General features: G+C 45.0%; 56 protein-coding genes and 8 non-coding genes across 76 annotated transcripts in view; 35 read left to right on the forward strand and 29 right to left on the reverse strand.

The window, feature by feature from the left end:
- The window catches only part of LOC126558073 (phosphorylase b kinase gamma catalytic chain, skeletal muscle/heart isoform), a 10,497-nt gene extending 6,893 nt beyond the window's left edge, over positions 1–3,604 (forward strand). For 2 of the 6 annotated variants that reach the window (XM_050214013.1, XM_050214015.1), the window contains 3 exons: positions 293–307; positions 3,209–3,367; positions 3,464–3,604. In XM_050214013.1, coding sequence (XP_050069970.1) covers positions 293–307; positions 3,209–3,367; positions 3,464–3,598 — 309 coding nt within the window. In that variant the 3' untranslated portion in view covers positions 3,599–3,604. Of the gene's footprint in view, positions 1–292; positions 308–1,308; positions 1,357–3,208; positions 3,368–3,463 lie in introns of those variants that run through there. The other 4 variants (XM_050214014.1, XM_050214016.1, XM_050214012.1 and 1 more) reach the window with 3 other exon arrangements.
- A 46,748-nt stretch (positions 3,605–50,352) lies between these two features.
- LOC126557940 (P3 protein-like) lies at positions 50,353–219,133 on the reverse strand. Of its 2 annotated transcripts, none has more exons than XM_050213869.1 (3): positions 217,797–219,133; positions 217,625–217,702; positions 50,353–50,367 (listed from the first exon to the last, which is right to left on the reverse strand). In XM_050213869.1, exons 1-2 carry the CDS (start codon positions 219,119–219,121, stop codon positions 217,633–217,635), a joined length of 1,395 nt encoding a protein of 464 aa, XP_050069826.1. In that variant the 5' UTR covers positions 219,122–219,133; the 3' UTR covers positions 50,353–50,367; positions 217,625–217,632. The 2 variants fall into 2 exon arrangements, with proteins under 2 accessions (XP_050069826.1, XP_050069827.1); XM_050213870.1 differs by having other exon boundaries at positions 50,354–50,367; positions 217,625–217,731.
- Positions 102,611–111,754, forward strand: LOC126556562 (tetratricopeptide repeat protein 28). The gene is made up of 5 exons (XM_050211864.1): positions 102,611–102,772; positions 103,173–107,200; positions 107,259–107,398; positions 107,483–107,665; positions 107,739–111,754. Exons 1-5 carry the CDS (start codon positions 102,611–102,613, stop codon positions 111,752–111,754), a joined length of 8,529 nt encoding a protein of 2,842 aa, XP_050067821.1.
- On the reverse strand, positions 118,724–134,082 carry LOC126556592 (mucin-19). Its single transcript, XM_050211921.1, has 7 exons — positions 134,072–134,082; positions 127,141–127,732; positions 125,678–125,776; positions 124,876–125,577; positions 124,025–124,609; positions 119,334–123,951; positions 118,724–118,782 (listed from the first exon to the last, which is right to left on the reverse strand). The coding sequence occupies exons 2-7, from the start codon at positions 127,654–127,656 to the stop codon at positions 118,724–118,726; spliced, it is 6,579 nt and encodes a 2,192-aa protein (XP_050067878.1). The 5' UTR covers positions 127,657–127,732; positions 134,072–134,082.
- Positions 130,294–130,988, forward strand: LOC126559127 (uncharacterized). Its single transcript, XM_050215241.1, has 2 exons — positions 130,294–130,748; positions 130,829–130,988. The coding sequence occupies exons 1-2, from the start codon at positions 130,294–130,296 to the stop codon at positions 130,986–130,988; spliced, it is 615 nt and encodes a 204-aa protein (XP_050071198.1).
- On the reverse strand, positions 132,194–137,519 carry LOC126560046 (uncharacterized). The gene is made up of 5 exons (XM_050216207.1): positions 137,498–137,519; positions 132,955–133,117; positions 132,726–132,868; positions 132,510–132,651; positions 132,194–132,434 (listed from the first exon to the last, which is right to left on the reverse strand). Exons 1-5 carry the CDS (start codon positions 137,517–137,519, stop codon positions 132,194–132,196), a joined length of 711 nt encoding a protein of 236 aa, XP_050072164.1.
- Positions 141,028–144,571, forward strand: LOC126560047 (uncharacterized). Its single transcript, XM_050216209.1, has 5 exons — positions 141,028–141,112; positions 143,360–143,519; positions 143,689–143,831; positions 144,092–144,233; positions 144,322–144,571. Exons 1-5 carry the CDS (start codon positions 141,028–141,030, stop codon positions 144,569–144,571), a joined length of 780 nt encoding a protein of 259 aa, XP_050072166.1.
- Positions 153,332–174,026, reverse strand: LOC126559608 (baculoviral IAP repeat-containing protein 6). The gene is made up of 20 exons (XM_050215778.1): positions 173,844–174,026; positions 170,957–173,750; positions 170,642–170,868; positions 170,342–170,563; positions 169,582–169,782; positions 168,579–169,107; positions 166,526–168,438; positions 165,636–166,440; positions 164,490–164,863; positions 163,365–164,418; positions 162,590–163,298; positions 162,277–162,520; positions 157,914–161,864; positions 157,672–157,838; positions 156,495–157,250; positions 156,152–156,394; positions 155,616–155,796; positions 155,359–155,542; positions 155,038–155,282; positions 153,332–154,943 (listed from the first exon to the last, which is right to left on the reverse strand). Exons 1-20 carry the CDS (start codon positions 174,019–174,021, stop codon positions 153,340–153,342), a joined length of 16,581 nt encoding a protein of 5,526 aa, XP_050071735.1. The 5' UTR covers positions 174,022–174,026; the 3' UTR covers positions 153,332–153,339.
- On the forward strand, positions 177,275–178,886 carry LOC126558082 (saccharopine dehydrogenase-like oxidoreductase). The gene is made up of 4 exons (XM_050214026.1): positions 177,275–178,107; positions 178,282–178,372; positions 178,436–178,704; positions 178,769–178,886. Exons 1-4 carry the CDS (start codon positions 177,275–177,277, stop codon positions 178,869–178,871), a joined length of 1,296 nt encoding a protein of 431 aa, XP_050069983.1. The 3' UTR covers positions 178,872–178,886.
- LOC126557844 (phenylalanine--tRNA ligase alpha subunit) lies at positions 179,426–180,999 on the reverse strand. The gene is made up of 2 exons (XM_050213748.1): positions 180,719–180,999; positions 179,426–180,637 (listed from the first exon to the last, which is right to left on the reverse strand). Exons 1-2 carry the CDS (start codon positions 180,995–180,997, stop codon positions 179,426–179,428), a joined length of 1,491 nt encoding a protein of 496 aa, XP_050069705.1. The 5' UTR covers positions 180,998–180,999.
- LOC126560050 (uncharacterized) lies at positions 192,712–198,985 on the reverse strand. Its single transcript, XM_050216210.1, has 5 exons — positions 198,937–198,985; positions 198,775–198,834; positions 196,429–197,886; positions 195,957–196,328; positions 192,712–194,424 (listed from the first exon to the last, which is right to left on the reverse strand). The coding sequence occupies exons 1-5, from the start codon at positions 198,983–198,985 to the stop codon at positions 192,713–192,715; spliced, it is 3,651 nt and encodes a 1,216-aa protein (XP_050072167.1). The 3' UTR covers position 192,712.
- Positions 199,839–204,091, forward strand: LOC126557177 (uncharacterized). The gene is made up of 5 exons (XM_050212860.1): positions 199,839–199,896; positions 201,158–201,439; positions 201,925–202,659; positions 202,754–203,491; positions 203,561–204,091. Exons 1-5 carry the CDS (start codon positions 199,866–199,868, stop codon positions 204,082–204,084), a joined length of 2,310 nt encoding a protein of 769 aa, XP_050068817.1. The 5' UTR covers positions 199,839–199,865; the 3' UTR covers positions 204,085–204,091.
- On the forward strand, positions 207,587–214,931 carry LOC126559633 (general transcription factor 3C polypeptide 1). The gene is made up of 7 exons (XM_050215803.1): positions 207,587–207,679; positions 207,758–208,091; positions 208,170–209,045; positions 209,599–214,068; positions 214,157–214,349; positions 214,630–214,720; positions 214,791–214,931. The coding sequence occupies exons 1-7, from the start codon at positions 207,601–207,603 to the stop codon at positions 214,928–214,930; spliced, it is 6,183 nt and encodes a 2,060-aa protein (XP_050071760.1). The 5' UTR covers positions 207,587–207,600; the 3' UTR covers position 214,931.
- On the reverse strand, positions 215,677–216,522 carry LOC126558760 (TIP41-like protein). The gene has a single exon (XM_050214820.1). The coding sequence runs from the start codon at positions 216,502–216,504 to the stop codon at positions 215,677–215,679; it is 828 nt and encodes a 275-aa protein (XP_050070777.1). The 5' UTR covers positions 216,505–216,522.
- Positions 217,179–217,515, forward strand: LOC126559543 (small nuclear ribonucleoprotein F). The gene has a single exon (XM_050215712.1). The coding sequence runs from the start codon at positions 217,198–217,200 to the stop codon at positions 217,462–217,464; it is 267 nt and encodes an 88-aa protein (XP_050071669.1). The 5' UTR covers positions 217,179–217,197; the 3' UTR covers positions 217,465–217,515.
- A 184-nt stretch (positions 219,134–219,317) lies between the features above and the next one.
- On the forward strand, positions 219,318–219,389 carry Trnae-cuc (transfer RNA glutamic acid (anticodon CUC)). The gene has a single exon. It is a non-coding gene; the product is annotated as a tRNA-Glu (tRNA).
- Positions 219,390–220,719: 1,330 nt separating this feature from the next.
- Positions 220,720–221,826, forward strand: LOC126559851 (delta(3,5)-Delta(2,4)-dienoyl-CoA isomerase, mitochondrial). Its single transcript, XM_050216024.1, has 2 exons — positions 220,720–220,830; positions 220,904–221,826. Exons 1-2 carry the CDS (start codon positions 220,764–220,766, stop codon positions 221,791–221,793), a joined length of 957 nt encoding a protein of 318 aa, XP_050071981.1. The 5' UTR covers positions 220,720–220,763; the 3' UTR covers positions 221,794–221,826.
- A 602-nt stretch (positions 221,827–222,428) lies between these two features.
- On the reverse strand, positions 222,429–225,230 carry LOC126557741 (CDP-diacylglycerol--glycerol-3-phosphate 3-phosphatidyltransferase, mitochondrial). Of its 2 annotated transcripts, none has more exons than XM_050213618.1 (3): positions 225,167–225,230; positions 222,932–224,048; positions 222,429–222,852 (listed from the first exon to the last, which is right to left on the reverse strand). In XM_050213618.1, the coding sequence occupies exons 1-3, from the start codon at positions 225,190–225,192 to the stop codon at positions 222,433–222,435; spliced, it is 1,563 nt and encodes a 520-aa protein (XP_050069575.1). In that variant the 5' UTR covers positions 225,193–225,230; the 3' UTR covers positions 222,429–222,432. The 2 variants fall into 2 exon arrangements, with proteins under 2 accessions (XP_050069575.1, XP_050069576.1); XM_050213619.1 differs by lacking the exon at positions 225,167–225,230 and adding an exon at positions 224,398–224,403.
- Positions 225,231–227,581: 2,351 nt separating this feature from the next.
- On the forward strand, positions 227,582–259,788 carry LOC126558214 (uncharacterized). The gene is made up of 2 exons (XM_050214184.1): positions 227,582–227,702; positions 258,703–259,788. The coding sequence occupies exons 1-2, from the start codon at positions 227,582–227,584 to the stop codon at positions 259,782–259,784; spliced, it is 1,203 nt and encodes a 400-aa protein (XP_050070141.1). The 3' UTR covers positions 259,785–259,788.
- A 1,233-nt stretch (positions 259,789–261,021) lies between these two features.
- Positions 261,022–262,170, reverse strand: LOC126558674 (mediator of RNA polymerase II transcription subunit 27). Its single transcript, XM_050214724.1, has 4 exons — positions 261,989–262,170; positions 261,570–261,921; positions 261,265–261,486; positions 261,022–261,188 (listed from the first exon to the last, which is right to left on the reverse strand). The coding sequence occupies exons 1-4, from the start codon at positions 262,165–262,167 to the stop codon at positions 261,054–261,056; spliced, it is 888 nt and encodes a 295-aa protein (XP_050070681.1). The 5' UTR covers positions 262,168–262,170; the 3' UTR covers positions 261,022–261,053.
- Positions 262,171–262,624: 454 nt separating this feature from the next.
- Positions 262,625–266,437, forward strand: LOC126560051 (vacuolar protein sorting-associated protein 11 homolog). The gene is made up of 4 exons (XM_050216211.1): positions 262,625–264,848; positions 264,911–265,208; positions 265,570–265,798; positions 265,874–266,437. Exons 1-4 carry the CDS (start codon positions 262,625–262,627, stop codon positions 266,435–266,437), a joined length of 3,315 nt encoding a protein of 1,104 aa, XP_050072168.1.
- Positions 266,438–267,269: 832 nt separating this feature from the next.
- Positions 267,270–268,452, reverse strand: LOC126558901 (dolichyldiphosphatase 1-like). Its single transcript, XM_050214986.1, has 3 exons — positions 268,311–268,452; positions 267,964–268,243; positions 267,270–267,678 (listed from the first exon to the last, which is right to left on the reverse strand). Exons 1-3 carry the CDS (start codon positions 268,396–268,398, stop codon positions 267,315–267,317), a joined length of 732 nt encoding a protein of 243 aa, XP_050070943.1. The 5' UTR covers positions 268,399–268,452; the 3' UTR covers positions 267,270–267,314.
- Positions 268,453–269,345: 893 nt separating this feature from the next.
- Positions 269,346–453,039, forward strand: LOC126559230 (translationally-controlled tumor protein homolog). 4 transcript variants are annotated; one of them, XM_050215359.1, is made up of 4 exons: positions 269,346–269,503; positions 270,005–270,260; positions 270,365–270,612; positions 453,027–453,039. In XM_050215359.1, exons 1-3 carry the CDS (start codon positions 269,476–269,478, stop codon positions 270,594–270,596), a joined length of 516 nt encoding a protein of 171 aa, XP_050071316.1. In that variant the 5' UTR covers positions 269,346–269,475; the 3' UTR covers positions 270,597–270,612; positions 453,027–453,039. The 4 variants fall into 4 exon arrangements, with proteins under 4 accessions (XP_050071316.1, XP_050071315.1, XP_050071314.1 ...); XM_050215358.1 differs by lacking the exon at positions 453,027–453,039 and adding an exon at positions 399,135–399,145; XM_050215357.1 differs by lacking the exon at positions 453,027–453,039 and adding an exon at positions 385,018–385,038.
- LOC126559860 (SRR1-like protein) lies at positions 271,619–272,593 on the forward strand. The gene is made up of 2 exons (XM_050216033.1): positions 271,619–271,813; positions 271,909–272,593. The coding sequence occupies exons 1-2, from the start codon at positions 271,662–271,664 to the stop codon at positions 272,591–272,593; spliced, it is 837 nt and encodes a 278-aa protein (XP_050071990.1). The 5' UTR covers positions 271,619–271,661.
- Positions 272,602–272,935, forward strand: LOC126559484 (protein FMC1 homolog). Its single transcript, XM_050215649.1, has one exon. The coding sequence runs from the start codon at positions 272,603–272,605 to the stop codon at positions 272,933–272,935; it is 333 nt and encodes a 110-aa protein (XP_050071606.1). The 5' UTR covers position 272,602.
- On the reverse strand, positions 273,197–275,571 carry LOC126557208 (flap endonuclease GEN). The gene is made up of 3 exons (XM_050212896.1): positions 275,414–275,571; positions 274,397–275,348; positions 273,197–274,333 (listed from the first exon to the last, which is right to left on the reverse strand). Exons 1-3 carry the CDS (start codon positions 275,569–275,571, stop codon positions 273,197–273,199), a joined length of 2,247 nt encoding a protein of 748 aa, XP_050068853.1.
- On the forward strand, positions 277,159–283,209 carry LOC126557639 (E3 ubiquitin-protein ligase KCMF1). The gene is made up of 5 exons (XM_050213489.1): positions 277,159–277,279; positions 278,200–278,624; positions 279,579–279,848; positions 282,113–282,468; positions 282,543–283,209. Exons 1-5 carry the CDS (start codon positions 277,264–277,266, stop codon positions 283,123–283,125), a joined length of 1,650 nt encoding a protein of 549 aa, XP_050069446.1. The 5' UTR covers positions 277,159–277,263; the 3' UTR covers positions 283,126–283,209.
- LOC126560052 (uncharacterized) lies at positions 286,481–293,619 on the forward strand. Its single transcript, XM_050216212.1, has 5 exons — positions 286,481–286,802; positions 291,034–291,404; positions 291,484–291,943; positions 292,927–293,152; positions 293,238–293,619. Exons 1-5 carry the CDS (start codon positions 286,481–286,483, stop codon positions 293,617–293,619), a joined length of 1,761 nt encoding a protein of 586 aa, XP_050072169.1.
- On the reverse strand, positions 299,591–309,853 carry LOC126557084 (uncharacterized). The gene is made up of 4 exons (XM_050212735.1): positions 309,337–309,853; positions 309,143–309,254; positions 304,368–304,507; positions 299,591–302,121 (listed from the first exon to the last, which is right to left on the reverse strand). The coding sequence occupies exons 1-4, from the start codon at positions 309,842–309,844 to the stop codon at positions 299,732–299,734; spliced, it is 3,150 nt and encodes a 1,049-aa protein (XP_050068692.1). The 5' UTR covers positions 309,845–309,853; the 3' UTR covers positions 299,591–299,731.
- Positions 328,874–328,945, reverse strand: Trnat-cgu (transfer RNA threonine (anticodon CGU)). Its single transcript has one exon. It is a non-coding gene; the product is annotated as a tRNA-Thr (tRNA).
- Positions 371,004–382,547, reverse strand: LOC126559750 (protein O-mannosyl-transferase 2). Its single transcript, XM_050215923.1, has 8 exons — positions 382,429–382,547; positions 381,765–382,041; positions 380,811–381,695; positions 380,184–380,424; positions 379,938–380,086; positions 377,524–377,722; positions 376,639–376,779; positions 371,004–371,197 (listed from the first exon to the last, which is right to left on the reverse strand). Exons 1-8 carry the CDS (start codon positions 382,545–382,547, stop codon positions 371,004–371,006), a joined length of 2,205 nt encoding a protein of 734 aa, XP_050071880.1.
- On the forward strand, positions 383,874–534,604 carry LOC126560053 (coiled-coil domain-containing protein lobo). The gene is made up of 6 exons (XM_050216214.1): positions 383,874–384,410; positions 530,776–530,970; positions 532,215–533,239; positions 533,307–533,373; positions 533,633–533,845; positions 533,912–534,604. The coding sequence occupies exons 1-6, from the start codon at positions 383,874–383,876 to the stop codon at positions 534,602–534,604; spliced, it is 2,730 nt and encodes a 909-aa protein (XP_050072171.1).
- LOC126556920 (protein distal antenna) lies at positions 386,130–401,056 on the reverse strand. Its single transcript, XM_050212479.1, has 2 exons — positions 400,709–401,056; positions 386,130–389,158 (listed from the first exon to the last, which is right to left on the reverse strand). The coding sequence occupies exon 2, from the start codon at positions 389,145–389,147 to the stop codon at positions 386,130–386,132; it is 3,018 nt and encodes a 1,005-aa protein (XP_050068436.1). The 5' UTR covers positions 389,148–389,158; positions 400,709–401,056.
- Positions 534,605–537,040: 2,436 nt separating the features above from the next.
- LOC126558078 (FERM domain-containing protein 8) lies at positions 537,041–541,513 on the reverse strand. Its single transcript, XM_050214021.1, has 7 exons — positions 541,196–541,513; positions 540,765–541,111; positions 539,614–539,775; positions 539,342–539,530; positions 539,140–539,269; positions 538,786–539,062; positions 537,041–537,207 (listed from the first exon to the last, which is right to left on the reverse strand). The coding sequence occupies exons 1-7, from the start codon at positions 541,259–541,261 to the stop codon at positions 537,080–537,082; spliced, it is 1,299 nt and encodes a 432-aa protein (XP_050069978.1). The 5' UTR covers positions 541,262–541,513; the 3' UTR covers positions 537,041–537,079.
- A 6,558-nt stretch (positions 541,514–548,071) lies between these two features.
- LOC126557564 (glucose-dependent insulinotropic receptor-like) lies at positions 548,072–555,993 on the forward strand. Its single transcript, XM_050213374.1, has 4 exons — positions 548,072–548,330; positions 549,361–549,495; positions 554,593–554,742; positions 554,825–555,993. Exons 1-4 carry the CDS (start codon positions 548,072–548,074, stop codon positions 555,991–555,993), a joined length of 1,713 nt encoding a protein of 570 aa, XP_050069331.1.
- Positions 555,994–564,059: 8,066 nt separating this feature from the next.
- Positions 564,060–573,479, reverse strand: LOC126560054 (uncharacterized transmembrane protein DDB_G0289901-like). The gene is made up of 3 exons (XM_050216215.1): positions 573,353–573,479; positions 567,539–568,371; positions 564,060–564,064 (listed from the first exon to the last, which is right to left on the reverse strand). Exons 1-3 carry the CDS (start codon positions 573,418–573,420, stop codon positions 564,060–564,062), a joined length of 906 nt encoding a protein of 301 aa, XP_050072172.1. The 5' UTR covers positions 573,421–573,479.
- Positions 573,480–576,748: 3,269 nt separating this feature from the next.
- Positions 576,749–579,973, reverse strand: LOC126556907 (ribosome quality control complex subunit NEMF homolog). The gene is made up of 2 exons (XM_050212463.1): positions 579,897–579,973; positions 576,749–579,806 (listed from the first exon to the last, which is right to left on the reverse strand). The coding sequence occupies exons 1-2, from the start codon at positions 579,953–579,955 to the stop codon at positions 576,749–576,751; spliced, it is 3,117 nt and encodes a 1,038-aa protein (XP_050068420.1). The 5' UTR covers positions 579,956–579,973.
- Positions 579,974–580,844: 871 nt separating this feature from the next.
- Positions 580,845–588,840, forward strand: LOC126560055 (lysine-specific demethylase 3A). Its single transcript, XM_050216216.1, has 9 exons — positions 580,845–580,862; positions 580,931–581,254; positions 581,326–581,637; positions 581,707–582,403; positions 582,487–582,955; positions 583,052–583,266; positions 583,333–583,463; positions 583,538–585,976; positions 588,805–588,840. The coding sequence occupies exons 1-9, from the start codon at positions 580,845–580,847 to the stop codon at positions 588,838–588,840; spliced, it is 4,641 nt and encodes a 1,546-aa protein (XP_050072173.1).
- Positions 586,212–587,905, reverse strand: LOC126559815 (dolichol kinase). The gene is made up of 5 exons (XM_050215988.1): positions 587,883–587,905; positions 587,314–587,806; positions 586,864–587,253; positions 586,517–586,793; positions 586,212–586,435 (listed from the first exon to the last, which is right to left on the reverse strand). The coding sequence occupies exons 1-5, from the start codon at positions 587,903–587,905 to the stop codon at positions 586,212–586,214; spliced, it is 1,407 nt and encodes a 468-aa protein (XP_050071945.1).
- LOC126560056 (ribosomal RNA processing protein 1 homolog) lies at positions 588,837–591,162 on the forward strand. The gene is made up of 3 exons (XM_050216217.1): positions 588,837–589,007; positions 589,094–589,285; positions 589,363–591,162. The coding sequence occupies exons 1-3, from the start codon at positions 588,837–588,839 to the stop codon at positions 591,160–591,162; spliced, it is 2,163 nt and encodes a 720-aa protein (XP_050072174.1).
- A 901-nt stretch (positions 591,163–592,063) lies between these two features.
- On the reverse strand, positions 592,064–820,537 carry LOC126559425 (gamma-aminobutyric acid receptor-associated protein). Of its 2 annotated transcripts, XM_050215580.1 has the most exons (3): positions 820,533–820,537; positions 594,009–594,182; positions 592,064–592,362 (listed from the first exon to the last, which is right to left on the reverse strand). In XM_050215580.1, exons 2-3 carry the CDS (start codon positions 594,096–594,098, stop codon positions 592,072–592,074), a joined length of 381 nt encoding a protein of 126 aa, XP_050071537.1. In that variant the 5' UTR covers positions 594,099–594,182; positions 820,533–820,537; the 3' UTR covers positions 592,064–592,071. The 2 variants fall into 2 exon arrangements, with proteins under 2 accessions (XP_050071537.1, XP_050071535.1); XM_050215578.1 differs by lacking the exon at positions 820,533–820,537 and having other exon boundaries at positions 594,009–594,209.
- On the forward strand, positions 594,811–596,596 carry LOC126557580 (5'-AMP-activated protein kinase catalytic subunit alpha-2). The gene is made up of 2 exons (XM_050213394.1): positions 594,811–595,296; positions 595,370–596,596. Exons 1-2 carry the CDS (start codon positions 594,823–594,825, stop codon positions 596,594–596,596), a joined length of 1,701 nt encoding a protein of 566 aa, XP_050069351.1. The 5' UTR covers positions 594,811–594,822.
- On the reverse strand, positions 597,529–601,425 carry LOC126556782 (probable ATP-dependent RNA helicase kurz). Its single transcript, XM_050212268.1, has 4 exons — positions 601,340–601,425; positions 597,952–601,274; positions 597,676–597,878; positions 597,529–597,611 (listed from the first exon to the last, which is right to left on the reverse strand). The coding sequence occupies exons 1-4, from the start codon at positions 601,412–601,414 to the stop codon at positions 597,529–597,531; spliced, it is 3,684 nt and encodes a 1,227-aa protein (XP_050068225.1). The 5' UTR covers positions 601,415–601,425.
- Positions 601,994–619,927, reverse strand: LOC126556649 (uncharacterized). The gene is made up of 14 exons (XM_050212036.1): positions 619,763–619,927; positions 618,995–619,521; positions 613,976–614,693; positions 613,667–613,843; positions 613,475–613,576; positions 607,067–607,921; positions 606,668–606,977; positions 604,895–606,337; positions 604,501–604,655; positions 604,194–604,403; positions 603,990–604,119; positions 602,696–602,824; positions 602,172–602,446; positions 601,994–602,088 (listed from the first exon to the last, which is right to left on the reverse strand). The coding sequence occupies exons 1-14, from the start codon at positions 619,925–619,927 to the stop codon at positions 601,999–602,001; spliced, it is 5,286 nt and encodes a 1,761-aa protein (XP_050067993.1). The 3' UTR covers positions 601,994–601,998.
- On the reverse strand, positions 608,703–610,702 carry LOC126557399 (uncharacterized). Its single transcript, XM_050213166.1, has 2 exons — positions 609,001–610,702; positions 608,703–608,929 (listed from the first exon to the last, which is right to left on the reverse strand). Exons 1-2 carry the CDS (start codon positions 610,685–610,687, stop codon positions 608,703–608,705), a joined length of 1,914 nt encoding a protein of 637 aa, XP_050069123.1. The 5' UTR covers positions 610,688–610,702.
- On the forward strand, positions 621,001–623,362 carry LOC126559792 (X-ray repair cross-complementing protein 6). The gene is made up of 8 exons (XM_050215965.1): positions 621,001–621,210; positions 621,279–621,895; positions 621,967–622,107; positions 622,176–622,451; positions 622,525–622,622; positions 622,691–622,968; positions 623,034–623,165; positions 623,243–623,362. The coding sequence occupies exons 1-8, from the start codon at positions 621,001–621,003 to the stop codon at positions 623,360–623,362; spliced, it is 1,872 nt and encodes a 623-aa protein (XP_050071922.1).
- On the reverse strand, positions 623,659–625,766 carry LOC126558479 (arrestin domain-containing protein 4). Its single transcript, XM_050214501.1, has 5 exons — positions 625,609–625,766; positions 624,444–624,781; positions 624,195–624,377; positions 623,932–624,117; positions 623,659–623,856 (listed from the first exon to the last, which is right to left on the reverse strand). Exons 1-5 carry the CDS (start codon positions 625,727–625,729, stop codon positions 623,659–623,661), a joined length of 1,026 nt encoding a protein of 341 aa, XP_050070458.1. The 5' UTR covers positions 625,730–625,766.
- Positions 627,183–628,545, forward strand: LOC126558193 (uncharacterized). Its single transcript, XM_050214160.1, has 3 exons — positions 627,183–627,367; positions 627,422–628,395; positions 628,466–628,545. The coding sequence occupies exons 1-3, from the start codon at positions 627,183–627,185 to the stop codon at positions 628,543–628,545; spliced, it is 1,239 nt and encodes a 412-aa protein (XP_050070117.1).
- LOC126556587 (protein ELYS) lies at positions 629,076–636,732 on the forward strand. The gene is given in 10 exon segments (XM_050211916.1): positions 629,076–629,172; positions 629,250–629,370; positions 629,472–629,770; positions 629,839–630,636; positions 630,708–631,238; positions 631,305–631,776; positions 631,848–631,959; positions 632,076–634,005; positions 634,193–636,583; positions 636,668–636,732. Coding segments are annotated over 10 exon segments (6,813 nt in total). The 5' UTR covers positions 629,076–629,078.
- On the reverse strand, positions 638,722–641,267 carry LOC126557447 (ATP-binding cassette sub-family F member 2). The gene is made up of 3 exons (XM_050213229.1): positions 641,122–641,267; positions 640,529–640,678; positions 638,722–640,433 (listed from the first exon to the last, which is right to left on the reverse strand). Exons 2-3 carry the CDS (start codon positions 640,653–640,655, stop codon positions 638,722–638,724), a joined length of 1,839 nt encoding a protein of 612 aa, XP_050069186.1. The 5' UTR covers positions 640,656–640,678; positions 641,122–641,267.
- On the forward strand, positions 686,192–689,848 carry LOC126556968 (ras-associated and pleckstrin homology domains-containing protein 1). Its single transcript, XM_050212550.1, has 3 exons — positions 686,192–687,175; positions 687,266–687,638; positions 687,723–689,848. Exons 1-3 carry the CDS (start codon positions 686,322–686,324, stop codon positions 689,787–689,789), a joined length of 3,294 nt encoding a protein of 1,097 aa, XP_050068507.1. The 5' UTR covers positions 686,192–686,321; the 3' UTR covers positions 689,790–689,848.
- Trnal-cag (transfer RNA leucine (anticodon CAG)) lies at positions 693,417–693,499 on the forward strand. The gene has a single exon. It is a non-coding gene; the product is annotated as a tRNA-Leu (tRNA).
- On the forward strand, positions 693,886–693,968 carry Trnal-cag (transfer RNA leucine (anticodon CAG)). Its single transcript has one exon. It is a non-coding gene; the product is annotated as a tRNA-Leu (tRNA).
- Trnal-cag (transfer RNA leucine (anticodon CAG)) lies at positions 694,877–694,959 on the forward strand. Its single transcript has one exon. It is a non-coding gene; the product is annotated as a tRNA-Leu (tRNA).
- Positions 695,182–695,264, forward strand: Trnal-cag (transfer RNA leucine (anticodon CAG)). Its single transcript has one exon. It is a non-coding gene; the product is annotated as a tRNA-Leu (tRNA).
- Trnal-cag (transfer RNA leucine (anticodon CAG)) lies at positions 696,134–696,216 on the forward strand. The gene has a single exon. It is a non-coding gene; the product is annotated as a tRNA-Leu (tRNA).
- Trnal-cag (transfer RNA leucine (anticodon CAG)) lies at positions 696,652–696,734 on the reverse strand. Its single transcript has one exon. It is a non-coding gene; the product is annotated as a tRNA-Leu (tRNA).
- On the forward strand, positions 742,192–746,202 carry LOC126556761 (protein pygopus-like). Of its 2 annotated transcripts, XM_050212237.1 has the most exons (2): positions 742,192–744,354; positions 744,388–746,202. In XM_050212237.1, the coding sequence occupies exons 1-2, from the start codon at positions 742,266–742,268 to the stop codon at positions 746,145–746,147; spliced, it is 3,849 nt and encodes a 1,282-aa protein (XP_050068194.1). In that variant the 5' UTR covers positions 742,192–742,265; the 3' UTR covers positions 746,148–746,202. The 2 variants fall into 2 exon arrangements, with proteins under 2 accessions (XP_050068194.1, XP_050068193.1); XM_050212236.1 differs by having other exon boundaries at positions 742,192–746,202.
- LOC126560057 (venom allergen 5-like) lies at positions 758,462–759,844 on the forward strand. Its single transcript, XM_050216218.1, is given in 7 exon segments — positions 758,462–758,605; positions 758,670–758,816; positions 758,891–758,972; positions 759,087–759,234; positions 759,308–759,522; positions 759,598–759,689; positions 759,758–759,844. Coding segments are annotated over 7 exon segments (915 nt in total).
- On the reverse strand, positions 764,692–771,772 carry LOC126558397 (uncharacterized). The gene is made up of 2 exons (XM_050214409.1): positions 771,451–771,772; positions 764,692–765,588 (listed from the first exon to the last, which is right to left on the reverse strand). The coding sequence occupies exons 1-2, from the start codon at positions 771,717–771,719 to the stop codon at positions 764,772–764,774; spliced, it is 1,086 nt and encodes a 361-aa protein (XP_050070366.1). The 5' UTR covers positions 771,720–771,772; the 3' UTR covers positions 764,692–764,771.
- LOC126558074 (mitochondrial outer membrane protein SLC25A46) lies at positions 796,348–798,175 on the forward strand. Its single transcript, XM_050214018.1, has 6 exons — positions 796,348–796,468; positions 796,550–796,713; positions 796,792–797,074; positions 797,155–797,211; positions 797,287–797,502; positions 797,567–798,175. Exons 1-6 carry the CDS (start codon positions 796,428–796,430, stop codon positions 798,102–798,104), a joined length of 1,299 nt encoding a protein of 432 aa, XP_050069975.1. The 5' UTR covers positions 796,348–796,427; the 3' UTR covers positions 798,105–798,175.
- Positions 798,373–800,843, forward strand: LOC126560058 (zinc finger protein 16-like). The gene is made up of 4 exons (XM_050216219.1): positions 798,373–798,510; positions 798,579–798,772; positions 799,551–800,359; positions 800,428–800,843. The coding sequence occupies exons 1-4, from the start codon at positions 798,373–798,375 to the stop codon at positions 800,841–800,843; spliced, it is 1,557 nt and encodes a 518-aa protein (XP_050072176.1).
- Positions 800,887–801,282, reverse strand: LOC126559561 (probable small nuclear ribonucleoprotein G). Its single transcript, XM_050215731.1, has 3 exons — positions 801,241–801,282; positions 801,027–801,174; positions 800,887–800,951 (listed from the first exon to the last, which is right to left on the reverse strand). The coding sequence occupies exons 1-3, from the start codon at positions 801,270–801,272 to the stop codon at positions 800,901–800,903; spliced, it is 231 nt and encodes a 76-aa protein (XP_050071688.1). The 5' UTR covers positions 801,273–801,282; the 3' UTR covers positions 800,887–800,900.
- Positions 820,538–858,087: 37,550 nt separating the features above from the next.
- Positions 858,088–864,377, reverse strand: LOC126557769 (uncharacterized). The gene is made up of 7 exons (XM_050213649.1): positions 864,229–864,377; positions 861,297–861,794; positions 860,400–860,605; positions 859,746–859,959; positions 859,182–859,479; positions 858,344–858,468; positions 858,088–858,227 (listed from the first exon to the last, which is right to left on the reverse strand). The coding sequence occupies exons 1-7, from the start codon at positions 864,308–864,310 to the stop codon at positions 858,103–858,105; spliced, it is 1,548 nt and encodes a 515-aa protein (XP_050069606.1). The 5' UTR covers positions 864,311–864,377; the 3' UTR covers positions 858,088–858,102.
- Positions 864,378–881,755: the final 17,378 nt, after the last annotated feature.

Consider the following 881,755-nt stretch of genomic DNA (forward strand, 5'->3'; position numbering starts at 1 on the left):
TTTTGTGTGATTTTTTGAGTTCATTGAAAAAGTAACAACAGTGCTCTCGATTAACTACCTTAGGCTCCTTCATAAAACGATGGTGATTTTTGTGTCTGTTTTTTTAAAGTATTTCTATTCATCTCATTATTTAAATTTTCTTTCTTCGTTGTGCTACTTTTTTTCGGTTCGGCTTACGCAAAATTACAAGACAACAGGCGAAAAGGCCTCCACAACTCCCCAAATATGTGTATTACACTACCGGCGGTCGATACTGACAATCGTTTCTCTTTTTCTCATACTTGTCTTCCAGAACCCCACGGAAAATGTACGACTAGCAATCAAAATTGAAGCGTAAAATTTTTGAATACTAATTTTAGTACCATTGATCACTTTAGTGATAGCCGCTTACGCAGAGTAGCTAGGTTCTGGTAGTTTTGTTTTTTCGTTATCGGGGAAAACGTTGAAATGGTGATGCAACAGAATGCAATGCAGAAATTCGAAACAAAATTGAAATATTACATTTTTGCTTCCTTTTTTAGTCCACAAAATCAACGTTTTCCCACCCAGGACAATAGGTGCGCTTTTCGATAGTTTGCCATTTGTGTACTCCCTTTGCTGTTCGCTGTATTGCAGCTTGAGTGTATGGCCCTGATAGTATGCAAATTACTTGTTTTATTTGGATTGAGCTAAGACTTCGGTATTATTTACTTATTTTAGTATGACGGCTCTACGCCGAATTGTCGCCGAAGCTAAGACTTAGCCATTCTGTAAAAAAGCTAAATTGCATACATTCAGGTGTTATGCACTTAGCACACGAATCAGCGAAAATGTGTCTGGGAGTGTAAACAAAACCTTATGCCAGAAGTATTGCTGACCCTCACTTGTTATCGTGCTTTCCACCGTTGGCTTTGATAATATTGTTGCTAGTTTTCCGCTTTACAATCGCTTGTCGCTTAGCAATTGATTTTATAAAATCCTCCAAATCACCTGCTCCACTCTTCACACTCTGTACCGTCCGTGTGTGAGTGTTTGTGTTCGTCGAAAGGACGTGTCATTTGTAGGTTGGCAACTAAACACTATGTATCTGTCTCCATTACATCACCTACTAACCAATCTTATCACGCTCGTGTTGTATTGCTGAAAACGCATGTTTTTAGCAAATAGCATCTTGTATGATCGTCCACACCACAATCTCACGCTGTATGGGTGAAGGAAGAAAAAAAAAGGATCGCAAAATAAGAGCACATCATAAGTGATTTTGTATGAAACTGCGCTAGAATTGCGTGCCTTCTATTCATCGATACAATTATTTCTTTTCTATCCCAGGTAGCATGTAGGGCACTGAAACTAACTTGCATTACCAAGCAAAGTAAGGTAGACCTTTTCTTATTTGCTTCTATAATGCGCTACGAACGTAAGCGCATCATAGTTTGTTCGCTACTTGAACACACGGGTCACATGTAAACTACAGTAACATAGAACAGCAGAACAGTTTCAGACGAACCACACACTACACGGCATATTACGGGTGTGTCTGCGAGCAGTAAGGCTAGTGAATGAATTGTCCCTTGGTGGTAATTTAAACGCACGCAACAGAATACAAACGAAAAACACAACAGGAATTAGGATACTTATACAGATGATACTTACCACAACACAAAAACAATATTTTTGTTCAATGGTTAAGATGTTAAAGTGATCGTTCTATTTCCATTTATTTTTATTATTCAAAGACATTCATGTTAGAGGCTTTCTTACGTTCCTTTAGGATTCGCTTAAGCTCGTGTCTTTTTGTTTGTGTAACAGTGTGTGTTGGGAAAAGGATATGGCCTATTTTATTTTGTTGTATTTGAAGAAAAAAAATCCCCTTTAATGTTTGTAAATACACTTATGGTACGCTTATGCGCAATATTAAAGCTTTATTTCCATCCTGAAAAGAGAGAGAATCCAGATTTCGGACTAAATGATAGATATGGCAATTTTTTAAATAAATTTTTCAATTGTACATAATTGGTGCTATAATACGGCTGAATGTTTGACCTATTATATTTTTTTTAAACGATAATTTCGGAGAAATTTTTCTCTGGACTGGAAATGTGACAGCAAAATTTTAATTTGTCGGTCAAGCATTCAGCTGTATAAAGCAGTATAAAAGGTCTAGAGCATCTTTTAAATAAATACTCGATAACTTTTAGCTTAGCTTATGCCAAGCCTTCCATCGACACGGGTTTTCCAAAGTGTGTTTGCATAGATAGATGGTGGATATTATGTGTGCTTTGTTTGTTGTTCAAGCATTCACTCCAAATGCTAGTAAATGCAAAAAAAGAGGGAATGAATGTTGTGTTTTATATATCTAAATATTTAAGCTTTTTCTCTCCCTCCCCGGTGCATATATACACGAATGTGGGTGTACAATAGAGCTTACAGAAAACATAATTTAAAGCAGTTTTCAATTGTGCTGTGTGTTTTGAAGGATTGGTGTTCGTTTTTTCCCTCTCCGTGTTTTCTCTTTGTAACCGTTTGTAACACACCCGGCAAAATAGATGCTTTTATACTACCAACGTACGCAACACACATCCACCGAGTTTATCCAAAAATTCGTACCAAATTTGCCTATCTATCTATCTCTCTCTTTTTTCTTTTTTTACTACCTTTTTCTTTCTTCATTCGCAGGCCACAGTTTACCAAACCAAACAATCAGAATCCTTTAACACAAACAATACTCATCATTTGTGCTCTTGTTTCACGAATATCCTCTATTGTTATATCCATGTAAATTGCTACATTCTACTTTATTACGACCGAAGGACGGGCAGTGAATCGTGTCGAGCGATTATTAACGGATTGATTTCTTTCTCTCTCTCTCTCTTTTCTCTCTCTCTCTTTCTCTCTCTCTCTTTTTGAAAATGAATTTTCCCTATAATCACCATCTACCAATTTCCAACTTGAAATTAATCAAAATTTAAACATTTTTCCTAACTGTCGCATCGCGTGTCACATTTTCATTTTCATTCCATATTTCATTCGTATCAAATTCATTAAAAACCCTCGATTGCAAAATAATTTTCCTCCCTATTGATAACATGCGCTTTTCTTTCCGATCCACTTTGATTTAATTCTTGCATCCAATCCTTGACTTAATAAAAAAAAACAACAACAACAATGTCCCCCATCTTTTCTGCATCTATTTTTGTTCTCTTTTGCGCGGCACTGAACACGCTTACAGTTACGTAAGCAAAGTCAGTTCAACGCTAGGAAAAAGTTTCAATTTGCTATACTGTGTGTACGCGCTATGATCCGGATCAAGAGGCTACGGTACACGCCGGAACCGTTGCGTGTCGAGGATGCGCTCAGAGACCCGTATCGCGTCAAAGTGTTGCGCAAGGTGAGTAGTGGATCGATGAGAGACACAGCGCTTTTTATAAATCCTTATAATTTTCTCAACGGTATCCTTTTTTCTTTAAATCCTACCTACCACCAGGTCATCGATGGATGTGCATTTCGAGTGTACGGCCACTGGGTCAAGAAGGGCGAGGGCCAAAACCGGGCCGCGCTGTTCGAAAATACGCCTCGATGCGAGGTTTATAATCTTTATATCAACAGCCTTAATCGATAGACTCTAGGGCAGAAGACACGCCACCAGCAGTGAACTGTTTTTTTGCCGCCAAAGACCGAAGAATCGGTGTAGGGCTAAGATACTGTGGCGCAACGCAAGGACACACGTGAATGTTGGGTAATGGCACCGGAAACATGGCAGCATAAGAAATTCGTTACTCAATCGCGAACACGTGGTTGTGCCCTCCAAAAACCCGCTAAAAAGCTGCTGCAATAAGTTTGATAAGCAATGATATAGGGTAGCGTTATCATGTAGGAAGTTAACATTGCGAAGTTGTCGCGATGGTTGAATAAGTTTCATCAAACACACCTACTACTTAGACGATCATTCACGTTTCATTCATGTTATGATTCCTGTTACATCTCACCTCCGCTTTCCCCTGTACGTACGCGTATGTACGTGGAGTGTGGAATGTAGTGGACTCGCCCGTTACTTTAGCATAGTAATTTAAGCGGATATGAATCCGTACTCCTACTGTGGTGTTGGCTGCAACAATTGCAGCAGGACTGGAATGTGAAAGCAGCGAGGAGCGACCATGGACAGACGAATAAAGACGAAGAAGAAGCATTGAACACGAAATAAAGGTTCACGTGATTAGGTGCTGTAAATGAGCGATGGAGGAAAAGTCGATTTCTGGAGACGATATTATGTTTTCGTGCTTTTGTTTTCTTTTTATACAACCATAGCTATATGTACACTACTACTGTTAATAATAATTAAGCCTAATAATATACCTATGAACGATATATGAAAAACGTTTTATTTCCGTTCTTCTTGGCCTGCTCAGGGTTGAGCACGTTTCCAGGTCTCCCATCCGATTCCCGGAAATTCTTTCTAGGGCTGCAATCCTCCATCCACGTCCCGATGAGTCCGATAATAATTTGTGGAGTCCGTAGTAACTACGATTTCCCTGAACAATGTGCCTTTGAATTTGGCTGGCAACATTGTTGTCCAATGTTATAATCGTACCAAGGATGCAGCAGCATCAACTGATACCCTGCTTCCGAGCCGGGCTCTACCACGGTTAGAGGCTCCGTCAAGCAGGTATTTGGTCTTAGACGCATTGATCCTCTATCAAATCTTATGCCCGCGCTTCGCATGACATCCTCCAGAGTGATGTTGAACATCAAACAGCATAGACCGTCCCCTTGTCTCAGACCCCGGTGAGATTCGAACGATTCCGACAGCACACTCAAAACTCTAACTTTGCATTGCAATCCCGTCCATAGTGGCCCTTAAAAGCCGTACCAGCTTCCCAGAAAATCAGTACTGCTGCATGTTGTTCCATGGTAGGCCGCCTTGAAGTCAATGAAGTCTCCCGGCTTTCTGGGAGTCGATTTGCTTCCAACAAATCCAGCTTGTTAGCTTTCGACGAAATTTGATTGCTCGGAAAAAAATGTAATGTGCTTGCTTCCGCTACTACTTGGTAGGTTATGATGATTTTATTTATTTATTTTAAGTATGACGGCTTGCGGCGTATTGAAGATGATGATCATTCATTAAAATTTTTATAAAAATATTTGTAAATTTCGTTTTTGCTCCAAAAACATAACGATGTGTGTAACGGTAACGTACGCCGTAACGCTTCCCTCTAAGACACAAACCGAAAGAAACGTAACGCACCCCTCTCATGCTCGTGTGCTGCGTAGAGTAGGTAAACGTTCCTTGGGTGGTTCTGCACCGTCGATCCGTACGGTCGGTTTATCTCAAGATCCCGTCCTGCTCCGATCAAAGTTCTCTCTTCTGTCAGCCGGAACGAGTGTGCATACCGTGTTTGTTGTTATTATTTTCCCCGTTCCGACACTGTTACCGTGCGTGGTAGGCTGTTTTTCCCACCCATCGTGCCCCGTGAATCACGTAGGGAAAGGATTCATGCAGAAGGAATGAAACTCGTGCCGAATATTTACCAGTAACCGAGCAACATCGAACGTCAGTTCGTCCGGATACCATGTTTGTGAGAGCAGAACGTTCCGATGCTGCCTGTTGTGCCGTGCTAATCGTAGTGTTTGCCTGCACGAAACGGTACCATGCTAAGTAGAATATGTACACAACCGTGTGTCCTTTCTTGCCAAAAAGTGGAAAAAGTTTTGTTCAACAAAATCTTACGGAAGTGTTAAAAATTGATTGGATGAAAAATGTGTGGAATGTGCCGATCGACTGTCTCGCTCGTACACACACCCTGTAAGCCGTGATGGAGCAGCGATCGTCGTGTGGCTGTGTGCGTGAAAAGGAAACGTGTCCGAAAAGGTGTCGATTCTTCGTAGTGGGGCAGTGTTTTGTCAATAGTTTTCTGTTATTCCGACCACTAATGCAACCATTTGGAGCAACACTACAAGGATCTATTGGTTCTGCTTCCTTACAATCAATTAATCGCTTGATCATGGTACGATCGGATGCTGTGTTGCTGCTGCTGCTGATCGATCGTTTTGTGTGTAGTGGTGCGATCGCATAGAAACCCCCTTCGGCGTACAGGTGTCCGTTAGTGTGTGGTAGTGTACGTGCAGTGCTTGTAGAACGTGTTTGTGGCGTTTTTTTTCCTTCTACTCTGCCAGGCTCTCCTGCTTCTTCGTGCAGATAAACGTCTTAAGCATGCGAAAGTGAGAGGGAGAGAGCCGGAAAATATTTTCCAAAGGGGTTTTTTTATGTTTCATTTGTAGCACAGCTCGAAAAGGTAGATTTGCGGATGTTTTAAATATCCGAAAAATACTATCAATTTCTCCTATAACAAGTAAGCTTGTACCACTCTCTTGCCCGGGCAAACATAAACACAAAGCAACAGAAAACAAACGGCCGAGGACGCAACAGATTCGCCAAGACATAAGCAGAACTGTCCCATTCACGTTTCATCACTGACTTTGATCGACGCACATCTGCTGTCGCTTTGGTTACACCAGTCCAGGTATGTTTTGTACGCAATAGTGACTAGATGATTCTCGTGCCCGATACAGGTGGATTGATCCATTCCCTGTGGAGCTTCTGCCGATTTCGCGCCGTGTGAAACGTGTTGACGTGTTTTGTGATAGGACTAAAAGTTGTGTAAATTTGTAGATAAATTGTGCGTGTTTTAGTGCTCGTTGTGTTGCTATGAAAAGTTCGTAAAATGTAATATAACAAGTATGGCATTGATCAGCAGACTTTAAAAGTCTTTTATAAGCAAAAAAGTAGGCTACATAAGTCAGTCAACGTTCCGTGATTTTGAGGGCAATCGGTATGCGAAGTACGAACAGCGAGCGAAGAGGTAATCTGCCGGAAGGCATGGGAACCGTCGCCGTGCTCTTCGATGTGAAAGATTCAAGTGTACTCCTATCTGTCGATGTTCAAGATAACGAACCGCCGCTGTAGTGCGTCGAGAGGTGACAAGTGTGCGTTTCTGGTGCCCGCTGCAAGGGCTATGGGCTCTAAGGGCGGGCAGGGGTGACTACCGTTCGAAAGTGCCAGCCCCCGAGTTGAGTTGGTGTTAGTGTCAATGCACTCTCCCCACCCCACTGTCAAGTACTGCCGTGGGTCCCTTGCAGCAGCAGCTTCCAGCTTCCAGCCGTCGTCCGGTGTTGTCGTCCATCGCAACCCACTTTGGCGATCGACAGACGATAGATCGATTCCGGTTCATCATCATCGTGCTCATTGTCAACGTCGTCTTCGTCCGCTTCGCCAAAGCCGCACGGTAGCGAACGTGCCACCAGGATGGAGCAACCCCCTTGTGCCTCCAACGGTGAGAAGAGACAGACAGTGAGAGAGAGGGACAGAGATTTTTATCAGCACCGAAGAATGCAAGCGGCAGCCAGCAGTTGCCTAGATTAGCATGCAGATGAGCATCTGGAACTGACGGCACAGAAAAAAAAAACGTAACCGGTAAGCAAACAGTTTAACAGAAAATGAAACCGTCCCAACACACGCCTCCTCCCCGCGGTTCTAGCTTATTTGAGCGCGGTCGACGTTTGGAAACGAAAGACTTCAATGCCGGTGCTTCTTATACAAACCGGTGGCATCTCGAGTGAACAAGCGACGAACCCTTTTTTCCTTGAACTTTTTTTTTGCGGGGGCTTCTTGTGTGTGTATGCATTTTTTGCTGTACTTATTTCCCTCATTCATCGCACAAAAGTATGTACAGCATTGTAATGATTAGTATTTAAATGACGTTCAAGTAAATTCCGAACCCGCCAGCACGGAAGCAGGACATACGACGGTTTGCCACCTCGTTGTCGCCGTCGTCACCCTACGCTGCCTGCTTTCCTCATTTCGTTCCGGTGTGTGTGTGTGTGTGTGTGCGTCTTACGATCAACTTACGATCATTTATCAAAATGCTACTACGCGGCCGGTTAAAGACGCGTTTCTTTCTTTCCCCTTTCTTTGCTTTAATGTGAAATGATTTACAATCATAGAACAGCGATTGCGTCTTTTCGTTTTCCTTTTTTTGCAAATCTTACCCATCTGCTAGACTTCCTCTTACTGCAAAAAAGAGGACTCGCAGGACGAGCACGCGGGATGATTTATGCGGAAGCTTCTGCACCCGTCTTACCAGCCAGATAGCTTCTGCGGCGTCTCGTAGCGCATTAAATCAAATGACAAAAAGGGCACAAAAATAACCCCACATAGGGGGGGGGGGGGGAATCGGGAGAGGAAGAGAGATAGCTGGTGCCACGTTGGTTAGGTGTGAAAACTGTACCGAACAGGTGCGTGTACGTGTTTTTGTTTTTCCACCTCTGGGCGACACATAAGCACAAGCAAGGGAGCTTATACACCCGGCACCGATAGCAAATGTGTGAGCCGGGTCTGAACGGTGGCAATTTATATTGCTTCTATTATTAGACTTATTTCCAGCTCATTTAGCTCTGCCATCGGTCGGCCTAGACGGTCGTTAAATATTTCGCATTATGTTTTAAAACGGAATCATTTCGAATACTATTTTCCAGCCGACGAAGGTATTTATCCCGTGTGTATGAGAATTCTTGGCAGAAAGAGAGTAATTGCGGACGATTAGTCAGTATTCATTGCATAAGGCGCTCCTTTGACGAGCGCACTATAGTGCACTAATGAATTTTCCCTTACTGATTAGCTTCGAGTCGGGTCGATGTTATTAATATGGTTTTATAGCACAAAAAAAAACCTCCTCCAATCGAGTTTTCCGCTTAAGAGTAATTTACACATAATATTAATAGGTAAATCGTTTGTTTTTCGTCCTTGCAAGAGCCTTCCTAATTAGAGGACTCTTTAAGCGAGGAACTCCGGTATGCGTGCCGTTCTAATGTTGTGTTAATACTTCCCTCAATCAGCATACCCGCGAGACCTTTAATCTAACCAACCAGCTTTTTTGAACGTTGTTCGGTGACCGAAATCGACACGAAGCTTTGTGTCTATAATCCTCCTTCAAAAAGCTCCCACCTAAGCTGGCTTGAGCTCCCTCGTATTTCTCACAACGTGCTGTGACTTCCCAGGATTGGCGTATCACAAAAGACGGCAACGCCGGTTCCGTTTGTGGCAGTTTCTGTCGCACGATCGCACGGTTATGGACGGGATTTTTTAACCGGATACCTCTGAAAGGTAGCCAAAAGCTGTATGTAAATTGAATACCTCGCGTTAGCCGCTTGTAATGCGATGACAAGTAATAAACTCGCATCGAACGCGCGCTGGTCGTAAAAATCCTTCATCTCTCTACCGTTTCACTGGTTTGGCGCTCAAGTTCCGTTCCCACCGGTATGTGTTTGAGGTATGAGGAGGGGGGGGGGGAGTACGGGAGGGTGAAGGCTGTGAATGCCAGGAAAATGTTTACCGTTGATAACGATCAAACGCTGTTTCGGTAGCATGCCGTTGTTAGCCCGTTTGCGTAAGCGACAAATTCAATCAATCTATTCCTCCAAATTCTTGCTAAACTTAACTAAACGATTCACAGTAGTCTTCGCGAACACTGTTTAACACGTTTCGTTTCGTCAAGATGGGATGAAACTGCGTCACTTGTCTGAATCGAAAGTGGTCCTGTTTGTTGGAACGGTCTATCGTTTGGGGGCCACCTTCAAAAAGTTGATCAGGTGTTCATGATCATTATCGTGCGCCTTCGGGGGACGCTTGGCCTATAATACGAACGCGTCCCTTTGCCCATTTTTATGACCGCGTTGTTACGGGTGTTCGATGAAATGAATTCCTGTGTCCAGCGCTTTGGCGAGAGTGATCCACAATTATGAAATCGAACCGAACGCGCCGCGGGACGGCTCAGCCCCATCAGGCTATTAAACTGTGCCTAACGCTTGTATCACAGCGTCGTCTCGAAAGAAAGGCCATTAAAAATTCTGGCCTTCGAACGACATAACGCGCGGTTGCTGTTTTTTTTTCGGTCGCTCACGGGATTATTTGAAGACCTCAAACTACCGTACTGATCGCAATGCTGGTGGTCCTGATCAGTGAAGCTGCTGACTCGATGGGGCTCGATGATGGGTTTGGAAAGGAAAGCAGCATATGATGCTGAAGCTGGAGCCAGCACACGGACGCATCAAGCGCCTCCAGTCGTGTGGGTTTTACGTCTTTGGTCTATTGGAGTAGATCGGACAAGCGGACGTCGGTCGTGGTGGACTGCGCGGGCACAAAAGGAGAACACATAAAGTTGAATCCATCGCGCCGACAGCTTGTCTAAACATAATCGAAGTCCGTGAAAAGTAAAATTTACGATTATGATCGAGCGCTCCGTTTAGCTGTGAATGGCCATGGGAACAGGTCGTGTTTTTGGAGTTTTGTTTTTCGCTGTTGTGAACTACTGAAAAATCATAATCGTAGCTAATGAGGCTAGAAAAGAAATGCTGCCATTTGGCGTTGGTATGGCACACGAGGTGGAGGTGAAATACGATGTCAGGTACATTCCACGAACCTGTCGTCGATTGCGATCACATTGATGATCGGAATTCCAACCAAACTACCAAATAGAAAACATAACTAAACAGATAATTATTATAAAATACGCACTGTTTGCTCAAACAGACGGTATTTAAACATGCTCGTCTCTGCACAGCTGTTTACTGGCCACTCTCCCTGTCGTCCCTTTAATTTCGCACTTGCGCAAGCAGTAGGGAAAATAAAACTTTTATTAAAATCCCCATAAAACTCTTCCTTCCAGCACTACACACACACCGCAAAGATAAATCTTTCCCCTTACGAATGCTCAAGCTTGATTTGCGTGCGGATGGCTACCAAGACGGATTAAGTTTCACAGCTCTGCATTTGGAAGCTTACGGTGCTCCATCCCGCAAGGCTCCATTCGCTCACCATTTCGCGTCTGTCGCCTTCGTTCACGCACCCCAAAAGCCGAAGCAAATGACGATTGGACCGACGCCGCCGCCACCACCACCACCACCACCAGTGGCAGCAGCCAGCAGCACGGTATTAGGCATTACGAAGCTTTTATGCGAAAATAATGACCCAATCGGGAATGCTTCACGGATAGACGAGACGCGTACGATCGTACGAATGCCACAGTGGTCAATCCGACCGATGGCTACGACGGGTGGTGGTGGTGTTGGGGTGTAGGGCGTAAATGTGATGTTCGTTTCATTCTTGGCCATTGCCATTGCATAAAAAGGTAAAAAGCTCACACCGGTCCGGTTAGGTTAGAGGTTACATCTACAGCGGCACTGGTGCGACTTTCTGTTTTTGGCTGTATGATCGTGATGATGAATATTGATAAAGTGTTTGTACTGTAGCTGTGCTGGCTGAAACTGGCTAAATAATGGGAAAGGTTCGTAGATTTTGCGTCTCATTTCGTCCCAAGGGATGAAGCTCACGAAAGCACCCGAAAGCGCAAAATAAAAGCATCCGCAAAAGGGTATATCCGAAAGGGCTTCGGGATCAATTAGATTGCGTCGAGGAGCGGTTAGATAAATAGTGGCAGACAGGCTACCTCATCAATCTTTTAACCACTTGCGCGATTAGCAAAATATAAATGATGTGCTACCGGTGTTTGTTACGCGCCGTAGAAATCGTTTGCCGCCCCGTTTAGAGACACTTCCTCGCGCCAGTGTAGCTTTCCAGAAACTTGCACCCACCATGATTCATCTAAAAAGTGTTTGAAACCACACGCGCGATTTATGGCTCAAGTGTCCATGTCAAGCTCGGTCGGTTCAACTACTTCGACACATGTTTTCGATATGGAAAAACAAACCAGAGTTCAGGTGATGCGGCAGAGAAAAATCTGCCACTAACCGTCACCATTCAAACGCGTCGTGCCGTTACCAACGAGCGATCACGAGGATCCGTGCGAGCGAGCGAACGAGCAACCCAAGGGTCGAGCATACTTGACATGATTTACATATCGCCAAGTGGGGACGACGGGCACGGTGTTTTTGTCCCCGCCGTACGGTAGTGAGTGTTTTCTTTTTAATTTTCTGCACACCACATCCACACTTTTCTAGCCTCGGGGTGCGTTGTTTGTTTGCTCGCTGGAAACGCTCCATCCCTGGAAGCGATGGATTTTTTTTTGTTGGACTTCTTGGTGTTGGTGATACGCGCTGGCTACTGGCTTGAGTATGGTGTGCCGTGTGTGTAAAGTGCGTGAGCGCCACGTGATCGTGTACGAAGGAAACCGACGGTAAACGACGATCACTTCATCGCATCGTGCCAAGAAAAAGGCTCGAGGAGACGCTTTCGCTTCGCTGTCGCTAGCATCGGGATCACTTCAGTCTGCTTACAACTGTTCGAAACGATGCTAGAAGATTGTCAAGAGCACAAGACGAGCAACGCTGAAGCTAAGGGAGGGTGGAGTTTTGAAAGAAAAGAAACGAAAAGGGAAGATTAGCACGGTCAATGATGAGTAAAGAAAGGGATTTAACATGATGGTAGCAGCCGCTCCTACACAAACAGACACACAAACACAGCTACCACCAGCACTTACGAGTGGGAAAAAGTCTATGGTAAATAGTTTTACAACCAGCAATTAACTTCTTATATGGTGCGTCGATTGGATTTGGGCGAGGGTTTAGCTTAGCCCGCTTGATAGAGGGCTTCCAGTACAAATGAGTAGAACGAGCACTATTTATGGGTCGCTCCACGCTTCGTGCGAAGAGAAATGTATGAAAGATGGCCGCCGCTAAGAATAGGTCTCCCTTGTGGTCACACACAACGCAAACGGGGTGGTTGCCGATCGATGGTGATGATAGCGGCAAATTGAGCGGTCAACTCCCTGGCTGGCTAGATGGGACGAACGACGGACGAAACAAACCGTTGCCTTGTGGTCCTTGTGGTCCGCGATCCTGCGCCATATTGTGAGCGCAACGAACGGCGACGACCATGATTCGATAACGAAAAATCGATTTCGCCGCCGTTGTTTGTTGCTGGTGGTGGTACGCAGACCGAAAGCACTTCGCGGACGCCATTCGTTTGTGCTGCAACGCGGTTTTAACCTATAATTTCAGCTCAATTTCAAGCGAAGCATTGGGGAGATCTTCCTTCCTTTTTTCCTGCACCGTCGTGAGCCCACTTCCTGAGCCATTTTCGTTTGCCCAGGATCTCGGGGAAAAATAGGCCTCTCTCTCTCTCTCTCGAATACGCCGCCACAAACAAGTGGAAGACCGGATTGAAGAAAACATATTTTGCAAAAATCTCGCTTCGAAAAAAAAACCAGAGCCATATAATCACCCAGAATCACCCGGGATTTCGTTCAGAACCTGGGTTCTCGGGTTCGTCGTCTGCTTGTGATAGAGTTCCACCTTCAAACGGGCTTCGCACAAGCTTTTCGTACATCTTTCACCGTAGCTGTAGTTACAACTTTCGGTACATTGGCAGATGCAGATCGAAAACCGTCAGTCTGACCCATCAGTTACGACTGAAGTGTGTGTGTGTGTTTCAACGTTTGCGTTTCTCGTTTCAAATAGTACTTTCTTGAAAGGTTAATTTTGGCTTGGTTTCACTCTCACAAGCACCGCTCTAGCGAAAACGGATCGAAGCATCGGTCGTGCCTCGGTAATAATCACACCGTGTTCATCTTGTTTGCCAAATCATTAGGATCTTTTCTGGGTGTTGTTGGACATTTAGTCCTTTTTTTTTTTTGCACCACGCACAATAATTAGCCACTATTTGAGTCTGTGGAACGAAACAAGGTTTGTGTTGTTGGTTTGAAAAATCACCTTTAATGGTAGATAAAGGAAAAAGGTTGCCAAAGGTACAGGCTCGCTGCCACAAAAATGCCCATAATTCACGGAAGGATATCGTATCTGATTATGGTGGATTTTGCGAAAAATAATCCTCACCTTGTGCTCTGTTATAATTCCAAACCTTCTCTTTTGTTTGTTTTCCTTCCTTAGGTATAGTAATTACCTTAAAAAATTATTATATAATTACTGTAGTAAAAAAAGTCTACCCGTCTCATTTGCTGCAGCAACTCGGCAACATTTTTAAGCTCCACCCGAGGACGCATCGTTTTCGATTGTCTTCCGGGAGTCAATTATATGTAGTAAACCCTCCGCCATTGTCCCACATAACCGCTGCTACACCGAAATATCCTCATCATCATCATCTTCATCAACATCGTCGTGTCCGTAATTTTGTGCCAACTCGGCAGCTTTGTCCGCAGCAACGGACCGACGACAGTGTGCGCGTAATAGCTTTATTAGAAGCTTCATTCGTACGATGCAATCATTGCAGCGCGTGAACCCTCCAACGCTCCGCCATTAGCGCGTTCATCAGCCAACGATCGACACCCGAAAGGGCTGCGCAGGGATGCTCGTTTGTAGTTGCCGGTGCCATCTTATCGCCAACGACGAACTAACACCATTCGCCCACGGTTAATGTCATCATAATCATCATCAGTCTTATCGTCTTATCGTCACTTTTGCGACGTGATGGGTCCCCGGGTGGTTGCAGCATGGGACTGCAGGTGGTATTGTTCTGCAATAATCGACCTCGTAACAAAGGTTAGCACCAACCATCCAATTTTCTCTGTGGATTTGTAATGATATGAAGCCACTTATTTTGATTATTTGCAAAATTATTTGCAATGAAGATTCTTTTGTGAAACAAATTGCAGAAATTTAGGGACTTCTTAAACAAATACGCCTAAAGGTATGCAAACCGCGTTTTACTTTGCCCAAATCGTTCTTTTTTGTGACTGGTTGATGGATGTAACCAGCTGAAAGCTTTTAAACCAAACTATCTTCTTTCTAAATTGCATTCTCAGTTAAAATGAAACAAGGGAGATCGAGAAGCATGGTGTTAATTTGTTTCTTCTGACAATCTTTGACATGTCCTGTGTCACATTCATGCCTTATCGTATGCTCACATCAATTATCCTTAACAATATCCTGCCCAATAAATATAGAAAGAAAAATAATAAGCAGTTTTGGCTTTTCTCGATGCCGTGAATAAATGAGCCCCAATTTGCGGGTGCCTCTTTTTAATTAGTCAGAAATCGCACCGTTCGGATCCGTTAACCCCCAAAAGCATCATGTAGTTTCCCAGCCCAACCGTGATCGATTGGTTCGGGGTGTGGTCAAAAGGAACTGTCTGCAGCATCTGTGGTTACGAATGTGGGTACATCAAATCAAACCAGAATGACATTGTCCTGCCGGATTAAGGGCAATCAATTTTTCAAACCCTCACCCTGCCATCCCCACAAACAGAGAGAAAGAGTGCAGCAGAGCAAAAACAGGGCAAACAAAAACCGGAAGAAACACAGGTGAAACTCTAGTGCAAGTCGGCGGTGTATTGTCGCAAAAATTTATGTCATCATTAAATTCAGCTCGGAGGCATCTTTTGAGGGGTTTTGCTGTGATTTTCATCTTCATCTTCGAGCGGGTAAAGTAGCAACGCTATCGAACTGCAATCTGGTCGAAGGCAACCGAAAACTGAGCGCACAGATTGCGATACAATTTCTTCCACGATCGTCGTGCGATCCTTAATTCTCTTTCCTTTCTTCCCAACTGCAACTGTGTCCTGTTCGGACGGGGACGGGGTTTTCGGCACAATTTCCACGTATCACTAATGACGCGACCAAAAGACCCCGGCAAACGACAGGCACGGATTTATGTTCTTAGAATCCAGCGTACCGATCGATCTTTAGCGCATGGTGCTGCTGCAAGGCGCACTGGGGAATGCTGCTTGTAAACCAGCTTCACCGAAAAGACGTTAAATCCTTTCGGGATTTCGCAGCTTTTTTCGTGTGTTGCACCGGGTGTGGCAAGCGAGAGAAAGATGGAGAGAGAAGAAAAGAAGCAAAAAAAACCAGTGCACTATCTGCATCCTGCCATCGAATGTGGTTAATTTTTAATTAATTTGCGATAAGCGAGAGCCGATAATTTCCTTGTACTAATTTATCATGAAGGCATAACAACTTGATCGACTGTCTGCGTGTAATTTGGAACGCAAAGGATGTGAGTAATGTGTTGGGAAAATACGGGCGAAAAACGGCAATAAAAAAGGGCCATAGAGTCGATCAAATAATATGTCAACCATCCAATCGTCGATCGATAGTCTCTTTCGCGCGTTAAAGAGCTGCAATAAGATGATTACACGTGTGTGTGTTTTTTTTTTCTTCCTCACCAAACTTTCCTTCAAATCACAAACAAAATAGTGTATGATTTTTTTTTAAATGATCCTTTAATAAGCTGCACGAAGTATCAGGAGTGAACATCAGGCTCCTCCGTTCGGTGTGTCGAGTGAAAATTGATCTTTGTTTTACTCCACGCTCGGCGTCGCGCCATTGCTGCAGCCTGTCCGTGATCGGGGATGCATTTATTCCCTCTGCAATCGACGTATGATGTGTATGTGCACGTTGCGATGATTGCAATTTTAACAACTCGCAAGAGGGCTGGCAACATCGCGAGAGAAAAAAAACGCAAAAACATAAGAAATGAGTAATAGCAAAAAGGGAGTGGCCCCAAAAACTTTTGCCCAAGTTTTGCCGGTACTTTTTTTGTTTATACTCAAGAACTTGCCATGGAAGGGAAACACGCAACCACGGGCGTCAGACGTGTGGCTAATGTTACGGGGAAGGAAAATGAAGCAAACCTTCCCCCCCCTCCTCCCCCTCCTCATCATTGGTACTCATGTAGATAAAGTTCAATCATGAAGGATGCGAAAAGGGCCAAGCGGACAACAAAAAAAAAAGACTGAAGAAAAATATTCTCCTATCATATGGGGTGGGGAATCAAACAAGCGAGAAAAACCCGGAGAGAAAAAAAACCCGAGCTCCACCAAAAGCTCCACCATACTTCGGTAAGTGTGTGTACAGCGTACTCACACGCTTTCCTTGGAGAGAAGACTTGATCGCATGCATGCGACACGAACCCCGTGTTGCGGATTGCTGCGCGTGATCCATGTCGATTTTATTTCTCTTTCTCTCCTTACATTCTTCTCCTCTCCCTCTCAATCTCCCTTCACCCCCTTCCCCTAAAGAGCATTGACCAAAAGGGTGCTCCTTCATGTTGTTTTGCATCGGTTTTTGTATACATTGTTCTCCGATTAACTGAAAGTAATGAGAATTGATGAATATCTTTCTTTAAAGTTTAATGTTCTTCTCACCACCGTGGTTACCACTTCGTACCCTCCTGCACACCGGTGCGGACACCCACCACCTAACCGTTTGCAGAAGCAAAAAAAAAACGAAGCACAAAATCCACAGATCCGGGGAGACGCTGTGCGGTGTGCAAGTGAAGAATGTGAGAATGTGTCGCAGTGCATCAAAAGCGATTTAAAGGGATTGATAACAAGTGGCACGAATTGGGAAGACCCAGGTTGTTTGTGTAAGAAGAGAGGGGAGGGGGGGGGGGGGGTAAGGGTGTGGGAGAGTCGCGGCAGGTGGTGAAGTGGAAATAAAATGTCATGTCGCTCGTCACCCGCACGATGTGAAAGAACATATAAGATCGTCGTTCGAGGTTGATCGTCGTCGGAGACCTTGGGTGCCCTCGTATACACCACTGGGAAAGGGACGTAACGTTTGTAGATCGGGGGTGACAACGGAATATGTTTTTTTTTTTGGGGGGGGACGATTGTGGGCAAAGATTTTTTGGTTTGGTGTTTAGCAAGGATTTGCTGTGGCCGCAAGTGACAAACATGCTTGTTTACATTTATATTTTTTTATTTATATTTTTGACAGTGGATAAGACATATGGCCGAAGTGGAATGACATAAAATGCATCAAAGGAGACATATTTTCTTTGGTACAAATTACTTTATAATAATATAATATTACATTTGAAGCCTTGACATTCTGTTATTTACGTTAGCCCACCACCTGCTTCACGTTTGTCTCTGTCTTACCATTAACCGACGAGTTAGATGTCGAACAAAAACTTGTTAAATTACACCAGCGCTCGTGTGCGATCGAGACTTGATCGAAGGAACAAAAAAACACGGAAAACGGAAAGAGAAATAATTATACTTCAAATCCCATCAATGCCGTTCGTCGCCCGTTTTACGGGGCCGTGTATACTTTCGATCGGATTGAAGGTGGAATCGGACCTTAGGATCGAAATTGCAATCGAGAAGCTTACGACGGAGCAGAGTCCGTAAGCGTCACCAAAAGCAAAGAACCTTCCTTCAGCCCGTTCTCGGGAACGCTTTCGTATGGCTTTAAGGAAACAAAAAGCAGACGCTCGACGCACAGCTGGGTCGAAAGAATGCTTGTGCGCCGCTCCGGTTGGGATGCGATGTCCGTGAAACGGAAAGGTGTGTGAAATTAAAAACCAATCATATTTTTTCTCATTATCGTCATTACTATTATCATTCCTTCCGCGCGCGAGAGAGACAGCGCGCACACGGGCTTATTGTTCTCCCGCTGGTTTTGACTCCCGAGGAGCAGAAGATGGAACCGGCCACAGACGGTGCGGTTTGCTTGAGTCATCCCACACGGTGCCGATGAACGTGAGAGGGTGTTGTTTGCGGGTGACCAAATCATGCGAATCAGGAACGATCATCACTGTCGATCGCATGACGGCAGCTCAGACGGTGCGCGGCCTGTCTTCCGAGTTTCTACCAAAACAACCTGACCTCTAGGGGGCCGCTAGGGGGTATGGGTGCTATGGGGAAACCTAAATTCCGCTCGGTCATCGCCATCGGTGTCGCATACCGAACGAGCGACGCGCTGACAACCGCTGGAACCTGATCTATTGCGCGGTTCGCTGTCTACGATCGCCCAGGACGCGCTGTGCGCATTGAAAAACACCAGCAATTCGGCTGTCGACCGTTCCCAGATTGATGGGGAACCCATCGGTTGACGAGCTGCTGATGGCGGTGACTTCAACCGCCAAGCGACGAACCGCTGTCGTGCCGGCATATCGGTAGATGTTCAACGAATTGATCCGATCGGAGGACGCCTTCCCAGCGCGGACCCACCGCCGGAAGAGAAGCACGAACGAAACAAGAAAATGCTTCTTGATACCGATCGATGGCGTCTGGGGACGGGACCGACGGGGCGGCAGAAAAGGTAGAACAAACAGTGCGGGCATTAAAAACTCATTTGCTGTTATTATTAATATCGTGTTGCTGTCGATGACTGGCACGGGGACGGTGAAAGATCAACCCCCTTTTGACTTCCGCAGGTACAAGCGCTTCTAAAGCTGCTTTTCTTTTACTAGGCCGTAACGTTCTTATTTGTGGGGTTGCCCTTATCTAACACGATAAGGATATCTCTCCGATGTGACCTTATCAAGGAGCAAATTTTTAAGCTGTTCGTTGTTAGTGCAACGATCCGCAAGGAAAAAAATTGGTTTATCACCGTGAGAACTTCAAAAGCAAAACAATAGGCCGGCTATCTGCTCCATAAAATGAAGCAAAATTACAACCAGCAAAAAAGAAAAAAGAATGCCGATTTACACGGACGGTCAAAACCGTAATCGGAAATGGCAGCAGCAGCAGCAGCAGCAACAATGTTTTATTAGTCCGTTGTTCCGTTTTTAAATCAGCTAGGAACGGGGAAACATCCATTTCCAGCTATCGTAGTTGCTGTTATGTTAGGAGTCTACAGTCCTTGTTAGTCACAGTAATTAAGCTCCAGGTTTTGTATGTTTTTTTTTGCGATTAGATTTGGCTCGTTTGTTGGTCGGTCCCGAATGTGCGGTATTTTGCGTTCTGTTGTCAGCAGCTTGTTCGATTAAATTGGTGTATTGCTGCTGTGTGCGGTGCTTTGCTACCACTCTAAGCAGTATAAATAGGAGAGTTAGAACTAGTGCCAAATGGGCGAGAACCACGGTTCGACAGCCGGAAGAGTCGCTAAATTACCGATTTAAAAACATTTGTGAAAATGTTTCTTCCATGATGTGTTTTTTTTTACTTCTTTTGGGCCTTTTCCTTAACAAGGAACGAATTGCAAAGTAGACCGCTTGTTTGCCGGGCAAACATTCTTTCTGTGTGAATTTCACAGTAATGACTGAAGGTGCTGATGGGAAGCTGTTCCTGCCAGCTTGCTTGTAGGTGAAGTTAATTTAGGAGGTGTTGCTTAAAGGCGCATACCTTCTGTCAATAATAATAATAATAATATTTTTTTATGATCAATCAAAAATCTTAAGTGAAATTACTTGCCCGCTCTTACAGAAAAGCAATGTACTGTCTTTTTAAGCAAAAAATAAAAACATGTCCCCTCTTTAGAGGGAGCGCCAAAGCGCTCAAAAGCCACCCATAGTTGTGTACCGGACAGTGTTGGTAATTTATGCACCGTTAATTAGAGGTATATATAAATTAATTATCAGCCGGGAAACGAGTGTCATAAAGAGAGAAAAATATTCCCCAACCATTCCGGTAATGAATGAAATCCCAACAAAGAAAAACTTAACCAAAAAACAAACTCCCAAACTAGCAACAAACGTTGTGAACATGTCCGATCCAAATCCCCAAGAAGCAAAGAAAAAACCCAGCTAAGCTGAAGTTGAACATTTTTATTGTCGTCGGTCACGATCAAGGTGAAGGAGCACTCGGCAGTCTGCAACTTGCAACGCTCGAAAACGATGCAGTTTAGGGCCGAAATTCATTCTCTGCTCCCAAGGGGCCAAAATGATGATTTTTCTTCTTTCCCACCGAAGCAAACCCTATCATAAACAGTGCTGATATAGTGTGAGAATTATTGTAAACTCATTAACGAACCACGGAACCACATCACGCATGCCGCCAACACCATTCGCGTCACCCTCATATCATTGACGGGGGGTTTTTTTTATAATTTCGGAGATCGCCGCTCGGCAAATTGTTTTCAGCTGGCCACCTGAAAACAAATATTATAACACAATTAAGCAGTAGGGCCGAGCTGTGGCGTGGCCGGTATGTTTTATTATGTTGCGCGAGAAAATGTCCATTACGTCGTCGTCGGTTACAAAGTAAAGGGGCTTTATTTTGTTTTTCATATCGTAAAAGAAGTCAACTACTTGCAACGGAAATGGGTGTTTTGCAGCAGAATCGCCCAGAGAGACGGAGAGCGAGAGATACAGTAATGCAGTTCTTTGCTGTGGTGCACTTAAATGGCTAATGTCTTCATTAAGATAGCGAGTTTCCTGTACGAGTTCGTCATGTCGCCAACGGGGCCATTCGTCGTTCCATGCCTTTTTTGTCCGTCCGTTCAGTCTTCTCCAGTCGCCTCTAGTTTGTAACGTGTCACGCGTGCCCACCCGACACGTACCGACACATCCTATCGGGAGAATGAATTTTCACGACACTCCTGTGCAACAGATGGAAGTATCAAATTTGTTTTCTACTGAAACCCTTCATCATCCCATCTCACTGACCCATAATTCAAGCTAACGGCGCACAAGACGTCACCTTGTTTCAAACAAACAAAAAAGACAGAACCCCAAATAGCTCGTGCTGTCATGCAAAATGGTTTCTGTGGTTTTCTCGGAAAAAGGGAAACATTTTGTTGCAATAAAAATTCAATCTTTTCTCTCCTGTACCCTCCGCCTTTGCGTTTTGATTTGTTTATAAAGGTAAAATATGAATGAATATTGCATTATTAACATAACATTTGTTTTCGATTTGTGGTCGGCGCCTTGTATCGCCTCTGACTCGTTGCATATCAATTTTTCAAAAATATGAATCACTTCTTGTAAGTTTTTTTTGTTTCTTCACTATTTCTTGTTGTTTAAAGAGAGTGATTCATAAGAGATTACGATGTACAGAGCAAAACAGCGACTATTAACTTCTAACCAAACAAAACATTGGAATTCTTCACCGTTTCCCAGCGTCAACCAATCAAATTAAATAAATAGCATATGCAAAATGACTTCTTGCTTGGCATTTGTTTTGTGTGCTGCGTCAGTTGAAAGGATCGCTTCAAAAACAATGCAACATACCAAAGCTTTCCTCCCTAACGACAAAGCGAAGCAGCTCTCTTGAGGGATGTGAGACAGATTTTTGGACAATTCCGTTGTTGGTTTTTTTGTTTTGTGTGTTTTCTGTGCTTTTTCTTATCCCCAAAGAGAACCAGTGGGTCCCAATTTAATTGGATAGCCAATTTTCTTGACAACAGTTTCTCACAGTCACAGCCACACGACGTGGTTGCATTTTGGGGTGGCTCGTTCTCGCCCGCTGACACTCACACACGGCTTCCAGAACGACTCTCGACGCGCGTATTTCATCCAATCAATCCCAATCCCAAGAGCGATCCTGCCGGCAGCAGCAGTGAATTCACACGGCCGAAAAAGGTCGAACCGATCCGATAAAGTCAGTTGCATATGCAGCGTTGATGCAACCGATCACACAAAAGCACGGCAAACAAAAAGCTTCAAAAAGCCGGCACCAGCGTGGCCCGTTCTAAACGAACTGGAAGCTTGAAGAGTGACGACAAGGCGAAAAGGGAATGCAGAGCAGAAGGAAGACAAAAAAACGGATAACCATCCACCCGGCAGCTGAAAGGAGAAAGGATTCAACAATGGGTCCGAATCCGGTGGATCACCCCACCCTAATCTTCCCTGTCCGATGAGGGGAGGGGGGGGGGGGGGGCGTTTTTGTTGGGGAGCAGAAATCGCTGATCTCTCCCGGTTTTGTTGAAGGCTTGTCAGCCGGACGACGCATGTCTCGGAGGTTGACGATCGTTTGCTTCGGCAAGCAGGCAAATTTTCCCGCCTTCGGGGATGGTGGACGCAAATATTTGTGTGCCTTAACCTTTTGCCTTACCTCGACCAAAGAGCGTACTACGAGTGTCCTGCGGGTATGTCCTTGCGGAAAAGAATCCAGGGGACGGGGGTAGGGAGCAAACAAAAAAAAAGAGCCCACAATCAACCCATTTGGAGTAGTTTCATTTAAATTTTCATCTTTTCTGCTTTCTGCTATCAGTTTTATCAAAATGCTCCCAGATGCCTTGTTTGGCTGCATCAAATGCACTGTCGCGCGTCAGCTTTTTTTTTGCATCCGTTTTAGTACGTTTGGTCGTTAGCCCGGCCACTCGAAGGAAACCATTTTATTCAAATTGTGCCATAAAAATGGCTGGCCACGAAAAATGCTCCTACCGCGAAGGATGGAAATTCGTCCGCCCGAGCAGACTATGATTCGGAAATGCTCTGTCACCAACAAAAAAATCGTCTGTTTCTGTGGGCTGTTTCCAACACCCCCCCCCCCCTCCCCCACCTCCCCTTTGGGAACGATGAAAGATTGTTTTTTTTTGGCTTTCCGCTGGATGTGGCGCAACGAATTACTTTCGGAACGGAGGCACTTTTTACAAAAATTTACATACCTTCGTACGCCCGTAAATCGTAAAAGATCGGCCACAGGGCAGCTGTATGATTTGAATAAAAGGTTTCCATTTTTAGCTTCCTCTATGTTTGCTCCCGATGTGTCCCTTTTGTTCTCCTTCATGTTGAGCCGTTTTGGGGGTTTTTTTTGGGCTTTTCTTGAACCAAACGGCTGGGTGCTGGAAGCTTAATTATATAGCTTTCGGGGCCATACAATGAAGACATTACGCGAGGCTAAGCGGGCCCGCGGCAGCTATGCGGTGTAGCGATGCAAAACAAGTGTTGGCGAGAGTAATGCGTTACGTTTAATGAGCGAGACCTACCAAAAACTACGGTGATCGGGAGTAGTGGGAGTTGAGCCATTTTCACATCATCTAAATAGAACGCGTCCCTATCATGATTTGGGTTCAAAATTCAACATCTTCCAACAACGATCGGATTGGCGGATTTCTTTCCCTCTCCTTATTTCTGGGTGTCATCTTGAGCGCCCGAAACAAAAAGCTCTCCGATTTACACATACGATACGTGCTTTGTGAATTTTTCGATCTTTTGTCTGCAACAAGCTTGAATGGAATGAAAAGCAAGACAAGAAAAAGAACACACAACCACACACTCTCAAGAGGCCACCATTTCGGTTGCAAATTGAAATTAGGAACTTGAGGGAGGAACTTGGTGGAGTTGCCCAGTAGTTGGTGGAGGAAGCAAAGGGAAGAAAAACAAACCCCGGCAGCAATCCTCCCGGAGACTTTATCCCGAAATTATCTGAGAGCATATCAATAAAACAGAGGGTTAACAAAGAACTCATCCAGCATAACGTCCATCACTGAGGACGCTCTCAAGCTAATCCATCGACGTTTGCCGAGCACTCGAAACCAACAGAAGAAGAAAAAAAACACGTTCATTATCCAACAATCGACCAGAGGCGCATTCCACACCGATTACTGACGCGGACTGCCGGCAATCGGTTCGCTTTGTGTTGGGCCTTTGAAATTGTGACGGGACTCGAACCGGACGGCTCGGAAGTAGGGAGCGGCCGCAACAGCAACAACAACATGGGCAATTAAAAACACCGAACAGTAGCAAACGCGGCAGAGAAACGCACACTGCGTTTCTGGCTGGCCTAGCTCTCTAGGATTTCCCTTCGCATTCAACCGGGGGTCAAAAATAAATACGACCCTTGTGTTGGGAGACATCATCTTTCGCTTTTTTTCTGTTTCGGTAGATGAAGATAAAGACGGACCGCTTATAGATGCTTGTACGGCGCTGTATTCTAGACCAGCTTTATTGGACATTTTAACAACCCTTCCGGGAGATGTAAGGGAGAGAGAGAGCGAGCGAGAGGGAATAAAAGCAAACAAAAAGGAAAGCACAGCTCCGCTGGAATTGAGACGGAGTGGGGATGGGGAGGTCGGACACGGGAACACAAAGCCACGTCGGGAGGACACCCGGAGAGGATCAGAGCACATGCCGCGCTGTTAATTATAAATCTTTAACTTCGTCCATTTCTGGTGTGAGCTCTGCTTGTGGAGTGTTTTGTGTCTAAAAGTTGCGCTTTTGCTTTGTGGGTCACATCACATCACAGCCATCTTTGGAGGAACAGGGAACGATCACTTTGACCCTCGCTAGACCGGATGTTGATGGCGATGGTGAGGTATGCACCGGACGCACTAGGTACTCGTGTCCTTTCTTTCTATCAAAGCTCACCATCAGCTCGCAGCATTCCCCCCCGTTGGGGAGGGCACAACTATTGTGTGAGCGCACCGCTTTGACTGCATTAGAAGGTCCCAAGAAGGCTAGGCAGCTAATCGTACCGGAGTGATCTTTACGGTAGCGCGCACGCGAAAGCGGTGGAAGCTGAAACTTTCACTGCCGTTGAAGCGGTTGAATTAGTTGCCGTTTCCTAAACGGGAATGCGTTTCACACAGATTTTTGAGGTTAGCGCTTCCTAAAACACCGGACCAGTGGGGAGGGGAGGGGGGGGACTAATTCCCGTGATCGTTAGCAGCGTCATCAATCGATATCACTTAAGCAAGAGTGGCAGCTAATAATATGCTTAGTCGGACTGGATAGGGGGAGCGATGGTGCCACTCTCGGGGTGGTGTATTGTCATCGGAGCCATTGCTCGGGGTGAAATAATTTTGGCCAGTCACTGGTCACTGGTGGTCAATCCGTACCGTTTTTGCTACAACATTCACACCGGCAACAACGGTAATTATGAGTGAAAGTAATTTGCGGCATAACACGGTTGACTTTCAGTTTGACTAATTGAATGGACGGTGCTACCGTTGGGTGGACCAAGTAAGAGAGATTACCTCTTGAAGCAGTTAAGTTTAAATCGTATAGAATATTTATGGCTAGGGCGGCCCGATGGTGCAGGCAGGCGAAAACGGCGTCACTCTTCATACGGCAGGCAGGTTCAAATCCCATCCGGACCGTCCCTCCGTAGTGAGGACTGACTAACCAACTACGTGGTATTGGCAAGCCTAGTAAGCCATTTGAAAGCCGGTGTGACCTTAGAGATCGTTATGCCAAGAAAAAGAAGATTTATGGCTGTAATGAGAGTGATGCCCAATTTCCAGATCCACGAGAGTTTACTGGTCATGGCCTTCACATCTGGAATTTCTCCCTGGAGAAAGACAGGATTTTAATTGAATATCTAAAAATAGTTTAAAACCAAGTTGAGGAATCTGGAAATTACCAGCCTCGCTCTCATTGCGTTTTAGTGCAATAGATTTGGGATATATTTAATGAGATTATAGTGATGATTATGATTTTCGTACAGAAAAACCCTCAAACTAACTTTCTGTAAATACAAATCGAAGAATATTGGCATTATGGTTTCGAATTAGAGACGTCAAACTTTCTTCAAGAGTTTAATTTGGTTGAGTCGTGTCAGCGTTCTTCTCCGAGCTGTCTGGTGATGTTGCGACAGCGATGTCGGTCTTCGTATCGCAGGACCAGGGCTCAAATCCCATCCGGTTCGTTCCCCCTTGACTATCCAACTACTTGGTACCAAGTCAGGTAAGCTATTAGATTCTAAAGCCTTAGATGGCTTTAGAAGGCAGTTAAGCCAAGAAGAATAAGAATATAGAATTCACGATTTAGAGAGCTTCTGTCAAACGTTAGACTATAATAATAAGGATTTACTATTTTCTTATTAGGATTGTCCTTTGTTATTCATTCTAGCGATTGCTTTGGCTTGAGTTATCATATTTGCTTTCACTGCAGTAAACTACGCACTGACTGCTGTAATGTTTGACGGGTTCCGGCTTAAAAATTTGAATTTTCTAACCAACAAGTCACCAGCAAACCCCCAATGCCATACCAAGAACTTACCTCACCTTGAGCGTCCTTACGTTGTCACCTGCCACAATGTTCAATGCCAACGTCCATTGATTTGTAGCTTAGCGATAGATCCGCTTTAGCCTTCCGCGCTGCAGCGTTCCTTTTGTCCGTTGCAACATGTCGCATCCCCTCCCGTCCCTTCCTCTGGATCACCCCCCGCACTAGCGTATCTCTGCCGGGGCCAAATCGAAACCTGTCATCATGCAACCCGCCACATAAATCTTACCCCAGCATCCCACGTAAACTTTGTATCAACATTCCAGCTGCGTTCCATCGACACCGGCCGGCCAATGCTTCGTGTGACATTTTGCTAAAATTCCTGTGGGAACGCAGAATCGCTTCATCGGAAATCAAATCCTGCGTCGTTGTTGTCGTCGCGCCTACCACACCACACCGCCCCGACCGGTGGACAAACCGTTCAATGGCGTAATGTTCCGAGTATCTTCATTATCTCCGTGCGCTGCGGTCTCCTTACGGTTCGTGCGGGCCGGGCGCGTCTCGTAACTTACGGGGTTGAGGATCGCTTATGCGTGGAGCGTAACTTTTCCTACAAGAAGTCGCCCGATCGCCACGCACTGTGCCTAGCCCCGGGTCCCGAGAACAAAATGAAACGTACGTTTGTGAAAATATCGCTACATGTTTCGCTAATCTTTTTGCGTAGCTTTGCAACGGTCATTCGACCGCGTCCCATCAGCAGGTACAGTACACACACACACACTGTATGATTTCCCAGGTCCACCCAATCACAAATTTCGATCACAAACCAAGGCGCGCGCGCGCACTCGTTCGCGTAGTCCCGTATGGACCCCACCGGAGCGGCGGCGGTCATAATCTGTTTCCAGTTGCAAGACACCCTGCCAAATCCTGCCGAGACATATTCGGCGGCGGTGAAACGCACAGGCTGTGGAACGGATGGGCTTCAAATTTATTAATTTATGGCAGAAATAAATAAAAATCGAGAAGCTAAGAAGAGCCGATCCATTCCCGGTTGCTTGGTGGATTGTGCTGGCTCGGCGTTGGTTGCAGCACAAAGCCGTGCAAAAGAAAAAAAAAACGGACATAAAGCAGCACATGCAACTGCACGAAACAACAGCAAAAAAAAACGTCCACAAATGATGCTGCAAGAGATGGTAGAAGCTGCAACGGCGAATGAAGATAGTTTAACCAACAAATTCATATCGCTTTCCGAATGCAGCTGAATGCATTGCAGGCGAAGACGTCGTCCCAACCGTCTTTAAAGTTGTCATCGTATCGCATGGACGAGTTGCACCGTTGTTGCGTTGGTTGCTAGAAGAAGATCTTTTTCGTCTTGTTGCATCCCCTGCACTCCGGTTCACCGGTTCTTCCAGTGTCCCTGGTGCTGCTGACGGGCAAGAACAATCGGAAGGATCTCGTAAGGCTTCCCGGTGGATTACTAGTACGAGGTGGGTGGGTATGGCGAGTATGACACCATTTACAGCCGTGGAACGGTGAAGATCATCTCCCCGACTAAAGCGATACTCTCTCTGTACCACGGGGTACGTTCTAGATGACATACGTACATTGCTGTCATAAACATAGGGCGCATAAACGACGAGATAAATTATCCATATTAAGCATCGGCAGAAACTGTTCCCATACGCGGGTAATGTTTGTACCGCCAAGAGACAAGACACACGGCGTACATAGTTGATCGTCACCGGGCGTAATTGTCCCGCAGAAGGAGAAGGAGGAACCAAGAACCATTTTTTATTTATTGAAATCTAAAAATTCAACCACTAAATGCCGTGAATGAAATTGGATTATTTATTATAAAATTCACCATACGGTTCGATTACGATCGTTTGTGCAGGTTTCCAACTTTCCTAATGCTAACTGAACTGTGTGACTGGCAGACAAGCGACGGACCTTCTGCGCCTAGCAATAGCAAATGGACAAACAATGGAGGAAAAATGTCCAATCACATGTCGCGTTTGTCGCGAGCATTCCGCGGTACAAGATCGATGATCGAGGCAACTAGGCGTTTTAACATACCACTTCCATATTCAACGTGAACGGCGCAGCATGTGCTGAAGCAAAAGGCCGTTGCTGTGCTAGACATCTTTTCCTCGGCCTACACTAAAAGCGCTACTTACACTTGCCGAGAAGTCCTTCAACCGTGAACGTGCGCGCGCGCTCGGGTTTGATGTTGACGCGAGTTTGAAAAATGATGACGGATTGCTTTGGCCGGTCGGATGTGTCATTCGTCGTCGGATGCTTTTCACCGCGCGTCGTTGTTGTTTGTTTTTGGGCCGAATGCTTGAGCTCCAATTAGTGGGACGATCGGGGTCGGCATGTCGGTGTAGGAATGTAGGAAATCTAGCACAGGTGAATACAAGCATTCCGGTGATGTTTATCGATTGAAGTAAGAGAGAGAGATAAAGAGAGAGAGAGAGAGAGAGAGAGAGAGAGAGAGAAGGTGACCATTTTCAACATTCACCAAACATGCTTATTGAACTTTGCAATTGGCGCGCACGTTTGGTTGCAATCAATGTGAAACAATGTAGCGATTGATCGATTTCCCGATCGTTTTTCCACTCAAACATTCGGTGCACTTTGGAACATAAAATCGGAGGGGATGGTAATTTATAAATCACTTTTTTTGAGCACCCATGCCACTTATCCTGAAAAAAAAGAACAGGTCGCCCGCTTGAACTCAACAGCACGAAAAAAAGCTCGTTTAGGTATTGTGTACCATTACTCACCTTAACACCCATTTCGCCCATCGGGGTTCGGGTTGACCGTTCTGATGGCGTTTTAAATTAGTTCTGTCATAAAGAAGGTACTCTCTGCCACTGCCACTGCACACACACACTGCATCGGAATGGCCGGTGAGAGAAAGCTTTCCCAACGCAAGGAAGCAAAAACATCATCCCGCGTCTTGGTTCGTCTTCTTTCTTGAAAAATCAACCATCCGCAAGGATTAGTACTACACCGCAGTACGGATTTCTTCCACAACAATAACAACCAACCAACCAGCCGTTGCTTTTGTCGGTGCAAAATAAAGTAAAATTCGGCAACATTTAATTTAAATCTCCCATTTGTTACTCACCGAGGGGCTGCCCCGCCAGGAGCCGTCCCATTTAATTTTCTCCGGTGTGAAAATCTGTCCAAAAACTCCCCATTAAACACTCTTTTTTTCTTCAAGAGGCCGAAGGGCTTGCAGCGTTTGCTGGACTTTTTTTTTGTTAAATCTCGAACCTCCTTTCTTCAATTTTTGCGAACCACATCTGATCTTTATTTTATTTTTATTTTTTGGTGTGTGCTGGCGGTTGTACATATCCTTGTGCAAAGGGATTGTACCGTTAGTTCACACGTTACAGCAGAAGAAACCATGAAAAACTGTTTTCCCCCAGTTCGGCTTTTTTTTATTAACAACACTTTTATTCTACTCCTCTTTTTCTTCCTACAGACACATATTTCGCTCGATGGATGGAAATCCCTGGAGGACAATATCGTCATAATAATCCATCAACGCTTACGCTCGCGTAAAACTGGAACATCCTACCATCAAAGAACGACGATCTGCCAGCGGCTTAGGGCGATTCCACCCAAACGGGACACGTGCAGCCCAGACACAGCACGATTGTGTGTGCAGCCGCTTGGACGTAAAATTCTTCCCACAACGAAAACCCGGGAACCCAGACTAACCCTTGCCAAGGGGCCGGAAGAAATTTATACATTTTCTTCCCGATGACCTTTTCCGAAACCGTGCGCGAACACGAAACAGCGCGGAAAGCGGTTAAAGCTGAAAATCAATTAAGTTTTATGACCACATGAAAGTTATTCAATTTGAAGCATTCGGCTGGAAGAAGTGGCGATGCCACGGGCGCTGTGAGCTTGCCACGGGAGGGTGGATTCTTAAGGTTCGCTTGATGCTTGCGCTTCCAACAAGCTCATCGATGTATGTGAGCTTCGATCACCATCGAATTGTTGTTGCTGTTTCCGTGGTTTGCGTTACCGTCTTTCTTGATGAGTATCGTCGATGATGGGAAAGATCAGCGCAACAAAGTGATGTTGACAATCGTTGTTGATGACAACGAAGACGATGATGATCGGCTGGCGTGATGATGGTTACCGTGCGGTGATGAATAATTCGTTGATGTCGGCAAAACAAAACTTCCACACTCAGCAACGTTAGGGTTCGTCGTCTTTTACGCCGGTTGAAATCATTCGTTTGCCATTCAACGGAACGTAGTCATATGGCTTCGAGATGGGGATTCACAAACTGAATCGGTTGGAGTGCGTTTGGCGAGTGTGTTGGTGTCCGACGGATGTAAACGCGCAACTATGCATTTTGTGTGTCTTTTAATCCTTAATTTTAATTTACTACTCTTCTCACGTGTTTTATTTTCAGTTCAGTTACAAAGCGTTGCATTGCAAGTGATTCTTAAGCGTGTTTCTATTAAGCAAAGTGGATAAAGATTACAGTGCGGTGAAGCAAACGCGGTGAAAAGTGTAGCACAAAAAAGTGACCGAAAAAGGTTTTATTCATAGGAAATGGCACGAAAAAGCATCACGGCAGGGAAGCAAAACGCGTGTTAACAGCAACCGATCGTGTGTGCGTGTTTGCTCAGCGTCAGCAGCAATCGCGGCGAATGCAGCAGACACCTTTAGCGGCACTCGCAGGAACGGTGATATATCGGCGGCAACTATGTCGCAACGCGATTTTTCAGAGGTAAGTTCTCATCCGCTTGCTTGCGCATGTATTATTTGGCAAATCATAAAAATCACCGCTATCAAGGAAGAAGGGTAGGGGCAATGGAGACAATACGCAAAAAGAAAACAAAGATGTGCCGGGCGAACGCCTATCAACAGGTGGTATGGCACGCACGTATTTTTAAGTGTGCGAGAGGCGGATTCCGTGCAGAAAACCACTCGCTTCATTACAACCGATTAAGCGAGCCATTAATTCATGCCAAAAGCGTTTTCTTTGTGAGTGTGTGTGCGTGAGTATGGTGTGTTGAAATGCAAGCCTCCAAAAGTTTTTTTTTTTTTCATTCCTCAAAGGACTCCCTAACACTGAAGGATTTTTACACACAGCTACAGGGATTGAAATAATTAATTGAAATATAAACACGATTTATGTATTTTCCCACGTCGATTCTCGTCGCATCCTGCTGCGTATTTCTGCTTTTTTCCCTCTATCTTGTGGTCCAATACCAGTCCCCCACACACCCCTGGAGCAGTATCAAGGTACAGTACGCTTTGTCCCGTGGCGCGTTTCCCTGTTGCTGTTGGGAAGAAAATGAAGCGGCAGCGAAGAATCGAATAATTAAGATAAAGTTTCACCCAAAAAAAAAAAAAAAAACTACACCGCCCCGTAGGGTGCAGTTTGTTAAACGGTAATTAAACTGGCAAATTTTGTGCTGGAATGTTAAAAGATAACTTTCTTCATTAGCAATACATTCTGTCGGACATCGCGCGGTACGGTTCGATTCTGGCTGGAAGGGAAGTTGTACGATGTCATTTGTTACCTGTCCGGGGCTGTGCAGTGTGAGCCTCAATGAGGATGGCTTAATAAGAAGCGGTCCCTGCTGCCATTAGTGTGATATATGAAATTTTTGCACCGTTCGATTTCGCCACACGGAAAATTAAAAGCTGCAAAAGGAAGGTTTGTAACCGGTACAAAAACACGAAAGCATTACACAATCTTTGTGGGCGATGCGTCACTTGTTACGTGCCCATGGGCAGCAAGAAATCGCAGCACTGCACTTTGGAAACATTTGTCCGAATGACCATCATCTATGCACGGTTCGGGGCTTTTGAAATGGTTTTCGTTTCGTAACAGAAAATACTTTCCCGTTTCCGCTCGCATCTTAAGACACGGCCTGAAAGCGGAGGCCGAAGTGAAGGCATAATATGCATCCCGCTACGGGTGCAATACTTTATTGCTACTCGGTGTCTCGGGGCGTTAATTGCAGAGCAGTAGAAGCAGCAGCAGCAGAGAGCGTGTTCAAAGATCGTGCATCTGCTTCACATGACGGGTAGCCTTCCAACAGCTTAGACAGAAGGTTAAAGTTTCGCAATAGGATTACAAAGGTTTTTTTTTTCTTTGCTTTGATGCTTTAAACACACGAGTACAGGTGTTTTTTTTTTTGGTTGCAACACGAAGATAATGTTCGTTTTAGCCCAAGGCAGTTGAATAGTCTCCAGTTTTTGTTTTGTTTTGGCAGAACTAATTCCATCATAACGTCAAAACATACGCAACATCTTCCGGCTTACTTACTGGTGGGGCTATTAATTAGCAGACGTCTCCTCGAGCGATTCCGGTTCAGTGTTCGAAGAGAGCGCGCGTAAGACTGCGCGGGAAATGTGCCAATTTGCACACGAGCCACACATTCCACATCAAATCGCCCATCAGCGGACCAAACCGGCGCTTCACGTGGGGGAAAGAATCTAGTCGGACAGTCGGTGGGAATGTGTTGTGTCCCCGGAGAACACCTAGCAGATAAATATAAATATGAAAATTTCCTCGCAATAATGTCCTCTCTACTCTTCTCCTGCCTCTCTATTCCTCTCTCTCTCTCTCTGTGTATGATCTGATGCGCCTTTAAAATACGCATCCCATTTTCCCATGCAAGCGGGTTTTCACTGCTGCCACAGGACTTGTTTTCGCGTCCAACATTTATTCACGCACACATCGACACTGACCGCCCGTCCATTCTACCGATTCGGCCCATTTCGACCCATTAGGTGATGATGTTCATTCATTTCCTTCCCAAACCCAATCAAAACATGCAGCCAGAGCGTGCGATTGAGTAAGGTTTGCCAGAGCAAACTTGTTGTCCAGTTTGCAGTGATCTGATCGTGAGCGGTGGTTCCTCCGTTCTCCAGGGGCAATGTCGTTTTCGGGGAGCCTGCCTTAACTGGCTTCATTAAAATTTTATTCACTGATTTTATTTCTGTTGTTCAATCGTCGTCGCCGTCGTCCGTTCGGCTGCTTCTCGACCGCGCAGTACGAATAGTTCCCAAGCGCGTGGACTTGGAAGTGTATCAAGCGAGATGATCATGATGATGGCGATGATGTGTGTTGTGTAGCGTTCATGGAGGCCGATGGTGCCGCTCCTCTCCACAGTCGCGCATTGGTGCTGATCAACTGTCAACGCGTCAGGACCTCAACCTTGAGGCCGAGATGGAGGAAGAAATAGTGAGCACGAGAGAGCATCGGAGGGCGGTTAAACAACTGTAACATTACAACTTAATACACTCCTAGACAGCCGGCACTGATGAACGACACAAGTGGCCAACGGGCAGGTTGCCAGTGTTCAAGATCAACCCACGGGAATCGACGGTCGTAAAGGTCGCGTCGCGAAATGCGGCAATGCTTTAAGGAAATGCCGATGGTGTAGTTGTTTCGCCACCCAAAAGGCACGACACGATACGAATGCGGAAGGAATGTCCCATGTACGTGCTCTAGTTTTTATGTCGATCTTACAGTACAATAGAACTCGCCACAACGGCAACAAAAAACCAGCAACATCGAACAACGTGCAGGTGGGCTTTACATCCCAGTTGTGTTCGTCGTTGCCGTTGTAGAATTCATCCTTTTGAAGTCGATAAAAATAACTCGCCCGGGGAGGGAAGTACAGATAGACACACACATTTGCATCTTTTGCATTATTCCTTCATTTTTGCTGTCGTTTTTTTTTGCTTTTGCGACCATCTTGCGCAGATGGTTGAATACTGCGCATTCTGAAATCGTCACTAATTGAGGCCCGATTTGCCGTTTTATTTATATTTTTGCTTCTTCGCTCTTTGGGGATGAGGGGTTTTTTTTTATTACGCAGAGACCTTAACCTCTGCATAACGCATCCACAACAAACCGTCATCTTGTCTTGTTAGTCACTGGCTAAGAGTAGGCTGAATGGGACGATGCATCTCGCTCGTAAACAGCAATCGAACTGCAAGCGAACGACGGCGACTAATTTTGGGAAAGGCATGAAGCCACAACGTGTGCCCCTGTCGGGAGTTTGATGATTTCATTAAGTAAGAAGATTAATAGGCGCTTCTTGGTATGTGTGTTGTGTCCATCCCGTGTTCTTTACGGTTCCACCCGTAATCGAAACTCAAATTTTCGGTCAATGTTCGGCGTTGTATGCATTCTGAGCTGTGTTTTTTTATAGTTCCTGAAGGACGGCTTGGCCGTATTGCTTTCTGAGCTGTGTTTGCTGCACGGAAATTAAAATACGTTAAGGTTTCTTCCCATTTCACGTTTTACGTCAAGATCGTACAAATTGAAAAGTAAACTTGCTTAGCATTAATTAAAGGATACTCGTTAACTCGCCTGCTTACCTTCGCGCGTGCATACATTGACCCCTTCGGGCACAATCATTGCCGGTGGTCCGCCGTTTGATGGCTATCAAGCTCAATAAAGTTCGGTATCTTATGCGCTACCGGCACCGTGGTATGTCGAACGCAATAGAGTGGGAAACTACGCTGAGTCGAACCTCAGCCCGGTACCACGGTGCCGTTAGACAGCACACTATCAGATTAGCTAATTTGGAACTGGAGCTCTAGCTAAAAACCACACAAAACAATGCGCAATGTTTATCGCACGATCGGCACGAGGGCTTTCCCGTAACTTAGCTCCCAAAACTAAACTAAACTGTTCGCCAAATATCATTCTCAGCTCAGTTCAACAACGCACAGCATCATTTAGATCGATGAAAAATTACACCCCCGCCACCAAACCTCTCCCAAAGATTCCTGACTACTGATCACCCACTGTTAAACCACAACCGTCCGACCCCGACCGGTTTGGAAGGTTCGACTCGATCGATTGAAATAGAAAGAAAAGGAGACACATGCCGCCAATTGGGTACCGGTGATGAAGGTCTATCAAAGGAGAGCAAAAGCAAAAAAAAAAAACATAGAGGAATCTTTTATTCTGACTTTTCTAGCTCCCACGTCAACCTTCGTGTCGCCTCCTACTTCCACCAACCTTGCATGACAGGATGAGACCCTTAGTGAAGCTTCCGTAGCCTGTTTCGGGGGTGCAGTATCTTCCCAGGTCTCGTTGGTTTTTGTTGGGGCGTTGAAAGCCATAGATTAAATGAAATGTGTAATATTTCAACCCCGCGTTTGGCCGTAGATAGCGCGCGAAAGCCTCGGACGAGCGTTCAATTTGTTTTGCCGTTTTGTCGACCGGCTAACCGACCGATTGGGTCGAGCAAAACAGCGACCAAAAAAATAATAAATACAGGAGAGGTTCATTCTGATAAATATATCCCATTTTCCATAAATATTGTTTAATCGCTTCATCATCGGCCCCGGCTAGACAACGCCTAACAACTGCCATCCCCCCCCCCCCCCCCCCCAAAATCAAGCGAAGGTATCGAGCTGTCATAGGGGATCGCACCAAGGCAGAAGTTTTCTCTCCATCTTCAGCTCCAATAAATCTGCGGAGTGTTTTTTGTTCGATGTTTTCAAAATTTCGATCATTTGTTACAGATGTTTAAGGCCGCTTGATAGCTGTGTTATCGATTTGGGGTTTTGTATTAGACGTGCGGCGACGAAGTCAAAGCTTGTTAACTTTATTTATGGATACTGAACCGAATGTGCATCGAAAAAGTAATCGCGAAATAGATTTATTTATCGCTTGCACAATGAACTGACTGATTTGAATGCGTGTCCTGGAGTGTTTAGTTTTGCTCTTCGATTCATTCCCAAGCTCAAGATCTGGGTGTACTTATATTAGGGACACACTTTGCCAAACATTGTCCCCTCTGGAATGCGGAAGCCGAACCCCGACCGATATCGCAATCGCGACATCGCGAGGAAGCGAATCGTTATTTAAATATCTCATGTTCACAACTCATTTGGCGGGTAAACGATCACGATTCGCGATCGCCATCTTTTTTTGAGCGCTCGGTGGCGAACCAGGCGGACGTGTGTCCCTCGGGCGTTATTGTGCCTGGTTCTTGAAACACCCAGCGAAACAGTGTTCCGCAGAAAGTGTTGATGCAAAATTTCGATAGCGTTCGCCAGAGCTTATGGTCCCAACAACACTTTACTAATTTTCATCCTCGCGACCAAGACTTTGGGTTAGACGAATGATTGGGTGAAATAGGCTCCCAACTTGATACAATGTGTTTGGAACGTTGGGAGATACACGTCGGATATTATCGTTTCAAAACATTGAACGAACAAAACAAAAAAACAGTCGTCCAACACTATCCTCACACCAAGATCCCGAGGTCCGGTTATTGATCTGATAGATTTCCTGTTTTAATACATTTTCATGATTCACACCTTCTCCTGCCCATTGCTACCACCATCCCACCTTCCATCCGGACACCGGCAGCGATTTGGGTTTGTCTGCTCTCCCACCGTATGAAGTTATCTCGATCCAAATTGAACATGACCCCTCGGGCATGTTTTTTTTTTCTTTTTTCTTCATCTCCGGAGGCTTTACAAGCAAGATGTGTTGTCGTTCCGTGTGCGTTTGTGTGTCGCGATCGCACCGATTTCGATGGTTGAAATTTCTCAGATTTCCTGCTCCACAATCCTGTGTTCGAGGTGCCGATGAGTGGTCGCCGCCGGGACGGAAATGGATCCGGTCCCGTTTGGGGGGTACCTCCCGGGCGTTAGACGGACGACGCGTGCAGAACCACTTTTCAACGATTGCGTTGATTGATCGGTATCGACAGATGTATGTTGGTCGGGCGGTGTTGGTGACGCTTGTCGACTCTTGCACACACGTAGGAGCTCTTGCTCACCCCGAAACGCCAGGTGTGACCTTTTTCGGGTCCCCGGTTTTGTTGGAGCGCTATCGGCCGGTCTTGCGGTGCTAAGTGGGAAAAATGTTGTTTTTTTTTTTGTTAGCGCCAAGCGATAAGACGATAATTTCATTACTGTTTCGGTGCGTGATCTGCTCTTTGTGCGTGGACACAAAATTGTTGTACGTTAAAAATTCTGAACTAGAAATAGAACCGGTTGCTACAGTGTGGGAATTGCAGATCTCATTAAACAAGAAGTGCCAAATGGAGCATAAAATCAATCGCAATCATCGCTCGGGAATGGGCTGTCCATCGTGCAGGCGTGTTACTACTCCCAGGAGTATACGAATCCACCTCGATCCTCGATCCATTCGGCTAATCACGAGCACCACACCGGCGATGGTCCAGCAAGAAAAAAAAACCTGCCCCACCCGGCACGTACCGCTAATTCTAGGAACGATCTTTAACGATCGATGGCACCGCTAATAAGAGAGACACAGTTCCGGACACGCCAAGACGGGTGGACTCCACATCAACCTACTAGCGATGCTCCTACCGGGGATGGTAACAATATTCTTCCGATCAGCAGCAATCCCGGGGCTAACTAGCGCTCCGGTGTTTGCTCGACGCTGCCTCTAGTGGCTGTCCTGCAAACCTGTTCGGCTGTCGGTGGTACAACGACACGCAACAAAAGCGCCCATACCATACCGCGAGGCCAAAGCAAAAGAAGAAGCAAAAAACAGCCCAACAAGAATATGGTGCGCCCCGGACATGGGTTGCTCAGTCAGTCAGGGCTTTTTGATTTAATTAAGTCGGACAAGTGAGAGCATAATATTTTTCCATTGCTACTCTCGGCGCGATCGAACACAAACCACCATCCCCTTTCGGTTGCTTGCCTCCATGCCTCTGGAGGGGTTGCTTGTTTTTTTTTTTGCAACAAGAGCCGGTTTTTACCCCGATTCCACCCCTTCTGGACGATGTGTTTAACGTGGGCTAGAAAGCAGAGGGAAGCAGGTGTTTGCCGGGTAGAAAAGGAAATATTTTAATGACATAATGCCGTAATATTGAGATATGCATTCCAAACAAATCTACAACACTCGGGGCTGCACTTGCGCATTCCATTGTGCACTGCTTCAAGATCGCTTGATCGTGGACCAAGGCTAACGGAGCTGGCGAGGTCCACACGCATATCGAGGCAGTGGTACGTTAATCTGACGCGCGATGATGATGGTTCTTTGATGGTGCTGATCAGTGCATCGAGTGAGAATCGATCGCTTCATGGCTACACATTGGACGCCTTGTTTGCAAATCTTTGCCAGCAGCGATTCCACCGCGATTATACAGAGAAAGCACCTTAATTCTCACCACGCTTGTCCCGTTTGGCACAGCCGTACAGCCGTACGGTGGTCGGAATGCGTTCGATTCGGCACTCGACACTCATCGGGATCGGGATTAAATTGGATGGTAAGGTTTTGTGGGTCCTACCCGGTTCGACCTACCCGCAGGCCGAACGATAATGTGGCATCACCACCTGCCCCTTGCCCCTCTCGTACCTGATGCTTAGGGCGGGTTCGCCCGCCACACTTGCCTGGAAAGTAATTTATGCTCGCCAAACGCTCACCAACAACTGGCGAGCTGCGAGGCATTGGATGGTACTTAAATTTTATAACTATTATTACCCACCTCGCTGGATCGGAGTGGTGGAGAAACCAACGGGGGTCGACTGACGGTGGAAGCGGGAGACCTCAGGGAAGGCAAAAGGGAGCTCTCCTTCATTTGCCTAGACTGTTGGGTTCAAATGAGAGGAAAATCTCCAGAAGAAAAACACGCCCCAACAACACCGAATGTTGCCCATGTTTCTCCTCCTTTTTCTCTTTTCTCACTCTCTTATGTCTCTCATTTAAAACAGCGGGCGTTGGCCAACGAGTAAAAAAAAAAAAACAAAACAAAACCCGTTGACGAACGTACCGGGACCGATTAACACAGACCCTTCGGCGAAGGGAATTCCTTCTGCGTTCTGCGCTCGTCGGCCATGTCTCGCCGTGAGGGAGGGGGGGGATGAATTGGGAAAAGAATTTTCATTGTTTTCTCCTTCCTGTTCCGGAAGAGGCAGGACGGCAGGTGCCAGAGAAGAAGGGGTCCAGTTGAATACTTCTAGCAAAGAGCAGAACCAAACCATTGCAAAAATATTTCCCATCCCGCCGTTCCCCGGTGGTGTCGGTGGCCCCCATCGCACACATCGAAGACATATAATTTCACTAGAGATAAAGTCATCCCCAAGCCATCCCGAAGTCTTATCCGTTCGGTGAATTATTTCCTTGGCTAACAATGTTTTTTGTCTTTCTTTTTCAAGGCGCAGAAAGGTATTTTGAGTTCTTTGCAACGGCAAGAAAAAAAAGGGTTAAAAACAGAGAGACTTTATTTTATGACTTTTTCTTTCGATTTCGGCCCGGTCATGTTGCTTCATTTTGCAACACAATGTGCAGAAATGTTTTTTTTTTTTTTTGGATGAAGGTTGATAATTTGCAAATAGTTTACGGTTGTGCGCACCGTATTTTCATTGCGGAAACGAATATGTTCCCTCGACAGTCGTGGTACTTATTTCGCAGGATAATAACACGTTCAGTAGCATCATATTTTGTAAAATATGCTTAAACTTTCACCGTGTTAATTCTTTCGCGAGGCGAAAATTGAAATAAAATCCGGCTCCGGTCTACTCAACAGCAACAATGTGTCCGTTTGGCGTTAACGAATAGCAAAAAAGTGAGAAAAACGCTAAGTAAAGTGTCCCTACGCTGTTTAGTAGCCAGCAAACGTCGTTCGGCGTTAGCTATAACCATGGGCGAAAGTGGGCACGATGGCATCGTTAGTGGTTTACGATGGCACCATGGCACTCGCATGTCTCATGCCATAAAGTGGCATCAACCTGTCTCGCAGCATTCGGCCTAGCTGTCGTTTATGAGCGCAAATGTTGTGTGTGTGTCCCGGAGGATCGCCTCGCCAGCCAACCGGTGACACCCTTTCGGAGCTGTGTGTGTGTGTGGTGTCCCAGTAAATCGTCCACATCTGCATTTGCACCATTTATTGCACCCTGCCGAGGCCATAGACACGCGGGTGCATTTGTGCGGATAGAGCCACATCAACGACGGCGACTACTGGTCGGCTACTATTTCGAAAAAGTCCGCATCCCTGCCCACCAAAGGTTGTCGCTGGGCCAGCAGAATGATTTAAAGAAGAAGTGAAAGCGCCTCATCCGGAATGGGCGCGCAATTAGAAGTGGTTTGAAAATATGATATGAGCGCGCGCGCGCGCTCGCTAGAGAAAATGTGTCGCCCAGCGATGTGATTTCGAATCGTTTCGTGATCGATCATGGCACACACACACACACACACAGTTCGCCTAAACCACCCTCTAGTGACCGGTTCGTTCAGGACGGAGGTGAATGGGGAAGGTTCCAATTACACAGTCCAATGCAGGTGGCCGTTTGTTGGACGGATGGTTTACAACTTTTCTGCAAGTTTTCCTATTTGGCGCAGCGAGCGTTATGCTGGTGGAGACAGCAAATTAAGGCAAAATTTATGCTTCATTAGAAGCTGCTTTAGTTTCAACGCACGCGTACAGCTTTGCCTACTTATTATTAGGATCCGCTTTAGACAAGTTTGGATGAAAGTTTGATCGAGGACGACTCAAGTTATGAAGCTCGGAATTTTCGGTAGGGTCTGTCAACATTTTTGAGGAACGCAAAGAAATTATGTGTCAAGTCGAGTAGCTATATTTTTCGAAAAAAATTGTTAAATTTTTTAGCAATTTATTGTCTTGATATTATCATAAAACTTGAAGTGTTCTAAGAGCTTAGTGGATCATTTATAGTGTACGGAGATTTCAGGCTTAGATATCAAACTATATCAGCTACAAGTGAGAGTAAGATGTCTCCCTTTCCTGAACATTTATACGCATTCCACACAATCCCTAGTAAGATGTAAAAGAAAGAAAACCCCCCCATCGTCCTCGTCGTACGCATCACCCTGCATCCCTTACAATCAGATCACTAATTACGCGATACACATCAGAAGGGTTCATCTTCACCACCACTTCATGCTAGTTGCCGTCACAACTGTCCCCAAAACTCTAACCCTCAACGCAAACCGATCGCAGACGGCATTGTGCTTTTCCTTCGATCCCTTATTCTCGCATTTCCGAGTCTCCCACCGGGCGAGAGACCTAATTTGATACGGCACGAACATAAATCTTGCCAATTACCGAACGGGCGACGAAGGTCCCAGGCCGCGCATCAACCCTGCGAACGTACCCAAAATCAATGGCTGATTTATTGCCATGCGGCAATACAATGTTGTTGTTTAGCGTCCGGGGATGATGCGCCATTGCAAAAGGGATGGACACACGGTCAAACTCCCTGGAGGAAACAAACCCCTAGCAATGGGGGCAGAAGGAGCCTACCGTTGAAGGAGCAGGACTGAAAACGAAACGATGAACGAACCTAACCTTGCCGCCATGTTTCGCTTCCTTTCGTTCCCCGTCCCCTGAGCACGGTCAAAGAATCGGTTCATTTCCGGTGGATTGTATTTTGGAGGATCGATGAAGCGTTGCACGGAGCGCGACAGTTTTGCAATGCAGCTGCTGCGGTTCGATGCAGCAGCAGGTTGTCGGCGATTGGAGATTCGGGAGGCAAAAACAAGCGAAAGCAACGATTTATAGAAATTTCAAACGTAGTATTGAAACGTTACTCCACAGCAGTGGCAGCACGATGATGATCGGGGCAATAAAAAAGCTCCCCCATTTGGCAGCTGAATGGGAGCTGAAACGGGAGCAACATACGCGATTTAGATTGTTATCGACCACCGTACGTGCATCGGCGTACTTAAGAAAAGCGAATGTGAAGTAAGACATCCCTCAGGGTAGTTCGGTTTAAGCTTAAAGTGCATTAGATAATAGTCACCCCACGGTTAACGACTTACGCCCGAAGGTAGGCAACGTTCGTTCCGGGCATTTGCGGGGCAATAAATCATCGTTCCCGGAAAGCTTCCCCCACGCTGGCCGGCAAATATCACGACCAAATTACATCCAATTACATCCTTCCTGTGCCGTGCGTGTTCTGATTGATGTTGAGGCCCCAATTATCGGGGTTCACAGCGCGCGATATGGCGTGTCTACTGGTTGCTTCTTTACTTTCCTCCCACCCCCCTTCTTAAGCACCAGATGGCGATCCTTACTGGCTGCTGTGCATGTTTGCGTTTCCGATTCCTGGGAAAGCGCATACCACGCATCCCGAATAATTGCAGGTTAATGGCCTTTTTGCCGGTTTGTTAAAAATGGACCGGCAAATTGGGGGGATCGCTTATACGCTGATTGAGCTCTGGGGGGGTGAAGCAAAAATATTCAAAATATTCCCGTTGTTGCTAGGGAATATTTATTTTGCGGATAAAACAGTCACACAGACACGCGGAATGGGCTGCGCTGGTATTGTGTTTTTGGGCAGCGAGGAGCGAGCGATGTTCTTTTTATTTTTATTTTTGGAAGAGTCACTCGTGATCGCTGTGGTATGCGCGAGTCCTGTCCCACAGGTTTAATGTGTTTTGCTTCTCCCGCAACGATGCTAAGGATTGTTTTTGCTTTGGAATTAGGTTCACTTGCTTAAACAAAAAGCACAAACACAACCTCCCCGCCATGATCCACGCTGCGACAGACGTGAGCTTTTTTTTTCTTGCTGCGAGTGCATAAAAATTGCTGCCCTTACCACCGGAATGGAATGCTGCTGCACATCTGCATAAGTGCATCGTCGTGGCGGATCTTTGGTGCCGCGGTTCACGGATGCAGATTCCGAACTGCAACAACCACGGCCGTACATGCACATGCAATCGGTTGTAGCGTATATGTGTGTGATGTGGGTACTGTGTTTAACTTTTGTTCCTCTTTTGGGACTGTTCCTTTTTTGTTTTGCGTGTTTTCTTTTTTCAGAGCCAGTGTAGGAAGAAAAACATGCCACGAACAAACGATTTGTTCAGACAAAATTCACTCGCAAAATGGAACACTGTGTCGGGATTGTTTCAGAAATTGGGTCCCCAACCAAGTACCGATCGGTGGGCCGTATGGGCCGAAATGGGCCACAGCAGTAGTCACGCCTAAGTCACAAACAATCGAAACTACAGGACTTACTGACTACTACTCTCGGCGATCGGTCGGCAGCGTAGCGTTACTCCTTCTATGACCTGCTTCGGCAGAAGGCAGAAGTACAAAATCTGCCACATGAGAGGCAAGCCAGAGGTACGAAAAAACAAAAACTTACACGCAAACGGACGAGAAGAAAGCCGAAGGAATTAAAGTACGAAATAATTCCATATAATTAAGACTTCTTTATAAATTCAATTCTTTTGCCCAGCTTCCTGGCAGTTTGTGTACGCGTATAGTTCGATGGTGAAAAGCGCCCAGGCATAAGTATTCGGCTGGAACCATCTCCTGCCAGAGCTCCGGTTATATCTGCGTCATCAAGGGCAATGGTTGGATCTGGCTGCCTGCCAAATGAGGATAAGGGCGGCGGAAAGGGGGGAAGGGAGATAAGGAAAAAATTAAAAACACTCTTTTTTCCACGGTGAGTTCCGTTGACGCTTCGTGCACGGAAGGATGATTCGAAAGGAAAGCGATCGACGGTACGGAGGTCACGATCATTGAGATTTGGTGTGCTTTTCTTCTGGGCACGTCGTGTGTGGGAGATGTTGTGGGGTGGCGGGGGTAGGGGAGTGGTACAATCTGGCCAGCAGCGGTCCTTATGTCCCTTGGGCGTCCATTTCTTCTCGCCTTTAACAAATATACGCATGCAGGGAGAGAGAGGGAGAGAACGAATGAGCAAAGAAACTCACACACATCTCTCACAAACCGTAGCTCGTAGATCGCGCGAAAGACGATCGTTGAAGGTTTGGGAAGGGCCCTGGACGACGCGTATGGAGCGAGAAGCAAACCTGGCATATAAATTCCGATTGTATTGAAACGTTTAAAATTCCCCACCACCGCTCGGTTCCGCTGCGGTTTGCCGCTTGTAAATTACGCATTTTCGATAATGTTGATAAATTTGTAATGTGAGCAGACGGCCTTTCTTACGCTGCGGTAACGGACGGGTTGATTCACGTTGCATTGCATCGATTGCAGCACCGCGAAGTAACGAAACTATATTATTAGTTTATGCGTATGCAAAATATGTCTGCCAAATGCAGCATCGATCGCTTCTTACCGATGGCCGTTTGACCTCTTTTTTTATGTAACTGTTTGCTGTCGATCCCTTAACAGATCTGGGAAAGATTTTTGCACACACACACACACATACTACTCTTCACCACCTACTGCTCCATTGCTTCCAATCGGTCGCTAAGCGCAGCGCAACAAAATCAGCCCTCGCGCAACCATTCGATGGGATAAATGTCAATAAGTCGGTAATTTATTTCGGCATCTATGTGCAATAAATTTCGCAACGGTGTCGTCTTTCGCAGCCGTCCATCCGGCAACCGAGTGTGGCACCAAGGACGCCACCCCCGGGAGGGGTGGAATTTAGGAGGGCAGAACGGTACGCCTCTTCGTTTTGTGTAGCCATTACTGGCGAGACATTACCGAAAACCGACAGATGGTTAGTACGTGTGTGGTGGCGTTGTGGGTATTTCTCCCGCTGGACGACCGGAACGGTGAGCGTATCGCGCCCTGAAAAGTGACAGTTTGTGTGGCCGTGTACTGGAGAGGGGGGGAAAACGCATAAGTAAATGAAGTTCTACCATTAAATTAGACTCAACTTTAAGCATCGTCACGGTGATTTGTAGCGATTTCTTTATTAATGCTACTTTGCCGTTTGCAGCGCGTAACGATGATTGAGATATTTATGCTTATCGTTTAACACGTCCTTTGATTTCCCGGTTGCAGCTCGACCACGACACTCAGCCGGTTTTATTTCACCGCACAAGGGAAACATGCAACTTTAACTAGCTGGCCAGCGAATGGTGCGATAGTCTTGTGTCGGGTATTGTTTTGTGCGACACGATTGTAGAGTGTTTTGCTGGTCGCTGCAAATAAGTCAACTCGTGGTCTGGTATGCTATCGCGCGTATGCCGCTAAATGCTTATTTATAGCGAAACCCTGCAAATTAATAAACCATTGCGCGGAATTTGTGCAAGTAATGAAGAGGAATTCCACCGAGTAAACCTCCAGTAGCGATTAGATATGGCATGGATAAGGAAAAAAACAAGCAAACCCTGACGGTGGAAATAATGCACTGCACGGAAGATGGTACGCGGCTATTATCACTTCTCGAGACAACACTCGCAAAAAGTTCCTTCCGCCAGTCTTTGGCAAACATAATTAAGTTGTGCTAGGGCAGCATTAAGCCTATGAAGTAGCTCGGTAAGCGACTTTCAACACTATTTTGCTGTATTTTTCTGTGTCATTCAACTCACGCCTATATCTCGGCCAAATGGTTAAAATTGGCACGTTTGTTTTCGTGGCGTTCCCCACGGCAGCTCCTCCTTCTTTCTTGCCACCTTTTCCGCGGCCGTCCGTCCTGTGCCCATCCTGCCCAGCGGATCCGAAAGTGTTACGGATCGAATCGATGAGCTACACAGCCCAATCGATAGCCCTGTAGGCAATTTGCAGACCAGTAGTCAAAATGATAAACGGTCATTTTCCTTTGCTCTGCTACCATTCCGGTGTGCCCGGTTTCTTACCCCCTGAGGGTTCGTTCGTGGCATGATGAGAGAGACCGAGAAACAGTGGGACAAGAGAGCATTTTCCTCGAGACACACCTCCCGGTTAATGGGTGCAGGACACACGAATCTTCCTGTGCTCCCGTGCTGGACAGACGGTTGCAGTTCATCATCAAAAAACCAAACAAGACAGCCAGATATTCAAACTAGCGCAAAACTCAGTGATTTTTTTTTTTGTTGAACTGCCGAGGACGATACGACGAAGAAGGTGCCGAAAATCGAAAAATACAGAAGAACAGTGGAGCATGCTTCTGTTGGCCCCACTGCAGAGCGTTCATTTTTGTATGCAAAATGCGAACCCCAAAAAGGGAGCCGAAGAAAAGCGATATAATTTGTCGATCCGATCTTAGCCCAAGTGTTGCCTGCGGCGGCCAGAGCTAATGGTTGCCTTCAGACAAGCGATTGGTTTTGAGTACGTGCAAGTTTGGAGGATTGATCCAGCCACCCTCGGTTGGGGGATGAACCGCGTGCAACTATCTGTCGCATTGTTGAGGGAATGCTTCCGGATTTAATGGTGTGCCTTCCGGGTTTAGTTTGGTTCCGATTCCGATATCATGTGTCGGGTATAGCGTTGATATATGGTAATTTTTATTTGGAAAACTACCGTTTGACTAATGAGGATCAGCGTCAGCTAGGTAAGAGATTGCTCGATAATAAGAAAAAAAACTGAGCAGGACCTCCTGCAGTAGTAGCTTTGGAGAGTAAGCGTGTTTCGCTACCGCTGTGCTCGGCGTGATGCTGTGAATGCATTAGCAGTGAATGGTGAAAGTGCATTTTTGACGTTTGTGTGTGTTTGAAATTTTGTAGTTTAAGAAGAAAAAGCCCGCCAAAATCGTTGGGCAATGTCAATTTTCGGTAGAAAATAGGAGTCGAATTTCTTTTCAACTATTTCTGCAACTTATTTTTCATTACACGCCGAATGCTAGCGGTCACCGGACAAAGTAAGACTGGGTATCGAGTCCCGCCACGATTGGCTTCACTTACGCAGAGCTAACGATCTAGCTGTAAGAGTCAGGCCAAAGAAGTTTGTCAGCCAACTCCTCTGAAAGTCTTTCAAGAACCAACAAAAGAAAATGTAATTAGAACTTAACAATTCTCTCGATTGATTATTAATTATGCTAATACAACACATAATAATATTGTTTGAAAGTTAAGAGGTAAATGTCCTGCAAAAATGAATGAAAAAAGCTCCCAAGTTGTATGTATCATTGCTCATAACGGCTAGTCAACAACGTTGCTAGAAGTCTTGCACAAATCTTATAATCGCAAATATATTGGGGTCTTCACACAGAAAGACCGGGGTTCAAATCTCATCTAGATTGTTCCCCTATAGTGAGGTGAGTAGACACCATCCAACTCCAAGATATCATCGATTCTAGTAAACCATTCGATTGCCTGTGTGAGCTTTTGTAAAGTTGTTAAGGAAGAGGAAATATTGAATATCTTCAAGTAAAATAAATTATAACAGTCCAGCAGATAATAAGACCTGCAAACTGATTGTATTTCGAATCAAATATATCGCATCTAGTCGAGCCTTACCCGCGTTCGAGGTGATGCGGTGACGGAAGAGCTATCTCTTCCCGTGCCGATCTCCACACGGCAAAACCGAATATCCGTCCGGACGCATATGAGCCGCTTATTATCCAGCTACGAGTAAAATAAAGTAATGGAAAGCTAGTAATGTCTGGCCAGGATCTCTAGAGATTGTAGAAACAAAGAACCTACACCGTACAAGGATTGATTAGATGACAACTATGTGCAAGGGCAAATTTAGTACATCTTCATGTCTCAAAAATGAGCCTTCATAAGCAATATTAAACCATCCCTCATGGCTAATTTCAAATCAACGATCAAAATAGTGACAAGCGCGTGGATCAGCAGGAACCAATAAATTCTCCCCCCTGGTCCGTAAATCAATGAAACCAACCAACAAAAGTCCTATGAGAAAGAAAATTAATTCATCGAGGAAAACAAATCGATAGCACCGCATGCCTAACCATTCATCATATCTTTATCGCGGTGAAAACATACTTTCAATAAATTATTGCCTGTTCAAAGATTTGTCTTAACACTGTTGTTACGAATGCTGCATTGACCGTGTTGGTCACCCCTTTCACCACACACGCGACCCGAGATCGATCATCAAATCGCACAGGAAATCGCTAGCCATCCTCTCCACCAACCGAAACGACGTTTGTAGTGCAATCGGCTCAATTTCATAACTTTCGTTTGCGTTCGATGAGGCATGTCCTGCACCTCGCAACGCCATCGGTGGAGCGCATTGGAGCTGTTTTGCATAACGACTCGCAACACCGCTGCACACACTTTAATCCTGTTTATCCGCCTCCGGATTTGTACGGTACGCATCGAAACAGGTTAAGCAGCCACGCGGGAAACACACTGACAGTGTGCTGCATTGCTGCTGCTGTATCCGGAGGTGGACACATTTTCGCGTCCACATGTCACGTCCTGGCATCATCGGTTGGTACACCGTGCTAACCGGCCAACCTCATCCGTGCCGGTTGATCATCGTGATTTATAGGGTAGAATCCGCTTGTTAACGACATTCACACGTCCCCGTGGTCCGGTATATATCCTCGTGTTGTGCGAAACGCGAGCAAAACAGCGGTTTTGTCGGTGGCTTTGCTTTGCTTGATTTAATGCAACGGCGCACATCCACGCGCGAGCGCGCGAAGAGATGGATGGGTTCGGTATGGCAGAAGAAGAAAAATAAGCGTGAGTGCGAGCGCGCGCGCGAAAAACTTTTGTCTTTCCCCGGCATCCTGAGATGGATGCCGGCATAGTACCACCGGTTGTGACCTCTGCTCCTGTACCGCGCACATTTCGTGAGTGTGTACTCGGGGCTTTCTTTCGAAAAAAAAACCCTCAGCACATGCGGGAGGATGCAATGGGAACAAGAATGACAACAAAAAATTAAAATTCCTTCGCACACGAATGCTCACCACCGTTGTCGTCACGTACCACAGTTCGTCCGCCTGTTGGCGGCTTATGGCGACTCCCATTTGCGGCCTTCTGGCCGGCCTGAGATGCGAAAAGCCGGTGGAATACGAAATTGGCCCCCAAAAATCACCTTTGCCGGCCGCGCGAAATCGGACATCCAAATCGTTCGCAATCACATTCAGATCAGACGTTCGGCTGCTGATGTTCCTGGTCTGCCGGCGGACAGGGAGGAGTTTTGGAAATTATTTTTCTGTTCCTTCGGTTTGCTTTGAACTTTTTGCGAAACGGAAGCTACGTGTGTGCGAAGCGCGGGTAGAATTATTTACATGCAGGCAAAGGAATCGTTTGGTGATCGACCGACAAACAGCGTGATTCGTGGCCTATGCAAATTAGACTGATTAATGTATAGCTTATTGAGCTCGTAAAATACATTTATTGTAAGAGAATATTTTAAGCAATATTTCAGGAAAGACTACAAAGTTTGAAAGTCGAGACGTTATGCTTCGAATAAAATTGTCAACTGTCAGTAGTACGTGTTCTATCTTGACATTACAAGATAAAAATGCACGTGGGATCGTCCTTACTTTGTAACAAGCCTTCATGCCAGCCCTGATGCCATATTTCCAGAAAAAAATACTTGTTTATACTTGCACAAACCTTTTGTGGGCATTGCAGTGAATGTCAAATAGTTTCATGGAATCGTTTGATGCTTTAAAAGGTAAAAAGACTTCAGTAAGCATCCTCCAAATATCTTTCTATCTTGTAACTAGCTGTTGTACGGTGACTGAACAAGTGAATTGTTTATTAATTCAAACCCACAGTACACTTTGAATGACAACACAAAGGGCTGTCAAAATGGAGTCGCTGGCTTTGCTAGTTCGATTAGTAGGAAAACATTTGGTTCCCATACTGGCCCCTAAACTTATTATTGCATGCCTGACACGTTTACATTCTCCAATGACGTTTTTACCATGTTTTTAATGCGTTCCTGTTTTCTCTTTCCTTTCGTTTCAGGTAAGAAACTTCTAAGCATGCTAATGAATCAACACCAAATCGTGAGGAAGTTCCCATCCACGGTAGGGACAGGCCCAGCTGTTGTGGCAAAACAAACCACCGATACACGACGTCGTCCGTGCTTATCACACTGTGTGTCACTCGCCGGACTTACTGCTACTTGTTGTATTTTATTGTAAACTGATTAGTTTATTGATTGTCGTATTAAGCCAAATTACCTTTAATCCTATCACGGCGCCGGCATATGATGATCGGTCGAGCACTGAGATGCGTACCTGCGTCTACATGCGCCTGCTTCATCGCCGATCACTTATGATTTCGTATGTTGTTTCCTTGCGATCGCTGCTGCTTCCAAGCCTCCTCAGGCCAGCGGTGGTCGTCGGTATGAGGCTTAGGATTTTGTTTATCACCAGACCGAGACCTGCCGAGAGCACCACAGCCCGCACCATTGTTCAAACCCTCCTTTGGCCGGTACTGTTTAATCCGTTCCCGTGGCTCTCGTCCCGTGGTTTGTGTAGTCAACTAGCAAGCGCAACTCCGAACGATGCGAAACTGCGACACGATGACGGCACTGCACATTTTGAATAGCTATAAAATTTCAATAAAAACCACCTATTAATACACTCCGCGTTAGGAGGGAGGGCGCCCCATTTGGGAGGTGGACGAGCATCAAGGGTAAAGGGAAGCTGCGCACGGGACACCATTATATGCAAATCAGCTGTTTTGTTTTCCTTCCCTCGCTCGAACCAATTTTCTTCATACTTCTCCCCACCTGCGTGGCTGGCAAGTCGACAAGAATTCAATAAAAAAAAGATCTGCATACAACCTGGCTTTTTGGAGGCTTCTTCAAAGTCCTTTTCTCTCTCTCTCTCTCTCTTTCTCTGAGTCAAATCGGAGGAGATGTGCTTATGCCGTTTGGACGAGAAAATCGGAAACGGCTCGATAACAAAGCGAAGAATAAATGCGGGAGAATGCTTAAAATTTCCTTTCAACCAGCGATCAACACACAAAACTCCGACCACCGACCACCGTAAGGGAATTGCGAGGGGGTGATATGATCGTGAACGAACGTTCCGAAAAAAAAAACCCAGTAGCGCTGGCAGTTATATGCAATAAAACGTACGACGTCGAGGGCGACCACGATGACGCTGACGACAACTGCAACTGCAAACCGCAAAATGCAAAGTGCACGGGTCCTCACTCGCACGCAGGCTCTGCAACGCGACGTTACGAATTTATGAGGCCCACAAGTGGCCGCTCCTTCCTTCCCCATGTCTTTCCTTTTTTCTTCTTTTCTTCTTTCTTTAATGCGATCAACCAAAAGTACCGAACGGAGTAAGGATCATTCGAAGACGAAACATTTGAAAATGTGTTTCTTTTTCTGAGCTGGTCTGCAGTTACATTCGTACACTGTAATTAACGTGGTGTGATTGTGGAGAGAAAGAGAAAGAGAGAGAGAGAGAGAGAGAGAGAGAGAGAAAAAGAGTGGAGAAGATGAGGAAGTCATCGAATCACTCCCTCAATATTCATTCGCCGGTTGAGTCTGTTCATCTTGAGCTTGAGTCGCCTGTTTTCGCATACCATTTGTGGTGCCGCAAGCTGTTTTGAGGTCATTCTTTGGTGCGATGGCTTTGTCTTTATATATCTTGCGTTTATTTCCGTACATCGTTTTCAAAATTATTGCTTGCGCGTACGCGAAAACATACTGGTCAGGTTCTAACGTACCGAAAGGGATGCAGAATTTAGAATTCCTGCGCATTTAGAGCTCTCGAGGTCCACCGAGAGTTCTTATGAAGATATGTATTTTGAAGGTAATTAGCATCTTCAATACGTAATTCTTGTTGTCGTTAATACTGCAAATTTGATGCTTTGACACATCGACTAGTATCTTGATTTGCGAGCCTGTGACCTGTACCAGTTGGGATTTGATCCCCGTCTTGTTGTGTTAGTTCAGTCGTGATTAATTTTTCAAGAAAAACTTGGAAAAAACTCCAACGTTACCTCTGCTTGCAATTATTTATTTTCCTCGTTTCGTTGAACCGCTTTTCAGAAGAGCACCCGGCAAACGACACACGATCATTTAGCACGCGTTTCGCCATTCGCATTTCGCGTTTTCTCGCACCCATTTCGCCGCACTGTTGATAAATTGCTGACCGGGTTTTAATGAAATAATTAATTCATTTCATGTTTCATTAGGCTTAACGTGTACGCAGCGTGCTCGGGCGCGCTCACCCAAACACACATTTTGCAGACGGTGCACGATGCTCGGGAAACAGGAAAAAAACCCCGACCGATTGTCAAGCGCGTTAAAAAGGAAGCAGGCCCTTTTCGGGCTTGTTTGTTGAAACTTTTGCTTTGCTGAATGTTTGGCACACTTTACTTTTCGAGCCGGGCGAGAAACCATCTTATCGGCTTGCGCTTCAATCTTTAACACCTTTTTTGTGGTTTCGTTGTTTCGTTCGTTGTCCCCGTGTTGTGGGTGGATGGTGGAGTCATGTTTGGGCAATTTCGGAACGTTTGTCCAACCTCCCTCACCTAGTGTGTGCCTCTCTCTCTCTCTGTGTGTGTGATAGATTTTCCACATGATTAACAATTCCAAAATCGTCGCAGAGATGTTCGCAAACGGAACATGGCACAATAATCATCCGATGGCGGTTTTACGGAGTGGCCAACATAAATCAACACACGTGTTTTGTATGAGACACGAGACTACGCTAATGGGAACATTTGTTACAGAACAAACGTGTAGCTTGCGAATGCGAGATGCGCACCCGAAAAGTAAGTAGAAAACAGACATGAACAACCATCAACCTATAAAGGATTCCGAACGCGCGAACGAAACCTCACCTTGGAAGGGAAGGGCATTCGCTCTTTGCAGCGAAACAATTTTGAGCCGAAACAATCGATCTTGCCGGTGAGCATTCATTAGCGATTCGGGAGCGATACGGTGATGTTCGCTGTGACGCCAGCCCAAGCGCCCCAAGGACATTCTCAAATTAGGATTTTACCATGTACGGCTTATCAGACCTCAGCATCCAGCTTCTTCCCGCCCAGCCACAAATTAATCACCCTTTTTCTGCTTGACATGCGGTGCGGGTGCTGTCTACCCAAGGTCAGTCAGTACGTACCTTTGGTACGGGATTCGGAGCGCCAAATCGGCGGCCAAGTGATGATTGACGATACGATCGAAACGGTGGAAATGGAATCTGCAAACAAGCAAAGCAACAACACGCTCCAGTTTGGGCAAGTTGTCATCACGACATCTCGCCAACGGCATTCTACGGCACAGGCCAGGCAGCCTACAGCCAACCGAAGGCAGTCGAACAGGGGCGCTGACTTCATTTGCATTATGCAAATGAGTATCTGGCATGGTCCGTATGTGTGTGTGTTTGTGTGTGTCTGTTTGCAAAAGCACAAATCCACGATCGTGTCTCCGGAAAGCAGCCGATGAAAGGATGTATAGCGCCCTCCGTTCGGTTTGATTGCCCCATTACGTCAGTGCATTTTTTGTGATTAATTTTTGATTAAGCTGATGGTCGATTTCGGTTGATTGCGCTAAATGGATGACATAGATTATCGGAACGATATCGAGCCGAGCTTGTGTCCGTTTGGTGGTAGAAACATTTAAGGATATATGGTTATAAATAGAATGTTTTGAGTTGACGGGAAGCGGGTGTTTGCTGTTAAATTTAATTTGTATTCCCTGAAATGGCACGATGATACAGTTAGCGGTTTTAAGAATAATTAATGAAGGACGAGAAATGTTTCATTTTTGTACACGTAGCACCTCCGCAATCGCGGCAATCCGATGATGGAGGCGACAGTATTGTAAGTCTTCTCACAGAAGGACCGGAATTAAAATCTCATCCGATCCGTTTCGCAGTAGTGAGGAGTGACTATCCAGCTGGCTAGTATTAGTAAATTCAATAAGCCATTAGATACCGGCGCAACCGAACAGGTCGCTAAGCCTAAAAGTACATGTCGTTGGTTTTCTTCCAATCCTACCGTATCGTATCAGGAATTCAAAAGGAAAGCAACCTATTTTAATATCATCGATTACAATGTTCATAACTCTGGTAGCATCATACGATGCCCAGATAACAAAATAAACCTACAAAGAAGGAAAACAAATGAATCATTGGCTGCACAAATGTCACAAAACTTAAGAAGCACATGCGTTTCTTACCGTAAAAACATTTTCCGTAGAAAGTTTTTCCTGTAAGTTACAGATACCGCACCTGGCTAAAGGTTACGGGTAAATGGTAAACCTTTCACGCAATAACACTCTAATCTATTAAATAACTACACTTTAAACCTGTACGGGCGTACAGCACCACACCACATAAAGCACCACACCGGTTTGGTGTGGTGCTTTATCTTTCCGAATGTACCGAGAGGCTTGTTGCGCTGTCAAAATTGACGCCTGTACCGATTGATCATGCTGCCCGCCCGGAAAGCTGCGCACGCTCGGGTGCGCATAGCAGCTTAACCGATACCGGGAGGGGGGGAGGGGGGATGGGGATCCTTCGGCATAAAGATCAGGTGTGTTAGCTTTTCCACCTATTCCCGGTGAGGTGTGAAAGAACTCACCAGGCAACATGATTCACGTGGCAGACAGTGTTGCAAGATTGCGCTCTAACAACCGGTCTAAATTGTACCCGGAGAGAAGTGCAAGCGATGGGTTTTGGTGTGCAGAAATGCACAAATCCTCGTCACGCGGGGTTCGAGTATTCCCTTCGCCCAGGATGTCGTTCGTAAGAGCGGTGGCGTGCGCGTGTATTTTGGTGTCACTTTCTAGCTTGGCTTGGTTGGGTGTCGATATTTTGACAACCCGCTGAAATATCGCCACAACATTGCGGTGTGGACGAGTCTGTTCAAATGGCAAAATTTGTTGCGAATGTTCCAGAGTTCTCACCGGAGGCCCCCGAAGGCATGATACTTGTAACCGGTCAGAAGATTCGAAGCACGATTCCCACCCCATTCCGAGGCATGGTGCTTCGTGTTTGTCCGCAGAAAAAAAAAACGAATGAAAACGGCACGATAATTTGTACGGCCAAGCGTATGCGATGAGTCAGTGAGCTTCGCTATCTAAATTGTATTAGCATTTCGCCTTTTTATCGACGGACCGTATCGCGACGACAGCAGCTGGCAAGGATTCTTGTGACATGTGGTTGCGCTTCTAGTACGACGCTTCTCTTATTTACAACCGATGATCACTGGGAAGCGAAACCGCCAGTAGCAACTTTGTATCGTCAGTCCACTGTGCTCTAGCCACCGTGTTTCGTTCGATTGAATGGAGGATAGTGTTTGCGCGAGTATGTAAATTGCACCCATAACAGGCGGATCGGAGTTGTTCTGCTAGTCGGCAGGGCGGTAATTCTCCCTCGCCAAAACCTTCTGCCTAGTTAAGCTATTTGACCGATGCTCGGTACGCTCGTGGTAAAGCTTCTGCTTCTGGTATGCTATGCTATACAGCATGCCAGCGTCATGTCTTTTGTTCTAAGCGGATTCGAGAGACTAAAGGGACCGGGCCGGAAAACAAAGCTAATAGTCGGTGACTTTAATTGCAAACTGCCTCCATTTCCATTTACAGCAAAACGGTTTATTTGGCTATATTTGTCCACCTCGGCTGTTTCATGGACCGTTTCGGACCAGCATGAAGGTATAAGGGGGTTCTTCGTAGTTTCCCATGCTCCTTGCGGGAAGGGTGGCAAGATCACATCCAGCAGACCTACACGATGCAACCATCATAATTGAATCATTGCCGGTAGGCATTTTAATTGCATTTGACCATTGGCCGGGCCGGGCTTGGTTGGGTTCCTCGAAGCGATTCGCCCCTGTGCGCTTGAACGCGAGACCCACACAGAACACAGTAGACAACGTAATCCTAAGCAGATAATACGATGCCATAATAATCCGTGAGTTATACAGCGATACCCCCAAACGAATCGTCAACGTTCTGTTGGGGGGATACAAACGAAGCATACGAAGGGTAGCGCTGGCAGGACGTCAAGGAAGAACGATAATGCGGTGATGAGTGGAAATTCCTGCACCAACCAACGGGGCACAACACAAGTGCGTACAATCATCACGCGCCCGGCAGTGGAAGGTTGACGCCGAACACGTTCGTAATTAAAATACCGCTCATATTTTGTTTAATTGATTTCAATGATACAGCGCGTCAGCACCGAGTCCCTCGTGCATCCTCACGCTTGTTCCGTGCATGTCCAACAAACACCTCGACTGGCCAATCCACTGGCCTTCTCGGCGCACGTCGACAAACGGGAACCAACGCAGATTCCATTAGGCCTTCGGGTGCCGCTTTTAAATAATGTGTAATACGGTTTAAGGCAGGCTATTAAGCTGGTTTCACTGCACAAGTTGGCTTAATTGTTAATTTTGCAATATTTTGTGTTGTTGCCTTTCCTATGTCTGCTAATTTTTGTCTGAAAGCGCATTGAGTGGCTGTACATTACAATGTTTACGACTGTTCGTGTGAAGGGTCAGCTGGATTATGAGCCGTCTAGGACCACCTGACGAGTGTAGTGCACGAAGGATAATGTAGGTACAGTTGTCAACATGTTAGTTATTGGAAAAAAATGACAGCAATACGGTCAAGCCGTCCCTCATGAAATTAAAAAAAAATTGAAGCGCTTTGTAATAATTATCACTCTGGGAAATTGTTCATAAACGAGTCTTGGTTTAACAGTGATTTAGTTTTGTACGTATTTAATTATTATTCACAAGTATCTCACGGGACCTGTTTCAAAACAGTTCAACTGGTCCTATAAGTCATCCCCTTTGATCCCTGAGATCACATAAGTACTATAAGCTACCTTTTCAATTCGACGGCGAAACGCTTTAGGACAAACAGCACAAACAAGGCATCGTTGCAAATCATTTGCTTATCAAATTTCACGTCAAACAAACTCGGATAGAAATTACTCCCTGTGCCCCGTGCGTTGCCCTACACCAAATATCGGCCTCTCGCTCAAAGTCAAAGGTGCCAACGCCAGTGCATCGAGTGAATCTAAACGGCTTTCCCACCATATCACTTGTACTCTCTAATCCTTTGTTTATGGTAATGAAATCCTCTCCATCCAACAACGATCGTCTATGCTGGCGTTTTGCTAGATTTTCTCAACATATTTGCTTCTCCTCGAGGCCATCGGTGTCACCACTCGTCGTTCTTTACTCCACGAAGCCTTCTTCATTCCTCCTCACGGGTCTTAAACTCCCAACACGAGTGAAAGTAAACGATTTGATCTTTGCTGATCTTGCGACACCCTCAATGTGGGATCCGATGTCTTTTCTGCGGCTAGCACGTTACACCAAACGCGGGCAGAGCATATCTAGCGATCTGAAACTGTGTGCACCATTGCTCGCGATCACCTTCCAGGCAGGACTTCCAAGATCCTCCTCAAACGTATGCACCGTGTACCGGAGCGGGCTTTGAGGACGGGAATGAGAAAATCCGACGGCTTGCTGCAACAATGCCATGTACCGGTTGTCACCTTGTTCGGATAATTTACGAATTTGTCATCTTCGCCTCGTAGTGTATCGTATCTTCACCGTGTAGGTGGACTGTGGCTCGATGTCCTTCCAGTCGAAGGGAACGGCTCGAGCGGGTGCACGGGGAGTTATGTTTTACAGAATATGTTGTACAGCGTTATCCAATGTTTGCGATGATGCGCCCGCTGATGGTGAAGATCACGACTGGTGAAGGTGGTCGCATCGTGGTTCGGTGTTCCACGCTACACACTGTTGTGGATGTATTGCTGCTACGGCTGCTGCTGCTTGTGCTCCAGCGCAGAAGTGCACGCCGATTAACGATTCCATATCGCGATGTACAAGTGCCAGCCGATAACCTTTTGCTGATATCTTTTAAACTAACAAATAATTGCAAACCGAACCGATCCAGCCAACCTCTCGGTCGGTTGTTTCTCTGAAACAAAAAGGCGCGATCGTTTTGCCCTGCTTTCGAGCGTAAGATATCGCATCGGGGAAACGAACCGACAACCCATGGTGGTAAGGTCTATATTAAATTATTGTTGTTTTCTCATATCGCAAAAAAAAAAACGTTATTGAGAAAGTTGGTCTCACCAACCAACCCAACGCTCCACCCTGCATTATCGCGATTGAAGTATGAGGAACGTCCCGCAGAACAATAGTCCGCGTTCGATTATCGATCGTTCATTTGGAGCTTTCCTAGCACACCTTAGTTGATGTGTTATTTTGTTGCATTTAGCCAACGTAAGCGACGCAAGCCGTAGGTTGGAATAAAACAAAATGTACGTAAAAGCCATCGCGCCAGTGAAAGGAAAGTAAGATGTGGGACTCTCTGTCACAACCGGGATCGATGAGGTCGAACGGTACCGAACAGACAGACAGATCAGTTCAGCTAAATGGGATAAAAATGTCAAATGTGTTCTCCCAACCCAACATTGTTCCCGAATTGATGAAAATCCGCTGTCCAGTGTCCCAGACGCTCGGACAGATCTCCTTTCGGGGACACATTGTATGGGACCGGAAAGCATTTCACCACTGGACAAACAACAACATTCTAGTAGAGGAGGTGGTGAAGAGGGAAGTGGGACATAGGGAGGAATTATTGCAAGAAAATCGATACCGTACGACATGGCCCCGAAGGTCGCCCTACAATCGATAAGGTTCGCCACATCGCGACGGTGACGGTTGGAAGGTCAGAGCGAGCGCGCGCGCGCACACACTCACTTCGGCCGAGGTGGCTTGAACCTGGAGCTCAACTTTGTAACCCCGTGTGCAGCTGCAGCGTTGGATGATCGTTCGGATAAACGGTTGACGGGGTTTCCCTTTCTCGAACCCCCGTTTCCGGACAGGCCGGATCGACGCGCTGCTTTTTAATCGATTGCGGCAGCAAAAGCAGGGAAACGAAGGAAGAGGAAACGGTGAACAGGAATAGGAAGAGGAGTAGAAGGGCAGGAAAAATCCATTAAAACATTTTGTAGATATGCCGGGGAGAACATCTTAACTTAATAAGAAATCCAAACCAGAACCGTCACGACCCACACGGATGGATCGATGCATTGGATCGGTTGGATGCACTGGGAGGCACTTGTCAGCAAGGAAGTGGGAGGAGGGGGGGGGGGGGGGTTGTGTGCGGTGGAAGGTGTAAGCTAAAACCGGGACGGCAACGATGAACAACGTCGCCGTACATGATGTGTCTTGAAAAAAACCAATATTGATACATATCCTGTGGTTCGCCTCGGCGTCATCCTGGTCCCTAACCTGGGGTGAGGACTTGGGCCGCGTTCGCAGTTGTACCTTGTGCAGCGCACACTTTGTCCACTCGCTCTTTCCTTTCCTTTCTTTCCCACATTATCCATTTCCATTTTCCAGTTGATCCAATTCGATGCGAGCCCTTGGATTCTTGGCTGACGCTTGCAACGACCCATCCAACCGTTCCTCTGTTTCGCATCCCCTGCCTGTCCCTGTGGTTCGACGTTGTCATATTTTGTTGATCATCATCTTCCGCGGTCCACCCACCCTTGTACTTGCGCTTCGAACGAACGTTGGAGGGCAAGAAGGGATGCTTTTTTGTAGCAGAATATGTGCGTTTGTGTGTAGAGTGCAAAACTTTTTTCTGTACGTGTGTGTGTGTGTGCGCACTCCCGTTGATGGAGTTCCACTTTTCGATTTCGTTCCGGGCTCGTGAGGAGCTACGGGGGAAGGTTTGAAAAACACAGCCTGACCACGGCCGTCCAGACAGGAAGCCAGAAATGGTGCTACCCCTACCGTGTCTGTATGCCGGTAGAAGGTGGTTTGGAATTTTTTGAATCGGTTTTTCGTATTACTTTTCGCTCGAGCAACGGGCACCAACGGTGCTGCTGTTGCTGCTTCAATTTTCGATAACAATCATCCCAGCTCGCGAGTAATGAAATGGTAGCGAAATTACTATTTTTGTCCCGCGGTCGGCTTCGGGAACGTTGTTAAGTAAGACAAAAAAAAAACACACATACAGACACACAGCACCGCAGGAATGGGCAGTTCGAAAAGCAATTGTCGACCCGTTCCGTACATAACCGGTACCTTAGTAAAGCTCAATAAATGGGCTCAGTTTGATGAGTCTTCCCAATGCACTATTGCCGGTTCCGATGGCTTGATTCGCTTTCTATATTAATAAAGGTTGGCTGAGGAAAGGATAAAGGCTCCTAAATGAGTCCTCTCGTCTGTCCTTGTGTGTGTGTGTGTGTAAATGAGTCAGGTTCAAAACGATGCTTCGAACGGAAATTGTACGGGCAAGCAGGCCTTATTATTTGGTACCTTATTGGATCTTAAGATCATCTCGTTTTACGGTTCAATCAAGGCAACAACAAAAAATTCAATCTTCTCTCGGAAGTGGTATATTGGAGAAAGTTAATCTGCTAATAATTGGCTGAGCTACACTTTGTGTAGCAGATAAATTGCGATCAAGCATGACGATATGCTGGCAGACAAGCAAAACAAACGACTGATTGAGGGTAAAAGCGACGAACCTTTTATACGATGGATGATGATCATCGGTTATAAGTAGTTTAAAACTTACGCTTTTTTGCAGTATAAATTTCTCTTTTTTGTTGAAAAACTAGAACAATCTTTTTATTACTTGAAATTGTAAAAAAAAACCTTAATTTACACTACGAAAAAGTACATAGAGTGCACTGTACACCAAACGATACCCATCGCGTACATCTCCCAGGATGGATGCATTTACTGCTGACATGTTTCTTTACCACCACTTCCACCGCCTCATTCTTTCGCCTTCCCTCCCCCCCCCCCCCTTCTTCATAACGCCATTTTCTCCCTCATCGAACCACCCCCTCCCCCTTGCTTCTTAACGCTCTAACTCATCGATTATCGGGCCTGGAATGTCGGGTTTGCTGTGAAACCCCTGTTCCCCTTTACCGAACGGGCGAATGCGTTGGCCGATCGGTACAAGCCAATGGGAAAAATATTGATGTTTGAAACCCAAGATGGAAGAGGTGGTGGAGAGGAGTTCGGTTGCCTGCTGAACCGTAAACGAAATGAACGAAACGAAAAAAAAAAAACAACAGCACGAAAAACTGCACTCAGCACACACCGAGAAACGACGAACTCTCGGCGGAACAAACTCACCTTGGGATCGAGATGTTCTTGTTTTCCCGGTCGGCGGGATCGGCACTCGGGAAGGTCGACTGTTTCAATCGTCGCGCCGTCATCATACCGGTCATCTTCGTCATCGTTGCGTTGGAACCCGCCCCTTCGAGCTTACACCCGTGTGCCGAGATCATTAGAGCGCTGCCGTGGTGGATCCCAGATTTCTTCCCGCATCCGACGCCATATTGCTGATGATGGAATTCGCATCAGCAACACCGGGAAGTTGCTGTGCTCGATTATTATTATTTTTCACCACCACCCTGTTGGGACATTGGCCCCCATTGCACCGGGCAGACAGGGCAGGATCGGCTAGTATCGCACTACCATTTTTGATGTTCGATCGCAGGTGTGCGTTGCCGGTTGGGCGTTGATTACAGGAACTTCACGGGCACAATCTCTTTTTAATTCATCTACGTAAACCGGTGACTGGCGAGATTTGCAACACGCACTGCTGGCGCTTGCGTGGCGGCGGGTTGGTTTCCGCATGAATAATTTTCCCCGAGTGGTTGCATCGTCGAGGAATGCTGTTCGAATTTGTCCCAATCGGAAACGCAAGAACGTGGAAAAATACGCATGCTGCTCAATTCCGTAGCCCAGATGTGGAAAGGGGCAACATTTTTTCGTTTATGTTTGCTCGTTGGAAGTCTTCACAAACGGACAATAAGACACAAAGCATAGTAAGTAACATCATTAAGCTAGCAAACAAGCTAGCAATACTTGTCTGTCCACAGCCAGTCAGACAGACGGCCAGACCACCAACGAATGCATTCGTAAGTAGTTTTTCCCGCACAGCAAAACCGCACAATCTCATTACGACGTAGCATTGATTTGATTTGCGTAGCGTTTGATTCTTTTTTCTCAAAAATAGCGTAGAAGTGGACCGGAAAAAGCAAACACACACACGCATCCGCACGGAAATGATCATCTGTCAGTGAATGAAGGCACTCGGGATGTAACATGATATTCTGCCATTTTGCTGACCGAAAGACAGGGGGACGACTAGTCTTAATTCGCAATAAATCTCCAATTCGCCGAACCATTCTGTTTACGAGCCAGCGGTACATCGCGGCCAACCACTGTGAGTGTTTGGTGGGGGAGAGGGGGGGGGGGGGGAGGGGAACTGTAGCACAAAACCGATGTCTACATAAAGTACAACAAAAATAAAATCTCTCTCCCGCATCCCCAAAAGCGTCTCCTTTCTCGTCTCTTAGTAAAAGAAAAAAAATAAAAGTTCGGCATCTTTATCGTACAAGCGCAGGCCAGTTGTAACTAAAAAGCATTGTTCATCGCATTTGCCCCATTTGCACTGGGAACGATTTAATGTGCAATAAAAGTGTGGATTGCAAAAAAAATCACTCTCTCCTTCTCTCGTCCAAAAGTATAAAAAGAGAGAGAGATAGAGAGACAGTAGAAGATTGTACAGAAGAGGCGATGTACATTTTTCATTGTCGGGGGCTGCATTCTTGCCGAATGGTGAACTTTTTCCATCGACGGCGCCCACATGATCTTTCCTTCTAAAGAAAGCAAGCAATAAGAAACGCAACACAGCAACAAGAAAAGAACAACTCACGAATTCGAAAATTACATTTATATTCGATTTTAGCCGGTCCTTTGCAACAAAGTTGCAGCGTGAAATTCCTCACCGCGTGAATATGTGCCCTTGCGCGATGCATTTCGGGTGTGCTTGTTGCTGTTGTTGTTCACGGGATTCATCGATTTATCGTGGATGCCCTGAGTTTGCCGCCAACAACAACTTAAAAAAAAAACAGCAACTCTCCACCCGCCAGAAATTCATCCCGTTGTACAAATTGTGTGCATCCATCCACACACACACACACACAAACACCGAATGGAGACAAATCTTTGTTCTCAGCGTTTTGGGAGGTGCGCCCTCTCGGAGGGGTTGGCAAAAGCTAAAGACCCGCCAAAGTCCTTTTATGCGCAGTTTCTGCTTTGGAAGATGATGATGGCGAATTCAACAAAAAACCGTGGCACCACCCATGAGCATGGGCAAACAGGGTGGGGAGAACGAATCTTTTTCGCTGTCGGAACCCAATCTCCCCCCCCCCCCCCCGCTCCCTGGAGCAGTGCATTATTGATAGGAAGTAATTGAATTAATGAAATTCGACGATCCGGCACAATGATGATGGAACGGAACACCCTTTCGTAGGACTTTTTTTTTTGCTTGATTTAATATTAATTAGATAATTCGACAACCACACTCGATGGAGTAAAGTTTGTAATAGTGGCTTCATGTTGTTGGTTGACAAAACGTGCACCCGGGACAGCTGTGGTCGATCGTCGTCCCCAGCACAATAAGTCTGCATTTCACGCTGACCCACGCTTTCGCCGCGATCGTCTTTGTGCCGCGAATTGAGACATAAATTGCACTGCCCGCCACAAACCATAGTGTGCCATCGGGGTAGCGGTTAATCGGCGACGATTTCTGTTACGATCCACCGGCATCAAGTTCGAAGAGTGTTCAGGCCGAGTGCTCCACACCACACGATCTGATGACATCCACCGAAATGGCATCGCTCCAAAGGTCTTTCAAAGTAACCGCACACCACCAGCGGTCGTTTGCGTATGTTTTGCCACCAACCCACCGGAACAATAACCGTGGAGAGGACGCTGCTACGATCACATCGTCGAAATCGTCTCCCCAGGGAAAAGCGACCAGTAACTTCTAACGCTACGGCGAACCGGCACCCGGCTGTCGACCGTGGGTCATAATCGTAAAAGTTAAGTACTGCGATGATTTCTGGCCCATCTCGCTATCGATACGCGGGCAACACCGAACCGGACAACGGTCGCTGAGGTAAGCAAAATAAATGATTTTGTCACGTTTCGACTGGTGACACTTTTCTTCTTCCGCCGTTCGTGAGGGTTCCAAAAATGGAGGTCTCTAACGAGGAAATTTTCGTAACACTCGGTACTCTCCATCTACGAACCGTTAATCTGATGCAAGGAAAAGACTATGCAGGAAGAAGCTAGACAGTACAAACTATTCCCTGTTGGCATTTGGTACCGCGCTTTTCGGTTCAAGATTCGTTCGCTGGTTGGTGTTGCGATTTGCTGTCATACCTGATGAAACGGTCACATTGCTCAACAGATGGTCAATGGACCGCAAATCGCGGTTTGCTTTTTTGTGTGTGACTAAGCAGGCGCTTACCAGTCATTTGCTTACACGTTTGTGTGTTTGTGTGTGTGTCCCCGGCATATATGATCGCGTGCGCTTCTAGCGCCAGTAATGCATTACGCAAGCTGCTCACAGCACCAATCTGCTCTTTTATTTTATTTTTGTGCGCATTGCTACACACCACATCGATTTAACGCCTCGATGAGCCACGGAGAGTCGATGGAGCCTCAGAGCACGACATTTGCGAGGCGCGTTTCACTGCGCATTCACTTCGGTACATGATCATGATTCCTGACTCCCCTTTTCCACCCCGTTTCCCAACCCCTTTCCTTGGAAGACGACGTGCCGACGGTATGGTATCGATCACCTTCTCTCAGAGTTTCTTTCTTTGTAGGTAAATGCTACTTTTTTCTTGTTCCACGCATTGCCAATGCCCGGCAATCAACCGGCACGGCACGAACGGGCGGGCGTGTAGAATCCGCTTCCTACAACATCCATAATTTGACACCGCCAGCAGGCAGACCAGCAGTACCTAAGGCTGGGCGTAAATGGCAGCGACGATCCTTTTTGCAGCCGTCGGGGGTTCGTCGCTTACCGATCGTTGCGCTTGATCGTTCGATAATAAAGTGGCAATTACCCGCATCGCCCTACACAATTTCGCGATAAACGAGCGCATGGGGAGTATGCTTCTCTACCACTCGCTTCCCTTTTTTTTCGCGTGTTTATAACCCTGGTTAGCTGCTTCTAAACACACGACCTTTACCCACACGAAATGCTGCCTTTTTTGTTGATTCGCACCGTTAGATGCATGCGCTTGATGCGGCATATGGCAGAGTTTGCAATTTTAATCGCAATCGCAAAGATAATGTTAATAACATGGATGGAAAACACTATGCTCTGCTAGGGACGGAACCTTTGCCAACATAATATTATTTGATATTCTGATAGACATTCTAAGAATCGTAAAAATGTAAACACCCTCAGAGTGCTTAAGTGGTTCTTTTTTTGGAGCTAGTGCACGATCAGCTGCTAAATTGCTCACAAAATGTGTATTGAAGGTGCTTCATTTTCTGCATGTGGTCTGGGGAGTGCTTTTTAATAAGAGAACCAATCGAAACATAATTAAAACCCACCCGGGGATGTGGGCATACCGTTGACACACTTTGCACGGGTGGGATCTTTGGAGAATCGAGCTCGGAATCAAGATTAACTTGCATCCCATCCTTAAAAGCGATCAAGTGAACCTGGGAATGGGGGAAAAAATGATCGTGGGTACACACATCCGCCCGCCTATGTTTAGCAATTCCACTTGGGTCCTTCCGTGCAGGTGAAGGGTGCACAAGGTATGCAACCCCTTGACACTGCCTAGCACGATGTCCAATTGGGGTAGGTTGGGAAGCCTTTTAGCTATAGCCTAAACCCATCGATCGGAGCTCCAAGATTACGAATTAACCCTCCTCCCCCACGGGAGAGCATACGTCAAACCACCCCGTAGAGAGAGAGAGAGGGAGCCAGAGTGTCAAATGGTGGTTTGACTCCGTACTACTCCGATCGTACCGATTAGGCGCTCTGTGTATAGTTTTGGGGTAGCGATCGCGGTGGTGCTAATGGAAATCCACACCAAAGATATTGCACTCACTCGGTGTTCCGCTAAATAGTTTCACATGGCCTCCAGATCGCCGGTGACGGTTCCATTTGCGTAACGTATCGCAGAACGGCCCAAGTTGCCCACATGCTGCATGGCGCAGTACGCTCCAACGGTGCAACCAAATGTCAACGGTGAAGCATAAAGCGGGCCCCCTTAGGGTTATGATGAATCCTGCGATATCGAACCAAAAACTAGAGAGGGAGAGCGAGAGCTAATGGGACACGATGTTGTAATTGATCACCCCAAAACGGTTTCGATTTTCGGATAGGAATTTTATGGAATGTCGAACGATTTTCGATTATTACTCGAAGGCTTTTTTTCGTTTTGCTCAACTTTCATATTTATAACAAATATTTCGTGCAAACATCTTTGGAAAACATACGTGCTGCTGCTACTCCATCTACGGTGGAATTGATTCGAAATTCCAACCACAACCATCATGGTGCCCCGAATTCCATCAGCCTATTTACGATCGTTCTCCCGTGGATTCACAACAGCTTGTAAACGATCGTTTCGATTGAGGGCACTTTGCCATCATCAACAGCATCATCCAGGGAAGAGATTTCCCATATCCACTCGCAACCGCGCACCGGATAACACCGGGACCAACGAAATCCCTTACCAACCTACACTGCTGCTTACCCCGCTGCCCTTTTGCTCCTCTCCCACCGTCCTTACAACCTTCTTACTGACGACGACGCGGTCGTCAACGCTGTCATCGAATCGTCATTCCAGCAGGGTTAGCTATTTGGCTGCTGCTGCTGCTGCATGGATGCTGCGGGAGGGCAGCATCATGTACGGGGCGAGAACCACCTTACGCGCGACAGCATTATAGTGCCATTATTATTTTTTATTATTTTGCCGGATGAATTTGAATAAATTAATTCCAGTGCCATTTGTATGTAAATTGAATATTTTGATTTAATTTATCGTTTTCGTTATTATTTTTCACGTTTTCTCGTGACCGTTTGCGAAGTGGGTTTGCTCGCTCGCTCGCTCGCTCTCGCTTCGACAAGTTCCTTTCCTTCGTGTGCATACACCCGCGGGCCCGGTGTATGCTCGGGAATTGTTTGTTCGCTTCGTGTGTAAGATGGTTTTTGACTTTTGTGAAAAGACCTCCATATCGCTCCGTTTGAAGAGCGATGGTAAGAGAAAGCAATTGGTGATCTCGTTCGGTGGACTCTGGAGACTGGGATGGAGTGAAGCATTCCAACCCAGAACAGGGGAGGGAAAACGTGTGAGAAATCTGGCGTAGGAAGGTCGTTCGGATGAAGGAAAGATTTCTACGCCACCACACGCCGACGGACCGAGGCGGTGGGCAAAGACGGCGATAGACATTCTGACTCGCGTCGTGAAGAAACGGGACATTATTAGGATATGACTCGGTTGCATGGAATGGTTTGTTTAAACAAGGTTCTTTTTAAAAAATTACTAACCTTTCAAGAAACATTATAGTATTCTTTGCGTGCTTTTGCAAGTCAAAGTATCTTGTGTCGTGTACTTTACCGCAAAGAATGTACCAACTATTTCGCTTGTTTTTTTTTTTGTTTTCTTGTCCCTGCTGATGAGCTAAAAAGACAAGCCTTTAAGCGGAAAGGCGTAAAGCCACCACATCCACCCAAATCTCGGTAAAGAACTTCGCCAGGAATCTCACAATGCTCTCACGCCGGAACGAGCTGTGTTCACATATCCGTACGAATTGTTTATAAATCACGAATTTCTTTTCCATCTTTACCATCTTCAGCCCGCGCTACGAACGGTGGAACGGTGAGCATTAACGTCACCAGTACCATGAGCGAGGCTCCGTTTTTTTCTGTTTTGTGTTGCTGCTACAGAACAGTAACTACGCGCTCGCGACCTCCCGAGTGGCAACAAGTCCCAAGCGCGCTGCGAACGGATGCGAATAATTTGTGAACAAAGCAAAAGTGCAAATGGGCCTTTCATCGTCATCGAAAACGGTAACAGCACCGGCGGTCCGGGACACGTCGCGAATGTGTCGGCTGACCACCGATGCAGGGCGGCCACTCCTTATTCGCCCAGGATTCGTGCTTTTTTGTTGTTGCATTTCATTTTCTTCTCCTGCCGATTCTGCCAGTCGTGGATTATGGAAATTCTTTCGCCCTACTGCAGCGGTTCAGTTAAATATGCAGCAATTGCTTTGTAAATAGCATTCAATTGCATTCAAAAAGTGGTCCTCCGCCAAGAGCGAAAAAGCCAGAAGCAAAACCTTCTTCAGAAATGGTTGTAAAAGACTCTGCTGGCTATGTAAAGATTAGCCGTTGATTGCAAAACTCGACTGGTAAAGAATGCAAACTTTGTCGTTGTTTCTCGTTAGAAGATTTGTAACTACTTTGAAGTAATTGTTGGCTTAAATTCCTCCCCAAATATCGCTTACAAAATGGTGATGATCGTTTTCAAAATGATCGTTCTTCGATATCGCAATTCAAAATGGACAAATGTGTTAATGTTTAATAAATCACCCATGTTCAAGGGGCAATTCCTCTCTCCGTATCGTTTTCTCGCTGTGTATTGTAAATCGATTTTCCACTATTTTTACTATCGGTGGCATTAAATCGATGTTTGCTGCAAATTGCTAGGCAGCGCATTACAAGGAAAAGGACCGGAGGCTATTAAGCGTGGAGTCCAAGAAAAGAATTCCTTCGCCTCCCGCCCGACTCTCCCGCGCGGAATGCACTGGGAAATGGATGTGCAACGGTAGTAAAACAAACAGTTAATTAAGACCCATTAGATAGCTCCATGCTGGAACCTCCTGACCTGGTCGGTTGTAGTAGCGCGCGGTTCGGTTCCTCTTATGATGCAATGCGTGTGCCGTACACCGATCGAACCGAATGGTGCATTATGTGGCTTGGAATGGAAGCTGCTGCTGGAGCCTGGGCATGTTTGATGGTACGGGAAATTAAACAACAACAAAAACACTCATACCAAGAATGAAAATAGAATTATGTTTTAAGATTCATTCGATGGTGGGAAGGAAGGTAGAGAGAAAAAGGAGAAGGAAGGGCTTGAGTGACCACGAAATATAAAAAAAAAGGGAACGGAAGAAAAACCTCCGTTACTGGGTCTGGGTCTTTTGCTTTGGTCAGGCTAGCGGGAACTCGGAGGTGGCTAAACTACTTCGTACATACACACACACACCCAGCGCATGGTGGGTGGTATTTCTAGTTTCTATCCACTCCTATCGCCTCCCTCCATTCCTCCAACAATTCGGTAATGCAGAGAGATGAACGGGGGAGGGGTTATTCCCAGGGCCTATCGGTGAGCCTTCTCCCGGTCTTTACCACAGCCGACGAATAAGCCGGTCCCGGTGGGGCAGTCTACAATCGCAGTCCCGTGATCAATTGGCATTTGGCAGGCGAAGGCCATTACACTTCGACGCCTTTTTGCCACCCGGGTAACACAGTCCCTCGGAACCAGTGGCTTTGGAAATCATAACCATTTGTACGGGGTTAGTTTTGTGTGAGGAGTTTTTCTCCCTCGCTTCCTTTCAAATCTCACTGTTGAGGGTTCGTTTTTTGCTTAAAGTTTACTCAAATTGTTGCCAATGAGGAGGGTAAGCAGGGGGAGAGTGATTAAGATGCAGTGGAGAAGGATTTGCAACGCAACCTGCTGGGTGCATGTGCACGCAAACGATCATTCTAAATGAACTTTCCAGTTTTTCTTCCCTATGCGATGTACCAGCCAGCTGCCTTCTACGCTGCAGGTGCATTCGTACCGTCTGACGTGGCATTTGCGTGCCTTCACGGAAAAGGGTTTTTGGTTTTTTGTTTGTAAAATGCTTCTAACGAGCAATCCCTGTAACAATCAAGCGTGGTGGAAAAAAGCTGCACAATTTCATAACGATTGGAAAGGATCTGCACAGTCGTGAGGAAAAATTGACAGGTATCGGACGGTTTTGTTTTTGTTTACATCACACAAACGACAAACAAAAACAATCTTGGCTTTTGTTACAGAAAGTAAAGCTACAAATGTCACCCTAATTAAGCGTCATGATCATAAACATATTTCACCAACGGAAGGTTTGGCCTACGTTCGTTGAACTCATATTCTGTCGCCGGCCCAAGGACACCTCCTTAGGCAAAACAAATCCTTTCGCCCATGTTCTGCACTATCTACGTCGCGTTCGTCGTTTGGGTTTTCGCTCAACTGGCGATCATTAATCTAATCTTCTTTCCTTAGCAAAACAACTAACAAACGCTGCGTGACAGATATTCGAAACAGATAATCAAAACCGGGTAGCCGAGGTGCTCGAGTCGGGAGAGTCGATGATGGCTCATTTTTCATCGATTATTTCACGTGAGCGTATTATCTAATTTGGTGCACAAAAATACAAATATAAATGGAACATCTCGCCGAGGAACAAATTTTGTACTAAAAATATTAACATTGGACAAAGAGTTGTTCGTAACATTTCGCCATCTTCAATGGAGCTGAGCAGCTTCCTCTCTCGCTCTAATCTTACCATACGCCACCAAAGCGGGATCCATATTTCCTGTGAAAGGTGGCCAACGTACCTAACGGACACATAAATTACCGAAAAATATCTTTACGCGTCGATTTGGCAGCAGATTTTTGCCATTTTCTTCCTTTCGGTACGGCCACTTTTCTCACATCGTACACACATACACAAAAAACTGCACAAGCAACACCTACCACCGAGGTGGGTCGGGGTCGCACAGATAGTGTCCGCGCCGGTTCGGAGGATTATCATGCCAAATAAATCACGCACATATGCTGGCGTATAATTACCGCTGACGTCGAAGTGCGAGATGAGGAATATTTACTTTCGTCGAAAATTTATGACAATCTCCAGCGTTCCGGGGTTACAGAAGTGTTGTGGTTGTGTGTTTTTTTTTCTCGTGTTATTCGCATCAACTTCCTCCGGGAGTTCGTTTGCTTGCCGTTTGTATATGGCTGTGCGCATCTTTGTATTTTTCGAAGGTAAAGAAATTGTTTAAAAAAACCTGTAAATTAGTGTATAATCTTGCCAGCGACCCATGCCAGCCAAGGAGGGTGCACGGAAGGTCGGAGCCAAATAATATATTCCCGTTTTCAGAAATCAATTTTACAATTTATCTTGCAGTTATCTCTCCATGCGGCTCATTATTGAGGTGCGACTGTTAGGAGCTGGGGGCTGGTTGCACCAGGCTGGTTCGTGATTTGTCTGACACTGTGACGAGAGAGCAGCTTTATTTTACAACCTTGCGATGACGATGGCACGTACATAAAAGGGTTTGTCGCTTAAGCGATTGTCGAAGTCTTTCGATAGATGTGATTTTTTTTATTAAAAGCATGCCAAATTTTGTATATTTTCCGCTTTTTCGAAGGACTTAATTATCTCAGCTTTGTGAATGTAGGTTTCACACCTCCATACAATCCTTTGTTGCCTGCTTCCCTTTTTGCTGCCCCTCTCAACCATCCCTTCATTCAATGGTAAAACAAGATCACGCGACACGAATGCTTGATGTCCCATTCCGTATGCATCGTTTCGAACACGATTCGTTGCAACCATCGGACCTTAACGCTCCCTGTTCGCCATCTGCTCCATTCACATCCACAGTGCGGCGAGAATGCGTTTGAATGCCCGAATCGCATGCATCATTGAACGGTGCCGCCGGTTCTGTTTGCCGCTTGACACACTTGGTGTGTGTGTGTGTATATCTATCTGTTATGAAATATTACTCACGATCATTCGATCGCCACCTCCACTAACACCGCTGGCTGGTTGCTGCACAGTTGATTTATGTTTGGATTTATGTCAATTGGCTTTTACGCCCTCTGTGCTTGGGCTCTCGGAAGTTTTGATCTCCGAGCATTAGCACACCCGACATTGAACGCTCAGAAGGTGTGTGTGTGTGCACGTTCGCACCCTCAACTTGGGTTAGCATTGATCGACGGTTCACACCCAGCTACAAGACCACGAGATGCTACGCACGGCATCAACCGGGAACGACGACAGGTACAGCACGAAATGTCCGGTCACCACCGGCGGGCTAAGCCGGATGGCATGTTCCCCCCGCCAAACGCGCATCACTCTGCACCCGAATCGTGGCCAAGAATTAATGGAAAACGCGATGGCCAGCGGTTTTAATTGAAAACGAAATCTAATTCCCGCCGTTTTGATTTTCGCCGGGAACGGTTGAAACTCGTGAGGTTGACGCACCGACAGGGAAAAGGTGAGAAAAGGCTGGCCAAATCATGCCAAATGTACACGGGGTGTGAAACGGATCACACATTAGTTTCGTCGTGTTCGTGCGCGCACGTTCGCTCGGAAAGCTTATTTCCCATCCACTGCCAAGGGCGGCCCCAAGCGGGGGGTTGAGATTTTTCACATCAGTCCGATCAGTGGCTCTGCCTGAATGAATCGGGAATTGTCCTGTCAGCTGGTCAACACGATCTTGCCATCGCTCAAAGGGAAATTTACCCTCTCACTCTCTCTCTATCTGCGCTTGGGCTCAAAGCATCGAATGAGTTGTGGATGCTGGATGCGAACATTGACCAGGACGAGCCGCCCGCGAAAGATGATGTAATTGGAGCTGTTGAAACAACGAAAGACACTATTAAAAAGAAGAAAAAGTAATAATTTAATCTTAAAGCACAATTGTTATCCTTTTTTTTTCTTCACATTTTAAAGAGATGATTGATAGTAAAACGAAAGAAAAACGTCGTATTTAGAAACCTTTTTAATGCGTGTGTATCGTCTCTGTTGCAATAAAACAAATGCACTTTACCCTCGCTGAGTTGAGTGCTGCTCAGATAGAACTCTTACCTGTCTGCCTCCCTTGCCTTCAGTATACCTCGAACTAAATTATCATCTCATCAGCACCAACAGCAACCATCGCAGAACGGAACGAACGGAGCAGCGATCGTAAATCTTTCTTCTGCCAGACTGTGCACCTGGTCGATCCATCCATCCAACCGCGGATCTGGGTGCATAAATCGGCGATGACACTTACAGCAAAATTGCTCGCAATAAAACGTGCGAATCTATTTTCACATCACCACCGTTGGCGCTCAAATGGCCGATCGGCAGATGCAATCATTAGCTGCGTGTGGATGGATCAACCGACGAAAATCGACACCACACGTAAAACCGAACGCAACGATGCGTGTTATTAGACGAATCGATTCGACATCTCGACCCGTCTTGCTGCCATCGCACACACATAATCGAAACGGCGGCCAGGTGCGGATTCATCTCTCCCGTGCTTGAGCAAACCGAACCAAGAATCTACCCTTTTAAGTCCGTGCCGGGTGGGGTGCGTACATGAATAATTTATTCCCGCTTACTTATGCAATCGTGAAATCGTTCGATTTGTGCTAGCTCGCCGGACGGTCCGTGGATGGACGTTTGGCTGAGCAAAATTCCGCACAAACAACACAGATCTACCGACCGTCAATCTCGGTTGCTGCTCTTGTTGCTGCTCTCGTTGTGGGCCCAACGACTCCATGATTAACGCACCGGCACTTCGGTGCACTTCGGTGCGGCATTCCATCCATATCTGCTCTTGTCAAAGTCAATAATAGTTATAATATGTTATCTCTATTCTTGCCCTCTCTTTTCGCCGTACTGCCCATCAGTAAAGCTGCTAGAGAAATGGCAAGAAACGGCGGACCATTTTCTCATCAGACCCCGCGCGGATGGCCGGATGGCGTGAGCCGATTTCGTCAAGATTGCTTATCTATGTTTTCTCATAATCCGGTGCTAATTTTCATAACTTCCCTCCCATTCGCATCGCTGCCACTCGGCGCCGTCGAAGCGTACGGAGCGCAACAAACGAGCGAAATGATTTCCGATTAAACAAATGCATTAGAGAGGTAGGTAGAGTGCTGATGGGGAATGGCATAGTTTTGCCTTGCTGAAGGATATTTGATGGCACCGCACGGAGGCAATCTCAGGCGTTGTGTACGCGGGGTCAGGTTGATCCACTTACTTACACCGACCGATGGTCGTCTAGTCGTCGCTGACGGACTGCAATGGGAAAGATAGATTACCACGGACGTTGCCCGTTTGTGAGCTTGCCGTGCGAACGATGCGGAAAATAGATGCACCCATGCCGTCGTGGCGGACGGGTTCAGTCGGCTTCTCACCGGCCTGTCAGCCGCGCTATGCGGACGATCCTGCATGCACTGATGCGCTCTGACGGCTTAGCTGCTTACCTCAACGCATCCCTTGCACAGTCAATCCAGGAACCCTTTACTAGAATGGACGATGGACATCCAGTGACAGATCCGTCAGTATTTGCAAATACGATGGCATCATTATTGAGATTGAGTTTACTCTGCTCGTCACTACAGTCGTTGGACACGGAGTTACACAGGCAGGGGTGGAAGATATATCCATTACAAATCCAGCAGATTGTTTTTACACACACACACACACACACACACACACACACACACATAGACGCACGAAGACGTGTGGGCTTGTGTGTTTGGGAAAATATTTTGTCATATGCACGTCGGTCATTTGTGTGGCGTTCTTGACGCTGTTCGCTGCACTTGATGGATCGGAGATGATGTGATGAGAATGACCGTGAGCTTTTAAGGAAGAGGGCCATAAAGTTTCTTACTTTAAGTAACGCATTAATGTGTGACCTCTGATTAAGGATGAGTCATAAGTCGATTTCTAGAAGAAGTTAAAATTCTTACGATTTTATTTAAATTATTTTAACTGCTTTTTTTTTTCAAACGGATAAGAGCGACCCAAATCGTCCCAGCGGTATCGGTAAGTGGTACTACAGGCAAGGAACAAGCTAATTTACTAACTTACACCCCCAATGGGCACACCTGCACCTGTACACGTCGGTGTCAGGCAGCAAGTGTTATTTTATGGGCACCATTTGTCCGTGCATTAGAAGCAGGAATTCGCGGCATCATTATCGCTGATTCATGGTGCCCCATAAACTGGGTAAATAAATTTTTCCCCATTTTTCGCGTGTCTGTGCGTGCTCGGACTGGAACTTCCTGTCCGTCCCGGATGAAGTGCATCCAAGCTGCTGCTGCTTTTATGTCTTCGTTCGTGCGACCTTTTGGCGACCGGACTGTTGTGGACGTTATTTGATCGCTATTTTTACCGCCAACCAGAAGAACCGGGAGAGACACAGAGACAGAGGGGAGATTTTATTAATTCGCCTTCACCGCTCAGCAAACCATACCTCCACCGGGGCTGTTGCCCGTGATGCACTTAATTAATAAGTCGTTAAAATTCACGGTCGCGTAATGCATAGCCATCGACTGAATAAACGTCGAACAGATTTTTTGTCTCTCAGGTCTACTGTGTGTGTGCGTGTGCTGAGGTTTTGTTTAATTCCATCCTCACCCGTGATCATTTGCAGAAATGTTAATACTAATAGGACTAGCAAACGAACATAAAATTCAAATGCTTTTTTTCATGCATAATAACTACGAAATGGTTAAACGGCTCGCGCTCTTAGCAGTCATAAACGATGATCGTAACCGATTGTACCCAATCCCTGGCGAGGGGAAAAACAGGCACCCTGCTTGAGAGGGGTGGACAGACGTTTGAACGATTAGCTAAACAAAGAACCAATGCTCATAAGCGGCACATTCGAAACGGCGGGAGACATCAAATTAGTGATTGAAAAATTATTTCTCGAAACGAAACAGGCATCATAAAACCCCTGGCACACTGGACGGACGGGAAGGACATCCATGCTTCAGCACCACAACAAAAAACCGTCTCGCACCGATAAGTGCGCGTTGTTGGAATTGCCGCACTGTGCCACATCCAAACGCGTTCGCTTCCTGTGCGATCGTTTGAGTCGCGCGGAATGCACGATCGATGATGTCTGTACTGTACTGCTGGCGCTGGAATGATTCTGTCATGTTTTAGTCCCTCCCCGGGGAGTGGGAGTAGGTGCAAAGCGATACCGCGACAATCGGCTCGTTGTATCGGGCGCGATCAATAAATCGGAATAAACCTTAATGCCTTAATACTTCTCACTTACTTATAGGTAGCGGATCTTTTATCCACCGGAAAAAATCTCCCCCTCTTATTAGGGGGGGGGGGGGGGGAAGGGGTATATTATTTCGTCCCATTTTGTTTGGTGATAAGCAAAAGCGGAAAGAATGTGCGGAAAAAGGGAAAGAAAATGTTCGGAACGTCGGTATCGGTCTATCGATCGGTTGGTGGGACATTGGTTTTCTGTAAGCATTTATGTTTCCTCTGGCCGCCTTCCTTTTTCCCGAAACCACCAACCCTGGGTGGATGGTTGACCGTACATCCATTCCGGTAGTTTTCAGCTCGATAAAAATCGAATACGAATCCGATGACGACAATTACGATGACAACGGCATCCGAGACGAGTGGTTTCAGAAGAAGCAAAGTCTAGCCCCAAGCTCGCCAAGCCGGTAAGATCATCTTCACCGTTCCCACCGTTCATGTCCTTGGCCGGCGTTGCTTATCCCCATGCCAAAAGCATAAGCTGTGGTTGCCGATGTTCGGCTTGGTAAATGATCGCGGCGATATCTATTAGATCTAATTGATGACTAACTCCGTCGCATTTACAAGCACTGAAATACGACTTTGCGAGATGCGTTTAGCGATTCTTTTGCAAAGAAGCTATATTAACCGTCGCACACCGGTCGTGGATCGTTCGCATTGCTTGGAAGGAAGAATGGAAGAATGTTGAGCACACACACACAATGAAGCGAGTACACATTTATTCAAACTTATTAATTACCAACGATTGAAAATTAAATATTATTAGCAATAATTACCTTTATCTTGTCGCACAGGCAGGATTCGCTTTCGTGGTCGTCGTCACACTGATACGATGTGTGGTTACGTTCGTTGAAGGTCGAGTGAACTTTTTTTTTTTAAACCATTAGCTCTAGCATTACGGATCGCGCAATGGTAATGACGGTCACGTTTGGTTGTGGCCCGTGTACACGAATCGTCGCGTGCTTATCGGTGGGAAAAGCAGGCACCGGGAATCGGTCCCGGTCACACGATTAATTCGTTAATCCGTGCATATCGCGAATGCAAAGAGGATTAAATGTAGGTTGTGCAGTGTGCTGCCCGTGGTACAAAGGGAAACATAAATTAATACTTTTAAGTGTAGCCTGGAAGGAAGTGAGACATTTTGAAAAGGTTTTATTGTTATAAGAATACATGATAGGCTTTTAGTTACGGATAAATAACGGAGATGTTGCTGGAAATTAATTACAATCATTTTAATTAATAAGCATTTAGTTCTTAATACCTTTCTCTTGAAAATGGCTGCCAACGGGAGAAAAAAAAACTCTCAACACCTTCCATCTTATGAGGTGAAAAATTCCGATGCCTAAACATATGTCATTACAAACGAAAACCCGTGTCGGTAGATGCTGCAACTCCCCTCAGGTCGGTATTTTCTAATTACACAGAAAACGTGTGCCACCTGTCACCCCCTTTCGGACGGCATCCACCACCAACCACCAACCCCAAAACGCTCAACAATGCCACGTGCTTTGTAAGATACTGCCAGAACGAAACGAACGACAAACTGGCAACAAACAAAAAGCGATCCCAGCGAAGTCACATTCCTTTTGCCAACATGCGAACGAAGGTTGCAAAGAGTGGTGTTTCCTGCACCCGAAACCCGATTGCACCGGCCCGATAAGAACCGGGGCCTGTGGTGTGTGGTGGGCACGTTTCTTTTTGCACCCCCCCCGCCGCCCTGCCCGAGGATAACGGACATTGTTCGTTTTGTTCGCCCGGACCGGGATCGCTGCTTCCGTAACTAACCAATTTACAACAGCAAACCCCAGGTTCCGGGTTGTGCAAGAAGAAAAGGTGGCAAGATTAGAGCCCATTAGCGTGTGTGTGATTGTGTGTGTATGTTCGCGCGGTGGATAAGCTTGGTCTAGGGATCTAGGCGCCCGCAAGAACTAGCTCCGTCTTCTGCCTTGTGTAATCGCCAACCTAAAGGACGGAAGCCATCACATTCTGATGCCACCGAGCGGTTAAAAAAAGGTTCGCTCGCTTAATCATAATGAAGATATCGAAGCGTTGTGTGGGATGTGTTTTTTCTTCCGTTTCCACTGTTCCTCTTCTCGGAAGATTGTTCCCTGCTATCGGTTCGGTAAGGAGGACACATTAGTTGGCCTAGCACGCTTCCTCAAAAGAAACAGCTGGGCCACTGGTAAGAACGAAACACGAGGTAAGAAAATTGTTCTCGCCACCACCACAGTGTGTTGGCTGCATCTAAACAAAGCGAAACGACCGGCGCGGGATAATCCCGCGCCCCGGGTGTGGCGTGACATGTGTCGTCCTCACCTACCGAAACGCGCCGCTCCAGCCGATCGATGCACGATGGAGATGTCCGCGATGGATTCGGCATATGCCGCGAGGCGAGGAATCTGATGGGAATGTGACAACGATGAAACGGTTGCTTCACCGTACCCGGCACCCGGCCACCGCGTTATACAGTTATTATCTGTCCGGACTAATTGAAATTCCTGGGGCATCATCCTGGGGCACGGAACCAGCCACCCGCGGTACCCAAAACGTTCCTCTCCCTCGAAGGGGATAATTATTGGCCAAAGACATCCCATACTCACCAGAACAACGCAGGAAGGAAGCGTGCTGTTTTCGGGTTAAAAAAGACTCCAACACGACCATAGGCGAGGAACAGCAGCGAGCGCGCGCGACGAAGAATTTTATTTTACGCCCCGATTTTAAAATGCATAGCACAACAGCAGCACCAGTTCGATCCTTTCTGCCCCTGTTTTGTACCATTGCCCTCTTCCACCTTCGGTTCATGATGCATTTTTATATATACATTGAAGGTGTCGCGGTTAGAGATTTCTTGGTTTTTTTTTCTCTCGCTCGCTCGCTCTGTAAAAACAAATGAAAACCGGAATAGAAAAAGGTGTTAAATTATGCTTATTTGAGATCCTTTCGTGGGATTTTTCCACCCTCGCCATCATTCGTCCTTCTTCTTCATCACACCTGCATACCGTTTGGCGCGCGAAGGTCAATCTTGATCGCTGCGTATGGAATGCGGAGCAGATTCTTCTCGACGGGCCATCATCATCATCATCATCATGTGTCGTGTGGTACATTGTATATGCAGGGGAATGTTGCACGGTAAGAAGAAACGAAAAAGGTGGATAAGATGATGCGTACGAATCGTGATTGTCGATGATTGCTCGCTAGAACTAATTCATGCTCTCCCGCGGGCGGGCATCCTTTACTCCGTACGGTCGGGCACGATTCGAGCGTTATTTAATTGCCACCCAGCGATAGTTCAATCAATGCTGAACTGGCCACCGGCTTTTATTGCATTTGCAAAACCTCCCCTGCCTGCCCTGTTGGGAAGGTTATTGTGCCAAAGACAGGGAGCGTTCGAGGCCGATCGCTGCAAACGATGGATCATAATTGTGGCGCGGCAATTGAAAAAGGCGGTAATTTGTGCTACGATTTTGTGCAATAAAAAGTGCAATCCGAGCAACATTGAATGCACTGGCTGGATTAAAGGGAAAGAGATCTCTTGAGCTGTCGGGAAGTGCATTGACCCGTATTTGCAGTCAACCGTTAACGAAATCATCACCCTTCTCCTATTTCGAGAATGGTGCATTGTGTTGTGTGTGCACAACTCTTTTGGCGGCCTGTGCTATTTTTTTTTTCTCTGTTGCTTCACTAAAGCAGTACTTCTTCGGTTCCAGTTGTTCCAGAGAATAGGGAAGAATGGCTTTATCTTGATGTAGAACGACATTCTATTCGATCGAGAATCGAGCAGGTGATCAAAGCGCAATCGAGTGCAGTTTGCCACGGGTTTTGCAATTGCCGATTGCAAATGCTGGATGCTCCATTCGATAATCGGCGCGCTCCCTTAATTCGTGCCAACGCTGAAATGGAAGAAGGACGCTCTTAAGCCCATCCGGGGAACATAAAACCACCGATTCGCCATTATCCCACTATCGGTGCATCGGTAAACCCGACTTTTGTCTCCGCACTCCGCATTGCTGATAATTGACAGATCGTTATCGGGGAATTGGCTCTTTTCTTCCGGGCAAATCGACGACCGACTCGCGGTTTCAGTGCGATCGCAAATCAATTGCAGTTGAATTGAAATTTCTATTCAAACGAGCGAGCGCGATATTATTAAGCTACAAATTAGCCTTCCCATTTTATTCGCGGAAGCGCCAAACCAAGCCAATTCAACCTGTAGTTGATACATAAAATTGCTACAGCATATTCCCCGTTGCTGCTTGATGTCACGTCAGCGCGACAAGGCATTAACCCGGTGGTACCCAGCCCATCGTAGTGCACGCTGCCCTGTGTGCAGTACATTGTTCTAATGCCAGTGCCTAAGCGCCCAACAACCTGCTGCTCAAGCTGATTTATCGCCCGCTGCTTCCGGTGCTTAGAATTGTCAACCTGATCCTGAACCAGAGCACCAAGCAGCGGACGACAAACGCTGACAGTTTGACTTGATTTATTCGGTCAAACAATTGTCAGCGAGCAGCAGCAGCAACCAGGCAGCGAACAAGCAAGAAAGTTCCAATCAGCGACAAAACAATTGACTTCCACGCGCGCACAGGCAACGAACTCTGCCCTCCCAGAGAGCAGCAGTAAAAACTAAAAATAAAAAATAAACGGTTGATCCACTTTGAGGACGATAAAACATAATGCTGCAAACGCATCATTACCACCAACGGTGAACCCTCCTTACTAGCTGCATTCGCAAATAATGCACCAGATGCCCCTTAAGCAGAAGGAACAAAAAAGAGGTGTTGATGCGCCTTAAAAGCTTCCAGCTACCTGTGCATCGCGTGGGGCAAAGGCATCGTAAAACTTTATTGTCCCATAACTAACTAACCGCTGAATCCGATCCCGAAGCCTATGAAGATGTTGCATTGTGTGTCCGGCCCGTGGTCATAATGACTCGGCAGCACTCGTCAGCATTCCCCACACGCGGGAAGGTGTTACTATATCAGCTACGGTCGTTGCGTTCTCGAGATAGGGGTTGCGGAATAAATCTTCCGCAATCAGTGTGAAAAGCAAGGAAGAAGAGAACGCAAACACTCGTCGACCCCGCGCACAAGCACGGCGAAGGCATAAAGCATAATTTTAGCCCCACCGCCAATAACATCAATTAGATATATTTTCAATTAAAAATGCATTTATCATAGGGCTAATCCAGCGTGAAATTTTTTTCTTCCTTCTCAAGCCATCATCCGATCAGGTTTGCTGCTGCTGCCAGTGCTGGTTGATTTGGTTCGGTTTCGTGTTGTGCCTGTTGTTCAGTTGAGTGCCATAACGGGGTTGCTTATCGGTCTGACTCGTTGATGGTAAAGGTTCAACTGTTTCACTGCGAACAGTGCTAGGTGCGATAGATGAGCTAGGGAAGCCATCGGTTACGGCTTTTCACCTCTCAGCAGTACATCAATCCACCCAAAATCGAAGGGAAAATCTTGCTGTTTCGTTTTGCGTTGGAAATGATTTCTGCCATCAAATATTGTTCAATATTTTCCCCAAATGCAAACATAAAAAGAGAGCGTTGAAAAAAAAAATCATCCCAACACACTTACAGAAAAGCTCAATTGACATCAGCAAATCAAGTTCCTTTTCCGTGCTCAGAAAAGGCAAGCCACAGCTTTAGCTGTGGCGAACAGTTTTTGATACACTGATGGACAACGGGGCGTAAGCCAGTACTGACTGCATTGCTGCAATCGGTGCACCCAACGTTGGGATCGCTTTCTACCGTCAGCAGCAGCAAAACTCATCACCAAGACCAAGAGACGATCGTTGGTGAGCATCCGTACGTATCTGGTGCTTTGGAATGCTTGCGGAATGTTGATGGACATACAATTATAAAATAAATCGATAAAAATAGTGCCTTTATTTACGTCTACTCACGACGCTTTCCGTAGGAAGGAGAAGAAGGCCGTGTTGTTGAGCACCGTATCTGAAAGCGGCCGTTGTTCATCCTTACGTTGCAGCAGCGGCAGCAGTACGGGAGGACCCGGTTGTGCGAGGCTTCGACCAAGCTGGATTTATGCTCGGTGCAGTCAAAGCAATAAATTTGATAAGCTTGAGAAATTAATAACTAATGCACTGTTTGTTGTGCTGATCCTTTCTTCATCTGTGCACCGTACACACTGGCCTGGCTGGCTCGGCAGACGTCTCTGGGTGTACTGAAATGCTCTCTCATCGCCACATGCTTCCATTTGCGAATGATGAAAGATGATGATCCGATCATGACACATTGCACGTTACTTCTCGCTTGTCCTCTCTCCCTTTACTCTATCACTCTTTTTCACGCTCTCTCTCACTCTGATAGAATCCATTCCGAATGCTTAAAGTTACTAGGATTGACGATTTTACAGAAGCCCTTCATTTCTCGCGTAGCCTAAGCCACGGCCCGATTACCAATGTCCCACAATAGTGGGTCTTTGCCGCCGGGACCGCACGGCCCCGATCGGGTGTGCATTTTGACAAGATTTACACAATCAACCTCCGATGGCATTCGGCGAATGAAGTCATACAGTTAGGTATATGTCTTCTTTTGAAGTTGGAAATAAATCGATCCCACTGTAACGAGTGTGAATGCTCAATCTAGATCATTGCGTGAATGTCGTTAAGCCGTACAATCAAGTAGGTTTATTGAGAAGCAAATATCGTTCTAATATATCTTCCTGGTGATCAACGCGATCGTCCCGTGTCGGACCGAATCGACGAATTATCTAACTACTTAGACTTGGAGTTTGAAGACTTGTTGAGAGATTTCTGTAGGCAGGCTTAGGAGTCTGTCATAAAACATTCCAAGCTGACATACATCTACGTTTATCAACTTCCCTGTCAGATATGACACTCTCTAGCCTTTCTCTGCATTAGAGTGTAATTTCTCCCTACGCTGGATTATGATCTCCACGATAGAAGGTGTCCACATGCATTCTAGATCTTGTTAGCTACAGAGAGCACCGAGAATTCCTCAGATAGTATTGTTTTTTTATTAATAGGGCTGCCTCATTAGAGTGCATCTCTCGTGTTGTTTTACGGTGTTTTATCTTCATCTTTCCCATCATCCACCACCCATCCTACTCCACAAACCTTAATTTCGCCTCGCAACTTCATCTCCCGTATCCGTAAGCGAAAATCGATTCGTTTTGGTGAAGGTGCGGAAAATTCATTAGTGTCAGCATTCAGCTCATCTCAAACCCCGTTGAATTGTGTAAGGTTGAAGGACAACACCCGCCACCCGCGAACCGGCAGCAAACGGGAAGCGATAACCCATTGTTTAGTTGAATGAACGCGAGAGCGCATTTACACGAGAACCCTTCGAGGCGGCCTCCGTCCCCTGCGGTTCGGCGTATCGATCGATTAAATCTGGGAAACTTGTCACCAGCGGCGTTGCAGCTGGTACGGGGTGAAGATAGGGTAGAGGCGGAACTTTCGGGGCGAACCCCGGGGCAGATGTTTCCGCATTGGTCGATTACTCCTTTGAAATGTCGATCAAACGGGGCAGTGTGACACGAAGGAAGGATTGGTGTCAACAGTAAAGGAGCGTGAGGTCGGAGTGGCTGCGGAGATCGGCGGGGAAGACAACAGCATCGACACGATGAAACGCTTCGGCAGGTCCTTCCCATCCATTCTCTCTCTCTCGCTCTTTATTCCCTTTGCTGAACGGTGATTCGAATCGAATCAACAGGTACCCGGTGTCTGCGGATCAGTGATAAGTTCCTGACAGCTGGCATGCACTTACGCGATGAAAAACTCCCGGTCGGCGGTCCCACCCCTCCAACACCGGCACGGCATTTTCATTTACAGCCCATCGGCGATCGTTCGTCATCGTCCGGGTGATCGAACTTTGCTTAACACAGAACAAAGCCATTCTTAGCGTTAGACACGGCCGGTCCGGTAGCACTAGCAGCACACTAGCTCGTGCAATGTTTTGTGTCCCCTTTTTCGGCTCGGTTGCGCTTCCGATATGCCCGATAGTGTTATGACAGCGATGATTGACACTTTGAAGACCGATCATCAGCAGCAGACGTAGCGCATCTATCGCAAGGTGACGCGTAGCTCGATTTTCCGTTTGCAAGCACGCTTGATGTATGCAGGTAGATTAGCAAACGGAACGGTGGTGACGTACTCCGTTTTGCCCGATCGTACCATCCCTGGACACTTGCATTCATGTGTCACCTTGACCATATTTCCGTGCGCGATTCCATAATCGGTGCTCGGTTGCGATTTTCTGCGATGCGTTTATCTTGACGAACCATCAAATGGGTTGATGAAAGATCGGTTGAAAGTGGCTGCTGAAGAGCATTCTTTAAGCGTTTTTAAGGACACAAAGCCGCCGAAAGCAGACTTTTTTTACGCTTTAGATGTTTGGTTAGTTTATGGGGTGACTTTGTGGCATTAGATTTTAATCGCTTTTAATGCGCTTTATTCTTGATGGATGGCTGTAACTATTGTTTTATATAAATGCCATATTTTTAGCAATTGTATTTTCTCTGCTTATGTTTAGAGTTGTTTCAGAATTATTTTTGCAAAATTCATAAATAACTTCATCTTTTTTCTAATGTGTTAAGATAATTTTTTAACAATTTGTCGCCTTGTGGTAGAGGAGAAGAAATCCTGCAATAAACTCGAAGGGAATCAAACATGCTTGTTGAGCCGTCCAATATCTTTCATTCCATTGACTGTTCCGTACTGAAACTTTAGAGACATCGAGCCTATATTATTCTTTAAGAGGCATCCGATCCGTATCCATACCAGAGCGATATTACTACATTCTCTGGCAACAGGACTCACTCTGTCTGAAATTACGGTATGGAAAATTATTGTATGAAAACTGACTCACCAGGGGGTAATTTAAACTGAAGACAAAAATATGTCTTTGCAGTCCTAGGACCTGTCGAGGGTTTAGTCTCCAAAAAAAAAGGAAATTTATCTAAAGTACTGGAAAACCATCATTGATGTTCAATCGACCCTAAAGTAATTCTATATTAAAATTTAATTATTTAATTATTTAATAGCATCATGTAAGAAACCTCTCGAATAGATTTACATATCACTTCTTACCTTATCTACTGCCGACATTCGCATGCTTTCCCCACAACGTGTTACTTTATCGACTATATACCCTTTATACTGCCACAATGGATTCATTCGAGTTAGTGGGTCAACTGAACAGCTCAATAATTTCTTCCCTTTATCGCTCTTTATCTCTTCCACTACCAGGTAAGGCCCACGATTATCGATGTCGTATATTCCGGGTGGAACGGGCGGACACGCTCATACACATCGTTCCGGTACGCGTAAGTGCAACATAACTTCCTGACCTGCCAAACTGCAACGGTACCTTAACGGATTTTGCCTGTACCGAGTGAGTCATCCTATAAAACCCAACCCGCTTCCAGTTGCGCACGTGACGCTATAGGGTTGGGTGAAACGGCGGCAGATAACAGCGGATGCCTCTTCCCAGCCGGAGGATGCCGGATGCGTCGAATGGGGTCCGATATCCTCGCCCACCTCATAGGCACGGAACAACGAGGGTTCCGATACGATTGATGCCACCAAATCCTCGCGAAAACTTACCACTCGAAGGGTACAAAACAACAGCAAAACAAACGTGCGAAGTGCTTTTCGTTGTGCGCAGCCATCGAACGGCAAGCTATTTTCCATTTCCGTGCTCACTCTGTCGAGGGATGGGAGGGGGGGAGCTGGAGCTGTGGTACGGGTGTTGTTCGGTGGTACTGGTACTTCTGTGTGTGTGTGTGTGTTTTTTTTATCATCAATGCTTTCAACCATTTCGCCATGTTTTGTTTCCGCTATTTATGCGGATTGTTAAAACCAAAGTGCGATAAACGTTTGCCGATGCGAGCAGCCCCAAGTATCCTGCTTATTGGATTGCCATGTACCTAGAATGCCGCGATTCTCTAGAGGTGTGTGAGTGTACTACTCGGAAAAGGAATTTTGCGCGTGCATAACAGAAAAACAACCTCGTATTACGTAATTTATACATCGCACCTAGTTCGTCCTTTACAGCCAACGGCGTAATTTTAGGACGCTGCTTTACCGATTGCCAGATGTTGTTTGCTACAACCAAAGGAACGATTTACACGCCGGGATAAGCGACGAACCTCACACTCGCGATGGGTGTGTGCTTTTCAATTCTTCTAAAGCTTCCAGAGCAAAGAAATTTATTTGATGTTGAAAATGCTCTGTCCGTGCCGTATGTATCCAACTGCAACCTAACAACCCCGTCCCAAATGGCGCTTTGTTTTGGGGAAGGTAGTGCAAAAAAAACAACAATAACAACAACAACAAAAAACCCCTCGCCGTGAGAAGGAGTCAATCGACGAGGGAGGTTTGTTCGCGTTCCGCCTGGAATGTAATTTTCGTATCTTGTTAACCTCTGTGCTGTGTTTCGGGAGGGAGGGAGGGAGGGGGGGGGGGAGATTTCCGTGGAGAGGGTTGCAATGGTAATGAAAACGTGGGGGAGAGGAAAGGTGAACATGCGGCTTCAAGAATGCAGAACCGTGAAGATGCAGCCGATCAGTAACGATGCGACCTAAGGTACGGGTTGGTACACGGCCTAGGTGGTAATTATTTGCAATTTAAGAAACTCCACACAGCACAGCACACACACACAAAGGAAAACTTCGAGCACAAACGCACAAACTTCCCATAAAGGATCGGGCGGATTCGCGCCAACTGGTTTACAGCCCGTGCAGGGGGGAGGAACCTCGGCACACGAAGAAACGAAGCAAATCGTGACGGACTGGTGAATGACTGGTTCGGGAGAGACTGATCGTGCGAAATGTTCTTGAGTGTGGGGTGATTTTTCTCTTTCAAAACGCTTTTTTTTTGTTTTTTTGTTCTTGCTTTAGACGGACATGTTGGAGTAAATAGCTTAACAGAATAATAGCGTGGTTGCATTCTTGGTTAGAAAATCCACACACACACTCACTGCATTAAGCAAACAGATGTGTCAATTGCACGTCTTACACAAATAGTTTTGTTGTTTGTTTTTAAGTAAACTTTTTCCACTGAAGATCAAACTCCGCTCCGTGACAAACCGCACATTTCCTGCGTTCCAATAGCGAAATGTCAACACACGATACACGCGGATATCATCATCAACCTTGAGTGATGATAGCGGATCGATTACTCCGCGACAAAGATTGATCGCGAACCGTGACACTGTATGCCACCATGAAGGTAGCTCGGAAAGGAAGATTGGGCAAAAAACAAAGTCACATCACACCCCATTAAGCAACTGGCAATTTAAACGATCTCCCCGAAGCTCGTTTAGGTTTAGGGGAAATTAACAAAATGATCGCATTATTTAGTCTCGTCTTCTTTTTGTCTCGATGTGGATGATGTCACCCCAAGAGCTAAAGGATGAAATTAATCTATGTGCGAGACATAGATCACGGCCGGCCGGGTGAAAAGAGCGTTTAAAATTTTCAACAACGATTAATTATCAAACGCAATCTCTCTTTTAGGCTAGCGGCACTGTTTGGGAATGGGTTTGTTGTGTTGCAAGGATTTTCAACACATTTTCCAATCAAGAGAGAGTAACAAAATTCCTTCGCAAACTCGAATCTCAGCCTCGGTACCGCCAGCAGTCAGCGGACGACGGTGTTGTTCCCTTTTTTCGATAATTAATCTACACCATCCGCTACACTGATCTGTTCCTTTCCTTTGTACTGATCAAAACCACCTCCGCATCACAGTTTATTTTGTCAGCGAAACCTGCTCACGATAAATTTTAATCTGTATCTAATCTAATCCGATCGCCGTACCCTTCTCCTGCGCCCCAGGCTCTTTCACTTCACCGCTTGTTTACGGGAATCGTTTCGTTTGGGTGTTGAAGCCCCAAAAAAGGACGTTCCGCGGTACGCAACGGACAGCGGCACACATGCATATTGTTTTTTCGTTTCTGGTGGTCTTCCAGTTTGGGAGAGGATGCGTGCAACAAATATTTTGCTTGGTGTGCAAGCTCCAAGACACAAAACAAGGTTGCTGCAGTTTGGAGCACAAACACGCTACCTACAGCACTGCCGGAACAGATAAGAACGGCCACTCTCGCGCATTCTCGTTTACACACGCCACACACCAATCGCGGTGGCGTTGAAGGCTTCCCGCGGGCGGGTTACGGGCTCTGGTGTTGATTTTACAGCATCACAACAGATGTAGCTGTTTGTAGCGGATGGCTTCCGACTGCATTGCCAGCAGCAGGACAAGAGGTAGCATAATAATTCAACATTTCCACGTACCGAATCGTTCGGTGCTGTCAGCTGCACGATCTTTCGGGAATTATACTTTTTATCCATGTTTCTGTGCAAGATCTCTGCTTTCTGCAATTAAAATAAATGTGATATCAAATCTGATTCCACCGATCCACTGAAGAGAAAGGTTTGGTGGGTTTAAATTTAAATAAAAATTAAGCATTCCAGTACTGAACTGATTCGGAACCACCAGAAATAAGGTGCGAAGGACGAGAATTTAATTTTTCTGTTGGCAAACAAATGAAGTTCAGCTGAAGATTTAATCTCGATACGGCTCTCCATGACGATGATGATGATGATCATGATCGTCCTACCGGGGAGTGTTGATTTTACGCATCTCGCGCATGAATCATGTTAAGAAAAGCGCGTCTCGATCGTCGACGACCATTTTGCATGCACAATTGCATGCGCCAATGCACCCCTGGGGGAAAATGGCTACCGCGCTACACAACACACAGCGCTAATAATGAGATGTGAGTGTGTGCTTAACTTCGCCGAGCTGCCGAGATGCGTTGGAAGGACGACCAAAACGAGCGACCGATGAGTGTACGATAAGAATACAGCTAAAGATAATACAGAATAACGTACACCCGAAAAAATGAAAACCAACAGTGTGTATTATGCAAAGCATCAACAAAAGGCTCCTGGCTCGGGTGCTTGTTTGCGGCGGCTTCCGTGGTGTAATCGCGATTGTAATCATTCAACCCTGTGCAAGTGGAAAACGGCACACTATAAAACCCCAAAATTGCATGACGTCGAGCGATAACGGTCGGGCGGCGGCATTAGTGTGTCTGCTCTACTCTTCTGCGAAGGACGCCTAGCGGCTAAGCAATAACATTTGTGGCTCATTGGTACGTTTAATGGTTTAATAATGGATCGTCCATAAAACACGTGCCCAGCCTGGTTGGTTTGTGTATTGATTCGAACCGTTCTTTAGGAAAGGCTGCAAGTATTGCAATACTGAAGCGCTAATTGTGCGCTTCCGTTCGATCGGGCAGAAATAATTGCGAACAATTTCGGCTAATTATACGGACCGATTGGAAGAGGAATATTAATTTAATTATTATCCACGATCACAGTACGGTTTTAATCTATCCGTGTGCTTGTAATTATTTAAATGGTGCTTGCTCGATGCTGCCGGTGATGGTTGCGATCATCCAAATCCTAATCTTTGCCTCAGCTACATCCAGGTACAAATTTCTCCCCCATGAAACCTAGTCTCGGCAGTAGTCCCAGCGCAAAGCGTTCTGTAAGTGGCGTGGTAATTGAAAATTGATTACTGTCAGTCAGGACGACCGTGCAAAAGAATTCGCCATTTTTGCCCTCCTAACCTTATCCAACTCTCGGAAAGCGGCATAGACAGAGAGAGAGAGAGAAGGTGATACTCCAACATAAACACACCTGAATTCTTTCTAAACATTACTACACAGACGATCGAAATATTAAAAAAAAAAACCTTCAAATCGATGGCTGGAGGAAGCGAACCGAAAGCTGTTGTACTGTACTGGAGTCGTCTGGCGTCGTATCGATCAGCACGAACGCGTCATTGCCGTGCTTCCAAAAATTATATCCTCCGCATTAATGGTTCCCGGTTCGGTGATTTTTTTCCTCCATCTCGCGCATTTTCGTTGCTCCACAAACAAGCTTAACAAATCGGAGTTTAGACTAGTGACTCCTTTCTGTATGCATGGAAGTTTTTTGTTACTATTTTCTACCCTGTCTTTCCTACTTCATACTGGTAGGAAGCGGTGGAAGATAAATTATCAAAATTGCTCAGTAAATAACGATTACGCGGGGGATCCAAGGGATTTGTACCGAGGGTTCCGAATAACAACACTTTGGTGGAGCTAGGAAGCTTTGAGCGTACGGTTCTACAGCAAGCTAACGGGGTCGAGACGCGTTCGGTTTGGGCTAGCGGCACCGGATAAATTAACGTTACGAGGTGCGCCTGAACGTTTCACACTTCCTACGACCGCAACGCTTAGCGAAGCCTTTACTGAGGCTGTGGGAACTTTTTTTTGGGAAGTGATGGGAGCGTTGGGCCAACGGCAAGACACTGTACAAGGGTGAGTGTGAAAGGGTATAAAAATTTGAGACAATTTTCTAAATTTAAGTCATCGTTGGAAATTATATGATACAGCCAAGAGTATACATTAGTGGGCTTATTTTTTTGAGCGATGTTCTACAGCACAATTTTCGACCTATATTGTTTCTCAGATTTGATACTGTGCAGAACTTTGAGAAAAATATTGGATACTGCTAGGCTTGGACGACATGTGGCGATCTTCACTCGTCGATATCTAAGTTGCAAATTGTTTTTCACCCAAATTTCTCATCAACATAACACTGTCGAGATTTAACCTCAAATTCGAATACTCGGAGATTATTCTATCGTCCAATCTATTGTAATTCGTTCGAATATTGTTTTCCTTAGCTCTACTACAACCTCGACAGGTCTCTGGTATACAATAACTGGCTTCCTTTACTATATTATACCTGCATTAGCTCAACTCAGGATTTTAACCCGACCAATAGAATGGTCTTTAGTCTGTGTCACTAAGAACACAACTAATGGCGTTGTCATCTTACCCGAATACTAACAGTGTAGCTAGATGGTTCGTCCTCACTCACAGGAGAACGGTCCGGATGGGATTTAAACTTCGGTCCTGACATGCCAGAAGACTGGTGCCACTGTTGTCTTAGACTACATGGTAGGAATAAATCTAATAAGCCAGTATAAGGCTGGAATGACCTTGAGGTCGTTAAGCCAAGAAGAAGATGGAATTAATTTAATATGTTACTGTCCAAGAACTCGTACAAACCTTTTAAAAATATGTCAAAAATCCATCCCTATCACTATCGCTCATATAGTGACGTTTCACAACACCAAAATCTGCTACAATGTATCGAGATCAATTCTCTCACCGATTGAAACCTACGTCATGAGAATCATTATAATCATCATTCCGTTGCGCCGAAAACCATCACCGAACCGCTCAATGGGAACCCTCCGTTTCGCTCTATAAGTGAAAATCTATAATTTCGTTAAAAAGTAATTTTTCTTCTCTTGCCTTTGTCGATCACTACGGTGGACAACCCACGGTGCACCGTTTATCCGACACGAGGGGGAAAATAAACAGGTGGACTGGTGCACTCGTCCAGACCGAGAATAAGAGAAAGGGAGAGAGAGAGAGAGAGAGATATAGAAGAATTGGCCCACGACAAAGGTGCACACGGGGTCAGCATAGAGTGCTGGAAACCTCGCTTTTGCCTGGCAAAACGTTCGATTTTGCGCGGCATTTGCCCGATGGCCAAAATGTGTATGATTATCATAATTGCTGCGCGTCCGCGTCCGCGTGTGGTTTGCCGAAATTCGATACGCTTGATTGGTTTAATAGATTTTTAGACGGGTGAAATTCCCACTCTGTGTATGTGTTTGTGCTGTTAACGCACTGGACGAGGGCGAGATTTTTGCAAAAGTGGAAGAATTGGCAATTTTGCGCCACCTTTCGGATACCATTCCCCGCAGTTAGCTGTCTAACGGGGTAAAAGTGATTGAACGATTTGAAAGTAAAATGGTAACATTTCTCCCATGGACAGTTTAGCTTGGGCTGTAATTGGAGCAGCAGTCGATTGTCTCTCTTCATTTTTCGTTACCTAAAAACTAAAACGCTAAACGATCGGAAGGTTTACAAATTTCAGATTTTTCAACAGAGGGCACTTTTTGTAGTTCTCCTCAAAAATTGACGTCTAAACGCGTTTACCTAGATCGATTCAATACTTAAAAAATAAATGAAATCCTCAACTCATTTAGCCGTCAGTACCATACATCGTACAACGATCGAAAGCTCCCAGGAATCGGCACCCCCGATACAAAAATGGAAGCTTGCTCCTTATCTCATCACCCCCCTTCCCACTCCTCCCATCGTCATCCCACCTGCACACTTTCCCGATACAGGATCGTGCAAGCGGGAAACATAAAGCTACGCGGCTAATTAGCTCTGTCCAACATTCAAACGGGCACCTTCAACCGACGATTACGGTTCCCAGAATCCCTGCACCGACTAGAGAGTGGTATTTTTGTGCTGCCTATCTCACGAAAGGTTACTGAACCCCGAGATCAGCCGTGTGCATTCCATCCGCGGCGTGCACAATTGCATTCGCTTCGCGGTGAAGCACAAATGTGTGGCATTGCTTCTTCCCGCGCACATCGATCGGATTTCAGCAATGACTGATCGGCGGCTCTGGATGGACAAGGGAACGCCAAATCGTGATCATTCGGAAGTGACCATTTAAATCTTCAACTTACCCCCACCAACCTCTTGTGGGTGGGATAAGGTGGCGAAAGATGATCATCTCGCTCGGGGAGTTTTTTTTTTTTTGCTCTCAGAGTGTACTGATCATCGTGCCAACGAGTAACCCCAGTTTAATCTGGAGGATGGGTCGGTAGTCTGTAAATTAGAGCACGACCACCGGCCGGATCGGTTGGATCTCCCTCCCGCGAAGCGTTCGACCGTGGAGCGAAATCCACAAGCTCCAAACTCCGTCTATAATTCATCGCTCTTTAAAGACAGTCTTTACCGGTTTTCATCGCACATCGCACACAGGCTCGTCTCAAGGGTGAAGGGCGCGCGATCGTCGCCGTCTAGTTAGGGGTTCGACCGCCGAACCTACGGCAGCGCACGAACTTTACACGCCCCCACCGAACGTGGACGGTCGTGGGCACGCGCTATTTTCTATTGCTGGCGCACTTTTCCGTTTCTGCGTCAGCAAAAATCCTTCCTTTTGAAATCGAACTCCCGCTTGTTGCCGTTTCTTTCGCTTGCTTACGTTTGCCAACAATAAATCATTGCTGAGCTATTTGCGCTGGTAGCTGACAGGGCTGGGAGGTGAAGAAGGCGTGGAAGATGGGGCTCCCATCACGACAAGCGCTGAAAGCGCCGGATAGTTGTGCGGTGGGCTAATGCGAACCCACCGGTAAGGAACCTCCCATGCGACCCGTGATCGTTAGGCAGCCATCATCGGTGGGCGACTTTGGTTTACGGATTTTAAGACCACAAAAACCTCCTGAGAATTCCTGGACTTGGAAGGAAGGCTAAGTTTCAGGACGTTCCTGGTTGACCAGGAAGGGAGGGAAGGTCAGGAAGGCCCTATCCTAGAACCGGTGCCCCCGAAAGGGTCCCGATCGTGAGTTCCGAACGAGACCAACCAAATATAACTTCTCTCGATTGGGATGGAAGGTTACCGGAGCGAGCCCGCTCGACCGTTGAAATGCTCATTCGCGCACTGGACATGGAAAGCTTTCCAGCGTGTGTGTGTATGCAGAGTTAATTTGAATAAAACTCATCCGAACTCGGGTTGACCTCCTAGCTAGTAGGGTCGCGCGAGTGGTTTGGGGGCGGACAGCATCTGCCTCTGCCGCAATCTAACATCCAATTAAGCCCATTAAGTAAAGACACTTTTGCCGTTTTCTCGCTCCGGGTTTTCCAACTGCCACGCTGCCCACGAAGAATAGGAGATCGTGAAAAACTGCTGTACAATCCCGTTTAACCTCGAATGTCATGCAGCAGCAGCTGCAACAACAGCATTAACAAGTAAGGTTCAAAAGTGTTCACGCGTGAAGTGAAATCGCCCAGTTCGTGGTGTTGCCTGGATTTGCTAGATTTGAACAAGAATTTGGAGAGCGAAAAATCTGATCTCCTTCAACGAGTTGCATTCTATTTGGCATCAAAATCCATCTCACACGATCGGTTTTCTGCAGCTTTGTAGCAGTTTTCCACCAACTTCATTGTAGCTGCTTGCTGGCAACATTTTTGCTGACCCATCATCATGATGCCATGATGAGCAAACCTGTCGGAAAACGAGCCATAACGTTACACCTAGACCGATATTGATGATCGAGTTTAAAAATTCCATTCCAAGCCTCACCGTCCGGAGGTTCCACCCATTTCGGTTTGAATTCATCCCACGCACTGGTCAACATTTTGCATGCGGCAAACGTTTCGAAGGTTAGGTTTTAAGCACCTCTAAACATCGCCACCAGATTGTACTTTGGAACTCGTTTGATCAGCTACGGACATACCACCACGTGGAGCGGTGAGGATGTGTAGTACGCAACGCATGATAAATGAATTACATCCCTAAGCTCTGACCTCGCGGGACCGCCAATCCTTTGGCCAGCGCGTTCCACTGTGCTCGTCCGGCTGTCAGATCGGATATTAAAAATGTGCTCGCCTCATCATCGTCGCGATTGGCTGCGATCGCACGGGAAAGATTACCGGGTAATGGATGTTGCGAGCTACTTTGTAAGCACATTTGCTTGCTTTTGCAGACTACGCGCTCTGCACCAAACTCGCACTTCCTGAAGATGCTTCGGCTTCCCCAAGAGCTTGCCTTATCAGCGAGAAAGTAGCGAGCCAGTAGCAGACTGGTAATTCCCGCCAGCAAACGTCGCAATTGTCACCGTGACATACATGAAATTCGTTCCCACAGCACGTACAACTCTAATGGTGCTGCGGTGCGGTCGGTTCCAACCGATACACCGCCCTTAAGCTTAATTACCACCCAGCCGCTTAAGCTTGTGGCAAAGGGGGAGGTGGGGGGGGGGGAATGCTTCCAATTTTTTAATTGCCCCCTCTGCTCAGCACCGTCTCTGTTCGGGTGATCTTGGCGCAGCTGGGGAGCAACAACAACAGTAAAAAGACGGGCGAGAGCAAACGCAACACATTAGGGTGGACAAGTTCGGTGTAGCCTTGAGCAGACTAGTCGTCATCATCGTCGCGATCGTCATCATCATTTTCATCTGGCGGTAAAGATGAGAAGGAAACCCTTTGGGAACTATTAGTGCACTAATGATTTCGGGACGATGTCTGTGGGACACGCTCCCAGGAGGGAGCGATGAACACCGACCGCTCAGGTTGCAAAGTGTGTCACTTGATCAGCGCATCCTCTCAATTTAACACAACTTGCTTTAAACTTGCACAAGCCCGAATAGTAATCCAATCGATGAGCCACCCAGGTTAGTCTCTTTTCCCACACAAACCCATCTATGCTTAGAACATCAGTACGCCGCGAAGCTGCTGCTGGTCGAGTGCACGAGTGAAAAATGGTTCAATTAATGGTACATTAATAGATTAATTTGAAACCGGTCTTCCTTTTCGAACAGCCTCTCTCTCTCTCTCTCTCTCTCTCTCTCTCTCTCTGTCTCTCTGTGGTCTGGTCTGGTTCGCTGTGTTTTCCGTTTGTTTTTCATCCCTCGCGTCGTTGCTAATGGTACAAAAGCACCTCTTCTTCAGTACGTACCGAACGATCGATTCCTTTTGCTTTCGGTATTTTTGGAGTGTGTCTGCACCGTCTCTCTGTCTCTCTATCTGCGCGGTGTTAATGTTTGCGTTTCATTAAGACTCATTTATGTATACTCTGGCCGGCTTTTGCATTTTTTTTTTCGGTGATCCGCGGCCAGTAAAGCGTCCTGTTCCTTCTTCGGAAACAGCCACTTAACAAGGAGCAAAAGAGGGGCATGAGAAAGGGGCGAGAGAGGACAAATCATTGAGGGAAGGAAAATGAAGCGTTTCTCTTTCCAAAGCGATCGTCAATCGCCTGGGATTCGTTTCAATCAGAGCACCAGCGGCATCGGGTCAGACCAATTTCAAATGAAAGACTTCAACAAGCGCGTAAGCGGTTGATGGTTAACCTTGAACGTGGTAATGAAGGAATTGTTTTCCCTCGAATATTTTGTCTGAAGAAAATTTAAGTTTGCTAAACGGGGGCGGCATGGGCACCAAAGTTTCCACGATGCCCCGCTATTATTCCCGTGACAAACGTTTTTCCTCAGTTTTCCATTTTCGTGGCCCGCTAGGTGAAAAGCTTACTTCCGGGAGAAAGTGTACTTTCGCGTGTTTGAATAGGGGGGAAAATTTTTTTTTTTGCCATTAATTACCCCAAGTGGTAATGCACCGCAAGATGCAGCTGCCTTTTTTTTTGCACAACATACAAGTGAAACTACAGCGCAACTATTGCGATAATCTAGCGCTTGTTTGATTAATCTCTGCCCTTTGACAAGTGGTTTTTTGTGTTTCCCTCGTGCGTCGTCCTCGGTAAAGAAAGCCGAATGGGCAAGCGTGTCGGCGGGTTCCTGCTTTTTAACCCACTCTTGACCCTACGGCAAGGCATTTGCGGCTTTTTTGTTTTTCTTCCTCATTCACCGCATGGGATGTGTCCGATAAGCGCACCATTTGACTCCGGGAAAGGAAATCACCCATCCCCCTTAAAGTTCCATAGAGTGCAGTTCCATTGTCGCACAGTTTCTGCATTAGCACCGTTTGTCGGACGAAACTATGCTAATTACTGTATGCTTGCATTCGCTTTTGGCCACCGGATTGCGCTGGTAGCTAACTAGGATGCTGATGCGTCCGTTTGTGCTGCTGCTGTTGCTGCTGCTGCTCTTTTGCCCTGCAGCTTACTCGACTGGTGCATTTCTTCTATCGTGGAAAACAGCCACGCTTGTCCACGACTTGGAAATGATGATGTGTTTATTTTGCCGTTTTGCCATGGTCGTACGTGGTGTCTGCCTTTAGGGTATGTTTGATGGTATAATTAAGCTCAACTTCTTGGAGCAAAATAGTGAAGTTAGAGATAGAGAGAGCGAGGAAAAATGCATTACAGGAAAATTCATTCCATTCTACCAATGCTCCAACAACTCGCTTGTAACAGGCATTTTCCAAACCCATCCTAGTTTCCGTGAAGGGCTTAATAGATTGTATGTTTAAATTCTTCAACCAACCCAACATGATGACGCTTGCTGACGGTCGGCTGGTGGACTTGTCCGTTTCCCATACGGCTAGATAGGTTGGCTACATTCAGGCTAACGATGACGTGAGCTGGCAATTAAATTTGAAGTGATTTATTGGCCATTTGATTCGCCGTGCTCACATTCATTAAGCAAAGGAACCATTTCTTCCCCCATCGTGTAAGCGAAAGGAGCAAACTTTTCTCGAGCAGCAGCCGTTTGTTTGTACACGAAGAAAATTAGAAATAATTGCTGTCGTGGCAAAAAAGCGTACTACCCGTTTCGGAGGGATTGAGCCACTGAGAATCCTGCGCCACTGTGCGATGGTTTTGCAGAAATTAAACAAACCAAACGCTCATCGAGAGTGTTTCAACTTTTCGTTTACCGTGCCGATTCCCGTACCCGTTTCGAGCGAACCTATCGACCGATCGATGACTCGGCGCGACTTGGCTTCACCCACAGCGCCACAGAACAATCATGCTGCGTAATCATTTCCATTTCGTTTTCGTGTGGCCTTCCAGCATCCCTCAGTCCAGCCGAAAGCTACGTGTCGTCATGCTACTGCTGCTTGAACGGCATTTTAAAAGCGTTCCCTCAGTGCGCAAACCCCGAAAAAATAGGGATGCTGCGCTTTGATGTTCTGCTGGGGTTGCTTTCCACCCGACCGCACTCAAAACTCCCGGCGGTCCCTTTTTCCGGGAGCACCTATTTTTCCCCCCGTTCCTCCATGCTGAAGCTTCTAATTTACGCTGAGTGTTTAATCGTTTGCTCAAGCTCAGACTCACTTCACTCCGTGGGCAAACCAACACACCAACGGATATGAGATGGATAAGACCGCCACTTTTTCGGGGTAACCGGTATGGAGGATTTCTTTTTTAGCTTATTCACGTGCTTTGTTTTGCTCTTGTTGCGTTCTGCTAGGTTGAAGGTGTTTGGGATGAATGGGATGAAAGGCGAAGGCGTCCCACTGGCCGTCGCGGGCTGCGTTTGAACGTTTCAAGTATCGACACATTACAAGAGCTCACTACCCATTAGGTACGATTTCCTGTAATCGATATCGAGCATCTATAATAGAGCAAAGTGAGCGTAAAAGTAAGGTGAAGGGTAGATAGAAGCGTAGAACGAAATTAATCCTATTTTGGCAGAATTATTTCCGTAATGTTAAGATGTGATTTGATCCTTAAAATGTTTAAAAAGATTTCAAGGGGTTCGTCGCTTTCTCGCTTTCGTTGAAGTCTTTCTACTTTAATTTCAAGTTTCGACTCACAAATCGCTGTTTTCCAGTAGAATATGATATATAATAATCAAAACTTATGGTTTTCAAGCTTCATAGCACTTCTTATTCGCAATCAGTAGCACTCTTCTTACTCCAACATTCAACAAGAGCATTAGATTAGCTACCCCACAAACCCTAACGAGTGCCATAAAAATCCTGCCTCCCGCTCGTCGTGCTACTGCGGTGCGACGAAAAAAAAGGCAATCGTGTTGATGAATTTCATTCAACTTTCCCGTGACCTACCGCGCGACGATGATGGACAAACGAACGAACATCGCACTCCGCGGTGGAAGCCCGTAACTCCCGGCAAGAAAAAGTAAGATTGTTCTGTATGTGCCCAACCGGGGCCTGAAAGACGAACCGGAGATCGAGGGCGAGACCAGCGAAGATTCCATCTGTTGCGGTTAGTTGCAATTCATCGTCATCCGTCGGATGCATCCTCAGCAATCATCGAAGGTTCTTTAGCATTATTGCTTCCCCGGAACGGTTGGGAAAGTAAGAGACAGGGAACGGGTACGGCAGGGACGTGGAACGCTCGATCGTATTACCGACGTTGCACAAAACCACGACGGCCGATCTAAGGATGAGCTTCCAACCCGAACCGGCAAGCTTTGGCTCGCGGTTTTGGCCATTTCTTTTCGCATCCTCTGTTTTGTATCTGTATGTGTGTGTGTGTGTGTGTGGTAAAGCGTCGTTTGCACGCTTCAACACGCCGAGGAAGGGGTGGAATTTCTTTTCATTCCCAGCCGGAGGACGGGTGCGTTGATCCTTCCGCTCCATGGTGATGGTGGCTTTATTATTTTGTGCCGTCGAATGCGCTAGATGCACCGTGGCCGGTATTGTGCCGTGCGGAGGGTAAAGTGTAATTACATCGTGGTGGTGCTTTAAAAAAAGAACCCTGATGAAGCAGGCACAAACAACCAAGCTTAAGTTGGCTGCCTCTGATGCACGCCACCGACGATCGCATCAACCAAAATAAAAAAAAAACACATCTGTTGTGTATTATGACTCCTTGCTGTGCGGAAAAGTACACCGTGTTATGATTTCTGCAGGATTTTTCTGTAACAAAAGCGATAATCGTACGGCAATAGGTAGAAAAAATCTGTCCCATCGGTTCCTTTCACTTGCTACGTAGAGTGGAGAATTCGCGTTCTTAATTTGGTTGCAAATTAATTTCCGTTTTTTTCTTTCTGTCGGTCGCAAACACCGGAAAACACGGCAAAGGATGTCAGGAAGATCGATCGATTTCGGGATCGGGATTGCGACAGTGTTACAACACGGAGGGCGTTAAGACAAAGCGGCTTTTGAATAAACGATCGTTGCGCTTCTTAAATTGATTTCCAACCCTGTACGATCGTACGGTCGAACCGGTGGCGGGTGCAGAGAGATCATCTTGGTCATTTCTCGGCACGCGTTATCAAAATTCCATTATCTAGTTCGGTTTCAGCTTTCCACGCGAGTGTGTGTGTGTGTGTGTGAGTATGCAAGAGCGGCAGATTAATTAGCAATGATTAGGATCATCGTTACCTCAACCGTTCGGAAATCGTTTCCTTCTTTCAAGTCCTTTCCGAAGTTTCGGAGTGCTAATCTGTAGCTGCGATTCCAATTCCTTCCACCCTCTTCTAGTTGATACGACGATAAAGAGGGGGTGGAAAGGGTGCTTGAAAAATTATTTCCAACCACAGTCCAGTCGTCCGACATTATTTTCTACCGCGTACCCACTCTCTACTGCTGTGTGCTGCCCGGTCAGCAAGCCACGAAACCGACCCAACGCGAGAGGGTGGAAATGATGAAACGTTCCGTCACCTTTCGAGTGTGTGTGTGTGTGTGCAAAAACATTTTACCTTGCCCTAATCTATCGGTCCCGCTAGTAGTACTAGCTAAAAAAAACATCCTTCCTATCAAACCCATAAAAGCGTGAAAAGAAAACAAATCTACTGGCCCATGTGTCCTTTTTCCGTTGATAAACGCGTCTCAAAGGTGGGCCTTCATGTTGGGGTGGAGACAAATCCTCTTATCTACGGCGTTCATTTTTCGCTCTTCACTCTCGGAGTGGTGGAAAAATCGCCGGATGGAAAAACATAAAAAATGACCCGACTTAAAACTGAAAGCCACGTAAATGAGTCCACGTACAAACACACACACAAAGTGGTGATGGAAATCGAGTACAGAGCGCGCTCGATTTGCAAGGAAAGAAGGAAAAGCGTACGTACGATGCAGTTCGTTCGTACCGTACACTGCGAAACGGTGCGGCAAAAGATGATAGCAATCATAATAATTGATTACACGTATACCTCCTTCAATTTATTTATACAAAATCTTCCAAAACCAATCCACTTTGCGCATCTGTATGCGCGTTTGTGTGTGTGTGTGTGTGTGTGTGTGTGTGTGTTTTTTTTGCTGCATTAGGTACAATCAGGAGGGGGGTTTTATGTTTCCTCCCTTTTGTGCTTCCAATCCACCCCACCCGAGCCGCTCTTTCTATTTTCTCTGCCCACCAAATGACCAAAGTCCCAAATTTCTGGTGCTTCGTGTTTGCTTGTGCGCCTTTTTTGGGGGCCTTCAAGATGCGTTAGCAAATGCAGTACATTTGGCGAACATGTGTATATGTGTGTGTGTGTTTTTCATCTTCTCCACTGACTTCCCCTCGTCCGGCGCAGTTCGCATGACTATTACTACCATTCCATTACACCACACTGACTGATACGGCTGCTCTTGGTGTGCTCTCGATCTGCGCAACGAACGATACAGCTTTCGTTCGCTCTGTACAGCATTATTCCGAGCATTCGATTCGTGTTTTGGAATATTTTTGGAATATTCGTGTGAAGAAAATATTTTTCGGTGCCTTTATCATCCCAGCTGCAAGCACTGACAGAAGCTTGTGTGTTGCTCGTGTGTGTGTGTGTGTGTTTTTTTTTCCTGGCATGTTTTACATATTCTTATGCCTAGGAGCAAGGTCGTAATTCATGATTTTTTTTTTTCGGGTATGGTTATGGATGGGTGCACATCTTTGCACTCAACAAAGAAAATATCAAATCTGGGTTATCGTGTGTACCGTATACCGATCCAGTTTAGCATTTTTGTTTTCTTCTTCCAAACAAACCGTTAAACAAGAAGCTAAATGTGGCTTTAACAGCTAGTAAAAATAGATATTTGTTTCTTTTATACAACAAAAAGATCTACCATTTAAGTGATCTTTTTCTACTGCTTGCTTGCAGAAGTAATTTAGCATCCTGAATAAAACACTTGCCAAGTCAAACGACTGCCTGGTTTTTTTTTTTCGTTTCGATTCGATCAGTATTGAATGAAACCGAAATTTATAAACTGTGAAGCAATCAACATTCTTCTACCGGATCGATGAAATTCTACTGTTTTTGGAGTTTCGCAAGCTTGGCAACACTTCCGTCGAAAATCATGCGACGTCCGAAAACGGCACGTCAACGGTGTGGGCAAGCGAAAAGGGATGAGAAGGTGCGTGTGCAAAGGGAATGGAAAACGGCAAAGCAAATTCAACATGATACCCCGTCGTATAAGACACTGGTGCACCTTCACCCTTGAGGATGAGCGTCGGACAGGTAGTACCCCGTACGGTAAGAAGACACCACCAATGTCAGCGGAGGGTGTCTTCTCTTCGGCGGGAACTTTTGTAACATGGGGTGAGTTTAGAAGGGGAGGAATGTGATAGACGCTAGGGAGCAAGACAGAGACAGACGACACATCGAGAGACCGATCGTCCGCGGGATCGTCTCGTGCAGTAATAGCAGAAAAGAGCGATTTCATTCCCATGTTCCGATCGGCTTTGGCTGACTACTTTTTTAACATTTCAGAAAGGAGCCACAAATGCTAGCTGAAAAAGAGAACACGAGAGAGAGATAGAGAGAAAGGAAAGACGTAAAGGAGATGATGGGCAATCTCTTGTGCGACGGTAAAGACAATGCGAAGCAAAATACCTCAACGCACAGAGACGCGGCCAAAGACGGACGGATGATGTGTGATCGCGAGATCTCTCCCTCAAGATCAAGACGTTTGCATTTCTTCTCCCTCAATCTCTCTCTCTCTCTCTTTCTCTTCCTTTCTCTTGGAAACTCTCTTTCAAGAAACTGCAGGCACGAAGCAATTGCGTACGGTTTCACGCTCTCAGTTTAAGGTGAACCGTCGCGTGAACACGATCGTCAGTATACCGGACGGTCCGGGTCGCGAGTTCGCGATCGAGACACGGACTCCACGAGTACAGTGCAGTGTGTGTGTATGTGTGTGCGTGCGTATGTGTCGATCTTCACATCAATTCCACTACGACGATGCACACCGAACGGCGACATCGTCATCGGGCCGGCCGTGGTACGATGTCCGGCCATCAGACGACCGGCAGTACCGTGGTCACGGCCACCGCCATCACGGCGCAGCAGCCCGCCATCCATCCCACCGTCTGGGAGATTCTGTCCGCCGAGCTGATCCTTTCGGTACCGTAATCGCGCAGTTTCTCTTCGGGTCGCCATCCGCGGCTAGCTAATTATACAGTTGCGCCGTGTGCGTTTGCTTTGCTGTTCTGCTGTTGCGCTCGTCCTTATGCGTTGACGTTGGCGCACAGTGCTTTCGAATGTGTTATTGTGTGCGTGCATGTGTGTGTGTGTGTGTGTGTGTGTGTGTGTGTGTGTGTATGTGTGTGTGTGTGTGAATGAGATTCAATGCGTGTGCGTGTTTGATAAAGCAAAAAAAATGTTAATGTGTAAACTAATGGGAGGTTTTTCTCTTACATTCCCTTTTCTCTTCACTTGCTCTCTCTTTCTCTCTCTCTCTCTCTCTCTCCTCCTCTCACCCAACTTCGTCATTTCCTACTTTGCCCTAACCTTAACACTGTAGAACGAACCGGAAGGTACGCCGGAACTGCCCGCGGCCAACAGGGCCCTCTTCCTGGAGAAGGTGCGCCAGTCCAATACCGCATGCCAGAATGGTGACTTCAGTACCGCCGTCCAGCTGTACACGGACGCGCTCGGGCTGGACCCGGGCAATCACATCCTTTACAGCAACCGTTCGGCGGCCCGGCTAAAACAGGGCCAGTTTGCGCTCGCACTCCAGGATGCGACACGTGCACGCGAGCTCTGTCCCCAGTGGCCGAAAGCTTACTTTCGGCAAGGTGTCGCGTTACAGTGTCTCGGCCGGTATGGGGAAGCGTTGGCAGCGTTCAGTGCCGGGTTAGCGCAAGATCCCAACAGCAAGCAGCTGTTGGCCGGACTGGTGGAGGCTTCGATCAAGAGTCCGCTACGGCACGCACTCGAACCCACATTCCAACAACTGAAAGCGATGAAGCTCGATCAGTCGCCATTCGTAGTGATATCCGTAGTTGGCCAGGAGTTGCTCGGTGCGGGTCAGTATCATGCCGCCGTTACGGTGCTCGAGTCAGCACTCAGGATAGGATCGTGCTCGTTGAAGTTACGTGGTTCCGTCTTTTCGGCGCTCAGTTCCGCACACTGGGCATTGAATCAGCTAGACAAAGCGATCGCTTACATGCAGCAGGATCTGGCCGTAGCCAAGAGCCTTGGTGATACGGCCGGCGAATGTCGTGCGCACGGGAATCTTGGGTCGGCTTACTTCAGCCAGGGTTCGTACAAGGAAGCGCTCACGTCCCACCGCTACCAGCTAGTGTTGGCGATGAAGTGCAAAGACACGCAGGCGGCTGCAGCCGCACTTACCTCGCTCGGTCACGTGTACACCGCCATCGGGGACTATCCGAACGCGCTCGCCTCACACAAACAGTGCGTACAGTTGGTGAAGCAGATGGGCGATCGGTTACAAGAGGCGCGCGAAATCGGTAACGTCGGTGCAGTGTACTTAGCAATGGGTGAGTTTGATTCCGCGGTCGACTGTCACACCCAACATCTTAGGCTTGCCCGGAAGCTGGGCAATCAGGTGGAGGAAGCACGGGCGTACAGTAATCTCGGTTCGAGCTATCACTACAAGCGCAACTTTACGCAAGCCATCACCTACCACGAGAGTGTCCTGCGGATAGCGCAACAGCTCGGCGATCGTGCGATAGAGGCACGGGCGTACGCAGGCCTTGGACATGCGGCACGCTGTGGCCATGACTTTGTGCAGGCAAAGCGGTGGCACGAGAAGCAATTAGAGATGGCACTGGCCGCTCGGGATAAGGTGGGCGAAGGGCGTGCCTGTTCGAATTTGGGTATCGTGTATCAACTGTTGGGCGAGCATGATGCGGCACTGAAACTACACCAAGCGCATCTTACCATTGCGCGCCAGCTGCAGGATAAAGCCGGTATGGGACGTGCGTACGGCAACATTGGCAATGCGTACTCAGCTGCCGGTTACTACGAGTCTGCGATCAAGTACCACAAGCAGGAACTTATCATCAGCAAGGAAGTGCACGATCGTAGTGCGGAAGCGTCAACGCACGGAAATTTGGCAGTGGCGTATCAAGCACTTGGCGCACACGATATGGCACTAATGCACTACCGAGCCCATCTAAATATTGCCCGTGAGCTGAAGGACACTGCCGGCGAGGCATGCGCACTACTAAATCTGGGAAATTGTTTAAGCTCGCGACAAGAGTTCGCCCAAGCTGTGCCGTATTACGAGCAGTACCTCATGCTGTCTCAGGAACTCGGCGATGTGGCAGCTGAGGGTAAGGCGTGCCATTTCCTGGGTTATGCGCACTACTGCATCGGCAACTATCGGGAAGCAGTACGATACTACGATCAAGACCTGGCGCTCGCCAAAGATCTGCAAAACAAGATGAACATGGGCCGAGCGTACTGTAACCTCGGGTTGGCACATCTAGCACTCGGCAACACCGGTGGTGCGTTGGAGTGTCAGAAGTATTTCCTCGCGATCGCCCACATGACCAACCATCTGCCGGGCAAGTTTCGAGCGCTCGGGAACATTGGTGACGTGTTGATACGGATGGGCGATGTGGATGAGGCGATCAAGATGTACCAACGGCAGCTAGCCCTTGCACGGCAAACGCGCGAACGTGGCATGGAGGCTGCGGCCTGTGGTGCACTAGGACTCGCGCACCGGTTGCTCAAGAAGCTCGACAAAGCACTCGGTTACCACACGCAGGAGCTTACACTTCGTCAAGAGATGAGTGATCTGCCGGGAGAGTGTCGAGCGCATGGACATCTCGGTGCAGTGCATATGGCACTGGGTAACTACACACACGCCGTTAAATGCTACCAGGAACAGCTGGAACGTGCGCAAGAACTTCAAGATTCGGCAGTAGAAGCGCAAGCATTCGGTAATCTAGGTATAGCGAGATTAAACATGGGCCATTACGAAGATGCAATCGGGTATCTCGAGCAACAGCTAGGCACGTTGGAGCAAGTGAACACCCCAACTGCCCAGCACGATCGTGCAAGAGCTCTAGGGCATTTGGGTGACTGTTATGATGCACTGGGCGATTACCACACCGAAGCTATTAAGTGCCACGAACGACATCTGCAGCTAGCCATCGCACTACAGAGTCCCCGTGACCAGGAGCGAGCTTACCGAGGACTCGGAAACTGCTACAAATCTGTCGGCAATCTTCAGGAGGCGCTCGTGTGTCTCGAAAAACGACTCGTTGTGTCACACGAGTTGGGCAATCCGGAAGCGAAAGCGGCTGCTTACGGTGATCTGGGAAGCATACACAGTGCGCTAGGGAACTATGAGCAAGCGATCAACTGTCTTGAGCATCAGCGTGACATTGCCCGGGAGCTTGGCGATCGTGTACTAACGTCCGACGCGATCAGTGGTCTTGGGGCAGTTTTCCAACAGATGGGTGACTACGACGAATCGTTACGGTTGCACAAACAGGATCTCGAGCTGGGCGAGAGCATCAACCATAGCACACTGCAGGCTCGTGCTTGTGGAAATCTCGGCTCCGTGTATGATGCACTCCGGAACTACACCGAATCAGCACGGTACTACGAGAAGCAGCTAACGCTTACGTCCGATCGGCAGACGAAAGCACACGCCTGTCTCGCGCTAGGACGTGTGTACCACGCCATGGAGCAAGTGCCACAGGCAGTCGGCTTTTTACGGCAAGGTCTAGCGATCGCTCAATCACTCAACAAGCTAGAGGAAGAAGCGAAGCTACGCTACCGGCTCGGTTTATCGCTGGTGGCATCGGGTGATGATGATGCCGCACGCCAACAGATGGAAAATGCCGCCCAGATTCTCGAATCGATCCGCAGTGATCAGGTCACACCGGAGGCTCGCACTCTGCTGTACGATCTGCAAACATCCTGCTACCAAACGCTGCAGCGTGTGCTGGTCGGATTGGGCCGCACGGAGGAAGCACTGGTTGCAGCCGAACGTTGCCGATCGCGTATGGGTGCCGACTCGAACCAGAGTGCCGAGAATTCACTCAACAACCGCAAAACGCTGCTCACATGCAGCGAGTACATCTTCGACACGGTCAATCGCAGTAAAACGAGCATCATCTACTACAGTCTCGCCGGAACCGATCTGTACGCTTGGTTCCTGCAGCCACAGAAGCGTATCGTGCGCTTTCACGCGACTAAACTCGATGAACAGACGCTACCGATGATGAAGAAGAAGGCACTGATGGGACCGACAGGTACGGGACCTTCGGACAAAAAGGGCAGCCAGCTTGAGGAAGCATCCACGGGAGAAAATAGTCTGCTGGAGCAGTACATCAACTACGTGAGAGATTGTTTGGGCGTAAATTCGGGCAGCGTGTTACAGGAAGGTGATGGTAGCGGTTGGAAATCATCCAACGAGAACCTGATCGATGACTTCACGAACGAGCGGGCCGGATTTTTGCGTATGGTCAATCGGAACCATTTGCTCAACTCGAGCAATTATTCGCTGAGTTCGCTGTTCAGTCTCGGCAGTGTCGGTGGCTCCGTTGCCAGTCTGCAGGGTTCAACAAGGTATGCATGCTGTGTTCTTGATTGAAGATCCGAATTAAAGGTTTCATGTATTTCATAGGTCTATTGGAAGCCTGCAGGGATCGACACGGTCGAGACGATCGAACATGCTGCCACCGTGGCAAGGACCGTCTTGTTTGCACGTCCTGTACAACTTACTGTTGGCACCGTTCGAGGATCTGCTACCAGACATTAGTTCAAGTAAGTAGTTTCCGTGTCCTTCTTTTGGATCTTTGGAGCACTTCAACTAATGAGAGGTCGTTTACATTACATTATATTTCCCAGCTGCTCGAATCGGTCGTCGTGAGTTGATTCTGGTACTGGAGAAGGAACTCTACCTGGTCCCGTTCGCTATCCTGCGCAGTGGTGATGAAGATGGCGAATATCTTTCGGAACGCTGCTCCCTGCTCACCGTCCCATCCTTGCACACGCTGCGTCAGAAAAGTCGCATCAAAACGCGTGAACCAGGTAAGCTTCTTGAACTTCCTTGAAGAATCTTGAAGAACTTCCTCTCTAAAACATCCCTCATTTCTTTCTAAAGCGGAAGGCCTTAACAGCGCTCTTGTGATCGGAGGACCCAAGATACCGTCCTCCCTATCGGAGACCTGGGGCTGGTCGGATTCTCCAGCCTCACTGCAGGAAGCTGCCATGGTGTCCGATATGCTGAACACGAAACCACTCGTCAGCTCGAGTGCCACCAAAGAGTCGGTCGTTTCCGAATTACCGGCAGCCGAATGTGTCCACTTTGCGGCCAACGTGAGCTGGAAGCTGGGTGCCGTAGTCCTTAGTCCTGGTGACGTGCTCGATTCACAGTCCCAGAAGCGTTTCTATCCGAACGCGGGCGGTGAACTGTTGGGTGGTGATAACGACGAAGAAACGACCGATCTGTCTACCTCCAACATGGAGATACCACCGCTCTCTGACTTTATCCTCAGCGCTGCGGATCTGCTCTCGATGAAGCTGACCGCGAAGCTGGTTGTGCTGAGCTCGTACCACTCCGTCGAACCCATAACCGGATGTGGAGTGGCCAATCTGGCCGGTAGTTGGCTATTCGCTGGGACTGGTGCCGTACTCGTGTCGCTCTGGCCCGTCCCCGAAACGGCGGCCAAAATTCTACTGCGTGCCTTCTACTCCGCCCTGCTTCAGGGTACACGTGCCGCACGCGCCCTAGCAGAGGCAATGCAAACCGTCCAGCACACCAAACACTTTGCCCATCCGGCGAACTGGGCTGGATTTATACTGATCGGTGGCAATGTACGACTCTCAAACAAGGTCGCACTGATCGGACAAGCGCTTTGTGAACTGATGCGCACTCCAGATAAGTGTCGCGATGCGTTGCGCGTGTGTCTTCATCTGGTGGAGAAGAGTCTGCAGCGGATTCATCGTGGCCAGAAGAACGCCATGTACACCACGCAGAAAAGCATCGACAATAAGGCGGGCCCGGTTAGCGGATGGAAGGATCTACTGATGGCGGTCGGATTCCGGTTTGAACCGGCCGCTAACGGTATCCCGTCCAGTGTGTTCTTCCCGCAGAGTGATCCGGAAGATCGACTGTCACAGTGTTCGGCTAGTTTGCAGGCATTGCTCGGACTGTCCCCAACTACACTGCACGCACTGTCGAAGTTGGTGCATGGAGCAGAAATTGCGGACGAGATTATTGGTGTGATGCGGAACGTGGTGGCACAGTTCCCATCGAAAGCGACCGACAATGAAAGTGCGATCGATGTGCCGCTGAGTGTACGGCTGTGGCGGGTATCTGGTTGTCATGAGTTGCTTGCATCGCTTGGATTCGATCTGATGGAGGTGGGACAGGATCAGGTGACACTGCGCACAGGAAAACAGGCAAATCGGCGCAATTGTCAGTTTGTGCTTCAAGCACTGTTGGCACTGTTCGATACGCAGGAAGCTCCAAAAAGTCTCGGAATCGAATCAAGCAGTAGTTCAGAATCGTTGAACGAAGAGGAAGAATCCGACGAACAGGGCACAACACATCAGCAACAATCCTTGCAACAGCAGTCGCAACAACAATCCCAGCAACAATCCACACAACAGCAGCAACAGCAGCAACAATCTGTTCAACAGTCACAACAAGTCCAGCAACAGTTGAAAGGGTCCTCTTCCGGTGCAAGTCCAACACCGACCAGTGGTGACTCACAGCAACGAAGCATTTCTCCTGCCGTGACGGTAAAATCCCAGACCAGCTACAACTTCTCCCGACCACCATTACCCCTGCGACGTGTCCCCTTCCTGAGCACCCGCAGTGCCTTCATCTCGTACGTCCGACGACGTGGTGAACCGGACGGAGGACAGACCGACAGTGCGCAATCGGTTACGAACGGAAATGCTGTCCCGAACGGTAATGTGCTCGATACAAGCCTTGCCAACACTACCGACAGTGAGCTTTCCGATGGGTATACCACCCAGCAGATACTCCTCAAAAGTGATCACCTGGCGAAGGGACTCGGGTACTCGAGTTTACGGGGAACGATAAAGGTGTCTCGACCTGGAGGTGGTGGCGAAAGTGATGCCGCCTTCACCCCAAGTCCTCCGGTAACGATCCAGAACGTAGATCAGAACGTCTCGCTCGCGTTGGCACATCAGACACGCATCAAGAATCTCTACACGAATAATGGCAACGTGCACGGTGGTATGGCTGGTGCGATGAATGGTGGTGTTCACGGTCCTGCAGCATCGGCAATCGGACCGGGTGGTTACAACCTGCAGGATACACTTCGCGATGGAGTTCATCATCATCCGAATCCGAGCCATCATCGCCGTCCGGATAGTTCCAGCTCGGCAAGCTCAGCGACGGATTGGGAGGGATCGGGACATGCGACTGTTTTACGACGTGCAGCACACCAAGGACACCACCTACCGCCTCTCCCACCACCCCGACAAACGCTTCCAATGGTGGAGAGTCTACGTCCGCTGGCACCACTTGCACCAGTGTACAATAACATTAACGGAGCAGTGGGTCCTACCGTTGGACCTGCAGGCAAGAATTCCGTCCCGAACGGTGGCCAGAAATCGCTCTCGGTGCTTGAATCGACCAGTTCCGATTCAGAGTTTGAACGATCGTTCGATCTACCGGCCGGTTCCTCTAATGCCGCGTCTATCAGTAGTAAGTTGACTTCGCTGGCTCACAGCCTTCAGAGCATGCGTACTCGCAACAAGCTGAAGATGGGCCCTCCTGCTCACGGACAACATCTTCAGCAACAGCAACAGCAGCAACAACAACAGCAACAGCACCAACAACTCCACGGCCAGCAGCATCATCATGGTGCGTCAAGTGGGTCCTCTACCACAACGATGACTCGCTCGAAACTTCCCGTGGATCAGTTCGGATTCCTCGATCGTCTTAGCTGCCGAACGGAGATTTCATCTTCGGCCACCCTCTCCAATCACGTTGCACCACCTCGGAAACCTCTCTCGACCCTACCAGATGATGAGCGCACGCTTAACCTAAACGCTAACAAGCTCTACTTCTCACCGACTGACGCCGAAATGCTTCCGCTGGCGGAAGCGTCCCCATCGGATCTTGGTCTCGGTGCTAAATCGCACGCCCCCTCCATTGGACAACCGATGGTTGGATCAACCGGTGGATCTCTGGGTGTACCGGGAACTTCCAGCAAGGATGGTACCAAATCGAACCAGAAAACGATCCAAGACTCGATCCTGCGCCACATGTCCCGCGAGATGACGCCCACTATCTCGGAGGTGTACCACGAGCGCAATATTGGACTCGGGTTGGCTCCGTCGCTGTCCAAGCTGCTGCTAAGCAAGAACTACGACGAATCACCTGATCTCGGCAAGAGTAACAATTCAGTCACGGTGGCAGCGGCATCAGCCGCAGCAGCTGCCTCCATGCTCAACAAACCAAGTGCCGCCCTGACGGTGGGCAATCTGGCCGAAGCGATGAACGAGATCGAGATGAATGCGACCACATCGAGCAAGCTGGATGAGGGTGCCTGTGGCATTTGTCACTCACCGTCCGATCTGCTGTGTGGATGTAGTGCCACCTCTACCGTGGCAGCCGTCGCTGCCATGACAGCAGCACTCGGTGCGAACACGATGGCGAAAAAGTCAAGCTCAAACAAACCCTGGCTCAGCAACGTATCGCCCAACATCGTGAAGGCGAGCGACCTAACCACGGCCGACATACTCGAACAGCAGAAGCAACTCAAATCGTCCGTTAGCAGTGGACTCACCAGCAATCTGTCCTCTTCCACGGAAAACTCACTCTCGACCGTAGTCAAGCGGAGTGGATCACCATTTTCCGATCTATCGCGACGGGACGAAGGTGATGGTCGTAGTGTGGCTGATTCGCAGTGTTCGGGTAGCTTTCGGACGGATATTACCGGTTCCACTGTAACTACTTCCAAGAGTCAGCAGCAGGGATCGTCGCAGCAGCAGCAACAGCAACAGCAGCAACAACAACCATCACAACAATCTAGTAGTGGGGATCCAAACGGTTCATCTGTACCATCATCCATTGTCACCATGACATCCACCACGACCGTAACGCAGCAACGAGGAAAATACATCATCGATACGTGAGACACGTGTGGTATTGCTCTTCTCAGCAGGCCATTTTGTGGACGAGAAAGAGAAAGACTGTTCTGTAGAATGTAATTTGCTTTGTGTACATACAGATTATTGGAAAAAAGTTCGTACAAAACTTTTGTACGATACGTGTAAAGTTTTAAGTCAGTTTTAAGCCATTAGCATTAGCAAGGTTTAAGTTGAAGGTTATTGTAGACATTTCGTCCCTGAACCCCACCAATACCATTTTGTACAGGAGGTATAAATTTTGTTGTAAAAACCCGTGTACCCACATACACAGATGATATTATTAACTACAGTTTAACATGATATTTATGTTCGGCTGATGTACCACGGATGTACTGTAACGTTAAAGTTAAGCTATTAAACATTACGGAGGGAAGAACCCGTCCTTCCTGATTTTATAAAAAAAGTTACTTTTTTTACCTTTACTTCTTCAGTTTTTAGCAAGCCATGCTCTGTATGTGCAAATATCACCTTGGATACCTTCACCAGTTTTTCCTCATAACTAGAGAAAAAGGTGCGGCCCGGTGGTAGAGAGACTACAACGGCGAGGAGAGACTGCAAATCTCATGTGCATCGTTCCCTCTTTGTTTTTTGAATAACAGCAAAAAGATGTGAGAAAAAAAATAAATCCAACGGTATGCCGGACGCCAGGAATTAGCGAGTTAACGCCAGTTTTCCACGGGAATGCTCTTGTTTATCGCAATAACCGGTCGGGGGGTGGAGGGATCGAGTTGGTGTGTTGAGCAGAAAGATACGCGGCCTCAAGACGCATCCAACGGTATGCCGTACGCCAAGATCGTACCAGGAATGAGCGAGTTATCAACGATTTTCCACGGGAATGCTGCTGGCAGATTTTCCCAGGATTTTCTGAAAAATCCCCTTTAGTCCCCTGCGATAATTAAAATCACGTTGTGGAGGTCTTTTTGAAAGATATTTAAAGAAAGAAACAAAAATGGGGATGCAAAATATAAAATTGAAAAACACACAAAAAATGGCACGGAAAAATATGTGTCGTCTCGGAAAGAAAAATATTTTTTTCCACTTTTAAAACTTCCATTTGTTACCTCCTCGGATTCATGCTCTCCTGTTATTCCTGGTCGAATTTGGCCGCATCGAAATTGGCTCAATTACGACCGAAATTTGCCACCAGGCGCGACTGGTAGTAACAGGAGAGCATGCTTTCGAGAAGGTATCGGCTGAAAATTTCCAAAATCAGTTTTAAAATGCAAATTCAAACTTAAAACTGATTTCCAAATGTAAAAGTTTCAACTCAACTTTAAAATTGAATTTGGAAATTAAAGTTGAATTCCCAAATTTTGCTACGATACCAGCTACCTCCTCGTATGCATGCTCTCCTGTTACTCGAAAACGAATTTTGGTGCAAAATTTGCCCGTTTTCTTGGCCGGTTTTTGGTGCTGGAACCCGCTGGTAGTAACAGGAGAGCATGCATGCGAGGAGGTAGCTGAATCTTTCCTACAATTTCTAATTCTTCATTCCTGGTTCGATCTTGGCGTCCGCCATACCGTTGGATGCGTCTTGAGGCCGCGCATCTTTTTGCTGAACAACCCAACCCGATCCAACCACCCTCCGTCCAGTTATTCTACGAAAATTTCCTTTTTTCCACCGCCTCATTTTCTCTGCAGTTTTTGACTTGTGAAGGTCAATATTCAACGACCATTAAAATAGTAAATATTGAGAAAAATAGCTAAAAATCCGATTGCATGGCTTCACATGGGTAACAAAATTCAGATACTTACCGAACTGAGATTCAATGTGATATATTAACGGCGACAATAGCACACTACCAAACAAACAAAAAATGTAAGCACTTTGCTTTGACTCTTTTTTATTCTATTTTCTTGCGTTTTTTTTTCTTTTCTTCAATAATAATTTACAAACATAAATAAAAAAAAGTGTTTCTTTTCCATTTATTTTCCACCTTTCCTCCTTGGCTGCACCACTGCTGCACTGCATTCTGCGCTGCCCAATCTTTGTGTGCACACAATCCAAAAATAATAGAAAAAAGCTCTATCTGGCCTTACGCTTGTACAACCGGCGATTGCGGTTCGGCTTTGGGAGGGGCCCAAATGTTCCCAGAATATCTCCTCTTTCGCTGCAAGTCCTATAGAAAGGTTCCACGGATATCGAGAAAAACAACCAAAAAAATGTAACATAGCAGTTGCGCAATATCAGGAAGAATTTCTGAAGCAGTATGACATAAAAATAGGGAACAAAAATAGTAAACACACAAAAATACGGATTTGGATTGGTGCAAAGACATATAACAGCAGCGGACAGCCCCCATTCCTGAACCTTCCAGCATTTTGCTCTTTCATTCCGCTTTTAACGTCAGCTTAACTACTAAATAAGATTTTGAATCTGGCTGTGTTGAATGTTCGAATCTGTACTGGTGTGTTTATGTGTTTGTGTATATCTGTGTATGCTTTGTTTGTCTGTCTGTATGGGTATGCTTGTACGTGTGTATGCGTTGTTCTTCTATTGCGATACTGGGTTTCTGTTGAAGCTGACTTTTAATATCCTTCTCTATCTCTTTCTCTTTCTATTCTCTTCTTCCTTCTCTCGCTCTCTTTTACTCCCTCTCTACGGTTTTTTTCTCTGCCGGGTTTTTCACAGCTTTCCGGGATTCGATTCACTTGTTCACTCCTTTCTTCCATTTCCTCTTCCTTGCTACTAAATAGCGCACTTTTTGCCATTTATTTGCAACAACAACAAAATAATAAAGAAACTTTCCCTTCTCCCCTACTCTCTCTCTCTCTCTCCACAACACTCCACCCACACACACACACACAAATACACACACTTATCCTGCTTCTCCTTTCTTTACTTCTTCCTCTTACACACCAGGCTGTGGATTCCACAATCCTAAACACAATGCTTCTACATCTTCTTCTTATTCGGTCCTCCACCATTGCATTTTTACGCTATAATGCGCATTTACATGTCTGTGTATATATGCGTATGTGTCTGTGTTGGTGTATACAGTTGGAACGGAAGGAGCTTATTTGTTTTGTTTTGTGTTTGTGTGTGTGTGTGAGTATGTGTTTTTTTCTCTCCTTTTTCGCGTTACACAATATATTTGTGTATAGTATGTGTTTTGTTTGTGTATTGTTTCAGTTTCGCGTTCCTAATATAATTTATTACTCGCTTATCTGCTTCTGCATTGTTTTCTTCTCATTTGCTTTTAGTTCCGAAACTATCTAAATTGTGGATGTGTGTGTGTCTGTGTGTTTTTTGCTGCTTCTGTTACTTCTACGCCTCCTTTTTCGTTTTCTTTCCCCATTTCCAAACTCCATTTTTCCTGCACACTCTTTCCACGTGACTCACATGAAGGCGCTTTCCTAATATGAGTGTGTTAGCGTATGTTTGTGTGTGGTATTGGTATGTTTTTTTTGTTTCTTTTTTCTTTTTCTTCTTTTGTTCTTTTAGTTTTCTCTTTCTTTCTCTCTCGCTCCCCATATTTTCACAGGATCCAGTTCCGGGAGGAGGTTTAACGACATTACTTCGACCTCGCTACTGTAACACTATCCACCCGCTTCTTTCGCGTTACTTTCTTCTTCACCGTCTTACTGCTCTGTCCAGTTTCTTATGTTTTCCCGTTTAGTATTGTTAAAGGTAGCCTATCGAACACATTCACGGACCTACGTGGGGGCAGCGCTACTTTTTTTCGTGTCCTTATTCTTTTCCTTTCCCGGGTCCCCTTTTTCGCTTACATTCACTTGCTTTTTTCGATTTGCCTAAGTTTCCTAATGACTACAGAAGATAGATTTTAAGCTTGTTTTCCCTACATTTCTTCCGTCCTTTACTTTTGCATTCCCTCTTTCTCTCGCAATCTCTCAACTCCTAGCAAAAGCCTTTTTTATCTTTTTGCGATTTATTGTGTGTATGAGTTGTTTTTTTTTTCCTTTTTCTGTGGTTTGTTTATCGTTATTTCTTTTTTCTTCTCCAATTCTTCTGTATATTTGTGTAATCTATATTTATGTTTCGTACTTCGAACATAAATTTTACACATCTCACACCAGCTCTCTCCATACAAACTATTACTACTCCGCTGCTACTGTTTTGACTGCCTTTTCCCTCTTTCCATTCCTAACCACATTTGCCTTCTCTTTCTCTCTTACACACTGTTTCCTTGACTACTAGAGCGGACCGTAACGAAATTTTCGCATTCGCATTTAAATATTGTGTATATATAATATAACTCTTAATTACAGTGTACAGTATTAGCTCTGATCGGTTGCAGTCCTTTTAGATCAAATACTTAACGTGGCATGGCTTCTTGCTCGAGAGTGGGAAAAACAAAGAAAACTAAAACACGATACTGTCCGGTCCCGGCAAGGCATGCTGGGTTTTCTCTCACTTTCTTTTCACAATAGAAAGTCTTTCTCGCTCTCTCTTTCCCTCTCACTCTCCCTCTACTGAACAATTTGAGACGATTAGCTTCCTCTACTAGCTGTCCTTTAGCCTTATTCCTGAAGTAAACGCGCCACGGACCCATCACCATGTGTCACTAGGGCTCTTACTATGATGATTTTCGATTGTTTCCTCTCATACCCTGTCCACCAGATAGACACACAATCTCGATTGTTAACTCGACCCCTACCTACTTGGATCTATCTTCCGCTCTTACTAGGATCCATATTTTTATCGTCGTCCACGAAGGTTAATGCTGATAATTTAACAAGATTTTCTTTTCTCCTTTCGAGTGACTCGTGTGTTCCCGTCTTAACCCGCAAACGGTGCATTGCTTGCCACCTGGACCACACCGCCGAACTATTTATTACATACTCGCCCTGCCATTTGTTGGACACACTTTAACGCACGCTGTGGGGAAGATGATGATGATGATTCTGGGCATTATTACGAAACTATCCTACTACACTAACACATCATCGGGTAATAGGGGGTTTCAATCTTCCAATTTCTTAATCATTACCTCCATCCCAGCTAGATGATTCTTGCGTACACTCGCAGAACCTAAGTGCTGCTTGGTTGCTGTGGCAACCACACTATCTTTTTTTGTTCTTTTCTTTAGCTTAATCTCCTCCTTCTAATATAGCTTTCTGTTAAATATAGTAATATTACTCTACCTTTTTTTCTTACTTTTTCTTCTTTTTTATCAGTTTTCATTTTCAGTATTTGCTCTCGTTTCTCTACATTGTTTAGTTGCTAAAATCACATTGGTAGTTTATGTTACCTTGCTTCCGTTTTCTGCCCTTTTTTCGGTACTAATAATTTATTCGCACTATGTTACAGGACATACGCACACACACACACACACAACAGCCACACGCACGCACACACATGCACACCCACCCGCGAATACTTCCTATGTACAGTGACTGTTTTTTCACAATCAACTTTCAGAAAATTCAGTACACATTTTCACCAGCTTGCTATCGACGATTTACTTACACTCCCTACCCTTACATTCAATACACGCATACACGCTCTTACACACACTCACACTACTCGTTCGCATTCGTTCTCATTTGTTTCGCACATACTAGCTCTGATTGCACAACATCGCCATAATATGCTGTTGATTTGCTTTTTTTTTCACGATATTAAGCTGTTTTTGTGTATTTTTTTTTTTCTTTTAGCTTTCTACAACACATGTATTTCGCAATAGTTATGGTTTACTATTCCTGCACGTCTCTACGCTTACGCTTGTTTTATACAATTCAAGCGATTTATAAACGTGGAATAAACATGTCTCAAATTTTTCTCTTGCGTTAATATGAACCTCCCCTGGTTTGTAAGTGGTTTCAATCAATTTCGATCCATCCTATCGCCGTCGCTTCAACTTAACGATCTAAGGAAGTAACGGGAGAACATTTACCTCCAAAACACAATAACCGCAATTTGGACATTTTAGACTTTTATAGCATTAAGCAATAGGAAACAAATAAGAACAGCAAGTAATAATCATGATAAGTAACAAAATCTAAAACACAATGCATCCTTACAATACACGGTTATTCTCTGTGAGTGTCTGTATGTTTGAGTTTAGTACCAATGCAAAATGGGATGATATATAGCGTTCTTATTTGGTTGGCTTGTTGGATTTGTCCTTGTGTATCGACACAAGCATAGAAATCCATTAGTTTTCACATTTCACACTGACAGCGACGTAAGCAAATGGCACGTAGCGGAGGTCCACCAAGTTTACACCAAATGTCCTAAAAAAAGCACATCCGTCTAACCTCCTCTTCACCTTGTTTGCTAACTATGTAAGGGCAAATGTGACGACGTTCATCCGATTCGAACGATCTTACGATAAAAGAACTGCTCTCGGGCGCGCTAACGGTAACTTAGAATGTGTTGTGTAAAGAATTTTTAAAAAAATTAAACAAACAAACTATTTTCTTTTCGTTTTCCTCGCACGGCACTGATCCGCGACGGCAGCCATGGCGATTAGTAAACAGCTGATCGTAGTGCGTTTTATCAAAGATGCATACTGGTTTTGCTTTTTAGCGTTTTTTCTTCTTTACTGTATTCCTAAGATGTATATGTGTATATATATATACTTTGCACTTAACCTATACAACACACACCCGCAGTTTGTTGTGCATCCTTCTGAACCCTGTTCAAATCTTCAGCATTCGCGACTGCTGGCTTATCCTTTACTCTTTTTTATTTGTTTTTTTTTCGTTTTATATAGTATTTTACGAATGCTAAGCATTTTTTTTTTGTTTTCGTTTCGATTTCGTAAACCAAATTTTAGATTTCCACTTTGTTTTGACCTAGACGTTTCACAGAGTAAGCGCGCTTTGTTTGTTGCTCTTTTCTTTACAAACTAACTGACTTAGCGGATGGGGGATACACACCGATACGACTCTAATTTTACACCACATTTTCTTGCACTACACACACTCTAACCACGCTATTGCTGTTGAATTTGTATTCCTCTTTTTGTTTACCGACGTTGAGTACCATTATTGACCTTCGTAGTACTTTGTAGTTCCATTGCTGCCGCAAATGGCGTCTTCCCATGCTGTAGCAAAAAGAGAGACAATGAGTAAAACGTTACAATAAGTCTTGGAAACTAAAAGATAAATGGAAAACCATATGGAAACTTGTATGTGAAAATTTTCGCTTCTTTAATTCTAAGACAAAATAAACAACAAAGCAACCGATAATATGATTTGGATCACTGAAAGTACGAGAAAGGAGACGAAATGAAAGCTTCCCGTGTTACGTTCGAGGCATACCAACTAGTGGTGGGGACTCCGGAGTGGATTCATGAATCCAATCCGACTCCGACGTATAAAAACCAGATACAACTCCGGTCTGAATTTGAAGTTAACTCCCGAGAAATCAGGAGTTTACTTCAGATCACTGCGGAGTTTACTCCGGACCCGAAAGAGGGAATGGATTAATTAAAACTATTGCTCCAATAATTCCATTACAAAGGAACGGTGAGGATTTTAGATTTTAGAGAACGAATATCGGCGATTCTTCACATATAAGACAGAGCCCCCTAGATTCTACACAATTTACCGTACACACCAGATGGAAAAAAAGACAAAACCATACACAACTTACCCGTTCCTACGAAAAAGACAATCTTATCATGGTTGTAATCCGTCGTGTGCACCTGCTCCGGTGCAATGAATCGCAGATTGAGCTCCTTCATCTTCTCACGCACGACGACCATCGGTTGGGATGGCAGCGGCTTCGTCGACCCGTCAACCGAACCCGTCGTGGAAGACGTGCAAGATTGTTGCGATGATGATGATGGTGGTGATGGTGTGTGTGGCGATTGCGTCTGGGCCGCCGTGTCCACCGTCATTATTTGAACCTTGGGCATTTGTTGATGTTGCTGTTGGAGCAGCAGCTGCTGTTGTTGTAGCAGTTGTTGCTGTTGGTGGTAGCTTTGAGCAATGCTATTGTTGTTTGTAACTGCATTGGTTTGGGTCACACTGTGGGTAGTTGTAGCAGCAGCAGCACTATTGTTGTTGGTAATATCGTTCTGCAGTACAGCCAGCTCTTTGCCAGTTGCTGGTGCAACCGCAACCGGTTGGGTAACGATTAGTGCAGTTGTGGAAGGTGCTGCCGGGGCAACGATCGGCACTGTTACGGCCACCGCTGGAGGAAGAGTAGATGCCGCCGGTATGATCACCGCCTTGTTGTACGTTGGAACGATTGCTAGCGTCGGGAGTAGCGGTGGCGGTGGAACTGTTATGAGATGTCTTGCCGGCACTGCGACGACGGGTGGAACCGTCGGGTTGGCATTCGCATCCTTCACCGCCGGTACGGCAACGGTTGCCGCACTGACCGTCGGCACGGCACCAGTCACTGGGGTCATAACGGGCGGTGGCAGGGCGTACTGATTGTGATGATGTTGATGATGATGCGCCGGTGGTTGTTGCTGCTGTTGCTGTTGGTGATGTGGTCGTGCAGTTTGTGGTCGAGTGGTGGTGGCCGCTGGTGGTGGAAGAATGGGCGGCGGTTGTGTGTAGATCGTACCGAAAAGCAACGACGGTGCCACAGGTGGAGGCTGGTGGTAAATGTTTGTACCTGGCACAGTGGCGCCATCAACTGGCAACGGCTCGGTTGGATCGTTCGTTTGATCAACGGCAGTCGCCATCTGCACCACCGGAATTGAAGGCGGCTGTTGAGGTTGCTGCTGCTGCTGGTAACTGTTGCACATGGTGGCCGAGGAAAGTGAAGCCGATGAGGACGAAACGGATGAAGATCCGGACGAGGGTGACGCCTTGCTGATACTACTGTTGTGCGTATCGTTTAGCGCCGCTGTTGGCGATAAGACGACCGTCGATTGTTGATGTTGTTGCTGCATCAGCGCATAATCAAGGTCCGTCGTCTGTACCGCAGTACTGTTGCTGGTCGACGAAGGCGCAACAGTAGCAGCAGCAGCAGCAGGAGCAGCAGCACTATTCCGCCGTCCCTGCTGCTGTTTACCGCCCTTTTCCCTGCTTTTCGGTGGTGCTGGCTCGGGGCAGCTCCCATCCCCTTCGAGCAGCTTACGATCTTCCTCGCTAAAGTCACCAAACAGCAGTTCTTGATCGATGTCGAACCCGAAGGTAAATTCGTTCGATTTTGGTTCGTTGTCGTTCACGATAATTACAGCCGGACGATTTTTGCTTTTGTTTGCCTGATTCGCCTCCTGATTCGGATTGTTGGCCGCCTTTTTATCCGCCCCAGACAAAGCAGCAGAGTGTTTGTCCTTCTTGTTCCGCTTACCACCGGCCGTCGGCGGGACGGAAGAAGTGTTGCCACCGGGTCCATGTTGTTGTTGCTGTGGTTGTGGTGATGTTTGTATGAAGTGAATGGATGTTACACCAGGGCCACCGTTCATGGGGCTTCGCGTATCGAACGGCAGCATGGTACTGGTTTGTGAATCTGTGTCGATTGTCACAGCACCACCGGTATTATGCCACGATTCGCTACTATTCGTTGCGTTTGGACCATCGGCATCCAATTGCTGTTGCTGTGACGCCGTCGTAGCCGAAGAGGAAACCGTCAATACACTGACACTGAGATCTTTTTTAGCCTTTCCTTTCTTTGTTGCGGTAGGAGGGTTCACTGGAGCGGTAGAATTGGTGGACAACGTCGACTGTGCGCCAGACACAGCCGAAGCAGCTACTTGACCGAAGCTTAATGTGCTCAAAGAAGAGGTATTTGTGTTACTACTAGCAACAACCACAGCAACCGTAGATGCTGATGTTGATTTAGTCGTGTTTTTACAACCGTTTGCAATACTTGCTGCAGCATTCACCGCCGATGACGATGCAACAGTGGCAGCACCTGGTGGATCGGCGCTGTTATTCGCACGGGTATGATAGTAGCTTTTAACCGTTTTCTCCAGCGCTGGGTAGTGTTCGTTGGAGTAGTAGATATCATTATTATCGACACTTTTTGACTTGTGAAGGGACGCTTTGGTGCTGTCGAGACCGCTCTTTAACGTCGTCTGGCCACCATTGTTAGCAGCAACCAGTCCACCACTGGACATCGCTTCGTTGCTGGTGTTGCCATTTGTTCCTGATGTGGCACCGGTCAGTGCGTAATGCTGCTTGTTTGCCTCATCGTTCGAGTTGTTCACAGCCGTGAGCAAACTTTGCGAGTACGTTGCCCGCGTTCCTAATGTATGACTATTGTTACTTATACTACTATTGCTAACGGAGCCGGTGCTGCTGCCGCTATTATGTACAGTTCCGCCACTATTATTGCACGAAGCAAGTGTTTGCAGCTGAGGTTGTAGCTGCTGCTGGTGTGACTGCGATAGTGGTAGAGTGTGATGATTCGGATGGAATTGTTGCGATTCGACTAGTTGCGGGAAGGCTTCCGAAGAGTTGAGATCTTGTATCATATTAACGCTCGCCGATGTGTTCGCCATGGTACCTTCCGCATGATGATGATTACCCAATCCATCCGTAGTGCCAGCAGCCAGCGCACTTCCATTCGGACCAATACCTGTGCCAGCCTTCTCCACGTTGGCAATTCGGGCTATCTCTGCGTAAGACTGCGACGTGGCCGCCAAGCCCGAACCCGAACGCTGTTGACTAGTCTGCTGCTGCTGATTGCTTTTGCCTTTTGACTGCTGGTTATGCTGCTGTTTTTGCTGTTGTGACTTGCGGGAGGCGTTAGTTTCGATCGGTAAAGAATGTACCGAGTCGGCATCACTCGAATCAGACTTCTCCGAAGGCGGTACAGAGGAGGTCGATTTTCGTCTCGATACATCAGCATTCATGTAAACCTCACGATCGCCAGCAAAGTGACTGCTGGGCTGATACCTACCACCACCACCACTACCTCCTCCGCTACCAGCACCCCCGCCGCTATTCCCGCTATTGTTGTTGGATGCTGCATTTCGGCCGTAACTCCCGCCAGCAATCGTTTGGGCCGTACCACCACTTTGATACCGTCGGTTTACCGTCAGTGAGGAGCTTACTGCTGTTGGCGTATTACTCGTCGTCTCTTCCGAACCTAGCGATTGGGCCTTCTTTTTAGTTTTCTTCTTTTTCGTGACCACATGAAAATCGGACGACTCTGTGCCACCGCCACCGCCGCCACCCAGAGCCGAAAGCGATTCGACCGACATTCGCAGCGAATCTCTTTTCTTCGTGTTGTGATTTATCGTCGACGATGCATCGGAGGATGTGGTGGTCGTCGCGGTGGAGCCGGCAGTACCCTTGCCGGTGCCACTAGTGCTAGTCATGACGGTGCCACTGGTTGCGTTATGATCTTTGGCCTTTTTACCCTTTCCTCCACTGGCGGCAACTGCCGATATACTCTCCTCACCACCGACTGCAATCGATCCGGCGGACGCATCGTTGCCGAAGAACGTTAACTCTTCCGTGCCCCAGGATCTTCGTTCCGAGCGCTTGCCCCCACTGGCATCCTTGCTGCCGGCATTGGCTGCTGTCGCTTGGGCAGCTTGGGTCGATTTTTTCGACTTACTGTTGCGCAACGTGACGGCCGGATCCGTTTCCTGTGCGCGAGCCTTTTCGACGTGATTTTGTCGCGTATTTTCTTCCTCAACCTTTTTCCTACTACAACTGCTAAGCTCTTCGAGTGAATTGCTTTTTTTCATTTTTGCCGCCCGCTCTCGTTTCTTCTCGTTTTTCCGTTTCGACTTTTCCTCTCCGTTGCTGTTGTCGACGGTTGGTAAGCCACCACCGGCAGTTAAACTGTTCGAGTTCGAGATGCCGGAACTGGCCTGTTTGGAGTTGGAACTTTTTGCTCCAACACCACCTCCTCCTGCACCTCCAGTTGTAGCACTGTTAGCACCGACACCACCACCCCCTTTCGAAGACGAATTCTGTGACGATTGCTGCTGTTGTTGCTGTTGTTGCTGCTGCTGAAGTTGTAGCTGTTGCTGCTGAGACAGTTGATGCTGCGGTTGATGTGATTTGTCATTATCCGTATTTTCGATGTAGCTGACGAGCGCCTCGATATCGGACTTGCCACGGTAGCCGGCAATGTTTTCCGGCACCACAACGACGGTGTTGCGGTCGGATTTTGGTTTACGAGGTTTTTTGCTACCCGAACCGCTGCCCGAAACACCAATTCCCATCTGATTGCCACTGCTGGATGCACCTAAACCACCACCACCGCTGCCACCGCCGCCGCCGCCACCACCGCCACTTCCGCTGCCGCTACCAAACTGCGAAACGGAGTTGGCATTCTCATCGAACTTTTGCTAAAAAGAAGAAATATGACAAACATATTTTATAGTGTATATCGTGAAGTTGTTTCGATTCCTTTTAACTTACCTGTATTGTCGGATAAGTAAGACTGCTGCGTGTGGTCGATATGAACTGATTGCTTGACGAAAGCACCGATTTCATGGTGGTTTGGTCCACCTTGCTGCTGTCGATCATGCACTTCACCGCCGGATATGTGGAACCAAGCTGAACCGTCTCCAGCATCGGCAGCGGAACGGTCTTATCGACATGATGCACCGACGACGGCCGATTCAGGTTGGTAGACTGCCCTATTTCCAGACACGCCTGCGTTGTGTACTGTGGCTGCGGGTAACAGAAAGTTTTCTTGGCAGAAGAAAGCCCTCCTGCAGACGAACCAACAAGGTTGGCCCCGCCGCCACCGGTGCTACTACTGCTGCTGGATGTGCTACTGTTGCTGCTGGTGCCACCGTTGCCGTACGCGTCAACGGTCGATCCACTATACGTGATGGTTGTTCCGCTTGAAACGGTGGCCCCGCTGCTGCTGCCACCACTCGAAACACTGCAGCCGATACCACCGGTAGCCGCCGCATTGCTGGACGCACCCATTCCCATCATTTCGATCTCGTCCGCGCTGGATTCGTAGTGATTGTTCTGCGACACAAACATACACAACTGAATACATTAACCAGATGGGTGTGGGTGTGGATTTTTACCATTCCGCCAAATGCCTAACGCAAAACGCATTGGCTATCGAGGTGAACAAATCGGTAGCACAGTATATTCGAGGAGTGAATGTGGAACATTCATACAGGGAATGTAAATGATAGTTGTATCATTTATTAAATATCATTTGCATTTCCCTGTAAGTTTAGCGCTCGAATCCTGAACACCTTCCTTTGGCCACACTCATCAATGCCTCGGGGGCGTTTGTAACTTACCTGTTGCAGTGCGTTATTTGCATGACCAGAAAATATCTCCCGGAAGCCACGATGACCGGACGGGCCCTCGTCCGAATCCAGCTCACCCATATTGATGACAGTGTGTGCTGCTGCTGCTACTGCTGCACCAGATCCCGTAACAATGACACCGCCACCTCGCTGTATACCAAAGTTCGTGCTGCCAACTCCTATCTCCCCACCGGTAACAGCATTCGATTGAGATTCTTCGCCACCACCCAGTCCACCGATTCCGCTCCAATCGCTTGCCCCGATTGCATTCAGCGGTGCCGATTGCAATAGCGCACCGTAGTCGTTGCTTTTGGCGGAAAACTTTGCGGACGTTGATTTGAGCGGGAGGCGCACTTCGTTCAGGAACGGTTGTTCGCTGATATAGGACGGTGTGGTCGTTTCGTTCACGTTACTGGGCAGACTGCCGCCCTCGCGCTGCCTCGAGGAAACCGACGATATTTGGCGCTTGCTGCGGAAACCGCCATGACCTCCCGTGCCACCGTGCCGCTTGTGGGCAAGGCTCGATCCGGAACAGTATTCTGTGTAGCCGTACTCTTGCTTAGTCGCCTCCGTTATGTCTTGCAGTGAACCACCCTGTGTCGGACGAGCAGACGCTCGTTTGCTGTGCACCGGCCGACTGGTGAAGGAAAAGTTTTGCTCCTGGTCTTCGCGTTCCGTTTTGCTCAACAATTCCTGTACGTCGTATAGATGGAAAGAAAGTAAAGGAAAATGAAACTAATAAGAATCACATCCTCCAAACATGTAAAGGCAGACGGGAAAGGAAGATACTTACATTAAATGTTGCGCTCTTATGCTCACGATCTTTAGGGCATTTGTAAGTGATCGCTTCATCCAGCAAAGCTTTCAGTGCATCTTCATTCATGGTTGCGAGCTGAAACGAGATTATACAAAATAACGTTTATAGTTGGAAAAAAAACAAGACGAAACAAAATGTTTTTTTTTTTGTAATAAACCAACCACAACCACGTGGGTGTACATTACATATCGTTAAAATAAAATTAAACTGTTTAGTTATGTTGTGGGTTGAATCGGCATGAATTTCCTTTTCCATTACTTCATTTTCTTCAGAGCTAACCCAATACGAAATCTCTTCATAGACGGTTTTTCACACGTATGTTGCATACACATTTCCTCCAACCATCAACACTAGAACACTGCTACAAAATGATTTTAAAATTTGGCATGAATGTTTGAAATTTTCTGGAAAATAGGCACATAAAAAGGCAAATATCACCACACAATTTCATATGACAAAATAAACACATCTTTCGATTTCATGACACGGAGTCTATTGATTCTAAACTTTAGTTAACTAACCAACCATCTTTGGACTTTTTTTTTCTTCATATTATCGTCCCCAAATTGCATATTGCAGGCACGTGTCTGTCAATATCCTCTTACTTTCACCATATCCTGGTTTGAAGATGTTCAAAATAAAACCCAATCATAAACACATACACACACAACCAATGCCCACTGCACCATCACACCACCGCACTGACATACGAAAACATCGAATTCATCGCATACAAAAAAGAAACCGTTTGCTGCTGTGTACTTTCCGCATAAAAATTATTGTTCATTGTTAAAAATAGTGGAATTGTGCAACATTCCTATCACGAAATAAAATCACTTTAAGCATGAACAATCCATGCCGTCTCTTCGCAGCCTGAAGTCAGTTAATATTTTTGACATTTCAGTAATGCACTTTTGACGTGAGGTGCATGTATACGTTTCTTTTATCGTCTTCTTTTTATGTCCAAAATGCAACCTGCATCCTACACACACTCACACACATTTATCTACGCGGCTCGAACAAAATACGATAAATTGCATCGAACCAATTCGAACGAGAATGATCCGAAGGCGGCACGCACACAACCGCACACTCTCCCACCACACAGAGATACACTGATTCGGCACACAGAAAACAATCTGCAAAACTGAATCCCATCTGACAGCACGATATGTATGAAACGTCAAATAACAAATATGGCCGAAATTTGTGCCATTTCATGCTAAGAAACAACAAATTTACAATTCTTTTTGCTGTTTACACTCCCAAACCACAGCATCTACATCCTAGAGGGTATGGTAAGTGCGGCAGAGTAAAATATGATTCAGAACGATTCCCAGTTCGGCTGATGTCACCTCCTAGGTTTCGTTCGCTACCTTATTATACCTCCTCTTGAATTTCATCGAACTGTATTCTCCCGGAACGGGGATGATACGTACCGGTTCCTGTGCAAACGATGACTGTTGGTGGCTGTCTTTGTTGTTACCGGTGGTAGTGCTGGATGCTGACGAATTCTTGCTGCTTTCTGCACTTTTACCATGGCCACTACTGCTGGCTGCAGTTGCTGCGGCGGCAGATGTTGGCATTGGGGCGAATGATGTTGAAGACGATGATACCTTCACCGCCGTTGCCGGAGTGGTGGTGGTGGTCGTTGTTGCAGCCGACATAGCCATCGTACTGATGACGGGCGGAACGGTACCGATCGAAGCGGTGCTTGTTCCTGCGGCTTTCGTCGTACTGCTAATGCTACTGCTGTTGATTGAAGTGTTCGTGGTGGTGCCGGTCGCGGGGGAGCTATTATTAACATCTGTCTCACTACCAGTACTTCCGGTAGCGGCGGCTGTGGTGCTGGTACGGTCGGCCACTTCGCCGGAAGTCGATGATCCCTGATGCTGAGCCTCACGCTCAGCTTTGTCGGGCGCCTTGGGCTGCCCGAGTTCTGGCGAGGGAGCCATCGTACGATTCCGGCAACAATTCCACTACCGACCGGTGGCGGAAGTGTCCGCCTCCGCCTCCTGTATGGGATCCCCGCTCACCACCGAATACGGAGTATATTTCTTTTGCTCGTAGAACAAATACTACAGCGACTTTTTCCAACGGTCCTCGAACCCTTCCGCGGTAGATGAAGGAAAATGTATCTGTTCACCAACTACTAAGCTAGTACGCACCTGACCACCACACACACCAAAACTTTATTCTAACCTACCAGGCACGACGCGTCCTAGATAGAAAATTCAGATTCGAGACAAAGCAAAAGATTTCCATTAAGCACAGTTTCCACACTGGAAATGAGACCGGGTGTTTCGCCACGGCTTGATCATGCCAACACTAAAACATCACAGTAGGCACCACAAACACGCACGGTTGGGAGAACAAGTCATAGCGAAATAATCTTTGGGGGAGGAAATCTGTGCAACCAATCACTCACTTCTGCACTGGATTTTAACTAACTCCGCTTCGACACAGTGCCAGCCATCCAGCCGAATTTCTGGAGGTAGGCCACACACACAGCAAACTTATCTACCGACCGACCGTTCACACACGGATCACCTTTGCATAAATAGGGCGCTATATATAATGTTTATTCCGACATGTACTTTAGAACGAATTGCGCTTTTCGTAAGCGAAGTTGCTCGTTTTCCCTAACTTGGTAAAAAATGCTTGATTTCGATTTTCTTCAGCACATTTCCACGCACGGCAAGACGGCGTAATGTGTGTGTTCGTGTATGTTCGCTCTCCTGACAGTGCTGCTGCAGCTGCTGTCCACTTCCACCGTACTGCACCACCCGGCACGGAAAAGAAGCCGACGACGTGCCAGAAAATCACTCCTCACCATTTGCCACCATGACCCTTTCACACCCACAGCGCCCACTTCCGTTCTTGCTGCTGATTTCTGCTTCTACTACTGGTGCTGCTGCTTCTGCTTACAATATTCATCGCGTACGTACTTGACAGCCGCGCGAGACCGCCGCTTAGATCAGTTGCGGCTGTGTACGTACGTGGTTTGGGTAGGTACGTACGCGCTGGTGTTGGTAAGCTTCGAAGACGGTCGGATCGGAAAACCTTTTCTTCTAGCTCCACTTCTTTCTGCGTTCCTTTCGTCTGGCACACCCGTTGCTCGTTCTGGTGCGGCTGCTGCTGCTGCTGATACCAGCGCCTCGACGTCTTTACACAGAAACGCACATACACACACACACACACGTTCACGCACACTTGCTCACTCATACACACGCACACTATCACGCCACACAATTTATTCCTTCTTCATTTTCATGCCACTATTTTTCCATGCAATCGTTTTCTATTTCTTCCTTCATAGCGCAACTTGCCCCCCACACACGAAATATCGAATCTACCACAAAAATGCCCCGGCGGGGGCACGGTACTTTTCGTGCGACACCACGATTTGCACACCACGATGAACACCACTATATGGGTAGACGACGGCGACGACGACTTGCCCCACAGCCGTACACATTACCCGTATTTGGAATTTTTTCTCGCTCCGGAAACCACCGCCAGATACAGCGAAAGCAATCAGCACGGTACAAACAGTCTTTCGCAGCTCACGTAAAGCAAACACTAAATATTGCCCCTGCTGGCACGGAGATGTTCGCGACTAGCCCTAAGGAAATGGGGCTCCTAGCTCGTGAGGCCAACTTGACGGCAGCTCGCCATGGCCATAGAATTCTACACCACTACACTCTCCCACTGTGTCTGACACATTCGTCTTCTGCGGGAAGCTTCGATGCACGATTGCTTCTTCTACTGCATTCGCTGCCGTAGCCTGGACTTTTCCGCTGGCAAACTTTCAAGTCGGGCAGCTTTCCGCTTGCCGATACTGGTCCGTTGGTTGCTTTAACTGAACGGGAAACCCGTTCTTTTTTACCGAATTACACACGGAGGACGATGCAAATTTGCAATCGTAAAACATGACACCACTGAATTCTGCTGTACGTCAAATCTGACAGCCAGCACCAATTCAACCAATTCCACGAAATGCAGCTTTCTTGCACGCCATAGAATTAGCCTTATCGAGCACGTACGAATCACTTGCTGAATGGAAAGTGATATTTTATTCTTGTTTTAAATATAATAATAAAGAAACAAACAGCAAACACCAATTATAAGCCATTTTCAATTAACTGCCTCTACCAGCACCATTACCGCTGGACTACTCACTGTTCGATCGCTTTGAAAATAAAACATTGCACAAGAGAATATTCTCTACTGCTTTAAATTTCAAGCAAGTAAAACAAAATATAGGTTCAATTCAAACCGGTCACGATTGTTGCTTGATCTTCTTTTTAAATATCGTTTATTATGCACATTTGTCAATATAAGTGTGTTACTAATACGATAACTCGCCAACTTTCGAAAGCACACACTATTTTCTCACAAAAATTTAATAAACTCGTAGCTTTTATGAATGCTCGTTGTGTCGTTGAAATGCTGTCTGTCTTCTACGGCTGGCAGTACGACCTGCAAAATGACTGCTAGCATTTGCAGGACCACAGCCAATTCGTTCAAAGTTACATCAAATGTGAATTCCGCCTGGAAAGCATTGCAGCCGAGAGTAACACGCATAAAAAATGGAACCGTCGAAGAAACCGTACGAAGGACTGAAATGCGAAGATTGTTCCTATTGGTTTAGTAAGATGTACCTCTTTAAACAACACTTCCGTCGATGCCACACCGATCTTGGGGAGCTGATCGATCTGCCCCCATTACCGTTCCTGGTAGAAACAGTTTCCTACAACCAGCTAGAAGATGAGCTATGGTTCGCATTGCTGCACACTACTCCGATGCAGCCAATACTGATGCGTATATTCGAAGCCGAATCCCATGCCACAATGCGCATTGCCAATATAAACGATATACGTGAGCAAACGCGCCGGGTATCAAAGAAAACGACGGAGCGAGACGTACCGACCCTACCCATACTGTACGATATATACACCGAGTTACGTGCGGGCGGTAAGCAAAGCTTTTATGCTGTCCCCAAGCTGAAGCCGCCGGTGGAGTTTCCTCATCACGACGTATCTTCGTTAATATACCCGTAAGTCAAAGCACACAAGGCACATGCGCGAAGGTGGTAAGATTTCGTACCTAAATTCCGGTGGTAAGAATTTGTTCCGTTTTCTTTCGTTGCAGTGATTTGTTCGAAGGTTTGGAACCCGAGCTACCGGAAATACGAAGTTGTTTGTTAGATGAGATCACTCTATTTAATGAAGGTCTGTCTAACCCCTTGGTCAACGCCTTGGAGGCATTAGTCAATGAGCTTTAACTATCTTCAATGTTTGCATTTGCAACCGAAAATCGTTCAAATGCGAATTCTCTGCTCTAACAATAACAATGTTCCTTACTATGTAAAAATAGAGGGTTTGGTCTTCATGTCATTTATGAGCAAAGCTCATTAAAATCTAACATAAAAAAGCAACCAATATTCTATCACTTTATTGCCCAAAATCATACATCGTTTAAAGCTCTAAAGGCCCATTCAAGTCTTCCATATTGTATTGTATAGAAAATTAATTGTCCGACGACCAACAGATCAGCAGCGGGCGTGCGTGATGGTGACAATGCCTCTCGGCATTTAAACCGCAAAACATAATCGACACGCCTTCCCTAAATGGTCGTATTTTTAGCGCGCCTCAAAGAAGCCTCATATTTTACAATGCGCCCATGCAATTTCCTTTCTTCTGTGTTGCTTTACGAGGGTAGGGAGAACGGGACAAGCAAAGCAAACATTGGCCTCATTTAAAGGGCAGTATCCTACGCATGTTACGCATTTGACGTGGGAAGAACTGCACGATGGTTGGAGTGTTTGGAGTAGCGAATATTAAATTCTTTACAATAGGGAAAACCTTGCAGAAATCTTGTTTTTCTTGATTTAAAAGAATCTCCGGCACAAACAACGGGGGAGAGAGCAAAGCAAAGGTATGAACACTTAATTTGCCTGTGTCCTGAAATCCAACTTGGAAGTCCTATACTAAATCAAACAGAGCGGTAGCTAGGAGATCTCCGAAACCGAAACTAGGAAACGTTCTTGAAGCCAATTGACGACAGTATTCACGTTGGGGATACGTACATCGTATGCGCAGGAAACAGCATGGATTCTGGGCAAGATGTACGACAAATTGCTCTTGGGGTATCAATTTCCTGTTCCAGCTTTAGAGTGCTTTCTTTCACGCAGAAGCTGGAACAGACAGAGTTTCCCATTTCAAAGCAATATACGTTACGCAGATGTGGCCAGGCGAAGATAAGTGTACTCTATACACGGGTAATGTCGCATCCAAACTAAAAAAAACTTACCATCTACTATCAAACCGTAATATCAATACTAACTGATTAAAATTTAACACATAAAATAGTACTTTATTTATATGATATTCATTTCAGTCCCATTGTATGCCATAAATTTCTACACATTTATAAAGATAATACCCTGTAAAAATAAGTCTTCCAGCACCCGAACTACCGTACCACAAACTACCGTCGTCCCATCGTCAGCACAACCAGCGAACCAAAAACCGTAACGTACCCCAGGTGGCTAGTGGCCGTCAGCTGTCTTACCGCACCGGAGCAAAGCTCATTTTCAATCTTATCACAGTTGAGAAAGTGCTTATCGGTCGACAGAAGGTTGGCAATCCGGCGCAAAAACATGGCCGAATCCGGTTTGCAGATGAACCGGGCACTGCTGTACACACAGTTTTCGTACGCATAGCGGGCACTGGAAAATGAGCCAAAGCAGCAAGGGCTGCTTGAAACTGGAGGCAAGGAACAGCAAAGTACACACAGAACTTACCAGCAAAAGTGGATGTACTGGACGTTTATCGACTGTTTGTTGGTGCGAGCCATTTCGTCCTTTAGCACACCAATAAACTGGTTCGAGCAGAGATCCCACTCGGGATGGACCAGCTGAAAGCAGCTTTTGTGCCGTAAAAACTCTGCACAATGATGGAAGAGAGCACATTTTTAAGGCGTTCTACCTCTCATAAAGGGGGCGCCAATGCCGACTTACCTCGCTGGAAGGCCTGATCGTAGCACAGAAATTCGTACAACTTTTGAGCACCGTACACTTCGTTTTCAATTATTTTGCGCTGTCGTGCGTTGACACACTCCTTCAAATACTGACGGACGCATTCCATGCCGCGGTTGAAGATGCTGCCGTTGAAATAAGGAAAAGAAAGAAGCGATAACGAAGTGGCACCGCGGCAAGCCGGCCGGAATGATTGATGCGTGATACCTACAGACACCGGTTGCTGATTTCTTCCAACGAGTCGGGAATTTTGACCGCATGCAGTGCCTCCACGGCAACGGTTGGGGTGAAATTACGGAAGCAATTTCCCAGCAGTTGTCCAGCTCGGCCACACACCGTTTCGGAAACGGCACAGCTAGCGTCCGGCAGGTAAGCTAAGTCAAGAGGAAGGAAAAAGTCAATTGATGGAACGCACTAGCAACATATTTTGCATTATAGAAATTGTTGTCAACCACCATCAGCGGGTTTGAAAAATTATCTTTTTGTTATGCTAAAATTGTTATCCTGTCAGTGGTAACGATATAATTCTAGGTACAGGCCTTTTATGGCCTTGAGATTATTTTTGCACAAATTTCTTGCTTACTTACTTATCGTCTAGGTCATTTGCTTTAGCTTACGCTATTAATTATTATCTAGATCGTCTGCAAATCCTATATCCCGCTATTTCTGACGAACACATCAACATTGAGCCCTTGAAACAAATTTTTAGCTGCGTCGTCCAGTGCCATTCTCATGGCATGACTCACCTCAAGAGCCTCTCTTCTTCTTTTTGGTTTTAACTTGACTTTTATAACTTCTAAGTTCTAACTACGGGGGAACGATGCGGCTTTTAACCCTGATCCTGTCGTATAAGACCGTCGTAAGACCAGTACCACGTCTCCTAATAGAAAGAGCCTAATAACCCTGCGACTGGAAATCCTTGGCGGATAACAAATTTTCGACTTATTTTCATAACTCCACGTAACACAGCATAATCACTTTTACTAAATATTGTTGAACAGAGTGTTTTGCAATTTACTTTTTAAACAACAAACTTTTTATTTATAATTAATTATGACGGTACAATGCCGTATTGTCAACATGATAATTTATTTAATCTTAAATCGATTCATTTTTACGTTGTCTTTAGCAATGCAATGGCGAACAATGTTTTCGTCGCTTCATCAAACAAATTACTAAAACACTTCTTTGAACACAAAATTACACCGCCTCGGGGAGCACTCGGTAGAAAAAGAGATATTTTTAGCAAATGGAATCCGCCCCTTTACGAGGAAAACACCGGTCAAATCCTTCACTCGCTAATCAGTATCACAAAAGAAGAAGAAAACAAACACCGAATCCGAAGAATTGTCCCATCGCGCAAAGTCTTGCTGATCCCGTAACATTAACCGGTTGCCGGACCATCGGCAGCTGCGCTCGGTAGGCACATGTTGTTTTTTCACACTAATTGACTCCATTTTCCGGGACAGATAATTTACCACGGTTAATCAGGGAAAAAAACTTTTCCTTCGTTGCTGGAAAGGGTTCGTAGCAACGAAGACGCTTTGCAGAATTGCCGCCCAGCCCAAGCGAAAGGTGTTAAAGTCTCGTTAAGCATTCAATTAGCCAGCTTGTTTGTGTCGTGTAGTAGATAAACGAAGCTCTCAACACCTGCACAACATACTTACATCCCCACAAGGCACACCAAATCCACCAAACCGTTCGCCAGCGGTGCTGCGTACGATATCCGGACATGATGCTTTAGCCAATTGATCCGTGAAGGTGAAGATCATCAACAGGCGTGCGTAATGTAATCATGTCCCGATAATGCATTAAAAAGCCCACTTTCCCGTTGGCAAGCAAATCGGGTACGATCTCATATCTCAGCCTGAAACCAGTACTCACTTTAAGCACATTTATCACTCGCGTCAAACTCCCGTACCCGTAAGCACGTACAGTAAGCAGCGTACACCAGTGCAGATTAGTAACCGGAAACTCGCTCAATGTCTAGCACCACCAGGAACTATTTATTACCTTTCACAAGCGCGCATCAATTTACTCTGAAACACGACGGGCCCTAATGGGTCGGTATTATAGTCGGCATTGCTCGACATGAGGACCGACGCGCGGCACGCGCTTTCCGTGGGTGCGCCGAACCATCTGTGTGTCGTGAGTGTCCCGAACGTGTTTCCTCCATTCGGGCACGATCACATTTGGCGCGCACACTCATCCCCATCGTCGGCGAAAAAGAGTGACTCTGAGTGAGAAGGATGTTTAAAACTGCCCTACCAGATGATGAGCGTACTTTTGATGTTTGATTGATTTTCCATTTGTGGGCTAGTTTTGCCGGTTTTGTCTGCAAGTAGTACGATTCAATACGGATCGAAATTAGGATGGACAATATAGTTTGTTAAGCGAAAACGACCTAGCGATAAGGTCAAAACAGTGAAAAATGTGCTAACGATTGTAATTGAATTTGATCGAGAGGAAAAAAATCGAGAGGCATTTCGTTTTTCGGTCCGATTCAGCTTGATGAAAAAACTTTATCAATTTTGGGCCATGCTGTGGTTTGCGCGGGGTTGAAAAAAAAAAGATTTTTCTCAACACTTTACTGATACAAAGGTATAACTTCTAATGTTTGTTTAGATCCGTCCGTCTGAAGCGTTTTAGTATAAGAGTTTCCGATGAGTCAGTCCTCCTTTTTTCGTTGTTGTTACGCTTTTTGAAGATGCAAAGAAGAGATCTGTTAAAAAGTTTTAATGCAGACGATAAACATACAGCTAAAAAGGGGAAGGAAAATCTTCCTGCTGTGTGTAGTGTTTTGTAAGGTTTCTGTTTTCCTTTGAACTCTTCTTTTCGCGGTTCGCTTTTACTTTTCTATGCGTTCTGTATTTCTGTTTTCTGCAAGTTGTTTATTTTAAAACTTTTTTTTTTCGCAAGCGTATTGCAATTTAAAATTTGCTCAAAAGCTTCATTTTATCGATGAATTGTAGCCATGTTTTTGTTGCTCAAAGAAATCATATGGCTAGAATCATATGGATTGCCTAGACAGAGTTTAAGCAATTCTTTTTTATTATTTAGGAGTTTCTTTAAAATTTAAGTAAGCTTAGCAATTTATCATGTTGCTTTGAAAAATTTTTTTGCACCCTAAACTTTTTTCTGTTTCTTGACTCCTTACGTATGTATTAAAAAAAAAGAGAAAGAATGACAGATTTTTATGCGGTTAGGCTGTCACCTAGAGTTCAATCCATCGGTCAATGGTCAATTTGATAATTGGGTTTATTTAAATCGACGGACCATAAATGGCCCTCTAGAAGCTATCTTATCACGCTGTTTCAGAGATTCGATACCTAATAGCGTGCAGGGTCCATCTTAATCTACCTGAGGTCTACTCAGGTCACTCGCAGAAAGTAAACCGGAAGAATTTGCGCTGGATGAGCTCTATCCGAGCAAGGGGACTTTCTGCTGAGGCCTACAACGCCATGAATGCGTACTCCAACACAGTGTGTAGGGTCTTAACCGATACCGGATCGTAGAGATGCTTCACAAGGTCCACTGTGGCGAGAGCATTGAAAGAACTTTACCATATAGTTTGACCAAAAAGTCTGTCTTTTATGTTAATCTTCGAGTCGATCATGACAACCTTAACGTGATCCGAGATCCGCCTGATCAAGCATTTCTCGGTCAATGAGAAGAGGAGAATTCGTGAGAAGAGAAAGATCGTGTGAATGAATTGATAAAAATGCAATTTTTTATTACAGTTATAGCAAAACTATGGAAGATGTGTAAAAATTATTCCTTCTCTGTACTAACTACACAACACTATCAAGTTGCTTCCATCTAATGGCCCAATCGTTTGTCTTGCTGTCGGTCCTTATAAACCATACAATATTTTCTCCATAAACCACAACACGGACACACATCATGATCGATGCACCATCAATGCATCATATTATCGTATCGCAACATTGATTGATCTAGAACTACCCACCAAATGAACGATAGTGATATAGCCCCGTACCGACGATGATAAATGAACCGCACGAAGTAAAAATAACCTTGAAAAATCTTCCACCACAACCAAAGCACGATTACTCTTCTCATCGAGCCGAAGAGCCACTTTTCTTCCGCACCCCAGCATGCATCGTGAAAAGCATCGTAGCCATATCGCCATATTACTGAGAAGCTTTTCTCGCTTACTTTCCACAATGCACATTTATTAAATTGCTTCCGTAACGCTTTCTGACAGACCGGGGCTTAACGCGCGTTCTGCTTAGTGCGATCATTTTCGCATTTCACGCGAAATTCTAAGAGCCACTGGCCGCAACGATTTCGTGGAAGGTATCGTCGCGATGGTAAAACTTTTACCATCAACTACCACCATCGCCGGTGGAAGTGTCCCCGGTGCAGATGCTGATTGACGCAACGATTCCAAATATCATCATCGCTTTGCTGGACAGACTCCGGCTACAGAGACCGATAAAACTTTGTCCGGTATTTGTGTTTCCTTTGCCGGCACACAAGGAAACTGAAAATTGAATAAATAGGAACAGAAATATGTGAGATTAATATTTGAACATGAAAAAAAAACATGTTTCAAGACTGCGTTTGGAATTTCTAAACAAGTCACGTTTAAATGAAGTTTGCTGCAAAGACATCTTTGGATACCTTTACATTATTATGATCATAACTTTACTCTGTTCAACTGACGGATTATCAGAATAACTGAAGGTTCGTAGCTACGTAGGAGTTCTGCAAATGTCTGCAAAACCAACCTTGTCCGGTGGTAGAGGCCATCTTCACAGGAGTTTCAAAACCCATCCGAACCGATCGCCTGCAGTGATAGGCGGCATAATGAGAGTCAAAATATAAGAGGAATGGTTTGCGAAACAATTATTATCATTATCTTATCTCGTGAGTCGAACACGAAATATGATAATCAACAAAACATTATGATTCGTGGTGAAAGACGAAGAGCACACATCATCTATTTAATATCCCATGGGACACGTGCATGTGGTGACACTGAAACTGTATCTCCATTTCTTGCTAAACTGAACCGAAGCCACGTGATGGTGGTAAAGCGGATATCCATCTGTCATATGTTAAATAAATTCTACATGCCATTCGTCGGTAGCAGCATCTCCAAAACATGCATAAACAATTACCAACCATACTGCCAGATTAATTAATGCATTTATTTAACGATCCCCGTGGGAAATGGTACCAATTTATGTAAATCAATAAAGTATCTCACGGTACCATTCGCATGACTTCCCGCTAAGGTTGGAGTAATTGAACCCCTTTAAAGATTTGTACGAGACTGTCTCGGGTTTGTTTGTGTTGCCCTTTTCAGTTTTGTTTACTTTTTTCATGAAATATTCTTCTTTCTGCTGGTTTAAACCATAAAGTACACAGGAATGTGAAAAAATTGTGTCAATTTTTTGAATCATTTTTGAAAAATGGCAAGACTTTTAAAGGGTTACACTTAATAGTAGCATCAATTTAATACATTTTTCTTATCCCAACGTTCAACCTCCTCGATGGCTGTTTCCTAAAGAAAGCACCAATAAATTCTACTAGACTTTCTTACCGCGTACCACAAAGAAAAGGAAGTTTCACCAAACTAATGATAATGACATCAGCATCAGCTCGTCGATTTTTCACACCACCTGGCTATGGCGCTATCCACCAAACCGAACAAAGACCAATGCGCACAAAGAAAGAGTCCGACTGTTTGATTGAAAAACATCGGAAACAAATAAAAAAAACTTATACCTTATACCGATAACGAGACATGACGGATGTATGATGGAAAAGTGCCGTCCATTACAATTCACATCATGGACTCCTCTTAGTCCCTGTCCGGAGATAACGGCTTCGCTTTAGCTTGTGCCGGGTTAGCCAGCGGGTGAGATGAAATTCCCGGACACACAGCATCCCGTAGAAAGCTTTTTCTCACTCGATCTCGCTTTTCCTCGTTTTATTCGTGCATTTCACCATTTTTCCTATGACAAAGAAAATAAAATGTAATTAGTTTTAATGTACAATCAGCGCATTTCTTCTTGGTAACGCTTCATTCAAACATGTGACGATTATTAAATCTACTTCGATTTACACACAGCACCGTTTGTGCAGATGCTGTTTGTGATAAATAATGTATACGATGTTGCGACTTAATCCAGTCCAAAATTTTCCAACCAACACACATCCGGAGTGCAGCATATGGGACGAAATTTGCCGAAATTTGGTATCGTTCGAGAGAAGTTTTGCATATAATCCTACGCCTTCTCATACACAAAAACACATGGATCAGTTCGGTCGAAACAGATGGGCTGTATAAGTAGATTTATGAATAGTTTTCCACATGTCAACTGCAGAACATTGTGGTATTCTAATCACCATCACCATCGGGGGAGATAGGATTGGAGTTTAGCTCGTTTGTTAAAATCGCCTTTAATAAATGGCCCCTAACTTTAAGCTGTATCTGATCGAAATTCGTCTTTACAAAGAAACAAACTCCGATAAACAAATAACCGAAAAGCTGTGAACTGTGTTCTCATTTAATTAAAACATTTTTCACACCACATTTACATTATTCCACGCTGTGAAACTGATTCCCCCTAATGGCGTTGTTTGTGCGTGTGTGTGTGTGTTTATATTAATTAACTTACCTTTCACCGAGATTCGACGAAAAGAAAATAAACAACACCCAACCTACTAGACCAAAACAAAATGGTAGAAAAAAAACCCCAACAAGCTAAAAAGGTACGACCGGAAATGTTCCCACCGTATACACCCCCAACCGAATCCCGAAATGCTGCTCTAGGATACTAAGAGACTGCGAGAAAGCAAATGAATTCCTCCAGCAACGGTTTTGGGGTCTGCGCTTTGTGTATGTTGCAACACACACAGCGCACACAACGGCTCATTTGATGCTCACGCGCGACAAGTGAATTCAGAAAATTCTCAGGTCACCGGGCCATCCCGCCAACACAGTGTGTTCCAAGCACGTGATTGAAATACGAATTCCGACTTAAATCCGAAACGGCCACCGGACGAGACCATCCGTGCTGAATGGATAATTTGCTTATTCTTGAGCGGAGTAAGCTGGTGGACCGGATTTACCCAACAAAATGTAAAATCTGTGAAATGTCGTTTGTAGCATGGTTACGGGGATGGGCTTTTTCAACAAAATCAAAAGCTCCATTGTTGGGGAAATGGTTCTTATTTTTTGATTGCGTGCGGACGTTTTTAATAATCCACATACGTTCATCAAACAGTATGTACAACTCCGAAACCAGGTGATCTGGAACTGGGTTTGAGAAACACTTTTTTTAATACCGTCAATCAACTAGGTTTGTGTGCGTCCAAATAAGCTTGCTTTTGAACACTTTTCACACCCCCACAGACTACTACTACCTGTTTGTTTGCACGAAATTGTATGATGGCTTATATCACTCACTTCTTCTGTTTTCAAGTGGGTTTTTATTTGTTTGTTTTGCTGCTCTTTTAAGCTAAACTTTTTCCCAAACACTTTATTCACACGAAACGGACGGACGATACTGAGGAGAGGATAGCCCGATCCGACGCCGGTATATCCTTCAAAGGACGAGTAGACTCTTGGACTGTGAGTCTTGCGTGCCGTCGTGAGTAACTCACAGTTTGTAGGATGAGCGTTGTACGGCGCCAAGAAGTGAGTGAGTGCGACCGTCGCCACATAGCATGGTGTGCATGGTAACGTGCTTTCCGTCCCTGAGCGCTCTGGGTTTCCATGGAAAAGATGCCAGTATGCACTACTCTCTCCATCGTAACGGTTCGTTTGAAGCATCCGGTGTTTGCTCGGGGCTAAGCAATCGGCGAAAACGTGGTCACAGCAGTATTATCGTTTGAACGGCTTCAGTGTAGTGTTTCAGTAAAGCAACAAAAAATAAAAACAGTGGAATGTCTGATGTGTTTTACAAGTGATAAAAGTTATACATAGTAGATAAGAGAAAGCTTCATAAGTGTTTCAAACTCATTATATCTGCACAGTCAACAAATATCCGAAAACATGCAACACAACACCATGCTAAGGATATTAGTAGTTTGCTACATATTTTCCATCACATACTGTGGTAAGTAGAGCGGATAGACAGTACTTATCCAAAAACGTGACATTTTTCCAACGCAAGCTACAGCACAACAAATGCCCCTCGGAAACGGACAGGATCATCAAACAGTGTGCAAAGATCTTTCCCGCGCGGTGTCCGATGTGGGACAGGAAAAACCCTAAATAATGAAATTCATTGAACCCCCAACCCAAATGCCCACCGGCTATCGTGATAGCGCAGGGGTGTTGAAAGCTTTGGACGATGAACTTTCGCGTTGGCAGTATAAGGAACAACACAGTAAACAAACAAAGCCATGATAAGAGCCAAGAGAAGGAAAACAAACACAGTGCAATGAAATCATCCACCGATTGTAGCCTGTGAAGCAGATGCTACAATCTTACAGATTCCTGCTTGAAAATGTAACATAATTCCATTCGAAACGGCTCAGAAAGCAAATATTTTGATTAAATTTTGCTTCAGAGCGAGATTGTACGATTTGAAGCATTTTGCAATTAAATCCACGCTCGTGCACGCCCTAGAACTAACGCAGAACAACAAAGCCGAAAGAGAGCTTTTTTTTGGGGGGTGAATATTTCGCTCTGTTCCTTGAAAGAGGTACTTACAGTGTGTAAAGTTGTGCTTCTTAATTCCCCAACGGCCCAACTTTTCCCAAACAGTGAGTACAATTGAGTTAGCTGCAAGGCACAAATCAGCTGGGAGTATAATAAAATTAGCAATTCTAATACAGAACACTTTTATCACACAGCTTGTAACTTCATTACCGGGGTGTTAATAAGCCTAACTCTACTTGATGGAGCAGTTAGCAGAATCGGCTAGATAGACTGGAGTGGAATTTCTTTCCTAAACCAGTTGGAGATTTTCTGGAGCATTTTAAAAGACGAACAAAAGAGGCTGGTGGAGTTAAAGACAGAGGAGGAGTTTGATTTATTTATTTATAACTCAACATGGCCAATGTTACAATGCGAATCAAGAGCACTTGCACATAAATAATTGCAGCCAATCGTCCACTTGAAACGAGAAAATTCTGCAATTATTAACATCGAAAGAGCAATAGCTTATCCTCGCAACGACTAATGCTCTCTTTTGTAAACATAATTCGGAAAAGCAATGGATTACATCGCAAAGAAAGGTTCATTTCAAGTATAACCATTAGCGAAGCTCTATTTTGCAAATTCTCTTTACGTTTCACGCTTTGTATGCGTTCAAAACAGAATAAAAATACTCGCTCAATAGCCAAATTGGATGGAAGAACCTTTTTAAAGAAATCCGTGCAGACGAATTAAAGAGTCAATAGACAACTGCTCCCACTCATGCTCACATTGGGTGATTTTTCCCTTACAAGATCTGTTTGATCATTGAGCATTTCCTTTCGCTACATTAAAAAAAAAAAATCATTCTAAGGAGTCACCTTCACTCGCAATGTTCCACTCAGCTGCGGATAAGTAAATTCCTTTCTAGAGGATTTTTTTTGTTGATGATTTAAAAAGACACTTCTAGCATGATTTATGGCAGTCGTCCTTTTTGGTGGATATGTGTCTTACATGCTTTACATAGTACAAATAAAAAGGTATTGCATGTACTAGGCCAGTAATAAACCGCACAACATCATCACCACATTCGCTACCCGAATGCCGGACGGTCTGTCGAACGCGTTTCCATCTCCCGGAAACGATTCCACCGAGTAGAGGAGCCACCCTTAAAGGACTTTGCGAAATAATACCCATGAGGGTTTGGTTCAGTGTGCCATTAGCCATCACACACTTGTTACTTTACTTTTCTAATTCCTATGATAATCACGTTTTGAACCACACGCGCACACACACACACACCCACTCACATGGTGTGGTTTAGACATGTGGCTTATCCCTTGCCCTTGTCCCTGTCCAAACCCTCAGAAGACCATGCAAACGATATAAACACACACACTGGAAGAGATAGCGGGGAGCCTTTCGGGATGGTTGGCGGAAAGGTAATGGATGAGTAGGAATCGACCGCAGCACCACACACAGTGACGACGAATTGGGATCAACGGTGGCATTAACGTTGTCGTAAAAATATCACTAAAAACGGTATGGTTGCCATTGCTTGGTGGAAGTTGATGTTGTTATTGTCGTAGTCCTGAGGCGGAGACTGGTGAAAAGAATAGCGAAAAGCGTCGTGGTTCGATCCGTAATCACAAGCAAGAGTAAGCGCACCACCGTCAACAAATTGCATTCTTCCAATCGTGGTTTGTATCTTCCGGCCGTCCTTATCCCCAAACACGTGCCACTACTTTTGCCAGATTAGAGAGAGAGAGACAGAGAGAGAAAAAAACCCGGGGCATAGTAGCAATATGTTGCGGAATTCTTTCGATGAATAAATCTTGTTTCATTTTCTGCAGCAGTGTGAAAAACGTTTCTATATTTTTTTTCTTTTTTGCTCTTTAGCCACATGTTTAACACGCTTGCGAAGTTGCGTGCAATTTTGCCCAACGTCTTAACATAGTGAATTCCTTTCCCTTTTGCTTTTTGTTTCGTTCCACAGAACTTGGCATCGTACCGGAACCCTTCCCCGAACCGATCTGTGGACAGATTTCGCAGATGCTCGACGAATGCTTCCACAACGCGACGCCCAGCATTGCCGTGGATCTGCTGTACAGTGTGCAGATACCAGAAACCATCGAGCAAATCAACAGCCGGTGTTTGTACGTGGGTGGGGGGGGGGGGGGGGAGTGGATTTTTTCATGGTTTCCAAACCTCTGCCGCACAACAGACCATTTGTGGTTTTGTTGCGTGCCACATATTTGCTCACGCACACGGCTAGTTCGTTGAGAGGCTGTTTTCTTTTACTTTCGTCTCTTTGCGTCATTCCAGACTGTTCAACCGGGGCATGGAATGCGTCCAGCGGTACCTAGACGTGTGCGTCGACGCCAAGGAGCGGCTCATCATTGACAACGAGGTGTACGGTGCGAAACGTTTGTACGAGTTCCTTTGCCGTGATAGCAGCTTCCAGCAAGGTGCGTGCCAAGGTCTTGCTTACCAGAAGGCTACCGAAAAATGCTCCAAATATGTTCAGCCTCAAATCTCCTTCTTCCACTAAATGTATGCAATCTGAATAACAAATTACTTTACTCTGGCTTTAGTCATTGGTTGAATTTCTCGTTGCTATTTCATGCCTGTCAGCTGGGAATTCGCCCAGCTTAGCACACACAAACACACAAAACCCATCAAACACCACTCGTCTTTTTGTTCTGGTCCTCCTTTTTTTTTTTTACAGAATTTCTCTGGCACAAAGGATGCTTTCAGCTGGTGCATCGAGATTTAGACTCCTGCTCGAAACGGTTCGTGTCCATCCTGAGGGAGGAAATGACCAAAACCACTAAGCAATCCTTCAACCAGCAATACATGCACTTTTGCTGGTAAGACTACCATCTCCGGGCATATTCTCGCATCATTCAGTCAATTTAACGCTTCCTTTCTCTACCATGCCTCCTATGCTTGACGTAGTGCACGTTACGCGTACGAAAACTGTGTGTACAACAGTGCCCGCTACAAGTGCAAACCGAACTCGGCCATATTTCTACGCCGCATTGCCAAGCTTATGTCCACCGAGAAGCACTTCCTCAACTGTGATAAGATCGAAAACGAAGTTTGCTCTTCCGGCCGGACTATGGTACGCATCGAATGGAGGTGGTGGTGGTGGTCGGTAGCCATCTTAATGCTTCCGTGGTCGACCATATTCAACACCACCATCTAGAGCGAGAGAGACGACGACGACGATGACGACGTTTAACCGGTGGTTCCATTTACAAGACCGATCCAACCGATTCGATCGGTAGACACATATGAAGCAGGAAAAGTGTAATCCGATTTTCGGTAACCCATGGTTCACAAACGTAACCCAACGTACACTACTGTCCGGATGGGTGATCAATCGTCCATTCAGTGTCGACTTCCGTTTCCGCTTTCCGTTCGCTTACTTGGCCCGCGCGGTAAGGATTCCAGGCTTTTGTTGAGCAGCGCGCTGGACCGCTACATCGTGTTTTACCTTTCGCTGTGCGAATGGTGTGATGATAATAAAAAAAACTTAACACAATCTAAAATGGTGAAACCTTCATTCTGTATTGTATTTTGCTGGAAAGAAACGCGACATTTGGTCACGATACGTTTTCCACCGTTTGATTGATTATTTTGTTTGTTGCTGAATTAAATTACTACGAACCGAAGTGTACTAGAACAGGCACTAGTGTGCGATGGCGTATATTTTTGCATATTTTCCATTATTTCCAAGAACACAACAACCAACCATCCGAAGCCAAATTTTGGCTGACAGCCAAGCAAAAGTTGCAGCCAGAAACAGCGAAACATGACTAGCAGCAACAGCAGCAGAAGCAGCAGCAGATTTATTATTTCTCTCAACTTGCTAACGGGATAGCACCAAAACATGAAAACAACATAACGAAAAGGTTCATGTTTCACAATATCTTATAAAAAGGCTTTTCCCAACCGGATGGAATGATAGAATGGGATTCCCCGCAGCAAGAACTTATAATTGTCTTGTAGGCACTCTTTAACGTAGAATCTTATCATGAATAATCAATGTACCTTTTCTCCATTATTACACCAGCATCTAGCAAAAGGTTTACTCTTTAAACAGAATAAGGCATCATCGGAAACGATCATACTTTGATAAATGATGAGTTGTTTCTTTTCTATTTACAATCAACTATAACGGTGAAGCGATCAAGGTGATTGAATTATTCTATTCTATTGAATTGTTTTTGTATCCATTCGATTGCATTACAGCATGTATTGTGATATTAATCGATTCTAAGGAAACATTTTTGCATTACATTTCCCCAACAGTTTACTGTATTTTGTAAGGGTACAACGTAGAAAATTGTTTGAAAAAAAGTTCATCAGAATAAGCCGAATGGAGACGCCCAGTACCTGAATCACGTTCCGCCAATGGAGGCGCCAGGTGCTTTGTATCAATAGTAGGAAAAGTTGTTAAAACTTTTAGACGCATGAAAAGAAGAGTAAAAACTATATCATTACAGTACTTAAATGTTTGTTGTTACTTTTAAAAACTATCTAACATTCCGATAGGCCCAATCGCATCTAGAGTTCTTCCACAGAATAATTCCGACATTGCGCTGAGAAAGAAAAGGTGAAAGAAACCTTAAAGCTAAGCGTATACGCGAGGTACGCCTTCTTCCTTACTGGGGCACATACACACTTTCCAACAGCATATTGTGTGTAAATTTCACCGTAAGATTAAGTTAGGGGAAAAAGTGAAGCGAACTCCGAAAAAAGCACCTGGAAGGTGTATCGTATCGGTAAACTTGTTTCCCTGTTTGTCTTTTTTTTCTTCACCTTTGATCCCCCTTGTTTCCACGAACCACTCATCATTTTCACGGTATTTCCTCCGTACGTCACATCGCTGGTTTGGATGCGCGTATCTCATCGCTCATATCGTTCATAGGTAAATAACAACAATTGGAAACATTATTCAATAAATGGTTGAGGATGTGATGCAGGGCTCCAGAGTTTTAGCAGCTTTGGACCATCTTCCAGTGAAATACTACCGTTTGCTTACGCGCAGCACTCTCGAGTGTGTTGAAGGTGCGTGGCAGGCACTTTCTGGGAATGCTGTTAGTCTTGTGACCTCATCAACAGTTCACATCAGCTGCAGAAGTTTCGTATTTAAATATCAAATAAGTTAATGCATGTCGTGCGGAATGCAAACAAAAAAAGTTCCGCCTCGCTCCAATACCTGTGTTGAATATTCCGTCAAAATTTTGGCCTCTGCATTATTCAACAGCTTCACCTTGATTTAGGGGGTACGAAGCGTGATTTATTGGCCCAACATTCAGCGAATGTTTGAATGCCTGATCCACCACAGACATCACATCTGAGTTCCTGCTTTTTAACGGAATATTATCCTCTCCACTTTATTCCCAGCGGAAAAATCAATCATTACCTTCAGACGATGTCCGCATCAGAGCGTCCCGCGAGATTTGCGTTGAGAAGGAAATGATAAAAAAGCTACTCTCACCGGTGAGTGTGGCAAATTCAAATTTGCCTTATCCAATCGGGTCAAAAACTGAACGATGCGATTACGGTGGTCTCGCGTCCATGGTCTCCATTGCTATTTATGGACAATATGCCGCATCCGCCAACGGGCAATCGTTTCGGTGACTCTTGGCATCCGGAGAGAAGAAAAAAATAGCCAACGACGCTGAAGACGGTATGACATGATACAAATATAATTGAGTGTAAGGGCAGCTATAAAACCAATGGCATAGGAGGAGGATGCTACTACTGCCCACGATTATTCTCCTACTTCCATTGGAGAATGATAATTTCTTCCATGCTCAAACCATACTGGAAATCACTTCACTTCAGCAGCATCTTTATGCACTAAAAACAAACAGCAAAAGAAGAACAAAATAAATGCGGGAAATTAAATTACCCACCAACACCGGCACCTAGTCGAGATGGTGACCGAGAGATGGTGGGACCAACACTTTTTGCACGAAGAAAATGCACTTACACATTCATTTACGCTCGAACGATGAAGCACAGCAGTTATGGAGGACAGTCGACGTTCTCGAGCTGTGTTCTTCTTCGTACGCCCGGGTATCACACAGTTCTCCCAAGTGTTGTCTCGCTTTCGAAAAGTAAAAGAGCGCAGGAAAATGACTATAAATTTTCGTCGAAGGTTAACCCTCTTGCACGATAAACCGTGACCAACCAACACTGTGTGTGTGTGTCTCGGATGCAGGGAACCACTTACGATCCTGTTCGCGGAAAAAGCCAAGTGATTCAAAGGGAACGAAGGTTCTTCTTGGAAGATAGTTTTTGAGTTCATAGTTTGTGCTAAAACATAAGATTGTTACGATTTATTGACGTTTCAACTGTGGCTTCTGAACTTTCCGCACCAAGGGAGACCACATGTTCGAATGTGTATGTGCGTTTTGTAGCTTTGGGTGTATTGAAAAATTGTACCGAGTTAACGGGAAGAAATTGATTATGAATATTGTTTTAAGAGGATTTTAAAGAGCATTAAGAGCGCATTCGTTCAGGCTGACTGAATTTTGGCCAACTATCACCAGATAAGTGAAGCGATATTTAAGAGTGTCATTAGGCGGGAGGGCCATGTGGCAAATCGTGAAGTTCTAGTTTTGTTTTGCATGGTGAATGCAATCTACAAAGCGAGCAAATTATTTGACTATTATCAAGATTAGAGAGTAAAATAATAACGCTTAGCTAATCTTTATCCTAACCGTGAAGAATCACCACACCAACGAAGACCATATTGCGTTTCCAAATTACCAGCCATTAAATTGACCCCCCTGATTATTGCGAATTAATGGCGCAACAGATAAACGCACAATTTTAAGCGCTGTCTAGCCTTTATTATTAAAACTTACCTGTCTGTATGTTCGGTACATAGATGCAAGACTGTTCCGTCCATTTTACACCACGCTGCTCTTATCAGCTCGACAGGCGGCCAGCACACTGTAAAAGATTTTTGCATAAATTCAGGCGTTAAACAAACCATCTTCGCCCACCCACCACCACTAGCAACAAACGCATGAAAAAGCATTCATTTGTACTGACTAACACCCCGAGAAAGCATACCATGCGTGCCAAATTTTCACCGTGTGTTTTGTGATGTTGCTTCTTCCGCTGCTTTTGCTGCACTGCCCTCAATGCCTTTATTACCTTAATACCGTGAGCAATCGTTGTTTGACTTTGGATTTCTTACCGCCGTTGCTGTAATTTCGAGGAGGGAGATTTTAGTGATGAAGAACACCTGTCGGATTTTGAATTCGGAAGGTGGCTTAACAGCATGCCAGCTAGTACGTTCTTCCCGGTCTACGGGTGGAATTTCCACAATGGTTGAAGAGATAACCACGTCACTTGTCAACCGCAGAAACATATTCTCATCATCCATGGCCTTCTGCTCTGGTAAGGGTTTCTGTTTTGCTGTTGGCGCTTAAACAGCCTACTGTGTTTCTAATCAAACTTTTTCAATATAGATTAACATAAACAATTCAATTAACCTTATGCTGTTAAGTGAAACCACATCAAACTGAAGCTGACGGAAAGCGAGATACACCTCAGGAAACAATTTTACGTTAGATTCCATATCCAGTTCAATGTTAAAGCTCTTCAACGACCACAAGATGAAAAGCTCGAATGCCGCAAACAAAACTATCCCTTAAAATCCCACTGCCAAAGATCCGCTTCAGTTGAAAAGCATTTCAAAGCTCTTTGCACGTTATTGCACATCAACACTTCCCCCAGTTTCGGGAACTCTAGTCAAACAATATAAATTCCGCTTCATGCCCTTAAAACACAACTCCTTTTCCCCGGCCATCCGTAGCAACGGGCCGCTCTCAATGCTGCTTAACTGGTGAATCGCTTTGTAAATCCGCAACAGAAAGGAAGAATCTACCAATACGAGGTGTTTGTGTGTACGCGGAAACGCATCAGTAGCTTTCCATCGAAAGCACCCTTTTACGGATACATTTTCCTTTCTAGAAATCCCGTACCGAAATCGCTGGAAGAATAGTGTGAGTGTGTGTGGATTAGATTATAGTGGAAAGTGTTGCTTTTTTTTCTTTCTTCGCCCTTTTGTACCGACCACCGTTAGACTTACAAGGAATCTTTTACGAAAAAAGCAACAGACAGCTTGACATTCGATAGCGCACACATACAGAGAATGCGGTATTAAAGGCTGGCACATTCGAAGCACGTGTCCGTGTGGTGGTTGGAGGTTAAATGTCAACAGCGGGCTGGCGCAGATGAGCGGAAATCAAACAGACGCGTATCATAATCCCGTCTTGTTTGTGCTTACACATGCTTATCGAGAGCTTCGTATTTTCGTGCTTCTTGTTTGTAAAGTTGAATCGCTAATATCATGCTTATACGGTTTGGTAATTATTCTACGAATGGCTATACCTCCTTGCAGAAGAAGCTTCTCACCAATGGGACAGTACACTGTGCCTGGCGTTAATGCAACCCCACTCTATTTAACGATTTCTTTTTCAGACGAATTTTCTAATTTTACGCAAGCAAACAAAATCTCTGCCAGTTTAGGCTTTCTGCTAAGAATCATGACGGACATACATAGTACTCGAGCAAGCAGTCAGTGGAATAACGCCAGCATCGCCATCAAACATCAATCATCGTGGGCAGTTTATGTTGATTGATTGCTTTATGCAAGGGGACCATAACGAGTCATCGCAGCTGATACTCAACACTCCGGGGGCAAACACTAATGAAAGCCATCCTCTGCCAAGCATTTGCCAATCACGCTACATGCCGCAGCGTATCCTCTTGTGGGTATGGTCAGGGCGATCGCTGTACTACGCTACGTCCATCGGAGAAAATGTAGGACAACTTCATTTAGCACAACGGAGCATCAACGCATACAAAACACGGTGGCCACATTCTCATTCATGATATTCGTAATGCAAATTTTCCCTTAAAGTGCTACATCAGGCTCATCCAGAACTGGGTGGAAGTTGAGCGAGGTTTATCTAGAAATATAAGAGAAAAAAGAGATTAAAGTAACTTTTTACAGATTTTTAACCTCATACATCGCAAGCGTCGTGTTAGCGTAAAAGTTTGACCCGCAAGAATGACCCTTAGGAGGCTCGCGAAGCGTAAATTACACTCCCGAGAGTAGTTGCCCCTACGTAACACAAAATGGTGGAACAAAAAACCAGCATCATATTTAAAAAATCCCATTCGCACCTTTTAGCAGCTTGAGCGCTTGCTTTCAGTGGAATGCAAATGATAATGAATGCGTCTGAATTAGTTTTTACTACCATCGTGAGCAGTCCCGACGTGTCTATACACCGGCACAATACTTCGCTAAAAGCTAAAAACCTTTCTTCTGTACGGTGTTTCGAGTTTGCAAATGATATAAATATTAATTAAACAGCATTGATCAGGTTACTGCTGCTGCGTTAATATCCATAAGCACCGCTGATAGCCGTGGGATGACTTTCCGATTATTTTCCCGCCATGAACGGAGAGAGCTATTTTGAAATACTAGCATCGATACCCCAGACAGCATAGCATGCGATGATAATCAGTAACGATTTCCCGGTAAAGTGCCCGGTTGGCTGTCCGTATATTATTTAAACTGCACTGGCCAGTAGGACATCAATCTAATGCATAATGTGCTTATCCGATTACATTCCACGAATGGTTGTCGTGACCTATGCTTATCATGTTCGCAGAAATTGAATTGTCTCGCCAAGTAAGTTTCGGGGAAAATTACAAAACCAAAATTTACAATAAAAACAAAGCTAATGCGCATTTATTTTTAGTCGCAATGCTATGAACGTTATGATAATATTGTAAATAGTCTTTTATGCGGATACTGAGTGAGCTGTTAGTGGAATGTAACAAGTTGATTATCTGAAACATGGGCATGGAAAATTGGTATAAATATGAAAATTAGATACAAAAACAGCGTATGTTGCAATATGAACCTTTGACGACCGAATTTTGGTTGCATTTGAATAAATCAATAGAAAATGTATTGTGATGCTGCATTTGCAGAGATCTCGTGATAAAAAAGATGATGCTCGATCCTGATAGTGTACCATTTGTCGTATTAACAAAACAATTTAAAAGGGAATTTTAAAAAATACTTGCCACAGTTTTTCAGTCTTTCATTCCAGGAGAAAAACAACAATAACAACAGTTTAATCTTCTTCCTCTTTGGGACATTATCGTCGAGAGTTCTTGGAGCTGGGTACTCCATGAGATCACTTTACCCTCTTCTGTACCGATGGGATGAGATTCGAAACCTTTTCGTATAAAAACGGAAAGAACGGTACCACTACCCCCTGAATAATGCGCCCCGATAAAATTTAGTGTCACTAAAAAATATATGTTGAGATATAAAACATTCAACAGAAAATTTTCATAAAAAGAAATGCGTCAATATTCGGATCCGGACTCTGAATAATGAGAAAAATCAAACACATTATTTTAGTTACATTTATTACTGCGTCTGTGTGTGTGTGGTTTGTTTCCGCTTCGTTATGGTTAATGCTATCCTGATTCCATGCACCGAACTCCATACTTCTTTTATTTGCGTCTTTCTCCAACGGGACACACTTTCTCCACTGAATTATAATTGTTTTCTATGCTGTAGGGGTAGAAACAACATCAATTTTTCTGCTCAAAAATATCGCATCAATGATAGCTGAAATGTAGGCTCCTGTGTGCTTGTTTTCCCCAGTGAATTAATCCCTGATCAACGTTCATTTGCCCGTTTTTTTTTTCTTCGCATAAATTTGCCCAAGCCAATGAAGTTTCTTTATGGAAGGAAATAAAAGCTCGAATAAGGATAGCTTTTCCAAACAAAAATGAAACAAAAAAAAAGCATCTAATAGATTAAGAAACACGAAAGGAATCAAATCAATAATAAGAAGTCTAATTGTGTACATGGAAATGGAGGGTGGGTCATAGTTACACCGGTTTTGGCGACATGCTGCTCACTCCACACACTGTACTCCCCCACAGGCCCTAATAAATTCTTAATTAAAGCTAAATGTAATATTAAACTAAATGTTGTTTGTCGTATTCCTGTACTTAAGCAGAGCCTTATTGCGAGCGTTTGTCCACCGAACCTAACAAAACGCTGCTGCAACAGGTAATTACCCCAACAACGACACACAACGACGCAATTATCAGCAGCACACAACCAAGGGAAAAATAAAATCGTTTGATTGTTGTTTGAAAATCGAAAATAAAACATTTTGTCTTTCTCAACATAATGTAAAAAAAAAAAACTATAATGACCCCGGTTTTTGTAATGCTAAAACAAACAAAATAATAGACTGATGTTACTTAAAGATGGGTACGCTACCGGTTTGTTGTTCACTTCCTTTCTATGGCTTGTAAGTAAAAAGGGATGTTTTTGTATATCCCCCCTTCCTTCCTACACACACACGCACAAGCAGAAAATGCACGATTTCTTGGCTTTTACTGCTCTTTACCTCCTAATTTATGCAGCGCGCGTCCTACTACCTTTACCTCCCTCAACTGTGCTCAACGCCACCAAAAGCTCGCAATCCGTTTATCCGAGCTGCAACCATTCCATATTTTTTCATCCTCCGTCGTGGGACCAGGTTTCGTTTGAGATCGAAAGCCCCTTCCTCCGCTTTCGTGGCATTCATATTAGCAAAACTAATTATATCACATCACACGCTGTACGCTCGCTACCCCGCTCCCACACGTTCCCAAAGTCTAGCCCGAAGCTCTAGGCGCTTAAACATACACAACAAACAGTTTTTTAATTTACTACTGGGCTCCCCTTCCTGGACGTACCCCGGGGAGATGTGGATGTGTTCTGTGTTTTGACAGTCAACAGACATCCTGCACGGGGTAGTATGTGTGTTTGTATGCCATTTTGATGATAAGTCTACGAGAAACAATGTAACAGTTATTATATAGAAAAAAATCATTTGCTGCCACCCCGTGCATACCTTAAACCATTGACAGTGCCATCTCTTCCAGCGAAAGATCAGCCTCATCGTCCAGGGATTCGTGCACACTTTTGGCACCTCCACCGATTGGCTTCTCGATACTGTTGATACTGCTAATGTCGTCGTCGGCAGTCGTCGGTAGTTGATTCGATCCGGCCGTCTCCTCGGACAGACCACCCGTAATGGCAGTCGATTCGCTACTGTCGACAGAACCTGCCGAAACGCCCGTCACGATGCTGCTGCCACTGGATGAAGATTCACTGCAATCACCACCACCACCGCCTCCAGAACCAGTTACGGTATGAACAACATTGCCAGTTTCGCTACCTTGATCTTCGGAATGATCGCTAAATACGACGGCTACCTCTTCCGTCATCATCCCACCGTCCCGCGTGTCCTCCTTCACGCCAGCGACATCCTCGACGCTGCTCGAAACACCATCGGTTTCTTCAAGCATAACGCTCTCGGAACCATCACCACCCTCCATTGCGCTGCTGTCAGTCACGTTCGTCACGATGGCTTGCTGCTGGCTGTGTGTTGACGAGTTCGACGATGACGATGAAGTGGACGACGAGGATGACGAGCTGGACGACGAGCTAGAGGACGACGAGGACGTTGAGGATGATGAGGACGAACAGGACGAGGAAGAGTGCATCAACGATCCGGCCGGACAGGTGGGAAGAGCAGTAGCAGTGACAGTCGTAGATCCACCTGTTGCGGTGGTAGGAGTAATGTTGCTTCCGGCATTGAACGGATAGTCCGCCTCTTCCAGCCCTTCCGGTGGTGTCAGCTTGGCAAGCTCTTCGCGCAACTGTTTGTACTGACGGCGCAGTACCATCGCATTGAACGATATCGTTCGCCCCGTACGCTCGTGCTGCAGCGGATGACTCAGTTCGGCAATCCATTCCTCTATCTGGTTGCAAATTTCATTGCGCTTCAGCCAGAAATGCGCATGAATGACGTCCTGGAAGCAGGGACACGGATGACGCAGCTGCTCCAGCATCGCGTACCGTACGCACGCCTGATAGATGTTACTGTTGTACTCCCGGGAACTGTGCGAACCGGTTGGTGTCCCTCGGCTCCGCTCAAATCCGGGCTCGTTGAAGTATGGTTCGGGCACCAGAATAAGGCTCTGAATGGACACCAGTACCTGAAGGAAGCTGGATGTATGTGCGTTCCACTTTTCTTCCGGTCGGCCGTGCCATGTGTTCAACACCGACAAGCAAACCTTGCCATCGTTGTACAGGTTCGGGTTGAAACGAACGGTATTGCGGCCGGTCGTTTCCAGATTAATCATCATTGGCGAGTTGGGATAGTCCGGTGGGAAGTAAACGTCAAACTCGAAGCAACCGTTTGCGTACGGCGTTTCGGCCGGTCCAGTTATTAGCACCTTCATGATATCCAACCGATCGGTGTCACAACGCACAAACACCGAGCTGCTGTACGACAGGGGCAAGCTAGTGGAGAGAGTTACCGTTTCCTGTGCCAACCGTTTCACTCGCCCCGGATGACCACGATCCCCTGCCATGCGAACGTTCGTTTCAAAGTGATGTGATATCGTAAACCGATAGCCATTTTCTGACTCTGCAATCATCTCATAGGTGTCTGGAGGAGAAACAAAAACAAACACGAAACAGAATTAAAACACACATTTCAATCAGATCCACCGTTCGGCACAAGTGATTGAGTGTTTCCTTACCGAATTGCAGTGCTTTCATAATTTCCAAATACTTGTCTTCAACCGACTTTGCGATCGGCCGTGGAATCGTTTGCTTTTCACTCTCGTCAGCCGCACTCGTCGTGTCCATGTTGGTAGCGTTCTGCACCAGCAACGAGGTAAGTTGAATGTCATGCATCATCAGCGCCAAACCTTCATCATCTCCATCGTCCAAGGAGACGATAATTTTTTGGGTCTGTCCTTTCAAGTTGGATTTTTTATTCACCCTATCAACGACAAAGAAATACATTATTCCATTTATTCCCCGTATGCATCGGCACAGCGATCCACAACTCTACTTACTTCAATCGACTAGCATAAGTATCCACGCAGGCTTTCATGTTTGACAGCAGCCCAGCAATACACAGTTTACTTTCGCTGGAATTCTTATTCACCAGCAGCATCGCCAGCTGGTTTGACACGGCAATGGCTCGCAGCAGCTGCAGAATGGCGCGATACAGTGGAATATGACGCGTAATGTCCAACACTGTAAAAAATGGTTTAAAATACCCGTTTAGTAAAACATGTAACTCGTTTTCCATCTCAAACCACCCCCTTACCTGAATCGTTGCGCAAATAGGAACTTAGGGCGGGAATGAGACAGCTTTGCTGGATGAGATCGAGAAAGATTGGTGGTAGATCGCCGACCGATTCAAACGAATCCTTAAAGTTGTGCAAATCTTCCGTGCCCGAGCTGATCACATAGCTATTGCAGCCAGGATTAATGTAACTCGATAGTACCTACGAAACAGTAAAACGATATCACGATAATGTAATACAGGATTTTCGCGGATATAATGAACAAGTTCATCGAGATATTGATCTGTTCAGGTATATTATTGATTCAATCTGAGAGTTCAAAATCTATATAAATACAGGTCGATGCAGAGCTCTTTGATAGGTAGCAATTTTGGAGCTGATTTTGACATTAAGAGTGAAAAGTGTTTGCAAACAAATAAGCTGCATCAGCAGTCAACTTTCCCTCACAATGCACTCCTAAAGGTCTTGGTCAAAGGTGTCTCTCTCATAGATTGAATCAATATCTCCTCAAAAACCCTGTAATGTCACGCTGTTTTGGAGAATGTTCCAAAATTACCTGCAACAGCACGGTAACATGTTCTTCCTCGCTTTTCTGTCGCATAAGAGCTTGTTCCACGTTCCACGATTGTTGCGTTGAACCAGTACCAAATCCGGTACCCTTAGCCCAATACATATGCCCTTTATCGTCGGCATTCAGCTGATCCTCTGTACTATTGGCGGTTGCGTGGCCAGTCATGGTGGACGAAGATTTATTGGTGCCACCTACGTTCGTTATTCCTTGGAATAGCGAGATGAATGCCTTAAAGAGATACAAAAACTTTCAATTGCACTGGACATAACTGTCATTCACATTCCATACTTACATTATTTGTCGAACTAGCGATGCCACTAGTGTTAACGCTAGCAGTACCACTGCCGGTACTACTAGTGCTAACCGGCACGGATGCTGTCGTTGCGCCTGATCGTATCGAGCCACTGTTGTTGTGATGGGTGAAGATGCTGAGACAGTTTAGCACGAAATGTATCGCACCGACTTCAATCACCATACGGCGGAGCAGCACACCATCGTCCGTTGTGAGTGGGGACGATTCTAGCAGCTGCCGGAACACTTCAAACGGCAACGTGGGCAATGTGTTGGACAGAGGCAGACTGTAGATTTCGTTACCCTCGCCGTCGCTGGTAACGCCCAGTATCAGGCGCAGCAAACACTGTGCCCGGACGGTATCGTTAAGCAGGACTTCCGAATAGGCCGGAAGCTTTAGGAACAGTGCAAAGGCAGCGAGCGAATGTTGTGGAATCGCGGTAATCGATTGCGCTTTCGGGGAAGAATCCGGCACATCATCTACATCTTCATAGATCTCGTCCATCTGTTCGAGCTTTACCCATTCACTCCCGGCACCGGCGCTTCCCACTCCTGTCCCTCCCGGCGGACTACGATCCTTGTCCAAGTAGTGGACGCTACTCTTCGGCATCTCGGGATACACGGTCGGTAGATAGTGCGCTAGTAGTGAGAGACCGCCACGGCTGGAGAATATCTGCAGCGGTGACGGTAAGGGTAGAAACTCGGTTGCGCGCATGAACGCGGATGATCCCGCTCCCGACGATGACGATTCGCCAACCGATGCATCGGCTGGTGGTTTATTTTTGGCATCAATCTGCAAGAAACCAAGGAAGGAGACTGTTCTTGAAAACAAGCATGCAATTCCCTTTATGTATTTATCCCCATCTCATGTAATAATCAATTCGAGATTTAAAACAGCAAAGAACTTGGAAGCTGACTTTGTCTAAATCTCGAAATTGCTCAGCTCTATTTTTCGTCCTTTAGATATAGTGGAACTTGGATATCTACCAACGCTCTCTGACGTATTTCGATATTCTTGGCTGCATTTATGGCAAGTCAACCCCCCCCCCCCCCACACTCTTCCCAGAGCCTGGTGTGTACGACCTGTCCAACCACCACTCTTTTGGCTTTCCTTCCTTCCTTCCCTTTCCCAACGAACAAGCGGAATAGGCCGCCATAGAATAGAAAAATAAAATAAACAAAAAAAAAATTTCTTCGTATTCAATTTGACTGACCAAGTTTAGATTGATGCACGGTATGGAGAGCGATATGCCGGCGGACTTCAGCATGGTCAGCAGCTGCGAGATGGTTGTATCACTCGTTATAATTACTTCCGGTACGGCCGAGTGCGTCAGGAACATACCATCCGGAACGGACAGCTTGGGGTCATCCATTTTGATTTCTACAAAAATGAAAACCCCAAAACATTAGAGAAGACATGTTTCCCAAGTTGGCAAGAAACAAACGTTTCACTTACTGAACATGGACATCAAATCTTTTCGACGCATTGTTGTTGCTTGGTTTTTGGCCTCCTTTAGCCGCTTATCTTTCGCCGTGACTCCTGCCGCAACGCTTAGGAACTCAAGCCCCATTCCCAGCTCCCACAGTTCGCTGTCTCGGCAGCTTTGTGCGTTGCTGCCCTGCGATCCACCGGCAGAGGACGAACTCATGGCCGGCTGACCGCTGGTCACATTTGGTGCAGATAGCACCGACAAGTCACCGATAGGGGCATTGGATGATGTTGTAGAAGCAGCGGCAGCAGCTGCCACAACCGATGGCTGTGAAGCAGACGAAGCTGACGAGGAAGCTGACACGGCAGACGGTAAAATTGGTTGGTAAACGGCAGCAGCACACTGGTCCAAAATATCCTGGCATTTGGCATTGGTGCTCAGCTGGAACAGCATCAGATGTGCGTTCGGTCGCTTTGAAGGATGGTTGGCGATCGAATTGTACAATCCGCCACCTGCTCCTAGTCCAATCGTACCACCACAACCGGATGCTTCCTTGCTTTGTAACAGCGGCAGATCACTACGCACCGCCACCATTATCTTTTCGCTTTCGAGCAGAATCTGCAACAGCAAACGGCGAGTGAAACCGGAAATACAGTTCCGCGATAAACTTCCTGCCGCCAGATTGCCAGAGGTCAACGGTGCAGCACCTCCATCAGTACCGCCGCTATGCATCGCTTCTTCGGCGGGGTCTGATTTGCGTATCACTGAGATCAGGTTGATTGTCAGGACTTCCTGATTTTTCGGATGGCAGCTCGTCACACGCGACAGGAACTTGATGAAGCACTCTTCCAGCTCGAGGCACGACTGTGTCGTTATATCGCGTGTCACGTTCGCAAGCTGGTTGTTGCACAGCAGCAGCAACAGTGGTTCCCAGAAAATTGCGCCCTCGTGACTCCCCAACCAATCGCGCATGTGACCCTCGGAGCACATATCCGTGAAGAAGGTCAGAATTTCCGTAACCTTGTGAATGTTTACCATTGGGAGATTTGTGGCGTTTTCGGACGATTCTCCACCGCTCCATTTGTCGGCATCCGTCAAGCAACCATCCGCTGATGCACTAGCTGATGAACATTCAGCTTTCGAGAGGTGTGGGACACCACGGCGTAGTCGTTCGGCACAGCCGTTCGTAGCGCGACGGCAAAACTCCAGTATGACAGAATTCAATAGTTTCGGCAATCCCGAATCGATCAACTGCTGTACAGCGAGTGGAGACTGGCTGGCCATCGCTATCGTTGCCAGTTGACTGCTCGATAGGTCCAGACATGCAATATCCTCTATCACCAGATGGCTATACCATTCGGTCGTGTCCGACTCTTCCTGCTTGCTGTCGTCCGTTCGCCGCTCACCGTCCTTACGATCGTCCGAAATTGATGCGGTCAGATCAGTGGAAAGGTTCGGCACCAACACACCCATCCGTCGCAGCAGCATGGTGAAAAACTCCGGCCGAATACAGCAAACCGAACAGAGCAGAGTGTCGATCGCTTTCTTCAAAGGACCACTGCCGCTAGCGCATTCCTGCTGCCGAAGCTCCTGCAGCCAACTGAACAGCACATCAAACAGCTCCCGGGTGACCATTTCGAGCAGATCAGGTATGAGATCGGTGGCGAACACCTGCCAGAGAATAGCGGCCAAACAACGTACGAAGCCGCTGTATGGATTTGTAGAGTGGAGTGCCAATCGGTGCTGATTTAGTGTACTTCCGCCCGCTGTTCCCATCGTAATGTTCTGCTGGTATCGTTCGTACAACGTCAGCACCCACTCCAGCATGGCCTGCAAACGATCACGCGTGTGCTCGTTCTGCATCGTGCACAGCTGATAGAGCAAATCAGAGATGGAGTCGTTCGTAAGCTGAAACGTCTGGGGAATGCTTTGCCGCAGGAGCGTGTTTATCAACCGCAAGCCCATCTCACGGCTATGTAGTCCAAGTTTTAGCAGTACGGTTTCCAAATTTTGTAGAGTATTGTTCGGACTGTTTGGTGCAATGTTGAGTAACGCACAGCAAGCCTCCATAAACCCAGTCACCTCGTTTGCTGCCGCTATCACACGATTCGCCAGCTGCTGATCGGCGTAGTAGATAGTAACGCTGAAACACTGCGTTAATACACGCAACCAGCCAAGACTGGTTCTTGCCGTTCCGGCCATACGATCGTCATCCAATCCAGCACCCCCACCCAGTCCAACCCCTTCATCCGCGTCGACCAAACCAAACGCCTTCCGGTAGCTGCACAAATCGTTCGACGGCTTCAGATTAACCGTCGATCCTGATCCTCCACCACCAATCGCTACAATGGAAGAACTGGGCCAACATTGCATCGACCCGGCACCGTACCCGGACGGACCCGCTGTTGGGGGCATCATTTCACCGAAGGTGGTCGTACCGAGAATGGATATTTGTGTCAAACCAATGTTCAGCGCATCACGTGGACGATACAAGCGAATGATCACGCTCGTCGCAATTTCGGGCTGAGCAAATCGTAACCGAATACACGTCATACCGACAGTTGAAATCGGTTGTGTGATTGGTAGCGGGCCGAGGATGTTGTCCCTCGTCACCTCGATCGCAACCGCCGACGGACATGAGGCAAGTGTCGCTAGATGTGGTTGCAGCTGTACCTCCTTCAACAATACGGCCGTCGGCAGTGTGACCGTTAGGTCAACGTTCGATTCGTTCGGGTAGAACAAATAACTCCAGGCCGGATTTCGAGCCCGACGGTGCGATGCGAGCGGTGCCTGTATTAACACATCAGCGGCCTGCACCGACAGATTGTCCGACGTAATGGTGGAATAGGGAGCGAAATTAATTAGGCCCTCTTCGTTCCGAGGTGTCGCTATGATTGGGGTACTTTTCTTCGATGAACTTCCGCTACAGTTTCCAGCCGCCGCCATACCTGCGCTTCCACCGGCACTGCCCGCAATGCTCACACCATGCAAACCAACGGATGATTTTGATAGTCGTTGCATGATCATTGATACCAGGCTCGGTTGTGTGTTTATCAGTGCCCGGTTGCTGCGCACCAAACTTTCGCACAGTACCTGGATGCCACCCAGCTCGGTAAAGATGGCAACCGATGCGGGTGTACCGAGTACCTTCAGGATGAACCACAGGAATGGCTCGGAAAGGTGCAACTTCGGCATCGGATGTCGCACATTAGACGCATTGTTAATGTACTCAAACAGTGGCTTCACTACCAGCTCGTTCTGTGACGCCGTGCGGCTAAGATATAGGAGCAGCTGAAACACGGCATCAGCCACGGTACAGAGTTCGTACGGGTGCATGTTTCGAATCGTCTTGGTACTGCTATTTTCGGCCCCCGATGTACTGCCGTAATTGACCGTTGACGCTACCAGCATTGTTAGAGACGAATGGTTACAGTGCGAAAGTGCGCTCAGCAAACGATTCATCGTGGGTGAGTGTTGCAGCACAGTGTCCGCAAAGCACGGTACCTTCGGACGAGACTCACTTGTGCCTGCTGTTGTAGCATTAGGTCCGCTGTTACCTCCATTGCCGGAAGCGTTTCCTGCGCTTGTACCACCGCCAACAGCTCCGGTATGCTGCTGTTCTGCTTTGATTTCATCCGTTTGACTTTCACTCGAGGTGTTCAAATTATCCACACCAACACTAGTTACTGGACCGGTATGAGCGTCATCTAATGTTCCTCCCTCATTGCCAATGTTCGTGGTGGTGGTGTGTGGATTTTTCGTATTAACAAGAATCGACGCTAGCTTTAGCAAATCTACCAACAGCGAACTATCGGTCGCGGATTTACAGGCACGGTTAGATTCAGCATTGAAAACCGTGGCGAACAGACTGCTGAACCGCATACCTCCACCCAGCATGCTACTCGAATTGCCCGATTCCGTCGTCTTTTGACAGTACAATTTATCCACATTTACCACATTATTGTACACTAGATGTGCTGTGAAGAAAATAAATTTCAGTATCAGTGTCCGGGAAACATCAATGATGATGCCATAAACCTAAGTTTCAATGATCAAAAATACACCCCTTACTTCTATAACCACATACCCGGATAGTTCATACATTTTGTATGGGAGTTAGAAAGCGGGATAAGATATGGGATAAGAAAGCTAGTATCTTTCGATCCGCTTATCATATTTACTTGAAAATTTCAGGAAAGAAATGATTATTTCTTGTCTGACCAGTCAATTGACATTGAGATTTATAAAAAAAATATCTACAATATAGCAAAAGACAGGTTTTTTGACTCCATTACATTAAATGCTATAGAAAAATAAAAATACAAAACATACCCGTGTACGTGGTCATTGAAATAAATGTTAAGGAATGAATCAGCCAGTGGTACTTACAAACACACTCAATGACACTCATCGCAATGCCTAGGTCGCTTTTGTCGTATGGAAAATTTAACAGTTCCTTTATCATTTGACTCTGGGCGTCGATCGGACCCTGTTGGTTGGCTATCGCTCCACCAAACTGTACCAGATGCAATGTTACTCGTAACAGCGTCTGCTTCAGCTTATCCTTCACATTGCACCGTAGCTCTAACCACACGAACAACTCTACCACGAGCTTGCACACCGTTGGGCCAGCCTGCAATACACAATAAAAATGACAATTAATTGCGGTTACCGTCAGGATCTCTTGTTCCATTATACTCACATAACGACTGCTGCTACCGTCCATTGAAATCATCGACTGATCTGCACCAGAGAAAAACCGTAGCAACATCTTCTCAAAGTTTTCATCATTTACGATCAAATTTCCCATGCGCCGGAAGTGATTGTCGCTACTGGTGGACATCGACTCGATGCAATCGGCTTCGAAGTGCGGTTTACAAGCCAAATTCAAGCAGTGAAACCCTAGGCACCAAGCTCGCAGCTTAATGTTTGGATGAGTGGCCAATGCTTTCAACAATCCTCGCACCGCCCGATCGCCGAACGGAATGCGTGGAAACGAGTATGGATTTAGTCCGGTTGCGTTGCTGCCCGGTAGATTCTCGAGCGTTTCTCCATTCAGCGTTAACCATAGTTGGAGAATTTTCTCCAAATTTAGCCACGAATCAAGTTGATGCAAATCGGATAGAATTTTGTCAAACACTTCCGTTAGCATACTGTTTGTCTCAAGCCCTAGCAGATATTCCGGTCCAGACCAGACGTCAATGATGTTTTCGGGCCATAGTGATGATGAAGACGTTTCGGATGGTTGGCCCGATGTCGTGCTAGCTCCGATCAGCTCAGACATCATCGAAACGTGCGGTAAGCTGCTGATCAGGTTAAATGCTGACCGCGTTGTCAAACGCCGAAGAACGATTTCTACATTCGTATCTAGTCCCATCTCCAGCCGTGCATCCATAGCAGCTGACACAGTCCTGGAAAGAAAAAATATTACTCATGTACTGAAATAGAACTAGAGAAAAATCCCGAATGAAACTTACTTGTTCGTGACGCTGTATTTACTAGCAAAAGAAGCAAGCGATCCGATATCGCGCTTGCAGAACCGTTTCTCACGAGCCGCATATATGTCGTTGATGATGAATATTTCCTCTATCTCGGAATCATCACACTCGACCACCGACGATAGCTGATTCTTGGCCACATCGGCGTAACTAAGATCACAAGAAACGTGATGTGCCGTGCTTTGCAATGGATGTTGTTGTTGCTGTTGATGCTTATTAGGTACTTCCACCGGTGGTCGCATCGAGTGCAATGTTGCTCCGTTTGGATTAGATGTCACCGGCCCCGCCGAAGCACCAGCAGTTCCTTCTTCGCCCGGTGAATCGGAGGAATCGCTCTCAGCATCCTTGAAGCTTTTGTCTGCCTCCAGCACATCCTGCAGCAGACAAGTTATTGCATGCACTGCCCATGGTTGTTGTTGATTTTCCCAGACCGCAATCCGAACCAGCTGCAGCAATTGGTTTGTCGTAATGATCTTCGAAAGCTGCAGTGCTGGCCGACAAGCCAACACCAAGCGAGCGATTATTTTACACGTGATGAGGAACAGGTCCATGTTGCAAGTAAAGTCCATGCTCAACAACAACCCTATTAGGCCACGAATCACGACAATAATTTTGTCGATCTTCATCGACTTCAGTCCGGTGTCGAACGGAGTTTCGCCTTCGTTACCGCCCACATCCACAACGCCCTTGGTTGTATGGCTGCTAGTCGCCGCCTCGTTGGACGCATCTCGTATTGTACGTTCACCGGCAACAACATTGACAAACTTTCCTCCACTTTTCACAACATTAACAGGCAGGCTGCTGCTGATGGACGATGTCGTGTGGTTTCCGCTGGACGAAGACGATACCATACCATTACCATCTTGTGATAGTTCGCTCTTGCTGATCGGTGCAATGGCGGTTTCGCCAATCTCCTTCATTTTACTATTAATTTCGTTTATGTAATCACCCAGACTTTGCTTCATGTTGACGGTCAATTTTTTAAGGTGATTTTCTTGCTGCTTGAGTGCCATTTCTAGCTTTGATGTAGTACCTAAAATCGTTAAAAAAAATGAACATGACATATTGAGTAGAAACAGAAAACGAACATTCATTTGATCTTACCCGTAAGTTGACTGTATTGTTTGGTTTGAATTAGCCGCTTCTTGAACGATCGGGTTAGGGTACGCAGACCGCTATTGTTCATGTTCATCCGTGCCTTTACCATGTCCGTCTCCCCTGACATAAAGTCCCAGCGCATGTTGTTCTGATCCTTTCTGCCCTCGGTACCGTCGTCCAGGCACACCGACAAAAACAGCAATATCCAACCAAGTAAATTTAGATCCGTACTGCACCAAATGCTCAACCCGGTCGCACTGTTCGCAGCCAATGGTGCAAGCAGTGTTGCCAAACTGCGCAGAATAGCATCAATAACCGTTGTGCGACTGCGACCGATGGCGATACTACGTCGTCCTAGGTAAGTAAGCAATAGGAACACGCTGCAAATTTTTCGAAAAAGAAGAAATTCAGTCAGACGAAAAACACTATCATTGAAACTTTATCTGCATTCAATTAAGTAGAATTTCCTGCATCAAAGATCTTTCGATATGGTTGGACGAAAACCTTTCATTTCATGTTCACATTAACTAAGCGGTTAATAAAGACTGGACCTCATTTCTCGCATGGCATCTCAAATATGAGACCCATTATGTCCAAAGGCTGTATGGTTTGCTCTACTATGAACTGCTAGCGTAATCTGAACTCCAGCCGGTATTGCTGCTATGCAGAGAATAGAGAGAGTCCAAAGAAAATTTACAAGGCTTGCAGTTTATAGATTCCTACACGGCCCATACCGCCCTTTAAGCCTTACTATCCTTACCGTGGCTGAGATTAAATCTCGGCAATCACATGCGCAGTCTTACTTCATTGCCTGTATCGTTTACTCTGAACTCGACAATTTCTCCTATATATATCTCCTATATTAATCCCTTCTCACCATTCGGGTTTTCACCAGAATGATCCTTGATTAACAGCTTGCGCCTCGTTTAATAGGGATCACGAAATGTTTGTATTTCATCTTCCAATTTCCTACTTCCGTACCTGTCTCATGTACTCCATAATTTGCTAGTAATTACCATCATAATAGTTTTCATATCCCTTTTTCAACCTTCCCTTAATTATTAAGTATCATGATTGTATCATGGGCGCACAACGGAATTATTAAATAAATCAAATAAATAAAACTGCTAAATAAATAGAACTTTCACTTACCGATCCTGCGGGAAAATGCGTTCATTCTGTGACGAATACAGCGTCAAGAACTTGTCGGCTAGAAAATCACCCCACCACGACTCAAAACAGCACAGACGAACAAGCATCGAGCAGGTCGCAAGCTGTGTATGCGCATCGCCGGCAATCACCATCGTGTCGAACAGCAAATTGCACATTTCTTGATTCATATGCTGCTGCTGCTGCTGCTGCTGCTGTTGGTCAGGGCTCGGCTGATCGATTCCCATTCCCGGTGCGGGCATACTGCCGCTGCCATACATCGTTATTAGCTGCAGAATTACCTCGATCAAACATTCGCTCATAACGCGCAGTTTATCCGTGTAGATCGAACTGAGATCGCTGCTACCGTACTTCAGCGGTGAGGGTTGTGTTGGCAACATAAGTTGTACCAGCAGCGGATGATTCGCTTCAATTGATGGTCTGATTCGATCGATCACACGACGAATGACGTTCAACTGGTGCTGGAATCCGATGCATTCTTCATACGCTGCCGTCACTTTAGCACACTCGACTGAAGCACTACTACCACTGCCAACCGATCCGTACGTTCCATACGTGCCGTACAAATCGGCACCCAGCCCGCCACCAAACGATGTGTCTTTCATGCGATTTAGGAATGCTTGCATGTGCGCAATGTTGGATGCATCACTGTTCATGTACGGAACAAGCAAATCCATCAGCTTACTGCTTGCCAAGCAGTACCGACAATGGACGTCTTCGTACAACCCTTTCAACACCTTCAGCTGTGTCTGCACATTCGGCTTCCTCTTGTGGAGGAATTTCATCACTAAAGCGAGAAAAGCAACACACACATATACATAATCAAAAATCAAATTCATTTTCCCTCGTCATTTTGGATTGCTAGAACTTACCCGGATCAGCGTACGCTTCACGGTCAAGAATAACAATATGACCGTAGAACGAGCCCATCGGTATGCGGCACCGTGTAGCTGTCATTCCGTAACGTCCCGTTATGGTGATTTTTAGATACCGGCAGATGGGCGGCGGCTGCAGATCGCTCAGCACGAGCGTGCGCGAGTGAATGTCCTGTGAAACGACCAACCGAACGCTGTCCGCTTCCTCCTCAAAACACCACACGTCGATCGAGAGCGAGGCAAGATCCGAATGGGCCGGTATGACCACATCCGTCAGCATGATTGGTGCACCGAAATCGAGCGTAACGTACCGTATGGCTGACGAATGCATCCGCTCAACCACGATCGTCTGTTTCGGCGGGCTGGCGAGTAGCTTGTGCCAGGGCAATCCGCCACCGGTGGACTGATCGATTTCCGCTTCAGTGCTGCTTTTCTCATCAAAATATTCCTGAATCTTGTTATTAAGGAGTGAATCGTGCGGTCCCTGCTGCTGGTCCAGCTTGGCTGCATCGTCGTTCGCAACAAAGGACACTTTGTTTGACGCACGTAGCAAATCGTCTATGTCCATTTCAATCCACGGTGGCGGCTCAAGATTAGCCATCGTCGCACAGCTGGTCGCATCGTCCACAATGCTGTATGGGTAAAATTTCACCATCTCTTCCCCGCCTGCGATGTTGATTGTGTGCGGTTTAATGTGGCTGCTGCTATCGGCGTGCGCTTGTTGCAGGTAGGTCGGAAAGCCAACTGTTTCGGCAGACGAATTTCCAGCCGATTTTAGCTTGTGCTGTTGCAGTGCCTTAAAGAAAATCTTATCAACCAGCACGTTTTTCACATTGTTCATCAACGCGTCGCCAACGTTTTCCTTGTCTGGGCCACTGGGCTGACTCGTTGACTTTTTGTTCGAAGGACCAACGTTGTTGCTGGTGCTGCTGCTACCGATCACACCTTTGCCCTGATTGGCACTAGCATTGGTTTGCTGCGAAAGATCCGAACCGAGGTATGAAACGGTCATCGTGTCACTTTGCCCATCTCCTTGTGTGTCATTTGGAATGTCGACCTTTACATCCACGGTGAACGCACCGACGCCGGCCGCATTTTCCACCATCATGTTTGCAGCGGAAACGGGCTCTATCGAGATTCCATTGCCCATTCCACTGGCTCCCGGAGCAGCACCGAACCCATTCACAGTGCTGCTACTGGTCGCGGTGGTGCTGCTAGTGGTGTTTCCATTCCCATCGATATTTTCCAACCTGGTTGCGTCGGACGTGGCGCAGCAAGAATAATGCAACGGTTCTACCTCCAGCAAACCCAGGAAGTGTGACCCAATGCTGCGACTTCGTAGCTGATCGAACAAACACTTCAGATCTGCACCGTCCGCAAAGCACATTAGCCGCAAATCGATCGGTGAAGGACCGGTCAGTACGGACGAACCTATCGGTGGTCCGTTAGCACCGCTACCGCCACCTTTGCCCGTATTATTGCAACCTCCATTGCCACCAGCAACACCACCAGCACCATTCATGTTGAGCCCATTCGTTGCCGTTCCGCACCCGAACGGATATCCTACCGCACCGCCGCCAAACGCTACGCGGCCATCCATTGACGGTGCTTCAAACTCTTCCGAATCGAACGGTGAACCGTGCAGACCGAAACGGGTACGCAGCAACGCAGCGTACGGATTGTTACGTTTGCGCAATTCCTCTGCTACCGATTTCAGCAGACTCATGCAATGGTCCGCTACGGACAAATGATGTTCCGCCATGGTGGTGCCCGATATGAGCAGCGCGAACCAACGCAATGCGCCCGCATGGTTGGAATTGAAAATGTCCGGCAAGCATTTGATGATGGCTTCGTTGAGCGATTGCTCGAACGCGCTACACACATTCTTGTCGACCATGTTTTGGGCTCCCCTGCAGGCAAGGAAAATAAAAGGAACACAGTAAAACAAATGACCTACACATACGAGGACCAAGGAGTGTTGGTAATAGAAGCCGGTACGGGGGTACGTTCCGGAGAACCCATCATTAGTTTATAATAATAAAATACTCACTCAAGCGCCAGGGAAATAAATTTCACACACTTGTGCGCGATGCTTCGATTGGCTAGCACAATGCAGTGACGAATAGTTTGCTCGAGATGCTTCTCGATGATCTGCGCGCATTCCGTTTGCTGCACGTTCAGGTCGGTGGATGCGACGTTGCGTACCTCGGTCGGAGCAGGGCGCTTAGCGAACGGGTTCTTCGGATATCGGTAGCGCATCATACGAATCGTAACAATCCATATGAGAATGTCTAAGGCAAGGTTCTGTTGCGTTATGATCATATTTTCACCAAGCGTCGTCATCGGCGTCTTCGCACCAGTTGCTGATGATGTGGTGCCCTTTTCTTCACCATCGCCACCACCACCACCATCAGCTTCCTTCTTTGTTTCATTGCATTGCTGATGAAGCAGGTTTAGCAAATTCTCCAACAGCATATTGGAGTCCAACATGGCCAACCGTTGGGCACGTTCGTGTTCAACCTTGTACAGCTGCCGTGTGGCTCGTACCGTGATGGATATTTCATTTAACCAATCACACCCTGCAGGAAAAGAAGGAAAAACAATAAGATTAATCGAACAATACACTTCCTTTGCTTTCATTCACAACTTTCACAATTACGTAAGCTAGTATGTAGTGGACCCTGACTCCCCCCTGCGGAAAACGACACACTCAATAATTAATAACTCATAAAATTAAAACCCTTTACACGGCACACAAACACAACGACAGAAGGAAGGAAGTGCAAGAAAAAGGAAATGAATCATTTCCGCTTTCCTAAGAATTAGTTTCTCCGGTGGGTTAAAGCAACTTTTACATTTCACAAATCGATTTAGACATATTCATGAACAGCTCTAGTCGGTTTTTCGTAGTGCAGAGCGAAATCGCTACTACTTTAAAACAATAAAACAAAACAATAATTTCAAACACACAAAAACCCAAAACTATTGACAAAGAAACCCTCAACTAGAGAAAACATAATAAACCGAACATGCGAATCGGTTGCAACATTTACCTATGTAGAAATCATTGGTTCGTGCATTGATCGTCACAGCGGACGACCCGGCCGGCGAGGGCACGGAGAAAATCGTCAACGAACCATCCTTACCGACTTGCACAGTGCCACCACCACCCGTAGGTGTATTCGATTGTACCGACGAGATATTCGACAACGATGTCAGCAGAATGCTCGTAATGCCCTTCTTCCGGACCGGTACTGAACGCGTGGCGACGTGCAACAAACAGATCGAGACGGAGCAAAAGCATTCGAAGATTTGGGTTAGTGTTTATAGGTTGTTAAAGGTTTGAGTGTATGTATGGGGCACAGAGAGACGTTCTCCCAAAATGATAATGGTGAAATGGTTTTAAATATAGCAAATACAAAGAGAAGACAATTATTAGAAGCAATAATAAAAGAGATTTTTTAATTTTTTTTTTAGACATTAGATTATTAGACAAAAGCCACAAAAAAATGTACACTTCCAAGTGTTAACCTCTAGTAACGAAAGTAATACTCAAAATGGTTTTTAATTTTTGAGGTACCATCCAGCCAAAAGTTCAAAAATCTTGTAGGTAGGATTTGACTCATCGATAAGCTTTAACCGAAATTAAATTTCAAGAGTATTTCATCCGTAGCGCCAAAATAGATGAACCAAACGACAGTAAGATAAAGCAAATTGAATAAACTTCGATGCATGAGACGCATACCAACAGATAAATCCAGAATCTGTGTTCCTATTTCCCATCGAATGTTGCCACCACCGATTATTACTTACCTCTTGTTTTACCTTGCCCATCCTTCGACAGATCTGTCATTGTTTTAATGTGCAGCAGATAATTTCGACCCTTGGATTTTAGCAGCTTTGGACTCGTGAGCGTTACACAGCCGCCCTGTTCGCTCAAGTCCATGCAGGAGGCCAGTTCGATCGGGCCGACGACAATTTCCGCATTTCTAGCTTGCAGATACTCTTCACTCAGTACCGGATTCTCAACAAAATCTAAGAATAAAAAAAAATCGTTGTGTCCAACCGTTAGTAAGGATAGCAAATCACATCGTGGATTAAACAGCTACTTACGTTTGCCTTCGCCGGCACCGATGTTAAAGTTAATCGACTCGTCGACACGATTTATCGATTGCGGTTTACGGCGCGTGCACAGACCCATCGATTTCTGCTTTAGCAAAGTTACCTGTATCGCGGGTGAATTAGCGCACGGTTGATAGAGCGAAAATTTAAAGTCAATATGACCGAGCGAGGTACATTTGGGCAGGTTCAGCTCAATCAGGTGCTCGTCCCAGGTGGACCTGTGAAGAAAGAAGATAAACTGCTATTAGCTTCCGGCCAACCCCGAACAGCATCCCCACTCCGTCTGATGGGCTCGCCGGTACGTACGCATCATTGTGTAAGCGCCATGTTTTCGTCAGATGCGTATCATCCCCGGGCCGTAGATGTTGCGGATTTCGCCGCTGTTTTTGAGCTTGCTCCAGCTCATTCCAGCAAGCAGGTACTTCTGCCGAATAAGGCGTTAGTAGCTCACTGAACAGCGTGAGCGTATGGAGCAGCTTGAGATTGTTCATGTTGCTGCCAACGTCCGGACGGAACGCTAACCAACACTCCTGCCCTACGCCCTCAGGGTTGTGTTGTGCTTGCTGCTGTTGCTGTTGCTGCGAAGTAGTTCCCTGATTGTTTGATATTCCTGCCGGTGGCACGATTGACTGGGCGTTCCTGTTGTCGATAACATCCAACGGTGTTACGCCATCAACTCCGGTCGTTCCTCCGTACGCCTTGTCGTCGGAATCGATAGCTGACGTTAGTGACGGCTGCCCAACGATCTCTTCGTCCCGTTCGTCGCTTGAATCAGCATCCAGATCGTAGAAGGAGTAAAAATGAAGGCATCCCTTTGCGGTGCAACCGCACAGTCGCTCCAAACTTTTGCAGTACGTTGCCGAAACGAACCGATCATCCTTTACGGATGCTTCCGAGATTATGGCGAGCGTTTTCAACGAAACAATGCGCAACTTCCCATCGGCACACGTCATCACGAAGATACCTTGGTCGGTTTCGGGACCACCAAAGTGTCGCCCGGTACCATCACACTTGGGTAGCATCGTTATCTCAAGAGGGACCTGCTCCTGGTTCAGACAAAGCATCAATGGTTCGTCCACACGCACCAAACCATCCTCGTTCAGCATGTACAGCAGCAGTACGGCATACCAAAGAGGACCGGTCGATTCTTCACCATCGACTTTTTGCTCCTCCTCATCATCATCCTTTGGCGCAACATCGGCAAAGGAGGCACTAGACTTTGTGGTTGCAGGGATCGTTTTCTCTGTACTGCCGCTATCGTATTTGACCACCACCAACAGATACCGATTATCACTCGATGGAACTGTGTCGGAGATGTAGTAATGGGCACACGAGTCAATCATGATTGGTGGCAGCTCGATGTACTGCAATGGAATGCAGAAAATTGCATCCATTGCACTGGTACTTTCTCCCACACCACCTTCTCCTCCTCCACCTCCTCCACCACCGCCTCCTCCGTCCCCTGTACCTCCACCAACGCTTCCATCACTAATGCCGGTGGCCAACACCTCTGTCACTATGTTCATCGAGGTGGATGGTAATGTCGCCATGGGTGCTACCGCCGAATCCACCGTTGACAGACTTTTGATTTTGCCACCATCATGTTCACTTACATCCGTAGTGTAGTGTTTCTTCTTCGTTTTGGTCGACTTTTGTGTGACGAGCTTTTGCTTCGCGTGCTGTAATTCACTCATCAGCATGTTGGTTCGTTCCGCCAGCAGTTTGACCGCTTCTTCCTCCGTACTTTCCATGATGGTAAACAGATTCGACTTGATGCCTTGATTACCACCAACGCCAGTTGCATTCATCATCATCTGTGTGGTCTGTGCGGGATTTGCGCTCAGTGTGGGTGATGTTCCCGGTGGAGATGCATCCTCCACCGCTGGGTCTTCGATGTTGTACACGATCAGCAAAAGTGTCGTTTCCGGCTCATGCTCGTACCCATCGTACATGTCCTCGCGGTCGATCGTTTCCGTGCTCTTGACGCGCACACCGGCCACTATCTTCGTGCCGAGCATTTTCGGCTTCAGGGAAAGTGAGGCACGGCGCTGTTGCAAGGTGCCACCACTGCCCGTCGGCGATCGGACAAAGTACGAAGCCAACGCGTTCAATTCGAGTGAATTGACCGTCGCCGTCGGACTAATGGATGTCGTGGTTAGTATGTCTGGATGTAGCTTCACCAGAAACTCGTGCACCTTGGTCAACTGTCGCTCGATGTTCCACACCGTTACGTCCCCTGAAGGGTTGCCGGTGCAAAACACGACGCCCCGATCGCCGGACGAAATCAAACTAAAACCGGGTGTAGCGATGGCTGGACTCGTTGCGTACGTTACGGACAGTGGCACATTCTGCGTGAACTCGCCCTTCACGAACGGACAGTTCGGTGAGTGCCGTTCATGCTCGCTCCACGGTTCGTCCGTTTTCTCCCAGCACACGAGACACACGGTGCAGGTGAAACACATCGCTCGATCCTTATTGCCGTTCTCGCCCGGCTGATGGTAGAAACCGGCCTGAGCCATCTGATCCGGCAGCACCCACTTGTAGTCCATGTGGGGCCACGCCTCGAACGTTTGGCGACGTGCTGCCTCCGAGTACATCTGAAATCGTTGCACCGATTTGGCCGACTCGTTCACCCGCGCACCCCGAAGCAAATCGGTCAGCCGCTCGTTTATGGCCGATGCAATCGCCATCGCCGGGATGTGCTGGTCGAGCCGGCGAAGCTGCATCACCACACCGCTTGCCACCATGCGCAGCGATGAGTGTGGCAGCTCCAGGCACACCGTTTCCCACTTTTGTGCCTTTATGCCGCGCTTCGAGTGTGACTGTGCTTCGCCAATCTTTTGCATCAGCTCGTTCGTAACGTCACTCATATTCTCCAGACCGTGCTCTTCCAAGTTTTGGAGACACTGGAGAAACAGATGCGCCTCGGTGAGCAACAGCTCCAAGCGCACTCGATCGTCGGTTGAGGTGACAGGCGCTTGCAGGATTGTGTCCAACAGCAGAACGCCATTATAGTCACCGCGCATGCAAATGTTGCGTCCGTTCCAAATAAGTATCTTATCCTGTTGGGGCAAGTAGCGGCATCGCACGGAATTGATGTCTGTCAGAGAGGATGAGGAAGAAGATAGAAATGAATGAATGCTGCTCAAGAAATACGCTTCATACTAGACCCCCTCCTCCAAATCTTGCTTACCCGTTATTCTGTAACTTTGTAATATGACACCGGAATTGACATCCAGAAGCTTCACCTCACTGTTACTACCAATCACGATAATTACGTTCAAATACGGGTGGTACGTGATCAAACGCGATTCAGCATCCACTTTCAGATAGCCGTCCTCTTTCAGCAATTGATCATCGCTACTTGCCATACTGTTGTGTGAGTGCTGCTGCGGAACTGTTCAATCGCTACTCTGTATTTTCGTGCTATTTTACGCGACCAGGAAGCTCCGGAAGTTTTTCCCTCCTTCGCTCGATGACTAACAATTAATAGGCAAACTATTCCGGCGTTGAGTTCGGTTCACTGCTGTCCGGAGAACCTGGTTGGGCGAATTCGAGAAAAAACAGACCACCTGATTAGAATTTTTCCTTCCTAGCTTCTTCTTCCCGAAATATTGCTTTTCGAGGGACGGGCTTTGTGGACAGCAGCAGAACCACTTCTGCCCACAGAGGATATGAGAGTTACGTGTCCTTATTCTTGCAATTTACTGTACTGTATATTGCTCAACTGTGAAAATGTTTCCGTGTCACACACAAGTCGTGCAAGCCTCGGGGGGACAGGTAAAGATAACCCCGAATAGCACAGCCGTACATTTGTTTCAAGCAATCTGTCAAACGATGACATTTGCGCTGTCTCTCTCATTTTCTCTCTCTCCGTCGCTCCGTCTCCTGCGTTTTTGTCCCATACGCTACTCTTCCCCTTCTCCCCCTTGCCTATCTTCAACAGAGTGGGGTTACAGATACGTTCTGGCATGCAATATTGCTCTTTTTTCCACTTCCTTCTAACTAGCCTCGATTACAGAGCATGTTGCCTAGTGCAGAAGTCTTTTTTTTGGACTTTTTAATATGTTTTTATGTCTTTTCTTTTCAACATTCGCGCACAACTGCAACATTTATCCCATCATAGCCTAACGAGCTAGCCAGTTTAAGGAAATGTATTGTAAATCCAAAGGAACAAAGATTCCGCCGAACGACCGTACGGGATGGACGCCCAACACACTATACTTTCACACTGGAGAAGCTCAAACTTACACATTTTGCACACACCAATGGCCGCGCTGAATCACTGACAAAATGCTCTCTACTATTACTAGAGATTTATCACAAACCTCCTTACAACACAGAGAAACAAAACAACAAACACGCGCCTAAACTTTTCCCCGTAACCAGAGCACAGCCAATTTTCGGCCAATTCTAGCTCACACCGATTCAAGAAAGAAAAAGAACAACAGCAAAGAAACTGCTACTCTTGCTCCGTTGTCGTCGTCGTTGTAGTCGTCGTAGTTGAACACCGTGGTACGAGAGAGATATTTCATTCGGTTACCCGTCGACGCAAACTTTTCCGACGACAAGCCCGTGGGTTGTAGCTTTTCTTTACGACGGCTCTCATCAAACAACGTATTCGATGAAATCCGCCTAATGCTGCACTATGACGAAAATTTGCTTATTGCAGACGAGAAAAATAAGTGATCCAGACCAGAAGAAATCTTACATGTATGTGTGTGAGTGTGCAGAGCCGTTTTATCATTCATACTTCTTGTACCAGCGCTGGGGAGACCAGCTAGGAACGTCACTGTTTGACAACTGGTGGTTTGACATAAGGGATTTAACCAATTCACGATCGTTGCGCAATTTTTCGGCAATTTATTTCACTCCAGTCCATATTACAAATGAAGATATTAGATAAAAACAAACGAAAAATAAAATAAAATAAATAAAAAGTGCATAATACGAAATGTAATTCAAAATAGTGGAGCTGACAATGTGCTCCATCTATCTGCAACACGGCATAGCATAACCTGCTCGTTTCCACCTGGCAAAACATATGCTTGATGCTGAAGTTTCTTATAAAGCGGCGATTATACGAAATCAGCAACTCATAAAACCGGTCGCCGTTTGTGTGATCATCGTTGGTAAGTAGCTTGCAGTAGCGCGCAACTTATCCTTAGCTTAATTACTGATTAAGAACCAGTGTAGAGCGATTATCTATCGAGTACAAAGTTCAACCGTGTGCGAGAACATGTTCCGGCAAATCATGCTGAGCGGACCAAAGACCGGCTCACGTAAGCCAATGGCGCTGTGTCGAAGGTTAAATTTCGGGAGCCTTACGAAGGGATTTTTCGTGTGGCATCCTTGGATTAAAATAGTAGCATAGTACTACTTCCTGTGAGTGAACATTTGTAATATGGATTTATGGCTTTCCTGCTACTAAAGTCGATTGTAGGGCGTGTTCGAAATTACAGTTTTACTTCTCGGTTAATATACCGTAAGAATGCCTTTTTTTAAATGGCTTCAATAGGTAAAGTGAAAGCGCATCGCTTCCGTTTATTACATTGAAAAAAGGTACCGGTATTGCAATAGTATGTACCCTTCGTGTGCGAAAAGAGTAAAATATTTAAACCACAAATCCAATAACATTTCTTCGGTGTAACGTAATTGTAAATTGTTTATTCAAAGCACTAGTTGGCTGTGCTGGTTTGTCTGTTGATGACGACGCTGTACAATTTTGATGATGCTTTGTGTTATGAGATCATACGCTCAAAACCGCACGCAAAAAAACGGAAAGCGATTTAGACAAGCACACTTGTGGTGGAGAACCCCACCCGGTTTGGAAGAAAAAACATGCTCATTTCCTTCATCCCAAAGCCTACTCGACCGTGAGTCAGCGCAACCAGCAGCAGCGGTAGGAGGAAAAAAAATTAAAATAAACTGTAATGTGCGCGAATGCATCATGTATGTATCTGCGCTGCTCCGCTGTCTTCCACATTATGTATTAAAAACAAGGTGGTGTCGGGCTTTGGCGTGGAGGCGGCGACATACCCATCAATGGAAACGATTGTTCGAACAGGCGCCGTTGCAGTTGTGCGGTTCGTGTTTCTCGACAAGGTCTGTTGAATGCAATTCAACCCCCATTAACATACAGTGAACTCTATCTAATCTGCAATCTCTCTATTTTGGAAAATCCCTTTTTTCGAATATTTTGCACAGTCCCTTAATTTTCAATGCATTTTTGTTACTCTAATTTTGAATTTAAAGCTAATAAAACAATCGCTTAATAGTTAATTGTGGTTGAAGAACTGTAGAAAAAATGTTTATGCAATTCATTTACATCTAATATTTGCTGCGTTCTATTTTAAGGATTAAGTAGCTTTGAGATCGTCTTTTCGCAAAATTGTTGCTAAGCAATTGCAATTGTTGAAACCCTCTTATCAAAAATTCTCGAAGAATTGCAGATTGCAGATTAGAGAGAGTTCACTGTATTTGCTGAAAGTATGTAATGGCGCAAGGGCCGTCTAGATCGAGGATAGTTCTCACCAAACAATCATCTAAAGTAGGCGCATATTCTGATCGTGCTGTGTTGTTTTCTCATTTCCACCAGTTAACTAGAGCACTGTAACCGCAGCAATGGAACAACATAAAGAGGAACGTTTGGATGTTATCATTTTTGGCGCGAGTGGATTCACCGGCAAGTACACCATTTTCGAAGGCATCAAGCTGCTCGAGGGCCTACGGTGGGGTGTTGCTGGCCGTAGTCGGGATAAGCTTCGGCAAACGGTTGCTGAGGTTGAAAAAAAGGCGAACAAAGACCTATCGGAGGTGCCAATCATTACGGCCGACCTGAAAGATGAGGAATCGTTAAAGCGTATGGCCGAACAGTGCAAGGTGTTGATCAACTGTTGCGGTCCGTACCGGTTCTACGGTAAGCCGGTGGTGAGTGCTTGCATCGAGGCCGGCACACACCATGTGGACGTGAGCGGTGAACCGCAGTACATGGAACGGATGCAGCTCGAGTACCATCAGCAGGCACAGGAACGTGGCGTTTACGTCGTGTCGGCCTGTGGTTTTGATTCGATTCCGGCCGATCTTGGTACCGTGTTTCTGGAGCGCGAGTTTGACGGTGTGGTCAACTCGGTCGAAACCTATCTGCAGGTGTCGTCGAAGATACCGCACGATGGTGGTGCGGTCCTACACTACGGTACCTGGGAGTCGGCCATTTACGGCTTGGCCCACGCCAACGAGTTAAGGCCTCTGCGCACGCAGCTGTACAAGACGCGGTTGCCAAACTTTCAGCCACGCTTGAAGGATCGCATGGTGGTGCATAAGGCGAGCTTCCTAAACGGTTGGTGGGCGGTACCGTTCCCCGGTTCCGATCGTTCGGTAGTGATGCGCTCGCAACGTCACTTTTACGACACGGAAAAGAAACGTCCAATTCAAATGAAAGCCTACGTTGCGTTTGAGTATGTATATTTGACGATCTTCTGTTTTCCATATTGACAAAATTGCCTTCATAACCACTATTAAGGGTTTTGCCAATAGAAATTTTATTCAATAGTGCCTTAGTAGACAGATTTTGTAAATAGGGTTCGTACAATTATTGATCACCACCTTTTCATCCCCCATTTCCTTTGCAGATCGATCGTTCAAGTGCTGGGAGTCGCACTCGTAGCGATTGTATTTGCGATCATGTGTCGCTTCAAATTTGGCAGACAATTATTACTGAAGGTATGCTTTATCATTTCACACAAAAAACTCTTGTTGTTTTAATAATTAAATATGTCTTTCTAGTACCCGAAATTGTTCACCTTGGGATACGCATCGCACGAAGGCCCGTCGGAAAAATCAATGGAAAATGCCCAGTTTGCAATCTACTTCCGGGGCGAAGGTTGGGATAAGGACGAGAAGCTACTGGAACCGACCGACCAATTCAAGAGTCCGCCAACGAAGAAGATTGTCACTAAGGTATCCGGTACCAATCCGGGCTATGGAGCAACGTGCGTGGCACTGATACTATCCGCTCTTACTATTTTGCGCGAGAGTGACAAAATGCCCGGAACGTAAGTAATCATTTACACGCCAGGTTTGATTGTACCATTGGATTGTAATGGATTTTTTTTATAGGGGTGGCGTGTACCCGCCCGGTGCGGCATACGCTAAAACGAGCTTAATCGAACAGCTGTCCAAGAACGGTTTCAAGTTCGAGGTTATCAAACCATCCAAGTAAATAGCATGTGCTGATTATCATATCAAACAACTGCATTACACTTGCATCATTCGGTACGATGGTAATGGTTTAGGGCAACGTGGTTAGTTAGTGTAGCGGCAAAGTCGTCATAACATTTTACTCTTTTCGTTTCGTTAACATGATATTAAATTAAATTAAAACCAAACGTTGACTTTTATTCTCCCAACGATTTAGTAACAGGAAGAACAATTCGCTCGTTATAGGAGGTCGAATTAACCTTCGTTTAAATGACCAAAAATACACCCCTTACTTCTATAACCGTCTACCCAGGGGTTAGCATTTTCTTGGATAAGAAAGCTAATAATTTTTGATCTGCCTATCATATTTGGTTGATGATCTAAGGAAAGAAAAGGCTATGTAGAAGGGTAAGTCGGTTGAGTATTTAAAATAATGCTATCATATGGCAAAAAATAGATTTTTAGCTCCATTCTATTAAATATTATCGAAAAATAAAAATGCAAAACATATCCTGGTAGATGATCATTGAATTAAAGATTAAGGTATATTTGTCCATACGCTGTTTGCGAGGGTTTTTAACAATTCATGCGACAAATCGGACCATCCTGAACCATCTTCAAATCCACCTTCGGCCCAATAAGGTCGCGAATGTTGTTCAGCCCGTACTTGATCATTGTCGGGCGTTCGAGCGACAGGCCCCACGCAATCACATTCACCTCCTTCGGTACACCGAGCGGGATAAGCAACTCCGGCCGGAACACTCCCGAATTGCCAACCTCGATCCATCGCTGCAAACCCGGATGGAAGCAAAAGATTTCCATCGACGGCTCGGTGTACGGATTGAATGTCGGTTTGTACTCCAGCTCCGTGATGCCGAGCTTGTTGAAGAACGCATTGAACGTACCGATCAGATCGCCCAACGTGATGCCATAGTCAGCCACAACGCCCTCCACCTGATGGAACTCGGCCAGATGGGTAGCGTCCAGCGTTTCGTTTCGGAACACCTTGTCGATGCTGAAGTATTTGACCGGCTTAAACCCACCGGGCTGATGGGCCACCTTGTACAGCATCCGGGCGCTCACACCGGTCGTATGCGTACGCAGCACATTCTTGCGACTTTCGTCCAGCTTCCAGTCGTACCGGTACCCAATCGAACCATCGACACCACGTTCGTGCGAATCGCGCACACTTTCCACCAGCGCCAACGGGAATTTATCGCTCATTTTCGGATGCGACACAAAGAACGTATCCTGCTGATCGCGTGCCGGATGTTGCTGCGGTACGTACAGTGCGTCAAAATTCCAAAAGCTTGACTCGACAAAGTTGTTCGTTGGCATCTCCGAGAAACCCATCTCGAGGAATATCTGCCGGAACTCGGTGCGCACTTTCATCAGCGGATGTAGCTGGCCTCGTCCGGGCGGTGCTCCGAGGGCATCAAAGTTGTACGCCTTGAATTTCAAATCCTTCCACAGACCGCTCGCTAACATTTCAACCGTCAGATCCGTTTCTAGCTTCTTGAGAGTGGTCGCAAATTCTGGCCCCTTCGATAGTACGAAACTTTTCGTCACACTTTCCTCGAGAATTTTGCGCTTCTTGTACTCATTCTTCACACCGTCCGGGACGCTCGACTCTTTGCCATCTGCGATGGCTTTAACGTACGCCAGCACTTCATCCTCGATGGTGTCCACCTTGCGGCGAACGAGCGGTGCACCACCGGTTTTGTCGATCAATATCCAGCCGTTCGACATGGCCTTGCTGAAGCCAGCTTTTGGGTTCTTGCCTCCACACTGTTATTCGACGCCGTCGTGTAAGGGAAAGGTAGGTTAGTTTGTTGCATCACGCTGCAGCTCTCACCGCCCGTTACTTACCTTCATTAACTCGGCCTGCGGTATACCATTCTGCGGGACAGCTTTAAACACGTTCGCCTCGTGGCTACCATGTTCCAGAATGTCCCGTCCTTCTGCCGTAAGCTTCCAAGATTTGCGTGTGCTTGGCACACACTGGATCAGCTCACCGGTTGCCTCGATACTTTTAACGCCACCAACTATTTTCTGGTGATCCTCTCCGAACACTGTGGCCAGATCAAGCGTATCCACTTCGCCATGATCTGCGATATATTTTAGAATACGTTCCGAAATGTCCTGCATTTTCGCGAGTTACAGCAACCAGCAATGCCGTTTCTGTGTCGTGCCGGCAAACAAGGTCTACAAATAACATGCCGCGTGTCATACTGTCAAGATGGCTACAGACAAGGTGTGCCCGTGTTCGAAACAACATGTTCGAAGTTTTCAAAATACTACCATGGAAACCGTTACGTAGTAATTGTGGTATATTTTTACAAGTTTAAACAAAAATATGTTTGAAAATGTATTTTTCTAACGGGGCACAGAACTGCGAGCAACACTATTTCTTTCCACATGCTTAGAACTGAAATAATTTACCACATTTGCTTTTTTTTTCTTTGAAATGTATTTATGTGAAGCATTAGCATAAGAAAATCATACAATAGATAAAGAGTTTGATGATACATCGTGTGTGAGTGTATGTGTGTTTCATTTTGTCTGAAGCGCAATGATAAGTGTAAAGGTGTCCTTTTTGCCACCTGTCTTTTTATTCTAAGCAATGTTTTATCAGGGGAAGAAGAGTACGATAGTTTCTCTACTGATGGCAGAATTTTCTATGCTGAACGAGAGCGAAAATGTGCGCTGGCGTTATAAGAAAGTAACATGAAGGAAGGATAGTAAAGAGAGTACAAATTCCAATTGCTCGTTGTTTCTTAACCTTTTGGGGCAACAACACACGTGTGAGTTACAATCTTGTGCTTTGCGTGGTGTTTCATGTTTTGTTCTGTATCACTTTCCCTCTCACTTGTTTTCTAATAGAAGCAATGTTCGAACGCATAGAACTGTCGTTTAAAGACCTAGAGAGCAACAATAGTATAGGAGTGAAGAAGAAGTATATTAAACTAACATTAGAAGTGTATCAAAGGTTCGTTACTCATGTGGCGTAGCACGGTTTTGCTACCTCTTCTTTCTGCTGGCCTTTTTGTCATTTCGGTTTGAAAACACCCTTTCCGCTTCGTTGCTTAAAGGGCTTCAATCTCCCAATATAATTGCGAAAGGTTTTACTCCCTTTCACTTGGGGTGTTTTCCTAGCACTCTATGTATATGCTGTATCAGCTTAGCTTATAATCCTACTACCATTCAACTAACTAAAAGACCCGAAGGTAAATAAAACTATTTAACAAGCATATCTTTACACTGTCTCGTTGTGTAGCAGCAGCGGTAGTGGTGCTGTAAATACAACACTTAGCTCTGCAGACAGGAGGATTCGTTCAAACAAATCGATTAGAGGAACGCAAGTTAATACAATACTCTACATGCGGTTAAAAAAATAATTCAACAAGATAAGAGACCACATTAGGTTACGGGTGTAGCTAATATTTAAAAAAAAACACAAGCCACACGGTGCTGATGCACAACAACAGAAAAATGAAACGTGTAACCTATATTGAAAGAAAAAAAAGTCTCTTCTTAGTAATGATGACACGCGCAGCATTCGCGTATTCGCTGTAATGGCGTAAAACGATGCAGAAAAGGGACGACGACGACGACGACGACGACAATGACAACGACGACAACAACCGATCGTAAGAGGATCAGTGGCTAAAAAGTTCTAATAACAATACGTTCAAAAGGCACTTTTTATAGTTTACGTGTTCTCAATGTTGTTCTTCAATTGGCTCTTGAATGGTAATTGCGCGCTGTTTAGTCAAATAGTTTGGTAAAAACAAACGATTCTTGATCGGGAACGTAGAAGTATGCGGATTTACTGCAACAAATGAGGCAATATGGGTAAGAAATTGGGGACCGAGAGACGAGCATGAAAACACAGTTCACACTACATCTTCATCCCTGTGTATCAGAGCTTTGAAATACACAAGGGTTTGGCTAAATATGGCCAAGAAATATTTTAACAGAGTCCTTGAAGGTTGTGATTTAAGGCGTTCAAGGGGAAGAAGAGGGTGTGTGTTTTGTTGCTGGTTGATTGTGCTTACAAAAAATCGGGCAGGATGCAAGGAAAAAGTTACAGAAAAATGCTGATATAATGAGAATTGTTTAACCTTCAACAGCATGCCGTGTGTCGTCGCTTATGTTAAAAAAGAGATCGTGTGTTTTGGAGATAGAAGCATCGCTCATTACATGTGGGTAGGGAATATGGAAGTAAAGTAGGGTAGAGGAGATTAATCCCCTTTCTTGATGGAGGGATTTACCGGGATTTTCGAGTAACAAACGCGCGTTATGCTCGAATATTATTCTCTCTTAACATGTTTTTTTTTCTTGGCACCCACATACGTACGACGTGTCGTACCTATTTGTGCGATCGTTACAATATTTTGAAAAAAGTGTATACTTTGCACCAATAGTTTATGGGTACGCTCACTAGTTGGTTCTAATACTAAGCGCATTAACGGGGGACCATTCTGGTTTCTGTGTAAAACGGCCGTTCAATGGTTTGGGCATTCGCGCGTGAGGCAAATCACCATCTCCGTGCCTCCACCCTTACCCAATGTTAATTGACTATATTATCTTTCTCTACCTCGATTTAATACGGCGCTTGTGTTTGCTTCTATCACCGGGTTTAACCGTTTGCCTGCCTACATCGCTAATAGCAGTACCTGTGTCTCGTGTCTTGTACACCTGTATTTTATCCTAACCTCCCACAACACATTGCTGGGTAGTTGGATTTAGGTTTAGGCGGCCGTCCTTGCACTTATCATCTGGGCGTTTTCCGATAGGACGGATATTCTATCCGTCCTACCTTTCCTCCAGATGTTAAGTAGGTATCTCCTGTCCTGTCATTTTTGTTGCAACTTTATGAGCTTTTTTTGTACCCAGCAGCACAAAATACGTATTTTTGTATGTAATGTAACGTTGCCACCACCACGTGGTGTTGAGAATTATTATCATTTTGGCACTGTATAGTATATATTAGCCCAGTTGTCCGTACTGGTAATCGTATGGTAAGTCGCTGCGCTACTCTCTACTGGTGTGTGTGTGTGTTGTCAATTAAATTCTAATAGCCTTTTGATTTTGAACTTGTTTCTCCGGTTTCCGGCTCACACCGTACAGATTCTAATGTTACTGCTGCTGCTTCCTTTCTGAAATATCGTCGTATAAAGTTATTGCTTGGTAACCTCACCCGAATTTCCCATTGGCCTGTGCACTGCTGTTCCTAACACACTAATCACTAGTTTAGGACCAGCAAGAAGACTAGAGCTTTCCTTTTGTTGCTATATGCTTCGGGTAAAGCACGTTCGTGCTAAGTCTCATATTGCGCTATAATCTTCTGTAGTCAACACTAATCAAAATCTACAGTTTTCACTTTTTAGACTATGTCCTACTCAAAAGAGGAACAACAAAAAAGAACAAAAAAAGATCTAACCTCTGCTTGCTTATACATTATTGGAAGGCGTGTTTATCTTCGTGTTTCTGTCTTCTTTCCTTTGCTGGTAATACTACACTACACTAGTTATTTCTCTTGATTTGGGTTTTACTGTCTTCACACGCTTCAAGTAGAGTAGTAGTGTATGTGCGTGTGTGTCTATCATAAGAGATATCCCTATCATTGAATTTGGGTATATATATAAATGGATTAATTTGTTATACAATCTTCTAAATATCACTACTTTGTTTCGATAACTCATTCATTAAGGTTTCTTTTTTGTTGTTGTTAATTTGTTTGTGTTCAACGCTATAGCAGTGTGTGTGTTTACGTTGTCTCGATGTTAGTTATTTCCTTAACATTGTTAAAATGGCCGATATAAGATCATTTTCGATGTTTGGCTATGGTTAACAATGGAAGGGTTAGTAAAAAAGCTTGCGATTGTTTTAACGGAAGGGAACAACCTGCTACGGAGATGTTGATGAAATTTGGCACAACTCGGCGCAGTTTCAAATCATATGCAGAAAAAAAAGTATGGATCAATTATCGTGTCACAGAACATAAGGATGATTGACAAAGGACAAAGGACAAACCAAAAAAAAATGGTCGGCCATTTTCTTCCCCGGTTCGTTATCACTAGGTGTCAAAAGTTAGTAACACAGTACATAGTTGGCCGATATTAGTACGTATCGGTAAGGCCCTGCTGTGTACGCTCTCTCCCTTACAAAATCGTCAGCTCGTTTAACAACGCGTACTTAATTCTCTCTAAATAAGCGTCGTGTTACACTTTCTACTTGAGTATTTATTCCTTTTTTATCCTCCTCTTAGTGAATTTCTCCCGTCTCGCCGCATTGTTAACTCAACACATTTGAACTTGTATCAAAAAACATCCACCCATTTTACCGTTAGTGGTGGTCAGTAGTAAAACACATGCGATGAATACGAATTTCCGTGTCCGGTTGTGATTTGCGTGCGTGCGTGTGAGTGTATATACTTTCGTTCGAGTCGCTTGGGGAGTATTTTGAATAATATTAGCAGCAATCCGTGTTATTAAGCAGATTTACGTTGCAATAATAATGGAGATAGGGGATATAGTGTTAATATAAGTTGCTAGTAGTAATAGAGCGGGAAGGATATTTGTATCAAATACAGATAACGATCGATAAGATAAGATAAGCAAAGTGAAAACTGGTATGGAGAGAGAAAGAGAGTTTTGTGCTCTTATTTGAATTGGTTTGCGGAACGCTTCCTGTGGCTGTTGTTTCCTTTTGTCTGAATTTGGTATACAAAGAACTTTTTTGTTACTTCTCATTCAACACACTACAAAAATGTGTGATAAGTATGCTGTCGTACGAGAACGTATTGGGTAGGAAATTCATATAGTATCTTATTTACAAATTGCTATCACCGGACGACTTTATCCAACAGTCATTCGAATTCTCCCCGTTGCCAATTTTCAAATAGTGTGGCCTAACCGAGTAGTAGTAGTATTAGTAGTATTTCATAGTCTTTCAAAGTTTTTTTACTCCGCCCATCGGATTTTGCGCGGGAACACCGCAGCAGGGGAGCAGAGAGCGTTCGCACCACAGTTACTGTTTTCTTTTTTGCTTAAATAGTTAGCATTCAATTGTTCTGTTTTGTCCTTTTGTAAATATATAGTTTATATGTTTTAAGGCCAGTTATTGTTGTTCAATATAAATTCTTAATATACTTGATTTCACGTCTCATCCGTTGTGTGTTGCTCATAGTATTCTTGAAGTTTTTGTTTTTACTTCCTTTGTCTCCTGTCTTCGCTCTTCGGGCTAGTGTGATAACAAATTTGTTTTGTTAATATTGCTCTATATGTATATATATATATATATATATAATCCATTAGTTGCCTTTACGTACATACTACCAAGAACACGCTAGGTTTAGTTTTCTGTCTCATCTTCACTGGGATTGGTAACCACCACACCAGTGTTAGTATTCGGTATGTTGGTTTATGTGTTAGTCACACACACACACACAAACACTGCACCCGGTCCGTTCCCACTATTATTTAAATCTTCTACTCCTATACTCATATCCACCTCGCAATTATTGTCCTAAGGAAATCTTATCAAAAACAAATTAAAGAAAACGTCCAAAACAATCAACGTACAAATCGGTTTGTTATTGCTTACACGTCTAGGAATCAATCTTCATGGGTTGCATCATGTTCGGTTTCTGTTTTGAGTGTTTTTTTTTAAGTTATTATTCTCCACCCGTTTACTTATCATTACGATTTAGAATAATGGTAATATAGTAGGTAGAATATCTTCATTGCTTATTTCGTTTTTTTTTTTGTTGAATTTCCTTTTCGGGAACACACCTCGTTCGAAAGGGGGTTATTTTGTATATATATATTGTTATCATATGCCGTTTCAACTTTTCTCCACACCCCCCCTCACCAGAGGTTGTCTTTAAAGCCATAATTTTAAGAATCTTTTCGGTCGGGCAAAAAACCGTTCCCCCGGAACCAGTTTATCAAGTCGTTTAATGCCACATTTTTTCGCTCTCTCATTGTCTATCATTTTATAACCGCGCGAATAATACCTCCCCCACAGCTAGGGAGGGTTAGTAGTAATGCCTTTTGTTTTCTAGTCTATAAATTGCTTGAACATTCGTTTACTACAAAAACGTCTTTTTTTCAGCATATAGCGTGTGGAAGATACCGATCCGTACAATCTACTGCTTCTGCTTCTGACGCATGATTTTTGCATAATTGCTTAGGCAACTGGCTTCAATGGAGTACACCTTCAATGCTACAAAAATTGACCATTTTATCTGCCTCACACCGTCTGTCTTACTGTGGCAGTCTTCTCTCTGTCCAGTTCGGCACTGCATTCATGTACAGGAAAATAAGGCAATATATCTGTGCGACACCGACCACCAAACATTTGATGAAAGCACGTGTGTAGTAGAGTCTCGGGTTTGTTCTCTCGTTTTAGCTGGCCGGGCTAGAACAGCTGCGTGGTGGCCACTAGCGTCGCCCGGTCCATTATTCAAAGATCGTCCTGAGGTTCAATCTTGTCCTCGCGCGGTAACAGCACCAAATACTGCCGATCGATTTCGTCCTGGCGTTCCATCATCTCGGCACGCCACGATGCTTCCGCATGCTCAATGCCGGCTGCGGCCGCCGCCGCTGCTGCTGCAACGGATGCATCCGAGCGCATCATGATGTCCACCGCGTGGCAGTCGCTGTTGTTCGAGATGCTGGCCAGATGTGGCGGTGGTGGACCCGCACCACCAACTGCCGCAATCGTTGCCGTCTCGTAGTGGGACCGCTCGTTGTACAGCATGCCGCTGGTAATGGTGTGCGTGGTCGGTTGGTACAGCCGATCGTGCATCATCGAGGGTGAATTTAGCGACTGCTCGTACTGTCGATTATCGAGCAGATATGAGCTAGTAATCGTACTAACCACCGGATAGTAATGGCGTTCGTCTCCTCGGTACGATAGCGGAACTACCGGTGGTGGTGGACCAGCATTCGACAGACTGCCTCCACCGCCGGCCGTCGAGTCACCACCGACACCGATGGGCCCGGACGATGGAACGAGACCGCTCGGTTCGTACATACGCGTGTCGCGAGGCATCATGCTCGCTGCAAACTCGTATCGCTCGTCGCCCCGTGGCACCGGGATGTATTCCGACTGGAACGAGTTGTCACTAGTAATCACGGTTGTGACGGCGGTGGCTGGTGCGACCGCCTGTATCGTGGCCGGTACTGGTAAAGCCGGTGTTGGTGTAATCGACTGATAGTATCGCTCATCGTCAAACGTGTCTATGGATGTCGGCATCAACGATGAGATGGGAGAAGACACATCGATGGCAGCAGGACCCAAGTGTTGGGAACGATTCGAACAACGAACAATCAACATCAACCCCCATTGCGACCCACCAGATTTACCAGATGGAGACAGAGCGAGAGAGAGCGAGAGGTGGAGATTCGGTCATCGAACCAATGGGTTGTTTTGGTTTTGTTAAAATACAATTAAAAAAAAGACAAGTCAGTAAATTTGGATTTGAACAAATGACGTGCCATTTCGTTCCTCGGAAGAATATGCATCGTTGCAAGGTAAATAAACAAAGCTTGGACTACCCGTTGAATCCATGTCCTTGGGAGTAGAGTGCGACATCCACACTATTATCCTTTGGGAACATTGATGCATGCGAACATGCTTTGCAATTTACGGTTTGCACGGTTTTGCATAAAGCTTCCCGAGAGGACTTTAGGCCACGTCAGTTTGATAATTTTATTCAACATTCCCGGTCCATTTGTCGGTACACCACAACAAATGGACTCAGGGGTGTTTGTATGTCTAGTCATTTTCCAATTATTCACACTGTGCACCAAACATATCCGATAGTGTTATACACCCAACTCCATCTAGCGAGCTTTTAACTGAAAGGAATGGCTTTTACACACACACGCCATCGCCGTCGTGTAATGGTATGAGATTTAGAAAAATCACACATATATTTTTATACTACTGTGTGTTCGACGAACATTAATCGAAACACCAGGAAGGAATCTTTCGTTTTCATCATTTGAGCATAGCGAAACATATATTTAAATTGTAGCAATATAGTGTAATATATAATGTTACGGTTAGAGAGATATAAACTTACAAAACACCCAGAGTTTACCCATATTTACCACTGCCGCCGTTGACGTTGACGATGATTCAGCAGCTCTGCGCTAGGGTGGCGGTTTCGATGTTGGCACATTTAATAATAAATAGCAATTACACGCAACTCCCACAACAACACACACTCACGCTTCTCAGACACTAAAGAAAAGATCAAAGTACATTAGTAGTGGATACTGTTCTAGCAAAAGTATATAAGAGAAAAAGGAATAATAGTACAGAAAAGAAAACAGTGAGATAATAACGAAATCAAGGATTTGTGCTCTGTCTAGTATCTTAGCGTACACGATACGCACATAAAGGGCTCCATGTATACTGAAAAAGCTCGCTGTGTATCGGATATATCAGTGTAAGTTGCCGATATACTATCAACGAAGCAACATCTTTATAGTCAGCGAAGAGTTTTACACCGTAACTGGAAAAATCATGAATTGGAGCAACGATTATAATAACTGTCTCAAGTGAGAAGTCTACACTGTCTTCATCACATTTCCGGAACAAAACTATAAACTTGCACTGAAGTTGAAATGGCACTAATTAAATTTGGCTAAGGTAATCTTTTCAACTGCTAGATTTAAACAAGAACTTAATAGTAGAAAGAGTTCACATGACACAAAATTTGGTGGGGCGGTCGGTAATAAAAACAAAGGGAGATCATTCTTACGAGTTTGACAAATCCTTCGTCCTGGATGGAAAAGCAGGAATCTTTCGGCCTGAATCTCGCTGAATCGCTCTGGACAAGATCCTCGAGACGATCGTTCACATTTTGCGCATGTGGGGTGTGTGGACTCTCCTCGTTTGTGTTTGTTGAGCTTGGGGATATTTTGTCTAAAATTGTGAAACACGCGGCACACCACAATGGCAAATCCGCAGAAGTATTTTTAAAACTTGTACTTACATACATTGTTGTTAGAGGGAGCTACGATAAATGTGTTCTCCTTTGCAAGTAGTGACTCTTGGTTAAGTCCTATGACCAGAGGTATCTGTGCGTATTGCGTACGGCATACTTTTGCACCCACCTTTACACACGGTTTGGAGCTGGTATCGGGAAAAGAAGTACCGTAAGTCTTGCTTGGAGCCTAAAAGCGGCAAACCTTGTGTATGGGTACAGAAGCAGTTGTGTTCATATCTCCGTAGGAATGGTTGTCTGGTTTTTGGTTACTTGGCGTTACGATCGGCATACGCAGCGCGGCGTAGGCTCACAATAGCCAAGCCGAAGAGAGTAGGTAGTGGGGTGCGCGTTGTTTGGTGGGGCATTCCTTCTCTTGCATCCTTGTATCTCTTTTGGTTGGTTGAGTTTTGTGGACATCGCGATTTCCTGCGCGGCAGCAGTAAAGAGAAGCCGACTTTTGTTTTACATTCGCGAAGGATGAGAGAGCGCTTCAGTCTTAATCGACAGCTGGGGTCGTCACAATGACAACGCTGGTGTCGTTCGACTGCTCCTTGCTCTTATGAAATGAGTGCGGTACTACCAAGAGATACCTGTGTGTGTATGACTTCGTTCACCTACAGAACGTTTTTGTTTTTGTGCTTGTTTGTCACTGTAAAAAGGGAAAAATTAGAACTATGCAACAGTTCCCCCGACTAGTTTCACAAAAAAACGTACATACATTTGTCTATGGGAATGATACAATCAGACAACTGGTGAACCAATTTACTTGTACTTATTATTGGTTTCTTTTCCAAATTTATTTCCTTTTGATATTCAGTTAATTAGTTTAAAGGGGATTCTGTTTCTGAGGTTTCGAATTAGGATTCCGTGTTTTCCTTAAATAGGAATTCTTACAAAGTGCGTCAGATTTCTATACCATATATCATGTTTTCTTCTATAACTACAAATACTTTCATGCTTTTCAATCATTCATGCGCGACACACACTTATAAATTGGCAAACGTTGGTACTCTCTTCTTTCAGGGAAAAAAGAACGCGTGTATGTATGTATGCCCAAGACAGCCGATAGTCATCGTACGTAACACACATGGATGGACTGCCTGACTGTGAGACCGACTCTGGTAGTTGTACATGTTTGTTTAGTTTTTCAACTTCAACTCGAGTTTGCTTCGATACGCAACCGCTTATTGGTCACAAATAGTTTGCTCAACGCACCACCGTGTGTGTCTAATTGGGCGATGGTGGAGTTTTGGCTGACTCCGAACCCTATTAGCCTAGAAAGTGCTCTGCGACCAGTTCTTGCAGGATGCAACGTCAAAGTATTTTTCTCCTGTGGAGCGCTTTAATTGCTGGTTATAGATTTGGACGACTTGCGTGTCTGCAATATTTGATGTGGGGATGTGCTTTCCGCCAACAATTCGTTCCAACATTTAAACCCATTCCTCAGCAAACGCAGCAATCATCGCTCGCTGTGCTGTGTGTGTATTGGCGCCTAACTATCGAGATATTGATATTAGTTTCATCATCTGTAACGAACCGTTGACGTTCACTTCGTTGGCCTTGCAGCGATCTTTGAATGTGGCTACAGCTTGAACACATTTCCGGAGAGTCGTCATGTAACATACGGAAGATATAGGTCCAGCCTAATTTTTTTTTTACATAGAACGGCCTTGGTTGTTGCTATTAAATTTAGCTTTTGTTTTATTATCAAGTTTAAAAGGTTCAATGATCTTCACAATCAATAAATGATTCTCTGCATTTGTTCCATTAACGATCATTAGGGTGTGAAAACAAAGAAGAATGAAAAATAAACTTTTCATGCAAAATGCAGTTATTTTACGCAATGCAAAATAACGGTCACGTACAGTTGAAGAAAAACTTGAAGATCAAATGGTGAATTTGATACACACGTACACAAACACACACCTTATATTGCGCGCACCGTCATACTAAGTTAGCCGCAACGCTCAGTTTAAACGAGTTAATTCTCGTGCGTATCATCTGTGGTTATCAGGTTCATTTTTATCTTTTTTACGTTTCTTTAGTTAAATACATTTCCAACGAATGTAGTTGTGTAAAAATACGTTATCCTAAGTTATATGCGCATCATCAATGCGAGCGGGGTTGGGTTCTCGCCTTATCTGCTATTAACTAATCCTAAGTATCTTTGCACTCTTTTTGCAATAAACATATAAATCGAGTATAGTTAAAAAATTTTGCGTGTCTGACAGCACAAAAAGACATTCGGGCGCTGAGCTCTTCCTGATAAACAGAAAAATAAATTGGAAGAGCACTGGATGCATGTGTGTGTGCAATAGCTGCGAACCGTCGAATTAAAAATAAATAGTGTTCACAAAATTGGTAAAACGCGTGACAGTTACTACCTACATCTGCAGTAAAGCATACTAACTGTAAGGGCATTTGCAGGGCAAAAGAACGAAAAACGGGCTATGTATAGTTAGTAGTAAGTTTGAATCTTTGTTTACGATTTACATAATCATATCGAGTACTAATCGATACCTCAACACATAACCCTATTATTCGATTGGGCAACATTTCCACAGAAAAGTTTTCCAACTGCTATCGTAAGGTTGGGAGGGGGGTGGGGGTGGTGTGCGACGGTTAGAGATTTCCGATGGAGGATGGATGGTAAATTACTCACAGAAAAAAGCAAACATTCGTTCCCGCTCATTGAAATTTCAACTATCGTACTTTGTCAAGGATACTGAAGAGAATTGCAGGAGTATTGGTGTGGAGTGTACTCGAAAAGAACAACTCACACACACATTCACACTCCTTTGGTACGGGGTTTTTTCTTAATGTAAAAAAAAGTAAAACCTACCGGGGCCTGTTTAGAATCGACGACTAAACAAGCTGCCCGCCAGACGACCAATACTGTCCTGATTGTTGTTGGACCGTCCTCCACCCAGCCCACTGTTGTTGCTGTTATTGCCACCCATCCAGTTTCCCTTGTTGTTGTCGTTGTTGCGGAAGTTGTTGCCACCCGAGTTGTTCGAGTTACCGCCAAAATTATTGTACGACATGTTACCGCTTCCACCGAGGTTTCCACCACCAGAGCCGCCACCACCACCTCCACCGAGGTTGAACAGGCCCTGGGGTTTCTGGTTGCCTCCGCTGCCGCGGTTGTTGCCGCCAAAGTTGTTGCTGTTATCATTGAAATTATTGCCCCGGTTGTTGGTGTTACCACCATATCCACCGATATTGTCATCGCTGAAACGACTGTTGGACGAGTTGTTGCCGCCGCGGTTATTCAACCCGAAGGCGTTGTTGCCACTACCGACATTACCGCTGCTATTGCCACTGAACGGACCATCATTGTCGCTGCTAAAGCGACTGTTGTTGCCACCGAACGAGTTGCCGCCAAAATTGGAGCTGCCACCGCCGAAGTTATCGTTGCGGCCGCCACCAAAGTTATCGCTATTGCGGTTGTTGCCAAAGTTGTTGCGACCGCCGCCCCCGCCTCCACTACCACCGCCAAAGTTATTGTCGCTGGAGTAATTGTCATTACGTCCACCGCCAAAGTTGTCGTTCGAGTAGCTATCATTGTTGCGACCACCGCCAAAGTTGTCGTTCGCAAAGTTGTTGCTACTACCACCGAACGTATTGCTGTTGTTACCACCCCCGGCACCGCTACCGCCAAATGAACTATTATCGTTAAAGTTACTGTTGCGAGTGTTGCGGTTGTTGTTGCCACCTCCCATACCACCAACACCTCCTGCCCCACCACCCATATTGTTTGAGCGATTCATACCACCGCCTCCTCCCATACCACCTCCACCGCTGCCACCCATACCACTAACACCTCCACCCATGCCCTGATTGTTGCCCCGCATACCACCACTGCCGCCCTTGTTCAAATTGCCAACCCCACCACCGGCAACAGCACCGCCTCCTCCCACCGGGAGGGCAGAATTCTGCTGCGGCAGATTGTTGCTTCCGGCGGTACGCTTGTTGTTCATATTCATATTGTTGCTATTGTTGCGATTACCCATGTTATTCATGTTGTTGCGGTTGTTCATCATATTACCACCGCTGTTGTTGTTGTTGCCACCACTACCACCACCACCACCACCACCGAGCGCACCGACGTTTCCGCCACGCGGGCCACCACTATTGTTCTGGTTCTGGTTGCCGAAATTATTGTTACCAGCATTGTTGTTGCTGTTGCCGAGGCCTCGATTGCCACCGACGTTGCTGTTCTGATTGTTGCGGTTACCACCGCGGAAGTTCATGTTCTGATTGCGATTGTTCATATTACGGCCGCCACCGCCGCCGCCACCGGCGCCGAAACCGCCATCACCACCACCAAAGGCATTGTTGCCTTGGTTAGAAATTGGTGGATCGGCATTATTAAAAGAACCTCCGCCGCCGCCGCCGCGGTTGGGGCCTTGATTGCCACCAACATTGCCGCCGCCGGCGGCAAGGCTTTCGCCAACGTTCTTGCCAGACATGAACGCCAGGCGCAGCAGGTCCTGGATGGCTTGGTTGTTATTAAGATTATTGCCACCATTATTGGGATTGAAGGGCGGTACATTGCCGAAACCTGGAAGAGAAATAATTGATCGAAAAAAAAGAGAGAAACGGGAATGAGAAACACTCTTCCTAGTAGGACGAAACCGCATTCCTACGACGGCAGTCGGTGCGAACAACGGTTAAAGATCACGTGCCGCTTAATAAATGCGTTAAGTTTTTTTTTTTAAGTGGAATGTGTAGCACTACTATCTTCCAATCGACTATGCTATAATCTTTCATAAAAAATCCTTTATCACCATGCATTTCTGAATTCGTGAATGTGACAGAGTTCAGATTCACATTCAGATGCACATAATCGTACACACATGGTTAAATTTGTTTTAAAGAAAAACCTTTGTCGAATGGATCAATTGTAGCATTTGTGTGTATTAACCGTGTCTAATCGATACTGGTAGGGAAGTTGTACTAATTAGTTATCAAAGATCTAAGCGATTAGTCATGTACGATTGCTGTCTTTTTCCGTAATTACATGATAGAGAAACAATAAAATAAAAGAAAATTAAAACAACACAGCAGTAAGATACAGACTGACTAAGGAAAGAACAATTAGGTTACTGGTGGGGTCCATGATGTGTAAAGCCATTTTTATGTGAGTGAAAGGCTACTAGTTCTTCATGAAAACTAGACAAGTGTAATTAGCATCCGATTCGATGTATATCATGCAGATGCCATACAATTCTAAGGCAGTTGGCAATATGTCACCATGCAAATACATTATAAAGAATAAATGTGTTAACGTTTGCAAACAGTAGTATAAAGCAAGATAAAATGTGTAGTAAAATGCAAATCGGAATCACGAGCTATAAACTCATCCAATCTGATGATTTACGCATATTTTTATCATTTATTGTCGAGCCATGTATTCGAATCTATTGTATTGCATATTCTTCTTGGCTTAACGACCCTGAGGTCACCCCGGCCATCTCACTACACTCGGATGGGATTTTAACCTCGGTTCAGTCGTTTGAAGACCAACGCCGATGTCGCTTACACCACCTGGCAGCCCCCGAGAGACGTTAACGCTGCTTTGCTTTGCTTTCGTTGTAATATAATAGGGCTTTATACAGTAAAAAAGATTAGAGTGCACGTTTACAGTCTAATGGACAAAGAAATGAGGGTTCAAAAGATCTACTTAATAATGTTATTTAAACCTAGGTTCGATCGTTCCATTGAAGGAACGAAAAGGGCTTAATATGTTCCGAAAGGAAATTCTCATCACTACCTCTAAGGGTAACCTCGTTAAACATTTAAACGTTTAGGTCAAATGTCAGCCCACACAACAGTTTGCAAAATAAAATAATCACGGACCCCAGCCAATAACAGACAAACGTTCTATGATACAATGAAATACCTTTAAAATAATAGAAACTGCTACAAGTTTGGTGGGAATAGACAGGATAAAAATTAAAGAAAAAAACATAAACCGTGCATAAAAACACAATCTTGTTTCCATCGAAGATGTAGAAAATAAATAATACATATCTCTCTACATGGAAATACATGGGAAAGTATAAATCGATGAAGTTAGAAATAGAAGCTTACCAGGAGGACCATTCATGCGAGGCCGTTTGCCACCAACGAATCCACCGGGACTGCCGACAACGGTATTGTTGCCGCTCATAAGTGGACCGGCCCCGGTGGTTTTGTTTAGCATCCTCGGGTTACGTCGCAACAAGCGTACCACCGTACCCAGAATGCGAGGATCAGACTCGTTGTACAGCCGGCGGCTGACGTCTTTCGTGATCTTTGAAAAGGTACAATTGATCGGCAGCTCGTCCTGCTTCATTTTCAAAACCTTCTCAACATCGGCACTGTCGGCAAACTCAACAAATGCCAGTGAGCGATTCTTTTTCGTCAAACGTACAACTTTACCTAGTGCGCGCATCTTGCGGAAAATGGCATCCTCCGAAAGGGCTGTTTATAAAAGGGAAGAGAAAACAACATTGTTTCAACTGCATCGGTTAGCACCCCACCCGCTCCCCCCGATCGAACAAGCATCATGTTATCTACTTACATTCATTAATCTTCGACAGCTTTACGGTCTTCTGCTGGTTGAAGTTGGTATCTCCACGACCGGGAAGCACGTGCAGGTGCTGGTTGTTCAGCATTTTCTTATCGAGATGTTTGATAGCATTCATCATATCGTTGCGACGCGTGTAGTACACCATGGCCGTCTTGACCGGCTGAGGCGAGCTAAGTCGGTACGGCAAATAGTGCTGGGGCGAGAAAATAAACTTCACCTCACCACCGTGCGAGGAAAAAAACTCGCGGATAACGTGTCCGGGACAACCGAACGGAATGTTGGACACATACACGGGGTAAAACGCCTGCAGCTTCTGCAGAATGTCCTTGTGCGACTTATCGCGATCCGAGCCACTGGAAGCACGCGGTTCGCGCGCTTTGCCATCGCCGGTCGTCCGTTGGGTGGTTGCTTTGCGCTTTACGCCAGCAGCACGCAACACCAGCGGACCATCGTAGCGCTTGACGGTGACAGTTTTTGTGGCCTCCTTGTTGGCTTCGGTCGGTGCCGGGAAGGTAGTACAGGCCAGCGCCTTCTCTGCCGCCTCCGACGTCTTGTAGCACACGATGGCACTTTCCCCGCAGTTGCGACGATTGACGAAATCGATCTCACCGTACTGCTTGAACTGTTCGTACACATCCTCTTCCGTGACGGTGCGTTCCAAGGGCGATACGTACACGGATGTCCTGTAGTTGGGCAGCAAAGCGGACGACAGATGCAGGGCATGGATGCGCTTGCCCTCGAACACCTTTCCATTGAGCAATTCGGCAGCCTTGGCGGCCTGATCTTCCGTCTCGAAGAAGATGCGCGCATAGTAGTTGGACGAACCCTGGCTAACGTTATTTGAGATCGCCTCAGTAATGGTGCCCGCCTCAGAGCAAGCTTTCTTCAGCTCGTCCGTATTTTCTACCCACTTCTGGGGTATGTTCAGCAACTGCACCCGGTTGCGATTGCGGAAGAACAGCTTGGCCGCACGCCACAAGTCCACGTGCTGGTTCTGGTCGCGACCGTTCACATCGTACGCCTTCAGTCCGGCCGCATTCAGCTTTTCCAACACGGCCACCTTATCCACATCCTTGCCCAAATGCACGTACCCGAGCGGATGGAAAATGAACACCTGCGTCACCTCACAGTGCTCCTTGACGCTATCGTATAGCTTTTCCTCGGTCATGTCATCCTCAACTACGACCACAATCACGTCCTTCTTCGTGTACCGGATGGTAATGTACTCGATGTGCATGCGAAGCCGTCGCCCGTTAAACATAGAGCCATCTTTTTCCTCGCAAGCCTTTTGAGCGGCCGCTTTCTCCTTGAACACCAGCAGTGCCAGAGTGTTGCGAAGATAGTGATGAATTTCTACGCGCTCCACCTCGTGCCCAGAGAAGTGGTCGCGAAGCTGCTGCTCCGTTACATCCTTCGGCAAATTGCCTACATTAATGGTACGTTGGTGCTCTGAAGAAAGACAAGGACAAACCAATCAAACCCCCGTTGCAGGACATCAGAACAGCGTCGTTCCAAACACAATCTAGTTTGAGTATTCTCAACGAATACTCAAAAAAGATATTTCATCGTTTATTTGAAGAAATTCTAGACTAGATTTTTTAGATCTTATTTTATGGATATTCTGCACGATGATTTTACTCATTGGCTGCGGGCCACGGGAAATTTCTAAATCAAAATATCAGGTTCTCATGTGTGTTTGTGAAATTTTCTCGCTTTTAAATCGTTTAATCGTAGCACTTACACTTATTAGAGAATTTTTCAACAGTTTGAAACGTCCCGTGGCCCGAATTGTTATGTTCATTCTTACTACAGACAATTAGAATTTTGTATGCACATCTAATGTGAATTGCGACGGATTTAATAATCTTGAAAATTAAATCTAAATAATAATCTCGAGTACTGCGTCAGCGACTGCAGCGCAAGGAGAGCCGGCAATGGTTGGCAAAAAGAACTCATCGCGCGTCCTCCCACTGCATAATTTGATATTCTTCTTGTAAGGGTCCATGACCTACTAACTATGCCCACAATGCAGAATTTAAAGAAACAGCTAGATATCATGTCCATAACGTAAAACAAATAGGTGAAAACAACTCATTCTTCGGTAAATCTACGAAACGATGAAATTTTCTTCATTTAAAAAAATTACCCTCATCCAAGCAAGCAAGTGGCGTCATACGTCCGCCATCTTGAATTCAAGCACAGCGCCGTCTTTTCGTACCAGGGCGATGCGTAGCGCTAGCGCTACACCAAGGCCAGCGCGGGCCGCCATTGTTAATTTTTTTTTTGTCGAGCATTTAGAATTTATAGAATTTTACGGAATATTCAATCAACACTTACCATTATCCTTTTGCACGTCTCCTTCTGTTCCGTCATTTTCAGCATTCGTCGTTTCTAGAAATGCGAAAAATATGGAAATTTATGGCGTGGATTAGATTAATCTTCACTTCCATTTTTTTTTTCTTTCAATCATCGGAAAAAAAATTCACCAGTCACACTTACCTGAGGCTTCGGCAGTAGCTTCTGGTGCATTTTTCTCGGCGTCAGTCATGATGAAATTGATGGTTAACAAATTTAAAAGCTTAGCAGATTCAGTAGTCACAAGTAGTCACAAACTTCCGGATAAAATGTAGCACTTTTTCACACACTTCAAGCGCGGAGCAAAACCGGAGCGAGCGGATGCACAAAGACGAATGATGAAAATGGCGACTTGAGAAAACTTTTCCCTTGCCAACCGCATCATCGGCAGGTCCGCCCATTTCGTGCCATTCTGACAATTCACGGTCGTCTTTTGACATAAGGGCATTTGAGAACATTGCACTGTTTCGTCATTGTTATTTTGTTGTTGTTCGCATTCATTCAATATCTATTATGATTTATGCAAATGCTAAAGGCTTTATCATCGTACATTCACAATTCCTGTATCGGTTTTTACTCTTAAAAAAAGCAAATTGTTGAACGCCTTATGATCCAGCCTGATAGACGCCTGTCCGCTTTTCGTGAAACAAAGCATGCACCCCTATGTACGGGTACCATTTTTTTCATAAAGCTTCTCGTTCTGTCGCACGCATACACGGTCTTCGCTTTCTTCTACTCTGACGTCAGCGTACGGGAAAGCAACTGTATCTGTGTAGGGTTCGACCGTGCTACCTGCCGAATCGAATAAAATGGGCGACTCCGGGGAAAGCTAGGCGCAGATCAGATTTTTTTTTCAGTCGCAGCACGAGAGAGCCAAGCCGGGATCGCTGACTCCGCACACGTAGCGTACGCAGCAACATTTTTCCGACGTTCGCTTATTTGATAGCAAGAAGATTTTGTGTTTAAAGTGAAGCCTAGCGCTTTGTGAGAGTGAAAAAAAACAGTGCGACCACCGAAGCGGATTGAAGTGTTCTTTATTTGTTCAAGAACCGCGCACCTAAAAGTGAAAAATCATGGCTGATAACCCATCCAGGATGAAGGCTGGTGAGTAAGTGTGCATTGGTGTGTGAAATGTTGGTGAAGGCCCCTTGGGGCTAGAACCCGAACTTGCCAGCTAAAATAGAACACGGGCGTTGGAAAAGTGTCTGGAAATATGGGGTGTTTTCTCCTATACGCTTCCGATATCGGGGTGCCCCCGTACCCATGGAAAAAGGACGCTGCGAGTAGAGTTAAAATGGCGACGCCATCTACAGTAAAAAAAATCTCACCGGTGCTGAGACGGGGTGGTTGCACTACCCCCTTAGCATTGAGTTTCATATATATAATTTTATACATTTGAGATCATCCCCATGTTCTTCCCCGTAAATCCCCTCATAATAGCATACATATATTCGGTGTTGCAATTTTCGACGGCGGCCAAGGTTTCGGTCAGCTTCGATCGGACGAACAATGGCGGCGGCAATGAAGAAAAGTGAGAATGTTTCTTCTCACACTCATCTCACCAGCGGCGGCACACACGCATTGAAACGCGCGCATAACCTCCCTCTTTGGTCCGTGCGTGCCGGCACCATGTACAAGTGAATGTGTGTGCGTGAAGCAGTGCAACCGCGGCATCAAGCAGCAGTGCAGCACCTCTCAAGAAGCCGGAGCGCCATTAAAAAGATGCTTATGCTGCCGTGTTCGCAATGGCGGCCGGCAAGCCTCTCAAATTGTTCTAGTCGACTAGAACGCGGCCTACTTCGTTTAGCACCCTCTGTTCACCAATCCTTTCCCATCCTCCTTCTCTATTATCAATTTCCATACTAAAATTGTTTATTTCAGAAATCAAAATCGACAAAGCAAAGCATTTAGCGAAAAATGCCACACCAAAAGCGCGAAACTACAACACCATCCGTCGTCACCTTCGTCGTCGAACATAGAGAATCGAGTAAAAAAAAAGAAAACAAAACAAAACCATTGTTGCCGTTTGAACACCTAAGCGTGCCGCGTCGTGCCTCTCGTCGAATGGGTCACTGCGAAAAAAGGTTGGCGAGCCAACAAAACCGCCACATCCCGTTTCAGTTTGTTTGGAATGCTTTGTAGATGTAGAATGTGTGGCGTATTTGCCAAAGAAACATTTCGGTTCCTCTGCTAAAAGGGGACAAGAAAACTCCGACAATCCTCGGAACCGGAACCGGAATAAACATAGATACAACAATACGTTTTTTTTAAAGAGTGCCGCGTCGTGGGTGGCCCATGTTTTGTTGCCGTTGATGCATCTTTTCTGTATGGTCTCTCTCTCTGCGTTTGTGCGTTCTGTTTTCAGACAACAAAAAGAAATTGAATGTTGGCAATCTGCCAGCCGACACCACCGAGGAGGAACTGCGGCAGCTTTTTGCGGACCATCCGGTTGAAAGTGTGGAAATTTTCCATTACAAACAGTACACCCTGGCCCTGTTGCTCTTCAAAGATAAGGAGACGGCAACGAAGGCACTCAAGGAGAAGGAAAACTCCTTCTTCCGCGGGCGTCGACTGCGTATGCACCTTGAGTTCATCGTCATTTGTCACATGAAGAAGGATGTCTTCGTGCATGTTGTTGACAATGAGAGTAAGTTTTGCCTTTCCTATCAAACCCATTTGTTTTTACTTTAAATAATCCGTTGCTTTGTTTTTGATGTAAAAATCTATCTTAAAGTAGTGTTCGCGCCTGTCGCGGCACGCGTAGCTATTTGTTGGCTGTTATTGTTGCATTTGTGTTGTGTGTGATGATGATGATGAAGATGATGATGTCTCCTGCTGACCCGACACACGGAAAGTGTTTTTGGTGGCGGGCAGGTAGAGCACACAGGGCACATGAAACAAACGGACATACATTTGTTTGCAGAAAAAGTTTTTGACGGTTGTCGCCTTACTTTGGTTTCTATTTTGTTTCTTTTTCTTCTCTCTCTCCCCCTCTATTCTCCGCATCCACACACACACACACATATTGATGATGATTTTCGTGCTTTCTTGGATTGGTTCCGCTGTTGGCGTGACGATGACGATGATATGAATTGTGCCTATTATATGTGCATCCTTTTTGTTGTGGGTTAGATGTAACGGAGGAGGACGTGTATGAGAAGTTTAAAGATCTGGCCAAGGTCCAGTCGGTGGTTTTGTTCCATCCGCTTGCCTACGTGACTTGCACCAGTCCGGAGGACAAGGAGGAAGCAATGAAGAAGATCGCTGATGCGGGCATTACCGTGTACGATTGTAACGGGCACGACCAGAACCAGCACATTGATGTGTTGCGCGCGGCCAAGCTGTTCTTCCGCAATCTGAACCGCGTCCAGATGTACAACATTCCCGAGAGCTGGATCGGCTCCCAGGACGAGCTGAAAAAGGCGGTCGAAAGCTCCGGCAAGGTGACGGAAGTGCGCGTCACCACCGGCAACTTTGGGCCGGCGGCGCAAGTTTTCTACGAGACGGCCGACGAGGCGAAGGCCGCTGCTGACAAATTAAACCAGCAGATATTCGAGGGCAAGCGCGTCCACGCACATCACGTGATTGCCACGATGATACCGAATTTCAAGACCAGCGTCTACTTGGAAAACTTGGACAAATCCATCACGGAGGAGATGCTGTACACGCACTTTGAGCAGTATGGTGAGATCGAATTTGTCAATCGTCGCAAGTTCGGCGACGAACACGGTTTGGTGTGTTTCAAGGATGCGAGCTCCGTGGAACGTGCGCTCGAATGTACCAGCTTGCCGGGCGTGAAGAAGGAAGAGGAGGGCAGCGTCGCTGAGGGCAAGCCTATCACCGTCAAGCGTTACGATGGTCCATTGGGTAAGAAAAACTTCACTTTGGCTTTTGGGACTTTGCGTGCGAGTGTGTGTGTGTGTATTTAATGGTATTTTTGGTTTCCTATCCTATGCGTCAGTGCTGGACATTAAGCTTCCGGTAACGAAGAAGGGCACCTCGAGCGAGGAGGGCGAAGAACAGAAGCAGCGCCCACCGCCCCAGCCCCTCGCCAAGCTGTGGCCGATCTACGTTGCAAACCTTCCGTACAAGGCGGACAAGCGCGAAATCAAACAGTATTTTTCCAGCTACGGTGGACACATTAAGTTTATCTTCTCGCCAAACATTCCGTCGTACAAGCAGAGCCAAACGTCCATGGTGATGGCGGCACTGATTTACTTCGCACGCCGCGAACAGGCCAACGAAGCGATCAAGGCGTTCAACGGCAAACATTTCCAGAGCAAGTGTCTGCACGTGTTTCCGGGCCGCAAGGACACGTACTTTGATACGGAGAAATCGATCAAGGTGGTGCGGCTCAATCTGGCCGTTACGGAGGAGAAACTGTTTGAGAAGTTCCGCAAGTTTGGCTTCATCGAGTGCGTGGTAAAGAAGGATCGTACCACCGCGTACATCGAGTTTCGCGATAAGGAAATTGCCGAGAAGGTGCTTAAGCTGGACGAGAAGCAGCGCCCAGTGCGGTGCAATGTTGAGCCGGTGACAGGCAAAATTAACAAGAAGATTTTCAAAGAAAACGATGAAAAGATCTCGCTTGCGATGCAAGAAATCATCGACAAGAACCCGGCAGTATTGGAGAACGTTTCGTCGGATCGTTCTAGCGGTCCGCCACCACTGAAGCGAAGCCGATTCAGCGGTCCAGCTAGTAAGTGTGACAGAGAGTGCTTGCTTTTTATTTTTGGCAAACATATAATTTTTGTAATCTATTTTGCAGACTTTGGCATGCAGGGACCGCGCAACCAGTTTAATCCGAACAATGGTGGCGATTTCAGCAATCCGCAGGTCATTCAGGACCTGCTCCGGTTGGCGTTCATCTCGGGCAAAAATCTCGGCGAAGGTCTCGCCATCAGCGGAAACAGCAATCCGTTCAACAGTGGCGATCCGCCACTACCTAATCTGAACCTGACCAACGGGTTCGGCGGTGGCAACCAGCGCAACAGCTTCAACAATTCCAACAATGGCAACTTTGGCGGCAGCTCCAATAATGCCGGCGGTAACATGGGCGGTGGCGGCGGCAACCGTAACAACATGGGCGGTGGTGGCGTCAATCGCAACTTTGGCCAAAATGTGGGTGGCGGCGGTGGCGCTATGGGCAGTGGCGGCTATCGTCTGAATATGGGCGGTGGTGGTGGTGGCAACTTTGGTGGCAAAAGGTTCAATAACGGTGGCTCCCAGCAAACGAATCGGATGGGACAGAACAATCGCCAGGGCGGTGGCAACCAGAACAGACGTTTCTAAAGTCTCTCTCACCTATTTCACTCTCATCAAAGGTAGTGGTAGAACCGACAATGATCATTTTCACACACACCAAAACCTGATCCCCCCCCCCCCCCTCACCCCAACTCATACCACCCATTTTGGCTAGGGCCTATAATCGTACTACTTACTGCTAGTACCGAGTTTGGACTACTGATGCACAATGTTGACCCAACATACACACACCACACCGTCTTTGACCATCAGTCTTTTTGCATCTTCTATTGAAATGTGTTTATGTGTGTGTATGACAACATTTTACACTTTTAAGCGCCAGTACAGCGTTATTATGCCACACAAATTTTAGACGAAAACGATGATATATCGTGTTCATGATTTAGTTGCGATATAGCTTCGAACCATGTATGTCCTCTTTGTGTAACTTTAACTAACCTTGTAACGAAAGCCGATCTCGCAAAGTTGTTGATCGTGGCTTACATATATATTGTGAGATAAAGAAACAATACCACACATCTTCGGTGGTATATTGAAGTAAGCAAATTGCAATGTTTAGCAAAAATCGGTTTTAAAAATTATGTTTATTTCATATTTCAATTTTTACGCATAACGAGCAAGTAGAAGAGATGAGTCTATTCATCACAGGAGAGTTTTATTATAGTTTTCAAGCTTAAGCGCAGCAGAGCCACGTTTATGTGAAGTTTTCGCCTTCCTCTCGCTCGGCGTTTCCTGCATTCCTGCTTAGGACTTTTTGTGGTAATTTCTCAAGAGAGATCAAGAGATTTTCTTTTTGTGGGCAAATTTCTCTCAAGAGAGAGAGAGAGAGTTACGTATTCGCTCTTCATATGTTTTTTTTAACGCAATATTTAACCAAATGCTGGAAACTGGCGCAAATAAATTATGTTTATGCGTGTACGTCTTTTGAAGTTGTGCAGTGTTATTTTTTCGTTTTCTGAAGGTTGGTAACTTTTTCCGGTTCGACTCAATCGCATCCGTTTGAGTTCGACAGGCGGATAGCTCCCTTTCACCAGGTGTAGTTGGTGTAGTAGCAAGTTTTTCGTTAGTAAAAAAAAGTTTGTGTTTAAGCCTGGTTATGGTTTAAGTTAGCATTTCCTCATCATTTAGCATCAAATTGGAAATCAGATACTATCGAGAACTTACTTTAGCGGCTCGCTAAATGATATTGGACAGAAATTTCCAACCGAACGATCGTGTTAAACCGACCTCTACTGTATTGAAATATCGTCTAAAAGCCACACGTGGGGAGCTATATATGTAATGCGTATATAATGTGATTTACATTTTGACGCGAGTTGACTAAACGGGAACACGGATCCTCTCAACTCGCATTTGCTGCGACAAAACCGGTGGAAGCAATCTTGAGGAACTTGTTTTCGGTTTTTTTTTCTAAAGCAAATACATTTATGCAAACTCAATAATGTATGGTTAAACAGCTTACAGTGGAAGGAATATGATAAACATAGCATGAACATAGGATAAGCCCACAATTTGTGAAGATTAAATTACTAAATGGTATACTTAAACATATAGAGAGGTCAGGAGTCGTCGGTGTCGTAGTAATTGTCTTGTGTGCGTGTGTGTATGTCTGCGTTGTTTTGCTTGAAAACAGACACCAGGATACAAACTTCGTTTGGTTGGGTGGTAGGCAGCACACTTAATGCAATACGTACGTTGCAAGCGAACAAAAGGACGGATTTACTGTTTTGCTCTTAATGGAATACATTGGCAAACGGTTCGTGGTTGATCTATTATTCACTTATATTGCATGCAAAAAAAATCGCACGACCCGAGAAGCAAAATTGAATCGACGATCTAGAGTAGTCGAGCGAGCCGAACGTGCCCTCCCAGTGTTAGGGCAGCATAATCCAGCACACCACACTAATGCTGAATTGGTAGTGTCCAATAGTGAACAGAAAGGGTAGCACTCCATTAGTATCAATGTTTTGCTGCCTGTCTGCTCATTCCAGTGAAATTGAAGGACAATTTGAAATAGATAAAAGCGTCGTGTAGTAGAGGAGGATAATACCAATTTTATTTTTTGATTTCTCCCCCCATAGCTTCAGGAAGCTGTAGACAGGTGATACGCATGACACCGAGACACAAGCTCTAAAAATCCTTCTTGGAACACTAGGACTGGGGTGTGTAAATGGTACAGCTGCTTTTCCGTTTTATCCTCTTCCCCTGGCAGCAGTTTAGTTCGAAACCAAACTACTACTATTCACACACATACACTCCCCTTTCAACCTTTTACAACCGTATTGTATAATTATAATCTACTATTTAGTGTGAGCATATTTCATAAATTGCAACTCAGAACTCGATCGTAGTTAACAAAACCGGATCATTGCGATCAAACTGTGTAGAGGTAACGAACGTCTCTCAGCAGAGCGATAAAGTGGAAAACGTATTTCTCGAAATACAGTAAAAAAATGTGGAAAATTTTCAAAAATAAAGTAAAAAATGGTAAAACACAACGGCCGGATGTTGTAATATGTATTTTGCTTTTGGTTTGGCTATGGAATATATGCATAGCTCTAGGAAGAAAGAAATAAGTTGAATGAGTTTTATTATTCAGCTAAACGTGTTAGTTGATTGATTGTTGTGCTGGGTTGTTTTACTCCTCCGTGTAACGGAACATGTATTAATCTTATTTACAAACAACTTTTTTTTCCTCTGATTCGCTCCGTTGATTTCAATAGATTTCGCAATAATGACATCAGTGGACATCATTTTACGCATTTGGAATGAATGGTGGACAAACAATTAACTATTTACCAGTCTTTTCATATCTGTTCTTAATAGCTTTGCGAGGCAACTCATATCCTGAGGCTAGGATGCTGTTAGAGTAAGTAGAGTGTTTTAAACGGTATTTCACCGATATGTTATTTATACCATTACTATAACCTAATTCTTTTTAATACTTTCATCTGATCATTTCTGTATAAAAACTAAATATCGTTCTTCGTTACAGGCTTTATTAACTATAACGTTTCAATAAAGGCTACTAATTTCCAAGAGAAATAATTCTCCAGCGTTTTCTCTTTGTGTTGCGCTTTGATTACCTCGAAAAAACAATCCATCGAAAATCGTTTTCTAACAGTATTTTATTAAAGAATAATTTATAGTTGCAGTATGCACTTTTTTATTGATTGCTATGAACAATGCTATTCGAAACGGAACATTCAAATTAAATTCAAATGACACCAAAGCACACCACACATGCAAAGATGTAGCTTTATTTGAAAAGCTTGCACGTTTTCTATTTTTTATAGGCCTTTTTCTGTAGGCCTAAAAACTTGAATAATTGCAATAATTAGAAATATCACGCTTTCCCGGCAATTTCATTTTAAAACGTCTCTCTTTTCTGCAGATTTTGAAGATGTCGCGACATCGGTGCGCTGTCATCGTCTAGCTGTCACTTTGACACAGTGTCATGTATACAAACAAGCTTTCCTATGTTTTCCCCGCTTGGTGTGTGCGAATTTCTATCGAACCTTCTACATAAAATGTACGAGTAAAATGCTACCAAACGCATCATTACCGTCGATAGTGAATGAAGAGATAAGTTTAGAAGGTCTTGAAGGCAGTACACTAGATTGTAAGTACGCTAAGGTGTTGTGTACTTGCTGGGAACCAGTTTTGCACTCTCCATGTTTGTTTCTTCTAACACTCTCAGCATTATGGAACCACGTCGCGATACGGCTAAAGTTGCCGATGCCACTGCCCCCGAAGCTGATGGGCTCGATCTGGACGTTGATTATGCGCAATTCCGAGTTTGAGTTCTATCTGCTGCTGAACGAACGGAAACCTTTCGCTCACTTTAATCGGCTCGGTAACCTGGATCCGGAAAATGGTATCGCTGTCCACCCGAGCGAGTTTCCCGGTCACCGGTACGCATACCGGCTGGTCGAAGCGAATGGTGTGCGAGGATCGTGCGAAGAATACGACACACGCACGTCCATTCCACGGGATGAACTACGCACTATCAACTGCTTCGAAGCGGAACTGAGGTAGGTGGTAGTAACATTATTCTGCACAAAAGGGCATGATGAGCCTCCTGGACCGTTTTTTTTTATCAATCATTGCAGATATGGACGTAAGTTTGTGATAGTAGCGTCACAGCGCATGCGCGAATCCTTCATAATCGTCCAAAACTGTACGGCCGAACTTACCGGCATGCAGTACTGCATACTGGAATGGATCGGTCGCTCCCGCTTTAGTGGAGAAACATCACACGGCAAATACTCGCTGGTACAAATATCGGGCGATTCGAGCTCACTGTTCTACCACCGAAAGGTGCTCAGTGCGGCAAAGTTGATTACGCGCCAAAATCTCTCGATCCGTATCGATGATACTAGCATACAGGGCATGGTATTTCATCTGCCCCGCTACTACACGGAGATGAAGACGAAACAGTTGCTCGTCGTGGAACGTGTCGTCAACGAGCTAAAGCGCCGGGAACATTTTATGGCAGATTACGAAGAAATCAAGATGATGGTACTGAACAAACCGGACGCCGGAAAGTTATTCCGTTCGCCGGAATTTCAGCGCTACATCAAGATGGACGAGATGGTACCGTTCCGTACGTTGTATCCGGACGCACCGCAAAGCTCGTGGATGACAAAACGGGGCGGCGAAAAGATGATACGCGTAATGCGACTAATCGATCCGAAAGCGGACGTGTATGATGTATGGAACCGTGAAATGGCAGAAGAAGGTGGAGCTGATGCAAAGGATGGATTTTTAGCCAGTGCGGACAGTGACGCCATTTACGTGGACGTGCCACTGCTTCAGCTTGCCTATAATGTGATTGCGAATCATGGTGGCAAAGGCATATCGCAGTCGGAGATGGCCCAGGAGCTGGGCTTGGATAAGCTAAATTCGCGTGCCGTTGTGAAGAATCTGTCGAAGCTTAAATGCATCGAAAGCATGACCGTGGACGAGGGTAGACAGCGAACGTCCAAGTAAGTGTGCACATTTAATTTTTATTCTATTAAAAAATAGAAGTCTCGGTTATTAAATAACCGAAGTAATAATGTGTGTAAATTTAAAATTAATCATCTATTTCAGCGAAGCGTAATATTGTTTTTTTATTCATCCTTATTTGCTTACAAATATAGTAGATCACAAAAAGCACTCGCTCTCGAAGGCAATTAAGTTGAGTAAACTAATTGAATTGGATCAAAAAATCCTTTTATCATGGTCAGATCTAAGACTTATCTATCCACCTGTTATGTCACGGAAATCTCGGGGTGTTGTACGTTACCGAGATCAGTTACAGCAATATTGAAAGGATTTGCTCGGCAATCATTATTACCGAAATTTAGCTAAAAATCAAACTTTACTGACAAATAGGTTCTTAAGAATGCGGATTGTCAGCAACTGTGAGATATCAGTTAAACATGTAAAAGCCCAGTAGTTTCGGTACTTCATTTAACCGAGCTCGTCAATCAGTTTTAAGTATGTAAGCTTGTCCTAGCGTGCGGAACTGATCTTGTTCTCTGGTTCCATTTACAGATTTTTCATTCCAGGCCATTCGCAACGTTCGGCCGTATTCGAGCAGGAAGTATCGCAGTTCGTATCAAACCAGATGAACGTAATCGAAAGCCAGCGGGCACACATTGCTGCCATCGAGAGCGTAATGGAACCACCACCCGGCCGACGCACAAATGCTGCCGTTGAATCTGTGTCCGCTGGAAGTCTTGGGAGTGAGAACGCTTACCCGCTCAGCAACGATTCCCTGTTGCGGGCGGCCGAACGAAACGCGTACGACAGTGCACTGCACGACAACATCATCACCGAGGTTGTACTGTCCGACAGTCTGCAGAGCAAAGAGCAAAAACGAATCTCGACTGCTGTGCTGACGAAATCAATCAGCGAAAAGGTGCTGCAACGCTGCAACTTTATTATCGAGCTCGTAAAGCAGGCGGAAGCAATCGAACCGCAGGCAATACTGAAAAGTTTAAAGCAGCGGGAAATGCGTATAGGCAATCAGTATACGGCCTGCAGCAAGTCGTTGATGCGGCTGATCAATCGGCTATCCGCCGATCGAATGGTTCAGTTCGCGCACGTCCGGATGCAGCGAGACGAGCGCGAATATCGGTTCGTGTATGTGTGCGATCCGAAGATAACGGTCGATCATCCGGCGCTGCTAACGAAGCTAGCGATGGCCAAGTCACGGATTGTGCTGCAGCAAACGCATCTGAAGGGGCAGGGCTCGGGCCAGGGCCAGGAAGCGGAGGTAGCGACTCGCGAAACGTCGAAACTGTGCGGTTACCATGGCTGCTTGCCCAAGTGTCCGCGGATGAAGCTTTACCACGAGTATTTGTTCTATACGGCTCACGTGCAGCCAAGGGATGCTCGCGAATTAGATGTGAGTGAGCTGAAATCGATCAATTTGGAGGGTGTGGATGAGAACGAACTGTCCCCGATATACAGCGATACGAACGATTGGAAGATGTTCGTACCACCGTTGAACCTGTACGATGGTTACGGGTCCGGATGGGTGTTGCTGATTGATGTCGTCATCCGGATGCCGATGTACGTGTTTTGTTCGATCTGTGCTTACTCATTCTATACGCCCGCACTCGACTACTACCTCAACCATCCGATCCGGAAGTACACACTGCTGAAACATCTGCCCGATCCGATCCGGATGCAGTTGCTGCAGAATCGGCGGTACATATACGCCATTTTGGATGTTACCAAGTTGCTTTGCTATGCGGGACTGTTGCAGATGGGACCGCAACTGCGCAAAACGCGTGACCAAACGTACGTCTATCTAAATCAGTACGCTTGCCTACTGGACACGACCGGATCGAAGGACGGTTACCACGAAATCGAGGCTCGTAAATACCCGATGATACAATTTCGGCTCGAAACGATGGAAGATGTGAAGGAGTATTGGGACAAGCTATACGATATAGCGATGTCGACGCGGATCAATTCGCGCAACACGGCGATTGGGCGGGTTGTGTGTGTGCAACACGTACACTCCAAACCGGCCATGATAGATGCGCTCCGTGTGCAGACGGAAGAGACGGCGGCACTGAACGATCGGCCCGGTCGCTTGCCGCCGGGAGACGAGAAAGGGGCCGCCGGTTTTGATAAGGCCATGTTTATGCACCTTAAAACGAACTGGCAGAAGATGCTAAATACCTCCCAGTATCGGCACAGAATCGATAAACATCGGCTTAAGGCTGTGCGACGATCGCTCAAGATGAAAAAGAAGCAAAACGAAAGTGCTACCCCGGTGGTCGACGATAGTGGCAGGGGTGGAGAACATCAATCACTACCACTGTCAGATATTGTTCCTGCGATACCTAGGAAGTATATACGTAAGAAACTGATCCGCAAGCGTGTTGTTAAGCCGCGAAAATTAACACTTCGCCGTTGGCGCGAAGGTTGCGATGAGGTGGACAAGCGTGCGCTCAAAAAAATGTCCAATTTGCGGGTTAAGTGGTCCCGGGCCGAAGATCAAATATTGATAATGTGCCGCGTGGCGCAGCTGTACCTGTACTCCACTCATACCGTTACCTGTCCGGTGAATTCGTCCACCTTCCGCGATGTGTTGCATTGGTCGAATGCGCGTTCCGCGTGCAAAACGTCCAGCTCTTGTCAGAGGCGTGTACTGTACATGATTAAGAAGGTGCCAGGTGTGGCCGACACTATACGCACGTGTCTTGAGGAAACGAAACAAAACCCGCTAATAGCGGAACGTTACGGACCTGGGTTCACGAAGAAGCTACGGGAGCGGTATGAAGATGTGGAAGACTATATGGTTGCGGCACGCATCCATTTTGTGCAGTTGGTCCACATGGTCCGGCAGTTTTGTTCGAATTTGATACGCGGGAGTATTGAGGCAGGGACTGCTGTACTTCCAAGAGCTGCAGTTCGAGGACACACCACCGAGGATGGATCAGGCCAAATGTATACCTTTTGCATTCCCGATACGATCGAGGAGTTGTACCGACAGTACAATATTACCGATACAACCAACAGCGGCAAGCAGCTAAACTATGCCACCGATCCGGCCACGCTGCAAGATTTGCAAATGTACAAACTAACGATTCTGATGCATAGCGCAGTAACTTTCGGACGCACGACGGAGCCATTGCAGAACGTGTATCGGGAGTACTCGGAAAGCATCCTGACGGGGGCGATGCGCCTGATGCGTAACTACCATCTTGTGTCGATGAACAAAAAGCTTAAGGGCGTTGGGACTAAACTGCTTGTCACGCATACTCCGGCGACGGAAGATCGCGAGCTTTACCACGTGTCGATCCACTACCAGCAGCAACTTATGACGTCCCTTCCGTTCGATCTGTTCGTGCCGATTTTCTGCCAGTATATGCAGTTGCTCGACCGCAAACATTACGAGGAACTGTGCGCGTACGATGACGATGCGCAGGGTTTGGTGTTGCTGCTTAGCGAACTACTCACCATGGGACGGGTCGATGTACATATCGATCAGGAGGCCGATTACATCAAGGTACGAGCCGACACGAAGGAGAAGGTACCATCCTACTCGGATGTGTTGTTGGCCGAACAGCAGGACACTGTCCCCGGGTCGGGAACGGACAAGCCCACAAAGCCAGGGACACCGTTTAAAACACCAACGGACAAGAGCCTCGTGCCGGGAACGAAGAAGTTGCGCTTTTCTCCACCGAAGGATGTTACGGCCCAGTATGTGGCACATCCGGTTGAGAAGTTGCTCAAGTTGCCGATCGAATACTTTCACTTTTTCTGTCTGTTCGAGCAACTGCAAGTGCCGGACAGGCGGTTGATCGTGCAGACGTTCAAAATCGACGAAAGCCAACCAGCCACCTGTTCCCTGCCGAGCTGTATCTGCTCGATGGCTAAAGCGGGTGGCACTGGTGGCGGGGTACGAAACGAGGGAAGCGATCTGGTTAGTCGTTGTCTTTCAACGGTACGCCGCCGGAATGATCTGTTCGCACGCATCAAGCAACACGTGGCGGATCGTTCAAATCGCAAAAATCGGGTCGATTCGGCAATGATGTTTGAGGTAAGGGAAGACAATTTGCTGCCATTCTTCAACAAATATATGGCCGACTTTCGAAAGCGGTGGACCGAAAAGCAGAAGCGTGACGTGAATCGACAGAACCAAACACTGCAGGTGCTCGTCAGAAGTATCGCCAATATGGTGGAATTGATTGACGAATGTTTGCGCTTTGACGAGGAAATGCCCGAATACAATTGGCTCGATCGGTACGAGATGTCGAACGCGGTTGAGGACGAGGATGTCGGTGAGTCGGAGCAGAGCGAGACACGGACAGGCGACAGTTTAAAGGCGCTGAGTGAGAAAGTGTTTAAGTTGCACAACTTTTACGAAGTCCTAATACGGAAGGTGCACATTCGCATGAAAACGGCCCCGCTCGTGGAACAGTTCGGACCGAATGCGCTTACCGATCGGGAATGTTACGATCAGTGGAACGTACCACGATGCTTCCTACCGGACGGTGCAAAGCGTCGCCGGGAAACGCTCGTGAAGCTTATGGGCGATGCGCTGTGGCCATCAATGGAACAGCTCGAACGACCGCTGCAAGAAGCGATGGCGGTGATCGAGCGGAATGCAAACGCAAATGCTCTACTAGCGTACATCGAGTCCAGGCAAAGGTTGGGCGTGAGTGTGCTCGAGCTGGCACAACAATTCCCGAACCATGGGCAGCTGAAGCAACATCTGCATGCGCTGTGCGGCTTTAAGCTTCTGTTGCGGACCGGATTCCGTACCATTACCTACGTGCACTGGCAGTTTGTGGAAGAGTGGCTAACGAAGGCACCGGTACCGGAAACGAAACAACGCACGGAGCCGGAACCTCAGGTCGCAGATACGAGCAAGGGCGGCAGCATCAAGCGAAAGGGAGGCTCTATCTTAGATGTGGAGGAGCGGATGGTAAAGCGGGCGAAAACAGGCACAACCGAAGAAACCCGGATGGACGATTCCGGATGCCAACATCCGGCGAAAAAGTAAGCCAAGAAGCAGGGTTGGAAAAGCGAGAATTTTGGAAGGATTTTTTTTAATAATTCGCTGTGAATTGGTCCTTCCTCTTTACAGACATCAGCGAAAATATATGCTGCTAGCGATGGCACCCTGGATGCGAATCGATGGCTTAATTAACAAGCGGTTGCTTTTCCGTTGGCTCATCTCGATACTGCTGTACTGTGTGGCCCATCCGGGCGTGCCGCTGAATGTTTTGTTCGTGCGATACAACATGATGTCACCGTTTCATTTGAGACAGCTGCTAGAGGTACACGCACTAGTGACGAGAATAACAACTCTTTTCCAGGAATTAATTCACTGTTACCCACTCCCTATTGATCTTTGCGATTTGAACCTCATTCTCAATTCTCTCAAATGAACTTTCTCTTTCTGATGAGTTGATTTAAATCATTTATTAGAAGGATTTAAATCGCTCACTCACTCTTACTCAATAAGCACAACACTATTATACACAAACTCCTGTTGGCCAGCACGCGATTAAAAGAGGAGATATTTAAACTTTTACTTCCATTTTTCCTCCACCACAGATGTTGCAAAATTATGGCTGCATTACCCTTCATTCGATGCAGTACACGGTAAAGAAAACGATCTTCTCTGTCTTTTCCCCGGTCACCGTTGGTAAGTGGAAGTAATTTGTTTCCAAACGTCTTTTTCCCTATTACTTTAACATAATCTTATTTCGATACAGTACCGCCAACGGAATTTCTGCCCGACGAGCAAACCTTCGTAGAAGTGGTGCCGGATGCGCTGAGTACGCTGTCCCTTTGCATCGGGGAGAACCGCAAGTACGTTCATGACATTTTCGATCCCGTGCGCAAAAACACGTAAGCTTTTATGGTGTGTATTGAATTTTCCAGTAGAAATATTAAATAAAACTAAATACTTTGAACTATGTTAGAGGTTGAAGGTGAAAACTAATTGAACCATCAGCGCTATTTGCTGATGACATACACTGCGTCAAAAATTGTCCGTACAGATTGTAAGCCAATGAAAAGAATCCTTTGAAGAAAGTGTAAAACTTTTTAACGAAAATCAATCCCTTTTAAATGCTATCGCTATCCTTTTTAAAAAATTAAAGGCTTGTTATGGCATAGAGTTTATACAATATTTGGACTGTTTTTACTAAAAGGGTAATCAAATTTTGGGCGAAAAATTGTCCATACAGAGTGCATCTTTTCAAATGTTCTCAAGTAAAGATCACGTTGCGATTTCCTGCTTTAAGAGCCTACAAAATTAAATAAATTGTTTTTTGATAAAATCAATGCTGGTTGATGGTAAGAATACATTATACTACTTTGTGGGATAAATATAACATTTGTGTTGATTAATTGAATACGTGTTATCAATCATTTCGTATCCCTGTCTTTGTTGTATGGACAGATTTTTGACACAGTGTAGGTTTTTAGGCATCAAATATCTCTGCTACTTGGCTGATCTATCCACCTCAGTGGTGGACAAGCTTTGGCCTGAACGTAGGGTTAGCAACGGGATTGATCGTGCAGAACGGCGGAACACACACGCGAGATCCGTTCACGTATTTATTTTCCACATTGATGTACTAAAATCACAATCCGTTATTCCGGTTTTACAATCGTGAGCTTTTCATTCACTTTCCGTACGACTGGCAGCTTATCGACGATTTGATCTGGATCGGTAAAGAGCACCGGCGGTATATGTTTCAGCTGTTCCACCTTCGCTTCACGGTGCGTAAACTCCTTCAGCACGTAATCGTTGCCCTTTTCGTAGTGGAACCGTGTATCGTTGCTCCGCAGCAGCACATTATCCACCCGCAGAAAGAAACGCAATAAAATGTAAAACCCAGACGGCATTACGCGCACCTTCACCGACAGCAACGATATGCCGTGATCGTGCAGTTCGTCCTCGAACAGGGTAAGATTGTGATAAAACAGGATCTCCTCCTTGCGCATCAGCTTAAACATGTCGATCCGCTGTTCGGTCGGTTCGACCCGGAAACGATCGTTTACCGTACCGGAGTATTCGGTCGAAAACGTCCAATCGAAGGGTTTCACCTTGTCGGACGTGTGTGCCGCTTCCGGGCGACTTTCGCGCCACTCGTCCGAACAGGCCACCTTCAGATCGAGCTTTTCGTTGCGCACCAGCTTCAGTGCGTCGAGTGGATTGAATTCGAGTTGTGCACCGGAGGAATGGCTAATGCGGAGCACATTCTTGTGAAACACCATGTCGGGTAGATGTGGCAGTGTGAGGGTAAAGTTGTACACGCACAGTTCACAGCAGCCGGGCTCACCGGCCACACAGGTATCATCATTGATACAGACGCTTTTGAGAATGTGCGATTTGGTGTACCCGATGGTCCAATCATCGAACTGGTACGATTCGCGATCCACCGGTAAGCGGACTGGTCCGAGACCATCTTCTCCCATGACCTGTGGTGGCTGTGGAGAATGATAATCGGAAGGTGAATGCAAAGAACGGGCAAAAGCTTACAATCCGGCGGAACATTTCTTACGGCTTGTTGTGCAGCAGTGGCCATAGTTTGTATATATAAGTAAAACTGTATTAAACGACACGGACGTAGCGTTGCAATTTCACTGTAGAAATGATGTAAACAAGAAATGTTCCAGCGTCTCCCGTTTTGTCTACCTCCGTTGTTGACATTTTGCGAGCACGGCAGCTGTCTTAAAGAATGCTTTTGAAAATCATTCGCACCTTATCTGAAAAGGATTTCATAAAATTATAAAAATCGAGTTAATATATTTTAGCAAAAAAAAAAAAGAATGTTTCTCCTTGAAAACTTATTTTTTATTAAATTAACGTCGTCCTCCACGCGGTTATCGATGTACCAGCAATTGACAGTTTTGACAACTTGTGAACCACACTCGTAAGCTGTCATAATCCTACCGCCGGCAGCGTTCGCGAGAAGAAAAACAATCAGCCTCAAAAGACGCCAAGTTTAATAGGAGTTTTCTCGTTTTCAGTAAACTAAGGTTTGGTCGAAAACTCTCGTTTGTTGAATAGATAAGATTTATTGTTTATGTCCCAACCTATCTTGCAGGAATTACAGTTTCTTCGTTTGTGCGGATCCATCCAGCTAGTGTAACAAACAATTCATCACAATGGCGACTGCTATGCCCATAAACCCGAAACCCTTCCTCAATGGACTCACCGGTAAGCCCGTAATTATAAAGCTAAAGTGGGGCCACGAGTACAAAGGATTCCTGGTGTCGGTCGATGGTTACATGAACATGCAGCTAGCAAACACGGAAGAGTTTGTGGACGGACAGAACACGGGACACCTTGGCGAAGTGCTTATCCGGTGTAACAACGTTCTGTACATACGGGGCATAGACGATGAGGACGAGGAAGGCGAAATGCGAGACTAACGGTAGTGTTTAGAATAAACGGTTTTCCATTTGTATTTCGATGTACAAAAATCACTTTCTACATTATGAGCTAATAATATGTGTATGTGTATTTGATTGTGAGTTGATTAATCCGCTTGAACTACCACCACCGGAAAAAATCGTATCGATGGATATGTACGCTTGTTGCTAGGAAGCTGCCACTACCGGATCCGTCTCTGTTTTCGGTATCAGACTGTTTTCAGCGCGTCGCTTCGTTCTAAAATTAAACGATAGTGGTTGTTGCGGCTTGAGCACATCAAATTAGCAAAACAAAACACATAGAAAGCACGATACAAAGGAACAGAACTTACCTTGCGTGAATTCGTAGACCGATCAGAAGCAAGAGCAGTGGTAGCGGTGTCATAATTGCATTCGATACGGGCATCACCGTCGTTAGATCTGCGGCCGGTTGCTCTAGGGCAAAGCGCAGCAGAAAGATGGCAATGCCGGTGTTCTGAATACCCGTTTCGACGGAGATGGCCAGTGAATCGGCCAGAGGCAGACGCATCAGATGGCTTGCCAGAAATCCAAAACAATAGCCGATCAGCGGCAGTCCCAGCCCGGCAGTAATGATTTGCCACGAAAACAGCTCAAACAGGTACAGATTGGTCACGATGGCGAAGATAACGATGAACAGAATCAGTATCACGGACATGGGCTTCAAGATACGTACCAACAATCGGCTGAACCGGGGACAGTAACGCTGGATGAGCAGGCCAGCGCTTATGGGTACGATCAGTCCAACGGCTGTATAGCCAATCCGGCTGTACGGTACGACAAGGTTAGCACGCTGAAAAATCGTCCGACCGAGGGTGAAAATCCAGAGCGGCATCATACCGAACGCAGCCAGCGTGCTAATGGTCGTCATGGCGATGGAAAGTGTGAGATTTCCACCCAACGCCACCGTCCAGATGTTGGATGCTCCACCGGCCGGTGAAACCCCGGTAAAGAACAGTCCCAGCTGTAGTTCGTAGTTGTCCGGGAAAAGCAAATGTCCGAGTCCGTAGCTTAACAGTGGCATGAACACAAATTGGCAGATAAATCCTATCACCGGTCCTATTGGTCGTCTTGCGATCTGTTTCAGTGCTCCTACGTCTATCGCCGCACCAAAGTTGATATACAAAATGGAGATCAGCAGTATAACCGAGCCGGTAAACACGTGATCAATAACACGCTCGGGACGTATCACGGTAACGGGTAGGGTGGACGATTGGATCCGTTCAGTAGATCCATTTTTACGTACCAACTCAACGAACAGTTTCGTCTGTCCGAGAAAGTTGGCAACAATGCTAAACGATCCATTGTACGCAATGGACGCAACCAGTGGTTCAATAACGATCGTACCGTTCTCAACCCAGGCCACGTGCTCTCGTTCGCTTCTCAACTGAACCGTACGGATATCGTCTAAATCCGTCGGCTCAATGCGATTGATTCGTACGGTTACGTTTCGCACAGTACTCATGTCCATGTTGAGCTTAGGTGGATCGAAGGTTGCTTCCCAGTCTACGCTGGACACCCGGCCATCCTTATCCTGCTGCTCATCGTGATTGGCTATCAGGGTGGCTTTGCAGGTGGCTATCACTTGAAGTATCAGTAGGGCAACGAAAAGCAGCAGCTTATAGAAAGGGCAGGCCATTGTACTCAATGGAATTAAGGAGTAGTGATGCGTTTGGCTTTGCCAGAGTTCGCGTTACTAAGCACAACGCGGTTCGATGAGATTTGGACGGATTTTCTGTGGAACAAAGCAGATATGGTTGATTTAGAAGGTTGAATTGATACAAGTGGTTCGCATGCGTGTTACTGTTTGCTTTGTTGCTTCCTCCTCTCATCAATCCCATATTGTCTAGTGGTTAGGATATCCGGCTCTCACCCGGAAGGCCCGGGTTCGATTCCCGGTATGGGAAACACTTTTTATTCTCTATCTCTCTTCTATGGATTCTTTTTTTCGTGGCTGATTAAGATGAGTCACTGTATCGGCTTACTTTGATTGTTTAATCAGTAATGGTAATTACGACAAATGCTGCCTCCCGTACCAACGATGGTAGTAAACTTGATGTTTGACCTTATCTATCCATTTATGACTGCCGGTTCGTCAACGGGAGAACCAACCAGCACTGATTACGTTTGTTTATGACTACGTTCTTCTCTCTTTTTTTTTCGAAATTTCGTATCTTAGGGTACTGTACACATCGTGAAATCTTATCGCGGTTAGAGAGTATGTTATAAGACTCCGACACTATTTTAGTTATCTATCATCTTGGTGTATCTCACTCGTGTAAATGTGTGATTTAATCCAATCCACTTTCATGTCAAGAGAGAATCACCACGGCAAGGAAACCTGTTGCACAATAGTTGTAACTACATTCCAACTAATTGCTGCCCAAGGAATTGATGAATAACTTTTCCAGCATTTGCATTTCGTATCCACACACTCCAAAACACACAAACCACCAGAAACACCAATCACTGATGTTTTTGGAATAATTTCATTATTTCAATCAACATTGAAAGCGTCCCTCTAACTTAATCGGTAGAATATTTTACGGCAAAACAAATTACCATGAGAATGCACCAAACATCGCGCACACGTCCACTATATTTTAAGTTTTGCGTGGAGCAAATCTACTGGAAAACAAACACACTCTGCTTCTACACTTTCGCAAGGTTGGGAGCTATACAGTGAGTTCCGGAAAAAAGAATACACTCACGCGCTTTCTTGCTGCAGGGATTGTTATGTGAAAAATGCAGTTTAGGATTCGATTTTCAGCTGTACCATACTACATACTCCATCTACCGCAATTAGTAGAATGAAATCGCCAAACCTATGTTCCCGGCTGCAACTGGAACGCAAATGCGTGCAAACGGTACGATAGTGAACAAAAAAAACTTCATTGTACGATTGCGACGATACCCTATAAATGTCGCACTGCAGTTGCTGTCACATTGCATTTTTTTTGTTTCGCTGATAACGATAAACAAAAACAAACACGTTACAAATAAAAGCAGTTTTTACTAAGTTTTGTTGGTAAAACAGAAGTACGAGTTGTAGTACAAAAAATAGATAAATTTCAGTTTTTTGGATTCACATTTTGACAACTAAAAAACATAAACATTTGATGTTTACATGCAGTTTGACGTTTCTTGGTAAAACAGCAATAGTGCCGTTATCTGTTTAGCTTTCCATTCCCCATCTTCCTGACGAGTTTCAGCTGATTGGGACCAACATTACTCGTCGGATCAAAGTCCAAAGTTAAAATACTTGCAAATCACTTAGCAAAATGAACAAGGTCGCATTTGGTGCTATTTTCTCTGCGCTGAAAACGATGGCCCGTCCAGGAGGAGCAGGTAAATGCTGTTGACGACATACATTCCATCACAAAATTGAGTTCAGAATTGATACGATCGTTCCACCTTGTAGCCCCGCTCGCTCGCAATCTTTGTGCAGCGGTCAAAAGCTCATCGGAAGATGCATCCGCAAAGTACGATTTCAAGACACTGAAACTTACGACCCCGAGCCCGTTCGTGGTGCACGTTGAGTTTAATCGGCCAGATCGCATGAACGCCTTCAACCGGCAACTGTGGACGGAGATAAAGGATTGCTTCGAACAGCTGCACAATGATCCAGATTGCCGGGTGGTAGTATTGTCGGGAGGTGCCTCCAAACACTTTACCGCCGGCATTGATCTGTTCGATATGATGAAGCTGGGCCAGGAGTTGGGTGCCATCGAGGAGGTAGGGAGACGTGGTCGATTGCTCGAAGGTACCATTAAACTCTACCAGGATTGTATTAGTTCGCTGGAGCTATGCTACAAACCGGTCATCGTTGCGGTCCATGCGGGTTGTATCGGTGCGGGCCTTAATTTGATCACGGCGGCCGATGTAAGGTACTGCACGCGGGATGCATTTTTCTCGCTAAAAGAGGTTGACATCGGGCTGGCGGCCGATGTTGGAGCGTTGCAGCGCTTTCCAAGGGTTGTCGGCAATCAGAGCTGGGTGCGGGAGCTTGCCTTTACCGCACGCAAGTTCGCTAGCGATGAAGCGTTCACCCATGGGCTCGTTTCTCGACTGTTTGACAATCGGGAAGAGTTGCTGAAGGGTGCGATGAAGCTGGCGGAAGAGATCGCCAGCAAGAGCCCGATAGCCGTGCAGGGAACGAAGAAAAATCTGATCTATTCAGCGGATCATACGGTGCAGGAGGGTTTGGATCATATCCGGAGTATTAACATGCTTAATCTGCAGAGTGAAGATTTCCTGAACGCAATTATGGCTTCCCAGAGCAAGGAAACGCCAGTATTTGCTAAACTGTAAAGCGAAGCGTTGTGGCGAATGGTCAGCAATAAAGTTAGGATGCCAGAACTGGCTGAGGTTGTTTGTTTTTGTACGCTAGGTTTTACTGTTTTAAAAACGTCTTTTACATCCCAACAAAGGAACTTTGTGTGTCCTCCATCTCTCCTGTTCTGTTGCTCGGTAGCTTTGGTAACTGGCCGTACCGTTGTACGAACCTAACTGGAACGGTAACAAACTTGTGTAACAACAAGATATTCGTTTTTTATGCTCGATATAAGCTAGCACAGACGTGAAGGGCGCAGATCACGGGAGATATCAAAACGGGAGATATCAGATTCTCATGAATGTTTTTGCTGAAATTGCTTTTTGAGAACCTGGCGCATGCACAATCTACCTACGAGGCAACGGAGAAAAAGTTGAAATTGCAATTTCTCAAAAAGTGATTTCAAAAATATTCATGAGAACCGGAAATTTTTGATTCTGAAATCTTTCATGGCCTGCGACCTTGACTTTAAGGAAGCTATATTATGGCGCGCAGGCCAAAACTGCACGATTGACTTGATTAATCCGATTAATCCTCTGTGTCCATCATCCACGCGAATGTATAGAATTTGTTCGTAACGGATGGCATCTTCGATGCCGACAGTGCGCGAAGCGAGATTAGAAAAAGTTCCGAAACAGACCGACGACGGCCCGAACCCAGCGTGGCACCGGTCGGTTGATGAGTTCCGTATCGGCTGTGGCCGCGTGCTGGAGGAGATTTTGATATTCTGTCTCGAGCTTACGCTGCAGGTTGACATTGTTCGTGACCATGCAGATCTGTGCCTCGAGATCGCGATTGACGGACCGTTCGCCTAGGTTGGACGAACCGATTAGCGTGACGTTTGGGAGGGGCGAGTCGGGTAGATAGTACCATAGGCCCTTCGCGTGGTACGTCCACCCGGGTCGTTCGTACTCGTAAAGCTCCACCCGATGGCTTTGGCCGGAGGATTTAAGCATTTCGAGAAATTTGCGTGCCAACAGGGAGTATGCGGCTGGGATACCGCCTGCTGGTCCCTTAGCACCGAGGAAGCCATTTGCCTGTGAGCATAGGGGAGAAAATCAAGTCATTAATAAGTTATCTGACCGCCGGTTTCCCCTATTGAAATGTGCTACTCACGTTTGGGTGTGCCATGAGGATATTACACTGCGCCTGACAATCGTTCGTCAGCGTGTTCATGTACGTCTCCGTCAGATTGAAGTACCCCGTCGCTAAACGTAAACGCGAACCAGCCAAACAGCCCGAAAGCAGCTGCTTCGTAGCCAAACTGTCGTGATGAATACCGAGCTGTCCCATTTCGATCAGTGGAAATATCCACGTGTCTGCCTGCTGTGTGTCGTCACGCTCACAGATCGCTCGCTGCTCGTCCATCACACTCCGGAAGTACGTACGGATGCGTTCCCGTGCTTCAGTTGCAAATTCAAGCTGGGCACACTTGTACGGCAGCATGGTCCAGGTGTCGTGCAGCCGGGTAGCACCATCTCGACCCACCGTAAGGCTAAACTCTTGCACTTTAGACAGGAAATTGGCATAGAAATCGGCCAGCCTTCGATCTTCGATCATAACGTACCGATCTTGCCGGTTGGTAAAGTAATCGTTGGACAGATTCGCACCGGATATGATAACCGTATCATCTACAAGGTACAGTTTCATGTGCTGTATGCCAAGCAGCTCGTTCCATCGGGGTGGTGCGAGCCGTTTTGTAAGACCACGCAGCACCGGTGTGTGGTACAGGGACAGGCGGAAGTTATCCGTCTCCTCAACCAAAGGCATCAGCGTGGTTTGACTGTTACGTACACCGCGTGTACCGCGCGTAAAGTCCAACAGTACGTCCACCTTTAGCTGCACATTGTTGCGCAAGTTCTCGTGGATTGCGGCCACGAGTTGCGTTTCAAGGTTGCCCGTGCCAAGGTACAGGCTGGCCAGCATAATTCTTCGACGCGCAACAGTACATTTGTCGAGCAGTGTGTTGTAGAATGCGCTCGGCTCACGGATGACCTCGATACAGTCGCCCGATACGGGAAAGCAGGGCGAGATCGCGTGCAGCCAGCTCAAGGATTGTAGCGAGCTGGTACGGAATGCCGGTGGCACCAGTTCCGTCCCACCTCCGGTAGGGTGACGATTGCTGGGGTGTGGAGCCGAAGGCAAAAACTCGCCCGCCGGCGGATAATCCGCAATGAGCGTACTGAACAGTCGGCGGATCATCTTCAGCAAGGGTTGTAGTATAATCTGCCAGCTGTGAAGGGGAAATGAGAGTAGGAATTGAAGTACAGAAGATACAGAATTTAACACATGTGCTATCGTATGGGGGATGCGCCGGGTGGGTAAAGTTCGAGTTATGATGACGGTGATGGGTAGTTTAGCCATTTTCGATAAACGGGTCACACGGATTGATGCAACAAAAAGAAACAAAAAAAAAACGGTTACCTTTTCATCCAAAAGCATTTACGGAACAATCACATTTACACACGCAGTACAAGCAAGGCTCTAAGCACTAGTACAATACTATCGGAACGTAACGGTACGCACGGCATACAACAAACAGTTACTTACTACAAAGGGAACATAAAATTGAAAATTCTTACCTCCGTTCCGTTAACTACCTCACCACCTTACAAACGACGTTCGATGGACAATATTCGAGTGTTGCCGTGCCAGCGGAAAACCGACTAATTTTTGTGTGGGGAACACGATTTGGAAAGCATTGGCGAAAGGATAACGATACGGACCGGTGCCGGTTTTGCCGGCAATTGTGTTCTTCTCCTACTTTAGGAGACTGTTTCTGCTGCATGAGAAAAGTAAGGTGAAAATGGGAAAAATGAGAGCAAGCGTAGGAAAACGGGGGAACCGAAAAAAAAGAGAAGTAAGAAACAAAAAGGTATCCATTGAAATGGACAAGCGGGCAGTTCATAGGACAGGTGTGTAAGCGTAGCGCGTTGGTGTTTGCTACTACTTTCTACATCCCTGTTATATGTGCTTCCCGTGGTTTTGTTGTGCCCATCAGAGGCGGAGAAATGGTGTGAAGGGGTTTGGTCTATTTTTAAAAACAAAACAAGCTCAATGCGCATCTTGTATCTTGCGTTCGTCGAGACCATTACTCGATACCGTAATACATTCGCAATGCAGAAGACACAAGAACAACGGCAAAAGATAAAACAGGGAAATTCATAATTCATCTCACCAGCAGAACCAGAATGGAAAACAAAATTAAAATGCAACAGGACGAAGGCTCGGGTGTAGCAAATTGAACACTTTTTCAATCAGAAGCCTGCCATAGCTTGAGCCAAAAAAAAGGATAACAAAGGATAGACGGGTGTGAAAGAAAAAAATATTGAGCACGAATATGATGCTTACCTGAGAAGAAAATCGATTACGCTCATGATTAAAATGAATTACACTGTACCATTACTGTTGACACTGGTTGGGGTTTCCTTTACGAATGCTGCGTTAATGCTTTCCGTAGATGAAAATCCTTCCGTTTTTCCGCTCTATATATGTTTGTATGGTGCAAAAAGTGTATTTCTTGCAAGAGTGCAGCAGCAGCAAAACCACTCAGCTCGATAGCGCCGAAAGAAGTCAATATTTACGTTGTGAAATATGAAATGTCAAAAACGAGGTAGGGGAAATGATGGCTGTCAAAACCAATTCACCACGCAGGTGGTGAATATAGGAAAAATTTTGGAAATGAACACGATTTTGAATAAATTTTTTTTTGATGAAAAAGCAGCCAAAACACTTACATTCCCTTTCTAAAGAAGCACATATTTTAATTAGGCAATTTGTACAATGAATAATCATTGTGTTACCCGGGAAAATGTATCCCAATTCCCAGTATTCATCCCATTCATTCGCTCCACGTTCATTTGGTTTTGCATTCGTTGGATTCATTTCCGATTTGCACGTCGGTGCGAGTGGACGCGCGCTGTGTTTGCTCCGCGAGTTCCGTACAGTTCTTTTTGCGGGTTCTTTTTTTTCTTTTGTTTCCGTTTTTGTTTTTTCCCAATCGGCGAAAGTGAAGCTGAAGAACAGTGCAAATTCTTAGTTTCTATTATAAGCACCAACGAAAAATCAGAATTTGTTAGTAAAACGGAAATCATCACGATCGCGATCTTGAAACTTCCCTCTCCCTCAACACTACCACAGCAAGTGCGTGCGTGCGTGCGAAGAAACGGGCTCCAAAATAAAATCAAAATACGATACTCCTTTTCCGGTGCCGTAGCGTGGTGGTGCGGGTTCCAAAAGGGACAGGACGGCACTATAACGTATGGCCATCCAACTCGTCCGGTGTTCTTGTTTATGAGTTTGTGTCCGTTTTTTTTCGGTCGCTTCCCACTCCTTTCGATCGCATATCAGCACGTATTCACGACCATCGTCTCCTTTTTTTGGCAAATCGTAAGAATCTTACTTCGGCATTTATCTTTGCTGTGTGAGTCAGGAAAGGAAACAACAACAAAAAAAAAAACGTAAGCAGGGATCCACCTTCAGTGGCTGATTGTGTGTGGAGTTGGGCGACGCGCCATATCGTCGCGCGAAAGTCGCGAAACGTGCTCGCACCGAGCGATAACCGGTGGTGCATACAATAAAAAGGGTTTTTGATGAATGAGGGTGTGCTGTAGTGTGTTCGATATGGAGAAAGGCCAAACCCCGTGACGACGTGCAAATGCGTAGCGTTTTAAGGTGATCCAGAGTTGAAGTGTGCGTTCTTTGGTCCCAAAATTAGCCTCCAAATTAGTGGCCATTGTTTCCAGGAGAGAGGAGTTGGCGAGATTGTAATGCCGTCTACCGTCTACCATTAAAGTGCAATTCGCCCGACGAGTGTAATGCCTTGTGTAACATGTAAGCTAGAGTGTGCCAAAATTATGCTCTTCCTGGTGGCATTTTCTCCCTCGGGGGCCATCGCTTGGCAGTGAGCTGACTCTCACTGCACTGTTGTGATTGTCGACAACTTGATCGAGAAGATCCCGGAAGAAGCGCGTCTGGGATGCGCTGATAGTGGTGCCCCTGGTGGTGTGCTGGAAGTTCACGCCAAAGACCACGATTCCGAAAACCGACGCGAAAAGCCCAACCGAAAGTGATGTGATCGCGGATGGGAAAGATTGTATTCCTGGTCTGGTGAGAAAGAAAGATCCATGCGTAAAGTGCGATAATTTGCTCTTCGCCCTGGTGGTTGGTGTCTATCGAAAATTAGTGGCCAGAAAATACCGGAAAAACGCGCATCCCTGCTTCCCGGCTGGATCTCGTCTGGTTTGGGTGTGTGGGGAAGAAATATGAAAACAAAAACTTCGATTGGGGTGTAATTGAAAGTTTCTGTGTGTGTTGTGTTGCAAGGAAAGCGGGAAACGTGTGATGAGAGCGATGTTTGCTCCGAGTGCTATCTTCCAGTACAAACAACACATCCCCAACCAAGACGCGACCAATTTCATCCTATCATCATCTTCATCTTCGTCTATGTGCTGACTTGGAAGAGCATAGAATCTCAACGTCTGTGTGTTCTGCCTGCACGAAACATTCCTTGCACTCAGGTTCCAGAATAGCCGCAGGTCCACTATCAGCACTGGCTTTGCTCCCGTCGAGCGGATGCTCTAGCCTTGCGTAGTTCTGTTGGTGCATTGTTGTGAAAGTGTAACACATACGCTGCCCATCCGGGCTCTGGCCAGGAAGAGGGAACCAAACGGAAGAGGTCAGAAACAGAGGAAAAAAAAGGCCCAACTGCATGAAAGGAAATCATCAACACGATCGCGCCCTATCTTTCCCGTACCCCGAGAAACCATGATCTGGCCAGAGCTGCTACTGTTTATGCTGATCGGTTGCAGCAGCACGATTATGCTGCTGCCGCCCGGTGCTGCTGCCGCTGCTGCTGCGGAACATCATAACATGTCACACACGAAAGGTAAGCAGCAGATTTTGGGTGTTAATTTGTACCATGTTTTCCTATTGCATTACAACCCTTTATGAGAAGCGGGTGTGTAACTGTTGGGAAAAGATGTCTTAATTTAATTTCTTTCAAGTTTTATTTGTTTTCGAGGAAAGTTTGTTTAAATTTTCATCGCGAAAAACACTTTACGTAATTTATTCTTATAAGATTAGATTTAAAATAGTTCGTTCCCTACTGAAGGTCAAAATAGTTCTTAAGGGAACCATTTTTTTCCAAGTCCAAGGCCACCCTAGGGGTGCGCATTAATGGCCGGGCGGGAGTCTGTGTAGTGTCAGAACTCTAAAAAGACCTCCGTCGATGATTTTGTTTTAAAATGTTGCTTTCATCTCTTCCTTCTTTGGTTCTTGTATCTTCATGGGTTGCTTCACCTTGCTTCGGTTCTGTTACCGAACTTAGAGGATCGTGTAATTCGTTACTTGCTTCCCTCTCTCTTTGTCCTTCTTTTTCCTCGCATTTACACGCATTTTTTCGGAAGGGTTTACAAATTGTAGACTTATTGCATAAAATTTCACACTTTACGGGGATAATTGATTTGCAATGCAAAATTTTTATTAAAATAATTTTGAAGGAAGTATTAACAAAATCGTGGAGTCTTCCTAATTAAAGAATGATTGGTAAAGGGTTGGTGAAGTATTTCGGCGTCTCGTTCATCATGATCGCTAGTGTCATAAAATGTCTTAATTAGATTGGCCGTTCCACTCAAACCTCCCTAGTAACGCTGTCTTTCATCTTAAAGTGATATGAAGCGAACTAATACCGACCGAGCTGCCAGAGGTGCCTCATAGGTGTGTAACATGCTTGCTCACACATACGCTGTGCTAATGTTTGCCCGTACGGGGACAAACAGACAGACGGCAGCAGCCTCACGCATTTAAGATGAGTTTGGTGGCGTGAAATTTCCTTCTTGAGCTCTCCTGTAAGACCTCTTGTACAGCTAGGAACTACTCCCAGCTCTTCCACCCTGTGCCAGGTCTGTGAACCGCAGCTGTGTGCACCGTTGCATCTTGGCACTGCACTGGCCCCACGACGACAAACAAACTAACTGTATACCTTCTCGTTCCACGCATCGCGAGAAGTTCAATTTTAAAACAGCTCATCTTTTTCTTTTCTTCCCGGCGTGCTGCTGGCGTGCGTTGCGACCAGGTCTGGCCTGGCTGCTGCTGCCACCCCCAAAAGACCGAAGTTTATTCCTCCCGCAAATATAAACATTGCATTAAGAAGTGCTTTTTTTTTGGGCGATGGTTCGCGTTCCGTGTCTTTCTCCATGGCCAACTGCGCCGTTACTTTTCCCTGTTCGCGTTTCTCCCACCTCAAATTTTGTTTTGTGGCGACGTTTGTTTAATCATATCATCCAGCATTCAGCTCCTTCGCTGCCGTCTGATCGCGATCGCGGGAGTGTATTGACATTTGGGCCGGCATCGACCGGCAATCGGGCCTCGAAAAAGGGAAAACAATGAATGTACACGTACACGTAAAAAGGCTTCTAGAGGGAGGAAATGCGCCTAAACATCAGCCTCAAGTTTGGGTGCTTATTTTGGTTTTGGGGGAGAAGATTCGATGAAGTGCACTTTAGCACACATTCCCCAAGCAAGTATGTATATGCCGCCGGCCCACTGTTTTATCGCGATTTCTTCCAAGGACTGCCGTGAAGATTTTCCTCTTCGCTTCGCCTTTTCCTTAAGCGTCGATAGCGAGCGGCACCCTTACCCTGTGTTGGAAGCTCACTTTGGAAGTCTCGCAACACATGGCCGATTGTGTCGGTGTGGGTCAACTAGATGACTCTTCTTCCGAAAGATAAACCGTCCTATAAGTAGTAGTAGGCAAGAGTAAATAAATTCAGCCGACAGACAGACGGGGCAGATGACGGCTCGAGGCGTGTGGAGGAAGGGGTTGGTTCGTTTCCAAAAAAAAAAAAAACCTAACGAGCCACAGTCAGTTGAGTGAGCCATGCTGGGAAAAAGGTTGTCCATTGCGGTGCATCAGTAAAAGGGCTTTGGGACGCGCGCGAGTAAAGGGAAAGTAATATGCTCTATGGACGCCGTCGTCGACATTGACGCTACCGAAAACTATGCATTGGTGGAAAGCATTAATCTGAAAATGGGACAGAAGCACTTAAGATCACACACACACACACACACAGACACCCTCTCTCGGTGCTTTTCACTGTTTAAAGTTAATTTGTGTTTTAGAGATTGTATTGCGGGGTTTGTGGGCATGTTTTGGGATTTGAGTCTTTATTTATCCTTCGTTGAATTAGTTGGGAAAGGATGTCTTTAGGTGAATTAAATTGTTGTCTTCTGCTAACAGTTTTATGGTGGTTTTGATAGTCCAATGTTTTACATATAATAATTAACTTGTCAGTTGATTTTAAGCCAGTTTTTCCCCGTGGATTACTGCGTGAACTTGATCTTTTTTATTTTTGGAAAGTAATTTTTGTTGTTGAAATTTTTGCAAATGATAAAACATTCAACAATCTGTTTTCCTTTTCTGTCATGATTTTCATTTTTTTTTCTGTAGTCTGCTAGAGATGTATTCGTATTTAGACTTTTGAGCTTTCCTTTATAATTTCAACTGTTAATAATTGGTAGCAATAAATTTAAAGTGCAAAAAGAAACAGTTATCGTCATGCATGAGTGAAACTACCCTTTTGACAGTATTTTTTGTTTTGCTTTTCGCCAAGAGTTTGGCAAGAAAAGTTGTGCGTTTAATTAATGTACAATGGTTGTTTGTTTTCTATAAATTATATATTTTGGAGCTAGTACTCCCGCTTACAGTTAAGACAAAAGTTCCCGATCTTTCTGATCCTCCATTTTGGTGATGCTCCTCCAAGTCTACAAGCTGCAAAGTTCACGTGTTATCAGATTTGCAATTCACAGACACCGTTCACTGTAGTAACGTCCAAAAAACGATTCTGTGACAAGACACCACTCAATACTGTCATCATAATCATCATCTTAGCTCCCTCCCCCCATTACACAGTAGTCGCGATTGCTTCTGGAATAATTTGGAACATTAAATCTCCGGGTTTGATTATGATGAGTGCCGTGTGTCGGTCCTCGGTTCTTCTAAGAATCAAACCAACTGCCATCCCCATCGTACGACTGATAGCGCGGTTTTTATGCGTTCAAAAAACAGTGTAGTGTACCGATCGTTTATGTGTACGCACACACCCATCTTCTCCGCTATGGCTTTTTCGGCAGTAAAACTGATCGTTCGGTTGTCGCGCCTTACACTGTGGGAGAAGTGTACGAATATTTTGATCGAACGCACGTTCGGATGGATGGTAAACCGAAACATATCGACCCATTACGGGGAGGGCGGGTTATTAGTCTGCTCAATACGGAATCAATTTGTGGTTTGTTCGTGTGGTTTGGTATAAGCGTTTGAGAACAGATCCTCTCCCCTAGTCCGGCAGCATCCCCCATCCCTGCACGACGGTCTATGAGTCGAGGAGCAGACAGAAATACAATTAATTTAGCTTCATCATGAGTGTGTAGAAGTTCGTTTCGCAGTGAACGATTTTGGTTAATAATGGAAATTATTTTATTATATTTCATCCGCGGTTTTTCGGTCTCGCCTATGCTTCGGCTTCTCTATCGCAAAAGCAAACTTTCAGCATCAATCACACACACGCACGCAGACCCGCAGAATCAACATGCTCTTTGCGTTGGGACTGGTCCGGTTGTACTAATTGAATTCATTTAATCGGAATCACACCGCTCGTTAGGGGCTGATGCGTGTGCCAACGTATGGGACGCTAGATTAGCAGCACACCCTGCGACCCTGTGTGGGTTGGCGAAGGGAAGGACAGAAACAGTGAAACGAGCAAGACAACTTCTGTCTAGAATCGATGAATGGCTAGAAAGCATCGCAATTGTCTGGAACAGATCCAGTTAAAGTTTAGCGAAGTAGTCGTCGTCTTGGCTGTTTTTTCCCCCTTTACTTGTCATGCAAAGGAAGATTTTCTGGCGAATTCCGTTGGGAAAATAGAGAAACATACGAATGACAAGCTTCGACAACGATGACGTCAAAGGTGGCTCGACACAGAGTGCGTGGTACAGTTCGTGCCAACGGCCAGAGATCTCGAGTTTCAGCCGTCGGAAGTCGAGAACTGTCAAGCTGTCGTGTCGATCGATAGGCATGATCGTATCATCGAGCGAGCGTTCGAGCGGGAATGAAGTTACCACGCATACTTCGTTTCGTGCGATGCGTCTCGTTGAGGATAGTACATAGAGTGTTTGCTTAAGAAGTTGATAAAATATTTGTATTTCCACTCATGATACTTCGAATATCCTACATTACATTTCTCAAATCACACTTATTGCTTGTTTGTTGTTATTAACCTCTCGCTCACTCTCTCTCTCGCTCTCTGCATAAGCCTATTAAAACTAACCATACACCATTGTGATCTGTCACCTTTAGCCCTAATCCTTCCAACAAGCAGGTGGGCGATCATTTGCTTTACGGTGAAACATTCGCCAACCTACACGCGCAACACGCCGACGCTGCCGACTTCCGTTGGCCCAGCGCTGGTTGGTTGCACCGTGCGTGATCCGCGAACCGGATTGTCGATACACGGATCTCGCACCAGCATAAGATGTCATGATCACATATTGAACACGATTAATCATTTGCCTTCGGAACAGATGGAGGTGGAGTTGCAAAAAGAACCGGGTCTCTACCATTTTGCATCGGTAACGTAACATTCGTTTGTAACGGATCACAAGCACGGACCCGGTTCCACCATTCGACACTAAGATCTAATCATCTCCGCGCGGCAGACACATCCCGATTATGTATCGACCTGTACCTGCTACCGTACCGACCATTTTTTTTTTTTTGCAGCATATGTGAAGAGGTCTTGAGTCGTCTGATCGGTGAGCCGTATAGACCAAGAGACGCGGTCGGTTGTTTTGCGGACTAGGTGTAGTGCGTGGGTTGTCCTGGTAGCTACCTCTATTGCCCAATGATCATTGGCGTGTCTGCACATTGCACTAGAATTGCCCTCTAGGTCGTTATTCTTTGCCATCGTCGATCGTAATTCCATCATTCTACGGAAAGACTCCACGGGACCTCCAAATGAGGAGTGATTAATGAAATTGATGTATGGTTAGGCACTATTAAGTTGTGCTGAGGACCACTATTTCTTTTTTTAAACAGATCCATGTGGTCCGGATGTAACACCCCGTAAAAACTCATGCATGGAATTAGAGCTACGCATGACTATGTGCCAAAAACCGTTAGAATTAGAAGGAAAATTTCCATTTGGTTTGTCAGTACCAGTATGTTGCAACAGCTCTCGTAGAACGTATCCTCATTAGCAGCTTCATCCGAGCTCCAAATATGGCAGATCAATAAAATGGTTGCCGTTTAGGAACGCCTCACAAGTCACTACTTATTTAATTTTGGCTCCCGTCTACGCCTCATTCTCACGACAGGCTACAATCGATCTCACCAGGAAGTTGGGGTCTGCATATCCTAAAACAAACAAAGAAATCGTAGCTCTACCTACCACTCCGGGCCTGTTTGTTCTAAAGAGAAATAAAACTCGTTCCGCAATTTAACACCTCGGATGCCACGGTCGAACGGTTAATCTATCAGACTTTAAAAGCATTCCCGCATGGTCCGCCACCACAATCGTTTCGTGCCAACTGGGGCCAACTGCAGAAACGCATAATTTCTTGCCTGATCGATTATATCTCGCACTTCGTGTGCTGACTCGTGAGCACGCAACGAGTCGGAATGTACCGTTGACTTCGGGTTGTTTTTATGTCGGACCGTGTCACGACTTTGACACTGTGCTGTGACCGAGCATTGAGCCTTTATCCGGGGGTACGATTTCGTTATACATGCACTTTGGTCAATGTTGCTATCAACGAAAATCTCCAATCCGCAGTGTGTCTGTTAATGCCAGACGAATGTAGAGGTCGCGTACCTTAGGGACTCCTAATTCCCACCCGAGCGCGTGATGTTAATCAAAGTGTCAAAAGAGACAACGTGTGATGGTGGAAAATAAAATAGAAATAACGGAAGGACTGTCACTCTGTCCAATGAGATATTATTTGCCAAAGGAGGACACGCGGGAGGACATTATGCAAATACATATCCAGAAAGAGAAGACGTATGGAGCGAGAAGAGTGTGAATCCTTTGCCCGTTTCTGGTAGCGTAGTCGGCTTTTTGGCGAACCAATTAAAATTCATCTCCATCATCTTTCATCATCTTCTCCGTGGAGCAAGACACCGTCGTACCAAAACGGGGGGTCTCTCTTTAAGGGAACAGGTTTGTTTTGTGTTGTTTGAAGGCATGGTTAGTCCTGTCCCTTACACACACAGCACGGCACGCATAGCAGAGATGCATACGAAATGCCAGCAACACGTTGTGTTGTACATTTGATTGATCGGAAACAAATGTACACACACACACACATGCCGTATTCCAAAGGCCATGTTTTGTCCGTTGCCAACGGTATGTGTCCGATCTGTTGCTGATTAACTGTACCAATTCTCCGGCCAGAGGCCAGAGTGTGCCAGAGATGTGCCGGTTACACTGGCGGTAAACGGGCGAATCATAAACTTTTGACCCATTTTTCTCCCGAGAGTGCGGGAAGAATAGGTCTTCAAGACTACTAATTTGTGTTTTCAGTTCTGTCGAAAGCGGGCTACCGTGCTGTAGTGTAGTGGTAAGATTTGTTTACAGCTCAGTTACCGAGCTAAACCGATCTCCATTTCTTCCCTGTTATTGGATTTAATCGCCTTTGCTTCCAAACCGATTCCAGCGGGCTGTGATCTAGTTGGAGTTAATTTAGCATATTTTAACTTTGACAGCTGTGACTTTCACTCTGGGACAGAGCGAGAGAAAGGAAAGGGAAACAATGGCCGATGGTTTTGGTGGACACTTTGCAGCCAGTTTGCTGTGCGGATAAGGGCTGGAAGCACACTTCTTGCGCACTTTCCACTTTAATTTTTCCTTGCCATTCCGAAATCACGCCACCACGTCAAATCGAAGTTCAAGATCTAGGTCCAACTGGCCACTCATGTGGCGGAAATGGAAGCTCCTAATTTCTAGGAAAGGGAAACGGCCAGCCCGTTGTGCATCGGCAAAACACCACATATCTAGATAGAGCTAGGAGGAAAAATAAAAAAAGTAAGGGAAATGGACAGTCACCACGGTGCGGTGCGTTTCAATGTGCCGTGATGACCACCGTCTCCGGGGGCTGATGGCGCTGATGATAATTATCGCATTTTAAACGCATCTCTAATTACGATGCGATTCAGCAGCAAGCCAACTTCACGGACGTGATTTGCTAGACAATCGGTGGTTAAAGTACACACAAACCAAAAAAAGCGAATAAGCGATTCCACCGGCGAAAGGTGTAGGGAGAAAAGTGAAACCATGACCATGTCGCGAAATCTTCATCAGGCTTGTCGTCTGCTGGGTGCATTTAATCACGATCACTATTGGAGCTTGGCCGGTTCCAACGAGACTTCATCTCTGGCAAGAAATGATTGGCTTTTGCGGAGAAACCATTGTACTGGGAAGTTGATCGTTGGTGGACGAACTTCGTCGTGAAGAAACACGTGATCTAGCGCTATTTCTGTACGTAATTTTGGACACAATCACCACGTGTACTGACCCAAATGATCAAAGAGTGTGTGTGTGTGTGTGTGTGAGAGTGACCTCTAGCAGACACGTTCAGATACATTTTTGGAGGATCTAATTTTAAGTTGATAAAAGGGGGCATAAATTATCATCCAAAGTTATCGGATAATCACCGCAATCAGTACCTTATATCTAGTGTAAAGATCTCCGTTCCGGATATGAGGAACTGGTCCAAATCAATATTTATAGCAAACGGTGTAGTTGACCAAGCAGAACGTTTATGCGTTTTGTGTCCAGCTCTACATTGGTAGCTGCGGCACATCTTTACATGCCTGACCGACATTTTTGAAGCGGTTCTGCCTTTACCGTACCGGCACTTTCGAAAAGGGCATTGGCAGCATTGATTCATCGGCGTTGCTTTCAGCTCAATGCGAGGATTGTGGGCTCTTGCCGCGATACAATCTGTGGCTATCCACTATCTAAACCCATCTGCTATCACCTGCGCTGACCTATGGGCAAGCATTCGGACGAGCATCCGCTTCACGACCCGTTCGTAGCAGGAACAAACGAAAAAAGAGCAACGAACAAAATGAAATTAAGTAAAATCAAAACCATCCACAAACACACACAATTTGTGCGTAGCAGAGCATTGAACGATTCTATCGTCTACATAACATCACAGCACACAAGAAAGACGATGAATCTTCGCGTTCGCGGCTCATGGCGGCTCGGATAGAAAGAAGAGTTATGATCACCGATGGGAAGATTACCTCTCCCGAGCCTTTAACGATTACTTCAGCGAAACATGCTGCTTTTGTTTCTTTTAAGCTACCTCTCTCTTTATCTCTCTGTGTGCTGGCTGGGTTATTACGGTAAGAAAGATCCAAACCCGAGCGAAGCATTTTGGTTTGTGGTCTCAGTTGGGCAGAATTCCGACACGCTTTAGCGATACCACCGAAGGCATAGGTTAATCAGAACGCCAAACGAAAGTACCATTGGCTGTCTGTGTGCAGGGCAGGTTCAGTCGAAAGTGCATCGTCATCGTACGGATCCAACATCCATCATCCTTGGACCTTGATGGTGATGATGATGGCGGTGTAGCGATGCGGGTGCCTCGCACACAGGAACCGATCTTTTCGTGATGTTTCCTTAAGCTAGATATCAGTGCTTGTAGAGAAACTCCACCAGCAGCAGCACATCATCTTTCATCGAGAATTGTGTACGATTCGTCACAGGTTGCAAACCAGAACCGTCGTGACGGAGGCCCCACCCTACAGCAGTCAACGTTCGCTAGCAGGATCGTCGACTTCGGGCAAAATTGTTGAGCGTGCATTTGCCGTACCGGAGACATTAGTCCCAAGGGAAACAGGGCCGAGTCGTTCGGATCCTCATATCTGGACAAAGCCATTCGCTTGACGCGCTTTTTCGAGAACTCTTAGCCCATCTTCCGCGTGCGTATGGTGCACTCAAGCAGATGCGTACGCAAGCCCGGAGGACACTCTCTGCAGGAAGGGTCTCCAACAGTAAAAGCTTTCTCTTCCGATTAGAATGGCATTTTTTCCCTGAAGTGCATGATAAATTATCAACCACCCCCCGAGGGAGGTATGCAGCTTCATGATCGGAACGTTTTATTTTTCAAAACTTTGTGCCGCCTTTATAGAATTGATAGCTGTTGTGTTGATGGGTGGGCCTTGAGTACTGCCGTGTATACTCCACATTTTTGCGTCGTAACTTTGATGAGCTTGCTTGGCGCGGCTGATGACTTCACGAAAAAGATGACTCACACCTCGTGGCCCCTCGTGCAAGTGTGATCGAATCGTGACTCGGCTTAACTCGGCAAACACTGGTTCAACGACACACCGTCGTCTCCATGTCACTGGGGCTGATTTCTGGGTGCCCCTTGCCAACCGTTGCACAGGTTGATGGTAGTAGCCGGTTGACTGACTTCACCACTTCGGTGGAGCTACCAGGTGAGCAAGTTTCCATATTGTGAATTCTTTTGCGTGCTCCATCTGCGACGGCAAGGAAACCGCTAGGAAATTAACGGTGTTCTTCGGACGGACAGCCGGACGGGTTGTCAACCGCGAATGGTGCTTGATGCGCCGGTGTGACGCGCTTAACGACATTTGCACAAATGTTGCATCGGCAGGTCGATTCAATTGGCCATCGCCGTGTGCAAAATAATCGCATTGAAGCTGCTTGATCTGTGGTTCGAGCTGATTGATCGTACAACGAAACATGACAGCCTAGCTGTGCGACTGGCAGCTACCCGCCAGCTACCAACATTCCCTAAGGATTGACCAAAGGATTCAGGAGAGTAAAACGAGTGATTTATCCATTAGTCCCTGCGTTGTTGAATCTCTGTGCATGAGTGACTTGCCGCATCGTTAACAGACAACGTTTGGAAATGGATCGTTACAGGTGGTGACTTGTTGGAAGAGATCAGTTCGCTCAGCAAAACGACGCAGGTGGTTTACCTTTAGGGGAGGCTTCATTTTATGTTTCGCTGCCCTTTTCGGTAGCACACAGATGACCATCCGTCATCCGCGGCTAGGACATTAAAGCTAATGGGCAATCGGTTAGCTGGCGAATACTACGGCGATTCGTACTGATTGGATTTCGTAGCCTGCCAGGGCCACAGGATAGATGACTTGCAACACTTGGGGAGATGGTATGTAAACGAAAAAAAATGACCCACCATTATACCATCAGCAGGCCAATACCGGGGATGCATCGCCCGAAGTGTGAAACGTTTTTGGGGAAAAGCTTTCACTCATTCTGGTGGGTTTTTTTGCTTCCCATTTTTACCTTTTGATAACTGTCATTGTTGTTTCAAGAGGAGTTTCAAAAAAAAAAAATGCTGTACATATCCTGTAGAAAGAAAACGAACCACCAACACCGCGGTGAGCGGTGTAATAATGATCCACTGCTTCGGTCGGTGCGCGCGCTGCCTACGGCGGGAGATTCTTGTCCGCAAAGTCGGCGCACATTCAACCTCACATTGTCTTCAGCCGAACAGGTTGGCATGGAACAGGTTTTTCACGTTTTTGGGAAGGGTTTGTTTGATTTTTTTTTTGGTTAACTTCTTTGCGATGTTTTGTGACAGCGAAATGCTGCCCAACCATGGAGACAATTAAACGATTTGCTGTGCGACGATCGGCGATGGGATATCGGCTTCCAAAACCGAGCTACTCCTGAGTTATGGGTACGGGGTTATTTCAAGGGCTCGAAGATCGCTGCCGAAGGTTAGTTAGTGTTCAGGCATAAATTAGACCATCGCACAAACATCTCGTTGCGTAAGGCGTGAGCGATTGAAGACCTTAAAGATGAGATCGAACCGATCGGAATTATAAACAGCTTGTTAAGGGTCCCGCTTTTTTAAAACAAAGACGTTCGATGGGGAATACGAAATGGTGTGGATTAGGTTGAGACATCTCACACATTTGATTAAGACGAACAGCGATTGGTGAGAACAGCGATTTGTTGCCTCAACAACAAAGACAGTTAAGTGGGTCGTGCTGATTCTAAGTGGAGTGAAGCCACTCGGAGGCGCCATAATTTAGCATACTTCACACAAAAATAGCACAAATTCACAGTTACATCTCCACTTGACCGGCGCTGCTTTCGTTGCTTTCGCGTCCCGACAAGTCCAGCCGTGGCCGGACATTTTATTAGGTTTCGCTGTTTTTGGATGCTAATAGCATCAAATTGCTCCGATCAGCCTCATCCCTGCCAGGTTGCAGGGAAAGAAGAAGCTGGTCAATGTTTTCGCGTGCTTGGAATAGTGATTGACTCGAGTCGTTGCTTTTTTTTTTTTGTTTTTGAATTCGTCCTCGGGCTCGTTCAAACTCCATCCCCCTCCCGTACTGTTTGGATGGATCATTTTGGCTGACTTCTTTCACCCCAGCCCGAGATCGATTGGTACGAACGGGCTCGACCGACGACGGCACTTTCGCACTAAAAACTTGCTCTAACGTGCGTGGCAGTAGGATAAAGAGCAGTTGTTCCCAACGCCCGAGGGCGATGCTCGATGATATATACATGAGGATCACGTAAAAGCTCAACGCAAGCGAGAGAATGTCGATTGGCAGTGAAAGAACCTCGACCGGTGGACCATCCCGCCATCCATCCCGGAGGTTGTCGGCAGTCGTGTACGCTGTGTGTATTTTTGTGGAATGCTGCGAACGTCTTGTGAACGCCGTTCTTCACAAGCCAATGGTGTGCCACTTGCTTTCAAAGTGTTCTTCAAATGCTGCTAGTTTATACTTCGGAAGGCTCCACGCCACCTGAACCGCGAAGTTCGCTTTGGTGTCCGGCATAATCGACTCCGTTCCTGGACTTCTGGTTCCCCCGGGGAAGGGAAAAGGTGGTTAATCTAGGCAGTTCCGTCCGGGCAAAGTAAAGTGATCACTCCATTTGGCAGTTCCCTTCTATTGCGCATCGCATTCAATACGCTCGTACGTACGGCCCATAATCAAATGCGGTTAGGGCACTGGTGTCCGTATAAGGGAGCAGTTGGCTTTCTTTTCCACCTTCTCCGACTTTCTTTGGACTTACAAGCCTGGAGGAGACCTGGACACACAAGTTCGTGTGTGTGTGACACTAGATCAGCGCTAACCAAACGTGAATCATCGTCCCTTCACGGCTATCGAGCAGAGAGCTACGTGATCCCTTCCATCCTTTCGGCAGTGCGGCAGTTTGCAATGTGCTCCAGAAAGATACCGACCGACCGAGCCATTGGGGACTCCCTTTTTTGCAGCTTGCGCGTTTAGATCCGGACCGTATTTTCGCTACAACACCATCGCCACTCCAAGACGAAGTTACCTTCCCTCCCCGGGGGAACGATAACGATGCGAGTAGTATCGTGACCTTTGTGTGGTATAAATTAAATTAACATGACTTTGGCTGAAGCACGCGTCAGTTAAGCACGCACACGTATCAACGTTGAAATGGAATAGAATTGATGCACAATAGAGGCCATTTTGAGCGAATGCACAGTGCGCGGACGCGATGCAATAAATGGCCGCTGGCAGGTTGTTTGGTGGGTGGGTGAGAAAAATTGCGTATTTCGTTTCTCCATCATTATCATGTCCTTAGGGCGTCAAAGAAGAGCTGTTCTTCGTGTTGCTTTCGACTAGATGCTAACTCAATACCGCAATTACCTTTTTTTGTTTCAAATTTAACTGCAGGCAAAATGCTTCCAGATCGATCTGTTCTACGATCAGTTAACATATGGACATCCCCGTAGTACGTCCGGAGAACTGCTCACATCTGCAAAAGTTCTTGGGTACGTCTAGCCTAGCGCTTGCAAGCAAATTGATCCATAAAAAAGCAATCTCAACAGACAGGCCAATAAAATTTGACTCAATTCGCAAAGCCTGGCTGTCTGTGCAAGTAATCGTTGTTGGAGCTGAAGCTAGAAGCAAGTCGAGAACTTCTGATCGGATCAGATCTTTGGATGCGTTACCCCGTTTAGGTAGCATCGTTTACGAACGCTCGAACGCGCGTTTGCTGGCGGATAAAGAAACGTTTCATGGTCAGAGAAGCTTGCATACGTTCCTAGAACTACGCAAGGTTACAACATGCAGAAGCAGAGAATTGGCCGAGGTCTGCTGCACCGACCACTGGAGGAAGCTGAGACAAAACTGCATGGTGTGCTACCGAGAAAAGAACCCCATTTTATACCCCAATTTATAGTTGCTTTCGGAACATGGAGCCTGGCTGCTTGCAGTCGTGTGCTTGTGTGTGCTATCCGCAGGTTTTTTGTACCGCAACCGGTCACAATGTTCTCCTCCGGGTGTGGACTGTCCTCGATGATCATGTTTCGCGGATGTATCGTCGCGCATTGTCTGTCGCGCTTTATCATGGTCCGGATGGTTCGCAACAGAAATGCTTTGAAAGTAAAAACATGCCCCGGCGCGCGTCGGTAGTGAGCACACAATGGGACAAAATATTTGTCCATGAAGTGTTTGAGTCGCCTGGGGAAAACATTGCGATGATGGGGCGCGCTTAATTGGGTTCGCCTAAGCTTCTTTGTGGGCTTTGCAAAGGCTTTGCAATAGGATTTTGGCATCATCGCCTTTCGGATGGTAATATTTCCGTCGTTTCCAACAAAGTGAGTAATACGAAAACCGAGTAAAAAGATTCCTTTTTTTGCCTTGCATTCCGTTGAAGAGATGTAAGGTAGAAAATGGCAAAACAGATCAGACCGACTCGACGTGACGTTGAGCCACGGGGGAAGATTTTCTCTAAAGGCGTGTGGAAATTTTGGTGAACAGATACGATTGTGTGGTCGACTATTTGCCCTCGGGCTGCCGTCTCAAAATGTTCCACCATTCCGATTGACGCTCTGTCAAGGTCTACGACGGAGGCGGCAGTTTTGAGGCTCTCTTTGCTAGATTTTAAGGGGGGTGAAGGCGGGAGAATCCCCTTAAAAAGCGCACCAAGGAAAAAAAGGGTTCAAACGCGTCCTATGCCAAGCCCCTCATAAGTGGGTGTCAATGGGGAAAGTTGAAGCAGCCCAAGTCTTGGCCGGTGTGTCAAACGACACCCGAACAGGGCTTCATTTCCGGCAAAGAAATTCCATCCCGGAGGTCGTCATACCGATACGCAGTTCGATCTGTGTCCGGGGCAATTGTTGCCATGTATGCCATGCCCCCTATAGTTCCTGGTTCCGTTGACACCTGCTATACATGCGGTTGACAGAATTTCCATTTAAATAGCCATAGGATTCGATCGATAAAATTTGAATGTTTCCAAAACCGATCCGGAATCGTACCGTAAATCAACTCCCCAACAAACAACGCCGGTTTACACCTCACCGCTCCGAATCCTGGATTGCACTTGAGGGTTGAGTTATAACATAATCGGTCTATTAAAATCCATTAAAGAGACACACTTCTTTGACCAACTGCGCTCGATGCACCCCGCGTCAGTGAAGCTTCGGCTGCGTCTGTCAAACTGCATCGCGACAAAACAAAGAAGGACAAGCCGTCGCCCTTTGCGAGACGTTTACCGTGGGCAGAGGAAATTATCGCTGTTTTGACAGCGTCATAATCTGTTGCTTCTACTTTCTACTTTGTTTCGTTAACTTTCGCTGCCGCCACAACCGGCGGAACGAAACTACGCCTCTCTACGGTGGCGAAGAGGAACGTGGGGAGGAGTCCGAATGCCTTTTTACATAGTGTGGCCGTTGAAGCCGTCGTTCACGGAACGAATGAATCTGCTTGCCGTAGATGATTATGCTTATGATTTGTGGACGAATGCACAACCACGATGGCACATTTTTACTGGATGGGAAAACAAAACTGTGCCCCGAAAGCATCACTAATATGCCTCGAAAGGGACGCCCGTCAGTACGGCCGATTTAATCGATTATTCATGATGATTTGTATTCGGATACGTGTTTGGATAGGCGTTTTGCTTTCAATTTGTCTAAGAATGATTCATTTACATGGGACGATGTGAAAATAATGTTGATTAATGGATTAGCGCGCGTGGATAGTTGGAGATGTTAATGGCGGTCGGTTTTGTCACGTGTGTGCGAAGTTATAACCCTGCGCAAGCTTTAGTTGGTCTTATCGCCGGAAGTCCTCTTCAGATTAGCGTAAAGCAATAGATAGACAATTACGGTCTTTGAATACCATTTAATTCGAGACGTGAAGCAGTAGAAGGAGCAGAAGGGAGCGAAGTGATCACTAGCTTCTTATAAGGTTATGAATTCTTCACGCGTTCCCGATGTCTAAGATTGTTGTGCCAGATATCCTTCGCAGACAGGGCAGATTAAATCAAGCTTCGTCGTGATTACGTCTCACGCTACTACCCGTCCCAGTCCCTCCTCCCCACGTTCCGTGTAGGTGTAATACTTGACAAAACGTGTGTCATTCTGTCAGAAAATCTGCAGTATCTCCGTTTATAGCATTCGCAGAGATTGACGGGAGCCGATTAGTGGTAGCCGGTGCTGGTAAATGAAACAAGTTGTCAACGATCGCGAACGATCGGTTACGGTAAGGTTAGCACTAACCGTGCTAATAAAGCCGTATGAATCGCATTCAATGTACGCAATAACGTTGGCATAATTTTGTGCTCGTTGAAGTATGCTAAGATTCTACTGCAAGAGGTTATACTGCGCCCTCTATCGTGAAAGATCGCAAAGCACAGTAACAATATGACAGATCTTTTTTTAACCTCATCAAAGAGACGGCTTATTGCGGATACGTGCAAATGGTAATTAATCCCAACCCGAAATACATGTGCAGGTGAAAGTGTCTACAATGTCTCTACTCCTGTTTGCTGACAACATCCATCAACAGTTGCACAGTTAAAACCTGCACATTATGCACTCGCTTACTCAAATAGTATGCAATGCAGCAAACCGGTAATTGCATGTCGCGCAAAAGTGCATACGGCGAAGCTAAATGGCGTGCCGTCGGTAAGCTTCAAAGGATTAGCAACGACACCAATAGTGGCAGGTACATGTGCAATTTAGTAAAATAAACCTCGGCCCACGCGGGCCAACTGGGTGGCTGGCTTGATTAGCAGATCCATTCACAGTACGTTCTTTGACGGGGCCCGTTCTTAGATCGAACCCAACAGTTACTGGCTAACCAGGCTAGTGAACGGATACTGCGCAGGTTCGATGTTCACACTTCCTCACCAAAGCCAGAAACGGAGCATTGATTTGAGGTCCGTTGTTTGCTGTTGTTGCCCATTTTATATAAGCTCGGTACGCCACACATCATGAATCGTTTGAATGTTCTCGTTAGAATCACATTAAAAGGGATCGCAATTGTTTTAATTACACAGTCCCCTTTCTTGCTAACTGCGAAATAGATTGCACTCGTCTAGAAAAGGGAACGTGTACTTGTGCGCCTTTAGATAGGGGGCCCGGGCCGGAAATCTTGGCGTTGATCGGAAAATTTTGATTTATGAACTATCCACACACACACACACACAATTGCTGATGGTAGTTTTTTTTTTTGCCAGGAGGCCAGGTAAGTGTTAATGTGCACCGCAACCACATGTGTGTGATGCAGCACGATGCCTCTTAACTGCTTCCAGCAGCTCTCCAACCACGTTACGTCATCGCGGTCGTCGTGCGAAGTGTTGAATATGAATTACAGCGTTCCACACCGTGGAGATCCAGCCGAATGTCACCTCGGTCGGGGGTGCCTCTGTACGATGGCGATAAGTGAAGTGCTAAACGCTTCGAGAGAACCTTTCAGTTGCCGGTTTTATCCACCCTTTATCTGGTGGATCCTGAGCCGTTAAAGTGAACGTGCCCGAGGCAAGCTGGTTCCCTATTGGTTGGTGGGCCAACCAGGCGAGGTCGCGGTAGCTGAGGATGGTATGCGCAAATTAATAGCGATGGTAGTTTTATGGATTGAGCGATAATGCCAGGCCAGTTTGTCGCTCACAGGGCTCTACATGTGCGATTATCCACTCTTTTATCTGTGCGACCAAAGCGACCGTGTTACTGTTACGCCCGATGAAATATGGCTCACGGCTACGCTAATCTGGCAATTGAATTTACACAGCTGAGTTGAGTTGGGGAGACGCTCAATTCCGTCACCGCTCTACCACGATACCACGATAAGGACGATGGGAAAATGTCACACCAAACGGGATGATAATGATTGCACTCATCACTTAATTATTTTAATATCTAATACCTTCTCCGATTTCTTGTACGCATCGTTGAAGGAAAATGGACGATCGTGTAACTCCACCTTTTCAAGGTAGTTTAAATTCAACCACCAAACAGTAATGATGCCATTTGCTTGTGAATCATCCCTCCAATTGTGTCATCTTTTCGCTGATCAGTGCTGTATCCACACCACAAAATCGTGCGTAACTCTCGTTTATTTGTGTAAATTTATTTCTGTGCACTGTTGCCAGTGAAAGCGGAACACTCGTTGGCTAAGTTAGGTTAAGTGTTCGTTATTATTTTTGCATCGTTTCGAAAGGATCGTCCACCTCGCCAGTTTCCGTTACATCCATTGAAAGCTAAACGGTATTATATGATCCCACTTGACCTTAGACTGTAGTGCGTTGTTGCACCGATGCGTTAAGTTGCATGTGTCAATATTGATTCTCCCGTAAGCTGGCGTTGGGCTTTTGAGAAAAGTCAACAAAAAAGCCCTTAGTGTGATGAAGACATCCATCTAAAAGTGGTGATCCCTTTGGGGTTGAAATTGTAGCTGACTGAATGCATCATCTACGGGTCCTGTCAGCATGCGCTGTCTTTCTGCAAGACGTCTCTAAAGACTCTCCCCATCATTAGCTGATCCTAGCAGCTGACCTAACCGTTTGCGAGAAGTCAATTGGGTAGTTCCAACACACGGTGGTAGCGTGTCTACGGGTTGTACGGGTGTAGTGTCTTCAGTTTTTAAACTGGGTCACAAAATAGGTCGAGCATCGCTAATTGAATTGGCGCACCGACTTGACGGTAGATCACGCTACGCGATGGAACTCGCAACTCCCTTCGCGTACAACGAGTTCGGTGCGGTAAGAGAGGGGGGTTTTTTTTTTGGTCGAACGTTCTTTTTGGGGAGCATCCGGTTGCACCCTCACGTTCTACGATTAGTGCACGTACGCATTCGAGCGTTTGATGCAGCAAAACTTCCCGACAGCTTCCCATCCGACAATGGAGGATCGCTTTGGTTGGTCGTTGGTTGGTTGGTTGCCCGTAGTTGATAATTTATTTTTCCAAACGTTGCGTTCCAGGGCGCGTTTGTTTGAGTGTGCATACGGGGGGGGAGGTTCGTCCCCCTTTTTGCGCCGTTAGCAGGTTCTCCGGATGTCGAGTGTTTGTGAATTTCAACAGTTTGACGACTAACGAGCGATTTGTCAAAACAAACAAACGCAGCTTCGAAACGCAAAGGAAGTGATGTACCAATGCTGTTCGGTCGCGCAAACGGCTCTTTTTTTATTGTCCGATGCGTCCATTGACATTAAACAATCCGCGCTGGTCGTGGAGATGGGAAGGAGACGTGAAGTTGCTTATTTTGTGAACTATTTATCTTAGCTTAAGTTGTGGAGCTCGAAGGGCACAGCGGTGACTTATTATGAGCAACACGGACAAGGTAATCAAACAACAATTTCAGTACATTCTAGACGAGGGACTAATGATGGGAAACTGGATTCAATTGTATACAAGTTTTGTGATTTTTTAAAACTATTGCTAAAGATGGAATTTTGTTGGTGAAAATTCAGGTTACCTTAGTGTCTTTTAGTTGCCTATTTCTTGTCTCGCGCAATCTTCTTCTTCTTATTCTTGGCCTGCTCAGGATGGAGCACGTCGTGTAGACATGGCCGGGTCTCCAATTAGTTTTTCAGGAAACTCGGTCTAGTGCTGCAGCCCTCCATCCACGGCAGCATCCGATCTCCGACAGGTTAGACTCCTTTTGATCCAACCAACGAGCTCGCTGTCCACCTCTACGCCTCGTGCCGAACGGGTCGCTGACGAGCACCTTCTTGGTGGAGCATGACCGCCAAACGACTCAGCTAGCCTCCGAAATTTGAAAGGATGGTCCTTTGCACCCGTCTTGTGAAAATGGTGAGTGCATTGGCGCCCTCTGTCAGCATAGTCCAAGATTCGTACCCTTAGAGAACTACTGGACGTGTCAGTGTGCGATGTGTGCTGTTGGAGTCTTCTGGATCGCAGGAGTTTGTGGAGTCCGTTGTAGGCACGATTCCCCTGAACAATGCGCCTTCGAATTTCGCTGCCAACGTTGTTGTCCGAAGTTACGCTCGTACCATGGTAGCAGAACTCCTCTACCACCTCTAGATCGTCGCCATCAGCTGATACTATGCTTCCAAGTCGGGCTCTGTCACGGTCAGAGCCTCCGACAAGCAGGTATTTTGTCTTCGTCGCATTGATCATCAATCCAATTCGGGTCGGGTGTACGCCTCGCAAACCGCCACAGTTGTCCGTCCGATGATGTCCATGTCATCCGCGATGTCAAGGAATTGGAGATCTGGTGAAAATTGTGCCCTGGATATCGAAGGCCGCGCTTCGCATGACACCCTCCAGAGCGATGTTGAACAGCAAACAGGAGAGTCCATCTCCTTGCTTCAGGCTCCGGTGAGATTCGAACGATTCCGACAGCATGCTCGAAACTCTCACCTTGCACTGCACCCCGTCCATGGTGGCCTTTAGCAGCCGTACCAGCTTCCCAGGGAATCTGTACTGCTGCATGGTGTTCCATAATTCGGTCCGATCTAGAAGAAGAAGAAGAAGTATTAAAGATCGTCAAACTGCTGTTAGAGGGAAGGAACGCAAAAGGGTTTCAAAAGTTTTAGCAAAAAGAAATTTGTTATGGACCAATGATACATGTCAATGTTGTATCTCTGATTGTTGTAACAGTCCTTCGTAGCGAACTTATACAAGCATCGCTCAGCGCACACATGGACACACTAACGTGACCTTCTTAATGATCGGCATATTACCCCTAATCCACACTCACACAGGCCGTTGTCAGAGATATTCCTTGCTTTGTGAGTATAGAAATATCCCCACCAAAAGGGGGCCTTATCTCATCAATATCCATGTCTTCAGTGTTGCCTTTAACACACAGTGTGCGGATGATTGGTGAACCCCCTAATTGTTTGACCCCGCAATATGTAGCATGTCAATTGATCTTATCCCGTCCAGTCGACAGCAAGCCAGCCAGGGAGGGCGGTTGCGTTGTACTGTCACAGAAAATACACACACACACACTCGATCCACGTGGGCAGTGCGCTTTAATTGGAACACCAACGCAACAGAGCACTAACGCGAAAGGTGCGTGTGTTGTATTTCTATGCTTTTTTTCGGCAGGATTTGCGTAACCTGTAACACGCAAAAGGGGGAGTAGCGAGTGGCTAGAATTTCACCATTCCCGAGAGTGGTGGGCGACGATCGTACAAAGGAGCAGCATGCTTTGGCCATGTCATTTGTCTGCAAACTGCGATTTTTATGACGATCGAAAGCCGTTGTTTCGCGCTTGATTGGTGGGTTGTAGTATCAGATAAATATATGATTCGGGAGATGAATCAATCGTGTATTGCGTTGTGCCGGCGTGTCGGACGGCGCAAGCTAGAGCAAGCTGTAAGCGAAGGGAATCGTGTGAAGCAGAGCAAATGAGGGAATTGGGGTGGTTCGAATCTTGGTTAGCAGGTCTCGCAGATGAATTCATTACGCTAATAATGAACGTTCTAATCGGATTGTACAAATTACAGCACAAGGTTTAAAATTTTCAGAAGCAAAGATAACAAATATGACGCCATTTCTGACTAGTGTTGCGCAATCCCAAAACTTGAAAGCCAACGTTTGATTTACAACAACGTCATGATGGTGCTCTGGTGACCATTCCCAAAGGCGTGGAGTGGTTACATTTAAGTGGAATCTATTTGCATCTATGATGCACTTAGTAAATCAGTTTCGGACGTGCCGTGGACACGGTTAGAAGCAAGTTTTTATCACCTCGGCGCGGGTTTTTTTTTCAACTCAACTGTGTTGTTAACGCACCCCCTCACAGCGTTTCGATGCTCAGTAGATGCTTAAATGCCTCCACAGTACTGACCCGACCCGAGACGACAGCAGCAACAGCATTAACATTGTTTCTGTCCATTTCGAATGGTGCGGTGAGAGCTGGCGATCATCGGGGCGGGGGTGTGTACCGGGTTTGCATTTCAATGTGCCAAGACGTCGTCACGTCTATGAAGGTCTCCTTCTCGTCGCTCGGGTGTCATGTTGGACAAACGGCATGAGAGGTCCCTGTCAGCACACGGGATCGCGTGTGGTCTGATCGATTATTCATCTTGCAAAGCCTGCAAACGTACTCTTCACCCGCCACGAGATATGGGGCTTCGATCAGCTGTGCTGGACAGCAGCAAGTTGTCCACTCTGGCTGACGGCATGACGTAAGTATGGTTCGGCTTGGTGCGAATCATTGGACGGAAGGCAGCCAAAAGCATTTTTAACGTACAAGCGAAGCCCTGGGGCACACAACACCGTTTCGTTTGGAAGTGCAGCTCAAATCCTCTACACATGCAAGCAGCATTTTTTCCCGTTTTGCAGAAACTTAACAGACAGGATATCGTTACTCAGCCAAACTAGAAGAATGCAGCTAACCCTCGATCTATGGTACATTTCAGGAGTGTTTCATGCCCCTCCGTCACACATGTGGAGTGGAAGGCATTCCACGCAAAAGCGCAGCTAGCATGAACTATGCCAAATCGCTACGGCAACGCTACGCGTTTCGTGTTTCGTCATTGCGTTCCTGGGCCAAGGCATTATCGCACCGCCAGCATTATAATGCTGATAATCAATTAACATTCCATTACTGCATTCCCTGTCGAGGCGCAAAACGCATCGAATTGCATCGGAAAGAGCGATCGATGGTGAGATAAGGTGAGGGCTGTTTGTTGCATAGATAGCGCAGCAGCTTTTATCGTAGAAACAAAGGAAACGCCTAGTGTTACGATCAATTCGCTCAGCGATAGGGAGCGGTTTTAAATTTCTTTTATCTAACTAAAGCGTGGTGAGTAAGACAACCATTAGTTCGGAAACAAGTGCCATCATTGGTGAACTTTAACCGTTCCCTGTAAGGTGCGTTTCAGCGTAATTTGGCCACGGTTTCATTCTTCGCGCCATCATTAATCTACCCGCCCCAAACATGGATCAACTCGCCCAAATTTGGCTGTACGTACATTAAAGGGAATAATTTATCGCTTCACGTGAGGATCGCCCTCCGGGAGGTGGAACGGAATGGTTGGTGCACAAATCAGTATCTGCGTGTCGAATACCTGCAAACTGAAAGTTTAAAGCACACTTATTGGTGGTTGATTGGACGATTGCTTCCTTCCATATCCCTAATTCCCCTCACCTCAAGATGGGCGCAAAAATTCGAAGGCAACTTTTGCTTTTTGTTTGCCAAAAGGGTGTGCACACACACAGACACACGCACACAGAAGAAGGAAACGTTCCCAGCGCTACCCCCTCGGTGCTGCAATTAGTTCGACAAGGTACAGTACGAAACACGCACCAAAATTTACTGCTCGGTTCGATTGTACAAGGAATAACAACGCCCTCTCCATGTCGATATTTGTGCAGTGTAAAGGTAAATAAATAAATAAACCTCAACCCAGACACACTTTGGACGGGCGTGAAAAAAAAAGCGACGGGCGAAGAAAAGAGTGCGTTCGTTAAGAGCCTCCCAAATAGTGCAAACAGGCGGCGAATGTGGTGGCTTCGCCGGGAATGTACGGGTACAAGCGCGAGTCCTTTACATTTTTTTTCTGGGTCATTTCATGCAATTCAGAAAACCCGAAATCCAATAATCGCAAACTACAGATCGCGCAAATTGCAAACTGATCAATTTACTCCGCTGCTGGAGGGAAATGGTTCAGGAACCATGCAGATCGCGCTTTACGACCCCTAGCCTGCCAACAACACGAAGACCAAACCAACCCCTTGTGAACGTTATTAATCGCCGTTAATTTGTTATGGGGTGGGGTGAGCTTTTGCTTTTGTTTGTTTGCTTCCAGCTGAGGTAGAAAATGGGGTTAAATATAGAAGGACAAAACACGCTTCTTGCGGCTTTTCGGATGCAGCAGGAAGATTTAAGGGATCGCAGAAGCAGGAGTTGAGAGGAGACGCTACTTATGACCTACTAACACGATACGGTACGCCTGGATCTGGATCGAGCGAAGCTAGCGATCGATCGCGATCTTCAGCTGTCAAATTAGCGTGTGGACCCGGGCGTACAAAACGATATCGGCGAGATCCGACACTCGCTTGGTTTGACAATAATGGGTCATGTGGAAGATAAGTGAATGCAGGCAGAAGGAAGTGCACACACGAGACGACATCCTCACGACATCGTTCAGAACGTAATGCTAGACGCGACCGACTTGCATAATAAGCACCATGAAGCACTACGCCAGCAGCATGGAGGGAGAGCTGTTTGGTATCTGGGATTTTGTAGTTATGCGCGTTATCGCGTTCCATGACCGAAGAGTAGCGACACGAGCCAAACCCGCAAGGGTTACGGATGTGTGTAACTACGCGACCGAACAGTGCGTAACACCAACGTGTGTGTGTCTCTCTCTCTCTCTCTCTCTCTCTCTCTCTCTCTCTCTCTCTCTCTCTCTCTCTCTCTCTCTCTCTGACCTGGTTTATGCTTTCTTGTACGCACACGAGATGACCAGCCAGATCGGTGACCGGAATTTCTCACCAATGATTACACGTCCGACCCGACAGTCTGTGTGAGGCTGGCAAGCAATTGTGCGGAGCATCATTTCCGATTTAATGCCACCGAGGAGCACTGCACAGAAGCACAGAAGCGTGACGAGACACACCAGAAAGCGAAATATGAGTGATCATCTGCATAAGACAAGACCGGTGTGTTAATAATCATTATTATAAGCACATGATCGCTTACCTTACAAGGAAGGAGTGTGATAGGTTGAATGCTGGGAAGGGGTAGGATAGAGGTGGGTGGGTACGGGGGGGGAGGGGGGGGGGGGTGTATTGGGGAAGTTGTTTTTGTTGGTGTAAATCGAATTTGCATTTTGAAGTGCTGATCCCGTCAGGTGATCAGCGTTTTTAATTAACATTGTCATAAATTTGCTCTTGAAATTGTTGCTTATCGCGACACGGTGGCAATTTAAATCATGATTAATTTCAGGATGAAGTTTAATTCAAAAACACACACACACACACACACACACACACACACACACACACAAAGAGCGATAAGAAGTGTCCAGAAAAATCTGTCGTGCTAGCGATGCGTCAGTGCGTCATCAATCTCAATCATTTTCATGTTTTAAGGACGCGCTCATTATCGCCCGAGAACCAAATTTTGGAACGCATCGCCAATGTCCCGCGGGCTTCCTTTTGGGGCGTATACTCAAAAACACACGGAAAGTTTACGGACCAGTTTGTCGAACGATAGTACGTGTGTTGCGTGATTTGATTTCGCTTCCAAAGGTCCCAACAAGCGTCTCTTGATGCCTCTCTGCCAACACCCGTAGCACAAATTGACGATCGAGCAGGCAGCTCAGATTTGTTCGATCGATTTTCGACGGAAGAGAGTCTCACATTATCCGGACGTTGGATACGGATACGGAGGAAATTTAATACTCATTCCCAGGACGTGATCGTTTGGCACACACGCACAGACTGATCAAATCAATCGATGATGCTGTTGATATTCGATATGGCTGGCTTGTAAAGGTGAGAATCCGGATATTATTTTTGGGAGATCCTTTTTCGCTGTGGGATTGCCCATTGAGCTGAGACGGTTCCGTTGGTTGGGTTGTGTTGTGATTTATATTATTTCCGGAAGATATATAATCATAATAAACTTTCGTGAGTAATATTCAGAAAAGCAAGAACGTCATAAGAATTACGCTCAACGCGAATCAACGTGTCATCCATTAATTGGATTCGGTACTGCAGCAGCAGCATCAGCTACTGTGTGCGGTTGTAGATTTCCCACATTAATGCTACAAAACCTGTAGCCCACCTGTTGCTTGTTGGGCAATTCTGTCCTTTCATAGATAATCCCTAATGATATGCTGCTGCCGACAGCATGCTGCACCTCGAAGGGAGTTCGTAGGACGCTTTATGCGTGTGCCGGACATTGTTGCCTGCTAGGAGCATGATGCCTGGACGAGCAGTATCGCTCATAACAGTCACGGTTGGGTCCCTTCTTACCTGTCACGACGGTGGTGCTGCTATCACACATCCTCACCGTATTGCAGGATCACGCATTCGGAACTGCACTTGCACACCAGAACCGGTTTCCGGTATGTGGAGTCTCTAGACGAGGAACAAGATTCTTCTGATGCAGTAAACAACCCACGCGAAACACGGACTCCATAATCTTAATCTTAATTTCATTCATAAACGGTGTCTGCCGTGTGCTGGTGTGTCAGATGTAGAGAAGAAGCGAGAAGCTCGGGGTCTGTTTTTTGCGCTGCTTTCAACATAAGTTTGCATGCGGTTCGGTTCACTCTGCCAGCTAGTGCGATGTATCTGCAGATTCGCTTGCTTCTTTCGGTACACAAACACTGTATACACTAAAGATTGCCTCAAACTGTCAAGGTGTGCGGTAAAGGGTGAATAGGATGCAGGAGGAGCAGCAGGCGAAGAAGGAAGGTACTTACATTTGCCATTGGCAGTTATGAAGTTTGCCAATAAATAAACATTTTTACGAGCTCTCTGGTACTCCCCTGCACACAGGTCGTACACAAACCGTCGGCAAAAAACCGAGGAACTAGGACATAGGAATAGCGTATGCCGTGCACGTTGCTCGTACTACAAACGCGGCAATGATTCACAAAGCAGCAGCAGCGCGACCGTGGCAGACAAAGACTGGCCCGCTTCCGAATGCACGGAGAAAGAGGATTGAAGCTTGAGACAGTTTAAGCCTGCAAATAGCTATAAAAGTGAACAACCATCATACGTTGCGCTCGAAAGTGCATTGGTTTGTGGAGAGATGTGTTGTTGCAGATAATTCTCCACTCATTAACATATCAACACGCCGACATCGTAAGCGGAGGACTCGATTGAGGGTTGAGGGAGTATTAAAAAGGAAGGTATTCCTGAACGCCAAAACATAAGCGGCATGAAATGTAATGTCGGACCTGTCTCAACGTGACCACACGCTCTTTTATGCCACTGCTGCAGGTCATATGGTGTCACAGTTGTGTCACGTCATGCAAGGATCAGGTGAAGTTTGCAATGCACGATCGTCGTTAGTGCACGTTGTAGTAACAGTGCTTATTAAGTGACTTCGGTCGAGCTTTAATTTTCATCACAAAACCGATAGAGGGAGGACGCTGTACGCATCCGGAACTGATCGACGATCATGACTTGCGGTATCTACGCGGGGACTGCATGCTTAAGATCACTTATATGCATAAAGTTGTCTGCATTCAATACGTTTCATTCTCGCGATTGGAAAGCATCTTGGGGTGGGAGGTTTCCTGGCGAATGAATTGTGGCTCCGCTCCACGAGCGTACAAGAGAGCGAGGTGACACTTCGTGGACGGAAATCTTCCCACGTGCTTACCGTTGTGTTTGTGTTGATACTTGGGGCCAAAAGTACCGATTGACGCACGCCATGGAAGTCCCCATGGGATGAAATTGAAGTTTGGAGCCCCGCCACCCGATATCTTCAGGATATATCGTTGCGTCGTTTGCTTATTGCGCATGCAACCATTGAAACGAATTTATGTCAACGGATTTACTGGTCGGGATAGAAGAATGGGCACTAGAGAGAGAGGCCCATTTTGCGTTGGTGTTGAATGGAGTTGCAGAATCCCACGACTTTCTTTCCTCTAGTGACAGGGTAACACACCTCCCTTCCCCTTTCATCCCCCATTTAGTCAGAGCGATTCATTCAAGCGGCAACTGTCGAAGTGCGAACAATAAATGAACTCTTGGGTGGGGAAAATGACACCTCCCGACGGGCGGTCCGTGTACTTCCTATCTCCCACCATGCTCCCCTTTTTCTCCCCATTAGGAGTCGTTAGAGATGATGAAGGTGGTGTGTGTTGGCGGAGTTTGCCAAAAATTCGCACGGCTGCACTCGGCGCACACCTTTCCATTCTGCCTATTTCAAAGCTCAAGTCTGGGCAAGCGTTTGGACGAGCATCATTTTTTTGTTTGTTTGTTCGCTGTTCAACGTCTCGTTAGAAGGTTGAGCACTGTGAGGAAATCGCTCGTGATAATGAGACGATAATTGAAGACATCTGTTGCTCAACGCACATCGGCGAAGTGAACGGACAAATAAGGCGTACCACGATTATGAAGATGTGTTAAAATTGACTCCCATTTTTCTCCTGAGTAAAGTGCGAAACTGCACACTCGCTCAACTGCACACTCGCTCAACTGCAATAAAGTCTCAATCCAGGAGTTTACTGCAGGCGTTCTATTACGGATTGTTTTCTTATGAAGTAAATACGCAAGAGTCACCAGCAATTTCCTCGCATAGTTCAATCACTTTCACGGTTGCGGTTTTTGTCCCGTGCAACACTTAGTGGCATTTAGAAAGTTCAGTAAGCGGAGATGATTTAACGATTCAAACACAACACACGGGACTGACAAACCTTCGCCATAAATTGTAGCCTTGTGGTTTGTAACTCTAGAATGTTGACTTGCTCGCTTGATCTCTGGAGCTGAGGAAGCCGACGCATTGGCACGACGTGCATGGAGTGGCAAATTTCACCAGAACGAGGCGCAGAGCAGGGCCAAACCGCGCAATTTGATTAAGATATCAGATTCATCATTCCGGTGGCCTCTCGTACCATCTGTTCCTTCACCCGCCCAAAGACAACACAGTTCCTCGCGGGTTCATTCATCTGTTTTTTTTTGTTATGCAGCGTCCGATCGTATCACACAGGCCAGAGATGAATGGAGTTGCATTGTTGCATGCTGATGTGCGCTCGGGATCATCAAAACCATCCGATGCTTGTTCTGTTTGCGAATGTAATAAAAATGAATATTATTACTCCACACGATCTGATCCTATGGTTGTGTATGTTTTGCTACCGATAAGATCGTAACGTTGTGTGTTAATGTAAAGACAGGAAATGCTAGTTGCTTCTCTATAAATGTTCAAGCGTGTTTTCGGACGTCTGAAAAGCAAAAAAGCTTTACTTCTTGTGTTAAAATATTTCACGTTTGTTTTTTTTACGACAATTTCTTGTTCGATCATCTTCCATGCGGTCTAGCTTCGTTTTATAGCTACAATCATTCAACACTCTTTATGTGGCAGTGTTGGAGTATTTTTCTTGCCACACCACAAATAATTTTCTCTACTTTATTTTCCAATCAATCCCGACGACAATAAGGAAGTAAAATGAAGACACTTGCAATGTGCGTTCCATCTGCGCTTCTGACTCATCATGCGATCATCATCATTGGCTGCTGGTTGGCTGTGTAGTGTGATATTTCTTCTGCTTTTTTAAAACCTCTTTTTCACTTTTTTTTAAACACTTGTTCAGGAAGGAGTGGATGTTTGCAAGCTTCGAATTATATTCCCAAAAACAAAGAACTCCTCTACGTTGTGTCCTGCAAGCACGGTGTGGCTTAACTTCAACCGAAAAACCTGCTTCTGAATCATCCTGCCGAACGGAAGGTGTACGCTATTGGAAATGGTGTGGAGGTCCCCTTGTGCTCTTCCTTTCCGACCCCAGTTTAAGGTGGAAAGGGTTGAATATGCGCATGCATCGGTCCGCATCATTTACAGTAATTGCGAGCCCTGTACCACATACACGTCACTCCACACAATAATGTCGACCTTTTCTGTTGCATCGCGTGCAGTCTGCAACGTTCTCTGCTAGAACTGCTGAGTGTTCGTTGTGCAGGAAGGGAGTCCCCATTGCAAAACAAGATGGGGGCACATTGTTGTGCTGTGGGCCGGCACGAGACGTCTCCACCGGGAACTAACCAAGGGCAGGACCTGTACTTCTCCGTCCGTGTGTTTGCTGAACGAATTAAACCGGTTCCCAGCGAGGAACGCTAGAATTCTTGTGCTGTACGGCTTGCGAACTTCATCGAATGGGTTAGAGGGTCTTAGGAATTGGTTTGTGGTAACTTCAAACTTGAATCTTTGACACGTTCAAATACCTGGAAATTACGTTAAAATCATCGACAAGATTCTTGTCAGATAAGATTAAATTTTTGGAGATCTATTCCATCAAGACAATGTCTTGAAAAAGAAATTCTATGGCAGTTGAAACATTCCACAAGTGAGTTCCGAACAAATTTCTTTATCAAACCCCGTTAAAGGTTTGCAGTATCCGGCAGTTGACCAAGACCCGTTCTGACCTACATTCTGCTAGCTGTGTAACTGGGGCTAGAGGATCACCTCGTTAGCGTTCACGGGCAAGGCATACAGGGGGCAGCGATCAGTGGCAAAAAGGGTCACGCGTTCGAATAGCGATATTTGCCGCGCACTTTCAGCGTTCAATAATTAAAAGTAATTGCCCTCTCTCTGCCGGTAAAAAAAAAGTCAACGTTCACACGACTAGAATGCGAGCGTCCGAGAGCGTTTGGAAGGTTGGGCTTCTACGCAGGCAACTGCATCGGATGGTACATCGAGATCGAGACATGCAAACAAGCAGATCACGACTTTTCACTTTACCATTCCGCAATGCGCCCGCTCGGAGCTCTGCAGGGCTTTCTCTTATCTTTCGAATCTACTTCAAACTGCGCCTAAAACCGCCAAGTAGCCTTTTGTAGTTTGTCTTACGTAAAACCACTCTCTCTCTCTCCCAAGGAACCACCATCCAGAGTGCGGAGTGTTCGGGTAAAAAGGGATCATCATGCCTCGTATGCCTTATTTGCACCTTCAAGTGCACAACTCTCCGAAGTGGAGCTTTTTGCACGGGGAAATGAGGAATATTTTATTTTCATCTTTAGCCGATCGGCCGATCGCCAAGTTGCTAGCAGACCTCCGCAGATCTCCTCAATTACATCATGGATCGTTTGAAACGGTTGTTCCGATATCCATTTCAAAACACCGCTGCCGAATGAAGACGACGAAACGTGGCAGAAGGCAGGTTCGGGATTATCTTTGCACTCGAATCTCGATTGTGTGTGCTGTGGCTATTGAAAAGCGTCCTAGGTGCGCAAGCTCTAGCTGTAGATGGGGGTCTACTTTTGTGTGTGTGTGCTCTCCAATGATTTCCGATACATTCGTTTGGTTTTATAAGCTGCGGGGGCCAATGTACTGGAGGTTTCAGTTGCATTGTGTTTAACTTCGGTCCAGTTCGCTACTAGCCCTTAAGGACAAACTTAAAATGGATGGCCAAATCAATTGATCAAATTAGCTGCTGTTACCTAATGCTTCGTGAAGAATGCTCTTCTCGAACTTTGTACCAAATTTTGCTAGTTGAAGTGGTAATATTTTATGCTTCATAAATGTCTCAATCGTTAGAATGGATGTTCATAAATTAGGAATTATCGTTTGGAGGAATTGTTTGAATTTTTTTCGGAAGACCACCAACGAAGTGTGACACAGAGTTTACCATCAAACCATTTTTATTGCTATCCTAAAGGTGACGCTAATGTGTATGCCAATATTCAAATCCCAATCGCTGGTCATATTAGAGAGACCCACGCAATGGTCAGGCGGCCAGTCAATGTCCAGATACGAGGGCACCAGAATTGGAAAGGAAATGAGGCATCAATTGTGTTAACACGTCGTCTGACATTGAGTAGAGATGGAACAGGATTAGTCAACTCGTTTAGCTTGCATGACTCAATATTTCGTTTATATATCTACTAATAATTGTCCGTCAGTATCACAGTTTTAATAATTCTCTTTCATCTTTTCCATCTATTTCACACAGACTGTATACGCTTTCACGAGCAATGTGTCCGCTGCACCGAAACGGCCTGCATCAAGTGTGCGGAAGTACTACGGATCGATACCGGCGAATGTCTGTCGGAATGTCCGCCCGGGTACGGTGTGCAATGGTCTACCAGCAGTGAGTTTATGGGCCGCGTCTGCTATCCGGTGGAAATGTCCGGTTCGTTCAGGGCTGCCGTCGTCGGGATCGCCACTGGTGCAATCCTGTGCGTGTTGCTGATCATCGGCGTGATGGCCATACTGAGGCGTCGCCAAAAGCGGAAAAAGTATCGCGAATCATTCATCGATGGAAACATCGACCGACTGGAGTTCCTGCAACAGTTGGATGAGCTAAGACCGCAGGCAGAATACTTTCTGCAGATGCTAAACGACACTAGGCGTCAGATACGGAAGCTGCATCTGGCCGGTGATATTGCTGGTGCCGCTACGTATCATCCGGTGGTGCGCGATCTGGCCAAGATACTGATACTGCTCAACAAACCGATCGAGCTGATCAATGCACCACCACACGATTGGCAACGGCTGTACGTGTGGGCAGAGCGTGTGCTCGACCGTTACAAGCCGGAGCTGGCCCAGCTGATCGAGTTCCTGCAGCAACCGTCTGCCTCCGATCCGCGGCTCGGTTCGTCGGATCATTCCACCTTTAAGGCGGCCTACCATCAGCATGCAACCGGTACGGACCTCTCGCCCAGCTTGAGCCAGAAGAACGAGCGTAACCTGCTGCAGCCGGAATTGATTCAGCTGCAAAAGCATCGGACACTGCCGACGATGCAGACTACGCACCATTTCTTGGGCTCGCTCATAAGTTTGCACGAGTTCGACGAACGATCGTCGCACACGACCGACACTAGCTCCAATCACCACTCAACGACCGGTGTGGTGAGCGGGAGTGGTGCGGGTGGAGGCGGAGGGGGAGGCGGCAATAATCCGTTCGACGATACGTTCGATCACGTTCGCACCTACCTGTCCACGTCCGGGATGAACGACAGTTCGCTATGGTTACAGGACGAGTTTTTCAAGCTGGGCTTCCGGCCACAGGATGAAATCACGACCGAGCTGTAAAATCATCAAGGTGGAGCAGCAGGTTTTGTTCCACACAACACCATTCCAGTGCAAATTGAAGACGAGGAGAAAAGGATACGGGAACCAATATGTATATAAGCGAAACCCGTGGTGCTATCGATCGATCTGATCGATCCGTCGAGAGGATCAAGGAACTGCACAGAGAAAACATACAAGCACACGGAAGCTGAGGCTTGGTGTGCACTACTAGTCACTTACGAGCGGTGCTGGATCACTAACGATGGCTTCGTTTGTTTGCGGCAGGATTCGGATTGGGCAGAGGCAGACAATTGAATCGGACAACGAATGGCGCCATGCATGGGAGGGAGAGTTAGTTTATAATACGAATAAGAATCAGGCTTAGAACTAATACTAAACAGGAACGTAAGTGTTGAAGATAATATTTAGGTTGAGATAGAAGCAAAACCAGCCACCGATTTATTGGTTGAGAACAAGTTGAAAACACTATTTATGTTTGAAAAGCGAAAGGAACAAACAACTGGCACACGAGATAGGGGCCACAAACGATAGAAACGATACCAATGGTTTTGTTTTTTCGTGATTATTTAGCAACGTTATTTTTAGCTAACGACTTTTCCCTCTCTTAAGCAATGTACACTAATTTATCTGGGACCGAGTGTGGTGCATTAGTAGTTTGGTCCATGTTGCACAAAGTACGACTATAAATGGAGTAAAATCAATCGCGTTTACAATCGCTACCCACACGGATGGGATAAGATGAAGCTATTATTATTATAATGCGAACAAAATAAATGAATAAAATCATGTGTTCCAGAGGCACACGTCGAAAGAATTAACCTCTTTTGTGAAGTTTTCGCCTTTCAATGCATTTCTTTTTTAAATTGTGCTTTTCCGTCAATTGAATCATCACAAATCAATCCAACGGTTATAAAAGAAGAATTGTGAAGTAATGTACCAGGTCCTGCGGAATGATTTTTTCTGTGTGTCAGTCATGGTAAGACAGTATTTAGCTTGCACTTTATAGTTCATTTTATTATCATTTGCAAAGATTTAATTGTATGTAGCTTACCATCCAGTCCTTGCAACGAGTCCCTGTTCCCAAAAAGTTCAACTAACTTTTGCCACAAGAAAAACTAGGTCGATTCGTTGAAAATTGGCTTCACAATCTCATTTTTACATGATGTGCAATAGCATGTGGTCTTATTTTATTAGCAGTCATTGTATTTATCTTGAACAACTGCAACAGTCATGCTCTTTTTCCTTACGTATCTAATTGTGATACGAAACCTACTGCTTGCACTCTTCATGGAACGGCTCCAACGTTCTCAAATCTCGCCAGGTCGGAGGTAACGTATTGTGAAGATGCTTTCCACACTTTTTACACGGATCAGCAAACAGTGTAACGTAGCTTCTGAACCATGTCTATGAAGAAAAGAAAGAAATGTCCTACGCTTTATCTAATCTTTATCCAATTCGATGTGTCTCGTAATAGACTTACTATAAAGCTTCGTATGGCCAGCTCGGGCAGGGTGGGTGAGAAAAAGTGCAGCATTGCCGAATGTGCATGGTCCTGTACCTTCCGGAAAACTTGATGCCTTGATTCGGTCCACTGCTCATCCACACCATCCAGCAGGGACTCCTCGTATCCTTTCACCGTTACCCATTCGATCAGTAGTCCCTTCAGTATAACTGCAGCTCGCAAAACACGTGCTATCGTAATCTGAAAAGAAAAACGGAAACGGAAGTATATGGTAGTGGTGCGTTACGTTCCTTTTGGAAACCTTTTTCCACCGCATTGCTTACATGCAGTATCGCATTCGTCATGAATGGGCGCGCAATCTTCAGGTTCATGTTGTTATAGTGAATGCTTCCGATCAGATTTTCCACCATCTGCGGCGTGGCCAGGTGGCTCGATGGTAGCGAACGTCTGCGCTTGGTGTTGGTGTAGTACGAGCGTTTCAGTGAGTTTTGCTGCAGCAGCGTCGAGGCGAACGTGCTGTATTCGTGCAGTTTATCATGCCATTTGTAGCTTTGCACCAGATGCGGATACAGTGCTTGTCGTTCGAGGTTTGTCTCTAGCGAGAGGTAAGCTGTGTTGGCAAGATTGAGCGGCGTTTGCGACGGAGTCAGATCGTTGATGCAGGATTCAAAGTCTCTGAAAGCGATTAAGATTGCATTGTGAGTTATTTGAACAAGCAATTATCTACCTGTTTGATCATTACTTGAGGTTTGCGTTGACGGAGTTGAGCAGCTCCTGCAGCTCTTGAAGAAACTTCTGCTCCTTCCCTTCTTCGCCATGATCCGTACGCAATCCCGTTCCGAGTGTTTCGAAAACTTGACCAACACTCGATCGCAAAACGCGCAACTGAGACAAAGCATTATTTATAGGCTCTAAATTCATGGTTTTCGGCAAAGTTTGTACAACCCACTGTAGGTGATCCCGACAGAAATTTGTTTATACGTTGTCAAATGCACCGCCAACGTAAACAAACTTTTGTTGGCGTCGGTTTAAAAGCCCGAGTTCACTTGACTGGTTTTTAGCTTTTTTGTCGATTGGATAGGAAAGAACTATTTCTAATAATTAATTTATTCTGCAACTTTTTTTCAATTCCTAGGTTAACACATTCAAGTCTTATAGTAATTCCTGCAAGAGTTAATATAAAAATACAATTCCAACTGCCAAATCGTCTCCAAACCGTCTGTCAATGTGACAGTTGTGATGACTCAAATGACAAAAAAAAATTCTCATCAAAACATATCCACCATCGCAGAACAGTATAATATTGCAGCAAATCGGTACTAATTGAATAAATTGGGTCTGTTCTTGCCGTAAGGCAACAACTAAATACGCTCCGGTGATGGCTATATTCGAGGTGATGACGATGGCCAGTGTAACAATACTGCAGAAAGTTGTAAATTCCTCCCTTCTTTCGTATATTTCACAGTGGCGCAAGTTCAACTTTTTCGACCTCCGTCAGGGAGTGGATAAAGATAACGTATCCGGGGCGTTACAGGGCGCAAAGATTACTGCAACGGCAAACGGTACCAGCTTGATAGTGATATGCGATTCGAACGGATATATTCACACATTCAGCCGCACTTGGTCGGTGATCAGCTTCAAGGGCCACGAAGGCTCGATACTGCTGTGCGACATAGCGAAACCGAACAATCTGCTCGTGACGGTGGGCGAAGACATTAACGGTCCATCATTTAAGGTATGGAACCTATCGAAAGTGTCCGCCGCCAATGGTGCACAATGTTTGCGTACGGTGCGCACGATGGTATCGGTTCCGACGGCGCTGGCCGTCTCGGAGGGCGGCCAGTTTATGGCGATCGGATTTGCCCAGGGCAATATATCACTGTACCGTGGTGACATAAGCCGGGATCGATCGAAAACACTGAAGCAGCTTACGGCCGGTACGAGCGACATTGTTGGCATCGCGTTCAAGCACTGCCACAAACACACGCAAATGTTTGTCTGCTCCAGCTCGGGCGTGTATCTGTACAATCTGCACAGCCGCGACAAGGAGATACGCGTGATACTGGCTACGATCAAGAAACCGGTCGGTTGCTGTGCGTTACAGACCGGACACAACGAGGGCCACTTTATGGTGGGACTGGACGACGCAGTGTACTGCTACACCTCGGACGGTCGTGGTCCGTGCTATGCGCTCGACGGCTCGAAAACGCTGCTCCACTGGTACCGGTCCCATTTGCTGGTGGTGATGCGCAATCCGAGAAGTCCGGGTGGCTTTAATCTTACCGTGATCGATATACAGAACAAGTTTATCGTGTTCACGTCGCCGATCGAGGAAGTATCGGCGATCCTAACCGAATTTGGCACCTGTTACATACTGACCGAGGCCAAACAGGTGCTTCATCTCGATGAGAAAGATCTGCAGAGCAAGCTGAACGTGTTGTTCAAGAAAAATCTGTACGACATTGCGGTGCGTATTGCAAAGTGCAACCAGTACGATGCCGAAGGTTTGGCGGGCATTTTCAAGCAGTATGGTGACCATCTGTACAGTAAGGGCGATTTTGCCGGTGCAGTGGAACAGTATGCGAAAACTATTGGCCATCTGGAGCCGTCGTACGTGATACAGCGCTTCCTAGACGCTCGGCACATCCACTTTCTGACGGATTATCTGCAAACTATACACGCACAGGGACGAGCGACGGCGGATCATACGACGCTGCTCCTTAACTGTTTCACCAGGCTCGACCGGACGACCCAGTTGAAGGAATTTTTGAAAAACGATCAAAAGTCTAATCTGTTCGATATCGACGTAGCGATCAAGGTGTGTCGCGATGCATCGTACGTTGACGAAGCGCTCCAGCTGGCAAAAGCGCACCGGAAGCATGACGCTTGCCTGAGCATTCTGACGGAAGACATGGGCCAGTTTGAAGAAGCTTTAAGCTACATCGAATCACTTGCTTGTACCGACGCAGAACGGATCATAAAACGGTACGGTTCGGTACTGATGAGCAACTGTCCCTCGAGAACGATAGTACTGCTGAAGAAACTGTGCACAGAGCATGCTACCAAACGGGACTCGACGCAGGGTAGGGACGCACTAACGGTAGCGGACCTACTGTCCGATGTGAATCTAAACGATGAACGTGGCCACGGCAATCCGGAAGAGTTTATCCATCTGTTTGACGATACGGAGCTGTTGATCGATTTCCTGGAGCACCTGATACGGTTCGTGCCTGCCAGCAGCCAGTCTGTGTACAGTGCGCTGATCGAGCATTATCTCTACAAATGGAAGGAAAGCCCGGTGGTGGAAGAAAAGTTGCTGGATCTGTTAAAATACAACACGGAACGGTACGACAAAAATCATGCCCTGGCACAGTGCCGCGTGTACGAGTTTTGGCCGGGCGTGATGTATCTGTATGAGGAGGACAAGCTTTACCATCTCATCATACGGCACTATCTGAGGCATCGGCAGTACGACGAGCTGTTGGCGTGCTGCCGCAAGCTGGCCCACAACAATGCCTCGCTGTGGCTGCTTACACTAAATGGCCTTAAAAATGACGCGCAAGCTCCGGCACATTTGTTTAATCAGATACTGCAAGTGATTTGTGAGTATTAATCACGCTGGTTTTTTTTTTAATTTTGATTAACAATTTCTGCTCTTTTCCAGCACAAAAAAGACTTCAAGCACCGTTGCAAGTGTTGGACTGTTTGGCTGTAGAGAATGGTCCCACTTTCCTCTCGGTGAAGGACTACTTTATGCAGGTGTTCCAAAAAGAGCAGGACACGATCCGTAGCGAGGAGGAGCAAGCGCGAACCTATAGGGAAGAATCGGCCTCTATCAAAAGATACATCAAGCATCTGCAGGAGGGCAACGTGGAGTTTCAAAACACAACCTGTGATGCGTGCAAACAGCCACTATCGATGCCGGCCCTATTTTTCCTCTGTAAACATTCCTACCATCAAGAGTAAGTGAGACGAGATTCATTCAGGACCTTTCGAACTAGTGATGAGAACTCCGGAGTTTATTCCTGAATTCACTCCGACTCCGACGTAAAAAAATTGGATTTAATTTCGGAAAAAAATCGGAGCAAACTCCAGAGTAATACGGAGTCAAATTCGAAGTAAAATACTCCGGAGTAATCCGGAATATACCCCGGAGTATTCTGGAGTTGACTCCAGAGTAATTCGGATTTCACTATATAGTAATTCGGAGCTAACTACGGAGTAATGTGGAGTTTACTCCGGATTCTACTCCGGAGTGTGGATTGATCCGACCCCAGAGAAAATTGGAATTTATCCATCACTAATTCTAACGTACACTTTCAGCTGCATTCGAAGCTACACCGATACGGAGCGGGATTGTCCTGTGTGCAATAAGAACAACATCCAGCTGATCGAGGCGTTACGCGCACAGAGCGAGGCGCGCGATCAGCACGAAATGTTTCACGATCTACTCGACCGCTCGCCGGAACCATTTTCCGTTGTGGCGGACTATTTCGGGCGAGGCCTATTCAACAAGTTGCTTATCGTCGAGGAAGGAGATCCACAAATGGATGTGCGTAATGAAATTGCTGCTTTCGTATTTTTCCTTCATTTTTAAATCGTTTTTGTCTCACCTCAACCCCAATAGATTGTGGAACAACCGAAACAACCAGAAGGAGCAAAGGCTACTAGCTCTACTGCAACGTACGAACCACGCACTGCAGTTACACAACCTGCCCCTTACGCTAGCGAAGCAAGACTCCGCCAGGAAGAGGGTCGATCGGCCCAGATTCGTATCGAATCGCAAGAAAGTGAGATGCGCCTCCGGGTAATGGAACAGGAACGTATCAGACAACGTCAGCAGGCAGCCACAATCGCCCAACAGCAGATGAAGCTGCGTGACGATCGCAGTCCAAAGATGCAATCACCCTACGGTAGTCCACGGCCGGCGGCCATGCCTGATCTAAGCAGGCAGGTACTGAATCCATTCGAAAAAGCAAACGTTCCAATCAGCAGTGCGAAAGATATCGCAAAAATACCGATCGCCAGCACGGCACGCAATCCGTTCGATGAGGACGAAACGACGGGTGGCTATGATAGTACCAAAAATCCGTTTGACGAAGGAAAACCATCAAAAACGGATCGATCCGCCGCTGCCAAAAATCCGTTCGAGGAGGAGTACGACAGTAAGTTGGATCCGTTTGCGGAGTAGAATGGGAAGAGATGGAGTAAGTCGAATATGTTGCTGGCTTGTTGCACGTTGTTGAGATGCGGGCGTATTCCCCCCCCCCCTCCCCACTCCCCCATCATATTTATCACTTCAGTTTATAATACATACACGTAATAAACGAAAGCTAAACGTCCTAAAAATTCGGGTGAGTGCCATCAATTTGAGCTATTACACTTACATGAGAAGTTTATTCGTCCGAGCCGCTATCGCTTCAGCTCGATATCATTTATTTTTTCCTTTTCGTGCGTTACGAATCCGTAAAACAGAAAAAAAGATCACTTCCAGTGTTCATGTTGCGTTTTCCTTTTTCGTCTACTAATAGTTACTTCTTCCACAAACGGTGTATCATCACAATATATATGCTTTCTTGCTGTGGTGCACGTGCACGTGCATCGGCGGAGTCTCATTGAAGAGATGTGCAAGCTCCTTACTTAATCGTTTGATTTTCACTACCGTTCCCAACGAATGTTCGGTCCAGGAGTGCGTGTATTCGTGTAACAATTCTACCAAATTTGCTTGATTCCGGTTCTGCCAAATTCGTTCCGGCAAACCTGGCCCGTCTCCAGCCGTTATTAAAGTAAATTTGCCTTACGTCGGAAATCGGTGTTGAATTTCTAATTCATTACAGTTTAAGAAATTACGTTCTTACTAGCTAAGCCAGGATCCGGCGAATGGATTGTGGTATCTCGCATGGGTCCCACGATACGCAGAACTGATTTCATTCGTCGAGATGTATCGAGAGCCAAAACAAGAAGAACAGTGCCGATTTGGTTGCGAAAAATTTTTTGCTCGTGTCCAGTGGGTGTGTGTTTTGATGCTATTTGATGTACGAGTATCGTCGTCAAGGTGACCAAAAACGTCACTGAGATTTCATGCTCACCAGCTTCCGCGATCGGGCCCGCGCTTCGTGCCGCGTTACCGTGTACTCGAACCACAGGATGTTCGGTATGAGTGTGGTATCTCGTAGAAGGAACAGTTCCGACACGCGCCACAGTACCACCATCGGGAAGTAGGGCGTGAGTATGAAGTGTGTCAGCAGGAACCATAGCGCACCCATCACCGTACCAACGAGTGCGCCAACCAACACCTGGGACAGTGTGTGGTACATCAGATAGATCCTGCCGAAACAGACGAGAAATGCTGCCGCCCAGCAGATGGCAAGCACCAGCAGCCGTACAAGTCGCTCGAACCTTGCGCTATTACTATTGTTTATGTGATGCAGTCTGTGGATGGGAAAACGTAAAAACACGAAGGGATGAGTTACAGGATATTCTAGCAATTTTGACACTTTCCTATGGTTTTTGCCGGCTGCCCAAATATTTTTGTTTTCGTCCCGATGTTTTGTTCACGAGTGCCCATATATTTTTGTTCTTGTCCCGTCATTTTTTGGCACGTTCTCTGAGATCCTCACAGTAGTGATAAACTTTTATACGAGAAGTATTTGGGAACGCATAAAAAATCTCGGGAATCGGCAGCCCACACAAACACACACACTCCCAGACACATACCTTATAAAGATGAACAGTAGTACGTATGTGGCAAAAAAGCACATAAACTGTGAGTGCGACGAAGGCATACCATACTCAGTCCATATTTGGGCCCGCGACATCGGTCGCGGTTCTTTTATCCAGTGCTTTAGCAGGATGTTTAGACACTCATTTACCAGTGTCCCGAGAAAGAACACGATGGTGTGCAGATCCCGCCGGAACAGTATTAATGCCACAAAGCCGGCACCGATACCGAGCGGCGCTAGGCTAATCCAGGCTAGTAGCTTACCGACCAGATCACCTGAAGGAAACAAACATAATATTTCACGTGGAAGAGAGTACTCGTCGGCGACCGATGAAATGCTTACCTTTAGGATATTCTACCAGCGTGAGTGTGATGGGTTGCCATTCGTTTAGGTTTGGTTCGCTCGGAAGCAGCATATCGGGTGAGGACATCTTCAAGCTTGATCAAGCTCCCAACGATGCTGTGACATTGACTGGTGTGTTTGGTGCCTAGAGAGACGACTATATACTACGGCGTTCTGGGATCGGGATCTATTTCAGCGAGCCACACTGTCGTTCCTTTGAAGTGGATTGGAGTGGATTATTGGCCTAGGAAGGCGGCTTCTAGCTTGACTAAGGCAAACGGGAGACACGAATAAAGCCCTTCGTGTTACACTGCTAAACACCGCTGGTTTTTGTCCTGTTCCGGTTATGTGATTCCCCGCAAATGCCGTTCTAATCACGAACAGTGGGTTTCACGTGTATCCGTACCATCGTAGCCCGTGGTCGATTATGTTGATCACACAGTTCTGCACTGCGTTTCACTGTTGATAGCGATAATATATGCAAAACATGCACATATTCAGGAGAAGAAACAATTTTGGTTGGTGCAGAAACTGTTGGTAATGTTTTGTATGTGTGGCCACTGTCACAATGACACTGCACAGTAGACGTAGGGCGACCAAAACTTCGTTGGCTTTTGGATAAAAAAGTTGTCAACGTTAGGTTTTAAATGATACTATGCAAATTGTACCTGATATATTTTTGTGTTTATTTTTTATGTCTGTTATAAAATTAGTTAATAAAGATTATTTTAGTAAATAAGTATTTACAAAAACTGCGCTTGCCCACTGTTCTGCTGTCAACAAGCGAATGACAGCACGAGCACAGGGTGCAGAGGTCGTTTGAATGTTTTGAAGAAAATAAATTGATAATCATTTTTTCATTCCTTTTTTTATATTTTGTTGACTTATTTCAAATTTAAATCAAAATCTCATTTTAAGGGGGAGTCATTAGATGAAACGTCGGTAGAAGATCGTTAGTGGAATGATTTCATACAATTAGGACGAAAAAGTCAAACCAGCGTAATCCTGATGCCGCAAGCCCATAGTGCGTACCGCCGGATGTGAGCGCGTGTGTCTACATCGAAACGTCACAAACTTCAGATCTTTCTTTCCGGTGAGGCTCTTCAGGTGGACGCATCGTAGTTTTTATTAGTTGGACCAAAGTTTTCTCCATCTTCCAACGAAAATGAAAATCTGGAAGGATGTATTCACCGGTAAGTGGTTGGAAAACTGTAAAACTATCGCGGTGTTATGGAGTGGTGAACAAATGGCGTGAATTTATGGGAAAAATTAAGCCGCAAATGAAGCTGCATTATGCCGCTTGTATGTTGCTTCGTGAGCTGGTGCCGATGCCCTCTCTGACAGCGATGGCGTATGTGTGTACGTGTTAAGGCCATAGTTGGTAAAAGAATTCTCCATCAAGTGTCGATTGGACATGGCGTGTGTAAAGATTGCGATTAAGCTTTTTACGTACTGAATACTGTAGCTATCGGTGTGCGAGCCGTATCCAATAATTCCCCTAGTGCAATGGTTTAACCTGGACCATGTATCGAAAACGTAAACAAATGGGTACGAACCGATATTGAGGTTAGGAAGCATCGTTCGCCGTACCGTTTTTTTTTCTTTCCAGTGGATGACTCAGCTTGTGCTGAGAAAAAAACTTGTGTCTTGTCCGTAATTTTAATTGCTTTCTGTTCCTGTGTGACTCATTGCAGGGGACGAAATGTTCTCCGATACGTACAAGGTGAAGCTGGTGGACGATGTGATGTACGAGGTGTACGGCAAGCACGTCTCCCGCACCTTGGGCGATGTGCAGCTGGATGGTGCCAACCCGTCCGCTGAGGAAGCCGACGAAGGTACGGAGGCGGCCACCGAAACCGGTGTGGATATCGTCCTGAACCACCGTCTGGTTGAAACCGGATTTTCTGATAAGAAGCAGTTCACCACCTACCTGAAGGACTACATGAAGAAGTAAGTTTGTGTGTTTGTGGGTTGTTTGGCGTCAATTTTGACTCAGCTAGCTTAGACAAACGGAAAATGCTAATCACACCAATCGATCATCTTTTTCTGTACAGGCTTGTCACCCGGCTGGAAGAGAAATCGCCCGGCGATGTGGAAGTCTTCAAGACGAATATCAACAAAGTAATGAAGGATCTGCTCGGTCGCTTCAAGGACCTGCAGTTCTTCACCGGTGAATCGATGGACTGCGAAGGTCTGATCGCCATGTTGGAGTACCGTGATATCGATGGCGATTCTGTACCCGTTCTGCTTTGCTTCAAGCACGGTCTGGAGGAGGAGAAGTTCTAAGTGTGCGCGATTTAGCGTTTGAGACAGTTCCCAGGCATCGTATATATATTTTTTCAATTTGATTTATAAGCTTTCATTGACACAAAACCCCCCTGGATATAAAACATCCTGTGCAAGAAGACTAAACAAACAGTAGGGCCGTTATTTATAATGAGAGCGCAGCAGCGTTATTCGCTGCGTGCGTAAGGTTAAAACAATCGTCAAAGTGGATTAATGAAGTCAAGTTTAGACTTTTTAGACAAAAATTACCGCCAGCATTTAATTCGAAAAGCAGGATATACTTGTTAATGTGACATTTCCAAACAAGATGCGGATGAAAAATCGGTGCGAAATCGCCTATCTACAATCATTTACAATTGTGTACGTGTGTGACTTACCAATACTCACCAAAAGCTTGCAAGTTACGTTATCAACTTTTGTTTCGGTAGCACGGTACAACAGAGAACACGAAACGCGCGTGCTGCGATAGAGAAGAACATCAGCAGTCGAGCGTGCGCGCGCGTTTGGTAAAGAAGAACATACCAAGTAGCATGGCATCAGGGCTTTTTTTTGGAAGGTGGAGAAAAACCAACAATACGATTATCTTCTGGTCTGTAAGATTTTGCAGGTTACTCGGAACATCAAAATCAAGCATGAAAACTAAACATCAAATAAAGAAGAAAAACATCAATCGTAACAACTGAAATCGAAACAAGTGGCGTGTTGATTTCTTTTTCAAGGTTGGGGAGTTCCACTAAACACTGATTTTGCGGTAAATCAACAGTTGGTTTTACAGAGCTGCGTGTGATGAAAATAAACTGATGCCAGCAACCACGGTGAGACGTTTTTTTGGTACCGCACTGTAAACGAGTTGCTGTCAAACGGTATTTATTAAACCAATTTTTTCAAGATTTCATATATTTTTCCTAATATTTTCTACGCAAATCTAAATTCTGAAGTGTAGAAATGTTTTTGCTTTTTTATATAAAATTTTCGTTGAAATCCATTTTATTATCTGTCTAAGTTCATGTCCAAAACCTTCCTTAGCACTTCAAAAACACGCTCACCACAAACGTAAACAATGCAATGAGTGTGATCGATACCGTCGCTAACGAACTGGACTTTAAATTAGTTGTAACGAAGAAAGGAAGGCATCGCAAACCAAGAAACTATCGGCAAGCAGTCCCTGGCCAACTTTCTGAAGCAGAAAGTTCCAAATTTTGCCGGGAAACCATCATGTACGTATCACCTTCGCGTGTTGCACCGGTGCGCTCCTACATCTGACATTCTCATCGGTTCTGGTCTGGTTATATAAATAGTACATTTTTTTCAGCACACAATTGCAAAGTGCCGAGACGGACATTTCACAGTCGGGTTTTTTCCGCGAGTGTTTGGAAACCGTACGACCGGTACTGGCCGGTGTAAAAAACATCATCTGTCTTGGTTTGGGCAACTTTCACCAGTGTGCTATCGCACGGTATCAGCTAGCATTTATTCGGTGCTTACGAGAGCAGACGAATCTCGCCGTTAGAGCACAATTTTTCGACCCAGTGTTTAGCAGATCGGAGGTGGAAACATTGCACACCCTTGGGGAGACCGTTTTGCACGAGAATCTTGAAGGCAAGTATAGTGCCGAACGCAAAACACTTTTCTTCCTGCCACACTGCCCGAAACAGATCGTAAACAATCTGCTGTGGCGCAATTGGGATCCGAACCGTTTGGCGAATATTGTTCTGCTTTGCAACAGCTTCAGTACGGTGGTGAATAATAATCCCGATCGGTTGCTACGAGTCAACGCAGGCTACATTCTACGAGCGGTAAACTTGTTTCGGGAAGTTCCGCTTCGAAATAATTTTCGCTTCACGGACATATTCAACGATACGTCGCTTCATTATCTGGGCGCAATCGAAGAGGTCCAAACGCCCATCGATTGGAAGTGCACCGAGGAACCGTTATACGAACGCAACGATTTAGAGCTCATCTCGAAGGAGGTTGTGGCAAGTCTCGAGTTTTCGTAATCCATCGCCATGGCAACCAGTGCTGTCCGTGCAGCAGGTAGCAGCAGAACGCTGAAGCAACTGTTATCCGAGCTGAAAGCCATCCGTTCCAGTGAAGGTGCCGGTGCATACTCGCTGGCCAGCAAGTACATAACGGAGCAGTATCGACGGTTCGAAACAACCGAACAGCAGCACTGTCGAGCGAAGGAGGAACTACAATTTACCGCCGAGACGTATCGCTGCTATCTGGAAAGCTTGCGCAAGCTGAAAGATTTAAACGAAAGCTACCGGGGTAAAGGCGAACGAAGCATTCGCGAGACAGCGGACATGGTTGGCTTTAAGTTGCCGCACGATCCAAAGTAGGCATTATTGGCGGGAACTCTGGAGAGGATTGTTCAATCCACTCCGACTCCGACGCATAAAAACCCGATTCAACTCCGGAAGAAATCCTAAGTTCATTACGGAGTATACTACGGAGTCAACTGCGGGATCAGCTAAAGGTTCCGGAATGTCTTCTGACAAAAAATGAGGATTCACTCATCAGTAGTAGGAATGTGTATTTTGGTGAGGATGAACATGATTTAAGCTTAATTAGAGATAAAACTTAACAACAGCATCAGAGTACTAAAAATCGATATCGTATATGATCGTTTGGTTGATATCACTAGCATCACCTTGATCGCACGGAACGACCACAACTTGATCCTTAAGCATTAGCGAACACTCGAACATATCCATCTGCTCCGTTTCGAGATCATAGTCTTGCTGGTCTGGTGGTGGAATATCCAGCGGTTCGAAGAAGAAACTCATACGCTTCTTTTTACACGTCAGCTGACTAATGGATTGATTTAGTTGGCCAGTACCACCTACGGATGCATTGAGTATGTCTCGTTTCAGAACAATTCGGCGCTGCACGTCATTATCATCATCATCTGGCGAGTTCACGGTTGGTTCCATTGACGGTAACAGTGCCACACTTTGTGACAGTAGGTCCTGCAACGCTGTACTTCTTTTTTCCGTTTCGATTATTTGCATGTACTCAGCCAGAGCTTGCTCTAGATAGTTCGTACGGCACAGTCGATCAAGCACGGCGGACGAATTGAAGGTATCGTTGGCAGTACGATCCTCTGCGATGGCTTCCAGTTCGGCGGTAAAGTTTAGGAAATGGTCAACCGGATCCATTTCTTCCTCTGATGATTGATTCAGGAGATTGGGTTGATTTTCACAATCGCTTCCACCATTTAGTACCACCACATCCGCTGTGGTTCTCTTCTTGCTGTTCGCTTTGGCAAGGAAATCCTTTAATGGGACGTGACCTTTAACTTTTCTTACAGCTGGCTTCCTTTTTGGCTTCTCTTGTGGCCCATCAGTGTTGGTGGTCGCCTTTTTCTTCCTACTTGCTTTCGTTTTGGTTGCTACAAACGCTTCCACCAATTCCGGATACGCTTCCTGCACCAGGTCGTGCGGTTCGATCGTGCTCCACAAGCTCTCCAGCGTATTGCCCGCTTCGACCAGATAGCAATCAATTTGTTCCTGGGGAATTAGTCCACCAAACATGTTTTGTGCATCTTTCCACACAATTTCATAGCTAGCGATACCTTTCGGAGAACGTTTTTTCTTGATGAAATCCGGTTCGAGGTACACGTTGGAACGTTTGGCCGTCGGATGCTTCTTTTCATACACTTGCCAGCGTGTGAACAGTGGAAGCAGCTTTTGAAAGCAGTATAGCTCATTCCACTGTAGATAGGTGGACAAGCTGTTCTGAAACGATCGACAAACAGGATTAGTGCCGCTGCTGCCACCGAAAGATCAACGTGTACTTACAATAAACTTTACCAAATTTGGCTGCCGCCATGATAAATCTAGCGCTGGCAATTCGCAAGGTCTGGTCAGAAACTCGTTTATTATCGGTTCGTGCGGAAAGTCCGGATCTTTCAGCGCTTTCCGTTTAATATCCAGCTCGGTTTTAATATTACATCGTTGCTCCTTCCAGCGCGACTCATTACATCCTGGCTTGATGCGACAATCCAAGCAGCCAGCTTTACGGTGCTGCAGCTGCCTGCCCACGTGTCCACAGTCGGTGCAAATGTTTTTGTCCTCTGCTCGTATTTCTAGCTCCGTCAGCCGATCGGCTGTTTTGCGCCAGGAACGTATCCTGGACAAAATTTCGCCATCATTGTAACAGGATATGAATCGTGTAACCATTTCTCTGCCCACACCCACCACACCGGCCGGACAGTAATCGCACCCGGACAATAGTGCCATCGCAACGATCTTTTCCTGACCCAAACGAAGCCCGTTGGGACCGTTGAGTCGACTCAAATCGTAAATCTCCACTGAACCACCGCTCTGGGAGGCGCAAAAGTTGCGAAACACTCGTACCGCACCGTAAGCGAAACAATCCGAATCTTGACTAATCACACCGTGGATGAGATTGTCACGATTAAGGTAGGCGCAGAGAGCTTCCGCTTCTCCCGGAGCTTGCACGCATACTAGGCCCATCGCACTCAGCAGTTCCTCGCATTGTTTCAGGACGTAGTGAAATCGGTTCCGTTTCTGTTCCACCGGTGGTTTACCGGGCTTTTCCGTAGCAGTAGCCTGACTGGAAGCCGATGCTTTATCACAGTTGGTAATCTTTTTTGGACGAGCGCCTCGAAACTGCATCTGATTGCGCTTTACGATCACTCCGTACTTTAACGGTGGTGCGGTACCTTCCAGCACGAAAACAGGGGTGATGCCAGTTTGCAGTAGATAGCATGTGCGAAAGAATAAGTTCCTATGGGAAAGGGTAGGAAATGGTTAGGCAAACCGTTTTACTTGGGATAGGTAAGCGTTTCCAACCGAAGATAAAACCGTGGATGCACAAAATAGTCAACAACGTTCAAGCTTTCGCACACCCATCCGGAAAGATCGATCGCAACCACCTTATTGCTCAGCTCGAACAGTGGCTTTCGCTCCATGTGCGGAGTTAGCAGGTTCCATAAATCTTTTACGCCCATATTTTGCGGAAATTTCTCTAAATGCAACGAAACATTTACTTTTGCGCGTAGCATACGATTTTCACCACGGGGCAACCGAACGTAAACAACCGTTGAATTTGAAATCAAGGTGTATAGAGAAGATCGGGTGGTGTGATTGAAATCAAATTGACATACGTCAGTTGACACACGGCATACCTCCTGCATGCAATAAAATAGAACATTTTCGAGTCAATAATCAGCTATGAACGTGTTATCGTTATGATTGAAATGAAATATGCAATAAGTATATCGAGTTGTAATTAATATTGGAAGATTACAATGCAAAAAATATAAAATAGCCGTGTCAAATCGTTTCCATACCCGGATGTTGACAGCTGTGTCCGCCTGTCAGAGGGTGTAAACGCGATCTTACCACGGGATCCAAGTGCGAGTGTAGCCAAAGCAAAGAGTCATCACGGGCAAGGGAATGGTTTTCTCGTCCAGAAGAAGCAAAAAAAAACTGCACAAAATTTTCCTTTCTAGCCTATTTTCCGTACCGTGTTGAACATTCGATTCGTCAATCGTTAGCTGTATCCGGGGTGCCAAAACCGGAAGAATCGCCATATCGCGTAACCAGCCGCTAGTGAATGAATGGGAAACAGATAAGAAGGTGAAAAAGCTCCAAGTTGCCCGAGCTCCAATTTCGTCCGAAAGTAGCAGAGTGGCAAGTTGCGAAGGGGGAACGGAAAGAGCGAAAAAAAAACAACTCCAATGCCATTGGACCCATCGTTCCCGTCATTCCAGTGTGTCGTCAGTTTTCCGAACGAACATTAAACAGGAAACGAAACGAAAACCTTATCCTCTAGTACCCCCCGATATGTGGATGCATTGCGTTGCTGCACAACGAAACCAATAGCGCCAGTTGGAGGTGTAGTAGTAGTGGTTGTGTGGTGGGCACCGCACTGACACAGAGTGTGGGGAGCGATTATGTGAATAGTTTTCCTTAGCAGGCCTTTGCGCGCACTGTTTTGTGCGTGTTGTGCATGTGTGTGCGTGCACGTGTGTGCAGAGTGGTATTGCGTGTGCCGTGTGTTTACTACAGAACCCCACACACCGAGCCAAAAGCGACAAAATTGTGTGCACTTTTTTCTGACGGAAAATTGTGTCAAATCGGTGTGTCGCAGGTGTGCCAGCCACAGTGCCGCGAGCGAAAGAGGAAACCCGCAACAGAGGGGTGGGGGGATCATACGAGGTATCGAAGTGAAAAGGGACTCCCCCCGTGCACGGAACGGGTGGTTGTTGTGTGGGGTCGACTGGTGGTAATCCGCTCCACTATCGATCACATTGTCCGGGGTGTCACGGCGAGGAGGAAGTAATTCATCGGGAATCGAATTGGGTCCGTGGTTCGGGCTGGATTGTTTTTTTTGTCGTGACGGCAGTTGCAAAATCCGGAAGGTGGGGCGAACGGCGCACGGAGTTGGTGAACTGTCACGTTTTCCCAGTGTCCCCCGTAAAAAGGGTCTAGTAGGCCGTAGTAGTGCCGCTGTCAGTATAGTGTAAAGTGTTCGCAAGTGTGTGCGCGCGCGAGTGAAGAATTGCATTGTGGTTCGCCTTCATTCTTCGTAGTGTGTGCGTACGTTTGGGTCTGCTGTTTGTGTGTGTGTGTGTATCGCTGCTCTGCTGTTACCGAGTAGTGTGTGCTTTGGTGCCGGGGCCTAGGAGTGAAAAATAATGAGTCGCCATGAAGGTAAAATTCAATGAAAATCATCAACCGAGGGCAGAAAAGCAGTGCTCGGCCCGAGAGAAATGTGTTTGGTTGTTGCCGATCTGTTGCCGTGTCGTACGAACCATTACCAGACGGAATCCCGGTGTGCTATGACGGGAAAAGGAAGGAAATTAAAAACACACACATACAAACCTGCTCCTTGCAGCATATTGTGTTTGGACCAATGGTCAAGGATGACGACGGAAGCCCTTTTCCTGTCACGGATGGTTTTATTTGTTTTTGTAGAGCTGCCAAATGATGCCCTCAAAGTCGCTCGGGAAATGGCGACGTTGTAGCGGAATGACATTGTCCGGTCGGATCCCCGGGATGGTCGCAATTACTGCTACACACTGTAGCTGTCGGAAGTGTGCATATCTATGACCTGGATAGATGGATGACCTCTTCTGCGTGGTGTCAATCCCAATTGCATCCGAGAAAATGGGACCGTATTGCTGTGTACATGATACATCGAGCTAGAAGTGTGAACACCCTAGACTCGTCTGCTCTCTAGAGCAATGAGGGTATAAAGAGCGTTCTTTGTGCTAAATATAGCGGATTTTTTTCCTTGCACACTGTGCAACTACTGCGTACGGCCTAATGTCCATCGGGTATCGCCAACAATTGCAGAGGCATATGTGTTGGTTGCGCTGACTCAGTGTCTATCTCCCACTCCCGGGTAAACACACCATTCAATCGATGTTCGGATTGGGGCCATCGGGCTTGCTCCGATCTGTGCTGTGTCCATACGAAGCAACAACGGCAACCAACAACAAACAATCTTCTACACCCTGCGGAAAACATCGGCCTACTATAAAGGGCCAAAGAGAAGAATTAATAATTAATTTTTGTCTTTGTTTTCTCTCTCTTTCTCTCGCTCTCCTTCTCTCTCTTCCGATCCGTAGGAGTCAGCTGTGATTCGTGCTTGAAAAGTAACTTCCGCGGTAGACGGTACAAGTGTCTGATCTGCTATGATTACGATCTGTGCGCGACCTGCTATGAGGAGGGCGCCACCACAACCCGCCACTCGACCGACCACCCGATGCAGTGCATACTAACGCAGTCCGACTTTGAGCTGTACTATGGCGGCGAAGTGTTGCCAGCCGATCAGCCACAGTCCTTCACCTGCCCGTACTGCAAGCGGATGGGGTTGAGCGATGCCGCACTGCTGGAACACGTCAGTGCGGAACACACCGATACGGGGCTGGAGGTGGTGTGTCCGGTCTGCGCCGCACTGCCCGGTGGCGAGCCAAACTTTGTGACGGATGACTTTGCGCGGCATCTTAGCCTGGAGCATCGGAGCGTTTCACGGGATCTCATCTCGTTTCTGATATCCTTTTCACAATGATAATTAAGCATTTTCTTTGCAGGCTTTCGTTCGTTTTCTATTGAAGGGAAAGGAATAGACAATGTTGTTTACGATCTGCTGGACAGTAGGGTTAGGATAAAGCAAATTTGATGATATTGATTGTTAGACAAAGAGAAGGGAAAGGTTTTTTGATCTGATATATTTATTAGGTAAAATGAGACTTAAGGTAATTTTTTTATTTATAATTAATTATGACGGCCCAGTTCCGTATTGTCAACACCGCTTGTGTTGAATAAATTTTATAATCATATTGATAAGGCATTTCCTCCTCATTCTTTGCCTTATCCCGGGCATACTCGGTTATAGACTTAAGGTTATAGACTTTAGGCATTTCCTGCCCAGAAATGCCAATGAAATCAAAAGTACAAAGTACTCAAACACAAACAACATTACACAAAGTCTCTGCCAGCTTAGCATAGCAGTGAAAGACATGATTTGTATCAAAAATCTAACTTAAGAGGCAAACCGTAAACTCTGCAATAGCAATGGAAGGACCGGTATCACCACTTGATTCAAACACCCATGCGATTTATATCCGGTCTTGGCTTTCCTGTAGATAGAATCGACAAGAATAACGTTGGAATCTAGACGCACTCTTAGAGAAGATTCTGCCATGACATGGATTTTGTTCCATCTTTAGTGGGTGTAGATTAAACTATCAGATTTACTTATATATTCCCATGCTCTTGTACCAGTTAGATTTGAAGAGTTGGATTGTTTGTTGTTTCGCTGAGGAGTCGTTGGTGGAATTAATATTTCTTGTATATGCTGAGCCAGCCCTGTATAACGGGCAGGATATTCAACAGTGGTGATCGAGCGTCTCATTTTCTAAACATTTTTTTCTAGCACTCATAAGTGTCAAATTCTTTCTAGTAGCGTTTCCTTAACTATAGACTTGTTATTTGTTCCGTGCACGATGAGCCATCAGCGATCCGACATGGAGGAGTTCGAAGAATGCCACACTCGGGCCGTGCCCTTGGCGGACCACGATCGCGCCGTTCCAACATGCACTTCAGCTCGTCCGGCGGAGGCCTGTCCACACTGTCCCCCTCGGGCAGAGAGTCGGTAGACCCGATCGCGGAACTGCTGCAGCAGCTGTCGAACGTACGCCGTGGTGGAGCACCGCAGCCATCCCAGCTGCAGCAACTACAGATGCAAATTCAGCTCGAGCGACAGCAAGTCACCGTAAGTCTGTGTGTTTGTGGATGTTGCGGTTAGTAGATTTTGGGCTGACGGAAAGTTTAAGGGTAGCGCAACGAATCATCACGATCATCGTAAACAAAGCTCAGCTGATTTTGAATGAAAGAGGAGAAACAGGAAAAACTTTAATCATTTCTCTATAGCCGAGCAAAAATGATCCCTTTAGGTTGTGGCGCGGGGAAGCTGAAAGTAAAGCGTTGGGTGTATTAAATTTAAAACTAAACTGCGCAAAGTGGACCGCTTTGTTGGTCGAATTCGCGCACCGAAAATTACACAACTAGCTCCCAAGGTGGTGGTGTATTGGTGTGCCCCTGGTTCGACCGTTCGTCCGTGTCCGTCCCGCAAAATCCATCCAATTTGACGGCGAAGTGCGATGCATTTAGCTAGTCCACCCATCAGGAGTGAAACTCGCCAACAACACACGACGACCCGAGCGCGAAAATAACCCCCCATTTTGGTTTGGTTCCTCCGTCGTCCTTAATAGCCGTAAACGAAACCCTGTTGTGGGACGCGATTGTGTTCTCCCTCGATAGTGGTGGTGGTGAACGTGATTTGGAGCACTGAATTTTGCGTTCCATATTGTAGTTGTGTCGAAAAAACATTCGCTATTTGAAGTTGGCTTTGGGAAGCTGACACTGTCCTTTCACTCCACGGCTTACTCGGATTGTTTCGCCGGAGCAAAAGTGCACAGTAGTGTGTAAATTGTGTGGTGTGTGACTACGAACGAAAGCGAGCGAGAGTGTCAGGGAACGCGGGCGTGTAGCAGCCAAATTCAAAATAGAGAATCCATGCGCTCGGTCTATCGCCGAACCCCAGTGACAGCCAGCAATCAACCAAGAGAGGGGTCGAAGCAAATAGTTTGTGCCAGCAATACTATACTACGTGCGACGAAACCTTGCGTCCGGGAGCATTTTTCTGCAGATGCATTCGTCGATGCATTCCGGTGGTGGCAATAGCACTAGAGCACGTCGAAACATTGTTCCAGGCGCACACCTTCCTGCGATACCGCCGATAGCGTTTTTGGTAGATGGTTAAGGGCAAATTCTTTCGTTCGCATCTCATAAATAGTTTATTTTGTAAATCTTTCATCAACACTACCACCTGCTAGTAGTCGACTGTCACTACTACTACTACTACTACTACCGTATCGTATAAAGCAACATTCAGTAGTGGTGTCCTGCACACACATCCCAACCATCTGCTTACAACAAAACAAACAGCCCTCGCCATTGTATTGCATTGTATGTTTTTGTCGGGTTGCATGAAGGAAACAGCACCAAGGAAGGACCAGCACCGCGAGCGAAACCTTTCGCCCGTAATTCGTCGATTATCAAAATCGAGCTCTATCTGTCGTTTATCTTAATGCTGGTGCGCGTGTTCGTACCAAAAGCGCCGTATCACAGCAGTCCGATTGCACCACGATGCAATGAGAACCGTGTGCGAAACGATCGTAGTGCACCTTTGGCGCCATCCCTGGGCCTTTCTGCTTGAGCTAGCCTTTTTCTGTTACACGTTCCTCATTTTGTATGCCAGTCTGTTTACTACGGTAATATTTGTTTGCTTGCTAATTATTATCTTATCGATTGTTATCCTAAAATTGTATTAATCGGATCATTGAGTTCGTTTTGCGTTACGCCCCTCCGTATAATGTAATCTGTCGATAATTTTTTGCTCACGCTCATCTTCGATCGATTTATTGTGTTTGCTCTTAAAACATATTGTTCGAGCCAGGGCAACCGGTATTTTGTCGGTGGGTTTTGCTGCTGCTGCTACTACTACTACTAGTACCCTAAATTTAGAACCCTTGCTGTATGTAGGATGTCATGCGAATTGAGCTTTTTGTACACTGGAATTTGCGTTGCTAGGTTTCGTCAACAAAAGTATTGACGTGTGGACCTGATTTTCGATAGCTTTTGTTTTTTGTTTGAGCTAGTTCTTGTTAAGGGCGAAGCTTTCGGTTCATGAACTTACGAGCAATTAGTAGAAAGAAAAATTTGACTTAAAATGTTCGTTAGCGGAAGTTGGGACAAATTGGGACTCTGTAAATTGTAAAATTACAACGAAAGCTAATTCAGCTTTTTTTGAAAAACATGTTTTAGTGAGTTCCAGCATAAATTGCTTAACCTGGTACACTTGCTCCAATTTCCGCTACATTTAAACAGTAAATTGCACGTGCTGCAGAACAACACCAGCAATAGTTAGAAAATGAATTCCATTTAATACTCTTTTTTCGCTTTTTTTGCTTCAAGGCCGCTCGTCAACAGTTGGAACGACTACCAAGACGACAGCAGCAGCCGGCCGTCGTGTCCTCCGCCCCGAACGCAACCGGTGTCAACAACAACGCGATCGGTGCGACACAAGCCAATCCGAACCATACAATCATCACACTGAATGCTGGCGGTGGGCGCGATGGACCGATCGCCACTTCCTCCTCGCTGCCAATGGTGTCCACCGGCGTTGGGGTCTGCAATGTACCGGGTGCCATTGGAAGTGCATCCGGCGCCGGTTCTAACGCGCAGCAGTCGCAGTTTTTGATGGCCCGCTTCATGGTACCGACCATGGACGATGCCGAACAAACGCAGCTGGCGCGCGATCGAGCGGACAGGTAATTGGGAAAGCGAGTCTTTAGAAAGTATTTATTTGTGTCCTTAACGCGAATCTTATTTTTTTACCCTACAGATCACAGTTTGTTCAAGCTTTAATGTTATCAACCATCGCGAACGTGCAACCGTTCAATAAAGCCGCCGACGAGGAGCTGTCCGATGAGTTGAGCTCAATGAATTTAGGCAGCAGTACCGTTAACAGTAGTGTAAAAAGGCCAACGACGGATGATGACGGTGGCGAAACGATGATTGGCGGTGAGGATGGTGCTACTACGGACAGTAACTACGGCAAGGAGGATGGAAATTGTGATAGTTTCAAGCACGGTGCCGATGCTTCCGCCAACGGAGGATCGAACGAGGATGCGCCGAACGTGCTGATGCATCCGCTGGGACATCGTGGTGGACATGCTGGTTCGGGTAAAGCCAAAGGAGGCAGCTCGGCTAAGTCGGGCGGTACAGGTGGTGGTGGTGGCGGTCCAGTCGAGCGCAGAGCGTCCCGCCAAACGCCACCGTCCGGTGGTGGTGGTTTGGGCAATAATGCGGCCAAAGCCCGCGAACTGAAGCAAGCAAACTCTTCGTCGAACACTTCCACATCGGTGTCCTCGAGACAGCAGCAGCAGCAACAACAGCAACAACACCACGTGCCCGATTCTAGGTAGTGTTGTTTGGTAGGAGAAATCGCATAAGTTATTTAGCAAACAGGAGCAGCAGGAACAGCATAAAAAGCAGCAGCAGCAGCAGCAGCAGCTGACGTAGTAGCAGTAGTAGTCACACAAGCAAAACCACATTATCTATTTGTCTCTTAATCCATGGAATGAGTAACGGTGTAAGGGACGGTAGGCAAGCAAACAAAGCAAGTACCGCACGCGACTGTAAAGGACATAATTTGTAGGAATGTAGCTAAGCGAGAGTGCAGAATTGCAAAACAATGCACCAGCCTCAACTACACGGTGTGCTTGTGTGCGTGTGTATGCCCGTGTGGGGTTTTGTGTGTGTGTGTGTGTAAAGAAAAAAATCATAAAGGCAAGCAACAAAGGAGCTGCAAAACATAAATTAATAGTATGTGTGATCACCAAAAAAAGAAAAACTAAAAGAAAACAAAATGCCCAATAGAAAAGAATGATTTAAAGATTTGGCAACGGAAGGAAAATGCAATTTAGCCAGCAAGCAGCTGAGCGAGCACTACCTACTTGCCGTGTCGAAAGAGTGGATGGTGCGATTAAAACAACTCCTAAGCTGGAATAGTGGAAGCCCAAAAATCGGATGTAGGAAAATTCAAAAAATGCCGCAAAAAAAGGAAACATAAACTAAATATAGCTATCTTTGTACTAAAGGAATGGAACATACCTAACACAGGAAAGGAGCTGAGGAGAAAGTCAAACAACGCTCATTGTGCAAGAAGCAATGTGGTTTCGTCGTCACCATCGCCCGATAGAACACCAGCTACATTTCAATTACAGAAAAAGAACGATACATAATTAATCCATCCATCTTAGTTATTTCTCGTCGTGTGGGATGCGCATGATGGGACAATTTCGTTTAGAAGTCCAAAAAAAAGGCTTCTCATTAAAGACACAAGTTGCGTTGTGGAACAGACGTTGTTTAGTTGTTTACATTTGTTGTACGTTTGTCTCATTTCGAAATATACTTGGAACTCAGAAAATTAGTTAGAAAGCATCGTCGAATGGGCTAGTTTCGGAGCATTTTAAGTTTAAACACTATGCCGACCGTTAGATTTAGCCCAGATTCAGCTACACACTTCCCGATTCTTGCGGATATGTATGGAGGGATTTTCATCAACGAACGATCCCCGCAAAATATGGACGTTGGAATTTTGGGAATGTAAAACAAAAACAAACAGATGATGGATACAAATCATTAATCATTGCGCAAACGAAATCATACGAGACTCGTACACCGAGCACCATGCCAAGCTGAGATACCCTATAAGCTTAGCACTAGTAATATATCGTGAATATATGGACCTGAAAGCCTGAAGCAGGAGGAACGAACAGTGAATTTGTGCGCAAAATATGCGTAGTGATTGAGATATCGTTCGCCCAGAAGAGACAGAATTAGGGAGAGAGAAGAGAGAGGCCATTCATAGTCGTGTTTGTTGGATATTTCTTAAAATTTCAGTTATAGAATTGCATTACACTTCATTACAACACACACGCGCTCGTTGTTAAGATCTAACTTTCGTGGGTCGAAAAGAAGAATTAGGCGGCCCAGTTTTTGGACGAAAACGAGCATAAGAAATTTGCACATCCGATACCACAGATATAACAGCACACCTTCCCATATAAATATGTTGCTAATTAGTTTAATGTCGCTCGACTGATGCCTCATTTGAGACGGTTAAGCTTCTGTCTCGGGATAGTTAGTGTCGTACAAGCAGGAATGTCCGCTCACCCGAAGCCAAGCAGCAAACGGTAGCGAAAAAGACGCTTCCCCACCCCGTATATGTACATTTATAATTTTTCCTCTTGTTTAGCTCGTTGATTTATTTGTGTGTACGTAATTTAAAACAAAAAAGGCATTATAGGTTCATGCCACAAAATTGGAAAACATTTTTTGCTCATGTTTTTCCCTCATTTGTTAATATATTTTTGGTTTCGGTTCATCGGTGGACACAATACAAAACGGGGCGGACAGCAAGCAGCAACAGCTTCCTGCTGTGTTGTGAAGCTTTGTTTGTCGGTTTTTTTTTCATTTGATAATGGATTTTCCCAGCTGAATTCATCATACATGGTTTTGAACAGCTACAACAACACAACAAAATATATTTATCTAGCGCTTGTATAGAAATTTAAATTTTAAAAACAATCGATAATTACAACAACAACAAAAAAACAAGTAATATTTCAATGTTGAAAATAAAGCAAGACATAGAAAAAACAGCGTTTGTGTTTGGGGCTGTCCGGAGCCATCCGAAACCGTACAGAACCGACTGAAACTGCTCGTTGCCAATTGTCTAGTTCCGAACGGTTCCGAAGGATTTTTTAGCCAAGTTTTTTCCATCTCTAATCTCCTACAGCAGGCAAGGGTGCTGTACTTTTTTCTTAATTCGTGTTTATTCTTCCTCTAAAAATATTTCTACTGCGTGTTTCGCTTTCTGTGCCACAGAAGTACATATTTTATTCAAATTTCCCAGCGCCAAATAAGGTTTAATTAAATTCTGCATGGAAAATAATATTTTTTTCATGCAGCACCATCGATTATGACCATTTAAGCACACTGTCACACAAGCACGGAGTTTGTTATTTGGGTAGAACCATTTGACAGAGCAAAAGCGTGCGTGTGAGTGTGTGTGTGTGTGTGTGTGGATCGGCTCCTGTCAAAACAAACCGAGAGTGTCGGTGAAAACACCAAGGCTCCGCAAGCAGGAAAAAAGGTAATTTTTGGCTATTAAATAGTTATAGAAAATGCAGTACATGGAGTGTTTCTTTCACTTTTTGACCCTGAATTGCTTGCCGCACGTAGAACATTTGAAGTGTCATACCTTACGAGTATATTAATACCAAATATCGTCATACTTCCTTAGAAGGGAATGATAGACTAAATAGTTTATATTTATGGCAATATAGTGATAAGGTAGACGATGGGAGAAGGGAAGGAGAGTTTTGTCGCAACGTGAACCGCACTCGGCTCAATAATCACGAAACCTTTTCTTCCAAAACCCGTTTAGCTTTGGGACCTCCTGCACACTACGGTGAAATGTACATACCTAATTGTTAATAACCATCGAGCACCGTGCTTCTTCTCCCTTTTGCTGATCAGTATGAGTCAATACTAGCTCTACGTTTTCGATGCTCGACGTTAGAAGTTCGCCGCAGCGTGTTTTGGAGTGTCCTTTCACTTTATATCGACCGGCCGGACGAAGAGAGGTATGAGAAAACAGAGACGTGAGAGGAGGACAGATTCTCCATCCGAAGTTCAAGATCTCTTGCCGGCATTCTAGACACGATGCCTAAATGGATGCCTAATGTGTTGTGCTAATGTATTGCAGAAACAATGTACGCCCAACGTATCGGTGAGGAGGATTGGAACGACGGTGGTGTCAGCTTCGCCGGCAATGGCAACGTATATCGACGCTTTCAAGATATCGACGGTGGCAGTAACAGTTCCGCAAGTAACGATACAGAAAGTACCACCCTGCTGGATGAAACGTGCCGCAGGAACGACCGGTTGTACGACATAACGCCGCTGGATCGAAGCGATCGACACAGCCGTGGCTCTACCAAGAACAAAATATTCCTCTTCATCATTACGGTCGGTCTTTTCGGTATTATCGCGTTGGGCTACTTCCCGAACGGTAACGACCGGGGACGTGTTGGTAAGTAATTAATCAGACCACAACAAAAAAAAAAGAAACCCATCAAAATGCATTCCAGTGAACGTATTCTCATGAGCCGGATTGATTGATTTTGCCTGTGGCTATCACAGACACAGCCACACACGCCGAGAAACGAGGTGAACCCCGATTGGCGAAAGTTGTGTCCTCTCGGTGGACCTTTCGAATTATCTTCACCCGAACTGTCGTGCATCGGGGGTATCGCTGGTTGAGAGCCCGCGTAAATATTACTTTGGCCTCGAAAGCTGATTGAGAAAATCATTGACATTGCTCGCCCGTCCCCGTACCATTGCGTACCCAGGGGCGGGGAGGGAGAAGGTGGTTAGTTTCGTTCGTCAAGGCAACCAAAAAAAAAAAAAGAAGTAAAAGAAAAACAACGGAAACAAAGCCCCGAAATCCATGAAGCATGGTGCGCAAGACCGTGCGGCCATTACCCTCGCGTCTATTAGGTCGGCCGATTGAGGTGAATGCTATGTTTTGGCTAGACGGTTCGACATTTGCAAGTTTTGATTATGCAAATATTGTGTCCCCGGTCCACCAGCATCATCTCTCGTCTTGAAGGCAAGAAATAGCATCGTCAACATCATGATCATCGCCATCATTGAAGGCCCTGGCTGATGCTACGGCACAGCGCCCGTAAATGGATGATCGGAAAAGAAGTAAGACGAAAATGGCAGAATTCGTTACCGAACGCGCACCGTATTTCACCGGTGAAGCGCAGCAGCAGAGTGGACCAGGACAACAAAAAATTGAGAATTGAAATCAACGAATTTCAATTGATTCAATTGGCGAAATGTTTCGAGCATGTACCGAATTAGCCTGAGCATCATGGGAAGAAGGCACTACTTCTTGTGTGGGGACATTTGGAATATCTTCGGGCAATTTCACACTTTCTACTAGTGGAACAGTTTCGTAATCTTTGATCCTCACTAATAAGATCCAAGATCGTCAGCAATAAAATCGCTGAAGCTGACCACAGCTTCTTTCTGTGCCTCAATGTCATATTCAAATTCTACATTGTCCTTTTGTTCTTCCAATCGGACTCCAATGCTGTCCGATTATAAATAGCATGACCCAACCGTTACCTCCCCAAGACAGCAACAGGAACTAGCAAAACTACTGTTCTATTCAGGAACTATTCTCAGCAAACGATTTTTTGATTGGTTCGTAAACCAATGTAGCTTTTCCGTAGCAAACCGTGTAGCGCGCCACCCACAGGAAGTGTCCCATTAAAGCAAATGAATTTGAAACCAATTCGGTTGACCAAACTGCGTTCCCTCAAATCATTGCGATTGTGGCAGGCCCCGATTAGTAGTCGGGGTCCAATTGACGACCGAAAGTGTTCCCGTGGGCCGCGTGGAAACACACGCGCGTGTCGTTCTATCTCTAGGGAGAGGCCAGTCGGTGTCGTCTATTCTATTACACGCTTGCCCGGGGGGAGGTGGTTCTATCAATGAACTGCGTCCATATTGACACGTTGCCGCACACGAAACACGCCTAAATGTTGCAAACTCCATGAATGGAGAACCGTGAAATAGTGAAAGTCAGCGCCGTTCCGCTGCTGGACGCTTTTTTTCGGCCGTCCGTTTTTGGAACCCCGAAGTGTGCGTGCGATCGTGTGCGATTAGAATTGATGCGTGTACGCACGCACCTTTTTAACGCGTACGGAACGCACATGTATGTTCCGGGATGGGGAAGATTCTATCGCTACCAGCAGCGAGATCCAACCCAGTCCAGGTTTTGCGCCGGGTTGCGGACGACATGCCGGCAACAGAGGTCAATAAATTTCCCTCCCAATTCCCCTTCCTTTCGGTGAACGCAACAAGGAACGTTGATTGGAATCAATTTAAAACTTTTTAATTTTATTGATACCATTTTGCACACCACTGATTTGATGCCGTGGTGTGTGCAGTTGGTTTTTCCCTGCTTGCTCCGTCACTCTCCACGAGGACGGTTCGTTCGGTTCCGTTGCTTTGGTTGGAAGCAACACGAAGGAGGAAGGAGAGGAGGAGAGTGAAGGGCACCATTTGAATGCCGAAGCAACAACACCCATTGGCGTCACATCGACGACAGTGAACCGCGCGACGTATAATATCGGTGTGTTTGCGCGACACATGCCACACAGCTGCATGATGATGCAGATGGGGTCAAAAGACCGCATCGAAGCGATGTAAATAGTAGTGGGGCTGGGAGGGAAGAGGAAGGGGAAGAGGAAAGAATGATAAAAAAGCAACAAGAAACCACCATCCTAAAGCAAACCGCGATACACAACGGGTCCAAGGTTGCTGCACCATCGCATGAAGATCCTCCACCCCGGGTACGATCAATTTAGTCAATATGAGGGATGAGAGGGGAGGGGTGTACTGAAGGGTTGTGGTGGTAGTGGGACAAATGCGGGGAATGGGACAGTTTTCTCAGATGCAGGATAATTGGTTTGTATCGAGCAGGCCGGTCCAATATGCCACTGTGTGATATCGTCATCAGCATCAGGGCAGACCAGTACATAGCAATGCTGGAGCAGGATGATCATCGGGCAATCGGGAAGAGAATATATGGTTAAAGTGGGACAAAGAGAGAGAAAAAAGAGGGAGAACAAATGATCACCCTGTCCCGGTTCCCTAATGTGCTGTGACTATTCCGGGTTGCTAACGATTCGAATTACGAAACGAACGTTCACCCGCAGTTCGTTCGGCCGGGTCAGCGACGTACGCATTTGGCAGTTGAAAAATGAACACGCTTGGGCTGATGTAGTGGTGAATATTATTTTGTGTCCTGTAACTTATTGTTAAATTGTCAATAACAAGTCCCTCGCAAACGCTCGCTGAGATAAGATAAGGACTCTGTCCAACTCTAAGGAATCTTTCAGGAAGGAAGTTGGTCGTTTCAGGGAGGAAAATGTTCGGAGAGAATTTTGACTCCGTATACGAGGAAGGAAACAATGAGGATCGTGACGTAGATCAAGTGATCGTTATTGTGGATTTGTGGCCAAAAACAGTCGAATAAAGACTGTGAGTGTAGATTTGTTGAAGAACCTGAAGCTGCTAGTCAATCCAAAAGACTCTAAAATATGCTATCCAATTTGTCTTTATCCACGATGGAGTTGAAATTGAACTTTAACATCCATAGGACGAGCCGAAGATCCATAGGGGCGGCCCGTTGGTATAGGCGACAGCAGCACCGGTCTTCAAACGGAAGGGCCGGGGTTCAAAACCCATCCAGACCGTCTCCCCGTAGTGAGGGCTGACTAACTAACTACGTGGTTATCGGTAGTCTAGTAAGCTATTTCGATGGCCGGCATGACCTTAGAGGTAATTAAGCCAAGAGAAGAAGAAGAAAAAGAAGGACGAGCCGAAGAAGATGCAAAAATTTATTTCAGCGACAACCCCAGTCACTTTGTCATTGCTCGTCAGATCAATTGTTATCCGAAGTTCGTTCCGTTTTTCGACTAACATTTTAGATTTTTACGGGAAAATTTATTTTAGATAAGCGGGAAAATTTGTCTGCGGTCACGATACGGATGAACAATTCTCGATGAATGTTCGCTATTCATCAATTCGAACGACCGACTCGCGATCGACACAACGTTAGAGTCGTCAGAGAATCGTAATCGTACCCCCGAACTGCGGTCACATTTTGTTGCCGCGAGGATCTTCTCCCAGAGAGCGGATGATGGTATGCGCCTGTTGATGGTTGATCGTGCGCTGTGTGCTTTTTCTCTTGGTCCGATCATCAGCATCCATTGCATCTTGACAGTGTGGTGGAGCACTCTCCACCCAGGGATTTTGCACACTTTTCGGGACGCGGGCATTGTCGGGCGGCGGAGATTGGGGCGTCACGCCAGGGGGCAGATTTTTGTGGGCAAAATGTGGGGTACACTCGTTTCAATTGAGCAGCTGAAACGAGCTGCTGGTCCACCACACACCATCCTGACTGGTTGGCTGGCTGGCTGGCTGGCTGGCTGTGGGGTTAATTTTTATTGGCGCGCGAAAACGCGAGCCAGTATCTGTTTGGCGTTGGTTGAAATTGGGTTGAAACGTGTCGACGTCGTACGGACATTGCTTCCAGCGTTTGGGTTGTGTCGGATTTTATGGGCAAACAGTTTAGGAGTTCAGTAGGATAAAACGCTCCTTTTTTCCGGCATGAAAGGATTGTGTAGTGTGTGACCGAAATGGTTTACTAACGGGTTTTGGGTGTTTGTTATGTTGCCCTTCAGGTACGATTGCCGGCTGGGGATTGAACACGTCGAGGGAAACGATCGGGTATGTGCTTCCGTACGAAAACACCACACTGATCGATCCGACGAATGTGTGCAATGCCGAGGAACGGTCCGGACTGGTGGAGCAAAGCGAGAAGGTGTTTCTGCTGATTGTCGTTTGTTCCTCGGCTGACAACTTCGAGGCACGTCAGGCGATCCGCGATACGTGGGGCAAAGTGGACCGATGGAACTATCACCAGTTCCGGCGGCTCCATGAACGGTTGCGTGGAAAATATCTGGACCCGAAAGCGACCGTTGGTCCTGAGTACAGTTGGCAGGTGCCGTCTGATGATGATTTGCTCCAGGCTTCTGCGGGCACCGAAGCTAACGTAAGTGTAGGAACGCATTAGGTGGGGTTTTGAAATAGGTCATTAATCGTTTTCCGTTTGATCTTCTCCGATCCGGCAGAAAGTTCCGACGAAATCTCGAAATTCTAGTCAAAGTGGTAAAAACGAGAGCAACAGTTTCGCGGGCATGCATTTTAACATTAAGGTAGTGTTCCTCATCGGTCAATCGAAGGCTGATTATGTGCATCAACGGGAACGTACGTCGTTCCCTTCCATCCGAGTAGGGGACAGTGCCAACGCACAGGATTCGGCAGTATCCACGACGCTGGACTTCACACACACTCCGTCGTCGGATGGTACGGGAGCGCCGCAAAACTCACTGTTTCCGAGCGGACCTGACGTGGACCCTGCATTCAACCCGGCCAGCAACGAGGTGGTGGACGAATTGCAACAGCGAATCTTAAACGAAAGCGAAGTGTACGGTGATATTATACAGGAGAGCTTTATAGATAGTTACAATAATCTGACGCTGAAGACGATCATGATGCTGAAGTGGGTTACCAACAACTGTGATGGCAAAGGTGAGTGGCATGAGGTTGTGCGGTGTGGGGAAATTAGATTAAAGACACAGGAACTACCACAAGGAAGCGATACAATGATTCGAGTGTTTAGCGGAACCGATGGTTTTGTGGTTTGCTTTTCATCCGCCCGTGGAACGACAGTCAACAATCAACGGTGTTCTTAATCTTGTGGCCACCATTCATCCGCCTACATGCCAACGGTGCTGTTTAATTGTACGCACTTTTCGATTTTCACTGTCCTGTCGCACGCGCATCGTACACACAGAACCACAGGAGCAAGATCGCCGTCCACCCAACGACCGGAAGCAGTTTCTACAGTTTAAGCTGGAAACGCGCGACTACAGCGGAGACATTGAGGCCAAGCTGATGGTGTACCTGCACGGTGAGGAGTGGCTAAAGAACAACATTCGTTCCGACACGATGGCGGCGGGCAAAATGGAACGGGAAGCCATCTTCACGGTGGGAAAGACGGGCAAGCCCGGTGGTGTGTTGGAGCACGCGCGAAAAGAAATTCCCAAAGGCGAGGGTGAATTCTTCGAGTTTAATGTGACCAATCTGGTGGTGGAATGGTTTAAGGAGCGCGAGCAGGGCACCGCACGAACCAGCAAGTACATCGTGATCGAAACGCTCAACGATCTTGCCCGGAAGCTGGTGGTGAACAGTCCGACGGATTCGAAGTTTGTAAGAGCTTTGTGATTTGTTTTTTACCTTCATTTTGTCTTTCTCTCCTCGGCGTAATAGGAGATTGCATATGGCGGCGGATATTTTCAGTTCACCAGTTGGTTGGATGGTTGGTTGGGTCTTGGCAGTGTTTTGAGCGTGGCCGTAGTGTTTGTGTGTGGTTTTTATTTAAAACATTTTCAGCTTACAACCAGCTTACAAGGTTTTAATGCACAATTCTCTAATGATAATTTCGGGAATCGATCCACCGACCGATGCGTGTGCGAAATTTCTTTTTTTTTATCAAATAATTTTTATTGCAGTAAAATTTATCATGAAGTGTGATGATGACACGTTCGTCAACGTGCCTAACCTGCTGCACGTTCTGCTCGGCGGAACCGTCCCCCTGTACGAAGCGACCTACTCGTTCTACGACACCAAAACGGTGGCGGTGAAATCGGCCAAAAACCGGCTCATCCCAGGCAAACACCTGCTGACGGGATTTCTGTTCTGCGATGCCAAACCGATCAGCGACACTAGCAGCAAGTGGTACGTCCAATCCTTGCTTCTGTTGCCTGGGATATAGAGTGTACATTGGGCATTTTTTTTGTTGTTACTGGTTCGGACGTCATAGGTACTCACCGGCGTACATGTACAATAAGGATGTGTACCCAAACTATCTGTCCGGCACGGCCTATCTGATGAATCTCGAGACGGCAAAACTACTGTACCGGGGGACCCTTTCGACGCCCATTTTCCATCTCGAGGACGTGTACCTGACCGGTATTGTGGCGGATCGGGTAAAAATTCGACGCCGACACCATCCACTGTTCTTCTACTCCTCCACCAAAGACCTGTGTGCCCTGCGGGGCATGATCTCACACCATCATCTGCAGCCGAGTGATCTTCGCACGGCGTACGATTTCATCACCAACGGTACGATAGTGTGCCGGGGGCCGGAAAAACAGTTCACCGATGGCCATCCGAAGCTGAAAAAGCACGAAAAGTGTCAATGATGTCGTAAACGGCTGGCGGTATCAGCGGGCCGAGCCCGACGATATCGCCAGTTCCTATCCGTCTGGTGATCCACCACCATCGTCGGCACAGATCAGTCATGACACAGATGGACGCTCCACTTGTTTTTACTACTCCACCGATTTGATGAACATGACTGAAGAACCCCGCACATCAGCAGACATGACAGACGCGGAGGAAGTTTCCGGCCGAGCACGAGCATGATCTTGTTGACGCACAATTACAACGGCTCGAAAGGCATACCCATTACAAACACATTCTAATCGGGGAACTCTTGGTTAGGATGCTATTAGAAACAACACACACACATACACACACACACACATACACAAAAATTTACACCCCAACAAACTGACAAGTTACTAAAGTACGCTGCTAGTTATTAGTAAGAGCCGGCAGCATTAGAAGCATTATTTACAAGCAAAACGTTAAGTCTGCTAAATCGCGCTTCCTCTCTCATCAAAACGTCGTGCATATGTGTATATTGTAAAATTGTTGCGGTAAAAAACAAACAATCGAACAAAATTAGCTAAGCTTCGCCTTCAACAACCAACAAACAAAAAACATAACGAACAAAAAAACGTCCTTTAAACTACAATTTTAATAACTTATTGTGTACTGTTGGGTAGAACAGTTATATCTAGTTCACGGAACCGTTAAACAAGTAAATCGAGCGGGAGAATGTCCAGCGAGAATGGACGCTGGTTCTTGTTTGGGCTTGCGGTTGTAGGAATCTCTCTAGTAATGTTTTGTTTTGAGTGCTCGAGTTTTACAGACGACGCTTCTAAAGCCTCGCGTGATAGAAACAGTGCGTTAAATGCTGTTAAATGCGTAGAGAGACGAACAAGACGGACTGAGTTGAAAATGCTCTCACATACTTTCTCAACTGCTGCAAGAATTAGTTTTAGTGCTTTTGAGCTTCGTTTTTGCGTGTTGTAGATTTAAATAGTTACAGCTAACGCGTTGACTGCCACTGCTGGAATGGTCGTTATTGTTTAGTGTAATTTTTAATGAGCAATAGGAATCTGAAATAGTGTGTAGTGCGAGGTATGAGATATTTTGCGATATGAACTCAACTCATTACAGCAGCTATACTGCCCGGTCAGTCAGTCAGCCTCAATTCAATTAATCAGTATGGATTTTTTTTTTGCTATCTTCATCATGCAATTCAAACTAGATCGCTTTTTATAGCGTTATGTTTAAGTTCATTCTTACACTGCTCTTTTTTGCAATATAATTTATTATAATTTCTTATCGTTTAATTAAAATTGGACAGTGCAACTCGCAGCTAGTAGACTGGTAAACGTTGTAAAGATAGTATTTAGTTCTGTTAGGACTTTTCGACGCCGCTGGACTTCACGCATCAACTACGTGGTATCGGGAAGTCTAGTATAAGCCATTAAAAGGTCTTAATGACCTTTAAGATCACGCCGTCAAGAAGAAAATTAAGATGATTTGTCGAAAAAGGGGCATGTTACCTTGCTTATCGAAATCTGTTGAATATCAGCACAAAAGATATTATTTGCAGCTTTATTATGTTCTGTAAGCGTGGTGTGGCAGCGTGGCAGTCAATGTGTTGAGCACACAGTTCGGTTTCGTTTGCTTTTTGCGTTAAACAGCTTATCCTCTACCGTGCATACTATGGTACAGCTTCTCCTCATTTTATTATAGTTCTTGCATATCTCACAAAAAAAACAATAATGATCTGAAAAGAAAATGGTATTAAATATCGTGGCAAACCAATGCAGCACGGTTGCAACATTAGCAAACAAACAAAAAACGAAAAAAAGGAACAAAAAACAAGAACGTAATTGGGAGGGTTAAAAATGAGCAAATCATTTGATACAGCTGTGATTCCATAAGGAGAAACGAAAAAATATAAGGAGAATCTAACACGAAACGCGTTTAAACTTTAGATAGGTATACAAAACGATTGGTAGCAAAATGTGGGATAAACGTAACACGAAATATCAGCCGTAAAAGTGCACCATTGATTTTCTGCTGGCCCCGAGGAAAGCTAGTAGTGACAGTGGAAGAAGTAATAGCGGCAGCAGAGGTAGCAACAGCAGCAGCAACAGTAGTAGTTCTAGTACAAGAAAAATAGATTTGTGATTCTAAAAGAGCGACAAAAAGCGAATGACTGTGAGCACAGCACCCAAACCTACTCTAGTAGCGTTGAGTTTTTGAGTTGGGACGCGTTAAAGTTTTTGGGCTCTCCGTAGGTTCTAGTGATATAATAGTAGGTTAAAAAGTATTAGAATTTTTCAAAAATTTAACGATCGGCGAGGATGGACAGATGGAGCAATTCTCATCGTACGCTCATCCCGCAAAAAGCGAGCGAGAGAGAACAAAATTTACTTCCAATAAGTAGTAAACGCATTTATAAAGCGAAAAATTTAGTATGATCCAATTAAAAGACATCGAACTGTAGGAGAATAGTCGAGAGAGAGAGAGAGAGAGAGAGAGAGAGAGAGAGATAGAGAGAGAGAGGAGAAAAAACATATTCAAATAGTTAAAAACGGTTGACAAATTCGCACAAAAGACACACAGACATAAACGATTTTTCTTTGGTTTTTGTTAATGGTCTCTCGTTACCATGATGCCGAAGGGTTGGAGGGCCAGTTGTGCGATGAAAAGGGAAAGAATAAAAATTAAACTTATAAATCCTCTACATAGATATTAGCCGTGAGTCTTGTTGCAGTTGCGAAAGAATCCTTCTGCACGTGTAGATCGTTCTTTCGCCGAGAGACGCTAATGGATGGTGATGTATCACATTCAGCGGACGGAGTGGAATGAAAGGACCCACGATGTCTAGAAGATGTCACGAGTCTGATGGGTCTTACCGTCCAAGAAACGTCCCAAGAGATCTCACCGTCTGAAGAGTCTTATCGTCTAGCGATCCTCCTCTAGGATCAAGAAATAGTTAAAACTCAATCGTGATGTTTTTTTTTATTAGAAAACGTTTATTAGATCTTTGTTGTTGCTATTACACATAGATTTCTTTTTTCTCCCATTCGTTCGACTTCAAATATCCGTTTCAACTTAGTGTTGTTACTGCTCTTAGTGCGGTGCCATCGTACAGTTATGCCTTTGCTGTACTACGGTGGTTTGGAATGCGGCTCGCTTTAAGCCAGCATTTATTACTTTATTTATTTTACCTATAACTGAACAATTTATCTAAAGTTGTCAGAAATTATTCGCACTTCTAACGAAATCCAAGAAATCACCGGTTGGCTTTAGAAGAATTTTTTACCTAAGAAAAGTTTTGGGATAGGTAGTATTCCATGGACAAGAAGAAGACTTCACTAGGGTGTCGCCATTATAAAACTGCCTCATAAACTAATACTTAAAAAGCTTCTTACCACGAGCCGTATTCCGAACGAACCGAAGTCCCCTCCCCGCGCACCTAGCGAGACATAGCTGTACCTTCTTAGTATCTGTTCACACATCCGTATTCCGTATATTGGTAGGTTTGATAGTTGCTGTGCAAAGTTTTATTTTTCCCGTGTGCCGTGTACTTTAAAACAAAACCCCAAATCAATTCAACATGTAAGTGAAAAAGTTCTTTACATCTTTACATCTACATCCACCTGTCCGTGTCCGTTTCTATTATTTTCGCCCTGGAAAGTGATTCGGAGGCGATCTTGCTTTGGTATTTCTGTTAGGTGTTAGCTTGTTGTATGTTTTGTTCTGTTTCTTCATTGTTGCTCAGAAAAGTATCAGAGTTTCTTGAAAAACAAACAGCAATACTTCATAATATACAGAGCCCGAAAAGTAAAACAACACTTTTTTGTTTTGAAGATTTTCTATTTGCAGTCTTTACAATTGCTTTTCATTTTACGAAAGTCGTATTTTTGGTTAAAAAAAAATACAAGCCAAAGGAATGATAGGGGGAACTGTAGTGCTGTGGCAGCTGTACATTAAAGTAGCTTCTATATAGTGGATTTAAAATCCTTGGTAACTGGCGTTCGGTGAAAGTATAAAAGCTGCCATCTTGAAACTTACTAAACGCAATACTTTAGAATCTGGACCCTGATCCAGATTCTTCACTCATCTACTATTGACACTATTCGCGGTGCATGTCATACATGCCCCATTTGATCTGACAGTACTTTAACGATGTGTTCTTGCAGTTAGGTATAAATGAACTTTGCCAACTTTCAAAATATTCCTGCTGTTTGTGGCCGTTTCCGGTAAATGGTTCGTAAGTTCTTATCTATTAAGCTGTAAACCGTAATGGGATGTGAAGTAATTTTGTGTTTGTTTGTTATCATTCTCGCGATGCCATTCTATTGCTTCAAAAGAGAAGTGTCAGTATCATCGTGTGTGCGTTAGTAGCAACAGTAGTAGCAGACAGCAGGGTAAAGGTGGCTGGCAAATATGACTCCTGCGCACTGTATACTAACAGTAACACTAGTTCTGGGTTATCTTGTTTTTATCAAATGTATGTGTAGTTGTGTGTGCGTTTTCTTCCTTTGGACATACAAACTGACATAGTAAATAGTAGCTCTTGTCTATCTTAGTATCTCGTCTTCTTATATCTCTTTTCTACTGACGACACGTCCGTGTTACTAACCGGTAAAGAATTACATTAATTTTATCTGTTTTTTTTTTGGTTTAGCGTTTTCTTTACATCCATCCTTAGTCCGTAGAATAATCCTTACGCTTATTTCTATGTGTTTTGTTTGTTTCCTTTTTTCCCTAGTTTTTTCCCCCTCTAGTAGTGTGGTTGAAGTGCGCCAAAAGGGTGTGTACGAAAACGGGGTGCATCGTATAAGTTGGGGAACGTAACAAAGAAAGAAATCGGTTGAACAACGACGACAAGTTGGAGAAGTAAAAGCTGCAAACCGGCGAGCAGCAGCATCTTCTAGGTTCCGAGCTGGAGGAATGTCAAGTTTCGTTGCATCCTGCCCTTAATCATCCCGCACCTTAAGAAAAAGGCTTCCTGTGCGTGTATCTGTGTGTAGGTGTCTGGGTGTGTCTGATCGCAACTCTGTACGGGGGTTTCCGGTTTCACTTCTACTACAGCAAGGCACGTATGAATTTATCAAACAATGGTCGATCGATCGGTGTAAATCAGCCCCTAAATATTAGTTTCGTGTGAGTATCGTGTGAGTACGAGAGTGCATCCCTTCACCAAATGCTTTCACGATTCTTCACATTCGTTTTTTTTTATTCTTGTTCCTCTCTAATAGTTGCCATACAGCTTCTTACTCTATATCGAACGGATAGAGGATCACCCTTACACCATCATAGCACGCGCAGAATGTGGACGACGAATCACATGGATTGGTTTGAGCTAAAACGTTCACGACTCTGTGTATATATCGTATCGTACTACTAAGTAGACTAGCTAGCAACAATGGCCACCAATGCTATCTTCCAAGCACACATACACACGGACACACATCACATACACTTAGAGACATACACATCCATACACCTATGATGCAGACACGAGAAACACGAGAGATACACACATCACATCATATCGAGAAAAGGAAGGACTCGTCGCCATCTCGCCATTCCATATGGGCGCTCCCTCCCTCTCTCCCTACCCCTCTCTTTGTCTCTATCTAGTGCCGTGGAAAAATTGGGAAAACATCAAACGATCAAACCGGGGACTGTGGTGTCATTAGTGCTCTGTTGTTACTAATGATGCCTATCAGTAGTGTTCTACTAGATAGTTTGTGCGCTTCCGCAGCGCCATCTTGTGCAAGGGTGCTACACAGTGTGCATGAGAGGGGAGGATTGGGAAGTGTAAGGTCGATAATAACAACTTTACTACGGTATGGTAGGCAGTGCTGCATCGGACACATTCGGCACCTCCACCCGTTCGATCGTGGCCGGGGGTCTGCGCACGACCGTACCCTGTTCGTCGGTGATCGTGGACACTGTGCACGGGGCTGCCGACGACACCGGAGACGACGGAGATATCACAGCCGAGGTGGAGCTTGTGGTGTTGGTGGCGGCCGCAGTTGCCGCTGTCGAGCAGGACGACGTGGTGGAGGACGTCGACATCGAGCTGGACGATTGGGACTGTGTCGACGTGGAGGGTGAGCCCGAATTGAGCAGGTAGATTCTCACCGTATGCTAGCACTTTGGGTGGAACGTTTTCCGGTCCGGTAGCAGGCAGAGAATGCTCAATGCCATCACCATGTGCCAGATCGAATGGACGATGTGATAGTTTTGTTTTGTCTGAAGAAACGCGAAACACACCAGTCCTACCATTACGAGAACGCTACCGATCGGTAGATACAGTGCCAGATAGCTTCGTGCCGGAAAGCATCGTTTCGTCTTCCGGCAGCGTAATCCCCAGCTGACCGAGATAAGACAGATACCGGTGAGGGCCGGTGCTAGAAACACCCAGAGCGATTGCTTGTTCAGCTCCGTCCCGAACGCTAGCAGGATCGCACCGAGCATGTGCAGCAGTGACACGAACTGATGCCGAATGTTGGACATAGCGATCAGCGTTACCCAGATCGCAAGCAGACCGCAGTAAAAGTCACAGAACTGTAGTACACCGATCTTCACCAAACAGAAGCTAAACTCCTCTTCGCCCGAATCGCACGCATGGTAGAACGCCGAGAAGAACATGGCGAAGAAGTAGATGATCGCTTCACTGTGGTAGCCGCGCTTGACGGCGTAAAAGATGCTCGGCAGAAAGAGGAGATTGGAGAGCGTCAGCATGAGGGAGGCGAGCAGGATGGAGGCGCTCGACGGTACCTGTGAGTCTTCGGTACAGTCCCAGCCACGGTAGTTCCGGAGACAGAGACACGTCGAAAACACGAACCCACCCGACATGTAGTGGTAGCATCGTCCGAATCGTCCACACCGTCCCGCAACACACGGGCTCGAGGAGATCGTGAAGACTACGCTGGAATTACACGTAGTATCGGCGACCCCACCCTGCACGCTCTGTTCCGTTGCGTACTTGTGGTGCAGCTCAAACTTGCGCGCCATCTCATCCGACCGACTTCCTGTACATTTGGCATCCATGATGCATTCCTTGATCTTGAGCGTTTCGGTTTCGTTGAGCGCATTCAGGCACGTGTCATCCGCCAGACAGCTACGGTAGTAGCTTAGTCGATCAGTGCACGAACATGGTGGCTGCATCGTTTCCAGTGTGGAACGGTACGAGCGCACAAAGTCCTTAACGCTATCGATGATTGTCGATCGGGCAGTTGCTTCCGATCCGTGACAGAAGAGTCCCAGCGTGACGTACCAACTGCCCGGCTCGGGGAACGGGACATGCACGAGCCCAGTGTTTGTGTCCGCGTCCGTGTTGTTGATAACGATTGCGGCTGGATAGATGTGCCGTCCGTACACACACTTGTCGGGCCAGGTAGGAATGCCCGGTTCTTCGAGCCTCAAACACACGATAACCGTTTGGTTGGCTTTTGCGGCGGTTTGCTTTGCCTTATCCGCTTCGATAGTGCTGCTCGGTGCTACCGTCGTTGTCGTGGTGGTGGTGGTGGACGTGGTAGTGGTGGTCGTAGTGGTAGTCATCGCTGCCGGAAGTTCCGGTACGAACTCTTCCTGTATGTCGATCAGCTTTTCAGCCACCACACCCGCATGCTCGTTGGTCGAATCGTGCCGTGCATCGATCAAACTACCCTTCAGATCTTGTCGCATCGCAACGGCAAAGCTAAGCGTACCGCCAATATCGTACACATCGTTCACGTCGAACTTCATCAGGGCGGGTATGCCGGCAGTAAGGTTGAGCGTAACCGGAACGGTACCATTCACATCCGGCAGTAGGTCGTAGTCAAACATGAAGAACTCTCGGTACGTTTGTCGCAGTACCGGATAGCGATCGAAGCTTCGATTCGGCAGTGATTTGGTGTCTGTTGTCAGGGTATCACTTTCATCGGAAGAATCGACACTTTCCGCGGTCGTTTCCTCGGTGGACGGAGTCAACGTAGACGCTGCCTCGGGGACAGTCTGATCGTGCGTGTGATAGAGTAACTCCACCGTGTACACTAAAGCTTGCTGCGGATCAGGAACGCTCGTAGGACCATTCCCGATCTTTCTGCCCTCGGTTTGATTCGTACCGTCCAATCCGGCCGTGTCGTTGGCGTGAAACCCGGCCACAATCGTACCGCTACCGTTGGGTGGATTTTCACGCATAAAGTCCATATCCACGTAATGCCAGGCACTTTCGTGAGGATAGAAATCGATGCTTACGTCACCGGTCTGGTTTGGACAGATGATGGCATTCTGAAGATAGTTGCGCACCGTCGGCAGTGCGCTCGCCTGCACGTGGAAGCTAACGTCGGTACAGTTTGCGCAGGGTTGCGTGATGGTAAAGCGCCACGTAACGATCGACACGTTGCTCGGGACGTAAAACTTGAACGATTTCGGTTCCGGCTGATCAGCGTCAAGCGTACCCTCGTAACGGACGTCCACATTAAGCATCTGTGGCTGAGCGTTCGCGACGGACATCTCCGACATCAGCAAAGTTTCGCACGATGCAGCAAGACCTGTTGGGTTGGGGCGGAAGAGAAAGCGAAGAACACGGTGCCATTAATGGAGGATACGATAAAAGTGAGGGTAAGTAAAGCAAAAAGTATGGTGTCTGCAGCTTGCACTAGACAGGCAAGGAAAGAAATTAAAGTTAGTCCCGCGACTGGAGAAGTTGCATTGCCATCATTTCCCATCGTAGCTTTTGCTACCGTTTCAAACATCATTAAAAACTTTCAAACTGCAGCTCCGTTGGGTAAGGAGCTAGGTTTCGTGTCCGGTGTCGCTATTTTTTTTCGGTCTCTTTTCCTTCAGTCACCGCCTTGCTACGCTTTATTTTATACTCCACTCACAAACCTCACCAACTATGCCAATAGTGTGCAATTGTCGCTACAGTTCAATTTCCGCACTGCCCTTGCCACAGACGTTTGAGTGCAGCGTTTTTTTTTTGTATGTGCTCGTAGTATTAGCATTTTCTTATCGCACCAGTAAAGTCAAGTTGGTGTGCTTCTCCCCTATTCGCTTCCACAAAGTGATCTGCCGGGTGTACAAAGGTGGCTTTCGTAAATCCTCCAACAAAAGGTGGCGAAACGTTTATCTTAAATGAGGGAAATGGAATCGAAGATTGCAAGAAATTGGTGGATGAGCAGGAGGACGAGACATTGGAGGAGGAATCAGGTTCACGGCGGTTAAAGGATAATTTAGTCATTACCAAGTATTGAGTGGGAGGTTTTTCTGTGTGTGTTTTTTTTCGGGAGTTAATTTTGTACTTAACACTTAACGTAGTGAATCGGTAGAAGTGTTGTGCGAGGAAGCTTCCGGTGTTGCTTTGCTACTGTTAGGAATTCAATTTAGCTACCGTCAATGTTGTTCCATTTTATGGCACTTAATTAATACGCTTTTGTTTTGTTAGTTTAGAGCACGGCGTCCTCTACAGCAACTAGAGCAGGGTTTCTGTTGCTATCTTTTCTCTTTAAAAGAAGTTGTTTTTGGAATGTGGATTCAGAGGGTACACTTAGCGATAGACTTTCGTTTTAGTTTTGGCTATGAAGAAGTGGTGGATGGTCCGGTGGTGAAGCGACAATGGTGCGAGGATTCAAATTCCATCGAAATATACTTTCTACAATTAGAATAGTATAGATTCAATGTACTAAATTCCAAATGGGCAAATATAGCTCTATGCATACTCCTCATAGCAACGAATGATCAATCCGTACCCGGGGAACTAATGTACTATTGTACCAATTATACCACTTTAATCTCGCACGAATCTTTTGGGAATGGAAATTAATGGCCCATCATTAGGCATATGTAAAACAAACGAATCGGTTTATTACCACGTGCCACGGCCACCGGCACACATCACCTTCAGCTAATAAAGGGACACAAATTTGGGTTAAATTTTAATTTGCCACACACTAACGATGACGAGGTTTGACAAAAAGTGGGACCAAAGACATGGCAACGATTGCAATAATCACTGGTTGCGCGCGTCCATATCCAGCGTGAGGGTGAAGCAAACATTCGCATCGCACGACACGATTTGCGTACGCTTCATTTTCGCGCATCAGATGATGTTGGGGATGGCGTCGTTGAATGGCCTCAATTTCCAATCGGTACGCACCGATACCGTGCCGTGAAATGCTATTTGTTAATTTGATTGAGACACACAGCGAGACAGAGAGCGAGATCAGGTATGAGCGATCTGTTCCGGGCCGGTCTGTCATTTTGTGTGATTCCGATGGCAACTCCGAGCGTAGAAAGCATGGCGCTTCGATATTTCTGATGGCACTATTTTCGGGGTGTCTCAATTTCGACCTAATTACAAATAATGACAGTCAATCAAATGACCGTTTGTGGCCGTATTTGGATTCGTTTTTTTTTGTCCCCCTATTCAATCCATGTGACAGTTTAGTCAGCGTGTGAGAGCGACGTGTTTCTACGCAAGTTCTCCATTTACGGTGAACGTTTTTGTGGAGCTATTTTTTTTTTACGTCTCCTATCCCGCCAAAATTGGCCACCATGGGGTGTGATTTAATTACACTATTACCGTTGTGTGTGTCATGTGGGTGAGTGAGTAGACGCCCAGCTTTAAACACAGGCACATGGAAAATTATCCTCTACGGTCACGTCGCTTTTGACGGACGTTTGCCGGACCGTAGCGAATGTTGATTCTAGCCGTGCCAGGAGACAATTTTCAGGGTAGTTTGGGCTGTGCTATAAACCGGGTGAGGTTGATATCTGCTGGCTGGTTTCCAACACCTACCTTGCTGCTCTATTCGCTCGTTGTTCGGATCGGTCCAGCTGATGAATGCCACGGCGAACCAGTTGCCCGGATGGGGACCTTCAATGCTTAGCCGGCGCGTTGTGCTATCCGACTTGAACTGTAGGCTGTGGATTTCGAATCTGTAGCGGAAATTGGAATGAAAAAAGAAGAATGTTAAAGAAAAGCCCCAAAAACGGTGATGAGATGTGATGAAAATTAATAGCACATAAAAGTGTCTATTGTAAGATTGTGCTTTTGAGCTTATTTCATTACAATTGGCTTGTTAGATGTTAAGCAGAAATTTGTTCCAAAAATAATGACTCAAACAAGCTTCTCACGGCACGGAGTTATAGGGTGGATCCTTTACCACGCACTACTAGCAATACACGGTGTGCGATGGAAAGCAATTTCAATGGAGTCCTGCGGCTTTCTAGTGGCTGTACCGACTGAAGCAACTGGCTTTCGTTCTCTGACCTCGAAACAAAACTACCTCCTTTCCATACAAGACCCAATACACCCGACAAGGATCGCATAGATTCTGGAGAGAGGAGAACAAAAAAACTTCCCTGTGTGTGTGTGTGTGTGTGTGTACGTTATCGCCTAGAGTCCACATGACGTACAAGGCGGACCTACGATACGGCGCGTTAGAAGCATAAAACCCATCACTCTGCGAAGGAGGGCCACCAAGTACCCCGATGTTGCGGGCGTACTTGTAGTAGCGTTGCCGTGTACGGGGGGACTAGGGGGGGGGGGGGGGTTTGGGGCTGTAAATCAAATTTCAACGCCATTCGTCTTCTCCAATGCTCGCACACCAGAGTAAAAACTCAAGGACAGCTACTTGCGAATGACTCGACCGACCGGGTCGACCGAACGACGAGATTGGTGGAAGGTGAAGGGTACTCGGTGCCTGCCCGATCACTATGCAAATATGCTTCCCCGATTTCCATATATCGTTACCTGCCGTCTGCCCAGGATCTGGGTGCAGTTTTCCCCGGGCTTTTGGGAAGGAATTCCGGAGCGCCAAACGGTGGTCCGAACGGTACCGAGGCAAAAGAAAATATAATAATCTAGCACAAAATAGCATTAGCCGCGATAGAACGTTGTTGGTGGTCGGGCGGTAAAGGTTGGCAGTGTGAGGAATGTCTCTACCGGGTTTCGCGGCATGCTTCCCCCGTACGTGTCCGTGCAACATTTCCATGGGTTATGATGAGTTTTCCCATTTTGGTTGTGCTTCTTTTGGTAGCTGAAGCAGGGAATTCGTACGCGAATTCGAAGTAAAACAGAAAAACTAGCTCCAGTCGCATTTCATCGCGAACCATGTGTGTGTGTGTTACGTTGCTTTTCGATTTCTGGCTTCCAATAGCAAACGTTCCCAAGCATCGGAGTTGGGGATTTATTTTGATTCGTCTTGTTTTTTTTTTGATTGGTGTTGGAGTTTTATTCTGAGAAGGAAAAGCGTACAACGTACGCTCTTCACTGGCAAAAGGTAACCACCACCAAAGCAAGGCAATGATTCTCACATGAAGAACAAATCGTACGAAATCATATAAAGATGGAGCAACCTCTCCCTCCCCAACGCCATTGCGTGCTTTTCGTCCCAAGACACTACCGGCGGCCATTCGGAGAACGTTTTTGATATTCATAGGATTTTGTCTTTCTCCGGGTTCGTGATTCCGTGTATCGAAATGTGATAGAATTTGTCATTTTTCCATGATCCGATTCATGACAACTTCGTTCGCATGACGGTTTTTCCTTTTTTTTGTGGCAAGTGGGGAAGTTACCAATCCCCGCCTCCCGCACACCTGTCCTGCTGGCTTGATGTATTGTGCGCGGAATGCAATTTGTGTTGCGAAATTTGCTTTTACGGTGTTTGTTTGTTGCGCTTGTTTGCATTTGGTTGCCCCGAGGGTGGAATTGGTTTTGTTTTGAAGAATCAGCCATGGCAGAAAGGGGTGTCTTTGATTTTCTGTGAGCTGACAAACCCCCCCTCAAAAAGCTCCGTATCGTATAGTTATGGTATATCGAGGCGCTCCTTGTTGACAGACTGTCCCATGGAGAGAGGTTTCGAAAGATGAAGGAATTTCACTAATTAAACAAGACATGTGGACAGCTCAAGAGTGATGAGAACGCTTAAGTTGATGACGATTTTTGGTTAAAGGTTTGTCCTGCTTTGGACTTCAACTCTACGAAAAACGTAGACTTCTAGACGGCTTACACCGCTTTATTCTCCTTACAGACGCCTAAATCTGTTGAACATTCCACAAGCGTTGCCCCAGCATGATGACGCACTAGGAACAAGCCTCACCCGCCTCAAGGCTTACTTTGAAATCGAAAAACCATAAATTTGCGTCAATCCGATGCTATTTCGTTTTCGCTGTGAAGAGCAAACAACTTCACTTGAACGTAGGCAGCGTGCTCAGGACGGGTAACCAGAACTGCCGGTCCTCGCCAGTCCTTGGGCAACTTCTTCGTCATGGTTGGAAGCATCTTTGGCAATTTCCGCTCGCAAATCCACTAAATAATGGACAATCGGCATGCGAAGCGGCATCCAAACAGTGATCAACGTCCAACAGCAGCAGACCAGAGACAGGGATGCTAATCATTCCGGTAGGTAGCATTTTCTTCGCCCCCAAGAGTGGCGAAAGTAAGCAAATTGTTGCTGTTTTTCGGGGCGGAGAAAGTGGGTGGAAATTGTTTCCGAATTTGGTCCGACTCGCCGCCGCCATAGCAGGTGGCGGTATCCATCTTGGCGATGAATATTTGGCAGCCTTTCGCTCATCGACAAAGCTCATCGACTACTCATTTCCTGGATACACGTGGCCGTACCCTTTGCTCCCGCACCTTCCCGCGTGTTCCCGGGCAAGCGTACGGAAAGTTTATCGGGCCGGGTTTTTCCGGCAAAAGTTTTGTTTATTCTTTTGCTAGCGTTTTTGTTTTGTCTGTTCCCCATCGTGGCATTGCGTTACCTTTCCGATGGGTAGCTGACGCATCTTTTATCACGCATTCCAGTTCACCCTTCGGTGTGGCTTTCGCTTGGCGACTTGAAGTTGGCAAACAACTTTTTTGCCCTGCCTCTGCGGCTCCGGGAGGAGCCGGTGAGCGGCGGCATAATTTTGTGGCGCCTCAAAATGAAACACTTCCACCATAAGAGATGGAAGACAGCTCGGGACGCACGTACGGGCGCCTGCACACTCATACACACAAACACATTTAAAAAACCTGTGATTTTGTGGCCAAAAACGTTTTTTGGCGAGGACCAGCACACAAACCGTCACTTTTGTTGCCGTTTGTTTCACCCGTGACGGCCTAAAGGCAATGGGGGACGTTCGGAAGGCTTCCCTCCTCGGCCTCGTTAAAGACTTTGGCAAGCACAACTTTTTGGGGCCCAGCACAACTTGCCCTGGTTCAGAAATGTTTGCTCGCAATAGGGCAACGTGGGCTCTCCACCAAGCAACGGGTGTGTTGGTGGATTGACGTGCGAAGATGCTGCGGTTGACTGATGATAGCTTTGGCAACATTTGTCACGTAATTTTTGATGAGTTTTACTGCTGTTTTGGGCCGCATCCCGCGCCATCTGACGCGCGTGCGGCAAGGACGTGAGAGTGAGTTTGGTAGGTTGCACGGGGTGCCAGGATCCGGGTGTCCGGCCATCCATGTACCGACAGTTGCTGATCAGTGATCGTGTGTAATGGGTGTAAGTTACACAAGCGTTTCGCCTCGGTCCCGCATAACCCTTTGCTAGGCAGCAGGATGATTGCAAGAGATGAATATCACGTTGATTACTGTTATTGAATTACATCAAAGTATAGTTAGTCAGTTAACTTTAACTGCTTAATTTCAGTGCTCAAATGCTGAAGCTGTGGCATTTGTGGGAAGGATGTTTTTCCGTAATCTTGACGGTTCATGCTCGCCCGCCTTTGAAGTCCCTAGATAAGCAAACTCAAAAGACAGTCTTGCCTAAGTTCCTATAGTTCGGTACATAAATCTTATAATTTTCTTGCAAAATTTGGTTTTCCGAAACCACAACTGTGGAGTCTCTCATACAGTTTGACTATGTTATTGATGCTACAATGGTCAATACATTAAGCTCTTGAATACATTAAGAAAAAGGTCAAATTCACGTGTGAGCAAACCTGGAAGAAAAGGTAGGTAGACCTTTATGATGACAAGGACAACACAGCAGGAGTAAAACAGCGTGGTTCGATGTAAATGCTTTCAAATAAGCTCTAAAATCGCATCATTTGTCGTATTTACTAGTAGACAATCTAAGTCACCGATAATTAGTCAAATGATAAAGCCAAAATAACATTAAAAAAAGGTGTAAGGAATTAACTTAGCGATAAAAACGTAGCTCAAACAACAACAAAATGCTCTATACTAAGATTCGATTAATTGAGTACTGCAAATGGGCCAAGAGTGCACTAAGTGAATGCAAAGACGAATGAACTATTTTACTTCTTAATTCAGTTGATGACTCGTGCAACATTAACCTACTGTTGCATAGTTAGTGTTCACTACGGGGAAACGTTCCCAAAGGAATTTGGGTCCATTTAAGTTAGCACACGTTAAAAATGTGCTCCAGAAATTCAGAAATTGAAGTATTTCTTTCGCTTTCTGTTGGCTCATCTTCACCTAAGGGTTAAAGGGGTTCATAAGGGACCAAGACCCATCCACGCGCGGGACCAAGACCCGTTTCGCAAAGAACAAATGAAAAAAGTTCTCCCATTTTCTTCGAGTTGGTGTGTCCCTTTCATTCGTTCCCTTCCGTCACTTACCGTTCCTCCGCGTCTAGAAAGTGTTTGGGGAATGTGATGTTTTCCGGACTGATGACCGGATAGCTGCCCGCTTTCAGGTGCAGCGTAATATCGTTCGGTTTGCAGTTGCGCTCTGAAAGCAAAGAAGAACAAATAAAATTCTGTGAAATTAACAGCACCGTACTACTCGTTGCGCTGGTGGTGTGTACACTTACGGAAGGCACCTTTGGATTCCTCGTAAGCCTTAAAGCTAAAGAAGGCTGTACGGGTGTCGGTCGGTATGCGAAAGTGCAGTATCGAGACGTCCTTGTAGGCGGTGTACTTGAGCAGCGTGTTGGAGGGCAACCGTTCCAGCGGTATCTGTCCTTCGGGTGGCTGTTCACTTTGGCCCGTATCCTTACGCGCCGTACCGCCGGCTGATGATGGATTTGTGCGTGACGTTGTACCATCCGGTACGTCGGGTGGATGTGATCGGTCGGTTAGGTTGCTGCTATCGCTGGGCGTGGGACTACTATTACTACTACTACTACTACTAGTGCTGCTGCTGCTTGTTGTGGATTCACTGGAGGTAACGCTAATAGTGGCCGGATGTGGTGCTACACTGCAAAGGCTTCGATTCGTGGCGAATGTCAGGAGTACGAGCACTACTCCAAGGACCAAAACGGCAGAAGTGGTCCCACGGGACGTCCTGCTGCTACTACTGCTGCTGCTTCGAGAACACATGCTTGTCACTTGCACTACTTCCGATTCTTCGTGTCACAAGTTTACCAAACGCGCCACAACCCGGGTTCTCCTCGCTAGTTGATGGACGCGTTCTTGGGAGATACTGACACGTTTTGTTTCAGCGTGTTCCAGTTTCGTTTGCCCGACCAGGCTCCGGACTTTAACGGGCGTAATCTCGACGCAGCCCTTGACCTTACGTGCCTTTCAACCGTTCGTGCACTTCGTTCGGCCGTTGTTATTTTGTCATTATCGATCGATTAGCAGCAGTAGTAGCAGCAGCGGCAAGTGCTTAGCGATTCTCTCGCTGTCAAACGTGGAACGAAATCGATTCTCAAGCCGGGCTCGCGTAGGTTGGATACCTTTCGTGTTGTACCGACCACGCAGCAATGTATCGTCCTCGTCACTTCCGTTCCTAGAGAGGGAAGAAAGATGATTAGAGGTGTTAGGAAGGTGATTCTATATTTATTACACACACTTGTTTGCAATGGCGGTTTGGTGTAAATTAGAAGCGACGGGAAATGATGTAGGGCTGATTGATACGATTGAACGATCGATGTCCGAACGATGACGGACGGAACGGAACCAATAATCCCGCCGGGGGCAGGGATACGTTTTGCTTGCTCATCGGCCGCTCGCTAGCTGAATCTCAATTATTGCTGTGACGTTGTGCGATGACGATATGATGACGCTGCGTGGACTGGCTGGGAATCTCTAATCAAATCAATTCTGATTGCCTTCCCCACTAGGCCGGTGAGGGACTAGTTTTCTGCGAATTATTTCCTGCAGTACCGCGGAAACCCAGGCCACGTCATCCCATCATCCCAGCAAGGATTGTTGCTGTAAATTGTTGTTTAAAATACTTGCTGAGCGTGATTGTGATTGCACACCGGTTCCCCAGAGTGGACAAAAGTTTCCGTTTTCCGTTCCGAAGCGCCGTACTTCGGTGGGCAAGCACAAGGACACACCGTTGCAGCTCGGTGTTATCACAGCAAACCCTACACAAACACTTCACGACTGTGCCTTGACAAAACGGTGTCCGGAGGGAGAACTTTGGAGGAGCAAGCGGGCGGTTCGCATAAATCACCGGAGAAAACAATCACAATTGGAATGATAATCAATTGTAAGCTTGCAGGCGCTCGAACCCTTGGCCGGGTACTCGTAAAACTAGAGTCAACCCGGGGTGCTGTTTGCTGCTGAGCTTAAATTGTTGCATGAAACAGTCGAGCCCTCTCTCCCTCGGGAGGACTCCGACAACTGCTTCTGCTTTCCGCTCGGCAATGTTGGAGCGTGGAAATTAAAGGTGAAAATTTCACTTCCAGTTGAGCGCTTACTTCACCTAAACTTCCCAAACAGCACGAACGTGCTGTTTGCCGCTGTGTTGTTGTGCTGCTTTATTTTTTCAACAATTTTTATGCTTCTCGAGTGGTTGTTTCGAGCGGGTTTTATTTTTATTTGTTTGCATTTTTGATTCAGTACCGCTGCAAAATAATCACTTATTGATTGCTTTCGTTATGGTTCACGTTCACGATTCTGCTCGTTCGCTTGTTTCCGTTTTCCCGAATCGCAAATATCCTGTGTGTGTGTGTGTGTTTGGGTTCGTGTTGATTGTTTTTATTTCGTCTCTGCCCACATTTCGCTGGTGGGAAAACTGTGTCCGAAGCGTAGCGTAAACATACTACGGCGAGAAAAAAAAACCCTCCCCATTCAATTCGAACTCAAAATTCGATAATCACAGGGAAGAATGGACTTATTGAACTGCAACCGTTGAGTTGGGATGTTCCAGAGGTACCCCGGAGGCGATGGTAGATTGGTTAAAAACTACACTTCCGCACCGGAAGTGTTATTCTGTAGCAAACTTTTACGGGCAACCGTATCATTGAATTTGTTTTCGCCCGCTGTGGTGGTACACCTTTTCACCTTTGGCACTTTTGGGTTTTATGGAGAGAAAAAAGCATGCAATGTGCGCATAATTTAACGAGAGTGCAGAATTATTCGGTTGCATGATAATCAGTGCCGGCTGGCTTTTGCTATACGTGGGGCTGGGGTGCCGGGTCTATTTTGAAAAAAAAAAAAAATCGTTTTGCGTACATTGATTTAGATATTTTGTTCCTTACATGCTTAAATAAACGGTTCGAAATAAATAAAAGGTTCTTATAATCGTTATTTGAGTCATGCACTTGCAGCTATTGTGATATGAATTGCATAATTTTAGGCGTTCCGCTCAACAAAATGTGTTGAACTGAAAAACAATTAGCAGTAGAACTGTTAGTAGAACTTTATATGTTAGATATGCACATTTAGAGGTACACAGGTATACATACGCATTAAGCTCTTTGGAGGTCCTATCTTTGGATCTCTTTGGAGGTCGAAATGGTTCTTCAAGTTTTTGCCTTTGAAGGGGTCCCTAATAACTGACCTAAGATACTATTGCGTGGCTCTTAACACAAGCATCTGGGGCCCCCAATACGGCCTCTGCTAACATAGAGTGCCAAGTACAAAGTAAATAAATAAGTACAAGACCCCTTATACAAGGCAACTGTAGGGGCCCTATTCAACCGAGAATGAGTAGTAGCACTCTGTCATTAAAACTAGTGCATGTAAGGACGACGAAGGGCGTTTTTATTAAAGTTTCAGCTATACATGGAAAATACACTGTGCATTCTTGGCAACGTGTACTCCGCTTTGCATTCATTTAGGCGCGTTTAGGACATTTTTAGTAGCCTGCTAGCTAGGTCATTTCTCTTCAACACAAAAATTTAAACCCAAACCAATAGTTGCATACTTTTAGGCGTTGCCCAACAGTTCATTTAATGTAATAAGTATAATAGAGTTTATGGCAATTGATTTTGATGAATTGTCTCTGCCTATAATTATCTATCGAAGTGTAGGAAACAATCGAACCGTCACGAGTTTGTTGAATTCAATTTACTGTGATGATTATTGGATCGTTAACAATTAATTATGGACTAGAACTAACAGACATCGTATCAATTTTTCAGCCGCATTAATGCTATTAGAAACACACCGAAAGCAAAAGAAAGAAGCAGACAACAGATGGAACAATCTAAACATTTAGCATTTTTGTACGCATTTTGACGTGTAATGTTTTGTTAAGTAGAAAGAGCCTGCAGAAGACCGTAGTTGATGAAAAACATGATCACTGGCAGATGCCTGTTAAATTTGCAGAAAAAAGCAATTGCAATGAAAGTGTGAAATAGGACTATGTGAGCTGTAAGCAATGTCACTTCTTCCATTGGTAACAATACAACTACAAAAAAGAAGACACTGTCAGAACAGGAAGGAATGTGTCCGGATCTAAATTTTGCTTCCTCCCCTAATGAAAGTCTGTCTGTCTCGGTGCCAATCTTAAAGACAGTGTGAAAATTGAAAGCAAGAGTGCCCCAAAGGTGTGGAATAATGGGAGTGTAAAAAGTCAAAAACACCCCCGGACCAGTCGAACCACCAGCACCAGCAGCAGCAGCAGCAGCAAAGTAAAATGTTCATTATGTGCAAGCAACAGGGCGGACAAGAGGACGATAGGACCGCAACCTTTTGAAGTGGGTGTGTGTGTGTGTGTTGGTTGGTGGATGAGTGGGTTTTTTATGCTCTTGAAGTGAGATGAATCGAAGAAGCACTTCTATGGAAATGTTCCTTCCGCAGAAAAAAAGAAGCGCGCACGTTTTGTCATTTAACTCGCGCGATTGGGACAGACGGAAAGCGGAATATGGAGCCAGTATCAGCCAGCCAGCCAGCCAGCTTCGTCTATCCGTTTAAGGATCAAGGTTTGAGTAATGTGTGTAGTAGAGGCGCGGGTCCCGACAACACCGGAGCAAATGGTTGTTCGAAATGGATTTTCGAAATTTGAATATCAAATCAACTGGAAAGAAGTTGGAGATTTAATTAAACACATTTCCACTCCATCGCAAAGTGCTGCTCTCGATTGAGTGTTAAGTCGTTCGTTTGTTTCGCCACCGTTAGCGAAAAAGAAGTCGAACGATCGGGGAAAGATGGTAGCGAGCAGGGGAACACCAAACCGGGCTGTTACCGGGTGGCGCTACTCCTGGCTGTCGTAGTGGTAGTGGTAGTATCCGAATCCGTTAGCGATTCTCGGTTAGAGACAACCCGGGGTGTGCGCTATTTCAGTATTCATGTTCCGGAACGGTGAGCCCAGGCTTTGGAAAATTTGAATTGGATTTTTCTTGTCGCCTTTTTGTTTTGTTTCTTCTGCTTCGTGTAATTTTTTTTTTTGCTTCTTCGTCTTCCTCGCTGCTTACTCGACAGGTTTTTTTTTCGCTCTCTTTTGCCATCCGCACACAACATTCAAGTTTTGTCTCTGGGTTCTGTGTCTTATGTTCTGCGGCACAAAGTGTTTTGAGGGGGGGGGGGGGGGAGTTTGCGACTTCCCAATATTCTCCGCACCGACTTTCGGGAGCAATTGTGTGCGCAAATGGGATTTTGTGCACGGCAAAGCTCATTTTGGGGGATACACACACACAAACACACAGAGATGCTAAGAAAAGGGTACTTCCGACGGTGAACCCCTTCAAAATTGGCTGGTAACTTTGCACTGTTGAAGCTTCCCTTTACTTTCCCTCGGTGTGCCTGAGAGACACATCCTCTTTAGCTACACGTCCGTGGGTGTGTGAGTGTATTAAGAGAGATGGATGTTAAGAGACTGTGAAGTAAATTTTGGGACGTCCACTGTGGGTTAAGTGGGTTGTTTAAGTGCTGCAGAACATCTGTCCCGGTGGGACCGTGTTCTGGAGCATGAAGCACCACGACACGATACGGCACGGAAACCGATCTGTCAGATTCAGCTTCAAATGAAAATGATTGAAGTCTGTCTGGCTGGCGAGGGGATCAGGGTTGGGAACTGGGTACGCATTAAAGAAAGGGTTACACATTTATTGTTAATGGGATTGATAACAGGTTGTTCTTGTTCTGCTTTAGTTGGAATACATTTGAAGTTAACAAGATACATATTGCATACATTTAGGGTGACGCCATTAGCTTTTTTTTTGTAGAAGCCAGAATTTATGCAATCCAAAGTAAAAGTCTGATTAATTCTCTTTGGTCAAGGATTAAAAGTTATAACAATATAACATAGCAAAAGGCTAGCGTTGAATATTATGAGTGCAATATTTTCATTACTTAAAGCAGCTTAATGGCAAGATAAATTGGTAAAACAAATGTCCCAGCTCGAGGTCTCCTGAGCAAAGCATTAATATTTTTGCTCTGTTTTCTTCGGTACTGTCTTCTCGTGATTTCCTCGTGCACAATTTTCTCAAGTGTGCATTTCGTTTGTACCGCTGGTGCGATTGTTGCACTGCAGGTTCCGTTTTGCAGGTTGTAAAATTATATGCAATCTAAAGCAAATCCCATTCCGTTGAAGCACGCCGGTGGACCCGGACTTCGCAGAATAAGTTGTACGAATTATTTAAAAGAAGGTTAAACAAAACAAAAGAAAAATCACACCGGAAGCAGTACAAGCTGGATGGTTGACTGTGCCTTCGTTTTTCTTTTCTTCTCCATTGCTTTAGAGCACCATTAGGGATGTTTATCTTCACAGGTAAAAAGGTAAAAAGATAAACAAAGTTGCAGCCAAAGACACTGCACTGGTATCCGCGAGGACCTTTAGCTACCATGACTGCATGATGCTGCAAGTCCCAGGGTTGGATAGGACAGGGAGCATCTACTAGAAGAAATGCGTTCCAGCTTCGCTTTTCTTTTTGCTGCCTCTCTCCGAGCGGTACATCGAGAGTGTAGGTTGGTTGGTTGGCTTTGTGCTTCCATTTTACCTTTATTATCACAATCCCTGAGCCCGGTTGCCAACGAGTGCCAAGGCCACCACCAAGGTTGGTTTATCCCTGATCAAATACCGTGGGTGACAACCGAACTGTTACCGCTGGTGCTGGGATCAGGTGTGCAAAAGTGCAACTTGGCCTGGGATTGAGTTCGCTTGCCCAGCTTCACCATCTGTCTCGTTCGCTTTGGTACACTTTAATGGTTTATTTCTGTTTTTCGTTTGGGTTGAAAAAAAAAAATGCAAGAACGAAAGAGAAAAAGTTTGCCCTGGCGAGAGAAAACGGTCGCGGGTACGACGGTCAAGATGATGTTTGCAGCGGAGACGGCAGAATTGGGTCAACCATGAAAAGTCTTGATTTATTTCACACTTTGCCCTCGTGACAGACGTTTCCTTATACGGTAGTGGAAAGAAAGGCCAGTACTGCCTCTGTATATCCTGTCTGTCGTGTAGAATGTTGGAGGCTTGTGGCGTAAAGCTAAGGTGTAGTTGTTATTATCCAACCCTATGGAATAATGGCTCCTATCTCTACCTCGATGCCGACAAAGCTCCAAAGCAAGCAGAACCATCAAAAGGTATCGCTGCTAAGGCTTTCGACCGGCACCAGCGACGGTGTATGTCCTTTCTCGTGCCAGAAGACAAGAAAGCAAACACCGTTTTCCAAACGATTAATAGCCGCCACGATGAAATTGATGACACTAATTTGAGGGACTGTTTGGTGTGCGTTTTTATGTTTTGTTTTGTTTCCCTTTCTTCGCATTAGACCGCTATATTTTTAATGCGTGACCTCATTTTTTCGCTCGCAGGTAAACTGTGTCTTAAGGTGTAGCGTACGGAAAACAAATGCTCTTTCTTTTCCTACTCGGGTTTTGGGGCAGTGGTACTCAACTATGGGAAGAGGGGGGGGGGGGGGGGATGGAATTGATTACTATTAACGCATAGCTGTAGCTGTGTTTTTCATGAAATCATGATTCAAAGTGTAATAAATAGCTGCAAAACATCAAAAAACGAATTTTGCGTGGCATAAGTTGCATAACTTTAGGCGCTGTGGTCGTGCAATATGTTTGCTTTCCGAATTCCGAAACGAAGCACGAACAAGAAGCCTTTAACAATTCCAATTTGACACCACTTAAGAAACACTGCGCTGGAAGTAAATCACTGCCCGACGTCCTTGATCAAAGTGTCCCTCTGTCGTAATAAATAGACAGCCTTAGAATAGACGGCGAAAAGCATCCATCACGGTGACTTTCGAGGCCAGGCACGAGGTTTTGCCACAAGTCATAGCATCGGTTCCGAATTCGAATCGAACTTTCTGTGGACATATAAAGCTCGGTTGGAATAAATTTTGCTCATCCGATTGCTGGCTCCAAGGAGCGTTAAATCCCAATCGTACCAATTTTATGGTGCTTGATTGGAGCACAAGTCCTAGCGAATGGGCGATATCTTGCACAACACAACACACACACACAGTATAAATCGTAGCTCCGTGGCCTTAACTTGCAATGGATGATAAAGACGCAAGAAATCGTTCCGATTGTAAGCATACCGAAGCGTGCCTTTTTTATGATTCTTTCCAGGCGGCCATTAATGAAATGATTTTAATCGATCCAGCATCCAATCAATCCCCTGCTTCATGCTGATGTGTTTCAACGATTGGAACGTACACGGGCTAATGTGTGTGTGTATATGCACTTCCTGTGCTCACCGGGTCTTCTAGAACCATTGCCGACAAAAAAAAAAGCAAAAACACATCAGCATTCATCAGAATGAATTATCGATTGAGTTTTTCGCGAGAAAAATGGATGAAGAAGCTTCTTCGGTAAGTTTTAAGCGAATTCTTCGTGTACGTGATTCTTTTTTTTTTGGCCCGCCACGCCACACGCTTGCCGGGTTGTTCTAGCCTTCGGGCGTTGTGGTTCAATTATTTTGCTCGAGTGCCTGCTGGCGAGTTTCATCCCATCGACAGCCCTTCATGAATAATATCTTAGCCATGCCACTCTCAGCTCGACCATTTTGTGGACCGTTGGCGGTGTTGGCTAGAACGCACGTAATGAAATTACACTGAAAAGCTTTTATCGTGTGTGTGCGTGTAAGTTTTCTCACGATGTTGGGTAAAAGTGGAGAACCCATGGTGCCCCGGGGTGAAGTGCAATGCATACAGATACCGGCAAATCAAACAAATTCGCACAAAGAGTAACCAAACTAGGGGGGGATTCTTTTCCCGAACCAAATACACCTTTAGTGAATCATCATGCTGTTTAGTGCCTTAGTAACTGATAGTTTTCCATGCATATCCTGGAGTTCTGATGAGACTTGGGAGGAGATTAAATGAGACGGTGAATCAAACACTAAACTTACTTAAAATTGCGCCTTTTGGTGTGTCAATTCAACTGCTCCGCAAACTCGGTACTAGAAACATCCGGACACTTTGAACCTGCTAGAAATTGTATCTCAATACTCACTCGATTAATGACTACGTTTTTCACACAAACAAAAACCGGAAACGGTGGTACGACGCATCGATCTCACAAACAAGCGATTTGAGCTTACTGTTCGATTTTATCACTAAATACCAGGGTTACTTATCACACTCTCTTATCATCGATAATTCTACACCCCATCGCATTCGCTCGATATCACAGCCCGACGAGCAGCGCGAGCTAGACGATTTGGGTAGGAGTTTTCCGACTGCCAAAGTCAATGCTCAAATGTCACAGACAACGTTCTTTTGTTTGCACTAATGAATGATTTAAGAACACATCTCACAACTTTCACTCTCTCCTTGCGCCTTCTACGGTCGCTGGCACTGCAGTTGCGAATTTGGAACGCACATTTGACCGTTGCCAATCCCGCCGATCTTGCGTACTATCTCTGCCCTAACGAACGCTAGCCTTAATGTGTGGCAAACTTGCGACGAGATGCTGCTACTGGGGCCGAATGTCGTCGGTCGTCCGCTATCACACTATCTCTTGCGCGTGGCCAGAATCACAACGGCAACGGTGCTGTCATCAAGCAACAACCCGTACCCGCTTCGTCCGTCGTGTCGCGTTGGGCAGCGATTTAATAATGTAATGTAATGGTTTGTTTGGGTAGCTAGCCCCGTTCGTTCCCGTCGGTTGTTATCGCACGGTTGTTTCGGTTGCAACGAATCGCGTCTTCTTTGCGCCGAGCACGAACCGGCCAGAAACTGCTGCCGGCACTGGGAAAAGGGTGGATTCTATCAAACATTCATCACATCACATAGTGGTTTTTTGTTTTGTGTTGAAAAGAAGGAAAAAATATATATTTACAGAAGTAAAAAGTTTATCCAAATATTTGACTATCAACAGTGGTGTGTCCTGTCGCTTGTCGGTGGACGTGCGGACAAGGAATTGCTGGGAGTAAATTTAATCAACAAACCGCAACGAAACGAGCGTAATTAAGCAAGCAATTGTAAGATGCCAGAAATTTTCAAACGAAAAAATAATTAAATTTGTATAAAAACTAGCCAGCAGACAATTTTTCCGGCGCGATAGCTGTGGAGGCAACCCTGCCAGCTGATAAGGCAAAGCTGATAAGGCGTCGCGATATCTCGTCTTCTCGTGCGGCCTGGCCGGGAATTATATTACTTATCATTGGGTCGTTTAGATTGGTGGGACGTGTGAGAGTGTGTGTGTGTGTGTGTATGTGACACGTTCAGCATTGGTTCCACGCATTGAGGTGGGTCATGGACGAGGCATGTTCAATTTCTTCTCAGAACACACGTACATAAAAAACATATACACAGACAAAAACACGCAGGGAGATGTTTGGGCAAGTTGCGGCGCATCACGTACGGTTTCTGTTTGTTGGGCCAACACAGACTGATCTGCCCCCGGACGGCACGAACCATGAGACCAGAGCGGAAGTTGTCTGTACCGAAAGTGATCGCTTCAATCGGAGTGGTGGCGACGCTCTCTCTCTGTGTGCGTCTGTGTGATGTGAGATGGGAATTATGCTTTATTGAATAATTATGCTGCTTGTTTGCTGTTTGAAAAGGGTGTACGACATCGTGTGTGTCTGTGTGTGTGTGCGGATGTATGGCCGACCAGTAGACCTCCGGTGATGTGGAAAGTTGGATCCCGTCCGTGCGATGCATCGCAACAAATGGTGGAACCAGGATTAGCACCTGTTGCCGACACACGCCAATGTTTCCCACACCTGAAGTGTGTGCAGTGTGGCAAAATCATTCAATTATAATGTGCGATTCGTGTGGTGTACGAGCTCAGCAGAGACACTGTTAGCCATTGCAATTCACTCGACGCGAACCATACTAGGTGATGGATGGAATGAGAGTGGAGATTTACTGCCAGGACGTAAAGACCACACTTGTTCGCTTAATGGAGGAAAATAGGAGGAAAAAATGCCCATAATTAATAGGCTATTTTTTTGCGTGTTGTATCAAAACACCGGTTGCACATCGTTGGCGCTCCAGCATTAATAGTATCAGCAAACATTTATCAATTATTGTGATATTATAGCAACTTAAAAAAAGAGAAATCACACTAAATAGGATTGTTACACCACATAAATCACCAACAAACAGTCAGCAATCATCGAATCCCCGCAAATGCTCTTTGTAGAGATAGGTTATAATGTGTTCTATGCGCGAAAAGAATTGTCCCACCGGTGTGTGCGTAGTTTACAATCTTTTTAAAAATGCATAAAGCTCAGTCAGCACTCACGATTTGTTGCCAGCGTGGAAAATCAAACCCCCACGATTGGAAGACGGGAGCGATGAAGCAGGACGAGATAATTTAAAATTGATGGTCATTCTAAAAAAGGGTTGCCGGTGCCGGGGTACAAGTGCGCGAGGAAGCCGCGGTCTCGCTACGGCGACCAAGTTATTGCTCAATAAATTATGCGGTTTTCCTATAAACGTGAGATGTACAAGCCGCAAACGACAGGTTCGTTGGTTAGCTTTACGGCAGTCAATCAGTAACCCCCGAGGCCTCGGGAAACTCGTGGTGCATTGACGGTACACTTTATTGAAGTGGGCGGTTGGGAGGGGAGCAAAAAAAAAAAACAGGAACCATCACAAAAAAATAAAAACAACGCTAGAACCATTATTTATCACCGAAAGGGGAGGAAAACATGGTTCCACGAGAGAGGGGGCGTTGACGGGCCAGAACGCGTTTCCAACGCGTTCCAATGTGCGCTTTACGAGAGGCGACGGATCAAGGCGAGTTCCGGGTGAGTTTCACGAAGATTGAGCCTCGCGATGCGCTGCGTTTCCATGGGAAGGACGACATTTTGGGGGCCAGTTGTGAGGTCGGGCACAAAATTCGCTATTGTTCGAGCGAAATTGAGCGCGACATCTGCCAGAACATAAAAATTAATCATATAGATGTGCAGGCTGTGATAACAGTTTTACGCTGCGTAGCTACACCGAAACGGACGGCATCGGTGTGTATTCCGGGCGCGCGCTTTTCGCGTGTCATGGCGTGGCGGCACGGCGTGGACAACTTCAATAGAGCACGGATTACTTGGCGTGCGTTTCGGAAGCTCACCGTGCCGCAGCACGAGCCGAGGACGTTTTGGGTGGAATGTTTTCGTGCTCAGCTTCTCCGGTGTGAATTGTGTGGGACAATACTCCCGCGAGAGAAAATGGCGGGGGTTGGAAAATTGTCGTCCAGAGTCCCATTCCACCGGCAACCGGTGCGGCGGTGCAGTGAAAAACAATTAAGTACGAAGTAATCTGCATGTTGAATCTGCCTGTTTGTTGTTCACTATTTCACGATCGTCGGTGCAGCCGCTGACAACCACATTACCACGGGGTCATAATGCCCACTACAACGATGATGACGATAAGGACACTGACGGCCGATCCCACACGGCACGGTAGCACTACAAATCTAACGCGTGCATGCCGTTTTATTGCGATTCCGGGAATGGTCGGCACTTTAGGGCACAAACTTAATTGACTGCGTTTGCCCAACGGACGCGGGGCACAAACGGAACGCTCGGTAGCCGACACATGCCAACATGACATTTGCCAGCAGCACTAGCACTGGCTCGGAGAGAAGAAGCAGTTTAAAACAGCTTAATCATCCCCGCGAGGGCTCTCTTGGTGTGCGCGTGCCGACGGAGCTACTACCATCCGGGTGAGGTCCTGGACTGGATCGCGGGCCTTTCGGAAGGATCGTATAAATATTCATTACACATTCCGCATGCTTTCCCTGCTCTATCGCAGAGGAGCACCACCGGTGAAGATGTTAAGCAGGAAATCGTTTCGTTCTTGTTACTCGCTGCTAAAGCAAAACAACACAAAAGGAACCCATTCACAGATTTTCTTAGCCCCCTCCTAAAGCGGGTGGGTTGAGTTGGGTGGTGATCTGTTTGGAGCTTTCTTTAGCTATCAGCTTTTCCAAGGACTTTGCGCATAAGTGGAGGGAAAACTGAGTGTCTTACAGTCAGAAGACCTCACAGAGGTTGTGTTGAAAAGACAAGCATACTTTTGTTGTTTCTAATTAACGATATCATGTTCCTTAACCTGGAGTACGAATATTTTTCGTGGGGGAAAATTCCTGTACACCAAAAGTAGGCCAACATTCAGCCGTGCGGAATGTTTTCTCGCGAAAGCTGCTTTCAATCATAATGCGAATGTCGTGACATTTGCCATTCTTCCATTTTTTCCGTTGAGTTCTGTTGGACTAGGTTAGGAATGACTTTGTCGTAGGTATGTGTGTGTGTGTGTGTATGTTTCCAATCTTTCTAGTGCAGTAGATGAGTAAGGTGTATCAACAGGGCCAAGCCATCGTCATTCAACCAGGACAAAACCTGTGTGTTCTCCATTTGCCAGGAGATTGGGAAACTGCACCAAGAAGACAGCACCATCCATATGCTTGTCCCACCAGTCATTCATTTGGGCAATCAAGGATCGGATTCGAACCCGCCCACTGTATGCGATGCTAAAAACCGGTGTAAAAAAGCGAGCAAAAGACACACACAGCAGAAAAGCGCCTGCATGTAGGCAAACGGCACACTCGCTTCCCAACTATCATAACGAGGGATGAACCACGAACAGTGAGCTTTTTTTTCTTCCTTTCTCGTAAGAGCTTTTCGCTTTTGTAACACTGTTTTTCATCCCCGTTTTGTACAGTGGAGCCGGCACAAAAGAAGGGTTTATTTTCCCTGCTCGAACAGTGTGTGTGCCCAAAGCTTAAAGCGTTAGAGCAACACCACTATCACGACTACGAGAAAGCGCACAGTTAGGTTGCGATTGCTATTCAGTGTGCTATAGTGCGCCGCTTCTTACACACTGGTGTCTCCCGTCTCTCAGTGGAATTACCACTGCACCACGGTACTATTGTTTTAAAGCGAACAATCGCACGGGCCAAACGGGATGAATACGGTTATGTAAATTTCATGGCAAAAGATTTTCTTCCCCGCGCATTGTTGCTTCGCGCCCTTTCTTCCTTTAAACCCGCTAAAACTTTAGCGGGGTGGCGTTTCGGTAGGGAAATAAAAGTTAACGGCTGCGAAATGGATAGGTTAGTTGATTTGGATAGTGTACTCGGGCACGGGGTGAGAGTATTATGTTCACCCTTGCTTGCCCTTCCAGGGTTTGGTTGTGCGGTAGCGACGATCCTCAGCCCAGTGTCGTCGTTCTTTGATATTCGCTCAGATTGGAAAGCCTCCACCGTGAGTGATAATGGTGACAATGGGTTGGATGGTGGGCCACGGCAAACAGGGGTAGGGAAGTCAGTTGTTGCGCGCCTTGACATACTCTGGTTGGTTTTACTATGTCAAATGGGAATGTGGCGCGAAACCGAACCGAAAACCACGCGTCTTGTAGCAACAGGGAGAGCAAAATTGAGTCCCTTTCAATGAAAGGTAAAAGTGCTACCCCGGTACTAGACAATGTCTTCTTTTTGTTGAAGGAAGTAAAATCTAAAACGAAAAAGAAAAAAAAAATCGCCAGGAAACAAAATGGAGCTTTTCGCCTTGACTCGCATTGTCCTTGAGTACGCTACCAAGATTGTGCTGACGATGGTGATGATAATATGTTGGACGGTTGGAGGATTCATTTCAACTGGCACTGGAACTGGATGAACAGATTGAATTGCAAGACTACTCTCTCTCTCTCTCAGCTCTAGATACCCTTGTTTCTTCTACCATTGATAAAAGCATTGAAAAACTGCAATGGAATTATAATTCGATTATTAACGTACCGGGTACTGTACAGAAAGCAATATCTGTCCTCTTGTCACCGTCATCTTCTTGTATCTCGAAAAATTCTTTTTATCCTTTATAAAACCCTTCTTTCAAGAATCGATCGGCATAGGACATTTTGCCGCTCATCAGATGGACCGGTTGGAGTCAGTAAGCTCCAGGAACACAGCCGGTTTTATCGACGAGATAGAGATGTGTTCGAAATGTAATCTCGGATCTAACGAGGATACTGTTGCGGCACAAAGGGAAAAAGGTGTATGTAGTCTTTTTATCAGGTTCGAACAAAACGATATCCCGGAATGGGGATATCTTTCAACAATTTTATCAGCTTTTTCAAACGCTGCAACGTTCTGGGGACGGATGCACTTTCCTGGTGATTGTGATCAGCCATGGCATGATGTGCGGTGCGTACCGGAGAAACATAACATGATTACACACAGTGCTGCATACACTGAATGTTCGTTAGCTTGTCTACCGGCAAAACCAACATGTAGCAACCAGGTTGATTAGTGGTTTGGATGCATCTTGCCTTCACATGCTCGGTTAAAGATATCCGAGTCGGGGTATATATGAGGTGTACGTGTGTTGATGGGTTTGTTGTGTGTTGATTAAAAATCAAACAATTACTGTGGAGGGCGTTGAGGACATCAAAAAGAGGGAGAGTATTCTAAAGTATCCTGCAGCAATGTAGAAAATTTGAGGTTTTTTTGAGGTTTATTTAATGATGATCTGGAGTGTATTAGTTTTACAAATCCGAAAGACTCGTTGTCGTTCAAGAATGCCTCTAAATGTATGCATTTAATATGAAAAAACTACTTTTTATGGATCGCATATGGAGCTGCCAAATGTTAATAAATATTTACTAAATTATATAAAACTTTACTTATTAATTCGTAATGTATGATATTCGATTTTGAATATCTTAATTTGGTCTTACAAATAAAACCATTACTTAAAATAAATCATCATCATAAATTCTTCATCATACATTACTCCACTTACGCCAAGAAACATTCGCTTCTCATCGGACCATATCTACTGACAGCTTCCAGGACGCTGTGCTAACGGAATCGTTTTTCTTCTATTTGCGGCCCAACAGTTCGCTCGCTTCGCTAAACTTCTCTCCACATGCGATGGTAAGCAGGAGATGGAAAGCAACAACAAAAAAAAAAAAAGACAAGGACATTGGATACAAAAATCCGTCATTAAGCAATTGGCAATCGGCACTGGGCATGGGAGGGAGCGAACGGCATCATCCATCGTTCCCACATGGGACCAGGCAATGAAGGCAGTAACAAATCGCTAATCCTATTAGGCGAAGTAAATGAATGAAAATAAGATAAAAGCCTTAGCGTAACACAGTATATTATGGCTGCCCGATCCGCATGTATGGTGGAAGTATTGTGAGAATCGAGGAAAAGCACACATACTCACAGAACGGCGACATACTTGGAATTGGAAAGCGAAGCAGCTTGGAGGAGTGAGAAAATTCAATTCCGTTTTTCATCGAACGTTCCAGCTGGGGTTTTCATCCGACTGGGTCTTGGGAAAAAAGAGACTTCATAGGCAGGCCCACAGGAAGGAAATATCCATCTCTGACACGTTTCGAACACGATATTTAATCCATTGCACTTGCGCTTGCCCCCAACAGCCCATGTCTGGTTGCTCATTTAGTGCGGGCAGGAAATTCGTTTCCCGTTTTTTTCCCCTTCAAGTTTAACACTTCATACCGGCCTGGCTGGTCCACCGGGCACGACCTTTTGGTGCTTCGTACAGAACGCACCGAACTCATTCGTTGCATTCGCTGGTGAGAGAACATAATGGACCAGAAAATGACTGTGATTTGCTATAATTGATTTCGATAATTTTCCTATTTCCAAAACCCTTGTAAGCACGTTTGCAGTCATACGCCGTAAGCCAAGCGTGTGCCGAGCTAATAGAACCGATCGGCGATAAATCGTACCGAGCAGGGTGTGTGATTAAAATTTAATTCCAAGTGTGCAATCGTTTTTTTTTTAAATCCCATTTTCGAGGGCGTGTCGGTACGTCGTCGTGGTGTGTAAAAATTAAAGTTAACGTACGGTTATTTCCTTGCCGAATGCAAACATGCAAAGAGCTTACCACACGGAAGCACTGTTGAATTTCGGTCAAATATTGAATGTTTTGGGGGAAAAGTCCTTACGATGGCAGAAATTGTTCCTCGTTGGCTGAATTCATGGAAGGTTTAGGGTAGCCCAAGAATTGCCCAGGAGTACCCAATGTACCGGTTGGACTTAAATATTTGCCGGAAGACGATGTGCTACGTGCAAAGGGGGTTTGGTTGTTAGCTTTTCCCCTTTTTCGGATTGGGAATATTTTCGTAAGGGCTCGAGGGCACACTCTTGTTGAAAATTATTTTGAAACATTCCTTTGCCGTTTCGATTTGATTGAAACGAATTGAAGAAATCTTTGGTGGATTTTGGTAGGAAAGAATGAAGGTAATTTAAGTATAGTTGTTTGTGAAGCAGGTCACTGCAGTTTGAGGGAACATGTTGAAGGAGAACAGCGTAGCTAAGGTGACTTTGCAATAGAAAAATGGGTTCTAAAACTGATTAATTATTACCTAGAGAACCATTCCTTTAGATCTCATCGATCGTTGAGTTGTTTTACTTTAAGATTTAACCATCTGATCACCTAGCTTTGATGCATTCTTTCTGAGCTCAAGAATACATGCAGAATGTATCAAGATAACCTCCAAACCAAACCTCCAAAATCATTAATGCTTCTGAGCAGTATATTTCTGACCATATCTATTATGACCTAATTTGGCAAGAGCAAATGGTCAAAACCCCTGGACAGGTGGGCTTGCTTTGTGAATATGGTATGCCAGTCATTACTCGCTTTACTCATTACTCGCTGTTACGAGTTCTGTAAAAAATGGTATGCCTCAGAACGCATGTAGCTGTGGTTTATGATAATTATCTGCCCATGTACCAGATTCCCTGGATTGTGTCTTTCAAACACAGCTACTACTTAAACAACTACCCCTGCCTGTCGCTAGCTTCATCGAAATTAAATCAAACGAAATGTTCCTGCAACCCGATATTGCCATCCACAAAACCCACAGCGCCTACGACCCAGGCCAGGAGTGTGTGGAGAACACCAGTTTTGCATAAATAATGCGTATCCTTAACTTTCCTCCAAACAAAGTACACCACTTGCCAAACCGAGACGATAATTCCCCTGGATTTGATGTGCCCGGGATTATGCACAAGGATGCGACCGTTCTGTATGGGACAGGGTTTTCCCGGGAATGCACGCATGCATCATCGTTACCACTCGGGATCAACGGCAGGCATTATTTTGTTGTAGACATTGGCTGGTGGGAGCTGTGAAGGCTAACCGAAGGAGGGATGGGGGATTTATTTATGAATCTCCCGGCCGACTGCACTCGGGTGCACCATTCTCTAACCGCAGAGCAACGAGCCTACCTTGCCCTTGGTTGCCTTGTTGCAGCAGCACTGGAGCAGCTGGACCGTCGTCTCCGATCGGTGGTGACCGTATCTGCAATGAAACGAAAAATAATACCCCCGGTTAGAATCGACTGCAGCAATCCATTGGTTGATTATCTGGCCGGCTTGTGCCCTCTCAAAGCTTGACCTAGTTCGGGCGCCGTTTCCGCATCTTGCGAGGCAACCAAGTGAGCCGGAACTTTGACGTGCAGGGATTATGGGGCTAGCCGTGTCCAGTCCAGTGGCTGCCTGGCTGGCTGGCTGTGTTTGGAAATGCGGGTCAAGCGTAAAGCCAGTGAAGAGCGCTCACTTATCCGGCGATTAATTTTTAGCACACATGAAGCTAACGATTCCATCCATGTTGGGCAGGGGTCGTGGAAGAGTCACCGCTGGGTTGAACTAATCCTATTCCAAACTTCGATCAAAAGGCACGAACAAACACACCACTGATTCCTGGGATTGGAACCAGTGTACCAGAGGGGAATCGGAGCAGTGATTCTAATTGTTGGACGCGTTTCAAACCAAGCCACGCGAATCTCGATAGCGATCGAATCCATAGCCCTTCCCTTTCCCTGCTATGCTTTGCTGCTAATATTGTGTGCATATAATACGGCCACGCTCATTTATATGCAAAAGACAGTAATGAGCTTTGTTTTGCTACATGGTGTTCATCACACACCTCGGACCAGCCCCCTCTCGTGCAGGCCCTTCCACTTCCAATGACGGGATTCGGGCCACCACGATACTAATAATGATGATGGCATAGTGATGCGAATCAATCCATTTGGCAAATTCAAAATTGCCATCCTGCGTACCGATTTAATGAGTGTCGAATGGGTTTGAGGAGGGAGTTCTTATGGGGACAATAGGATGGGAGGGGGGGGGGGGGGAGTAAAAAACGCGTCGCACAATAATTAGATTGTGTGCGGTTGTGCAAACAGTGCGTGCGCGATGCAATTAATCTGTAGCGTAAACAGAAGCTTTGGAATAGTTTTCAATTAACAGTATTATTATTAACGGCAGTGCGCTTGGTCGTAGCAGTTTTAGATACGGGGTCGATCGTATGTGGTTCGCGGTGTTTGGCTTTTTAATTATCAACCGCACCTCCCTCCCTCCTTCATTTCCCCTCGCGGTCTATCGAAATGATGCGATTGTAACACATTTTTAATCGCATTTAGGAATGATTTGTGCAACACCACCGAGCGTAGTGAAGCGTATGGTTGTATGGTTTTGGTTGTGATTCGGTAGCAAATTAATTAAACCGCATCTGACGTTCATGAGGGGGGAAAAAAACGGGAAAAAGAAACCCGAGCCACAATGCTCATTATAATTTGTTATTTTGTGTGATGGGTGGGGAAGGGGGGGGGGGGGTGAGTGGGCAGATTAGAGACACAAAAAATGTGGTATAGTTTGTTTGTAATTGATCGATCGACGGAATGAATAGATTACATACTACGACGACGGGTCACACACAATAGGGCCATGTCGTTTCGCTCATTACGCTTATAAAAATAAGAGTATTTTCATGGACAACCGAATGTATGCCTCCTGTGAGAATTGAACTCACGACCGCTGGTTTACGAGACCAGCGCTCTACCACTGAGCTAAAGAGGCACGTGTGCGTGTGCGTGTACCAGCACGCATGATAAGCTTACAGCTGCACCAACCTTCCGATAACAAGCCTTGCGAGGTGCGTACGCCATTAATCTAGTGACTCAAAGTGTACTTAACGTGAGCAAGAAATTGTTTGCAGATAGCATTAAACAGAGCCTTCTTCACCCAAATTCTTCATCCAGCAGTGATCGATGATCGTTGTTTTCGCTAACAACAATGCTTCTTGTGTTTCGTGTGTTGCGTATCCGCTACACGTGCGCGTGTGTGATGCTTTTGCGGTAATCACTTACCAATACACTCAGTCATTCGACCACTAAACCGCTCGCTGCTGCCAGACTATACTTCCCAAGCATTAATAATGATGATGTCGATTGAAGCCATCGGTTTGACCTCATCATCAGTTGACGTGCTCAGATGCCCGTGTGAGCCCGTTTCGCACCACAATGGTTTCATTTAACCGGGCGGTTTTGTGTGCGGTGTTGATGAGGCTGATACTCTCAACTTCAACTTGATGAAGTGCCATCAATCCATCCACAGGACGCACGGTGCACACACTGGTGCGCACTGTGCCCGGAGTGGAATTCGCTCACTGCAGACAATTAGGTTTGTGGTTGCACTTGATTACTATAAAGCGACATACGTTCGCCGGCTACCAGCTACCAGGAACCATTAGATGCAACGGTGTACCAATCAGCGCCAAGATTTCCAACCCATCCATTTGCAGTGCCCTTTATTAGTAGCTCGTGCCATCAGCTCTGGTTTAGGATGACATTTTGACTCTCCACTGTCAGTTCCGTTATGGCTACGGAGGCTGTCAAGTTTACCACTCGTGTACTGGAGGAGTTATGCCAAAGCAAACAAGCACGCTTAAAAGCTTTAATCGAAATGGTTAAATTTAAGCGCCTTTACAGAAAAGGCGTGGAGGTTAAGGGTTAATTTTGCCTAAATGGTGTCCAATTTAGTTTTAGCAATGTGCCATAAAAAAAAACCACAACAAGCTGTGTAATGAAATCGGTGTCGCAAGTTGCAAAAGTTGTAAGCCAAAAGTCATCCCCGGCTTCGGGTTTGATGCGTGTGCGTGTACGGGCGAAGCGAACGTGAAACTTTTGGCAACCTAAAACGGCCTTAACATATGCTGCAGGCACACACACACACACACACACGTGGGGCGCATTGATGGTGCTTTAGGAAAACCACAGATTTTGACCTTCTACCGAAAAACACATATGCTGTCGTTTCGCACAGAAATACGCATTTTATTAATTTTGTTTGAACTGGTTTTGTTTTGCTTTCTTTCTGGTCGCTTCCCTGTCCTACCTCACACGATATAACAGCAATGGAAGTTTTTGTTTTGCGTCTGGCAACACGATTCTGAGCTGGGGGTTTGCACCGAACCTCAAGAACGAGAAACAAAAAGCATTAGCCCGTAACCTATCTCGGGTCCTCTTGGGCTCCGTCTGTCCGCTTTCGCACATTGAAGTGTCCGTCGAAGTGTCTAAGCGCGATGGGACATGATTTGGATGGTTGACTGTGTTAAATGGTGTTTGCTGTGGGTAGAACGTTCCCATTTTTGGGAAGTTTTTCCTTCAATGTGGGACGCCACCTTCCAACGTCTTTGCTGTCTGTACCGGTTGAGCGATTAGAGAAGTAGAAAAAAGTTTTACTGGGTGATTCGCTAAATATGGTGCCCAAGGATTGTTTTTTTTTGCTCTTCCCAATGCTTTTATGGAGTCTTGAGATGAAGTTTGCCATAAAATATTGTTTGGATGTTATAAAAGGTTGGTCATAAACCTTTGAATAAATAAAGATGATATCTTATTTGGGAAAGATTTCTCGACAGATCATTCATGCTTGATCACGCCTGCGTGTATGCAATGTGGCGCAAAAATAAGTCCTTAAGTTCGAACAATAATCCTGAAACAATTTCCACCCCGGGAAACCAGGAAAAGCCTCTACATTTAAATTTATATTTAAAACTCCCAACGTACGGTAGCTATTTATTATGTGTACTTAACATTTAGCTGCCGTGTGATAGTTGTGTCGCTATCAAACCTTCTAATGAACGCATATGGCAACAGCACATACGACTTCTGCACCAGCAACGAAAAAGAACACCAGTATTAGCCTTCGTCCGTATTCCTCCAGATAAGCGAACCCAAAAACTAATTAATACACTCGTTAGTCTGTGACAACGAAACAAAAAATTGTTTCGACAGCTACCGGACCACTGAAAATGACCACCACCAAGCGCCAGCGGACCTGGGTATGACTTTTGTACTCCTCGATCTCTCCCCTTCGTTCTCCTTCCAGTCTACCCTATCCACGGGTCATCGAAAAGTCACGAAAGTTTATGGCATTATACAACAGCACCGATTATGTCATGCGATACAGCGAACGTTCGGCATCTGGTCCCCCAAGGGTGGAATAGGAGATTTGACCGGACTTCCCTCCACCTGATATCCGGTTTCCCATCACTGTGAACTAGCTAAGCTCATTTCCACGCGAGCAAGTACAACATCCATAAAGGAACACACATATACAAAAAAAAAGTATTTCTCATCGGTAACACCAGTACCGGCGGATCGAGTATCGGGGAGGACATTTTTCGAAAGTGGAAGACAGTGTGTGGAAAGGGTAGAGGAGGAAAAGTTGATCTGAAAGTTGTACCACCAATATTGAGCAAACGTAATCGGCGTCGCCAGAAGCGGCAGGAACTCCTCTGGCACGGGAAGGTCGTGCAACGTTCCCGTGCACACATGTGGTGCCCCTCCTGATGCATCCACCCACCGTCTGCACTGGTTTTATCGTTAAGGAACAAGTAGATCCCTAGCCGGGTCGCGTGGATGTTACCAGCCATCGGGGTGCCATCTGGTGCGCTACGAAGCTAATCTCCCGGGGCAAAGCGGAAAATGTGCAAACTTTCGGTCAAACTGTTATTTAAAACAGTTGCCCCAATCGGTTGTTTTCAATTTCGAAACTGCAGAACCGTGCACATTTGCGACCGTGTGTGTGTGCGCGCTATTTGCTTTGTTTTCGCAAAACGCACCCGCGATACCGGTTTGGTGGCTTTGAACCTGGGCGAGGGTGAGAACTTTGTTCTACAAAGCCCGAAGTTGAGATCGTTGTTTTGCACGGGTAGCACACCGTGGTGTACAGACAACAAAACGCTAACACAGCTCGTAACGGCAATGGCAGCAAGATGAAAGCGTAGCAACGCCATTGAGAAAGTTTTTCCCGGCCGTCAAATCTCCACAACGCTCTGATTGCACTACCGGTAGCAGCAGCAGTAGTAGCTCGCGCTTGCCGTTAATGGCAATGGCACGTGAAGCTAATGCAACACCAACGAAATCAGAACCACGTCTCGGTCCTCATTATCTGGATCAAAAGGGACGGGACGGAGGCAAGACACCGGAGAGGGCAGGAAGCTCGCAAGACGCAAGACACACCGGATAATGGATTGGAGCGCGTCAAGCATTAGGGTCAAATCAGGCGCGATTTAACTCAATTGTCAAATCAAACGTTCTCCGCTCGGCCCGGGAGTCTGGGCCCGGGTCCGGGGATGGCTGGTGCTATCAGTCGTACGAAAACCGGATTACGGGATGTCAATTTTTATGACTTTATCCATCGATGAATCTGCGCTTGGTTCCACTGTTTTCCCGGCACACGTGCCCGCCTATCGCGAGGTATCGAAACATCGGTTTTATCGTTGGTTCGCAATGCGAATGTATAAGCTGCTCTATAATGCCAATAATGGGGAATTCGGCGCGTTTGTGTATTAGAATCGATCGGAAAAGCAAATCGAAAAGAAACGCATACAGTAGGTAACAAAATTCGTCTACTACTTAAACTCTTTTGTGATGCGTTTGTTTGATGTGTACTTGCCAGGTTTGAGGATCTAAAATTGGTGAGTTTGCTGAGTTATCTAAAATTTATTGGTAGTTAAGAAACAAATAAATTTGTCAACATTGTCAACAAACTAAAATATATGAAAGCTTCCAAACGGTAATATAAATACACGATAAATTTTATAGCATACTTTCAGGCGCTATTATTCAATTTAGATTTTCTACACAGCTTAGCTTAGGTAGATAAATGGATCCACTAGTTTAATATAACATTTTGCATAGGGAATTTCTTCAAAATGTGTAAAATATGAATAATTTAACATCGTCACAAGCACGTTGTCTCCACAAAACAACATTTTCCTGCGTCATATCATACATCTTTCAATAAATCTTCTATAACTGCTTTCCTAACGAGAATCCAATGAATTACGCTAAGCCTCGTCTAGACCTTGCTCGTGCGTCAGAAATGCCACTAATGACTAGAGCAAGATGAGTGATATAAACATAATCATGCTAAAAGACATTCTAGCTCTTTAATGGTTTTCTTCAAGAGATTTAGACTTTGCCAACCTTTTTCCGCCGGTAATTTGACCCGCTTCAGATTTCACATGTGATAGAAACGGCTACCCACTGTATCGCCGAGGAAGATTTGTTCCTCGGAAAGACAACGAAAAAAAAAAAGCGGCCGTGGCTAATTCGGCAGGGAACTTTTGCAAGAAGCACCGTACGCCATCACCTACATCCGGCGCCCAACGATGGCAACGGCTGTGTGTTGTCGTTTTTATTGAAGAAGATTAAATTCCTGTCAAAAGTGACACCAATGCCTCGATATCTCCACCAGGAGGTGTATCCATCTCCGAGCCGGGACCGGAGATATGATGCGACACATACACAAACACCGAAACCCGGTCGGGGTGTCGGTGTTGAATCGCGTGGCATAAAACAACACATCCAAAACATGTACGCCCCCCGCTTAGCCCCTTAGGGTGTTGGGGCAGAAAAGGTAGGAAGGATATCAGACGGTACGAAATGGAGTTTATCTTCACCTTTATCGATTCTGCCTGCTCGCACGTATGGCGTGCGGGGTGTCTCCCGGTTCGGGGGTTGACGTTGGTGCTCGTCACAGTCACCCGTCATGTGTTGTCGCAAGCGTTTAAGGATGAAGTTTTACCCGTAGCTGTAGCTTGGGGTTGGTCTCGGCTGGTTTTGGAGCTGTTTCGAGCTGAGTGTTTGCATTAGAGCTAAAGGATGATGATATTGCCACCGCCGCTGAGTGACACGGTCGAGATGGGTTGGGAAGTTGTGGGCGAGCATGCATCCACATCCCTCCCCCCTCTCAAAATGGCACCCCCTAAAATGGATGGCGATAAGTGTGTCCTTGGCGTTTCCGGAACGCGCTCGTAACCGGAAATGGGCCATCGGGAACATTTAGGCGTACCGCGTCTGCTGGCGCGGATGTATCTATTGCGACGCTGGGCTTTGTTGGGGATTAGATCCCGTGGTCGGTGTGCGTGTGTGTGTGTGTGCTGTGTTTTTCCCCTTCTGTATTCTACGTCCGGCATTCATCGCATCGTGCCGCACGGCCACATGGTAACGATGTGAGTATTCGTTTTGATTAAGAACCAATGGGTCGAGAGTGTGAAAAAGGGTCGCACTCTTTGGCAGACGCGCTCGGAAGCCTCGAGTTCCCAGGTTACGGTGGCAACATAAACACGTTGAGCCTTTTCGAGAAGCGTATGAATGTGAAGCGCGACTAAATCGAATGGGATGAGGTGAGGTTTTTCGCGCCGTATAAACGAAATTCTAACCATAATGGAGTGGAACGAAGATTGGACGGTTCGACAGCAAAAAGGAAAAGAATGGAAAAAAAGGAGATCACATTGAATGAGTCTGGAGAACAAAAGGGGCTTCCACTGTTCCAGTCACCGGCCATTACAGTTTGAATGAATTCCGCATCACAATGGTCTAGCTTAAAAAACTGGGATTATTATAACTTTATCTTGCTTGCATGTGTGCTATCGGTGGAGAAATTGAGGAATCAAAGCAGCTAATCCAATGAAAACATCAATTTGCGAGGGAACGTTTTGCAGTAAAAAAAGTCTTCCCAACGAAAAAATAATAATCATTGTCTGCAGGTACACAACGGCAACAAAAAGGCGAGTCCGACAATAATAGATGAATAAAAGTTAACTCTGCTACCAAATGTGAGTTCGTCTGGCTACATGACGACAGGTCGTGTAACAACGGCCACAGCGTAAAACATGTCAATTTAACAACTCACCGGAAAGCTTTTCACCGTGGAAACGAGCTCAGCTTTCTTTCTGTTTCAATAGCATTTAAATGGATAGCCGAAAGTGCCGCGTAACACGAAAAAAAGGGTTCAACTTTTACCAAACTTTTATTGCAAGTTGCACCTGCCCCATTCTCCACATGGGTTCCATTCCTGGTTCTGTGCGTCTGTGTGTGCTTCCCATTCACGTTAGAGTGGCGTTGACTTTTCCCTGCATAATAGCACTACGAAGCAGCTTTTCTCACTCACCAGGGTGCATTTGTGCGCGTCACTTGACCGTGTTTTGGGGGGGGGAATATTTTATGCATGTGTGTCCCTTTTTTGGCGAATGGTCGGACGGGAATGGTACGCTAGACCAACTGAAACATTATTGCTGCATGCAAGGTGGAAATGTGTCCAAAATATTTGAGTTCAAATAGGTAAGTGTACCGTTTTACGGGCGATGGTAGGTTTCTATTTCAAATCGGCCGGGGGTAGGTTGGAAATTTTACCTCAAATCGATTTTAACCCTTCCATGTGATTTGTGTTGTGGAAGTGAGTCGGTAAGTGAATATTGCAAAGCGCTACAAAAATTTGAAAAACTTGAAAACGTTTTTCTTCTGTTGCATATTTGATCTGAACGGAAAGCTTGAATAGTTTATGGCAGCATGCAGATGTAAGCTCTGCAAACTAAAACTGTGAGTCTGTGTGCCCGTTCATCTAAAAAAATAATAAATTTTTTGATGAGATCATTTGGAAAACTAGTAGAACAATCGGTTAATAGACAAGTTTTATGCCATTTTGATCGAATGGCCGCTAAAGGCATCACAAACTTGCAAAAAAAACTTGTAGGTAAATGTGATAAAACTGCAGCGATTGATTACGGTCAATTGGCACGGATAGATGACTGTTTTAATAATGTACTTTAGTTAACTAAATGTTACCTAAGGTGTACTAAACACTTAAGATGTAAGAAAATTAGATTCATCGCGTCAGTTGGAATACGCCGGAAAGTATGCAAAGCTGTGAATTATGATGCAGCTGACCAAGGCTAGTGTTGGCTGCTTCGCAACACGGAAGATTCAAAGGTCCAATCCCTAGAAAGATTCGGTTAGGAATGGATTCTAATTGACCGATTCTAAACCATTCTGATTGGATTGCGATTCTATTGCGGATGTGATGCGATTCGGACTCGTTTGAAAAGCGAACTAATTCGGAATCGGTCGGGATTTGGATTCCATTCTGATTCGGATAAGATGTGTAACATTTTTGTGACGGGAAAACAAAGCAAAAATTATTCTTGAAAATTTGTTGAAGCTATCCACGACCACCGTTGCCACAAAAAAAAGGTCCTAGATCCGTGATATTATATGACGGATTTGGATATAAAGTAGGATTGGGATTGATGGATAATGATTCGCTTATTACAACACTAATTCTTACTTTCTGACGAGCAGTTTCAGTGTAAAAAATAATATACATAAGGTGTTTGTATGCATTTACGCTCCAAAATCACTAACCAGATTCAAAACCACTAATCACAGATTTTTTTTGCAAGTACCTACAGAGGCTTACGTTCAACTAACTGCTTAAGATTAGTGCAATGTTCGATTTAGCTTTTGAAATCTTAGCTTACTCAAAAATTTTAATTAACAAATAGTGTGATAAGTTCAAATAACATTTAATCGATAATTTAAAACCAAATCTTAACAGTCTACTTAAAAAAAGAGCAGAATCGATTATATCTAAATGGAAACCATAACCAACAGCACAATAATCTAAACGAAAAAACCATTACCATTAGCAAGTTTGTTAGATTTTATCATCCCCTGTCGGTGCATCGGAGGGTTTTTCAAATGGTACCGATCATAAAATTGGGCGCTCTCGATGCTACCGCTCGATTCGGGGTTTTCGGGCGTGGGCGAGCTCGGAGACAGAGATAGTTATGCAAACAACATTATAGTTTTACATGCATGCAAACAGCCGAATGGAGAGTCGGATTGAAAGTGCAATGAAATAAACTGATGCAACGATCCGCGTCGGAAAAGTTTGGTCCCAATGCCAATGCTTCGTCGTTCCCCGTTCGAAATTTTCCAAATGGTTTGTGTGTATGTGTGTGTGTGTGTATACGTTGGCAACAGTCGAAAAGGATTACATTCTTGGCAAGTTCACTGTGAAAAGAGCTCTCGAAACACTTCACGTGCTTGTATCGTACCTCGTCCTCCGAAACTTCCTTTCCCCAACAACGGATGATCTCGTTACTATTTCTTCTGAAAGCGGTGACACGACCGAACGTTAAGCCATTCGCGAACACTCGTCTACGAGCTTGTGTGTGTGTGTGTATTTTTCCGCGATAACTACTTGGGATTTTCTTCACCCATCTCGGCTTCACCCTTGGCCGGGAGTACTTCATCCACGAAGCTTGTGCTGTTTTGCTTCATTTATTTTCGTCTCTTATCCGACAAATCCCCGGATGCATCCGGGATTGCCAACTGGTGCACCGGATTGCTGCATTTGCCCTGGACTATCACCACACATAATTCATCGTTACCAACCGTCCGCTTGCTCGCCGCAAACCTCCTGCGATAGGTGACCTTCTCACGAACCCAGACACGAACTGACGCATGTTTAGGTTAGTGGGTTGAAGAGTTGCAAAAAAAAACTTCTTTTTCGAAAACAAAACTCCACAGCAAGAAAAAAATAATAAAACAAGCGTAAGCAATGTTTTACGGGGGTTGAAATTGCATTTGATCGTGCCAAACTCGCGTGTGCAAACACACCCATACACCTTATCATTTCTGCAGGGTGCAAAATCTTGTACCAATGTCGTGTAGAAAGTTTAGCTCCCAAACCCAAAGAGAAAGCGTACGAGTGTGTGGAAAACGAAAGCAAAAAAAAAAACCCCCACTACGATGAGAAGGAGCAGAATCCTCGAACCAGCTGCTCGTTCCCGACAGCAGGACGGCCACCACTCTGCATAAGGACATTCGGTCGCTTTGCCGCCGTTTTACGGCTTCTTTGGATGTACGTATTTCTTTTTATGCCTTTACCCGGGTCCTGCAGAAACATGGGACGACTTTATCCTTCGGTTGTTCCGTTCGGTTCCATGCTGTAGCGTAACTTCATCGCAAAGCGAGCACTCCGCACTACAAGACCACACAGGGTGGATGATAACTAAACAACAACAAACACTTCATAACCCACACCCGGTCCCACGGCTCCGGTTCTCTCGAAGTACGCTCGAGTGGAAGAACAATTCTTCGACGTGGCAATACTATCCGTTCTGAGCCAGGGTGCGAGTAGAAGGTGTAAGGTAAGAAATAAAGTAAAGTGTTGGATAAGATTGGCGAGTGGAAATATGGCCAACATATTCCAACCAACCCCCGGGTACGACGGCTACGGGATGCCCTTAAGCTTCCCGAGGGCAAATAAACACCAACACACTTCGGTCGCACGATAATGCTCTGCACATACTACATCCGATGCAATGCAATGGTGTGGCCATGGTGTGCACCATCCTGCTAGAACGATGCCAAATCGCTTGATGCTGTTTCCGCTCGATTGGCAGCCGGTTAGTGAACGGGCACGAGGAAGATCGTCCGATGCCGGAGGAAAAAAAAATGCTACGGTCGAACCGAAGAACAATTGTGGCCAAAATCGGTAAAACGACACAAAAGCCGGTCGAGTGCGAAGAGGACACAAACGAGCCCGGCGTCGTCGTCGTCGTCGTCCTTGGGAGCGTTGTCCAAACCGCGAATTTCATCTCCGCCCTTTTCCTGGCTGGTTTTTAAAGTCCATCCTCATCCGTGCCTCCGGGGGGTCTGGGAGCACTATTCCGGGGAAGGCTGTTATCCTTGTTAAACGAAATTAAGTTGAATGAAGTCGAGTGGTCGACTGCGGGATAGTAGTAGCCACCAGTTTCGTCCTGCGAACGTACACCGTCATCATCGCCCGGGCATGAAGTTTATGCCAGCCTCCCAAGTAGAAACCTGGCCGTCCTTGATTCGGCCGTACAGTGCGGTCCTTTGTCGAGGTTTGTTACTGGATTACCCTTGGCTCCATGGGTCTGAAGACGACCTCGTCCTACTCTGTGTCCACTAACAACCACTTCACACTGTAGCGTAGCATTCTTGCTCGCTCTTAATTAGCTTTAGACCGGTGGTGTATGAATATAAAGAAATGTTTTAAAGTTAAACCTTTGCTGGTTGCCGCGGGCTGTAAGGTGAAGCGGATCGAAGAAGAGGAAGCAACATAAAGATGCGAATAAAAAAAAATCGAAAGAGGCTTCGGTTGGTTCCCGGTTAGATAAAGTTTCTTCCTTGCAAGCGCGCGGTAGCCGGGTTCTAATGATGTTGGAAAAATCTTTGCTGCCGCTCGGTGCATCCGTTTGTAAAAATTCGCATAAAAATAAAGTTTTTTGTTCCGTTGCCCCACCATCAAAAGTGGTATCGATGTGGGGACAGTGGAATGCCGTGGGTGAACAAAGCACAGCCTTTAAATGGGTTCCAATAAAAGCGATTGCCCTGGTCCTGTGGTTCCATCTTTAGCTGGAACTTACTTCTTTTGCTGAGTTATTTTTTTGTGTTTTTTTTTTCGGGAAGATCATAACTTTTATGATGATGTTGAACATGTTAGAAATTGAGCTTGAATGCTTCCGTACTTAATATTAAGCGAGGATATGCTTCTTTGTAATTATTCCCACTTAGCGCAAGAGGAATTGTGCGAAATGCATACATTACGGCACATTGTTTGGGTTGAACTTTTTAAAGCATTATTGTTCATATTTTCTTCCAGCAAAGCAAATAAGAATTAATGACTTGTAATAGCATGTATTGTCGCCTGGTTGCTTGCTAAAAGCAGGAACGTAAAGAATGACGTGCATATTTTATTCGATTTTGTCATCAAATTATGCTTCCTCTGTTTGCCGTGCCGTCCGACTACAGCACGGGTGAGGGTGAAAACAAGCCAAGTAAATTGTTACAATTACCCCACTCATTTACTCGTCTTCCTTTCTCCACTTTCACTAGAATGCACTCTCCAAGAAGCTGCATCTTCTACGCTCGTTCTCGACTGTGTCTTAAATCAGCAAAAGACGACAAATCTTTCCCACTCCACCCGTGGGAAGTGATTGGATGAAAAATCACTGCAAAAAGCGGACATCGAGTGGATGGTGCCCTCGGCTAGCCAAAGGGTGCAGGCAAGAAGATCAATTACGACGCTCCGGTATGTTTGCGGGTCGAGAAAGCGCAAACGAGCGCATGGGTTTCGAAATCGAAACCAACGATACTGAACCACCGTCCCAGGGCAAGTTAATCGAGTGACAAATCGTTAGCTAATGTTTTCGATTTTCATAGCTCAGCAGCCAGCCAGCCAGTCAGTCTAAACAATGTCGGGCCCGTCGGTGCGACCTGTGTTTCGGTCGCTGGCTGTGGGCAGCTGCTTCTTGTGCAAACATGAACAGGACCGGTACAGGAGGTATCTCGCATCTTCTCCCGCGCTAAAACATACTGATCGTATTTCGGGCGTGCAGCAGGTCCTTTTGGGTCCCGTGGTCGTGGTGGCAGTGATAAATTAACACGGCTCTCCGGCTCTCGGAGCGTGACGTCCTTTTGCTGTCCGTGCAAAGAAAACGCGGTCGCGTCTTGAGACTTTGCTGGATTAGTTTACCGAAAAGCGAGTCGATTATGATTGTCCCGCTTGTGTTGGCGCCGGTGTCGAAGTCGTTGCCATGACTAATCTGGTCAACGTTTATTGAAACCCAGCCCAGTGGAGGGTCAAAGAACGGTGGTGGAAAACAATTTATCAGCTTCAATCCCGTGTTTCAAGCTCGTGTCCTAGTAATGGAGCGTCAAGCATTATGTGTACTTCCGACAAAATTGATTGTCGCTACATACTACACACCGACTGCTGGGCGAGGATGTTTGGTGAGAGAGGCCGTGGCACGACACATAGCACAACATGGAACATAAGGAGCAGAAAGACATAGCGCATCGTAAGCAGCACAGGAACAAAGTAGATTACCGTTGTTGGAAGTACTCGCACGTACATCGATAATGTGCTTCGGGCCCGGTTGGGCTAGGACATGGACTGGTAACAAGACAGTTAGCATATGTGCATACGGGTTTGAGCTGTAAAGTTTGCCGATGCACTTTGACGATGCGTTCGAGCGTTTGTGATGGTAGAAATAGGAATGAACGTAAGATGGACGTGTTGTGTCTGGATGGCTTAGTGTGTCGTGCCAAATACAACGGACCAGCTTGCACAATGGCGCTACAAAAGCCATCGTCACACAACCGTGCTTTTAGGTCAAATACTTTACACAGATGAAATATTCACAATTTTATGAATTTTTCTGTGACATAATGCGATCTTAGGTTAGGATGGAAACATGCATCTTAGAAAGTGTGTTAAGGCTCCGTAAAAATCATTTAAAAAATTGAGAAATAAAACGTAGTCGACAAGAGAAATAGTATTGTAACCGTGCATTTATGCTTTCTGTGTATACCTTTAGGCGCACTCGATCAATCGGAATTTAATTTAAATTTTCCAAAACTCACACATTTTAAGTTTTCAACAACACTTTACTGACGAGCAGGCTTGAACAGAGCTGTTGTATAATTAATCATGCAATTTCCATGTGCTTCGTTTATTATCGATGCTCGATGAAGTCTTCCGCGCGTTGCCCAATAACCATAAACCCATCGAACGTGAAATAAACATTGAACAAACATTGGCATTGGGTACGTACCACTCTCACGTGCAGTGAGGTGAAAAGCAATTAAAAAAATCTCTTATAATTTACCGTATGATGAGCGATGACTTCATTATTGATCGATCCGGGCACGGTAGATAAGCGAAAGAGCTAAAGTTAATTGAATGAGATTTTTTGTCCTGTTAATTACGGCTCTTAGTTTTTGGAAAGACTGCGCAAATACCTATCGCTTGCTTTTGGCATAGAAAATGTGCGAACCGGTTTTACTGTAAAGCGCTCCGAGCGCTTTCTGCAGGGTACAGCCGGAAATGATTTGTGCATCTAAGCACAAACGAAAACAATAAAAGAACGTGTAATCAAATATCAATCGAACAATGCGGAGAAGGCCATTTTTCTGGAAGCGCCCATACAAACATCCTACCATTGTTTCCACCGAGGCGCTTGTCGGGAAGGACGCAATAGCCGACACGCTATTAATTTGATTACAGCACTTTTGAAGTGGCCGAAGTGGTAGCTGCCAACTTGAAGCGGAGGAGCAACGGTGAAAGAAAGTTGGAAAAGAAAGTACAAGTCCATCACGGAGCGAACATTTTGCATTCACACGCTGTGTCGGACATAAAACTTCGAACCAGCACGAAATGTGAATATTTCTTCGAATCCAATCGTTGCTATTTGCCCGGTTCCCGGTGTATAGGGTGCCCCGTTGCCTTGGTTGCCGAATTTCAAACAAACAGGCGAAAAAGTTACAGGCCGCTTGCGTAGAAACATCATATCATGGGGGGTATTGCACGTTTTCGAATGCCGTACAAACCAGATCGGGACAAACGAACGGTACAAGACTGTGGCGGGTGGGCACGAGTATTTTCCTACCAGCCACCCATAGTCAACAACGGATCGGTTGTACCATAAATGCGTACTTAGGGGTTTATAGGGAAGGGCTGGCAGATAGAGGTGAGGTGGGCATGAAAATTCATCTCCTGTTCCAAAACGGCATATATCCGGCCGACGTCGATGACGCCCACACTGGTCAGGAGAATTATTTTTGATGCAGCAAAACAGACCCGGAACCTGGTGGTGGGATGGACTGGTACATCCTGCGATGAGCAATTCAGAGAATTGTTTCCGGCCGTTCCGACGTTCTGCCACTGGTATGATGGACGGGTTATTGGTAGTTTTTGTACGAAATTGTATGTATGTGTGTGTAGGGGGAAAGAAAACTAGCTGGACTCCGTAGCAGGACTTAAAGTAAATAGTCAAAAATTACTTCGAAATCACCTGGACCAGTAGCATTATGTTTAAACCAATTGATGGATTGATTAAATAGATATGGAATACGTGTTGCAGCTTTTTTGTTATGAACTTTTGAACGAGTGCTTTACAAATAGACTATAGCTTCTGAAGCATGGATGTTGATTTAAACTTTCATTAAAATCTATGAAGTAATTTCATTATTTTCACATCAGTTACAATATTACCACTATCAAAATAGACTATCGATCTAGATTTTGTTCCACGGATGTTATGCAAATTGCATTCAATTAGGCGGCACTGTATTTTGCACCTTGAATATTTGATTATTTCCAAGAAAAAAAAACAACTTTCGATATGATCCATCGCCTAAATTTATACAATATAGCGTTTTTAGTAGCAAGATATGAATTATTATCAGAATTAAAGGGTTTTCCACGAATAAATTAGCTTATATTTAAACTTTTAACCACCTCTTTTCATCGCAGCAGTGAAGCATTGATGTAATATCATAAAATAAATCTGTTCCACCGTACAGTGCACAGGGAAGACTTTCGCTGTTTGAAAAGCTACTGCTATCTCGTGCACACTGCCAACGCAGACAAACATCACAATTCCACTCCATTTCCATTTGCTCATCATTTTCCCTTACAACGGTTTTGTTTATTTGACATGAAAATACACCACGCGACATTCAATAAGCCCTCACATTTCTGCGCATTAATTCTACTTTAAAGCCATAGCTTCAAATCAACAGTGAGCTTAAACGAGCCAACACAGTGAGCCGTCCCGTCTGATGTAAAGTGAAACAGTAGAATGTGTTTCACACGGTTTGGCGCATTTTGCTTGGCGAGAAAGTGGAGCATAAAAGAAGCAAACAAGACCGGTACCGGTCCCATTCTCGAGCAGCTAGGGCTTGTTTGTCTACCTATACGCCCCGTGCTCGAGACGAGTGCGTCTTGAAGCGTGCTGCCAAATGAACAGCCATTTTACACTTTCGCACACATCTCAAGCACAATCCTCGGTGGATTATTGCATTCCCGGGACAAATAAATAATGTTTGAATACTTCCCCCAATTTTCCTCCCTCGTTCGACGCCCACGCGCCGCTGCTGCGTTTCTTCTCTGCACGCCAATTAAATATTCATAAGCGTTTTGGATAATTTATACATGAATCATTCAAAATTCATAGCACACGCGCGGCCACCCGCCGACAGCCGAGGCCAAACCCAGTCAGGCAGTAGTTGTTGGAGCGTTGGTTGCTGCTGCTGCTGCTGTGGGCAAGATATGTCCTTGATGTTTCACTTGGTTGAGCAACCGGAGGGAAAATGCTGCATCCCGAATGTTCCGCAGTAGTGGAACGGGATGGACAGGGCTTGGCATAATGAAACTGGAAAAGGAACTGCAAGGAGTCGGTGCTTGTGTCCGGTTGTTGAGCTTGGTGCTGAGATGAAACTAATCTCTGGCCGGTGCCGGTACGGATGGGAACAATCCGAGAAGCCATGCAACAAGACGCATCTTATTCACAATAAAAGGGGCGAGAGAAATAATTGAGCAAAAAGAAACGGCGATGAAAGGTAGAAATTGCCTAAATTTTTTTGTTGGCCTGGGTGGTTTGCGGTGAAGACCTTTTGCGCTGTCATGAATCGACATGTCAGCTGTGCTGGTGATGGTAGACAGCAAGACAAGATGACTTTTTGTTTTGTTTCAATGGTCGGACAACACTGCTTGTGTTGGAAGAAAAAGGGCAATGTAGTATGATTGCATATGTTTAGGCGTTTGGAGAATTGCATAGTTCCAATTAGATGAACATTTAAAATATTTTACTTTTGTCTAATTGCACATTTTGAAAATATTAATTTAAAATGCTTACTATTCAACAAAAGCACCACCAGAACTAATGGGACAATTTTCTAGTTAACAAGTCGAACAAACGCCACGGACACGTAATCATAAACGGAACACGAAACCGAGCATCGCCAATCATCATGCCATTATTTGGCAGTGTTTATGCGAACCTTTCGGTCATCGGCACATACACGTACCCACTACCGGTCTGATACGATCTGGCGATTTGGGGCGCCGAGGTCCCATGGTCAGCAACGGAAAACAATTCATTGTAGCTACGAATCACCATTCGTAGTGCTAGTGGGAATTCGTTGGGATTTGGTATCATCATCGTTCGATACCGAAAAGTAGGCCGTAAAGGAGCTGTAAAGCTGTACGGTGATGGTGTAATGGGCCACACACACACACACACACACACACACACACACACACATACAGGCCATGTAATATGCTCCGGCATTTGGAAGCTGGGCATGAGATTGGGTTGGCCTCAAATAGCTACGTGATTTATATGCCGTTCCTGCCCGATCCGGAAGCTTGCACTGATGGTCCAGTAATGTCCATTCATGGGGACCTCAACCTCATGGATTCTTCTAGTTCCTTGATGTTTTCGGATCTTGTTATCGTCGGTGGACGACAACGGCCAGGAAGGCTTACTGTGTGGGGGGAAAACGAAAAAGTGTGAACGATGTCGCTGATAGCAATGATTATCGCTATTACACCACCCCTAGAACAGCACCCTTGCTATGGGAGCATGGTGTGAGTTCAACGGAGAAGTCTTCACTTTTGGTCGGCCTTTCGGAGGGACCTTAGAACGTGACCATCCGTCAGCAAAAACAGTGGGACGTTGGGACGAACGGGTACGGTGCACTTGTTCTGCTCGTACAAAGTTTCCATCCTGGGAGCCGTGTGACGCGTCAAGTCACCCGCAAACGAGTGGGTTAACCACTTGACTCACCCTAAGCGCCCTAAGTGTATTGAAGACAACATCTCATTATGTTGACCGAAAACCCAAAGCATTGGTTAGCATCAGCGGCGGGTGGGACGCATCGTGGAAGGGACGGCGAGCATGCAGTATGTATACGTTAGATGTGGTTCTACTGCAAACAGCAACGAGTGTTAGATCACCGTCTCGAATGGACGAGCAGGATGGTCTTTAATGTCCGGTTTCATCACGTCCACTGGCCGGACGGTGCTCGATACTACTACTGTCGTCCGATTTCAATCATGCCATCATCCACGACACACTGTCACTGTGCTGCACATTTTTGGGCATCGGTAAGGCTTATCACTGGAACACACGGCGTGGCGTTTGATGGTGCCGTCACGATGCTTACGAAACGATCGACCCCGGATGATGTGATGGCGATGATTGGCACCGCTCATGAGCATACTTTTCCCGTCCCTTTTTTTTTCTTGCCCGACTTGCACCACACGTTCGGGACAGAGGCGACCTGTACCGTTGAGGGCTCATTCGGCAGGACCAGGCTGAATGAACGTATATCGCTGGTAAGCATGCACAAGTTTTTCACTGTGCGCCGAACGAATCGGTATCGGTGTTATTTGCCGTATATTTGCAAGCTTGCTTGCGGAAAACTCATCACACGATGAGGGAGAAATGTGACACCGGTGTGATAAGATTAAATGTTTATCGGAATATCAAGAGTGTGTGCGATGGATGAGAAAAAATGATTCTGTCATCTTGCTTTGTTGATTAGGTTGAAGGGATGATGGAGAAGGTACGACCTAGCGATGGATAGATTGAATATGTGTGAGGTGTTACTTTCATTGACGTGCTAATCAATTACGCTCAAAGTTTTGTGCTAGCCAATGTGAATATGGCAGTGTATGCGTATTGTCTAGTGCTGATTACCTTTAGTGAAGGATAATCCTTTGAGTGCATTTAAGGCAAGTGACAATGGATAAGGGATAGTTATAACACGTTAATGTAGATATTCAATGATCTGGAAATGTGGTTTTTGATTTTAGATTTCGACGTTTGAAGTGACCAAAAGCCACAGAAATTTGTATCGAATAGAGAGAAGTGTAAGCATAGCTTTACAAAGCGATGCTTTAAGAGTCATTTGCACACTTAATCTTGATGATTTATCTCGGTAGATACAGTAAGGGATAAAACGATAAGATCACTTAATTTTGTAAAATTGTAAAAGTGAAGATATGGTGCAGATATTGAGCGAGTTGAGACAGAGGAGGTTTTTAAATCAAATTTCTGCTTTTTTTTCTTTCAATTATGAATTCGATCATCCCCTATCACTCTCAAAACACGCTGTGGATCCTTGGCGACATGTGTTGCGTATTGCAAACATTTAGGGGTTTTTCGCATAGTTACGAATTATGTCAGTGCGGTGCCTTCCCAAGGCTTTTATTCAAAACTTCTTATGAAGATGTTTCAGGGGTTAAGGATAACATAGCAGCGATTCAGTCGACCGAGGAGTTCGTTACGGAGAAAGAATGGGCATCAGAGTGTTTTTATCGTTTTGTCAACAACTGTAAAATTGTTCCTTTCTGCGTTGCTTGTTTTGGAATTGGAATAAAATCCTTTAATTTCAAAGGTGTTTTTCAAACGAATATTTACATGAAAATAAATTGTACACGATTCATAGAAAAGCAAAATCGATTAACGCTATTTTTGTAACCAAAGGCACAAACCAACTCTGGCCCATCAAAGAAATTCAAAGCAAATGGCGTAATATTGCTTTACACACTTTACCCTAGCGCTTCCCAAGAAACAAATACAAGTGGCGAACGGTTGCGATCGGAAAGGTGTGTTGCTCAATATAAAGCCACTTCAAAGAGCCGTACGTGTATTCGGTAAAGAAATAAGCTCACCAAAGGTAACTATTTCATCGTTTCATCGAATGCGTGTACACCACACATACATATACACAATCCACCTACCGTAAAGCTTTTTGCCAGAGTGAGCAATAGATGTGTACGAAATCTGAGCACTAGACGTTGCCAGTGCGTAACACTCTAGTACTTAAGCGCTCTTAAGGTGATCCTTGTGGCAGGTGTAGTTGTGGAGACTATTAAATAGCTCAAATTTACGAAATCAATCCTACCCATAAATCCCATCCGGTGCTGGGTTGGTAAATTTTTCCGTCCCGACGCTCTCTATTCGGTCAGTACTTTGTGCTTTCGTTGTGCTTGTTTGGATCACACTACCTCTGTTCTCTCTCTCTCTCTCATCATTCCTCAACCTATCCTCAGTCTGCTCCCCAGCGGGTCAATCAATCCACCGAATCCAAACTTTGAACTCTCGTCGAGCAGTGGTAAGTTCCCAAGGGCGTTTCTACGGGCGAACGTACTCACAAATTTGCTGTCGTGTATTTCATTGATTAGAATTGGCTGGTGAATTTTTAATAACCTAGCCCTAAGCTTACCCAGGCACCCGCTCGTTCCAACAGGCAGGATCAAACTGGGGTCCAGAAAACTGGAGAAGGAGATCGAAAATAAAATCACAATACAGGAGCAACATCGTTGGCCAGATGGTGTGTCAAGGTTTTTTGGGATGGGGGTCGGGTTGCTATTCGGAACGCTCTAACTTATGGAGGTGCTGAAGGAGAGTTTGGAGAGTGGTGATCACCAAACAACGGGTGGTAGTTTCACAAGTTCGGCAGCTTGGCAGTGCCACATGAATAAGTAATGATCGTCAAAGATTAGCCCAAGAGGACGCCGAAAACTGTGTCTGCAAAATTACATCGCACCACCAGGTAGGGTTAGGTGAGTAGAGATGCTGGTGTTGTGCTTGCCAGACATATCGGGAAAAAGGGACCAAACACACTCCCACACACACACACACACACACACACACACACACACACACACACACAGCCACACACAGATTTGCTTAGGGGGGAAAGTTTTGCCGATACAATTCCCGACATACCTGGCGTCCCCGGGGCTAGTGAAAAGAAAAGCCAAGCATGTAGCATTTCTGGCTTTTGGCACTGAGCATAAAACATGCTTCTCGTTTTATCTGGTAACCAACCCCTTTGTTCTCCAAATCAACCTCTTTCCCCCGACTCTTCGTCTGCCCAACGTCATCTCCAACCCAGTGGAAGTTTAAAGTCTCGCCTCAAACTGTGACAGTGTGCCGGTGGCACGTTTCCAGTGTCAACCGGCGTCACGGCTTTCTGCAAACGTCACGGTGGAATGGAAGCGAAGCCTCGACCAACAAAACCTGGGCGACACAACTGTCAACCATCTTCCGCGCGAAAGCTTTACCGTCATAAAACCGGGCCTGGATGAAACTCGTGATGGAGACGCCTGATGGCGCCCTCCCGTCTGTGTATGTGTGTGGAAAGTGACCAAAAAAAAAAAGCCGGTCCTCGTTTTCTACCGATTGGCATTGATAATCCGTTCGCTGCTGGTAATCGGAAACGGGAGATCCGTTCGGGGTTTCGTTTGCACCGAAATCCTGATGAGGTAACAAATCGGTAGCTATAAACGATGGAAAGACTGACGCGTTACCGACCGCTTCGCAGCCTGCCCGAGTTTGAACCAATCCCTTATAATCTTATTACTTTTCCTTACATTTTTCCGCTCTCTTCCTACCTATGTTCTCTTTCTTGGTCTCGGTCATAGGGTTCGCTTCATTCTGGCATCACTCAACAACTCGATTCGCCGCAAGCAAAAGATAAACGGAACCCGGCGGCAGCTTTTTTTTTTTTTTTTTTTTTGGTTGCTCCCGGAACCGAAGTGAGCCCTCCGAGAGGGACAGGTGGGCGAAATATTATCCCAAATTAAATCTTCTTCCTTTTATTCATTTTTTGTTGTTACCGTGGTTGTGTGTTGCGTAGCGGGCGAGACTGGTCTCAGGGCTGGGGTTTTAGTGAAAGTTTCCGAGTCCCTTTTCGGTGCCCAATTCCACGTTACTGCGTGTTGTGCGGTAGGCTTTACTTGTCTCGCTTCTTTTTTTTTCCCCTTTTTGGCTTGGCACTTTTTGCTCCGTTCGAGAGCGCTTGGGGTAGAATGATAATTTTCCCAACCCCCAACTTACCGACCGCATCCGTCGCCGTTTCGGGCGCCGTGTTTAGATTGCGGTTCGGGTTGGGATGTCCCATAATGATCGTTGCTTTTATGCCGGCTCACAATGAAATTATCCAACGACGATGAATTGTTGGTAATGTATTTTCGAAATGTAACACGAGCCCGTTTCTTTGATGGCTCATCGTGGGGTGTTTTCTCTTTTTTTTTTTTGCTGTTATCTGTATTTTGGTTGGACCTGATTTTTGTGGAAAGGAAAGGCTGAACTACCGTCGTAAGTCGATAAAGGATATGGGAAAAGATGGCGAAAAGAGGGAAGATTTTCTGGAAGGCGGATACACTTAAAAGGATGTAGTAGGCTTCAGTTCAATTGGCGTAATTTGTGATTACACACCTATCAGTAAGTGGGGCGTTTTTTGGAAGGGTTTTTAACATGAACACTTGAGCGTTCCATACACGAACAAAAGGATATGATTGTTTGTTGCCGAAATTTATGAATTATTCGTGCTTATATTCAAAAGAGCGAGAATCATCCAATCGTATTTCGGTAGCTTTTTATGATTTTGAGTGCTTTATTTTATGATGCACTTAATTGGAGAGTTTGGTTTCAAGATTGAACACACATCTGTTACGATTAGTTATTTACGATCGAATAAAATTCAATCAAGTTGGAATTGTTATCATTTTTGCTTGCCTATGCCATGAAAATTGCATACATTTCAGCGGTTTTGTTGTCCTACATTCGAAAATTGTTCCTGATGGTTTGCAAAACACATCATTTTGTAAGCTCATAAAGGAATAAATCAACACACAAAACCGAAGAAGTCCAAACAATTCATAATCATAAACAGCATGAGTTACGGCAGATTCAACACAAAAGCTGTCCCATTAAATAACATTCTTTTGTCAATGTAAACATATCAATCGCACACCGAACAATATTCCTATGCACTATAGGTGCACGGCCTATTGTTACTGTTGGCTGTTTGTTGGTGTATGTATGCCGGGTGATTGCATAAATTGCATCATGCCTTTGTCAGGTGTGAGGTGAGAATCAGGCACGTGAATACCGGCCAGCGGATGGCGATTAATTTCATTAGTTCTCGATACACAATTACATCGTTGAGCAAATATGCATACACATGTAGTCATACGTAGGTAAACACCTTTTCCTTCCCGGGCTCGATTCATCTACACAGCAGTAATTTCGTTGGCTGCAGAGGTTTAAAGTGAAATCAAATTAAATTATTTCCTCACCTTAGCGAAAGCGCCGTATGTGGATTGCGGATTGCATACTCCCTGGCGATGCGAGACGGTGTTCTTTAGCGGTGGATTGTAATTTATGTGTGCAATTTCCCTAGACCGACAGATCACAACTGCAAACAGCTGTGTTCCGAAATCATCACTCGATCACTTCGGGTTTTGGCGTACGGTAAGGATTTTCGGACCGTTTTGTTAAACAACTTCCGATCCGTAAAGCTAGCACGAGCCGCCGATCGAACGGTGGCAGAACGTCCTTCAGCGTTACTTTGCCGGCATTGGGGTTTGTTCCTTGCAGGCGCCCGTTCGAGCAGGGTCGATAGAGGAGCATACTTCCAAATTAAATTATTGCTCTGGTCGATGCCGAAGCATCGAAACGACGTAGTTACGGTGATAATGATGCTACGGCTCGAATGGGAATAACCATCGTGAGGGCACCGTGTCGGTCGGTTGTTTGTATCGTAGTTCTTTCAGCCACGGCCCGCTGTACACATTCCACTGCGTGAAGGAAGTGATAATTCGTGTTTAACCTAACTCGATTCGTGTCAATAACGTTAAACCGGCGTCCGTGCTTGAACTACCTAAAACGCAACACAACGGCTCAGGATATTGAAGAAACCGACAGGGGAAAAAGCACTTCCCACACTCAAGAGCACTCTTTATCGTAGCGAACGTACGCGTGTCCCAGGTACAATACAGCACTGCACTGGCGACAATGTGCAAAACCATCGCTCTCTCTCTCTCTCTCTTGACCTCGAGTTGCAAATACTGGCTGGCCGCAATTTTTCACCGAGCAGATTGAGATTTAAATTGTTTTCCCCGAGTGGACGCAGGCCGCGTATGCGGGAACCCGCCTGATCCTTGCTACATCGGAGCGGGTAACCGAGCAAGCGAGTGTTTTCTACTGATTGAATCCTTCCGATACGGTGCGCGATGAAGCGTTCGCTGGTTCGCACAAGGATCGCAATTTAATGGCATCGCATAACTTCGGCTTGTTGGCTTGTCTTCCTTATCCATATCGGAAGTACTCGAGGGGCAGCGTTGGTGAATAGGATTCCTGCCGGGTACGAACCGGGTGAACTATTTCAGCGCTGGTTGAGCAACTATTTCACCTCTTGTACACTCATACACACATCGGGGCACTTGGAGCGTCGTAGCGTATCGATGATGCTTTCTATTGTTGTTTATTGGAAGCCATTTGCAGCACAACCGGAGCGTCGTGCTGGGTTCTGAATGGCGTGGTTCTTTCCAATTATCAACCTCTTCTACACCGGCTGCGAGAGCTCACTTTAATTAGAGCAGCAGGCAAAAGTTGATGCGGCACCGGTCCCGGGATGCCGTATGGATGCCATTTATTGTGAAAATAAATACACCGCTTGTTAGTCGAAATTGAACTGAGGTCGTTTCTCCATTCGGTTGGGTGTATGCGAACGTTTGAATCCCCCATGGGATGCATTTATGCGGTAGTAGTGTGCTTTCACTTCGTTCACCAAACTCCTAAAAGCGATGTTATTTTTTTTTTTGTTTGCGATTATTTCGCGTGTCCTTGAGCAAGGAACACAAACAAAAAAAAAAAACAGCTCCGAACTCACTTTGGTACGGTGCAGTGGTAATAATTCAGATAAATGAGTGGAAAGGTATGGCAGAGCGGGAACGGAGACCCATTGGACGAAACCACACCGCACGAGGAACAAATGTTTCGGCCGAAATGTCAAAGCACCATCAGCTAATCGGCAGTAATCGACCTGACAATCGAATGCGTACGTCAAACGGTGCGTGACCCACACCGAAATGTTGCAATGCGCGTGCATGGGCGGAAAATTTACTTATCGGCGGAACACCACCAAGCTTTGGCTCGAGGGGATGTATTTTTTTGTGTGTTCCCAAAGAGAGCCATATACAATACTGCAAACTGACTCGTAGCCAGTACGATCGACTGAAAGAGCAATAAAAAGCGTTGGATCTGATAGGTTCGCTTCAAAACGAACTGAATTTTAGAATTACTACTGTAGTCGTAAAATTGAGTTTAGTTTTTACTTGCTGTGAGCCATCCTCGGAGTGCTTAACGAGATAACGATGTTCGTATATGTATTTTACTCGCAATACCTTACTATTCTAGTCAGCTATGTAAAAAGCTTAATAAAAAATTGAGCTAGAGTAATTTTAATATGAAGTGATGGAAAAGAAATTTGATCAGCTTTAAATGAAGGACTTTCATTTAACTTACTTTCAAAACTCTTGCTTTTTAGAGTAACAAATAAAGAAGAACTATTCACCTCTTTATTAAAAAAGTAGACATTTGATCTGCAAAATGACATAAAAGTTGATTTAGAGTGTTTGAAATTTATCTATGCTTGGATTTAATTCTTTTGGATAAAAAAGTATTTGACGTATTGCCGCCTGAAGGTATGCAATTAATAATTTTAATACCACTTTTTGTGTCCTATAAAAGTTTTGGATGAAGCAGGACGTAGAACTTATGATGAATGAACGATTTTTAAAGTTGGCAAAATTTCACATCACGTTTTGTTAGCATATCGATTACCTTACGGCATTTTTATCTTCCAAAGGAGTGTATTTTTAAGTAGAACTCACTTGAGGGTTTGCTTATTTTGATATTTGGATGATGTTATGCGTTGCTTGGTGACATCAGCATCGCGTGACCTGTGAGTTTTTCTCATTTTCTCACCTAATAATGAGTACATGTGATATCGTCAGTCAGTCTACGAAATCCTTTTCTAGATGGCTGCTTTTCCATAAGCATTCTCTTGATAATTCGATTTGTTCAGCAAAAAGGAACAAATTCACAATTGGCCCAAGATGAATCGCGTAAAGTTATACAAAGAGATTGCGATATTTGATTTCTTCGCGATGAAACTGATTCACCGTTCATCACCTGCTCCATTATCGAGTTAAAGTTTAATCATACTTTTTCAGTTTACATTTCTACAACAAAAAAAAAAACCTATCGTTCGTTTTACTTCATTCTTCATTTCACAAAAGTCAACCATATCACCGTGCTGCTGAAGTTAAAACAATTTATTATCAGTATGGTGCCACCTGCGATATGGAATCGGGTATCTTTTATTCTTCGGTGTCCTCTCACACTCCACACACAGTTTCGACAACTTGCATGATCTTTACACTACCATTTTCCCAGTGTACCATCTTGTGTGCCACCGAAGGGACACCAGAAATAAGAATGAAAATAAAAATCCAATCCTAAACCGGCCGGTAAGAGATGGGGATACTCATAACGCTTTCCCAAACCAGGCGGGCCAGTATGTTGTGAAGTTACCAGAGCGTAATGTGATACATCCACCATCCCACCGTGCCACTCGAACTCGAAACTGTGTGATGTTTCGTGTGACAACGGGAGTTTGTAAATAGAGTCTCCCACACTTAACGGCAGCCACAGTGACGGGCGCTGTGACGAGCCCGAACGAGTTGTCACTGCCGAAAAGGGACAACCGGCAGGGATGAGCGGTGCCGGGTGGAAGCACAGCATGACACAAATCAAAAGCAACGCCAAGAAGCAATGCAGACTCGCATGTGTGCACCGTTGCACAGTTGGTGGAACGACTCAACGCAGCATGGGAGAGCGTACGGGGCATGGATAAGACCGCACCTTTTAAAAGACGCTTTGTGCAACGATGCAGCAGCTAAATCCCACCAGCCAGCTGCCACCAGAGTGTTACACTTGAAGGTGGTAGATTTTTGTAAATGTAGACAACTCTCGCCCCATATACTTCCGTTACCGTGAACTTGTTTTCATTCCGCATCCACTTACGTGGTGCATGGTGGATGGAAAAAAAGCACGCAAAAGAAATAGTAATAATAAAAAAAAAGGAAGAGTACAACGAGCGACCCCGAAAAACGAAGAATGCTCCGCATCCATTATGCAGAGAGTAAGTAGTTTCCTACCCTACCGGGTTTCCTGCCGTTAAGGATGCTGGTGTGCTCTTGGTGTGGCCGGGCTTTTTCCTCTGCAGTGGTTGCACATCGGGGAGGATTCTTAAGCCGCGCTTTACTGTTCCTCCGCACTGTGCGGCATCAGCGCACAGGTAGGTTATTACTGCCGGTTGGATTACTTCGAATAGTTCCTGCACCGGTATGTGGGACAAACGATGTCTAAGCTATCTCTGACACATTCTTCTCATTGTGGAGTGGTGTTGTGTTGGATAAAGCTAAGAAGCGATGAAAGCTTTTCACGTTTTTCTATTAATTAGAGCGCTTTTTGAGTATTGAGAATGCAGCCTGAAAAGCACACATCGGTAATCTATTGCAAATAGGTGTAGATGTGCATGAAAAAGTGCAGTAATATGATGACACTGAACTTATTCACTAAAAATAACGTTAAATACTAATGCCCTGAAGGGTTTGGGTTGAGTTAAAAAAGCTATAAACCCATTTCGATCGAAAAATGTATATAAATACACTTGTTATAAATTCGTAAAGGATGCGCACATATTGCATAACTCTAGGCGGTTTTATTGGTAAATTTGCTTACTATTAAAATGAATAGTTATCGTTGGTTTTCTTACGAGACACTTGACTTGTAGGATCCTTACAAGACAAGGTTAGTATCCAATCCCAGCCCAGGACTACCTTTAGCCTTAATTCGAATGCCATGATCTAAAAGGTGGTTATGCCGAAGAGAGTGGAATTCTGTCATTTGCATTTGCAATTCATAAATAAAACCTCTCTATTTTGTCCTCGTTTTGTGAAGCAATTAAGCTACTGTCAACTTTTACTGAATAAAGAATTCGAGTACAGATAACACCCTACAGTGATACAGCTTGCATGACAAAAAAAGCTTGAAGTAATTTGAAAATTGTAATCTGGCGAGGAAATTAAAACAATCTTTTGTTATCATTTATCTCCAATACCTCAGCCAAACCCGAATTACTCTCGGTAGCGTGAAAAAGATACCATAACTTACAATCTTATCATCGCTTCTACACAATCTATTGGCCACAAGTAACACAATGATGGTAAAATAGCTTGTATAAGCCCAATTTCGCACCCTTCGCATGATCCAATAAAATGTAGCAGACCTTAACAAATTAGGCGCTTAAAACTTATCACTCCACGCGCGAGGGCTCCCGTTCATGTGTTCGGCCTTTTTTCGCTCCTTTTTGATTATTTTGGGGTGGAAAATTAGAAAATTAATAACAGAAAAAAAAGAATCCCCCAACCAAAAACCCACAATCGGCTCACGGGCCGCTGTAAAGCACCCAACACGCAAACACGATTTATCCTGCAGGAGGATAAACCACAGCCTTTGGGGTTTGGTTATTTTTTTTTCTTCTTCCACTTCCAAGGGCCCGGAAGCGTTCACGGTACGGAAATGAAACTTATCCCTGCCGTTTCACCCCCCCCCCCCCCCCCGGGCAACAAAACGCCGGTTGAGAGTGGCAAAAGTTTATCAATAAATTTAATTTACTTCCTCATCAATATGTTTCTTCCTGTAACGGGGTGGCTGGTTTGGTGTGCTGGTGCAGCGGACAATCGAGGCATGAAGGCATAAGGTGGCAAAATAGGGCGCACTCAAGTGAAACCGCGACCTCCTTCGGTAGACGCCCCTTTTTCTGTGAGGGAGTGATGGTGCTGCGGGAAGGAAAGGGACATCAGAGATGGAGCGAACAGTACCAGCGAACACCCTGTAGCGTAAAAGTGAAACTTAAAGATAACGCGTTTGCATTCATTTTCATTCGTTTGCTTTTGGGTCGCGCTTTTCTAGCAACCACGCTAAAAGCATTCTGTGGTTCATGGCTGGCTTGGTTCTAGCGTTCTCTTCGTTCTCTCTTTCTGTCTCTCTCTGTTCCTGTCATGACTAGGCCCGGGTCGTATGTCTACCGACGATTTGTGACCCGGGTGTAGAAAAGTTTTATTAAATTTCGTCGCAAAAATAAATCATTTCCCAACCGACCAGCAGACCTAGGCTAGAGGGGCTATAGCCAGGAATGGCGGGGACTGGCAAAGTGCAGCAAGATTGTGGTGGTTGTCTAGTAGGTGCGCATCCACGGTTTGGTTCTAGATTAAATTAAAATTATGATGAGCATGATAAGCGCGCCGTAAGAACCTACCGCAACCAGCACACTTGACCCGCGCGCGGTTCTCAGCACGGATTGATGGTTTAAAATTGAAATAGGAAATTAATTTACAGCAGCACAAAATTAATGTAAAATCTTGCACAAGATTCAATCGCTCGGTTGAACGCGTTGGAAGTGACGCACGAGGATCTACTCGGAGTGCGAAAACGGCGTGGGGATGCTTAAGCAGCTCATTAAAATCTCATTACTATCGGTGATGATGAATAAAAGAAAGGAATGAGATTGAAAGGTACTTGGTGTTTCTGTCAAATGTGAAGATTCACACAGGCCAACACAGCATTTTGAAGGTTTTGTTTAATTGTAAGTCAAGAATTCCTGAAGAATCAAAGATACAGGTACGGAAAAAGACGCTGACATGCAATAACTGTCAAATTAAAAATAAAGCTTATTTTGCTTCAAGTTTAGACAGCTGTCAAAAGTGGCACTACGTAGTAAGAATTACATCCAACGAAGATTTGTTTCCAAGAAGCATACTTAAGTGGCGAGCAAATTTTTTACTTCAAAAGCTTCTGCAAGGGCAAAACAGATGAATTTATTTCAAACGAGTCGGTGCCCTTTCGCTACTGCCGCGAGAAAGATTGCACCGGAAGGGCGCTTTCCAAAAAAAAAGAACAAAAACGAAGCGAAAAACAGGTTAAGCGAAGAACTTTAAATGATGTGTCAACAACAATCTGGGCCTCTGCATTCAAATCGCGAGACGTGAAAGAACAACAAAATAAGGCTAAACTTTTCCACACAACGGCACAAGCTCAGCAACATGGCAGGCCCTAACACAGAGAGAAAGAGAAAGAGAGACAGTGAGAATGGAATGTGAACCAGCGTTCGGTGGGTGGCGTTGAAAGTGTTGGAAAAGTAAACTCATCAATTAAAAAAGAGGCACGAGTTACGGGAAAGATTTACCCCACCTTGGTTCACGATCCTCACCAGCGTGGAAGGAAAAACACACGGGACAAAATGAGCTTGCCAGCCAGCTAGGGAGGAGCGGCAGCTTTTTGCACTGATCCGAGCGGAACTCTTCCTGAAAAGCTGCCACCATTCGTTGCCGCGCGGAGGAACCTTAACCTGGCTGACGTATTGGAGCAAGTTCGGTAAATCGTTTGCCCTTTTTTTAACCCTCAATTTGCTCTCCCAGTACCGCTCGCTTAACCCCCCTTGCTCCCATTTTCTATCATCCGCTTCCCGGCAAAGCAAACTCGTTAGGCGATTTTTGATGCTTTTCCGAAAAACTTCTAGATCTAGTTTCTAGCCGCGGGATCACTATGGATTGTTAAAATGTACACTTATACGCCCTCTGCTCACCGCCGTGCATCACCGTTTTACCAAAACCTGGGTCTTGAAACATCGTTATACAAGTGTCACTACCGTCGACCAGCAGAGGCACCAGACAGGAGTGTGTGTATGTGTGGCGCGACTACTGATTCATTCACCGCCGCTGGGAAACTTGTTCGAGCGGAGTTTTATCATCGTTGTCAAAAATGGTGCCCCGAAGTTCACAGTCCCTACCCGACATTAGATGGCGGCCTCTGTCTGTCTCGAACTTCAACGGAGCAGCAACAAGGGCAAGAGGAGGAGTCGTACGGTGGTCTGCTTAGCGGTAAGCGAGGAGAGATATCACGTTTTATTTTCTCCACACTAACGCTCTTCGTTCATTTTTATGGTTTTCTGCATTTTGTGACGGGCCAACTTTCCCGATGAACTTCAGAACTGAACTTTGGAGAAACCAGTGTTCAGTGAATTGCGAGTGTGGGGATGGAGTGGGGTTTTTTTTTGCCGCCCACCCCTATCCTATTTTGTGTTCCATCTGTCCCGGCATTAGCCGGTATTGTCGCTCGATACTGTTTTGCGTTGTTCAAGTCCTTTTTAGCTATTGTTGCTTGGCACAGAACACACACACACACACTCACACTCGCACAATCTTTCGCAAATTAACTCGCTCACCACCAGGCGTCTCCATTGTGCATCGCGTGGCGTAGGAACAACCGGACGCTCGGGACGTCATTATCTTCATCTCTCTTAGATGAAGTGATGTCCTTTCCGGTCGTTTCTATGCAACGATCGAAACGTTTCATGGCAAGTTCAGTGTGCGATAGCAACAACTGCATACTTTTGGGGTAAAATTTGAATTTCCCCAGATAAAGATGAGATAAATGATAAACTTTTGTAATTATATTAAACAAATTCAGCTCGAAAACAAAACGTCGATCGAGCAGTGTGTGGGCGCGACCAAGTTCGAGGTTTTCGTTTCATCGTCGTGACGGTACTTTCGGCCGGTGACTTGCCGTACCAGAACGCGCCAGACTGTCAGTACGATGTGCTGGCTAATGCTGTAGGGATGAAGTTTTCGTGCGAAATGTCACACACGGTACACGGGCGAGAACCGTGCATACTCAGAACATCGGAACACCCGAATCTTCTGTGTGCGAAGACGTCGACGTTTCCCATTTTCGGCGGACGATCATCTTACCCGTCTGGGTTGGTCCGATTTGGGTGAGTTTATTAAATTTTAAAGTGCAACTTCTACCTACGACCAGACTAGACCGAAGAACTCCACTACCCAACCTACCCGGAAAACCACAAAACCTTTATTGGGGTGGATTTCGGAAACCGGAACCCTCTGTTGGTGGAATGTGACGGAAAAGGTTGGGACCGAACATCGCATCTAGGTGGGAGAGGGAAAACTATTCCAAAAACGGCCTCCTGCTCGGCCTGTTAGACGAAGTTGACATTCGTCGTAACTTTACATCGTGGGTTTGTTTAATGAACTACTTTTGTCGGTTCTGTTGGACTTTTTTTTTCGTTTTCGTTACTCGAGAAAGGCAAGTTGGTGTGGTTCGTTCACAAGCAAAGACAACTAGTTCGGGAGGCTTGTTGCAGATGAAACGAGCCACTCGAGCCATGTGGTTGGAATGTGTTGGAGGTGGTAGTGAGGGTAGGGCGCAAAACTAAAGCGAAAGGAAATGATAAGAATTTCCGCGGCATACCAGCGACAGCCTTTTGACGCCTGTTGCGTTCCAAGAAGTGATTGCTTTCGACAGTGAGAGGGACACATACAAAAAAAGGTCCGAACCAACTCTTGTTGGAGGCAAAACTTTAATAATGTTAAATTTATAATGTTGCACATCTATCATCGTTGAATGGAACTCAAACGGGGAAGGGCAGGAAGTGACGCGAAGGGTACATTGTAAGTAATTCTTTACTGTTTCATGTTCCATTAAATGTTTGAAAATTTATTTATAGCATGGGAGTCCTCGCTGGGTGTACGAGAAGATGGTTTTTAATTTAGATGAAATTATGAGGAAATGTCTCTGTTTGTGGTGACAGGAAATCGTGGGTAACGTTGGTATACCATAACAAATTGTGGATCGTTTTATGAAAGGAAAGTGCGTGGACAACCTGACATTGAAAGTTGCTTTTGTTCATCCACACATAGTTTTTAAGGTTAACCTGCTCACTAAGCCTTCCTGTTTTGAATTTCTACGACCAAACGCCTAGAGTTATGCATTTTAGATGGCAGTTTTAATGGAAAAAAGATAAGCGAGAGCGTCTAATAGTATGCAATCAGACTTTAGAAAAGATTTGCTGCAATTTAAATAAAATTGTAATGGAATGAACAATTTCCTAACAAATTAGAATAATGCACTGCATACCTTTAGATGGAAAAGCACATTTCTTACATTCTATTACATACATTACGAGAAAATCATAGCTTTAAGATAATGCATAATTAAATGTTCAATCATATGAAACGTAATATTATGACATATTAACGTAATAGGTACCAACACTTGTGTGGGGAAAAAAATCTTCCCAAAACTTAATACCCTAGATAAAACTGTAAGCATTACAACAACTTACAACTGATTAGGCCCGGTGGTGCGATAAATTTGCTTTTCGATACATGTCGCACCACGGCACGTTTGCATTCGACATCCAATGCTTAATGCCAGTGGATGGCAGTGGATTAAGGCACTTGTGAAATGTGTCAGTCGCACGGGCACTGTAATAATTTATCAGCGAGCCCGCGTACCCGATTGCACCGTCAATAAGCCCTGCCCGACAGTATCGCTGCCAGCTAGAAAGCAATCATTATCGACGGTACGATCTCGCAGCATATATGGGTTATGCATGTGGCATTTCCCTATTCAGCGAGGCGCGGATGAATATTACACGCCACCCGAGAGGGGTCGTAAGGGATACACAGGGCTTTGAATGCAAGCGGGGCCGTGTTAATGAACATGACCTAGATAGAGTGCGGATGGAGAGAGAGAGAGAGAGAGAGAGAGAGAGAGAGAGGAGGGGGTCAGCAGCGCCGATGGGATTGGGATTTTCCAATCGGAAATAGTTAACTAACCGCCTGTCCCCCCGCTCTCACTACTTTCTGTCACCACGGCAGATGGATAATAGCGGTAGCGCTTCTAACCATTGCATCCAATCCGGGCAAAGATTGTTCGAGGAAGAGTGAAAGCTTACGTTCATTGTCCGTGCTCTTTTCCATCCGATTTCCCTCGCAGTTCGTGGTCAAAGCTTGGTGTTTGAATAAAACATGCTGCGTTTGGACGCTGGGACGTCCGATTGTGGAATGCCCGATGCAGAATGCATAAAAGTAATCTGCATAATGTAGCCCCGCGCTTGCAACGATTGAATGACCATCGAAGCTCAAATTGTCGAGCTGTCCCGTTCCGTTCGGTACGCAACCCGGACACCATTGCACAAATGGATAGAAACGTCCGTTGATGGTTATAGATGGAAAAGTGGATTTTTTCTTCTCAAATTTTGTCGGAATCTCTCTTTCTCTCTCACTCTCGCCTAGCTCCCGCATTTTCCACAAAGTCACGTTGATCGAACCAACCAACCTTGAAAAGCCGCGTCCACAACTCGAGGTAACCAGCTAACGAGGATAGTCCTTGAAAAGCATCACACTAATCAATCGAACGGTTGGGTTATTGGTAGATACGAGGTGAACCTCCGCACGGTTCGATTCCCATTCGAGTTGTTCTTTTATCTCACCAAACCATTCCCGCTGCTATCTCCATTAACGGTAAACTCAATGGAAAAGTTAAACCTCACAGCATAATCACTGTTAAGCAGCTCGTGCAACCGTACTGATCCTCCACCAACGGTTGACCGGGAATGTGCCAGGTTTTCTGGCCGTTCGGTTTCGCCATGCTTTACCATCAGGAAGCGCCCGGCATGATGGGAAGATGGGAAAGATTCACGGTTCACCTGCCGCCCACTAAATAAGTCTACCGGACAAGATTTATATCAAATCCTGAACAAACGTCCTACGGCTAACGTACCTTTCGCAGCAAACACCAACGAAAGTGCAGCAGCAAAAGCCCAGTACCGGGTGGGGAGTGGGGAGGCCAAGCAAAATGGGGGCATATGAAATAAAACTTCCCCACCGGGAACCATAATTTCTCTCCGGTTGTATAATTCACTGTGAAATGTTGATTTAATCATTTGCATAGGAATGCAACGGCATTCGGCGGCATGGTCAGCATGTAGCCGGCTCCGGTTGCTTTGATTTCCGGTACGCTTTCGGGGGCAAACTGCTGCACGTTTTCCCGTGCATTCGGTCGATCGGGCTTTGCTGGTTCCGGTGGACGGTGAGCTGTTATTTAAGCTTGATGTGAAACTAAAGATGGTGCAACGGTCCAGAGATAGTTGAAATAACAATTTGTTGAGCTGTCAAATGGTGGCCATTGTGGGGCAAAGATGTCAGAACGATTACGGTGGGCTTGGGTGTATGAATATTTCTATCAATTGTTGCGTCAAACAGCTGACGGGCTTGATAGATGATTTCATCTCAAAGTATTGTGTCGAATGGAAATGGCTTAGCGATTTGTATAAACATTTAACAGTATTTTCTTGTACTTAAATAAATAGTATTTCGATTCACGCCTAAATTTATGCAATCTGTGAGATAATTTTTAGATTTTGCCTGTCAAGATTAAAATTTTCGTTAATTTGGCATTAAGGACAAGTAGTTTATTTCTTAATAAAAAGGAAGAATCTAACAGATATTTGGAAACTCTGTAGGTTTGAGTATAGCTTGGTAGAGTATCTCAGACATTAGCTAATCCTAACATAATTTTTATAAGGTTTAAAGAGAATAAAAAGAGAAAACGACTAGCAAAGAAACGGTTTTAGGAAGGCAAATTACCTATTAAAGATAGCGTACATGTAGGCGCATACTACAATTTTCTTAGAAAATGATAAATTGGTGTTTAAATCGTGTACCATTTCTTCTATAAAAAGGAAACCTCTTCCAATTTAACAAGCTCTTAAAGGAACAACGACTCAAGTATGTGTTGATGTGTTAATTGCCTGCTTGTTCGTAGAATGTGTGCAATGTAATAAGCATCTGATGGAATCACATTTTGATTGCTCTTTCATAATAGTAACACAAATTTTCCTTTGCGGAAAACCCTCGCCCCAAAATCCAATAAATAGACCACCCTTTCGTACGTCGATGAACAACTTGCTGCGTCATTGTTCAACAGGTAATTTCCGCCGTGTTCTTCACAAAAGAACAGTCGATGGAGAAAATTGGAGTCTGACTGGACAGCAAAGGGGAAGAAAATGGATGGAAGAAAACCATTTGGCCGTGCTGCTATCCGCTCGGGTAGGATAGGTTTTCGTGGCGCAACAATGCAACGGACCAACTGTCCCCATCATTGAAGCGTTCTTGAAATTCCACGAAGCCAATCACGCATGAAGTTAATTTTCGGAGGGCTGAGTGTGCCAGCGAATTGCTGCAGAGAGAAGCGTCGACTGCAGACGGACCCGTTCGAGGATCCTGCAAGTGGGGAAGTTTTGCAGAAGCCGCTCACGGGGTGGTACTTGACAGTTCTCGTCGACCAGACCCGTCAGATCCACGAAAGCGTAACAGATCCACCGAACAGCGTTGGATCTTGCTTGGCAGCTGGCTGTTGTTGGTTTGCGTGAGGGTTTCTTTGGCATTTACTTCTTTTCTCTTTTTTTTCGGGTGTTCTAATTAACTAATAGGCACTTACCGTCCCGGTGTTTGCGCACTGTGTCTCTGGCAGCTGCCGACTTCCACGAATTGCTGCTTGGCTCGGTTGGAGGGATCTCGTTTTTCTTTCCACTTTTGTTGGTTCCTTCTTTTTTTTTTTGCTTTTCTACGTTCACAATTACACTCGCTCGAGCGCAGAGGAGATGGCAATTCTCGTCACTTTTCAGCTTGGCATGTTCGTGAATTCATCTTAACCTTGCTCGTGCAAGAAAACAGAAGGTTGAGTAGACTCTTATTTGTTCCGCACGGCACGGGTGGTTGTCCTAAAATAATCGATTGAACCTCTTTCGCCAAAGGTGAAGGTGTTTTTAATTACTTAGTCTATTTTCGCTTCTTGTCACCTACAATCTGTCAAAATGGGTTTCAAAGTCAACGTCTAAAACGTCAAAATCAACTACCTGAAGTAGTGCAAATGGGGAGAAAGAACACAAACTTTAAAGTGATTGTTTTTAGCTGTCCGAGGAATCCTAGCGACAATCCGAGTGGATAAAATGTAAGAAGACAAAATCTTTGCTAGCTATCGTCACTACAGCTTCATCCGGGATTACACTTCAGAGCGTCCAGACTGTGCTTTTTTATGCTTCACATTAAAAACAAGCACACAGCGGCGGTTGGATTGAAACCGAAAAGCGATTCAAATGGATCATATTTTACTGGTTTGGCAGGGAAGCGACTCGACCGAGCGACACATTTAATGCTCAGTTGAAACCGTGCCCAGTACTCCCGGGCCAACGAATGGTAGCGAAAGTGTGGTTGAGTGGCTTGTTTTTACTACCACTGCCGTTCGTTAGTTTTGGCTGGTGGCGACACTTTTAATGCTGGCAAAATAGGGGACAGCAGAATTCGAAAGGACGGTCCATCGATTGTAACATGGCAATGGGCGGTTACTGTTATGCACCCCACCAAACCTTCCACAAAAAAGCTTTGCAAACGACGACGTCTGCCTGCTTCCAGCAATGAGCAAAGAAACGCTCTAGTCTACAAAACTCTTCCTGGCCAAAAGTATCTCAGCAAAACAGGGTGATAGGACGACAAAGTCCCAATGCAATGGTCGATTTTGCTTCTGTTTTTGTTGTTGTTGTTGCCACAACGCCTTCCTTTCTACGCTGTGTTCTTTCTTCCTGTGCTGTCAACTATCTCCTCCCGATGGCCAGCCAGTGGAGGCGGCCCGTTACTTAAAAGCAACTTCCCCAAAGTCCTAAAAACACTCACTTCTTCTAGCTTCGCGTAGGATCAAGTTTTCGACGCCTTAATCTATTCGTCCGTGCTCGAGAATGGCATCCTTTCGGACCACGCTCGTTACAAGGGGTAAGTGTGAGGGTTGGGAAACGGCATTAGTTTTGTGTTGGCGTGCTGAGTTCTGTTTCTTTTTTATATCCTCCTGCTGCTGCTTGTTATTCGTTGTTGCTTCCCTTTTGTTAGAATTTTGTTTTGATTCAGATGCCGTCCATTTCGTGCTTTTCCTCCACTTTTTTGGAGCTTGGTTAGCTCACACGATCGAAGCGCAGGCTTAGCTCTTCATTCGATTGTCCTGGGTTGGTTTGTTACGATCTGGCCTCCCGTTTTCCGCATCCTATAGCTTTCCACAAAACCCCGGCCTTCTTGGGGCTGACAGTCGCGCGGAAACAAATTCACATATTTATTATGCTCCACTTTGTTCTTGCGCTTAGACCTCTTTCACAGCGGGACGTGTGGATGGCACGTTAAGAAATTGGACAAACTTTCCCAACAACTCACCCACTCCACGCTCACCTTCAGTTTGGTTGGAAGATGGTGTTGATGTTTGCCGATTTTTTCCTTTAGCCTACTTTCTCGCGTAGGCGACAGCAGTGCGTGTTCTTCGTGCTTATATCGGTTTCCAATAAAATACACCACGTAACGACTCGACCAGCAAGACGCTTACCGCTTACCGAGTTTGGAAAAGTGCAAACCGACCGCTTCCGAAAAAAAGGCCCAACTTGGAGAGTGTCCTCCTAACCTCAGCAGAAAGAGAAGATAATAACGAGACCCAAATCGGGTAAAGGAAACCTCCGCAAAAACTTCCGTATCCCTTGGCGACGTTCATGTTGGCGCCTACTATGTCTTGTGGAAAAGTTATTGGGCGGTTTTCGTTTTATCTTGCTCTGGTTGCTCTCGACCACCCCAAATATTGACCAATAAAGATAGTTCTCGTGTTTTTTTTCTGGAAAGAAAATGTGGAACGTGCCGGACTTTGGAGCTATATTTTGACCAACAACAATAATAACAACAGCTGTGCTAAATGGGAATTATTCAACTGTTTGTTTCCCGGCCAGTTGGCCTTCCGGTTTTCCACCATACGGAACTCTCTGCTCCAGATATTGAGGACAAAGCGAGGAGCGCGTTACATCCTTTTTCCGGTCGCGTCAAGAAACAATAACACACGGACGGAACCACACAACACAAACGGTATGGAACACAGAACAAAACAACAACAAAAAGTCGTCCAGTTACCCTCACCTAAAACACACATACTGGCACAGAAGTTCCACTTTCATGCATACACACACTCACTCGCTCTCACGCTCTCACGAGGTCTCGGGTCACGCCGATTGTCCTGCCGAAAATTTTTTCACCACTTGGCGAAGAATTCACGTAGGGTTAAGGTTGGCTGATGGGGGAAAATTAGAACTAGCACAAAAGCCTTCCTTCGTCGTGTCTCACTTATTCTTTCGCAAAACTTAATAGAAACCTACGGCTTTGGGACCGAGCAAACGTCTCGGAACTGGCACCGGAATCCTTGGCAGCAGCACTGGTAGAATCAAGAGTAGTTTCCGTTCTCGCGAGTTGTTTGACAGCTTGGTGGATGCGTGTTTTTCACCTCCCGTAGGCACAACCCGTGCCGTTAAACACTCAGGCACCGACTACTGTAACTGCTTGCCACTGTCAATCGAACCGACCGTACGAACCGAGACCGCTTAACTGAGAATCGTCCTGCCGATAGCGCTCCATTTTAAGGCGACGACCACGCTTGTTTGCCTGTGTGGTGGTGTGTTCACCGCTCTGTACTACTCTTTGACACCAACAGAAATACCGATGTTCTACCTACTTCGTGTTCGTCTATTCTATACGCATGTGTATTGGTGTGATAGGCACCACGCTCACCATTGCATACGCTTACTATAAAGCTGCACTTACACGCAAAACACGTCAGTCAACAAAGAAATCGTACCGTGGTGTTAGTGTTGCACCTACACACTGACGAAATTCACCACGCCTGTCAAACTTACCATATGTCAAACTGCCACCGAACATCGTGCTACTTGCCGTGGTGAGTATGCGCCTTTAGTGTTTCGGTCCGAAAATAAATAAATGACATTTTTCGGCTCTCGGTCACGGCTCTCTCGCTCGAGCACGAGGCACGTTCTCTTATCCCTTATTTCTGTTTGTTTCCCGTACCGTATGTTTTGACATTTTAGCGTGCCCTTGCGGGAACCACTAACGCTACCACATACACGCACACATACTCAGAGAGACACATCGATTTCCACGCGCCGTAACGCGGTAGCTAAGGAAAAGCGGACGAAGCATCCGTTTTTCGGGCTTGTGTTTTGATTCCACGCTTTCGTACGGATGCACGTTTGGTTGCGTTTCGACGCGGGGTTTTTTTTCTTCCCCCTGACCAAAACAACCAAAACCGCAAGTGATGGAGGCGCCTGGTGGTTAGTGTCACTGCTTGGAGATGTGAGTGTGTGCGTGTGACTATGTTTTATTCTGCGCTCTAGCGACATTTGCATGGTGGGATAATGCATTGAAATACAGTTTGTTTTGCTCCATTTATTTGCAGTTGGGCGTCAAAATGGGTTAGCGAGCAGCATTGGGGTATTTTGTATTAATTTATATAATGTCATTCGGGTGTATGTTGTTTATTTTCTCTTCAGGCAAAAAGATAATGTCAGGAATAATTTGTTTATCTGCGTATTAATTTGTCTATTTAACTTGAAGAGAGAGAGAAAAAATATTGACAAAAATATAATCGCCAAAGGATAAGATATTTTTCTATCTTTATATATAAAATAACGCAAGGTAACACTCGAGCGCGTGGCGCACCCGACCCACCCAGAACCGAACTTCGTTGTCTTCGTCGTAGCTTAGCAACAATGAGCAAGCGAGCAGGGTGGGGGTACGTCCCTCCAATGAGCGCTAGATTGCTCGATTGAAGTTTTTTTTTTAATTACATCTACATGCTCTTACAGGAAGGATGCGCTACTTTATCGCTAAAAGTTTTATGATTTGTTTTACGTCAATTATAAATTTGTAATGATCACAAATGATGAACAAATTACAAAATTTTAAAATTCGACCTAGGAAATGGGTCAGGGAGACGAACTAGAAAGAGAGAACGCACGAAAATATGCACGGAAGAAAGATAGGGAAATGGTTAAGTCAAATAGATATGAAAAAGAATTAAACCAACAATCACTCGCGCCAACGGAAGATATCCTTGATGCAATCGCAATGGGAGGACAAGAACGAAGACAGTGCGTGAGTACATATAGATTAACGGATGAGCGTGAGAAAGGAGCATCAATGACATGCAAAGGTATTTTCAACCGGACATTGACTAGTCCTCTTAAATAATGCAACTTTTCTATCAGAAAACCTTTCCTAAACCATTTCTGTCAGAATAGAACTGTCGCACACTTGTTGCGAAAACCACACTTCCAACAGTGAAGTTCATCGTGACAAGCTGCCTGAAACCACATGTTGCATTCTAATCAGCAAAGCAAAGCAAGGATTTACTCCCGAATGGTGTTTTCCGGTCGGCAAATAATCAATCTGCTTGCAGCTGGCTATGCAAATAGTAAGCGCATGCAATGCAAATATTGCTTCTGTAAATCCTTTCGCCAGCTGGAATCCTGGAGAGCTTCACACGCTCGTAGAAGTAATGGCACCCGTTCAACGCTATTTCATGCCTCAAATTTCAAGATTGCTTTCTTGTTGCAAAAGAAAAACATTCATAGTTTGCCGGTTGTGAAGAAGTTGTGTTTCGGATGTGCTTTTACAGGGTACAAGTAGGTACGGTCGTGTTGAGCGAGTTCAAAGTGTAACTGTGTCATATCATCTTATCAAGAATTATTGAAAACTGAACATATGACATACCCTTCCGAGGTGTGTCCGGGTACAATCTGAAACCCCTTTCCAAGGGTTGACATCTGTAACGTTCCTCTTCTACCAACGAAGCCCTCATGCAGCTGAACCTTTCTGCAGGGAAACTAATTGAAGGACAGACGACACCACCATCACCATCCCCACGACGTTATGTGAAGTCTCACTTACTCCCGGCAGCGAAGATGACGTGAAGTTAAATCTGAGCATGCTTCTACTGTCGTCTGACGATGACCATCGTCTTCGAAATGTGATCCCATCCCTATTCCTCGTCAGACGAGTGTCGTCTTTTGAAAAGCAATTTACAATTTCGTTAGCAAATGTTTGCCTTCTGATGACTTCTGAACGCTCGGTGGCTAGCAACTTTGCAGAACGTTGTACGCAATGTCCGCTGAAGTTGTAATGGTGTAAATGTAATGTTTCGGATCCAACGGGAAGGATTATTAACTTCTCCAAATGGATTGAAGAAAGCGGGGTTGCACTGATCCCTTGCCGTTTGTAGCCGTATTTCCCCATGAAGTGTTAATGGGGTTGAGAGAAGCTCGTACCGATTGGAACCGAAATCTTCACGCTCATTTGTTGAGGTTAAGTGGATGAGTAAGTGAGTGTGAAGTGAGCTCAAGCGGGACCGGGTTACTCCGTTGACGGTGAATAAATCTTTCCCGTATCATTGCCATTCCAGCCTTCCTAATTTTGAAGGATTTTTTTTCGTTGGGGTCAACCGTTTATTACCGGACACAACAGCCAACACACAAAAGGGGGGAAATAAAGATTGAAATTGCCGAGGATTACTCGAGGTAAACCCTTTTTGCCCGTTGAACACGTTTGATCCCTTTTTTTTTTTTTGGGGCGGTGTTCGAAGTTCAGCCACTCCAGCTGTTCCAGCAAAACATAATCAAAAGCCGTAGATAATGATCCGGAAACCACAAAACCCGGAACTTTCCCAAAAGCAACAAAAGAGATTCACAAGAATGTTACGTTAAGGTTGGGCTGCTTTGGTGTGTCCACCGAACCCAGAACGGCTCGGCAAATAATAAAAAAAACCGGTTCGACAAAGCGCCGCGCTTCAAACGGGATCGCAATTGAAAAATCTGATAATGGGCAATGTTTCGACATAGTTTATTGGGGTGTGATCTAACGGGGTTTGAACCGGCGAAACCTTTCAAATTGGGTGCCCATTTTCCTGTATGGAATTATCATAGATTTAAAGGGTCATAATATGGGGCGTGTTGTCAATCGAAATGTTCGATAAAGTTGTTTAGAGAGGATGAGAGTCGATTGGAAATAGTGCGCAATTGAGCGTTGAGTGTTGATTGCGAAACATAATAATAATTAACAATTTTGCTTGTGGTAACGAGTATTTATGAGAACGATTGTCTATAATAAGCTATAATCTCAGCTGAAGGGACTATTTGTTTAGTTTTCAAAAAGATGATAAGCATAAAAGTAGTAACTATAAGTGTTTGAGTCATTTGTAAACTTTTGGGCGCTTCTAACAAAATTCTCAGCTTGAACACCTTCTTGTTCGGTGTAACGAAACAAAACTTTTGCCTTTTTTCCTGTGCAACAATAACAGCAATGTTTACGCTTAAAACTCCCAACTGCTCATCCACTTGAGCGAGGCCAACGTTGAGTTTGGTTCGTGGCTGAAGGGACCATTCATGCCGTAGGCGAGGGGCGAGAAGAGCACGAAGCTGTACACCAGTCCAGCCATCGCCGTACCCAGACAGGCATGACGTAACCATCCCGGCAGCCGACCCGTAATGTAATCGAGCATTACACCTGTAACGAAAAGAGCACAATTCGTTGTGGTTAGTCGGGAATAGTTTACAATTGTAGCTGGAACGTAACATACACAAAAGCAGGGAGATTGAAAACCGATCTAAAGCATCAAAAGTATTATAGGGATCGTCATGTGGTTCGCAAAACTATTCACCAATGTCAAATATGCTGTCCATTTTTTCACTCTTCGTTGGTTTAGATGAAACCAGATCGAACTTTTTAGATTGACAAATATCACAGAAAGGATCACCAACCCTGGCAGAACGATTGATGGCTGGGAAAGGAAGGGGTACAAACCGCGACCAAAGCGCCGGGAGCACTCTCTCCCTCTCTCTTGCTCCGATATCGCATAAATCCTGGCCCGGTTACGGGGTGCGGTTTTCCAGCCGATATTTGGTGTTCAAAATTAATGACCGCTGAATTTGGACGTGTACGTTCGCATACTGCACGTGCGTTGAGCAATGGACGCTATGGGGTTTACTGGGCGTTAATAAATTGTGTTGTTACAGTAAGTGTTGATAACATTGGTACACTTGTACGAGAGGGAAACTAGTAGGCGATAGTTATAAGTGATTGTATTTCACCGAAGATTACTGACAGTAGTGAAAATAATTATAAGTAAGAGTTTAAATAATCGACTAATCAAAGTGCCAAACGAATAAAGCTATTCAATTCGGACGGCAATCGTTTAAAACAAATCAAAGTTTATACAATTAACAAAATTGAATTAGTTATAAGAACACAAAACTAAACTTCACTAACGTGTGCTATAGTTTTGGTACATGCGAGACTCAGAAAATTAAAAGAGTCGCTCTCTAGAATGTTTCACATCGGATTGGACCCGGATTGACCGGATTCTATCCGATTTGGATTCATTTAAGATATCCTACCTTGTTGGTGTTTAATTGAAGGTAAACGTATACGGTTGCTAAGATTGAGATTCGCTTTTTCCAGCACTAGAGCGCGATGAAATTAATTAAGAAATTCAGTTGATTACTTGTGGATTATTTGCAGATAGCATAAATTTAGGAGTAAAGAAATGAATAATAGCCGATTACCAACGCAACGAGCGACTTTTCTTAATTTATCGCAAGATAACTGAGGCTGTAATTAAAAAATACTTTATATAAACAATATTTCCAGCATTTTTACATAACTAAAAAAATAAAAAATCCAAAGTTTCTTTAACAAAGCAACTTAACTGAAATAGTTGTCGCTAGGACAGGATGGTTTATTTACCAAAAAATCAACACCAAAGCAACACCATAAATTGTTAAATAAATAGATCGATTTCAATTTGCCAATTAATTGTTGTCCAAAAATCTGGCTCTACTTGACCCATGCCAACATTGCCACTTGGACATTCGTCCGGTACAATTTACTCACATCAGCTAGCCTCCTTTGTCCCCCGGATTGTTCCCATCATCCTCCCCCTTTCGAATGGTTCGAAAATCGTGTTGGAAGTGTACTGAAAGGATTGTGTTTTAATTTCACACCCTCGTACGACGGGAATACGTGTGCGTGTGTGCTTGTGCGCGCAATATTCAGTTCCAACAATCCGTCCGGTTTGGTTAGCTGAAAGATTGGTTGGCCGGCAAAGTGACCAACTGACACCGAATGGTATACAGTCACGGCCACTGCCCGCTCTAGCACGCTGTCGGTGGGCATGTTTGCAAATATTGTGGCAATAAAATGGTGTCCATGTGTGTGTGTGTGTGTGGCATTTGTGGCGCTGAAAGTGGTGTTTATTGGGTGAAATTTTAAGCCCCGAAACAAACCAAACAAACGAAAATCCACCCCAAAAAATCAGAAAACACACAGGCACACTCACACACCTTTAAATTATCGATTTCATCACCATTGTGGTGAAGAGTTCTAGCAATGGAAAGTGAGGAAATGGTGCATTGGTTAGGGTAGAGTTAATTGCAACACGCAGATAAATGCACACGTGGCCTATTAGTGTGAAAAGGAGACTATTTACGGTTCAACTGTTTGATTTAGTGGAGAAATTGATTTATTAAATTCTTATGTTTGAATTGGCGCTCGTTTCAATATTGGACCACGATTAATAATTCAACGTTAAGCTTATAAAAATAATACAAGCCACAAAGAATCGAACCACCACCCACTGGTGAACGAAATAAATTAGAATATTCAAATAAATCCTAGGGATTCATACGAAAAGTGAGGATTCTCGAACACAAATTAAGTGAACATTCTGCCAACAACAGCAGCACAAAACAAGGGAAAAAAGCAAGTTTTTCTTTCCTTCAAGTATCTTCACCTCAAAGCACTTCTACAGTCTCGCGCTACCGAATCGAACAAAAACTTCAAAGAGTGCGTTGGTAGAAGGAAAAGAATAACAGTGGCGCTCGCTTGTAAGATGTCACTGCACGCTGTACAATTGATTTGCTTCGGTCCAGCTTTATGAGACGCGTCCCGACCGACCGCTTATTACCGCACCGTAGGAGGTCGCCGTGAAGCAGTGAAGCGAAAACCATCCAACTCGGGAGAAAAGGTGGCCCAGAAGGTGGACGGATATTTTGCTAGAAATAAGAGATTTCCTTTCGCCCGGTGGAAAACACCGTCGCAGAAGGACGGAACTCTAAAACGAGATTGGGAAATAGGAAGTGTGTTGATGATGTCCGACGGTGGCAAATGAAAAATAAACCTACACAACACAGAGGGCCCCAAGGGCAAGGGCTCTTTCTTTATCGATGAAAGGAAAACAGGAAGAAAAATGAAGGAAACGGAAGAAATCATCATCCTTGTCCTTGTTTCTCTGCTTTATTACAATCGACATCGACTGCTGCTGCTGCCACAAGTTGCCTTCAACTTGGATCGAGTTTTTTTTCCCTCTTTTGCTTTCTTTTGCTTAGTTCCGTTTTTCATTCGAAATTTACTTCCCCCAATCCGGTCGTACAAATCCAACCCCGGTCCGGACCATTGCCCAACCTATGCGAGCTTCTATTTTGCACCGTTTGTTCGATTGTAACAAAAATTGGATTTTTCCTGCCTTGACCTTTTGCATGCCACGGCTTTGTGCCAGCACGATGCGAGGATGCGTTCCGGCTTACCGTTGGAGGCTAATGCAGACGGCGTAGGTCCAACCAAAAACTTCTCTCCTTCCTTTCGACAACCATCTTGATGTGCCATTGTGTGAAGTTGTTGGAGCAAGTAATTTTGGAGTAATTTAACATTTTTCCACTTTCCACACCGTTGAGTTGGTGAACCTTATAGGGGGGCCGCGTTGGTGGAGTAGAGTTGTTTTTTTGTTTGTCGTTATTGTAGTTGTAGCTACACATGTACCAGGTGGACGACTGGGAACGCATACAAATTGAATTTTTGGAATGTGCCACTCGAACTCGTTTCGGTACAAGTTTTTCTATTCCGGTGAGAAATCATGATGTTAAGGAATGGTCAATTCGGAGAGAGGGATTGATTTTTTTCGCCTTGTTACCTTCCATTTTGCTTGCCCTCACGGTGGCAGGTGTTGTTCAGACAGCAGACAGAGAGTTCATTTCCAACTTTATCCCATGTACGAGACTGGCTTCGTAGTTTGGATGAAATGAACTACTGAGAAGTTTATTCAAATATGTTTGAGCTCAATAAAGTTTGAAAGCACTGTAAAAACAAACGAATGTTTACTTTACAATTTTATACCACAGATACGCCAACAGGAAAAAAGGGAATTACAGAGAAAGCGCCTAAATGTAGGCAACCGGCAGCTACCCAATGAGTAGCGTATCATTTGTTATTATGGATTTTTTTTCTCTTCCATCGATTTAAATTAATTTGCAATCATGTGGTGGATGGGAAACCGTGAAATAAACTGTTCACCGGTCCCATTTTACCCTAACTAACTCGATAACAAACCCCTAAAAACCCTGATCGTTACATGCACACCACATCCCCATCATGCTGGGATTCGAAAATTTTAATTGATTCCACTAACACGAGCTTACACCAATCAAAGTTTTGCCGTCGGATGCGTTCGGACGTCTTTTCACAATAAAATTTATTGTCAGCCAACAACAGCCTCCCACCGGCCAATTGCCCGTCCCGTGCGGCCTGTGGTTTCCATAATGAGTTTTCACGCGATTCACCCGATTATCACAGACAATCGAAGGCTCAGGTGTTTCGAGATGGATGCTGGAGGGTGACAGTGGAGAAGAAAAAAGTGGGGAGGGTTCGAAAACTAATTTCGTTATGAAATTGAATTTCTACGCTTCGACGGTCCGAGCGCGCGGTTTGGTTGCAGTCCGTACATGGCCAATTGCAGCCATGGTGCACCGGGGTAAAAATCAAGCCCCCGAACTTCACATCGAATCCTTACCGTTCTTTGGTGAAAGCATTCAGCTGAAGAGCTCATTAAAATCATCTCCTTGTGGAATGGATAATCACTTGCCGCTGCTGAACCGCTCCAACTCCCACCCCGGTCACCAGCGTTCTGCACCAGTGTTGGTTCCCTCCCTTCCAAACTTGGTGGTGCGTGAAAATATGAATTTTAAAAATTAATACCGACAAAAAAAAAAGAAGGAGAGGAAAATAAGTGCAAATCGAGTTCACAAAAGCCGAATCTTTCATGAGCTTCCGTTGGTGCTGGCTGCTTTTCAATCAATTTAAGTGGATTCCAACAGTTCGACGACCATTCATCGGCGTCGGAATTCATACATGAAGCCTTCATGCCATTCAGATTGCCCAACGCTTTCACGTGACTATTTTACATGTGTATGGAAATGACCTGCCCTCACTCGGCACACACACATTCCAACTTACGGGCGCTTCAAAATGGGAAAGTCACTCACCGAAAAAAGCCACTTACAAAGTCCATTTCGGGACCGGCGGAAAACTCGATTCAAAACACGTCCGTCAATCAGGGCTTTCGGCTCGTGCCGGCTCCTCGGGTTACCGAAACAGTGAAATGAGCTGCCTCGTTAAAAACACATCCATCGTGGCTATCGTGGCCGAACAAAGCGAAACTGCTGGCGCGGGGAGGGTGGAAACCCTTTTACAACCCGGTCCCTTAATTTCTCGTTCGAAGTTCGACCTCTATGGTGACGTTGTTTGTTTGCTTATGATTTTTTTTGTTGTTGTTGCTTTTGTAGTCCCAAAAACCTTGAAGGGTTGGCTGGGAAAGTTTGTCAATTAAATTACATTAAATAATCCCATCCCAGACTGCTCGTTCCGAAAGCTTCAAAAGCTCACCAATTTGTTCTCGTTTTCGTTCGTTGTGACGAAGGTGATTAGAATATTCATTTGTGTGAGGTTTTTTTTTTTCGGGCTGTTGTTGCTATCGTAATGGATTCTTATTTTTCCTTCCTTCCGTGTGACTGTTCTTTTGACCAGCCTTAAAGAAATTGCGGCAATGGCCCGAGGATGATTAATGAATCGGAAGGTGACACTGCGTTAGACACTGTTTTGGGGGAGGTGACACTTACCGGCGAGCATCGAGTTGAAGACGAGGGCGGGAAAGTAGTGATGGAAGTAGAGGACGCGTCCCATCGCGTAGAAGGGTAGATAGTGAATCAACCATCCACCGAACAGCCAAAGGGATGCGCGCAGCAGTTGCCATTTCGTAGCTGTAGCAAGAAAGTTGTAGAGAAATCCGTTGTTAAATATTTGCTAGATGGCTACGAAACGTCTTGGTAATCTCAATACATGTATTATAAATGTAAGCGCCTAAAACTATGCAATTCGTATAGCAAAATAACCAACTTAACTGCAGCTTTAGGCGACTAACTGGCTACTCGTAGTAATTCGACCAATTTGTTTTAATATCTTCTCGATGCTACCGATACAAATGGGTTCTTCCGACTCCAAATTAAAGGGCACATTGTACTTCCAGTATGAAAAACTTCAAACATGACACTCCGCTTAATTAGAATCGCCCCAAAACCGTTGCGTACCCTTGCGCGTTTGCAAGATTAAAACAATGTTGCAAAGAAGCGAGGATCGCCCTCGGCCCTAATGGTACGGCCATTTAGCAACAATTTGAGGTACCGGTGAGGTCTCTGTTGTCGTGTAAATCGAGTCGGGTCGAATTCGAGCAGCAACTAATTTGTCGTCCATTTCAAGAAGACTTTGCAAATGACACCGTCGCATAACCTGCTGGGTCACCCCACGTTTACGCTCGGAGAAAGGAAGCTTACCTTCCTATCCTTTGCCGAAGAGTCGAGTTGCCTCAAAAATACGGGCACAATTAAAAGTTATGGCGTAGCATATTTCGCGAAACGCTACACCAGACTCCAGAGTTGCGGAGCAACTAGGCCGGTTGCTTTTGCCTGGGTTAATAAAACCAGCAAACACAGAAATCCGTCACTTACCGTCCGCGGTCGCTGAACTCGCAGGGGACGCATTCCGGGTTGTCACTGGGTTGGGGCCGGATGCGGAGTTTCGTTGATATCTGATAATCTCCACGCCGAAAATGATTAAAAAGAGTGCTAAAAATACCAAATTGCTCCACCAGATGATTGGGTTGCCCAGCAAATAAACGCGATGGTCGGAGCCGGAGAAAAACTGACCCTGTGGAGGAGAGAGAGAGAGCGAGAGAAAGAAAGAAAATTGGTTCAGATATGTTGTAAAACATTTGAAAAGCAACTTTTTTTCTCTCCCAAAACTAGAAACCCTAGCTCCCATCGGTTTGAAGCGTGCATGGGGAGTTTGAATTTATTTCAAGTGTAAAGATAAAGCCTGAAGGCTCGCGCGACAGAAAATTGCGTAAGCGAGCGGTGGAAATAGAGCGAAAGAAAGAAAAAAAAGACACCTTCCCGCGCGCACCACTTTCCTGCGTGCTTTTAGTCATTGCGACGCGAAGTTTCCAATGCAGGGTGGACGGTGATACGTCGTAAAAGTGTACAAAAAATGACCCCAAACTGTGGAAAAACAAGGCGTGCGAGGCATGGAAGCATTCGCGTAAGGCTGCCGTGGTTTTTACTGGCGATAAAGTTTCGGCCTTTAAACGGCATTCAATGGGGCGACAAATTGTGTCCACCGGATGAAGTTTGCGCTAAGGCAACAGACACACCAGCTGTGACGGTGATAAGCTTTGGAAAGTATGGGAAAAGAGAAAGCCCCCCAAAGAAAAAAAAACCTTACCTCGACGCAGGATCACGGTTTAGGATCACGCAGGATCACGGTGGGGGTGTTTTTGTTGCAATATTTTTGGAATTTTTCCACTGTTTAGGAAAAACAATACATGAACATTAGCAAAGCTTTTGATTATGAATCGTGCTAGGCATTTTGTTGTTACTTGTTTCAATTTTGTGCTTGCATCGTCCATTAACTGGTTTATTGTGCCTATCGTATTGCAACATGAAATCATTGCGCAGAGAAAGTAGAGGGATTTTTTTTACAACTTTCAACTGTTAATCATTCTACTTCTGAGTGGAAATTTTTTGAAAATTCCCTAAGCAATTAGTTCGGTCCTATCTGATGCATAAATTTCGTTGTTTATCTTTATTAGGGTTTAAGCAGTATTTGAGGCAACTTCTATCAAATTGAAAGAACTCTGTTTAATGTGCAAAACACCCAATGGCACAACACATTCCTAGTTACGATTATAATGTGTCTAATAATATTTATCGGTACGCATTCATAGAAAAGGAAATGTCGCAGCAATTAGTTTCGAACGAATATCGTCTTCTATCAACGCATTCAAAATAAGAAAATATTCTCCTACCTCAAACCGACTGCAGCAGCTATGCTTAATTCTTCTGCCCCAAAACAAGCCCTTTGAGACACTCTACATTCACCGCTACGCGTACATCGCATTAGGATCCATCGAGCAAGCCTCTCCAGCCTCCTCACAACATCTTGTGCGTCCTTTGTCGTGGATTAAGAGGAAAGCAGCATCCCCGGCATCGCACCGTTTCGTCTTCACCGGCCTCCCCGAAAGCACACGCATACGCATGGCAAAGGAACCTCTCCAGCTCAAGAACTCTTAATTACTTCACATGCGTCCGTTTGGCCTCGACCTTTCGCCTACCAGGTGCTGTGGTAACGTCTTAATTGCTCAATGACGTGCTCAAATGGAGCATGGCAAGGGTTAGTCGCACATACACACACACACACACACACACACACACACATGCATCCTGCTTCACACCAAATCTTTACTTCCGATAAATTCTGAATACAAATGATAGTGGTGGTGGTGGTGGTTGCACGACTCGTTAGGACAACTCGATTATGTAGGTGCGATTGTTGTTACCACTTTAATGAGAAGAACGCTACGAAAGCAAGTCAACGTAAAAAAGGGGTTTAAGTACGAAGGGACATCTCGCACCAACGAACTTCTAATTATCCTACTAACAACCGGCCGTAACTATTCACCCTGACCCTGTCATACAGGAGATGCTGTTGACGCCTCGGTATGATTGGTTAATCATAAATTTCCTTTACGATCTATAATGACCTCCGCTTGCTAAAAGAAAGCGGCATTAATCGTTTTCATAATGCTATTGGTATACCGATAAAAGGTTATTGACTTTGGAACCGTGCTGATGTGCTGCTGATTGGAATGGTGCAACGAAATTGAATGGTAATGACTCATGGCATATCGATCCAGAAACGCGGACTGACACAGCTTTTGATGCATTCTAACGTTCCGCTTCCGCTTCCGCTTCAGCTTCATTGTCGCAGCCCATTGCTCGACATCATCATTAAGATGACTTCAAAAAATCGATTCCGTTCGAAGCTGGGGCAAACTGTCGCAAAAAAAAAACTAATATTTACTCACCCGATAGTTGATGGGCCATTGCCACGGTCGACTGGTAACTTCACCTTCCTTCGGCTTTAGACCGGCATTGCCCTGCAGCATAACGGCGTGCGATTCGAAGAAGCGACTAATGAAGCCCGGTGCGTAAACCTGAAAGTTAACGCTCGGTACTGAGCGTACACATAAAAGAAGTCAATAAAATGTCCCTTCAGAAGTGAGAGCGAGTGAGAGAGTAAGAGGGAGAGAGTGATAAAGAGCGTTAGTTACATTTATCAAACTGATTGTCCTCCACGTTCCATTGGGCGGCTTTGTCGCGAATGTTGGGATTGCAGGTGACTTCCTGCTGTTCGAAACCCCACTTGGGTAGCTGTTTGTTGGTGGTGGTCAGAACACAGCGCTCGATGTAGTGGTAGAAGGTCAGTCGGCTCGTAACGGTTTCCACTACCTGACCAGATTTTCCACCGACGATCTGTACCATCCATACATCGTTTGTGTCTCCTTGACCGTCCTGAAAGAGAGATACAGAGAGATAGGTTCGGAAGAATGTACAATTTAATTTAATTTCAACAGATCTTACAATATTATTACAAAGAGAAAAAAAGATTAAGTAAAGTATTATTCAGTAAAATAAATTGTGCTAAAATATTATTACCTAGCCCATTGTGTAAATTTTGTAAACGAATTTCAAATGTCTTCTTTGCGACATTAGCGCCACCTATACAGTCTTTCCTTGTACCAAGCTAGCGCTTCGAGCTTTCAGGCACGAAAAGCTTTGAAAACGTGTATTTGCGCTGGTGAAGAAATCACCCTCGTTTACAATAAACCCAACATAAAACCAGATTTTAGCGCAGGAATTTAGTGTGTCTTAAAATACTTTTAAGTAAATGTACTCACCTCACCGTAACAGGTAACTTGCAGGTGCTTCTTCGTTACCGGCGCTTGCTCCCGATGTGAGTGTAGATTTCTTTTCGTCTGTACATGCTCCAGCCGTACCAAATCGCCGTGCTTGATGAGCGTAATGTTCTCCAGCGTTTGCTTGTCGTATGGCTTAATCAACCATTTGTTGTTATCGTCCTTGTGGCTGTACGTCGTAACCTGTTGCTGGCGGGCACCAAAACCCTTCGGGTAAAGATGATTGTGCGAGTGCAAGTATCCTCCACCTGTTTTGTGGTTTTTCAGCGTTACCACAGCACCGTAGGCAACTTGTCGAGGCATCGACACGTTGTAGAGAGAATTGCCTATCAGATTGGACTGAAAGCCGGAGCTGTAGAAACCATCACCACTTCCACTGCGATTCAGCACCGTCAGATGGATGTAGAAGAAGCTAGTGTACAGGATGATTGGTAGCACAATCAACGTAAGCGCACGTGCAATCAGCTGACGGACGGTGTGTGAGATGGGAAGGCTTAAGTCACCGAGTACATCCCACAGATCACTTGCGGTATGAAGTCCAACCAGCAGGACTACAAACAGTCCGACAAATTTCACACTTATCGTACACGCCAACATGGAGCCCGTGAATGCTAACCAAATCCACCAAGAAGTGGAGAAACTGCTCGATTCTCTGGTCAGTCGTGACACACGCGCCATACCCATGACGGAAGCAGTCATAAAGAAGATGAGCGGTGGATCGAGTAGAATGTATCGGTTCAGAATAAGCATACCGATGTCGAACAGGATGTAGGCGGCTGCAAATGTGGACGCTGTCAATGAACCCGTCATGTCCCAGACGGTATGGAACGACATTGGAACAATTGCTGCACCGAGTGCTGTGCAGAACTATGAAAGGAAGATAAAGGTAGACATTTGAGCATAGAATACAGGATAAGGCGCACAATCAATACTTACGATTCGCATTCCTTCATAGTGCGTTCCGTTGTACTTGTCGCCAGGTTTGTCAAATGGGTACGTTCCATCGTACCCGGTAAGATAACCGGACAGACCGATCAACATCTTGCCGAGCGGTGGATGCACATCGAAGAAGAATGTCCGGTTAATGTACCAGCTTCCCATTTTGCCGAAATGTGTCTCATCCCAGCATACGTGGTCGGGAACAGTTACATTGTAGAAGCGGGTACCAACCGTCAGTACTAAGATTGCACCAAACAGAAGCCACCAGCTGTTTCTGAAAATTGAACAAAATTAAATCATATTTTAAATAGGTCTCTTCTTATGTCTTAAGGCCACTTGATTGCAATCTTCAATCAAAATGTCATTCGTTTAATGAGATTTTTTTACAGGCTATTTACATTAGGCTTGTGCCTCACCAAAAACCGGTCTTTTTTGAAGCAACCAACGTGGCCCTCTAACCTTGACGCTTAAGCCGATCCCGCATGCAGCAGTGCTCATCAGCAGGCCATACAACAACCACAACGAAACCATCTTTCACCGCAACGCTTGCGCAACAGCCGAAGAAGACATCTAATCCATTCCCTCCAAAAAAAATCCCACCAGATATCTGGACCCGAAACCTCTACATGTCATCACTTTTGCAATCACCAAAGCCACTTACTTTGCTTCACTTTTATCATCCAGCTCATCTGCCGTACGCTTCTGCTTGATTGTTTTCGGTACACTTTCTGCCATTTGCTCGGTACCGGATCTTTCTTTCTCCCCTCCACTAGACGCCATAATTCACTTCACGTAAAACAGTTTTATGTGTGAGAATTGTTTGCTGAGTTTGACGCTCGATGTCAATGAAAGAACAAACAAACGACACACTTCCACTTTTGCGTGCGAAAACACGAAAATGTTACCTTCTTCTTCAAGAGAAAGCTTTCCACAAATCAAAACAAAACAGCCCTTGACAGCTGTGGTGCAGTGATCTTTGGCGTATCGCGCACACCCCGAAAGCTTTCAGTGCGTACGATCGGTAGGAAGATCGCAACGAAACTGAAAGTGCCCCATGAGTCGATACACACAAAAAGCCGTTGTTGCTCGACGGGTGCTGATCGTGGCGCACAGTGGTCTTTCTTCCATAGGAAAAGGTGGAAGCTTTTTTTTTGTAAAATGAAGCTTTTTGGTTTTTACTGTGTTAAAAGTTAAAATTAAGTTCATTAAAATATAAGGAATAAGCTTTTTATTGGTGCAAGAAGAAAAAAACTTCGTTTAATTCAGGTTCGTTTTCTAAATATTTACTCCACATGAAGCATTGAAGTCACTGGTGCTTGTTTTGCTGCGCTTCTGCCGATGCATGCGCAGTGATGACTACGTTTTAATGAATGGAAATCAATTGTTTTGGGGGGGAGTTATAGCGCATTTCAGCTCGGATACGGAAAAGGTTTGCTTTTCCCTTTATTATAAGAAACTCCTTTAAAAAGAGTTTATTTTAAAGATTTTAAAGAATTTTAAAAGAAATGTAATCTACATAAATTAATATCATTTAAACACTTTTTGCAGAATTTCGGAAGTTGTTTTCAACTAAAGCTGGACACTTCAGAGTATAGCCATCGATGTTTAATAAATGAATATAAATCAGAGATACCGTAAAACTAATCAAGCAAAAGCTGATATAAAAATAGTCTTTTATATACGTGCAGTGGCGGGTTTAACGGTAAGCGGAGTAAGCGACCGCGGAGGGTCTCGAGCTGGTAAGGCTCCGAATCCACAAAGAATCCTTTTCCCCCGGTCAGCAGATTCAATGACCTCTGAGAAGGACCTCTGAGGGACTAAGTCCTAGAGAAGGAATGTCCTAGAACGTCCTAAATTGAATTTTATTTGGAATAATTGAACCTTACCATCGTAGAACGCCTTGAAAACATCAAAGGTGTTTTTGTGCAATAGTTTACCCCAGTCGAACTACCGGCACCACGTTGCTATGGAGACAGTTACCACCCGGCAAAGCTGTTGATAGTCCGTTGCCAACCGGAGCATAAATTCGATCCTAGCACACCTTCTTCTATCCTTGGCTCAGTTTCTTTCCATCGTTCGTCCGAAACGCATCACCCAACGCAAACAATGGCTTCCCGGGACAGTTCCATTTCGGCTAACGTCGCGGATATTCTCATTAAAAAGTTGCGCGACAAGCGTGCCCAAGCGCGGGAACTTCGTATACCGCCTCCTACACCAACAAAACAGCCGTCCGTACGCTACTCACCCGACCTGAGCGTTGAGTTGCGGCCCGGGCACGAAACGCTCGATGCCATGAAACGGAAACTTGGCGTCATCGATACCTGTTTCCCTTCCTATCGGCCACCCGCGGATGGGGCGGAGGAAACGGTCGAGTATCCGGAAACCTATCGTACCTTGTCGTCGAAGGAGAAGTTGGTGTTACTGTTTGCGGAAAACTTTCGGCGCCAGTATCGGGAGAAGTTCCCCAATCGGCAACCGTTAGTGTTGGCCCCACCGAACGAGTGTGGCGTGCAGAAGTTTGTGTGCACTACGCTCCGGCCGTCTGTGTTGCTGTTTCCGGATCTGATCGGATCCTGGCAGCAGATTGCGGCCTTTACGGCGGACTACATCGTGTACGAACCGCTCGTCGATCAGATTAATATGGTAAGCGTTGCAAAGATTTCTTTCATACATCATAACTTCAACCCACAGGAAAAGAAAAGAAAAAACGCTTAAAGTACCAATTTTTTTTGTTAATGTAGTGTGGTTGTGTGTGTGTATTCGCAAATTTCATTTATGTATGTTCAACATTTTCTTTTAGTGATAGAGTTCAAATATTACATTAGTTCACCATTGGTTTTTTGTTTATACATAGGAATATCAGTGTTATTTTTTTGTGTCTTTTGCAAAGATTTTCATGTCGCCACGCTAATCGTTATCCTAACACAATTACTGCTCTCGCTAACACACTAGCAGCGCATTATTTCTCCCTATTTGCTTCTTCGCCTAGAGGAATTTTTCGTTTAGTAGGAAATAGTCCAAAAAATCACAATGACATTTGTTTTGTCCACGCGCTGCCTAAATCGTCTTTTTTGTTTTCGCCTAAATGTATATGTATATATAGAATTGTATGTTTGTATATATATATAATTATATATCTTTTTCCTCTTAATCTGTTTAGCGCTGATTTTGACTCCCGGTTTCCATTTCTTTTGCCCCCTACATTCGGTTTGCTCCCTCTATCCGTGGCCTGAACATTTACATGTACGAGAAACTAGGCTGATCCAAGAATGGAATTTTGTCACCGGAATTGTGATAAATCCGAGACCTTTTTAGATATCGGATCAGCAGTATGTGTGTGTCTGTGTGAGAGTGTTTGTCTATCATGGCTAGTTTGTGCTGTATTTGCAGCGTTCGGACCAAGAGTTGGCCTTTGCCTTTACTACCTTTTAGAGATTGAAATATGTTTTGTTTAGTTTACGATTTCATGTTGATGTTTGAGCAAAAAACACACATAAGAACATCCATTCAGTGCGTAAGGAGCGTAAGGTTTTCCAGGGGATATCAGGGGGAGGAAAACAGCAATAAACCATCATATTCTAAGAGATCTTGCGCGTAAACTTAAGTACAGAAAACGGCCCACCACTTTTCAACACCACTTCCCTCTAATTGATACGTGTGTGGTGGTGTTTAACGCTCCTAATAGTTTCCATCTCACTACACAATCCTCGATCTTTCAGTTAAATTACATAAGTTAATGTGCATTCTACGAAGGTTGTACATTTGGCATCTTCAGTTTGATCTATTGGTTGGATATGGGCGACTTCCCACATTCGTCCACCGGTATGTGGCTCCAACAATATCCAACCCCTACACAGTGTTTTGCTTTGGCCAGTTTCTGTTTTGAATCGAGCTTCCTCATTTCGTTTGCTGCATCATGTGCTCTATTATCCGAACGCTATTTACAAACTTATTAACAAGATCAACGGATCAACTACGAAATAATAATAAGCGAGAGAAAGAAAAGAATGGTCAAATGAGATTGAGAGGAAACGGAAGATCAATTTTGCAGCTAGGAATTGAATCTAATTGTAACATTGTCTACTTCAGCTTATAAAAGCGATTTAAAATAAGAATCACTCTTCAGGGGGAATGTAATGAATAACTCCGTACAATATTTTCCGGAAAAAGCGTTGAAAATAATCAACTTTATCACTCCGAATTGAGTGGTTGTTTTCGTTACTTGGGGAATGTATCGAAATGAAAAAATTCAACTACTTAATGTGTATAGTTCGCCTTAAATTACAAGCAGTCATTCGACTAAAAACCCCATTGTGCCGTTTAATCGAACCGCCACTGTACAATGACGCTAACATCCGGAATTTACTTGCGCTTCCGGATGCGGGTACGCTCCTCGGGACCGTTGCCGGCCAATGCACTGCCCACCGTGGCACTTTGCAGTTGCCGTTCGGCACTCAGCTTGATGCTGTTGAGCAGGTACTTGAACTGCATCACCTGCATCGCGGTTACGTTCGGGTCGCTGCAGGCTTCGAGCCACTTTAGGAACTTTTCACCGTGTTCCACTGCTTCGGCTGAATTGCGGATGTCTGCTACGGCCACCGACGTCACCGGCGTGAGTGTTGACTGGCGTTGGTTGGAGTCTTCCGATGTTTCACTCTTAGCATCGTCCCCGGTCGTATCGCCCTTGCCACCATCCAGATGCAGCAATCCATCACCAGCTCCGTTCAGCTCACCGATCGCCGTACCAACCGGACTGGTGGATGGTCCACGAACAACCATCGAAAGCAGTGGTGGAGGTGGCGATGCGGCCACACTGCTAACGGTGGAGCAGCGGTCGTTGCTGTTACCACTGAACAGAATGTTGTCCAACGCTTCCTTCGCTTCGACCAGCTCTGCCGAAGAACATCGGCGACGTTTCAAAGCACCCGATCGATGCTTTCGCTCCTTTGCTGGCATCTGTTGCTGGCCTTCTTGAGCAGCAGCATCATCGCCTTCATTAACACGCTGCCCGCTTTCGTTGTGATCCTCGCGCTCATCCTCATCGTTGTCTTTCAGATCACTAGCGTCTGCTCCATCGGTGGATGTGGCTTCCACAACCGTAGTGGATGAGTTAAGCTTACGCTCGGCAGCATCCAAAGCCGCTACTTCATCGTCTTCCCGATCTTCGGAAGCACGTGCCAGCGTCGGTGGCATCAAATGGTCCGCGCCGTCCCGCGATCCGTGCGCACTCATCGACGAAGATGCTACCGATGAGGCCGACGAAGGACGGCTGGGTGAATTGTGATGGTACCGGGAACGTCGCTCGTCTCCCCCATTACCCATTGCACTGCTCCGATCCTTGCCACTGCCGGCATGATGGTTCGAGAGATCCTCTGGCTTCGAATCACCATCGTTTGCACCGCTCATATTGAGATCCATCGGTTCGTTCTTGAGATGTGCACTCAGATGATGGTTTAGGTGATGGTGGTGGTTGTTGTTGAGCGTATCGACTGCGTTTGCTGATGAGCCCTTGGTTAGCTGCGAGTACAGGATGTTCTCGTAGGCCGCCGTTAGGGATGCAGCCGCTGCAGCCGACCCTCCGTTGCCCTTCTGCCCGGAAGCACTGTTGTTCTGGTTCTGTTGGCTGAGCGAGTTGTTGTTGTTGTGGTGATGGAGAGCAGCAGCAATTGCTGCCTGTTGGGCGGCTTGCTGTTGCTGCTGTTCGCGCAGCTGTTGTTTGCTGTCGGCCGCAGTATTACCAGCACCACCGCCAGCAGCACCACCACCACCAGGCATTAGCGAAGCACCGAACGTTTTGTACCACTGCCAGAACCAGGACGAGTTCTTGGTATCTTCCGGAGTGAGGGATGGGGCCGATGAGGGTGGCGTTGGTTGAGGTGTGCTGACGAGCGGTGGGCCAACAAGCGGTGGTGGCGGTGTGTGTGGAGTGTGTGCCGTTGGGGGAAGCGTTGTTTGCGCGTGGTTCGGGGATCCGGCACCGACCGTGACGGATGTCAGTCCCATTGGTGGTGGCGGTGTCGGTGGACTGTGGCTGGCAGCGCGGGGTAACGCCGTGTAGAGATTGTTCAGACCGAGCATCGCCTGCTGCGACTTGAGCCAGTACCAGAGCGCATCGTCGACGGGGGCAGCATTCGAGTCACGACCTACGGAAGCATTGGTAGTGGTTGTAGTGGGTGTGCTAGTGGCGGGATTGGTAGATTGGCTACTGGATTTTCTATACTGCTCAGACAGATTAGATAGCCCAGTAGTGTGAGACTGTTGGTGAAGCATACCGTTACCGAGGAGCTCGCCGGACGAGCTTTTCTGTTGCTGCAGCTTGGCTAGATTGCGAACCGTCAGCGAAGGAACGGTCGAATTGCCACCGGACGACGATGACTTGTCCGTATTGTTTCCGCCACCAGAGCCGCCACCTGCTCCGCCTCCTCCAACACCAGCGTTGCTATTATCTTGCAGAGTGCTACCCCGACCGGTTGCTGCTCCAACACCGGATCCATTGTTGTTGGCTGCCGAGCTTCCGGAACCCTTGGGACGAACGTTACGCAGGGATTGTGCGGCAGCAGCAGCAGCTGCCGCCGTATTGAGTCCACCGGCCAGACTGGACATGGTTGCCAGATTGTGGTTGTTATTCAGCTGTGCGATCAGGTTCAGATTGGTAGCGATATCGTTGAAGCTTAACGCTAGCGGACTCTGACCCAACCCGGACATCCCCGACAGGTGGCTGAGACTCGTCAGCGGACTGATGGCCGCCATTGAAAGGTGATGATCGGACTTGGTTGGATCGCCGCCGTGGTGATGGTGTTTGCTGAGATCCGCACCGTACGCCTTCGATTTGCTAAGGGCCGAAATTTCTGCCGCAGTCTTAGCAAACTGACTAAAGTCAGCCGATGCGCCAGCCAACCCGTTCATGATAATATCCCCACCGGACACGCCGAGCGATCCACTTTTGTCGACACCACCGCCAGCACCGCCACCCCCGGACAGATCGAGCCCGTTAAGTGATCCTCGTGCGGCGGCCGCTACCTTGTAGAAGCTGTCGTCGTACTTGAGCTTGCCATTGCCGCCGAACATGGCCGATTCGAGCTTTAGCCGCTTCTCCGGTGGTCCGCTGAACAGCTCGGCAGCAGCGGCCGCTGTTAGGGCGACTGCCGTTGCCTCGTTGCTAAGCTTTTCCGCGTTTTCCACCGACTGGCGTGACATGTAGCGTAGCTTCTCCTCATTCTTACACCAGCCGCGCAGCGTCGACTCCGGCACGCCGATATCACGCGCTACCGACGCCTTCGATTCGCCGTCGTGGATCCGCTGGATCGCGTCGATTTTATCCGTCGCCGTAAGGTGACGGAGCGGGCGTTTGCCCTTCGTCGCTGTGGCCATCATCATCATCAGAAGCGATTCTGGAAGTTGGGAAGAGAGCAAGCGCATAGAAATTGTGGATTAATATATTGGGGAAAAGATGTTTAGATTTTAGGGAAGCTTTAGTTCGGAAGCTCAATTTCTGTAGCCCTCCAAGGATCACTCATTTAAGAAGGAAAATGTGTCCTGAGACTGGAGCTTGTTTTTCGCATCACATGAATACAATTTTAAGATATATTAGAGCAAAATAATTGACACAATTTTGCAGGACATTCTCACCCATTTGAGGAGAACGATTTGTTCACATTTGATTTGCGGGTATTTGGTAGTACATGTATGCAGCCTTGCCGAATCAGCCAATGGTGTATCTCCAACTACTACTCTCTTGAAATGTTGTGTATGCGTATGCATGCACCAACGCACAATTAGGATGAGCATGCAAATCGGCAACCAATAACGGCTACGCACCACAACCTGGTGCTTTATATCTTTGAGGACATCCGCCAAAAAAAGGGAGTAAGGATCGAGTGTTCTATGCGTACATTTTCCCCACGAGCGTATACAGCATGTATCCACCGTAAGATAAACACTCACCAGCACGTGTTTTTATGTGTGGTGTGTCGTACGCTTAGGTTACCGCCCTCCGGAAAAAAAGGAGCAAAAATCACCCAGCAAAATTGCGTTGTGAGGAAAAAGAAAATTTTAGTACGAGGGTGAACGGTCCGCTTTTCTTTCGCTGGCCATTTTTCCCCAAGATTCCCTGGAAGTGTGGAGGTCAGCGCCTAGTGGGCTTATAGCGTGACTGCTTACACTTGAGGCGGCCGTTGGGCCTTTGACTGGGTGCAATTTGTGATGATGCGCGCGTCTCAATTGTAAATCTGCTCCCCCAAAAGCTACTGACCAATCGAGATACGGGTCTCGCATTTTTCCGCACATGGACTTCGTGATATCTCGCTTGTGTTGCCGGAGTGCGTTGTCTCGTTTCGTTTTAGGGGATGATTGCTCTCTAGTAGGGTAGCATCACATGCTGCTTGGAAGGAACTCACGCATCCGTGGCTGGTTCGTCGAAGGGGAAATAACATTCCAGTGTACGATTGCGGCTACGCATTCATTCATAAAACGGTGTCACTCACGAGCATAAACGAGGTCCGATCTCCGGACAACGATTTTAATGCTCTCGATTAATTTAATGTGGAACTCATTCTCCCTTTTGCATGAGTGTTTGCCCCGCCACTCGCCGGCTTTATCCCTGACGGTAATCCTCCGGCTACATCAGCCCGTCCAGCATTCCCCTGTGTAGTGATGTTTACAAAATTTCGCACATAAAGCCAAACACACATACATACAGCAAGGCCAAGTATATATACACGCCGCTGATCATGCTGCTGTTGGCGGCACCCACAACACAAGCATCGAGTTGCATCCACACAGCTGCTAATAATACTGCTGCAGATGCAGTTGTGGTGGCATTGTCCCTTTCACACTCGTGCGGTTGTGTAGGGCAAAGGCATTAATTGAGAATTTTCTTCACTCTTTCTTACGTTTAGAAGTAAAGAAAAAATTGCACTATATAAAGAATGTTGTATGTATGCGTGTTTTTTGGGGGGAAAATTAGCAAATTTCTGCCTGTTCTCTGGATAGGGAACGGTTGTGTAAAGAGTTGGTGGTGCCGCATTTTTTTTCTTTCTCCCTTCCCTACACCGACTGAACTGAATCGAATCAAATACAAAAATGTAGGAAAAGTGCCCTCATGCGCATCAACCGACCACGTGTATTTACGAAAACTCAGCCCTGTGATTGTACGTGTGTGTGTGCGCTACAGTATTTTCCAGAAAGGTCATGTAGCGTTGGTTAGAAGGAGAAGTTTTGCATAGAGATGCATTGTATCGAAGATTTTTTGTTGTTGTTGTTTTCTCCTGACTTGAGATGCGAATATCTCAATGCCTTCGCTCCACAAAGCAAGCAGCTAAGGAAGGAGGTTGTCTATTGTTGTGTTAAGGTGTGAAAAAATTGAACAAAGCAAAGGGGATGTAAGGAACGCCCGGCAAGCAAAGCAGGGAGCAGGCACCAGCAGCATAGGAGCACATCTTTGCAATTGCAATTTTATGTAATACGTTTTTTGTTCGCTTCATTGTGGAAAGTGCAAGGATCACTCGTTCTTCCCCTCTCTTTCTCTCGTTCTCTCTGGTCTGTCCTATTTTTATTCTGTCTGGCGAGGTCAAATCCATTGTGTGGTTGTGTGTTGTTGTGTCTGTGCTTTATTTTTTGTTCCCCTGCATTTCACTCTGAATCTTCCGAATGACCCTATAGTAACCTCACTCCCTCCAGGATCCCCTTCAAACCGACCGCCGACACCGACAAAGCACACAACTCCGTGCTAGCGCATTATGCTACTATTAAGTATGCTCTGCACGTTTTGCTTCTTCGTTTTCTAGCACCAACACAAGTGTACCGCCCGTTGCAGCCGTACGGTATGCGGTCGGGAAAATGTTCATCACTAAAAATGGAGAGAGCGCAAAAACAGAACCAAAAAATCCTCCTTTGGGATTGGAAAAGAAAAGCTCAACACCCGGATCATGTCTCCATCCACCCGGTGACCATGACAGTGAGGAAAAATTCACTTTTTCCTCGCATTAATTCATATAAACAAACCGAACACACAAACGCCCAACCCAACGCACACAAACACCATCATTGCAGTTGAACTACTTTTATCCTGGAGCAAACACTAATGCGCAGGGAAAAAGAAAACTTTTACTTTCGCTACTGAAATTTATTGTTCTGTGGTGGCGTTGGGTGCACACCTACCATCCTCTCTCTCTCTCGCGCAACCCGTGCTGCACTGCATTGTGTGATAGGGCACTGCCAGTTAAAGGAATAGATTTTTATTCTGCTTCTCGTCTACGAGTTTCTTCTGCTTTCGTGTTCTATTTTCTCATTTCCGTGTCTTTGCCCTTGCCTGCCCTGGTGGGTGTAAAAGTGAAAGTATCACACGATGTAAAAGTGTTGGTATTACAGTGGTTACAATTATTTCTGCTCTTGCCGTGTACGTGGCGGGGTGGGTTTTCTCCTTCGTTGCAACAGCTTGTTGCAGGCTGCAATGTGTTCTGCATGAAGGACACCATTTTTCGCTTTTTTGAATAAGAAATTTTGTATGTAGCAAGAGGAAGCAAGATTAATTTGCAATTCTTGCAAGACCTGCAATGCAACAGTAAACACATCTTGCCCTATCAATTGCCTCCCCGTATGTCTTGTTTGCATATTATCATCAAATTATCGTACTCAAATTTTGATTTATTCAGCTTCAACCACCGTCAGACAAGACATCCGAGACAATAGCGATGCGTGATGAGCAGTTAGGAAAACAAAAAAACGCGTTAATTATTACGCACCAGCTTATTAGCACGCAAGAAGAATCCCTTAACCATCAAGGCCACTTGCAATCTTTTCATGCAAAAACTGAACACGGGAGCGAAAAAAGAAAATTCCATGCATCTTGTGGTTGTGCGTGTTCTAGACTTTCTCTTCATTCGCTTTTGTTCTTCTTTTCTCTTACGTGAAGACAAAGTTCCAGACAAAAACACCCTCCCGGACATTTAGTTCCTTCCTGGAAAAAGGACACAAACGAAGGAAAGAAAAAAAGCTTCGAAAAAACATCCTTTCGTATTTAACCAACACAATGAAACGGACAAACGATAGCGACGGGACCATCAACAAATGGTTTTAGCTGGTCAGTATGCTTTTGGAAGGAAGGAAATTCAATGAAACACACAACAACAGCAACAAAAACTTTTCTTTTACTCCAGACAGGATGAAGGCTTGTGGTGTGTGCGTGGCGTCTGGGTGGACTACTAGGGTGTAAGTGGCTCGTATCTCGTCCATAGTAGTTATGTAGTGTTTGGATGAGGCTGTAGTATTAGCCGTTGTCTGGATTTGTCGAAAAAAAAAACAGCTGAAGGAACTTAACCCGACAACGCCACTAGTCTCCCCACACACACAACTACACACCCACAGAGCCACTCTCAGTCTCTACGTCCACTTGAGGTTAAGTCCTTTTTTTGCCGGCAAAACAGAAGAAGCAACAGTAGTATTAGTAGCAACCGTATCATCCGATAAAAGTTATGTGTATTTTTTACGATTTGATTTATTTATGGTTCTACTCTTTATGTTTGCTTTCCGTGTCGACGAATCCCAGCATCCTTCGGTTATGGAATCGTTTGTTCTCGACCTTGCTCTCTCGCCTTGCTACGGGGTGGGGGGCGAGTTTTGTTTTCGTTTGTGTCTCGATTACCGGTAGAGCTTGGGTTTGTTGCTTTGAGAGAAGCCACTACCAGCCCAACTACTGACGATCAGCTGCATCTGATGGAGGAAATGTCAAGTAGGTTGGGACAGTCCTGCCCGTCTGCTCCCCGGTGTGAACTCTCACGCCTGTCTTTAGTCTTTCTATGTTCCATATCCACAGCAATCGTACTAAGCATCATCATCGCCATCATCATAATCATCGTCCCTAAGCGTTTTCAGCAACATAACATCGATTTTGCCCACCTACATCAACCCCGTTGGAGCTGCAGAAGGAAGCAAACTGCTGGGACTGGCTGGTGAGGCTTGGTACAACGGGAGAGCGAGCGCATTATTGTGCACGAACTTCCGTGCGGCTCAAAAGGCAACATAACAACACATAACTAACCTATTCCCACACACACATACACACCAGCCTCAATACACCCCCCCCCCCCCCACCCATCGGCTCGGCGCTTGTGTTGCTTTGCTCTAGCGCAAACTGTCAGTCGACGCCCCGGCACTCTCGTTCTCGATGGTGCATGCAACAGGTTGGCAGTTAATTATATTTTTCTCCTCTCAATGCTTTTATGCTATTCCAACGCACACTTCACGCCGGTCGTATATTGTGTAAATCATAAATGAATTGATTTGTGTCTGCTGTCGCTGATACGCAGAACAGGGCGCTCGTTTTGCTTTTGACTTATTATGCTTAAAAAAGTGGCATTTTGGTGTGATTCCTTTACCGATATTGTTCTTTACAAGGTAATTATAGGCTACATGCAAAAGGATGTTAGAACGGTAGATATTGCAATGCTTTTCTTCGATTTACTATTGAAATTGAGGTAATCATAGTCATTTTTGTAGCAACAGATTTATCAAAAAGTTAAGCAAAAAAATTATCTAACAACAAAAAGATATTCTAACGCTATCAAAGCTCTTTGAAATGTTTAGTTTTGTAGAATGATAGCTCATGAGTGACGTAAAATGCTTATCGAGCCCTCTTGTACTTTATCCCCTCTTCTCACTATGACCACGGACCTGTCAAATAGCTACGATGATAAGACACAATTCATAAACAAATCTATTTTGGAGTTGAATTATCTAGTAGACCTCGCCAAGATCATTAGACCAAGAATTTTAAATTTGAAGTAATAAATAGGGGATAGCGAGAAAGAACCTTGATTGGCATTTTAAGATGTAAATCAAAGGCAGTAGAATAAAAAAATATAATAGGAAGATGATTAATACATAGTTGTATGGATGATCAACAGTCGAAATTGATTAAAATTATATTTCTGACCAAAACTTGTGATACAATACGCCAGGAATGTACCGCAGAGTCAATACGAAAATTCATGTGATTTATCGGAAACGGTTAAATGCGAAGGTAGCAATTTATATTCACATTTCGCATTTAATGGTTAGGGACGTGCATTCGTACCAAAAATTCTTGATTGAAAATATATCATGAACACACATTTTATCCATTTTTGTGGATTAAATTAGTCCTTCAAAGACAAAGGTTAAGGTAGCAGCACGCGATTTTATCACACAAAAAATAATTTGCATCAATATGCATCCCGCTGTTGGAATGTGTTTAATTTCTCAAATGTCTTGTCAGGTTTCGTAGGCTTTTTTTGTAAAATGATGGCAAGCGAAAAGGGTTATCCTCGTGAAACACTTCGAGCGAATGAAACAGAGTCTCCCGCGTGTCAAACGATGCGTTTGGCGTATTTTCATAATTGACTTAATTTCTTTGGCTGCCGCACATTGACGCATTGATTAGGCCCTTCAACATCGAAGCATCCTAATGGTGTGATCCGAGGAGAAGAGAGAGAAAAAAAAACACAGTAGAAACAAAAAACACCGACGATGCTTTACCCATGGTCTATGCCCCCGGGGACTTTATCCCCTGCAAAGGGTGGCCATTTTCGTTGAGCGAAAAACGGTAAATTTTGCCAACACGCAAATTGAAAGTCTCCATCCAGCGTCTGTTCGCAGACGAAGGTCAATCGGAACCAAAAGTACGGATGATCGCGATCGAGTCTGGGATAGGGAGTGTCCTAAAAAATTCGCGACGAAAATCCTTCGCAGATAGCGAAGATAGCGAAAGGGAAATTTTACGCGGTATATTGGGCCTTCCCTGAGCCGCTCCAACCATCTTAATTAGCAGAAGTTCACGTTTCTGGCGAAATTCTCGGCATATCGAACCGGACTAATATTTTGCGCTCGCCAAACACCGTCTAATTCGGCTGCATCGTGTGTTTAGCCGCTCGCCAATCGCTTAGGAAGGCGGGCACGATGAAAAAAAGGGAAAAATAATTGACCACAAGCTCTCCATGACGGGTCTGGGGCTCTTTTGGGGTCTGTGTGTTAGGAGACTTGGTACGAATCAATCGATCCCTTGAAGCAAACGAAAAAGGAACATAATAACGGTTGTTGGTGTTTTTTTTTTGTTCTCTCGCTGCGCCTCTATCCCTCCATTTCTCTTGTCGATAATATTGGACGCATTTGAACCGCTATTTAGCGAAATGCAAAAATGCATTTGAGAAACCCGTTATAGAAGACAAAGAGAGATCTCGCTTTTTGGGTGCAAAAAATCTAATAAATTGTTAAATTAACATTTTTTCTTAGGGTTGGTTCGCAAAGCCAAACACTAATGGGCGCTAGGCTGGACAGAACAAAAAAAAAAAAAAAATAAATGCATGGTGCGATTCGCCTACAAAAAAAAGAAGACGCGAGGCAACCGGCAACCCAACAGTCGCGCCAAATACAGGTTTTGCAGCGTCCCACCGAAAGGACGAGCCAAACCCCTTCATTTTGGGGTTGCAAAGCAGCCCTTTTTCCACCTTGCGTGTTTTATTATAATACCGCCAGCCTTTGTGTGTGTGTGTGTGTGCGTTGGGGTGGCGCGCGGTAAAAATTGTCGTTTTCTAACGGTTTCTGTTTGGCAAAGGGCTGGTGTCCCTGCACGATCGCAAGACGCAATCATACGTTCTCGCGGTTTTCGTGTTGTAGCGAGCAAGAAAACGTTCAATTTGGTTGGACACGCGGAGGGCACTCGCCGCCGTACAACAACAGAAAGACACACCAAACACCCTTTTTTTGCTGTTTGTGTGTGTGTGTGTGTCCTTCTTGTGTTTCTCGAAGCGAAGTCCAGTGTCCGGGGACTGAACGTACCTACGAGGCAGGAACACAGGATAATCGACTTCCGCCATTCGCTGCTCATTTTGTGTATGTGTGCGTTCGCGACACAGTTTGCACCAGGCGACCCAGGACAGGAAAAAGGACCCACGCGATGTCCATCCGGTTTGGTGCCACTGTCGCCGAAAGGGTGTGCGTGCAAATGGGTCTCCCCGTGTGTGTGTTCAGAATGTTTTCCCCCTTTTTGCACCGTTGCGCAGCCCAAGGAAGAGGAAGTTTGTAAAGGAAAGGTGAGCAAAAGGTGCATAATTTTGAATTCCAAGCTGAGAGCTGTTGGAACGGCGAATGCAGACGTTAGCCGGGGGATTTTTTCCTTCACTTGTTTTGTCGCAAAGCTTTGCAAAGTATAGCAAGAGCTCTTTGGCTCTCGGGAGACGCAGGTTGGGAAGCAGGGAGAAGCAAAATCGTTAAAAATCGTCATGACTAATAGGGTGCTGTTGTTGGAGGAGCGAGACCTCATGATTGTTCGGGAAAAAATGGTGGCATGTGCAAGTACAGGAAAGTCTGGAAATTCTTAACTTTTGTTTTAGTCTGCAAGGACATTATTCTGGTGTTCTTGTTCCCTGTAGTTCTTTGTGACGTGATGTTCCCTCACAAAATAGCTAATTTATTAAGAAATAACTTAAGACACCGAACCTAAGCTGTGTCTGTTTTTCTCCTTCAAAAGACACCATCCGATTAGATCGATTTATTTCTACGCTCGACCAGACACACTGAGTAACTATTTCCAAAACCAAGTGACAAGGATTTTCGTTGGGTAACTTGGGATAACTAGCCGATTGTCCACCAGAAAGAAAAACACTCTCTTAATCGAACAGAGTCCTTACAAAGGTACAGCAGCTGCGTTAACGAATACACTTACACCCACCACACATCACACATCGCGAAAAATATAAGGTAGGACACGGGCAAAGGAGGAAAAAGCCTAACTAAAACAAAAAAGCCTCGCCTAGCGCTAACGAAAATGGCCACCGGACAGTTTAGGGGATGTTTTACCACCAAAGCCTAGAGTCGTGTTGTCCTCATGATGTCCGGAGATTGCGGGCGAAGGGAAGCCTGCCGAGGATGGGATGCTAGTTGAGACTAAGAGTAGAAATCTTGGAACCGCTTTAGAAGGTAAAGCCTTGAATGTAAGAAAAAAAAAAAAACTTCCAAAAAGAGAAAGTAGCAAAAAAAAGGCATATTACGCTATATACACTCCACAACTCGCCCAACCGTCCCATCTGTGCCTAGACGAACGCTCCAAAAGTCTCCACTATTTCACCATTCGGTCCACCCTCGTTGCTTGCCGTTAGTAATTTGGTCAACTGTGCGCTGTTACACGGCAGCAAATGAAGAACCGAGGGGAGCGAACTAGCAGAAGTAAAATAGCACTAGAAGTACGCGATGTGTCCTGCCAAGCGCTCGGACGGTAAAAGGAAAGCAAAGAAGGCGAAAGAAAAATAAAAGAAGCACATCACCCAGCAGGAAGATGGGGTAAAATTGTATGAAGAGAAAGAGTGAGACACGACAAGAAAACCTATCGGAAAACTCAACTCACACATACACACATACACGAGACGTGGACACATCTCTGTGTCAGATCCCCTTCCTCGTGCCCATACTCCTTCGCAAATCGTCGTCCTTCCGTCTCGCTGGCAGCGACTTATGGTGGCAAGATTCCGCAATGCTCCTAGACTCCTTACCTACCAAGCGTCCTTCCACTTGGTCCATTTTTTTTTGTTTGCTGCCTGCCTACCTCTTCTCTTCATCCTTCGTTATTTCCCCAGCATCCAGCACCATCCTCTTGGTGTGAGGTGTAGAGATCCAAAGGAAGGGGAGAGTCATTGGAGCAAATGGAAGGTTGGTAGTCCGCGAAAAAAAGGACCGTTCCGTTTTTTTTCTCTCGGATGTCCTTTCGTGAGCAGGAAAAGGAAATGGGAGTGTGTGTGTGTGTGTGTGTGAGAGAAGGGAGGGTGATGTGTTTTGGATTTTTGTGCAGTGGCGTCCATTTTTCGCTGCACAGTCTCTTCCATCTTTTCCTCTTTCACCGAATGTGTGTGGTATACGTGGCCTGCCATGGTTCTTGTTTTTTTTTTGGTTAGTTCTATTTATTTTTCCTCGCGTTTTTCGGTTTTCTTTTTTGGTGCGGTTGCTTCTTGATGACTCCCATCCCAATGCCTGACCGCTACCCGTAGTGAAGGACTTTTCTTCGTGTACTAAGATGGCGTTTGGGTGGCCGAGAAGCAGTAGAGCGACAGGCCTGCCGTTTTCTGCTAGCCGCCGCTACTAAAAGGGAAGGGATAAGAGTTTTCGGACATCCGATCCGCGAGTGAGAGCGTGCCTGGATTAAACTTGAGTTTCGTTTCCCACCCGTTTGTGTTGCACCTCGCCCCTAGCGTCTCTTGGCGCTAGTGGCCGTGTGTCCTGACGTCGATTTTCTTGGCTGTGTTCGTGCATCCAGCATTATCACGCGTCGCCACCGTCAAAAACATTGCCGAGCACGCTGCTGCTGTCGACAGTTCCAAGAACTACCCCTAAGGGGCCGGTGAGCTTCTAGGCTCTGCGAACCATCTGCAAGCCAAACCAGCCGTCGAAGGACCCGAAAGTCCCTCCGAACAAAACGGACGAACAACACACAGTCAACTAAAAAGACAAAAAAAAAAAACATAAATGTACCCCCGGTGCGCATTACGAGATTTCAGCGATTGCCAGGCTGCCGCCCTGGTGCCCTGTTGTCCCACCCCTACTGCGGCTGAGAGTTTCGCGCGTCTCGGGTCTATTTTCGGTTTCGTTTTTGCCTCTCCAGTTCGTTGGTGGTGTTGACCGGCCATAATAAATGCACCGCTACCACCACCACCACCACCACCGCCACGATGCGTCATTTTAGTAGGAACAAGGGGACAGGATAATACGAAAAAAAAGACGAAACTTAAGACGAAACGAAACAAGCAAAAACTCCGCGTGTCTTGGGGTAAAGTCGCAGAAAGAAAGCAACAACAAAAAAAGCGAACCAACCGTCAACTCCCGTCACAAATTAGGTAGCCGCGCGTATGTGTGTCAGAGCGCAGGGAGTTTGTTCCCTTTATCCGCTGCGCTTTTTGGCTACCCTGGGACAGGGTGCACAAAACGCCTGCCAAAAAAAAAAAGGTGCACATTTGTGTTTTTGGGTTGGTGTTTGAGATGAGAATGACATTTACGTTTGTCTTCGCATCTCCCTTCAAGCGCTAATCGATCGCACCGAGCAACGCGAACACAGGGGGGAGGAGGGAGCCCTACATTAACGTCAGGCGGCCTTTCTTTTCTGCCTGCCTGTCGCAAAATTTGCTACCCCGTGCCGTGGGTGAACAACATTTCTTGCTCGTGGTACGAAATTTTCCACGATTAATTAGAGGCCGCTGAGTTCATTGACCCGCGCAAGCCTACCGACCTGCGAAACCTACGGAGAAATATGACCAACGAATTTAGCCTCCAGCAACCCACACCGGACCCGGCCGGTTGTTCAAGATTGTGGGGGTTTGATCCTTCTTTGTGTGAGGTAGATAATCTTCTTGAAAGTCGGATCCTGTGCGTGTGTGAGCGTACACGTGTCTGGTGCTATTTGTCTTCGATGGGTGAGCGGACAAGTGTCAGCTTTCTTAGCTACTGCAGGACAAATAAATGTCCTTAATGTGTTTTGGTGCAAAGTACAACCCACCAGACGATTAATAGCAAACCAAATCTGAACGTTTTTGGACATTCTTATTTTTAATTGCCAACCTTTCTCTCATTCTGATTATGATTCTGATTAAATCCGTCTAGTACCTACAATTTTGTACTTATTGTGACTGTTGATTTAGTTAAGATTTAAGCCTCCTAAGTGCTGTAACGTTTGCAGATACGAAAGGACTGATCTTTATAACCGTTTGCAGAATGAGGTTTAAACACCTGATTTAAATTCCCAAAGCCGAGTTATAACTAGTTTGGCGCAAAGTTTGAACGTATGCTGGTGTAGAAAAGCACATCTGTTGATTCCTTTTCCGCGAAATTTAAAGTCCTGTCATATTTCACCCAATACAACGCTTTATCAATGCAATATTTACAATACGAGGCGGCATCAATGAGCCTGAAAAAAGCGCGACACTTACGTGCACTTGGCGTTGCCGGCGACGTCCTCGACGACGGTGAGGCGGCACTCGTTTCCCGGAATCTCCTAATTTTACCGAACGTTATTAACCTTTCGGTTGCCAGGGAGGTGGAGGAAGTGTTACTGCTGGTGCCGGTGGGCGTCGTCGCGGGGTGTTGCTGCCGCTGGTCGTCGAGTTGGTGCAGGCGATGGCGTTGCCGTTGCCGGTGATGATGATGATGATGGGGCGGCTGTTGGCGGTTACGGGCCAGTACGAAGCCGGTTCCCTCGTGCTGCAGCCCGTGGACACTACCGGTTGCACTGGTAACCTCCACCGTTCCTGGCCGATACTGACCCCGGCACGGGTCGGTTCAGGCGGCTGACTTACTTACACCGCACACACACACACAGACACAAACACACACTCACCGAACCACACGGGATAACGGTGCAAAGAAGCGATCCTCGCGAACGCACACACTTGATCGCTTTTTTTCTTATGTTAAGTTGCTTTGCTACTAACACGCTACTTTGGGTAGCTTCAAGAACGCCTCATACAAGAACGCGCTCCCACACGTAAACATACACACACATGCACCACTTGCACGCACGTTTAGCACTGCTGAGATGCCCGTCGAGGCTACCACGAGCAGTGAAGGAGCTTCTAAGATGAACACTTCCCCTTTATGGGCTAGACACTTGTACTTATTCCACAGCTGCAGTGGCAGCTCGCTGGGCAACACAATGTAGAACCTCCTGTGTGTGTGTCTTCAGTCCTTCGGTAGGAACAACTTTTTTGTCACACGCGTTTGATGCGTTCCGTGTGTATGATCGCGCTTACTCGCCTACAGACAGTACGCGCACCTCGTTACACTTGAATTCCGCGAAAGTCACCCTTATACACATGTAGCAGCACTTTTGTGGGCAAGATCGCCCAAATGACAATCAACACTACTACCACAACACAGTGGTGCCGGGTACGCGCGCGTGTCTAATCATATAGGAGAACGCGCCCTTTTGTGCTATCTAACCCCGGTAACAAGCGGACAACACATACGCACTCATATCATCCCGTTCGTCCGTTCGTGGCATATAGGCTTGAAGAATAGTTTTGACAGGAAGAAAATGACGCACGTAAACTACTGTACTCCACGGATGCGGATGTGAATGCGTTGTGGATCCTCGCGACTGATGCTGGAAATTGTTTTGCCGGTTGGATAGCGAGCGTTCGCCATGCGGGTCACACCACACACCAGAGTACAATTAGCTCGATCGGTCGTACTGACTGTTTCGCACTGCGGAGCCCATAGCGAAACAGACGGCGATCGCGCCCGGACACAAGAACAACACCGATAACGAAAAACGCGGGTACATTATTGCTTTCTTCGGTGTGTATGTGTGCTTGGTAACGGCTTCACTGTGTCTTATGCGAATTTTATCTTACCCAACCACCTTACATCGCGTCGTAAATCCACCATAAGAATTAGTGCACTTTAGTAGCCTTTTCTCGAAGAATTTCTTATTTCACTTTGAATTTTTCGTTTTTATTCTCACACTTTATCACTGATCGCGCGTCCGCCAATAGTACCACACACGTGTGGTACTCTTTTGGTCACAATAAACCACACACGAGAGCTTAATAACGTTACCCACCGCGTGTTACAGTACGCGATAAAAGCAGTTCACAGGTCACACAGAAAATTCACCGTATTTGTGTGTGTTTTTCTTTCGCGGTAAATGAATTTTCACCTCACGCATTAATCGCGGCTTTCGATAGGTTAAACTCCAAAAAACGCAGGATGTCCTTCCACCCCCCCCGCAGTGGAAAAGTCTCCTCGCCAGCGGACAGAGTGTTTTTGTGGCGCGTTTTCAGCAGCAGCGGAGAGCGCGAAGAATACACACCGTTCGCCTCGCACGCGTAAAATAAAATTGAAATTGGCGTGCCAGTGATGTTGTGCCGTTGGCCCGTTTTACGCGTCCCGAGATGACCCGAAGCCTGTGTGTGCCTCGCTGATTTCGAAGAGCCGAAGCAGTGTGTCGCGCTCTCGCTCTTGTGTGTAGGGAGCGGGAACGGGACAGCATGTCCGCGACAGTGTGCGCTGTACTCTTCCCTTGCAAAGGGTGGCTCACGCATTGTTGGAGGACAAACCAACAACAAAAAAATGTATGAGACCGAGAGAGCGAGAGCAATGTTGAGCTGGGAGAATAGTTTCGCTGGCATAGACCGTGCCTTTGACAGCTATGCTGCAGAAGAAAAGGATGTGGTGTGGTGGAGTGTTTGTAATTTTTTGTTTATATTCTAAGGAAACTATTGGGGGGTTTGGGTTTTGGTCGATTGTTATTAATATTTTCAATTCATTAATTTATTATTAATTTTATTAATTAATTTATCTAAGTCACAAATATATTCTCGGTTTCCTATACACCCTGAGCTATTTATCAACATTATCATTGATATGGAAATATGTGTCTTAATGAGTTTTTAAAATTGATTTATTGTGTAGATTTGTTGAATTTACAAAAAAATGTGTTTTTTATTAAATACAATTGTTAGAACACTGCCTCGCTAGCGATCTCTCAATATCCTTGCATCCTCGTGTGCGCGCGTGTTGCACCGGAAACCCGACTGATATACCGCGTGTGAGAGAAAGAGAGAGAGAGAGAGAGAGACAAAAAGAGAGAAGTACAGTGTCCTAAACTGCCCAGCGCGTTCGTGTGCGTGTGTGAGCCGTGGTGAATTTTTTTTCTTCTGTTTGCAGAAATCCAAAACCGTGATTCTCGTACAGAGGGGACCTACGAATGGGGTGCGTAACGTCCGAAACGCGCGCGCTATCGCAACACGCATCAACGCCAAACTATTCTACCACCAACACACTGCACCAGTATCCACCTTCGCGCGAACCACCGCACCCCGGTGAGAGAGGTCAGTCCGACTGTAAAGCATCTTCTATTTCTTTCCTACTGTTTGCATTCTTTACCATGTTTATGTACTGTTCACGCTTATATCCTGTCTTTCTTGGCATTATTGTTGGCGGCAGCTTCTTGTACTACCACCCCTCCTCACACACACACACACACACACACACGGCCACCAGGAAACGCACCTTCGAGCTCACGCGGTGTGAACGTTTATTGTTTGTTGCCTTTCTGTAATGGTTTTGTGCTGTCGTTTTATTTTGCATCGTGTTTCTGTGTTGTTGCTTCTTATGCCGGTTACAACAAAAAAAAAGATCATGCTTTTGTATAGAGATTTCTTGGAAACAGAAACATGTTCAAGATTTAGACGAATATTGAAGGTCCTTTCAATTTAAATATGGGCAGCTAATTAGGCTCTTGCTCATTCATCCAAGAAAGAACTCAAGCGCATCCTGGCGTTAAATATCCTGTAATCCCTGATCAATTCCTTATCAAAATCATTCAATTTCAAACTTAAGCTTATCCAAACTACTCCTCCAGTCCAAGGACTTTGACAGTTGTGTTAATAAATCGCTCCGTTTCTTAAGAAAGCAAAAAAGAACACCCAAAATAAAACAACATGCAAGTGTACTTGCCAAGCGAAAACATAATCCATCTCCCGCGGGTTCACGCGTGTGTGTGGTCTGCGTCTGGCAATGATAGGATGCCTTGTGTGCGATCCCGCTGGTTTCGTTTCGCTTGCGGTGCCGCTAGCGAGAAACACCGCGACGTCTTCGCCGTTTTCCGTGGACGCCATCATTACGGCCAAGTCTAAGTCCATTTCCCGGCTAGTCCTCTTCACGGTCGGGGGTCAGCTTGCGAGTGTGTGTGTGTGTGTAGATATGGTACACACTAGATACTTTAGGACACAGGGTACAGGGTGAGGTAGCTGTAACTGTACCGTCTTGCGAATTTCCGCGGTTTCCGTGCTAAATACGTAGCGAAGGGAAGCAATACCTTGGAAAAAAGAAAGTTGATTCGCGAACGTCTGAAGGGTGCCAAACGTGCAAAGAATGGTAGGATGGACAGGATGCGCGATTCGTAACACACATTCATCCACTTACGAGCATACATTCGCTTACACACACACACACACACACAAACCTGTGTAGGGAGGGTATGAGATGTCCAGCGGCGTTTACCCTAGAACCTTATTCTTCGGTCGTCCCCTGTCCCATGAGGGTAATAGGACAGTCGCGCGCGGTCTTCGTCGATTGACGTTTTTCCAATACGCAGGGACGACGTGTGTAGGAAAGGAGAGCGGGAGGACTGCAAAGGAGGAGTGATTCGCGCATTTTAGATGGCAAGGGAGATGATCACCCTCCAGGCAATTGTGTCGTGCGTTGTTGGATCTGCACATGTCCATCGAAGGAATACCTTACGATGTATCCTTAGAGAAACGAGTTCTTGCTGGAAGAGCGAAAGAGAGAGAGATATATATAGAGAAGGGATCGGGTGGCAGGGTTTGAAGAGCAAACGGCTGTACGGCGTGTGTCCGTTTTTGCGAGGGAAGAAATCTAATGAGGACGCGGTTGGCGCGGAGTGGTGGTGAGTGGTGTTTGTATTGTCATTTCTCCTGCTCACCGTGGACACCGGTCGGCGTGGTTGAGATGGTATTGGTGCGTGTTGCACATACGGGAAAAAAGGATAAAAGGGGGAGGAACACACATACCGAAACTTCGGCCCAGAGATGAGAGAACTTCGGCCTAGAGTCACCGAGTCTCTCCGCGATGCCGTTTCTTGTGTACGGTGCGAAGGAAAAGGAACGACACCGAGCGCGATGAGGGAGGGTCGGTGGGAGACTGGTAGGGAGAAAGTAGGGAGGAGCAGGGCATATCGTCCACGCGGATCGGAGATTTATGCATGTGTGTGAGTTGGAGTGCAAGACAAAGGACGACGTCGGCGACGATGAGAACGATGCGTCCGGGCTGTAGGATGTCTCGAGAATTAAGGATATACCCGGAAAGGAGGGGGGGGGGGGGAGGACCGTTGTGGAGTAGCAGAGCTAACGGAGTAAACAATCGCACACATACACTGGCAGTGGGATGGATTCGCGCGCGCGAAGAAATGACCACTCACACTGAGCGGAAGCTTCGCGAACCGGGCCTCCGAGATGTTTTCCTGCGGAGGGATTTTTGAACGATTTTCTTTCGCGTGAGCATGGGTTTGGGAGTAGGTGGAGAAGGGGCTGTCGGAACCTTTTTCCTACGAAGGGAGAGGGTGGGTCGAGGGTACTTCGTTTTAGTCAACGATTTGCACATTTGACGTAAAGCCAACGGACCTAGTAGAGAAGCTTAGTCTGGTTGAGTATTGCAGAAAAGGAATTGGTGTAATGTTTTTGTTAAATTGAAACACTTTTTAACAATTCTTATCAATTCTTGGTAACATTGTTTCCAGAGTGGGCACAATACTTCAATATTTAATGTTGCATATTTCTCTGTTTAGTTGCCGTACTTTAGTGAATATTAATATAACTTAACGTAAATAATTCCTAAAAATAAATGTAAAATTAACAATACAAAACATTATACTAAAACTTTGAAAGAATTGCTTCACTCTACTAAATTAATCCTTCCGGATACTTGATCTGATATTGAAGAGGATAAAAAAGAGCACTGTTTTGTCGATTTCTTCAATAAAGCCCACGGATGGCGTATTCTATCCTGATGCCGTCTATGTGTCGCCTCCAACAACATCGTCATCGTCCATCCCCACGCCGGGACGCGACGACGACGATGAGCCCGGGATAAATTGCATCGCCGCACACGGGGAGGAAACACATTCGAGGAAATGACAAACTCGAATATGTTTGTACGGCGAGCGACTCGCACAAGAAGGCATACGCAAATATTCTTGCAAGAGAGTATCCTTTCGGTCACATTTTCGCTGCCTACTGCAACACACTACACGGCGTCTCGGCCCACCATCGTACCAACGTTGCGTGTCGATGGACGAGATGCGTATTACCCCAACAATTTCCTTCCCTTCTTTTCCCTCGTTTTTTGCGTCCTCCGGCCTTCTTCGAGGCGGGCGAAACCTCACCGCCATTTAAATGGAAGCGGGCCAACGTATAACTTTAGCTAATACACGTACCGATGGCCACCGGGTTAGAGAGATGAGTTGATTGCGTTCGCATACGTACACACTGCGAATGTGTGCATGTGTATCCTTGGCCGCGTACATTGCGAAGAAGGGTAAGATTAAAAGGCGACTCGGTCGTACCGCGCCGGCACACAAGGCACAACGTTTCGAACGCGGGATGTTTTTCGTCGTTGCGGTTGAATTCGCACTGCACCGTGTGTAAGGCGAAGGCTCGCGGAAACGGCGAGGAGCAGAAGGTACTTTTGCGCTGGACTTGCTCCGCACACTATCGTCCTGCTCGACGGATATTGAATGTGGCACACCAGCCGTTCAAAGAAAGACGAATAAAGCGATGTTTGGGGAGAATTGGGATTATAAGGTGAAGCGGATGTGTCTATCGATGGTTGCGAAAGGATAAGCTCGCGAGAGTGACATTTTGGAGGCGCATTAACTCGTACACCACCCGGCTAATATGGTGCACAGCATGCGTAGTAACACGTGCGTTCCGCGTAAAACACCATGCGCCTCCATCGAAGTGGTGGAAAACGAATTAATTTCGCCACCATTCCGGCTTAAGGGATTTCCATTGCGTGCGGTTTCTTGCGTGATGAAATGGAAAAAAACAACTCATATTTACTCTCGCAAACAGATACTCGCATGCGACGGGCACATCCATTTGTCTTAGCTCTTCTTTCAATTACAACCCTCCATGCTGACCAGGGGCGCGCGTCTTTGACAGCGACCGGCGTACGCGATACAATTTCTCGATTTTCATCATCATCCTTTTCTTTCAATATAGGAAGTTAGGATGAAAAGATACGCATCCACACAAACATGAACACGCGCGAGATAGGACAAACCTTTGTCCCTCGGGTAAAATCTTGTGTCGAAGTGAAGGATTTGCCTGATCACTCATTCTTGTTTTTTTAAATGCAGCCACCTAGCAAGGATGCTCACCGTATAGGTTTCCCCGAGAGTTTTGTCTGGGTCGATCGATGCCGGCTTCTTGAGGTGGAAACAAATTGGGTGAAGGAAAAATACTTTCGCGCACATGCACATTACAAGACGTTGTTTTTTCAAGTCATTGTGTGTAAGTTTGACAAAAAATAAAATAATAACATTTTATTAAGATGTAAACCTGACAGTCGTTGTCGTTTTCATATATCTTGTTCCCTTTAATGGCTGAATAAGAATTGTTTTATTTATAGTTTAAATATATTAAAAAAAATTAAGATGTAACGAATTGTAAAATTAATAACCTTAAAAGAATCATGCAGAAAATCACTTTCTTTAAAGTAAAAAATCTTAAGTTATAAAAGTACGCAAAGTGAAAGTTTCAAAACTTCAACTCCTTTACAATACATTCGCACCACCACCTGCCACCACTGCTGCCAATATTGACCAAACGTTCTTAATACGCGAGCTCATATACACATACGTGCAAGAATTCGTACGGTAACCGCTCGGACATCAGCATTTCCTAAGACTTTCCCTCGCTGGGAAAAACTGGGGCCGCCTGCCTATGGCGAAAGAAATGGGGCACATTCAGAGTGGGAGAGAACATGCAGCATCTCCCCGGTACCGTGTGGACAGCGGCTATGTACTGCAGCAAACGGCTAAGACACACGAGTCACGTTGAATTCGTCCAGGTTTTTCTTTTCTTTGTCCCGCCTCGCTCACGCCGCCACAAGAAGCGCACGTGCTCTTTCGCTCGACACGTGTATTTTCTTTCGCTCTTGCTCACTCTCGTACGCTCGTTCCTTTTCTAACAAACGACTCCCCCACAAGCGCTTCCTCCTCCTGTACCAATCACTTCTTCCAAACGCTGACTAATACAGCGAAAAGATTTACCGTGCGTGGCGAGGAAAATTGGACGCTTTTGCTAACTCCGCGAGTTTTTCCTTGTCCAGCGTGCTCGCTTTCTCTCGCTCTTGCTCACACTATCACACTCACACCGCATATCGCACCTATATAAATACGACGAAAACCGACCGTTCCATATCAGCTGACCATTGGCGTTTTCACTCTTGTCCGTGCGCCGGCCGTTCGGTTGGTCCTTTTTCCTTTATTGTGTACTCTTGACCGGTGGGGTTTGGGTGGTGTTTTTCCGTTTTTGCCGGACGACGACGACGACGACGATGATGACGACGACTACGAAGGATGCCTTTTGCCCGGTATCCTTACGAGACTCACTTAGCAACGGTGGCGTGGGGCGAGTGGTGGTAGTTCGGGTGAAGGAGAAGCTAAAGCAGGGATGCTTCATTTTCTCAAATGTTGAGAGTTTTTGGAGGGAGCTTGGTTGGTGCTGGCGGCAGAGATGCAGGCAATGGAAAAAGGATACCGGGCGCACACGAAACACAAACTGACCAGTGAGTAAAGCTAAGAAAATGTATTTGCTAGTGTAGTTGTAACCGTGCCTGCCTGCGTCCTTTTAGGATGTCGTGCTGTGCTTTGGGAACGAACGCTAGCCGCGGTGGAACGGTTGCGGACGAAGTATGGGTCAGCCTGTACGTTTGCCTATGTGCGGATGTTGGGGTTCCGTCGTCGCTTGATTGGCGAAATGCTGCGATGCGCCCTCCTGGAGTGTGTGGGCGAGCTAAGCGGACGATGGCCAGGATTGTAAGGGGGGAAAATGGTGGGCTTTAGAGAATGAGAACTCGGCTCTTGCACTCTACCTCCTAGGATAGGATGTGTGTAGTGTCCATCTCGAGCACGACTTCTTCGTCCTCGTTGTATGTGTTGTCGGTATGTGTGTGTGTGTGTATTGGAAACCGACGTGAAGTCCGTTTTTCGATCGACGTTAGCGCTTTAGCGAAAGGGGATGGAGAAAAAAGCGTTGGGATGTCCATTTTCGGAGGCTGGGATGTCGATGTCGCTTTGCGAACGGATGTGTGACTGGAGTGGGTGGAAGGAGGAGGAGGAGTTGAGAGTTGGGAACAGTGTTGGGTTTTGAGAAATTGTGTGTTCTCGTGGCTGACGCTAAGTAACGCTAGCAGCTATGCAAGAACCGTACGACGCGGCAGGTGCTTCAGCTATTTTCTATACCAAGCGCACCAGTGTGTCCGTCCAGTACGGCTCGCTAGTACTGAGGGGGAGGATGTTTTTGTTTTTTTTTTGTTTGGTGTATGGACCGTCACTTCACTCTGAGCCAGAGGGAAGCCCAAGAAACAGGATCAGTTTGCGCGAGAGCAGGAGCGAAAGAGTGAGATTGCGCGAAAATTTCCACACTTTTCCCTGAAAGGTGAACTACCCCGTGCTGGCCGTAGCTGTGTAGAGAGCGATGGGCGGAGAAAAACGGAACCTTTTCTTGGCGACTGTCTAACACTGTGCTTGCCATGTCCCTGCAGGACATTCATATCCTTCCCGCAGCATCCCTCTTCCTCCGCACCCACCTTTCCAACCCCCGGTTGTTGCCGTGCTGGGAGAGAAGATACCGAGATTATAGATTTTCGGAATACCGTCTCCCGCAAACGGGGCACAACACGGACAACGGGGCACGGGCAAACTCATTTTAAATATTGCGTTTCGTCCTGCGCTGCACACGTCCTCGTATGTGTGAGTGGGTAGAGGTGGCGGGCAGTACGTCGCGGCATGCGTACGTGGGTATGTGTACGAAAATGGATCTCAATCTTGACCAAGTGGTAGGAGACGAAAACTCGTGACTTGATATGTTGCGAGCCTGGGCCTCTTATGCTGACCAAGTTTGAACGTTTGAAGGGGACGGCGGGTCGGGTGGCTTTCTCGTGTCCAACCTTTTTGCGTCACATGGGTAAGGTAGTTGGCAGAGGTGTGGAAAGTGGATCTTTTTTCCTACCCTTATCTCTCTCTCTCACACTCTCTCTCTCTATCTTGCTCGCTCTTTTCCAGAAATCCCGAGACACGTACCAAAAGCCCTAAACACACGACCGAGCTTATTTACCATCTTTTTAACCCACTCGCTTTCCTTTTTGCATTTCACCGTCCGACCGGCACGGTGTGGACCCGGACCGGAGGTTAGTTTTCCAGTTTCCCTGATGGTGTACATAGATATTGCGCGTGAGATATTCACACACACCCGTGCGTGCGTGTGCGAGAGGGTGCGTACAGGGGGGTTTTCAAACTGACGCACTCTTTTCTGCGTGTGCGTTTCGTTTGGGTGAGATTTGGAGATGGGGCGGCAAAGCGGGTGGTGTTGCTACGGGTAACCGTGTTACCGTCTTGCAGATTTTCTTCTAGAACACCAACATCCACCCGGTTGATTGCTTCTTGCAAGCAATCCGGTCGCTCGGTTCGGGAGAGCTACTCACAGAGGAGCCTTGTGGATGCATTTTAGGCGATATGCTGTGAGATGCGTATGAGGATATTTCATCCACTTCCGGGGTGCCGGGCTACCGTGTACGTACTCGTTGGACTGAGGCTCTAAAGCCTGCTTTGTCTTCGATGGTGCATGGGCACTCTAGCAGCTCGCTTCGGGCTTACGAGAGTCAGGATTTGCAAGTACGACGACACGACTACGATGACCAAGATATTCTGTATCCTTAAACCTGTGCTTCTCCGTACGGGGACCTTATCCTCGGGACAGCCGGGCAGAGCGCCATCGAATCTTTTGGTTACAGCTTTGAGGATTTATGTTTTCGATCCGTTCGGTCCAGTCCAGTGGTTATCATTTCCGGCTTACTCGACTCGCCACTGGCCAGTGGATTTGGGCGTGCATTGAAACGACGCGGCATGCATGCTTCGAACGTGCGGCAACAGAGCACAATCCTTTTTGCATGATTTGAATGAATCGATAATATCTCAGGAGATAGGTAACGGTTGATTGGCATAAAGGCGATTGTCTTTGAAATTTTGGTACTTGGGAAAGTATATTTAAGAGGGTTTTCTTGAAGTTCTACTTAATTTTTTTTGTTACATCACAGATTACCAAAATTATATGGCACTTTTTGGATTGTTGTCTTAAGCATGTCCAAACAATAATTAATTAAGTCAGTCATTAATCTTTAAAAAATAGTTTTGGCTATCCTCAATGAACACCTTTTTTTTTAAATCACCTTTTCCACAAAAGCCCACCGGTTCCTCGCTTGATGAACTACCCAAATCACCGTTTCAGCTTCCGCTACTTTTCTGCACGGAACGTAGGCGGTTTCTGGACGAGGTTGGTTGGGTGCCTAGGTTCATCTTTTGCATTCTGGTAAAAGAACGTCCAGCACCAGCGAGAACCCTATTCATCTTGGATCGATGTAGCTCCGGTTGGGAGGAACCGATTCGCAGCGGTCGGGCGGGACTGGGCTGGAACAAAAAACTAAGAACATGTACATCAACCATCCGGACCCATCGACGTCGTCATCGTCGCCATCGTCGTTGTTTGAAGGAAGATGTGCTGGTCGAATTCTCGTCCCGTTTGAGAAGGATATTAGCATACACAGCATCGTCCGGTCCGGCCAGTGTAGCCTGACCAACCTCGAGCAGTGGTAAAGAAGTAGCTCGCCGGAGCCGTGGAACGCTGGTGGAACGGTCAGCAAAAAGAGGATCGGATTGTAAGGATATGGACATCCCGTTGCTAGGCAAGCAGGTTCAATATATACACATACACGAGAGTGCACACATGCACTCACGCACGGTTCGCTCTGCATATCCCGCTAGTCTCACCAGTAGCCGAGGGTGTGAGGCGACGACGCTGAGCATCTTTTCTTTCGCATCCTTCGAACGATGCGCCCGGTCAGCGAGGAAACGGCAAAACTCTGCTCGACCACACATTCGCTTTATGTATGCTGGTGCTTTCTTTGCTGCATTTAATCCTCCTCGGCCACCTTCTCAATCGCTCGGTCGGCACAAAACCGTCCGCTCTGTGCTGCTCTGGCTCTGTGCGTCCGTCTCATTCGTGCGCTGGTTTGCGTTCCCGGCCGGGAGACGACGCAAGCATTTGCAGTTAGCTTTGACTTGTGTGGAGGGGTTTTTGGTTCAATTTTTGTTGTTGTTGTTGCTGTTTTGCCCATCCCGTGTACACCGGGCAAGAATTTCTCACATACTTGTGCAAATAAATTTCCTTTCACTGCAGCATCCCAGGGGGTAGCACATCTCGAGCCTACCTGACACCTTCTTTCTCGTTCTGTACGTACGTATGCCAAACAAATGAGTTTCGAATATATTACGGAACGGAGGGCACTTTATCCAACGGTGTGTATGGATATTTTGGTTCGCGATTTTTCCCTCGGTTTTGTGCTATTTGCCATTGCTTCACCGAAAGAAAGACGCTTAGGGAGAGGGTTTTTGGTCAATCAGTCCACATGAATTAAAATGTGCATCATCCGTGCGTTACCAACGGGATATTAAAATAAAAAATGGAATCAACTATCTATAGTTTGATCTATAGTTTGAGAAGAGTTTGTAGATCAGTGTGATGTAGGAAAGATTATTTAGAAAAGATTTAACATACAGTGTTGAACAATAAATTAAGACCACTTTTATATTCGATTTTAAAACTGCTGCTTTCGATACTAACATTGGATACAGTTGTATCAAAACCTTATGCCTAAAAATATGAAGATATCTTTGCTTGAATTTTTGGATCCATATTTATTAATCAATTTATTTTTTTATTTATATTATATTCTTACTGCTTATTGCTGTATTGTCATTTATAAGTCGTTATGTATGTATTGTTAATTAATTAATTAATTTCCTAAAGGACGGCCTAACCGTATTTTTATTCATTAATTTATCAAATGAATATAAGGTCTTATTTTGTGATCTTATATCACTTTTGGCCTGACTCTAATTAAAAATTAGAATGGCAAAACGAGCTCTAGAATCGATTTCATGATTAATTCAATGACGGGAACGTTTTACCAAGATGTTCAATTATGTTTTAAAAATGAAAATGAGTCGATTCTTAGAAAATTGTATTCACAATCTACTTTTTATGTTATCTACAATAGGAGGTGGTCTTAATTTATTCTCCAAGACTGTACATGCTTTCGATGTTGAATGAAAATGACAACGAGAGATAGAAACTATTCAAAGTACATCTTTTGAGAGAAAATGTTATGCATTAGAATCATTTAGCATTTAGAAAGGAACGATCCGGTGGTGAGGCGACAGTAGTGTAGGCCGGACCGGTGCTCAAATCCCATCCGTACCGTTTCTCCGTAGTAAAAACTGACTATACAAGCACGTAGTATCAACAAGTTTAGTAAGTTTCAACAAATCATTAAGTAGTTCTTGAACTACTAGAACTAGTCTAGAAGAAGAAGAAGAAGTATTTGTAAAAATCTAATATTTAAAATAATGATGATATATTATTCAATATTTTCTATAAATTTCTTTTCGATCATATGGATTAGTCTTTCCATTTTAAAATGCTCCTTAAAGAGCGAATCGTAAGTAATAGTGTGTGGGTTTGCTTATGTATGTGTGTGTGAAAAGTCAGACAGGACAAAAGGTCACAATATACGCTATATTAAACCTTCACGCGCTACGATGGCAAATGAGATTAAATTCGCGTGTGAAGATGATACGTGGAAGGATCAAAACTGTGTGCTGATTCCATGCCCATGGCTCTTCTCGAGTTGTACTAAAGATCAAGTTCCCAAATGTAAAAGTAATCTACGAACTGAACTACCATTTTTCGAAAGAAATCGAAATGTTAGATGTGCGTGTGTGGGGTTCATTTTCGATATTCCGCGCCTCTGGTGGACATGTAGCGAGATTATTGCACGATACAAAATAGCTGGCCGTAAATCGAAGCTCCCAGATGTAAGGAAGGCGAGACAGAAAAAATCGCTTTAGCTAGGGTGGAAAACTGTGACAGAATCACCAAGCACCGTCATGCACTGGATTGGACAGAATGCTTTGCAAAGTTTGCCTTACGCGAAAGCGGGGAATGAAAATGGTGAAAGCAGATAGAAGAAAAGCTGGACAAACATGACAGGATTCTGTCCAGCGGAGCGGGTATGTGTTTTGTGTATGTATACACAAACTGCATGAGTGTGTGTGTGTGTGTGGTGGGTCCGTACCTCACACTGCGATTGCTTTTTCATTTCCTTTTCTTTTTATCCACCATATACACCCACACACATACACACACATAGATGAAGGATCGCGAGTTTTGGCGCGCCCGCATCCACTTTCCGTCACATTTTAAGGATGTCACCTTTCGTCCATCCTTTGTACGGTCATCGGTCCGAAGTTTAACCCTCCTTTATGTGAGGCTGTTTCCTTCAGCGCCACTTACATGTGTGCGATGTTGCCACATCCACACACACACACACACGCACACCTTCATGAGAGAAGAATTCGCGAACAGAAGAGTCCTTCTGAGATCGTGGCCGGGTGCGCCGTGATTAACGAACGAACGCGACCGTAAGCAGAGATGAAGATAAAGCTGGCATCCAGGTAGAAGGGACGGGATTACAAATAAAAACAAAAATACCGAAGTACGAAACTGGCTACGTTTTGGCTCACGGATCACACACACACACGCCCAAGACAAAAGGGACCAAAACCCCGTTAAGTAGATGATGGAAGCGATGGTGGTGGGCGTAGAATGGAAAATTTTTCGCGACAGGCGATCCTGGTCGCCCTCTAGCCGCAACAACATGTCGCTTTTGGTTTCTTTTTTCTTCTCTTCCTGGAAGAATCCCCGTCAATTGCGTGTGCGTCTGGCTAGGCCCTTTTTTCGGCACACAGGCATCGACCGTTCCTGGCCAACGCACTCACTCATTTGGCAAGAAAAAGAAGCGAAGGTGGGAGAATTTTTTCAGACGACGGACAGGCTTATTTTCGGGGTTGATTGTTGTGTGGAAAACTTATCGCTTCGTCCTCCTTTCCTCGAGATCCTTGCTTTCTGCCCTTTGGGCAGAGATGTTGAAGACGAAATACTTCAACTCGCAGAAAAACGCGGAAGGATTGGGACGTGTTTATTCCCTTCTCCAGTTGATGTAAAACTCGAGGCGACACTCATACGCGTATTTCATAATACGGGACCAGTTTACGGAGCAAGGATCGTTCCAGAAAAAGAAGTGTCTGCAAAGAAGAGGGCAGCGCGTGGATTTTGCCAAAAAATATTTGCCGTCTGATTTTGAGACTGAGTTGCAGTTTATAAGAGCAGAGATTGCTCAAGATGAGGAGGAGATACTTCTGCAGGGGTAATCAAGTAGGATAAAACTAAAACTTTAACATTTTGGACTGTTTTTCTGTAAGGGATTCTTGCTCTAAACGCGATCTTCTGCAGTTTGTAAAAATATTCGAACGAAAAGAAGGAAAGATGTTGTACATCATGTTGTTTTTCTTGCCATACAGCGGATCCATTTATATATTGAAAACAGTGCGCATTTTCGTTGGCCGACGGTCTTCGGTGGCCGGTGTGTCCATCCTCGCCAAATTTTTCGACAGGCAGAAAAACAATCTTCTCCGTTGGCGAAGGTTACGTGTAGAAATGGTAGGATGACTGTAAGGAAACAAGCAAAACACGCACGCACACACACATATCCAATACATTCGCATTCGAGCGAGTCGAGCCCACGTTTAAAGAACATCATTGTAGCTAGAAAAAAAAATGGAAGAAAATTGTGCTAGCAAGAAATAGAACATAAATACTTTTCATCCCATGCGCCACGAACGGACAACACACGCGGACGTTTACTGTCACGTTCGAGATTCCTATTTTTACTTCCTATCCTTCGGCATGGTTGTTTGTGGTAATTCCCTTCTGTATTTTTCCGACGAAGTAAAGACGACGGATAGTAGATTTTTTTTTGTAGAGAGTAATGTTTGACCCTCCGCGATAAGGTACACTCCTACTGTCCGAACGTAGGACTTGGGTGTACATATGGGTGTGTGTGCGTAAGGTATCGGAATATTGATGATTTTCTTTTGGTGTGATTTGTTGAATTTTCCCAATTTATTGATGGATCAGAAATCGTGGAAAGTCTTTAGTTGCGCGATTGGTAATGGACGATTAATATTTTTATTATTCGTTTACTTTTCACTTGACTTTTCGTTTCAGTAACAAGTATCTAACGAAAGGCTAATTGAAGCGTGTTATCTTTAACACAGCAGATCATGATAATGCTTTACAGAGTGCCGAGATGGTCAATGGTATATAATGAACGCATAGAAAATATAACTGCTATACTATAAAGGCTCAGTTGACAACTGATTGACAGAAAATGGAAGATTTACCAACGTTTCTTTGAAGATTCATGAATTTTAATTATTTCACCTGCGCCTCTTCTGAATTTTGTAAAGTTCTGATACTAAATTTTAGGTCATCTTCATGAAAAAACATTGTCTAGAGACTACAGTCATAGTGAGGCCTAACTATCCAACTATGGAATAGCAATTAATCTAGTAAATGTTAAGGCAGACATACGCTATGTGTCGTTAAGCCAAGAAGAAGAGGCTACCAGCACTATTAGACTAGAAATAATGAAATGTCCCATTGATCTTGGAGATCTTCTTTATCATTAGAGGACCAGTTGAACAATTTTGGTTATAATTTCACTGATGATGATCATATTTGCGGTAATCTTCTTAGGACTTAGGACGGAGGTATAAAACAGAAGAATTGTTCTATAATTATTCCTTCCTACAAACAGTCAGTCACCAATAAAGAGAGCTGTCTTCCATCTGAGGCTTAGGCATCTCATATAAATTATCACTATTTATATCATCCATTTATGTGGTATCATCGAGTCCAGTGAGCCAATCGGTGGGCAGCGTGTCCTGTCGTCGTCGTCAAGAAGACTTCTGGATGAACATACATTACCCGTAACAAGGAAAACTAGAAGGGTATTACTATTTTTAACTTTTCTCTTTTTCGGCGGTTCTATCACTTGAAGATATCTTCGTCTGCCATTTCTGATTTTCGTTTAATTATTTTTACCTCCCGCAGAATAATCAGACGCGTACTATTTGAATCTATTATGCCATCATGACTCATGCATGCCTATCCTTTAACGTCCTTCGATTGAGCTAAGCGAGGAACAAACAGCTGTCATAGGCTTCTTATTGAAATTCATCTCAAAAAACAAGAACAAGAAAATATCTTTCCATTTTGCATTTCAAACTGAGATTCAAAGCCAAATCCGGCAAAGCGTAAAAGCGGCAATGTGTCATTTTTACGTGTGTGTGTGTGTGTGTATGTCTCGTTTATGGCAGGTAAATGCTTATGAGCACTCGAGGGAGAAGTGCACCCTTCAGCTATTCCCCCGTACCATCGGGCGACCATTTTTGTGCAGAATTTTAAGAAAAATGTGCTTCGTCAGCGCGAGTGAACCGCGCAACGACGCGTCGTTTGCCAGAGCAGCGGCCCAAGCTTTGCGTCGCGTCGCGCTCTTTCCCGCCACAACGATGGCAGTTGTTGGGTGTTCCGTTTTCCGTACGTGACGTTTCGTAGGTCGGCGGGGGTTCCACGCACCACGAAGCTACCTCCGTCCATCCCGTGCGCGATTAGTTGAGGGTTTTCTTATGACCCGTTCAATGTTGCCATGTCCCGGCGCGGGTGTTAATAGGCCGTGAGTCTGCGAAAATTTTTGGCCCATTCCTCTTGAGTCTGTCCTTCGGCTTTCTGCCTTCGGGGCATAGAGGAAGGATGCGAGCTGATCCATTATCCTGTTTTGCTGCCTGTGCGCTTGCACTGCTGGTATACCACCATTCTTTACCCCGTGCCCAACTTTTACCTGCGCAGCGTTCGTCTCCTGTTGCGAGGGACGTGACATTGCTCTTGCTCACGGGTGGTGGTATTGGTGGGCCATAAAAATGCATTGCACCATTGCACCGCGGGATCATCGAAGGTGTTAGTTGGCAAAAGCGAGGGAGGAACAACTGGAGGAGAGAGTGCGTGAGAGAGAGACAAAAGAGAGCGTACTTCCTACCTACGGGCAATATTCTGAGAATTGCATTCTAGACCGCCAAAATCGCTTGTTTTCGCCGTCGTCTTCCTCTGCCCAAATATCCCCGAAGGTGGTGATGGTGGTGCTGAACTCGAGGCGAGCCCCTTTGGTGAGCAATTGGCTGGGCCCCGGGGGAAATGAAACAACAACGAAAAAAGGATCGATACGCGACCAATAGGCGTCCCTTTTTACGGTCTTCCTGTGGCATCTCGCGCTTGAAAGGCTTCGATTGCTAGGATCCGGGATGGCGAAACACGAAGGGACCTACTGTACCTTTTCTGGCACGGAAACACGAAACCATCCCTCGTTCCATTCTCGCACGGTGTATGTGTGTGGTGTGTCTCTATCCGGCCGCGGTTCCATCGGTCCCGAGGATACCTCCAGGTTTGGTGCAGCATAATTTTAGCGATATTTCACGCACCCGTTGCAGGGAATGCACGGTCTGTTCTGAGTTGCAAAACACCGTCCCGCACACCGTCCTTTCTTTTGGTATTACTCTTCGATGTCCTTTTTCGCCGAGCTGTTCCCTTCCGGTTGCATGGGACAGCAATCGCGCTGTAAGCACCTCGCGTACCTGAGGGCTAAGAGGAAGGCAAAGATTTTTGCAATTGAACCTGCGGCAACCCTGCCAAGAAGGATTCATTTAAGTGGTGGACGGTTTGTTAAAAAAAAGGTGCTGCATAGGGGGTGTCGGCTCGGCTGAAAAACGGCAGAATAACCGAGCCACGCAACAGCAAGGAAGCAATGTTTATACGGAGTTATGTCTGGAAATCCGCGCCTAAATCCCAAGTTCCTTTACAGACGCGGAGAAGATTTTTTTTCTTTCGGGTCTTTGACGATTATGTTTTATTTGGGTTTGGTGTGTGAGCGCAGGTTTTCTGGTTTTCTTTTACAATCGATTATTTATGTGAAGGTTTTGCAGGGGTGCTATTTCACCAATAATTAGCTTTTCGTCCTTGTCGCTTGGTGATGTTGAAGTTTTTTTTTGAATAGAACCTCCAAGTTTGGGCTGATAATTTGACGGAACTGACGTGTTTTGCAGCAAAGTGTAACTAATTGTTATTATAATGGGCAAATTGAAGTTGAAGATAAATATCTTGCTGAAGGTTTCATCGAGTACAGGTCATCGAAACTATGTCTTAACTAATGTAGCAATACTTAAAAAAAAAACCATATTCGTCAGCTTTCCAGAGTTCACTTTACGATCATTTTAACAAACAACTATATGCTGTACGCCATAAAGCAGATATTTGAAAAGTGTTTAATTTCTACAACATCTACAAAACGAGCCAGCTAAATTGCATAGAGCTCTCATTTTGACTGATGTATTAGATAGTTAATAAATTCCTGGAACCTGAGGGACTATGTGAGTCGGCTTATGGTAACATCCCCCATCATTGAAAACGTTTAGGATAATTAATAGATGATTATCTTGAAACTTCTTGACCAAGACACGTGGTAAAAAAGGAGTGGACAGTCATGAGCCTTAACCAAATAGAAGGACTAGATCGTCTCATTTTGCAGAGCTAGTCTCGAGTTGTGAATGATACCAGACAATATATCCAGAACCAAACCGTGAAGCTGCTTTAAGTGGAACAAATTGTAAGATAAACAGAAGATTTTCAGATTGTAGAGATGAGTAAAATTTGTCCAAACATGGATCAGACTTTGGACTTTGGACTCACGGTTCCCGAAAAAAAAACCTCAGACCCAGTTCCGGGAAGTAGCTATAATTAGGAACCGTTCTAAATCGCTCGGGAACCGTCAGCCGTATTTTGAAGGTCCTTGGAAATCAGATAGTTGCGGAATTTCTAGAATAGGCCTAGTCCATTCTGCCTGTGACCTGCCTTGTTTAGTAGTTGCTTAGTTTCTTTTCTCTTGACTTAGCTGAACAGTCAATATTGGTGTAGAGAGCATTCAAGATTTGAAATAAAATTGCGTACATAGTATTTCCAGGGGAAACTCTACGACCAGTAAGAAAACACATTTTATGCTCGATTTAGAACATATCCTTTTTTCATTTCTACTACCCGACTATTAATTGTTGTACCCAATAGACTCACGACCAAATGTCGCGTTTTAAAACGTACGCCCAATCAAACGCGCTTTTTAAACGATCGGTTCTAAACAACTAATGCCGCTAATGATTCTCCACCACTCTCCATCCCCTAGCGAAAGCAAAGCCTTCGGATGTCAGTTTTTCCTACCTAGTTCAAGTACGATAATTGACGCGAATAGTCAGGAGATTAAGCGGCTTCGATTATTTGCAATTAGTCAATTATGTGGCGCCCTTTAGGCGCTACCGTATGGCATGCCAGGACATTGATCAAGCAAATGTCCTTTTAATCAAAAAAATCTACGCCTGCTGCTGCGGACCTAGTGTCGGTGTTTATAAAGACAGGAGTACAACAACCAAAAAAATCCTATCATTCTGTTTGTATGTTGGATTTGTTCGGGCTAGAAAAAAAGGAACTAAAACGCACATACACATGAAGAATGGGACACAGGATGAGGACACGAAAAAAAAAACAAACCTTTATGCTATTGCTGCCCGTTTATTTGATATGGTTTTTGGTGCAACTATGATACTAAAGGGAATGGAACAACATCAAGCGTGACGCTGTCTCCCTCACTTTCGCACTATATCTGTGTCCAGTCTACCCTTCTCAAAGCTCCCGAAGTAAACCCATTACGCGTTGGCTCTTCATTGTAGCGTCGATCAAACGTATGGAGGCTTTTCGGATCCTTTTTTCGCCCTTTCGTTGTGTTTGTGCTGCTCCCGGATGTGCACATACATCGCAGTATATTCATTTTTGAATGCGTTTTCAATCTCGTTTTTTTTGTGTGCGGACTTCCAATGCGTGTATTAGAGCTGTGCAACTGCAACAGTTCCGGCGACATCGATGGACGTACGAGAGGGAGTGTGTGTTGGGAAAAAAAAGAAATCCTTTTTGCCGCTTTCTGTCATAATTAGCACTCCCTCGGCGACGCTCGGGACGTGCATCTGTCATGTCATGCTTGATGCAAACGGGGAAAAAGAAAGTGGAAACCGGTAGGGTCGGGGAGTGCATTTAGGTGCATCGGTTGGATCGCTGTTGTCTGCGGTGTTACCCATAGCTCATTCTCTCTCACACACACAAACACAAATACTTCTAAACGCACGCCACACATATCAATCGAAGCGATTAGCAAATGTGTTTTGCGCCAGCGGAAATGCATCCCGATTGCAACAGGCTGTTTTGTTGGTCTCGCCCAAACAAAAAAAAAACTTCTAAAAACGGGAAAACGGTCAGCCAATACACCAGCCGGACAGTGACAGACACTAACGTGACTTAATTAAATGATTCGATTTCGCTGTTTTCGGGGTGTGCGTTTTTGAGCATCCTTTGGGGAGCCTTTTTTTTTGGGTAAATACAGACGGTCTCTTTTAGAGAACAAGTCTAGTAATTTAAAATAAATTTTATACCATTTTTCGTGACGAATTAAAAAAAAAACCGCGAAGTTTTTCTTTACACTCACGTCCAAACGTGTGTGTCCTACGCAGTCCCTTTCGTACATGCCGCTCAATTAATGGATCCAACAAGCGATTAATTATGTGTTCAACGAGTGGTTTTGAACACAACAGTACCATTAGCTTGCCGACAAGCGTCTTGAATCATTGTTATTTTCTTCCACACTTTCTGTGTGTGTGTGTCTGGTGCGCTGCCACTTGTTGCATTCTATATTTTTGGGTTGAATAAAGCATCATCTCCCTGGTAAAATCGTAAACGGAGGGAGTCGATTCCGTTTTGCTCCGGCGTCTTGGAATGTTGATACAGCATAAATTTTTATTATTATGTTCCATCGCCTCCACTACTCCCCTCCCAACCTCAACAGCGCTTCGGTCGTGTTCCGTTCGTTTAGGTTCTACGTCTTCCCGAGCACGTGCTCCTAAGGAGGAGAAGAAAATGGTTTCTTTTATGTTGCATTTGATTGAGTATGTGTTTGTCTTGATGTTTGGGCAAAGGTACTCCGGGAGTTGCTTGGCTAACAGGATGACCGGTGTTTGTTTGTCTGTTTCTTAAGCGTTTGCAAAGGAGAGAGAAATTTGCTACCTTAATCAAATCAAATCAATTAAACGATCCTATCCGGCTCTTCGATAATGACATGCAGGACCAGTTTGGAAGCCGAAGTTCTACATTTCATCCCCTTTTTCGGGTCCATTCTTGCAAGGATCAAACCAACAAAACCATCGATCAAACGTACTTGCAAAATAGATATAAAAATAACCACCAAGAGAAAAAGCATTGGAACGAATGGGGAAGGACACGCTTCTCGTACTAGCTGCTACTTCCGTTTTACGGATTCCGTTGACATTGACCGGTAGTCGGCGGTGCCGGCGTGTTGGGCCAATGAAGTCTGTCTTAAGTTTTACGGCTACTACTGTTCCCACCGCTCCTGCCTGGATCCATATACGGCTACAGCCTTTTGCGAGAATATTTTTATTTGTTTATTCATCTTACGTCTTGGCAGAGTTTCCTCAGCTGTCCCGCTACTTCCAACCCCCACTACCCCGGAGGGAATACCCGGTAGAAGTTCCTCGTGATGTTGGGGCCGGTTCTTGGCATTGTGTGTGTGTGTGTGTGTTGTTCCATTTCTTATGCTGCTACTTCGTCTTAGTCATCTTCCCGACGGGGTCTGTCATTCATCTTGGTTCGGTCTTTTCTTATCCGGTGATTGTAACCCAGACGCCGGTGTAGGTGTGTATGTGTGTGTGTGTGTGCCTTTATGAACGTTTTTATTCGCTTCTTTCTGCACAGCATATCGTCTTCACCCTGAAACGACTCTTTTATTGAGCTGTTTTACTCTATTCGGATTTTTCTAACAGTAATACAGGAAGCGGAGTAGGAGGTGGAAAGGGTGGTTGGTGCTAGTGGTAGGTAAGAGGGATGTGGTGAGTTGTGTTTTATTTTATTCCTCCCTTTCACTCTTCCCTCTTTCTCTCTCTCTCTCTCTCTCTCTCTGCCAACTCTCAATGTTTTATCGCCTTCAGTCGCCCGATCGAGGGTGAGTGGTTTGGTTTGCCGTTTTATTTCTGCCAACTTCCGTGGGCCCGTGCTTCCTGAGGGTTCTTTCCCTTTTGCCGCTTCGTCTCTGATGTTGCTTTTATTATTATGTTATTATAGAGTTTATTTGCAAAGATTGGCCGTAGCTCCCTCTCTTGCCGTTGCGTCCTTTTTCTTCGGTCTCCTTCCGCTTTCTTACGACTCCGGAGGGCTTCGAAGTTCAAGACGTTGGACTACACAGCATCCACAACAGGAAAGCATTTAGGATAGGTCAGTTTCTAAAATACATGCTCTATGTATATTATAAACATACACACACACACACGCAGCAAAACCAAATCTAAAGGTATCAGACAGTCAGATGGAAGGGACTTAGGTTTGGTGCTGAGGGTGAGGGGTTGAGTTCCTTTTTGTGTGTGGAGAGTGAATTCCTTTGTACCGTATTCTTCTTGCTGCCGATTTCTGGCGCTCGTAAAGCACCGAATCGTTTGTGCTGGAAATGGGGAGAAAACGAAGTTTGGCTCCATTCTTAAACTGTTGAGACGTTGAGGATATGAAAAAAAGGGAAGATGCTGCCCCGATTGGCGAATGGCGTTACGATGGCGTGCGCGGGTTTGCAGGTGGTTTGTGTAGTGGCCATTTCTTTTCTTTTATCACCATCCGTCCAAGGGCAGCGGGCGGAAGATAAGACGCTGCCGCTTTGGCAAAACAGTTTGTCTGCACCCTTACTTTCTTACACGCCCGCTCTACCCACCTACACTCCCTCCTACCCCTCCACCCGTTCCTTCGTAATTTCGCAGGGAAAAGAAGTGTCTTGAGCTTGCTGGTGCAGTAGCCAAGAAGCTAAGACTTTTTATGTGTTTTCTTTTGCGTGGAATTATGCTATCGTGCTATTCATGCTCTTGGAACATTCGCAATGGAAGGAAGGAGATGACATTGAGGTGGCAGGGACGACGATTGGAACGACGATCAAATGGCAATGAAAGTGAAATCGTACAGTCGGGCACGGCACGGTTGGATAAAAGCCAGTGTTGGGGAATGGGTTTTCTGGTGGTCTCTTCGCTCTCCTTACGGTCCTTGCCAGTAAGAACTTTTGCCAAACTGAACTCGGAGTATGGGTAAGAGAAACTGGCAAACACTGACGACAAGTCAGCTGATGGATAATTTATTGCCCGATGCTGCTTACACTGACTAACAGGTTTGTGAAACACCGGATTTGGTGCGGTTTTATTTATCTTTACATCACCGCCGGCTCCTGTAGCTACAAGTTGTGGAGTGGTGCGACACATAATGCTGTTTAATGGTGTTTGGTTGGTTTAGTGCACTGGTGGGAATGTTTTATGTGAAATGGGGGGGTGATGTGGATATTGCCGTTTGTTGTAGTTATCCCTTGGAGCAGACAATCGTAACATTTTTTTTATCGGAAACGAATGGTGTTCATTTGTGTGTAGGAAATGCCATATTATGTTTGGAGGAAGAGGCTATTTTATTATGAGAAATATGAATTGGAAGGCGTGGAATCACATATCTAAGTGTATTTGGTTTATTATTTTCAAATATGCTGTTGGCTTTACGTTATTCCTTGATTTATTAGATACCGTGTTGCCGCCCATTACAGAAAGCAAGGCTTTGATGGTTGTTAAATGTCTGTAAAAACAAATTTGAGCTGAGAACTGTCAGACTGTAGTAATATGGTCTATTATGGATCTTTTTTTTTCTGAGATCATAAACAATGAAGTCCAGCCAATTATTTTTATCTGATTTGAATAACAATTAGCTTTGCAGGCCGACAAAGTATAACAGGCACCGACACATGCGCTTTTTTACAGCCAAATATGGATGAATGATAAGAGATGTATGACGATACTGCTTGAAGGAATCTTAATGTCTTTCTGTTTGTATGTTGAAGAGCCCTTCCCCGAATTCATTTCTACCAAATAACCGATTAATAAGACGAATTGAGAAATGCTTGAGCAAGCGACTGTCGGATCGTCAGAGAGATAGATGTGGAGTTTCTTAGTTGGGATTGGGACTCACTAAATTATGTTTCCCGTTGTTTGAATGTACTAAACATTGGACTCTTTGATGGCCAAGCAATCAGATGATCGTCCTAAGCAAACTATATTCGGAACAGGTCCTCCTGTTTGGATTTGTGAAAAATATGCAAAGGGTGATTACGGTTCTCTGACTAACAAACCATCAAACAAACCTTCTCTTATCAGAAATCGAGTAAATTGACGTTATGGCTTTGAGCCAGAGACGTGTAGCTTTTTATTTATTTTTAATTGAGCTACAAGATGACGCCTCTACGTCGTAAGGTGATACCATCAAGCTTTTTCTTTTCGTTGAAAATTTACTTTTCAACGAAAAACACAAAGCCTGCGGTGAAGTGAAATATTTTTCTAAATTTCGTTTAATTTTTGCTCTCGGTTATATCCATAAAAAACCTTTAGCTTAATACATAACAAAGAGACATTTTTATTATGTAATGGCCACAGACACTTTAATTAAAAAAAAAAACGCTACAGTCTATTGCAAAATTAATTAAAACTGTCAAAATAATCCATTGTTCATCGTTTTCAAACCATTGAGTTAATGGAGAGATAATTATCAAAAGCTAGTTTCGGTTTCGCAACCGTAACGCGAACCTTAGATTAAAAACTTCCGTCAAGTTTCAGGTTCTATGCGCTGTTTAAAAGAAAGCCAATTTGACAACCATTGTGACAAATTCTCGATTTTCAAAAGCTTCTTCTTTCAAAGTTTCTGCCAAACGTTATTGGAGCATAGTAAACAGGACTTCAATATAGCAATGCGCCCCGATCGCTTCACACGAATCGCTTCACATATAAAATATCGTTTTAATCTCCACAATTCTCTAAACGGTGATAATTTATTTATTGTACATGAATATGTCGCATCATTCAGTCTCAAGTTGATGTACATCTGATGCATTATGTGATAAAACAAATTAAGACAAAAGTCACCATTTAGAAATATTACATTGGGACCCAAAAGTGTGAAATATTTCCTCTCATCACTTGTGCTAACATTTACAAAAAAGCCCTCATCATCGTTTCGTTGGAGATAAAACTAAAAAAAAAAGTGCCTTAAACGATTTACGATAAAGTTTTGCACTACCCAGAATGCAAGCCTCGAACATGCCGGTTGCAGAAATGAAGGAATGTTGAAAAAAAAACACTTCACTATGCACGGGTGCTGTCGCTGGTTCGCGACTGATAAGAAACGATAGCACAAGAAACGCATCGAGAAACATGAATGTGGTTATTTAGTTTCGTATTCTTTCCATTCTCCTTCCCATGGTCATTTCGTTGGTCTGTCCTTGCAACAGCCTACATAGAGTCGGCGAACCTAGCGCACGAAACTAATCTGTCGGGATGGCGGTATCCACGGACCGCGCCTTGAAAGTTCGCGAACCTTGCGTTGGTTGACAAGGTTTTGTGTGCGTTTTTTGTTGCTTTTTTTCTTCTTCTCGCCGTGCACTCGGACGGACCTATTCGGGCGTGTTATGTTTACAGTAGATAAGGAGACTTTCGCTGGGTTTGCTGGATGCATCATCGCCTGACAGTAGCCGGAGCCGCGCCATTACGGCTCAGTGTTGTGGTCGCGCATTTCATCAGGAAATATCTCAACGAGAAAATCTGGACACAACAAATAGTGAGCACTTTTTTGGTATCGATGTGTTTGTGGCTGTCCAAGTGTACGACGGTGTAGGCAGTTGTCCTGAATTTCTCATCTACCGACTATCTTTGGTGGAGCTCTCCCGCAAGGCAAACCGTATCAAGATGGTCCAAAAGACAAACACAGCACCATCATCCAACGTGGCGAAGTGTTGTGGCCACGTTTATGGTGTTGAACAAAAAAAAAAGCAGCAGCAGCAGCAGCATCGGAGCGACTTTTTAATTTATATCTTTGCCACTGTTTACATTACGTGATGCAAGCGTACTCACTTACGAGAAACAAAAGTGAGGCAGAAATGATGTCACTTTTCAAATGCACCAGGACATTCGGGACCAGGACCGGTCAGTCAGTCGGAACGTCGGAGAGGGATTGGTTTTCCCTGTTTGGTCGAGTGGTTCACATTGGACACCGATGTCCGATGTTTAATCAGGGCGAACACTGCTTGCCCCTTTATTCATATTTGATGCGCAACCCTATTGACAAATGATTTGCCAGCGCTTTTGCCCGAGATGCTCTGATGAAGGGCTGGGAAATTTTTCATTATTTTACACCAGCCACAATTTTCGTCAGCGTGCGACTGTCAGCGTGTTGGTAGGCTTGCCAGTAACGTCTAGCTCCAGCAGCATACTAATATTCTGTAGTACGTGTGTACTTTGTTGGGGCAAAGCCCAATACGGCGGAAACACACCGTGATTGTTCTTGTTGATGAGCCCCGAGCATGAGTGATTATTATGATTTCCATTTTCCGGTGCACCTGTTGAGAGCAGGAATGTCCGTTTCATTGCAAGTGTCTGGCCCGGTTTGCATTGCTGCAAGCGCTAAACGGAATGTCTTCGATAAGGATCATCAAAGCTAGAGCGGTCAGCCTGTGTGTTCCTGTTGTTCTAAAATAATGTGTGGCAGAATGTGTGGCAAGCATACGTGGAAGTAGGATTTTGGATTCACGGCGGAATTAATGAGAGTGTTACAATGTGGACAGGTGGTTTGATTTGGATCGAGGATTATTTAACTTTTAGAGTTAACATAATGGTTACTTAACGTTGAAGGAGACAAAAACATCGTCTTCAAAATACTAGCCACATTCTTGGAAAGCTGTAGAACTTAAGCTAAATTATTCTTATAACACCAAGAATACTTACTAGATATGAGCAAATATTGAAGTTCTTCGCTATTGCAACCAAGACATCAAGACTTCTGATAGTATCCAATCGTTCGTCCTCAGCAAACAAAGCCCCATTTTCCGGTCATCTGCAACACCAAGCTGGTGTCCCGGTTTACGTCATTCCAGCCAACGATTGCCGACTCCCGGAACGGATGAGCCATCTGCAAATGGCTCGTACACGCGACACTATTTAATGTGTGGCACGACTGGCGCCACGGTTAGAATATGACGCGAAATTGTCTCCCGCCTACCCTTAAGCTTCCCCACAGTGTCCCTAAATGTAGTTGCGATCTCTTGAGGCACGTCCGCGAATCGCAACGTAGTGGACAAATCCCAAACCATCCATGCCCCAGCGTACAGGCGCTCTTTGCTCGAGATCCCAACAGTAATTGAAACTCCCAAAACCACCACCCCAAACCCTCTGCACAATGTGTGTGTGTGTTTGTTGAGAAATGTCTTCTGGTCACCGCCCCCCTCCTTGTGACGGTGGGCTCCATAACCTCGACGCCATCTTGCAAGGAACGGAACAGTTCGAACAGTGTTCGCAACGCGCTAGGATCCGGTCTTAACGAGCCCGCTTGCCGATTTGGTCATCGCAAGATGGCCGCCATGTGTGTGTGAGTGTGTGTGTGTGTGGGTAGGCCTGAACTCGGGAACTCGGACATCGGAGTGTAGTATCCAGTGGGGTGGATGGGGATCGGTGGCACCCTTGTTTTGCGTGGAAAAGACATGGCAGAAGAAAGTGGCACCGTACCCGGGCACTGGTCAGCTTCTTCTGCCTGTGGTGCAGATTTCCGGCTACAAAGCGACACGGGGTGTAGCAGGTGGTTCAACCGTACCACAGAAGAAAGTACGCAAAAGGTCGGAAAAAGCTACGTACTGAACTGAAAAAGGGGACACCAGGAAAGAAGGAACATGTGGTGCGGGGAGAGGGTTGGTGGAGGTGGCATAAGGATTCGTTTTCTGCTGATGATGTTGCTATGGTTGCCATCGGCACGGCTATGATGACGGTGGGGTTCCATCGTCTTTTGCATGAACCACACGGTGACGGTCAAGAAAGGATTCGTTCAACGAAATGAAGGCGTGTGTGTGGGTGTCATGGGGGCAGAGTGACATGGGGAGGGAAGTTTGAATTTCTGATGCCAAAGTGAAACGGTCGGGCCGGACCGTTGGCGTACACGTTCCCCGATTCTGCATGCGAAGATATAAGTATAAGGCATTCGCCATCGTCGTCATCATCAAGGGTCGATGCTGCTGAGCAAGCTGACCAAGGACCAAGCGCCTTGTGTAGCAAATGTTCGTGCAGATATGCTTGACCAACCACCATCACCGACCCACCCACCAAATTCCTCTTCACACTCTCCCCCCGGTGGAAAGCAGTTGGATGCACAGTGCCAGAGGATTCGAGGAAAAGAAGGTCCGCTCGGTCAGCGCCCAACGAAAGTCCGGTCCGTCCGTTTCGGCCAGTCCGTCATAGGTCCGAGGGACCGGACACGGGAGACATCGGTCTTTCGCAGGCACGGAGGACCGGACCGTCGTTCGGACGGTTTTCGTCTTTTCGTACGGTGGGATGAGTATGCACGCGGTGTACGTGTGCGCGAGACCTCGAACTCGTTGCTCCTTTTGCTCGAAAATTGTACACCCGCGATGTCCGAATAGGTTGCGGGCGAAGGCGAATCGGGCGGATGGGGACAGAGTTTTGGGCAGTTTTGAACATCAGCAGGTGGGATGGGCACGGGTGTTTGTGTGTCGGTGCGAGAGAGATCTCGCAAGAAGGCACAGAAGCAAAACCTTTCTCGTTTGTGCCACAGCATTACCGTGACTTCGGTGCTGCCTTGGTGTAGCCGCTTTTTCGATGTTCCAAGGATCAACATCAGTATCATCATCAGCATCAGCATCATGGCCACCGACGCCACCACCGTCTTTATCGTACCCTACTGGGCTAGTGTGTCCCAGGAAGGGCAAAGTTGTGGGGGGGGGGGGGGGGAGGGACCGTTGGTATGAGAAACTCGAGATGTGTTTCTTGTATGCGTGTGTCCTGTGAAGGGGGTGGTTTGTGTGGAGGAACCATTGATGGGGGTTGCAAAATGGCGGTGGGCCTTGTGCGCAAAGATGTGTCCGGCACAGTGTATACTCCCCGTACTGTCCGGTCAAAGGAGAAGAATAAGGTGGTGTGCACAGTGCCCGGTCCGGTTCGCTTTTTAGAAAAGGATAAAATAAATATACATAAGAGCGGGAAGATGACCAGCATCGGTTGGAGGGGATGGGTATGATGGTTGGCGTGAGTGGGCTTTAGATGGTTTTGGAAGGCAAATGGGTGGATAGTATGAGATGTTTGTTAGAGCACTCTGCCAGTAGGATACACTCCTTCTGTTGCCTTGACGCCACCAAGTACCCGTTGTGTGTGTGTTTGTGTGTGTCCCCGGCACTTAGCCAGGACAGTGTGAGAAATTGTACCGTGTGTGCGAAAAAGCGAGTTTTGGGTCGAGGTGGAACTATCTTCACTGACCGCACGAATCTAGCAACTACCGGCGGTTGGTGGAACCAGCAGCACACTCTGGAGGTGGTGCTAAATTGGACTGGGTGGTTGGGTGGGTGTTTTTCAAACGGACCTTTTTTTGCGCTCTCTCTCTCTCTCTCTTTCTCTCCCTCTTCTGTTTAAGCATAACATGTATTTAAGCGCAAGAAGGGTCGAATGTGTGTGCGCTGTCAACCTCATTCATTTCGTTGAGGGACATTGCGAAGGAATGGTGGGCTTGGTGTGGTATTTGATAAGGAGCAAAGCGTAGAGATGTATGGGATGGAATAGTGGGTGGAGGTTTCGTCACGTTCGAGTGATGAGATGCGGTGTTACCGCGGATAAGACAGACAAAGGAACTAGCAGAACTAGCTCTGTTTGCATATGATTGTGATCGATTTGAGAAGTATTTGCATATATTATATTTTTATAGTCGATGAATCGAGAGTGAAGGTGTACTCCAAATACTTTGAGGAACAAGTCATTAGCCCATTAGGAATGATTGCGGTACTCAATTAGGATGCTTAAGTTTTTGGAATTTTGCGGTCTAGATATTATTGCCTAATGCCAGCTACTAAATGTTTGATTGCGTTTTGATGCCGTTGATGAAGAACTTCTTCATTGGATAGGGTCGAGGTAAAGGATCCCGTGTATCGCTAGTCGTATCGTAACATACGTCAATTTCGCAAGGTACGCGCGTCCAGCAAGTTGGTGTGGAATATTTTGTGGGATCAGATGAGTAACGATGACTGATCCGGCGTCTGAGCATGGAGAACGCTGAACTTGCTTCCGCTTACTTCACCAACATCACTCGGCCAGTAGCTGGACGTCGGGGCATTCAGAGGTACGAGAAATTTCGGGCTGCCAAAACACAAACCTACACCCACTGTCCAGCGCGTCCGGTAATGAAGGTCCTGTGACGGGATTGGTTTCGGTACAAAATTCTTCTCATTTGCTGACCACGAGGGACCAAATGAAGGGTTTCGTAGAAGAACGTCGCTCGAGCCTCACCTCTTTGTGGCCCTCTCTCTCTCACTCTTTCGCTTGGAAGATCCGGTCCAGTTGCTCTAGTTTGGAGGAAGCATTAAATAAAACCGAGAAAGCCGAGAGTACACCGATAAGAGAACCTTTCGCTTGTTGATGCTGCCGGTGTACCGTGTGTGCGTTTGGAAGTTTGGTTGTTCGCACAGGAGGAGGAGTGATGCGATGATGGGTGGCAGCAACGATGGGTTTCAAGTTGGCGAAGACAACCCACCCATTGGAGAGTTTTAGGGTGGATACTGCCCGCTCGGACATTGGCAGCTGGATGGACTCATTGCGTCTTACGCTTACTACATCCACTCGCAATGGTGTTGGCGGGAAAGAATGAGAAAAGCATTTTGCATACACCCTGAAGCTGTTGGGCGGGGGTTTGGGGAGAATTAGGAGCAAGTGAGAGGGTGAATGGTTCGCAATGGACCAGTAGGGGGGGGGTTAGGATTCCTTCTTCTCCTCCTAGCGCGTAAGGTGTATTCCTGAGGAACGACTCCGGGGATATTTTGTTAAACAAAACTCCCTCCCACCCACTGCCAACTCCCAACAAATGAAAGCCGCTCCGGGAATGGGATGTGAAGTCCAGGTCGGTCGGGTTCGATCCGGATGGGTTTCGGTGGTGACGGAACGAGAAGGAGGCACCTGGGCACCCGGGCAAGACCAAGGGTTATGTAACGTGTGTAATGGTAATGGGTTTTCGTTGCTACTCAACTACTCGCCTGTGCACCCGTGTGTGTGTGTGCGTGTGTGTGTATGTGGAGTATCTTGTGGAAAACGTGGAGGCGTCGACGACAAAGACGATCGGCACACATGGGTAGCAGCGAGCAGCAGGGACGCTTTTTATCAGACGCTGGTCCGGGAGCTCTTTTGAACGAAGGAACGAAAAAAGGACTTGGATCCCAATACCCGTTGGGACTTCCGGTACGGAGCGTTGCCACCACGACCACAGACGGTACCGTGTGTGTGTGTGTTTGGACGCGGTTTTAAGTTTGGGGCTCAATAGGATGTCCTCGAGTCTCGGTGCGTCCTCGTTAGGCAATGGGCAAAATGGGTCCGATGTCTGTGGGTGTGTGCGTTGCGTTAGGGTTGCACGCTGCAGGCTAGCTTCAAATCCAACTCTATCTAGACAAAAGGCAGAGACTCGACTTCTTTCCGAGTTTAGGATGTCCCCAAACTACCCAAGATGGATCTAACGGATCAACGGGTTGAGTGCGTTTTGTGGGAGGATGTTTGGAATTTGCCGGATGCAAGTATACGATGATGCTGATGCCTGTCCAAAGACTCTGGCCGTGCTTGGTGCCCGGTACATCTCACCTTAGTCTTTGCTGCGGTAAGGTTGATTGGACGGACGATGCAAGATGAGATGGAAATTGTTCGTAGTGTGATGAAGGGCGGCGAGCGAACCCCGGGCAGGAACATGGCTGTCGGGTTGAACTGATAGCTGAAAGAAAGCGCTCTGAAGGACAGGTTGATGGGTTGCTCGCACCACCGTGAGGCTGCTCCAAAGATGAATCCCCGGGCCCTGGGAGCAAGCGAGAACGTGTGTCGGGAGCGCGCGCAAGGGCGGGCAAGGTAAATCACAAACCGAGCAGAAGAGGGTTTCGGCCAGTTTCTGGAATTTACATAAATGAAGGCAAACTCTGTTACGAGCGTGCACATCGGTACGGATCGAGCGGGTGAGCGGGTCCAGGCGAAGGTAGTAGAATCCTTGTTCCTTCGGCAAACTGACCAGCAAACGACGTACGCCCCATCGAACGCGGTGTACACCTTGCCAAGTCATAGGAAACGTTCCCAGCATGCTTTGGAAGGAGTAGAACGAGGTACACCTCTTTCATCGCCGAAAGGAACTGGCATGACTACCATTGTGCAGGACTACCCCTTTCCCACAGCATCCCAAAAAAATAGCCCATCATCCCTCGTCCGAAGTCCGAACCCATCCCTCTATGGTGGGCACACGGGAATGGGATTTCCGTTCTTGCACCGCCACGCTTTCATTCACCCTCCTGGCCGCTCGGCGCAATGAAGGGAGTAAGGTCCTTTCTTATTATTTTCCTCACTTTTCCAAAACCACATCATAGCACCGGTGCTAAGAACGGTGGCACACTGGTGCCACCCAACCACCCATCAGGATGACGACGACGACGACGATGACCACGCTTCCTTTTTGTTCCTTCCTCTCGCACTTCTACTACCAAACCTTCCTCATTCCTATCCTCCTCCTACACCCTCTAACCGGTGCAAAAAAAAAAAGGGTGGCCAAGGCAGGAAGGAGGGTTGAGAGATATATTTTCCGTGTTGCCGTCTTGCCCTGGCGAGATGTTGCTGCTGCCTTTAGCTCACCGTTGGTGCCTTGATGAGTGAAGCCTTGCGAAAAGTGATAGGAATTAGTTTAAACAACTGGTCAGTTTGGACTGGGTAGCAGGTTTTTCTGAGCGTGTCCCGGGCCCAGCGAGAAAAGTCCGTCCCGATTCCGTACGATGCTCGGTTTTCTTTCGGACGAGACCGGAGTGGGTGGGATTGGGTGGCTGGGTGGGGGTTGTATTTCGGGCACTGTACTCTGGCACCGGGGGTTGTCGTGTGGGTGAGTGTGTCTGTATGTGTGTGTGTGTGTGTGCGTCTAAGGAAAAATAAGTTTCTCGAAGGCTGACCGAAGGTTTGATCCCGGTACCGCTGCAGCCTTCGACCCACCCCGGATCTCTCGAGCACCCATGCGGTCCATACGTATGATCTTTGATTGGAAGATATTAATTTAATGCACTAATAGTCTTCGATGTAAGGAGCCGGAAAGGCACACATCGGAATAATTGCAATCAAGAAGCCTGTGGGAGACGGACCGTGTGCAAGCTATGTGTGTGTGTGTGTGTATGTTGGTTGCAGCTTTTCGGGCGGTTTGCTGATGGGGGCCGAGTGGGCCATAGTTTTATCTTCCAATTTTTAGTCTTCCGGCCGGTCGCTTACCCGGCCTTGCTGTATCCGAAGGTAACCCTCTTTCTTGTGCCGGTGATTAGATAAATTATTTCCAAGAACGTAAGATTCTAAGCGAATGGTCCGGCTTACCGTTGCTGCTAAGCTTTTAGAGCGGAGTCGTTTTAATTGCTGCTTTCGCAGCAAACACACGGTACTCTGTTGGGCTCCGAGTGAAGCCTTTCGTGGGATGCAGGAAATTTCTTTTCTAGCTTGAAATGATGAGCTGATAGCAATCTTTGGTGATGCATGTTTCTTATAAATAGAAGTTCATTGTTATGCAACGGTTCTCCAATGTGCGTTATTATTGTGTTTTCTTCTTACTACAAAGAATGACTGAAATGGCTCGACTTTGAGGACGATTTTTCCAGTCTAAGACTGGAAAAAATATGACTTTTGGTTCATCGATGCTTATGTAAACTTTCACAGGATGCTCATGATCACTTTGCGAAGTGATCCAATATATTATACTTAAATTTTTGTAACTATTTCAATCATTTCAAATTACATTTTCTATTCGTTTAACTTCAAATTATTGAAAAAAGCTTCGGTTTTACGTTTGGTTTGTGAAAATCAGACTTTCTACACTCTTTTGTTCATTTCGGTAATTTGCGAAAAGATTTTAAATCAATTTTTGCTCAAGCATGAGCTAACAAAGCACCATGATTGTTCAGTCAGAGGCTAAGAAAATCGCCCTCAACTTCGAGATTCTAAGGTGTTTGGATGTGGATTTGAGTCGCTGTATTCTGAGCCTTTAAATATTGTCACTATAAGAATGAAAGTAAAATATGAAATAAAAACTGTGAAGTTTCTTCTTCTTCTAGGCTTAACGATCTATAACGTCATGCCGGCTATCAAAATGGCTTACTAGACTTGCCGATTGATGATTTTGAAAATTGATTCAAGTTAGTTTTTCCTTCCCACACAAATGTTTAGCTTTCTAAAAGCAAGATTGTTACTATTCGATTATTTGTGGTGCATACCTACAAATTCTGGGTAACATTGTGATACGGATTATTATTGTACAAAATCTTCATTCAACATGCCAACATTTCCAACAGACAACAATATCGTGTTCCCTTTGTTTTAATTTCTTTCAAACGAATATTTATCCACCTAAAAGCGACATCTTACTAATAGTTGAGCTCTATGGAAAACTGAGTGAAACAATCCGCACCAAAACTCTCACCAATGTAAATCCAGCCTCATGGTACGGATTGCACACAAAGTTTCGGCTTACTGAATCACAAATATCCTGTGTTTTCCGATCTGAATATCGATTAGATGTAACTGTCAACTCTGGCGACAAATTGTGAGATGGCTTGGGGAATTATTTTTGGAACATGATACACTAGAGTCTTTGGTACGCTGATAGCAAAACTATCACACCGTCTACCACATGCCACCCCGAAAACACCTCCATCCGTCGCATGGTACAGATGGGCCGCACAGAAAGCCGCAAAGTAACAGAGTGGATCGTCGTAAAAAAGCTCGGTTGATTAATATTAAAAGCGAACTCGTAGTTTTGCACCGCTATCAAGGGAAACGGATTGAGAAAACAGGGGCTCTCCCCCATGGGTTCGGGTCATTTAAGTTTCGGTAAGGTTTTTTGATGATCCGCCATTTCGAGTGGTCCGCTTAGTGAATAGGGCAGAGGAGAGTAGTTTTTTTTATGCCACTCCCGCACAAATGCGGACTGGACACGACGAGCCATCTCCCTTATCACTCACGCCAAATCTAACCGCACACACACATACATGCCTCTAAAGAGTGAAGTAGCCAATCCAAAGCCAACAGCTTTTCGTTATTTACGCAACTGTAGTGGCGATATAGGCGTTGGTGGAAATTTTAAGGGATTTATACACAATTTCCATCCCAAATGGCTATAAATATGCTGCTGCGTATTAAATCTGTACCGGTGTCCCCCTTTGACCGAAAGTTCCATCCACCCAATGCAAAAAGGCCGTGTATATGAGTGTTTGTGTGCGTGTATGTGTGCGCCGGTGGGATAATTAACCGAGGCGGGGATGCTTTTTATTATGTAGCTACATGTGTACCGTGTGTCTAATAGTTTGTGGACCAGCGCCACCAGCATAACGGTGCTAGCGTTATGTAATGGAGGCTGTTTGGAGTTTTTTTTGTGCGCGTCTCCCAACTATACCCCCTTCTGCTACTTCATTTACCGTTTCCCTGAGGGATGGAGCTGGCAGTGGTAGCGGCTAGAGCTATTGGAGCAATAAAAATAATAGTTAAATTCATAACGGACCTTTTTCTGTGCGAACCGGGTTGGAAAATCCTGCCGGACACCAGCTACACCGCCACGAGGGTGTGTGTGTGATCGTGGTGCCTCCAGTTGGGGGGTGGGAAAAGTGCGTGAACCTTCACCGGTCCGAAGGCTTTTTGCGATGGCGAAGGATTCGGTGAGTTGTGAGTGTGTTTGAACTTTTAAACAACGAAATGGGTAGCTTTTTCGGTGTTTTTCCACCCCCACTCGATCGGTGGGGTGGTGGGTGTTTGATTAATTTAAATTTTAAGAGTACCATTTGTCTTCAATCTTGATGTCCTTTGAGAGTGTAAGGCTTTTGTTGGTATGCGTTGAGAGTAAAACATTCTTTTGGCAGTGGACTTTTTCTAATTATCCAGAGGAATGGGAGATTCACTGTTTTTAGAAGGAGTTAAGTTTAAATAATATAGTTGTATAGTTTACATCAGTTATAAGTTAAAACTTTGTTTTTGTATTTTAAGCCATTGAAAAGTTGTTCGATTTAGATTAGATTTTAGACTCATAATCGTACTTATGTTCGCTTCGAGTCTAAATTGCAGCAGTGAAATAAGCTTCTTCTTCTTCTTTTTCTTGGCTTAACAACCTCTAAGGTCATGCCGGCCATCGAAATTACTTTCTAGACTGCCGATACCACGTAGTCGGTTAGTCAGTCCTCACTACGGCGGGACGGTCCGGATGGGATTCGAACCCCGGTCCTGCCGTTTGAAGCTTAAATTTAATAAGTAATAAAAAACGAAGAAATAAGCTCAAATTTAATTTTTGTATGAGTGTTTGCTAGCATTTTTGTGATACAAAAAATTACGTAAAACAATTCGAACTACAGGCAAAGTTGACAATACGGCACTGGACCGTCATAATTAATTACAAATAAATAAATAAAATACGGGCAAGTTACATTTGTTGATAGTCTTTAAATCAAGCGTATGTATCGTTGCGCTATGGGTAAATCCCACCAAGCTTCCATCTCCACCAGAGCAGTACGAACCTCGTCTATGAAGATCTACAGAGGGCTCGGTTCAGTTTGTCAATAACACCCCTTCCGCCCACACCAACAAGCAATAAAAAGCATGCTGGAAATGCCTTGAGAAATATGTACATTATATGTACGGGATTAATAATAACCACGACCTCTTCACCCTTGCCCAGTATTTCCACGGATAAAAAGGATTTTCTGCGGGAAAATTACTCGCTCAGTTTTGATCCGATCGTGGCGTTCCGCATATCGTTGGATGCGTCTTTGGATCGCCCATCTATTTGTGGAGCAGCCCTCTTCGATGCCTCCACCACCCGCTAAGCTATGATTCCGGTTATATGACAGTAGGTTCCCTAACCCGTGAGACATTCTGATCGGTGAGGCTCCTCTCTCAAGTGAGGTCCCTCTAGTAGGCTAGGCCCCTTGGTCCGTGAGGCATCCCTGATCGGCGAGGCCCCCCTGGTCGGTTAGGCCCTTCTGGCGGCCCCACTTCTGCTGGATACTATATCTAGAATACTGTGTTTAATCCTGTTCCTTGGGGGCGGCAGGACCGAGGTTCCAAGAACTATTTCTTCTTGATTTACGATCTGCTAAGGCCACGCCGGACCTCGAACAGCTTACTAGACTTTTTGATACCAGGTAATAGGTCAGTTTTCATGGTACGGTTGAGATTTCAACTCTAGTCCTGCCGTATGAAGAACGTTGTTGCAACTTAAATCGAACCACCCTGCTAAGAGCTATGTCTAGGATAAAGAAGCAAACATAATCTTATGTAAGAGTATTAATTCAAATCGACAACGAAGCGCTACATCACTAATCATCATGCAGTAGCGCTACATCGATTTCGCAGTTGAAGAGTTAACAATTGTCCAGAAATGGTTTAAAAGGTATGTACATAAAATCAATTTAACCAATGTATCAGGTGTAGCAAATTCGTATTTCAATATAGAAGGTTTTGTAGTTTCAACTTCCACTGTAGAGGTAGAAAATAAATGAATTCTTGTAAGTTTATTTTACACAAAAAAGTCTATAAAAAGTCCAAATTACGTCGTGCCTAAAATGCTACTTCAATTGCGCATACAAAATGAATGTTTATTTGAATTGCGTCACTCCAAAAACTTCGTAATCTCTTGAAAATACTAACTACGACGCTGGTTATTTCTGTAAGCTATTAACACCCGCGGGATAGGAACATACAACGCCTGTACATCCCATACCGTCGATTGTTTACTTGGTGGTGATAGAATTTGATGCAAGTACGTCAAAGTGCCATCACACGATTGATTAGCAATTTTCAATGAACACTTCAACGATAAAGCCCACACACGCACACAAAACTATCTCATTCGCGTAATTCGATTCGCGCGTGAACTTACCGGCAAATGGAAGAAACAATTTCAATCAGCTGCTCTACTAGTAGTGAAGCTTAATGAAAATCGAACATCCTCCGCTTATTTACCAAGTGCTCTGGGTAGCTTCCTGGTCAAAGTTTGCGCTTGTTTGCTAACCCATCCCGTGTTTGACGTAGGAAATGCTGAAATTAAATTTTTATCACCATCTCTCACCGCCGACGGTGTCCAACACGGGTTTGCTGGGTGGTGCTGTGTGCCGTTAATGTTAAGATCCCGGCCGTTAAGATCTGCCCATCGAGACACGCTCGCTTGCGTGTGTGTGTTGATAACGCTGTCGCCCAATACGGTAGTTAATGGTTTCCGATAGACGATGGGACACCGCTGGAAAGCCTTTTTGGGCTAACCTATACACCGCACACACACACACACTTTGCCACTCACGGTGCCCGTGTCATCACCCTTTCCCCAAGATTGAAGCGCGTGCAGACACGAGGAAAGGCGTCCTTTATGCGACAATCCATGTGACAAACACCATCCAAAACACCATCTCATTAGCTCATCAACGTTTTGCCGTCGTCGTCCACCATCCACCGCAGGACGAACGGGGTATTTGATGCTTTTACGCAACGACTTTTGAAAGTTGAGCCCGCGCTTTTCCGCTTACGCGCTGTGTTGTGTTGGGTTTGGGCTCAATCTTTACGAGGCGGCCCGGTGGCCTGCATTTCGGCATCGGAAGCTATAGCAGGTATCCTTTCGTCAGCTCCCGGATGGGCCAAACGTTCGCGACCTTCACGCCGTGACGCGGAGGTTATTTGAAAACGGCTCCAAATCCCCGTCGATAACGCTTCACGCGACACTTTCGACCCGACATTGTGGGGCAGAGAGATGGGGAAAAGGGTTCATATACATGTGTGAGTATGTCTGTGTGTGTGTGTGTGTGTGTGTGTGTGTGTGTGTGTGTGTGTGTGTGTGTGTGTGTGTGTGTGTGTGTGTGTGTGTGTGTCTAATGTCCTTTTTCAGTTGGGTGGAAAAGATAGAGTTACGCTGCGGAGAGTTTTACGCTAGTTCGGGGACGTTAATGACTGCGTGGATGGGTGCTTGCGTAAGTGTTTGGCGTATCTTTGGCGTATCACGTGGCCTCGAGGTCGTTAGGCAGAAGAAAGGTACACTCTTCCCCCGATCCGTGCGCGCTCTCGGATCTTGGAAAAATACTGGGACCGGTGAAGAAGTTGAGGTCCCCCGGCTTTGCGTCCAACATTTCGGCGAGCGAATGACAATAGCATCGGTAATTGGCTGTGGCGGATGGCGCCAAGCCACGGAAAAACAGCCTCCCGACACATACACACACACACACACATGTGTGTGTGGAAGAACTCGACCGAAATCGGGACAGCGACACGCATGTTATTAAAACGAAAGTCTCATAAAACGGTCCGACCGTAATATAAAGTAACGATTTTTAAAGTTTGATGTTTGTTATAAACACGCTTTCGTTTTACGGGCGGCTCCGGAAATGGCCGGTTCGGAAACAATGGACCACATGTAGGTTTTGTTTTGTAGCGGGACGGGGGTGGCCTGCTGTTGGAGCGGAATCGAAATGGCCAAGTGTCGCGGCATTTGGCATCCGAAAACCCCTTTTTTGCCTGCCACAGTCGGAAGGAAGCGGGAAAGCTATTAAAATGGGCAAAGATCTCCTCCGTCGCAAATGGCGAGCGGCCCGAAAACCCTTGCGATGGACCGAATGGCACTGCGATAACGAACCGACCGGAGGGCGCTTTTATTATTGACGGGTTAAAATTTCCATCGCGCGTTCCCGGTAGTGGCATCGGGGCAATATTGAATGGATTTCTTCGCTAGATGTGGATGGGGTTTAGTTCAGTAGGAGAGAGGGAGGTTGTATTAATTTAGCTAGTGGTGAGTGTGTGTATCTGCATGTAAAGTTGCTATTTTTCGTATCTTGTTTTAGGGTGGAATCGTTTCATAAGAGGATTTTCTGCGTCGTATGATTATTTTATTGCAATGTAAAAAAGTAGAAAAACTTTATTCGATGCTTCGAAACAACTAATCAACGGTACTGAAGGATGCAAATGAACATGAGACTGACAGTTGTCATTAATTAATATCAGCATTCATAAAACTAAAATAGCTACGAACCTTTTTGCAAGCATGGTGACTTACTTGTGCATCAATCCTGCAGTTTGACGATCTGTCGTCTTGTCAGTAATAAGGCGAGCCGCATTTTGCTGCCGCATCTAACTTCTAAAACTATAGAAGCAATATCAAATGTTGTTTAGTCCATCGGTACGCAGTGTTGATTATTCTAACTATAGATGAAATTGATTAATCGGGATTTATATCCCATTGGAACCGTTTCCCCGTAAGCCATCAGATGGCCGGCATGACCTTAGATGTTCAGCGTTCAGAAGAAGTTAAATCGACTATAGGATGTGTTAATTCTCAAGGATGTGTCAACCAACAAAAAGTAATAGTAGCAGCTCGATCAGGACTCAGAATAATCGTTAAGGTTCAATCAAGGATCAGGACGCTAAGAATGTTTTGAAAAAATTCCTAAATTTCTTAGACTATAGTTGACCAGGATGGTTCGTTTTCTTGAGGTATAACAAATTCTCGTACAAAGATTGGCAAATCCAAGATAATAGGACTCTTGAGAGCTAGAGAAACCAAGAGTGATGTCCAGTAAAGTGACATAGAACTTGCTCCTTGTGAAAGATGAAGCTCAGAACAGTGGATCTCTAGATATCTAATTATATAGCGAGACAGATGTATGTACTAGAGAAGCGAATGTAGTCTCTAAGACTCAAAGCCTCTATAAATAAACGAAAAAAAAAAAGATGTATGTACTAGCTATTCTTCTCTTAGCGTAATGACCTTCTAGGTCATTACGATCATCTAATGACTTAAGAGAATCAATAAGGTGGTTTATAGTTTAGTTCTCAACGGCCACAGTCACAGTAGAGAACGGTTCAGATGGGATTTGAACCCTGGTATTGTTAAGGGAAGACCGTTGCTGCTATCGTTTCGGCCACCGAACATTCAACACCAAACGTCTGTTTCGAACTTCGATATGGATACATAAGTGATAGGTTCAGATTGAGATGACGTATCAAAGAAATGTTTTCAAAATTCTCTTTTATAGTTGCTGAGCAATCTTGGACGAGTCTATTAGAAAATGTTGTTTTAAGGTTGTTTACGAAAAAATAGTCGAATGGTAGTATAATATGACAGTAACATACTCGAACAAATTAAGTTCCGTTTGGAAAATTTGAACTTTTTACTATAAAAAATATGTACAATCACATATCCTTTGTTATACTACCCTTTATTAGTATTAGAACTATTCGCTGTTTGGGTCGCAAGTATGCGGATTAGCACTAAACCCACCATTGAAGCAAGAGGGATAGCAAAAGGATCATAAAGCGAATGGCAGGCAAATAAAAAGAAGCTGCTGATCGACTCGTAGGATGTGTCTGGAATTTAAAATAGGATTTGCCTTTTACCGGCTGCGCATTAATTTATCCACCCGAACCACCCACTCCTCCCCACAACACGTATGACCACTATATGCGTTCGAACCACCGTCCCAGAACACTATCCTCCGCAATGGTCGTGGCTTTTGTTCCAACTGCTGATAGTGGAGAGAAAATAGCTAAATGTGTAATTATAGTACCGAAGAAAAGGGTTCCCCTTTCACCCCAACCCGCTGTCCCAGCGGGAAGGTTGGAGTGTGTGGCCCACTAAAATTCCCTAAATTGATTTGGCAGCATGCGACGGTTGACGGTTTTTCCCCCGTAGATTAGTTTCGATTATGATCACCCTCCGTCTCATCGCACCAATAGGCAGGGGCTAGGGTAGTTTTGGGCAATGAAAACAGTAAGCGGGAGTAAGGATCCAAAGCTTTTGCCCGATCGGCAAAACCCGCAGCCCGGTCGCTAACACGACACACTGGTATGGGGGGGGGGGCGCTAGGAAAACTAGCGAAACTATGCGCTTGTTAATGTAAGGTTCTTCATTTCGCCACCATCCCCGGGGAATCGAAAATATGGTTGGCTGGGGTGGGGACTGCCAAAGCTGACTGGTTGGTGGTCCCGAGGTTTTGTGCTTATGTTGTGCGTTTTTCGGTCGGTGATTTTAATAAAAATATCTTCGCTCTAGCCAGCAAACGGCTGCAAACCTTTCATGTTTTCGTGCGCTGTGGCTGGGTGTTTGATAATCGTGCGTGGTTTCTGAGAAGCTTTTGCGAGGCAGTAGGAGGGAGGAAAGAAGTCTGTTTTTGTGTGTGGGTGGAACGCATTCCGGCGTATCTTGATCGGGGTAAAGTTTGGGATTGGTTTTCTATTTGAATATTCCTAGATCGAGGCGTTGGGCTCGTTCGGGCAAGGAAGAGTTGATTAAATGAGAAGATAAAAAGGATGGTCAGTTTGATGGACAAACTGTTTTGCTAGGACTGAGAATTTTTCACCCGATTCAGCATTTGCATATTATTGACATTAATTAAACTAGTTTATCAGAGTCATAATGAATATGAGTGTAGAAGAACGATTTTGAATTAAAATTTGACTTTCAAGCGCGAAATCAGCGCATTATTTTAGTCATTAAGCATGTTTGAAGTAAATTTTACATAATTAATTCAATTATTTCATTTGATCTCATTTTAGGTAAGTGCTCCTGCAGTTCTACCACATCGGTGTAAGGTTTATTTGTGTGGGAACGTATGAAAGGTATGTTTCATTATTATGCATTATCAAAAATCGCCTCTTGGAAGTTGATTCTATGCAATCCATTTCACTTAAGACAAAACATTTGTCAAGGATCAGTTTAACTTCAGAGGTTTGTGCTACAAGTTTCGAAAAATTTGCGAAATTGTTATACCACAGATCGTTAAATTTGATTTTGGATTGGGATTTTGCTTCTGCCAGTATGCCCTTAATTTGACTTTCATGCAAGACCGGAATAAAATGAATTTATTACTAAGTTAACTACTCAGAAATTACATTCACTCTGTAAATTTCTCTTAGACAGATTTGAGTTACTAAGTAAAAGAGATCTTTATTTCTTGCATAATGCTTCTTGCATCGTTCACGAGGAATCAAAATATTCTTGTTTAACTCTTGAGTTCTTGGGACAGTATCGAACGGTAATGTGACTGTCCTGCAGTAGAATCCAAAAAAAAAAAACTCAAGTAATAATAGTTGGTTTTCTACATTAAATTATCTCATTACATTCATTCTTCGGCTGAAACTTGGAAAAAGCGATCATATATGTATGAGAGCCCGCACGTGTGCGCTAAGAAACTTCACGAACATGATTAAAATAATGTACCAGTGAACTGTAGCATCCGTGTTTTATAACGTTGACTGTACGCAATAGTTTCCCCCGTCAAAGGCATCGGGATGTCGAAGAAAATAGCCTACATCTTGGCGTCTTGATACTGCTGCCACCACATAAAAGACGACACACCATCCCACCCAAAACGCACGACATCCGCAATGCACTCGATGTAAAATGGAAAACATACAATACATCTTCAATGCTGCTGACCGCAGCGCATCTAAGCCCAACGTTTGCCCAACGGTGGTGGTGATGCAGCGAACATTTGCACAGCAAAAGCGGATGTGCAGGGATGCAAAATGAAATGACCATTTCCGCCCATACACACACACACACACGGTAAGGACACGCGTAGTAGAATATGGAAGGGGAGCGTGGAATTTCTTCACCGTCAATGTCGTTGTGGTGGTTTTTCATTCCCCGACGTAAATCGTCCTCGATTGCTGGCCCGGTTTGTAAGTCTTTTCAGCTGCTAGCCCCTTTACCCGGACGACCGTTTTCTAGCTGCTGGGAAGGCTCGGAACTGCTTCACGGGACTGCTTTATCGTGGGATCGTGATGCCGTTTATTGTACGTATTGCAATCGAGGCAAGCAATCAAGCGGTGAAGCTCTTTGCTCGATTTGCTTCCTGCCCGGAGAAAGCTGTCTTGGGTGGAAGTAAGGTGGGAGAATCTGAAATGAAATTGAATGGCGTTTAGGGGGAAACAGGGCTTAAGTGAATAATATTGAGGTTAAAATTCAATACTGATTGAGGAACTGCTAGAATATCCAATTTTAAGATAAGTTTCTAAATAAGATAGTTCTTAAAAGAGCCACAAGTGCTTTAGAAACTGGAATGTGAATAAACAATAAAACTATAATGTTTGCGTAGTTGAAAAATTGAAATTTTGCACGGATTTAACCATTGGTTAGACTCCACCCAAATTGCCTCAAGACTCAAATTGCCACCCAGCGCTGGTTATGAATTTTTATAACCTTACTCAATGGTAAACAATCTCTCGAGGCATCGGTCGATTCTCAGAATCCCTAAGGAAATGAAAAGTTCCTCAAATTTTTCCCCTGGCAACTCTTTTTGAGTACGTTATCCACAAGCAAACTTCGACTGAAATTTTGCTGTTGCAAGATAAAGCTCAAACAATAACCAACCATTCAAAAAACGCGCACGCTGCTGTTGGGCTGCAAATCGAGTTCCCTAGCTTGATCAAAGATGGTCACATAGTACCTATGCAGGCCATACACACACACATACATGTGCAATTTTCCACCGTTCATATACGTCTCAAAGCCCCTAATGGTGACCGTTGATTATGTTGGGAAGAGCACTGGACCTCTACCACAAAAAGGAATGAGTGCGTTATGAGATGACCAGCAAAGAAGTCCAGAATCCTGGAAAAGCCTCCAGTGGTAGTAGTGGTGGACATTTAGGAAGGAAAAGTTTCGACGAAAAGTACCGAACACACACTCACACACAGGGTGTAGAGTTATGGAAATGGAGACACACCGCTGGGTGGTGTGGTTAGGGTGCAAGTTATCAAAATGGGTGGCTAAGATAGTGCAATATCTGCCCCGTCCCCAAATAGCACACTGTTTCTTCATTCTTCCGTAGCTTTTGAAGTGTTACTTGGGATGTGAGGCATGTGACCTCTCGGCAAAGTGGAAGTTAAGGGCGTGAAGAACTGCGTTGTTTCCGTAGTGCCAAATTGTATGAATAAAGTGGTAGACATATCTCTGCTCGGTTTACTGCTTTTGTCGGAGGTGATATAGCAGCCAAATAAATCTTTAATGCCCACTCCCACACTCTCAGTACTAATGTGTTCTTTAGATTAGGGAGCCCTTAATTGCTAGTGAATTATTTTTGTATATTTTTGGACAAAATTTTAGAAAATTCTATTTCTGAAAGTAATTAGTATGAGCCGAAATATGACAACACGTACAAACTATTAAAGGTTCGAGATGTTAAGAAACTGCTTACTAAACAACCTAAAGTACACAGACTGACACGCTCAACCATGCTGATCTTCCCAGTGCAAAGAGTCATATCATAATATGATTTCTCAATTTGTTACACGTAGGGAATAAAAGACAATCATTGAAACTTTTGTTTGGCCGTAACACCAGACCATTCGTCCGGAGTATTCGAATGTAATAAGAAATCTCCAGACGACCGAACTCGGCCAGAACGCGCCGAGTGGCTCTAACCTTTCCGTACGATGATTGGACTGTGCATGTCCGAAAGAATCGTTCCCGTTCTTCGATAGAGATAGAGATAAGACTAAAAAGAGGACAGGAAAGATCATGTAACTATGATCCCGACCCGGTACCGATGCACCGCAACGAATATGGACGGTACTGGTCCGAAATCCTGCATCCTTCATTTCTGTTAACAAGCACGGATGCAGAGCACTTCGCTCCCTCCGCTCAATTTCTCCACCCATCTAGTCTGAGCCACAATCCCCACCTTCTTAGGTGTTGCGTTGTGTGAGATGACTGCAAGAAAAGTTACCTACCTCGTGGCACACACAAACACACCGGGCTACATTCCCGAAATGCTGGCCCGGTGCATCGGACATCATCAGCATCAACATCATCTTTCGTACGCAAACCTCATCCGGAGATGAACGGATGGGAAGATTTTTACTCCATCTCGATACCCGAAGGATGAAGTCACCTTTCTTCGTAGACGGTGGTTAGGGTTGGGTGGGTTTTGCTTTCTTTTTACTATTATTCCACTAGAATGGCAGGCCCGACACCGACCGTCAGATAAATCCTTTATTCAAATCTCTGTCCATCGGTCATCGGTCCCACAAGGTGATTACGGACGTCCGGTACCGGGGAGGGTACGGGGGCACAAAGGTAATTGCATTGAGGCACTGGGTGCAGTACAGTCCAGCCCAGTACAAAGGTAAAACAATATATAATCTTACGGATAACGATCCACCTCCCTTTGGTGCTCCAGCACGATGCGTCGCCGCTCGGTTGAGTTTTCCTGAGGATTGAGACTTTTGCCGACTCCTTGAAGAAGTGGTGTGTGCGTATGTCGGCCATCCTTTCGATTGCGAAAAGAAAGGCTAAATAAAGGCTCTGGTATTTATCCCCAATGGTTCGGTGCGTACATCCCGATCACCGTACACCGATGCGTACACGCATCTTTTGGACGTCAGCCGAAGGACTCCCCGAACTAACCGGGGATGCACATAATCTTGACCGATTGTAGCCTCCTCCCTATTTTCCTACCGACGGACATGGATGGACACGCTCTCACTCTTTCTCGTTTGGGCCGTTGGAGTTTTCGTTGACTACCCGGGATGGAAAAAGTCTATCCCGGAGACTTCGGTTCCTTCTTCTTAATCTCCCAAGCCAAGGCAGAAAGATCGTTTTCGGCCTACGATCTGGGAGTTCTGGTGTGGTTTGGTCAGCAAATTGCGAGCAGTATAGGCGTAACGGGTGCCACCGTGTTGTCGATTGGCTTGTACGTGGCGGTGCCCGTTAGAGGAAGAAAAACTGGGATATACATACAGTCGGGATGGGACAGTGTTGCTTGGATGGGGGGGAGGCAAACCTCTCGACTGGTACTACATCTCATCTACGCCTCGGAAAGTACTCACCACAGACGATGTCCTCCTGCTGGAAGGATAGAAGTGAGGTGTGTAGCATTTTATGAGACGCTTTTGGATGGGCATGAGATTGAGAATCTCGTTGACCACACTCACACACACACACACATGCACAAACTCACACGTGCATGCAAAACGAGTCTTCAGCATCATGACCGTGTGCACTGGTTCACCGGTCCAAGGTTTCGGGACGACAAAAAGGCCATTCGTTAGGCTGGTAATATCGTCGTCTTGGTAGTGCCGTTGTCGCTTCGCATCCCGGGCGGAAGACGAACGCCTGCAGCTGACCAAGCCGGCAGGAGGCAATTGCATTCATTAGAATATCCTTTCCCGGTGTGCATGGCCGTGGCTTCGGGTTTGGGGAGTACGCTGGACTTTCTTATTATTATTCCACTTCCATTATGGCCGACACCGCAGTCTTCCAGCATGGATGAGAGGGGGAGGGCACCAGTGTTTTAGTAGGAAAACCGGATCACCGCCCTCTTTGAGAGCATTATAGTCACAGAAACACACACACACACACACGGATATCCACAAACTTCCTTCGATTCCAGCAGTGGGTAATATTCTGGTTTTAGCATAGCCTAGAAATTGCAATGCTGCTCGTCGCAAGCATGAAAGGATGTATCCCAAAATCTGCACACGCTCACGGTTTCTTCGCCGTTAGGGCCGTTGCAGTTTTTGGGGTACAACGCATGAGTCACCGCGCGCACAAGGATTCTTGCCTGATTGGGTTATAATTTATTTAGCCGGTCCACCGGAGATTAAAAAGTCCGAGCGTGACTTCTCGTACCGTACTGAACTAGACAGCCGAGTCACTGTTGGCACCATTTTAGTGCATATGGATAGGTATGGGTAGGGTTGTGTTTGATTATTAGCGAGGCATTAAGGAGTACATTAAGAGTAATTTGTTGTCTGGAGTAATGCCATGTGATGCATACATATGAAGATATTGAAAGCTGAGATGGAGATGTTCTTTTATTTATAAATTTTCCGAGGTATCAAACGAACCTACCAATAACTTCAATCAAAGTAAATCAAATTAAACGGATGTTCGAAGCTTCTGTTTCCAACGGATACTCTGTAGCATCGAAATTTGCAACATTTCCTACTGCATTCTGAGACATTCTTCGCAAAACAATTCTTCTTACCATGTAACATTAGTATCTTTATTAAGACTTGATGGAGCAATTACGTCTCGCATGCATTCTGCACAATTTCTCATCACACTCACACCAACGTTGACTCGCCGTCTGGCGAATCGATAGCTTTACTACGCTAATAACCGTCAATCATATCATTATATCCGAAACCCGGCACAACATTAATAATCCTTCGCCGAACAGCTCGCACACCCATGCGGAGAACGGAAAGAGAGCAGTCCGCGATGCAATAAACAACCAATTGCAGATCATTTCCCTTGATAACCGTATTTTTCGCATTATGAAATTACGCATGATTGTTGAATAATCGACTCGACTTGCACGGTACTAGCCGTCAGGGCTGAGGGTCCTTCCTTTCCAGTGTTCACTCACACCACACACGAGCACGAGCTGTTGGACACGGCAGAGCCATCCATCCTATCGTATTTGGTTTGATTAGATTAGGAAATCGGGAGAGTTGGGCGCTAGCGTGGGGATCAGCAGCGTTCCGAAGCGACATACCAAACGTTCTGGGCCAACACTCAAAATGCAACGGACACAATGCAATCTGTGCAACGGTTGCGAACATCGGACACGTTGATTGACATCGGCGATCTTACCGGGGCGGCGGAAATCGATAGTGCGATATCATGCACGAGACAAAATGAACCATGTTTCGTGAGGGAAGATGTTGTGATGGGGAGCTGAGGGAGAAGGTAGAGGCTTGTGTTTGCGTGTGGTTTCCGGCGATGTCAATTATCTGCTCGTTTTGAGGGGAAATCATTCGCTGGACTTATTTCGAGGGTCCGCGATAAGCCTTTACGCGCGACATCAATCACGGAGAGAGGGAGAGAGAGAGAGAGAGAGAGAGAGAGAGAGAGAGCATATGACAGCAAGCAGTGGTTGGTATGATGAAGTCCTGTGCCGAGTCCTGTGGGAATGTTTGCTTTGGCGCAACCACTGCTAAACAGCAACATGTTTGAACTTTGGGACTTTTGGATAGAACCATATCATACAATGTGCCGCTTACGAAAAGCTTGAAGAAATAGTATGTATCGGAAGGATTTGACGACTAGACATCCATGTTGAAACACTGAGTTGATGTAAAATAGTAAAAGACAAGGATTTGATGGCATGGGATTGCTTAGGAAAAAATCTTATTAGGTACCGAGGAATTGCAAAGAACCACAGAATTTAGAGTCTAGAGGCAATAGTAAAACCCAGTTCCCTTCTTCTTCTTGGCGTAACAATTTGATAGGTTATGTCAGCCATCTTCCGACATACGATACTTATTGAGACCACGTAGTTCTAAAGGCGATCCTCAACTCAAACAAGTGGGAAACGATACGGATGCAATTTGAACCCCAGCCTTGTGAATACCAACGCCGCTGTCGCCTTTGCCACCAGACCATCTCCAATGAACTGTTCCTGTATTGTTAACTGTATTGTTAAAGAATATTAAAAATACATATACAATTTTCTCTATGTACTAGAGCTCTACTCTGTTGAAAATCTGAATCATCTGATACAAGATATATGATGAGTTCATGGATCATCAATTTTTAATAAATGTAGTATGTTGACAATTACATTCTGATGTGTTAACACATTTAATAAAATATGCCACATGCTAACCATCATAATCGTCCATCTTAATAAGGATTCGTTGGTAAGATTTTACGATTCAATTGAATTACTGATCTCTCGTCATCATGACGTAAACCTCAGTCACTGATGTGTTAACGTTGAAGATCAACACAAATTGACCGGGAAAAACAAGGCCAGCTACATAGCACGAATTAATCGAATCCTGTTGAAAGCTGCTGATGCTGATGTCACTAAAATCTTCATGCCTTTCGTCAGCTTTTCCTCGCCTGCTAGTATGCTCCGGCAGTCGTGAGAGGGAGATGCTTACGATATAATTAGTACAAACGCAAACTTTGCCTTGGCCTTCGATAGTCATTCCGTTACGATCGATACCGACACGTCTTACTTTAATGCGATGTGTATCACATTCGCAGTACATGCATAAATTCACACAATAACTGCATCGAATTGTGATATAGGTCAGACACAGTGAGACTAGTGTGGCTGCCCATGTTTGTTTACGACTGCAGTGATTATTAGCCAAATCTTCCTCCCAGTGTTCAATCTCGGCCCTAATCGGTAGATCTCCTTTCGATGGCTTTTCACTTTCTACCAATAATATCCCACCAGCTCGAGATTGTTGTGAGCGTTTGCATGATACACAAGGCTCGAGACTGTCTCGGACGCATCGATGGGCTAGAGATGGTGGTTGGCGGCGGAACGATTATTTAGCCAACAATTACCGGCCCTATACCGACCGATTACTGGGATTGTTTATAAGACCTCTCAGTGACTAATGTTTATGCTACATGCTTCTGTTTACATCCCAGCCCAGCCAAACCCACCCACCAACCCACCAACCCGGCAAAACGGGAACCCTGTACGAGTTGGTGGTTGAATCGCTTCGTCCTTTGCTCCCGTTTGCTGTACAGCCGTACCGATGCTCCATGTTATTGACATTCGGTTTCGGTGTAATGTAATTATCGGTCATAATAAATTTATGGTCTGGATCGAGTGTCTGTGTGTCGCTCCCTGCTCCTTGCTCTCAGCGTTCCGAAAGTTTGTCCAAGGTTTGCCAGCCAGCCGACAGTCGAGACTGATGCGATGCGTTTTGAGCTCACACGTGTTTATGTGGGTCAGGATGATAGTAAGGACATGCTAAACCGTTGGTGATGTTTGCCGCTTTACCAATCTTCACCAGCTCTCGGCACAGTAAGACAGTGTTCGGCGAGTGTTTGGGAGTGATTAATATCAAGAATTTACGATTAGTTTAATTGCCTTCCGATCAACGATTTGCTGGGAGACGGTGAGCGACGGGATCACCCGTGGAGAATTTCGTCGGGAAGTTGATGGGTAAGCGAACGCGTGAAAGTGAAAGTTGCTCGACTCGTTTTGTCAAAGAAAGTCTGGGTTAAAGTTCGTCCACGGCTCAGTTTCTTCTTGTGCTGCCTTACCTTCGTCATCATCATTATCATTATGATTAAGCTCACCCTCCCGGGACGCGTTCATTGGGTTCACGCGTTTCGGGAAGTTAATAATCATAAATATTTAGACTCCACGTCAGAGTACTCGATTATCCGCTCGTATTCCGCGCGCCTCTAAGCTCAGGTTCCGCGGCAGAAAGCGATACCGTAAATTATCTCATCATGTCAAAACAATGTTTCTTCCAAGCGCTTGTTTTATCGTTCTTGTCTGCCCGTAGCTCTGCAGCCCCTAGGCTGCATCGTCTTCTGCGGAGATCACGCCGAATCACGTCCATTTGGATCGCGCGGAATTCGCTACCTGAGGCTTATCCAACCAATCAATCTTGCCGCGAAGTGCGTGTATCTGTACCGGAGGGGTGTGCACAATCCTACACCCAGCCACACACGCAACACAAAAAAGGGGTCACACGCAATAAGCGGGGACTTTTTAACCGTCTAATCCGGCGGCGAAAGGATCTTAATTTGTTTTTGTTCATAAAATAAATGTTTATTTTTGTTTTGAATTTTAATGCGCCTCGACGGAGAAGGACTCGGATGTGGAAGTCTAACCGTGCGTGTTCCCATTTTCCCATGTCACAATCGCTGGACCGGAACAGCGCTTTTCGTCAGTAGCACCTTTTTTTTTCGGTGGTAAGAAGGAAAAAGGCTGGCAACGTGTGTCTGCTGCATCTGTAACTATGGTGCCTCATCCTAGACAAAGTGTGTGGCGATTTTTGTCCACTTTCCTCATTCCAAACTCCACTTTCAGGTAGGTTGGACTAATCAGTTTGCGTCAGATTTTGGGTGCGAGCTTCCCTCTTAAAATCACAAACACGCACGACGAAGGACTAACACGACTGAGAACGGCACGGTCCCTAGGCATGCATGTCCAAGTCTTCGGTGCACGGTTTCTTGGTGCATCCCGTCGACAACCGGAAGATCCTTGCACCGCGAGCCATCCCGCCAATGTGCTTAGCCTCGCTTCGCTACCTTTTTTCCCGCCGATCCGTTTCATTAGGAGCGCTATTGTTGCACACAGCGCAAAGGACACGAACCCTTCATAGGGGAAGATGTACGCGCCGCGGCCGCCTTTTCTTTCCTTTCGTCCATCCGTCAAAAGGTTCGTGGTCTCGCGCGCGCACACGTCCCATTGCCTGGCGGCGTAACTAATGGGCTGACAGGAAAACATTGATCATAAATTGTCGTATCCGTGACTCCGGGTGCTGTTTTGCGTAAAGGTTAGGGTTCTGTGATTCGTTTTTTTTTACTTTGTTCTTTCGCTCTCTTCATTTCTCCGGTCGATTGCATCTTCTTCGCGCCTCGACGCGCGAACTGATAGCGAGCAGCGCGGCACACCTTGTGAGCGAATCGTTTCCCCGGTGTGGACGATACGAAAAGGATTCGATTTAAATTTTTCCACCGTGTTTGCTCACCGAGGGAACCATCTGGAGGTGGTGAGATTTTGCCGTGACGTCCACCAGGATCCCTATTCGGTGAAAGGTGGGCTTATCGAACAACGGCATTTCTGTCCGAAGGCAAACGCCGCGGTAATGTGGGTAATTTCTAGGAATCAGTGTTCGGTACACCATTTGCTTCTCCTTGAAAAGCATATTTAGCAGGATTAATTTTGTTGTTCCATGATTTTACGATTATTGCCCCTCGGGAGATGCAGGTAAGCGGTAGCATGCTATCGCAACTGCATTTGCAACGTACTGCCATCGGGAGAGGGATAGAGGATGGTCGTAAATGTTGCCTTACATATCTATTTCGTGAGCTGTCCTTACAAAAAGGACACTGTTCAGCCGGTCGCGAGGTTCGTCAAAGTTGAGGTTCATGCTACAAGGATACAAGCATTCGATGGTCGGATAGACCATCAAATGATAGATAAATCTTGTCACTACACGCTGCCAAGACTGACTTGATGGGCTTTATGAGGAGTCCGCTTGTACAAGGATTTATGAAATGGTGAGATAAATGGGCAAATGTTTTCTACTGCTTTGGTGGGTTGAGAATAGAAAAGAAATACGTTACACCAGTGTACATGAATATATTAAAGGTGTCTGTTACGGTAAGCAATAGTAATGAAACGCAACCTTAAACATGATGGGAGACATATTTCATAGTTGTGACACATTTTATGTTTTTACAGCACGAAGGACAATTATGAGATAAAAGGGTAGAGGTGAATCGTGAACGTATGTTGTGTTCAATAAAAGATTAAACTTGTTATTAGCAAAATTTTGGAAAAAATCCGTTGGAACGAGAATTCTAATTATAGAGAATATTATAATTCCAAGAAGACTTCTTTTTTCTCAGACTTTGTAGCACAAGGAGCCTCGCTTACAATGAGACTCTGTAGTAGAAGAAACCTTGTCGATGAATTGAACTTAAAATCGAAGTCTAGTCCTCTAAGCTTTCGTAGAACCTCCTAATTTAAATGAAGTTGACGCCTAAAATACCCCATATCCGAAAAGGTATCCGCCTGCAATGTCTCGCTCCAAAGTTCTACAATTCAAGAGCTTTTGCAACCAAACGACTTAGTCGTTAAAGAGGCCTCTTCGTTCTAAGAACCTTATCTATCAATGTACAGTATAGCGAAGCTACTCAAACTATATTTTTATAACATACAGTGATTTGTTGATCGATCAAAGAGGAAGTTTATAGAGTTTGGAACAAATGAATTTGTTATCAATTTACTAAGCAATGCTACTCCTCGTGAAATCATATCAAAGTTTCGTACAATGTTGCGAATTCGAATTAAATAAAGTTAACAACTTTTTTACACAAAAACCTATAAAATGACTAAATTTCCGATAGTTGTGTTTAAAAAAAGTGACGCATAGTCTGCATTTTCCCACAAAGATTTCTCTCCTGATGAGATGCAGATATCTTATACCTTCAATTCCTTCCGTAATTCTACACCACCTATAAATATAGCACCGTAGAAGGCTTAATCCCACATCAAAAACCATATTCCCATCCGTACCTTAAAAAACAAAACATTATTTTTTCTAAGTGCATGTAGCTTAATTGGTACATGGTTCAGTGGGCTCACTCGATTGCGGCATCCGGGGCAGAAAACCCGTCCAGGGCTTCTCACTTTGATTGTAGTTTATTAATTTACATGCCAGCACATAACCGATCGTCCGATGCATGTGCAATGCTTTTTCTTACATGTGGGAGGAACTTTTTCCCAACCAGTTCCTCCGAAGGAACCGAAAGGTGCCGGTTAGAAGAAGCTAGAAAAAAAAAGCTGCTCGGTACCGATCCGCTGGGGAGCAGTAGATTTCATTCCATGCTCGATACGCAGTAAGGAAATGGGCTCATTCACTTCGTATACATATCAAAGTGCGTGCATCCCTTGCCTCCTATACCTTTCAGGGAAGGGGGAGCCCAGGATAGGCAGTTTTGTAATTTTACAGAGTCTTACCAAACATTGATTATCGTCTCGAAAATGCGTCGCCTTTTGTCAGTCAGCCGGCTCGAGCCAGGATTGGCTAGAGAAAATGAAACATTCTTGAACATCGAAAGCCTCGATTGCCGTAGCGATGTGCGGGGTGCATTTATGTGCATCCTGATGAGAAAAACGGAAAATCCTCGATCCCTATAAATGCTTCTTTTTTCAAGTGAAAAATAAAAGAAAATGGCACCGGTCCTTCTAATGCAAGTAAACCCCTATTCGCACGCACATCGCACGACCAGTGAAGCTTTGCGGAGCGGCGGAGGAGAAAAAGGAGTCTTGGAAGTGCAAAGAGGCACATGAAAGATTGTTAAATAATGGGAAACACAAGTGTACTGCAAGATGCACTCCCCGGAAGCTTAGCTCTTATGGATGGGCTTTCCCACTCCAACGAGTGGGGAACCGTTCCAGGGAAGAAATTCGAGATGCAGCTACTGCATCGAAAGAAGTGCGTTTATTATGTGCACATGCGGTGGAGATATGCAATACATTGCACTTTCTTCCGCAAACCGGGCAGGAGACGGGTGTTTCAAAAACAAAGAAAAACTTTACTAGAACCGGTCCGGTCTTGGTCCTGGACGATACTTTCCTTTTGGTTTTTGGCTCAAAGGAAGAGAAAGGTTGTTGAAGCGTTTTGAAAGAGGGGTGAGAAGGGGGCTCCAAGGGGTGGTGGTAGGGAGGTGAATGGGTGATGGTGGTGCAACCGAAGGCGCATTATTTGCATAGCAGAGTAGAAGCAGGAACCTTTGTAGGCGTAAACTGGAATGGCCGAAAGAAAAGATGCGTACATCGGTCCCGGAAAGACGTACGTCCGTGCTTTACTGGAACGTGCAGGTTTTGTCTCGGGATAACCGAGGTTCAGGGAGAAAAGGATACTGGCCAGGGCGAATGGATACACGCATCTGTCTATGCATCGGTCACGGATGGGTGGTGGTGATGCAGTCCAATGCACCGGTATAAGACGAAACAAGTGCAAACATCGTCGTGGATGTGAGCCAAGCGTAAGGTCATTCATTTGATGACCGGTGCCCGGTCATCTGCCACAGATGCTGTAGAGCGGGTGCCGTAGAACGGGTGTAGAGCGAGAGGGTGGTTTGGTTTTCTAATGCATTTTCTGGACTTTCTGGTCATCTTGACGGAGCACTCAGGCTCTCTTTCACCATGGGCGGTGGGTGGGTTTTGTGTGCTATTCGAGTGTGTTCGCTTCTATCCGTGGAACCTTTTTCCTCAGAATTAGAACACCGGCTGGAGACTGTGAGCTACTAAAGATACTTGCGTGCGTGCTAGGATGGGAACGAGTATTGCAGAAGCGTGGCAGAGTTTGTTTGTGGGAACAGCATCTGCAGTTTCGGTGTCCCGAACCACAAAGATGACCGAGAGCACCCGTTCTGATCCCAAGCTGTGCGTAGATGTCTACGCACAATTGTCGGCTTTCTTTTTGGAGTGAAGGCTTTTTGGGGGTGAGGGGTTGAGAAACAATAGCTTCAGACCAGTGCAGTGAGCTCGGGTGGGGTTTGGGCAAACTGTAGAAGGAGGATCTTGGTGTGTGGTACAAGATGTCTCCCACCGTGCGTATCTAGAGCTACGATAGCACGTACATACGTACCACGATAACGAAGGCAAGATATTCGTTTCGGGGGAGGTTGTATTTGTGCCGGTTGTCCACAGAAGGATTGACTCTTTCGCAGATGGGCGGGCTGGATTGACGTAATGGATGATCGGAAGCGAAACGAAACAGGGAATGTCCAGTCGCTGGGAAAAGTCCGTCAGGAACAAGAACCCGGCCTGGAACAACCCGATGACCTCGCACAGAGAGATGGACAGCGACTCGAGAGCCCTTTCGAGAAGATGCTGAGGTCCGCCCACGTTGGTTCGTTGTATTTCTTACCACACATGCTCTATGCGTGTGTGTGTGTGTGTTGTGGGGAAAAGAGACGTTCACCGGGAAAATGGAGAGGAATTTGAGTCATATCTTGGTGTGGCCACCGGTGCACTTGTAGTGCACCGTTCATGCATGCATGCATGCATTTATCGGGGTGCATCTTTTACGTCCCCGGGTAGTGTCTTCCGTCTTTGCGATGGATGGCTGGTGATCGGGCCACAACACTCTCTTTTCTGCACGTTGATGCACCACGTCTATGTGCATGCACGTGAGATGCTCAAAAAAGGCGCTTTTCTTGTGTGTCCAGTCTGCTACGCACCCAGCTGAGGATGAAACTGTTTCTATATTATTATTTTCCACTCAAAGGAGTTGGGAAGGGGATCTATGGTGGAATGTATGTGTTTCCTGGTCAAGAAAAAAGGACCACTAGGCATGAGAACACTTGGCAGACGAGTATGCATCTAGTGTGTGTGTGTGTGTGGGTGTGCATGTAGTCATCTACTTAGCTGTCCATTTGGAAGCTAGCTGGCTTAGAAGAAGGCATAGTTTCTTCGACGACTAGAAGCCGACTCTGAAGCATCGGTACGTGTATGTGTCCCCTGATCACTTGCGTCAGACACACGATCCACACACGCTTCAAATGCAGGCTGGGTCCCTAGTTTTTGGGGGCGAGGTTGGAGTAAAATACAAAGCACAAGATTGCATTTTGTCTTGCGCCACCGGCGCCATGTTCTGCCCAAACTCTCCGCAAACTAGAAGAAACAAATGCACCCTTCCGCCATTGCTGCGCTGTTGCTGCAAGGACGCATCTCGAACGCATCTCTCTTGCACGAAATTTAGGTTGTCCTTTCGTTCGCAAAAGAAACACGTCCGGTCGACGATTCCCGGGCACTGCCATGGTACCTCTGTACGGAAGAGAAGGCCTCGAAAGGTAGGAGCGAGACGGTGCGGGAATAAGAGAGAGGGGGTACAAACTCCGGGTTTGCATAAGAAAAACACAAGACAGCACAAAGAAGGTGCTGTATCGTCGGAAACACGAATCGCCGGCTTTGGACGGTGGCAGCTGTACCAGCAAATGAATCCTACGGAACCGCATCGTCCCAGGGTCCCCGGGGTCAGCTACATTCCATCCCGCCCGAAACCCTTTCACTCGACCCTTTTCCCCTGGGCAGTAGCAGTGGTCAACAGGGTTCCAGAGGGGACCGGTCATTTGCCTGTTTGATCATACTTGACTGAGCACACACTGGACACGATTGGTACCTCGCTTCCTTTTCACCATTAACCCGGATCACTCAAGAGATTGCTTTTCGTTGGTGCATGCGTGCGTGTGTGTGTGTGTGTGCTCTGTGGATGCAATTGCCAAATGCAGTTATTTAATATTATGGAAATTATATACCTACATGTGCACAACGCGCCAAGCACCCGATGTGCGCGCGCTTTCTTCACAACGAGCTGCTTCGAAAAACAAATCCCGTTTGCCATACTTGGGACTATCCGTTTTCTGTAGTGGGCTTAGAGGATTGTTGCAAGGAAAGGATGTTTCTAGCAGAATTGGTGTGGTGTGAGTTATTTGCTTTTTAGCAAAATTAATCTTTTCTTACAGTGGCGCGGTCATGCAGTGATTGCCTCGATTCGGTCGCTTAATTGTGTATTTTTAGCTGTTTTGATTACAATCATTAACAAAAAAGGAATGTTTTAAAGCCTCCGCATAACAAATGTAGAAGGACCAACCAGAGCCATCGTTTATTGGCCTTTTTTTGACAATGCAAAATGTTTTCTGAACCAATGCTTTTTTGATAGATTATTCTCGAAAAAAGTATCAATCAAATCGAAGCGAATAGATCAGATATATATCAGATCAGAATATTAGTGAGAGCGCAGTCATCTGCTCATTTGAATGATTATCAAAGGAACGAGCAATCTTTTAGGGACTATTGCTGTTACGTTGAAGATATTTTTCAATATTTTAACTGATATTCTGGAACGCTCTGGACGGAAGCTCTCTTAGGAAACTTTATGTTTTACAACTATAACATTACCTACCAATTAACCCTTAGTTTCATCATGAATTCTTATATTAGATTCTTAAGTCTTCCTCTAACGATGAAAATTTATAATTGGTTCTGATGCAAACATTTTAGAGGACGAACAACTTTTCAATCGCTTCGACTGTTTGGTCGTAGCTGCTAGAAATCAACTGATATGTTTCTTAATACCTGTTCGGAAATTGTAGGATGGAAACGACAATAGCTCTATGAAGAGCAATAGTTTCATTTCTTACACATCCATAGCTCAAACATCAGGTCCCAGGTACTGGCTGTAAGTTGGTAACATGTTGTTGATGTAAATGGCGCTCTACGCCAACTGTTGTTTCAATTCTGTGTCGATAGTTAAACTTGAAGGACATTGAATAAAATAAGCTTAAGCTTTAAGTAGTGAAATTGTTCAATTGATAAAGGGATTTGAATAGATATATGTGCGTTGAAAGGTTCGTCCGGGAGCAGGTGCCTTCGGAGAGCAGGTCTACAAACGGAAATACTGAATATTGATTCTCGTCCGATCCATCGAGCCGTACGCAGGATTGACTATCGCAGTGTAAAACGAAGTCAAGGAAAGCCAGTAAGGACAGGCATCAAGGTACTGGTGTCAAGAAAGCAGAAGAAGATAATCTAGCAAAAAAAAATGATCAAGTTGAGTATTGAATATTGTTCGAGGACAACTGTTGCCTCGGTTAGTTAGTATAATGACTTTAAATACTCATAGTACAAAAAGACTATTACAATGAATATTTTATAGACTGTATTGGTATGTTCCGACTACAAAAAATATCTTTAAAGCTTCAATTTTGACCTGGTTTGCCATAGTTTTCCCCAAATTTTCTAAATTATCCCATGTTCGGGTTCGTCGCTGACTCGCTCATGGAATTCCCGCGCCAAATCATCCAACGCACGAACGTACAGCGCGACCGGCACGCACACAAACACACTCACACAGAGAGTGCATTATCATTATTCGCGTGAAATGCAATGCGCTTTTGCGCTTCCAAATGCAAGCGCCCGTCAGCGCGCGCCTTTTCTCATCTGTGGGCGTATGAAAAGGAGCACCGATTGTGGATTGTGACGTAGGTACGAAACAAAAAAGAAGCTGCCCGTTTGCGTGCATTTCGAATCGGTTCACGAACCAAAATCCGGAGACCGGAAGCGCAAGCACGATGCATTCAAGATGGTTATGCGTTTCGGTATGGTGCATTCGGGTTTTTTTCTTCCCTTCAGACGCTTTCTATACTGCATCACGGGGACACAAACACACACGTACCCGAATTGTTTGTGAGAGTGATTTTTTCTTTCCGTACCTCACTCGTCACACAGACAAAAAATGTCACAATTTGGTGCGTTTTTCGTTCATTTTTCTCAACTCTGTTTTTCATTGGCTGCAAAACGCGACTAATGCACCAAAAGCCCCCGAGGGTCGATGATGCAGCAAGAAAAAAAAATACTGAAAATAAAACAGACAAAGACCGGCACGACATCATTCGGCGAATAATGCAACGATATAGAGTGCGCGTATCGAGAATCGAGCACAGCAAAAAATACCAAACCGTCCCGAATGGTTGTAGAAACGGTGGCGAGAAAATAGTTTTTTGAAATCGCGCCAAAACGGGAGGAGAGCAGAAAAAAAGCCATAGAAGGATCAAAAACGCGCTTTTGATGCGTATCGTACGGGCTGCAGCTGCGCTTCGGTAAAGGCTCGTGGGCCGCACAATTTAGCCACGTACGAGACAAGGCCAGCTGTGTAAAGCGCGAAACTACACCGCTGCCGGTCGTCCTTTTTTTTGCGTTGGCTCGTCGAATCAACACAAGGCGTACAAATTGCTGGCGAAGAGATTTAATTTTCACGATTCGTTTCGAAAAAGGGTGTGTTACAGGAAAGGGATTTTGAACACACAAAAAAAAAGGACATAGAATTGTGGGGGAGTGTGTGTGTGTAATAATGCACTTTTGGTGCATTTTTGGATGTATATGTGTGCGCGTATGCAGAGTTGGAAAAGGATTGCACACGGTTTGGTTATCACTATTGAAGGAAGCGAAACCAAACTCTTGAACGGTTTCGGAATTCCGTGTACCCGTGGGAGATCAGTAAAAGAGAGACAAATAATTTCCACGTTGCTGGAATCTTCATTACCTGACTGTTCAAGGTGAAGAAGGTAACCGAATGGATAGGAAAACATGCAGTAAATTATGCATCGTTAACTCAGAGGACACGGGACTCATAAACCAGGACACCAACTATCGGCAACGAAGCGAACATAAATGCCTCCGAGAGGTGTCTTCGTTTTTATTTCTACACCCCTCTGTTCGCTTTTCTAATTGCACCGTGGTGGCACATGCACCGTGTATTGGGTGATTTATGGCACAAAAAGAAAGCAATGCGAAGGAATATAGCTTCTTTCATCACTGACACACCGCTCTGGATGTGGATTGTTTTACGATGCTGTATTGGGTTTTTTGTTCGTTGGCTTCTTCGTTGGGTTCAATCTCTTATCGGAAAGAACGAAGTCAACAGTTGGAGAAAGGACGAACGACGTTACAACTTGCAAAGATGCGAGTCTTTAGATGTTTAAAAGGAATGTTTAATGAAATGAATGGGGGGAAAATACAGCTGCTTTAGCTGCGTGCTGAATGGAAATGTTCTTACGAGCGACAAGAAGAACATATTGAGTCAATAGAACGTTTGATCTGCTTAACACTTTACCCCCCATGAGTCCACCAAGAAATATATAATTGATAAAGGATTTACTTAATTTCCAGCGCGATTTGCAGTCTTTTACATCTTACCAGTATCCCGCTTAAAAGTATCAAAAGTAATAACAGTTCTGTCATTCCTAGAGTCTTTGTAGTTTATTATTTGCCATGAAACACATTTAGAATTAACGATCTTTGCTTAACAGTTTGAATTTGTTTATTTATTTGAAAGCGACGGACTGGTGGCCCTCCGTCCTGGTCCTCTAGGTATTGATGGTGAAAAGAAAATTATTTGGAATTATTTTTCAAACATTTAGCATACATTTGTAGTTTTACATACCACAAGACGTTTACTCGCATCAAGATTTCTTTGCTGCTGACATTCCCGAATCACAAACCATATTGAGTTGTTCCAAACGAGGTCCAGGGTTTCATGGCTGAGAGTATTGCTTGACACTGGATTGACTCAGGGCAAGCAGGAGCGCTCAACAATCGCTGGTCCCGTTCAGGAGTTCAACGAGGAGGCAGTAGACATCTGGTCCTATACTCCACGATACAATTCCATTTTGTATGGACTCGAGCCGCACCAAAGATCGGGTCGAGAAAGGCCACCATACTGTGCTCGCATACAGTATTTCTAAATTCATAAAGGACATTTTCAACATCAGAAAGAAAATTTCATTTTTATTAAGCAATAATTCGACACCCCTGTGGTAGCAAGCGACTTGTCAATATCCTCCACAGTTGGATGTCTTTCAAACCATTTTTAACATCCTGTATAACAAGACCAGTTTGGCTTCAACTATTTGAAAGTCAAAAGTTACATCATAAATATCTAGGTTGTGCAAATAGTGTTTCAGAGTTGTGCATTTCACATATACGATTAAATATGGCCACCAACGCCTCTTCACTGCCACAGCAAAATTAACCCACTATACAGCATTACGGCGAATTGTTTGCTGCTCAAGATTTCACCGAACCGGACAGCACCCGACTCCTCCATTTACATATTTCTATTTCAAATGAAAAGGTGGTTTCCAAAATCAGGGTAAACTCCGCTTCGTAGAATCCTCAAACTGAGCAAAGTATGGAACGAGAAAAGAAACAAAAATCAACTCTCATCATGATCTCCGGAGATGTACCACATACATCAGCAGTCACAGCAGCATTCGCTCAAGGAACTGATTAGCTTTGGTGAGGTAGATTCCCTCCCCCCCCCCCCCACCAGTGAACCCAGTGCTTCCCTTCGCTTCAACGCCACACCGGCATCACTTGTTAAGCGAAAAATGCTTTGTTCAAAGTTGGCCCATTTGCTTCGTGCAAATGGTCTCGGTTCAAAAGGAAGCGGGAGAAACATGCACACGGTGTCTTGCACTTTTTTTTTCTTCTCTACCCATTTCACCCACTTTATCTACAACCTGTCCCCTCCTTTCTCCCCCTTCCCTCTTGTGGCCATGTTGTCGCCGTATCGTACAAGTTGGGTGTACTATTTGGCGAATGTTTGGACCATTGGATAGGAGCGCAACAAGACAGGACGACTCTTGTTTCTATCCTGACGTTCCGACCATCATCATCACTAGTTTACCGCCCCTGCCCCGTCATCGCCCCACCCATCTTCCCCCTTTTACACTAACCCCGAAGGAGAAGAAAATGATGTGTGCACTTCGCCGCGCACCGGTCCGGTAAGCCGCCGTTGCTTCCCGGGACAACAACAGCAAAAAAAAACGGTTCTTTACGTTTCGCTACGGAAGGGACCCTGGTCATCGGCGTCGTGTACGATGCTGTGCTGCTGCTGATGATGATGTGGTTCGTGAAAAGTTTGTGAGCGAAAATTTCTATATATGAAAAAGATGCCTTCCCTCCAGTGAAGCGCACAACCGAGCACCGTTTTGCCTTGTAAAAGCGCCGTACAAGGAACTCTCGGCGGTAGAATAAATCCTTACGAACGGAACGGGCAGCCATCCTGGGCATCCTGCTTGGGTACGGGCTAGGATGGTCAGCAGAGCAAGCAAAGTAGTCGACGGGATCGCCGCCACTTTCCGTTTCTTCTCGCTCCCTGGGCATAAGTGGACCTTTTTTCGGTTGTGTTTAGTTACTCAGGCGACCACCACCCACTCGTTCGGTGGGTGAGTTCTGAGTGGAGAGAAATGTATGTTGCCCCGGGCGGCGAAGAAGCCTGGTCAAACCAAAGCACACACAAGCACAGGCACCCTTATCATCGAGCGGTCGGGCGGATGGATCAAAAGTCCAAGTGAAGGCATCGACGATCACCTCATCCTCTACTGAGACGCAAGCTAGTGGGAGAGAGAGAAAGAGAGAGGATGAAGAGGAAAGGGCAAGAGCCGTTGGAGGTGTTTTGCTAAAATAATGTTAGGCAAAGCGAGGGTTAATTTTAATTTTAATATTAAGCATTAATTTCGGGTCAGTTAGTTTTAAGTTTTTGATATATTTCGTTTAGTTATTATGCCTGCTGGTTTTTTGAAGTGACCGACCGTAGGACTTTCCCTGCCCAGCGGTACGGGGTGCAGTAGTGTGGACTGGCGCTAGTGGACGTGTGCGAGGTGAGCTTGATTCCAAGCAGTGTTACCAATACCCGCCAAACTCCTTGCTTTTTTGGAAACCGAAATATTGAAACGGGTCGGAAACCCACACGCAACGACCAATGTGTGTGTATGTGTGAGTATGGAAAACCATTTCTGCCTCCTTCCCTGAGAGAATTGTTTACTTTGCCGAAAGTCGGACCGAAGGAAGACCGAAGCTTGTGTAGCTTATTAAGTGCGAGCAGAATGGGGTACGACGTCCTACCGTTTCGTGGAAGCGTGGAAGCGATGGTCCGGCGCAATTTGCGCTCCGCTTACGGTCAAGTGAGTTTTTGGAAAATTTACGCAGCACAGCTACACACAGCTAGAGTTCGGAGTTTGGCAAAACTTTCCCTGACTACCACCCGTTCGCTGCCCGGTGGGTGACCGTGGGTTGCGTTTCGTGGAGATGTGCGCTTTCCTCTAGGACGGTGGTTGGCACAGACAGCGGTGGGACTATTTTCCTAGGTAGTGCTGGGGTTCGGTGTGGGAGGGTTAGTTTGTACCGTTGCCTAAAACCTCTTCAGCCAAAGGAATTCGGTAGATGCTTCTTGCCCGGACAGCACTTGTAAATAAGATATGTTTTTCACTTATGCTTTAATGGACAAATGGTAGTTGGAAGAGTTTAGTGTAAAGTGTGTTGGATATTAATACAGATATTTGAACATTACCTAAAATATGTAGTGGTCAGTGGAAACTGATTGTTTACTCAACAAACTGTTTACTAGTTTAAAATTAATCAATGAATAACACTTCACCGCATTGCAGATCATCAAACTATAATTTAACCCTACTTTTACAAATAATTGGAAAAGCTATTGTTGATGATGTTTTTACAGTGCATAAAGTAACTATAAAACAATATTCAAATTACAATTTACTTTGTTATGGAAAGCATTGAAAACAAAATTGAAGAAAAAATGATACGTCAAAAAACATAATATGCAATTGTGGCTTTTGCTAATTTTTTTCAAATTTTATTTAATGTACACTTTACAGTTTCTTAAAAATTGGCTAAAAATTATTCGATTTTCTTAGTAATGCTTTGGATAGTAATGTTTCAACGTGCGGCACGCAACATCGGTTATTAGGCGCAAAAGGCTAAATGAATTTTTAATTATTTATGACGGTACAATGCCGTATTGGCAACGTCGCTTCTTCTTCTTCTTTGCCTGCTCAGAATTGAGCACGTCGTGTCGACATCGCCAGGTCGCCGATCCTGTTCCAGGAAACTCGGTCTAGGGCTGAAGCCCTCCGTCCACGGCTGCATCCGATCTCCGACAGATTAGACTCCACTTGATCCAGCCAACGAGCTTGCTGTGCTCCTCTATGCCTCGTGCCGAACGGGTCGCTGACGAGCACCTTCTTGGTGGGGCATGAGTCCGGCATCGTCATCACGTACCCCAGCCAACGTATCCTTCCGGCTTTGACAACCGTCAGGATATCAGCACTGCCAAACAGCTCAGCTAGCTCGTGGTTCATTCTCCTTCGCCACACGCCCTGCTCTCACACACCGCCAAAGATAGTCCTTAGCTGCCGCCGTTCGAAAATACCAAGTGCATTTTCGTCCTCCGTTAGCATAGCCCAAGACTCGTACCCGTAGAGGACTACCGGACGTATCAAGGTGTGGAAAATTGGGCATTTCGTGTGTTTTTGGAGTCTTCTGGATCGCTGGAGTTTGTGGAGTCCGTACTAGGCACGATTCCCCTGAACAATGAGCCTTTGAATTTCGCTGCTTACGTTGTTGTTCGAAGTTACGATCGGACCAAGGCAGCAGAACTCCTCTACCACCTCGAGATCGTTGCCGTCAGCTGATACTATGATTCAAAGTCGGACTCTGTCACGGTCAGAGCCTCCGGCAAGCAGGTATTTTTTCTTCGTCGCATTGATGCTCAATCCAATTCTATTGGCCTCGCGTTTCAGTCGGGTGTACGCCTCGCACACCGCCACAGTTGTCCGTCCGATGATGTCGATGTCATCCGTGAAGACAAGGAATTGGAGTGATCGGGTTAAAAACGTGCCCCGGATGTCGAAGCCCGCGCTTCGCATGACACCCTCCAGAGCGATGTTGAACAGTAGACAGGAGAGTCCGTCTCCTTGCCTCAGACCCCGGTTAGGGCAACGCCGCTTGTGATGACTAAATTAAAATCTGCAGCAATGTCCATTCATTTTTTTATTTTTAGAGATTTTGGTGAACCTATTTTATTTTTCATCACTGTATTTACCAATAATCTTCAAATTATTCTGCCACACGAAAAACGTAAGATTTATTGTATTCATTTCGGCTTTATTTCTTGTGCGCATATTTATTATCCAACTGTTACCACTGTTTTCCGATTGTTGCTACACTTACTAATTATTTTTCTTTTTTAACGTAGTGTAATTAATATCGTATACAAAATAAATGATTTTTTTCATTTTTAATTATTATACAATGTTAGAGATATTTTTGCTATAAAAGCAGTTATACAAAGCAGTACAATTATTTAAATGCCATTATTGTTTAAAAACAACTAGGTACGGCAAAAACTTTCCCAAACTCTGACCTGAAAGCTAATGTTCAACTTTGGTCCATGAAAAACAAGAACCACAGCCGGAGCAAGTGCTGAAGTTTGCTTTGATTTTTAATTAAAATCGATTCACGGAAACTAGATGACCAGGACCAACCGAGCTTCTAGAGACATTGGCACATTCATCTCGAGAATGGGTAAGGACCAGCGACAAGGTGTCCATCTCGAAATGACATGTGAGTGCATATTCGAGCTTTCCGACGCTTGAACCGGAAAACCACACAACTCCGCGGCAACGGAGACCCGATCGAAAAGGGTAGGAAGGAACTGGGGCGCATGCAAAAACGGGACAAAATGAACCATCATAAGATGAGGCGGCCTACCACGACGACGACGACGACTACGACGATACCCACGACATCTCGCCGACGATGATGCCCGTTGCTGGTGGAGAAAACGGACTCGGACATTGGCAAGATACTCGACGGTACGGCACAAGACACTGTGCGGTCGCTGGTGCACGCGGGTGCTCGCGGGTCGGGGAAGAATGAAATGGAAAAGTTTGGTTAGAAAATGGTCATCCCGAGGACCCCGTACTGTCCCCGTGTCAATCCTTTTTCTCATCCGTGCATCCGTGCGCATACATACGCCACCCAGCAGTATTCGGGGGCGACTTCCTAAACTTGTCATCCCACGAGTCGCTTCTCTGTGTCTCGTGTTGCTTAAGTTCACCGTACCGCCAGCATATCGTTTTTCGAACGTCGTCGTCGTCGTCGTCCTCGACGACGTTGTCGTTGTCGATGTCCAACTCTCGGTCGGTCGGGTCGCTTGGTTTACCTTTCCCTTTGGCACGGTCCTCTGCCGCCTAATTCCTGCGAGCATTGAATCCAGTTGTTAGAGTCCTCCGGTACCGGACCGGCCGTACTCGTGGACCGTGTCCGTCTTTGCCCGTGGCGTGTTCCCTTCCAAGAATGTCCAATTTCACCAAAGTCCCCACTGCGCCTCCCTATACCCCACGCAGGAGATTCTGTTTTTTCATCCAGCGTCGTAGGTGAGGTTGTAGAGATGAAGGAACGATGACTGTGTTTTGCCTGTGCCCTTCTCTTCAGCTCCTTGAGCACCCACCACCAGCCCCACGAAGGTTGCGGGTGCCATCGATCTGAGTACACCAGAAGATGCTTGCAATGGTGTGGAGTACGGAGAGAAGGTGTACGGTGAGTGTGTGTGTGTATCTATGGTAAAGGTAGACACGTGGCAGAAGGCGCAGCGGTATTCGTAAAGCATTTTCTCCATCAAATACCCGCACTCACATAAACACACATCTACACATCCGTACCGTGGTTGCGTTCCTTCTTTCCTCGGACTTGGGCAAGTGTTCCCCCACGGACACGAAGGACTTGCGAGAAAAACTCATTCCATACACACATATGCACACACACAAACACAAGCATGCATACACTTGCGACGGCCAACAGCGTTGACCACGACCACAGTAAGGACGACGTGGACGACGACGACGACGACGACGACTTGCGTCCGGCCGGACAAAACGGCGAAATCCTATTGAGCCGAAATTCAAGTCCTTTTTAGAAAATTTCCACCTCACCTTTTCTCGCCATGAGCCTTTCGTGCACGGCAGGGATGGTGTCGTGCGTTTGTGTGTGAGTGTTTTGGTTCTTTGGGTACAGCAGGATGTTGCGATGATGGTTGTCGGTGGGAGGGATATGGAATGAGTTTTACCATCCGACACCTTTGCTCGTCTGCATGTCCATCGCGCTATATCCGTGCGCTATCTAATATAAATAAATGTATGTAAGCGGAAGCGGTAAAACTGCCCCAGCGTAAAGGTTCGTGAGGGAAAGAGTTTAGGGGAAAGAAAACGAGAGAAGGTTTGGGGGATCTCATATGTCCGTTCGAGAGTGGTTTCAGCGCATGCAAGATGACCAGAGGGTTCTATATCTCTTCTAGATGCTCGCTGCTCTTTACCCGGGACCCTTTTTCAACCGGCGAATCCTGACACACCGGCAGGATCTGGGCGTAAGATATAATTCTCTGTCGCCGTCGTCGTCGTCGTCGTGGTCGTGGTCGTATCCCTTTTTTGCCATACTCTGATGCTGGGGGAGGATTGTGGAATAGCATCGAGTGTGGGGTTTTAGCATCGCTCGACACAGAATGACCAGGTCCAGAGGGTTTGACCGTTACGTCCCTGACTGGTCCGATATCCCCGGGACCGGATGGGACCGAAACTTCAACTTTTCCTAGCGCGACCGATCCCTTGGGTGTGCGACCCACGTTCTCCCTTCACCCTCTCCCATCTATCCTTTTACGGTTCGCTGTTCTTTGGTCATTTTTACGCTGGCACGAGGAAATGGAATGAGCGTACACAAAAGTGATGCCCATAAGTGTGGACCGGGGAGCGTGGAGAGTGTAGGGGTACGTGGTTTGGAAGAAATGGACGGTGTACTTTGGAGCATAAATAGGGTGGTAGCGAAGGTTGCCCCACCAGCAGTGTTTGCGCACACAAACTTAAGAGTGTGGGCAAGTTTTCCATTTCACGATTTGACTGAGCCCATTTCCTTCTGAAGGACGCACGAGACACGATATTCATTCTTCTTCCTACGGGCAGATCATCATCCGGGGATTTTAGGAGTAAAGCGTCTAAAGCGTATTCAAATTCTATCCACTCTGTCGGGTGAGATATTGAGACGGAATCCTTTAGCGCTAATGTCTTTGCTGACGCTGATTTGCTTAGATTATTCCTTAACTTATTCCGTACTGCTCCAGAAGCGACCGCATACTACAGTGATGGAAATGTTTATCGGCATTTGTTTGTGAAGAAAATCGAAGGACTTATAATGGTCACTTCTCGATAGTATTGTTTCGCTCAGTAACGCCTGAAAATTGTAAGCAAATTAGTGAGTGATTTTCTTTCTTGGAAGTCGTTCCATTAATGGGAGAAAACAATGCAAAGCGTAACAAAAATGGGGCCGCTTGAATATTGTTGGAAGCATTGTCTAGTCAAGGTATGCCGCGTTAGGTTTTACATATCCTTGTTAACTTCGTATCTCATTCTGCATCCTTTAACCGAATCTTTAAAAAGAAGTCAAATAAAATAATTCAATTAATCAGCAACTCTAGTAAGCCATTAGATGACTGGCGTGATCTAGGAGATTGTTGAGCCAATAAGAAGAAAGAGTATATGATCTTAAGGCTTCGAAGCTCTTATCAGCAAGAAAGGAAATTTTTATTTCGTAGTAAACACACTCCAAACTACGGTTACGACACTCAACCATTCATCATTAAATATGATCAAATATCCGATCCGAATAAAGTAATAAAAAAACATTTTCCAGGAAAACACACATCATCCCACACGTGAACACAAAACTGCGCTGGACAGTGCTCCAAAAATAATCAAAACCTCAAAACGACGACACAGTACGCTCAGACTTATTTACATACAATATCATTAGTGCCACGGATGCGCCCTATCCCCAAGCATCGCATCGATGGATTTGCAATGGCGCCAACCACGTCCAGGACGCAGCAGATCACACCACAGCCAGTATCCACACATCGCACCAACCGGTACCTTCCCACCCATTCGCACACCTTCTCGCTTGGTCAAGCAACAATCGCTTAAATGGTGGTAACTGAGCGCTAAGAAAGCGGTACACACGATTCCCGTACCGTCATCACACGGTCCGATGAGTGCGGTAACTGTTTTCCAACTTTTGGGGAGCAGGATGAATTTTCACTTGATTCGCTCCGGCCTCGCACGGGTGTGAGTGGTTGGAAATACGGAAGTTTCGGACGGATAAGAAGGGATGGGAAAGGACGAGGGAGGAAGGGATGAAGGTACGCGAGGGTCCGGTCCAGTTGCGCTGACCGAAAGATATGGTCAGTCCGGTACACGTTGGAGTGGGAACTCCGGTAAGGATATTCGAGCTCAGAGCCATCGTCGTCGTCGTCGCAGTCGTGGTCGTTGGTGGAAAGTCCTCGCTGGTGACGATGATGTTGCTGCTGCTGCTGCTGCTGATGCTGCTATTAGTGCCGTGCTTCTTTCTCGCTTCGACCGAGATGGAATGGGAAGATTGGCGCAAGGATACGGACACGGCCGAAAGGTCCTTCCTTGGACGGTTTTCGGCCCCGGTAGTAGAGCTAGCAGCAGCAGCAGCAGCAGGTCGGTGTACGAGTCACTTCTACGGCTGATGCTGCTGCTGCTGCTGTCCAGTTGTTTAAATAAACTTTCAAGAAAAGCTATGTTATTTTTTCACGACTTGCACCCGTCACTAGTTTGGGTTCCGTCGTCGTCGTCGTCGTCGTCGTCGTCGTCGACGTCGTCGTGTAGTTTTAGTCCGGTCGTCCGGTACGGTCCGGTTCCCGGTTCAGCTTGCGGTGAGCGCTTATTGATGGAAATGGGGTTTCGGTCCCGAGCCTCGAGCCCACCAGGGAATGGGGAAATGCCGTAGGATGCCTAGTATTTCGATGTATGTGTGTGTGCGCGCGCGTTTGACCAGTGTGTATGTGTGTTGTCCGTGTGTCGTAAGGAGAAGAAAATGAAATAGGATCAACCCGACGACGACGATGACGACGACGCTGGTGGTGAAGGAGCAGTGACGCGGGGAAGGATGAGATGGAAAATCGATGCTTGGAGAAGAGGGTTTGGAGCCAGCAGTGGTCAGTGAAATAGCGAACGACACGACACGGTAAACCGACGTGCCTGTTTGGAACGCGATAGAACGCCTAGGGTTCGAAGGTAAAGGGTAATGGCGGGTGGGACATTGGGAAGTTCGGGACGTTTGAAAAAGGAAAAACCCTGGTCCAATCTTCGAGTCCGAGAAACGGCTAGCGAGTGCTTCGACTGGCCACGACACGGGTCCAGTTTAACTCTTCCACTCACACTTCTACCCATTCACCCGTTCACTTCCACCATTTTGTCCCACCCTGTTTGAGTTCGACCATCTCAACCACCCACTGTGCTGGCGCTTAATTCCTTCGTCGTGTGCGAGGACACGAGCGTCATTTTCTTTCCACGTCAAACGGGTGGTACGGACCGACCGTCCGTTCCAACTCCTCCTCAAAATCGCCTTTTCGGCCGAAGAAGGCAGTGTACGTGTGTCTCGCGGACTCGTACCAAACCCTCGTTAAGGGATTGACTCTGATGGGGAAAGGGAAGGGGGACGGGGGGATGGGGGTTACTGGTTGTACCTGGCAGCATGAGGCGGAAATTTGAATGTTGGTCAGCTCGCTCACATTTTCGCTTTTTCTCGATGGAGATGACGCAAGATGCTGGGCGCATGGTTGAAAGTGGTCAGCGAAGGGTGTGTGGGATCGAAGGACCTAATACCGTTAGTGCTGTGGGTATGGATGGTAACAACTCGGTCTACGTCTCTAGCCAAAACTCCTCGGCACATTATGGGTTGTGCGTTTGTGTGTGTGTGCATTAGTGTGGCTAATGGAAGAGGTGAGTTTATTTAGAAACACGCCTCGGTACTTCAATCTTTCTTTTGGGGTTTCGCGGAGATAATTCGGGCTTTTGACTATCGATTTCCACTCATTGTGGTGGTTCATTAGGCGAGATTTGGGAGCTCGCACTGTTCACGATTTTTTAATTTGTGATTATGTTGAAGTTAATATCGAATTGGTAGAATTTTCGTTAAATCGTTATTTAGACAACTATTGTCTAAATTTTCTGTTTGCGTTGAAAATGAAGTATTTTTTAATACAATTCTACTGCATCCTGGTCACGTCACCAACACAATCTTTATAGTTTACATTTTAGTATCAAATTTAAATTTAAAGGCAGTTAAAGAATTATTACTACACATAAATCATACCAAATAAAAATAATAATACCAAAAAAAAAAGTCCTTGTATTTATCAAAATCCTAATCGAATCATCACCTCTCTTTTATCACCCCTTTCGTTTCAACACTTCTCCTGAAAGCATATCAACTCACTTAGAAATTATTCTTAGATAGTCCAACTGCCTTTACGCTTCAGTACGCCACATCTTCATTTCATTTATTATTCAGCGTTACGGACGTTGAAATCTGGACGTAACGCAATAATGACCGCCGACCCATTCGCTCTAAATCTTCGAACCGTTAAATCCGTCCTTCCCCTTTTTTAGCCACTTTTCTAAGTGGGTGGCATCCCAGCACACACTCGCACAAAACTCATACGCATCATTTTACGACAGCATTAAAACGGCGACAGCGACAGCGGTCTTTTCCGCTCCATTGGCACAAGGACACGACCCACCATGTGTGGGCCGCCAACAACGGCGGCAGAGAGAAAGCAACCGTTCGGGTAATCGAAATGATGATGTCTTTTATGTTTTCACTTACGATAACGGAAATGGGGCGACCTGACCCCGTCCTGCCCGTACACTGTATCGGCGATTGACAGCCGTTTCTTTATTTTCCTTCCCCGGTTGGTGCGAATCGCTTTCATTCCTGAAGCAAAGGTACCTTTAAAGTGCTCCTCGTCCCGTCCCATCATCAGTACAAATTGTTCATTGACTTTGGCGATTTGCAGCAGCAAGTAGCGGGGCACAATTTTGGTTTCCTTGAAACTCACACTTTTCCATCTCCCGTTGTATTATACGTATGTGATATAATTTCGTTTTTCAGCTGTAAAGTTTATATAGCTTGCTTTCCACTGGGGTCGGATGGGGGATGGACATTTTTTTAATGCTCACCCCGTCATGCTGTTTGTAAGCATGTATGCGTTTCGTGTGTGTGTGTTTAGAGGTTAGATTTTCACCCCTTTCTTATGAGGTTTCCCGGGAAGGGGGTGAGAGCATGAGAGTTTGCGGGCTGACGGTCACCCAAAAGCGAGCCTTTTCTTTACCATTTCCTTCTTTCTGCACGGTCTGGCCTGTGCGCGGTTTGGCGATATCGCATAGGACGTAAAGGCATAAAATTAAACTGACGCCACGTGTGTAGATGTGCCGTGTATGTATTCCACCGATTGGTCGTTCTGTGCCGGCGGACAAAGCGAAACGCTCACCCTTACGAGCTTCTTAATGAGTGAGCTCGGTTTCGGTTGCCCGCTTTTCCCGTCGATATCGCACTGAACCATTCCTTTGGTCCGCTTGTCCGCTGCCGCGCAACCCCCCCCCCCCCCCACACACACACACACACACACACACACACACACACCCCTTTTTCATCAACCGGTATTGATTTCTTTTATCCCTTCGGTCCAACTGCTTGGAGGACCAGCGTCATCTTACGAACTGCGTCCGGTGTTTTGCAGGCGAACGCAACCAAAAGGACACATTTAAATGTTTATCGCAATAAATAATTTTATATGAAATTCGGTAGGACGCAGCTTACCGGGACAGAGGCACCCTTTGGTTCGTATTTCACCGCTAACCGAGGTGGGCATGGTGGTGTTGCGAGACAAATTAAAGTATTCAAGGATTGCAAACTCTCTAAGCGATCTCGTCTGCACATCTCGTTCCTCAATCCTTGCCGTACTTAACCGTCCGTTTCCTTGATTACATGTTGAAAGGAGATCCTTAATGGGGAGACCGCATTCACAGCCATTCCTGGCCAGGGGATGGTGTGGTAATAAAATTTTATACGGCAATTAATCCTCACGCGTTCGTCCACGCGTTGTGTTACATGCGTTGGCGGTGGGTCGCGCGCACTGTGCGCACCGTGTGTGGGTGGTTGGGCCGTGGGTTTGGAGACATTTTCATTAACAGCCAACGGATGGTACAACTGAAGAGAGCAAGTGGATTCTGCTACGGTTTGACAATTTATTTTAGGGGTTTTGTCGACCACGTGCTGTGTGTGGTGCGCATGGGATAACGTTTGTGTGTAAATTGTTAAAATTTTAATCAAATCTTGTCAAACGTTTGGACCGGATCGTCTTTAATACCCTAAATACAATCAGGAACTGAAGGTAAATTGATGATAGGCCGCTTTTATATCGCTTATAGCGAGCAGCTTGCAGGTAGCCTATATAGCACAATGGTAAGCGGTTGTCTCCAGACGGGGGAGTCCGTGTTTCAAATCTCATCTTGACCCCGAATTAAGACATGCATTCAACATCTGTTATCGACTTTTCTAATCATAGGTGTTTAAAAGATACTCATAATTTTCTGGGTTTTCACTTGATCTCATGCGTCAATATTTGTTGACTATTATTATTCCTCTCAACAAGCACGTTTCTAGTTCACTCTTTCAAAAACCTTATCCTGCTTCTCGCGTGCGTACACGTGTGAGCTGTTTTTCTCAAAAACGTTTTCCTACATTTTTTCCACCATTTTTATTCTCATAATCGAGCACCATTTTCCACGATCGCACGATTCCGTCATTTCAAGCAACACATACACACACTGCTCAAAGTTTCTCATTTCAATCAGCTCCCAACCCATGCGAAAATGGTGCTTTAGGAAAAAAAATACTACTTTCATACATGCATACAGAAAATCGTCAGCAAACGCTCCCAAGAAAACAGGAAAGGAAAATTGCAACCCGTCCGAAAAAAAAATCGTGTGCGTGTTTTGTATCAAGAGGGTTACAACGTCGATGCTGCTGCTACGAAAGGTGAGATCATATTTCGTGACAAAACAAACGCTGGTCGAAGATTCGTCCCTCGGGGCGAGCTCACTTTCGTGCTAACGCGCGGTGGGGTGACGAGGACGACCGCCGAAGGATTACTGGCTGCAAGAAATCGATCGAAACCGAACATCTTTTATCGAAACCCAGTTTAGCTTCTCACTGTAGATGGAAGCCGATAGAAAATGGTGTCATTGATGGACAGCGCTGGACACGAGCAAAGCGTTTCAAGAGGGGCGTTTTTTTGTGCTGTGAGATAACTGCGGCGACGGCCTCGCATGCATATTTTCCTACGAAATGACTTCAAATCTATTTCAACGAATGCTCGGCTTGCTACGAAAGAACCTTTTAGTTAGCTTACTGTACCTGTGGACGGCCTATGGAAGGGTAACTTTGATGTTTAGTGGCGTACTTTTTTTACAAAACAGGTTACTCATACGATCAGGTCCTTCCTACGATCAAATTTCACGTTTTTGACCGATTTCCCTGTAATTGATTCCGGCTTGGAAAGGCAAGCTATCGTGGGCTAGTTTGAACGGTTGGTATTTTTCTGTCATCTATCCCGTTAATCAAGAGCTGATGACTGTTGTCAACGCAACAATATGTATCTGAAGGACGCAAAAACGAAATCTATTGCCAGGACTCGTGCTCGTGGACGTGAAATTGAGTGCCCTTTCGTGGTGTCTCTTTAATCTCGCCAAACGTTGCAAATGCAATCCAACAAAAAAAATAGCGAAAAGCATCACCCACCCACCCTTCAGTTTGCTGGAGATAAAAGGGGCTTCAATACAAGAAAAAAAAGGACACGCGTAAAAGACCGAGTGACATACGCATCACAAGAACGTATCATTTTGCCTTTTTTCCGCGAACGCATTTGCACGTGGAAATGATGAAAAACACACACACAAAACAAGCTAGCCACAGCTCTAGCCCTAGCATACGTAGCAGGGGAATGAGGAATAAATTTTCCCCCGGGACGCGAACACAGGGTTGGAAAATGAAAATGAAAAACACAAGAGCGTTTCTTGCAAACAAGGCAACACCGAAACGAAACAAAAAAAAAAGGGAAAGAAAAGCTGGACATAGGACAAAGACGAGTACGAGTACCGGGAAAAACACACACACACACACCCACACGATATGGAAAGAAGAATGAAAAAAAAAACACACACATCACGCAAGATGAAGTTGATTTGCGAATGGTGGTAGCGTGAAAGGGATGAAAAGGAGTTGTGTAGGCACATAAAGAAAGCGGTCGGCCGCCGCTGCGCTGACACTGACCAAGAAGGAGGCTGCCGCTGTGGCGATGAATAAGAAAGAAGGGAGTATAGAACCCACCGGTCCACATGTGCGTGGCCGCATTTGTGTATGTGTGTGTGTGTGCGCCATAGAAAAAAGGAATAACATTCCTTTTTGTGCCTGCAGGAGGTTTCGTCCTCAATCGTCCGGCTACTGTGAGTGTGGGCCAGTGTTTAGGGGGTGGAAAAGTGGAAAAATTGGAAAAAAAACCCACAATCTTCATCCCGGCCAGCAGCAGCCAAAGGATGGAAGGTGGATTGAGGGCCAGTTTTAGACACGCGCGTGTGTTTGTGCGCGCGCGAAGGGAGAAGGATTGCGAATACATGTACATACATTCGCGAGAACCCTCCGCCAGCAAGCGCGGGTGCATAGGGCGGGAAAATAGAAGGAAAAACCCCCAAAGGGAAAAATAGCACCATTGGCCATCCGTCCGCGCTTATCCCTTTTTTTTTTGTCGTTGCTTTTCTTTCTTGTCAATTTTCCTTGCGGCCGGGACCGAGGCGATCTCCGTGTGTGTGTGATGATGGGGGTTTTTTTTCTATCTTGCCTTCATTTTTATCGGTGACGAGGGACACATACACAACACACACACACGCATATACAAAGCAAAAGACCGCGACCGTGTATTTTTCCATCCCTCTAGCGTGAAGGGTGGTTTATGTTTTTCGCTCTCTACGCTTTTTTTTCTGCTCTTGTTGTTGCTTCTACTTCTTTTAAGATCTGTCTACTGGTGGAGCAATTCGAGATTTGATGCGGTCGGGGAAAGAAGGAGCACGGGTTGGAAGGTTGAAAAAATAGGGAGTAGGCCGCCGGCGGCCGAAACGACGTCGCGCTGCGTTTCGCTGCAAAAGTTGGAAGGGTTTTTTCGTCCGATTATTTTTCATCTTCAGTCACGACGCTTTTCCAAAACCCTCGACGTTGGTGGCCAGGCCGGTTTGTCGTCATTTGCCGGACGTGGCGTCTGTATGTGTGTGTGTGTGGGTGAATGAATGGTGAATGGGGTAGAATTTTTTTTCTGTCTTGCCTTTTTATGCTGCGTTTTGTTTTGGTTCGTCCACGCTGGAGACGCGCTTCTTCGCTTCGCCAACTGCTGGGCTGCTGCTTGATTGACGTAATGCTGGCTGGCATGTACTCTGCAAAGGGGACGCAAATGGTGCAAGGAATGATTTTTCCACCCATCCCATCTCCCTATTTTTCATCGTCGTCGTCCGTCGGAAGCAAAAGTCTTCCAGTAAGCATCCTTATCCTCACCGGAACACGTGTGAGGACGATCTGACCAACGGAGAGCTCTCCCGAATGTACGGCTGTCAGCAAGGATTTCGTTGGTGTTTGTTGGAGTTTTTTTTTTTTGCTCGTGCTATGGCGAGCCCTTCTTCCCAAAGAGATGAAAGTTTTTCATCCTTCATTCCCTACTCCCCAGCATTACATTTTGTTTTGTTGCTAGTGCGCGGTGTGTGACCGTTACGTGATTTTCGGTGCGTTTTTCACCCTGCCCCTGAGAGGATGGTTTGCGCGAAACCCTTCGCGTAGGCCTCCCGTCCCTGAAGGCGTTTTCTTTGGTTTGCCTTTCGGGACTTTCGGGATCCCATTTTTCCGCCAGTGAGAGTCACGCGGATGCGAAGAATGATTTGTCAACTGTCCGGGGACACATTGATTTTTTCTTTTTATGTTGGTGTGCTATTGGTCCCTTTGGCTGTGCAAATGGATTTCGCTTTGGATATGTTTGAGTAGGAAGGAAAAAATCGAAAAGAAACTCAAGCCCACCATAAATGTCCACTGTTTTTACTTCTTCTGTCAAGCCGGCTAGAAGCAGTAGCTAAATAGCGAGGAAAGAAAGTTGAAGTACGGATCGTCTGCGATTTAACGTTTGAGAAGATTTAGAGAAAAAAAAACCCCTCCAGAAATGGTAACACCACTGATGATAGTTCGCTGACCGTGAGGTGGCATTTGTTGTCCCTTTTTAGCAGTAGCTTGCTTATATCATGTTCTGTACTTCACTTTTTCTATCTATTTTTCATGCTTAGCAACTTTTTTTCGATTTATTCTTTATTTAACTACTACTTAACTACTAAACTTATCTAGTTTTCCTCAGTTTAGTCTCACAGCAAACGGTGGGTTTTTTATGCTCTACTTATAACGCATTGAACTATTAGTTTTTAAGTAAAGAATTTTAAGCAGTTCTAATTTAATATTTTTATAGATTTTTACAATTCTACTAGAGTTATATTAGAAAGGTTCCAACTATCAGAGCTGCACAAGAAATGTTTATTCTAGCAACAGTCGTAATCAACCGCTAGAATTCATCTTTACTTTCATAATCTTGAATAATACTGCTTTTTTACACTCAGAAATGGGTGGCTACAATTATTTTCTGTCTTCGAAAACATTCGGAAGATTTCACAGTTCAAAATAACAACTGTCAGACGAAGATACAGTGTATCCCGAGGCTTTTTGAAGCTTTACCTTATATTTTTGTTATCGTCTCGCGGTTTTTTGACGCGTGCCCATATATTTTTGTTACTGAAAAACCATAGGACAGAGTTAAAAATTTGCTGGGATACCCTGTTGGTTCTTCTTCTCATTTTCATGTTGGTTTAGTGACTTCCAGAGTTAAACTGAGGTCATCTACTGGCTTATTAGATTTTTTTATACCACTTAGTTGGATAGCCAGTCCTCACTAAGGACGATCGACCCGGAAGGGATTTGAATCGCAGTCCTGCCGTGTGAAGCCACTGTCTGCTCCACAACCAGACTGGCCTAATCTAACTAATATATGATTATCGATTTTTGTATACTGAAAATTGTTTTGAACTTGTGGATGTTTGTCTTAAAAGCCACGAGCCACGAGAGATTTCAAAATAAAAACTTCAGCTTGGTCAATAGTACGACTATCTGAAGAAATTTAAATTGCTATTACAACATTGCAAAACCAAAGATGCCAACCCGTTGCGTAGCCCAACAGGGTCTACCTTTGCCCGAGAAAACCTCCACCGAACAAAGAAACATCCAGCAGAGCACGGGAAACCCGTCCAGGACACTTCGCAAAAGGAACCCACCGTAAACACGCTTGTCCGGGAATTGAGTTGTGTGCTGTGTCCGTGGGTGGGTGTGAGTATTTTCCATCTCGTATGGATATGAGTTCACGTGTGTGTCCTTGTGCGGCTGCTTCAAATTGACGGTCCACTTATCCGCACGGCCCACTGCACGCCGCCACCTCCCTGCTCCGCCGTTCCTCGTTGGTCAGCGAGATATTGGGTCGAGAAAAAGGGTGGCTAAAATATCGCGTCCTTTTTCAATGTCTCTCACCCTCCATAACGCCACCCTCATACATAAACACACACACACACACGCGCGCATCACATATCCTTTCCTGATAAAGGGAAGAAAAACGATGGCCATGGGCCAGAAGCAACATACAGGGATGGTTGGTGGTGGTGGTGTTGATGGTGGACGGGTGAACGGACTTACCACCTTTCTTTTCAATCGGAAAGGCAAAAGGGATCGCATATAAGGAGTCGCCCTTGCCCATTGCCAACGGTGCCCGAAAGGCAAAAATTCGCTGAACGCGCTAGTCGTCCCTCTTCAAGTGTCCTTTCCAAGCCCACTCGGTCGGCCCAATCTTTGCCACCGGGTTTTTCCACCCAACCCGGCACCACTACCCCTTACGCCACCAGGCACTGGCTGAACAAAAAGGGGTGGTGTGAGAGTGTCCCCGGGTGTTGGGATCGCGAGCGGGGACGAGCACTGGGACGGTGAAGTTGAAATGAACGAAAAAGGATTCACCACCGAGCGCGCACACCAGCGCAAGATCTCGCTTCCCGGCAGTTTCTACACCAGGACGCGTTTTCTTCTTCGCCAGGACCGATTTCGATTAATCCCGCTGCCATCCAGTACGGTGGTGTGCACGGGCACGGGGTCGAAGGGAAGACGGTCGTCAATTTCAGCGAAAAGACATCCTCCAACAATCTCCATACGAGCTCGACAGATACCGACCCATACCTCCCATCGGACCTGGACGGCGAATGGCTTCGACGATGGACAGTGGGTTTTTCGCGCTCGCATTGAAACAAGCGCACACCGGCAGCTTCCACACACACACACATACATTCCTCCTTTCCTTCCCGACACCCGCTTGTTCCGGGCTGTTTCCGGTCGTCTAAAGCGTCGTTTCTCTGCTTACGAACTGCAAACTCGACCCTTCTGGTGGATCCTTGCAAAAACGGCGGCTAATGCGGTGGCGTCGGTGCCCGAAAGAAAGCCACGGACCGGCACAATGGAGTCGTGGCGTGGGTCGCGAAACTTGGCAAACGGTGAACCATCTTGTGCTGACCGGTGAAACAGTGCGGGACGTGATTTATTTCAACTCCATGAATAGTTTGACGCATCAAGGAAGACAATCATTTTTCTGCAGCGTAATCTTTATTTAAAATAAATTCGTTTTTTTTTTCAGATCAGATTGCATACCTGTAGGCGATTGCTGTTTTTCAGTTCTAAATACAAGAGAGAAAATATTTTAATCTTAACATGCTAAAGTGCCGTCTAATAACGGGTAAGCACTGTATACGTGAAACTCATGTATGTCAGTTGGTGGTCAGTGCTGGGATGAGATGAAAATGTATAGCTGAGGTGGACAGCAGCACCAGCAGCATCATCATCATCGTCGTCTTCATCGTCGTAGTCGTCGTCGTCGTCGTCGTCGTCATCGTGGCTAGTGGACCCGTAGGCGTTTGTAGTTGGCAGAATTTTCGCTGACCCTCCTCGCACTTAACGCCCGCACGTCCTCCCGTCTTTGTACGTGTGCATGTACATTGTATGTGAGCCGGCGTCGTCATCGTCGTCGTCGTGGCAAAAATCCACCCTAGCGCGTCGTTTGCGAGGGCAGTTGCTTAGTTGGATTGGATACCCTTTTTTTTCCTTCCAAGGCGGATTGAAAGGAACCGCGCCATAGAAAGTGGGATGGATGGTGATGCGTGGCCGGGAGCCGAGGATCCGGGTCGGTTAAAAAGGACACACAACAGCAGCAGCAGCAGCATCATAGGTCCGCGTCGGTGGACTTTCGTTTCGCGCGTTCGGCCGCCGGGCGCAAGATTGAAGCGTACGGCGAAAGAAACAACAAAAAAAGTGGGAGCGAACGGAGCAAGATAGCGTACCAGGAGCATTTATATTCTTATCCTTGCGACAAGAGCGATTCGGGCGCTGAATGCGAACGCGGGTGGTCTCTGCATGGGAGGCAAAATGGTGGACCGTCGTCCGGTTCGGTGCGCTCGAGCATATATATTCGGTTCGGTCGATCCCATCTTGTCCCGTGGGGGGAGTCCCCAAGTGGGACAAACCGGACCCAATATTCCATCTCCTAGCTACCGGCCGCATGCAGCGAACACGGCCTTTCCTGCCGACAGGGAAAAATCCAACCCCGTTTGGTTCCTCCCTTTTGCCTTGCTGGCGCAGTCCCAGTGTTCGTAGCATCCGCAGTGGAAAAAGATCACTTTTCTGACGTTGACGACGACGACGCTGATGCTCGAGAAAAAGGCAGTGAAGGTTTCGGGATGGAAAGTGCTTCATAGGTGAAAGGGGACGGCTGGAGGATGTTAGGGATAGGAGAACGAGGCGATGGTGGACGGCATCCTGTCGTGTGCACATGTGTGTATATAAATATTTTTTCCCTTGAAGAAGCCGGCGAAGGTGATGGCATTGCGCGCATTTCGCATCCGTTGGCACAGTGGGATTTGTTCGCGGATCATTTTCTTCACTGGTCAAAATTTGCTCTTGGGATGTAAAACAATCTCTTGGTGTTTTAAGCTTTAGTGAACGCTCAGAGGCCTCTCTCGTCTACTACTTTTGAGACCTGCTTGAAAAACAACCTCTTTAAAAATAGAGAGCTTTTTAGCTACAGTTGACAAGAAACTAATGAGGGTGAGCAGGCCAAGAAACTTGGCCTGCCATGCTGGAATTCGCTATCGTGGTATCTATACTTCGATAGCATCTTGTTCATACTACATCCTCCAATAGTCTTGGACAGCCATTTCAGGGCTTCTTGACATGACTTCCTTCGGGTGATGTTCGGTACAAATAATTTTAAAAATTATTGCTGTGTTTTTTTCAACCATTTTTTTGTATTAGTTTATTTGTTTTAAAAAGAATGATTTTTTTAATTTTATTCAAATTTTCACATAATTTTATGAACTGCCAAATGCAAAAGTAAACACAACAATGTTCTTTTGAAGTTGTTATGGTTATCCTCGAATATTTTCCAATAAAATTCTTCAACATCCCACAGTGAAATATTTCTTAATCAAAACCCGTGACCAGCGTCCAGTGTGCCGGGACAACTGGAGCTAGGGAAATTTTGCATTCTCGTTCGGCTCGCCCTTCTCACACCATCACAGCGGCACAGCAGCAGAAAATACGGAGAAAAGAAGGCTCATCGCTGAAGAATGACAGCGACTCCTCCAACGACGCCGAAAGGACAAACGGCACCAATCTTGGAGTATGGGAACCACCGTGCTCGTTGAAGCGTTGTGCACACCAAAAAGGACCACGACACACATACGCGCGTGTTCGATTCCGCCCGCTGTTGCTGCTTAGCGAATGCGGCTGCTGTTGTGAAGCGGCTTAGCCTTATTGCTCCTCACCCTGCGCTTATGCGTTCCCGGGGCGTCCCGGGGAGAAATTACCGAACGCTGCAAATGGCAATGACCATCAGCACATCCCGCATCCTTCAGCCACACACACACACACCACCGCAAGGAAAAGGAATAAAGAATCTCCATCGGGACCCGGTCGGTACCGGGTCGGGGAGAAAGAAACGAACTGGACGGGTGCTCTGCTATGCTCGACCGAATAGCCTCACGTACGCTGTATGTGTGCCCGGCCGTACGTGTGACGCTGACCGGACGCAAAAGCGGGCGAATGCTCGCGAACGGTCACCACACCAACGGTCGCGGATGCTTATAAACTTAAGCTTATATGTCGCGGGACCCCATTTTCTCGTAGGACGATGGACTCCTTCCTGCTTCTGATGTGTGTATGTGTGGGTGTGTGAGTGTATAAATAACCACCATTTGTTGTTGTTGGTGGGATGCTGGCAGCCATTCGCGTCCGGCATAGGTACACACCACCCTTGGGACGAAATGATGTTCCTTTGCCGTACTCGCGATTCACAGCCACCCGAGCGCTGGATCGAATTTCCCTCGCACGTATGTACATTGAAGGCGGAAAATGAACGAATGATGTCCTCATTCACCCTCACCTTCCTTCTTCCTACGAAATTGAAGAAGGTTCCTTTGGTTCTCCTTTTGTCGCTGAAGCGCGTTGAATTGAATTGGATCGGAAAACGCAGGGAAAATTGCCCCGTCCTTCGAGCGGTCGCTTTTCCACGATAGCCATCGCGAACCATTGCGCGCCGCTGCCCGTCTTTGGTACGGCTAGTTCGTTATCATGTACGCATCCCTTCCTTGTGCGTGTATGTGTGTGTATGTGTGGTGCACCTTTCCATTCTTCGACCGGAACGGTGTAGACAGGGGTCGTCCTTTCTTTTCGTGGGGTTGGCGGAATCCATGAGAAGGATTTTCCTCACGCATCGCCTCACACGGCGAGTGCAGGGAGTTAGGTCGGGCTGTATCGCGCGCAATATCCGCCGAACGAAGTGGGCAAATCAACCACCCACTTCCAGCCCTCTTCTCCTCTTTTTATGCAGCATCCTTGCTTTGGAAAATGGAAGGACGCAATTTGGCGTCCTGATCCGCCACGCCAGTGTGTTTATCATTGGCCAACGTACGAGGGCGTACATATGTGTGTGCAATATGGCTATTAGCAAACTTTCCTTTCCTGCGCACATCCCTCCTTTTGCAGAAAGGAACATTTGTCCCCAAAGTGTGTGGTGAAGAGTGGATTAGAATGGGTGGAAAACCGTTGCGAGCGAAAAGGTGGAAAGGTGAAAGATATTCTTGGATCCTTCCCAACAAACATCCGCAGCATCGCATCGGCGGACGCAAAAAGCCCCGGGAAAGACAACCGAGACCTCGGGACACCTTTGGCAACACCAACAACAATAACAAAAAAAGAACGCCGATCGAGCGGGAAAAACTCGTGCAGGAAAAGCGACGAACGTGCGCGCCACTCGATAAAGATGTAGGATGTATTGGTGGCGGTAAATAGCCGGTCCGGGTGGGCCAGCTTTTTCCTTCTAAAATAAACTGAGCACATCTGTACCACACTTTTTCCGCGCTTTCACCGCCCCACTACCCACCGCTTGGCTGATGTGGTGTTCGGCATTTTCTTTCTTGCGTTATATAATTTATTATACAGTGGGGTGGATATTTTTTTTTCTCTTCTCGCCCATTTTCTATGCTGCAGCACACAATTTTTCACGCCGATCTTTTGCTCTGACCCGTACGCTGACCGAACGCGGGACGCGAATTTGTGCCGTTGCTTTCGTTTTTTTTTTCTTTTTTTCGGAAAGCGAGGGGGGATGGGGGTGCGCTTTTCTTTCACCCAATCGAATGGACACATATGGCAGTGACAGGACACGAAGGTTCGCTCGTTTGACCGTTCGTTTTATTTTTCACTGTCACCGTCGTCGCTCCAGCATGTGTGGATGTGTGCTTCTTCGGGGCTTTATGCCTCATCAGGCCGTGGTTGTCACCCAGCGCGCGATGTCCAATCAAGCGCAGCGTGCCCCGTGCCCCGATCGAACCAAACCGTCGGCAATAAGGCCGAACATGACACGGCGTCTTGAGAATCGATTTTTTCCTTGCCACTGGCGCGGACTAGGGGGGTTTGTCCCATGTGCGGAACTAATGACCACCGGTGTGCCACATGGTCAACCGGATGTGGATAGGAAGTTGAATCGCTTTTCAACGTGCGATTCGAATTCCGCGTGACCGGGCACATACACACACATACACACATGGTTGGTGTGCTGTTACGTTGACCTTATTTAATGGATGTTCTTTCGCTAATGTCTTCCTGTTTCGTCGAGACTGTTTTTGGTGTTCTAGTTTAAATGCTTTATCCTTTGCAGCATCTGGAACAGAAGCAGAAAATAAAATTGTTGGCCAATTCGGCTGTCAAAGTTATTTTTTGTTTTGTTTTGAGTTAAGCTATTCTGTTTGTGTTGTGTAAAGTTATTGTTTAAGTTCAAAAGTAATTTTTCCTTCGATTCTCTATGTTTTATATTCACAAAAGAACAAGAAAATAACATGTTAGCAAAAGTTGTAACAAAACATTACAAATAAATAAGATTCTTAAGCCAATAGACGTCAAACTTCATGTCTTAAGTCGCTTAACGAAAAAGATGAAGATCTAGAAACTCATAGGCGGGTTAAACAAAAGAGATAGTTGAATATTACAAACACGTTGTGAAACTTTGCAATCATACATTTATTGGAATTTTGCATGATGGCCTAGCCGTATTGCTGTAAATTTGTATTTACTGACGAGAAGTTTGCAACGCATCCGCCGAATGTTGAAATCAGCTATGATTTGATGAAGTGGTCGTTAGAAAGACTTTTCCGATTAATTTTAGCGTTAACCTAATTCAACCATGGCTGATACGGCGTGGTGATGTTAACACACGGTACAAACATGTTTTGGTATTTAACAATTTGACAGAATTATAGCAAACGATCGGCATAGATTCAGCAGCTCATTGCAAAGTTTTGCATAAGATTCCGCTGTGTAATTCTTCTCTTAGGAAACTTCTAAATTAGAAATAATACAAAGAAATCTAAACAACGCGACTCGAATCGCACTATCGATTTGTCTAACTTTGGAAATGTTCCTCGACATTATTCAATATTCTTTGCCGAAGTATCTGCTCATACATACATTTGCACTAAACTGTTGTATGAGAGTTTTGTCTGCTTTTGGACATCAATGTTTGATAGCTACTTTCATTCAATCTTTCAACCCGACCCCAACCGATTCCCAGGATCGTCGATGGCAGCCACCAGTTGACACGTTGATTTGCAAGCGGTTGTCTATGTCCGGAGGCATCACACAATGGATCACGAACCATGCCGAGCCGTTTTCTACGCCAAACCGCCCAAAACAGAATTTCGTGCCGAAAGTGATTAACGAAACAATCGCCCACCAAATAGCCCAACATGCACTGTCCCCCAGCAATGAAGCAACCACGAAAGCATACGTTTTGCGTTCGATTTCATGCAAATTTGCTTCTCTTTTTTCTTTCTCTCTCGTGTGTGGCTTGTGTAGTCACTTGTGTATTGGAGTTTTTTTTTTGTTTTTGTTTGGTTTCCCGTTTGCGTGCCCAGTATGTGAGGGCACCCCCCCCCCCCTTTTATGTACGTTTCGGTGAGTTTTTTGTTGGTGTTTTCCTGTAAAGCCGCCCAAGACTCATCGATCAAAACGCATCTACTCCCAAAAGGCAGCGACAGTTGGTGCGAAAATCCGAGACACATACACACTCACACACGCACACGAAAGAAAAAGAAGTGACGCATGGTTGGCATCGTCGCGTTTATGTGGGCCTCTGGTGGAGCTGGTGTGTGGTTTGAGGTTCGGGAAAGCATATCCGTGCATCGTATGTCGGACTTTCGGGCTTCTTGTGTCTCCTCTGCACTGCACTTTGCAGCACTGCAACGCGACGGGCCCGGTGGCACGTCGCGCAACAGCGCGGCTCATCCGTCAGCCGGTGTTGGTGTCCGTCCCCGAAAGGGGGTTTGGTTTGGTTTGTCTTGCGCCCGTGAGCGACGCCACTTTTTTGCCAGTTTTCTTTTGCACCGCTCTGCACTCATCATTCGGGGGTTCGTGTGTGTAACTCTATCGGGATATCCCTAGCGCGCGCGAGCGGACCATTTTTCCTGCGAGAAATTAGCAAAAGAAAGACTGAAAGAAAGGGTGACTCTGGGGTGAGTCCAACACGCAACAACAGCACAAAAAAATGCTTGAACACCGTCACCAGTAACACCAAAAAAAAACACCGTAGCTCGAAAGGGAAAACATAAAATAAATATCATAATACCCAACCCCGGAACACCCTCAGAGCCCGTTCGGGATGGGCGAAACTCGGTGCAAAAAGAGCGCCAAGCGAACCAACATGGCAGGGTTTCGAATTGAAGGAAGCCGCACTGACGGTAACCCGTTGCAGGTTGCACATGCACACGATGACGATGATGAACCGGTGTAAGGTATGTGTGTGTGTGTGTATGTGCATATGGCTGGCGCTTGAGTTTCAGTTCGGGGGTTTTTGTTGGAAAAGATTTGCCGAGGGGTCCTAAACTGGGGGCGGTAAGAGGATTTCAGGAGAGGTGGAAAGGTTCGAACACTACCTCAACCTCCACCAGAACTCTCTCCATCTAGGGTGACGATGCATCGCGTTTCGTTGGACAGTAGACGAGTGTAATAAAAGAAATAGAGCGCGTATAATATGACGGACGCGCTTGTCTTCCAATTTTTTTGCACGCATTTTCGCTCCCAACCACGGCTAAAGTGTCGTCTTCCCTTCTGTTTTTTTTATGGCGGATCATCGATGGAGTTGGAGGATGAGGGCCACAAAAAATGGGAGCATAAAACGGGCTCTACTACTGCTTGAAGCCCACCGTAAAGGGCTGATCGCTTACTCGCGGTGTGGATTTTTTTTTTTGCTGCTTTGTTTTGCAGTTTTCTTTCTTTCGCCCACTTTTGCAGACAGGGCCAAAAAAAGTAAAGGGGCCGTCGCGTTTTCTTTGACCCCCTCCGTTTCCTGCTTCACACAACGCTTCTTCTTCTTCTTCTTCGCGCCAACATTAGCTGATGGTACTGCTTAATGTATCGTATTTTGCAAATAATAATAATCGCCGTATTATTTTACACAGTGCGTCCTGTTCCCTTACGCTGAGCGGGTTGTCTGGGGGTTCGCAAAGAGGAGAATCGCAGACAAGCGCCATTCACATAAACACACGGTCGGTGCTGCGGTTTGTGCTGCGCGATTTCACTACCCTGCCGATCGCGTTTGGTTGGAGGGTGGGGAGCTTTCGTTCGTGGAATATTAAGTTTTCCCTGTTTTTGTGTTGCCCCTGCTTGGGTTCTGGCGCTGATCGGTTGTCAAAAACTATTGTGCGCGAAAAATGGGCAGGAAGCCCGGTAGATGCAACCAGCGAGAGCTGAAGAGGATATCATATTCATGATGGTTGGTTCGTTCATTTTTTATTTTCAATTCGGCTTACCGCCGTATTGTCATTTTTTTTAAATATTATAAATTTATGTATCTGTTTGTTTTAGTATGTAAAAAAAACCATTAGGATGTATTCAGTTTGAATAGTCTTAGGACTCTCATCTCACAATTATTAACCTCTTTTCATCATTCAATCAAGACAATTTCAGACGATGTGGGAAGAGCGCTGATGAGAATCGAAGCACAAACTTTCAGGTCAAGGACCAAATATTGACGCCCGGAACTTCATTCTATACCAAGCGACTTGTCTTTGGACCTGTCGTTAGTGTTGTTAGGTTTTTGAGTAATCTCTTGTCACTTAGTGCATGAGCTCATCGAGCTAAGGCTTTCATAGCTCAGGATCAGGATTCCAGTACGAACCTGCGACACTTGAAAACCGTGAAGGACATAATAAGCTGACTCCGAGGATTGTTTCCCGAAAGTTTGGAGCCTACCTTTCCTACCTTTCGATTATACACGAATTCATTTTAATTCGCTCAATACTTAACGAGTTAAGATCACATTTGGGGTAGAGTTTAAAACTGAAATGGCCATCCTTAATGATAGTGTATGGGGCATTGTCAAGTATTTGTATGTAACAGCTGTTGCTATTTTTACGTAATCAGCTGCTTTATGGAGGTCTTTTTATGGTGTTCATGAGAGCGCTCACGATTCTGGATGTTACTGTGTAAATAATAATGCAACTCAAAAATTTTCTTAAACCTCCAACGTGTGACGTATTTATACGCATTGAAGCAAAATCTCCCCTTTACAAGCGACATTGTTTCCGCACTGTAACATTCTTCAGCCAACCAGTTCAGCCTCATAACTTCAAAATTGGCAACACAACGTACCCCTGTCACCTAACCACCATCACAGAACGCCACGCACGGTTCGGTGCCTGAGAACGGTAAAAAGTAATTTCTCAACGCACTCGGTACGCGCCAAGCGTGAAGGAAAAGAAATTTCAAATATTTCTCCACTACCGAACACGTGGACGAAAGCGGGGCAAGGCAACCGTTACTTCATACCGAGGTGGACTCACATGAGAGCAAAATAAATGGTCCAGCAAAGGGAATGGTCCCACCGACAGCCTTTCCGACGCAACTATTCTGTTAACTCATGTGTCCATGTGTCCGAGCAGCATAATGTGGATGGATGGACACATTAGGTTCTCATGTGGCGTGGTAGGCGAGTGTTCCGAAAGGGAAGGAGAAAAAAAAACTGTCATCAAACTGAGAAACGTGCGTCGACGACCCCACCAACAAGAACGTGGTTCTTGGCCAAAGTGTCAAAAAGGAACTCATTTTGTTCCCGAGAGTAGAATTTAATTTCGTGACGAATTGAGACCGATTTCCGAACCTGCGTGTCATCCTTTTTCGTCCGGTGTCCTTTGACGGGTGAATGTGCGCGAGCTTCAGACAGTGCTGCTGTCGAAACGTGCCCCAAGCTTGCAATGCGTTTGCACCAATATCGAACACAGTGTATGGTGTGCGTCGTGTGCGGGAACGTGAAAAAAAGGGGCACGCTTTCCTTTTAATCCTCAGACATGCCTCTTGGAGGAATAACTATTCTATACATGTTTTTCCCTCGCTTGGAGACCCGTTTTTCGGCAAGAATTTGCACTTTCTTATCCTTATTTTCCCTTCGCGTTTTCCACTCCTAGCCACACACACACGCAGTGGAAAGCGATTTATCAAACTGATGACCATTCGTCTCTCCCTCGGGGGAGCCTTTTCCTTGCGGGATGGTTATCCGTGACCGCTCCGTAAGGCTATCCTTTCAATTACAGCGCAACTGCAATGATTAATTGCGGGCGCTACGCTATCGAAAGGTGGCGGCCAATGGTTGCCATAGGTTTGCCATGGCGAAAGGTTTTGCTTGTCTTCATCCGCTCGGCCCCGGCTGGTCAGCGAAAAGGCGCCCTCCCCGTGTCGACTTTGATGGATGAGAGGATGTGAAGGTGTGTAAGTGTCCATGTGTGTGTGCGTCGAAAGGATCAAGGCATACTTTAAACCGATTACGGTGGTGGACAGGAACGGGTTTATCGTCGAGTTGAAAGAGAAGACGCCCGGGAGAGGCGTCCTTTTCTCGAACCTGATTACGAAGTCAGCGATTGTGCGCGAGATGTCCTTGTTATCCTTCCCGGACGGATGGGAATAGCTTCCTCCGCTTTTTACGCCCGACCCATCCCAAGAAAGGAAATTGGGATTGGGATCGAATTTATAACCCCGATGCGCCCAGGTACCCGATGTGCACCTTCGGCGACATTTAATCCCACACGGATTCTGCCACCGTTCGATAAAAGGGAACGTGTTCCGTACCGGCTGCCCACCGGTAGTTTGCGAAGTGTCTTGTACCCTGGGTGCTGCTGGCCTTGATTGATTTCTTCCATTTTAGTCCGATTTTTCTCAATCGATCGAATCCTTTCATTTGTTTCTGTGGGGTTTTCTTGCTTGACCGTTGGAGGCATTGGACCATTTTGGAACCGTGTTACCAAGGAAATATAAAAACACTGTCTCTCACTCTCTCTCTCTCTCTCTCTCTCTCTCTCTCTCTTTCTGTCGGTTACAAAATACTGCAGCTATCTTTTGGTATCCTTTTCCCGGATGAGGAAGTGATGCCAAAGAGAAACGATTGGGTTTTTTCCAACACTGGAAGGTTAAATAACGCGAAAATCTCATTTACATCGAACCTTATCATATATTACTTCCATACTCTCATCCACAGTTCCCTCATTCTACGTGGACCCTTTCGAAGAGGGGTTTTCCGCTTCTTTTGGATGACGTGAGTGTGTGTGTGTGTGTGTGAGCTGTGGGTGCACGTATGGCGGACCTCTGTTGATTTGAGATAATGTGCTGTTGCCCTTGCGCGTATGGATTTTTTTTTTTCGTTCACTCGATACATTCGCCTTCGTCCGGAAATTCATTTCCACCCTCTTTTCTTTTCGTCCAAAGACGCTTCAAAATGTTTTCCACTGCCAAAAATTTTCCATTGCTGGGGTTCGTGTTTTTTTTTTTTTTTGGCAGATTTTTTTGTTATTTGTTTGCTCGCAGCCTCGTCTTTTTGGTGATTTTCGGTCGTCTACTGCGCTCGACCCGTACAAAGATCCGTCAGCCGTCGATGTCGTGAATTTTCCTACATTTTCCTCAACCTTCCTTCTCCTTGCTCTTCTCCCCTCATTCCACCCCCCTCCCCGCTCCCTCTTGTTTGGGTGACCATTTGCAAAAAGGGATTTTCCTGATGGCCAGCGGCCAAGTACCAAGGATACACACGACTCGACGAGGATCAGAAGGAAACGACCAAGCACACACACACACGTGCAAGAAAAAAAAAGTAAATAAACGAGCAAACACCGAAAGCGGGCCAGAAAAAAAAGTGTAGGAAGACATCTTCAAATCAGCGACAGCGAAAAATCCCTCAACCGCCACCCACCCGTACCTCCTCACGCATGTACAGTACCGGGTGTGTGTGTGTCCGTTTTTCTTCCGAAGCGCGGACATTTTCGTCCCGAATTTCCACTCACATCATGTGCCTCACACTGCCACCCTTCGCGATCTCCCCTTCGTTTCACCGTCCGCTCATATGTAGGAAATCGGTGGGAGGGTTCAATTTGAAGGGTGAAAATGCTGCTTCGACGCTGCTTGACCGGCATCGTCAAGGGAAACGCGCCCAAGGAAGCAAATGCGAAGGAAGGTGGAAAACCTTCCCATTAGGGTACGGTAACGGACCGTACGGAGAAAGCGCGCAACAATCTCTGGGATGACGGTAAAAGTGGTTCCAGCAAACGGGGCGCGGAACGCCAGACAAAAAAAAAATGCCCACATCGTCCAGTTTTCCCAAAAACGCAAAGTGGAAAAGTTCGATAAAAAAAGGACACGTGTGTGTGTGTGTGTGTGTGTGTGTGTGTGTGTGTGTGTGTGTATGTTTTGGGTAAGAGAAAGAGGGTGAAAGGCACACACGAGGAAATAAACTAAAGCGAGACATGTCAGAGAAGAAAATCGTCCCTTAGGTTTCCCGCAGTGTTTCTCCCCATCTTTTGCCTCGTCCCACCATCGAACGATAATGTCCAGTGCAGGACTGCGTCTTATCATGTGGCGTGGTAATGGAAAGGGCCCTCCCCTCCCCACTCGCACACCACACTTGCCGGTGGAGGAGTGAATTTGAGTAGAAGGATAAATTGGAAAGAAAAGCGTCAGCGTGTGTGGTGTGTGCCCTACTCGCGAACCAAATTTACCCACGTACGTGTGGCAGCGTGTGGAAAAAAAGCGTGGTGAAGAAAAAACACGGGAATCCTTACATATATCTCCCGCATATATCCTCCGCTTGCTCTCGGTCTGGAATAGGCAGGAATTTTCACGTCGCCTTTTTTCATCTTCCTCTCCCTTACACTGGGTTATTTTTCTTCCACCTCCCACCATGTGTGTGTGTGTGTGTTTTTTCTGTTCATCTTCATCTTCTGGTCAGCAGCTTTCTTCCCTCCTTTTCCACCCTGTCCGGATGTTGTGAGGCGGTAGTTTTCTTGTACGGTTTTCTCTCTAGCGCTTCCTTCATTTTTCAACCGTAGCAACACCGGACGCTTTTCCTTCTTTCCATGTTGGGGTTTTCTATTTTTTCTTGCTGCCTACTTCTACCATCATCATTTGTCCTTCGTTTGAAATGCGGGACCGACCACCAAACGAAAATGGCAAAATGCGCGAAGCAAGATGAGATTTTTTTTAGGCATTTTGTTCCCCTTTTTTTTTGCTTTTTCTCTACAATCCTTGCTGCTTGCTGCGTTTTTCTTTATGTGTATATTGGTGTGTGTGTGTGTGTGGGTTTGAATGTGAAGGATCCGTTTCTCTGCACTGCTGCTGCCACATGCTTTGTTTTTCGTCCGAACGCGGCTTCTTGTTCCGGAGCTGCACGTGAAAATGGTGTCCAGCATATTTTGCCTTCTATTACTCTTCCATCCCGTGCACCGCCATGCTACCCCCCCCCCCCCCCGCCCTCCCCACATACACACACACGTTCACCCCTGCTGTTGCGGATGCTGAGCCAAACACATCTTTCAGCCGTCTCAGCAAGGACTTGCTTCGATTTGCGAATAAAAGTGTGACGCCTGAGGAGAGAGTTCAGTTCGGTCAGGGTTTGCTCTGTTCGGTTTATCCCACTTTTCGCGTCCGTCGCGCGGGGCACGGCAAAAGTCCGGTGAAGCTGCCGCGGCATTCGTGCCGGGCCACGTGCAGAACTTTCTTGTTGTTCCCTCCCCCCCCCCCCTGCGTACCCAATTTCACCCATTTGTTGCGAGTGATTCGGAAGGGCCACCTGCTGTGTCTTCGGACACTATGGTAAGGCATCGGGTGTCGATGGTAGCGACGCAGAAGAAAGGTGCTGCCGTTTCATTTTCGCTCGGAGGAGAGAAAAAACACGTAAAAGCAGGAAAAGGGAAACTGCGGCAAGCGTCCAGCGTCCGAACTCGGAAATGCTGTGGAACGTGATTTACCCGAACGGGGGTGGTGGGAGTGAGGGTGGAAGTTTTTGCCGAGTAGTATGCCACGCGCACGTCCTCGCGGGGTCTTTTCAATATTGTCCAGCGTGGAATGCGCGTCATGTGGCGCGTGAAGCGAACCAACACACAGAAACGGAAAACCCCTTGGAAGAAAAAAACTTGGGAAGGTGGAAATTCCGCATCTTGCGCTCGGACTAAAACACACACAAGAAAATTCAGACCAAATGTGAACCTTTTTTTTCCTTTCTCTACCTTCTTTATTCCTTTTTTGCTTCTTTTTTTACACGCGAAAGAAGCCATGAGTGCGAGGGTGGATTTGGATTGGATTCGATGGAAATGAGCACGACGGGGTTGTTGGTAAGCGCGGTGTCCAACCAATTTTGCCTGCCAAGGACTTTGAACGTTCCACCTCCACATTTGTGTGTGTGTGTGTGCCACATCTGTAGGGATATTGCAAAAGCCTCCTACTCCTGCAATATATCTGGACGCTGGACGGCTATTCCGCGATTTCTGACATCGAACCATGGGCAGGTGGGGGAAACCTTTGTTCTGCATCCGATGCTCAACGGTCCTTAGAGCACTGGAAGGTTGTTGTTGGACTTCCTGACAATTCAGCCCTTTTTCTTTCGTTTCGAGTTTGGCGATTTCAGGGTTTTTTTTTCGCAGATCGTAGCACAATCGGCGGAATTGGCGAACGTAAAGAATGGGGAAAATCTATCGAAGGGCTGATTTTTATGCAATACGCCAGGAAATGTGTGTGGTGCGGTCTTTTCAGGGTTGTGTTTTATTCTTTTGTCTAGATCTAGAATTTCTGCTATTTTTCTTGTATAAACGATTGGAGTGGTGTATGGGAAGCATGGTTTTTGTTTTGTGATATACGTTAGACAAGTTAACAATTATTTGCAACTGGAGGTTCTGTTAAAGAAAATGATGATTTGAATGAGATTTTTTGAGTGAGTAGCTTCGAGCAAGTATAATGAGATTTAAAAGATTGCTTGCATAAAAGGCATTTTTGAGTAACAAATATAAAATCGGCTTTTGATCTTCTTTGTTCACATAACCTTCATAATAGGTCTTCAATCTCTAGCTTATTTGACTTGATTTTACCCTTGGCTGAAGAGTCAGTCCTGAGGACAGGGAGTTCGGATGGGAGTTGATATCAAATCTTGACGTGTGAAGGTCCGGTAATGCTTCAGTGACTGGAATCACCTCATACAATACATTCAGCTCAGCTAGTCGTTAGCTACCTTCAAATGGAGATTTAATACGACGATGTTAAAATTGATATCATCAATTTACCTAAGGAATGTATTATTTACCTTCGATTGAACTTGAAGGTGTCTTTGTCGGAATCCATTCCAGCTAAAATGGTTCTTGGTGGTCTTCACTACGCAATATTATTTCAAAAACGTATAGATAAATGTCTTTCAAAAGACTTTGTGGGCGCGTTGGTGCAGGCGCCAACAGTGCCGGTCTTCATACGGCAGGACCGGGGTTCAAATCCCATCCGGACCGTCGGGTAGTTGGATATCGGAAAGAGTCTAGTAAGCCATTCGATAGCTGACATGACCTTAGATGTCAAGCCAAAAATAAAAAGAGGAAAAGTCTTTGAAAGGCGGCAGGAACGGCAGGACACAAATGTACCAGTTTGCAGGGGTAAGAAAGAATAAGGGTCTAAGGAATTTGACTAACCACAAGAATTTGACTGAATGTCATATTAGACCCCAATGGAATTGTTTGTCCTATGACAAAAGCAATCCCAAATCTGACAGAAAAGTGTTTCCTTAATTGAACGTACACTGTTTTCCATGCTTGCAATTAACACACAATTTCATGTATCATGTAGAACACGAAGAAAACATTGAAATACATCAATTACTTGCTCTAGGTACAAATTGTTTCTCACCAAAATCGTGCAAAAAAGTACAACACAAAATAGAACCCTTTGCGATCAACACATAGCCACACGCACGTATGGATACATACATGCCTGTGTAATTAGTCTCGCGAAACATGCTAACAATGTGCGTCGATTGACGCGCAAAATTGGCGAACACCGGCAAGCATAATCGCGCCACTTGCCGCCAATTCTAAAATGCCATGTTTTACAGCATTGTTTACACCTGTTCGCGCGATCTGTTGGCGTAATTTCCGCGCATCAAAACGGGGAATGATAATGTCGATCGGTCGATCGCCACAATTCGCTGATCCTGCTAATGACTTCTTTCAGACAGTCGGAAGAAATGCGTTCTGCCAGCCGAACGACGGCGATGATGATGATGATGATCGTGCTATGGCTATCAGCATACTTTAGCAAAGCGAAACTGCGCGAGGGGCAGACCCGATTGAGCATAATTATTCGGGCAATGTCCATGGCACGCTGTTAAGCTGGTGTTTCGCCTTCCACCCCCAGGAACGCGCTCTTCCTGACCCTCCCCAACCGTGTTTTCTGTCAAAGCGAGTTCTCATTTCGTCGCGCTTCGATAAATGCTTCCCTTTTTCGTTGGTTGGTCCCCTCGCGTTTCCGGTTGTAACCTCATTCCCCCTCCCCTCCCCCTCCCCTCTCCCTTCTCCCGCACCCCACATCTCAACAAGAGCAGATTGCAGAATGCAGCAGGGCGCAGTGTAAATGCGCAATTCGCTCATTAGCGTCTCAACCGTGTGGCATAGTGCGTCCGTGTGTCGGTGAAATTAAGCGAATGGAAAGAAAGGGAAAACAACGGCTAAATGGCGACCCTGGGCGATCAACTCGCGGGACTCCCCGTGGAAAACGAAACACTGCACTGCACACTGGACTGCACACTTCGTTCCCGTTAAAAAAAGGTTGGTTCGGAGGCAACCCACTCCGGACCGGCCGGCTTTGGCCGGTTTTCCACGCCAAGGGTTCGCTTGTAGGTTCCCAACGCAAACCCGAAACGCAACCAAAATTACTGAAGCGCTAAGTGAACCTTGGGCTTTCCTTGGAGCACGACGCTAATAACGTCATCGGCGAAGGTGGAAAGGCAAAAATAATTTACTTTTCGGATCGGCCGCTGGATCGCTCCCTCTCTGTTGCTCTCACCACACAGGAGAGGTTCTTATCATCAGCCCTCGCTGAACGCTGATCGCGCCATCTTGGGGAAGCAACCACTTTCGAGGTTGTTCTATTTTACCACCACCAATTACTGCTGCAACTGGGAGAAACCTGTGTGCGTTGGTAGCGTTTTTGTTGTTGCAAATTTAATGCCATCAAATTTATGCTCACCGTGGGTTGGGTTGTGCGAACCAAAGCCTTAACTCCAGGGCCGGTCAACATAACGTTATGTTTCGTTTTCCGGTACCGTGGTGCATAAAATTTCTACACTCACACACTCGTCAGCAAAAACAAAAATCCTCCATCCCCGAAATGGCAGCATAAATTGCCCAAAAACCACAATCGCAGACCGAGAACTTTAACCACCCAGCGCAAAGGCAAGATGTGTAAGCCAGATAATGAGGAAAGCCCTGGCCGGTTTGTAGCTGACATTCGTTGTGTCAGCCCGTGGGGCATGGATTCGCGAAATTGCACCTGTGACGCGGTGCAGCAGCGAACATTTCGGCAAACGCAACAACGAACATCCTATGCCTTCCTCCGCATGTTTCGAGTTGAAGGTTTTTTTTTTTTTGTAGGTTTCTCTCTGATGGCTTTGCATGAAGGTGTGTTTCACATTTGTTTGGCACACAATATAATGCACAAAACGCTGCAAAAATGTTTTTGGAGGAGTAACGCAGCTCCGGTGCTGCTGCAGCAACGCAGAAAATCACGGGACACACGCGATTTATCGTAGACGTGCGCATAATTTATGCTTGCGGACCGGATGTGCTTCAGCGATCAAAACGAAGCGGTTAGTGAGTAAGGGCGAAGCAAGGGCAACATAAATTGGGGAGGATTTTTTTGAGGAATGGGGTGGGTGGAGATAGAGAGAGAGAGAGAAGAAGAGAATTTGGAATGCAATTTGCAGCTTTACATGTTGGAACATTTCAGTTTCATGTAGTGATGATCTTCTCAACCGAAAATTCCCCGTCAGCATTTTTATATTAATCAATCAATCAATCAATCAAGATGCTACTTGTTACACTACCAACTGTTGTTCATCACGAAAGCAAAGTGCTGCAAAAGAATACAACAAAGTCAACATTTCAAAAGTAATTATCTATCCAAAATAAGTTCTCTTAAAACTTTGTTGGGAAATAGTCGTTCTATGGTCCAATTTTGGTAGCCTAATGGATTAAAATTTTGCTTCAATCCTAAAACTAAAAGTCTACGGACGGTCTTAGGGCAATTATCTGACCAGTAATCATTCGCCTTGGATATCCTGGATATTTACGTAACGATCCTTGACAATCAATTGGAACTCCGTCTTGAATCTATAATACTTCTATTTATTTGATAGAGTATTTGGGCCTACTGGCTGACGCCTGCGTGACCTGCGGGGTCGTTAAGCCAACAAGAAGACGAAGGCTATGTTTGAATGAATACTAACGGGTCACTCACTAAGCTCAGGGTCACACAAAATATCTTAATCGCGTGGAACATTTTCGAAATCAGCCTTTTTTATAATGCATATTATCGTAGGAAGTGAAAGCAAAAAGTTGAAAACAAATCAAAATTACATTAGAAAAATAAATTAATCAATAAACTATCCTAATATTTTTTATCAAATTACATTAATTGATTGATTTCAAAAAACGCAAATTAAAAAACCTATTATTAATTTCGGATCCTTAAATCAACAAGACGAAAAACTACTGACCACATCCAGCATGTTCATAACACCAATCGCTGTAATTAAATTTCAAATCTCTGCCCAATATGCGTACGCCTGCCGATGGCCCAAACACAGTAAAAAACCATTCACTGAAACCTTCCGAAACGAAATCTCGTTCGCTCGTGTTCATGGTTTGCCAACCGAACAGAACGTGTCGAACAGAACACTAATAATCGCATAATGTCATCAATTTGGTCACTGCGTTTAGAGCGGGTAAAAAACACGCCACATCGTACGATAAAAACCCGACCACCGTTGGACTGTGTCTGCATGATACTGCAACGATCGAAAAAAAGGCACTCCCGTACGCTGCATCGGTGCAACAATGAAAAAAAAAAGGACGTAAAAGAAAAGTCCGCGTGCCAAGCATCAATCAATTTGCCACTTGCAAGCGCGTCCAAACAACACACCTTTCCGTCTTTGCCCCCGTGATGCATCCGGGGACAAGCGTAGCTCGGCAAAAAAAAGGCGTCGATCTGAATGGATGACCCACGCGTTCGAGCTGCACTTGCTGCTGCACTTTGCATAAAAAAAAACCCAGCTCCAAACACCAGGCGGATGGACCAGCTCCCAGTCATTGCTACAATGCAAACCACACCGAAACGCCGTTCGCGAACCGGGTAAGTGATGAGTGGGAAAAAATTGAAATCTACTCAACCATCGCGCGTTAGGGTTGTCCAGCAAAGGGCGTACGTGCGAACCCTAAACCGGCAGTTATCAACCGATGCACACAATGAACTTCTACTGCTGCTGCAATTCGTCGACATCATCGTACGATACGCCGTGGCATCGTTTCACGCGAAACACCGATGCACCGTGGACGTGTGGCGATTGCAGCAGTAGTAGCCCTCCCCCAAAAAAAAAAGCCGCGAATAAATTCGCAAAATGAAGACTAACCTTCATTGGTTCGGGAGCATATGTCGTACGGAGCAGTGCATGTCGCCCCCGGATGCACTCGCGATGTATGGATGGCGCACGTATCACGAAGTCATTCGATTAGGAAAAATTAAGCATCATTCAGGGCGACGGAACAGAAGGCCCGAATGCAACATGCAGCTCGTCGAATGCATTCATCGATGGCGGTGGGCGCGAGTTGCCAGTATGTTCCAGAGTAGTTTAGTAAAAGCTGATGACCGTTACCGTTGGCCATCATCATCCATAAAGCGTTGGTGGCGTTCATCGAATTGCCGATGGCAGAGTCTCGGCCTGTATTTTTTACTTATCCCTACTGAAAGGACATTTATGTGGGAGCCGTTTTGGACGCGAACTGGAGCTCATGCAAACGATGGCATCGAACGATTGTTATCGCGCACATTGAGAACGCAAATAACCGACACCCAGGCGGTTCTGAGTGTTGAGTGAGATGAAGCAAAAAGAAGAAAAAAACGAGGACACGCATTCACACCACAAGAATCGGGACGTTGCTCCGTAGTCCGCGGGATCACTTTCATCGGGCGACATCTTCATTGGTGGGAGAGAGGAAAAAAAAAGGATTTCTCAGCATCATCATCATCATCGTCGTTGTCCAGATCCGATTAGAAGCTGATGCGCACACCCCGGCAAAACCTCACCGGTCTCTTCTTCTGTGACGTTGATAAACGATGATGACGGTGTACGGGTGTTGTTACGTCCACAAACGATGGTGCGATAAGTCGGTGGGTTGGTTCCGTCCAAAAAGGCACGCGGCTTAGTTTTTTTTTTCTTTTCCTCTTTGAATGCCTTTTAAACCGTTTCAAACTATTTGGCATTTGCTCCATGTTGACATTGTTGCTGCTGGTGCTGCTGAGTGGAAAGGATTTTTTGTATAGTTCGCAGCCTTCCGTGTGTTTTCGTGGCTTGTGCGTTATTTTTTATCTGGGGAAATGTTCATGTTTTTGCTCCTTTACGATGTCCTTTGCGATTGAGCACACGGTGAGATCATGTTTCTCTTAGGTACGGTGTGTTGACAAGTGCTTATGGCTTTACACGTACGTGGGGTGTTTCGTGTTGAATGAAACTAATTATGCACCTTTATACGTTTGAGCGATTAGTGTGGATGGGAAATAGAAACCGGATGTCCACAAATATGATTACTTCAATCAACTTTACAAGAACAATTAGAAGTTCATACTATCGATGATCGAATTCATGCCAGGAACACAATATAAGTTAAATCGATTTAAAACTTTATGAGCCAATTTTATGTCATTAGGATTATGATCAAATAACTTTAATTTTTGCCTTTAAAATCACTACTTTTTTCGTACGAACCTCGTCCTTCAAAGTGCAGTTCAAAGTTAGTGTAATCCATGGAGCTCCACTACTAAGCGACTTCGTCATCCTAGAGATCTTGTCGTCGTGTCGAAATCCACTCACCCACCCATAAAACTGTGCCTGTTGAAAGATGTCATCGTGTAAAGAACTTAACTGAATATTCGGTAGAGAACTCGCCTTCGATGAGACTTCAAAGAGATCTCTTTGTCCAAACCTCTTGATCGATTAGGGGCCTCACTGCCCATAGGGTTTCGTCTACCTTTCATCCAGGGAACTCGTCGTCCAAAAGATCTCGTTGATCGAGCTTCTTGCCAGAATTAATTGTTCTGAATCGCGTTCATTTCTGTCTCTTTAGAGAGTGAAAATAATACAAAAATGTACAAAAATTAACTTTTAAAAATTGCCGTTAAAATTGATCATGTTTGTTTGCAAAATAGCAATCCGGCAATTGATCGCTCATCAAATTCACGAAACCAGCAAACAATAAATCATTACAATGAAGATTGAGTTGCAACTACAAACACAAACCAACACCATCCTACCCTGGGAAGCGATCACGCACCCGATCTAAATAGTAACGGGTCCCTTTTTTATTTTAATTAACCATTTTGTGTCGGTTTGCTGCAACATCCATCATTTTGGCGCAATCGTGAAAAATAGTTCTTTGTGCAATTAATAACGCATAAATGTCACATTTTACGGTACGATTATAGGCCCCCGGCATAGAACAGGATTGCATTTTTCCGCTGCATCATCACACGGGTCTAATTCCCGTGTCTCGTGTAAAAGAAAAACATCAATATTGTTCCACGGTGTTTCCGCCTCCCGGGGGTGCCTCTAATATGAATATTTATTCCATTTATCAATTTGCACAACCGAAAACTCATGCACCACGGGCCACGGATACGTTGCGATGCACGATTGAAGCGACTAGCGTTTCATCTCGTGGATAATTGCATCCCGGAACGGGAGGCGCCGTAAACCAACAGAAAAAGGGAAAGACCCAAGAAGTGAAAGACAAACAAATAAGTTGGAGAAAAACGAATGACACAAGAAGGTACACGCATAACTGGGTTGGTAAATGAGCATACACACACAAAAAAAAAAGACAGAAACAACAAACGGATAAAAATTGGACAAGAAGTCGCTGGGTAAACACAAAACAAACAATCCACGTCGTGCCTGTTAAGCCTGTCATTTCGGCAACCCTTTCGTTGTCCTGTCAAGGGGAATGAATTGGATGAAAAGAGACATGGTAAGGAAGGAAGATAAATATTACCATCCCAACACTTTCCACGACCATTCCTTGGCACAGTAACGGTGCAATATGCCAGCCAGCGGCAGGACAATCGCACAAGGGAGCAAGGACAAAACCATTAAATACTCGATTTTATGCTTGCTCACAGTTCTCAACGAATCCTTTTCCTAGGTTCGCGAAGTAAAACGATCCCCGGTGGTATGGCTCGCAAACAAATCTACGGTTTTAGGTTGGATTCTTTTTTTTTCTGTTACTCTTGAAGCTTGAAGCTTTTGCGTTTGACCTGGGCCGATATAGCCGTGGTAGCGTTATCCTGTCACGAAGTCTTCCCTCCGTCCCATGGCTTCATGGTGGCGATGATAGGCACAAGGACTCGCTCATCCCGGGCCAGGTAACGTGCACGGTAACTGGCCCGTACCTATCGTAACTATTTATCTAATTGTTAGCGGGTCCTTGTGCCACGGACTTTCAATTTCCCTTCCAAGCGAACAGCCATCGCAAAACCATAACAGCCCCGACAACTGTCGAGGCGGATTAGCCCTTAAAAGGTTAAATAAATGGGTGGCAATAAATCATTTACTCGATCGCCGTAAATCATTCGCGCGCAGTTGCTTCCCTTTTTTTGTGCTGAAGTAGAAGAGAAAGCACAATACTCCAAAGTCGGCAGGTTCGATTGCAAATTGAGAGACGATACAGCAGCAGTGTTAAGTATCTTGGAGGTTCGTATTTTACCTAAGGATTGCTGAGAGAGTTAACCAAAATGTTTTTGTCCGGCCGGATGCGGTAAACGGACGTTATTCGATCCCACTAATCAAGGTCGGTGTGGGCCAAAAAATAAAAAATGGCGAACACCAAAATCAATCGCTTTGAACCGCGACTTCAGAGAGAGGATGTCAAGGTGCTTCTCCCATGGTTGGCGGCTTCACATCACCGAAACGGTCTTCCGGTTCTCGGTTGTGTGCGGTTTGCGAAATAATGGAAAACGTTGGGGCTCTGTTCTTTTTTTGTGTACAATATCCTTACTTGAATGAAATTTACAGTTATCTTGAGGCCTACCGAAGGGTTCAACTAGGCCTGGTACACAGTAAACTGAGAATGAAGTTACTCATTAACGTAAAAAAAAACAGGCTGTCGATCCATTCTTCACATTATTCGAAGTGTTTCGCTACTTTTCGGCTTTATTTAAAATGTTTCAAACCCCACAAGATTAATATACTTCTTAACACCATCTGGCTGGGATTGGCATCTCAATCGCTGATCGCTTGGAATTTAGTCGCAATTGACATTGCTATGCAGCCAAATGATGGTCCTATCCTGTGTCGACTGTGCACAGCGACTCAGCGAACGTAACCGAAACGGACCCAAAAAACGGGAAACGACGAATGACGGGAAAAATGAGACAAGATACTGAAGCCATACTGTGCAGAGCAATGTTCACATCGAACGGAACAGCGGGGAACGCGAGATCGAACGATTACTACAAAAAAAGACATGCCGGTGCATCACTTCAGCGTCTTGTTTCTCCCGTTTTTTTGTTCTTCTGCAAGACGCGAACCGCGAATTCGCCCCATTGCGAGAAGATCTGTCCTCGCAACTCGCCACCTTAATCGTCCACCTCATCCCCATCATCGTCAACACGGAGACGATGAATTAAATTAAATTAATGGTAAATAATATGCATTATAACGGCGGCAGCGAACGTGTAACTCTATACGCTTTAAAAAGTATGTGAAAAGGTCTGACGAGCTCTAGCACGAGACGGTACCAATTGTAGCGGGAACGGGATGGATGAGGTTTGCACCAGGAGGACGTTCCTCTCGGGCGTGAACCAGGTTAAATCTACGACGGCAAGATCGCGAAACGAACTGATCTCGCGAGCTGCGAGTGCATTTGTAATTTACAGTAAAATGGTCCCTCAGCTCAAGACTCGAAAAAGATGAAGAAACTGGACAATCGGAAGTTAACATTTAAGATTCCCTGTTGTTGGAATTTGGTGGTCAGAAGAGGCTGCACAAACGACACACTAATCACGAGGATGAAAAACGCGACAAACTTCAATGAATGGTTGAGAGAACGGTGGAGTGGATGGTAAGAAGACAGTTTCACGCCTGCAGCATCAAAGCGCCATCGTCAGTATTTCTACAGTGATCACCAACATTTTATGCGTAGAGAATATGCAAATGAATCCCTAAATCCTGAATATTTCTCAAATTACGAAAATAGCCTTTAAAAATCCCTTAAAGTATGCAATTCGCATTCCATAACCTTCTTTTGACGCAACGTATCGTTAGTATTTTGGCTTTACAGTAAGTCCAAAGTTTAAGTTTTTCGTGGAAGACGCTTCTTTTATTCGACACTGTATATTGTGGACCTCCCGAAAGTGAACAGACTCCATGCCTCCTACCAGATTAAAACCACCATCACCTAAAAAAAAGAGTTAACATAATGCAAGAGCATACAGCAAGCGAAAGAACCCGAGAAACGGGTGCGCGAAATGGGACCTCGTGCTCTCGCGAACACAAACGTCTGACAAAACCGCGAAAAGCAACAAACGCAACAAAAAATCACATGAAACGTGAAGTAGAGAGAAACGCAAACAAAAAACATAGCTACAGATCTTCTCGCACGACATCAACAAAGTCAGTGAGATGAAAAATTATATCGAAATGAATCGCTGTAATTTAAACGAAGGCGATGTGGATAAGATAGCGCGACTCACATGCAAGTGTCGTCACAATTCTCCCCCCATCGGGACACTGCTGTCCATTCCCCGGGAGGCAGGAGAAGAGGAAGAACCAACCACCACCGCTTCCGAGCCCTTCGCGAGCCGTTTTCCCCCTGTAGGACAGCACAGGAATGCGCGAATCGTGGTCTCGCGAAACCATCGTCGTTGGTTGACCGCAGAATGAGGACCCCGGCTTCCACAGGGCGCACCCTCCAAACCATGAGTCCTGCACGTAAAAAGGGACTGATTCTACCCTACACTCTCCTTCACCGACCCGCTCGCTCCCAGTGCAGGTCTCCGGGGTGCGATTATATTCGCGTGATTTTCGAGCTGACGGAAATTTATGGACCGCCGGGCCCCGGTCTGACAACATTAGCGTTCGGACTATCACGAGATAATTTATTTGCCAGTCGCGAACGAACGACGGGCCCGCTCTGTAAGTGCCCCGGTCTGGCAGGTCTACGGACATTAGTTGATTAGTGGTGACTTTGCCGGACCCGGTGTGCCTTTACCCGATCACCCACCACTCGATGCCTTTGCGGTTGGCAGTGAACCAAACCACTCGGTAAAGCGGGAAAAAAAACTGGCCACAGTCAACTTCTTCGGGGGGTCAGTTGGGATCGCCTTCGGTAGCCGTATTATTGGCAAAAGAAGTGCACTAATTTCGGCAAAGCTAAAACGAATCGATTTCGGTGCGGTCGGAAAAAGCATGTGTTTTGCAATTGTTATGCTCACTGTCTGTGTCTGCAGTATATTTTCTCGTTTTTTTAAATTTCGCATGGCGACAAGACAAGGCATAAAGTGCTGAAGTTCTCCAGTAGGCAAACGCGAACGCAACACCATTAGCCACGGCACGGACCACCCGGTAACCTAAGGGAAGCTACCACTCATGGATGAAGCTGTCATGAACGTGAATCTACCAAAGAATCGGCGTTCTGTTGGTGTTTCACTGCGTTTTGGAGAATTTTTGAAGGACGCCTAATGACGGCGCAACCCTACAATAATGGAAGGGGCATCTCATTTCGCCGAAATCCGTAGCATGAATTCTGAACCTGAGATTAAGGATGGTATTAGGTGCTTATTGCAGTGGTGATTCGAATGATGACGCGTTGCGTACATACAATGAATCAAGGCTTTAGTTATGTTTGCTGTTGGGGTTATGGATTAGGTTTATCGCTGCTAAATTGGAACTCTTAACTGAAGTCACACTACACTGCTAAATAGAATGCACTGGAGAAAAAGTTGTATTCGTCTTCAAAAATGGTTTTCATGGGAAGCTTTTTCGCATGTTTTGCGTACAACCTTCAACAGATCTTGACTTGTTGTTTTCTCTCAGCTGTGTTGCCATCGCTGCGTGAGGAAATTCGAGGAACACTTCGTCTCATTAAAATCTTATTTATTCATCACGTATCGCAAAAGGTCATTTACATTGGTACAATATTAATCATTACCATCAGCATCAGTGAAGAATTTAACATTTACCGATCACAGATCTCTTCAGCTCTCGCAACAATGTATACGCATCGACCTGTTCCATTGAGTACATCATAGATTATTTTCACTGTGCGTTCAATAATCTATTAATTAGCCCGACCTCGGGCTATCTGTCCAGAAATCCAAACCGCGATTGCACGCTGCTGCTTAGCTGTCATACCCGGGTGCGTTTAATTAATTTAAATAGAATGTATCGAATTATCGAACCGCTAAAACCACCACCCAGCGAAAGAGTCGGCAGAGTCGGAACAACGGCGACCAAGGTGGAAAACTGATCTGCTCGATACGATATGGCACGGCATCGACACGAAACTGCCAAACCGTCGATCAAGAGGTGGGAGCCACACTAATTGCCTAAATTATCTCGCTCGACCGGTGATCCCGGACGGTGCTGCTATAAAATTACACCATAACTCAGACGATCTTATACCGGACCGCCCCGGCCACTGACAGCGGACCGTTGAGGCTTCATCATCTTCGGCAGCGACCCGCGGGGAGATATTGCGCTCTACCGGTTGTTGTGCCGTTGCCTCTTTGTACGCCTGCTTCCTTATTGGTCGTTCCTTCTTCCTGCAAATCCGTCAAAACCGGTCCAGGAAAAAAAAGCTCCGCTGATCGCTGATCGCTATCAGATCAGCGACGTTGGCGCGAATCTTTTCTGCAGCCAAGTGCAGTGCAACCTTGCCACAGCATTGCAACCTTGCTTACGCGTACACCCGTTTCGGGACGGGCATCCGCGGATGCGGGATGCGTAAGACACAACGGATTGTAAGACGATTGTGCCGAGTGTGCTATCCCCACAAACCAGCTCCAAGATGTCCCACCGGTCGCTGTACTCAATAACAATAAGGTTCGCTTCTTACGATTTGTCAACCACTCCGAAACCAAACCGAAAACCGGGTTTCGGCTCGGTTGCGAATTATTATAAAGGTGCCATTAACGCGCCACCATCGTGCCTGCCTGGGCGTCCACTGTACCTGGCATGCTGCGGTACACAAACTCGGATTACACCGATAGACCGTGTGTCACGCGCCGGCTCGTAAGAAAGCGTGCCGTATTGGTATGTGCTCAGCCTTTATCGTTAAAGCTATCCCGGCTGCTGCGGATTTCCACCACCGGAATTGGCGGTAGGAAAAACCGGGACTGCTTTGCCGATTAACCCCCGTCACTAAACGAGCTGCATTGACGGGCTAGTCAATTCAGCGACGATTCTGTTAACGATTCTATCCGAGCCTTGCTGGCTACCGGCTTTTTGAGCTGGATGCAAATAAATTGCCCATAATGAGGACGAGTTCGAGTCGATGCGCGGTGGTGGAATGATGTTGTCTTTACCGTTGTTAACATTACTAATTGATTGTTACTGATCAGTGAGCTTGTTTCGAAGCTGAATGCACATCGCGGAGTTGTCGTACATTATGTTAAAGCTTATCGATATTTTTCATACGTTTTTATGATATTACAATCGTTTAGTCTTGGTATGTTTGGACACGGTACAAATTACGCATTGTAAACAGCTGTATGTCTTATAAGGGGCACTGTAAGTCTTTATGGAAGTCTCGAAGGACTTGAATTGACCTACAACAAGTTTGAGTACCATACCAGCTGTCACATTGGGCGTAACAAGATTTGTGGCTCCCTAGTAATCTGAATCTCAACCTCAATTAAATGTTCTATTTTAGAGCATCTTGAATTAAGGATGCCGGCCAAACATCTCACCCTCATATGAAGACCCTGAATTCTGACACGCACGTGGCGGTCGATATCTGGAGTCTTGAGATTATCAAAATATCTGCTCTGTTAACCAAAGTTTTTATCCTTCTTTCAGCATTATTGAGCTTCATAATATATTAGTAAACTCTTGATGAAAATTGCTCTTGTAAGCATACTGCATTGAAAAGCAATCGCTGTATAGACGATTAATAATCATTAGCCCTTAAAATTGGCCCACCTTCTGCTACCTTCCAAACATCATCATAACCTCACGCCAGCATGTTTTCTCTTACGTCCGGTGTGTTTTTCTTCCCTCAAAATAATTGCCTGAATTGCGTTTTGCTCACCCCAACAATTGCTCAACTCGCTCGAGAACGGCTGTTATTCTTCGGCCGTTTTATTGACCTCTTGCAAAACCTCGCGCGTACGTACGAAAAGCCCATTGAAGCCCCCTTCGTTTTTTTCTGTTTTCATTCTACACTGCACAACATATGCTACTACACACACACCATGCCCCAATCCCAAACTGCACCAGAAGTGCAAAATAATGAAGCATTATAATTTCTCATAAATTTGCACGGCCCCATCCATCCAGCGCACACACACACACACTCACTGGCCTGCTGCTGTCCCTTTGGTAGCGTTGCATGTCGCTGTCCGTGTTCCACCTGTTCCGCCAAATCAGTCGCCCCGGACACCCTTTCCGTGCACCGCAAATTCGATCGAACCGCTCCTGGGGTTCACTTCCAAAACACGTAACCCACACCCGCCACAGTCTCGGGTCGCTGATTTTCGTTTCCCGGGATTAAGTTTCCTTCCATCCGGCGGGACGCGCAAAAAAGCGAAGGAAAAAATAATAAAAAGGGAAACAACGCACAGCAGCACGCAAGTAACCGCGCATACGCTCTCATACACATACACATTCGGGCACACACGGTTTGACCACACACAAGTTTGACCGCGTCCACACGTCTCCGGTGTCGCGTCGATGTGCCTTCGCCCTTCCGGTCGGTGCACCGTTCATCGATATGTTTTGGGAGTTTGCGTTTGCGTTTCTCACCGCAACGCAACATCCTGAACACGAAAGGCCGGAGCGAAATGGTAGTTCGCGAAATTGAGATTGAATCTCACCAAACCTCGAAGGTCCGTCCTTCCGTTGAAGCCCTCCTTTTTTTTTTTTTTTTGGTACGGAACGCTTAGAACGACCGGTCTTCCTTCCTGTCGGTGAGTTATGATTATGTTACCGGTTACCGGTTTCAGCTTCCACAGTTTTCCATCCGCATTTTTCCACCCGCGAATCAACACGGTTTAATGCTTTTAGGGATAAGGAGTTTATTTTACAGATTATCCCTGTCATCATTATCGCTCCCTTTTTCTGAGCGGTTTGCCATTTTTGCCCTATGTTTCACTTGCTTCAAGTGTGATGCTTTTGGAGCTTCCATTGTGTGAAAGGCAACCCCGAGTATGACTTGATGTTTTCCTACTTAATCGGTTTAATTAAAAAGATTTTGACTTTTAATATATTCCAGAGAAAAATCGCGTGTCGTATACAATGCATAACTTTAGGCGTGGTTTTTTAAATTGTCAAATATTTGCTTGTTGTTTTTTTGCTCCATAACACCTCATTTACTTGCTCTTCTACTATGTCAAATGTTCCTTCCAACTGACTGACTCTTTCTTTATTAATTATACTGTTGTTGACAGTGCTCACCTGCTTTCTATCACATTTCGTATCGTCAAATGTGGGTCATGGTTCTTAACGGTACTCACCATTTGGTTTTATGCTACTTCGGGCTTATTACATGTCTTTTACGAACAAGATTAAGCTCCTCAGTGGTTAAAAAAGTTTCGTAAAAGAAGAAAAATTACAAGAAAAGTGAGGAAGAAGGAAAAAGCTAACTGTAGACAATTTGCTCTGCTAAACCCTCCAAGAACCCATCCCAGCAAGTGAGCCCAGCATTTGCATCTTTTGTACTGCAACTAGGCGTACTGTGAACGTTATGATACCGATTTACCAAAAACCGTTTATCCCCATTTGAATGATGAATCCTTTCGCAAACACACACACACACACACGCACACTATCTCAACCCGAAGTCTGACCCGAGCAGGCTCTAAATGGCCTCCTTTACGGTTGAAAAATGTCCTTCGGAATGCAATTTGTTGAGCAAGGAAAGTGTTTGGTCACCAAACAGGCGTTTCACACACACTGCGGTTCGTAGCGGATCGAACAGACATCACCCTTATCGGAACAAACAGTGCACTTATGTGCGCGTGCTTGTGTGTGGAATCGCCAAAAAGGCGATTGCAATAAATCTCAATTTACATACATTTTTCCGTCCATTTGTCCCGGGCCGGAGGACGATTCATCCTCGCCGGGTTTTGCAGTCATCATAAGCACACACACAAAAACGGCCAGCTACCGTTTTGCGCCAAAGACAATGCGAACGCTTGTCCGGTACAATCTCAAGTACAGCGAGTACGCGCACTTCCAAGAACACACATAACGCCATTCTGTGCCCCCCCCTGTGTGCCAAGGCCTCGCTCGAGAAATCATCGTTATACGGTGCATCATCTTCCCCGTTCGGCGAGTTTGTGTGTTCGCTCGATTGCGTTCGAAGTTTGCTAGGCAGCGTCGTAAATATTCGCCATTTGTCCGCTGGCCGGGGACATATAATTGTCCGGATGATGCTCTAAAAACGATGCAAAGGCGTACCGCTACGCAAAGCGACGGTTTGTGCGCGATCAATGGTACCGATTGAGCAGGCTCGGGAAGCTGTGCAGGGATTTACGTTTATGCGGTGCGAGATGTGCGACACGCTAAAGATGGTGCAGTGCTGACGCGAACCAAGTGGCAGCGTTGGATGATGTAGCTTCGGGGATTCCCGTAATCGCTGCGTACTTTATGCAGTCGCTGTTGGTGGCTTGCTCGTTGCTGTGCCCTAGACACTCGGCTTCGACTAGTCGTGGATTGATTTGTGTTCAGTTTGGCACCATCGCTCTAGGAGGTTGCTTTGAATAAGGAGTCCATTGATACGATATGATATGGTGGATTGTGTTTTTTTAGGAAATCATAATCATAAATCATTAAGCAAATGTCCGTTTAACCACACATTGTCATCCAGATTTAGTAGAATACGCAGTGACCGGGTTATGTAGACGAAGTCACATCAATTGAGTATCATTGATAAGCAGTTTGTAGTAGTAAACTCTCCTACAATTGTTGGAACACCTGATAGACCCACATTATTGCCATTGTTATGATTATCTCTCAAGAGTTTTTAGAAGCTGATATGCAAATTTTAGATAAATTGCTTTTAAACGAAGGGTTTGTAGCCAAATTACTAAGCTTAAAGCTATCACACCATTACCACACCGACGACCATGTTCAAATTACATTGTTTTGATTAAAATATTCCTCTATTATAAGATTTATTGCATAATCATAACGATACATACACCCTTAAAGGATATTTAAATCATTTTCTTATGTTGTGACTGGTACATCCTCCTATTACCAACCTCTTTTAACCATGATACGACACAGATTTTGGGATCGCGTTACACTAAAACCGTTACTTTTTCTCTTGTGTTGTCAATCATTTTTTATCCTACAAAGCTATTTCTCACAAGGGCTTTCCGCTAAGACAAAAAAAAAAACAAGTCTCCAAAGTACAGCTGCTTCTACGGAATGGTTTTAAGAATATTTAAAAACGAATAAAAACAATGTCCATTCTTATAATCAACTGTCAAGGGAGGGCGATGCACACTGAACCCAGTGACTGGCACATTGTTTCCACACTCTTTCAAACCGTAACTGACCGTTCTTTCGTCATTCATTTTCTTCAAATATCAATTAAGTGGCCATTTATTAAGATTTAACGCCGATCCGGTGCAGGACATGCCGGTGCCGGACGAGTTCCTCCCGTTAGTTTTAGGTTCCGGTTTTACTTTCCATAACATTGATGACTGATTGTCCGGCAAAAGAATGGACGCATCAAAGGGGTTACCATCTCGGCCGCTTTCGAGCTAATCCTTGAGGACAGATCGTACAAAAAAATAACTCTCAGGAATACCTCAAAACAATGCTTCTTTCTGGGACAATTAAATACATGAAAGCATAAACAAACGGTCATACACACGGCCACACGGTCCCAGTGACGATGTCCTTTTTAATATAACTTTTTTTCCCCTCACCTTACACCCCAAAACCAACTGACCAGTCCAGGCCGGTTCGCCGGTTGCCTGGGTGCACGATCGCAGGGATACACGGATTGCGGGACAGTTCGAGGATTAAATTTCATTGCCTGCGTTAGGAACAAAAACGGATGGTGGCTGAATGGCCGGAACAACCGGATGGCTTATTAACATGTAAGAGAAAAAAAAAGTATCAAGATCAAAGATCAGCAGCATAACCTAAAGGGAAGAGGTTCGCTCAACCGATTCTCATGGATCAGCAGAAACAAATAGAAAATAGAGGCGCATCGGCAGCATTTTCGGCAGTCGTGCAAATGAAGTATCGAAGGGCCGGGCAACAGGACCCGAAAGCAGACTGCAGGATCTTGTTTTGCTTGATGTTAGTTTTTCCTTTTGTTCGTCAAAGATCAACAGAAATTACGATGTTGTTGATGACGACGGGATGGCGCGCTCGGAAACCGTTTCAGACAGCGCGGGAAAGCTCATAAAATATCTTTTTACGACCAAACAAGCGGGAAGGTAATTTTGAACCATCTCTCTCGACCCTCGGCAATATTAGTGCTATCATATCCTGGTAGCAATCGCGCGTTTTTTTTTTTTTGCGGCAAACATAAAATCCACATTTTGCACACCATTACAAACTGGACAGCGCTTACATTTTGGGATGAACTTTGTGCTGGGAGACCTTTTATTGTTTTCAATATCATTTTTTCTTCCTCATAATCTCCGATCGCTGTAAGTTTGCCAAAACACGTGGTCATTTGACGTGTGGCTAGCGGGATCGTGACAATATTTTCGTGGAATCGTTGGAAGTTTTATGGTTCCATTTCCGGGACCAAAAAATTAAACCGCTGACCACAGATTTAAGGGTATCGAGAGACTAAGGGAACACCAATGTTGGAAATCAGAATTGAGTTCCTTGGTTTATGATTCACAAGTCGAAAGAGGAAATTGAGTGTTTTATAATGTTTTATAGCAGGTGTGAGAATGTCCAGGGTGTAATGTAAATATTATAAACTATTTCTTTATAATATACACAACATAGATTAGTCGTGTGTTGTCAAATTGAATAATTTTACTGATGTTTCTTATAAAAATGTCTGTCAAGCCTTGTCCAACAGTTGTCCAACAGAAACATAATAATATGTTTGAAATATTTAACATTGCAACTTCATAAAAATTAAATAAAACCGAAGCAGAATTTCTTCACTATTTGTCCCAATTATTGTTACAGGCTTCAAAATGTTACCAGCAACATTTGCGCTCAAAAGTTAGCCCGAATAAAAATCACAAAAAATAATACTAATAAAACCGGTCAAATTCACAACCAATTCACTGTTTTGCTCCGGTTGCAAGAACAAATTGAATTTTTGTTATTTTGGGAAATCACTAAACTCTCTTCCCGCTCGCATCGGCGTTCGGCGGTTGTCGAATCAGCACAAAATCCCTCCGAAGATTCAACCTCCAACAGAACACCCCCAACAGAAACAGAAGGGGCTGCAAAGCACACAGGAAGAGCGTCGCGCAGCTAATAAAACCCGAAACCACACAAATCAAATTTATTTCTTGCAATTCGGTGCGATACGCACCAGAACGCGAAGAACCGGCGGAATCCGGAACACTTCACATCATCCGAGCGCGGTCAACCGCGCCGTCACGTCAGGGCGAAGTAAAATGGTATATTTTATGACACATCACACGGCTGGTTGCGAAGAAAGCAAAGCGTTCCCCATTCTTTAGCACGGCAGCCGAACGGGAAAGGACCCGACGTTGCCCGGGTAAGGATAGCATCTGTGTGTCGGTTCTGTTTTTTTTTTCTTGTCTTTTCGCGCGCTTGCCTTGCGTACCTAACCTCAATCTTCCAGAACTTGAGCTCTTTTTTTTGTTGTTGCATTTCTTTGTGAGTTCTTCGAGGGTTGTTTACACCTTGCACTGTTTATGCACCGCTTGCAAATTCTTCTCTCCCCAATGGCGGAAATCGGTTGGCTCGGTTGAGTTTTTGGTTTTTATGACCCTCGGCGGAGGGTGGTTGTTTGCAGTTTGTGATGGGACTGAATGGCTCACACGCACCACAACGTTACGAGTGGCGATCAACGGACAAAGATATAGGTTTGATCGCGAGCCAGCTGCAGGCGTTAAACTGACTCCTTACTTGCCTCCTTACCTCCTCCTTTCTTGGGGTACTTTGCTACACGATGTTATTATTTAATAAGGTACTATATCTCCGACGCCGTGCTAGTTTTGAAGTTCAATGAATTGCAAGGTCTTTATAAATTTATTGAAGGAAGCGTTCAGGTTTCTCCGAACTTTCAAAGACCTCATTAGAGCGATTTCGGGCAGTCCACCAACTATCAGTTCTAATCTAATCTTTATCAACTTTGATTAAAACTTCTCCAATAAGTCATTTTAATAGTCAAGACGCAGGCCTATGTTTTCAAATTAACTTCTTCTAACTTGAATCTTCAATGTTTTTAATGCCTCAGCTAGACTTGATGAAAAGATGCATCTGCAAATCAGGAATACATCTTCAAATAGTTCTATTAGCTGAGGATCTCTCAACAAAAATTGTCATGTAACGAGAACTCCCCAACCATACTTCCCTTGTACAGACATCCGTTCTAGGATAATCTCTCCCGCACGAGATGTAACCTCTTTTCGCGGCACATACGACTTGGTCCCAAGTCTGTGCTGCGGCGCCACCGTTCTGACTTGCAACGCGATGCTTGGCCGTTGGAAAACCTCATGTATGTTGCCAACCCTTCTCCACCCTTCGCTCCACTGAATCCTTCCTCCCTCTTGTATGTTGGCACCAGCTGCTTCAAGGCAAGCAGAACGTGCCAACCGAACGCACATTGCGACAGTTTGCCACGAACGCGACTTACAGAATGTTACGAATTCCATTTGGGACGGTTCGTTTCGTTTCAACTTCAGTCTTACTTGCTCGTTCTCAGTGGTGTAGTGGGGTACCAAAGTAAAAAAAAAAAAAACAGCAACATATCAACGACACACGATAACAACTCACGTTTTTATCTAACTAATCGACGCAGACGATGCACCGACTATGGGCGACAAAAAAAGGCCAACCAGCGTCAACGCGCAACGGGAGTCCGAGCTCGCGATTCCGAGAATTTCGCGCTAGCACACACACACACACACACTGTAAAAAAAAGCCCGAACGATTTGGCGCAACAACATCACACTCTTGAGCTTGGGAAATTATAAATTAAAATAAGCACAACGCTTATTTCGGGATAGGGCGGAAGAAAAAAGGAAGAAGGAAACGCGCGCGCGGTCCGAGACGTCGAACATGGAACCCTTTCGGTCCAGGCGTTTGCGTTTTATCACGCTACGCGCCAACACGACGACGCGATACGCGATCTCAGGGAGCAAAACGTTGTTCCATCTCGGGGATCGCCGGTGCAAGCCAATTACGATGGTTCAAGCAAAGGCTTGCCTGCCCCGTTCTGCGACAACAAATCTTGTTTCGGTGCGTACTGTGACATCAATTACAGCGCAATTAAACGGTTGCGCCGATCCTGCGACGGATAGAGAGGATTTGCAATTTAATCGCTTGTCGAACGGATCGACGATCGATCGATCCCGGTACACTGGGCTCAGCAGACTTGCTGCTGCACTTTGCTTCTGGGCAAATACGTGCTACGCACGTTTCCGTGGTCAGATTTTCCCGCTCTATTATACCCAAACCCTTAAGCCAACCGGTTCTGACCGGGCCACCGAAACACCGAAAAACGAACTTCATTCCGCATGAACCAACGGCCCATTAAATTATGCATTCGTCATTTTGTACCTTAACCGCGCGACTGCCACTACTCCATCACGCGGCTGTCCTAGCGAGTCCTCTAACACGAACGCCTAACGTTCTCGGAATTTGTAAGCAAGCACAAAAAGGACGACCGAGTGCGCGACCACAGCGAAGCAAATTTTAGCGGCAGACCGCGCGGTCTTGTTCGAGAATCGGTAATGACGGTAGATATTTCGTGCTCATTACATCCAACGGGGTTTCGGGTCGAGTTTCGGGTTCGACAGCTTCGACGGCCGACGAACGCACTGATGTCTTCCCATCCGTCAATCGCGTGGAAAGCTTTCTCGAAGCAACAGCACAGCTGTTGTTTGTTACCTTGACCAACCAGCAAGGTGAAGTTTCAGTCACACGGGTCAAACGCATCGAGATCGGAGGAGACGAGGGCTGGGATAGGGAAGAGGGAATGCAATCTGAACCGATTGCAAAAACCGTCGAAGCAGTACGGTCGGTGCATCCATGTGCTCAGAAAACATGCATACTTAATCCCGAACTGATGCTCTTTTTCAAAGGTTAGGGTGTATTCTACGATTGTTACCGCTACAGCATGCGGCGTTTAGTTCTGTGGTAAGTAAATAAAATATCGGAAACACTTGAGTTGTTGTTGAGTTGACTTGGAAACCGCTTGGTGATATCAAATTCTAATAGAATGCTTCTTTTTTGTTACACTTATGATTACCACATAGTTGGATAGTCCCACACGGGCGGTCCGGTGGTATAGACGACAGCGGCGGCGGTCTTCAATCGGCAGGACCGGGGTTCAAATCCCATCCGGAACGTCCCCCCGTATTGAGGCCTGACTAACCACCTACAGTGGTATCGGCAATCTAGAAAGTCATTTCGATGGCTCGCATGACCTTAGAGGTCGTTAAGCCAATAAGAAGAATTTGGATAGTCCCATGGTCTTTGTTCCTTGCTCCTGTTGTGTGAAAACCGGCGCCACTATACCGTTGTAATGGCTTACTAGACCCAATAATAATACATAGTTGAATAATTGGTCCTCATTACGGGAAAACGGTTCGACTGGGGTTTGATGAACAGTACCGGCGCCTGATAATCGGTTCACGCCAGTCATCTTACTTGCTGATACCACGTTGTTGGATAGTCAGTCCTCTCTATGGAAGAAATGTGGAGTTGGTTTGAACTCCGGTCCTGTCGTGTGAAGTTCGGCACAGCAGTCACCGTACCACCCCAGGCCAACCAACCATCCATCCATCAATCAGCCTATCTGATTCTGGGCTTCTTTCGCTCTAAACTAAATTTATCTAGAAAGGCAATGAATTCCATTATACAAAGTTATATTCTTTACCCACTAAATGTCTTGGATGGCTTCTCACAATGGAAACTCATCGTCCCCCTTATTGGAAAATATTCATTTATAGAACTTTTATGACACTAAGAGTCATCTGTTAACGGTGTGGCAGTTCAACTCAATTGAGACCAGGATTTAAGATTCAAAAATTAGAAGTTAAGGAAGCAGTAAAAATTGTGTTCTTCTCAATAGTTGAGAATAATAAAGAAGAATATCTTCATCAAATAACGCGGTAGAGCACACCCTGTGTAAATTACTAGAACCCTATCGAAGGGTAAACCAAACTCCATCACTTGCCACCACAGAACCGGACGGGAGCCAAGAAAGCAGCGAAACGGTGAGCAGCTTTTTGCATTTGACAAACAACACAATTTACCAACGAAACGAAACAAGCCATCGGGGACAGCCATGAGCAAACGGAACAAATCAACTCGGCGACCGTACAGAGCAGGACGATCTGCCCAGCTAAAGAAGCTGCACGGGTAAACCGTCACCGTTGAGCAGTGCCGCGTCCGCAAACAGTGTGCACCCTGGCACCGAAAGTCGTTCGGCGTAACGTCGACGGTCTGGCTACGGGTTCGTGCCGGGTTTTTCGAGCGCGAGACTGCGAAACACACACCGCAAACCATCCGTCGATCGCGTTCGACCTGATCATCAACCCCTTGCTTTTCTGCTCACACTTGGCTATGCGTTTTCTCCCTTAGTTTCAATCGCCTTTTTCCTCTGCACTGCGTTGGGCTAGAGCCTGCAGCAAATTCTTCTTTTTTTGCGCCACACTGTAGTACTACGACGTTGGACGCTACTCCGACTTTGACTGAGGAAAACATTTGGCAACCGAAACGAACAGAAACAGACTGAGACACACACACACAACCATCACCATCATCATCATCATCATCACCGTCATCCGTCCAATCCATCCAAAAAGTAGCCCTTATCCGTCCCAAACGCGACACTGCGGACTTTTTTCAATTTGTTTTCTGCATCTGGGTCTGGAAGGATGGATGGTAAGGTTTCGTATTTTTTATTTTTTTGCTGTATTCATCCAACCTGTTCCGTCAAAACGTTTGGAGGATGATTTTTTTAGTTCGGCTGTTGTTTTCGCATTGCTCGTTTCTTTTTCGCCTGCTGTGGACACACGGCTTCTTTTCATCCGCACATATGTCGTGGAGCCTCTAGCGACGAAACAAGGAAGCAGAAGATTACGCTCGTTTTGGACGACATATTTGGTGTGTGTTGCCGCGAGGGTCCTCCCCAAACGCGGATGCTTCTCTTCCCCGGCAAGATGGTAATTTGATCCCACCGAGGATTGACGGACTCACGTGCAACGGTTTCCTTTATGTCTGGTGCGCTTTGATGATTGACAAGCCAGGATGAACGATTTGATGCGTGCGGCCCCAGATGCATCCTAGGGAGAATTGATGTGCCAGGCACACAAAAAAGTGGTGTGCAAAAATTGGAATGGATGGTGGTGACGTGAAGCCGAAACTTAGTGTGTATACCATGCCTGGGACACACAACCTATAAGTGGTTCTGTTAAACGGTTGTCTAGTCCACGCGCCGCCGTCGATGTAGTGCTAGAATTTCTCAACTCACATTCCAAGACACCTTGCCCATAATTCTAAAGATGCTGCCCACTAATCTAACCACCCTTGGCCATAGCACGTGACGCACCCATTAGCACATACTTTGGCGGAACATAATTTCCAAAGCCGAAGATCGTCAGTAATTCCGACATTTTCACGCCCCAAGTTTCCCCTCGCCCACGCTAATGCGCTAGGGTGAGGAGTTGGGGTGGGAAGTGTTTTCAGGTTCTCCGCTTGTTGCATAGTTGCTCACTACGTCAGCTCACACACCAGTTGCTTCTGTTGCATCAGCGTAGCATCCTTTAAGGTGGCGAGGACTCGCTTTAACATTCCAAATTTATGTACATCGTTGATGGCGAGCTCTCAAACTCGAACAAACTCCATCCATTCATCCGGCCGAGCGAAAGCGGTTCTAGTTGGCGGTTGCTGATGGCGGGATGTTCTGGTGGGTGATTTTGATGGGTGGTTTAATGGTTATTTGCTGCCTGATTCAATGCACGCCCAAGCACACATCACTTCGCTCCATTATGGAGCGAATCAGCCGGGAGTGAACTTTGTAGACTGACGGTTGTACCTCAGTTTTTACTATTCTCATCGATCAGACATACATGTCACTGTTTCCAATCCTTGACTAAGGTGATTAGACGCCTCAATGCTAACTACCAACTGAACTGGCCACTTGTTGCCAAATCTTCGATGCCAAAGTGCGACAAAACAAATCTTCCGAGAGAATAATCCTCTTGCTAATCCGTCTTTACCTTTCTTCTAAGATGTTATCGTACATTTGCCAGGACCGTTCATCTCACTCCCTCCGTTGGGCCTTCGAAATGATACGGGCAATCAAATAAATATCATAATTACTTGCTTATTAATTACGCAACAACTAACGTCTCGACATCCAGCGCTGGCCAACTCGAGAAATCTCCTGAGCCTTTCTTAAGCACTAAATGCTCGCTATTTCTCTCCCTCTTTCGCTCTCGCCCCATTCACGCACATCAAACGAACCTCTGGGCGTTGGGAGGGACGCTAGCACAACAAAAGCATAACAGTTTATCATTATTATCATCATGCTTATCGTCGTATTCTCGCCGTCTTGGTCGTCTGGTGTTCGTTCCCAGCCCAGCTCACCGTTCCAACCGGCTCGGCAACGTGGAAAAAGTTTGCATTCACCCAACATTCCAACATCCCGCGTACTGATTGTGCCCTTTTTGCCAAGCATCAAACCTGTTCCATGTTGATCCTCTTAAATCTTCTTACCGAGTTATGCCGGCGAGAAGACGTTGTGCTGTCCCCCGTACAAACACTTCCGGATCTTCAGGCGACACCCAACTCTTGCATGCTCACGGGTACAGTTTACGTTTTCTCCCTCCAAGGAAGGAGTCAAGTGATGTCTTTCTTTAAGACACGCTGGCGGAAGGATGCTGCAACGAAAACCGATACACTGATTTTTATTAACCCACAAACAATAAATCATTTTCATCCTCTGCTTGCTTCACATTTGCTTTGTTTCGCTCTTCTGTTCTCACTTCAACTGGGTTCAGTTTGGAAAGTCTTCTTTGGCAAATGGGGTTCTTCCTTATAGTTTGACCTTACAAATAACGCATCCAACAGGAACGATAGATGGGTTCGAGAGTTTGCTTCGGTGTTTTGGATGTTTTTGGTAACGGTGTGAATGCAATTATGTCCAATTTTGAGGAACGAATTTCTGCTTATCTTTTCGATTTTGTCAGTTTATTTGTTGTAGAGTTTGGACACATCTGTTTTCGAGTGCAAGATACAAACAGCATTAATACTTTTGGAATTTTAAAACAGCACCTAATCAGCTTTCCAAAGCTAAACTATACAAGAAAGGTCTATCTTAAACCATTCCTAGAATTCTAGACTCATTCATATCTGTTATTCGCATTCCAACTTTGCGCCAAAATTAAACTCAACTTTATTCTTCGTCAATCAACCTTTTAGAATTTCACTACGTATCAATGTATAACAGAATTACTAAATTATAAAAATCGTTTTCAGCGAGCAAACCTCGTATCTGAATACTAGTATCAAATGTCCTTGCCTTTCGTGTGTCTTCTCAACAAGCCTTAAAGCTTTATCGAGCGACATGCGTGTGTTAAAGAGCTTTAAAGTTCCAATAACAACTATTATCTATTATTCATTACTATTTTAATAAGCTAATGAGTCCTTTTTTGGTTTGTCTGTCACCCCGAGGTAACAATTATCCATATTCAGGAGCTACCATCGAATCGAGATAAAAATCAAAAACTACTTCCCGTACAGACGATCAAATGACCTGCACGTTGATGGCTTAATCCTGCAAGTAGCATACCTAAGAGGCCAGCGCGAAGAAAAGAAACCCCCACCTTCAGTGCTGTGCTGTTGAGGAAGGTTACGATTCCTTATGCCGAAAACGGTAAACTCCAGACTCAAAATATACGATTCCGACCGATGGAGACGCAGACACCGCCACAGACACAACACAGACGCTTCGGCCCGAAATCGGCTTGCAAACGTTGGTGGAAAGGAAGAGATAAGTTTGTTGTCTTGCAACGGCAACTTCCTTTGCCTGCTCCCATTTCACCTTTAACGTTTCCCCGTTTGCCCGGTTTCGCTCGGATCGTAATAAAATGGGATTTCTTTGGCACTCAAAAAGCGGGAAAAACTTTCCATGAATGAACACTCCTTCTCCTTCTCGTGTTCGCGCTAGTAGGACGGGGCAAGAAATAACGTAACGTGCAGCTGTGTTGGTGATTCACAACAGCCACACTGAAACACGCTACTCCGATACCCTGTGCCAGCATTGGCCGCATTTATGTGGCCCCAAAATCGGTCTGTTTTATTTTTGCTCCTTTTTTTTACCGGCAGTCGCCGGGAAAAACCAACTGTCAAGGACGAGGATGAGCCTTGAAATGAGGGCATTGCTATACTGTTCTACTATTGCTTCTACTGCTATAGCTACTAATACTACTAGAAGCATTAGTCGTAGTAGTAGTAGTAGAAGTAGTATTAGTAGTAACACCACTACTAACGCAATGCAAGACAATCGAGAAACGATGCCGTGGGAGGACGATGGTACAAAAACTCATAAAAAGGAATCCATCGCCCTTTCGGTGAGGAGCAAAAGCAAGAGTATGAGAAGAGATGCAAAAGGTAGAAGGAAATCCTATTCCGTTCGGCCCCGCTCGGGAGATATAATTTTATTTCCATTTTTATATTTATTTTTATTTTTATCTCTCCTTAGCACATCATTTTCCCATTGGAACTTTTCCTTTTACTCTCCGCTATCATCTCTCTCTCTCTCTCTTTCTCTTTTGCTCACACAAAACCAACGAGTATGGTTTTCAAATTTATTTCTTTCCTTCGTGGTCTTCTTTTTTATTACTGTCCCCGGCACTTGGATGGATGGAGCTCCAGTTTTCCTCCCTTCCAAAGCTTCAAGCTTCGAAGATTTTCCCTAGGTTTGAGTGTATGAATGTTCACTTTTTTTTTGTTACGGTGCGGTTTGAGTGCACGAGCATTTTGTTGCCAATTTTCCTACCCCTTCTCTCCTTCAACCCTCCCCCCCCCCCCCCTCTTCCTCCTCGACCAGCAGTCGTTTTGCCGGCCATAAGTACATAAATAAACGCTTTCGCATCCTTCCCAGTTACTCAGTGTTTGTGTGTTTTCATTCACAAATCCGATTTTACTACCCGTTTGAGGAGAGCGGACGGGACTAAAGGGAACGGCTCTGGAGCTTACCGGGTTGCAAAAATAAAAGAAGGAAAAGCGGAACACCCAACAACCCCCTTTTGGCCACCGGGTCAACGATGATGCAACAAGGACGAGCAACCCGACCGGCTAAAGGGCCGTTGGTTGATTTTGATACGTGTTTATTACATGTAGAAGGTGTGTTAAAGAAGATCCTGGAACAAATCAAACCGAACTGCAGGCTGTCAATCTTTTGCTGGATTTGAGTGAAGCTACTTAACACTCCATTATCTGGTTGATGGAGTGGTGGTGGGTGGTTTAGGGTTGGGCCGTTAATCTCCTTCTTTACGTTCATGGTCGATTTCCACAAATTACCCAGAATTGTAGTTATGGTTATAAATAGGGAAAAATGCCCATAAACCAGGTACACGCTATTATGCCTTCGATAAGTATGACCTTCTTTTGGGATGACGGAAACTCTTTAATAAGAATTACATTTTTTATAACTTTTCCTTTCTGCTGACATTTTTTTGGGAACAATTTGTTACTCATTATCTAACAAAACTTTCAATGCGGGATGAAGTAAATACGTTTTCTATGCTTTTATCCCGGATTTTATGATTTGAAAAAGGGTTTACTAGGAGCTAGGAACCTGTTGCATCCAAATGAAGTTTCCTGTTGTAGAAGACAGAGAGTAGGAGAGAGAGAGAGAGAGAGAGAGAGAAGTTGTTGTAGAAAGCTTTAAACTAAACGTCATAAACGACTACTTTTTCCAATTTTTTGCTTCTCATCCAGAGTCCTCTGACGAGTTCATCGTTTCGACCATGTGCAGTGCCACTGGTACAGTAGTTGTGTGTTGGTCAAAACATAAATGAAGTAAATAGGGAAGTCGCTCACCTACCCGTACTTGCACCAGCCCTTCGACGCCGTCTGTGGGTGGAAGCAAAATGAAGTAAAAAAGTAAATAAAAACGAAATAAAACTCCTCTCCATCCATCGCGCCCGGGTGAAAGTGATGGACGATGGAACGTACAGTACACAAATACATACCAAGGATGGCACATTTCCTGGACCGTTTTTTTTTTTTTTTTGAAATTTTTAACACACCCTGACTGACATCAGCAGTGGTTGGCCTTGGCACAGAAAGTCCTCCAACCGACTTCACTTCACAACAAAAAATAGGCCAAAACAAAGGCCCCGAAAAGGAAGGAACACTGATCCTTGCAAACTCCGTACGACCTCGATAAACTGTAATTGTACCTGCGCCGGTTTGTCCTGTCCCTGGTTCGTTGCAGGAGAGGATCCGCCGTTTCGGCACACACAACAATCACCGGTCGTGGGAAGATGGAATTTAAATGTTTTCCAACACGTCGCCTTCGCGCTTTCGTTCGGTTCGGCATGAGAAATTAGTGAGTGCGTTAAGGCGGGAGCAAAGGCAAAAGAAAAGGGCCACACCGTGATGGGTTCGTGCTGGGCAAGGTCAAACGGATGGTTTGGCTTGTTTGGCCCTTATTTTATTTGACTATTTCCACCCCGACGTCGGCGTCATTCCCGACCGTGTATGTGTGCATTAGAAGCTGGAAATGGTTTTAAAAGCACTGGAAATTGGCTTCTCGTTTGATGGTTTGCCATTTTCTCTGTTGCTTTCTCTCTCTCTCTCTCTGTCGATGGAAACAGAAAAGTAAACCTTACTGACGGGATAAAGGTTCAAGGTTTCTCCGAATCATTCATGTTTGTGAATCGATTACTGACCATCCTTAAGGTTTCGAAGTTTCTGTGAGCGATTCTGGCGTTCCGGCTCGGTTATCCTTCTTCTAATCGTTTTTCACTACAGTTTCTTGTGGTGGCGATGGTTGTAGTGAATGTGTAATAAATCCTGTTTGCTTCCAAGGGCATTTGCAAAGGAGTGTGTGTATGTGTGTGTGTGTGTGTGTGTAAATATTGTAGCAATATTTTCACAAGGAATAGAGAACGAAGATTAGCTGTGCGAGTGATTTGAATGCGTTGTAAACATATATTTGAAGAATTGTGCTCTGTTAGGATGTACAGTTTTTTTGTTTTATGAACATAAACATGTGTTGTTAGTAGATTTTTTTATGATTGTTTTTTTTCTTAAAACTATAAAACCATAAAAATATTTCACCGATATACTTTCTGAAATTAAAAACATAAATATGAGCATTTTACTGTGTTTCAAGCAGGAAATTTCAAACATGAACGTTCTAGAAATAAAAACATTCAAAAAATTTATACCAATCAATTAGAGGGTCGGCGGGACCAAGTAGGACCACGGCTAGAAAACCAAAAAGAAAAGGTAGGATGACATTCATATACATAAAAGCAATAGTAAGTTCTTCTAGAATAGGATTGTATCGAAAGCTTTCAAAACTTATCAAAAACAATAAGAAACATTTCATATCCATAAGTTCAGTAACTTTAAAGAGCTCACATGAGTTTGGCTAGCTCTTTACAGTAGAAGTAAGATTCATTCAGACGTTTTAATGGATTCCAATAAACACTCATTGGGCTCGTGTACAACCTGTGAAAAGATGGAGCAAGATCTTGGCCTGCCTCTTCGATACCAATCACGATTTAGTACCTTTGTCTACCGGGCGATCCAGCGAACGCATCATCACCATCACTCTATTTCAGTTTGGGCATACTTCGGCTCATAAAAAGACTATACGGCCACGGGTCACTCGGTGCCATTCTCATGACATGACTAGCACACCATGAGATCACCGTACAGCTAGCAGAACTCGTCCATTGCTCTTGCACACATACGGGACTAAAAAATTATTCTAAGCATCTTCCTGTCAAACGCGGCTAAGAACCGTAGTTGGGTACTTGAACTGTAAAGGTTCTGTACAGTACTCGACAGCTTTACTCGACGATGTTTCGAGTGAGAAGGTTTGCGTGAAGTTTTGGAAAACTTCAAAGCTGCTAACTCAATGTTGCTCAGCAGACGCATGGATGCATGTCACCCAAGGTTAATTAGAGTTTCTAAAATCTTAACCCAATCAGTCAAAGAATCAAGTCTGAATCTGGTTTATGTTTAAAGCAAGCAAAATGATATGTAGGACATCCCCCTGCTATTTCAAGAGCTCCTCACTATTCTCTCGATTATTTCTTTTTTGTTTCTTAGCGAAAAAGCTAAGATCACGCATCTGATTACAATAGTAAACTCGAAATACTTAATTGTAGAATGTTATCAATTAGAAATAACTATTTGCTCACAGAAAATATGGATGTCCTTGCAAGAAACCTTCCTCGAATCATTCCTTGCCAGCGTAAGTTCAAAATATTCTCCCATCCGTTAGAAGATGTCAGAAACACGCCAACAAATTTACCAATTGTCCACAAATCCGGTGCCCGAGGGAACCAGAAACTGAAAGAAAAATACCACCTCCAATATGTCTGCGAAAATGTCTGCAAACGCGACCATCACACACACACAAAACCTTAATTAAAACCCAAGACACTGAAAGCCATCCACACCGGAATATTTCAATCGAGCAATGCCGTGTACCGAATTGAATCCACATCGATATCGGTCCGTCACCGTCGTCCGCATTTCGATTCCATCATCATCTTCAAGTGCAAATCAAAGTCGGAGTGCAATTTGCCACCGGGGCCACCGAGTCAAAGATCCTACACGGCGAAGCAGTGTAGAAAACGAAGAAAAGGGGGGGTAAAGAAAAACAGCACTCTTCCCCTTCACCTAAAACGGGGGAAAAGAGTTTTCCCCCTGGGGGCCAACACCCGTCACTGTGCTGCCATTTGTGCTGCCGTGGCATACGATTGTTTCATCAAAAGCATCGGCATAGAAGCAGCGAAGATGCAGAGGCAAAAATCGTCTTCAGGCTGGTGTGGAAAATTCATCCTGGCCCTTCGAAGGGCAAAAAGTCATCTCACATTCTGGTCTATACGCGTGTATGTGTGTGTGTGCGTGGAGGGATAAATGTGCGAATGCAATTACCTTGGTAGTGTTTCATTTTCGATTCCGTTCCCGTCATCGTCCTGGGTTCCTTCGTCGGTCTACGCGTGTGGTTTTGTTTCGCAATCTTTTTTTGTTTTTTGTTTTGCTTTTCTTTGCCATTTCCCGGGTGTTTCATTTCGTTTGATGGATGTTTGGAAAAGTGGCCTCTGTGATAAGTCGCCGAATAGTAGTGGTAGTGCCGGCTGTACAAAAAAAAATCAACAAGAAACAATCTTTCCACATCTCCACTCGGCACGGTTCTGTTTTCCACTGGACTCGCTACTCCAGCATCGGAAAATGTGGAAAATCTTAAGGCAATTCCATCCATACTCGTCGTCGTCGTCATCGTCGTCGTCGTGGTGCACCTTGTAGCAGCAGTAGGCGCTCGGTATTTGGTGTCACCGTTCCCCAGTTTGTCACCTCGAGCTTTTCGTCCCATTTTCCTTTCTTTTTTTTCGTTTTTGGTAAATTTTTTCTCACTGCAAAATGCGTTGTTTTAGGTTTTTTTTGGTGATGATTTGTTTTCGCTTTGCTTGGCGTCGTTGGATTTTTTTTCTTTCGTGCCCCTCGAAAGTGCTCCATTTCCGTTTTCTTAACGCTTTTGGCTCAGATTTCGGTTTTTTTTTTTGCACCTTCCCTTCTGCCTCATGTTGTCTCGCTGCTCACTCCCGTACTTACCCAGGGGTGCCAATCATCCAATCACTTCATCTCAACGGTTTTTGTTGTTGTTGTTGCTTTTCGCCCTCTCTTTTCGCTGCGCTTTACTTTCGGTTTCCGGCCGGATGACCGACCTCGAAGGATATCGCTTGCGTACCGGGATTGCGTATGCGGGTCTTTCAATTTATCTGTGCCGTTTGCTTTCGGAACACACGCACACATTCTACGTGTCCTCCTACCGCGAACCTTCCCTCCTTGCCTCCGCTCCCATCGATTGCAAATGGGGCTTTGGCTGGGATTCGGTTCGGTAATTCGCACCAATCGGTCGTTGGTGGATTGGAACGTGTTTTCTTGCGTACATGTGTACATGCCCAGGGACAGGGGATGATGCGGAGTAGCGTACAGAGGCAGGAAGCGGACAGGGTAGAAGATTTTGTCCGCATCTCTTCTCCCCTCCCAGCGCAAAGCCCAGTTTTTCCCCCTCGAACGCTTTCTTATTCTTGAGCGATTTTCCACATGCTCTCACCTTCCTGAAGGTCCTTCCTTTTCTTTTTCCTTCCCTGGCCCCCAATTTTTGCGCCCGGTACAGTACGGGGATTCAATCTCAATCTCGAAACTCAAAACACAACTTGCCCCATTGTGACCTGGTGATTTTCTTCTTTCTTTTTTTTTTTTTGGCTCGAGGAAAAAAGGCACCGGCCAAAGTACGCACAGAAGACATTCCCGACCGGCGAATACTCGGGTGAAACATCAATCCGTAATCCGTTCACAGACCGATCCGTTCATCATTCTGGATCGTTCGTCAACGATATGCCCCCTGCTATGTGTGTGTGTGTGTGCATTATGCTGCGATGTTGCGTTATGTTGTGATGCGGTCTTTTCTTTCCCCTGTATGACCGAGAGCGGGAGTACTTGCCCGTGCGATAAGGTGCCTCGAACTTCGCATTGCAAAAGAAAATCCGACAGGACATATTCAGCAAGAAGCAAGCGGGAAAAAAAAGAACGACTTGGAAAGAGGAATTACCCCACTCGGCGAAAAAAGGATCTGTTTTCTGTCCGGCATTAGTTTTGGCTTCATTTTGGGTGTTTTTTTTTTCTTTCGCTTTTTTTTTTTTTTTGGCTTGCTTCACGGTTCTCCATTCCGTCTCCGGTTCCGATTGATGTCAAGTACATGCACGGTGAAAGTGGACACGTGTGTGCAGTTTAGATCCGTATATATATGTGTGTGTGTGTGTGTGTGTGTATGTAGCCTTCTCGATCGCAATCTCTTACTTATGCGCATCGACCGTGGAAAAAAGCGACCAGTGGGACCGTCCTCATCAACGGCCAAGCACACCTTTTGCTCAAGGGAAAATTGCTTTTCTGTCTTAGGGGTTTGCTCGTACTGCCCTACTACGTCGCTGTCGCTCCTAGCATCTCACCTTAATTGACATCCATCTGCTGCCCTTCTGCCAGAGTTTGGTTCGTCATTTTTCGTCAAGCATCGATCTTGTGCACTTTACCGTTTTTTTTTTTGCCTTCTAGCGAAAATGTGTCCATCTTTTTAGTTTGGGAAAATGTGTGAAAATTTGTAAAAGGAAAATCTTGTGTAGGAAAATGAAATGGCTTTTTCTTGAAACGAAAGAACGAAAGAACAATCTTCATTTTTATTATGAAATCCACTAACAAAATGCGGCTTTAAGCTTTCGATTCTTTAGCATCAGAAGACACTTTTCGATCGCAATTTTTCTTCATACAGCTGTCTCATTTATCGTTCAAAATAAATTGTATTACAAATGTATTTACCTAACAAACTCTAATAACACATTTCATTGTATCTTTTATCCCCCAAAGCCATCCCGCTTAGTATCACCGGACGAGGTGTTAAAACGACGCCGTGCGAATAGCTTCGAACTGGCAACACTGCTCTGCAGCTTTCTCATCGGAAATGGCTTTGCAGCATGCGTTGTGTCCGGTTACGCAACGCGTGAAGTGGTTAACAACGATCAGCAACGCGTTGTTTGCCCCTTTGTGCCGGTTGAAGATGAGGTAAGATTTTGATACGTCGCTCGATAAATCCATTACGCAGTAAAAAGGAAGTATTTGATTATCAAATAGGTTTTGGTCCACGGTCGACTGGAATGAGCCACTGTTTACAGAGGAAGCGTGACAGAACTAGGGCAGGAGAACATAAGAACTTTCCCTAATTAGTAGTAAATAAAATAGACTCAAATCCCTGTCAGAAACTATGCAATGTTATAAAAATAGTTCCAAACACTCTGGATGTTGCGAATTTTGCTTGCCAACTCCTTCCGTGACCTCGTTTGAACAGCTGTTTTTTTTTTCCTTCCTTCCGTTTTAACCCAAGAGTGCACCTTCCTAACGAAGCTACCTTCACACATCATGAAGAAACAGTCTCACCTCGTCTCAAATTACGCCTGCCAGTGTACCAGTAGACGAACGTGTTGCATCAGGTTACGCCAATCTGTAACAATGTTCGCGACAAAACCACCATGCCGGATGCTGTTTGTGGCATTCCACCAAACGGGCCATTGCTTCCAGAGAAGATACAAAAAAAAACCAAGAACCACTCATCCTCTCACACAAACTGAACGAAGCCTTTCGTTTTGCTCGAACATAAAACTCGCCGCATACCGGGTGGTAACATCCGGTCGAAGAAGCGGCAGAGAGAGTGGTGGAGTTTTATTATCCTGCTTGCTGTTGAGGGCAATTTGAAGGAAATTTGACCTGTCCTGCTCGTTGCGGCAGGCAGAGCGGTGACCCAGCAGTAGGTGTTCACGGTCCCAAGAAGCACTTAATTTCTTCCGTTCGCGCACAAGTGGCACTTACCCGTCAAAATACCAAAAAATTATTCAAACTAACCGGCTAATTAGTGTATGTTGCACGGGAGCAAGAAGGCTCACACAAACGTTCGAAAATAACGCTGGCATGACATATGTGCGGAACACATGTTCCTCACGAACGGTGTGTGGTGGAGAGTGATGAAGCACAAATGGAGTCCAAAACCGCGACCCCGGCAGCAATAACACAGCTTTTGCTTCGGTCATTGATCGGTCGTAAAAAGGGTTTGCTTCTTTGGGTGATCAAGCGCTGCAAGAATAACGATGAGCTGTGAAACAAACTGACTCCTTGGTGAAGGGTTCAAACGCCTCAAGAATTCAACCAGAGAAATGAAGATCGCAACATAAGATCTTAAGAAGGTCCTCTGATGGAATGTCCTCTAGAATGTGTCACAATTTTTGTAACTAACAGTCTAACTTTCTTCCTCACAGGAAAGCGGCGATGAAGAACAACCAGAACCTCCCAACAAGTATCAACTTCGCCAACCGCCCGACCTTCGCAGCCAGTATCTACTTAACATTGAGGAGGAAAAAGTGGCCAAAGTGCAGGCGGAAGAAGTAAACCGCCTAGCGATGGAGCGGGAAGAGATCGAGCGCCTGGAGCAACCGCCCGAAGATCCCAAACGAGGCCACCGTGTCCATGCCTGGGTAGCCGTCCTGATGAACGCTCCCTGGTGCTATAAGCCAGGCTATCGCGAGATGTTGCTCGATCCAAACACCGGCGAACAGGTGCTCCAACCACCGAGTGCCTTCTTCTTGGAACCGTCCACCGGTTTCCGGCACGAAGTTTCCTCGCCCAACTATCTCGCCATCGAGAGTATCTGGAACCATCACAACTACTACGTCAACAAGCAAGACCCTGCGGCCGGTATAGCGAAGATGCGCTGGGATCTTGCCAACGGGCACGATTGGGAACACTTCCTGCCCGGTGAACCGTACGAGCTGCGCGAAGACTGTGCCGTCCCCGAGGATCAAGATCCGCTCACGACGGAGGAAGAGATCGAGAAGGAAAAGCATCTCGACATGCCAACGTCCTGGGTCCGATCGCTGAACGTGTCGCGCACCGATTTCGAGCAACGTTTCCCGGATGGTACGAAGGTGATCTACTTCAAGAAGACTATCTACGAACGATTCGCACCGTACCGTAACTTGATTGGGCTGGTACGGCGCATTACCACGTACGAAACGTTGGACTATGATGGGCCGATTAGTCGGTGGGAGTTTTACGCGAATCGAGACGATCTGCTCAACCTCGTACGCATCGAGTATCGGACGAACGAAACGGAGGAACACTTTGACAAGGGCCGTCCGGATTGTTTGCGCTTGCTGAAGCACCGGGCAGCGCCAAATAATGAGTATGAGCTGCGATTTTTCTACCAGTATCGTTTCGATGCACTGCGAACCCTTATCTACCACGCAACGTACATTCTGGAGCACTACGAAAAGCGAGATGATCTGTGAGTGAACCAAATTGCCAGAGTATATTAAGCGGTTTCTTAATAGATTTGTTCCCTATCTTTTAAGGTTGTATTATCGCGAGTTTCAAAATATTCCTAAGGATCAAGTCACAAAGGAGCCGAGCAAATTGACGGTACGCATGCATTAAACCTTCCCATGATGAACATACTAGCGCCACCTGTTGCTCGCGCACTCGTTTGCTCGAGTTTCTTCTTCGATACCAATGTTTTCTATACCTAACAACAGGTGGCGCTGTCATCACATCTGATTCGTTAGAGCAGTAATCTGCTCGATTTTTAATTGTACTGCACTATGCTTCTACATCAGTTCATCCTATTCAAAGCAATTTAATTAAAACTTAATAAGCAAAATATTGTTCTTCCCTTTTTTAGCATATAACTGAGAAATTTCACCAAAATCCAGCCAAAGAACCGGTCAAGGATATCGCTGTACGGAACTGTTTCATTCAGGATAACAAAATCGCTCTCCAGTTCCATTACGGTGAGGACTGCATTACGGCCTCCACGCGAGAGTTTGTGAAACCTCCCAAGTCCGAAATGGGCGAGGAAGTACCCTACGATCCTGCCTGCACTTCCGGCTATGTGGTAAGCTGTGGTAAGAATTGGCATGCTCCTAATCAGTCCCCACTAACGTTTCCTTACGTTCCACAGTCCAATCCCTGGGACCCACAGCCGACTCAGCTCGATCTCTTTCTCCTGCTGAAGGACCAGCTCAAAGCGGAAGAGCACGCTTCGCATGCTTTTCGCCGCCGTGTGGTCGAGATCGATACCATGCTTAGCGAACGTCGTAAGCAAACGGACTCACCCCGGCTTACCAACAGTCTGTTCGATCCGCTGCGAAACGAGGAGGCCCGTCAACTACGGCTAGCCAAGTACGAAGCGATCAAGGCACGAGAGGAACAGATCAAACAACAGCAAGCCGACTTCCTGGCGCCCTATCTGCTCCGCCTAGGGGACACTAGTAAACGGGCACCGACACGCGCTCAAGTGATGGAACTGTACCGTGACTGTACGACGGATCTGCGTCGCTTCTATCAACGGCTCGAGGAAGAGCTACGCAACCGATGCGATGATCTGATCACCGAGGAACAATCCTTGAAACGGTTTCTATCACGCTTTCAGCAGCACTTTGAAGATGCCGAGTATGAGAAGTTTATTGCTGAGGGTGAAACGATCGAACGGGATAAACACATCCTGCAGATGAGACTGGAAAACATACAGGACGACTATCGCAGGAAGGCTGCACATCTGCGGAAGACGCTGCGGGCGGACGAACGACTTCGTCCGTATCTCGGTGCTGAGTTGGAGTCACCGTGCGAGCGAAGTGACTACGAGGACGAATGAAACCGTGTTGAAAATCGGTGTGTGTGTGTGTGTGGTTTGGGTCTTTGTCTAAATGTTTGTCTTAAGAGCTTTCGAAGTAAAATAAAGAGTTCTCGCTCTTTCTCTTAACAACTTTATTTGTCTAATCCAGGAACTGTTTTTCTTTCAAACTAATGCAAACAACAGCCTTGTTCTTAATTCGTTTGATTTACCGTTTTTTTATTCAAAAGTAGTGTAATTCTTTCATACATGTTCGGCAATTCTATTGGATTTTTATTTATTTATAATCTGCTGTTTTCTTGCGCGTGTGTGTGTATGTCGTCTTTTTTGTTGGTTATTGTTGCTTTTCGATGCTTTTACCGCTTCACCTTTTATCCACACAGTCAGACGATACTAATGATAATCAAATCGTCCTTCACTTTCACTTATCTCTTCTTTTGCTTTCAACTTCCTAGTGTATGGTTAGTGTATATGATGTATGTGTATGCGTTTGCCGAGTAGTTACGGAGTTGCGTTGCAAAGAGAAACAAATTTCCTTTCATTTCATACACGATCCCAACCTAGTCCAGTTTTCCAGCTTCTTCTTTCGTTATCGTTTAGTCATTTGTGCATGAAGAAAATGAAATCGGCAGTAGAATTTGTTTCTCTCCTTTGCTTTAACCACTTTGCCCCTTTCGCATACCACTATTGATATCGATTACTGGTGTGTGTGTGTGTGTGTGTGTGTGTGTGTGTGTGTGTGTATGTCACGCAGTTTTTTCGTTTCCTTTCGTTAGCTATAAGTATGCGTTTGTGTTTTTTGTATGTCTTTAGCTTTGTCTGTATTTGGTTCGTTCGTTTCTTGTCCCGTGTGTATTATATTTTCTTTAATGATTTTTACTATTAGTGTATATACCGACTTTTGACTATCCGATTGTTTTTATTCTTCTTCTTCTTGCTCTTCTCCTATGTCCTCTAAATATTATCGTATTAAGTTTCTTTTTTTACTCTTTATTACAGTGCTTAGTTGCAGTTTTTGTTGTTGTTTTTCTCTGTTCTTTCATATTTTGTCTTCACTTTACACTTCCTACTAGGTAAGGATTCTCTCTTTTTCAATTTTTCTACCTCAATTCTAGATTCTGCAACGTTTCTAAGCATGATTGATTTTTTTTTCATTTCGTTTCTTTTCTTACTTTCTTTACATGATTATTTTCCCTTTTTTATACTTCTGGTGCCATCTTTTGTGTTTTCTGCTTCTTCTTATTCAATTGTCTCTTTCTCAGCTGATTACTTTCTTCCTGCATCCGGAAGCGATTCCTTCACTGCATGTGTTAATGTGTTTTGTGTTTGTGTGTGTATTGTGGTACAAAATATCTAAATATATAGATTAGATGTATATGCACTGTATATGTCGGTATTTGTGTATATATATATATATATATATATATATATATATATACTTCCTTAAGTATAATTAAATTAAAGTAGTACAAAATTATTCTCTTTCTCTCGGCATCGTTCCTAAGTTGCCACCATTTTCACCTTCGTGCTGCTTGCTTCCTATGTCCTGAAATTTCCATTTTGTTGTGTTGTAATAACACTGATGACGACCTTTAGTTACAATGATCCATTTGTTTCCTTTCGTTCCGATTCGATCTCCTTTCTCGCTCTTTTTCTTCTGTACAAGGATAAACTGCAACTGCGTGGATTTGGTTTTGTTTTAGCTAACACCGCATGTAGGTTTGTGTGATACATTACTGTTTGTTTACTGACTGCTTATATTTGGTAAAAGTCTTTAGTTCGGGACTTTTCCAACTACCCTTGGCTTCCTATTCGTTCCATTATTATCTAACGCGTGGCTACGTGGAAGGTGAATGTCAGTCGAAGAAGAACGGTCCTAACTCTTCCTTATCTTCCATTTCACAACATTTCCACTACGCCGAGTGTATCGCAAACACTGCCCTTTTTTCTTAGCGCACTATTTACAAGTAAATTCGATTTTCCATCCTCTTCCTTCCGCAGTGCTGCATACAATAGTTAGCCATCCCCCCCTCTTCCGTGAGATGCCGTATCGTAGTTTTCCTTACTCTGATTCTTTAACTGATTCTAACCACAGCGAGCGATACTACGAAGGGGAAAGCAAGAAGGGATAGTGGTGCTATAGTAATGTACAACAATGGCCGTGTGACGGAGCTCGTGTTCTGCTTCAAAAAACGGAAAGTACACCATCGGAACTCGTGCACTTGGTTTACCACACCATCCAGCACACCGTCCTGTCCAACTCGATTGGCCTTCTAGTTTTTTTTTGTTCTCTTTCTGCTAGCATGCTTTCGATTCCTTTATCGTCAATCCCATCAGGATTTGTTCACCTTCCCTGCGCATTTGTGCTGCCAGTAAATCAACCTTTAACCCGGCTCGGTAAACGTCCTTCGCTTTGTGCTGCGCTTCTTTCCTGTGCCCCATCCCCAAACATTCCCGTTCCGTTCCGTGGTGCCAAACTTAAATGAGAATTAAATGTTAATAGCTTATCGATAACGAGCCCGTCTGGCCGATGCAGCGCCCTTCGTCGTCGAACGTGGCCAGCGTGAGGCGGGCGAACTTGTTGCTCAGCACACCGATGCCATTGTTTTTGATTGGGTTTGGTTCTGGAAATGGAGAGTGAGAAAGAGAGAGAGAGAGAGAGAGAGTTGATAAGAGAAACGGCATGTGAGTTGTTGTTTGTTCAGCAAGGCGTGTATGGAAAGGTTTATCCTGGGGTTGGGGTAAATAGATGAAACCTAACTTTTTGATATATCACCCCGTGTCGTGTAGGTTGGGAAGGTCTATTGCTGGTTTATTGTTGCGAATTTTCTCGTCCTAAGAGCATCTCTAACCTCATTAATCCGATCAAACGCTTACTACGATTTAACCTTAATTCAGAAAGTCAGGTCACAAGGTACCTTTGCTTACTTACAGGGACAAATGGTTTAAAAACATTGGGTTTGAAGATTGATGGATGGAAGCATTTCCCAGCCTATGGAAAGACTGGGTTTTCCAGTACCATAATAATTACAAGACTCTTCCAACGATATCTGACAAATTTGTTATATTCAATCGCTGACCCTGTCCAGCAGAGTCTTTATTACTATGTTCCTATGTTTTAGAGACCCCTGTGAGGACTCTAATACTACAACTAATATTGCCATCTATTTGTTGTAGATTACTTCAACCTGACGTCCTTCTCGCTAGTTTATTAATTCGGCATTTTTTGTGCTTCCGGTATGCAGGACTGTCCATCCAACAAATGGAAAAATAAAGACCCGAAAAGCCTCAATATATCAGGCCAAAATTTCCAGCGATTATTGCTCTAACAAAGATTAAAATTTATTTTCTCAAGTTATTTACTCAAATTTTAATAGATGCTCGTCCGAGCTCAAGCATATACAATATTTAATCATCTTTCTCGAACGCCCCTTTATAATTTATTTACCTTTAAGCCGTTTATTTAGTGTTCATTTTAGCCATTTTTGCCGACGTTGAATTGATCTCCTAGAAAACAAAAAAACTCAGCAATCCATGACTCATTGAAGCGACTCTTCTCGTGTTGCTTTGATTGAGTTCAATTAAATTTTCCATCCATAAAAACAGAAAAAACAAAACACATAAATAGAAAAACAGAAATTTAACATAAAACAACGTTTAAACCAATACCTTCACCCTACACTTTAAATTTCCTTACATTAAGAACCCGACCCCGACCTCTCAGGGTGAAGCTAATAGATTCCTTCTTTTCGCGTTCGCATCGTTTGCAATCTGTTCCGTTCTGTGCTTGGAATGTTTTGTACGCGACAGCAAATTCCCCGTTCTGTGTCACCCATCCGAGTGGAGCATTTTGCTGCGTCCGCTATTTGTTCGGTGCGTGCTATCGATTGTTCCAAGAAACGATGATTTACTAGGAACCATCCTTCATCTTTGTTGCTTGTTTTCCGTTCCCTTTTTGGGAACGACACTTCAAACTGAAGCGATTGGGAAAGCATTTTTGTGACCGGTTTCATGTCTGCCAGTAATAGCTAAGCATCATTACAAACCGTTGCGTATCGTGCCCTCTTACTGCGACTCTTTTTTTGCAGTATATTCTCGTCACCTTTAGGAGGCATCGTATTACATCGGACATATTGAGCCGGACATGTCTGATGTCTATCAAGCTACTCGTCGAACCGTTTTCAATTCGTACGTCTACTCACCCACATAGGTGTTATCCGCCAGTCCACCTGGTCCGGCCTGTTCGGCGTCGGCTCCACTCTCCTTCCGTCGCTTGTCCTGCTCGACGAAGTGCGTAATTAAGGCATCCACCATGGCGGCCTGGCGGGAAAAGATCTGCATCAGCTTCGTGGCCGCAATGCCATTCTCCACCGCGCCGAACTGCAGAAAGATGCACGGCAAGCATTCGGGATCGTTGACGTTGCTCGGTTTAGCGTACTCCCATGAGAATTCTTCGTACTTAAGCCCCAGCAAAAGTGTCTGTTTTGGAATGAATTGAAATAAGTAAATAAGCAATAGGCCCCTCGTGCTGGACGAAATTTCCAACAACAACTTACACATTCGATCTGATCTATTACAAAGATCCCCCGCTCGTTCACCGCTATCAGGACGGGTAGATCCTTTTGCTGCATCAGACTCATAAGACCACGTACCGGTTGCTCCACTTGTCCATGAAAGTAAGCCGCACTGAATGTGAGGAAGGTAGAGGTTAGCGATTCTTACAGCGTTTAAAAGTCGAAAAAAATCCTCCAATATTACCCATAGAATGGAAGACCCCAGCAAAACTCGAGATACTTCCGCATCAGCTTCTTGGTAGTGGCTGTCGTTGGGACACGCTTGAACTGTTCCAACAGCCGTACCTCGGCCGATGATCGCTGGCTGATCGGTAACCAGGACCAGCTTGAACTTTTTGCCACGTGTGCCGGTAGGAAGCGAAATTGGTTTTCCCTACAAAATCAAAAAAAAAGCCAGTAGAAAAAACCGTGTTAAAGCACGCCAATGGAAACCCAACCAGAGCAAGGAATACTTACCGGAAGTAGCTGGTTGTGTGCGTGTGCGAGTTGTACGGGCCCAGCTCTATCCGGGCCTGGATGCCACCGAGCATGATCGATTGCGACGGTTCCATCACGTACCGACCGAGCAGAACGTTGTGTCGGGCCTCTTCGTACAGCAGCTCCAATATCCGGGGATCTCTGTAAGGTGTGAAAAATGATAGCTTCTTTTAAAAACCATAGTCGGCATGGGCATGTTGCTAGGGAATTATTTTCATTAGTAACCACCGCCACCACCACCACCAACTACACGGATACGAACGATGAAGCTCTACCGATTGCATACTTTAAGGCTGATAGCATAATTGTGGAATTAATACCGTGTACGAGTGAAAACGTGTAATAAAAACACGTCATGCAGTGCAAGTAAGTATTTTTCCCATGTTACTTTCATTCCACAAAATGGCTACATCACCTCAATATCAACTGTAGAAAACCGTTTCCATTAAAACTGTTGCAAAACAAGAATATACACATAAAGGAAGGAGCAGAAAGCGAAGTAGTATCTCGTTTTTCTCGGAAAATTTAATCATCTACGTCATGTAGCTAGATATTCCGGGAATTGTCCACATTGGCTCTGCCATTTCTATCATATGCGAGTCAGTAAGAAGATCTGCTACATGCGAGCTATCGGAATTTCTCGCATCACTGGCCCGAAATGGCTCGTACGTAATGATTATATTGAGGTTAAAGGAAAATTACAACAACAGCAAAAAAAGAGAGAGAGAAAATACTAATCGTTATCGTACACAATTTGAATTCATTTGAAATGGAAAAAGTTGCAGATGTGTGCAAGGTTCTCGAATGACTTAAATCATCTTACGAAAGCTTAAGAAGAGTAATTACAGATAAATTCATAAATAGAGTTTGATCGTCTAGGGAAATAAGAATTATAATTCATTGTATCATTCACAAGTGAATCCCAATTAAATAAGTTATAGTAATTAACAGAAAATACACTTAATTATATGCTCAGCTCGACGGAGCTTCTAATCTTAACTTCAAAGTGCCTAAATGTATGCAATCTCTTCCAACAGTATCACATTTCATGATCTGCACAGGATTTTTCATTGATCCAATCTTTTACAATCAATACAAGATTTCCAAATCTCCTAACCCTCTCCACTTACTTGATCTTTTCCTCGTCTCGCCGCGAGAAGAACACGTTTCTTCGCAGCGTCGTCATTGGCTCGTCGGACAGCTTTTCCAGCTCGTTCCCGTGGCTGTGCTTGTCGAGCAGTTTCGACCAGGCGACGCGCACCGCGTACGGCCGATGGTGGGGTTTCAGCTGTACCTCCAGCAGTGGACTGGTCATCCACAGGCCGAACACGCTCTGGGCTAGCAATTTGTTCGTAATACCTAGTTCTTCACAGCCAAGGGCGGCGGCAAGCATCACCTGCGCCGGGCACTGTGCCGTGCCCTCAATCTCCATATGTACAGCGATCCGAGACATCAGGTAGACCACCGTCGGGATCACCTGCGAAGGGTCGGAACGAAACAGAGGGGAGAGATGTAAAGGGTTATTCAGTTCGCGCTGGGACACGAGACCGAACTTGCTTACCTTCTGCATCGGTCGCGGGGGTGCCAGGGTCGTTGTGTTGGTCGTCGTTGCCGTTGTCGTCGTCATGGTGCTCGCGGTTATGGATCGTGCCACGACGTTCACAGTCACGTTCACGTTCACGCCACACGAGTGGGGCGGTTGTTGCTGTTGCTGCTGCTGGTGTTGCGGTGTGGCCGAGCTGAACGGGTTGTCCTCCGACCACAGTCCGGATGTGAATGTACCCGCAGAGGGATAAGTCACGATGCTCGGCAGAAGATTGTGACTGGTGGCTAAGCCTGACGTTGATTGTTGTTGCTTTTGCTGCTGCTGCTGCTGCTGTGGTTGTGGTTGTTGTTTGCTGTACAGGTTTTGCTGCTGCTGCTGCTTCGCCGTATTGTTGTTGTTGATGCTTGTCGTCGTCGTTGAGGGATTTGTGTGGTGCGCCAGCAGTGATTCATTGCCATTTCCCGGACCTAACTGATAGATGCCGCTTGTTGTGCTCGATGATGGACCTGTTCGAGATGAGAGTAAAAATGAAATGGAAAAATTAGTTTTTGAAACACAAATAAAGACCTTACAGGATGTATTGTGTCACCGTTGTGTAAACAATCAATCACCTCATCTAATTAATATTTGCTTTAGGCGACATGAATATAAATACATCATAGAAAATCAACATAAAGCGATTTGTTTGATCATTAGAGATCTTTTGCTGTCTTCACCGTCTGGTTGCACTTCAAGGTTCTTTAACGCTCGACCGCATATTTTACCACGATAATGTCAATATTTAATTAACATATTTACATTCAATGTAGCGTTCCATCATCGATGCTTTTTGTAGTTGATTTTAATCCATGATTCCCCGACCAAAAAAAAAAAGGTTGTACGATTCTTGCATCATACGATAAATAATTTTAATACGGGTTCAATCAATCACTTTGACGACACTTTCACAAAATTGATTAAAACGTTTGTTCGCATAACGAAGCGTATCGCTTGTGCCACAAAAAATTAACCAATAGGTTTTAACATCAATATCCAGGATAAAAATTGTACACAGAAATGTTATATGTTGCTATCGCATTAATTATGCTCGATTAAGATTCAATTATATTTCTGATATCTGATATCCATGGATATGGATTTGGATTTGGTGTAAATTTACAGAAAAGTATATCAATTATATTTTTGAGGCAAGCTTCTTGCATTAAAATCCGGCATGGCATGAGCAAACGGAAACTGAAATTGTCTTGATCATAAGAACTGTTTCAGTTTGGATTACCCAGAGTCATTTTCACGGTGGAGTAGTACTAATTAGCTCATGATTTTCACTTTCAAATGTGATTCAACAGAACTGCTTCTAGGACTTTCTCCCTCTACGTCCACGTCTCGAGAGCTTACTTTGCATTGAATCGAGAATTTTTGGCTATTAGTATTACTCTTGACTCTGACTGTGATAAGCCCCCACTCGGTAGCATTTTTTCAGGGAACTCATGTCTACTACCAAATCCAGAAGATTCCAGCAACACACGAAGTGCACGATACGTCCGGTACTCCTCTAAGTGTACGAGTCCAGTGCGTGTTAACGAGTAGGGTGAGAAGATATGGAGAATTATCCAAGAGCTAGCTGAGCTATTTGATGGTTTAGATATCCAGAAGCTAGTCAAATCCAGAAGGGCATATGATGAGGACGACGAACTCATGTCCCACTAGGAAGGTTTTCGCCAGTGACCCATTCGGTACGAGTTGTAGAGGAACACAGCGAGCTCATTGGCTGGATCAGGTGGATTTAAACTGTAGGATCAGGAGAACTGCAACCCTATACCGAGTTTACTAGAAACTGATTAGAGTCCTGGCCATGTCATCCATATGTACTCAACCCTGAGCAGGCTAATAAGATGTATTACTCTTGGCCTCTTGGAATTTTAAGATATCTTCTGAAATCTGCGTTACTCGTACTCTACATTTTATGCCCAAAGACTCATTAGGCCTGTCTTGATCAAAAAGTAAAAGAAAGCTCTCATGGGACTACCACCATACCAGACGAACACTTCTATCTTTCTTTCTCCAAGCCTTCAAACCAGTGCCTCACACATAAATGACACAAAACCCCATTTCCATGCAACAAACTGCAACGGATGTCAGTGCAGACGTTCGGGGTGACAGTCCGGGATGGCAGAAATAGAACAGAAAATAGATAAGCCACTACCTACTTCCAAATGAAGGCTTCCGTCGCTTTAAAGACCCAGTAACCCGCCGGAAGATAAGCAAAAGCCAAGGCTTTATACACACCGCACAACCTGCCGAAGCACATGGGGTGTGCGACTAATTGATAAACCTGTATCTTATCAATCACGCCAAAACCACCTGTATACAACTCAACGAGTGTGTGTGTGAGAGAGGGAGAGATGTAAAAGGGTTAAGCCGATATAAAGAAAGAAATGGAAGTAAAATTTGTCAAAAGAAAAGGGAAAAAAGGGAAAAGAACCGACCCGACCCGAGTCAATCAATGTAATGGTGGGCCGAAAATTGCGTCAGATATTCTTCACAGTTAGTATCGGATTTGTCGTTTCGGAGCGTGTTTCGGTTCGGTCATACGGCAAACAAACTGCATCGTCTGTCCCACACACACACACATCCAGCAGGTGACTCACGGACATCGCGTCTTCGAGGTCCAATCGAATTACATGTGTTGAGTTTATTCGTCTTGTTTGGATGCCATCCATTGTTCACCCATCGACTCCACACAAACCACCGGCCTCACTGGCTGTAGTTGGCAGCGTCTGTCATTCGCGCGGAACGCCCTAGCGGATCATCAACGCCCCGTACACCACGTTGGGTAAATATTTACACATCCGTTAATTCTATTCCGTCGGGAAGGTTTTCGGTTGCTTGATGAAGCGAAAAAAAGGCTTAGGAGCGGTTCGTCAGTTCGGCGCCGTAATCGCTGCAAACCGGTCGCGCGCCATTGCTGCATCGATTCGAGTCGTGTTGGGCGTGATTCGGCAGTGATTTTTGTGTGATAAAGTGAACAGTTTTTCGATGGAGAGTGGTTTTATCTGTTGGTAGCATAATCCATACGGAGTGATAAGAAAATGCAAGAACCGGCAAGGTGTGTGTGTGTGCGGTTTGATTAAGGTGGTTGGTGTTTTGATTAAAATAAGCAACTTATTTAATTGAAAGCAACAAGAGAAAACACAGTGAAGGATGAATTATGTGTCATTATTTGCAGGCAATATTTAACTTTTGCTTCGAGCGTTCTCGCTCTAAGGCAAGTGCAAGTTGCCAAAGTGCCATTCAACAGCGACTGTGAGCAAATATCAACAAACCAGTGAGAATCGTGAGTAAGTGAATGAAGGGAGAAGCGGATACGAATTCCGATCGCATTCGAATTCCGACAGCTCTGTTCCGTTCGACGTACTAATATTTCATCCCGAAAATACCAACGTTGGCTAGCTAGCTCCACATAACAATATGTAAAATCGTGTCCAGCATTGTGCAACGGTGCACAATCCACAAAATCAATTTAGACAACGGCACCGGCAATAAAACGGCAGCGAATCAATTAAGCAACAACGCCTGATTGTAAGTCGCCGATTGTAGTAGTTGCACATACACGTACACTCCTGCTCGATGAGCCACGATGAAGCTACGAGAATTCATCCCGACACGAACCTCGTAGCGTTTTATCCTCTTGCAAAATGGCATTTCCAGCTAATGCTACTGATGGAAAATATTCAATTGCTACACCGATAGTAAACTGTACATACCGGCATACTAATGCCTGGTGATGAACCGATACCGAGCGAATCAGTGATCACCACAATGGTGCTTCCAGCACGCAGAGAAGAAGCATAACAATTCGAATTGAATTCAACATCAACCCCTTCCAACCGCCGGTTAGCGGGCGAGTAGGAGAAAACCGGCACTAGGCATTAACTGTTTTCAGTTCATTTGCGATTGCCAGCATCCCGTTTTCCCTCTGCACCGGCGCCGATACGGACCGCACCGAAATAAAACTGTCCACTCGAGAAGTGAAAGGCCTTTAAACAACAGACCAAACGGCAATTGGAAATGCTGGCTGGCTTCGCCAATGAGCACCAATAATTGGTCATTTCAAACACAGATTTTGCAACAACCGATGCTTGCCGAATACTGATTGGGAAATTATCATGCTACTGCTGGCTCGAAGGCGTACAGAAAAACCCGCTCACTTTCCCCCGCTGTCACTTGCGAATGCAAATAGCATTTTCCCGCACAGGAGACCCTTGGAAAGAGTTGCTTAAGAATAGCAGGAATACTCTTTGGTTTTTTTTTCCTTTGCACAATTTAATCCATCCATTGCCACTTTTTACGATCAATAAGTGCGTATTTTGCATTAGCTTTTGCATTGCTAGTGGTAGCAATGGCCTCGGAGCAATGGTGATAAAAACAAAAGTTCTTCTCAGTTTCTTAACAACGTCATAAAATGATTGTATAAATTGGTGAGTTAATAGTTTGTGTAATTCGTTGCGCTATATGGTGTTTGACATATGGTTTTTTTTTGGCAATAATAATCTTCAATATTAAAACTTTTAAACAGTTTTTTTTAAAAACGAAGAAGCAAAAAATAATGCAAAGTGCTTAACTATTTTATGGAATGGAATGAACGTTTTCAACGCCATTAGGTAAATTTGCCACTCAACACTATTATGCTGCCCTATCAATAACAAAAATTGATTTTCTGTCTGATGAAAATTCCACATAATCATGTTTGCTCGTTTAGGCAGTGGTCTTGTGATGTTGCAAGGAACACCATTGCTCGCCTGCAAATGTCGCAAAATTCAAATCTTTTGTTGCTAAACGTGGCTTTATGTTTAAATGTTATTTGTCATTGCAAAAGTAAAATTCGAAAGAGATTTTTCGCCAAAAAACGGAAGTACTAGCAAAGCTTTTCGATTATTTCAAATGTTTAAAAATAAAGCTACTCAATAAAACCGGAGTGCACTTTAAAAAAAACTTAACAAATTATGTAAATTTCATAAATGAAGTTTTGAAAGATAATTAAATTTTTACAAGAATTTTTTTGTCAAAAATCAACAAAGACCGCTAAATACTAGATTTAAAGAGCAACCATTAGAATATTAAACCAAACTAATAAGCGAGAAAGCGTACAATCGCTCTTTATAACGCTTATTTATTCAAAAGTGTCTCTATTTGATTGCCAGTTTCCAGCGTAAAAGCCATTTCTGAATATTTCATGCCGTTTTTAGACAACCAAAGAATAGCCAACGTTACACTTTCCCGTAACCGAATTGCTTGTTTCACAATTAATTGTACAGAGCTACGACTCAACTCACAGTTCTACGAGTATTGCGAAGCTTTTCTCAGACCACAACCAAAGCGATGAAATATGCATCGTTTAACTCGTAAACAAGCTTCCGAGAAATTGGCACTGACAACTGAAGCGGCAGATAAACCGAGCAGAAAAAATATCCCATTCAATGGATGCACCAGTTACATTTGCGGATGATTTGCGTGCTATGATAAAACGGATTGTAGATAAGGATTATCTGGAAAACACTTTGGAATTGTCGACATTTTAAACTTATTTTTGCGGCTTCTCTGGTCTGAGATAAAGCGGAACAGAAGAAAAATCATACAGCACCGTTACAAAGTAGTAGCTTTTAAAAGATTTTCCACTCACATCCCACATCGATACTTAATTACTTTCCCACCGAGGAAAAAAAAAACACCGCACGCACTTTCCTATCTCTGCTGTCCACTGTCACATTTTACTTTAACTTTTTCCCAAAGCACACACACCGACAACTATCGAACCATAAATTCAACTAGCCATCGAACAATCAACTCTGGTACGGTTTTACCTCCACCGATCCATTAACTACATCTGTCCCGGGTCTGCTTCAACGGGCAGAACTTAATCAAAACGTAAACTTTCCCTCGGACACCCGAGACCGCCCAGCTCCTCCCAGCACACACACACACACACATTCGAACTCATTAAGCTGCCCATTTGTTCTGGTTTCTTTTGCTTCGCTTGCCTTCCATATTAAGCTGCACTGCATTTGAAAGTACGTTCCATTTAAACTTTCCTTCCGTCTTACTTACATTTCGTGAAATGGCGTTCCCTTTCTGGTGCTGCACAGGATCTGGTCTGGTCATTATTTCATTTTTGTTTAATTAAATTTTCATCTACTCACGAGTAAGTGTGAGTTGAGTTGAACTGCACGACGGTCCCGAGTACTGAAAGTGCCGGATGGCAAATGCAATCACATACATCCGTCGGCAAGCCGTCGGCCTTAAAAACGTTTGACCATAGTCTGCCACACACTCTCCTTCCCAATGTCGACTCACCGCTGTCTGTGTTTGGTCGATGAAAAGTGCATATGCATAAGCTAACCCGTCCCCAATGCCCATTCGTCCCCATTCGCCCATCGCAAAAGCAGCTGACAATCGATCCAAAAACGAATTCTTCACCGGTCGGTATGGATTTGGCTGGGTTATATTCAATTTTTACCTCCCTGTTTTTCTCTCGACCTGTCACTAACGTATCACGCCCTAGGGTACGAAGTTGGGCAAGCAATCGACCAACACAAAAACAAACCCCATCAGCAAATCGTTTACGTCCGGTAGCAATTAATGTTTGATTTCAATTTTAAAACTCTTCCACAGCCGGGGCCTACCAGCTTTGTGCCAGCGGCAGTGGAAAGATCCTAACCATTTCCGGTACAGCGTCTCACCACCTCACATCCGGTGGTAAATATCCATCCCAGGAAACAAAAAAAAACCCCCTAACCCACCGGTAGAGAAGACCCTGATCCGTGTGAAAGATCTGTCGAATTCTTGTCCGGGCCGGTTTTTTTTTTAATTTTCCAAACTCGACGACGCAAAAGCATGGGAAAGGTGCAAGCACAAAACTACGATGATTACGACCGGATACGATACTTTTACTACATCCGGCCACCCCAAACGCCCATCCCGAAGGACTGGTGGATCGATCCGATGGCAACCACCACCGAATCCGTCACCACGCTCAGCGCGAGCGAAGAAACCACGCTGCTCCTGTACGACATCTTTATACCGCTGCTCGGTTCACTCATCATAATACTCAACCTGATCGTGGTCGTGTCCGGTGTGTTGCTGCTGCGAAAAGGTAAGTGTAGCTTATCTGCGTCGGTCACATTCAAAAGGGGACACATTTAACCTACGCACCAAATGTCAAGTGTCAGCCCATTCAAAGGGAGCATCAGTCAAGTTTTCTTTTTAGCTTAAATGTCAAGGATCGTGCAGCTTTGTCGCTTGGTTGCGCTGGCCAAAAAGAATGTAGAATCTTTGAGCACTGAATGAAATCGGTAAAGCACGTGCACAATGTTTTGATTTAAAGCTGACGCACGTGCCCCGGGGGAAGGTGTTTCTCACTGAGGCACAGTCATTGGGAAGAGTTTTGAATGTTTCGCGTTCGAATCGAAGAACTAGTTGTGCCGGTACCGGGCTCGATTTGTATACATGCGCGGCATCTAATTATGTTTACACAAAACTGCTTCACTTGTTTAAAAATATCACCCGTGAAACATTGCTTGTCAGTGTAAACATAGGAAACGTACATAAACAATCAACTCAAGAGACGATTAACGAAAGCCAATGTCTTATAGACCATAGTTATTAATCATTATTCTAATCTTTATGAGAAGTGTATTAAGTAAGTGTTGCTTAATTTTTAAAGAGCTCATACTGAGAACCCTTTTCAATGTTTTACATTCGCCTAAATGTATGCAAGACACCATGGAATGTCGCGTCGGCGTTCGTCTGATGATCAGTGAGCATGAATTCGTGGGTAACTTGAAAAACAAGCCTAGTTCGTAGAGTTAATAGATGAAGTAAAATTCCTGAAACCTCAACAAAGCACAACTGGCGTTATAGTCTGCCTAATGTTGAGTCCGTCTGGTCTAGTCTACCAGCACAAATTTTCTACGCTTCACAAGAACACTCGTCGACGCCATGTTCTGTAGTTCCGCTAGAAGCTAACGTTGATTGCCTAATTGTGAACTATAAAACAACTCGCAAGCAATTAGTATCCATTTCTTAACATTGCACAATTCGCCAAATATTTGTCCGCTAACGAATTGTCACTAATCTCTGTAACAAACCCGTTCTCACTGTTTCTCTCCTCCGCTTCATTCCAGGTCAGCAACCGTACACGACGTACATGTTTCTAGGCAACGTAGCCGTGTCGGATTTATTGACGGGCTTTGCCGTCATCTTTGGCCAGTATGCACCGCGCGGATACCGGGCCGAGGAAAACTGCACACTAATGATAGGTAGGTAGGTTTCAACCGTTTCCCGACCCGTTTGGAAAAGATCGCTTTCCATGGCACAATCGCGTCAAGCTATCTGTTTCCGTTAATCCGGACGACTCGCACACTGGCACACTGGTCTTTCGTGCCAATGTCCCGGCGCTTTACTCTCGACCCCGGTACCCGATAATTCCGTTGGCACATTATCGCATTAGCGAACCAAGGGGCGCAAGCATCATCAATGCTGTGTTCTCTCCGACCTTATTTCGTCTGCTCGAACCTCAAACTTCCCGAACCTGTAGCAAATCAATATGTTACCGTGGAATGTGTGGAATGTGTGCCCACGGTCCTGGGAAAAATAAAACCCCTATCACCAGCAACTTCACTCACACACACTGGGCACTGGGTTCGATTTGGTGTGCAGAGAAGCGCTGCCGAAACAAAGCGGACGAGCCATTTATGCTCGCCTCAATGGCGCTTGATGATGTTCGAGAGCCTAGCGGTTGGAAAGCTCGATGATGCTGCTGCTGCTACTGCTACTGCAGGTTTATCATATCGGTACGGTCTCACAATAAGGAAGACCCACCAACCGGTGTGTCCGTGTCTCTCTAGGTGTGGTGGTGGTTGCAGCTCGCATTGCAATCGATTCCACGCTGTTGCGTTCCATATTTATTAACCTCTTTATTTATTTATTCGTTTCGTTTTATTTCGATATTATTTAATCGCATCAATTTTTCCGCCTGACCGGGACCAAAACATTGGGTTGTATCCTTGCTCGTGGGGAGGGTTAAAGGTATTTCCTCCCGTTGTGTTTTTTGTTTTAGTCAACGAGAAGCTAGGACGAATGACAGAGACCGAGTCAATTAATCGTTGATTGAGCCAATCTTTATCCAATCGCCATAAATAATGTGCACACGCTGTCGATGGGATTATTTCTCCTGCCGCGCATCATAAACTAAAACCCCAAACCCCCCTCGATGACAATGGGCATAATGGTTGGGCGGATCAAGCAGTGCGCGTTTGTTGGCGTGCTATTGCGTGCAGCGAGGCGAGCATAATTCTTTAGAGATTTATAATTCATAAACAATATGACAGTACAGTATAAATACCGCTTGTCAGGGGGCAGTGAGATGCACTGAATTTAAATCCCAAAGCAACGTTTTATTACTCGCAGCGAGAGAGATTATTGCGGGAAAAACTATCATTCAAACGGAACGAATAGTCTAGTTTAATAAATTATTGTCCTTTATTCAGCAAAACTTTTAAAAAGCTAAGTTTTTGCAATGCGGATTGCATACCGCTAGGCGCATTTTACAGTTAACACACATAAGGGCCAGAATTCACACAATTTGTTCAACAATTGAATGATTTAAAGTGAGTTTTATACACCGAATGCTCCTTATTAGCTTCTTTTGATTTCAGTTCGTCGAATTTGGAATTATATAGATTTAAATTAATTCTTAAAGTGATCCATAGCGAAGCGAGTAATTAGGTATGATTAGCATACAGTTCTAGTTCACTTCAATAGAATTTCTAACTTCCCGAATGCAACACCAAGCTATACGTTAGCAGTCGATTAAACATTCCCAAGCAAGATAACATCAATGATTTATGCTACTTCTATGCGGCCATCCGATAGCTCTACGCTTTGCAAACCCTTCCGAGATCGTTGCACCCAACGCCTGCTGCATATAACACATAATTAACCTTTATTTATACGTTTTTCTCAAACCTTTCGAAATTAAATAAGCATGTACACGCCTCGAAAGAGGATGATCATGCCGTCTCTGCTTCCCTCTGGCAGTATTAAACCTCGCAAGAAACTGTCCCGTCAAGAAACAACTCCACATTGCAAAATTAAACTCTCAAAACCGTGCCACCAACAGGTTCGTGGCGTAGGAGGAAGAGGAGGGGGGGAGAGGGATTTCTGCGCGCTTTTGACCTCGTGAAAAATGAACATGTCGTCCGTCCTGTGTGGGAAAACTCCCGGCTCGCCTACGTACATATGTCATTCTGTTGCTCGCGGGTTAGAGGTAGATGCTCTCGTATGTGTGTCTGCTTCATTCCCAGAAAACCCAAAGAGCCACTGGAATGTGGACACATTTCACACACATACACACACACACACACACACACACAACGATATAGAGCCGTTTGAAGAACACAGTCACTTCAGACGATAGCTCTGCTCCGTTCGCTGAAAAAGCTTCAACTTCGGGAGATGAGATTTAATGAATTAATCTATCTATTTCTTCATGACCTTTCCGGACCTTCTGTGTGAATGTCCTTTTTTTTGGGATGCGGGTGTTTCTTGCCTCGTTTTTCTATGCCTTTCTCCCTCTCGCACACCATTTGTCTGCAGCATCCACGATGCCATTTCATCAGTAAGGGCAATTATTCATAGGACGTCTCACCCGGGAAACCATGTCATGCCTTTAAAAACGTTCTTCGAATTGAAACGCCCTATCTCTCGCTCTCTTTATCGCTCGCATACTCGCACTCTAAAAGAAGGATTTTAGCGTGGAAAAGCCATGTCAGCCGCATTAGCTCACGACGCGGCAAGGAGCAGGTGTCATACGTGCAGAAGTCTCCCATTAACGTGTCGACCTAGTACCACACACACACACACACACACACACACACACGCGGAGAGATTGGATACAGCAACACGGAAAGGATATACAAATGAAATATGACGTGCGTCGTAGTTTGATTAATTATTTCAAATTACGCTTCTTAATTAGCCCCGGACCGGGAGTAGCGCGCCCTGTGACTTGTACCGGGCTGCACCGGGAGTTGGCATTGCTAAATTGTATATGCATCAACGAAAACTTTCAGCATACACACGCACACATACACTGAAAGAGCTAGTTAGAACTCAAACACCCCCAGCCAGCGAGCAAATACTACCACGAGGGGATGACTTCATGATGGCGGTCGTCTGTCTCATCATCATCAACCTCATCGTTGGCAGACATTTTGCATTTCATAGTTGCACAAAGGCGAAACCATAAACAGCACCGAACGTAAGCACCTGAAACGAAACGACAGTTTGGGTGAAATTTTCCACTAATCCTAACAAAAGGCGAACCACGCCACACATCTTCCCAACTGGGGCGGGCATGCTGCTAGTTCACATAAGCATTCACACACACACACACACATGAACGACCGAAAACTTATCAAATGAAGTCTTCAAGGTCTATTAGCACATAAATACAGACGACGTTGGTGGAGCTGTAGAGTTTTTGTGAGTGGTTTCGTAAGATGCACCTCGTGTGGAGGATAAAGAACTCGTGTCTCGAGCTAGCCAAACCAGAGGAAGAGTAACTACTTCCAAATCCACACATCACCATCGCCACACGAACGCAAACAGATCCATTTCGTGTGGTTATGAGCGATTTAATTTCACACTACCACTCGATCATTACACTCATTTCAGTAAGTGCAGCAAGTGCAATTAAATGGTAGAAAGTGAACATTTAAAAAGGGCAGATGAAAAGCACAAGAAAAACGACCGGAAAAATCACACATACACACACACACACACACACACACACAATCCAACACGAAACCCCCTTCTCTACACTAAATGCATCGAAAATTGTTTTAAATCAACAAACTCTCCCATCCCATCATCCGATTCCGATCCGAGTTCGGGTATTTGCTTCCATCCCAGCGCCAGATCGGCGAAAAACTTCTTCCATCCATTGGCGAATGGCGCTCGAGCACGGTGTTTCTGCTCGGTGTTTTGTAGAGCTTTTATTTATTTTAAAACTGCAGCCGCATCCCTTCCCGTTGCTCCTTGCGGACAAAAATGGAATTTGGTAGAGTTCTTGCATTAGACTTGGGGGATGGGTTTTTTTTCGGGACAGGATTTCTCTGTGAGTGTCTGGATCACCACGGCTTTCCTTCTACGCGTTTTCCATTCTTTTCTATTTTTACTTTTTTTTTGTTTGCTTCAAGCGCAATCAACAGCCAACGGGAATGTTGTGATTGTTTTTATTCGCTTTGAACGATGTTAGATTCTACAGGCAAGCCAACGTGCGCATGAGGATACATTCCACCAGCAAAAGCATCGGAATCAATTCGCTAGCATGCGGGAATGTAGCAAATCACATTCCAACTGTTCCGACGGGCCAAAGCGGAATGGAAGAAAAAGGTCAAACAGTAAAGTAGAGCGAAAATTCACAACAATTCTTTTGACGGACGGACGGTATCGAACGAATGCTATAAAGCTAATGAATGGAAAGCTTTCAATCATCCGTTAATGGTAAATCCATCTCATAAAATATCCATCAACCTGTGCTGGCAAGGCTGGCCCGTGGCGTAAAGCTAACAGGATAGTCAGGCTGCAACATATTACAGCTGTGCACATTACATGGAACGAAACAATGTTTGGCACAACGAGGAAAAAAAACCTCGCTAAATGATACAAATTGACGATTCTTCATAAATTGACCGTATAATAATACAACCCGGTCGCTGGTCGCTGAGTGCTGCTGCTACTTCCAGTGCTTGCGGTCCTGTTTATTCTAAGAAAATTCACTCACAGTGCCAACACAGTGAACACATACCTGTAATTGTATATCAGTTGAGTGGAATTGCATTCTGTGTGTACATTTGAGTTGAACTGTACTCTCTTGACCCAATCACGCGGCACGATGGAAATTCTTGCTAAAGTATAAAGTTAAAAGCATGAGAAACGTAACAAATTGCATACCTTTAGGTGTATTGAGCGATTTAAATTTCAACGCCTTAATGTATGCAATTTTCGCTACATAACTACTCTTCCAAACGGCTTATTAATCCCCCCGAGCAAAACCAGATTGTCAAGAGGGACAATTTGTGAGGATGCTCTATTCAAAGAATCCTACAATTACCACAGGAGATGCAAGTGTATGACCTCCACATACGGTCAATGTGTAGTAGCCCTTTGATCCCTCCCGGTTGGGAATGTAAATGCCAACTTCCGAGACGGGTGGGCATAAAATTAGATTCCACTATCCGAATCAGAACCCGTAATCGAATGTCAGTCTGGCGTGAAGTAGCCGGACCGGAGGAGTAGTTGTGTTCCCCTAGTCCCAAGTCATCTAACGTTCGCTTCTTCCTCAATTACAGGTCTCATAGTATCCACGTCGCTGGTCTCGGTGTACAGCGTTGGACTGATAGCGATCGATCGTTACCTTTACATTGTGTACGGTTTGCAGTACCAGCGCTACCTAACCCGTACCCGGGCGCGTATACTGATTGCGGCCACCTGGCTGTTAGGTAAGAGCCCACCACCCGCTACCAATTATCTGTTTTATGCACTAATGTCCGTTTTGTTCTTTCCCCCCCCCTTTTCCCCTAGGAGCCACAATCGGTTTTCTGCCCGCGTTAGGATGGCGCGGAGATACGGACGGTGGCCGAACGTGCTGGTTCATACGGTTAGCTCCACCGGGTTTGGTGATCCTGACCGCGGTCGTCGGTATTCTGCCCGTAGTGCTCGTCATCATTCTGTACGGTATCATACTGCAGAAAGCGTTACGGCGCGTCAACCAGCTGAAAAAGGCATCCCGTGAACTGCGCGGCGTACAGACGGGCAATCTTCGACTGTTTCGCGGTGGAGCGGCAGCTGGCAGTGCAAATGGCAATACCGTTGGATCCACCCATCCAACCCCCGGTGAGTCGCCTGCTGCGGGGGAACTTAATCGATCAGGCGCCAACCAATCGGACACGGACCACGGTTTAAGTGAGGATGAACTATCGAAAGCTAGGCCGGACCGCCGTTGTCTCTGTCTACGGTCGCGTTGTTGCTCCAGTACCGCGGGGCGGGCCCAGAAAGCGCTGAACGGTACCGATGCGCCCAACATCTCGACCACCGTGTCCACCACAATGACGACAGCAGCGACAACGACGACAACCACCACCAGCAGCAGCAAAAGCCCGACCAAGTGGAAGGCGATAAAAGTCGTGATGTTCACGACGGGTAGCTTCGTCGTAACGTGGGTGCCGTACTTCATCGCGAGCCTCATGTACGTTGGCTGTGATCCGGTAACGAATGGGGAGCTGTGTCGCAGCCTACAGTTTGCCATCGCTAGCCCGCTCGCGATACTCGGGTTCGCCAACAGTCTGCTCAATCCGATCATTTACGCCTGGTGGCACAATGGGTTCCGGGCGTCGATGAAGCGGCTCGGCAGCAAGGTTAGGAGCCGGGTTTGCTGCTGCTGCTGCTGCTACTGCGTCTGCTGTGGTCGCAACCAGCGCGAGGAAGATGAGACCGGCCCGTGCGTTGTACGCTGCTGCCATAAATCATCGCGCACGGCGCCATCGACCGATGCGTCCACGAACCGGATCAGTGCGAACGGTAGCAGCAGCGATGGAGCCGGACCTAACCGCCTGTCAAACCGCACGGTGACAACGACCGTGGGGCGTAGGTCGCGCCCGGCTAACCAGCCCTCCAGCGATCAGGAATTTTCCATTACCGATGATACGGATGTCGAGCAACCGTCGGGTATGGTAATCGGGACACGCCTCTAACGGAGAGAGGGGGGGGGGGGGGAACGACCTTTCCCCCATCAACCCTCGGGAACATGAGCTCATCATCAAAGCGCAATGGCCAAAACTGTGTGTTGGGTCCAAAAAGTTGGATCTTTCAGTTTGAAGCGACTGAGCAGCCGATAGAGTAGCCTCCGGGCGCCAGTACGACGACATGACGCGAGTGGCCTTTATCGCGTAGAAGGAAGGATAGGGGAAAGAAGGAGGAGATGGAAAGGGAGTTCAACAAAAAGCCATGGAGAATTAGATTTAACTTACCATGTAGCTACCACAAACACACACACACACAGCGAGACAGACAGACAGACATATGCGGTTAATGCCCCGTGGATGCTTTTCACGAATCGTACCGTACGATTGTGCAGCTACATTCGCTCGAAACAAAACGCTAGATCCTGCTAGATATGTCGAGTGCAATTCATGACAGTTTCATCAGCAGATTGCATCGGTAGCAGAGCAGAGCATACAGTATTGTTTTAAATTCTATAATAGTTTTACTCTAACGCTAACGATAAGTTACATTTATAACTAGCAGTTAAGCATTATTTTGAGGTTAAAATCCTACCCTCTAAAACAGTTCTGATAAAGAACTTGAAGCGAACAATGGTTATTGCTGTAAGACCAATCCTTTTTGTTGCTACGAATATAAATTATCTATCGTCTAACAGAGCACAATGATAAGACTTTTCTGTAACCAGCGCCAACATCTACGCTTTTCCTAAGAAATCCTTTTCTTTCCGCTCAATAATGGCTTGTTATTTGCATAAGCAAATTACAGCCGTCGCATTGGCTTCTGAAACAAGAGAAGCAATTATGATACAATAAAAGGGCAATGTAATGATGCTGTGATGTACACCACCAGAGCGACCAGGCACCTCCTTTTCCAAGTCAACGGCTGTGGCCCGTACTTCTTGTCCTCTTTGTGTACCATTATCTCTCTCTCTCTCTTTCTCTTTCTCTCTCTCTCTCTCGTTCACTTGTTCATACACTCGTTTATGCTCTGGACACTTTGAATTATTGATTTCTATGAACCCGAGTGGTGAAAGTTTCACTTCCTTCCATACCATAATAGAGCGCACACCGGGAGAGTACGAGAGAGAAAGAGAGAGAGAGACAGTGAGTACGCACGCAACGCACATATCCATTTGCATTACACACTCCTACACCGTTGGTACACTCATTGGAATGCACGGCACCATATCACTCCATGCCCATTCGTTAGCAAAACAGCTAAACTTATCTCGAGCATTAACTGTATTAATTATTCATTTGCTCGTTTTCATAGTGGATCGTTTACTCTACGCGGGATGGTGGAGATGAAGTCGTCCAAGATGGATTCTCCCTGGCTGGCTGGCTGGCTGGCTGGCATATAAATTTAGTCTTGGTGCCCCTAGTGGCCCATGTCTATGATCGGCGTGCGTTGTTTTATCATCAACATCATCATCATCATCGTCGTCGTCGTCGTTGGATTGCATCAATTATAAAATAAATTAATTATGGCAGACCAATGTGCTGGGCAGGAAAGATGCGATGATACCGTACACCATGGATCAAGTCCACTTTTCACAAATTGAAAAGTGTTTTAGGAAGCGGAACGAGGGCTAGCGGTGTACAGGCGGAACAAAATCAATAAATTATTTCAAGTTCTATTCTATCGATAAGGATTGGTAGGGCTATTTTTGTTGCCTGCTTCCACAATGCTTTTAACTGTTTCGGGGAATTAGGAGAGAGAATTTAGAGGGAAGCTTTAGAACAATATACTTATGGTGTGATATGCTGCATACATTTAGGCGCCCAAAAGCCGAGGCACAACCCATTGGAAGCATTTCGTATTGTAATTTACACTATGTAAGAGTTGTTAAATACTTCTCAGAAATTTGTTTGGTTGACAGTCTTCTGCTTCAAGCTGTAAAGGGTGTTTTATCTTATATATGAGGACAGATTTGAGAAGGCCAACCTAGAATGCGTGTCCTGTAGCACTGTAGGCTGGCAATTTTATTGCTTAGAGTGTTGTTGGTGTGTTCAAAATCATTCAGTGAAAAGATGTTCCGTTATAACTTGCTCCTAGACATCAACTAAAGCATGAAAAGTGAATTCTAACAAGCTTTTGAATAAGTGACTTGCCGTCTAAAATGTTCCGCTGCACGAGACATAATTTCCTTTGAATATATTTCAAGAACAAAGAGCAACATATCAGCCGGATTGCTAAAACCGTCGACCAACTGAGACTAAATATCGCTAAAACTAGTGGTAGTGAACGGAAAACAGGCTGATTGAATTCAAATTTTAGTCTTATTTTCTGCAAATTAATTCAACAAATTTTTACCACACTGAAAATACTGCGCTTTGCATACATTTTGGCGTTTTTGATCTGGAAGACAATTCAAAGACCTCATCATTGTTATTTCGACAACAAATCCTTCTGAGCATTTTCCTCGTGAACCGGGGTTGCAAAATGTTTTACAAAAATATATTTGTAGGTTGATGTTGGTATTAATGTTTGACCCAAATTAGGTGCAGTTTGTGACCACCATCAACACGCTCATTCATCTTAATTTGAGGTCATCTCCATCGAAAGCATGAGGACATGTGGGCGACCTTAATATACTGGTTAGGTTGTAAGGTTTCATGACAAAACAATACAGCTTTCCATTGTCTTTTCACAGCTAGAAGTTCAATAATGCTCTTTGGCGATTTCTTCGTTCAATTATGAGAAATAGATTCCATTTGAACAGAGTTCATGTCTTAGATACAAAAAAGATTCGGAAGTTTTATTACCCGCGCGAGGTTTTGGCTGATTGAATGGGTATTTGCGTTTTTGCCGACTCCCCTTGGGGGAATGAGGAATGGATCCAGACGACCCCAATTCGCCAGTTAACTCATATTTGTGTTCCAATTTCCAATAAAATATCGAAGTGCCTACAAGTATGCAATCAGCAAGCTTATTCGTTTAAACATTTTTACTACATGACATGCGCTAGGATTCGAAGCGCTACTCTGCGCTATATCATTCTAAAATTACAAACAAACAACTTCCATTCGACATTTACACCCTTTGTAATCAGTCCTGTCGTGAGTGTTGTTTGCCAGCAGCCCGTTACATCCCTGTCTCTGTCGAAACACAACACGAAGCCCAGCGGTAGCACACTTCAAACTTGTCGGAAAAGCCCGTCCAAGCATAAACCAGAGATGTAACTTACACTTGTCAAGGATATGCTTCTTGATCCACAGAGAATCATATAATAAAACGCAACCGTCACGATGATGAGCGCGTCCCGAAACGACGAGTCAGCCGTGCAGTGCGACGCTATGATTTGTGTCAAAAGTTCAAGGTTGCCCGCTCGCTTGCTTTATTTGCTCGCGCGTGTACGTAGTTTTTATCTCATTATGACGTTTTTCGAGCAGCAGCGCTTTTTTCATTCTTTTTCCATTTGTTTTTGTTTAGCGCTTTAGAAACATGAAAGCCACATGCTAACTCAGATGCATTCCGAGTACCATTTGCACCGTCAGCTGCATGTTGGAAAGCAAGCAAAAGAAAGGAGAGAAAAAAAAATTGGCAAAAACCAACACCACATCTTCTGCTCGCAAATGAGTGATGAAAACGCACAAAACACACTTCGCGTGATGTTGTGTTTTTCCACCCACGTTTGCAGTCGATTGCACCGATGGAAAACCTTCACGATGGGAACAAAGCAAATGGGAAATAAACACAGAAACACACACACACACAAAAAGCGCTGCATCATCTCATTTGCGCGCAATATGTATACAAATATGCCCCACACACACATTATGCTTCCGTGCCGACACATCCCTCGTTCCGTCGTGCTGCTGCACTGCAACAAACATATCGTCAACACTTACTGCAAAACTAGTTCTCACCTAAACAAAAACCGCGCAACTTTTCAACCGTGAGCTTCGTTTCGAGTGCGCTTCTCCCTAACATTGTTGCAACCAACCAATGGACGATCTAGAGCTGCTGTACGTTTGAAGGACTACTCTTATGTCCCTGTATGTGTGTTTTGAGCTTCTCCTTGCAACTGCACAACACCGGCAAGTCCTTCCACCAAGAGGCCACAGCACAAAGCATCCCAAGTGGCATATGGCGGTGGGAAAAAGGTGGACTCAGGGCCCTCAGGATTCCTTTTCCGAACAGTGGCCAACCAAGCAAACGGCACACGAAAAAGAAAGCAAATCGCCCACTTCGAACGAGCATTTTCACCTGAAAGCACACACCCGTGATGCCGTATGCACATAAATGCATCGCGTATTTGCACCTGCAAGCGGCCAAACCAGTGTGTTTCTATAGCCGTGCCACAAAAGCCCGTGTGCACCGAGCGTGGGAATGCACTTCCGCTTCCATTATTTGTCGAGCAGACTGCTCGATTGCGAGAATTCTTTATTCTTCCATCGGCTTCCCTATGAGCCCAGGGCCGACACATACGGGTCCGCGAGTCGGTTTTTGGTGGAGATTTATAGCGCAGTGGCTCACAAATTATTCATCCGGGCGAGATTAAAGATCGTCCATTTGCTGATATCGTGGGGAGAGTGCGGTTGGGAAGAATATCGCGAAATGATCTATTGTGCAATGTGCGAGCATGCATTCTTTGGCTATCCAATTTTAGTCACATTGTTAGAACCGGTCCCTAAACTATTCGTCCCATTTTGCGTTCCCCGGCACCTTACTTGAGGTGCTAAAGAAAATCAATATTTGGCTTGCTGGAAAGCGCAGCTTGAAGCATCACAGTGTCGCTTATCACAAAAACACAGTAAGCATTTAAAATTAAATTTCTCAACATTTTTGTAAACACACTTCCACGACACACCGTGATCGGTGACCGTGTGTTGGGTTGTCAGAAATTTACATTCGCATTCAAACACCGTTCGCTGTACCATGCACAACCGTTCTTGGCTGGCAGCAGCTTTCCGGTGTACAACAATAGTCGTGTCTAAAACTTTGCCAAAGCTTACTTTGGCCAATGGTACTTGACGCTGCTGCTTCGGGTTTCAATTACTCTTGCCTTTGCAGTGGAGGGTCCGGTACGAAACAGGAAACATGGATCTACTCGCTAGCAACACGCTCTTTAAATGCTCCTCATGGGGTGGTATCTTTGAACATAAAGCTTCTTTCCGAGTTGCGATATAAAATGCTTCTAGTAAGTCCTCTCCGTTTTTCCGGGTTTTCGGGTTTGGTAGATTTATGACGTTTCTGCTTTAGTGTGGGTTATATTTCAACGAAAACCTTTGCTGCTAAATTATTATGACTAGGTGCAGGATAATGTTACCAGCCGTATCCTTCCAAGTACTTATGCAACTGGCGTGTGAGACATTGGCCGTGCGTGCTAAACATGTGTTAAAAATAAACATTAACCAAAAAAAAAAAGGAGGACACTTTGTGCTTTAGCTTTTCCTTTAATTTAGGAAATTTGATATCTAAGAACAGCTCGCCAAAATAAACTTTTTATTGTAGTAAAGCAATACCTTTATCTAAACAAAAAGTGCTCCCACAATGGTAGCGACAAATAGGCTTCTCTGTTCGGTAAATGATGCCCGCAGATAGGCAATATATATTTTTTTGGAATACTTAATTATCTTTCTACCCCGTGCTAGGACCGTTGCAGATCAGAGGACCGTTTCAGAGAAATGTACAATCGAAAGTCAGATAAACATTGAAAAATTACCCTAAAAATACATACTGCATACCTTTAGGCGTAGTGATCCCACGAGGAACGGCACAGCGTAACAACTTTTGGTAAAACGTTATTATTTTAGCTTTACAAAACGGAAAAAAGAGAAGGTCTTCTACTGAAGAAACAGTGTTCGTCTATTTGCGAAAAACCCCGAAAAGTATGCAAAGTTCGCAATACACTCCGCCAAGCTTGCACAGTGTGTTTTCGGTGCGGTCAAAAATGGCTGAATTAGTTGGTGGAAAATTTGGCTATAATTTGCACTGAAACCACGTCCTTCTCTCTCTCACGAGGACCATCCACAAGGTCTTTTTGCTACTTTTAGGTTAACCAACGATTGAACAAACCGGCTGATACGTTACCCTTATCGGCCCCTTAAAACTTGGATTCAAATCTCATCCGGACAGTTCCCCCGTAGTAGGGACCTGCTATCCAACTACGTGGTATCAGCAAGTCTAAAGGGGTTTCTCAATGAAGGTCTTTTACCATGGAGGATTAATGTAGGAAATTTAGTAATTGCAGCACTAGTTATTTAAATATTCCAGCGTCTAGCAGAATGCTTAAGCTCAACAATTTTCAACAATAAATCATTTACCTACGAATTTTTGAACCCGTATATTGCATACTTTCAGGTGAAAAACTCCTAAAAAATCCCAGTGCTACACAGAAAGGAAAGTTACCGAATTACTATAATAAAAAAGCGTGCAAAATTAATACTAAAGTTTCTTTACGAAAGTCAAAAAGTTTTTACTAGCAAAACAACTCTTCCCAAAGGCGATACGTAGTGCAGTTTATATCGCGCATTTCATACAGAAACCCTATCACTTTATCTCCGCAACCAAGATTGCCAGACGCCTTTTTACCAGTTGAACGCCACCTGCCTGCCTAAAAGTTCTAATTACGTCCCAAAAAAAAAAAAAAAAAAGGTGAACGCTTTCTACTACGAAACGAAAACATTTCACGGCACGGCTTGACAATTTAACGTACGTTGCTGCTTCTTTTTGGTGCACAAAAGTCGCCCGGCCATTGTTTCGCCCGGCGCAAACCTTTTCCTTTACGTATATCCTGGCCTCCATAAACAACCCGGATCCCGGGCCTTACGGACGAAAACATCAAAGCAGGACATCGTTAGCACATAACAATCCAACAACCCGATCCACTAACCCATCTCTCTCTCTCTCTCTCTCTCTTTCTCTTTCAAAGGGATTTATGTTGGTCGGTCGGTATGTTTCTAACCGGGCCGCTTCTGCTGCTGCTGAGCAGGCACAAAATTTATGATCCGGAAATGATCGCTAACCCAACCCCCGTCTCTGATCCCTTTTACCACCGCCACACCACCAATAGCGCGTTTCCACGCGACAGTGTCGGGTGCAATCAGTTCTTAAACTTTATAGAAAATCGCTTTGGCGCGGATTGTCGTCATTCATTTTATTGTTCCATTTCTGCGAGCGAACTCCACGCTTCCTTTTAGCATCCCAGCGCGGCGAGAACCGTTGTTGCGAGATATGGGCATCGCAAAATAAAATACGAAACCAGCGAAAAGCTCACCCAGCCCTGCTCCGGACTCTGCCGCTACCGCTGGAAAATAAATCAAAAACCCTGTCGTGCAGTGGAACTGTAGCGCACCGAAACTTCATCATATTTTTTCCCCCCTGTCCGACCTACCGTTTACACTGGTTGAGAAAACGATACAGCGGGAGAGCATTTTCACCGTGACCTCTTGGCCACAAAAACGGAAGGCCACGGTGCAAAATTTGTTTCGGAAGTTCTGTGTTCTGTGTGCTTCCGTGTGTTTCCAAACCAAACTTTTGCACCTTTTCAATCTTTGCCGCTGACGTTTGCCACTCTGCCAAAACGGGCGGCACCTCCCGCCAATGCTCCGATTTCATAACATTAAGGTGTTAATAATGCAACACACAAACGTTGGCCTCCAAAATGTCAGTCTTTTCTTTCGAACCGTCCCCGCGGTTTTCTGCCGGCTTTCACTTTTCTTCGCGACACCTCCCCCTGCCGTTCTTCGAAATTTCTGACGGGAATGAATATTTCAACGCAACCTTTCTCGGTTTCGGCCTTCTTCTACCGGTGCCACCGGTATTATTGATGGAGCTATCATCGCTTAAACGAACTGTTTAACGTTGGAAGTGTTGAGGCGCAACTGTGTTTTGCTTCTCCCGTGCTGAAGCCCTCACCATTTGCATCTTATTGACATTCGGCAGCAAGTTGTAGCAAGCACCAGCAAAAAAAGCGAAATGAAAAGCACAACACAATCGCGGAATAATTCACCATATAACGATGAGGATTTCGGTGAAACAGGGTGGCAAACGAAAAATGTTCAAGCCTTCTTCATTCTTTTATTCGTTTTTAGGCTAAAAGAAAAAAAAGGAAGGAAAAAAAAGAATAAAACTCCTTAACTCAATTGGACAAAATTGAAACAACTTGGCTTCGCCGAGCTTCCCGGTAAAACACACACGGTACAAGGAAAACATACATTCATTTACGGTGTTCTCGCAGCAGCGCAGCACTTACCGAAAAAAAAATGCTCGCGAAACAGAAGAACATAAATACGAACAAATACTGGCGTACTTTCATTCATTCCATCGAATCTTTGGTCTGCCACAGACCAAAAAAACGCAAAACACATTCTTCCAAATCCAAATCAAGTGTTTGCACAGGCCGTGGTTTGGGTGGTGCGCTTTTTCTTCCCTTCGACATTGGAGCTAACACGAGATGGATTCGTTCGGAACAATGTCGATACACCGGTTAATTTTCTTTTGCCACCTTTTGCCACCACAAATCCACATCGACTGCCGATGGCAAATACCGTACGTAAGAAAGCGTTTCCCAGGCGACAAAAACATTCACTAGAAAGGAAATGTGTTTTGCCAATTGCTTTAAATGTTAAATTATACTTCATTCCGATAAGTTCTACTTCTGAACTCCTGAATGTATGCAACACGCGTGACAAAAACTACCTTTTTGTATGTAAAATTATTAGCAGCTTGTTTTATCACTGCAATTAAGTGCGGCCCGTTGGGTGTTTTCCACAGTCAAATTACGCGACCTACGCGTATCCAAGATGGCGTATCTCGAAGTTACTGCCTCGGTGCGTTACCGTAAACATCCCACGGTCCCACATGGTCCACCAGCACCAGCTGGCGTCTATGGGTTATTTAATTTCACATTTGGCTTCTCGGCTCACACGCACACAACTCGGCCCAATGCGCTCCAATTCGAATCGACATTTGCCGTAATGTAATCCAGTACTCCTCGTAACTGACGCGACTTACTGAATTCGGTATACCGTATACCGTATACCGGTATACCGGTATACCGATTCGGGCACCGTTGCGTGATAGCAGGTATCGGGGGGGGGGGGGGGGGAGGGAGAGGGGACATATTTATGCGACAAAGTCAAGAAAACCGGGTCGTACGAAAATGGAACGCCACGGTGAAACGCCAATCCATGCTGAAAGCCGTTTCCTTATGCCGATGCGTTCTACATTCTTCCCGAATGTGCTGGTATTGCGAAGGCGAAACCACTGTACGGTACCCGACCACAACCACAGCCAGCCAACCAACCGTCCGCTTCTGAGGCGTTCTAGTGGCCCAGACAACCGGAGCCATAGCGCACGGTTTGAAGATGCAAGTCACATCCCATCCATACGTCAGCAGCTCATAGCTGCCATCGTCGTGGTCGTGGTTGTCCTCAATTTGGGAAATGAATTTCCAATCCACCCATGGCCCATCTTCCGATCTACCACCGCTTCCCTACCACAGCTAGTAACGCACCGTGGTGGTACCGAATGTAGTCTTTTCACGCTTACAGAGCAAACAAGTCGTTCATTGAACTCATAAATTGCACTACTTTCTTTGTTTTTTGTTTTTGCATCCTTTGTGGGTAAACCACCGTGAACCCTAAGAGGGGAGAGGTATTGGGCAAACCAATTTTAATTCTCACATTTTACCCCACTCCGGTGTTCCGGATGGAAGATTAAAAGTTCGATCGTTAACCCGCTTACTTGAGGTAACCATTGAAGACTGTGGATGTAGCTCGGTTTTACGTTAGAAAGGCATCCGTCTGATGGAGGGTTTAGAACCCAACACCACAAGTAATTAGCATGGTTACATTATTATCACAACTCAAAGCAAATGTATCATAAAGTCGAACTGCTGCTAACAATCGTCTTACATGATTTGAATCATTTTGTCTAGCAGATTGCATACTTGCAGGCAAAGTTTAAAGCCATACCAAAGAAAGAACACATTCTCAAGAACAAAATACCTAAAGTTATGCGACAAAACTACCTTCCCGCGACCAGCTTCCCGTTACTATTATGTGCAAAGGGAAATTGCGTACCAGCGCAGCTGGATTCTAATTAGTCTGCTCGCTTTAAGCCAAATATATATCTTCAATACACCAACAAACCATCAACAAGCACATCAATGTCAATCAAGCCGGCACAATGAATCCCTACCGTCAAAAGCAACCCGACGGTTCAAGATTTACCTACAATTAGGCACGCTGCTGCTGCTGCTGCACAGCGAGCCAGGCGAGCCATCGTACCAGACACACGGTTCATAATTGTAACAAGCAAACGGCGTGATGATTAAGCTGCACACCTATCCCACAGTTAATGCACGGTTGCGATTGTTTGCCTTCTGCTTCTGTGATGTAGCATAATGGAAGCTGGTCGTCTAGTTTCCAGGAATCCTACCCGCACGAAGACCTGCTTTCATCGTTAATTACCATCAACCCAGTTCGGGGCTGTCGTGTGAAATAATATCGATCAAATTAGTTGACAGTGATTTACACTTCGAAACGGCGCAAAATTCTCGTGAATTTATTATGATTTTACATGGTTACATGGTGAGGTTAATGAATTGCGTCGCGTGATGCCTGGAACAGTCTTATCCGATTGGTTGCATGTTTTACGGTTGAATAATGAAGTTGGACCATTGTCACTAGGATCGAAATGTGTAGAGTTACGCCAATGTGAATATCGGCATTCGCTTGACATTGCTGATTGGCTATAGTTGTCAATATAGCGCGGGTTCTTCAAATGTTAATTGTATTATATAGAATTACTACACTAACAGGTTGGCTGATAAGTCCCCGGTCTGACACATAGATGGCGCCGCTAGTATTAAATGCATATTATTTTTATATAGCACCAACCTTCAAATGATTCGTGTCAAAATTTGACGTCTGTATGTCAATTAGTTGGTGAGACAGAGCGTCTTTTGTCAAGCTACTTTTGGTTGCATGACGAACGAAAAAAGAACGAAGAAGAAAAAAGTGTTATTCCTCCAAGACAACGCACCGTGCCACAAGTCATTGAGAACGATGGCAAAAATTCATGAATTGGGCTTCGAATTGCTTCCCCACCCACCGTATTCTCCAGATCTGGGCCCCAGCTACTTTTTCTTGTTCTCAAACCTCAAAAGGATGCTCGAAGGGAAAAAATTTGGCTGCAATGAAGAGGTGGTCGCCGAAACTGAGGCCTATTTTGAGGCAAAACCGAAGGAGTACTACCAAAATGGTATCAAAAAATTGGAAGGTCGTTATAATCGTTGTATCGCTCTTGAAGGGAACTATGTTGAATAATTAAAACGAATTTTGACAAAAAAATGTGTTTTTCTTTGTTAGACCGGGGACTTATCAGCCAACCTGTTATATGTAGAATTACTACACTACTCTCCTTGTTTGCGATCTGGTCTAGAGCACTAGCAGCGTTGCAATGTATTCTGTCTATGAAAATGATCCTCAGAGATCCTTCAATTCAAATATACATCGATAAATGTGGGATTTTTACAATAATCTGGAACTAAATCGATCTTACCTGGTAAATGTTGTGCTCTTTGCTCCTCATTGTTATTAAGCTGAGCAGAACTAAATGCAGAAGAACTCTGGTTCGTGCTGATTGCTCCCGAAATCGAACTATCACCAGGTGGCAGTGTTATTGCAGAAGATACACCTGCTACACCTAGAGACGACGACTTGGCCGGTTGTAGCTGCCCCGTAAGGATCGTTGCTGCGACAGACGTTACCACGTTACCCGGCGACAGTAGCAACAGTCCGTGCGGTTGATCCTTGCTATTGCTGACACCACTATTACTACCACTATTCCCACCATTCGTCACCTGCCCGCGCCGCTGCGGACCACCAATGTTAGTGCTATTTACACTGCCACTTGCACTACTATTGCTACCACTACTACCGAAAGCACCACTGCAACCTCCACCGGTACGGACCGCTGTACCCCGCTGCGTCTCGTATCCGCTGGTGGTGGCACTTTCACTGACACACGCCCGACCCGTCGACACCTGTTGCGAACCGGCTACACTGGCACCTTCGGCCACCGACGCACGGACACAGCAATTGGACCCCGATGCAGTACCGACACTGCCACTGCTACCACCAGCACCACCGGCACTGGCACTATCGATACATTTTGGCACGGAACTCGATTCGATTTCGACACCCTTCGACGACACGCTCAGCAAGTTGGCGTTCGCTGCATCGGTGACCAATGAGGCTGCACTGCTATTCACACTGACGCACGCAGACGACGACGAATGGCTTGTGGCGATCGAGGAGATGCTTCCGTTCGAGCGGCTCCGTTCACTACCGCCACCATCGGGGCGTGCATAATCTCCGAAAAATATTCGTGACCTACATTTGTGCGTTGAAGGGAAGGACAATACAAACAAAATGGAAGCGATTTTAGTTCAAGGATATTGGAAGCTTGTTACGGTTTCTTTTAAATATGAGTCAAGGTAAGTAATTACATATTTTGTTAGTAATATTTGTTTTTCTATTTCAGCAACTTAAACTTTTAGAAATAATTTTTTGGGTTCCAGTGGTAGACTCGCTTGACTGAAAGGAATAATATAAGCCAAGGAAGCCATATATATGGCATGCTCGTGCAAAATGCAGTGCTAAAGAACCAGCAAGGGTAAACTCTCTTGGTTATTGTGGTAATGGAGCAGGGGTTTAACATGAAAGGTCCCGGTATCAACTTCCATCTGGTCAGTCCCGTCGTACCCTTGGACAAAATATCCAGTTACGAATACAATGAGTGAAGGCGCTCGACTAAGGACTTCCTGCGATTTTACTGCCAAAGACGGACTTCAACAATTAGAAATTATTCTTGAATTCTTAAAAACGTTAACTACTTATAATCCTTTTTGAGAGTACTATAGTGTGCTAGCTGTCATGTTAGCGACATAATGTACACCCTTCGTTACACGTGTGTGTCCATTTGACTCCATTTTCCAATTTATCAATTTGAAGCCAATTTTGAATATGCGTCACAAAGTAATACACAAACGAAATTGCAACAAAATTGCTCCCAAAGCTCGGTACTTATTCAATTTTGCACTCAAGATTAAGTATTCCTCGAAGTGGAAAGCCTTTCACAATGTCAGCATCATGTTGCACACTACAACAAACAAAACCACACACCTCACAACAAGTCACGAATCAAATTTCACTTCTCCAAATGTAGCTCAAATGGCTCCACGTGAACACTTTGAAAATAACTTCCATCTCATCGTTTTTCCAAGCGCCTCTATGTGTGTGTGTGTGTGTGTGTGTGTGTGTGTGTGTGTGTGTCGTCTGTTTCAAAGATCTCCCACTTTTTGGTTCATTCCATGACTCAGTTCTCCCAACCACGCTGATAAACACCCGGGAAGACATCAAAGAAAAGTTACCAGTTCACGTTGTGATTGCCTTCAAATGACCTGCTACACGGTTCTATTACTCCCTCCAAACAGCCCGTGCATCCTTAAAAACACATTCACAGCCAATTTACCCCGACACAAAGTAGGACAATGACTCATCCGTACGGAGCCCAACTTTCGCCCGACTCGTCCAAACGGCTGACGGTTTCCATCAGCTCGGTATGAAGCTCCGATAGACGCTCGGGTAACTCCGAGGCTGCAAAAGCACTTTGCTGCTGCATCGGAATGAGTTTACTCGCAGCTTTCCCTGCTGACGAGCAAAGTCGGCCAGCTCTGGTGCGACAGAAGAAGAAAAAAAGTGACAGGACACCGCACAACCTGCCACCGTCACCACTATTGGCGTTCCTAGCTTTCGGTTACACATACACGTGAAGCGACAGTGCAAGAACGTAAGGTAGCTGTGGTGTGGATTGTGCATAAATTATGGCAACACTGAATCAGCACTAGTTCACCACCCCCAGCATGTTTACGAGAGTCCCAGGGACATTTTCATGCATAATAAACCCCTTTGGTAGCGCTTTCCCCGGCCTCGAAAACCATCCAGCCCCTCAGCTACACTGTACCCGTCCATCCATCCATGTGGTCCCCTTGTGTGTGTGTGTTGGCCCCCGTGTGTTGTGTTGTGGTCTTTAAAACTTCTGCACAAAACGCTTCAGGAATGGGACGCAAGCCTGCTTCACATCCATAGCCAGCTTCCGGAGAGCTCAACATAAATCAAACACATACTTACATACACACACACACACACACAAACCCTGGGTCGGCTGTTGCAACTTAAGCTCACCCGGGCCACATGTCTGCATATCTGCTCAAGAACTCTCCGACCATAAGCCCGTGTGTAACGCCGCAAAAGCACCGGGAGAAAGTTATCCCAAAGTTAATATGCCACGGATTACGAAGGACACAATCTGCAACGATCTGCCAAACGCGTGAATGTGGGTCAATGGGGGAAGGGGCTGCCTTTTTTTTTTTGTTACTTGTTCTCCTGGTTTAATGTAAAAACCCATCAACAATGGGCAAAAGGTTTAATGAGGCGTCGTTAGAAAACATTTAATTTTTTTGGAAAAAAGACACAAGCCTTTTTAATGGTTTTAAATTTATAACTGGGAAGTCTGTGGGCAAGGCACAACTTAAACTCCTGTAAACATTCATCATAACGTTCGCACACGGCCAGAAAACACCGGCACGCAATCCGAGCGAGCATACTGATACACCGAAGGCGAACATTTCGATTACACAATGGCAGGAATGCGTTGTTTACAGATATTTGCATAAATACATTCCATGCAAATGAAATTCCATCAGCCATCCAACCGGTGGCTTCCTTCTCGCTTTCTCGATCGAAGGAGAGAGAGAGCGTACGCAAAGGCGAGTGATAAAAAGAAAAGTCATCTTTACTAACTACTGCACGGGAATAGCGCAACTGTTCCCGGGGCCGGGCATGAAGTTAGCAAGAACGGACCCAAACTCGAGTTTTCCCCACGAACTAATCACGCCATCAGCAGAACTAACAAAACATGCCACGATTTCGGTCCCGTCATCGTGTGCCACTTAAAGCTATTGCCTTCCCGCGAGGTGGCACCACTCGTTAATCATGGGTGTGCACCCAACTTCCGTCCAAGTTGTTATTTTCAAAACGACCAGGATAACCTTCACTGCGTGGGAAAAAGAATGGCGTGCAATGAGGTCGTGTACTGAATGTTGTTTACTGGACGAAGGCAAAAAAATATATACATTTCTTCCGGCAATAAACGCACCGAGTTCTGGGGGGTCAAATTTTATTTTTCCGTTTGTTTGTTTATTTTTTTGGTTGCTTCGCTATAGGTGCATTGCCAAACAAATAAGCCACAACCTGATGTGTATCACGAGGGAGACTTTACGGCTTAAGAAGGATGGTAAGTGTTTGTTTAATTAAAGCAATATTAATACGTTTGTAGACTATAGTTGATAATTATAAACATTATTTGTGTTACGCTTCACCGAAGTGATCCCGAGACGAAGGATTTCCCAAGCACGCAACGCCTAAAATTATGCAATTACGGTCACACGGCTTCAGTTTAACACAGCGCCATGACTGCTTGTACGCTTGGTTCTATTTATAATTTTACAATTTATGTAATTAATTACATCTTTCAATGAAACGTTGTACGCTGAATGAACATTGACTGCAGGCTATGTTATTGTTATGCTAATTACATCATAATCTTCGAGATGAAAGATCGTTATTAAAATATCATTTTTAGTAAGCACCATTGAATCTGCTATGTTATAAAAATGACAGAGAGTGTATGTGTGTGTGTGTGTGTGAGAGAGAGAGAGAGAGAGAGAGAGAGAGAGAGAGAGAGAGAGAGAGAGAGAGAGGGAGGGAGAGAAAACGAGCGCACTAAACACCCATATAAATTACCCAAATACGAAGAAAACTGTAACGAATGGCTTGTAAAAAACAAGCACTTTTCTACCTTTCCAAGTATTTTTTGAGCTATTTGAGTTCGAACAAATGACATTTTCCGAGAAACTTTATCGGTTTATTAGTAAACTTGCTCTCGGATTGCTTCAACGTCCATTAATAGGTGATGAATTTTTAATTGTTGTCTATTCCCGCTCAGAGGCAGCCCTCTTTCATTTTATTGTTGCCTTTTCTTCTGAGATCTACCAAAATGATTGACAGAATAAGGAAAACAAAGTTGATGAATGGCGCCAATCTTTGGATACAGCCAAATGCCAATGTTTCCAATTCATAGCGCCTAAATGTATGCAATCACTGTTTCTACCAGACATACAGCGATAGCTTTGACAGTTTTCAATTCGCGTCCGTTGCTATTCTTTTACCATTTTGAAACGAATGATTGCATACCTGCAGGCGACGTGAACAGCCAACGCCAAGCACAACAAAGCCGAAACATACTTAAAAAAAAATAAAACCTTTCCACTACACAGTTACTGCCGTTTTGCTGATGGTAGAACCCTTTCACCCTCGAATTAATTATGCCTGGCTTGGCTGTGGCAAAAACGGTGATGTGAGTAAAGAAACAAACCCCTTAAATGGAAATCCCACGCATCGTGAAGAAAACGCTAAACAAACCGCACCGTTACGGGGAAGGCAACTAAGCGAGAAATAATACCATCAGCGGAGCAGACATGCAGCTTCACATTGGATTGGTTTGCCGAATGAAAAGCCATTTCGTTAAAAGAAGCGTCGTGTGGTTTTATTTGCCTTGCATTGGATGATAATACAGACATAAAAAAATGCTCTGTGAGTGTGTTGGAATTCTTTTTTCTTTCATTATTTTGTGATGGTTGTTTGGCCAAAACGCCAAACGATCCGACAATGATGAGCAGAAGGCTCGTAATAATTGCTGTAAGCGTATAAATTTTACCATCGCTTCGTTTCGATTCGTAAGCACTGATAAATAAATCACCATTGCCACATTCACATGCTGCCCTGTCCGCCTGACGGGCAAACGCGAGAGTGAAGCCTAGGCCCACCATTTGTGCCACGCAATGGGGCGAGGCAAGCGGGCCAACATTTTCATTCATCAATCATGATTTGGATGGGCTGTATAATTTGACTTTCAAAGCATTCCGCACCAGTTTCCCCAGCGTCCGGTCCGGTGCGGTCAGAAACCGGATTGGGGGATGTAAACCACAGCGCATAAATAAGTAATGCCAGCTCCGGAGGTCATTTGTTTGGGAAGGACACACGAGAGAGCGCAACAAATGCTTATCACGGTGCTCGGAGGCACCGGAGGTAAATATGAAGCTTGGGGAATGGAGAAAGGAACGCCAATATCCTTGAAAATGTCTCGAAGTGCCATTTCTGCTGATCGAGCAGTCACGTTGGATATTTCACTTAATTTTACCATAGTAATTTAAACCGAAATAACGGTAACTATTCAAGCCAACACACTTACTGGTGATCCGGTGGAGCCTGAGGAGAATACTTTCTTCTGTGATAGTATGAAACATTTCCAACCGGCATTGGCACTACGATAAGGCGGTGGCTCTAAAGACGGCTGTTTCTTTACACTTTAAACCGACACCGGTTCCGACAACGATGGGATGGGACCAAGAACGCACTTTAAAACATCACTACCACCATCACCACCACCACCACCATCAGCCATATCACGCACACCGATACCACACTGCACCACACATTCTGCCGTTGTTTCTTTATGCGTCGGTTAAGCACACAGCCCGCTTGTTGCCCGCATCGCAAACGGGTTGAACACAATTTTCCACTTTTATGGAACACATTTTCATAGCGACGAGCAGAGGATTTTCCAATGATTGGCAGCTTTATCCGCTCTGCCTGTGTGTGTGTGTATGTTCACTGTGATTTAACTGTCGGTTGAGATGGCTGAAATAAATTATTCAAAATAAAACATAAAGCGTGATACTTTTGCGACATGCAATGCTTTTAGACGCAAATAATCCTTAAGCGAACGTATTGAACGACCAGGCGTCTCCATTGTGTGATGACACTTGTACGAGAGAACGTCACCACTGTGCGGTATCGTTGGGAAGCATACTCAGCGAAGGATAAACATTGTTGTTGACCACTGCTGATTGTACGATAATCATTACATTCACACGTTAAACTTCATAAAACACTACTTATCACAACGATGGAGAAGGACATGCCAAGGAAGGTGGACCAAAATGGGAAGCGGTATGACAGTGTGCGTATGAAATATTCAGCAGTCAATTTTGTCCTTGCATACACGTTGCTGTACCAACGCGAAGAAAATCAACAACACATCCACACACACGCGCAAACACTCGCCATTTGCAAATATTGAACGTACATGAACGAGAGCAGCACGACACAACAACACAAAATGCTTTGACACGTCCTTTTCTAAGGTGGTGTTTTCCGATGCACAATTCGACTCCTTAAGCCCCTTTCTTCGAAGTACTTTCCCTACGAAAAAATGGTGTGGCAAGATTCATGACCATTGTTGCGCCTTTCCTGGGGCCACACACCTGGTGCTTCGAGGTGCGTTCGATTTCGTTATTCACAGTTCGCCCACACGCACAATGGAATGCCGTGGTTGCGAATGCGTGCACTTGCCACTACTTCACGAACGCTACAGTTCACCCTTGGATGTTCCTGTTTGTGCCGTACCGTTTGGCAGCATCAAGCAGTTGGCGACGGGTTACTGGATGGCTCTATTGCAGGTAGAGTTCGTTTGTTTAGCACGCATACACCGGTACGTAGCCTACCCGCGTGTGTATGTTTGAGTGTTTTTTTTTTATTTGTTTTTATCTAAAACACTATTTCGCCTGCGGTGGTAGTAGTGTGCACTTTTTTGTGTGTAGTAGTGTTTGAAATTTACATTCCACTTGATGGGTTCATTGGCGTTGCCAACCCGCAATAAATCATCCTGAATATTGTGTGAGCGTGTGATATGTTTGCAAATTGCCTACTTTTAGGCGCTTACTTTAAAATCGTTTAACAGAAGCAGAGAAAAATGCTTTAAATAAATAAAAATAATTTTTAAAAGGCTTTTTACATTTATGGAATACTTTTTTAAATATTTCAAACACTCTCATAACATTTCTTTCGATTTTTTTCAAAAGAAACACTTTTAATCCATCGCAATCCAACTCTAACAGCACAGATTCATGACGTCCTTGTCCTGACGGTTTTGTTTGCCAGACGTGTACACCACCGTACTTGGTGCTGCGGCTGCTACTGCTGCTGCTGTTGCCACTAGTACTGCTGTTGCTGGTGTGTGTTCTGTTGTCGTTTCCGACTGTGTGCGCATGGGTTTTTCTCTCCACTGCCGTCAGCATGGAGACACGGCACGGCGCACGGTGCAGGACGAGCGTATACCGAGCCTTCAACAACACATGCAAACGGTTCGCGATCGATATTTTATGTATGAAAATTTTGACATTTTCTGGGGCACACCATTATGGCGATATTGTTTCGATGAAACGATGGAAATGCTTTTAATTTCGCGCACTATTTCTGCCATGAATCGTACATGATTGTCCTTTCACAGTATTCTGCACTACACGGTGGGTATGGAATGGCCAGATATAGTCACAGTTCAGTGTCAAGCGCACTAAACACACGAATACCGTCAAGCACCCACCCTAGGATAAATATTCCTGATGGAATTGCTGTTTTGCTTGGGAAATATATTCTTCCCAAAGCATGGGAAGATTTCATAACATTGCTGCCTCACTGTTTAAAGCACATAAAAGCAGGAAGAACACTGCAAGATACATATTAAGAACATTTTTTCGTTCACTTTACCATTCATCGTTCGGAACGCCCATAAGACGACATCGAGCATGCTAGACAAGGCATGGTACACGGTCTATCCTGACTGCTGAAAACCTTTTGTGCTACTAAAATTCACGTGAAAAATGTCTTCCTATACCAACACTTGCCGTGTAACTGGCTTTACAGTTTATAGTTCCTAAACGTATTTCGATAATGTACAAAACACGCTGCGCGATATCCCACCAAACCGATATCCCTGTTTGGCCGCACACGTTCGAGCAGGGATTGGTTTATGGCTGTACGAGCGTAGCAGTTGCACACTTGTTCTATCTCAAAGAAAGTCGTACGCTCTACCAGCGCACATAGGGCAGGGTTTTGGCGTTAAGAACTGTTTCATAATATTTTGCTCACTATTTTACTTTCTCCAAGTAAAATTAAGCTTGTAACAGTTTGGGCAAGCATGTGTCTGTTTAGAAAGGCAATAATATTTTTTTTTTTTTTTATTCATGAGGGACGGCCTGGCCGTATTGCTAAAAGGCAATAATATCAAGCATTATAAAAATGTTGTGTATATTCCACATACTGCTTAATACATCGTACTACGTACATCGCACTAGCGTGAGAAACCCTGTAAATGGAGGTGTTTTCGTTTCCACAGAACAGAAACTGTTGTTGTCCGCTCTCGAAAAGGATATCAAAATAAGGGATGTACGAGAGAGAGAGAGAGACAGAGAGAGAGAGTGCGAGAGATATTTTTTGTGAGAGGAAAAGAAGAGAGATTTTTATCAAGTGTGCGTTGGAAGTATAACAGTTCGCTGTACCTAGTAGAACACTTGTGTAGAAGTCCTTCTAAACGCACGTGCCTTTTTGACCAAAGAATCCCCTTACATCCCATGTGTACTCTTGAGCTGTACAATTTAAATCCTAATTGCAAGTCATCCGAAAAAAAATTCAACAAAAAACCAAATTCCTTAAAGGGCGTAACATTTTTATTGAATAAAAGCGTAACATTTTACGTGACACACACGATACAATACCAACAGCTGTCCTGCCATCCACCATCGTAAGCTCACTTTCGTACCTTCTGCATCTGGGGTGCGGACAGTTTCACCTTGCCGGGAATGTTCCTAGCCAGCACCTCATCTTTCACCGCCTTCAGCAGATCCTTTTCCCGTGGCGTACATTGCTTATCTTTGAGGAAAATTTGCAGTGCCATCTTGCTCGCCTTGCCACGCTTCCCGGTGCCGGGCGTTAACTTCACCTTGTACTTGTAGTTGTGTAGCGATTGGTAAGGTGCCACCACCGGAATTGCAAACAGCAGCTCGTCCTCCTCAACCGGTTGACCGGTCAACGTATCCAGCATGTCTAAATCGGCAGCGGCCGGTGTATCATCGCCCAACTCTTCAAACTCACCCGGTTTTAGTCGCGGCGTACGTTTCCGATCACCACCTTTCTCACCGCCCTGCCCATCGGACCGCTTGTCCCCGTCGTCCTTCACCTCTTCCTCCTGCTTACGATTGCCAGCCGATTTTAGAATATCCATAATTAGCTTCCGATCGTCATCGTCCTGATCCTTATACTTCTCCTTGATTTTACGCATCTTTGCCTTCTGGCCACGCTTCAGCTGACCTTGCTTTTGTGGATCCTCCTTTGCCGGAGCACTTTGCTTTTCCTTCGCTTTCTGTTCCTTCTCTTTCTGATCCTTTGCCTTCTGTTTGCTCTTCGAGATCTGCTTTTTGCGTGGTGCGGATGGTTGAATTATGTACGGCTTATCATCGCCAAGAAAGATTTGGAAGGCAGATTCGGAGTCCGGCTCCGACGTTAGACGCTGCAGTACAGGATCGGGACGAACCGACACTTTGCCGGTGTCGTGTTCCACCTTGATGTGTGTATCGGGGAACTGGGGCAAGCCTTGCTCTTCTTGGTCCATCTCCTGTTCGATGTTTTCATCCGTCTCTTTTACGATGGACAGCTGGGAAACCTTTTCAGGCAATGCCTCCTCACCTACCGCTTCCTGTTGGCCTTTTAACGCATCGTGATCGTCCTCCCGATCCGATTCAACATCATCCAGCTTAATCTCTTGGTCAGGTTGCTCGGATATTTCCGATCGCACATCATCCTTACTAACGACCGATTCATCATCAAACGTTCTCACTCGACGCTCTCCACGATGTCGCTCGACCGAGCTGTCCTCTAGCTTGAATAGAAACGATAATCCCAACACCAGGTGACAGGGTGGCAGGAAGTTTTTCCGCCCTCGGATCATGAAACTACCGGTCGTGAGATATTCTCCTGTTGGTGCAGTTTTGCTGACCTGGTCACTGTGCACCCAGTAAGCGCTCGTCACTACCTTCGCATCCCACGCAACGCTGTACGAGATGGCCATCGTGCCCGCTTCTAGTAGAGTTTTCGGAGGAATCTCACCTCCAGCCGGGTTTTTGATTATCACGCTCGATGCGCCCTGAATTTCGGCATGCACGTAAATGTCCGTCGGTCGCATGTAACGCTTCACAATCAGCTCGTTCTGTTGCTGATCCCGTCCACCAATCACCAGATAGTTTTCCGAGCTAACAAACCAATAAAACTTCTCGAACCAATACACCTTCCGTACCTTCGAGATGGTCGTCTGCGTGCGGACATCCTTCAGTGTCTGTATCGTTTTCCGTTCCGCGTTCTTCAACGCTTTCGAGCTGGACTCGATCGTTTTCTGTTCCTTGCGTGCTGCAAAACGTCGCTGATCGTAGTAGCGCCTTGCGTTGGCAAAAGCTGACAGTGCGAGATCCACATCGACCACCATCGGTTCCAGCTTCGCTTCATCGGCCTCCCGTTCGCTATCCTCTTCCTCTTCGCTACTGCTTTGCTCATCCAACGAAGCGTACGGATCGGTCAGATACAGCGAAATGTGATTAATCTCGAGCTTTAGCTGCCGAATGCAGGATGCCACCGGATCCTTGTTTGCTTGGGCCGCCTTCACCAAATCCTGTATGTCGGTCCAGGACATTTGCGCCGCCAGTGCACTCTGCACCGCAAGCAGCGCTTTGTTCACCAAATCCTGATTGCGTGTAATCAGTTCCGCCTTTTTACGATCTTCCAGCTGTGCCTTGGTCAATTCTTCGATACGTTTAGCATGATCGGTCTTTACGTTCGACAGCTTCTTCAGTGCCTCGCGCTCTTGGGCGAATGCCTTCAGATCAATCTTTTGGCTTTCCAGCGAAGAGTAAAACTCGTCCACCGCTGTCGTGAACGAATCGAACGCCTTAAACGGTTCACCCTGGTACTGATTGTACAAGTACGGCTGGTACTCCAGATTGGTGAAGTAATACTCCTCTTTTTCACCTTCCTTTGTCGGTCTTACCTCCTTCTTCTGTATGATATATCCGGGCGATGGTTGTTTTTGAGCTTCCCGTAGCATGTTTTCTGCCTCGTTGATAGCACTCATCAGTGGTGCAAGGTCCGTCTCCATGTCGAACACTTTCGAAAACTCTTTCGCAATGTTTTTCTGTTTCTTTTTCACCTTCTTGGGCAGTGTGGAATCGGTCGGAAGTTCACCTCCGATACGGCACCCGAACAAACCTTGCTTGTGCAGCACGTGATCAATGACCGATGCACCATACTCCAGAATTGGGTTTAGTGCCGTGCGCAGTGTGTCACCCGGATGTGCCTTCAGGATCGCTTCCTTAATCTGTTCCATCGACGGTGGACCATTGTCCTGTTTGGCACGGCCCGTCGGATACTTCTCGCGCACCGCAAACCGTAACTCTTCGCCTTCTACGTGCGGTCGTAGAATGTTCAAAATGCGCAGATCGCAATCCGTGAGCAGTATGTTGCCCCTATCGTACAGCTCTAGAATAATGTGGTACGCCGCTTCACCCGATCCGAACTGAAAGTCTACGATACGATCCACACCGAGCTGCTGCAAACTTTCCAACCGTTTGTTCTTCAGATGCTTGCGCATTTTCATCGTAAACCCGGACGGGGCCACGTTCTTGGGCCACTCAAAGCTGGTGGTGTGAAAGCGCAGGCCAGATTCCATCAGCAGCACGACCTTTTCCTCATTGCGAGCTAACCGGATCAGGTAGGTTTTGTTGTCGATGTCGTAGATTTGATTCACACGCATACCGATCAATCTGCAAAAGAGTCAATCGAAATCAAAAGAGTGCAATCATTTCATGTTGTGAAATCATAACAAGTCGCTGCTGCTGCCCTATTGTACTCACTTCTGTAACTCCGTAACGGAGCACACGACATCGTACGTATTGAAGCGTGTTTTCGTCATTTTCAGGCGCTAGGAACCTGCTGGTATTGTTCTGTAATTTTCACTTCCTATTCAACTAGTATTTTGTTTTTCCACTACTGCTTACAACGCGGCAGCACGAATACGGCTGATAATGGTGCGAAAAAACGTCCTTTGACAGTTCTTCATCAACGTACCCAGTCGGCAAGCGAAATTTCGGTCAAAGTGTATATAGACCCCATTGACTAAATTGCCTTAATAACCACTGTTAATAGTGCTATAAGACGTGGTAACTTTGATTGGAACAATTCCGAAATTATAGAACAATTTTCAATTGTAGAACGAACGCGCATCAATTTTAAAAGTTTTAAATTTCCCGTGGCCCGGCACCTACACAATCTCGCCACTTCGCGCGGCTGCTTTCGCGAACGTTCATTTTGCCAAGTGGGTGGCACCAGTTTGACAGCTTCGGTCAAGATTCGGACAGATGCTTTCAGAATGTTTACACACCTTGAAAAAGGCAACCATACATAATGCCATTGCTCTCACGTACTAAAGTACATCTGAGGTAGGGAAATTCCGATTAAAAAAGCTTCCGCAACCTTTGCATTGTTTGTTTGTGAAAATGCATGGTCAGCAAAAAGTTGTTCCTTGTGAAATATCATCCCAAGCAAAGCCACACGCACCGGAATGCTGTATGTTCGATACTGCAAATGGTTTTTCTTGTCAGTAATCAGAATGAGCCGTGTGTATGTGTGTGAGAATATAAACAAGAGTGCAAAGACGAGAATTCCTGTTATCGGGTGGTGCAGAAAAATAGGATAATCTTTCTTACAATTTACACACTTATTAGCTTCATTTCTTTTTAAATGTGTTGCGTTAAGTTCAAAAGTTAAACCGAAACGTAGAGAATAAAAAAAACCTCCACACAATGTCGTCAGAAGACAAGGTAAGCATGGTGAAGTATCATCATCGGGCAAGCATTGAAGCGTTGTTTTTGTTAAAATTTTTGTGTAGCAATACCTGCAGAACGATTATCAACGCCGGTGGGAAATGTTGCAAAATCGAGTAGTCACACCGATGGCAGATAGTAGCCGGCAAAGTTTTTCTATCGAGCAGACAACCGGGAGTTTTGTTACATCGATAGTACGCGTGCCGCCAGCAGCAGCAGCCGCACCATATTGTCAGCAACAGACGATCAGCGTTCCCGAGCAGAAGAAAACCTTCGAACAGGCGTACAAGGAGGTGATTGAAAAGCAGTTTGGCAATCAGATCAAACGGGAAGCAGTTGCACGTCCCAAAGTGGTGACAGAACCGATACCATCCACCTCTAACGTACAGGTGAGTTGTGTGATCTAAATGTGTCAGTACGTCAGTCTCATCCTAAATCGGTCTCATTTCTATTTATGCAGGAAGGATACATAACAACGGTTTACAACATTACACCACGTGAACTTCCGACACCGTCGCGTATAACCACCAGCGATGGACCGAAACGCTCGCTCGTGATTCCTGTACTGTCCTCCACCACGAGCAAACCAGCAATGGAAGGAATTAAGTATCAAAAGGCACACTCGAACGCTTACGCCAAACAGTTGCTGGATATTACGAAGAACAGCTTGCACAAGGTAGAGATGGCCTTTACAACGACAGAACCGAAACATTCGAGCCCTCGAACAGCGGTTTACGGCCAGCAAGAACAAGCAACAAGCAATCGAACAGCGGTATGAACCGACTTAAACTTAATTCTTTTTTCTCTGACTTCCTTTACTAATTACCAATATTTTTTGCAGCACGACAAGACAACTGCTGCAGCCGTGCAGAAATCACTTTTGCGTACCGATTCTAACAGAACGCAACAGGAAATTACGCGCCGTCTACAGAGCCAAGAGCGCCGGAGCGCACCGATTCCTTCGCTGAAAACGTTTGCTCAAAATGGTGAACCCATTTTGGTATCGAAGCATCGCTCAAACGTAATGCTTTCGATCATCAAACCATCCGTTACATCGCCAGCTCCGACGCACGTGTACGGTGCGCCGGATATTAGTGTGCCCGGGCACAGGAACCAGCACATTTTCTACAATGTACAGGATCTTACCGAAGGTCGTCGATTGCTGAATATGGTAAAAGTTGCTTCAAGATCTCCTAACGAACCGCCGCCAGCGCATCGAATAGTGGCGGAACCATCGAAATGCACGTACGTTGCAGAGTCTAATCCCACGCCAAGTATTATCCCGCAACCGGTAAACCATGAGCAGATTCAGGATGAAGCGCTAAATTTAGACACAAAACACGACACAACGGCCGGTAACGGTGGCAGTAAGATCGTGACGGAGAAGCAATCAGCTCCATCAGCTTTAGCGACTGCATCTACATCAAGTGTGGTACCAAGTCAGAAAACAACTGTCCTACTGAATCCGATTCTGAGCAAGAAAGAGAGTCCGACTATAGTACAAAATATCGTTCCTGTGCCATCGGCTTCTACCGTATGTAAGTGTGTTTGCTATTGTTTCTTTTCTCAATCCAACTGGCTAGCATTAACGAATATCTTTTTCTTTCCAAACTTACTCTAGGGGAACAACTCCAAAGGTACAACTTATTGCTGGCAAATGCACGCAAAATGCTCGAAACAAACCAGGTTCCGCCGGCAACCGTTCCACCAGCCGAACAACCGAAACAACAGGACGAAATCCCAACAGAACGTTCTGAACCTACCGACGTCCTGCTCCCTGTTGCTGCTAGTACTCCTTCCCCGACAGTAGCAGCAGCTCCTCCGCTGATAAGGTTTGATTATGAAAAAATGTTTCTACAAACACTGCATGCGATAAAGCGCAAGAGCTCAGCCCAGGAACAGCATCCGGTCAAGAAACGGCGCTCGTATCCGAGAAAACAGCGCCCGCTGGAAGCATTCGTGCAGAATGGTCCATGCTACAAGGTTGCCTCCCGGTTACCGCGCTGCCGCGAATGTGGCCGTTCGGCTTCGGTACGGTCCAAAAATGCGTCCACCATTTTCTGTCGCTTTTTCGCGTTCCGGAAGCTAAAGTAGGTCTAAGAATGATTCGGGAATTTTTATACATTTTTTAAATTTGGATTTTTCTCTCTCTCTCTCTCTTCTTTCTCTGCGTCCCACACCGGCAGATACAACATGCTGGGGCAGCTGGAAGTGTTTGGCTTTGCTGATCCCTTTCTGGATGCGAAAGATACAGATACAGATCTATGGAGCGCTAATTTGAAGCAGGTGCCTGCCGATCTGTCGGTGGAAAAATCGAAGTTCCTGCTCGGCCAAGTGGGGTACAAGTTTTGTGAACTGTTCCACCAGGAGAAGGAAGCATACTTTGAGCATATGGCTGAAGGTAAGATAGATAGCTAAGGACGTAATTTCTGGTTGTCTCTATCACGCTTTTTATTTCGCTTTTCAGATAAAACCATCGCCTGGAAACAGGCAGTGCACGGTGTGCGGGAAATGTGCGATGTGTGTCAGACGACACTGTTTAACCATCATTGGGTTTGTAAGACGTGTGGTTTTGTCGTGTGTATTGACTGTTACAAGGTACGTGTCTTTACAAAGAAATGATTTCCACTATGAAAATGCTGCTAACAATCGCCATTTGCTTTTTGTTACAGTGTCGCAAAAATGGTATCATTACTGTGGAATCGACAACCAAAGATAAGGATACGAACGGTTGGTTGCTGTGCAGTGCGACAAAGGAACCACACGACCAGACACAGCTCATGCTGACGCAAATCATTCCCAGCAAGTGTCTGTACAAGCTGATCCGTCAAATGCACGGTATCTGCGCACTGCTTGAAATTCCACTGAACTGTGAGTGTCCGTTGAGCCAGGAGCCACTGTTTAGAAAATTCAAAGACCAGCTAGAATTCATCTACCCACTCGCGGGTTCTGAACCGACATCCGGTGGGGAAGTTTCGGTCACTATAAAGCAAGTCGAACAGGTGAGAAGTTTAGACAGCGCGGCCGGCAGCGATATTGATCCAATCCAGTGTCGGATCGTATTCACGCAGCAGTGCAAAGAAAATAAGGAAAAGGCGGGCTTTGAGGTACAAGCAGGAGGTACAAGCAAAGAAAAGCAAAGCTACAGTTTCGATGGATTTGTCCGCGAGATTCACACCGATGGGGACCATTTCGATGATCGATTGTACAAGATTCCAGCGACCGTTTCAAAACCGACTGTGGCGCAGACGGATATGAAGCAAGAGCTATCTGATAAGGAGGAAGACAAAATGGCTCTCGACTGTAATGCACCAGAAGAAGGCGATATCAAGCTTGCCACCATTGCGAATCAAGAAATCCCAACTAATGGAGTGGAAAATGGAAATGGTGAAGAAAAGCACACCAATCCCAGTGCAGAAGAAACTTCCTTCACAAACGGAATCAAAACGCAACCGGAAGTTGAAGCTCCAAATTTGGAACCAGCAATTAAAAACGGCGAATCCGGTGAGGAAGATGCATCAGAAACGAAAACCATTTCCTCCGAGCAACAAAACAACAAATCAAAAGAAACAATGCACATGTCCATTCCTGTCGTTCCTTACAGTGAGAAGCATCGATTTAAACCATCGCCTCCGGTGGACACAACCACATTCGCCATGATACTCAAGCAGATGGTGAAGGCGGAAAAAAGCATTTTCGAATTGCTTCAACCGCTTATGAGCGGTCATCCGGGACTGTTGAACGATTTTTCCGAATGTATCACCATACAGCGTGAGCGAGTGCACCATTTCGTGGACGACTTCCTGAAGGAGTTTATCTACCTCCAAGGACAGTACAGCACCGACGATCTCACGAATGAACGGAGCATTGTGGAGTACATTCGTAGCATGAGGGATGAGGGTGGATCGCGCTATAGGAACAAGGCCGAGAGGAAGATGAATTTGAACGACTCGAAAACAGTGTACACCGACGTTGCCCACCAGTGGCTGTGCAATGGGAAACTGTTACGTTTGCTCGATCCGCTCGACGTGCACAACTATCGCATCTTTCACGAGCAATGGGAACGGGGCCAACCCGTAATGGTATCGGCCGTGTCGAGCAAGATGGATATGGACCTCTGGATGCCGGCCTCGTTTGGGCGTGATTTCGGTGAGCAAATGAATGATCTGATCAACTGTCTTAATGGCAAGATCGTACGGGGACATCCGATGAAGGTGTTTTGGGACGGGTTTGAAGAGATTAGCGAGCGGTTAATTGACGAGCGCGAACGACCGATGATGTTGAAGCTGAAAGATTGGCCTCCGGGGGATGATTTCGCGGAAATGATGCCAACCAGATTTTACGATCTCATGAAATCGCTCCCATTGGCGGAGTACACACGCCGGGAGGGTCGTTTGAATTTGGCCAGCCGGTTAAGCAGCTTCTTCGTGCGGCCCGATCTCGGTCCAAAGATGTACAGTGCGTACGGGTCGGCATTGCATCCGAGCAAAGGCACTACCAACCTGCATCTGGACATTTCCGACGCGGTCAACGTGATGGTGTACGTAGGCATCCCGAAGGACGTACGGAGCAAGGGCTACAACGAGCGAATAGTAGAGCTGATCGATTCGGAAGATTGCGATTATCTGACGCGGCAACGTGTCCGAGAGCGTAAAGAGTTGCCGGGCGCCCTCTGGCACATCTATCACGCACAGGATGCGGATAAGATTCGTGCCCTGCTGAACAAGATAGAGCTCGAACGGGGTGGTACGATCAAACCGAATCACGATCCAATCCACGACCAGAAGTGGTACCTCGACCGGAACATGCGCAAACGGTTGCAGCAGGAGTACCGGGTGGAGGGGTACGCGATTGTGCAGTGTTCCGGCGATGCCATATTCATACCGGCCGGGGCACCGCATCAGGTGCGCAACCTACACAACTGTATCAAGGTGGCGGAAGATTTCGTATCGCCAGAAAACGTGTCCCACTGCTTGAAGCTAACGAACGAGTTCCGCCATCTGAGCCGAACGCACTCGAACCACGAGGATAAGCTACAGATTAAGAACATTATCTATCACACGGTAAAGGATGCGGTGTCGTGCATAACGAATCCACTCATTATGATGACGGCAATGTCCGCGCCGGAAAGAGTCACCGAGTGATAGGAAAATTTGGTAATAAGTGTATGTGTGTGCGTGTGTGTTTGTGAGCAGAGGACACAATTCTGAACCTTACTTCTGATGGAATTAATATAGAAATTGTAAGGAAATTTTAATTTAAATTTGACTTTTTTAATAATTTAACAAAGCTTAGTGTAATATGGGTTGGAAAGAATAAATTACTTGCGATTAGGGCATGCAGCATCTAGGGGGAACTAACGAGTATCAGGTAAGTGACCAGCGGAAGTATTAAATTGTCGATCTGATCCGTCCTCGATTCTACGAGTGCATTCACTATGATTGCAACGCCAGCATACGCTGCTCTGAGCACTGTCAGATGTATCACACCGAGATGGTACATTGCAGCGATGACCCCGGCTTGTAGCAACACGGACGCAACCGTCCCTTCGACGGATTTATTCGTGGAAGCTGTATCGGAGAAGAAAAAGAAAAGCATTACCAATGTGTCCCGGGGTACGGCTTATTTTCTAACGCCTTTGAATGACTTACCGTGCCATTTATGTCGTCCCAGGTGGTACCCGACCACACTCGCAGCTGTATCGCCAATGCCGATAGAAAGTACGCCGGCCGAAAGTGTAAGCATCTGCAGACCGCTCGAGTCAGTTAAATCACAAGGTACTGGATGTAGCCAGAGCGGTAACGAGCATCCGACTAGAAGGTATATCGGGGTGAGGGCAATCGCACCGGCATCCTTTTCATCGATGAATAGATTTACCGCCACGTTGAGTGCGTTCGCTACTGGCGCTAGCTGTATCAAGCGAGCCATCTGTGAGCAAAAAGCAAGTGTAATCATTAGTTGAAGGAAAAGGGAAAAAGAATCCGAGTTCTGCAATTACCTCCAGTACAATCAACACAGCCAGCATTAAACCGCTTGCAAGATACAGCAACCGGCACTGATACCACAATCCCGGACCGTACACGAGAACAATCATGAAATGAAATACCTTCCGTGTGGCTGATGTTGTGCGACGTCCGTAATTAAATTGCCACATGATAAAGGACACGGTTAGTACCAAAAGTGCCACGTACAGCCCGGTCGTCTGGATCGTTTCCATATCGTTCATGAAGAACAGCACCAAACGGGTAACTGCCGGCAGTTTGCCGATCGGAAACAATGCCACTAGGGCGCTTGTAGTTCCCAGTGCGATCCAGAATGGAATAGTTTTGCGAAGCCATGTAAAGGTGTATGTTGCCCACACGAGTACCAAGATTCCTAGTAAACCGATCTAAAGATGAATGAAAGGAAGTTAGAATTGATTCCGAAATCTATAAGCGTAAGCTCTTACCTGAAGAATAAAGTAAATCATTTGCATTTCCGTATACACTGCATCCGGCCGCAAGATTACCGGAGGCAACTGTAGGAACGTGCCGTAGACAAAAGCGACTATACCTTGGGCCACGATAAATGCCTCTCCATAGCTGAAACTCTTTGGCATCGTTTTAAGTAAAGTAAAGTAAAGCTTGTCATAAAGAATGACAGGAAGCAGTCCACTAACACCAGCGAATACAGCATTCTCCTTTAGGCACACCAGAAACAGCCCCCAACTGCAGGCAATTACGAGCAATGTTAGCAGTATGGCTTTATGACGGTTCCACCGGGTTTCGAGCGTTCCACGGATGACTAGTGTTTGCAGAAGGAGTCCAAAGGTCATCAGTACGGTTCGTTTGTAATCTCGTGGCAGATGTTGCTGATGGTCCTGCTGATAAGGACGCCAAAGTGTAGCCGCATAGCAAGCCGGCAACAGCAGACCAAGCCACCAACCGTGGCTGGCACCTGGACTGGATTAGGAAGAAAAGGTATAAAAAGGACATTAATAAGAGGCGTTCATAAGGATAACAACGCTTCCCGACTTACCGTGTTTTGTAAAAGCTATTCATCTTTAGAGGAAACACGGGCACGTAGCACAAAAACACTTGCGGTACATATTTTCACAACAAAGCACAAACAATCAACTACCGGTCAAACTGGATCCCAAGTAACAATTTTAGCATGATCAATCAAATGACAACTGCTTGGGGTATCGTGGATGTAAAGGTGTTTAAATAGTTCTTCGATTGTGATTGCGTTTTATTTTCCTAAATGCCTAAATGGCGTAAAACTTTAAAGTTCAACAGTTATTTCTGTTTTTTGCAACAATCTTTTAAGTTTCATACGCAATCATGGCATGTGAAACTTCCCAACAGACAATTTGATGGTGTACGAGCCTCTAGCAAGTCCGCCTCCAGCAATCACAATTACAGCACAGAAGACAGCAATCACAACCACAACTTGTTGTAAAAAAATTGACTAAAAAATCTCTGTACCGTGGCTTTATGCCATTTAGAACCATATGGCTAGGACAATAATTCGGGTTATAATTTTATGTTGGGGTGTACCCAACATGGGGTGTGTATATATACACCCCATTTACCCTCTGGAAATTATCCGAATTTTGCAACAGAAACGTCACTTCACTCTCATCGACGATGACCGAAAGTGCGACCACAGTGAAGGTAAAGCATGAAAATTCTCGGTGTCTCAAAAAGCGGATAAAAATCGCATTTTAAAAGTGAACAAGTGAATAATATACTTTGTACAAATTTTCCCTACAATCTTCTGTAGTTCGTGTTGCGCTAGGAGCAAAGGATTATTGTGTTTACTCCCCAGTAAAGCAAATAGTTCTTTCTTCCGAGAAGTTGTTGGTTGCACGCACGTGCTCACGCGTCAACAACAGCTCTTTGTCGCGCAGCGTTACCGGATCAAAGGGAAATCATGGTAGTGAAGGAGGATACAATAGCAGCCACAAACGGGACCGCAGCCAGCCAAAAAATGAGTAAAACCGATATTAATGAAAAATCGGCCATCATCGCACAGGAAATCAAATTTGCCCGAGCACTTGCCGGTAACGATCCTACACTGCGCCGCCGGGTGTTGAAAAATCTGAAGACCTGGCTTACGACACGCAGCCAAAGCACATTCGGTAAGGCTACGGGAACTAGGGTGAGGTGAGGAATCCTAGGCCAGCAGTGTTCATTAACAATGCTCATACAGTTTTCAGCGATGTGGACTTTTTGCGCCTTTGGAAGGGTTTGTTCTACTGCATGTGGATGTCGGACAAACCGTTGGTGCAGGAAGAGCTGGCCGAGTCGCTTGGTTCGCTTGTGCGGTGCTTCGACCACGACGTGCCGGTAGCGTTGCAGTTCTACAAGGCTTTTCTCATTACGATGGGCAACGAGTGGTTCGGAATTGATCGCTGGCGGATGGATAAGTTCATGATGGTACGTGCCGTTCAAAGGAGGGCTCTCCTCGATGTCTTCCGCTAAGATATACTAATGCTTCCTCGTCCCATTTGCAGCTTGTTCGTCGAGTTACGCGCCAGGCACTGTTCGCGCTGCATGAAAGCAACTGGCAGAAGGAACATGTGGCATTGTTTAATCAAACCATCGACGAAACCATCATGAATCGGGACGTTGCCTCGTTCGGTTTGATGAACCATTTCAACGATCTGTTCCTGAACGAGCTGGCCAAGGTGACGGATGGAAATATTTCGAAGGAGACGGTAAAACAGATAATGGAAGTGTTTGTTCAAGCGATTCTTAAGACGGACGATGGAACGGTTAGTGCTTCGATCAAGAAAAACATTTTCCACGCCCTCATGCAACAGTCCGACCTGGGGCAGGAGTTTGAGGAAAAGTTTGAAATGTGGAAAAGCGCCAACTTCGTGACGGGCAATATTGACAATGTAGAATTTATGGTGGATGATGGCGGCGAAGAAGGTGAGACGGCAGACGGGGAGGATCTCCGTGAAAATGGACAACAAAACGAAGGTACTGAAGAAGAAGAAGAAGCTCAGCCCGAACAGGAGGAAACAGAGGACAAAAATGAAGCAGGCGGCGAGGGTACGGAAAAGGTGTTTGATCCTCGTGCCGGACGGGTAAATGTGGATATACCTCAGATTGAGTTTGACCCGCAAGACATTATCGAGCTGGTCGAAACGTACCGCTACAAATCGTACGTCAACTCCAAGGGCAAGAAGCGAGCGATCCAGCTGGTGAAACAGTTTACCAAGTTTGCCGACGGTGTGTACCCGATCGGTGTGAAGCGTGTGCCAAGCATCAACCCGAAGGATTACGCAGTAGACATTGACGAGCAGGTGGAGGAGTTGGAAAACTATCGCTCGAAGCTGGTCGGCGAGAAGCGCAAAAGTCTACGAGAGCTCAAGAAGGAGCGTAAGATGAAGCAGAAATTGGAGCGCTTACAGAGGGAGGCACAGCAGGAGCCGAAAGGCACGGAAGGGGAAAATGGCGCGATGGAGGTGGATGATGCTGATGCAGGACCAGCAAGTGACTCAAAGGCAGAATCAGACTCAACAAACGACGCATCGGAACAGAATAAAACGAAGCGAAAAAGAAGAAACAAAGTAGCACCGGAAAAGGCAAGAAAACAAGCAAAACTTGAATTGTTGGAGCGTAAAAGGGCGGAAAAAATGAACGCCCTAAAGGAACGATTGAAGAGCAAGAAGAAAAGCTCTGCCCAGATAGACGAAACGGATGTTGTTCCACAACTGGTGCCGATTGAAGACACCAGCAGCAGCATTCCGGCACCAACTGTTGCCATTAAAGAGAAGAAAGCAAAACCGATCCCAGCAGAAGGTAGCACAGAAAAAGCGCCCAAAAAGAATGAAGAAAAGACCCCCATCAAGAAGAAGCAACAGCAACAGGGAGAGGATGAAAAATCTACCCCAAACAGTAAACCCTTCAAAACGGTGGACGAATGGTCAGAACCGTTGCAAGAAGGCGAGGAAGAATATTTCATTCCATCGCGCAAGATGAAACTGCTCGCCACGAAACAGCAACAGGACGACCAACCGCAGGCAAAGCTTTCCAAACCGAGCCTCAAACGACAGACGACACCAGCCAAGGGAGCGCACGTTGAAGCGAACGAAGAAGAAACGTTAACACCGACCCGGAAACGGGTAAAGATTGCACTGAGTAAAAATGTTGCCCAGGATCTGGTGGAGCACATCAAGCAGGTGAAGCGTTCGCCCCAGGTACCGTTCGATTCTAGCAGAAAGCCTGCCAAGAGTCTGCTGAAGCCGAACCTTATACCCAGTCCGATTAATCCGTTCTACAAGAAAAAGATTGGTTTGCAGTAGGTTGAAGGAAATGCGCCACCAAGATACATACCAGCGCCCTTGGATCTAATCAGAGCGGGGTTGAATCGAGTCATCGACGGGATGGACTACCAACTCACACCAAGGACGTGGCTCAACCAGAAGCGGTAGTTGTGGGAGTTTTAATTGCATCCAAAACTATTGTAACAATGTGTAAAATTCATTTACAAAAAAAAGTGGTCCGAATAAAGTCAACATTATTTAATTGTAGACTTTTCATGTTTCGTTGTTTACTTCATATTTCTCACTCATTGCTCTTGCTGTTTGGATCAGTTTTTTATGAGTTTTTTATTCTTTTTTGTTTCTTTTTTTATACATTAATCCTACTTATACACTTTTTTTATTTATTTTTGTATTAAATAAAATACGTACTTGAATACGGTCCTAGCTTATAACGTTTCCCCATCATTACAAATTGAACCACAAAGTAAAAGGGGAAGAAAAAACGAGAAACAGTATGCTTAAAAGGGACAGACAATTTTACAAGTAATTTTCAGTGGTTTTTCCCTTAAGCTAAAACTAAACTTCAGTGGGGAAAAGGAAAAACGGAGAACCCAGAACAGTAATATGCCGTTATATGTTTCGTTGTGGAAATTGTGTCCGCGAAACGTTTGGCACTTCCTGCGTGTGGGTAAGAAGGATGAGAAGGAGAGCACAGAACAGGAGTTGTGTTGTTTTTTTTTTATATAGTACAACGTACACGATGCCGCCTGCTTAATACAAGAGAATGGCTTTTTTCCACAAGTGTTTGTGTTTTTTTGTCTCATTTTTATCATCACAAGTATTTCAGTACGTGTGGTGTACGTGTTGTGTGTTTGCACAAATATGTTATTGTTTGTATCATAAACACATAATTAATATAAGCATCTGGATTGCATCCTCTCGCTCTGCTTAGTTGCTGTCGTTGGTGTTGTTCGTGGCATTGCCGTACACATTCTCGTCCGAATAGGCAATGTAGAGGAAGTAGTCCTCCTCGTGATGCTCGTGGTACAGCGAACCCATGGTGGCCGACGTCGGCGGAATGACATTATTCACAAAGAAAAACAGGGCATCTTCCGGGCGCAGATGGATCCGTTTGCGAATCAGGAAGTAGAATTGTCCTACGGTCAGATCGGATGGGACTAGATACTTTTTCTTATCCAGATCATCGATACGAGCCTTCGGTGCCTTTTCCACAATCACCTTTACGGGGGAGGGAGGGTTGATAATACAAGGAAAGAAATTAATTTTTATTTACAACACAATTTTTGCACAGGAAGAAAAACACCATTATCAGCTTCATCGACAGGTATAATTTGTACTTTATCGTTTAAGCCATCTTCACAAAGCAGTCCCTGAAGGAGGTGCTTATCAATCATGCAAAGGAAAGGGAATGTGCCTCCACAAACTGTGACCTCATTTCCCACTTAATTTATTATGCCTTGGTGGTTTGTTTTTTCATGCAAACTACTATAATGTGTCAGCTTTCATATTGGTCGATGATACAATACACGGGAATTTGCCTTTTAATTGTTTGTATTCGTACGATTGGTTTAACGTTTGTTTTCTTATTCATTACAACCAATCGGAATATTATTAGCTATACAAATAATAATAATTAAATGAAGAAAAATGCATCATCACACCCTACGGTAGCACTTCCTGTGTTTGTGACCACATCAAGCGATTTTTTACACTCAGCTGATCGAAGCAAACGCTGGCCTGATCCGGTGTGTATGTTATGTTCCTTCACTTTGTTATTGCCCGCGACCACAGTGTGTGCCGGTGTATTGGTGACGTCTTGCATACCCAATGGCATGACCATGCGCACAAAGCGAGAAAAACTTGCTCACGAACACCAAAGCTTTTGCACTTGGTGTGTTGTGCTCCATCCATGACAATAAACCCTGCTGGTGGTGTTTTTCTTTTTCTCGATTGTTTTCGACTCGAACTTCGTTTTGTTCGCCATTTGCGGAACATCATCGATGAGGATGAATCATCTCTCCCTCTCGGTGTGTTTGTCCCGTATCCGATAAGCACCTTGAAGGGAAAAGGGCTTTTTCGGAGTGTATATACCACCGAATGCAATATATTTACACCATATTCTTAAACGAACCGCCCCCTTTCCCACTATCTCTTCCCCAACAAACGATCTGTGTACGCGACGCGGTAGCTAAATTTCTATACGCGGCCTCAAAGGCAACTTCTACCATCCTCCACCCCCCACCCACTACACGACCGTTCGCATTGCGTGTAGGTATATGTGTGTTTGTTCAAACATGTTGGAGCTGCAACAGCAGAAAAAAAAATCTACTGCGAAGTAGATACGTACGCGATCTGATCGTGTCATGGTTGACTTGAGGCAGCGAACGAAAAAAGAAACAACAAAGGAACCTTTGCTGCTTCCGAGCGCGACCGTTTCCATGACGCAATAACCTTGAAATATGGCGAAAAATCAAATCATCCTACTTGCAAAGCCCAGAAAAGGCTCCAACCCTCCGGGAGGAATTCATTTCCGTCTGACCCCGAACGTCCCCGGGATGGTCTTCCCGTTCCATTTGAGTTCTGCATTTCCAGCAGGTGAAAATTTCTTTTCAAACCACACAAATAGTTTGCATCTTATTGCAGCACTACAGTGTCTGACTCATGTGGCATCAAATAAAACCATCTGCGACAGTGCCATATTTCCAAATCCCTATTTCTATTACAGAGTTCGAAACAGGGTGGCGGGTCCAACTGTGTGGTTGATACACAACAAACAACCTCCATTGCTTAAGCTAGCAAAAAAAGGGAAAAACACACACATTCACGCGACAGAGCCCATTGCCACTCTCGCCTACAATACTTACGGGCACACGGTCCGGGTATTTGCGTCGAATTTTATCGCCCTCGGCCTTTCGCTTCTCGAACGGATGCTCTTCCTTGTACTGGAACTTCATTTTTGCTATTAAAATGCGTAAAATGGTGCTTTGACTAATAGATTTATGGTCGTGACGGGTACGGAACTTATGCGCACACACTTCCTTTCTTCACAAATGTTCTCTAAACAATGATGGCCGACGATGAAAAGTGAGAGAAATAAACGGAGAGCAGCACAGTGTGCGGGCACCATCATCACGTTTGGTCATTTTCGTTCGACGTTTGTTGGATGGATTGCAAAAAAGATATGATTTTTTTGCATTTGCAATTCCTTAAGGTAAAATAACAATTTGCAATAATTGTGTAAATTATTGAGCTATTGAAAATAAAAAAATATCATTATTCAACTACTTTTCGTAGTTGCATTACAACGCTCACTGTGGCGAGCACTTGCTCAAGCAGAACGTGAAATACTGTCATTCGTGGAGTGAAATATTTGTTTTGGTTTTACAATTCACAATTTCTTTACAAAATCCCGTGTCTGTTCCCCATATTCGGAATATGCTCAATATGTAGAGCGAAATACGTTCCAGACCGAGGTGTAGAGTGTTGAGGAATTGAAAAATTTGCCAGCACAAAACAAAAACAAGACCCAAAGTCCGCGGTTGCGTTGTACTTGAACGGGGAAAAAGCGTAGAAAAAGTTGAAGGACACTTTTTGTGCGTAAAGAGACAACCAAGAGACGTAGAAGTTTGTGTGCGAGTGTGTGCTTCTTCCGGGAAGAAAATTACTCCTCGGGACGGGATGGTCGATAAAGGGCAGCAGGGCGCATCGGCCCAACCGTTGGTCAAGATAGGCCACTATAGCCTTGGTGCCACCCTGGGCACGGGATCGTTCGGTAAGGTCAAAATCGGAGAGCACCAGGTGACGAAGCATAAGGTGGCGGTCAAGATTCTGAACAGGCAGAAAATCAAAAGTCTCGATGTGGTGGGCAAGATTCGGCGGGAGATACAGAACCTGAAGCTGTTCCGCCATCCGCACATCATCAAGCTGTACCAGGTCATTTCGACTCCGACCGACATTTTCATGATCATGGAGTACGTTAGCGGTGGCGAACTGTTCGACTACATCGTCAAGAACGGTAAGCTGCAGGAGTCGGAAGCGCGACGGTTCTTCCAGCAGATCATTTCCGGCGTTGACTACTGTCACCGGCACATGATCGTGCATCGTGATTTGAAGCCGGAAAATTTACTGCTCGATCACAATCGTCATGTGAAGGTAAGTCCGCCCCAAACCAAACCCCTCCCCCTCCGGAACTCAACCCCTTCGAATTCGCTTCTCATTGTTGCAGATTGCAGATTTCGGTTTATCAAACATGATGCTGGATGGCGAGTTTTTGCGCACGTCCTGCGGTTCACCGAACTACGCCGCACCGGAAGTCATTTCCGGCAAGCTGTACGCAGGGCCCGAGGTGGACATCTGGTCATGCGGTGTCATACTGTACGCATTGCTATGCGGCACGCTACCGTTCGACGACGAGCACGTTCCCACGCTGTTCCGCAAGATCAAATCGGGCGTGTTTCCCATTCCAGAGTATCTGAACAAGCAGGTGGTCAGCTTGCTGTGCCAGATGCTGCAGGTGGATCCACTGAAGCGTGCCACGGTCGAGGAGATCAAAAAGCACGAGTGGTTCCAGAAGGATCTGCCGGCGTACCTGTTCCCGTCGCCCGTCGAGCAGGATAGCAGCGTGGTGGACACGAACGCTATTCGTGAGGTGTGTGAAAAGTTTGGCGTAAAAGAGCACGAAGTCCACAATGCGCTGCTGAGCGGTGATCCTCATGATCAGCTAGCGATCGCTTACCATCTTATAATCGACAACAAGCGTATCGCGGATGAAGCAGCCAAAGCGGAGCTGAAAGAGTTTTACGTTGCCGGAAGTCCACCACCACCGGGTGCGGATAGTAAGTTTGGCATCCCGCAAGGGCCAGCTTCGCTCGGAGCCGGATCGACACAAGGCACACCAAACGAACCCTTCAAATCGCCATCGATTCATCCGGAACGGATCGCACCGTTGCGGGAACGTCCAGTAACAACGAGCGCCCAAAATGTTCCATCACCCGCACTCAGCAGCATGTCCCCTTCGACCGTAATGCCAATCGACAAACATCGTGGAACACCGGTTAAGCGAGCCAAGTGGCATTTGGGCATTCGATCACAGTCCAAACCGAACGACATCATGCTGGAGGTGTACCGTGCTATGAAGGCGCTCGATTTCGAATGGAAAATCATCAACCCGTACCATGTGCGCGTTCGCAAGTACAACGCACGCAACGATAAGCACGTAAAGATGTCACTGCAGCTGTATCAGGTCGATCCGAAGAACTATCTGCTTGATTTTAAATCGCTCACGAACGATGAGGTCGAGCAGGGTGATGATGTGATTATGGAAAGTTTGACCCCACCGCCACCGGTCGGATTCGGTGGGATGGGTATTCCGAACCTGCAGCAGCCCAGTGGCCACCATACGATGGAGTTTTTTGAGATGTGTGGTGCCTTGATAGCGCAGCTGGCACGCTAAGCGTTGGAGGAGGAATTCGGTTCGGCGGGGTTTGGTTAACCATATTTTATTAGATTATTTAACGCTGTAGATGAAAGCCAAAAACACAAACACGATGAAGCAACGTGTGTTGTAAGTTGCTGTAGGAAAAACAGAGAAGATAATATAAATATAACATGCCTTAAACAGTACGTGCGCTTGGATCGTTTGGTGCGGTGTTATTCATTAAATGCTACCTTTCGAACGCCATTGATTCTTTCGAGTATGTTTTACAATAAAGGCTAACGAATTAGTTGTTAATGTGCTATTCCGAAATGAAGCTTTTACCAAACCACAGATATCCAGGCCGAAATGGTAGGAGTTCTTTCCTTTTCGTTTGTGAAGCTTAGCTACCCAGAATTGCTCGTTCAGAGTGCCGGACAAGCTTGACATGAAGGTTGATGGTACACTATCAAAGCCCTTTGTTAATCTGTGCGTCATATCAATGGGAGATGCGCTTGCCTGTTTCCTTTAAGCTAGCTAGGAAACTACAGAGGACTAATTTTGGGTAGATGATGGGAGAAGAATGCAGAGGCCACATAGAAATTGGTCCCAAGTCGACAGCAATTTCGATTATGAATCCGAAGTTAAATTCCCAGTAGACTCCGGAGTTGACTGCTGAGTAACCTTCAGTTGCTGTGGGCGGTTCGAATTGGGATGTCCGAAAAAAAATGCTCGTCCCCAACAGACAAAGAAGACAGAGTTCATGACTTTCCATCACTACTCACCTTGCTCCGATAGACATTGTCTTGAGAGTGACTGCAGACAACCAAGCCGAGGTTTTTTGGAAACGTTGGAAACTTACCAATAATACTCAAGAAATGAAAAAAAAAACATTCGCCATGCATTTTGCCAATTAGAGGACATCTTCCCTTTTATTAGTACACGCCATTTTCAACCACCAGGACTGGGTATTAATTCTCCAAAGGGGGCCATAGACTGGCCACATCCTCATGACACGAAACTGGCAGAAAGTCACAATATTCCGTAAGGAAAACTGAAACAAAAAAAAGCAGATTAAAACCGGTTTCACCCACTGTTTTCTTCTGCAGTTCCCTTACACTTTGGATCCGATTTCCAGAGCTGATGGAAACGTTGCGCGTTAAATATTTCATTTGCCAGCATCAGTTTCAATGCGGCATCGATTCGTGGGACGGCCGAAGAGTACTGCTTCAGTACCGATTCCGGCGAGGAAAGCAACGATTTCCGGAACTGTTTCAGCTGCTTGAAGATGAGTCCTGCTAGAATAAATTTTAAAAGATATCTGCAACGAAAGTAATAACATTAGTAGTGTTCCGAGCTTCCTTTTCGGTTCCTTGTTACCGCTTGACACTCACTTGCATCGAAGTATATTTTTGGGCATCTCTACCAGCGCGTTCGCAATCTCCCAGCTCGTTTTGCCGATCGTCGTCTTTACGTGACACTCGATCGTATCGTTTTCTGCGTTGTAGGAAGGGGGAATCGGTTCCTCCAGCACATCGATCATGTTGCACACGTTCGGCACAAACTTGGGCAACCAGTCCGGCTCGATGGCGGTAATGCCACGGAGAAACAGTTTCGTTTTATTGTCCTCCTCGCCCGCTTCACCCGTCGGTACGATCGCTTCGTACGCTTCCTGATAGCAAATCCATTCGGGTGTTTCCCGCCGTAGGACGGAGCTGGAGTGTAGAAAGACGGGCTCATCGATCATCGGTAGATTGTACGCGTGTTTAAGTCTTCGTGCGTCCGCTTTAAGCTTAATTTCACTCTCCGGAAGCTTGCGTGCGATCTGATCAGCCATACCGATCAGGAGAAGCTGCCGGAGCAGACGTATTTGCGTGGCCGTCGGTGGTGGCATGTCCGGATCGACTGTTAGATTCATATCGAGCAGATTGGCGTTCACCTCGTTTGTGAGTTGGATACGCAATTTTCGAATCTCCCGGATTGCTTTCAAACGGATACCATTTTCCGTGCAAAACTCTTCCAACAATCCTTTACTGTTGGCATGTTCTGCTGCTCCGACCGCTTTTAGCAGTATCATCGGATCACCTAGGAGCAGGGATTCTCCCGTACCGGCCCAAAGTTTCCTCTTCTGTCGCCATCGTTTGCCAGCCTCCGTATTATTGTCCGCCTCCGAGAGCGACACTTCTTCCAGCACTTCCTGTACGGACAATGCTGCAACGAGACAGATCGCGTACGGAAGTAGCGAGTGCTGGTGGCTTAGAGCCAGAATTTTCCCAAACCTTGGTGCTACCGGAAATGCCGCCATTGTACGACCCAATTCGGTAACGCGTGTTAACGTCTGATTCTTTTGCACCTTACCGCTGCCTTCCGGAGCACGGACAATTATTTCTTCCAATGCTCCTAGCTGCAGCAAACGTAATTCCGCCGACTTTAGCTGTATCGGATCGGGTGGTGATGGAAATGGGAAGTTTGTCACCTTGTCGATGCCCATACACTTCATCTGCAGCACTAGCCCATCGACCGGTTTTTGCTGCACTTCCGGTGGAGCAAAATCTACAAACTCGTAGTTGTAAACGGCACTGGAGTAAAGGCGATAGCAGTGGCCGGGTGCGACACGACCGGCACGTCCAGCTCGCTGATTGGCGGATGCTTTGCTCGTGTACGTTACGACGAATGCGGTTACGCCGGTCGTTTTGTCATACAGTTTGGTTTTCTGCCGGCCCGTGTCGACCACGTACTTAATGTCCGGAATTGTAAGAGACGTTTCGGCCACGTTTGTCGCTATCACGCACAAACGAGCACCTTCCGGTGGGGTTTGAAAAATTCGTTGCTGCTTGTCTGGGGAGAGCATCGAGTAGAGTGGCAGGACCCACAGTGGTTGACTCTTCCTTAGTGCGGACACACCCGTGTCAAGATTATCCACATCAAGCTCATCTTCCGACTCGTCCTCCAACTCACTGTCGCTATCGTTTTCCTCCGCTAGATCACCCTCCGTATCGTCTACATGGGGAAGATCGTAAGTGTCCAGATTAATTTGCGGCAAAACTGGAACCGTTACGCCACTACCACGCTTCCGTTTCTTTTCCGACTTTGGTTTCGTCCCTTTGTGTGCCTTCTTCCCACGATAGATGCTATCAAACTCTTCGTCTTCATCTTTCTCTTCCTCGGCGTCCTCCTTCCCTTCTTCCTTCTTCTTCTCGGTGACACCTTCCTTCCCAGCATGACACGGAAACATCTTGCGCAGCTTGCGTACCATCGTGTTAACTTCCTTCTGACCGGTAAGAAACACCAGTATGCCTCCATCCGGTAGTTTCGTGTGTATTTTTACCGTCTTCAGGAAAGCTTCCCGCAAATAATCGGTCGGTGTAGTTCTGTTAAAGTGTACCGTAACCGGGAACTGACGCGAATCGATACTGATCACGGGTGGTGTGTCTAGGAACAGCTTTTTGTTTTCGGTAAAATCTTGCACCCGCAGCGTGGCCGACATGATGATGACCCGCAGTGGATTATTGCCACGTTTTTCACGCAACCGAACAATGCGCGATAGAAGTCCCATTAGGATGTCCGTGTATACGCTCCGTTCGTGAGCTTCGTCCAGTATGATGCACGAGTACTTGCTGAGCAGAAAATCTACCTCGATCTCTTTCAACAGTACACCGTCCGTCATGAACTTGATTTTGGTCCTGTCCGTCACGTTACCTTCGTACCGGATAAGGTAGGAAACTACATCGGTGGACAGATTCATTTCCATTGCCACACGTTTCGACATGGATACGGCGGCCACACGGCGTGGTTCCGTTATTCCAATAAGGCCCCGCTCACCGTAACCGGCTTCGTATAGGAATTGAGGTATTTGTGTCGTTTTGCCACTTCCCGTTTCACCGGCCAGAATCGTTATTTTGTTCTCACTTATCGTCTCCATTATTACCTGTTCCTCGCCGAGAATTGGCAGTTTTAACCGATCGGTTTGAATTTTCGGGTCACGATCCACGTGAATATAAACGGCTGGCTTTCGATCCACAACTACGGGGGCTTCTGGATTAGGCGGTGTCGGAACATCTGGTAAAGGTTTTTTTGCTTCTTCACTCTTTGATGGTTCTGAAGGCTCTTCTGTAGGTTTTTCCATTCGCTCGACTTCATTGCTTTCACCTCTTTTTTCCTCCTCGGGCATCTCTTCTTCCTTTTCCGAAGGTACATCCGATTCATCCTCGCTCGACGACGATGAAGACGGATCATTCAAACCAATCACATTTCGATCATGCTCTTCATCCGCACCTTCCTCCCCGACTGTTGGTCCCGCTTGACGCAACAGTGCCAATCGCTTCCGTCGACTACCGACCAAACTTTTTATCTTCGCCACTCCGGGTGTTTTCGCATGCTTCACAGGTTTCTCCACCAAAGTAACACCATACTTCTGTTCCTTAAAATGTTGCTTAAGACCTTTCGTCTGCACCTCGCTCAGCTTGCGAAATCCACTCAGTTCCTCCTGCGATGCTTGTACAGCGATCAGCGAGGCGAGCAACGACGAACGATTTTCTTTCTTCTTTTTCTGATCGACAATCTTCTCCAACCGTTTGCGTTGCTTTTTCGATAGGATTTTTGTAACTACCGTACGATCTTTCTTGATTTTGGTGGCGCGCTTCTTCGACGGTAGTACTAACGCATTCGCATCATCCTGTCCGCCGTACTCATTGTCTGGTGCGAAATCTAGCTTGATCTGTAAATGGTTCAATAACGTACATCAAATTTTCGCAATGTTTCTTTCACACTGCGTAACGTTACCTTTTTCGTTTCTGAATCATCGATAACGGTTTCCACCTTTTGGCGACCTTTTTCATTAAACCTTCGTTTACCCATTGCGGAGAATCTCAGATAAATTTAGCCGCTGAACACAACCGGGTGCACTTTGTTGTGCTGATGATAATGTTTACATTACTGGACGGCGCACGTGCTTATGACAGCTGCTTGAGCTAATGTTTTGACAGCAGTGCATTATGACGCACATTGGGAAGGCATCATCTTTTATGTGGATTTTTAATTTAATTTGAATTATTCGTTGCAGATAATACGGTTTTGGAAATATTTCTTTCTCAAAATTCCAACTAGCAAGATGAGAGAATTTATCACTGAAAATTCGTTCTGAGAACATGCATATGATAATAAGAAACACACCACACACAGTTATATTCATATGTATATATTTCAACAACATTCATAGTACTTTTTGTTTCAAATAGTGAAGCAATTCGGGAGTGTAATCTAATAAAATAAATAACAAGAAGAATGAGCATTGAGGAATACGATGCCCGATAGCTGCTGCAGTATACATACACGGCGCTACAGCGCCCGCGAAGCCAACTTTCGAGGCTGAATTTACGGTAGAAAAAAAAAGATTGGTAAAATACGCAATGGAATGCAGCACACGTTCTCGTGGGGTTGTCTTATGTTTCAAAATGTTTATAGATGGCCGTTACGTAGCCCATCACCTGCTGCCAGTCCGGTCGCTCCTGAAGGCACATCTCGTCAATGCTCTATTGGACGGCAAAAAACAGAAAAAGAACCGGGATTAGAAGAGTAAAAAAACACACATTCCGTAGTATGTTCAGATGCTTACCAAAGACGTCTGAATTCCAACACTTTCGGCTGCTGTAAACGCCAGACTAAAATTGCGCCGTTTGTCGTTCTGGTTCAGCTTATCGTAGGGAATGCGATCGGGTAGATAGGAATGCATGATGGCACACAGTGCCAGACCGTCGTTCCAGGAGGAGCTAAAGTTTGTGATGTCAATATTCCGATATCCAACCGTTTTGTTTTGGCACCACTTGAGCAGTGCATTGCGTTTTGAGCCTCCATTTTTTACTAACGCGTTCAACGGATCTTTTCGTTCACCTTCACATTTGGGAAGAAAAAGACACGATAAAAACATGTATTACAGTAATCCATTGTGATTAATTTTTGGTGGAAAAAGTATGTTTTGCCCTCTTTTCACAGTTACATTTAATTGCAAACATCTACACAATTTTACGTACATGGAAATAGAAACATCACACATAAATTGTGGCGAATCATATAAAAACGGGAGTAACTCATTTCTCTATCATTAGCTACAAACTAAAAATAAAAAATAAATTCACATACTTATGTCGTTGTAGCTATTTCGACGCACATAGTCCATTGTTTTATGGGAAATAATTGCTGGGTTTAGTGTCGTATTACAGCCATTGTTGCTGCTGATAAGACTTGATTTTTTCATCAACATTACTGTGTCTATAATAAAATGTAGGGGAAAGAAAGGAAAATGGATAAAACAAAAAAGTAAAATCAAGAGCATGCCAATAATGATACAACAAAACCAACAAACGATTTTATTTGTACGATTGTAATGCATAAGTGTCCCCCAAGTACCAGTGGATCGATAAACTATATTTTATTGCATTACACAGCTTATTTTCTTTTTAAATATTAAAAATAATGAAAATGAAAAATATAGACCACCAAAAGCACTTAAATATCTAAACGAATCAACTGATAACTAACTCAAGACCAATTTTGCTGAATACAAGATCAGCCAGCACAAACGCATACTTACTTAACAGTAGAATTAGTATCAGAAATATGTTTAGTGCTCTCCAACAATGTTGAAGAAAATGTGAAGTGCGACTAAGAATAAGGCTTGTATGCAGATCAGACAAATGTGATTACTCATCAACAATTCTGTCGCGTGCAAAAAAAAAAATTAAGAAAAGAGAAACGCATGCAAAAAGAAAGATGTTATGTTAAACATAAAACAAATAAAATCCAATAATATTGAATGGGAAACAGGAAGGAAAAACATCGAGAAAACAAATAACAATTTGAAGTAAAGTTACACACCAAAGTTTATAACTAAATCCACCGTCCACATTGTGTGGTATTTGATTTAAAGGATTTTTATACTAATACTACATACAACCCAATTTCTTAACCACCAACAGCAATATTTGAACGCAACAACCTTCGGATTCAACGAACTAGACCGAATAAATAGTAAGCATACATCTGACCCATTTCTAAACAAGCAAAAACCGACATAATTTTCTCAAAATATTATTTTTAGTTTTTAGTCAATTTTGTTAGTTGATAAGTACCGTAAGTAGTAGTTAATAAAGATGCAAATAAGATAGGTTAAAGATAAGGTCCGGGTTTGGTTTAACACTAGTGGAAATTTATTCGACTCACATCATGTGATAAAAACAACCATGATTATATCTATAACTATAGCATGCGAAGGGTAGTAAAAGTGATTTTAATAAAACTAATACTTAAAATTACAAAGAAAAAAATAAAATGTTACTCTACAACATGCACTACACTACAAGCACGTGATGCTAATTACATTACTTCTGCATCTACAAGGGACGCCTAGGATAATGGGCACGTTGCCAAGAATTACCTGCTGAAGCGTTCGGCTTGGAATTACTGTTCACATTACTCCCTACGGTTGGTTGCTGTTGCTCCCTCAACGGACTTTTCGCTGGCAATGCGCCAGATTGCACAACAGCCGATGGCTGGACAGGAATTTGCTGTTTTGTGGGGAATGAAAGCAAACGTTAAATAATTGTTCCATCCGGACATCCGGTAAGAATTATCCACTTACGATAACGTTGTTTTCGTCGTTGTTGTTCCCATTTACATGGCTCTTACTATTACTGTTACTGATACTGTCGTGTTCATTGTTGTTAATAGTGTTGTTATTGTTCGTACTGCTAATTGAGGAATGTTTCGTAGAGAGGGTGGGATTAGCGTCAGCTGGAATGCTGTTGATGCTGGAACTGGAACTGCATCGTGAGTCGGAATTTAGTTTGGTCTGTTAAATAGAAATGGAAAGAAATAAAACAAAAACAAAAAAAATGGTTACATTACATTCACAATACCAAAACCAAAAACGCAAGGCACACCGGTACCTGTTTGGCTGAATTTTCAATACTCTCAATAAGACTCTTTACCGACAGTCTCGAATCTTGCCGCTGGATGGCGGACTTTTGCTGCCGCCGTACGGCCATTTCCTGCTGCACAGTTGTGATGAGTGACTGTGATTGTGTTTCTTTCGATGTTAACACTGCAATACATCGTACATAGAAAGTATGACATTAGAGAGATAAATTAAATTAAAAACCATTTAAAAAACATGTCATGTACATAGAAATATTATAGACAGTTTACAAAAAGTGAGAGCTACAAGCACAAAGCAACACACAGAACGACGGACACGGAAAGAGAAGCGGCGACTCATATACAACAGCAGACGTGTCACAAGCATACATGCAAACCCAAAATTCGGGGAAAGAAAAAACTTACTAGCATCATGGTCAAAGGAATAATTTTTTTTTACAGTACTTCTGCGGTAAGGAAGGTTTTCGTACAATGATTCGGATGTCGTAACGGCTGCTACAGCTGCTGCTGTTGGTGGTGGAGGAGCCTTGCGATTGGCAATGAATTTGGTATTGCTTTTTACCGGCAGTTTCGGTGGAGTATTGCTGGCGGATTCTCGCTTCTTGCGCTCTTCTCTGCGCCTGAGCAGTTCTTCCTCCAGGACGAACTGATTCGTTTGCTCATCAATTACGTACACAATCGTCTTTTGTGACGCCAAGTTCTGTTCGCTGTCTGCACGTGGAAGCGGAAGCGGTTTACGAATTTCCTGTTTATTTTTAAGCTCCGGAAGTGTTGCCATCGATTGCTGCGGAAGATCTGTGTTTGACGAGGTAGTAAGTGATGGTGGTGTGCTTTTCAATTCGCTTAATACATCTTTGCGTTCTATACTGTTTTGTTTGATGGTGGTAGAAATGGTTTCTTGCTGCCTCATTTGCTGTTCTTGACGATCCAGCTTCACTAAGCTATTTAAACTCGATCCACTAATCGAGCGTTCGTATCGAAATTTTCGAAATTTACTTAAGTTCGTTGGAGGTTTCTGCGTTAATCCATCGATATCGGGAAGGATCAGATCGTCGGTACTCTTGGAGTAGAACAACCCGGAACCAAAGTCTAGCGAATTGAGCGCACGATGCCGATGCTTGTGTTGCCGGGTGTAAAAACCATCGGCCGTGCGCTCCGTGGAACTCAAGTCCTGTGTACTTTTTGAAGCAAATCGTGGAATCGGCTTAAACAAAGCGTACGGACTGTGGGACAGATTTTCGGTACTCTGTGATGCAGCTATGGGACGGAATGCGGGAGGGTTGGCTTGATATTCGCCTACTTCTTGGGAAAGATCGTCCTCACTAGCCGTCACGCTACCTTCGGAGATACTTTCCGAGGAGGGTGTCTTATCCCGATGGTTATTCTCAAATGGAGTCGATTTCCGTTTTGTAACGACCATCACATCCGAATCATCTTGATCAGACTCACTTGTACTGTAGTCGTATCCTACGCTGTCCAACGTATCAACACTTGATCGATCATCGGCGAAACGGACCACTAGTTTCGGAGGTTTCGTTTTAGGCAGCGGCGGTGGCACATCGGAATCGGAGTCTTGAATTGAGCGTGACGGAGGTGATAGCACCAGAGTGCTTTTCTTTGGTGGATCATTAAGGCCAGAAGTATCGGGCCTGGCGCTGGTTGGTTTTCGATCAAGTGAAAAGTTGTACATCTGCTTACGTAGCAGCTGAACACGGTGAGAAAACTCGTCCACATTGCGATCGAATGTGTTCAGATTTTCGGTCGAAGCGTACAGATCTTGCTTAAGCACGTTCAAGCGCTCGTAACTCAACAGAACATCGTCCGCATTGCCGATACCCTTTAAGGATTCTAAGGAAACATCGAATGATTATTACTTCTACCCTACCATTAGTACCCTCAACCAATCGAGACGCATTAGGTAAGGGTTCGATTGTCGCCGGTTCTGTACAGAGATTGTCAGCTCATCATTATTCTACTGTAAAACACAACTAGCTCAATTGTTTGAAAACTTAAAGGGAACATTGAAAAATTTAAATGAAATTAATTAAAATAAATGAACAGTATGCTACACATGCAAAAAGAAAACTAGCATTCCCTTCGTAACATTGCATCATGCACAGGATTGTGTCACTCATACGTTACATTACACCATATGATCAATTTGTTTGAGATACTTACGTTTGTTCAATTGTTCGATCTGCTGCTCGAGCACGCGCACCTTCTCGCGCAGTGCCTTATTGTCGAGGGCAAGCTTTTCGCGCGCGTTTTGTGCTTCAGTCTTAAAATCGTTCGCCACCCGTACCGTCATCAGTAGGTCCGACTGGAAATGTTCCCACTCGTCCGCTTCCTGCTTTCTAAGCCTAGTTTCTTGGTTTAGTTCCTCAGTCTTTTCCATCAGCTGTCGTTCGGTTTCACCGAGATGCTTCTGCGTCTCCGACAGCAGCGTTTCCAGCTGGGATTTGTCCTCCAGGAGGCATTTGTTTTGAACCTGACATCGGGGAAAGAATAGCCAATGGAAATTAGTTTAAACACCATTAGAATTAAGTTATCAAAATGGCGTCAAATGTTCAACTCTACCTGTAGTTCATTGATCGATTCCTGCAGCTGTTGGAAATCGGTTGCCATCTTTTGCTTTTCCTGCGTGACGGTTTCATGCTTGTACTCCAAGTCCGAGATGACACATTTGGCGTTATTGCGCACGACTTTGCATTCCTCGTTTAGCCGTGCCAGTTGATCTTTGAGCTTCTGAATTTCGCACTGACCGATCGACAGCTGCTCCTGCAGCGATGCAACCTGCGTTTCGAGCTGATCCTTCTCCTTCCGCGCAACATCCAGCAACTCCTCCAGGTCCGTCTTGTCACCCATTGCCCGGTCCTGCTCGAGCTCATCGATTTTGGCCCGCGCATTCTCGAGCAGCGTTGTCAATCGGCTAATCTCAATCAGCTTTACCGATGCATCTTCCTTCGATTCCATCAGCTGAGCGTTGGCATCCTTCCTCTCGGCGTTTGCCGCGTCCAGTGACGATTCCAGCATACTGATACGAGCACGGGCCCGTGATACATCGCCACTACGCTCCTCTAGGATACTCTTCAGCTCGTTCAGCTCACCATTTAGCTCTTCCTGTTTCAGCATCAAGCATTCCCGTTCGTCCTGGGCTGTCTTGAGCAGATCGACCAGCTTCTGCTCGCGATCCGTCGGTGTCACATCTTGCTGGCTTGGTTCGCGTAACAGTAGCTTCTGGAGCGTTCCGATCTGGGTGCGGGTGTCTTCGAGTTTTTCCGTCTGGCGGCAGAGCGATTGAAAGATGACATCCTTCTCCTCTACGAGCCGTTCATTGTCCGATTGTAGTTCCATTATTTGCGTCTGTAAATCGGCTAGTTCTTGTAGCGTTGCCTGTAACTCCTCGTTCGTTGAATAATGGGTTTCCTCCATCTATGAAAATTTTAAATACGTTAAACTAGATAGTAACATCCATGGCCATAGTTGATGAAAATAATCCACGAACAGTGGTTCAAGAATGATTACTTCTCGTGCTACACGAAATCCTAGGAAACATAACATACAAGCAACAAATCGTTGCTAAAAAAAAGTTGCACCTGTCACATTATTGTACAATGAGTGTGCAGAAATTCCGATGCCGCAAAAAAGTGACCGCAAAATGGAAGAAAAATAATGATAATTAATTAAGGCATGCAGAATGCACTTCCGTACACGCGCTCCGAAAAAAAAAAATTAGCTAAAAAATGTCACGAAAAATGCAGCATTCCCCATTAGCAGCGATTATGTACTGTGTACATACAGTAAACACCGCTTATGTACTCTCCCCGAAGAAGGGTTGCGTGGCAACGCGAAGACGATCTTCAAAGGGCTGTGTTCTTCACTCTTTACTCGGCAGGTGGTGGTGGTTCTCTATTTCCATGCAACAAAAATAAACCCAAAGACACTTCATTGGAGGGTGATTGGAATAACTCAATACAGGCGCATTCGTATCTTTTATGCTTTTATTTTTTGCTTAAGTACTCGTTAACAAACGTTTTACAATAAATAATTTAGTTGTTGTCTTGTTTAAATTATACACTATTTTTGTGCTGCGTATTATAGGCCTCACAATGTTAAGGATTTTTGTCATTAGTTATTGGATATTTTTTCTTGAGACAGGCTTCAATTTTGTTATATGTCACTGTACAGTCTTTCTGTTAGATTTTCAGCAGAACTACGGCCCAGTAGCGCATACATCCACACGATTATCTGGCGGTGGAGCACGGCACCAGCGGGAAGTGATGGCGCCGAGACTGATCAGCAGAATAATCAGCGATGAAAGTCCTAAGATTATCCCGGTAGTAACATCGTTCAGTGGAGTTCCAGGATAAGGATGCATCGTCATCAGTATTACCTCTGCACAGCAGTTCAACAGAGAAAAAATGGTCACCAACACGAAACCTAGTTGGAAGGAACCAAAAGACACATTCAATTTCACTCCTAATCTCCCCAACGTAAACGCCTTCACCTACCTGACATGTAGTTCCGATTCGGTAGCCAATCACACTGCCGCGACTTAAAGCCCAGAATGCCAAGTGCGATCGCGGAAAATCCAGCCAGTATGCCCATATCAAGATAAAACTCACGGCCCAACTTTGCCGTCATGTACAGGCTAAGTCCTGAGTTCATGAAACCGCACAGGATCAACATCAACGACACAGCTCCGATCGTGGCGGAAGCATTCGCCATCTTTCGCCAAGATTTGGAACCATTCGGGAATGATCCTCCTGCTCCCCAGTTGGTCGGTTTTTCCGGATCGGGTAACGGCTTTTCGCTGTAGATGTCTGAGTTTAGCCGCGGGCTTATGATGGCTGTCGTCGGGATCATCATCGCCGGTTGGTGTTGTTTCGGTGTGCTGGACACCATGATTGCTGGTGGTGGTCCTCCACCTCCAGATGCAACACCACGTCTCGGTGTCGTGTTGGGTGTGGTGGCGGTGAAAGGGGAGGGAGAAGAAGGATATCCACGCCATTGCGGGTTCGGTGGCTTTTGAGGCGTCGTAAGCAATTCGTGTAGCTTCTGTGTGGCGAGATTTTTCTTCGGCGTAGTTTCTTCCCGTCCTGCTGGGTGCACTTTGGATGGTGTCGTAGTGACTGATCCACCGGGTGCGGCGGGGATATGTGGTTTGGGAGCTTCACGTCGGGAAACTAGTGTGGCCGGAGTTCCTTTAGCGTCCCGCTGCTGACCCGATAGTGAGGATGGAGTGCGATGGATGGCCGTTGGTGGTTCATCCGTACCGTTGCTAAGACACGTTTCATCTTCATCGTCCGCAATGCTTGGAATAATCGCATACCGATGAGCTCGTCCATTATGCATCTGAATAATCTCCTGATTCTCGTCGACCAGTTCCTCGTCCTCTTCCGTCGGTACCATCTCAAACCGTTGATTATTGCGCTGGTCGTACAGTATGAATGATTTCGAACCGAAATCTGATGAGAATGCATTCTTCAACCGTGAGCTCGAGTGCTGATCGAGTGCCGTTGAATGTGAAGACATCATCGGTGGTAAGCTACGGAACTGATCCGACAGGTTATGTACACCATCGTCATCATCGTTGTCATTGTCGTCGTTTCCTTCCTCTGCATGCATTGGATTCATTCCATTGGTACCACCGAACCGTGCCTGGTTACGTGCCCTATCGTTCAAATTCGGCACGCTTCCGACGCGATCTAGAAATTCTTCACTGCGCGAACCACCGCTCGCAACGCCAAGAGACAGCTGCGTCTCATTGACTACACTGTACTTGCGCACCACATTGAAGGGAATTTCCTCCACCGGAACTAATGCGTAACGGCTACCACTGGTACTACCGTTCATTGAGGGTGGTTGCTGTTGCTGCTGCTGTTGCTGTAATCCATTCCCACCGACAGGCCCATATCGATCCAGCAGACGTTTATTCACCAACGGTTTTCCCGGCATTGGAGAGCCACCGTATTGTGCCCGCTGATCGTACGAAGCCAGACTATGCTGTCGATTGACGATCTTCGAAGTAATGCGATTGTACGAGCGGGTTAGCTGCTCATTACGGCGCGTAGCTGCCGAGGTCGTTGTGGCTGCTATCGACATCAGCGAGCCCGCCATTCCTGGCGTCTTGGGTGGCGTATAGAATTCACTCTGCTGGCAGAATGCCGGATTGGTGTAATTATGCTGTGACGTCATGCTGCAGCCGTTGGACGCTTTTATATCACTTGCTTATCTGGATGCAATTCTCCTAACTTAAGTAAATCACTCACTATTTTCACTATAGTTTTCTTTGCCAAGGGATCCAAACACAGAATCACAGTCCTTACTTAAATTCTAACACTAACGCGCACCACCAACCAACGCAACACACATCCTCACGGCGCAACGGTTCGAAGCCTTCTGCGCACCGGGTGTGGTACTGGTACGCATGTTTCATACCAACGGAAGAACAAGAACAACGGTCGCTTTTCGGCAGGGGAACAACAACAAGAAGTTGGAAAAAAGAAGACGAAAAGACCCTCTTTCTACCACCAGCAGGATTCCGTCCCCTAACATTGACTAGTGGCGAGAGCGGGAAACGTAGTCACAAAAGTTCGTTAAAAATTTACACTCGCCGTTGGCTTATGTACAACATTAATGCCACCGCTGAACCCCGCCGCCAGTCTCGTATCCCATTTTTTCTTCCTCGCGTGTGTCAATATGCTGTTGTGTCCGTAGTAATAGCACGCGCCACTACCCCACTAGCGCACGCTACAACCTCAGGACGAGGCCAAGGGGATCAACAAACGGAACGTGCAGTACGCGCAGGCTAAATTCAGGGATGCCCTGCCGCGTTCGGCTATTTCCCCTCGAAAACCAACCCAACAATACATCTGCCCGCACAACATAGGCCCTCTCTTTCTGTACGTCTGATCGTCTGCAAAGCATATAATATCGGAAGTGCCCGAAGGGAAGGAGCAGTTTCAGAATCATTAAATGTCTTTCCATACCGGAACGATGAGAAAGAGCAGCGCAAAGGGCACGACCGGTCCCCTTCGCTATGCGTTCCGCGCTTGCTGCTGCTGCCACACAAGGAAAAAAGGTGCAGCAGGACTCAAAGTCGTCGCCATAAAAACAGCTGTTCTTGGAGGGTTTCACTCTCTCTGTCTCTCTCAATCTATTCTTTACCGAACTCTTGGCGTGTGGTAAGATACGGAATCCAGTACTCTCTGCTGGTGGTGTTGGTGGTGACAGGAAGATAAATATAGTTTCCCTCCATCACTCTGCAGAAAGGACGAATTCTTGCTTTTTTTTTTTGTTTGGAGAAAAGGACATTCGAGAAAGTGCGCGGCATGAGCGTGATCGAAAAAGCATCTTTAAATGATTCTTTAATCCCAGGATTGGCGTAAAATTAAAAGTCGGCTGGCTGGCTGATGGTGGTGGGATCGATTTAGCCACTTTACGTGACAGACCCATTCTCCCTCCCGTGTATGTCCATTTAGGCGATCTTTTTTCCGATAAGAAGATCAAATATTCGCGCTTATGTACAGTAATGGTTTATCGAACGAGAAAAAAGGGCGCAACATGTATTGCACAATAATGTACATAGGGAGCGATACGCAGTTGAAATCTTCTCGACTATTTCGTCCAAACTCAGCCAAACAATCGATTCGATTCATTCAGCATTTGGTTTGCAAAGTAGACTGTGTAACATGAAACCTCCGACTAGGGTCCCAAACAGTGGAAACGACACTACTTTGCAGTACTTATGTGTAATGGGAAGGGTGATATCGTACACAAACAATACCTTGAATTTGCAGGGAGCCGTGAATCCCACATTATTATTTACTTCGAAATGAGGACGGTCCAGGCAGGAAGATTCATCAAATTGAAGCGAGGCATAGTGAGGACATCAATAGGTCATTTAAATCACGAAGGAAAAGGGGTTTCATATGACTTCAAGTTTCTTGCAATCGAAGGCAACAATTATAATGATTCTTGCAGGAAAAGGATACTTGGCATACGAGATCTACCATGTAGACGAATTATTACTAATTTTATTTTTTGAACGGATTGGTTCATCGCGCTACATCTACTTCTTTCTTCATCCTCGAGAGATCTTAGTCTGCTGTTAATGGTTTACCTTGACTTAATTTTACCCGTAGCTAGATAGCCAAGGTCGTAGTGCCTCAAGATTATAGTACCATAGAAGAAGAAAAAACGACAATCCGTCCTGCGTTCGGGGAGACAGTCCGGGCGAGATTCGACCCATCTTACATGAATAGGATACATGTATAATCTACCGATACTATAATTATTTCCAAAATAAAAACCCTGCACATGATGACCCGCGTAGTAATGCGTAAACAGCATAACTGGATGAATAATTTACCAGGAATTTCGAATGATAACATGCCAATTCTTGCCGCCCGATAGTAGCATATCTACCCTTTTAGCTAACTCCACCAGGAAAGTGACTTCAGTGAAAATTGTGTTTGCAGGTACCATAAACAACTGCACAATAAACGATTGCCTATCTTATCTATCTAAAGCAACGCTAGAGCTGTTGTGCCAGCCCCCAGTATCAGGCACACGCTACGCACGACATTACGGCGTAAGATACCAGCGAGAAGGAATTAATTGTGTACGATGTAACACGAACATTTGGAATTATTTTTGTTGTCGAATCGTTGGTAACATCACACACGTTAATTAATAGCTGCAATAGTAATTTCATATTGCTATTTTGCTGTTACTGCTTATCATACCGAAGCGAAATCGATCAAATAGAAGAACGATATACCACACAGAGCTCAAGCCTGTCGGGTAGTGATCTTCCCGCTTTTAATTGTCAATTACGCAAATATTTCCAAGCTCTTTTTCTCTGTTCTTGCTCCACGACGTCAGCTTCATTGCCACAAAATAGATGAGATCTTATCAACCGTTGAAGTAATCATTCTTTCACGTCCATAAAGTTAAATGTGCCAAGTGAGTGGTACTAACCTGAATAATTTTATCTTGCAAACACGCCACCGCTATTTCGCTGCTAGACGATTGTTTGTCCCAGTCGGGCGTAACGCAAGGTGTTCCTTCAGCATCCATGTTCTGCGGGCAGAGGAGAAGATAAAGAAAGTAGGTCCAATGAGCTCCTACTTCGCTGCAAATCCTTTTCTACACTACTTTCAGTACACTTACATTCGGAAGCGCGATCGATGCCGGTGCGGAACTGTGCAACCGCTGCGTGTTGCGTATGAGCTGCTGCTTTTCCGAATCGGATAGCGGCGACTGGACGACGGTTTTCAACCGATCCCGGAGGGATTCGTTCTCGTTCAGCAGCCGGTGCAGCTCGCCATTGCTCTGCTCGTGTGATGCCTGTTCGCGAAATGAAACGAAATACCGACCGTCCAACGGGGACAGCACAGCAGTTAGTAGTGAGAATTGCAACGGTATCGTCGGACATGGGACACCACCGAATTGCTACCCAGAGTACGCGAGTACACATACCTTTAGCTTCACCATTTCGTCACGCAACAGCAACAGCTCCTCCTGACAGCTCGTCATCTCGTGCACCTTCTTCTCTAGCTGACGGTTTTCGGACCGCAGCTTCTCGAGATGCATCTGCAGTTCGGCCATCCGACCCTTGCTCGGTGATGGCTGTTTCGCCTTCTCCGGACCGACGAAACTGATAGCGGTTAGCTGTTCCATGCTCGAGCTTAGCCCGCTGCCCGCTACGACGTCAACGGCGCGTTCGTTTAGCAACACCCCGTCATCGCTAACCGAGGCCGGAAATTTGTTCAAGTGATTCGTCGACACGGTCGCCATTTGCGCCATCTGTGCCGAAGCCGTTCGACTGTGTTGCTGGATGGTCTGGGGATGATGATGGTGGTGGTGTTGGTGCTGCTGGTGCTGCCGCGTGTGAAGCTGCGGCTGATGATCGTGATGCAGGTGATGATGGTGAGCGTGGTCCAGCTTTTCCTTCGACCCGTTGAAACGCTGCTGTCCGGTGCCACGTGCAGATTGGGCCGGTTTCGAAACCACCGGATACTCTAGACTCGAGACAGATGCAGCACTCTTCAGCAACCCGCCTCCTCCACCTCCGTTTACAGACAGACTGCCGGTACCGGCGACACCTTCCGCATGCCCAGAACCAGCCGCAGCAACACTAACGGACGATACCGGCTGCTGTTGTGACTGATGTTTCGGGCCCGATGGACCTTGCCCTCTACGGAACAATGATTTTAGCTTGATCATAGTTTATCCTCTCACACGTGGGTTGTCGGTTCACTTTTCGCGCCAAACTGAACGCTCCTCTTCTACTTTCACACCGAAATGGGATATCCGCGATTGTGTACTGGCACCGGGGACTGGTGCAAGTATGTGCGATGGGATTTTTTCTCGCTTAATTATTTCTTTTACGCTTGGTCACTTTTTACATGATGGAAAACTCACTGTTAACACATTTTCAATTGATGCTTCAGTCTAACAGAGTATCATCAGTGTCTGCCATAGTTTAGTGGAATGTCATTTTTCTTCGCTCGTAACTTCTCACTTGGAATTGGAAATCAAACCGTAAGACACAGGTTAATCGATGGGCTATTGAACGACCAACAGTCCTCCCTTTCTCTCCCGGGCCTTCTCAATGAGATCAGACAACTTTGCTTTGATTAACCCCAGTTAAACAATTGACCATTTGACCACCATTTCATAACGGGACCTTCTCTAGAACTTAGGACATTTTATTGTAAATACGATCATGTAGGAATCGATCAGTGTGCTGCATTACATGAGTTTATATACAGATTGGCGATCACTCTTGACTTTAAAATGACTTGGAAAAATGTATGATCGATTGAAAATATGATCATCAGGAAGTTAGCGAAACCCCCAAATACATCCGTGGTGTTCCACGCAATCTGGATGCTATATGCATCTCACCTGTTCCCCTGGACGTGTTTGTGTGGGCCCTTTTTCCTGCGTGCGTCAATCGCGGCACTCGTAAAACAAGAAGCAATTTGATATGCCACACTTGCAACAACCGAAAGCTACCCGGGGTTACCCAATGAAAAACGCAAAGCTCGTGGGATATCCACGGATCGTCAGCCAGAAAAGGTTGTTCTGATGGCTAGAATGCGTTGCAAATTAATGCCATGTTCATCAGTTGCCATCGCATCAGCGCGATGTAAAGGCACGCGAACCATGAACGATTTCTGTCGTTTAAAGTGTCACCGTTCCGGAAAAGGGAATCCGTTGCCGTTTTGTGCGTACTGCACAAAACGACAACGGTGGCAAAATGCACGTAGACAAGTTTTGTACGTAGAGTGTAGGATCAATTAATCTTATCGTTCCAAGGTCAGGTTCAGTTTCCTTAAACAACCCGTGCACCGTCGTCTGTGCACGTAAACGACCGCAGCAGCCGCTACCGTGCGTCTCAGTCTAGGCCAATTGTACCACTCTACCGCCCTCCCGTGTGCCTGCTGCCCCACACCGAAACCAATCGAATTCAATCAACACAAACAGACGCGAATGCACCCATGCGTTTTGTGCAGGTGATGGGGTTTGTTTTTCCTCTTTCTTAATGCTTCCTTGGTCCCAGACCTGGTACACCCCCGTAGCGAAAAATTGGCTCATTAAATCGCCATCGACGAACGAAAGTGGTATCCGGTGGGTGGGCAGGCACACATATGGGCTGGCGAAGGGTGCAGCAGCAAAACGTAAAAATTGTCGCCTACCGGGCCGGGTTATTAATTCATTACTTTTGTTTTCAATCGACTTGAACGCACGAATGGAGAGAGGGGGTGGTGGGGGGGGGGGGCTTTTGGGGAGCATTTCCTCTGTGTGTGTTTCTATAATTTTTGTTTCGCTTTATCGTAAAGGATGGTTCGAACGGATGGTTAAAACAAAACGTAAAAACATTAATTGAAGCTCCACTATTTATGGCACAATCTAAGCGTGTGTAATTGACCGTTTGATGTTCATATAAATGATTTATAGAACAATGGGTGATACCATGATACAAATGGGAAAGAACTAACAACCGATCGTGTTTTGATCGCCCGTAGGGATCGCTACTATGGTTTACGATGCCACATTTCAGTGACGTGATATTCACGTCGTCCGTGATTGCACCAAAGATTTGCAATTCAATTCCCCCAACCTGGTAAGCCGCAACACATTCCTGGGTGTCATTACAAGCGCACTACACATCGCAGGTACCGTGCTAATTTCCAATGATCTTGTTCGAGCAAGTGTTGTTGGCGCGACGTGTGAGCAGCATACCTAATCGTTGTGCTGTGGCCCGGACGATGGGTGTAAAATGTAACGTCTCGTCGAACTCAACTCAGACCACCATAGCGTTTGCTCACCGAAGGGGAACATGTTTCGATGTTTACAAACAATCCACCGTGGTTTAGCGGAGATTAAAGCTTAGGAGGGAATGTTTCTTTAACCTTAGCCCTTCTGCAAGGACGTTTGATCGAATGTTGTTGGTGTGTTTGTATCCATGGAACGTTCCCTTAGCTGGCTTGGATGCTGTATAAACGGCAGTCTTCTGGATCGTAGACAACGGAGTTATGTTCCACTGAAAGGTTATTTCCTCCCAATTCAGAACTAGGCAAATAGTGGGCTTTTTCCTAGGTGCGTGTATTTGCCATTAGGATGCGGCTCTCTATCGATTCTTCCTCCGTTCGGCTAGCCAAAAAAAAAAAACCGTTCGAAAAGAAAAGGCAACGCAAGATGCGCAGACTAGAAAGAGAGAAAGATCGTGTGATTGCCGGGCGCCACGGAGTGTGAACTGCCAGTTCGGTTCTCAAAGAGAAAGCAGCCCAGAAACATACATACGGTAAATAATGATGAGCCCACAACGAAGAGCCCAGCAGCAACGGCGCTGCTAGCCATCAATTAACATGCTGGGCCCCGAAAGGGGTTGGCTTTTGGAGTTAGTTCCGAAAAAGAAGAAAAAAAAACTGCTGACGGATGTTGTGCAGAGTACTGCCAAGGTACCCCGGGACTGACATAGCCGCCACTAGGAAGAGTTATGGGTTTTTCACATCGCTAGAAGAAAGTTGTTCCGGAGCGATCTTGCAACGGAGTGCAACCCGACAGCCATTGACACTTTCCTCAGCAAAGGGTTTTTTTTTTGCGTAGCTTCAAAAAGGGCAATCGGTTTGCTGCTTTGCACGATCTCTTGTTGGCGATCTGCTTTTTCAGTGCTTCTCTTGCAAACCGCCGCACACACACAGTCCACAATTCCCCACCGATCTAGAAACCTGCTCCCAAACCAGAACAAGAGCAAAACACGGTCTTCTTTCGCTTTTCTTCACAGCTAAATAACGCGCTACACGGTGGCAGGAATCTTGGTGCGGTGCGGTGATCACCGTTCACATCACACACATACACAGTCACGCAATGCATTGGGACACTTGCAGATACGATTTCGTTCCGGTTAAAGCCAACTTAAGCCACCAAATATTGCACCAAAACCTTCGCGCTACACTTAATGCACGACACTTTTCCACCCCATTTAACACAGGGAGTTTTTGGGGCGTCTTTCGAATGCACCGAAACTCTCCAGCACACAGAGAGGCGAGACGAAAAACGGGCGATAAACTATCCGAAAGGGGCACCACACCACGGAGTTTTACATGTTTCAACCATACAAACAAGGCACGTACCGAACTACCGACGCGACCCAACCCTCCGGTACACAGGGTCAATCCATCGAGAAGCGGTCGCCGTGTTAACTAGGCTATGCGCTTCTTGCTTTAATCTTAACGCACTAAGTTGGTGGAGTTTCGCGCAAGTTAAACTACAACGACCACCGGAGGTTTTCCTTCGACCACGACAACGACGACGACAACGAAAACGGTAGCGATTTCTTCTGAAAAAGCAACAAACCAACCGGTTCGAACGATGCAATCACACAACTGTCAAACGGCTGCGCCCGAACCGGTTATATTCAAACGCTGTCAAACGGTAGGATCGTTGCGCGCCCGGATCAAACCAACGACTGAAATGGGTTCGTGGCAAAAGAGGTTTCATTACACCCGCCAGAATACTTATCTTTCGCCGAGGATTATCTAGATATTCTATTTGCGTAACTCTGTCGCTAATGAGCGTCCTCTCTGTATGTAGAGTGGTATATTGAAGATTACAGGCGAAGTCTATTCGCCTTCTTGAAGCGTTGTTTTCTACCTCTCCCATTTTGCGACATTTCTATGGTTTTGTATGGTATTGCGAAGAGTATGTAAAATAGGAACAACCTCTTCCGCCGTACAGTGGAGCATTTTAAACTAATTACAACCGACATTTGCATTGCATCACTACGATAATCCAGAACCGTGTCTTGTGTCTCTTAGCAGCAATCCACCGTAATCCTTTCGACAAACGAAAGTAAAATGGATTGTCCCACATTTACCATTGAAGGCCAGTTGAAACCACCCGTTCGGGTGGCATTCCTAACTAAATTTACCCTTCTTGGATATCCCATTTCGTACGCGAACCAAACAAATGTGTCTTCTTTCTTACCTCTGTCGACCGAATCCACTCAGCAGCGGTTTTCGTTTAATCGAAGACCGATCTGCGGCAGGTGCTACTACTGCTTCTGATGATGATGGTGCCTGTGGCTTCTTTGACGCACGCTGAAACAATCGTCCACTATCTGGTGGTGCCGGTGGAGCTTTTCTTACCACCACAATATCCTTCTGCGACGTGCTCGTCAATGTGGAAGGCACCGATGAAGATGCACGGCTCGACGATGCTTTGGATGTCAGCGAACGGTCCGATATGATTGAAAGAGCGGCCGTGCCACCGGCCACTGTTATCGGACGGCTAAATAATTTGCTTGCACCTGAAGCTGGCTGACGCGGCACTATCTGGCGGTCGATTTCCGATAGCACAGATCTATCCGACGGTGCACGCCGTATGTTCACCAACGGTACGGCGGCGTTTAACTGTGCCGAAGTGATCGACGAGTTTCGCGCAATATTTATCTGGTTTAATCGCTTTTTATTGATTTTTGCCGTTCGATTGCCCACACCTTTCGTGGGCGTAGCCTGCAATAAGAGAAGAAGAATAGAGGGACGGTGTAATAAGCGCATAATAGCATTAAAATCGTATTCTACACGTTGAGTTATTTTGCTCCGAAACATTACGAAAAGGTTTCTACTACGATTGTGTGCTATCTATTTGTCACATCGATAGAACTCCGGAGCGATAAAGAAACAAGGCCACACACAAGGTCCGTCCGTACACGGTACGTCGGTTTCTGGTTAAGTACGCCGCGTACCCACATACCGTAGGCTTTGTGGAGGATCCTTTTAAAAAACGACTCGTTTTCGTTGATTTGGCCGGTTCACTGGGTGGATCACTGGGCCGCGCCAATTCTGTCACTGGTTCAAAACTATAATCGTCATGCTGCCAGGAGAAAACGTTTCGAATCTTTTGCCTTAGTGTACTCATGGTGGAGAGTTTCGGACCACGCACGTCGTGTACTTCGGACGGTCAACTGTCTACTACCGTGACTCTTTCCTGGCCCACTCGAAACGCGACGGTACTGATAAGATTTCAGATATTGTTGTGCCATACATTTTTGTGCTCGTGTACACAGCAGCAGCTTTAGGACCGTGACGACACTTGTCGTCGGCGACTGCTCTTTTGATAAGCGTGTGTGATTGTTTAGCGAAATGAATCATGTAATTTACCAGATAAATGAAGAAACCAACACACGCACACACCGGGGATGTAAATGTGGACCGCTTTAAGGAGGATTTTTTTAATTCAAAATATCGAATCATTTCAAAATTAAAACCCGTTACAAAAAAGCAGGCAATGTTGCATTTTTTATGATGTTGCAAAAAAAAAAAAATAGCAGCGAATGTCATTTCTATAGCGGCTTTGGAATTGTTTGTAAACAAACACGTTGGTGTCCCACATACAAAAAAAACTTACCGGTTAAAAACTTTACGCTCAATGAGCATTTTCCTATTTCGGCAGCTTTAGCTTAACTTTGGTAACACGTTTCGTCCATTTTTTGCACACAAATCGTGCCAATCCATCCGGATCAATAAATGAGCCGCATTACCTACCATATGGATAGATTATCGACCACTTTTTTGTCGCAGTGCAGCGAAGGTAAAAGCCGGCGGGAAAATAGCGCAAACACAGCTGGAAAACAGCTTCGGAAACATGCACCTTTCTTGAGGACAAATATTACATGTTGCTTGTACGATAGTTAGTAAACATTTATTTTATGTACGGCTCAAAAAACACACATAACGCAACGCATCTTCAGGGAAATAATTTTTTCACCGAACTAAAAACACAAATGGCGAACGCGTTGACAGCAACTGCCGTTAGCGCATGACAGTTGCCGGTATAGTCTTTTTCAACGGCTCCTGCGGGTTGTTATGCGTGCGTGTGTATGCGAGTTGTTTTGTTTTGGCGCCGGTTTCACGATTTTTCTCGTAAATTGTCGCACACCTTTCATTGAAGTAGGCAGTTCCTGTTGAAATTGGACTGATTTTTTATTCTAAATGAGTTCCGATTGGCGTGCGAATCGTTCCGACGATGAAGAAGATGAGCAGGAGGAAGTTTTTGCTGGCAGATCCGGGCTTATATTGACCGTGGACTGTTCTGACTACATGTTCGTGCAGGAGGGAGAATCGGACTCCCGGTTTGTACAGGTGCTTCACATCATTGAGGCCATGATGCGCAACAAAGTCGTTACCAATGAGACGGATTTAGTAAGTAACATACCTGGTCACTTTCGGATTGATTTGTTATCCAATAAAGTGGCATCGAATCGTTTCAGATTGGAGTAGTGTTCTACAACACCAAGAACAATCCTGCACCGGAAACTGAGGAAGAACTGCAACCGGGCCTTGTTGCACCGCGACAATGTGCCATATATCTGCCTCTCGGAACCACTTCAGTGGAAACGATAAGGAAAGTACGAGGTATGCGGGAATCGAAGGATTTGTTCGATTTTGACACAAAGTATGGCCACGCGGAGGGCACGAGCCTGTCGAACGTATTGTGGCTTTGTTCGCGGATGTTTTCCCACTGTGGCTACAAACTGTCCCAGTCCACAATCGTCTTGTTTACGGGCAATGATATGCCGCACGATAGTAGCACCAGCGAGTATCAGCAAGCACTGGTAAAGGCGAGAGACCTGCAGCAGAAGGAGATTTTTGTAGAACTGGTACCGATGAGTGGTAACTTCGATTGCGACAAATTCTACAAAGAGTTCCTGTGTACCGTACTGGGGGAGGATATGGCCGATTTCGTGCCACCGGTGTATGAAAAGTCGAGGGATAGGTTGCTGTACCGTTTGTTCGTGAAAAGCTACAAGAAGCGATCGATGGCCCACTTGAAGTGGTATCTTGCCGATGATCTAGCACTTGGTGTAAATGTTTACTCGTTGAGAAGGTTAGCTTTATTTAATTGCCCTAAAGGAAGCAAAACAATTTTTTTATTGAATCTTTTTTCAATTCTGTCAGGAGTCCACGCTATCCCAAAAAGGTGAGACTAATGAGATCAACAAACGAGGTGATCGTAACGAAACGGGTCCACATGTCCAGCACCATTAATGAAGATGGGGCAGAGGAAGAATCCAAAGTCATTTTACCTGGCGAGCAAAGGTATTGTATGGTGCTAGCATATAATATTTTAGCATGAGTACGAAATTAATCTTTGCTTTTTTCAATAGAAAATCGATCACGATCGGCGGCGAAAAGGTATCGTTCAAATCGGAAGAAGTCGCCCACATTAAGCAACTGTTACAACCCGGATTACGCTTATTGGGATTTAAACCCTCATCCGTGATCGATATAGCTTATCATCTTCGTAGTTGCTTGTTTCTGTATCCAAACGAAGGTTACATTAACGGATCCACTACACTGTTTCGGGCGCTGTACGAAAAATGTCTTGAGAAGAATCAGGTGGCCTTCTGTATGCTCATTATGCGACGGAAACAACCGCTCAAGTAGGTGGATTGGATTTGTAGTCAATTTGTAGCGCAGATGTATGCTAAATGGTGTTCTCTTTTCTTCGTGCAGGTTGGTAGCCCTCGTACCTCAGCAGGAGCTGGGGCACGATCCTTTGGGTGAAGCGGATCGCCATTGCGGATTTCGTGTCGAGTTTATTCCATTTGCTGGTAGGCTGATAGGACCACGGTCACGTTAGAAGATTCCTATTCTATGGTTTCCCGCATTATTTTTTCAGGTGACATTCGAAAATTATCCATGCTAGAAGAAATCACGGTCCCGGAGGTTACAGACGAGCAGACGGATTTGTTCAAAAAGATGATCAAAAAGGTAAAGTTCAAATTTCATCCATCACACTTTGAGGATCCATCGTCACAAAATCTATACATCAACATCGAGTCGCTGGTGTTTGATGTGGAAGATGCTGAGTTGTTCGATTCGACGCGACCCGATTGCGAGAAAATCGACATGAAGCTGGAACCAATTTTGAGCGATATGGAGCGCCTGTTTGGAGAGGTATTGGTTGAGATTGTTATTAATTGTAGCCGACGGAAATTACTTACTGCTTGGATACTTTTTAGGATCCCGCGGAAGCTCCTAAGCGTCGCCGAAACGTTGGAGAGAATAATGATGGTGGTGAACCGAGAGCGAAAGGGGCACGAGTATTACCAGCAAACGATGAGGAACTTCTTCAAATGGTGAAAGATGGCAAAGTAAGGAAAATAATTGACCGGAGATTGCAATTGAAGGTTAGCTAATTATGATTCCTTCTTTTAAAAACTTTTTATAGGCTCAAAGTTTAACTGTGGCGATGCTGAAGGAATATCTTGTAAAACAAGGCGTTCGTGGACTTTCGCAGCTGACAAAATTGGGCCTTATTGATAAGATTCTAGATACACAAGCAGATTAATGGTTAATACTTAATTGATGGTAAAATAATTATTCAGTTGAATTTATATTTAAGCTATCAAAGGAAGTATTTTTTTCCACATAAATTGTCATTCATACTCTCACAGTAATATTACTTCGCTGTAATGCTGTAATTTCGGCGGTTAACCGCTCCCTCCTTCCACTTTACTTTATCTAAACTCTTCAAGTATGGCACCATCGATCGGCCATTGTGCATTCTTTCCAGTATCTTTAGCCAACCATCCCGACGAATATGCGGGCGGATGTGAGTGTGTGTGTGTGTGTGCATGTTCAGTGTTATTTCTGGTCGTTTTTCTCGTGTAACCAAGGCCGAAAGATTGGTAGTGTGGAGGGATAATGTGTTTCCGGCTTGTAAATGGTTTCGGCCCACTCGTTCGTGTCGTCACCGTCTGCCGTTTTGAAAGGGTATGTACCGAGCGTGATCGGTAGCTGCAGTTTGATTTGCTTTTCCAACGATTTCGGTTCTATTAAGAACTGGAGAAAAAACCGTAACAGATTAAGCTTATATGTCCATCAATAAAAGCTACTATTCGCATATCGGATACTTACACAAACGTCGTACTGAATCCGGATCAAATGACAACCGCGCAGGTTTGTCGGTGGCAGTGGTGGCACGTAAAGGGATTCATTCTGCCATTCATCCCTGTGACCGGCCCGTATCTTTCCCCGGGCTATCACTGCCAGCTCTCGCTTCTCTGTCTGCACAACTTTATCACGTGCGAAATATTGTATCGTCTGTAAAAAGAGATAAATGCAACGGTTTAAGAGCAGGATCTCGACAAATGTCTCCATACTTTAACAAAAAAGCAAACCTCCGTTAGAGCAGCTTTCGTGGACTTGATCGTAACGCTGCTAGCGTTCGTTACCGTCGCCGTTATCATTATCGATTCGCCCGGCACATACCCTCCTCGATCGAGTATGATTTTACACTTGACGATACCTCCTCCAACGCATGCCATACCGAGATTATGCTCGATATTGCATTTAAAAGGATCCTGAAAAGAGTAATGTTTGCACATTAAAACGCTATACGCAATTGCTACCAAGCCTTCGCCGCTTACCGCCAGATAAGGCTGCTCAAGGTTCAAATCGATCGGATTCATCACGATGAACACTTGGTGGTTTTTGTGTATCAGACCTGACGGTTCGCGCAGTCCGGCCTTGCAGAAGTACTGCACCCAACCGTACCGTCCGAGGAAGGTCGACGGCAGATCGACCGGCAGTCCAAGCTTGAACGGGAAGCTATGTATGCCGGGGGACAGGATCGTTGGTCCTTGGTTGTCGGAATCGCCCAGCAATCGCATGCGGAAATCGATATAGTTCTCCTTGTCGTACGATCGTTCGTGGCGGGTCGACCGCACACGTACGACACACTCGCCAACGACATGAAAATGAAGTCCTATAAAAGGAAGAAACGTCCAGCATCGATTGAATCATTAATTTACGTAATAGCTGAGGTAAATTTGCGGTTTTTTGTTCGCTCTTTTTCTGTAGGTACTATACTCAGCCATGATTGGTGATCCTAGCCTCAAAATGCGGGGCATGCCTCGCAAATTACTAAGCAAGGGAGGTCAAAAATCAAATTGATCGTTGAAGAACCACATATAAGAAAGAAAAAGAAGGAAAAATAGCCATTCCTTGGAATTTTTGTATGATGTCATCATCGTGAATAGGATTTGTTGTAAGGCAGGTAAGGTTCGTTAAGAATTAAGATAATCATCAAAAAGGGTAAAATTAATCAGCAGCTAGACGCCGCATCTGATGCAGCTCTAAACACATAGAATAATTAATATTCATCATTGAATACTAGAAGCTGATGCTTGAGTCACCTTTCCCTATGGGATTAAATTTTGACTACAGTCTGCAAATGTACGTTCAAAAATAATTATTTGACCAGCGCGCGCACCACCCGTTTGGAAGTAAACCAACGTCACCGACCCCACAAAAATGGATAAAACAAAACTGGAAACGCACACCAACAAAACGGCATGGCCCATCGAGGGCGCACCAAATCGATTACACAAGCGCGGACCGTAGACAGGATAGAGAACGAATGGATGGACGTGGACGGTTGTATGGAAGAAGATTATAAGACGGCCTCTCGTAGGTTGAAGGTTAGCGGAGAGACACAATTCAGCGCCCCATTGTGACGTTGCGACATACATTACACACTTTTGGATGGTTTGCGTCGCAGGGAGGGAGGAAGTTAACGGCCACCCAACTCACCCAACACCGGTGTATCGTCCTGCAGCTCTAGCAGGACCCGTCCGGATAGAAACTGTCCCGGGAAGTACAGTAGCGACGTGTTGTCGAAGAGGATCAGAAACTTAAGCAACTTCCGTGGCATCTTGTAAAATCGCCCGCGGCAAACCCTTGAACCTTGGGGACGGGGGTTGAAACCTTGGAGGGTCTGTGTGATGTGTACTTTCAGCGCCGCCCAACCGTGGTGTCATTGGGTGGAGACGATGCTGATGTGTGGTGTTGTTGATCGCTACTCACTCCACCTCACACACATCGACACCGATCGCACAGATGCACCGCGAGAGGGAAGAAGACCTCTCTAAGGCCTAATTGCTGCTCCGTCTAAAAAGCTAACGGTTCAATCCCATTCGCAAATCCGATACATGGCGGAGTCACTAAGGCAATATCTATCACAGATTCGAGCACAAATTAGTCACTACTGCTCCCAATGCACACACTAATTGCTCGTCGATCACACACTGCACGATGCGGACAGACTTTATGCTACACGCGATCAACGGCGACACACAGCCATATAACCGTTGCGATCATAACTTCCTTCTCAGTATAGGCCCTCCGTTAGTACCAGCTTAGCCCGAGCGAATGAACGCAAGCGCATAGCGCCTCCAACCTTGCCCAGTGTGTCGGTTCAGCAGCAGCACCATTCAGGCCATGCTTGTGTTCGTTACATTACTGCTTGTATTCGCCCTTGTACAAACGGACGGATCGCTGTGTGAGTGTGCAGAAGATTAAATGATGTAAACCTTCAACAACGTCATCCCCCACCCCCAAAGGGGGAGGGAGAGAGCACCACCATCGCCATACGTCTGGCTTTATGTTTTATGTTTACGGGTTTTTTTTCTACTTCGATCTCTCTCCCTTCTACGGTGAAGCTTTCGGGCGCGGTGTGTCTTGCTCCAATGCTTTGCCGTGTCGCATTTTGTGCGTTTACTCACCGTGCGGAGTCGCAGACCATATTGGAGTCACCGTTTTGGGAGGTTTTTAAAAGGCTCGTCGCTTGCTGCCGTCTCAAGTCTTTTGTTAGCTCTGTGCAGATGAATGAATTGGAAGAAAATAATGGCGCGTCTTCTAAAGTTTTTTGCAAGGATTTTCTTTCTATCTCAAGCGTATTGAAAGTTTAAACTCGCTCAACATGCTTTACAAATATGTAAAAAAATGTAAAAAATAGTGAAAAGTTGAACGATATGATGTCGCTTACTTGGCGGGTTCAAGTCCCTTGTGGTTATGGAATTCGCTCGAGGCCATAGCAAATATTTTTGTTTTGCGTTTTTGCTTCGTAGAAAAGTATCTCGGTGCATTGGTTTATATAAAAAACATGTATGTTTTTTACCCTTCATTTGTTAAATTTTGTTTAGCGTAAATTTTGAAAGTAAAAATCAAACCAAATGTCACGTTCGACGATTTTGTTTTTTAAATTTGTTCTCTACCGGCACATATTGAGTCTTAAGAAGAGCTAAGAGGAAAGTTTATAAATAAAGGTAGAGTATGTTCAACCTCAAGAAGCTTTGTAGGAACGTTTATAGCAGGAACATAGAAAAATGATCATAGCACGGTTTGCCGTGGTTTGGATTTGTCTTGTGACCATTACATGCTGTCGTCCTGCTTCTCTAGTAAGGATCGTTGGTACACGGAAAGGACTGCATCGCTCGGAATCGGTTAAGATAAAAAGACAAACAGACGAGCTTAATCGAAGGTTAATGGGAATCGAACCGTCTCATTATGGGTAAGCAAATGTATCATTTAAAAAAAAATTTACTTATATATTTTTTTCTTTTAGCGATCAATTTTCCCGCGAAGAGCACAGCAATGAATCGATGATTCATTTGCGCCAAAAAGCCTCAATCGCCGAAGTTTTCCGTCACAGACTGATGGCCTGCGGATTGATAACAACTAAATCTCCCGAACGGTGGCGGGATCGTTTGATTGCTGAGCTGGATGAAATAATTACGGAGATTGAGCATCGGTGTGCAGTGTGTAAAACTTTATACGATGAACCCTGCCGGTATGAAGTGCTCCGGAGCCTGATTGATCCTTGTCCGGCTTGCTGTAGGCGGAAGAGTACGAAGAAACGACTATTGCTTACTCTTCAAAAGGTGTTGGAAAAGTCGTTAAACGATGAGCACGTGCAAAGTGATAGTAGTTCTGTAGGTGAGGAAGAGAATCACGGCCATGATTCAAACATTTGGCCTGTTACGGAAAAGCCAATGAGTAGAAAAACGAGAAGCACAACGGAGGTTCCTATGCAACTAACAACACGCTTCGGTGGAAACCCTCAAAATAATCATGCGTTGCGCGTTACTTCGCCCGATCATAAGTTTAAAGTTCCATGGCGAGTATCGCAGCAGTACACAACCGAACCCACCAAAACACTTAGCGAACACGGGAGTACTTCGAATGTTAATAAAACAAACGTTCAGGAGAACAACTATGACAGAGAGCCTTCCACAGTGCCCGTCATCAATGGACAGCCCGTGGATAATGTGCACGATTTCTTGCAACAGTACATGAACCTCGTGTACGGTGGACAGCCGGGCAACGAGCAACGGAAGCAGTTTTTTCTTGACCAATTATGTCGAAATGCAACCAATGGAAGGATCGTGCTACAGTGCAAAGATATCGCCGGACAGCGTAAAACGCGATCCTCAGAAAACGGCCCAGCGGAAAAAGTATCGACTTGGATTGCTGGTGAAGGTTCCAACGCCTCAGGTGACGTTCAAAAGTCGCTACTTTTTACTACCCCATCCATAAGTGGTAATGTTTTCTCTCGGTATCCATTTTTTAGTAATTTGATAGCAGTAGTAATTATGTTGTCTTTTTTCAGATTTAAGAGCTAAATCAGTTGGCTGCAAGTCGTGTTGGACTTTGGGCAGAAAAAGGGCTCATTGGGAAGGATTCAATTAGAAGTAATTCTTTAAAAATCGGGCGAAAATGAAACTGATGAAAGTTAGTAGTTTTTATGAAAACAAAAACACTCCCTTTGTAAATTTTTGAATTTGTCTGTTTCATCTGTTGATCGATTAAAAATTCACCAAAATCGATGTTGACATTTTACGATGCAAATGAACTACGTGTAAACAGTACTTAAGGACTGAATGCGCCAAATCCAAATATTTTTTTCCGAGAGAAAATCTTTCAAGCTGTAATATCTTTTTTAATAAATAAAGGTGATACGTTGAACATTTCGATTTCATATAGTTGCATTTTCCCTTTTCTCAACAAACGAAACAAATGCTTTTCATTACCTGCGATTATTGATATCCGTGTAGCAGCTGCTGCAGAGAGCTGTCAAAAGCGCCCGAAGCAAAACCGGCGCGTGCGAAGCCTTGCAAGGGAACGCAAGAAGCGGCATCAAAATTATTTTTTGTGTGAAATTGTAGTTTATGAACGAAGTAGTGTAGTAAGTTCATCACAAAACAGAACACAACAACCGAACAATGTCGTCCGACATCAGTTTGGAGCTGGTAAATGTGTTGCCGTACACGCGTGAACAAAGCACCGCTGCAGTCGAGGGCACCGTCGACACGGAAGGTTTGTGATTGCGGCATTCCTGCAGATGGAAACATTGTGTGCGTCAATGGTTTCATTTTTTACTGTTCGATTTGCAGAGAAACGAGGCGTACTGGAACGGAATAGTATTGCCTGGTACGCCCGTGGATCCGTGCTGGAAGTTTTCAACGTCAGCTCCAGCTTTAAGGTTATTTCACACAATTTTCATCCATGCACTAGGTGAGCTTGTCAGGCGAGGGCATTGTAACCGAATGGAACAACCAACCGTCCCTGTATGGGTGAAGTTAATTGTTTGTTTTTCCTCTCTACTGTACTTGTAGCAAATCCAACAAACCCTGCACGGTTGAATGTGTCGAAGAGGTAGAATCCGTGGGATGTGTGCTTCTTGCCGTTGGGTTACGGCTAGGCACGGAACAGTCTCAGATAGTGTTTCTGTCTCTGCGCGGTGGCCGGGAAGTGGGACGCATCGATGTACAGGAGGATGTGAAGCTGCTGCGCTACATCGATCCCAGCTCCTGTTCTATTGGGTTGCTGAGCAAGTACCAGGGCTGTCTTGCGGCCGGAACCGAAGATGGGAAAGTGATATTGATCGATCTGTGCCTCAAGCAGTTAAGAAATGGTAATTATAGACTCTTTACCAGCGTTTGTGTCATTGATCGTCTTTTAATTTAGCCTCTTCATTCACAGGATTTGGAAGGGAAGTTGCAATGAATGATCCCGGCAAACGGCAGTGTCACATTGAATTTTCGCGCGGAAATCTAAAGCAATTGATACAGAATCACGCCAAGATCCAGGAGCGTGAACTATACTTCGGTTTGCAGTTAAGCCACAACGAGCAAGCCTCGGTAGAGTGCATTCTGGACATTGTCCCGCTGAAAGTGATATGTATCGGATTTGCGGACGGCACCGTACTGCTCTGGGATCTGGTTGACCATTCCATCATGCACCGAATAGCGTCCCCGACCGGCGATTGTGCTGCGGTGGCCTTAAACTACATTGAGCCCAGTGACGATCCAAAGGCGTGTCTGTATCTTTGGATCTTTTATGCGCATCCCGAGGGTGCGTTCGCTTTTCTGCACATGATCATGTGTGAGGAAAAGTACAGCCAGGAAGGAAGGTTTGTGTACGATCAGTTTCTTTCCTGCTCGTCGCGGCTCAATCTTACTAGCTACGATGCGGGAAGTGTTCCGCTGAATGTGCAAACCGTCACGAAGAAAGTTCACCAGGAGGACGAACCCATTACGCTGAGCGTGCTGAGCTGGTTGGGCTCGAACGGCATGACGACGGTGCTGGTGTTTGATTTGAACCAATGGTACAAGGCGGAGATGCCGTACGAATGCGACTGGCAGCAGGAATTGACCCACACGGTTGTTTTCCATTTGAAGGAGGAAAGTTTTCACGCACGGCTCAACGAACGGTCGTTGGTGCTTTTCCGATCGATCCAGCGACCGGAGGAACATTTTTATCCGAGCTCGTTGGCATTCGGTAAGTCTTTATCGGCCAACGTTTTGCAATAAGTTACTATTTCCCATTTATTTATTTTTCAAACGGTACAGATATTATGAATTTCAACGGTATCAACTGCAACACTTACCGCTGGATCGGGTTGCAGAACAAATTGCTTCAGTATATCGAACAGGACGGTGCCAATAGCGTTATTCAGCCAGCGGGACTGTACGGAATGCTTTGTCGGGCTGCACTGTTGCCACAGTTTCACGAACCCATATCGCCCTCCGATGGCATTGCGAAGGAACAGCGAGAATTTGTGCTTTCCCTAGCATTAGAATACAACTGTCACATGTTTCTGCAGAGCTGCATCGATCTGTGGACTGACGGAAGTCACCTCGGTGCGGAACCCGAACAGGGTGTATCACTTTCGACGATAACGGACTGGATTTGGAATCGATCGAAAGCGCTGAAATCGGTGTGCAATCGTATGCTTGCCTCGCTTATGACCGATCAGGCCGGACGACGTGTTGATGCCCGCACGCAGGATGCACTTTCGCACTGTACGCGGCAAATGAAACAGTTGGCAGAACTGTATCGTACGATCATGACCGATTGTTTGGAATTTATACCGGAAAATGGTAAGCCACGTGGGTAAGCAGGACAAGAAAATTTCTATTAATGTATGTATTTCCTTCTTTTAACAGTTCAGGGACGCCTGGCGAAAGAATCAGCCTCGATTACTGCCGCTGCCGAGTATCAGGATGTTCTTCAGTGGCTGCTCCATATTGGTATTTTGCCAGAGGCGACCAATGAGGGTGAAGAGCCGGAAAATGACAGCTTGCTGTTGGTACCCTATCCCTACACACGGCTGTTGGAATTTTATCGCAAAAGACGTCACATGTTGGACGAGCAGAAGAGCAAAGCTGTGCCAGATTTATCCGCTTCCGGCAAGCTGCTCTTTATCGACAACTATCTGGAGCGTGAATTTGATGTGGAGACGGTTTGGAAAGCGTGGCACGAAGACACTCCAGTTACGAACAGTCAGGCCCTGTATCCGCCAAGTTCGTTGCAGAAAGCGTTGCGCATTTTGCTCATTCCTGATGTACAGCTGGAACGAAAGCTTGTACTGCTGATGTATCTGTTTATGGATGTTCTAGCAGCCGTGGAGGACGAACGGTAATTATTTTGCAACGGTTTTTGTCCTACGCGGATATCTTAGCCAACGGACTGCGTTCTTTTTATTGTAGATTTGTGAATGTTGTGCGCCAGCTAGAGAAATTTCCACGTGTGTTCAATGTGAAGATCGGTACGATGGAACGTGTTCGCGCATTCTGGCATCTGGATCATGGAAATGTATCAGTAAGCATTAGATAAACACACGATTAATAATTAACTGTTTTTTTTTTTTAAATAATGTTAAGCCATCGAAGACAATTACTTCAAATAATAAGCCCATTTCTTTTCCTTTGTTGCAGGAAACGGTAAACGAATTTCTTTCGCCACTATCGACTACGATCGAATTTCCACAATGGCATCGTGAGCTAATGGTGTCCGTTCTTCTACGCATGGAAGCTCCAAACCTCGCGCTGAAAGTACTCCGTGCTCCCGGATGTCCAGTTTCACCACAGCTGGAGCTTACAACCCTGGTTCAGAACAATCTTATCTCGGAAGCGTTTAGTCTGCAGCGCCGTACACCGCAACCAGACGGTCGTCAGTTGGTATGGTTCATTGAAGCTATCCTAATAGCTGGCACGCCAGAAACGTTGCTAGAATTCGCTCTGAACGACGAGGAAAAACATGTGCTCCGAAGCTATCTTCGAGACTGCCCGATGGAAACGAGCGACAGCTTAATGTTGGGCCATCTGTTACAAAACTTTGAATTTGTCGAAGCGGTCCAGTTTGTTGATCGCCTGGGACGGAAGCGCAATGTGGAGGTGCAGAAGGAAATTCTCGGCCTCTACCACAACGCACTCGATCCCATGAGTCAACAGCTGGCGTATCTTACGTATCAAAATCCAGCCGAGCTAGAACCAAAAGCGACCAATCCGACCAGTCCAAATGCATCGGCGGATACGCTGGAAACGTTAAGCTCGCGCCTCATTCGTCACCGAGCAGATTTTCGTGTGCGAGTACTACACCAATCCGTGGCGGCCATTAAGGAAGCTGCCATCAAGACGGGTCTACGTCACGATCGCCCGTTTTTAAACAAACCAAGCCTGGGGGTGTTCCAGTGTCGTCCAACGGTACGCAGTTTCAACGTTTGCTATCCGGTGCGACTGGATCCTTCCATGAAGAAGCGGCGTCAGCGTGATTGGGACGTTTCGGATGAGGATATCGCGGCAGGTCGTAAGCCACCCGCGCCGCTGCTGATTGAAGAGGATGGTTTTGGCAATCCGCGCAAGAAACGGTACCTAGGGCCGGACCGTGACATTAGCTTGCCGATGGAAGGCACAGGACGTAGAAAGTTTACCAATTTTGAAGTTCCCGTTCCAGTGATTCCCGAGTTTCGCCCGATGAAACCAAAGTTCAACTTTACTGCGGCTAACTCGACGATAATATCCAGCATGGGAAAGGTGTCCCAATCGGAAAAATCTACTAGCCACTCACCGAGCATTTTCCTTACGACGCCACCATTTGCAAAGAAACAACAGGTGCAGCGCGATCCGCAGAATCGTTCTGGTTCCGCCGAATCCGAGGTAGCACACGATGATTCCTTTACTCCTCCGGGTATTTTAAAATCAACCCAATCGCTTCAGGGTCGTAACAGTTCTCCAATCGTACCGCACGACCGTAACGCAGCGGATGGCGAGGAGAAGGTGCTACGTTTTGATCTACCACCCGGATCGAATACACTAGAGGATTCTTGCTTGATAGATGAGCCAAAACAGCTCCCAAATGAGGAGAAAACAGTTACCGCTGCCGTCTCCAATTTGGCTACACCGGTGATCCGGCACGATCTCGATCTATCGAGCATATCGAACGATGATTTCTACTCACCGGAAGTGACCATGGAGCAGAACAGTTTGCAGCAAGTGCTTGCGTCGGGAGGACCGTTCGGACGTCGGCCAATACACAATTCTCGACCGGACACTCCGGTTACGGGTGCAGTTCCTGGGGAGGGTGGCAACAACATTGCAATCATTATCGAAGATCACTACGAGGAGGAATACGAGCAAGTGCAAAAGAATGAGGTAGAGGAAGAGGATATGGGAATGGAAGTGGACGAAGGAGATGTACCACCCAATGAGACTGTGTTTGTGATCGAGGACAGTGATGGAGAGCAGGTGAACAGCAGCAGCCATCAGGAACAACCGGAGTTGGATGACAAACCTGCCGAAATCGTGATCCTTGATGAGGAATCGTCTAATCAACGTGAGCTTGCAGCTTCTGAAGAGTAAGTATTCTGTATTGCTGTATTGTAAGTAAGTAAGAGACAGCGCATTTGTGAGCGAATTTTATTCAATGGTGCGTTCGCCTACTATGAATCTGCTTCGAATATTTTGAGAGTTATGATCTAGTTCCCAAATGGTTGTTAGCAGGTTTTTTCTTCTCTTTTTTAGGAACGAAAGTGGGGAGATATTCGGAAATCAAGTGGAAGTGGTGACTGAAAGGCAGCTAGACGACCCACAGGAACAAATTATGCAACAAGCGGATGCTGTAAATGTGGCAGATTCGGTGAATGAAGAAGAGGAAGAAGAGGAAGAGGACGAAGAGGATGAAGTGGATCACGAGGAGGATGACGCAATTGATGATGAGTATGACGAATCGGGTGAAGAAGAAGAAGATGCTTATGAAGAATCGCTAGAGGATGAGCAGGATGAAGGACATCATGAAGACCAACAGGATGAAGATAGTGTGCTGGAAGTAATCGATCTTAGCGACGAGGAAGAGACGGTTCAAGAAAACCCGGAAAACATCGATGATAATCCGGAAGAATATGTGTTCAGCTCGTCACAATCGTCTTCCTCGTCGTCCTCGGATGGTAACGATGGAGATGGTATGCAACCGCCAGCCACAGTATCGCTGAACGCAGTGGCGGCCGAGAGTGCAACGGATAATGTAGCCAATGCTGAAGGTGGTAGTCCATGGCATTACGAAGAGTCACATCCTGACATGAACGTAGACAATCTTTATGATGACGTTATTGAGCTTGATCAGGTGGTCGAACAGCAGCATCAAGAGGAACAATCACTTGCAAGCACTGCTCCAGACGATGCGATGGGTTATATTCAGGTACCTACAACATCTTCCTCAACCCATCGCACCGAGGGGGAAGGATTGGTCACGACCGACGGTGATGGTGGAGAAGCAGAAACATCCGAAGTGGAAGATTTGTCTGTACCTCAGCAAGAATCGGACGGAGTTGGTGATGGAGTTGCTGCTCGTGATCTATCACTAGCGGCTGGTGATCATTGGCCGGATAATGTGGCAAGTTCTAGCTCGAGTGCAGCTGTTTCGACGTTGAATGCATCAGCACCGGTGGCAAGTACTGGAGCGAGTGCAACGAATACTACTACATCGTCTCCTCCGTCACAAACGACCCCAACTCAGGAGAAAGTGTTTGGCCAACCGAAGAACGCGCACGAGCTGGAAGTTCCAGCGATGAATCTATCCGTTAAACCGGATGAAGCACACGGCTCCAGTCGCAAGAACAGTAAGGGAGAAGAAAACGGCCTTACGGAAGATGCCCGGGCTTTGAATCTATCTGCTGGACAGCAAGAACTGGCCGAACAGGGTATAGTAGATGCGGACGATGGTAATGTTAGTAGCAATCAGGAGGAAGATAATGAAAACAAACACACTACGGACGAAGGAAAAATGGCGGTACAGGAAGCGCAATCATCGGACGAGGCAAAGTGTGAGGAAGTAGGGGATCCCGAAGAGATGGAAGTTGAGCTGCGAGTATCGGAAGATGAGGCAACAAATGACTACCCAGTCGAACAAGAATTGCAAGAAACCAAATCTGAAGATCAAGAAGATAAGCAAGAACTAGGCGAAGAGACCGCTCCGCAACATGATTCCCCGAAACAAGCATCAAAAAGCGCTCATCTGCGCCACGGTGACGCTGAGGCATCAACCTCAACTCCACGCACAAACGTCAAAACACGTCTGATGGCAGCGTTGGAAAAATCGGCCACAACAACCGAACAAACCCAAACACCGACCAGACGGCGTGGGATCCGTGCATCGTCGGTTCTGGCGGAAACAACGACCGCTTCCCTCTCGCCTATGCTTTCACGCAGTCGGCGCTTTACATCGGCGGATAATTTAGCCGGCAGCACTCCGGAACAACCACTCACTCCGCGCCGTTCAACGCGTGGAGCTTCGTTGGTAAAGGAATTGTTTTCCGGCAGTGGCGGTACACCCCAGAAACGAGCCCGCCGAACGTCACATGCATCCAATGAACCGGAACTTCCGGAATCCATCACAAATCGATCCACCGATTCCGTGGAAGAAGCACGGGAACCTTCGGAACGATCGTTTGCCAGTTCGACCGCAAGCAGCACGCGGCGCAGTATGCGTTTGAAAAAATCCACTAACATGGCCCATCCAAAGGAACCGACTCCTAGTCCTTCGGATGTACAAGCGTCAACGGGCCCATTGCTCTCCGAATACTCCACAAACCGTCGACTAACTCGGCACCAGCTAGCGGTGATGGAAAAGATCGGATCAAGCAGCAGCATCAGTGTACCACCACCGCGTCGGATGTCGGCGGATCGTCGTAGTCATGATTTTGTGACCGAAGAACCCGGTGACAGTGAGTCAGAATCGATCGTTTCGGACGTTAGCAATCAGTCCTCGGTACGAACGACTCGATCGCGTACTAGTCGTACCACAACCACACGCTCAAAACGTGGCAGCAGCCGGAAGCGAAATGAACCGGACGACGAGCAACGGGGAGGCGAGTCCGATTCCGATCAATCGCTAGTGTACGCGAGCAGTCAGCGTTCCGCGATGGGGTTGGAACCGATAGCAGAGGAAGGTAAAACCTCTCTCTTTCTATCTCTCTTTAACGTTTCCATGCTTCTAGCGAAATCCTTCATTCGTGTTCTCTTTATCATTCTAGGTGAATCTAATCCTGCTACTACACGGAAACGTCGGGGTCGGCCACCAACTAAAAACGCAAAATAATTTAACAAGATTTAACCATTGTCGTGTTTTCCGATAGTAGCTTTGCTAGTGTGTAAATTATATAAAACATTCGTGTATTAAACCGTTTTTGTTGGGATAAGTTTCTTTTGTTGAATATAGAAAATAAATGTGTTTTTTTTTTTCATTCTCATACCATAACAGATAAGTGTAAATGAATGAGAAATCCGAAATGTGTACTTTTGTACTATCAAATTGTTTACTCTATGAAGGGTTTAGTCTCACGTTGGTTCAGTATTTTTCACATATGTCCAACAATCGTCGGTCTTTGCCATCGTCAGCTAAACTGATACCCGGACACAGTGCTGGAGAATTCTCGGCAGAGACTCGGCAATACTCTCTGAAGAGACTATTCACGTACGGTCTAGTGAACTAAGTCTGCGAAATCAGCAATGGTGGACTAAGACCTTTTGAGGATGAGGTAGAACCAAAGCAGAAGAAGGTGAAAAATTGCCTGCTTCGATCCTCGAATGATACCCAATCTAGCATTACCGCGTTCGTAGCATTCGGCAGTGAGGTGCATTGTGTTTGTTGCATTAATTTTCAATCCAATTCCATAGGGACGGGTACATGATCTGAAGAAAACGATTTTAAGGGATTCTGTGATTCAACAACACCAACTTCTTCTTCTTCTTGGTTTAACGACCTCTAAGGTCATGCCGGCCATCGAGAATGGCTTTCTAGACTGCCGATTCCACGTAGTTGGTTAGTCAATCCTCACTACGGGGGGGGATGGGGGGGGGGGGGGGGGGGGGGCGGTCCGGATGGGATTTGAACCCCGGTTCTGCCGTTTGAAGACCGGCGCCGCTGTCGCCTACACCTCCGGGCCGCCCAATAACACCAACCTTCTACGTAATTTGTGCTGCTGCTTGATCAATTAAGCCGATATGTAGAGAAATAGCTGCATGCAAAGGCGAGCTAAAGGATGGTGGTAAGCATGCTCATACCCAAGGAGGAGACGAAACTTGCTGTCATCTTCTTGCTGGTCTGAACAGCACATGCTCGACTTTATAGCTGGCTGCTCCTCTATCCTCCTTTCCAGTCTATTCTCAATTTAAAACAAAAAAGTAACAACTCACACCAAGTTCCCTTTTTTAGTATCCTTGTTCTAAGAAAGAAAACAAAAAGTCGGAACATGAAAGGAAGAATATAGTGAAGGAAGATAACGGAAAGGACAATCAGCAAAGAACCAGCGGTGAAGAGTAAGAGAAGGAAGGAAGGAGAAAGATAAAGAGCGAAAAACAATATTCGGATACAATTTATTGCGTTTTTTCCTAGTCGTTTTATGCATAATTATAATGTTGGTGTGTGTGTGTGTGTGTGTGTGTGTGTGTATATAAGATAGTTTAAAAAAATATAAACCACAGTAGAGCAATACATAGTTTTAATAAATTACCAATTACATACGTACGTTCCGTCCTGATCTTGTGGCGTTTTATATCTAAACACACACGCACAACTAAACGAGCGAGCGTGATGTGCTGGCTGTCTGGATGCCTATCATAAGCTGTTTGCGCAGCACATTGTTTGTTAGTTTTGTTTTGTTTCAGCGAATTACAACAATTGTTTCGTTTATCTAGGGTGTAATTGTTGGGGCTTTTAGCTTTAAACCCTTCATTAATTTCTGTGGTGTGGTTTTGAAGATTTGGTTGTGTGGTTTGTTATACATTTTTGTTTTTCTTTAGCAGTGCTCCAAGGGAAAACGGATTATGGAAATATTACAATTGGTTCGCACTATGACGCGTCGTGTTAGTTTGTAAGGATTGAGAGTAGTATTGTGGGGCGGAAAAAGGATTGAAAAGTGGAATTTCCAAAAAGAAAACCTTCCGATTTTTGGAGTGAGCCTTTTTTTACTAGAGCTTCGAACCGAAAATGAACTCCAAGAGCGAGTTTTGTTGATCTAAGAAGTGATTGAGAGAAGAGGGGAGAAGAAAGAGACAAAAGGAAAGGTGTCCACCTTCTTTGCGCACCTCACTTGGCCGGTCCATTGTTGATGCGTGCCTCCTTGGCGATGTTCTTCTTCAGATGCTCCTTGTAGTCAAGAATGTTACCGTTCCACTTGGTGACCGTGCCCTTCTCGCACACCCAAATCTCCTCCGCCACCTGATTGATCAGCCGGAAGTCGTGACTAACGAGCACCAGCCCGCCCTCGAAGTCGTTAATCGCTTCCGCTAAGGCATCGATCGTTTCCATATCCAAATGATTCGTCGGTTCGTCCAGCAGCAGCAGATGTGGCTTTTTCCACGCCAGATACGCAAACACTACGCGGCACCGTTGACCATCGGACAGCTGACGGATCGGGCATACCTGCTGGCGCCCGGTCAACCCGTACCGACCGATAATCTTCCTCATTTCCTCCCGCTCCACTACCTCCGGGAAGCTTTTCAGCATGTAATCCAGCGGGCTAGCGTCCATGTCGAGCAACTCGTGCAGATGCTGATGGTACCGGGCAATGCGTAGATGTGAATTTTTGCGGATCATACCGGCCGTCGGTACCAGATCACCGTACAGCAGCTTCAGCAGCGTACTCTTGCCCGCACCATTCGGTCCGACCAGGGCAAGCCGCGTGTCCAGATCGATACCGAACTCGAGATTTTTGTAGATGTACGGCGTCGTGTCGTTGTACCGGAAGCTAACGTTTTGCACCATAATCACCGGCGGCGGAATCGTACCGCACGAGGGGAAACAAAAGTTGAGCTGCTTCTCGTCCACCGCCTTCTCGGTCAGTCCCTGTGCCACCATCTTGGCGAGCGTCTTTTCCTTCGATTGGGCCTGCCGGGCGAGCTTGGCCGAACCGTGCCCGAACCGGGCGATGTAGTTCTTCATGTGTGCGATCTGATCCTGCTCCCAGTTGTACTGCTTCATCTGATTCTCGAGCAGCTCAAGCCGGGTCTTGACAAACTGCTCGTAGTTACCGGTGTAGTACTTCAGCCGTTTCTGCGTCATGTGGATGATGTTCGTGCACACACCGTTCAGGAAGTCCTGCGAGTGTGAGATAATCACCAGGATGCGCTTGTACGTCTTCAGCTCCTCCTCCAACCAGACGCACGCGTCCAGATCGAGATGGTTGGTCGGTTCGTCCAGCAGGAGCAGATGCGGCTTCACGTACAGTGCCCTAGCGAGTGCGATACGCATCCGCCAACCACCGGAAAAGTCTTTCGCCGCCTTTTGCTGCATCTCCTTGCTGAAGCCCAAACCGTGCAGAATGCGGGACGCTTTCGCTTCCGCCTGATCGGCCGACATTTCATCCAACCGATCGTAAATGTCCATCAGCTGTTCCTGCGCCTCATCGTCTTCCTGGTCGACGAGCGCATCGGCCATCTTCTCCAGCTTGATACGCTCCTCGTCCACCTCCATCACGCACTGGATGGCGCTTTTCGAGCTGGCCGGTATTTCACGCGTCAGATGAAATATGTCGATGTGGTCCGGGATGGCCACTTCGCGATTGCCCAGCACGGACAGCAGAGACGATTTGCCGCACCCGTTGGAGCCGAGCAAACCGTACCGTCGGCCACAGTTCAACTCGAGCATCGTGTCCTGCAGCAGCTCGCAGCCGAAGAACGTGATCGAGAAGTTGGAAAACTTGATGTCACGCGAACGGGGATGCACGGCCAGCGAACCGGTACAGGCACGGGCTTCCGCATTGATCCGTGCCTCCTCATCCAGCTTCGCACATAGTGCCTCTGTTCGTAGGAGGTTGGAAGGCGTTTGAGAAAAAAAAAGTTGAATTCTTAGTTCCTGAGCTATTTGTCCAGTGTGTCCCTGCCCATTTACTTACCCTCCTCCGTCATATCGGCGGTAGCGGCATCACCATTCGAACCACCGTTCGCAATTTTTTTGTCATCCTTCTTCGTGACCGGGATGCTTTTCTTGTTGCGGCCTTTCTGCTTCTTGTCCGGTGCCATTGTGTTGTACGGGTGGGTTAAAACTGGACGGAAGAAGAGCGAAAAAAACGTAAGTGATCGCCACGCACGCACACATAAACACACATCTGGGTTCAGCAAATTCCGACGGGACGGGAAAAAGTGGGTTAAACCGTTTCGAGGGCGATCAAGTGTAACGGAGCTAGAATTTGTTCAGCCATGTTACCGTGGCGCATCGGGTATGATGCGGCTACACGTACGTCAGGGTATTTCTGTTCACAAATTTCACAATCTTTCCATCGGGAAAGGTGATACGCTAGACAAGCCGTAATTTGCTTCCGCTAGCCCACTACTGCTGCACCCGTGATGGTAGTGTGCATATGAATTTTGATCGATGAATGCAAAATGCAACGCTAATCTATTGGAACATCACATAGCAATTCCGACGGGCGTAGGCACCGCCGTCGGATAGGTTACGGAGTGGTGCCACTTGGTAAATGATTTTTACCTGAAATTTAACTTTTATACACTCGTTTGTATTTTTCGGCCTGCACAACACTTGACAATTGCGAAAGAAGGATTTTTTTCTGCGCGCGGCGGCATCAAAAAAACACATGTTTTTTGACAGCTGCATTCGCGAGAGCGCACAGTGGGAATTGCTCAGGGTGGCGAATGTTTGACAGCTTGTGAAATTTTGAAAAAGTAATTTTATATTTTTTCGTTTTGAAAATGTTTTATAGTTTAATAAACATAGAAAAAAAGCTTTTCAAAAATTCCAAAAATGAGTAAAGCATCCTCAGCTGGTTATAGGATTAAAGTTTTTACAAATCCGCATCTTCAGATCTGATTTCTATTGAGGCAAGGCAAGGAACAATAACAGTCCATCGGTAGAGATGAGAGAGACGATGGTCTTCACACGACATGACCGGGGTTCCAATTGCATCCGGAACCTTTCCGCGTAATGAGATTTAACTATCCAACTACGTTGTATTAGTATGTCTCGTAAGTCATTCGATGACAGGCGTGATCTAGTAGAGTCGTTAAATCAAGCAGAAGAAGGAACAAAAACATGCAATAACAGCAACGAGGCGGCCCGGTGGTGTAGGCGACAGCGGCGACGGTCTTCAAATCCCATTCGGACCGTCCCCCCGTAGTGAGGACTCACTCATCAACTACGTGGTATCGGCAGTCTAGAAAGCCATTTCGATGACCGGCATGACCTTAGACGTCGTTAAGCCAAGAAGAAGAAGCAGCAGCAGTCTTCATTAAATAGTATCGAACATTTAATCCCGTTCATGCCATCTTCCCGTACGCAGAATTGACTGTCGAGCTATGAATAATTCTAATTATTGAAAAAAATAATGCAACTTTTTTCATTTTATTCTTTGTTGCTATGCTAGTTGTTGCCCCACAACACAATTCTATAATTGATTTGGCAATTGTTACTTTTAAAAATATGTATGGAATAATTGTATAGCAAGAAACAAACATTCACGATTTGTTGTCACGTGTACAAAGTATTTGTAGCGCTGTCTAACTGTCAGAGCACTGCCTAAGCATCTGCACACCGCCTCACATCGTGAATGAACAGATCGAGAGGGAGAGCGTGTGAGACAGAGAGCAAAGGAAATATTCGAGAGCACAGCGCCGTTAGGAAAAAGGGATATTTTATTCCGAAGGAACACGTTATCCATCTTTCACTAGCGCGCCTCCATCGAAATGTTGTTATCTGGAAAACATCGGCATTCTCTATTGTTTTTTCTCGATTAAATGTGTGAAAATGGTGAGCAAAATAGTTTTGTTTTATTCATAACACTTACGAACCAATTGAAAATTTTAGTTTATGAGAAAAAACTATTAAAATTCCAAAAAACCTCAAACGAAAGAGAGCATACGCGGTAAATGCCGCCAGTTACTGTTTTGAACCGATATTTGCCAAGTGTGCCGCTTGCTGAAAGTGGCCACACCGGGAGTGGGTTGCTTTCGCACGCGAGAGAGACCAGCGATGCCTCTCAAATCAACGTTGACTCTCGATGCGTGCGGGCGTGCGTTGTCCAACGTTCCGCGACAATGTTGTGAGTGTAAAATGTTGTTAGTAAAGCCGTAGCCAAGTTGTGTTCTAACGTGTGTAGAAACTTTCCTTCCGAGTTTGGTGCATATTGGACAGTAGCGAGAGGAAGAAGCAAACACGGCGAATTGCAGACCTTCAGGGTGTGGATCAGCTTCATTCCAGCTTGGGGTGAATCTTACCGTGTTGTGCAGGTGAAGAAAAAAGAGTGCGCCTTGTAGCAGAAGTGGTGTTCTGCCAAAGTTCTCTCACTCTGTGACTTCCCGATCCGAACCACCCAGAAGTGGGCGAACAAGTGTGGAGTTTCCGATTGCAGATTTCCACGTTTGGCAACACCGACGAAACGAACGGACGTACAAAACGGTCCATGTTTCATTGTGCCATTGTCTGGCAGTTGGTGCCACCGTTCTCCAGTGGTGTTGAATGTAGACGATGATGTCTTCCTTTGAACTTCCTCTCCGGTGCACTTCCTGTGCGGGAACGAAATCCAGGAAATAAGCAAAAAGAAAAAAAACCTTTCCAAATGACATCACCCGCGAAGAAGCAGACCGCATGCAACTGCCCCCTGCATCAATGCTTACTTGGATGATGTACCTCTCGACATCTACACTGTGTCGTAAGCTGGCGAACACAAGTAGGCTGGTAGATAACAAGAGCTAGAGAGATCTGTCAAAATAGTACTGCTGGATTGGTGGCTACTGAGGCCGGAATTTGCCGGTTTCTGACGCACAATGATAAGCATCCCGAGCGATAGTGGAATGAGCGTGCTGGTGCTTCCTCAACATTTATCCGGTTTTCCTTTGTACGGTGGAATTTGTTCCTGATTGTACGATGATCTCGTCCTGCGGCGTTTCCTAGTGTTTCGCGAAGTGCAATCCGTGTGTGTTTGTGTAAATCCGTTTCCTTGCGTAGTGCGTAGTGTAGCGACCGAGCGCCTCTAGGGCCCTCTAGGATAGAGAATTCAATCGATAAGATTGTTCAGTGCACAAGAAGTGGTTACCGATACTATCCCGACAAAGTATCGGCGTAGTGTGTGTGTGTATATGATACGGCTGTTGAGCAGAACGTGGGCCGGTTTGAGTGTTAGTTTCGATTTCATTCGTGTTGCTGTAGGTCCTTAGGATTACAGCTTCCTCGTTCGAGTTTGGTAGGTAAGTGATTCCAATATTACCCGAAGCCCTTGCTTGCTTGCTGAGTCCTCCTGTCTGCTCGTTTCTTTGTGTGGTGGCTTGAGGATTTTTCTTCCCTTCGTGGGTCGCCATTGCTTCCCCAAGTGCAGCAGGCCGTGCATCAGGCCACGACCACGCTGGTACCATATGGCTGGTAACGTGGACCACTGCCTACTGTAACCGAAAACCTCGCCGCTTGCTGTGGGGCGCGTGTGGGCCGATTAATGGGAATGTGTTGTGGCCACGGCCGAAGAGAATGAATAATTGCCGGGGCTGATGAGTAGGTGTGAAAGCGCTGGAGAAAGGAATCGAGATTGAGTTCGTGGGGCAACAACATGGGGAGGTGTGGAAGTGTCTGGCCTCAAAACGCCAATCGACACGAATCGATCGGGTTCGAGGCAAATGTAGAGAGCGAGAGAGAACACACGATCATGTTCGAGTTGTAACTGCATCGAACTGCAGCTGATGACCGCCACCAGACCAGGGGAATCATCCCACATACGAGATAGCCCGATGGGTGCGCATCGGGAGGTCGAAAGGATCATGCTTTAGCACGACGGGGTGCATCCGTTTAACGTGACGATGGGTTCCCTGTCAGACCATTCCATCTTGTTAGAGCGCTTCCCATCGCGTTAGATTCCTTTTGCGCGAAGCTCTTCGTTCACTCGAACGAGACCCATTTTGTGTTGAAAATGATGGCACTTTAATGAAATTATCAACTTCATGTTAGTGACGGTGTGAGCCAGAGTGCTTGCATGTTACGAGATCTTCCTGTGCGATCGAGTAGATATTTTGATTGGAAACATTTTTATTGCGACCAGCGTGCTACCAGCGTACATCTCTGATCGACACTTTCCCAAAACTGGGCAAGCATCCCTGGCCAGGAGGATCTGAATGAGTTTTTCATGAGGTCAATAAATATTTTTATCACCTTTTTGATGCTGCCATTGGAAGCGCGAGTTGGAAAGGTTATGTTTCCTTTTGTCCCATGGCGATCCTCAGAGTCGTCATTATCAGCAAAGAAAGGTTGGGAGATTGTCATCTCAATTTAGATAAAATCTGCCTCTGAAGTTTGCTTTGAAGACGATCGTAAAGATTGCCGCTCATCAGCGTTTAACTTACTACTTTGAATGTTTCTGAATATTAAACACGAGAGATCATTTCAAGAACCGCAATCACTTCTGTAGGATGCAAAAATCGCATCAATAAGACGGTTAGTATAATGTGTTTACTCTCCGGTAGTAAACTATTTACTGATCTACAATCATCATTAAACGTTCCGACACTTGCCACCGGAATAGCAGTATTGAACTCCTCATTTATTGCATCCATTTGCCCAGCTGTTTAGACTCGTGAAGCCATTCGCCATCCAGTGCGGTACCGACCGATACAACGGCTCGTCAAACGGTGGTTAGCACGTTGTTTGTTTTATTTCTAAATAACAAAACCCTACCCTACGCTTATCACTCATCGTCTGCGGCACGTTGAAGCCGTTGATAGTTCACACAGCGGGTCTGTCTGCGGGTTTTTTTCCACTCCCCCAAAAACCCGGGGCGATAGAAGGAGCGGACTTGCTGTTTTTTTCTCCTCCAAGAATGCATAGCCAACATCGTTGAAGGAAGAACATATCACACACATTCCGTGAGGTTTTGCATGTTACTGGAGTCAAGCAAGTTACAAAACCTGCAGCATGGGTGGTCTCGCGTGAGCGGGACCAGAAGTTTTACGTTGTTCGGTTTTGTTTGTACACATCCTTATCGTAGTTCTCACATTTCCCTCCGAGTGCTGCAGTAGTTCGGGATGATCCAAGGTTACACGATAGCAAGCTACAGTAGTTCCAGCAGTTGTTCACCTTTGCACCGATAATGGAGAACCGATGCACGGCCAAAACTTCCACCGAAAACATATTAACACATCACGTATGATCGTCTAGTAAAGGTTATCTATCTCAAAACCTTGGCGTAGTCGTTATCGGAATCTCGGAATCGAAAATAAGCGAACCCGATTCAGGCCCACTATCACACACACACACTGGTCAGCTAAAGAGCTCCAAAGACCCTTCGGAAGATCTTGAAAACACGTTTCCATCCGTCCGGTTTTCTTATGCCGGCGGCTTTAGACTCCACGCGTCCGTAAGTAGCTTAAATCCGGAGCGGATTTGGGGACAGTTAGAGCCCATCAAAAGTGACACGCTCGGGTGGAGCAGGGAAAGATACGGCGTGTCATCGGTGTATTCCGGTTTTTTTTTCGTTCGTTTTGGAAAAACGGCGGCGATTGATCAATCGCTCTAGGGCAGGTGATTGGCAAACTATGTCGCTGCTTACCAGTTTGGGATATTAGCTCTCTCTAGCACACACAAACACTCACATCGTGTTTTGGATTTGCATTCCGTAACCGTTGTACAACCGTTACAAGCGTTTGCTGTACCGAAACCGAATGTTTTGGTAAGCAATGGCCACAGTCAGAACAAACTTCCTACCCTAACGTGTGATCGTGTCAAAGAGATGTGCAGCATTTGTGCAGTTTTTAGGCCACACCGGTGAAATTGATTACCATATGATGATGTAGCTTTTCTAGCTCATTTACATCAGCGCCCGGCAAGAGCTAACCAGCGCATGGCCTAGGTCTCTCGGGTTGCAGCAAACCATTTTCTCTACTCCGGCACCAGTTCCTTCAGTCGCAACGTTTGCGGATGATCGTGCCTACATGCTGCCAACGACCAGCATAATACCTTACGTGCAAGAGAACCGAATCCCCCATTGCTCACGACACATCTTGCGACATGGGAGGGAGCTGGTTGGTGTCGCATAGAGTGCTTACCGTCGCTTCAAACTCACCCTCCCCTTTGCTAGGCCCTTTCCGGAGGGATCGATCGTAACGAACCTCATTTTCCTAAGGACCGTTTGTCTACCACAAGATCTACGTTCGGTGAAGGTAGCGCTAGCTACCTTCTTAGTATGCCCCGGGTATTCCGTGTGGCTTTAACGCTCTACCACTTGGAGTAGCTTCACGCCGCTTCACGCCATTTGAAGGCTTTGCAAAGGCGAGCCAGATCGAGAAGAATACAGTGCTGCTCACACCGTTGTGCAGATTATCGAGATTTTTGGGTTGAACAAAAAATGTTACTTTAAGTTTTTTGGCGTGTAATAGAAACCCCAAAAATTCTTATTTAATTTATTGTGTGTAAGAAAACTTTCACTCATCAGTTATAAGCCACAAAACGCGAAATGCCAATCGAAAAAAATTATTTTTTATTCTATGTGTACATAAAAAAACGTGCCCATGTTATGGAAGATCGGTCTCGATAAGCACGCGCGAACATGGCGAATCGTTTTCGTATTGAAACGTACAGCGAGAAGGCCATTAGAAGGAACAAGCAAAATTTAGTGCAAAACTGTTTGACAAATTAACGCCGCTGATAAGCGAGGTACATACATCAAGGTTGGGAATGATGGAAGTAACAGGAATGCTACAATAAAAAGCTTACCGAAAATTAACGACCAGTTTGAGGGTATGACTTAATCATTCTTTTCGTGTTGGAAAACCACATGGACCCATATGGTTGTTAAGTTCTCTGCTAATTAATTAGTAGTTTGTTTTGGAGTGTTTTGGGGAATTGGAACGAACGAAGTGTAGCATTTTAATACACATTAATATATAAAAATAAATAAATTAAAAATAGCAGTGGGCTGAAGGGCTAAGAGAAGTCACCGTTGCATTAATATTGGTGCATTTGGAGTTAGTTGAGCACGAGGCGAAAAGCCCTAATAGTCTGAATGTTTATGAAGAGTAGATTAATTAATCTTTAGACTGAAGACTGATCATGGTTTAATGCGTAAGCCGTATAATCTTTATATAAATTGTACAGGGTGTTTTCGACAAATCAATAATTTTAGTTTTAATGGTTACTTTAACGATTAAAAATCTAAAATCTATTTGGCAATATGGAATGTCAAAATAAAAGCTTTTGGACTAGTTACAGCCAAGACAAAACTTTACTAAAACTGGTTTGCTTCCAACAATCATAGGAGAAGTGTTTCATGGGTTATGATTAAAAATATAAAATAAATTAAATTAATTTTACCGCACATAACCAGTCCGATTTGGTCAAGTGAATACCCTTCCGTTGCATTTTGCATGCCTATAAAAAACCCTCCCTTTAAGTTTTGTTATTAAAAACGCACACAAACAGTAGTACAAAACAAAGAAGCAATTTGCTTCACTTTACACTGCATTCGGCTCGGTTCTGCATTTAGTATGCAGCGTGAAGCAATGTGCAACCATACTGCCGCCGTAAACCATAATTTATTGTAGATCAAACTGTTTGCTACACCGCATCGGCTCGGTATGGCGCATGCATGCTAATTGTGTGACGCATACTGTGTACGCGCCATTGGCCAAACGGTGCCAATGTGTCGCATGCATGCGCGAAGCAAACCCCCGAAAGGAAAGGGATCGAGCTGATCAACCGTTTATACCATTTTTTTTCTTCTGTCCACCTCCCTGGTTTGCTGTTTGCTGCTGCTGCTGCTGCTACCCATCGATCGATTGAGATAGGAACAGCAGCACGTTAAGGGTTTTGCATGCTGCTTTTCATCTCATTTGCTCCACCGTGGTAGTAATCCCCAAAAGAGGGTGGGTGGGAAGTGGGGTTGGGAGAGAAGTTGCACGCTTGATTATTGTTATTGCTCATACGTTAGCATCCCACCTTGTGAGGGGATGTGTTGGCGCTCCGCTCTGCGCTTGCTCGCCGTAGTAAGATCCTCCCGATCAAAAGCGCAATCGAACTTCATGGACTTTATGTTGTTGGTTGGGGCTGCTCGCCAAAATCCAAAAACATAAGTGCCCGGGAGGGAGGGAAAGCGGGAGACACACCGTGTCGTTAGCCATTCGGTCACGGAACAGCGCACGAAATGAGCTTCGAACTCGGGCGCGCGCGCGCGCTCGGCATACACGCGGTTGAGATTATTTTATTACTTGTCGCAGCCAGGCCACCAATCTCCGTTGCCAGCCCCGCGTGGAGACTCCGCAACACATCTTGAGTTAGTGTTGAATATGTGTGTGCGTATTGGTGTGGATATATTACTTTGTTCCTTCCTAAAAGCTGCGCCAACACGCGCCTTTTTCGCTTTTGCGTATGTAGATGAGTGTGTCTTACAGGGGGCGGCGACGTTAATGTGTGTAGGCAGCGTGTTGGAAGTAGAAGCAGGAGGAATGTACGGGTGGAGGAGACAACAACAAAAAGAAACATTAAAATAGGCTCCAGACCAGAAGAAACCATCCAATAGACCAAAGCAGAGCCTCCAACATTCGTGAAGTTCGTCTCGCGAAGAAGGGGACCCCGGGAGAGTGCAGAAGAAAACGGGATGGGATGGATGAGATGGCAAAGAAAGATGGTTCAATGGTCGATTCGTCTCTAAGTACACCCACCCACCCATACGCCCTCCACGGCCCATCCTCACGCATAGTGAACCGGTCCGTAGTATAAACAGGACAAAGCGGAAGACTTTTGTTTGACCGCGAGTATGAATCGCGACTTGGACCAGCTCGCGGTTTGAAGTATGAGCATATGAATGTTTGGCGTTCAATTTATGAACTTCTCCAGCGTTGAGATGAAGCCAATCGATGGAGCTAAAGTGGAAGTAAAACCAAAAAAAAAAAAGCTGACCACGAGGGCCTGGGAATATGTCGGCAAAAGTGAAAGATCACCACTGGTTTTGGACACTGTTTTGTGGTGATTGAAGTTGAAGTTATGATTATATCATTTTTGGAGCTCATCGTTACCAACGCGCCACGCTATTATCTCGCTCGCCGCTGGGTTGGGTTTTGTTTATACAAAGCTAACGATTAAATTTTAAATAACTTCTCTTGTCATAAATATCGTGCTCTTCATCTCCAATCCCGAGTCGGGTGTACCTTGCCCAACTCCAAAAGTGCCTTTGTTAAGCAGAGGAGGGCGCCTTATTGATGATGGGTAAAGGCACGGTTTTCGAATTTGTATTTTCACAAGATAAAACACACAATCGACAACCGAACTGGCACCGATGGTCCGATATCAGACAAAACGGACAGTTTACAATTTATGATGACAGAACAATAAAAGGTAAGAAACAGAAAAAGAAACAGAAAGAACAAGAAAACAAAAACAAAACACTTGCACACGTTGCAAACATAAGGAAAGAGAGGATCAAACAAATAAACTTGCAAACAAATCGATAGTATTAGCAAATCGCGAGTTAAGGCAGAAGAAAACAAGATACACAAAAAAATCAGACAGCAGAATAGAAGATAACAATAGGCAAGAGATCGAGAAACGGTAGAGACGAAGAACAAATAATGCCGAAAAGCGAACCCAAAAGCGAAACAAAATAAATATGTAAGCAATGCTTTGATGAGGCTAAAGTATGCGAAATCAAGATGATAACAATAAAATGGATAAGAGAAACAGAAGATTCGAAAAGAAAACAAAAAAAAAAAAACAGGAGAAAGACGGAAAAACAAAAACGGAAAACAAAGTGGAAAAGTAAAACTAGAGCGACACGACTTTCGAGTGAAGAAAGGCCAAAAGAAGCGAGATAACGAATGAGCGTCACAAAAATTAGAAACCATGTCATGCAGATTACCTCCGGCTTCGCGGGGCCAGGAATAAATTGAAAGTGTGTGTGCTTCAGGGATTAATTTTATCGGTCATATATTTATATATGTTTTTCCTTCCCACTCTGTCTATGTATGCTCTGGCTGAGTCTCGCTGTGATGTTGAACCGAGGAGAATGGTGTGTAATGTTTAGCTTGTTTTGGAGTTGGATTTAGTTCAGTTACAAAAGTTGAACTTTTCATCGTGCGCGAACCAGGCACCAGACGGAAATGCACTTTATGGAGATGTGGTGCAGTGTTTCATTTTTCTTTTTTTCTCTCTCTCTTTCTTTCTCTCGCACCCTCTATCCTCCCCGTTGAGTGATGTATGTTTATGCAGCGCGAAGATCTCGTGAAGATGCGAAGATCATGAGTGTGTCAAATGTGGAGTGGAGTTTCTCACTTTTCCACGAGTCTTCTGTCTGGGCGTGCGGGTTGGGAACGGAGTCATGTCCCCATGCATCACCATGCGGAGTGGAAATCGAATGTTTTCCTTTGTGTTTATTTGGTTCATTCTGGGCTCGAAGAAGCATCGATCGTACCCCGGGGCCAGGGCAAAATTTGCTTGTCCAAGCGTAAATAACTCGCCGGGAAGAAGGGGCGACGAGCAATAATGTTTGGATGGATGACTGCTTTTGGGGACGATACGATGGATGCGTTAGACATTGGGACAACGAGTGGACATATCGTAAAGCTGTCTAGCGTTTGGTGTTACGATGATCAAATACATCGGATTAACATCTATTAGACTTGATTTAGTTTTAAGTATATGGCCCAGATAAAACAAAATTGTACAGAAGTTGCGTCTTAAAGATATTATTTTGTTCATATTTTCTAATCGATACCAGTTTACACAAGAATGTCCACATTTCTATAATACTCGGTCTAACTGTGCATTTGAACAAATAAAAACTCGTACGCCCAAAAACTCGCGATCGCGATCGATACGACCGACATTAGCATGCGTTTCTGGTGCATTTTTTCTTCAGCACAGCACAGTCACAGACCCAAAGTGGGAGGACGCATGTTTGGCGTGGTGAGTTACGGCGGTTGTTGGGTATGGGGTTTTACGATCCACAGGAATCACTTTCTGTGTTCTGTTTGGTGTTTGTGTTCGCTCTTTGCTAGCTGACTTCCCTTCCAAGAGGGAAGATGGCGACACCCATTAATATCCATCCATCCTTCTCAGCCCCAATTCCTCCGACTTCCCCCCCTTCACGTCATTTTTTCCGTCTTGTTGGGGACCATTTTCGGTACACTTTACTGTAGACTGCACGCGTGCACGGAAATGCGTAGGTGCTTGCGATGGTGGGAGAGGTTTCCAGGTCCGCGCCACACGAAAGCGGATCATTATAAACGACAAAGTTGCGCTTTCGGATGTAATGCTGTCTTTCTAGACCGTCCAGGCCTGGGTTTTTCGATATTGATTTGAATTAAAAGAAATGACACATCATTTATCGCTTGAATGGCGAAGATGAAGGGGATGCTGCACATTTCGGGAGTTATTAGAGTCATCCGAGGAGAACGAAAAAGGAACAAAACACACAAAAAACTGCACGGTAGCGTGGTGGTGGTTGCCCTTTTTAAAGAGGTACTCACGACGTTGAAGAATGTCGGGACATTTAATGGGAAGGAAAAAGCCGTATCCAACGTTTGTCTGGCGACATCTATTGAACTGCCCAAACATTGCCATAATGCTCATCGATCTTCCGATGTGTTTCGTATCGATTTCGTTGAAGCGAATATAGGAAGATTTTTTTTTATTGTATTTGGGTATGAATATCTGGTAAGGGTCGGCAGAGACCCCAAACGTCGGTCGGTCAATGGTGGCTGCAGTTTAAGGTTACCTATCCAAACGATGCTAGTAGCGTGTGGTAACCTCTTATTACACTCGTCGAGATCGTGGTACATGCTGTGACTCTCGGAGGCACTATCGCATTTCAATGCACCTCTTTACATCCATCAATCTTCGTTTGTGTACGTGGCTTTTTGTTGTTGTTGCATCGGATGGTCGATGTCATCCGATGCGCTACTGTTTCGTGTACCGGACCAGCATGCAGTTGGAGGCATGCATGTTGGAATGCATACCCGGTGCGGTTTAATGTACAACATGGATGGCATGTCCCCTTGGAGACCATTTTAGTGTTTGGCTGGAACTTGTCTTTTTAGTGAGATTGAAATGATCGCAGCTTTGCGTACCAATCTCAACCCCCTTTTTTCATTCTTATTTTGATGACTTAATCGTTAGTGCTGAGCTCTTCTTGAAATAATAGTTGAACAGTGATAATGTCCAAAAGCCCCAATAGTTCACTACTCCAACTCCCATTTAGAGCGGCTAGCTTTTGTTCAGCTGCTTTTTCCATCACCTTTCTCTCCGTGCACGAGATCGGACTGTGAACTGAGCCAAATGTCACACTGCCAGCGTGCCTACCAGCACCAGCGTGTGTGCATTCTTCCGTGAGAGGGCCACCCCAATTGGAAAGGAGCGGAATCGGATATCGTCCAGGTTTCGGATGATGATGGCAGTTTCGGAAATGTAAACCTTCGCTGCAGGCGTAGTCGTGAAATTAGAATACACCGCCTGTGAGATGCCCCGCCCCGAAGCGGTGCGAAGCCGCGCTCTCCCAACGGTGCGGCCAAATAATGGACGCCGGCTATGGAAAGTTTTGTGGACCCATAGGAAAGGTGGTAAATGTCTCACTTGGGAGTTGCCTTTGCCAACAAATTCCAGCCTCATACATTTATACGTCAGCGCGTTTTGGAGCACGCGAGAGATGTTTGTTGTGGAAAACCGGGTGAGGACGGGCTTAGGTATGGCGTTCGGTTTTGGGGATATTTTTACAAGGTTTTTGTTCCGCGTTTCATTCCACTGCGGATGGAGGTGTTCTTTGGGATGCGGACATTTTATGGCGATTGTAAGTGAACGCTACCAAGAGGTAGAACACTTGAGAACTCGTGGAGTTGTCGTATGTAAGGGCGATGTAACCATCCATTTGCTGCTTGTAATGGTGGATACTGTGTGGCTTCTAGAGCATCGTCTAGCTTGAGATCGGAATAACAATTACCACTGCAATCGGATCCAAATCGACCATGCTCTGGCGGTAGGGCGGAAAGCAGAAGTTAACGGCACAAGCAAGTAATTAACGGCAATCGAGCATTAGCAAACGGCTTTTTGGTTTCTAATTCCTTGTCCGTCGAGAATGGGTCACGGTTGGCTGTGGCAACATCTGTTTAGCATTATGCAAAGTTTCTGCAAAACAATTGGAGGGGGCCATTTTGGGAAGCGGTACAGGTTCACTAAGTGTTTGTAGCTTGTCTTCTTCATTATAGAATCCCAAGCAATGCCTCCGATGGAGGTCGTACGTCAGTCAGTCCCATCATGTTGATGCTCGTTCAGTTCCCTCCTCTATTGAAGCTGATCTATATGGTGGTGAAACATGATTCAGGCATTCAGGGTCCGCTCGCCTTTTTTTCAGTTACCAATACCCCCAAGTCCGTCATTTAATCCTGCTTAATCCGGTCATGTCAAAGTCAAACGTGTATGACTCTCTACCATTCCCTGGAAAGTGAGCATGCTCGCTCAAAACGCTTTTCCGTGAAGTTTAATAAGCGAAAGTGGGAAATTAATAGCAGACATGTTGTGGGGAGGCCCTCTGGCACCAACGCCATGCGGGACCATCTGATATACATCTGTTTGTCGTTCTTCGTACGGACAGAGCGCGCCCGAAGAAGGGAATGTCGCCAATGAAGGAAAGAAAAAAAAAACTACGATAAGCTCACTTAAGCCAAAGTTCAAACGTCTGCAGTGTTTTGAGTTTGGCGCAGTTGTAACTCCTTTTTCTTTTCTGGTGGGTTTTTTTTTCGAACTTGCCAGTTTTTATGCACAACTCATCACGCGACATGATTAACGAGCGCACAGTGGCGTTTGCAGCTTCCGTGATGTGATGTACAAGCAAAAAAAGAAAAACACTCCTTAGGACAATAAATTGGCCAAACAGTGAGTGAGTGAGCGGTTGGTTCCACGCGCCCAGTCAACAGATTATCGCGTGTTTTGATGCCGTTTGATTGAATCGCAGACGCTGCAAATATGCGTTCGTCGGCGTGACAAGCGTACACCCGCATGTACGGGGCTTTGTTGTTTAAAGTGCTGGTTGGCGCTTGATTGGGGGAGATTGTGCTGGGGAGGAATCAAATAGCGTAATAGGGGCCTTGTGGAATGCAGGTCGATTATCAGCGAGGAATGGCAGAACGCCGAGAAAAAGAATCGCAAGAATTGCTAATGCATTAATTAAACCGACGAGTCAAGAATGCTGAAGAATATTTGAAACGATTTCAACGGAGTTTTAAACTCCCTAAAAATGGCCACTATAAAGAATGACTGTTCCCACAGTCATAAGCCTAGATAATCCTGTACAACGATTTATCCTTTCGCTTAATCCTTTCTCATCCAGGATAAATGCATTCCAATACGTTTCCCACAAGCGGACAGTCGGACTTTCATGTCACTTTCGTGCCCACTTTCTAAACGTATGCTCACACTCCGTACGGATGAAGTAATAATCCCTTCACGACGCCTTGTCCTTGACGTGACATTTGCTGTCTATCATCGTTCTTACCGGAACTTCCTATTCTATTCCCACCTGTAGAAATGACTTGCCATTCTTTCTTGTCGATGATAATGTTCCTGATGGGGCAGGTACTACTATTCTAGACATCATTACCAGGGCTGTCACTTGCTGACTCGGAGAAGGCCTATTGACAGCATCCACTCGCTTCTATTGTACTCGCACAAGGTCGGCTCCACATGGCCACTATCGAGAGTGGGCAGTCCACCCCACCGTCCACCGCATATGCGCAAGGCCTAAGACTAATCGAACTGAATGGGAGCCTTCTATGATGGCTTCATTTCACTGCACGCTCGTTACGATGCGATACCATCCGTTAGATGGCGCCAGAGCTGCGTTGCGCTGCATCCCTCTAAAACCTCTCTCTTACTCGCTTACCGACCGGTCGTATGGTCATTGGCCACGTAACTGGTCCCCGTTTCAGAAGCCGCTTGCCATTTGCATTTGTGTGCCATAATTTTCCCGCAACGCATGACGTATGAGGTGAGCAGTGAGTGTGGAGCGCAAGGCGCCATGGTGTAGAATGGCGGCACACTGTCACTATGGCTAGTGGTAGTAGGCGCACAGAAAGCATGTGTGTACTGCTGTTTAAGTACACGCCGCACGTTTAGTTCAACGGATGGTGCGTATGTGTGTAAGAGCAAGAGCAAAGTATATGCAGAAAAGTAAGTCGCGTCCGATCCACATATGGATCGTTTGCCGCTGTTGCCGCTGCTGCCAATTTGACGTTAGTACGCTCATAAATATTTGTCTTTAGCAAGCGTTACGCACAGTACCGGCTGTGTATATAGCGCTTCTCGGGTAGAAAACAACAGGGAGAGTGTGATGAAGACTCTGTTTTTTAGTAGTTAAAGTTTAACTTCCACCACTGTGCCGTATGAAACAATTCTATGCCCTTCTGTTCCTTGCATACCATCTTTACTGTGTCAGTGGGGGATTAGTGCTACCCTTTTATGGGGAAAGTTAATATGCGAAACCTAGCGGATATAGAGGACACCATTATACTCTATTCCCATCTCGCGTACGTTCGCATGATTATAAAACATCTCCATTATCAGCGCACCGGTTTGGAATTATTATCATGTTTGTCTGCTACCGATAGTATAAGCCCTTGGATTTTTGCATGCATTACGATTTTCTCACTCTCGTTTGCCGCCGTCTTTGTGCTGGGTAGCTACTGACTGTGGTGGATATTGGATAAAGCCATGCTATGAATGTAGCCGATTGGCCCATGGCACTATCAAAGAGCCTCGATGCTACGTGTCTTTACGATCAAGGTTCGTTACAACACTGGCGGGTGCGCTTGGGCGGGCTAGCTAAGCCTTCGAGATAATGACATGCTATCCGATCGACAGCCGATCATCAGTTTATTCAGTGCCCAGTTTGTGATTTTTTTCTTTCTCTTCTTCATCTTCGTGCTCTTTGCCTCCCGTTTAGAAACGCAGCTAGACGCACCATGAAGATAATGTTCCGTTTCGTAGGCAACATCCAAATTACGGTTCGCTTTTTATTAGTGCTCTTTCTCTCACACTTCAAACCGGGGCATCTCTTTCTGCTTCCTAAACCATTTAACTAAATACAGCTATCGATCAAGAGCCCACCATCTGCAGTGAAACTGTACAGATAATAATACAAATGAAATGCTACTTATAATGTAATGAAAGCACTCTCTACATCAAGAATTAATCTTCAGGGAAGTAGTAGTTATGATTTTGAAGTTATCTTAAATAGACATTATTTAGCAGTGGTCGTCTAAAGCTGTATCTCTTAGAAAGCCGATCAAAGACTTTGCCCCTATATTTATGCCACGCACTGTACATTACTTTGGCCCCGCGTGAGTATCTATACTTTCGTGTTGGGGCACTGTGTTATAGGTCATACTTGTGCTTTCATTGTTGTGCCTCAGGGCCATGTTCGCCCTCGTAACCTCCCAACCAACCAAGCTCGTCGTCGGCTCGTCGACAAACGCAGTGCATACGGACGCCAATTGGCCGGCTTTTGTGGCGAAATGAGTTTCCAATTATTGATCTTTTTTTCTGCCTCCTTCACTGTCCACCCCTTTTTTCTCTAGCAATTTCTACTAGTCTGTTTTCTATGTCACAGTTGAGGTTTAAATTTCAGCCTCCAATGTCCACCTCTCGACGACCGAACAGAGCATCTTACCTTGCCTCCCTCTGGTAGACCCGAGGTAGACGTTTTCCATATGGGCGGGTAGCTGGTTTGGTGACACGCATTTTCTCGGCCGCAAACTAACCTAGTTTTTTTGTGTCATACAAAGATGAGTCCCCTCTCCAACCCGGTCCCATTCAGTGCCAACTTGCCCTCAGGGGATAGTTTTAATTTTATGCACCGTTTATCATTCCATCCAGCAGCTCCATCCGTCTTCTCGCTGCTAGACAAGTTGTTCCTGGATGTTTTGCGATGACGGCAGGTTCCGGTAGTGTTCGCGGTACGTCGTGGTTGGATTAAGTCGTCACATACAGAGAGCCGTCCATCACATATTGGTGGATGACAGATTCGTTGGCCCGTACAGATGTGTGGTTTTGAGTGAGCGATCTAGGCCGAAAACTTTCTTCTACTAGCGAGAGATGATGCTGCAGTGAGATGGGCCGGTGACGTTAAATAGAAAAGGCTTCTGCATCGTCTTTTTGTATACCGTTTTGCGACGGAAGCATTCGGAAGGTGATGTGTGTTGTGCAGTGATTTGTTTATCAAGCGTTGGCCTTCTTCTGCGACGACCCACTTTGTTTGGTAGTCAGTAGTCGGGAGCCACAAGAATTCTCCTAGCCAACACCGAAAGGGCTAACCAGTTTTTGGGGAGTAAAGGGTGATGGGTTTCTTTTTACCTAGCTGCTTTTTTTTGTTGGATTAGGGGTCACGTTAGGGGTTTGTGAATGTTTTCCTTTCTTTTGCTGTGCTCGGTCTCCCTTGCTGTGTCTGCAGCGGAAAGTCGAAAGCGGAAAGGAACGAGGGTGTTTTGAGTTTTGTTTGGACTTTGGTGTACCTATTTTCTTGCTGCGGCAAGCCATAAACTGCGTGAGTTGATTGCGTGCTGGTAAGATTTGGAATGAAGCTAGAGGGAGGTTATGTTTTCTCCATGCAAATTCAACTGCTCATTGCACGCAGCAAACCAATTGAGGAGGATGATGCATGAACCTTCGTCTAAGTTGTTAAGATAAAAATATTTGAAGATAAGACTTTTCTTCTTGATTCTTCAAGACTTCAAAATGCACAGCTAGACCCATAAAAAGCAACCCAATTCCAGTACGATTGCTTGCCATTATCCTGTCAACAGAATCTTTCGCACTCGTCGCTTCACTTGTGAGCAGAATACTAAACCGGCACAGTAAGCAAGTGGTGCTGGATTGCGTGTGAACATTACAGCAGAAAGCATATAAATCCCTACAAGCACCGACATAAATCCTGGCAGAGTATTTCTGTAATGGGCATCATCGCCCGTGTGCGTCCCCGAAGCTGCTCTTCAAGAGGTGGAGAGAATAATTATAATTGAGCGAAACGCGTAATGTATTAAGTTTATTCTTGTGGCGTTGCGGTCCCGTGGAAAATGTGCCCCCCCTCCCCCCTTTTGGGAAAGTGCGTATTTTCGCTTCCCCATTTTCTCGCTTACGAATTAAAATAAATCATCGCACAAATAGCGTACCAAACCGAAACGCATCGAGCTCGGGACACGTTCTTTAGGCATCACGCCATCCCTTTTCGGCCAGTTTCGCGTCAAGGAAATGTGACGTTACGTTGCGGTGCGTGTGTGTGTGTGTGGTTTGTTCCGTTTATTCTGAATGCGAAGATGCGCGAATTGGAGTCTGAACGCTGTTTATGCGGCGGCCCAGTGCAATGCAATATGCTGGAATGCACTTCAATACCCGCCTAGAGACAGGAAGTTATTAATTTTCCTCCTGTGCTTGTAGTGTGTGTTCTACTTTTGCGCAACGCACATGCACACACACGCCCACCCTGTGGGCCGTTATTTTTCTCCTGGGTACACCCGATGCAACAGTGGTTGTTGGTCCAGTTACAACGTTCTAATGTAGATCAACGCCGCTCGCCTACTCTCCCGCGTTGTAGCCTAAGCCTATGTAGATACTTTGATAAATTAGCCACAGTGCTTGGTGAGTGTAAACAATGCCGAGCTGATCTAGAATTCCTAAACTGCCGCCGTCGCACTGCACTCGGAAGTACCGGGCTAGACCATAACGTCCCGAAGCTGTTTGATCGGGAATGTTTGCGTTGGGTTTCTTCATCCGCATTGAAAAGGAAAATAGAAATTAATCAGGGTAAGGTTTGGGGTGGATTGTGTTCGGCCGTAAAGCAACATATTCGAACCTGTCTGTATAAAAACACTTTTGAGTACACAGTTCTGTGTGCCTGCGGTATTCCGGAACCGTTTATTTATTTATTAAACAGTGAAAAGAGCAATCGACGAAAGGACGAAAACCCGTTGGGGGAAAATTTACGTTACGTTTCAAATGGTTTATCAAAATTAAAATAGTGTGTAACATAATTATTTTCAGGGGGAAGCAATATTGAAAACGAATTACTGGAAAGTAGTTTCGACTGATTTAAAAAAATTATTTTAAACAAATCATTTATTAAAATAAACCACAATACACTATTTTCGAAGGAGATCAAGTAAGTTCAATAAGCTGCAATGTACTTAAAGTTCACCTAAGCATGAAAAGGAAAATGTATCGTTTAATAATATTATTTAAATGCTTAAACAACAAAAGTGGCTACTAGTGACACGCTCATTCTGGTACGCATTGTTCATTCGAGGCAATTTATTCAAAACCATGAAAACGCCTGTGGTTATGCAATTCGTATAGCTTCTGGCTGATGATGGGTGTACGCAATTCATAGTACGTCCCAAGACACCTAGATGGCGCTACTGTATACGCTGTGGCAGATTGAACTGTGTTTAAAATAAGTTTGGACATAATGATTTTTTTTCATTACTTTTTAATATTTTTAAAATTAAAATTATTGCTTAAACTTCTAAGATGATAACAAGCATTCACTGAAGCATAGATGTATATGATTATGTTGAATTTTTTTTGTTATGTTCTTATGTTTATCGATGTATGCATACCGTGTAATGCCAGCATTTTTGCTGGCTATTTCCTTCTTTATTCATTTTCTTGTATTTTACCAATAAAAGGAAAGATGATTTTCAAACTGTACTTCTTGGTTTCTGTTTCATTTCTTGCAGACCTTATCCTTACGATCATCCCATCATGTCAAACCTGTCCGACGATCCAGAGAAGCTGCTGAGCGAGTGGTTAGGCGAGCTGGAGAATCTGATCGGGGTAAGTTGATACAGCGCACCGTATCGATATCGATACTGCCAGATTTGGCGAAACACCTCACAATCCACAATCTACGCCACGCTAGAACTGCCAGCTGTTGTTGCCTAATGCTCCATTACCTAAGTCCCTAGGACGCCACCCCGGGTGGACACTTTTTGTTGGACAAAATTCAGCGTAACCAAGAACACAACTTTTTTCACCATGCGAAGGGTCATGTTTCCAAATGGCGAGGAGAGCAAGAATAAAGAAAAAAATAATCATCACCCGTCGATGGGCCACTTCGCGGTACAACGATTTTTGGCGCTTCCACAAGGTGGAAACTCGAAACTGTTCGCATGTCGCGCTGTCGGTTTGTGGGAAAAGTCTTGTTTGCTCACTCGAGCGTCGTGTGGTAATGACATAAGCATTCGCCCGGAGCACGTCTTAGCCGGCTTATATGATCGTTCCGTTTAAGCCCCATATCAGTCCCGGTTTTTGGCGTGAACACACATACACATACACACATAATCACATAATTAACAGAGCGGGTTTTAGGGTGAAGAATATCCGAATGTTTCGATGATTGCGGTTGTCATATCTGTCTCGTGCTATTTGCATTGACAACATTGGAAAACGCCGTATCAAGAATTGACACGCATTTGGGTTTACTTATGTGACTGCTAATAAGCCCTTCAAGTGCTCAACAAGGTTTCGGCAACATTCACTTGACGCGGACACACTTTAAAGTTACGAACTGGACCATTCAATGCGAGTTTATCGAAACAGAATATCCTAAAGTGACTTTCCGTTGCTTGCGTGACCGTATCCGTGTCACAGCTCATTGAACCAGCTAGATGGAAGCGGATTGCGCGGGGGTGCGTTCCATTAGATGAAAAGTCCGAGAGTGACTCAATGGAATTCCTTTATAATCATGGAAAATGATTCCACCGCCAAACGTACTATCGCCAAGTGCACGCTGAGCATTATGTGGTAAGTGTCTGTCATCGTTCACCGAGCGTACGGGCGTATGGGGAACAGATTATCCGAGTCTCGAAGGTCTCTGCCGTTTCCCCCTGGGGGTGTGAATATGTCCTCGGTAATGCATTATTGTTATTATTTTGAGCCCACTTGACGGGATTATTATCATTAGCACGGTGTTAAAGGACCTAAACACATACGCGCGCCGGTGCGACAGAGTAATGTAGTTAAAATCGGATCACATTCGAGTAATGGAAGGTCTGGACGGATTTGTCCCCGACACCAAGGAGTGGGTGCGATAGGACATTTGACAGGCCCTGCTCTCTTTTTCGGGAGAGCCCATTAGCGGGGGAAGGACTCATAAGTGATCATACGCCAGCCATACGGTTTGTGTGTGTTTGAAGTGGAGGAGTACCCAACAGTGAAACGAAATATTATACTCTCTTGAGCCTTACAAACGATCGGAGAGCTTCACGTCACACAATGAAGGGTGGTGTGGAAATAGGCCCTAGCAGGAATGGTGGAACGAATCCTTCCTCCATGTTTGCTGGAAGGATGCACGGAAAGGAATCGGATATCCCGAGCAGGTGGGAACAAGCAGCACCAGTACAAAAGCGGACCAGACGGAAAGACAAGGCGAATAAGAAGCAAGGCACGGGAAACCTACAATGGCCATGCTATCGTTGTGCGTCTCGTCATGTTCGATGCTTCCTTGCCACAGCAAACTACCCGTAGGCCGTCGAACATCTGCCGCTTTTTCAATGCTGGCAGAGGACTGATAAAAGCTTCAGCATACACAGGCACAACAAAAGCCCTCGGCTGACGGCAGGTAAAAGTTGTTGTCCTACGTACATAGTACACCGGCGAGGGCTGGCTTGTTGCATATCCACCTAGAGTGTGCGTCTCCAGTGTGAAAACGTAGCAAGCTCAGGAGAGATGTAATTTATTTGTAATTTAAAATTGCTGATGGGTTTTGCGTCCCTAATCCCTAATGTCCCTTGTCAACTGACCCTGAGTCGTAAAGTGTGACATATTGCTAGTAATGAGATGTCCCGTCTGGACATTGTGGTTATCCTTGAGCGATTGTTTCATACTTTTAAATCGTTTAAATGCTTGCTTAGCTTTAAACTATTACTGTTTAAACCTTAAAAATTGAATGACCAATTCTTCCTTCGCGTGTCCGTAAGTAAGGTACCTCATATCAAAATACCATGCCGTAGCATTAATTAGGCAGGAATCGAATATCATCATTCGTAAGCTGGCCGGGTGGATTCGTTCAACTGCGATTGCGTGTTCTGGTTAGTGGCAAAGGTGGCAATCGCTCAGCAAAACAGCAGGATATTTGAGCAGCAATCCGAACCCAAACTTCCCGCACGTGGTCACCGAGATCGCCAAGATCCGAGGCCTGATCGACAGGGCACAAACAAAATGCGGGCCCACGGGTGTACGTGAAGTGTGGGCAATAAAGCGTATTAATAAGAGGTAAGCGAACGGTGCAAGATACACACCTCAAATCTTTATACTCTGGGCGGAACGGAACGCACTGCACACTGGAAGACGCTGGAAAAATCGAAAAAACAAACCTCCGTGACAAACCAATGCACCTGCTCGTCTTGTCGTTTTGTTTATGCTGTGTATTGGTGTTTCTTATTTATTTCGGTGGAGATTTTCTTCCTTCGTCCTCGCGATTTGGCCGACTTAATGCTCTGGACCCCGATCGCGAGACATCACGGCCCGGTGTTTTTTAGCTGGAATCACGGCTTCAACATCAGTCTGTGGTGTTTTGTTGTTCCACGTGCAAAACACCTGCCGCCGTACCTTTCTGGAGGTTTTCTAGAAGGGCCCCACACTACTTCGTCGGTGAAGCGTGGACACAAAATTGCAAACGGTTCTGTTTTTGTACGTTTCCTTCGTAATGTCCATAAATCGGTTACGGTAGGCCAGTTTGATGAAAACCCGCTGATTCGAGCAAAAAACTGAATGACAAAATGTGACCGGTGTTGGTGCGATGGAGTACGCGCCACGCGCGGACTATGTCGATTTTTTTGCGACGCTGACTTCCGACACAACCTCACTTTGACGCAACACACTTGGAATGGAATTGAGTGCAATGCAGGAAGTGTATGACGTTAAGAAGTATTAGGTAAATTGAAGATTATGGAACGAATGTTGCGAATGCAGCACTTCTAACAAAGAATGCAGTTGGAGGTGGACTTCGTGATAGACTTTGGCTAAGAGAAGACTGCGGAACTAGAGTTGGATCTCGTATCCTGGACATGTCAGTGTTGCTGAGCATTCGTGTTGATTTCTGTTTAGTGTTTGGTCCAAAATCTCTGGGCCAGAAACATTACTGGTAGATCTCATTTAAGTTCATATTGCTCAACTGTGCTATCATGGACTCCTGTTCCTTGATTTCACCACCATTTCGGTAGTACTTCTATATGGATACTCTAGAGTCTAGATATTCAGATATGTTTGGCTCGGTGCTCTTTGTTGAGTTTCAGCTTAGTTGCCGCTCCACTACAGACCATTGGTTCAAATGACCAATTTCTAGCCCAACTTACACTATTTATAAGACACATTAAATTAATTTTAATGCAGTAACTTAAAACTTACACGACAAAAAGAAAAGTTCTTGGCAAACATACACCACCACCATTTCCGTTCCGGATGGTTTGGTTGGCGAAAGTTTAAACCGAAACCGCGACAAACATAACCAACAAAACCGTTCCATTCTTTTGGCTACATTTAAGCACCCGTAAGCAATGCACCTGTTCTAACGGAGTTTCACTTTTCGCCCCAGGGAATGGCAACCGTACCCGACTTGGACGCAAGTGACGCAAAAAAGGCGGAAAAGAAAACGCCATAGCGCAACTAAAATGCTGCTCTGTTAGAGACCAACAAAAAAAATGGAGCACAACGCGCTCGTTCCACAAGTATTCCGCGTTTGATAATTTTTGGTACGTAATTATGTGCCCTGTGTGCGCCACAGAGTCGTTCACTGGAAAGAAAAGAGCGAACAGCGTGCGGAAATTAGTTTGAAATCGATCGAAAATTGGACGATGCTTATCGATGCCATTTTTTTTGCGGTCCTTCTGCTGCAAGCTGCTACTCACTACCGCTCATTATGAAATGTGCCACAAATTCATGGATCTCATAAATGGATTCTCGTTAGCCCAGGTGTTAGAAAGCGAGCTGCGCTGGGCCATTGTGCATCAGGTGCAGTTTTGTAGTTTCTGGTCCAAGGTGCAAGAGAGACTTCCTGATGACGAACAATTTGGCAATAAATTGTATTTGAAAAATGTCATTATCAGAGAGGCTTTTAAAATAATTACATGCCCGTACTTCAACGAGCTCGTTCTGGGATGAATTGATTGGATAAATGCGTTGCCTGACGTTGATTAATTATTGCTTCATTTCTGATTTCGTTGTTGCACTGTGTGCTACAGTATAATTTAACAATTGTTACCTTTAGAATGGGAAAGTAACTTACCCTCAGCCAAATCTAACAGTTGATTAGATTCCTATCTGTCCCCTTTTAGTGAAAAAAATTAGGTCTTGAAGGTACGATTACGGTGGCCCGATTTCAAATACACCAGGCCATCAATCAGATTTCTCAACACACTTCCATTTATCGCACACCTCTGTACGGTCTACGTCAACAGTCGATTCATTTTACGCTGGTGTAATTTTTTGTGATAAAAAAATCATAATAATAGTGCAACCTCTTGACGTGCTCAAGAAGGGTGTCACAGGACGGAACGGTAAGTAAGAACGGTTCCGGAACGTGGCGGACGATGATAGGAAAAAAACGGGAAGTAATGTTTACTTTTCACTTTCAATTCTCTTGGCGTGGCGTGTCGAACAGAACCCGGTAGCGATGCAACACACCCTCATCCCGTTGGTTATAATTGAAACCCGGGAACTGGAAACATTGCCCGGCCGAACCACAACAAAATAATAATGGCTGTAACAACCAACAACAAATACCCAACAATCTTTGGGAAAGGGACTAGACTAGGCAAGGCGAAAAGCAAATCAAGAGAGAGAGTGAAGTGAAATGAAAAAAGTGTCTGTTATCTTCATTATTGTGAAGGCTTCTGAGGAGATGCTTCCTGGAAGAGGGTAAGGAAGAGATTGAACAGAACAAGCATCCTTAAAGTCAGCCCGTGTTAACGTTTGATAGGATTAAAGAGAGGAAGAAACGATTAGATCGGAAGCATAGAACGATCGGTTAGGTTGATTTATTTTACACGCTCATCCAACCTGGTCCCGCACGTATCGATCACCGCATGGAACCGCATCTAATGATCAACGATCTGCAGCAGTAACAGCAGCCGACCGTCGGCCATTGCTGACGCCAACCTCGTTCGCTCGTTTCGAACGAGATCATTTAGGGCAGTGATCGAGAGGATTTCGAATTTAGAAGGGCCTGTCAAGACACTACATCTAGGCGGAGTCCCTGCGTCAAGTCCGCGGCATATGGTCGTTTACGACCCGCAACTCAAAAGACATCTGCCGTGTGCTAGCTTTATTTTACGCCTCTTCCAACCGTTGGACCTTCTCGACGCAGCGGGACGACGGGGGCGACTAGCATCGAAACATAAGGGTACGTTTGAATTCGAACCAAAAACACACACACACACACATACAAAAAAGTGGGACAGAAGAAGGAACAGCAGCGAGAGGCTGTGAGCTGATGATCCCGTGGTCCGAAACTAGAAGAAACCAAAGCGGTGATGGAAGAATGCGCAATGAAAGCGAGAACGAGAAATACTGCTGCCGGGGTTTCGGTGTTCTGCTGCAGTCATCTGCGTACTGCACCCGGGATGCACCGGTCGGGTGTGCTGTCGTCTTTTACAACCGATACGCTCGTCTCCCGTCTGTAAAAATTTAAATAGAACAGAACTTGCCTTGCCGGCCGATCTATCCGCTTGCGGAGAGCTGCGGCTGTAACTGGTCGAGAATATTGGATGCCGTCAAACGGGAGTTTGGTGCCTTGTTTTGGACGGCGAAAAAAAAAGGGAAGTAACAGACGGTCGGGCCACACAGTCTAGGAGGATGAATGTGCAAAATTCATACATCCGGGCATCCGGGAGGTTTTCGGAAACGCAAGATAGCAAGAGGGGAAAAAACATCATGCGAACTTACCTTTAAAGTGTGATTAAATTTGGATTATTTTTTTCCGTTTTGTATTTTTCTTTCGTGCTACGAATTTATTTTACACTTGGGTGAAGGTTCGGGAAGCATGGTTTTCAATTAGAGTTTTTAATTGCAAAACGTGGGCATGAGTTTTAATTTCGAAATGGAGTAATTCGCTGTAAAAGCATTGCATTCGCTTGAAGTAATACACCGGTTGTTTGTTTCTTTTTATTGAAATGATTTAATGTTTCAAATTCATATTTTAGTTTCAAATTATCGAATAGATTCATGAAAAGGCGGGCACAGTAAAACCAGATCAACTTTTAGCACGTTTAGCAATGCGACTTAATGTTTTGCATCAAATCTCAATAAGGCATTTAACGCTTTAAGCACTCGCACATAGCACTTTTTTACCTCAGTCTTAGGAATGTTTTATTGTGTTCGGCTCGAAATTTCAACTTGACTAACCTCCCACTCACCGTTGAAGAGAAATAATACTTGTTTTACAAATTGTTGATTGATTTGTGAGCACTTATCTGTCTACTGTCAAATTAATTCACTTGAAACATTTTTCTTACACAAAGAAAAAGGTAAATAGAAAGTATGTTTTGTTTTGGTTGCTCTATTTATAGTGCCGAAGATAGAAGTTTTCCAACAACATTTCTCCACATGCCAGTCGCTTGTTTCGTAAGCAAACCCCTTTAGATGATAGTGGACCCCTGTTTGAAAATGCCGCCCAGCAGGGTTTGATGGGCGGCTCCCGAAAAATCAATCGATTGCTACCGGGCTCTAAACGTGCTTGAGACAGTCATGCCTTTCGGTGGATGTTTGATCAAACCGAGAACACAGCCAGAAATCTACAGGATGATTAAGAAATGAGGATGACCGCACGACGAGCGGCTTCAAGTAGCAGTTGGATAATCGATTCATCCAACCCGAGCAGAAGAAATTTGTCGAAACAAGATAGAGCACGGTACCGCTTGCAGCTGGCCAAAACGTGGGCAGAACGTCGACAGACAGGCCAAAACAGTTGCCACTCTCAACCAGTTCTCACACATTTTTGAACTACCTCGCAGGGGAACACCACCTCTTCAGCCCGACCCCGTTCACGAGATGGGTGCACCGGGAGAAGAAGCTGCAGTTTGATTATGTTAAAATTAATTTATTAGTTGCGCGTGCGTTTCGATGGCGCTTGAGGAGTTTGGCGGAGCGCATCGTGCGCCTACCCCGGGTGCATGCAATCTCCTTCGCAACGGGGTTGTTTTTATCTCACGCAACCAAAAACAAAAAAAAAACGCTTCTCTCTGCCTCCGGTTTGGTAGCGTGTGGTGGCCGTGTGTGGGTCGAAGAATAGTAAATAGCGAATCGGTTTGCTCGAATGGGCGCGCGCTAATCGCTATCGCTCCGCTTGAGTTTGGGCTAATCTTGGGATATTTGTTGCATTTCTACCTTCATTCGCATGCTGCCATGTCGCGTAGCGTGCACAGAACGCATCCATTGCAACATCTCGCTCGCTCAAGTGTGTGAAGGGGTTTTCGCTTTTCTTTTTTTTTTCTTCTGTGCCGTGAAAAATAGATGCACTTTGCAGCACTAACCGGTGAGGGGTTGCCTTAAGATAATCCGAAACCGATTGATATGGAATCAATCACCACGCAAACCCCCGTAAATTGTTCGCTTTCTGAGCACCGGCACCCTGCTGCTGGGGTTGGTGGGATGCACTTTCGGGAAGATGGGCGAAAAAAAAAGTGGGCAGAGAAAATTGTCCGCTTTTTCCATCGATTTCGACACAGCGGCTTCGATGGTATTTGTATTAGGTAAACGGTAAAACCACGTCGGGATTGGTGAAATGGTGAAGACGATCGCCAACCACGCAAACTACGTGTCCAAGAAATGGGTTAAGACGTTTAGCTTCTCAGTTTCTCATCATTTCCGATACATTAACGGCTTGGTGGGGGCTTTTCCCTCTTCGTTCACTCATTTTTAGAATGAAGCGTTCGGTTAACGAGAAGAAACATTTTAATAATCACTCCTGTGAGGAGATGTCTCTCGTCTTTCTTTTTTTTCCCTATCTAGCACCGGTGAGACCTAAATGACTCGTAGAAAACATAAATAAATAAACCAAAACAACACACGCTTCCCTGCGGGTGTATTAAAATTGTGTGTGTGTTTTTTTTAATATCTGGAACTTTCCCAGAAGGTCATCATGGGCAGATGGATGGGCGCGCGTTATGATTTATCGGCCGGATGGGCAGCCCAGCATAGGCTCGAGCATACATGTTGCTGTACATCGCGTACATTATTTATCGCAACGCAAAGGCCATGAGTATGGGTGGGAGATGGAAGAGACCCGAGCGGTTTTCGGGTGGGCAGATAGGAGAACAAAGCACCAGCCTGCAGGGCTCGAGTGGACATCAGGAACAGTAATGTGGCGGGTTACATACGGTACAGCGCGTTGCTCAACATACTAGCACACAGTACATTGAGCAATAAGCCAGCAAGGCCACCGACACCGGCACCATATGTGCGTGTGTGCGTGTTTTCTGTGGACAGGCCTCGGCTAGGCGAAAAATAGAACTCCTAGATGCGGCCGGCCAGCCGTTGCGCGATAGGTTTTTGTCTTATGTTTTCGCAGGCGGGTTTAAATCAAAATCGTTGATGCGAAGCGACGAAGTTGGTGGTTGTTTATGCCAACCGAATATCGTTTCGCGTTAATCCTGCAGCGCTGCAACAAGGGTTAATGAGCAGTAGAGCGGACGGGTGGTGTACCATAATAGTCAGCACCGTTTAGCGCTGGGAGGGGAACTTTAACATTTGTGACTTGTTTATTAGGTTGAGTCAGCTTGTAGCTTAGCTTTAATAGGTCTTTTGATAGTGTGTTATTTTTAAACTTGCTCATAAATGTTGAAATATTTAAGTCAATGCGTGAGGAATAAGGCTCGGCGAATTTCTGATCAATATAAAAATCATTCACTGACGGTTTTGGAATGCTTTGGAAGTCTGCAACAGGGTCTTCAACGAAGCTCATTCATTAAATTAAAACTTCTCTCGTCGTCATTGACAAGAATATTAATGATAAAAACATATTATTCTGATAAAAAGTAACCCAACTGTACACCAATTTGAGTTAATCGTAATAACAGTGTAGCGAGCTATGCATCTCCCATCATTCACCAGCCTGAAACACCACACAAGCAAAAGATCCCCCTATGTGTGCGAGACTTTTCATCTCGTGCATTTCAGCACCGTGGAAGTTTTTTTTTTCCTTCGCATATTCCCCTCAACTTGGTGCATTTGGATGTGCACGGGTATTTCTTTTTTTATTGCCACTGCTTCTCCGATTCGACGTGATCGCGCGCTACTGCTGCATGTGTCGATACCGCTGCAACAGATCACCGGCATCAGTCGACACCATCGGATCTCATCCTCCGGTTCGCACCGATAAGACCGGAGCAGCTCGATCGTCAATCTGGCCGCCGGTACAGTGTCGTGTAGTAGCTTCCCCACGATCAACTTCTCACACGCGGTCGGGGACTGTTGAGAATACGCTGCTGTGCTGTGCTGTGATCGCATCTCCCTGGATGTTGTAAGCGTAAACATCGGTCACATCTGCTCCCCAGATTTGGATGCGCACGCATGCCGTCTCGCTGGAGGGGAGATCCTGTTGAGCGAAGGAAGGAAACCATGGCGGCGATGAGGTGATGCTCCATTGCGATAGCAAGGATGCGCCCAGTGGTAGTTGCCCTTCGCCGAGTTAACTCACTCATTTGCTCCCGCTCGCTTCGGCTTTCTCACAAACGAGAGAGTGCGAGAATTTCTACACGGGTGCTTGTTCTGGTGTTGGAAGCAGAGTCCCAGAGTGAAGGGAACGGTGCCCTGTGCATGAGTGCTAGTTGGACGGTTTTTTGGCTTGTCGTTTTGTGGACCCAAATATGTTTGCTGCTGATTTTACCAACGAGATTTAATGGTACTCACTGCAAACTGCATGCGGATTAATTTAGAACGATCGCAATGATGAGTAGAGTGAGCAGATCGGCACAAGATCAATTTAGATCGAGTCAGTTTATGCTGGCCCTCATGGAAGTTCGGTGATCGACCATCGTTTAGACATGTGTGTTTGTGTGTGTGTGTATTTTTGTGATCAATAATTGCAGTGCAAAAAAGAACAAAAAGATTAATATAAAAAGTGAGTTTCTACGACGGTGAGTTGAGTGGGATGGTCGCTTTGAAACCCAAGGGCACGTTGCTGAAGTGTTTTATTGCAGCGCCAAAGTGTGATTTGGATATCTTTATTACTTGTAGAGCAATAAAATTTGTTAAAAACAAAAACGAATCTTCGACGATGGTGATGACGGTTCAATATTATTAAAGCTGAAGAGATTTGGTCGTACATGGATGAGCTTTGTGGCGTGGATGATTTGTGAAGTGATGCTGCTCCAAGAAATAGGCACAATTTAAGTGATGAGAAATTAGCACTAGTGGGATTTTGCAGCACCGTTTAATGTTGGCGTTTGAAGGTAAATCTTTATTATGAATTTATTTTGAGTAATTGTGTTACTACATTTTTTAACACATAAAATAATAATTTTATCACAAATAAGATTCAGAAATATTATCTAATAAGACCACCATGTTATGCATATTGCACAACTTTAGGCGATTTTAGCATCCATTTTTATAAGGCAAGGCATTTTCAATGTTTCGTACTTGATAAAACCAAGTTAGTTCATACATTTACTGTACATAAAAAACTCCCCTTAAGGTCTTTTTTTAGACCTTCCAAAAAGTAGGTTGGTAGTTTGCATAAAGGAAACAAGTACGACTCTCTGGAACGAGTTTTTTTTCTATGTTTAAGTATTTCTGCAGCTGTTCGTTTGGTCTCGCTTACGCTTACAGTAACTTCACATACGATGCTTGCTAATATCCGTACAAATATTATTCAAATTGAGCTTCTTGCAACATTCATCCAGTAATGGATTCATTGCTTCTCTCATCTTATTGAACCAGCTGCTCCACTAGTATAGGATCGTGTATGTCCCGAGAGCATAAGCACTCGTCTTTGGCAAATACCGGCAGACACACAACCGAACCGCAGTATGCAAAAAGGCGCTCATGATAAGATAAGCTGCCTTGGACCACAGCCCCACACCATGCCTCGCAACGGAATACCACCGACCTTTACAATAAACATCCCCTTTCCTTTCCTTTTCCGTGCCAGAGTAGCACGCGAACACGCGATAAGCCGCAGGTCCTCATCGTATAAGGGTTGCATTGAAGCGAACGTACTTTAACTACACTTATCATGAATACGTACAGTGACCAACTACTTGCGTTAGCAAACTAGCGTGAGTTATACACAAAAAAGAAGCGAAACTTGAGGAAAAAGCGAGGAAACGAAATGACAAAATCAAAATGAAGAAGTAAAGTAAATTAAAATGGAAAGGAAATGTCATGCGATTAGCGGGGTCGAATCGTGTCCGAAGGGAGTGTTTTTTAGAAGTCAAGGCTAATGGTTACTAACGTTGCCCGCCATACGATGGTGCGATAGTGTGCTTTAGAAGGTTAGAACGGTTCGAACAATTCAATGTTTCTATCTCATTTAAATTAATAAAGACTTGTTTGTTTTGATTAAAGTTGTGTTGTTTTATAACAAGCTTGTGGTTATAACATACAAATGATAAGAGTTATTTCCATCGTTGACTATTTTTGAGGGAAGAATTTAGTGGTTTAACATTTGGTGAGTGGTTGAAACAAGCGTCAGAGGAATCCTCAGATTGCAAACATTGATCAAGTGCTCTTATCTGATAGAGATGATAGATCCATGAGATGATCTTCATGTATGGATGAATTATGGATAAAACTCAATTATGTAAGATGTCCTTAATTGAGACAGCGAATGACCTAATCCTCAAAGTCCTCGCTGAGAGAACATTTTTGCAACAAATGAGATCTATAAAGGCTCCAAGTTTTAAAGAATTTTTTAAAGGATTATTTACACCCCGCTGAATACTTTAAATATTACATTTTTGTACCACAATCTCAAACTTTGTTGGGCAGATTGAGGAGCTTTAGCTGACATCTTCTAACCTTACACATCACATCCATAACCAACCCGTTCGCCAATTATTCTCTGCACAAAGCCAAAACCCGGAAACCAAATTTGCACTTCCGCCTGTTACCGTCTTTTGAAGTTTCGGAATTAAAACCCGCGAAAGAGGAGACATTTTCTGCGCAAAGCAAAAAGACGTACTTATTGTGACACACATTGTGCTTCCCCATCCCAGCCGTACATACAGCATCCTTTATTTGCAACAAGGGCTTCGGAAACCGGAAACCCGAAAAAATTGCACCACGCTTCCGAACGGGAATGGAAAATTGAATTCTCATTCGAATGGAAACTTAATCCCGTCACACAAGAAACAGTTGGTCCTTCCCGGCAAACCTCATTCTTCCCCTGCAAGTGGTCTCCAGAAATAGGAAGGAAACAAAAAAACGGAATGTACGCGTGCCGTGCACTTTCTCGCGGTGGCAAAAGTAAAAGCAGCAGGTCCCGAAATCGCGCGGGGAAGAATATGAATGTATTATTCATGTACTTCTCTCTTTGCTTAGTGCCCTCCCCATGGCAGTGGGGTGCAGTGCAGTGACAGAAAACGGGCCGGGAAGCCCTGGGAGTATAGAAGTGGAAAAAGTTTTGTTAATTTATATCTAAGAGGGTTTGGTTGTGTGGTAGATGCACAGCGTTTGTAGCTGATGGATGGGGCCTGAGTGATGGAAGGGACGAATGGAACAGAACTGTTACACGGTGTATGCGAGTGTGTGTGTGCGCCTGGGAAAGAGAGCGAGATAGAACGATACGTTTAGAGACAAACACAGAGGAAAAAGCAACGAGATGTTGTCTGCAAAAGGACGCAGGACTCTGGGGGTGGGAGTTGTTGAATTCGTTAGCAACCAAAAGGGGGTGGAAGGAGGTGGTGGTAAGGGAGGAGGGGTTGTTGGTAGGAAGTAAGCTTGCGTACAAATTGCCGATGAGTCATCACCCGGTTCTCGGTTTGCTTGGAATCGTTTTGTTATTGATTTTAGATCCATCTCCCGTAGACAGATCGAGGAGTTATTGTAAAAGCTGCAGGATGGAGAAATCATAATGACCAAAGTCCATTGTTACGTTTATGTTGTTTGTTTTTGAATATGTTATGAGATAGAGATGATCTAGTAGATTCTATTCAGCCTTCAAGTCCTTATTGACCTGACTGTGTTTTGAATGTTGTAACTCCATTTCTAATTTCCGTGCCTGAAATTAGCCTGAATGTATGCAAAAATTGGCTTAAAAACGAATTTGTTTCCCGTGACTCATCAGCACCTAAGACCTAGCTCTTAATATTCATAGACCAATAAAAATGGTCTTAAATATTGTGATTGCATACCTTTAGGAGCTCAAAAGCCCTAGTAAAATCCTACTAATATTAAACTAGACGAATCAATGCCAGGGTACAGGTTCAACTTTAATGAACAAATCGTTTTCGGATGGGTTCTCGCTTTCGCCGTTGACAGCAGCTCAGGCAGCAACACAAAGAGTGTCCCATTAAGCTGGATGTAATCTAATTAACCACCATCATGTCATGGTGCTGGTAGAATTTTGCACGAGATCTCGTCCGTGCAAAGGTCTCGTACCGAAATTCCGATCAATTGCACGATGCGGAAGCTTACCGTTACCCTGTTGTTCAACAGCAATTAATTCATTTACGACAACACAACCAACTCTAGCCGCAGGAAGAAACGTCCGTCGTCCGTCCGCTTCTGGCAACGTATCAGAAGATTGCCCAACAACCTTCCGGAACTCTCCATCTGGTGTTGCTGGAGTGAACCAAACCGCGGCCTGAACAAGCCGCCCAAACAGTAGCCAAGACACAGTGCCGATGGCCTTTGATACCGCGCGGGGCCCAAAGTTCCATGTTCTTAGCAGTGATCGTTTCGAATCTTTAACCAATAAAGATTACTACCATGCTTCCCTTTTTAACCAAGTCTGCTGGTGCTCCAATAGCTGAAACTTTTTGCCTCCGATTGTCGATTAACTGCGACACTGAACCATTAAACTGTACTGGGTGTAGGTTGGGGTTTTTTCTTCTACTACCACCACTCGCTTCCTATCTGATTAGAGCCAATACCGGGCAGAGACCATCTCGTCGCACACCGACCGGCGCAGCTGCCGGCAAACTTCGATGCTGCTCCACTGACGCTCACCGACAATCGTGCCCTCTCTTTCGATGACTTTGGAGCTTCCCTCGCGCACTCAGATGCAAAGGAACTGCATTTGCGCTTCGCTGCATCGGATTGCATCGTGCACTGCATTCGGGTCGTTCGGTTGCTGCGCGCGTGTGTATTGGTACATCCCATTCAGCACCGTTCTCCGGTGTGTGGGTTGCAGTCGTGGCGCACACTGGTAGTGGTACGGATGCTGAGGGATACTGCACACTGCGGTGGGAGGAGAAATGGAAATAAAATAAAATAAGAACCACCATCAAGGCCCGGCTGCCTGCTGCATGCACACACAGTGTGATGCACTCGACCTATGAAAACTATGGCCGTGGGCAAAGGTTAATGCGAGGGCGTTCGGTTCGCCTGGTAAATCGGCTCGAATGGGTACTGTACGGTTGCTGTTTGGAACAACTTCTGGTCGGTGCGGTCGTCGTACGGTCGAACAAAGGCACCAAGACGAACGAGGTTCCCTGTTGTGAAGGGACAACTAGAAACGAGCGAAAAACGATCGGGATTTTTTTTTTTGTTTCCAGCGAGGTATAAGTGACTCTCGAACGTCAATAATGGTGGAATGACACAGGCGTTCAACTATTTGTAGAGCATGCTTTGTGTTAAAGATGCTTTTTACACTTTAATCTACAACGTACGAGATGTACAAAAAATAAGACGAAGACCCAAGCCCAAAACAACAAACAAATGACTCATTTGCGTCTATTCTGGAACATTATTACTTGTTCGAAGGCGATACTTACAACGATTACACGCTTTCTTCTTCTTCATCCGGGAGGTTTAAACTAGGCGCACGAAAAGATCCAAGATCAGACTGACATACTGCCGTCCAATGTGCAATAGTCTTCATCCATAGCCGGCAGTCTGTGGGCCATTGCGATAGTTTCGATTTGCATTCAGATTGCACTTGTGCATCGTTTCGGCAGAAGGATGATAGGCATCCCCATTCGCGCCAGTGTCTTCCCTCGTGTTCGGTTGTGTGAAGAAGTATATGATTTGATTTAATTTTTTCGTTCAAGGGGAATTCAATAAAGCAGGGGGAGCAAAGGGCTAGAGAGACGTACGGGGCATGCAGCATAAACAACAGTTAAAAGGCACAGCATAAACAGCGGCGAACCGCGCGCTGTGCTGCGCTACACACAATACATGCAAACGAGCATGCTGGCTTGGGTGATTCCGTCGTTTGTGTTGGTGTTCGGTGCTCCGGGTTTAAACGGCAAACTGTGGGATTGTAAGGTGAAATCGAGTGGACATAAATTGAAAGAATACAGAAGTGTATGTGCTTCATGCGATCGTTTATTTTGGTTGATTTTTGTTGTTTTTTATACAGTATACATTACGCAGAAAAATTGTGAAATGTTTTCAGTACAATTAGTTTACACCGAATATTTACTGCATTATATTTCTGAAAATTTGCTCAAATTTTTTTTTTATGCGAGAGTGTTTACTGTACTTGTTTGATTTTGAGAATACACTGAGAAATGTGTTTCTCATAAATTATTATGTTGTAAATCTTTAGAAAGTATTCTATTACTTTGGTTGATGTTTTTGTTGTTGTTTTAAATAGTTTTGTCCATTCCATATCCCACCGTATAACACGAGTTATGTTTTATGCTCCGCGTTCATACGTTTTCCTCCCTCTCTTGCACACACTCCCTCCACTGGCAACCACGTACACACACACACATACGCAACTCAACTATACCGCACACATGTGCATACCCGTCGTCGTTATGTTGCTTCTTCTAAAGCCCATCGTCATCGTAAAGCATAGCTTGCTGCTCGGTGCACTTTTGTAGCTCTGCTATAGCAGTTTTCCAGTGTTTGTGTGTGTGCGTTTGCGTTGAAGAAAAAGTCACTTCTTCTGTGTACAGCACGCGCGGTGACGGGCCAAACACTCGCACAGTTGGTTTTCAATCTCGTTGATTCGCTCGAGACGGAACGTTGTGCGATCCGGTCGGTTTCGTTTGCTGTGCGTCGCTAGCACATTCTTCGAGCAGCAGTTACGAGCGGTGTGTGTGTCAGCGGTAAAAGGCTTGCGTAGGTTCCCTTGTGCAAAGTTTGAGGAACAAATCGGAGCACGCATTTGAAACGTTCGTACAGGAACCCTGCGGATGCAATACGCAAAACGGTGTTGCAACATTGGGATTTTTTGGTTTTTCCCGTTCCTCCTGAGTGTTCTACAATATGTGCTGTGCGTTGTAATTGGTTTCGGTGCGTTTCCTTATCGATAGAGAGGGAGAGGGGTTGTAGAATTTCTTCAACCAGCAACGACGCAACAAAGCAAAACAAAAAAAAGGGAGTTTCTTATCGAAAGTGTTCAACATACTCCGCTCAGTGTTCAGTGCTCAGTGGGCAGTGGAGGTTTTGCGTCAGTGATCTGTGCCGTAGTCCGTGTCGTTCCTGCGATCGTACCACAGTTCCACCCATTTGTTCTCGCGAGCCATCGCGAATAAGAGTGGTGACGACCTTTGATCCTAGCCTGACTTTAAGAGGCCGGAAGTCTGGAGCAGTGAGCTCTTTGTGCAGTGAGTTTTGATTCCGTGGCCGCGTAACCTACCCGGTGTTGTATGATGGATCGACACTGATGAGTCTACATACGGGAGATCAATTGATCGAGAGTGTGTTTGTGTGTTTGTGCGAGCGGAGAAAGGCCATCTTCAATTAGACGATCCAGTCAACTTCAATAAGAGAAACATTCCAGCGTGGATAGCTAGAAATCGTGAACCTCTGACTGGTGACATAAGCTTGTCGGCCACCTCAAGGATGTCGATACTGGATAGCAGCTGGTCGGACTTTGATTCCGCCTCAATGTACTCGAACGAATGTGTAAGTTAACGATCATTCATAACTCTCGCACTCTCCGGGGCTCGCGTAGATTATACGGTCTGTAAATCATCTTCCCAATTACATCTCCACCAAGACCCATCTCGCCCTTGGGGGATGGGAGAAGGGGGAGTTTCTTCTGGTCTGTTCTCGCGGAAAGTTGGCGACAATTTTCCTTTGTCTTGAAGCGGCAGCAATTGCTGGTCGTCACGTTCGCGGATCGTGTGTCGTTGCTTTCGAGACATTCTTCTAGGCTGCGCGGATGGGGAGTAGTTGGAGTGTTGGCAATAGTGGATAGTTGACAGAAGAATGGCGGGGAGAGGGTAATTTATAATATAAATCTCATTTCATTGTTTGGAGCCTTGTCCGTAGTTGTACCGAGGGTTTGTAACTGCCGGAATGAATTATTGGAGGGAAACATGCAATATTCTGAGACCGGCCCTCTTCCGACTATGTCCATTGGTGGATTTTTGGAAACAATTTAAACTCATTCAGTTCGGGTGTAGCAATAGAGTTATTGAACGGACGAACCCACCAAAAGTCCAGCCAGAGGGCGGCGCCTTCATCCACTGACAATTAGTGTGTCTGTTTTTTAATTAACGGCTCACAATGACACTCGACGACGACGACTCAAGGGACTTCAGCAAACGCGTCCATCATGTTCGAGTGGCTTTCGTGGCCTCTAAAAAGAGTATTCAAAAACCAGCATTTTGAAACGAGGCTTTGGCTCATCTGGACCTTCGAAATGAGTCGTCTGACAAAGTCTTATCGCCTACCGACAACTTCATCTTCGTAAGTGAAGCAGCAAAGACATGGCCACATACTCGCACGCACTTTGTTCATCACTGTTCAATGGGAAGAAAATGGAGAATACATGCATTCAAAAAAAGAGACAAACTTCGTTGTCCAAACAAAGAATCTCCGCCATCGATGGTTGGACAATGCGCTGTAACGCGCTTTTCGCTTACGCCAGTACATATGCGGACGTTCGCGTTTTGGCGCGGGAAATGACCAGACAGGAATTTTGCCTTCCCTGCTCCAGGCCATTTCGCACCAGGAGGATACCGATCGTCTGCGTACGATATGCGCGTACGAGGCAAAGATCGCGTACGCTTAGAAATGAATCGTTTGCATCAAAAACCGGCCGGTCTCGGCCGGATCATCAAATAAAGCCCAACGAACAATGGTGCAGAGCGAGAGAGAGAGAGAGAGAGAGAGAGAGAGAGAGAGATGTGAGCGTCTTTGCGGGCAAATCTTCATCACGAGAAAGGCGCGCGCACAAGTGAGCCGCGAAAATCGGTTCCGCCTTTTTCTTGCTTCCTGGGGTCCCTCGAATCTTGATGCATCACTGCTGCGTCTGCGAAGTGAAAAAGAATGTGTTCTCGATTATGATGTACCAGAAGAATGATCCATGTGTGTGTGTGTGTGTGAGAGTGTTTGGGATGGAGGTTGATGCTTACCCATTTCATTGTCGGGACGGCGGAAGCTGTACCGACCGATGCCTCGGCTAATGCAATGCAAACGTTTGTTTATTCTGTTCGGAATAGCGTTCCGTCCTCTGCTGCCGTGCACCATGGAAGTGCATGTGGAAGCACCAGGGTTAGACATGACGAGAGGGAAGAATTTCTTTTCGAGCGCTTCCTTACTAAAAATTGAAATACACATCAGCGAGGAACGAAGGATCGCGCCCAGAGTCTTGGGTGTGCATTATTATTCCATCCGCTTGCCATCTGATATGGGGAAAGAGATATTTTCTACGCGCTACGTTCTTGAGCGGATGCGGATGCGTGCAGAGTTCGGAATCTGAACATAAAGAACTTTGGTATAGCACTCTTGGCACACCCACATGCACACCCATGCAGCTAACCGAATGGATGGATGGATGCAGTTTTTGCTTTGTTATAGCGTCAGTTCCGTAGAACTCTGGGAAACTTTATCCAGTTTCTTCGACGTTAAGAATCGCATCGATTGTACCCACGAAGGAGAACTGTGAAAACCAAACAAACAATTGAAGGTATTGATCCCTTACATACGTTTACGTACAATTTTCACCCAGTTTTCCCCTCTCCGGCGCGAGTGTTATCGGTGTGGACTCTCGCCTCGTGTGATAACTCGGACCCTTTGTTTGCCCTTCAACGACGGTGGTAAACTTCTTGAACCTTCAAGACCACCCTCCCTCTTCTCTCTCTCTCACTCTCTCTCTCTCTCTCTCTCTCTCTCTCTCTCTGCATCAGACGCGTTCGATCGTACGTGATCAGTACAAAGAGCATACGAAACGGGAGGGTTCTTGTTCACACACTGTGGTAGGAATTTTAACGGCTTCCGCGTGTGACTCCGGAGCACGAACCCAAAATCCCGATCGGAGGCCCATCATATCGGGTGGGTATTTTTTAATAACCTATGTGTACCTTTCTGTTCGTCGGGTTTTCCTCTTTTTTCTGTCACTCTCTCGGCGTGGAATTTTTGTCGGGGTTTTGTTTTGAATTTCTAATGATGATGGGCTGACCGCTGATTTTTGGATAAGGTATTTCAAGCAACAGTACGTACGGGTACGGGGGACGAATCTAACACTGTCAAGTGTCAGAGCATTATGCAGGCAACTGCTTACAACACGACGGGGACACTATGCCGCAGTTTTTACAACGAACCGACAGACGGTTTCTGAGCCTTGGAAATGTTTTCCTAGAACTTGGAAGGAGCATTCTAAATCACCAATAAATCTCTCTGTTCTACCTGGCGTCGCTTTAGCAATCGAACCGATCGTCGAGGGACAGCAACATGGGATTGATTAGGGTAGGCTGGGTCATTGGTCCTCTAGCAATGGCTTTCACTGTGTACGGTGGAAAACTGGTGAGACATTCTGATGTTTCTATAAGAAGAGGGGGAAAAAACCCACGTACGTGTGTTTTGCTGGTTTGATAAGATAAGCATTCCAGCACGGAACATGGTTTGCAAACGATCGAATAATGCTCAGGGTTCTTGCAATCCCACCCAACACTATGCTGTCCGACGTGTCAGTCAGGGTGGTCGATGTCACGGAAGAAAAAGGGCACAACATGTCACCCAAGAATGGCAAGTAATGGCCAGAGTGTTGAATTTCGTACACTTCCTTGCACATCGTTCACAGTAGTATGGTGATTGATAATGGTAGTCTGCTGATGGTGCTTCTGCTGGTAAAGCTATTACTACCCAATTCAAGTGAACCAATATGGGAAAGGGGACGGAGTAAATAATATGCTGGATGACTACTGCACACGTCGGTGGCAAGCAGCAAGGAGCCCATGTGTTGACAACCATTTAACGACCTACTCTCCCGGCTAATAAATCGCGAAATGGCGACAACGCGATGGTGGCTACCATAAACACAAAACGCTCGCTCGAGCCCTGGCTGGTCTGTGGAAATCATTATTCTTTATCATTTCTCGTATGCTTCTCGTGCTCCGCACCGCATTGGTAGTTTTACAATGTGGCCAGTACGACCATGTGTCCGGGAGTGTGCGTGTGTGTGCGCCCGGTTGTGAATTATTATGTATTCAAATTAAACACTTCCTTTCCGGCGTGGTCTGCAACGGCGAGCATTGTGTGAAGCGAGAAAACCGGAGCTATTATCCATATGGATGTAACGATCTACCAGAGATCCGTGGCAACAACTGCTGGTCGCCATATTGTGGCCTGGTGGTACATCTTCTGTGATTGTGTTTCACTTGGAACATCGTCGCAGCGTAGGTGTGCCTAGAATTGATAATCAATCCCCGAAAACGGAGCTCGTAAATGATCCTCGATCGATCGAGACAACCGGGTGACAACCAGAAGTAGATGTCTTGTTGATGGAGCGATCAGTGATCGGTTTACGATTATGTTCTAAAGCGTCCCCAAAGATATTACGGGACAAACCTGTATCACCATTATATGCATAACGAAGCAATGGAGATACTTTTGAGCAGTGTATCACCCCGATCCGTTCTAATCAGTATTCTTCCGTTTCGCTGTCGACGGAAGTTATCGTTTCCTCACTGTTACTGCTGCTACTGAACGGTTTGGCTTAGCTACTGCTTCTGTGCGCCCGGTAACCTACCCGACACGGCATCGACTCGGCAAAGTGCTAACGGATGTGCGCCCGGAATGGATTCGGAGGTGTGTATGGCTTTCCATTTGCTTGGTGAATCGTGGATCATTGCCGTCCGGTCCCCGTCCATTGTTTCCGGATTGTGTAGTGGTTGTTTGGGAAGAAGACGTTTAATTTTAATGTTCATTTGACGGGGGTGGAGAACGGACCAACGGTTTCCTTTCTATTTTCTCGTTGCGTACCACCACTCTGTGTGTCTCTGACACTTTGAACGCATCGGTAGGGATAAACATCAGAACGGAACACACTCACGTTGGCCATTGTGTTCCGGGCGGGTTGGGATCGACGCACCGAAACAGCTTGGGAACGACGAGAATGGAGATTATTGCTTTAATCATCCAAAGACAGACACAGAATTGCGTTCCGAAATAGGGATGAATTCTTGCATTCGAAGCAGAACGCATTCAAACGGTCTGCGGGTCGTCGATGGGGAGCTCAAGAAAAAAAAGGGGAAAACTGTTGTTTGATACAGAGTTTCTCTGATGTGTCTGATGGATGGATTTGCTTTACTCCCGCTTCCAAGTCCCGTTTGGGGTGGGGTGTTGATTTTATGACAGAACAGAGCGGGTATGTAAATGACTATTTGAATGATGAATACCAAACCGCGTGACAGTTTTTTCTTTTGGAGACACAATAGAAAAGTAGAATGAACGTACGGTATTCTGGTTGATACAATTTTTCCTCTTTCAATTGAGGTTGCACAGCTCGAGAAGTCTTCGTCCTCTTGGCCCAGGGGAAGGAATGTGTTTGACGACTCGACTTTTGTGATTTGTGGTTTAAAATGGCAAAAGAATGAGAAGATAATTGCTTCTGTCTTCTGGATGCATTATCCACCGAGATCCGAGTGTTCCCATTTAATTAGGTTCACAATCTGACTCCGAAAAAAAGGGGTTCAGGGGTTGGTTTTTCTCTGTAGTAAACGCAGCGATACGGAAGTAAAATGTGGTTCCTGGAAATTGGACTCAAAACGGAATAAAACTGGGTTAGTTTGTTCCATTTAATTTGTAAGGTTTCCTCTGTCTCGTTGAGTATTACAAAAATGGACACCCGAAGTGGGACACCTCGGGGCGCGAGCTTTGAACCCTTTGAAACATACCGTGTCTACCGTATAGGCGAAAGTTTGCCTAGTTTGATCGAATCGAAAAGCTTCTTAAAGCGTAAACACGCCGTAATACCATAGTGTTACCGTAATGCAACGCTTTGCGTAGTTGGGAATGGTGTAGTAATATGGCGACCGAGACTGAGACATTGTCCTCTCACTTCTTCTAATCTAATTGTGTACCATTACGGTGACTGTGATTGAGGGTGTTGGGTTTCGTCCCCCCCAACACTCACCACCACCCGCATACGTCCTGTTATAGTCATCCGGATTGGAGAAGTATTAGAAATCGTGGGTCACTCTCGCGTGACATACATGCTGCCCTCAATCGACAGTTGCATAACATCCTCCACTATCCGCCGTCTGCTGGTATGCGCGATTTGTATTCTTCGGTACGCCGCATCCGCTTCCATCACCGGGTTCTCTAACTTCCCTCCAAACCCAACGCCATCTTGGGAGCTAGGTTGTCGGCAACGTTGACGTGCGATGCAGCATATTGATCGTGTTACGATTACTCACAAGCGGACGTGATGAGGACCGGTCGCTTAATTAGCACGACGGTACTCTTTTCCTTCCACTTTTTGCACAATCAGCTGGCGACCGCGAAAGGCCACGCACCCACCACACACTTACACCGACCGGTTACCGGTTTCCTCGTACGGCGCGGAATCCTTCCATCCTTGCCATTCATTGCGACGAGATGATTCATCTCCGCTTGTGAATGATGTTTGCTCGCAACCGAATTGACGTCACAGCTGGTCCGCTGTCCAGCAACAGTTGAATGGAATTTTTTCATTCACCACCACGCAGAGGTTGCATACCGTGGCGTTCCGTGGCGTCGTGCCCACTTTTTCATGCCATTTACTACAAACATTACTAATCGGCGTGCATTACTACTGCGGACAGTGCAGCGGCCGGTATTTAGGGGTTGTTAACAGTTTTCGTACAGCGGTACCGCCCACTAGCGCCCTCTATATCAGCACGAATGCACCTCACACCCTAACCTCGAACTTGTGCCGTAGCTGTCAAAGTTGGTAGCAGTTTTTGCAGACGTTTGATATCGATTTAGGGAAACAATTTGGCCGACGAATCTCTGGAGGGGGGAGGTTGAAAATGCACATCAAAGGAAGCGTGGCGAACGGGGAAATCGTAGCGTGCATTTTCGGGGATGCGCATGCGTCCACGTTCTTCGTCGATCCGTCTGCACGCGAAGAACCGTATATTGTATGTTTTGTGCACACTGGACGAACACGAATACACACACAGTGCGGCCAGCAAAAACAACAAGTAAAAAAATCGTCGATTCGGCGAAACATCACACCGGAGCAAATATTAAAACCGTTTTCATCCAAGTAAACTGTGTGTAGTAAGAGGTTTTTTTTGTGTCGTTGTCGTGTGTTTGCTTCCTCCTGGCGGACTGACGACGACTGACTTGGCTGGGTTTGGCTATTATACAAACAACAGCAGAAGCTAGTCGTGCAGAAAAAAAATACATACAAACGTTTCCAAAATGGACGGTGTACAGTCACGACGACACGCCATCACCGATTAGTCACTGCTCTAGAATGGAGAGATTAAGTTCGCTAATTCTTGTTCGGATGTGCCGTTCGTTTCTGGTGTAATGGTCGCACAAGGCCGCTAATCCACATCCGTCCGAGCAGTTGTTGTCCGAGTGTCCTGGGGAGGGGTGAGTTGAGATAAAAATAAAAGTAAATCCGCAATGGTGGTGTGTAGAAAGGCGCCGTTACCTGCTAATTGGCTAATTGGGGTAACCATAATAAAACAGAATCGCCAACATTGGCTCCCCCGAGAAGACTTTCGCCATGTTTGTTCGTAGAATCCTGCAGCGGATAGCTGGGCTGGCTGGCTGGTTGGTTGCGGTTGCGGTGTGCTAGTTCCGTGAAAAGTAGTGATTCAAGAGGTGCCACACTTTGGACTTCCCACACGCGTGACAGCGCGAGTACAACTTTGCGTACTGTGCTGTGGCCCCCGCTTTTTGAGTTCTGGTGCAACAAATTAGCGTAACGGAAACTCGACGACGACATCGCTCCCACACTGATTGGCGCGCCTCCACCTCAGTTCCGTTTAACCTGATTGACAGCGTACCGGACGGACCGGATTCTGAGGAAGTTTATTTTTGTACCGAAGATTGATTGTTTTGTATGTGTGTGTGTGTGTATGTGTTGTACCACATGCTCTTGCGTTCCAAGATTCCGGTTTCTTGCTGTAGAAGAAAAGGGGTACTCTGAATACTCAGGGTGGTGGGTTGTATGTCAATTGGCGGTATGATGCAATGGATTCTGTGTGCGTGAAGAACTCCTGTAGTAAACGAATCCGTGCGGTGCGCAAGTTTTTAACTGCGTGTGTAGGCATGTGCATGCGGCCATGTGTTGTTTGTAAGTTTATTTATCGGAACAATTTCTCAATGAATTTCCAGTGTATCTGGGGGATCGATTGACTGGCTGGGAGTGTAGTGTATTCCCCATGCCCCATGCCAGTGAGTAATAACGGGAATTCTGAGAAGGAAACGCAAGATATTCGCGACCAGAGCATGCGGCAAGAGTTCAAGTATTCCCACAAAAACAAACAATCACTGCCCTGGAGGTGCCGGTGTGGAGGGCGCCCCACAAAGGCGTTGGAATTTTTAGACCAAGCCACATGTGGGACTGTGGCGAGTATGTTTCGGAAAATGTGTTTTCTTTTCGCGGTTGGTTTCATTTCACGCTATTTCTCGGTGAAGCTTCTCGTACTGGGTGAGTAATGGACGCCATCGGGAGGAAACTGAGAATGCAACTTTGATCCCGTTGGGAGTTTGCGGTGGCAACAATGAGATGAGTAGGCGTCGGAATTAAAGGGCTTTCGTGTTGACAAACTTTTCGTCACAATCCAAGAAGCCCGGTTTGTTGAAATCGTGACACATAAGTGAGTGTAGTAGGCCAAGACCCGTGGGGTGTGAGATATTCTCGTTGACAAACAATGTTTTGACACCAAGCAAACTGCTGCGGGGTCTGCCCTTTCTCCGACCACTGGCCGAACCTTGTTTACTTTGCTGCTGGGCAGCTAAAAGTTTTCATGGCGTCGAGTTCAGTGAACGAATCCGTCACGCTTGTGGGCATAAAAGGCAGTTCATCATAAAAAAAATCCTGATAGAATCAGAGAGACAGGGAGGAACCATCGCGAAGTTTGATAAGTGGAAGCGTCATGGGACTGGTCGGTTAGAATTTAATTGTGCGGTTTGCCACCAACCATTCAACCAGCTTCGTTAATCTAGCAAGCCCCATCTACTATCTCCCCGTACCATAAAAAGCAACGGAATGGAACTGACCCGCTATTGTTGCTATTCTTTCCTTGCAGAGTTTTGATATCAGCGGTACACCGGGCACAACAGGCAACGCAACCACAACGACCAACGTATCAGCGGCAGCACTTCTGCGGCCAAAAAGTAACACATCTTCCGAGCGTACCGATTCCTACCGCTTCTCGATGGCGAACCTGGAGGAAACGCAGGAAGCCGAGCTGGATGCCATATTGGGCGAGCTGAGCATACTGGAAGAGCGAGGTGATCTGCGCCATGGTCGTAGTCACAGTCGCACCAACTCCACAATATCGGCGGCCACCAATACGACACTCTCGTCGGAAAGTGGGTGTAGTAGTGTGGCAGCGGATACAGTCTGCAGTGGAGGTAGTATTGCAAGTGGTATGGGAGTTGGTGGAGTAGGCGGAGGTAGTATCAGTCTGCATCGTGAACCACGCACCGACAGTCCCGACAATGATTCCGCTTTCAGCGATACGGTATCGCTGATGTCGAGCGAATCGTCCGCTTCCAGCAGTGTGAGCAGCTCTCATTTGAAGCACCTCCAGGCGGCAGCCGTAGGTACGATAGTGCACAGTGGTGCTGCCTCGGGAACAACAGTTAACCAACAGAATCTGCTAGACGGTGGCAAACAGGCCAAAATACATCTCGCACTGCAAAAGCTAGAACAGGCCTCGGTACGGCGACTGTTTGTGAAGGCTTTTTCGGCCGACGGTGCGTCCAAATCGCTGCTGGTCGACGAAACGATGAGCTGCGGACATGTGACGCGCCTGCTGGCAGACAAAAACCACGTCCAGATGGAGCCCACGATGGCCATCGTCGAGCATCTGTCTGAGCTGCAGATGGAGCGACTGTTAGAGGACCACGAGATGCTGGTCGATAACTTGATGCTGTGGAATCGGGACTCGAAGAATCGTGTTCTGTTTCTTCAGCGGCCGGATAAGGTAGCGCTGTTCAAGACTCCCGAAGCGTTCCTGCCCGGCACACAGATGGCTCCCGGAAGTGAGCACGACGAGCAAACGAGGTAAATAAAAGTCATGCCAACATACGTTACGTAACGATGAGGCGATGAGTTTGAAATTTAATCGATTTCTTCATTTCTCCCTCGCCACAGGACAATGTTGCTGGATGAGTTCTTCAGCAGCGGGAGCCAGATCGCACTGGAAGGACCACTGTACATGAAGAACGATGCCAAAAAGGGCTGGAAGAAGTATCACTTTGTGCTGCGGGCATCAGGGTTGCATTACTACCCGAAGGAAAAGACACGTTCAGCCAAGGATCTGCTCTGTCTGGCATTGTTTGCCGGGCATGAAGTGTACCGCGGGCTTGGATGGAAGAAGAAGCACAAAGCGCCGACGGATTACACATTCGCATTGCGCTGCCCGAAGGTACCGCCCGGTGTGAAGGGTGTGCGGATGGTGAAGATGTTATGTGCGGAGGATGCGTCCACGCTGGAAAACTGGATAACGGCCATACGCGTTATGAAGGTCAGTGTTTAATGCGTTTCGTGAGAGGAAAATGTGTCCTAATGGTGTCTTTTTTGTTTTCTCTTCTATTCTTCTTGTTCACAGTATGGAAAGAAGCTTTTAGACAATCACCGGACACTACTAGATGATCTGGCACGGGAAGAGCTTGACAAGCTTAGTTCCGCCCGGAGCAGCTCCATCGGGAGCATTGTATCGTCCGTTCCTTCACAGTGCAGCACCGGTAGCAGCAACAGCAGCGGAAGTGGCAGCAATCATCTTCTAGTTCCTCATAACACAACCAACGGCAGCAACGGCAATGGTTGCACTGCCAACGGTAATGGACGGCTGTCGAGAGCTTCCTCATCTAGCTCTAGCGGATGTTTGTCGGACGAGAACAACGGGTTCGATTCCGAGTTTCCGACCGGTACCATTAAGCGCAAACCCTCGATGAAACCAAATCTTCCACTCACCTCGATGACACGCCAGCTGAAGGAAGTCGGTGAGACGACACGACTGAAGGATTCGCCTGGTGCCGGATCGATAGGATCGGGTTCGTTCGGCGAAGGTGGCACACTTACACGACGTCACAGCCGGCGAAGAAGCGAAGAGAGTACCGGAAGCGGTACGCTGAAGCGACGTCCGATGCCAACCCAGAATCGTGGCTCAATCGAAAGCATGAGTTCTTCCGCATCCACGCCAACGCCAGTTGGCAGTGTGTTGAATACTCCGGTCAACTTTGAACCGCCGGTGACCATCTTGAGCCCGTCGTCTGCTCATCCAACGATCGTAACACCAGCCGGTACGATCGTTGAACCGATACCGTCCTGCATGACTGACTCGACGTTTTCGCTTCCACCGCCGCCGCCACCTTCCGCTACGGATGACCCGGCAATGATGGGAGCAAACTTTTCCGGTTCTACCCTGTCGCTCGATTCGCTACCGCCTCCGCCACCGCCAAACGAACTCGACAACTCATTCAGTGGATCTCAACTGTCGCTGGCTTCTGTGCAATTACCTCCACCGCCACCACCATCAGCAACGACGGCGGCGCTGGTGGCGTCGTCGGCAGGCTCTTCCTCCATGCCAACGGTGCAGTCTTCCTCTGTAGTTCCTCCTACCGTTAGTGCAACAACCACAAGCACGAATGCTGTTTCGACCGTTCGACAGCAGGAACAGCGTCCAATCAATGCGATATCATCCATGGCGCAGGCAATAAAGAAACTAAATAGTCACACGTTACCGAACCCAACCACGCCTAACGCCATCTTGAAGAAGGAACCAATCTACTCGAAAACGTTGAAACCTTCAGCATTGAAAGCTCCCCCATACAAGGCACCTCCGCCTTACAACGGTTGTGATGGTACCGATGCACCACCGGCAGCACCAGCGAAGAGTGTGTCCTTCGCCGAGTCACCGGTGCTGTTGCGCCGGAAGGTTTGCTTTGAGGATGAAGTACAAGAAGTGCCACCGTCGCCGAGACGTCTCTGTGCCACATACAGTGTTGGTCCTCCGGCTCCACCACCAAGAGCCGAAGCGACGCGCCTTTCCACGACGTACACGTCACCTAAGCGGTTAAGTGAATCGAGCGCTAACCCTCCACACGACTTCCTAAAAGATCTCCAACGTGTAATGAACAAGAAGTGGCAGGTGGCGCAGAAATGTAAGCAAGAGCCGGCGACAACACCGCACGAAGTGCTTGGCTTCCGCGACATCCACGGTGGTAACGATCTGTACTCGTCCGCAACGCCGTACTATCGCGAAACGGCCAACGTGAGCAACTGGGTGCAGGAACATTACGGTGCAGCACCAGACGGTTTGTACGAGAATCTTGGCAGCAATATGGGCATGGAACCAAACTATCCTATCGTGTCGAACGCAGTACCGGTGCCCAACATGCACCAGCATCTTCCGACCGGTGGTGGTCCAATGGCTTCCGGTATTGGAGGCAGTGTGAAGAAGCGACCACCACCACCACCACCAAAGCGTAGCGAGAAGACGCAACTAACTACCACCACCAGCAGCACGACATCCAGCGTAATATCACAACCAGGCCCCGTGCCTCATCATCTCCATCACCATCAACAGTTGCTGAATCAGCAATACTTGCAGCAACAGCAGCAACAGCAGCAGCAGCAACATCAACCACCACCATCGCATCAGCAACGGGTCTGAAACCTGCTGTGCCAGTATTGGCCACAATGCAGGAAGGAAAGTGCTACTAAATCCGATACGTACTAGCTAGCGCCTAAATGTATGCATGGAATGGACTGGCCTAACTAACTACCAAGGAGGTGGATTGCGCAGCAAAGTGCAAAAACACACATACACGCATTAACGCATATATTTACGCAATTTGTGCAAACCGAAAGTCTGCTTAGTAAAAGAATGGAATGTTCTTTTTAGTAACTAAATGCCGCTTCGTGGTGTAGTGAATCGAGTAATTTAGTAAAGCGCGCAATCGATCAATCATTATTGTGATTAGGTAGAGCAAAGCAAATGATAGCAAGAGGAGGAAAGCGAGCCCATTTTTAAGGTATAATTTATTTAAATACTTTAGTAGTGTAAACCTCTCGTGCCACTCTTGTGGAAGATGGACCTTGAGGAGTGAGAGAGGAACCTTATAAAGCGAAACGTAAACGAAAATTTCGAAGCTTTTGTACAATAATTAATAACATTTTGCGTACCTACTAGTACCTTTACCGGTACTAGTAGGGATAGTGGTTAAGAATCTCGATTTGAGAATCCGGTCCGACGTAATGGGTGGGTGAGAAAAGAGGACTCTTCCAGCCCGGAACCTATGTACAGTTTATTGTATGCTTTGTTTTTAGTAGCGTGGGTCACGGATAAATGTGGAGGATTTTTGATTGTTATTAAAGTACAGCGATATAAAATATCCGGCTCCACCAACAGAACCAATACGAATAGATTGACCAAGGAATTCTCCTTGAAAGGTCATGGTTGTTGTTAGACTGAGAAAGAAAAAGAGAGAGAGAGAGAGAGAGAGAGAGCGATATGGAAAGTGATGCTGGGTGACAGAAGAACTGCTTGCTGGGATGAAGTATCAACAGTGAAAGTACTGAAACTGGAATAGTAAACAGAGAGGATGGTTGATCCTTCTTCTTGGCTAAACCAAATGTGGGAAATCGATCCCAGGAGCCCACGGGAAGGAAAGATGAGAAAGGGAGACGTTGTGTACAGTTTTTACGGCTCTTAACGTGGAGTGTAGAAAAGGATTAGTAAATCGAGCGAACAAGTGTTTGCCCCGCGAACGATTTACTATAACAGCAAGTGCCATGGGCTAAGCGTAGTTTGTAAGCGAACACATATTAACTTTACCATTCTAGTGTGTCGTAATAAATCTTCGGATCCGCGTATGTGCACGTCACCATTACTACTACTACTTCTATTACTACTGCTACTACTATGAGCTTCTTCATCATTTTACGTAGCACGCTGCGTGCCTATGCATGTGCGTGATAGTGTTAGTTACGTTATACGCAAACCAATGCTTTTTGCTGTCAAACGTTGTTTCTCTTGTTCTGGTAAGATCAGTTATCTGTCACAAGTAAAAGTAAATATAATTCTTCTAAGTAGATCGCTTTGATTCGACTCTTTAATTTGGACGAATTTTGTCATTGAATGGTTACTATATAAGCTTTTCGACCGTCAGGAGGGGGAGATGCGTTGATGGACGACGGGAAGGCTGTCCAGTTAGGGCCTTTTTGTAGTAGTTGGGAGTTGTGTGACGCTTTTGGACGCATCATTTATGACGATTTATAACGATTTTACACACAACGGTATACGTTGTGCGGTAGGATCAATATATTATAAGTAAAGTACACAATAAAAAAATAAAAAAAAACACAAACACAGCATAAGAAAACGAATCAGACTATGGATTATTAATTCAACACCACTTGGAGGATTAGAGGCATAATACAATAATTTTACAAAGAATGTATATCGAATTTTACAGTGAATGTACGATAAAATACACGAAAGAATGTGAGTTTTTGGTGGCAAAGAAGTTTTTCGTTTCGATTCGTGTTTTTTTTTTCGAAAAAGTATTTTACACTGTCCACGTATTGTGGACGCTAAAAGATAATAGAATAGAAGAAAGAACAATATGAAATGAATAAAAAATCATACGATTATTGATGACCGCGCGATGCAATGGTGGCGGATTTGGAGGGAAAGTTGATAATATATTAGAAACAAAACATTGGTGCTTTTGAAATTAACAGTGTGAAAACGACAGAAGGAGCGCGTGTGTCGTACGTAGGAAGCTTTTGTGATGTGACACAGTAAATTCAGAAGAAAAATTGATCATGCTTTGTATCAACCTCACTCAACTACATATATTATGCAAAGAATTATTGCCAAATACACTTCAAGTACACTGAAGATCGCACAATAAAGTCCAACTCGAACTTTATAGCCGTCATGCCAACACACACACACAAGAATCCATTACGACACTTCCGTCATCTTTTTTAGCTATTGCAATGATTGAAACTCATCCATGTGTAGTACACTTCTTTTTTCGCCATAGAGAAACGTTCTGGAGCCTGTAAGAGATATTAAAACGAAGTAATAAATTTATCAGCTTAACAGGTTAACAGATATTAACGCTTTTTTGTGAGTGTCGATGACGGTCCATGCTTTTATGGGACTCGTTTCTGTATACACATATTCTAAATAGTATTACTCATTTTAGAAGTGAGAGAGAAAGAGGTCACATTGTGCAAGTTCTTACTTCAGATGGGGAATATCGTTTAGAGACAGTCAAAACTCACAAAAACAGATCGCTAAAATAAATTTTCTTCCATTCTTGGAGCCTAGGGGGATTCAGCAGATGCTTCCTCCTTGATATAATTGAAAAGGCTTACACAATCGAGCAACACGAACCAAAATCATACAGGAACAAACCGATAGGTAATATTAGTATGGTGGAAAGGCAAAATCTTAACGGAACCGTCTGTAACACGCGTACGATTATTGTGCAAGTAGCTGCAGTACCGCAACGGTGAGGATCCCCAGTAAGGATCAGATAAAGATCTATACAAGTGACTGATCATTATTAATCTAGCTTGAATGTTCCTGCGTGCAAAATAAAACCTTTTACCGCTTTCTCGCACACTAGCAAGCAGAAGATAAACAAAAACGCTGCATGCCTTTCTAGCCATTGTTTCTGTCTATTATTGTTTTGCGTTTGTAGATGTTTTGCTGGAATCGTTAGGGGAAGCACGTGTCTGCAGACGAGCTAAACAATGAAAAGTGATTGTGTGAGCGTTTATGCTTTAACATGTTCATAAACAACCGGAAAGGGTAAAAACCAAACCGAAGTGATACGAAGAGAACGGATGTCGAGATAGGTGTGCAAGAGTAGATGCGTGTGTGCATGTGTGATTGTGTTAAGAAAAGGAAACTAAGGGACAAGCCGATATAAAAAAATACATAAATACATAACAGAAACAAAAGCTTCCAAGCTTGATGAAAGTAAACTATGTAAAGAGACAAACAAATAAAAGAAACAGAAATGAAGTAACTAAGAATAAAGATGCTGCCATTACAACATACACCTTGGCATGGTTGAAAGCGGAGTTTGTGTTGCGTAGTGACAAATGGTAAGCAAAAGCCAAACACGTGGCATTCGTTCGCGTTGCGCAGTGTAAGAACCCATGTGCGCGTGTGCGTGCGTAGTGAAGAAGATCATATGCGTTGCTTATGCTTGGCCTACTAGATTCGTGTGGTGCGTATGGTCGACCCGGTGTGTAATTTGAGGGCGGATCTTAACATGTCAGGATGGCCGAGCGGTCTAAGGCGCTACGTTCAGGTCGTAGTCTACTCTGTAGGCGTGGGTTCGAATCCCACTTCTGACAAAAGAAGGTTTTTTTCATACGTACCATAATGAAATCTAACGATTTTATTCCATTTTCTGTTGTAGGTAAGTATTTATTTCATGAGACCGGGTTTACATGAAGGAAGTGTGTGAATAATATACTCATTGAAGAAAACCTCTTCACAAATCAATCAATCATAGGTAAAGTAAGAATGAACTTGCCTTTTTTTACAATGCATTTTTTATGTTTTCTGAATCTTTTGTTTTAATCCTATTATAACTTATTTCTATTTGTTTTGCTATCGCATTCTGAATCAGCTTGCTATATTATTCTGTTCTTAGAATTGACTTGAGGTAAGTGCTTTTATCGCTTCTATAAATACAATTTGTTCTTGTGAATTGTAAGATTTTGGAAACAATAGACAGGTCAGGATGGCCGAGCGGTCTAAGGCGCTACGTTCAGGTCGTAGTCTACTCTGTAGGCGTGGGTTCGAATCCCACTTCTGACAACTATAATTTTGTTTACTACTTGTACTACTGGCTCACAACAAAATAGATATCGACCACACTTACAAACGCTTTTTCTTCTTCGAACCTATTTTAATTTTCTCTCTCGATTTAACCTTTTTTGAGAGAATTTTAGGCAAATGTTTCACTTGTCTAGTAAAAATCATCTGTCTGTCAAATATACGTCCTAAAAATATTTTTTACTTCAACCTTATTTACAGTTTATGTTTAGTGTTTCTGATTATGTCAAATGTTCATTTGACAATTAAATAATATTCACTATTGTAACAACATTTTATTCATTTAACTTCCTGTTGAAATTTAAACATCAGAAAATGATATTGATAATACAGTAGCTTTCAATGGAGGTATCTGTATTGTATTCTATTGATTAAGTCATGATTGATCATTAATCTCAATTCAGATTTTGATTGCTTATTTATCCGATTTTAGTAATCCGATAGGCTTGATTTTTTTTAATGTGTGAGTAAAGTGTGGAAATATTTGTAGGAAAATTTTCATATTTTTTTCTTAATAGATTATATCGACTTTTGTTTTGGTTCAGGGTTATTTGGATGAATGAAATCATGAATACTTTGAAGAGCTATCACTTGAAACCGTTTGAAATTTTTGGCAATATATGTACAAACTTAGAAAGAAGAAAAGTTACTTAAGATTTCAATCAAAGAGTGCATTGATATTCGAAAAGCTCAAGGGCTCCAACTTTGCTGACAGGCGGTTGCCTGGATCATGAAATTCTTCTGATACTTTTGGTTGCTCGTGACAGGATTAAGAATGTAATTTACATACATATATACCTCAACATTGTGTATGCCGATTGATGTAAATGATTACAGCTAAAAATAAAAATTGATGTAGCAATTCTGTGAATTAAGAAAACAATAGACAGGTCAGGATGGCCGAGCGGTCTAAGGCGCTACGTTCAGGTCGTAGTCTACTCTGTAGGCGTGGGTTCGAATCCCACTTCTGACATAGTGAAATCGTTTTTGGTTTTTAAAGTTCCTCTTCTTGCTATAATAATTAGGTAAATTATAGAGAATGGCTGAATTAAAGCTTGGATATTTAAGAAAAGTAATTAGTCTTTCATACCAGTTGCTTGTTTAGTGTTTTTTAAGTTTATTTCACATTTTTAAAACAGGTTTTATTTTGTAAAATCTTGCGTGTGGCTTGGTAGTAGGAAGAAACAATAGACAGGTCAGGATGGCCGAGCGGTCTAAGGCGCTACGTTCAGGTCGTAGTCTACTCTGTAGGCGTGGGTTCGAATCCCACTTCTGACATTAAATCACTATTTTCTTGTCGTTTTGCAGGAGTTAAAATGTCGTACAACAATTAATAAGAAAAGCAAAAGAGTTAATCAGTCAGAATGGGGCGGAATATTATTCTAAGGGAGGAGCGTAGCGTAACACCCCCTTCCCCCCTCCCCCCGGGGTGATAAGTTTTCTGGTGCAAGTTTGGTGATCTGGTGCAAGCTTGGTGGGCCCAATCAACTCAACCAGGTTTGATTGGGCCAAATATATTCATAAACATACCATACTCTCATTTGAGCAGGGTAAGAAGAACAGGAAAAGGTCAAGACCGAAAATTTAAATCGAGGAGTAGAAAATATTTATAATAAGATAATAAACGTAGAACCGAAGAAAATCCTAGATTGTAAAGCTTGAGATTGTGTATGTGTATGTACTTTTTAATATATTCAATTATGACAAAATCTCAAAAAAGATTTTTAACGTTATCTTTCTTATGCCTAAGGAGAATCCAAACTTGTAAGTCCTGTGGTCGTCATTTTTTCTCAAAATATAATATCTAAATATGTTGACAAAACCTGTGATATTTAGCGATCAAAGAAAATTGCAAGAAGCTAATAATTGTACGATTGAATAGATTTTAATTAGACTTTGAATTTAAATGATTGTTAATGGAATCCAGTTGCTTTGCTATGCTTTGAAGTTTCCGTATTCTCTCCATAATTTTGATGTTGAATGTTGTATGTGGTAAGCGAAGAATTATGTTCATTCGGAGAGCTAGGTACGCGATTAAGTCAATCAAATCAATTAGTAAAACTAAGTAGTGATACTAGCTAACCAAGTACCTTATCTTGGATGGCCTGTGGTAACCAGTACGGTGTGAATCCTCAGAGAATCGTCAAGTCAGGATGGCCGAGCGGTCTAAGGCGCTACGTTCAGGTCGTAGTCTACTCTGTAGGCGTGGGTTCGAATCCCACTTCTGACAACCAAAGTTTTTTGATGTGTTTTATCCATATGATTGATGCTTTTCTTACTTACTACACACTTACTTACAACAAAGTAAGGTAATTTTGTCCTTTTTGTTCCAATATTTATAATATACTGACAGTGATAGATAATTTTATCAATATCCACTAGTAAGAGTACATATGAATTACTTTGTATCGTTTCATCATACTGTGGTGCTGGAATAGTGATATCAATTGCGCAAGTTGTTAGTCGTTCTATTCTTCGCTTTAGTTGTTAAAATAGTACTGCTTAAGATAAAAACATACTTATTTTAAGCGTTATAAAATAGAGTTATTATGTCAAAAGCAAATCTAGTCCCGTAAGTAAAAACTTTAAAAAGTTCAAAGCAATAAGTTTCAGAAGTTAATACGCTACAGCTGCACAATGTGCATCAATGAAAAAAAGCTTTGTTTGTCAGAAGTGGGATTCGAACCCACGCCTACAGAGTAGACTACGACCTGAACGTAGCGCCTTAGACCGCTCGGCCATCCTGACTGCTGAAGAAGGGGGGAAATAAACACGTATATAAGCTTCAGCATTTGACATTCGTCATCATTGTTGTATAGCCATGTAATGTTTTCTGCTGAGAATTTCTATGATGTTGTCTTATTAATATTAGATCCCTGCTCCGTATTCGGATGTGTGAACAATTTCAAAATTACTGCTATCAATCACAATCGTTTCATGGAATAACTAAATGTAGGCTATTTGCTTATACATAATTTCTACTGTTCAATCGTTCTACACATAGCCTTAACAAGCAACGCCATCTAGTGGAAAGTAGGCGAACATTATGTATACATTTATTGAACGCAACATACCTGCACTTGTGAAAGTTTTCCTGTGGACTGTTGAAATATTTCACACGATCAATTTTACTCCGGATTCGTTTTGAACTGGATTGGAGGCAACTGAGTTATTTATTAAAAAAATCGATTACTTTTTCTCAAAATAAAATTTTGATTGCAGTTACTTGGCCAGTAACGTGTACAAAACGGAACAAACTATCTACCTAATCTTGTTAAAATCGATTAGAATTATCGAATTGAGGGCTGGTTAATGTGAAGGCTTAGGCTTATGTGAATACTATGAGCACATGATCTTCGTAAAGCTATTCCGTGGATCCTTTCATAAGTGGATCCTTTAAGGATATTGAGCAGAAATGGTCCAGATAGTAACGATTAATAACTGGTTTGTTCTAATTTACTCTTTCCAGCAAAATATTTATCATTACACCGGATTGAAAGGCTTTGAAAAGCTTTCGGTTTGTGTCGTACCGCGCCCCTCACACGTCGTAATCATTCATACTTTCTTTTGTTCATCCTAATTCATTCATCATCATCATCACGTATAAGGCAGACAAGCGGTAGGAGTTGAGGGGACGAAATGGTATCCAAGATCGTTCACAGGTAGGTCTCGTCAACGCCTTTCAGCAGGCCCTGTATTACCCTGGCCTGCGTCTAACAATGAGTGTCGAGCAACCTCGTACTCCATACAAGATCATAGATCTCTGTTGTGGAATCCGAGGCCACATCCACATACTTTGGAGTGTAATTGGGCTATACGATGGATCTCCATCGTTGCGCGTCCAATGCAAAATGATTAGACCTAAGGCTAGACAACATCCGAATAAACAATGTTTGAAATATCTTTCAAAGGAAAGATTTTTCTAAATTGACGATAAATTTAATGTAGATTTTTATGGTAATTATAAGTTTGTCACTTATGAACGCCGCAGTTTTGTGAGGTATCCTTGCAACCAGACCCGGATTAGCTACTTTAAAAGAAAAACCGTTAAACTGCAACGGTCAGCAATACCAATGTGATTAACGATCAGCAAATCGGTCCACATAAGTTCATTATTTCCATGCCCATAATCCAAAAACTAAGACTGCATAAAAAATGCCCCTTCTTCTAGAGCCCAAGGGTCAGTGAAATGAGAAGCTTTTAATTATTCGCAGTTCATACAATGACCATCAAACGAAACGCAGCTTGGGTCAGGAGGGTTAGGAAAAAAAGGGCAAATCTTGAGCATGTTGTCCAATATCGAAATCAGAAACGGTTGTCCTTTTGTCCCATCGCGAGGTGATAAATCAGTTCCGAACTACAGTAGTTAAAAATTAAGGAACATCGTCTCGAGCCGTCCTGTTATCCCCTCGAATGTCTGCTCGATGCGTTTGATTGGTCGATATGGTCATAGTTAAATTAAAGTACGCTTAGCTGTGGTAGCAACCCCGCAACAAATAAAAATAGTAAAACAAGTTTTATCGCTTGTAAGCACACTTTGCTCTGCAGGCCAGGGTCAAGCCCGTGGTAGCCGTGTAAATGGTTACAAACTAACTACTTGCTTTGACCCGTCTTTGAGAGGGGGAGAGAGTTTTTTCGTTGATGTCATTGGTATTCTGCTTCTTGACCGTTGGTCAGCCGACCGAACGACCTTTCTCGGGCTCCGGTGAAGATTAGGGTTACGGAAGTGAGACGTCGTCTGGAACGAGTCTCCTCGAGGGTCAATCTCGAGCCGGGATTCGGAGATAATAATAATTAGGATGAAACCAATCTAATTCTGTGCAACTTTACCATCCCGGTCTGTGTTTGGGACTGGGAACGGTCGTCCGAACGCTATCCCTAAGGGCAACCCCAAACTTGACCTGCCCTGTTGACCTGGTCAGTCGACAGCATTCGGCATTTGCATTTGCATACGACATTGCATTTCGGTTGCGTAAAAAAAGAGTGTCTTCTCGAGTGTGGCGCAACGTAAAAGAAAGGAGTCCCGGGGAGGGTTTTGCAGTGTGAGAAAAAGGTCAAAGCAGCCTTAAACCGTGAACGGGACCCGAACCCAACCCAGTAGCGATCCAAAGATCGACCGACTGACCAGAAGGGGACAATAGGACGACCTTTTAAAGCTTACGGTTGACCTTCCGTTTTAGTTTCGCGATTGCAACAACGGTTTTAGTGTGTGTATGGGATCTTGAAATTAAACTTATCTTCCTTCGGTTTCCCTCGTTTTTTTTTTCTTGTTCGTTAGTAATAAGTGACCCATTCCCGAGGATTTCCTGCTCTTTAGGGGCCAAGTGTCATAACCCGGCATGTGCCCGTTGACCAATGGTCAGGGAGAAGCGTGCGAATCGGGTGTGTTGCCGACAATTTGTCGATGGGGACCGAGCTTGACCAGTGGGAAATGAGCAAGCCGAGGAATGAAAATCCGTGTGTAACTACATCATAATAAAAACAACCCTTGCCGAACCCCGAGGCCATTGGAACGTCTTTTGATTCCGGGTTACTGGTTACCTTTTCTACACCAAGAGAAGAGGGGATAAGATTAAGAAAATGTACATTCTGTAGTGTTGTACGTTTATTAAATTAAATCTCGTCCTGGTCAGCTTGTTTTGCCCTGATGACCAACAGGAGCAGCACAGTACAGGGGTCCTTTCGATAGGGTGGTTTTTAAGGGAACGTCCTCTTCGATTAATGAAATGGGGTTAACTTACACGAGACAGCATCGTTTAATAAGCGTCCGTACTGAATGGGCAGGATAAAGGGTTCCTTCTGCTCATTTGCCAATCAACGCTGGACGTTGGTCATCCGTGGTTGAGTTGGTTGGAATGTGAAAAATGGCGCCATCGGAATCGGAAGAAGTTGAGTAATGACAATAAGATTCAGAAAATTAAAAATAATTTGACATAAAACATGAGAAACAAAGCGAAAATCATAAGAGTCTAATGGTAATAAAACTTGTATACTTTTCAAATCGTGCAATAACACGTAAAGTATGCAAAAAATAAGTACAAAACATGATTCTTCAAGAAATTCAACAGTAAAATAATATACAGACAAAGTTCTCTAGCTCAAACTGATTCCTATCGTCCTGTTTTAGCCGTTAATGATTTACAACGGCTAACCACACCAACGGCCAAATTCACCGGTTCCTATCCAGTTCTGAAGGATGTGTACGAATCAAGATGGCTTCAACGGAAAAGGGGTATAGCGAGATAGACACAAAATCCCGTTCCAAAACGAAACACCGCCTAATACAAACAGGAAAAGTACACATCTTCAAGAGATAAATGAAGCGGAAGAAAAGAAGAAGAAAAACTAAAAAAAAAGATTAGAAAAAAAAACCTCGACGATGATGATGAATATTCCATCGAAAATTGGCAAACAGGATATAAATCACTGGGAACAAAATTGGGGGAATCCCGTGAACTGGGTGGTGATGGTGGAGTCTCCTCGCGAGCAGGACTTTACGAAGAGAAGCTAAAGCCAAACAATAACTGTTACGAAAAAGCAGGAGAACAAGGGGATACCGTTTCGTTTTGCAAGTGAGTTTGCTATCTTTTTTTTTCTGGTGTGTGGAAAAATGTAAGAAGGGACACATTTTAGAGAGCTAATAGTGTGAAAGAAATGCTGGAAGAATAGAGTAAAGAAACGAAGATGAAAATAAATAGAGAACAGAAGAAATAAATAAGAAATTAACGAAATACGGCGGGAAAAAGTAAAACAAGGAACGCAACGAGGTAATAGAATAGAAAACATTCAGAAGAAAAGCACGAAATGAATGTTTTTTTTCTCGCGTTGTGTTCGATGCTTTTCATGACATTAATTTTTCACGTTACAGTGGATCGCTCACAACGCATTTTTACATTGTCTTTAACTTCTTTCATTTTCTACTCTCTCTCCCTCTTTCTCTTTTGCTTAAAACTTCGCCTTTCCTTTACTCGTGTCTTATCTGCATCTGTTTGTCTTTGTCACAGAGTGTACGTGTGTGTGTGTTCGGCCAGTCGTGTACACCGTTGCGTAGAGTTTTCCTCAAGGTGAAGCAATTGGCTTCTAATTTTTCTCCCGAACGGCACGGGAAGGCCGTTTGGTTGTTATCTTCGTGGTGCTCTGTTTTTTTTCTCCCATTTTTTCGCGCAACATCTTACATCTTACGTTGCGTGAGAAGGTTCACCGGGATGGGACAAAAAGGGGTGATGAGTACTTATTTCTTCTGCTTGCTGCTTCTGCCTCGACCCATGTGCAGAGATGCTGTAAGAGTTTGGAGAAGGTGGCGTGTTTTTTTTTTTGCTGTCTTCTACAAAACTCCCCTCAAACCGTTCTTAACTAGCAGCATCCCGTACTGTTCTGTTGGGAAGATTTTGCTGCTGCAAGCCGCACACGGAATGGGAAGAGACCGTTTTTGTTAATTTTTTATACTTTTTTTCTGTTAAATCATTATGTACTCGTGCAGCGGGACTGCGATCGCCGGCTTCGTGCTTCTGGTGAGTCGATATAGTGGCAATGATAATATTAGCTGGCAACGGTAGGGACCGGCTCGGCCGATTGGAACTGCTGCTTACAATTTTTCTCATTCTAAGTCACCCCTTTTGCTACCAGACCAGACCAGACCGGTGATCAGTGTTTGGGAGTTTAAGGAGGTGAGGCACGTCGACACGTTATGTTTTGCTTTTCTTTATGGTTGATTGTTTTACATACTTACGCCGCTTTAAATGTTTTATGTATTTTAATAGCATTGCAAGGATGGTCTGTTCTAGGGGAATGGCTTCGGTGGTGATTCTTCTCAATTTTCATTTAAGGTTAATTTAGAATCGATGTCATGACGGCGTTGTTTTTTTACTAATTATACCAAATAAAACATTCGAAGCTGGGTAGCCAAAAGTCAATAAATTACACAGAATATTGTTTAATATCACAAAAAAAGAAATATAAAAACCAGATAAGAAATTTGAATAAAACATATAATGAATGATTGGAAATGCTACACAAACTGCCTAGTGGTAAACCAGTAACTTGACCAGGTTCACAACATTCGACGCGAAAGTGTCAATAACAAAAGTTTCTACACTCAATCAGAGCACAAAAGAGAAGCAAAAAATCAACATTGCATAGCTGGAAATGAGTTTCAAGAAGTTTTGAAAGTACATGAAAGGGATAAAGAAACAATAAAGAGACAAGAAACACAGAAGAAAAAGAAAACAAAGTAAAAAAAATCAGCTCAAACTTACTTAATCAAAGGATTGAGTGGAGGCGATTTTTTATTTGTTTGTGTTTGTCTACTAGACAGGCATTTTTCTGTTTGTTTTTTGTTTGTTTGCCGGGCAGGTCACTTAAATAACTCTTCAATTGAGCTATCGGTTCAGTGAAGCGTGGATCCGGCGCATTTGCTTAAAAGGATGCTAAAAGATGAAAGTGAGTGAGCTAGCATTACAGTTTCTTGGCGAAAGTCATACACAAAATCCGTTTTTCTACTTCCCTCAACCGTTGTTGTTTGTTCTGGAGCTTCATTTGATTAATTTTATGTTTTTGAAATTTGTTCTCTACTGCACTCACGCCTCACACGAAAAGCATCCGATTGAGTTGCAAAACTTCATAAAGAAGGATTTTTTAAACTTCAACACCTTTCCGACGCACACCTCAACGGCCAAAAGGGATGAGCAAAGCGTCGTAAATCTCTTTAAAGATTTTACATGCATGAACAGAAAAGGGGCTTCAGCGAAAGTATCGAGGAACGCGCCTTTCGCACGCCTTGCGTACCCTTTTTCTCTGACCGTGAGCTAGAAAGCCTAAGCTAAAGGCTAAAGTTTTGAACGCCACAGCAGGGCTTTACGCGGCTGACCGCTGCCGGGAATGGAGGCGTGAAAAATGAACTGAAAGATGCTCGAAAGATTCATATTTGGATGAAGTTTGTTGGCGATAAAGTTGGCACGTGCTGGTAGTCGTAATTTGGAGCCTAATGAGGGATTTCCATTTAATTTCACTTTTATTTAGTTTTATTTGTTTAGTTTCAAGGTATGTATACAATGAATGTGACAAATATTTGTTTGGTAGCTAAAATTAGATATAAAATTTAGAGACTTTGAATTTGAATGCGAACGAAATGCGGTTCTGTGTCAGAAATGCATGTTTACGTGTCATTATTTAGAAAAGTTAATACTCACTTAGCGACGTTTCGAGTAAATGTTTTCTTCTATACTTTTAAACTTTGTTTTAAATTTTGATGATTTCAATTATTTTTTGACACAACCTTTTCATTTTTATTTAAACATTGTTATTGATTATAAATTTAAAAATACCTTCAGTGAAAGAAGAAAAAAAGCGAAATGTTGCGTCGGACTTTCCGATGGTATACATACAGGCGCTTTACTCCACGATCAAAAATTACCATTACCGTCCAGCAAATTAAGGGTTTTCCCATCACCCCTTTACCTTCATTTGTACCGTTTGCGGCAACCGAAAGGGGAAATTAATCAAAGTGCCTTCGTTATTGCGCCATGTCACATACGAAGCCCACTGGTTCGCAACGAACCCGCGTTGGTATGGGACGAACGCTAGGGCAAAGATAAACATTACCGTTGGACTGGGAAAACACTGCGAAGCTGCGAGAGCCATCGTTGGTCCAGCCTTTCCGGCAGGACGAGCGAATGAACGGACGGTATCGAAAATAAGCATTTTGATGAAGATCTTTAAAAGAAGCTGGAATTTGTAATGAACCAAACGAATCGAAGCAAATGTGGTTGGTGCGGGGTGGTTGATGGGTGAGGGGGTGTAGCATATCAAACAAGGCTACACGTGGGTGACTCAACCACACATAGAAGCGGGACGGAATTAAGGATATGTGTGGAGCGTGTGTGTTCCAAGGGGAGGCACTCGAAGGATTCGATGGTTCGACGTGTATGTATGTGCCATTTCATGTGGTCGCTTGCTTCATCGGTATGCGTGTGTGTGTGTGTATGTGTGCGGGCCATCCCTTGTTATGTGGCTTGGTGAGGCATGCAAAGGAACGCGAACGTCGGACGTTGGTCGTTCTAAAACAAAGGATTGAATGCTGCAAACGCCACACGGAGGATGGCAGGAAAATTGTGTCTTTCGTTGGCCGGATGGGTAAGAAGACATTTTTGAAATGTTTTAGCCGCACACTAGCGGTGGGCCCTTCGTTTCAAGGGTGAAAGTAAAAGTAACTGAGCACAAGCTTCAAAAGGATTTATTTTTTATAACTTTCAATCGTACAAGAATAGTTTCTTACATTGCTATTTCTTTAGTACCGAGTTGCTTCTTGCGAGTCAGAATATAAATACCCAGTTTAGAAAAGTGAAACAGTTGTACTTTATTGTTGCGAGCATAAATAAAACCCTTGTTACGATTGAAATTCTGTTAATTCTCTGTCCAGCTTACGGGCAACGAAATTATACATGCAACGTGATTTGAATTCGTTACACCGTTTCGCCAGCGGTTAGTCCTTCGTCTGACTTTTGGCACGGTATGGCCACCCCGTATGTGCGTATGTATGTATGTATGTATGACATCGTGTCCGAGCCATAGCCACGTTCAATTTTCCCGCTCCCGCGGTTCCCGTTTACCGGCCATTTTTACTAGCTACGCTCGGTATATTAGAATCACGGTACGGATGGAATGTTTTCTTCTTCGCTTCCGTTGGGAAATTCACTCACAAATGAAAAAAAGCGATCCACAAGGGATCAGAGGAAAGTAGATGTGTGTGTGTGCGTGTGTTGAGGTAGCAACGTCCTCTTGTCTTTAAGCGCGAAAGGGTTGGGCTAGAAAGATTGTGTTGTGTTGTGTCCAAAAAAAAAAAAAAACCGAACGGAATATGGGATGAGCAAAATCGTGAAGCACGTGGAATGTGAAAGGGGTGTAAGGGAAGGGTGGGAGGGAAGGAAGGAGTAGAAGGGTGGATTGAAATGTTTCGGGAAAAGGAGATGGAGTGAGAAAGAGGTAGAATGGAAGAAAAAACATTTTCGAAACATTACTTATGTTGGTGGAATCGGGACTTGAACTCATTACTTAGAATGTAGTGTGTCGAAAGCTTGCACTACGCCATGCAATACATCTGAAAAAATACTTAAAAACTAAAAAGTCAAAAAAGATTTCATAAGGTATCAAAACAGTTGCAATTAAGTTGTGTTTTTACTTTACTAAAATTTGGTACTAATAACAAATCGTTTTCCATCAGGCAAAAGCAGCATCACTTCGCAGCACTGTTGCTATGCTCTGCTTTACTTACTGCAACACTGGCCCAAGCCATTCTCTCCTTGCAAGCGGAAGAAGCTGTACTGGACAGTTAAGAAACGTTTTTTTCTCTACCATCGCTCCACCACCCATTCGCCGCACGGAAGAAATCGCGAACGGGTTAATGGCGTAAGCCCGCACGGGAATTGGAAAATGGAAGGCCAAAAACAGAAAAAAAACGCAGTACACACGCAAGAATAGGATCGTACGCACACCATTAAGACCGTTTCCCTGTAGTGAAATGGAAATGATCACAGCGAAAAAAGAGTTCGTTTGCGCCGTGGCAATAACGTTGAGAAAAAAAAACAATGTTCGTCACTCACACACGCACACAGATAAGGAGAAGGAGTTCCCCGCTGGACGGAACTGGACGGAAGATATTTTCCTTCGAAAAGCGAGGGAAAAGAAAAGAAAAGGCACATAAAATGGAAAACTCGCACCAGTTTAGCAAGCGCGTGGCGGGTGGACACGGAAAATAGCCACACGCGGTGGCTGTGGGCGGTGGATAAGAAAGAAAAAAAAAAAAAACCTAACCAAGTCTGCACAAGGCGAAGAAGCTTCCACGTGCTCGTGCTGTGTTCTAGATGCGTATTTTTTTCATGCTTCTAAACTCTCTTGACCATTTCTTTTCATTTCGCTCGATAGGAGTGGGGTTTTTTGGTTGCGTTTTCTTTTCTTATCACTGACAACGATGGAGCTTTTGCTTGTAGAGACATTTTTTTTTTCTCGTGTTCTTGTTGGTTCGCCTATTGCACGGTACGGTTTTATCATCATTCTACGCCTTGTGCCTTCTTTTCTGTGTTTCGGTTTTTTTTTCTTCTCTCGACCATCTTTCTAGACTTCTACCGGCGGCTGCCTGGCGTAAAGGGTGAATTTTTAATTTGATTCTTTTTAACTTTCGTAATGACGATAAATTTAATGACGCTGTTATATAATTTATCTGAAAATGAACGCACGCGAAACGTGAACCGGATGTGCTTCGCGGGGTACAAAAAAAAAAAAAAAATACCACGCGAAGAAGCGCGGTTCTTTGGGGAGTTTTTACTCTTTGTGTGTTTGGAAGACGCGGGCAGTCGCTTGATGTTGTGTAGGAGGAATGTCCATTTTTTGGACACCCCGACTTCCATTACTTGATTGCTGATGCTGTGCTGCCCATCGTCCGTGTGCGAGGCAAGTTAAGGTAAGAAGCACCAACGGGTGGTAGAGCATGTTAATGGCGTTGTTCATTTGCGCCGCATCATGGAAGGGATTTCCGTGGCAAGGACACGTAGGACAGAGGAAGTGGGGTAAAAGCAGAAATAGTGACATGAACGCGAGACGCGAGATCTGGGAGGGTTTTCTTTTTCTAGGAATTGATGGACTAAAGTTGTATGTAAAGGTCCTTCTGCCTGATGAGTAATGCCACAACGAGCATTTGCTGGAAAAAGGATTGTGTCTGGTGTCTGAAATGTCTCTATTTTCGTACCAAACTTTCAATAAAATGCGCCTTTTTTGTGATATTTCATCAAGAGCCAATCGATTTAGAAAGAAAGAAACAGCCATTAAGATGAAGGGAATGTGGCAAAAGAGTAGTGATTGCGTGATAAACGACAAAGAAATAAATATTTAATGTACTTTTTTATGCTTCCTTAGCAGGAAGAACGAAAAGATAATGATTCCATGCTAGATGCATACATTCAGGCGTCGTATAGCCAAAACACATGTTAGTTTTGCGTATGTTTTATTTTGCAAAAATATTTGTACTTTGAATTAGACAGCATAAGTCATGAAGAAGTTGTAAAAAAGCAAAAATTTTGTATGTGAATTGCATAATTGTAGGCGTTTGGATAGTGAGTTCTTTTGATGGGAAGACAAATGTTCCTCTAGAGACTGCCGGCATGCCGGGGAAATTGATATAACCTTCTTTGATTCCAAAGCAGAATTTGGATTTGCAAATTGTATTCGAATACAATTTGTTATAACTTTCAACGTACGCAATGTGTCTTTATTGGTTTGATGAACAAGTGACGGTGAAAATTGTTGATGAAGAGCCGGTTCTCTGCTTCGCTTTATCGTCGTTAAAACACCAGAAACGTAAAAAAAGAAGTAACCTAAACGGCAATGGACATTACGCCCAAATCTATACAATTGGCACAACAAATTTTGTACAAAATTGAAATTATTCTTTTATCTTATTCTTTAAGCAAAGAATTTACTCCACAAACCATCGCTTGAACATAAAAAAATATTTTGTGCTGGAAATAAAGAACGGCAAAAATTTACTCTTCCCATGCTAAGTGAACTTGGCACACTTGGTGCCTGCGGTAATAAAGTGTGGACTTGGACCAACTAAACACTCGCTGCTGTGCTGGGTTGGGTGGCCCACTGAGATCACAACTTCGTCATGATGATAACGACACACTCCGGTACGGAAGACGTGGGTGTTAGCAGCAACTGACGGCAAACGGTGGTCAACCGGATCGTCACATTTGGAAGGCGGGAGGATCTCCCATCTCTACCCCGCTCTGTCGTCTGTTTCTTTCGCTTTTACTTTTGCTGCGTCCGGTGGTCGTCTGTTGGGGACAAACAGAAGTTCGTTCGCTCGTATTTTCTTATGATTCGTCTCGCTCTAACGGACACCCATACACATTCAAAGGGACGTTGTGTTTGCATAGCAGTACCGATGGACCGACAGCAGCCAGCCCCGAGTGGGTGGTTTTAACATATAAACACATTTATATATCAAATTGTTATTATACGCACATCTGCCCCCCGGAACCGGAAACTTTCCGTACCGGGATCGGAAACACAGCACACACACACACACCTACACGTATGTGGGGCTTAAGGGAGCAGGATGCTCACACATGCAGTATGTGTGTGTCCACGAAAGCGAAAGCGGACGTCCACAACGAAAGAGAGCCGATGGACGCCGGTGTTAGCCTCTGTTCGGGTGTTTCGAGTGAATTTCCACCGGAGTGAGGAGATCTTCAGGGCGAGTTACGTTTTAGGGGGGAGAAACACCAAGGGAAGGGTTGGTAAAAAAGGAGATGCAAAGAGAGGAGGAAGCTCACATGTGGGTGGGAATTGAGATTTTGCAACTTCTCCTTCAACTTTTCTCTACCATTCCGGCGCCTTAGTACCTTTCTTCATGTGAAAATACAGCGCGAAGGACACAAACATACACAAACACACATCGATGGTGGGAAACTTTCCCTTTTGCTCTGGCCTTCAGTTGCACTAGTTTTGGGAGGTTTTCCAATCCGGAACTGGATGCTATGCTGCCACGTTTTCTCTATCGATCGGTCAGTCCTGGAAGGCACACTCCCGAGCTTTGCACACATACAGAGGCAGAGCGGCACAACCGGGACGGGCAGCGACGAGAGGAAGTGAATGTTTTATTATAATATATGTAAAATCCAGCCAGCCAGCCAACGATGCCAGTCAGGCATCCAGGCCGGTGTACCCGGAGGGAGAAATAATTTTCAAATTTCAAATGTCCAAGACATATCTGCATGCGTTGTTTTGGTTGCTTTTTCAACGTAAGGCATGCCGTTAAAATTCCGCCAACCGGGAGCACACGTTACAGAGAGCAGACGAATGGACCAAGACTGGACGGCCGAAGACAACAAGCACAAGGGTGTCATCTAATGGGAACGCCTAACAGCTGCACCGCTGTGAACTGTGCGCACTACTACTAGGCTGGACTAGTTCCTGTCGTACGGAAGATAAATCTCTCTCAGCTCGTGTTTGGTGTGATGGTACGATGGGTTGCTGTGTCTCGTGGGAAAACCGGGAAAGGAATTGGTTGGTGGAATGGTCAGATGGAAAAGGATTTCAATCTATTAGAAAGATGGTTATTGTAGTTGCAGGTCAGTGAGTGTCTCGGTGTCCCGTACAATGTGTTTCTGATTGCTATTAGCATCAGTGAGCGGCCATTAGTTAAGTTGGTCCTTTTTTGTAAATGGTTTTAGATGTTTTTTGTGTTTAGTTTTTAAGATCTAACCTTTTAACGATTTGGCAACTATAATGCTCTCCATCTTGTGTCCAGGTAGTGAGGCAGTTTGGACCTGCTGTTAGATTATCTGCAGATGTGTGACAGCATTGCAAATTGAATCCATGAATTATGTCTTCGTTTATGAACACGCTTCTTCTTAGATTTGTCTTACTATTGGTCGCTGCGATGCGTGTGGATACGTATTTGGTTCGCGCGGATACGACTAAGTCACCTTGAGCTCCCTTTCTAATTGGAGATGTATACAACCGGTTAGCGAAGGCCTAAACCTGTAGACTAAGAAGCTAGAAAAAATTAGTAGACAAGTAGACTTCCTCTTCTTCTGCTAGTTATTGGCTTAATGACCTGTTTGGTCACGTTGGCACTTAAGTGGCGTACTAGACTTATTGGTGCCACGTAGTTGGACAGGCACCTTCTAGATATGATAAGCCAAGACACGTTGGGGAATCGTGCCTACTACGGACTCCACAAACTCTTGCGATCCAGAAGACTCCAACAAAACACGAAATGCAGGATTTACCGCACCTTGATACGTTCGGTAGTCCTCTACGGGTACGAGTCTTGGACTTTGCTGACGGTGGACGCCAATGCACTCGCTATTTTCGAACGGCTGGTGCTAAGGACTATCTTTGGCGGTGTGTGCGAGCAGGGCGTGTGGCGAAGAAGAATGAACCACGAGCTAGCTGAGCTGTTTGGCGGTGCTGATATTTTGACGGTTGTCAAAACCGGAAGGATACGTTGGCTGGGGCACGTGTTGACGATACCGGACTCATGCCCCACCCAGAAGGTGCTCGTCAGCGTCCAGTTCGGCACGAGGCGTAGAGGAGCACAGCGAGCTCGTTGGCTGGATCAAGTGGAGTCTAATCTGTCGGAGATCGGATGCAGCTGTGGTTGGAGGACTGCAGCCCTAGAGCGAGTTTCCTGGAAACTGATTTGAGACCTGACCATATCGACTCGACGTGCTCAATCCTGAGCAGGCCAAGAAAAAGAAGAAGTGCCAAAAAAGGAGAAGAAGAAGTCGCTTTGATAACTTAAAATTGTGATACCGAATGCATGGTGTAATCTCTTCAAATTTCTTGAACAATTGCAAAAAGCTTCAAAGGATCTAGGAGGTCTCCCAATGGGCTCTAGTGTCAAGATTCGCGCTTCTAGATCTCAGCATCTACCGATTGACTGATGGTAAATCAAACTCGCATGCTTACCATACTCCACACGAATAATGGCACCTCCGTTCTAATCTTCTACCAGCATAACCAGCAAATCCCCTTCTCCGAGCTGTGCGCCAAAGTCTGTATTGTTTAATTAAGAACAAAACCAACCATCGGAAGCAACCGACCACGGAGCCGCTCATCTCGAGCAAAGAGTATAATTTAATATGGACTCATAAATTAAACTTAATAAAGTCACACAACCGCCCGTAAGACACCTCCACAGCCAGAACCGTTTTGAAAGGAAGGCTTTTTCGGTTGGTGGTTGGCGAGATGATGCCCAAGAAAAGTACATTGTATGGGAATTAAGGGTTTTGGTTCTGAAATTGCCCTTGCACAGAAACATACTCGCCACCCATACACATATGACCGGGTTGGCTTATCTTCGGTTATCGGTTGGAAGGGAAAACTTTAACCTTTTTGCATGGCTATGGAGGCCTTTTTCGCGAGTGTACGGTAAGCGTAAAGTTTTCGAGCAAGGAAACAAAACGGAACCTTTCGACCAGATCGAATCGAAAGCCAGTCGGGTGGGTGTAAGATGGTAAGTTCGATTTTGTAGTTAATTATGGCAAAGCAAAAGCCTACCGGAAAGGCCAATAGCCTTTCGCACGCACATACGAAAGTGTTGTAGCGTTTAATCAGTGGATTAAATATTGAAACTGATTGTGCTATCTCGATGGGTGGCGGTTCGGTGCATGTTAGGTGTTCAATTAGATGCTGTTGAATATTTTAAGGTTGTATTTACACACACACGGCAAGGCACTTGTGAGGTGTTAAAATTGTAGCCATTATTAAGCCATGAGGAGATAAAATTGTAAAACAAGCTACGGTCTATATGTGCTATTTTGAAACAGATCGCAAGAAATTATATTTATACCAAGAAAATGGGTAATAGTAGCTTTAGAAGGGGAGTTTGCAAAACAACAGATAAATAAATTAAGAGAAAAACTGTTGAAGTAAAATCGGAAGGAGGAATGTTAAAAAAAGGCATCTCAAAATCAATCGAACGAGACACGAGAATTCCATTTAAATTTCAACCCTTTTCGGCAATCAATTTTATTGTCATCTCAGATTTACTTTCACTCTCAAGTGAAGTCTCGTTCCAATTCGCAGCATTTGGTTGAAGAATACTTTTCTTTTTTTCCCTCCTGCTTTTCCGTCAGCTTGTCTTCTTCGTCTGCAGAAGTGGTAGAAGGCAGAGGAGAGAAAAAAAAAGTACGCTAAGTAAAGCAAACCAAAATCTTTTCCTTGAAGATGATAAAGCTGCAAGAACGGGGCCGAGCCGGTGAAGAAAAAGTCACCTTCGGGAAAGCTCCCATCCCCTGGCCATCCATCGCTTCACGTGCACTCGTGTTTTTGGAGGAGTTTTCATTAAAAGCATTAAGAACGAGGATTGGCCGACGAACCTTTGACGAACCGGGGAATGGGGATGGTGTCTGTCCAGCGCAGAAGGTGGGGAATGTTTAAAAAGATTTGATTTTTTGTTTTATACCCAACACTCTCTTCTCTTCTTTTTCATCCCATCACGCTCGCGCGCTTCTTTCTTTCCCGCGTTCGACTCGCTTGTACATAATTATTTTCTCTTCTTTTTAATTGCCAAAATGAGCCCCGAACGATATCCGGGGACGCAGTTTGGTAAAGGCGTTAAAGAATGGACGAAATCACTGTGACATAAAGTGTGTTCTATCAGCGGAAGCGAGCCTGGAAGCAGATGAGAAGCACGGCCGGACGGAGCCTGTTTGTTGGACATGTGAGAACGGGTGATGAGTAAAATAGATAGCAAAAGTGGATGCCATTTACTTGTACATACCGATCGGCGACCGTGTACATACACAGCAAATGGCCATATCGGTGGGGGAGGGGGCTGAGGGTGGTACATAAAGAAAATTTAAGTTAGATTTTCAGTGTGTTTTTTGTTCGTCTCCCGCACTATGCTTGCTCCCGTCATGATTTTATCACTTTTCTTATCAATGTTTCGGGTTTTTATGGCGCACAATTTTACTGCATCATCATCGATGGATGGTTAAGCAACGTTTTAGAAATGATTTCATAGTGTTCACTCTTTTCTTCTTGGGTTTTGCCAATTTTTATCGCGAAAAGAGGCTGAGAAATGAGAATAAAGCAAATCTGTTGTAAAAATTGCATACTTTAGGGTGGCTATATTGGTAACAAGCCCAATGTTATGCAATTTGACGTACTAAACTTAGTTTTTGTGATCCATTTTAGAAAATGTTGCTTAGCTAAACAAAAAAAAAAGGCTGTTAATTATTCACACGGAACAAAAAAGTCTTCGATGTACGGAAGGAGAAGAAAAAAAACCTTTCGCCTTTCTTTCACTCGAGAAAAAGAAAAGGGTTGCTAAGCAACAGCGGGTTATATTGCAAGATTTGCTGCGACTGTAGGATGGTAGGTATAAGTGCAAGTGTTCGCCAAAAGGGGATGGTTGGAATAAAAAATCAATAATTAATTATGTATCAGTTATCTCAAGGAGTGGGAGACGGAGCGCAAGTCGCCTAGCGTTTCAATGTGTATTACTGACATTTAAGGATGTTTTTTTGTTGTTGTTGTATTGTTTTCTTTTTGTTTCTCCTGCTCTTTATTACCATGCTTTGGTGTGCGTCCATTAGAAAGAGTTGTGTGCCTGTGTATATGTGAGTGTGTTTTTTTCTTCTTCTTCGCACTTCTCATTCCCTCTTGACAGATTTTTCGCGTGTTCGTTCGTTTTCTAATTATTTATCATTAGGCAAAGCAGAAAGTAAATAGCGAACCTCTAAGCGCATGGGCTTTGGCACTAATGAAAAACACGCCATTGGCATAAAAGTTGTCTGAAGCAATCGGGAACTTGGGGTTGGGTGAAAGGTCCTGCAGGGAGTGGGTCGAGCGAAAGAACGGGTTGGGGGATAAGAAAATGTAAGTGAAGGGTTGAAGGGGTGGCATAGAAAAGTATCAACAGTAAAAAAAAAAAGAAAATGATGCAAATTTCCCTCGCAGCGATTAAAATAAAAGAATCAAAATTAAACACAAAGGAAAAAAGTTAATGCACGAATCGATAAAGAAAACCGGTTGTGAGAGATGTGTTGGAGCGAGCAGAAGAAGGTTACGGGCCGAGCTTAGCATATTGGTATTTCAATCAAAGTGGACGATGGTTCGCCCTTTGGCGCATTTTGCCATGGTGATTGGTTGCGCCAGTATCTGTGAGAAAGCACACACTACTTAAGCACCACTGAAGGAGGGGTAAAGGAAGGAAGGGAGAGAAAGGAGGGGTAAAGGAAAAGGTTTCCTAAATGCCTGGCAACACGCGGACAAATGAGGAAAAAATGTCACCGAAGCATGTCAGGCCGAGATTTTGGTTTGAATTTGTTTTTTTTTCCTCTCGCTAGGTTTTGTCCGCTGGTAAGGTTCAATTAAATTAATTAAAAATGTTTTGCGTTGCGTGTGACATCGTAACTATGGAGAGTGAAAGCATTGGCCCCGGACCACAAGCGGAGAACTTTTGCTACAGGAATCGATTAAAATTGGCAATAGATGGGGGAGCCAATGTTTGGCTGTTTATGTAAATATTTGCATTAAATCATTCAACATGTGAACTGAATCTTTTTGCTTTGAACTATTTCGTTTCAAAAGGACAATATTCAACAATAGGGTCAACGATAGTAGAAGACTCGTGTGGACAAGCACAGACGATGTGTTACTTGCCAACTATTTTCAGCAGTAGAACCGTAAATGGAGAAAAGAGTAGCGTCATGAGTGTAATTTACCTAGAAATAGGCAGACTTCAACCATAAAACGGCAACCATCTACGGTTATGAACAAGGAAGCTACATAACATCCAAATACACCTATAAACGCATGACTGTGATAAAATAAAAACCCAACCATGTTCGTCATATTGAAACTCATCCCGATGAGAAGAAGAATTCGTGGAAGGTTTTAACTCATCATTAGGCCACACACACACACCTAAACACGGCCAACCAGAAGCTTATGCTGCAACAGAGATATATGCTGTAAGTTTCACTTTTTAACCGAAAAGCTTCACTCCATCTCGTTACAGTACCTCAAAGCCTCAAGAACCGTACCGTCAAGTTTGGTGAGGCTGCGAAAGTTCTGCGCTTTGCCAAACAGTGATATAGCCCGTCCGAGCGAGTGCCGGCGTGGGTAGGAAAATTATCCTTCGTGGCTTGGAAAGATTACACGGCATTGCTTGGGCACGCACGGCCATGTATGTAGAGGGTGCTTAATCGGCGAAACGCGCTATCGCACCATCGCGCACAGTACACGGAACACTGTCCAGTCTGCGAGGGACGGACACGCATGGGCAGCGAAGGGACAAGGAAAGGAAAATTCAAATCTAATATCAAACATAATGCCTTCATCTCTTCCATCTTTATGTCCGTTCAACCAACGTCATCACCCCTCTTTTGCTGCTCGCGTGCTTTTTGTGCCTTGGCGAGAATCGGTTGTGTCGTGGGGGGTGGTGGGCCATGCGAATCCTTCGGTGAAGCGGTAAATGCCTTCGCCTGTAAACCCTTTTCCTGGAGGGAGAGGTGAGTGGAGGAAGAGGAGGAAGAGGAGGAGAAAAGAGAGGATAAATTCCGACGATAGTGGTGTGGTATGGACCGTGTCGGTGTCGATTCTTGGTCGTCCACCGATGGACCCGAGTAACGGGGCAAACTCGTCGTTCGTTTGAATGTTTCACTTCGTGCACGGAAAGGATGTTAGAGGCCAACCTGAGAAGGTACGGTGTGTAACAAATAAAGTCATGATTAGACATTTTTGGGTTGAAAAACCATCTGAGTATTAAATCAGAAAGGGGAATGCCGGTGATTTTAGAAAATGCTTCCTCTTTTACACTCCAGTTTCGAGAGATCTTAGGCTGCTATTGCAGGCTTTCTTCCTCTTCTTGGTTTAAAGGCCTCTAGGTTGCGCCGTCCATCGAATGACTCTCTAGACTCCGGGTGAGATTTAAACCGCGGTCCTGCCGTGTAAAGACTGAATTGCAGGTTTATCTTGACCAAGTTTCGGGCGTCGAAGTGTCCAAAATTCTGGAGAATATTTGTTTATATATGTACATTTTAGGATGACGTCAGCAATTTCTAGAGAATATTTCTCTAAATAATAAGCTAATAACATGAATAGTTTAGTCTATATATAGCTAGATGAAACGTACGGTCAGGATATCTTTGTATAGCTTACATTGTCAAGGATTATAAGGCACTTATTTGAAAATATACTGTCTCCAAATGTGCTTCATCTTGCTACCTTCTCACTGTGTTGCTGTGGCAACAAAGTGTTGCCTTCTCGCTGTACCGTACTGTAGCTTTTGCGCTGCGTATGCAGGTAATATGATACTTGGCAAAGTGTGGAAAGCTCATTCGCTGGTTAAAACGATACAAACCGTACCATGTTTCGATGTTTCCCGCTCAATCTCCCCGTGCCTTACCGTCCCCTCCCCTACACCCTTATGCCTTCCCCATCCCACTGTCCATCGTACACCGAAGATAACATGTGTGTATTTAGTTTTTTACATTTTCACCTAAAGAAAGGCTTACCCTCGAGGCGCTCTCCTCTTTTACCTCCCTCCACCCATCTCTCCCATTCCGCGCTATCACTGTCGTGGCCATCACGAGTGTGGCTTTTCCCAACATCATCCGAGAACCGTCCGGAACGCTCCGGTATGGACCGGCAAACGATATGTGTGTGTGTATGTCTTGGGCATCGCGCGCGTACGTGGTCCTTTTCGTGTGCACGTGCACGGACACAGCACCACGGACGATAAGGGATTCGGTTGCCTTTGCCTCTTTGCCATCGCCACAGAAAATAGCCAGCGGCCGCGCGTTCGCGTAGGACGTTTGGCGTTAGGCATTCGGTGGAAAGTTGTTTAACGCCGTTTTTCTCGGTTGTAATGCGCCGGTACTTTCTTTCGGCGGTTGGTGTGTGACTAGCATCGATGGGAGTTTCGGGGAAAGAAGCGGAGGAAGGCCCCGATGGACGATATGACCGGAACTAAGGGAGAGCGAGTGTTTGTGGGGAGGTGTAAGGGAAGAGACTTGCATTAACTTTCTTCTTTCACGATGGCACGATGTGGTGTGGTAGTGGCGGCGATGTATCAGGTTCTGTTCGTTAAACGACTTCGCCACGGGTCTTTGAGTTTTCTAACGAGAAGAACGAAACGAACGAGTTGACGCGCTACGGTCGGAAGATGGCCATGGTAAGGGGTGTCCGGGTGAATTTAATTAATGTAAATAATTCCGAAATGACGGCAGCATTTCGTGTATGAGCGTGCGTGTGTGTGTGGGGGAGAGGATGCTGATTAAAGGGATGGTCATGCATGAAACTCAAACAGAGTGGACAAGAAATGTGAGCCGTTGTGCGAGCGAACAATGTTCAAAGGTATCATCAGCAAGCGTACTGGAGTATGAGGAACAAGTTCAAATCGTCCACAACATTTACGCAACATTATTTAATGGAAAGCGAAAGAAAACATGAAATTAATTCAATGGAGCGGATTGCTCATATGGAAACGTTTCCCTTAAATATGTTTCTCTATAAAAGGAATATATTTTTTGAAAATGATTTCAACGCATAAAAAACTATAAGAAATAATCATTGATTTAAGACTTCACAAACAGATAATAAAACGCCTAAAGGTATGCAAATAAATTTTAAATTGAGACGAGGAATACAAACATGAGCTTAATTTGATTGAGTTTCATGAATTTGTAAGCAATTTTTCCGTTTTTTCCGAGGAAATCCTTCAAAAGAGTGTTTTAATTTGAGTGGCTGCTCACATACTTTGCGCTTTCTGTCATCGATGAATGCGTTGCGTTCGATAGCAGTCATATCAACAGCTCCTTTCGGACGCATTTTGGCACAAATACAGCCGGAAGAAAGCTGATATCGTTCATCTTGATTCATCCTTCTAAAAGGATCTTGGATCCATCTTACTTTGCGTACTTGCCTTCTTCGGAGATGAAAGTAGGACCTACACATGATTCTACACTGTGTGTCTGATTCAATGAAAGGGTTCAGAAGGTTCGAAGTTTGGTGAACAGACACCTGAAAGGATACGGTTTGTGGGAGAACTAATATCCGTAATCCGTAGCCTCTCCCGGTGCCGCTTATTATTCATCCTTTTAAATCAAAATGTTGAAAATCGAGAAGTGTCGATTGTTGACTTGAAGGAAACGACAAAGGGAGAGAGAAAAGCATCATTCTAGACATATGAATAAAAAGTACGCTTTTAAACACATATCCGTATGTGAAGCGAATTTCGACAGGTTTCGGATGGTAATGTCCGGTAGACACGCGTTTGACATGTGATATTTTTGTTGTACTCGCCGAAGGAAAGTCGGAAATCAAACGGAAAGCTGAGATGAAATTGAACACTCATTGAGCAAGGGACAGGTTGTTTGATTTCACACACGTTCAGTATATGCGAGCAATCCTTTTTGGGTAAATATTTTACAGCACAGAACGCTTTTTTTAATGAACATAATGTGAATATTTGAATGGACATCAGACCGAGTGACGTACCTGGCGTCTCCATGACAACGTGCATGGTACATATGAACGAAAAATGTAAAAGAAATATTTTTTTTGTTTGAAAACGGAACAAGATCAAATTTCGATTAAAGAATTGGAGACACAATTTAATTTTGCTGAATATATTTAAGAGCACTTGTAGCTTCCAATGAAAAGCATTTTTTGCAAGGTTTTCCCCTTATTAGGAGACTATTTTCATCTAAAATGTCTACCGAATAACATTTCGTCCGTGAATTATTTTTCCAGTGATTTTAGTAAGAATTTACTTACATCTAGGACTATTCCTGTTTGGTTTTTTATGGGTATGGTTGTTTGGTATCATGTTCATGACGTCTCTCTCTCCGATGGCTTACCTTCTTCTTTTTATTCCAACTCCAGTTGGGGTTGGCTAGTCAGTCCTCATTAAGGAACAAAAAAGCGAATGGAAATTGTAGGATCCACGATCCTAGCACATTAATGATAAGCCGCTGGAGCCTCTGTCATCGGACAGGAGACTTTAGTCTTCATGATGGTTCCCAAGTATGTTAACTCTTAACAAGAACTCGATTTTAACGTATTTTTTTGGTACTTTTGTGGCCTAATTTTACCCATCTGAGCTTATACGAGGTTAAACAATTGAATGTTGCTGTGAATCTGGAATCTTAAGGAGTTTGTAAACAAATCTATTTTATTCATCCATTTCTTGCTACTTTGAAGCCTAAATAATACAGTTAAAATTCACGCTCATGGGGTGAGTTAGTTCGGTGGACAAAAATGCTTCAACACCGACCAACAAATCTGTGCCGAAAACATTACGATGTCAACCACATTTGGTCAATTTATTTATCCTGCTCCTTTCAACAAGTTATCGTGTGTACCGGTCACCAGAATCGGTCCGATCCTACCACCTAGCATAAACTTGCCCACTACATTGATTGCGGAGAAGTCGGTTACCCAAAAAAAAAAAAAAAAAAAAGGTTTAGAAAACCCCTATGTGATTCCAAGCACCCACCTCTACACGTGCTACTAGTGTGTCCCATCTGAAGCGTGGCAAACCAGTTGTGTGTGTGTGCGACCGGAGCAAATGAATTTATTCTTCGGACACTAACAAGTGGTAAAATTGATTTCGGTCAACGGTGTAATCAAATAAACACTGAAGAGAATCTAACCTTTTTTACACCTCGGTTTTGTCCCCATGTTTCTTTCACCGCTTCTTCTTCTTCTTCTTGCAACCGTTTAGTCACCCGCGCAAAGCCCAAGTGTCCCTTTTTCCGAGCTTTGCCGATTTTTACTCACCCACGAAAGTATCCTCTTTTGGGGATCGGATCGGAGAAGGAAAAAATCGCCACGAGGTCACCCGATCATTACCCAACCCGAACCAGGGATTCAATTTTTACGCCCCCCACCTTTACACTACGCCAACTCTCCACGAGTATCTCATTGTGAATGCTAACCGGTGCCTCGGTCGTCTTCATTTGTCGTTGAGGTTGACTGGAAAATCTTTCCAAATGTGGGATCTTCTCTTGGCTGGCTTCGGCTGCCCCGTACGGGGCAGTAGTTTAGAGGGATTAAAAAGGCCGTCAGGACGGGTCAACACTTCCGTGCCGGCAGGAATGCGAAGGGTAGCAGGTGAGATAAAGGGCTGTGTGTCGGTTCAAGAAACGCTGATCAATTTTTGTGTGCCTCAATTTGATTTGCTCCCTAATGAACCGAACCGATAATAAGTGGTCGGTTTGAAGGGATGTATGTGAGATGGGGAAGGGAACTCGTCAATCGGATGTGAAGCCCCGAGGTTTGAGGGATTTAGTTTTGGGGGTAAAAAACGCACACACACACATGCGCACAGAGAGAGAAAGGAAGTGAACTGCTTGCTTTGCTGACCGACCGATCGGATTAGGACCTTGATTGCGTTAGCGGGAGCAGCTTTGTTTGGGGCGTTGGAATTATTATAACATTTTTATAGCAAAGCGAAAAGCATCATCTGCTCTATAGAACTGGGAGAAAATTTATAGTTCCCTATACCAAGTTATTGTGGATTTTAAAAAAATGGAAGGAATATTCTTCATCACAGCCTTTTGTTTAATTCATATCGCAGGAAGAATTCTTTTGAAAAAAAAAACCTGTTACCCAACACTGAGGGTGACTTTTTGCTTGTGTTTGCTTAATGAGTGCTTTTTTCTTGCCAACAGCAAAAATTTCCCAGTTTTTTTTCCTTGCTTCCCATTTTGTCTTCCATTTACATTAGACTTAGTTTGGCAAGGCGGCTCTATAGTCCGGGAAGGAAGTGCAAATTAATAATACACCTTAAGGATTTACTTTCTACCAGTGATCCCTCACTCTCTTCTCACCCTCACACACACACACACACACACACACACACACACACACATATATATATAGATCTGTCAACAAAAATTGGGATGTAAATTAACTTAAAAATTATCCAACCATCATCAGCCTCGTCGCCGTTCGTTCGTCTAACCGCTAGGCTTCATAATAAAGTCATCGAATTAGCCTCTCGAGCGCACCAGGACTTTGTGTGTAGTGTGCCTGGATGATGGGTGGGGTGCCCCTTCTCCTGCTTTCCCCTCCCCCATGCTCCCTCCACAAACATCTTTCGGATATGGCTTTTTAATTCAATGCACCCTCCCAGAGCCAGGATTTCTTTCCTTTGGTGTTGATCTTGCTGGAATGGTTCTTTTTTCCTTCTTTTTTCTCTCCCATATCTGAGTGATGACCTTTTCGTCCTTTCGAAGTGCTTCTCAATGCTTTTTTTTGTACTTCTTTCACAAAAACCGATAGCGATGAAAGTAAGCGTTAATTGAAAATAAAGCGTATGCATGAGAAAAATGAGAAATGTTTTGTAAGGAAAAGTAAAAGTAAAAAGTTGAAGTAAAATTTCGCGTAAAGGTAAACCGTGCGGGATTAGTTTTTTTTTTTGGTTGTTGTTGTTTATTGTTGTGTCCGTGTGTTGCGAGAATGTTGCTCTTTCAGGGTCGTTGTTTATTCCCCTTTGTCCGTGCGCTTGCATCTTTGCATAATTCATTGACCGGTCGACCGGTCAATCTGAAGTTTTAGCTTGTCTTAATGCCGGTTGCTTAAGGCTGGTGGGAGGCTTTGTCTTTTTTTTTTGTTGTACGCCTTGAGTACAGTCCACACAAATTGATGAAGGAAATGAAGTAACGTAGAAGTAGATAATAATTAACATGATAGCGTGAAGAGCAAAAGCAAATAATAAGATAATCGACTGATTAAGTCTGAGTTCAGATACATCAAAGTGAACTTGAGCACAATTTCGAGGAGGAAAAAAGGGACTTTTATTAAATTTAAAGTTAACTAACTGTAAAAGATAGCTTATTTAAAAAAATAAGCAGCACTACGCAGTAACTTTTACTTGAGTACTCAAACAAAGCACTTCAAGAAGTCGATGTTGACGCCACCCGTTACGCAAACAGGGCCTTTTGCTTACGTTGCAGTAATTAATGACAAATATTCAACTGAAAAGATTATGAACTGCTCATTAAAAATAAGGTCGGAAGGTGGGAGGCGAAATTTGGCCCCAAAATTATGGTGAACGGAAAAGAGAGGGAAGGGGAGGGGGGGAAGGAGGAGAGTGAATATGCACACAACAACAAAAAAAGGAAACCATACGTCCCGGTTCAGGGGATCCTTTTTTTTATTGTACTTCCTTGTGTGGGAATGTGATGGAAAAGATGATGTTGGTAGATGAAGTGCAAGTGAGCGCTTTCAGCGAGCCACATGCCACATAAAGTAGGTGAAAGTAGAATTTTTTTTTTCTTTTTTTGTTTGGGTTTTTTTTTTCTAAACCGGCCCAAAGAAGTGTGTTTGCATCGGCTAATAAGCGCTGGGCAAATGTTTGACCAGTCCCTTACGATGTGAAAGTGATAATACATTTTTGATACGGATACGGGCCAGTTGCGCTAGAGCACTTTGTTGCGGGTCAATAAAAGTATATCATGTGCATGATTTAGAACGTTTCTCCCGTGCAACTTTGGTGGTGCGTTTGTCCCGGGACAAGCTGCTAATGGTGAGGAAATGAGTAAGAAGAAGCGGCAAGAAGGTACATTTTTTAATGAAAATAGCTGTGAGATTGAAAATAATGTGTGGGATGAAACAAAAAGGACGATTCTTGAGTGTGAAGTTGTTTAATTTTTCAATAATGCATACTTTTTATAGTTTGAAGTGACTCGGTGGTTTGATCATCATACAAAAAATTTGATGAAAAAGTCTTGCTGATAACAAAACTTCCAATACGTCCGTGTAATAGAAACGATCTTTAGGTGGATCTTCAAAAAGACTGAAGGGCATGATTTTTCTGACTTTCATACATTACATTGCATACATTAAGGCGGTTGTGGTTAGAATTCGAGGATAAAAATTGATAGGTATAACTGTTGGTTTGTATTTACATTTTTTGTTAAAGGATTGTAACACCCGGAAGTATGCAAATTTTATAAATATTATTTTAATGATTAGCATCATTTTAAGTTCTGTTGTAAGATCATTTCATGCTACCTACCTATACGACCATGATCTGTAGTTTGCTTGGAAAGATATGACGATCGTTGATGTGAAGATACTTTGCATACTCATTTTGCTTAAGAGATCACCTGTTTTTTGTTGTTGTTGTGGATCTTTAAGGAGTCTTTGTACATATGTATATTTGTACTCTGAATGTTTGTAGAGCCTACCTTCGCAAAGCTTCTCTCATTTTCGATCAAAAAGAGACAAATAAAATTCGTGAATGAATTTAAAGTTAACATGAGTAGAGTTTCAGTGCGGGCTGCGTTATCCGACTCACGATTTTCACCCGATCACCCGAGTGAGGCCAATAGCATCAATGGATTGAGCATCAATGCGACGACGACAAAATACCTGCTTGCCGGAGACTCTGACCGTGGAAGAGCCCGACTCGGAATCAGAGTATCAGTTGACGGCGACGAACTCCAGCTGGTAGAGGAGTTCTGCTATCTTGGTACGATCGTAACTTTGGACAACAACGTAAGCAGCGAAATCCGAAGGCGCATTGTTCAGGGGAATCGTGCCTACTGCGGACTCCACAAACTCCTGCAATCCAGAAGACTTCAACAACACAGGAAATGTCCTCTACGGGCACGACTATGCTGAGGGAGGACGCCAATACGCTCGCCATTTTCAAACGGCGGCTGCTAAGGACTATCTTTGGCGGTGTGTGCAAGCAGGGAATGTAGTGAAGGAAAATGAAGTACGAGCTAGCTGAGCTGTTTTATAGGTGCATACGTTGGCTGGGGCACATGATGAGGAAAGCATTCGTCAGCAACCCGTGGAGGAGCACAGCGAACTCGTTGGCTGGATCAAGTGGAATCAAACCTGTCGGAGATCGGATGCAGCTGTGGATGGAAGACTGCAGCCCTAGACCGAGTGTCCTGGAAACGGATTGGCAACCTGGCCATGTCCACGTGACGAGCGCTACCCCGAGCAGGTCAAGAAGAAGTAGAAGAAGATATGTTGAGCTTCCCCTTTTTTAAGTTGATATTAATAACTTTTGTTTTTAAGGTGCAACACGAATACGAGGTAGAATTTCCTTGTTATAATCAATCAATCTTCTAATGTCTCGTTTTTATTCCCAATTAAGATGAGAAAAGCTGTCGATGTTGTGTTGTATAGAACACCAAATCACGCAGTGTTCTTGAAGAAATTTTCAATGATTTATATTACAAGTTTGGATGACGTTATTGTCATTAATGCATAGACACAAACTTTTGAAAAGTTTAAACTAAAAACCAAACAACCCCTAAAAATAGCAGAGTTTCTTACAGTATCACTTATTTAAATATCATTTAAGCTAAAATCGTAATAAACTATTCCTACCACCACCGAGCAGCTTCGCAGTAAGCAGCAATAATGAAGTAATAATGTCCGGGGACACTTTTTCACGCCCAGTCCCCAGCAATATTCGTTCAAGCGCTATGCCATTGCTCGTACAATTAATAAATAATTAACGATTTTTAGATCCCGAGTCCAACAGCCGCTAGCCCACTCGACCGGAAGTTCGATTTCATATCCTTGCAAAAGGTGAAAAAAAGAATAGAAGCCAAATAATCTTTCTACCGCTTGGCAAGATCGGGGAACAAACACTGCATTCATTTCAGCCTGTGTCCCTCTCCTCCCATAAGGTTGACTAATAATGGAGAAATAATCGTAAAGTTTTATAGAATAGTATTTCACCCAGAAAGGCAGGCAGCGGCGAGACTGGTCGACGAAGAACGCCAGCACACGGTGTCTTTTCAGAAACCAGCTGGTGCCGCAAAAGGCTTTGCAGACGGCATCCGTGCGACGTGCGGCTTCGTGTAGGCACGTATTAATGGAGGCACCAGGCTGAAACACCGGCACCGACGATAATACGTTCGCCAAGGACTTTGAGGACACACGCTGGTCGCCTGGGAGAAAGTGTGGAAGAATAGGAGATTAATTAAGCCTCCTGCCGGTGCTGCCGGTTTGTCCTTCAAGGCGGAGGTGGAGGTAGGACTGGGTAGGGAAAGGCACATTTCTTTACACCATTTAGGTTCGCTTGCGGAGCTGGGCTGGTGCTTGCCACTCGGAACAAGGCACACAATTCAAACGCCAACCAATATTCATTCCTCATCGTGCAAAAGGAGAAGTTTTTGGAGTAGGCAGTAAATGACCTACGAAAGAAAAGCGTAAGTCACCTTACGGTTCTGCCCGTTCTGGCCATATTCATGTCCACTTTGGGGCGGATGTTTTAAGAGTGCAAATTTATATTTCGAAATATTTCACCTACTCACTTTTTTTTTGGTTGAGTTTTCCGGTTTTTGAAAACTTTCAAGCAAAAGTGAAAGCCTAGAATTAATGTAGTACGCGTCGAGAGCCGTGGAGCGTGTGTTGAAAAATAGGAAAATCATAAATCCGTGTGGGGCCGGCCTTCCCACTGGAAGGGAGGATAATTTGTAATGGTCGGGTTGGTGCTGTGTAACGTGTAACGTTCTCACGTGACAGGAACATGAATTGGCAAGCCATTAGCCGATGAAAGGTGCAGAAGTGGTGCTCGTGGATTGCGTCCAGTTGCCCGGTGCTACGAACAATCATTAATCAATGCAGCGGGATAGGGACGTGGTGCGGCGGATGTCGTTGGTCAGCAGGACAAGCGGCAAGCAGAAGGGAAGGGTGAAGCTGATGAGAGGTTTAAAATGCGACAATCAAAAATGTTCATAAATGGACATAAATTGAGGTTCGTTTCAGGTTGAGAAATCGTCCGAACGTTGAGTATGATGAATTATGGGGAAGATTACCAAGCAGGATGGGAAGATTGGGGGGAGTGGATAATAAGTTTTCCTTCATCTATTTTCCAACTTTCTCGCTCAGTGAGAACTAGTTGATTCAGTTGTTTTTTCCCTGTGTGCTGTGCGACAATGAATTTCGCAAGGATGCTCCACTACTTGACTTTTCAGCCATTTTTTTTAAACTATACGAGACAAAGTAAGTCAAAAAGCCACGTTTCAAAACCCCCGGTGTGGAAGAGTTATGGTGTGAAGCTTTTTTATGTATTGCAGGTTTGCTGCTGGGTTCAAATTTTTTTCACTGGCAAAGCCATTCTTCTGGTCAAGCAAAGGAATGGGCTACGAGGCGTGAATGACTGGACTTTCGCTTTCTTTCCAGTGCTCGACTGGGTGTTTTGTGTTGGTATCAGTGAGCTTTAGAGTAGATTTCTAGCTCACACTTACACACTTACGAACGTTTCTTAAACAAAAACGAAAGGGCTGTATTGAGCAATGGTCAGCCGTGGAAGCGCGATTCGGAAAGTGGACCAGTGGAAATTCAAAAGAAAGTTCGCTTCTTTGAAAGTGAACGTTCTATTTCAGTTTGCTCCGGTGTTTTCCCCTTCTGGGTGTTCCTAACGTTCGAGCACCCAGACAAAAAAACCCCTTTTTTCAGACTAGTGATCGTGGGGAGAATCGAATTCGCATGCGGAAAATAAAAAGCAGAGCGGAGCGCCCCAACTTTACTCTTTCTTTAAGCGAAGTGGAAATGGTCAGTAAGAAGAAAAAAATGAAAGAGAAAAACAGACGGCCATCGAATGGTGCTGGCACATCCTCCACTGGCACACGTTGCGTTGTTCAGTTGATTTTAGAATTTCCACGCCGCTCCCAGGACACTAGCGATGTCCGGATGCTGCTGTGTTGCTTTGGGCTAATGGAATGAGTTGTTAAAATATATATACGCACCAAAATACTGCTCCCTTTCCCTGTCCCGCCACAGCAGTATTTTTCCACCGCATCCCTCCCCCACCTGTCCAACTCCGCCCCCTCCCCCCCTTCCTTTCGCCACCCCAAAAAAGGGGGTAGAAACTCGGTAGCCGTGTGCTGTAAAAGGCGTTTTATATATTTTTAAGAGAACATTCGTGAGAAGTCAACGGAGTGACCGGGAAACATTCCGTTTCTCTCCGGCTGAAGAGTGAACACGGGGCCACAGCCTTTTGAAAGTGGGTGGCGGTAGGGTGGGTGGTTTTACGTGGTTTTTTTTTCTTCTTCCTCTTCCCCTTTTGGCGTTCGGTGTTTGTTGTTGCGATGCGTAAAAGAGCAGCCAGCACACGATGGCGATTTTTCGTGAAAGGCTTTAACCGGCGCGCTGTGTGCGGGTCGAGTGTGTGTGATGGTAAAGCGGATGAAGGACACTTCTTTGCAGAGAAAGAGAGAAAGAGAGATGGAAAAAGGAGCACGCGAACGTGTAAGGTAGAAAGTGTTTTGTTTGTATAAAATAAGAGATGCTGGCCGCGTTCCTTGCCGCGTGCGTGCGTGTGTGTGTGTGTGTGTGATTGGAATGGAAACGCGGCTGTCCGAGTAAAAATTCGAAAGGGGCGAAAAACTCCCGAGCAGCCTTAAAAAACGGAAGCTTAGGAAGGAAAAAAACTCTAGCAGCAGCAGGACCATCGAAAGAACGATGCCCGTCCAGTAAGTCCACGGAGTAGCACGTTTGGAAAATCGTTGCCAGCAAAAAGGGAGGCTGTGTTTGAATTTGTGCGTGTTAGGGGTGAAATGAATCACGAACAAACGGCGGAAGGGAGGAGGAGGAGGGGGGGTAGAGTAGGAGTGTGGAAAGGGTGACTGATTGCAGAGGGGAAAGAGAAAGAGGGAAAATGTAAAAAAGTAAAGGCAAGAAAATTCTTTTCATCCTTCCTTCCTTCGAGTGAGGTGATGGAGTCTGTAAAGTGTGTATGCGTTCTGGGAGGGTGGGTGGGCGTTCGGGTAGGGGGTTGAGAGGTTGTGGGTTGGAAGAAAGAAAAAAGTAGTACACACGCACAAGAAGGAACAGGAGCAACAAAAAAAAACAACCCTCCAGTGTGTGCAAATTGAAGATGGGCAGAGATCGGGGTGTACAGCAAAAGGGGTTGAGATTCGAATTGAAGCCAACGATGACCAGCGACAATCAGGATGACAGGGAAGCGGAGATAAGGGGTGCGAGGTTTAGCAGTAGGGGGTTAAAGAACGCGATGCGTAGGTGTTTGAAGAAGGAAAACTGGGCAAAACAAAAAAAGGAAAGGAGGAGGTTGAGGTTTTTTGTTAACAAAAAATCCAGAGGGAAGGTTGTGTGTCTTGCGTGTGTATGTGCTCTTGGTCCACCCGAGTGGACACAAGCAAGTGAAGGTGAATGACAGCAACAGCGGGCATTGGTGGACGAAAAAATAAAGAAGGAGCGACGTTTTTTTTTTCGAGTTCCACGGCGGCGACGGCGGCTTCGAAGCGTAAACAGAGCGGGCGCGCGCGATAAGGGATGAAGAGAAAACTCATTTGATGGACACACAAACACACGTACACGGACTGTTGACGGATATCGAGAGCCGGGATGGTAGCGGAGAGCCGTGCCGAGCATCTCGGGTGGTATATAAAGTACACACAAAGCATAAAATAAAATTTAGAAATCTTCTTGTAGCTGATGGACTTAAGCCCTGGTACATCCCCGTTCGGTGTGAGACACAGGGGAAGAAAAAGGAGAAAGGGTTGGAGGGGAGGGGGGGGAGGGAGGGAAACTTAGTGCAAAGCGAAAGAAAAGGGGGAAAATCGCTTCGTACGTTCGTTCGGATGGACATCGGTTGATTTAAATTAGGTCCGTTTGGTGTACACAACTTTCGGCCCAACTACACATAAAGGCGCAATTTTTGTGTGCGTGTGTGTGTTTTGGATATCTTCTTTTTGGCTTGGTGGGGTTTTTTTTCGTTAGTTGTTTTGTTGGGTGTGAAGAAAACTCCCATACGCTTGTCCGTTGGATAGTGTTAATCGATTGGATTTTTTCGAAACTAAAATATTAAAATATTTATTAATTCATTTCAGTTTGTCATTTGTTGCATGAATTATTCTATTTTGTTTTGAACTTAAAAATTTTCTTCTACAATTTTCAAATGTGTTATAATAAATATTTTATTAGAAAAGTATAGAAAATGTATAAAATAGAGAACATTGTTTTCCCATTTGGATACCAAACTCTTCTCCACTGGTTACTAAACAAAATTGATTGCATACATCTAGGCGTTTAAAGCTTCAAACGCTACTTGCCTCATGGTTTAAACCGTATTGTATCAAAATTGTAATCCTTTTTAAAGAAGTATGCAACAGGGCTTATAATAATAAAAATAATTCATTAAAATGATTTGCTGTATTCGAAATACAACGAGATTGTAAGGATTACATGTGTCGGGCTGTGGATGCTGCGCTCCGAAATAGCAAGATTACGCTCGGAGTATTTACTCAAATCAGCTGGAAAGCAAAACATTCCTCATCCAAAACAAACGGGCCAATCCAACAATAGAGCATCCTCGCCGGAGCGTTCAAGCGTATTGGTCGTAAAGAAAAAGGTAAGCAAAAGCCTGTCTACTATCTAAACACAACAACTATAACTTGCTTTCCGGCTTGTCTCATTTACACTCCATCACTTCACGTGCCACCCTCACCCGGGCAGTCGTCCCTTGGTCGAGAAAGCACCAGGAACAGAAAGATGCTGGTGCTCTTAAAAACATCCACCTCCGTTTTCTACGCCACCATTCCCCAGGGACGAGGTACTTCCCTCGTACGGTGTGAAGTGACCAGCGGTCAAAAATAAACAACCGGTTTTGGAGTAGTGGTAGGAACAGCACACGCCGGCACAGCGTTACGGTTATTTATTTTACGTTTTTTTTTGCCCTCAAATGTCGAGTTCGTCTCTATGCGCACGCAAAAATTTCCATTTCGAGCGTGGAAATTCCAGCATGGTGTGTGATAGAGATGGTTGGCAGGGGACGTGTTCTCGCTCGCTGTACGCCCCGGATGTCTTGGGAGGATGCGTAAGCGAGATGACAGCTTAAACGCGTTCGAGAAGGCGCAAGAGTCGGTGTTTGTGTCTCTGTGTGTGCGACTGATGAGGAGAAAATGCGAGAGTGAGAGAGAGAGAGAGTATTAAAAAGAGAAGGTAATGTGTTAGCGACGATCACGTTTGCAAAGGTCCAGGAATGATGAACCATGCTCGCCACCTGTTTCATCCAAGGACTTTTCCCTCCGAAAAGCGTTCTTCGAAGGAACACGCTAAAAGGGGTAAACTGAATGGAAAATGAGATAGAGTTGCAGTCGCTGTGTGCGTGTGTGAAAAGGGTTGGAAAAGTCGAACAAGAATGACGCAAATTGTGGACCAATTTTTCCTTTAGCGCACACAGAAGAAACATTCACCAAAGGAATGGCAATGTATGGGTTGGTGAGTTCGTACGCTGCTGGCCAGTTTCAATAAAGGGAAGAGAGACGAGGGGGAGAGAAGGGGGAGTGATGTGGGTTGTAGGAGGAATGGGGTGGATCCTATTCTATCTCACTTTCACTTCCATCCTGTTCTTAACGCGAACCCGAAGTGAAAGTGAAAAGTGAAACCAGCAGGGGTCAGCTGAGACACGCCGGACTTTCGGCAAACACATACACACAAAGTTGTCCCTAATAGCGTCTCATTGCCTTATCCCTACAGCCCCCATTATAACCTTCCAAACCCCCTCAAAAGCCTTGTTTAACATTTTCCAGCACTGTCCGTGCTCCGAGAACGAGAAGATTTCTTTCGAAGCGAACTCTTTGAGATATCGACCGAAAATTGAATGCTCTGGCGTAAGCGTGTGTGTGCGAGTATTTTACATACATAACGAACCCTTTCACTACCGAATGGGGGGGCTTTTCGTCACGTTTTATTCCCGCACAACAGTAGGACAGCGCTTGACCACTTGCTAGCGTTCGATTTGCCAGCTTCTTTTGAACTTTAAAGAGAGAGAAAAAGACTGACCAGCGTGAAGGGGGGGAGGGAGAGGGAAGGGGGTGGATACTTCGGCACGTCCGATGTAAAATTATGTAGAATACATAAAAGGGAAGCATGAAGTGGATGACGGAGTGGAGGAAGCTTTCACAAACACGCACGAAACGCATGCACACGCACGATTAGGATGGAAGGTCCAGTTTGCCATCCTTACCCCCCCCCCCCCCCCCCACCACAGGAGAACTATGTGGGGACTAATGGGGAGGTGATGGTGGTTTGAGGTGATGTAGGTTTTAGAGCCAGTGAGATGAGATGGACGATGAGATCGCGGTTAGTACGTGCGCCTCGAGCTGGAACGCTCCAACTTTGGAATACCAAAGAAGCTGGTAGAATTTTCAATTCAATCTTCTTGCTGATGCGGTGTTGGTCACTCTCCATAGTACATGGGTGTCCTTTGCTGTACTTAAGTATGTATGTGTGTTTGTTTGTTTGTGTTCGAGAGAGGAAGAAAGATGAATGGAGAGCGTAAGCGTATGAGAGAGAGAAAGCTTTTATTTAGGCTAGGTATTTAAAGTGGCGCACACCGATGGAGGCTCCTGGTGGCTCGTACCCGGGATGGACGCTGGTCAGTCGTGAGGCTATGGGACGGTACCTTATCCTTTTCCTTCCTATGTGTTTGAATTTTAATACCCAGTACCGAGCCGTATCTCACCGGTTAACGAGATTGGAACCGGTCCACCATGCGTGTGTATGGGTGTACCCGTGTTTCCTATCATTAGATTGGACATACCCTGCCCCCTTACTTCCGCTCAATTGTTCCACCCTTAGTGACAATCCTTTACCGTCCCGGGCTTTTCGTTGTCCGTAATGATCGCGCGCGCGTGTGGGGCGACCTTTACAGTTAGTTAGGCACGAAACAGCGGAGGGACAGCCAGCGCCAACGAGCGACCATCTTGGAATGTTGGTATACTGCTGTTCTTAAACTTTGTACATACATACAGACACGATGGCACACGCGTATGGGATGAACATGTATCGGAGTCGGTAAAATGGATAACAGGGTGCATAAATGAAGAGTGCCAACCTCCCAGTACGTTGATTCGTTTGCACATTAATTTATAATACGTTTATTTTCATTACTGAGAGAGCGAGAGTTGGGAAAAGGGTTAGAAAACGAAGAGAAATCGTTCGTTCGTAGGATTTGGAGCGTGTTTGTCTAGGAGTTTTCCTGTAATTGTTTTGTAGAAAACTTGACCAGTTTGATTGGGAATGGCCTTCTAAATGTCTTTGTCTTAATCTGCCATTTTTTGGAGATATTTTTAACGATTTATTTGATTGTAAAAGTTCGATTACAACATGCCTTTTTCTATTCTTTTAACCGTCCATAACACAAATCGAATTTTTATGTGATCCGCCTAAATGTATGCAATTCAAATAAAGAAATAATTGTAATAAATTAGCAAGTGCCCGTTCGGCCGTTTCTTTATTGCTATGATGCTCGGTAATTGTACCAGCAACATAAAAAAAGAGTTTAACGTTCTATCAGTAACCGTTAGCCAACGCTTACACCATTATCACTGATGACGTCTAATGCTGCGAAGACATTTCCCGTTGATTGCACCTTGATCCCCAATCGATGTCCTTCTTGTAATGGATTTATGTGACGCATGTTGGTGGGATTTGTTCAACGAACTGTAGCGCTTAGCTTTGTGTTTAGTATTGATCGGAGGCGCTGGATTGGTCCCGTGCACCATGGAACAAGCTTACTGATCTTCTTGAAAATTTACCTTTATTTTTGCTGCGATTATTTTTGAACGATGTAAAATGATTTAGTTTGTTATACAAGTAGAATATCAGTACAGTATTTAACCGTTTCCAACAACACACAGAAGATCAAATCGATGTGGAACCAAGAAATTCAGATTAAATGACCTTTTTTTAAGAAAACTGAGTTGCTATGCGATAAAGGAAAGCTTTTTTTCTCTCTTCCGGCAGCGATAAATACCATGAATGGAATGGACGTTCGATACAATTTTCGTCGAGAATTTGCTGACATGAGTTTTGCTGTGCCGTCCTTGTTCACGCCACGAAACCGGATTAGGTACGCCGGCCCAAGAAGATGGCGTACATAAATCTCCGAATCCATTTGGGCGGAAATGTTGGAATAAATTGAAAAAGATCCGTCCACACACCGCACCTTGTAGTGGTTCGAGCCCCGCAGCGCTGCTCGGACCGCATGAATAAAAATATGACGGTCATCGTCAAAAACGATCATTCATAGTGGAGTAGAAGGACGAGGAGGGTTTGGTGCGGGTGCAAGGGCACATAAAAAGCGAAATAAGCTTCATCCAGTGCTGGTGTGGGAAATAAAATATAGGATTCATAAAATCCTGGTTCGATTCCCGAACACGAATATCACCTGCTGCCGTCGCCTGCCAGGCTGAACGCGCGGATAAAGGCCTGTTTGGGTGGTGATTGTCCACTCGGTCCACTACCGTGGATGGTAGTGGATGGACGGTTGGAGATAAGCAACCCTCTTGGTACGGGTCCTGTGAATTACTATCCATAATGCAATACTACCACCGTTGCCGGTTCTCTCCACCCTTCACGCTTCCAACCGAGGGCGGTCAGTTCGGGGAATGTTCATACGCATTTTCTCCAAAAACTTGGAACCCTTGGAGAAGATGCTGATAAAAATGTAAAAGAAAAAACAACAACATACGCATTCACTCGGCAGCGGTGAAGAGAATATTTGATAATGGGCAAGAATGCGTGCGGTGTGTCCTCCCTAACCTCTTTATGCTCTGGACACTGGTGGAAAGATAACGCAGATGATGTATAAGGCGCGTGTGCGTGTGTGTGTGTGTGTGAGCTCGTGCGCATTGATCTACATACGCGTACATGGAAGCATCCATTTCCATTTCCTTTCCACGGAAATGAAGAAAGCTGTACTTGAAGGGTGGAGAAACGCGCCAGAAGACAACCAAGGGTAAGGTGGCTGAAGAGGTGGATGCTGACCACTCTCTTTTTGTTCGTTATGCTGGTTATCCGGACGGGAGGATGAGGGCTACGAGAAGTATGCTGCCTCGTATGAAAAATCGACCATCTATATTGTATAATATATGCAAAACTTTTGCTTTCTCATGCGCTGCCTCATATCGTCGTTGGTAGTGGTTTGCATTTGTGGGGGAAATCCGGAAGAGAAGACGTGTGTGTATGTATGTTTGTGGTGATGGAGTAGAAAGGTTCCTTTTCACTTTCTCATATACCGAAAAGGAGTATCTTGCTGGACATTGTCGGACACCGCAGCCCGAGCTGGAATGCTTTTGAGCGATCGTTATTGTCGATGCTGTTATTTCTATTCTTCCCTTTTTTTTGTATTTGGTCAACAAGGCTCGTGGGGGTGAGAAAGGGGGAGGGGGAGGATCTGGGATGGAAGAAGGAGCACGAAATCGCCTCGTTTTCCCTTTTCACGCTGTTGATGGCGATGCCTTAGTTTCTGATGATGCAGCCGTTTCCTTCTTCAGCCTCCGCCTGTTTTGGTAGCTTCGCTAAGAGCGAGTTAGAGCTTAACAAGAAGAACAGGGAACGTTGAAGGGGTTGGGCTGAGAAGAGGATCTTGTGGATGTGGTTGAAAGTGAAAAGTTCGTGGACCGGTGTTGGGCAGCTTTTCACTGTCCAGCTGGTTAGCTGTACGCGCGCGGTAAAGGACAACTGGGTAAACAAGGAGGTAAACGTGCGAATACGAACAAACGATGCCAGTTAAGAGCATCCGAGCGGACGGTACAGTGTGTTTCGAATTTTATGAACGTATCAGATTGTATTTTTTGAGTCTTATAGAGCTCATTCACCTCTTCACGAATAGAGTTATTAAAAGCATTGTTGTACCAAATAACAGAGCAACAACTTTAAAGAACTGAAAAATAATTTATTATCACTTAGTGAGGACTGGCTACGTGGACAACACCGTTAAGACAAAATGAATAAATATTCATTTTAAATACTAACAATTTTGAAAACTCAGAAACTCATTGGTCTTTTATATAAACGGCAAAAAATAGTCACGATTTGGGCTCATATAAATGTCATTAGTACCATGGATATCTAATTTCTTGCAGTTTAAAGGCCTAGTTTTCAGAACGTATTTCAAGTCCGATGTACAATTTTGTGAAGGAACACACACAAGAACACAGGAAAAAAAATGTTGTTGAAATTGTGAGAACCATTTTGCAAATAAAAGCTTAGATAAAGAGCTATCAAGCAATGCAAAAGCGACCCGATTGATTTCTGTAAGACTTTAAATGTATTTAATGTTGTCTCAGACTTGATTATCAATATAATATCTCAGTTTAAGATGCTTAAATAAAAATATATGTAGATTTCAAATTAATAATAGCGTTTTAAAATCATGAATATAACAAAAACGAAATTAGTTTAAATTATAAGTTTATAAACATAACATCATAGCAATCCTTGAGAACGCTACTGTCATTTTTTTGCACCGCACTGTACCACCGTACCGTCCAAGAGGGTGAGTTTTTCGAGATTATGCCACCGGGCGAACAACCACCCCCACCCCTAAACTAAACTCCTCCAAGCCGGGGTTATCACGAGCGGAAGGAGAAAGACGTGCGAGCGGGGCGAGTTATCTCGATGGACGATTTAAATATGCGTGTGTGATGTACGTTTTCCTTGGCGCTTCCTCAGTCATTTCCACCCACCCCCTGCTTTCCTGGAGAAGTCGGAACGCTGCTAAAATGGACAGTGGAAGCGACGGTGGCAGCATCGGTTTCCTTCACCCGATGTAAAACACACACACACACACACACACACACACACACACACACACACACACTTTTCCTTATGTGTGGAGATGAAAATGCGTAAGTTGGCGAAATCGAGTCCCCTTGTTCAGTGCTGCTTGGATTTCGTCCTCTTTCGTACGGAGGTTTTTTAGCAACGAGCGACCATCTCCTCCGCCTCCGTAAGCGAGAGTAGTCAGCACATGAGAATATATTTAATTCGTGCGTGTGTATGTGCGCACACACACACACGCACATCTAACCCCTAAAAGAAAGGGAGGAAGGTGTGGTTGTGTAGACTTTAGAGAGAAGCTGTTTTGTCCGGTACTGTCCAGCGTGGTCGTCCGAGCAGTCGTTATGGTAATACATAAACACTTTCTTCAGCACATAAAAGTGGTGCGAGTCCGGAGACCAAGTGTGTGTGTGTGTTTATGTGTGGGGCTGGAGAGATTGTTGGACGGAGGCAGGCATAGAATATTGATTTTATTCTATTTTCCACATAAATTATACGTTTCGTTTGCATGAGCGCGCTCGAAAGTGGAGTTTAGCAAGTGATTGGAGCTAGGTAGCACCAAAGATTTTGTTTGATGTTGTTTTGTTCGAAAGGTTGTTGTATATTTCAATCTTAGTCAAAGGAAAACTTTATTTGAAAGATTAATGAACCTTTTTGTGAAACCAGTTTTTAGTATTAGAATTACTGCACTGCACTTTAATGACTTGAAAAATTCGTTTGTTGAAATTAAATACTTTATGTAAATCTCCACCAGAAATTTTCCTCTTCGAACAACTACTCTTCATCAAGCTGCATTTGTCTCTAAGATAAAAAAGGCCTTCAAAATTCCCGGCTCTAATGAGAAACATTTATTTGGAATAATTGTTTCCCTCTCCTCGTTATTGATGAGCATCAAATTACACTAAATTATTCCTCGGTGCACCTTAAACATTCGCTCAGCATCGTCATTCAACTGCACGCTCGCAACAAATTCAAAGTGTGACACACAAACACACACACTTTTTACGACTTAAAGCCATTCCGAGCGTGCACGATCGCATACTCGCTTCCGGTGTGAAAATTCCATCACACCGGCATGCAGCACCATTGCAACACGCAACCCGGGGTCCCGGAGTTTTTGTGGGATTGAATCAATCAACGATCAAAGTTTGTGTCACTGGTGTTGTTTTGCGTGGCGGTCGGTCGGGTTGTTTTGCTCCGTCTGACCCTAACCTTGGCTAACATTTTCATCAAAGTTTCGAGGGTGCCCGGAGAGGGTTCCGGAACCCTTCGGAAACCCCCCCCCCCCCCCCTCCCATGAAAGAGGGCTACCGCCGGGGACCGGAGACCGCCAGACGGATTTTATCGTAACGGAAAAACTATCCTTTTTCCATCTGTGTGCTGTGTGCAAAACCCATCCTTTTTTTCACACACCGTCACCGTTAACCTCTCGAGTGGCCCAATGGCCCGTTTTCCTTTTTCCTATGTATTTTTTTCTTGTTGTTGCTTTCTTTCGTTCGGTATTACTCTGGGCTGCCACTAGTCTCTATGCTCTCTACCCTTTTTCGGGCGGGAATGATGGGGATGTTCGTCCTTGGGAGGGGTTAGGGTCGGTTGGATGGCTGGTGGAAAAGCTGAAAATAAATGAGCCAATGCTCGTCGGGTGAACTATACACATACACACACACACACACACACACTAGACAGTGATAGCGATCGTCGGCATTCGTATGGTAATGACGCTCATCAGCTAATTACTATAATGCGTACGTGGAATAAGAATTCACAGCCGAACAAATCATCCTTACGATCGCTCGTCACTCTCGTACACAGAATGTTGCATTTTTTCCCCTTACTTTCTTTCATTTCCCGTGTCTCCGGAGTGATTTGCAAGTGGAAAAAGCGTATGATTTATTCTTTCACAAGTTTTCTAAAGCGACCCACACTGTTGCTTGATTGGGAAATTGTTCGACAGTGACGGGGTAAGTTGTTGAGCCCGACAAGCTACAACATGTGCTAAAAATGCGTCCTCAACCTACAAAAAAGGGAAGATCAATCTAAAAGAGAAAACAAAATAGACAACATTCAGCCGAGGTACGCAGCGAAAATGTGAAAAAATGTAAAAGAAAATACTCCAAACGTCGAAGAATAAAAATTGGTTTCGGTCCAGCGGCAGGACACACGTTGCATTGGTGTGTATAGCAAAGCTGCACATGATGCTAGGAAAGCTTGCAAGCAAAGGCACGGGGTAGAAGAAAACAACAGGCAAAGAGCAAATGCACAAAACTCATCTCATTCCAGCACGGCTAAGCTGTGACAGAGGGTGGTAGACTGTAGGCAATGAAATGTCTGGCCGTGCAACAAAAGAGGGGTTGGCAAGCGAGGGGACGGGGTAGAAAAGAAGGAAGCAATAACGACAGCACTGTGGCCGTGTGTTGTAGGAGGAGGAATCGGTGCGTGATGCACATGCACATTTCTGCACGCAGGTAGAAAAATGCGGAAGGATCGACACAGAACGATCGTCGGGTAGCAGAAAAGAGGGCGAAGCATAAAAGAAGCATAGAATTCGAATAGCTGCATTATTGCTGCAGACGACCACACATACCTATGCGCTTTGCGCACGTACAGGGACACAAACACACACACACACATGCACATCCCCGGGGTAATAGAAATGCGTTATTCCCTTGGGAGTGGAAAAAATGGTGCGTATTAAGCGAATTATGTTTCGGTTTTATTTATTTTTTCTATTTAACGACCGAATATTTTTATGCTCAGTTTTATGGGATTTTTCGGTAGGTGTTTTTTCTTCTTTTTCTTTTTGGTTGGGGGTGGTGATTGATAGAGTTAGCAATTTATAGTTTGAAAAACATCGGACAGGTATAATTTACGGCTTTACATTAGGAAGAATAGTGCAGTTTTGGGATTTTTTTTGTATAGTCATTAAAGTGAGGTTATGGTGCAGATGTTTAAGGAGTCGATTTAGATTTATTTTTGTGTGTAACTTGATGTTGCAAATCTTGAGAAAATTGGGAACATGTTTGTATCAGACAGATATTCCAGTCTTATTAAGATTTTGCGATTTTGCGATGCTATCATGACTAAAACATGTGGGACAAAAAACAAGATATTCAAGGAACTAAACCTTGTTTCTTGTAGAAATGTCAGTTTCGAAAACTTACAGTAAATTAATTTTATTTTTTCTTCAAACCAAAATGTATAATTTTACATGAAAAACACCCAAATCGAATCATCATTTCATTAAATAACAATAAACAATAATTTATTGACAATGGGAAAATGATTCTCCAACTCTCCCGGCTTCTAGAAACTATGACTGTGGCCTTCACTTCAAATCGGTTGATTTATTCGGTCACTTTATCTTTGGGGTGTTGTAAACATAGTTGGCATACCAGCGGCTTGCCCTTGTGCTAATTAGTGCATACAGTTTGATTAGCGAAGCGCCCCAAAATACGTCGCGTATTGGAATGTTATGAGTTATGTGACCGAACGGACGCATTTGAAGGAAGCCACCGTTACCACATGTAGAGAGAGGGAAACCAGGGCGATACGAAGCGAAAGAAATTGAAATGGTACCACCGAAAAATGGCTCAAATATTTGTCGTTTGTTTCGTTAGCATAATTTATGCATCCAACGGTAGGGAAACAGTCTTCCTGAACGCTCGAGATATCGGATCTTGATCCCGATCTGATAGCGGTTTGATTTGCTTTATAGAAGTAAGGCACGTTGATTGTACAAAAACCTCGCGCACCGTGTCCTACAATATTGCAGAATCAATGTTTGCCGACCGAAGCGGCAAGTGTGTTGTGACAAAATGTGATGTTGCTGCCGAGCAACAGTTGTGTCTTTCTGGGGCAGAAGTTTTTATTATGAGTCGTGTGTTTTTTTTTTCACTCTCATCTCCCTCTAGGGTCTGGGAGTAGTAGTTTTGATTCGCTTTGGGAGCAGTTCCCACGCCTGACTAGTTGGTAGGTTTTTGCGCCCTGATTGTGTCTCATTTATGCTTCATTTAGCCGGGCGAAGCGCTAGCGTCTAGGACGGTCGCACGCATTTTGTGGAATGTTTGAAGAAGGATGGAACAGATGATTTAGTGCGGCTAGGCAAACAATCGCACGGTACTGGCATGTGATGTGGTTTGGAAAAATGTTCAAGAATGCTTCTTTTCGGAAGAATCAATAGGAATACAAAGAATGATTTTTTCATGATATGAATGCAAAATAAAGTTAGGAATAGCAAATATTAAGAGCTGCTTTTCACGGAGTTACATTTTTGACCGTAAAAGTAATCTGAAACAAACATTTAATGGTGAAAATTCCCTAGAACACAATTTAACTAAAAGGAAATCCTTTTTATTTGATTGCATTTAAGAGATTGAGGCAAAATCTAAAATACATTTTTCCAAAAAAAACAAACAGCTCATCGTTCGCGCCATTTGATTGTATCAGTACGCGAGTCTAGGCTCCGTTCCTGCGGCCAATAAAAACCTTCTTCCAACGCGTTCCTTGCACCCGAAGCCTTCCAGCCCTTCCGAAGCCTTAAACGCGATTGCAAAAAAAAGGAATCAAATTGTGCGAGCAGGATAACCAGTGCTCGTATCCATTCCTTTGCACAGATCCAACAACACATACCAATACTCAACTCACACTGACACACTGGAAGGGGAGGAAACATTTTGTGATTGTGTGTGTGTGTGCGTGTATGCGCAGTGATCGGTGATCATACAGAACTCAAAATGCTGTCAGTGCTGTCAGTTAAGCAAATAGGGGTAGTTTGAATCTATCGCAAGGACACGACATCCTGCAAATGCGCGAAATTTTTGTACAGATCTACCGTACGATCTTTTGCAGGATTAACGGAACAGGCCGGCGAATTCTGGGCTAAATTCCAACCCCCTAAAAGAAGAAGGATGTTAAAAAAAAATTTCGTGCTCAGGATCAAATTACAGCTTTACAGGACGACAGCAAATTCCACAGAGCACAGACAGTAAACGTCGTCTTTTCATTTGAAGCGTCTCTGGGTTAATTTTATTTTTCTCCGTGTCGAATTCGAATGTCCTGGACGAGAGTTTTCTCTCCAAAACAACCCCCCCCTCTGGTCGTACATAATGGGCAGTGTGCGTGTGGTGTCTATGTAAAAGATGCTGCCCACTGTGCTCTCCACACTGTTTTGCTACCCTTGCCTTTGCAGCGCCAACCAGCAAGCCAGCCAGAGTTACAGCAAACTACCCCTTTTTTGTTTTGGAATTGCGTATGCGTGTGTGTGTGTGTGTACGAAGCAGGGGAAAGGGAAGTTCCATCGGACGGCGGCAAGCATCATCGTCGTCGCCGCCGTCGTTGGGCAAGAGAGCAAGATGCTGTGTGCAAGAAATCCTACCAAAGAGCGAAAGAGAGTATCGAAAGTAGGGTTGTAAAAAAGAGATGACTCGATGGAGACTCGCACGCATCTTTACTGTGCAACATCACCGAAGGATAAGAGTACCATAGGAGGCGATGAGATCGTGAAAAAGAGACGAGTGCTCCGAGCAAGACTATAGAGACACACTCTTCTTTCTCAACCCCTAACTAAGACGTGCTGACTTGATGAAAATGGTGGTGGTGGTGGAGGTGCATGGTGGACAACGACCACTACATACAGCATAAGAGCGGGAAAGACAACAGCGGGGTGGTGGGATTTTCTGGCTATCCGATTTAGACGCTTGGTCCAGTTTGCTCGGTCGGTCGGTCGGCATGGCAAAAGGTTCGCACCGCTCCGTTTTGTGGGCTCTATTTGTTTGGGACGGATAGTTCGGTTTCATTTTAAAACGCGTCCTCAACCGAAGCGAACGCAGGTTGAGCAGTGCTGTGCGTTACCCGTCAGTATCGTCGTCGTCGGTATCCGTTCCGGTCGGCGCGCAGAAAAAAAACCATTGCGAGAGTACGAGGTGGGCTCGTGTCGTTTTGTTGGCGACTGTTATCCCCACGGGGGGGAAACTCTTAGCCCCCAAAGGTGAAATTCAAATTTTCACAACGGAAAGTTGAAAATCATTTTGGTTTAGTTTAGTGGCGTGTTCTAACGGAAAGACCCAAACGAAACCACCTTTTTTTCTATTTTGCTTGTGATCAACAGTGATCGTGAAGAAAATGTGAAGTGTGATGTGAAAATTTCGTGTGAACAAATTGACCACGCAGCAAGCAAATAGGTTTAATCATACAGGAAAACACATATCGAAAAATAAAATAGAGGAAACGGACGAGAAACAACTACACATGGTGACTTGATAAGACGCGAGAAGACAAAAGAGAAGTGAAAACAACAAATTAATGCAAGCAGCAAACCCGCCCAGAGACCTCAGAAGAAATCCACCTCAGCCCCCAAAAAAGACAGTGTGATGCCCCGACACTGCTGTGCTGTGGCTTCTTTCTTCCTTCGATCATTATTCTACCACGACCGGAACCACGGCGCGCTGGTGGAACACAACAAAAACGGTGATAATTAAAATTTATTGAGAATCTATGTTAATTTGCGCGTTTGTCACCGTGAGTGAGCCGATGGAGTGGAAAACCTAAGTGACACTGCGTCCACAAGGTGTGTGCTACAGTGTGTTTGTGTGTGTGTGTGTGGGTGCGCTACTGCCCGTCGTGCTACTAGCTTGCCTCGGGTTAGTCGGGGAGTCTGCGGGACAGCATAATAAACGGTGCAGCTCAAGAGGAACACCCCGGGCATAAGACAAAAGGTCTTGAACGATCTCCAAAACTAACTGCCGGAGAGCAAGCATCGCCGTGTTAATTAGGATCGATTTATGTGAAAATTCTCAACATCAACGATCCTCTGTGAGTTTGTGTGTGAGTGTGTGTATGTGTGTGCGCCAATGTGTTTGTGTGTGTAAGTGGCAAAATTCCAGAACAGAAGCGAGTAGGAAAATCATGCTGTTTGACTACCTCGTGGGCAGTGGGCGTACAGCGAGGTAGATCTTTTCGGTGGGTAATTAAAAGCGGTAACGATAGTGACTGACAACAGTGAGTGAAGCGTCATACTGTACTGAGACATCATCCTGCAGACAAGTGTGTCCTGAAGATCGTCCGTTCTGGAATTTTAAAATCTCTCGTTCAAGACTTGCCAGCGAGGTGCGTTTAAGAAGAGCTCGATGCTAGTGAGTGGAACAGTGTCGTCGATTCGTAGCAAATACCTAGTGAACCTGGTGCTGCCATCGAGTGATGGCCAGTAATGGGGGGACTCTGCACGGGGTTCCCCAGAGTGTGTCACAGCAGCAGCAGCAGCAGCAGCAACAGCACATCTGTTCCCAGTGTGGCCTATACTTTGAGAGTGCGTCATCGTTGCAGGTGCATCATATGCACTACCATCAGCATGACAGCATGAACCGTTGGGGTTCACAGCAGCAGCCCGTGGTCAGTACAACGCTCGGAACGACAGCGGTTGCAACGACAACCACCACCGCTACCACCATAACAACGAACGGAACCGCACCTTCCTCCACGACGCCAACATCCTCCGACACGGAGAACAACAACCAGCCCGGTTCGCATACACCGACGCACACGACGGCCGGTTTGAAGCCGGTAGCTTCACCTCACACGACGATAGCGGCCGCTGCCGACTCGAGCGATAATCAGCCACCAACGCCACAACCCACCATAACGGAGCCGGGAACTCCACAAAGTTACGGCGGTGGTGGCACATCGCCCTATCACACTCAGCAGCAGCAGCAGCAGCAGCAGCAGCAGCAACATCAGCAGCATCAACAAGTAGGTCATCATCCGCATCAGCTAGGATTGCCCACCGGGCCAGCAGGCAGTGAGATGCATTATCCCAGCTACATCCATCCCGGTTACGATCCGGGCAGTTACTACTCCGGTGGACCTGGGTCGGGTCTAGATTACGGTAGCGGTGTACTCGGTGCACCACTGCAACCGACCGACTATAAATCCGGCTCATCGGTAGTGTCTTCGGCACGGTACCATCCCTACGGTGGTGGTTCGAGTGGCAGCAACGGCGGAGGTGGTCCGGATGGATCTTCACCGACGGTGGTTAGCAGCAATGGCGGTTCGGCCGGTATGAGCCCGCAAGTGGTAAGTTCTTCCAATGGTGTTACCGTAGCAGGTAGCGGCAGTGGATCCACGACAGTGACGACCGTCGCCAGCACTACGTCCCAATCGTCTCAGCCATCACATTCACCGCCGAATGGGACGGGCGGATCGAACATTCCACCAACACCGTCCCCATCGCCGATCCAATGCGAGAAGTGTGGTATGGTGTGTGAGTCCGACGAGGCCCTGAACGAGCATGAGGCCACGATCCATTCGAACGTGCAGGCAGCGCAAGATCAGCAGCAGCGTGTCGATCAGGTTGATCTGCAGGGTGGTGGTGGTGGTGGTGGTAACTGCTACTCGTACGGTGCTGGAGCAGGCGGTACACCAGTGTACCCCGTGAAGGAAGAAGCGCCCGCCTCGGACATCCTAGATCTCGACTCGCAAAAGATGGTTGGCTACGGGCCTGCGGGTGATGGTGGCTTGTTGCCACCGATGAACTCGCTGCATCCGCTTCAATCGATGCAACGACACCCGATGATGTCCTGGCACGATCCGCACAACTTTATGGGTCCTCCGTCACTGCCACCTCCGCATCCATCGCACGGTGGTGGACCGGATATGAAGCACTCAGCGGCCGTAGCAGCAGCAGCAGCAGCCGCCGCCTACTACCATCATCCGATCAAGTCCGAGTACTCGGCAACGCCAGCGATAAAGTCCGAGTATCTTGGTGGTGGTGGAGGTGGTCATTACAGCACTACCGGCAGTCCGATCGTGAAGAATGAGTACAGTTTGCCACCTACATTGCCACCACCGGCCGTGGCTCCTCAGCCGACGAACGCCCAGACGATGAAGCAGTACGCGGACGAGATGCACGACAATCAGCTCGCAACCAGTCCGTCCGACTTTCCGAGCACTACCACACCGCAGGAAAGTGGCTCGCAGTATCGTACGTTCGAGCCGGCAACTTCGTCGCTCCCAGGGACTGCGGGACCTACCAAGGGTACGGCGTGGAAATCGAACGAAGCGCGCCGCCCCAAGACGTACAACTGTACGGCGTGCAACAAGTGGTTTACAAGCTCGGGTCATCTGAAACGTCACTACAACACGACGCTGCACAAGAATGCGGTAAAATCGAGTGGACAGCCGGATCCGGCTACGCTGCCGATTAGCGTTCATCATCACCCGGGGCGTGATCCGAACTATGCGAACAAGGGTCGCCGAGGTGGAGCTGGCAACGGTTCAGGAGCCGGTTCTGGTGGAGGTGGCTCCGGTGGAGGTGGCGGAGCAGGAGGAGGAGGAGCAGGTTCGCAGATTCAGCAACCTATACAGCAGCCGGTACCACCGCCCGATCCACCGAGAAGTCCCGAGTACGGGACGGGTCCGGGTGCGCAGCAGTACGGTGGCGCATCGGCGGGGTTTTCGACGGCCGGGAACTCGCCCGGCCATCAGCATCCGGGCAGCGTAGGCCAGGTGGTCAGCTCGAACCAGTCACCGGGGTTTCATCACCCGTACGCCGGCGCGACCAGCGCGAACGGCACCACAGCCAGCTCCACTTCTTCAGCGGTTCCCCCAAACGGGGTAGCAGGTCCCTCCGTCCAAGTCTCCCAACCGAGGGGCCTGCAGATCTACTCGAACAGCAGCAACAGCCACAGCATGGCGGAGCAAATGGAGCAAGCCACCCATACCATTACCACCATCCTCACGCCCACCACCCATCCGCACACCTCCACGGTGGGCATCCCGGACACCCTGGGCACCCGCATCTCCACCAGCACCACCCGCACGCCCACGGACACCCACACGCCCCCCACCATGGGCATGGGCTCGCCGGTGGGCCATCTGCAGCAGCAGCAGCAGCCGCTGCAGCAGCAGCCGCCGCCGCCGCAGCACATCATCAGTTCAATGGAGCCCTACCACCACCCCCACACGCAGCCCCACACAATGCACACCATCTCCAATCCTTTAACTATCAGCACCAGCATTCCATCCTTCCAAACCATCCTGCCGGAGGCACCGAGCTATCACCTTATTATTGGTAATGCGGCCCACCATCAGCAGTACGCGTCGCCGATGGGCATGATGGCTGGGAACGACCAGTGGATCGATGGGGCAGGTGGTGACGGGCTGATCGAATCGACGACGGGCGATCGTAACGGATCGTTGGGGTTTCCCCGGTGTTCGGGGGGCGCCGAGGTGTATCAGGGCGATACGGCGCCCCCCTTTTCACCTAACGTACCGGACCAGTACCAGCGTCCCACTAGCAGCGATGGGACTACCATCCTGACGAACCTGAATGATCAGCAGCAGCAGCAGCACCACCAGCAGCAGCATCGATCGCAACAGATGATGATCGCTCACAGTACGATGGGCAACAAGTACAAGGAGTATACGCTCCAGCAGCATGTCGACGTCGACCCGTACCAGGAGCAGCTGTTGTACCGCGTGGCCACACCTCAGCTCGGAGCGACTGCACCCGCCATTTCACCCGCACCCTGCTCCCCGAGCGTCACGTCAACGGATGTCGGGCAGACGCAGCTCCAGTCGGGTCAGGTAGAGTCGGCCAAGTCTAACAAAACGGCCAGTGCCAATGGGCAGCCCGAGGTGCATCGCTGCATCGAGTGTGACAAGGTGTTCAACAAGGTGTGCTACCTGACGCAGCACAACAAAACGTTCCACTCCGGGGACAAACCGTACAAGTGTCATCGGTGCGGCAAACGCTTCCCGTGCAATCAATCGTACGAGGAGCATCTGGCCAAGCATGGGGGCGAAAAACCGTTCAAGTGTGAGCAGTGTCCGAAGCAGTTCAACCACAAGACAGATCTACGTCGGCACATGTGCCTGCACAGTGGTTCCAAGCCGTACGCGTGTGAGCAGTGCGGCAAGGGTTTCATCCGGAAGGACCACATGATCAAACATTCGGAGACGCACCGGAAGAATGTGGCGGGTGGCCAGGAACGTGGCGGGAACGGGGTGAAGCGAACCGGCAAGGCGGGAGGCGGTATGAAGAAGGGCGGCAAGAAGGATATCGTTGGGCTGGTGGACGAATGACGGTGGCTGAATCTTCGCTGTCTTACACCGGAGCTGTGAATGGGCGGCGATCGACACAACACTACGGAACCGGAACGTGTGGGTGTGGGTGGCCGTCATCGACCTGTACCAACCAGTTGGATCGGTGGGGTGGGTCGGTGTGTTTCGTAGTGTAAATTTTTGATTTTGTTTAATGCGAGTCGATACGAGCGTTTGAGTGCGGGCGTGCGTCTGTGTGTGCGTTGTACAGGAGTGCTCAATCGCAGCGTGTTTGCAGCGTGCTCCATGATAAGGACCGAGGGTTTGGGACCGTATTCGTGTATCGTAAGCAACAGTTGTAGCCGTTTAAGTAAGCGTGAGCGTGAAGAGTTACCCTATAGTTACTACAATTTAACCGTGTACCAGAAACCGAAACCGTCAAACTACCTGTAAATGTTAATGTATTGCCATCGCCAGCAAAACGGGTGCCAACAAACGGAGTTCTGAGATCCGCAAAGAGATATGGAGTAAGTGAATAGATTGTACAAGTACACCAGCTACCTCAAGCGAGCAAAGAGCATCTTTATCTACGGTTTTTTTCGTTTTATAAAAAATAAACAATCAAACTGAAAGGCTCGCACCGTCTTCCGTGGGCGAGACATAGCCTGTATCAGAATCAATATCTTTTAGTAAAACTGTAACCAAGAATGGTGAGCATCAGGGAGGAGAGTTTGATCACCAACTCAGGAATATTCTATCGAGCGTTTTACAGCTCTCGTGAACACGTGATTGCAAAACAGTCCGTCGGTGATAAGGGAAGGAGGCTCACAGTATTCAGAATTCCTCAGATGCCCGGAAACGTTTTACCTCGGTGCATCGAAAACAAAAGCACAATTCTACCTCAAAATACAAGTGTTTGCATTTTACAATCCATCTCCATTTACCTATCAGACTGTTTAGTCACATCAGGTTCGTCGGTTCGACCAAGAAGATTGTTTATTTTGTCTCCTGATGGAGAGTATCCTACATATATTTTATCACACCGTTTGGTGACAAAAGAAAGAGAATAAAAAACCCTGGTGGCAGAGCTAGAGTTACCGAGATTATAAAAGTCAGCCAAGAGTTTGACCCGCAAAAACCTTTTACTATATATTTATTACTGTACATGACAGCCAGGGATGTGTTTCGTAGCGGAAACATACAACAACTAGAATGATATTTTATGCATAAGTATATAGATGTGACAACATACAACTGTCCCACTGGGAACATTGAGAACATTTTAAAGCAATAAAAAAGGAAGAAATCAGAGAGTATCTACTGTGTACGCGTAGTGTACGTATTCTTCGTAGGACGTTTTTGTACTGGGTTCCAGTTTTTGATTCGATTTCATATGAGTGTGTATGACGCAAAGCGCAGTCAAATGAGTGCTCGTGAGTGTATGGAAGGGCGCGCAAAACGGATCGGATTTTGTGTAATATAATGTAGTATAAACTATTAACAGCGAGATAAATGTGAATCTTTCCTTTTTCTTCCGGCAACATGAAAAGAAAAATGCCCCACAGTGAAAGAGTATGGAGTAAGAAATCAAAGAGAAAAAAAAACGAAGATGGAAATAGAGGGAAAAAAATACCTACAATCACGTACCTAATCTGATAAGGATGTTAAAATGTGCACGAGAAGAAATGGGAGGAAAAAAAAAAAGCAAACAAAAGGGAGACAAACAAGATCTGAACAAGTATCCTTTTTCTCTTCTCTGTGTGCATTATGTATTGCGTGTGAGTGTGTGTGTGCGTGTTGGGTGTGAGTGTAGTATTTTCGATTCTTTCGGAAAGCCGTAAAAATTTTAAAACCAGTACACTTACTAAACTGATCTACACTCTATATTAGACAAAAGAGCAAATACAAAAATATAAAAAATAAAAATTGATTGTAGAAAAAGAAATTGCATGTAAAATCATCTCTTATAGGCTATTGTAAAACAAAACGAATGTACAAATCGATCGATAATGGTGCAGCAGGTGAGAAAAAAAAAGGAATCGTACAAGAAAGATCAATAAAAAGGGAAATCAATAAACAAACACATACATAAAAAAGAGAAACAATTGCAAAAACATATTTGAATTTGTTGACAGATAAAACAGAAGCAAACAAACAAAACGAAAGTAAATTCGTAACGATGGTACAAAACTTGGTGGTAGAAATACAAGAAAGCAACAGTTAAAAACTACGATGCCAAATGTGAACGAAGCAACTCAAAGCACGTCAAACGAACAAATATCAAGCTATTTAGTGGCACAATTAAATCATCGAACTTACGCGGCAGTAGGAACTGAAACTGTGGGACGACACGAGGTGCACGTAATTCCAGAAACATTAGAAGCAAATCTAGCGTTCGCCGGTAGATCGTGCGTACGCGTCCCGTTCGTGTGTGTGTGTGTGTGTGTGTTAGGTTTTATTCGGAAAGTGATTGTGTAGCACTTTATACGTCAGGGCGTATGGTTGTGTTTAGATTAATTAACTGGTCGTCCCGCACACAGGTTGGTTACACGGATTGGAACCCGTAAATGGTTACCGGTATTAGGCAAAGAGAAAGAGTTACCAAGCGTTAAGCGATCGGTCGATCGATCGATTAGACTAACGCAATACACTACTATTAATTGTCAACGTTCCTATACGCACGGCAGCGCACCCACCCTGGATTGCAATTGTTCCCATCCGGTGCGGAAATGTAGCGTCCTAGTTCCTTTGTGTTGGTGCGTTTTTTTTTTCTTTTTTGAATTTTCATTTCGTTGCAGTCGCGTTCGGTTTCGTTAATGGGAGTTCGGGCTCTCCGATAATGGGTGCCTGATGATGGTATCTCGCCAAGAAACCCGTTAGCCCCGCATCGGTGGTGTGTTAGCCTGCAGTACACTAATTAGTCTGTCGGAATGCCGTGATCGAGACGTCTTGTCTCGATGGCGTTGCGTTTGCAAGCCTCACACCGTGTTTGTCTGTAACGCGTTTAAGGTCAAGGCTTTAGGAATGCAGGCTCGTTAAGGCGAAATACGCACGCGTTTCGTTGATTTCGCTCGCAGACCGGGTCTCAGAATCGTAAGAAATCGAGACACCAGACATAAGTCAAAACACATGACAGTTTCGATGCAGAGTTCCAGGGCAGCACAGTAAAAGAAGCACAGAAAACAAACAAGAAGTGTAAACACCTTACAGCCAAATCTGAACCTCAGGGATACTCGTAGAATTTAATGTTAGAATGTATGTTAGAGTCTACATCGACGGGGAGCGGGATTGAAACAAGATTTTCGAAGCAAACGAAAACGACTAACGACTATCATAAAACAAATTCGGTACGATTCGGTAACATATCTACCCCAAATATGGTTTAAGTTTGGCCGATTGATTATTTAGGAAACACTGGCGGCGGAGGTCTTTGAGACTTGTGCCACACAACTCTTCCATTCGGTAGATACACGCGAACGTTTCATTAGCTTAACTATCCATCCGTTTAAGTATTTTGATTTGACTTTACTTTATTGTATATAAGCGTTGTACGCAACATTCCTCCTAATCTAATTTTAGCTTACAAACAAACACTCAAACACTGGTAGAAATAGTGGCAGAAGAGGGGATGAATACTGGAATAGTTACCATAGTTACCAAATGTTATCCGTCAGATGGGTAGGACAGTTCACGTAACAATACAGGAAGTCAAGTGAATAGCAAAAACAAAAGAAAAAAAAAAAGAATACAAACTACATTACTCCATATATGCTCAATCGGTACATAAGTTTGTTATGTAGCAAAACACGCGAGCGCGAAGTAAGAGATGCGCATATACGAAAAAATACAAAACAAAAGAGACGTAAAAGAACGTGTGTAGTATAGGGGGGAGGGGGTGGGGTGAAACAATGAAGATGTATAGAGAAAAGAAAGAGCGAAGAGAAGAACGAATGGAAACAAAACATATAACAAACAAATGAAATTAAATGGTAAAACAAATCTAAAGATGTAGCTATTAAGTGGTTAAAACAAGTACACGAAAAGAGAAAACACATACTACAAACAAAACAAACAACTTGTATAAACAGTTACAACAAAACGAAATGTATCAAAAAGCCCGTAAGCAGCAGCTGAAGAGAGACTCTCCCTTCCAAAAGTGTGTGCAACCGATTATCAATATTGTTTAAAACAATCGTTCCATATCAGTGAGATAATTAGGCTCAATATCAAGAGTTTTCATGTTTTGCAATAAGGGTGTAGGTGCGTACGAAAGAGAGGAAGCAAACACCCATACACGCACGTAATCTGTTAAGGTAGAAGCAAACATATCCCCGGTTCCATGTGAAGGGAGGTCGCTAGAAACGCGATGCAATGGGTTGTGGAACAAACCAACACTGGTAGCAAAAAGACGTTAAAGAATAGTGAAATTGAGTGGATGAAAGAATGGTGTTGTTTTTTCTTTTAATTTTTGGTTTTAAATAATTTGAACGTTTCGCGTCAACCATCAATACCTTTCAGTATTAGAGTATGTTTTGCAATGGGAAGTTGTACATACCAACATTCCCATTTCCGTACTAGCTCCAAGTACAGACAGTTGAAAACGCTAGTATAAGCAGGGATAAGGGAAACGCGTCTTGACGAAAGAAAATATCACGGCATAAGTCCGACCCGGTGCTTTAAGTTTAAGTGTCCCCTTTTGTTTTTAATCATTAAGTTATACTGGCTCGTGTTTGTTACAACTTTTGCCAATTTATCTTATACGTTTTATCAGTCTGTAAGAGTTGACTAGCGAGAGGTGCTGGTTGGCGGAACACTGAATTACGCTGCCATATACTATCACTTACCACTTGACTTGTTGAGTTTTGTTTTGCCATGAAATACACTTTATTAGCACACACACACAACAGTCCAATAGTAAAGAGAAGAACAGTTTTTAGTTTGTTTGCTTGGAAGCTCGGTAGTCAGGATGGTAGTTAATAAGCCACATGTTGCCATTTAGTTGTCAGTTGTTAGCTTTTAGTTGTAATGCATACTGTCACCATGTTTTTACTTATTATTATTATTATTACTTCAACTATGAAACAGACCTCAAACTAAGGTGTACGAAAGCGCATAGATAAGATGAGTACAATGTATTGGCAGGGCATCTTAGAGCGAATCGCAAAACAGAAAAGGGAAGAATTTTAAGTGCAAGTGCAAAAATAAAATCAAAGTTTATCTGCAAAAAAATGTGTATTGATTGGTAAACCCCGCAATTGGAATTATGACAGAAAAACAGGAGAAGAAGAAATACCCACTCATGAATACATACGAAACACGTACAACCAAACCAAAATGGGTTTTTACAAAGTGTATGGAACAAATGGAATAAAGCAAAAATGATGAAAAATGTATGTAGAAATTGTGTGCTGTTTTTTTTTTTTGGAAATTGAGTTAGATTGATGACAAGTTGGATGGATGGAAGTAAAAGGGTATTCTCGAAGACGTGTGCTAGTTATAAGTAAGTATGGTTTAGTTTAATGCTTTAGATTTGATTGATTCGGGATAGTTATCTGCGTAACTATCCCAATTATTTGCGTCTCAGAAGCAGAGTTTCAGTTGACGGCGACGATCTCGAGGTGGTAGAGGAGTTCTCCTACCTTGCACGAGTCTTGGACTATGCTGACAGAGGACGCCAATGCTCTCGCCATTTTCGAACGACGGGTGCTAAGGACGATCTTTGGCGGTGTGTGCGAGCAGGGCGTGTGGCGAAGGAGAATAAACCACGAGCTAGCTGAGCTGTTTGGCGGTGCTGATATCCTGACGGTAGTCAAAGCCAGAAGGATACGTTTACTGGGGAACGTGATGAGGATGCCGGACTCATGCCCCACCAAGAAGGTGCTCAGGAGCACAGCAAGCTGGTTGGCTGGATCAAGTGGAGTCTAATCTGTCGGAGATTGGATGCAGCTGTGGATGGAGGACTGCAGCCCTAGACCGAGTTTCCTGGAAACTGATTGGAGACCTGACCATGTCAACGTGACGTGCTCAGTCTTGAGCAGACCAGCAACAAGAAGAAGTTATCTGCGTAAATATGGTTTATGTCCAAGAAACTCTTTTGCAAATGATTCTTACTTTATCTAAGAAAAAATCGAAACAAAATCACAAATCGCACAGATTTAGGAACTCGGTTTAAAATCCTTTTTATTAAGCTTGTTTGATCTAAAATGTGTTATTCAAGAATTTGTTATGGCTTCATTAAAATGTTTAGAAAATGCATTTTAAGCTTTCTACACTCTCCTCCTATATATTTATTTACGATTATTATTTAATTTCCTAGTGCAAAACTTCTCCCATCAAACCCTTCCACGACTGCTCATAATTTCTGGCCTAGTTATTCGTCAAACCGAAATAAAGAAAACAAGGAAACAAAAATTTAAGGCTTGTTCAGCTTTAACCTCAAGTTGATTATGTTCCATTTCTAAGAAAACCCAAGGATTAAATGGCTGCATTGCATCATCTAAAGCCGGGGTGCATTTTGCACACAAAACATTCTTTCACAAGGCATCCACCCTTGCAAAAGAGAAAATGTGAAAGTGTGCGAAAGAAACGACAGACAGACAGCTTCTCACCCGAAGGGACCGAACTTCCCCGGTCAGCATCCCGATGTCTCGAGAAGGTGATAGGAAACCCGGTCCCGGACTATAATAAAAAAAAAAAACTAGGAAAAGAAAGTCCCTTTTCTTACAGCTTGTGAGATGAGTTGAAATGAGATGAGCCTTTATGCAGAGAAAGAGAGAGAGAGAGAGACAAAACAAAACTGTACTACCTTGCGGGTTGCAAAATATTGCTGCTACTTCCTTAACACGATCCCAAAAAATAGGGTCAAAAGGGTTAGATGAGTTCTCTTTTTTTTGTTGTGGAGGTTTTGTTTCTTATTTTTGCTTGGTCCGTGTGCTCCGTGGATAGATCTCTGTTCGTGTGATTCCAAGATTCAAGGAAGCTAAAGTAGCAGCATCCAGACGAGCAGCGGAAAAAAGGAGGGCATTCCCCGATTAGTCCTATTGCACACGGTACCCCTTCGTAGGGTGAGTGTCCTGAGCGGTAGGATTTAGAATTGAGGCAAACTTTTCCACCCAAGGACCGGAGAAAGCGTAAATTGTAGACAGCCAGCCCTAAAGGGGTGCGCTAAAAACTAAAGAGATCCTTTTTTTGTGTGTCTTGTCGGGCAGCATTAAAGAAGAGAAATCAGATCACACACAGTATTCGTACCAGACACGGGATTGTAGGGAACTTGATGGACGGATGTTTGCGTGTGCGTGAATGAATGGGGAAGTAAACACCACTACTGTGCGGCGTTCCCAGCTGGGTTTTTAAGGGGCTGCCGGGTTTTTATATTTCGGATGAGCAAACATTACGGCGCGAGGACTGGCATGAATCCTGCTGAAGGATGTGAATTTCAAGGACAAGGTGAAATGATTGTGGAAACGTTGCTTGCGGTTTAGGATGTGCCGTCTCGGGACGGTTGCTTCTTATGAGGAAGCACGTTGTTTGCTGAATCATGCTTTGCTCGGGATGTCGGGATCGATCGGAAGTGGTTCGACCGTTGGTTGAGATGGTCTCGTTTCTCTCGCATCTCACTCTGTTTTTTTTTTGCTGCTGTTTTGATCTTGCTTCACGTAGGTCCAGGCACGATCCGAGTCGAATGTGTCGAATATGGCACCCTGACTGTGGACGCGATTCAACAGCTGAGGAACGGCCCCGAAGAAGAATGATCTGCAGAGACAACCTTCCAAAAGAGGAAAGTCATTGCTTCATTCTTGCATCAGCTCAAATTGAAGGGATCGGCGTGCAACAAGAGGATGGAAATAAATTTCCCATGAACGCTGTATGCCTTTATTAGATTACCGCCACAGTAAAACACACACATACATATTTGGGTTGCTGATTACACTTTCTCCCCACTTACAAAAAAGAAAAGGGAAACACCTCAACTCATCCGAAACAAAACGAAAAAAAAAATACATTTTTTCCCCCATTTCCTTATTCGCTCCAATGTCACCAATACGGTGCTTTGATGAAGTTTAATTATTTATCACAAAATCACAACGCAACACAGGAAATTCGTCTTCGATATTCGTGATAATGAGCGTTTTATTTAAATCATCACCAGTTCAGTGCGCCGGTTTGCTGTTCCTCTACATTTTTATGCTAATTGTTTGTGGCCCCGGCATTGCGGCCTGCGTTTGCTCGAACTCGAACGGAAGTTCCGATTGCTCGATTGGTCCCGATTCACGAATTTTTGGCTGAGCAAAGTTGGAGGAAGAGTGAAGTGTCACTTCACGCTTCGTGCCACTCCACACACACAAACGCGCGCGATCGGTGAAAAGTGAATGGAAACGGAAATGCTTACAAACAAGCCGGGTAGAGCGAAGGTTCGTTTCTTACCGCCGGCTGAAGTCTTTCGATTGGCACGTCGAATGGGAAGCATTTTAAGGCGGGAGGGTTTTAATGTTGTTTTCTCTTTCTCTCTCTCTCTCTCTCTCTCTCTCGCTCTCTCGCACACACTTTTCGTTACTTGTTTGTCGATAATGCTTGTGATAAGCTCGGTAGAGATCGATGAGAAGCTGGCCGATTGTGGAGCCGGCGAAGTTGAAATTATGCACAAGCTGTCAACAGCTGCAAAAGAAACAAACGGGTCAGATATTTGGTTGATTGGAAGAAACATCCTTCCGGCGGATTCGGTGTGGAGAAATGTTCGTATCTACTCTCCAGTGCGCGCTGTTGGTGTGTCTGCCCACATACGTGGGACGTGAGCTAACCGCAATGTAAATAATAATTGTGCAAGCACTATCCTAATGAAATTGACCTCGCGCACTGAGCTGCGATCCTAAACAAATAGTGATGAACGCACTCAAACAAGCCGCAGGCACTATGGAGCATCCTTTTTGTTCATATCAAATCATGGGTCGTGCAAAAGGTATAGGACAGAAGGATAAGGGAAATATCTTTAATAAGGAAATGCTACCGTATTGTTTCGATAGGGCCGTCAGAGAGAAAAAATACATTATTAAAGATTGATACGTTCGATTTGGTTCGGTGTTTTGATGTGTTGTGACGCCCAGTGCCCAGTTATTGTAAAACGGATCGCTACAAAATCCTCGTCAAAGTCTCAAAATACGGCCAATCAACGGTAATAAAGATATAATCCATTTTCATTTATCATTCTTACAGCATTTAGCAACCTAATCCTATTTATTGCCACGGATTATGATAGCGGTGGAATGGTAGTATATTAAATAACAATTCAATACCCGAACGAAGTTAGTTATGCAAATGGCTTCATTCTGTCCTTATTATTTGCTGCTTAACAAACCACAAGACTAGCGATGGTTTGCAATCATCGTGAGAAATCAATTCCAAATTGGAATGAGAAAAAAAAGTATTAACATCGCATCAATCACCTTAGATTCGAAGCTGAGTGTGGATAAAAGTGTATAGTGATGTGACAAAATATGATTTGTAACCGTTCGAATCGTCGATGAACTGTGTCCCCTTTCTCTGTTGCAGATAATTAAACACTATTTAGATGGGTTTTGTCATTCGAGCCCGAACGAAGATGGTAAAGATTTCACCGGATGGTCTTTAAAATCTATCGTTGAATGCAAGCTTCCGGTTGACTCTCACTTGACCATTCCATTCCGTAAGGCTTTACAGTTACTTGCTGTGCTTGCGGTTCGGTCTCTCTTCTTCTGCATAGCTATTTTTAACTGGTAAAACCCCGGCCGTGGCCCACCGAGCGACTCCGATAAAAATACGCGCAACACGAGGCAATTTAATAACCACATTCGATCGTATCGTTCCGAAACATTAATATTTAACCGAAATAATAACCATCCCCGAAACCAGTTAGTAGACTGGCGAGAAGGAGACAGGGTGGGAATGTTGTGCAGGGTGCCGAGACAGTAGGGTGGACGATTAAATGCGAACGCGGCATAAGTTGGCGCTTGCGTTTTGATTTGTGATTGCCACGAAAATTGACCAACATATTTCGGGGGAGCAAACGAGGAGTCTAAGCAATAGAAGGGAGGGGACACGCGAGCGAAGGGGAAAAGGGTCTCTTCAATGGTGCACAATCGTCGTACACCGCGAACAGATGGGGTGTTATTAATGTCTATCTTCGCTAGCGCATGATATGTTGTCTGAAGCGACAGCACACACGCACAGTGGGATAGTCGCGGGATGTTTCTCAAGAGAAGATGAATATTTTTGATTTTCAAATGAAATCACATATGTTGTTGGTTGTTTTTCATCTTTTATATGCTAAAATGTTTTAAAGTTGATCTTACAAATTAAATATCTGAAAAACGACTCACAAAACTAGTCAATAGGGGAAGTTTTGTTTGATAAATACTACAAATACATAATAAAATTAACATCTTCTCCTTTAACACAAACAGCCTGAAAAGATCTTGGCTAACCGATTTTGGTTTAGATCACCTAAATTGTGAGTTGATAGAAAGTACCGCGTAAATGGCAGCTGTCCTGGAATGGGTTGGGTTCGAGTTTTTTACTGGTAAGCTCCAAATACTCAAAAATGTATTATTTCATCTTATTCTGTCAGAAAAATTAATTATAAATAGTTACTTTCTGAGCAATTTGTGATCTAGACCTTCAGAAGTTATATAATAATCAAAAGAAAAATGAAAAAGTTCAAAATAAAACTATCTGGAATCCTTGAAAGCTGCCTTCGAATATGTCTTCTTGATGTGTCCTTAAAGCTGGTATAAATAAATTGCATTTATTTTTCTTTCGTACCACCCTCTAACCCGTAGTGCGGTGTGTGTATGATTCTGCTGTTGCGAAGATTTTCATAAATGCTCATCAGACTATTCATTTTGTGGCGTTTCGCGGGCTCTTCTAACTTCTAACCGCATGTGTAAGCAAAGGAAGCAAGTGGAAGTGTATCCCACTCATCACGTGCACGTTTGGTTGCCTTTTCAATCGTATATGTTGCCCGTCGGCAGCATAAACGCTCATAATCATAACACTACGCCGGGGCTTTGTGTCGGAACAGCCACAAACACACACTCGGAACGACAAGATGTTGACGGCGGAAAAAGTGAGAAGAAGGACAGCTCTAGCGGATAGAGATAGAGAAATAGAGAAGAAAAAAAAAAACAACGGACGAACCTTAAATCTACTCCACCAGACAGATATGTTCGTGATAAATCATCAAAACGCGACCAAAAGGCTGGGCGCGCACGGGTAATCGTTGGTGATATATACTGACTGGGTTGCGTTTTACCGCGTACCGCGCGGTAGAAAATCGCCCCAATAGCGCCGCCGTAGAGGCAAAATAAAGATAAATAAAATAATACTACGAATTATAAATAGGTAGGTGGAGCTTTTCTATGCGCTTTTCGGCTATTTCCTTTCCAGCCTCTGTCAAACTGTCGTGTTTTTTATTAGTTTTTTTTTTTTGGTTGTTGTCGGAAACCGATAGTTCAATTTGAACCATCAAGAATATTGGCTTTATTACAAGCCGACCCGACCCGTACCGTATCGATATGTTTGAAAACTGTGGGAAAAAAGCTGCGCACATTGAGTCTCGTAGCCTCGTAAAAGTGCAGAGGAAATGAAGGTTGGAGAAGTAGAAGAGGTTTGCCAATTTGCAAAATTTTATTTTCATGTCGATTAAAAATTGGACTTAAAGAAAGCCGCACACGCATGGAGAAATAATCGGAATAAGGAACTGGGCAGTAAATCTTAAAGGAGGTCCTTTTAACTGATTACGGCAAGAACAATTTAACAGTAAAAATAATATCTAGTTTATAGATTAGTAGCTTTGATGGCTTTGCCTGAAATCTCCTTCGAATCTTCAATCTGGGCATGGTCCAGTCATGACTATTTATTGCGTTACCGAGGCCAGTATAAATTATTACCAATCATGCTCATCTTTCGCAACATAAATCGAACACATGTACGTCACTGGAGTAGGAAAGAAACAATCGCGCCGAACACACACATTAGCGGTGTAGTCCTGGTACATAAATTTGCAATCGGTATACTTACATCAAACGACACAGCAGCTTCAGGCTATAAAAGGCACTTTTTTATGGAGCATTCCCTGTGCTCGGGAACAATACGTTGGATGATTAAACATTTATCGTACGACATTTGTTCGACATCCCGGATGCAGGCAGCTTCTGCTATGGGTTTCGGAGAGCATATTGGTGTACTTTATTTATGGTTCGATTTAGTAGTGGTATTAGTAGGCCATGATATTTCAATCGAAGATGGCTGCAGCACATTAATGGAGTTGAAGCCAGAGGGGAGCTGAACGTGACGTTTGTTGAAGAAGAACCAAGAACCGTGCGATGATGAAAATAGCGATTTTACTGATGAACGTTTTTGGCACCATTTTGGGACAGTATCAATGGACCATCTTCGACCAGGAGCATGTGAATCTTTGCAACGAGCAGGACAGCTGTGGTGGACGTGTTCATACAATGTGTTACAATGTAAGCTTGTAGAAGGTTCGTCAAACCCTCGTTTTATTTACTGCAGTATCTCTTCTTTTTCAAGGCTAACGAAACACATCCAAGATGCAAAAAATTTGCACCCATCCAGCTAGGACCGGAAAGCATCAAGAGCTTTATGATGGGGCACAATGGACTGCGGAACAAGGTCGCAACGGATCCTAGACAACCTGCTACGGATATGCAGTTTCTGGTGGGCATATAGCTGGGAAGGAATCTTTCGTGACCTTTTTATTTGACTTTAAAATTTCATTCACAACCTTCCAGCACTGGGATCGGGATCTTCAAGCCATGGCAGAGCGTTGGGTTCGCCAGTGCATCGTCGGGTATGATGCGTGCGACTTCATCGGTAAGTAATATGCGTGCATACTTGAGTCGTGCTTCTCAGCTCACACATGCACACACCCAACAACAAAGAAAACAACAACAACAAAAAACTTGTGTCACCCTTCGGGGTTAAAAGGTAACCCCTCCTATCCGATCGGCCAGAATGTGTTCTTTCATCCCAAACCGATACTGAAGCACTGGGAAGCGCTTGCCCTGAGTACGTGGTTCAGCGAAAAGGACAAGCTGGGCAGCAACCTGTCCGTTGGTAGTTTGCAAAGCGCCGGGTATGTATGCCACGCGCCATTTTATGTGTCCCAGCTTTTGAAACGGTATCGGTTATCCCTTTTTTTGCATCAGAGTGTCGAACTACACGCAGCTCGTCTGGGCAAGGACGCAGTTTATAGGTTGTGGTGCAGCCAGTATGTACGGTGGACATCTGATCGTCTGCTACTACCATCCCAAGGGCAACATAATCGGACAGCCGGTGTACACTGTTGGCCGAAGAGCGTGTACGGGATGCCCTCAGGAGCGTGCCTCCTGTTCCCATGTGTTTCGTGGACTTTGTGGAATTGGTGAGTTTACGCGACACGCTGTTGATGCAAGACAAGCCGGGCTTTTTGGCTAACGATTTGCTGAACTCGTTACAGATGATGTACATTCCGGTGGACATGGGCAAGCCGCGCAATACACGCTAAGGGTAACGCTTTCGATGTTGATGGGAATGATGTTAACAAGGTTCGTGAATAATTTCCAATGAACCAACCGGATGGCGCTACGGAATGGATATTACAGGAGCCATTCCACAAGTACTGCACGGACAGCAAACCAAACAAAGTCACACACGAATAGGAGAGGGGGAAAACACACACAGAACTTGGGGTAAACTCTTGGTGAGTTAATTAAAAGAAGCGGGTGAATCTAAAACTCTCCACCGGAATGAAGTTATAAAAAAGTCATTAAGTTGACACGTTCACAATCTGCATGGGTGTGTTTGTGTGCGCGAAAATAAATCCACAAACAAGCGAATGCAGAACGCGGGGTTCGCGAGTGTATGCTCATTAGACGGCTGGTTGTTTATTCGCGGCTTCCAACACACCGCGACACGCACCGCAACCGCGTGAATAAACGGTGGGAACCTGCGGACTGTTTGCTTCACGAGTAGTAGAGAGTTTTCCTGTTTCTGCTGTGCATAAGCAGACTTGCGGGGTTGTTTTCGGCATGGGGTGTCCGTGAGTGTGTGTTTGCCAGTGATAGAAGAGGTGATAATTAATATGAGGTAATTTATTCTAAATTTAAACGTTTAATTCGATTTAGAGCGGTTCGGGTGATGGTGATGTATCTCGCAATCTTCACATCTTATGATGTCTCATTTCTCATCACCAACCAAGGAATCGTTGGTGCTTTGACGTACCTCCAATGATGCGAATTTGGTGTAGGGAAGTGATAGCAAAATTAGTAACTCGACTGCCAGAAACTCGACACCCAGCGTCTCTTCGGGTGAACCGTCAGAATATCTACCAGTAAATGATTTTAAAGCTTGAACTAATCGCCGATGACATGCCGATCCAAATGAACGACAGAGGACCAGACAGAGGCTTAGGATACAAACCATACACACGACAACATTAAAAAAAAAAAACTAACCAAAAATCCCATTAAACAAGCTGCCAGACGTTGTCGTTCGGTAGTTCGGTCTGTGATTGTTTTATGTTTCATTTTCAGCATCGAAAGGTGCTGTTTGTCTGCCTCGTAAAAAACCGATATCAACGACACTGTTGCAAGTTAACGGGAGCATTAAAGACTCGGCCGGCTGCTCAGGGTGAGCTGGTTTCGGTTGGTGGGCTGTTTTATTTTGTTATTTGCAGAAGAATCTGTACGCTCGCTCACGTTCTGTCACGAAGTGCAGACAGAATGTGCAGAAAGCTATAATTATAGTTTCATTAGCATAGGCTAGACGAACACAAAAAAAAATGCTTTAGTCGGTAAGTCTATAGACTGTGTCGAAGAATGATTACTTTGTCGTCGTGTTTGCCTTTTTTTGTTTTGGTTTGCACTTGTGGAAGGTGCACCTCCGTCTACATGAACGATGCAACGTGTTAAAGATCAGCGATAGACATTAGAGTTAAAGTTCGCAGATTTGTCCAACAATCCTTTTATAGATAGCCAACGATCGTTATTTGCAACCACGGATTGCATTATCGTTTGTCTAGAGTTTGAAGACATATGCCCGGAGGTGAAATCTAATGACCGGGCTATCAGCAACTCTCAGTGAGAGCTGTGAAGGTTTCGGCAACCGTGCTGCATAGGTACAAACCCGGCCAAAAGAGTAGGTACGAACTGCAGTTAATGACCAAATTGAAGTCTAGCCAGACGACCAACGACGACGACGAGGTTGATCGATGCACCTAACAATTCGTAGGCGTTTTCCGCAGTTTAGGTACTGGTTTTTGGGAAACACGGTCAGAAATATTTCAAATTAGAAGGTCAGGTAGTGATGTAGAGGATCAGCACAGGATTGATGAGTTGTCGAAGATTGGCTAGCTCGTCTATCGGTACGTTACCCCCGTTAGGAACAGCCCCCTAACAGCACAGCCTGGGCTGCATATTGAAGGCTAATTATGTCTTATTGCTTATTGAGCTTTACGGCAGCGACCAAAGCAATGGACAAACGGGGAAACGGAGCACATTGAATTACCCCTCGTTGCCGAAATATCTGTACACGTCTGCGTAAATGTAGTTTTTGAGAATTAAATTTCCGCATACCCCGACACACATGGCGGTGATCGCCGAAGCACGAATGGGGGAAGTAATGATCGTTTGTTTATTTCGCCATTGGCCTTCGGCAAATTGTTTTGTGTACTGGTGTGTCGTCGTCTGAGTGGTAAAGTGTGCGCAAAAGGAAAATGAGCGATCGTCAACAGTCTGGGCGCGTCGTTAGGGGCCTGCAATGAGTTTTCGTCGTCCGTGTGTACCTAAGAAAGTCCATTACGGGCAGGGGACGGGCGTAGAGGTAACAGCCCTGATGCAGCCATAAATCAGACTTTACATCACGATCGATCGCACGTCGGTTGATTATTGGTTGGGGCGGAGGGGCGAGATGCTTAGTCGAGAAGCGCAATGAAACAAATCCATTTTGGCTGGGTCATATTTTAAATCTAGTTTTCTGCAAACAAAACAAGCACCGAGTTAGTCGTTTCTAGCGTGTCATTAAGTCGGGGTGATCAGCTCGAAAAAATGGATACCGTAATGTATCGTATCTGTAAGCTGATGATGAAGATCTAAGTGGATCGTCTTATTGCGAGGATTTGGTACCGATAGGCACCGATGCTTGGGTACGATGACGATGCAGCTTACGGTTGGTTGCATACTTTTAGGAGCTTATGATATCATTGCGATCGCCGAACGGGAAAGATTCCAATCGACTGATACCGTTTCTTTTCCCTTCTAATGTAAATATCTGCTACGTCTCCTGCTGTCTGCCCGCAGGTCCTTTTCCAGGTTAGGGTTTGTTTTGGGAAGCAAATTGCTGGTTCAATAGCACCATCGGACAGGCATCGTTAATCCACGTGGCGGAACAGTGGCAACGAGGCCCTAATCTCCATTGCCTAATGATACCTGATCTAAGGGAGCAGAGATCCTCGTACCGTTTGTGGAGAGTGTGATCTCTATTCACTTGAGAGGGGAAAAAACCCACATACACAGAGCAGAGCAACAAAAAAAAAAAAAAAAGGTTCTGCTTCTGTCCGTCTGTACCGCACCGGGATGGTGGTCAGAACCTTTTTCCATTCAACCGTCCATGCACCAGGCGCCATCAGTCCTATTCATGGGTCCCTACTCTCGAGCATCGACACAGGCGGCACGACACGAAAGCACGTTCTGCCACGAAAATCTGTCATTTCTCAACAATTCATTTCCAATTCGCTTTTAAGATCGAGCATCGGGAAGACAATTTTGTTGCCGGAAAACACGCCACAAACCACATCCTGGCAGATTCATCGATTCCGTGCGAGGACTGACCGGCGGCAACTCGGTGTGTGCGTTGGTTTGCCGGCTGTTTGGGTAATATATTATTTTAATTATCACCGTACAGCGATAGCTCATCGATACCGGAGTGTGTAATGGCGCATCATCTTTTCGGGCCCCGTATCATTAGGACCCATAAATACAGCACCGGAGGAAATTTTTCTCCCTCGCGCTCGGGGTTGTATTTTTGTGATAGATTTTGAAGCATAAAAAAGCTGGCGAGATGAAAGGGAGTGGCAAAGCAAAGTTGTGTGCAGCATGGGAGAGGGGGGGATAAAATTGAGCCCTATGATTTTGGGATCAAATGTTTCTGTATGCCACGGGAGGCCCACAGCTCTCTATTCCCTTCGGTATTTTTGGGTTTTCCAATCAAAAGCTAGTTCTATCTTCGCCACAGATTAAATGGTGTGTTTTGGTTATGGTTCGCGTGTTTCGGTATTGTTGCTATTATTATCCATAGAGGGACGAGGAGTTGTTGTTTTTTTGCTGCTGCAAGTTGTTCTGCAAATTGCATGCGAATGTTGAATGAAGATCAACAGGCAAAATGTTTGATTGGGAAAGAGAAATCCATAAAAAGGGACACAACAGAACAGGGTCTAAAAATGCACCGTTGTTTTCGAGTTTTTGTACGTGTTATGTATAATAAAGGGAAGTTCTTGGAAAGAGGAATGACCTCTTGGGATCTTTGGATTCCTTCCGTCCTTTGGACGATTGGAGCGTGCATCACGAAATGAAGCTATAAGAGCTTATTTTGAATGAATCGATAAAGGTTTGGCGACCGTTGAATTAGGAAATTTGTATTATTAGCCAACTTTGGGACAATTCGCTCATTTGCTTCGGCTAAAACAATGATCTATGTTCATTTATGTGCCAGTAAGATCGATCACTGTGAGAGGAGATGGGATCACTTCATCAACATTAAAATGACATTTGAATAAAGCTCCAATTTTATGATCGTAAGGCATTTAGATTAATTTGAAAAAAAAGCTTTTATCTGTTACTCCAACACAAGAAAACAAATTTTAATACAATTTTGAAACGTTAATGCTCTGTTCATTGTTTAGAAAAGGAATGCATCACATCAAACAAACAAAAAAGCCATCACAAAGCGATCAGACTGATCGGGTGGGCCCAGTGTTACCGGTTAATGTTTCCGCTATTAAAATCATTTTACGACGCACCGACGCCACTGTTCAAAGCTCCAATCGACACGGCATCATCATTTGCGACAATGTAGTTCACCATGTGCAGCCGGTTGAAGTTTATGGGCGTTTGTGTGTGTGTGTTAGTGAGTGATCGAGCGCGCGCGCGCGTCCGTTAGTTAATTTGTAGCTCATATGGAAGCTCATTTTTGATGCATTTTTCGGTCTCGGAAAGCAAATTGGATTTCCGAACGACCGGTATGATGCGCCTCGACGGGATGGGAGCAACAGCAACTAATTAGGGTGGCAGGGTGGATAGGGTTTTGTATCCCTTTGTGTTGTTGTTGTCATGCTGCAACAGCACGAGCCCCACCAGCTGTCCCGGTTGGCGGAGGATCGCCAATTTTCTGTTCAGCTGTCAGAAAAGGGATGGGATTCGTAGCGAGATGTTTTGCTTTCACCTGGAGTAGTCGTTTATTTTAAAAGGAACTTTCTAAAAAAAGGTTTGCCCGCGATTCCGAGAAGGTCGTAGAATCGTACAGGAGGCTTGAGACGCTAGAGACCCTTTAACGACTAAACGAGGTTTATTTATTATTTTTCGCATCTTCCAACGATTAAAGCAATCACCAACGATGTCAGCTACTCTAGGCAAATCTTCAGTACTTCTCCCTGCTGGTAACAATGTCCACTCTTATGATCTGACGCGTCTTGGGACTTGGGGTCCGGTAGCAGAGTGACCTATAACCTGCAGGAATGTCTGGATTCTGATCGTCCATACTTTCCTGCGTAACTGCCAACCGATCGGCGGAAGGACCGGATGCTGACTGGCCTCTGCTTGGCTGCCGGTCACGCTCCTCATGCGAATCCATCCTTCCATCCAAGGGCAATAAAACGTCGGTAGAGGTTTTGCTCTCCGTTCGCTCCATGCTGCTACAGCCCTCGACGTGCTGGAAACAGGTCGCACTACCACCCGTAGCTCCCGTGACGTGTGGACTCTCGGTAATGGAGGACGCGGTCGTACCGAGCAACTTCTGCTGGTGGCGCTGTATCATCTCGAGCGAAATGTTTGAGATGTTGTCCAACAGTAGCGTCGCAAACGTATCCTCGTCGTTCTCGGTAATAATGTTGTACTGTTGGCTTCCCTGCTGCTGATCGTGTTCGGCCGCTCCAGCCGGTCCGTCCGCCGCTCGGCGATCCTGCAGCTCGAAACTTTGGATGAATATCTGCGGAATGAGACCACTGCCGGGTGAGCCTGATGTCCCGATCACACCGGTCGGAACGGCGGACCCGTGTCCCGATGTACATCCCGGTGGTGCCGAGCAGTATCTTCCGAAGTTACGATACTGCATGCAGAAGTGGGGCAGTTTGTGGCGCTCCGAGCGGGATGCGCTTTTCGGCGCGAGTGTTTCCGTACCGGGCGGGATGTTCAAATTAACAATCATCAGAGGCGTTTTGGGCCCTTCGGTCGGTTTCCTGTAATGGGATGCGATGGAAGAAGGGAAGCCAGGTGAGAACAGCTCGGAAAACAAGCGGAAGATGATCTTTGAAGCAAATTATGAGTTCACGATAGCATCAGCAGCGCCATGAATGATCTTTGATACAGGGTTCGAGTCGGTGGAAGAAAAATGTATAAATTAACAGCAAACGATTCAACGCAGCCGCCTTTTGAAGCACGTCTCAACAGGCGCTTCCACCGGTGAAGATTGTGTGTGAACTTCTTTCTCGGTTCGGTTGCGAAACGTTTGGAAAATCGCTCGGGGAGGATGATCAAGAAGAACGAAAAGACTGTGCTCGTTTTGGAGCGTGTGAAAGCAGCCTCCAACTGTGAGGGTTAAGATGTGTGATGTGTCTTTTTTGTGTTTTCGTATTCCTGGAGTTTTATGAATCAACGGAATCGGTCGGTGTCGCGAAACACCTAACGAGAGGATTAGTGGACGTTTGGTGAAGACATATAAGATTTTATTGGGATCTCCGCGGCACGAGAATTAGCTCACAGCCAACAAATGGAAGATTTTGGAGGACATCATCCTACGGAGCATCCGTTGCCATTGTGACAACGTTACGTCACAACGTGTCGGGATATTCAACGCCAATCTATTTGGAGCAAAAAGAAAGCTTCTGTCGCCACCAACGACGCTCATCCCGTAGTGGACTCCCGTGTCATTTCAAAAATGACTCATGTGTGTGTGTGTGAACTCGACGATATTCGCATGCTCCTTCTTCTAATGATGTTTTGGGGGTTTTGGAGCGGGCGATTAGCGGAACCCTGTGGGTCCCGGAACGCTGATGACAGAAACAATTTACGGTAGGATGAAGACAAAAAAAAGGCAGCAAAACATAAACAAAATTACGCCACCAACTTCGTCCGACGAGAACGATGTGGATACGACAAACAAAAACACGAACTATGCTAAGGAAATTCCCGTTTAAGCTTTTGTGTTTTGTTTTGTCTTGAATGCAACACTCACGGGGTAGTTCGTAGAAAGGGGTTTTGAAGGAATGCAACGCTGTAGTGTGATATTATCTCGCTCCGGGTCGAAAACGTTGGTCAGGAATTTGCGCAAAGTCACAATAGTAGATAGTGTATCATTAAAACGGCTCTGAACAATGTTTTTTTTAATCTGTGAGAGCCGAATCAAGAATTTTGCATTGTTTCAGTTGCTTCAAAATGGTTTTTTTCAGTTTTGCATACCGGAAAGCTTTCATGTGTGGTCGTTTATAGATTTATGTATTGTTCGAATGTAAGATGGTGTATAGTTATTGAAGTACCATTGTAGATAAGTCTTGTTTAGTATCGTATTGTGAAAGTAGTGAATTTCACAACATGCAATAATGGTAAAAACTGCTGTTTTTTCAATTTAGAGTTGGCATCAATTTGGAACTTGGTCTGTTGGTCGTTACAAGCAGCAGTCCTATTGGAGAATGATCGTGATGAGAATTGATGTAGGATCTGCTAAGTTTAATAGGTTCAATGGGTTCCTGAGCTTCTGGGGGTGGTCTAGGTCCACTTACAGATAATTAATAAGAATAAATCAACCCTGCGTTGTTAGAGTTTATAGTATTGAAGTATGAATTTTCATTTTTCAAAAGCTAAAGTTGTCTTTTTGATAGCATTAACCCACTTTGAAGAATTCATGACACACTTTCCTTCAAATAACCTCATGAAAGAATCCCTCGTTTCTCTAACTCAGAGCGTATGCTTGAAACTACATTTGATTGACATTTGTTTTGGGGCTATTGGGAGAATCTTAGGATTAGAGTTATCCCATGTTCAGTTGCTTGTTCAGATTTCTTTTGCGTAAGCCACCTCCTCACAAAACGCAAAACTGCATCGACCGTCTCACACATATACACGATACAGTGATACAGATTCGTCGTCGATTGTCGCTCGCGGGCCCTGTGAATAACCCGCGTGCTATTTCCATTTTTTGAATATCTCGTTCTCCAGGTCACTGTGGTACGATGAATCCTAGCTTCATTAGGTGTGCGGTCGATGCGATGCGCCACCGGGCTCGCTGGTTTTTTTTTTCGTCCACGAGTAGTTGATGCGCATCGGACGCGTTCTCGGAACTGTAGAAACATCAGTAGGATGGGAACTCTCGCTCGCAACGGTACACCGGTCCTCTCTTGTGTCGAGGGGAAGCATAACAGGGCCCCAAAACCTTCCCCAAACCAGCACGCGAAAATAAGTCGCGAAGCTGATGAGTGATGTTACACGGAATTAAATGTTGCTGGCCGACCGAGGGGTGTTTGAGCATGTCACTGTGAGTGCAGAGAGCTACACGCAGAGCACACAGAAGAAAAAAAAAAATCGGCGAACAGCAGAAAAAAAAAACACAGAACACACGCAAACTATTCCCCACATGACATACGGGCTCGCGGGCGAAGAAGCGGAACCAGACTCATGGCCCGGTTTGCGAATCGCGTCTTGAAGGATACGGTGGGGGGGGGGGGGGGGGGGGGGTAAAGTCCGCGAGCGAGCAAAGCGTCAGATCTTATTTACATAAATTTTTAATTATATGAATGCGCTATATTGGCTATCAAATTTTGGGAATCAAACGATGCCGCCCCGCTTTTCGTGATGGTTCTGCGACTAGTCGCATGAGAAACAAGGCCGCACACACGCACCAGTACATCCATGCAGGGTGATCGCGAATCGAGGAGTCGAGTTATAGATATGTTTTGTGCTGTTTTTTTTTCATGTGTGATTATTGTTCTCGCGAAGCCGTACGTCGTTGCGTGGCGTTTGAAGCGGTCCTAGACCATACGCGTCAACTTCCTTCCTTGCCGTTGCCGTCTGCTGTACAAGCTCGCGGGTGAATGCTCACGCAGACGGCGGCTCCGCGGCTTTTCGTTAAATGGTACGTTTCTTTATTTTATTATTTTCCACCCCAAAATTTTTGTTTGGCGCAGTGCAAGGCGTTTTCCGAAATTTGTGTGGAGAAAAAAAAAAACATGCTCAAAGACGCCTCTGATATGGATAGCGAGATGGGGTGCGTACGTTTGTGGAAGAGCCAGACGGACTCGGGACGATGGGATGGGCATAGAAGATGGGCGAGAAATAAAAGACACCACCCTTTATTTAGCCCGCTTGATTTAGTGTCCGAAATAGATTTGTAGCCCAGCGCAAAGGAGCGCTCTGCATTATGATCCGAGCGGGCTAATAAATTGCAGGAAATGAAGCGAAATTGGATAATATACATACAGCACCAGGCGCACACCAACAGACGCGAACCACAGCAAGATGTGAGAAAAAGTCCAAAATCAAAGACATGGCAATCGAAATGATATGGCACCGGCTATAGGGCGAGTACCGCAACGGCACACTGCTGCTGGTGCATAAGCACGCGGGTGTCATGGTGACGCATGTGCGGTGGAGGCAAAAAGGGTGGGTTCCGTTCCGCGGGTTCCTATCAATTTGATGCTCAGTACTAATTAAAGTTCATCGCGACCGATACCCCCGCGGAAGGTGAGGGAGAGTGTTTGGAGATATGTTTTGCAAACATTTTTTTTTGCAAAACAATAAAAATTGGGCACCAAAAAGGTAAAAAGAGACACGGTACGGCGACTAGGACACGCAAAACCAAAGGCGCTTGTCGGCAGATGATGCCGATTGGTTGTTTTTTTGTGATTGACATGATTTTACATCGTTGGATGGTGAATGGGGGAGTTTTTTTTTGCTGGCGTTCTCGGTTGGGCCAGTTCAATTAAATCAGATATTTTCCCGTGACGGTTGGAATGATTAGCGATCCAGGTTTTAAGGAGTGGTCTAGGACTTAGGCTTTGATGAATCCTCATCAAAGTTGCGTTGAGTAATAAAGCTAAGATTATTTTTTGGCAGGTATAAGATAATGAGTTGGCATGCAAAAATGATAATTGGAATGATTTATTAAATGGTTAATGCTTCCAATAAATAAAGTTTGAAAATTTTCGTCTAGACAGGGCTAATGAGGAATTTGTATTATCAATAATAAATTATGTTTTATTGGCCAAAGACCACCTAAGTTTGATGAGATTGTGAAATAGCTGCCCTAGGGTGTGAATCCTCAGAATAGTACATGAGTTTCTTCAAAGAATCTTCCAAATAAAAATTGGGAAGACAATACCCTGATATTTTGCTTAAGAGGTCTCCATATAGATTCTAGTCTAATTACCCGGTGGTAAAGTACGGAAATCCAGATAGTAAGTGGAATCTTTTTCCAAGGTATTACAACCTCCAGAGGTTTTTTCTTGCTTCCCTGGACTCAATTTAATCCGTAGCTAAATAAAATTATTCCCACGTACAGGGAGACCAGAAGAGATTCAATACTAGGTCCTACATTTAGTGGACTCGCTTTCTTCGTGTTCTCTCAGCATTTATAATGTTTTGAAAGGAACTGCCCACAATGTTAGAGGCAGCAGATTTTCTCTTCTATCCAGGAATTGTACTAGAATCTAATGAACGAAGATTCGAGATTTAGCCTGCAAGAAAAGAGATTGAAAGCTTTGTAACTAGCGGCAAAAATACTGTTACGAAAAGTCTTAAATAATGTTTGAATTCGACGACCTAGTAAATGTGGCCTCTCTGGTATGATTTTGTAAAATAATAAGAACCCTAGAAAAGTATTTTAAATTTCTCATTAAAAAGAGACCCAGCAATCCAATACACCATTATCAGTGTCTATCTCGTAACTAAACTGTAGCCACATGATCCAACTATTGTTAGCCAAAGCAGAATAGCTTAGCATGCTCGCCAGAATTTAAAACCGTTTTCCAAATGATTTTTGCCTCGCTTTCGATCCATTTTGCAAAACATTCCATAAATCAGAACATTGCTTATCTGCGCTGGAACCATCTACCGGATAGCTGGGTAGAGGTCATGTTACTTTCCCTCCTGTGATGGGTTTCTACATCTCGTCCAAAGCATGCAGCACGAGCATCCATCTTGCTCCTGTTACCAGTTGCATCACCAGTTGCTGTGCTTTACTATTTCTTCCGCGTCCCGTAGATCATATCGCAGTACAGCTTGGGAGACACACACACACACACACAAAGCAACGTCCATTCACACATTTCCAGAACAGGCGATAGGAATCTAATCTAATTAATTTAAAGCCCAGTACGGGATGATTGCTGCAGCCACCAACAGTGCCATCGAGTTTTTCGGTGGAGAGATGTGGCGAGGGATGAACCATAAATTCTGCCAGTTTGGTGCCATAAACCGATTAGCATAATAATGATAAGTCGAAGACATTAGGCTATGTAGCCGGCAGCTGGTCACTGCGGTGGTCGCAGTGCAAAAGGTGGAACTTAATTTTTTACTGTTCCATCTGAGGCAAAATCTCAGCTGCTGCGTCAGAGGAAAGCTCTCATTGTGTGTAGTTGTGATGATATTGGTTTGAAAATTATGCTTGTAGTCTCATTCGATAGGTGATTTAATCCAGGAAACGTGTTGTAATGGAAGATATTGCAAGGAAGCGTGCGCGACGAGGAGCAAAAAGCAAAACTTCCAAAGTCATACGCACTGAAACGAGATTAATTACCGAAGCGAGCGTAAAGTCTCTGTGACAGGCTGTCACCTCGACCGGTCGGTTGACACATTTTTGGGATCTCTCATTTCCGACGGATGTGGTTGCAAAACACGATAGAAATCGAAATTAAAAGTAAAGAATATTGAAACATTCAAGGACTTGAAAGCGAAACGGTAACTCGGTCTGCTAAAGAAGAAAGCTAATAACGACTTATGGCGATTGTTCCCATCACAGGTAGAAGGATCAGGGATGAATGATGTGTGCAATGTGAAGCAACAATAATTGCAATCTCTCGTTGCTTAACAGCAAAGAACAAAGCATTTACCTCCCACGTGGTGAAAACGGTTGTCCCTCACAATGCGTCCCGGCTTCGTCGCCCGTAGGAATAGTGATGATTGTGTGAGCGGAGCTGCTGCCGACGTTGTTGCTGCCGGTGGTCGTGGTGGTCGTGTTCGCGTTGGAGATGGTATTGCTGGTGGCTGTGTCCAGGTTCATCAGTTTCCTTGCTGTACATGGTCGAACTATCGGTCCTGCCAGTGGTTCTCTCGGTGGTTGAAGATGGCGCTCGGTCAGTCGCATGCGACGGCACAACATTGTCAACGAACGGTTCCTCCGCCCGGTTGTCCCGATGTCTCAGATGTCGGTTCGGGTGTGTGCTTTAGAAGCAGTGGACATAAACGGGTGAGAGAGAAAAAAAAAAGCTGTCACGAAGAGAAATGAAATCTGACAGATTAAACGGCCAGCTTGGGGGATAGGTTGGAGCTAGGGGGAAGTAACATCATAATCGACACACTCGCGAACGTCACTGACATTGGACACCATCCGAACAGTGGAACAGGAACCCCAAGTGCCATGCAGTGAGCGCACCTGAGCGTCTGGGGGTGCGTAACAGAATCATCTCGCACACACTGGCATTCCCTGGCGCGGTCCTCGAAACCCACGGAGGTCTATTGGAGTTGTTGCTCCAGATTTGCTCCGCCGTCAATCAATCAATAGGCGGACAAATTAAAAGTTCATCTGCCTCTGTGCGAGGAGGCTGGGATGGGAGGCACTGGAGGTTTGCAGTGCGTGTGGTACGTCCATCGCCGAAGCGATTGGATTGTGATTGTTTGTGTGTGTGTGTGTGTGTCTTGAGTGGAGTCGCGTTTCTTCTTGGTACGCAAACAGCTTGAGATGTAAGTCAAACTTCAAGAAGGAAAGGCTTTATCCGAAGGACAGCAGCACGATAAATGGCCTTACGTTTTCGACAGTAGTTTAGAGAAGAAAGGGAACAAACTGGGTGATCCAGTTGCTATGGAAATAGATCTTCAGATCTTCTGAACAGTTAGGAATAATGTTTGGAATCAGATGAGCAATATCTCTAGTTCTTATTGTAAAGGATTACAACCACTGCAGGGAAAGTTGGAGATGAATTAAGGTTCAAGAGCCCCTAGAATTCGAGAGTCTCGTGCGAATGACACGAAGCCGACAAGCTTTACTAGATACAGCAGACTCTATTAAAGATTGGATTGCTTCATCCACGAGGATTTCTAAATATAATTGGACGCTTTGATTTGCTCGTAATTCAGTGAGGCTTCTTCATACCAAGTCACCAACATTTTTATTTTTTGCTTCATCTGACAAAAAGGAACCAATCGCACTATAAGTTCGGGGAAGTTTATTTCTAGCTTCTCGGACTACTTGGATTGTGCTATAATAGCAAACTTGAAAACGTAATAGACCTCTTCTATATAGTCGGCTCCAATTGCAGCCGCTGTCCAGCCAGAGTCTGCCTGGTTCATATGCTGGTCGCGTTCGTTTGACAGCTTCGAGCGAAGCGAAATCTAAGAAAAGCACCAGAGCATTTCCCTGGACCAACGTTTAACCCTACCAAAACAACACCAACCACGACAAACAAGTAATCGAAAGTCGTGCCCGGTTTCGGGCGCTGCAGTTTCGGTGGAGCTGCTGTCGATGTGTCGTCTATTTCCTCGTCCTCGGGCAACACGCTTTTTACGCTAATGTAACTCCCGTAGCGGCTGCCGTGTGCTGGTGGCGTGTCGGTGCGGAATATAAATTATCAATGATATCAGATTACACATTCATTGTGCTCGCCTGTTCCCTGCATGTGTGTATGTTTGCATCTAATGTTGCTTTTGTTGGGCGCTCATTCGCTCTCCCGCTTTCCGTCCATGCTGAAGCTTTCGGTGTGTGTTTTTGGATTTTCTTTTTAAATCCTTCCGCGTTTTGCTCGGGCCGAAGGTTGGTATATCTCGTCTGGTACGTATCTTGTGGCTGCCAGTCGATTAAATCCAAGCTGCTTACGAGATAGCCATGTGGAAAACGATGGGAGGGGGCTCATGAAGGGGGCCACCTCTTCACCCATTATCGCTGCGCTCGACTATCTTAATCTACTTGGGTGCGAGGCGTGCTTGATCGTGTGTAAAATAAAACGATACGACGCTGGTGAGGACGCTGTCGCCGGTTGCTCGCCAGCTCGTCCAATATGCTACCAGTTGCTACCAGCGGGCCCGCGAGCGTACCGTCCACCAGTGTCCAGCAGGCTGATGGTGACATTTATGTGGACTACGCGATCATGGGCAAAGGAACTGACCCGTACGGGAAACAACGCATACTCGCGCGAGATGGCACGTTGTTATTTGTTTCGCTCGCTTGCTTTTCGCTCGCTCGCTCGCTCGTCTTTGCTGTTTGGGAATGTTTGGTAGATGGTGGATCAAATTAACTTGTACTACGCCGTGTGGAAAGGTTGAATTATTGGTTGAACCAAGGAACGCTCTCCTCCGTTGCGTCGGAATTAGCAGGTTTTTGGGGAGGAAAATTATGGCTCAAGGGTGATTCTATATCACTCGGTGCGCTAGATTACGAGACTGGGAAAGAGATGAATTTCTGTGATTGCATAGGAAGTAGAAGCTGTCAGCAGGGTGAAAGTGAGAACTGTACGGCCTTTTTTCTCGATTTCAATTTAAAAATAGAAGCTAACATAAAAAAACAGCTTTTCAAAGTGCCTACAAAACTCTTCTTTCTAGGTCACTTTCTTTCTCGCTTAAGTTACACTTTGCTTTGAACTTTAGAAAGAAGAAAAAAATGCGAAGAATACACCGTCTGGTGAGCATACATTTCCAATCCTGCCAACTCCTGGCGCGCAGTGTAATGAATCCTGCCGAAAAGAAAAAAAAAACTCTCCGGGACGCTTCCACTGGCGTCTAATTCCTGCTGTGCTACGGTTGAGCTGATTTCTATGAAAAGCTGGACACCGACCGATGTCGAAAAACGGAAAAATAAAAATCCACCAAAAAGGATAAGCGAAGGATACGATTGAAGTGGACCGCACCAGCATCTTCTTTCGTGTATCGAATGGAATGGAAATTGTAATGCTAAAATGTGTACAACACACACACACACTTTTCTCGGAATAAATGGACGGCGCAGCAGTAATTGTAACTGCTTTAAAACATTTTTACGTGTAGCATGCCGATTGGCATCCAGTTTTGCAAGTGGCCGTATTGTTGAGGGAGCAATCACATTACGCTAATGGAGTACAAAAATTGCGTGCTTTCGCGCGAAAGTCTTATCCTTTTTATAGATGCTCACGGCGTTGAGGCCTCTTGAAACTTGAAACGAAGAAAAATTGAATTGAAGTAATCGAAATTGGTCTTTGATCATAGCGTGCCTTGTAAAGCACGGTGAGCGTTCTCTAGTGCTCTAGTCCTAGGATCCTAGGATTCCCCGACACCGGCGACTCACCTGGGGTGGTTTTGTGTCAACGTGCGTGAACAGCAATGATTGCGATGATAGCGAAGATACGAACCCCGCGGGGGACAATCGTCTCACTTTGCTCTGACAACATAAATCGTCCGGTGCGTGGTGAACGTGGATAATGGGGAGCTTATTAAAGAGGGAAAAGATTAACAATACAAAAAATCTACCACGAAACATAATCCCACCCCACGTCCAATTGTTCCTCATCAATCTGTCACTCCTTTTTTTTTGTTAATCGATGGGAATTTTCTAATTCTCTCACTTGCTGCTTATTATTTCGCCTCGAGTGCGTGCTTACGGGTAGCCGGTTCGGTAGGGCAATATATTATGCCCGGGAAGTGGTAATTAAAATGATCCTTCTTTCAAGCCCTCTTCAAAATCAAGCTTTGCCAGGCTTGCATGTGGAAGTATAATTTGAAATTAGGAAAAAAAATTTTTTCAAAATTTATTAACAAAAGGATTGCTTGACTCAAGGTAGTAGCTAAATCTTTATGAAAAATATGATAACACAGGAATGTTTTTTTTTTTTAATAAGAAAACTGCATTTTGAAAAAGAAATATATTTTTGTAAAAAAGATTTAGAACACTTCATTTTTGCCCAACATCATCCTGCCGTGGCTCGATCCATCTCGACTGCCAAACTGCCAAACAACAAGGACACTCCGTACGGTGTGTGGAACACATTTTTTCCATCCTCCCGACAACCCAAGTGCTTCCCATGGTTCTCATGTTTTTCCTCATTTATTTTTCAACTTCTTCCTTTCCACTATCCATCAGCTTCAACGCTACACATATCCTTCCAACTGTCTACGATCTATGATTGTTCCCTGTTGCTTCTTTTACCACGTACGAATCTGTGTTTGTGTTCTTCATTCTACCACGTTTAAAAGAAGCTTCAGACTCAGCTAGACATTGCTCTATCGAATCCATACGCATTGTGCTAATGTGTTTTTAGATATATATTTTTTTCCCTTCCTCTTTTTTTACGATTATTCGCCATTTATCTCGCTTTTCGCTCTGTTTAATCTGTTCCCTTTGCTGCGTTCTGTGCTGCTGCAATGGCATTGCATTTTCTTTTCCACTCTCAACACACTCAGCTTTTCCACGCTGTTTCGTGTGCGTGTTTTTAATGTTCTTTTGCTTTTTGCTGCTGCTTCGTTTGTCCTTTGCCGATTTTGCTTTGAAAATTTTTATTTATGTTCCAGTGCCAGCTTTTATGGTTACGACGGGTAACGGGGGGCTGCCCGTTTTGTCCCGCTCGGCAATAAGAGATGCTATTGCTGGAAACAAAAAGGATCACGCAGGATCAGATTCCATCGTTGCTCGAGGCTTGCACGAACGATAAGAAACCGAAGCGAAGAGAACGAAAACAAAAATGCTTAAAACACATTGCAAAGCGAAGCTTATTTGTGATGAGTGTTCTGTGTAGGTGTGTGTGTGAGTGTGTGTGTGTGTGTTTGCTAGACATAAAGCTTAAAAGTTGTGGGTGTTGTTTCGTTTACAGTGCTGCTTTTCCTTCCACACGTTCCGTCCGCTGCAGGATAATCGAAACGGACGAAAATAATTTAAAAAGAAAATAAAACAAGAACAACAAACGGCACAGCGGAAGAAGCGGAGCGAAAGGGAGATAAGAATTTGTGAAGCCCGAATATCGTGGGAGGTAGAAAGGGAAATGGGAAGCGAACAAAAGAAGGGCAAAAAATAATAAATATAATTTTCTACTTCTTCTGCAGAAGAGGTCCTGTCACCGTTGGGCCCAACTATTGTTGCCGAGACCGAGGCCAAAATGCATGTTTGTGATTTAGTAAATTCCTTTCTTCCACTATAATTGCAGTATTGAAGAAGAGTAAGCGGTCTTAGAGAAAATTTTATTTTTTAAAAATAAAATGTAAATTAATTCGCTTACAAATCGTTGGTAAACATCTCTTATTTTGTATAATGTTTGGCAAATAACCTGTGTTTTTCAAACAGAAAAAGTTTCTTAGGCATTCTGCCTTATACTGTAACGATCTCTTTGCCAAAAATTGTACTGCGATCAAATCCAAATCCAATATGTATTGTACATCAAATAAAACAAGTTTCTTACTTCGTTTTCTTCTTGTATCTTCCAGTAAAAATTGTTCAACAATCCAAATTTACAGTTGCATAAACTCCAAATAACAGAATCCTCAGCATCTCGAGCAAACCATGCAAGTCATTAAGATTGTTATTTCGAATCATAAATTTATGTATGCTCACAGCTTGCAGCACTAGGCACTAGCACTGGTATTTATCTTCTTTTTTTCGTCATTCCTTCGAAGCTACTCATTCGCCTAGGAGAAGAAAAAAAAAGCCCAAAAAGAAGAAATTTAATGTGCTATTGCAACGAATCCATTTGATGGCACGGCAGCTGGGAATGGGCAAAATTCTTGGAAAAAGCAACACATTGTTGATGGCACACACACACACACACACAGAACGAATAAGCAAGACAAGACAGAAGAAGGGAGCATAAGTGAGCGTATGTGTGTGTGTGTGTGAGGCGGCACAGCATAAATGACAATCGAAACGTTGAAGAAAGTGGCCGAGAAAACGGAGAACGAGCAAAGCGCAAGAAAATGTTCGATCTTTATGCTCTCCCGAATTGGGCTGTGCTGCACATGGTGATCATAGAACAAACATCATACAGTGGGTAGTGGTACTAAAGAAGAAGCACATGGAGACATAATAGAAAACATTAAGAAGTAAGAAGAACGCACATGAAATAGAGCAAACGAGCAGATTTGAAAGTAAGAAAAAAAAGGAAGATAAATTAATGAGTGAAAGAGAGCGACGAAAAATCAGAGAATCATGAAATAGCAAATATTGGCAGGAACAAACAGCACTAGGGAAAGCTTTTAGCTGCCTGCTTTGTGAAAGTAGAAAACTGACATTTGATATATGAGAGTGCCAAGCGTGAAGCAAATTTGAAAAATATCCTTTAATAGAAATTGACTGTGATGTATGGTCTGTACTGTTGTTCTTTTTGCTTTTGAAAAAGGATGAGAAGCGATGCAATAGTATTGGTGGTAGTAACATTTTGCAAAATTTATTGCAAATATAAAAACAGAATCCATTCAATAGACAAGATGAAATTGATTTGTGAAACTGATCTCATCGGCCGTTAATCATTGGTGATTCAAGTTCATGCTAGCGGCTCGATCTTGCCTCGAATCATTATTTGCACAGGAACGCACATGTTTGCATCGGGATCGAACGACAGGAAATGCTCGAACAAAAAAAAGGAAAAAATCCATCAATGCACAAGAAAATAGGTGTATACGGTGAGCCAAATAAAAACGATTCACCCACTAGAAGAAAGCCGTAGCAAACCCGCAATAGACAAATCAAAAAGAACATGAATTGGGCTAGAGAAAAATTCAAAACTTTCTCACGGTTTTTTGTAGCCGAGTAGAAAAGTCATTTCACTGTGACAGGAGGTTTTTTTTTGTCATCTTTCCGTGCAGCTTCCATCGTGTGCAGGTGCGAAACAATGACCGAAACGATAGCATCCCCCAGATGCACTTGAGCGATGCACATCCTGTTTTTGGGCTTTGGGTTTCGTTAAATGTCACGCTCGCTTTGTGTCGAGGCGAGCAAGCAGGCAGTGACGGATGGATGACGGTGAAGCGATGAAGCTAGGTTTTTGGCAATTTTCATTGCCAACTGGCCGACTTGATTGATGAGATGGTATTGTTTTCGAAGGTGGTTAAGCTCTTTTTTGCTACGTATGTTTGTGGTATTGTTTAGGCTGCTAGTGTAGAGACTTTTGGTGAAGTTTGATTTTCGAAGCATCTAGGTTCAAAATTGCTGAAGTCCGTTCTGTTATTTGTAGCAAAATAAACAAGAACATTGATTCATGTTAGGTGACAGTGATCGAACTCCTGAGGTGCTAAATTTATTTTTAAATTGATAAGGTTCCAGCTCAAATTGAATCAGTTTACTGAACAAAAGTCTCCAAGAGATTAATGAAAAAAACACGCCTAAAATGATGCAATCTTTGGAAACTGGTTTAAGTTTTTACAATTTTTTTCTCTCTAACTAGTTGCAAATGTTGATATTCAATAATTCAAAGCTTAAAGAAATACAGTTAAAAGAAATTTTATACTTTATAATCTCATGAAAATGAACATAAAACCTAATTAACAATGTCATTTATGTCGACCATAAATTAAGTGAAACTATCTCAAATCGTGGAAACTTCTTAAATTATCTTGCAAGCAGCTTTCATGAGCCGTAACTCACTGTGCAAACAATAATGGCCAATTGAGAAACATAAAAGTCAATTAGAAGCACCAAGAAGGGTGATCATGATTTTGCATGAGGAAACGCAACCATTAAATATGTTCCCATGCGCCCGTAGCGAATCCGTATGAAAGGAACTCATTTTATTCCTGTGCGTACGTTGAGAATCCCAAGAGAGGACACCTGTAATCGGGTGTCTGGTGGGGAAATGAGCAAATGTTTTCCTTTACCTCCGTGTTTTCGTTTGGTTGAATCAAATCTCGCACTACACATTTGATCCGTTTTGGAATTTACGCTACATCATCATCTTCTCCAAACATTTAAGCATCATTGGTATCGGTTCGGCTCGTATCACGACCGTCTCTCCCTCGTGCTTTCGTACTGCCGTACTCGACCTCGTTCCATTATGTGGCCAGGTAACGTTATCCACACCGGAAGCACTGGTAGATTCCCTTTTTTTTCGCGGGAGTCCTGTTCAACTCTCCTTCCCAAGTGTTGAGGTGTTCCGATGTTGGACGAAGTGTGAAAAGTTTACCGTTACCATCGTACACCGGCCCAAGCACCGGCATACAGGAGCGCAGCAGCAGGAATGATTCCTTCAAATATTAATTTCCGTGTCAGGAGAATCGGCTTCAGGTGGGAAATAAAAATCACTGTTACCGTAAACGGGCTCCTAACGATTGTTTCGGCATCGGTACGGATGAAGTGTTCTTAGGCGTACAGAAGAAGGGAGGGCCCTTTAGAAGGAAATAGGGTCGTCCGCTTTTTGGAGAGGTGGGTCCCGGTGGTGGGTTGGGTTTTTTTTCTTGTTTCCTTCTTGGTTCCTGTACTTGTGCTCTGGGGAAAACAGGTCCCGGTTGCGCTTTCTTCGCGTACCAAAGGGATTAAATATCGCTTTGTGGGACGCCCTCGGAAAACGTGTCGCGTGTGCTCGATATTTGCTCACTTTTGGGTTAGCTGAAGACTTGTTCGCGGGCATTATTCACTCGCTAGGGGTGTGTGGAATTTGTTTTGAGTTTTGATAAAAGAGGAAGTGTGAAAATCCCCGTTCTAGTGACATTATTCCTTAAGGGAATGTTAACTTGAAGAACGTTCTAAAACCAGGCAAAATTCAAAAGTTTTGCCTGGTTTAAAACAAAAATTATTTGATGTATGGGAAACATATCAGTAGTTGCTTGATATTCCATGCTGAGTGAAAAAAATGGATGAAAATCTCATCGTTTTAAGTTTTATTTTAAGCTTCACTTCCATTTAGCTAGGGCATGGCACCTAAATGTATGCAATTAAAGTTTTTATTTATTTTTTTGCATTATTATTCTCAACTATTTTTAGTCCTCAACAATTTTCCAAGTAGTGCACGTATTCTTCTCCTTCTTCTACTTCTTCTTATTCTAGGATTAACGACCTAATAGGTCACACCGACCATCGAATGGCTCACTAGAAGTGTTGATACCACGTAGTTGGATAGTCAGTCCTCACTACTAGGAAATCCCAGTCCTGCTGTGTTACGATTGGTGCCGCTTTTGCCTCAACTTCAAGACGGCTCTTGTACAAATTACATGCCATCAACACATTCTTTATTTTTCTGTCAAATCTTAGCTGAAAACATTCTACATATTTGCAATCCTTTTCCCAAAACTCTTCTTCAATGAACGAGGACTTCATGTTTGACAGGGAGAGTAACTTCATCGCCAGCTTTAAACCAACGTAATCAGTATCGAATAATAACCTGTCGATGTTACCCTTTCTTGCCATTTGTTTCAAACATTTCACTCAAGTATAGTTTAGTTCTTTAGTCCGGTCTAACCAACTCACAAGTATACTAACACACCAAATTCCACTTCAACAGTACGGCGGTTTACATTGCAAAGTTAAGCAAAGTCTGAAGCTCAAAATCGAACGAAAAATTCTACCATCCTCCGTTGCCATCATTGCGCTCACTTTATTAATATTTGATCATAATTATGGACGAAGCTTTTAAGATTCAATTCGGTTGATTATTTTTCATCCATCCACTCGCATACCACAGTCCCACCGCTCCCACACTACCATTTGTGTGGCCAGTCCTGGATAGCCTATCGGGTATCATGAAGCAAAACACTTCGAACGATCATTGAACGCGTCCTGGGACGCGCGAGAAGCAAACGATTTTCAAAACAATTTATCCACCATCCCGCCACCTCGCTCGGTTCGGTGCTTACCGAGCGTGCCGACCGAACGTCCTTACTTTCCCCGCCGTAAGAAAACTGTTGCTTTCTTCGGTGGTTCTTTTGGCAATGGGCAGCAGAAGAACGGGGCGGTTGATTAAAAATTTACCTTCTAATTTGCGCTACGAGACCAATGACTTTCCGGTGGAATACCGAACACTTTCCCGGTGGCACGTGTACAGAAAGCACGCGGGCGGGCAACCAAGTCTTTCGTCACTTGCTTTGTTGTGTTTAGTTGCCGTCCTTTTTCTTTTTTCTGTCGCTTCCCGCCCTCAAGAATTTCTCCCAAGGTGGGCCAATTTGGCATCGACTTGAAAGCATTTTTGAGCAGACGCTAATTAAATCTCATGGTATCAATTTGTTTTTGTAATGATGCTATAACGGGCGTACCACAAAATAAAGACTTGAAGCTTCCCCTCGCGGGACAGCTTTATCTGTGTTCCCCCAAACTTCAACAAGAGATAGTCGAATTCCACCACAACCATAAGGACGAGTTCGATTACTTGCCTTCAAGTTTCTCCCTTCAGCAAAAAAAAAAAAAAAAAAACACGAACTCAATCGGATTGGACGCAAAGTTTATCAACGAGACATTTTCGGGGCTCAACAGCAACGGCTGCCTGCGAAAATCAACACCAAATCGACTGCACTTCACAACCACTCCACTCACACACACACACAGACAGACAGACACACCCTCACAACCTCGGCACGATGTTCCGGTGGTGTCGTGGCGCACGGTTCCGGCAGCGGATCATAACTGTGCAGTCGCGACGATTGGGCTTATGGTTTTATGGCTCTAAATGGTGTTATTCTCGACAGCCACTTTGGTGCGCGCGTGTGGAGTGAGACAGGGTGTGTGCGTGAACCCGGAGGGGTGGGTGGATTTTGGAACGATAAAGTTATTTTCACGCTGATTTCCGCGAGTTTTCACCTCGCTAGCTCCAGCCCATTCCTACAGCCCACCTGTGCACACTTCCGCCCCCCTCCGGCTCTAGTGTTCGTGTACGGGTTTCGCGGCTGCGAAAACAATCGGTTCAATTCACCCTACTTATTGGCCCTGCGGGGGTTTAGCTGTTTGGTACACACCGTGGTTGGGGTGGTGAGAACAAGCCCTATAGCAACGAGTGACGCACGCTACTCCGGCACTCCGGTGTGTATGCCCGGCTCGGTAGAAACGTTGGCAAAATTATCCTTTCATGCATAATCAATTGAACGGGCGAGAGATGATGGTGACGTTATGCTGGTGTGAAGTCAGTTTTGGTGGTTTTGGTGAGAGTTGAGTGCAGAAAGTGCACATCTGCGCGAAACCGGACGAGAGTTATGCGAATCATTAGGGTGCGATGTGTCGCTGAAGTAAGTGCGAGTAAGAAAAAAATGGTAGCTGAAAATCAATTATCGTTTGTTGAATGTTACTTCGGGATACTTTGGAGCGTAATTATTTATTCATACCGTAATGGATGTGTTAGTGTTGAATATGTTTGGTGGATTGCTCTGTTTTAAAATGTTTTTTGATTTACACTAAAATGCGCTCAATAAGTAAACTAAAAACACTCATTTTCTGAATGCATTTTGCAAGGAAAACCTCTTGTTCTTCTTCTTGGCTTAATGACCTTCTACTAGGTCATGCCTGCCATCGGTTGGTTTACTGGACTTGCTGATATCTCTTATTTAGATAGTCAGCCTGATGGGCTGATAGTCAGCAAAAGAGGTCTTGAAGGCCTTCACTATAAAATTAAAAAAAAAAACACTGAAATTTAAGCAATTGCAAAGCGATATATATTTTGTAATGTTATAGTTTCTGCAAAAAATCTTTTGTTTTCATTTTAAGAGCATCTTTGTAGTGAGGAAACAAACAAACCTAAACAAAGGAGTTTTCGAACATCTGCTCGAATCAAATTTTTGGTTGTTTGTCGACAAAAATCACATGCCTTTGATGCTGGCTAGTTTTGGCTGTCAGTTTGTATGGAGAGCAAGCAGCATTCTAGCTTCAAAACGTAAGAATACAAATAAAAAAACGGCATAGTTCATCTTGGACCCCATAATTTTATCGAGTAGCAATCGAGCTTGTATATTTTGCAAGTTACAGTTGTACAAACGCCCAAATGTATGCAATTTTTAATAAATTCAATCGCTTTAAAACGCGTTATGTAAAACTTGTTAGAAACTTACTTTCTACAAATTCAACGAATTAAAACTTCTTCACACCCAACGCGATTATAATCTGGCATACAGCTTTACTGTTCGTCCTTTCGAAACCTTGCCCCCGTGTGTGTAACATCGTTTCAACTCGTTCAGCAACAGCACGCAAAACCGAACCATTGCCTGCGTGTTGGAATGTTTGCTAAAGCACATGCATGCAGCTCGTACATAGCTTACTTCCTGTTCTTTCTGTCCATGTTCTAGGCTAAGGAACGGTGCTCCAAGCGCACAAGAAACGTCGGAATGTGCCAACGAGCTGTCATTAAAAATGAAGAGTATCGATTGGTCTTCCGGTTGGCACGTTTCGCTGCATAAGCCTTTTACTACCACCAATGCTGTTGCTGTTGTGTGTGATTCGTGTGCCTCGAAGCTGCTGACCCCGAGCAAGCTCACAAACACAGCGAACCGGTGCGATGAATGGAGATGGCCAGTGTTAAAAACGGGCAGAGCTTTTTGCAAAACATTCGATTTAAAAATATACACCACCCCGCTTTTCAACGCTTCCATATTTTTTGGCACGGCGTGGGTGATTTTTCGAACGAATTCCCTGCCCAAAAAGGAAGTGTTGCTGATTGTTGGTCACAAACAACAAGCAACACTGCCTGTCTCGTTCTCTCGCCCTCGGGATCGATTGTACGAGGGTGTAAAATTAAATTTCGAAAAATAGGCTAACCGATCGAAATGGGTTGATTTGTTTGGGAAACAGGAAGGAATTTAAAGTAAAGAAAATAGAGAGAAAAACATATACACATCAGATATGAGTGGATATCCTGACGGGACAGGACGGGCAATGAAAGTAAAACGTTCGCTTCCGATGATTGAATGATGAATGGGGATTGTCTGTTTTGCTGGGTTGATTTGATTTGCTAAGTGGGTCAGAACTGTCACTCGGGGCAAGTTAATAGGTCGATCGGAAGGGTGAAATAATGTGTGCAAAATGTTGCAAAAAAAAAGGCAAAGTTAAGTAATGAGCAATAGAATCGTTTTAGGAAACAAAGTTGTACCACAATGAAATAAGATTAAGCAATAAATTTGATTAAAAATCGTAAATATACTCGAACTTCAATTTTACAAGCAAACGGAAAACAGACAGGCACCGCACCTGGGTCGGAATGGACGCAATTTCTCACCGAACGGGTCGGAATGGACGAACACCGACCGTTTATTTGCAAGGGTGACATTTTATTTTAAATCCACCTCTCAAGGTAAGGTCGAGCCACTTGCTGTTCTACCTGTTGCCGTCAGGGGTGGATTTATCACATGGGTAGCAGGACAAAACAAAAAATAAAACCTCGTCGAGCAAGATATTTATGACGAGTATTTCCCGCTTTTATTGCGGTTATCGCAAAATTTCCACCCTTCAGCTACATCATAACTCTTGTACCAAGAAAAAAAAGCAAGAAATCGTGACTCGTTACCGATGCACGACAAACGGATGCGAGCTGGAAATTGGTTCTTGTGAGGCAGATTAAGTATGGGGACCGATTTGTAGGAAATGGGTTTTAATAAAAATTGTCCAGCTTCGATTTATGCCTGTAACCGTATGAGGTGTTTGTCTACGGTGACTTCGTGTGTGTTCTTATGACGTACGGTGCTGTACAATCTATTAAAAATATCAATAACCTTCGATCAATCAGGAACACACTTATTTTTCATGTCCTTGGTGGCGCTGATTGATGCATAAAAGTGTTACCATTTATTGCCCACGCCGAATCGAACAGTGCGGTTTTGATGTGCTTGTGAAGGATGGGTAATTCCAGCGCTTAGGCCTAGCTTACATGTAGCTCGGGTGGGATAAAGCGGATAAAAAGAAAATAAAAACGTACATTTGTGACACGATTGTTATTGAACCGTGCTTGCTTTATTCGTTGTAATATTTACACAAAGAGCAATTTAGTCAGTCGAGTAGAGTCACAAAGAGTCAGGCAGAGTTTGGAGCCAGTGTTGAGGTGAGATGAATATTGAAAGGGGACAGTGAATGTTTTCTCAAGCACTCATCAGTCTATTGGACTTTAAAGTTACAGCGCCTAAATGTATGCAATATACATTTTTAGTCCTTGCATGTTCCACATAAAATCGTCTTCCTGACAGAAATTTCTTATTACTAGAATGTTCATGAAACATTAAGCAATCTCCTTTAATTAAAAATATTTTCTTCAAAACGTCGTAATGAATTCGCTGAAATAACATCAAATTGTAAATAATCAAAAGGAAAACTTATAACAATTCCAACAGAAAAAAAAAGGGAACGGGCTTGGTCTCTTACAGCTCATTTAACAAGCTGATCCAACAAGCTTTCATAAGTGAAAAGATTGATACCATATAATCCATACTCTCATGACGTTATTACAAACAGCTCCTGGGCAAATACCGCTCTCCCGTTTGCACACGTGCAACACACAGAACCCTCGCCCAGCTCGGCTCCAATTCGAAGAACAATTCACGTATCGCCAAACACCCCAACCGCACCGAAATCAAAACAAATCGTGTGAAACTTTGTACGGCACCGTATGCCTTCCGGTGGTTTGAGGTGGATTAAATCTGTCTCGGTTATGAGGTTTAGTTGGTTTGATGTGCGAGCAATGTGTACGGCGGCCCAGTGTGCAGTGTGATTTAATGGGCATCAACGTTTAAAAGGCTTAACCATGGGCTAAGTCACGCAATGCTTTGCCGATGAAATAGAAATGAACCCTAGACACGCAACGATTGCCCGATGTCCGATTGCTGCCAGTTGAGGTTTGAAATTCCTACGCGCAGAGTGGGTTTGGAAAGTTGTTCGTTTGTCTAGCGAGTGTAGCCTGAATTTGCTAGCTCTTCGTTGGCTGAGCGCACACGGTGAAGAGCGATTACCCGGTTAAACAACAATTATAGCGCCCACTTGGGGGGGGGGGAAAAACTTTATTGAAGTAAAAAAGAAGGTGTATTTGCGTGCAAAAGGCTGGCTTATCTTGTTGGGGAGAGCAGCAGCACTTTTGTTTAAGTTTAAATCATAGCGAATTATCGCTGCAGTTGATGGTGCATAATGGCTGCTCATTTCGACTGCAGTTGGTTGCGCAACGGTTCGTGCTACTGATTGTGTGAATCAGAGACGTGTCAGATTACATTTTCTATTTATTCTATTCATTTTCCTGAAGAAATGTGTCGATGTATTTCATCATGTCGCTCAAATTTAAGTAGGATTTTTAATTATTTTATAATTAAAAATTCAGCTAACCCTTCAAGCGGCTACAAATAATAATAACTGCCACTGCCACCTAATAACTTAATCAAGCAAACAGATTGATTGTTATTACTCAAAAAATCCCACCGTCAAGGCAAAACTCAACAGCTCCATCTGCACAAATCTCTTGCGCCACTTCAATCACCTTTTTCGTCAACAACTGGCTGACCGATTCGCCGGTTGATTATAGCCACAGTTGACAAGCACCAAATTGATATTGACGTCCGAGCGTAATTAGTGTTCCTGGCCTCGCCACCAACGCAAACCACTTTTCCCATGCCCACGCAGCGCACGCATTCGCGCACGAACGACGCAACACTTAACAATCGTTTCGAGCGGAACGGTTCGCACTCGCACGGTACAAAGGAAACTACGGTGTAAGGAGCAACGGAGGACGACAGGTGGTGGTAAAGGTGTTTGAATATTTATCAAGCAACTATAAAATGTTCTTACGTTGACAACATGTCAACGACAGGCGCGGGTTCGTTTCGCAAAGGCTGGTTTGGCCTGTTAAATAATTCATTACCGGTTGTCGGTGAGGGAGGGAGCGAATCGGTCGGATAGACGGCCGGGACGACATTTTCCCTCAGCACGAAGATGGCAGCAACTTTCATCGGGGCTGTGCCGTGGCGTACAGGCAAGCGTCTTCTGATTTGAACTGAGATTGTGCAAAAGCATCATGTTTTCCACGAACCATCTCGATTGTGGCGCACATGTGGGAAAATTTACGTACACGACAGGACATTCACGGGCAATATGTTCAGTCGGATGGTGCCGAGGCTAGCCGACACAGTCACAGTGGAGGTGGAGAAGGAGTAAAATGTATCGTTTGCAGCCGTTCGTTATTTTTTAAAATCCTAACAGCTATTCAATATTACATTCGACCGGTTGGGAGAATATTTAAATAGAACGTTTCAAGCAGAGAACTTTAATAACTTTATTTCAAAGTTAGCTAGCAACGAGTAAAAAATTTGAAACTACTATTTTTAAAATAAAACGAACTATAAAAAAAAATATATTTTATTGCATACGTTGCCAGTTTGATGGAGACGCCTTGTAGTTGACGATGCCATTAACATTCTTTTAATTTATGTAGTTTAAATTTGAAACCATTCAGATACATGAAAAAGAAAAATTTCTGAATACGTCATAATGTAGCTTAATTAGTACAAAGCACTGTAAAAGTAGCGTAATATTCATTATAAGATTTTTCTCTCCATCGAGCAAATAGATTAACGCTCCTGAAAGTATGCAACACGCATAGCACCTTCACTCGTTTGACTCTTGCCAAGGCACGTTCATCACGAATAAACTTAAGTAGATAAACTTGATTTGATACCTTGTTATGGTTCAACTTGGTACATAGAATATGCTCTTCAAGGCAATATAATCTTTACCAACATACTTTACCCGTTTGTTGTGGGAAAACTTAACGCTGAGTGTTTCCAGTATTGTAATCTACTAGCTCAGAGTCCAGTATTCTATTTTCTCTTAATGCTTAAGATCTCTCTTCAACACCAAAAATATTGCATGGCTTGCGGCTAGCGTGATGAAGTGTGTGCAGTCTTAGGTTTATGTACGGTAGTTTTTAGATCCTAGAATTAATTATTCCATGTGTTCACACCCACAGAACAGATTGGAGGTTTCCTGCAACTTGCCACAAATAGCAAGAAAGAAGCAATATGGAAGAGGCATTATAGATGACCTTCAAATTCTTTAAAACAATTAAATTGAAAGATACTGCTAAAATTTTAGCTCTAGCAATCTTTAAATTTGCTTCCAAGCTTTAATCCTTTTGAAACATAAATACTCTGAACCAATTCTACTCTGCTTCTACTTTCTAGCACTGCACAAAATAGAAAACGTTTTGGAAGCGCACTTTCCACAGCAAACATCAAGGACATACACATACACACGCATCCGTTAGGCATGCTGTGCCCGAACCACAGTAAAACTACTTTCGATTTTATGCGTGGCTTCGTGTCCTCGCCACCTTCCTCTGTCTTTGCCATTCCCATTTTGCCAACCTACATAAAGATGAAACGAAAACACAACAGCCTTCCTGTGTGGCTTCAGCTTGTTGGACGGTTTAGAATGTTTCTCGATTGGCGCGGGAAAACAGGGTAGGACGGTTCCGAAAGGAAAGTCGTGTCCAAAATGCGAAGACCGAAACCACCCATCCCATCCGAAACACCCATTTCACTCGCCTGAAAAACCGGTGGGCAATGGTGAATTCTTCCCATACATTACCACACATACGACCGGGCCCGGTTCCCAACCCATCACACATATACACACACACATACCACCACCACTTTCGGACGTTATCTGTTTGTACCCCCCTGCGCATCCTTCCCTCCTCCTTTTCCCAAAAGCGGACGCAATTTTACTGCTTTACATTTCCATCGACCTATACCTATGTAATGCTCGACGCACTGTCCTGGTGCTATCAGAGAGCTCCGGCGTACACGAGCATGACCCTGTCGGCCAGACTCGTCTTCCCTGTGGTTCGCTTCTTTCTTGGTCGAAAGAAAATAGCCTCTTTCTGGCCCCCACATGGTTTTAAGCTTTTTGAAAAACCCCTTTTACCTCCTCTTACTTCTCCGGTCTCCCGGTACGGTGACCACCGAGCAGCGCAGTGGCCAACGGTCCCTATGTACAGCGCATAATATGTATACGCATGTTGTAAAATACACACACATACACATACACACAAACAGAAATAATCCTGCTCTCGAAGTCGAGGCCTGGTTTCAAAAATTCTGCTTTGCTTTCTCCTCACACACCATTAAAAGGCTTCGAAGGATGCTGGCTGCTTGTTCGGCGATTTGGGGTTTGAGGCCGGTGGGAGTTGAGAGTAAATTATGCGTGTCACCCTTTCACTGCAAAGCCGTTCGCTTGTCCTGCTGCTGCTGATGCTACTGTTGTTGCGTCACGTCGCCTGGACACTGCTGCTGCTGCTCGGCCGATGTTCTGGCCTGCTCCTGTACATTTTGTAATTTATGTTCTGCCACACCAGAAGAACAGAGAAAGGCGCTATTGAGGGGTTGGGGAGGGCGAGACGAGGGGGACGGTGGGAAAATGTGGAATGAAAGCAGGGTGGAAAACACCACGCAATGACTAGTCCTCGCCGGCCAAATGTGTCTATGACTGGGCATGGTTGTTAAGGATGGTCTGTTGCTTTGCTTACAATCTTTCCCACTTTCTCAGCTGGCCATTCATCTGACCGTTTCTTTTACTTCGCTTCACTGTTCCATTTCCATGCGTGGCACAGTGAGTCAATGTGATGGAATTTGTTGGAAACTAATATTGTTTTACTTTACACTTAAATTTCATACAAATATTGAACCGTGTACTGGAAATAACAGTTGAAATTGTCTTTTGAGATTGTCTAGCTTTAGGCGCTGTTCCAGAGCTCGAAACGATTTGCGCCTAAAAGTATGCAGAATAATCACATCCATTTCAGTGATTTGTGATACCCAAGCTAGGAAAATTAAGTTAAAGTAAGTCAGATTAAATTTTACTTCTCTTGCAAACTGTTATGCTCATAAACCTCACAAAAAATGTTTCAAATCATATTGTATCCTACCGCAATTACACAACAACCTATAGTGCAAAACAATACCATACTCACCCCGACTCTTCCGCTCAAAAACCCGGTTGGAATGACTGGCCTCCTTCCGCAGACCGGTCCATTCGCTCGTTTACAGTAGCACAGCTTCAGTACGTTGGCCACCAAAGAAAAGAAGCACCGTGAGTGTTTGTAGCAAACGTAGCAACCCACCACCCTTCAGCATTTACCATCATCGTCACCTCTTTTCCGCTGTTGTGGGTGGTATGTGTCGATGAACGATAGGGATCGTCAGAGAGAGAGAGAAAGAGAGAGAGAGAAGCAGAAGAGAGGGAGAAGCTTGATGTGTGAGGGTTCCCATACCCATACGTAGCAAAACATCTCAACGTCCGAGTTTAAGTTGCAGGAAACTCGAAAGGAAATTTTTCCCGATGTGTGTAGTGCGTTGCACGGTGTACAAAGAGAAGGTATGTCCGATAGGGGAAGGGTTGATTGGCTCCTGGGAAGGGAGCGGAGGTGGAGGACGGATGCTGGAAGCAATGAAAAATGGAATGAGTCGCAGTGAAAGCGAGGAAAGTGTGGATAGCGTCGCCGTCGCGCGTGTTGATGTACATGTTGTTGTCTACATTTAGGCGTTTTAGCCTAGCCTGGACGGCCCAGCGAGCCTAGAGAGTCCAGAAGCGATGGCATCGGCTTTCGGGTTCTAAAGTGTGTGTGTGTGTGCGTAAAGCAGGGCAGGATGTGTGTTTGGTTTGCCAGCGAACTCGCTCTCGAACGAAGCACACACTGAGGGAGATATAATGATGATTTTCAGAATAAATATAAAGCAGCATGCTATCGTTGGTGTTGCTGCTGGACTTGTTTTGGCTCCGCCACTTCCTTGCAACGTCTTCCTTGCCTAAATGCAAGCAGAACGATGTAAATGTGTTGCGCAAACACGCCAACACTGAAACATACTTACAGAAAAGTTTTACGGGAAGTCTGCACGTGAAAGAAGTATTCCGTTTCGTACGCACGACCAGACTTGTAGTGTCCTTGCAAACGAACCTACTGCGTGAAGGTGGGAAGAAGCATAGTTCTTATTGGAAAGTCCTAGTCGGAAGTAGAGCTGTACGAGCGCTAGTTGTACATTCGTTGCAGTCTATAAGAGGACGGAAGCAAACGGAGGGAAGGACGATAAGAAGATTTAAAATTGCGACACAACCCCAGCAAAATAACGGAAGGAAAATTATTGCCGTTACACGGCTTCAAGAACATGTACTGTTGTATTGTTGGAAAATTCTAAATTTCAGAGCCATCCTTCTCCTCTACCGAACTAGAGTGTTTGCTGCTTGCTGGGTTTCTTGCTAGTACGTCCATATGGTTTTCTCCTTCCAGGGTGACTTAGGAGCTCATCGAGCTATTGAACTGAAAAATAAATAAACACAAAGCGTGTTCAGAACGTGTTTTTATTGGGCCACAAATATTGTCTATCAAAAGGGGAACGATTATCAAATTGGAAGTGTAAAAAATATTGCTGTCGCTGGAAACAAACTCGCCATCTCCATTACAATAGTAACGTAGCTATCAAGGACTTTTATTCCAATTAGACTGTTCTTTCTAGACCCTTCAGCATGCTTCCCTTCCCCAGAATTCCCTTCCATGCGTTCTGTCTTCTATATTTTCAATGCAAATAGAAAGACAGAAATCGTCGCGCGGCCTAGGAAAGCTCGTTAAAACAATCGATTCCATCACTCATCTCCCATACAGTCACGCGTAACGAACCTCTTACACCCAGAGCCCATTCGGAGAAAATCCGTTCCTCTCACATACGGTCAGTTTAGGGTGGTCTTTGTTTCAGTACGTGCCATCCACATCTTCACCCCTAATGGGAAACGGTGCTCCTGGTGTTTGGGTGAGTGTGGAGGGTAGATTTTAGAGTGCTGGAATGAGAAAGAAGTCCCCTTGGAAACAGGTGTATTCTGTACTCATCTGGCCGATAGAAGGAGAAGGATTGAGTACAACTTGAGAAGGAAATAGAGCCTGGGGGAGTTAAAGGAGAGTGCGTAGCTGAGGTAGAGTGTGAGTTGCTGTCCGGCACTGGGTTCGTATCGTGGACTATGTAAATTTCTATTTCCATCCACCCATCCGATTGCCCAGCTTTGCCCAGCACTGCCTTCCTTAAGACCGACCCGAACCACCCTCCAAGCATGTGCGGCAGGAGTGGGAGTGGGCAAAGGCCAGTAGCCATGTAGTTATTACAGCGCTACAGCCACCCTAACAGGTTCGTTTGCATTTCGTGCGTGTGCTTGTATGTATGTGTCTGCTATGCAAAATGTGAACACCGATGGTAAAGAATGCCACCGTTCGCCTTGCGAACGACAACCAGGGGGAGTTGGCCGAAAGTCCGAAAACGTCGTTTACTTGCGCGACCCTTTCTGTTCTCGCTATTCTGACCGGGTGTGTACACTCGGCACGGCAAAATGTGAACCGAGCGAAGGTTTGTCCGCGCGTCCTTTAAATATCCTTCGAACCGTTGTGAATATGCGTACGAGGACATGTGCTTCTTGCTGTGCGTGCGTTCCAATGTGTTGTACGTGTGCGATGGACTGGGGTGGGTGAACAGGGGGAGCGGGGTGAAGAAGGGAGAAGTGAGGGGGGGGGGGGGGGTGAAGTTATGCGAAATGGGGATGTAATATATATAATAAGTCACCGGTAGCAGAAGTAGTGTCCGGCACAGTGCCACAGACCAGATAACGCGTCCCATTGGAAGTGCTTTTCTGTTGCTGGTTTGATACCGCATTAGCTCCAGAAAAGTTACCCATGGTGAGGCCTTATTAAACGTTACTAAGCAGTATTTTTTCAGGCTAATATAGGACGTCTCATCACATTATGGAATTTATTATTTTGTAATACTGTAAATGCATACATTTAGGCGTATTCATAAAAAAAAACTTGAAAAAAACGCCCAAATGTATGCAATTTTCTTAACAAAAATTACCTTTTCTTTGTTAAAAAAACGTTAAATAGTATTCAATTGAAACGACACTGTCACCTGGGAACGTTTCACCCTGGACAGTAGTTACTGTAAAGCGAGATACCCCCATAACGACGTGTTTTTTCCGGAGAATGCGCAATCTCCCACCCTTTGCAATTGGGGGACATCAACTCGGTGGCAACCCAAGCCGGCGAACAAATAAAGCGAAATATTTTTAATAATAATCGAATCGAATACATAATCCCCGATCCCCGGTAGTACAGGAGTAAGAGTATCGGGATGGTAAAATGTAGGCCGGCACATGACACCGAGACTGACCGGACCGGAGGACACCCGTTGCCAAAACGATTTCCCTCACCGTGCTCGGTAGTGATAGAAATTAAAGGAAAAAAAAGACTATCCGGAATCGAAGTCTGTAGCGTGTGGTGTGGGACTTAATCGGGCCAGGCGGACTGGTATGAACGGCTAAATCCTTCGAGATTTCGACAAAAGGTAAAATGGCAAATTGCTTTCCGTAACGGGTGTTACCTTGCAGAAAAGGGGTTGAGCGTTGGGGTGGCTGTCTTGGGGAAGACAACACAAACGCTACACAAACACAAACGGAGGGTGATAGTCTAAAAATTATCGATATGAATTATGATCGCATTCGGCTGTAAATAATGATGGTCAGGGCTTTGAACACGTGGATAGAACTCGTCCTATTGTGGGAGGGGAGAGAGAGAGAAAGAGAGAGAGAGAGTAAGGGGTAAGTTTATGTTATGATAGAAAAGTCCTCTGTCCGACCTGGTTGGATTGTTTATTATCAAGAAGCGATTGTGTTCGGTTCGGGTTATTTTTTAAGATAGCCGATACGCTACGATGGACAAAAAGTTGGTCTTGCTTCAGTCTCGCTCCGATTTGGCACGTGTAGCAGCAGCCCCTGAAGGTAGGCAATGATGATAAGTCTACTAATTGAATCATAATTAGTCGAAACACGTAGAAGAATCGTTGGAAATTTGAGCCAAGATGCAGAGTGAATTTTTAGAATTGGAATTCGTTGAGGAGGAGTGAATGGAATGTTTTGTAGATGGGGTTTAATCAACATTTTTGGTCGTTTGTCGGTTAGGGTTAAAGATACTTAACCCCAAAGTTCGTTCGTGCCTGTTATTGAGATACACTCTTCTGTGAGACAAACTTTTGTATAGATTTTGTGATAACTTAAAAATCACTCCCGTGTTCAGAACCTCGTTTTGTGTAAGGAAGAGTAAAAAATCTAACAGTCATCATTACTTTTCGTCCTATGTCAGCCAAGCTCTACACATCGTCACTTCCATTGTAAAGATAAACATTAATTAACTCTCTCCATGCGTTTCTTCCCTCGCAGAACAGTGCTGTTCTTACCTGGAAAATTATTAATCAGTGAAAGAACGCCGGGCAAGTGTAACACAGGCCAGGAAATGCAGTACATCTTGCGAACAAATTAATAAGACGCGCATCAGCAATAACGCAAAAAACGACCCAAAACGACCCATCCCGTAAACGTGCAGTATTACCCGTGGCAATAAAATAATATGGAACTGTAATACCGGGGGTATATAAACATTCCTTTTACCCCTTTTTCTTCCATCCTCCAGGTTCCCTTTTAGGATAGGCTCGTGTCCGGCGAGAGGACACAAGTGTCAACGTACCAAAGTGACGGTTTTTTTTATAACTGTCCGTACGTGACTATTCCTCCTAACGGTGATGAGGCCGAAATTCGTTAAAGTAAATTGATAAGGTAAGCCATTTTGCTGTTCACACACACACGCAAGCACTTAAGCATGTGTGAGCAGATTACTTAAAAGAGAAAAAAAAGAGAAAACGCATACAATTCTTCATGGCGCGATTATCTTGGCCCATAAAAAAATGCCACCAGAATGAGAAAACGGAAAATGACCACTTGGTTGTATTATGTGTTGTTATGTGCCGGAAGTACAGGTAGTGTTACTCGTCGTATCCGGGTTTTACTACGCGTGCTGTCGCTTTATGGAAATGGTGTGTAATGTGCGAGGAAATGTTTGTTGAGTGGTATTTCATAATTGAATTTCGGTTGGAAAAGATTGGCAGTTCGGTGAGTTTTGATGTGTCTTATGGTAATTTATGTATGTTGCACTTTATGTTTAATTAATTCAACAATTACTAACATCATTGAGCGTGGAATCATGCGAGTTGTGCCTAAAAATAGACACAAAACGTTGTTTTTGTAGATTTCTACAATTTTTTTTTACTGATTTTATCGTTTGTAAAGTAGCTAGTACAATTTAACAAAAATACAAAAATACAAAAAAAATTGTAATCTTTGACCACACAAACAGTGTTGGAGGAAAGAGTTGGGTTTTAAATTTAAATATATTCAGGTGCTTGACGTACAGTGAAGAACAAATTTAACCAGGGAAGGCATTCTCCAGGCGTTTACAGAAATAATCAATTTCGTTTCCTTCTGGATACTGCGAACACACAGTCCACATATTGCATAGCTTCAGACGTTCATAGAATTTGAGAAGCCAAATTTGTGTCTGTTGCAGAATTTTGTAAAGATTTACATTTTACATTATTTATGTTTAGCATAGTTGTTTGCTTTATTCAACAATCTTTTTAAACGCTACATAAAATAATTGATCAAACGAATCCAGCCGGAACAGTTTTCCCGCTACTCTGCAGTTTGAAATATGAAGTTGCTCTCTTATTCGTGTAGCATTTTCACTGGGCGGTTTTTTGATGACATTTCTACGATTTGGAAAAAATAAGGTCGGTGGATAAAAAACGTGTTAAGGATAGATACGTAATCATCACATTTTATATCATGCACTTAATTAATTTGATTTTTTGTTGAAGCTTTTAGTATAAACAGTGCCATAATAAAGTAAACCCACATAATTCTACGCGCAATTATGAAGTTGTTTGCCTTTTTGAACACGTTGATGTTCCCAACTGTCACAGTAAAGTGTCAGATGATATGAAGCAAAACTGACAATGATGCAGCCTCCGTTTGGCACGTTCCGATGTTAGTTTTTTTTAACGAAATATTGAGCAAGTGCAAAATTTTGCAAAACAGCTAAAGATATCGGTTCGCTTATAAATGTAGTCTATGTACAACCATCAAATGGCCAGCCTAGAGGATTACGAGCGGTACGGGAACGAACTAGACCGGTTGTCTTTCAATACCAGTGTTTAATGTTGTACTGTTTGTGTAAATCCCTCCACCCGTAGGTACCTGGAAGATGAGGACGAGTTAGATAATGCGCGATTCCTGTCCGCTTACAAACACACGCTGGACGATGGGCAGTATCAGTTTATCAACTCGGAGCGCGATCTTACGCTTCCACTGCAAAAGCACAAGAACGTACAACCGCTGTACGAAAGTCCGGAAGATGGTGAGTGGAGAAATGTGCGTTTGTTTACATGTCGGTACTGTTTCATCACCCTCTTTTGTCCACTTCGTTCTCATGTAGAAATATCGTTGCGAAAATACCTCGGTGCAAGCGTTAACCTCATCAGCTTGATAACGGAAAATCTGTTATGCCATCCGTTTTTGGTGCTGCGGCGTCAGTGTCAGGTGCATCATGCCGCCAAACGGTACCACGTCGTTCCGATCACTCTGCTCCCGGTGATTGTGCATCTGCACCAGCGGCAGGGCGTGACGACGCTGTGGAAAGGCATCGGAAGTGTGCTGCTGGTTCGTGGCATGACACTGGCTGTGGAGGATGTGATATCAAAGTTTACGCCCTGGCCAAAGTAAGTCATTTGCGAGAGGGAACGAGTCCCCGCAGAATCTGGTATTGCCTAATGTATCTGATTTCCTTTCTCTTTTTCAGGGAAATTAATGCTAAGACTACCGTTAAGCAATTCGGACAACATTTGCTGCTGAAATGGTAAGCTGTCGGTTAAGAACGGCCACTAGCACGAAACTAACACTCTACTTTGGTGTATTTATCCTCGCTCCACAGCATAAGCATAGCGGCGGTTGTACCGTTTTATTCGGCCTCGCTCGTCGAAACCGTCCAGAGCGATATTGCCAGTGAAAAGCCGGGTATATTCGATGTGTTCCGTGAAGGTGCTAGTCGGCTGCTATCCTGGAGTGTACCGCAGAAAGGGCGAATGTTGCCGGTGTGGGCTTTGGTAGGACCGAGCATATCACTCGGACTATCGAAATATGTTTGTCAGTAAGTGACTACCACTTCACCCACCGTTTCTTGCTTCATGCTCATATACAAACGGTCTTTGCAGGTTGTTTGTGCGTGGAATATCAACGAGAATCATGTGCAGACGGGTAACATTTTACGAGGAACGACGTGGTGCCCGCACAAGGGATTTCGCCGCCCAAAGCCAAGTGATCGAGGTGTACTCCACAATGATCTCGCTTATGGTTACCGAGATGATTTTCTACCCATTCGAAACGATCCTACATCGGATCCAGCTGCAGGGCACACGCACAATCATCGATAATCTGGATTCGGGTTACTCGGTCGTACCGATCCTTACCAGCTACGAAGGTGTGGTCGATTGCTATCGGCAAACGGTGGCGACCGAGGGTGTTAGCGGGCTGTACAAGGGTTTCGGTGCGATGATGCTACAGTTTGCGGCCCATGTAGCCGTGATCAAGCTGGGCAAGTGGTTCATTACGCAGATATCAGAGCTGATGTCGAGCAAACCGCCGGCCAAGGTGGTCGAGTTCTACAAGCTGGAAGGTAAAACGCCAGTCGGGTCTGCCACAATGTCCCGAAGCATTAGCGGCATTAGTTCACTTAGTGAGGAGATATCGTAGTGTGTTGTGTAGCGATTGCTCGTTGATTGAGGAAAATAAAACAAAAACAATATGTTTGTTCAAATCTTAAATTGCTTTTTCGAAACGCATGGGACTTTTTACTAAAAATTAGCTGCAACATTATTTGCCTCAATCTTGGTAACGATCAATTTAACTGTTCAACAACTGACTGAATGTCAACTGACAGCTGTCAGCGTTTGTTATTGTTTTGATTTTCTCCTCGTACAGTGCAGTACAGTTTGCAGTTTGCAGAAAAAAGGACGATAAAATGGAAAATATTTTGGATTTTCGTGTTATTTGCTGTACATGTTTGAATGTAACGCACAGCACAATATCGGTGTATCATAGAGATCTAAAGTACAATGTTTTGCTTGTGGAAATGATCAACAAAATCAGCCATATTGAGGTACATGTAAACAAACTCTGTCCGCCAAAGGATATTGTTGATACGTTGTCGGAAATGTCTACTTACAGTTGAAACCGACCGATGAGTATCCTAACAAACTGTGCTATACGTGTGCCGATAAGCTACGAATTGCTTACGAGTTCCGGATGATGTGTGACGATTCTAACAATATTCTTCTCAGCCATCGAAAACATAGCAAAGAACTTGCGCCAGCTCATCCGGAAGCTGAACATCTCGTTCATGATGAAAGCCTTCTTTTAGCGTAAGTCACCAGCACGTAGTTTGATGTGATTCTATGGTAACTTGGGTATCATTTGCAGGAAAACACGCATCGATTTCATAGAATACGACGGTGTTGAAGAATATCTGGAGGAATACCTTTTGGAAACGGCAGAAATAGTACCGTCGAACGAAGAACAAAACACTGAGCAACATACCAATATTTCGGTTGCTGAAAAAGACATCATTCCCCCGGAATTCGATGAAAAGGAAGAATATTTACTCTCTGGCGATAACCCTAAAAGCGACACGAAGCCAACAATTATCGCCGATGCCGAGGCTGCCGAAGTGACCGAAATCAAGTGTCCAATTTGTGGCAAAATTCTAAGCAAAATGGCTCACCTAAGGCGCCACTTAAAGCTTCACAACCGCACAAAATCCTTCCGCTGCACTCAGTGTCCGACGGTCTTTTCACGGTGGGACCAAATTAGCCCAATTGAGGTAAGTGTAAACAAACTCTGTCCGCCAATGGATGTTGTTGATAAGGTGTCGGAAATGTCTACTTGCAGTTGAAACCTACCGATGAGTATCCTGACAAACTATGCTACACGTGTGCCGATAAGCTACGAATTGCTTACGAGTTCCGGTTGATGTGTGACGATTCTAACAATATCCTTCTCAGCCAACGAAAACAGAGCACAGAATCTGCGCCAGCTCATCCGGAAGCTAAGCATCTCGCTCATGATGAAAGCCTTCTTTTAGCGTAAGTCACTAGCACATAATTTGATGGATTTCTTTGGTAACTTGAGTATCATTTGCAGGGAAACAAGTAACGACTTCATAGAATACGACGGTGTTGAAGAATATCTGGAGGAATACCTTTTGGAAACGGAAGAAACAGTACCGTCGAACGAAGAACAAAACACTGAGCAACATACCAATATTTCGGTTGCTGAAAAAGACATCATTCCCCCGGAATTCGATGAAAAGGAAGAATATTTACTTTGTAACGATAGCCCTAAAAGCGACACGAAGTCAACAATTATCGACGATGCCGAGGCTGCCGAAGTGACCGAAAACAAGTGTCCAATTTGTGGCCAAATTCTAAGCAAAATGGCTCACCTAAGGCGCCACTTAAAGCTTCACAACCGCACAAAATCCTTCCGCTGCACTCAGTGTCCAAAAGTCTTTTCACGGTCAGACAACCTTCGGGCGCACGAGAAAAATCACTCCCAGGAACGGCATTACAAATGCCCACAGTGTGATCAGCGCTTTAAACGAATGGATGCGTTGAAGGTGCACATGAGCGTAAGGCACAAGCAGTACGTTGAAGCGCACTTCCACGTTTGCAGCTATTGTAACACGTTCTTCGAAACTGAACAAAAATTGAATGCGCATCTCGCGAAGCGCCGAAGTGAGAAGAAGTTTGTGTGCCACATTTGTGGTAAAACCTTTGCCGAACTGTTGCGGTATGAGATACATCTGGAAAAGCATGCGAATGCTGGATCGAATGTCGAAACGTTCGAGTGTTTTCACTGTTCGAAGCTGTTCGATAGTAAGAAACGGCTCTCACTTCACATACGGTATCATACGTCGGACAAGGTGTACAAGTGTAAATATTGTGATGAAAGTAGGTGCTTTTGTTGATGAAATTGTGAGTGGTATGCGCGAGTTTCATTGGTTTGCTTTCAATTGCAGGTTTCGCGCGGAAAACGGAATTGAAATATCATGAAGATTATCATACCGGCACGAAGAATCACGTGTGCAAAACGTGCGGACAAAGTTTCTATCGGCTAAATGCGTTAAAAACACACATGATGACTCACACCGATGAAAAGCCGTTCCAGTGTTCACACTGTCCGAAACGGTTTCGCCAGAAGTACGACATGATTACACACGAGCGGCGCCATACCGGTGAACGGTTCCAGTGCGATATGTGTACGGAAAAGTTTATTCACGCTCATCAGTTGAATTCTCACCTGAAAATAGTGCATGATTTGAATGTGAAATGCCGCAAGCGGGGAGTTACAAAGTTTTTCCCCGCGTCCGACAAACATACGGAAGATAGGCCGGAGAATGATGCTAAAAGTAGTTCATCGCGAAACGAAAACTAACAATAAAGTGTTTTGTGAGTGAAGAATTTTATTCGACGGTTATATCCCAGCACCTAACTATATCCTTTCTAATGCCTCTACCATGATGATACTGTTGCCCCGAATGACCTGCAACATGAACACCACATCAAATACGCTTGTTATAAACTTCTGCACCAATTATTACTCCGCTTGTCTACTTACCACCATTCCGATGTTGTTGCGAGTGCCATCCTTACACTCCTCGATCGATTCATCTACCACAACGTTCATGAAAGGATCGAAACCACGCAGGATGCCGGAAACAACTCGTCCTCCATTGAGCTTCAGCGAAAGCCGCTTGTCCATGTACCTGGCAAAACAAGATAAAACAGTTACAATTTCAGCTTTCAACGAATGACACCGATGTTGCAATTACTTTTTCAACTCTGGCGGATGTGCTTTCGACATTTTCTACAAAGATTTCTGTAGTTTTCTGATGGGAAAGTGAGGAAAATTTGCACAAAAGCACCGCGAATATGGAACGCGCGTTGTTTGGTTTTGTTTGACAGTTGGAGAAGCCTCGTTGGAAAAGGTTGGACAGCTGTATGACATGCCATCCATGGTTCTATGTCGCATAGGTTATTATTCTGAAAGATAGATGGCGCTGCGTGAGAAATGTTTAAAAAGACTGTTTTTCGAAAACTTTTTTAAATATATCTGAAAAAAGTACAACTTTCCAGAAGGATTTTATGTTTGAAGAAAGTCACAAAGTGTTTGGAATTCAGAATGACCCGAAATAACATTTCACCTAGAGACATCACTTCTTGGCCTAGTTCTTGGCCAACATTTAAGCAGTTTCATTGGCTAGATACTGATTACGGGTACACAATGTACACCGAATTTTTCTCAACATATTTTTCAAAAAGAACCTTCTAGCTTAATATTCATCTTTGAGAAGCTATGCTTCGACTGCTTAGAAGTCATATTTACCTTAAGTTCCATGAAATTCTCCAATCTCTCATATCAAGTTTGTGAAGATACAAATCCCGCAAAAACGAAATCTCCAGAATGTATCGTATTGTAATACATTTCATTAACACCTGCATCACAAAAACCTCCAAGATTCGGATTAACTATGAATTAAAAGTTTTTCATCACACAACACGTGACGCGTTAAATCACTAAATCCAGCCCTTAAAGATAACAACTTGACAAGCAACATACACCGGCGTGGATGATGCGAATGCGAGATTATCCAAGTGCGTGTAGAGAGCAGTCAGCATACTACTAACGGCAGGATGCCGTAAGATGGTGTGCCCATCCTTCCCTAAACTGTGTGCATACAACTGGATAAGCCCTGATCATGTCAAACAGGGGTTGCCAATATTAGTCACTATCATCAAAAGCTAAGGCTCTGCCTTTTCTGGAGCAAGCCTTTCCGTCAGCTTCTCGAAACAGTTGTTGACCGAGTCTCGTGGCTGACTGATGCGGAGCACCCGTTCTGTTTCCGGGAGTAAACAAAACAGCAACATAACCAATACGGCGGAGGAATACAAATGACTGCTACTTGTATCAGGCCTTGTACGGTGGGATAAGTTATTTGATAGGTAGCCATCCATCTTTCTGAATTCCCGTAAGCATCGGTAGCTACTATGGAGACGGCAGGGTCGCGTGGTGCGTGGTGTGACGGTGATAATGCGTGGAAAAGTTCGGTAGAACAAACAAGCTCTTGTAGCGGCTGTCGATGTGGTAGTAGTATGGTCGACATGGGTTTTTGCTATCGCTAGCTCAGCCCAGTTAATAGGGATGATAATAGAAAGTGTACCACAACTTTCAGCTATGTCAACAATTGTATCCACGTTCGGTGAGCGTTGCCGGTGCATGATAGAGAAATGATTTCATTACAATGCATTGCTGAATGAATTAAGCACTGTAATGAATGAAATGTTTTCCGGAACTTGAGAGGGTCGTGCCTTTTTTCTCTTCATTTGTCTGTTCCCTTCTTTGTATGCCAAATTTTAATCATTCTCATGTCTCTGATGTCTCCTCATTACATCTTCACTACTAGCAGCTTATAGAATAGATATCCTATTCGCAATCGACTGATGGCATGTCGGCGTACAATGACGCCACTATGTGCCACTTGAAAGAAGCCCGCACGCCGTAAGTGGCGCTCGAGAACTACCACGCTGGAAGGTTTTGTAATGCGCACGAGTGACACAATTTCATTCTGCTACTCGTCGTTATTCGCCGCCGCCGTTTTTGCAGTATAACTTCCTTGCGCGAGGACATGGTTGAGCGGCAGGAGACACGGCTCCGAAGACTCGCACGGCGTACGACACGAACGCGCGGAACGTTCGCATAAATTAGTTGCAAACTTTGCGAGCGCTACCCGGAGATGCCCGGAGAAGCCTTGCTTGCCGGCCGGATATGAAAAGAAGAACGAGCGTACAATGTAACCAATGTAAGCTGTCGTTGCCTTTTGCACTTGCCATCGCATCTAGTGGTTTTGTGAAGGTCTTCCGGGAATTTTGTCTCCCCGGCGAAGAATTAGAGCAGAATGTAGTCCTGGTGGATGGTTCGGGAATGTTGGACAGCAATTGTGAGAGATCGCCGGATATTTGTAAAGCTATTAAGCATAACATTTGCAACCATTGCGGGTTACGTAGGTGCCGATCTGTGACTAATTGAAAGACATCACGGTGCCATTTTGATTCTGACGGAACCTTGCGTTGTAAGCCTGTCATCGCCGAATCTGTTCCGAATCCGTTCAAAAGGTTCCCATGTGTGTGTGTGTGTGTGTGTGGGTCCGGCGTTGTGTCCCTTATCACACGCAACAATTCATTGGAACAAGGCAAAAACATACCGAAGGTTGTGGGAAGGTAGGTCGATAGGAGGGTTTTAGTTCATGACAAATGATGCCCCCAACTGTAAACGTTGTACGTCAGGAATCGACTGATGTTTGGCCTCGAGTAATTGCAATTTAATTGATAATGCAGTTCCAATTCCCCATGCCCAGTCAAACTCCTCCCTGATTGGGGGAGGGTTTGTGTGTGCTGCCGTACCTAGAAGCGATGCCAAGACGCTACCATCAAGACTCACGCCACACGAGGTGTCTCTCTTGCGGTGGGTACTCCACACAAAAGCCACCAGATGTAATTAATTATGTTCATCTTACCCTTGTCAGCGTTGGAAGGGTACACGGGCGCAATTGGGAAACTGCGGGAGGACTGCAGGGCGGACCGACGGAGCAGAAAATCAGCCGGCACTGACATCGAGCCGGGCTGTTCCTAGTGACATTTGATGTGCCGGAGCAACTCGGTTCGACAGACTGATAGCAACACGTCTAACAAGTAGTAGTATCACACACGTACACTAAGTGTTCAAGACAACAGGTTCGCCTTCGTTAACGGCGTTAACAGGGCGGTAGGGACACACGTACATACACACATACACACAAACACATTGAAAAAACAAACCCACAGGACTTTCGGCTACACCTGTTGCTGTGCTATTTGCGTTTCATTAAAAGACGAACCGTTGGAACAAAGTTTACCACATACCGGGATCGTGAGTGAATAGTGCGGAAATTGACTTTACGCTCATACAGCCACATTTATTTGGCTGGGGTGAATGCCATACAAACCAAAGGGTATTAATTTTTGCCATTTCCTAGCCCCAAAAAATCTGCTAGCTTTTTGATGTGCCGACTGACTGGACCACCGGAGCGAAGAATTGAACTCGTCCTCCGCTAGCCCACAGTCAATTAGCGTATTTGGGATGAAGCACCCGGATTGGGGTGAGCGAATCTGAGCCACCGATTTCGGGTCAGCCACATCGTTCTAGCAGTGTTCGGCGCAAACTTCTTCATACCATCGCGCCTATTATGTGTACGTTTGTTGTGGGAATGATTTTTTTCCCGCTTCTTTCACCCGAACAGAACCCCGGATCAGGATGCTTTTAACAATCGTTTTCAATTAAATTCAATTACACACTCCACTGGACAAATTCTACCAGATTCACTGTCCATTTATTAGTGTTTGGCTACTGGCCGTTTTCTCACCCTCGCGCACCATTTTCCACACCCTGCCACCACAATCCGATGTGTGTACTGAATAAAGCCGAAAGTTTTGATCGGCGACAGACGCTTTTCACGGAACTTTCACGCTCAGCCAATGAATGGGAATGAATAGAGTTTCAAATAATTACACGGAAAAAAAGGCAGGATGCGAGAACAGTTTTGTATTGTTGTCGTTGTGTACGGTTTTCGGTCGCTCGAACATGAATGGTAGATTGTGGGCACGCTCGAGTCGTAGTCGAGATTAAGTCGAATTCGTTCAAGCGAAGAATACAAGTCACGCTAAGTAATGGTCTGTGTTACAGCGCGAAGTGGTTGTTTTGTTGCGACACCATCACGAAAAACGAAATGGCTGTGTGTCGATGTAGAGAGGATATTTTAATTAAAGTGACAAACATTGACAATATTGGGTGGCTCTATTGGACGAAAAAAGAGAAACGTTTATTTGTATGTAAAAAATACATAACAAAAATACTAAAGGATGGTTTAATAATGTGGTATTTTTGTACGAATTGTATAACTAAATGCATTTCGTGTGGTTTGTTGGGTGTGGTTTAATAGCCGTGTAAAGAAACATCTTGATCGTGAATGTAAAAACGCTCTTAAACGTACTTAAAGATCTTAAGCGCCTGAGTGTATGCAATTGAGTGAATTCAAAGTGAGCAAAGTTGTGGTTTGGATTGAAAAATCCATAGCATACGACAGACTAATACTAACTGGCTTCATGTACCGTACATTCAAGTGTTGGTATTTCATATGTGAATAATTTTGATACTTTCCTAAGTTTCCATATTGACTGTCTAAGTCTAGGACTCTCGAGAGACCTACTCATCAGACGCACTTTACTAAGAAATCTACGGAGAATCAGCAACCTTCAGACTACACTAAGAACCCAAATCTAGAGTCATGTAGGCATAGCCCTCTTCTCACAGCCTCTAAAGGTCTTGGCTTATCGTTAGAAACATCCTTAACTTACAGCACCCATGGTTGCAGGTGATAGTCTGTCTTGCCGTTGGGATTGATACCGTACCCTTGTCAATGATCTAAATATCTCCTTCTTTAGCATATAACGTCGTGAGCTCTCCGCCGGCCATTTCAGACTTCTTTGCCTAATTTTGCCCGAAGTCAGTCTTACATAAGAGTTGACGGTCCGGATGGAATTCCTTAGTCGATGTTGCCGTGAGTGTCTACAAACTAAAGAATTGTTAGTATTATTATTTTCATTATTTTCTAGGGCAAACGTTAGATTATCTCATCCACAAAGCGCTTTTTGGGTCATTTACTATAGACCAGGAGTCGTGTAGGAAAAATATAATGAAATCGCCTAAAGATATGCAAGAAAAAATTATTAAATCGCCTTAAGATATGCAATGACAATATCGTGCTGTTGAAAGGATTTACGTTAGGAAGGCTTGAATTGAAAAGAAAAAATCACCTTAAATTTATTATTCTTTAAATAATCAAAAACCACACAAATTTTTTTCCTCCCACAGCAGTAAAAGAAACATTTCAAATTCCGTTTACATTACAATACTGCCCGCTTCTCGAACGTAGAGTGTTGATCCGATACACAGTAAATTGATTCCTTGCACATCCACCTATTCCACCCACGTGTTTGATTGATTTTATTTGTGTTCCATATTCGTCATAAACTTCAATTTCCCCAGAGAACGATCGAAACAAACGAGAAAACTACAGCAACAACAAAAAAATTGGTAATGCAACAGCAGTACCTCCGGTGCAAGCATATGCGAAATTTCGGAAACGGAGCGTCCAAGTAGGCGGCTTACAGACACATTCGCACGGCCGCTCCGGGTGGTGTAAGAATGCGTGGAATAATAATTCACAAGCAGTTTACGCGTGCTTTGCGATTACGTATGCAGAACGTGAGATGATGGAGTCAATTAACTCCGGCAGCCGACACCGTGTGCGTGTGTGTGTGTGGGTGTGTGTCGAGGTGGCATCATGGGAGAAGAAAATCAACCGGGGGAATTGAGGTCTGTGGTGACATAATCAACTCCACGGCCTACCCACCAACAGCATCACCACCTCCAAAAGGTACTAAGTCGGCACGGAAATGTAAGTATATTCGTTATGGAAAAGCCAATTTCGGATTGGTTTCACGTGTGACGGTTCATCCACGATACTGGTTGCGTGCAGCATTACTTGCTCGCGCTTGATTGAGCCAGCGTTTCGCTTTTTGTGGCTTTTACGTATTTTCCAAAAGCAAAAAAGAAAGAAAAAAACTGTAAAACGATCCTTTTAAGCGTGCGTTTGGTACGAGCAGCAGATTATAAATTTGCTTTATCGAAGCGAACAAAAAGCAAACGAGCGAAATCAATACGTACTATAGTTGCTGCAGGTATATGGTTCATCATACCGAACCGTAAAAATGGAGTCGTACTGGGTAGTGCTGGTACGCACCAGGGCGGCACAAAAAGAAGGATGCACCCTTAAAACAACTTCCACCGCATGGATGGCATTGTTTGTGTTTTCGGTATGGATTCGTTCCTTCCTCCAAAATTTTCCCTTTTTGCCGTTTTTTGGGCGATTGAGAAAAAAAAAACGCGGCGATTTCATCAGTTATTGTTCTATTCATCGAGCACTGCGTGGGTTTAATTGTTGGAGTGACCTTTCGTGTAGTCCGTTTTTGTTTTGTCTCTATGCTAGGATCAATTTGATAAATGCTTGAATGAAAATTTTCATTGCAGAGGAAACGTTCTGTTTGTTGGTGTGTGGGGCGCAGAGCAAGATTGGCCCGACCGAGCAATGCTATATTTGAATAATTACTTACTCTCAACTTCATTTATCATTCCGATTCCGATACGTGCGCCTCTTGCATACCGTAACAAGTACGAAACATTCAATACTAGCGAAACGGATACCATTAGAACCGAAAAGAGGGCCCCGAGACAATACCTTGTTCTAGCTTCTAATTGTAACCCGTTCCAGTGTAACCCAAGCAACGAACGATCGATCCGTTGTGAAGTTGTGAAGCGTATGTTGTGATTAGATTTTCATGACAGTTACAACTTCACTTTGATTACTTTTTCAAAACCCCCGGTGAACGTCCGGGTTCCACCCGTTGTTGGAGGACTTCGTAGAGCGGGTAGAAATGAGAGCACCGAGATCATCTTCCGGCCGGACGGTGCCACACAACAAGAAGCGCTGATCGGTGCAATAAATCATTTACTTGTAGTACATTGACAAGTGAAACGGCGTCTGGTGCTGTAGCAAGGGACCAGGCATGCAGTAAGTTTCCCCGGTACGAACCGTAGCAATGTCAAATGATCCCTTACGGCAAACTGGACGAACGATTCAATCGAACGAATCGTTTTGCTGTACGTTGCCAGTTTGAGATCTGATTTTTCAGCAGCAGCAGCGGCAGCAGCAGGCACGACCAAATGGCTTATCAACTTATCCGAGTGGCCCGAAGGCTATAACGAATGTGAGTCTTTGCCTAATTAGTAGCAAGTGTGTATGATGTTCGTAGGGTTGATACTGGGAATTTGGTACCTTTTTTCTGGTTGTTTGTAGCTACCTAAAAAGCCCTATCGGTAGAACATATCAACAGCGGCTCTGTTTCAGAGGTGTAAATGTGATCTGTAGATGGAAGCGAATGAGGTTTCGAATCGTTTCATTTCCGGAAGAGTCACTTGAGGATTAGGGCAAAGATAGATTGAACGAGTAATTGAAACACTTGCTATTGCGTAGTTATTCAGCATTTTTTTTTGCTATTTCAATGGTATAATTTTAGGCGAGAAGTTTGCCTTTGATCTGTTTGTATTAGTAAGTAGGAATTGTATGCGTATAAATTTTCGTCATGCGAGATTATTTCCGTTGGGAGATAAGACGACTTTTCATTTTCTCCTCTGGGCCACTCCTAGATCCCAAGTACACTTAATTTTTCTTTGTGATTTTTACTTCAGGACAATCAACCAGTTAATCGATCTACAACAAGCTTATATTTACGTATGAATGTTCAACATTATCTTGTAAACAAATTGGTAGGAACATATTTACAAATTATTCAAGAATTTTGAAGAGAAAAGTGTTAAAATGGCGGTGAGAATGCTTGAATAAAAAATTGATTAAAATTCATAGAACAAATCGTTGGCTTGCAAATGTGACAATCAGTACTTACTTGGAACCACAAATTCCGCCCAATAGTATGAAAGAATGCTTCCATGAATCATTTCAAACGCAACATGAACCTCGTGCATGTCTTCAGTATGAATTTATTTCATTTCTTGTGATTTGGTGCTAAAAATGAAAGATCTCTCAACAGAAACGCTCCATAAAGCAAAGCAGCTCAGCTCATTTCCGTTTAAAATGTTGTAGTCATCAAAACCTTGGCCAAAAGATCGACAGGAAAGTAAACAGTCCATCTGCTAGTCGATAAAGTTGTATGTAATGAGGTGCATATGCATCAGCTTCACGGGAACAGCACGATACGAAAACAAGCGCGCAGTGACATCAAACTTTTTGATGTGTTTCGGATGGATCGTTCGTAATTGGATTCCTTGACGATCTGCTTCCGGGATTCAATCGTTCACTCAGCTTTGCGCGTTGGGAAAATGTTATCCATTTTATAGATATATCGTCTCGTATGACTCGTATCAGTGTTTGGGAAGCGTTCGAAAAAGTTTTCGCTCCCCGAGCGCCTGTCCACATATCGGGATTGACCTTGGCGACGTGGAAGTGTGTGGCAACAAATGTGAGTAGGTAGAGATGGCAAGTTTACACCGAATACCGATGGAAAGAGGGAAAAGATGAGGCACGATTCGAATCTGATGTGTGTGTTTTTTTTTGTTATTGGAGCTTCTTTTGAGGTTAGTCTTCCATTGGCAAAACTTCGTCCCGTTGACATAAACATACTAATTTAACTTGCTTAAAATACCGTTCAAGCGCACGATTGATGTTTTCGATACAGAACCCGAAACGGAATGGAATAGTTCGCAGGAATCGAATACTGCAGATAGTGAGAAGCAGACAGAAAGATAATTTATTTCCCAACTACAGTTTCCCGCAACTTCAGCTAAAGAAGTTACTTTGTATCGATTAAATCCGCTCAGTCAGCAGCATCGCGTGCGGCAAACCGGGGAAAACCCGAGTTAGCAATTGTCGACCCATCACGTTTACCCATCCATCTTGCCTTGTGAACTGGTTCCGCCCTCTAATGACAGGTTCATTTCCTGCTGACCTGAACCTGAAATACTAGCTACTAATGATACTAATTAACGTTTTGCGTTTTGCAGCTCGACTTGCTCCGGACGCTACTAAGCGCCTGAAACTATGCAAACAAACAACAACAACAGAACGGGATAGATAAGGGTGGTTTAAAAGTAATTAAAATAGTTTGACTTAATTCCAAAGACAAACAATACGAGCAACTTGACAGAGAGGTAAGCAAAGCTTATCATAATTTCGGAATATATTTTTTTAAAATTGCGCTAAGACCAAAAACTTGCCCCGCTTCCGTGCGGATCAAAGCGAAAGAAAGCGGAAAGATGCCGACCGTCGGGCCGGTTGAGTAATGATCGGTTCAATTAATTTAAATTGTAAATGCTAACAAGCTCGAGACAAAACATAGCGGAACGTTTTGTAAAGATGTACCGGGCGTTGTACGGTAGAAAGGTAATTAAAAAGGGATTAATCAGACACCGGGCGGAAATTGTCAAATGAAAGACGCACAGAGACAGAGGATGATTTTCGGATTATCAGCATTAAAGCAAATGTTTCGACTAATGTTGATGGGAAAGTTTGCGTGTGTTTTGGAGTGTGCTGTTGAGACAAAAGGAAAACCGCTAGTCGTCTAGTCGTAATGCGTAGGTAGGCTGGCGTTTAGGCATTTTCATTTTCGTAATGAAGCCAACCATAATCGTGAAAATCATTTTACATCGTTTTTTTGATTCCGGTTGAGTGATGCTTTAAAGGTGGCAAGAATTTGACTTGCCACCCGTTTGTTTGCATTTTGGGCTGTAAGTTTGCGTACTAAACCTTATTGACGATAACTTTTTCCCTTCTGATTGGACGAGAGTATTTTTATGGTCTGTTGAGCTGATTGAATCGGAGACTTTTCTAAATTTCCTATTTCATTTTATGTTATCTTGTTCATTGAATGAAAATAATATGAATTTTTTAAGTAAGAAGATATATTGTTGACCTTTCTTCTTACTTTCGTACTTGGATCTTCTCCCTGGTAGAATGTTGGAGAACATGGCAGTTCAAACTTTCCAGGCATGTAAGAATGACTAGTCGAGCAACACTGCACGTCAAGTCAAGGTGGACCCTTCGCTACCATCACGGACCTGTGCCAGAGCGACAAGTTTCTTCTCTGCATCCTGCGCTAGAGAGGGCCATAAGAGACTCGAAGGATGATCTTTCATAAATCAATCCATAGACTATAAGCTGAGCCACATAATTTGTTTGAAGAACATCTATTTACTATAGGCTTTCCAGTTTATTTGACAAGTTACACAAAACCTCCTTTTGGAAATTAACGATCGATATTTTGTCTAAGTCAGCTTCTTACACAACATAAGTCTTGATATACGCGCATGGATCCGGCCGGCCACGGATGGTGAACCTCTCCACACAAAATATCTGACGTGACTGAAGAGCCTAAGCCTCTGAGATATACACTCTGTTCATACCAGGCTCATTCGTCTGATTCCTCTTCTCCAGGGCGAGCTCTAGAGCAGTCCATGGGTAGAGGCGCCAGCGACGCCGGACGTCACACAGGCAAGGTTGAAATCCCATTTGGGCCTTTCTCCATAGTGAGGTTTGTCTATACAATTACGTGGTATCAATAAGTGTAAGCTATTCCTTGGCCAGCGTGATCTTAGAAGCCCGTCTAGGTCATAAGAAATTACAAACTCTACGAGCTGTACAGTGATAGCATCATCAACTGGAGAGCTGGTTTTGGGCATGACACTGTACTAATCAGCCTGTACAGTCTTTTGAGCAAGTCCTCATTGACAGAGGAGGACTTGCTATGGCTTGGACCGATACTTCCGCCATCCAGGACTTCTGCAATAGGCCAAAACCGTGAAGCAGTTGTAGCACCTTGTATGTAAGTGAGACGATGTACTTTAACAACAGTCTGAAACCTTTTTTATAAATATTTCCAAAGTTCGACTCACTAGCAAGATATTCGCTAACGATTATGAAGGATGTAATTTATTTTCATTTCATTCATTGCTGATCGAAATGCATTCCAATACTTACTTTTTTGTATCAATAGCTTAAGCAGGTGTGAAAAAAGTGGATCAAATTATTTAAAGTTCGACGGAGTGCCAGGACAGGCGAAAAATCCTTTTCCTCACCGGCACGAGGGTTTAATCTCCCATTTCTTGCGAAGTGGTGACGAAGCTGGCACAGAAATTCTCCAGGTGCGGTGCGAACCTTGTGCGAAATGCAATCAGTTTCCCATGAAAAGAAACCGGACGTTTGTGCAGTGCAAATCACCCTCTACTTAGCACGCCCATTATGGCCCCCTCCCCTTCCCTCTGCGGCACCGTGCACCGCAGGCTAGTAAGTCGGTCGAGAAAAGGGTCTGGCTGGTGTACGTAGAAAGATTGCTTTTAGCACCACCATTACCACCATCTCCCACTCACCCCATTCACGTGCTGTTAAGTTGCATTCGAAATCATAGCTGTAAAGCGGATTAGAATAAGGTAATCGGTAAGTCGATCGAACTGTACGTACAGCTCGGTGCAGTACAGCCGATATGGTGGTGGGAAACGATTTTCAGTGGTTGAATAAAATGCCCCGGTCAGTTTGGGCAGCGTGGGTTGGGTTGGGTTGTGGCTGTCAAATTGCTTTTTAAAGCCGGCCCAGGGCCACTTCCACGTTCGATTGCCATTCCGAAAGGTTGGTTCAGATAAATAAATAAATTAAATTTGACCATACCAAGCTGAATGGCGTTTGCTGATTGTAGTATACAGAATGGGGAAAAAAATACGGCGAGAAGGATTAAATGGAATCGTGTTCAGATTTGATTTGCATCCGGGTGAAAGAGTGTTGGGAAATTCAAGTTGCAAATCGGCTAGGATTGAGACGGTTCGAGAAGTTATTTAGAAGTACGTTGGCGAAAGGTTTGAAGAAAAGGGGTTTGGTTGGGAAATAGTTTTAATATGTCAACTGCATTCCGCCTGAACTGCTAACCACATCAACTACACCACCAGTACGTGTAAAATGCACTTTCAGTAGCAGAACTACTAATAATTCGGTTTTTACTGGAGGTTCTAACACGGTGAATCGAGCTAATAGAAATTCCTCCCAACACAAAGAACGTCTCAAGTGTCAGGGTGTTTCTCGGATAAATTCACAGACATTTGAAATGATTGGCAAAACGGGATGAATATATCACCCATCGACGTGCCAGAAATTTTCCGACCGATGTGCACTCCACCGTGGAAATTGTGGACGCCACCGCTCTCCATCACTTCCTGCTTTACCTTCCCACCGTAAAAACAAAAACCGCACATCCATTGGCACACTAATGCCAACGAAAAAGCCACGAATTGAGCCGCTCAATGGCTTGGTTGTTTCTGAAACAGTGGAACGACTGTTACGTGACAAATTTTCCCTTGCAAACGCAAAATATTTTTCCTTGCCATGTTTGGTTGAGGTACCGAGTGGGAAAACAAAAAAAAACCAGACCGAGAAATGCTTCAGAGAGTTTGTCACGTACTTTGGGAGGGACAAGTAGACGAACGGGTGGGTTTTTTTCGATCGTTGTTGTTTAGATGAGGCTTTGTTCGGTGAAGGTTGTTCGCCCAAAATGCTGATATTGAGTAAGAAATAATACACAGCACAGAGAGCACGATGCACGAAAGGATTCCATGTGGCCTAACATTTCTAGCCTTTTCTTGGTGCTGCTGCTACTGCTGGGGATACACAAAATGCTTTATAATCGTTTGTGAGGCAATGGGTTGGAAAATATTGGTAACCGGAATTCCGGCTATACAGCTGTGAATAAAATGTTGAGTGTTACTGAAGGATTGCAAAACATGCTCCATTTGCTTTTTTCCGCTTTTGGAGCCGATGTAATCAAGAATGCAAGCTGTGAACACTGAACATAAATCAATAATCAATTAGCAGCACAAAGAAATGTACACACTTGAAAAGTAATTGGGCAAGAGATGTTGATCAACATAAGGATTATACAAATCATTTAGTCGAATTACTTATCATCACTAGCAAAAGTGATGATGAACTTATTTCCATCGTGTGAATTTTAGTTTCAATTGCATACGGTCAGGTGTTGTACAGTTTCAGAATAACTGCAGATTTTTACAATTCAATACTTTCGAATGAAGATTTGGCGTACTTCAACCACCATTTAGAATTATGAATTATAAGTCTTCTTCTTGGCCTACCCAGGCCAATCAGTTTCCAGGAAACTCGGTCTGGAGCTGCAGTCCTCCATCCACAGCTGCATCGGATGTCCGACAGGTTTGGTCCCAATTGATCCAGCAAACGAGCTCGCTGTCCACCTCTACGCCTCGTGCCGAACGGGTCGCTGACGAATATTTTCCTGGTGGGCCATGAGCTCGGCATCCTAATCCCGTTCCCCAACCATCGTTTTCACCGTCAAACAGTTTAGCTAGCTCGTACGTAATTATCCTTCGCCAAACGCCCTGTTCGCACACACCACCAAAGATAGTCCTTAGCAGACGCCGTTCGAAAATGGCGAGTGCATTGGCGTCCTCTGTCAGCATAGTCCAAGACTCGTACCCGTATAGGACGAATCAAGGTGCGTTATATCGTACATTTCGTATGTTGTTGAAGTCTTCTGGATCGCAGGAGTTTGTGGAGTCCGTAGTAGGCACGATTCCCCTGAACAATGCGCCTTCGAATTTTACAATCCTTCATGGCTCTAATTAAAATTCTTATTTTTTATAAAATTTGAGCAATTTCAGTACAAAATTAACATAAAAATTCTTAATATTTTTTTTACAGGTATTTTCAAATACTTTATCAATTATGTTACAGTTACTATTGTCATCATCGTCATCGGTGTTTGCATAAAATTCACCATCCTCAGGGCCTTTAAGCATGTAAAAAATTCCACTTTTTTTTAAATATTTACGACAACCCTTATATGATTCTTGTACGATGAACCTCATTATCTGGGTTTGGTAATTTACGAACGAAAAGCTGGTTGTTATACATTGTAAAATACCATTACCTGAAAGTATGCAATACACTAGCCAAAAAGTCCGGAATTATTTGCTTTATTTACAGGAAAGCGATCTTTCTTTATGGGGATCTATTTCCAAGTTAACAAATGCTTCTTTTAACTACTTAACGAGTAATATACGCTCAACACGAACAAACAGTCAACACATTGCATTACTTGAAAACAGCATGAATGTACACCCGGCGATTGCAATCAAATTCAACTTAAATTGAAGTTTCTTTTTGCGAAGCGAGCAATAAAACCGATGCCCACTTTTCCCGCTTCCAGTTGATTGAAGTTTATTTGGAAACTTTCACAACGCAATAATAATAATAACCATCACTATCATCATAACAGAATCACCGCGGTAAGCGTGCCACTGGTCCACCGTTCGTTCGCGGCATTTTGTGTCATGGTTCTGACAGAACCATGTGACAATAGTTGTGCGTCCCCCCCCGATAAGGATAAGCATTTTTCCAATAAACTCCCAAAACGGTTGCCTCAACCAAACTCGCCCACATACACACATACGCACACATACGCTATCTTCGCTGTGGACGACAGTTTCTACTCCGGTCGGTACGTTCAACTTTACCCATGTCAGCCAAAGTTTACCCACCAGGTTACTATTGCTTCTGGTGCTGATTGACTCACGGGAAACTTTCTTCCCTTTCTGCCGACAAAACCATCGATATTGGGTACAGAGAGTCGTCAGCGAAGGGTCGCCTTTCAGATGGTCCTATGGCATGGTTATGTCGAAGACGGATGGACGAGAAGGTTTGCCTGCAAAAGTAATTAGACCCAGCATGTACGGACCATTGTGCCGGGTGCATACTCACCACGGTTCGGTTCTCTCGGAGCTGCCCACAGAATAAACATGTTTCGCAACTAATTAGGCCATTGTAAAGTATTGGTTTGGGAAGATGTGTACACTGACCTCGACGCGTATCTGGCAGGTTCGTGTGAATGCTGGGCAAGTGTGAACATTCACCACCAGCTCTTTCGAGTATCAAATTTCAACAGCACTGTACGCCCATGGAACTGTAGCGATTGGGACAAAAAAACAACTACAAACCCCAGTTGGGTGCTGTAAGTTGGGGCGTTTGTTGCGAATTGCCAATCATCACACACGAGTTGTTGATTTTCAACACCCAAACATGAGTGGCTTCCGGTTGTTAAAACAAACGCACACGCCGGCAAGTATTTCGCCACCTGTCCGGTAGCGGCTGTTTGTGTTTAAACAGCTTACTGGTACCGGATTTTCCCGCAACAAAACAATGTGTGTTGTTGCATCGGTTCTGCTGTAAATGAGCTGCTAGATATCGATAAGATTAAATCGGACCTCCACTCTAATCTCAGCTGGCGTGCTGGCGTTCTGATGGTTAATATCTCTCGCGCTCGTGCTCAGTGGTTGATTAATGTTAGCTTAGCGTTAGTGGTGAGTTTTGCATCCCACGAGCACGAGCGGCCGATGTAGGCGACGCGCAGGTACAAACGTTCCCGCAAACAGTACGTACCAGGTACGCACTGGTCATAATTGTAGAAATTTCAATTAATATTTCATCCACTTGTTTCACGGGGTTTTGTGCAGGAAGGTGGTGGGGCCGCAGTGGTAGTAGTCGGTCGATCCGCTTTGGCAAAAGGGGCGAAAATTCGAAATATCGTGTGGCTGCGAATAGCTTCTCATCTAATACACCGTGCGGGCGGATTAAAAGATAACAAACGGTGTATATTAATTTATGAAATGCCTACACGGAATAAATTATGAGCGTACGCGGGTGCAGGGATTCTCGGTTGGGAATTTTGGATACGAGGTGGTTTTCTTTTTTTCTTTTTGCTCTCAGATAGTCGGACAGCCGGTAGGTTCGTGTCGTACAAAATCAGAACAGATGTGGTTGTGGTTTTTTTTTTCTTGGTTGGGTTGGAACACAGCGTGTTACCTGGATGATGAAGAACAGAGGAAACAAGATTGTTACCGGAATAACGAAAAGATTAAGTTAAGTGGTTTGCATACGTTCAGGATATCTGATCCTCGAATAAAGTAAATAGGAAATAATCGTGTATTCAATACGATAATGGGGTTTGGATGACTTAAATGATCTTTTTCGTATATTTTCTTGTCGCAAGTATTAGACTTATTAGGAAGTATTCGGACAGAAATATAAATTAACTAAATGTAGATTCGCTCAAGAGCTTTCGGATAGAAAATTCAAATGAAATTACCCCTACAGTTATGCAAATTGCCTTACATCTTTGCAAATACCAAATAATCATTTGAAGCCGATGTTTTTTATTAGGAAAGGAATAGTTTGGATGAGTTATGCAGTGTCTTCAGGAACGGAGCGCTCTGTACTATATTTGATGATTAATTTTCCCTGTTGCAACCATATCATGAAGACGGGAAAACGAGGAAGACCTTCGCTCATGTTCACTCGAATTGGACAAACGCCATACGAACAACTTTGCAGTAAAATTAAATACGAGCCTGTCCCAGCAGTGTGCGCGTGTATGTGTGTAACCTAAAGCCCCATAAATAATGTCCTTCGGGTTCGTCCTCTAAAACGTACCCCGAACCGATCTGGATACGACACATTCAGGCTGCTTTTTAAACAATTCGTTTGTCCAAATCACAACCGCTCCGGCGTTTGGTGCTGGTGCGTACGAACACTCACTTCCTCACCGAAAACCTGGCAGTCACTTTAATTGATGGTGTACATGCCATTTTTCGTGTGACATCATTTTCATGCAGTTTTTCCGGTTTCCGGTAGCTAGTGTTCCGGGATGATCCGTGCAAATGCCGGTTTGCCGAGCTGGGGTCAGTGTCGAGTACCGAAACCGGTATCTCCACGCTGGAAATCGGAGTATGATATTGTTTTCCGAGGAAACATACATACCTCACCACGGCACATAGCTTACCCTTTTGTGTCGGCTTTCTCGGATTTCACACACGCACACACGAGCTGGCTTTTCAAGAAGAACAACGACCCATCGCTGGTAAAGTGCAGCTCTGGCGAGCAGCAGCAGCAGTTTTGATACGTCGTGATGCAACTAAATCACACGGAAAAGAGTAACTGCTCCGGGCCTCCGGGTTCTGAGGTTTTCGAGTGTACATACATACCGAATCGCTAAAACTCAACAACCCGTAAAACCCACCGGTCAGCCACAAGGCTACCATGTTTGGTGCCGCTGACTGTGTTCCCTTCCACGACCGTCTTCCATTGCTGCCGGATAGCCCCTTTTGGCAATAAGTTGAAGTCAAACACAAATTTCACAGCTCTCGCTCACCCTCACCCATTTGAGCTGGGCCCAAAACTGGCCGTTTAGAGTTGCCTTACTTTCCAAACGAGTGCAGCACACGTACGTACGCGGACACATACACTCCCGCACTGTGCACTCCGATGGATCCACGCGGGTGGTGTGTGTGTGCTTGTGCAGTCGATCGTGTTACCCTTGTTCGTGCATTTCGTAACGACTCGGCCTCTTTCATGTTATGGCTTTGGAAAAGTCGCCACCATTTCCACGCTTCCTTTCCTTCCCATTACAAGCCCCGGTGCTGGATGAAATCGTTCATCTATTTTTACTGCAACACCACGACTTGGGTGCATATAAACATGCATGGCCACCCGGGCTTTTTTGACAATGACCGAAGCGGATGCACTGCGATGGTGACGGTCAAGCACATTTAATGTTCATGCGCTAGCGAGCATCGTGGAGCAGCAGCCAATGGCCTGCTGCTCGCGGACCTGTACCTAATCAAACGATCCAATCTGGCTGCTGCTACTGTTACCAATGGACTGTAATTAATGCTGAATAAAGCTTGGTCCTGTATTCTATCCAACTGTGTCTCTTTTTTTTTTTTTAATTACCAGAGCAAAAACTTAGAGCACTGACAGTAATGAGTAGATTCAACAGAAAGGCGTCACATTGCGTTTGTGGGTGACTATTCTAATTTGCATAAAATAGTTACTTTTGGAGGAAGAGTGAGAGGAAAACGGGAATGAGGAATGGAGTTTTTGAAAATTTCAGAAAGGATTCCAGTGGAAGGTGCAAGCTGTAGTGATGGTGTGCTTATCGTGTCGTGCGGTTGTGGTAGAAAGAGATGAGCGTTAGAAGCTAGTAATAAAATTTAACACTTGGCAAGACAGTCATTGACATCACCACTGCGGCTGTATTGTGGAAAGAGATTAGCAAGAGGTTGATAAGAACTTAAAGAACGAGAAACGTGTCGAATGTATGAGAATGGAACAGCTACTATTTTTATGCGAAAAAATAACCAATAGCTCTTGAAAGTGTGCTAAAAGCCTTTGAATGCTGTATGTTTTTGAAAATTAGCTGAAACCTATGGAGACGCCTGGTAGTTCATGAGTCGATTGAGGCGTCTGGTGATTAATAGGTAAAGGAACAGTTCACTGTTTTGCAGAGGAAATTGGGGCAAGTGTGCCACGTTAAGCAGTTTATGCTGGAACTTACTGAAAAATATTTTTAAAAGTTGAATTTGTTCTCATTTTCATTATAAATTCATTTTGATCCGTCCCAGAAAAAATAAATACAAAAATAACCGTTTTAAAAATGATGTTAAAAATTGTGCGGATTTTTTGAGTATAGGGACAAGAGGGCCAGCTAGATAAAATCTTCGAAAATTGGGAAAGAATAGAATATCATATCAGGTGTTTCATTGCTATTTGCTATAAGCAAATTTGGTTCACCAATTGATCCTCTTTTGGGTTTTAAAAATAGTTTGGAGACGGCCAGGGAAGTGCTCATTACTGGTATGAGGATTTGACTCTTTGAGCTGCTAGAATTTCATGTGTATAATCGGTTATAAATGGAATGTTCATAAAATTTGGCATACTTTATCTTATCACACGTACGAACAATTGCGCGTACTCATATCGTCATCTTAAATGAATTTTTACTCAAAAATACTAGCCTCCTAGGGCACACTCGTTTCAACTTCCGCTAAGTATGAAAAACACTCTACATTGTATTTTTTTAAACGAAAATATATTTCAATTCCCAATGAAACTGTAAGAACAGAATCTTATGACAATTTGGTTAAGATGGCATTTAAAAGCAAAAGTTCAGCTCCTTCTTTTCATTACTATTGACAGCATTCCATAACAGCTGGAAATCCTAACGGTTGTACGATTATTAGTTTCATAAGCGAGAATGTGTCGCCCTTCAAACAGTACAGCTAAACTCGCATCGTTGCGCAAAATAATTGTCTGTCCATTCCAAAGATCATGGCAGCAATCCTCTATCGATCGGCTCACGTTTGTTCACGTTGTCGCATAATTCAACACAAAGTTTCCAACGGTCATACGAATCTAGAACGTACTTTTATGCTGGTTCGCTTTTGCTTCCCAGAAAGAAGAGCCAGCAAGTGATGATGGCAAAAAAAAGTACACAAACTCTCCCCGACAAACACACACACACACAAATCTAATTATTATCTGCCAGCTTTTCCTCACACAGTACGTGGTACATGACAGAGGGACAAGAGTCGACGGTATTACTTACTACAGCATCATCGTGTCGTGTCGTACAATTTCCGGAAGGTGAAGCTAAAACAATCGTGGGAAAAAATCGCTCGCTTCGTACCGGGTCAGGCCCTACAGCAACTCGTGGTCTTCGGCGAAACGTATAATCTTGTTAGAATGCGCGGAATATAGGAAACAGGAAATTGTACTGACTGTTATGTCCTGTCGTGTTCTGTGTGTGTGTGTGTATGAAGGAAGGTGCAGAACGCGTTATTGCAGCGCTTAAATTTTGGGAAAGGCTTTAATTGTGAGCCTTGCTATGGTGGAAAACTGTAACCGCCACCTGTTCATTATTGTGACGACAGTTAGATGACATTAAAAGGAAGCAATTGTGATTGCTGGGTGAGAGCTGTAAGTTTGGAAAAGTAACGAAGAATTGGTTTCAAATCCGACCAACCCCTGGCAAAGATTGTGACGCTATTCCTACACGAAAGATGATGTTAATTAATTAGTGACATAATTGGAAAAACAATGATTTTTGAGTGAGCAGGCGATCAATTCTACGAAATCTGTCAGCGTACATGCAAACGAAAGGAGCTTTTTTCCACAGCACAGATGAAGCAATTACTGTGTTTGCTTGGTAGAAAAGTTTGTGTTTTACAAAAAAGAGGAAAAAAAACCTCTAGAAAAACACATGCATACCGATACCGTGTACCATTAAAGAACGATCATTTGCTTCTATGAATACAAATTGTTTCCCATGCTCATCTCGGATTATAGGTTTGTTTGACAACAAAAATTAAAACGAATGAAACCCTAGCCCACGAAACCCGGGTCGTTCTCTGCTAGAGATTAGAGGGTCGTAGCCAAGAAGCACTCCGTACAGACAACATTCTACACCCGGTTCGGTTGTGTTGCAGGCGAAAAGCAGACAACGCAGACTAGTGACTGCCGGAAAAAGATTTTTCTCTTCCCCATCGCTTTCATTTTTGCATAGAAATTGCCATTGTGAAGGAAAAGAAAAGGATCAACCCTTTTTTTTCTCCTCAACCCTGTCAAACCATTTTTCTGACGGTGGTGAATGGCTTGGCAGGACGGGAAAGCTGTAAAGAACCCGCTGTATGTCGTACATGCATCCCAGTCAGTGGATGATTTAGAACATACTGACAGGGCACACATCAAAAACCTCCCCAGCACAGGCGACCGGCAAACGGGAAAAGCTTTTCATGATTTTTATTGCGAATATTCGTTTTCGCTCGAAGGGATACTTCGAAGGATAGAATCTTGCGTACCGGTTTGTGTGATCTTTTGCAAAAGGACGAAGCTGGCGGTTGAAGGACCTTTTCATGGCAAGCCGTCTGTGTGTTCGGTTGTTTCGTCTCCATCAGTTTGCTGTCAGTCAGCCCATCTTCCGTCATCATCTGGTGCTGATTTCTGGACAAAATGTTCTCACACTCTCGCACGGCTGGTTTTTGGGATCGTGTTTTGTTTTCTTGGCCCGGTTTCGCTTCGCTATCTGATCGTACACCACCGGGAGGAAGGTGTTTGTAATCTGTTCGTACCAGAAAAACTCATCAATAGACGAGGATTTGGTGTGTTTTGAAAGGGATGCCCGTCGCCGCCACCAGCTTTCACACTTTGAGTCGTCTTCCAGATGGGCTTCTCGAAGGAGGGAGCAGTACGGTGTGGCTGTGGATGTGACACATCGATCGGAAGTAGGTTTTTGTTTATCGGTAAACATAAATCTAGATAGAGGGGAAACAAAAATGCTTCGAACTAGCAAACGTTTATGCAACATCGAACAAGCTTCGTTCGTGTGTTTCATGCCACGAAACGAAAATGTAGTAAAAAGAACAGAGCACCCACAAATGAAAACCTCAACGACTGCAAATGAAAATAAAAGTAAACGAGCGTACGGACGGTTAAGAGCGTGTAGGAAAAAGGCAGACGATGTTACGGGTGAAACTCGTTGTCGTGTACCCAAATGATTGCAAATATAGCCATCAAAAGAGCGTAAACCGCTGCTAAAGTACGATAAAACGGTCTAGAAACGCCTGTAATCGCTTTCGACAGGGCAGGCAGCATTAGCGCGATGGAGAATGTGTTCAGCGTAAATCTGTGCAGCGTAGTTAGGGTGCGCTTCAGCACAGCAAATCGATGAAATTTGTCGCTTGATTAGGGCGATCAGTTGGTGTATGTAAATATGTGGTATGCTTGGAGGGTTGGACTTAAGGGGTTTAAAGAGAAAGTGGTTAGGCTTTGGTTTTTAATAGCTCAGATAAGATCGCTACAAGATTGATAATAGACAGATGAAAAGATTATGTTGAAGGATAAATGAAGTAGATAAAAAAACACTCACAGATACGGTTTGAATAATATCGGCGGATAATATTTAGCTGTTTCTTTTTTGCCTTTGATAAGATATGAAAGGATCCGTTGAAAAAAAGGACAACAGAGCTGGTCTTCACATGGTTTCCGCAGTTTCATTCCTTGGCCAGTTATGTTTTGTGTAAAAACCCGTAAAAATGAGTAAACATCACCAGAACGGCCCCTTTGCATTGCTTACAAACTTGTCATAATTTCTCAGCATGCAATGAAATGAAATTTAATTTTACATAAATTCCATAAAACTTGTCTCTTCCATAACAATACCTAAAAAAATATAAATTCAGAACTGTTCATTTTTAATTGTTTCGTCTTACCAAAATATTCCTGAAGCCAATGGAGACGCCTGGTAGTTTGTAAAAAATAAATAAAATATCAACATTCCAACGTTACGATATTTTTCTGCACCAAAAATTGTCCTTTTCCAAATGTTCCTGATATCGTTTTGTATTGAAGAAACTTATGCCATTTCAAATGTATCAACCTAAACATGGCAGCATGTTTTTAAGTACAGCAATCAACTAATCAATCTTCATGATGGTGCTCCCAGTTGTCGACCAATTTACAGCTATGCAACCAGCGATGATTAGAAATTTACGGCCATACATTAAAAAAAAAGTCATTGTACCGCTATTAGAGCTTCACACGATCTGACGAGGTACAAATGGGCGATCAAAATTATATCAAAAGCACAACCAGCAGCAACACAAGAACACATGCATACCTACACCCGTCACGCGCCAAACGGTAGTTTATGATTTGATGGAATAATTAGGCATCACAGTGCCTGGCACCACAGAATCATTTCCATTTCTGGAATAAATTCCCCTTTCGCTGGGCGTTGTAAAATGTAATTTGATTTGATTATTGCCACCCGCGTCAACGTGCGCGAGCTTCGTGTTGCATTGTGCGAACCGTGCTGTGTTAAGTTTTGTCGTTGCGAAACACAGCACAGGTATTATTTACATGCCGAAACGTCACGCCTGCTGGGCCGTAACGTGCAGAAACGTCAAGCACCTTTTCAGCTTATTGCAGTAAAATTCATGAATATGAAATGCATTTTAGCAGGCCGCCAGCAGGAGCAATTGACGCAAATTACTTGTGATCGAAAACAATGGTTGGTAGGATGCTGGATCAGTACGGGGTCAAACCGGCGTATCCGGTTTCATCCATTTCATCCGGTCAGAGAGCACAGCGGTCGCTGCTGTAGGTCGATTGTTTGTCGTGCCGTGAGGCAAGCGTGCGTGAGAAGAGAGTTGTTGCGATGTAAAGCCCGGCCAGGCCGGAACCGGATGCAAACAGTCGCCGGCTCGGAGTGTCGGAAGCGTTTTGAAATCATTTAAATTGGTATGCATTATCGAGGCAACGTTTTTGTCCATGATGTGTGCGTGTCAATGCGATGCAGCAAATCGTATTATTTGACACACAGTTTCATTTATTTAGAGCATTTCTCATTGGATTACCGTTGTTCGACATATGGAGGGGTACTAGACAGTCAGGTAGTAGCATTAATTTGAGATGGAATTGCGGTTTGATTTGGTTTTCGTTTGAAAAAGATTGTTAATGTGATTTATAAGCCATATTGATTATGGTTTATATTTATTAACCACTTTGCAGGACTCAGTGGGGAAATCCTATTAATAATAAACCACGTCAGATTACTTGGCGTCTACCTTAACCCTATGAAAATCTTCACACCCTCAGCAATTCATAGCAGGGTGATCTATTCCCGTGCACAAAACTTCCATTAAAGGGTTATTCCGAGACTGCAAATATTCATTAAAACGAGAAAGAATGGGACAGTAACGTATAATTATATTATGACCTTAACGTGAACCGATCGAATAGCACTGTACCATGTCTCCCAGAAGTGACCCAGAAGTCCTTTTACTTCCAGTCCGATGGTTATTGGAAAAGAGTGCATAGAAAGAGAGTGACACACACATACAGAGCAGCAAGTGCTTCAACACTTAGGAGATTAACGAGGACTAATTACTTTGAAGTGCATCGATACGTGGATAACATCTGGCCGTGGTAGAAAAGGGCCGGGATACGGGTACGGGCGCGTATCGGATACGGTTACGGACACAAGTTGACACCAAACACACAGCACACGGGAGGGTGCGGCATGCGCATTACTTTGATGTTGATGGTAACGGCTTTGAGGTTTATGGTTGAGATAAATAAGGGAGGAAAAAAACAAAACCAAAAAAGATATTCCGTAAAAGTATATTGTTTTCTATTTGTGATCATTTTGTAAGTAGCTTTAAAAAAACTTAAAGCTGTTTTTCTTATGCCCTTCTAGCTCTATACAGTCTTAGGATGCCATACGAGATGTGTCACAATATACTCAAACGCTCTATAATTAAATTACTTTTTTAATGTCATGCATTGTTTTAAGTGCTCGTCGGTGCCAACAGGAACTCGCCTGCAACCACACCACACACAGAGATAATATCCATCAGTTGTTTGTTGTTATGGAAATAATGTTCTTTTTCTACGCTTTACCATCGCACGCAGTGACGCATAATAATCGAAGGCGGAAAAAGGAAAGTGATAAACAGGACCCATTTGCAGAGCGTGAAAGTCACAGTAATTAAAAACTTTGTCAACAAACTTCGCTAAAGTATGTATAAGTAAAAGAGAGAGAGAGAGAGAGAGAGAGAGAGAGTGAGAGAGAGAGAGAGAGAAACGAGGAAGTTGTCGCTGCAAGTGGGAAAAAGCAGGATATTTTTTTTATTTTCCTCCCAGATAGAAACAATCAACATCTGGTGCGTATCGTGTAGAAATATGTTTATCCCGACCCGTTGCTGATGGTGTGCGCCACGTGACGAATATATGATGTAGCATAAATCTTAAGCTACTGCTTAAGATCCAACGGGAAAACGAAAAGTTTCGATTGTTCCCCATGCGCACAAGCGGGTGGAGATGTTCTTGGAAGCTGGAAGATACACTTGAGCAGGATGACACATAAGAAAAATCATTCTTGCAAGATCGGAGAGCACAGCAAAAAAAAAAACCAGCAGGAACAATTTACCATTAAAGATGGAAACAATTTCCCGGCAGGCAAAGATTGATGTCAAATTAAATGTCACGATGGGAAAAATCAAAATGAAAAGCCTTTCACCACCGTTTGGACGTTTGTGGAGAAAGCGCTTCTGCTGAGCACCCCAAACACACACATTGCATACATCGGGGCGTTTGTGTGTGGCGAACGTTTTGCTCCGAGCGCTAATTAATATGTACTCGGGCTAGAACCTAGCGTTTTCCGGGTTTTGTGAATGAAGATTTATTTTCCCACACACACACACACACACAGTGCATCTGTGCGTTTGTTCTTGCTGGTGTGTGAGTATTGAAACACTTTCATCTAGTGTTATTAGATGTCTGACGCGCCACGTGTGCGTAAGCGCAGGCTGATGATACACATTCAGATGCCATCGTTCATAAGAATTGTTATGAGCAAATGTTAATGTGAAGGTGATGGGCTTCCACCGATGGGAATATTCTGGCTGTTGGAAATGCTTATTGATTTATGTGTTTTTCTATTTATAAAGCATTCGTACGTGGAACTGGCTCGTCTGACATCATTTTTCGTACGAGACTACCGAGAATCAGACAAAGTGTGTTGGTGTGATTTGATGTGTTTGTTATTTGATTTATTATTTTCGGTTGAGATATTTTCGTGCACAGATTTTGTTTTGGTATGTTGTATTGAATTTACTTTAATTTTATGGCCTTAAACTTCAAAGTCACGTTTTATTGCATAATTAGTACGAGATTCAAGTTTTTTTTTGAAATTCCATTAAAGAGATCAACAAAAGTGTAGTAAGTTCCGATTGAAAACAAATTTCAACCCTCATTCAAGACGGTTTTTTCACGTTCAACAAAGAAATCAACTGCTTGTAAAAGTGGCTGTTAAACTCAAAGCAACGGTTCAATCAACGAAATTGAAATGAGTCACACACAGAACCGGAACACGGAAGAACCGATAAGATCCTTTCTGTGCCGGGAAAGCCACAGTAACATTACCAGGGCAATTTTCAATAGGTTGATTCACGTTCGCACCGTTACCAGACGATCCACCCACCATCGTCCAAAAGGGACAACAAAAAAAAGTCATCCCAAGTTGCCTCGAACTGGGTTTTGAAATGGGACACAAACCACACCACTCACACACCTACATAACTCCCGTGCAACGAATCTACGCTAATGATGATGAAAGTTTCCTGGCCGCCTTTTTTCGGTTTCTTTTCCGCCTTTTTCCCTGAGAACGTTGAAGCACTGTTGGAGGCCTGAAAGCCTTCAGACACATCAAACCTGAAGTACTTCGGCCTGTATACTGCACGGCCTTGCTGGTGAGTTGATCAGCGTCGCTTTGTAAAGGTCATGCTCAGCACATTGCGCCTCATTTTTTGCATCGCACCTATTCGCACCGTTCTGCGGAAAGCGATTGATGATTCTTCGAAATTAAAATCCTTCACTTGGTATCGGCGTACGGGCGCACACCGTCAGGCCTTGTCGGATGTATTATTGTGCAACAATTGTGCCGCCATGAATTGAAGCCACGTGTGGCTTCGTTTTCAACATTTCATATTCATTCGCCAATCCGAAGCCAAACAGATGTGAAGGCCAGACGTGCGTAGGCATGTCGGATCGTGGTTTGGGAGAAAACTGGTGGTATGAGAAAAAACGAACTCTCTCCCCGGAAAACTGCAATGTCGAAAGCACTTATCTGCAATAAACGGGTGAATTGTGTGCCCTTGGTACGGCTGGTACGGGCTGGTTGCGCTACGCTGAAATGGGAAGAAAAGTGTCCTTTCGTTTTTTGAAGAGAAGGAAAGGTTTCCGTTTGTTAGGGGGCCGTACGCTTTGTTATCGTGTGTGCTCGGCGAAGCCCACTGGGTTGAGTTGTTTGGATGGCCTTTGGTGTTGCTTTGTGTGCTTTTTTCCTTGAGTTAGTTCCACTTTTTTCTCCACAGCTATCGTGAAGTCGTTGGTCTATTCAATGTATTGCTGCGATATCAATAAATGTCTCAGTATTTAGTGTGATGTTTTCTTCCACTTTGTAATTATTATTTGGACTCATTTTACTAGTTCTTCTAGTTCATATTTACTTCTTCTCCGCTCTTGTACTATAACCCCGGAACCGTCTTAGCCTGCCATGTTTTGCTCTCATGTTTACAAACATTTACATTGTATAACTTCAGGCGTTACCGTCGTTATGGCTTGGCAGAAAATTAGATAGACAATATTTCTTTTGCCTAGTAATTTTGTTGTAAATTAAAAAAAAGGATAGTTGTCCCTCACGCTTCCAGGACAAATGCACTAAATAAAAATTATTTCCGTTGTTTTACAAATTACAACAAGAGCCAAATAAGCTTCTCATCGAGTACGCGCCGTACACAACGCTTACTTGACAAAGGTAAACACACTTCCAATAGAAGAGCAATGGAACAACAAGTTAAGTGTACTGTTCACACTTGCATTGCTTTTCTGTTAATCTGCTTTTGTTGTTAAAAGAACGAACAAGCAGCAAAAGCAAAGCATTATCGGTAACATGAAGCTAGAGTGTGACAATAAATGTCTTTCGAACCTTCGAACCTTGTTTGGTGAGTCGTCGTTAGCTGTTTGTTTGCTGGCAGGAGATATGTTCAGACATTCGTACGAAACGGTGGTATCGTGGTGTTTCACATTCTCGTGTGATATGAGATTTTTTTCTCCAGTGTGTATGTGTGTGTTAACTAACTCCTGATGTTTGTATTTGATTCGAGATACACTTGACCAGGGTTGAAGCGGTTTTACAATCTCGTCAGTGGTCGTTTTGTCGTACTGTTTGCTTGAAAGTAGATGGTTTGGAAGAAGTAAATATCATTTTTGTATGCTGTGCTATATACGTAGCTGGGAGAAAGAGAATGAGACAGTCAATACATTTTCGGCGGGAGTGGAAGTGAACAGACAGACGGATGAATTCAAAACTGTGAAAGGTTTAAGTTTTGCTGGCAAATTGAGCGTACTGGGAAGAATTAAAGACAACATATTGTTAGACTGATTTTTTTTTTGCTATTTTTTTCCAGCTCGGAGAAAAAAGTTGGACGTTCAGAGTTTCGCATTTAACCTATTTGAGGTGAAAGGTCATCGTTATTGGAAAGGGAAGTGACATCTTGATGAAGATTTGTATGTGACAAGTTTATGATCTGGTTATGAATGGGTTGAAGTTAATCCTTTATCTTAAATTTCTTGAACCGAAAACATCCAATTACTTTTTAACCTCTTAATGTAACTCCTAGAGGCTAGTTGAGTAGGTCACACTAAAGAATTCACTCAACGAACTGTATTTCACTACTGTTTCTGCATTGCCAACTTGTGTTGCCTGCCTGGAACAGTTTCGCTCGCAAAAGATGCCTAGAATTTCATAAATATTGTAGCCCGCGCTGCATAACGTAATTAAGAAACGAGTTTGGAATTCAGCTCGAATGCAGGCACTCACAGGTAATAGTGTTCCTAATAATTTGAATTTCATTACACGTTGCTGGCGGCACAAACTGGACCTGGACCATTTATTCGAAACAAGTCGCGCTCTAGCACGGTGCAGATAGTCACGGTTTGCATTCTTTGCCGTGATGATGATCCCGTAAAGCGTTTACGCTGTGCATGGAGCAAAATAGCATTCCAGGACCTAAGTGAAATTTGTACTGCTGAACAATTCCGGCTACTAGCAAGTGGAAATAATGTTAGAATTTTAGCTAGCTCGTAGGTAAAGTTGCAGTAATGATGCAAGCGTTTTACGCGAAAAACAATTCCATTCACTCCACGCTACATTGAACGTACTAGGAATCTTTAGTAAAGTTATCCACGAGAAGCCAGCGGAACCAGTACTTTTTTCTTTGAATATTTGACATAATTCCGACCTGCTATGACTTTCACTCGTGACTGAACCGAATTACACCAAAAGTCCCCAAAAGACAATGGAAAACTGTTTGACAGTTCGCCATAATACTGACAAGGCAAGCGGCTGCCACAGTTGACAAGCATGACATTTGCAGGCTAACTCGACGAAAAGCCTCAACGTCGCTACTTAGCACTAATATTTCGTCGAATCTAAACGAAGTGATAGAACCGGGCAGGGAGAAATGGAGAAAAGAGGCACACACAAGAAGCAAATATTTGACTTTTGTAAATCTGATTCGACAAAATTACACTCCCGAAAAGGAATGACGGTGTCACGGCGTGTATTATCGTGGTTGGATTTTGTTTGGTGCGTCTTGTTCCCCACCTGTCACGTGATATTCAGATTTGGCAAACGTCCAAAGTCGTCGGGTGGTGGAGCAGAATGTTTAGCATCCTTTACTTTGAGAAAACTGTACAGAGTTTTTTCTTCTTCTCCTTCTTATGCTATTACCAGCGGTTGTGGGTGTTTATGCTAAAAGGGAAGAATACACATGGTAGCCCCAACACACTGTGCACTGTGGTCGCGGTGTACCTATCTTATCCCGTGGCAGATGATGATACCGAATCCAATAAGGAACTGTCAAGCGTTTGAGATATTTATACGTTTTGCATTGCAATGCTCGGAAGGCAGGTTTGGGCGTTATGTGTTGGAGTTTTGTCGACGTCGAGTCAAGTAGCTGCGAGCAGGAATGCTACGAGTTCGGAAACACAACTGAAAGCTCATTTCAATCTTTCAATGTATGAATTTATTGGTGCACAAAACTGCTGCAATGCATGCAACGTATGGTAGTTGGCTGATAGAGATATCTTGATGGAGAAAAGAAAAGCTCGTTTGGTGTACGAAAAACACGATTTTCTTTGTGTTGTGCTCTGTTTTGATATCGAATTGTATTATGTTGGGGTCTCATGTAATCAGACTTAATTCATCTGATACTGATACATCGTTTTGTGATTAGTTTATCATCACCTAACGACAAAAATAATCAACGAAATAACTGATCGATTGGGTTGCTCTGGATTTATTAATCTGTTGTCGTAAGCAGATTTAAAAGCTGACAAGCCAAATAGAATAAATGTAACATTTTTCATAAAAGTATAGCAATCATTAAAGTGTTTTTGGTGAACCAGTTTGTAAACTATGCTACACAATAAGAATTTGACTAGAGCAAAGGTTTATGCTGGCTTAAGATAACTTTTTTAGAACCTTTCATCCTCTAGGAATGCTTTCTTAACGAACCGTAAGGCTGGAACAGTAACGTTATTTGATAATTGCATACATTCATGAGTTTTCAACATGGAATACAAACTAGATGTACCTTGGGAACTGCGAACTTTGTATTATAAACCAATTCTCCTCATAACTTCAACAAAGGTTCTTAATTTCTGGTCTATTGCGTACGCCTGAAATTATGCAATTAGCATTATACAATCAACGAATCAGAATAAAACTGTTTTATTATTTACTAGTCGGCATAGGTTCTCTCAGGTAGAAAAAGAACAGAAGTAATAAACAATAAAAAAACTAAAAGAACAGTAAATAATGAGATACTAAGATTGAACTTCTGTTTTCATCCCCATGTAATGGCCCGACAAAGCATGGAAAGTGACACCAGCGCTGCTGAGACACACAACCCATTCATTGCCACAGTGGGGCAAATGAATGTATGAGCTAGTCGCAGTAATGTATGCTAGTCACGTCCCCTAAACGGGCACAGACTCTTGGTACGATGAGATTGCCGTTGTTTTGCACCCAAAGGTCGGTTCACTGCTGGTAACAATTAAACAACAAAGACTAAGCAACAAAAGCTATTATTTACTTCAGCGTACGTGCAAAGACTCGACCGAAACCCCATTCCGTGTACACGCCATCCCAAAGGTATCCAAGAGGAGTAGTGCTTTAACATTGATATCAGAACATAAGCGTTCCGTGTGTTACAGGCAACTGCTTCGGGGCACACCGGTTTGCTTGTAAGAATCGATCCGAAGTGGTCGTAAAAGGGTTTGGTAAGACCAGCGGTAACAACCGGATGGCAACTTATTTGAGCAGTGGCACTGATAGCGGCAGAGTAATGGAATTGAGAGTTTACAGTGTATTGAGCACCAGGCTGGAAGAAGCGGAAAAAGAAAGGGCGAAGCCAACTAACCAACTACGAAATCTTGCGCTTCCAAGTGGCATTTCGATACGAATGTTGGTATGCGCCACCAACCAATCCAGGAACGTTGGAAGCTTATTTAAATTATTCACTTACCTGCTTCACTTTAAGTGCTTGTGAAAAGATTCAGCCAATGAAAATGGATTGCCGCTCTTGGGAACCGTTTGCTGCACTACCCGGGTACCACGGTCACTGCATAATGCAGTTTGATTCAATCCGAAGAAAAGCGACCGGTACTTGTTGCTCTCTTCAAGCCCTGAGTTGGAAATCAACCAGGAAGTCGGTATTCGGTTTGAGTAATGGGGGAGAAGAAGAAGAAGAAAAACCCCACACACACACACACACAGAAAAAGAGAGATGTTTGATTACTTATTCTTTTCCCTGAAGAGTTCTACCTTGCTTCTGTGGAAGGTACGGCCACGTTTAATGATGCTTGTCCGATGAGTAGATGAATGCTAAATGATAGCATTAAACTTTTCCTTCCATCTTTGTTATTTGAGTAAATTATGGCTCATCAAATAATATTATTCATCTTGATTGCGAGAAAAGCAGGTATTTTGAAAGCTTTTATTTGAAACACGGCAGTCGTTTTCCAGCTAGCTTATTTCAATTTTGAGAGAGTAGAATTCATTTCACAAGAAAAATAAAAAATAATTTAAATTGTGTAATGCGAATTGCATAGTTGTCGATTGCTCGAATGTCAATTCAACATAAAACTTATAGGTTTTATAAATATTTTGCCTTGTATACATAGGAAATTTTTGTAACTTTTGACTTGTCACATGATTCTTGTTACGATCTTTACATTCCTTTCCCTGCAGAGTAATTCTAAATTGTGAAACACACCACCCGCAGCTATTTGCACGGTTGTTTAACGTATCAATTTACAACTCGAGCTAATATAATCCCCTGCCATAACTTTTAACGATTAATGCTGCTGAATGATTTGTGTTTAATTCAAGCAAAATTTCCATACTGTCTCCTGCATGCATTGTACAGTATGGTGAGTGCCAGTGTTGTGTGAGATTAAATATGGTACGCATTTGTGGTACGTTTATGGATCGCTCGGTCTGGGGCGGTCTTAGGTGTCATAAAACCGAAAAGAACCAAAAATAAAGATCTAGCCACGCATGAAGCAGCAAACACCGAAGCGTGAAACAGCTTTCGGTAAAAGTTTGCTACGCACATGTAGCAAGATTGAGTGGCAAAGTATGATCAGTGAAGGAAAACAAATAGGAAAAAGAAGCAAAATAAAAAAAAATGACAAAATATCATTCGATGCGGGCCGCAAGGTTTACGTCGATAATAAATTTGAGTGAAGATGGCGATTGATTAAACATGAAGTTTGTTAATGAAATTTGCTTTTTTTCCGTGGATAAGGATGGACAAACGAGATGTGGAATGACGTTGGTGAATGTTGATGCTGTAGGGCAATAGGGTCAGTTTGGATATTTTAAATAAAAATTCAGATTTTTCATGTTGTTTGTTTCCTGGGAAGATAAAAACGATTGAAAATCGATTTTTTTTTGCCATAACCATATCAATTCAAACAAGGTTTGGATGGATATCTATTATTGGTCAAATTTCTTTTTGCCTTTTTGATTTTAAGGGTTTTTGAGGAAAAAAATCGGATGCATCGGAGTGGATATAGGACTGAAGCCCTAGACTGGAAACGAATTGGTGACCCGGCGATGTCATCACGACGTGTTCAACCATGAGCAGGCCAAAAGCAAGAAAAGGAAGAGAAAAAATGCTTGCAATTTTTCAAACAGTACTATGAATATGTTTTAATAGCTGTTCATCTCTCGGTAAACGAATGATAAAAGTAAAATTAAAAAATTGTTCACATCACATATTATGCTTTCCATTCCAAACAGCAAACAGTAAGCGTTAGTTAGCATTTCAAACGGTACGACAAAAGTTGGAATCACAAAACCACCAGCTGAAAGATTACAGACAGATGTGATTGTACTAGCCCTCCCCAAAAAAGGAGAAAAAAGAAACAAACGGAGCGGGTTTAAAGAAATTTAATCGAGTTGAGTGTCGTTTCGTCCTCTCGTGCCTTATTTTTTTGCTGGTATGCCCAGCGTTTGCATTGCAAGCACTGCATTTCACTGCCACGTGGACACCTGCAACTCGGAGCAGGAAAAATGGTACCGCACCGCGTGACTGTTACTGCAGTGGATGTATAACACCGGACGGATGATCCGGCAACGAGCACTGCACAATGCACAATTCGGTTTGCTGCATCCCGCCACCGCTCTGGACCGAAGAGTTTAAATTTCGACGCACGTATTTGATTGCACACATATGAGTGTGGTTTTTCGTGTGTGTGTGCGAAAGGGAAAAGTTTATTCAGCTTTTTATTTCTTGCACTTAAATCCTGGATGCCGGCCCTCACAAAAATGGTGCCCCCTTCTGAACAGCAGCAGTCAGTGGGACAAAACGGATCCATTCTTGTATTAGTTGCAACATCTTCGAATAGTTACTTTTGAGCAGAGAAACAAAATAGAAAAAAAAAACATCAACATGGAAACGCTTATCGCACCCAATGGACCACTTGGAGGCACCATTTTTATCCGGCTGCTTTTGTGCTTTGTAAGTGAGCAAATGTTTGTACTTTTTCTTTTCGTCTGGCGTTTTCTAACTCGCTTTCGGTGCGGGAAATGTGCTGAAAACACGTGCAGCAAAGGCTTGTGGGTGTGTAGTTAAAATTCAAATTGAATCGACACGGTTTTTTCCTTCTTTGTTGGAAGATAGCAGTGAAACACCGTCTGCATTAACAAGCCTCGACCATGCAAAACTGATAAGCAAATATGTTTCTAACAGGTGAGCAAAAAATCAGGCGCATGTTTAGTAGCATGGGCAAGGGTGGGGAAATTGACAGGGAAAAGAAAACAAAGCGTGTAAGATATGCATTCTTGGCGTACTGGGGGTGTGATAGAAATAATCTTATCGATAGCTGTCTTTTACAAACAAAATCTTCTTATCGTTAATTTATTTTCCTATTTTACCCTTCCAGTAATGCGTTGTATCAAATCATTTGCTTGTTCAAGATAGTGCAGAGTAGATGAGATGTATAGAGCAAAATCTGTACACTATCTTTACTTAAAATATGGGTTTTATTTATGTTCTTGCCCACCTTCTTTCACCGTACGTTTCCGGTATCTGTGTAACAATAATATGAAACGCAAACCGTAGAGCACACAGTCCATTATGCGCTATGCATATTTTAGCACTATCGTCGTTCGTCGATTGGATTTAAGGATTTGGTAGTATTTTGGGTAAACGACGAATACAACCGGGATTTCGTACAGTAAGATTCTGAGATGCTTTGTTTTAATTCATTCAATATTTACTCACTGCTTTAAGGATACACATTGAGCAGGTTTGGGGGATAAAATAGAATGGTCTATTCTCTTTTATGCTTTTTTATAGTACTGTTTTAAAATAGTTTAACAAACAAGCGGGAGCAAATTTCGATGTACAATTTAAATTTGTAATATTTTTATATATAATATATTTCTTATTTTTTATTTCACGCCGGGTTTGTTGGAGGCAAAACCACCAACCAAATCTTCACTCTTCGGCAGATCCTCCAGAAGTGCCGAGAGCGCAAGATCCCTAAGCACCACCTGTTCATCGACTTCAAGGCGGCCTACGACGCCATAGATCGGAACGAGCTATGGAACATAATGCAGCGGCACCACTTTCCTGGAAAGCTGATCCGGCTGTTAAAGGCCACCATGAATGGGGTGCAGTGCAGAGTGAGAGTATCGACCGTGTTGTCGGAATCGTTCGAATCTCACAGGGGTCTGAGGGGTCTCTCCTGTCTACTGTTCAATATAGGTGTCAGGTAGGTCCTTGGTAGGTGTCATACGAAGAACGGGGCTATATCGACAACGACATCCGTGGCACTATTCTCTACCGGTCTCTTCAATTTCTTGGCTTCGCGGATGACAATGACATCGTTGGCAAGACGACAGCAAAGGTGTGTGAGGCGTACACCCGACTGAAACGTGAAGCAGCAAGAATTGATGATCAATGCGATGAAGACGAAATACCTGCTTGCCGGAGGCTGTGATCGTGACAGAGCCCGAGTGGGAAGCAGCGTGTTAGTCGGCGGCGACGATCTCGAGGCAGAAGAGGAGTTCTACTTTCTTGGGACTGTCGTAACTTTGAATAACAATGTCAGCAGCGAAATCCGGAGACGCATTGTCCAGGGGAATCGTGCCTACTACGGCCTTCACCGTCTGCTCCAGATCCACAAGGCTTCGAGACACCACTAAATGTGAGATATATCACACTGATTTGTCCGGTGGTCCTATATGGTCACGAGTCTTAGACCATCCGAGCGGAGGATGCAAATGCTCTTGGCGTGTTTGAGCGTCTCATCCTCCGGACCATCTTTGGGGGTGTGTTCGAGCATAGAGTGAGGAGGAGAAGGATGAGCAACCACAGCTTGCTGAGCTATAAGGAGAAACGGACATGCTGACGGTAGCAAAGACCGGCAGGATACGTTGGGGCATGTTATGAGGATGCTGGACTCATGCCCCGCCAAGAAGGTATTCCTCAGCGACCCCCAGTTCGTTGGCTGGATCAGGTGAAGGGTGACCTGTCGGAGATCAGGTGCCTACACGGATGGGAAGCTGCAGCTGAACGGACCATGTCACGACGACGTGCTTTTTAAAAGAGCAGGCCGACATGAGTGAGTATATTTCTTATTTATATTTTTTATTTCCATCTGAAGTATCTGAAGAAGAATTTATGCTGTGTAACTTATAACATATTGCTTTTTTCTGACATCACACGATTTTTATATACATAATTCTTTTATTTGTCATACTGAGAATTGTTATCATGTGCATCTTAGACTCAATTTTAGTTTGATTCGAACGTTATTTACGCAAAATATTACAAAAGAGCTTTGCCTGGTGGCTGTAGCGATAGTTAATGCAAAAAGGTTAAATACTATTGTTTTTCATCGTTTCAACTATGGAGCTAACATGATATCAGCATTATACATTTATAAACAAAAGATTTCCTACATGTAATCGATACACGCATGCCAAACTGAACTCTTTTGCTTTTCAGCTTAATTTAGTGCCAAACAATGGTCGTAAATTATCGAACCGGTAGGGAGTGGTTTTATGTTCTGATTCCCTTCCCTACTCTACGCCTACCTACCACACACATTAATGCGTCTGCATATTGCAGCAAACAAATCGCAGCTGCATTCGCTCTCTCGGCCACTAATAACAAACCGGAGATGAGCACCAGCACCAGCATGGGCTGTGACATTTACCGAAAGCCCCTTTAGATCGTTGCAAACCATCGCTTGAATCCGTAGTAATACACGACTCAATTTCCATCGCCATGTCAGGGGTGGGTGCCGGGGTAATGCGCCACCGTTTACCATTTACACAAGCAAGTGTAGCCATTTTCATGCTAATATGTCCTATGATAGTTACGCTTAACGATTGTTTGTCAATTTATCAATTATGCCAAAGATAAACAATCCGACGGGCCCAACAGTAGGCTTCCGTACGCTTTGGGGTGTGCTTTTGTTGGTACAAGCACGTTTTTCCCCAGGCCAAGGCACGTGTGGGCGACATGTTTTGAAAGCAGGGGAAAAATGATGGGGTGTGCAATCGGTAGCGTTGTTTGCGAGCATAATTTAAAGAGATCCCGTCATGTCGTAAAAATATGTTTGTCACAAACAAACAAACTCACACAATGGGCGGGAAGGCAATTCGTGGAAGGTCGGATGGACGGGGTTTGGCGATGGAAAAGTTTGAAAATGCGTATCGGCAAAAGCCCTCATTTAGATGGGGTTGAATTTAATCATCATTTACCCAAGGGATTGGCGCGGTTTGCATCTTGCGGGTTGAAGGTATGGGAATAGATAGAGTATTTGACTGAAGCGAGAAAAAGGGGATGAAAACTGTTACCAGTGGCACCAGTTTTTATCGCATTAATTGATGAGTGGGATACAGCAAATACAGAACAATGGCGTACTAAATGCGTGTCGCAGAATGTTTCGCGGTTACATTAATACCATGCAAACAGTGGCAATTGGATATGGCCGTGCTGTCGTATACCGAGGGTTACTGGTTGCAGTGGGTCACTGGGAGGTCCGAGTGAATAATGGACGTGATAAAGCTGAGGTTTGTTTGTTGATTTTAAGTGCTCTCTGAATGCATTACTTGATGGCCACGTGGCCAGTACAATTAAAAGCAAACAATCTCGCCGGATGCAATTTTTGGTGCGTTTGCTGACCAATAATATTTCAAATGACGGGATTGATGACAGACAAAACGTAATGCATTAGTTGCATGGTTAGTCGGGACGAATGGGAAAAATATTCATGTAGCTTATTATCTTCAAATTATGTTTAGTTTTGACCTTTTTACATTTAAATTAATATAAAAATTTACTACTTAGACATATTTATACTGCTTACAATACGGCATTCTACCGTCATAATTATATATAACAAAATATTTTTACTTAACATTCAGTTTCGTTCACAAAATTTTGTGACGAGATAAGGTTTTAAATGCTCCAATTTACATGTTTGGTGTTTCTCGTCTTATTCTGACCGTGCGACACATAGGAAAGATTGATCGTATTCACTTCGTTAGCACAACGTGTCATAAAACGTGATTAGCTCTCAAAAACCATTCTCACTCTACAGCTGTTGAGCTGTAAACTTTTGATTAATGGTTTAATTAGGCACTTCATAAAATCTTAACGATCGATCAATCCGATCCCTGCAGCAACACACTCCACAGTAGAAACGGAATGGAAAACAAACCAACATTCTGCTTTCCTTCTTCGTCACGGTGGACAGCGTTAGAAAAGTATTGCAAGAAGGAGTTTTTCCTTCACGAAGATCTTAATTCACTTGGACCAATTATCGGTAATTACCGTAATTTTATGGGACCGCTTATCAGTGCCATACTCGTCATCTTCAGCTACCGGGGAACAATCGAAGGTTGTTTTATGGGCAATTTTCTAAGAAGTTATCGTTAAACGGGAACCTTTCCCGGGCATAAAAAAAAACAGGGAGAAGGGAAAAAGGTGGTCCCGTAAATGCAAGCAAAATGTTTGGTTTTATTTCACGGACTCTTGTGGAACTTGCAGAGACGGATGAACGTAGGGAAGAAAGGGTTTTGTCTGAGGTACTAAACAAGTTAACATCGATGTAGCTGGCGGCATATTTTAGAAAGCAAGAAAAAGTGACCCACTCCATTGGGTGTGCTGATGTTTATCGATCTTAGCCGTTCCGTTCAAGGGCGATATTCAACCACACAGCAGTAGATTCGGCCATTTCTTTACGGCTACGGCTTTCGGTTTGAAAACAAGGTGCAAAGTATTCGGAACATGAAAGATAAATAAAAAACAAGATTTGGGATCACAGAAAAAAACGAAAATCTACCCACTTGCTTACCCTTGGCGCCGTTGCAAACCCCTTTTTCGCACGATAATGCTTCGGGCTACTTTGTAACATTATCGCTTCCCAATTGTTTGCGAGCTGCAACCCGCATTACGCCGGGATGTAGCGTGCTTGGCTTTTGTACTTTCAAAGTTGGGGTTTTTCGTTTGTCGGTGCGTTTTTTTTTTCTCTCCCGCCATCTTTCTTTCACTCGCTCCTGCTATGTGCGTTGGGTGTGAAAAGAATTCATATTTCATGGTTTTGCAACGAGACCTTCCAGGTTCTGGGGGTTCTTTTTTGGTAGCGTTTCGTTCCGTTGTTCTGGTTTGTTGTGCCGCGTTATCGACACTTGATAAAGCACATAAAAAAGATTAACATAGAGCAATATTTATAGCCAATCATTTTTATTCCTTGTACGGTTGAGTTCGCCAACCGAAAGCATAGCAAGAAACGGATAATCTAGTGTTGGGGGAGAAAAAAAAAACAACCACAAACCCGTGTATGTGTGTGACATACCAATGCCCGACGGGAACGGAATGTACTGCAGTGTGCCTTGAGGCCTTTGAGGGTACTGCCATCATTAAAGGCCGGATAGGCGAAGGTGTATCGATTGAGAAATTCTCGGAAAATAATGTCCCCACTTTGTGGCACACATTATAAAGCTCTTAATACAGTATGTGAATTTATGGAAGGCAGATCAATGCGCCAGGCGAATGGTTTGATTAAAAATATTATTTGATTATCTTGGTGATAAATTTAACGGGCCGTACCATTGCCTGAGGTGCATGTAGTATATTATTTTATATTGGCTATAACTCTGGACTGAATTTGTGATATATTAAAGTGTAATCTTACATAAGAAAATGTCATTAGTACCAAAGTTTGTGTTGATTACTTTGGAGGCGGTTTTATCCATGTGCCTAAAAGTATGCAAATTACAGACAATTTTTTAAAGGTTACGTTTAATATTGTTTCTTCAGTTGCAGTAAAAAATGTTAGCTTTTTGTATATTAGATTAATGTTAAATTATTCTATTACTTTCATAAATAGTGTGCTGTACATAATTTAAGCATGATTAAATTAAATAAGCTCCAGTAAATGCCACCAAGTTTTAGTCCTGCTCGAGTCAATTAGCTCCTTGCTACAATTTTGTAGTCTAGTCGTCCAAAGCTCATAATACAAAAGGGTTTTACGGTGGCCAATTCGTTGCGCTTTGCCCTCTTCAACGATGGATCGAATGTTATCAAGTGCCGAAACGACAACTGTAACCGTTCGAGCAATGTTTGCAACGTTTCGAACATATTTTTACACGCTGAAGTACTCGGAGGTCATCCACTTCTCGGGTAAGTGGACTGAAGCAAAGCCGTAGTTAGCATTTTTCTCGAAAAACCGAGAAAGCGCTCGTTGAAAGCATCCTTTAACCCTTTCACCTCGGGTACTAATACTGGGTTCAAAATTTACTCGAGTGTGTTCCGTGTTTCGGCGAGGGCCACACAAAATTTATTTCGTTAATCCACCGGAAGTGTCAATAAAACGCTCGAGTGCCTTCGAATCTGATCAGCAGTCAGGGAAGAGGATCTCCTGACCTTCCCTTACATTCCGGGAAGATTCATGTCCTCTGTGTGTTTGTGTGTGGTAGGATGGAGGCTAAAATGTTTATGAAGCATATGTAACGAGCCGAGCTGCTGTTGACAAATCGAAATAGTCCATTCAGAGGGTTTGCTGATAATCCTGATATGATCACTCGCTCCCAGGTGATGGGTAACTCACCTCAACCTCTCAGTAAAAATACGAGACGTGACTATAGCTTTTTTAGCTCTCTTGCAGCCAACGAACGTGAAGCAGCCGGCAGCAGCACAAGGACTCCCCAAAGCATCTTTCCATGTTTGTGCTTGGGAGCAGAGAGGCGACGAGGAAATTGATCCACCTTGCGTCGAGTGCAGGTAATCGGTCACGTTCTCCGGGTGTTTCCGCTTTTGGGGTTGGCCGGACCTCCGGAGAGCTATTCGGTGTATGATTATGAAGTGTGGGAAATCCGGCCGAGCCAAGGGGACCGAAGGAGTTTTCTTTATTTTTTTGGAAAAGCCAGGGAAGTTGTCACGGGCACAGCACATTGGAAGCGATGCTGTTCAAACGGGTAAGCGAGAAACCGACGGCCAGCGTTAAGGGAGACCGCTAGTAAAAGAAACTTTTTTGGACGAAAGTGCCATAACTCCGCTCAAGTGTCTCCAGCGAGAACAGCGGTGAGTTGAGTCTACCGGGAAATGGTGTCCACTGCCACCCGTGGAGCTGAAGATTTAAAACCATAAAATGTCATCATGCCTTCCGGCACTGGGGTAACAACTTTCAACCAACGATGCACACTGTGCCTTGTTCTTGGTACTTTGGCTTTCGCACCAAAACCTCAACGTTGACCAGCCTTGCCTTGCCTTCCACCACCACCAAGGTAAAGAGTCGCCGTTCGGTCCGAGCACAGCGGACGTAAAGGGAAAACAAGTAACCGAGCCGAGCGACTTTCATTAAGATCGAACCACTTTAATTCACACCGAACTTTAGCCGTTTGGCAGCGATGATTGTTCAATTAGGTTGGGTAACTTTCCGGCTCGGGAAAAACCCGTACCCGTGAAAGGAAAAAGTTTGAATATTTGCAAGCTCGCACAGCCAGCCGAACACATTCCAGTGCCGGTTGTGCGATATTTAATTTCGAAACTTATTTGCCTGGCTGGATTGTTTGCTGGTGTGCAAAGAATGTTTAGTATTTGTTAAAATTAGTGTTCACAAAATACAAATTCCGGCGAGGAATTGGAGACAGCTTCTTGCAAGTTGTTCCGAGTGAAATTTTGAGCGGGGTAGCCGGAGTAGCTTCCGAGAAATTGTGATGGAAACAATATGCTGCTCCAGGAACTGTGCTCTGTAGGAAGCATTAATTGAAAAAGAAAATAAACCACTAAAAAGGAAGCAAAATTACAATTTTATATCTTTGATTGCATAGTTTTAGGGGGCTGATAAGAAATTATGTTTTATTTTGAGCCACTTTTTGCTGTAAAGTATGCATCCAGTATTACAAAATGATTAACATCACAAGATTTGCATCATTTTTTTTTCCTAAGGCCTATTAGCCTCCACCTGAATAAACCTTTCAACAGGGAAGCTTGTGAGTGTCTTGGGATTAAGGTCTGTCCACAAGAAGACCAAAAAAAAAAAAGAAAAGCTAAAGCCCATTTTCTCTGCTTTCCGGTAGCGGTCGGAAGTGCGTGTCTGAGTGGAGTTATCGATTGCTGTCAATACTGGGACGTTCGTTGATAAAATCTTATGAATTTCGATCAATAATCGCGCACGTGGTAAAGTGGATTGCTCGTTATTCAGTACATTCAGGCGAGGGCGTGCTGGCCGATTATTGGATCGGAATAATTGGGTTTTTGTTTTGCCGGAGAGGAAGCTTTTCAACATGACAAGCACGCGAGATACGAAACGCTGGCTTTTTCTTATCGCATATTGATGATAAGTGTTGGGTGAAAATTTTAAAGAAAAATTAAATGTTTAGCTGTGCGGCTTATAAGAGGGTGAGAGAAAGAGAACAGTGGGCGGCGGTATTAAGCGTCTGCAAGAAAACTGTTCCTTCTGATACCAAGAAGACGTTGCAGTTCTTTTTGTTCGCATCCGTTCGCGCTTGCCACTAGCAACACTCGGACCAAAAGCAGACAGAAACAATTTCATAACTGAAAAGTCATACAGAACGACGAAAACCACTCAGGAAAAGACGATTACCGTTATTCATTTGTGCTTTGTTGGAAGTAATAATAATTAGAAACTTTCCGCTTTTTCCCCGAGTGTAGTTCGTTTTTTTCCTCGCGGACCAAGTGCGGGCCAGATAGTTGCTCCGCCAGGCCAAGGAAAACCAGAACTCGGGAGAGTTTGCACAGTAGAAGATGGCCACAAACATCGTAATGACAATTTACGTTATTGTGCTTTGGATGGGATGGATGTTTTTTGCTTTCTTCCTTTTCCTGTTGCGTTTGTTCTTGCTTACTTTTCTTCGTAAGTTGATGTCTAGGAATGTAAGTTTTTCTTTTTTAATGCCCTTCAAATGAGTGCGAGGAATACAACGAGTGAGTGAAAAATTGGTTTGCTATAATAAATGGAGGTGAGCAAAAGGGGAAAAAAATGAAAGAAAACCCTCCATCTGACCTTACAGCAACTTTACCGACGAAGTAGATCGGTTGGTTTAATCACATTTTCCGTGCTGTTTGTTGTGGTGTTCAAATACTTTAAATTGCTTTTGAAAGAGGTTTACTTAAGTTGGTTTGGCAAAGTCGTTGAAAAGAAGCCATTACTTATTTATTTTTTGTTGAAACATAATTTAATTTCTCATGAGAAGGTGGCAAACAGCCCATAGTTCAGGAAGCATTTGTCTTCTGTTCGCATGCTACAATTAATGCAACAGAAAACAATGTCAAAAGAAAACTACGATGCACCGGTTGAGCCCGAACGACAAGTGTATCGAATAAAATAGAAACATTTCTCACACTCAACGATCTTGTTGACCGATAACTAACCCTTGTGCCTACACACACACACACACGTATAAGAACACACCACTAAACCAGACAAACAGAACGTCCCTGCATCGGGCAAAACACTGCAACACGACTCACAGCAGCAACTGCACCGTAAACAATCCACTCCAGCAGCAACATGCGCCAATTTCGCTTGATTGCAGCTGCAGAAGGAATTGTGGTGGTTGAAGTAGGATTGGACAGCTTTTCTCCTGATTCAACTCCGGGTGGCAAACTATTGTTTGCGGGGAAAGAGGAACAGGAAAAGGGTTGGGCCCATTGGAGGGTGAAAGGTGAACCAACCACTCTACCACTGAACTACCGAGGACTACAAGGTTACAACTTTGATTTGTGTTCCTGCCAGCTCTCTCTCCGAATAAGCTTTCCCATGATCAGCTCGATGAACTGAACAGGCCTCCAGTTGACCGATACTTGGGATGAGAAAAAGCATCCATCCGATCCAATCGAAGCTTAACGATGTTATGGTTAAAAAAAAAGCTATAAAGAATGAAATTGTGTAATATGATGGGAATGTGTCAAGAATAAAATAGAGTTTGTAAACAAACTTTTCAAAAGTTGTTGAACAATGTATTGTTTGAGTAGAAAATTTCAATTCATCGTTCTTGGTTTTCCTACGCTTGTAACAGTGGTTAAGATAATTAAATTATTTTCCAGAAATATTAATCATTTCCCAAGGCACATTCCATCATACCACGACGGCAGGTTTTGATTAATGCTCGCCAAGCCTATTACAACAATCAATTGCCCAGATTAGGGCCGAAATCAATCACGACGAAACGATAAACTATTGCGATTGCGAGTGCTTTACAGCATGGTTCATTTTGTTTTGTGTGTTTGTGTGGACCGAGCAAAGCGACAAGACATCCAAAAGCGGCAAAATATGGTCTAGAGTCGCAAGCAAAGAAGATAAAAAGACGGATTTTTCGTAGAAATTGATAAGGTAAGTGGTGTAGCGAGTTTGTGGTAATTTTGATCGTTGTGTCGGATTGCGTCGTAAGCGGATGATGAGTGGGAGCAATTTGTCAGTATGAGGATGTAACACATGCGGCCCAAGTGGGACACTTCCAGCATCGATCATGCAAGACACTAGCTTAGAATGGTATGAACTGGTATGGGGAAGCAGCACTCCGAGAGCTAGAGTCGGTTCCGACCGGCTTCAGGAATGACTGGTCGGTTCCGGAGCAGAGATGGGTGAAATTAGCGTAAAAGTGGAACTGGTTTCTGACGTGAAAACCGTTTGGAACTGCTCGGAATCGGCGGATTTAGCGATGTCTTCGGAATAGGAACCGGAATCACACGTTGTTCCAGACAACCCTAGTCTTCTCCAAAGCCACAGGTGCAGATTCTGTACTGCAGAAACGTTTGGTCATAACCGGTTCCGGGGCCGTGGATGCGCTCCGTTGCGCCCGTCACTAGTATATATTCAATCGGTTGTTGAATTAATTGTTTTCCTGCTCAAATAAATTATACCCACGATGCCCATTTGTAGTTAAAAATCTCTCTTGTGCTACAAATTGCATACTTTCAGGCTTAGATATGCTTAATGGAACAACAAAATTTACAGTTTCATAATTTTCCGAACTAATCGCCATGTAAGTGTTTGTCTACAAAATAAAGTAAGCCTATTAACACATTTCTAAGCTTCAAAGCTGGACCGCTTCAGCTATGCGGCCACCAGAAAAAGGAGGTGAATAACCTGGCTGACTGGCTGATGTGGGGTTTTTTGTTTTGCTACCAGGCACCGGTCTTTTTCCGGTTCGTAACATCATTCATCTTGCATCGTTGTAATCACTCAATCGTTACAAATCGAATTATGTGTGATTCAACCGGAGCAAAACACATTACGTTTTTCTATCGAAGGCTGGCGTAAACTGTGGCGATTTAAGTGAAGCGATTCTCACTCTAGTCTCGTGACCAAAACCGGGAAAGTAGAAACCGTTTCAAGGTACGTGTGAGAGTGTGTTGAAATTATGAATCTCTTTTGCTTTGATGAAAATTTAGCAGGAAAAATTACGTTCCACTTGGTATTAGATATACTTTGCGGCGAGAATTAATTATTTTCCCCTTTTAATCTTCTGGATAAGTATCTTTTAAAACATTTTTTATCGCACCCTTAAAGTATAACTCATTTGCTGCAGCCATTCATCAATCTGCAAAAATTACTTCTTGCATAATTAATGGCATCCGTACGCCCTGAGCTAGCATCAATCCTGTGATAAATGTATCACTTATTCTATTATACCACACGCACGGATGATTAAACAGCAAGTAAGCGTTGGGGCTTTCTCTGTCCAAGGGTTTTTACCCGTGCAAGCTTTTCCACCGACACAATGGCTTTAACTTTCCGAGCATCATGCTGCGATAACATTGGTTGTGCAAATTTATTCGCCCTGCATGCATCCAATCGCGACGCTCCGGGACGACCCGTTGGTCTGTTTTCCCCTGTTGGGCCCTGTTGGCAGTGGCATTAGGCTGGCCACATATTCATGGTGGCCTCACGCTTTATTTCCTGGCTTCCTTGCTGTTGTTGCTGCTGCTGCTGCTGCTGCTGCTTAGGTTCTGCCAGGGAATGATGAATATGGAAAGGCTGAGGGATGCTCGTTTTTTTTTTCTTAATTAAGAAATTATGCGACCGACAGGAATACACATGCTAGCATACCTAACAGTGGTCGGGCGATGGTGGCTACGTAGAGTAATAGAACATAAAACAGGCGAACATAATAAAAAAGCTTGTAGCTTTTCGGAATTGAATTGGTGGTCCGGTAGAGAGCTCCGAATAAAAGCGAGCTCCGAAGAGGTTAGTTGTGTGGAGGAGTTTGCTAATTTCTTCGGTAGAAAGTCTGCTCTTCTGGGATCCATTCTTTACTGCGGTATAGCTGCTTATAATAGCTTTCAAGCTTCTTGAGTGTTATTTTAAGTGGCTTCAGGAAAAAAGGTGGTAAGAAACATCCTCAACACTTTATTGTCTACAAAATTTTGAGCTTTAAAAATGCAAACGTGAAATAAAGCGGGAGAAGAAGCATTTAAAATCGAGCGAAAGACATAGTGGCCAGTTTGGAAGCTTAGCACAATATTCAATCCTTTATGTAGCTAACTTGTTCACCTTAGCCTCCTGGAATGTTTTCGTAGAGGATTTTAAGAGTTAATCGTGAAGCTTTGATGCGGCTGCAGAAAATTCTCTGAATCAGGTGTTAATTAATTTCTCAACTCATTGTTATTAACGTTCGCTCCGATGGGAACCGGTCTCGTGTTCTTTGCGCCTTATATTTGGAGCGAATCGAAATATTTCACCCATAGGATGCGTGGTTTATGATCAAAGCAGTTACTTATTAGGGCTTAAAGCAGAATCAAAACAGTGGTTTAACAACTTATGAGCTTTCAAGTGGGGGGATGTACTAGTGATCAATGGAAACATTGAGATAAACCAATATCTTCAACCAACTGAAGCTTGAAGCGAAGAACCTGAAAGTATTCAATGTTCTATTATTCAGCTTGCACGAGTACTGAAGTGTTTGTTTTTTCAGTTTAGCTTAGTTTACTGACAGACACACCTACGTTACCATACCATTTTTTGTACTGTTTTCAAAATTAATATCCTAATCAAATTCTTTTCGAGGATAAAAATAGTACAGCTGTAAGCCATTGTGAATGGTAACGTATTGTGTTTCTAAAAATAGTCTTTTCTGCTATGATTTAATATTATCAGACATTTATTAACCACGAAGTTCGGCCAAACGTTCCAGCAAAAACCAGTAATCAAAATAAACTACCGAATCGACTGCCTATACTTACCCGAGCGCGGTTCAGGTCACTGTCGTTACGATTATGAACTTTAGCAAGAGCTTTTGTTGGCACGTATTTAATGCCCTTTAGCATCGGGTTGATCAGACTATCCTCCTTCGTTCTATTCATTACAGTTTGAAAGAAATTAATTCGGAAGCCATGTTGCGCAGTAACAGGTTTTCCGAACCCCTTAAAGGCTGACCAATGTCTGCACGGTTTAGCTACAAGTATGGTAATAAAATTGATAAATGAGAAATTTGTCTTTTTATTGGATACTTAGAAAACCACTTAATGGTGTTATTGACCACTCTTATAGGTATTACTGTATTTCCTCATTTATTTAATCTTCACGTTTGTATGATTTCACTAATGAATGTTCTGTGTTCCGTTTTACGTTTTGTTGAAGTCAAAGCTTTGCTGAAGCATGACTAATTCAATATTGAAGTTCGAAAATGATTTGCTTGGTCACAATTAATTCCCAGCGTGAGTAGCAAGATTGAGCTTTCATCTTTTCGGTGCAGGCATACATCGTGCAGCTCATCAATCTTCTCAAAAAGTTCCGGTTTACATCCATATTCCATTAAAATTCGCTCTCCGTTCTATTTCGCTTGCATAGTTAGTGTTTATTGAAGTAGAAAATTTGAATTTCATTGGCCAACTAAGGTCGCACGGTAAGACGTTTATGGTTGTTTCCAGTGCTAAGAAAAAATTCAAAATAACTAAATAAATCAATTCAAAAAGTTATAAAGCTTCCACCGGGAACGAAATCGTAAAGAAACACAAATACAGTTACGTAATGAAAAATAATTATTTAAATTTTTAAACTTTCATTGCCCCAGTAGCGAACGATTCCGGAGTATAAGTCAGGCATGTAATTAGCGTTGAATTAATTGAATAATATGCCCCCAGTGAATGAAGGTTTCGCTTTCTTCGGCTTCGCTATCCCCCAAGAAGGATTTAAAATAGTTCTTGAGCTGTAAATTGTAATCTAGAGCTGCTTTTCTTCGGGGTAAATTCCCTATGGCAGTGGTATTAAATCTCCATTATCCGGCTTGAGAACTATTTGAATACTCGCTAGTGGGTATTAATTTTTTACTATTTTCTTTCTCACTCGCTCATCATCGTTTGAGATAGCTGTTGAAAAGCCTGCTTTTTGTGACGAGCTAATAAAATTACTTATAATTTAATGGTAGAAAAACAATCCAGAAAGCTAAACCATAATTTGTAATTCAATTGATTGCAATACGACTTCTTGTTTTGCTTCGGGCACAGGTTTTGCACTACAAAAAATAAAAAAAATCGCAATCAAGAAGATGGATGTTTCATCGAAAAAATGGTACAATTTTTCAATTTTTTCGTTACAAAACAACAAGCGCCTATGTAAAGCCCTCGAAAATACCCCACCGAACTGGCTTCCGTGTTGAAAAAAAAAGCCAGTTTGTGTGTCCCAAAAGCCCTTTACAGTGTTACAGTGTAATGTGAAATGAATCATGCAAATTTATAGCAAAACGAGCCGAAAGGGAAGAAGCGGCTTTGCCGTGTGGGGTTAATTGGTGGATATTTTGGCCGAAATGGGGGTTACATGGCCCACAAGCCGCGACCTACAAGTGGAGTCAAGTCACAGCCCAGCTACGGCCGACGGAAAGTAAGATGCCTAGAGGTTGGCAGGCATTTTACACTGCAAATAGGAAGATGGACCATGTTATGAATAATTCATTGCAAGGTCCGATTCGAAACAAAGCACACAAACAGGGGAGAGAAAAAAAAAAGCAAGGCAACGAGTGATGCAACTGAAGTAGATGTAAATTTGAAGTCGAGCAAAACTTTGCTATACTTACCATTTCGCAATTGTGAGTCTTATTTCCGGCTTTGTTGGTGCCTGCTTTTAGGGATGTTTGTGCGGTTTGTTTCGCGCATCTTTTATGCATATTTTTACAAGGTTAGCTCTTGCTAAAAGGCTTGCATTGTGCCTAATAGACCTGTCAGTGGCCTTCCTACAGTGGTACATTGTTTTTAGTTTTTCTGTATCACTTACAAATCAAAAGAAATCGATTTTTAAGTTTTAATTAGGCTGCTTGGGTTTTCTATGACAGATCAAAACTGTAAGTACGAACATCTGTAAGCCGTTATTGAATTGTGTTTGAACTAGAAGAAAATCCTTGATAAATTTAATTACAGTCCGTAATGGGAGCAATTGTTTAAAATTAATGTACCACACAAAAACTATCCATTGAAACACCAGCTTCGGGGGGTGGCCGGCCATGTTGATAATGCAAATGAATGAAAATCATAATCGCATCAAATACCGGTTGAGCGTCAGGGGTCAGTCGACCATACTAACGACGCGAATTCATTCAAACGAAACCACTCGCAAAATTAATCTCTTTACAGTTTAGAGTGTTTATCTCTAGCCACAGCTGCTCGATTCTCATAATGGCGGTTTCATACAATTGTGGAGTGCAGGAAAGGTATGGGAAAACATCCAGTAAAGTCATGTATGTGTGTGAAGAGAGAGAGAGGGAGGAACATGAGAAGTGTGTGTGTGTGGCTGTTATGTGCTTTAGTGTGGCGAAGCGTATAATGCAATAATTGCGGTGTTTCATAGGTGTATTTTTATTTTCACACGACGAGAGGACACCATTCCAATGTTGGAAGGTAGCAATGGTTTCTTTCCGGTGCTAGAGTTCATCTCCTTGAGGACAAGTTAATCGTGAATAATGGTTTCGCGCTAAGTAGATGTGATCCGTTTTCATCCGTGCAAGTGATTTCAAACGATGATTGATGTTTATGCGAGGAAAGGTTCATCGTCGCATTACCCAATGGTACAAAACAGTTTAAATCCGTCACAGTCGTTTGCCGGGCGTGTGACACTGGGATTCGGAAAAGGATTGTTTGGTGTCTTTTTCTACGAAAATCGACTCATTTCAACTCACGTATTAAATAAAAAATCTCTAAAAGGTGACGTTTGCTGTGCGGATTGCATAGGTTAAGGATTTTTTTTGTGAATGAGCACATTTTCTTGTGGTTTAAGACTCCTGGCAAGACTCCTTTTTGGTGAAGAAATCTTCTCACTTTCTGCAATTATCAAGCAGCACATATTCTACTTCCACACAAGGTCTGGCAATACGATTCTTATTACATGACGTGTGAAAATGACAAGAGTTTTCCTCCAGCATAGCTCATCTTCATAGAAAATATCTTTTGCTGGATGTTTTTCGTCGCTTTCACTGCTCGGAATTGTAGATTTTGAAGAATCCTCAATATGCCATATTTTGCTAAAATTATGACTGTATTTTACAGCTTACAAAGTTGCTTGAAGGGAAAGCAGTGTACCAAGAATACTCCTTTCAAAAAGCCTTTTCTGTATTGCATTTTAGAGAATCGCCTGTTGGTATGCAATATCGTGTTCAATTATTTACTGTTTCACAATTATTCCGCAAAATATGTTTGTACGTATGATGGGCACTATGAACCGGAAGGGCATGACTATGAAGGGCATTATGATCGTTCCAGCTCCGTTTCACAGTTTTCTAAAACATCAAATACATACCATACAGTAAGGCGTTAAAAAGTGAATGAATAACGCAACACAAACGCGTCTAATTATAATAAAAGATTTAATACGTCTCATCGTTTCCCACGCGTAAGGAAAAGCAAAAATTCGCTTAATTCTCAGGCAATAAACTAGACAAGCACTAGAAAACAACAGCTGGTCTCTAATGACACAAGCAAGTCTCCATCGGACCCTTCGTTATCCCGCTCCCTGTCCACTTCACACCAGCTAAACAACCATCGTTTAGAGATGGTGTCTACGAACTTTGGTGCAAAGTAGAAAACAGAAAAGATCTAGATAAACAACTCATGCCCACACCGACACACCCATACATACCACTCCGACACCCTCTTGAGGAAGCGGCTTGAGCCTTCATTTTCCGGTACTTGAGAGTTTATGGTCTGGTGCGGGTAAAATGAACACTGAGCGCACTTCCGTAAAGGGAATAGCGATATTCTCTTTCCGGAATCGTTTTTCAAAAACTCCGGCCCGGGCTTTTTTTCCGGACGATAGCTTCCTTGAGTGTAGCTAAAGTGATAGAGGGTGCGGTAGGTACCAAAGGCAAGCAAAAAAGACGTATAATTTTAATCATAGAAAATCTCACCCTAAGCTCGATAAGGGATGAGGCAGGAAAAAAAAGCTTCCTTCATCTTTCGTTGGTTTAGCGTGTTTTTTTTTCCTATTCTTTCTTTGCTCTTCCTTTAACAAAAGCTCAATGCTGGCCTGATTCAAAGTGCAATGGGTACGCGCATTCAAGAACTCTTTAGTGTCCTTTTATTTCTGCTGCTGCTCACCGAGCGCCTTGGCACTTGAGTCAGACGTTGGCCTTTGGTTGCGCTCGCTTGAGGAAGCCGGTGTTACATCTTCGTGCCTTGCGTGGTGCGTATTACATATTCAGCTTATCTCAATCAGGCTGAATTGAATTAGCCTGAATGGCTTGGAATTAAGAGTCATTCAGGAGTCCCTTTGGGGAGGTGCAAAAGCACGGCAAACAGCAAAATGACGCAAATAGATCTGAACAGTTGAAAAACGGAGTGTAAAAAAAGGGATACCGCTGAAACGAAGGGATGTTCGGTGTTGAAATGGGGTGGGCAACCGTCGAATGCATTTCGTCAGAGCAGTGCCGAGGGGTATATTCGAGGTATCAGGCATGATGCAGGTGAGAAAAAGATCGGGTGATGAGATCGGTTTTCTTCTTAGGCGAGAAAAAGATGAGTTATCTGTTTAAAATATTACATCAAATAATCAATAAATAAAAATTCTAGTGTTTTGAACGAGAGTTTCAGCAGAATCATGGGACATACTTTTAGGCAAATATAAACTAAAACGAATAAATGCCAGCAGTTACTTAAACTGTACTAGAGCAATGAAACGTTTAAGGACAACTCATTCGTTTGATTCTCGATTTTATCCTCGAAAAATTATTTTTGAAAGCTATAAACATTTGGAGTCTAAAATCTAGAGGAAACGGATAAAAAAACCCGCCACAGTGCCACTAGGGTACTTTATTAAAGATATTAATTTTTCTCACAACTAGATATCATTTGTTTTGTTGAATATAATGGAAGCATGACCTTCATTACTCAACTTTTGTACAACATCAGCAAGAACTCGCAGGGGTTCTCTTCCTTCTTTCAACCTTATTTATGCCTATTCATGGGCAGATTGACGGACTTTTCAAGCACGTATTAATTAATATACATATCCTAAATCTTTCCAACCACTCGGATGATTAAGACCAAATCCTTAAATCTGTAATACTAACCATTTACTTACATCCCACAACGTTACCCATGCATCTCATCTATGCCACGCGATGAATGTACCAGCTACGGCCCGCTCTTCACGAGCAGTTCGGGAAAAGGTTAGGAACTGTCAAGGAATGACTTGGTGAAAATCTTACTTGACGGAGGATCTTTATTCAGTGTTTGTACAAAACCGTAACATTAACCCATAAAACCGGGCGGTTCCCGGTGCGTGCCCGTTAGGACGAAAAGCCCGGACCCATATCAAGCGAATGTTTCCAAAACAACAAATCAGCTGTCGGTTTCCGCAATCGTTCTCAAATTCAATCAAAAGAACCGTTGCAAACCTTTTTGCCTCTCTCTTTTCTCTCTCTCTCTCTCTCTCTCTCTTTGCCGGAAGGAAGAAAGCCCTTCGCTTGTGTTGAAGATGGAAAAAGGGAGAAGAAACGAGGCTGAGTTGCAGGAGTAGCGAAACATCAAGAAGAATCATAGCACCATCAAGCCATACGATTCAGTCATGCGTTCGAAAGGACCGTTTTGTAAAGTTAATTCAAATCTGTTCATAGAGGCAAACATGGTCGGAGAGCATTTAGCAGATTATGTTACGGTTGAGTGATGAAGTGATTTATTTGCGTGTTGAATTGCTGGTACGCTTACGGTTCGGTTGCTCTGTCCGGGATAAGAATGCTGTCTGGCGGCTTGCGTGAAAGCCAAATACCATGAAAAAGCTACACGCTACGTCATAATACTACTTTGCATGTGTCCGACAGCTTAACGCCACACGCGTCAGGAGTGAAACTATGCGATCAAATGTATTTAAAATCAACTTCCAATAACTAAACATCTTTCTTCTCGTTTATTTTCTTTCCACAAAAAAAAGAAACCTACAGCGAAAAAGGTTAATAGGATAGCAAGATTCATCCCAGCTCCCAAATCGATTAGCACAACCGGAAATTAGCCAAGCATCCAGGGAAGAGACACAAATTGGCAGAATAATTAGCAGGAAAGGATCAGCAGATTTATAAGGGATCGGAAGCGCTCGGCACTGGAGCTGCGGTGAGGTCGTAAACCCTTTGATCTGGACGGACAGACCAGCATTGAAGCTCGCATTTTCTTAGGTTCCGTTCCGAATCGATTTTTGCATTTACTTTAGCTGGGCATTTTTATTATTCAACTTCACTCGACCAGGAAACGAGACAGAAGGCTAAAGGAATTATTTGGTGTTTCCTGGAAGCTTAGTAAGCATTACCTGGATGAATTACCAAGGAAGAATAGGACATGAGGAAAGTTACCGGAAGCGTACAGAAGCGTTGAATAATTTTATCAAGAGAAAGATTTTGTTGTTGATAGATTTGGCTGGAAGTACGTAAAATACTGGAAAAAATATTATATTTAACTATCATACAATGTTCTACATTGAAATGATTTGACTGAGCAATACGATCCGTCTCTCATGAAATAAAAACATCTAATTTTACTACTAAATTTTTCACCTTTTATGGCCATCTCGCATGAAAATAAAAATCATTCAAGGCTACTCGTTTGATACTTTGATTTCAAGCTATATTTTAATGTTCTAGCGCTCTTCCTTTGTTTCGGTACAAATTCTAAAATATCCAAATCGCTCTAAAAACAGCACTTTTTGGTGCAAAGTTTTTATTTGATTGTCTTTTTCCATAAGGTAATCGGCCACACTTTCAATATCTTTCACAATTGTCATCGTTTTGATTGTGTCGCGCAACAAATTTCCCCTGGGGAAACGGACGGAGTTGGGGAATACTTTTTCAGCAATGGAGGAAAAAAAACGATACAGATTGAGCTTTGTGTGGAAGGCAAAACACCAGCAGCAGGAGAACAATCGATGACTTTTGCCTGCTTAGGTAGGCTTAGGGAAATTGTCTATAAGTAATCAAAACCTACGATCGTTCGAACGTTGTGTTTTGGCCAAAGAAAGGAAATTTGCTCAATTGCTTGAAGGTAACATCAACCTGAATCCGGTAAAGATAAAGTGTAAATTTAGGTTTGACCACGATGTCTAGGCCAGGTTCAGAAACGTTATTCGTGAACTGCTAGGAGAATCGTTGTGGCCTCTGCCTTATTTGAAGGGATGTAACGTGACCTAGAGCAGTGTAATGAGGCTATAAAAGTTGGTCGATTTGAGAAAAATCGATACTGAATAACATAAAATCGAACCATAACTACGTGGTGTACGGTTGGATCAAAGAAAAAAGAATTGATTCAATCTGAACGTGTCAGTAGAATGAAGGTCGGTGAAGCAAGCTGTAATCGTGAGAAAACTATTTTTTGCTGCATATTGTTTAGGGGTTAGGATCTAATATTAAATCACTCGTCAGCTGGTGATAGCTTGATGACGACGGCGAAGACAACTCAGCTATTGGTCCTTGTAGAACGAAGAATATTGATTGATGGTGTACTGAAGCAAGAGAAGGACACGATTAGAATCAAAGAAGAATAGTGATCAGTGAATAAGCTGATAGAACATATTAACTGTTAGAACATTTCTGTACGGAACATAGAGTAGAGCTACCTTTTGGAATATGTTTAATGTTCGTAAGATGGAGCAATTCTTATTTTATATGAGTTTCCTGTAATAATTGAATTTTCAGAGCCGTTATTGTAGCAGAGCCTAGACAAAATTTTAGAATAAATCAACTTGGCAGTCTCAGTATACAACTTCTTCTACTTCTTCTTCTTTTTTGGCCTGCTGAAGATTGAGCACGTCGTGTCGACATGGCCAGGTCCCCAATCAGTTTCCAGGAAAGTCTGTCTAGGGCTGAAGCCCTCCATCCACAGCTGCATCCGATCTCCGACAGATTAGACTCCACTTGATCCAGCCAACGAGCTCGCTGTGCTCCTCTACGCCTCGTGCCGAACGGGTCGCTGACGAGCACCTTCTTGGTGGGGCATGAATCCGGCATCCTCATCACGTGCCCCAGTCAACGTATCCTTCCGGCTTTGACTACCCGTCGTTCGAAAATGGCGAGTGCATTGGAGTCCTCCGTCAGCATAGTCCAAGACTCGTACCCGTAGAGGACTATCGGACGTATCAAGATGCGGTAAATCGTGCATTTCGTGTGTTGTTGAAGTCTTCTGGAACGCAGGAGTTTGTGGAGTCCGTAGTAGGCACGATTCCCCTGAACAATGCGCCTTCGGATTTCACTGCTTACGTTGTTGTCCGATGTTACGATCGGACTAAGGCAGCAGAACTCCTCCATCACCTTGAGATCATCGCCGTCAGCTGATACTATGCTTCCGAGTCGGGCTCTATCACGGTCAGAGCCTCTGGCAAGCAGGTATTTTGTATTCGTCGCATTGATCAGTATACAACATAAGGTTTGAAAATTCATGCAGAGATTAAATGGAAATAAAAAATGGACTGAAATACCATCGTTTATAGCCCAGTAACGTATGTCTTCTTAGGATAATTTTTGATGAGTTGTTAGCCTTCGGAATTTAAGCTGCAAAGCGATTTTATAAGAACTCATTTTAACAGCAGCCATTCAAATCCTCAATACAGAATACACGAGGAAAAATCAATCGGTGCCTGAAATTCATAATTCGTTGTCGTTTGCATCATACTGCACATTGCATACTGACGGGCGTTCTCGTTTTAAGCAAACTGGATGCATCGAAATCAACTCAATTTGTGGAATCTAAATACAACCGCTTACTTACTGATGATGATGTGTGATATTGTGCACCCATTTTCTCCCACACACGAAAATAAACACGTGTTACGCTTTTGTTACGTTCGCCAGAGACGTCCCATTATTCTCTGGTGGTATATATTTTGGCTTTGCATTTCCATCCATTTTGCAATCCACCCACCCACTGCTGGTTTAGCTTAAATGCTTCGAGTTTAGTTAATCCTTAATGTACTTGTTTCTCTCCGGGTTTGGTATAGTTGTAGCATGCAGTTGTATCTTTCCGAATATGCGGAAAGCATAATTTTTTAATGACTTGGGTTTGTTTTTAGGTTTTTTTTTTGTTTCTGCTGTGTGTACTGTTGTGTAAGAATTCCTTTCCTTCTGCTGTATATTTGCAATTGATTTGACGTAGTAATACATGGTTTGACAATTTGCTGTCCTTTGTCCCAATCGTCTCCCGTTGGGTCAGTAGTTGCTCGAACGTTTGTGTGGCTTGACAGCCGGTGAGCAATCGATTTTAGCTAATTTACGCAAAATGTTTTTCTGTTTTCTTTCCGTAACTTAGTCTTTTTCCTCTTCAAACAATCAGGATACAGGTGTGCTGGTTATCTTACGTCATGAGCAGCTATCCCATTACAATACAAACCGACGCGGATGGTTTTACTTTTTTAACTAATTTGTAAGATGAAAAATCGTTCGTCATACACTTTTTATAAAAATAACCGTTTTCAACAATCACTCCATGAAGGGTGGTAAAATTTATATCACGATCGTTAAATGAAGGTTTTAAACTAGAGAAGTAGAGCTATAAACTGTCCGTACTATGAATGAAGACAAGTAATACACAAAATAAAATCGAAACACGCAATGAGACTTTTTACATTACAATAACAAGATGTGCATTACCTATTAACTCATTGTATGTACACGCTTATTTTGATTCTTTAGTTTAACGTTTCTCTCAACCTGGTAAGTTGACCCAAATGAGTTTGACTTTTGAATTCGTTTGAAGAAACCTTTCCATACAATGCATGCTAAATCTCAATACAGATACCTGCTGCGGTGTCATGTATTCACTTTTCCCTACACAGTATAATGAGCTTCTCGATACAAGGGAGACATAATTCCCACAAACTATCTCACAATTTCTTTCGTCACTCTTATTAAACTCGTCTTCTGTTAACACGAATTAACTATGGTGAGCGTTGACACTTTTTTTGGCTGTGCTTCGGAGCTGCCTCTCAAATCACCTTCCAAAGAAGTGCCGGTGAGTTGGTGCCGAACGATTAACAGTAGAGCTAACACCAGCTCAGATTCAGCAGCGCGCACCAGCTTACGGCCAGCACCGTGAAACGAACGCCTAGTAGCACAAATTCCTCTTTGCGATGCCCAATATTATGCTGAACAGCGGCCGGAGTTTCACCTGTGATTGAAAAAGTCCGCAACCGTTTCGCAAGATTCCGAAGACAATAAAATTTTCATTATCGCATCGGTACACGAACCCGAGGTTGAGCGAGTAATCCTATTACGCATACGTACCGTTCAGAACCTGTACTTGGGCCGATCGGCTCTGCTTGCCGGCTACGGTGCAGTTGTAGACGCCATTGTGGACACGATTTGCCTGCAGAATCGATATCCGGCTGATGAGCCACTGCTTGGTGCCACTGTGGAAAAGATGGAAAGCGTGAGAGAAGGAAAGGGCTGTGTTAGAAAGGGTCTCTGGACAAGAACACGTTCGAACGGTTCCGTAATAGTGGAACGCAACGTGTGATGGGTCCGTTTTTGAGACCGACAAACGCTTTGATGGTGACCTCGTCATACTGCTGCCGAGGAAATGGTGGACAAATTTTCATTTGAAGCTGCTACCGACGATAAATTATACGCAATTGAATGGAGCGGAAGCGAATGCCGCGCTGCTGCACGATGGAGATATTGTCGGTACGGTCGAAATGCGCTTCGTTTGTGGCAGTTGGAACGGGGACTGCAGATGTGAACATTTATCAATAGTAGCAAATTGTATGGCCGTGCAATGGACGTGTATGGAGGTTTGGTTTTCGGAGTAACGTCCCATAAATCCAGTAGAGAACAGGCAATAAGTCGTTATACTTTAAATAAAGCCTTGTATGGATCATCGTTATGATTTGCTTAATCCCCTTGCGGAATAATCTATACAAAATGGACGGTATTTAAGTATAATATCGCTTAACCATGTGAGATTCATCAGAATACATGATTGGACGATTGATACAACAAGCAACATGATAAGACATTCAAATTATCGATAACTTCTTGGAAGATGGTGGCGCCTACGAACCGATTAACACCCTTACTCACATAAACACTATCGCAGACACACACATTTTTGGTCCCAACTCACCTAAAACTCATCTTGACATCCTTTGGCAACTCGGCGCCATCCTTGGTCCAGCTAATCAACCCTCTTTCCGTAGAATCCGACAGTTTGTTATCGTCTTTGGTGGTTTTGGTGCCTTGCTTCGACGTCTCGTCCAATGTGTTCGCTTGAGGACCGACGGTGGACTTGGACTTGGAGTTGGGCGGAAGACTCGCCAGATACGACGTCGACACTTGGCACGATATCTCGATCGTGCTGCCCAGTTTGTAGTATCGGTCGAAGAACTCGTAGCCCATTTCATCCACTATTCTTACGGCTGGTTCTTTGGTGGAGAAGGAAAAATATGGACAACAGAAGGAAAAGTCGTTTAAAGTGTGAAAAAGAGTTAGATTTGATCTGATCTTTCAGATCATTAAACAATGAATATTTTATTGTTTTGCAGGGAATTCATTAATGTTGTTTTCGGGTCCTTCCAGTGGGTTATTTTAGTGTTGAATTTTTGATGATTTCATTTGAATGCTAAGAAACAAAGCAATTTTTCGATGATCTATTTGGCCATTCAAAGGTAGCCCGAGTGATTCCACTTACCCAAGACGGTGAGATTCGTTGCAAACACCCGCGGAGGATGCGTCGACACCTGGCACATGTACAGGCCAGCGTCATCGGACTTGATCGGGTTGATATGTAGCCTCCAATTATTGGGATATTGAAATTTGACCTTTATCCTCGGGTCCCCGCTGTACGTATTGTTGCCCACGGTGAGTAACGACACCTTATCGGTGGTTCGTCGGATCCACATCACCTGCAGCATTGGCCGAAAACACAGGGCAAAAACGTTGTCGGAAAATAAAGGACAAGAGATAAAACACACAATCACTAACCGACCGATTGCAGACGATTGAGAAGGGTGCGAGCAGGTGGATAAGATTAATTTTAGCCAGTCCACCGGGTCTGCGTCCGTGCGAAGCGATGCTCTGGTCGGAACTGATTCCTTCGCATAAATCCCACCATCGGATCCCAAACCCAAGCACCAGCAGCGAGCAAATAGGTCAGGTGCTGAGAAACAGAATATTGCCACGATTTCATATGGTAAGATGTAGGCACGTCTCGGAGAGATATAACTTTGTTTCCTTCTTCTTTTGGGCGATTGGGGTTTGGGATCCGGATGCCGGACAATGGCGGACAGGCCGGATGGTCGGATGAATAATGAGTGGTAGACGGAGCGATGGCGATGATGCTTACCGTTTTATCTTTAAGCATTCCTACCCTACAGTTGAGGATGGCCTCCGTTGATAAATGATATCCAACCTGCAAGGCCGCCCCGGAAGTCACGTTGACCGGTTCCTCGAAAAAAGGACCCCAGTGACGCTCGTGATGATGCTTGCTTTGATAAGGCATCGAATGGACAATTCGACTACGCCGCACGTCAGGTAAGGTAGGTATTAGTACTGCAAGATAAGGTGTAAAGAAAGCAGGCGTGTGCGAGAAGTTGTTTGAAATGTTAATGAGAGGATGCATTCGACCACGTTTTGGAAACTTGATCATGGACAAGATCATGCATGTGAAAACTGATTCATTCGATATCCTGCTGGACCGTGAAGAATAACTTTCTCTTAAAGCGATTTTTATGACTACAATGAAGTCTTATGAAAGTTATCACTATTTTTACCTAACTGTAAACAAAGTGATTCAAATGACAATAAAAGATAATGCTGCTGGATGCAGAAGAAACGCGTTTTATCTTAACGCCGGAAAGTATGTACTCAAATATTCAAATTAGTTTTTTTTATGGTGCTCAAAGTGGTAGGAGCCTCTTTAAAGACCCTTTATAGATCTATTTACTACTGAGAATTCCTGGCTATCGTCTACTCAACACAGTCCACCGTATCTTCCATAGCTAGAAACAACAATAGAATTATGTATTTTCCCTCAATTTGCATAATAAAACATCAACAGCTATGCAATCCGCGTCCCAGACATGTCGTTTGTCAAGTTCTTTCTTTCCAAAGCAACGATTAATCGGATCAAGAACTAGGAAACTAATAACATCCGGATTCAGGTGTGTTCCCCCCGACGAGGTGCGGTAAAATCGATTATCAACTTCTCTTGCTTCCCCGGTACCGAGTGCGTCAGACTTACATGGTCGAAATGTCGTGTATTTGCTGTTTGCACTGCTGCTGCCGTCGTATTGTGAGGCTGCATCGCTAGACACGCCGCCTAGTAACGTCCCGGCCGGTTGACTGTTTCGAGCACCGGGCGGAACTGTGTGTGTCGTTCCAACGGATGGCAGGTCCGCTCCCTGCACGGCGGTCGTGTCTGGGTGCGGACGTGTCGACGTGTCCGTTACTACCGATGTCACATCTCGGATTAGACTTTCAGCCGACACTGTCAGCGATGACGGCAATGGCAGTGCTGCCATATGTAACGCTGTCACCGACAGAGTCACCGATGACGTCGACGGTTCCGACCAGAACGTGGTTGACGTCGACGCGGCACTCGACTGTGGGGACGGTGTGGTCGGTGGCGACGATGACATTGTCGGAGATTGGATTCTACTGTTTGAGGTGATTTGTTTAGAATATGGTAGATCCTCCGTGGTGGGTGGATGCTCCGTCAGCATCGTCTGCTCTCGTACATCTGCGAAAACAAGGAACGAGGGATGCCACGGAATGGAGTGGACTGTTATGTGCGATACTTCTTGGAAAAGATAGCGTTTCATTATGCTTAGATGATGGGTCAATCGATTCTATCTTCGGATGGATAGAAGTCAAAACAAGTTGAGGCATGGTGAACGTCGTCATCGTTTAGTAAACAGTGGACGCTATCAAAGATACAGTATTTTAATGATGATTAAAGGCGAATGATGATCAGATGAATTTCTAAGCGATGTCAAAATGCATCTATATTAAAGTAAGAAATGCTGTATTTTGTGTGAACGAAAATGCACTGCTCTTGTTTGTGCGGTAGTTAGAGGCACTTTGGCACACTCTTCTTAGACGAAAAGTACAGTAGTGCGTAATGGTGCCATTCAATTATCATAAAGAAAAATCTCTTGCACAGACGAAAGTGCTTCAAGTACATCTCTCAAAGTGGTTGCACCCATTTACTGCATTTGTTGTTTACACAAATGCTTGGAACGAAGTTTTCCGCGAACCGGCATTTGTTAAGTTTTTCTTTTGTTTATTTTACGCTCCAGATGGTCGCTTTCTCATCGCGACTGTACGAGATGACTTTGCTACTCGTAAGCTCTTTCTTCTTTTGTGTGTTTTTTTGAGGATGGCTTGCGCTCCGGTAAATGATTTACTGTTTTTTGGAATAAATCCTGACATTTGTTCATGTTACCAACCATCAAGAGATATGCTACTGTAGGCTTCTGTTTCATGAAAAGAGAAGCCTTTAAATCTCGAAAGAAACATATTAAAATTACATCAATCTTTTCTGCGTTAGGTTATCCCTGCAATGCGATCTGACAGGGCAAAAGGGAAAACTTTCAAAAGCATCCTCAAATGATTAAGGCACCAAGATAGGTGAAGTCTTTTACCGGGAAAAAGTTCCGTTTCCAGAAATCTAAACTTCACATACCGGTGTTTCGAAACGATACAGCAACACGTTAGACATGATGACGGATAACGAAGGGATAAACCGGGTAAAGGTTTTCCCCAATTTAGGCTAGCCGGCACATGCAGGACCCAATTAGTTTCCTTGATGAACAACGTAAGATAAACCGGTAACATTCAGTGACCCTTGAAATATTGTTGCTCTATCTATATGGCGTGTGGCTTGAGGTGATTTATGGCTGCCCGATGGATGCCTTATCTTCAATCGGGCCCGCCAGTTATCACACTGTATGAATCTTAGTGTTATCGAAATGTTGTTGAATATTTTAAAATTATGGTATAGTGCTTGTGTAGGAGGGATTGAAGTGAGGTTAGGTGTATGAGTAGGGTTGTATTGTATGCCGGTGACACTTTGAAGTAGTATACACGAGTAAATCATGTTGCAATTATCTTTATGATCAAACAATTTTGCAAAGGTGGCACGAATCAATGGATTCATGAGGCTTTAAATCTTTTTGGTGGAAATGCTGTAATTTAAGCTTTACATAGTTTGTAAGTTACAAGTTATAATTAAGCACTAAAAAGCGTAAGGCTAATATTAATGGAAATCGAAATACATATAAACTACACGTGTTCGATTGCGTTAAATGGAAACTTAAACAAACTCTTGCATACTTTAAGGCGAAGTTTAAGTTTCAACTAAAATTCAAGCAATTTTGACTATACCGACGTTGCGAATTGATTCCTTCGTTGGGCATTTTTGAATCTTAAAACACTTTAACAAATATTGTAGAACTTGCTTCAAAAATCTGCGAGTAAATATTTGAAGTAAGCGCTTTATTGATTCATTTTACCATCATTAAGAGATGCTTAATCATACTACCACGGCACGCGATATGATTCAAATAGCAATTTATTTCAACCATTCCTGGAAGCCGATTTTTGATTGGAAAGTTCTAAATATTTTCCGAACGCGAAACAAAACGAACGCTCCTCTACAACCTCCAGGCTCGGCAAGCAATTGAACGCCTTGTTGAAGAATGTCTACTTAACTTTGCATACCGAATAAACTCAACACTTCAGCTAGAGCTGCTAGGTGGGAGATTATTTTACGTTCGTTCGTTTGTCGATTGAGCCATATTCCCAACACGCAACAGCTTTTTCATCTGTTACACCTTGTCCGAGTTGGAACGAATATTAACACAACTGGGGCAAGAAAATAAACAACAAACGCTGGCTAGCCGAGGTAGATCGAGCAATTGAACGTTAATTTGGAGGGAAATTTCTTCGAAAAGAAAATGGTCAGCCTAAGCCGTAGGAAACACTTGACTTGTCCCTAAGGAAGAGAAAGTTTTGTTTTGTGGTGATGGTTATGAAGAACAGATAGTCTTATAGATATTTTCAGTACAGGGAATTAGGTGCCTGAGTGTTTGTTTGATCATCGAACATTGGTGTGTTTGTCTGCCAGCTCGATTAAGCAATTGAATGAAACGATTGCCGAGCGAACCACTTACCAATCATCATCGTCAGCAGAAGCAGAACGGTCGCGATTGCGACACTGTTGCATTGATGTTTGAAGCAGCCCAACGATGTCATCACAGGAGCGTTTGCATTATCCACATGGTTTCGCTTAAAGAGTGTACCGTGTTTCCATCCTGTTTTCGACCAACCGAGTGTCGCACAACGCGCACAACTAAACCGACCGCACTGTTACCATTTCCAGCAAAACCAACACACTTCTTGGATGAATAAATCTAGTTTATGCACTGTTTACATTTTTGCACCATTATTGTTACACACGTAATTGATTTTCATTTCCAATGATATTGTATTATCCTCTCGCGCACTCACTTACGATCGTACCAATATTGTTTCACTCACTGTTAATTTCGACATGCTTTACGATATAGGAAGAGCAACCAAAAAAAAAAAAAGGAAAATCTTTTAATCAGCTTTTGTGTTTCGTCTGCCACTGATTGTGCTCCATTTTTCATTGGTTTTGCACTCGCTAACGCGCCGGCTTATTTATTGTGACGATTTTTCACACGGAGCGTAATCTCTTCGCATAAAGGGGAAGGTTTTTTTTTTACTTGCTCTCTCTCTAGCAAGAAGCCAGATTTTTGGGTGATTTTTAGCGTTGTGAGGCTCATTATACGGTCGGCATATTTATGTACTATATCATGATGAAATGAAGCGTGAAAAATATGACGCAGGACGGACCTTTTTTCTCTGTGGCATACTTTTTGCGCAGAAAACAAACTGTATTAATAAGGAGAAAGCTTTTTTTCCTGCAAGTGGATATAATTTGTTTTAAGAAGAAAGAAAAAAACATTCATCAAGCATTAAAAGAAACGCACGAAAAGACTCTTAGCGACAGCATTCAAGGGACACTAGAAACCGTGGATGTCAGTTTATTTTATTGATTGGCTTACTTTTATTTGGATCCACTTTTTGCCTGACTCTACAGTAGCGCTTAAAACTTGAAATCGAAAAGAAAGCAACGATAACATTGTTTGGCACGGAAAACAAAAGAAACACCCACCACCGCCACCAAAACATAAAAGGGCCACCCAAATGTGTATGCACTCTGTGTGTGTGTGTGTGTGCGTTTGTGAGTGTATCAAAACGCCCGGCAATGTCCTGCTGATTGGTGGAAGGAAAGCATTCATAAATAAATCGCCACCATAAATTCTCGTTATCCACAATGCTCTATGATTTCCGTTGCGTTCATTTGTTCGATCATTTTCGTTTTTTTTTTCGTTCACTTTTGTTCATCCATTTTGTGTGTGTGTGTGTATTATGCTTCTGGTTGTCAGTCCTGCTGTCTGCCTGCATCGAATCGGACTCGGATGGTGCAATCAAGCAAGCAAAACAGGCAGCCGCAAGTGACGAGGTAACGCGCGCGCGAAGCAATAGAAAGATATCGGTGAAATATTTAATGGCTATGAACAACGCAGCCAGACGACGAGCGGACGCTTGGACGCATTCTGCAACGGGATGTTTTTTTTTTTCGTTTTCCTGCTCCATCTCTGGCAAAGCCCAGCAGGACGTCTGTACGGGAATCTTTGCATCCCTTGGCGTCGGATGCTGATAATGATAAATGGCCAACGCCAACGACTGGTGGTTCCGTTCCGAGGTACTGGGTGTGTGTGTATGGTGAGCTTGTGTGTGAAATGTGCCCGGTTTAGAAATGGCTGAAAGTTCTTCTCTTTCATTGCCTTTTTTTTCCCCCGCTCGCCTTTGGGAAGCTTCTGGTGGCAAATTGCCAAAGATGGTGTTTTAGAAGAAGTTTCGTAAAGGGTGCGAGCGCGAGAGATGAATGAGAATGGACGGGACGAAAAACACCCATTAGCATCCGGTAGTTTCATTTTTCATCCCATTGCATTTCTGGCCCGTTGCTCAACACGTATTCTAATGAATTCATTCACTTAAGGTTAAGAGAAGCTATAAACAGGAAGGATGCATTTTTGAAAGAGAAAAAGCATGTGGTGTATAGTACTGTCCTTCAACATTACTTTCCATTTGAGTAGTTTTTATTATAAAAACTTCAAACGATAGAAAGATAATGTGTTTTGAAAGGGCATCGCGTGCTATTTGCATTGAGAATGCATAACTTTTGGCGGTTTGTTCCGAATTGATTTCAGCTCAGATGGCAGACTAATTGGTTCTAAAGAATGCAAAATTTAAATCACCACTGGGGCGTCCCACTGGTTATTCCATCCGGATCGTTCCAACGTAGTGAGGACATGACTATCTAAAGTCTTAAAAGCCAATCGATGGTTGACGTGACCAAATAGGTCGTTTAACTATGCAGAGGAAGGTCTGTACCAGCTTGCCTTAAGTCATTTCATTATTACAATACTATATTTATTAATATATTTATTAAGACCCTGGACACTAGTTCAATCTACCATTATCATTACTATTATTAGTTTAAAACCACCCGTTTGTTTCATTTATGAACAAAAAAAAAAAAAACTTCCAGCTGCTCGTAACTGGTACTAATAACAATTTTGAACCCCAAACATAATACTTATCCTTCCGAATGATCCCGTGATCAACCCAGTAGTGGAAGGATAATGTTTTCTAAAAATTTAATAGAGGCTAATGGTAAGTAATGTGCCCCAAATTATCTTTGCCCACAGGCGCTTCCCAACCGCTCCATTAACGTTGATGTATTAAAGCCGAAGGATGATCCACAAACATTCACCACCTCGGGACACACGTTCAGTGACGGGGAAAGAATCGTTTATGTTGTTTTTAAACCCAACCATGTGTACCACACGGTCACGGTTGGCCACCCTTCTTGTGCGATGCTGTATGAGTGTGTTAAAAGGCAACTACGGAACTGACACCTTTCCGTTCATCCAAGAAGGTTCACTTAATTAAAATTGCTCCTTTTTCTCTTTGCAGCAAAAGCCGCCAGAATGTACTCCTTCGCCCGTTTCGCCGAGCCTGTTTCGGTTTGGTCTAAGCGAGACTACAAACGACACCGTCTAGTGGCACCTGTGTGTGTGTGCGTGCTCGTTTTTCCTGTTCCGCTCGACCGAAGTGGAAAGCAACGAACAAGGAAAGGAAAAGTTTGTTGTGTTCCGTTTTTCTTTTTCCTGACTTTGTGAAATGAAAAATTCCTTGCCCCATTGTGACATGATTCGAGACAAGGCAAACTTTTAAATCATCCATTAGCCGGACGCATAAGACAACGGAGGCACTGCTGGTGGTGGTGGACAACAGACACGTGAGAGATAAAACCGAAACACAACACGCGCGGAAAAGAGCTTCGTTTCGCTTTTCCTTTACGTTCGCTCTCTCCTCTTCCCACTTGGTTCGTGCGTGTGATGTTGTTTGTTTCCCTTTTCGGTGCTTACAAACGATAGCCGAACCTTTCCAGACAGTTTGCACAAAATCGTTATCCTGTCGGACACGAGAGAGGTCCCCGTAGCGATTTGGCCGTACCCGTGTACGTGGTTCTGATTTTCCAACTGCCCACCGGTTTCGTAAGGTGAGCCATGGTGAGACTTTTCACGAGTGTGAGAAGAAAACGGCGAAGAGTAGAAATAGAACATCCACCGCCTAGGAAGTCCGGAGTAGAAAACTCCAAACAACTACGGTTCGTTAAAAATGCTTCCGCTCGGTCCGGTTTTGGGCCCGACCCGTTTTGTTGGTGCTTTGTTTTTGTTCGTTTCATTAAAAATAATCGTTCTGTTTACTGTTTATTTTCCCGCTTGTTTTTGGCCGTTGGTTTGTGGCTTTTGCTTGGGCAATGAAGAGTGGGCAAGCATAGTGTAGAAGCAACCAATAGAATTCGCTGCGTGTGATTAAACATGCTGATAATGGGGGTTGGAAAAACCAAACAATCCTGGTATACTGATTAAAGTTTAAAAAGATTCAGAACAGCACAGTGGTTTGTGTTGAAATTTAAATTAAATTCTACTTCAAAGGATTTTTAGAAAGCTTAGAAAGCTCTTATACTGAAAACAATATTCTCGCCCTGCTACATGTTTGCTACATGCAATTTTATGGTAAACATCTATTTAAAAAAAGCCATTCCGTAGCTAATAATGATTCAAGCTACTCCAAAGATAGTGTCCGACGTCTTTTTTGTGACTGATCACCCGCTTACCTAGTGTGCTGTTTGTCCAACACACAATTGACACATTTAAAAGGAAATACAAGCCCTTCCGTGGCCTCTCTGATAAATACTGTGTGAGAAAATTACAGGAATTATTACATTTACATAAACAAACTACCAATTTCGTACAATCAGCAAACTTATTTACACTTGAATCCATTAGACGCTGAAAGTTGATGTGAATAATAAAAGAAACCGCATGGCTTTCCATTACAGTTTCGGGTGTTTCACTTCTAACATTTCAACATACACTTGAAACAACTTAGCAACAAGCCTCCACCTCTTTACTGCACTTCAATGGAGAACGCACTGGCTCCACACGGTACGCTCTTGCCTCTTTGATTTCACAGTGTAAAATGAAACACCGACAATAATTACACCATCCAGAGCAAGAAGCTTTTTCTTACTCGACGCTCTGAACACTCTGTGGGCCACTCGGTGTGTCTTATGCTTTTCACATCATCACAGAAGCTTCTGCCACTGACAGCGTGTCTCACGACATCTTCAACGTCGCTTCGAATGACTCAATTTCGGTGGGCAGCAATTTTAAGAACATTAAGCACATTTTCTCACATTTCCATCGAACCACCAACGCACCCACTGTGTGCGAAAGTAATTTCCATTATCCACTTAAGGTGTGATCCGTTTTGGCACCGCGAGTCAAACATCTCGCACACTCGCACAACATCCCCACCGAGTTGTGCGTATCCGTGCGCGAGGCCTACCAGGGGATGTTGTGGGATTTTGTAGAGGAAAATCTTTAACATTTTTTACACACTTTCACACGCACTCTCGCACACATATCACGGCAAAATGGAAGCACCTCAAAGGACATGTAAATGGCAATGGAGCCAGGTAGCTGGAGCTCAACCGTAGGCCCCACACACACACACACATACAGCTACCACAAAACTGTTTTGATGGTTCCCTGTGGAGCGTCGTGCACGAGTGTTACCTGGCTGTTCATTTGCATGAGGTGTGAAAGTATTCTATTCCAACGTTTATAAGCGAATGGGGATGAGCCATGGTGCCCCGAAGAGGTCAAGAGGGATTTTACGTCATGACGATGAGATCACGAACTACCAACCGGTACAGAACTACAATCCCAAGCGATCCCGTGACCTTTTGGCAGAGCGTTGTCACTAAGCACGGAACCTATTGGTCGATAAGCATACGATCCTTCCTCAAACATACCGATCGGTAAATCAACTCACTGTGCCGAAGAAGACGAATAACAACACCACCGTAACGGACTCATCAAACACACTGGTAATGTCGCGAACGTTGACCCACTATGGAAACGCAACGTGAACGGCCACTCTCAGTAACGATTCAATCGTAACTGACCTTCCAGCGTTGCCTGTTGTAGGCCATGCCGAACCGACTCCAAACAACGGTCGGTGCTCACGGCCAGATGACTTCTCCAGCATCCGGTAGATCTCGCGGACTGAAACCGGAACACTCACTCACTCTCAGGGAGTGACCTCGTGGAGTCTGCGCGATCGGTGTGCGTGTGCATGGTTCGGAAGTTCTGATGAACATCCTCCTCTGGTAGTGTTTCTCCTGCAAGAACTCAAACCCATCCCAAATGGGGTGAAGAGTCATTCCATTCCTTCAGACGCATTTTTGTGGGACGCTGAGTAACTGATGGCAGGTTGTTGTTGTTGAGTTCCGTTTCTCCTCATCCAGCATCCCTTCTTCTTAACTGTCATTTATGCATCGCTTCATGTCTTTCTGGTCGTCTTTTCCCACGGGTCACTCCTTTATCTTGGCCATAAGTCTCGCTGATTTCTTTCCGTTGTCCTTGAGTTAAGTAAGAATTGCATTTGCTTTCCTGCTTGAGTGCTTTAGCAACCGTTTTGCAGCACGATGACCAACTGTGTTGCACGTTGTTTTCTTGGAACGTGAAGAGCATCCACAAAAAGCACATGATATCATTCAATACGTCGATGAGAGTGTCAAAATGTCACCAACGACTGGAGTGGTGGCAGTTGAGGTGATGCAGTCTATCGGAATGAGGGTAAAGGAATTTTGATGGAATGTGTTCTTCCTACAGCCTACCTATCTGTTGGTATAGCCGTAAAGAGGACACTGAGATGGGCGATAATTTTATGCTGATATCATCATGTATAAGAGCTCACTCTAGAGGTCTCTTGGAAGCCGTTTTGGTAATTTAAGGAGTTCTACAGGAGAAACTTCCTAATGCCTTGCAGTGCGTATTTCACGCAGCGTATATAAAGCAACTCGTTCATATGACACCTTCCAGGAACATCTCTAATAACTCTCAGAACCCCACCGTAAACGTTCAATATTTACATCGGCAAACATCCGAAGCCTTCAAACCGAAATTTGCGTTCGTCTTCGTAAATGTTGTCTTTGGCGCTCAACGTGGTGGAATTGAATTAAAGGTATGATACATTCACCGAAGCAAGTTTGAATATTTATGCCACTCGTCGTCATCCACGACGCCTCCAGCCTCGATGGTGTGTGCAAGAATCACACGAGGTAACGTGTGGTAAATTGTTATTACATATGTAACGTGACACTCTGTTAGCACAGTTGTGTTCGAAGAAAATCGTCCGTTCAGCTTTAAGGCCACGACGATTTTCCAATCGAAGATGTGCAAAAGAAAAGCATGTTCGAGTAGTACGGGCAAACAGTATCTGACTCAGAAGACACACACACCCATATGGAGGTGGTTGGGATCCAGCTACATCAGGCTGTCGATATGTGTTGCCCAATGTTCCAATTCGCTTGTTCGGGACTCGGAGTTTTTGCACCAAAGCTCAACGTTGTTCAGCAAGTCTTAGGGAAAAGGATGAAAAACGAGCCAAAGTACCTTTTTCTTCATCATTGGCAACATCGGCTATGATTCGGCAAGATGTTTCCTCTAGTTGTATTTTTGCTGTTGCTGGCTTCAGCGCACGAATGTATTTGATAATTTTCCCCATGTTTTTAGGCAGGGAAGAGGCTGCTTGAAAATGTTTAAAATATCCGTTTTTAGTGTTGAAAGCAACTATCATCATTTTACACGAAATTCTTGAATACCCTTTTCTAGTAATAGTGCAAATGAGCTAACTGACTAAGCATAATTTCACTACCTGGTAGTTGGTATGAATGCATTCGCTCATGCCTTGCAGCACTTATCATCCACACAATACGAACGCGCAAATGATGATTGCCCTGGCATTGTTTACGGAAAATCATCAAGCTTGTTTCCCCGTGCACACTAACATACTTTGCTTCGGCCTGCTCCGTGCACCACAACTATCGGAACTAGTATGCGTCTTTCGCACGAGTCAAACAATTTTAAGCTGCAGCGGGCAAACAGCACAACCGAAAATCCGTGCAAACTTGTGTACGGATCAGATGCACGCCTGTACAAATGTACGCCCCAGGGCCACCAGATGAAGGATACCCGGCGAGTCGGCGAGTCAGCATCAGCCAGCCAGTTTGTGGCACGGTTTCCTTCGCTTCCACGAAGGTAACAAGGGTTTTTTTCGCGTTTGCCCTAGCGAACAGCGGTTTGTCTCGTCCGATGAGAGTTGCGGGTTTGCTTTACAAGCATTGCAGGCTTGTTTTCGGGGTAGTATGAACTTCGCGAAGAAACGATTCGCAGTATTTGAGTAACTGAGAAGCGTGGAGTTCTATGAAGTAAAGTTACCCACAAGAAGCACTTGCTAAAATATTATCTCTTTAACAAACTGATTTGGAGTATTCTACCAGTCGACTTTTCCCGCGTAAACATCAACAGTATAAAAGAAAGATTTCCACATTGGATATTTCCATCGCAGATCGTGTTAAAAGCTCGGCGATGGAATCACAACCAAAAGCAACAATTAATCTAAAAAGAACTGAGGACAGTATGTTCCTTTCAACAAAACATTAGACAGTTGAATGAGATCCCTGTTGTGACTGTTGAAACGTGCATCATATAAAGAAACCTGAAGCATAAATATTTATGGCTTCATGTTTCACACGTTTCTTCAACCCTCCATTGGCTAGTGGGAAACTTTTCCCACGCGATGTCATACACCCAGAGAAGGAAAGAATTGTTGCTATGGATTTTGGTCAGAGAAAAGGAGAGGGAGAGAGCGACAGAGAGAACTATGAAAAACCACACGACGCCTTACCCTGTTGGTATGTGATTTTTAATGGTCCAGTTGTTCAGCTCTTGTCTCCATTTCATATTCGGATATTCCAATTCCACTTTAGACTCAAAGCTTGACAAAACAAAAATCTGACCGCAACTTGACCAAAACTCCCCAACACCGATGTTCTTCCCTTTGGTCTCACCAAAACTAGCCATGAATTATTTACACAAAACTTCCCAAAACTACTCGCACAAGCACACACACACAGAGCACACCAGAAGCCTAATCCTTCAAAACAATCAAAGCCATATTTCTGACCCCCACACCGTCGCAACCACCCATGGCTACGGTCAACCACCAGGCGCCTCCATCGAAAAGTCCACGCGCTTTTCATTGTGCAATTGTGCAGTGCTGGTGGCGTTTTGGTGGGATGGGATTTTATTCGCATATATTTTATTCCACTACCACGCGGAAGGTGTTTCCATTGCAATGGGATTCCGATGGCTGAGCTGAGCGGACAGAAATCCCGAACCATGGTCCAAGTTTTCCCAACGCCTAATCCGGTTTCCTTCGTGTTTTCCACTGGTAAAGGAGGAAGTTTTTTTTTCTCCGGGAGGTAGCGCCTCAGCTGGTGGAACAGTGGACCAGTGATAAGCGAAAAACGTGAGAATAGTTTCAACACTCCCCCCAAAAACGCAAAAGCTTGTGGCCAAAGTACCGGGAATGACACCGACGCTACTGCGAGAGTGTGTGCATGCGTTCGTTTGTGTGTGTATGTGATCTCACATTTGCTTCTAGTTTCTCTGCTAATCGTTTTATGCTGAAAGGTTCCACGTTGCCGGGGCTAGTTGTCGTTTTTCTAAAGCAGAGAGTTCACGCGACATTTCCAGATTTTCATCGCTGGAAACATGTCGCCTTGAACAAGGGAAAGAGAGGAAGAGAGTGAGAGAGGAAGAGTGTTGTACCAAGCACATATTTTGGGAAGAGTTATCGGATATAATTGTGATTTATAGACAAACATTGGAGGCACAGGCATGCGAACATGAAGGCTTGAAGCCGGACGTTTGGAATTTATTCAGTCGCCATTGTTCTTGTTCCATTTGCTGGAAATATACTCTTCCGGACGGGAAGCATGAGAAGAATGTCCATTTTATCATGAAGCAGTGGTTGTTTTAATTTCATTTGGTTTCCAATGACAATGCACATGAGCGCGTGCTTTCGCGTGATGGATTTGATAGAACGCGTAATAAAGCGTGCAGTAAATTGTTGACGAGTCGGTCGGTTACTATTGGTTTTTAAAATTTAATTAAAATTTTAGTAATATTTTTTTAAATTTTTTTTGGTTTATTTTTGAAATCAAGTTTGGAAAATAAGAGCCTGAAATTATGCAATGAGTTGAATGTGTTAAATTGTGTATCATCCCTGATACTTGCGTGAATTAATAACAGGTATATAGCATAAGATACCTCTTTAAATGAAATTTTTGACTATCATAATACTTCATTCCCAGTTTGAAAATATGATGAATGCATTCACCTCATCATTTTACTACCCACACAGCACAGCTACATCGTAAAGTGGAAAATATTTCAAAATTACAATATAATACCATGCCACTGGAAACGAACGTCATAAACCAACAGGTAATTTGGCAGGCTCTTTCATTGCGTGCCTGCCTCACATATCATCAACACTCGATAGCTTTGCTGTCGAGAGTTGTCACAGCTCAGGAACACCACTGAACGAACGATGAAGGACATTTTCTTAACGACTGTCTTAATGATGACGCCATTGCCTACCGTGCTGTTACCGCGCCCGGATCCAGCACGAGCGCCCGAACGCTCTGCCGGTAGGTGCGACAGCGTGTCCTCGATTCAATAATGATGCTATTTAAAGCGTTTAACCCATCAACATTATCAACCTACTTCGGTGGCGTTCGCGAAAGCGCCACTCTTACTCCAGGGCGGCGAGTTGGTGAGCTTCAAGCGAACGCGTCTTGTCGATCAATAACGGCAAAGTTATCTACACTGCTTGCGCGATGTGCCTGTATCTGTTGAAGTAGTACGAGCTGTCGTGTGCATTTTGCTACAAGAAACTGAGCGTGGAGCTCAAATATCTTGCTGCGATAGAGCGGGAGAGGAATTTTTCATATCACAAACGTTAGGGGATGCTTTTTAACGTTTAAAAATCAGCAGGAGGTACACACACATACGCGCGTCTCTATGTTTCCATGTAAGAGGACTTCCGACAGATTTTTCCCAGAAGTGTTTATGATAATGGGGTATTGTCAAGCAATTCACGGAGGCGTCTTTGCTGTACAATGAATATCGCTGATGGTGTAGATGACTTTTCGGGTCGTATGTGTAGCGTTTTTCTTAACAGATCAAACGGTACATGGCTGAAAAATATGCAATTTAATTTTGAAGGGTTTGGAATTTGTTGGTTAACTTACCGACATGTAACTCTTGGGATAAAGGATACATTCTTATTCATTGTTGCATAATCACATTAACCGTTTTCATGCGTAAAGTTATGCAACTTACTGAGTAAAACCGTTTTATTATGATCCTTTTGCTTGAGTTTACACGAGAATGAGTTACAAGAGTATTGTTTCCATTAGCTTAACTGTACATTTCGCCATAACTTTACATACAGTAAATACATGGAGCTTTTCTTCCATGAATTAGATTGCACATCAAAGTTAATCCGCAATGTTTAATGCATTCCGAACCGTTAATCGGAACGACAACAAAACTCAAGCGTATTAATGTTTATCGGGTGTCGACTGTTTGTCAAACAGTATCACCAAGCCATCGCACAAAGCAAACATCGCATGAAGAGGATTGTTCTTAGTATGATGTTAATATTTCCACTGAATTTCCTTTGAAACCGCTTAATGATGAGGTAGTTTTCAACGGTGTTGGTTGGTTCGCGGGATCGAAAATTTTGCATGAGAAATTCCTCACTCACCAACATTGTGTCACTCGTGCGTAAGGATGGCTTGACGTTTCTTTGATGAATATTTGATGGATACAGCAGCACGCACGTATTGTTTGCGGTGATGGTACTTTGGTTAAAATTTGTGTGCTTTTTGTAATCGGAAACTAGTGGAATAAGTAAGTGTTGAGGATAAAAAAGCATTCATATCGTTGGCTGCAAGTGTTTGCTCACCTCAATGGTAACTGAGAGCAATTGATTATTGTTATTCTTCATTTGTATTCATTAACATATAAAAGCATTTCTAAAATTTATTGGGCAAATGGTTAAATATTGCCCCTATTTGCATAATACGTGGAAACAAAGGAAAAAACTGATAACACAATCGGCATTGCTTTCATATCAAACTAAAAGTGAAATAAATTGTCCTTCACTATTTGCTCCACCATTTGCCCAAACATCCATACAGCACGGGGAAAATGTGTTGGACATCAATGGCACTGGAAAAGAAATATATCTTTGCCGCAATTTCCATACAAAACTTCTAACAAGCAAACAAAACCACTCGAAATAACAATATTCTGGATCTGAAGTCTCTCGGTACGAAACGTGACTTTGCCTTACGCCTGAAAAGTATGACATTTCATTGCAAATTCTTCCCGCAGGCAGTCCTCGTCTACTAGAGACTACGACTATGAAATGCACTGTAGTGCAAGAAAGTTGTTTGAATTATAGAACACATCACTGATTGTCAGTTTCGACATGTGCTGGAATAATGTTTAAACTTTGATAGTAGCGATGCATGTTTCGTGCTTGGCAATAGTGTTTTACCCTGCCAGCGATGGCTAAAAGATTGTCATGATTTGACATTAACATATTTACCTGTCTTGTTCAACAGAAAGTGTGTGAAATTTTTTTCTTGAATTTGAATTACAAATTTTCCGTAAGCTCGACAAATGGCCATGAGATACCCACTTTGCGGTAGTCTATCCTACCGTAAAATTATCTTTCTGATTGAAAAAGATAAAACAGATTTCCTTGCTGCGAACAAAATAACAAAATGCACTGATCAATATTGTCATTGGATGATGAATATTTACCACACAGTTGACCCAGACCGGTGGCAGAACAATGACTGAAAAATGCAAAGCAACTTCAAAAAACACGATGCGATACTATAACAAAAACCAACCGAATTGTTCCGATCTCATCACCAAGCTGGTAAATATTAGTCCAACGGAATGAAGCATCTTTAGCAGCATTGAGTCGGCATGTCTGTACGCTGAATTGGCTTCGACGATGATTGTTTGCTGATGTTTGGGTGTGAACAAACAGGGAAAAATAATTAAAAATTAATCATTTTTAAATTGAAGCCATTGCACAGACGAGCACATTCGTCTAGTTTTGCAAAAGTGCGGGCAGCAGCAATGTTGAGTTTTACACGCGCATCGGTGAATTTTATGATTAATGAGTTATTTTATGAGTAAGTCAACTGCCCAAGAGCTTCAGTGGCATAATTGCAAATCATTCATGAAGCGACTTGTTCGTTTTTTGTGTTTGAATGACGTGTGCGGCAATTTTAGAGCTGTGATGAGTGTGGTTTTTTTTTTGTAGATACCACAAATGATAGATTGTTTTCGAATTTATGCGCCTAAAGGTATGCAAGCCAATTCTTTAATCTCACACATTTACCATTTAAACGGTCGTATGTTTATTTTTAAAGTAAAAACTGAGTAGAGAATTTTTTTGCAAAATAAAGACAACCGTTTAGCTATAACGCACGATAAAATATTCAAATAAATATTTAAAATATGCTTTTTGCCTTTAAAATGATATATTCAAACAGCACGATCCGCATTGACGATTATTTTAGGCCACGCTTTCGAGTCGAAATTGGCCTCCGAAGTGCACTCCGAAGTGGTCTCCAAGCACAAGTGCACTAGCAAATGATGAACTGCATCCGGGTGGCATAACCCGACAAACAAATTGCATCGCACCGCAACACATACTCACACACGCTGGGTTCGCAATCATTTTTATCGCACTAGAACGAAGGAGTAGAAAAATAGCTCACCAAAACATCATTCCCCCAACTCTAACGATCTTCCTCTTCCTTTCTAGCCTGGAGGTGGCATATCCTGAATTGTGGTTGTTGAGCGACCAGGAGAGGATGTTGAGGTTAGGCAGCTACATAAAATCGTGCGGTTTTGTGTCCCATCAGGGAGTCGGTTTCAAGCGTGGGTCGAAGTGTTGGTAGCGGTGGCAAAGCCAGTGATAGTTACCCGAGCTGTCAGAGAGATAATAAATCTTTTCTTGTTTTGTGGTTTAAAATTTCGTTATCAATTTAGATGTATCACCTACACGTTGCCTTATGGTAGCTAAATTTGGCTTCAGTTCTGTTTTGTGTACAATGTATGAAACTGTTTTTCCTAGCACCGGTTTGAAACTAGATTTATGTATTTCATTCTTTAAGTTAATGTACCATTCAAAACGCGTAGTGTTGTTTGCATCATGATAATGAAAAAAAACTCTCAACAAATGATTGTTTCACGATAAACAGCAAATTGCACAAATTTAGGGAGCATATTTTCTCAAGTGTACTTCTACGCCTGAAACGTGATGTTCTCACCAAGTGTCAAATAACTGTGAAGAGCACTTTTCAGCAGACGAGCTCATAAGGGTAGCAAATCGGACGGGGATTAAAGTGACGGTGCACATAGCCACATGCAATTCTTACCCTGCCAATACTAAAACCACTTTTTAGAGAACTGCAATTAATTCAACCGAAGTATGTGGGATTTGTTGTGGCTGCTGGTTGAATTCATGTTATTTTTGCCAATCACTAATGAAAAATTAGTTTGAAAATGTATTTACAAGCTGAAGTTCTATTTTCGCACTTACGTGTTGGAATGATATCCTGCTTAGCATCCCTTAGATGTGATGAAATGAAACTAACATTCAAAATTCCACGCCTAAAGGTATGTAAAATTATCATTTTATTTACAAGGACCTTTATAAATTGGAACATCGTACGTGAAATGGAAAATGTTTGCACCTACCACACCCACAGTTAGCGTCATCTTTCATTGCATTGAAAAGAATTATCATATCGTCTCGCCGTGACACATCATCAGTGCAAACAAGAAGCTTATCATGTTGCTGTCTGCTTCACAAAAATGGAAGTAAAAAGCAGAAGACGTTTCTTTAAAGCTAAAGTTCAAGCTTTATTCTTCCGGTCACGAACCTTAGAAGATCAAATGCGGCTCAATCTGTAGGAAGATTTATGCTTCGCTTTCTCTTAAAGTCCATGCTGAGACGCTGATGGCAGTTTCAAAAAGGGCAGCATCTTCTAAACAACACACTGAAAAAGAAATGGTGGAAGACAGTAAAAAATATATAAAAAGACAGTGCACACGCACCCAGAAAAGAGTCTACGCGATATAAATGTCCTATCGGGTGGCCATGGTCATAAATCAAAACGTAAGAGCGCTTTTAGCGGGCAGCCGTTGCATCGTTATTTGTGAGCGTAGTGAAGCAGAAAATTATTCCTGTACAGTATTGATTGATTTTACACGAATTGTTTGACGATAGGTTATAACGATGTTGATCGCTTGGAGTGTTTGTTGACTACAAATAGTGCCGAATTATTATTTTGTGTAAATCACTTTTTAAAAGCAACATTTTTAACACCTATCATAGCAATTGTTTCAAAATTCGGGCTGATATTAAGGAAAAACAACTTCATCTTCATGTAACTGGCTTTAAAATAGACCAAAATGCTAGGAAAAGAGAAAATTTATTTCAGTTTCCTATTTAAAAAAAAAAAACAATTGAATAAAGTTGCATCCTACACGAACGCGAAACACGGCACGCCTAGACTGTGGCGGATGCTGCGTGAGCATAATTTATTCATATTTCCATTTCTCGAACCCGTGCTACCGCTATTTTGGGCTCAAAACACGGTGGGTGAGCAAACGGCCATACCCACACGCAGCTTTCCTCTTTTCGGCCGGTAATGGTGGCGGAAAATGGCAAAAGTTGATAATTTGTTGTAACTAATTTCATTTGCACCGCGGAAATGTTTTCAGCAGATAAATTGAAAGATTAAATTATCGAGCAGGAAATGACTCCCGATACCCCGTTGGAGTTTCTGGTAGTGTTGGGATCGACCTTTGAATTGGTCTGTGTGTGTGTGTGCGTAGGTTGTTTTTTTATCGCATCGGAAAGTGACATAAAAAGTCATCTGTCAAAGCATATTATAATTAGATTTATACTTACTTTGACGTTATCATATCCTTTCTAGCCGTTATTAGCTTATTACTTTACCATCCAAAATTGTCCGTCAACAATTTTCACATCGCTTCTACAGCGTAGAATTTACTTTACGCTAGCCAAATCAAAATGAAACATTTCAGATCAGCAAACCTTTGACCTGCTTTAAGATCACAAAAAGATTTTCTCACACTGATGAGTTTGTTTGACAATTAGCCATTCTGCTGTTCATTTCCCGAACCATTCGTTTGATGATAGCAAAGGAGCGATCGCCCTCTCCCATTCCACGAGCAGAAAACTTTCTGCAGCACAATCCTCACGAGCCCCGAAGCATCGTACGTGATGCCGTGGCAAACGGAGAATTCGTGTGAGAATACGTGATAGAGAAAAAAAGGGGGAGACCCCCTTGTGCAACCAAAAACCGCAAGCAAACCGTGCACAAACCGGCCAGCATGTTTCAGCAGAAATTGAAACCAAGCCAATTTACGCCAAAACTCGTTCGCCTTATGCTGTCAGCTTTGGTGTTAGGGACACATACAAACACACAGCAGGGCTGGGAATTTACTCACACTGGGATGGTTGTCCCGTGTGCAAACCAAGCAAAGCAATCACAGAAAAAGGAGTAAAAAAAAAAAGATTATTATACTACCAAACTGTTAACGAAACGAAAATTGACGAGAAAGCATTGGGAAATATGTTGTTTCAACATTTGCAATGTACACAACGGAAAGTAAACTTTAATATAAAATACTCAACGATCGGAGATGCTCATTTTTATTCTGGCATGCAAGTATCATGCCTGCACATTGCTTATTATGACCAAAAACTCTTCTTGAAGCGATTAATGACGACGATAAAGCGCATGAACTTCAAAAAACGGTCCCCAAAGACCGTGAATTACCAAAACATTTCATTTACAGCGGTAAACAGCTACAAATACGAACAATTCCGGTCCAGTTTACCTATTGCTCTGCTTAAAGAACAGCTCAACAAGTTTTTGATTCCTCTTTTTCATCAAGAAAGTTTCTTCCTTTTTCGCTCAAGGTCGAAAATGTGTCTTCGTACGCAAGGATGGGCATCGTTTACCAAAACCTCACCATTAACAGGAATGACTCGCACAAATCGCACTGAACGGTGGGCCGAACGTTGTAAGCGTTTGTGGCAAATTGATCGAACCACTTTAATCGCACTTAAAGGTGACTGTTTCCAGCTTATGTGGTTGTTTTTTGTGTAGATGTAGACCTTTGGTGAAGATATTTGAAGGTTAAATGAAATGCTAATGCTCGTCCAGCATCAGTTTTTTCGGATGAAACCTATCAAATAACAATCGCCCGGGAGGGTTTAGAAATAAATTGTTTCAAAATTGCATACTGTTAGGCTATTGTGACGAGAATCATGTGTCAAAACAATATTTATTCAGCGAACCCTATTTCAAGCTCTGAAAAAATCCTTCAAAGGCATCATCGTACGATCACAATCACGGTACAAAAGGCAAACAGTAAAACATGGAAAAAATAATTAAATACAACGAATTTGGCTATCAAGAGGAACGGCTTCAAAAGTTACCCCACGTACGGCGAACATTATTTTGTACCATCCGCTAGTTTTTTGTTTGCGTGCATCTACGCACCGTAATGAATTTCGTAGTGCACACACGTTCATTTAAATGTTGCACTGGTAGCCTATTTAAAATAATCACTCACAAAAACGCGTGCACGAAAACAAAAAATCGTTATCCGTACAACAATCCAGCAACACCGTACGCGCCACAACAGGCAAAGCGAAACAACATGGGTGAAATGGAACATAAATATTGATTTAACGGGCGTGCGATTTTTGTTGCACTGCCTCGGTGCAATCATCCATTAATGCACTTCAGCCACACCAGTGGGCGCGGCAGGCAGGGACAGCAAGTAGCAATGGCAAAATTAACAGGAAAAGATAAAAGTATGCGCCCGTATGATGTACGCCCGGGACAGGCACGCTACCGTAAATGCGATGCAACCGACGACATCAGCTGGGAGAAATTGAATGCAATGGATCGGATGACCGTATGCCAAACAAAAAAAGTTTGGGGTTTTGTTTTGTAGGCCATCAGATTTGTGT

The sequence above is a fragment of the Anopheles maculipalpis genome, chromosome 2RL (genome assembly GCF_943734695.1).
Source record: "Anopheles maculipalpis chromosome 2RL, idAnoMacuDA_375_x, whole genome shotgun sequence".
Taxonomy (NCBI): Eukaryota; Metazoa; Arthropoda; class Insecta; order Diptera; family Culicidae; genus Anopheles; species Anopheles maculipalpis.

What these genes read in the sequence shown, in the direction of transcription:
- LOC126560054 (XM_050216215.1), bottom strand. Translation starts at nt 573,420, where the DNA reads ATGCCGGTTGGAAATGTTTCATACTATCACAGAAGAAAGTATTCTCCT. An exon ending in CAGGCTCCACCGGATCACCA is followed by an intron (nt 568,372 to 573,352) that starts GTAAGTGTGTTG and finishes GCACAAATGTAG; the next exon opens with GTCACGAATATTTTTCGGAG.
- LOC126560047 (XM_050216209.1), top strand. Translation starts at nt 141,028, where the DNA reads ATGCCCACCGGCTATCGTGATAGCGCAGGGGTGTTGAAAGCTTTGGAC. An exon ending in CAAATCAACAGCCGGTGTTT is followed by an intron (nt 143,520 to 143,688) that starts GTACGTGGGTGG and finishes GCGTCATTCCAG; the next exon opens with ACTGTTCAACCGGGGCATGG. An exon ending in TGATAGCAGCTTCCAGCAAG is followed by an intron (nt 143,832 to 144,091) that starts GTGCGTGCCAAG and finishes TTTTTTTTACAG; the next exon opens with AATTTCTCTGGCACAAAGGA.
- LOC126557084 (XM_050212735.1), bottom strand. Translation starts at nt 309,844, where the DNA reads ATGTGTTCTCGAAGCAGCAGCAGTAGTAGCAGCAGGACGTCCCGTGGG. An exon ending in TTTCTAGACGCGGAGGAACG is followed by an intron (nt 304,508 to 309,142) that starts GTAAGTGACGGA and finishes TTTCCGCTACAG; the next exon opens with ATTCGAAATCCACAGCCTAC. An exon ending in CGAGCGAATAGAGCAGCAAG is followed by an intron (nt 302,122 to 304,367) that starts GTAGGTGTTGGA and finishes CCAACCCAACAG; the next exon opens with GTCTTGCTGCATCGTGCGAA.
- LOC126560055 (XM_050216216.1), top strand. An exon ending in CATCCACCTCTAACGTACAG is followed by an intron (nt 581,255 to 581,325) that starts GTGAGTTGTGTG and finishes CTATTTATGCAG; the next exon opens with GAAGGATACATAACAACGGT. An exon ending in TGTGTATTGACTGTTACAAG is followed by an intron (nt 583,464 to 583,537) that starts GTACGTGTCTTT and finishes TTTTTGTTACAG; the next exon opens with TGTCGCAAAAATGGTATCAT.
- LOC126557208 (XM_050212896.1), bottom strand. Translation starts at nt 275,571, where the DNA reads ATGGGCGTAAAAGATTTATGGAACCTGCTAACTCCGCACATGGAGCGA. An exon ending in CATCCACGGTTTTATCTTCG is followed by an intron (nt 275,349 to 275,413) that starts GTTGGAAACGCT and finishes CCTTTCCCATAG; the next exon opens with GAACTTATTCTTTCGCACAT. An exon ending in CAAATTTGGTAAAGTTTATT is followed by an intron (nt 274,334 to 274,396) that starts GTAAGTACACGT and finishes CGATCGTTTCAG; the next exon opens with AACAGCTTGTCCACCTATCT.
- LOC126560056 (XM_050216217.1), top strand. Translation starts at nt 588,837, where the DNA reads ATGAGTAAAACCGATATTAATGAAAAATCGGCCATCATCGCACAGGAA. An exon ending in GTAAGGCTACGGGAACTAGG is followed by an intron (nt 589,008 to 589,093) that starts GTGAGGTGAGGA and finishes CGCCTTTGGAAG; the next exon opens with GGTTTGTTCTACTGCATGTG. An exon ending in GGATGGATAAGTTCATGATG is followed by an intron (nt 589,286 to 589,362) that starts GTACGTGCCGTT and finishes TCCCATTTGCAG; the next exon opens with CTTGTTCGTCGAGTTACGCG.
- LOC126556907 (XM_050212463.1), bottom strand. Translation starts at nt 579,955, where the DNA reads ATGACGAAAACACGCTTCAATACGTACGATGTCGTGTGCTCCGTTACG. An exon ending in TCCGTTACGGAGTTACAGAA is followed by an intron (nt 579,807 to 579,896) that starts GTGAGTACAATA and finishes ACTCTTTTGCAG; the next exon opens with ATTGATCGGTATGCGTGTGA.
- LOC126558901 (XM_050214986.1), bottom strand. Translation starts at nt 268,398, where the DNA reads ATGTCCTCACCCGATATGCTGCTTCCGAGCGAACCAAACCTAAACGAA. An exon ending in GCTGGTAGAATATCCTAAAG is followed by an intron (nt 268,244 to 268,310) that starts GTAAGCATTTCA and finishes TGTTTCCTTCAG; the next exon opens with GTGATCTGGTCGGTAAGCTA. An exon ending in CTACTGTTCATCTTTATAAG is followed by an intron (nt 267,679 to 267,963) that starts GTATGTGTCTGG and finishes TCCCATCCACAG; the next exon opens with ACTGCATCACATAAACAATA.
- LOC126559860 (XM_050216033.1), top strand. Translation starts at nt 271,662, where the DNA reads ATGAGTGTGATCGATACCGTCGCTAACGAACTGGACTTTAAATTAGTT. An exon ending in TTTTGCCGGGAAACCATCAT is followed by an intron (nt 271,814 to 271,908) that starts GTACGTATCACC and finishes CATTTTTTTCAG; the next exon opens with CACACAATTGCAAAGTGCCG.
- LOC126556920 (XM_050212479.1), bottom strand. Translation starts at nt 389,147, where the DNA reads ATGATGATGATGGCCACAGCGACGAAGGGCAAACGCCCGCTCCGTCAC.
- LOC126557940 (XM_050213869.1), bottom strand. Translation starts at nt 219,121, where the DNA reads ATGGCCTGCCCTTTCTATAAGCTGCTGCTTTTCGTTGCCCTACTGATA. An exon ending in GGTCTACGAATTCACGCAAG is followed by an intron (nt 217,703 to 217,796) that starts GTAAGTTCTGTT and finishes GTTTAATTTTAG; the next exon opens with AACGAAGCGACGCGCTGAAA.
- LOC126559484 (XM_050215649.1), top strand. Translation starts at nt 272,603, where the DNA reads ATGGCAACCAGTGCTGTCCGTGCAGCAGGTAGCAGCAGAACGCTGAAG.
- LOC126558193 (XM_050214160.1), top strand. Translation starts at nt 627,183, where the DNA reads ATGATCATAGCACGGTTTGCCGTGGTTTGGATTTGTCTTGTGACCATT. An exon ending in ATCGAACCGTCTCATTATGG is followed by an intron (nt 627,368 to 627,421) that starts GTAAGCAAATGT and finishes TTTTTCTTTTAG; the next exon opens with CGATCAATTTTCCCGCGAAG. An exon ending in TACTACCCCATCCATAAGTG is followed by an intron (nt 628,396 to 628,465) that starts GTAATGTTTTCT and finishes GTCTTTTTTCAG; the next exon opens with ATTTAAGAGCTAAATCAGTT.
- LOC126556782 (XM_050212268.1), bottom strand. Translation starts at nt 601,414, where the DNA reads ATGGGTAAACGAAGGTTTAATGAAAAAGGTCGCCAAAAGGTGGAAACC. An exon ending in ATGATTCAGAAACGAAAAAG is followed by an intron (nt 601,275 to 601,339) that starts GTAACGTTACGC and finishes AACCATTTACAG; the next exon opens with ATCAAGCTAGATTTCGCACC. An exon ending in CTGGAAATCGGATCCAAAGT is followed by an intron (nt 597,612 to 597,675) that starts GTAAGGGAACTG and finishes TTTTTGTTTCAG; the next exon opens with TTTTCCTTACGGAATATTGT.
- LOC126558674 (XM_050214724.1), bottom strand. Translation starts at nt 262,167, where the DNA reads ATGAATTTAGAGCCTATAAATAATGCTTTGTCTCAGTTGCGCGTTTTG. An exon ending in TCCGTCAACGCAAACCTCAA is followed by an intron (nt 261,922 to 261,988) that starts GTAATGATCAAA and finishes AATCGCTTTCAG; the next exon opens with AGACTTTGAATCCTGCATCA. An exon ending in TGACGAATGCGATACTGCAT is followed by an intron (nt 261,487 to 261,569) that starts GTAAGCAATGCG and finishes TTTTCTTTTCAG; the next exon opens with ATTACGATAGCACGTGTTTT.
- LOC126559633 (XM_050215803.1), top strand. Translation starts at nt 207,601, where the DNA reads ATGCTACCAAACGCATCATTACCGTCGATAGTGAATGAAGAGATAAGT. An exon ending in TGCCAACATCCGGCGAAAAA is followed by an intron (nt 214,069 to 214,156) that starts GTAAGCCAAGAA and finishes TCCTCTTTACAG; the next exon opens with ACATCAGCGAAAATATATGC. An exon ending in CTTTTCCCCGGTCACCGTTG is followed by an intron (nt 214,721 to 214,790) that starts GTAAGTGGAAGT and finishes ATTTCGATACAG; the next exon opens with TACCGCCAACGGAATTTCTG.
- LOC126559425 (XM_050215580.1), bottom strand. Translation starts at nt 594,098, where the DNA reads ATGAAGTTCCAGTACAAGGAAGAGCATCCGTTCGAGAAGCGAAAGGCC. An exon ending in AATACCCGGACCGTGTGCCC is followed by an intron (nt 592,363 to 594,008) that starts GTAAGTATTGTA and finishes TCCCCCGTAAAG; the next exon opens with GTGATTGTGGAAAAGGCACC.
- LOC126558082 (XM_050214026.1), top strand. Translation starts at nt 177,275, where the DNA reads ATGGAACAACATAAAGAGGAACGTTTGGATGTTATCATTTTTGGCGCG. An exon ending in AAAGCCTACGTTGCGTTTGA is followed by an intron (nt 178,108 to 178,281) that starts GTATGTATATTT and finishes TTTCCTTTGCAG; the next exon opens with ATCGATCGTTCAAGTGCTGG. An exon ending in AGTGACAAAATGCCCGGAAC is followed by an intron (nt 178,705 to 178,768) that starts GTAAGTAATCAT and finishes TTTTTTTTATAG; the next exon opens with GGGTGGCGTGTACCCGCCCG.
- LOC126559851 (XM_050216024.1), top strand. Translation starts at nt 220,764, where the DNA reads ATGAACAAGGTCGCATTTGGTGCTATTTTCTCTGCGCTGAAAACGATG. An exon ending in GGCCCGTCCAGGAGGAGCAG is followed by an intron (nt 220,831 to 220,903) that starts GTAAATGCTGTT and finishes TCCACCTTGTAG; the next exon opens with CCCCGCTCGCTCGCAATCTT.
- LOC126559608 (XM_050215778.1), bottom strand. Translation starts at nt 174,021, where the DNA reads ATGGCAAGTAGCGATGATCAATTGCTGAAAGAGGACGGCTATCTGAAA. An exon ending in TTTATTTCCCTGGCGCTTGA is followed by an intron (nt 168,439 to 168,578) that starts GTGAGTATTTTA and finishes CCTTGCCTGCAG; the next exon opens with GGGAGCCCAAAACATGGTCG. An exon ending in CTATTTGCGCAACGATTCAG is followed by an intron (nt 155,543 to 155,615) that starts GTAAGGGGGTGG and finishes CATTTTTTACAG; the next exon opens with TGTTGGACATTACGCGTCAT.
- LOC126557399 (XM_050213166.1), bottom strand. Translation starts at nt 610,687, where the DNA reads ATGACGTCACAGCATAATTACACCAATCCGGCATTCTGCCAGCAGAGT. An exon ending in GAATCGGAACTACATGTCAG is followed by an intron (nt 608,930 to 609,000) that starts GTAGGTGAAGGC and finishes CCTTCCAACTAG; the next exon opens with GTTTCGTGTTGGTGACCATT.
- LOC126560050 (XM_050216210.1), bottom strand. Translation starts at nt 198,985, where the DNA reads ATGACTGACGCCGAGAAAAATGCACCAGAAGCTACTGCCGAAGCCTCA. An exon ending in AGACGTGCAAAAGGATAATG is followed by an intron (nt 197,887 to 198,774) that starts GTAAGTGTTGAT and finishes GTCTTTCTTCAG; the next exon opens with AGCACCAACGTACCATTAAT. An exon ending in GCTGTCGAAGATTAATGAAT is followed by an intron (nt 196,329 to 196,428) that starts GTAAGTAGATAA and finishes TTTTATAAACAG; the next exon opens with CCCTTTCGGAGGATGCCATT.
- LOC126560046 (XM_050216207.1), bottom strand. Translation starts at nt 137,519, where the DNA reads ATGGCCTCTACCACCGGACAAG. An exon ending in GAAATCAGCAACCGGTGTCT is followed by an intron (nt 132,869 to 132,954) that starts GTAGGTATCACG and finishes TTTCAACGGCAG; the next exon opens with CATCTTCAACCGCGGCATGG. An exon ending in CAGTACATCCACTTTTGCTG is followed by an intron (nt 132,435 to 132,509) that starts GTAAGTTCTGTG and finishes CTCATTTTCCAG; the next exon opens with TGCCCGCTATGCGTACGAAA.
- LOC126558074 (XM_050214018.1), top strand. Translation starts at nt 796,428, where the DNA reads ATGTACAACCATCAAATGGCCAGCCTAGAGGATTACGAGCG. An exon ending in AGCCTAGAGGATTACGAGCG is followed by an intron (nt 796,469 to 796,549) that starts GTACGGGAACGA and finishes CTCCACCCGTAG; the next exon opens with GTACCTGGAAGATGAGGACG. An exon ending in CAACATTTGCTGCTGAAATG is followed by an intron (nt 797,212 to 797,286) that starts GTAAGCTGTCGG and finishes CTCGCTCCACAG; the next exon opens with CATAAGCATAGCGGCGGTTG.
- LOC126556761 (XM_050212236.1), top strand. Translation starts at nt 742,266, where the DNA reads ATGGCCAGTAATGGGGGGACTCTGCACGGGGTTCCCCAGAGTGTGTCA.
- LOC126559561 (XM_050215731.1), bottom strand. Translation starts at nt 801,272, where the DNA reads ATGTCGAAAGCACATCCGCCAGAGTTGAAAAA. An exon ending in CATCCGCCAGAGTTGAAAAA is followed by an intron (nt 801,175 to 801,240) that starts GTAATTGCAACA and finishes TTGTTTTGCCAG; the next exon opens with GTACATGGACAAGCGGCTTT. An exon ending in GCAACAACATCGGAATGGTG is followed by an intron (nt 800,952 to 801,026) that starts GTAAGTAGACAA and finishes TTCATGTTGCAG; the next exon opens with GTCATTCGGGGCAACAGTAT.
- LOC126559127 (XM_050215241.1), top strand. Translation starts at nt 130,294, where the DNA reads ATGGAACCGTCGAAGAAACCGTACGAAGGACTGAAATGCGAAGATTGT. An exon ending in CCTCATCACGACGTATCTTC is followed by an intron (nt 130,749 to 130,828) that starts GTTAATATACCC and finishes TCCGGTGGTAAG; the next exon opens with AATTTGTTCCGTTTTCTTTC.
- LOC126556968 (XM_050212550.1), top strand. Translation starts at nt 686,322, where the DNA reads ATGGCGAACCTGGAGGAAACGCAGGAAGCCGAGCTGGATGCCATATTG. An exon ending in GAGCACGACGAGCAAACGAG is followed by an intron (nt 687,176 to 687,265) that starts GTAAATAAAAGT and finishes CCCTCGCCACAG; the next exon opens with GACAATGTTGCTGGATGAGT. An exon ending in CGGCCATACGCGTTATGAAG is followed by an intron (nt 687,639 to 687,722) that starts GTCAGTGTTTAA and finishes TCTTGTTCACAG; the next exon opens with TATGGAAAGAAGCTTTTAGA.
- LOC126559815 (XM_050215988.1), bottom strand. Translation starts at nt 587,905, where the DNA reads ATGAATAGCTTTTACAAAACACG. An exon ending in CTGTGTTGATTGTACTGGAG is followed by an intron (nt 586,794 to 586,863) that starts GTAATTGCAGAA and finishes TTTTGCTCACAG; the next exon opens with ATGGCTCGCTTGATACAGCT. An exon ending in GGGACGACATAAATGGCACG is followed by an intron (nt 586,436 to 586,516) that starts GTAAGTCATTCA and finishes TCTCCGATACAG; the next exon opens with CTTCCACGAATAAATCCGTC.
- LOC126556649 (XM_050212036.1), bottom strand. Translation starts at nt 619,927, where the DNA reads ATGAGTACACTAAGGCAAAAGATTCGAAACGTTTTCTCCTGGCAGCAT. An exon ending in CATCGATCGCGCTTCCGAAT is followed by an intron (nt 613,577 to 613,666) that starts GTAAGTGTACTG and finishes CTCTGCCCGCAG; the next exon opens with AACATGGATGCTGAAGGAAC. An exon ending in ACGACGAAAACAACGTTATC is followed by an intron (nt 604,120 to 604,193) that starts GTAAGTGGATAA and finishes CCCACAAAACAG; the next exon opens with CAAATTCCTGTCCAGCCATC.
- LOC126560058 (XM_050216219.1), top strand. Translation starts at nt 798,373, where the DNA reads ATGGAAAATATTTTGGATTTTCGTGTTATTTGCTGTACATGTTTGAAT. An exon ending in ACAAAATCAGCCATATTGAG is followed by an intron (nt 798,511 to 798,578) that starts GTACATGTAAAC and finishes GTCTACTTACAG; the next exon opens with TTGAAACCGACCGATGAGTA. An exon ending in GATGAAAGCCTTCTTTTAGC is followed by an intron (nt 798,773 to 799,550) that starts GTAAGTCACCAG and finishes TATCATTTGCAG; the next exon opens with GGAAACAAGTAACGACTTCA.
- LOC126558760 (XM_050214820.1), bottom strand. Translation starts at nt 216,504, where the DNA reads ATGGGAGAAGATGGTCTCGGACCAGTCCGCTTACCGGTGGATCGCGAA.
- LOC126556562 (XM_050211864.1), top strand. Translation starts at nt 102,611, where the DNA reads ATGCACACCGAACGGCGACATCGTCATCGGGCCGGCCGTGGTACGATG. An exon ending in CCGCCGAGCTGATCCTTTCG is followed by an intron (nt 102,773 to 103,172) that starts GTACCGTAATCG and finishes TTAACACTGTAG; the next exon opens with AACGAACCGGAAGGTACGCC. An exon ending in GCTACCAGACATTAGTTCAA is followed by an intron (nt 107,399 to 107,482) that starts GTAAGTAGTTTC and finishes TATATTTCCCAG; the next exon opens with CTGCTCGAATCGGTCGTCGT.
- LOC126560053 (XM_050216214.1), top strand. Translation starts at nt 383,874, where the DNA reads ATGGCTTCCCGGGACAGTTCCATTTCGGCTAACGTCGCGGATATTCTC. An exon ending in TCGTCGATCAGATTAATATG is followed by an intron (nt 384,411 to 530,775) that starts GTAAGCGTTGCA and finishes TATCCCCCAAAG; the next exon opens with CCATCCCGCTTAGTATCACC. An exon ending in TTGTGCCGGTTGAAGATGAG is followed by an intron (nt 530,971 to 532,214) that starts GTAAGATTTTGA and finishes TCTTCCTCACAG; the next exon opens with GAAAGCGGCGATGAAGAACA.
- LOC126556592 (XM_050211921.1), bottom strand. Translation starts at nt 127,656, where the DNA reads ATGGCTCCCTCGCCAGAACTCGGGCAGCCCAAGGCGCCCGACAAAGCT. An exon ending in CATCGTTTGCACAGGAACCG is followed by an intron (nt 125,777 to 127,140) that starts GTACGTATCATC and finishes ATCTCGTTTCAG; the next exon opens with CTCGCAACCATGAATGAAGA. An exon ending in ATAAGAGCGCAACATTTAAT is followed by an intron (nt 125,578 to 125,677) that starts GTAAGTATCTTC and finishes TACGACGTACAG; the next exon opens with GAATTGTTGAGCAAAACGGA.
- LOC126558397 (XM_050214409.1), bottom strand. Translation starts at nt 771,719, where the DNA reads ATGTTGTGCCGTCGCATGCGACTGACCGAGCGCCATCTTCAACCACCG. An exon ending in CCGTTTTCACCACGTGGGAG is followed by an intron (nt 765,589 to 771,450) that starts GTAAATGCTTTG and finishes ATCCCATTACAG; the next exon opens with GAAACCGACCGAAGGGCCCA.
- LOC126560051 (XM_050216211.1), top strand. Translation starts at nt 262,625, where the DNA reads ATGGCTATATTCGAGGTGATGACGATGGCCAGTGTAACAATACTGCAG. An exon ending in TCAGATACTGCAAGTGATTT is followed by an intron (nt 264,849 to 264,910) that starts GTGAGTATTAAT and finishes GCTCTTTTCCAG; the next exon opens with CACAAAAAAGACTTCAAGCA. An exon ending in AAACATTCCTACCATCAAGA is followed by an intron (nt 265,209 to 265,569) that starts GTAAGTGAGACG and finishes GTACACTTTCAG; the next exon opens with CTGCATTCGAAGCTACACCG.
- LOC126558078 (XM_050214021.1), bottom strand. Translation starts at nt 541,261, where the DNA reads ATGACGACGACAACGGCAACGACGACCAACACAACGACCCTGGCACCC. An exon ending in CGAGACGAGGAAAAGATCAA is followed by an intron (nt 539,776 to 540,764) that starts GTAAGTGGAGAG and finishes CACACCTTACAG; the next exon opens with AGATCCCCGGATATTGGAGC. An exon ending in CACACAACCAGCTACTTCCG is followed by an intron (nt 539,531 to 539,613) that starts GTAAGTATTCCT and finishes TTGATTTTGTAG; the next exon opens with GGAAAACCAATTTCGCTTCC.
- LOC126558214 (XM_050214184.1), top strand. Translation starts at nt 227,582, where the DNA reads ATGATCTGGCCAGAGCTGCTACTGTTTATGCTGATCGGTTGCAGCAGC. An exon ending in TAACATGTCACACACGAAAG is followed by an intron (nt 227,703 to 258,702) that starts GTAAGCAGCAGA and finishes TATTTCACACAG; the next exon opens with ACTGTATACGCTTTCACGAG.
- LOC126559543 (XM_050215712.1), top strand. Translation starts at nt 217,198, where the DNA reads ATGGCGACTGCTATGCCCATAAACCCGAAACCCTTCCTCAATGGACTC.
- LOC126557639 (XM_050213489.1), top strand. An exon ending in GGGATCTCATCTCGTTTCTG is followed by an intron (nt 278,625 to 279,578) that starts ATATCCTTTTCA and finishes TGTTCCGTGCAC; the next exon opens with GATGAGCCATCAGCGATCCG. An exon ending in GCGCGCGATCGAGCGGACAG is followed by an intron (nt 282,469 to 282,542) that starts GTAATTGGGAAA and finishes TTTACCCTACAG; the next exon opens with ATCACAGTTTGTTCAAGCTT.
- LOC126558479 (XM_050214501.1), bottom strand. Translation starts at nt 625,729, where the DNA reads ATGCCACGGAAGTTGCTTAAGTTTCTGATCCTCTTCGACAACACGTCG. An exon ending in CGAAAGCTGCTCTAACGGAG is followed by an intron (nt 624,118 to 624,194) that starts GTTTGCTTTTTT and finishes CTCTTTTTACAG; the next exon opens with ACGATACAATATTTCGCACG. An exon ending in GGATTCAGTACGACGTTTGT is followed by an intron (nt 623,857 to 623,931) that starts GTAAGTATCCGA and finishes TTTTTTCTCCAG; the next exon opens with TTCTTAATAGAACCGAAATC.
- LOC126557564 (XM_050213374.1), top strand. Translation starts at nt 548,072, where the DNA reads ATGGGAAAGGTGCAAGCACAAAACTACGATGATTACGACCGGATACGA. An exon ending in TGTGTTGCTGCTGCGAAAAG is followed by an intron (nt 548,331 to 549,360) that starts GTAAGTGTAGCT and finishes GCTTCATTCCAG; the next exon opens with GTCAGCAACCGTACACGACG. An exon ending in AAACTGCACACTAATGATAG is followed by an intron (nt 549,496 to 554,592) that starts GTAGGTAGGTTT and finishes CCTCAATTACAG; the next exon opens with GTCTCATAGTATCCACGTCG.
- LOC126557769 (XM_050213649.1), bottom strand. Translation starts at nt 864,310, where the DNA reads ATGACATCGTTGGGCTGCTTCAAACATCAATGCAACAGTGTCGCAATC. An exon ending in AACGAATCTCACCGTCTTGG is followed by an intron (nt 859,480 to 859,745) that starts GTAAGTGGAATC and finishes TCTCCACCAAAG; the next exon opens with AACCAGCCGTAAGAATAGTG. An exon ending in CCAAGTACAGGTTCTGAACG is followed by an intron (nt 858,228 to 858,343) that starts GTACGTATGCGT and finishes TTTCAATCACAG; the next exon opens with GTGAAACTCCGGCCGCTGTT.
- LOC126557580 (XM_050213394.1), top strand. Translation starts at nt 594,823, where the DNA reads ATGGTCGATAAAGGGCAGCAGGGCGCATCGGCCCAACCGTTGGTCAAG. An exon ending in ATCACAATCGTCATGTGAAG is followed by an intron (nt 595,297 to 595,369) that starts GTAAGTCCGCCC and finishes TCATTGTTGCAG; the next exon opens with ATTGCAGATTTCGGTTTATC.
- LOC126557177 (XM_050212860.1), top strand. Translation starts at nt 199,866, where the DNA reads ATGGCTGATAACCCATCCAGGATGAAGGCTG. An exon ending in CCCATCCAGGATGAAGGCTG is followed by an intron (nt 199,897 to 201,157) that starts GTGAGTAAGTGT and finishes TTCTGTTTTCAG; the next exon opens with ACAACAAAAAGAAATTGAAT. An exon ending in GCGTTACGATGGTCCATTGG is followed by an intron (nt 202,660 to 202,753) that starts GTAAGAAAAACT and finishes CCTATGCGTCAG; the next exon opens with TGCTGGACATTAAGCTTCCG.
- LOC126559792 (XM_050215965.1), top strand. Translation starts at nt 621,001, where the DNA reads ATGAGTTCCGATTGGCGTGCGAATCGTTCCGACGATGAAGAAGATGAG. An exon ending in ATTTTACCTGGCGAGCAAAG is followed by an intron (nt 622,108 to 622,175) that starts GTATTGTATGGT and finishes TTTTTTCAATAG; the next exon opens with AAAATCGATCACGATCGGCG. An exon ending in AAATGGTGAAAGATGGCAAA is followed by an intron (nt 623,166 to 623,242) that starts GTAAGGAAAATA and finishes AACTTTTTATAG; the next exon opens with GCTCAAAGTTTAACTGTGGC.
- LOC126559750 (XM_050215923.1), bottom strand. Translation starts at nt 382,547, where the DNA reads ATGGCGTCTAGTGGAGGGGAGAAAGAAAGATCCGGTACCGAGCAAATG. An exon ending in GGACAATCAGTTTGATAAAT is followed by an intron (nt 380,087 to 380,183) that starts GTAACTAACGCT and finishes GTGTACGCTCAG; the next exon opens with TACCGAGCGTTAACTTTCAG. An exon ending in AATGGCCCATCAACTATCGG is followed by an intron (nt 377,723 to 379,937) that starts GTGAGTAAATAT and finishes TCTCCTCCACAG; the next exon opens with GGTCAGTTTTTCTCCGGCTC.
- LOC126559230 (XM_050215359.1), top strand. Translation starts at nt 269,476, where the DNA reads ATGAAAATCTGGAAGGATGTATTCACCG. An exon ending in CTGGAAGGATGTATTCACCG is followed by an intron (nt 269,504 to 270,004) that starts GTAAGTGGTTGG and finishes GACTCATTGCAG; the next exon opens with GGGACGAAATGTTCTCCGAT. An exon ending in CTGAAGGACTACATGAAGAA is followed by an intron (nt 270,261 to 270,364) that starts GTAAGTTTGTGT and finishes TTTTCTGTACAG; the next exon opens with GCTTGTCACCCGGCTGGAAG.
- LOC126557844 (XM_050213748.1), bottom strand. Translation starts at nt 180,997, where the DNA reads ATGCAGGACATTTCGGAACGTATTCTAAAATATATCGCAGATCATGGC. An exon ending in CGCAGGCCGAGTTAATGAAG is followed by an intron (nt 180,638 to 180,718) that starts GTAAGTAACGGG and finishes GTCGAATAACAG; the next exon opens with TGTGGAGGCAAGAACCCAAA.
- LOC126557447 (XM_050213229.1), bottom strand. Translation starts at nt 640,655, where the DNA reads ATGGCACCGGACAAGAAGCAGAAAGGCCGCAACAAGAAAAGCATCCCG. An exon ending in CGCCGATATGACGGAGGAGG is followed by an intron (nt 640,434 to 640,528) that starts GTAAGTAAATGG and finishes TCCTACGAACAG; the next exon opens with AGGCACTATGTGCGAAGCTG.
- LOC126557741 (XM_050213618.1), bottom strand. Translation starts at nt 225,192, where the DNA reads ATGAGCGTAATCGATTTTCTTCTCAG. An exon ending in GTAATCGATTTTCTTCTCAG is followed by an intron (nt 224,049 to 225,166) that starts GTAAGCATCATA and finishes TCCCCTTCACAG; the next exon opens with CTGGCAGATTATACTACAAC. An exon ending in TCCTCATGGCACACCCAAAC is followed by an intron (nt 222,853 to 222,931) that starts GTGAGTAGCACA and finishes CTATGCTCACAG; the next exon opens with GCAAATGGCTTCCTCGGTGC.
- LOC126560052 (XM_050216212.1), top strand. Translation starts at nt 286,481, where the DNA reads ATGTACGCCCAACGTATCGGTGAGGAGGATTGGAACGACGGTGGTGTC. An exon ending in TAACGACCGGGGACGTGTTG is followed by an intron (nt 286,803 to 291,033) that starts GTAAGTAATTAA and finishes GTTGCCCTTCAG; the next exon opens with GTACGATTGCCGGCTGGGGA. An exon ending in CAACAACTGTGATGGCAAAG is followed by an intron (nt 291,944 to 292,926) that starts GTGAGTGGCATG and finishes TTTTTATTGCAG; the next exon opens with TAAAATTTATCATGAAGTGT.